The sequence below is a fragment of the Bos javanicus genome, chromosome 4 (genome assembly GCF_032452875.1).
Source record: "Bos javanicus breed banteng chromosome 4, ARS-OSU_banteng_1.0, whole genome shotgun sequence".
Lineage (NCBI taxonomy): Eukaryota > Metazoa > Chordata > Mammalia > Artiodactyla > Bovidae > Bos > Bos javanicus.
The window spans coordinates 60163652-61224553 of NC_083871.1; the positions used below are offsets into that span (position 1 = coordinate 60163652).

The following is a 1060902-nucleotide window of genomic DNA, read 5'->3' on the forward strand; positions in this document are numbered from 1 at the left end:
TAAAAGAAAAAAAGATAGCCATGAAAGACATGGGGTAAGAGGATTCTAGGCAAAGGAAATGGCACATGTGAAAATACTAATTTTAACTTGGCTAAAGAACAAAAAGATATTCAGTGTGGCTAGAGCACAGCAAATATAAGTGGTGGATGATGGCAGAGACTTTAGTGTGGCCAGGTATATAGGACTCTGTAAAAGCATGACAAAGTGTTTGGACTTTATGTTAAGAGCAGTGGGAAGCAATTAGAGGGTTTTATGTAGGATAATGCATGCTGTGATTTATGTTTTAAGATCTCTCTGGCTGCAAAATATAGTATACATTATAGAGTTCAAACATAGTAGCAGAAACAGCAGTAAGGAGACTCCTGGCCAGGAGAGACATGATAGTGGCTTGAACTGGGATTTGCAGCAGCAGCAAAGAGGCCATATCTAGGGGGTTGATACGTTGAATTCTCCCAAACTGTGCTCTAAAGTCTTATCCCTTACAACCCTGGCAACATTTCAGCCAACACTACCCTGAAATGAAAGGTATTGCTAGTTCTGATAGGTAAACTCCCTCTCTAGGCTCACAGGATGGTAGAGTTGGTGACAATAATGGCTAGCCAACAAGGAGAGATTTTTGTGACAATGACAGTGGCTCAGACTCAGAGCACATAGGTCTTCATCGAAACATCTGCAACACTGATGACATTTGTCACAGGTAAGGGAGAGGAGGAGGAAGAAAGGAGGAAAAGGAAAGGGGGAAGAGAGAGAAAATGTACTTGAAATACTGCCACTAGTTCTTTGTTTTGTTTTGGATTTTGAGGGGGGCTACCATTTCAGGTACGTACTCAAAAAGATGAGTGATGCTAAGAAATGTTATATCAAGCTAGGCACTGTGTTAGGTGCTTCCCATTGTCTCTAATCCACATAGACATCCTGAAGATTGGGTGTTACTATTTCCTGTTTAAAGAAGAGGAAATTGAAGCTCAAAGAGGGCAAATGGGTATTTCCTGGGTGGTCCAAGTCGTTAAGACTCTGTACTTCCGCTGCAGGAGGCTTGGACAGGAAACTAAGATCTCAGTTGCCATGCTGTGCAGCCAAAGAAAAAGGCAAATGATTTGTCCACAGTCATGCTGTGTGTTAGTCACTCAGTCATGTCCAACTCTTTGTGACCCCACGAACTGTAGCCGACAAAGCTCCTCCATCCATGTAATTCTCCAGACAAGAATACTGGAATGAATTGCCATTTCCTTCTCCAGGGGATCTTCCCAACCCAGGGATAGAACCAGGGTCTCCCACATTGCAGCTAGATTCTTTACCATCTGAGCCACCGGGAGCCATTAGGAAATCCAGGATTCAAGCCAAGTCTGCTGGACTGTTTGAATCCAAGGCCTGTGGGTTTGTGGAGGAGCCTACAAGACAGCCCTTGACCATGAAATCCACTCTGGCTAGCAGAGCAACACTAAACACAGGAAAATTTCATGGAAGGTGGGGCCAGGACCAGGGACTCTGCCCAGCAGGAAAGCAACGTGCGGAGAGTGGAAGATAGAGCATTTTCCTGGTGGAGGGAGATTATGAGGATCTCTGGATGTTGCTATTGTTACTTTGACCCTGATGCCTGCCCCTTTGGGTTGTGGTAGGGACAGTGGGGAAAATGCTGACTCATAACTGCATAATTCTGCAGCTAAGTAAGCGCAGTGTAACTTCCCACTCTGCTCCCAGGTTGCCGCAGCTAGAAAGAAAAGCAAGCTTATCTCCACGTGTACAATTAAATCTCTACAGAGAACGCTGTTAGTCTACTCAAAGACGTTTCGTGTTCCCCTCATTTTATGAAAGAATTATGAAAGTGTTCCTTGCTGAGTTGAGTTATGTCCTGAAATCTTTGAAGAAAACTTAAGTCTCTCTGGACTTGCCTAATGCTCTTGAAGTCCGTAAAACAGGAAGGAAAGATAAGGTTGCATAAGCTTCAATTAGTTTCTTTTCAAACATCCACAACTTTATGCACATAAGAGGAATAAGCTCTCATTTCTTGCTTGCAATATAAACACTGATAATGTTTTAAAATGTATTTTTCACAGAAGAAATATATTTTCCTACTTTAAATCTTTCATATTTTCATATTTGGAAAGTTGGGGGAAAAGTTCTCTGGCTTCTGACTGGCCTCCTTTTTTCTTTTAAATAAAACTCTAAGGCACCAGTTTTTCACCCCTGATACTCCCTTCCCCTCCACTAGTCACTCCAAAAGGTATGAAGTAAGAGCCACTAGGGTTGCCATACACACATTAACTCAAAATGGATCATAGCCCTTAATGTAAAAGCTAAAATTTTGCAATTTTTAAAAGAAAATATAGAAGATATTTGTCATGACCTTGAGTTGAGCAAATAGTTCTTAGAAGCAACACCAAAAACATGATCTATAAAAGAGAAAAATTATAAGCTCGACTTGATCAAAATTAAAGTCTTTCACATTTCAAAAAACATTATTAAAAAAAATAAAGAGACACAGACCAGGAGAAATTATTTGCAAATCATACATCTAGTAAATGACTTGTACTCAGAATACACATAAAGATCTTTTAATTAAATAATAAGAAAAAACAATCTAATTTTTAAATGACAAAATATTTGAATAGGTATTTCATAAATAAAATATGTGAATGGTTAAAAGTCACATGAAAAATTGCTCAACATCATTAGTAATTAGTGAAATGAAAATTAAAATCACAATGAGATACTATTGTGCACCCACATGAATGGCTATAATCAAAAAGACAGATAACATCAAATGTTGGTGAGGATGTGGAAAAACTGGAATTCTCATATATGGTTGGTGCAAATGTGAAATGGCACAGGTACTTTGGAAAACAGTTTTGCAGTTTTTTTTAAGAGTGAAATGTAAACTTGCCATCTTATGCAGGAATTCCAATCCCAGAAATTCACCCATTTAAAATATATGTCCCTATAAAGACATATGCATGAATGTTTATAACAACATTGATAATAGCCAAAGTATAAACAAATCAAATTTCCATCAGCTTGTGGATGGATAAACAAAATGTAAAATTACCATATAATGGAATACTATTCAGCAATGAAGAGGAACAAACCCATTGATTTGTTCTAAAACAAGGATGAATCTCAAAAAACATTATCCTAAGTGCAACAAGACAAATGCAAAAGATTACATGATTCCATTTCGACTTGCATGATTCCAAAAGTACAAAATGTCCAGAAATGAAAAATTCATGCAGACAGAAAGCAGTTTAGTGGTTGTCTGGGTCTAAGAATGGGAGTTAAGGATTGATTACAAATGGGCACGAGAAAACTTTTGGAGATGATGAAATTGCTCTAACCTGGATTTTAGTGATGATTGCAAACTCTACACAGTTAACAAAAATTATGGAATTTTATGTGTGAATTTCATCTGGTTTCTGTCTAAACTCTTCAACTCTGTCTAGATGAGGTATACATACAGGGGCATGACTGTGTTCCAATAAAACTTCATGGAAACGGGCAGTGGGTCAGACTTGGCCAACAGGATATGGTTTTCCAATCTCTGATACAAAACATCAATGATTTGCTTATAGTTCATAGTTAACGTTTACTGTTCAGTCAACTGGAGACTTTATATTCCATGTTATTCTCACTGCAACCCAGTACAAAGAAGTACTCACCATGTGGATCATTAGAGTTCACTGAGGCAGAGTCCAGAAAATGTGATGAATGCCTCACTGGCCCTTATGGCTCTGCTCACATTTTATTGCCTGAAACAATCTCCTGGCTCTGCCTAATTTCAAAGGGTGTGGGAGAGTATGAGGCCACTATATGCCTTAGAAGGCAGAGACCAGGAAGTTATTGGAGAACAGTATTTAGTTACTGCAACAGAGGATATAGGGAAATGTGAACTCTTATGGACTGTTGGGAAGAGTGACAGCTGGAAAACCACTTGGGGGATTAATTCAGCACATTTAGCAAAATTAAATATAAGCTACAAACCAAAACTTTCATTCTTAAGTGGATACCAGACAGACTCTCCCACATAAATCCCATAAAAAATATAGACAAAGATGTTCACTGCAGAATGGTTTATAGTAGAAAAAATTAAATGTAGTTTTAATATCTAGGAACAGTGGAAAAGATAGGTGAATTATGATGCTTTTCATAAATATACATAACAGGATCCATAAAAACAAACTGCTGTATCTGTATGAATATATCTAAAGAAACTAATTTTGAGTAAAAAAGAAAAGTTGCAAAAAAGCACATACACAGTGATTCTATTCATGTAAATTATTAAAAACACAATGTTTTTGGAGACATAATATAAAGAAGTAGGCGCACATTAACAATATTTATTCCTGAGAAGATTTGGGGGTTAAGGAGCTTTCTGATGTTATCTAGAATGTTGTATTTCATTAAAAGTATCTGAAGAAGTTATGGCAAAATGTTAATATGAACTAAATCTGGATGGTGGAAAATACAGATTTCTATTACTATCTCTTGTATGCTTGGAACATTTTTAAATTAAAAGGAAAAGTAATTACTGATGTTAATGTCTAACTGTCAGCAGAAAGAAGTGTCACAGTGATATTAAGTGACACGAGAGAGCAGGCTCAACTAAGAACAAAACGATGAGTTGCCCTTAGCAGAGCATCAGCTACAAAAAAATGAACCAAAAAGGAGAACAAACCAACATCACTGACAGAGCAGTCTGAAAGCAAAACTGTCAGGACTCAGTTCTCTGATATCGAGAAAGCTGCGACTGAGCGCACACATACACACACAATAGTGAATAAAGGCTTCCCCAGTGGCTGAGTGGTAAAGAATCCACCTGTAATATAGGAGACACTCAGAAGACCCAGGTTCAATCCCTGGGGCAGGAAGATCCTCTGGAGGAGGAAATGGCTATCCACCCCAGTATTCTTGCCTGAAAAATCCCATGAACAGAGAAGCCTGGTGGGCTACAGTCCAAAGGGTTGCAAAGAGTCGAACACAACCAAGCACACAAGAAATAGTGAATAAAACACTCAAAAAATAAACTCCATCTTATTACGCCTTTGAATAATATCAGGTGGTCATTTAAGAGATGCTTGTTAGGACTTTTATGATATAAAAAATATTGTCTTCTATGCTGTGAAAGTGTTCCCACATGACAAAAATAAAATAGAAGGGAGAAAGGAAGAAGAAATGGAAGAAAGAGAGAGAGAGAATGAGAAATACATGGAATGGAGCAAGGCAGGAAAAGTCTGTGCTGGAAATCAGGTAAATGAGCTCCCAGACTAGCTCTGTTACTAAACCCATCTCGAGCAAGGAACTTCCCGTCTGTGAGCCTGTGTCCTCCTCACTAATAAGGGGACAATGATCTAAATTTCAGCTCAATATTCTACGATCCTTGAAGTAGCCACTGAAGTTCAAGCGGTATTATCCTGGGATAAAAAAACTCTCAGCCTTTGTCTGATCCAGCGAACAAAGTACTAGAATAAAAAGTCATGGTCACAATTCAGCATGAAGGTCAAAGCCACACATCAGTTATCGGGGCAGTTGCTAAATACTATAGATAGGTGGGGTGGGAAGTGAGTGAAGACAACTTAGGGAGACTGCAGGGTTCCAGACTTCCATTTATGACAAGCAGGATCCAATAGCCACATCCTTTCTCAAGGAGGCCTGAAAGAGAATTGAGAGAAGACTCCAGATTTATGCCCACCTCCAATTTTTCAGAATCTCAGAACATAAGGAAATCCAGGAAACTCTGTCATATTCAAACCTCTAACTTGCCTGAAGTTAGTATGAAAAGGTTTAGATTACAGGATGTGAAACAAAGTCTCACCAAACTGGTTTCTCAAATACCAACTATATGCCAAACATTACACCAATAATAATAATAAAATGAACTAGTCCAGTCCTTCCCCTGACCCATTTCTCACTCTTTCCCTGCAGCACATCAGCCCCTTCCTCTAGAAGTCATACAATATTCTTGCCTTTCTCTCCAGCTGAGCCCTTGGCCTTTTCAGCGGAATTGGGCAGTAATAAGCCATTTTCTCTATAGCTACCCACAAGAAATTACCTGGAAATATAATTTGGAGGGGTGAAGGCAGCATGCAGGATCTATGAACTGGAAGAGGTTCCTTTGAGAAGCAGACTGTCACTGGCTTAAAATAATTTTTCTTCAAGTTTATAGATAAACATTCCCAGATGAAAGTTTTCCAAACAATGCAACCATCTCTATTTTATATTTGATATGATGTCATCACAAACCGAGATCTTTCCATTAAAGTGTCAAGACTCAGATTTATACAACAAACATAAAAATAAAAGCTAAACACCAAGGCAAAGGACATTAATGGAAGCTATATACATGCATTAAGGAGAAAATGCACCTCTGAGTGGTGTTTATGTAAAAGGCTATTTGTAAGTTTGAGTTTGCATTTCCTCAGACATTATTTGAAAGTGTCTATATTACTGATGTGCTAGAAACATTTCTCACATTTTAATTATGCTGAGGAACATGCTGATTCCTATCAACACATTGAGGACAGTTTTAAAGTCATGAGCAAGAAAGCACTCCCATTCATAGAGTCCAGATTTTATTTATAAAAAATATTGACATATATTTAATACTTACTAAATGCTAGCATCTCTATTAAACACAGGTATTTAGATACTAATCCTTCTCCGCTGCATAGTTAATGAGGTTTCTTCTTTATGTTCCCAGGACAAAATGCAAACATTTTCTGTGTGACAAAGAGAAGCAATAGCTCAGCACAGTGAGCCAAGCAAGGGCCAGGAAATGAAAGATCTTGTGAGTCAGACGATATATAACATTGAAAGCTAGGAAAAACATGGAAAGTTTTAATCTGAGGAAGTAGGGGATCCGATTTTTATTTGTGAAATACCATTCTGGATGAAGTGGGAAGAACAAAGTAGTGTGAGTAAGGGCAAAGAGATGGGTTCAAGGTCCCTATAGTAATAAAGGGCTTGAGTGTGGATGAAGTTTAAACAGGGCCATTGACATAACTTGGTAATCCAATGAGTTGGAGGTAAAGGATTGACAGCAAGGATAACTCATTGTTTCGTGGCTTCAGCTATGAGATAAGAAATGACCTGTTGACTAAAGGAGGGAATAGAGGAAGCAGGTTTGCAAGGAGTGGTGAGTGATAGATGATGAGTTCACTTCTAAGCATGTTGTTTGAGATACCCTGTGGGCAGCCCCTGCAAAACTGTCCAGAAAGTGCTAGGAAATGTGTCTAGAGCTCATAAAAGATAAAAAGGGAATGCTTGAGATTTTGGGTGTATGAGCTCCTGCAAGGAGAGTCTCTGGTGGATGAGATTAACAGTAAACAATAATAAACAAAAGCAATAATAATGGCCAACCGTGAGTGTTTCTGATGTGCCTGACCCTGTTCTAAGCCCTTTATATGTATTAACCGATCTCATTCTCACATAAATCCAGTGAAGTTGGTTTTATCATTATCCCCATTTTGTGGTTTGTGAGCCAAGACTCATATGATTTAAGCAACTTGCCCAAGGCCACACACAGTGCTGGAGCGGGAATATGAACCCAGCTTCTGCTCTCAACCTGTACCCAACAGAGCAGTCATTAAAGAGGCTGACCACAGACCTAACCCTGGACAGCAATGACGTGGGAGGAAGGAAAAGACCACTCAAAGAATATTGAGAATAAGAAGCTATAAAAGGAAATGGGAAGATAAAGGAAGAAATAGGTTTAAGAATTAGGGAGTCTTCAGGAGAGGCAAACACTAACAGTATCATTAGCCTATATCATTTTAAAATTAAAAAAAAATTTTTCCTTAAAAGACAGCAAATAAAACTTGTAAGTAACCTAGTAATATGTTGCAAAAATTCTTTTGAAATAAAGGGTTTCTGCCCCATTGACCACATAAACATGAGGAGGTCAGGCAAACAGTATGAATTTCAAAGTACAGATACATGCTATTTAAAATAAAGTTTCCTTTCATTCCTCTTCTATAGCTACCTAGAGCTCAGCTCTGCCTCTTGGTAGGTAAAGGCCACTGAAAACCAAAATGATTCATTCTGCTGAGACATCTTGCCCAAAGGAGACAGTGAGAGTCATGAGGGCACTTCTCAGTAAGAAGGTAAAACCCAATCTGGGGACTCCCCTGGTGGTCTAGTGGTTAAGAATCCACCTGTCAATGCAGAGGACACAGGATCGATCCCTGATCCAGGAAGATCCCATGTGCTGCAGAGCAACTAAGCCCACGCGCCACAACTATTAAACACCCACTCTAGAGAGCCCAGGAGCCACAACCACTAAGCCTGTGGCCTAAGGCCCACGCTCTGCAACAACAGCAGCCACTGCGATGAGAAGCCTGTGCACCACCACTGGAGAGCAGTCCCCGGCCACAGCTGGAGAAAGCCCACACTCAACAGTGAAGACCTGGGGCAGCCAAAAAGAAACAAATAGGTAAGTAAATAAATAAATCTTTTCTTAAAAATTAAAAATAAATAAATAAATAAAACCCACTCTGGCCAGCACTGACTCCCCACTGCCACCACCAAAGAAATGAAAAGAGGAAGTAGAGAAAAGGCAGCTTTGCAATCCATCCTTGAAAGAGCCACAATCAGGTCAAAAACATCCTTAAAGTCTTTAAATGTGCTCATCAAAGCTGTTGATGCATCATAAACCTTGACATAGCATGCGTATTCCAAGACTCTGCAAATAACTGAGAATTCCTAAATCTAATCTCCCATCCCAAAAGAAAACTGAAAAGCCAAATTTGAGAAAGCCTACCCTTTTCTTATTTTCAACAAGGGAAATATCATAAAATACTGTGCTCTGAAAAGTTAGGGATTGGTATCTCATTAGCTACACTCTACTTCAATGGCAATATATCTCCCTCTTGTGGATTTTTAGGATATTTCCACCCAGGAGCCTCCCTTCCAACCTACCTCCCTCACTTAATCACAAGGTTGCACTGTGCAACTATAAGCTTAAATAAAAGGTACAATACTCTGCCTTATCCCACTACTAACTGAAGTACTAGGTAGAATACATACCCTGGCAACTCACATTCGTTCTTCTTCTGGAAATGAAGTAGCTGTTAACAAAGTTTGATCATGCATCAAATATTTATTCAGCTATTATGAAAAGCATGGACACAGGGCACTTAAAAATGCAGAGCTCATTCCTGCAGACATTTACAACCTAAAAATAAGACCAAATAGCGGGCTGGAAATTGTGTGTCGGTTGCTGTGGTGGTAAAGATAGACTTGTCCTAGGACAGCTACCCAGGTAGAAATTTCCAGCTGTGCCCGTAGCGCTAAATGCCTAGACTCTAGAAGGGTGAAGTGTGCTAAAGTCCTGTGACTATGAAACAGATGTCTTCTCCTATTTGCACAAAAAGTAATTCAATATAAGAATTAAATTCCATCATTCTTTACAGATATAACACCACCCAACAAAAACACCAAAAAGTTCTTGTACTTTTACCTAAAAATTTTATAAACGCTAAGCCTATATTTTGCTTGTTTGTTGTTTTTTCTGTTTCAGAAAAAAAAAAGTATTTTCTCCCAAGAAAAAATCCTTTTTACCAGTTTTTTAGCTCCATTTTCCTCTCCTGATTCCTTTCCCCCCACCCACAATTTTGTTAGGTCTTTTTCATCTCCCATACCCACGCCCCCCTGGAGAAGGAAATGGCAACCCATTCCAGTATTCTTGCCTGGAGACGTCCATGGACAGAGAAACCTAGCAGGCTACAATCCATGGGGTCACAAAGAGTCAGACATGACTGAGGGACTAACACACACACAGACACAGAAACACACACACACACATACACATTCACCCCACACTTACCCCACCCCACCCCACCCCACCTCCTGCTGATACTTTGAACTATGAAGTCCACCAGAATTTCTCACATTAGAATCAAGCTCCACTCTCTTTATTCATTCACTAATGAATCCCCAGTACCATCAATGCCTTGAATAAAGCAAATATAAATATTTGTTTCGTCTGTAAATTTTTTACCTGAAATATAATTTGCATGCCATAAAGTTCACCGTTTTACAGTGCACAATTAGATTTTTATATTCAGAATTGAATGATAGTGGTATAGTCATCACCACTATTAATACATTTTTCACTTTTTCTTCTTTACTGAGGTATAATTGACAAAACTGTAATACATTTAAAGTGTATAATGATGGTGCTTTGATACATACACCTTGTAAAATGATCCTCACCATTGAATTAAATCTATCACCCCACATACTTATCTTTTGTGTGTGTGTGTGAGAACACAAGTTCCACTCTTATCACATTTCAATTACACAATACAGCTGTTTAGTTGCTAAGTCATGTCTAACTCTTTTGCGATCCCATGGACTGTAGCCCACCAGGCTTCTCTGTCCATGGGATTTCTGAGGCAAGAATACTAGAGTGGGTTGCCATTTTCTTCTCCAGGGGATCTTTCCAGATGAGGGATCGAACTGACATCTCCTGCTTTGGCAGGCATGTCCTTTACCACTAAGCTACCAGGGGAAACCATACAATACAGTATTATCAACTATAGTCACTGTTATGTGTTAGATTCTCAGATCTTATTTCTCTTCTAACTGAAAGATTGTACCCTTTTACCAACCTTTCTCTTTCCCTCACCCCTGCCCACTGACTGCCACCATTCTACATTTCTATGAGTTCAACTTTCTTTTTTCTTTTTTAATTCCTCATGTAAATAAATTTTTATTGTTTACAAAATACCTAGTCTGCAGTATTTGGTTATAGCAGCCTAAATGGACTAAGACATTTAGTTCTATCCTCTTGCTAGTGGTCACTTTTGTCTCCATTGAATGTCCAGAAGAAATCAAAATCTGATGTGGTTTCCCTCAGGAAAAACAAAGGAACAAATGAATGGCGTGTTTGCAACCACTATCCCAAGACTCCAAAATAAAGGATGCTTGTTGATGACCTGAAATATATTTCATTTTTGAACACAGTAGAGTGGTGCTTCTCAACCAGTAAAGGTATAATTATTCAAGAATCTCAACGTAGAGGAGCATAAGTGTCAAGGAGCTATAGTTTATTATCTTTCCACACTTTGCTTCTCTAAAATGTGGGATTCCCAAAGGGATTTATACTATTTCCTGACAGCTCCTAAGCATAAAATTAATAAGGTAAAAGAAAATTTGCCATAGAGATTCAGAGCTGATTAACGTAAGCCATGCCCGTCTGTCATTCTCTGGAAGCCAATTAAGCAAAGTACTCAAATGTAACACTTTAACATCATAAATTAAAGTTGGCAAAAAGTTTAAATTCTATCATAAAATTAACCATTGTAAGTAAAGTAACTGTAAAAGTGTACTTTGTAAAAATAAAGTATATTTATGCTCTATTTGTTAAACAAAATAAAGGAAATTTCTTTTGTGAAACAGCCAAATGACCTCATCAATTTTTTCTCTCTCTGAATTGGAGGAAAGAGGATTTTGCAACATGAAATATGTAAAATTGATTTCTTCAAGCCTATTATTCTGCAGGATCTTATGAAAAACCCCATGAAGACTATCTTAAAAAAAAAAAAAAAAAAAGACAGAAAACTCACCAGATTACAGAAACAGAAAGAAGGTGATAGATGGCCCTAAGTTGTTCTTTTCATATTAAATATTTTAGGTACATTTTCTATCTTCTAGGAAATTTGAGTTCTAACAGTATCATACCCAACCATATTCCCACACAGTAAATGAAGAATGGATAGATTAACAGTTAAATTAGATAAACTAGTCCTATAAGTCTGTCTTGTATGCATGTTCTCAATACTTGTTTTTTGTTGCTTTTTTTTTTTTTAACTCAATTGCCATGGCTACTGACCTATAGGTTTTATGACATAATCAGGGGAAAAAAAAAAAAAGCATTATGATGAGGGAAAAAGAGCTCCATGTTTTAAACCTAGAGACCCTGAAAACACAGCCTTGGTTAACTGATTATGTGAGATGATTCTAACATTAGATATTACTTCAGCCACACACACCACATCACCCTAATTCCATGCCCCAGAGCTCTATAAGAACTAGATAAAACCCCTCTTCTTCCACTTCCATACTGTCCTTGACTTGAAGAGAAAGGTGTCCAAATTGATGTTCTATGAGTAATAACAACTCTGATCCCTCACTACACCAACTATGACTGTCTCAATGCCTTGTAACTCAGACAGACAGCCTCCTATTCCTGATTTGTTGATCACCTCAAAAAGCCTATCCCCACTCCTTGCCTAGAAATGCCTTCATCTCTTCTCAGATAGTTGTGGATTTACCCTTTTAGAAACTTATCTCCAACCTACCCAAATTCCCCAGGAACCCCCAATCAATCACCAGCAAAATCCCTTGTATCATTAATATACTCAACTCGACCTGGCCCTCCCCCAAGCTATGCTATGCTATGCTAAGTCACTTCAGTCGTGTCCGACTCTGTGTGACCCCATAGACGGTAGCCTACCAGGCTCCCCCATCCCTGGGATTCTCCAGGCAAGAACACTGGAATGGGTTGCCATTTCCTTCTCCAATGCATGAAAGGAAAAAGTGAAAGTGAAGTCGCTCAGTCGTGTCCGACTCTTAGCGACCCCATGGACTGCAGCCTACCAGGCTCTTCCGTCCATGGGATTTTCCAGGCAAGAGTACTGGAGTGGGGTGCCATTGCCTTCTCCGTGCTATGGCTTCCCTTCAACTCATCAGAGTATCAACCCTTGTTGCAGCAACCCCTCCTTGTTGAAATTATGTACAGACCCATGTCCTTCCCCATTCCTTGAAGACTTAAGCTCCTAACTCACTGTCAGTTCCAGAACTCTACTTGTCATTGTTCTTGGTGATTTCAATAGATCCCCTGATGATCCTTCCAGTCCATTTGAGCTCATCTCCAATGATCTTCTCTGCCACTTAACCCAGTTACCTTCTCGTTACCAATAATAGCAATTCCCTCATAAGTTCAACTGCAGGCACCCTGCTCTCCCACCACCACCTCTTGCCCTTCTACCTCTTTCCTCTAATATCCCATTCCCAACAAGGACCTTTTCCCCACATCCTATTCATGTAGATAATATTCTTCTTATGTAGTTTAGAATCCACAATCCATTATTCCTCTTTTGCACAAAACCTCAACTCCCTTTTTTCCCCCTCAACTCTCTTGTGCTCTTCTTATCTCATAAATCTTACTTGGCAAATTTTAATCATAGTTTAAATCAACTGACCACCTGCTCGGTCCTGATACCCATGAAGCCAAGGGGCTGGAGAAAAGCAATTTGCTGTATCTTTAAATCATGATCACTAATTGCAAAGATCTTTAGTTCTGTCCAGTGAATAGACTGCATTTGTCTACTGCACTCAATTACATTTTCTTTCACCTCAAAATTCTAGCATGTTCTCATCTTAACTCTCAACTTTGCTTCCTGTATCTCTGAGAGAAGGATAAATAGCTCTAGATACTATTGCCATCACCTCCATCAACAGTTTAGTTCAGTTCAGTTGCTCAGTCGTGTCTGACTTTTCGACCCTGTGGACTGCAGCATGCCAGGCTTCCCTGTCCATCACCAACTCCCGGAGCTTGCTCAAACTCATGTCCATCCAGTTGGTGGTGCCATCCAACCATCTCATCCTTTGTTGTCCCCTTCTCCTCCTGCCTTCAATCTTTACCAGCATCGGGGTCTTTTCCAATGAGTCAGTTCTTCGCATCAGATGACCAAAGTATTGGAGTTTCAGCTTCAGCATCAGTCCTTCCAATGAATATTCAGGACTGATTTCCTTTAGGATGGACTGGTTGGATCTCCTTGCACTCCAAGGGGCTCTCAAGAGTCTTCTCCAACACCACAGTTCAAAAGCATCAATTCTTCAGTGCTCAGCTTTCTTTACAGTCCAAATCTCACATCTATACATGACCACTGGGAAAATCATAGCTTTGACTAGACGGATGGCTACAGTTATTCCACCTTCCTTTCTGTTAGCACAGGTAAATTTTCCACGCCTTCATCTAGAGTCAACTCCACTACAGCACCAAAGCCCAGCCAAGCCCAGAAGAGCCCACAGTCAGATATGACCTACAAGCCCATTAGAAAGATATATATGCTTGTTATTGAAAGCCACTAGATTTTAGAATCATTTGTTATGCAGTGTTATTGTAGCAAAAATCTGAAGGTAATTTCATATATAGCATCAACCTCATATAGAAAGATTCTACAACTTTAGCCATGAATTTTTTTTTTTGCCACACCCCAAAGAGGGTTTTATTCTTTCTCTAGTACTCAACTAGCACTATCACTCTTCTTTAGTGATAACTTCTAGAAACAATAGTCTATCTCTGTTTGTCTCTTTTTGCTCATTTCCACATACTTTAGCCCCTCCAATTAGGTTTCCATCTTGACATCATAGGGAGCACTTTCTCAAAGATCACTCATTTCTTTACCAAAGGGGCAGCTATGACACAGCTATGGGTCAGTAACAGTCATGATGACTGAATCCATCAATAGGTGACAAGTAAAGCATTGGATTGACATGGGGGCAGAGCATGTAAAGCAATTTGAGAAACTATTTGTTCAATCCATTCAGGCTTTTATCCTACCCCTCTCTTCTAATTTTTATATTAAAAATTAAAATACTTCATCCATCAATCTCAGTTTTCTCAAAAACTAGCCTGGCAATTTTATATCATGCCACTTAACTGCACTGATATTTTCATTCATAAATATAGACAGCTAAACAGCTTGGTTTTTAAACAAGAATGTGGGAATTTTTCAAAATTCACATAACCATTGGACCCCCTTCTCCTCCATCAATTTTGATACTACCGTTTAGTTTAGAGTGGGATTTGGGCAATCTGAGAATATTCTAGAATTGATTTCTTATCTGCTCAAGCCCCATTGCCTGTCCCCTGAAACATATGCACACTGATCATTCAAGACGATGAAGAAAATGTTCTCCAACATCTCCTTAAATGCTTAACAGGTATGTTTATCGGCTATAGATCATGGTCTGAACACATTAACCAAAATGATGTTTCGTATCTCTTATACAATCTGTCTATGCCATCTAATACATGTAAGCTTTCTTTTATTCCTTTCACAATACCCATAAAAGCAGTAGATGTTAATAGTTTTATATTAATTTATTTTCCCACATCCCTCATATATGCAAGGGCTCAGGTGCCAAGAAAGCAACTTTGCAGTGACATATGTTAATTTCTTCATATAACCCAGAGCATAGAGGCTAAGAAAGAATTTGCAAACTAGTGTGAACTTGGGAATTGTGTATTTTAGTTAGTGTATTTTCCCATGTGAACATTTGAAAGAGTTACAATAATTAAATGTTTCTTCTCATTATCTGCTTATTCTGAAAAATACAGTTACATGTTTTAATTTAATTTGAGTTTTTAGGATATGAATGTATTTCTCTTATTTGTTTTGTCTTCAGCCATGTCAATATGAATTCACATGCACCCAACTTCTAAAAATCCTAATACTCTTGCTGCCCAGACAGACATCAAGCAGTTTCCAAGGGAACATTGCTTCAAGGCAATGATCCTATTAAAAAGATCCTTCTAAGAACAAATATCCATTCACTGCAATATCATTCAGAAGCATTAAATTAGAGCCACTCCTCCTGAAATGAAGAGAACAAGCCCACACTTAACCATCACAGCAGAGAATGTTCTCCTTAAAAGCATTATTATTCTACAGGGTAGCAGTACCGGCATGGACCATTAGCTCTGACCGTGAAAAGCTTCCAATTCCTCTCCAACTGAAAAGTTGCTTGAGATGACAAGAGATCTACAAATCATGATTATCTTAAAATCAGAGAATTAGGCCATGTTGATGAAAGGGCCCTCCAGAGATCTGATGCCCAAGTCCTCTGGTTCAGGGAGGGGGCATAGACAGAAACTAGTCTTTAAGGGGTGCTGCTAGCCTAGTTTGAACCATCAGAACATTAGAATGCCTCTTAAAATATTTTTATTATTAATCTCTTTTCAAAACTATAAAATTTAGAAAATGTAGCAAAGCACACAAAAGAAATAAAAATCAACCATATTCCTACCACCCAAAGAAACACTGTTAACATTTTGGGGCACTTTTCGAAACTTATTCTGTAGCCCTATTTTTGCTTTTATAAAGACTCTAATGAAACCATATGTGTGTGTGTGCTTAATCACTCAGTCGTGTCTGACTCTGCAATCCCATGGACTGTAGCCCACCAGGCTCCTCTGTTCATGGCAAGAGTACTGAAGTGGGCTGCCATGCACTCCTCCAAGGGATCTTCCCAATCCAGGGATGGAACCCAGGTCTCCTGCATTGCAGGCAGATTCTCTACTTGTCTGAAACACCAGGGAGCCCAATGAAACCATAGCATACAGATTATTTTATAATATTCTTCTTTCTTGGAATATTTAGCTATAAATATTTTCTCCATATTACTAAATATTCTAATAAAGATTTTTAATGGCTGAAGAAAATTCCAAATTACCAAACTAGAATTTATTTAACAACTACTCATTTGGGGACCTTTAGATTTTTCTGATTTTTCACTCTTAACTGACTTTTCACTCTTAACTGATTTTTCACTCTTAACTAATAGTGTACTAGACATCCTCAAAAATATTTTTTGTGTACGAGATATATAATTTACACATGACAAATTTCTAGAAAGAGAACTGCTAGGTCCTAGACTATATGTGTGTTAAAACTTTTGATACACTTTTCAAAGGATTCCTCAGAAAGGTAATAACAATAGAAAGTCTACCATCAGTATGAGAATGAACACTAGAAATAGCATTGGAATCTTCAGGCAGGGTCCACCCAGGACAGTGACAATGAGAAGAAGGATTTGGCCACCTTTTAAAGGCCAGAACTTAATTCACTAAGAAGCACCAGATTTACACTAAAAAGTAAAAATTAGGTAAAGTTTACTAATAATGTTAATTTAAGAATTGCATGCATGCTTAGTAATTCAGTCATGTTCAACTCTTTGCAACCCTTTGGATTATAGCCTGCCAGGCTCCTCTGTTCATGAAATTTTTTCAGGCAAGAATACTGGAGTGGGTTTCCTCCTCAGGACATCTTTCCAACCCAGGGATCAAATTGCATCTCCTGTGTCTCCTGCATTGCAGGTGGATTCTTTACCTGCTGAGCCATTGGGGAAGCCCCAGTGAATATTTCTAAGCATCCATAGATACTCCACAGAGAAAATTCTACAGTAAATTCTAGTTCCCCCTCAAAAATGGAAATACTAAGCCATGGCTAAAGCAGTGTTCTCTGGTTTGCTGTGGAAAATTCTTCCTAATTTAGCAGGGCATTCTGTTGGTGCTAAGCATCACTCTTTTCATACACATCTCTGTCACAGGATAAAAGGACCCTTAATACAAATGCTGAGGGCTTCCCAGGTGGCGCAGTGGTAAAGAATCTGCCTACCAATGCACAAGATGACAGAGATGTGGGTTCCATCCCTGGGTCAGGAAGATCCCCTGGAGTGGGAAATGGCAATCCACACCAGTATTCTTGCCTGGAAAATTTCTACAGAGGAGCCTGGTGGGCTATAGGCAATGGAGTTGAAAAGAGCTGGGCACAACTGAGCACAGCACCACCACCAATACAAATGCTTGATTCTCAGAGAGCATGAACTCAATAAGCTACAAATCCCCTACAGGTATATACAGTTGTAAACCTTGCCAATTTTTAAGCACTGGAGAATAGTGGAGTGTTTAACAAACTGGAGTAAAGTAATCCAAATTCATTTTTTATCATGAAAGATGGACTACTTATATTACGGAGGTATTTTTTAAAACCTTTCTTTTAGAATAGTTTTAGGTTTATATCAAGTTCTTCTGGATGTTTTACATAGACAGTCACATCATTTATGAACAAAAGCAAATTTATGTCTTCCTTCCTAGTCTGTATACCTTTCGTTTTCCTGCCTTATTTTAGTAGCCAGGACTTCCAGTATGATGTTGAAAGGAGTGATGAGAGGGGGACGTCCTTGCCTCGTACCTTATCTTAGCGGGAGAACTTTGAGTTTCTTACTACTGCATATGACATTAGCTGAAGGTTTTTGTAGACAGTCTTTACCGAACGGAGAAAGTTCCTCCCTATGCATAATTTACAGTATTTTTATCATGAACAGATGTTGGATTTTGTCAAATGCTTTTCTTGCATCTACTGATGTGATCGTGTGATGTTTTGTTTTTAGTCTGTTGAAGTGATGGATTACATTGATTTTTGAATGCTGAACCAGGCTTGCAAACACGGGATAAATTCCAGTTTGTCACGATGTGTAATCCTTTGTGTACATTGCTGGATTCAATTGCTAATATTTTGTTGAGGATTATTGCATATATGTTCACGAGAAAGACTGTTCTGCAGCTTGTTTTTTCTGCTCTCACATAATGAGTTAGGAAGTATTCTTTCTGCTTCTGTCTTCTGAAAGAGATTGTAGAGAATTGGTATAATTTCTTCCTTGAATGTTTGGTAGAATTTGCTGCTAAGTCCATCTGGGCCTAGTGCTTTCTGTGTTGGAAGGTCATTAATTATTGATTTTTTCTTTAATAAATATGAGCCTATTTAGATTATCTATTTCTTCTTGTCTAAGTATTAGCAGATTGGGTCTTTTAAGGAATTGGTCCATTTAATCTAGGTTATCAAATTAGCGAGCCAAGAGTTATTCATAGTATTATTATTTTTATTATGTTAATTTTCATGGGATTTCTAGTCATGTCCTTCCTCTCTTTCACATCTGGTATTAGTAATGTGCATCTTTTTTTTTTTTTCCATAGACTGGCTAGAGGCTTATCGATTTTATTAACCTTGTCTGAGAATCAGCTTTTGGTTTGATTTTCTCTATCGATTTCTCATTTTCAACTTTATTTATGTTCTAATGCTTTTCTATTGTTATGTTTATTTTGGCTTTAATTTGCTCTTCTCTTTCTAGTTTCCTGAGGTGGAATCTTGGATTAATAACTTAAAATTTTTCTTCTTTTCTAACATAAGTATTCAGCACTATAAATTTCACTCTAAGCACTGCCTTCACAGCATCCCATAAGTTTTGATAAGTTCATTTCATTTCAGACTAATTTTTAAAACCATCCTGACAATCAAGCAAAATACATGGAGGAGAAAATCTCATTCATGGACCTCCAGATTGAAATCTTGCTTTAAAAAAAAAAAAAAAAAGATTGTAGGTTATTTTCAGTCTCTGTCTGATGATTTTTCAAGTATGCTTGGCAACAAACATTTATTGAAGGATTTTTATAAATGTTTCCTTTGGTGTGCTCTTTAAAACGAAACGCCACCAAACCTATGACATTTCATTTATTAATACTGAAATAGGGCTGCTTTCTAATATAAGCCTCTGTCCTGTGTTGCTTGTATTCTGCCTTAGTATAGCAATTTTGTGCTGTCCATACCCTGACAATGGAAAATTGTTGCACATTTATTTTAATAATAATAATAGCTAATATTTGCTGAGTGTTTAATGAACCTGACCCTGTTTCAGCTGTCCCCATTACCCACCCCTCCCTAGTGGTTCCAAAGATATTCCTTTACCCACTAACATATATAAAGTCTAACCTTATTATAAGAATGAGGACACTCAGGCTCCAAGAAATTGAGTTGTCCAAAGTTAAATGAGCTTTTGGCATTTGGACATGGCAGCCTATTCTAGTCACTAATTATCGAATTAAATTTACAAACCTTACACAATATACGTGTAAGACTTGTCTCCTTAGTCACAAAGTCTCCCAAAACAAGTAGGAGCATAGTCGAGGAAGGAAGGGAAGCTTGGGGAAAGAAAGGCAATGGATGACCCTTACAAAGCTTGCTTTTGTGTTGGTGAGGCTAATGTCCTGAGAGAGTTGAACTCTATTTAAGCCTAATACTTTCAGGGGGTTAGTAAATTTATTGAACTCACAGGCTGAAACATCTCAATAGCACTGTTTATTCAGAGCAGACATATTAATCCACTAAGCTAATGCTTTAACATAAAAGGCTGGACTTACTACATTAGCTTCAGTGACCCAAGTGATTGTATATGTTTGGATAAAATAAGTTTTGGTGTGAGCAATATTAAGAAAAAAAAATGAGTATCAAATTTTGTGTGTGTGTCTATGTGTTCCATCTATTGGGTTAAATTTGTAAACTTGGCCTGTCTATTACTTTGAAAATCACAAAATCATCTATACTCTGAAACATATATTTGTTCTGAAAAAGAAATTGCCACAAAAATCCTGTGCTTATCTGAATAAAATGAAAGTTGCCTGAATGTGTTTAAGTGGGAAATGCTGCATAAAAGAAACGATAAATTTTGACAGCTTGGGTCTCCAAATAATAATGAAATGAAATTATATCTTAATTATAATTAGAAAGGCTTGGAGAGTACTGAAACGTGTGTCAAACATTTGTTTTCAGTGAAGTTTGCTCCTTAAATATGTTGAAATATAATTTTCACTAAATCTTAATAAATCATTTATGACAGATGTTAAGTGTATCAGTATAACAGGATCATGCAAAGAAGTTGGTAAATTCCATCCTACTAATAGCATAAGGCAAAACAAATGTGCATGATTAACAGTGACAGTTTGAGAAAATAATTTAAAGCAATTTAAAGACTCAGGAACCTAAAGGATCAAAAGAAACACATTACTTTCATTGGGTGAATAGAAGTAACTTTAAAATTAGGATTGTTATAAGATGCTACTTAAAATGAAGTACAGGAAAGAAATGAAACAGGACCTATTTTACTCTCAAAAAACCTATTTTGTTAAGGTTGTTGGAGAACCAATTGTTCTCAGGAGTTTGTCAAATAAATGCCTCTGAGCCTGTCTCAAGCTAAAAAATTACATACAAGCATTTAGCATGTATTAGTTTGACCCTGTGAGCTGACCTCATTCATGAGATTTCAACAGAGTTGTTGAAAAATACTTCAACATACTAGCATACCTTAATTGAACATGGCATGTTTTATAGCAAAGGGTATAATGTGGGAAATTACATGAAAACAAGACTGAAAAAAGAAATTAATTTAACACCATTCTATATGCCAGTACCATTCCAGAATTTAACAAGAAACACAAACCATATAACCACTAAATTCTAGTTTCATTGATCCAAATCACCTCAAAGGTATCCAACCCACCCACCCACTTGTCTCATTTTAAATATTTAAGAATACAGCTTTTTATCTGGAATAATTATCAGTTGCTAATTGTTACATTAATAATGGAAAATTAAAATTCAACACTGAAACAGATGGCTTCCCTTCCACTTCACTCCAATCTTTTTATGTTATTGAAAATGCTCCTAAAAGCCAAAAACTATTTATCAGTTGGATGGGTTTTACAATATGCTTGTTATTACTCAAGATGGGGTGTCAGTGAAAGCTTTTCTTAGTGAGAGGCAGTAATTTCAATCTGGATAAAGTTCACAGCGTTTTTCATAACACGCGCCTAAACATAAACATTTTCTCTTTATCCAAGAAAAAAATGGAATCTCTTACTCTTTGATGTTTTATTAAGTGTTAATCTGGTGAATATCTATTCAATACTCAATGACAATGTAGGTCATACACTTGCATATATTTGAGAACATCTCTTTATGGTCTGCCTGGGATTTGAGTCCACATGCCTACTGCCTTCTCTCTCCATTCTGAGACTCCTTTATGCCCTTCCACCACATGCCTCCCTGACAAAATAGGCACTACGAGTCTGCTTGGAGCTCAGACACTTTCCCAATTAAATCATCCTCATCTCTTCATACACCGTATGACTGAAGACCAATAAAAGCCTTTCTGACCTCAAAATGCTACATACCATAATTTTAAAAACTATAACAAAGACATAAATGCAAGTTTGATTCTTGTAAGGCCGACTTCCACATTTCACAGCACTGTTTTATTTTACTATATGTATTCATTTTCCATGCACATAAGAAAATTTAAGTTATTATTTTCATGCAAAAGGTAATCAAACATGATGTAATTGGCAGCAAAGCACCTTAGACTCAATAAGTCAACTATAAATATTTTAGTCAAATTATTTAAGTAAATAACAGTAATGTCAATTTTTATTTTCCTAGAACTTATTTTGTATATTTCCTTTAATCAGAAACATTATGAAGTATGTTAATAAGATAAATATGTGTCTATATTATTTATATCAGCAATGTTTTTGTTTCTTTTCATTAACCAATTACATTTCAGCATCAGTTCAGTTCAGTCGCTCAGTCATGTCCGACTCTTTGCGACCCCATGAATCGCAGCACGCCAGGCCTCCCTGTCCATCACCAACTCCCAGAGTTTAGAGTAGCCAGCTTAATTCAGCTGTCACCTTATTACTTATCAGTAGATGAAGATTCACTCAGGATGTAGTGCTTTCCTGCTTTTTCAAATCAGAAGCCATTTCTCAGTTGCAAATAATTTAGCAAATAGATACCATTCTTTCTAAATCTGCAGAAGGAATTCTATTAAAAACTTCATTCTCTCTACAGCACTCCTATGAGAGCTTTCTTGGAAAAACCACAAATGAGACAGAATTTTGAGATGGAACTTTGCCTCTAACAAACATGGCAGGCCTTAGTTTTGGTGCTAAGAGTTTTTGAGACTCTTAATCCAGAAGTTCAAGCAAATGAACCCTTCTGGTAAGTTTTGCCCTCCCTAGGCTGTGGGCCAGCTCTGGACAGTGTTTTGCTCTGAAATCCTGCACTGATGCTACTAGAACTCTGATGTCTTTATTTCCACAGTAGCAACCAGGAAAAGGGGAGATTCTCAATAGTAGCAGGGCAGCATGAAGTGAAGGAAGTAAAGTGTTATTTGCTCAGTCATGTCCAACTCTTTCCAAACCCATGGATTGTAGCCCACCAGGCTCCTCTGTCCTTGGGGTTCTCCAGGCAAGAATACTGGAGTGCGTAGCCATTTCCTTCTCCAGGGGATCTTTCCAACCCAGAAATTGAACCTGGGTCTCCCATATTGCAAACAGATTCTTTACCATCTGAGCCACCAAGAGGTCAAAGCCAGAGATGTTGTGCTGAGCAAGAGATGGGAAAGTGAAAGAGCAGCTGTACCTAAGAAGATAAATCATGCACCAAAAGCATGAAGAATAAGGCCCAAGTCAGGTTATGGCCCCTCAAATGGCTGAAGGCAAAAGGTTCAGGATGAAAACCATGACCAGCACGTGGGTATTTGGTGACACCACCTATGTGACATAACAATGGGCTTTATGGTTAATAGGATCCTGTAAGGCTAACTATAAGCTTTAGTTTCAACTCTGTAGGCAATAATACCAAAAAATCCTGAGTAAGAACATGACATGATCTGACGCACAGTTTAGAAGTTTCACTCTAGCGTCAGTATAAGGTCAAGGGTAGCAAGAACATTAGGGAGCAAGAAATTACAAAGGTAGAAAGAACAGCACTCGAATTGGGGTATGTTTGGAAGATATTAATTGAATAGAATTGATAGTAATTGTTAAAATAATTGTCTGCTGGAGCTGTGTGGGGTTAAAGTGGTATTTTTATATTATTCCCAGGTTTGGCTTGGCCAGATGTGGAGGTAGTAGTTCTATTCACAAGGATAGGAAAATTTAGAAAGCAGGTAAGATTTTTTAGCAAAACTAATGGGGTCATTTTTAAAGTAAATGACTGTTAAAACAGTAAATTACTGTTAATCAAAGTAAAAATATCCAGACCAAACCAGAGACAGACCACTCCTTCAGCCACTCTGGCTTGGTATACCTCCATTCTTGAGAAATTAGAGCTTGTACCCAGAATATCTGGAGAAGGAAATGGCAACCCACCCAGAATATCACTGTGGAGTATTCACAGATGCTGGGCAGTATTGATAAACCCACATTCTTAGTCTATCTTGCTTATTTTTAAAATTTTTATTGTAAATCTAGTGTTTGTCAGTGAATCAGCTTCTGGCCTTAAGAATCCCCATTCGTGGCCATATACAGATATAACTCTTCTAAGTGCATGCTAAGTTGCTTCAGTTGTGTCCAACTCTTTGCAACCCTACAGACTGTAGCCCACCAGGCTCCTCTGTCCATTGGATTCTCCAGGGAAGAATACTGGAGAGGGTGGCCATTGGGATCTTCCCAACCAAGGGATTGAACCAGAGTCTCCTGCATCTCCTGCACTGGCAGGCAGGTTCTTTACCACTAGCGCCACCTGGGAAGCCTTCTCTCTCCTAAGTGGAGCTTGCCAGAGGAAATGGAACTTGCCATTTCTGGTGTCCATATTCATACATTGATGGTGGACCTTGCATCGTTACTACCTTTCTGAGGAATATTTTGACAGAGCATACCAAAAGTCTTAACATACATATCTATAAATTTGTCCTAAGAAAATATCACAGATGTGCACAAAGATCTATGTATGAGAATATCTAGCACACTATTAGTTCTAAGAGTCAAGAATTTAAGGGCTAGTCAATGGAATTGTTTCACGACCAACTGGAAATAGCTGATCCTCTCCTAATCCAGTGTCCCCTATTTGAATGGGCATGCTTAATGTGTAGATAACACTTCCTTCCATCCTCCCTTAACCTAAAGCTTATTCTTGCCCTCATGTTGCTTTTACCTGTTTTATGTTTGATCCACTCTACATCTAAATCTGCACTTTAAATTTCACCTGTCCTCCATCCAGTCCTCACAACTCTCTACAAGTTCTACAGTCAAAGCTACAATTCTTCCAGTAGTCATGTATGGACATGAAAGTTGGACTATAAAGAAAGCTGAGCGCCAAGAAATTGATGCTTTTGAACTGTGATGTAGGAGAACATCACAGAGAGTCCTTTGGACTGCAAGGGGATCAAACCTGTCAATCCTAAAGGAAATAAGTCCTGAATATTCATTAGAAGGACTGATGCTGAAGCTGAAGCTCCAATACTTTGGCCACCTGATGCGAAGAACTGACTCATTAGAAAAGACCCTGATGCTGGGAAAGATTGAAGGTGGGAGAAGAAGGGGATGACAAAGGATGAGATGGTTGGATAGCGTCACCGACTCAATGGACATGAGTTTGAGCATGCTCTAGGAGTTGGTGATAGACAGGGAAGTCTGGCATGCTGCAGACCATGGGGTGTCAAAGAGTTAGACACGACTGAGTGACTGAACTGAACTGATACTCAAGTGCAGGTAACAATACAGGTAGAACACCAAGTCCACTGTATTCTTCTCCACTATTCTCCAAGATGAGATGTTTAACACTGTCTGAACCCATCCTCTTTGTTTCCTGTATTCATGAAAGAGTGATTACAAGGATAAAAATTCCAAACAAATCAGAAGACAGCAATGGCATGAAAACTGCTACTAAGTTGCTTCAGTTGTGACCCCATAGATGGCAGCCCACCAGGCTCCCCCGTCCCTGGGATTCTCCAGGCAAGAACACTGGAGCGGGTTGCCATTTCCTTCTCCAATGCATGAAAGGGAAAAGTGAAAGTGAAGTCGCTCAGTCATGTCCGACTCTTAGCGACCCCATGGACTACAGCCTACCAGGCTCCTTCATCCATGGGATTTTCCAGGCAAGATTACTGGAGTGGGGTGCCATTGCCTTCTCTGAGCATGGAAACTAAGTAAGGTAAATAGGAAATGGAGATTTCTAGTATCCCTCTTTCATCTGGTCATTTATTCCATTCTACCACTGGATCCATCCTAGTCTCTGACCCATTGGAAGGTTGTTTATATACTGCTTCTCTGCAAAGTTAAAATAAGTCAACATTTCCAACAAATATTTATCATGCAAAACATTGTCATTATTCCTGAAATAGATTGTAATCATTATTATAGATGGATGCTTATTCAGAATATGAATACAGCCAGTACCTCCTTGAGTAGTTAATGACTATCAGTCAGTTCAAGAAATGAGAACACTAACAAGAAATTTAGCTTTAGATAGTTAAAATTTAGATGAATTATAAAACATTCAAAAATATATTGTCCTAAATACTGCCCTTCTCAAATTCCAGAGCCACCCATGGGAGCCACAGAAAATTAGTAAGGGTGCCACAGGATATTTTAATTTTCAAAGGAAACACAGTGACATCTGTCAGATACATGCAGAAAACAGCTCTGAGATAGTTCAGTTTCAACATATACATTCCTTTTGATGTCATATTTTTTTGCAGTTTTATTTAGATACAATTACAACCTAGATAGCATATTCAAAAGCAGAGACATTACTTTGCCAACAAAGGTCCATCTAGTCAAGGCTATGGTTTTTCCTGTGGTCATGTATGGGTGTGAGAGTTGGACTGTGAAGAAGGCTGAGCACCAAAGAATTGATGCTTTTGAACTGTGGTGTTGGAGAAGACTCTTGAGAGTCCCTTGGACTGCAAGGAGATCCAACCAGTCCACTCTGAAGGAGATCAGCCCTGGGATTTCTTTGGAAGGAATGATGCTAAAGCTGAAACTCCAGTACTTTGGCTACCTCATGTGAAGAGTTGACTTATTGGAAAAGACTCTGATGCTGGGAGGGATTGAGGGCAGAAGGAGAAGGGGACGACAGAGGATGAGATGGCCGGATGGCATCACTGACTCGATGGACGAGAGTCTGAGTGAACTCCGGGAGTTAGTGATGGACAGGGAGGCCTGGCGTGCTGCGATTCATGGGGTCACAAAGAGTCGGACACGACTGAGTGACTGAACTGAACTGAACTGACTGAACATATTAGTATTATAATTAACATACACTGTATTAGTTTTAGGTGTACATGAGTGCATGCTCGGTTGCTCAGTCATCTCTGACTCTTTGCAACGTCCTGGACTGTAGCCAACCAGGTACTTCTGTCCATAGAATTTCCCAGGCAAATATTTCTCTGTAACCTGGAGCAGGGTGCCATTTCCTACTCCAGGGGATCTTCCTGACCCAGGGGTCAAACCTGCCTCTCCTGCATCTCCTGCTGGTGAATTCTTTGTCTAGGAAGCCCCTTTAGGTGTACAACATAATGATTTAATATATGTCTATATTGCAATGATGTCATATCTTTGTGAAATATTTTTAGCAGTTACTGGGATAAAAACCAAGAACTAAAAAAAAAGAATCAATATAAAACAAGAAATGAGAACAGTAGGTCCACTTTACTCCATGGTTTGAGAATCTGTGCAGTGGCACAATCATACACATCAGTTCAGTTCAGTCACTCATTCATGTCTGACTCTGTGACCCAATGGAATGGAGCACAACAGGTCTCCCTGTCCATCACCAACTCCCAGAGTTTACTGAAACTCATGTCCATTGAGTCAGTGATGTCATCCAACCATCTCATCCTCTGTCTTCCCCTTCTCCTCCTGCCTTCAATCTTTCCCAGCATCAGGGTCTTTTCAAATGAGTCAGTTCTTCACATCAGGTGGACCAGTATTGGAGTTTCAGCCTCAGCATCAGTCCTTCCAATGAATATTCAGGACTGATTTCCTTTAGGATTGACTGGTTGGATCTCCTTGCAGTCCAAGGGACTCTCAAGTAACTTCTCCAACACCACAATTCAAAAGCATCATTCTTCAGAGCTCAGCTTTCTTTATAGTCCAACTCTCACATCCATACATGACCACTGGAAAAACCATAGCTTTGACTAGATGGACCTTTGTAGGCAAAGTAATGTCTCTGTTTTTTAATATGCTATCTAGGCTGGTCATAACTTTCCTGCCAAGGAGTAAGCATCTTTTAATTTCATGGCTGCAATCACCATCTGCAGTGATTTTAGAGGCCAAAAAATTAAAGTCTGCCACTGTTTTCACTGTTTCCCCATCTATCTCCATGAAGTGATGGGGCCACATGCCATGATCTTAGTTTTCTGAATGTTGAGTTTTAAGCCAATGTTTTCACTCTCCTCTTTCACTTTCATCAAAAGGCTCTTTAGTTCTTCTTCACTTTCTGCCATAAGGGTGATGTCATCTGCATATCTGAAGTCATTGATATTTCTCCCAGCAATCTTGATTCCAGCTTGGGCTTCCTCCAGCATGGCATTTCTCATGATGTACTCTGCATATAATTTAAATAAGCAGGGTGACAATATACAGCCTTGACATACTCCTTTCCTGATTTGGAACCTGTCTGTTGTTCCATGTCTTAACTGTTGCTTCCTGACCTGCACACAGATTTCTTAAGAGACAGGTCAGGTGGTCTGGTATTCTGATTTCTTTAAGAATTTTCCAGAGTTTGTTGTGATCCACACAGTCAAAGCCTTTGGCATAGTCAATAAAGTAGAAGTAGATGTTTTTCTGGAACTGTCTTGCTTTTTTGATGGTCCAATGGATGTGGGCAATTTGATCTCTGGCTCCTCTGCCTTTTCTAAATCCAGTTTTGAATATCTGGAAGTTCATGGTTCATGTACTGTTGAAGCCTGGCTTAGAGAATTTTAATCATTACTTTACTAGCATGTGAGATGAGTGCAATTGTGCGGTAGTTTGAACATTCTTTGGCATTGCCTTTCTTTGGGATTGGAATGAAAACTGACCATTTCCAGTCCTGTGGCCACTACTGACTTTTCCAAATTTGCTGGCATATTGAGTGCACACTTTCACAACATCATCTTTTAGGATTTGAAGTAGCTCAACTGGAATTCCATCACCTCCACTAGCTTTGTTCATAGTGATGCTCCTAAGGCCCACTTAACTTCACATTCCAGGATGTCTGGCTCTAGGTGAGTGACCATACCATCGTGATTATCTGGGTCATGAAGATCTTTATTGCATAGTTCTTCTGTGTATCCTTGCCACCTCTTCTTAATATGTTCTGCTTCTGTTAGATCCATACAATTTCTGTCCTTTATTGAGCCCAGCTTTGCATGAAATGTCCCCTTGGTATCTCTAATTTTCTTGAAGAGATCTCTAGTCTTTCCCATTCTATTGTTTTCCTCTATTTCTTTGCATTGATCACTGAGGAAAGCTTTCTTATCTCTCCTTGCTATTCTTTGGAACTCTGCATTTGAATGGGTATATCTCTCCTTTTCTCCTTTGCCTTTCACTCCTCTTCTGTTCACAGCTATTTGTAAGGTCTCCTCAGACAACCATTTTGCCTCTGTGCATTTCTTTTCCTTGGGGATGGTCTTGATCCCTGCCTCCTGTACAATGCCAGGAACCTCCATCCATAGTTCTTCAGGCACTCTATCAGATCTAATCCCTTGAATCTATTTGTCACTTCCACTGTATAATTTTAAGGGATTTGATTTAGGTCATACCTGAATGGTCTAGTGGTTTTCCCTACTTTCTTCAATTGAAGTCTGAATTTGGCAATAGGGAGGCTTCCTGGGTGGTGCTAGTGGCAAAGAATCTGCCTGTCAGTGCAGGAGACAAGAAATATCCCTGGAGTCAGGAAGATCCCCTAGAAGAGGGCATGGTAACCCACTCCAGTATTCCTGCCTGGAGAGTCCCATGGACAGAGGAGCCTGGTGGGCTACAGTCCACAGGGTAGCAAAGAGTCAGACACAGCTGAAGTAATTTAGCATGCACACAATAGTAAATAACTGGATATTTAAGAATGAAAAAACCATTGTTTTTAAAAAAAAAAACAATATTGTTTTTCCAACCAGCTTCTATGATGTTAGGATATAAATCCTTAAGTTATTTGGACCTAAATACTCAATAAGTAGATCTACTAAATGAGTCTTTTGGCCTAAAGATGCAGTGAAAAAGAATTGTTATTTAGTCAGTAAGTCGTGTCCAGTTCTTCTGTGTCTCAAGTTCATGGAATTTCCCAGGAAAGAACACTAGAGTGGGTTGCCATTTTCTTCTCCAAGAGATCTTCCCTGCCCAGGGATTGAACCTGCATCTCCTGCATTGGCAGTCAGAACCTTTACCACTGAGCCACCAGAGAAACCCAGTGAAAAAATTATCAGATACTAAAAGTCCTGTTTACAGGAAAAGCTCAGAAACCTCTGCCCAAATGATATGAAACTCTAGGCATAGACTATACATTATTATTACCTTTTAGTTCTTTCATGAAATTGAGTGAAACACTTTTTATGCAATTTTATTTGATTATTACAAAAATTATTTTACTTTCAGATATAAAGTAATTCTTATTTTGTATCCAGTTTTGCCATTAAACACTGTTCACACCTTTTAGGATTTAAAAAAGGTAAACATTAAATCCTTAGTTTCAAAGGAATTAATCTGAACTATACTTTCATATTTCTGTAAGTTTAAGCAGTACAGACTTTTAGGCAAGTGCCTAGTAATTAGTTGCCAAAGAATTTATTTGTATGTAAATTTCCCTTCAGCCCTCTCCACTGATACATAAATATAGTAAGGAAACTTTAATTTCATTGATATAAGAAGAAACACCTGAGGCAATGCCAATCAAACCCAAATCTTTTATAAAATTGCAGATGTATGTTTTGTTTTCAATATGCAAACTAGCACCAATTATTCAAATCAGCTTAGTTTATGTAAATTAGTATCTTCAAAAACTTCCTTAATCCAGGCAGTTATTAAGTGAAATGAGATTTGCCTCAACTAATGTCTATACAAAGAGGAAAAAGCACACAAGAGAAATCCTATTATAGCTTCAAAGCTCTGGGTTCTCCTTTGTTTACTTACAACTCCCCCTCTGGCAAGAACAATGAGCAGGGTATAATTATTTTCTTGACTCTCATCTTTAAGTTTTAATTAGGCCCAGCATTTTAAGGAGGAGAGAAGAGGCATACAATGCAGGAGCCATTTTGCCTATACCAGTCTGACTTCGGCATTAAGAAACAAAGACATCAATTTTGCCACTAATTCCAAAAGGGACATGTGTAAGAAAACCTGTACTTTTCTCCTTGAGAAATATGATAGATTGATCTTCCAAATGACAGGACAGTTTCATTTCTCAAAATCAAAATCATTTTCTTTAGAAAAACAGACTTCAACTTGAAATTTTTCCCCCATTAAAATAACAATGTATTTTTTTAAATTAAGAGTTCTCAAAAATATTCACAGTCTTAATATGAATCAAGCACAGAATTTACTGCATCAAACTGAAGTTTATCCAGGAGGTGAAGGTGAGTTCTGATGTGTCTTTCAAAAAAGTTTAAATTGCTATTTATGATAATTAAAAAATAGCCTAAAAAAATTAATGTTTGCTACCAAATCCAGTCATTGATGGCAGACATATTCTTTTATTTATGTTCAGACTGTACATGTACAAATTTAAAACTGACAAACACTGGGAAAACAAGTTGTAACAGTGTTTCTCTGAAGGTAGTGGTTCACATATCACACAGAAAGTAGCACATCTTGATTTTAGGAATCCAAGAGAGTAAAACCCTTGGTACCATAAAATACACAACTGGGGTTGAATCTGGAGAAGGCAATGGCACCCCACTCCAGTGCTCTTGCCTGGAAAATCCCATGGACAGAGGGGCCTGGTGGGCTGCAATCCATGGGGTCGCTAGCAGTCAGACACGACTGAGCGACTTTACTTTCACTTTTCACTTTCATGCATTGGAGAAGGAAATGGCAACCCACTCCAGTGTTCTTACCTGGAGAATCCCAGGGACGGGGAGCCTGGTGGGCTGCCGTCTATGGGGTCGCACAGAGTCGGACACGACTGAAGCGACTTAGCAGCAGCAGCAGCAGCAGCAGGGGTTGAATCAGGATGGAATTCACTTCCTAATAGTGTTAGCCTGAGCTGGAGCCAAGGTAGAGTTGCTGCAAGAATAATTTTGAGGGAAATTATGGATGGATGCTTTTATTTTTCTTAGATTTTCATTTTTCCAAGTGATTTTGTGTATTACTGTAATACACTGACACATTTATTTCAGATTCTCTTATTCATTTCGGTAAAAATTTTAAAAGCCTAAACACATACTAATTGTCACACATACATGCAAGATTATCACTATAATCCCAGTCTCAGGTGAGCCCCAGTAAAGGAAAGAGAAGATGGTATTTTTGGTCCCCTTGCATTTTTTAATAATTAGCGCATAATATACCCCAAGTCATTCAGAGAAATTGGGAACAAATCAGAAAAACCATTCTCTGAAAAATTGAAGTTTATATTAATTAATATGGAAGGGAGGGATGTGATTAGCCTTCTAAAGGAGTGACCCTTGAGAGACACTTTGAAATGAGTTGTGCAGGAGACTACAGTGATTCTGAATTTCCTTAAGGTCTCCAATCCAAATATAATATTACTGTAGCCTGAGCTTTGACCTTTTATAACCTGGATAATCACATGCTCGTAATAAATGCAAACAAAATGATGTGGCACTCAGTATGAAGTTTAGAAACAGAAAGTTGATGAATAATAATGAGCTTGGGTTTATTCAGAGAGACCTGCAATACGAATCATTAGATATATGTAGTCAGCAGTAAAGCAGGAGCGATTTCTCTAGTTTTTGCCACAATCTGAAAGAAATACCCTTCAAGCCTACTCAATTTATTTTACCATTATCTCATATATTCATTCTTACCTCACAACTTTTTGATTAGCAACTTGGATTCCAAGGAAGTTTGATAACACAAAGGGCTATTTTAGATAAGTGTTCTCTAGTGACCTTATTTACCCAAAAAGGTAAATCCCCATTGAATATTAATAAGTTAGCACTTGTTTTATGAATAAAACAATGAGACCTCATAGCCTAAAGTCAGCTCCCACAGAATCTCATCCTTCCTCAGTGAACTGATAGCATCATTTCTTGAAACTTGATTCTGGACCCATCGGACTTCATCAGTTTGCAAAAGAACCCTCCCTGCCTGAGCAAACGTGTGAAATGGTTCAAAAGCAAATAACAAATAAGAAAAATTTAATAAGCAAACAGCTTTTATTTATTGGCCTGTCACATGGCATACAGAATCTTAGTTCCCTGACCAGACATCGAACCCAGGTCCCCTGCAGTGGAAGCATGGAATCCTACCCATTGGAATGCCAGGAAACTTTTAGAACTTATTCCCAAATGTGCTATGTGGATGACTAGGTTCCATTACCATAGCTTTCAAAGTTGTTGGGGTTTTTGTGTTGTTTTCGGTTTGCTTGTTTTCTTTCTGTTGCTGGTCTTGGTGTCCCATCTCACAAGCACCAGACCGCAGGACAGACTGCACAGTGCTAGATGACATGGCTCCCATTACTTCACAGGAAGTCACACTAAGGCCAGGGCTCTGCTGAGGGGATGGCACAGGGTTGGTGTGCGGGGAGGGGAGGGGGTTGTGTTCCACTGCAGAGCATGGTACTGTGCTATTCTGCCTTTTTCACAGGATCAATAAGAGAAAGCAGTGAGGGAGTATACAGGCTGCCAGCCCCAGGCTGTCTGTTTTGGCCTATCAGACCTGTATGGTATCTACCTGCAAACACCAAGCTTTAGAGACTTCCAGAGCACACAAGTGTCTTCCCTCTTCTGGAAAGAGGAAGCCCGAAGTCCCATGGAAGCTGAGTTTGTACACTCCTCACTCCCCATCCCCGCTCTGAGAGACATGCTGTTTCAGGTCTCAGCTGGTTCATTGTCCAGGCCACCCTGAGTGGGCCTGAGGGTCACTTACAGTCACTTCTTGTCTGCTGATAAATGTTTAACAATAGTGGGTCTTCAACGGAGAGGGTGTGAAAGCCAAGTTTCCTAGCATTTGCTAAGGTATAAGTGGAGAAGGCAATGGCACCCCACTCCAATACTCTTGCCTGGAAAATCCCATGGGCGGAGGAGCCTGGTAGGCTGCAGTCCATTGAGTCGCTAAGAGTCGGACATGACTGAGCGACTTCACTTTCTCTTTTCACTTTCATGCATTGGAGAAGGAAATGGCAACCCACTCTAGTGTTCTTGCCTGGAGAATCCCAGGGATGGGGGAGCCTGGTGGGCTGCCGTCTATGGGTTCGCACAGAGTCAGACATGACTGAAGTGACTTAGCAGCAGCAAGTAAGCCTATATGGCTAATTTCAAGCCATCAGTGTGCCATCATGGCATCGAGTTGAAAAGAGATGTCGAAAACACAAGGGTTGGCTATCACACACCAGCACAAGGTCATTCTAGGACACCACTTCTTGCGACACATAAGGCTTCACCAGAAGTCTACTGACAGTTTGGTAGCACTTGGCAATTTTTTTAATCGCTTTTATTCCTTTTTAAAGGATTTAGGAACAGGAGGAAGACAGTAATACCAGATAACAAAGAATTGCTTGTACTACCCCTCACTTGTGAATAGCATTTACAGTATGTAAATGCTGAGAGGGCTATACAAATTTTAGTATGATACCACTAAAATATAAGCGAGTTGAGAAGATGTTACAGTCTTTGCTTATTCATATACGTACTAGTTTTTGAAAGGCATGGAAAGAAACAGCTAGAGAGGTTGAATAAAGATAGCAACTATATTTTCTATTCCCTAATTTTTTTTATTTTATCATTTAAATACAGACTTCATTATTTGTTCATTATTTCCATAGTCAAAAAATAAAGAGTGCTTCTAGGCCTTGCAGTCTAGAAGTCCTCATAATTTACAGTAAAAAGTCAGAGTTAGTCCCTTTGCTGAAATGACTGATATTTGGGGGGAAATAGTTTCTTAAATAAGAGCACCTAGTACTTGAATAGTATTATGTAGTTTACATACACTCTCCTACTTACTCCTCCACATGACCCTAAACTATGGGTCTCATTTTTCATCTATATTTTGTCTACTAGGAAATAGAGGCTCAAGTAGAGACATTTACAATGATTTACCAAAGACCATATAATCTTGTCAGTTGAAAAGTCAGCTCTCTTCTACTATCTGCCTTTTTCCCTTCCTCTCCTTTCCAAAAATATTTTTTGGGTAGTGAGTTAATCTATGCAGGCTGCCATAACAAAACACCACAGGCAGGGTAGCTTAAACCACAGAAATGTATTTTCTCACAGTTCTGGAGATTAGAAGTCCAGGGTCAAGGTTCTGTTAGGGTGAGTTTCTAGTGAGACCCCTTTTCCTGGCTTGCAGATGACTGCCTTCTCATTGTGTCTTCATATGGCTTTTCCTTTGTGCTGGAGAAAGAGAGATCTCTGGTCTCTCTTCCTCTTCCATAAGGCCACAGATGTATAGGATTAAGTTTTTACCCTTATGAATTCATTTCATCTTAATCACCTCTGTCAAAGGCCCGTCTCCCAGTAGTGTCACACTTAGGATTAGGATTCCAACATATGATTTTGGGAGGACACAATTCATTCCATAAGAGGCAGCAGACACTACACCAGAGATGGAAATATAGTGATGGACAAAAAGAGAACTGGTCCCTGACTTTGCGGAGCTTATGATGTATTAGGAAGGACAGATGCTGTCTTGGTCCACATTTTCCCTCACATAACACTATAGAAGGCATACTGCTTACCCCCATATCCTTCATGCCATCCCCACCCGCCTCAAATATATTTTAATGAGTCAGACACGACTGAGCGACTGAACTGAACTGAACTAATACAGGATAAACTTCAGACCACCTTGTGTCTTGTTCATTTGTCTTTAAATTTGTAGAGACGGAACGAATAAAATTCACTTGAAAGTCCCCTCAGAGGAAGGCTAGTGGAATCCTTTCTGAAAGCAGAACAAGGGTTAGGCCAGGATTCGTCAACAATAACAAAAAAGCTTATTGCAGTGGTGGAGAGCAAGGAACGTTTTTGTGAATTCCATGAGGGTGCGTGCTGTGCTTCAGTCTTCAATCTAGACTGGTGAGCAGCAGGAAAGCTTTCTCTTTTCATCAGTACCCCAAATCAAGAGTTATTATATTTAAGAAGTCTCTGCTGTTAAGCCGAAGTAAATTCACAAGTGTTTCAGAAATTTTTTAAAAATAGCAAAAAGAATCGGACTCACCAGCATCACAGCACTTTGAGTCTGTGATTCTGTGTCACCTTCCCACAGCACAAATGGAGGTTAAAAGAAAAATGTGGGCGAAGAGGAAAAAAACATTCTAAGACCTTTTGTTTAATGATATGCAAATGAAACAGTTACTAGGTCACCAAGCACCATGGATGCTAATTCTGCAGTGTTTTTTGAATCCATTCTCTGCCTTCCAGCTGGCAGAAGCTTTGTATTGAATTAGATATAATATCGGCTCCAACTCAGACAAATCTGGCTTCTGCTCCTGACTCCAGTGCTTGCTAGTTTTATGAACTTGAACAAAATAGCTAGTCTCTTTCTGCCTTGGTTTCCTTACAACAAAAATTAGAATGATAATGCTGTGCTGGGCGCTCTCGGGTTTAAGAAAACAAGGTACATTCCAATTACTGCATATAAAGATACTATAAAGATGAAAAGGAAACTGTGTCAGTCACCATCCTGATAATCAGCATGTTGTTCATCATCACTCAGAACAGGGCAGGTACTGTTCTGAGGGTCCATGAGGACTCAGATTCACCTGAAGATGAGAGTTCATTTCTCCTAACACTAGCACCTCTGCAAAATGATGACAATCTCTCTCTCTCCTTTTATCCACCTGCTTCCTTCTAGTTTGGGTGGTGGTGGTTTGGTTGTAAGTCATGTCCAACTCTTAGCTATCCCATGGACTGTAGCTCTCCAGGCTCCTCTGTACATGGGATTTCCCAAGCAAGAATATGGGAGTGGGTAACCGTTTCCTTCTCTAGGGGATCTTCCTGACCCAGGAATTGAACCCTGGTCTCCTGCATTGCAGGTGGATTCTTTACCGACTGAGCCACCAAGGAAGTCCTTCCTTCTATTCAACCACCAACTAATTTCTCTCTACTCCTCATGTTATGACTCCTGTTAACCTCCTACTTCTATTATTGCCTTCATTCTAAAGCAATTTCTTCATGTATTCCTTTTCAGCCGCTTCCACTACTCACTGCGTCCTTTCTTGTATGTTTGTTTCATTTTTAAGCTGCCTAAAACACAAGGTTTGATCAAATTCTTAATCAAAATAAAACTCTGCTTTTGCACAGATTTTGATCCCCATCTCTTATAGACCACTGTTCAGCCTGTGGATGGCTGCCTTGGAGACTGATGCTCCTCTCGATACACTTGTGTGGCTACCATGGTCATGTCACATGGACACAGCATGGTTCCATCTGCTGAGAGAACTGTTGACAGACCAGCCCTTGGAGGTTTCCCAGGAGAGAGCAGTGTAATTGAGTACTCTTTTGATCGACCTGTATAAAACAGGCGCTGGTGAGGATCAGATAAAGATGTGCGAACAGCTTATTTAGTGCCTGGCATATAACAGATGCTCAATAAACCTTAGCCCCACTCTTTCATCCCCATTGCAATTACTGTAGTTCAGGTCTAAGTTCTCTCTTACAACTGCAGTGGGTTCCCACAAGTCTCTTTGCCTCCACTTTCTTTTCTCCTCAAATTCATCACCCATACCTCTGTCAGAACAATTTGTAGAGACCAGGTGGAATTATTCATTTATTTAGCATAAATTGAGTCTTTGCTGTGTCAGACACTATCTCAGAAGATGGAAATATAGAAATTAATAAGATGTGCATTCTATTCTCAAGGGACTAAAGTACAGGAAAGGAAATTACTCATGGTAAAGATATACAATAAAAAGTGCAGTGGAGCCCCACCTAAAATTATCAACAGGCTCTTCCCTGTTCAGCAAAGAACAAAGTTGCTAAAGAAGAGGAAACAGGTGAATCTTGAGAAATACAGTAGCTCAGAAAATGCTAGTGCAAAGGACGTTCATTGCACAAAGAGGACCAGATCATGAAGAGTTTGCAAATTTTATGTGAGGAATTAGAGAATTTTAAGTCCAAAAGGAAAAGCCTCCTCTACTTATAAAGAAAATTAAAAAAAAAAAAAAGTGGGGTTGATGTTTAAAAACAACAACAACAAAAAAAAGGCTTCTAGAATCTAATAAAATCCAGGAAATGCTGGGTTAAAATAATTGATAATAAAAGGACTTCTTTGCCACAGGATTTCTCAGAGCTTTTAATATACAAATGTGTATTATGACTCTCCAAGAGGAAATTTTGATGTAAGACATTTGCCAGATTTATTTGACCTGGAACCACTTTTTCCATAGAACATCTGGCAGGATACATTATTAAACCTATTCTAGGATATAAAGTTGTTGTCTATGGGCTTCCCAGGTGGCACTAGTGGTAAAGAACCTGCCTGCCAATGCAAGAGAACCAAAAGATGTGTGTGTTATCCCTGGATCAGGAAGATCCCCTGGAGGAGGGCATGGCAACCCACTCCAGTATTCTTTCCTGGAGAATCCCATGGACAGAGAGTTCCAGTGAGCTATAGTCATTAGGGTCCCAAAGAGTCAGACACAACTGAAGTGACTGAACATGCATAAGAACTGAGAAGTTTCAGCAGGAGAATAAGGTGAACAAAAGTCACTTGCAGAGCCCAACGCCCTGGTCTCCCAGCCTGGCCCCACACTGCCCCTTCAGCCACGCTTGTCAGCTGCTTCCATCCGTGTTCTCTACACCCTGCACACACTGGACATTTCGTTTTTCACTAAGCATGCTTCATACTCCCTTGCTTTGGAGCCCTTGAACAGTCTCCTTCTGAAATTCTACTCATCTTTCAGGATACACCTCAAAGACCACTTCTTAAATAAAGTCATTCATAATTGCCCAAATTGTGTTGATAATACTCCCTTTGGGTGTTGCTTTTACTTCTGGCTAGCCCTTGTTTCATTCTATTTTGGCAATGCTCATGAATAACGATGTGGAATGCTGGTCACTCCTTGCCAGAACCACCCACAACCAGTTCTAAATTTTTCCTTCTATATTCACTACTTCCTCTTTGGGTTTTGAAATGGGATCTTCCCTGAATAATAGATGTACACACACACACAACAGAGGGTTCCCAAATTTCCCTCACTGCACAAAAAATGTGTAGAGAAAATTCAGCTTCTTTGTCTGTAACCAATCTAATCTTCGTCATTAGCACCCACCTGCTGAGTGGTGATAAAAACTGAGTTTATTCCTCTCTTATTAATTAATCTAATTCTCTCTAGGGAACTCGGTGTTTTTTTGGATAAATGTCTAGTCTTTCAGATGCTCTCTCTCAGCCTTCTCATCCCCAAAGAGACATCTGGGTATATGCAATGTGTTTCCTATGCCCTCTTGACAGTAGAGCAGGGAGGTCTGGGATTTATATTCTCTGTCCTTATGTTTTTCTCTGGACTAACAAACACAGAAGTACCACTGGGCCTGTCCCGGGTTGTTCTGCTAGCATCTGCTGTTAAGTTTGGCAGCTGGTGGGATTTATGACCTGATCTCTTTCGGTCTCCTTAAAGCCTCATTCTTTTTAAGCCCATCTTATCTCTCAATGAACATCTGGTCCTGGCACAGCGGTCTATCATGTGATACTCAGCTGCAAGGTCACCTCCACTCTGCGACAGCAACTCTTGGCATGCCAGAATAATTTTTTATTAATAATTTACTCTTCCACCTCACCCCTGGGGCTTAAGAAAATCTGGGATTCTATCCAAGACTGAAATAAAAAGACTGCTTGGGAAGTCAATATGAAGTACAGTGTAGTTGCTCAATAAAAATTTGAATGGAAGATTCCAAGAAGGAAAAAAAAATGTTTATAAATTTTAACTTTTTAGCATCTATGATACTGTTTTCAAGAAGCTCTGCTATACATGATAATATAAATTGTATGCAAAGATTTCAATGTTTCTTGTAACTATTTTAACATATACAAATTTGATTTCTTCTTTCTTTTAGTTTACCATCATTACCATCCAAGAGCATCATTTAGCAGGTGCAAGGCCCCTACATTAGATACTTTACATTTTAAGAAAAATAATTATGGTGCATATATACAAGTGAGGAACAAGAAAATGTGAGCAAAATATTACCTTTAAGTTGAAAAGCAAACTGAGAATGCCACACACTAATCAGTGGGAAGGTCAAGACACAAAAAGAGTCTGCCAGTGAAATGAGGATAGCCAAAGGCATGAGAGAAGTAGACTTTGGGATTTAAGCAGTGTAAGATTAGGGATGTCTCTGTGCAGCTGACCCACACTGATTCCATTTTGTCAGCTCCTTCTTAGACTCACCGTGCCTTCCCTTCTGAGTGGCTGAGCGTTAGCATCCTTATAAGAAATGCATCCAAGCCTCATCAGCTTTTACCCTTGCCTTTATTTGATATGAAAACCGGAAGATTAATGATCATGAGACCCTCAGTGGAAGGAAAAGCCCCTGGTTCTTGTCATGCAGATGTGTTTCTTCCTTAGCAATCAGATTCTATTTTTAGCTTTGGCCCCTTTAAGTCCCTCTGTACTGGGTCAGGAAGATCCCCTGGAGGAGGCATGGCAACCCACTCCACTATTCTTGTCTGGAGAATCCCCTGGACAGAGGAACCTGGCAGGCTATAGTCCATAGGGTTACAAAGGGTCAGACCCCACTGAAGCAACTTAGCATGCTCACATACCCCTTTTAGGGTATGTCCCTGGATCATTCTCAACTCAGTCTTGCCTGTATGTTATTACCAACAGTAAACCTCATAACTGCCCTTCATGGAGTTGCCTGCTTCACTGTTTTCAGCCTTAAAGTTCCTTTTCAGTTTCAAGGATAGTATTCAATATCTCCACCTTCCAATAGTCTCTCATTAGTTATTCTCTGTAAAGGTAATAGTACAATGTTATGCAAATGAAATGAAGTATCTCTAAGAGTGACCTTAAACTCTTCTCCAAATACGAGACAATCTAAGTGGATTGCAAACTGGAGCTCTTAAATAGTATTCTAAAACATAGCTTCAGAATAAAGATAACCAAAGAATGAAGAGAATTAAACCCTTGCTAATATACTAATCATATCTGTTCTCATTCTTCTGTATTAGTTCACTGGTCAGAAATTGGCTTCTGGCTTCCTGTTAATCTTAACCTTAGCAGAATTTACATAACACTTGCTACTGAAGGGATGAGAGAAATCCAGACAGCTTTTAGCATATGAGTAATCAATTTTTTAATAGGCTGTAGTGGATATTGGGTATTGGGGAGGATTAAATACTATCTTAATAATGGGTAAAAGGACAAAAGAGCTTTTAAATATCATTTTTCTTCCTGAGAATATCTTGGAAGTTATGGCTTTTAAAAATAATAATATCTGATACAAAGTCAGGGATTCATTAGTTTATTTCTTTTATTTTTTTGTTTTAAGTAAATTCTTCCCTCATGATCACTGCATCACCTAAGTGTGAAGCCAAGCAGTGACTATTTCATCACACCAAATACAATCTCCTTTCCTCTGAGAGGTGTTGAAAGGTTCATTTAATCCAATGCCTCAATTGGAACCTTTTATAATGCATTTTATATGACACACAATTTATCTACATTTTAAAAATGCATTGGAAGAATATCTCTGTTCATTTCAATGACCCTGAGAGAGCCCCAGTTACTTTAGATTATACAGATATTGTGCTACAACCTGCTGGCTTAACTGTAAACTTTTATCTTCAATTAACTTCTGCCTATGATCTATTTAAATCCTCAGAGAAGGTGGGAGAGGTAGGAAGTCAGAGAGAGGCAAAGGGCTCCTCTTGGAATACGGCAGCTCTCAATCAACATCAAAAGACAAGGAGACCAACAAAAGCTGCAGAAAGCAGGGCATCTTGCCTTCACTCGGCCTTTGTTGAGCCTAGGTGGGCACGAGCTGGTAAATTGAGCTGAAAAATAGAAGCATTCCAGGTGGGCAAAGCAGCAAAGAGAAGAGCCTGGCCAGCTCTTCCCAGGCTCAGCAAGGGCTGGTTCCACGTGACCACTGGGAGATGGTACCCATGCTACCGCAGAAGGCATTCATTAGTGCAAATGAGGACAGAAGCAAAAATAAAATCCTAGAGCCTGTACAAGTGTATACATTTCAACTGGAGGAAGGCCATATCAAACAGACAATGAACACTCGATCCAATAGTAAGAGAGCTGAGGTTTGCTGTAAGTGAAGTCAAAAGAATGGTGGGAGACAAGGTGTCACTTCCCTAAGCAAGTTATGTCTGCAGTGCTTGCAGACCAGGTATCACCCTATTGCAAAAGCGGCCAGCTATAGTCCATGGGGTCGAAAAGAGTCGAACAGGACTGAGCAACTAACACTTTGGCAAAAGTAGAAAACTTCCTTTAGTATACCTACTAAGAGATGATCCCTTCCTTTCTTAAAGCAACTACATCCTCTTGATGATGTAGATACTTGTAACAAGCTTAATCTGACAAATATTTAACTTGCACCTGTAGGCCTGAGTTTCCTTCCGGAAAGATGATGTCAGGCCCCACTCAGCACTTGTTCTAGGTGGCTAATTCCACTTAGAAGTGTGGGGCAACAGTCTCCACTAAGCCGTGGCAGCCATGCCCTCTGTGTCCTGGGTTCCTGTTACAACAGACACAAGAAGGATGTTCAGCAATTTCAGGTCATAGTCCCTCATTATGGAATTACTGATCTGGTTCAGGGCCAAACTCCTGGCTTCATATTTGCATCACCTGGGGAACTTCTGAAAAACAACCAGAGTCTAGGTAGGGCCTGGATAGGGATATTTTTTAGCCATTCTTTGCAAGCATTTCCTTCACCTGTAAAACAGGGATAATAATAGTGCCTCCCTCACAGAGGTCTAGTGAAGATTAAATGTGTTACTAAATAGAAAATGTTTAGAACAGAACCTGGCATCAGTGACCAATCATCCTGATTTTTTAGGATTGAAATGGTCCCAGGATGCAGAATTTTCAATGCTAAAGCTTTAATGAGCAAGTGAAGTGTTAGTCACTCAGTCGTGTCCAATTTGTTGTGACCCCTTGGACTGTAACCCGCCAGGCTCCTCTGTCTCTGGAATTCTCCTGGCAAGAATAGTTGAGTGGTTTACAATTCCCTCCTCCAGGGAATCTTCCTAACCCAGGAATCGAACCCCAGTTTCCTGCACTGCAGGCAGATGCTTTACCATCTGAGCCACCAGGGATGGCTAAAGCTGAGAAGTCCTGGGCAAACCAGGATGATTTGGTTACCCTACCTGGTACATAGTAAGTAGTACATACATGTTAGAATTTTTTGATGATACATGCCAAGATTATTCATTTGAACTATATGTAGATTGTTACATATTTCCTACTTCTGTTTTTTTCAAAAGTCAAATCATTTAAGCAAGTAGGATGCACACCACCTAAACTTCTCATCCTGGAATCATTACTTCATATGGATTCTTTTGTCTTCAAGCTCATCATTTTAAGTAGAGGCCTGAATCCTTTCATCTTCCCCAAAGTTTGTCTATTAACACCAGAAACTCACTTCTCATTGGCTTACTTTCTCTTAAAGCCTGCTTGTTAGAAAAGAGGCTTCCTTCTTATTGGCTCATTTGTTTGATCTTGTTTAATGAGGCAAATTTTTATAACACTAGGAGGTAAAACATCATTACTGTCAACAGTGCCCAATTTTATTTGGCTTCCTATCACAGTGCTTGCTATGTATAAAAAAAATTGCATTTCTTTCCCTTTCTTCGTTGCTCAAAGCCACATAATCACAAACAGATTATTAGAAAATGTCTCCTATGCACTGGCCCAGGCTTACATAGATAATGCATGTGACATAATTAAAAAGTAATGTAGACATACAGGAAGATGTCAGCTGGTGGGGAGGAAAGGTGCTGAGGCCTCTCTCGAGACTTGAAGGTACCGCGGCGGCCAGGAGGACAGAACCGGAAGTCCTTAGTCGTGAGCGTCCAATGCTGGAAGCGGCCTGACTTTCTTTGCCGGAAACTCTTTTCCAGGGGATGGGAAGACGGCCCACCTGGCCGGAAGTCCCGCTCCTTTGAGCTCCCCCACCCTTCCAGAAGTTTTTCTGTCACCTGTGCTGGTCTCCGTTCCCTTTCCCAGTTTTATTACTATACCAGAAAAGGATTATTTTTAGTCTCTCCCTCCCAGCTCCAATAGACTAGTTGGGTACCTCACTCCCCGAGTCAGAGGTCCTTCCCCGAGCCCCCATGTAGCTGGGAAGTGGGACCTGGGGGTGGTTGGACCCCTGGGATCCTGAAGGAGGGCCAGAGAGGGCGCAGAACTCCGTTTCTGTTCCTGTTATCCGGACGCGGCCCCCTCCGCCTCTCCTCCCGCTGCCATGCACCCTGCGGCCTTCCCGCTTCCTGTGGTTGTGGTCACTGTGCTGTGGGGAGCGGCCCCCAGCCGGGGGCTCATTCGAGTGATCTCGGACCACAATGCCAGCATGGACTTTGCAGACCTCCCAGCTCTCTTTGGGGCTGCTTTGAGCCAGGAGGGACTTCAGGGCTTCCTTGTGGAGGCTCACCCAGACAATGCCTGCAGCCCCATTGCCCCACCACCCCCCCCCCAAAAAAAAAAGAAAAAAAAAAGTAATGTAAACTTTCACAAACACAACAGAACTTATTCCAAAATGAGGTTGTCACCATGGAAGGAAATAATAGGGAGTATAATAAAGAGAAGAACTTCAGTGCCAGATAAGTCCCAATTCTACACTAGTTCTAAGGCATTTAAATCACTTAAACATTTTTATTCTGCTTCCTCATCTAGATGACAAGGATAATACCTGCTTCATAAGACTTTGGTGAAGATTACATAAAAGTGATTTATATTAATCACTGAGCTTCCTTCTTCCCATTTTTAAATCTGAGTTATCCTGGGGTAGAAGAGGCACATAGCCATTCCAGAGAGGATGCTGCTAAATAGAATACTTTGGAATTACTTATCCCATGTCTTCGTAAATTTCTCTACTAACAAAAATTCAGGCTCTTGAGTCAAATTTGATGACTAGAGTAAGTGAACTAAACAGGGCAATACCATCAGTAGTGATGATGAAAGCTCAGCCTCTGCACACTGGTGCACGATGGAATCTAAGAGATGGAGTTTTGGGTAAAGTAGAAAAGAATAGCTTTATTGCTATGCCAAGTTAAAGGGGATACAAAGGGCTTCTGCCCTTGAAAGCTATTTCCCAGCTAAGGAGGATATGAGGAAGAATTTTATAGCAATAATTTAAGGGCAAGGTTGCAGATAAGATTAGGGTGTGAGTAGGGCCAGCCCTCCTATAATCTGGCTTCAGTTAATCTTATTAATGAGCTTCTGTGGTTCCATTAGTCTGGCCTCAGGTGGTCTTCTCCCATTTGGAGAATGCTGACAACTTCCATTGTTGGGTTTTAATTCTATAAATGGGATTAAGGATATTGTTATGTGTGTCCTTTGAGGTAGAACCAGGACCCTGCCCCAAAGCCGAACTATGTTTCTTGGCTGCTCCTCCCTTGACTCTGAATCCTTTCCCTTCCTGGATTAGCAACTTTTTGAATCTGCCCTTCAGAACTCAGGGAAGGTTATAGGGGTGGAACAGAAAGTCTCCCAGTGCCCAGGAGCCCCTACAGGGGCCTGCTTGCTTTCAATAATAAAAATGTAACTACAGTAATAGGGCATACTTCTAACCATTTACAGTTTGGCATTGCCCAAATGGGCTCCATTCTGTGCAATCTCTTTGTGCATTTTTCAATATGCATCTGTTTATCTTTTAACAGTTCTGGTGTCCAAAAAGGGAACCAAAGGAGACCCCCAATGGCCCACAAAGCAATGAGCAACCAGGCATAGGACTGTGTGAGCCCCTTGATTTCACTGTCTCTGGAAATGATTGGTAAGTCCTTTCTGGATCCTGGATCCAAGCTCCACAGCTTTTGAATTATGAGTTTTCAGACTATATTTGAGCATTTGTTTTTCTGGGTAGTCCAGAAGCTGTCCAGAGTTAGACTCGGTCTGGGATCAGACTAAATTCAGCTTAGAAATGGGAGATAATCTGGACTGGGTCCAATTTAAAACTAGATTGGGTGCAGTGTGAGGCCTCAGGTGAGTAAAATTGTTTTGAGGCTAAATAAGTAGGTTAACTTTACCAAAGATAATATTGAATTACAGTGTACACAAGTAGAGAAGTTTTAATCATCTTCAGGTCAGTTCAGTTCAGTCGCTCAGTAGTGTCTGACTCTTTGCAACCCCATGAATTGCAGCACTTCAGGCCTCCCTGTCCATCACCAACTCCCGGAGTTTACCTAAACTCATGTCCGTCGAGTAGGTGATGCCATCCAGCCATCTCATCCTCTGTCATCCCCTTCTCCCCCTGCCCCCAATCCCTCCCAGCATCAGAGCCTTTTCCAATGAGTCAACTCTTCACATGAGGTGGACAAAGTATTGGAGTTTCAGCTTCAGCATTATTCCTTCCAATGAACACCCAGGACTGATCTTTAGGATGGACTGGTTGGATCTCCTTGCAATCCAAGGGACTCTCAAGAGTCTTCTCCAACACCACAGTTCAAAAGCATCAATTCTTCAGCGCTCAGTCTTCTTCACAGTCCAACTCTCACATCCATACATGACTACTGGGAAAACCATAGCCTTGACTAGATGGACCTCTGTTGGCAAAGTAATGTCTCTGCTTTTGAATATGCTATCTAGGTTGGTCATAACTTTCCTTCCAAGGAGTAAGTGTCTTTTAATTTCATGGCTGCAGTCACCATCTGCAGTGATTTTGGAGCCCAAAAAATAAAGTCTGACACTGTTTCCACTGTTTCCCCATCTATTTCCCATGAAGTGATGAGACCGGATGCCATGATCTTCGTTTTCTGAATGTTGAGCTTTAATCCAACTTTTTCACTCTCCACTTTCACCTTCATCAAGAAGTTTTTTAGTTCCTCTTCACTTTCTGCCATAAGGGTGGTGTCATCTGCATATTTGAGGTTATTGGTATTTCTCCCAGCAATCTTGATTCCAGCCCAGCGTTTCATGATGTACTCTACCTATAAGTTAAATAAGCAGGGTGACAATATACAGCCTTGACGAACTCCTTTTCCAATTTGGAACCACTCTGTTGTTCCATGTCCAGTTCTAACTGTTGCTTCCTGACCTGCATATAGGTTTCTCAAGAGGCAGGTCAGGTGGTCTGGTAGTCCCATCTCTTTCAGAATTTTCCACAGTTTATTGTGATCCATATAGTCAATAAAGCAGAAATAGATGTTTTCCTGGAACTCTCTTGTTTTCTCAATGATCCAGCGGATGTTGGCAATTTGATCTCTGATTCCTCTGCCTTTTTTAAAAGCAGCTTGAACATCTGGAAATTCACAGTTCATGTATTGCTGAAGCCTGGCTTGGAGAATTTTGAGCAGTACTTTACTAGAATGTGAGATGAGTGCAATTGTGCTGTAGTTTGAGCATCTTTGGCATTGCCTTTCTTTGGGATTGGAATGAAAACTGACCTCTTCCAGTCCTGTGGCCACTGCTGAGTTTTCCAAATTTGCTGGCATATTGAGTGCAGCACTTTCACAGCATCATCTTTCAGGATTTGGAATAGCTCAACTGGAATTCCATCACCTCCACTAGCTTTGTTCGTAGTGATGCTTTCTAAGGCCCACTTGACTTCACATTCCAGGATGTCTGGCTATAGGTGAGTGATCACACCATTGTGATTATCTGGGTCATGAAGATCTTTTTTGTACAGTTCTGTGTATTCTTGCCATCTCTTCTTAATATCTTCTGCTTCTGTTAGGTCCATACCATTTCTGTCCTTTATTGAGCCCATCTTTGCATGAAATGTTCCCTTGGTATCTCTAATTTTCTTGAAAAGTTCTCTAGTCTTTCCCATTCTGTTGTTTTCCTCTATTTGCATTGATCACTGAGGAGGGCTTTCTTATCTCTTCTTGCTATTCTTTGGAACTCTACATTCACATGCTTATATCTTTCCTTTTCTCCTTTGCCTTTCACTTCTCTTCTTTTCACAGCTATTTGTAAGGCCTCCCCAGACAGCCATTTTGCTTTTTTGCATTTCTTTTCCATGGGGATGGTCTTGATCCCTGTCTCCTGTACAATGTCATGAACCTCCATCCACAGTTCATCAGGCACTCTATCTATCAGATCTAGGCCCTTAAATCTATTTCTCACTTCCACTGTATAATCATAAGGGATAATCATTTAGGTCATACCTGAATGGTCTAGTGGTTTTCCCTACTTTCTTCAATTTAAGTCTGAATTTGGCAATAAGGAGTTCACGATCTGAGCCACAGTCAGCTCCTGGTCTTGTTTTTGCTGACTGTATAGAGCTTCTCCATCTTTGGTTGCAAAGAATATAATCAATCTGAGTTCGGTGTTGACCATCTGGTGATGTCCATGTATAGAGTCTTCTCTTGTGTTGTTGGAAGAGGGTGTTTGTTATGACCAGTGCATTTTCTTGGCAAAACTCTATTAGTCTTTGCCCTGCTTCATTCCGTATTCTAAGGCCAAATTTGCCTGTTACTCCAGGTGTTTCTTGACTTCCTCCTTTTGCATTCCAGCCCCCTATAATGAAAAGGACATCTTTTTTGGGTGTTAGTTCTAAAAGGTCTTATACGTCTTCATAGAACCGTTCAACTTCAGCTTCTTCAGCGTTACTGGTTGGGACATAGACTTGGATTACTGTCATATTGAATGGTTTGCCTTGGAAAAGAACAGAGATCATTCTGTCATTTTTGAGATTGCATCCAAGTACTGCATTTCAGACACTTTTGTTGACCATGATGGCTACTCCATTTCTTCTAAGGCATTCCTTCTCGCAGTAGTAGATATAATGGTCATCTGAGTTAAATCACCCATTCCAGTCCATTTTAGTTTGCTGATTCCTAGAATGTCAATGGTCACTCTTGCCATCTCCTGTTTGACCACTTCCAATTTCCCTTGATTCATGGACCTAACATTCCAGGTTCCTATGCAATATTGCTCTTTACAGCATCGGACCTTGCTTCTATCACCAGTCCCATCCACAACTGGGTATTGTTTTTGCTTTGGCTCCATCCCTTCATTCTTTCTGGAGTTATTTCTCCACTGATCTCCAGTAGCATACTGGGCACTTACCAACCTGGGAGTTCCTCTTTCAGTATCCTATCCTATCATTTTGCCTTTTCATACTGTTCATGGGGTTCTCAAGGCAAGAATACTGAAGTTGTTTGGCATTCCCTTCTCCAGTGGACCACATTCTGTCAGACCTCTCCACCATAACCCACCCATCTTGGGTGGCCCCACATGGCATGGCTTAGTTTCATTGAGTTAGACAAGGCTGTGGTTCATGTGATCAGATTGGCTAGTTTTCTGTGATTATGGTTTCATTGTGTTTGCCCTCTGATGCCCTCTTGCAACACCTACCATCTTACTTGGGTTTCTCTTACCTTGGACATAGGGTATATAATGGGTATTGTTAATTGTCAAAAATGTGTGGAAAATGCTATGTCTAAAGCAATGTTTTCTTCCCTGTGCTCTCCAGTTCTATAATCATCTTAGATAGGCTTATCAATTTACATAGTTTCCCTAGAGACAAAGGAGTTTCACTCAGGCACTTACTATAAAGAATAGAGGGGAAACTATTTTTCTTCCTTTATAGTTTCTGGTGACCAGGATGAGACTTGCAAATGGGATACTGGGAAAACTGCAGAGGTCAGGAAAGGATGAGAATTCTCACCAAAGTCAGGTCCCCTAGATCTCTCTCTGTGGCGCCTAGTGTGAAATAAAATATTTCCTGCCATATCAGTAGACAGGGATTCACAGTTATCAGCGATTACAGCCCTCCAATGTGAGCTGGTGAGTCATAAGGGCACTCAGGAAGAATACCTACTAGCCATCAGATTGCAGCCACTCCCTATAGTAAGCTCCAAAAGAGCTCAGGATGTGAAAAATACAGGGTACCAGGTGAGATGGCCATGAAAGGAATGATTTCGGTGAGTCAGATTCTTGCAGCTTCCCATATATAGACAAGCACTAAATTCCTTAACTTGGGATATCTGGTTTTCTTTAACAATACTTTTTTTAAGAGATAAATAAGGCCTTTATATACAGAGAAGAGCTAGTGGTGAGTGGAGTTAAGGTAGCACTAGTAGTAAAGAACCCGCCTACCATTGCATGAGACATGAAATCCAGGTTCAGTCCTTGGATTGGAGAAATCCCCTGGAGAAGGGAACAGCAACTCACTCCAGCATTCTTGCCTGGAGAATCCCATGGACATAGGTGCCTGACGGGCTACAGTTCATGGAGTGGCAAAGAATCAGACATGCCTGAAGTGACTGAGCACACATACAGAGAAGCATGACTAACTAGCGGGGGCAGGCGGGCTGTCAGCAGCAGCAGGCCAGACAGGGTGACCACACCAGCAGGGCCCTGTCAGTGGTGGAAGATGCGCCAGAAGCAGGCCTTGTCCTCCTTGTCTTTCTGAGGGATCTGCACTTAGAGGCATGGCTCACAGCTAGATCTGCACCTAGATCCACAGCTCAGGGCTCACCATAGTCGCCAGGGTGGGTCCCAGCTCCAGCACCTTGGCAAAGTCAGCCTGGGCCTCTTGAGTGTTCTACATTGATGCATGTGCCTTGATGTACTTGAAGTAGGCCTTGACATTGTCATCATACTTACTGAGGATGGAGGAGCAGTGGCCCAGCACTTCTGATACTCTTCCACCATCAGCTTGCACTAACAGTAGTTGAGCAGCAGCAGTGTGATTTGCTGATCCAACTGGATTCTGTCAGGGGACTCAGACTGTTCTTTTATCTGAAGGTTCTTGACACAGGCAATGGCCTCATACCATTTGGCAGCAGCCTCCTTCACATGGCCTTCGAGGTACAACCAGTTGCCCTCCTGGTGGATGACTGGCATTGCCTTTGCCTTCTCCTCAACTGTCATTGCCCATGGGTCCTGCTGATATGTGCCAGGATTCTCCATCTTAAGCATCTCAATGTCAAAGATGAGAGGCTAGGCCTTCTGCTGCAGGGTATCCAGATCAGCATGGCCCAGGGAATTGTGCTCCTGCATCTAGGTGATGCCCTCCAGGAGGTCCTTGCTGGCTGCGATGTTGAGTAAACTCTTGGCCAATAGCCGATATAAGACCACATGCTTGACGTCACAACAGAACTGAGTGATCTCCCCCTCCCACATGGTGTACAGGATGGGCTCCCACAGGGGCAGCTTAAACTTCTTGCCAATGATGAGCTCCATGGTTTGCTCCATGGTTTGCCCCCTGGCCGGCTGTCATCCAGCATAGTGTTCTCCTTGTCATTGCAAAGAGTCTGGTAGCGGAACGTGACTTTGGTTCCATCCTGAAAGTCAGAGAGCTTTCCTTGGCCATTCTGTATCTTGTGCTTTTGGATCCCATCCTCCCAGAGTCTTTCAATGATATCTACCATACTCCTTCCTCACTGCTCTCTTTCAGCAGCTTCTAGACCAGCTTCCGCAACTTCTAGAATTTAGGCAACTTCTGAGCTGGCGTCATTTCAGCTATGGGCAGAACAATAATATTTTGATGTTCAGATTACCTGCCTTTTGTGTAAAACTTCTATATAATCTGGCTCCTCCCCACCTCTCCTCAGAGCAGTTCTCTCAGGATTACTTGAGATGCTGTTTCCCAGGCTTGAAATTCTAAAACTTCCCACCAAATAAAACATAACTCTCAACTTTTGGAGGAGGAACTGGCAACCCACTCCAGTATTCTTGCCTGGAAAATTCCACTGACAGAGGAGCCTAGCAGGCTACACTCTACGGGGTCACCAGGAATCGGACAAGACTGAGCACGCATGCACATGGCATAGATTTCTTTTAAACTGGCATTCTTGCTTAATGATGTCATCTAGGCATCATTGGAGACTAAAAAAAAATTACTGCTCTGTAAATAAAACTAATTAAATGTCTACATAAATTTTAAAAGGGGCAATATTTTAATTTTTTCTTACTTAATAGTGTAAAAATTCTTTGAACTAAGCTAAAACCATGGGAAAACTTGCTACTTTAGTGTTTAGCAGTATACCAAGACTAGCAAGAGTTTGCTTCAGGATTTCATTGAATAATTAAGATTATATTTTGACTGTGTCAGAGCCATTCAAATTGTTGGTGTTGCATCATAGCTACCTTAATTGTTTTAAACATGGATCCTCTGTGCCTGTGAATTTGTTTGCATGCTTCTACTTGACTTTACTGACTCAGCTTTTAGGTTGTGACTATTTTTTAAGTCAACAAAAGAAGAAGCTAAAATTTTACATAGTTCATTTTTCCCCAAATTAGGATTGGCAAGGAAAAATATTGATTCTTGACCCTTTCTTTCCCTTTGCCTTCCTGTCTCACTGTGTATCCTGAGAGGTTGGCCTGGCTACCATCAGATTGTAGGGCCCCAAAATATGGCCAGATACAAATGTGGGTTGTACTCCATTTGCAGCTAGGGTCCTACCAACCATTCCCTGCTCTCAAGGGAATTGTCTAAGTCATTCTTTCAGTTATCTTTGGGGGTGGCTCTAGATCTCGGAAGAGGAGTAATGTTTGCATTTCACTGGAGACCCCTCTTGTGTCCAGGTGCTGTGTTGAGCTGTGCTGTGCCTAGTCGCTCAGTTGTGTCTCTTTGTGACTCCACAGACAGTAGCCCACCAGGCTCCTCAGTCCATGGGATTTTCCAGACTAGAATACTGGAGTGGGTTGCCATTTCCTCCTCCAGGGGATCTTCCCAACCTAGGGGTTGAATCTGCATTCCTTGTGTCTCCTGCATTGGCAGGTGGATTCTTTACCACTGAGTCACCTGGGGAACCCCTGTCAAGAATATTTACTCTCTGTCTCAGGTAAAATGTGAGACAATATATTGAAGAGGATTATTTTTTAAAGTATTTCTCTGGTCAGAAATTGACTTAATTGAAAGCTGACATTCAGAATCTGATAAGAACTCTTTTTTAGACCTTGTCTACTAAGCTAAAAAGCAGAGCCATTTCTTTGCCAACAAAGGTCCATCCAGTCAAGGCTATGGTTTTTCCAGTAGTCATGTATGGGTGTGAGAGTTGGACTATAATGAAAGCTGAGTGCCAGAGAATTGATGCTTTTGACCTGTGTTGTTGGAGGAAGAGAAGGGGATGACAGAGGATGAGATGGTTGGATGGCATCACCGACTCAAAGGACATGAATTTGAGTAAACTCTGGGAGTTATTGATGGACAGGGAGGCCTGGCGTGCTGCAGTCCATGGGGTCACAAAGAGTCGGACACAACTGAGTGACTGAACTGAACTGAACTAAGCTAAAATGAATCTACGCACCCAGAGGGAAATAAAACCATTCTGAAGCCATTGTGGAAGGATTACTAAACATTCCAAAGAAATATGGCTCTAAATGTAGAATGTAGGAGTCTTTTGATTTCCATTTTTGTTGGAAATCTTCTCCTGGAAATGAAAGAGAAAATTGAGAATAATGCAAGATTGGATGGTAGGGTCAGCATCTTGAAATTATTTAGGTTACAACCCAATTCTTTGAGGAATTAAAACAATTGTACTTGTCTTACAATTGAGTCTTTACCAGAACAAAAATGCAGCTCTAGCAACAATTCAAAGTCTACCTATCTTTTTACCAATCCCCTCAACTTCCCTATTTATCTCAAAAGGCTTACATCTGAATTTTGGAAACAAAAGTCCTTTTGGAGAAATTTACAGCCTTTCTCTGTCCTTTGAGATTGTAAATGTTCTACCTGGTCTTCCTTAGGAACCCAGCTCCATCTCTTGAAATGCAAATTTATGAAAGAATTTTTATCAGAGAAAAAATAAACTATTTGGAAACAAGGTGAATGAAAAGTCTCAAGCCTTTTTCACAAATATTAGTAAAAGCTTTAGCCATCTGACATGTAATCTTAATTTATTCTTTCTGCCAGAAACACAACCAGCCTTTCTTTTATAAACCACAGTTTGCACTGTTGCACCTCATGGATAACATTTTAAAGCAAAAATTATAAAATCAATGTGTCTGTATGCCTTTGTATGTATGTTATAGTTGTATGAAATTTTTCTGCCTCTGGATGATATTGCCAAAACTAATATGTCAAGAGTTCTATTTAATTTACTTGAAGACAAAATTTTAAATTAATCGTGTTCTCTCAGAAATAGAAACTAACCCAAATGTTTTTCAAGTTCACATGATCTAAGATAAAAGCTAAACTTTGTTGGTTTAATTACAGTAGGCATGTCTTTAGAGTTATAAGCACCGAATATGATACTTTGATTCTACCTAGATTCACTAAAAGTCAGATAAGCTCATGTTTTCTCTGTTACAGAATTGAGGGTGATTGTGAGGGAAAAAGTATATTTCAGTAGAGAATTATAATACAGTTCTGTGGATATCAGATTCTAGTTCCATTTATTGTCTTTGAGGTTTTGTTATATATCTATAAACCAAACTAGATCCTGATTCTTCCAGTATCCTCAAATATCTGGCTACAAGTCTCCAAACTAACACTGTCAGTTTTCTCCCTTTCTGAGTGGGAATCCTTAAGAGCAAAGACTGCCCTTGAACCTCTCTGGCAGGACAATACCAGATATGCCTAATAACCCAGAAAGCAGCCAAACTTCAAGAACTTGAACTTTGGGTCCACATCCCCCAATTACAAATGGGCTCTCTAGACTCTTGAACTGCACACTAGCTAGAGATCTAAAATTAAAATTGTCTTGGGAAGTTCCTCCCCAGAAGCAGATGGCATCCTGAGGTAGACAGCTCTCCCAAAATCAGAGGTCAAGATCCTTATTCAATATAAAAGCTTGATTCCTTTTGCCTTTTCACAACTTAGTTTTTCTCTCTGTTAATGCATGAGAAAACAGAGCTCCTTAAATCTGGCAACTATTGCTGAATCTACTGCTAAGCCCATAGCTGCACAGCAAAAGTGCCTATATTTTCTTGCTAAAGTGGTTTTAGGTAATAGAATTGCTTTTGGCTGAACAAAGAAGAGTCTGTGCCATAGTAAATACCTTCTGCTCTACCTGGATCAACACCTCTGGTATTGTAGAAAATAGAGGAAATAAATAAACCGCTTGACTAAAACAGGCTGTTTCCCCTTAAGGTACATTCCTTAATTTATTTGCTAACAACTGGTTTGGTTCATGGGGGCTCTGTCTAAGGAGTATACATCAGTGTCTTGGTATTATCCTCCTAACAGCTATCCTTGAAGTGTCTGTCCCTGGTACACTGTGTTCTCCCAAAAGTCTTAAATGAATGTCCACAGTCACCAGTAGTTCATTAGATGGTCTCAGTATGCTTGAGAACAATCAAGATGAACAGCAGAAACAATCTCTTCCACAGATCTGACATCATAACCTATGAGTTTCACAGTGAGACAAGAGCAGCTTAGATCTGATGGTGACTGAGAGTGACACTAACTCTACATTTTCGGTCAATATCTCATGTATCAGAGGACGACCAAAAGGGGAGAATTGTTTAATTAATTAAACAGGGAGGCCATTACACTGATGTGACTGTAATGCCTTAGTGGCCTGTTTAAGCAAACCAAAATCTAAGCCTGTAAATGCCTCAAGGTAATGAAATCAAAACACTAAGGACACCAATTACAGTCAACTAAGCTTTTTGCTGTAGCCAATCAATAATTTCTTTAACTTCTCCCTTTTCCCTAGAAAACTATCTCCCTGAGCTCCAAACCATTTTTCATTTGACACTTGCTGTTTTTCAGTCATTCAGTCATGTCTGACTCTTTGCGACCCCGTGTACTGCAGGACCCCAGGCTTTCTTGTTCTTCATCTCCTGGAGTTTGCTCAAACTCATGTACATTGAATCAGTGATGCCATCCGTCTCATCCTCTGTTGTCCCCTTCCCCTGCCATCAATATTTCCCAACATCAGGGTCTTTTGTAATGAGTCAGGTCTTTGCATCAGGTGGCCAAAATATTGGAGCCTTAGCTGAAGCATCAGTCCTTCCAATGAATATTCAGGATGGATTTTTTTCCTATAGGATTGACTGGTTTGATTTCCTGGCAGTCCAAGGGACTTCTCCAACATCACAGTTCAAAAGCATCAATTCTTTGGTGCTCAGCTTTCTTTATGGTCCAACTCTCATCCTTACATGACTACTGGCCAAAACCATAACTTTGACTAGATGGACCTTTGTTGGCAAAGTAATGTCTGCTTTTTATTACACTATCTGGGTTTGTAGTAGCTTTTCTTCTACGGAACAAGCATTTTTTAATTTCATGGCTACAGTCACATTTGCAGTGATTTTGGAGCCCACGTCTCTCACTGTTTCCATTGTTTCTCCATCTATTTGCCATGAAGTGATGGGACTGGATGCCATGATCTTCGAATTTTGAATATTGAGTTTTATGCCAGCTTTTTCACTCTCCTGTTTCACCTTCATCAAGAGGTTGTTTGGTTCCTCAGTTCCTTTTCACTTTCTGCCATAAGGGTGGTGTCATCTGCATATCTGAAGTTATTGATATTTCTCCCAGCAATCTTGATTCCAGCTTGTGCTGGAAAAATCACAACTAGCTGCTGAACAACCATCAACTGGAAAATGTTGGATCCCACCAAAAAAGGATACTGTGCATCCAAGGGCAAAGGAGAAGCCCCAACAAGATGGTAGGAGGGGCAAAATCACATTTAGATCAAACCTCTTACCTGCCAGAGATGCTCAGAGGGTGCAAACAAATCCTTATGGACAACCAAGGTCCAGGGGAAAGAGCCGTGACCTCCACAAGAGACTAAGCCAGGCCTGCTTTTGAGTGTCTGAGTGTCTCCTGAGGAGGTCAGCAGTAGCCTGCTGCAGGGACAGGGCTCTGGCTGCAGCAGACCTGGGATGCATGGCGTGTTGCATAAGTTCTCTTGGAGGAGGTTGCCATTAGCCCCACCATAGAGCCGCCGAGCAGACAACCTACAAACTGGAGAACAATCAAAGAAGGCAAAAGTTCTAGGACCCACAACAGATTTCCCAACCTGAGGATCCAGCACAGGGACTAAGAATCCCCAGGGAATTTGAAGGTCAGTGGGATTTGATTACAGAACTTCCACAGGACTAGGGAAACCGACTCTTGGAGGGCACAAACAAAACATTGGGTGCACCAGGACCCACAAGAGACAAGCCAGACTTGCCTGTGAGGGTCCAGGAGTCTCCAGCAGAGGGTCCAGAGTCTCCGCTGTCAACCCCCATGCCATGGGTTGACAGCGGCATGCTGTAGGGTCAGGGGCACTGAATAACAGTCCTGGGAGCTTCGGCATGCTCCTTTTGAAGGTCTCTATTACTGCTATTACCCCTACCAAAGTTTGGCCTAAGGCCAAACTACAGGATGGTAACACAGCCCCACCCATCAGCAGAAAATTGGGTTAAAGATTTTCTGAGCATAGCCATCCTGCCACCAGACCAAGACCCAGTTTACCCCACAGCCAGTCCCTCCCATCTGGAAGCTTCCACAACCCTCTTCATCCATCAGAACGCAGACAGGATGGAAACCACAATCACAGAAAACTAACCAAAACTAATCACATGGATCACAGCCTTGTCTAACTCAATGAAACTATGAGCCATATGGTGTAGGGCCATCCAAGTCAGACAGGTCTTGGAGAGTTCTGACAGAATGTGGCCCACTGGAGAAGGGAATGGCAAACCACTTAAGGCAGCATTCTTGCCTTAAGAACCCCATGAACAATAGGAAAAGGTTTGACACTGCCCAATTCCAATTGATTCATATTGCTCAAATAAAATCTTAAAATTCTTAAAAAATAAAGTAATAAGGCAAACTAGGTCATAAACCAACTTTCAAGCAATTCTGACACAGGGTTTCCAAAAATATTTTGAAAAATAGATTTATTTTTTCAAATTTGTCTGTAGCTTCCCAAAATAATTCCTTAAACTAACAACCCTAAACTGAACGATTACTTCTATATTCATTTTTAAAGTCACACTTATTCTCATCTATTTCATATAATTAAAATTAATTCTGGTTTCAGACACCAATTTAGATATTCTAATCATGGAAAAAGCAAGAAAGTTCCAGAAAAACATCTATTTCTGCTTTATTGACTATGCCAACGCCTTTGACTGTGTGGATCACAATAAACTGTGGAAAATTCTGAACGAGATGACAATACCAGACCACCTGACCTGCCTCTTAAGAAACCTGTATGCAGGTCAGGAAGCAACAGTTAGAACTGGACATGGAACAACAGACTGGTTCCAAATAGCAAAAGGAGTACATCAAGGCTGTATATTGTCACCCTGCTTATTTAACTTATATGCAGAGTACATCATGAGAAACACTGGGCTGGAAGAAACACAAGCTGGAATCAAGATTGCCGGGAGAAATATCAATAACCTCAGATATGCAGATGACATCACCCTTATGGCAGAAAGTGAAGAAGAACTAAAAAGCCTCTTGATGAAAGTGAAGGCGAAGAGTGAAAACGTTGGCTTAAAGCTCAACATTCAGAAAACAAAGATCATGGCATCCGGTCCCATCATTTCATGGGAAATAGATGGGGAAACAGTGGAAACAGTGTCAGACTTTATTTTTCTGGGCTCCAAAATCACTGCAGATGGTGACTGCAGCCATGAAATTAAAAGATGCTTACTCCTTGGAAGGAAAGTTATGACCAACCTAGATAACATATTCAAAAGCAGAGACATTACTTTGCCAACAAAGGTCCGTTTAGTCAAGGCTATGGTTTTTCCTGTGGTCATGTATGGATGTGAGAGTTGGACTGTGAAGAAGGCTGAGCGCCGAAGAATTGATGCCTTTGAACTGTGGTGTTGGAGAAGACTCTTGAGGGAACCTTGGACTGCAAGGAGATCCAACCAGTCCATTCTGAAGGAGATCAGCCCTGGAATTTCTTTGGAGGGAATGATGCTAAAGCTGAAACTCCAGTACTTTGGCCATCTCATGCAAAGAGTTGACTCATTGGAAAAGACTGTGATGCTGGGAGGGATTGGGGGCAGGAGGAGAAGGGGATGACAGAGGATGAGATGTCTGGATGGCATCACTGACTTGATGGACGTGAGTCTGAGTGAACTCCGGGAGTTAGTGATGTACAGGGAGGCCTGGTGTGCTGCTATTCATGGGGTCATGAAGAGTCAGACACGACTGAGGGACTGAACTGAACTGAATCACCATTGATGCTTGATATATCATAAATCAAACCTCAAAATTATTTCTTGTATCAGGCTAATCCCAAGAAATAATTTTTAGCTTTGGTTTATTTTGCAGATCTGAGCTGTTATATACAGAATGGATTAACAACAAACTCTTACTGTGTAGCAAAGGGAATTATTTTCAGTAGCCTGTGATAAACCATAATGGTAAAGGATATGAAAAAGAATGTGTGTATACATATGTGTATAAGAAATGAAGTAGCTCAGTCGTGCCCAACTCTTTTCGACCCCATGGACTGTAGCCTACCAAGCTCCTCTGTCCATGGGATTTTCCACCCAATAGTAGTGGAGTGGATAGCCATTTCCTTCTCCAGGGGATCCTCCCAACCCAGGGATCGAACGTGGGTCTCCCACATTGTAGACAGACGCTTTACTGTCTGAGCCACAAGGGAAGTCCATATATGTGTGTGTGTATATATATATATAATTGAGTCATTTTGTTGTATAGCAGTAGTTAACACAATATTGTAATTCAACTATACTTCAATAAAAATGAATTTTTTAAAAAATCTGCAAAATACATAGAAAATTATTTCTTGTCATGTACATTCTTCAGGGTTTATATGACAAGGAACAAGTATATAAGGAATAAGCATATAACATGTAAAAGTACCTATGGTACTTTAAAAAAAATTTTTTTAACTGGAGGATAATTGCTTTGTAGTATTGCATATGGTACTCTTGATGACTGCTGCATGAAGGGCAGATTTCCATAGCCAGAATGAAGAAGAAATTTGTGTTTCTCACCTTGACATTGAGAACAAAATACTCACATAAACTGGTTAAAAATCTCTTGGCATCAGTGTGATTAAATAATATGCTTGCATCAATATCTATTCACTTTGCTGTGAACTCTTGGCCTCAACGTACATTATCAGAAACATGAGACATGTTTTGTTATTTCTCAAAGTAAGAGGTTTTTCTCCTAGTTCTGACTGCCGTAACTGTCTCAAAGGAAAAAAAATATGCCCTCAGCCACAAAGATAAATTATAGAAGAACTAAAAAAAAAAGTTAGGTTTACTGATTTAAGAGGCACTTGGTGAGCTTTCAGACCTCAATTAAGGCTGTGATTTGAGAAAAAGAAAATGAATTTTCCAAGCAATTAGGTGGTAATAGATCTAATGGCTTTGGGGGGGGAAAAGAAATGGGTATATTTAATTTTGACAAGTGGCTGCCGTGCATGTGTTATATAACCTCTTTTGATAAGTATTTTTGCTCCAAATACCTTTTTTAATTATCTGCAAATGCCTTTTACAGGGAATTATAAAGAGTAACAACCACAAAGAAGACAGGCATTCTGCCCTACTGAGTCAATAGCATTCACTTTTCTAAAAAATCTCATATTAATTTCATAATACTTATTTTAAAAGGTCCAAAAATATGTGCTTACCAATAAACCATATGGTCTCAGAAGGATATTTTACAAGAAAATGTGTCAGCTTTCATAAACTTCCACAGGGGACCCTTTTCCTTTTGAAAGAAAAAAATCTGACGTTGAAAACACAGTGGAATTTGAACATGAAAAGACTTTTTAACAGCATGGGAATGCAATAGGATCCAACAAAATCGGTACATTTTATATTGAAGTAAGGTTCTGTGTTCAGCTCACTCGTGGGACAAAAGAACAAACTATTGGTTACAGTGATATAGCACAGGTATTTACATTAATGTAGGTTGAAGTTCCTCATTTACTCATTGTTGAAGGACAAGCTAAGATTGAGTCATCTGAAAATAGAACCACATCACTATACCTTATTCCATAGGTAAAAATCTTTTTTTAAGCCCTTTTGTTCACAGTGTACAATTTTCTTCATTATTTGACCCTACTTTTATCTCTGCCAATTCTTTAGAGTGCCAAAATTTGTCCTACAAAGCCTCACAAGGAGGAAATCCTCCATCCACCAGTTTTGTATGAGCAGGAAATTAATTCTCTGAGCTTTGGCGCCTGCCTCTTCCAGACCCCAGAAGCCTGACCTCTCTGACCTACAGAATAGCAAAATGAGTTGGCTTTAGGGTACAGAAAATATTTCAAGCTAGTCAACTGAATGAGGTTTCTCTAAAAGAAGGCATACAATTAAAATACATAATGGTTACACCTAAAACTTGGCTGGAGACAAAAGAACTCTATGTCTATTTTGCTGGGGTTGAAATAATTGTTTACAAGATAGGAATTCTGAGGTCATACCAGCAATTAATCAATGAGTGGTGAGTGGGACAATAGCCAATCCATTCAGTCATTTTAACCACAGTGATAAGGAATATTGGTTACTTCTCTTTAAAATGTTTATTATTATTATTTGACTGTGCTGGGTCTTCACTGTGTTGCACCAGCTTTTCTTATTGCAACCCACAGGCTCTCTATAGGACCTGGGCTCAGTAGCTGCAGTGCACAAGTTTAGTTGCCTCACAACGTATGGGATCTTAGTTCCCCAACCAGGAGTTGGACTCACATCCCCTACATTAGAAGATGGATTCTTTGCCACTGGATCACCAGGGAAATCCCATGAATAATGATTTCTAAAGCCAAATCTTTCAGGAGGTGATCATCTGTTTATTCAGATGACAAAACCAATGGGTCAATTCCACTGCCCATTTGGTCCTTTATGTGATGAAATCTGAGGAATGCTTGCTGTTATCTGAGATGGAAGCATAGTGATATTGGTGATAATAGGAAAGCAGAGGCTCTCCTAACTCCAAGAGAGGAAACAAGGGATAAAACAAGCAGAGGATGCACTCAGCTCAAGAAAAGCTGGACAGGACATCAGTGCCACAGAATTAAGCAGGAGAAAGCAGCACAGATCATGCAGCCAAAGTAACAGAGCTAAAAACAATACCTAATTAGTCATAACAACAACTGGCATATGGTGAGCACAAATATTTGTCAGGAATTGTGTTTAGCTCAGCAAATATTTTTTAACATTTAAAAAAAATTATTTATTTGGCTGTGCCAGGTCTTAACTGCATCATGTGGGATCTGATCTTCTTTGGGCATGTGGAATCCTTACTTGTGGCATGTGAGATCTAGTTCCCTGACCAGAGATCGAACGTGGGCCCTCTTCACTGGGAGAGCAGAGTCTTAGCCTCTGGACCACCAGGAAAGTCCCCTATCTCAGCAAATCTTGACGACCTTTGATTGTGAGCTTCCCAGGTGGCACGCTAGTGGTAAAGAACCCACCTGCCAGTGCAGGAGACATAAGAGACATGAGTTCCATCCCTGGGTCAGGAACATGCCCTGGAGGAGGGCATGGCAACCCACTCCAGTATTCTTGCCTAGAGAATCCCATGGACAAGAGGAGCCTGGTGGGCTATGGTCCAAACAGTCGGAAAGAGTCAGACACGACTGAGTGACTTATCACGCATACAATACATCCCCACGTTAGAAAGAGAGAAAATCGAGACTCAGAAAGCCAGTGGTGGAATCAGAGACAAATCCAGGCAATATAACTTCATGGTCTGTGCTTTTGCCAGAACCCCTTAGGAGCACTGGCTGAAGAAAAGAAATAGCGAAAATGAGCATGAAACTGAAATGAATCAGCCAAATATCAAGGGAGGGGCAAAAGCAGCCAGTGGACAGTCTTTAAGCTGTGGAACCCTACAGCCAGGACAGCAGGTAGGTGTGTGATGCTGCTTTGGAAGCCTGTGCTCAGCCTCATCCAGCAGCTTTAACCACCTATATTTACAAGCCACCATCAGAAAGGGGTAACTGGAAATAGCCATTTTGGTAAGCATGAATCATTCAAGAGCAAATTCTGCAGGTCAAACAGAACTCTTCACTTGAAAAAAAAATCCAAAATCTTGCTTGAAGAACATACCAACATGTGGAATATCAGGCCTTCATTTGAGGAGCTCAAAACATTTTGTAAACACTCTCACAGGGGCCCTCACAAAAGAATCCTTTTTATTCTGTGCCCTGAAGCTAGGATTGGAATATTAGAGAATCCAGTACCTTCATACAACCTGTGGGATATCCTGTACTTTCACCAAGGCTAGAGAGAAGACAGTGATGATTTAGAAACTGGAATCTCAGTTTGTTTTGCAGGGATTACACATACTTCTAGAACCTCTGAAGGATGTGTTACTTACTGTGAATCAAAGCATCTGTGGTAGAGTGTACCTACCAGATTAATCGCATTTCCTGTGTTGATTTGTTAAGCAATTAGAACATGTACCATATAAAGTCTTACACCCATTATGTCATGCTGGTAAATAGCCAGCTTTAATCTTCAGTATCTTTAAGCAGTTGCCATTGTGTTATATTGTCCTCAGTGGATCCATGCATTTCTACTTATAATTCCTCTATTTCTAGAAGTGTGGTTTGTAAAAAATAGCTCTGACCTGTCAAATCTATAATATGGAATTGATTCTCTTTACTAAATATGTTTATAGCACTTTATGTTTACAAATGGATCTGTTTAGGTAAGTGTGGCTATTTCTTTTTTGTTGTTGTTGTTAACTGAAGTAAAATTGCTTTACAATGTTGTGTTAATTTCTGCTTTACAGCAAAGTGAATCAGAAGTGTGACTATTTTCATCTTACTCTGGAAGGCTAAAGACCACATGGCTATAATTTACCCACTAAACCCATGATCAAAACAACTAGAAGTCTATTGATACTCAGCACAGTTTTGGCTCATGTTTTTCTTTCACTGAGGCAAAAAATAAAGAAATATGGACAACTAAGGATTTTAATTTAACTAATGATTATAGATAGAAAAGCTGAAAGACTCAGACTAAATCCTTCCCTAATTCTCACTTTATATCAGTATTAGTGTTTCTGGCAAGAATTACTCTCTAAGTAGCCTATGAACTGATATTTCAACTTTTCTTCAGTTATTAAGGTTTAGGTAGTCTTGCCTGGAGAATCCCATGGATGGAGAAGCCTGGTAGGCTGCAGTCCATGGGGTCGAGAAGAGTCGGACACGATTGAGCGACTTCACTTTCACTTTTCCCTTTCATGCATTGGAGAAGGAAATGGCAACCCACTCCAGTGTTCTTGCCTGGAGAATCCCAGGGACAGGGGAGCCTGGTGGGCTGCCATCTATGGGGTCGCACAGAGTCAGACACGACTGAAGCGACTTAGCAGCAGCAGCAGCAGACATATGCTATAGAACAAACACTGTAATTAGCTTTAGGGGCCTCTAAGGGCAATCACGGGACAAAAGGTTCAGCCCTCTTCGAGTGACTTCAAGTGTGCTCAGAAAAACAATATAGACACACAAAATGTCTTGATTAACCAGTATGCCCAAAGATGCGGGACAGTATTCACATCAAATCCTAATAAATATATCCAACTGCAGAGCTGAGGAAACTTCCTGAGCCACTGTCAGCAGCCACTTGGTTTCAAACAATATTGAGCCAAACCAAATTCCAGCATAACAAATGGGTAACATTCTTTAGGCTTTGCTGTGACGATATTTGAAAGCATAAACCGAATGAATATATGCTGAACTATGGTTCTCCAAGTGTGATCTCAGACTCGCAACATCAGCACCACCTGGCACTTGTTGGAAGTACGTATTCTCCAGGCCCTGCCCAGACTTACCAAACCAGAAACTCTGGGGGAAGAACCCTACAATCTGTTTTCAGAACTTTTCCAGGGGATTCTGAGGCACACTAAAGAAAAGTCATCTGTTTAAGGTGGAACGAGATCAGGAATATTTCTTGAAGGAAGAGAATCTGTAATCAGACTTGACAAGAGCTTGCCTGAACTACAAGCAAGACCAGAAAAACAGATTAAACATTTACCTTTTCAAAGAAGTGTAGGCTCTGTTTAAACACTAAACCATATTATTCAACCACTTGGCTGATCTATTTTCCATTGATGTTGCAACCTCAAAAATATATACTTCCCAGCCAGCCGTTTAAAAAAAAAAAAAATTGATCATCACCCCCAAAATATTTGAGAATTTACACGCTATCATTCAAGATGAAAAGTGAAGTATTTCCCTTCACTGATAATTATTATTTCTTTTCTTTGTCCATTTCGTAAGCCATATATTTAGCTCAAAGGTGAAATTGGTAGAAAATTTACAAAATATAAGGAGGCTAAGGCTTCTCTAGTGGCTCAGTGGTAAAGAATCCGCCTGCCAAGGCAGGAGACAGAGATTCAATTCCTGGTCCGGGGATATCCCACATGCCGAGGAGCAATTATGCCCAGTGGGCCACAACTACTGAGCCTGCGCTCTAAAGCCTGGAAACCACAATTACCGAAGCCCGTGTGCCTATTAGAGCCTGTGCTCCTCAATAAGACGTGCCTCCACAATAAGAGAAGTCCACACACCACAACGAGAGAGCCCTCAATTGCCGCGACTAGAGAAGAGCCCACTGCAGTGAAGACTCAGCACAACAAAAAGTACACAAAGTTATTGAAAAAGAGATTTCAACTTTCAAAATATTCTTTAAAAATATTTATATACACACACACATATATATGAAGGAGCTGAAATTAATGTGAATATGAAGCCACAGAGATTACTAAATTCTAGTCAACTTTTTTTTTAAGTTCTCATTTTTTGTGCAACATATTACGTTTCTTCTTAACACAAATGCACTACATTTTTCATTAGCCGCCATTTCATTACAATTTTAGTGTTCTACTTCCCCCTTGTGGTGGAAATTAGAATTTTACTATTTTTGACATCAAAAAGAGTCCCCCGATAGTCAACAGCAAAGGCTTAATCAAGTTTAATAGAAATTGACAGATTCATTCCTCTCATTGTTTCTGTATCCTTTTGAAATGCCTGACAGTTTGTAGAATGTGTGCTTTTCACCTAGATATAAGTCGTTATCTGCTGCTGTTAAGTCACTTCAGTCGTGTCCGACTCTGGGCGACCCCATAGACGGCAGCCCACCAGGCTCTCCCGTCTCTGGGATTCTCCAGGCAAGAACACTGGAGTGGGTTGCCATTTCCTTCTCCAAGTCGTTATCTAGATACAGACAAAAACAACTGATAGGAGCAGCCAATCAATAAATTTTTTCAAACATTCAATTGTTGGTTTTTTAGAGTGCCTGAAAAAAAGAAATTCAATAGTTCAGAATAATATGATTGTTACTGTTAAAAATGAAGTCGCTAAAACTACACGGAGAATGTGTGGTGAGCTTCTCACCATTTATTTTGTAAATACTGAACTACTTAACAGATAGCTATCGCTGGGGGGGGGGGGGGGTAGGAGGCAGAAATCCCAGTTTAATCAAAATTTCATTATAAAATCTACAATTTGCAACTCTGGAGCTGTGGCAGTTTAAGTGCCATGACAGCAACACATTTCATTCACCCATCAGAATGAACTTGGGCTAAATTACTGGGGTTGTGAGAGTGGTTTCAAGACTGAGAACTTAAAAAAAGTGAAAGAACAAAAAAAGAGAGAGAGAAATGACAATTTCAACACCTAAGTGTGTTTGCATATATGATACATCCAGTTTTCAACTCCTATCTTCCTTCGGTATCTGTATGATAACCTAAGGAACCTTGATTATGTGATCAAATGACGCCACACTAGAACCACACAGGGGTTTCATGAATGAGATGAACTGGTTCGACCTCAGTCCAAGCAAAAACTGAGAGAACCAACAATGAACTCAACTTTCAAGGAATTCTAGTTTCCTCCGTCTCGGAGACTGTTAGACAATGACATTTATTAAACTGCTATATTCAGGATGCTGAGCTAATGAGATACTCAGAAACCTTCTTCTCCTTGAAGGACCAGCTCAAATGCCAGACTGTGTCTAAAGCTAGACAGAATTCGTTCTTTCTCTTCAATTATATGAGCAATTTACTTTTACAGCTAAGAATGCACTTCACATATCGTTTTAAAACTACTGTGTGCCCATCTGTCTCCTTCACTAGACTCTGAGCTCTCTAAGCAGAGGAACTATAACTTAATCATATAGAATCATTAACATCTAGCATCAAGTCCTAATTGTTCAGTCGTGTCCGACTCTTTGCGACCGCATGGACTGTAGCCTACCCGGCTTCTCTGTCCATGGGATTTTCCAGGCAATAGTACTGGAGTGGATTGCCATTTCACTCTCCAGGGGATCTTCCTGACCCACGGATCGAACCCCAGTCTCCCGCATTGTAGACAGATGCTTTACCATCTGAGCCACCAGGAAAGAACATCTAACATAGTGCCTGGCAAATAGTTCAGTTCAGTCGCTCAGTCATGTCCAACTCTTTGCTACCCCATGTACCGCAGCACGCCATGCCTCCCTGTCCATCACCAACTCCCAGAGTTTACTCAAACTCATGTCCATTGAGTCAGTGATGCCATCCAACCGTCTCATCCTCTGTCGTCCCCTTCTCCTCCCGCCTTCAATCTTTCCCAGATTCAGGGTCTTTTCAAATGAGACAGCTCTTTGCATCAGGTGGCCAAAGGACTGGAGTTTCAGCTTTAACACCAGTCCTTACAATGAATATCCAGGACTGATTCCCTTTAGGACGGACTGGTTGGATCTCCTTGCTGTCCAAAGGACTCCCAAGAGTCTTCTCCAACACCACAGTTCAAAAGCATCAATTCTTCGGCACTCAGCTTTCTTCACAGTCCAACTCTCTGATCCATACATGACCACTGGAAAAACCATAGCCTTGACTAGACGGACCTTTGTTGGCAAAGTAATGTCTCTGCTTTTGAATATGCTATCTAGGTTGGTCATAACTTTCCTTCCAAGGAGTAAGCATCTTTTAATTTCATGGCTGCAGTCACCATCTGCAGTGATTTTGGAGCCCAAAAAAATAAAATCTGACACTGTTTCCACTGTTTCCCCATCTATTTGCCATGAAGTGATGGGACCAGATGACATGATCTTAGTTTTCTGAATGTTGAGCTTTAAGCCAACTTTTTCACTCTCCTCTTTCACTTTCATCAAGAGGCTATTTAGTTCTTCTTCACTTTCTGCCATAAGAGTGGTGTCATCTGCATATCTGAGGTTATTGATATTTCTCCTGGCAATCTTGATTCCAGCTTGTGCTTCTTCCAGCCCAGCGTTTCTCATGATGTACTCTGCATATAAGTTAAATAGACAGGGTGACAATATACAGCCTTGATGTACTCCTTTTCCTATTTGGAACCAGTCTGTTGTTCCATGTCCAGTTCTAACTGTTGCTTCCTGACCTGCATACAGATTTCTCATGAGGCAGGTCAGGTAGTTTAGTATTCCCATCTCTCTCAGAATTTTCCACAGTTTATTGTGATCCACACAGTCAAAGGCGTTGGCATAGTCAATAAAACAGAAATAGATATTTTTCTGGAACTCTCTTGCTTTTTCGATGATCCAGAAGATGTTGGCAAATAGTAGGCACTCAATAAATGTTTGCTAAAAGAATTGAATAAGTGAAGGTGGATTATACTTCAACAAATAAGTTGAAGTATAATCATTGCCCTTAACTAGTTTTTATGGCTAATATTCATAGGCTTTCTAAGAATATATTGATGGTTTGGTCTATTGTATGATTATAAAAAGTGTGATCTCTCCTGGGATTAAGGAGAGGTAAGAAAGGTGTTTTGTTAGCTAAATGCTACTCAAACCAGCTTTTTCAGGTTTTCTTCCACTAGCCCTTCCCTTGAAGCACAGAACTTGTTTGCAGCCAAAGTGAGCTGGGAACCATTTTTTTTCATTTTCTTTTTTTAAAATGTATTTTTGGCTGGCCCAGGTCTTTGCTGTGGTGCACAGGTTTCTTATTGTGGTGGCTTTTCTTGTTGTGGAGCACAAGCTCTAGGGTGCACGGGCGTCAGTAGTTGAGGCTCACAGGCTCCAGAGTGCAGGTTCAGTAGTTGTGGTTCACACAAGCTTAGTTTCCTTGCGGCATTTGGGATCTCCCCAGGCCAGGGATGGAACCTGTGTCCCTTGTGTTGCAAGGCAGATTCTTAACCACTGGACCACCAGGGAAGCCCTGGGCCCCTTTTCTTGATCAGTGTTATTTTCCTCTCTTCACAATAGCTACATGGCCCCCAGCTAAAGGTGCACATGTTCAGAATCAGGAAACGGTCAATAAGGTATATTTCTAAAGATATGAAGAAGACTCCCATTTTCCAATGATATTTTCCCCACTGCTGCTGCTAAGTCGCTTCAGTTGTGTCCGACTCTGTGGGACCCCATAGACAGGCTCCCACCAGGCTCCCCCATCCCTGGGATTCCCCAGGCAAGAACACTGGAGTGGGTTGCCATTTCCTTCTCCAATGCATGAAAGTGAAAAGTGAAAGTGAAGTCACTCAGTCGTGTCTGACTCTTAGTGACCCCATGGACTGCAGCCTACCAGGCTCCTCGGTCCATGGGATTTTCCAGGCAAGAGTACTGGAGTAGGGTGCCATTGCCTTCTCCACTACTATGTTAATTAAATCCCACCGAAAGAATTGATTCCATTGTGTTATAAATCTCTCTACCATTTAAAAGTGCAGTTTCCCCTTGGAAAAGCAGTTCACCCAGTTCTTAGCACCTTGGTATGTGTGGGTGTTTATTAAGCTACCTTTTGTCTGCTCTAACAGGAACTGAAAAAGAGCATGACGATTCTGGATACTTATTAAGGGAGGTGAAGTGCTGAGGGGTGAGAATGAACATAAAAACTGACAGTGACGAGAGGAAGCCCTACCATTCCAGACCCTGCATTCCTGGGGCTGCTCGGGCACCTGTGAAGGCAGCCTTCCTGTACACTTCCTGCTAGTACCTAGCCACCCATAGTTTATCACTACCGTGCCTCACCTCCCTTCAAAGTGACAGCTAATTAATTTGACAAAAATCATTCCTAGGAGTACTATGAACTCTCAGAATCTTCTTCCTTCTCTAAGTAACATCTGCTAGCCTTCATGATGTGGGCAGGCTGTGACTAACCCAAAACTAAATGCCATTGCCAGCAAGAGGAGTTGAAAACTCTCATCACCTAGCCCTGGGGCACAGTAGTCTGATTGTCCAACAGGAGAGCAGCAAGTACACAGACACAAGGTAAGATGCAGAGGGGCAGCTCCATGGGGCCCTGCTTCCTTCCTTCACAGACTAGCAAAGTAGGCATCCAGTGCAGTGGGGAAGACAGTAATGAGGCACTGTGCCCTGGGGAACTGGTCTGGTTGTCCAGAGGTTATGACTCTTCACTTCAAATGCAGAGGGTACAGGTTCTAGCCCTGATCGAGGAACTAAGATCCCATATGCTGCTCAGAGCACCCGGGAAAAAAGCACTATGCCCTGAACATCAGCAGATGGTAGTTAAGTCCTTAAAGCTATGCTCTGGGCCAGAGCTTAAATAACGCTAACAACTCTGCATGATCAGGTATGTAGATTTCAAAGCAAGGGGTATTCATCGTCTCTCAGACAGGGTGCCAAGAGCAGCCTTAAACACATTGAAAGGGAGTCACCCTGGATGGATCACCAGCTCTGAGGAAGCAAGAAGGATTCAGAAGCTAGTGGACATTTGTTGTCATTATTGTTATTATTGTTCTGCTAAACAGGATTCATTCCCTCTTATGTTAGCCTAACTCCTTTTAGAAAAATTACTTCTTCACCTCTCTGTGAAGTCTTAGTCGAACTATACCTTACCCCTATCAGATTTGGCACCAACTCATGAAATGCAGCCCTCTCTCCATGGACTTTGAACACTGAGAAGAATAATTCAAAGATAGTTCAAATAAATAAATAAATAAATAAAATTTGGGTCACATTCATTCCAGGAGCAGAGCCTGTAAAAGATAGCCAGACAGTTTCCATTGCCTGGAGACCTACCTGCCTGCCCTGCTTTCTGTTTCTACCCTGATATTGTGTAGAAGCCATCCTCATGTCTAAGTCAATATATTCTGTGATGAATCCCTTCAAAAAGTTCTCATTTTTCTCTCTCATTCTCTCTCTTTCTATACTATATATATAATAAATATTTATCTATACTAAATAATAAATACATATAACTAAATAACAAGTCTAAGTATGATTATACTTAAATACCTATATCAAGTGGGGCTTTCCAGGTGGCTCAGTGGCAAAGAATCCACCTGCCAATGCAGGAGACACAAGAGACATGGATTCAGTCCCTGGGTCAGAAAGATCCCCTGGAGTAGGAAATGGCAATCCACTCCAGTATTCTTGCATGGAAAATTCCATGGACAGAGGAGCTTGGTGGGCTACAGTCCATGGGATCACAAAAAGTCAAGACTGAGCATGCATGCATCTATATCAGATATCTCACTTGACTGATTGAAGACACCTGTAGTAGGCAGAATTAGGTACACAATTCTGTCTTAGAGCTTATTTTCCTCTGGATATGCCACATGCTACATTTTAATTCTATCAACTTATTTCCAGCCTCTCACTCTGGATGATCTCTGCATGAGCCAGGAGACATGAAGCAAGGATAAAATGTTGAGCATAATCCTTTTGACCTCATCACATAAACCTACTGAATTGAGAATTCAATCTCAGTCTCTTGAAAGGAGGAAAGATATTTCTCAGATGAAGTGAAAGAATCAATAAGCAGTACCAAGCCTGAAGTCTATCTAATCTTCAATTCTCCCAGTCCCAAAGAAGATTTTTCTAGTGATTGAGACACTCTGGTTCAGGGTGGATGTGGCTGGCAACAGATTCACACTAAAACAAGTCTTTTTGGATCATGCCTGGCTGGCTCGTGGCTAAGGTTCCCATGCGTGAGTTGAAGAGGCTAAGTTCAGGCAGTTCCTGTGTGCCTTAGTTTGGGCTGCTGTAACAAAGTACTGTAGACTGTGTGCCTTGACTTACAAACAACAGATATTTATTTCTCACAGTTCTGGAGGTTGGAAGCCCTAGATCAGGGGACCATTATGGGCGGGTTCTAATGAGAGACTTTGTCCAGGCTGCAGACTGCCAACTGCTCCTTGCATCCTCATGTGGCTAAAAAGGGAGCAAACACCTCTTTTATGAGGACACTTACCCCATTCATAAGGGCTTGAGACCCAATTATCTCCCAAAGATGCCACCTCCTTATGCCACTACACTGAGGGTTAGGATTTCAACATACGAATCTGGGGGGACACAAATATTCAGCCCATTGCACTGGATGGCAGAAAAGCCCCAAACACAGCAGTGCCCAGGTGAAGCTCAGACTCAGTTTTCTGGTCCATCTGCCCTATTCTTCTCAAAAGCAGGATTCATTTCCATTGACTTTACTCCTAAGCCCCACTCAGAGAAACAAAGGCAGAATTTAATTATGAGCAGAATTTAATTTTCTCATAGTTCTTGAGGCTTGACATTCAAGATCAAGATGCCATCAGAACTGGTTTCTGGTAGGGCCTGTCTTCCTGGCTGTGGGGGGACATAATTCAGTCCATAAGAGGCAGACATAAGCAATACAGATTGGAAGGTTTAAACCACAGAAATTTACTTTCTCACAACTCAGATTACTTTCTCCTTACTTGGCTTGTAGATGGCCATCTTCTCTCTGTGAATTTCACATGATCTTCCTTCTATACATGTTTGTGTAAAAATTTCCTCTTAAAAGGACACCAATCATATTGGATTGGGGACCACCCTAATGACCTCATTTTAACTCAGTTACCTCTTTAAAGATTCTCTCTTCAAACATAGTCCCAGTCTGAGGTACTGCAAGTTATGATGTCAGCATACAAATATTAGTCAGAGAAGGCAATGGCAACCCACTCCAGTACTCTTGCCTGGAAAATCCCATGGACAGAGGAGCCTGGTAGGCTGCAGTCCATGGGGTTGCTAAGAGTCAGAAACGATGAAGCAACTTGGCAGCAGCAGCAGCAATTCAGCCCATAACAGTAAAATAATAGATAAGTCAAGAAATTGGACAAACGTTAAGAATAGGAAAGATGGTGAGAGAATAAAGAGCAACATTTGTCAAGGCTGGGTTAGAACCCTGACTCTGAGATTCCCAGGTGCCAACACAGGGAGGGGAACGTGATCAGTTACAAGATACTCACCATGCTCTGCACATGGATTTTTTTTTTTTTTTTTTTTTACTGTGGCCCATTTTTAAAGTCTTTATTGAATTTGTTACAATACTGCTTCTGTCTTTGCTTTCTTTTTTCTGCTGCAAGTCATGTAGGACCTTAGCTCCCTGGCCAGGGAGTGAACCTGCACCCCCTGCATTGAGGGGTGAAGTCTTAAACACGGAACCACTAAAGAAGTCCCTGCACAAGGGTTTGAATGAAGATGCTCTTTCAGAGGCAGTGTGCTTCTGTTGTCTAATAAAAAAGTCCTGACTCATGGTGGGAGACTCAAGATGGGGAGGAAAGCAGAATAGAACCATGGCAGCCCAGTATTCTTTGATACAATTTTATTGACTCTTTCACAACACTGTTATGGGGTCAACTATCTGTACTTCACAATTCCAGGGTGACAAAGAATGTCTGCAAAGAAACCAATGTTTCATAAATAATACGTGTTTATGTATGCTTGCGTGGAGTGTTTCAAAAATTGTATTACTTCAATTACTTTTAATAACACTCTAAAATTAACTAGTTTTAATTTCTCAACTAAATGACTAAAGTCACAAGGGATATTTTGATCTATGCAGGCTCTTCACAGTCTCCAGCATGTTTATGTCTCTGAAGACTATCACAGCTCAGTGGGCCAAGATGAAAACAATCCAGGTGCTGGAGCACAAATTTTAATCTTTGAGTTATGTCTTGGCAGACCATTTAGATCACCTTTGGAAGGGGAACCGCATATTTGGGAGTGAAGTAACACGCAGGCAAACATGAGGATGAATGGCATAGGCTGGGCCTGGATTGTCAGTTTTTCCAGTCCTGTTCAGAGATAAAGTTTATCTGTCAAGCTGATAGGAATTATGGAGTAAGCCTCCTTTTCTACCCACTGACAGAAGTTCTGTGTAGTGCTAAAAGGACAAGAACTTGGGGGACAACCTTCCTGGGTTTGAATTCCAGAATCACCATTTATTAAAATGTATGACTTTGGGATATTTCATTAAGCTCTGCACCCTGGTTTCCCCATCCAACAAGGAGAACAATTGTACCTATTTGGAGGGTTATGAGGATTTAGTTAAATATGTATAGTGCTTACAACACTGCCTGGTATTTAGTAACTGCTATTATTCTTACATAGTTCCTTAAGTTCTGAAAATTATAGGTTGGTATATTCAAATTTCTGTTAAATTGTTTGACTAGAAGTGATAGAATCATAACAGTTCTGGCCACGTGTACATATTCACATGACCCCCAGTGCACTCTGTACTGTGAACAAGGTTCATTTGGTCAGCTGTGTGGTGAAGATCTCACTCTGTTAGTAAAGAGGGACATAAGCTCCTTTGTCAATGCTTCATAAGAGACACCTCTGCATTAAAAACCCCAAGAGGGAACTCTCACCTTTTGGAGCTGTTGTAATACTTTGCAATTCTGATAGTATTTGCTACCTGCTTTCACTCCACATCCAGGCTTTACATAGGTTTTCTCCAAATAGGTATCTTTACCTAAGATTTTGTTCCCCAGGTGTGTGTGTGTTCACTTTTCTCAGTTGTATCCTGAATTTTTTTCCTGTTTTTTTGGTTCAAGCCTCTGAGCTCCCTTAAGCCTTTGTAAACTATCTCAGTCTGTAGTGTTCTCAGCATCATTATTTGGTGCTAGATTGTAAGCCTTATTGGAACATCTCTCTGCCGGATCATTGATGATGTTTTAAAATTTACATCCCAGTTCTTCTTGGTCTTTTTCTTACATCCCACAAGCCTTTCTCTACAAAATGCCACTGGCTGACTTGGTTCTCTTTCTCTGTTCCCTCTCATTCATTCTCTTTCTCCCCTTTCTTTTGTCCTTTTAAGAGTGAAGGGAAACTTTGTTACCCAAGTAGGTTTCATTCCAAGATGACTTGTCTCTTAGTGTATTTGACGCAGGTATATAATTAGTATAGAACATATTTGTATGGGATCTTTTGTTTTATAAATTACAGCCACAGGCTCATCCGTTTTTCTGTATGTTCCCTTTTTTTCCCTGGTACCTAAGGTAACCAGATTTATGCTGCTGTTTATGTTGACTCCCTATTGTTCTTGTGATGTGTGACATCTGTTATTTTACAGCACTTCACTCATGTGCACTGGCAGCCAGGAACCTACTGGAAATAACAATTAAGGGCATAAATAACACACATCTGCATGAGTTTGGCTCCCTCTCAGGTATTAACTCTGCTTACCACCTTCCAGAGTTTTTCTCTTCTGCATTGTGATAACCATTTGATTTTGAAGACTTTAGTTTTCCTCCCTGTGGAGATTTTGGCGTACATTTTATGTAATTGTCTGTTTTTGTGGATTGGGACTTGTGTGTACTGTGTGCTCTCTGATAATTGAACATTCAGGAAAAAAAGACACTCCCCATCGTGTTCTCGTATTGCAGTGTTAGCCTTCCCACCTGAATAGTTTATACAACAACATCAAGCATGACTCACTGGTAATCCCTGCTCACATAAAATTCATATGCCTGTGTGCTTTCTTCTGAAGGCAGCAATTTGCATTTCTGTAGGGGTCTGAAAGAATAGGAGAGAGTTATTATCAGTTATTATTTGCTGACCACCCAGAGCACTCACAATGGGGTACAAGAGACAGAAAGGGGAGAGGTCAGTTCTTTAAAATGTATGTGTAACCAGCTCAGAGCCAATGCAAGCATCTTGGTGGCACTTTAATTAGCAGTTTCCAGGGTGAGAGGACTCCAAAAATTTTCCTAACATCTACTTTGAGTCCATGGAAAGTGCCACTTCACAGACTCCTGAGATGAGAGGGCTAGCAGTGAACAGCTGTGAATTCTCTCTGCTTCTCAGCTAAGCAAGATGGCTAGCACCACCTCACTCCTCCTTTGTAGAGCTTGAGGCTGGCCTGCTCCCTGAATGCCACTAGCACCTGCTGGGGGCCACACAAAAGCTTGAAATGTTTGTTTCCCCTAAAAAAAAAAAACCAGAAAACCAGAAATGAAGAAGGGAGGAATCATTTGCGCACAGTGGTTGAAGGGCTGGTGCTTTAGATGGCACTATAACGGCAGGACAACCCAGATCCACTGGGATAGAATGTTGCTGAGCAAGGAGCTACTCTGATGGTTACATCAGACTAGAATCCTAAACCCATGCTTCCTAAACTAATCGTTAGAAAATAAAGTGGCTTTTTCATTTTTCAAAACAAAAGCATAGCTTGCAACACCAACAGTACCGTTCCTTAGAACATTCTAATTTTTTTCTCTAAAAGCCTCTCAAATATTTCTAAATGACAGAGTATGAGATCACAGAGTTTCTTTTTGTTTATTTTTGTAGCATAACAGGTGAATGAGAAGGATGAAATAGGTCATGTATAAACTGGTTTCCAAACTATACACGAGAATCTAGTCTCAGAAATTAGGGCAAATCTTTATGTCTAAAATATGTCATAATATGATAATATTAAAACAAAAAATCTAGATATGTAAGTGTCCAATGACAGGGAAATGATTTAGCTATGGTCCATCTATAACTATTAGACAATTATAGAATTATGTTTTCAAGTCATTTTAATGGTTTGCAGAAACGTTCACTATATAATTCTAAGTGAAAGAAATATAACACAAAACTACTTACAGTGTGATTTTATTTGTATGTATATCTGTACAGATGTATACACACACATACACTGGAAGGAAACACACCAAATTGTCAATAACACAGTTATATCCAAATAAGACCATTAGAGATGATTTTTATTTCTTCTGTAATTTTTTAATCTTTCCATGATTAATGTATTTTACTATTAAAATCAGAAAATAAGTGAATAGATTAAAATGCCTAGCCTGAGCTGAAAAGATAACTCAAGTCATCAGCAGGACAAATATGCACTTATGTAATAGAAATTTAACAAGATTTGTAAAAGTCCATCTTACCCCCAGATCTCTTTCATTAATATCCTTCAGGTACCCAAAATTCCTGAGATTAGAATTCATTCAACAGCAGTTGAATTCACCTGCAATGAGGGAGACCTGGGTTTGATCCCTGGGTTGGGAAGATCCCTTGGAGAAGGGAAAGGCTACCCACTCCAGTATTCTGGCCTGGAGAATTCCATGGACGGTTTAGTCCATGGGGTCACAAAGAGTCGGACACGACTGAGCAACTTTCACTTTCACTTTCAACAACAGTAAACTATCTCGAGCAAAGAGTATATATTTATGACTCCATTTCTTTTTTTTAATGAGTATATACTTTAAATCTATTTATTTATTATTTATATATCTTATTATACAAGTGTTGGGGCTTCTCTGGTAGCTCAGATGGTAAAGAATCTGCGTGCAATGCGGGAGATCTGGATTCAATCCCTGGGTTGGAAAGATCCATGGAGGATGGCATGGCAACCCATTCCAGTATCTTGCCTGGAGAATCCCCATGGACAGAGGAGCCTGAAGGGCTACAGTCCATGGAGTCAAAAAGAGTCAGCACAACTAAGCATCTAAGCACATACATAGATGTGCTGGGAACTGACCCAGTCCCACTTGTTCACAATCGTAGGTTCTTTTTCATAGAGAATGGTAGGCTCTAAAGGTTAGAAGTAGGTGATAGTAAAGGATCCTTCTTCCACAACTGCCCCCACTGTGGGTATCTGGTACAATGAAAGCAGGTCTCACAAGAACTTTAGCTCAGAAGACAAAGATTTATTAGTAGGTACAAATAAAATCACACTTACTTCTCTTAGCTCAAAGAATTGTCCCACAAGACAGAACAAAATCCTAAACCTAGTGAAAGAAATCGTTAGTCACTCAGTCATGTCCAACTCTTTGTGAATCTATGGACTGTAGCCCGCAAAGCACCTCTGTCCATGGAACTCTCCAGGCAAGGATACTGGAGTGGTTTGCCATTCCCTTCTTTGGGGGATCTTCCTGACCCAGAGAGCAAAGCTGGGTCTCCTTCATGAGCCTCTGGGGAACCCAATATAATATTTCTAATCAATTCACATATTTCAAACATTAATAATCTTACCAAGGGAATATTATTTCTAGCATCCATTATGCTAAAAAATAAATATTTGAGTCCCATCTGGGGTAACAAAAATTTTTTTTTTAATTTTAATTTAAAAAATAAGAAATAAACAACTGGAGAACTAGTTTCTCTGGAGTAGGGCCTTCTGATTAGAACTTCAATGGTAACTGACCATTCCTTGAACCCTAACCTTGATTAGCATATATCAAAGATTAATTAATCAGCCCTAAGATATTGATTAAAGCTAAAACACAGGCACAATTAACTAATTTATAATACATTATAGATCATATAATGATATGCACTTACTTGAAAAAAATTCTGAAAAAAATAGCCAGCAAATTATTATTAGTGATTTTCTCCAAAAAGAATGAAATTAGAAGAGGGGTCATTTTTCTTGATATTCTCCTATATTATTTGAGGTTAAAAAAATATTACTTTTATACTGTATTAATACTAATAAGAATGTTTAAAGGATGACATAAATGATAACAGAAATTTACTCATCTGAATTAAAGATTTATCCCTACTCACCTTCAAAAGTACACAGCAGTGTGCTGGAAGTTTGCAAAAGCACATGATGGTCAGGAAAATCCCCTGGAGGAGGAAATGGTAATCCACTCCAGTATTCTTGCCTGGAGAATCCCATGGACAGAGGAGCCTGACAGGCTACAGTTCAAAGGGTTGCAACGAGTGAGACACATCTGAGCATGTGTACACACACATACACACACAGTCACACACACAGGATGGACAAGGTATGTATAGAGTGTTTTCTGCTGGGAATTTCAGATAGGCTAGAGCATTGTTTAGTCTCTAAGTCGTGTCCGACTCTTTTGTGACCCATGGACTATAGCCAGCCAGGCTCCTCTGTCCGTGGGATTTTCCAGGCAAGAATACTAGAGTGGATTGCTATTTCTTCCTCCAGGGGATCTTCCCCACCTAGGAATCAAGTCTGGGTCTCTTGCATTGCAAGTGGATTCTTCACCTGTGAGCCACCAAGGAAGCCAGGAGCATTAAGTAACCTAAATGATAAATAACTTAAAATAGATTTTTAAAGCAATTTCTCTCTTGCTTTTCTTACCTCAGCCTTACACCCCTGCCTCTCACCCTACATCCCTCAGCCCCATTAGAGATTTTCATTCACTGTAGTGAATTTAAGATTTTAGTGGAAACATTTGAGAAATTATACTCCTTTCTATTAATATTATCATCCATTAATACTTGTTATGCATTACTATGGCCTTCCCTGGTGGCTCAGACAGTAAAGAATCTGCCTGCAATGTGGGAGATCTGGGTTTGATTCCTGGGTTGGGAAGATCCCCTGGAGGAGGACATGGCAACCAGTATTCTTGGCAACTCCAATATTCTTGCCTGGAGAATCCCTATGGACAGAGGAACTTGGTGGGCTAGAGGCCATGGGGTTGCAACGAGTCGGACACAACTGAGTGACTAAGCACAGCACATGAATTAGTATGTGATCAAACAGTTATCTGCAAGGGTCAAGGAATAACTGAGAAAAGGATGTAACTGGTGGCAGGTGGTGGTTAAGGAAGTTGAGGAAAAGGGAGAAAAATAATCTGGAATTCAACAGATAGTTGAAACCAGGATACCCCAAACCTTGGGATAGCCCAGCCATTAGCCCTCTAGCAACTAGAGCTCTGAAAATGTGTGCCTTGGAGCTAAATTGAAGCAGAAAGGACAGGGAGCATTAACATCAAATGATTTTATGTCACAATTTACCCCTCCCCAGGAAAAACAGAGGTACAAATTCAACAGCTATGTCAGTCATAAGATTTACTGCAGATGATAAACATCTGTCAGCTTACTTGTATCGAGCAGAAGAGCTGAAACTACAGTCTGTGTTCGTGATAAATGAAGATTTGGAAGACATTTACTTTATCCTGCCTTTTGCTTACTTAAGCATCATGCAGACACAAAAGACATCACCAGAATTTGCTTAGACAATGCTGAACACAGACAGAAGGGAGGGAGAAAACCACCATGAAATATTGCTACTTCCACTGCTATTCCGGAACCATCATTTCACATTGCTAATGCTTGCTCCTGCATATGAGGAGCAGGAGCCTTTCCTGATCCAAAGGCCTTGGCAGGAGGCTTCATTTATCAGGCAAGGAAAACATATAATTCAAAATGAAAGTCACCTAGCCCTGATAAGTTGAAACAAATGAAGCTAAACTTCAAACTCTGGCTCAGCACCAGGGAACCACTCCTGTCCCTCCAGAGAGTAAGCTTCCACCCTTTTCTCGCTTACTATCAGACTCTGTAAACCTAGTGAAAGAAGAGAGGAGGAGGTGGGGAGCATCGTTGGGCTCATAATATTTAACTGTTTTTTGTGTATTTGACTTCAGTGGTCTTAGGAAGTGTCTCTCTCTCTCTCACTTGCTCTTAATCTCTCTTCCTCTGTCACTGCAGAAGGAGAACTTTCATTCTGCACCCCCTGTGTCCGAAAGATTACAAAGCATTCCAGAGAGTCTGTTTCCTTCTTTCTCCTGGCATCCCCCTTTCCCTCCCCTTTCTTTTTTATGGCAACTTCTTTTCCCAACCTCCCTTCCCATCAACCGAAAGTTTAACTCAGGCAGCTGGTGCATGATAATGAGTCATCCTTTCATCCATCCCCCATCTTTTTGACAAATATTTATTTATAGTCTGTTATGGGTGAGATGTTTGAGAAGGGAGGAAAGGCATCCTCCTCTGCCCCCTTCTGCAGCTTATATTCCTGTGAGATTCTGAAAACTCTGCCCCCAAAGTGACTGTAAACAGTTTGCAGCTGTGATCTGTGTAGATCTATAAAGAGAAAGTATTACATAAAAATTACAGATCTATCCTAACAATGCTCAGTGATTCCTGGTTGAATGCTACCCTCCTTCTTCAGCAGCTAAGTCAAATGAACCAGCAGAGCAAATATGATCTGGTGGCCATGGCAACATACATTTCTGCTTTGAACTTGTCAATCCACCACAAGGAAATCACATTAACGGGATGTTTTTCTGCTACACGTAGCTTTTGTCTTCACATTTTAATTATAGAAAGAGATTTTTTTGATTTCTAAATTCTTCAAAGACCTGGGCAAAAAGGAAATAATAATAACAATAATAATGTTGTTTCAAAAATATTTTTTGCAATTCCAATTAGCCTTTTAGTTGAGGAAGGAAAGGTAGAGAAAGAGAAACCATCTATTTGTCCCTGTTTTTTTCCCCACCATATAACTTGGAAAATCAGAGATATAGTCAGATACTCTCTAAGCAATTTGCTTCTTGGTCTTTTTCAGGTCATTTCCTCATCTGTAAAAATAGAGTAAACAATATCTGCCTCACAAAAGTGTATAAGGTCTAGTTAATGCTTGCAAAGTGCTAAGGATAATTGCTAGGATTATGAATTAATGTTGCTGGTTAATGCTGGATAGGGAACCCTTGGTTTCACCTGGGGCCCTTAGCTACTTCATTCAGTTATTAATGCCAGAAAATGCTCATTTCATCTAAGTTTTATTGCTTAAATGTGGACCATGGCTGTAGAAGTTTATCAACACATTTTATGAGAAGTTAGTAAGCTCATAAAAAGGGCTAATTTAGGACTAATTTCTACCATTGGTAAAGCTGAGGAAATAGGAGATGGCACCTATGTGCCACTGTGCTCGATAGGAAGACAAAATTGGACAATGAAAGGAAAAGAATCCATGAACATTTATGTTGCAGGTTTCAGTAGTCTTCATTCTGACCACAAAACTAGCCATATGATAAAAGAAGACAAAAACTAACCACTTGCAAATGAGGATTGATAATTTCTGAGTTGTGAAGGTCTGGCTCTGTAACTCTTCCCATCTTTTCATACTGATTTTTGAGAAGAATAAGAAGGACAAATCTGTACAAAATAAATAACTCATTTGCAGGCCTTGGTTTTACTCACTTTGCTCACCTGTAGGCACAGAAGATAAAAAATGGTGGAATATGGCCCAGAGCTCTGGCCCTCTGCATTCTCAGTTGTTTTTTTTTTTTTCCTAATATTTATTTTTATTCATTTATTTGACTATTAGTTACAGCACATAGAATCTTCCATCTTCATTGAGGCATGCAGGATCTTTAAATTACAGCATAGGAGCTCTTGCAGCATCTGGGATTTATTTCCCTGACCAAGGCTGAAACCCTTTGAATTGGGCTCTTGGAGCCTAAGCCCCTGGACCAACAGGGAAGTCCTTTGTTCTTAGTTTTTAAGGAGAAAAGCCAGTGCCTCAGGATTTTGTTGATGGAGGAAACTGAACCAGCTTCAGCTACTTCCTGATTGTCAGTGCCATCTGACTGCTTCCAAACCAGGCCCCATAGGGTGCAGAGAGCAGTAAAAAGTAGCTAACTTGTTTAGTCACTCAGTCATGTCCAACTTTTGTGACCCCTGGACTGTAGCCCACCAGGCTCCACTATCCACAGGATTTCCTGGCAAGAATACTGGAGTGGATTGCCATTTCCTTCTGCAGGGGATCTTTCTGGCCCAGGGATTGAACCCATATTTCCTGCATTTCAGACAGATTCTTTACCACTGAGCCACTGGGGTTATCAAATCAAAACTTGGGTCTTCTCCCCAATGAAGCCTGTTTACTAATACTGCAGTGTTTGTTTCAGGGCACCAGGCAAGGAGTCCAGAGCAGCTAGTGCTCAAAACACCTGAATTCCCCATAGGTTTCTGGGAAGCATTTTCAAAGGCCAGATGAAGGAAGGGAGTCCCAGGGTCAGTGATCAACTTGTGTACGATTCCCTGATTGGTTGATTGTGAGGTAACAGGGCGGTGTCACAGGGGTTAACATTATCAATCCTTAGTTTCCAATAGGCCTGCGGGCTATGCGCACTGTCATCAAGTAGCTAACATCTTCCTTTTGGTGGGGGCTTTAGTTTCTGTGAAACAACTCAGGAAATGTGCATTAGATGCTATTATCTTAGGGACTAAGGTAATATGCAAAGATTATGCAAAGGTACACAAAAAGAGTCAGACATAACAATGACTACAGCATTTCAACAATCTTAGGTACTTAGGAGAAGAGAAGCAGCAGAGGACTCGAGGGGAGGCGTCTGTTCTGGGAAGACCCCATAGGGTCCTGCCTTGTTACACTCCACTCAATCCTTCACTTGCTCTTCTGAGTCCTTGAAAAGAAATTATGGGCTGGTCCTGCAGATATTCATGTCAGCATAGGTAATAAAAAGTCTTGTTGGTGAGGATGTAGAGAAATTGGAATCTTTGTGCTTTTTTGCTGGTAGCAATGTAAGGTGGTGCAGCTACAGAGAAAAGCAGCTTGGCAATTACACAAGAAATTAAACAGAATTACTGTATGACTCAGCAATTTCACTCCTAGGTATATACCCAAAAGAATCAAAAACAGGAGCTCAACAGTAGGCCAACGTTCATAGTAGCATTATGCACAACAACCAAAAGCGGAAGCAACCCAGGTATTTATCAACAGATGAACTTGTGGTATATATATATGATGGAATGATATTCAGCCTTAAAAAGGAAGTTCTGACACAAGCTACAACATGGATGAATCTTGAAGACATTATACTAAGTAAAATAAGTCATTCACAAAAGGTCAAATACTGTATGATTTCACTTATATAGAGTATACCCAAATAGTCAAATCATAGAGACAGATAGAATAGTGATTACTAAAGGTTGGGGGAAGGGGGAATGGGGTGTTATCATTTAACGGGTATAGACTTTAGATGAAGAAAAAGTTCTGGAGATGGATAGTGGCGACAGTCACACACCAATGTGAATGTACTTAATGTCACTGAACTGTACACTTTTATACAGTTAAAATGGTAAATTTTATATTATATATATTTAACCCCTCTAAGCATTTTGGGCAATAGAATATCTTGCCAAATTCAATACTAAAACTTTATTCTTTATTCAGTTTTACTTCCTCCAAACCCACCCCAGCCCCTACTTGTTCCATCTGCAGGTTAGACAGCCCTAAGATCAGGAAACTTGGGAGTGGGAAGCCCAGGATATGGTGGAACACTTCATCTTCCTTGCTGTAGTTGCTATTACCCTCTGGAGCCCTTCAAGGGAGACCAAAGTGAGAGGAGAAGGATGAGCGGGAAGGAAAGTCTGGGTCCAGCTGTCTTTTTTGCCTTGGAGCTCAATGAGTTGAGCAGTTGGCCAAAGAGAATTGCTTGGTGGTAGGCTTTCGTAGACTTTTCTGAAATCACTCCTCATGAGAAACACACATGCACTCATACACAGGACCTCTTCTCTGTAGTTCTCTTGATGCTGAGGGACTCCTCCAATGGCTTCCGTTCAACTTCTTGCTCGGCCCCCTAGTTCCCAGTTCCCAGTCAAGAGGGGGGCATTGGAAAATGGGATCAGAACCAGGCTTCATCTTGTCTTAGCACATCTGCCCTTTGCTGGTAGTACTCAATATCTACTGTGTTGCTACCAGCCTTTGAAGCCTCTGCCTTCCTCTGAAGCAAAAGCAAGAGCTGCATCTAGTGTTCTAAGAGGTTTTTGTTTGCTTGTTTTGGACTTTCGATTAGATGTTCAATGATGCAGAAGTGAAATAAATAATACACAAGTAGGTTGGGGCGGGGGGGAGGTTGTGGCAAATAATAGTAGGGGAAACTCCTGAAGGATGCTGGAACATATGAACAAATTTGTGTAAGCAGCGTAGAGGTCTTCTGAGGAAAGAAGGACTCAAAATCTCAATCTTCTGTCTCAAGATTCAATCAACGAGATATGTGACTACATTGGTGGCTTAGTCTCTAAGTCATGTTCAAGCCTTGGGATCCCTTGGACTGTAGCATGCCAGGCTCCTCCCTCCATGGGATTTACCAGGCAAAAATACTGGAGTGAGTTGCCATTTCCTCCTCCAGGAGATTTTCCTGACCCAGGGATCCTGTATTGCAGGCGGACTCTTTACCGACTGAGCTACTAGGCACTGACCAAAGGTCAGAGCCAAAGACAGTCGAGAGGTCCCTGTGATTAGAAAATCACTGAAAGACAGGAAAAGAGCCAGGGAGTGGGACCAGCACCAAGTCAGGTAAATCAGTGGGGTAATAGTATCAGGTTTCATCTGAGGCTGACTCCAGCGTTTCTGCTGGCAGAGCTCTGAAGATCCTAATCCTTGGAGAATTGTGAAAACTTGTGGCTTAATTTTCCCCAGATCTACGAGCCCCACTGTGACATGGAATATTTAATTTACTGAAACATTAGTATTTATTAATATATTATACAATGTAACTTTTAGATTAAAAGGTATGTGCTAATATTCATGATCTCCAATAAATATGAACCATTAGATGAGAAAACTTGGAGCAAATGAAAGACGTAATCCATAATCCAGGAACTGGTGATAGAGAAGAATTCTCCTCTATAACACCACTGGTCTAAACCTGATGAAGTACCAGGAGGTACTCACTTTTTAATACACATGCAATGAAAGGTGACATGAAAGAGATGCTGCAGCTGGTAGCTTCCGTCCTACTCACTGCCAGGATGGCAAAGTTTTACCTGCTCTCCTAGAGATCTCACTAACTCCTAATCCCTTGCTTCCTCATAATTCCATGAGGATGCTAGCTAGAGCTAGAGTTACCCCAAGTAATATTTTTAATGAAGACAGTTGATCTCCAAGAAGAATGTTCTATACCTGGAGGTCCTTAGACACCAGACACATAAGAAAGACCAGCACCCTCATGGAGCAGAAATATTATTAATAGGTGAGGGAGTGAAGACTTCTCACAGCCAGAGTCATTGTTAAAGACTCAGGGAAATTCTGCAATGAATACATGGTTCTTTATAGTGTCTATCACCATGTTCTCCAAGTTTATTGAACACATCGAAACATTGTGGAAACAGCTATGACACATCAGTTTGGAAAATCTTTTAGCAAATTACAGTGCCAGAATAGCTAACAGCCATCTGGCTGAGAGATGGCCGATAACCTTTGCCCTCATAGAATTTTGGTGAGAATGAGATGAAATGGTTGGTGTGAAAGTTTCTAGCACAGAAGGAACCGTGAGTAGGAACAATGAGTACAGTATTAGAAGAACCAAAATATGAATCAAAATCCTTATGAAGAAACAAGACACTGAAAAGGTGTCTTGATAAATATATCAGGAATGCCAAAGGAAGTGAGGCCTCGTGTATCCTGTGTGTCCAAAAGCAGGGTAGTGGATACTGATGAGCAAAATGGGAGGAAATAAAGGAATACCTCAGCTTCCTCACAGTGCAACTTGTGGTAGAACCAGTTTTAACCTCTGATTTTCCTGCTCTCCCTGCTTCTGACTTAATCCTCTCATTCTCTTATGGCCCACTCCAAAGGCCAAAAGCTTGCACAAGGCACAGATGATAGCTAACAATTAAAATAGAGCAATGGAACACAGAAGGAAAAAGAAAAGCCCGTAGGATGTTATTCATTTTTACAGCACACTGCAGCACCCAGGCGGTCCACGGCTTCAAAGCAAAGCAAGGCCTCCATCTAGTGGAAAAGTGGAGGTGTCTGACATTGCAAATGTTACTTGCAAATGTTATGAAACCCTCCTCCACCCTCCATATTAAATTTGGCAGCTGTTAAAGCTATATGCCAACTAAATCATGCTTGACAATCATATTTGTTTCTGGCTACTTAATTCATTCATTTAGTCCAGTAATAGATATTAACAACATTATATTCCCTACAGCAAAGCAAACAATTACAAACATTTGTAATGTTCCAGCTTCTGCTGTATCACAAATACTAATGCATCAGAGAAAATAAATGAAAAAAATTTCTCCTTCAGGCAGTAGGTTAAGTAGAATAAAGGTAATTTTTTCCTCGTTTCTAATAATAGTGGGAAAAAATGAAACATACAATCATTTTGAAGAAAGTCTTTTCACCTTTGGATGAAATATATTTTTTAATCCATCTAATTAAAACAAAGACTACATTTTAAACTACAATTCAATCAATATATTTAAATTGCTTTTTATAAGAAATAATAGCAAGAATAAAGACTGCAGTTACTCTATATGTTACAGTTTAATGTGGAAAATATTGAATACTTTAAAATATATGAAAAATAGCACCTGATCACCCAAGACACAGTCAATAAGTAAAATTAAATGTCTGAGAGTTCCTATCATTACTCAAAGTATTTGGGAAAAGAAAAAAGATGTGACCTGGTATCACCAATATATGAGCTTATCAACCCAATTGGTAATATGTTTCCATTTGAAATGACATTGAATTGCTTTTGCATTTTAATTATATAACAGAAACTGCAGAAGCTGTTTCAAATAGATTTAAAAATTTGAGAAACTGATAGACAAATGATGCATACATGCTTGGTCGCTTAACAGAAGAAAATTAAGTAAAGGTCAGAGAATGGGTGGGCTTTAAAGAATATGAAGACTAGTTAGAATCCTAAGAGAGGATAAATTCATGATCTTTCATGATGATTAGTGCCTTTTAAGATAACAACAGGATGTCTTCAGAAATGAGGATGGAAGAGGGAGGGTTTGGGCCTAAGAGCATTCACTGAGGTGGGAGAGACAGGCCAAGAATAGAAGAAATGAGGGAATTCCCTGCTGGTCCACCCTGCTTCTGGTTAAGACCTAGCACATCTACTGCATGGGGTGAGGGTTGGATCCCTGGGTGGGGAACTAATAACCCAAATGCTTCAAGGCAAAAAAAAAAAAAAAATAGAAGAGATGAGATTTGTAACTAGTAGGCTACTGCTCAAAGTGGGTGCAAGTTGAAAAAGGAAAAGAAGGAAAATGAAGTCACTCAGTTATGTCCGATTCTTTGCAACCCCACGGACTATAGCCTGCCAGGCTCCTCCGTGCATGGGATTTTCCAGGCAAGAGTACTGGAGTGGGTTGCCATTTCCTTCTCCAGGGGATCTTCCTGACCCAGGTATCGAATCTGGGTCTCCTGCATTGCAGGCTGACTCTTCACCATCTGAGCCACCAGGGAAAAAGGAACTCATAAAAGTTTGGCTATGATTATCAACAAAGATGGAATAGTGCTGCTGCCGCTGCTGCTAAGTCACTCAGTCGTGTCCGACTCTGTGCGACCGTATAGACGGCAGCCCACCAGGCTCCCCCGTCCCTGGGATTCTCCAGGCAAGAACACTGGAGTGGGTTGCCATTTCCTTCTCCAATGCATGAAAGTGAAAAGTGAAAGGGAAGTCGCTCAGTCGTGTCCAACCCTCAGCGACCCCATGGACTGCAGCCTTCCAGGCTCCTCCATCCATGGGATTTTCCATGCTACTGCTGGTGAAAATAATGTCAAAAGGGAGAAATGCATGAACTTCATACAGTAGAAATCCTCCAGGAAAAGCATAATTAGGGGTTTTATAGACACAGTTGTAAAGACTTGACACTAGTAATTAGTTCAAAAAGTGACTTCAAAAGAGTATAAATGAACAAAATTCAAAATTGATGTTATACAATTGATAAACAACATTTTCATTGTTCCATGATTTTCTGATACCAGTACATCATTTTCCAAATAAAATTAAATCTGGTTTGGATTTCCTACCTACCTGCTGATGGGATGGTAAATACCACTATTGGTGCACCTTGCCATCCTCTGAGAAATGTATGAGAATCCCAGGACTCAGATGGCGACAGCAAAATGGGGCAGGCCTGGCCCTCAGTCACATCTGTCTTCATCATCCACCTTCTGCTGCTTTATTTTTCCATCAAGCACTGAGCCTCTGTCCTCTACAGGACCCTGTATTATTTTCCTACTGTAGCTGGAACAAATTACCACAAATTTAGTAGTTTAAAATACAAATCTATTATCTCATAGTCCCAGAGGTTAGAAGTCCAAAATGGGCTTTACTGGGCTAAAAGCAAGGAGTTGGCAGGCCTGTGTTCCAGTCTGGAGGCTCTAGGGGAGAATCCATTTTCTGGCCTTTTTCAAACCTTGTAGAAACTGCCTTCATTCCTTGATGAGTATCCCTTTGCTCCAGCAATGACAAATCTTTTTCAGAACACCATAGTCTCAGATTCTTATTCTTCTGCTTCCCTCTGACCCATTCAAAGACCCTTGTGATTACGTTAGGCCCTCCTCGATAATCCAGGAAACGTCCTTAGGTAAAAGTAAGATGATTAACAACTGTAATTCAGTCCTCAACCTTAATGCTCCCTTGTCACCTACCTGAGCATATTCATAGGTTCTGGGAATTAACATGAACATTTTGGGAAGACCATTACTCTATCTACTACAAACACTATGAGAGAAGTCCCACAATGTAATCCTCTCTAGTGCTTTCAAACGTCTTTTTTACATCATGAAACTCAGTGAAAATGAAAATATTTGATGGCATACTGGGGCAACTGGTTAACCCTGTCATGCCTCAGCACAATTTTGGGGAAGCAGTCTACATTGACTACAGGACTGGTCACGGGGCTTACAATAATGCCATTGAGACTGAGACTTCATAACATTATTAAGGAGATCAAACCACAGACCTGCATGTGCTGTCTCCATGAAGTCTTCCAGGACAACTAAGTGGGAGGGGAAGTTCTGCCATCTTTAATCTGCCACACTTGCTACCTTCCAGTCTCAGAGGATCCCTCTCTCCATGAGGCCAGCACACATTCACCTTTTTATCTAAGCATAAGAGTCGGACATGACTGAGCGACTTTCTCACACACACACACACACACACACACACACACACATGCTTTCTTTGTCTTCCTGTCCTCCCCTTTCTTCTCTGGGACTACCCAATGTGGTTCCTCACTGCTCCTGACACTCAATGAAGGATTTGTGTGACAGCTGCTAGACCTCAACTACCTCAGTCTAACTAATATAAAAAGACTTTTTTTGTTGTTTTTTTCACATAACGAAGACCCCAGGGGAAGTATTGGCTTTAGGCATAGCTGGATCCAGGGATAAATGACTCTGGATCTGTTTATCTAAATTTCCTCCATGGAAGCCCTTTCTCTGTTTCCATAATGTAGCCCTTGGCAGCATGAGGTTGACATCATTTTTCCTGTTAACAGTCTCAGCTGAAAGCACATCCTATACATTTTCCAAACATGAATTCATTGAGATTTCCTTTGACTTATTTTATGATCAATTTTAAAATTTTCCAGAAGCGCTGAAAAAGATAGAATTCTTTTGTTTATTTCTAATTACCACGTAGGAGATATTTTCAGTACACCATTATTATAGCTTTAAAGTAATACTTAAATTGCACATTTATGTCCCTGTGCACACAGCTCAAAGGGGTTTCAAGAAGGAAGATTTATCATTTTCAAAGTTTTTGAAAGAAAAGCTCACATATTCCCATTCAGTAATGAGTGTCTATATAAAAAGAGTTAACAGCTGATTTTAACTTCTTAGCTTAGTAAAAGTTCTTTTAAAGTTCCTCTTTGATCTTCTTATAAGTGAGGAGCCATGTCCTAGTTTTCTGAGTATCTAAAGATCCACTGTATCAATATATAAACTAATTTTGTCTCCTTTCAAAAATAATTTCTTATGAGATATTATCTCTGACAGCTGAGACTATGGTATTTGAACAGAATATTACTTTCTAACACTATAATGTCTGAAAGAAAAATAATGAGAAAAAACTAATAGCAAAAGAGATGTTATCATTTAGTAAAAAAAAAAAATCCACTGGATGACTACATTAGATTCTCAATGTTTTTATGAATAGATGTCATTTATCTGGTATAATCAAAATGTCCCTATTCAGATTAACCCCTTTCTAAGAGATAAATGAAAGATACTGCAATGTTTCCAAAAATCAAATTGCTGTGATATGCCATCTTATTGAGATGTCTAATTCATTCATTCAGTAAATACTGAGTATCCACTCTATGCCCGCCACAGACCTAGGTACACAAGACACATGAGTGAACAAAACAAAGATTCCTATCCTCATGGAACTTATATTCTATCAAGAAGAAAAATGACAACATGATAAGTAAGCAAATAAGAGGGCATTTTAAAAAAATGAAAAAAAGAGATGAAAGGAATGGGGAAGGTAGAGGAGGGACACTTCATAATATTAAATAGGATGACCCAGGAGGTTCTAATGAAATGGTGACATTTGAGCCAAGAATGAAAGGAGGTGAAAGGGTCGGCCGTATGGTCGAAGAGTGGTCCAAAGAGAGGAAAGGGCTAGTGCAAAAGCCCTAAGAAGGAAGCGTGCCTGGCACGTTCCTGAAAGATTAAGAAGCCCAGCTTGGCAGGAACAGAGTGAACAAGGGGAAAAGGAGTAGAAGATAAAATTAGTGAGTTAAGGAGGAGGATGGGCTGATTGTGCACGACCTTGTGGCCAGTTATAAAGGATTTAGCTTCTACTGTTGGAGAAGGCAAGGACAACCCTCTCCAGTATTCTCGCCTGGGAAATTCCATGGACAGAGGACCCTGGCAGGCTACAGTCCATAGGGTCACAAAGAGTAGGACATGACTAAGCCACTAAACAACAACAACCAGCTTCTTCTGTGAATGACAATGGAGTACATAGAAAACTTTAGGCAGAGAAACGTCAAATTCAGACTTACCTTTTAAAAGGATAATCTTAGTTGCTGATTTGATGACACATTATAAGGAAAAAAGAATGAAAATATACCTTTTTCAACTACAAATTGGCACTTACCAAGAGCATTGCTAATGACTGAACAACAAAGGCCTTTGCCATCTGCCTCTATGAAGATTGAACCCAGGCTGCTATGGCTGTTGACCTTCAACAATCCCTGAGGGATTTCAGGGTGGAGTGAGGCACTCTGTGCTCCAGGGAATCTAGTGGGACAGTTCAGTCGCTCAGTCATGTCTGACTCTTTGCGACCCCATGGACTGCAGCACACCAGGCTTCCCTGTCCATCACCAACTCTTGGAGCTTGGTCAAACTCATGTCTATTGAGTCAGTGATGCCTTCCAACCATCTCATCCTCTGTCATCCCCTTCTCCTCCCACCTTCAATCTTTCCCAGCATCAGGGGCTTTTCCAATGAGTTAGTTCTTCACATCAGGTGGCCAAAGTATTGGAGTTTCAGCCTCAGCATCAGTCCTTCCAATGAATATTCAGGACTGATTTCCTTTAGGATTGACTGATTGGATCCCTAGTGGGAAAAGTCTTTGGGTAGTTGGATGTTTTTAGGAACAGATTTTATTATCTCAATCCTTCCATCTCCTCATATCTAGAGAAGCACTAAATCCCTTCATGGTTATGAAGGGATTTCATCCTCATGACTAAAAACAACAAAAAAGTCTTTTTAAAATGAGGGCTTCATGGTATTGAACTCCCTCTTCACCAAAACCTTATATATTCACCTTCACCCACTGCTGCTTTGGAGCATTCTCTCAGAGCTATCTGAGATGCTGCTTCCCAGCCTGCAGTCCTCATTTTGCCCCAACTAGAACTTAACTTGCAACTCACAAGCTGTACATCTTTTTTAGTCAACACTTTGACCCCACTAATCCATGTGAGAGCTGATGGTGTTATTAATATTAGGGTGATAAGAAGTTGTGAGATTCTGAAAAGATTCTGAAGGTATGGCCAGTAGAATTGGCTATGCGGTGGGATTGCAAGAGCAAGAGAGAAACCAAGAATCAACCTGAGCACCTGGCAGGATGGATTGACAATCAGCTGAGATGAAGCAGACTTGAGTTGGAATATCTTGAATTCTATTTTAGATATTCTGAAGAGAGCTGTAGATAGTTGAATATATGAGTCAGAGTTTAGGAGAAAGAGTTGTCCTAGAGACAGAAATTTGTAAGTGGCAGTTATACTGATGACTTTAAAATCACAAAAAGAGGAAGAGAAGAGAGGTAACATATGAAAGGGGAAGGGAAGAAGAAAAAGGAAGGAAAGAAAGAGGAAGAAGAAGAAAGAGAAGAGGGAAGAACCAAGACTGAAAAGACACAAAGAAGAGAAAAAAGAATCAGCAAAGAAAACTAAGAAGCAATCAATGAGAAACAAGAAAAACCAAGAGTTTGGTGTTCTGGGAGCTCAGCCAAGATATATATTAAGGAGGAGAATGTTGAACTGTGTGTAAAGATGAGGACTGAAAAGTGGCCAATTTATTTGTTATTTGACATTGATATGCAATGTGGAGCTCATCAGCGACCCTGATGAGAGTAGTTCTGGTAGAGAGTTCTGGTGGGAATGGAAACTCTTTGAAGAAGTCTCACTACAAAGATGAGCAAAGAAATTAGACAGCAACTGGTTGGAAAAGTAGAGTCAAGAGAAAAAAAATTTTTTAACATAGAACTAGCAAAAGGTTTGTTTCCTGGTAGGAATTATTAAATGGAAAGCAAAAAAACTGGTAACAGGAACAAGAGGGAAGAATTTCTGAAGAATATTTTTGAATGTTCTGAGAGATGTGATCCAGTCTATGGTGGAGAGGTTGGCTTTAGGAGGGAACATAAGGAGTTTACTGATGGTAGTGGGCTCATAGAAAGGCAGAGGAAGTGGAGCAGCCTCTATAGAAGATGATAGGAAACTTGGAGAGTTCTTTTCAGAATTCTTCCATTTTTTCAATGAAGAAAGAAAATTGCCAGCTATGAATGAGCATGGATGCATTTATCTTTGCGCTTTTTTTTTTTCTCATCCAGGTGAATTTTCTGATTTCTCCAATACTAGTTTATTATATGCATATTTTTTATGTCATTTTCCATGTGGCAAACCAACACAGAGACATCAGTGGGCATTCTGAGAATAAGAAAAAGAGGACTTTTAGGCTTGGATCCCTTAAGGTGCATTACTATGCATAATGTATCTCTTAAGCATATGTATTCTATCTTGATGACCAAAATCTAACATTAATCCAGAGCTTTGTAATGTTTATAACAAAGAAAAGCAAAGTAATACTATACACATGTGCTTTACACTTTCAATGACATGGCTGTCTCTTCAAATCACTCTTCTAATTAATTTTCTCTACTGCCCATAGTAGTGCTATAAGGGACATTAATCCTAACACTTATTTATGGAAAACTTTTAAAGTGTTTTAAAGTTTGTCTTTTCCACAAAAGTGTGTTCTTTAATTAGATTTAAAGGTATTGGTAGTCCAGAGTTTCCAGAGTGTTACATGGAATTCTTTTACTTAATTGGTCCAGAGAGATGCTCCTAGAAAAAGAGTTTTTTGATCATAGATTTTAGAAATGCCTCAAACTATATTTGCTTCTCGGAGCTATGCATGTAAAAAAAATAATTGAGAAGTCTTAGGGGAATACGGGATTCCCTGGTGGCTCAGAGGTTAAAGGGTCTGCCTGCAATGCCGGAGACCTGGGTTCAATCCCTGGGTTGGGAAGATCCCCTGGAGAAGGAAATGGCAACCCACTCCAGTATTCTTGCCTGGAGAATCCCATGGATGGAGGAGCCTGGTGGGCTCCTCCAGGGCGCAAAGTCCTCCTCCAGTCCACCGGGCGCAAAGAGTCGGACATGGCTGAGCGACTTCACTTTCACTTCAGGGGAATAAAGAAAACTAGTGTTTCCCATACTTATTTTCATTGAACACACAAATAACACAGTTTACAGCTATTCTTTTTTTTAAATATAGCATTAAGTAATACAGTCATTAGGCATATTTATTTTGATATTATTCCAATATTTAAGAATATGAATGTGACTGATACATTATTACAGAGTAGATTAGCCTATTCCAACTAACATAGCACCTCTACCTACAACAGGGAAGGAAACGGAGTGAAGGAACAAAAACGCTCTCTGAAAAGGAAAGAAAATGTTTTTCTCTGTATCTTACATCTCTAATGTATGTGGGTCTATATTCCTGATGTGTGTCAGGGAATGAGAATCAGTATTATCTAAATGATAAGAATGAATACAAATAACCAAATAATTATGCATTAGAAAACATCAACTCATTCCATTTCTAATTATGAAACATAATGTAGAAAATAGTAAAATTCATTTAAAACAAGAAAATGTTATTGCTCTTTTAATAATACCAACATGTTAATACATTTCATTGTCACTAAAAATAAACTGTAAAATACCAGCGAATGATTTTAATGACTTTTCCCTAATATGTGTAATCACTCATGTAATTTTTCAAGTGATCATTATTACTTGAAATTATATTTGAATAATAATAAATTAAGCTTAAAAATTAAATAGTGGAAAGTTTTTTATTTTAAGCTGCTAATTTAGTGAGTGATAATTATATAATGTGTCATAACCCAAAAAAGACTACCATGAAGCATCTTTGAGATGTCAGCAGCATAGATTGGTGGAGGGAAGGTGAAAACAATGTAGATTTGAAAACAGGTGTAGATTTGACTCCCTCCAGGCCAGTAGTTAAAATTCAAAACAGGTATTCAAATAAATGAGGGAAATTGAGGTTTGACAGTGGCAGGATGGGGCAGAATAGAAAGCAGTGGATCAAAGCAAAAGATTTGATCCGGTAAATGGGTCATGGTAGCAACCAATCTTCACATGAAAAAGAATACAATAGCCTCAACTTTGAAGAAAGAGACTTATATCTCTAATTTAGTCAACACCATTAGCATATGATTTCCTTCTTTAAATGCCTACACAATGATAAATACGAGGTACTCAAAGATACTTTGATTTGTAGATATTGGATAGGTGGCTAGGTCTACTTACTACCTAGTAATACACTAATATGGCATGGAATTCCATTTTATACCTCAAAAAATCACAAATTCTTATATTATAGAAATTTGGAGTCTGTCCCAAATAGTTGAAACCACAAACATTAAACCTACCAATGCCAAGATTCTGTAACATTTAAGATGAGGTTGATTCCTAACTGAAAAATTCAGCTATCAGTTCAGGGTACAAAGAGAAAAGCCCAGTCTTCTTTAAAAATCTCTAATGGTGGGGCTTCCCTGATAGTCCAGTGGTTAAGAATCCACTTGCCCATGCAGGGGACATGGATTCGATATGGAACAACTAAGCCCGAGTGCCACAACTCCTGGAGCCCATGAGCTTTAGGGCCCTCAAGCCACAACTACTGAGACTGTGTGCCCTAGAGCCTGGGCACTGCAACTACTGAAACTGGCATGTGACTCTCAGGCTCTAGAGCACAGGCTCAATAGTTGTGGCACATGGGCTTTGTTGCTCTGTGGCATGCAGGATCTTCCGAGATCAAGGATCAAACCTGTGTCTCCTGCATTGGCAGACAGATTCTTCACCTCTGAGCTACTAGGGAAGCCCCACTTTCTACTTCTTGATAAACTTTTTTTCACTTTCTCCCAAGACACAAAACTCCTAACACACTGGCTGCCTCTTCTGAGATATCGTTGTGTATTCCTCATTTTCTCCTCATGTTTCTTTTGGGGGGAGGGGAGGGGCTCTTTTGCCTTTAATTTTAGAGCACTTGAGGGCTTAGTTCTTGGATTGTTTCTTTTTATATCTATAAATATTCCCTTGGTGATTTAGACTCGTGGTTTAAAATATTCCCTATATTTTGACAATTCAGAAATACACATCTTCAGCTCAGCTCTCTCCAAATTCCAGGCCTATCTCTAACCCTGTGTATACATTATTTCAAAATTGTATGTCCAACTGAACTTCCCATCTTTCCCCTTAAATGTCTTCTTGCAGCTTTCCCCATCTTAAGTTAACAACAACTGTCCTTCTGGTTCTCTAAACACTAAGCTTGGAATAATCTTTTTATCCTCTTTCACGCCTACATCCAATTGTTAAGCAAATAATCCTGGCAACTACTGGCAACCATTCCCACTGGTGCAGTGTGAGCTGCATTAATCTCTCATCCGGGAATATGAAGGTAGTCTAACTGATCTCTCTAGCCCACCACTGCCCCTCTACAGTCTACTAGCAACACAGCAGCCTGTATGATCCTTCTAAAGTCTATGAAAGTGAGTCATCTATTTGCTCAAAACTCAGCTATCACATTCCATTGTCAAATCTTTACAAAAGCTGACAAAGCCCTACAGGATCTGTCCTGCCCACCTACCTCACTATCTTTATAGACTCATCTCCAACTACTCCGCCTTATCAGTGACCTCCAGCTATGTCGGCTTCTTCACTTTTCCTAGGACTTGTTACACATTTCCATCTTTCATACATATAACTCAAGTCTGTATATTCACCTTCTCAATGAGGCCTACATAGTCAACCAGTAAATACGGGGTTTGATGTCCAGGCTTCTATTCCCTACTGTTGGTTTTCCTTAAAGGTCTGAATTCCTTGAGCATATGTATGTGTTTATGAAGGAATTCAATTTGCATAGATGAGAAAAAGTTTCTTCAACAGTAACGTATGCCTGCAATACAGCTCCTTTTTCAATAGGAGCTATGGTTTCTTGTAAGTTGTCAGGGTATTTCAACCTGCAAGCAACTGCAGATAAGTATGTAATCAGGATGCAGAAATTATTGCTCCCTACACGTCAAAATATGGTTTTATTTACTCTGGGACTGGAGTGTTACTATTATTCAACACCACCCTCTCCACCACCAAGTGAAAATTCACCTCTGCTCAATCTATCATGTCATCTCAATGCCCACAATTGGGGAGCCTGCCCAGAAATAATCTTTTTCTTTGAAGAGTTACACTGAGTCTCTGACCTTAAGAAAAAGCTGTCAACAGTTTACCTGAAAGCAAAAGGGCAAGAGTTCCCAATGAAGTTCTTCAATGAATTAACATAATTGAGCTCTGGCCCATTTCTTCACTAAAAATCTGAGACTTAAAAGCTTCTCCAACATCTTAACTATGGTTCTCAGATTTACCTCTCAATTCAAGCTCTTTGCTTTATACCCTTTTATATCATGCCTCAAAACTCCTGGATGTTATTTTATGTTATAAGCATGTTCATGGCTTCGTTTAGATTAGATCTGATAGAGAGAGTGCCTGAAGAACTATGGACTGAGGTTTGTGACATTGTACAGGAGGCAGTGACCAACCTCAAGAAAAAAAATGCATAAGGCAAAATGGTTCTCTGAGGAGTCCTTATAAATAGCTGAGAAAAGAAGGGAAACTAAAGGCAAAGGAGAAAATGAAAAGATATACCCATTTGAGCAGAGTTCCAAAGAAGAGCAAGGAGAGATACAAAAGCCTTCCTCAGTGATCAATGCAAAGAAATAGAGGAAAACAATAAATTGAGAAAGGCTAGAGATCTCTTCAAGAAAATTAGAGATACCAAGGGAACATTTCATGCAAAGATGGGCTCAATAAAGGACAGAAACAGTATGGACCTAACAGAAGCAGAAGATATTAAGAAGAGGTGGCAAGAATACACAGAAGAACTGTACAAAAAAGATCTTCATGACCCAGATAACCACGATGGTGTGATCACTCACCTAGAACCAGACATCCTGAAATGCAAAGTCAAGTGGGCCTTAGGAAGCATCACTATGAACAAAGCTAGTGGAGGTGATAGAATTCCAATTGTGCTATTTCAAATCCTAAAAGATGATGCTGTCAAAGTGCTGCACTCAATATGCCAGCAAATTTGGAAAACTCAGCAGTGGCCACAGGACGGGAAAAGGTCAGTTTTCATCCCAAGAAAGGCAATGCCAAAGAATGCTCAAACTACTGCACTCCAACATCTTAACTATGCACTCATCTCACACGCTAGCAAACTAATGCTCAAAATTCTCCAAGCCAGGATTCAACAGTACGTGAACCGTGAACTTTGATATTCAAGCTGGATTTAGAAAAGGCAGAGGAACCAGAGATCAAATTGTCAACATCAGTTGGATCATTGAAAAAGCAAGAGAGTTCCAGAAAATACTTACTTCTGCTTTATTGACTATGCCAAAGCCTTTGACTGTGTGGATCACAATAAACTGTGGAAAATTCTGAATGAGATGGGAAAGCCAGACCACCTTACATGCCTCCTGAGAAATCTGTATGCAGGTCAAGAAGTAACAGTTAGAACTGGACATGGAACAACAGACTGGTTCCAAATCGGGAAAGGCTGTATATTGTTACCTGCTTATTTACCTTATTTATAGAGTACATCATGCGAAATGCCAGGCTGGATGAAACACAAGCTGGAATAAAGATTGCTGGGAGAAATATCAGTAACCTCAGATATGCAGATACACCACTCTTACAGCAGAAAGCAAAGAACTCAAGATGAAAATGAAAGAGAGTGAAAAAGTTGGCTTACAACTCAACATTCAGAAAACTAAGTTCATGGCATCTGGTCCCATCACTTCATGCAAATACATGGGGAAACAATGGAAACAAGAGACTATTTTGGGGAGCTCTAAAATCACTGCAGATGGTGACTGCAGCCTTGAAATTAAAAGACACTCTTTGGAAGAAAAGCTATAACCAACATAGACAGCATATTGAAAAGCAGAGGCATTATTTTGCCAATAAAGGTCCGTCTAGTTAAAGCTTGGTTTTTCCAGTAGTCATGTATGGATGTGAGAGTTGGACTATAAAGAAAGCTGAGCAGAGAAGAATTGATAATTTTGAACTGTGGTGTTGGAAAAGACTCTTTGAGAGTCCCTTGGACCACAAGGAGATCCAACCAGTCCATCCTAAATTAAATCAGTCCTTAATATTCATTGGAAGGACGGATGCTGAAACTCCAGTACTTTGGCCACCTGATGCAAAGAACTGACTCATTTGAAAAGACCCTGATGCTGGGAAAGATTGAAGGCAGAAGAAAGGGACGACAGAGGATGAGACAGTTGGATGGCATCAACAACTCGAGGGACGTGAGTTTGAGCAAGCTCTGGGAGTTGGTGATGGACACAGAAGCCTGGCATGCTGCAGTCATGGTGTCGCCGAGTCGGACACGACTGAGCAACTGAACCATGGCTTCATCGTATTCTGTCATTGGAACTTGGCGGGAAACCACCATGACTGACTTTATTCAGTATGTCACACGGAACTGAAGGTGCCAGCATTAACATGAACAATATAAATTTTAGAGACCTACTCCTGATATAAATTTCTGTATTCTCTTCAACAGTGGTCTCATTTTCCCCTGCTGCTGCTGCTAAGTCGCTTCAGCCGTGTCCAACTCTGTGCGACCCTATAGACGGCAGCCCACCAGGCTCCCCCGTCCCTGGGATTCTCCAGGCAAGAACACTGGAGTGGGTTGCCATTTCCTTCTCCAATGCATGAAAGGGAAAAGTGAAAGTGAAGTCGCTCAGTTGTGTCCGACTCTTCGCAACCCCATGGACTGCAGCCCACTAGGCTCCTCCATCCATGGAATTTTCCAGGCAAGAGTACTGGAGTAGGGTGCCACTGCACCATTTCCCCTAGTGTGGTTTTATTTAGAAAAATTAAAATAACTACTTCATGAATGCATAAATTCTTAACTGACCTTGAAGTGAAGTGAAGTGAAGTGAAGTTGCCCAGTCGTGTCCAACTCTTTGCGACCCCGTGGACTGTAGCCTACCAGGCCTCTCCGTCCATGGGATTCTCCAGGCAAGAGTACTGGAGTGGGTTACCATTTCCTTCTCCAGGGGATCTTCCTGACCCAGGGTCGAACCTGGGTCTCCCGCATTGGAGGCAGATGCTTTAACCTCTGAGCCACTAGGCAACCTAAATTTTCATGGAACTGATCTCAGAATTGGATCTGAAATTTAGAGCACAAAACTGCCTACCAATCTACAGCACCAAAAGAACTTCAAATTTACCACATGCACTACAGTACCCAATGCAAGACATACTCAATCCCCAAAACTTGAAGAATTACACAAGTTAGCTCCAGAAAAACATAAAGTCATGTTATGTTACTATTTTATATAGAAGAAAAAAAGGTGACAGATTTTGTGTTGACTTATATAGGGAGTACAGATTAAGCTATCATATTGGTCATTGCATAACTACAGGAGTTCACCATTCTCTTTGTACATTCAACCTATACAAACTATAAAGAAAAAAAATTCTAAATTACGGAGGAAATTGTTATACTGATTACTGGTCTAATTTCTAGTTGCTTACACAGCTAATTACTCACACATACCTAGATTATCTAAGCATCTTTCTTTATATTTAGCTTGTATCCTAAGTGTGTATGACTCATGGTACATTTTCCCTTGCAAAAAGTATGCCAAGGAGCAAAATGGGAGGTTTAAAAAAGGGGGGGCGGGGGGGGGCAAGCAAATGAATGTTTAAAACTAGATAAAATAATCCTTCATGTTTGTGATTTGAAATTTTTTTTTTGCTTATTTTTTTGCCTTACTTTTTCTGTTTAATAGGCCACAGAGAATTTTTAGACCAAAATTCAAGGCAGGCGATTTTCTTATTATCAAATGAAAGTAGTATGTATAACTTTTAGGAACTAATAAAGATACATAAATATAATACATTCATTTTCTTCACAGATTTCAAATTAAAGATGATTACTAACAAATATAGGTTCATGCAGTCTGCTTTTTCCCAACCAGGCCTGAAGAGGAAAGAACCAGTGGCAAGAATACTCGCTCCTAGCAAGCAAATATACCAAAATTATAATTAACAGAATCTTCAAACTTCTAGAATAGTCTATGGTCAGTATTAGCAGCTCAATTGCTTATATACCCTCCAGAACTGCAGAATAGACTTTTAAGAATAAAATGAAAACAGAGATCATATTGTAAATATTATATTTCTCTCACTCACAAAGCTGTATGAGATATTTACTAGTTTTAATATGTATCCATAGGATTAGTACTCATATGGAGTACAACATGGAACAAGTGCAGAACTAAAGAAATAAGTCCATCTGAAAACAAAAGCACACATTTCTTAGGATTTAAAAATATTGCACATAATAAGGTTGCACAGAAATTACTGGCTGTTTTTATAAACAGAATGAGGTATTAGTCAATCTCTAAAGATGAGTGCAAAGAAGAAAAACCACACACACACAAAAATACATAAATTCACACTAAGACCTAGAGGGCCAACAACTAATTAAGAAATGTGAAAAGATGTGTAAAACAGCTATGACTTTAACACTACAAAATCATTAGCCAGGGATCAAACAGGTAACAATCTCTTGACAATATTTAAGTTTTCAACTTTCTTTTGGTCTTAAAAACTATGAGCAACACAATCATTTCCTTTACTCCAATTCTTCTGCATGGTTCTGTGGTAAATATTAAACCATACTTTTCTCAAGCTTTCAGTGGAAATTAAACAAGATACTGCTTGCCATCCTTTGCTGAACTGAATTATACAGTTTCACATACATTTTGCAACCTAAGTCAGAGATGCTACAGAGCATGCAATTTTAAATTAGCAAAGGTTTCACTCAAAAAAAATCATTCATGTTCACATAATTTAAATCTAGAATAACTTTTAAAGTTTAACCTTTAAATATTTATCAGGCAAAGTCAATTCTTTCCTTAAATTGGTCATAAGCCCAAGGACAAGTAGAGAAAAAAAGACCAGGCAGAATTATAGTATCTTTTTTTTAAAGAACCTTGTCTAATCAGGGAAATTAATTAGCTATTGGTCTCCTAATTAGATGTTGAATTGTCAAAAACAATTTAAATATATTTAACAGCTATATTAAGTTAAGTGAAATCATGCACTTGTCAAAATAGTTCACAAAAAAATTCTTTCTGCATCAAAGATATTGAAGAGGAGTCACCTAATTGGGTTTAATGAGAACAGAAAAAGAACCAACTACTGTCCTGAACAGTCAGTGTATGTAGTAACCATATTTCCTCTTCGTTGAGTGACAGTCCTACAGTGCTTGCTAGATCCATGGAATCTATTTTCAGTCTGTACTGTATGTCCATTGTTGGTGGTGTCAAAACCACTAAAAGAAAACATTTTCTCCATATCTTCAAACATGTCATCAAACAAACCACCTCCAAAAGAAAACTCCTGGAAATGGTGCCTTTGTCTACTGGAACCATCCTGGCGTGTCTGGAAGTGATTTTCAAAATGCTTCTTGGACCGAGTATTTTGGTTTTGACCAAAAAAATCAAAGTCCTTAAATAAGTCATCAAAATTGAAGTTAAATGAGTGCTCAAAAGGACTTCCACTAGCTCTTTGTCCTTTACCATTAGTAAAAGCATTATGTCCAAGTGTATCATATTCTTTCCGCCTATTAGCATCTGAGAGAGTTTCATATGCTGAAAAGAAATAAAAATACTTTAGTAACTGAAGAGAAACAAAATTACATATATCCAAACCTTTTAAATTTATCTATTTTATGAAAAGATTTCACAGCACAAATAAAACCAAAGCTTACAAGCGTAAGAGTAAAAAGTCACAAAAGGCAGAGATTTTTTGTCTTACCCACTGTATGCTATCAGCAGTTAGCACAATACCTGCCTCTAGTATCTATACAATAAATGTTAAATAAATGCTACCATTACTAAAAATAATTATATGGGCAACAATTTCAGAGTTATTCTTCATACTATTTGTGTAAAAATCACTGCTTGCATTAAAGAATTTAATGAGCAAATTAAGAGGAATTCAGATTTTTCACCTCCTTACTAGCTGAAATAAATGTTTAACTCCAACTCCCAGTTACCACTACCCAACATTAACTACTGAATGCTCAGGAGATGCAATCTGTTTCGGAATTAGTATTAAGTCAAAACTTGTTTAAAACTTTTCCTTTAAAGACAAATGTGGCTTTGAGATGTAGACCAAGTGAGGAAGAAAAAAAAAACATTTAAAATCTATTTAATTTTTTTATGCTCAATAGTTTTATATTTAATCTCCATACTTCATAAAAACTTTAAATTTGAGGTATCTAAAATTCCTAACATAAACAATAAGCGATGTTATAAATAATAAAAGAATGAAATAATACCTTTTCAACATTTTTAGATCTGAATGCCCAAAAAAGTATATACTTCCATACATCCAGGATCAAAATGTTATAAGAAAACAGCCTTGAGACTTTCATTACATTTACATATACATCCCACTTTACCTCTCATCTCCCACAAAACCTTCAAATACATACAAACTTCTTACCTATCATTCTCCTTTACTACTTAATACCTTTGAGACCTTGGAAATAGTCATTTACATACCTTCTGCAATCTCTCTGAATTTTGCTTCAGCATCAGGGCTCTTATTTTTATCAGGATGGTATTTCATGGCCAACTTGTGAAAGGCCTTCTTGACTTGGCGCTCTGAGGCCGACTTTGGCACACCTAAGATATCATAGTAACTTTTGGAAGCCAAAATTAATTCAGTTATCATTAAAATGCAGATTGCAAAGATGAAAACTGATTGGGGAGTAGCCATTTCTAATATTCTAAAAAAGAACAGAAAAAAAATTATGGAATTAATCTTTAGATTTTTCTTTTAAAATGAACTGGGTGAGCTTTTAGGATTTAAAGTACACTAATGCAGTAATGCAAAAAGGGTGGAAAATCAAAATACTTTTTGAAAGAATCCTAATCTTCAAGAATGTATACTCTGCTTCTGCTGCTGCTGCTAAGTCATTTCAGTCGTGTCCGACTCTGCGACCCTATAGATGGCAGCTCACCAAGCTCCCCCGTCCCTGGGATTCTCCAGGCAAGAACACTGGAGTGGGTTGCCATTTCCTTCTCCAATGCATGAAAGTGAAGTCGCTCAGTCGTGTCCAACTCTTCGCGAGCCCATGGACTGCAGCCTACCAGGCTCCTCCGCCCATGGGATTTTCCAGGCAAGAGTACTGGAGTGGGTTGCCATTGCCTTCTCCGATGTATATTCTAAAGGGGTTTAAAAAAATTTAACTGGAAACATGTCTATGGTAAATAGCCCCATATGTCTAAATTAGCAGTAACCTTCCCTCCTTAAGAAACAGGCTTCCCAGATGGCTCAGTGGTAAAGAATCAGCCTGCCAAGCAGAAGACGCAGGTTCAATTCCTGGGTCGGGAAGATCCCCGGAGGAAATGGCAACCCACACCACAATTCTTGCCTGGAAAATCCTATGGGCAGAGAGAAGCCTAGCAGGCGACAGTCCACGGAGTTGCAAAAGAGTCAGACACAACTTAATGACTCAACAGCAACAAAGAAATTTTCAGTTTTCATTTCGGCAAAAGGAGCCAAGGCTTGCACTTATAGAATCTCAATATCACAATAATATCGACAACTCAACAGAACGTAATCTCTTTAAAAAAAAAAAAAACAAAACTGTAAGATCTCAAATATTTAATACAAAAGCATGAATATATGTTATGTTAAAAACTCGTAATTAACAAAATTTAGGATTTCTGCTAAGGCTGCCAAAAAAAAAAAAAAATGAACTTTCATTGTTTGTACTACAGATAAGGTAAATTTACTTTCAAACTTCTCAGGAGTCATTAAAGTATTTCTCTAACCTCAAAGAAGTTTCCACCTAGAATACAACTTGGAATTCTCGAGACTACAGATTAAATGATTCGCGATTTAAAAAGAATTGATCCTGTTTTTTGAATATAGGAGTGCTTATAAACCTAAGATGACATAACATGCCCTACGAAAGACACTCTGGTTTGTGGAAACTGCCTGCCTTCCTCTCCTGTGGCCCATTTGAAGCGTAATTAGTAGACAGATCACTTCTTTCCAGAGAGTTAGTCACAGTCACGGGTACCAAGAATCAAGTACAAACTCCTGGTTAAACGAACACAAACCAAGCGTGTACTGCGGTGCCAAAGGGCGGTTGCCAAAGGGCGGGTCTAACACTGGCAGAGAGGTACCTTCCTGGTTTAATAAACTTCATTTCACAGTTTCAAGGTGAATATCCCATCCTTTCCTAGAAGACTGACTGCCTTATACTGACTCCTCATTCCTAAGAGGGACCTGGCGGACAGTCCCGAGGGTCTCTCCTCAGAACCGGTGACTGCTTGGACTAGACCGTCAGCCCTCACCCATACTCGCCCTAGCAGACCAGATGCAGCCGTTGGGTTGAAGGGCTCGGGGTCCCACCCGGGGTCCGGCCCTGAGAGGAGCTGCCCACACCCGAGAAAGCCCGCGGCACAACCCCACGACAAACAGCACTACGCTGTGTTTCTGCCATCACCTTTCCCCTATTTTCCTCAAGAACACCGGGCAGCCCGAAGCCCCAGCGGCGATCGTAGCGGATACCGAGGCCTAACCCCCCTCCCCGAGACCTCGGCCTCGTCTCTCGTCCACAACCTCCGGCTGCTGCTGCTCCTAACCGGCGACACTAACCAGCGACTCCACACGGCCGCTCGGCTCGGCCTTCACCCCGGCCTCAGCAGCTTCCGTGAGCCGATACGGGCCCACTGCCTCCTGTCCGCCGACCTCACACGCCTCTCGCAACCGCCTTCCCGCACAGCCCGCTCCCCACTGGCTGGCCGGTAGCTGCGGGCGCCTGCACCTCAGGAGGACATACACGAAACGCTTTTCTATTGGCTCCCGCCTCCCCACCTGACCCTGGCGCCCTACGCGCACGTGGAAAACTGTTGTTGCTGATCAGCCCATGCGTCACTTCCGGCTCCAACCCCCTAAAGGGCCGAACCGAAGCCGGCGGAAACGGAAGTGAGTTCAGGGTGGCCGAGTCTTTCCACTCCACCCCGCCTGGCGCAGGCGCGATACCTCGGGCAGCAAGGATCTCCAGCCCCGCCTCGGTGAGGAAGTCCCGCCTGTGCCCCTTGGCGGCTCGGGTCTTGTGTGGCAGCGCTGCAGGGATGCCCCGCTATTGCGCAGCGATTTGCTGTAAGAACCGCCGGGGACGAAATAATAAAGAGCGGAAGCTTAGTTTTTACCCGTAAGTTGCCCCTAACGCGGAAGCTTCAGCTTGCCTTTGGGTCGCTGTCCTGTGGCGTTTGGGGTTAGGGTTTGGCGTCTCCTGTCTGCTCTGTAAATTTGTCCTGGGTTCTCCGGGAGTGTTTGATTTCTGCGCAGGAGGAGGGCGCGAAGGCGCGAGTTGAGTCTACCTGGAAATGTTCTGACATTTCTAGGGAGGACGCTGGGCGTGTGGCGAGGCATAGGGAGGGGTCTGTTGGGGGTGTTAATAGGGCATGTTAAGCGGTAAAATTTGAGCGACACTTCTGGTTTTCAGAGCGTTTCCCCACCTCCCCTGACCTCATTTCATTGAACAACGCTAATGGACGTGAGTTTGAGTGAACTCCGGGAGTTGGTAATGGACAGGGAGGCCTGGCGTGCTGCAATTCATGGGGTCGCAAAGAGTCGGACACGACTGAGCGACTGAACTGAACTGAATCACTTCAGGTGCATCAAACGTGCCGAATGGGAAGGTGCCCTCCAAGTTTATCTTACACCTCCTGTGAGTTAGGTCGCGTAGATGTTATTCCATTTTCTCCTGAGAAAACAGGCTTTTCAGAAAAGATAAGGTAACATACCTTGAAAGTTTTGTGGCAGAGGCGGAATTATAATCTGTCACCTGCTCAGGGCTCTAGATAATTCTTCATTGGTACAGGGAGCAGGTAAGTAAGGGCTAACAGGTTTTCCCCGCTCTCGCAACGTAGAGCGTTCCTAGGAAGCCTTTTCTAAGCGAGGAAGCAATTGCTTTTATTTTGTAAAAGCGAAAAATTTGTTTGGGCCCTAATACCTGTTAGACCAAACTTTCCTAAAAGTGAAGTGGCAGAAAGCGAACTCTGGAAAAGTAGGGAATATTCCACTTTATTCCAAATTACTGTATGTATTCCAAATAACTATAGCCACGAAATATTTTTTTGAGGAACCCCAAAAGTACTCATTTTTACTTGGAACAATAGGGAAGAAGTATTGTGTACTACTTATTAGTAAGATACCCGGCTCCAAAGCCAGATTTAGGTTCAAATCCTGGCTCCATCACTTTGTAGCTGAACGACCTGTAAATTATTTAACCCTGCTACCCAAGACCTTCCATCTGTAAAGTGGACACGTTAATAGTACAGAATTCACACGTAACGTCTAAAAACATAAAATAGCACTTGGCATTCATAACATGCTTCGTGTTTGTGAAAAATCAACGTGTTTAGACTATTCTATAATTTCCTTTATTTCTTATGTGAAAGTGTTTGTTGCTCAGTCGTGTCCAACTCTTTGTGACCCGTGGACTGTAGCCCACCAGGCTCGTCTGTCCGTGGAATTCTAAATAATTTAGCTCTAATGTGAGTGTCTTTAAGTTAATTTGAAGTTTCACTAGCTATTTTGTGAAGCTTTTTTGACTTTAGACCTAAAGCTCATTGTTCAGTAATGACTCAGCTGCTTTCCATTATCTTACCTAATGGAAAAAAACAAAAAACTGATAACTCCAAATGATTTGCACTATGTGCCATATTTCTACAGTTATCTTCCTTGAAGCCCTTCCACAGGTTGCAGAGATATTTTACGGGGATAAACATACTCTGGTATATGAATGTCACTGGCTCTGAGGAGGTTTGTAGCAAAGAATCATGTTGAACTTAATACCATATTTCCCATATTTATTTGGCCTTGGGTTTGGGGGGCTCATAACCTCAGACTAGGACTTCTTTAGTCTTGTAGACTGCATAGTTCCTATTTTTAAGGAGAGAAAAATAATAAGGCCAGAGAAAGTCAATTATAGATTTTTATTCCTCAAAATATGAATTTACTGGAAATGGAACTTCTTATTGACTTTTTAAAATTTCATGTGTTCAGTCCCCTAATAGCATCCAACTTGAAGAATTTTCTTGCTAACACTGTCACGTGCTGCAAAATAAATTTATATTAATTAGGAAATTCAATGAATATAGTGCTCAGTTTATACCAGTGATTATTCTAAGTCCTCTGAAAGTAAAATTCTTTTTGCCACTAAATGCCTTTTCTCATTACGTTTATCATATTTATAATATAAGTTACTGATATATGTAAGGTTAAAAACTTTTCAAACTGTGTATGAATATTGTATTAATGGTAAAAAAAACTTCCAAAAGCAGATAATATGATTTTTCTGTGGAACGATATCAGGGTTAAAAATTATTTCCTACAAAGCACCCAGATTGTTTTCATCTAGCATCTTACTACGTTATCAATATTTATTTTTTTATAAGATCTTATTACTACAAAGCGTAAATGGTTGTGATTGAGAGAAATGTATAACAGCTGCTTCTTGTATGAGAACCTTTTATGTTACTCCTTTTTAAAAATAGATTATTATATGTGTCTTGGACTGTGTTCCTATAATATCTTCAAAAGAAGTATAAATCACTGTTGTTTAATACAAACCTGTTTACACTGGTAGAATAAAGTTTTCTGTCAAATTCTGCAGCAAGTCCAAATTTTACCCTAAAACATGTAGTGTGTTAGAGCCAACTCTGAATATCCAGGCTATTTGGTACAGGAACAACATATATAAAGAACTCTCTTGCCTTTCTTTGTCTTTTTGATGTGTTTCCTATTATAAAATATGAGTCTGCCCTCTTAACATGTTTAGTTCTCTTTCAGAACTTGAATACTTGAATTTTAGAGTTCCCAAACCACTAGCTAAAGAAGACTAGAAATGTTGGACTACATTATAGATGGTTGGAATTGAGGCTGATTCCAGTAAAGAGAATGGAATATTAGTAGTTTTATAAGATACAGTATTCCTTTTATGTTAGCTAAACCATTTTTTGAATTAACATCTCCTTATTTTAAAAATATTAATATAAAAGCCTTAGGTTTAATGCTTCTTATAGACAGGAAATGGTTTGATTTGTTATATTACTATGAAGAATATTTGAATAGAACTTTTTAGTTAACAAAATTCTTCACTAGTTCTACAGACTATACAACAGAATGAAAAAGAAACATAATCCATAGAAAATATGAATAGATTTTATCCTTTGTAGTAACATATATGTTTTACTTGAAGGACCCTGAGTTATACTTCTCAGACAAAAGCTTTGGCTGCACACCTCATACCTTAGCTTTCTTTGCTGCAGAGGTGATATGGCAGTTGTTGTCATGAAGATGCTGTTGTATGGTAGGAACAGTTGTCTTTGTGGCCCTTGGGTTACCTGTATATACAGGCCTGGAGTCTGGCATTATTGTTAAAATATAGCAAAGTTTTCCTTTTTTTAATTTCAGGTTTCCTCTACATGACAAAGAAAGACTTGAAAAATGGTTAAAGAATATGAAACGAGATTCATGGGTTCCAAGTAAATACCAGTTCCTGTGTAGTGACCATTTTACTCCTGACTCTCTTGACATCAGATGGGGTATTCGCTATTTGAAACAAACTGCAATTCCAACAATATTTGCTTTGCCTGAAGACAATCAGGTATTGGAGGCAGGGAGTAGGGGAGAAGGGGCTAATGCTGAGTATGGTGGCAGATTGCAGGGTGGCAGGTAGTCAGGAAGGGGGAGGAGAGTGAAAAATAACTGTTGGGAAAACACATACTTAAGAAAGGAAAACTCATGTGTACTTTTACTGAAAGTGATAATTTTTTAATAAACCATTCTGAAGCATAGCTTAAGAGGAGCCAAAGATAACACATACATAAATTATCAGGTTAAGTTTTTAATGTAAATTAATGATTTAAGATTTTTCTACTAGTCTTGTGAATGATCTGAGATTTTTCTTTATATATTGATTATGCATAATTTTTTTAAAAAATGCTTTCACATACATTTTGAGCTGTTAACATACTGAAAACATTTTTTAACTGAATAAATTTGTTTGGTCAGTATACTACTCAAAGTTGTATGGAAATAGCACTAACTAATAAGAGGATAAAGCCTAGTAAGGACATCTTTTTTAGAATTTGAAAATGTTATTTTATAGGAGAAAGATCCTTCCAAAAAAAAATCTCAGAAGAAAAAATTGAAAAGTGAGAAAGAAGTATGCCTAAAAGCCAAGTCAGAAGAATCTTTTGCATCAAATGAGCCAAAGAAGCATCCAGTTAATACAGATCTCCTCCCTGAACATGCAGAATTACTTGAATCATCTGCCTTGGTAAAACCACCAGATCCAAAAGCAGAAAGTGTGCAAAATAACATATTAACTCTTAGTCTAGTTAAACAAGGTCCCAGAAAACCAGAATCTATATTGGAAACATCAGTTAACCAAGACATGGGTATAGGTGGTTTTCACACATCATTTGAGAATCTAAGTTCTACAACTATTACTTTGACAACTGCAAGTTCAGAGGGCATTCAGCAGCCTTTAGAAACCCAAGAAGTGATTGAAATAACTACTAATCATCTTGCTAACCCACACTTTACAAATAATTCTGTGGAAATTAAGTCAGCACAGGAAAATCCATTCATACTCAGCACAGTTACTCAAACAGTTGAAGAATTAAACACGGATAAAGAATCCGTTATTGCCATTTTTGTACCTACAGAAAATTCCAAACCTGCGATTAATTCTTTTATACCTGCCCCCAAAGAAACAGTGGAAATGGAAGAAGATATAGACATTGAAGACTCATATAAGGATGTAGACTATGAGACAGAAGTTTTACAGATTGAGCATTCTTACTGCAGACAAGATGTAAATAAGGAACATCTTTGGCAGAAAGTGTCTAAACTACATTCAAAGATAACTCTCCTTGAGTTACAGGAACAACAAACTCTAGGGAGATTGAAGTCTTTGGAAGCTCTTATAAGGCAGCTAAAACAGGAAAACTGGCTATCTGAAGAAAATGTCAAGATTATAGAAAACCATTTCACGACATATGAAGTTACTATGATATAGATTAAGAGGTTTCCAAGTTTGTGACTTTCATGTAAGGTTTCTGTTAGCCAAACCAAATTCTGTGTAAAGTGAACTTTTTCCTGTGTAAAGTTCTTAACCTTAAGCCAAGCAAGTGCTCTAATGTTATGAACTGCATCCTATTCTTATTATGCTCATTTTTTTAAAACAACTCGAGAATTGTTGGGTAGATGACATTTCATTGCTTGTTAATTTTCCAAATTTAAAGTAAAAACTTAGTGAATAAGTAATATGATTCAGTCATAAAATGAGAGAACACAGACATGGTAAGCAAGAGCCCAGAATAGAAGTCAGGTTCCAGAATCAGTCCTGATTCTACCATTGAGATGTGTCTTGGACAAGTTACTTAAGATTGAGTCCCAGTCTCTTAATTTGTAGAAGGAGGGCACTGAACTAGATCTCTTACATAGTTGTTTCTTTTTAGTTTCTTCCCTTTATAGAAGATACTTTTAATAGAACAAGTTTTCTGTATGATAATCTTACACAAAAGTAGATGCTGGCTAGAATTTTCTACTATTACCTGTTAGGTTCTTCTCAATGTGTATTAAATTCTGTGTTGCTTGACCTTTGGGCTATAATTTTTTGTATTATACAGCTTCTCTGATGCCTCGAGCAGTAAAGAATCCACCTGCAATGCAGGAGAGCCAGGTTTGATCCCTGGGTTGGGAAGATCCCCTGGAGAAGGGAATAGCAACCCACTCCAGTATTCTTGCCTGGAGAATCCCATGAACAGAGGAGCCTGGAGGTCTGCAGTCCGTGGGGTCACAAAGAGTCGGACATGACTAAGCGACTAATATTTTTTGTATTTTACCAGAAAATACTCTTGTTAGGTTTTATTCCAGTTGAACTAAAATAAGGAATCAACCATTAGCCTAGTTCTTAGGAGAGGTACTTTAAACTTGAAAGAATATATATCTTATATGTAGCTGACCATCATAATACACAGTTATTTGAATTGACACCCTGCAATTAAAGTTATTTTTATAAACCAAAAATTAAAATGAGGTTAATTTTTTAAATATTTTTTAGGAATTAACAGTTTATATCTATTTAAAATGTATAACCTTTAAACGTGTGCATGTCTCATTTTAAAATTCCAGAATAGAATAATACTTATTATACCTTCCCACTTACATGTATTTTATTAAAAGAAATTATAGATAGGTGGTGATGACCATGGCTTTGCAAGTGGTGCAATGATAAAGAATCTGCCTGCCAATGCAGGAGATGCAGGTTGATCCCTGGGTTGGAAAGGTCCCCTGAAGTAAGAAATGGCAACCCACTCCAGTATTCTTGCCTAAAAAATTCCTTGGGCAGAGTAGCCTGAGAGGCTACAGCCCATGGAGTTGCAAACAGCTGGACGCCACTGAGCACGTGCACATGGTAATGACCTTAGGGAGGTAACTAAGAAAGAGACAAAGGATGGTTTTTTTGATTTCTGTAAGGTAATAAACGTGTTTTGGTGCTGAAAAATAGGTCGTGCTCAATAAATAGTTGACTACACAGCAGATAGTATTTTAATTGTTTTTCTAAGTGGATGGTGATTATTTGCATATGAATGTGTGTTAGCTAATTATAAAAAAGTTAATCAGAGGTATCCTTATAACCATGGGGGGGGAAATCCTTAACATTTTTGTATAAATTATGTACGTATAATTAATAAAGTTGATATATTAAGTTCCATTTTGATAATATTTAAAATACATACTCTAAATGTAAATAGCCCTTTTAAGTCATTATAAAGTGTACATTATAGTTATTTTCTATTTATAGTTTACTCATGAATAATTTCAGAGAAGGCAATGGTACCCCACTCCAGTACTCTTGCCTGGAAAATCCCATGGACAGAGGAGCCTGGTGGGCTCCAGTGCATGGGGTCGCTATAAGTCTGACACGACTGAGCGACTTCACTTTCACTTTTCACTTTCATGCATTGAAGAAGGAAATGGCAACTCATTCCAGTGTTCTTGCCTGGAGAATCCCAGGGACTGGGGAGCCTGGTGGCTACCATCTATGGGGTTGCACAGATTCAGACACAACTGAAGCAACTTAGCAGCGGCAGCAGGAATAATTTAAACTAGTTGTATTTCTTTAAACTACTATATTACAAGTATCTAAGATACTCTTGACTTGTATATTCAGTTCAGAGTGTTCCAACCTAACTCAGTTAACTGTTAAATTTTATTTGGGGGTTTTGACCAACTTTATTTCTTACTTGGATTATTATAGGAACTTCTTAACTAATAGTACCTGTATTTTGGATCTCCTGCTTTTGGATCTTCCCGGAGTCCACTGTTAAGTTTTTTACCTAAACTATACATCTAGCTGTATCACTTGTGTACCACTTAACTTTCCTAGCTCAGAAATCGGTAATCACCCTTTAATACCTACAGAATACAGCACAACTTGTTTCCATCATGTATATTATCCTCTGTGATTCTGTTCATCCTGTGTTCTAGCCATACTCGAATTCTTAGCATTTCTCAAACATGCTGACTTTGTCTGTTTATTTTATTCTTTAAATTCAACCAGTTAAAATTACATTTCAACTTTGTGGGAATATCATCCCTTTTACCAATCAAAATGGATTTTTCTTTGTTTCTACAGGGTTTGTATTATAACACTGTAGCAGTACTTACACGTTTTTTAAATTAATTTTTATTGGAGTATGGTTGCTTTTGTTTATCCTTTTTTTATATCATGATGTTATGCCTTTCTGTTCGACTTGACTATGCTTTTTTTTTTTTTTAATTCTAGTGTTAATTGAATAAATGAAAGTACAGCTTTTAAGGATCAAAGAGACGTGTTAACATGGGATGGGGGAAGGTAATGTGATGAAGTAAGAAGTAAAAGCAGACAAGAGAGAGCATCCCTTGCTTCATAGCCAGGGCTCATCTTCACTTTTGTTTCATTGACAATGTAATATTCACTCAATAAAGATTTGGATGAATATTCTGAATTTGCCTACTTAGAATTTCTTATTATTTAAAATAAAGAATCTTTTTAACAATTATGTCCTTCATACCTTGAGAATGTTTAGGGAAGGATATTGATCTTCTTATAGTCTTTGAAACATTCTGTGTTTCCAGTGTACAGTACAATTTACCAGTTATGTGCTATGCCACCTATTAATTGATTTTGGTTGTAGAAGGCTATCCCCACCACAAACTATTTCCTCCTTTCTATCCCAGATAATTAGAAAGGATATTAAGTCTAAGGAAGCTGTGTATCTTTATGCCTATACTTCAGGGAGATTGGTAAGTCATTTAAAAAGATTTCATCATAAATAATACATGGCATTGATCTAAACATCAAGCAGGAAATTTTTCTGCATACTTTTGATCTTGAAAAAAATGACTCATGCATCGAGAGTTGAAATATTGATGTGCAGATGAATTTTTCTATTACTAGCTAAATTGAACAGTTCTGTCAACTAATTTGGTGTTCAAGTACATGCTTTCTTCTTTTTTAGATTACACTGTTTTTCTGTGGATGAGGTGAGTGGGTTAAAACACAGCTGTCAGGGAAAAAGCTATAGAGAAAGGTGAGGGTAGAGATATTGACCAAGATGCATCTGTGTTAGAGAAACTTTTCTTCAAGGAATGGCCTGTTTGAATTATCATTTTTAACCTATTCACCACCCTCTGATTTTTTGGTTGCTTGACCACCTCATCTCCAGTGAACTTTTCCTCCATTCCTTCTCAGCCACCTCATTTCCATGGTAAGTGGTAGACCTTTGTCATTTCCAGTACTTGCATCTGCTTTGAAAATTGTCAACTTAAAGCTCTTCATTCTGACTACCAGCTTCTGTTCTTTAGCATAGTTATTGGAACAGCTTACATTCCAACCAACCCTTTTCCATGGCCCATCATCCCTGCAGTGATTACATTTTCCAAATATGGCTGCAAAATATCTCTCATCCTATATTCTCCACAGTATAACCTTGCCACTCCATTATCAAGAAGTGGAGTTTATTTCTCTACCTTTTTCTGGAAAAGAGTGTGGCTGCTTTGATTGATAAGAGTACAGTAAAAGTGACTGCTAATTCCAACAGCCTGTAATGGGCCTGACAGCTTTCATTTCCTCTCTGGAGCTTTTGCTTCCTTAGAATACCAGGTGCCATGTAAGGTGTGTGATTACCCTGAGATCATGCTGGAAAAACCAAAGTCACATGGAAAAACTGGAAAGTGAGATACCAGACATGGAGTGAAGAAGCCACCTTGAAATTGATTCTCAAGCCTGTCACTCCAGGCTTCAAATGCAGCAGAGACAATCTCTTAGCTGAGCTCTTGCTAAATTCCTTTTGGGGTGGATTGTTAGGAAGTGTTTTAGGATGTGTTTTCCAGAGAAACAATTTCCCAGATCTGCAGCTGGTGAGCTGCAGACTCAGAAGAGCCCAAGGTGTAGTTCTAGTCCAAATCTGAAGGCCTAAGAACTGGGAGACCTGATTGTATAAGTTCTAGTCTGGGTTTGAGTTTGAAGGAAGGAGAGTCAATGTCCCAATTCAAAGGCAGGCCAAGAGTGAATTCTGCCTTACTCTTCTGTGCTGTGCTTGGTTGCTCAGTCATGTCTGACTTTGCAACCGTATGGACTGTAGCCCACCAGGCTCCTCTGTCCCCTGGATTCTCCAGGGAAGAATACCGGAGTGGGTTGCCATGCCCTTCTCTAGAGGATCTTCCAAGCAAAGGATCGAACCCAGGTCTCCTGCATTGCAGGCAGATTCTTTACCATCTGAACCACCAGAGAATGAGGCCTACCTATATTAGGGAGGGCAATCTACTTTACTCTGTCCACTCATTTGAAATGTTAATCTCATTCAGAAACACACACAGATAGACCCAGAATAACATCTAACCAAATATCTGGGCACTCTGGCCCAGCCAAGTTGACACATTAACTGTTACAGGTAGCAATAGATAACCAACGCTATCCGCCTTCTGTATTTACCTCTATCCTTACTCTGATGCTGTGAACCATCATAACTGCTCTCCAGTAAAACCTTAAACAGTATTGATCCCCTGTCTACTGTTCTCACTTGCCTAAACTCCATCTCATTGAACTCAAATACCTGTCTGCCTTTTTCTACATCAGAGTACGTTAGACTTAGCTGGAGAAGATCATACCAATGGACAGGCTTAATTCCACATTCATATCCAGAAACCCCAATTGGACCCAGCAGCATTATTGTATTTCTCAAGTGAGTTCATATCTCCAGTCTGATTCTCCCTCACACTGCTCCCTTCCCATCCTACTACCCCTTACTACTCTCCCAAGGTGAGGATCCCATCTCATGCTTCTCTGAAAAAGAAAAAATCTGAAACACCTCTATAAACCAAAATAGACTGTTACACAGTAGTAGTTGAATGAACTACATGTACATGTATCAACATGGCTAAATACCCAAATTATGTGAAAAAGGTAAATTCCAAAACGTCTGGCAACAGTCTACTGTGTGCTGTGCTGTGCTGTGCTTAGTCTCTGTTGTCTCCAAATCATGAGACCTGGTGGACTACCCCACCAGGCTCCTCTGTCCATAGGAATTCTCCAGGCAAGAATACTGGGATGGGTTGCCATGTCCTCCTCCAGGGGATCTTCCCAACCCAGGGAACAGTCTACTACTTAATTAAAATTTTAAAATACACAAAACAGTAACATGGTGCTTATGTTTACATTCCTGCATAAAAGAAACACACCAACTTCAGGATAATGATTACTTCTCAGGAGGCAAGAAGGGGTGACAGTGGAGAGATCTTATGTGTTATTGCTTTAAAAGAGAAAAGTGAGGAGCTGAATAAAGATGACAAATTTTGTTACTGATTTAAATAATAGGTACAGGTCTACTATTTTTTAAAATGTTTCAGAATTTAAAGTTACATATTTTAGTTGAAATGACAGAAGACTGTTAGGCTTATTAAAGAAACTAAAGAAGGAAATGATAACCCACTCCAGTATTCTTGCCTAGAGAATCTCATGAACTGACCAGCCTGGGGAACTACAGTCCATGATGTCACGAAGAGTCATACACAACTGAAGTGACTGAGCATGCAAACTTGGATTTGAAGTTAGGCACTGTGCTAGGCAGAAGAATAGCCCCTCCTCACTAACTGTCTGAAAAGGGGCAATTTCCCTTTTTAGTAAGTGGCTAAAGTGGGGTGGAATGGGGTAGGGGGGAGCAGGTCACAAACTTCTTTAGTTCTCTGCAGCAGTAAAATAAGAGCCAAATGAGGATGACATTTTTGCATATCATTTTCCCACTTGCTAGCACATTCCAGTTTCACGTCTCTCCTTGAGCTTGTAATAACAGACTGGCCCACTTCTCTATTCCCAGAGAAATTCCCGGCTCTACGATCAAGATGGGGTGGAGATGCACCAGGGGTAGACCTGATGGCGTCCCAGACCAGTGTCCAGTTTCTCACCATTAAAAACTTGCTTGCCTCTCATGTCACGCAGGGTGCAATCAAAGTAACCTTCCAGAATGCCTCCCAAGCTAAGATCACTAGGGAAAACATTCATCACCTGAGCGCTAGTGTATGACCCTGAGTATATTCCTGACCACAATAAGACCGATACAAACATAAAACCACAATGTTCCTTCCAAGCGTCACCACATGAGTATAAGTGATAGCAAAAGAGATGGTGAAGGGCTGGCCAGTGAGGAAAAAGTGATTTTTTTCCTTGAGTTATTAGGCCCAGTCCTTCAGTTCATTCCCACAGATTCCACAGAAAGAATATCTGAGTAGTTGGGACAAAAGTTACTGGAGAGCCTCCTCTGGTCCCACTAAAAGCTAGTGTTACCAAAGGAAGAAGCCTGCTGTACTTCCTATCTGAGTAATCTTTAACCTGAGAGATGCTCTTGGAGCTTGAGCTCCATCTAGCTTCTGAACTTTGGATTCTTAGCAAGGCTGGGCGCTTCCTGACTACCAATCCATGTTTGGGACATAAGTGACAGTACACAGTAACATCATGGACAGCAAGTCCCTTGAAAATCTGTAATCTGACAGATGAGGTTAGCAGTTCTAATTCCCAAGAAGTTTTGAAATTGTCAGAGAGACCAGAAAGCTTGACCGAGAAAAGAGACTTTGGTCCACATGCTTTGTCCATTTCTGGTTGCTCCCCTCACAAGGAGGTTGGATGTCCTTGGCATTGGCAGGTCGGTATAAACCCCCAATGAGGTGCCCCTTTTTGAGGCTGCCTTCAGTTATTACGAGGCATCTCATTCAAAACAGCAGAGCAGGGCTCCTAACTTGCTTCGCCCAGGGCATGTCATTCATTCACACAAGCACACCTTAGAGTTAGTCAGTTCAGTCGCTCAGTTCAGTTCAGTTTAGTTGCTCAGTCGTGTCCCACTCTTTGTGACCCCATGAATCACAGCATGCCAGGCCTCCCTGTCCATCACCATCTCCCAGAGTTCACTCAAACTCATGTCCATCGAGTCGGTGATGCCATCCAGCCATCTCATCCTCTGTCGTCCCCTTCTCCTCCTGCCCCCAATCCCTCCCAGCATCAGAGTCTTTTCCAATGAGTCAACTCTTCGCATGAGATGGCCAAAGTACTGGAGTTTCAGCTTCAGCATCATTCCTTCCAAAGAACACCTAGGGCTGATCTCCTTTAGAATGGACTGGTTGGATCTCCTTGCAGTCCAAGGGACTCTCAAGTCTTCTCCAACACCACAGTTCAAAAGCATCAATTCTTCAGTGTTCAGCTTTCTTTATAGTCCAACTCTCACATCCATATATGACTACTGGAAAAACCATAGCCCTGACTAGACAGACCTTTGTCAGCAAAGTAATGTCTCTGCTTTTGAATATGCTATCTAGGTTGGTCATAACTCTCCTTCCAAGGAGTAAGCGTCTTTTAATTTCATGGCTGCAGCCACCATCTGCAGTGATTTTGGAGCCCCAAAACATAAAGTCTGACACTGTTTCCACTATTTCCCCATCTATTTCCCATGAAGTGACGGGACCAGATGCCATGATCTTCGTTTTCTGAATGTTGAGCTTTAAGCCAATTTTTTCACTCTCCTCTTTCACTTTCATCAAGAGGCCTTTTAGTTCCTCTTAACTTTCTGCCATAAGGGTGGTGTCATCTGCATATCTGAGGTTGTTGCTATTTCTCCCCACAATCTTGATTCCAGCTTGTGCGTCTTCCAGCCCAGCGTTTCTCATGATGTACTCTGCATATAAGTTAAATAAGTAGGGTGACAATATACAGCCTTGACATACTCCTTTTCCGATTTGGAACCAGTCTGTTGTTCCATGTCCAGTTCTAACTGTTGCTTCCTGACCTGCATATAGGTTTCTCAAGAGGCAGGTCAGGTGGTCTGGTATTCCCATCTCTCAGAATTTTCCACAGTTTATTGTGATCCACACAGTCAAAGGCTTTGGCATAGTCAATAAAGCAGAAATAGATGTTTTTCTGGAACTCGCTTGCTTTTTCCATGATCCAATGGATTTTGACAATTTGATCTCTGGTTCCTCTGCCTTTTCTAAAACCAGCTTGAACATCTGGAAGTTCACGGTTCACGTATTGCTGAAGCCTGGCTAGTAAAGTTAGTAAAGTACAGCAGAAAATGTGTTTGCTAGGAAAACAAAGAACTAGACCTCTGAGCATCCTCACCTTGTCCTGAAGAATCCCAGATGATCCCCCAAGATGAAAGGTCATTGCTAAACCACGAAGATGCTGGTATTCTTGGCCTCCAGAGGAGAAGAATTCAATCTGGAGCCAGAGATGAGGCTTGATGGCTCAAAGCTTTTGTATAATAATTTTTTCTTTAAAGTATAAAAGAGATAGAGAAAGCTTCTGACATAGACATCAGAACGGGGCAGAGAGAGTGTCTCCCTGCTAGTCTTTAGCCGAATGTTACATAGCTACTAGCAAGCTGTTAATTATAGAAAGGAGATGTGTCAAAACTCAAAACTGAGTGGCACCAGGCCCCTCACCCACAACATGCATTTTGAGATAACATTAGCACCAGGTGAGTTATCCCAGGCCATAAAGCAGTTGACATGAATCTTGAAGAAAGGCAGGTTTCCAAGTAAATATAGAGTTTCATTAGCATAGATTAGGAGAACAATGCATGAGTAGAACATACTGGTTTGTCAAGTCAGTTCTGAATCTTAGGTGGAACTGACTTGAAGACACAGTCTAGGGCAAATACATAGTTCATTAACATAGCTTAAGACAAACGTTTCCATAAGAAAAACGCATTGGTTAGCTCAAGGTTTGAGAAAAGTTAAGTTCAGGTGGAGCCAGATGTCATCATGGCAACACAGAATTTTAAGGGAAACCTCTTTTTAAATTTGTATAGAGAAGGGGGAAAATTCTTTAACATTCCTTTGTTTCCTCCTGCTGCTAAAGAGAGAGAGAAAAAATGTCTGACACTTGCAGCCTATTTCCTCTGTTTGGAGACCTCTGGCCTTCCTGCCTGTTACCCTCTCAATTTTATATCAAAAATCTCAAAATATTGCCTCCTCTGTACTCTTTCCAAGGAAGACATTGGAAAATGTATCCTAGGGAAATTAGGCCATAAAAGAAAATCAAATCTAGAATGGTTTCCTAGATGATAATTTTTCATTCAACTGAAATCCCAAGTTGTTGGTGAAGGGCAGTTCCAACGTGACAACTGGACTACAGACCTAGAGAGCCACCCATCCAAATTGGAATAGGTCAGATAGCTCAAAGACAGAGATGAAATTTGATAGAATAATGTGTTGAACATTAGAGGAAACTTACATATCTAGGGTAGCATTTAGAGGTGACAAAATACTAACTACAGGGAAAACTACATACAAATCAGACAAATATTGATGCAAAATGTATAGCAAAGATTAGGCCATTGTATCTTGGCACATTGCTCTAGCCACACGTTCCAGGAAACAAACTCACTCAAAAGGACAATGCAGATCAGTTCAGTTCAGTTCAGTCAATCAGTCGTGTCCGATTCTTTGCAACCCCATGAACCGCAGGACGCCAGGCCTCCCTGTCCATCACCAACTCCCAGATCCACCCAAACCCATGTCCATCGAGTAGGTGATGCCATCCAACCATCTCACCCTCTGTCATCCCCTCTTCTCCTGCCCTCAGTCTTTCCCAGCATCAGGGTCTTTTCAAATGGGTCAGCTCTTCGCATCAGGTGGCCAAAGTATTCGAGTTTCAGCTTCAACATCAGTCCTTCCAATGAACACCCAGGACCGATCTCCTTTAAGATGGACTCGTTGGATCTCCTTGCAGTCCAAGGGAGTCTTAAGAGTCTTCTTCAACACCACAGTTCAAAAGCATCAATTCTTCAGAGCTCAGCTTTCTTTATAGTCCAACTCTCACATCCATACATGACCACTGGAAAAAGTATAGCCTTGACTAGACGGGCCTTTGTTGGCAAAGTAATGTCTCTGTTTTTGAATATGCTATCTAGGTTGGTCATACTTTCCTTCCAAGGAGTAAGCATGTTTAATTTCATGGCTGCAGTCACCATCTGCAGTGATTTTGGAGCCCAGAAAAATAAAGTCTGACACCATTTCCACTGTTTCCCCATCTATTTGCCATGAAGTGATGACTCATTGGAAAAGACTCTGATGCTGAGAGGGATTGGGGGCAGGAGGAGAAGGGCACGACAGAGGATGAGATGGCTGGATGGCATACCGACTCGATGGACATGAGTTTGGGTGAACTCCAGGAGTTGGTGATGAACAGGGAAGCCTGGTATGCTGCAGTTCATGGGGTCACAAAGAGTTGGACACAACTGAGCCACTGAACTGAACTGAAGTGATGGAACCAGATGACATGATCTTAGTTTCTGAATGTTGAGCTTTAAGCAAATTTTTCTCTCTCCTCTTTCACTTTCATCAAGAGGTTTTTAGTTCTTCTTCACTTTCTGCCATAAGGGTGGCGTCATCTGCATATCAGAGGTTATTGATATTTCTCCTGGCAATCTTGATTCTAGCTTGTGCTTCCTCCAGCCCAGCGTTTCTCATGATGTACTATGCATATAAGTTAAATAAGCAGGGTGACAATATACAGCCTTGATGTACTCCTTTTCCTATTTGGAACCAGTCTGTTGTTCCATGTCCAGTTCTAACTGTTGCTTCCTGACCTACATACAGGTTTATCAAGACGCAGGTTAGGTGGTCTGGTATTCCCATCTCTTTCAGAATTTCCCACAGTTTATTGTGATGCGCATAGTCAAAGGCTTTGCATTGTCAATAAAGCAGAAATAGATGTTTTTCCGGAACTCTCTTGCTTTGTTGATGATCCAACGGCTGTTGGCAATTTGATCTCTGGTTCCTCTGCCTTTTCTAAAACCAGCTTGACCATCTGGAAGTTCGCCATGGATAGTAAAGTGCAGTTTATTACATCGGCGAGCCCAAGGCAGAGTCTCCTCTTCGGCAAGGACCCCAGCTGACTTTTGTGAAAACCTTTTATACCTTAAGTGTACTGCTCAAGCCCACATCCCCAAATTCCTTAAACCTAGCCTAGAAAGTGTTAAAGGGAGATACAATCAGGTTACAGCCATGATTCATAATCAGAAGGGTCAGCTGATTATACATTGTAGCCTATACAAATGGGTGCCATAAAGATTACAAAGGTGATTGACTACATAGGGGATTATTACATTTTTCTGGGGGATGGAAAATCTTGGTATGGAATCTGGTGTTTATCAGTACAGGAGGCCAGTTTAGCCGTAGGTATGTTATCCCTGTGCTACTAGGCACATAGTCCAAAGCTCACTGAAAGTGCAAAAAGTTTTCTTCTTTTTCAAGATGGAGTCAGCTCTGCCTGACTCCTGAAAATTCCTTTCCTCCCTCAACATAACTGTATTTACATGGTCAAAATAATGTAAGCATAATATAAATACTGACAAAATGGGAAGATGAGGTATGGCATGGGAGGATGTGTTTACATGTGCATAGGTTTGTGCTAAGGCCAGGAGCAAGGGATTGAAGATAAGGTGATTAAAGAGAGCAAAATCTTCATCAGTAGGATATCAAAAGATAATACCTAAATTCAAACTCTTTGAAATGCAAATTAAGTGTGTTAATTTTGAGATATATAGATAAATAAACAGAGTCTGTGTGTATGACTGGAAGATATTAACTCCAGGGAGCAGAAAATGAAGGACAGCCGTTTTTGTAATAGGTTTCATAGAAGGCTGACTTTTTAAGCACATGTGTCAGAGGTATGGGCTCACTCCTATTCATCCTTCAGAACTGACCTGTTTCTTATTTATTTGGGAAGCCTTCATTTGCTCTTCCAGATGCCCTTCTTATTTACTTTATTAGATATCTTTACTTACCCTATGATAATACCTATCATCTAGTATCATTATTGCTCTTGTCTTCTAACCCCAATGTAAGTTTTCATACCCTTAAAGTGTGTGTGTGTGTGTTTTTACAAGTTTTTTTTACTTCATTGCCTAGCACAATTCCTAGTACATAGTAGAAGCTCCATAAATATTTGTGAAGTGAATAACAGCACCTGCTAAAACCATATTTCAGGAGCTATTTGCCAGGTCTAATTCTAGCTCCACAGTGAGACAACTACCAAATAAATTAACTAATTTGTAGCTCCATGAGTGTATTATTACTCCACTATTCAAACAGGCTCTGTTAAATTATTAACGTGAATTGTAAGGTAAATAAACTACTTTAAATCTTTTATAGCATGCTATAAACAGTACCTAGTAAAGGCAAAGTAACAGTCCTTCCAGACTAGTGTTTTGTAACTTGGAGGTCTTTGGGAAGCCCCTAGGAAAGTCACTAGAGAATACCCTAAAATTGAATGCAAAATTTTGTGTGCAGGCATTTTTCTAGAAAGAGAACCCATAATTCCTGTTAAATTAGGAAGGAGAGAATGATTTCAGAAATTTAAATGGCACTGCTCAGGGCAGCATGCCTTACATTTTACATTGTGCCAGTTTTTTAGAAAGGTATAGGACTCTCTACATATTTTGTTTTCTAAAAATCTTGAAACATAGAGATGGGAAAGTTACTATTCTAGACTTGAGTATACAAAAAACACCAATTCAGGTTTGTGATTTTAATTAATCAGGAATAGAATTCGAATTGAAAGAAAAATTTACCCATATCCAAAAGCAGGCTGTGTAAATTCTACAGAGAATTATTATGAGTTTTAGGCCAGTGTTATTTCATATTTTATGAAATATAAATTTTAATGTTCAAGTAGAACAATGCTATATAGAATGTCAGATAAATTAAATATTAAATAAGTATTACTTTTTATTGTTATAAAATACTGTGTAAGTTCAATTTGTTTGTTTCTTGATTACTGAAATATAATTCAAAATGAGAAGCAATAGAGCAGGAGCCAATTTCAGAGGAAGCCTAGTCTTTATTTTTTTTCAGTCCATGCTTCAGGAGTTTCATTAATAAAAAAACATGGTTTTTAAATATGCACAGTGGACTAGAATATCATAAATGTTAAATGGCATTAATTTTATTGGGCGTTCAACCTTGCTTAGTCTAGGTAAAAATACAGTCACTGATATGAGACTAGAACATATCTAAACCACAGGAAAATAAATCAGTCAGTTCAGTGATGTGATATTAAACTATAAGAAGAAATTTGCGGGGAAGTGAAGAGGGAAGGGCAAAAGACAGCATTCCAATTATTCAAATAATCCCCAGAAAGTCATTAATAAGAAAGCATTCATCTATTCCTTTTTGGAACACCAAGTAATATGTTAATTCACTTCAGTTCTGTTTCTCAGTCCTGTCCCACTCTTTGCTACCCCATGGAGTGCAGCACGCCAGGCCTCCCTGTCCATCGCCAACTCCCAGAGTTTATTCAAACTCATGTCCATTGAGTTGGTGATGCCATGCAACCATTTCATCCTCTGTCGTCCACTTCTCCTGCCTTTAATCTTTCCCAGCATCAGGGTCTTTTCCAATGAGTCAGTTCTTCGCATCAGGTGGCCAAAGTATTGAAGCTTTGGCTTCAGCATCAGTCCTTCCAATGAATATTTAGGACTGATTTCCTTTAGGATGGACTGGTTGGATCTCCTTATAGTCCAAGAGACTCTCAACAGTCTTCTCCAACACCACAGTTTAAAAGCATCGTTTTTTCGGTGCTCAGCTTTCCTTATAGTCCAGCTCTCACATCCATACATGACTACTGGAAAAACCATAGCTTTGACTAGACAGACCTTTGCTGGCAAAGTAATGTCTCGCTTTTTAATAAGCTGTCTAGGTTGGTCATAACTTTTCTTCCAAGGAGCAAGCATCTTTTAATTTCATGGCTGCAGTCACCATCTGCAGTGATTTGGGGCACACAAAAAAATAAAGTCTGTCACTGTTTCCACTGATTCTCCATCTATTTGCCATGAAGTAACACTGGGCTGGAGTAAGCACAAGCTGGAATCAAGATTGCCAGGAGAATTATCAATAATCTCAGATATGCAATGACACCACCCTCATGGCAGAAAGTGAAGAGGAACTAAAAAGCCTCTTGATGAAAGTGAAAAAAGAGAGTGAAAAAGTTGGCTTAAAGCTCAACATTCAGAAAACGAAGATCATGGCATCTGGTCCCATCACTTCATGGGAAATAGATGGGGAAACAGTGGAAACAGTGTCAGACTTTATTTTGGGGGCTCCAAAATCACTGCAGGTGGTGATTGCACCCATGAAATTAAAAGGCGCTTACTCCTTGGAAGGAAAGTTATGACTAACCTAGATAGCATATTAAAAACAAAGACATTACTTTGTCACCAAAAGTCCATCCAGTCAAGGCTATGGTTTTTCCAGTGGTCATGTATAGATATGAGAGTTGGACTGTGAAGAAAGCTGAGCGCCGAAGAATTGATGCTTTTAAACTGTGGTGTTGGAGAAGACTCTTGAGGGTGTCTTAGACTGCAAGGAGATCCAACCAGTCCATTCTAAAGGAGATTAGTCCTGGATGTTCTTTGGAAGGAATGATGCTAAAGCTGAAACTCCAGTACTTTGGCCACCTCATGCGAAGTGTTGACGCATTGGAAAAGACTCTGATGCTGGGGAGAATTGGGGACAGGAGGAGAAGGGGACGACAGAGGATGAGATGGCTGGATGGCATCACCGACTTGATGGACATGAATTTGAGTGAACTCTGGGAGTTGGTAATGGACAGGGAGGCCTAACATGCTGAAATTCATGGGGTCGCAAAGAGTCGGACACGATTGAGTGATTGAACTGAACTGAATGGGACCAGATGACATAATCTTAGTTTTCTGAATGCTGAGTTTTAAGCCAACTTTTTCGTTCTCCTCTTTCACTTTCATCAGGAGGCTCTTTAGTTCTCCTTCACTTTCTGACATAAGGGTGGTGTCATCTGCATATCTGAAGTTATTGATATTTCTCCCAGCAATCTTGATTCCAGCTTGCGCTTCATCCAGCCCAGCGTTTCTCATGATGTATTATGCATATAAGTTAAATAAGCAGGGTGACAATATACAGCCTTGATGTACTCCTTTTCCTGTTTGGAACCAGTCTGTTGTTCCATGTCAGTTCTAACTGTTGCTTCCTGACCTGCATACAGGTTTCTCAAGAGGCAGGTCAGGTGGTCTGGTATTCCCATCTCTCAGAATTTTCCACAGTTTATTGTGATGCATACAGTCAAAGGCTTTGGCATAGTCAATAAAGCAGAAATAGATGTTTTTCTGGAACTCTCTTGCTTTGTTGATGATCCAGCGGATGTTGGCAATTTGATCTCTGGTTCCTCTGCCTTTTCTAAAACCAGCTAGAATATCTGGAAGTTCACAGTTCATGAACTGTTGAATCCTGGCTTGGAGTGACCAAACTGAACTGAACTTACTAGCATGTGAGATGAGTGCAGTTGTGCAGTAGCTTGAGTATTATTTGGCATTGCCTTTCTTGGAATGAAAACTGACATTTTCCAGTCCTGTGGCCACTGCTGAGTTTTCCAAATTTGCTGGCATATTGAGTGCAGCACTTTCACAGCATCATCTTTTAGGATTTGAAATAGCTCAACTGGAATTCTATCATCTTCACTAGCTTTGTTCACAGTGATGCTTCCTAAGGCCCACTTGACTTCACATTCCAGGATGTCTGGCTCTAGGTGAGTGATCACACCATTGTGATTATCTGGGTTGTGAAGATCTTTTTTGTATAGTTCTGTGTATTCTTGCCACCTCTTCTTAATATGTTCGGCTTCTATTAGGTCCATACAATTCCTGTCCTTTATTGTGCCCATCTTTCCCTTGGTATCTCTAATTTTCTTGAAGAGATCTCTAGTCTTTCCCATTCTATTGTTTTCCTCTATTTCTTTGCACTGATCAATGAGGAAGGCTTTCTTATCTCTCCTTGCTATTCTTTGGAACTCTGCATTCAAATGGGTATATCTTTCCTTTTCTCCTTTGCCTTTCACTTCTCTTCTTTTCATAGCTATTTGTAAGGTCTCCTCAGACAACTATTTTTCCTTCTTGCATTTCTTTTTCTTGGGGATGGTCTTGATCACTGCCTTCTGTACAATGTCATGAACCTCTGTCCATAGTTCTTCAGGCACTCTATCAGATCTAATCCCTTGAATCTATTTGTCACTTCCATTGTATTGTCTTAAGGGATTTTATTTAGGTCCATGTGGCTCTGATGGTAAAGCATCTTCCTACAATGCAGGAGACCCGGGTTCATCCCTGGGTTGGGAAGATCCTCTGGAGAAGGAAATGGCAACTCCACTCCAGTATTTTTGCCTAGAAAACCCCATGAGCAAAGGAAACTGGTAGACTACAGTCCATGGGGTCACAAAGAGTCAGACACGACTGAGCGACTTCACTTTTTTTCTTTCTTTCTTTCTTTTCATACCTGAATGGTCTAGTGGTTTTTCCCTACTTTCTTCAATTTAAGTCTGAATTTGCCAATAAGGAGTTCCTGTTCTGAGGCACAGTCAGCTCCCAGTCTTGTTTTTGCTGACTGTATGGAGCTCCTCCATCTCTGGCTGCAAAGAATATAATCAATCGGTATTGACCACCTGGTGATGGCCATGTATAGAGTCTTCTCTTGTGTTGTTGGAAGAAGGTGTTTGCTATGACCAGTGTGTTCTCTTGGCAAAAGTCTGTTAGCCTTTGCCCTGTTTCATTCTGTACTCCAAGGCCAAATTTGCTCATTACTCCAGGTACTTCTTGATTTCTTCCTTTTGCATTCCAGTCCTCTATAATGAAAAGGACATCTTTTTTGGGTGTTAGTTCTAGAAGGTCTTGTAGGTCTTCATAGAACCATTCAATGTCAGCTTCTTCAGCGTTGCTGGCTAAATTACTTGGATTACTGTGATATTGAATGTTTTGCCTTGGAAATGAACCGAGATCATTCTGTCATCTTTGAGATTGCATCCAAGTACTGTATTTTGGACTCTTGTTGAGTATGGTGGCCACTCCATTTCTTCTAAGGGATTCTTGCCCACAGTAGTAGATTAATGGTCATCTGAGTTAAATTAACCCATTCCAGTCTATTTTAGTTTGCTGATTCCTAAAATGTCGACATTGACTCTTGCCATCTCTTGTTTGACCACTTCCAATTTGCCTTGATTCATGGACCTAACATATTCCAGGATCCAATGCAACATTGCTGTTTACAGCATTGGACTTTTCTCCATCACAGTCACATGGACAACTGGTTGTTGTTTTGTTTTGGCTCTCTTTATTCTTTCTGGAGTTATTTCTCCACTGATCTCCAGTAGCATATTGGGCACCTACTGACCTGGGGAGTTCATCTTTTTTGCTTTTTCATACTGTTCATAGGATTCTCAAAAAAAGAATACTGAAGTGGTTTGCCATTCCCTTCTCCAGTGGACCATGTTTTGTCAGAACTCTCCATCATGACCCATCCATCTTGGGTGGCCCTACATGGCATGGCTCATAGTTTCATTGAGTTAGACAAGGCTGTGGTCCATGTGATTAGACTGGTTAGTTTTCTATGATTGTGATTTTCAGTCTGTCTGCCCTCTAATGGAGAAGGATAAGAGCCTATGGAAGCTTCCTGATGGGAGAGACTGACTAAGGGGGAAACTGGGCCTTGTTCTGATGGGCAGGGACATGTTCAGTAAATCTTTAATCCAATTTTTTTTTTACGGTTGGAGCTGTGTTCCCTCCCTGTTATTTACCTGGAGCCAAATTATGGTGGAGGTAATGAAGATCCCATGCAGGCACTGCTACACTCAGTGCCCCCAACCCTGCAGCAGGCCACCACTGAACCACACCTCTGCCAGAGACTCCTAGACACTCAAGGGTAAGTCTGGGTCAGTCTCTTGTGGCATCACCACTCCTGTCTCCTGGGTCCTGGTGTGCACAAGTTTCTGTTTGTGCCCTCCCAGAGTCTGTTTCCCCAGTCCTGTGTAAGTTCTGGTGTTCTATAAGTTAAAGAGATATTTATTTTTCCTTGTTAAAATTTGGTGCTATGGAGGTTTGAAATATCCTGCAACATATCAACTTTCAGTTCACCTGTTTAGTATCATTAATTCAGGAAATGATAAAAAGCAAAGGGAAATAATTTGATATTGAAACCATTTACCTCAGATTGGGACTTGAACACATGTGCTGGGACTTGAACCTGGCCAAAAGTCTGCTTGGGGCTTGAACCCACCTGGCTGGGACTCTAACCCAGCCAAAACACTTGATATCTGGTTTCAAGACCTAATGAGCTCAGGTTCTTGATGTCTCATCACAGAAAGAATTCAATGAGAGACAAAGTGATAGGTAAGAAGTGGATTTGTTCAGATTCAAAGCAGACAAAGTGTGGGCCATCACAGAGGGTAAGTCAGGTGGCAGTGGAATGTGGTTGTTACTTTTTATAGGCTGGGTAATTTCATATGCTAATGAGTGGGAGGGTTATTCCAACTATTTTGGGGAAAGAGTAGAGATTTCTAGGAATTGGGCCACTGCCCACTGCTTGGTCTTTTGACAGTGCCTTGGAACTGTCATGGAACCTTTGGTGGTTTAGTAACTAAGTCATGTCTGACTCTTGTGACTCCATGGCCCTAGCCTGCTGGTCTCCTCTGTCTGTGGAATTCTCCAGGCAAGAATACTGGAGTGGGTTGCCATTTCCTTCTCCAGGGGAACTTCCCAACCCAGGAATGGAACCCAGGTCTCCTGCATTGCAGGCAGATTCTTTACCTACTTAGCTAGGAGGAAAGCCTGGCACCTCTGGGTGTGTCATTTAGCTTGCTGATTGAGGATCAAGGTCTAATCTAAGTTGTCACTTGCCAGCCATCTCAGGACTCATTTGATTCTAATCAGTTTATGTTGTGTCCTTGGGCTATGTCATTCTTTCAAAAGTTGTGCCCTGCCCATTTCCCTCCTGTTACAATCTGTCTTTTGTCTTTGTTTTGTTAATCTGGAAAGAACTGAACCAGAACTTCCTGGTGGGGGGAATGGGTTTGGTTGGCCCTATGTATCACTGAAGAACATGTTTAAATGTCAACTTTTAAATGCAAGTCAAAACTACAATGGGATATCTCCTCACAATAGTCAGAATGGCTATCATCAAAAAATTCACAAACAATAAATGCTGGAGAGGGTGTGTAGAGAGAGGAACACTCCTATACTGTTGAAGGGACTGTAAACTGGTGCAGCCACTATGGAGAACATTATAGAGGTTCCTTGAAAAACTGAAAATAGACCTACCATATGACCCTGCAATCCCACTCCTGGGCATATACCGAGAGAAAAACATGACCCAAAAGTATGCATCCACCCCAATGTTCATTGCAGCACTGTTTACAATAGCCAAGACATAGAAGCAAACTAAATGTCCATCGACAGTTCAGTTCAGTCACTCAGTCGTATCCGACTCTTTGCGACCCCATGGACTGCAGCATGCCAAGCCTCCCTGTCCATCACCAACTCCTGGAGTTTACTCAAACTTATGTCCATTGAGTCAGTGATGTCATCCAACCATCTCATCCTCTGTCGTCCCCTTCTCCTCCTGCCTTCAATTTTTCCCAGCATCAGGGTTTTTTCCAATCAGTCAGTTCTTCACATCAGGTGGCCAAAGTATTGGAGTTTCAGCTTCAGCATCAGTCCTTCCAATGAATATTCAGGACTGACTTCCTAGGGATTGACTGGTCTGATCACCTTGCAGTCCAAGGGACTATCAAGCGTCTTCTCCAACACCTCAGTTCAAAAGCACCAATTCTTCAGTGCTCAGCTTTCTTTGTAGTCCAGCTCTCACATCCATACATGAGAACTGAAAAACCATAGCTTTGGCTAGATGACTTTGATCCACTCCTCTGTCTGTGGACAGATATGGCATATATATATATATATATAAACAATGGAATATTAAACAGACATTAAAAGTATGAAATAATGCCATTTGCAGCAACATGGATAGACCTAAAGAGTGTCATGTTGGTGAAGAAAGTCAAACAGAGAAGGATATATATCTTATGGCATTCCTTATATGTGGAATCTAAAAAATGATACAAATGAACTTATTTACAAAACAGAAACAGACTACCAGACTTAAAGAACTAACTTATGATTGAGGGGGAAGCAACGGGGGAAAGTGTTAGTTAGTGAGTTGGGGGCAGACAAGTACACACTGCTATATTTAAAATGGATAACCAACAAGGACCTACTGTATAGCACACAGAACTCTGCTCAATGTTATGTGGCATCCTGAATGGGAGGGGAGTTTAAGGGAGAATGGATACTTTATTTATGGCCCAGTCCCTTCACTCTTCACCTGAAACTATCACAACGTTTTTAACCGGCTATACCCCAATACAAAAAAAAAAAAAAAAAAAAGTCACCTCTTCTAAGAGAAAATCAGTTCAGTTCAGTTCAGTTCAGTCGCTCAGTCGTGTCTGACTCTTTGCCACCCCATGAATTGCACAACGCCAGGCCTTCCTGTCCATCACCAACTTCCAGAATTTACCCAAACTCATGTCCATCGAATCAATGAGGCCATCCAGCTTTCTCATCCTCTGTCGTCCCATTCTCCTCCTGCCCCTAATCCCTCCCAGCATCAGAGTCTTTTCCAATGATTCAACTCTTTGCATGAGGTGGCCAAAGTATTGGAGTTTCAGCTTCAGCATCAGTCCTTCCAATGAACCCCAGGACTCATCTCCTTTAGGATGGACTGGTTGGATCTCCTTGCAGTCCAAAGGACTCTCAAGAGTCCTCTCCAACACCACAGTTCAAAAGCATCAATTCTTTGGCGCTCAGCTTTCTTCACAGTCCAACTCTCACATCCATACATGACCACAGGAAAAACCATAGCCTTGACAAGATGGACCTTTGTTGACAAAGTAATGTCTCTGCTTTTGAATATGCTATCTAGGTTGGTCATAATTTTCCTTCCAAGGAGTAAGCATCTTTTAATTTCATGGCTGCAATCACCATCTGCAGTGATTTTGGAGCCCCCAAAAATAAAGTCTGACACTGTTTCCACTCTTTCCCCATCTATTTCCATGAAGTGATGGGACCAGATACCATGATCTTAGTTTTCTGAATGTTGAGCTTTAAGCCAACTTTTCCACTCTCCTCTTTCACTTTCATCAAGAGGGTCTTTAGTTCCTCTTCACTTTCTGCCATAAGGGTGCTGTCATTTGCATATCTGAGGTTATTGATATTTCTCCCGGCAATCTTGATTCCAGCTTGTGCTTCCTCCAGCCCAACATTTCTCATTATGTACTCTGCATATAAGTTAAGTAAGCAGGGTGACAATATACAGCCTTGACGTACTCCTTTTCCTATTTGGAACCACTCTGTTGTTCCAGGTCCAGTTCTAGCTGTTGCTTCCTGACCTGCATATAGGTTTCTCAAGATGCAGGTCAGGTGGTCTGGTATTCACATTTCTTGAAAAATTTCCCACAGTTTATTGTAATCCACATAATCAAAGGCTTTGGCATAGTCAATAAAGCAGAAATAGATGCTTTGGGGGGCTCTCTTGCTTTGTTGATGATCCATCAGATGTTGGCAATTTGATCTCGGGTTCCTCTGCCTTTTCTAAAACCAGCTTGAACATCAGGAAGTTCACGGTTCACCTATTGCTGAAGCCTGGCTTGGAGAATTTTAAGCATTACTTTACTAGCTTGTGAGAGGAGTGCAATTGTGTGGTAGTTTGAGCATTCTTTGGCATTGCCTTTCTTTGGGATTGGAATGAAAACTGACCTCTTCCAGTCCTGTGGCCACTGCTGAGTTTTCCAAATTTGCTGGCATATTGAGTACAGCACTTTCACAGCATCATCTTTCAGGATTTGAAATAGGTCCACTGGAATTCTATCCCCTCCACTAGCTCTGTTTGTAGTGATGCTTCCTAAGGCCCACTTGACTTCACATTCCAGGATGTCTGGCTCTAGGTCAGTGATCACACAATCATGATTATCTGGGTTGTGAAGATCTTTTTTGCACAGTTCTTCTGTGTATTCTTGCCACCTCTTCTTAATATCTTCTGCTTCTGTTAAGTCCATACCCTTTCTGTCCTTTATCGAGCCCATCTTAGCATGAAATGTTCCTTTGGTATCTCTAATTTTCTTGAGAGATCTCTAGTCTTTCCCATTCTGTTGTTTTCCTCGATTTCTTTGCACTGATCACTGAGGAAGGCTTTCTTATCTCTCCTTGCTTTTCTTTGTAACTCTGCATTCAGATGTTTGTATCTTTCCTTTTCTCCTTTGCTTTTTGCTTCCCTTCTTTTCACAGCTATTTGTAAGGCCTTCCCAGCAGCCATTTTGCTTTTTTGCATTTCTTTTCCATGGGGATGGTCTTGATCCCTGTCTCCTGTACAATGTCACGAACCTCCATCCATAGTTCATCAGGCACTCTGTCTATTAGATCTAGTCCCTTAAATCTATTTCTACTTCCAGTGTGTAATTGTAAGGGATTTGATTTAGGTCATACCTGAATGGTCTAGTGGTTTTCCCTACTTTCTTCAATTTAAGTCTGAATTTGGCAATAAGGAGTTCATGGTCTTAGCTGCAGTCAGGTCCTGGTCTTGTTTTTGCTGACTGTATAGAGCTTCTCCATCTTTGGCTGCGAAGAATATAATCAGTCTGATTTCGGTGTTGACCATCTGGTGATGTCCATGTGTAGAGTCTTTTCTTGTGTTGTTGGAAGAGGGTGTTTGCTATGACCAGTGCATTCTCTTGGCAAAACTCTATTAGCCTTTGCCCTGCTTCATTCCGTATTCCAAGGCCAAATTTGCCTTTTACTCCAGGTGTGTCTTGACTTCCTAGTTTTGCATTCCAGTCCCCTATAATGAAAAGGGCATCCCTTTTGGGTGTTAGTTCTAAAAGATCTTGTAAGTCTTCATAGAACCGTTCAACTTCAGCTTCTTCAGCATTACTAGGATTAATGGGGCATAGGCTTGGATTACCGTGATATTGAATGGTTTGCCTTGGAAATGAACAGATATCATCTGTCATTTTTGACATTGCATCCAAGTACTGCATTTCAGACTCTTTTGTTGACCATGATGGCTACTCCATTTCCTCTAAGGGATTCTTGCCCACAGTAGTAGATATAATGGTCATCTGAGTTAAATTCACCCTTTCCAGTCCATTTTACTTTGTTGATTCCTAGAATGTCAATGTTCACTCTTGCCATCTCCTGCTTGACCACTTCCAATTTGCCTTGATTCATGGACCTAACATTCCAGGTTCCCATGCAATATTGGAGAAGCTCTATACAGTCAGCAAAAACAAGACCAGGAGCTGACTGCGGCTCAGACCATGAACTCCTTATTGCCAAATTCAGACTTAAATTGAAGAAAGTAGGGAAAACCACTAGACCATTCAGGTATGACCTAAATCAAATCCCTTATGATAATACAGTGGAAGTGAGAAATAGATTTAAGGGACTAGATCTGATAGACAGAGTGCCTGATGAACTATGGATGAAGGTTCATGACATTGTACAGGAGACAGGGATCAAGACCATCCCCATGGAAAAGAAATGCAAAAAAGCAAAATGGCTGTCTGGGGAGGCCTTACAAATAGCTGTGAAAAGAAGAGAAGCGAAAAGCAAAGGAGAAAAGGAAAGATACAAACATCTGAATGCAGAGTTCCAAAGAATAGCAAGAAGAGATAAGAAAGCCTTCCTCAGTGATCGGTGCAAAGAAATAGAGGAAAACAACAGAATGGGAAAGACTAGGGATCTCTTCAAGAAAATCAGAGATACCAAAGGAACATTTCATGCAGAGATGGGCTCGATAAAGGACAGAAATGGTATGGACCTAACAGAAGCAGAAGATATTAAGAGGAGATGGCAAGAATACACAGAAGAACTGTGCAAAAAGATCTTCACGACCCAGATAATCATGATGGTGTGATCACTCACCTATAGCCAGACATCCTGGAATGTGAAGTCAAGTGGGTCTTAGAAAGCATCACTACGAACAAAGCTAGTGGAGGTGATGGAATTCCAGTGGAGCTATTCCAAATCCTGAAAGATGATTCTGTGAAAGTGCTGCACTCAATATGTCAGCAAATTTGGAAAACTCAGCAGTGGCCACAGGACTGGAAGAGGTCAGTTTTCATTCCAATCCCAAAGAAAGGCAATGCCAAAGAATGCTCAAACTACTGCACAATTGCACTCATCTCACACGCTAGTAAAGTAATACTCAAAATTCTCCAAGCCAGGCTTCAGCAATATGTGAACCGTGAACTTCCTGATGTTCAAGCTGGTTTTAGAAAAGGCAGAGGAACCAGAGATCAAATTGCCAACATCCGATGGATCATGGAAAAAGCAAAAGAGTTCCAGAAAAGCATCTATTTCTGCTTTATTGACTATGCCAAAGCCTTTGACTATGTGGATCACAATAAACTGTGGAAAATTCTGAAAGAGATGGGAATACCAGATCACCTGACCTGCCTCTTGAGAAACCTGTATGCAGGTCAGGAAGCAACAGCTAGAACTGGACCTGGAACAACAGAGTGGTTCCAAATAGGAAAAGGAGTATGTCAGTGCTGTATATTGTCACCCTGTTTATTTAACTTATATGCAGAGTACATCATGAGAAACGCTGGACTGGAAGAAACACAAGCTGGAATCAAGATTGCCGGGAGAAATATCAACTACCTCAGATATGCAGATGACACCACCCTTATGGCAGAAAGTGAAGAGGAACTCAAAAGCCTCTTGATGAAAGGGAAAGTGGAGAGTGAAAAAGTTGGCTTAAAGCTCAACATTCAGAAAACGAAGATCATGGCATCTGGTCCCATCACTTCATGGGAAATAGATGGGGAAAGAGTGGAAACAGTGTCAGGCTTTATTTTGGGGGGCTCCAAAATCACTGCAGATGGTGGCTGCAGCCATGAAATTAAAAGACGCTTACTCCTTGGAAGGAAAGTTATGACCAACCTAGATAGCATATTCAAAAGCAGAGACATTACTTTGCCAACAAAGGTCCGTCTAGTCAAGGCTATGGTTTTTCCTGTGGTCGTGTATGGATGTGTGAGTTGAACTGTGAAGAAGGCTGAGCACCAAAGAATTGATGCTTTTGAACTGTGGTGTTGGAGAAGACTCTTGAGGGTCCCTTGGACTGCAAGGAGATCCAACCAGTCCATTCTGAAGGAGATCAGCCCTGGGATTTCTTTGGAAGGACTGATGCTAAAGCTGAAACTCCAGTACTTTAGCCACCTCATGCGAAGAGTTGACTCATTGGAAAAGACTCTGATGCTGGGAGGGATTGGGGGCAGGAGGAGAAGGGGACGACAGAGGATGAGATGGCTGGATGGCATCACTGACTCGATGAACGTGAGTCTGAGTGAACTCCGGGAGTTGGTGATGGACAGGGAGGCCTGGCGTGCTGCAATTCATGGGGTCGCAAAGAGTCGGACACGACTGAACGACTGATCTGATCTGATCTGATCTGAAAGATGTTTAAGATAGTTTAAAAATATAACTATCACTTGAAACTGAAAAATTTGAGGCATCACTGAGAAAACCACAAAATATTTACTCCAAGACTTCTGTTTTCAAAGGCATTATATATAATGTTTACAAAATAAATAAAATTTTTGAAGTCTAAAACCCAATGATACTATAGGCGACTTATTGGCTACTCCTAAATCTTCCTTATGTTGGACTTATCTCAATTCTAATTGAAGAATAATATTTTATTTTTGACCACACTGAGAAGCTTGCAGGATCTAACTTCTCTGACCAGGGATTGAACTGGGCCATGGCAGTGAAAGCACCAAGTCCTAACCGCTGGGCAACCAAGGAACTCACTAAATGGAAATTTTTAAGGCAAGCCTTTCATATTTTTTTAGACAGTTATCTTCATTCTGAATGATTTCTCTCTTGATTTGGATTTTATTTTATAAAGTTTAAGCTCCAGCTGCATTTTATTCTGTACCTTTACAGATATATTATTTCTAGAAATATTTATAAATATTTTAATTAGTCACAATTTTCATGCTTGAACAGGGAGCGAAATAAGTATACTTTGAGACTTAGAAACTGACCTTTGTTCTTATTGCCATAGGATGTTTGCTGCTAACTCCCTCGAGGCAACACATATTTACTCTTTATTATATTGATATTATATTATATTATATATATATATTATTATACTGATTGTTTTGGGAACCATACTCATCTACTGAGACATGAAAAGTGGTTTTCACTACACTTTAATGCAATATGGATTTTCTTTTTTTTTTTTTTCATTTATTTTGTAATTCGAGGAAAATTGGTTTACAATGTTGTATTGGTTTCTCCCTTACCACAACACAAATCAGCCATAATTATACATATATCCCCTCCCCATTGAGCCTCCCTCTCCTCCCCCAACCCCACCCCTTGAGATCGTCACAGAGCACCAGCTGGGTTCCCTGTGTTATAGAGCAACTTCTCACCAGCTGTCAGTTTTCCGTATGGTGATACAAATATGCCTATGCCATCTTCCCCATCTGCTCCACTCTCTTCTTCCCTCACTGTGTCCACAAGTCTGTTCTCTGCATTTGCATCTCCAGTCCTTCCCTGCAAATAACTTCATCAATACCATTTTTCTATATTCCATATATATGTGTGCATTAATACACTATTTTTGTTTTTCTCTTTCTGACTTACTTCACTCTGTATAACAAGTTCTAGGTTCAATATGGATTTTCTTAATGTCACATCATAACATGAGTAACACCACCACACTTCATTTACTGATCTTCCTAAATTTTATATCAATTCATTTTATGGAGTAATTCAATTCAACTGCTTTGTCTTTCTTAGCAATATGTCTGTTGTTGTTGTTTTAAATGTAGCATCAAATTCCACATAAACTCTGGCAGTTTATATTTTTTAAGTAAGACAAAATGAAACAAAATACATCTTGGAACTGTTTTTTCTGAAATATGTCTCTAGCAAGTTTGTTTTGATTATCTTTTCCTCCTAAACTTGTTTTACTTCATTTCCAATGTGGGATTTATAGAGAACCTATGGAAAATTTGTTTCACACTTATTTTCAAACACTTTTTATTTACTTTGTTTTTACACATTCTTTCAATGTCCTTTGTTTAGAAGATTGTTCATTTTGATGATGGATTGTCTCATTTTCCTCCTTAAATACTTGATAGACTTTACCAGCAAAATAACCTGGACCTGAAGTTTCCTTCGTGGAAAAGTTTTTGAAAACAAATTCAATTTTTTAAATAGAAACAAGGGTATTCAGGTTTTCTTTGTGATCTTGTACTAGTTTTGGTAAATTATGTTTTTCAAAGACTTCATTTCATTTAAGTTGTTAAATTTATTGGCATATAGGTGTTCACAAAATTACCTTTTTAATGTCTATAGGACCTGTAATGATATCTATCCCTCTTTTATTCCAGTTATTAAGCAACCCTTGAGTCAAGGACCATCTTTAATATTCTTTTCATGTAGGAAAATAAGACCCAGTAATGAAGTGTATCACATGCTGGCTCAAGTGTCATGATTTACTATTAACTCTGGTTTGCAATGTATTGTGCTTTCCTATGTGTATGTTTACCTGGAATATCTTACAAAGTTTTATTTAACTTTGTAAGCAACCTAGATGTCCATCAGCAGATGAATGGATAAGAAAGCTATGGTACATATACACAATGGAGTATTACTCAGCCATTAAAAAGAATACATTTGAATCAGTTCTAATGAGGTGGATGAAACTGGAATTATTCAGTAAGTGAAGGAAAAACACAATACAGTATACTATATATATGGAATTTAGAAAGATGGTAACGATAACCCTGTATACGATGATGTATAGAACAGTCTTATGGACTCTGTGAGATAAGATTTAGAATGGCATTGAAACAAAAATATCATATGAAACGAGATGCCAGTCCAGGTTCAATGCACAATACTGGATGCCTACTGGGATGACTGGTAAAGTTCAGGATGGGGAACACATGTATACCTGATTCATGATATTTGGCAAAACTAATACAATTATGTAAAGGCTAAAACTATCACTGGGATGAAAAAATACTAGTAATGAAAATCCAAATCATATATGTCTTGGATATCCTTGGCTGGAATAATTTATTATCAAAAATATTAGCAGATAGTTCAGGCCTAGAACTGAAAGTTACAGATCCTGGCTGCTACAGATTGCAGTATTTTAAAGATACTTTCTTTTTTTTTTTTTTTTTTTTTTTGGTAAAGCAGTCATTTGGTGATGAGCTCCTTGGTGTTGGTCCATAGTCATCATGATTCCAGAACCGTCATGATGGTAGAGGGCTGCCATCAATTTCTTCTCTCCTTATACAAGCATGCCATACTCCCATCAAGAGACGGAGGAAAGAGCCCATTCCTTTTCTTCTTTGATTTTGGGCTAGCCTTAATGACTTGCTTAATGAATAAAATGTGATAGAAGTGATGTTCTGGAATGTTCAAAGGTAGATTATAAAAAGTCCTGCTTCTATCTGGGCCTCTTGCAACACTCATTCTTGGGGAAACAAGTTACTATGTACGAAGGCAGATTTCTCTGAGCTTATTATGCTCTAGAAGCTATGTGAAGATGCTCCAGCCAATAATCTGAGCCTCCGTTGTAGCCATACCTACCAAGGCACCAGACATGAAGTGAAGCCATCTTGAACCCTCTAGACCAGCCTATCCACCAGCTGAATTCACTACTAAGTGACTTAAGTCAGTGACATTGGAACAGAAGTTAAGTCATACCTAAATACCTGACCAATGAAATTGTGAAGTACATAAAATTTTTGTTGTTTTAAACCACTAAGTTTGGGATTGTGACACAGAAGAAGATAACCAGAAAAATGACTTGTATAAATACAGGTAAACATCTCTATTATCTGGCCTCATAAATATGGCTGTAATATTTCAGATTAGGTGAGAAAAAATCTGGAAAAATGCCACCAGCAAATCTGCCATATTAAGTAGTATATCCTAAGAAAGTTTGTTCCTCTCCACAGTGCAAGAATGAGACTATAATTTCTAAAAATTATAAAAGTTCTTGCCAACACAGCTATTTGAGTTTAAGGTGATGGACACTTTCTGGTCTTCAGTTAATTCTGACTTATTTTTATGTTCAAGGTGCTATAATGAACAGGTTAGATTATTCAGTATTATCTCGTAGAGAAAATAAAAACATCTTCATGTATAAGGAAATGTTTGAGTAGCAAAGCAAGGGTTGAGCCACGAGGTTATGGCTGGTAAACTATACCATGGTACTAAGCTAGCTCAGATTTTGGAATGCTTTGTAACATATCTTGTGATTGAATGAATCTGTGATAGGGCATTTGCTTCTGGAAGAATCTCTCTTGCTGTTGTTTAGTTGCTAAGTTGTGTCCAACTATTTGCAATCCCATGGACTAGAGCACTCCAGGCTTCTCTGTCCTTCACTATCTCCTGGAGTTTGCTCAGATTCATATCCATTAAGTGAGTGATGCTATCTAACTATCTCGTTTTCAGTGTCTTCCAATGAGTCAGCTCTTCGCATCAGGTGGCCAAAGAATTGGAGCTTTAGCCTCAGCATAAATCCTTTCAATGATCAGGGTTAATTTCCTTCAGGACTGACTGGTTTGGTCTCCTTGCTGTCAAAGGGACTCTCAAGAGTCTTCTCCAGCACCACAATTCAAAAGCATCAATTCTTTAGCAGTCAGCCTTCTTTATGGTTCAACTCTCACATCCATACGTGACTACTGAAAAACGATAGCTTTGACTATGCGGGCCTATGTTGACAAAGTTATGACTTTGCTTTTTGATATGCTATCTAGGTTGGTCATAACTTTTCTTCCAAGGAGCAAGAGTCTTTTAATTTCATTGCTGCAGTCACCATTCACAGTGATTTTGGAGCCCAAGAAAAGAAAACCTGTCACTGTTTCCACTTTTTCCCCTTCTATTTGCCATGAAGTGATGGGACCAGATGCCATGATCTTAGTTTTTTGAATGATGAGTTTCAAGCCAACTTTTTCATTCTCCTCTTTCACCTTCATCAAGAGGCTTTTAGTTCCTCTTCACTATCTGCCTTTAGGGTGGTATCATCTGCATATCTGAGGTTGTTGATATTTCTCCCAGTAATCTTGATTCCAGATTGTGATTAATCATTTCACATGATGCACTCTGAATATTAAGTTAAATAAACAGGATGACAATATCCAGCCTTTTCATACTCCTTTCCCAATTTTGAACCAGTCTGTTGTTCCATGTGAGGTTCTAAACTTTGCTTCTTAACCTGAATACAGGTTTCTCAGGAGACAGGTAAGATGGTCTGGTATTCCTATCTCTTAAAGAATTTTCCAAAGTTTGTTGTGATCCATGCAGTCAAAGTTTTTCATGTAGTCAATGAAGCAGAAGAATGTGTTTTTCTGGCATTCCCTTACTTTCTCTATAATCCAACGAATGTTGGCAATATGATCTCCGGTTCCTCTGCCTTTCTAAATCCAGCTTGTACATCTAGAAGTTCTTGGTTCACATACTGCTGAAGCCTAGCTGGAAGGATGTTGAGCATAACCTTACTTTAGCATGCAAAATGAGCCCAATTGTTTGGTGGTTTGAACATTCTTTGGCACTGCCCTTCTTTGGGATTGGAATGAATGACCTTTTCCAGTTTAAAAGGCTTTATGTTGGATACATGTGGAGCCCTCTGCAACTTAAAAGTTATTCTGAGCTTTGCAAGCTGCTTTAGCCGAGAGGATCATAATCAATGCAATAAAGATGAAAATACAAATAAAAATGAATTCTATATTTAATCATATCTCTAGTGCTTTGAAAAGAACATCCTGGATCATAAATTACTTTTAGTAAAAGCCTAATATCTAATTTGGCTTGTTGAGAACTTAATTGAAAACTGTATGTAAAGTAATTGAATATGTTTATTGTGAGATTTTAATCTTCCTTTTTATTCTTTAATAAAGAATAATTGTATAGCAACAGAAAACACAGTCAGTATCTAAAGTCATTGATTCCTTTCTTGCTCAAGCAAGATCATTCTCATTAAACAAAAATAGTGTAGAGAAATAGTTGCCATTAAAGGATCATCTCCTTGGGGCATATTAAAAATCACTCTGAGCCTCATATGGATGCCATGCTTCTAAAAAGTGAGCTCTTTTCATTTAGCTTTACACTGGTACTATCAAAATTGTTCAGATTAATGAAGAAAATAAAACGGTGCTTATATGCCCACTGAAGGGAAACCGAGTTGCATGAGTTAAACTTCCAGCCTCTTATTAGCTCAGAAGGTCAATTTTTAAAATCTTTTCTATGGTTTTAACAAAAGTCATTGGCTACAAAGCAGACTTTTTAAAGAAAATTACTTATAAACAAATTATATCTACCCCAAAGCTCGATATATACAATCTATATACATTCATAAATCAGTTAATAATAATGCCCATTTTAAAAAGTGTTGATTTCTCTGGATACACAAAGTCCCATGTCAATAGTAGAGTGGTTTGTATTTAGCAACCATTGTTGGAAAAATGATAGAAAAGCTATTTTATCCCTTGAGGTTACTAAGATATAAAAATATTTTACCCATTGAACAAACTGAATTGTTTTCTGACATAATTACATTGTAATTCAATAAAAACTTTAATTTAAAAGCTATTATTTTTTTAGTTATTTAGGTATATATCAAAAAGTATATTCTGGATTATTTGTATTCATTGCAAAAACTCTTGCTTAGACCTGTGCTCTGGAGGAGTCATTAATTCATCCATTTCTTTATTAACAGATATTTGATGAGCACGTATTGCTGAGAAGTTGGCTTAAAGCTCAACATTCAGAAAATGAAGATCATGGCATCCGGTCCCATCACTTCATGGGAAATAGATAGGGAAACAGTGGAAACAGTGTCAGACTTTATTATTCTGGGCTCCAAAATCACTGCAATGGTGACTGCAGCCATGAAATTAAAAGACCCTTACTCCTTGGAAGGAAAGTTATGACCAACCTAGATAGCATATTCAAAAGCAGAGACATTACCTTGCCAACAATGTTTCGTCTAGTCAAGGCTATGGTTTTTCCTGTGGTCATGTATGGATGTGAGAGTTGGACTGTGAAGAAGGCTGAGCTCTGAAGAATTGATGCTTTTGAACTGTGGTGTTGGAGAAGACTCGTGAGAGTCCCTTGGACTGCAAGGAGATCCAACCAGTCCACTCTGAAGGAGATCAGCCCTGGGATTTCTTTGGAAGGACTGATGCTAAAGCTGAAACTCCAGTACTTTGGCCACCTCATGCGAGGAGTTGACTCATTGGAAAAGACTCTGATGCTGGGAGGGATTGGGGGCAAGAGGAGAAGGGGACGACAGAGGATGAGATGGCTGGATGGCATCGCTGACTCAATGGACGTGAGTCTGAGCGAACTCCAGGAGTTGGTGATGGACAGGGAGGCCTGGCGTGCTGCGATTCATGGGGTCGCAAAGAGTCGGACACGACTGAGCGACTGATCTGATCTGATCTGATTCTGTATTCTGGGTTTGCAACAGTAAACAAACCAGAAAAACAATTCCTCCCCTTTTAAGGCTTACATTCAATCTGAAGAGAGAAGAACAAAGTAGTGGTTATCAGTGGGGAGCTGGGCAGAGGGAAAGGAGTGGGAGGTACAAACTGTTGGATGTTAAGACAAGCTCAAGGATGTATTGAACAAAACAGTGAATATAGCCAACATTTTGTAATAACTGCAAATAGAAATCTTGAAAATTATGTAAAAATTTTAAAATGTTTATAAGTAGAATATCTTTTTAATTTAAAAAACTTTCAAAAACCATGGAAATATCTGGAGAGAGAATATTATAAGCAGGAACAACAAGTCTAAAATCCTGAGGCTGGAACTTGGTAGGTAAATTCAAGGAATAGCAGAAGATCAGTGAAACTGACCTTGAGAAGAATGGTTGGAAATGACATTGGAGATATGGCCGATACCTTTGGATTTTATTCTGTGATGAGACACCTTTAAAAAAATTTGAGCAGAGAAATAAAGGATTCCTTTCAGTACAGTTCTGTCACTCAGTTGTGTCCGACTCTTTGCAACCCCATGGACTGCAGCATGCCAGACCTCCCTGTCCATCACCAACCTCCAGAGTTTACTCAAACTCATGTTCATTGAGTCAGTGATGTCATCCAACCATCTCATCCTCTGTCGTCCCCTTCTCCTCCTGCCTTCAATCTTTCCTAGCATCAGGGTCTTTTCAAATGAGTCAGTTCTTCCCATCGAGTGGCTAAAGTATTGGAGTTTCATCTTCAGCATCAGTTCTTCCAATGAACGCTCAGGACTCATCTCCTTTAGGATGGATTGGTTGGATCTCCTTGCAGGCCAAGGGACTCTCAAGAGACTTCTCTAACACCACAGTTCAAAAGCCTCAATTCTTTGTTGCTCAGCTTTCTTTATAGTCCAACTCTCACATCTATACATGACTACTAGAAAAACCATAGCCTTGAATAGATGGACCTTTGTTGGCAAAGTAATGTCTCTGCTTTTTAATATGCTATCTAGGCTGGTCATAACTTTTCTTCCAAGGAGCAAGCGTCTTTTAATTTCATGGCTGCAGTCAACATCTGAAGTGATTTTAGAACCCCAAAAAATAAAGTCTGCCACTGTTTGCAATTTCCCCATCTATTTGCCATGAAGTGATGGGACTGGATGCCATGATCTTAATTTTCTGAATGTTGATCTTTAAGCCAAATTTTTCACTCTCCTCTTTCACTTTCATCAAGAGGCTCTTTAGTTCTTCTTAGCTTTCTGCCATAAGGGTGGTGTCATCTGCATATCTGAGGTTATTGATATCTCTTCTGGAAATCTTGATTCTAGCTTGTGCTCATCCAGCCCAGCATTTCTCATGATGTACTCTGCATATAAGTTAAATAAGCAAGTTAAATACAGCCTTGACGTACTCCTTTTCCTATTTGGAACCAGTCTGTTGTTCCATGTCCAGTTCTAACTGTTGCATCCTGACTTGCATACATATTTCTCAAGAGGCAGGTCAGGTGGTCTGGTATTCCCATCTCTTTCAGAATTTTCCACAGTTGATTGTGATCCACACAGTCAAAGGCTTTGGTATATCAATAAGGCAGAAATAGATGCTTTTCTGGAACTCTCTTGCTTTTTTGATGATCCAGAGGATGTTGGCAATTTGATCTCTGGTTCCTCTGCCTTTTCTAAAACCAACTTGAATATCTGGAAGTTCATGGTTCACATATTGTTGAAGTCTGGGTTGGAAAATTTTGAGCATTACTTTGCTAGCATATGAGATGAGTGCAATTGTGCAGTAGTTTGAGTATTCTTTGGCAAAAAAAAAAAAAAGAAGAAGAAGTTTCCTTTACCTACTCCTTAAATGGCAATGGACTCCCCTGGTGGCTCAGATGGTAAAGCGTCTGTCTACAATGCAGTAGACCTGGATTTGATCCCTGGGTTGGGAAGATCCCCTGGAGAAGGAAATGGCAATCCACTCCAGGATTATTGCCTGGAAAATCCCATGGACAGAGGAGCCTGGTAGGCTACAGTCCATGGGGTCGCAAAGAGTCGGACACGACTGGGCAACTTCACTTCACTTCACTTAAATGGCCATAGGGGCAAGTAAGAAAGCCCTGAGAACAATTAAGAGCAGTTAGAAGGCTATGCCTTGGATTAGGATGTGTGCTGGATATTTTCTGTTTGCATCTCCATTGCCTTTCAATCCTTCATGGATGTTTTGTGCCCAGAAGACTGATTTGATTCAGTCAGTAGAAGACACTGGCGGAAAGTGGAGAGCAGGAGGAGAGTCAGTAGCGTTCTTATTCTCCAGATTCATTCCCTCAAGGTCACAGGAGTTGGGCTGTTTTTACCATAGCTCTTCCCAGGCAGCCCTCTCCAAATATCTGCTCTCTCCCGGTTCTATAACATCTCCCATCAGTTGCCCCTTTAGACTATAGTGATAGTGTTCTGCACTGCTGCTAACCCCAAGATTTTATACTAACCCTTATGGAGTTTCCTAAATTCTACTTATATCTTTAAGCAGTCTTTTCAATATATACTCCTCAAATTACCTCATTTTAAGGAGCCACGTATATCTTGCTGGGCCTTCAATGGCACAGGATAATAGTGAGGATTTTGAACTGGGGTGTTGGAGAAGACTCTTGAGAGTCCCTTTGACTGCAAGGGGATCAAAGCAGTCAATCCTAAAGGAAATCAGTCCTGAAGATTCATTGGAAGAACTGATGATGAAGATGAAACTCCAATACTTTGGCCACCTGATGGGAAGAACTGACTCATTAGAAAAGACCCTGAAGCTGGGAAAGACTGAAGGGGATGAAAGAGGATGAGATGGTTGGATGTGTTAGGTAGTTACAATAGGAAAAAGAGTCCAAAATGGTGGTGGCTAAAAGACAAAGAAGGGAAAAACCAGTGAAAATAGAACAAAGGAAGGTCTAAGGACAGGAGTGAGGATCTCAAGTAAAACAAACAGCCCTCTTGGCTAGCCCAATTTACATAGGGCAGGCTCAAGGGGGAGGAGACAAATGTATAAAAAAAAGGAAGCCTAGAAAGATTGAAGCCTCTCTTCTCTTGTCTTTTGGGTTGACCTACCCTCTCTCCTCGAGTGTACTATCCTTTGTTTTTCCTAATAAAACTGAGCTTAACAGGGATTCCTCCCTCACTTCAAATTTTTGCTTTGGTGAGACGGAAAATTACACACTCCCCCAACAGAAGGCATCACCAACTCAATGGACATAAGTTTGAGTAAGCTCTGGGAGTTGGTGATGGACAGGGAAGCCTGGCATGCTGCAGTCCATGGGATCACAAAGAGTCAGACACGACTGAGTGACTGAACTGAACTGAACTGAATAGTGAGGATGATAAGAAGTAGCTGAATTCAGGATATATTTTCACAGGATCCACTGAAAGACTAGATGTTTGTATGCAGCACGAGATATGGAGAAAGGATCCAAGTTTTTTTCCCCTACTTAGTAATATGGAGGTCTTCTTCTAAGTTAAAACATATACTTCTATTTGTTTTCAGTTAAGTCATAGAATTCCTGCATTGACAGGCACATTTTTTAAAAGACCAACATATAATAGAATTACTATACCAAGAAATGTATACCTTTAAAAATTATTTTATTATTTCCAAATTGCACTCCAAAAAGCAGTACTAACAAAGCCTTCTAACTATGTTGACTTTCACCTTCATCATCAAGAGACTTCTATCAAACTTCAAAAAAATCTTAGGATAAAAACTTTTGTTATCTTATTTGCTTTTACTTGAATGCTAGTGGTGTTACCAAGTCCAAGCTTGCTCTGCTTCTCCACTACAGGCCAATGAATCCAAGAGACTGAGACGTTGGGGCAAGGAATATAACTTTTTTCCTAAAGCTGGCTGAAGAAGAAGATGGCAGACTAATGTCTCAGAGTAACCATCTTGTTGGTGTCTGGATGCCAGATTCTTCTATAGAGTCAGAGAGAGAGAGAAGATATGAGGAACTAAAGTCAAAAAGCAGCCTACAGAGGGAGAGGGAGTGGGGAGGTAAAGTGAAAGAGTCTTCAGTTTTCCAAAACATCTCCAGGATTGGAAGTAGTTTGTTAATCTCTTCTTTCTGTTGTAGCTATTCACAGGTGGAGAGAGTCAGATTATCTCTCCATGAGCTGAACAAAGGCACTTGTGTTTACAGTCAGGTTGATGGGCAGGGTCCTCTGAGGCAGGCTGTTATGTGTGGTTATAATATTACGTTTGTAGTCCTGGGGTCTGTGATGAAAGAACTAGCCCTCAAAGCATCATCTCTGGGCCCTGAGACAGTGGAAGGCATCGTGGTTGTGACAACATGGATTGAAAAAATCCTCACTGATCTAAAGGTCCAGCATAAACAAGTTCCCTGTGGAAGGAGGAAATCAGCCTTTTCCTAACAGCTATAGAAAACTCCTGGATTCACTTAAGGAGAAAGAAAAGAGATGGAGCGAGACAACTGAGAGAAGTGCCCCTAGCTCCCAAGAATGTGATCAAAGCCTTGGAAGAGAATAAGTCTCCCCCCAGAGAGTCTGGCAGTAGCCAGGATGTTGCCCAGGGCCCCCAGGAGAGTGCCCCGGGGAACCCTGCTCCACTGGAAGGCGAGTCTGCCACTTTGGGGGGCCATAGCTCCAGCCAGGACTCACTTTCCCAGAGGAAAACCCAGAACCCATGGAGGATGAAAGGAGTGAGGAAAAGGGGGACATGGAGGTTCTGGAAGGTTGTAAAAGCTGTAGTAATGGAGCCCAGGACCACGAGGCTCCTGAGCCCTTCAGCAGCCCAGTGTCTGAAAAAGGGAACCATCTCCAAGGAGTGGCTGGACATTACTTAGTCAAGTGTCTGATAAACGTTAAGAAGGAGGCAGATGATGCCTTAGTTGAAATGCACTGGGTTGAGGGCCAGAACAAGGGTTTGATGGACCAGCTTTGTACTTACGTACATAACCAAATTTTCAGGCTTGTTGCTAGTTAACTCCAAAATTCTCACACAGTCAGGAAAGTTCTATAAAGCAGCTTGCTTTGAAGAGTGGCCTGGGGTAGGGGGGTGGGTGGCAAGCTGAATTCCATCATTAGCCCATGAGTAACATTATGTGGAATTGTCTTAAGAAACCAAAAAATGAATCCATTTTTAAACACCTGCCTCCTTTAAAAAAAAAAAAAATTATAGAGCATTGTAGTATGGTAGTTCAGAGAAAGAATTGTGATCAGCATCAACAAAATGCCATCGGTAAATTCATAAGGGATTTAAACCTGACTTAAGCTGATCAGCTTTGGAGAAGGAAATGGCAACCCACTCCAGTATTCTTGCCTGGAGAATTCCATGGACAGAAGAACCTTGCGGGCTACAGTCCATGGGGTTGCAAGAGTCGGATACGACTGAGTGACTTTCACTACATAATAACAAAAGCAATGAAAACCAAGTCAAAGAAAGAGTTTCAACATAGAGTCAGAACTGACTTCTCTGCAACAGTGATAGTGAACATATTTTCATGATAGTTGGCCAGTGTTTGATGAGGAATAGGATGACCCATAGGTTCAAAATACTTTCCCACAAAATACTTATAACAAAGAAAAAAGAACTTCACAATTGGGAAATCTGACACCACCTTCATTAAGTGATCAAAGTGAATATCATCAGAAATGGGACAAATTAATATTAAGGACCACCTCATGAGATATAATGAGAAAACAACATCACTTCTGTGATATTACTACCAAAGATAGGTAATCTGAATCTAATCTAGTCATCATCTTCAAATCCTAAAAGATGCTGCTGTGAAGGTGCTACACTCAATACGCCAGCAAATTTGGAAAACTCAGCAGTGGCCACAGGACTGGAAAAGGTCAGTTTTCATTCCAATCCCAAAGAAAGGCAATGCCAAAGAATGCTCAAACTACCACACAAGTGCACTCATCTCACATGCTAGCAAAGTAATGCTCAAAATTCTCCAAGTCAGGATTCAACAGTTTGTGAACTGTGAACTTCCATATATTCAAGCTGGATTTAGAAAAGGCAGAGGAAAGAGAGAACAAATTGCCAACATCCACTGGATGATCGAAAAAGCAAGAGAGTTCCAGAAAAACATCTACTTCTGCTTTATCAACTATGCCAAAGCCTTTGACTGTGTGGATCACAATAAACTGTGGAACATTCTTCAAGAGATTTGAATACCAGATCACCTGACCTGCCTCCTGAGAAACCTGTATGCAGGTCAAGAAGCAATAGTCAGAATTGGACATGGAACAACAGAGTGGTTCCAAATAGGAAAAGGAGTACGTCAAGGTTGTATATTGTCACCCTGCTTATTTAACTTATATGAAGAGTACATCATGAGAAACACTGGGGTGGATAAAGCACAAGCTGGAATCAAGATTTCTGGGAGAAATATCAATAACTTCAGATATGCAGATGACACCACCCTTATGGCAGAAAGCGAGGAAGAACTAAAGAGCTTCCTGAGGAAAGTGAAAGAGGAGAGTGAAGAAGTTGGCTTAAAGATCAGCATTCAGCAAACTAAGATCATGGCATCCAGTCCCATCACTTCATGGCAAATAGATGGGGAAACTGCAAACAGTGGCAGACTTTATTTGGGGGGGCTCTAAAATCACTGCAGATGGTGACTGCAGCCATGACATTAAAAGATGCTTGCTCCTTGGAAGAAAAGTTGTGACCAATGTAGACAGCTTATTAAAAAGCAGAGACATTACTTTGCCAACAAAGGTCTGTCTAGTCAAAGCTATAGTTTTTCCAGTAGCCGTGTATGGATGTGAGAGTTGGACTATAAAGAAAGCTGAGCACCAAAAAATTGATGCTTTTGAACTGTGGTGTTAGAGAAGACTCTTGAGAGTCCCTTGGACTGCAAGGAGATCCAACCAGTCCATCCTAAGGGAAATGAGTCCTGAATATTCATTGGAGGGACTGATGTTGAAGCTGAAACTCCAATACTTTGGCCACCTGATGTGAAGAACTGACTCATTGGAAAAGACTCATTCCAAGACTCATTGGAAAGGACCCTGAATCTGGGAAGATTGAGGGCAGGAGGAGAAGGGGACAACAGAGGATGAGATGATAGGATGGCATCACCGACTTGATGGATATGAGTTTGAGTAAATTCCGGGAGTTGGTGATGAACAGGAAAGCTTGGCGTGCTGCAGTCCATGGGGTCACAAAAGTCAGACACAACTGAGAGACTGAACTGAACTAAATAATGAGACAAACGCAAACTGAGGGGCAAACTACAAAAAAATTCTTGTTTGTGCCAAGTTCATGGAAGGCAAGGAAAGACTGAAGAACTGCTCCAGAGTGAAAGAGACTGAGGAAATATGATAATTAAATGTGATCTGTGGACTAGATTGTAATGAATGAATCAACATTAATTTCCTGATTTTGTATTAAGGTTGTATAGTGACTTATAGGAGACAAAAGTCTTACTTGTGGGAAATTCACACTAAAATATTAGGAAGATGGGGCATCAGGTCAGCAACTTATCCTCAAATGGTTCAGAAAAAGAAGCTATTTGTGTTCTATTTATAACTTTTGAGAATGCTTGAGATTATTAAAACAACACAAAATAAGTTTTCACATCAGTAATCCTCATGAGCACTTCTCTTTCCTTGGCACCCAATGGACACCACACATTCAACCTTGGGCCAGAGAGGATAAAATTAATATGCTCTCTCTTTCCTAGATTTTTTATTTTGGGTTGATATAAGTTTCAGCCATTATAAATCATATAGCATAGAATTTGGAGAAACACTCCATCACACTATTTACAAGTCAGAAGAATAAAAGTTTCCCTGAGCTAATCAAAGGCTGTCATTGAAAGGGAAGGTCAGTAAGATACTTTTCCTCATATGCTCCAGCCTTTTCAGGATTTAAGATGTAGGGAATTTTCCTGAAATCTTGTGTTAAAGACATTCAAATGCTATGCAAATTGCAGTGATTAAAAAATAATAATAGGTCACCTAAATCTCAATCCTCTAAAAAAAACAACTGTGTATTCTACAAAGTATTTGCAAGAATCAACATAATTTGGGTTCAAAAATTAGTTGCAGCTACTGTGTGGTTGTGAGAGCTGGACCATAAAGAAGACAGAACACCAAAGAATTGATGCCTTTGAACTGTGATGATGGAGAAGAGTCCTGAAAGTCCCTTGGACAGAAAGGAGATCAAACCCGCCAATCTTTTTTTTGTTTTGTTTTGTTCATTAAGCATTAGCTTTTATTAGCATAATTCAACCTCTTCATTTCTTTGAAGATCTCAAAATGCCTCCACAAAATCTTTCCTAACTAACTGTACAACTTGCAAACCAGTCAATCTTAAAGGAGATCAACCCTGATTATTCACTGGAAGGACTGATGCTGAAGCTGCTGCTAAGTCACTTCAGTCGTGTCCCACTCTGTGTGACCCCATAGATGTCAGCCCACGAGGCTCCCCCGTCCCTGGGATTCTCCAGGCAAGAACACTGGAGTGGGTTGCCATTTCCTTCTCCAATGCAGGAAAGTGAAAAGTGAGAGTGAAGTCGCTCAGTCATGTCCGACTCTTAGCGACCCCATGGACTGCAGCCCACCAGGCTCCTCCATCCATGGGATTTTCCAGGCAAGAGTACTGGAGTGGGGTGCCATTGCCTTCTCCAATGCTGAAGCTGAAGCTCCAGTATTTTGGTTATCTGATACAAACAGGCAACTCGTTGGAAAAGTCCCTGATTCTGGGAAAGATTGAGGACAGAAGGAGAAGAGGGCATCAGAGGATGAGAGGGCTGGACAGCATCACCGATGCAATGAGCATGAACTTGGGCAAACTCTGGGAGATACTGAGGGACCCAGAGGCCTGGTGTGCTGAAGTCCATGGTGTGGCAGAGTCGGACACGACTGGGTGACTGAAAAACAACAACTGTTATCAAAATAAGGCATGAATATCTCTATGACATAAGCCAAAATATTTGCTTTCAGTATGATTTTTGCTCTTATAGCTAAAGAGTTATATTTTAATAGTATCTTCTCAGTCGACTTCCCACAGAAAGTTACTCTGAAATATATCCCTTTTAATAAAAAAAAAAAAACCCTGAGAATCTAGCACAGTTTCAAAAGCCATATAAAACTGTTATTATTTCATTTTCTTTTTTTCTCAACCCCACCCCCTTTTTAAAAATAAATTAAGCTTCAAACTCAAGTAACAAAGCTTTGAAAAGCAGATACAAGTTGTTACTTTTGGCTGCCATCTAGTGTTAAAATAAAGAACATGTTTGTCTTTTCCTTTTGAAAAATTCTGTATTGATAGTGTTTTCAAAATGACAGAAGTTAAAAGCTAATACTATAATTAAAATATTTTTAAAATAAAAGTTAAATGTATTTAAGGTGTATAACATGCAATTTGATATACATATACATAGTGAAATGATTACTATAATCAAGCTAGTATTAATAGCATAGTCATCATGTTTTGTGTGTGACAAATACACCTGAAATTTATACTCAGCATATTTCCACTGTTTAATACAGTATTAAGTATAGTCATCATACTTGAACCTTGGATCTCTAAACTTATTCATACTCACAAAACTGCAAATATGTACCGTCTGACCAACATTTCTATTTTCCCCACCATCCTAGTCCCTGTAAATGTACACACATATAAATATATATATATGATACATCTTTATCCATTCCTATGTTGATGGACACTTAGGTTGTTTTATATCTTGGCTGTCACTGAATAATGCTGCAATGAGCATGGGAGAACAAATACCTCTTTAAGATCTTGCTTTCAGTTTCTTTAGATATTAAAAATCAGTAATTATATTGCTACATCCATAGTTCCATTTTTATTTTTGAGGAAACTGCATTCTATTTTCCATAGTGGATATGTCAATTTGCATTCCCTTCAACAATGCACAAGAGTTCTTTTTTTCTCGACATCCTTAACATTTGTTATTCTTTTTTTATGAAAGCCATTCTAACAATGTGAGGCAGTATTTAATTATGGTTTTAGTTGCATTTCCCTGATAATTAATGATGTTGAGAAATTTTCATATACCTGTTAGTCATTTGTTTGTCTCCATTGGAAAAATGTCTATTCACTTCTTCTGTGCATTTTTTAATTGAATTGTTTGACTTTTTGCTATTGAGCTGTGTGAGTACTTTGTAAATTTTGGATATTAACCCCATATTATATAAATATATGCAAATATTTTCTTCATCCTGAAAGTTTTCATCTTATTGCTGTTTTTTTCCCTCAGAACAGAAGCTTTCCGGTTTCGATGAAGTCCCACTTGTTTATTTTTGCTTTTATTGCCTTTGCCTTTGGTGACAAATCCAAAAAAATCTTTGCCAAGACCTCTGTCAAGCATCTTGCTCCTTATGTTTTCTTCTAAAAGTTTTACAGTTTCAGATCTTGAATCTGTCTTTAATTCATTTTGAGTTTATTTTTGCATATGGTACAATATAGGCGTCCCATTTCATTCTTTTGCATGTGGTTTTTTCAGTTTTCCCAATAACATGTATTGAGGAGACTATGCTTTCTCCATTGTATATTCTTGGCACCTTTTCATAAAGTAATTGACTATATATGCACTGGTTTAATGGGGTCTCTTTATTCTCTTCCATTGATCTATGTGTCTGTTTTTACATCCTTATTACAGAGGGCATACTTTTTGATTTCTATTTCTTTTCCAATGTGTCTCGTGTTGAAGCCTCCATCAGGTACAGTTTGACATTGGGGCCCAGCTATCTCTGGAAGTTCCATTCGACATGTATATCCCTTCGGGAAATAGAACTTGCTCATTTTTCTGAGTTTTATTTTGGTAATGCCTGGCATTCTGGTTCTATCACAGAAATGGAACAATGGTCAGCCATGACCAAGACCAAAATCCTTCTCAGGTTCCCTGGCCAAGGCCTGGTTTCTGGTATCTACAGATGCTCTTTGGCCTTCTGAGATTTTGCAGCTTTATTCAAGTGAATCCATCATTGCCACGCCCCTTTACCATAGGGTTTTTGTTGCTAACTGTTTTCAAAGTGCTTTAGCCACTACTATTCCAAGCAGGGGGCTTCCCTCATAGCTCAGCTGGAAAAGTGTCTGCCTGCAATGTAGGAGATCCCAGTTTGATTCCTGGGTCAGGAAGATACGCTGGAGAAGGAATAGGCAACCCACTCCAGTATTCTTGAGCTTCCCTTGTGGCTCAGCTGGTAAAGAATCTGCTTGCAATGCGGGAGACATGGGTTTAGTCCCTGGGTTGGGAAGATCACGTGGAGAAGGAAAAGGCTACCCATTCTAGTATTCTGGCCTGGAGAATAGTCCATTCCAGTATTCTGGAATACTACCCATTCCAGTATTCTGGCCTGGAGAATAGTCGATATAGTTCATAGGGTTGCAAAGAGTGGGACACGACTGAGTGACTTTCACTTTCACTTTTCATTCCAAGCAGAGTTTCCTTGTTCCCATCAGCCCCAGTAGGTATGAGAGTCCTATGCCTTATGCCTTATTTCGTTAGAGATTAAGTGGGCAAAATCTACCAAATCTAAGAAATGGCAGTTTCACAAACGTTCACCTCACTGACCTCACACTCAAGAACAGCTGACCGAAGAGGTTTTATCTGGGAGAAATAGCAATAACCTCAGATATGCAGATGACACCACCCTTATGGCACAAAGTGAAGAGGAACTAAAAAGCCTCTTGATAACCGTGAAAGTGGAGAGTGAAAAGTTGGCTTAAAGCTCAACATTCAGAAAATGAAGATCATGGCATCTGGTCCCATCACTTCATGACAAATAGATGGGGAAACAGTGGAAACAGTATCAGACTTTATTTTGGGGGGCTCCAAAATCACTGCAGATGGTGACTGCAGCCATGAAATTAAAAGATGCTTACTCCTTGGAAGGAAAGTTATGACCAAACTAGATAGCATATTAGAAAGCAGAGATATTACTTTGCCAACAAAGGTTCGTCTAGTCAAGGCTATGGTTTTTCCAGTGGTCATGTATGGATGTGAGAGTTGGACTGTGAAGAAGGCTGAGCGCCAAAGAATTGATGCTTTTGAACTGTGGTGTTGGAGAAGACTGTTGAGAGTCCCTTGGACTACAAGGAGGTCCAACCAGTCCATCCTAAAGAGATCAGTCCTGTGTGTTCATTGGAAGGACTGATGTTGAAGCTGAAACTCCAGTACTTTGGCCACCTCATGCAGAGTTGACTCACTGGAAAAGACCCTGATGCTGGGAGGGATTGGGGGCAGGAGGAGAATGGGACGACAGAGGATGAGATGGCTGGATGGCATCACTGACTCGATGGACATGAGTTTGAGTGAACTCCGGGAGTTGGTGATGGACAGGAAGGCCTGGCGTGCTGTGTTTCATGGGGTCGCAAAGAGTCGGACATGACTGAGCGACTGAACTGAACTGAACTGAACTCCTTCAGAAGAACTGCCATATTAATCTTGGACTGCAGCTTTAATGGCAGTCCCACTAAGACGGATTTGGGAAAGTTTTGGGGATTTTCAGCACTTTTTGAATCAATCCACAGAAAATTCATTTCCTTAAAAAAAAAAAATTACCATTATCCATGGGTTCAAAATCTGGTAGATACTGATCATGAGCCAATCTGGAAGTTATGCAGTTCAGGGAAATGCCTTTGTCTTATCAGAAAGGAAAAAATACACATATATTCTTTTTGTATTTTCCTGGAAGTTGTATTTACTTTTTTAATCACTATAGTAATGAAAAAAATAATTTACAGTTGAATCGCTCTGAACTTCCCTAGTGGTCCAGTGGTTAGGACTGTGTTTCTACTGAAGGCGGCATGGATTTGATCCCTGGTCCCCCTGGTTCTCTCAGTCGAGTCCGACTCTTTACAACCCCATGGACTATAATCTGCCAGGCTCCTCTGTCCATGGGATTTTCCAGGCAAGAATACGGGAGTGGGTTGCCATTTCCTTCTCCAGGGGATCTTCCTGACCCAGGGATCGAACCCAGGTCCCCTGCATTGCAGGCAAGCTCTTTACCGTCTGAGCCACCAGGAAAAGTCTTCCCCTGGTTGGGGAATTTCCACATGCCGCGTGGTGTAGCAAGAAAAAACACAATTGAATAACACTGAGGTTAAGTATTTCCAAAATATAGGAGTATTTTTCCAGTTCATAATGTCATAATTGGCAATGCTCCCTTTTAAACTGACCCTATTTGTGGTAGTTCAGTGGTTCTCAATTCTTGCAGACCCAATGTCTTAATTTTATTGCAAATATTTGGCAATACTTTTACCATTCTAAAATAAAATTCACTGATAATACAACCCATAATACAATCCATATATATATATATATATATATATATATATATATATATACAACGTTCTAACTGTAACATAAATGAGCAATGAAAGAGAAAGTTATTTGTAATAAAAGATATGTATTGCAGCGTGTAAGTGCTCAGACATGATCTCAAAGGAGACAAATGAGGCAGTCTGATGTTGGCACCTGTATTTAATATCTACCTGAATACAACTACAAATATTATTTACAGGTGTGTGTGTTGTATATTAATGTCATAGATGGTATTGCCATTGACAATATGATTTTCCAAAGGTATGAACAACTCTTGGTAAAGTTCTGAGGAAAACAGAATAAAATCTTTCCTCAATATCCATGGTAGCTACGCTTCTGGAAATTTTAAAAAATTAACATCATACCATCCCACAAATACTATGTGTTTATGTAAAGTGAATAAAACCTAAGTAACTGCTCTGATTATTATGATCATGTGTCTTATTTCACGAATGCCTTGAAGAACATTCTAATACAGGGTAAGGCCTGATGATTCTCTTTTTAATATTTCTTTCTTTGGCTGTACTGGGTCTTAGTTGTGGCATGTGGAATCTAACTTGGACCCCCTGCGTGGGGAGCATGGCATCTTAGCCACTGGACCATCAGGGTAGTCTTCACGGACTCGATAATTTTTAAATGTGTGCAAGGCAAGGTGTGCAAGGCTGCACACCTTGATAATTTTTCATTGTGTGCAAGGCTGGCCTCTAATCCCAGTCATCAAATGCCAGTAGTACTCTTTTATAATTGTGATATCCAAAAGTAGCCTGAGAGGCCAATGCCACTCCTACTCCTGCATGAGATTCACTTTCAAAGCAATTAAAGACAAAGAACCGACAGATTGAAATTTTTGTTTATTTTGTAAATATTAATGAATAAGATATTTTATACATTGCATTTTTATATTTGGGATAGCATTTCTTATAGGTCTGTAAAACAGGCTCTTTATTATAATATATGATAATACAGAGAAAAGCATAATTGCCTGACCTTAACATCTTTAAAGACTGAAAGAGACTATAATATTAATACAATCTACAAGCTAACAAGACATTATGATAGTAAGACATGGATATACAAGGAGAGAAACAATGTAATTCTCATAAATAATTTTTTAAATAATTATAACTTAAAAAGAAAAAAACATGGATAAGAGAAAATTTAAAACAGGAAAAAAATTTGAATAAGTCACCTATGCAGTATGCTGTCACTTTTCTTCCTCAAAATTAATTTCTATGACTCAGCAGTTTCGGTAATCATAAAATTCACAAGGATTATCTCTTATTCATTTGATGAATTTGTGGATGCATATGGTATAACACGGAGAAGGCAATGGCACCCCACTCCAGTACTCTTGCCTGGAAAATCCCATGGACGGAGGGGCCTGGTGGGCTGCAGTCCATGGGGTCGCTAGGAGTCGGACACAACTGATCGACTTCACTTTCACTTTTCACTTTCCTGCATTGGAGAAGGAAATGGCAACCCACTCCAGTGTTCTTGCCTGGAGAATCCCAGGGACGGGGGAGCCTGGTGGGCTGCCGTCTATGGGGTCACACAGAGTCGGACATGACTGAAGTGACTTAGCAGCAGCAGGGTATAACAAATAAAGAAAAATCTTTAAATCCTAAACATTTACCTTGCTGGGAGAAGAAAAAAATTACATTGATTCACTCATTTCTTCTCTTCCTACCAAGAATCACTTCAGGTTTTGAAGAATCAAATAGGAAACAGGATCAGTTCTTTGCTAAGTTTCAAGATTGTGAAACTTTGAGGGAAATAGTAGAAATGCGAGCATGAGGGAAAAAAATCCATAGTCCTATGTTTCAATTTAGCAGTCTAATCTCATAATCTAGCTTAATGGTTTTTCTATATATTTCTCAGAAGTTCTCTTTTTAGAATATTGTTTTCATTTATTTAAAGACACATAACTAAGGGAGGAAGGAAACTCTAAAATTTCAGTATAACTTTCTGTCTCCAAGGAAAATCTAAATTGTGGCCCAAGACAACTAGAAATCCTTCAAAAAACAGAAAGGGGGAAAATTTAATCACTTCTCTTGGGAACTAATTTTTATGCCTAGAAGCATATTGGTCAGGGTTATTCTCTAAATTACAGTTTCACCATTATTTAGATATATTCAGTAAACTTTTAAATGATTTTTGGAGATATTGAGGAAAGTGATCTCATCCTTACAATTTATCTTTAAAAGACAAACTAGGTACCTTGTTTAGTCAGAAAGAGTTCTGTTTCTCTTGATGTCTAGATTAGTGACTTCCCATCAAAGTTTTGATAATCTAAAAAAAGTTTTTTGTTGTTTTTTATTTCATAGTATTCTCCTCCTCATCTGTGTGTGTGAGTGTGAGTTGTATGGTCATCTCCTCTGGCTAGCTAAGTGAAGTTTGAGTCTTTGATGTAGAATCATGACTATGATTAACTTACCTAAGTTTAAGTGGAATGAAAAGAAAAGAGGGCTGAGTCCAGTCCAAAACCTAAGGAAAGGCCATGTTTCAAACTGAGGAAATGAAAATAAGGTAGTAAAACTCAGAAACCATTGGACCCATGGTACCTGGATGGGCCAAGTAGACATTTTATATTGGAAAATCATGCAGTACTGCAGCTCCAGGTAGATTGAACATCACTAGTCTTCGTATATGTATCGTTCAAAGATGAGAAGAATTACACAAAGGCTGAAATGAGTGCTCTGACATTTTACAGTCCTTTTGTTTGGCTGCATCAAGACACGGTTTTAATCGAGTAAAGAAATAGCCATTCCTGTTTTTACTGTCAATATTAAGGAGGTAATGTTGAATACTGTAGTCTGTGGCTAACGGCACAGAAGGCAATTCCATAGGTCAATTATCTTTTGCCTAAACCAGTGGCTTCCCCCAAAAACAAAAAGCAGCAAATCAAAGCAGCTAATTGCTGTTACACTCAAGAAGATTTCATTATAAAATGCAACATTGTAGTTACAGTCTCTTGAGTGTGCCACCGTGTACAAGTAATAAATTCGAAAGCACTGGTAGGGAAGGAAGCAAATAAGAATGACTCCTATAAAAAGCAGATTTTTCACCTGAGCCCAGAACTCTTGATGGGATAGTAAGGAGTGTCCAAGCTTCCGTGCCATCAACACAATGATGGTGATCTGGAGGACCAGGAGAATCACCGCGATGATTATGACAACAGCGACTATCAAATAATTGATGGCTTGCACATATGCATGAGTAAGTTCTTTGTGGAATTTGAAACAGTGGTGGCTGTCGTAGCCCTCATGAATGCCATACTGAGAAACAACCAGAGGTACCACAATGACAATCACCAGCAGCCACATGGCGGTACTGGCAGCCACAGCATGTAGTTTTCTGTAGAATTCCACTTTGTCCTTGTGCTTGAAGAAAATGAGGTACCTGATGACTAGAATCACCATGTAGAACAGGAATGTGAGGTACATGTGGATGTGCAGCATGGCACTCACAAATCTGCAAAAGGACAACCCAAATGTCCAAGTGTGCTTGATGAGGTAGGTCAAGCGAAAAGGCACTGTGAGCAGAAAAACACTGTGGACCACCACCAGATTAATGACTGCTGTGGTGGTCACAGACCGGGTGTTCATTTTCACAAGCAGGAACAAAATGGAGATGATGCCCAACAGCCCTCCAATAAGCACTACAAAGTAGAGCCTGGTTAAATGGGGTGTCAATATGGGGTCATCGCAGGAGGAACTGTTGTGGGCAGCCATGCTTCAGAAGTCACCTGGAAGAGATAAAGCACGAGTGTAACTAACAAGCTTCCAGAATTTTGTTCATATTTTGTTTCCATTAAACTGGCAGTGTGACTTTGTCATTTTTCTGTTTACATGATGTAAACCTTATATGCCTTAAGAATGAGAACTATTATCATATGCATTTCCAGGTACTCTACACTGAAAACACAGTAAGTCATTGATTCTTGACCTTTAGTAGGTTAATGACCACTTCTAGAGGCCCCCAGAGATACGTGTATATCTACACAGTCAAAACTATTTGCATAAAGCTTGATTTCAGACCATTTGAAGTTCATACATAGATACTAGTATTGCAGTAACCACTGGGCAGGGGTGGGGGGGGTGGGGGAGGGGAGGATATCCTAAGATGGACAGAAAGCAAAGTGGATGCATTAAGTACACAAAATGTTTTTTTCTTTTATATCATTCTAATTCCTTCCAACTCATCAGCAAATGATCCAAGAATATTTATACTTTATTTCTTTAAGATATGATTTGTTTGGCAAAAAAAAAAAAAAAAAAAGACTAAATCAAGGCAGCAGCAAGCAATAGGAGGATTTATCTGAATTTCTCATCACAGTAACATTATCATCTAACAGTGAGAGCTTGACTAAGTTTTTATCATGGGCCCCCCTGAGACCATAGCATGTCTCCCAATTTTCCCATCACACACCCTTAAATTCATAAAAGAACCACTATCAGTTTTCCTCTGGACTTCTGAAATATCCTTTCTCTATATAGTCTTTGTCCCTTCTAATTATTGTGTGTGTGCCCAGTCACTCAGTCATGTCAAACTCTTTGCCACCCCATGGACTGTTAACCTGCAAGGCTCTTCTACCCCTGATATTTTCCAGACAAGAATCAGTCAGTTCAGTCGCTCAGTTGTGCCTGACTCTTTGCGACCCCATGAATCCCAGCACGCAAGGCCTCCCTGTTCATCACCAACTCCTGGAGTTTACCCAAACTCCTGTCCATCAAGTCGATGATACCATCCAGCCATCTTATCCTTTGTCGTCCCCTTCTCCTCCTGCCCCCAATCCCTCCCAGCATCAGAGTCTTTTCCAATGAGGCAACTCTTCACACATGAGGTGTCCAAAGTATTGGAGTTTCAGCTTCAGCATCAGTCCTTTCAATGAATACCCAGGACTGATCTCCTTTAGGATGGACTGGTTGGATCTCCTTGCAGTCCAAGGGACTCTCAACAGTCTTCTCCAACACCACAGTTCAAAAGCATCAATTCTTTGGTGCTCAGCTTTCTTCACAGTCCAACTCTCACATCCATACATGACCACTGGAAAAACCATAGCCTTGACTAGACGGACCTTTGTTGGCAAAGTAATATCTCTGCTTTTGAATATGCTATCTAGTTTGGTCATAACTTTCCTTCCAAGGAGTAAGCATCTTTTAATTTCATGTCTGCAATCACCATCTGCAGTGATTTTGGAGCCCCCCAAAATAAAGTCTGACACTGTTTCCACTGTTTCCCCATCTATTTGCCATGAAGTGATGAGACCAGATGCCATGATCTTAGTTTTCTGAATGTTGATCTTTAAGCCAACTTTTTCACTCTCCACTTTCACTTTCATCAAGAGGGTCTTTAGTTCCTCTTCACTTTCTGCCATAAGGGTGGTGTCATCTGCATATCTGAGGTTATTGATATTTCTCCTGGCAATCTTGATTCCAGCTTGTTCTTCTTCCAGCCCAGCATTTCTCATTATGTACTCTGTATATAAGTTAAATAATCAGGTTGACAATATGCAGCCTTGACCTACTCCTTTTCCTATTTGGAACCAGTCTGTTGTTCCATGTCCAGTTCTAACTGTTGCTTCCTCACCTGCGTATAGGTTTCTCAAGATGCAGGTCAGGTGGTCTGGTATTCCCATTTTTTTATAATTTTCCAGTTTCTTATGATCCACACAGTCAAAGGCTTTGACATAGTCAATAAAGCAGAAATAGATGTTTTTCTGGAACTCTCTTGCTTTTTCCATGATCCAGCGGATGTTGGCAATTTGATCTCTGGTTCCTCTGTATTTTCTAAAACCAGCTTGAACATCTGGAAATTCATGGTTCACGTATTGCTGAAGCCTGGCTTGGAGAATTTTAAGCATTACTTTACTAGCGTGTGAGATGAGTGTAATTGTGCAATAGTTTGAGCATTCTTTGGCATTGCCTTTCTTTGGGATTGGAATGAAAACTGACCTTTTCCAGTCCTATGGCCACTGCTGAGTTTTCCAAATTTGCTGTCATATTGAGTGCAGCACTTTCACAGCATCATCTTTCAGGATTTGGAATAGCTCAACTGGAATTCCATCACCTCTAGCTTTGTTCATAGTGATGCTTCCTAAGGCCAACTTGAATTCACATTCCAGGATGTCTGGCTCTAGGTCAGTGATCACACCATCATGATTATCTTGGACATGAAGATCTTTTTCGTACAGTTCTTCTATGTATTCTTGCCACCTCTTCTTAATATCTTCTGCTTAGGTCCATACCATTTCTGTCCTTTATCAAACCCATCTTAGCATGAAGTGTTCCCTTGGTATCTCTAATTTTCTTGAAGAGATCTCTAGTCTTTCCCATTCTGTTGTTTTCCTCTATTTCTTTGCATTGATCGCTGAGGAAGGCTTTCTTATCTCTTCTTGCTATTCTTTGGAACTGTGCATTCAGATGCTTATATCTTTCCTTTTCTCCTTTGCTTTTTGCTTCTCTTCTTTTCACAGCTATTTGTAAGGCCTCCTGAGACAGCCATTTTGCTTTTTTGCATTTCTTTTCCATGGGGATGGTCTTGATCCCTGTCTCCTATACAATGTCGTGAACCTCCATCCATAGTTCATCAGGCACTCTATCAGATCTAGTCCCTTAAATCTATTTCTCACTTCCAGTGTAAAATCGTAAGGGATTTGATTTAGGTCATACCTGAATGGTCTAGTGGTTTTCCCCACTTTCTTCAATATAAGTCTGAATTTGGCAATAAGGAGTTCATGATCTGAGTCACAGTCAGCTCCCAGTCTTGTTTTTGCTGACTGTATAGAGCTTCTCCATCTTTGGCTGCAAAGAATATAATCAATCTGATTTCAGTGTTGACCATCTGGTGATGTCCATGTGTAGAGTCTTCTCTTGTGTTGTTGGAAGAGGGTGATTGCTATGACCAGTGTGTTCTCTTGGCTAAACTCTATTAGTCTTTGCCGTGCTTCACTCTGTATTCCAAGGCCAAATTTGCCTGTTACTCCAGGTGTGTCTTGACTTCCTCCTTTTGCATTCCAGTCCCCTATAATGAAAAGGATATCTTTTTTGGGTGTTAGTTCTAAAAGGTCTTGTAGGTCTTCATAGAACCGCTAAACTTCAGCCTCTTCAGGATTACAGGTTGGGGCATAGGCTTGGATTACCATGATATTGAATGGTTTGCCTTGGAAACGAACAGAGATCATTCTGTCACTTTTGAGATTGCATCCAAGTACTGCATTTTGGACTCTTTTATTGACCATGATGGCTACTCCATTTTTTCTAAGGGATTCTTGCCCACAGTAGTAGATATAATGGTCATCTGAGTTAAATTCACCCTTTCCAGTCCATTTTAGTTCTCTGATTCCTAGAATGTCAATGGTCACTCTTGCCATCTCCTGTTTGACCACTTCCAATTTGCCCCGATTCATGGACCTAACATTCCAGGTTCCTATGCAATATTGCTCTTTACAGCATCGGACCTTGCTTCTATCACCAGTTCCATCCACAACTGGGTGTTGTTTTTGCTTTGGCTCCACCCCTTCATTCTTTCTGGTGTTATTTCTCCACTAATCTCCAGTAGCATATTGGGCACCTACTGACCTGGGGAGTTTCTCTTTCAGCATGGGAGTTTCTCTTTCAGTATCCTATCATTTTGCCTTTTCATACTGTTCATGGGGTTCTCAAGGCAAGAATACTGAAGTGGTTTGCCATTCCTTTCTCCAATGGACCACATTCTGTCAGACCTCTCCACCATGACCCGTCCGTCTTGGGTGACCCAACACGGCATGGCTTAGTTTCATTGAGTTAGACAAGGCTGTGGTCCGTGTGATCAAGAATACTGGTTGCCATTTCCTCCTCCAGGGGATCTTCCCAACCCAGGGACTAAACCCCCGTTTCTCACGTCTCTTGCTTTGGGAGGCTGATTCTTAATCACTGTGCCACCTGGGAAGTGATTTAATTATTATCTACATTCTAAGTTGCTACTTACTAAATAAAAGACACATTAATTTTAATTACACTAATCAAGTCACTTCACTTTCTTGTTTAAATTCCTTCAGTGGCCTCCCATTTCTTTGAAGGTAAAAATCAAAAGTCTTAACATGTCTAGAATGTTCTGGGTTATAGCAAAATCCAATCCCTTGAGACCAGATTCAAGAAATAATCTAGAGATTAAATTAACAGGATTTGACTTTAATTTTATAAGGAGAAATGAAGGGAAAGGCAGTATCTCAATCCCTCCTAGATTTCTTGCTTGAACAACTGTGTGATAGGAGGTCTGTTTACTAATAACAGGGACAACAAGGATCAAAGTTAAGGAAGAACAGTAGTTGAATCATGTGGTTAATACCTGACCTTTGTAACACATTCACAATTATTCTATTCATTCTTGAATGTCTCTTCATACAATCAAACTTACAAAACAATAAAAATGAACCAACTGGTGATATAATACTGATGAATCAAAAAAGCATCATACTAAATCATGTATTCTCAGTTGGGCAATATTGTCTCCAAGGGGGAAAATGTTTGTTCTGGGGGTGTGAAAAATCTAATTTTTAGTGTATAAAATGCAGGTATACATGTAGTATATAATCACACAAACAGTATATCTGTGGCATTAAAATTTCATAAAAGGGGGAGAGATAATTAGGGAAATAGGTATAGAAAGGCTCTTTAGAGGGGCAGTGAAAAAGTGGAGAACGCCACACTAAATAAAAGATGCCAGCCACAAAAGACTACATGCTGAATGATTTTTTTTTCTAGAAAATCAAAACCGATATGATAGAAGGATCAGTGTAGCTCAGGGCCTAGTTTGAAGGTGAAGGGACTGACTTCAGAGGAGCCTGGGGGAAATTATGGGATGATGGGATGTTTTATATTGTGCTGTAGTTATTTGTCAAAGCTCAATGATCTGTACACTTAAAATTGGTGACTTTTCTTGCATATAACTTATAGGTCAATAGGACTAATTAAAAAATCATAATAACCTGGCCCCAGAGAGTCTCTGCTTTCCTGGGTTTGGAATAGGATTTCCATGTAACAGACATTAAAGCTTGCCTCCTGTTATACTGGCTCTCTGTGATGTGTAATCTCTGCACTCACCTTTTATTTTTCTCTGTAGAAAAGTAGTTCCATCAGGTAAATGTGAAATTATATTTTGTTTGTATCTGAATCAAGGAGGAATGTGCCATCATAAGTTCTGCTTGTCATTTTTTTTTTTCAGTTATTTACTTAGAAGTTTCAGCTTCTAAAAGAAGAAAATATGATCAGTTGCACAACATCCGTCTCAAGTCCTCCTTTCTCACCAACTGCCATAATCTCTCTCTCTCAGATAAAAGAAGTTTATGTTACATCTCTTGTATATATCAGGTACTACATGAGATGCTTACCTGAACATGGGCTCATTTAACCCTCAAAGCAGTCCTGGGCTTTGTGTATTAATATGTATCACTATACTGATTTTCAAATGAAGAAACTAAGCTTTAGTCCAGATATCATTTGCCAAGTTCTCCAGAGTTTTACACACACACACACACACACACACACACACACACACACACTCAGAAATATACAAACTCCTGCATCATAGAGAAGCAAGTTGTGCAGCTTCTAACGTAAGAAGGAGGGGAAGCCGTGAAGATATTTGGTTCTACTCACATAGCTGTATGCCAATATATCTTAAAAGCTGCTCTTCCTTCTTTTTGGATTTCTTACTTTCCTATTCCTTTTACTTGATTTACTGCGGATCCCATATGTTAGCTCATTCAACATTGAAATAGCCCATTGGAATAGCCCATTCCAACCCTTTCTGGTCTGTCAGAAATTTTCTGTACAGTTTTCTGCAGTTATAGTGCTTGTAAGTGAGCTAGTCTCTACTAATTTGTTGCACTACTGCAAAACTTGGAGGCAAAAGTGAAGGATGTCAGTGTAATGAGAGATTAGGTTATTTGGCAAGACAGTAGTAGAAATGTCTGGTTTCTCAGGGACAGTAATGGCACAGGAATCCAGTACTATATATCATGGACTTCAGAAAGCAATAGAGTCAGTGATGTTTCTGCTATTAATTTCATAGTGGTATTGGATATTTTTCTCTGTCTATATGGATCATGTCTTTGTAGCAGCCAAATCTGGTTCCCAGATATTCTATGATATTTTGTAACTTGTTACCTTCTAATAAACACCTTCTGCTTAGACCAGCCTCAGTTCAGTTCAGTTCAGTCGCTCAGTCGTGTCCGACTCTTTGCGACCCCATGAATCGCAGCATGCCAGGCCTCCCTGTCCATCACCAACTGCCAGAGTTCACTCAGACTCACGTCCATCGAGTCAGTGATGCCATCCAGCCATTTCATCCTCTGTCGTCCCCTTCTCCTCCTGCCCCCAATCCCTCCCAGCATCAGAGTCTTTTCCAATGAGTCAACTCTTTGCATGAGGTGGCCAAAGTACTGGAGTTTCAGCTTCAGCATCATTCCCTCCAAATTCCAGGGCTGATCTCCTTCAGAATGGACTGGTTGGATCTCCTTGCAGTCCAAGGGACTCTCAACAGTCTTCTCCAACACCATAGTTCAAAATCATCAATTCTTTGGTGCTCAGCTTTCTTCACAGTCCAACTCTCACATCCATACATGACCACAGGAAAAACCATAGCCTTGACTAGATGGACCTTTGTTGGCAAAGTAATGTCTCTGCTTTTCAATATGCTATCTAGGTTGGTCATAACTTTCCTTCCAAGGAGTAAGCATCTTTTAATTTCATGGCTGCAGTCACCATCTGCAGTGATTTTGGAGCCCCCCAAAATAAAGTCTGACACTGTTTCCACTGTTTCCCCATCTATTTCCCATGAAGTGATGGGACCAGATGCCATGATCTTCGTTTTCTGAATGTTGATCTTTAAGCCAACTTTTTCACTCTCCACTTTCACTTTCATCAAGAGGCTTTTTAGTTCCTCTTCCCTTTCTGCCATAGGATGGTGTCATCTGCATATCTGAGGTTATTGATATTTCTCCCGGCAATCTTGATTCCGGTTTGTGCTTCTTCCAGCCCAGCGTTTCTCATGATGTACTCTGCATATAAGTTAAATAAGCAGGGTGATAATAGACCAGCCTAAGTGGGTTGTTTTGTCTGCAAGTAACAACCATGATGCTACTGCTACTGCTAAGTCACTTCAGTCGTGTCCGACTCTGTGCGATCCCATAGACGGCAGCCCACCAGGCTCCCCCGTCCCTGTGATTCTCCAGGCAAGAACACCGGAGTGGTTGCCATTTCCTTCTCCAATGCAGGAAAGTGAAAAAGTGAAAGTGAAGTCGCTCAGTTGTGTCCGACTCTTAGCGACCCCCTGGACTGCAGCCTGCCAGGATCCTCCACCCATGGGATTTTCCAGGCAAGAGTACTGGAGTGGGGTGCCATTGCCTTCTCCAAACAACCATGATATACCTTGTTAATTCCTATTCTAAGGATCAATTGAGTCATCATTTCCCCTGGGAAGCCTTACTAATTTCCATTCTCAATTCAGGTTGTATGTAATCCCTGTTTGTCCATGGAACATACCAACCATGCTTACCTCTACTATGTCACTCAGTTACATTTCTGCCTTCCGAACAAGATTGAGGAGGGAAGAACTGAGTTTTCCTTTGTATTCATATAATCTAATGAAGTTATTTAAATGAATGTAAACATTACTATTGAAAACTAACATACTTATAGTACAGTGCTCAGATATACGTATACAGTTCAATGAATTTTAACCATACCCTCACCAAAGACAATCACTATCCTGACAGCTAAAACCATATAATATGTTTGTCTACTTTGAATTTTATATAAATTCAGTGTCCTTTTTTGTGTGTATCTAGTTTAGTGCACTCAGTATTATGCTTTAAGATTCATTCATGTGTATAATTTTATTTAGTATATTGTATCATTGCATGAATATTTCACAATTTACCCATTCTATTGTTGATGGACAATAGCATTATTTCCACTTATAGAGCTATTATAAATAACTCTATAAACCATAAGCAATGAAAAGACAACCCAGAGAATGGCAGAAAATATTTGCAAAAAATGCGACCAACAAGGGATTAATCTCCAAAATATACAAATAGCTCATGCAGCTCAGTATTAAAAAAAAAAAACAAACAACCCAAACAAAACATACACAGGAGATCTAAACAGACATTTCTCCAAAGAAAGTATATAGATGGCCAAAAAGCACATGAGGGTGTGGAGAAAAGGGAACCATCCTACACTCTTAGTGAGAATGTAAATTGGTACAGCCACTAGAGAGAATTCTATAGGGGGTTCCTTAAAAAAATAAAAATAAAGCTACCATATGATCCAGAAATCCCACTCCTAGGCACGCATCTGGAGAAAACCATACTTCTAAAAGATACATGCACCTCAATGTTCATTGCAGCACTATTTACAATAGCCAAGATATGGAAGTAACCTAAATGTCCATCAACAAATGAATGGATACAAAAGATGTGATACATATATATACAATGGAATATATCAGCCATAAAAGGAATGAATTAATGCCATTTGCAGCAACATGGACGCACCTAGACATTATCATATCAAATGAGGTAGTTCAGACAGACAAATATCCTATGAGCTCACTTATATGTGGAATCTAAAAAATGATACAAATGAACTTATTTACAAAACAGAAATAAACCCACAGACTTAGAAAAGAAACTTATGGTTACCAAAGAGGAAAGGTGAGTGTGGGGGATAAATTAGGAGTTTGTGATTAACATATACACTGTATTATATATAAAATAGATTATCAACAAGGATCTTCTGTATAGCACAGGGAACTCTACTTAATACTCTGTAATAACCTATATAGAAAAGAATCTGAAAAAGAATAGATACATATGTATGTGCTAAGTCGCTTTAGTTGTGTCCGACTCTTTGCAACCCCATGGACTGTGTGTAGCCCGCCAGACTTCCCTGTCCATGGAATTTCCAGGGAAGAATACTGGAGTGGGTTTCAATTTCCTCCTCCAGGGTATCTCCCATGACCCAAGGATCAAACCAGCACCTCTTAAGTATCCTGCATTGGCAGGCGGGTTCTTTACCACTACTGCCACCTGGGAAGCCAGATGTAAGTATATGTGTAACTAAATCACTTCCCTGTACCCCTGAGACTACCACAACATTGTAAATCAACTGTACTCCAATATAAAATAAAAATAAATAAATAAATAATACTACTTTGAACATTCTTATACATTTCTTTTGTGAAAATAAGTATGCATTTCATCTTTTGTGAAAATAAATAAATTCCCAAATTCCGTTGGGAATTTACGTAAGTGTGTAACTGATGGATTGTAGGATGTGTATTTGTTCTGTTTCAGTGAAACTCAGAAACAATTTCTGATATAAATTCTCACTAACAGTACAGGAGAGTTTCAGTGCTCCACAGTCTCCAGAATATTCAGATTTTTCTGTCCTTTTAATTTTTGCCATTGTAGTAGATGTTGTTATATTTCATTGTGGTTTTGATCTGCATTTAGCTTACTGAATAATAAAGATGACCACATTCATATGTATCTGTTGGACACTTAGATATTCTGTTTTGTGAAGTGCCTGTTGCAGTCTTTCACCATATTTCTATTTGGTAGTCTGCCTTTTTCTTATTGATTGGCAGTAGTCTTTATGTAGCCTAGATACCACTCCTTTATTAGAGATATGTTCTTCTTCCTATACTTCCTATACTTCTTAATAGGTATTTTGCGATGAACAGAATATTTACTTTTTGGTATTACCAGTTTGTTAAATTGGTAATTTAACAGAGTCAGCACCTTCATGTCCTGGTAAGGAGCTTGGCTACACAAAAGTAATAAGGATAGTATACTATCTTAACCTAGTATACTAGTATTTTCATCTTCTTCTTTTTTTAACATATATAGTTTATCTAGAAGTGATTTTTTAATATAATGTAAGGTAGGAGCCATGATTATTTTTTCCCATATGGATAAGCAATTGACTCAGAATCATTAATTGGAAATATCATTCCCACACTCACTAAACTGTGTCATAAATCAGGTGACCACATATGAGTCAAGTTAGCCCTTTTTTAAGTCTCTGATATGTTCTGCTGGTTTGTTGATCTACACATGTGCCAGAACCACTGTTTAAATTACTATTGTGGTATAGTAAATTTTCATATCAGGTAGTCTAATTTTTTTAACTTTCTTTTCCTTAAGATCCCCTGAGCTATACTTGATATTCTGCATTTCCATACAAGTTCTAAAATCTGATTAATAAAACTTCTGGTGTTTTTAATGAATTTACATTAAAATTATACATACTGATAGCTTTAAACAGATAGCAATCGCTTTTCAACACTGAGTCTTCTAATAACTAAACATAATATATCCTTCCCTGTTTTTATATCTTCTTTAATTTGTCTCAATGATGTCTTATGATTTTCTATATAGAAGTATTTTATATGTTTTTTTAAAATATTGATCGAGATAATCATATGATATTTCTCCCTTTTTTGTTTAATGTGGTGGATTAGTGATTGATTTGTACATGTTCCATACTTGTGAACCTGGAATAAAACCCATTTTGAAGCAGGGTTCAATTCCTGGGTTGGGAAGATCCCCTGGAGAAGGGTATGGCGACCCACTCCAGTATTCTTGTCCAGGGAATCCCATAGACAGAGGAACCTGGTGACCTACAGAGCATAGGGTCACAGAGTCAGATACCACTGGGCAACTGACACGCTTCGATGTTACATATAAACTTCATTAATATATCACCTTATTTGAAGTGTTAGTATTTTGTATAGAATTTTGTTTCTCTTATGAGAAAGACTGATCTATAATTCTCTCTTCAATGCCCTTATCAGGTATAAAAAGGTTTTGCTGGTTTCATTAAATGGGCTTAGAAATGTTCTCTCATTTACCATTTTCTAAAAGACTTTGTGTACAATTGAGGTTATTTCTTTCAGTATTCTATGTATTCAACTGAGATTAAATTTATTTTTATTATCTAAGTCTTTCACATATACACTGTTTTGTGGGGGGTTTCTGTCTCCCTATTCTAGCAGCAATTGAGAGTGGTTTGTTAAGATTTTATATTCTTATTATAGATGGTGCAGTATTCTTTTCATTCTGTCAACTGTTATTTCATATGTTTCTACACTATGTTATTAGACCATAAAAGTTTAAAATAGTGATTGTATATATTAATCATAAAATGTCCCCTTTATTTCCAAAATTATTCTTCCTTAATATCTACTTTTTATAATATGCAAAGCCTTTTTTGTTAAATATTTATTTGTACTTTATATCTTTTTTCTATCCTTTTATTTGTAGACCTTTATGGTTCTAACATTTAAAATGTGTCTTTGTAAATATCATATAGTTGGATCTTGTTTCTTAAACTCAGTCTAACAGCTCTTCTTATTTCAACTGTTTCTTTACATGTGACAGAACTTCTGATTGAAGTTGTGTCTAATGTATCATCTTAATTTTATTTTCTTTTTGAGTCAACCATTCATGTAGTCTCTTTCCCTCTTTCTCTGCCTTCCTTTGGATTATTCAAGTATGTTTTATTTCATCCCTTCCTCCTCTATTAACTTCTTAGTTATATATTTTTCTATGTTTTTTGTAGTGATAACCCTAAAGATATAACATGCATCCTTTTACCTATTATGGGCTTCTCTGGTGGTTCAGCAGTAAAGAATCTGCCTGCCAATTCAGGAGAAACAGGTTTCATCCCCAGGTCAGGAAGATCCCCTGGAGAAGGAAATGGCAAGCCACTCCAGTATTCTTGCCTGGAAAATTCCATGGACAGAGGAACCTGGTGAGTACATGGGGTTGCAAAAAAGTTGAACACAACTTAGCAACCAAACAACAAGCCTAATATAAATTATTACTCTAGCCACTTCCCTCCTATTGATACAAATTCAGAACATTTAAATTCCATTTACTCTCTATTTCCATTTTATTGTTATATATTTTAATTCTGCGTACATTTTAAACTCCACAATATATTACCATTGTATTGTATGGTTAATAATCGATAGACATTTATATTTACTCACTTAGTTTTCTTTCCATTGCTTTTTTTAAAAAAAAGATTTTATTAAAGTATGATTGACATACAAAAAGCTATATACATTCATGTATACAATTCAATGACTTTAAAGATAAGTATACACCACAATCATCATCCATGCCATAAGCTGGTCCATCGCCTTCAAAAATTTCCATATGACCGAGCAATTCCACTACTGGGCATATATCCTGAGGAAACCAGGATTGAAAAAGATTCATGCACCCCAGTGTTCACTGCAGCACTGTTTACAACAGCTAAGCAATGGAAGAAACCTAGATGTCAGTTGGCAGATGAATGGATAACGAAGTTGTGCTGCATATTACTCAGCTATAAAAAGGAACACATTTGAGTCAAGGTGGATGAGGTGGATGAACTTAGAGCCTATTATACAGAGTGAAGTAAGTCAGAAATAGAAAGACAAATATCATATATTAACACATATATATGGAATCTAGAAAGATAGTATTGATGATCCTACTTGCAGGGCAGCAAAGAGGACAAAGACATTTTGGACACAGTGAGGGTATTAGGCGGTGGGATGATTTGGGAGAATAGCATTGAAACATAACATTACCATATGTAAAATTGGTAGCCAGTGTGGATTCCACATATGACCCAGGGAGCCCAAAGCCAGTGCTCTGTGACAACCCAGAGGGGTTGGATAAGGCGGGGAGTGGGAGTAGGGTTCCAGAGGGAGGGGACATATGTATACCTAATGCCGATTCGTGTTGATGTATGGCAAAAACCACCACAATATTGTAAACTAATTAGCCTCCAATTTAAAAAATCATCCTGCCTCCTTTACTTATTATTATGTACGAAAACTTAACATAAGATCTATCCCCTTAGCAAATTTTTAAGACTAAAATACAGTATTGCTAGCTATAGCCACTATGCTTTTTTTTTTTAACTTTATAATATTGTATTGGTTTTGCCATATATCAACGTGAATCCACCACAGGTATACATGTGTTACCCATCCTGAACCCTCCTCCCTCCTCCCTCCTCCCTCCCAGTACCATCCCTCTGGGTCGTCCCAGTGTACCAGCCCCAAGCATCCAGTATCGTGCATCGAACCTGGACTGGCATCTCGTTTCATATATGATATTATACATGTTTCAATGCCATTCTCCCAAATCATCCCACCCTCTCCCTCTCTCACAGAGTCCAAAAGACTGTTCTATACATCAGTGTCTCTTTTGCTGTCTCGTATACAGGGTTATTGTTGCCATCTTTCTAAATTCCATATATATGCGTTAGTATACTGTATTGGTGTTTTTCCTTCTGGCTTACTTCACTCTGTATAATAGGCTCCAGTTTCATCCACCTCATTAGAACTGACTCAAAGGTATTCTTTTTAATGGCTGAGTAATACTCCACTGTGTATATGTACCACAGCTTTCTTTATCCATTCATCTGCTGATGGACATCTAGGTCGCTTCCATGTCCTGGCTATTATAAACAGTGCTGCGATGAACATTGGGGTACACGTGTCTCTTTCAGTTCTGGTTTCCTCAGTGTGTATGCCCAGCAGTGGGATTGCTGGATCATAAGGCAGTTCTATTTCCAGTTTTTTAAGGAATCTCCACACTGTTCTCCATAGTGGCTGTACTAGTTTGCATTCCCACCAACAGTGTAAGAGGGTTCCCTTTTCTCCACACCCTCTCCAGCATTTATTGCTTGTAGACTTTTGGATCACAGCCATTCTGACTGGTGTGAAATGGTACCTCATAGTGGTTTTGATTTGCATTTCTCTGATAATGAGTGATGTTGAGCATCTTTTCATGTGTTTGTTAGCCATCTGTATGTCTTCTTTGGAGAAATGTCTATTTAGTTCTTTGGCCCATTTTTTGATTGGGTCATTTATTTTTCTGGAATTGAGCTGTAGGAGTTGCTTGTATATTTTTGAGATTAGTTACTTGTCAGTTGCTGTATAACTAAAATGTTGTACCCTTTGACTAACACTTCCCTGTTTTCCCTTCCGCACAATCCCTGCCTTGTCATTTTGTTGATGGCTTCCCTTGCTGTGCAGATACTTTTTAGTGTAACATAATCCTGCTTGTTTATTTTTGCTTTTGTTGTCTGTGCTTTTGATGTCACATCCAAGAATTCTTTTCCAAGGTCAATGTCAAGAGGCTTTTACCATATGTTTTCTTCTAAGAGTTTTGTGGTTTCAGGTCTTACAATTCAGTCTTTAATCCATTTTGAGTTAACTTTGGTATGTAGTATAAGATGAGGCTTCAATTTCATTCTTTTGAATTTGGTTTTCCAAGACCATTTATTAAAGAGAGCTACCCTTTCCTCATCATGTATTGTTGTCAAAGATCACTTGATATACATGCATGGGTTTATTTCTAGGCTCTCTATTCTGTTCTGTCTGTGTCTGCTTATTTGCCAGTAGTATACTATTTGCATTACACTGTAATATGTTTTGTATTACAGCTTTGTATGGTAGCTTTGTCATACATTTTGAAATCAGAAAATGTGTTGCCTCCAGCTTTGTTCTTCTTGCTCAAAATGACTTTGGCTACTCAGAGTCTTTTGTTGTTTCATATGGGTTTTAAGACTTTTTTCTTTTTCTGTAAAAAAATGCCACTGAGATTTTCATAGAGATTGTATTAAGTCTGCAGATCACTTATACTAGTATGGATTACTATAAGTAGTAATTTTAATAATATTAAGTCTTTTAATCCATGAATGTAGAATATTTCCACTTATTTCTCTCTGCTTTAATGTCTTTCATCGCTGTTGTATAATTTTCAGTGTACAAGTTTTTTACCCCCTTGGTTAAGTTTATTCCTATTTTATTTCATTTTTTCCTGCTATTGTTAATGGGATTGTTTCCTTAATTTCTGTTTCAGATATTTTATTATTACCTTATTGAAATTCAACTGACTTTTTGTATGTTGATTTTGTATAGTGTAACATTAATGAATTTATTGATTAGTTCTAGCAGGGTTTTCTGTAGAATCTTTACAGTTTTTTACATATAAGGTAACATTATCTGCAAACAGACAATTTTACTGCTTTCCAATTTACATGCTTTTTTGTTTCTTTTCCTTGATCTTTTTATTTCTTTTACTTGCTTTTTAAATTTCTCTTTAATGTCAGTACTATGCTGAATAGAAACAGCAAAAATGGGCATCCTTGCCTTGTTCTAGATCTTAGAGGAAAAGATTTCAGCTTTTCACCATTGAGTCTGATTTTAGCTCTGTATTTTTCATATGTGGTGTTTATTGTGTTGAGATAAGTTCCCTCTACACATAATTTTTTGATAGTTTTTATCATGAAAGTGTGTTGAATTTTATTGAATGCTTTTTCTGCATCTCTTGAGATGATTGTGTGATTTCTATCCCTCATGAGGTGTATCACATAGATTGGTTTTTTGTATATTGAACCATTCTTGCATAGAGGGATAAGTTTCACTTGGCCATGATGTATGATTCAATGTACTGTTGAATTTAGTTTGTTAATATTTTGTTAAGCATTTTTGCATTTGCGCTCATCAGGTATTATGCAAGACTCCCAGATGGTCTGCCTTAGATGGCAGCTGCTGCACTGTGCCCTTTCAGCTAAGCTGTGCCATGCACTCTCTCAGTCTGCCTGCAGGGGACACTCTCTCACTCACATCGCTGCCAAGGAACCAGCTCCACTATGGTAACAGAATGAGAAAAGAGGTTTAAAGACTCTTTCTTCCTAGAGCATGTTCTTCTTTTTAAAGACTCTCTTCCTCTTTGCCCCTCTGTCCATGGAACTTTCTCTTTTTTGTTCTCCTGAAGACTGCTCCATTCCACGGGATTGTCCTCCACCACCAAGATGACTCATTGGCTTTTGAAAGCAAAACAGAACTAGAATGGAGCCTAGAGAAAGATGACAATGAAGCAGTAAAGGCTTTTGAGAGTCACAGGTAGTAAGGGAGATCAGATATGGATTTGGGCCCAGTTTCTTCCGGGAAGAAAAAAAAAAAAAATGTGTCCAAGAAATATTCCTGTGCATGTGGGATATGACTCCAGTGATTAATAGACATTTTAAATTAGTTAGCATAAAAAATTTCTTTCTCCTCTCCTTCTTCCTTTCTAAGAATTAAGAGAAACACTTAAGTTTCCCACAGACATGACTTGTTTGTAGCCATGACTGTGTATGTCCAATACCACCCTGTCAGTCACTTCCACACCAGTGTAGGGACAGGCTCATGCCACATGTTCACAGTATTGGATGCTTGCGAAGAGATGGGCACATGGATGAATAGCACTATTTTATGAATATTACATTAGGGAATTATATTCTGCGAATGCAAGTTGAAATATTGAAGCCTGCAGACAAGTTCTCACTTGCATTATGAGCAATGTCATATTTTTTTTATGTCAAATTTCTTTCCACAGTTTATTTCAATAACAACATCAATTTAAACAAAGTAAACAGATTTGTTTGAACCTGGACAATTAAATCTTTCCTGATCTATTACTTTATGTGTTGAAGTTGGATACCCAAAAAGAATGGGGGTATCTCAAGTTTTTGCGCAAAATTGGAATTTCAAAGCTTAAAAGTCTTGGAAAGAAATGCCTTTATTTCAAAAACTTTGAGCACACACAAAAATAGTAAATTCCATTCAGAAATGTTTCCAGTGCCTCACTGCAGAACAATTGCTTGCTAGTAAGAACAGTCCCTAGATGGGGAAAATGTCTGAGAGAAGCAGTGAAATCTGTGACAGATGAGCCTGGAAGACAGTACCTGGGACCTGGAACAACAGAACCAGCACCCACAGTCACAATGCTCACTCAAGAGCAAGCTCAGCCAAGGGTATCGATGTGTGTTATATACAGAACTCGCCAAGCAAGGTTTGATAAATCCCTACAGATAGTGCATAGTCTCTTATTAACGGAGAAGCTGTTTCTTTCCCTGAATATCAAGTTTAGATGCTGTGTGTTTGGATTTTTAAGTATTCAGGCTCAGGTTTGGAAATTTGCGCTGTGCTTTGGGACAAAGACATTTTGAAGAGGATGCACCCGAAACACAGAAGAGAGCCAGGTCAAATGTTTGAGCCACACTAGTTATTATTATTTAAGAGCTCTAGCTCAAATTAATTAAGTTTAAAAAAGACTCCCCCCAATTTTTGCAGGAAAAAATAATGTGAGCCCCAGCCCAATAACTTACTGCATGGTAACCAGTGGCTAAGTGGTAAAGAATCTCCCTGCAGTGCAGGAACTACAGGAGGCATGGGTTCAATCCCGGGTTAGGAAGGTTCCCTGGAGGAGGGCATGGCAACCCACTCCAGTATTCTTGCGTGGAGAACCCCCATGGACAGAGGAGCCTGGTGGGCTACAGCCTATGGGGTTGCAGAATCGGACACAACTGAAGCAACTTCTTAGGCACACACACACGCACAAGTGGCAAGTATATCTGCAATGATTGAATGAGGTTGTGAAAGACAAAGGGAGAAATCGAGAAAATGGGGGACAGAAGGACAAAGAAGCAACAGGAACAATGAAAAGAATAAGGGGAATAAGGCAGAGGGAGAGAAGAAGAGGAAGAAGGCAGCAGGCTCTACGAATCCCGGCCAACCATGCCATCATCACTTACAGGCCTTGAGCTGACTAGTATTTTCCTGGCATCAGAGTCTTTATACCTGGAAATAATACGAATATAATGATTTACCCAGTTGATTGTCTAATATATGAACTGGTTACAAAAGAGTGGTTGACCTTTGTAATATCTGAAAGAAAGTAAGGGATATAGTTTATGCTTCCATGGAGATGATCCATTTGTAAATCCAAGGAGCCAGGGAATTTTTTAGAGCAATATCTATAGCACTTTTTTGCTGCTGTTATTCAGATATGTCACCCATATGTCTTCACTGTGCTTCCCCTTGCCCAAATAGTCTAACCTGTTCATTCTTTCCTGAACATTCCTGAGGTCCAAACTCCAAATTCTTTTTTCTTCAGGCCCCACCACCCTCCACCCCCTTATAGATTCTCAGCTGCTTTCTTGCTTCACCTAAGCATCTTATTCCTTTTTTGTTTGTTTGTTTCTTCTTTAATTCCCATTTTAATTATTTATTTTAGGTATTTGTGTATCTGTTTTTAATGTTGAATTTCTTTCAGAACTAATAAGATATTTTTTATAGTAGGCATGAGTTTTTAACTGAATGGGGAGATAAGGGTGGAAAAACCACCTTGACCTTATTAAGCATACCTTTGGAAGGACCAAATTTGGATCTAATTCTGTAGCTGATGTCAGGATCTTAGAATAAATATGGCCCAGAGCACAGTCTCCTAAGAGCAGGACTGCCTCCCTGGCCCTCTGGGAACCTCCTTACCTTGGACAGTGAGCTCTTCTTTATCTCTGTGATTGACCCCTAAAGTACAGCTGGACCTCAAACTCCAATCTCTGCCTTCTCTCATTCTCCTAATTTGGGGGAATTCCCTGGTGTCCAAGTGGTCAATACCCTTGGATGGATGACTACCTCAATATCAGCAGCAAGACAAGAAGTGGCTTCTGTGGCTGTTTGATAAGGAATCCATTATAGAACTAACATCAGAGGCCAGTCTATGAAGTAAGAATCCTAAAAAAAAATGTAGAGTCCTACAAAATGGCATTAGGCAATCTACATCCTCATGAGTGCATAGCTTACAGGTCTCGGGACCACCCCTCCTTTCAAGAAGAGCATATAAAATCTACTTTGGGATCTCTCACTTCATTTAATAAACAAATCACATCACTTAAAGTATCTTTCATATAGTAGGTAGTTAATATTCTGAGATTAATAAAACATATCCCATCCCTCACTGCATTTAAATCTCCTTTTGTCTGGGAGGGGAGAAAGTGGTACATAAATTATTTGTCAATACAACAACACCTACAGGTACATTGATAATGCCCCAAGAATACAGAAAGGGGAGTAATGTATTTAACCAATAGTGGAAAGTGGAGGCATCAAAATGTCATAGCAGTGGATAGTGCTGGGGCCCAGATATGTACCAGGCGCTGGATCCTGAAGGAGGCACTGAAGTTCTAGATGCGGAGAGGAAGAAGTAGGGCACTCTGGGTGAAGACAAGAGTCTTAGAGAAGGCATGGATGCATGTTCCGGAAAATACCAATAATCTGATATGCTAGGAACATTAGTAAATGAGTAGAAAAATAAGTGAATATCTATAGATGAGACCTACCAAATAAACATGTTCCCACTCTGAGGATTTCCTATTGTATCCTGAAACTTATAAGAGATTCAAAACTTAAAATATCAACATTTTAATATTTCAATTGCAAAAGCTTACTTCTGGCAACAGAATGAAGGAAGGATTGGAGGAAGGCAGGACAAAAAATTGATACTATAGTAGGCTATTATGCTGATTAAGTTTAAATGCTACATGGACTGGTACAAGTTGATACCACCTAGGAAGATTAACCCCCAAACTAAATGAAAATTGAAGACACTAGGGGTGGAGAAGACATTGTATACTTCAGGTGCATCAGTTAGCAAGTAATGACATCTATATGTCAAATCAACAATAAAAAGACAGGAATAATCACTAACGTTTAAAGAAAACAAATGCCACTTTAAAAAAAAAAAAATCAAACTCCTCAGGCAAATGAACTGACAGACTAGCTAGTTGGCTAAAAGGACAAAGGGTGAAAAGTCACTTTAAATGTAATCAATACCCTCAGAAGAAGAAAATGATGTGAAAGAAATTCTATTACAGTTATTGAATAAAAGATGTAGCAGAAACACAATTGGTGAGCTTATAAAAATGTTCAGAAAGATTCTCACAGATGGAACAAAAAGTAGCCAACAGAGAGCACTGAAAGGGAATGCTACAAAGCACTTAGGATAAATCTAACTTCCAGCATCATCTGGAGAGAGCAGAATGGAATGGGATGCTCAAATCATTGAAGAGCATCTCCTACAAAAAAAGATGACCTCTTTATGTTAAAGGCTCTTATCCAGTACTGAGCTGAATTAATAAAAAAGACTCACGTTTAGAGACATCAAGATGGAATTTCAAACCACAAAGAACAGCACACTTGTGTATCCACTTGGATGTCTAATAAACATCTCAAATTTAGTATATCCAAAGCTGAACTCTATAGCTTTCTTCCCCACCTCCCAGACATACATATAAACTTGTGACTTTCAAAGTCCTTCCAGCCTTAGGTTTGATAGGAACTCCACTCTCTACTGCCTGAGTGAAAAACCTTAAAGTCGTACTAGACTCCTCTTTTTCTCCCCAAATTGGTCTCCAGTCCTATCGTCTTTTCTTCAGAATAATTAACAGAGGATCCCTGGATCAGATTTTTTTTATCTGGTTCGGATATCTTTTTTATCTTGGTTCAGGGAGGGGCTTCCCCCAGTTCTGGCCACTTGGCTGGTAGTAAATGACCAAAGACAACCCGGAGGAAGCATCCCGGGCGTCTTAGGAGGCCTTGGAGAAAGGAACATTCCCAGACAGGTCTTTAGAGGGACAGACCACACAAAACTAATTAAAACAATGTATCACAAAGAAAATGGATTACTCTCTTTATAACATGAAAGGAGGATTTTAATGCATGGTTACAATTACTAATGTACTCTGCTGTGGGACATTAATAAAGTTGCTTTTTTTCAGGCTAGAATGTTGTGATGCCATAATCAGAACATGCTCTTTTAACTTCCTTCAGCTTCCAAATGTAAATTCATCATTGGGTTCACTTCTACTAATTGCAGCGCTTCCTGCCTTGGGCTTAGGAGAAGCCTGACAAAATAGTGTTTGCTTAGGCAATAATTTAGACTTACCTTATTTGTGATTACTATAGCGATTACTATAACTACAAGGTATAATTTTACTTTATTTAAATTTTATGAATTTGAATGTTTTTTACACTAACTTTTCCCAATAAAGTCCACTATGAAACCAAAAAAAAGATTTTTTTTATATAGAGGACATTCCTGGGACAATTGACAAAATCTGAACAGAATGTATAGATTAAGTAACAGAATTGCATCAGTGTTGCTTTCCTGACTTTGGTCACTGTATGTGGTTATATAAGAGAATGTACTATTCTTAGGAAGTCTATACTGCAGGTCACAGAGATAAAAGCATCACATCTTCAACTTATTTCCAAAAGGGTCAAAATATTGTAATATATATATATATATATATGTAAAAAGTGAAAAGCAAATGTGATAAATGTTACAACTGGGAAATTGGGTTAAGGATATATTGGAGTCCTTTGTACCATCTGTATAAGGTTTTTAGAAATACAAAATTTTTCTATGCTGAAAAATACAAAAAAATAAGTCTAAGTTGTGTCTTCTCTTCACCACTTACATTGCTAAAACAACTGTAATTCAAACCACATAATGTTCCACTAGGAATATTATAACAAATTCATGAATTCTCCCTTCTTTTACTTTTGTCTCTCCTATAGTCTGTTCCCCAGGCTTCCAAGGTGGCTCAGCGATAAAGAACCTGCCTGCCAATGCAGAAGATGTGGGTTCGGCCCCTGGGTCGGGGAGATACCCTGGAGAAGGCAGTGACAACCCACTCCAGTTTTCTTGCCTGGAAAATCCCGTGAACAGAGGAACCCAGCAGGCTACAGTCCATGGGGCCACAAAAATGTTGAACACTATTTAATAACTAAACAACAACAACATAGTCTATTCCTGCTGAGCAACTGAGGTAATCTTTCAAAATATAATTCAGAAGGGGTTGTTCCTCTCATCACAACCCTCTGATGACTTCTCATTTTTCTCAGAGTCAAGTCAAGATTTGGAAAACGCCTAATACGCTCTACAGGGGCATATTAACCCTCTCCCCCCATCCTCTCTTTCTTTGATGTTATCTCCTGTAACTCTCCCTTCTGTTGGTGAATTCCAAGTAAACATAATGGGCTGTTTGCTTACCCTCAAGCTTCCCTGGTATGTTCCCACCTCAGGGTCTTTGCACATGAAGTTTCCTCTTGAGGAGCGTTCTCTCCTCAGATATCTGCACAACTCGTACCTTCACCCACATCACATCTCTGACCAAAGCTGCTTCACTGATTCCTTTCCTTTCTATTTAAAATGTCAGCACTTGACCACTTCTACCCAGCACACCTCATCCTCTTTTTATTCTTTTATTCTCCACAGCTTTTATCGCTGACATGCCATATGTTTTTGTTGTTTGTTTCTTTGTCTTCTTGCTCCCTCCACTATGATTCAGACTCCTGAAGGACAAGAAATTTTGTTTTGTTCACTTTTTTACCTCCAGCACTGGAAATAGTGCTTTGCATATAATACCTTCTTAATAAATATCAATAATTGTTGAAGGAATGAAATGAAACATACTAAACATTCTCATAGAGGGGGGAAAAAACCCAGATGCATTAAAAAAGGTTTTAAGACAAATCAACATCAGACTTTTGACATATTGAATGCTGGAGAAAACATTTGAATGGCTTTGAAAGACAATTTTGAATTTAGAAGTCTGCTTTCAACCAAACTACCATTTGAGATGGAGAGAAAAGGAAGCAGGTATTCTAATACATATACACTCAGAAAGTTTACCTCTCTCAGATTTTCCTTGAATAAGTAATGTATATTCTAAAAATGAAAAAAGATATGTGGGATACCAAAAATAAAGTAGTGGGGGAGTGACACCAGCATCACAGTGATGTGAAATGCTCTCTTTGTTTCTCCCCTTCAAGCAACAACCAGTAAAACGTCCACAACTCAACAAAGGTGTCTCTGCTGAACGCACCAGGGTGCTGGGGCATTCCACATTATCTGTACATCTAAAAATGGGTGGACGAGAACAAACAGAGGAGGGAGAAGCAGAAACACAGTGGAGATGGCGCCTGCAATCCCCGCTCACCAGCCACAGCAGCTGAGCCCAGAGCCCAGAGAACCCAGGAGCAGGAGAGGAGGAGGTGCAGACAGCAAGAGCCTCCCAGCCACCATGCGACCACAGCCACAGGAAAATGGGCAGCAGTGAGTGGCAGGGCCCGTATTTTTGTCCCTTGTCACAGAGACACCCATGACGCCCTCTGCCTGCAGCAGCAGAGCCTATGAACCTGACAAAATCAGACACGGCAGAGGTACCTGCACCACCAGCTCCCTGCCACCTTCCCCGTCCCCTGTGGTTCAGGAGCCCACAACTCAAAAGATCCTGAGCTTGGTGGAAGAGCCCATTGTCTGGAGCCCCAGCCAGTGATGCCAGTGACACCAGCAGCAGCAAGGCACCACTGATCCATCCTGGAGGGAGGCACAGCCGTGATAATGAGGGTCTTGGGCCATTCTTTTGACAGAGGCCCTAAAAGGTGAAAAGTGCCAATTCTCAAATTTAACCAGAGGCAGCGCAGGTATAAGAAACCAAAATCATGGTATGGCGCCACCTACTGGAACGCAAAAGAAAGGCCTCTAATTTCTAGATGCACCAGCTGAATTCCTCAGTTCAGTTCAGTTCCGTCAGTCGTGTCCCACTCTTTGCAACCCCATGAACCGCAACACGCCAGGCCTCCCTGTCCATCACCAACTCCCGGAGTCCACCCAAATCCATGTCCATTTGGTCGGTGATGCCATCAAACCATCTTATCCTCTGTCGTCCCCTTCTTCTCCTGCCCTCAATCCTTCCCAGCGTCAGGGTCTTTTCCAATGAATCAGCTCTTCGCATCAGGTGGCCGAAGTATTGGAGTTTCAGCTTTAGCATCAGTCCTTCCAAAGAACACCCAGGACTGATCTCCTTTAGGATAGACTGGTTGGATAATTCTTAGAGACAAGTAAAAAAAACAAAAAAAAAAAAAAAAAGGAACTTTACCTAAAGAAAGCTTTTGAACAGTTCAGATGCACCAGCAAAGGAACAAGTCATCAAGCAGCATGAAGAACCAAAGTAACATGGTACTAGAAAAAGAAAATGGCAATTCTCCAGAAACCAGACTTTAAGTCACATAAGATTGTGGTCTAACCGATAGGAGAATTAAAACAAACAAACAAAAAAACTATTATGAAGAAACTCAGTGAGCTACAAGAGAAGTCAGAAAGGCAGTTCAATGAGCTTAGGAATAAAACTAATAATCAGAGGGAAAAGTTTCCCAAAGAGATTCAAACTCTAAAAAGTAACCAAACAGAAATTCTGGAGCTAAAGACCTCAATAAATAGAATGAAGAATACATTAGAAAGCATTAGAAATAGAGTGGACCATACAGAAGAGGGAACTAGTGAGCTCAAAAATAGAAATCTAGAAATGATACAGATAGAAGAGGAAAGAAAACTGAGATTCCCCCAAAATGAAGAAATTCTCCAAGAATACTCCAACTCTTTTAGGAGGAGCAACAGTAGGGTAATGGGTATACATCCTAGAAGGAGAAGAGAGGGAGAAGAGAGTGATTATTTAAAGAAATAATAGCTGAGAACTTCCCAAACCTGGGGAAGGGACTGGATATACAAGACTGTGATGCTAAAAGAATATCTAATTGCTGCTGCTGCTGCTAAGTCGCTTCAGTTGTGTCCAATTCTGTGCGACCCCATAGATGGCTGCCCACCAGGCTCCCCCGTCCCTGGGACTCTCCAGGCAAGAACACTGGAGTGGGTTGCCATTTCCTTCTCCAATGCATGAAAGTGAAAAGTAAAAGTGAAGTTGCTCAGCCGTGTCTGACTCTTAGCGACCCCATGGACTGCAGCCTCCACCGTGGGATTTTCCAGGCAAGAGTACTGGAGTGGTTGCCATTGCAAGAATATCTAATTAGTTTAACACGAAAAGACCTTCTCCAAGACACAATATATTAAAACTATCAAAAGTCAATAACAAAAGAGAATTTTAAAGACAGCCAGTAAAAAATAAAAAGGATTGTAATCTAAAAAGAAACTCCCTTTAGGCAATCAACAAATTTCTCAGAAGAAACTCTGCTGGCCAGGAGGGACTGGGATGACATTCTCAAAATGCTGAAAGATAAAAATTGTCATCCAAGAATACTCTCAGCAAAATTGTCATTCAGATACAAAGGAGAAATAAAGACTTTCCCAGATGAACAAAAGCTGAGGGAGCTCATCAACACCTGACCTGCTTTATGGGGCTTCCCTGGTGGCTCAGATGGTAAAGAACCTGCTTGCGATGTGGGAGACCCAGATACCATTCCTGGGTCAGGAAAATCCCCTGGAGGAGGAAATGGCAACCCACTCCAGTATTCTTGCCTAGAGAATTCCATGGACAGAGAAGGCTGGTGGGTGATAGTCCATGTGTTCTTCAAGAGTTGAACACGACTGAGTGACCAGTTTTATAAAAAAATATTGATAGGAACTTTTCTATCACAAACAAAAAGGCAAAAATACATAGACATTTGAGTAAGGTGGTAAATAGAATTAGAAAATTGCAACTCTATATCAGCATATGTTTTTGAGTACTTTATTCAAGCATGAAGTTTAAAGGGAAGAAAAGCAGGAAAGAATAATGATAGCTACTTCAATTTGGATTAAAAAATGCATAAAAAGTGATAATTTGAGACAACAAAAAGAAAAAAGAAGGATGGATCTCATAGATAAATGAAGATAAGATACTATCAACAGAAATGGACTGTTTTATCAATGAGACATTTTACACAAACGTCATGACAACCATACAACATAAGTCTAGAGCAGAGACATGAAACAGAAAAAGAGGAAACTGAGGTAAACATTATTAAAAAGCCATCAAACCAAAGTGACAGACAGAAACACAAGGAAAAAGAAACAATGGAGATATCGAGCAACCATAAAACGAAAGATAAAATGGCAGTACTAAGTCCTCATCTATCAATAATCACACTAAATATGAATGGATTGAATTCAGCAATCAAGACACAGAGTGAATGGGTGGATTTAAAAATAAGACAGAATTATATGCTTCCCCCAGCTCTAACAACAAACACAGGCTCAAAATGAAGGGAGATCAAAGTCACTCTCAGCTATTGCAATGGCTATTATCAAAAATCAAAAAATAACAATGTTGTAGAGGATGTGGGTAAAGGGAACCCTTGTACACTGTTGGTTGTTCAGTCACTAAGCTGTGCCCAACTCTTTGTGATTCCATGGACTGCAGCACACCAGACTTCCCTGTCCTTCACAATATCTCGGAGGTTGCTCAAACTCATGTTCATTGAGTCATTGATGCCATCCAACCATCTCATCCTCTTTTACCCCCTTCTTTTCCTGCCTTCACTCTTTCCCAGGATCGGGGTCTTTTCTAATAAGTCGGTTCTTTGCATCAGGTGGCCAAAGTATTGGAGCTTCAGCTAAAGCATCAGTCACATAATTGGTGAGAACATAAATTAGTACAGCTACTATGGAAAATAGTATGGATATTCCTCAAAAACTTAAGAATAGGACTATCGTATGATCTACCTATCCCACTTCTGGGTATTTATCCAAAGAATATGAAAATACTTACTTGAAAAAAATATATGCACCTATGTGTTCATCATAGCATTGTTTGCAATAGTCAAGATACGGAAACAACCTCAGAGCCCATTAACAAATCAATGAATGAAGATGTATGTGTATGTGTGTGTGTGTGTGTGTGTGAATACTACACAGCCATAAAAAAAAAGATGAAATTTTGCCATTTGGGACAACATGAATGGATCTTGAAAATATGCTTAACGAAATAAGTCAGACCTAGAAAGACAAATATATAATTTCCCTCATATGTAGAATATAAAAAACAAGCGAACAAACCAAACAAACTAAAATAAACATGTAGATACAGAGAGCAGAATAGTGGTTACCAGTGGGGAAAAGGTGAAGGAGAGGCTAAATTGGATAAAGGGGATCAACTGTATGGTAACACATGGAAGCTAAACTTTTGGTGGTGGTCATGGTGGTAGAAATATAATAAAGTAAAAACAATGTTGTACACATAACACTTGTATAATGTCATAAATCGATGTTACCGCAGTAAGAAATACAATAGTAGTAACCCAAAATATAAGTGTGTGTGTGTGGGTGTGTGTGTTCATTCACTCAATCATGTCTGACACTTTCGCAACCCCATAGACTGTAGCCTGTTGGGCTCCTCTGCCCATGGAATTTTCCAGGTAAGAATACTGGAGTAGGGTGCCATTTCCTACTCCAGACAGTCTTCCTGATGCAGGGATTGAACTCATGTCTCTTACATTTCCTGCATTGGCAGGCAAGAATTAATACAGAGGACTGGTGGTGCTAAGTGGCTGCCTTAAGGTCGGGAGCAGAGTAGTGAAGTGACCCACAGTGGTTGCTATGTCTGTAACTAAGAACACTGGGTGGCCTGGCCAAGCTCGTGATAAAAGGCCTCGTCCCCCAGACCTTATTCATTCCTCTCTGCTTCCCACTCCGTCTCTGAATCACTCACTTCTGCTGCTGCCGACTGAACGGAAGGGACTGTGGGCGATTCAGCTTCCTGATCATTCAGTATGAGAAAGTAACCATAGTCATTTCGTCAGAGTGCTTTTTCCTTGTCACCCTCCACACCCACATTTGCACCCTTCTGGAAAGAAAGGATCCATGAAAGCTGTATGAGTTACCACTGTTTCTTTAGGTCCAGAGGAACACCTCTACCAAGGATCAGAAGACAAAAATCACAAAATCTTAACATTGGGGAGAAACCTAGAGGCTGTTGTGTCCAACACACCATTAAATGGAAGAAAACACTGCAGCACAACCAAGACCTTCCTTACCTAACTCAAGAGTCACTAGCTAAATCTCAGTTCCCCTATTCCAGTCCAGAACTATCCCCATGACACAGCATCATTGTAACAGGACCCCAGAGGCCTAGGGAAGGCAGGTTCTTTGTGGCAAAGCCATGCTTTAAGCCCACCCCCATATACCCCTCTTCAAGGATACCTGTTAGGAGTCACAGTGAATATTCAGCTCCAGCTACAAGAGGCAGAGAGGGAGAAAAGGCCATTGGTGGACACATGGCTTCCCTGCCTTTGAGATAGCTTTGAAAGTGAAGGTGTTAGTAGCTTAGTTGTGTCTGATTCTTTGTGACTCCATGGATTGTAGCCCACCAGGCTCCTCTGTCCAAGGAATTCTCCAGCCAAGAATACTAGAGTTGCCATTCTCTTTTCCAGGGGATCTTCCTGATCCAGGGATCAAATCCAGGTCTCCTGCATCGCAGGCAGATTCTTTACTGAACCACATTCAGCTTTAGAACAAATTACACTTTGTTCTTTCTACTGGAACCAAATAGGAACATTCATTTTAATCATGAAAATCAAGCAGCATTTTATCCAAAGTATTTTGAGAAAAGACTCTGTAATGACAGCTCCATATTAAGAACTAACCACCTCAGTGTAGCTAAAAAAAAACTTGCTGAAATATCATAAAAAAGATGAAAAACAAAAAAAGCAGATAAGTCAACTCTAAAGAAAGCCATTTGAAAGAATTACATGCCTAAGTAACATATTAAACAGTCATCCCGCTCCTGTTTTTTTCCCTCAAATTCCCTCTTTTGTGGTCATTTTCCTTTACTTATCCTATTTCTGAAGTTTGAAAGGAATTTCCTGAGTCTTCAACTAATATTGAAAAAAAGAAAAGCCTGCTTAGGCAATTTTAAGTAAAGTTTTATATCTGCAGCTTCTCGAATGAAAAAATTGTTTCAAACAACAACAGCATTCTGGGTTGAGCTATTATTTTTGCAATCACTTGAGGAGTTAAACCTTGCTCCTGACTTGTCAACTTCCAGTGACCCATAAGAGAAGTGAAAGCTGAGAGAGGATCCCCATGAGACTGAAACTCAGAGTCTCTGTGTTTGTACAAGTAAGAGCCACATTGCCTGCAAGTCACCTCGGCATGCTATTCTACCACCTGCTCTCCGCAAAATGAGAAGCACTTTGTGAGTTCTTTCCATTCCCAGGGGGAGCTTTCCTCATATCTATAGTTACTAAAATGTGCTATGAATTCTGACCCTCGCATATGTCCCTCACCTCCTGGAAATCTTTGCTTAAAAAAGATACTAATACTTTCTTGCCCAATAATTGTTTGTCCTCAGGAAATGTTAAATCTGTGGGAGAGTGTTCCTGGAACTGCTCTATGCCCATTGCAGTAATGATCTTCCTCTTGCCTCACTGCGGAATCTGGTCGACTTAATCCACTCCACTCACAAAGACAGAAACAACCTGTCAGGCAAGGAAGGACGATGTCCAGTAGACAGAACTTCGTAGTCAGCCATGTTAGTAATTTCCTCACCCGTAAGCTCCCACTGAGCCCAGTGAAGAACTGAAACAGAGGAAGGATAGGATATCACTAAAGAGGCTGTTTTTCACATTTTCATTTCACATGATTCATGCTGTTTCATCAAGAGTATCACAAGTAGGCTGTCTTCTTTTTTGCACTGCTCTGACCATGTTGTGCTTAACTATCTGCTTGTTCATCTTCCCCATTATCTTTTTTCCTTCATGATAACTACCAGGGTTTTATTTCCTTTTCTTTTCTTGGTATGTTTGTCTTGTTTTATTGCAAAAAGAGGCAACTAAACTAAAAAAAAAAAAAAAAAAACTAAAGGAAAAGTAGTTGAACAGAATTTTTCCACTCTCTTGAGTATTTTAGTATATTTTCTGCTGGGATCTTTCTATGCATCTCTGTTAGTGAGATACTATAATTATATTGTACCTCAATTTTCAGCATATATTTTTCACTAGTGATATATTGAAGGACTTAGCCTTTAAGCTTCTGTACTTTTAAATGACTGCATAACATCCCATCAAATGGTCATCTTCAATGTTATCTAACCAAATTTTCAGCTGTGGGACATTTCCAATTTATTGTTGCTATAAATACTTCTATGATATGAACATTTTTGTGAATTAAGTATTTACATATTTTGGATTATTTCTCTGGTATCCAAGAAAAGAGTGGTTGTATGACATGAAAATATTTATGGATTTATGTTTATAGTGTCAAATTGTTTTACATTGACATTTTTTTGACAAAATATTCATTTAAAGTAAAACATTTATTCCTGCTTTCTAATTTAATCTGTTTCTATTAAGCAGTTTTTTTTTTAAATATATTTTATCTAAATGATTCCAATCAGCCAGCAATCTCTATTTGTTGTTCTTGTTGTCAGAATTCTGTAACGGACTAAGTGAGGAGCTGTGGATAAAATCCTCAAGTAACTCTTTGTAACTCAAGTAGCTAAGCGCAGGGGGCCGCAACCGGCGCACTATGCGCGCGGCCATTGAGGAGCTACCCCACGTCCGAGGTCAGGGGCAGAAGCTGGGAGGACCCCATGCCCGAAGGGCGGAGGCCAAGAGGAGTTACCCCACGTCCGAGGTCAGGGGCAGCGGCCGAGAGTGCCAGGCTGTGACAGCGCAGGAACGCCGAGAGGAGCTACCCAACGTCCGAGGTTGAGGTCGGGGCAGCCGAGAGGAGCTACCCCGCGTCTGAGCTCAGGGGCAGCTGAGAGGAGCAACCCCAAGCCCGAGGCCAGGGGCAGGGGCCGGGAGGACCAACCCCACATCCAAGGAGCCATGGCTGCGCGGGCACAGTAGGGCCTAGAGGAGCTATCCCATGTTGAAGGCCAGGAAGGGCGGTGGTGAGGAGATACCCCTAGTACAAGGTAAGGACCAGCAGCTGCGCTTTGCCGGAGCACCTGTGAAGAGATACCCCACACCCAAGGTACAAGAAACCCAAGTAAGACCGTAGGTGTTGCAAGAGGACATCAGAGGGCAGACACACTGAAACCATAATCACAGAAAACTAGTCAATCTAATCACACTAGGACCACAGCTTTGTCTAACTCAATGAAACTAAGCCATGCCTGTGGGGCAACCCAAGATGGGTGGGTCATGGTGGAGAGATCAGACAGAATGTGGTCCACTGGAGAAGGGAATGGCAAACCACTTCAGTATTCTTGCCTTGAGAACCCCATGAACAGTATGAAAAGGCAAAATGATAGGATACTGAAAGAGGAACTCCCCAGGTCAGTAGGTGCCCAATATGCTACGAGATCAGTGGAGAAATGACTCCAGAAAAAATGAAGGGATGGAGCCAAAGCAAAAAAAAATACCCAGCTGTGGATGTGACTGGTGATAGAAGCAAGGTCCAATGCTGTAAAGAGCAATATTGAGTAGGAACCTGGAATGTCAGGTCCATGAATCGAGGCAAGTTGGAAGTGGTCAAACAGGAGATGGCAAGAGTGAATGTCAACATTCTAGGAATCAGCGAACTAAAATGGACTGGAATGGGTGAATTTAACTCAGATGACCATTATATCTACTACTGTGGGCAGGAATCCCTCAGAAGAAATGGAGTAGCCATCATGGTCAACAAACGAGTCTGAAATACAGTACTTGGATGCAGTCTCAAAACGACAGAATGATCTTTGTTCATTTCCAAAGCAAACCATTCAATATCACAGTAATCCAAGTCTATGCCCCAACCAGTAACGCTGAAGAAGCTGAAGTTGAACGGTTCTATGAAGACCTACAAGACCTTTTAGAATTAACACCCCAAAAAGATGTCCTTTTCATTATAGGGGACTGGAATGCAAAAGGAGGAAGTCAAGAAACACCTGAAGTAACAGGCAAATTTGGCCTTGGAATATGGAATGAAGCAGGGCAAAGACTAATAGAGTTTTGCCAAGAAAATGCACTGGTCATAGCAAACACCCTCTTCCAACAACACAAGAGAAGACTCTACACATGGACATCACCAGATGGTCAACACTGAAATCAGATTGATTATATTCTTTGCTGCCAAAGATGGAGAAGCTCTATACAGTCAGCAAAAACAAGACCAGGAGCTGACTATGGCTGAGATTATGAACTCCTTATTGCTAAATTCAGACTTAAATTGAAGAAACTAGGGAAAACCAATAGACCATTCAGGTATGACCTAGATCAAATCCCTTATGATTATACAGTGGAAGTGAGAAATAGATTTAAGGGCCTAGATCTGATAGATAAAGTGCCTGATGAACTATGGATGGAGGTTCATGATATTGTACAGGAGACAGGGATCAAGACCATCCCCATGGAAAAGAAATGCAAAAAGCAAAATGGCTGTCTGGGGAGGCCTTACAAATAGCTGTGAAAAGAAGAGAAGCGAAAAGCAAAGGAGAAAAGGAAAGATATAAGCATCTGAATGCAGAGTTCCAAAGAATAGCAAGAAGAGATAAGAAAGCCTTCTTCAGCGATCAATGCAAAGAAATAGAGGAAAACAACAGAATGGGAAAGACTAGAGATCTCTTCAAGAAAATTAGAGATACCAAGGGAACATTTCATGCAAAGATGGGCTTGATACAGGACAGAAATGGTATGGACATAACAGAAGCAGAAGATATTAAGAAGAGGTGGCAAGAATACACAGAAGAACTGTGCAAAAAATATCTTCATGACCCAGGTAATCCCGATGGTGTGATCACTGACCTAGAGCCAGACATCCTGGAATGTGAAGTCAAGTGGGCCTTAGAAAGCATCACTACAAACAAAGCTAGTGGAGGTGATGGAATTCCAGTTGAGCTGTTTCAAATCCTGAAAGATGATACTGTGCAAGTGCTGCACTCAATATGCCAGCAAATTTGAAAAACTCAGCAGTGGCCACAGGACTGGAAAAGGTCCATTTTCATTCCAATCCCAAAGAAAGGCAATGCCAAAGAATGCTCAAACTACTGCACAATTGCACTCATCTCACATGCTAGTAAAGTAATGCTCAAAATTCTCCAAGCCAGGCTTCAGCAATATGTGAACTGTGAACTTCCTGATGTTCAAGCTGGTTTTAGAAAAGGCAGAGGAACCAGAGATCAAATTGCCAACATCCGCTGGATCATGGAAAAAGCAAGAGAGTTCCAGAAAAGCATCTATTTCTGCTTTATTGACTATGCCAAAGCCTTTGACTGTGTGGATCACAATAAACTGTGGAAAATTCTGAAAGAGATGGAAATACCAGACCACCTGACCTGCCTCTTGAGAAATTTGTATGCAGGTCAGGAAGCAACAGTTAGAACTGGACATGGAACAACAGACTGGTCCAAATAGGAAAAGGACTACGTCAAGGCTGTATATTGTCACCCTGCTTATTTAACTTATATGCAGAGTACATCATGAGAAACACTGGACTGGAAGAAGCACAAGCTGGAATCAAGATTGCCAGGAGAAATATCAATAACCTTAGATATGCAGATGACACCACCCTTATGGCAGAAGGTGAAGAGGAACTCAAAAGCCTCTTGATGAAGGTGAAAGAGGAGAGTGAAAAAGTTGGCTTAAAGCTCAACATTCAGAAAACGAAGATCATGGCTTCCGGTCCCACCACTTCATGGGAAATAGATGGGGAAACAGTGGAAACAGTGTCAGACTTTATTTTGGGGGGCTCCAAAATCGCTGCAGATGGTGACTGCAGCCATGAAATTAAAAGGCGCTTACTCCTTGGAAGGAAAGTTATGACCAACCTAGATAGCATATTCAAAAGCAGAGACATTACTTTGCCAACAAAGGTCCGTCTAGCCAAGGCTATGGTTTTTCCTGTGGTCATGTATGGATGTGAGAGTTGGACTGTGAAGAAGGCTGAGCACCGAAGAATTGATGCTTTTGAACTGTGGTGTTGGAGAAGACTCTTGAGAGTCCCTTGGACTGCAAGGAGATCCAACCAGTCCATTCTGAAGAAGATCAGCCCTGGGATTTCTTTGGAAGGAATGATGCTAAAGCTGAAACTCCAGTACTTTGGCCACCTCATGGGGAGATTTGACTCATTGGAAAAGACTCTGATGCTGGGAGGGATTGGGGGCAAGAGGAGAAGGGGACGACAGAGGATGAGATGACTGGATGGCATCACTGACTCGGACGTGGGTCTGGGTGAACTCCAGGAGTTGGTGATGGACAGGGAGGCCTGGCGTGCTGCGATTCATGGGGTCGCAAAGAGTCGGACACGACTGAGCGACTGAACTGAACTGAACTGAACTCATTGCCACTTGAAACCATACTCTTAGCCCTCAGCGAGCTAAGCCAACAAGGAAAGAAGCACTCCAGAAGTTCTACAGGTTTTCTCCTATTCAAATCCTGTCTTGGCGTCTCATCTAAATAGAGCTTTGGAAAAATCATTGACCTCTGTCTTGGAGCTCAGTGTAGTCTATCAACAAATCAAGATGCCATGCCAACAGAACACCTGGGGAGACGGGGAGTGGGAAATGACTTAAAAGAATGTTTAATGACTAAATGACTAAATTAGAAATGACTAAAAAGAGCCTCTTTATTAAGAGAAAGATAGCCTTTCATTTGAGAGCTCATCAACAGCTATAGATGGAAGGCACCATACCTCCAAGGTAAATGTGAAATATCTTAGAGCAGTAAGGCTTTCTGCATTCAAAACTATTGAGAAATTTGCCAGACAAATCTGCTGAGGCTCTCCCCCCTCTCATTTTCAGCCCCAGGTGTCTCTGGGTCTATGCTTCCTCATCAACAATGAGAGTGTTGATTCTAGCACAGTTTGTCAATAACATAGCTGCCACGTCCTCAGATCTTCCTTAGTTCCTGGCACTATGATGGAAAAGTCATCTACATCACTTATAATCCTCCCAAGAGGTCTAGGATCTGGGTACTCTTATCTGATGACAAGGGCTTCCCTGGTGTGGCTCAGCACGAAAGACTCTGCCTGATTCCAAGGGCTGCTTCTGCTTCCCCTCATCGTTGCCTTATTCCTAATGGAATCTCTGGAAGAATTCAAGTTTGTGCTATGTGCTTACTCCCATATCTCTTTCCTTCAAAGTTTTTCTGCTGTCCCACCTAACAGGGGCTGAAGTAATTTTTTACAGGAATCCCAGAGTAGGAGGAGGTACCACTTACTTCCTCAGTTTCCCACCTAATTTCTCAGCTCCCCCAACTCCTTTATTTTTGGTTTGCTACCCAGCTGCCTCTGAACAGCATATTCTAACCACAACAAAGATGAATTCTAAGATTAGACAATGTAGTCCCTTCTTACAAAAGTGATTCATGACTCTCGGATACAGGTGGTAAAGGATAAGTTTCAACTTTCGAAGAGAGGAACTAAGTTGCTAAGAGAGTTTTGGTCCTTTATACAGGAAGAGGAGGACCAGCTTGTTCATTATGAAACACAGGGTGAAATCCATGTTAGAATTAAAATGGGTGAGTGGAAGAAACAATTAACCATATTGCCAGATGAAACAAGAAGTGCCAGATATTTAAACATGAATTGGAAAACTTCTTGACAGATTGTTGTACAGAAAACTCATCACTGAATCTGATAAGATAAGATGACCAATTCTGAGAGTCTATAATTTAACAAAGACCTGGCTTTTTCAGTCCTATCTTCACTCCATCTCTTTAACTCACCAGACTTCCGCTTTAGGCTCAGACAACAGAACCACCTTGTGAACCAACTACCAAACAGCCAAAGGCATTTATTTCTCTCTAGGCTTCTGGTTCACCCTTCGGCTTCTTTCTTACTTTTTTAGCTGTGCTGGCTCTTCACTGCTGCAAGGGCTTTTTCTCTAGTTGTGGTGCATGGGTTTCTCATGGTGATGGCAGTTCTTTTTGTGAAGTGTGGGTTCTAGGATGTGTGGGCTTCAGTACTTGCAGCTCCCAGCTCTAGAGCACAGGCTCGGTAGTCGAGGCGCACAGGCTTAGTTGCTCCAAGGCATGTGGGATCCTCCCAGATCAGGGATTGAACCCGTGTTTCTTGAATTGGCAGTTGGATTCTTTACCACTGAACCACCAGGGAAGCCCACCCTTCAGCTTTTTAAAGCTACCAAATACCAGTATCAGCAGCTTCTCTGTATTCTGGCTAAAGAATTATTCTTAAGACAGAATACTCAAAAAGGACTTGGACCTTCAAGTTCTGTGAATGACAAATAGGGGAAAGCATTCACCAGAGATCCAAAACCTGTGTCATTGACTTGTCCTCAATACTTTTCCCCTGGATGATGCTTCTTCATCTCAGATAACATGCTAGTATTGTGGATTATCTTTTATATTCTTATATATATATATATATATAGCTATAACTATGTACAATAAAAATAGAAATGCCTTTCCCATATTTTCTGAATAAGATGGTGTAGTGAGGTAGAATGATGGCCAGCACCTAGAAGGATATGTTCAGTTAGTATCTCAGAAACCTATGAATGTGACCTTATTTGGAGAAAGAATCCTGGTAGATGTAATGAAATTAGGGATCTCAAGATGAGGTTGAGATCATCCTGGATTATCCACGTGGGCCCTAAATCCAATGACAAGTGTCCTTAAAAAGATACACAGAAGAAGATACACAGAGAGAGACACAGAAAGAGAGAAGAAGAAGATACACAGAAGAGAGATACACAGAAGAGAGACACACAGAAAGAGGAAGAGAAGCTCATGTGACGACAGAGACAGAGGTTGGACTTGTGCAACCACAAGCAAAGAATTCCTGGAACCTCTAAGATGCTGGAAGAAGCAAGGAAAGATTTTCCCATGGAGCCTTCAAGGAAAGTGCAGCCCTGTGGGCCTTTGATTTTATTTATTTTATCTTATTTGTATTTTGGGTCTTTGATTTTAGACTTCTAGCTCCAGACCTGTGTTAGAATACATTTTGTTGTTTTAAGTCACAAAGATTGTGGTGATTTGTTATGTTACCGCCAGGAAATAGGATATTATTTTGGTACATTATTTGGTACAGGAGAAGACAGTCTGAATTGTAGCAGAACCTCTGAGTCTGTAATGTTAGAACCACCCAGATCTGTGGGAACATTTTCAAGTGCAAATTGACCATGTTCCACACCATTGCCTTCACAGATCACAGAAGAAAGTTAGGAACATCTGATGAAACTCCTTGTTTACAAAGAGTAGACTTTGCATGTCTCTGTATTGTACCCCAACCCCAAAACACACACACAAAAACACGCATACTACTTACCAGAGAAGTTTAAAATAAAAGAGTATTACGAAACTAAGCTCTGCTTAAGATACTACATCTTCAAATTCCATGCTGTTGGTGGATATCCAAGACTTCAAAAAATTCCCTAAGGTTCTATGAGTCAGTGATATCTTCATATTCTCTATCACCCTTGGGACTTCAGAAGAGCCAAGGTTTATGCAGATGAGGTACTGGTTGGCAAATATCCTGTTTCCTTTGCCTACTGGTGGCTCTTTCAAGAAATCCCTGAATGGTTGTCACTCTGCTCATCTCAAATCAGGTTTACCAGCAGAATAGACTTTCTAACTCACAATTTCTCTGAAGCTTCTATTTTATCCAGAATCATCACTCACTTTCTTCATAGCACTTAATGCAATGCCTAACTTCTAATTATTTGTTAATTTCTATACTGATTGATCATTTTCCTCACTAGACAAGGATCTCCATGAGGGCAGTGACCATAACTGTTTAGTCCATTATTAGTATGATGCTAGGTCCATAGTAAACATTAAATATTTTGTTGACTATTTGTTGAGTTTAAGACTCCTGATCTCCCTTACTAGGTACAAATTTTTCAGTGGTGGAAACTTTCAATATAGTTTATATATTTTATCCCTGAGAGAAGAAGGAATATATTGCAAAGCTGTGAGACCAGGGGACCCATTTCCTAGTATATTTATTGTCTTTGAGTAATTATATTTAAGATGCATATGTTTTCCCAAGAGATGTATAAAGATTATATAGTAATGAAGGAGGGAAAATAAAGTAAAAGGAGACACAGGCCTGGCTTTGAGTACCTTATACCCTAGTGCAAGAGACAGATATGTGTAGCAGAAATACATGCAGATGGAATGAAATAGTGCCTTGAGTGAGGGCACAGTGGTGGGGGGAGAACAAGCCACACTAGGAAAAGGAAGAACCCAGGAAGGCTTCACAGAAGAGGCTGCTTTTAAAATGGAACTTAAGGATGCAAAAGATTTTGCAGGCAGAAAGAGAGCAGATGAAGGGAGAAGGAGACTGGAAATTTCAAGGGGTGGAACTGCCAGAACCACAAAGAACAGACACCACACTTTGAAGCGTTTGTTAAGGAACATAACACAGCCTGAATGTGTCAACCAGCAAACACCCAACCTCCATAGATTGTGATTTTCTAGTCTTGGCTGTTTAGAGATGTCCTCAATGCATTTTACTTTTGGAGAGAAGGGTGGTGACAGTAGGAGATATACTTGTATTTCTCTTTTATTAGTTTGTTTTAGACCATATGCTTTAGACTAGAAGAAAGATGCATAGCATTTTCCTTTCATAGATCTGAAAGCAGCTACTCATTCTTCTCACAAGCCTCAGTCCACATTTTCCAAGCCTACATTCCCTGCTGACAGTTATTGTGTGTTTTAAAAATGATGTAAATTTTAATCTTAGAGAAACCCACCATTAGGAAGATCTGTCTGTAATCAGAAACATCCATGGTTTGCATGTGGCCTTGCTCCATTTTGATAATATCCATCACAGAAAATTGAGGTTCTCTGGCTACGGCACTTTCCACATATCTTCCTGGACACCTTATATAGAGCTGGATCCTAATAAATGCTCACAATGGGTTTGGCCTCCTGGGAGGCACCGATGCACCTCTAGACTGTAAGGGAAAACCTTTCCTTTAATGCTCAGATACAAAGAGTTTGAGTTGCAAACCTCGGTTGAAAGTTCAGCAACATTATGTCCTCTTTTACAACAAATGAGATCCAAGTAAATAAGTTGAAACTTCGTTCAGAAATAGAAACTCTTTAGAGGGAATTATGTAAACTGAAAGAAAAACTTGCTCTGTGGTACACAGATTCCTGAGCAACAGAACAAACTCACCTGAGAATACAGAAGTTGCCATTTTCAGCCAGCAAGAAATGATACTTTTGATCACACACTATATTTTTTTTTTACCACCCATATTGAGGAAACAGACCCAAATAAAACAGTGAAATAGAGTAATTTTTGTTCTTTAGGGTGCTACATTTTCTACCAAAGCCCTGAATATTATTTCCTTTAATCTCTGTCCATCCTATTCTCTAATAAAGCTTATTTTTCCCTGTGTCCCAGTTTCTCTTGGCAATATACTAAACATGGCCCCCAAAATAGTTCTGACTACTCCTTTATGCTCTAAGTAATTTTTCACTTCCTTTAAGAATTTTCCATATTCCTCCCCGAGGAATTTTTCCCACTCTAATAATTAGTTGCACCACTTTTGTTTCACATCATCTCAGGGTTTGATTATAGTTATTAATTTAACTCCCCCCTCTCTATAATAAAATATAGACCTCCCAGGGCAGGAATGTGTCTGTCTTTTCAGTTTCCCCCATGATTCTTAGAAAGACTGTGGTCTCCATGGTTCATCAGCAGGATAAATGATTTGTGGACAGTGGTGTTTGCCTGCCTCCTCAGATGTCATTTCTGCATTCCTCAAAGCCCATCATTTCCATTTCAGGATCTATGTCATTCTCAAGATGTTCACTTCATGCCTCAACTTCATGATGGGATTCTAAACTTGGGTTAAGGTAAACTGAGTGGTATATTTCATTCCTCATCTTATACCTAATTAAAATAATTGGTTCAATATGAACACATGACTCAGATGGTCCACTCAGAAAGAATTTCAAGATTCCTTCGAGGAAAAGGCAAACCTTCTTGTGTTGTTTTTGGTTTTGTTTTTCACCCTACCATGCAGTTGCAGGATCTTAGTTCCTTGACTAGGGATCAAACCCCTGCCCCCTGCAGTGGAAGTGTGGACTCCTAACCGTTGGACTGACAGGGAATTCTCCAAATTCTTTTTCTTTTTTCACAAAGTAGAGTGAGTATATTTGAGACTTAGAAGTGCTGCAGTGATTTTACTACCATAACAGAAATCAACATATTTTAGGCTCTTGATGCTGATTAAGTGGTAGCTTGGCAGTAGACATTTAGCTATCTGGTATATGAAATAAGTTCTAATAGGAAAAAAAAAAAAAAAAGAAGATCCCCTAATCAAATTTTGTACCACTAAAATCTAGTAATTAAAGAAGTTAAAGTTTTACCCAGTGTGCCTTCATAAAACTGTTACTACAGTATTTCCTTATTGATAATATGGAACCACTAGTGAGATAAAGTATGTAAAGCACTCAGCATGTGCCTTGACCCTGAGTGGCCACCCTATAAATCTCATTAGTTTCCCTTTCTTTTCTGTCCAGAGGTCTTTTTCCGAAACAACAAACAAACAAAAAACAATAAAAACCCTGAAATATATCAATAACTCAAAATTCTTATAATAGCATGTTCTGAAGAACTCAGAATAAAAATAAATAATACTTAGGAATGAAACCTCATCCTCCAACTTTCATGAGGAGACAACTAACCCAAACCAGGACTCTGGTATTTTGGGGACTCCTAGTGCTTGAGATACAGATTAATGGGAAACCATTGCAAATAACCTAATGACTTATCCTATTTCTACACAACAAACCATGGTGTAACAGTATTTGCTACACAAAAGGGCAGGTTAGGACACAAAGAAATATAAACTCTCAATTTCTTGAATTAGATCTTCGCAGTAAAAAGTACAATAAGGATAATGTAAAGGAAGAAACTTCAGTTTGATTAACTCAAGGATATTTGGATAAATTCAAGTTTGCTTCTTTTTGGATTATTGTTTAACTTGAACTGCCTAAGAAGTTGTAGAACCAGCAATTACTTTCCAAAAGTTCCAAAACTCCTATTACAAACCCAACACTCTAGAATCTAGTAGCCTGTAAAGGGAAAGAAAGTGAAAGTCGCTCAATTGTGTCCAACTCTTTGCAACCTCATGGACTATACAGTCCATGGAATTCTCAGGCCAGAATACTGGAGTGGGTAGCCGTTCCCTTCTCCAGAGGATCTTCCCAACCCAGGGATCAAACCCAGGTCTCCTGCATTGTAGGTGGATCCTTTACCAGCTGAGTTATCAGGGAAGCCAGCAGCCTGTAAGCCTATATAGTAATCATCTTCTACCAACTTACCCTTTATTTTGTCGTAATGTGAGAAAAACTCTCTCTGTTTTTATTCCTGAATCCTTTTAGAGCCTTAAAAGAAAATATAGTCCTTAATAGTCAATTTAACTTGTTAGTTCCATTAGCAAAACTGTAAACTACCACTCTTTTAATTATCATAATTAAATGTAATAAATTACAGGATATAGGAGAAAAATAGCCTGAGCCTGGGTCCTAGCGCTACCACTTATTGGCTGTGTACATCTCTTCACTTTAAAATACCCCTTCAGCTTTATAGATAATAATACATGCCCTGCCAAAACCATAGGCTCTCAAGAGAGTAAAAAATGATCCTACCAACATTTGCCACCAAAATACCTGCCATAAAACCTATCCCTCACTGCATTGCAGAGGAAAATCTAGAAACTCAGGTCCAGGAGGGAAGAAGAGGATGAAACAAAAGACATGCAGAAAATAGTAGAAAAGCCGTTGGCTTTGTGGCCAAAAATGACCGTATGTTAAATCTGATACTATAAAATTATCAGTTTGAACTTAAGCAATTTATTTAATCTCTCTGAGTTCAGTTCCTCTGTGTAATGGAGATTACACTAACAACATTGCAGAATTCTTAAATAAAGAGGTGTAAAGGGTCCAGTTTAGAGGCTTGCATTAAGAACTGCTTAAAGAAAGGCAATGCCAAAGAATGCTCAAACTACCGCACAATTGCACTCATCTCACATGCTAGTAAAGTAATGCTCAAAATTCTCCAAGCCAGGCTTCAGCAATATGTGAACTGTGAACTTCCTGATGTTCAAGCTGGTTTTAGAAAAGGCAGAGGAACCAGAGATCAAATTGCCAACATCCGCTGGATCATGGAAAAAGCAAGAGAGTTCCAGAAAAGCATCTATTTCTGCTTTATTGACTATGCCAAAGCCTTTGACTGTGTGGATCACAATCAACTGTGGAAAATTCTGAAAGAGATGGGAATACCAGACCACCTGATCTGCCTCTTGAGAAATTTGTATGCAGATCAGGAAGCAACAGTTAGAACTGGACATGGAACAACAGACTGGTTCCAAATAGGAAAAGAAGTTCGTCAAGGCTGTATATTGTCACCCTGTTTATTTAACTTCTATGCAGAGTACATCATGAGAAACGCTGGGCTGGAAGAAACACAAGCTGGAATCAAGATTGCCAGGAGAAATATCAATAACCTCAGATATGCAAATGACAGCACCCTTATGGCAGAAAGTGAAGAGGAACTCAAAAGCCTCTTGATGAAAGTGAAAGAGGAGAGTGAAAAAATTGGATTAAAGCTCAACATTCAGAAAACGAAGATCATGGCATCTGGTCCCACCACTTCATGGGAAATAGATGGGGAAACAGTGGAAACAGTGTCAGACTTTTATTTTTCTGGGCTCCAAAATCACTACAGATGGTGACTGCAGCCATGAAATTAAAAGACGCTTACTCCTTGGAAGGAAAGTTATGACCAACCTAGATAGCATATTCAAAAGCAGAGACATTACTTTGCCGACAAAGGTTCATCTAGTCAAGGCTATGGTTTTTCCTGTGGTCATGTGTGGATGTGAGAGTTGGACTGTGAAGAAGGCTGAGCACCAAAGAATTGATGCTTTTGAACTATGGTGTTGGAGAAGACTCTTGAGAGTCTCTTGGACTGCAAGGAGATCCAACCAGTCCATTCTGAAGGAAATCACCCCTGGGATATCTTTGGAAGGAATGATGCTAAAGCTGAAACTCCAGTACTTCGGCCACCTCATGCAAAGAGTTGACTCATTGGAAAAGACTCTGATGCTGGGAGGGATTGGGGGCAGGAGGAGAAGGGGACGACAGAGGATGAGATGGCTGTATGGCATCACTGACTCAATGGACGTGAGTCTGAGTGAGCTCCGGGAGTTGGTGATGGACAGGGAGTCCTGGCATGCTGCGATTCATGGGGTTGTGAAGAATCGGACACGACTGAGCGACTGATCTGATCTGATCTGAATAAAAGGTAGCTGAAATGACACAGAATAGTCAAGTAGAGAAATAAGGTTTCAATCACATAAATATGTAATTAATGGGTATTTTGCACAGTGAATTAAAGGTTCTTAAGCAACAAGGCAGCATATATTGAAGATGACATATATTTAAAGTGATGGAACAATTGTACATATAGAGTCTGGGGACTTTCATTAAGTAATAAGGCTCAACAAAGACACATTCAATATTGGAACCACTTAAAACCCAGAAGAACACTTAGAAGAGTCTAGGCAGCAAAAAAGGAAGAGAAATCTAAACAAGACCTGAGAGATATGCCTTAGAGACCCTGACTAAAGTTTATGTGTGTGTGATTTTTTTAACAGTTTATCCAGTCCAGTTTCGATGCACGATACTGGATGCTTGGGGCTAGTGCACTGGGACGACCCAGAGGGATGGTATGGGGAGGGAGGAGGGAGGTGGGTTCAGGATGGGGAACACATGTATACCTGTGATGGATTCATTTTGATATTTGGCAAAACTAATACAATTATGTAAAGTTTAAAAATAAAATAAAAAAAAAAAAAACAGTTTATCCATAAGAAAGCATTATAAATTGGCATCAAAATCTAATGGTATTTTATCTGAGTTTTCTTATATGTAATGTTGTTTGACTTGACTGGTATCATACTGTGTATATTTGTGACAGGGCATTTTTGCTCAGTTCTTCACCCTTCCCTGTGTGCACACCCTCTGAAGTGTGACTTTGCAGTCCTTCCCACCACAGAAACAGCTCCCTTGACTTCGCATTTGGCCAAGTGACTGCTTTGGCCCAAAGACTAAGGCAGGAAATGATGGTGTGAGAGTTTCTCACTTAGACCTTAAGAGTTGGTATTTCTGCCCATCCCCATGGCTCTGCCATTACCCTGAGAAGAGCATGCTGGGCTAGTATCTGGTCCCAGGAGGAGAATGAGAGACACAGAAAGTGGAGCTAAACCAGAGTCCAGCCTCAGGCAGCAGACACAGATGCTGGAGCAAGACCAAGTGAGATTTGGAAAGCCAACCAGCTGGGCCTAGACCAATTGGTTGACCCTTAGCCAATACACAGTTCCAAAAGGATAAATACTTGCTCATAATGTTTCTGAGTCTTGAGATGACTTATCACACAATATTTCGCTGGCAGTATCTAGCCGAATACAGTGTCTTTACTAGGTGTCTTGTTTTTAAAAATAATGTCCCCATCTGCTCACACATTGCAACCAAAGGCAACTATTCTTTGCTATCTTTCAGGTATCAAGTTTATGGGGTTTTTTTTTAATAGTTTTGATTCATAACCAGATACATTATCCAGAGATGCAGAGAAAGGTTGTGTGAAAAAAAATGTGAGTGGTAACTGGCTATTTGACAATATTAAAGAATTATTTGGGGGCAAAATGATAGTATTAGGGTTATGTTTTTGTTTTTTCTTTTTAAAAAGAGTCCTTATCTTTTACAGATACATACCAAAATATTTATGGATAAGATGATTTTACTTTGGGAATTTTCTGGGGTTTTCTTCAAAATGATCCAGTTTCAGGGGAGGTGGAATAAACCAAACCAGAGCAGCTGTGAGTTGCATCACCATACCTGAACATAGCTAGGCAATGATTAATATATGGGATCTACTGTGCGGTATGATTTAAATTTTCCATAATGACAGTTTTAATTAGTAATCTGAAAAGAAAAAATAAAGACAGAAAACATTTTCTTTAAAGAAGACAAACGATGGTGAAAGATAGGTATATTCTCCCATTTTCTCTGATGAGGGGTGAATACAATAAAATCCAAGGCCTCCAAAGGAAACATTGCCAGCAGGGCTCCCTCCAGATCACCAAGTACTCTCAGCTTCTCTCTAGCAGTGCATCCTCACTTTGTCCTCTGAAAAGAGAGCTTTGTGAATACAATCTGTGCTATGAAAAAAAAATGCCTCTTAGTGCAAGCCTGCTGAGCACATAACAGCCATTCAGTGACTGTTCACTTGATAAAAAACACTCCTGGTGGAGGGAGGGGAGGCCAGCTCACAGACACACTGGAGTCCCTGCCACTGTGCTCCCCTGATCTTGCACTCAATATCCACGCCCATGCCCAGTTGGGGGTGACGTGATTGTCTGAACTTCACCAGGAAGTTCAGGAAACATCTAGTTCAAGACTGCCCTTCACAGATACTTTTATCTGTGTTTTTAGTAAGCTGTATTGGTATTTGAAAATCATTGCCATCAGTGAAAACCAACACAGCAATAAGATCTTCTTCATCCAGTGAAGTGAAATATTGTGACATTCTCAGTGCTGGCACAGATAAGGTAACACTGCTCATTAGAGTTGAAATGGAGATCACATTTCTAGAAATCCATTTGGCAGTGTATGGCAAGTTCGCAGTCATGCTCTTTGAGGCCGTAAACCCTCTGCTAGGAATTACTAAGAGCAATACCATCAATGTGTTCAAAATGTACACACTAGATGCAAAGAGACTTGCGAACAATAAGTTAATTCTGCTACCTACCTCTGACCTACTGTGGCACTAAAATAATGCTTATAAAGAAATATTAAATGAAATAGAAAATTCCTGTGATAAATGACTGTTTATACACTATGATCTCTACTGTATTATCTGAATAAATGTATTTATTGAAAGTGATTTTATCAAATATTTGAGCAGTTGCTTTGGGAAGGTGGATCATGAATACTTTTTATTTCCCTTTCTGCAGACTTTTTCAATGTTTGCCAAATTTTCTTCAGTAATAAAAATATAAGTTTCATTATTACAAAAGTATTTTTTTTTTTGCCATGGAAGTGCTGCTTTTTTTTTTTAATTTTATTTTATTTTTAAACTTTACAATATTGTATTAGTTTTGCCAAGTATTTTAAAACCATTAGTTCTTCTAGTAATTCCTCCATCATGTAAAATTGCCCTGTATTTCTTTATTTTCCTTTCTCATTTCAATTTTCTTAAAAATAAACTTTTTTAATGTATTGAGGTATTTACAATGAGTTAATTTCTGCTATATAGAAAAGTGATTCATTTTATATATGCATGTATATATCTATATACACATATACGTACATTCTTTTTCACGTTCTTTTCCATTATGGTTGATCACAAGATATTGACTACAGTTCCCTGTGCCGTATGGTAAGACCTTCTAGTTTTCCCTGTATTTCTTAGCTGCCTGATGATAGTGACTTTGGTGACAGACACAAACAACAGCTTAAGATATACTCAGAATAGCGCCTATGGCTTCTACATCTATATATAGCTTTCTTTGGCTTAGTTAAAAGCACAATAACAGCTCTATCTCAAGGTCATTTTGAAGATAAAGAAGACACAATGTATAATACAGTCTTTATAAGCAGCCTTCAAGTTCTCGGTTTCCTTTGTACACATGATATAAAATGTTGACAAGACGTGGGTAAGACACCATACCTGAACATACAGTGTAATCCATGAAAACTGCCATTATTATTACTACTTTTTTGAATGAGTACTTTAAGCAAGGCATTTGGACTTTGACATCTTGTTTCTGTACACACCCTCTTGTATAATGAAGCCAAAGATTATACAAAGAAAGGATCCTGTCTATCTGGGGTCAGGCCCTGCACCTGTCCTCCTGGTCTCCATCACTGGTTTCCTGAAGTCATCTGCCTTTTCCCAAGAGGGACTCATGCCTCTCCTGCAACACTGAGTTCTGCTCAGACACGACATCATTTACTCATTTTTGCAAGTCTTAGCAGGGCACTTTTAGCTTTCACTACTCCCTGGGAATGACACCCTCCTTTGTCACCACCCTGTTAGAACTCCCATTAAGCTGTGGAAGAAGAAATGTGTCTCTTAGCACAAAAATGGCAAGCCACTCCAGTGTTCTTGCCTGGAGAATCACAGAATCCCAGCCCTCGTGGGCTGCTGTTTCTAGGGTCGCACAGTTGGACACGACTGAAGCGACTTAGCAGCAGCAGCAGCACAAAAATAAATTTAGAAAGAACAGCAACTCTGTGTATAATTGGAACACAGACTGCATTTGGCCAGCTTTTTTGCCAAGTAATTTGTTAGGAGACAACTGGACAAAAATTGCGGAAAGGAATAAAAGACTAAATCAGAGCTCTAAATTAGCCCCTTACCTAGGTTCAGCCATTTTTCCTCATCATGCTTCAATATGGCCACTATAAAATTGCAGTCTTAAATCTACTGGGCTTCTGTGATGGTTTAAACGAGCTAACTTCTAGATCCAAAGCATCTCAGAGGTCTCATATTATCTAAGAGGTCATACACTTTCCAAAGTGTATATTTTCAACTTAAGAAATTTCTTTCATATCCACAAAGATACTTTCAGCTTCATAAAATTCACATTTTTTTTGAGATAGTCTGTGATGTTGTTAGATAAAAATAATAGCTGTGCTGCTGCTGCTGCTGCTAAGTCAGTTCAGTTGTGTCCAATTCTGTGCGACCCCATAGACGGCAGCCCACCAGGCTCCCCCGTCCCTGGGATTCTCCAGGCAAGAACACTGGAGTGGGTTGCCATTTCCTTCTCCAATGCATAAAAGTGAAAAGTGAAAGCGAAGTCGCTCAGTGGTGCCCGACCCTCAGCGACCCCATGGACTGCAGCCTTCCAGGCTCCTCCGTCCATGGGATTTTCCAGGCAAGAGTACTGGAGTGGGGTGCCATTGCCTTCTCCGAAATAATAGCTGTAAAGTTCTTTATTATATTGAACAGAAGTCTACCTTCCTCTAACAACCCCACCATAGTCATAGTTCTTTTTGGGGGATCTTTACAACATAAATGTTTTTCCTATTTTCTTTGAGGTGTCACTTTTACTTTGTTTAAGAACAAAAAGGGGAGAAGAGGGAAAACAGTAATTTTCATAAGACACAGAAAGGAAGTTAGCACTGAAAAAAGTATTTTTCCTTTTAAAATTATATTTTTAATCAACTGAATATTCCTGTCATCTGCCTTTTCTCTCAACTTCTGTATGCTGTCATCTTTTCTTATTCAGACAAGTAACTAAGTTTTCCAGCATAATGTGGGATTATAAGCTTTGACACTGAAGTCTTGGCTTTATTATTCACTAGCTCGGCCATCATGGGCAACTTAATTAATATCCCCATACCTCATTTTCCTTATCTGTCAGTTGGAGGATTATAATATTACGTATTTCACAAAGCTATTGCTCTAAATGTTTTACTTGCATGTGGATAGTCTACATAAAACACATCATAAGATTTGGAATAGATACCGCCCCCATAAATGTTCATCATTGATAGAGGTGGTATGGTTTCCAGCACCTCCTCATATGGCTAGATGATTTGGGCATTCTAGTTTGCCAGTGTCCTTCTTAAATTATAGTGGCAGAACTGGTAGCAGAAACATAATCAGGAAAACTCAGAACACACTGGGATGCTCACCACTTGATCAGGATGTTCAGTTCAGTTCAGTCGTTCAGTCATGTCCGACTCTGTGACCCCATGAATCGCAGCACACCAGGCCTCCCTGTCCATCACCAACTCCTGGAGTTTACCCAAACTCATGTCCATCCAGCTGGTGATGCCATGCAACCATCTCATCCTCTGTTGTCCCCTTCTCCTCCTGCTTTCAATCTTTTCCAGCATCAGGGTCTTTTCAAATGAGTCAGTTCTTCGCATCAGGTGGCCAAAGTATTGGAGTTTCAGCTTCAGCATCAGTCCTTCCAATGAGTAGTCAGGACTTATTTCCTTTAGGATGGACTGGTTGGATCTCCTTGCTGTCCAAGGGACTCTTAAGAGTCTTCTCCAACACCACAATTCACAAACATCAATTCTTCAAAGTTCAGCTTTCTTTATAGTGCAACTCTCATATCCATACATGACTACTGGAAAAACCATAGCTTTGACTAGATGGACTTTTGTTGGCAAAGTAACGTCTCTGCTTTTTAATATTCTCTCTAAGTTGGTCATAAATTTTCTTCCAAGGAGTAAGCATCTTTTAGGATGTTAGCCACTTGAAATTGAGCAAGTTATTCAATATGTTTAAAACCTACAGATTCTTCATGTATAAAATGGGAATAATAAGATTATTCTCTTTGTAAAGCTTTTGTGAACATTTTAGTAATAGTGATATACAAGGTACTGCTGCTGCTGCTGCTAAGTCGCTTCAGTCATGTCCGACTCTGTGCGACCCCATCGAAGGCAGCCCACCAGGCTTCCCCATCCCTGGGATTCTCCAGGCAAGAACACTGGAGTGGGTTGCCATTTCCTTCTCCAATGCATGAAAGTGAAAAGTGAAAGTGAAATCGCTCAGTCGTGTCCGACTCTAGCGACCCCATGGACTGCAGCCTACCAGGCTCCTCCATCCATGGGATTTTCTAGGCAAAAGTACTGGAGTGAGGTGCCATTGCCTAAGTAGGTACGAATCATGGTTCTAAGCACATCTTGACACACTGTGTACATTCAATATTGTTATGACAGGAGATGGTCTAGGAGGTACTAGCTGTGTAACTCTAGCATGATACTTTCCCGGTAGGCACAGAGTCTGAGCTGAGCCCACCTCTGATAAACCCCATACAGACCTGACCACATCTCTGGCTGGCTCCACTATCAGACAGTTTAACAGGAAGGAGGCAAAGAGAAGACGAGAAGAAGGTTGAGGAAGTGTAGGGGAGAAAGAGGAAGAGGTCATAGCAGTGATAGAGAACTAGGGAACACACCAAGCGGGTGGTTACTCTCAGAAAGAGGGAACAGGAGAGGAACCACCAAGAGAAGGGCTTTTTAAAAATTTTCTTAACCCATGCCAGACCGGGTTTCCCTGATAGCTCGGTTGGTAAAGAATTTGCCTGCAATGCAGGAGACCCTGGTTCGATTCCTGGGCCAGGAAGATCCGCTGGAGAAGGGATAGGCTACCCTCTCCAGTATTCTTGGGCTTCCCTTGTGGCTAAGCTGGTAAAGAATCCGCCTGCAATATGGGAGACCTGGGTCCAATCCCTGAGTTGGGAAGATTCCCTGGAGAAGGAAAAGGCTACCCACTCCAGTATTCTGGCCTGGAGAATTCCATGGACTGTACAGTCCATGAGGTTGCAAAGAGCTGGACATGACTGAGCTATATGGCCTATAAGATTTATGTTAAAAAAAAAAAAAAAGAAGAAAGAAAGAAAATAGCCTTACAATATTCATACTGTAACTTGCTTATTAAGAAGCAATGGCATGAAGAACAAAGATGCATTTTCCTTTTATTAACAGTTGCATTTTCATGGACTCCATCTTTAAACCTCTCCATTTGAATACCAGATTCAGCTGTCTCTGCAAAGTATAGCTTTTGATTCATGTGACTAAGATTCTTCTTATAGATTCTTTTCATGATTCATTTGTGAATTCTTTAGCACTGTTGGAAAAGTTAAAGGCACTGTAGGGTGGTAGAAGCGGAGAAGGCAATGGCACCCCACTCCAGTACTCTTGCCTGGAAAATCCCATGGACAGAGGGGCCTGGTGGGCTGCAGTCCATGGGGTCGAGAAGAGTCGGACACTACTGAGCAACTTCACTTTCCCTTTTCACTTTCATGCATTGGAGAAGGAAATGGCAACCCACTCCAGTGTTCTTGCCTGGAGAATCCCAGGGACGGGAGAGCCTGGTGGGCTGCCATCTATGGGGTTGCACAGAGTCAGACACGACTGAAGCGACTTAACAGCAGCAGCAGGGTGGTAGAAGATATTTCCACTTCCTCTTAGTACTTACAGAAATCTAAAGGATTGACAAAATTTCTCTCCACTGGGAGAGTTTAACCTCAAAATGCTTTCATGGATCTTTTACAAGCATTTTGATACTGACAGGCCCAAGTCCCTTTGAGTTCTGAATTTTGGAGGTTCACCCATCCCAAACCAGTGATTCTCAATCTGTTGACAGAGTTGCACCATTTTCCCCCTTCTCTGCATCCCCTGGGGTCTCTGACCAAAGAATTTAGTGTTAGATGCCACCAGTAGTAAGTATCCCCATGGCAATCTGAAGGTGAAATTGAAGAGACGCCATGACTCTTCCTGTGTCAACAACATCCAGCCTGAGGACTTAGACAAGAGCAGATAAACCCTGCTAATGAAGGGTCTCAGTCTTCCTCTGAATAACCCTTCTTGGAGCATACATAGCTGTAGTTTTCAGTGGTGCTTTTTTGAGATTCCTGTACCTCCTGATTTCCAGAAAAAAATCAGCAACTGCTTCTAATCTTTATTCTTATGGCCCTTCCAATGGTGTTGCAGCCTCTCATCCTCTACATTAAGTTCCTCCCTGTTTGGAACACCTAGAGTGTTGTTGTTATTTCCATGATACTCTGGTTGATGCATCAATGCTGGCTGCATGGTAGAATTGCCTGGAAGTTTTTGGGAAACACTAATGCATGGCTTTCACTTCTGGGAAGGGGCCTAGGTATCCATATTTTTTCAATGCTCTTCAGATATTTCCAATAGGCATCCAAGAATGAAAACTACTGTCTCAAATTGAATTCCCAACCTCAGGGTTTCGTTTCTTTTCTATCAGACTTTCATTTTTTTGTCATTTTAAATTAGGTTTAACAAGTCAGGAAGCTCACTTTATCCCCCTTCAGTGTTTTCCCAGCAAACTGAAGAGAGGCCAGTACAAGCAGTTTTCAAACTGGACTAGGGTTTCTGGATATCTGGCTAAAAACCACATGGCAGACACAAATGCCAATGCAAATACAAATATATAAACAAATAAAATCTTTAACATAAGTGATTTTTAAATATTGATCATGCAGTTTGCAAAATAACTGAAAATCTATTTTGAAAATGAAACATGTATCAATAGAAGCAGAATCTCAAGACATATTCAACAAAGAAAATAAAAATTGGTGAGCTCTAAAATAGATAAAACTTTCTCAGAACGCAGCTCAGAAAGGAAAATAATAAGAGCAAGCCCATTGTATACTTTTCTTAGCACAAAAGAGAAGTGACATGGAGGTTAAATTTGTTCCAAAAGAAACGATAGAGAGCAAAGTAAAGGCAATTTTCTCAGAGATAATGGCTGAGAATTTTCTAGATTTGATGAAAAACATTGACTGTCAGGTTCAGTAAGGTCAAAAAATCTTAAGCACGGTGAATAAGAAGAAACCCATACCTAGACACAGCCTAGTGAAACTGCAGAATACTCAAAAAAAAGAGATGCTGATCTTTAAGGCAGCCAGTTAGAAAGGATGGATCACCTAAAAAGAAAAGGCTTTACAGAGATAGGTGGGTTTTTAAAAGCAGCAGTGGAGGCAAGAATATGATATGATATTACCTTGAACAGTGAGTGAAAGTAACCATCAACCTACAAAGCATACACAGCAAACTTGTCTTTCAAGAATGCGGACAAGAAAAAGACCTTTCGTACAAAAGAAAATTGAAAGAGAATAACACCAATATATTCTTTCTAAAGGAACATGTATATATATTTAAGAAAGAAACAAAGTTATACAAGAAGAAAAGTCTAAGTTACAAAGGAAAAGAATGTTAATCAAAGGAACTAAGTATATGGCAAGTCTAATCAGATTCTGTATAAAATAACAATATTAAAGATGTCTATTGGATAAAAATACAAGACAATACTAAAATATTGGGTAATAATATCATGGAAGTTTTACATATAAAAATACAAGTTGGGAGGGGGCTCTCTGTCAATGTGTTCTAAGATCTGTGTATTACTTAGGATGATAGTAAGACATTGTTTAACTTCCAGGGTTTTTAAACTACATGGAAGTTCATAATTCTTTAACAGCACTAGAATAATAAAAATAGAATGCTTATCTTCCAAACTAGTAATGGGGGAAAATGAAGTGAAGAAAAAGCAAATTCAGTTAGTCCAAAAGAAAAGAACATAGGAGAGAAGGAAAGAAAAGAGGAAGGAAGGAAGGGGGAAAAAAGGAAACCTACAACAAGGCGTACAAATAGATGCAAAAAATTTAAAGGTAGGACTAGATGCACATTTCATTCATTTAAGTGGACCAAAGTTCACAGTCAAAAAAGATTCTCAGATTTATGTTTAAAAGTCCATTCGAATTCATTATTTAGATACATCTTAAATAAAAGGGCCTGGAAAACTTAAAAGAAAAAAAATGAAAATGCTATACCTGGCAAACTCTAAAGAAATAAAAAGTAAGAAAGGAAGGGATGGAAGAAAGAAGTTAATGTAGCCATTATCATTATAAAACAGGCCGTAAGTCATGTATAATAAATGCTGTATGAAATAGGTACAGTCTATTAGGGAGTAGCACCTAATTCTTTTCAGAAAAATTGGGGAAGAAGAGAAAGAAGTTCAAGGAAGAAAAGGAAATAACATTTGGCCAATGCTTGTTGAACAACTGCTTATTCCTGGCCCTCACGCATGTGGTTTATTTGCACTCTCTCCTTGCAATCCTTATGATAACTCTCCACAATGTGAATTATTACTTCCAGGCTAAGTATTAATAGATTGCCTAAGGGCTCTTTTGTGGCTGAACAGGAAATTGAATCAAATTCTGTCAAATCAGAAAACTCTCTATGTGAAAACTGAACCTTAAGGATTTGTGTGTAGAGTTGACAGATAAAATACAGAGTACTCAGATTTAAAATCCAGATAAGTAACAGATAATTATTTTTGTATATGTATCCCATGCAATATATGGGACATACCTATACTAAAAAAAAAATTATTGACATTTATCTGAAATTCAGATAACAGGGAGTCCCGAACTTTATTTTCTAAATTTGGCAACTCTAGGTGGGGATAAACTAAAAGAGAGTTGAGATGACAGGGCTTATCAGGGAAAATATTAATACATTCTCTTTCTGCCATACTCCATTTTGAGCACTTAGAGGACTTATTTTTAACTTACCTAATTAGAAGTGAATTGTGAGATTTATTGTCCCTAATTTTCAAATGGAACTCTTAGAAATATATATACTATAAGAATGTCCCATCACAATGATATAGTTTCAAGCATCATTGGGGTCCATATTTGCTTCAGTCTGTTTTATTTGTACTGTAAACGGAGGGTACAAATCCTGGTTGAACTGGAAGGATGAAGCACCCAGGCGAGGTTATTCATAGATTTCCTGGGGCAGATGCATTTTAAATTAAGCTTTATGGGAGGAAAGAACATAGGTTGGACCTCTCTTTAAAAAACAATACTGCCTATTAGGCAATATCATAGAAATATGTAGGATCTGGGTTAACAATATAAATGAATATATGAACTATATGACTGTTTCAATTTACCTGAAAAATATCATTGTGTGATATGCAATTTTAAGTATGATATTATAAAAAATATATGTGTCAGTTACCCATACACAACTGCATTTTCTGCACATTTGAAGAATGGGAGATTCTAATAAAAAAATCTCTTTCCACCAGAGCAGTAGCATCACATATGCTTGGGGAGACTGAGTAGAACATCTCTTGTGACGTGCCTCACCCCATCTTTCCACCCAAAATTGAAGACAATCTGATATGCTGATGGTAGGTGATCATTGTTTTTAACTCAGACACTATGTTATGCCTTGCCAAAAGAGGAATCTATAAAAAGGGAACTGGAGGTTGAGTGGATGTGCAATCTTCTTCCGATGCTATGATGTTACTGAATGTCAGTTTCCACATTCACCCTAACCCAAATTTTCAGAGTTAAACGTGCATCTGTTCACGTGTGGTCTATGTCTGTTTCCTGTCACAATGACAGTTGAGTAGTCATGAAAGGGACCAAATTAGCCTACAAAATTCAAAATATTTGCTATCATCTTTTTGCAACAACAAAAAATGCTGCCAGTCTCTAATTATAGATAAAAGGATCTTTTCTGTTGGAAGTAAAGTTGAAGGCAATCCATTTAGAGTGATGGGCAGGAATTTATTCATGAAATCCAATGATGTCCAAAGCACAGCTCAACAAGGCAGCAACACATCAGACTAGAAGTTTCTGTAGTTAGAATTCAGCTAGCTCTGGCTTCATATCCCACCTTATGTAGATAATATACATGTGAGACTGTTGAGAGGGTTAAAGCTAAGCCTGATGCTGAAAGTACCCGCCAAATGTTTGATCTCTTCATTTAAATAAATATTTAAGGAAATATCAACTTCCCCCCTACATTCTGTTTCATCTCAGAAGAAAGTACCTGAGTACAGTCGCTCTGATAAAATGAGACAAAACAAGGTCCCTGTGTAATTTTGTCTAAGCACAGGCAAACACAAGGTCATGGGACTAGCCATAAAATGACAAACACCCACTTTCCTGGTTAAAAATTAATGGCTTCCTTTTCCTTGCCGAGCATAAAATCGTTTCTGCTTTCTGACAGCATCCAGTATAGAGTGAACCCCACACCTCCATAGACCCTCCCCTCCCTGCAGTGAATCATAAACTCAAGTTGTCCAACTACAGGTATCCTTATGGTCTTTGGCTGAAAGTCGTTGACAGATGGGACAGTGAGATGGGAATAATGTCAGATTGTTTTATTTGTATTTTAAAAACTATAAACTGTACAGTGGTGGTTATAGGGAAGAAAAGTAATAATTATTGAATAATACTATGTCAGGCATTTTAAGTGCTTTTTTTTTTTTCATAATTCTCATTTGAGTTAGATATTGTGATCTACCTTTTACTGACACAGAAGCTGAGGACTGTTGAAGGTGACTAGGTCTGTTCACTCTGTGTGTGCTCAGTTGTGTCTGACTCTTTGCAACCCCCTGGATCATAGCCCGCCAGTCTCCTCTGTCCATGGGATTTCCCAGGCAAGAATACTGGAGTGGGTGGCCATTTCCTTCTCCAGGGGATCTTCCCCGCCCAGGAATCAAACTACATTGGCAGGAGGATTCCTTACCACTGAGTCACCTGAGTCTGGGGCATGGCAGATGTGTGTGTCACTTAGAAGTGTATAATGGCAGAGAGAATCACTGTCTTTTCTAAGGAAAGCCAGTGTAGTGAGGATTAAAGCCTCTGTCTTCCTCTGTGTTAGCCTCTCTTGTATGTATTACACCATGTTGGGCATGGGGCCAAGATGCATAGGTTGTCTTTCTGAACATCTTAGAACCTTCTCTATTCCTCTTTCCCTTAGACTTAAACCCCTTGGAGCAGCTGTTAGTTATGTCTCTGCTATTAGCACTTAAAATACGAGATTAGGAATATGAGATAAGAAAGAAGCAACTGCCTAACCACAAGTCTTCATAGTCACCCAGGGAGATCAGTCAAACCATTGACGTTCAGAGTCTTATAATGACTTATGACCTTTGCATTTTTTCACATGGATGAATTGTGTCTTTCCAGCTATATTGTTGCTTCCTGGAAAGCAGAGAACATAAACAAATCTTTGAATATTTCTTTTTGTCTTTCTCTACACAACAGGATAAAGAGTGAAGTAGATATAATAATTCTTATATTTTTGTTACATTTTTTCCTGAAAACTCAAGAGAAACTAAAGAAATTTACATCATAGTTTCTTCATGGGAAGAGATCTGAAACAGACCAACAATATTCCTCCTGGTAGAGATGTTTATAGGGTATTGTATTGTATTGTTTGGTCACTAAGCAGTGTCCGACTCTTTTGCAATCCCATGGACTATAGTCCGCCAGGCTCCTCTGTCCATGGGATTCTCCAGGCAAGAATACTGGAGTGGATAGACATTTCCTTCTCCAGGGGATCCTCCCAACCCATGGATCAAATCCACATCTCCCACATCTGCTGCATTGGCAGGTGAATTCTTTACCACTTAGCCACCTGGGAAGCCCGTTTATAGGGTAGATTATGTTTAAAGGAGCATAGACAGAAAGAGATTGAGAGAAGGGGAGAAAGGAAAGAGGTAATTGATGAATGTGGCAGTTTTTCCTTAATTCTTGAATTTATGTTCAAATCCCAACTAAAGTTTCTCTAAATTAAGTCCTTGCATAGAATAACCTGTATTAGATATGGTCATTAATTTGCAAAGAGATTACAGTATAGGGAAAGATAAGACCTGCACTAAAATAATCTTATGTAGTCCATGATGAATTAATCATGAGTACCACTGTACCTGCTGTGAAATAATAAGAAATAAACACGTTACTCTGCCACTGGTTCACAGAGCTCCTAAAACCATTGCCATTTGGTGGCATTAAAGGCATGAATCCCAATATTCCAAAGAAAGTAATGTGCCATGTGCATTTTGGGGAAAATGAGATGTCCTAATCGTTGATGCTGAGGAAACAAACAGGAGAATAGTGGGATATAACTCATGAAAAGTGTAGAGCCAGACCACCTTCCTTGCCTCCTGAGAAATATGTATGCAAATCAAGAAGCAACAGTTAGAACTGGACATGGAACAACGGACTTGTTGCAACTTGGGAAAGGAGTACATCAAGACTGTATATTGCCACCCTGTTTATTTAACTTATACATAGTGTACATCATGTGAACTGTTGGGCTTGATGAAGCACAAGCCAGAATCAAGATTACCAGAAGAAATATCAATCAATAACCTCAGATATGCAGATGACACCATCCTTATGGCACAAAGTGAAGAGGAACTAAAGAGCCTCTTGATGAAAGTGAAAGAGGAAAGTGAAAAAGCTGGCTTAAAACTCAACATTCAAAAAACAAAGATCATGGCATCTGGTCCCATGACTTCATGGAAAGTAGATGGGGAAACAATGGAAACAGTGAGAGACTTTATTTTCTTGGGCTCCAAAATCACTACTGATGGTGACTGCAGCCATGAAATAAAAAGATGCTTGCTCCTTGGAAGAAAAGCTATGACAAGCCTAGACATCATATTAACAATCAGAGACATCACTTTGCCAACAAAGGTCTGTTTAGTCAAAGCTATGGTTTGTCCATTAGTCATGTATCGATGTGAGAGTTGGACCAAAAAGGAAGCTGAGTGCCAAAGAATTGATTCATTTGAACTCTGGTGTTGGAGAAGACTCTTGAGAGTCCCTTGGACAATAAGAAGATCAAACCAGTTATTCCTAAAAGAAATCAGTTCTCAATATTCATTGAAAGGTCAGATGCTGAAGCTGAAGCTCCAATAATTTGGCCACCTGATTCGAAGAACTGACTCCCTGGAAAAGACCCTGATGCTGAGAAAGATTGAAGGCAGGAGGAGAAGGGGATCACAGAGGATGAGATGGTTGGGTGGCATCACCAACTGGATGGACATGAGTTTGAGCAAGCTCTGGGAGTTAGTGATGGACAGGGAGACCTGGCATGCTGCAGTCCATGGGGTCGCAGAGTCAGACACGACTGAGCGACTGAACTGACTGATAGAGTCAGGTGTTCTCTAGTCCCCAGTATCTCTAGACAAGAGAAAGCTGGAAGCCAGAATAGACAGCCAGTTTATTTTTTCATTTAATTTTAAGAATACAAGCCAGAATTTGCTTTTTACACAAAAGAATAGATATTATGGTTCCATTTATGTGAATAACTTTGAATAGTCAAATTCAAAGAAACATAAAATAAAATGGTGGTTACCAAGGGCCAGAGCAGGGAGGAATGGGAAGTTACTGTTTAAAAGGCACAGAGTTTCTGCTTGGGATGATGAAAAAGATCTGGAGAATGTTAGTTGCAATGACTGTACTTAATGCCAGTGAACTGTACATATAAAAATGGTGAAAATGGTAATTTTTCTGTTATGTATACTTTACCAAAATTGAAAGAAAAATTAGGAAAATAGTTTTTAGGGAAGACTGTGGTTTAATCAAGAAAGCAAAATTTTGGTGAGTCTTTTAGCTGTACAAATGGAAGGTAAGTGCTGCTGTGAGTCCTGAACATGCTTCACACCTAGACGGACCACATTTCTGTTCAATGGGACTTGCTCTTCAGAGATAATTATGACATGAACTGATTTTTGACATCCTCTAACTGGGGATTGGGGCATAGGCTTGGATCACTGTGATATTGAATCGTTTGCCTTGGAAAAGAACAGAGATCATTCTGTCGTTTTTGAGATTGCATCCAAGTACTGCCTTTTGGACTCTTTTGTTGACCATGATGGCTACTCCATTTCTTCTGAGGGATTCCTGCCCACAGTAGTAGATATAATGATCATCTGAGTTAAATTCACCCATTCCGGTCCATTTTAGTTTGCTGATTCCTAGAATGTTGACATTCACTCTTGCCATCTCCTGTTTGATCACTTCCAATTTGCCTCGATTCATGGACCTAACATTCCAGGTTCCTATGCAATATTGCTCTTTACAGCATCGGACCTTGCTTCTATCACCAGTCACACCCACAACTGGGTATTGTTTTTGCTTTGGCTCCATCCCTTCATTCTTTCCGGAGTTATTTCTCCACTGATCTCCTGTAGCATATTGGGCACCTACCGACCTGGGGAGTTCCTCTTTCAGTATCCTATCATTTTGCCTTTTCATACTGTTCATGGGGTTCTCAAGGCAAGAATACTGAAGTGGTTTGCCATTCCCTTCTCCAGTGGAGCACCCGTCCGTCTTGGGTGGCCCCACACAGCATGGCTTAGTTTCATTGAGTTAGACAAGGCTGTGGTCCATGTGATCAGATTGGCTAGTTTTCTGTGACTGTGGTTTCAGTGTGTCTGCCCTCTGATGCCCTCTCAAAACACCTACCATCGTACTTGGGTTTCTCTTACCTTGGACGTGGGGTATCTCTTCACGGCTGCTCCACTAAAGCGAAGCTGCTGCTCCTTACCTTGGACTAGGTCGCCCCTCCTGACCTTGAACATGGAGTAGCTCCTCTCGGCCCTCCTGCATCGCGCAGCCACCACTCCTTGGACGTGGGGATTCAATATCACAGTGATCTAAGCCTATGCCCAAACCAGTAACGCTGAAGTTGAACGGGTCTGTGAAGACCTACAAGACCTTTTAGAACTAACACCCAAAAAAGATGTCCTTTTCATTATAGGGGACTGGAATGCAAAAGGAGGAAGTCAAGAAACACCTGGATTAATGGCAAATTTGGCCTTGGAATACGGAATGAAGCAGCTCAAAGGCTAATAGAGTTTTGCCAAGACAACACACTAGTCATAGCATACACCCTCTTCCAACAACACAAGAGAAGACTCTACACATGGACATCATCAGATGGTTAACACTGAAATCAGATTGATTATATTCTTTGCAGTCAAAGATGGAGAAGCTCTATACAGTCAGCAAAAACAAGACCCAGAGCTGACTGTGGCTCAGATCATGAGCTCCTTACTGCCAAATTCAGACTTAAATTGAAGAAAGTAGGGAAAACCACTAGACCATTCAGGTATGACATAAATCAAATCCCTTACGATTATACACTGGAAGTGAGAAATAGATTTAAGGGACTAGATCTGATAGACAGAGTACCTGATGAACTATGGAATGAGGTTGGTGATATTGTACAGGAGACAGGGATCAAGACCATCCCCATGGAAAAGAAATGCAAAAAAGCAAAATGGCTGTCTGAGGAGGCCTTACAAATAGCTGTGAAAAGAAGGGAAGCAAAAAGTAAAGGAGAAAAGGAAAGGTATAAGCATCTGAATGCAGAGTTCCAAAGAATAGCAAGGAGAGATAAGAAAACCTTCCTCAGCGATCAATGCAAAGACATAAAGGAAAACAACAGAATGGGAAAGACTAGAGATCTCTTCAAGAAAATTAGAGATACCAAGGGAACATTTCATGCAAAGATGGGCTCGATAAAGGACAGAAATGGTATGGACCTAACAGAAGCGGAAGATATTAAGAAGAGATGGCAAGAATACACAGAAGAACTGTACAAAAAGATCTTCATGTCCCAGATAATCATGATGGTGTGATCACTCACCTAGAGCCAGACATCCTGGAATGTGAAGTCAAGTGGGCCTTAGAAAGCATCACTACGAAGAAAGCTAGTGGAGGTGATGGAATTCCAGTGGAGCTATTTCAAATCCTGAAAGATGATGCTCTGAAAGTGCTGCACTCAATATGCCAGCAAATTTGGACAACTCAGCAGTGGCCACAGGACTGGAAGAGGTCAGTTTTCATTCCAATCCCAAAGAAAGGCAATGCCAAAGAATGCTCAAACTACCGCACAATTGCACTCATCTCACATGCTAGTAAAGTAATGCTCAAAATTCATCAAGCCAGGCTTCAGCAATATGTGAACTGTGAACTTCCTGATTTTCAAGCTGGTTTTAGAAAAGGCAGAGGAACCAGAGATCAAATTGCCAACATCCACTGGATCATTGAAAAAGCAACAGACTTCCAGAAAAACATCTATTTCTGCTTTATTGACCATGCCAAAGCCTTTGACTGTGTGGATCACAATAAACTGTGGAAAATTCTGAAAGAGATGGGAATACCTTGAGAAATTTGTATGCAGATCAGGAAGCAACAGTTAGAACTGGACATGGAACAACAGACTGGTTCCAAATAGGAAAAGGAGTATGTCAAGGCTGTATATTGTCACCCTGCTTATTTAACTTATATGCAGAGTACATCATGAGAAATGCTGGGTTGAAAGAAGCACAACTGGAGTCAAGATTGCCGGGAGAAATATCAATAACCTCAGATATGCAGATGACACCACCCTTATGGCAGAAAGTGAAGAGGAACTAAAGAGCCTCTTGATGAAAGTGAAAGAGGAGAGTGAAAAAGTTGGCTTAAAGCTCAACATTCAGAAAACTAAGATCATGTCATCTGGTCCCATCACTTCATGGGAAATAGATGGGGAAACAGTGGAAACAGTGTCAGACTTTATTTTGGGGGGCTCCAAAATCACTGCAGATGGTGATTGCAGCCATGAAATTAAAATACCCTTACTCCTTGGAAGGAAAATTATGATCAACCTAGATAGCATATCAAAAAGCAGAGATATTATTTTGCCAACAAAGGTCCGTCTCGTCAAGGCTATGGTTTTTCCAGTGGTCATGTATGGATGTGAGAGTTGGACTGTGAAGAAAGCTGAGCAGCGAAGAATTGATGCTTTTGAACTGTGGTGTTGGAGAAGACTCTTGAGAGTCCCTTGGACTGCAAGGAGATGCAATCAATCCATCCTAAAGGAGACCAGTCCTGGGTGTTCATTTGAAGGACTGATACTGAGGCTGAAACTCCAGTACTTTGGCCACCTTATGTGGAGAGTTGACTCATTAGAAAAGACCCTGATGCTGGGAGGGATTCGGGGCAGGAGGAGAAGGGGATGACAAAGGATGAGATGGCTGGATGGCATCACCGACTGGATGGACATGAGTTTGAGTGATCTCCGGGAGTTGGTGCTGGACAGGGAGGACTGGCATGCTGCGATTCATGGGGTCGCAAATAGTCGGACACGAATGAGCGACTGAACTGAACTGAACTGGTAATTAACGCAGGAAGGAAGAGACTTGAATTTGTGAATGTAAGGATAAGGAAGAAAGAAGACCTCTGCCTGGGATTATAAGTAGACTCCAGCAGCGTGGCCTCAAACAAGGACTAATGAGAATGGCTGTTGGGAAGAAGGTGCTCCCTAGGTTGGGAATTGTTCATTTCTGTCTAAAACATTGTAATTTCTTAAGCTGTTATCAAGCCTTCAATATAGTTTACGGGCCAGCAAACTATAGCCCATGGGCCAGCCATGTTCGTAAAGTTTTTATCTGATCACAGCAATGCTCATTTATTTATATATCTTCTCTGACTGTTTTTACACTACTCCTGGAGAATGAAGTAGTTACAACAGAGATTGGATGGCCCACAATACCTAAAACACTGATTATCTGGTCCCAGCAAGAGTTTGTCCCAACAAAGGGTGTCATGGATTCAAGTTAGTTGTGTGGGAGAGGGAATCGGAAGGGCCTTGTCTACCTGTTGGAATAAAGCAGACCAGACAAGTGGGAAGATGACCCACAGACAGACCTGAGGCAGTAAGAGTGAGGGACACCCTCTGTCTCGGATTTGTATGTAAACCAGGTCTCAGAAATCCTCAACAGGAGATTGAGCTTCCTGTCATCATTTAAGTGAGGCCTTGTACCAATAACAGAAATGAGTTATATATTTAAGATTTCATGCATGACGGTTTTGGTTTTTGGACTCTCTCTGGGACTAATCTTAACCCCTAAGCAGATCCAGGGATATGACTCCAGCACAACCTCTATGTAATTGAACAAATTATTATTGTTGTTCTGTTGCTAAGTCATATCCAACTTTTTGCAACCCCATGGACTGGGGATGCCAGGCTTCCTTGTCCTTCACTATCTCCCGGGGTTTGCTCAAACTCAACTCCATTGAGTCAGTGATGCTATCTAACCATGGTACCCTTAAATACACAGATACTGCACAGGTCCAGTATGTAAACACACCACAAAGTAAACTGCAAGTTGCTGTTTCTGAGGTGGAGGGATAGTGTAGGGAGGGGAGGAGTGGGATGCACTCTGAATAAGGATATTTCAGGCATAGTACCAGATTATACAAAGCTGTGTAGGTTTTTCAGTAAGCATTTCTTACATTGGTTTTCAATCTTAGAATTCAAATTTCCCTAAAGGAATGAATGAACTGTAAACCAGCTATTGTAGATTGAATTGCTCTTTCAGAAAATGAAATTATTCATAGAGAGAGAAGAGAGGTATGTTTAGATCTCAAGCCATTTCCCACTCCAGGTAGTTGTGGGGACTCCCCAGCCAACGGAGCTCAGATTTTGGTGTCATCAGTTAACCAGGCACTGAAGGCCAGACTGAACTTCTGTGTCAGGGAGCAGAGTGCAATCCTAAACTCTGTTAGGCCTGATTTTTGAATTGCCCAGGAAAACCTTCCATTTATGTGTAACGCTCCAGCCAGTACAGTCTCCTGCCTGATGCCAAGAATGCCACTATTCATTAACAAAACTTCATTCTCCAGTCCCCCGACCCCAGAGGCTAGGTTACTGGGAAAACCTGTAATGTGTCAATTAAATTCAACCAACTTCACTGTTTTTAAAAAATGACATAATGTCCAGGAACTGCAATCTTTAGTTGACCAAGTATTTTGAAATCCCAGTTACATCCAAATTTGAAAGAAAAGGCAATCTTTGGATTTAGCAACTACTGTTTTTAGAGCATTTGAGGCCCTAAGCCTTCAGTATCTACATAATCTCAGTGGTGGTGTCTTTAACTTTCCATTCGTTCATTCTTTCATTCATTTATATACTCATTCCAGAGATGCTGAATACTCAGTATGTCACACACACCATTCCAGAATGTGTGCTCAGTTGCTCAGTGGTTCCGACTCCTGTCAGGTGACTCCATGGACTGTAGCCCACCAAGCTTCTCTGTTCATGGGACTTCCCGGGTAAGAATGCTGGAGTATTTTGCCGTTTACTACTCCTGGGTATCTTCTTCACCCTGCGCTCGAACCTGCATCTTTTGTGCTTCCTGCATTGGCAGGTGGATTCTTTACCACTGTGCCACCTGGGAAGTTCCATTCCAGAATACAAGATTTAAAAAAAAAAAAAAATCATCCTAAAAGAATGATTTCCTGCTCTTAAGGAAGTCTGTGGAAGTTTGTTTCCCATTAAAAAAGTACATACTTACAAACACTCAGATTTTTGTATACAATATTAGGGGATTGGTGAATTACCTTAAGTATCATTCATGAACTCCTTTGCGGTCACATGAGTGAGTCTATATCTTCCATTTTATAACTGTTAAAAATGATTCCCAAGAATCAGAACTGGAAAATTATGGCCTTGAGGCCAGATCTGGTACATTTCTCCTTCTTTATAGCCTGAGGTAAGAATGGCTTTTACATTTTCAAAGAATTATATTTTAAACAGTTATGTAAGAGTCTGTACATTATCTTCAATTTTACCTATTGACTTGCAGAACCTAAATTATTCACTTTCTAGTCCCTATAGAAAAAAATTTGCCAATCCTTGCCCCCGAATGGTTAGAAAATATCTTTCAAATCACTCAGCCAGTTACTATAAGATAGAGGACTAGGATTCATACCACTTGACTTCTCATCCATTGGTCTCTCATTACTCCTATTGATCAATTAAAATATTGACTAACTTATTGATTGAATTAAACCTGATAAAAAGAAAAAAAGAAATTGTATATTTGGAGTATTTAATAAACAATTTCTTAGATAAATAATTGGACATTTTGCAGGAAGTTGAAATCCAGAGAACTTAGTGACCTACCCAAAATCCTTACAAATTAGTTAAAGAAGCAAGACTAAGCTGTCAAACTCAGATTGTGTGTTACTGGTTTTTTTGTTTTTTGTTTTTTTTACTTTGAATACTTTCTATTCCACATGTTTGAAATGTAATACTTTTTGTAAACGGAAATAATGATATGGAAGGAATTTACTTAAAGCAAAATACTTGAACAGATGCTATTGTTAACTACTAATTAAGTGATTTTTAAGGTTATTTTCAGATGCTCCTGTAATATAGTACTATAAACATGAAATACAAAGAATTATGATAGCTATTATTATAAAATCACATGTGCTATTTTGAATATATTCTTTTAGAAATTTCAAAGCACCTAATTACTACTGATTTCTTCTATCAGTAGGGTTGCCAGAATGGTTTCAAAGTATATATGACAATATTACCAATGATAGAGTTTAGAGATTTTCATAATAAAAATACTAAAACTTCTTCAAAGATAAACATTTGAATAGTATGTGAAAACAATACCAGATTCCCTAAAGACTTCTTAAATGATGTTTTTAGCCAGAATTCTTTTTTTTTCTGACACATTCTGAGAACATTTTTGTTCATATTTAAGCCCTAATAAAAATTGGGTGTCACACTCAACATCATGTGTACTACACGAGAACAGATCAGTTCTTTCTAAAATGAGGAGTTGTGGTCAGTGTAAATAAACTTGTTTTTTTTACAGTAAGACTGTGTGGAGATTCTGAATTAGAACAGCGTTGGCAAGTCCAGCGTGCTCTCTTTATGCGTAACTTCCATATACATACCCCCCAGCTCAAATCTTTTGCACTTACCTGAATAAGACAGATTTCTCAGGGAAATGTGCAGAGATGGGCCACCTGACAGACTTCCAAATAGAATTCTTTTCTAATAGCAAGGCTGCTTGGGCATTTCCCTGGTCTGCGAGCACTCACACAGCCTAGACAGTTCACCAAACGAAAGGAAGCTAGTGTTTTAAGTTCTTCAGAGAATCACCAGCAACCACAAAACCTCAAGATCATTTCAGACACATTAGTATTGAAAAACCAAGCTCTTAAAGATGAACTCCAAGTTGCAAAATTACAGGAAGACCAACTGCCAAATATTTTTTAAGGTTTTAGGACTACTATGAGAATCCATTTTTAAAAAGTATTCAAACTGAATTTTGTAGAGAATGGGAAGTGGGGGGAAACAGTGATATCAAAACTGAAAAGAGAAGATGAACTCTGTGCTGTGAGATTGCTACTCTTATAATGTATTTCAGTGATTAGTTCTGTCATTGTATATAATATTGACTACAATATGACACTAACTTCAGCTCAGTTAATTAGAGTTAAGAAAGAGGATATTAGAATGATAGTCTATTAAAGTGCCAGAGGAGGGAAGTGTGTCTGTTCACAGCCTCATTTTTTAGACCCATAAGAAACCATACATATTGCAAATATTGAAAGTATATAAGTTCCTCAAACTGCTCTCACTTGCCTGTCATTTTACGCCACACTACGTGTGTGTGCATTCTCAGTTGTGTTCAACTCCTTGCGATGTCATGGACTGTAGCCTGCCAGGTTCCTCTCTTCATGGAATTATCCAGGCAAGAATACTGGAGTGGGTTGCTATTTCCTTCTCCAGGGGATCTTCCCAAACCAGGTATCAAACCTGTAAATTAACATTTTATAAATACTATATCTTGTAAATCATGTAATAATATATAGATATCTGTGAATTTAAAATGCTAATTTATTAAATATCAATATTTTAAACACGACTCTAGTTTTTAAACTTTAATTTGACATTTCTTTAAAAAAATTATGGGAGCATCAAACTTGTACCATCCCTGAGTTCTCTCTACTTTAAAGGCCCTAGGTAGAATTATGAGTTTGGTTATTTCATATAATCTCTGGTGTCCTTTGCAGTGTTGGAACACTAATATTCTAGGCAAACATTTTTCAGTTCTTATTGTTCACATTTCTCATTTCAAACATAATGTTACAAATACACCTGATTTTGTTTTTTTCAATTGCAAGGGAAATATTTTACATCTGGAAAATCTTCAACTTCAGCAGGTATGCACCATTTGTGTCACAGGAATAAAAATGTTATATGCTTCAAAATAACTCATCCTAGAAGAATTTCAATTTTCAGTAATGGTAGAGAAGACTGTTTTAGATAAACTCACCCTCTGAGAACAACCTAAAAAAATGGATTAGAATATAAGTTTATTGGTTTCAACACTTCAGAAAGCTGGCCAGGCAGTGAGAACCTGAAGAAACCAAATCCCCAGGAGAAGAGAAATACAATGTGAACCTAATTTTCTATTCTTTTTTTTTTACTCAAAGTGCTCCTGTTTGTAACTGGCTACTCAGAAGCAGAAAAATCAAGCAGGAAGGGGTAGCTAGGAAACTCAGAAGTGAAGGATATTTGGATTAGGGAGCAAAATTAGAGCCTAGAAATTACCAAGGAGGTGGTATCTTTATAGTCACCCTAAGGTTTCAAGTGGAACCCCTGCAGGGCTATATCTCAGGAGAAGGCATTAACTAGAAATATTGTGCCATCACAAGATTGAAGTCCAATTTAAATCAACTAAATTAGTTGTTATTGTTTAGTTGCTAAGTCGTGTCAGACTCTTTTGTGACCCCATGGACTATAGTCCATCAGACTCCTCTATCCATGGGATTTCCCAGGCAAGAATACCGGAGTAGGTTGCCATTTCCTTCTCCCAAGGTACTAAATCAGTAGGCACAGTAATTAGATAATCTAGTTTAGCACCACTATAACAACCTACATCTACATCCAGATCAACAAGTTTGCTCTCAAATTTTTTATGCACAATGTCCAAATTTCAATAAATACTAATAGGCACGTCAGAAGATAAGATTAAATAACCAAAATCATGAAAATAAATAGAAAACAGAAACAGATGTGCAAGGAGATACAGGATTGAGGGACTTTAAAATAACTGTGATTAATAGAAGAAATTAGGTAAAATATAGAGGATTTTATATTTTATACTGGAATCTATCTCTTAAAACCAAATGGAAAATTTGAAATTAAAAGATAAGACAGCTAAAATTAAGTACCCAACTGGTAGGGACTAAGAGAAAATTAGACCCAGAAGATGAGAATTAGAATAGTTCAATAGAAAACATCAGGTTGAAGAACAGAGAAGCAGAAAAAAGACACAGGAAAAGGTCTTTTCATGTATACCTGTGGCAGATTCATTTTGATATATGGCAAAACCAATACAATATTGTAAAGCTTAAATTAAAAAAAAAAAAAAAAGGCAAACAGAAATGTTCTAACATACCCATAATTGGTGTCCTAAGAAAGAGAGGAAAGAATTGGGCAGAAACAATGTTAAAGAGGCAATAAATTTAAATATTAAATAATTTTAAAAAGACATAGACTCCAGAAGCATTATGTACTTCAAGCACGGCAGAAATGAAGAAAATTTACACCTAGTTGTATCTAGAAAAATTGCTAACAACCGAAACCAAAATCAAACAATCTTAAAATCAGTTTGAAGGGAAAAATTATTTTTAAAAGTGCAACAATAAAAGTAAAAGTAAACTTCCCTACAATGAAACCCAAAAGAAAGGAAAGAACACCTTCAAAACTATGAAAGAAAACAACTACCAATTTAAAACTCCTTATTCGATGAATACATTAATTATCTTGAAGGCAATATATAACATTTCCAGATAAATCAAAACTGACATAATTTAAAACCTGCAGACAGTTATAACCTGCTAAGGCAATGAGCAGGAGTTATTCAGGAAGAGCAAAAGTGTATCCAAGGTGGAAGTCAGTAGTGCGTGTCGAAAGGAAGAAGCAAAACAAGGAGTAAATATGGGTAAACCTAAATTTTGAAGATATATGGTAACAATAATTATAATGCTTTGTGAGCTTCAAAATATAGAGAAAACAAAGTATGTGCTCAGTTGCTCAGTCGTGTCTGACTCTTCACAACCCCATGGACTGTACCCTGCCAGGCTCCTCAGTCCATGGAATTTCCCAGGCAAGAATACTGGAGTGGGTTGCCATCTTCTACCCAGGGGATCTTCCCGACCCAAGATCTTCCAGACCTAGGGATCAAACCCACGTCTCTTGCATGGGCAGGAGAATTCTTTACCACTGAGCCACCTCGGAAGTCTGAGAACCAAAATACGTGACAATATTAGAATAAAACATGAGAAGAAGGTAAATTCAATGAAAGTGTCCTAACACTTCTGCATCTTCTTGGTGGTGGTAAAAGCACTAATTTATTTCAAATTTAAATCTGTTTAGAATACTCATTGTAATCTCTGGGGTAGCCATTAAAATAATAACAATAGAACATACAATTAACAAGATAAAATAGAAGAAAAGAAATGATAAAAAATATTAATCCAAAAAAGTGCTCAAAGCAAAGGAAAAGACATCTAGAATGGGTTGACAAGTACGAAATGAAGGGTAAGAGGATAACTTTAAAACCCTTAATATAATATGTAAATTTCAAGTCCTGAAAGATGATGCTGTGAAAGTGCTGCACTCAATATGCCAACAAATTTGGAAAACTCAGCAGTGACCACAGGACTGGAAAAGGTCAGTTTTCATTCCAATCCCAAAGAAAGGCAATGCCAAAGAATGCTCAAACTACTGGACAATTGCATTCATCTCACACGCTAGTAAAGTAATGCTCAAAATTCTCCAAGCCAGGCTTCAGCAATAAGTGAACCGTGAACTTCCTGATGTTCAAGCTGGTTTTAGAAAAGGCAGAAGAACCAGAGATCAAATTGCCAACATCTGCTGGATCATGGAAAAAGCAAGAGAGTTCCAGAAAAACATCTATTTCTGCTTTATTGACTATGCCAAAGCCTTTGACTGTGTGGATCACAATAAACTGTGGAAAATTCTGAGAGATGGGAATACCAGATCACTTGATCTGCCTCTTGAGAAATTTGTATGCAGGTCAGGAAGCAACAGTTAGAACTGGACATGGAACAACAGACTGGTTCCAAATAGGAAAAGGAGTACATCAAGGTTGTATATTGTCACCCTGCTTATTTAACTTACATGCAGAGTACATCATAAGAAATGCTGGGCTAGAAGAAGCACAAGCTGGAATCAGGATTGCCGGGAGAAATATCAATAACCTCAGATATGCAGATGACACCACCCTTATGGCAGAAAGTGAAGAGGAACTAAAGAGCCTCTTGATGAAGGTGAAAGAGGAGAGTGAAAAAGTTGGCTTAAAACTCAACATTCAGAAAACGAAGATCATGGCATCTGGTCCCACCACTTCATGGGAAATAGATGGGGAAAGAATGGAAACAGTGTCAGACTTTATTTTTGGGGCTCCAAAATCACTGCAGATGGTGACTGCAGCCATGAAATTAAAAGACGCTTACTCCTTAGAAGGAAAGTTATGACCAACCTAGATAGCATATCAAGAAACAGAGACATTATTTTGCCAACAAAGGTCTGTCTAGTCAAGGCTATGGTTTTTCCAGTGGTCATGTATGGATGTGAGAGTTGGACTGTGAAGAAACCTGAGTGCTGAAGAATTAATGCTTTTGAACTGTGGTGTTGAAGAAGACTCTTGAGAGTCCCTTGGACTGTAAGGAGATTCAACCAGTCCATTCTGAAGGAGATAAGCCCTGGAATTTCTTTGGAAGGAATGATGCTAAAGCTGAAACTCCAGTACTTTGGCCACCTCATGCGAAGAGTTGACTCATTGGAAAAACTCTGATGCTGGGAGAGATTGAGGGCAGGAGGAGAAGGGGATGACAGAGGATGAGATGGCTGGATGGCATCACTGACTCGATGGATGTGAGTCTGAGTGAACTCCCGGAGTTGGTGATGGACAGGGAGGCCTGGCGTGCTGCATTTCACGGGGTCGCAAAGAATCGGACACGACTGAGCAACTGAACTGAATTGAACTGAACTGAAATAAGTAAGCAGTCAAAAACAAACATTTTTAGATCAGATGAAAAAACCACATGCAACTCAATGTTGATTAAGAGAGACGCAACTAAAATGCAGCAACACAAAAAAATCTAAAATAAAAGATGAAATATATGTAAAATGAAAAAGTATTTTAAAGAAATTCAGTATAGCTATATATTTATGAGAGAAGTTAGATGATAAGGTAAGACATTATTGGCAATAAACAATAGGAATTTCATTGTAACAATGGCACAGTCTTTCTAAAATATTACAATTCTAAATTTATTGCACTTAATAGTGCGGTTTCGAAATATATAATGACACAACTAAGGGAAATATGATACAACTAAAAGGAAAACGGGCAAACCCATTATCATAGGGAGATTTTAACAGCTATCTCTTAGTAACTGATAGACCAAGAAGACAGAAATTCCATGTGAATATAACAGATTTTTAACAATGCCATCAATAAACTTGACCTAATTTACATACTCTATACCCAGCAAAAGCGAAATTTACATCAAATTAGCTAAGTGATAGGTATAAGACAAATCTCAACAAAGATCTAACAACTAAAATTATGCAGAGTACATTTTCTGACAATAGTACAATTAAGTTAGAACTCAATAAAAAAGAAGGTAATAAAATCTTCTCATGTTTGAAAATTACTTGATATAAGTACTTTTAAATAATTCAAAGCTAAAAAATGAATACAATGAAAATCAGAAAATTTTTCTTTGAATGGTAATTAAAAATAAACGTCAAATATTTCAGAACACAACTAACACCATATTTAAATGCTTATAATAGGAGCGAAGCTGAAAATGAATTCTCTAAGCATCCAGCTCCATGAGTTAAAAAAATAAATCTATGGAGAGCAAATGGAAACAAATAATAAAAATAAAAACAAAGTCACTAAAATATAAAACAAACATGCACTAGAGGAAATCAATCTAAAAGTTGATTTTTATGCCATTCTTGAAACATGTAAAATATCATGTAAGAAACGAGTTGCTAGTCACACATGTATACCTGTGAATTCATTTTGATAAAAACTAATACAATGTATATGTGGAATGTTATTATTAGCCAAGTAAAATTCTGTTTTAAAGGAAAAAAATAAAATAAAATAAAAGTTGATTTTTTAAAAAAAGTTGGTTTTAAAATCTGATAAATCCCTGAAAAACAGGTCAAGAAGAAAGTAAAGAGGGCATAAAACACCAATATTAAGAATGATTTTTTTCAAAGGAGAGATTTAAGTATAGATCCCACAGTTAAGAAAATGAAAACAAGAGACTATCATAACAGTTTCAGGGTAATAATTTCAATAAAATAATTAAAAGGTTTAAAATGTCATAATTTTCCAAAACTGCTGAAATGCCACAAAAAGAAAGATAAAATACAAACAGTTTAATAGGTAGTAAAGAAATTGAATCTGTAACTAAAATTCTTTGAAAAAATTTTTCCAAGCCTGGTAGTTTTACTAGTGAATTCCTCCAAACATTTAGAAATGGAATCAATCTTACATATACTATTCCAGAGACAGAAAAAGAGGAAAAACTTCCCAAGTCATCTTTTGAGGTCATCATTACTTTGGTAGCAAATATTGGTAAGAACATTACACTAAAGGGCATAAAGGAAACTACTTTCTTATTTATATAGAACAAAACTCTCAAAATACTATCAAAGCAAATCCAGTGATATATAAAAATGATAATACATTATGGCCAGGGGACAATTATTCCAGGAGAGCAAAATGGTATAACACGTGAAAATCTATGAAGGCAAATTACCAAATAAACAGACTAAAGAATCATAATCATCTTAAATAGAGGCAGAAAAATCATTCAGTAAAATTCAACATCTATCTATGATTTTAAAAAAGAAAACCTACAAACTAAAAATAGAAAGATGTTTACAGCATCTAATAGCAAACATCATGCTTTAATGGGAAATATTGAAAATGTTTCTCTCTCTTTTTCCTTTTTTTTTGAAATATGTATGCTCAGTTCTTCATCCCCACTGAAATAAATATCAGAATAATTAGCTCCAAATCCATATTTAAAGCTCATTCCCTTGTGGCTCAGCTGGTAAAGAATCTGCCTGCAGTGTGGGAGACCTGCCTTCTATCCCTGGGTTGGGAAGATCCCCTGGAGGAGGGAAAGGCTACCCACTCCAGTATTCTGGCCTGAAGAACTCCATGGACTATACAGTCCATGGGGTCACAAGGAGTCGGACACGACCGAGCGACTTTTACCTCTTCACCAAGAAAAAAGTTGCATGTGGCATTTGTTAGCTCCCAGCTCTTACCTATTACATCAGTATGCAAAGTAAACTCTAGTTGAGCTCTGCTGCAGATTTTCAGAAATCATCTTAATCACATAAAAAGAATGCTTTCCAATATTGGCATCCCCTATAAAAATGAGGCTGGTGATAAAATGTCAAGTATTTAAAGAGCAGGGGAGGGGTCTATGAAGCAGAGAATTTCAGTGTTTGAAGATATGCACTGATACTAGACACATCTTCCAAGTAATCATCCAGACTCTACTTGTTCATTGACAGCTCTGACATTTAAAGTTATTCATTACTCACAAGCTGAACTGTCTCACGATACCATCTACCCACATGTTCACTTCCCATTATACCACAGAGAAAAAGCTTAATCCCTTTTCTATATGACAGTGCTGTGAATACTGATGACATTAGACTAGTCCAGTCTGTCTTCTCAATGCCTGGAGCTGTGTTCTGGTAAAACAATACTCATCTGAGGTGGCTTTGAGTTTCTCCACCCTCCTGGCCACTCTTCCTTCAATGCCCTTCAGTTTATTTAACTTCTTTTTCAGGGTTTATCCAGACGACACCCAGTGCCGGCAGTGTTCTCTATCCTGTGAAACAATGTCTCTTTGTTACGTGGTGCTTTCTTTAAGAGCTGCCTACAAACATATCTTCTAACCATCTTGTGCTTTTAGACCCAAGAGAAGATCCTTGCATTGATCTTTACTAAACTTTACTTTGTTCCAGGCTTTTCCACACCTTTTCTCTTGGATCCTAAATCTGACCACTGCATCATCTTTCAAGATGTCCAATAGAACAGAACTGAAGTTCAAGGCCTTCATCAGCCACCTGAAAACTTCCAGTTGGGCACCAGTCCATTCATGTGTGTCCTTCAGTTAGAGCTTTTCTCCAAATATCACACAGCCTGTGCTTCCAGAATGCCTATGTGGCCAGCAGCAAGCTTGCTAAATGCCTGCATGAAAACCACATAAACTTTGTGTAATGATTTTTATCTTTATTCTGATATCTTATCCAAAATACTCCTCACTAAACTTAACCTTCCAGCCACATGAATTAGCCTGTGGAGTCTGTACTCACAGTGGAACACAAGGATTTGGAGGTTCATCTGCGTTCAAGTTCCTCCCTTTCACCTAGTAAGCTGAGTGCCCTCAGCAAAAAACATCCAGACTCTCTGAGCCTCATCTTGCTAAATAAGATAATGGGCTAATTGCCTAGACCCCTGCTGTAGAATTTTAATTTGTTTTATAATGTGCATGAACTTTGTCTAAACCAGTATTTTCCCTGTAAGGTATTCCATGAATTTCAAACTCTACATAGAGACTGTTCTGAAATGGAGACCATCAAACGTCCCCATCGGTGCAAAGGCTCAAGATTTTCACAGGTTAATGCATTCAGACACTATACTTACACAAAAAAGGTTATCACCTGTGACGAAATGCTGTTATGTGGGAAGATGAGGATGACAGCAACCATAGTGAGGATGATGATGATCATGCCCTTGATAATGAAACTGACAGCCCACCCTGAAGTCCACACTGTAATACTTCTGTTGTTGGCATAACAATAACACTCACTTGGCTTCTCATAGCATGAGTTCTATTTTTCTGCATGTCAGGATATTACAAGGCATTTCAGGACAGTTGCTAGCGTGACCAATGAATTTTATGAGGAAATATAAATGTACCTCAAATCTGTACTTCTTCTCAAAAAGAGACTGGATTCAAGGCCTATGTAATTCATAGGAAACAAGCTTCATGGTGCCATTTTTAAAACAGAACTAGTTTTTCTAGAAGCAGAGCATCAGCCCTTGCACTGTAGGAGACCACACTCCTATAAATAGATAAGAAATCTAGGGGTGTTTTGACTTAGGCAGGAAGTCTTAGAACACTGGTGAAGAATTTTAGTTTTCAGTGTGTTTATATCATCAGTACATTTCAAAGACACACGCACACACACCCCACAGACAGATCTAGTAACTGGATCACCAAAATCCTTTATTCTAGGCTAAACCAGGCCAGCACCTAATCTAAGATTCACATATTCCCACCCTGTTGAAAAAAACAAAAAACACAGTCTTGGGCTTTTTTTCTCTTGATCTTAACCTTAACTTCTTGCCTCACCACCCATGTCTACATACACCTAGCTCCTGTTTGGCTTTGTCTTCTGTTCTTATCCCTTGTAGCTGAAGGTAGATTTGGCTTTTTCAGTTCCAGGAAACCTCCCCACTTGATCAAGCACTAACCTGGAGCTTATCATCAGTGATGGTTTCCTTGGTTACCTAACAATCCTCAGGGGAGAGTTTCAGAGCGTTTCCTTGAGAATGGCCAGCTCTTGCCAGAGAAGTTTAAGAAACAGTTGCAATAGACCTTTCTTTTGCTGTTGCTGCTTAGTTGCTTCAGTTGTGTCCTACTCTGTGCGACCCTATGGACTGCCACCTGCCAGGCTCCTCTGTCCATGGGATTCTCTAGGCAAGAGTACTAGAATGAGTTGCCACGCCCTCCTCCTGGGGATCTTCCTGACCCAGGGATCGAACCCAGGTCTCCTGCATTGCAGCCTGATTCTTGACCACTGAGCCACCAGGGAAATCCTAGACCTTTCCTTTAGCAGCCCCCAAAGTTTCATTCTTCTTTTTTAAAAAAAAAAAAATCTTCCCAAGTTTTCTGTTTACTTACCATATTCGTTTCAGTTCTCCATTTTGGTAGCTGTATCTCCAGAGCACTTTTTTTTTCTTGAAGGATAAATTTATTAATTTATTCAACAAATACTTGTGTGGTACCAGGCCACTTAACAGCAGAGTTCCAGAAGCTGCCTGTTAGGTTTGATTCTGCCTTTGCAGGGGAACCTGTCATCTGCTTGTGCAGCATCCCACATGGGATAAAAAATAAGGTCAAGATGGTGCCTTAAACTACTCTTACTCAATCTTACACTAGAAGTTGTTTCCAAATCCATGAGGAAACACATGTCTTCATGACCTTGTCTGTTTCAGTGGTTTCTTAGGTCTGACACCGAGGCACAATCAATGAAGCAAACAATAAATGGATTTCCTGAACCCTTTTCTGGATTAAATGACACTATCCATAAACTATTTGGAAAAAAACCCACAAAATAAAAATATTTTACAAAACATTATACATAATATTTTGGTAAATAGGAAGGATTTCTGATTGCTTAGTTCCTTTGGCTTTATTGAATCTTTCTGTAAAGGCATGCCTGTGCTGTGTTAAAAATTGTTTTCATACTTGGGTATTGGTTAAGGTTTATTTTATTGTTAATGGCTCTGCTCTGTTGAGGGACCCATAACACAGGGCCAACTCCCCTGGGGAAGCGCACAACCCGTCTCAAACTGTGGTAACTTCCTGCAGGTCTCAGCCACAGTGGGCACTCCCCACACACCCTAACCATGTCTGCCACATCCCTTCCTCTCCCCAGCCCAACTGTGCAAGTGAGCCTTAGTAAGCTGCTACTTTTGCCCCTTCCTGTCTGGGCAGGGAATAGACACCTGAGGGCCACCTACCACCAGAGGCACAGAAGACAGAAATGAAAGACAACACAAACAGAGAGATATACCACGTTCTTGGATTGGAAGAATCAATACTGTGAAAATGACTGTGCTATCCAGAGCAATTTAAAGATTCAGTGCAATCCCTAACAAACTACCAGTGGTATTTTTCACAGAACTAGAACAAAAAATTTCACAATTTGTGTAGAAACACAAAAGACCCCAAAGAGCCAAAGCAATCTTGAGAAAGAACAACGGAGCTGGAGGAATCAACCTTCCTGACTTTGAACTATTAGCATTCTTATCACTTATAACTGAGAAGTAAGAAAAATATTAAAATATATTTCTTCCTTAAAAATCCAAGTCATATAAAACTATACTTTGTACAAGATATTTGAAACTATAGAAACTGAGGAGTGGGGAAAGTAGGTTGAGGTCAAAAAAATAAAGAGACAAATATGCCCTCCAATGGTACAAAAAGAAACCCAAATGTTAATTTTTTAATGTTTTTGGATTGAAAAGGCATTATGTGTTTACTCCAGAACATTTCTTTTAACTACAGAAAAACACAAAGCAAAAGGAAATTCACTCACATTTCCATGATCATAAGTAATAGTTATTAAGTTTGGTATTTTCTCTCCAGTTTTTATTACATATGCTATAGACACACTTTTGATCACAGTGTACATGCTTAATTGGTTAAGTGAGGAGAAAGATATATGACTTCCTTTAATTTTATTATTTTTATCAATGAAACTTCTAAATTATTAAACACAATTAAAAGACAATTTATAGAATTGGAGAAAATACTTTCAAAACTTGTGACTGACAATGGGTTAATCTCAAAAAAAAATACAAACAGTTCATGCAGCTCAATGTAAAAAAAAAAAAAAAAAAGATTCTCAGCAACACAAATTACAAGAGAAGTGCAAATCAACCATCTAGCCATCAGAAACCTCTTTTGCTTTCCAGAAGATGGTGCTGTAACGCAAGGTTTTGGTTTCTCTGAACTGGACTGAGTCTTCACACTACACACTTTCACTTTCCACCTCCTCCAAACTCCTGCTCCATGGATTGCTGATTTCTCCTGTCAGGCGGGCTGCACCTCCACAGCTTCTCATCTCCCATGAGTGCCTGGGTCTGCACCCTCCAGGTTGCCTTGCTCCTTGTGGTGGCAAGTAGGGATCAGTAGACTGTGACTCCCCGGGATCTCTCCCTCTGAAGTTCAGGCCACTCACTTACCACAGGTGGGTTGGTCTCTCAGGTGTCTTGGTGTTACTGTGCATAAGCACTTCTGTTGGGACATGGATGTATGGTTAATTGTGAACCAAAAGAAGAGAAAAAGGGAAGGGCTCTTGCCACCACTATGTTGACATCACTCTCATCAAAAACTGCTTTGAAGAGGAGTGACCCTAGGATAACTATAGAAAATCACATTTCTTTTCTAGTCATTAACTATTTCACCTTTTGAAAACATAAATCTAAATGATATACCTTTGGTCCTGGTCAGCCTTTAAATCCTGATGTGATGATGCCGAAAGGATGGTTGGGCACCAGCTCCAGCGAGACTTGTGAAAAAGGATGTTCATCAAGGACACAGATCTTCAGTGGTACAGGCTGGTCTCCAACCAGCTAATGCTGCATCACAACTCTGTAGATATACAGAGAATTAAACCTCCTACGGCTGTGGTGCCAACAGACTGAGATACCTGTGAGCACACCCCAGGGCCAGTGTCACAATAGTGACCCCAGTAGGTTTAGGTTGTCCACTGCACAGACTCACAACAAAGGCGAATTTACTTTGAGTTGAGTTTTATCTATACTGATGCACTCATTATCTTTCGTGGCCTTTGTTACTCACCACTCTGTGTCCTATTTTGAATGAGCATCTTCACGAAGCATGTATCATGGTTTGGGATGCTTTAGTCTGGGGTCAACCAGCTTTTTCTGAAGATGGCCAAATAGTACATATTTTAGACTATGCAGGGCATATAAGCTCTGCTGCTGCTGCTGCTAAGTCGCTTCAGTCGTGTCCGACTCTGTGCGACCCCATAGACGGCAGCCCACCAGGCTCTGCCATCCCTGGGATTCTCCAGGCAAGAATACTGGAGTGGGTTGCCATTTCCTTCTCCAATGAATGAAAGAGAAAAGTGAAGGCGAAGTCGCTCAGTCATGTCCGACTCTTAGCGACCCCATGGACTGCAGCCCACCAGGCTCCTCCATCCATGGATTTTCCAGGCAAGAGTACTGGAGTGGGGTGCCATTGCCTTCTCCGATAAGCTCTGCTAAAACTACCCAAATATGCACTTACAAGTGAAAAGCAGTCACGGAAAATGCACATGACTGTGGTCCAATAAAACTGAGTTTATAGAAACAGGCAGCATACCAGGTTTGGTCTGTGGGCCATAGGTAGTGGCCTTCTGCTGTTAACAGAAACAACTGTAGTTATATGATGTTTCTTTTTTATGTAACTTTTTAAAAAATATTTTTAATCTTAATTTTCTTTTATGGCCACATGCAGCATGAAGAATCTTAGTTCCCTGATCAGGAATTGAACCTATGTCCCCTGTATTGGAAGCATGGAGTCTTAACCACTGGACCTACAGAAAGTCTTGAAATAATTGTAGTTAATGCAGGGTTCTAAGGCAAACGAACGTTGAAGTAGTTTTGGAGACTATAATATAAAATCTGGTACCTCAGATATTTCACTAAAGCACTGCCTTTCTGACTTCTTGCCAGGGAAATTGTGGGAGAGTAGGTGTAGATCTTCTGAGTTTATTTGGTTCATTTTTTTTCTTCCTCTACATTATCTTTGAGCATATAAAATAGGTAGAACCTCTAGTTTAATAATTTTACTAGAATAAACGTATCATCTAAATATTGGTCCTAACACTTTTCAAGTTTTTCCTTCAACTTAAAGGAAGTTTAAAGCCAGTGTTTTCTCTTGGCAAAACTCTATTAACAACACAAGAGAAGACTCTACACATGGACATCACCAGATGGTCAACACTGAAATCAGATTGATTATATTCTTTGCAGCCAAAGAAGGAGAAGCTCTATACAGTCAGCAAAAACAAGACTGGGGGCTGACTGTGGCTGAGATCATGAACTCCTTATTGCCAAATTGAGAATTAAATTGAAGAAAGTGGGGAAAACCACTAGACCATTCAGGTATGACTTAAATCATCCCTTATGACTATAAAGTAGAAGTGAGAAATAGATTTAAGGGACAAGATTTGATAGACTGCCTGATGAACTATGGACAGAAGTTCATGCATTGTACAGGAGACAGGGATCAAGACCATCCCCATGGAAAATAAATGCAAAAAAGCAAAATGGCTCTCTGGGGAGGCCTTACAAATAGCTGTGAAAAGAAGAGAAGTGAAGAACAAAGGAAAAAGAAAAGATATATCTATTTGAATGCAGAGTTCCAAAGAATAGCAAGGACAGAAAAGAAAGGCTTCCTCAGTGATCAGTGCAAAGAAATAGAGGAAAACAATAGAATGGGAAAGACTAGAGAGCTCTTCAGGAAAATTAGAGATACCAAGGGAACATTTCATGCAAAGATGGGCTCAATAAAGGACAGAAATGGTACGGACCTAACAGAAGCAGAAGATATTAAAAAGAGGTGGCAAGAATACACAGAAGAACTGTACAAAAAAAATCTTCATGACCCAGATAATCATGATGGTGTGATCACTCACCTAGAGCCAGACATCATGGAATGTGAAGTCAAGTGGGCCTTAGAAAGCATCACTACAAACAAAGCTAGTGGAGGTGACAGAATTCCAGTTGAATTATTTTAAATCCTAAAAGATGATGCTGTGAAAGTGTTGCATTCATATGCCAGCAAATTTGGAAAACTCAGCAGTGACCACAGGACTGGAAAAGGTTAGTTTTCATTTCGATCTCAAAGAGAGGCAATGTCACAGAATGCTCAAACTACCACACAATTGCACTCCTCTCACACACCAGTAAAGTAATGCTCAAAATTCTCCAAGCCAGGCTTCAGCAATACGTGAACCATGAACTTCCAGATGGTCAAGCTGGTTTTAGAACAGGCAGAGGAACCAGAGATCAAATCGCCATCATCCGCTGGATCATGGAAAAGGCAAGAGAATTCCAGAAAAACATCTATTTCTGCTTTATTGACTATGACAAAGCCTTTGACTGTGTGGATCACAATCAACTGTGGGAAATTCTAAAAAAGATGGGAATACCAGACCACCTGACCTGCCTCCTGAGAAATGTGTATGCAGGTCAGGAAGCAGCAGTTAGAATTGGACATGGAACAACAGACTGGTTCCAAATAGGAAAAGGAGTACGGCAAGGCTGTATATTGTCACCCTGCTTATTTAACTTATATGCAGAGTACATCATGAGAAACGCTGGGCTGGAAGAAACACAAGCTGGAATCAAGATTGCTGGGAGAAATATCAATAACCTCAGATATGCAGATGACACCACCCTTATGGCAGAAAGTGAAGAACTGAAGAGCCTCTTGATGAAAGTGAAAGTGGAGAGTGAAAAAGTTGGCTTCAAGCTCAACATTCAGAAAACGAAGATTATGGCATCTGGTCCCATCACTTCATGGGAAATAGATGGGGAAACAGTGACAGACTTTATATTTTTGGGCTCCAAAATCACTGCAGATGGTGACTGCAGCCATGAAATTAAAACACGCTTGCTCCTTGGTAGAAAAGCTATGATAAACCTAGACAGAATATTAAAAAGCAGAGACATTACTTTGCCAACAGAGGTCTGTCTAGTCCAGGCTATGGTTTTTCCACTGGTCATGTATGGATGTGAGAGTTGGACTGTAAAGAAAGCTGAGCACAGAAGAATTGATACTCTTGAACTGTGATGTTGAAGAAGACTCTTGAGAGTCCCATGGACTGCAAGGAGATCCAACCAGTCCATCCTAAAGGAAATCAGTCCTGAATATTCATTGGAAGGACTGATGTTGAGGCTGAAATTCCAATACTTTGGCCACCTGATGTGAAGAGCTGACTCATTTGAAAAGACCTTGATGCTGGCGAGGATTGAAGGCTGGAGGAGAAGGCGACAACAGAGGATAAGATAGTTGGATGGTATCACCAATTCAATGGACATGAGTCTGAGTAAACTCCAGGAGTTGGTGATGGACAGGGAAGCCTGGCGTGCTGCAGTTCATTCGGTTGCAAAGAGCTGGACACGATTGAGCACTGAACTGTACTGAAAGGCTCCCATCTGTTGGGTTGGTACAGAGTGGGCTTCATCACTGTTCTCTAGCCTCTCATGATGCATAAAATCTCCCAGGCCTCTCAGGAGATAAATTAGTCTGATCGATGGCAAATTGTACCCAGTTACAATCTTGAAAGACACTTTGTTCTGAAATAAATTTAAAGTTGTTAACTCATCCATTTTAAATTTTTGGGTCTTGCTACATCAATCATCAATACCTACCTTAATTGAGTCATCACAAACAAAATTATCTCATTATGTATAGGCTTTTAGAAACTCACACATTTAGAGGTTTTGAAGTTTATTCCCTGATCAATTTCCCATTCCTTTTCTTAAAATGTTCCAAAATAAAACTTGACCCCATCTTGGCTGTTCATGCTTCCTCCCCACCTGCCAAATAGTAAATGTCTTTTAAAATTATCTATCATAGTTTAGGAGAAGGAAATGGCAACCCACTCCAGTATTCTTGCCTGGAAAATCCCATGGACAGAGGAGCCTGGTGGACTACAGTTCATGGGGTCGCAAAGAGTACTGAGTGACTGAGCACTGCATATGATAATTTAAGAGAGCTTTGTCATTAAAAGCTCTTAAATTAAAATTTAAAAAAATTAAAAATTTTTTAAAATTTAAAAAATTTAAAATTAAAAAACAAACAAAGAAACAAAAAACCCCACTTTTATTCACATAAGCAGTCTAAGGGGAAAGCATGTGTTAATCCTATCAGAGAAGGTACTTTCAGATAAATTCTATCTTGGGTCATAAGTTCGGATAAGTCTCTAACTTGGCTGGTTTTCGCAGGTGGCTCATTGGGAACACACTCAGAGCCAGCTCCATTTTAACAATCTCACAGCGTGCTCCCATAGCATTTACAGAAGCGTCAGGCTGGGGTGTGAAACTGTGGCAAACTCGTGTGTGAGGTTTTTTTGTTTTGTTTTGTTTTGTTTTACCATATAAATAGTTCAGAGTTGCTGTCATAAAATTAACAGTTTCTCTAATAAAACAACATCTGCATTTTATATCCACTGTGGGTTATGGGCCCCAGCAGAGCAGAGAGTTGGAGATTGCCTTTTTCTCCTCAGTAGGTACCAGACACTGGAAAGCTGAGATCCAGTTTCTTATTCAGCCATCCACCAGAAGACATTTAGAAATAATTCTCCCTACAAGGCCTTTCGAATAAACTGCCTGGCTGATCCTAGAAAAGAATTGTGAGCCATGGATGGTGGTGGCTGATTCACATTCACATTCACATTTACATTCACGTTGGGAAACACCTTCAGGCTCTCATTCTCTTGGTTAGCCATAAAGCCTTAACACAGAGAAGGAAATAGTATGAAAAAAATGACTTCTATGGAATATAAAGCCTATCCAATTAATACTAAAACCTACCTGGACTCCTTCTTGGCTTTTGGCTTCTGAAACACAGATAAAACACCAGCTTTGCTGATAGTGGTCATGAGTCAGAGAATTCTCTTTTTGTGTAGCATCAGAACCAACCCCTGCAACCTGTTTCACACTATTAGTCTTCTTGAAATGTTGAAAATTTAGAACCGTATGCTCCTACTTTGAGTTGAGGGTTTAGACTTAAAACCCTGTTGGTCACTGGTCTATTTTCATTCCCCCAAAGAGTTCTCATTCCTTTGTTGTGACTAGAAGCCCTGATCATGGACTCATGGTGTTTGTCGAGAGAAGGGACAGGGGAAGAGGTTGGGTAGAGTGGGCACGAGGCCAAGTGAGCAGAGTAGGACTCTCTTATCCTCCTGTCAACCAAATGCTTGTCTGGGAATCTCTGAGTCAAGACTTTGTTGGTAGAAAATCCTGCCTTGGCTTTCATCTAGGGGTAAAGCCTGGTGTCGATTGCTCCTTTTCCATTTTTAATTCCCAGCTGTCACCCAAGGGTAGAGCCTTATCTCCACCTCTGCCCTGCCTCTTGGTCCAACCTGGTCTCCCCAGGGAACTCACAGGTGGGCAGTGTAAGTAGAGAAGCAGCAAGCCCCAGCTAGCCCAGCTATTTTGAAGACCTTCAATGAATTAGGCCAATGGTTGCTTTGGTTGCATTTGTTGACCGTGACTTTAAAATTTATCTGGATTTCTTTGGAGAGGAAATAATCTCATCTATTTTGCTCCAATCTGTATTTTGGGTTGTATTCCTTTAGCTCTGATTCATAACTGCAATACTGCAAGACTTCTGCTCTACTTATAGCAGATTTTCATGTTTTTCTGCTGCTGTTGGAAATTTTTCTTTTGAAGTACATGTTTCAGATCTGTCAATGAAATTTTGGACAGAAGAAAAAAGAGATTCAAGTGCTACATCCTTCAACTTACAGCAGTAGTTTGAAGAGGTTTTTTAACCTTGTTAACAAAAGGCAAATCTTGATAAGGATGTAAGGTTCTGCTTTATCACTTACTCTCTATCTTGTTCTGTCTTTGTGTGTGTTTGTGTGTGTATGTGTATACATGGACTTTCTAGGTAGCAATAGTGGTAAAGAACCTGCCTGCCAATGCAGGACATGTAGGAGACACAGGTTCGATCCCTGAGTGGGGAAGATCCCCTGGAGGAGGACATGGCAACCCGTTCCAGTATTCTTGTCTGGAGAATCCCATGGACAGAGGAGCTTGCTGGGCTACAGTCCCTAGAGTTGCAAAGAGTTGGACACAACTGAAGCAATTTAGCATGTATGCTCACATGTGTATAGATATATTTTTTTCCAAGCCTTAATATGATCTTTTATTATGATCAATTTTATAGATGAAAGATTCAACTGAGGCTTAAGAACAATGAACTTGATCTAATTCCCAACAATAGATATCTTTGTACTACACCTGATCTAGTACATCTTTTTATCTATTTTTTCTGTTTTTAGGTGTTTTGCCCCATCTAGACTTTGAACCGTATAATTTCAGGATAATGGTTTATTTATCTCTGTCACTAGTACCTAGCGAAAGTGTCAGGCATTCAGTCATATCCAACTCTTTGCATCCCCACGGACTGTAGTCCACCAGGCTCCTCTGTTCGTGGGAAGTTCTTCAGATAAGAATACTGGAGTGGATTGCTGTTCCCTTCTCCAGGGCATGTTCCTAACCCAGGGATGGGTCCCAGGTCTCCTGCATTGCTGGCAGATTCTTTACTGTCTGAGCCACCAGGGAAGCCCAGTACCTAGAAGTGGCTGAAACATAGCATAGGTACTCGGTGCATGTTTGCTGAAATCAATTGAAATAAAAGAATCAGGACTCTAATCCAGGTGTGTCTGACTTCAGAGTATACAGTTTTCACCATGGTCTACCATCAGAGCTGACAACTGCTCTAATTTTTTATAGTTAAGACACTGCTCTCTCCCACTGCAATGTAAGGAAACTTCATATTCTTGCAATCCCTTGGCTCTAGCATGAAGCATTTTCCCAGGTGATCACTTGCATATTCTGTAATCCGTTCTGGACAGGAGTGTCCAGACAAGAGTTTTGGAGACTAGAACCCCAGAAGGGACAAGCAATGTGCCTCCATTTTGTATTTTCTAGTTTCTTCCCATGGTCCACAAACTTAAGATAACATACAAGTTGGGAAATTAACCAGAAACAAAATTAAAATGTAATGTCAGGAGCAGCAACTTTGGAGACAAACAGGAGCAACCAATTTAAGCTGAGGCTGCACCATGCTGGAATTCAACGGTGTCTGATGATAATTAGAAAATGGCATGTAAATAGTATCAGGTCACAGAGATCCATTCACGCCAGCAGTTTTGCTTTGGTTTAAGAAGAGAAAGGATGCTATCAGGCAGGTTTACATGAATACATAAGGGTTTAAAAAGGAATGAGGGAAACAGTTTCAAACATCTTCCCAAGACTGAGTCCATGGGCCCAGTTCTAAATTTGTAGAGGCTAAAACATCTCTTTTTACAAGAAACACTTTCAGACTGGGGCATGGGTAGGGTTGCTTGGCTTCTCAGACCATAGATAAAATGCAACACAGAGTGAGTACCGTGAGCATGATCCTCATTTCTGCTCAGAACCCACTAACTATCGTGATTCTAGACCTGTGAACTAGTGCATTGATGATGGGGACCACAGAGTAGTGACTGAACACCCATGGAGACCAGAAGGTCCACCAGGAAGTGGTGTAAGCCCACTGGATACATGTGCAGAAAAATGGCAGTACCTGAAATGCACTTCTAATTATTGTGAGACAAATGAGAGACTTTGTGGGGGTCCCTCAGAACTTTTGTGTGGAGACTGCAGGAAGCTGTCTTCACCCAGGACCAGGGTCATACTCCAAGAAACAAGGTAATAAGCCAAAATAATTTGACAATTAATAGTAACATGGCATCACTTTTAACCACAGCTCTTGGATCTATGAAGATTTTGGTTTTATTTCTTTTTAAAAAAATTTTTTTACCATGTCCTTAATTCCTAATATCATGTATGTTTAAGCATACAATCACTTTAGCTTATTTGATAAAATAGGCTCTGAAACTTAACCACCTGGTCTGGACTCCCAATTTTTCCATTTGCTAGTTGTATTACTTTCCTGTATTTCCTCCTTATTCTTCCTGTGTTCAGTATGCTGCTGCTGCTAAGTCGCTTCAGTCGTGTCCGACTCTGTGCGACCCCATGGACTGCAGCCCACCAGGCTCCTCTGTCCAGTATACACATCTGCAAAATAGTACCTCCTTCAAAGTGCCATTGCATTAAATCACATCAGGGATTCAAACATAGCACAGGACTCAGTCTTCTATAAGCAAGAGTTTCTGTTCACACTAGTTCATGTTTTGTTATTGTCATTAGTAGTATCATCATTATTATTGAATTCATCTTCATTTAGGGCATTAGTCCTACTCATCCCATTATAGTTTTCATTTTCTCAACATGTTTTTTTTTTTAATCAGTGACTTCAGAGATTTTCTGAATAGTCATCAGTACGCAAAGACTTGATTTTCACTGCAAATTTCCCCTTTTACTTTCATTAGATAGTGGTGTTTATTGATGTATGTATTCCTTCATTATTCACTAAATTGCTTATCCAACCATTATTTCATATGCCTGCTGAGTGTTAGGTGGAATTCTTGGAACTACGTGTATGGTACAGAAACTGTGTATATAGCAGTAAGCTGCCCTCAGGGAGCTTATATTATCATGGAGGAGATAGACAATAAGATAAACAAATATGTAATCTAATGTCAAGTCTATGTAAGGACTATGAAGAAAAATATAGTAGGGCAAATGAAGAGAGAGTGACAGGTAATGTAAATTTAAATAGAGATATCTGTCAAGGCATCTCTTTACTTGTCACAGAGCAAGGGGATATTCAAGCTCAAGGGCATTGATAAAAGCAAAAGAGTTCTTGGAGGTGAGCAATTAAGAGAAGTCTCCTGATAGCAACAAGAAAAATCAGAACAACTAGAAGTATAGCAGAGAGAACCTGAGAACAAGCTAGCTAAGAAGAGCTCTCCTGAGGCCTCAAAGTTATGTCTGCAAAGGGGCCCAACTCTAATTGAATCAGACTATGGAGCAGTTTATGACCCAGAGTGTTGTCAAAAACAATAGAAAAACCAGCTGGCAAACAGTTGAGGCTAATAGCTAAGTATGATAACCAGCCTGAAGCTTAACAGGGGGTTCAGGGAAAGAAACAGTCAGAGAACCAGCTAAAACCATAAACATCTCTGAGGAAGGAGGTCAGTGAAACTGTGCACATATGCAAAGCTGCACCCTTTAGGGAGTGACATCTGAGCACGCACACTGCCTGGGAGACAGACTTCACTGAACTAGTGCAGCCATGTCACTGAATTAGTGATCAAACAAATACCCAAGCAAACGATAAGAATACCAAAGAAGATGGAGGAGGAGACAAACTGGTATGCATGTTTGCAATGATATATTATTGAAAATGTCAGATTTTCAAGAACAAAGAAAGGATGAGACATAAAAAGAAACAAGAAATTGTTGCCCATAAACAGAAAAAAGGAGTGGACAACAAAATTTACCTTTGAGGGGTTGAAGGTAGCCATTATAAATATCAGAGCTAAAAGAAGCATGTTATAGAAGTTAAAAAAAAAAAAAAAAGATGACAATGTCTCACCAAATAAAGAATATCAATATGTATGACAAATAACTAAATGGAAATTGTGGAATTGAAAAGTACAATAATTTAAATTAAAATTCACTGAATTGGTCCAATTGATTTGAGCTGTCAGAAGAAAGAATAGACTGATAGAGATAATGTAATCTGAAGAATGGAAGGAAAAAGGACAAAATCTATAGTCAGCCCTTTGTAACTGCTGGTTCCACATCCTCAGATGTAACAACCACATGTCAGATTTCAAGGTTGGTTGGATCTACATATACAGAAGCCCACGTATGGAGGACTGACTCTGTTATACTACTCAATATAAGAGATTTGAGCATGACTAGATTTTGGTAACTGTGGGTGTTCTGGATCCAATCCCCTGCAGCTATCACGGTAATCTCAATATACTTAGAAAACACATTTGATGATATTCGACATGTTTTCATGAAAAAAAATACAAATAGAAGGGATTTCTTCTCTCTGATATATAGCATCTACAAAAATCTCACAGCTAATATGACACTTAGTGGTGACACTGAAGTCTTTCCCTCTAAACGTGAAAGTCGCTCAGTCATGTCCAACTCTTTGTGACCCCGTGGACTGATCAGTCCATGGAATTCTCCAGGCCAGAGTGGGTTGCCTTTCCCTTCTCCAGGGAACCTTCCCAACCCAGGGATCGAACCCAGGTCTCCTACATTGCAGGAGGATTCTTTACCAGCTGAGCCACAGGGAAAGCCTAAGAATACTGGAGTGGGTAGCCTTTCCCTTCTCCAGGGGATCTTCCTGACTCAGGAATCGAACTGGGGTCTCCTGCATTGCAGGTGGATTCTTTACCAGCTGAGCTATCAGGGTTATTTCCCTCTAAGGTCAGGAACAAAACATAGCTGACCCTCTCTCAACATTGTACTAGAGGTTCTAGACTGAGCAATTAGACAAGGAAGAGAAGTAAAAGACATCCATATTACAAAGAAAGAAGTAAAACTAACTCTAGTTTCAAATGGCATTATCCTTTTATCCATTAATTAATGAGTTAAGATCAACCTATAAAAATCAATTGTATTTCAATAGCAACAATGAACAATCTAAGAATGAAATTTAAAAATGCAATTTCACTAAATAGCATCAAAAAGAATAAAATATTTAGGTGTAGGATTAACAAAAGAATTGCAATACTTGCACTGCTAAAACTATAAAGCATCACTGAAAGAAATTAGAAAAAAAAAACTAAATAAATGAAAATATGTTCAAGGATTAGAGACCTAGTATTATTAAGATGATAATACTCCCCAAATTGATCTATGGATTCAATATCATCTTTACCAAAATCCCAGCTGGCTTGTTTGCAGAAAAGTCATCATGGGACAGTGGTATAGAGAACAGATGGAAAAGGCAAAAGTGGAGATGGTAAACCCAGCTTACAGGCAATGCCACTCAGCTAAGTGAAAGACTGAAAGTCTGGATTAAGTTTATGGTGGTATGGACAGAGAAATGTGACTAGATTCAAGACACATTTATGGGTAAAACCTGAAAAGATATGAAAGTAAACATAGGGATAAATAAAATGTCTGTAAATGTATATGATCTTGGAGTAATTTCCTCTAATGAGCCCTTCAGAGAATAGCTGACAGATAAACCTAAATAACTAATGAGAAGCTGCTCATTGACTAAGATGTGAAGCTCTTCTTCAGTAAGTGCTTTGCATAAAAAGCAACATTTTTCTTAATTGTTCTTGGCAACTTCTCAGAAATTCTCATTTAATTATTTTATTGTGGAGCAGGAAATCTTGCTGTATCTTCTAAAACCTTTAAAAAATGCTGTATCTTTTAAAATCTCCTTTCCCAACTCAAAAGTCTCTGGCAGAGGATTAGGGGGTAGGAAACAGCACAGGTACTCAGGATTTCTAATAAAAAATAGAAAGCCATTAATTGATGGTTTTAAAGCTATTACATTATTTTAAAGCTGTTACATTATTAAATGAAAGTCTGAACTGCTTTTTCTAATTTCCATTTATTCAGACATAATTGACATATAAAATTTTAATATAATTTAAATATTTGATAAGTGTATACATCATGAAAGGATTTTCCTTGCCTAGTTAATTAACATATCAATATCCATCACTTCACTTATTCATCTTTTCTTTTCTTCTTGGGACAGGGGAGGTGAGAACATTTAAGTTCTACCCTCTTAATAAATTTCAATTATACACTACAGGGTTATCAGATATAGTCTGAACTTAAAAGCAACTTTTTTTTTCTTTTTCTCATCTTCAGGATAGTACAGCAGATAGCAAGCAAGAGATAAACTGGATGAGTTGTGATTTTCTTGTAAATATGAGTTCATTCTCAGTTTGCTAAATCAAAGGGATTAAACCTCCTGACGTCTATTTAATCATTAAAGTAAGCAATGGAGTATTTTACTTTTAGCCTTATAGTCTATATTGCAGGTATAATCTTTAGCTCCATCAGCAAAATTCATCCTTTCAATTTATGACTTTCATTCTAATTACTAATTTCTTTACACAGTATGTTTAACCACATTTCTGTACATGAGATTATATCATTTAAAACTCATTTTATCAAATATTTTAGCATCTAATTTCCTGTGTGCTTTCAGAATTAGATAGCCTAGAGGGAAAATACTTTGCTGAGCCAATGATAAAAATACCATTAAAAGAATTCTATACTAGCAGATGCGGTTGACATGACTTTAGAATTTTTAATTAGGTATGGTTACCCTAGGATGTGAAGCTCCCTGGTGGCTCAGACAGTAAAAAATCTGCCTGCAGTGTGGGAGACCCAGATTCAATCCCTAGCTTGGGAAGATCCTCTGGAGAGGGAATGGCAACCCACTACAGTTTTGCCTAGAGAATTCCATGGATAGAGGAGGTTGACGAGCTACAGTCCATGGGGTCGCAGAGTTGGAGATGACTGAGCGACTACCACACACACACACCCCAGGATTTTATATTCATTGACGTCAAAGCCCATGCTTTAGTTACCTTGTTATTAGTAAGTAGTGCATTGCTCTGTTTTGTTATGTACACATAGTTCTGCTAAATAGGTGCTGAATTCAATACTAATATAGAAACTAATGTATTTTTAAATTTAGCATTAATGCTATAGCAGTATTAAAATGTAAGAGTTTTTACTGTGATAAACTCTATAAAGTATTTGTAGAAATTTCAGGATCTGAAAATCAGATAGCTTCAGGACAGATACATTTTTTTGTTCTAATAAGAGTTTAATTTATTTTAGTTTAATTTAATTCTAAATAAGTAAAAATCAGATAGAGAGAGCTGATTAATAAAGTTAAGGAAAGAAAAGAGCAGGCACTTGCAGGAAATCCTCTGGGGAAATGTTTTTAAATCAAGTGCATTATATATAATAGCAATATATACCCATTTACACAGATTTCAGATATAACCAAGCGAGTGTGACAGGCCGTTATGCTGGCTGTGATGAGATTCCACCTATTCAGATAATCATCCTTTTGCTTAAATCACACTACATATCTTTCCTTGACAAGCAAATTAGGTTAGAGGGGAAAGAGAACAGTAACAGTTAGTATGTGCGGAGCATGGGGATTGGTCCCAGCATTATAGATTGATTTCAGACATTTAGGGCACCAGAAATTCCAATGCTTTTTCTCACTGATACTATCTGTAATTAGTAAGAGCAAAACACTGAACTCCAAAGATACTGGGCCAAATTACTACCACGGAAGAAAAATAAAACATCCGGATTTATAGCAGAAAACTGAGATAGTGGTGCAAAGAAGCAGAGATGATACATGTTAATAATTACCCACAAATGCTGCAACTATTACTGTTTGTGCACTCCACAGCACTATACAGGCACAGAGCCCTGAATTTTCCAAGCAGGTAGTATTTCAAGGAAAAGAGGAGGTGTTTTTGTTACATATTCTCATCTTAATATTTTTCTTTGGAAAATGGTTAAATTTGGGATGCAGCTCTATGAATTCGGTGAGTCAATATTTCCAAAGTGATTCAGTCTCAGAGAACCAGGTCTTACAAAATATGATAAGCTACACTGTAGATATAGACACATAACGGACGGGTGCATGAATATTTAGAAAGAAGCCACTATTCCTTGAGCACTTTCTATGCCTCAGACACTGCACTAAGTACTTTGCATAGTAACTGCTCACAATAGAATTATTTCTCCACTTAAAAAGTGTTCAAGCATCAAGGTTTATTATTGTACCAAGGTTAAATGGGGGCCTCTTTGGTGGCTCAGCAGAAAAGAATCCAACTGCAATGAAGGAGACTCAAGGGATGCAGGTTCCAGCCCTGGCTTAGGAAGATCCCCTGGAGGAGGGCATGGCAATCCACTCCAGTATTCTGGCCTGGAGAATCCCATGGACAGAGAAACCTGGCGGGCTGCAGTCAACAGGGTTACAAAGAGTCAGCTACAACTAAAGCGACTCAACACACACCCACATAAATGTGGGCAGACTAAGAATCCAACCCAGGCTTGTCTGTTTGCAAACCATGCAGTTTATAAAAATCATTGCATCATGCTCTGTCTTACAATATTAACAATTATGTAGGAAATGTTTACTGGGTACAAGTGTGTTTACACTTTGATTACTTGCTAAGTGTTTCAAATACATGAGCTCATCTCAGCTAAGGATTGTTTTACACACGTGGTTCAGAGAAGCCAATATTAAATTGACTAATGACTACCAAACCCTTGGAATCCTTTGTGGAGTGTGCAAATTTAATCACTTGGAAAATATGTCTTTTAAGAGTTTTAATAATCCATGCTTAAGAAAGATGAAACAATATCTTTTGTTTTTAGCTTTTAGATGAGGCAGCTGCATCATAAAGAATTCAGTGATTTGCAGAATCTCCTTAGCCAGTCAGTGGTAAAGTCAAAATTAAAGATTGCTCCTGGGTCTGAATCATGCTGTTCCTCTGGGTCGCTCCTCACCTGAGGAGGCTGCAGTCAGCCTTTGTTATTCCACTGCCCATGAAGCTCCCATGACTTTCACATTGCTTTTCTCCTCTTGGTGGTCTCCAAGGAGACCAGGAGCACCCAGGAGGATGCTGCCTGGAGAAATAGTGCCTCACTTCTAATATACAATAAGACCTTGATGGGTCTGTCGGCAGCAAGAATTTTTTCCATGTGAGGCCTGTGTGTGTGTGTTTTGTTTTTAATAAAAGACACTTTGTGGGGGGGGGGATAATATGCTGGCTTGACTTCAGCTTAAAAAATAAGCTTTTCAGCTTGTAATCTAAACAACTCACCAAAGATATGAAAACCTAATAAAAAATTGATGATAAAAGACTCATAAACAGAACCTGTCCTGCATATACATGGGAGGACCCTAGGGAAAAACCAAAGCTTTGCGAAGAAAATCTACAAAAAAATGCAGCCACTTCTGCACACAGGAGAAGTGCCTGTATTGTGAGAACACAAAGACCCGCTTCCTGACTGGCCTTGGCAGAGGAGGACATGCATTCTTATTACCATGACACTGGGTAATGTGGGCTGTTAGCTCATACGGGGGGCAAGGCAAGGGCCAAGCACTGCACCAAGCCAAATGGACAGTATGGACAGGATGACAAAACAGCTAAGAAAGCCTATGCAATCCTTGTGCCTACAAAGTTTAGTAAAAAATTACACATATTTAACCTGGTAACCTGAATTAGCTACCTTTCCTGATTGGTAAATTTTGGTAAAAATAATAACTACAATGAGCTGTTGGGAGAATTTAAAGAAACTATATGTGTGGTGTGTATTATACATATAAATACATTACAAATACTATGTACATATAAAGTACTTAACAGCGTGCATTCATTCATTCAAACACACAGTAAACCCTGGATTCCTAGATTATTTTGGTTCAGCCCTCTTTCCTTATCTCAACCTGATTTTTGGCCCAATGCCTGAGATAACTCTGAAATCCAATTTTCTATTTTGATTTGGATCTAAGATATATTTTGATGCCTTAAAGAAAGTATCACCGTCTCTCTTCTCCTGGAAGAACAATGACTTAGATTTTTCTATCCAATCTTAGTAACCTGCTTCTCAAAACTATAAACAGTAGGAAACAGAGGGTTTCAGGGCGAACAGAGATGAGTGAAAAAGCATTCCCCGGAATGCATGTTGCTCTCTTAAAACTCCATCTTTTTCTCCTGCCAGCTGCTCTGTTCATCAGCCCACAACATTCCTTCATCTCAGTGAGTATTTAACAGCCAAGCTGAGTTGGTTATCTCTGTGTTATGGTCTGCATGTATTTCCCAGGTTAGAGTTACCTATAATTTGCAATTATGGGTAATGCCTGACATGGCACCTCCAGGTGCTCGCCCCCTGTTCTCTGCTGCAATGTCTTGATGGATGATGTGGTTTCCGTCTCAGCTTCTTTAATACACACTCTGCCACATTGCCTGTCACCTCCTAGGGACTCTCCCCTCACCCCAGTCTCTGCACAGTCTCACCTCTTAGTTAAGTCCTGTGCAGCCTTCAGACCTCAGTCAACTGCTTAGGAGAGGTGGGTCCCCTTGCTATACACTCTAAAATCAGAAAGTGTACCTTTTGTTTAACTTGTCACAAGTTACAGTTATATATATTTGTATGTGTGTGTGTGTATGTGTTTGACAAACGTCTGCCTTCTCCTCAACACCATAGGTTACAGAACAATAAAGGCTTTGTTTTCTTCTCCTTTATGTCACCTCACTGACTACAGTGCCAGGCACATGGTAGGCAGGCATGCATTTGTTGAATGAATAAAGTATTGGTGTGTTGCATGTGCTAACTTGCTTTAGTTGTGTCTGACTCTTTGTGACCCTGTGGACTGTAGCCTGCCAGGTTCCTCCATCCATGGGATTCTCCAGGAAAGAATACTGGAGTGGGTTGCCATTCCCTTCTCCAGGGGATCTTCCCAACCCAAGAATTGAACCCAAATCTCCAGCATCTCCTGCATTGCAGGCAGGTTCTTTACTCACTGAGCCACTCAGAAAGTCAAAAGTATTGGTAATGACCCACTAAAAAGAATCATTCTCATAAATATCCCTAAGCCTCAACCCCCCATAGGGTGATGCTAAAATGTCCCCATAAGAGGGGAATTCACTGGAACAGTGAGGAGAACAGCCAGGGTCTTAGGGAAAATCAAGGATGCTTTTCGGATACTTTATGGTCAATCCTTAGGTTAAACCTATGTTACATATGGAGAAGGAATTGGCAACCCACTCCAGTACTCTTGCCTGGAAAATTCCATGGATGGAGGAGCCTGGCAGGCTGCAGTCAGTGGGGTTGCAAAGAGTCGGATACAACTGAGCAACTAACAACACAACAACACATGTTACATACTACGTTGTCTGGTGGCAGCATGCATACACCACCCAGGATAATATGAGTTGTTATCTCTGTTCTATGACTATGTAGCCTGCCCTTCTGAACAACAGCAGGCACCCAGAAGGGGAAGGGCATCCCCGCCCATAGCTCTCAGGTGATATGCCAGGCATGTTGCCTATGCCATTTCCTTGAAGGGAAGGATGTAATTCTGTTTATTCTGTGTTCTGTAGGTCAGTCTAGGATGTACAGCAAGCATTGTGTTCTATATATTAATTCTTGTTAAAGAAACTGCATGCATGAAGAGAAGGGTCCTAAGACATGCAGGCAGCCATAGACAAGCAAAATTAATGGTGACTTATGAGGACAAGTTTTATATATATGTGATTTAGAAGAGAGAACTGTAGCTGGAATAAAATGCTGATTTTTTTTAATTTGCTTAGTGCTACAGTAGAAAGAATTGAAGTAGAAGGCAAATAAGAATGTGTGTTAATTAACCACTGAGATAAGTTCTTAGCTAACTGAAAAAATAACCAGATTTGAATAGGTAAAAATAAGGAGATGCTTGTCATGTGGTGCTTGCCTCTAGAGACATTGCCTAAGAAATCTGTTTGGCTTCAGCATAGGCAAGCCCTCTAAATTTTGTTTATTTGTTCCAACAATGGAAAATTTCAAATAAACACAACAGTAGAAAGACTAATACAATAAATCTATGCACCCATGGCTCAAATGTCAATTGTTTTAAACATATGAAAAATCTTCCATTTATACCCCCAACCATTTCTCCCATAACACTAGATTATTTTGAAGCAAATCACTGGTATTACATTATTTCATCCACATATGTGACAGTCTTAATGATAATTACTCTTCTTTTTAACATAATCACAATACCATTGTTGTACTTAAAAATTATAATTCCTTAGGATCTTAATACATACTCCAAACTCATATCACATAAATATCTTTACTGCTTATTGGTTGGTTGGCTAGTTGGTTGGTTGTTTCTGTGTTGTTACTGCTTGTTTGTTTTTACAGTTGGCTCGTTAGAAGCAAAGTCCAGAGTCCATAGCTTGCATTGGTTGATGTATCTCTTATGTGCACGTGTGAAATGTTCTAAGCCATTTCAGTTGTGTCTGACTCTTTGTGACCCTGTGGACTGTAGCCTGCAGGCTCCTCTGTCCATGGGGACTCTCCAGGCAAGAATACTGCAGTGGGTTGCCATGCCTTCCTCCAGGGGATCTTCCTGACCCAGGGATTGAACCCGTGTCTCCTTTGCAGGCAGATTCTTGAACACTGAGCCACTAGGGAAGCCCTGATTCATCCCTTACATCTCTTTTAATCAATAGTTCCCCTCTCCTTTGTAATTTTATTTGTGTTTTTATTTTATTTATCTTTTGAAGAAGCGGGTTGTTTGTTCTGTAGAGTCTCTCATTTACTGTATTTCACTGATATGTCACTAGGGTGCTGTTTAACATGCTTTTCTATCTCTTGTGTTTCCTGTACAGTTGTAGGCTTTATAGATTTGTTTTAAATGTTTGGCTAGAATACTTCATAGCTGGTGTTTTGTACTTTCTTTTACAGCACTTTAAGAGTCACAGAGTAACTGTCTCTTTTTTGTTATGTTAAAATTAATCAGTAAATCCAAGAGTTGCCCACCTGAGCAGTCCACAATAAAGATTTTATTACCTTTTCACCAAATGATTTTAATAGTCTTTGCCTAGATTCAGTTTTCATTCAGTTCAGTTCAGTCGCTCAGTTGTGTCCGACTCTTTGCGACCCCATGAATCGCAGCACGCCAGGCCTCCCTGTCCATCACCAACTCCCGGAGTTCACTCAGACTCACGTCCATTGAATCAGTGATGCCATCCAGCCATCTCATCATCTGTCGTCCCCTTCTCCTCCTGCCCCCAATCCCTCCCAGCATCAGAGTCTTTTCCAATGAGTCAACTCTTCGCATGAGGTGGCCAAAGTACTGGAGTTTCAGCTTTAGCATCAGTCCTTCCAAAGAAATCCCAGGGCTGATCTCCTTCAGAATGGACTGGTTGGATCTCCCTGCAGTCCAAGGGACTCTCAAGAGTCTTCTCCAACACCACAGTTCAAAAGCATCAATTCTTCAGTGCTCAGCCTTCTTCACAGTCCAACTCTCACATCCATACATGACCACTGGAAAAACCATAGCCTTGACTAGACGGACCTTTGTTGGCAAAGTAATGTCTCTGCTTTTGAATATTCTATCTAGATTGGACATAACTTTCCTTCCAAGGAGTAAGCGTCTTTTAATTTCATGGCTGCAGTCACCATCTGCAGTGATTTTGGAGCCCAAAAATGTAAAGTCTGACACTGTTTCCACTGTTTCCCCATCTATTTCCCATGAAGTGATGGGACCAGATGCCATGATCTTCATTTTCTGAATGTTGAGCTTTAAGCCAACTTTTTCAGTCTCCTATTTCACCTTCATCAGGAGGCTTTTTAGTTCCTCTTCACTTTCTGCCATAAGGGTGGTGTCATTTGCATATCTGAGGTTATTGATTGATATTTCTCCCGGCAATCTTGATTCCAGCTTGTGTTTTCTTCCAGTCCAGCGTTTCTCATGAGGTACTCTGCATATAAGTTAAACAAGCAGGGTGACAATATACAGCCTTGACGTACTCCTTTTCCTATTTGGAACCAGTCTGTTGTTCCATGTCCAGTTCTAACTCTTGCTTCCTGACCTGCATATAGGTTTCTCAAGAGGCAGGTCAGGTGGTCTGGTATTCCCATCTCTTTCAGAATTTCCCACAGTTGATTGTGATCCACACAGTCAAAGGCTTTGGCCTAGTCAATAAAGCAGAAGTAGATGTTTTTCTGGAACTCTCTTGCTTTTTCCATGATCCAGCAGATGTTGGCAATTTGATCTCTGGTTCCTCTGCCTTTTCTAAAACCAGCTTGAACATCTGGAATTTCACAGTTCACATATTGCTGAAACCTGGCTTGGAGAATTTTGAGCATTACTTTACTAGCGTGTGAGATGAGTGCAATTATTGAGCATTCTTTGGCATTGCCTTTCTTTGGGATTGGAATGAAAACTGACCTTTTCCAGTCCTGTGGCCACTGCTGAGTTTTCCAAATGTGCTGGCATATTGAGTGCAGCACTTTCACAGCATCATCTTTCAGGATTTGAAATAGCTCCACTGGAATTCCATCACCTCCACTAGTTTTCTTCGTAGTGATGCTTCCTAAGGCCCACTTGACTTCACATTCTAGGACGTCTGGCTCTAGGTTAGTGAGAGCGATCACACCTTCGTGATTATCTGGGTCATGAAGATCTTTTTTGTACAGTTCTTCTGTGTATTCTTGCCACCTCTTCTTGATATCTTCTGCTTCTGTTAGGTCCATACCATTTCTGTCCTGTATCGAGCCCATCTTTGCATGAAATGTTCCCTTAGTATCTCTAATTTTCTTGAAGAGATCTCTAGTCTTTCCCATTCTGTTGTTTTCCTCTATTTCTTTGCATTGATGGCAGAAGAAGGCTTTCTTATCTCACCTTGCTATTCTTTGGAACTCTGCATTCAGATGCTTATATCTTTCCTTTTCTCCTTTGCTTTTCGCTTCTCTTATTTTCACAGCTATTTGTAAGGCCTCCCCAGACAGCCGTTTTGCTTTTTTGCATTTCTTTTCCATGGGGATGGTCTTGATCCCTATCTCCTGTACAATGTCATGAACCTCATTCCATAGTTCATCAGGCACTCTATCTATCAAATCTAGTCCCTTAAATCTATTTCTCACTTCCACTGTATAATCATAAGGGATTTGATTTAGGTTTTCATTAGGGGTTGTGAAATGTTGGTATTCTAATTTTGTCATTTTTTTCTGCATTTATCATTTAAAACTCTTTTATAAAGAATATTTTATATCAATGAAGTTGAATATGTGTGTATATATAGTCTTTATTAGGGTTTGTATACCAGGATAATTGCTTTTCCTTTGTTCAGTGCTCAGAATGAATTGATTCCTGAGCATCCTCCAACAGCGATCACATGTTTGTTTGTTTTCCTTCAAAGTCTTATGAACTCATGGGTTTAAGCATGTTCGATGTGCTTCAGTTCATTGTATTATTATCCCTATTGATGGTTCAATTATTACATTTTTGAGACAAAATGGAAGCCAATTCAAGTTGCCTCTTGAGTCTTTTTGATATGGCTCCAGTGATTTTCAATTTTCTCCTTACTTTCAAGATTGAAGTTTCAGGCTAATCTTGTACATTTGCTGCCACAGACCTGGTATCAGCCATCTCTCCAAAGAGCTCTTGTTCCTTTTATGGAAATGAGTATTTAGGGACTACAGTCTGGATGTTTGGGATGATCTTTGCTCTGAGTTAATAATTTTTTCTAATCTTTTTCAGTGGATAAACTTAGAAAATATGTAATTTTAAAGAGAAAACTAGTCAGCTTTTTATAAAGTTTGTATTATCTCCAATTCAAATTTTGGCCTATGGGTTTTTACACAATTTCTTTGATTTTAAATATTGACTCTTAACCACATTAACATAATTACTTATTTACTTTATCCTAGTGTGTATATCTGGAGAAGGCAATGGCACCCCTCTCCAGTACTCTTGCCTGGAAAATCCCATGGACAGAGGAGCCTGGTGGGCTGCAGTCTGTGCGGTCGCTAAGGGTCGGACACGGCTGAGCGACTTCCCTTTCACTTTTCACTTTCATGCTTTGGAGAAGGAAATGGCAACCCACTCCAGTGTTCTTGCCTGGAGAATCCCAGGGACGAGGGAGCCTGGTGGGCTGCCATCTATGGGGTCGCACAGAGTCGGACACGACTGAAGGGACTTAGCAGCAGCAGCAGCAGCAGCAGTGTATATATATACATATATGTGCATGTACCAAATTACCATGTTTCACAACCACTGGAAATAATTTTACTCTTATTGGCAAAACCACCAACTCAATACACAGTTTCACTTGTGTCATTTTGCCTTTTAGACTTCAACTTAATTTTGTTCATAATAATGTAAAGAATATACATGATTCCAAATAAAATCCACTAAATAAAATACATGTAAAGAAGTCTAACTTTTGTCTTTATCCCTTCCAATCTATTTTTCTTGCTCCCCCTAGAGACAGCTATTGTTAGATTTATCCTTCCATCGGTTTTTCAGTTCAGTTCAGTCGCTCAGTCGTGTCCGACTCTGTGACCCCATGAATCGCAGCACACCAGGCCTCCCTGTCCATCACCAACTCCTGGAGTTCACTCAGACTCATGTCCATTGAGTCGGTGATGCCATCCAGCCATCTCATCCTCTGTCATCCCCTTCTCCTCCTGCCCCCAATCCCTCCCAGCACCAGGGTCTTTTCCAATGAGTCAGCTCTTCGCATGAGGTGGCTGAAGTATTGGAGTTTCAGCTTTAGCATCAGTCCTTCCAAAGAACACCCAGGACTGATCTCCTTTAGGATGGACTGGTTGGATCTCCTTGCAGTCCAAGGGACTCTCAAGAGTCTTCTTCAACACCACAGTTCAAAAGCATCAATTCTTCAGCGCTCAGCTTTCTTCACAGTCCAACTCTCACATCCATACCTGACCACTGGAAAAACCATAGCCTTGACTAGACAGACCTTTGTAGGCAAAGTAATGTCTCTGCTTTTTAATATGCTATCTATGGTCATAACTTTCCTTCCAAGGAGTAAGCATCTTTTAATTTCATGGCTGCAGTCACCATCTGCAGTGATTGGTTTTTAAATATAAGCAAATGTAGATATATATTTGTATCCTCTTCTTTCTTAGGTAAAATGTAGCATAGTTTATAAGCTTGACTCCAGATTGCTTATTTTCATTACATGAAAAATTATAGAGATCCCTTTTTAGTGATACATGGAGAGCTTTCACGTGTTTTTTATGTTGCATGGTCCTCCAGTGTCCTGAACTACTAGGGCTTATGCCTCTACAACTTATATTTGGTTGGTTCTAAGCTTTTGCTATTAGAAACAGTGCTTCAATAGATAGTCTGCATTATATATTCTTTTCATTTTTTTACTAGTGTATTTTCTGGTGGTGGTTTAGTTGCTCAGTTGTCTCTGACTCTTGTGACCCTATGGCCTGCAGTCCATGGCATTTCCCAGGCAGGAGCACTGGAGTGGGTGCCGTTTCCTTCTTCAGGGGATCTTGGGTCTCTTACACTGCAGGTGGTGTCCTGCATTGCAGGCAGATTCTTTACTGTTATTTTCTGGATAGATTATTAAAAATGGGATGGCTGAGTTAAAGGGTAAATGCATACGTAATTTTTTCTAAATATCACCAACAGTGAATGAGAATTTTTTGTTTTCTCTCAGCCTGCTGACAATGCGTGCTGTCAAACTTTTGGATTTTTGCCAGTCTGCTATGTGAGAAATGATACCTCAGTGAAATTTGAATTACATAGCTCATATTCTGAGTAAGATTGATCATCTTTTCTCACACTTCAGGACCATTTGCATTATTTTAATTTTTCTAAATATTTTCCCTTTCTATTCTAGAAGTCCTTTATACATGAGGTGATAAAAGTTGAAGTGTTTTTCCAAGTCAATCATTTGTCTTTTTACTTTCTTTATCATGTAAAAGTTGCTTCTGGAATTTGAGTCATAAGTGGAAAAATACTCCACATTCCTAGTCCATAAAGGACTTCATCCATGTTTTCTTCTAGTGTTTAAATAACTTATCACATTTAACTTTCTAATAAATTTGAATTTATGTTAGTACATAGTAGAAGAATAGATAGATTGGTCTCTTTCCAAATAGGTATCTAGTTTTGTCAACATCATTGATTAAAAAGTCCATCTTGTTCTTCCTCTTTGTTCGTCTTCCTGTTTTTTTCCTTTCCCTCCGTTTTCAGAACGATACACTATCAAAACCATTTAGTGGGATGTGTCCTGGTAAGCCGGAGAAGGCAATGGCACCCCACTCCAGTACTCTTGCCTGGAAAATCCCATGGATAGAGGAGCCTCGAAGGCTTCAGTCCATGGGGTCGCTAAGAGTCGGAGCGCCTTCACTTTCACTTTTCACTTTCATGCATTGGAGAAGGAAATGGCAACCCACTCCAGTGTTCTTGCCTGGAGAATCCCAGGGACGGGGGAGCCTGGTGGGCTGCTGTCTATGGGGTCACACAGAGTCAGACACGACTGAAGCGACTTGGCAGCAGCAGCAGCAGCTCCTGGTAAGCACAGAGTGGCAGAGTCTGAGCAGAATGAGAAGACTCAAAAATGAAAGTTCCCACATATAATTGTATGATGAAACTCTGAAAATTTCATTGATATTGATGACCTTTTAGGAAAAACAAGAAACCAAATTAAAACAAGAAAAAGAAACCTAAACTGACCAATAATCATGGAAGAAAAAGATGAAGCTGTCAAAACATAGAAGCAGCTGCCCCCAGGGAATCATTGCTCAGGGAAGTTTGTTCAGATCTTAAAAAAATTTGTCCTTGCTATTTAGATTTCTTTTGAGCTTAAAAATCTTCCTTATTAATGTTAAAAAGCTAACATAATCCTGATTACTAACTCTAATAGAAATAACATAGAAGGCAAAACCAAAACATATTGCATCCTGAGCACAGCTGAGAGGAGCTACCCTATGTCCAAGGTAAGGAGCTGTGGCTGCGCTTTGCTGGAGCAGCCCTGAAGAGATATCCCACGTCCAAGGTAAGAGGAAACCCAAGTAAGATGGTAGGCACTGAGAGAGGGCATTAGAAGGCAGACAGACTGAAACCACAATCACAGACAACTAGCCAGTCTGATCACACGGACCACTGCCTTGTCTAACTCAGTGAAACTAAGCCATGCCATATGGGGCCACCCAAGACCATATGGGGCCACCCAAACTAAGCCATGCCATATGGGGCCACCCATGACCCAAGATGGGTCATGCTGGAGAGGTCTGACAGAATGCGGTCCACTGGAGAAGGGAATGGCAAACCACTTCAGTATTCTTGCCTTGAGAACCCCATGAACAGTATGAAAAGGCAAAATGATAGGACTCTGAAAGATGAACTCCCCAGGTCAGGTGAGTGCCCAATATGCTACAGGGTATCAGTGGAGAACTAATTTCATAAAAAATGAAGGGATGGAGCCAAAGCAAAAACAATACCCAGTTGTGGATGGGACTGGTGATAGAAGCAAGGTCCAATGCTGTAAAGAGCAATATTGCATAGGAACCTGGAATCTTAGGTCCATGAATCAAGGCAAACTGGAAATGGTCAAACAGGAGATGGCAAGAGTGAACATCGACATTCTAGGAATCAGAGAACTAAGATGGACTGGAATGGGTGAATTTAACTCAGAGGACCATTATATCTACTACTGTGGGCAGGAATCCCTTAGAAGAAATGGAGTAGCCATCATAGTCAACAGAAGAGTCTGAAATGCAGTACTTGGATGCCATCTCAAAAATGACAGAATGATCTCTGTTCGTTTCCAAAGCAAATCATTCAATATCATGGTAATCCAAGCCTATGCCCCAACCAGTAATGCTGAAGAAGCTGAAGTTGAACCATTCCATGAAGACCTATAATATCTTCTAGAACTAACACCCAAAAAAGATGTCCTTTTCATTATACGGGACTGGAATGCAAAAGTAGAAAGTCAAGAAACACCTGGAGTAACAGGCAAATTTGGCCTTGGAGTAAGAATGAAACAGGGCAAAAGCTAACAGAGTTCTGCCAAGAGAACAAATTGGTCATAGCAAACACCCTCTTCCAACAACATAAGAGAAGACTCTACACATGGACATCACCAGATGGTCAACACCAAAATCAGATTGATTCTATTCTTTGCAGCAAAAGATGGAGAAGCTGTATACAGTCAGCAAAAACAAGACTGGGAGTTGACTGTGGCTGAGATCATGAACTCCTTATTGCCAAATTGAGAATTAAATTGACTGTCTGAGGAGGCCTTACAAATAGCTGTGAAAAGAAGAGAGGTGAAAGGCAAAGGAGTAAAGGAAAGATATACTCTTTTGAATGCAGAGTTCCAAAGAATAGCAAGGAGAGATAAGAAAGCCTTCCTCAGGGATGGTGCAAAGAAATAGAGGAAAACAACAGAATGGGAAAGACTAGAGATCTCTTCAAGAAAATTAGAGATACTAAGGAAATATTTCATGCAAAAATGGGCTCAATAAAGGACAGAAATGGTATGGACCTAACAGAAGCAGAAGATATTAAGAAAAGGTGGCAAGAATACACAGAAGAACTGTACAAAAAAGATCTTCATGACCCAGATAATCACGAAGGTGTGATCGCTCACACTGACCTAGAGCCAGACGTCCTAGAATGTGAAGTCAAGTGGGCCTTAGGAAGCATCACTACGAACAAAGCTAGTGGAGGTGATGGAATTCCAGTTGAGCTATTTCAAATCCTAAAAGATGATGCAATGAAAGTGCTGTACTCAATATGCCAACAAATTTGGAAAACTCAGCAGTGGCCACAGGACTGGAAAAGGTCAGTTTTCATTCCAATCCCAAAGAAAGGCAGTGTCAAAGAATGCTCAAACTACCACACAATTGCACTCATCTCACACACTAGTAAAACAATGTTCAAAATTCTCCAAGCCAGGCTTCAGCTATACGTGAACTGTGAACTTCCTGATGTTCAAGCTGGTTTTAGAAAAGGCAGAGGAACCAGAGATCAACACTGGTTTCATCCTTGGATCGGGAGAATCCCCTGGAGGAGGGTATGGCAGCCTACTCCAGTATTCTTGCCTGGAGAACCCCATGGACAGAGGAGCCTGATGGGCTACAGTCCATGGGGTCACAAAGAGTCAGACACGACAGAAGCGACTAAGCATGCACACGACATTACTTTACATTTCAGAAATTCAGTTATCAATATTATAATTTCATTTAAATGTATTAATTACTTGAGAATTTCTCAATGTCTGGTGGAATCTAAGGTGATTGGATAAGAAAAAGGGGAAGAGCTGATTTGAAAAAGGTCAAAGAAATTTCCTGGTTGCAAGTCTTCTCAGTGCCTTTAATTTGTTCATGTACATGAAGGAGTAATTGTCTTCTGCCTTTCCAAATTTAGTTGATTATAAAATCTTCTTTAATGTTAGAAGTAATGTCTTTATAACTCAGTTTGAGAAATACTCCACCTGTCAATAGAGTAGAGAGGGAAAGCAGGTGATCATTCTGATAGATGGTACAACAAGGAATAATGAAATTCAAAGTTCATTTTTCTGAACAACTTTGGAAAACAGAAACTGGAGTGTACCTCAAAACTAAGAGGCAACATGAAATTTCACAATGATGGATTAGAGGCATTTTTGCTAAAGTCAGAAAGAAAAAAAAAAAAGAGTACGCTTATATAAGAATGCTTATATATTCCCACTGGGGTACTGACGCAAGAAAAGAAATAACAGGCACAAATACAGAAGGGAAAAATAATGTAATGTTAGTTTATAATGACTGGTTATCAGGAAAATAATTCAAAGAAGCCAACCAATAAATGTTGAAATCATAAGAATGTTCAACAAGGTAATCACCAAAGAAAAGATCAAAAGTATATTAAAAACAACAAAAAAAAGCTATTAGGAAATGGAAAAAATTTTCCAATATTCAATAACCACAAAAAATAGGAAAGAAACAAAAGAAATATCATGGACCTGAATAATATGTTTCAGCTCCAGTGAGGGACATAAATGAAGGTTCAGATAGCTGGAGAGACAACATGAGTCTGATAAAACAAATATCAAGTTATCTAAAGAAATGCAGTATAAGAAAAGCACATGGGCTGATAAGGCAAAGCCAGCAGTTCCTTATAGAACTCACCTGACCGACCAGAACTGCTGGTTACAAGGCAGCTAGTTTATCACCCTGATGTAGCACGATGTGATGGTCAAACCAAGAGGTTGTATGGAGGCCTCTGAGGCCTGGGACAAGTGTTAAGAGCTCCTTTGAGGAAAAAGCAGATTAGCATTGTGGTGGGCACCAAAGAAACTTCAAATGGTGTATTCAAACCTACCGAGAGCAAACATGGATCAGCAGAAAAAGAGGGACTCAGAAAGCAAGACTAAGAGAAGCAGAGAAGCCCAGTGGGAGGGAAGAATTTCCTGCTTTCACTTTACTTTTGGCCACACAGCCAGATTTCTGGTTCTCCCACAGTAACTGTTTTCACATGAGATTAGGGTCATTTTGGAGGAAAGAAGGATTGTAACATTCACAGGGCAGTTGTGCTAAGAAGCCAGGTTATTTTGGATCTGTCTAATTGGCCTGGGTTGTATGGTTGTACGGGCATTCACGGTGGCTTAGCAGTAAAGAATCCACCTACAATGCAGGAGACGAAGGTTTAATCCCTGAGTTGGGAAGATCCCCTGGAGAAGGGCATGGCTACTCACTCCAATATTCTTGCCTGGAGAATCCCATGGACAGTGGAGCCTGGCAGGCTGCAGTCCACAGGATTGCAAAGAGTCGGACACAACTGAAGCGACTGAGCACATGTACGCACACTTTCAGAATAACACAGGGCATGCAGATCAATGACACGTATTAGAAGGCCTTGACACACCCTCTTTCTAGTATATATAAAAATATATTAATTATATAACAAAAATGATTTATCAGTTTACATTAATTTGGCCGAATGAAAGAGAAATCCAATTATGGGGAATTCACCAAAGAGGAATTTGGGTTTCTCACACTGAAGATGTCTAAAGCTAGCATGATTACTGGAGAAAGTCACCTGGGGTCAGACTTCTCTGACCTCCTGCCCCACCATCCTCAGCAGCCACATTTGCCCCCAAAGTGGGAAGATGGCTGACCCACTGACCGACAGGATCCATCTCACATTCCAGGAACAAGAAAGGGGAGAGGTGAAGCGACACCTTCCAGTGAGACCACCACTTGAGAAAATGTGGGCCGTCCTGGGAACCTCAGTTGTTCTGCTCTCTGACTCACATGGTCAGCTGAGAGGAAACATGGACCCATTGCTCCCAACAATTGGGTTCCTTTAGTCCAGAAAAGAATGAGAATTGGTTATAAATAGTAATGACAGTGTCAGCCGTGAATGGTACTTTTTTTTTATTATTATTATTATTATTTTTAAAAATTTTGCAGTATTGTATTGGTTTTGCCATACATCAGCATGAATCCGCCATGGGTGTACACATGTTCCCCATCCTGAACCCCTTTCCCACCTCCCTCCCCGTACCATCCCTCTGGGTCATTCCAGTGCACCAGCCCCAAACATCCTGTATCCTGAAGGATGAAATGTTGGATTGCTCAATACATATGGTGATGGTGGCTAAGCAGGGTGGAAGGTGGTGGGGGAAGAAAACTAAAGTTTTCCATTACACACTACACAAATGTAAATTCCACGTGGATAAAAATGTAATTACCAAGATAAATCATGGGTAGTACTCAGGCAATCATGCCTTTCTAAGATGAATACTATGAGCCTAAAAGAGCATAAAGAAAAGATTGATGAATTCAGTTATTGAAATGTTGAAAACATTTTTGCTATAGCTTCCAGGCAACAAAATATCCATGAACATAATTCGACACAAGACTATTTACTAACACAAACATTTTCAGTGTATACTACAAAGGGTAAATCTCCTTAATATAAGATTTAATAAGAGAATAATTAATACAATACATGGCAAAGTTTCGTTAACACAGTTTGGAAGAGAAGAGAAAACTAACCAACTGATACTTGAAAATATGCTTAACTTCATTATTAAGCAAAGGAATGCAATTTGATAATAATGAGTTACCATGTCTTATCTATAAAACTAACTATTTAAAAACCTGATGACATCAGTGGCTGGGGTGCAGACATATATGTCTGGTACAAGAAAAGCTGGACCTTTTCAGTGTGCAAATAATATATGTAATGTATTACATGAGCTGTTAAATGTAGCTATGTGAAGAAAGTTTTTATTCATTTTAATTTGTTTCAGTTATCTGTAATTTCCTTTTACAACTAATATGCAACATTAATAACAAGATCAAAAACAATAAAATGTACTGTCTCAATCATCAATAATGTTACACCAGAATATCATTGATGGTTCTCTCATAATCAGAGGACGGTAGAGGTTTTTTATTTTATGTTTTCACTTGTAAACTTTTCTGTTTTTCCCTTTAATGAAGAGGTATAACTTCTGCAAACAAGCAATACTAGTTTGTTTGCCTTTTTAAACAACTCTTGAGAGGCTCTCTATTGCCCTCATAATTGAGTCCAAATTTCATTAGAAGGAATGTATTTCTTCATCGTGCTCTGTTCCTTCAGTCATGTCCAAATCTTTGTGATCCTAAAGACCATAGCCCACCAGGCTTTTCTGTCCATGGGATTCTCCAGGCAAGAATACTGGAGTGGGGTGCCATGCCCTCCTCCTGAGGATCTTCCTGACCCTGGGAATGAAGCCGCATCTCCTTCATTACAGGCAGATTCTTTACCACTGAGTCACTGGGGAAGCCCATTTCTTCATCATCTGACCTTTATTTAACACGAGAGGTTTCTCACTATCTCTTCTACCACAGTCCAGGGCTGGACAGAATGACTTTCAGTTCTCTGAAAACAGCAAAGCTCACTCACTCTCTGGGCATTTGCTCCTGTCCACATGCACCTTCTTGACTTCTCACAACTTTTTCTACTATAACACTCACATCCCCTCACCTTCACCACCTAGCTTGGTGGGGCAGGTGACCTGTACATAGCTACATCATTGCATTGCTGCTGCTGCTGCTGCTGCTAAGTCGCTTCAGTTGTGTCTGACTCTGTGCGACCCCATAGACGGAAGCCCACCAGGCTCCCCCATCCCTGGGATTCTCCAGGCAAGAACACTGAAGTGGGTTGCCATTTCCTTCTCCAATGCAGGAAACTGAAAAGTGAAAGGGAAATCGCTCAGTCGTGTCTGACTCTTAGCAACCCCATGGACTACAGCCTACCAGGCTCCTCTATCCATGGGATTTTCCAGGCAAGAATACTGGAGTGGGGTGCCGGCTTCTCCAACATCATTGCATGACTCACACACTATTTTCTGTTTGCTTGTTTTTCTCACATATTTGATTCTAAATTCCTATTGGGAAACACCTAACCAGTGACCAACAATTATTGTTGTCAAAAGAGATAAAGAATGAGTAAGAGAATGAATGGGACCACCCTCTGTGTATCATATTTTACTGTGGACACCTCACGTACTTCATCTCATTGAATACCAACTGAGGTTTATGAAATAAATATTCAGTTAAGTTCAGTTGCTCAGTCGTGTCTGACTCTTTGTGACCCCATGGATTGCAGCACACCAGGCTTCCCTGTCCATCACCAACTCCTGGAGCTTGCTCAAATTCATGTCCATAGAGCCAGTGATGCCATCCAACCATCTCATCTTCTGTTGTCTCTTTCTCCTCCCATCTTCAAACTTTCCCAGCATCCGGGTCTTTTCCAGTGAGTTAGTTCTTCACATCAGGTGGCCAAAGTATTGGAGTTTCAGCTTCAGCATCAGTCCTTCCAATGAATATTCAGGACTGATTTCCATTAGGATTGACTGGTTTGATCTCCTTGCTGTCCAGGGGACTCTCGAGAGTCTTCTCCAACACCACAGTTCAAAGCATTAATTCTTTGGCATTCAGCTTTCTTTATAGACCAACTCTCACATCCATACATGACTACTGGAAAAACCATAGCTTTGACGAGACAGACCTTTGTTGGCAAAGTAATGTCTCTGCTTTTTAATATGCTGTCTAGGTTGGTCATAGCTTTTCTTCCAAGGAGCAAGTGTCTTTTAATTTCACGGCTGCAGTCACCATCTGTAGTGATTTTGGAGCCCCCAAAATAAAGTCTCTCACTGTTTCCATTGTTTCCCCATCTATTTGCCATGAAGTAATGGGACCAGATGCCATGATCTTTGTTTTTTTGAATGTTGAGTTTTAAGCCAACTTTTTCACTCTCCGCTTTCACTTTCATCAAGAGGCTCTTTAGTCCTTCTCCGCTTTCTACCATGAGTGGTGTCATCTGCACATCTGAGTTTATTGATATTTCTCCCAGCAATCTTGACTCCAGCTTGTGCTTCATAAGCCCAGCGTTTCTCATGATGTACTCTGCATATAAGTTAAATAAGCAGCATTTCTCATGATGTACTCTGCATATAAGTTAAATGAGCAGCGTTTCTCATGATGTACTCTGCATATAAGTTAAATAAGCAGGGTGACAATAGACAGACTTGACGTACTCCTTTCCCAATTTGGAACCAGTCTGTTGTTCCATTTGTCCAGTTCTAACTGTTGCTTCTTGACCTGCATACAGATTTCTCAGGAGGCAGGTCAGGTGGTCTGGTATTCCCATCTCTTGAAGAAGTTTCCACAGTCTGTTGTGATCCACACAGTCAAAAGCTTTGGTACGGTTGATAAAGCAGAAGTAGATGTTTTTCTGAAACTCTCTTGCTATTTTGATGATCCAATGGATGTTAGTAATCTGATCTTTGGTTGCTCTGCCTTTTCTAAATCCAGCTTGAACATCTGGAAGTTCATGGTTCATGTACCATTGAAGCCTGCCTTGGAGAATTTTGAGCATTACTTTGCTAGCATGGGAGATGAGTGCAATTGTGTGGTAGTTTGAGCATTCTTTGGCATTGCCTTTCTTTGGGATTGGAATGAAAATTTCCTCCACCATAGTTTGCTCTCAAACAACAGGGAGGGAACACTGCCCCACCCATCAACAGAAAATTGGATTAAAGATTTACTGAGCATGGCCCCATCCATCTGAACAAGACCCAGTTTTCCTCATAGTCAGTCTCTCCCATCAGGACGCTTTAATACTCCTCTTATCCTTATCCTTCAGAGGGCAGACAAAATGAAAACCACAATCACAGAAACCTAATCAAACTGATCACATGGACCACAGCCTTGTCTAACTCAATGAAACTATGAGCCATGCCTTGTAGGGCCACCCAAGACAGACGGGTCATGGTGGAGAGTTCTGACAAAATGTGGTCCCCTGGAGAAGGGAATGGCAAACCTCTTCTGTATTCTTGCCTTGAGAACTCCATGAACATATGAAAAGGCAAAAAGATATGACACTAAAAGATTAACTCCCCAGGTCGGTAGGTGTCCAATATGCTACTGGAGAAGAGTGCAGAAATAACTCTGCAAAGAATGTAGAGACAGAGCCACAGCAAAAACAACACCCAGTTGTGGATGTGACTGGTGCAGGATGTAAAGTCCGGTGCTGTAAAGAATATTGTGTTGGAACCTGGAAGTTAGGTCCATAATTCAAGGTAAATTGCAAGTGGTCAAGCAGGAGATGGCAAGAGTGATCATCGACATCTTAGAAATCAGTGAACTAAAGTGGACTGGAATGGGCAAATTTAACTCAGATAACCATTATATCTACTACTGTGGGCAAGAATCCCTTAGAAGAAATGGAGTGGCCATCACAGTCAACAAAAGAGTCTGAAATGCAATTCTTGGGTGCAATCTCAAAAATGACAGAATGATCTCTGTTCATTTCCAAGGAAATAAGCCTTACTGCTCCCTTTTTAGAGCTAAAAGGACCAAGAATTTAGGAATTTGGATCACCCTCAATAGTACCTGGCATGTAGAAAATGCTAAAAATTACAGAATAATAGAACATTCATACTCTACAGCCATTTATGTAAAGTCAAAGCTAAGTGAAAAAATGAGCTAATTATCTGGATTGTTAAAATAAAAAGCACCTTGCTCTGAGGATGAGGTTGAGAGTGGAAGCATTAATAGAAACAGGTTGTTTATTTTACTTTTTCTTTTTGTCTTGAATTATTTTAGATGGCTACACGTAGAGTGCCTGGATTCATCTGCATTGAAACTCCTTGAGAATTTTGATAGGTTGAGCCAAAACAGAATAATGAAATGAACCCTTCTAGGCAGGAAGGCAGAAACAGACATAAAAGATGATTTCTCTGTGTTATCTGGCCTTTATGGAAAGAACCATGATGAGCTTCCAGAAAATGAATTATTGATGTGATGTAATAAGGTGAGCTTGCTTTCTTCTTTTCAAATAATGACTTATTTTATATTAAACATAGTATGAAACATGGCCACTAACATTGTTTTTCAGCACAAGTGAATTGTATTTGATCTCATACCCTGCCTTTTCTATCTATCTCAATAACTCATATTTTGTCAATGAAGCTTTATTCATGTTATTCTTCCATTTCTAGTTCAGCATGTATTCAGTGGATTCAAGAAATTTTTCATGCTCGAATCACACCCTTTGTTCCCTACATTTAGTTTCCTTTGGCTTCTGAGTGATTCTTGGTCAATTCATGCTTTTACCTTCTCATTTCATTTCCTTCTACAAACAAACAAAACAAAAAACTAACTGTGCTACCATTGAGAAAATTGATGTTTGTTCATAATTAGATATTTTGTTTTTTAAAAGGGCAACCTCTGCTTAATGTCTTGAAAAATATTAAAACTCACAGTCCCATTCTTTTATTGTACATACATATCTCAATTGCATGCAAGATTGTTATTGAAGCACCGCAAAAAACAAACTCAAAATCCAATAAAAGGATTTATTTAAAATATCAATTTAGAGGAGAAAGATTAATTAGAGCATGATACAAAATTTACAGATTCAAATTATTCAAACATTATTGTTCTTCTCTAGCTACATTTGATAATGATACATTTGTTGTCTACTTAGCATTCAGTTGACAGGAACTCATAAATATGTAGTGAGCAAATATCCATTTTCCTCCTTTTGACTATGGAAAGTCTTTTGTGTGCCAAGCACTGTGCTAGACAGAGTCTCTGTCTTCTTCTTTGAGCTTGAGGTCTCATAAGAAAATGTAATCCCACTGATGAGTGTATAATGACAAACCAAAGTGAGTGCCCTGCCAACCAGAAGCAGATCGCGGGTTCTCTGGGGTGAGACAGTCAAGTGACGCACCTTCCGTACCTCTGAACTGTGGTCTCTGGCAAGTTGGTGAAATTACTGTCCTCCCTGTGCTCACACTGAAACATTTTCCCTGCCAAATGCTTGAGGCAAAAAGCTTAATAGACCTGACCTGGCCTGAATGTAAAACTTCACTTAGAAAGTCTTCTGCTTCTGCTGTTGACACCACAGCACATCTTATTTTCAGTTTTGAAATGAGTAATTTCATCCAGGTGGCTGCCCACCTATCAAGGCTTCATTTAGAATATGTGGTTTAAAGAGTATCTGCAGCAAAGAAGGGCCTGGAATAAACCCCTGGATTAAATCCACTGTGTGGCCAGGCAATGTGGTAGCATTTGGCAGCATGCATGGTGTTGCCAGGACACCTCTGTGTTGCTTCACCACTGCTCACAAATAAACTCCCTTTGCACCCCCATGTACATTACACATCCCCATGTACATATGTGACATATACATGTCGCAGCAAATGTATATACTTAATTAGAAATAGGAGGAAAAGAAAGGTAAAGCAAAGGTAAAGTGCCAGTACAGGAGATATGAGAGACTCAGGTTCAATCCCTGGGTCAGGAAGATCCCTGGAGGAGGAAATGGCCACCCACTCCAGTATTCTTGCCTGGAGAATCCCATGAACCAGAGGAGCCTGGCAGGCTACTGCCCATGGAGTGACAGAGTTGAACAGGACTGAGCGACTAAATGACAACATAGAAAAGATGAATAAAGCAATCGTGGCTGTCAGTAATTCTTGACTCTATGTATGGCATAAGAAGGTCAGAGTGCTATTCTCTCAACATTTCAGGATGTTTAAACTTTTCATTGTTGAAATATCTTTCAAAAATAATAAAAAGCAAGAAAAAGTGCATGAAGGCGCTTGCCCAATGGATGGGAAATCTCTGCCTCCCACATTTCTCTTAGGCATTAACTTGCTCTGACTTCCTGCACTGCCAGATCCTCTCATCCTTCTCTCCTCGTTTGCTGATGCTCCCTTCTCTGCACCCAACATGGGCCAAACATGGAATATGACCCTTTCTTCCTTGATTCCCACAAAACCCCCTGCATAAGGTGTGCGTGCATGCATGCTCAGTCGTTCTTTGCTTGTCTCTTTGCAACCCAAAGGACTGTAGCCTGCCAGATTCCAGTGTCCATGGAACATTCCAGGCAAGAATACTGGAGTGGGTTGCCATTTCCTTCTCCATGGGCTCTTCCTGATCAGAGCATCGAACCCATGTCTCCTGCATCTTCTGCATCTCCTGCATTGGCAGACCAGATTCTTTACCACTGTGCCACCTGGGATGCCTTGAACCAAAGATCCTAGGGCAATGGTTGGAGGAGGGGCTTACGTTACAGAGCATCAAAGGACATGAATGAAAATGGAATTTTTTAAAATCAAACTTATAAACACTGTTTTCCTTTACAGTTTTAAAATGTCATGCACTTTAACATCCTACTCTTGAAGTAATATTTTCAATAAAGTAAGACAACTGAAGGATGGCCACTGCTGTTTCTAGAAGTCCCCTGGCCAGTCCCCCCACCAGGGGGGCCAGGTTAAGGGTTTTTGCTGCTTTTCTCTTCTCCCTGAAGCCCAGCTTCATGTCACATGCTCAGCTGATTCCCTTTCCTCCCACACCCCTTCCTCTTTCTGTCCTCGCAAACTCTGAATTCAACTCAATTTCTCATGCAGAACCACTCAGTTCTCTATATTCTGTCCCTTGCTTCCAAACCCTGTGTCTCTGGGTGGTAGGAGGGAGCATTGCACTCAATAGAACCACAGATATATTAATTCGTTTGCTTAAGCAAAAAAAATCATTTGCCCCCTGAGAGCAATTATGCTAGCAGAGGGCAAAAACAGAGATGCAGTGTTTGTTTAAATAGCAATTAGAAAAATTGTTGCTACCCTGAACTGTGGCTTCACCAAAGAACCCTATTTAAAATGTGGCAAACGCTCAGTAACAATTTGTATGTGAACCTTTTGTCTGTGAAGCCTGTGCGGCAGAAAGGCAGTCCTATTTAAAATGAGCTATAAGAATGCTCCTGTCGTTGTATCTTCCTGGGTTACTAGCCTGGGACCAGACAATTGAGAATGTAAAGCCTTCTACCCCCACCCCCTTTTCCCAGCCCGGTGATATGCCCAACTATCATTGGTATTCTTGACTCAGCCCTCCCACTGGCAGCTCTATTCAGCCTCTTCAATTCTATTCAGACTCTTTTGACCTGAATTTCAACTCCTTTTGGGGGTCTTACTTTGTTCCTCCTCTGCCAGGATCCTGAACCTGTTCTGAATCTATCCTGGTTCTGTAAAAATCTGCTCTCTGTGCACTGTCCCCACTCTGTCTAATCCATTTGGCTTCATATGAGCTGGATTCAGTGAGCTCTGCTTTCATATCATTTTTGCCAATCCCAATTTCCATCCATCAGCCTTATGAAACCCTTGAGGAACATCATCCCTTCCCTGTCATTTCTTCCTCCAATATCCCAGCTCCCACAAGATGTTTCTTCCCAGAGGTCTAGATCAGTCCTCCACTTTGAGTGACGTGCACTCTCTGCCTTGCTTCTGGAATCGTTGAACCATCAGAAAGAACCATGGAAACATTTCCAGTCTAAGGCCAGCCAAACACCTTGTTATGAGCAAGATTGTGTTGGAGTCTTTTGCTTGCATTAAAATGGAAGCTTCAGGACAATAAGAAATAAAAACTTGTTCAAGAGTATCACTCTCCTATCCTTTATTAAATGAAGTAACAGGTCATAGGTAAAGAGCACCTGCACTCCTGGATAAAGAAGGGCTTCTTCAGCTGCAGACCTGCAGGGAGCCCCAGTCAGCGGGTCATGGCCTTCAAAGCAACCAGAACTCTGTCAATACTGGAATGACTTTCCAGGGCAGGGGTATCATCTCCACCCTTTTGCTATTTCATTCAGGCCCAAAGGTATGATCATAACTCACCTTACCAGATTTGGGACACTATGGAATAAATGTCACCTTAATTTTGGTAGAAACATTAAAGTAAGTCAGCACAATTTCTAAGCAGATGGACTTTGAGTCTAGGGTTTGCAAAAGTTACATTCTCCTTCATTGTTTTAGGTAGAATAGGAAAAAGGAGTCCAGAATGGCAGTGGCTAAAAGGCAAGGAAGGGAAAAGCCTGCGAAAAATAGAACAAAGGAAGGTCCAAGGACGGGAGTGAGGACCTCAGGTAGAACAAACAGCAGTCCTGGCTAGCCCAATTTACATAGGGCAGGCCCAGGGAGGAGGAAAAAACATATAAAAAGAAGAGCCAAAAGGCTGGAGGGGGCGGGGGAGGGGCGCTCTTCCGTGTGCGCATGCGCAGTCTCTCTCTCTCTCTCTCTCTCTCTCTCTCTCTCTCTCTCTCTCTCTCTCTCTCTCTCTCTCTCTCTCTCTCTCTCTTTTGGGTCAGCATGCCCTCACGCCTCGAGGATGTATTTTCCTTTATTTTCTAAATAAAACTGAGCTGTAACATGGAGCTGTAACACTGAGAGTTGTGATGCACCGAGGGCTTTAACGTCGGTCACTTCAAATTTTTCTTGTGAGGAGACAGAACCAAGTAAATTACACACTCCCCCTGACAACTGTAATTGTAATCACCTACAGAGAGGCAAGTAGAACTCCTTGTTCCTTTCCTAAAGATCTGCAATAACAGATTAATAATAGCCTCAGCCTGTGAATCCTGTTTCTGTATCTGATTGACTCAGGAGTCTCCTTTGATAACCACATGCCTGCAGATGGTACTGTTCTGAGAAGATAATCAGCCTTATCTGAGGACCTGCACTCTGGTCCTCATACAGGTAACACCTGTACTCTGTCTCTGTGACTAGGCAGGGGTTTTAACATCTTCATCCTGGAAAATTGGAGTCCTTCCCATGGAATGTGTGTGTTGAGCTTAGCAGAGACAGCCCTTTCCACTCTGGAGGTAAGACTGGGAAAATTTGAGTCCAGAGCCCTCTGCTGCCTCTGGGCCCACTGCCTGTCCAAATACCCCTGCAGGAGGAGAGAAGGACCTTGTTACAAACAAGAGAAGAAGAGGTGGGTGACACCAAGGGGGCCCAAGTTCCTAGTCTCAAAAGACTTCAGAAGAAAGCGTCATATTACACTTAAAAATATGCGGGCTACTTTCAGATATCTTTTGATGTTGATTTCTAACATAATTATAATTTCATAGTGATAAGAGAACAGACTCTGTATGATTTCAATACCTTTACACCATGCCATTTTTGCACCTTGTTTAGTGTCCCTGGATATATTCCAATGTCTCCTAGTTTACAGCCTATGGGAACTGAAATAGAATTTGTATCCTACTGTTGTATGAAAATTGTATACATCTTAATTATGTTGAATTGGTTCATAGTGCTTTTCAGGTCTGCTATAATCTTCTACTTCTCTGTATATTCGTTCTATTATTTTTGAGAATATGATATTGAAACTCCAACTCAAAATCTTACCTACTTAAAAATAATGGTAATACATAGTGGAACTATATGTAAATTTGCTCTTCATTTTCCAAGTCTCCTGTAATTGTGTTAGCAGGCTTTCATAATTTAAAAAAAAAAAAAAAATGTCCTCACAAAAGCCCTAGACACAGCACTCCTAAGGCTCTGCTTTTATGTTGTGGTTTTTTACTGATGTTGGTTTTGACTTTCTGAACTACCCTGATCCCTCAACTAAATCTTTTTGTACTTAGATGAATCTATTTGGCTTTCTAGTACCTGGAACTCAAGCATCCAAATTACCAAATGGCCCATAATTTATTCATCTTAGTAATGGATATAATTACTGTGTGAGGCCTTGGTGAACTGCACACCAGCAGGATGGCTTCTCCCCTTACAATACTAACCTTCCAGGAGAAGACAGAGCTGGATAGCACTCACTTTCTCTGAGTTCCCAGATTCACCACCCCGGGTGCCAGCAACCCTTTCTGAGGACACTTTAGCATGCTCTCCCCGTAGGAGCAGCAACAGCCCTTTTTCCATTTTATATTTCTATTATCTAGTGCAATCATAAAGACCCTCCAAATATTTGTTATGGGAATAAGTGAAATGCATAATACTAATAACAATACTGTTTTTATGGTTTCAAAGCCCTTCCAGACAAATTATCTCAAATACCAAGCATATCCATGGGATTTCTATAGTAGAAAGTTGATGTTTATCAGCATCACAGCCAAATAAAAATATCCTGTAAGACCTTCAACTTCCTTCCCTTTTCTTATCTAATCTTAATCTGATTTTCTGAGGAGACTTTCATACTGGGAAAAGAAGGAGCTCATGATTGGGAACAGGAGAGGAAAGGTGATAAAAGTATCTGGTTGATTTGGTTGCATTTCCTGAAAATAAAGTTAATTGGTTTCCATTGAATATGAATCTTAGAACCTCAAGTACCTAACAACCTCATCCTCTGGTGGTGACCCAGGAGCCAAAGTTTAGGATCTGCAAAGCTGAGACTGAAACACCTCATTCATTCTTTCATTCAGCAAATTCTATTGCATGCCAATTACATACCAAACATTATGGTAATTGTGGTGACCCCTTGGGATTTTACAGCTTAGTATGGTGGTTCTCAGGTGGTTCTCACCTGCCAGCACAGGAGACAAGAGACTCGAGTTCAGTCCCTGGATTAGGAAGATCTCATGGAGGAGGAAATGGCAACCCATTCCAGTGTTCTTGCCTGGAGAATCCCATGGACAGAGGAGCCTGGTGGGCTACAATCCATGAGATGGCAAAGAGTCAGATGCATCTGAGCTCTATATAGTGTAAATGTAACAGTTGTTCTCAAACTGACTTGTACCCTGGAATCACCAGGAGAGCCGATACCTGAATCCTACTCCAAGAGCTTGTAATTTCCTTAGCCTGTGATCTGTATGTCTGCAGTTTCAAAATGTCCCCAGGTGTCCCACGAAATGTGCCACCACAGCTGAGAGCCACTAGTCTAGAGAGAGAGAATGGTGAATAAGCAGGGAATTACTAGAAAGGGTTTAAATCCCTGATGCAGGGGAACCATGTGCAACCCTCTCCACCCTAGCTTGGGAGATCCTGAGAGACTTCCCTGAGGAGGCAGCTGAGCCCAACGGGGCCCTGAGAACTGGCCCAGGTGCTGATGTTGAGAAGCTGAGAGAAGAACAGTATTCTGACCAAAGAGAATAGTAAATGTCATAAGAAAATACCCTAAAGGGAGAGAGAGAGAGAAAGAGGGAGCCTGGTGTGTTAAAGAACAGAAAATAGTCTTACAGTGAAAGGAGAGATAGGCAATGATAAAAATTGAGCTTGAAGAGGTGAGCAAAGGTCAAAACACAAAAATGGAAGTTTTGGGATGTCGGAAGGCAATGGGGACACATTACAAAGTGTGCGGTAGGAGAAGGAAAGGATCCTCTGTGCTAGAGATAGAACCTTCTCTAAGCCCTTGCTCATCAGAATAACCTCGATGGCCACACTTGTAAATAAGACCAGCCTGGAGATAGCATGATTAATGAAGATTTGTAATTGTGTTAATGATTTATCCTTTCTTTAAAAATCTTGTTCTCGTCATTGTCTGTGATAAATTTATAGGCTTCTTTTTCTCCCCAGGAGATCAAAGCAGCTGCATCATCTCATTAACCTTCACCCCCAGAGAAGATGGCAAGGTAAATGATATTATATTAGGGAAATTTTTAAACACTTAAAGTTTAAAAGACTTGCCAAGAACTCAGTGTGATAAGCAGAGAAAATGCCAAATTCTAAGGCTGGTTTTTCTTCTGATTCTTAAGTTCTGATTTATCTGTGAGATGACATTGTGGGGAGCGAGGAACAGGTCAGCTTGGAGCATGTCTGCAGAGCAGGGTGGCATGGAGCTTCAAGCTAACCTGCACTTAGAAAAAAATCAGAGGGGAACAAAATTGCTTTTTGCTCAGCGAAGCTCTTACAATTTCAATTCCAGGGGAAATAGTTAATTCATGAACTGAGCTGTGAGAGGAATGAATGCACTGGCTCCGAGAGGAAAAGGGATCTGGCCAACTCACCAACTGCTAATACAAATTTTAGACTATTTTACATTTACCCTCATGAAGGGAAAGCTAGAAATTGCTTATCTAAAGCTAAAACACTGTGGACTGGATTTGATGGGTAGATTTTTGCTAACTCATCCACCACACGATGAGGTTGGCCCCTTTATTCGGTTTTGAATCAGTCGGCTGTGTTTCCCGACAAACCGCCAGCTCCTGTAGGCCTACATCTGATTTTCTGCTGTCTTTGCCTGAAGTTCCCTCTTGCCTGATCACCTGAAAAAGACAGTTCAAATTCACCTTTTCAGTTCTAGCTCTGAGCCTAGCCTATTGCCTGAGTTCAGACAAAGTCAGAGTATGGATTAGACCAGTGCTTGCCAAACTGTAGTGGACGTCCTCCCAAATCACCTGGGGATCCTGTGAAAGTGTGGACCCCACATTCTGCATTTCTAATGAGCTCGCAAATTGTGTCAATGCTGCAGGGCCATGAGCCACACCTTTTCTCTACCTGTTCTCAAGCTCTGAGATCTTTCCTCTCAAAAGCATCTTCCCATCAGCCTGCTTCAGTTTTTGTTAGTAGAGCATCTGAGTCTTAAAGGCCTTTTGCCCTTTCAGAGTCTTCTTTTTAAAACGCTTTCCCTAGAGGGTTAATATTTGATACTCTGTCTTAGCTAAGAGGGTCAGGGATTAGATTTCAGTTGGTTGAAATCCAAATCAAAGTGGAATGAGTCAGGACTGTGGATATTAAAAGGACAAAGGCAGCAAGGAACAAAGAAAGGGACTCACTGATAATACATTCTTCTCCAATTAAAGGAAAACTTAGAAACAAACAAAATCAAGCCACTCTTCCTGCCTTCAGTGGAGCTTCAAACCAGAGGATGTTACCTGGAACACACTGGAGAGTCATAACCTTGGAGGTAAATCCCACTCTGCCCTAGGATTGGGACTTGGGAAAAACTATGTAACTTTCTGCATTAGTTTCCTGATCTATAGACTGGAAATGACAATACTTACTCCATCCACCGCAACTTGTTGTGAGGACTAAATGAGATATTTAATCTCAGCTATTGCCAAGCGCCTACTACGGTAGCCCTAATAGTCACTCAAAATATAATCAAAATGTAATAAACAATGCCAGTGAAATTAGTGAAATTCAGATTATCAGAAGAGCTCAAGAAGGTGTTCAGGAAATCAACAAACTCCAGTTTGGGATGTATAAAGGGAATATACTTCATCGTATAATTTGTCCTCTCATATCTGTGCCACATCTCAGCTCTCAACCTGCAATGAAGTCTTCCCTGACTCCTCCTTTCAAGGACTGGCCACATTTCATTTAGTCCTAGATTCTTCTTCTAGAGAAATGCCATATACAAGATGGAAAACAGCCCTTAGATTCCTCTTGGTATACCTTACTTAATTAGAAGAAGACACTGGAAATCCATTACTTCATTTGCCATCTGCTAACTGATGTTGGGCAAATAACAAACTTTCCCACTTTTAGTTTCCCGCTCTGTCAAGTGGGTGGAAGAACAGCTATCCTAGATTTTTATCATTCACCTAATATGGAGTGTTGTACATGGCCCCTCAGTCATTGAAAACTGCAGTCCCTTCTACCTCAAACCCCCCATCAATGTTCCTTCATCCCACGTGTCAAATGAACAAGTCCCTAAGAAGCAAAGAAACCAAGTTAAATATTGATTCTAACCTTACAGCTTCATTTCTTTTCTCTTAACCCTTGCCCAAGCTGATGCTGCCAATTTTCCCCAGACGTAGCAGTCCAAAGAACTATAGGAGAAACTGAGTTGAATGTGATGTTTTAGGGCTGTTCTTTTCTAACAATAGGTCTAAAAAAGGCTAATTTGAATTTCTAAGGAGGTCAGCATCTCAGCCACTCAGCCTCAAGATGAGAATTGCTCTAGGAAGTGGAGTTGTCAGGGGCAACACTGCAGGGGACAGGGGGCACTGTCCTCTTCCCCACCTAGAACTCAGATGGGCCAAGCCAAGAATCAAAAGCAAAATTGGCATATATGCTGTTTCCTGACAAATGATGTTCAATTTAGGCCGTGATGATTTTTCTAATATACCATTTAATATAAATTTTGTTTTATATGAGTTAGCAGATGGGGCCTGAAAGCTGCAGAGCAGAATGGATGTGCAAAATGTTATAAGTCACATTGGTAGGGTGACAGGTTCCGTGTGTCTGCGGGGAGTAGGGAGCCATTAAAAAAAGAAAATCAGGTCAACACCTAGGTGTTATGAAGATGAAAAAAAATCATAACTGGAGAATCTAGGGATTTTTAATCTGATCTTTTTTTTTTAAGATAGGAAATGAAGTGTTGAAGTACCCCTTGCATAGAGTACCACTTTTATCAGTTCTCACCTCCTCCCTGGGTCTCAGTTTCCTTATCCAGAGAATGAGGCTTGTTTCAGATCAAGGATGGCAAAGAAGTTTCCCTTCGCGTGCTAACTCTAACCCTTGGCAGTGGCTGAGGACTGGTCTGGGAAATCTGAGGCTCCAGCTGGGCTGGTGTCATGATGTGCTTAGTCCTTCAGTCATAACCAACTCTTTGCGACCCCATTCTCCAGGCAAGAACACTGGAATGGGGTGCCATGCCCACCTCCATAGGATCTTCCTGACCCAGGAATCCAACTGGTATCTCTTACTTCATTGACAGGTGGCTTCTTTACCACTAGCGCCACCTAGTGTCATAATAAATAGATGATCATTGCTTTACCGACAAAGGTCTGTCTAGTCAAGGCTATGGTTTTTCCAGTGGTCATGTATGGATGTGAGAGTTGGACTATAAAACAAGCTGAGCGCCGAAGAATTGATGCTTTTGAACTGTGGTGTTGGAGAAGACTCTTGAGAGTCCCTTGTACTGCAAGGAGATCCAACCAGTCCATCCTAAAGGAAATCAGTCCTGAATATTCACTGGAAGGACTGATGCTGAAGCTGAAACTCCAATACTTTGGCCACCTGATGTGAAGAGCTGACTCATTTGAAAAGACCTTGATGCTGGTAAAGATCGAAGGCAGGAGGAGAAGGGGACAACAGAGGATGAGATGGTTGCATGGCATCACCGACTTGATGGACCTAAGTTTGAGCAAGCTCCGGAAGTTGGTGATGGAACAGGAAAGGCTGGTGTGCTGCATTCCATGGGGTCACAAAGAGTCGGACACGACTGAGAGACTGCTCTGAACTAACCAGGGTAGAGCCGGTTATAGTTGTGCTAAACATTTGAACTCGAATGGTCTCTGATTGTTGTTGTTCAGTTGCTCAGTTGTGTCTGACCCTTTGCAACCCCATAAACTGCAGCACGCCAGGCTTTCCTGTCCTTCACTGTCTTCTGGAGTTTGCACAAACTCATGTCCATTGAGTTGATGATGCCATTCAACCGTCTCATGCTCTGTTGCCCTCTTCTTCTCCTGCCTTCACTCTTTCCCAACATCAGGGTCTTTTCCAATGAGTCCATTCTTCGAATCAGGTGGCCAAAGGGTTGGAGCTTCAACTTCAGCATCAGTCCTTCCAATGAATATTCAGGGTTTATTTCCTTTAGGATTGACTGGTTTGATCTCCTTGTAGTCCAAGGGACTCTCAAGAGTCTTCTCCAACACCACAGTTCAAAAGCATCAGTTCTTCAGTGGTCAACCTTCTTTATGGTCTCTGAAGACCCTTCCATTCTTAATAGTTACTGATCCTAATGTGCCCACCATGGGATGAAGGGAAGAGGCAGAGGAGGAGCTGTAGATTATATTGGGAGACTCTAGAGAGAAAATAGTCTCCTACAGGTCACCCAGGAGCATAGTTTTGGCTAAAAGACATTCTGAAGTTTGGCCACTAAATGCCACCCACAAATTCAAGCCCAGGCAATACATGTGACATGGAGTTTGTTTTTTTTTTTTTTTTTGATGTATTTTTAAACAACATAGATATAAGTCCTCATAGTTCTCTCTTTTGGCATCTATGATGCATTGAATTGTGGGCCCCAAAAGACTTGTCCATTTCTTCAAGCTCAGAACCTGCAAATGTTACCTTATTTCAAAAAAGGGTCTTTGCAAAAAAATTTAAAAATCTTGAGATGAGATCATTCTGGATTACTCAGGTGGGTCCTAAATCCAGTGATGGGTGTCCTCATAAGAGACAGAAGAGATGACACATGAAGAGGAGAAGGGACTGTGCCCACGGAGGTAGAGGCTAGAGAGATTGAGGCCAAAGAGGCCAAGGAGGGCTGACAGCCACCAGCAGCTAGCCGAGGCAGGGGAGGACTCTCGCCTGGCCCGCAGAAAATCAACATGAGAAAGTAAATGTCTGTTGTAAGCCACCAAGTTTCAGATCACTTTTACAAAGCCTCAGGAAACTAACACAGCAGCCTACAGTACAAGTGTTTACAGAGCGGCTCTGGCTGGCCAGAGGAAGAAGCAGTTCATGGCTCTCCACAGAGGGCATTGGCCCAGGTCCTTGCCATTGCTTTCTGCCACCCGCCCTTCAGACTCTCTCCCTGACACAGGGCTGTTGCTGCAGCTCAAGCAGGGAGCCCCCGCCTGGTTTCCTCTGGGCCTCCACTCAACTGCATCATCTTGCTCTTCAGATGGCCTCTTGTAGGCCACGCTTCAGGCCCACCTTGATCTCAGCCAAGTTCTATAGTCTAACTTCACTACCAGCCTAATCATTCATCATAGTTCTAGCTGCACAGAATGTTCCTGGAGGTGTTGGAGAACATAGACTCCCTCCCCTTTATCACCCAAATGACTGCCCAAGCCAGTATTGCCGAAACTCGGCCAGCATTTGGCAGCTGAGGAATGGAGCAAAAGAGGAACTCAAATGCAAGCAACATCCCTAAAACAGTGTTTGATAAGGAAATGTTCCTCTCTAACTTGTATTACACAATGGGCAAAGGGACCATTTCTGAAATTTCATCACGATGACCTGAGAGCTTCAGCCTACAGCAACAGCAAGTCACAGTAAGAACAAGAGGACCAGAGCGTGAGTTTCATCTGATGCAATTGCCATTGCCTTACCTTTTTTGTCCCCCAGATTTACACAGTCTACTTCTACTTTTCATCTCATTCCACAGCCACTTATTAGACCTCTGTAGGAAAAATAGAGCCAGCTGTCCTGTGAGCTTTGCCCTCCAGTCCCGTCACAGCTTGTGGCAAGGGCCTAGTATGGCTCATGTCTCTTTAGGATTACACCTGTGATGACAAAAAGCCAGGCCACAGATTCTATTTCCTATATGTTACTATAATATCTTATATTATTATAGTCCATTACTTAACGTCTGTGCAACATAGAACATTTATATAATGTCTGGGAAACACTGGCTTCTTGTCTATGAGGAAGGAATAATAAGAGTTTCCTTGCATGATGACAGTGAAAATCAACATACCTAGTGCAGGGCCAGGCACAGGACTGGCAAAGTTCTCAGGAAATGTCCATTACCATGATTTCCACTACTATTATTGTGATTGCTGTCATGGCTGTTGCTCCTACTGCTGCTAAGTCACTTCAGTAGTATCCGACTCTATGCGACCCCATAGACGGCAGCCCACCAGGCTCCCCCATCCCTGGGATTCTCCAGGCAAGAACACTGGAGTGGGTTGCCATTTCCTTCTCCAATGCATGAAAGTGAAAAGTGAAAGTGAAGTTGCTCAGTCATATCTGACTCTTAGCGACCCTATGGACCCTCTCCCAAAGATACATAATCCTCTGTCCCACGACATGTCTGCTTGCCTCCATATTTGCTCCTATAATGGCTGAGGGAGAGATGAAGACCATGGAAGAAATGGAAGCAAAAACTTGGGGCCCACTAGATTAGAAAGGGTCTGAGCTGTTCCTGGATCAGGAGATCCATCTGTATAGCAGCCTCTTTGATAACTCTCTTTTGTATTCTGAGCACAGTGTCCTCATTAGACACTTCTGCTTCAGAAATAACAGCAGCCTGACACTTGATTTTATCTCCAAAATCACCAACCTGCATAAGAAATATGCATCATCCCAAGAAACCATCTTGCTTTGGGAATAATTAGACACGTGACTCTAGAATTCCCCAGTGTGGACAGCCCAGGCTGTCTTTATCCCTCCCTTCTACCTGGGTTGACACTGCCACTCACCTTTGGCCAAGCACAGACAAAAGGGTTTCTGTTTGCATCCCTGCTGACCTGGTGTTTGTCCACCAACACCTCCAGCCTCATCCCCCTTGGGGTACCAGCTCTGTGCCACACTTCAGGCTGTGATACAGCCCGCTGCACCCCCTTCACTGCCTCAGCCTCAACTCCTCCCTTCAACCTGCCCACCTCTGCCCTCTCCTCCCTATCTAGCCATGCTCTTCTGTACCTGTACACACCTGGCTCTTGACCAAAATGCAGGTCATTGATACTGCCTCTGACCTTCTTAGGAAAACTTCAGTTTCCTGATTGTTTCCATCAATGTACTCCAGCTCTATTATAAGTGTGAGTCAGATGTAGGGGGTATGCATGGTCATCCGGGCAGTGCTCCAAATTCCCCCTCACATGTCCTCACCCCAATTAAGAGCCTTCCTTTCCCTGTAAAGTCAATCAACCTTCAAGAAGTGTATCTGATGGACTAGTCACACTGACACGTAAATGACTGGTGAGAAAGAAAAGGCTTCCCCTTCGGGACTGTAACCTAACACATAGGAATTCCTCAGGGTCCTCCATTGGCCCAAACTCTGGGAACCTTTGTTCAGTTCAGTCACTCAGTCATGTCTGACTCTTTGTGACCCCATGGATTGTAGCACGCCAGGCCTCCATGTCCATTAGCAACTCCTGGAGTTCACTCAAACTCACATTTCCATTGAGTCATTGATGCCATCCAACCATCTCATCCTCTGTTGTCCCCCTTCCTTCCACCTTCAATCTTTCCCAGCTTCAGAGTCTTTTCTAATGGGTCAGTTGTTTGCATCAGGTGGCCATAGTATTAGAGTTCTAGGTTCAGCATCAGTCCTTCCAATGAATATTCAGGACTCATTTCCTTTAGGATTGACTGGTTGGATCTCCTTGTAGTCCAAGGGACTCTCAAGAGTCTTCTCCAATACCACAGTTCAAGAGCATCAATTCTTCGGCACTCAGCTTTCTTTATAGTCCAGGAACCTTTGTACCCTCTGCAAAAATGAGTTCTTTAAACAAAGGTCAGTCAGTGCACTGGGGCTTCCCATGTGGCGCTAGTGGTAAAGAATCCTCCTCCCAATGCAGGAGACTCAGGAGATGTGGGTTGATCCCTGGGTTGGGAAGATCCCCTGGAGGAGGAAATGGCAACCCACTCCAGTATTCTTGCTTGGAGAATCCCATGGACAGAGGAGCCTGGTGGGCTGTAGTCCCGGGGTCACAGAGAGTCGGACACGACTGAGCAGTACAGCTGTCAGTGCATTAGTTTGCTGGGGCTGCCATAACAAAGTGTCACAAACTGAGTGGCTCAAGCCACAGAAATTTATTATCTCACTGTTCTGGAGGCCAAAAGTCTGAAATCAAGATGTCAGCAGGCTTGTTGCCCTTTGAGGGCTGTGAGGGACAACCTGTCCCATGCCCCTCCCCCTGCTTGTGTACCCTCAGGTACGCCTTGGCTTGTAGATGGCATTCAACCTGAGTCTTCATATCACCTTCCTTCTGTACATGTCTGTGCATCCAGATTTCCCCATTTATAAGGACACCTGTAAGGACACCAGTCATACTGGGTTAGGGACCGTCCTAAAGACCTCATCTTAATTTGATCATCTGCAAAGACCCCATTGCCACGTAACGTCACATTCACAGGTCCTGGAGGATAGGACACCAACACTTTTTGCAGGGTACACAGCTTAACCCATGACACTTAGGTACAATGTATCCTTATTCGTGTCAAGAATGCATTCCTAAAAATCTCATATGATATGAAACTTTCATAATTAGTTTTTCTAAAGGAAAAACAATAGTTGAGGGCAAGGTGGAGGGACTATTATCTCAACATATATTTATCACTTAGTTTGTTAATATTTCCTCGTTTTCTTTTTCTCAGTATCTTCTCTAGTATTTTTCTTTGGAGACTCACTAAATTTACTGCCTGGCCTATCTCAGTGATCGTTTGGTTCATGTAGTAGCATTTTATGTACCTTTCATTACAAAGTTACTGATTTCCAGCACTTGCACAAGCAATATGACAGTGACATCTTTGATGATACTGTTATGTGATACAGAGAGTTTTAAATGTTTAAGTAGCAATGAATATTACAATAATAGTGCAAAATGGATCAAAACCCCTTGCAGAAATTCTTGAGCGTGCAGGGTATTTCCATTAAGCAGCTAAAGTGACAGTGTCGCCTGGTGAGAATGTGAACGCAGGATGCAATTCATACAGGCCCCCTGCTTTGAAATTGTGTGAATTTGTTTTTAATTTGAGGAATTTATAGCTTTTTTTTTCATACTTGAGTAACCAATTGAGACTTTGTTATTACTTCCAGGCCACACTATTTCAAATTCACATATTTGCATTAAGTACCACCGGACTGGGTAAGAAGCATCTTTACTTCAGCAGGAAGGATCGTAGAGAAAACTACCCAGAGGAAACAAGGCAGATGGAAGCCTTGTGTCTAGTCACAGAGGCTAGCTTCGTAGATTAGGAGGAAGTGGGTTTCGCCATGTCTCATAGTTTTTAAGTTATTTATTCCCCAGTCCCTTCTGCCTAGCTCTGAAGTCTACTAAGAAAAGAAATATTACCTTTATTATATGTTCTTTTGTCCTCCCTGTCTCCAGCCACCAAAATACACTGGTCATTTCTTGGTGTAAAGGCTAAGCTCCTACAGCAAAATGGCTTAAAAGCACAAGGCACTTAGCACTCAGCAGTATGGAGCTGGGGGTAACCTTGCATCAGGAGTCCTAAGACTCAGTTTCTAAGACTTGGCTCTGCCATCAACAGCTTGTTCTTCTTAGGACAATTTGTCTAACTTCTCTGGGTTTCCATGTCTTCGGAGTAAATGGTGTTGTACATTTTTGTTAAAGTGATGGAATGACAAAGGCAACACAGGACATGCACGACTGTCCTCTCTTAGAGAGAAATATGTATGGCTCATGAGAAAAGGATTTCAAACCAGGAGCCCTCTCTTCTTCCCACTAAACCCATGGTTCTCCTGAGTCCCCAGGTGTTAATGAGGTCTCTTGAGCCATGGCTCATCCCTCAGGCTACTCCTGCTCACTTTACTAACTTTCTCATTACGGACAGCCTCACCCACCCCACCCCACCCCCTGGCTTTAGTCAACACTTTCACCCAGTGGGGAAGAAAAGGTTGTTTTGGCAATGTTGTGCTGATCCTGACCTTAATTGCCCAGCAGGTCCTAGACAAGCCCACTCTCAGGCTTTTGAACAGAAGGGCCTCAGGTAGACAGACACAGTGTACATTTTTCTGACTAAAATGCATGATTTGTTTTACAAGAGATTTTTGAATTTTCAGATAATCTGAAACATATGACAATCAAATCATATTTAGTTAAGGCTCTAATTAATTGCCTTGACAAAGAACAAAATTACATTAAATTCATCTACCCAAGGAAATCAGAGTGGGAACCATGGCCCACTCACTTCCTTCTTATTAGTGATGAGCAGGAATCCTCTCCCCAACAGCAACCAACTATTGCTAATCCCACATCCAGTCCCATTTCTTCTTCCCCAAATCCTTTCATCCCTACATAAAGGAATTATGTAGAGAATTATTAATTTTCAGCCTCATGGAAAAATAAACGAAAGAAAGAACACATCTTTTCCCAGTCTTTGGGAATTTTGGTGTAAAAAATCCATCCATTTGTAGAACAAAGGCTTGTTATTTTCACCCCATCTTCAGGAATGGTGATTCCCAGAAAGATCTGGAATTTTAACTTTTGTTTCATGCTTGACATCTGGTTGGGTTTGTTTATGTGTGATTGTTTCTCATCTGGGGAAAGTGGGAGTGAAGACAGAAAGGCATTAAATACTCAACTCTTGCCTACCCACCAGCACTGGCAGCAATTGGTGTCAACAAAGATAATGAAAAATGAACTGGGATTCCAACATCTGTGAACCAGGTCTCCCCTGGAGCTGACATGGAAGTTGGAGACAGGTAGACAACGCCTGGTCTTTTCAAGGTGCTGAGCTAAAAAGTCTTCATAGACATCAGTATCATTGCATGTATTTTCTTCTGGAAACAATGTTCAGAAAAAGGCTGATGAAGATGTCAGAATACACAGCTGTTTTAGAGCCATTTGGCAATTTTTTCTATAGTCGTCCAAAAAGGTCCTTAGGATTGCCAACAGCCAGTGTTGCCCGCCAGCTTGTTTGCAGGAGAATCCAATTATCACACACAAAAGCCCTCTGGTCTCAGATCAGTTTACTTGTCTGCCAGCTTTCAGAAAGGAGAAACAGCTGTTCCTTATGCTCTGACTTCAGTGGGCCTCCAACTGACCCCTCTAGCAGCAGAGACCTGATCTCAGCCCAATGGGTGCCTTTGACCAAAGTCCTGCTTCCCCTCTGACATCTGGTCCACCCTGCCCCATTGCACCCCACTCAGTCCCCATCTCTTGGGTCCAGTTAGTGCTTAGAAGAACCAGGTCTTCTCTAAGTTGTTTTCTTTTTTTAAAACAGAGGATGATATATATATATTTCTTTTCTGGTTTTGAAAATAACCAAGACCTGCAGTGTTAACTCTCAAGGTGAACTTGGCAGAGGGAGGCATAGTTGTGGACTCTGACCTGCCAGCTTGAGTGACAGGCTGTTTACAGTCATTAGGAGACTCTGAGAATAGAGACTTGGAGAACTGAAGGCCTCTGTAGATTTCTTGGGTTCTGTTTTTGAATGCTTAAAAATAGAGTGGTTCTTTAAAGGACATCGTTTAGGAATCATCTATCTTGTTTCCTAATCTGTGTATTTAAACTTCTATGTCATTTATCAATACAGTAGAGGCACTAATGATTAATAATTATGAGTGAGGAGCTGAAAAGGTTCAGAATGTGCATTCATTTACAGAGGCAGCACAGCAACCACAGTGGTCAAGGCACAGATTCTGGAGCCAGCCTGCATTTGAACCCTGGCTGTGTGACCTTGGACTGCTGACAACCTCTCTGAGCCTGTTTTCCCATTGCTAAAAAGCACATGAGAAAAAATACTTCTTCATATGATTTTTGTGAGGACAAGAACAGTGGTGAATATGTGAGAGATAATGGTATTTATAATTTTTCTGAAGCACAAATTTGAATCATGTGTGTCATGGGATTTGACATACAATAGCTTATCTCTTATGGCTCTTGCCTGGAAAATCCCATGGGCGGAGGAGCCTGGTAGGCTGCAGTCCATGGGGTCTCGAAGAGTCGCACACGACTGAGCGACTTCACTTTAACTTTTCACTTTCATGCATTGGAGAAGGAAATGGCAACCCACTCCAGTGTTCTTGCCTGGAGAATCCCAGGGACGGGGGAACCTGGTGGACTGCCATCTATGGGGCTGCACAGAGTCGGACACGACTGAAGCGACTTAGCAGCAGCGGCAGCAGCTTATCCTGTGACTTGAGAGATAGGCTATTGCAGATCAGTGAAGAAAGAATGAATATGTTAATGATGATGCTGGGACCACTGATGACCCCTATGGGAAGGAAATGAAAATAGAGCCCTCCTTCCCTACTTTCAGGAGACGGCAATGGCACGCCACTCCAGTACTCTTGCCTGGAAAATCCCTACTTTCATATAAAAAACCAATCCAGATAGAAATAAATTAAGGGCTTAAACATGAAAAGTAAAATTTTAAATTTTTTAGAAGAAAAGCATATGAGGATATCATTATGGTCTTAGAGTAGACTTTTTAAAGAAAATATCTTTTGAAAGCTATTGTGAAACTATTTTTTGAAAGCTATTGTTTTCAACTACATAAAATTAAGCACTTCTGCTCATTAAGATACCATAAAATATTGAAAAGATAGGCACAATCTGGGAAAAGAGATTTGTAAGACATTTAACTGACAAAAGATTCATGTCCAGAATAAAAGAATGTCCATAAATCAATAAGAAAAAAGCAAACAAACTAACAAAAAAATGAGCAAAAGATCTGAACAGGTATTTTACAGAAGAGAAGACAGGAAAGTTAATGAACATATGAAAGTATACTCAGTGTTGTGAGAAGACAAGACAATGCAAGTTAAAATCACAATAAAATGCTCTTTCGTACCCACCAAGCTGATAACATGTGAAGCATGGCCAGACGATAATGATCTGGGACTCAGATGCGCTGCTAGAGGGAGGTGACTGGGTATCACCATTTTGTAACACAATTAGGTCTTGCCAAGAAGAACTGAAAACCCACAACCCTACAACCTAAGTCCACTCCTTAGAGTGGATCCCCAAATTTGCTGCATGTCATAATCACCTGGCATGCTTTTAGAAATCCTGTGCCCAGGCTGCATCCAGACTAATTAAATAAGAATCTCTAGGGGTGAGACCAAGGGATCGGTATCTTAAAACATCCAGATGATTCCCACATGCAGTCAAGCTCTCCAGCCAGTGGAACCCCCTGCTTGTGACCTCCGATTGCTCCTCAGAGGATGCGGAAGTGGAGGAGGCCCAGATGTGACAAGACACTTGGCAGGATGTGAGCATGCTGAGCAAAACCCTACACAAGCTTCCCTCCCATAGGCATTTCCTCCAGGAGAGGGGTCCTCTCCACTCTGGATGTCTACCTCTTAGGTCACAAAATAAATAAAGTCTTCCCAGGCACAGACATGAACTCTTTTACACAGTTGGGTAGTTTGGCTCAAACTGTACAAACTGAGGATGGGCCTTTCTGTGTTGCAGGGCAGGACTCCCAGGAGGGGACAAGAATAAGATTGTAGCTGATGTTCTCTTTTATGACATCCATATAGCTCTAGGGAGACTGCTCTGACTAGACAGGCCTCCACAGCAAATAAGTGTTTCCTCATTATTTTGCAGTCATCCTAAGTTGCTTCAGTCATGTCCAACTCTTTGCAAACCTGTGGAATGCAGCCCTCTGTCGGTGGGATTCTCCAGGCAAGAATACTGCAGTGAGCGGTCATCTCCTTCTGCAGGGGATCTTCCAGACCCAGGGAGTGAACCCGCATCTCTTATGTCTCCTCCACTGGCAGGCAATTTACCTCTAACACCACCTGGGAAACCCCAATTTTGCAACAGTTGATATAAAAAATTGCAATTGAATTTGAAATCCAGTTGCATTATCAAGGCATTTTAATTTTTTTTAGAAAGAACCCCCTTTTATAATGTGAACACTTTTTTAAAGTCTTTATTAGATTTGTTACAGTATTGCTTCATTCTGCTATGTTTGTTTGTTTGGTTTGGCTGCGAGGCATGTGGGATCTTAGTTCCCCAACCAGGGATGAAACCTGCATGCCTTTGCCTTGGAAGGCAAAGTCTTAGCCACTGGGCTGCCAGGGAAGTGCCATTATCAAGGGATTTTTCAACCTAACATTTGTCAGTGAAAGAAAAAAAAAGCTATTTGATTCTTCAAGTATCCTGCGTGAATTGTTATTATGTATTTTAAAATTTTATTCCCAACCTTGAGAGTAATGGCTTTTGTCCATGATGACTATCAAAATGTAAAGAGATCATCATTTAAAATCTTGATCACAATTGCATGTAACTATTTCATGCAGAAAACTTGATTTTTTTTAGAAAAGTATGTTTAAGGAGGAAATCTCAAGTTTCTCTTTTAAAAATGTGAAAAGATTGTATGTGGAAGTGTTACACTTTTTCCTAAAATGATTATGAAATATTTAAAAAATTAATTTTTAACGTAATTATGAAACATAAAAATAGTTCTTTTTTCACCAATACCTGTGAAGGTGCCCCAACCCCCCTCCACCTCACCGCAATGTGCTAAACAAGTACCATCTATTTCAGTGTATGCCATGAAGGCTCGAGAGGCACAGTATTAAAGAGAAACTTTTGCATGAAAAATACACAAGAATGTACTTTATAGCAGGATTCTTTATAATAGAAAACAAACAGAAAACCACCCAAAAGATCGCTGACCACAGAATGGATAAAGGGTGGTGAGCTCATTCAGTGGAATAGGATGCAGTAAGGAAAATCAGTGAACTACAGCAACATGTGACTATGAAGGAAACTCAAAACTTTATACTAAGCAAGGGAAAAAAACAAGTCATAGGAGAAAATGTACAAAGTTCAAAAATAGGTAAAACCAAACAATAAATTTGGGAGAATGGGGAATTAGTAGAGTCATTCACTCATTCAAGTCCACTCAAACCTTGACATTTGCTGGGGTTTTTTTGCCTGGAATACTTTCCCCCAGAGAGAGGTTTGGTTTTTCCAAAATAAGACACTAACTTTTCTGTGTGGTTTTCCTAGATCAGCTGATGGAAAATTGTACAAGAGAACATCCAGCAGACACACACACACACACATTCAGACAAATATCCCCCCGCCCATGCAACATGAGGACCCACATCATGTGCACAATGTATCCTCACCTTACTTGACTTTTCTTCACAGAATTCAGCACCTGGCATATAGATTTATTTTTTTTACTTAATCTGTTCCTCTCACCCCAAAGAGAAGAAACTTAATTTCATTCACTGCTATCTCTCTAGCACCTAGAATGGTGGTTGGCACATACTAGGAATTCAATAAAAATCCATTGGATATAAATGGGGATTTATTTAGCAGTTACTTTATTCAGACTACCAAATTCTAGTGCAGGCACAAGATTTCCAGTCACCAACTTGAGTAAGTAAAAATGAAAATATTTTGCAATAATTGTATTTTATTTTATTCTCAAACCCTACTTTTTACTGGTTGAAAGAATCTAAAATTTTACATTTCAAGGTAGACCTTTCTCTTCTGGGTTTTTCCTCAGACTTTTCTTTGGGTAAATGGTCAATATAATATTTTACCCCACTCACTGGGCCTCTCCCTGGAGGTGAGCTTAGTTTCTGGGGCACGGAGGTTTGCAGTGCAGCGTGAGGGGTCCCTGTCTCCTCCTCCATATGGGCCCATGCGTGCTGACATCTAGAACAGTGTTCTTGTCCTGTTGGATCTTCGTTCATAGGCATATCTGACCCCACTGCCACCAAACTGCTGAAATACTAGAGTCAAAGCTTTCCTGTCTGCCTTGAGCGTCCTCCTGTACCAATGAGTCACAAGCCACTGAATATTCCTGAGGAAGCAAAAACAGGCTCTTCCATCATACTGAATACTTCCTCATTCTCTGAAAATTCAAAAAACTTTTTCTCTCCAAATTTTGGCTCTAGCTCTATTACCAGCAGTTTTCAAAATAGTTAACTCTATTCAGAAACTTGACTGATCTGAACCCACCATCTCCCAGAACCATGGATGGCTCAATGGGTGAGCGATCTGGGAACAACTAGCAAATTGAAGAAAGGGAGGAACATCTGTTGTTTTCTTGAAATTTTATCTCACCGCTAGAACCCATGGCACCACAAGACCTTAACAAATGGCTTTACAAGTTTAAATAACACTTTATTGACCTAATCCTTTGGGAAATCTGCAGAGGTATTTTTTTCTTTCCAACAGATGTTCACTATCTGCAACTCTCACTTTTTGTTTTTAATGTAAAAATTTTGATGGAAATATTTTTAACAGATGTTTCACACCTTCCTAATTTATTCAATGTATAATCCAGAAGATAATGACCTATTTTCAAAAGAAAGTTAGCCCCTCAATAATATCAATTATTATCCCATGCTACTCAGTAGCTCTGGGAGCTGTCATGGGTGAGAGACGTGGGCAAAATGGCTTGGCTTTCCCTACATTTTGGCTCATCTGCTCTTCTTTCTTCCATCAGCTGCTCTCAAGGGCACTAGCCTGTCCATTAGAAGTGGTACTCAACATCTATTCTGTCTATAACAGGTAGACCTTGCTTCTCCAGATGTGATCCTTGGACCAGCAGCATCAGCATCACCTAGGAGCTTTTAGAAATGTCAAATGATGGGCCCCATCCCAGCCCCACTGAATCAGAATCTGCATTTTATCAAGATCCCAAGGTGATTGATGGGCACATAGTTGGTGAACACTGCTTCAGATTCAGCCCTCCCCTCACTCCCAAAGCACGTCAATTCTCAGGCTGAGGTCTAAGCGGCCCCTCCCTTCCACACCCACACAGTCCCCATTTAGATGCCCTGTGGATTGGTCATTAGCATTGGGTCAACATTACTACATGTAGAACAATTTTCAGTATAAGATGAGGTAGGGCAATTCTCCCCAACCCAGAGTTTGGACTGACGTTGGGGGAATGACTCAGGGAGGCAGCTAATAGGAAAAAGAATATAGTGCAAAAAGCAGCCTGAGACATTTTATGTACAGAAACCCCATCAGCTCTATTGCAATGGCAAATCATTGCAATCATGGTTGCCGACACACAAACACTTTATCCAGCACATCCCCCACATTGTACTTTTGTGACTTATTTTTATCCATAAACATCCTTTGGTATCTATTATGAATTGATTTCACCTGAATTACATATTTCCCTGAATTAGTAAGATAAGAGTAGACTGGAAGAGAGGCAGATGGCATGAAATCAGTCAGACTCTTCTCACCCCTGTGTGGATCCTCTAACCATAGGTCATGAGAAAGTGCCCTGGAGCTAGACGGCTGGGGTTCAACACCTCGCTCTGCCTGTGTTACTGGATGGTACAGGACAAATTATTTCAACTCTTCTCCTCAGTTTCCTCAATTAAAATATAGAGATGATCAGAATTGCATCTATCTATCAGAGTGAAGGTGAGAATTACATAAATTAATACACGAAAAGTGCTTAGAACCATAACTGATACATAGTAAGTACTCAACAAATCATTATTGTTGTTAATATTATCTCCAAACCTAAGTCAAGCCACTTTTATTTCCTCCTTAAGGCATTTGTTTTTTTACCTGTGAGACCTTGAATCAATCAATATATTTACCATCTCTAAGCCTTGAGTTTCAAGTTTCCATATCAGTAGAAAGAGGATAAGCATAGCACTTATCTCACAGTGGAGTAAGAGTAGAGTGAGAAGATTTGTAAAGAAACTCACAGCAGAGTACCTGGCCCATGCAGCCTCGGAGCAAATCTTAGCTGCTGTCTCTCCTTCACAGTGAAATCAAATAGTCGATACAACTAAACAAGATGTGTTGTTTTATATGCAGTTCACATTAAAGACGTCAGTCCCAGGAAACTCCTACTCACCCAGCTTGAATTCACCAGGGGAAGGCTGAATGAGGACACAGTGAGAAGATGGGAAGGTGGTCTCACCACAACCCAATCCAACAGCACCTTGATCTTGGATACACAGCCCCCAGAACTTCAGGACAATAGATGGATTTCTGTTGTTTAAGCCACCCAGTCTGTAGTCATTTGTGATGACAGCCTTAGCCAACTCATATAAACCATAGAGGCCTAAACAGGTCCACTCAACGACTGAGAGAAATTGCAATGCAGTAAAACTCCCCATAAGCTTCTTCAGAGGAAGACATTTCTGGGACACCTTTTGCCCCAAAGATTATTCCTCACTCACTGACCTCTGGGTTTCAAGGAGAAGCTCCCTTCCTGCTGATTTTAAGCATCCCATAGTATGACAATCATCGACAGGAAAGATATTGTATAATCCCAACCACACAAAGACTCCCTGGGGCCAAGGAACACAGCCAGACAATTTTACTCCCTGGGCATCTCTGCTCCTATGCAAAGGGGGGATTATGGAGAAAGGTTTTACCCACACAACAAACCTGCCATAAGGTAACTGCTAATGACACAGCTGGCACTCCACGCAGAGCACCTGCCGCCACCTGACAACAGCACAAAGCTTGACATTTTGGCAGCGCTTCTTTGTCTAACACAAATGATCTTATTTTCACAAGCAACTGGAGCTGCCAAAAGGCCCAGTGAACAAACACAGCCTGGCAGATGCCACGATGGGGCAGAGAGTATGAGGTCCTGGGATGGGAACTGGCAGGTTTACACACCTCCCCAGGTCCTAGCAGGCAGAGCCCAGGCGACAGACACACACTGACTTGAATGTTAATGTCAGAGAATGGGACGTGGGAGACACAGAGGTGAAATTGGCATGAAAGTGCTTTAAGGTGAAATGAAACGCTTCTCATCATTTTAACCACTGAGGAGATTTTCAGATTATCCAAAGGCAAATGTATATATGTTAGTTGCTCTGTTGTGTCTGACTCTTTGCAACCCCAAGGACTGTAGCCCACCAGGGACTTCTCCAGGCAAGGTTACTGGAATGGGTAGCCATTACCTTCTCCAGGAAATCTTCTCGACCCTGGGATGAAAACCATGTCTCCTGCGTTGCAGGCAGATTCTTCACCATCTGAACCACAAGGGAACAGGCAAAGACAGCCTGCAAAAAGATTGTTGTTCAATTGCTCAGTCATGTCCAATTTTTTGTGACCCCATGAACTGTAGCATGCCAGGCTTCCCTGTCCTTCACTATCTTTCTGAGTTTGCTCAAACTCATGTCCATTAAGTCAGTAATGACATCCAACTGTCTCATCTCTGTCTCCCCCTTCTCTTGCCAACAAGGTACATGCACATCACACATAAAATATGTTTTTAACTGGAAAATCAATCTAGGGCTGTCTTAAATCCTTCATATAGTAGAAATATTTATATTTATATAGAAGGAAGAAAAATGGTTAATTGGATTCTTTTGAATGAAGTACCATTCAAATGTATGTTCACAATAATTGGCAGCCTCTTGCCCAGGTGCTCTTGAATCTACAGAAATCTCTTAGGAATGTGGGAATCACCCCTCCTCCAGTGACGCCCTCTCTCCATCCTCCACACAGCCCTCATGCCCTCTGGAGAGCTTTATCGAATGCACAGCTCTTCACAGCCTCCCGACAATGGTTGCTCCTTTTTCGTCTTTCAAGTAAACACTACAATCATCAGCATGGCCCATGAGTCCCTTCATGATGGCCTCTGTCTACCCCTCTGCCATCATCTCCTGCCCTCAGATATCATCGCATACGATCAAGATCCCAAACTACTCACTCTCTCTCTTCATCTCCACAACTTTACTGATATACTTTCCTTTTCTACTCTACTGAGTTATGACCCATTCTTCAACACAGGACTCAAATCCAACATTCTTTTCAAAGCTTCCCAGATTCTTCTAGGCAGTATTACTTGCCCTCTGCTGTACAACCCCAGAATACTGCAGGTGTCCCTTTGACATGAGGTTTAGTATTCCCAATTGTTAGAATGTCTTTATACACGCTGCCATGGCGGGCCCGGGTGGTAGGTGCCCTTCTTACTTTTCTTCTCTTTGAGATCCTGTAAGGCAAAGCATATTAACTGTTTGCCTAGGGGGAAAAAATGTTTCTTATTGAAGTGTGTGAAAACAGAAAAACAATCACAAGGTAATTCATAAAACATCTTGAAACATATGGAAAAGGTAATGCTCCCTGAAAATACAGAAAAGCATATATCTAAAAATGGCTTTCAACAACAAAAGAGAGAAGGAGGAAGGAAGGGAAGAAGGAAGAAAAGAATAGGAAAGAAAATTATAGAGGACATTAAGTTGGTGTCTTCAAAAAGACCCCGAGGGCTTGACTTCTAGGAAACAGGATCAGGGAACCATAAGAACAGAAGTGGTTGAGATGGAAGAAGAGACACAAAGGGAACTTGCAGAACTGGCAAAAATATAAAAGTACAAGAAGGCAAGAAATACAAAATGCAAAAGTGAAACCAAGAATGAATTAAAATGATAGGCAAAGAAGTGGGGAAGATGGAACCCTTGTGCACTGTTGTTGGGAAAGTAGATTGGATCAGCAACTGTGGAAAATAGTATGAAAGTTCTTCAAAAAATTAAAAATGCAACTACTGGATGATCTCACAATTCCACTTCTGGGTATTTATCCAAAGAAAATCAAAGCACTAATTCAAAAAGAAATCTGGACTCCCATGTTCTCTGCAGCACTCTTTATAAGAGCCAAGATATGGAAACAATCTAAGCATCCATCAATGGATACATGGATAAAGATAAAGCCATAGAAAGGAATGAAATCTTAAGAAATTTTGCACTTGAGACAACATGGATGGACCTTGAGGGCATAATACTAAGTGAAATAAGGAACACAGAGAAAGACAAATGTTGTATGATCTTCCTTATAAGTGAAATAGTTTAAAAAAAAAAAAAAAAAGCTCATAGATACAGAGAACAGATTGATGGTTCCCAGAAGTAGAAAGTAGGTGAAATGGGTGAAGAAGGTCAAAAAGTATAAGCTTCCAGGTATAAAATAAAGTCCCAGAGAATGTAATATACAGCATGGTGAGTATAGTTAATAATACTGTGTTGCATATTTCAAGTTGCTAAAAGAGTAGATCTTAAAAGTTTCAATCATAGGAAAAAAATTTGTAATTATGTATAAGAATGAGGAGAGTTAACTAGACTTACTGTGATCATATATCCTATAAACCTATCACATCATTACATCATGACATGAAACCAAAATAATACTATATGTCAATTAAGCCACAATAAAATTTTTAAAAATAAAGGTAAGCTACATTTTTATGACAAACATCAGAAAATACCCTCAAAAATATTCAAAAGAAGGAAAGTTATCCCCAAATTATCATAACATCGTAATTTGTATTTTTTCCAGAAACTTTCCATGCCAATATGTAAAAAATGACACAGCTTCCATGCACTCATACACATATCCAACATCAATTCTGTAAGTCCCTGTTGAGGTTCTGTTAAAGTGAATAAATCCAGCTACCATAAGACATAAACCCAGAAATCTGCATGTTAAAATGATAAAGGGTATTGCATTCTCAGATCACAGACCACTGCTGACAGAAAAGAGATTCTGGTTTGAACTCCAGGGCTCCTCCCAGCTTGTGATGCCAGAAGCTCAGGGCAACATTTGTGATGTGTCTCCAAGGTCACTGTGGGGAGGGAGAGGGGCAGTGTGAGCCTTTGAAGGGACAGGCTTATCTACAAGAGGCGTGCATCCCCTCTGCTCACATTCCTTTGACTCCACTGACTGAAAGGGATGAGGATCTAAGACGTAGCTTTGTGCCCAACATAACAGGAGACACACAGAAGCTGGTGAGCAGTAGCAGTCTCTGGGTTGTGCAGTGGTTTTAAACATGCCTACAAATTCTCTGATGCGCCTCCCTTCAAAAGGTAGAACCTAATTCCCCTACCCCTGAGTGTGGGCTCAAGTTCTAACATATACAAATGATGCTGTGTGACTTCTAAGACTGGGTCATAAAAAGCACTGTAGCTTCCTCCTTGCTCACTCTGTCTTCTCTCTAGAGTCACTTACTCTGAGCAAGTGCCAGCTGCCACATCAAAAAGACACTCAGTCAGTCCTATAGAGAGGTTAAAGTGATACAGAATTTGACTCCTGCCCATAAACACCAATACATTGAGCCAGACTTCCTCCTAACAGGCCCAAGAGGGTGCCATCTTGGAATTCACGTTCAAGCCCCAGTGTAGCCTTCAGATGATCGTGGCCCCAGCCTAGCTTATGAATGCAGTCTCACAAGAGGGCTATACCAGAAGCCCCCAGCAAAGCTACTTGGATTAGACCTCAAAAAACATTTATGTGAGACAATACATGTTTATTGTTTTAAGTCATTAAAGTGAAAGTGAAGTCACTCAGTCGTGTCCGACTCTTTGCGATCCCATGGACTGTAGCCTACCATGCTCCTCTGTCCGTGGGATTTTCCAGGCAATAGTCCTGGAGTGGATTGCCATTTCCTTCTCCAGGGGATCTTCCCAACCCAGGGGTCTTTGGGGTAATTTATTTTCTAGCAGTAGATAATTAATGCAGCAAGGATCCACATACATAGCATAATAAGACTAGGCAAAGTATCTCTTTATCACTAAGTGGGACTTTGGGACTAGACCCAATATGGAACCTTTAATGGAGACTCAGTGACTGTTCTTGCTTACATTTGACAGCTATGAGATGTAGGGGCAAAGCTGAGAGAGATACTTCCTCTGTGCATTTCCTTTGGGTCCAAACTCGTAGTCTAGCCCTCTAATTATTGCCAGTTGAATGGCCAGGTTAGGCCATTCCAAGGAAAACTGTGCCAAGTAAAAACAAGGAAGAAGGAGGTGGAGTATGAATCTGGCGAACAGGCCCATGGGGGTAGGAGGAGGCCAAGAGGAAAAAGCTTGTAAGAGGACACAGAGCCTCACTCTTTTCAGAGAGATAGTCTCTGGAGGAAGGAGAATAAATCTGCAGAAAAGAAAAGGGCAAACTTTCCATTCTGAGCTGCAATCAAAACTTCTTTCCTTGTCTCTCAAAAATCTCCACCTCTAAGTGCTTGGAGTCATTAAATATCCCTGGACTTAGATCCATTCACATAAGATTCCTCTGATCTGGGATGCAGTGGGGTTAATGCAAAGAAGCTTTATGCCTTCCCTGGAGGCTAGATGGCATCCTCTTCTGGCCTCCTAGGGCTATTGTTCTCTGCTTTTTAATAATAAAGGCTGGGGTCTGATTAATTCTATGATAGAATAACACTTTCTAACAACAGCCTATCTTCTCAAGTTCATTTTCACTTAATAACACCATACTTCACTCTATTAATAGAGTCACTCAAACAAATAATCAACTGAGTGTTTTCAAATTGAGACCTTGCTAAATTGGCTTTGATGGTCAGGGTATTTACTATGTTAATTGTTTATATACAGCAACAAACATTAATTGCAGGAGTTTGTTAATGTCTAAAGTTCTTATTTTTTTTTCTAAATTAAAACTGTCCCCTTGTATAATTATTCTCACTGATTATTTTCATCTTGACATACAGTTCATATTATGCTTTAGGGGAATATTAAAAAAAATGATGAATTTGTGTAGCTTAAATGAAATATTTCACCAGTAATAGCTATTTGACTATTGTCCAGCAATCAACTTCATTCCTTGTTTAAAAGAATAACTTGCATGTTAGACCCTCTTTTACATGTATGTATGGATGGATAGATAGGAAGATAGGTGGATGGATAGATAGGTAGGTAGATAGACACATAGGGAGAGAGCGCAATCTGGGTATACAGAAATGGAAGGCAAGGTTGAACCTCAGAGGAGACACAAATCATTACCACTTGCCAGAAAGCACTACACACTGGAATCCAAGTCCTGGTTCTGTGCTCTGCTCTGACATTTACAACTCTTTTGCCCAAAGTGAGTAACTGCAACCATTTTCAGGTCCATTTCCTGGTCTACTGCTCGTTGTCCTGCCCGTGATGTGGAATCACTTGAGTAGGTGACAGTGCTCTCAAATGTCAATCCAGAGTGTAAGAGATGATCAAGATGGAGAGAAAACCCCTCGTGTGGCTGCCACCTCTAATTCCTACACCCCCATTTCCAAAATTACTTATGCTGCTCTGATGGGCACAGAGGTGGCTTCTTATAAGGACGTGGTTCCTTTGAGGCCCCCAGACTTCCACCAAGGACTATGGCCAAGTACCTAGAGGAGAAGCCAGTGAATATTTGCATCAGCATGTTTTATATCATATTCCAAACACTTTGTTCTTGCCTACCCCAAAACCTAACTTTCAGAATGGACCTGTTAGGGGAGTGTAATCTCATTGGTTCTGTTTCATCACAACAAAGATTTGAAGCGACGGAATTAAAGCCCTCAGCACATGACAGCTCTTGGACAGTCTTTGTTATAGTTCTTGGACAGACCAGTTTTATTTAGAAAATAAAGGAAAGTACATCCTCGAGGTGTGAGGACTGCTGCTGCTGCTGCTAACTCGCTTCATGAGGGCGTGTTGACCCAAAAGATGAGAAGAGAAGAGAGAGAGAACAAGAGCGCGCACAGGAGAGAAAGAGACCCCCAGCCCTTTGGCTCCTCTTTTTATATGTTTTTTCTTCCCTCTGCTGCTGCTGCTAAGTCACTTCAGTCGTGTCCGACTCTGTGCAACCCCATAGATGGCAGCCCACCAGGCTCCCCCGTCCCTGGGATTCTCCAGGCAAGAACACTGGAGTGGGTTGCCATTTCCTTCTCCAATGCACGTAAGTGAAAAGTGAAAGTGAAGTTGCTTATTCATGTTGGACTCTTTGCAACCCCATGGACTGTAGCCTACCAGGCTCCTCCGTCCATGGGATTTTCCAGGCAAGAGTACTGGAGTGGGGTGCCATTGCCTTCTCCATTCCTCCCCCTAGGCCTGCCCTATGTAAACTGGGCTAGCCAGGACTGCTGTTTGTTCTGAGGTCCTCACTCCGGTCCTCGGACCTTCCTTTGTTCTATTTTCACGGGCTTTTCCCTTCCTTGTCTTTTAGCCACCGCCATTCTGGACTCCTTTTTCCTATTCTAACTACCTAACAGACCCAAGCTCCTGCTAAAATACAAAGTAGCATAAAAGTGACTTGAATATTTCTGAGCACACAATAGCCGAGACCCACACTGTAATTAGCTTCCCCGGTGGCACTAGTGGTAAAGAACCTGCCTGCTAATGCAGGAGACATAGAGATGTGGATTCAATCCTTGAGATGGGAAGATGCCCTGGAGAAGGGCATGGCAACCCACTCCAGTATTCTTGCCTGGAGAATCCATGGACAGAGGAGCCTTTAGGGCTACAGTCCATGGGATTGTACAGAGTTGAACACAACTGAAGCGACTTAGTATGCACAGCATGCAAACTGCTTGTCTTTTCTGCTTGTCCCTAAAGTAAAACCACCCCCAGAACAAAACTATTTGCCTGTCTCTTCCCTCCTTGCTCCTGGAGGATTGGTGTTACCTTTGGAGACTTTTCCTGCCTTTAAGACTAAGAGTTTTAAATATAGTATCCCAAGACCTCACTCAAAGCCACCACGTCCTCCTTGTTTTACAAAGCCCACCTTGAGCTACAGAGAGTAGCGCACAGTTATAGATGCCCCCACTCCCACCACCCCCAACACAGGATTGTGCAAAAGAGCACATTTCTTGCCATCTTTCCCGATCATATCCTCTGTTAACCTGTGACACGGTATTTTGGTCAAAGCATCAATGAATGAATCACAAATACTGAGAGAGAGTTTCCACTTCACAAATAGTTTTCAGTATGGATGGTACTTTACCTTGGTGGATTTGTCAACTGCTTTTTCAAACTCAGGAATCATGGAATCCTGTGCAGCCTAGTGTAGAGCTCAAGAAAAATTAGCCAAGAAACCATTACTGTGATATCAAACTGCAAATGTGCCCTGGGTGGACGGAGGTGAAGGCAGATGTGTAATGCTAGTAAGATGATTCACAGGCACTTCTGGATCTTCTGAGGATGCTCAGGACCCAGAAATACTTGTATCATCATTGCAGCTATTTATGTCAACAAAATGTATTTTGTTTTGGCCAAGAAACAACAGCAAAACTGCTCAGAGATAATCTCCAACATCTTTTAATCCAGTCTGAATTTTAGGGAAGCTGGTAAAGAATTTTAAGGAAATGTGGGGTTTTGGTTTTTTTGTGTTTTTTTTTTTTTTGGTCGACTGAAGCAACTTAGCAGCAGCAGCAGCAGCAGAGCAACTAAATGAACACAGTCATCACTTTAAGTCCTTTTCCACAAGCCCACAAAGTGCTGTTCTCTCTGTCAGAAAAACCTAAGCATCCGTGACCACTCATCTACTTTGGATCTTCTCTCTTGTGCCTCTCTCAATGGCCACCAGAAAATATATTTATTGGAAGCCACCTCAAAATCAGATGACTCGTAATGGGTTTGGGGAACCTGGCTTCAGCCTGTTGTCACTGTGATTTTCATGACTTTTTATCAGCATCGCCACCACTGCCACCACAGATAATGAGTTAAGAGAAACCAGATCTAGTATTTTCACATCAAGTGATGAATCCAAATAAATCTGACAATCCTATATGGATGTGCATGTCATATTTTAAAGTCTGGATAGCAGTGGGGCTTTGGTAATTTTCTTATCCTGAGGAAAAGTAAGCTCTCAACTGCTGGCCTCCAGCCCAGATTCACGGTCAAAGACCTGGGCTTTGGACCTTGAGCTTTCTCCGCCTCTGCTTCTCCCTTCCAAATTGCATAATGCAGACGCTGCTGATATCCGTGGAAGATGCTGTGATGTATAACCTAGGTCTCCCTTCAGAAATTAAGGGCCTGTTTTCCTGGTTGTTCAGTAGGCAGTTGGCCAATAGCACTCAGCTCTGAGCCCTGTCCAGGAACTGCCCATGGACAACCCTCATCCAAAGATTGGTCCACAGGGGGATGTAAATACCCTTCTCCTTTGCTCCAACTCAGAACAACTCTAAAGAGCCATCCTTGTTTCTAAGCTCCCCAAGGGGTCAGCTGCACCTCCCTTGAAACTGCATCGTAGCCAAATAAATGTCTGTCTTGGTCCATGCCTCCTTCCTTCTGTCCTCTGCAGATGTTGATCCCAAGAGCTCTTCCTATAATACATCTTGCATACTAATCTCCATCTCAGAGTCAGCTTCCTGGAATCCAAACTGTGGCAAGTCCCCTGTGCCCTCAGCCCACCTCCATGTTGACTTAGAGCTGAGGCTGACAATCTGGAGGCTGACAGCTTCCAACCTGGAGCGCCTGCGTCTCTCGGTGTCTTGCCTGGGGCTTTCTTAGCAATACAGGTTGCATACAAGTAGAAGCAGGGCATATGGGGGATTAACTCCCCCAGGAGGACCCAGGATAAATGCCCACCTCCCCATGCCTGGCTGGCACAGTCCTGAGACATGTTCCACAGTTTCTTGAGAGGCCCTGGTGGACCAAGTCTCTGCTGTGCCCACAGCTGCCGCACCCATGGATGTGTCATTGGCTTTCTCTTCTGTCTCACTGCTTCATACCCTGCTTCTGATTCCTGGGATCACCTTCTAATAAGCCACCAGCACTGAGGTACTTGCTTCCCTGGTGGCTCAGATGGTAAAGAACCTGCCTGCAATGCAGAAGACTCAAGTTTGGTCATGGGTTGAGAAGATCCTCAGGAGAAGGGAATGGCTACCCACTCCAGTATTCGTCCCTGTAGAATTCCATGGACAGAGGAGGCTGTCGGGCTATAGTCCATGGGGTCACAAAGAGTTGGACATGACTGAGCGACTAATACTCACACACACACTGAGGTACTTGCCTCAGAATCCACCTCTGGGTGATCTGAAAAACACAGAGATGTTCTTATTTTTTTTCCTTTCTAAACTAGAAACTCACCACCCTGGGGGCAAGACCAAAAGTGCACTCGCTGTAAGGGGCCATGAGTCACAAGGAGTGTGTCAGGATAATAACTGTGGAAGATACTGAGGCTACAAGTTGAATCTCTGCCATGATGTCTGGCTAATGTCGACGCATTTCATGATAACATTTATCAAGAGAAGGTAGACTTGAATGTCCCCCTTGCCCCATCCTCCTGTATGGGAGCTCTCCAAGTGCTCCAGAGGCTGAATGACAACAATGGCTGTCACTTACCAAGCCCTTTGCCGGTTTAGGAGGGAGCATGGGGCAGGAGCTCACTCATCCTTTGAGGTCGATAAAACCATTGACTCAGATTTAGAAACTGAGACAGAGGGGTGAGTGATTTCCATGGTCTCATCCTTAATCAGCTAAGAGCCAAAATTCAAACCCAGAGCAGATAAAAGTACAAATTCCAAATCAGGGGCCAAGAGGTCACTGGAATATGTGTGTGCCCAGGCAGGTGAATGCTGGGCAGCCTGGAGTCAGTGATGTGAAGAAGAGAAAGGAAATAGCCTCCACGTCATGTTGCAGGGATATGTACGAGAGCAGGTAGAAAGGGGGCTAAGAGCATCCCAAAGGCTCTAGAAATGTGTTGATAAGGGTAGAGAAGGAGAGAAGAGACAAAATAACCACACCATCTTCCAGGTCAGCAGGCAGCCCTTGAGAAATGAGCTTGGTGCCAGTCCAAGCAAGTTGAATATGATCTGTCCTGAGGAGGGACTCTGGCTTCAATACTGTGCCCCCAGATGTCACCTTTCAACTAATATTTATTGAGCGCCCTTGAACTGGAGATGTGGAAATACACAGAAAAGGCAGGTGCCCTGCCCCCAGACAGCAAGTCTACTGGTCAGGGGAAACTGACAAGAAATAAATAAATTGATGTATTATAGATGTCTGAGAGTAATAAGAGCTCTGAGAAAATTAAAGAGGGGGTGTGCTAACAGTTGATGACGGCAGGTGCAATCTTAGATGAGGCGGCAGAGAGGTTTCTGGGGAAGGTCCCATTCAAGAAGACAAAGTATCTGGGGAGGGAGCAGCTGGTAGCAATGCCCTGTACAGGGCTGGGGAGCAGCCAGTGTTGGGATGCAGAGAAGCAAGAGAGATAGCAGCGAGAGAGGAGGTGAATCAATTTCAAATCGAAATTGATGCCAATAACATCCAGGCGTGGGAACATCTAAGGCTGTCCCCCCAGTCCTGGACCTAAAGTTCTCCATGTCCTGCTGCTCCTGCCCCTTTGTCCTCCTTTGCTGTGTTGGTTTCACCTGGTGACAACCAAAAATCAACCTACGACAGCTTTTTTATAAGAAACTAACCACAACAAGCAGCTTATGGCCGTTACATGTACAGAGATCTGGAGTACACGAGGGAAAGCTAGCTTCACCCAGCCCACTCCATCTGCCACCTCCCTCGTCCCTCCCTGCCTCATGTTCTTCTCTCCTACCTCCACCAAGACAGAGCTTCTGCCCCTCCACATACTTCCTTTCTCCAGCCCCAGAACTATTTCTACTCAAGTGGAGATCTTAAATGCATTTCTGCATCGAGGTAGACCTCTTCTAAGAGGAACTTTTCAACAACCACTAAGAGAATACAATGTTCCCCATCTCATTAGTTCTCCCCCACCCCACCCCTCCTGGGCAGGTGTGTGGTAACAGGGCTGGAAGCCAGGGACTTGGCCTCAGGATGGAAGGAGCATCAGCTTCTGGCCACGGGCTTGCACGGAGAGCTGTGTGGTGTGTGCATCTTTCATCTAGAGAAAAATTAGGTCAGCTATAAATGGAGAGGACACGAGCACCGTGAACGCTACAGATCTCTGCTGGGTTTCCTAGGGGATGATCTACGTTATGGAGCTGTGGAGGTGTCCTTGCAACACAGGACTCGAGTCAGGCTTTTAACAGAGCTCTCATCTTGTTTTCCAATAAATACACACATACACACACACACACACACACACACTTTTAAAAACTAATCCTGGGAAAGGTGTGTGTTTAGTAGGGTGTTTTATTTTTCTTCTGTAATAGTCTAGATTAGGTTGTAAGATAGAAGATGGATTTCAGAAAATGGATAGGCCCTAAATAAACAAAAATAGTCTCCAGTCTATGATGTCTTTGCAACACAACGCTTTCTCCCTCGTTCTCCAACCCCTCATCCTTCCACCCTGGAAGCGCAGATGTAATTATAGTTACTGCCACTGATTGTGTTCCTAACGTATACACAGGCATTATCTCTAATCCTTCTAAGACAAGACAGTTAGCACTACTTCCATTTTACGGATGCAGAAACAGGCTCAGGAAGGTGGCTCCAGGCCACTTGCCTAAAACGGAGAAGTGTCAGAATCCTTCTGAACTGATTTTCCACTGCCTGCAAAAGAGAAAGGCTTTTTTCTTAATTCCCAGAGAGGAATCAATAGCTCTGTTCTCTGGGAGTGACTTTTGCAAGATCAACCCTGGGACAAGCCCTTGATTGAGTTTGTTCCTTGACAAAGTTTACCAGATCACCAATTAAACACTTGCCATAGGAGGTTCACTATCTAGAAAGGCCAGAAAGGGGGAATGGGAAGATGAAAGTGAAAGTGAAAGTCAGTCGTGTCCAACTCTTTGCAACCCCATGGACTACACAGTCCATGGAATTCTCCACACCAGAATACTGGAGTGGGTAGCCTTTCCCTTCTCCAGGGGATCTTCCCAACCCAAGGATCAAACCCAGGTCTCTGTCATTGCAAGAGGATTCTTTACTAGCTGAGCCACAAAAGAAGCCCAAGAATATCGGAATGGATAGCCTATCCCTTCTCCAGCAGATCGTCCCAACCCAGGAATCAAGCCAGGGTCTCCTGCATTGCAGTTGGATTCTTTACCAACTGAGCTATGGGGCAGGTCCCAAATGGGAGGATGGGGGTGGCCAAAAACCAAGAGACTGGGTCATTGCTTTCCAAATGTTAAAGTCTACTGAAATTTTAAATTTGACTACTTGGTGAATTTATCAAGCTGTCGGAAGAATCCAGGAAAGATGCAGGTCTCACCCTTCACCCTCTCCTTATCCCTCCCTTTCCCATTCCCACTGTGGCTGGTTGAATATTTCCCCTGCATTGACAAGCAGATTCTTTGCCACTAGCGCCACCTGGGAAGCCCGACTGTTTGAATATTATTCTGTCCCATTATCTTCCTCATTTTGCTGTTGGGAGGAGCCATTAAGACAAGATGTGTGCCCGTACTTTGTAAATTCTGCTAAGTCCCTAGAAAGCACCATCCATGAGTGCGATATAAAGCTTGATCGAGGCCATCCACATGCTAGTTTCAGTGTCCTCGAAGGGCGGGCACCTCGGTTATAACCACTGTCCTCCCCAGCATCAGCAACAAGAAATATTCATCCGTCTTTTCAGTTATGCCAACCTCTGTGGTTAGCACCAATGTAATTCTGTCTGATCTTCAAAACAACCTTGTAAGGCAGATATTATCATCTCTATTTTACAAAAGAGAATGTTAGGAATTTAGTCCCTAAATAATACGCTTAGGGTGACTTAGGTATATGGCTTTTTGGAACTGGGTATTTGGAATGTTTTATCAAGTTACTTTCTTGGTTAAAGTACATCCTTCAAAGAGTTAGAAGAAAAAGAGTACGGCTGAGTGCTCTTAGGGAAGACAAGCTGATAACAGGGGCCCCTTAACTAAGTGCACAAATCCTGAAATCACAGAAATGTCCTAAAAGCATCTCATGTCCCCTCATCACCATGGGCATGAACAGTTCTGAGACAAGCTGCTCTGAGAGGGTTGTGTACAAGCAAGTCAGCCTTTGCGGGGAACAGAACAGGTTGTGCCTTAGGAATGTATTCGCTTCAGGCTGGGGGTGACGTGTCAACCCCACCGTGTCAGACTCCGCCTGGCCCCTCCCTAGGGCCTCACGTGCTTCTAGCCCCTCCCTGTTGTCTACTCCCCCTTCCTTCTGTGTCCTCCACATACCTCATCACCAAGCAACCCCAAAGTGGAACGCTTTGTTTAGAAAAGGCATAAACAGCGACCGTCCCGTTTAATCACAGAGTCTGGTAGTGTTCTAAAATAATTTACATGTACCTGGTCTTCAGATCTTCACAGGTACCTGTGAAGCACCATTAGCCCCCATTTTACAGATAAGTGAGCTGAAGCACACAGAAGCGAAAGGACTTTCTTAAAGCTCATTCTGACTTTGCAAGGCCGAGCTGGAGTGGGGACCCAAGTAGTCCCATGCTGCCACTTCAGAGACTGTTTCAGTTGTTTTAAAAGGTCATTTTAATTTGGAAAGTCCCAAGCAGCCAGGAAGATGATAACTGAAGATGTGCTAATAAGTGAATACATGTCCAGGAAGCTAAGCCATTGTTCAGCCTAGAATTGGATTACAGAGGAAAAGAGTGGCAGGGCCTCACCCATAACAAGCATGGTTTTAAGAAGAAAGACAAAAGTAAGAATGAGGGATGGAGCCAAAAGGCAGAGCCCCAGGCTGGAAGCCCAGACACCTTTCAGCTGTCCAGAGGGGGCCCTATGTACAAAATGAGCATGTGGTGCCGGGAACCGAGGTGGGACTTTAGAGCATCACCTCCTTAGATGCACCCAGCACCCCTGAGAGGGAAGTGGTTTGCCAGAGGTCTTTTAGCCAGTGAGAGGGTGAGATGGGGTCTGAATGCCTTTCTGGAAGGGTAGAGGCAGAACTGGAGCTCAGAACGCTTGCTATGCCTTTCAGAAGGTTGAGACAGAGAATCAGTTGCAGCTGGCCGGGGGCTACGCTGATGAAGCCAAAGGTCATGCTGATGGAGCTAAAGATACAGTCACTGTTCTCAAGGTTGACAGCTTCATCAACAGAGCAGAAATTAGTGGGGAAATCGCTTGGCCAGCTTTGTACTGACCAGGGCAAACTGATGTCCATCCCAGGAAGAGCACTCCAGGAGGCAATCTTACCAAGATCAAATAAAGACACTTCTTGGCTTATATTAGAGGTAGATACTATTATATCTAATAGTATATTAGAGGTAGATACTATATATCTAATAGTATACTATTAGATACTAACTATAATGTACTCTCTGGCCTTTGTAAACCAGAGTGGGAAGATAAATGTTATGCCAACAAACCTAATTTAAATTAAAAATGTTCTCTGTAACTTGCCTTTGATTCCTATAATTCAGTTTACTGTCATATAAAAGGATGAGAGTTGATCATATTCTGAGAAATATTGCCTTAAATATTTTAACTAAAGTCCTCTTTAATGGTCTATTCAAGCACTAACCATTTAATAAAAAATGACAATTCAGTTGTAAATGTCATCACTGGGCACAACATTGTTCAATAAACACTAAAATAAACTCTTGTAGGAGTAGCAAAGGACACTTCTGAATCTCATTGCTATGCAGGAGTGTAGCACTGACAGTCCTGTCTGGGAAGCCACCACAGAATAAGGACCCACCAGAAACATGGTCTCGGAGAAGGCGATGGCACCCCACTCCAGTACTCATGCCTGGAAAATCCCATGGACGGAGGAGCCTGGTGGGCTGCAGTCCGTGGGGTCGCTAAGAGTGGGACACGACTGAGGACTTCACTTTCACTTTCCACTTTCATGCATTGGAGAAGGAAATGGCAACCCACTCCAGTGTTCTTGCCTGGAGAATCCCAGGGACGGGGGAGCCTGGTGGGCTGCCTTCTATGGGGTCACACAGAGTTGGACACGACTAAAGTGACTTAGCAGCAGCAGCAGAAACACGGTCTGGGAAGTACTTTTTTCTCTTCCCACCAAAACTGATAGAAACTAGAAATTTCCCTCGACACCAGCACCAACAATGAGAAGGATAGCCTATTTGCTTGTTTTTAAACAGCTAGTACATTTACAAGGCAAGTTACAGAGAACATTTTTATTTTAAATTTGCAACATTTCCAGTGCTCCAATGGGATGGCAACAAGGTGTGCTATTCATCAAACCTAAAATTAGTTTTCTCTTTGTTGCTTGCTTGTTGGCTATACCTGCATTTAATAAAAAGGGAACCTCCTATAGATCCAGTTTGTCTCAACTAATTATTGGGTTGATTCTACAGATCTCCAGTTTAGAAACCTCTCAGGCACCTTCAAAGAATCTTTCTAAAATTGAGTAGACCCACATGACAATGACTGTCAAGATCTTGGAGCCTTGAATGAGTCCAAGCTTAAACTCAGCAGCCACCCTTCTGCTACAATGTTTCAGACAAAAAGTGAGATGAGAGATATTCGAGGTTCAGGTCTCAGGGTCAAACATATTAAATGAACTGATAGTTTACTACATGCCTGAGAGAACAGTAAGGACAGGACATGGTCTTTCCCGCTGGGGAATTTCTTAATGTTGTAAAAGGTGAGGAGGTGCCTTGGAGGATACTGGTTGATAAAATACCAATGCAGTGAAACTTTGGAATCTGAAAATCCTAGACTCAGACCAAGCTCTGCCACCCATCAGCTGTGTCCTTGTGCACTTTAGTTGCCACGGGGTTGTACGAGTGAAGGACCTGCCAGGAGTTGTGACACTGCTCTTCTATTCGTCACTTTGTTTATGCTGACTTCCTGTCTCCTTCACATGCTTGTCCAGTACATGCCAATTATATACTCCGTTTCATCTCCCCTCACTGTTATCTACATATGCTTTACTTTTTCATTATAAGTAATGAAAATTAACACATGATTGCAAATGGACAAATACTATATGGAGGTACCTGGAATAGTCAAATTCATAGAGACAGAATGTAGAAGAGTGGTCATCACGGATTCCAGGTGTTGGGGTGGGGAGGAGCGGTGGGGAGTTGTGTTTAATGGATATAGAATTTCAGTTTTGCAAGATGCAAAAAGTTCTGATGATGGATGGTGATGATGGTGTCACAACAATGGGCATGTACTTAGTGCCACCGAACCGTGTACCGTTAAAATGGTAAATTTTATGTGACGTATATTAGAGTTGGACTATAAAGAAAGCTGAGCACCCAAGAACTGATGCTTTTGAACTGTGGTGTTGGAGAAGACTCTTGAGAGTCCCTTGGATTGCAAGGAGATCCAACCAGTCCATCCTAAAGGAGATCAGTCCTGGGTGTTCATTGGAGGGACTGATGCTGAAGCTGAAACTCCAATATTTTGGCCACCTCATGTGAAGAGCTGACTCATTGGAAAAGACCCTGGTGCTGGGAGGGATTGGGGGCAGGAGGAGAAGGGGACGACAGGGGATGAGATGGTTGGGTGGCATCACTGACTCAATGGACATGAGTTTGAGTAAACTCCGGGAGTTGGTGATGGACAGGGAGGCCTGGCATGCCTCAGTCCGTGGGGTCACAAAGAGTTGGACACGACTGAGCTACTGAACTGAACTGAACTGATGCATAATTTTAAAAAAAATAGAAATAAAATAAATAAACACCTGATTCACTCTTAAGAAATTTACCTACAAGATCCATCATAATAGAATGATTTGTCACATCCAGACCCACCTCAACACTATCTTTTGGAAAGATTTGAGATGGGAAAATATCCTTTTTTTTTGTTTTTATCCCCCTGGACAAAAAGGATATACACAGTGCCCAGCAGAGGGCAGAAGAGAGTCAAGGAGGCATTTCGCCTTCAATTTTGGCTGTGTATTAGTTCATTCTTTTCTAATTTGCTGCCTAATGAAATGGTATTGTCTTTAAAAGAGAAAGTCTTTCTAAGACAACCACATTAGAGGACAGAGGATAAACAACTCTTCCACTGAGTTAATCACATCATTTAAATGATCACATGGAAATAATTGCTCTGTGCTGGTTTTTCTGGTGGTACTAAGTTCCAACTTATCTTGCAAAGTTCTCTGTGAATAGTTGTATTGGTGTTCCCACAAAAGGACAGGAAGAACTGCACTAAGTCTCACTGGAAGCCCTATGGAAAGACTATTGTAGAATTAATGGGATTCAGGTATTTCGGTGTTTTCCTTCTTGGCAGCTGTGAGCTACACTGTCATAACCAAATGCCACAAAAGTGCTGCCATTTACATTCACTTTAACGGAAGAAATACCTTTTCTTTCCCTCAATTTTCTACATATTTTCAATTATCCTTGATGCGCAGTAATTACTTTGGGGAGATTGCTCTTTGGCTTAAAAGGATATTGCCGTTTTATTATTTTAAAACACCAAGGGAATCATTTTAAAGACAGAGAGCAGCATTTTTATGACAAGAGTTTTCTCTCTCCTCTCTTAAAGGAAGTGAAACGCGTTGCTGTCACATTTAAGGTTGCGGATTGTTTTTTGACTTCTGGTCTCCGGCAGCCTGGGAGGCTCAGGGCTGGCACTGGGATTCTCCAGGAGGGTTTTGTGTAATAAGAGTGAGCCTTAGCTTTCTGCCTTCTCCCTGGGAGGCTGCACGGAATCCTCCCCCAGTTAAAACTGAGGGCAGCAGCATTATCTGCTGAGGCAATTCTAGTTCTTCCCTTTATTTGGATAATCTGGATGCAGATAGCTTTCTCTTTCCTGCATTGAATATGATTCAAGTTCCCCAAATCCATTATTATTTCACCTGCCTTGCGATGGGAATTGGAGGCACACTGATAAATGATTTGAAAGATGGTCTAATTTCCGTAAATACCTCTGTTGGCTGTTAACTTACAATTTTATAATGTCTAAATAGAGGAAAACAACAGAATGGGAAAGACTAGGGATCTCTTCAAGAAAATCAGAGATACCAAAGGAACATTTCATGCAAAGATGAGCTCGATAAAGGACAGAAATGGTATGGACCTAACAGAAGCAGAAGATATTAAGAAGAGGTGGCAAGAATACACAGAAGAACTGTACAAAAAAGATCTTCATGACCCAGATAATCACAATGGTGTGATCACTGACCTAGAGCCAGACATCCTGGAATGTGAAGTCAAGTGGGCCTTAGAAAGCATCACTACGAAGAAAGCTAGTGGAGGTGATGGAATTCCAGTGGAGCTATTCCAAATCCTGAAAGATGATGCTGTGAAAGTGCTGCACTCAATATGCCAGCACATTTGGAAAACTCAGCAGTGGCCACAGGACTGGAAAAGGTCAGTTTTCATTCCAATCCCAAAGAAAGGCAATGCCAAAGAATGCTCAAACTACCGCACAATTGCACTCATCTCACACGCTAGTAAAGTAATACTCAAAATTCTCCAAGCCAGGTTTCAGCAATATGTGAACCGTGAACTTCCTGATGTTCAAGCTGGTTTTAGAAAAGGCAGAGGAACCAGAGATCAAATTCCCAACATCTGCTGGATCATAGAAAAAGCAAGAGAGTTCCAGAAAAACATCTATTTCTGCTTTATTGACTATGCCAAAGCCTTTGACTGTGTGGATCACAATAAACTGTGGAAAATTCTGAAAGAGATGGGAATACCAGACCACCTGATCTGCCTCTTGAGAAATTTGTATGCAGGTCAGGAAGCAAGAGTTAGAACTGGACATGGAACAACAGACTGGTTCCAAAAAGGAAAAGGAGTTCGTCAAGGCTGTATATTGTCACCCTGTTTATTTAACTTATATGCAGAGTACATCATGAGAAACGCTGGACTGGAAGAAACACAAACTGGAATCAAGATTGCCAGGAGAAATATCAATAACCTCACATATGCAGATGACACCACCCTTATGGCAGAAAGTGAAGAGGAACTCAAAAGCCTCTTGATGAAAGTGAAAGTGGAGAGTGAAAAAGTTGGCTTAAAGCTCAACATTCAGAAAACGAAGATCATGGCATCCGGTCCCACCACTTCATGGGAAATAGATGGGGAAACAGTGGAAACACTGTCAGGCTTTATTTTTCTGGGCTCCAAAATCACTACAGATGGTGACTGCAGCCATGAAATCAAAAGACCCTTACTCCTTGGAAGGAAAGTTATGACCAACCTAGATAGCATGTTCAAAAGCAGAGACATTACTTTGCCAACAAAGGTTCGTCTAGTCAAGGCTATGGTTTTTCCTGTGGTCATGTATGGTTGTGAGAGTTGGACTGTGAAGAAGGCTGAGCGCTGAAGAATTGCTGCTTTTGAACTGTGGTGTTGGAGAAGACTCTTGAGAGTCCCTTGGACTGCAGGGAGATCCAACCAGTCCATTCTGAAGGAGATCAGCCCTGGGATTTCTTTGGAAGGACTGATGCTAAAGCTGAAACTCCAGTACTTTGGCCACCTCATGCAAAGAGTTGACTCATTGGAAAAGACTCTGATGCTGGGAGGGGTTGGGGGCAGGAAGAGAAGGGGATGACAGAGGATGAGATGGCTGGATGGCATCACTGACTCGATGGACGTGAGTCTGAGTGAACTCCGGGAGTTGGTGATGGACAGGGAGGCCTGGCGCTGCGATTCATGGGGTCGCAAAGAGTCGGACACGACTGAGCGACTGATCTGATCTGATCTGATCTGAAGGCAGTTTGAAATTCCTCTGTGCGTATCCTGAGTGAGCTGAGAGTCACGTGTCCCCTGCATCAATTCTGCCCCCCTCCCCACCCCCCACCCCCACCCCCCCCCCCCGCAAATAGAAAAGAAAACAAACTATTTTTCTCTTTCTCCGGCAGTGGAAGAATACTGCTCTCAAAGACCCGCGTGTGTGAACCATGAGCCTTTTTCTATAGAAAAGAAATGACGGGGGAACCCATCACGAAGTGCGGTAGGACAGGCTTGATTAATTTAATTTCTGTCTCCAGAATGTTCTCTCTTCCTTTTTCAGAGTCAAGGTGAGGGGAGAGTGAGAGGGCATAAGGGTGGAAAGCTGCTGCTGCTGCTGCTGCTGCTAAGTCGCTTCAGTCGTGTCGACTCTGTGTGACCCCATAGACGGCAGCCCACCAGGCTCCCCCGTCCCTGGGATTCTCCAGGCAAGAACACTGGAGTGGGCTGCCATTTCAAAAGAACTAGACCACTGAATAGCCCTCAGTCCTCTCAGAGGCTGCAAACCCCCCTGAGTTGAGCTACCTTGTGTTGTGTGTTATGTGGCAACGTAAAGATGAGTCGATGTCCTCTCTAATTACTTCAATTACCTTTCTATATATGGTAATCGCTTGGTTTACCATAAGGCTCAGGAAAACCCACTTTCTTGTGGAGTTCACCACATGTAGGAGCTCTGGAAGAGTTATTTTCAAAAACCCAAATCCCGAATTTCCATGAGGAAAATCTAAACAAATTGTACACACCAAATAAACATCATTGTGGGGAAGGGAGGGCTCCCATATGGAAATCTTGGTGACACATGGCGTTGGCAGGAGCTGCCTGCTACAATAAATTAAAATGTAAACAGCTTTCCTTGATAGAAAATCCCATATGGAAAATGGAATGTGGCTGTAGAATGCAGACCACATAAAGCACTATCTATTCTGCACTGAGTGGCGAAGCTGAGGAAGGCAGTGCAGCAAGCTTGTGTTCATCCAGTCTGCAGAGGAGGGTGAACTTGTCTATTGAACTCCATTGTGGAAGGTGAATGCCCAGCTCCCCAGGGCGCACTCCACTTCAGCTCAGGCTCACCGCAGGGTCTGTTTCCTTGGGTCGCACCTAAATTTATCACAGTAGAGGCTCTAGCTTCTGACAAGGTCTGTGGGAAAGGATCTGAATCCATACTCCCTGTGCCCTATGTGATAGGCACTAAAAAATTTTCATTAAAAAAATTTAAAGTACAGAAAATAGTTTAACAAGCACTGTTTCCAGATTAACAAATACCAATATTGTATTCTACTTGGTTCAGATCTTTGTACATTCGTATAAAAGATGCAGAATATTCCAGCTAAAACAGAAGCCCCCTTTGCTCCCTTCCTGAGTCCTTTCTTCTCCCTCCTTCCTTCCCTGAAAAGGTGCCGTCCTGAATTTTCTGAGTATCATCCTCTTGCGGATACGTTACCATATTACTTGATTTAGTCCTTCCAGCAGCTCTTTCAAAAGGATATCATCCTCATGTTTCAGATGAGAAAACTGAGACCCAAGGAGATCAGAATTTACTTAGAGCCACACATCAAGTAGATAAAAGAGCCTTTTTACTGTATCCTACCCCCAGAAGAGATGGTCCTCTTTCTCATGGCACCCGAGGACCACAAGGTTTCTTCCTGGCTGAATCACTTCACCTCCCTGGATCTTGATTCATGAGCTTCACTTTATGACTCCTTGATGGATCCATTTTCAAAGTTTTGGTTTTTTGATTTGTAAAGTCCAAACACAAACCCAGTTGGGAAGCAGTGAAACAGGAGAATTACACTATCTTATTACAGGCATGTGGACGTCCTATTTATCATGAAATACACGACTGGTACACAGTTGCCTTTCTGAGGGCCAACTGTGCATCCCATATTTCATTGGTTTCATGCCATTAGGGAGTTAACATCTACCTTAAAGATTTAGGAAATCTAAATGGGCTAAAATATGAAGCAACTTATCCCACTTATTGGCACGGGTAGTGCTCAATGAATTCTATCTAGAGGAATGGTTACATATATCTAAAAAGGTACAGATATATTGAAAATTCTACAAAAATGTCAGAGCTGGACTGAAATATATAAAAAGATACAATCTAATTTAGGCTATGTGTTTTTTACTATGGTAAAAAAAAAATAAGCAATCTGATTTGGTGTAATAGTGTCAGAGAGAAACATTTTCTTCTACCCTCTTAGGTTTAGTACTGGCATGTGCAAATTAAACATAAATTTATAGTTTAACAGAGGAAAATGGCTTATTTATATGCACACAAAAATATGCCAAAAAGTGGCTCTCTAAATAGCTAAAGATAGGAGTTTATATCGGAGAAGGCAACGGCACTCCACTCCAGTACTTTTCCCTAGAAAATCCCATGGACGGAGGAGCCTGGTAGGTTGCAGTCCATGGGGTCGCTAGAGTCGGACACAACTGAGCGACTTCACTTTCACTTTTCACTTTTCTCTTTCATGCGTTGGAGAAGGAAATGGCAACCCACTCCAGTGTTCTTGCCTGGAGAATCCCAGGGATGGGGAAGCCTGGTGGGCTACCGTCTATGGGGTCGCACAGAGTCGGACACGACTGAAGTGACTTAGCAGTAGCAGCAGCAGTAGGAGTTTATATACCTAACTTAATGGTGGGGGATGAGGGGAGGGAGAGAAGAATCTTCTATGGGAGGAGCAAATGGTTTTCTAGGGGAACAAATGGGCTTTCCTGGCGACTCCGTGGTAAAGAATCCACCTACAATGCAGGAGACGCAACAGGAGCTGCGGGTTCGATCCCTGAACTGGGAAAGTTTCCTGGAGAAGGAAATGGCAACCCACTCAAGTATTCCTGCCTGGAAAATTCCATAGACAGAGGAGCTGGTGGTTGCTAATCTTTGCACTTATAGTTTATTTATTAAAAAAAAATAGCTTATTTATATGCACACGAAAATACACCAAGAAAAGTAGCTCTCCAAATAGCTTAAGATGGGAGTTTATATCCCTAAACTTAGTGGTGGGGGCTGAGAGGTGGGAGAGAAAAATCTTCATTGGGAAGAACAAATGGTTTTCTAGGGGAACAAATGGGAGATAAGGAAGTTTGTGATAATGTCTGTTTATGCAAGTGGGAGTGGTCATCTCAGATTTTACCTTCATGGCCATAAAGCTTCTGGGTAGGGAATTCTTAGCAGTCTCACTCCCAGAAGTTTCTGCTTTCCGTGCCAAAGGAAGGTTTCTTTCTACATCTGTTAGATCTAGAATGTCTTTACTTTAAAATAATCTTTATATTAATTTTAGGGATCTGAGTGGGTCTCTACATTGGCATTTAAACACTTCCCAACCCCCATATATTAAATAAACATGCTGTAATGTTGTTAGGCAGATTTTATAAAGTTTAAAAATAAAGCGATATCTTCTAAGCTGTTAGTGTGTAAACTAAAACAAAGGAAGCCTTTCCAATCTAGGAGAAAAAAGTTCTAACAGAGTTTAGATTCAGTGACTATTGCAGTGGGGACGATTGTCACAGGAACAGTGTTCACATCCTGTGTTCCACCTCCCAAGAGTCTGGGACCTTCTAGTCTTCAGTTTTTTCCCCTATAAATAAGGACGATAATGATGTCTAATTTGTAGATTTCTTTGAATAAAATCTATGTAGGCTGAAAAGTCATTTGGTTTATAAAGGCTCATATATGTTAGATTAGCATTTTAAAACAGTATGATCATATAAATAAGATGACATTTTATTCATTTAAATCAAGAGAAATTGGATGGTGATTAAACTTGAAAACTTAAAAAAATATGTATACATATATATGTATATATATAAATATATTCACCTCCAGGGAATGCCAAGCTGACATTCACCCTTAGGCACTCTGGTGGCTATAACTTATGTCAATACTGCTGTTTTGGAGACAAACCTGTTTTTAAAAACTGGAGTTAAGAGCCAAAGACATTACCAAAATAAAACCATAGCCACTTAAGGACGTCCTTGAGTATGATGACCTTGCAGAATGTGATGGTTATTGCAGAACATTGTGTGCTTGATACTTTGGCCTTTTTATTTTCTTGGCTCAAACCAGAAATGCCAGCCTCTCTATCTATTCTAGAATCTCTGCCATGTTTATGGACAGAAAATGGCTGATGATAGGTTTTTGGTCAGGTGATCTTCAGTTAGACCTGAAACTTACCTGCTATTTTAAGCAAAATTTTATAAAATCCTCACCGAGCAAAACACACACCCCAACACACACACACACACACACACACACACACACACACACACTACCTTTCATAAAGAGTCTTCCCCAACCTCACAGTTTTATCTGGAAAAAAGTCAAGCAATCATGAATGCAGCTATTAACACTAACTTCAAAATTGCTGTAACAAGGTTCAAGTGGATATAAACGTTAGAATAAAGTGTCCTGTGTATAGTGATGTTTTTAATAATATGCTTCTAAAAATTAAGTTTTTCATGTGAAAATTGTCAAATAAATAGCTGTGCTGATTTCTAAAGCAATAAGTAGCTCACAGATTTCATTATTTGCTACAGATTTTCAAATGAATTGATTAAAAATTACATCTTGACTAGCAGTCCCTGAGAGACTCTCTAATTTTCCACTAAAATATATACAAAATTGCTTTTGTTTTTTGTTTGTTTAATGATAGTCATAATACAATTTAAAAAAATAAGGTACTACTCTATTCAAGCTCCTCCCATAGTCTGGCCTTTCCCTACTTACAATTTCATCTTCCCCTTTTCCTTCTTTTTTTTTGTTTTTCCCACCTTTTTGTATGCTTTTTTTTTTTTTAATTTACCTCTTTCTGAAACACTCTAGGATCGAATGTGTTCTTTCCTTTTAACAAATAGGACATAAGTATGATTTCCAATGTGCCTAAATAAGCAATGCCAAAAACAAAGAAATTTTATCTTGTGTCCTCATAGTGGGGAATGTTTCAGGTGGTGATAATTTCCAAGATCCTATAAGGGTTTGACAGGCCACAAAGGAACATGGTCCAGGTATTGGCTGGATAGCTTAGGTTTACTTTTCCCCCTTTCCTTCTTAATAAAATAAACTTCCCACCTATTATACCATGTGCTCTTCCATGCCTCAAGCTCACATGCCCCACCAACTCCAGTTCTTTGAATGACTAATTCTGTTTATTCTTCAGTACTCAGCACAAGCATTGTCTCCTGCAAGACTCATTGTCCATTGAGTGAAATAAAAACCCATTCATGTGGCTTCCTAGAGCGTTCTGTAGCAGTAGCTCAAAAACCTCTTCCCATTGCATTGAAACTCTCTCTTCCCAGGTCTGTTTCTTCTCTGTTAACCTAAAACAATAAAAGGGCCAGTTATTTTTCCAGCACAACAGGGTTTTTACTTGGGAGCAGCAAAGAACTGCAATTCTGGACGTGCAATTATGATGAAGCACAGGCAAGTCAGGTAAAGCAAGGGAGAGAAGCTGTTATAAACACAAAGTCCAAAGTACAGCAGTTTTTCCTTGGCTGAGCTGTTTGTTGTCAGGCAAGAAGAAAATGTTTCCTCTTCCTGCTGGCCCTGTAATGTCGCTTTCTGCCAGAGATGCAAGGTATGTCTCTTCCTACTGGGATCTGTGCTGGCACAAATGGTATATGCATGAGAGCTTCCCTTCTGGCCTCCCAGCTCCATTTCCATGAAGTTTCCCTTTTAATTTTCACAGCTCCCCCTCAACTGAGGTCTTCAGAACAAAACTGATGTGCTGGTGTAGTAATTCCTAACTCAAGAGTTTACCATGAAATGATTATTTCCATTTTACAATGGATAGTTTAAAATGTCTTTAAAAACATTATTCTCAAATTAACAATAAACTATGTAATAAATTATAGAGCACAGATAGGACAATGGCTCAGTTGTTTCAAAATCATGTTTATTATATATATACACATCATATGTGTGTGTGTACACAAAATACTCCTGAGTTAAAATTAACCCAAAACACCAACAATTTTCAAAGCAAATTCCTATAAATGTTTCTTTCATGAGCTACTCAATGAAAAAGGGAAAGTTGAAATTAAATATTCTGAGATATCCTACACTAAGAACCCTGCAGACACTTTTGAACACAGTAGTGCCAACAGTTCTCTGACCATGTTGCAATTTTGTCAGGTACAGACTGAACAGACTAAGTAGACTCACCTACTCTGTGGACACACATTGAGAAACGTTGCATGACTTATTCTACCCAGCCCTTTACATGGCAGACAGGACAGACCTAGATGTCCCAGCATACGTGGAAGATTTTTGTTGGAGTGGATTGTGCTCCTACCACAACACAAGAAGAAGCAGTAGACACATGCCACGTGGTACTCTGTTGGAGGACAGCCTAGCTTATCTTTTCCAATCCTACAAATTCTGCTCTTCTTTCACAGGCAGTCCTTCTAATTCAATGAATAATGTTATCTCCTTTTGGGGGGCATGTGTAAAAGGATTGTTAACTATTTTGAAAAGCACCCATCTGTGACAATAGTCATGCTTACTGTGGCACTTGATTGAGATGATTTGGGAGAGGATGATGTCTCACAAATAGGAGGAAAGAAAGGGCAGAGAGGTCCCCTTTTCTTTATAATATCAGATTTATGTCTGATACCATGTGTTCATATTTATATCATATTTGTGCATAGTATCATATTTAAAACATATTTTCCATTTAGCTTTTCTAAAATTAAGGCACAGTTTGGGGAGTAGGTACCAAAATGCACTGCTAATTTAAAACTTGGGGTGGAATAAGGACAATTCAGCTTTTACTTTATTCATGAAATCTTAGCACAGGAAATGCTACACTGTCATTTGTTTGTGGCTTCATCTTCTGCACAAAATTAGTTTTCTGCCTGGTGTCATTTGTCAAGTCATCTTTTAAACTAGTAATTTCCCTACATCCCTTATAAAGGCAGCCCATCTTTAAAACCACTGCATGCTGACGTCACCCAACAAATTGTCACTACAGGGAAGGAATAACATGAAAGCTGAGAGTTATAACGCTGACCAAATGCAGAGCAGACAACCTTTTTGACCAACATCTTATCATAAATGCAGATTCAACTGTTAACTTTGGTAATTGTTGAGAAGGTTAACACTCTGCTATGAGTCCCATGACATAGGCATCACATCGGACACAAAATCATACATGTGTTGAACATGCTAATTATACAGAGGCGCCTAATGTACCATAAAATATACATGCATCATCTACAAAATGGTAAAATGCCAGTCTAAATATTTAAGAAATTTTACCCTAAATAGAATGTTTACTCAAGTAATAATAAATAATTTATAATATTTGATTAAATGGAGGTTTGCTAAATGCTTAGGATATAAAGATACTGTAAAGAAATTATAGGGAATCCAAATCATTTTGGAATGTCAGACAGAAAAGTCCAGTTTTCAAATCTCTACCTAAAGTAGTATTCAAATCATTTTGCACTTCCAGAAGAACCTGAAATTACCACCTTTCACGCTAGGTGGTGGACTCAAGACCAAAAAAAAAGCTATTAAATGGATGAATACATTTGATTTAGCAAGGTCAAAAGAAATGGAGAAGATCATTTTAAACTTGGAAAGAGGTAATTATTTTATATAGAATTCCAATGCGTTTGATAAAGAAAACAGACTGAGTCAGAGAAGCACGGAAAAGTGGTTTAAATAGCTTTGGGGATATTTCTAAATAGGGATTCTCTACGAGTAAGCCACCTACCATCAGGAGAGCCAGTTAAAACACACATTCCTAGGCCACACTGCCACGGTGCAGAATTATCACATCAGACTGGTGAGGATAAACTAGAGACCTGAACCTGTTTTTCTAACATATGGTTTTTATGCAAAATTCTAAGAACTAGATTTACATTGCTCTAAATCTGCCTGGTAGTAAAAAATCCCAGTTGGTTGAAACGTTCCTGATGTTCAGAAACTTTGTTTTCAGCCTCCTCTAGCTTTTATCTTGAAAATCAGCAGTTGTAGGTTTCACTTTAAGGTCTCCAGATGAATTTTTGCTAAGTTACTATTACCCCAAGAAAATTCAGAGTGGCAGGTTCAACACTGTATGTAACAGAATTTTGGAAAGCAGTTTGAGCTTTGTAGAATGGGGAAAATGTGTTTTATAGAATGCAATGAAAATTAATCTCTTCTGGGAGGAATGGGTGGTATTTATATTAGGTATTCAAAAGTCGAACCACATTGATCTGTCTTTTGAAGTAATTACATTGATCTCTGGAGTTAGAGAAATGTATTGCTTATTCCCTGCGGATATTTTCCAAACCTCTTTTAAAAAACCAAAGCAGTTTTTTTTCCTTCTAGTTCAAGTCACAAAGAAAAGCGTCTTCTTGAACTGCAGCGAATTATTCTGAGGAATAGGAGAAGGCAATGGCACCCCACTCCAGTACTCTTGCCTGGAACATCCCATGGACGGAGGAGCCTGGAAGGCTGCAGTCCATGGGGTCTTGAAGAGTCGGACACGACTGAGCGACTTCCCTTTCACTTTTCACTTTCATTGGAGAAGGAAATGGCAACCCACTCCAGTGTTCTTGCCTGGAGAGTCCCAGGAACGGGGGAGCCTGGTGGGCTGGCGTCTATGGGGTCTTGAAGAGTCGGACAGGATTGAAGCAACTTAGCAGCAGCAGCAGCAGCAGCAGCAGTAGCATTCTGAGGAATGTGTACGTGTATGTGCTCATGCTCCTGTGTGTGTGTTCCTGCGCTCTCTAGAACCTCCTGAAATGAGTGTTCTGGGTTTCTTGTTTTTGCTTTTTTTTTTTTTTTAATAATTTTAGTTAGTTAGTTTCGGATGTGCTGGGACATTGCTGCTACGAAGCCTTTTCTCTAGTTGCAGCAGGCAGGGTCTATTGTCTAGCTGTGGTGAGCAGGCTTCTCACTGCAGTGGCTTCTCTCGTTGTGGAGCGTGGGCTCTAGGGCACTCAGGCTTCAGCAGTTGCCACACATGGGCTCAATAGCTGTGGCACCCAGGTTTAGTTGCTCCGCGGCATGTGGGATCTTCACAACCCAGGGATCGAACCCATGTCTCCTGCATTGGCAGGCGGATTCTTTATCACTGATCCACCAGGGAAGCTCTTGAGTTTTATTTTAAATGAGAATTTTTTGGTAGCATCAAAAGCTTGCTCCTTTAAAGTAACTTGTAAAGTATTTTTGAATGGATAATATACTCAGATAATCACTCAACTTCGACTGAGTATACAGAATAAAATTTAACCACTGTGTTAAGACTTAACACAGTCTGTGAAAGTGTATTCTGTAGAGTTTGCAAGTAGTCCACTGAGGGCTACTGGCCCCTATAGTACATTAACACAGGCATCTTTGCTCTTTGAATTCTTGTACCTAAATGGTAAGGTTTTCTTATTTTTCACCTTACTTTCAATTGTTATTTCATGTCTCTATCAATACACCAATGCCGTAGGGAGGACTCTTTCTATTGCTAATCTTCAGAAGTTTTGGAAGGCTGATAACCACATTTAGTTTGTTAGGAATGTGTACAGAGTAAGAAGGAGAGTAGGAACGCAGTGGAGTTAAGGAATACTAAATCAGTGAAGTAGGAGATACTTTGAAATATCTACTCTGCCAGTGCTTTCTAATTATTTCCTCATTCTTGATTGTTTTTCCCATGGGGGAGACTGTAGGTAGTTGAACTATTGTTTCAAGTAAATCTTCTGAATCTACTTTTACTTGTGGTTATAATCATAACATTTCTAGAAAAGCTTTGTGGCCCCCTAAAATATATAAATGTTTTCAATTATTTTATTTTTCATCTACTAATAGCAGAGCATATTTTCTTTCTTAAAAAATCTAGATGTGCTTCTGAGTGTTTTATGAGACAGCATATTTGCATTGCTTTCTATGTATATGTATTTATACAGGCATATATGTGAGTGTGTCTTTCATATGGGGCAGAGAGGAAAAGGAGCCATTTTTCCACTTTGGGAAGTGACTTCACACGAATCTGCTTTATTTGAGTTACTTTCCTTGCTTAATTGTCTTCATCAAGGTCACTACATGGTAGAAGCACCACAAAAACAGGAATAAGAGAGTTTACAAAGGAGCAAGATACCAGGACTGGAATTGTTTGTCTGCTCTCTCAGGGGCAGGATGGAGGAGCTGATGAACAAAAGCAGCCGTTTCCAAGAAAGAACAATGGCATTCTCTGTGACCTGGAGCACAGCTGGTAACCCTGGATCCTCAAACATTAACTCCTTCCTGAAGACCCACATTAACATTTCCTCCAGCCACATCTACAATCTACAGCATCTCAGACAAATTGAACACCTTGCTTTTTTTTTTAATTTAAAAAAATTTTCTTCTAATTGAAAAAAAATATGATTTTTTTAGCATTAAAGAACAACTCCAGTAAATTTATAAATGTCTAAATACATGAGGTTTGTTTGTTGAGATTTGTATCTGGAATTACTAAATACCCATGTGACCATGAGCTGCAGGAGGGTGAAGACTGGATTTGCTTTGCTCCACACAGTTTGTCTGGCATGACCCAGTGCCTGGCACACAGTAGGCCCGTGATAAACATTGTTAATCAACTGACTGACAGTAGTTGAAACAGAAAGTCATCAGTGGGTTGAGATTGACTTGAAACATTAACGGAATCAGTCGGATCAAAACATAAATGTGATTTTTTTTGTGTCTTACTGATTTATTTCCTCTGTTTCCCCTCACATAGCCCTGAAAACCTATTTTAAATTTCATGAGGAGCAATGACGTGTTCCACTGTGCCATCTCAAATCTCCTTCTCTGAATTCAGGTTTCATCTTAAGTGCAGAAAAAGTGATGCAGGCTCACAGTAGAAAAGTATATTTTTGAAAATACCCAAATCTCACTGCCCAGAAATAAGAACCACTAAAATGTTTGCTGTTTCCTTCATATTTTTCTGTATTTATATCTTTAATTTATATCTATATTTGCATAATTCAGTACTATAAATATAATTTCATATTCTGCTTTTAATGTAAATGTTATTTCTTAAGCATATGCCATATCATTCAGTTTAGTTCAGTTGCTCAGTCATGTCCGAATCTTTGTGACCGCATGGACTGCAGTACACCAGGCTTTCCTGTCCATCATCATCCTGAAGCTTACTCAAACTCATGTCCATCAATTTGGTGATGCCATCCAACTTTATCATCTTCTGTCATTCCCTTCTCCTCCCACCTTCGATCTTTACCAGCATCAGGGTCTTTTCAAATGAGTCAGTTCTTCACATCAGGTGGCCAAAATGTTGGAGTTTCAGCTTCAGCATCATCCCTTCCAATGAATATTCACGGCCTGATTTCCTTTAGGATGGACTGGTTGGATCTCCTTGCAGTCCAAGGGACTCTCAAGAGACTTCTCCAACACTAAAGTTCAAAAGCATCAGTTCTCTGGCACTCAGCTTAATAGTCCAACTCTCACATCCATACATGTTCAGTTCAGTTCATTTGCTCAGTTGTGTCCGACTCTTTGCGACCCCATGAACTGCAGCATGCCAGGCCTCCCTGTCCATCACCAGCTCCCGGAGTCCACGCAAACCCATGTCCTCCATTTAGTTGGTGATGCCATCCAGCCATCTTATCCTCTGTTGTCCCCTTCTCCTCCTGCCCTCAATCTTTCCCAGCATCAGGGTCTTCTCAAATGAGTCAGCTCCTCACATCAGGTGGCCAAAGTTTTGGAGTTTCGGCTTCAGCATCAGTCTTTCCAAATGACACCCAGGACTGATATCCTTTAGGATGGACTGGTTGGATCTCCTCACAGTCCTTGGGACTCTCAAGAGTCTTCTCCAACACCACAGTTCAAAAGCATCAATTCTTTGGCACTCAGCTTTCTTTATAGTCCAACTCTCACATCCATACATGACTACTGGAAAAACCATAGCTTTGACAAGACAGACCTTTGTTGGCAAAATAATGTCTCTGCTTTTTAATATGTTGTCTAGGCTGATCTTAGTTTTTCTTCCAAGTAGAAAACGTCTTTTAATTTCATGGTTGCAGTCACCATCTGTAGTGATTTTGGAGCTCAAGAAAATTAAGTCTTTCATTGTTTCCATTGTTTCCCCATCTATTTGCCATGAAGTGATGGGACCGGATGCCATGATCTTAGTTTTCTGAGTATTGAGTTTTAAGCCACCTTTTTTACTCTCCTTTTTCACCTTCATCAAGAGGCTCCTTAGTTCTTCTTCGCTTTCTGCCCTAAGAGTGGTGTCATCTGCATATCTGAGGTTATTGATATTTCTCCTAGCAATCTTGATTCCAGCTTGTGCTTCATCCAGTCCAGCTTTTCTCATGATGTACTCTGCATGTAAGTTAAATAAACAGGTGACAATATACAGCCTTGATGTACTCCTTTCCCAGTTTGGAACCAGTTTGTTGTTCCATGTCCAGTTCTAATTGTGGCTTCTTGACCTGCATACAGATTTCTCAGGAGACAGGTCAGGTGGTCTGGTATTCCCATCTCTTTCAGAATTTTCTATAGTTTGTTGTGATCCACACAGTCAAAGGCTTTGGTGTAGTCAATAAAGCAGAAGTATATGTTTTTCTGGAACTCTCTTGCTTTTTCGATGATCCAATGGATCCTGGCAATTTGATCTCTGATCCTTCTGCCTTTCTAAATTCAGCTTGAACATCTGGAAGTTCACAGTTCACAGTTCACCTGACTTGTAGAATTTTGAGCATTACTTTACTAGCAGGTGAGATGAGTGCAATTATGCAGTAGTCAGAGCATTCTTTGGCATTGCCTTTTTTGGGGATTGGAATGAAAACTGACCTTTTCCAGTCCTGTGGCCACTGTTGAGTTTTCCAAATTTGCTGGCATATTGAGTGCAGTGCTTTCATAGCATCATCTTTTAGGATTTGAAGTAGCTCAACTGGAATTCTATCACCTTCACTAGCTTTGTTTGTAGTGATGCTTCCTAAGGCCCACTTGACTTCACATTCCAGGATGTCTGGCTCTAGGTGAATGATCACACCATCATGGTTATCTGAATCATGAAGATCTTTTTTGTATAGTTCTTCTTTGTATTCTTGCCACCTCTTCTTTATATCTTCTGCTTCTGTTAGGTTCATGACATTTCTGTCCTTTATTGTGTCCATCTTTGCATGAAATGTTCCCTTGGTTCTCTAATTTTCTTGAAGAGATCTCTAGTCTTTCCCATTCTGTTATTTTCCTCTATTTCTGTGCATTGATCACTGAGAAAGGCTTTCTTATCTCTCCTTGCTAGTCTTTGGAACTCAGCATTTAAATGGGTATATCTTTCCTTTTCTCCTTTGCCTTTCACTTCTCTGCTTTTCTCAGCTATTTGTAAGGCCTCCTCAGATAACCATTTTGCCTTTTTGCATTTCTTTTTCTTGGGGATGGCTTTGATCACTGCCTCTCATATGATGAAATGAACCTACATCCATAGTTCATCAGGCACTCTGTCTATCAGATCTAGTCCCTTAAATCTATTTCTCATTTCCAGTGTATAATCATAAGGGATTTGATTTAGGTCATAACTGAATAGTCTAGTGGTTTTCCCTACTTTCTTCAATTTCAGCCTGAATTTGGCTTTAAGGAGTTCATGATCTGAGCCACAGTCAGTTCACGGTCTTGTCTTTGCTGACTGTATAGAGTTTCTCCATCTTTGGCTGCAAAGAATATAATCGGTCTGATTTCATTGTTGACCATCTGGTGATGTTCATGTGTAGAGTCTTCACTTGTGTTGTTGGAAGAGGGTGTCTGCTGTGACTAGTGTGTTCTCTTGGCAAAACTCTGTTAGCCTTTGCCCTGCTTCATTTTGTACTCTAAGGTCGAATTTGCCTATTACTCCAGGTATCTCTTGACTTCCTACTTTTGCATTCCAGTCCCCAATTATGAAAAGGACATCTTTTTGGAGTGTTAGTTGTAGAAGGTCTTGTGGGTCTTCATAGAACCATTCAACTTCAGCTTCTTCAGCATTACTGGTCGGGGCATAGACTTGGATTACTGTGATATTGAATGGTTTGCCTTAGAAACAAATGGACATCATTCTGTTGTTTTTGAGATTGCATCAAAGTACTGTATTTCAGACTCTTTTGTCGACTATGATGGCTACTCCATTTCTTCTAAGGGATTCTTTCCTACACTAGTAGATATAATGGTCATATGAGTTAAATTCACCCATTCCACTCCATTTTAGCTTGCTAATTCCTAAAATGTCGACATTCACTCTTGCTGTCTCCTGTTTGACTGCTTCCAATTTGCCTTGATTCATGGACCTAACATTCGAGGTTCCTATGCAATAGTGTTCTTTACAGTATCACACTTTACTTCCATCACCAGTCACATCCACAAGTGGGTGTTGTTTTTGCTTTGGCCCCATCTCTTTATTCTTTCTGGAGTTATTTCTCCACTGATATCCCATAGCATATTGGGCACTCACCCGACCTGGGGAGTTCATCTTTCAGTGTCCTATCTTTTTGCCTTTTCATGCTGTTTATGGGTTTCTCAAGGCAAGAATACTGAAGTGGTTTTCCATTCCCTTCTCCAGTGGACCACATTTTGTCAGAACTCTCCACCATGACCCATCCATCTTGGGTGGCCTGACATGCCATGGCTCATAGCTTCATTGAGTTAGACAAGGCTGTGGTCCATATCATCAAAACCTCTTAAAAAACATAATCTTGATAGCCATGTTGTATGCCACCATAGAGGGATGTCCCATAATCAGGTTAATTTCTTTTTCTTTCTTTTTACTGTTGGGCATTTAGATCACTTGGAATATTTTTATCTTCATGATCATCTTTACACATAATGTTTGTGAACATCAGATTGCTTTCTTGGAACACTTTCCTAAAAACATACTTGATTATTTTTAAGGCTTTTGATCTAAGTACTACCACACTGCCTTCTGGTTTTATTACAATTAGTAGAATAAATGGATCTCAGGTGGCCTTGGCCGGCAATGGCTTGGAGTGGGACTTGGGTTGGTCCCAGAGACGGGGCTGTCACAGCACTGAGAGCACTAGATTCTAGCCTCTAGGCCAGTGGTCAGTGACAAGGGCTTTGGCCCTTTGGTTTTGCAAAAAGGAGCTTCCACAAAGACGGAAAGTAGTGAAGCAAGTAAAGTTTGTGTGTGTGTGTGTGTGTGTTTTTTAAGAGGGTAAAGAATACAGCATGTGTGGATAGGCATACAAGCAGACTCAGACAGAGAATCCCCGAGTCGCGCCTGAGTGGCAGTTTAAATCACTTATATGGGGCATTTCTTCTGGTTTTCCTTTGGTCAGTCATTTTGATTTGCCTGGTTCACTGTCCCTATTTGGTATATCTTAGCATCCTTCCATGTGTGAACACGCATCTCTTAGCCAAGATGGATCCTAATGCAAACGTGTCTGGGTATGGCATCTCTAGACATTGCTCCCACTTTTGCCTGCAAGGAGCCTTTCTGTGCCTGTGTGGCTGGGGAGTTCTCCTGACTTTGGGGAATGAGAGATGTGTGGTCTGGGCAGGGCCCAGCCTCCTCCCTTAATTGCTATTCTCATCTTGGAGTTTCCAGTCAATAGAGAATGAATTTCCAATTGCTTTACCCTGCTGGGGCCAGTCTGCCTCCTGGCTCAAAACTTCTAACAGCAGTGAATGAGACTCTAATAGTAACTGATAGCAGCTAACCTTTTTTTAAGTCTTATTATGTGCCAGATACCATACTAAATGCTTTATGTGTGTGTTTTCTCGTTTAACTTTACCCATAGCAATATGAAGTAGGTATTATTTTATACCCATTTAAAGATGATAAACTGAGGCACAAAGAGGTTACAAACTTCTCTGGACTCATACAACTGGATTTTTGGAGCCAAGTGATCAGTTGCCAGAGCCCTGGCCCTTACTATACTGAAGGAATCTTCGGCAGCATTGAAAGGTACCCTTAAATCTGGTATTTTAATTCTTTGCTAACTATATAGAAGAAAAAACAGTATCTCATTATAGTTCCTAAGTTTCATTATGTTAATATCAGCAACTTTATGTGCTTTCCTGATATAGCTATTTAGCCAGTTGTATTTCTTCCATCCAGTGTGAATTGTGTTTCCATCACTTGCTACTTAGTGACTTCTTTTTTTTAAGTATAAGCTTCAGATAAGATCAGATCAGTCGCTCAGTCGTGTCCGACTCTTTGCGACCCCATGAATCGCAGCACGCCAGGCCTCCCTGTCTATCACCACCTCCCAGAGTTCACTGAGACTCACGTCCATCGAGTCAGTGATGCCATCCAGCCATCTCATCCTCTGTCGTCCCCTTCTCCTCCTGCCCCCAATCCCTCCCAGCATCAGAGTCTTTTCCAATGAGTCAACCCTTCGCATGAGGTGGCCAAAGTACTAGAGTTTCAGCTTTAGCATCATTCCTTCCAAAGAAATCCCAGGGCTGATCTCCTTCAGAATGGACTGGTTGGATCTCCTTGCAGTCCAAGGGACTCCCAAGAGTCTTCTCCAACACCACACTTCAAAAGCATCAATTCTTCACTGCTCAGCCTTCTACACAGTCCAACTCTCACATCCATACATGACCACAGGAAAAACCATAGCCCTGACTAGACGAACCTTTGTTGGCAAAGTAATGTCTCTGCTTTTGAACATGCTATCTAGGTTGGTCATAACTTTCCTTCCAAGGAGTAAGCGTCTTTTAATTTCATGGCTGCAATCACCATCTGCAGTGATTTTGGAGCCCAGAAAAATAAAGTCTGACACTTTCCACTGTTTCCCCATCTATTTCCCATGAAGTGGTGGGACTGGATGCCATGATCTTCATTTTCTGAATGTTGAGCTTTAAGCCAACTATTTCACTCTCCACTTTCACTTTCATCAAGAGGCTTTTGAGTTCCTCTTCACTTTCTGCTATAAGAGTGGTGTCATCTGAATATCTGAGGTTATTGATATTTCTCCCGGCAATCTTGATTCCAGTTTGTGTTTCTTCCAGTCCAGCATTTCTCATGTTGTACTCTGCATATAAGTTAAATAAGCAGGGTGACAATATACAGCCTTGACGTACTCCTTTTCCTATTTGGAACCAGTCTGTTGTTCCATGTCCAGTTCTAACTGTTGTTTCCTGACCTGCATACAAATTTCTCAAGAGGAAGATCAAGTGGTCTGGTATTCCCATCTCTTTCAGAATTTTCCACAGTTTATTGTGATCCACACAGTCAAAGGCTTTGGCATAGTCAATAAAGCAGAAATAGATGTTTTTCTGGAACTCTCTTGCTTTTTCCATGATTCAGCGGATGTTGGCAATTTGATCTCTGGTTCCTCTGCCTTTTCTAAAACCAGCTTGAACATCAGGAAGTTCACGGTTCACATATTGCTGAGACTGGCCTGGAGAATTTTGAGCATTACTTTACTAGCGTGTGAGATGAGTGCAATTGTCCAGTAGTTTGAGCATTCTTTGGCATTGCCTTTCTTTGGGATTGGAATGAAAAATGACCTTTTCCAGTCCTGTGGCCACTGCTGAGTTTTCCAAATTTGCTTGCATATTGAGTGCAGCACTTTCACAGCATCATCTTTCAGGATTTGAAATAGCTCCACTGGAATTCCATCACCTCCACTAGCTTTCTTCGTAGTGATGCTTTCTAAGGCCCACTTGACTTCACATTCCAGGATGTCTGGCTCTAGGTCAGTGATCACACCATCGTGATTATCTGGGTCGTGAAGATTTTTTTTGTACAGTTCTTCTGTGTATTCTTGCCACCTCTTCTTAATATCTTCTGCTTCTGTTAGGTCCATACCATTTCTGTCCTTTATCGAGCTCATCTTTGCATGAAATGTTCATTTGGTATCTCTGATTTTCTTGAAGAGATCCCTAGTCTTTCCCATTCTGTTGTTTTCCTCTATTTCTTTGCATTGATCGCTGAAGAAGGCTTTCTTATCTCTCCTTGCTATTCTTTGGAACTCTGCATTCAGATGCTTATATCTTTCCTTTTCTCCTTTGCTTTTCGCTTCTCTTCTTTTCACAGCTATTTGTAAGGCCTCCCCAGACAGCCATTTTGCTTTTTTGCATTTCTTTTCCATGGGGATGGTCTTGATTCCTGTCTCCTGTACAATGTCATGAACCATTGTCCATAGTTCATCAGGCACTCTATCTATCAGATCTAGGCCCTTAAATCTATTTCTCACTTCCAGTGTATAATCGTAAGGGATTTGATTTAGGTCATACCTGAATGGTCTAGTGGTTTTCCCTACTTTCTTCAATTTAAGTCTGAATTTGGCAATAAGGAGTTCATGGTCTGAGCCACAGTCAGCTCCTGGTCTTGTTTTTGCTGACTGTATAGAGCTTCTCCATCTTTGGCTGCAAAGAATATAATCAATCTGATTTCGGTGTTGACCATCTGGTGATGTCATGTATAGAGTCTTCTCTTGTGTTGTTGGAAGAGGGTGTTTGTTATGACTGGTGCATTTTCTTGACAAAACTCTGTTAGTCTTTGCCCTGCTTCATTCCGTATTCCAAGGCCAAATTTGCCTTACTAAGTATTAAAAATATTCTGATTTGTCTGTGTCTGTTTTGGTTAACTATTGTTCCTGTTTGGTGTTTAATTGTATTTATATTGGGGATATCTGAAAGTTTTTCATTTTCAAGCAGTAAAATATATTGTAAGTTCTCTTTGCGATTCCTCCCATCTCTTTGATACTCAGAAAGTAATCAATTTACAGGTATCAGATTGTTATTAATTTAGATTTTCTTTAGAAACTTGTATCTTTTCCTTGAAAAAGAAAATCTTCCTGATAGACCTGGATTTCTTCTTTTTCTCCAAGATTGTACTGTTAGAATCAAAGCGGAAACAAGTATTCTCTAACATTTCTGGTACTCTGAAAACACAATTCATATGAAACATGTATAATATCATGTATGAAACGAGTCGCCAGTCCAGGTTCGATGCACGATACTGGATGCTTGAGGCTGGTGCACTGGGACGACCCAGAGGGAGGGTATGGGGAGGGAGGAGGGAGGAGCGTTCAGGATGGGGAACACAGGTATACCTGTGGCGGATTCATTTCGATGTTTGGCAAAACTAATACAATATTGTAAAGTTTAAAAATAAAATAAAATTAAAAAAAAAATTTCAAGGCAGCAATTTTGTCTGCCCATCCTCACACCCCATGGCTGGCCCAAGAATGGGGAAGCAATGCAAGCATAGATACACATGGCTGATGACGATCTGACACAAAGGATTGAGTTTTGGTTCCAGGGATTCTGTTTTAGTGTCACCAATATAAGTTCCTCCTTCCTGGCACTATAATTCACTTGCGCTGGTTCTCAGTATAAGACACCAAAAGATTAGTTACTGGTGAGGGCTTACTTTTAAAATTTAAGCCCTGACAGGATGTACTTTTAATCAGAGATCTCTGCCTTCTGAGATTGACAGCTGTAGAGTAGTCTTTGTTTACAAAGCATCTCATTAAAAGGCCAGAAAGCCTCCCAATGCTACAATTAGGCTTCTTTCATTTTGCCAACACTATTTGCTGATAATTCTTCACATAAAAGCTTTGATATAAACCATTTTTTCTTCATTCTACTAATTTGTGTCAACATATTTGGGAGTATAATATTCTGTTTAAAAAGAACATATTTATGGAAAACAGTGCAAAGCTTCTCCATCCACTCTAAAATCTAAGCCTAAAATTATTTACATGTAATTTTCAGTGATTTATGACTTATTAATTAATTATCAACTAAAGTAGGGCTGATGTTGAAAAGGGTACTTTTGCTACTGGTTGCTAATATGCCAGGAAAAGAAAACCTACAATTTTAAGCAAGACACAGGCAACCATGGTAACAGATAGATCTACTTCTCACAACAAATAAAAACTGTTCGAAAACAACTAATGTTTCTTGATGTTTGACTAGCTGTCACAAACAACTCCAGTGGCCTCTGTTACATTTTTTAAGAAGGTAACTATGAATCTAGATCCATTAACTTTAAGTTAGTTATATGGACCTGGATTTTAATGACTTTAGATTTTAAAATTCTGCAAATGATTTTGATCTGATTTTAGGCTACTTTATAATGTAAGTAACTTAACAAATAGCCAATAATGTGTAAATTTTACAATGATTTATGATGCATTATGAGATAGTGAGCAGTTACTATTTTAAAATAATAACTGGAATGGGAATCAAAATGGTTTTTCCAAATATAATGAATAGCTACTCTCATCCAGCCTCATGAAAGGACTGGAAAGTATTTCACAAATTATCTGGATCAGCTTTGGAAATAAGTCCAAGAAACTGAATAGAATAAAAATCCTTTCCTAGAACACCCTAATCAGAGATAATTATTCATAGCAACAGCTAAAATTTACTGAGCACCAACTAGATGCCTGAGAGTTTCCAATCAGTTGACACTGATTTCTCAGGTGCTCTGTAGTCCTTATTTTATGCATAAGAAAAATAAGGCTTAGAGAGTCAAGTAACTTGTCCAAAGTTAACTTCTGGTAAGTGGCAAGCCTGGGACTTAAACCTGACCTATGTGAGTTCAGGATCCAAGCTCTTAACTCCTATGTAATAAATAAATGTCAACTAAATTTTGCCAACCCATCCTAGCTACATGACTATTAATAAGGCGGACTTCTCCATTCTTCCTAAGCTTCATTCTGCCTACATAGTGTTCAAGATGTCTGGGGAATTGGGATTCCACAAAAAGATGTAAGGAGTGACCCAATTAGCCAAAACCACTTGTCTTTCAAGATAACTAAGACTGTTTGTAAATCTCTTATTTTGGGGGTAAAGGAGCCTCCCCTCCTGCCAAGCATAACGCACCACTTTTTGCATAAAAGTTTTTCTGAGTAGGATTAGAGTTCAAGGTGGCTTGTGGTAGCTTTTAATGGGATCCTTCTTTTTCATGACACATGGAGTTTTCCTGTGTGACTAATTTATAGCCATTCTTTAACAAATAGTGGACCAGAACTCCAAATACTAAGTGTATCTCAGGTTTTTTGATACCCATTCTCTCTTGCCATAAAAAAACTACCAGCTTCCTAATCTTATTAATGTAATATTGATATATTATATAAGATGGTGTCATTGGGGAAAGCTGAGTGATGAGAACACATGACCTCTCTACTAGCTTTGTAACTTCTCATGACTCTCTAATTATTTCAAAATAAAAAGTTTTATTTATTTATTTATGTCATGTGGGATCTTAGTTTCCCGACCAGGGTTTGAACCCCCAGCATTGGCAGTTTGGAGTCTTAGGCACTGGATCACCAGGGAAGTCCCCCAAAAGTTTTAAACTATTGCCAAATTTCCATTTTGCCTGGGAAATGAACTTCTGACTTTTGCAGCTGGTACTTTCATCCAGTCGTTTCTGCTTCAGGATTTGGCCAGAGATTTGAAGAATCACTGATGTGTGTTGTTGTTCAGTCACTCAGTCGTGTCCAGCTGTTTGTGACCCCATGGACTGCAGCACACCAGGCTTCCCTGTACTTCACTATCTCCCAGAGTTTGCTTAAACTCATGTCCATAGAGCTAGTGATGCCATCCAACCATTTCATCCTCTGTCGCTTCCTTCTCCTTCTATGTAGACACAATTTGTCAGCATACTAGGAACATGTCCATAAACCTGCATCTGAGGGTCAACCTCATACCTTTCTCCAGGAAACTAGCTGAGGGCCAGGCTCCCTCTCAAAGCCTCATTAGAAATGAAAGTCTGCCTGCTGTGGAACCACCCCAACCACTGCTAATCCCCCTGAACAGGAAGCACTCACTAGGTGACAGGCTGAGCCCAAAATTCCTTCCTGCGGGGGAGGAAGTATCACGCTCTTGCCTGACCCCTGCTTCTGCTTATTTATCGATATGTATCAAGTTCAAACCCTGACAAGGACAAATCACAGGACTGTGGGTTCTGGGAACAGAGTGTGCTGTAGAGAGAAAAGCAAAGCAATCCTGAGTGGAAGATCAAGGCCAGTCCCGAGCCGAGCCCCAGGAGGGCACAGGTCCTTAATCATCAGGAGGATGCTGCACATTCCCTCAGGAAATTTACTCTCTGTAAAATGCCTTGAGCAACTAGGGACAGTTCTCAAAATAAGATACTGATGTAAAGAACTGAGGAGAAGGAAATGGCAACCCACTCCAGTATTCTTACCCAGGGAGTCCTGTGTGCAGAGGAGCCTGGTGGGCTGCCGATGTGCAGAGTCGGACACGACTGAAGCAACTTAGCATGCATGCATGCATTGGAGAAGGAAATGGCAACCCACTCCAGTATCCTTGCCTGGAGAATCCCAGTGACAGGGGAGCCTGGCGGGCTGCCATCTATGGGGTCATACAGAGTCAGACATGACTGAAGCGACTTAGCAGCAGCAGGAGTAAAGAACTGAAGGAAGCTCAAGGAAAACATTGAACGATTTGTTCTGGAGGCACCTGTCTGAAATGCAATCTTTTTCTTAAGAAGGAGAAGAGGGAAACACTCAACAGCTTCATCTAGTTAATGAGGCTGATCCTGGAAGTTCCTGGAACTCACTTTGATGCATCCTGCCCAGAAATGCTGTGCCAAATAAAGGGGGTTTGTCCCCAGTTTGTAGTAGAGGAACCTGTTGAAGGTGGTATTTGGGGGAAAAAGGCTGCAACTTTGAAAAGATAGTTGCCTGCTGCAAACGGCATATATTCAGAGATGGCAGAAGACCTGCTAACAGAATCCGGGAAGACGAATGACGGGGCAGGGAATACAAGGAGCTCTCGTACGAGCCATTTCACAGGCTGCCCTGAAACTGCCCATTTGTCTTCTGCCGTCAACCTACCAAAGCCCTGTTGGCCTCTCTGTAAATAGATTGCTAAATAAGCCTAAGCTTTTTTAGTTTGTAGAATTGGTGAACCAAAGGGGCAGCAGATTTATTTCGTGCCTCTAAAGATCATTTATAACATGGCTAAGTGGCCCAGGGTAGAACACAATAAAGGTGATTCATGCAGGAAACCCATTCTGTTGAGGCAGAAACAAAAATCCATATTAAATCAGTCTATTCTGTGCACGGGGGCAGTTGGAGCAAGGCAAGCTCAGTGGTTTCTCAGGCACATTGAAGGCTGAGCACAATTGTTCTGGGTAACATGGGGATATGAGATGCCTTTAAAATGAGAATAGAGCCTCTAGCTCTGGAAGCAGGGGCACCCCTGACCAGGATGAGCTGCCCAGTGGCCCTGCCTAGCAAGTGGGTGTCTGGGACTATATTTTCAGATGGCAGCCAGCCCCTGGGGATCTATTCAATTACCACAAGTCCCTTGCCAGGAGGTTTTCATCAGCTCCACGATTTATCAAGACAGTTGGACCCAGTACCGGAATCCACCTTTGCAAATTGCCCTTCACGGCGGATCTGACTGAGACAGGGACGTTCAATGGCTCTTGGCATTTGAACTCAACTGTAAAACTGACCAACTGAAAAAGTTGCTGATCCTCACCTTCACCTTCCCTTCTGCCCCTGAAGGTCTAAATTGTTGAAGAATGATGTGAGTGCAAGAGCACGTCACAGAGCACATGACATGAGCATGTCACAGGGGCCCACTGTTTTCCACGTGGCTGTTTTTTATAACATTAAATTCCTCCTGGGTTTTTCTCCTTCCTACAGCTGGCACCGCATTTCTTCCCCTTTTTCTTCTGATATCTATCCTGGGCTTTGGTAATGATCAAGTGAAATGCTTTCTGAGCCCCAATCCACACTTTTCAGTGAGAAGTTGACTGGGGCTCTTATCATAAGGCCTCCAACTATATTATAAGTTAATCATGTGTAGAATATTTTTAGCACATCTAATTTGGGGTTTTCCTTCTCCACTGTCTCTTTCCCTTGCATTAGCCTTTATTCATACAGTAATGTTGCAGCTTCAAATATAGTTATTCAATCATAGTGAACAATCTCTAACGCAAGCTGTTTGACAGCAAGGGAGTCTGAAATGGAGACAATCCATAACTACATACAGATCAGGGTGGCACTGGCCATAAATCGTTGGTCCTCATTTGTTGTCTTTATTGAAAGCTGACAGTGGCCATTGTGATACATTCTAAAGGGTGGTCTAAGAGCAAGTCCAGAGCTGTGATAAAGGTAAGAATTCCATCCACACTGAATTTAGCAAAGACAAAACCCTCATCAAAGCAAAGCCTTTTCTCCATAAAAATGAAAATCTATTAACTTGTTATACTTTTATCAAAAGTGCTGATGCCCTTAGAGGTAATGGTAAGCTATCCTGTCTATTGACAAAACACTTGAAAACTGGTTTTAGATGGGAATCACTGGCGTTCCTCAAAAATAATTCATGTCTATTCTTATGCCTGGAAGGGATGCACTGAAGGTTTATTTTATGGGAAAAGCAATCTGGTAGATTGTAGACAGAATACTAAATTTGTGTGGTCATGCAAATCTCATAAGCATGAACTAAAACATACTGAGTGCATAAATTAACCAGAGCTCCTATTGGATTTTTTCCTACAAAAATAGTTTCTTATCTCAAAACAGTATTTTAATTTGTTTCCCTTTCAAAGACTAAGGGTATACTCCTGCTACTCCTGCTAACAAGCAGCTGCTCATCAAACTATATGGAGAGAATTAATTTAATGAAGAGTTTCTATTTAGGAAAAAGCAGTAGGAGGAAAGGCAAACAGTTGCAGCTTCCACCAGGCTAACGGGGTTTTACATGCTGGAGAAGCAGCTGGAAATTTGGATGACAGTTTTGAAAGATGGATGATAAGGAGAAGGTCACTGAAATTGAAATGGTGGGTGAGAAAGTGGAGCAGACCAGGATAATATGGCAAAACTGAATCTTCTCATACGTGTTCAAGCCTTTAAGGAACTCTTTTCTTTTTGCTTCAAACAGTTTGCTATTCTCCCCGGTGACAAAATGTCCCATGAATGGCATAGATTATTGGCCTTTTTTCTTCCACTCAAATCAGTTCTAAGAACAATGTTTAAAGTTCGGTTTATATGATAAAGGATGCTCCCCTCAGACCCTCGTCAGATTGTGAATGTGTGTCTTTTGCATAAATATGATTTTTTTTAAAGTGAATGTTTGTTCCCAAGCTACCTTAAAAACAATGTGTGTGTTTACAAAACAAACACACACTATAGCTTGGAAAATTCCTTTGGCATGGACTGATCAGCCACAAGTGATACTGACTTAAAAGCTGAACCAAATAAAACTTGACAGCAAGGCAAAATATTTTATAGGCAAAGTGACATTTTATAATAATGGAATAATAAATGCAGAAGGGAAAATGAAGCAAGGCTAAAATATAATCTCAGATCCATTGATGCTAAAGAGGGGTGAATCTCAATTAGACTTTTCCTGCTTTTATTGCACTAATAATTAAGGCTATGACTGAAGCACCCTTAAACTTGGAGAATGCTAGTATTTCTAATCATGGTATCACATTTCTCCAATCATTTGTCTATATGAGAATCTGATGATACAGCGTGGAAGCCTAGGTAGCATGCTGAAGTGGATGGAAGAAAGTGATGGGACAATCACAGGACCACTTTATCAAGCACTTCAATTTGGAACCAGATGAAGCAATGTTTAAATCATCCTGATGAATATAATCCAACCCAAAACACATCTACTTCTTGACATAAATCAGATTAGAAACGTAATTAATAAAGACCAGGTAAGTTTACTTGCCTGCTTCCGTCTTCCACCACACTATGAAACTCAGCTCACAGAAGTGATTTGGGTCAGTTTAGGAAAATTAACAGGGTCTATTCCATAGCACAAAAGTTGTAAAGAGGATTTTTTTAAAAACCTAATGTTTAACTGTGGAAAAAGAGAAACAGTAAAGGCTGGTCTTAACACAGAGGTTTAGATTTAGGATGAAAAGAGAGCCTGGATAATAAGGAGAGGAAAGTTGGAGTGTGTATTCACCCAGCTCCAGAGACATGCATCTGCTTTCTTTAAGTCCTAGTCAAATGTACTTTGGGGCAGGTGGCAACTAGATTTATTATGATGACCATGTCAAAATCTATATAAATATCGAATTACTATTATGCACATCTGAAACTAACATGATGCTGTATGTCAATTGTATTTCAATTTTTAAAAAATATACTCTGGGTTCACAACGACTCCAAGCTGGAAAAAGCCCATAAGTCCTCATTTTCATCACTCAGAAACAGATATTTCCACAAAAGAATCATCATGGTGTAATACAGAAGAAATAAACCAAGGCAACCAGGAACTCACAATCAACAAATTAGTAAATAAAATAATGATTTAATGGAGGCATTAATTATTCATTCATTTGATAGATGTTTATTGATGCCTGCTTTATCCAGGGTTCTATGTGAGGTGCTGGAGGACAATTGGAAATGACCCAAGCATCTCATCTCTGGGTAGTTGGTTTCATTAGGTATGGAGTGGGGTTTTGAAACAGGTTGCTTTTTTCTTTTTTAGCTACTAAGATAATTCTGAGGATCCACAGATTGAGAACTCAAAACCTGAAACAGTGATTCTCAATATCTGTGTTGCCGGTAGGTCAGAGACAGAACAGTAGGGAGGAATTAGAACTGATGCAGAGACCACTGATCGTAACTCCAGTCTCTGTACTTGCAGGACAGCAGTTACAGGGTGCCCTGCTGGGAAGACTGAGGACTTTTGATCCAAATACTGTGTGGCTGCTTAGAAGCAGCATGACCAGGAATCAAGTTATTAAACTCCTCAAATGGGGACTTACAACTACTTCCCCAGGTGGCACTAGTGGTAAAGAATCTGCCTGGTAATGCAGGAGATGTTAAGAGACAGGGGTTCAATCCCTGGGTCAGGAAGATCCCCTGGGGGAGGGCATGGCAACCCAGTCCAGTATTCTTGCCTGGAGAGTCCTCATGGACAGAGGAGCCTGGCAGGCTACAGTCCATGGGGTCACAAAGAGTTGGACATGGCTGAAGTGACTTAGCACAGCATCAAGTGAGACCACAACAAGGCTCTGCTTTGAGCCTGGTCCATTGCAAGGCTGAGTTTCTGCCCTTTTAATTGAGTATGGCGCACTCTCTCTTTTTTTCCCTTTTACTTTAAAAAAATTGTTTTCATTCTTCACAGTCTAATCCCAGCCTACATTCTCTGTGAAAGCTTCTTGACACCCCACCACCCCCATTTCCAAGGCTCATCGACCTCCCTCCTCCGTACTCCTTCAGCCCTCATATTCAGGATCACACAATCTGATGCTCAATTGTCCTCCAATTACTGCATGAGTATTGCTTCAGTTTTCCTGGCTGGGTCGTCCCTGACCATTTGGATAATGTTTCTTTCCATAGAGGTATAAAAGACTTACTTGCTGGCTGGTCAAAAGTACCTGTTGGGCTACTGCCATAAGAGCCATCTAAAGAGGGAAGGAGCACCCTCATTTTTCTGTCAACATAATGCAGTGGAGATCTGCCAGCACTGCCACCGCCTCTGGTAGGCATTAGTATTCTGAAATAATCATCAGAATGCCAGTCTCCTTCCACCCCCACTCACTTATTTTGTTGGAAAAATGCAAAACCTGCATTTTTCCATGAACCAGATTTTACTCTATGCACAGAGTGAATGCAGCGTCTGTGTTTAGCATCCCAATGTGATAATTATACATTATGCTTACTCCATGGCTAAATCCTGCATAGGATCTATACTAAAACACAAAGGAACGACTAAACACGCTAGTGTGTTATCTTCCCCTTCCTTTCCCTTGTGATTTTTTTTCTTATCATCCAGATTGCTCCCATGCTGAACTGTGCCTGTGAAAATAATGGAGAAACCTCAGATGTGTATATAACTTGAAAGGTGAGTGACAGAAGAGGGGAATTACTGGGACATCTGTGCCAGCAAAAACATGAACATATTGGGAAGAGGGAGCAGTGTTTGTGTGTGTGTGTGTGTGTTTGTGTGTGTGAGAGAGAGACAGTATGCCTATAGAGAAAGCAGTTTTTTTTTTTTTTTAATGAAAACAAAAGCTGGGTTATGTAAGCAGCACAATTTGAAATGGCTTGTATAGCAAGAATGGAAACAAGTTATGAATATTCATAAGTAAAATGGAAGAAGTGTTCATTTGCAAGGAGGAAGTAAAGATGAAATTCTAAATATCATTTGGCCACAATTTTATCCAGGAAATTTTAGATGTGTAGATCACATAATACAAATACAAATTCAAAACCAACTAACCCCATTGCCTAAAATTTCCCCTTCAACACACTAATAACCAGTTTATGAATATTTCCACATACTATTGAGCCAATTTGCCTTAAATTTGATTTTTGTATCTCTGAAGATGTAAAAGTGAAAGAAGAAAGAAATAACAAAAACAAGAACCGTATACAAATATTAACTCTAAATGGGCCACAGGATTAAATGTAAGAGCCAAAACTATAAAACTTATACAAGAAAGCATAAGAGTAAATCTGTAAATTTGTGGCCTTTGGTTGGAAAAAGGATCCTTAGATATGACCCCAAAGCATAAGCAAGATAAGAAGAAAAGATAGATAAACAGGACTTCTTCGAAATTAAAAACTTAGGTACTTTCAAAAGATACTATTAAGAAAGTGAAAAGACAACGTACAGAATGGGAGGAAATATTTCCAAATCATATATCTGATAAGGGCCTTGAATCTCAAATATATAAAGAACCCTTCAGTTCAGTTATTCAGTCATGTTTGACTCTTTGTGACCCATGGACTGCAGCACGCCACACTTCCCTGTCCATCACCAACTCCTGGAGTTTATTCAAACTCATGTCCATCGAGTTGGTGATGCCATCCAACCATCTCATCCTCTGTCATCCCCTTATCCTCTCATCTTCAATCTTTCCCAGCATCAGGGTCTTTCTAAAGAGTCAGTTCTTTGCGTCAGGTGGCCAAAGTATTGGAGCTTCAGCTTCAGCATCAGTCCTTCCAATGAATATTCAGGACTGATTTCCTTGAGGATTGACTGGCTGGATCTCCTTGCAGTCCAAGGGACTCTCAAGAGTCTTCTCCAACACCACAGTTCAAAAGCATCAATTCTTCAGCCCTCAGCTTTCTTGATAGTCCAACTCTCACATCCATTCATGACTAGAGGAAAAACCATAGCTTTGACTAGATGAACCTTTGTTGGCAAAGTAATGTCTCTGCTTTTTAATATGCTGTCTAGGTTGGTCATAACTTTTCTTCCAAGGAGCAAGCGTCTTTTAATTTCATGGCTGCAATCACCATCTGCAGTGATTCTGGAGCCCAGAAAAATAAAGTCAGCCACTGTTTCCCCATCTATTTGCCATGAAGTGATGGGACCAGATGCCATGATCTTAGTTTTCTGAATGTTGAGCTTTAAGCCAACTTTTTCACTCTCCTCTTTCACTTTCATCAAGAAACTAGTTCTTCTTCACTTTCTGCCATAAGGATGGTATCATCTGCATATGAAGTTATTGATATTTCTCCTGGCAATCTTGATTCCAGCTTGTGCTTCCTCCAGCTCAGCGTTGCTCATGATGTACTCTGCATATACTAGTTATTCAGTTCAGTTCAGTCGCTCAGTCGTGTCCGACTCTTTGCGACCCCATGAATTGCAGCACGCCAGGCCTCCCTGTCCATCACCAACTCCGGGAGTTCACTCAGACTCACGTCCATCGAGTCAGTGATACCATCCAGCCATCTCATCCTCTGTCGTCCCCTTCTCCTCCTGCCCCCAATCCCTCCCAGCATCAGGGTCTTTTCCAGTGAGTCAACTCTTCACATGAGGTGGCCAAAGTACGGGAGTTTAAGCTTTAGCATCATTCCTTCCAAAGAAATCCCAGGGCTGATCTCCTTCAGAATGGACTGGTTGGATCTCCTTGCAGTCCAAGGGACTCTCAAGAGTCTTCTCCAACACCACAGTTCAAAAACATCAATTCTTTGGTGCTCAGCCTTCTACACAGTCCAACTCTCACATCCATACATGACCACAGGAAAAACCATAGCCTTGACTAGACGGACCTTTGTTGGCAAAGTAATGTCTCTGCTTTTGTTATTAGAAAAACAATAGTAGTCTCTGCTACTAGTTATTAGAAAAATGCAAATCAAAACCACAAAGAGGTGCTTCCCTGGTGGTCCAGCGGTTAAGAATCCATGCCTCAGTGCAGTGGACACCCATTCAATCCCTGGCTGGGAATATTCCACATGCTGTGGGGCGACTAAGCCCGTGAGCCACAACTACTGAGCCCGCACACCCTGGAGCCTGTGCTCTGTGACAAGAGCAGCCTGTGCACTACTTTCTACTTGAAGAGAGTAGTCCGCATTCTACACAACTGGAGAAAGCTCCCGTACAGCAATAAAGACCCAGCGCAGCCAAAAAAAACAAAGCCCCACAATGAGATACCACTTCACACTCACTAGAATAGCGATACAGGCATATCTTGGAGATTTTGAGGGTTTGATTCCAAACCACTGAGATAAAGTGATTATCTCAATAAAGGGAGTCACACAATTTTTTTTTTAATTTCCCAGTACATATAAAAGTTATGTTTATACTACACTGTAGTCTATTAAGTTATTAGCATTATATCTTAAAAAAGTACATATTTTAATTTAAAAATGCTTCATTGCTAACCATCATCTGATAACTCAGAGTTGGCCAAGCCTTCAATTTGTGAAAATGCACTATCCATGAAGCACAATGAAAGGAGATATGCCAGTAACCCAAAAGTTAGATAATAATAAGCGTTGGTGAGGATATGGAGAAAATGTGACCTTCATACACTGCCACTGGGAATGTAAAATGGTACAGCTATTTTGGAAAACTGTTTTCAGCAGTATGCCAGACAGATAAACATAGAATTAACATTTGACTCAGTAATTCCACTCCAGAAATGTACTCAAGAGAAATGAAAACATATGCCCACACAAAAATTTATACACAAATATTAATAACAGCATTATTAATAATAACCAAAATGTAGAAATAACCCAAATATCCATCAGCTGATGAATGGGTAAACAAAATGTGGTTATCCATACAATGGGATATTAAGCCATAGAAAGGAATTAAGTACTGATTTCACGCTATATCATGGATGAACCTTGAAAACACTGTGCTAAGTAAAAGAAGCTACTCAAAAAAGACCACATATCATATGATTCCATTTATATGAAGTATCTTCTAGAGACAAGAGAGTTGATTAGTGGTTGTTTAGGTCTGTGGAGAATATAGGGGTGATAACTAAAAAGATAAGGGATTTCCTTTTGAAGTGATGAAAAGTGTTCTAAAATTGACTATTATAATGGTTGCACAACTCTGTGAATATACTAAAAGCCATCAAATGTCATCCTTTAAATGGGTAATGTATGTGAATTATTATTTCAAAAACACTTTGCAAAAGAAAAAGGAAGCAATCAGCATGATCTTGCACTCCATCAGAAATCTCAAACTATTTATTAAACAAAGCTCTATCAATGAAATTGTTGGTGAATTAAAAGTTCAGGACAAAAGGAAAAGAAAATGCTCAAATAAAACCTCATCCTAATGTCTAATCCATCCCCTAAGGCTCATGCACCATGGTGTGAATTTTAATGATGGGGTCTTACATAAGTGAGATTTTTTTTTTCCTCAAGCAGAACTTTGATCCTCCATACATTTGCCTCAAAAATTAGAAGCCTCAAAGTGAAGTTGGTGTCAAACAGCCGACTACTAGATGGTATTTGCACAGTATTTCACCTCCAAAGCCTCAACCTGATAGTATTTTTCTTTTTGTTTTCATGAAGCTAAGAATACAGGTTGGGTAATCTCCCAGATTTTGATTAGTAATCAGTGAATCTTGAGGATGAATTCAAATAACTGAAATCTCACCTCTTGAATCAGGAAGGGTAAGGACAAAGATTAAAATATAGTTGAACCTATTCATGGGATCTAGATAATGAGCCCAAAATGTATCTTCAGACCAGTATTTTCAGACTGTGCCCCATGGAGGCTGCTGCTGGGAGAGAGCCAGGGAAGATATGCTTCAGGTCCTCCACCTGAGCATCTCTGCTTCTACTTGTTTTAAGTACAGAGTTTCTGCTTCGAGAAGAAATTTATCAGTGTTTCTACTAAAGCAAGTGTTGAAACCTAGGGATCTAGACCATATGAATTCACAGAGGCATCCTCACAAGATTTTTGGCATAAAAAAGATCACATTCAGGTGCTGATATTATTCACAGAGGAGGCCTTACTAGCTCACACAAGACCTGCTTCCAATAAAGGACCTTCACCCCCAAATATTTCTGGGAGGGTTCTGAGAGACATTTTACGTATTCTCTAGAACAGGTCACCATTTATTCATCCAAAAAGGCATCAGCTCTGTGCCTGGCATGATACAAATCTCTGCCATGCTTCAAGTGTGGCGTTTCTGCACTGCCCTCATCCTTAACTTAGCTCCTGCGGCTAGACAAGGCTAACACTTCCACTGAGAGAGACCATCTTTCCAGTCACTTTGGACCAGCTGCTGATTTTAAAAAGTGCCATTAACACCCTACTGGAGGAAACATGGTTCTCCCTAATCCTTCCAACACAAATACATAACAAGAAGAGTTTCTGACTATTAAAAAAATCTTTACTGCCTTAGATAAGAGATAAAACTAGATATTTCATCATGTAGCTTTATTTTTTAATTTATTTCTAATTAGAAGAAGATAAAGAGATGGGAATACCAGACCACCTGGCCTGCCTCCTGAGAAATCTGTATGCAGGTCAAGAAGCAACAGTTAGAACTGGACATGGAACAACATACTGGTTCCAAATTAAGACTGTATTTTGTCACCCTGCTTATTTAACTTATATGCAGAGTACATCATGAGAAATGCTGAGCTGGATGAAGCACAAGCTGGAATCAAGTTCGCTGGAAGAAATATAAACAACCTCAGATATGCAGACAACACCACCCTTATGGCAGAAAGTGAAGAAGAACTAAAGAGCCTCTTGATGAAAGTGAAAAAGGAGCGTGAAAAAGGTGGCTTAAAACTTAACATTCAGAAAACTGAAATCATGGCATCTACTCCCTTCACTTCATGGCAATAGATGGGGAAGCAATGAAAACAGTGAGAGACTTTATTTTTAGGGGCTCTAAAATCACTGCAGATGGAGACTGCAGCCATGAAATTAAAAGATGCTTGCTTCTTGGAAGAAAAGTTATGACCACCCTAGACAGCATATTAAAAGCAGAGACATTACTTTGCTGACAAAGGTCCATCTACTCAAAGCTATGGTTTTTCCAGTAGTCATGAATGGATGTGAGAGTTGGACTATAAATAAAGCTAAGAATTGATGCTTTTGAGCTATAGTGTTGGAGAAGACTCTTGACAGTCCCTTGGACTGCAAGAAGACCCAACCAGTCCGTCCTAAAGTAAATCAGTCCTGAATATGCATTGGAAGGGCTGATGCTGAAGCTGAAACTCCAATACTTTGGCCACCTGATGTGAAGAACTGACTCAGTGGAAAAGACTCTGATGCTGGGAAAGATTGAAGGTGGGAGGAGAAGGGGACAACAGAGGATGAGATGGTTGGATGGCATCACTGACTCAATTGACATGAGTTTGAGTAAATTCTGGGAGTTGATGATGGACGGGGAAGCCTGGCATGCTGCAGTCCATGGGGTCACAAAGAGTTGGGCACGACTGAGCGACTGAACTAAGAAGATAATTGCTTTACAATGTTGTGTTGATTTCTGCTATATGACAACATGAATCAGCGGTAAATACACATATATATTTCCCTCCTCTTGAGCCTCCTTCCCACCCCCACTCCCATCCCACCCCTCCAGGTCATCACAGAGCACCAAACTGACCTCCCTGTGTTATATAACAGCTTCCCACTGGATAGACACTTTACACAGGGCAGTGAGTCTATGTCACTGCTGTTCTCTGAATTCATCCCACCCTCTCTGATCCCACGGTCTCCACAAGTCTGTTCTCTATGTCTGCATCTCTCATGTAGCTTTAGACTAGGGGGTTTCTAAGTTGAATGGACTATCACCTGTTTGCAGGAAACAAAAACAAAAACAGGCTTTTGAAAATCTAACTCCCCAAATCCACCATTGCTGGTTTCAAGTGGCATTTTAACTCATAGTTTCTTACTTGGCCTCCCCCAGTTTTCCACTGAAATGCCCACTGGGACTCAGAGAACAATGAACCCTCAGACAGACAGCCTACCTACTACCAGACTATGTATGGCAGCTGGACTAATTCATTAGTGGAGTTTACTATTCATGGGACTGAAACTAGATTTAGCAGAATCTAGCCAACATTTGGGAATTTAAAAAACCCATCCCTTCCACCCTGACCCAGGGATCTGAGTCTGTTCCAGCCATAACTTGGACAAGTGTTCTTCTGCCTTACCCCATCTGGGAAGCCAAAGTGTTGGAATATACCAATCTTTTCAGATCAATTTAGGTATAAAAGGTTGGATTTATAGATTTTCATCTCTATATTTTTGGCAACATTTCTTCTATGCACTGTTAGCCAACACTATGGTGAAATGATCTTAAATTTAAATGATGATAGAAGGAATTTTATTTTGTTCACTGATGCATACCTATTACTAAGAACAGTGCCCAGCCATAGAGTAAACACTCAATTAATATTCATTGTTTAAATGTTTGTATGTAACCAATTTTAAAAAATCAAGAGGGTCTCAATCAGTTTCTAATCACATTTGCATTTAGTTTTTGAAGAGAACTTAGGCATGGAATTCTTTAATAATTGATGAAGAATTTTATGGAGAATTTTATCATGAAATTCACCAAGAGCTTAGAGTAACAAAAGCAGGAGCTTCATTTAACAGCAAAGGAATTAAAAAGGAACTTTGTTTATTAGTGACCTTCAAGGAATCAGCCCCACGTCCTCTCCCTGCCAAACCGAAGCCAGTGCTAACAAGCCTGCTCATTTGCCAGAGCTGAGCTGGGTTCCCTGTCAGCACCGCTGACACTGCAAGGAAGGGAAAAATAATTACTTCTTAAAGCCATGCATTAATTTAAGCACTTGGGAAAATTCAATTTGTAAAAAAAAAAAAATAAAGAATTAAATGGGAACAAAAGAAATACTGTGTTTAATGTCAGAATAGGAAGGTTAGAGACTGAAAAGTGGTGAACAAAATCAAGTGTGGGGAAGCAAAGTGAGGTGAAACCCACAGGGAGACCAGCCCTGCATGGCAGTGCGCTTGGCACACACCTCTCCACCTGCAAATGTGGGCATTGCCCTCAGCACACTTACACCACCACCTGCTTCCTGCTCTCCAGACAAGGGGGAGAATACTCACTAACATCCTGATGATGACTCTAGAACCTACTTATTTTAGGAAGAGGCATCAAAATCATGAGTACCGATGGGAGATTTCTGTCCACGTGGAGTTCAAAGTAGCTCTGGGGTCTTCTTTTTCTCTTTTCTCCCTGTCTTAGCTCCTATGACTCGAGAAGGCAATGGCAACCCACTCCAGTACTCTTGCCTGGAAAATCCCATGGACGGAGGAGCCTGGTAGGCTGCAGTCCATAGGGTCGCTAGGAGTCGGACACAGCTGAGCAGCTTCGCTTTCACTTTTCACTTTCATGGATTGGGGAAGGAGATGGCAACCCACTCCAGTGTTCTTGCCTGGAGAATCCCAGGGACAGGGGAGCCTGGTGGGCTGCCATCTATGGGGTTGAACAGAGTCGGACATGACTGAAGCAACTTGCAGCAGCAGCAGCAGCTCCTACGACTCCTATGTCTAACATTCTTTTGCTTCATCAGCTTTGAGGGTAAACATGAAGGAGGAGGCTAAACTAGTTTTAATTCTGCCATTCAAAGGTGCTTTAAAACATGGGTTTGGAGAATTCCCTAGTGGTACAGTGGTACAGTTAGGACTCTGCGCTCTCACTGATGAGGGTCCAGGTTCAATCCCTGGCTGAAGAACTAAGATCCAGTAAGCTGTACCATGTTGCCAAAACAAAGATTTTATTATCCTTTATGAGCATGGGGAGGCCTCCAGGTCAGAGACAACCGCCACTGAAAAGATAGTTTATTATATTTACAGATGCCAAGAAGTGGGAAAACACAATATGGTGGGGAGGGCTCTCTAGGGAAGCACTGGGTTGGTCAGGAGGCAGAGGAAGAGGGAAAGTTGTGAACAAGAGCCTTTATTGTGACTTCTGCAGGAAGGAATGGGTCTGGCACAATAAGCAAACTTAAAATTGGCTAATTTGGATCATTTCAATGGGCTCCGGGCACAGAGTCTGTCCCTAGTTGTTCAGTACCTGAACCTGTGGTGCTTGGGGCAAGTAGATGATGGCCCAGAATGTAAACGCTGGATAAAGGCTGTGATTGAGGTTAAGGGCTCTGGATAGATTGGTTTGCATTTGAAAGGTGTGCTTACTGGTCATTTGTTCACTGTCTCTAGGAATTGGCTAGCCCTGGTAAGGTTAGTCCCTCCAAGGTCAGCAAGGCTAGATGTCAAAGCATCAGAATGCAGAGAATAACAGACATGCTTCATACAAAAGGCACTTACATAGATTCAGTTTACTAGACTAGTAAAACGTTTCACTTGGTGATTTCTATCATAGCATGGAACTTCAGTTTTTGGAAGGTCAGGCTCCCTAAAAATCCAAAACCAAAAAGAGCTCCTCAGTGAACACGAATAAACTGCTTCTACTGCCTGGGGACCATTCTCATCCTTACCCTGGGGATCTGCTGTCTCTGAATACTAAGCAAAGTGCTTCAGGAGAAGGATGCTTTATATTTCATTATTAACCTTTAGCTTGTCACAGTATGAAGGAAAAGGATGGTTGAAGAACTGTTGATGAAAATAGGGAGATTTTCTCTCTATTGCAAGGTGAAACTCTGACCTGTACATCAATAATAGAAGCTCTTATCAGTCAATAGAAGTTCAGAACCTTGGAGAAATGGGTCTGCAGGAAATTACTTTCATAGAGGAGAAAAAAAGACAGCAGGTTATTGGCCCTAAGAGGCTCTTAAATTCCAAAAATAAAATCCAGATGAAGATGTCAAAAGAAGGGGAAACATTCAGCCACATCAAAAACTAAGATTTCCTACCAATATATTATTGGAGTTTGTAAAGAATTCTCTCCAGCACTAAAGCTGATGGAATTGAATTGAAAGCTATACTCAGTGGCTCATTCAATGAATGTCAATTTGAAGCTAGTGGAGGTGATGGAATTCCAGTTGAGCTCTTTCAAATCCTGAAAGATGATGCTGTAAAGGTGCTGCACTCAATATGCCAGCAAATTTGGAAAACTCAGCAGTGGCCACAGGACTGGAAAATGTCAGTTTTCTTTCCAATCCCAAAGAAACGCAATACCAAAGAATGCTCAAAGTACTGCACAGTTGCACTTATCTCACACGCTAGTAAAGTGCTCAAAATTCTCCAAGCCAGGCTTCAGCAATACGTGAACTGTGAACTTCCAGATGTTCAAGCTGGTTTTAGAAAAGGCAGAGGAACCAGAGATCAAATTGCCAACATCCGCTGGATCATCGAAAAAGCAAGAGAGTTCCAGAAAAGCACTACTTCTGCTTTATTGACTACGCCAAAGCCTTTGACTGTGTGGACCACAACAAACTGTGGAAAATTCTGAAAGAGATGGGAATACCAGACCACCTGACCTGCCTCCTGAGAAATGTGTATGCAGGTCAGGAAGCAACAGTTAGAACTGGACGTGGAACAACAGACTGGTTCCAAATAGGAAAAGGAGTCAAGGCTGTATATTGTCACCCTGCTTATTTAACTTATATGCAGAGTACATCATGAGAAATGCTGGGCTGGAAGAAGCACAAGCTGGAATCAAGATTGCCGGGAGAAATATCAATAACCTCAGATATGCAGATGACACCACCCTTATGGCAGAAAGTGAAGAACTAAAGAGGCTCTTGATGAAGGTGAAAGTGGAGAGTGAAAAAGTTGGCTTAAAGCTCAACATTCAGGAGGGTTCAGGATGGGGAACACATGTATACCTGTGGCGGATTCATTTTGATATTTGGCAAAACTAATACAATTATGTAAAGCTTAAAAATAAAATCAAATAAAAAAAAAGAGAAAAAAGAAAACGAAGATCATGGCATCTGGTCCCATCACTTCATGGGAAATAGATGGGGAAACAGTGGAAACAGTGTCAGAATTTATTTTTTTGGGCTCCAAAATCACTGCAGATTGTGACTGCAGCCATGAAATTAAAAGACACTTACTCCTTGGAAGGAAAGTTATGAGCAACCTAGATAGCATATTCAAAAGCAGAGACATTACTTTGCCAACAAAGGTCCATTTAGTCAAGGCTATGTTTTTTCCAGTGGTCATGTATGGATATGAGAGTTGGACTGTGAAGAAAGCTGAGTGGCGAAGAATTGATGCTTTTGAACTGTGGTGTTGGAGAAGACTCTTGAGAGTCCCTTGGACTGCAAGGAGATCCAACCAGTCCATTCTAAAGGAGACCAGTCCTGGTTGTTCATTGGAAGGACTGATGCTGAGGCTGAAATGCCAATACTTCGGCCACCTCATGCGAAGAGTTGACTCATTTGAAAAGACCCTGATGCTGGGAGGGATTGGGGGCAGGAGGAGAAGGGGATGACAGAGGATGAGATGGTTGAATGGCATCACTGACTCGATGCAGATGAATTTGGGTGAACTCTGGGAGTTGGTGATGCACAGGGAGGCCTGGCATGCTGCAATTCATGGGGTCGCAAAGAGTCGGACACGACTGAGTGACTAAACTGAACTGAAACTTAAGAAGAGCTTGCTTTTTTCTTGCAGTGCTTATATCCTGCGTGGTGGAACTCAGGAGGCAGTATATAGATATATCTTCCTCTGGAATGGATATGTAGAGAGAGTGTGTAATTGCCTCGGTTCTGTCTCGCCACAACAAAGACTTGAAATGGCCGACCAGTGTTGCAGGTTGGTTAGAGCTCAGGGTTTTATTTGGTAAACAATGGACAGCGCACCCTTGAGATGTGAGGGTGGGCCAGCCCCAAAGGAGAGGCCTCAACCTGTCTTGGCTCCCTCTTTTTATACACTTTTCTCCTCTCTCCTGAGCCTGCCCTATGTAAAGTAGAGCTAGCCAGGAAGGAGGCATGTTTGTTTCACCTGAGGTTCTTACTCAGGTCCGTGGATTTTTCCTTTGTTCCCTTTTTGTGGGCTTTTTCCTTTCTTTGTCTTTTAGCCACTGCCATTTTGGACTCCTTTTTCCTATTCTAACCACCTAACAGATATGCAAGCAAAGCAAAAACAGTAGCAAAATATGCCCATGGAATGAAAGTATTAGCAATGAATAAAAAATGTCAGACATGATGCTAAAAACTCCAGAGGAAAAACACGTGTCTGAAATGGCTTTATTTCAGAAACCAAAAGAAATTGTTTAAAAACTGTCAACCTCAACAGAATGAAAGAAGATATAACTTTCATGGAAAAGAAGCAGATTAAAAAAATAGGAGAGTCTGAGATGAAAAGGGAACTGGGTAAGATAAGAAAGGCATTCAGGAAAACTAAAAATATAATAATAGTAGAACCCCAAACCAGAGCACTTACTGAGAAAAAACCAAAACGGTCAGAAAATCAAATCAGTGTAGAGAAGGCAAGATTAAGAAACTCTTCAGGAAAACAGACAAAGAGAATAAAGAAAAAAATGACAAGAAAGAGGATAAGTATCTATGACAGAGAACAGAGATTCAGCTGAGCAATTCTGTGGTGGACCTGAGGAAGGAAACACAAAGATGGAACAAGAGCATGAGTCAGACATAAATATGTAACACTTTCCCAGACCCAAAATATGGGAGAATTTGACTCAGTAGGCTTCATCACATTCTTAGACAATTTAGGTACATCCTGACAAATACTTGATATGTAAGAACTACAAGAAAGAATATATATATATATATATATATATATATATATAAGCCAAAGCCAAAAAGTGGATTATGTGCAAAGGATAAAAGTTAGGTTGGCCTCTGTGACGCTAATCTATGACTAGATATTACAGTGTGAAAAAGGTCAGCTGATAACAACAGGAACCACTTAGTACAAATAACTATTGAGAATTTAGTTACAATACCAGAGAGACAAGTCTAAAATTTTTTTTTAAAAACTAGATATATATGACAAAAGAATCATTTAATTCTCAAAATCATTTAGTTCCTAAAACTTAAAATTATGTTACAAAATTCAAGAATTAGGGTGATAACAGGTTTTTAAATTCTACATTTCATATGAGGACTCAGAAGATTGCTTTCCATTCTTAATTTGATATAAAAAGATTACAGTTTTTAATGTCATTTTAAAAGTGTAAGGACAACAGATGTGTGTGTGTGTGTGTGTGTGTGTGTGTGTGTGCGCGTGCGCACAGATGTGTCTGACTCTGAAATTCCACGGACTATAGTCTGCCAGGATCCCCTGTTCATGGAATTTTCCAGGCAAGAATATTAGAGTGGATTGCCATGCCCTCCTCCAGGGGAGCTTCCCGACCCAGGGATTGAACCAGCACCTCTTGAGTCTCCTGCACTGGCAGGCAGGTTCTTTAATTACTGCGCCACCTGGGAAGGCCTCAAAACAACTGATAAAACAACATGAAATGCTCAAATATATAACCTTCAAGTCAGAAAAGACAAATGCAAACATGTTATGAGGTGAGCTTAGGTTTAGTTTTAAAAATGTCTATTAAAATGTATGTGTAGTAGGCATGTATTTATTTTCATTTAAATTTTTAGTGTTTTCTAAAATGAACATATATTATCTTTAAATATAAAATGTTTTATTCTTAAAAAAGAGATGTCTCTCATACATAAATGCAAAGGAATTCATTGGCATTTTCTAGCTAGTTTCCATGACCAGTGTTTGTTTTTTCTGTATAATTCACCATCAGAACTGTCCTCATGTGCAGACTAAATTAAACATCCTATGAGAAAATGGGCTTAGCACAAACTTCCAGTAAAATTTTTGGAAAAATTATTCTGCATTGTGTTGGACAACTAGCTAGAACATTTATTGAGGTTATATAGAATGTTATTTTCTTGAAATCCTAGATTGGCAATTATTCACATACTTTGGCCTTTTATTAGACTGTGGTCTCCTGGAAGCCCAGGATTATTTTTTTCTATTCCTACTACCTATCCCAGGTGAAATGAAATTATTCTGCCACATGGTTGTCACCATCACCATGTTCATTCCCATTATTGGACAAAAGGCACTGAACACACTCAGCTTTCTTTAGTTGCATCTTGAGCTATTTCAAACTATTTCTACCTCCATTTTTTTTAAGTTTATTCACACCTGCAAAACCAAGGTGGTCTTTGATACTATATGTGCTTTTAGTTACCAGTAGCTTAAATGAGTCATAGTTGTAAAATTGCGTTTTCTTTGCTTACATATAAAGCTTTTTCCATCTGATTTTATTTAGGTCCTGACTTTTCTTCTCCCAAGTTCTAAAGAGCTGCATTAATTTTACTTTCTTCAGAAAACTTGTTTGAGCCGATAATCTAAACATGACCTGCATTTTCACAGCTCCAGGCCTTCGCTCATGCTATTCACGTGGCCCACACCTCTTTTCCCCTAGTATATTTATGCTCATCTGAATTCTGATATAACTTCTTATGAAGTTTCTTCAGCCATGAGTTTCCATTACACATTGTGTGATCATTATGATAGTGCTTCTCAAGCAGGGCAGGGCCTCTGTCTCCTTCATACCAACTCCATTCCTAGAACACAATGACATATAAGCATTTGATCAATTCAGTATACTGAGAGTGGACTCTGTGCCAAGCCCTCCATCAGACTTCCAGGATATGACATTGAACAGGTAATGAACAGTGACATGGCACTACCCTCAAGTAGCTCCCAAACTTATTTAATAAGATAAGGGCCAAATAGAGCTGTGACCAGGGCTTCCCTGGTGGCTCAGTGAAAAGGAACCCATTTGCCAGTGCAGGAGATGTGGGTTTGATCCCTGAGTCGGGAAGATCCCCTAGAGAAGAAAATGGCAACCCACTCCAGTATTTTTGCCTGGGAAATCCCAGAGACAGAGAAACCTGAGGGGCTACAGTCCTTGGGGTTGCAAGGACTTGGACACAACTTAGTGACTAAACAACAGCAAGAAAGGCTGTCACTAAATACAGTGAATACACGCAGTGTGGCAGGGTCTGTTCTGATTGGTGTTTAAGGCAGGACTGCTGCTGCTGCTGCTGCTAAGTCGCTTCAGTCGTGTCCAACTCTTCCCTGCAGCCCACCAGGTTCCTCCGCCCATCGGATTTTCCAGGCAAGAGTACTGGAGTGGGGTGCCATTGCCTTCTCCGAAGGCAGGACTACCTGAGGGGGAAACTAAGGCCAAGGTCTGATGTATAAGGAGCTTGCATTTAGAGAATCAGGTGAATGCCTTCCAGGCAGAGAGAAGAACACATACAAAGGCCCTGAGGAAGGCACAGGCTTGCTCTGTTTAAAGAAGAGAAAAAGGTCAGTGTGTGTCGAACAGAGGGTGAGAGTCACCTGCAGATGAGAAGAGGGACATGAACTGAGGTCAGATAGGCAGACCCTGATAGGGGTAATGGAGGGGATTTTGTTTTACTTAATTTCATTGGCCATGAGTTCCCACTCAAGGGTTTTAAATTGAGAAGTGCCATTGCCTCATTTCTATTTTTAAGAGATAATTGTGGAAGTGGACTGTTATGAGACACATTTTGGGTGGATAGTAGTGCTACCTACCGAAATTGGGAAGAGGGTGGGGCATGGGGTGTGTTTGTGTATGTTGGGGGTGGGGGTTAGGCACTGAGTGTTTTCAAGTGGAACAGTCAATAAGGTAGGCGGATTTATGAACTCACACTTCACAAGAAATGTCTGGCTCAGAGATTTAATTTGGGAGGTAATCACAACTAATGGTATTTCAGGCTATGGGACAGGAACAGATTATTTTGGAAGGAATGGAACAGGACCCAGGTCAAGTTCTGAGGCAACCAATCATTTAGAGGTCAGATAGAAGCGGGAAAAAGAGCAAAGGAGTCCAAGAAAGAGAAGCTAGTAATGTAGGGTCGGGGATGGGGAGTGTGACTTGAAGGGAAACAAAAGGGGAGTATTTCAGAAGAGGGAAACAGCTCGTTGTGTGGAATGCTGCTGGCAGGGCAAGTCAAGGAGGATAGGAGATGTCCTTCTGCACTGATAAATCCCAGGTGGTTGGCTGCCTTGTCAAAAGCAGTTTTGATGGGGTGGCGGGAACAGAAGTCAGATTGGCGTGGATTGTAGAGGGAGGAGAGATGGTGAAGGAGTTGGCATTCAAAAGAAATGTTGCTGTGAAGGGGAACAGAGAAATCACTTTCTGACTACTCCAAAACACACGTGGGACATAACGTTTTTGAACACTCAAGAATGCTTCTTTTTTAGTGTGAGTGTTTGTGCGCATGTGTGCTCAGTCATGTCTGACTCTTTGAGACCTGTGGACTGTCGCCCACCAGGCTCCTCTGTCCATGGAACTTTTCAGGCAAAAATACTTGAGTGGGTTGTCATTTCCTACTGCAGGGGATCTTGCTGACCCAGGGATCAAACCTCTGCCTCTTGTTTTCTCCTGCATTAGCAGGCAGATTCTTTTTCAGTATGCTCAAAAATACAGAAAGAATCAACTGACCAAAGAGCAATATTTATAATAGATGGTGTGGTTGGGAGACGTCTTCCTTTAATCACAGTATTGAAGCTGAATGCCCCTAAAACTGAGTTTCCCTGCTGAGTTTATGATTAACTTTTCTATCCAAAATTTTATTCCCTTTCTTATTTCCTCTGACCTCAATATTGTGCTAACTGGATGCTAAACATCCAGAGTCAGATGACTAATATTGCTGTTGTCAGTAACACTACTAATGTATGGGGACTCAGGTTGCTTCTCCTAGACAAAATGAATTAACAGATCCCCCAGTCATGGACTATCAGACCAGAGACACCTAAACTATAGATGACCTGAGCAAAACTACAACTAGGAAATGGCACAAGACTGATTAACCCCAATCTTTTTGTTCTTCCCCTCTAAAAAGCAACTAACTCAAAGACCAAGCTGGAGTGGATCTGAGGCTCCTCTCGGGCTCCCTTGCTTGGTACTCTACAATGAACCCTGACTTTGCTGCAAACACCTGCTGTCAGAGTTTGGTTTTCTGTGCCGTGGGCGCACGAGCCCTTGCTCAGTCACAGTAGTTTTTCATTTCTTTCTGTACTAGCCTATACAACTCAATAATAGCTGACATCTTAAAGGAAACTATAATTTCCCTGGTGGCTTAGCTGGTAAAGAACCTGCCTGCCAGTGCAGGCAACACAAGAGACATGGGTTCGATCCCTGGGTTGGGAAGATCCCCTGGAGAAGGAAATGGTAACCTGCTCCAGTATACTTACCTTGAAAATTCCATGGACAGAGGAACCTGGCAGGCTAGATTCACAAAGTGTCAGATAAGACTGAGTGTAAACACATGCATAATTAAAATATATTACTTTATTTAATACTCCTAACAACACTGTGAGACAAATACTATCCCATTTTAGAGATGAAGAATCCAAGAGAGTTAAGCAATTACACCAGACCACAGAGTTAGTGAGTGGTAGAGGCAGAATGAAGACCCAACAAAGATCCAGCGTCTGCATTCCCAACATTTGCAAAAGAGATGGAGAAACAAAGAAGGTATTAATGACTTGGGATAAAACTAGAATCTTAGCCATTCTCATTTAAAGAAAAATGGTCTTACTTTATTCACTAAAAATTTTGATAACAAGATTCATGTCATTGTCGAATAATCCCTAGCAGTAATTTAGATAATTCTGCTGGTAGCTGAGAATAAATGAATGGAGGCCTTAGGTATGAGTTCTTCTCTTTTTTTTAATGCAAGAAGGAAAGGGATTTAGGAAACATCATAATCTTCCTACTAAATTTGGATACTTAGACTTAAATATTCTAAATAAGGTCTCTAACCATATGGCCCAGATAGTCGTAAGAGAACTGTCTGAGTAAAAGTAGTAGTATATGCTATATTTACTGGATTTATGGAAATGTGTTTATAGCAGTAGCTTTTAGGAATGTTTACAAAAAAAGTAGGCACCCCAAACCTTTGACAAACTAGAACCTTTGCATTCTATCAGTCATTAAGGCAATATCCAGGTAGAAAAGTTGAGTTTCATGCATTACCTAAAGATATCACCAAATACATAAACATAAAGAAATGACTTGTGGGATGTGTGAGCATTACACAGGATGGATGACCCCTTAAAACAGAACCCATTTGGATCTTCAAATCAATAGTTACTCTATGCATTCAGAGAGCAAAATGACTCAACGTGACTCTGAGATGTTGAAGGCAGACAGCCATTCAATCATCCTTGCATTTAGTCATCTCACAAATGGTTTTGAGTTTTTCTAAGCACTCAGCATTGCAAAAGAAGAGGTGTAAACTCTTGAGGAATTTATGATCTTCATGGAGAGAAGAGTTCTTTACCTTATCTGCCAAGTGCCAAAGGAGCGACAGACATAGGAGTGACATTAACATTAAAGAATACAAGGCATAGTTTTTTTTTTAATTTTTGCAAATTTTTAAAGGAAATGTATGTCCAGTGTTTAAATTACAAACAAAAGAAGTGAAACAAACACACACAATTCACTCTCAGATAGCATTGATATATTTTTGGATATGCATTTATATAGTTGAAATATAATGCACAAATGTCTATCTCTTTTTCATTTTTGCAAAATGATATGTTTTCTTTGTACCACATGATATAATTTCCAACATCATTAAAAATTCTTCATATATACATGTCATTTTAATGAGCATTTATACTCCATTGTATGGATAAACTAACTTATTTAAGCATTGCCCTGCTGTTGACCATTTGAGTTTCATGCAACTTTTGATTGTTGTAGCTATAAGATAAACTGGGATAAACATGTTCATGCCAATTGTGTTTGTCTCTATCTCTTATCATTTTCTTAAGTATACATCACCAGGAGTAAGTGAAACTTCAGGGTCAGTGAGTCTCCAGAAAGACTGAAGCAATTTCTACCTCTTCAAGGAATACATAGGTGTGTCTATCTCACAAAACTCTGGACCACTATAATGAAAATCTTAAAAAAAATACATTTGTGAGTTTGATGAAGAAAACAATTACTCAAAGCTATTTGAATTCTTAGAGATTTTATTTAAATTCCATTAATGTTCCATTAGCCACCTGCATTTTCCCTTTTATAAATTATCTGTTAATATCCTTGCTCATTTGCTTTCTGGAGTTTTAGTGTTTTAATGATGTGTTTGGGTTCATTGTATATGAAGAATGATAATCCTTTATAACACTTATAATACATATTTCCAAATATCTCCCTCACTAATAGTTTGCCTTTCAATTGTGTCTCTGCTTTCTGTGCACAAAATAGGACAGAAACAGAGGCAAGGATGTGTTAAAACTCCTAATGCCTGGGGGAGGAAATGGGTGTGGCATTTCCAGACACATGTATTCCTCCATCCTGGCCAGTAAGGGCTGTGTATAGCTCATACTTCACATTATTGTTTGCAAGCAGTGATGAACTATTGGAGGCTTAAAACAAGTGACACGATCAGATACACTTCTTGGAAAGGGAGACCTAGTGGTAGAGAGGGAGATGGATTGCAGTCAAAGACGTTTTCAGTCAGCTCCTGGACTGTTGCAAGAGCCTCCTCTGCGGTCTCCCGGGTTTAACTTACATGATTTTAAGTTTCTCTATGTTTAAATTAAAATGTTTAAACTTAAAACTAAAATATGGAATGAAGTAGGGTCAACATTTCTTTCTCAGAGGAAGGAATAAAATAGGCCAAGACGAGTGAAGAGATCAATAGATTGAAAGTGTTTATGCGACTGATATTAAAGGAACATAAACCTATCTTTTCCAGTATGTGCTTGTTTGGTGAACTATTTGACTAAATCCTGGTAATTGTATAGAAAAGTAGGAGAGAGAAAACTGTAAGAGGCTGACAGGCTGATAGCAGAAAGCATTAGTGTTAGAGTTTAGAATTATTTGTGGATAATAGGTAATCTGAAAGTTTTAGACTTGAATAAAGTAGCTTATTGGGGGCATTAGCCTTAGAATGTGCAATATGGACTGGAAAGACACTAGAAGCAGAAATCTCAGTTATGGGTTTATTGCTTTGGTACAGCATTTCCAGAGGGCAATTTGGTGATAATGCGGCAACAAATATAACATACCCATTTTTGACCCTACAATTTCACTCCTGGGAATTTATTAAAGAAATAATAGATATGTGTTTGGAGCTGTATGTTCAAAGATGTTCATTGAATTGCCACATGTAATAGAGAAAATGTAAAGACTAAACATCCAACAATTCATAAGATGGACTACTGTGTAAGATGAAATACTGTGAAATGACTATCATGATGTACATCTGTATTTATAAACTTTGAAATAGCTTCATAATATACTTAAATAGCCTACACTTAGACTGCCTCCTCCTTCACTTTAATCCATCTATCATCTTACCCTGGTGATACTTGTAAGATACTTGTAAGATTTAACCACAGTGGTGGTTTCTAAAGCAAATCTTATTGGATGTCTACTATAGCAGAGTGATCTTGGCTCTGGACTGGGACATTTGCTTTCAATTCTCATCTGTCACTTTGTAGTTGTATGAACTTGGCAAGTCACATAATCTCTTTGAGTCTCTGTTTCATATTTAAAATGGGGACAATAAAATGTGTTGTTTCCTTTAGTTGTGGAACTGAACACAAACAAAAGCCCTTTCATTGCTTAATCCTTGCTTTTCAGGATTAGAAATTTCAGACAAAGAATATCAATAGCAAAAATAAGTTATTTTTTACTTTACTTAGAAGTAATATACCCACAACCCACTGCCTAGAATGCTAAAATGTTTTCCCTTTATAATTAGTCTCTTTGGAATAAACCACAGATCATTTCCCTCAAATATCATAAAACTTTCCTATTTTCATAAGTGCATATGCAAATTGAAGATCTCACCTCAATTATGAGTGCTCAAGATAACATAATTATGTTATTTACATAACCTACTTTGAACTTATCTTAAAATCCGTAGTGGATTTTCCAGAAAAGAGGGCCTACCTTCTCTAGGTTCATCTAAAACCTTTTGCTCATGGAATCAAAATGCTATTTAAGATTTTTGCCTTTGGGCAAATATATGAAGAAGGATCCTACTTGCTCTTTATCTTCCTGGCTCGTGCCCTCAATATTAGATTCACTAGGGAAATAAATTCACATGCTTAGAAGTGAGTAATTGCTGTATTTTATAATAAATGTTATTGTATTAATATAAAACCTAATATTATTCCTCCAAATTTTATCCAGGTAATTAGCAAAATTAAAAAAAAATTATATAAGAACCATATCAAGTCCAAATCCTTAAAACTGGCAATTAATGGTAAAATTACTACACTGTCCTTAAAGTATTCAATATCTTTTCACATATAATCCTTCCCTTTTCTTTTGAAATGAAAAGCAGAGATAAGGTCATGTTTGGGGGCAAACAATATAGAATGTTGACAAAAAATTTAAAAAATTGGGACTTTGATTTTAAAATAAAATCGATGTCATGGAAAGAAAGTGGAAGTGTTAGCTCCTCAGTTGGGTCCAGCTCTTTGTGACCCCGTGGACTGTAGCCCACCAGGCTCCTCTGTCCATGAATTCTCCAGGCAAGAATACTGGAATGGGTTGCCATTTCCTTCTCCAGGGGATGTTCCTGATCCAGGGATTGAACCTTAGTCTCCTGCGTTGCAGGCAGATTCTTTACCATCTGAACCACCAGGGAAGCCATGGAGGATTTTTTTTTTTATATTGGAGAATAGTTGATTAACAATGGTGTGTTAGTTTCAGGTATACAGCAGAGTGATTCAGTGATACATATAGATGTATCTATTCTCTTTCAAATTCTTTTCCCGTTTAGGTTATTAGAGAACACTGAGCAGAGTTTCCTGTGCTGTACAGTGGGTCCTTCTTGGCTATTTATTTTCAATACCCGCAGTGTGTGCATGTCAATCCCAAACTCCCAATCTATCCCTCTCCTGCACCCTTTCCCCCGGTGATCTTAAATTTGTTTTCTAAGACTGTGAGTCTGTTTTGTGTTTTGTAAATAAGTTAATTTGTATCACTTTTTTTAAAGTCTACATATAAGCTAAACCATATATTTGTCTTTCTCTGTCTGACTTACTATGGAGCTTTTAAAGGAAGTAACCTTCAATCAAAATCTGGGACCTCAATCCTAAACCAAAATCAATGTACATAGAATTATAGATGAACTAAATTTCTCCAGGTATGTGTGTCTTTGAAGGGACCAAGGTAGTAGATGAGCTCAGGTATGCTGACCCTGAATCGTGTGTCGTGACCCAGGAGGGGAAGATGGAAAATGTGATCCCGATTCTTGGAGAAGATGTGAGTAAGGAAAGAAGTGGAAGAGCGAAATGGCTCAGAGGGCCTGATTCATGAGTCATGTGAATCACAAAGTGGGAACAGATCTTCAGGAAAATTCTGACTGGTCTCTGGAGGGGGCAAGTGAGTTCTACAGACTGAAAGGAGAACTTTTAAAACAATCCACTTGAATGAGATGTAATTTACATACCTTTTAAAAGATTCACCTCTTTGAAATTTTTCATTTTCATCTTGAGATAACTGTATATTCACACGCAGTTATAAGAAATAATACAGAAAGATTCCATGAACTATTTACCTAAGCTGGTAGCCAAGTGAAGTCATAGCAAAATATCACAATGTTATTTTATAAAATATGGTGTATATTTTATATATATATTATACAGTGTACATATATAAGAAGATGTATTAAAAAATATATACAGTATACTATCACAAAAAGATATTGACATTGATACAGTGGGAAAGAAGAGCATTTCCATCACAAGGCTCCCTCATGCAGCCCTTATAATCACACACCTCTTTCACCCCCACACTGTCCCACCCACCACCACTAGTGCCTGCTAACCACTAATCTCTTCTCCATTTCTATAGGTTTGTCATTTTAGAAACAATATTTAAATGAAATCATATAGTGTGTGACCTTTTATGGTAGGACTTTTTTTTTAGTTAGCATGATTCCCTGGAAATGCATCCAAGTCATTGTATCAGTATTTCATTCTTTTTTATTGCTGAGTATTATTCCATGGTATGGATGACCACAGTTTGCTTAGCCAGTCCTCTAATGAAGGACAGAATGTATTAATTTTAAGTTTTTGATGAGTTTTGACAAATTGAAATAACCACAGAATCATTGCTGAAATCAATAAATAGGACAATTACCCAGGAGAAAAGAAAATATACATTCACACATAAACTACATGAATATTTGTAGCAGTTTAATTCACAATAGCTAAAAACCCTAGTGGCTCAGATGGTAATGTGGCTCTGCCTGCAATGTGGGAGACCTGGGTTTGATCCCAGCGTAGGGAAGATCCCCTGGAGAAGGAAATGACAACTTACTCCAGTACTCTTGCCTGGAGAATCCCATGGAAAGAAGAGCCTTGCAGGCTACAGTCCATGGGGTCGCAGAGTTGGACACAACTGAGCAACTTCACTTCACTTTCTTTCAAAAACTAGAAAAAATCCAAATGACCAACCATAGATGAATAAAAATGAATAAATAATGATGTATCTGTACAATGCAATACTACTCGGTAGTAAAAAGAAATGAACTGCTGATATAAATGTCACACATAGTGAAAAAAGGCAAGACATAAAAGAGCATATGCTCTACGATTTCTTTTATATGGATTTCTAGGACAGGTAAAACTAATCCAAGTGTCAGAGAGCAGATAGTGGTTGCTGAGGGCTGGGTGAATGAGGGGAGAGACTGACTGCAAAGGGGCATGAGAAAGCTTTTCGTAGTCAGAGAACGTTTTAAACCCTCAACCTGGAGAGAATCTATTGCTCAGAATAAAAAGACTTCCTTTTCACAGAAGTCAAGAAACTGATGGAAAAAAAAAACCAAACTTGTTTGTGGAGGCTAGGAAAAGAGTAAGGTAGGAATAGAGGCCTAAAGAATCAAGGTATGGATGAATAATGAACCCCAAACGTGAAAACAGAGGAAATTTGGGGGGAAAGCATAACAAGGCTTCAAACTGCAGAAAGCTGGTTGGAGTATTGTAACACCAGGATGTGAGTTCCATCTATTTATTGTCAAGTTTGTAATATGCAAATTCCCCCTCCTTAGCTTGTGGTCTTTACACAGGTGTGTGAGCTGTTTTTCTTTGGGTCCTGTAGGAGAATTTAGCCCAGGACACACAAGTATTGGGACAGCAAGTGTGATCTTTGAAAGGAGTAATTCTCTGATTCCATTAATTGGTTATGACATGAAATTACTTCTAATAGCAGAAAGCAAACAAAGAACAATTTATTTGCTTTTCTTGGATTGGGTGTCTCTCATGATGAAATACAATGTGATATTTTCCACAAATGTCCTTCTGGAAGCCCTCTTTATTCCTCCAAAAAACTTACCGTGCTGATGTAGTAAATGGCATGTGCTGTGCTGTGCTTAGTCACTCAGTCATGTCCGACTCTTTGCGACTGCATAGCCTACCAAGCTCCTTGGTCCATGGGGATTCTCCAGGCAAGAATACTGGAATGGGTTGCTATGCCCTCTTCCAGGGGATCTTCCCAACCCAGGGATCGAACCCAGGTCTTCTGAATTGCAGGCAGATTCTTTACCATCTGAGTTACCAGGGAAGCCCAAGAATACTGGAGTGGGTAGCCTATCCTTTCTCCAGGGGATCTTCCCAACCCAGGAATAGAACTGGGGTTTCCTACATTGTAGGCAGATACTTTCCCAGCTTAGCTACCAGGGAAGCCCAGTAAATGGCATACTCAGACGAAAATAAGTCCTTTTTATCACATTATATGTGCCAAATCCCTTCCACCCTTGAAGGAGACAGTACTTACCTGGGTTGTAGGGAGAGAAACTGAAGCAAAAATGATGGAACACTGGAAGTGTGAATTAAGTCTGAAAGAGAACAAAAGAAAAGAGGTTCAAATCAAGGTGAGAGTAGGGATAAACATCCATTCCAGGGAGATTGGCGGTAAAAGAGAAGTAAGCTACAGTTACTGGAATTCAGAACTAGGAGAACAAAGTAAAAGAAACAGGAAGCAAGCTGGAATTAAATTGGAATCGGGGAGAATTATCTGCAGATGCTAAAACTGCAGGGTAAAAGATGGTTCTGGAATAGGATATTTGTACAGTGTCAAGTGTCCTCTCATAGATTTCTTATTAATTGTAAAGGGAGAAAAGTACTTTTTCACTGGCTCAATCTAGTTGGTGGTGACAAGCTTCCCAAGAGTGACATAGCCTAACGATGCATGTGTGGATGTGATGCAGTGCCAACTTACCTATGTCACCCATGAAGGGTTCATGCCCAAAATGTTTAATGTGAAGGTCATCACACCTAACTCCTCCAGAAGCACAAAGAATAGAGGGATAAATAAAATGACACCAGAGGCAACAGGCAAATCCAGAGTGTTTGCTATTCTATAAGAGGATTTGCCTGGGCCCCACACATTATTAATACTAATTAGTAGTAGATAGAAGGGAGCATTTCACCTCTTAATATACTACTGTAGTTTCTAGATAAAGTTAATTGACAGTTATAACTCAGATGACTGAAGAAGAAACTCCTGATAAATCTTTAGATCCAGTGCTTAATAAGAAAAAAATCAGAGGTTAAGACCAGGGTCTCACAGAAACAGAATCACAGACTTACAGAAAAAACTTATGGTTGCTGGGGTGTGGTGAGGGGAAGGATGGGGGCAAGGGATAGTTAGGGAGTTTGGAATTGACGCAGTACATACTGCGATATTTAAAATGGATAGCCAACAAGGACTTACTATACAGCACATGGAACTCTGTTCAGTGCTTTGCGGCAGCGTGGATGGGAGGGGAGTTTGGAGGAGAATGGATACAAGTGTATGTATGACTGAGTCCCTTTGCTGTTCACCTGAAACTATCACAGCATTGTTAATTGGCTATATCCCAATACATAAGGAATAAAACCAATGCATAAGCTTAAAAATTTTAGAAGACGCAGCACCTGAGAGGTGAAGGCCTCTCAGTGACCAATCTGAGAAGGTAGAAGGTATTAGTCAACTCAACATAAGAGTTAATGTAATAAGAAATTGAAATAGAGGAAAGAGGCAGAAAACTTATTTTAAAATATGTTGTCTGATTTTTAAAATGTGTAGGCTCTCTGAATTTCTTTCACTGAAGAAAAAGTACTCTTGGATCTCGAAAAAAATAAAGTAGTAATCCTAAGATAGGAATTTTTTGGAGATGTACAAATGTTAAAATTCATATCAATTACAAAATGAAACAGCCCTGAAAAACTGAACTTTTTAACAATTGTTTTTTTTAAACAATGATTGATATTGTTAGTCAACCACAGTACAATACAAAATAAAAAGTTTTTAAAACAATATTTTTTTTAAAAAGACCAGGGTCTCACTATGAAGCATTTGTAGAATATAAGTACACATTTAACTAAACAATTAAATAAGTATAGTTTTTATTCAACATGAGTTGAGTCATTTTTACTTTGTCCTTTTGTTGTCCTTATAGAGTCTCACATAAAATAAATGGCTGTTCAGATATTCTTGTAGCTTTTTACTAGTAGACCCCAGTTCATTTCAGTACTCAGGGAGAGCACCTTACAGGAGCATTCTGTTAATTCAGTGGAATCAACCCAAGTATTCTGCACCAGCTGGCCAACACAAGTAAATCTAAGACCTTGATGGGTTTTGATAAAATAACCCAGGACAGATCCCTTCAAAAGATACAATTCTGTTCCCCACATTTTTATTTTGAAAAATCTCAAGCATACAGAATATTTAAAAAACTATTTTAATAAATATATCTTTGTACCCTCCTTGTAGGTTTAAGAATTGTTAACATTTTGCCCAACTTCATTTATATATTTATATCAAAACATTCTCCTCCATAAGCCAAATATTATTTTTATACCCAAGAAAGTAAAAAAAAAAAAAAGATTATCTACCATCCAGTGACTGAAATCCTAAAAGACGATGCTATGAAAGTGCTGCACTCAATATGCCAGCAAATTTGGAAAACTCAGCAGTGGCCACAGGACTGGAAAAGGTCAGTTTTCATTCCAATCCCAAAGAAAGGCAATGCCAAAGAGTGCTCAAACTACTGCACAATTGCACTCATTTCACATGCTAGCAAAGTAGTGCTCAAAATTCTCCAAGCCAGGCTTCAGGAATACGTGAACTGTGAACTCCCAGATGTTCAAGCTGGATTTAGAAAAGGCAGAGAAACCAGAGATCAAATTGCCAACATCCACTGGATCATCAAAAAAGCAAGAGGGTTCCAGAAAAACATCTATTTCTGCTTTATTGACTATACCAAAGCCTTTGACTGTGTGGATCACAACAAACTGTGGAAAATTCTGAAAGAGATGGGAATACCAGACCACCCGACCTGCCTCTTGAGAAATCTGTATGCAGGTCAGGAAGCAACAGTTAGAACTGGACATGGAACAACAGACTGGTTTCAAATTGAGAAAGGAGTACATCAAGGCTGTATTTTGTCACCCTGCTTATTTAACTTATATGCAGAGTACATCATGAGAAACACTGGCCTGGATGAAGCACAAGCTGGAATCAAGATTGCTGGGAGAAATATCAATAACCTCAGATATGCAGATGACACCACCTTTATGGCAGAAAGTGGAGAAGAACTAAAGAGCCTCTTGAAATTGAAAGAAGAGAGTGAAAAAGTTGGCTTAAACTCAACATTCAGAAAACTAAGATCATGGCATCCGGTCCCATCACTTCGTGGCAAATAGATGGGTAAACAGTGGAAACAGAGACAGACTTTATTTTTGGGGGCTCCAAATCACTGCAGATGGCAACTGAAGCCATGAAATTAAAAGACGCTATCTCTTTGGAAAGAAAGTTATGACCAATCTAGATAGCATATTAAAAAGCAGAGGCATTATTTTGCCAACAAGTTCCGTCTAGTCAAGGCTATGGTTTTTCCAGTAGTCATGTATGGATGTGGGAGTTGGACTGTGAAGAAGGCTGAGCACCGAAGAATTGATGCTTTTGAACTGTGGTGTTGGAGAAGACTCTTGAGAGTCCCTTGGATTGCAAGGAGATCCAACCAGTCCATCCTAAAGGAGATCAGTCCTGGGTGTTCACTGGAAGGGCTGATGCTGAAGCTGAAACTCCAATACTTTGGCCACCTCATGTGAAGAGCTGACTCATTTGAAAAGACCCTGAATCTGGGAAAGATTGAGGGCAGGAGGTGAAGGGGACGACAGAGGATGAGATGGTTGGATAGCATCATCAACTCAATGGACATGAGTTTGGGTAAACTCCGGGAGTTGGTGATGGACAGGGAGGCCTGGCGTGCTGCAGTCCTTGGGGTCACAAAGAGTCAGACACGACTGAGTGACTGAACTGAACTGAACTGATTCAGTGACTCAATTTCCAGGTTGTCCCAATAATATATTTAATAGCTTTCCTCAGTGAATCAGGATCTAATCAAAACTTACTTACTGTATTATTTATGTGAATTGCTGTTTTTCAGTCACTAAGTCATGTCTGACTCTTTGCAACTCCATGGACTGCAGCATGCCAGGCTCCCCTGTCCTTCACTATCTCCCAGAGTTTCCTCAAACTCATTCCATTGAGTCAGTAATTCCATCCAACCATCTCATCCTCTGTCACTCCTTTCTCCTCGTGCCTTTAATCTTTCTCTACATCAGGGTCTTTTCTAATGAGTCAGTTCTTCTCATCAGGTGGCCAAAGTATGGGAGTTTCAGCTTCAGCATCAGTCTTTCCAATGAAGATTCAGGGTTGATTTCCTTAAGGATAGACTGATTTGATCTCCTGGCAGTCCAAGGGACTTTCAAGAGTCTTTTCCAGTCCTTATGTATGATTGACCTCTTTCTCTCTTATAGTTTTGAATGATCTCTTTACTTTTTCCTTACTGTTTTTTTCTGCTTTCTTTTCAAAATTGTCATGACACTGACATTTTGCAGAGTCCAGGTAAGCTCTCCTGTGCATGAGGAGTTGGAAAGCTTGACTGTATTGGTGCCCGAGAGCATGGGGAATTGAGCACCAGGGCTTTGGAAACCACAGTAAGCAAGATCTCCATGTGGGCTCAGAGTGAGCTTCAAGAGCAGCAGCCCTGTCTGCCCTCAACACAAAGGCTCCAACACGAAAATGCCACAGACCAAAAAACTCTCTGGGGTCACCCATAAACATTTTCATCCACTCATATGATCATGGAGCGGGTGATGGACGTGTACGATCAACTGAGACTGGATGTCTAGCCAATTTGGTAAGCGGATGCTAAGTTGGAGTATAGTGATTTAGAAAATTAAGGGAGGTCTGGATTGAAGAACGTAGGCTGAGCACTTGGGTTTTCTCACCTTTGTCAAAATTCCCATTGAAATAACAGTAAAGGTATACAAAAGGTGATCAATAGGAAACCACAGAGAGAACAGAAAGAGGGACCAGTAGCCAGAGCAGTGATGAAATTATGTAGTATGGCCAGTAGACTGGATCTATATGATCCAGAGTGCAGGGAGCTAATGCTGGGAGGAGACCCGGGGGAAAGGGGACACAGAGACACAGACACAGGTCTGTCCAGCAGACTCCACACTGGCTTAGAGGCTGCAGGCACTGGGAGCAAGAATGGACTGCGGAACAGTGATTGAGGAATTTAATCAAGCAACAATCAAGGACCGGGTACAGAACAGCTGGGCCAGTGGGTCCCATCTATATTTAGAGGATGGCCAGCAGCAGTATTTTTTGCATGCATGCTAAGTTGCTTCAGTAGTGTCCAACTCTTTGCGATCCTAGGGACGTAGCCTGCCAAGTTCCTCTGTCCATGGGATTCTTCAAGCAAGAATACTGGAGTGGATTGCCATGCCCTCCTCCAGGAGATCTCCCCAACCCAGGGTTCGAACCTGTGTCTCTGATGTTTCTTGCATTGGCAGGTGGGTTCTTTATCACTAGACCACCTGGGAAGTTGCTGTCTGAAGAAACTAAAAGATTTGCCTGAAAATACTATTCATTTTCATAGATATAAATATTAAGGAATATAAACCGATAATCTGTGATCACTAGACTATTAAAGAAAATCATCAGTCCCAGAGACAAGCACCAATGTGAACAAACAAAAAAAGCTCAAATTAACAGATGATTCTGGAAATAGAGAATTTAAAAACAAAACAAATCAGTTTTTAATTAAAATGCCAGAAGAGAGTTCAAGAGATAAGTCCTTAAAAAAAGAATTGGCTGCTGTGAAAAAAGGAACAATCAGAAATACCAAAAGGCATGATGAAGTGAAGTGAAAGTTGCTCAGTTATGTTCGGCTCTTTGCGACCCCATGGACTATACAGTCTATGGAGTTCTCCAGGCAAGAATACCGGAGTTGGTAGCCTTTCCCTTCTCCACGAGATCTTCCCAACCAAGAGATCGAACCCAGGTCTCCCTCATTGCAGGCCGATTCTCTACCAGCTGAGCTACAAGGGAAGCCCAAGATGCATGATGGCTAATGCTAAAAGCATTCACTAAAAGGGTCAGAGGATAAAGTCAGGAATCTTCTAGAAAAGCACAGAGCAAAAAAAGGAAGAAAGGTAGGAGATAAGGAGATATGATGTAGAAGATTCAACAAGGATTTAGATAGAACTTCCAGAAAAGAGAATACAAAAAATGAGATGAAAATGAAGAAAAGACAGAAAGAAATTTCCTGAGGTTGAAGAGAGACAACCCTTTCTTTTGAAAGGCTTATGTAGTGCCAAGAGAGAATGGTGATAAATACCCACACCCTTTTGCATCCTGACAACAGTTCAGAATGTCAAGGATAAAGACAAGATGCTAAATGCTTCTAGAAAAGAAAATACACATACACATGGGCACATACACAGACACATGAAGTAAACCACAAGAGAGAAAGACCATTTTGACCTCTCACTTTTTATCAGCTGGCAGACAGGAAGCCATGCTTTTTTAGTGTTCTGATGGCTGCCAATCTTCCAATCAAATGTACCTGCAAATAAAGATATTCTTATCCTGACTTTGTTCACTCTGTATGATCGACTCTCAGTCCATCTGTATCCCTACAAATGATCCAACTTCGTTCCCTTCTATGGCTGAATAAGGACTTCGCTGGTGGCTCAGTGATAAAGAATCCACCTGCCAAGCAGGAGTTGCAGGAGATTTGGGTTCGATCTCTGAGTCAGGAAGATCCCCTGGAGTAGGAATTAGAAATCCCCTCCAGTATTCTCGTCTGGAAAATTCCATGGACAGAGGAGCCTTGCAGACTATAAACTATATATAGGCTACTGGGGTTGCAAAGAGCCTGAGCATACACAGAATATTCCATTGTATTTACATATTACATGTTTCTACCTATTAATCTGTGCAATTTAGAAAAATGGTACAGATGAACCTATCTGTAGGGCAGGAATAGAGATGCAGGTGCAGATAACAGACATGGGGACATGGGTGTGGGGAGAGTGAGGAATTGGGATAAATTGGGAAATTGCGATTGGCATATATTCACTACCGTGTGTAAGACAGATAGCTAGTAGGACCCTGCTGTATAGCACAGGGAGCTTAGCTTGGTGCTCTGTGATGACCTAGACAGGTGGGACATGGGTTGAGGGGCGAGAAGGGAGGCTCAAGAAGAGAGGCGATACGTGTGTACATGGTGACTGCAGCCTGAAATTAAAAGACACTTACTCCTTGGAAGGAAAGTTATGACCAACCTAGACAGCATATTCAAAAGCAGAGACATTACTTTGCCAACAAAGGTCCGTTTAGTCAAGGCTATGGTTTTTCCTGTGGTCATGTATGGATGTGAGAGTTGGACTGTGAAGGCTGAGCGCCGAAGAATTGATGCTTTTGAACTGTGGTGTTGGAGAAGACTCTTGAGAGTCCCTTGGACTGCAAGGAGATCCAACCAGTCCATTCTGAAGGAGATCAGCCCTGGGATTTCTTTGGAAGGAATGATGCTAAAACTGAAACTCCAGTACTCTGGCCACCTCATGCAAAGAGTTGACTCATTGGAAAAGACTCTGATGCTGGGAGGGATTGGGGGCAAGAGGAGAAGGGGACGACAGAGGATGAGATGGCTGGATGGCATCACTGACTCGATGGACATGAGTCTGAGTGAACTCCAGGAGTTGATGATGGACAGGGAGGCCTGGCGTGCTGCGATTCATGGGGTCGCAAAGAGTCGGACATGACAGCAACTGATCTGATCTGATAGCTGATTCACTTTGTCACACAGCAGAAACTAATACAACATTGTAAAGCAACTATATATCAACAAATAAAACTTTTAAAAACATTAAAAAGGATATTGTCATACATGAAGATTCTCAGAAATGTTTATCTTCCATTCATACTTTCTAAAAAATCAATTTTCTTATATAATTCAGCGAAACAAATCTTACAAAGCAGAAGTCAGAGTATTCAAGAAACATGGGACATAACTAAAGGGGAATGAAAAGAAATCCTGGGAAAACTGTGAGGGAATAAGTGACGTTGGGATGGAAAATCTGAAGGCTTTGTGGAGAATGTCTTCAAGAGTAAAGTGGATTCCACGTGTAAGGGTATGGAAGACTTTAATATGTTTTGGCAATTTTAAGACTCCAAGGAGGGAAAACCACAAAGTTGTGATGCCTCCATGAAGTAAATGAAAATATACCCAAATTGTGGGAATCTGACAGAATCCAGAAGAGAGAATCTGTTCAGTCTTTTATTCCTGACACATTACTCTTCGGGAGTGACTGGCTTAATGACATAAGATTATATTCCTTGTCTTTAGGTACAGTCATACTATTTGGTTCTGCCATGCATAATAATGTAGAAGTTCAATGTTTGGTTGCACCGAGGCAGTAAGGCCAAAGCAAATCCTTGTTTGTGGGCTTCTACAGCTGGGATAAATGACCATCTGTTCTACGTGCCCTAAGCTTCCTTTGTATCATTTCTGCTTCTCCACTTCTTCCTAGCCTCTCAGTTTTGGTGACTTAGGCTCCATCCTCTCTATCTTTGGTTTACTGCAATAACTCCCTATCTGTTCTTCCCTGTGCCTTTTGGTGTCCCCTTTAATCCATTCTCTATTTGATAGGATGAACCATCAATATACAAAAACAGTCTCTTGCTTAAAATATTTCACTTGGAAAACAAATCAAAAAACCCTCAAACAAAAAGCTTTTCAGTGCCTTCCCATTAACCTTAATAATGCCAATGGCTTCCAGATTTTAGATTTTGCCCTCTGCTCTTGGATTCAATTTTGATATTCTCATACTTTAACCAAATTGACTTTTTAAAGGTCAATTTAAAAAGCACTATAACATCTATAGACCTTTATACAAACTGCTCCTGTTGATCTAGAACCCCTTCCCATTACCCAGCTCACAGACCCCTCGCCAACCTGGCTAATACCTACTCACTCACCCTTTGGGTTTCAGCTCTAGCAGAGTTTCCCCAGGAGGGTTTACAGATCATGGTAGCATCCCTGCCCTCTATGGTACTGCAGCCTTCCTTTACTATATCCTTCTACTATAGTCTCTCTTTTTAACTAGGTTGAAAGTGCCAGGAGGGGGACCCCCATGATTCTCATGCCCACCACTGTAGCCTCCCTTCTTCTCACAGTGGCTGTCATTTAAGGCATTCAGCACACATTGAATTAATGGATGATAGAGAGAAAGAAGGCTCTGCACACACACCTCCCTGCCACTCTGTTTGTCCCAGGGCTGACCCCAGTGGCTCTGGACTGCAGGTGCCTGCCTGCTCCGCAGACCTTGTTATCTCTGGTACAGCAGCTTCCTGGAGCTGAGGTCACTCTCTCTACCCCCAGAGCTGTTTCAAGACTGGAGTCAAGCCAACATAAGCCTGATTCTAAGACAGGAAAAGAGAACAGATTCTTCAAGTTATAGATCAAGGAAGTTGAGGCTGATTTGAGGGAGAGTTCTGAAGCAAATTATGAAATGTATTATTAAATGCACAGGACCCATTTGCAGTCCAATAAATGTTTTTAAAAAATGAATTAGAAATGAATATTTGTAAATGCTTAGGAAGGAAAGAGTTGATCAAAATGAGTCATCATTGATTAAAAATATAACAGGCCATTTTTGCACTTGGGGTTTTCTTGTGATATTTGAGTACTCATCCATCTTATCTTGGAGTTTTGTAAGCACAGCAGAGAATAAAGAGGTGGGAAACACAGGATAGAGTTATTAAATCTGGGTATTTCACCCAAATAGCTCTCTATCCTTCAACAGTACAAAGCTGTCCTGTAAGCATAGTTGTGGGAGGCAGTTTAGACTTGAGGCTTCAGTGAATTTTGTTCTTTAGCTAGCCCTCTCTTCCATGCTTCCTTTTCTCCTAGCCATCTTGAGACTGAGGTCGGTGGTCCTGCAGAGGAGATCTTGAGTCCACTTCCCTATCCGCAGGCTGGCCCATTTGCAGAGAGACTAGCCCTGTCCTGGTGGAATTCCTGCAGGTACGAGTGACGGGCTGCACTTGGATTCTGATCCTTATTATCAAGTGGTCCCTCTCTCTACCACAGCATGACCTGATGATTGAATGATCTGAGCTCTGACCAGGAGCTAAAATAAAATCAGAGTCATTCATACTAGCTCTTTTCCTCCCCTACGGATAGAAACTGATAGGTAGGAAACGGGAGATGTTGCTGTTTATTTGCTGATTAGAAGGCTGTTCTAGGTAATAATAGCTAAGCTAACAATTAGTGAATGCTTGTACGTGCCAAGCCCTGCTTTAAGAGCTTTACTGTGTTAACTCATTTAATTCTTACTCAACCCTCCCAGGTAGATATAGTTTTAGTCCATGAGTTAAGTCACTTGCATAGGGTAATGCAGCTAGTAAATGTCAATGCTGAAATTTATGTCCAACAACCAAGTCCAGAGATAGAGCCCCTTCCACATGATACCACCACGATGCCCTCTCTGCACAGAGTGCCTGCTACAGACCACCAGCTAGCCCAGGGTGAAGGTGGATTTTTCTAAGGCATTTGACACATCTAAGATGTTTTTATGAATACAACAGAAAAATAAGGCTTGGCAATTGCACAGTTAAGAGGGGTGTTATTAGAAACTGAATGAACCAGATAACCCAAAGAATGCTGACCCCCACAATGGCAGAGGGAGTTTGTTAATAGGGTGTCACCCAGAACCTTAGCGTTCTACCTGACCTGCAGACATGGAGAGACACTGGACACCTGAATCAAATCCAAAGAGACCTAGAGATGGTGGACCAGAGAGTTTGGTTTCTAAGACTAACCTCATAAGCACGGACATTGCCTAATGGTAACACAGCAAATAATTTTCAGTCTTCCCCTTGCACTGGATGAATCTGAAAAATAACTGCCAAGAGCTTAGGCTACATCGGTTCAGTTCAGTTGCTCAGCCGTGTCCGACTCTTTGTAACCCCATGGACTGCAGCATGCCAGGCTTCCCTGTCCATCACCAACTCCCGGAGTTTACTCAAACTCATGTCCATTGAGTCAGTGATGCCATCCAACCATCTTATCCTCTGTTGTCCCTTCTCCTCCTGCTTTCATTTTTCCCAGCATCAGGGTCTTTTCCAATGAGTCAGTTCTTCACATCAGGTGGCCAAAGTATTGGAGTTTCAGCTTCAGCATCATCCTTCCAATGAAGATTCAGTATTGATTTCCTTTAGGATGGACTGGTTGGATCTCCTTGCAGTCCAAGGGACTCTCAAGAGTCTTCTCCAACACCATAGTTCATAAATTGCTTTTAATGTCTAGTTAGTTCATTTATACTTTTTAAAAAGACAGAGACAGGTGTCCTTTACAAAAAGGTGAAAGAGATTTGAAGCCCTATCACCTGAAAAGGAGTTAGATAGATGAGAATGTTTAATCCTCAGGAGAGAAAGTGTAGGTAGAATTCTAGGGTTATCTTCAAAGATCTGAAAGGTTATCTCCCTAGAAAGGATGTGACTTACTCCGTGTTAACTGCAGAGGGCAGTACTGGGACCAAAGGTTACAAAGAGGTGGAGTTGTCTAATTGCTGTGAGAAGTTCCCTGTCTACCCTTGGAACAATTATGACAGCTAACATTTACTGAATGTTCATGATGTCTGCACTAAAGGTCTTTATGTGCCTGAGCTAGAAAGTTGTGGATCAAATTCATACTTATTATTATAAGCATCTCATCATCATTAGTAAAGGCCCCATTTACTGACTGCTTATTAAATTACCTCATTTGATAGCTGCCCTGTTGACTGTTATTACTGTATCATTACTGTTTTACAGATGGGGAAATAAAGAAGCGAAATTACTTTCCTGGAATCATCCTGCTTTAAGTTATTGGTTTATAATGATCTGCACCCAAGTATTCATGCTCCTGATACTAACTCCTGGGGTTATGCATATAATAAGGGGTCAGATCAGAGTGGTTCACTAGAAATATAATGTGAGCCACTAATGAGAACCATGTGTATAATCTTATTTCTTCTAGTAGTTGCATTTAAAATGTAAAAAGAAACCAGTAAAATTATTTTAAATTAGTATATATAGTATACATTTATGTCTTAACCCAATAATTAACCCAACTGAATCATCACATCTAAACTATCATCATTTGTTGGAATGATGTAATCAATATTAAAATTATTAACCAGCTATTTTATCTTCTATTTTCACATGAAGTCAAGTGTCTACTTTACACTTACAGAACATCTTAGCACTAGCCACGTTTCAAGCATTCAATAGCTGCTTGGAGCTCTTGGCTGCTAATGGACAGTTATTATTCAGTCGCTAAGATGTGTTCGACTGTTTTTGACCCCATGAACTATAGCACACCAGGCTTCCCCGTCCTTCACTCTCTCCCAGAGTTTGCTCAAATTCATGTCCATTGAGTCGGTGATTTTATCTAACCATCTCATCCTCTGCTGCCCCTGTCCCCTCTTGCAACTCAATCTTTCCCAGCATCAGGGTCTTTTCCAAGGAGTTGGCTTTTGGCATCAGGTGGCCAAAGTATTGGGGTTTCAGCTTCAGCATCAGTCTTTCCAATGAATAATTAGGGTCAATTTTACTTAGCATTGATTGGTTTGACCTCCTTGCAGTCCAGGGGACTCTCAAGAGTCTTCTCTAGTACCACAATTCGAAAGAATCAATTCTTTGGCAGTCAGCCTTCTTTATGGTCCAACTCTCACATCTGGACATGACTATTGTGAATAGGTTTGACTACATGGACTTTTGTCGGCAAAGTGATGTCTTTGCTTTCTAATACAGTCTAGGTTTATCATAGCTTTCCTTCCAAGGAGCAAGCATCTTTGAATTTCATGGCTGCAGTCAGTGCAGGGTTAAAATTTAAATCTCCTTTGGGGCCTAGGTGGTGGAGTGGGTGGGATTGAAACCTAAAAAACACCTTTGCTTACATTCTAATGCCTCCCTGTCCCAATTTATCTCCTTTGCCAATTTCCAGGGAATGCATAGCAATTGTCTTTTCCTTCTCTGGTAGAGCCAGCATAGATACTTCAGAATTTTGGACAGGACAGGTGTTTCTCCTGCAACCTTGCAACAACTGTCATTTCCCTTCTGGCAGCTACTCAGTTAACGTGCTTGATTTCTGCTTTAAAAAGGACTAAAATAGGTTATATGAATCAAATAATGTACCTTACAGACCAAATTGGGGATAGAACGTCTTTATGCAAAGTTATGCAAAATTAGGGAATCCCTGGCTTAATTGATGAGAAATAAATCCCGTGGTCCGTAAGCGCACAGGCGACTGTGAGGAGGAGGAAACGTTCTGTCGTTAATTTTGTCGAGCTGTCCAAGAGTCCAGCTTCAAGTAGCTTTAAAACGGCCCACCGAAGTTTCCCCTCAAAATCCCAAAGCAACTGCCAAAATTGAAAGCTTGTAAAAAAAATGCCACGCACTCCCGGCCTCCCGGAGGTGGCGCTATGAGGGTGACGGAGTTAATTAGTGCCTGCAAAACGCCGCTTGTGAGCTCATCCGAGAAGTCATGCTCTGCACACATATTATTTATAGCAGAACTGAGGCGTGCACGGTGTTTGACATTTCTTTCTCTTTAAGTAAGGGGACTACAAAAAGTCGTGGGCACCCCCATCCCCCCCCCCCCCCCCCAGGCGAAGTGCGGTGGGCAGGCAGCAGAGCGCCGGCTGGAGGCGAACGCGCCAACCACGCGGGTCCCGGCGCAGGTGCCGGGGGCGCCGGCGGCCAGTCCGCAGCGTCTGCTCTGTAGGAGAGTTCGCGGCTAATCTCGGGATGCCTTGCAGATGCAAAATGTGTCTCTGGCCAGCAGGAGGAAGGAAGAGGAAGTGAGAGCAGCGGCAGCCGGCGGCGCAGCAGCCGGCCGACCCGGAGTGTAAGTGCGTGTGCTCGGACGAGCGAGAGCGGGCGAGGATGGGCACGGGATAGATAGAAGCAGAGCCACTCACACCGCCGGGGCCCCTGAGCTGGGCGACAGAGTCTCCGGCTCCCCTTCCACGGTCGCGGGGTCGCTAGAGATCTTATCGCTGGGAACCCTCGCCGCCGCGGTCCTGCGACCCCGGGCAGGTTAGTAAAGTTTCCTGGGCTGGCGCGGCGCCCTGACTCGCTGACCTCAGCGCGGCCCGGGAGGGACCTGGGGCTGGGGCGAGGAGGAGGCGTCTTGCTCCGGGGGACTCTGGGCGCCGCGGAGACTTTTGTTTCCTTTCTGGGGGCGCCGCGGCGCAGGCGGGGGTGGCCGCGAGCTCGGCGGGGTGAAGGCTGTTGGCGCGCCCGGGCACTCCGCAGTTGGGGAAGTCAGGGCAGAGGGGGAGGCGGCAGGAGGAATGGGAGCCGAGGGAGGGGCGCCGAGGAGGGGGCGCAGGGCTCGTGACCGGGGAACCAGCCGAGACGTTTCGGCCAGGGCTGGTTGCAGGGGGTCGACCTGGGGTTGCGCTGCTGGAGCTGGGGGACTGGGGACTAGGGACGGGGAGAGTGGGACTGGGGGCTTGGGCACCACAGAGGGTGCGCGGGAGAAAGGACTGGCAGCGAGGACTCCCGGCTTTTCTCAGGCGCTCGAAGATGGGAGGGAATCCCCCGGCAGGCGCGCTCCTGGCAGGGGGCGGTGATGGTCTAGAGGGGTGGAGGGCCCGGAGGGACGCGAAGGGGCGGCAGGGACAGCTGGGAGCCCCGGACGACTGTTAGTAAATACCCGCCTCCCGGGGACACTCAGAAGTCCCGGCTGGGACCCGGAAAGGAGGTGGAGGGGGTGCGGTTCGATGGGTGACCCTGGCATCAGAGGAGGGGCGCACGGGGCGCGCCTTCAGGGAAGGGAGGTAGCAGAGTTCTGGGGGCCCTGGAGTCCGAAGCAGAGCGGGGCGGCTAAGATCACAAGAGTGGCTTTGAGGAAGAGGAAATACAGAACTCAGCCGGCCGTGGGGTGCGCGCGTGTGTTTGGGGTTGGGAAGTCCGTGTGGTGCCGCGGGCGCGCGCGAGGGCGGCGAGCGTGTGTATGTGTGTGTGTGTGTGTGTGTGTGTGTGTGAGAGAGAGAGAGAGAGAGACCGAAAGACGAGAGGGGCTCTGGAGCCCTGGAGTCCATGCCGCTGAGTGACCCTCTGCCGCCTAGATGCTGTTTGAAATTGACTGATCCGGACAAGGGTTGTTGACGGTGGGACCTGCGTTGACCTAAAGCCAAGGGCTTGGACCCCGGTGGTGTGACCCGGCTCTGCGGGTCTCTGGACAACCCCGGGGCCTCGCAGGGCATACTCTGTGGTGCCCAGTGCCCCAAAATTGGGCCTGCTAACATCACTGGCCTTAAATGATACGAACTTAGATCGTTATATTTAAGATTTCAGAGAATCTGTGACAAGGGTTTCTCCACCCTTGAGACAGAGGCCGCGGTGCTCCCCACGGTAGCGCTGCCAGTGACTTGGGGGTGAATTTTTGAGTTGTTCTTTTTTTGGTCTATAAAATAAAAATAATTAATGACCGGCATTTATATATCAACTCTTTGAGGATAACTTTGGGAACTAGAGGGGCCTAACACCACTCAGGCTCGCTTTCAGATCCAAAAGGTGTCAGTGGCCATTACCATCAGCCTCCTTTGATCATGGTTTTCCATAGTATCTCACCTCCATACCTACTGCCCAAGGTTGTTTCAAAGTGTATTGTTCCCCAGTTTGTGAGTTGGAAGGTCAGATCCCCTGCTGTCATGTGGGGGACATTTTTTTTTTTCTTGTAGCTGACCTCTGCCCCTGCTCTTTACTGCGGTAGATTTCCTGTCTCTTAAGGGCTGTGGTTAAATGTGCATATATATTGCTTTCTTACTATGGCTTATGACTTGATTTTGATTGTTTTTAATTAGATGGACTGGATGTCCTCTCAGAAAATCTGAGGGAATAACCTTGAGTGTTCAGACTCTGCAGGAGGGAAGGGAACTGTGAAGAAGCTGGATAGGTGTCAGGGAGGGGCAGGCTGCGAGGCTGGCCCACACCTGAGATGGTGGAATTCGGGAGCAGACACATCTACCCCTTCTTCTTTCTGTCTCATCTCTCTGCCCTTCTTGACTGCAGCAACTCTGATTGCCTCACATTCTCCTTTTTCACCAAGTTCTGTCCCCAGGGTCTTTGCACATATTATTCCTTTGTCACAAGGAGCTTTCCCCCATGTGTCCAGATGGCTCACTCCAATGCTTCCTTCAGGTCAGTTGTCAGTTTATAGGAGGGCTTCCCTGATGACTGTAGAATAGCAACCAGCCACTCCCTGGTCCTTTTCAGTCTCTCAGTTTTCCCTCTAAACATTTATTACCCTCTGGTATTATATATTCATTTCTTTGTCTGCTTATTGTCTATCTTGACCATTAAAATGGAAGTTCCACAAGGGCAGAAACCTTGTCTTATTTACAGGGCCAGAACCTAGACTGATTCCTACCTAGTAGGTGCTCAATAGATACTTGTTGACTGACTAAGATGGGCCTTCATGGGAGAGGCTCACCAGGGAAATATGTCGAGAAAATACTACAGCATCAGGGACAAGTAAGAAAAGACTTTTGCCTTTTCTCCTCTGTCGTCTCCCCATGCTCAGCCGCACCTCTTGCAGATCCCTTTCTGCCTTGAGTAAACTCCTCCCTGTAGAATTTCAGCCTGAAGAAAGGAACTGAGAAATGATTCCTTGGGAGAGTGAACAACCAGTACAGTTTATTAATAACACATAACCGCTTTAGATCTGGTATCTGTTTCATCACTCTCCTTGGAGAATGTCTTTTTAAAGTGTGTGTTACTTTAGCCAAAGGAAGACTCCCCTGGGAAGAAAGGTATTACTGTGAGTAGAGTGAAGTCAGAGACGGCCACTGTATGCCACTCCACTCCCCCAGTAGATGGGAGTGAAGGAGAGGAGGAGAGGGAATAAAGGAGGAAGGAGAGGAAGATAGAATGGAGCTGGGTAGCAGATGCTGGGGAGAAGAGAGATGAGAAAAGCCCAAGAGAAGAAAAGTGAAAGAGAGGAAATGGGACGAGGGGCTTCTACAGTGCTGTTAACAAATCATACATATTTATTAAATTGAGATAAGACAACATTTGAGTGTTTTAAAGTAATAAATAACCCCCCTTTGGGTTTTGGGTGTGAATGGGTGGGGATAAAGGTGAAGGAAGGGCATGCTTTGAAGCCCTTGCAGAGAGGATGTGGCTGGGGGTGTGCCAAGGGGCTCCAAACACACACTTTGCTGACATTATCGTTTTTCTGAACACTGTAGGTTTATAGGTAATCATTCCTATGGAGGACATATCCTGTCTGGATCTAAGACAATGGGTACCCTTAAGGTTTGTAACTGAAGCCTGCAACCACTTTTTAATGCCTGAAACCATCCAAGTGGATCATTTGATTTTTAAGACATCACAAAGCCTCTCTACATCACCAAGCCTCAAGTGTTTCCTGCTAATTACTCAACTCCATTTCTGCTTCTTCTAGTTAACTAGTGTTTTTAAAGCTTAGGGTTGCAACAAGGAATGGATCATAACATCAATTTCTTAGGTCCAGACCAGCAGTTGAAAACACGAAATAGAAGAGAGTACAATGGAAAATAGAGTGTTTTACAAAACAGATACCAAATCTAAATGCCAAATATATTACTTAATATGAGTCGTGTTGAAAAAAGTCTGTTTTAATAATGCTAGGCATATACAATTGGAGAAGGAAATGGCAACCCACTCCAGTGTTCTTGCCTGGAGAATCCCAGGGACAGGGGAGCCCGGTGGGCTGCCGTCTATGGAGTTGCACAGAGTCAGACACGACTGAAGTGACTTAGCAGCAGCAGGCATATACACTTTAAATCATTTGCCAAGGATAGTGATCAAAGTGTTCACGGGGTCATACTTTAAGAAACACTTAGCACCCTCCCTCATTACAAAATGCTATTAGTTTAATCTCCTGCAAGAGATGCTGTTTCCCAGTGTTGAATCAGATGCAATAAAAGCATCAGCCATTGACTCAACCTTTAAAATACTACTGTTTATAGAACTCAATGGTCTGTTAGGCCCCAAGAATGCCATTTTGACAAAGCTGGAGATCCAGGTGTATGGTTTTCACTTTAGTGATATAGAAGGGCAGTAGATTGTATGTAATAACTTAGCATAAAATGAGTGAAAAATACTCTTTTCTGGCTAAGTTTTAGTTTAGAGCTTATGAGGTCTTTAAGCTTTTGAGGTCTTTGGAACTTACTCCACTGAACTTTTTCTTTCATATTCTACACCTCACAGTTCTCAAAGGCATGATTTTAATTACTTTCAGAGGTTTGCAAAGACAGAAGTAATCTTGTCTGGTGGCTGCCACACTGCTGTGATACACAATTAGATTAAGCTTCTTAGCTGACCAGGGCTTGGAACTGGCCAACCAAAAAAACAAAAAGGCTGAGAACTTCAGTACCATTCAAAACATCAGGATTTTGAAGACCAGTTACCCAGGGAAGAGAGTGTGGCTCCCATGAAATGTGTGTGGCCTGTGAAAGCCTTTGAATATGCCTGGTGCGGCACTTTTAGATACAGCAAAGCTAGCCTGAAAGCACAGTGTACACACTGCTTGCAGTTTTTGGGTCCCTGGATAATTTAGGTTGTCTGAGTGTCAACAATTGGAACTTATGTTTAATAGCCAGAACTGAACACCTCAGATCACTCTTATGATCCATGATTAATTTAACTTGTGACTTAGCACTATGATTTCTGAACTTTTTTAAGATAAGTGCAGGTCAGTTTGAGCAGAATTTTGTCACCAGCCTAAGGTGGGGGTGAACAGCCAAGTATCTGGTAGGAATCTGTGTGGGAGAGGGAATGCTAGATCATCAAACAGTATTAACCACAGCAACAACCTGGCCTACTACTGAGTAGAGAGATTAGTCACATGTATAAATAGAAGGAGATGATGAGTCTCAGTCAGTGTTCTAGGCCCCCACAAACACTGATTTCCAGAATCTGAGCAAGATTATTACTGGAACCTTAATTTTAGTTGGGGCTACCGTTTTGGCTATTTTAGTTCTAACAGTTAATGCAGGGAACATAACTTTCCTCAGTAGAAAACACTGGCAAGCGTACTACTTGTTGGGCTCCCAGACTGCTGTGGGTTGGGTGGGTTATACTTGCTGGATAAGGAGCAGAGGTTAGAGGGCGGCAGGAGTGAGTAACTCTGACTGAGCATTGCCCCAGTGGCCTTGGGGTCACAGGATTCATGCTACATCTTCCTCCTTGTGCCGGCAGCTGACATGCTTCCACCAGGAATGCTGTTTTGGAGACAGTGGGGAAAAACTGGTATAGTGTTCTTATCCATTTTATAGAAGTGGCCTGGAGAAATGAAATGTCACTGTTGTGCTTGGCTAGTAGAACTGAACCGACATCTGCCCTTTCTGACTCTTTATGCTGCTGTTTCTTTCACATGCCCCATGACTCTTATGTTGACTGCTTATTCTTCTTGTTGGTTCTCTTGGACTAGCCTAGTCTGAGGCCAGGACCCCCATGTCAAGCTATGCTGCAGCCCATCCAGGGTACCCTTCACTTCTATATGCTAGTAGAAATGCCCTGGGTTCTGATGGATGTGTCCTGGTTGCCATGGCACCTAGGGATGCGTCTGTCATCACTGAGGCCAAGTTGTTCAGTGCCTAACTTTGTATATCCCATTCCAAAGCTGACCTCTTTAGTCCTGGGAGTCAGTGATCCTTCTCTCAGGGAGAGTACGCCCATCACCTAAGCTCATGATATTGAAGCATATAAGCCAGAATGCAATTCATTAATCAAAAATGAGACTGAGGTTTGCCAAGGAGAATAGACACATATTCTTTAACCAACAGTTTTTTTCTCTTTGTGGATGAGTCATGATGAAATCAGAAGCGTGGAACTACTTGGTGTGGTGGTGATGGGGACCAATTTGGAGGAAGGAATACATTTAAAGTATCTTCCAGCTAGTCATACCTTTTTTGCTACTTGTCCTGCTCCATATATTAATACCAACCAAGGGAACCAGAGACTAGAGTCTTTAGCCAGGATGGTTTCTCCATTGGGTGATGCTGAGGCTGCAAATTCTCTTTTTGTTCATGCAGGCTATTGCCAATTCTATGTTGATCCTTTGTGTCAGGCAGTCTCAACCTCGCACTGTTGACCCTTGAGGCTAGATGATCCTTTGTTGTGTCCTGTGACTCTTAGGATGTTTACTAGCTTCTCTGACCTCTACCACCTGATGCCAGGAGCAGCACACCGGTGTGATAACCAAATATGTCTCCAGACATAATCAGTTGCCAGTACCCTTCCCATAGTAAGAACCACTGTTTGGTTTTCTTGCATGAATTAGTCCAACTCTGGGCTATCCAACAGGCTAGACTTTTGACAGCAGTTATAAGTGGCCCAGTTTTCTATTCACTGGTGATTCCTTTGCCCTAAGGTGGCTTTTTCACACGTGGGTGGTCTCACCCTTTATGTTCATTTATTTCCTCTAGTTCTCCAAGTTTCCTCTCTAGCTTCCTCTCCTAAAACTGCAATTGTTTTCCTAACCCAAATTGCTTTCAAGTCAGTTTCATGTGTGTTTCTTCCTGTCACCCTCTGGTTGAAAAAAACTGTAGCTAGTGATTTTATGTCTCTGTTTCCTCACAAGGTCTTGAATTCTGGCCCGTGGTTACCGCGTTAGCTATATCCTCCACATAATGGGAATAAAATCAATGAAACAGGAGGATGGTCGCAGAATTTAGCTGGGCTTGTTCATAGGTCTCTGTTACGAGATTAAAGAACTGTCTGTGTGGGGATGAATTGAGAGGGTGAAATGCCTCCTCTGCTGGTAAAATACACCTTGGCTAGTTGGGTAGTGATAGATACTAATGGTCCGTTAGGGTGATCAGGACATTGCTTTAAGATGCTGCTAGATGTGGAGTCCTTTTCCACTCCGTCCATTAGATCCCTGTCCTACTCTTGCCACATTTGTTTTCTTATGTAATTATCTGTCAACCTTTTATTTACCTTCACTGTTGTGCTGCTAGAGCAGGGCAGCGTCTAGTGGCTTAGACGATGTAGATATAGCGATATTGCCGGCTCATGTACTAGCTGTATCTCCCTGAGGCAGCCACCTTCTTACAAGTCACAGCCCTATAGCCAACCTCCACCCTTCCTTCCGCCCTTTGTGCTTTTTTTTTTTTTTTTAGTTTGAGATTGCATTTAGAAAGCCAGTGTTTTGTGCTCTGGGGTTCTGTGGCTGAGCAGTCCTGGATGAGCTATATTTTCCAGGCTGCTACACACAATTACCCTTAATTTCGAAGCATAATGCATTTCAAAATAATTTTTTTTCCCCTGTTTTCAGGCTCTTTTATCCAAATGCAGAGCCACAGCTGGCTCTGCCCTTGGCCCCCAGAAGGCATGTGGCTTGGGAGGTGGAGCCAGTGGAGGGACTTTGGTTAGGTTTCGTAGTTTTGGCTGAGTGAAGAGAGAATTCCAATAACACTCAGTAAGACTAGTTTTGCCTTGACTCTTGCCCACTTTCACCACTGCCCCACCCCATCCTTTTCAGAGCATTTTTATGGTGGACCGTGTTATTCCAGCCATGCACCATTCTGTAGGAAGTGGCCAAGTATTCAGACATTTAGATTTGGGGGATAGGACTGATCCTTTCATACACTAAAATAGTAAATGTTTGTTGTGTATGTATGTGTGTGTGTGTGTGACAAACACACACACAGACACACACACACACATATCCATGTAGCTCTCCTAATATTGAAAGGTCTTTATGAACAAAGAAACTCTTCTATCACCTGCTAAATCCTGTTTTCTCCAGTGCTTATCATTTTTATTTTTAAAGCAAGTCAGTATAAATCACATTAAATCAAAATTTTTATCAAGGAATGTATTTGTTTCCATCATCCTTAAACTTACTTTACTGCCAAGTAGTGACTTCAACTCGTTAGAACTACTTTCTCAATTACTGCCTGTTCTTTGAGGATTTGGAGAAACATTTGCCTGGATTAGGATAAGAGAAGCACAATAAAAGTTTATTTATTTATTGTAGTATATATATTTTAAACGGGCTTCCCTGGTGGCTCAGTGCTAAAGAATCCTCCTGCCAATGCAAGAGATGTGGTTTGATCTCTGGGTGGGGAAGATTCCCTGGAGAAGGAAATGGCAAACTCACTCAAGTATGCTTGCTTGGGAAATCCCATGGACAGAGGAGCCTGGCAGGCTGTTAGAGTCCATGGGGTCGCAAAAGAGTCATATACGACTTGGTGACTCAAACAACAGTGAGAATGTTTTAAATGTGTGCCTTATACTTAAATATGCATATAAGTATTTTTAAGTTGAAATATGATTGGGCTTATAGCATGCTTCATAATACTTCATTCATTCAGTAGCCATTTTGATAGCATTTTATGTCATACAATCAAGACTCTTGCTGGTCCTTATAAGACCCACTTCAGATGAGCAGTTTGCTGAGGGGAGCGGTCACAGAAACAAATTCATTAATAGATAGTCATAATAGAGTGTGACAAATGTATGTTTAGTGTGTGTAGATCACAGAGGAAGGAGTTCACAATGAAATGACTTTGAGAATGTTCTGGAAAGCTGAATGTTAAAAGAAAGAACTGGTTAAGTCTGGGGAATACAGCAATCAGCGTGGTGGGGAGAAAGTTTGAGAGATGCCTTGTGTCAACTCTTCTGGGAGCTGGGCATTTGGACTGAGTGGAAAGGAATGCTAAACGATTTTAGGCAAGAAAAAGACTCAGTTGGAATTCAATAAGGAGCATAAGTCCCAGAGCCACATGGAAGATAGATTGGAGGGAAGTGCCAAGGAAAGATGGAAGCTGTACGCCACTTCCTTCTAGGCCCACCCGAGGAAACACAAAGTCTTGATCAAATGAGTAAATAAAACTTCCTGTGTAAATGCAATTCCATTTTCAAGTCTGAGGAGTGGGCCAGTCCTCTTCCTTTAAAGAGACAACTTTCAGAGGGCCAACCTTTCCCCCTCTCCAGGCTGGATTCAAGCCAGAAGGAAAAAATATTGGCATTGATGAAAATAAAAGATTTGGTGACTGAATGGATTTGGAAAAAAGGGAAAAGTCTTTGAGGTTTAAATCTAAATAAATATGTGTTGGTTGAGGGTTCTTTTCTCAGCCTCAGATTTTATACCTTTCAAATGGGCATAAGTCCCTACCTCTTAGAGTTGCTGAGGTAACTAAACATAATAATGATTGTAAAATAAGATACCCCAAAAGTACTGGGTTGGGTTGGATTTGCTGTGATTGTTGATGTTATCATTACTGATGCAGTAGTTTTGATTCAAGTTTTTTATTCAGATATTTTCCTGAAATCATTTAAAGACATACATTTATTATTTTATCCTCTTTAAGTAGCTTGGGGAATTCCTCCTAAAATCTTGACTAGACTGTTAGGTTGATTTACATATTTTTTCTTCAGGAAAACAGGAGAAATAGACTGTAGGTTAGGGAAAATTACCATTGATTGTGAATTAAAAGAACTGACATAATGAATAATGTTAGCAACATGGGGCCCTCAAATAAAAGCTCTTGTAAATGGATCTCTATCTCCCATTCTTTGACAACTAACCTGGAATTTTACTGTTTTATTATTATTTTACTTTGGGTAGAGAGAATGGAGGTTGCTAATTGGGGGTGTTTCCCTTTCCTTGAATTCAGCCTTCCTGAGGCTATTCTTATTTGGTGTGGATGGGAGCCCCGTGAGAAACCCACAGTTTATGGAGCAATAGTGGAGAAGTATTTGGCAGGAATTTCATTCAGTTGAACTGGGTTTCATATGATTATGCTGCATGTTAAGGACTTAGCTCAGTGGTTCCAATAATGCTTTGTAACTGTCCCTTTCTAAGTCGTTTGGAACTTCTCATGAGTAGGGGATGGTTGAAATGTTCACTGGCAGGTGAATGGTAAGAAAGTATTCATTTTTCTTCTTTAATTTGAGCCTATAAATCAGATTAGAAAATATTCTGGATATAAGCAATAGGAAAATAAAACTACGATGTCTACAATCCTGAGTGTACAGCCACAGTATAGCTCTGTCATCCCAGCGTGAGTAATTGTACCAAGTTTCTCTTTCACAAGTGCCCCAGGTTGGACAGTTCATTTTATGGCCACCTAAGTAGAAGCCACCTGTTTCCATTTCTACTCATTTTCCCTGGCCCTTTCCAGTTTATTTGGATGCCTTTTCTACTTCATGCTCCTTCAGGATGGCAACAACTAGCTGAAAGGCTCACCAGCTCATTAAGCAGTAGCTCATGTAGCTGCCACTTGGTACTGGCTTTTATGAAGTGGGTTGAAAAAACAAAAAGCCTCAACATAGACACTAAACTGCCATGAAGTATGGGTGTAGGAGAGAAATGTGCCAAGTGAAAACTACTTCTCCAAGTCTGTGCTTTGAAAAGTATAGTCCCCACACCCCTTTTACTATAGTCATGAAAAATCTCTTATCTAATCACTATAATCAAATCTTGTCTGGTACCTGACAAATTATACACTCTCTGTAGTGTACAACAAAATCCCCAGTCACGTTCTCTTCTCCCAGGTAGGGTGATAAGTATGGATTTTTCATTGCTAGATTGTCAGTTGTGTGGTAAGGCCTCTTTACTATCTATCAGGATTAGTATGTGGCTTTTAAATAGGATCCAATGTTAAAATAAGTGTTAAAGACCCATACAAAGATTTATATAGTGAAATATAAATTTACGATACGTCACTGGAGAGTTACATCCACAGCAAAATATAGATCAGATCAACAGTGATTCAAACATATTCATTCACCTTGGACCCGTTTTATAGATAATACATGTCAGGGAGACTGGCTGCAGAACAATGCAAGGCCCAGAGAAACAGTATAATAGCAGTTTCAATGTTGAATTTCACTCTTCTTTCAAAATCCAGGATTTTTCTGTAGCACATCAAATGCGGTAATGCTCTCTTGCTGCCGTGTCTCTGTTGATTTGTCTAAGTCATTTTTGCCTCACTTGAACCCGTTGCATTGGAATATTATGTCTACTTGGTGAAGGATGGGGAACAATGCTGTGAGAACTTTGCTTCAGGAACATGTGAAAGAGTACAGTCAGGGCTGCAAGCCCTTCATTACCTGAGCCAGGGCCAACTGCTGGCAAGATGGCAGAGAGGAGAGGGCGGTAATGGTGGGTTCATTTATATCCTCGTGAAGCCTCATTCTACTGTAGTAGAAATTGTGTTGTGATTATTGCCAGCTTATTTAGGGCCATTTGAAATCATTCAAATATGCTGATAACAATTCCAGCATTTGAAAATGCCTTGAAACAGTCTGAGAATCGGCACCTGGAGCTGAGAATGATAAGACTCATGAAGGTGTACAAAAATATAGGAAGTAAGTCATTGTGAAAACCCCGAGGTCTGTTTTTATTTCAGCATATATTTTTTAGACAATGAACAGGCTTTAGGGTAATTTTTTACAGCCAAATCAAAGCAAGGCCCAGAGAAATGGCATAATAGCATTTAATGTTGAACTCCACTTTTCTTTCAAATTCCAGGAATCGCATTAGGAAGAGTTGGGCTCATCCTTTTGAAATGGTAAATGCAAAGGAAGGTATCTTGTAACATAGGTAGGGGGAGGGAAACCACCAGAGGACTTGATTCTTCCTGGTGCTAGAGAGACCCTGGAACCTTTAACCTTTAGGAGAGAGATCAGAGTATGTTTAAATTCTTGGTGGCTACTGTGGGATCTGCATCAGCTGCCAGTGTTTGCTTTTGAAATACTCTTTAATTCCTTTGTTCATCCACAGATATTTATTGAGCACCAGCTATGTACCATGGGTATGCTAGATGATACATAAACAATGGTGGGTCTCCTTCCTAGGGAAAAAAAAAATAGCCCTGTAGCTGATGTCATGGACTTCTTAGACCTCAGTGGAGGAAGTGTACATTAATTACAGAATCACACAAAAAAATGTGGCATTCAAACTGTGCCAAGGGCTATGGAGGAAAAGGTCTGATACTGGGGATTAATACAGCCAGAGCTGGGAAGGGAAAGAACAGATTTTACTGGGGAAAGAAGAGTCCCTGCCTATGGCTAGTGTGTGTGAAGGTCATTTGAAGGGCAGACTTGGATGTTGAAGGAACTGAAGCTAGAACACAGGGCAGGGAACTCTCCAGGCCTGGATTAGACTGGTAAAGAGGGCTCATTGGGACCATGGGTCTGCGCCTTTCTCAAAAGAGCAATGAGCAATCGCTGAAGTGTTTTACCCAGGGGAGTGATGTGATCACATTTATGTTTTGCAAAGATCTTTCTGACTTCAGTGTGTTAACTTTTACATCATTTAAAACTGGTCACAATGTGACCTCACTATTACTACTTTTAGAATCTTCACAATTTCTAAAATAATCAATTGAGCCACTAGTGTCTCCTTCAGATTTTAAAGAGCAGTTTAACTGAGTGATTTAGCATGGATATCTCAACCACTTAAGAAGGATAAAGTCCCTAGTTCTGTGGTTCATAGACTTCAAAATGCCTAAGAATCACCGGGGACCCAGAAACTGCATTTTAACAAGTCCCTCAGGTTGATTCTGATGCAAGTGGCCCTCTCTCCACTTTAAGAAGCCTCATCCTAGAAAGTGCTAGAGAGTGAAAAAAGAATTATAAACCTCAAGGTAAAACATTATCAGGCAGCCAGTCCAGGATAGAACCTCTTTATTGCCTGGATATTAGCGTGGGCCTGTTCTCCCCATACTGGTGGGATTTTCTTACAGGGCACCTGAAATGGATTCTAAATCCTTTGGGTTTCTTCTCATTTATTTCCTAATCCTTTCATATGCAGCTGTTTTCTCAGATCTATGGCTTACTACTTCTGTGTCTCTGATATTTTACTTTTCATTTTGTTGCCATTTAATAAGAATCTTCTTGTGTGCATACTAGGTCACTTCAGCAGTGTAGGACTCTTTGTGACCCTCTGGACCATAGCCCACCAGGCTCCTCTGTCCATGGGATATTCCAGACAAGAATATGGGATTGGGTTGCCCGTGCCCTCCTCCAGAGGATCTTCCCGACCCAGGGATCGAACCTGCTTCTCTTACATCTGCATTGGCACGCGTGTTCTTTACCACTTGCACCACCAGGGAAGCCTGGGAATCTTCTTAGATAAGGCCCAAATGAAGCTATGAGGTGGGGAGGTGGTGGGAAGCCTGCCCCGATGAGGAGGTGGTGAGAAGCCCTTCCATGGGTTTTGCTCAGTTTGCCATCTGGAGCAGGAGACTGGCACATTGTGCAGGGGAGAGACCAGTCAGCCCATAGTTGCCACAATGTCGAATTTTTCCCAAGGACGTAAGGGCCCCACTCCAGTACTCTTGCCTGGAAAATCCCATGGATGGAGGAGCCTGGAAGGCTGTAGTCCATGGGGTCGCTGAGGGTCGGACACGACTGAGTGACTTCACTTTCACTTTTCACTTTCATGCATTGGAGAAGGAAATGGCAACCCACTCCAGTGTTCTTGCCTGGAGAATCCCAGGGATGGGGGAGCCTGGTGGGCTGCCATCTATGGGGTCGCACAGAGTCGTACACGACTGAAGTGACTTAGCAGTAGCAGTAGCAAAGGGCCAGGGATACCAGGGGGACTACTTTCGGGAAGGGCGTCTCCTTTCGCTCCCCTGTTCTGGTGCCGTCTTAAAATTCTGCTTGGAAACCAATCAAGAGGAAGAGAGTGGGCTCACAGCGGTTCCCCAGGGAAGTATAAGAGCCCAGAATTCCTTCTCAGGTGAAATCAGGTAGAAATGAATATTAAGGGCGAATTTACAGCAGAAAAGAAGTGACGGAAAAGGCATCAGGTGGCGAGAAGAGAGAGTGAAGTACCCCGAAGCCACATGTCCCTGTGGTCAACACGACCCAGCTCAGTGGTCACCTCCTCTGGGAGCCCTCCGTGATTTCCCCATGTGCCCTCCTGGCACGCACTAGTGCTTCTCTGTGCTGTCTCTTTACACTCCGCTTCCGGTCTTTGTTCCTGGGTCGACTGCGGGTATTCCCAGTGCTGATCCCGCAGCAGGTGCTCAGTGAGCATCTGCAGGAAGAAGCGCTATGATGCATGCACGTGAGCCCAGCGTCCTTCTGGAAGACCTTTTAAAATGGCTTCTTTATCGCTGAGTTAGGGCCCCAGGGACAAGTGGTTCGGGGATGCCTGGCACGTAATTCTGATCGCTCTCAGTTTTGCTGAAGACTGGTCCCGCCTGAGGTCACTGTGATGGAGGCACGGGCCAGACAGATGTCAGATGTGGGAGGCGAGCGGCTGCTGGCTTTGCAGTGCCCTAATCCTGTGGTGGCAGTGGTTACTGCTTTTCTGTCATTCCACTGGACCCAGACGTGTGTAATGAATGTTCCAGAGGAGAACACCAACATTGTCAGCGCGTTACTGCCTGCAGAAGTATTTATACTTCATGTGTCTGCTTGTAATTCTCTCCTCGTCACCAGAAAGCCTATGGGGCGGAGATATCAGGAGAACATAAGTTGGAAGAATGTAGCAAACATTTCTTGGCTTCCACCCTGCAACTTCTACCCCCTCTGTGTCTTCATCCACGGTTCAGCCCGTGTTGAATCTGGACAATCTGTTTCTCTCTTCCTTCCTCCCAGTGCCTGTGGGCGACCAAGCATTCATGACACATGCTGGGGGCTGGGATCCTTACCACATCTGTGGTTACCTATATTTCATTTATTACGTTCTGAGAGTATCATGGCCTTGATAATTTATGTTTCTCAGCTAAAATCGCACATTATTTTTCTAGCAGCTATCAAGGGTTTTAGCTAGCAATTGAAACTTGATAGGTGTCGTGGCTCTTCATTGCTGGAACGATTTATCCTGGTGTTCAAGTGCTGAGCTGAGCCCATTTCTTTTAAGCCAGATAGCACACACACACAGTAAACCCCAAACTTAAGTGTTCTGAGTTCACTCTGGAGGTGGAGTGAGTTTGGGCCTTTGGAGCCACATTCTCCGACCTTCCCCAGCCCTTTTCAACTTCAATTAGATAACCAAACAACTCCTTGCTTCCCCACTGTGGGGATCATGCCAATTGCTGAGTATGTCTACTTGGATTATGAATTCTAGGGCCGAGGAAATAACCAAAGCTTGGAGTCAGGGACCTGCTGCAAGATGGATCTCAGCTGAAACTCCACTGATCACCTGAATTGGGCCACTGGGGACATTTTGGGTCTCTTGGAATTAGTGTCACTTCGGAGTCAGTGACCAGTAATCCCCCAAAGGTTTGATTATTTCCCTTTCCCCATTGCACAGTCTCCCTGAAGAGGCTGTTAGTCCCTCTGGGGGAAGGCTAGGAGAAAGATTAACAGTATATGCTTTTAGCAGTGTACCAGGGCCCTTCCTCAAGGGGACCCACCCTCATTTTTATTTAAGGGATTTTTGGGTCTACAAACTGGTTCAAGTTGGGGAATTAATAGAAGGGCCGTGACTCTGTTTTTAATGGTTCAGGTTGGACTTGCATTCACTTGACCTAGAGCTTTTCTGCTTCAATGGCTCCAGTAAGAATTTAGTAGGCTGGCTGTTTCACCTTTAGAAATATCATAATTGACTCGCCAATACCATGTGCATACTGTCGATTCAGTTGTGTCCGACTCTTTGTGATGCTATGGGCTATAGCCCGCCAGGCTCCTCTGTCCATGGCAGGAATACTGGAGTGGGTTGCCATGTCCTCCTCCAGGGGATCTTCCTGACCCAGGGATTAAACCCCACATCTCTTACGTTTCCTGCATTGTAGGTGAATTCTTTATCCATTGAGCCACACCCCATAGGTCTGTGCAAAGCTGACTATTCTGACTGCTGCTTTGATTCTGCTGTCTATATGGGAATCACGCAACACTAGAAGGTCCTTAAATAGAGCCCTTGACTGGCTTCAGGCCTGACGCCCTCGCTCTCTTACACACTTTGCTGAGCTGCTTTGGGGGAGTGACAGAGGCAGGATCGCCACGGCTACACAGATGGAGTCTGAAATTACTCATCCCCTACTTGCTGTGGGCAAATTCATTAAGCTCTCATAGCTTCCATATCCTCTTGTATAAATGGAAATGGTGTCCATGTAATGTCATGAGAAAATGAAACATGTCACCAAGGAACAGAGTTCCTTGGCTCTAGCCAGCATGCAATAGATGTGAAAGGATACATACTTTTTGAGCCTCTCTTCAAAAATTGTGTGTTCAAGGCCAATGGTTGGTTAGAGGGGATGGAATTAGGAGTCACAAGATGCACCATTCCTGTATCTTTCCACCCCCTTCTGGTTGGCTGACTCTGAAACACGTGCTTGATTTTAACTTTTGTAGGGAGAAAAGGCCATTTCATTAGAATTGGTTATGTCCGCAAAAGCATTTCATGAAGTTTGTTCTTTGAATTAAGAATAGTGTTCTTAACATTAAGAATGCTCTTTGCATTGAGACTTAAAGTTCATTGTGTTTTCCACTACCAGATTTGCATGGGTCTTCTTTTAGAAGACCCTTTAGAGAAAATAAGGTCCCTAGGACAGGGGACCTTCTCAGTACTTGCCCAATGCTGTCGGGAGTCCTGTTTGTAGACCCCATTTGTAAACTTCATTCACTGACTCATTCTCTTTTAAAAAATATTCATTTTTATTTATCAGTGGCTGCACAGGGTTTTTGTTGCCGCACTTGGGTTTTCTCTAGCTGCGGTGCATGGGCTTCTCATTGTGGTGATTTTTCTTGTGGTGCCAGGCTGTAGGTGTGAGTGTGCACTGTCAGTGTGTAGTGGTTGTGGCCTGTGGGCTTAGTAGTGTGGCACACGGGCTCTAGAGAACAGGCTCAGGAGTTGTGGTGTGCTGGCTTAGTTGCCTGTGAGACATGTGGGATTTTCTTGGACCAGGGATTGAACCCACGTCCCCAGCATTGGCAGGAGGGTTCTTTACCACTGAGCCACCAGGGCAGCTCCCCTGAATCATTCTTTAAACACTCGACGCCGGGGAAGTGGTGATACACAGAATGTGACTTGCCTCCCTCCAGTGGGGGAAGAGGCAGTGATGGACACACCAGTAACTCAGTGTCGCTGGTCCTCTCAGGCAGGCGCCAACCGCTGTTTCTATTGGTCAATGTCCTGCTTCAAGGAAAATGTTGTGCCTCATGAGGTCTGTGGGCTCTGGTGGTCCAGGCATGGAATTCAGGTTCAAGAGGCCAGAGTCTTGGTCCTGAGGTTGTAACTCACTGTTATCTGTGCCCTCCTTGATGGCTCCAGTTTTCTTAGCTCTGTAATATGCAGGAAGGGGGCTGGATGTAATTGATGGATCCCAATCAAAGATCCGTGAATCAGTCAGCTGCTTTAGAATCATCTCAGCAGTTACAAAAACTTGGAATCTGGGTCCTCAACACAAGACATTTGGATTCTGGGTGGGTTCTGAAATCTGTATTTAAACAAAGAGTTCCTGCCCTAGTTAATGGTGATGTGGAGCCCCCTTGGGGAATCCCTGGATGACTTCTGATGCCTCTTCTTCGCTATCTCTCCATTCCTTATCCTTTACCTTTTGCCCTCTTAAATGCCTCCTTCAGAAAGCCTTCTGGCCTCTGACTGATTGGCCCACCATAGAGAACTAATTCATGCCTTGTGCAAAAAAAGAATGATAAAACTCATCAATTTGCACTTATTTACTTTTCTGTCTCCCTACTGGCCTGGAGGCTCCTGAATATAATGAAGGTTCCATATTTATCTTCGCATCCTCTGTGCCCTGCCCATTGTCTGGCAGGTAGAATGTGCCCAAAGGGGCATTTTTCAAGACAGCAAGGTAAGAGGGTAGTGAAACTGAAGATTAGCCCTTCTCTCAGCCTTTAGCACTTCTGGAAAAGATTTAAGAAATGTTTCAAATAAATCACTCCAACATATTTGCCATTGCCCATTGAGCTGATGCCTCCCTTTCAAATATCTGACTGTTCTAGAGGTATAACTGGATTCCATCCTATAGCCTTGAGACCACCCCCCGCCCCCCACCCCAGGACGGATGTGGGATCACCGAGAGAAGTGAGGTAGGGAGAAGACAAGTTGGAAACTAACTGATGGTTTAAATTCAGGTGTTTTGCCAATATAAGCCCTTTCAGTCTATGACTTGACGTTCCCTCCCTATGCCTCCTCCCTTCCCCAATTGAAAAAGACAGCCGACAATATGCGTGCCCAAACCCTCCTCTGGATGGAATAGAGTCACACTGAGAAAAGGAAAGTTGATTTCCTGGTTGCCCTCCTACTCACAGAGTTCTGGGTGGCGCCATCCCACACTATTTGCATCACTGAGCTACACATACTGCCAAGACTGCATCTTAAATTTAAACACATTCGCAGGAGGATAAAGAAAGCCCCAGGGAAAAAGGTGACACTTGGTCATAGAGGTATGTAAGCACTGTATGTTGTATGTTTTCCTTCTGCTTTGGTGTTAAGGACAGAACATGAATTAAAAAGTCAAAAGCTCATCTTCTGAGGAGCAATTAATTTGTGTATTGCTGTACTTTCATCTGTTGAGTCTTTGAATTTTTGAAAACATAAAGACTGAAAAATATTTCCTAGGGATCTCTCCTATGTGCCTTCTCACTGGATTGTTTTGCTTTTTAGGCTACACGTTGACTTAAAAAAGAACCAGCGTTAAAGAAAGAAATGTCACCGTAAGGTTCTGGTTCCTGATTGTCGTCCCCGTGACACAGATGTGACAGGACTCTAAGCATATACTCTGTTGTTCACTGGTTCTGCCCCATCCCCGTTCGGAGTTGAATGTTCCATTTAATCAAGGCAGTTAAGAAGCAATATAACTGGATTCATTAGCCTGAGTTCTGAATGCTCCTCTGAAGAGTTATTTTTGTATTCATACAATTTTAATATTTGGGGACAGGCTGTACCACTTTCCAGGTGCCAAAAGTGATCACTCAGTTTTTTTTATTAAGTACTATTTTAGCTTCAAAATATTTTATTTTTTTATGGACTGCTGTGTGCCTTTGACCCAGTTCTCTTTTTCTTGGGATGTGTGTCCTGAGAGGATGAAGTTTATGATATTAGTAATACTTGGAAGTTTGATTCCTTTCAAGTGGAATCACTGTCCCCATCCTCCTCCAAAACATGCATACACACACAGACACACACCATCCCCTTCCCAAACACGCATCCTTTATGTTGCTAAAATGCCTTTCGAGTATATATGGGGAAAACTGATTTTTCTCCTCCTTTTTGCATGGGAGAGGCCTTGGTCTTGTGAGAGAGAGCTGGAGTAACCAAGGTCTCTCTGAATTGGCAGACCTGGGCACTGTTGTCTTTATTGTCCTTTTTAAGCAGGACTTTTGTGTTCCTGGTAGATGTGCCATGGAGGAGGACCATGGCCTTGCAAGAATGAGAGCGTGCCATTCACAGAAAAAGGGAAGCTGTCAGCAGCTGTCTCCTCTAACTATAATTTGCCAGAGCCTGGAAATGAATAGGTGACAGCTATTAAAAGAGCTTTAGAATGATTGCAGTTAAAAGTAAAGATATTACAGCAAAGATATTATAGACTGCCACTTAGACTTGTTTCTGCTCATGAAAGGGCTGAAATTTGGAGTCCATTAAATGTTTACAAAATAGTATCCTTGGTCTTTCTCTTAAGGACCAGTCTACAGTACTGTTTATGTCTTTCTCCATCTCCTCGTGGCTTTTCTTTTGCTGACATTTGAAGGAGGGTGACATTACACTGGAGTGAGCTGTGACACATTTTCAACAATGGTTGCTGCCAACCTGGGGTGAGGTGACTGGGGGTTATTTCATCTGAATGTTAAGAGCTGTTCATCATGCGCTTTTCCTGAGGGTGGGGTGGGTGGGTGGGAAAGGTGCTCCCGTTCCTGGCTGGGCATTGTTCTGCCTGTTATGTGCTTTTTTGCGAGTTTCAGTTTTGGAATTTGAGAATGTCTTAGCCCAAACATATCTTAAAAGCATCTCTCCACCTCTCAGCTAATGAAGCACATCCTAGAGATATCTTTTCTTCTATTGTGAATTGAACTAGAGAATAGTGGTCCATTTTGGCAAACCATTTTGTTCCAAATAAGTACACACGTTAATTTGCTTGACAGAAAAAGAACATATATCTGAATTTGGGAGAGAATCCTAAATGCCATTTTTGTTTTGAAAAGTCACAGGCAACTCTGTGCCCCTTGCCATCTTAGATTTCCAGCTGTTAAATGATTTGAATCTAGTTTCTTAAAAGGACCCCTTTGATGGTTGGAACCATGATACTTGAGAGGGTCAGGTTAGCTTTTGCAAAATTCTGTTTGTAGTTTTTCAGCAGAGATGATACAGTATCTTCTATTGAAATGATCTTAGAGATCCTACGTTACTGTTTTCCAGTTACTTGGTGGAAAGATGTTGAAGATGAATTAGGTATTAATGCTGGCTTTTAAAAGGTATTTAAATAATTGTTCATTTTAATGCATATTGGAAAAAGTATAAAAGCACATCAAACCTATGACTTCACAGACTTTCTTGCATAGGGTGAGACTAAGGTGAAATAAGAGCTTTGAAGAGCTAGAGTGTGGGAAATGCTCATATAATCCAAAGTCTGCCTTTTGCCACTGATGAGGCTGTGTACAAACCAACTCACCAAAAGCTGCTTAGTGGTGACATTGAGACAGGAATCCCAACAGTGTGTTACACTAGTGAATAATATTAATAATAACAACAAGGACAGATAACCTTTTATGGAGCGTTTATTATATGTGATGCAAAGTGATTTATACACGTTATCTCTCTTAATTCTCACTACAGTCCTTTGAGTAACTACTATTAATACTCTTATTTTATAGGTAAGAAACTTGACATTTAGATGGGATGAATAGCTTGCCCAAGGTCATAGAGCCAGAAGGAGGCAGAACTGAAGGGAAAAATGGACTGCACATTAGCTGATCTTAGGTCGCTGAGAATAATTAATATCAAAGATGACCTAGAAGAAGGGTCCTTTTATTAGGAGATTTGAAGGCCTGTGGAGCAGATATTTGTTGAGAGCCTAAAAGTGTGCTGAACTGTGAGGCACCAGGCATCCAGAGACTTGCCTGGAGACTCTTGTGACTTAAGGGTTTTATAGCTTTGTTGAAGTGGGTGGCTCTCATAAAAATTGCTTGAGGATATTCTTTTTATGTATGAGCATGTTAAATGCTCAGAAACCTGCAGTTAGAAATCTGTTTTCTTCTGTAACATGACAGTTTTCAAAATTAATTAACCACAGTTTCCCTCTTTCTTAGATAACACCTATCACATTTTACAGAACCAGTTTTCTGTGGAGCACCCATTTGGCACCTCACCTAATCCTTATAACTCATTTTAAACATGAGAAATCTAAGGTCCATGATGATTTGACCAAAGTCAAAACTAGTTGTTGGCAGAGTTTGTATCATTTGTTAATTTATTCAGTGGGTGTACATCCAATGTATATAACTGCTATTGCTATTATTTGGACTACGTATTGCTCTTTGGGATGTTAAAAATAAACTGTTCCAGAACTTGAAGTAAGTCTGTTGGTCATCCTTGCTAAGAAGTCCAGTTCTGAAACCATTGACCTTAGACAGTCATTAGAAGACAGATTATTTATGAAAGAAGTCACATTGGAAAATCATCTCTATAGGTTTCTCGGCATTGCTAAATTGTTTCATTGGCTGGAGTTTCATATCACATCTGTTTTTTGATTCCTGGGCTTTGGGCCATGTGCTACAGTGCCAGATTCTCTAAGGTTCTACCCAAATTGCTAATATCAATGGATTCCTGAGAAAGATATAGTTTGTTCAGTTATAATAGAGATGGGACACAGAATTGTATCAGATGGCTAGTCCTTCATGGCTTCAGTTTGGAAGAACTACCTGTGGGTACTGGTAGTGTGTCCATCTGGCCATTTTCTGAACTATATAGCACACTGTGGCCTTGTAAATCTCTGCTCAGGGATACTGAAAAGGACTCACGGAAGGATACAAAGCTTCTGTGAATTATACGTTTCAAGTATACAAAAAATGGCTGATGCTGGTACAGTACAAAGGATCGATGAGTCTGCTGGGCTAATGGTTCTGAGCTGCCCAGATGGAAGACAAAGAAGGTCAACAAAGCCACTGGCTTTTCCACTGGAAAAGGGATTTCTAACTGAGGAAGACCATTCTGCTATGGAGGAAATGATGATCTAATCCTGGTATGCTCATGGATCTTTTACAGTTTGCTCTCTTATCCTGGGAAGGGGGGAAGTATCATGCTAAACCTTGCTCTGCATTCCACAGGGGACTCTGCTTCTAACGGGCCCTCACGCATGAGGTCTATCAGCATGGACTTAAGGAGGGAACACTTTATCTCAAGCAGATCATTTAATTTAGGAGAAGGGTATCCTCAGTTTTATAGAGGGATATTTTAGTGGTTAGAAATGCCATCTCTCTGACAGAGGGCACTTAGAGCTTAAAAGAAGAGAAAAGGAAATAAATCTGACACTGTCTGTCAAACTCATTTCTATGTTTCCCATGAGAATCTGGGTTTCCCCAAGAGAGTATTTCCCTGAGAAGGGATTGTTTATTTCCTCCTATGTGGGTTTATGGATCAGAGCAAAATCAGACATTTAATTCTAGGTAAAAGAGGTAAAAAAAAAAAATCTTAAAAAGATTAAGAATTGGGATAGATGTTTGAGAAGTTATATAAAATGGAAAGCTGCAAGTTTTATTTAGTCTCAGAAACGAAAGCAAAGCTGTAAGAGGTTAAGTATAGAGACACAGGCTTAATCGTGTCTATAGGAGTTTACTGTGGGCTGTGAGAGGAATGCCTGACCGCATAGAAAAATGACTAGAAGGGAAACGGTGGTCATGTTTCCCTTCCATAGTTTTAGGAAGTAAGCTGTAATATGAAAGACATCGGTAAAGGTCAAAATGGTACTTGGAGCTTGAAAGAGCCAGAGCTGAACCCCACATTCTCCATTTACTGGATATGGAAATTTAAGCAAGTTATGCTATATTTTCAAATCTCAGTTTCTTCAGCTGTAAGATTTAGATAGTAATACAGACTTCTGTATATATGTAGTGCTTAACAGGCCTGGCACAAGGAGTGCCCAGTAAATGGTAGCTTTTATTAGGAACTATAAATAGGAAAGTATCTAAGTGATGCCCACCACACCTGGAAGGGAGCTCTGAAATGCCCTGCTGAGGTGCTGTGGACCCTGTGATTTAACTGAGTGTGGCATCATGCCTGTCCGATTTTGTTTATTTCCAAAGAAATCTTATAGTGCATCATTATGGAAACACATTTTGGAGTTCTTACAATCAGTTAACTAATTCTAAAACCCTTTTCCTAAATAGCAAGGCAGGTGTTGCCGCTTCATCTGACTATTTGTACACCTGTTTAAGCAGTTAAAAATCCACCAAAAACATTTAAAATTATGAAAGCCAATTGCTTCATGACTAAACAAAATTCCCTGAAAGTGTATATTCCTGCCAACAGCTGAATCCTCTGAAAGAGGCAGGAAAACCACATGAGCTTCTCTCTCCTAATGCTGTTGATGTGTTGGGACTTGTACCACGTCCCTTAGGCCAAAAGGAAGCACAGATTTGGAGGGGGGAAATCTGATGAATTAAGCCAATAACATTCAGCCTCTTGGCCAGAGAGATGTAAATTCTTTGTCTAAACTCACAGAAATAAGTCTTTCAGGGCTGAAAAAGACTGATAAATAATGCAAATTCCTCTTTTTATTGAATTTATTTCTCTGGATGCTATGTATATAATTGGTAATCAATAAACTTTATTTGCTGGCTTTGTAAAATTGTTTCAAGTTGGGAAAGAGATGAATCTGTAGTGTTGAAAGAGAAGAAAGCTAATTTTCTTATGCTGGGACTGACTGTAATCTTATTAGCCAGATGGTCTAACCATCAGAGCTAACCAGTCAGACTAGGCCACAAATATCTCAGTTGCACAAAGCAATTGGATTTATGAGCTGCAATCTTTAAAGGTCAACTTGTGTATGGGGACAGAGGCACCTCTTGTCTGTGTTTTGGGAGCATAGGTTGGCTCCCTGGCCCTACACAGGTCAGAAACACCACTGACCATCCTTTGTGGCTTCAGCTCCTTGAGTTTAAATCCCAGTGCATTTGTAAGCCCCAAGAGCAAGGGCTAATTTTGACCAGTGAAAGTGGTTAACCCTCTGGCACATCCTCTTCTGCTGCTGTTTATGAGGCATAGCTCTTTTCTCTTTGCCTGGAGAAAGAGCATTCACAAAAAATCCACTGCACCTTCCTATTTTGATAAAACCTTTCATTTTCCATCCTTTCCCTTTGCAGCTTCCTCCATGTGCTGCATAGTCAACCCCGAAGAAGCTGGGGTTGAATTGAGATGATAATTTCAGGACGACCTGAAGTTTAGAAGTTGTGATTATAGTAGAGAGTTTCTAGCCTTTTTTGCTCAGCTTTGAAATCTGGAGGACTATCCTCCCAGGGAAAGGTTTTTGACTTCTGGGGAAACAGCACTGTGACCCAGAGGGATTGCGGCATTTATCTTGATACGGTGCTTGAGGAAGTTGCTGGATATAGAAGAGGGTAGATTTCTGAAGGATACAAGTCATCTTGAACCCTCTTGGCTGATATTCGCAAAATAAACATGTGCTAAGAAATCAGAAACTATGTGGTGGGCAAGGTAGAAAGAGTCAAGTTGGCTAAAATAAGGAAATAGGGGAAAATTGCTGTTTAGAGAGAACTTGGCATATATTTGGTATTTGTGTCTGTTTTTCTCTTGAAATGGGCTGATGTGTTGGCAAGAAGCTTCTGGCTGTTGTCGGAGATATGAACATCTGTGCTCCTTTGCAGAAAACTCAGGATTCCAAAGTGTTTGGTGGAAAATGTGTAACTGCCACTCACTCTGTCTCCTCATTAAGAGTTGAGCCTCTGCTGCACAGAGTGTGTTTTTAAAAGGAAGACGTGGCTTATGGCTCTGGCTTTGCTTTTGCATACCACGTGGCAGAGGAGTTCCTAGGAGTGAAATCTAAGGCTGTCAGATACAAGCGTGCATACTTGCGGCAAATTTGCTTTACTTGCTTGCTTAGAAATAAGAGGGAAATATGCCAAGTTAGCAAGATAATTGTGACATAGGCATGCAAAGAGAGCCATCAAAGGTGTGGCAAATTCTTTGAAGACTTTTGCTTTGTTCCCTTAGTTAACCCTGAATGCCATTACAATGACCCCCAACTATCAATGGCACCACAGTAAGAATGTAATTTTTGATCACCCTAAAGTCCAATGAGGTCAGCCTAGGCATCAATATCTACCCAACACACTCCCCATCTTCTGGCTTCCTTTAGCCAAGACTCAACACTGCTGCTGCTGCTTCTAAGTCGCTTCAGTCGTGTCCGACTCTGTGCGACCCCATAGACGGCAGCCCACCAGGCTCCGCTGTCCTTGGGATTCTCCAGGCAAGAACACGAATGGGTTGCCATTTCCTTCTCCAATGCACGAAAGTGAAAAGTGAAAGTGAAGTCGCTCAGTCGTGTCCCACTTTTCGCGACCCCATGGACTGCAGCCCACCAGGCTACTCTGTCCATGGGATTTTCCAGGCAAGAGTACTGGAGTAGGGTGCCATTGCCTTCTCCAAAGACTCAGCACAGATGTGGCCAAATGCAGAGGAGGCTGGGAAATACATTTTTGCCATATGCCTGTGGAAAATGCAATTGATGTGATTGAACATATAGCATCATCTCTACCACAACTCTTAATGTTCTTCCTAGACAGTTGTGGATTCAAATCTTGTGAGGCCTGGAATTTATGCAAGTTTGGGGATTATGTTTGAAACTTACACAAAATTAGGTGCACAAGTGAACATTTATTTATTAATAGAAAGAGGATGGGAAGGACTCAATAGAAAGAGGATGAGAGGCCCTGCTTTAGCTTCTGTTACTCTCTTAGATGTCAGCATATAAAATGTGTTTTTCCCCAACTTGCTTGGGGGCCCCAAGGAACCATTAGTGCTGGTGAGGGGTGGCAGGCCAGCTATCTCATGCTGCCCTGCAGGGTGAGAATTGGCCCAGTCTTTCTGGGGAGCCTCTCAGCTATTCAGACAAGCCTGTGACTTGTCTCCTGCTATAACTCAGTGGTCTTTGCCTTTGTGTGCCTGCAAGGGGCTGAGGGTCTAGACAGAGATCCAGGCTGTTTGAATCCCAGCCACTGTTTGCTCCAAATTCTTTAGCTTTTCCAAACTAAAATGTCTGCCTCCCCTCACCACAGATTGATGCAGCTGACATAGCAGAGCACATAACTCAGTGCTGGTATCCAGATTCGTTGGGCTAACACACTTAAAGCACTGAGCTTAGTACCCAGAACTTAATAAGAGCCTAATCCATATTGTCTTTTTAAAATTATTATCACACTAGGCAAAGATTTATGTTTGGAGATGTTCAATCTGCCTTGTCATATGTGTAAAAATGAAAGCTTTCTAATTGTCCAATGACAGGTAAACGCTTGAATTACATCTCCATACAAAGGACGATTACAGTAATTGGAAATGATCATAAATTTTTTGTGAAAGTAATGCACAAATAAGTGAAAACCGAATGATATGAAACAGTATGATCTGAATTCTATAAATAATGAGCAAATAAAAAAGTGCTGAAATTAGGAAGACCTTAGTATCTTAATATCTCTGGATGATAGACAAAGGACCAAACTTTATCCTCAGCTATAGTTTCTGCACCTGGCAAATTGTATATATTTATTTAAATAATGATATTGCTGATCCTGCCTTATAAATGGCATTATTGCAGTTTTCAATTATCCTAAAATTTTATTGTTTCCAAAGAACGATCACATCACACGTAATTTCAGCACAACTCTTTACAGAACAACAAAGGAAAAAACATGTTTTTAGTGGAAAAAAGATCAAACAAAACAAACCCACCCAACCATGAAAAACTTTCAATTGGGTGAAATTTCCAGACAGCATCATCACAGAAATCTGCATCCCTGCCTCATGTCCTTTTAATTACTTTTGCTGTTTGCAAAGCACTGTAAAAAAGGAACAAAGACTACTGTCTTCTCAATTAATATAGTTTTCTATTTAAAATTTCAATCACAAGTATTTTAACAGTACCAGTTTGAATTATTTTTTAAAAAATTAATTATTTTAATTTTTGTCTTTCATCAAGAGGCTCTTTAGTTCTTCTTCGCTTTCTGCCATAAGGGTGGTGTCATCTGCATATCTGAGGTTATTGATATTTCTCCTGGCTATCTTGATTCCAGCTTGTGCTTCATCCAGTTCAGCTTGTCTCATGATGTACTCTGCATATAAGTTAAATAAGCAGGGTGACAGTATACAGCCTTGACATACTTCTTTCCCGATTTGGAACCAGTCTTTTGTTCCATGTCCAGTTCTAACTGTTGCTTCTTGACCTGCATACAGATTTCTCAGGAGGCAGGTAAGGTGATCTGGTGTTCCCATCTCTTTATGAATTTTCCAGAGTTTGTTGTGGTCCACACAGTCACAAGCTTTGTCATAATCAATAAAGCAGAAGTAGATGTTTTTCTGGAGCTCTCTTGCTTTTTCGATGATCTGGCAGATGTTGGAAATTTGGTCTCTGCTTCCTCTGCCTTTTCTAAATCCAGCTTGAACATCTGGAACTTCATGGTTCATGTACTGTTGAAGCCTGGCTTGGAGAATTTTGAACATTACTTTACTAGCTTGTGAGATAAGTGCAATTATGTGGTAGTTTGAGCGTTTTTTGATATTGCCTTTCTTTGGGATTGGAATGAAAACTGCCCTTTTCCAGTCCTGTAGCCACTGCTGAGTTTTCCAAATTTGCTGGCATATTGAGTGTAGCACTTTCACAGCATCATCTTTTAGGATTTGAAATAGCTCAACTGGAATTCCATCACCTCCACTAGCTTTGTTTCTAGTGATGCTTTCTAAGGCCCACTTGAATTTGCATTCCAGGATGTCTGGCTCTAGGTGAGTGATCACACCATTGTGATTATTTGGGTCGTGAAGATCTTTTTTGTATAGTTCTTCTGTGTATTCTTGCCACCTCTTCTTAATATCTTCTGCTTCTGTTAAGTCCATACCATTTCTGTCCTTCATTGAGCCCATCTTTGCATGAAGTGTTCCATTGGTATCTCTGATTTTCTTGAAGAGTTCCATAGTCTTTCCATTCTGTTGTTTTCCTCTATTTCTTTGCATTGATCACTGAGGAAGGCTTTCTTATCTCTCCTTGGGTATATCTTTCCCTTTCTCCTTTGCCTTTTGCTTCTCTTCTATTCACAGCTCTTGATGAAAGTGAAAAAGGAGAGTAAAAAAGTTAGTTTAAAACTCAACATTCAGAAAACTAAGATCATGGCATCTGGTCCCATCACTTTATGGCAAATAGATGGGGAAACAGTGGAAACAGTGACAGACTTTATTTTTGTGGGCTCCAAAATCACTGCAAATGGTGATTGCAGCCATGAAATTAAAAGACACTTGCTCCTTGGAAGAAAGTTATGACCAATCTAGACAGCATATTAAAAAGCAAAGATATTACTTTGCCAACAAAGCTCTGTCTAGTCAAAGCTATGGTTTTTCCAGTAGTTATATATAGATGTGAAAGTTGGGCTGTAAAGAAAGCTGAGTGCAGAAGAATTGATGCTTTTGAACTGTGTGTTGGAGAAGACTGTTGAGAGTCCCTTGGGCTGCAAGGTGATCCAACTAGTCCATCCTAAAGGAAATCAGTCCTGAATATTCATTGGAAGGACTGATGCTGAAGCTGAAACTCCAAAACTTTGGCCACCTGATGTGAAGAGCTGACTCATTTGAAAAGACCCTGATGCTGGGAAAGATTGAAGGCAGGAGGAGAAGGGGACGACAGAAGATGAGATGGTTGGATGGCATCACCGACTCAATGGACAGAAGTTTGAGTAAACTCCAGGAGTTGGTGATGGACAGGGAGGCCTGGCGTGCTACAGTCCATGGGGTTGCAGAGAGTTGGACACTACTCAGCGACTGAACTGAACTGAACCGAATTTTTGTTTGCACTGGGTCTTCGTTGCTGTGCACGGTCTTTCTCTAGTTGCAGCAAGCAGGGGCTACTCTTCGCTGTGTTGCTCAGGCTTCTCATTGTGGTGGCTTGTCTTGTGGAACATGAGCTCTAGGGCATGCAGGCTTCAGTAGTTGTGGGACAGGGGCCTAGCTGTTTCATGGCATGTGGGAGTCTCTTGGGACCAGGGATCAAACCCGTGTCCCCTGCATTGCAAGGCCAATTAATCGGTGGACCACCAGGGAAGCCTGGATTATTTCTTCATGGAAAGTTTAAGAGTAGAGCTTGAACCTTAGCCTCGTTCTCCCCAAAAATACTTTCTGCATTTCTAGGAGGTGACAAGTTCACTTTGGATCAGAGCCTGCCTGCTTTCTGCTCTGTGTTCCCCACTGCTCCCTCCCTTGCAGGCCCAGCCTTTGAAGCTGGCAGGTGGACTGCTGAAGGGGTCTCTAGGACCAGGGACCAACACGTCCTGATCAGGTCACCCTGGCTGCTCTTCTCTCCTGGCTGACTGGTGTTCTGTACCTGGCTTCTGCTTTGTTCCAAGTGCCCGAATCCTTGCTGGGAGAACCCACTGAGAGCTGAGCCCTGGACTCGTACCAGTCTCGCCTTCCTGCCTCTCTGGCCTTCCAACTGCAGAAGCTGAAGTTTGCACCCTGTTGGTGACTGACTGCACCCTGTTGGGTGAAAACTTCCCTGATTCCGACCACCTGTCTGTACCTGGGAATCCTGTGTATTCTTTGACTGGCCCTCTCCATACCTGGCCTTGCCTTATGTTTCTTGTCCCCAGTCTGACCTGCAGCAGCTGATGCGGCTACTTGAGCTGACTCTAAGGCATCCTTGGCCTTGATATTCAGCAGGTACAGAGTTCCACTGGGGCAGTGCACTCCCAGCTACCTCAGCTGCCTCTGTCCTTGCTCTCAGCCTTGCTCACCCCTGGGGTTTGGGCAGATCCACTTCCAGGTTCTAGAATCTCCCATGGGAGAGATTCCAATCTTACCTCATTGCAGTGATCTGGGCCAGGTCACCAGATACTGTGTTTTGAAAAGACAACCTGTTTTTAAGTTGTTAACCCATTACAGGACAGCAGAACTGCAGACTGCTGGATGGGCTGGAAGTTGGGGAGTGGGGTAGGATACTCCTATTTCAATTTTGAGTAAAAATACTATTCAAGACAGTTCAAAAGATGTTGCACTTGCTATCTGTAACAGTGTCAAATCTGGGAAAGTATCGTGGAATGGCAGTTTTCGTGTCTCTTCTTTAACAGACAGGTCAGATTAAGTGGAAGTGTGGGTGGGGGAAAGAGTAGTCAGTGAGAGTCCAGACTTGTGGGTTCAATTCCTAGGCCTGGCCCTAACAAATTGCAACTGGGTGACTTAAAACAGCGGACATTTGTTCTCTCACAGTTCTGGATGCTAAGAGTGCAAAATCAAGATGTCAGGGAGTCTTGCTCCCTGGGACCCAGTCTTAGGGGAGGCTCCTTCCTTGGCTTTTCCAGCTTCGAGTAGCTCCAGGCATTTCTTGGCTTGTACAGTGTGACTCCAGTCTCTACCTCCATCTCCCCATGGCCGTTTTCTTTGTGTGTGTGTGTGTCTTGGCATGACGTTTTCTTCTTCTTGAAAGGATGCCAGTCATATTGGATTAGAGTTCACCCTAAGGATCACATCTTAACTTTGATTATATCTGCAAGGACCCTGTTTCCAAGTGCGGTCACATTCGTGAATATGGAGGCTTAGGAATATAGCTTTTGGGGAGACACAATTCAACCCATAACTACCTTCTATGATCCAGTCCTGGGTGCCCACTTCAGGGGTGTGGCCACCAGCCAGACTGCTTTGGGTCTCAGTTTTGGTGGCTGTAAAGTGGAGATAATAATAGCCTTTCTTAGAGGATTGCTGTGAGAATTAAATGAGAAAAGGCTAGTTGGATAGTATCTGGCTTATAGAAAGTGCTCAGTAGGGGTGCGCTTTTATGGCCAGTCATTTCCAGTCTAGGATTTCACAAGCTAGTTCATGGAGAAATTGAGGAAGTGAATGAGCCCCACACCGAGTAACACTATGGGAAATCAGAAGTTAACTCTTCCGATGCTGTGGCCCACAGGACTCATCTGCAGACAAATTCTGATTCCAGGGCTGTTGTCACCTCTACTTCTGCTCGAGTATTTGCTTGATGGAAATCTCCTCTGCTGCTCTGTAAAGGGAATGCAAAATAACCTTGTTGGGCAAGTTCAAGAAACTCTAGGCTGGACTGAGCAAATGTGTCTATCCTTTCAAGGTGGTCCTGTAAGACACCTGTCGTATCCACTCAGCTCCAGGGTGCAGTTCATATGGTGGTCTGTGTGAATGCTGCGGCACGCCTGGGCCCTGTGCAAGGTGGCTTCGGGTCATTCCTGGGGTAACATGAGGTTTACAAGTAACATAGTCGTGGGGTGAAACTTGAACCACATTCTGCTGACTTAATTATTCAATAGAAACGGGATTCTCAAGATTCTAAACCACCGTCCCTAAGTTTGGAGAACACATATGTCTATTATATTATTCAGCAGGGTACAACCTAAGAGTTGACTGCAAGTCAAATTGCTATTTTTCTCTCTGATTCATCTTTGTGAGGTTGGTGTCGTCAGTTTTATAGTTGGCAGCACATCTGATTTAGGAAATAGATTCTACACGTTGAAGGCCTAAATAAAGCTTAGCTTTAGATTGAAGTCCAATAAAGGAATTATCTATAGTTAGTTCACTTATTTCTGGTACAAGTCAGTTGCAAGTCTGAAAATACAGGCTTGAATTTGCATGCTCATTTAGGGGTGCTGATCAGCTGAAATACTGGTTATTAGAAAGGTGGTAGTTTCATTATGGAACATACTTTGAACTTAATTTCATGTGGGTCTATTGCTGTTCTGGGAATTTTGTTCTAAGATGCGTTGAAGATGTGCTTTTGCTATTTGGTTTATGAGTTGTTGAGGTGCTATTTATTTTTAATGTACTCCCTTTTTTCTTCTCAAAGTGAATAATTAAGGATTAACATTCATCTTTAAGTGAGATCCTTTTACTTCGTATTGAGAGTTATTATTACTCTAATTCATGTTGCTTTTTCCTTGAAGTTCTGATGTATCTTTGGGAAGATAAACCTTTTTGCATATTCATTACTTTCCTTTTCAGTATTAATTACTGTAACTTCAGCAGTGAACATTATTGCACACTTATTTTATGCCAGGCACTGTGCTGCTTTAGATTATTATTATTCAATTTTTATGTCTTTACTAGATTTTTGAGTAATATCTGTTAGAATTCACATTTTGTAGTGGGGATCTGAGACCTGGAGAAGCAAAACTGCTGAGGCTACATTTTTGTAAGTAATGAAGTCAGGGTTTGAAACATAGGTATTCTGGCTTAGGATCCCTTGCTCCTTCACCATATACCCTTGATACTGCAGATACAAGCAAATCTTTGCAGTTGAGGAGAGAACTACAGATGTAATCTAGAACTTTTTGGTCAATCAGAAGACCTCAGCATTTCCATGTAATATGCATTTCAGGCCAGTGGTTTAATTCACTTCGCTTAATTTCTTTTGTTCAAGTTGATATCATGCTAATTTGTACAGTCAGTAACTGGAAGCATGAGAAGTACCCTAGTAGGGCTCTGGGTTGCAAGATACGTTAGCATGCAATTAAAAAATTCACAGGCTTCATACATAGATATCCTTGAGATTGACTCAGTTGTTATCAAGATGAAAACTGTGGCCCAAAGTATGTGTTTCAGAACATAGGGTGTTGCTTGGTTTTATGTAATAAACAATAGCAAAGTTAAATCAACTTAGGTAACTGGTTTAACAACTTAAGTTTTTTTTTTTTCATTTCAGAAAATTTTTTAGGTCTTCTTTATTGTATGTATGCTATGTATATTTCAGTCTCCAAGAAGGTTGAAAAAAGGAGTATTAAGTGTTTTTGGAATGTCCCTGACAATTATCTGATCATTTGTTCTGGCAGATAAGATTTTGTCATAATTCACCCCTGATGTGTTTTTTTAGATTTTTCCAGTCTAGCAGTTAGGATAACTTTGATTGTGAGTAATAGAAAACCCTGTGCCAAGTGGCTTAAACAGTAAAAGTTTATGTAAATGAAAAGGTTAGAGGTATAGGAAGATGTAGAATTAATTAATAGCTTGATTCAGCCACTCCCTAGGTCATTTAGGGTTTGGTTTCTTTTTGTTTTTCTCTGTCTGCCAGAGTTGAACTTTGGAGCTGGGCATTTTTCTCTCTCTGCCAGAGCTGAACTTTGGAGCTGGGCAAGGGACAAATTCCTCTAGTTAATGAGCAAAGTGATCACCTAAGAATGGCAGGACAAACATTTGATTTTTTAGAAGAGTGAATGGGAGCATGGATGTTTGAGAGGCAGCCAACAAATGTCCACCATGGCCAGTGACTTGGGTACCTCTATTTTAAATTAATAATATATTAATCTCCTTTCTTCTTCACCTTGTATGTATGGATATAGTATATAATAATGCTGAAGGATGTTTCACTGAATGACAGGCTGGGGTTTTAGGCAGCAAGAAAAAGAGAACTAAGGGCTGTAAGCTTGCGTGTCACACGGACACTCGCTTTTGGCCCTGGGGATTTCTTCTGAGAAGTGAGAAATGCCTTCAGATGACATAATTCATTTGCTGGTTGCCCTTTTTTGCCATGTTGTACCAAGTGGTATTTTCTTCTCTTTAGTAAAGGGACCAAGTGGCTGCTCTGTGCAAGTTACTCTGTTGAGTCTAAGTTGATTGAGAGACTTTCCTTAGAAGTATAGCCTTCCTGGTCTTTCAGCTTGGTCAGGGAAATGAGACAGGCACCTAAATAGCTAATACTGAGGGTCAAATGTGGAGGGAGGCACAGGAAAAAAGTCTAAGGGGCTAAGAGGAGGGAAAGAGGAGGGAAAGATTCCTGGGGAGATGAGTCCTTTGTGGGTGGGGGAAGGGAAAAAAGTGGGGACTTTAGACAAGGGAAGAGCTGGGAAAACGATGATCTAGTTTGGCTAGAGTCTAAATGCTTAGCAGTTAAAAAAAAAAAGATTCTTATACCAGTTATTTATTACTGTATAACAAAGTAGCCCAAAACTTTATGGCTAAACCAACAGTCTTTACTCTCTTCTATGGTTTCTGTGGGTCAGGAATCCAGGAGCATCTTGAGGGGTTCTGGTTGAGGGTCTGGCCTGACATCATAGACACATGTTAATGGGGTCTGCAAGTCATCTGAAGGCCCGATGGGAGCTGGAAGATTGGCTCCAAGGTGGCTCATTCACATGCTTGGTCGGTTGGTGCTTGTGCTCTTAACATGACAGCTGACTTCTCCCAGGGTGAACTTTTGAGATAGAGATAGTCAAGTGGCAGCTATATCTTTTTATGATCTAGCCTTGGAAATCACAAACACTCTGTGTTTTAGAAAAGGCCATTCTAAGGGGAGGAGAACCAGGAGTCTTTTTTTTTTTTTTTTTTAAAGAGAAGAGTGTCAAAGAATGTGCACACATAATATTAAAACCACTGCTGTTATTGAAAACAGCCAGGAGCAAAAACAACAGTTGCCTCACAGTGGTTTTCCTTTAGTTTTCTCTGCCACAGCGTTTACTCATCTTAGTTGGCCAGGCTAGAGTGTTTTGATTGATCTGTTGTTGTTCAGTTGCTCAGTCATGTCTCAGTGTTTGTGACTGTATGGACTGTAGCATGCCAGGCTTCCCTGTCCTTCGCTAGCTTCCAGAGTTTACTTAAATCCACGTCCATTGAGTTGGTGATGCTATCTAAGTATCTTATCTTCTGTCACCCCTTTCTTCTTTTGCCCTCAATCTTCCCAAGCATCAGGGTCTTTTCTGGCTCTTCGCATCAGGTGACCAAAGTATTGGAGCTTCAGCTTCAGCATCAGTCCTTCCAATGAGTATTCAGGGTTGATTTCCTTTAGGATTGACTGGTTTGATCTCCTTACTGTCCAAGAGACTTTCAAGAGTCTTCTCCAGCACAACAGTTTGAAATCATCAATTCTTCAGCATTCAGCTTTCTTTATGGTTCAAGTCTCACATCCTTACATGACTACTGGAAAAAAATAGCGTTTTGATTGGTAAACAATGGTATCAATGATATCAAAAGTATGTTTTTATCTACTCAACTAGTTATTTAAGATAAAAATTGGTAATTTATTCAAAAGTTATCTTGTAGCAGAAACTTACTACGTAAGAGAGACAAAACAGAAGTGGCTCAGGCTGGGGTGGTGAAGGAAGGGTGCAGCCTCCAGTCGGCACCCAGGAGGACCCTATAAATGCTTTGAACCCAGAGAATAGTTCTCACTTTGAAAGCCACCAAATTTCTTTATGATTTTCTTTGAGAATTCAGTTTGTTCTTTTGAAAAACTCTTCCTTATTCAGGGATTTAGAATTGCTTTGTCAAATGTACTCTAACGGTAAGAATTATTTTCTGTCATTTAAATAACGTAGTTGAATCATGACACCAAATGATGGTTAGTATTATTTCATTCAAAATGTTTGCTTTGTGGGTGGTGGTGGGAGATAGTTGAGAGTGAGGAGGGAACTTCAATTTGAACAGAAGTTTCCCCTCTGTGGAGCACATATATTAGTTAAATATATGTACACACACTTGGGATTGAAACATAAAGTGACAGCAATGAAAATTGGGAGGCACCATTCTCATGTCAGTATCAAAACTAGAAGTCCTCCATGACCATGTGACCTTGAAGCATCACAGTATGACTGGTGGAGTGGGAGGCAAACTTCTGAGAAGTGGAGAATATGTGTGTTTGGTGTGAGTGTTTTTGATAATTACCAGAAGTAACAGTGGAAATTTTTATGAACCTGGTAAGGAAAAATATGCTCATTACTCATGTGAATATTAGTTTTCTCAATACAAGAATATACTTGCTAAAATCTGCACACTCCTCCTGCCCTCCAAAAAAATATTTCTGTAGACTGTAGGGAAAGAGATTCGTTAATACAATAAAGAAATTGGAAAAGCAGAGTGCATTACCTCTTCTAATTTAGCACATTAAAGGGCAATAGCTAGCAAAATTAAATTTTATTTGAAGAATTTTGAGGATGAAAAGCATGAAGTATTAATTTTTCTCCATTATCACTTTCCACTTTTATTGCTGCTACAATCCACTTTACCCACTTGTTGCTGGAAAAGAAAGAGTATAAAGCTTGCTGCAATGATTTCTTTTGAAAATAAAGAAATGTTGTAGCAGATATAGAAAGCCTAGAAGAAACCAAAGGCTGGGTGGTAAATGAAAGAAGGGAGACTTCATTTATTTATTTATTTTTTACACAGATGTGTGTGTATGTGAAAAGAGATGACTGCTTTTTGAATTCATCCACTGACAATCAGTCCATGGAATTCTCCAGGCTAGAATACAGGAGTGGGTAGCCTTTCCCTTCTCCAGGGGATCTTCCCAACCCACGGATCGAACCCAGGTCTCCCGCATTGCAGGCAGATTCTTTACCAGCTGAGCCACAAGGGAAGCCCAAGAATACTGGAGTGGGAAGCCTGTCCCTTCTCCAGGGGATCTTTCCGACCCAGGAATCGAACTGGGGTCTCCTGCATTGCAGGTGGATTCTTTACCAACTGAGCTATCAGGGAAGCCGAAGAATTGATACTTTTGAACTGTGCTGTTGGAGAAGTCTCTTGAGAATCCCTTGGACAGAAAGGAGATCCAACCAGTCCATTCTAAAGATCAGTCCTGGGTGTTCATTGGAAGGATTGACGTTGAAGATGAAACTCCAATACTTTGGCCATCTGATGTGAAGAGCTGACTCATTTGAAAAGACCCTGATGCTGGGAAAGATTGAGGGCAGGAGGAGAAGGGGACAACAGAGGATGAGATGGCTGGATGACATCACCGACTCATTAGACATGAGTTTGGGTAAACTCTGGGAGTTGGTGATGGACAGGGAGGCCTGGCTTGCTGCAGTCCATGGGGTCACAAAGAGTTGGACAACTGAACTAAACTGAACTGACAATCAGTATTCATACCAGTGGGATTTCCCTTTTAGAGTATTGCTAGGGTAGAAATGAGTTGCTGTATCTCCACAATTGCTTCTTAAAATCATTTGCTATGAGCTAGTAAAATGCCGGAGAAGGCAATGGCACCCCACTCCAGTACTTTTGCCTAGAAAATCCCATGGACGGAGGAGCCTAGTAGGCTGCAGTCCATGGGGTCGATAGAGTCGGACACGACAGAGCGACTTCACTTTCACTTTTCACTTTCATGCATTGGAGAAGGAAATGGCAACCCACTCCAGTATTCTTGCCTGGAGAATCCCAGGGACGGGGAGCCTGGTGGGCTGCCGTCTATAGGGTCACACAGAGTCGGACACAACTGAAGCGACTTAGCAGCAGTAGCAGCAGCAAAATGCCACACTAGTTTTTGTTTCTACTTCCTATTCCAGCTGTTCTAGATTTTATGTGAAAGTATTACTTGTGGGAGTGGAAGCCTGAGCTCTTTCTTAGTAGAGTGACTGGCATGGAGTAGCATCAGGAAACAAATTTCCTTCCTCCTCTTCTCCTCATGCATTTCTGCACTGACCTCAACATCTAAGTTGGGAGGGTGTCCAAAAGCATTTATAAGATGCTTATAAATAGTATCTTTTCTTCATGCAGTTGAAAAATTTTTCATCTAATGTCTTCTTCCCTTTACAGGTCTATCATGCAACCCTCTGTTTCTTTTTTCTCCACCAAAATATAATTCTGGTTGCCTTCATTTAGGACTAGGCCAGTGGGCCCAATAAATGGGATCTCATTTCTCTTGTTTGAATGAGGACAGTTATTATAAACCTGGATTATTGTTCATTCTGCTCTCATCTCTGTATGCCATTCATTCATTTCTTCAGGATAGCATTTAATGAAGGCACACTCTGTAGGGCTGTGTGTGTGCTGGGGTGGGGCATGAGGCACAGAGGTTATTGTGATCTAAGCATCCAGCCCTCTGTCTTTCTGCTTTTTAGTATTTCACAGTCTGGTGGAGGGTTGGAGAGATAGATCAGTACACAGGTAGGCCATTTCAAACAAGTACTTATGAAACTCCTGATGTATGCAAGAAAGTGAATCACATATCATACAGATGTCAGGTTTTACTGAACTTCATTTCTTTCAAGGAGTTGATTGTTAAGCACAGAAAAGAAGGCAACTAACTTAGCAAATATTTATTTATTTATTTATTTTATTTTTTAACTTTAGAATATTGTATTGGTTTTGCCATATATCCACATGAATCCACCACAGATATACACGTGTTCCCCATCCTGAACCCTCCTCCCTCCTCCCTCCCCGTACCATCCCTCTGAGTCGTCCCAGTGCACCAGCCCCAAACATCCAGTATCGTTCATCGAACCTGGACTGGCAACTCGTTTCGTATATGATATTATTCATGTTTCAATGCCATTCTCCCAAATCATCCCACCCTTTCCCTCTCCCACAGAGTCCACAAGACTGTTCTATACATCAGTGTCTCTTTTGCTGTCTCATATACAGGGTTATTGTTACCATCTTTCTAAATTCCATATATATGCGTTAGTATACTGTATTGGTGTTTTTCTTTCTGGCATACTTCACTCCGTATAATAGGCTCCAGTTTCATCCACCTCATTAGAACTGATTCAAATGTATTCTTTTTAATGGCTGAGTAATACTCCATTGTGTATATGTACCACAGCTTTCTTATCCATTCATCTGCTGACGGACATCTAGGTTGCTTCCATGTCCTGGCTATTATAAACAGTGCTGCAGTGAACATTGGGGTACACGTGTCTCTTTCCCTTCTGGTTTCCTCAGTGTGTATGCCCAGCAGTGGGATTGCTGGGTCATAAGGCAGTTCTATTTCCAGTTTTTTAAGGAATCTCACACTGTTCTGCATAGTGGCTGTACTAGTTTGCATTCCCGCCAACAGTGTAAGAGGGTTCCACACCCTCTCCAGCATTTATTGCTTGTAGACTTTTGGATTGCAGCCATTCTGACTGGTGTGAAATGGGTACCTCATAGTGGTTTTGATTTGCATTTCTCTGATAATGAGTGATGTTGAGCATCTTTTCTTGTGTTTGTTAGCCATCTGTATGTCTTCTTTGGAGAAATGTCTATTTAGTTCTTTGGCCCATTTTTTGATTGGGTTGTTTATTTTTCTGGAATTGAGCTGTAGGAGCTGCTTATATATTTTTGAGATTAGTTGTTTGTCAGTTGCTTCATTTGCTATTATTTTCTCCCATTCTGAAGGCTGTCTTTTCACCTTGCTTATGGTTTCCTTTGTTTTGCAGAAGCTTTTAAGTTTAATTAGGTCCCATTTGTTTATTTTTGCCTTTATTTCCAATATTCTGGGAGGTGGGTCATAGAGAATCCTGCTGTGATGTATGTCGGAGAGTGTTTTGCCTATGTTCTCTGCTAGGAGCTTTATAGTTTCTGGTCTTACATTTAGATCTTTAATCCATTTTGAGTTTATTTTTGTGTATGGTGTTAGACGGAGAAGGCAATGGCACCCCACTCCAGTACTCTTGCCTGGAAAATTCCATGGACGGGGAGCCTGGTAGGCTGCAGTCCATGGGGTTGCTAAGAGTCGGGCACGACTGAGCAACTTCATTTTCACTTTTCGCTTTCATACATTGGAGAAGGAAATGGCAACCCACTCCACTTTTCTTGCCTGGAGAATCCCAGGGATGGTGGAGCCTGGTGGGCTGCCATCTATGGGGTCGCACAGAGTTGGACATGACTGAAGTGACTTAACAGTAGCAATGGTGTTAGAAAGTGTTCTAGTTTCATTCTTTTACAAGTGGTTGACCAGTTTTCCCAGCACCACTTGTTAAAGAGATTGTCTTTAATCTATTGTATATTCTTGCCTCCTTTGTCAAAGATAAGGTGTCCATAGATATGTGGATTTATCTCTGGACTTTCTATTTTGTTCCATTGATCTATATTTCTGTCTTTGTGCCAGTACCATACTGTCTTGATGACTGTGGCTTTGTAGTAGAGCCTGAAGTCAGGCAGGTTGATTCCTCCAGTTCCATTCTTCTTTCTCAAGATTGCTTTGGCTATTCGACATTTTTTGTATTTCCATACAAATTGTGAAATTATTTGTTCTAGCTCTGTGAAGAATACCTTTGGTAGCTTGATAGGGATTGCATTGAATCTATAAATTGCTTTGGATAGTATAATCATTTTCACTATATTGATTCTTCCAATCCATGAACATGGTATATTTCTCCATCTATTAGTGTCCTCTTTGATTTCTTTCACCAGTGTTTTATAGTTTTCTATATATAGGTCTTTAGTTTCTTTAGGTAGATATATTCCTAAGTATTTTATTCTTTTCATTGCAATGGCGAATGGAATTGTTTCCTTAATTTCTCTTTCTATTTTCTTATTATTAGTGTATAGGAATGCAAGGGATTTCTGTGTGTTGATTTTGTATCCTGCAACTTTACTATATTCATTGATTAGTTCTAGTAATTTTCTGGTGGACTCTTTAGGATTTTCTATGTAGAGGATCATGTCATCTGCAAACAGTGAGAGTTAATTACTGTATCCAGCAAGGATCTCATTCAAATATGAAGGAGAAATCAAAAGCTTTACAGACAAGCAAAAGCTGAGAGAATTCAGCACCACCAAACCAGCTCTCCAACAAATACTAAAGGATATTCTCTAGACAGGAAACACAAAAAGGATGTATAAACTTGAACCCAAAACAATAAAGTAAATGGCAATGGGAACATACTTATCAATAATTACCTTAAATGTAAATGGGTTGAATGCTCCAACCAAAAGACAAAGACTGGCTGAATGGATACAAAAACAAGACCCCTATATATGTTGTCTACAAGAGACACACCTCATAACAGGGGACACATACAGACTGAAAGTGAAGGGCTGGAAAAAGATTTTCCATGCAAATAGGGACCAAAAGAAAGCAGGGGTAGCAATACTTGTATCAGATAAAATAGACTTTAAAACAAAGGCTGTGAAAAGAGACAAAGACAGTCACTACATAATGATCAAAGGATCAATCCAAGAAAAAGATATAACTATTACAAATATATATGCACCCAACATAGGAGCACCGCCATATGTAAGACAAATGCTAACAAGTATGAAAGGGGAAATTAACAAAAACACAATAATAGTAGGAGCAAATATTTAGAGAGCTACCTCTGGCTCAGTAGTTGGAAAGTTATAGTTTGTTTATAGTTATAGTTTCCAACTAGTGTAGTTGGAAAGTTCGTTTGTTTTCATGTTAATTTGCAAAGAGTCAGACTCAACTGGGCCACTAAGCACACATATGAACTAAGCCCCTTATATGCAAAGAGAGTAAAGATCTTAGGAAGGGAAGTACTCAGAGTGAGAATTGTGGAAGAACTGGGAAGCAGAATAGTTAAGAGTAATTAAGGGTTCAGACTCTAGGAGTCATGGGTATCTGGGTTGGATTTTGGAGTCATTACTTAATAGCTTTGTGTTTTTTTGTGGGAGGAGTTTATTTCCACTCCAAACCTCTGATACTCTATCTAAAAAATGGAGATGATACTGATAATACTTACTATTCAGTTCAGTTTGGTTGCTTAGGAGTGTCCAACTCTTTGCGACCCGATGGACTAAAGCACGCCAGGACTCCCTGTCTGTCACTAACTCCCGGAGTTTACTCAAACTCATGCCCACTGAGTTGGTGATGCCATCCAACCATCTCATTCTCTGTCGTCCCCTTCTCCTCCCTCCTTCAATCTTTCCCATCATCAGGGTCTTTTCAAATGAGTCAGTTCTTCGAATCAAGTGGCCAAAGTATTGGAGTTTCAGCTTCAGCATCAGTCCTTTCAATGAATAATCAGGACTGATTTCCTTTAGGATGACTGGTTGGATCTCCTTGCCGTCCCAGGGACTCTCAAGAGTCTTCTCCAACACACAGTTCAAAAGCATCAATTCTTCGGTGCTCAGCTTTCTTTATAGTCCCCGCTTTCACATCCATACATGACTACTGGAAAAAACACAGCGTTGACTATATGGACCTTTGTTGGCAAAGTAATGTCTCTGCTTTTTAATATGCTGTCTAAGTTGGTCATAACCTTTCTTCCAAGGAGCAAGCGTCTTTTAATTTCATGGCTGCAGTCACCATCTGCAGTGATTTTGAAGCCTCCCCCCCAAATAGACCGTTATAAACAGTCCTCTATTTCCACTATTTTCCCATCTATTTGCAATGAAGTGAGGGGACCAGATGCCATGATCTTCGATTTCTGAATGTTGTTTTAGGCCAACTTTTTCACTCTCCTCTTTCACTTTCATCAAGAGGCTCTTTTGTTCTTCTTTGCTTTCTGCCACAAGGATGGTGTCATCTGTGTATCTGAGGTTATTGATATTTCTCCTGGCCATCTTGTTTCCAGCTTGTGTTTCATCCAGCCCAGCATTTTGCATGATGTATTCTGCATATAAGTTAAATAAACAGGTGACAATATACAGCCTTGATGTACTCCTTTCCCAATTTGGAACCAGTCTGTTATTCCATGTCCAGTTCTAATTGTTGCTTCTTGACCTGTATACAGATTTCTCAGGAGGCATGTAAGGTGGTCTGGTATTCCCATCTCTTTAAGAATTTTCCACAGTTTGTTGTGATCCACACAGTCAAAGGCTTTGGTACAGTCAATAAAGCAGAAGTAGATGTTTGTATGGAAGTCTCTTGCTTTTCCAGTGATCCAGCTGATGTTGGATATTTGATCTCTGGTTCCTCTGCCTTTTCTAAATCCAGCTTGAACATCTGGAAGTTCACGGTTCACGTATTGCTGAAGCCTGGCTTGGAGAATTTTGAGTATTACTTTGCTAGCATGTGCTACTGCTGCTGCTAAGTCGCTTCAGTCGTGTCTGACTCTGTGCAACCCCATAGACGGTATCCCACTAGACTGCTCTGTCCCTCGGATTCTCCAGGCAAGAATACTGGAGTGGGTTGCCATTTCCTTCTCCAATGCATGAAAGTGAAAAGTGAAAGTGAAGTCGTTCAGTCGTGCCTGGCTCTTAGCGACCCCATGGAATGCAGCCTAGCAGGCTCCTCTGTCCATGGGATTTGCCAGGCAAGAGTACTGGAGTGGGATGCCATTGCCTTCTCCTGCTAGTATGTGAAATGAGTGCAATTTTGCAGTAGTTTGAGCATTCTTTGACATTGCCTTTCTTTGGGATTCTAATGAAAACTGCCCTTTTCTAGTCCTGTGTAAAGTCCTGTGTAAAGTTTTCCAAATTTACTGGCATGTTGAGTGTAGCACTTTCACAGCATTATCTTTTAGGATTTGAAATAGCTCGACTGGAATTCTATCACCTCCACTAGCTTTGTTCATAGTGATGCTTCCTAAGGCCAACTTGACTTAGCGTTCCAGGTTATCTGGCTCTAGGTGAGTGATCACACCATTGTGATTATCTGGGTCATAAAGATCTTTTTTTTGTATAGTTCTTCTGTGTATTCTTGCCATCTCTTCTTAATATCTTCTGCTTCTGTTAAGTCCATACCATTTCTGTCCTTTGTTGTGCTCGTCTTTGAATGAAATGTTCCCTTGGTATCTCTAATTTTCTTGAAGAGATCTTTAGTCTTCCCCATAGTCTTCCTCTATTTCTTTGCCTTGATCACCGAGGAAGGCTTTCTTATCTCTCCTTGCTATTCTTTGGAACTCTGAATTCAAATTGGTATATTTTTCCTTTTCTCCTTTGCTTTTTACTTTTTTTTTTTTTTCCACAGCCATTTGTAAGGCCTCCTCAGACAACCATTTTGTCTTTTTGCACTTCTTTTTCTTGGGGATGGTCTGATCCCTGCCTCCTGTACAATGTCATGAATCTCTGTCCATAATTCTTCAGGCACTCTGTCTATCAGATCTAATCCCGTGAATCTATTTCTCACTTTCACTGTATAATCATAAGGGATTTGACTTAGGTCATACCTGAATGATCTAGTGATTTTCCCTACTTTCTTCAATTTAAGTCTCAATTTGGCAATAAGGAGTTCATGATCTGAGCCACAATCAGCTCCTGGTCTTGTTTTTGCTGACTATATATAGAGAGCTTTTCCATCTTTGGCTGCAAAGAATATGATCAGTCTGATTTTGGTATTGACCATCTGGTGATGTCCATGTGTAGAGTCTTCTCTTGTGTTGTTGGAAGAGGGTGTTTGCTATGACCAGTTCTTTCTCTTGGCAGAACTCTATTAGCCTTTGCCCTGCTTCATTCCATATTCCAAGGCCAAATTTGCCTGTTACTCCAGGTATTTCTTGACTTCCTACTTTTGCATTCCAGTCCCCTATAATGAAAAGGACATCTTTTTTGGGTGTTAGTTCTAGAAGGTCTTGTAGGTCTTCATAGAATTGTTCAGCTTCTTCAGCATTACTGGTTGGGGCATAGACTTGGATTACTGTGATATTGAATGGTTTGCCTTGGAAACGAACAGAGATCATTCTGTCGTTTTTGAGATTTTTCCAAGTACTGCATTTCAGACTCTTTTGTTGACTATGATGGCTACTCCATTTCTTCTAAGGGATTCTTTCCCACAGTAGTAGATATAATGGTCATGTGAGTTAAATTCACCCATTCCAGTCCATTGTAGTTCTCTGATTCCTAAAATGTCGACATTCACTCTTGCCATCTCCTGTTTGACCACTTCCAATTTGCCTTGATTCATGGACCTAACATTCCAGGTTCCTATGCAATATTGTTCTTTTCAGCATCAAACTTTACTTCCATCACCTGTCACATCCACAACTGGGTGTTGTTTTTGCTTTGGCTCCGTCTGTTCATTCTTTCTGGAGTTATTTCTCCGTTGATCTCCAGTAGCACATTGGGCACCTACCGACTTGGGGAGTTCATCTTTCAGTGTCCTGTCTTTTTGCCTTTTCCTACTGTTCATGGGGATCTCAAGGCAAGAATACTGAAGTGGTTTGCCATTCCCTTTTCCATGGACCACTGTGGGAGATTATATTTTCTAAAGATATTCAGTCTGATCCCTCATATTTGCTTTTTACAGTATCACTTTGATCGTCCTTGCCTCTAGTGATAGGGTTTACATACTTTCTCTTTATCTGGAGTGGAATACTGTGACCCCCTTGACCAACAGAATATAGCAGAAGTGATGCTATCTGTCTTGCAAGGCCAAATCACAAAAGTGCTGTGCTTCTCCATTTTGCTCTGTGGTGTTTATTCTTGGAAGCCAGCCACCCTGCTGTAAAAAGTGGGAGTAATTGAGCTCCCTGACCCACAAGCCTAGTTGAGCTCCAAGCTGACTGCTAGCTCAGCTCTCCAGCATATGTGTGAACCATCTTGCAAACTGGATCCTTCATGAGCCCCATGCAAGCCACCCTGGCTGCCTTCACATGGAGTCTAGAGCAGCCATGCCAGCCCAATCCTGCCAAATTGTAGTTTCATGAGCAAAGTAAATGACTGTTGTTTGAAGGCCTAAGTTTTAGGATGTTTTGTTATGCAGCAATAAGTAACCAGGACATTTGCCATATAAGGTTGCCAAGAGGATTTGATGAAATGATGCATATAAACCAGCACAAAACTAATGCTTCACTAAGATTTTTTCATTATTCTTGGTAGTTGAGAAGATATTTAGCAGAAATAAGCATTAATTCAAAGTTTTGTCACAACCTAAATTCCCCCCTCTAGCCACCATGAACTTCTGGTATCCAGTAGTTTTTAGGAAACTTGCTTTGTTTGCTTTTCTGTCATTTGCCAAATCTGTCATGTGTCAGCTTCCTGGAGCCCTTTTCTCCTGTGTTTATGATGCTGACTCCATGCTGGACTCTATCCTCTGTTGAGTCAGAGTTTTCACTGAGGTTTTCAGTGTCACAACCAGACCTGTAATCAGCGTTTAAACTTCTAGAATGTTTTGTGAAGGTCCTGCTTCTGATATTTTAAAAGCTTTTTTATTGTGGTTAAAAAAACATAATGTAAAATTTATCATCTTAATCATTTTCAAGTGTTTAGTTCAGTGCTGTGCTGTGTGTACCAAGTGACTTCAGCTGTGTCTGACTGTTTGTGACCCTATGAACTGAAGCCTGGCAGGCTCCTCTGTCCATGGGATTCTCCAGGCAAGAATACCGCAGTCTGGGTTGCCATGCCCTCCTCTGGGGGATCTTCCTGACCCAGGGTTAGAACCTGTGTCTCTTACATCTCCTTCCCTGGCAAGCAGGTTCTTTGCAGTTAGCGCCATCTGGGTGTAGTTCAGTGCTGTTCACTATATGAACACTCTTGTGCAATAGACTGCTTATATATCTGAACTAAATCTCTATACCTACTTAACAACAACTCCCATTCCCTGTTCTCCATCCTCCCAACCCATGGCAACCACTGTTCTACTTTCTTCTTTCTGTTTCTAAGAGTTTGACTCCCTCATGTAAATAGAATCATGCACTATTTGTCTTTTTGTGACTGGTTTATTTCACTTGCCATCATGTCCATAAGATTCATTCGTGTTGTAGCATGTGAGAGGATTGCCTTCTTTTCAGAGGCTGAGTAAGATTCCATTGTACATATAGACGACGTTTGCACACTGCACTGCAAGGTTTGCAATGGGTAATGCAAAAAGGTACCGTTTAGTGAAGTTGAGTAAAGTGAGAACACTGGAAACTTGGGACAGGCTTGACTTCAATATTCGTGTGCTTTGCTGCAGATCCTGAAATGTACTCATGAGTCCTTACACAGCAGAAAAAAACAGGCTTTCGTTATTATTTGCATCGTATAATAGATACGTATATTATTATAATGTCACTTAATGTTTATTAGCAAGTTCCTTTAAGTGGTGACCTACTTTAGTTCATTTAAAACATGATTCAATTTACTGAAACATAATTTACAAATAATTTTTCCAATGAAGTACCCTTGGGTATTTACTAGCCAGCAAATGATAGCACTGTGAGGAAGTGGAAGAGTCATGAGAGAGAACACGAGATGCAGGGAGGAAGGAGTCCTTGTGAATGTGAGCCTGTTTCAGGCCTGATGAATGGTGTTTGACCATAGTGTTGGAACCCATGAAAGATATTGATTGTGGATGTTGGGAACATTTTAATCTCTCATTTCAAAAGACAAAAAAATGTATTTCAGAACCTACTGGTGATTTTTAAATTTTATTTTAAAGAAAAGGAAGCATGGCATTTTGTGTCTTGGAGCTTACTGCCTTCCAACTGTAGCCAGTGGCCACTAAAGAGGTTTATATATGCTGAGAAAGTTAAATTTGTGCTGGGAAATTATTAGTTAAATAATTGATATGTAACGACCATTATATTTCAAAGTTCTCAAGCAGAGATTCTCAACCTCAGTGCTACTGACATTTTAGGCCAGATAATTTTTTGTTGTTGGAGGGTTGTTCTTTGGATTATAGGAAATTATCAGAATATTTGGCCACTACTCTCTCTAGTAGCACCCTCTGCTCACGTTTTGTCAAAGAAAAATATCTCCAGACATTGTCAATTGACCCTAGGGGAAGAAGAACCACTACTGTTGGACGACCACTGATTTTATATAATATGTCTGTATATTATATATTCAGACACATATAATATGTCTATATATAATCTATATGTATATATAGACGTTTATATACATATATGTATAAACAAATACATATATCCTCGAAGGATACGTTAGTATTATTTTTGCCTAATTTGCCTAAATGGTATAGTATGTATGTATTGATCTTCATCTTTTGTCCATTTGTTAATATTTTTGAGATTCAGCCACGTATATAGCTATAGTTTGCTGCTGCTGCTAAGTTGCTTCAGTCGTGTCCGACTCTGTGCGACCCCATAGACGGCAGCCCACCAGGCTCCCCCGTCCCTGGGATTCTCCAGGCAAGAACACTGGAGTGGGTTGCCATTTCCTTCTCCAATGTTTATTTATATTTAATTGGTGTATATTGGGTCACCTTTAGACCATGCGTGCTGCTAAGTTACTTCAGTCGTGTCTGACTCTTTGTGACCCCGTGGACTGTAGCCCACTGGGCTTCTCTGTCCATGGGATTCTTCAGGCAAGAACAGTGGAGTGGGTGGCTGTTTCCTTCTCCAGAAGATCTTTCCAATCCAGGCGTCAAACCCGCATCTATTACAAGATTTCCCTGGTGGCTCAGACGGTAAAGCGTCTGCCTACAATGCAGGAGACCCGGGTTCAGTCTCTGGGTTGGGAAGATCCCCTGGAGAAGGAAATGGCAACCCACTCCAGTATTCTTCCTCATGGACGGAGAAGCCTGGTAGGCTACGGTCCACGGGGTCACAAAGGGTCAGACACGACTGAGTGACTTTACTTTCACTTTCGTTGGCAGGCAGGTCCTTTACCACTAGCACCACCTGGGAAGCTCCCTTTAGACTGTATCACATTTTATTTATCTATTGATGAGCATGTAAGTTGTTTCTAATTTTGCCATAGAAAACTATTCCTTGGTGATTATTTTCATCCATGTCACCCTGAGCATGTATGTGATCATCCTAGATACTGAATAATTGGCCCACAGAATTTGTTTGACTTCACTATATACGACCAAATTGCTTTCCAAACAAGTCATATTAACTTATACTCCCAGTTGGCAGTATGTGCGATCCTATTTACACCACATTCTGACACTTGATATTGTAGAATTCTTTAACCTTTGTTCATCTGAAAGATGAACATGCTATCTTATTGCTGTTTTAATTTACATTTTCCTGATTACTAGCGAGTCATCAAGTTTTAAACCCGGAAGGACCTTTGGAGTTTTCTAGTCAACACATATTTTAAAGATGGAAAAACGAGACTAAGAATATTTTCTTACTTCTTTCTTACCTTTATTTTTCTTCACTAAGAATATTTTTCTGCCTGATTGTTTTATATCTTAAATTGTTTTATCATTTTGAATTCAGGAGCAAATCAAATGGAAATCTTTCGTATTGGCAATGAAGGCAGGAAATGTATAGAGAAAAAAAAAAGAAAGATTTTTACAGTATAGATTTCCTTCTTGCAATATTTTCTTTTCACCAGCCACCTCAAGAAGATGGCTGTTTACTGAACTGGTTATGTTAGGCACAGGACCTAAACCGAGGAGGGTACACAGGTGTTTGCATGAATGATGGAGTGAACCCTGAGATGTAATGAGCAAAAGACAAAATCCTAGCAGCATCTAGTCCTTTGTTTTTCTCATCTCCTCTGCATCTTAAGTTTAGTTTCCTAATTCTGCTCGTAGCCTCAGCAGACCTGGGAATTACTAAGCAGGGAAGGAAGTGTCAATATTTCCTTTATTTGGGTGCGCTTCCTGGTGAATTTTGATCCATGCTCCCAAGGTCTGCCCCTCTTGAGGTGAGATTCTTGGAGGCCAGCTGTTGAGACCAGACAGTTGACCCTCGGGGGCAGAACAGCGTGGGCACTGTCCCCTGAGGGACATGTGGTTTTCTCCGTAAGGCCTCCAGACTGGAAGAGGTCATGCCTGTCTCTGTTATAACTGTCCTGACTCTAATAAGCCTGTCTTCCCAAAAACCTCATCCCCATTAATGAACGAACCCAGCATCCCGAGTCCCAGTAAGCATGCCAGACATGATTTCAGTGCCCCACGCACAAGCAAGTTTAATTGCTGTATGATTGCCTCAGATATGAAATGAAGAAACTTATTACTTTCAAGGCTAGCATTGTGTTTCTGTGCAATTCATTTCATCACAGGTATTTGTGTCAGTCAAAACAACATGGAAATGTATTTGTTTTATTTTGTGATTTGGGAGAATAACTGCAGATAAGCCGGCTTTCCCCAGAGTTAAACTCTGTGAGCTTATTTTTATGCTAAATGATGCATAAAATGCATGTTAATATTTTGTCGAGCTGAAAAAATATTTCTTGCTGAAAGAGATTCTGTTTCGAGGCTTTTTTTACAGCCACTGTATGCAGGATACTGTGTGTTCATTTCTTCTGTGATCTGTGTTTTGAGTAGGCATCTGCTGATAACCTACTATGGGCAGCATACTGTCACATGGCTGGAGCTAGAAAGAGAACTAAGAGGAATGCCCTGCCTTTGGAACCCTCTGTCAAGTGAAGACAAAGATTTGCTAACAGTCATTGAGAAAGGAGACACATGCAGAGAATAGGGGGCAGAGAGGAAGAATTGAATAACCACTTTGGGTAAATTCCAGGTTTTCCCAAAGGAGGAACATTCCTGCTGTATCCTGAAAAATGTGTGAGTATGACAGAGATTGGGGGTGAGGATGGTAATGAGGCTTGGCTTGGGCTGAAAGGGGAAGCCACTCCAGGCAGAGGGAACTCAATGTGCTAAGGCCAGGAACCCTGAGAAAGCCTGACCTTTGGGGAAGAATTGTTAGTTAGTATTCATTCTTGTTGTTTGGTCTAGATGTATTTAAAACACCCATGCCCTACTGGTGGGAATGATTCATTTGGATAAAATCCCATTGTCACCCCCAAGTTATGTTGTGTTACACAAGCATTTCAGCCCTGAGCTGGTGACCCCATTACCAAAGCTTCATTGATCTGGCCACAGTGACTGCTCCCCAGGGAATGCTTGCTCAGCAAATGCCTCCTTCTGGGGCCAATTTCATAGTGTCCACACTTTTAGGGAGGACTCCTGATCATGTGCCCATTTGCATTTTATTCAGAAAAGATGAAAAAGGCAGAAAAACAGGGAAGAAATCTGAGCCAACTAATAGCTGATTTTTTTTTAATAAATATGTTGTTTTTTCATCAAAACAATTATCCAGCCACAGCCTCAGTCTCTTTAGTACTGAACTTTTAAACCAGCCTTTGAGATGCCATAGAAAACTATGGGAAGAAAAAAAAAAGATCTAGGAAACTTTTGGGACTGGAGTATGAGACCTCCTTCTATTTGTGCTGAATTCAGAATCCTTACTTACCTTTCCACAGAGAAGCTAGATCTCAACACTGATTGGAATTCAAGGTGCTGCAGTTGGGGAGTGGTTGGACAGTGTTTGGGTATGAGATAACCCTAATGTAAACAACCTGAAGGGCCCCAGGGAATTTATCTATTATTTACTAGGATGTTACTTCCATTAATGTGGAGACACATTTGAAGGATGCCTCCTTTTCCACAGATATCATTATCAGAAGTAAAAATAAGCTGAGGACCCTAGGGATGCCCTGGAAAGCTGACAGAGCAGATGGGCAGTAAAGTGCACTCGTTGGAGTGAAGTGAAGGTGAAGGGGAGGAGCCACCCAGGGTCAAGTTCAGAGATGGGTCTTGGTGGAAGGGAGAGAGGTATTTTGTAGACCAGTGAGGATGGAAGATGCTCATTCAAACCTTCCCACACACTCCTTAAATTGGATGAATTTCTGTACTGATTTGAGAAAAAAAAAAACAGAAACCAAAAAACATAATTTTGGGAATTGTTCCCCTCTCCTAGTAGTTCCCTCTTTCCTTTTCCTTTTTTTCTATTAATAGACTTTGTTTTTTAGAACAGTTTTAGATTTAACAGAAAAAAATGAGCAGATAGTACAGAGAGTTCCAATATACTTCCCTTTTCTGCACACAGTTTTCCCTACTAGCAACATCTTACATCTTTTAAAATTAATGAACCAATATTGATACATTAATATCCATTAATGTCTGCAGTTTACATTAAGGTTCTCTCTTTGTGTTGTACATTCTATGGGTTTTGACAACTGCATATGTCATGTAGCCAGCATTATAATAGCATACAAAATAGTTTCACTGCCCTGAAAACCTCCTGTGCTCTCTCTGTTCATCACTCTGCTCTCCCGTCCCTTCTACCTGCATCCCCATCCTCCCGACCCCTGACAGCTACACACCTTCTGATCTTTTTACTGTTCCTATAGTTTTGCCTTTCCAGAATGTTATGTAGTTGAAATCAAACTGTCTATAGCCTTTTCACACTGACTCCTTTCACTTAGAAATATGCATTTAAGATTCATCCGCATTATGTTATGCTTTGATATTCCAGCACAGTTGCTGGGTTCTATGGTATAGACTAAGAGTTTGGCTTTGTAAGAAGATGCCAGACTGTCTTCCAGGTTGACTGTACCTTCTCTCCTTGCTTTGAACTTTCCACGTGACTTTAGTTTGGGAGCAGAGCTTAGAGATAATTTGTGGGGAAATGTAGGTGCTGCTTAATGTGTAGTACACTTGATTCTGAAATATCTGGAGAAGCGTTTATATTAGGTAGAATACAGTAGGTGAAGACCTGGCCAAGAGTCTCTTACTGTAAGGACATTTATGACTTACTTAACCAGAAGTCAGGGCCAGGTGGCTTCAGATTCATCAAGTAGCTGAGGGGAATCATCAGGGACCCAAGATCTTTTCTTCTGCTCAACCATAATGAATATGTTGGCCTTTTGTCTTTTTTTCATGCTTCATTGTCTCAAGATGGCTGCTGTAGCACCAGGCACTATGACCTCACAGCCGTAGCAGAAAGAAAGAGGAAGGGGAAACACCAGCAGTTCTCCTCTCCCTTTGTCTCTTGTATTAGAAAAATGACCTTTAGCAGATTTCCTCTGATGTCTTTTTTTGGGGCTCACATGGGTCATTTAGTCATTGTAGCTGCACAGAGGCCAGGAAGTGGCTTTTCTGAGCCCCTTGAGTGTTTGACCAGCCCTCATTTATCACGGGGACTATTGTAGGAGCTACTTGTCCCTTTTTTGGCCTTAGCATCCTCATTAATCTGTGATATGATATGTGGTATCAATTACTTTCAAACTATGTTTCCTTGAGCCCAGACTGTCTGAAGATGAGCTTAGAGGTCCCTGTAGAGGGAGTGTGGGGGGGCGGGGAGAGTGAGCCAGGCTCTGGCCTCCCACTTCTTCCTTGATAAGCACTCTTCCAGCTTCCTCACAGATTAGGGCTGCTGAAGGGTTTCCTTTGGATAAGGCTTCTACAGCTAAAATTAAGGATGAAAGCAGTCTGGATTAGATGATGGTGAATGTTTCAGTTCTAAGAGTCAAAGTTTTGGACCGAAGTAAGACAAAGCTATCAGTCTCCTCCTCAGTGTTTCATAAAATTCTTAGGATTTTTGCCTTGAAAATTTTACCAGATGCACATGTTGTGCATAGATTTTTGTCCTCTGTCCTAAAGGAGGAGGACTTTGCCATTTGTAAAGTGGTTTAAATCTTACTTCTTCCTTGACAAGGAGATGCATTTGGAGGTAGAAGATAAAACAGTAGTCAACAGCCTGAGTGTTACCCCTAAAAGGTGAAAATTTGATCTTCCTTAATCTTTTCAAGCAAAATTAATCAAATGTCCCTGTAATTGAAAAGGATAGTTTTGTGTTCTCTCCTATCCTCTTTGAACTCTTTTCCATATTTATGTGAAATTGGGGGTGCTTTTCAGATGGAGATTTTACCTTTGATGTAGCTATTTCATTTATAGTGAAAAATGTTGTGGGCTTTTAAAATTATTTCAGTTAAAATGCTTTGTAATTAATATTTATCCCCTGAAGTGATTTTATGAAATTTTAGGAAAAGAGAATATATTTAAAAAAAACCACAAATAGGTCTGTGTTTAAAAAATGAGCAGAGGATTTTAATAGACATTTTTCCAAAGAGGACATGCAGGCACATGAAAAGATGCTCAACATTACTAATCATTGTGCTGTGCTTAGTCGCTCAGTCGTGTCTGAGTCTTGGTGACCCCTGAACTGTAGCCTGCCAGGCTCGTCTGTCCATGGGGATGCTCCAGGAAAGAGTAGGGAAATGCAAACCAGAACCACAGTGAGATATCACCTAGTACCTGTTGGAATGGCTGTTATAAAAAGAGACAAATAAGAAGTGTTGGTGAGCATGTGGAGAAAAGGGCCCCCTCATGTACACTGGCTGAAATGTACATTGGTGCAGCCAGTATGGAAAACAGTATGGAGATTTCTCAAAATATTAAAAACAGAACTACTGTACACACACACACACACACACACACACACACACACACGGAATATTACTCAGCCATTAAAAAGTATAAAATCTTGCCATTTGCTACAACATGAATGGTCTTAGAGGGTATTTATGCTAAGTGAAATAAGTTACACAGAATAAGACAAATACTACGTAGTTTCACTGACTGTGGAATCTAAAAAACACAAACAAATGAGCAAATATAGCAAGATAGGAACAAAGTCATAGATACAGAGAATGAACAGGTGGTTGCCAGAGGGGACGGAGGCAGGAGAGAAATAGGTGAGGGAGATTAAGAGGTACAAACTTTCAGTTGCAAAATAAGTGAGTCAGGGGTATGAAATGTATAGTATGGGGAATGCAGTCAATAATTGTATCTTGGTATGGTGACAGATCAAATAGATTTACTATCAATAGTAATAGATTTGTGGTGATAATTTTGAAATGTACAGAAATATCAAATCACTATTTTGTATAACAAGAACTAGCATAGTATTGTAGATCAATTATACGTCAAAAACAAGCAAACAAATTCACACACAAAAAAAGAGATCAGCTTTGTGGTTACCAAAGGTGAGGCATGGGGGAAGTGGGAATTGGATGAAGGTAGTCAAAACTTCCAGTTTTTAGATAAGTAAGTACTTAAGTAAGGAAGTAAGTAAGTAAGGACTTCCCTGATAGCTCAGTTGGTAAAGAATCTGCTTGCAATGCAGGAGACCCCAGTTCGACTCCTGGGTTGGAAAGATCCACTGGAGAAAGGATAGGCTACCCAGTCCAGTATTCTTGGGCTTCCCACTGTAGCTGATGGGCTACAGTCCATGGGGTTGCAAAGAGTCTAACATGACTGAGCGACTTTCACTTTCAATGAAGCATAAGGAAGTACTAGGGATGTAATGTACAACATGGTGAACGTAATTCACACCACCATATGTACCACCATATGTTATATATGAAGGTTAAGAGGATAAATCCTGAGTTCTTATTACAAGGAAAGCAATTTTTTTCCATTTCTTTAATTGTGTATCTTATATGAGATGATGGATGTTCACTAAACTTACTTCATGATGTATATAAGTCAAACCATTATGCTGTACACCTTAAATTGTCAATTATTTCTCAATGGAATCGAACCCAGGTCCCCAAGTCTCCCACATTGCAGGCAGAATCTTTACCAGCTCAGCCACCAGGGAAGCCCCGTTTCTCAAAGAAACTGGCAGAAGAAAAGGAAAACAACCTAACAAACAAACTAGGTCTGTGCTCCCTAAGGACAAATTGATGAATTGACTGCTAAGTGAAGCTGACTTTTTTTTTTTTTTAATAATTCCAGTGGCTTCGTAGTTTGCACAGTACTTTGTGATAAATGGACAGCATGCTGATGCTGATTCCATCCAGGAATGCCCCCCCTGATCCTGGGCTGCGTGTCGCTTTTCAGGTCTTATTGGTTCAGAGTTTAGACAGAGGAACCCTGCTGTGTGCAAGACAAAGGGCCTCAGTTCTAAGTGAGCATATGCCATCTGATGTTCTACACAGTCCTGTATCATCTCATTATGATGCATAACTCCCTTCAAAGCAGAGGTTTATTACATTTTGCAGTAGAAATGGCAGAGCTGGAGCTGTAGTCTTCCCAGAAGCCTGAACATTTGCCACTAAGTCAGTTCCTCTACCCTTTTGCAGTTAATTGGCATATCTCACATAAATGCAGGGAAAAGAGAGAAAGATCAATTTTTGGAATACTCTTTTGGGTCAGATAATTTGCATATTTTAAATATTTAATCTTCACATCAACCCTAGGGGAAAGAGAGTTTATGCCAATACCTGCAGTGGGAGTACAGTATTTTCCCCATTTTGCCACTGCTCCTGCTAAGTCGCTTCAGTCGTGTCTGACTCTGTGCGACCCCATGGACTGTAGCCCATCAGCTCCTCTGTTCATGAGATTCTCCAGACAAGAATACTGGAGTGGATTGCCATGCCCTCCTTCAGGGGATCTTCCCAACCTAGGGATCGAACCCATGTCTCATGTCTCCTGCACTGGCAGGCAGGTTCTTCACCACTAACATCACTAGGGAAGTCACAGCAAATTGAAGATTGAGAATTTTAGAGGAAATGGGTCCTTTAAAGGACGTGTGAAAATCTGCTCAAGATGTTGGAGTAATGGTACTACAAGAAACTTCAGATAATAGGGTTTCTGGCCTCTGTGGAAGCAGTCACTCAGCTTATTCCTTTTATGTATAGCACAGTGCCATGCCTTGTCCAAAAGGATGGTGGATGTCTGTCTACTGGAAGGAAAAGATAAAAAGTTCAGTCTTTCCTCTTTTCCCACACAGTTTCACAGTGGCTTACAGTCAGAGTACTTGGGTTCTCTCTCTATCTGGACTAGGCTGAAGTAGAGGATATGATGGGCTGGCACATTGTGACATTTAGATCAAAATTGCCTGACGCTCTATTTCCCCAAGTCTTGGAAGAAAATAATTTTCCTCCCACCCTTCTTCCCCCCAGGAGTTTGCTCAGTGAGTTGAATCAAGGGTGTGCTCCCAGCCCTCCTTGTCCTGTCCTGGCAGAGCCCTGTGGGTAATGACATTGAGGCAAGGCAGATGGAGGAGGGGCCTGAACCTGGATGGATGTGCTTCTTGGATGGAGTTGGGTTGCAGATGGGAGGGAATAAACCAGCTGGGGACTGAAGAATTCTGTCCAGCCAAGTGGCAGAATGTGATGTCCAGGCTGGAGAGTCTCAGGGGCACATGTCTGGCCAGCAGTTGTTGGATTGATGAGGGTTTATGTGAGGGGGCTGCTCCTTGACACATTAAGTATCAGCATTAATGAAGCTGTGTTTGGACCAGCTCTCTCTAGTGATCCAATGTATCTCAAATTGGCACTGGGTTAGAATATGCTTGCAAGGTGGGGATGATTCTCTTAGGAGGTCAGAATCTTAAGCTGAGTGTGATGCTTCCCAGAAAGGAGCCCAGGAATGCAATAGGGACTCTTGAAGGAAGCCCCCCGCTGTGCCTCTGGGTTGAGGATGGAGGTGGTGATCAAGGGACACACACAGAGGGCACAGACCTGTTTATCACATCTTTCGGGGGACTGAGTCCAAGAAGTATCAGTGTGTCTCCGTTAAGATCATCCTTTCTGTCATTTTCCAGGAGGGATTTATGCGTGAACGTGAGGCTGGAAGACCGTGATGTGACAATAGCAGCGATACACCAGAGCCCGTGCTATCTTCTGATTTCTTGCCCTTCTTTCTTGTTTCCCTGGGGGAGGAAACTTTTCCCCTTTTGGCTTCCTTACTTAGAAAAGTTTTCATTTGTTTCAAGGGTCCAGGAATCATATGTCACGAGGTAAATAAAATAATGGAAACAAAGCAGAAAGATAAAAAAGGTTGGTGAAATCAGTCCCTTTTTGGTTGCCATCTGAGTTTTCTTATCCTGTTACTTGAATTAAGCAGCAAACAGGGCTTCAGAAGAAAGAGTGTGTCGTGGTTAATTAAAAACTTTAAAATTAATATATAGATTGGATTTTCCTGTGAAAGAAACTTGAAAGTCCTGGAGATAGGAAGGGAAAATAAAAATAAAAAAATAAACCTCCTTACTTTCTAGGTTACTTAGAATACAGTTCAAAAGTCCTTTACTGCTTTTCATGTATTTAGACATCCCTCCTCCAAAAAAAAAATGACCCTGGGGGCATAAAAAGGTAGTACTTATTCTCTGGTGTCTACCATGTGTCAAGGACTAGACTGGAGTTTGTGTGACGTGAGCTCATTTAATGCTCAAAGGAGTCTTAATGAAATGTATATTATTGGCCATGTTGATGAGACAGTTGATGTTCAGAGAGGTGATGTGGGCTGCCTACAGGAAAATCACTGGTAAATGGATGTGCAGATTCCAACTCTGTTTTCACAATCATGCTGTTCATAACCCTGTTGGTGTACCTGTGCTACCAAATGAGACTGTCTTACAGATATCTTTTATAACCATTACTTTTACCCTATGTATTCCTCAAGTGTTAGTCACTCAATCATGTCCCGCTCTTTGTAACCCAATGGGCTGTAACTCATCAGGCTCCTCTTTCCATGGGATTATCCAGGCAAGAATACTGGAGTGAGTGGCCACTTCCTTCTCCAGGGGATCTTCCAAACCCAGGGACTGAACCTGGGTCTGCTGCATTGCAGGAGGATTCTTTATCATCTGAGCCACCAGGGAAGACATATTCCTCAAATATTGTTTCAAAGCTGAGCTTGAACCTTCCTTCAACTTTCTTTTTTTTTCCTTCGTAATAATTTTTGTTAAAGTTTAATTATAGGGTTTTCAGAAGAAGAAGTATTCTGGTATTTATTTTTAATTGGAGGATAATTGCTTTACAATACTGTGTTGGTTTCTGCCATACATCGACATGAATCACCCTTCAACTTTCTTAATCTTTGATAACTGAATCGAATCTTCCTATTTCGAGCATCAAGTATTTTAAGCATTGCTATCCAAAGGGATAGAAAGAGAAAGAAGAAATGAAATTAAGAAATTTTATACTATAACTGGGACGACCCAGAGGGATGGTATGGGGAGGGAGGAGGAAGGAGGGTTCAGAACGGGGAACACATGTATACCTGTGGCGGATTCATTTTGATATTTGGCAAAACTAATACAATTATGTAAAGTTTAAAAATAAAATAAAATTAAAAAAAAGAAATAAAAATTTTCCAAAAAGTTAAAAAAAAAATTATAAAAAAGCGTCTAGAGTTTCCCTTGAGTCTTGTTTTAACATATAAGTAAGTTAAATAAAATTCAGTTGGCTATACATTTTGCAGACATTCTACTCTGTTCATTATGGTTGCTGCTGCTGCTGCTAAGTCGTTTCAGTTGTGTCCAACTCTGCGACACTATAAACGGCGGCCCACCAGGCTCCCCGGTCCCTGGGATTCTCCAGGCAAGAACACTGGAGTGGGTTGCCATTTCCTTCTCCAATGCATGAAAGGGAAAAGTGAAAGTGAAGTCGCTCAGTCTTGTCCGACTCTTCGCTTCCCCATGGTCTGCAGCCTACCAGGCTCCTCCGTCCATAGGATTTTCCAGGCAAGAGTACTGGAGTGGGGTGCCATTGCCTTCTCCATCATTATGGTTAGAGTATGACTAATTTTATATTTCTACCCAGTTTGTTTCTTTCTCATGAAAATCCCTATCTTCAGTCTATACCATTCTGTCTTAGGGTTATATTATCAGATTTAGACAAATATTCCTTCATAACATGATGCAGTCATTTTTATTCTCCTTTTGTTTCTTATTTAATGAGATCATTTGATGCTATGAACTTTCCTCTTATTACTTCTTCTGTTGTTGTTCAGTCACCCTCTCCAACTCTTTGCAACCCCATGGACTGCAGCACGCCAAGACTCCCTGTCCCTCACCACCTCCCACAGTTTTGCCCAAGTTCACGTCCATTACTTCGGTGATGCCATCCAGCCATCTCATCCTCTGATGCCCTCTTTCCTTCTGCCCTCGATCTTTCCTAGCATCAAGGACTTTTCCAACGAGTTGTCTGTACGCATTAGATGACCAAAATACTGGAGCTTCAACTTCAGCATCAGTCCTTCCAGTGGATATTCAGGGTTGATCTCCCATAAGATTAACTGGTTTGATCCCCTTGCTATCCAAAGGACTTTCAGGAGACTTCTCCAGCACTTGAGTCCTATAGGATTTCCTATATAGTTTTCTCAAAATAGTTTCTGGCTAATACATTGAACACTTGTGATGTTCTAGTGTAGAAGGTATATACATATATATGTATATACTCTGCAGACCCCTGGCTGCAGTCCATGGGGTTGCAAAGAGTCAGACAGGACTGAGTGACTGAACAAAAAAAAGAAAAATAAATAATATATGTATATACCTGAAACGTGGAAACAGGCAAAAGGATGATTCTGTGTCCTTTCAAAGTCATACTGAATTACATAATCCCTACCCAAGGATTAGCTAATTCTCTAGGCCTGTGTGCCTTTCTTTGCTTTTCTTAGATTTACTATTTACTGTTGGTTAAAATATTTTACAAGTCTATAAGGGTAGATGAATACCTACAGAAAATGGTGCAATGCAAATGATTCTTTTTCATTAGAAAAGATAATCCAAAAGTATAATTTTGATGCCCTGCAAGGCATTAAACAAAGTTTGTATCTACTTTAACAACCTAATTTCAGCATTCTTTCTTTCAGTGACTATATATAAATATTTATCTTCTCCTATAATCCTTTGAAACAATATTTCTGTTCTGTTGGTTTTCTCATGGAATTAAATGCATCTTTAATACGTAAGTATTTTACAAGGGTCATTTTATAACATTTTGGAATTTGTTTACACTAGGAACAATGTTAGAGTCTTTCACCCATTTCACAGTAAAACCAGAACTGGACGGTAGTTAAAGCTGTGAAACTAATTTTACTCAGGAACCATTGCAATAGGGGGAAAATAGGCCTCAGTAAAGAAGTAGGCTCAATTCCAACCAAATGCAACAAGGGACAGTGGAGATTTATAGCCGAGGAACAGGGTTGGGGGAACTTCCCAGGTGGCTCAGAGGGTAAAGGATATGCTTGCAATGCTGGAAATACAAGAAACATGGGTTTGATTCCCAGGTCAGGAGTATTCCCTGGAGAAGGACATGGCAACCGACTCCAGTATTTTTGCAAGGAAAATCCCATGGGCAGAGGAGCATGGCAGGCTGCAGTACATGGGTTCTCAAAGAGTCGACATGACTGAGCATGCACGTGTGCAGCAGGGCTGGGGAATGGACAGTAGAAGGAAAGTCACTAAGGGGGAAAGCTGAGAATATGGGATTCTTGCTAAACCAAGCAAGCATTGACAGGATTCTGGCTAAAGGCAGGCCAGGGTGATCACGGTTCAACTGGAGGATGAGGAATTTGATCAGATATTAAGAATTCTTTCTGAACTAATTTAGCAGAATTCTTATTAAAACTGGGTTCTACAAGGACAGAGACGGAAGCAGAGGGCTCGGGGGAGCCTGACCAAAGTTTGGCAAGGAGAGAATCTTTGTTTCATGCATTGTGATTTAATATTCACATAAATCTTCTTAGGTGAGCTTATCATTATCATCACTGTGCTTAGGAAAACAGGCTTAAGAGTGCTCAAGTGACTTAGTTTAGGGTAGACAGGGTGTAATGTGGAGGCACCAGATCAGCTCAGGTTTATATGAATCAAGGTCCACTGCTGATTATATATACTTCACTGTGTTGCCCAGAAAACTCAAATGCTTCTCACCAAGGGGAGTGATGGCAAGGTGTGGCTGAGGGTGACCCAATACTGTGCACCAAAGAATATAGATAAAAGGAAGAAATAAGTAAAGGAAAAAGAGCTGAGACTGCCTACAGAAAAGCTATGATACTGTTGGGTTTTTTGTTTTTTAAATCAAAAACAATGTGTGTAAAAGGTCTGTGCAATTATTTTGACTCATTGCATAGATTTGTACTTGGAAAGTCCCCATCTCTTACCTCAGACCTGAATATTTGCTTTTTGGGTGTATAGAGAGAAGTAGTTTAAAATAAGATATAGCAGAGGTGTTTGCTTTACATTAGCAGGACAAACAAAATGTTGGGAGAGGAGAAGAACCATAAATGCCTCTAGATTTCAGCCAAACATAGAGTTTTCATCTTTCACCATGTAAATGTACAGTTCCTAAGCTTAGCTTTTGAGCATTGTAGGGTGTTTTCAGTTTTTCTCCTGTTGTTGTTGCTGTTCAGTTGCTTAGTCGTGTCCAACTCTTTGTGACCCAATGGACTCCAGCACACTAGGTTTTCCTGTCTATCATCAACCATCTCCTGGGGCTTGCTCAAACTCATGTGCATTGAGTCAGTGATGCCATCCAACCATCTCATTCTCTGTCATCCCATTCTTTTCCTGCCTTCAATCTTCAATCTTCCAGCATCAGGATCTTTTCTAATGAGTCAGTTCTTCACATCAGGTGGTCAGAGTATTGGAGCTTCAGCTTCAGTATCAGGACTTCCAATGAGTATTCAGTATTGATTTCCTCTAGGATAGACTGGTTTGATCTCCTTGTAGTCCAAGGGACTCTCAAGAGTCTTCTCCAACACCACAGTTCAAAAACATCAATTCTTTGACGTTCAGCCTTCTTTATGGTCCAGCTTACATTCATACATGACTACTGGAAAAACACAGCTTTGACTATATGGACCTTTGTTGGCAAAGTAATGTATCTGCTTTTTATATGTTGTCTAAGCTTGTCATAACTTTTCTTCAAAGGAGCAAGCGTCTTTTAATTTCATGGCTGTAGTCACCATCTGCAGTGATTTTGAAAACCCGTGAAATAAAGTCGTCACTGTTTCCATTGCTTCCCCTTCTATTTGCCATGAAGTGATGGGACTGGATGCCATGTTCTACCTCTTAAAGTTCTCAAAACAAAATTGGTTATAATTCATATTACTTAAAAATGTATGAGAAGTGTGCTGTGTCATTAAGTCAATAATAGGCTTCTTCAACTCCAACATTTCTGAAAATGATTAGGGAAGTGTAAGTGGTAGGTGGCAGTGAGTGAGGCAAGGATGAACAAGTCTTAAATGTCTCTCTCACTCTTTCTCTTACTGTACAATCACTCCCAGCTATGCCCACAATAATCACAGCAGTAGGTAATGTTAGGAACTCAAATGTAATTAAAATACCGGGGCTGAAACTCAGCATGCTGTGGTATCTATCCGTAGCAGCAAACAGTCCTTGAAATCCTCTACCAACCCAGATGAGTATAAATTCACTAGGATACCAGATTTAAGAGTTTGGGAAATTGGTTTTGTGTCTGGAAGTGTCATTAGCAACATCTATTGTTGTTATAGTCTGGATTCTGATTAAAAGCACCCTACTCATATCCACTTAATCCAGAAGCCCCCAGGCACTTCTGATATGTCTTGATCTCCTGCTTCTCATGCTCCTGCAAAATCCCTTGGATATTGCATCCTGTGTTTCCATGGAATCTGGTCCCTGTTTCCTCCTCATTGTTCCTGCCCCAGATTAACCCTCATCAGCCTCTGGTCCGGCTGATGACTGCAATTTTCTCCTCAATATATTCTGTGTACTTAGCTTCCCTTCCGTTTCCCCTTCTTCCTCTTTGTACATAGTTCCTCAGATTGTTGTAAAAGTATCTGCATGATTTTGCCACTGGGCTTCAGATCCTTCAGTGGTTCTTCATGGCTTAAGGGATGAGTAATGAAGACTTTTGCTAAACCTACCAAGGTCTTTCTGACCCAGTCCCTGTCTACCTCTTTCTCCAATCTGTCGTCTCCTGCAGCTCAGCTTTGCTCTCAGGCTGACCTGGGATCTGTTTACACCTGCTTTCAGCAGAACACGCCAGCCTGTGTTGAGCTAGCCAGTCTCCATGCTGGATTGCTTTCCTGTGAACCTGAAGTAGGTTCTCCTCAATAACTCACTGTAGTTGTTTATGGTATTTCTGTAAAGAACCATTCTGTCCTTCAGGGCAGGGTGGTGTCCTCTGTGTATCGGTGTCCCCATGCCTAACAGAGAGGCTCTCCATATATTTCTTTGTAGATTGAGTGAATGAATAAGTGAAGGGGGACCTTTTTTGCTTGAGGAAGTGAATGCAACTTACTTGTAGGGAAAAATTGTGTGAGTAGGACCTAAGGAATTCTGTTATTTGCCCACAAAAGCATCTCATCTCTCTTCTTTCCTTTTCTGTATGCCTCGTTTCTGTAAATCCATCTCTATAAATCTGCTTTCATTGCCATCACTACTGTTCCCTACAAGGGGGAGGCAGAGCAGTGGAGCACTGTTTGTGATAGAGGGCAGAGAAGATATAGAGTTGGCCCAAAAGTTTGTTTGGGTTTCCCCATACAATGTAACAGAAAAAAACCTGAATGAACTTTTTGGCCAACCAAATACAAACCGAGGTACTCCTGGGCCCTCACTTGCTCAGCCTGTCTTTGGGTTAGATAGGCCAATCTTCGTGGACTTGTGGGGATTTGAACACCACACACACACACAAACCAGGGAAAAAAGTGAACATAACCAGCAAAGGGACAGTTCAAAATCATGGATCACCTGATAATATTCAAGGGAAAGGATGTAGCATCACTTTTCCATGATTTTCTGCCAGAAATCCACAACCTGAATTTAATCAGAGGAAGCATCAGACAAAGCCAGATTGAGGGACTTTATCCAAAATAAACAGCCTGTGATCTTAAAAACCGTCAAGGTCAGAAAAATCAGGGAAAGACTGAGTATAATGTTTTAGAATAAAGGAGGCTAAAGAGATATAATGGGCTTTCCAGGTGGCGCAGTGATAAAGAATCTACCCGCCAATGCATGAGATGCAGGAGACACAGGTTCGATCTGGGCTGGGAAGGTCCCCTGGAGAACGGAATGGCAGCTTACTCCAGTATTCTTGCCTGGAGAATCCCCGTGAACAGAGGAGCCTGGTAGGCTGCAGTCCATAGCGTCGTCGCAAAGAGTCAAACATGACTGAAGTGACTTAGCATGCATAAACACACACACACACATAAAGAGGCACAACAGCTTAAAAGCACTGTGTGATTCTGAATGAACTGACTCCCTTTGCTATAAAGTACAACACTGGAACATTGGGTAAAATTTGAATAGTGTCCAGGAGCAAATGCAGCGTGTATTAAATGTTCATTTCCTGATATTGATGGTTTTGTTGTGGTTGTGGAGGAGAATGTCACTGTTGTAGGAAATGCACACTGAAATGTTATTGAGTGATGGGCTTCTGTTTGGCAAGTTATTTTCAAGTGTTTCAGAAAGGAAGCAAGCTTTTTGTACTTTAGTTGCCTTTTTTTTTTTTTTTTTGTAACTTTGAGATTGCTTGAAAATTAAAAACAAGTTTTTTAAAGAAAAATGTTAATAAACAAACTTGGACTTTCTTTCCACAGATGAATTGTCCTGATGAGATTTGCTTTGCATTATATGCTGATGGAAATGTGGGGAAGAGGGGTCCTGGTTTTCCTTGAGAAGATTTAGGGGTGAAGAGGTGGTGAAGCCTAGGGCATAGCTAGGAACAAGCCTGCATCTCAATAGCTCTCAGCGGGTGAAAACAGACTCAGAAGAAAGACTGTCAGCTCCAGAAGAGTAGAGCTACCTCCCAGGGACAGGTGCAATTAGCAAGTTTCTGGGGACTGGGGAGAGAGATGCCAATTTGATGATTGAATGTGGGAAATGTACTCAAGGCCACTGGCACTCTTTGACTAGCAGATTTCCTCCCTGTAGGAAATCTTCAAGGAGGAAGCCAGGTGCAGTCAGGAGACTGCTTGGTAAATAAGGACGCACAGAGCGAGGAGCTGGCCAGTGTGATCAGAAGGTCCAGAGGCATCCGGTCCGGGGCAGCCTGGTTCCTGCATTCTGCGTGGGAGCCTCGCACCTGGTAATGCTACGTGGAGGCGTGAGTCTGGGGTGGGGCTTGCCCTGCCTTGGGTACAGCTGGGGTGGCCTCCCAAACTTCAGTTTGGGTCTGCTTTCATGGTTGGCCACCTCTCTGCTTGTGTTCTTTCTTTAGATACTGAAATAGCCTCAGGCAGTTTGAAGACCCCTGAATGCCTTTGCTTGTGTGTGATCTGTGTGACTTCCTTCTGGGTTGATTTTATACGTTCACTCTCAGGAACATTTACCACTTTATTCAGTTTCCTTAGAGATCTTTTTTTTTTTTTTTTCTGCCACTGGCCACATGGGAACTTGGGTTAGAGAGAGACTGTAGAGTAGCAACTTCCCTCTTTTCTGTTATTTATTTTTTTAAGCCATGTAAAAGGAAGGAAAGCTTTTTTTTTTTTTTTTAAAGAGGTTTACGTTCTTGGAATATCTTACTGTCTTCTATTTAACTTCCCCAGTTGCAGACTTTCTTTTAGAGATTTAGTCCCAATGGGTATTTTTTTCCCTGTTGAGATCAGTGTGCCCCTACTACTGTGAACCAAAGGAATTCGGCTCCTTGGCACAAAGTCCATTGAGGGCTGGTTGTCTGTGCATGAAGATGATAATTCACTTTCTATAACTGAGTAATGCTGCCTCTCTAGGGGTGAGCCCCCACGCCTCAGAGCTCTGCTGCTTCAATCCCCTCTCCCCTGGAGGGTTTGTTGTTCTTTCTCACACTGGTGGCCAAGCACTTCAAGGCCCCCAGGTACTTAGCCCTGGAACCTGTGGTCCCAAATGGCTCCTTATGTAAAAAAGCTGGTTGTTTTCTAGTGAGTGTTACTGCAGTTACCCAAACCTTGAGGCTCTTAGTGCTAGAATCTGTTTCTGAAGAGGTGCTGCAAACTGGAAACCTGGCATGCAAGTACGTCTACCTGCAGCCCAGCAGCAATGGTTCTGTGTGGCTCATTGGTGAGAGATGAGCCGACAGGGTCTGAATCCTTCTGTGAGTGATGAAGACCACAGGAGTTCTTAGGCATGGACCCTGTATTCCCCAAATAAAGCTTAGAAGGTTGTTTTGATTTTTATAAAGGAAGCACACATATATACATGGACCAGCCCACCCTGGTCCAACTTCAGGGTCCTCAATTTAGTGTAATTTTATATTTTGTTTACTCCTTTGCCCATACCATAATAAGACCTTTCATACAAATGCCTTTATAAAGGATAACTACTTCTTTTCTGGAACATGCCTGATTTGCATCTCTACACTGTGGACATTGAACCACGTGTTCAGTTAGGGTGTCTACATGGTCACCAGGTTGGCTGTTGAGTCCTAGCCTGGCCATCTGTGCTCTGTGGCAGATGTTGGCAACCAGATCGTCCTCTCCTCTAAAAGTGCTGCCTCATGAGGAGTTCATGGCCCTTAGCACCTGGTGGACAGAAACAATAGCTTGGAGGGTGGAGTGGTGAGCACCTGCAAGGCTCAAGAAACAGAGACTTGGTTTCCATTTGCAAACAAAACAAAAAGCCCCATGTGAATTCTGGCACCAGTTTTTGCCATCTGTTTGATTTATTTTAAGGGTCAGAGGCTGTGGTAAGTACCAAACTCTGTGGACCAGTGAAAAGAATTAGAAATAGAATCACCTGAAACATGTATTCAAAGCAGGTAGGCCCTGTGGTCTGCTTAGGGACCTATAACTTTCGCTTTTACCTTGTCCCTAGGTGGCCTTGCATCAGGGACTGGGGGCTGGGGTGGCGGGGAGAGACAAGCAGGAACAAAAATGTGTTCCTTGGGGTATCTTACTAAGCTATGCCTCTGTTAGTCAGATTTCGTATTTGATAGAAAGAGTTCTACCCTCTTCAGCTCTGCCAGGCATCTGCTAGGTGAAGTTGGCCAGGACAAGCGGGGAGAGGGGATAGCTGGATGTGAAACTGATCCCGCTCCTCCAAGTGGCGAAGGGGCTGGAGGCTGACAGCTGTGTAAGGAAGCGCTCCCTGTAATGGGCTTTGGGTCCCTGCTCGGTCAAAAGACAGACTTTTTACTCCCAGTGACAGCTGCAAAGTACAGATTTATGGTGAGGCACTATCTCTGAATTCCAATTACCAGTTGAGTTTCAAAAGAGTCGACATTTTCGCATCCGTGGTGCATTTTTACAACTTGTCACTGTGGTAGCCGATACATAGCCATCCACTGTTGCTAATATTTCTAAGCAACTGATTTATGGAATGAGAGCACAGGTGACGGATACTTAAGGCTTTGCTGCTTGGGGGATGAAAGGGCCATGGAATATGCTCTGAATTTCAAAGGGTGAGAAAGGAAGGTGGTATGGGGAAAGAAGATGATGAGGTTTTGGAAATTGGGAGACACCCGTGAGGCTGTGTGGAAAACGTATATTTCTGTTTACGATTATTGATTTTTGTCTCAAATAGCAGCTCTCGCTCTTGAGGGTTGCGTGTGCCAGAGAGTTAATTAAGGATCCTGGGGGCACCCATGCTTCATGCTGTATGCATGCCCTTAGGTGAAGGTGGAAGCATTTGGGTCTACTGCAACTTGACAATCTTATTTCCTATGGTTGAGAGATGGCTGTATTCGCTATTGTAAGAACAGGATGTTGAGAATTGGAAACTAGCTCTGAGCCCAATCTATCATTCTTGCCTGTAATGCACGATAGACAGTATAGGTTTATCTTTTAACTTTGATAATTTGTGACTCTTTGAGATTCTTGCATAGCTGAGATGTTTTAACAACAGATTATTGTGTGCAGATTTCAAGAAACAACTTCATTGCTTCTGTTTGAAGAAATACATGTGTCTGTTCACATTCATGTCAACGAATGGTGGGGAATAAATCTCAATGTTTTAAAATAGACTTTAAAAAACCTTCCCAAGACTTAGTGCCTTTTAAAAAACCTCCTCCTGAACTTTGAAAGTCTTTTTCTTCAAACATAAAGGACAGGTCTTATGTGGCTGTTTTGCTTAATGTGTGCTGGTTTTATTTGGACTCTTTGAAACCCAGCATGAAGGCTAAAATTCTGCTATGTGGAGAAGTAAAAACGAAAGAAATGGTGAGGTTTTGGTTGTGCTAAATTAAAGTGACAAGGTACAGATAACAGGGCATGGCTGTGTCCACAAATTAGCCCTCTCTAATTTGCTGCTGTGGATAATAGTGCTTTGGCATTGCATTGTAATTTATTTCTTGAATTAAAAGTTTTAAAAAAAGAAGGTGTACTTTGCTCAAAAGAGAAAACCTGAAAAACTCAATCCTTTCAGTTTAAATGGCCTATGGCTCCCTGTGTTCAGGGAACTATTTGAGCAAGTCTTGCTATAGAAATATGTAAATTACATGGTTTTATTTTTAGAAGCCACACTGTGTGTTGGGTGACTATGTGTGCTACTTCAAGTTACCCTTTTCTGAAGCTTTTGTTGCAATTCAGAATGTATTTTGTTCAACCAGGTGGCAGCAGTATTCTGTGTGGTCTCTTGTATAAATACAGGACCATATCATGTACAGGACAGATTTCTGATGGCTGGGGCAGGGCGGGGAGAAGTCCTAGGCTACCTTCTCCAGTTTCTGTTTGCTGCTGCTGCTGCGTCACTTCAGTCGTGTCCGACTAGTTCTAAGCAATAACTTGATATTGGCAGGGAGACAAGATGACATTTGGTTTCCTCAGTCACAACATGTTTTGCCCCAAGTTATAATATTCCTTCCCCAAATTCAACTTCCCAGAAGGCTGAAATGTCATTTTTGCAAAGTGTGGTGGCATGTGAACTATTATATTGCAGAAAATCAGCTGCATAGATTGAAGAGCAAAAGTCAGAATTGTTTATTATAAATAGCACTTTAAAAAATTGCAGTTCATGATAATTTTTTTTTAGAAGACAGATTAATGTTTATTCTTTTTTTTAAATTTTATTTTATTTTTAAACTTTACATAATTGTATTAGTTTTGCCAAATATCAAAATGAATCTGCCACAGATATACATAATTTATCTTTTGTTTTTGGTTTCTGTGGATGTTTGCTCGAGGAGAAACCCAGGTCTCCATATCAGCCTGTCCACTCCTGGGTGCTGATACTTTCACTCTCGTGTGAGGTTTTAATTCATCATGACATTCCATACAAGCATGTAAGATGTTTCCTAAAGTGTGTTCCACGGGTCATTAACGGATGTGATGGTTAAAGTGTTCCATGGTTAAATAAGACACTGGGAAAAACTGGGAAAAACAGAATCAACATATTGCTTTACTGAAGGCCTTTTCTGGGTCTTTAACAGACGACTGTGCTTGTGAATTGTCAGGACAATAAGTTCATCCTCTTGCTGCGTCATCACCTGGGAGAAGAGGGCAGGGAGCTCTCTGAGGTCTCTTTAGAAAGGGCACTAATCTCATTCATGAGGGCTACACCTTCAGGACCTAATCACCTCCTCCAAACCCTACCTCCAGTACTATCACACTGGGATAAAGTTTCAACCTGGGGAATTTGGAGATGCAGACATTTAGCCTGTAACATGATGGTTCATGGAAAAATTGTGTGTGAAGCATTGAGTTCAGGGCCTGAGAGACAAGCATTATACCATTGGAGACACCTCAGGAAAGCTTCAGTCCTATTCTCCCCTTCCTCCTCAGTGAGATTCCCGAGATAGGAATAACCTGTTTTGCTACCTTATGCCCATTCATTATCCAAGCCTTGATTCCTCTTTCCTTATTCCTTTCTCCCTCCCCAAGTTCTGCTCCTGACAATCACAACATTCAGTAGGCTTCTAAAGAAAAGGAAACCTGCATTCTTGGTTGGCACACACTTTCTTTACAAATCAAACAGGTTAGTTAAGAAGTGTTCTTATTTCCAGTGCTGGGGATAGGGTCATTGTGGCCCACGGGACTGTGGCCTGTAGGCATTAACTGTGTGGGTGAAGTCGTTTCCAGCCAAGAGCCAGCAACTGAAGCACAGCAGCTTCAATTCTGCCTTGGAGCCCTCAAATTGAAGATCTTCAGTTAACAGGTAGCTCAGCCTTTGAGAGAGGTTTTTGGCTTTTGGTTCTGAATCAGAATCGGTTGTGGAGTGTTGAACACTGTGAGTCCCTGTGCACTGGCATCTCCAGGGATTGGACCTGATGTTTGGAGTTTCAAAACTCCATTCTGATGCAAGGCCATTTTCATGTAAAGACAGAGTTTCCACTCTCCATATTCTCACTCTGTGTGTGTACACAGGCACTCATTCACTGCTTTATTCAACACATATTTATTAGGCATCAGGGCTATAATCCATGGGCTTCCCTTGTGGCTCAGCAGGTAAAGGATCCTCCTGCAATGTGGGAGACCTGGGTTTGATCTCTGGGTTGGGCAGATCCCCTGGAGAAGGGAAACGCTACCCACTCTAGTATTCTGGCCTGGAGAATTCCATGGACTGTGCAATCCATGGGGTCACAAAGAGTCAGGCACAACTGAGGGACTTTCAGTTCGCTTCACTTCATAGTGCCTGGGGTCACAGAGTCAGACTTGACTGGGTGACTGAGCATACACACAGATACACACTCATACACACACACAGTGTATGTGCTGGGCCTTCTTCTAGATGTACAGCAGTGAATGAAACACCCATGCTCACAAGCAGCTTCTTTCTGGTGGGGAATGCAGAAAATAAAAAAGTAAACAAATCCCTGAGATACTATCCTGCTTTGAGAAGCATCAGCAAGAAAATCAAGTTGAGGAAGGAGGTGGGAAGGACGGGACACTATTTTAAGTAGGGGTCAAGGCAGGCTTCCCCAGGGAGGTGACATTAGAACTTGAATGAAGAGGGAGAGGGAGTCACAGGACAGTTTGTGGGGGTGCATGTTCTAGGCAGAGAAGCTTGGCGTCCTGGAGAATAGCAAGGCCAGAGAGGCTTGAATGGAGGGGGAGACAAGGGAAGGAGGTGCAGAGAGAGCCTGGAGGCCAGATCAGAGAGGCTGATGACAGACTATAGATACAGCTTTGAATATTTTTCTAAATGTGATGGGATGCCTCTGAGAGATTGGGACAAAAGAGTGAAAATGATCTGATCTGTATTTAGATGGATCATTCTGGAGAATTAACTATCCCAAGCAAGAGTAGAATAAGGAAGACCTGCTAAGAGGTAGACTTTCAGGCAGTGTACAAGGAAGTTTATGCATTTGCCACAAGAAAAATATTAAACTAAATCTTTGAATTTATCCCTAGGCCATGTTGATGGTGCTTATTAAAAGCAAAGTATGGAATGTATACTCTATACTTTGTAAAATAATTGCATATATTTTCAAATATGATACCTGCAATGTTATTTGAACAAGGTCACACACTCAAACCAATTTGTGTGCATTTATACTGATGTTTTGTATGGGTGTGTGTACAACACTTGCTGGTTTTATTACAGATTAGCGTGAAAGAACTAATTTATCAGGGCCAGATTTCTGGGCAGCCTTTTGAGTCATTCTAGACCTTAGTGTTTTCCTGACAAATAGAAATTCTTTCCACAGTATAATTATTTTGATCACTCATTTAAATATATCTTTTCTAAATAGTTGCACTTTTTATTTGCATTTGTATTACTTCATTTATTTGTTCGAGTGTAAGTAATTAAATGTGTGCTTTGGACTGAATAATTCTGTTTCCCTCTTTGTGTGCTCAGTTGCTGAATCGTGTCTGACTCTTAGTGACTCCATGGACTGTAGACCATCAGTCCCCTCTGTCCATGGGTTTTCCCAGGCAAGAATACTGGAAAGAAAGTGAAGTCGCTCAGTCGTGTGCGACTCTTTGCGACCCAATAGACACCAGGCTCCTCTGTCCATGGGATTTTCTAGGCAAGAGTACTGGAGTGGGTTGCCTTTTCCTTCTCCAGGGAACTTCCCGACCCAGGGATCGAACCCAATACTGGAGTAGGTTGCTATTTCCTCCTCCAACAGATTTTGCCAACCCAGGATACAAACCTGAGTCTCCTGTGTCTCCTGCATTGGCAGGCGATTCTTCACCACTTCCAGCCACCTGGGAAGCCCATGTTCCCCTCTACCCTTTTTTATGTTGAAAGCCTAACCTTAATGTTATGGGATTTGGAGGGAATCCTAATGTACTGGGATTTGGAGGTAGGGGCTTTGGGAGGTGATTAGGTCATGAGGGTGGAGCCTTCGTGAATGAGATTGTTGTTGTTATGTTGTCCAGTCCCTAACTTGTGTTGGACTTTCAGTGACCTCATGGGCTGCAGCACACATGGCTCCCCTGTCCTTCACTGTCTCCCAGAGTTTGCTCAAACTCACGTCCATTGAGTCAGTGACGGCATTCAACCATCTCATCCTCTGTTGTCCCTTTCTCCTCCTGCCCTCAGTTTTTCCCAGTTTCAGGGTCTTTTCCAACGAGTTGGCTCTTTGCATCAGATAGCCAAAGTATTGGAACTTCAGCTTCAGCATCAGTCCTTTCAGTGAATATTCAGGGTTGATTTCCTTTAGGATTGACTGATTTGATCTCCTTGCTGTCCAAGGGACTCTCAAGAGCACCACAATTCCAAAGCATCAGTTCTTTGGCACTCGGCCTTTTACGGTCCCCTGTAAGAAGAGGCCAGGAAGATGGCCAGCTTTTACTTTCTGCCACAATGAGGATGAAAGGTGAAGTAAAATGAAAGAAAGTGAAAGTGAGAGTCACTCAGGTGTGTCCAAGTCTTTTCGACCCCATGGTCTGTAGCCCATCAGGCTTCTATGTCCATGGAATTCTCCAGGCCAGAATACTGGAGTGGGTAACCTTCTCCACAGTATCTTCCCAGGGATTGAACCCAGGTCTCCCACACTGCAGGCAGATTCTTTACCAGCTGAGCTAGGCAGTCTGCAAATCAGGGCTCTCACTAGAATCTAATCAGGCTCCATGACTTCCAACCTCTAGAACTGTGAGAAGTAAATTTCTGTTGTTTACAAACCACTTAGTGTATGACACTTTGTTATGGGCCTGAATGGACTAAAAGAGTGTCCACATCAGCATATCATGCATGTGCATTTGTTTTCTGTTTCTATGGCCAAAGAAGGTACTGGAATCCAGTCGATTGTCTAAGCAACATATTCTATCCATACTAGAGGTAAAGTATAGAAGAAACCAACAAAACCTGGGTATGTCAAAATTTACCTAAAACCCACATCGTATTGAACATTGCCTGAAAAAAAAAATCTGTTTAGATATTTTTCTTGTAACATGTTATAAGAAAGGAAAAGTAATAGAAACATGATAGTAATAAATAAATAATTAAATAGGTAGGAAATAAAGAAGAACCCCCTCATAGAATCTCTACAAATATAACAAAGAATACAGACAGTAGAAACTATGTAAGTGGACTCATTTGTGAAGTGTTTCGAGATTTTTGTGTCAGATGCTTGTAATGTAATTGACAAGTAAAAAATTGTAAACTCATCAGGCGGGCAGTCTTAACGAAGTGCTCAAAGTTGACACCTCCCTTAAAGGGATAAACAAACTACAGGTGCCACCTGATATGAAATGTGACATCACTCCTGTTGTATTTCTGCCAAATATCCATAACCAGAATCTCATTGCCAGGAGACATTAGACAAACCGAAATCGAGGGACATTCTGAAAAGTAACTTTTGTAGATTTTTCTTGTAGTCTTCAAAAATGTCAAGGTCACGAAAGACAAAGGCTGAGCAATCTTCCAGACTGAAAGAGACCAAAGATGAAAAACTTAATTCTGTTAGCAATCCTGGATTGGCTCCCAGGCAGGGAAGCAAATTCTTTGTTTTTGTGTGATAAGGGACATAATTGGGCTCATTAGTGGAATTTGAATAGGTCTTGTAGATTGTATACTAGTGTTGTATCAATTTTAATTTCCTGATTTTGATAACTATGCTCTGTTTATGTAAGTGAACTTTTTTTTTTTGCCTCTCTGCATGGCTTGTAGGGTCTTAGTTCCCTGATCAGAGATTGAATTCATGCCCTTGTCAATGAAAGCCTGGAGTCCCAACCACTGGACTGCCAAGGAATTCCCTGTAAGTGAATGCTCTTGATCCTCAGAAGTACATGTTGAAATATTTAGGGTACAGGGATATCATGTTTATAACTATGTCTATATCATGTCTATAACTATATATGATATCATGTTATTCATATATAGTTATAGGGGAGGAAACACGTCTTTTTCCTTTATGCTTCTAGGTTCTCTAGTTGGGGTCCTACAAATTAGATTGAAAAGATAGAATAATGAGAGAAAAACACATGAGTTGATTGACACAAGCAGCATGCATACATAAGGGAGAAACTCAGTGAAGAGTGACTCAAAGGGTGGTTAGAACTTGGGCTTGTATGGTATCTTTAACAAAGAACAAAAATTTTTGGAACAGTGACAAGGTGAAGGAAAGGGGTGTTAGGCTTCCAAGAATGGTAAAATGTAGGAAAGTAAAGCTATGTGGAAACTAATGGAAGGTAAGGGTCAAAATTAGTGGGGTTTGCTTGTGCAGGTCCATCTGGTGCCATCTCATCTCAGGTGATAAGGTTGCTATTCCCTTCTTGGTATGGGAAGCTAGGGATACCTTTGTAAGGAGAAGTTGTGTTCTGTTTTGGGGCTTACCAGGTGGTGCTAGCGGTAAAGAAACTACCTGCCAATGCTCGAGAATAAGACTCAGAGTTCCATCCATGGGTGGGGAAGATCCCCTGGAGGAGGGTGCGTCAATGCACTCCAATATTCTTGCCTGGAGAAACCCATGGAGAGAGGAGCCTGGAGGGCTATAGGGTCACAAAGAGTCAGACACAATTGAAGCGGCTGAAAACACACATACATGTGTGTATATATGTATATATATATGCATGTGTGTGTGTGTGTATATGTGCGTGTGTATATATGTGTGTGTGTATATGTGTGTGTGTGTATATGTACATATGCTTGCACATATATACACACACACATATGCATGTGCATTCTCAGTCACTTCAGTCCTGTCTGACTCTTTGCAACCCTATGGACTGTAGCTACCAGGCTCCTCTGTCCATGGGATTCTCCAGGCAAGAATACTGGAGTGGGTTGCTGCACCCTCCTCCAGGGGATCTTCCCCACCTAGGGATGGACCTCTGAGTCTCTTACGTCTCCAGCATTGGCAGGCAGGTTCTTTATCACTAGCACCATCTGGGAAGCCCGTAGGTAAACATGTGCCACATTTTCTTCATCCATTCATCTGGTGATGGACACTTAGGTTGCTTCCATTTCTTGGCTGCTTTGAACACTGGGGTACATGCATCTTTTCAAATTACTGTTTTTATTTTTTTTTGGATATATACCCAGGAATAGAATTGTTGGGTCATATAGTAGTTCCAGTTTTATTTTTTTGAGAAACCGCCATGCTGTTTTCTATAGGGGCTGCACCAATTTGCATTACTACCAACAGCGTATGAGGGTTCCTTTTTCTCCACATATTCGCCAACACTTGTTATTTGTGGGTGTTTTGTTTGTTTGGTTTTTGCTGATGGTCATTCTGACAGCTATGAGGTGTTACCCCATTGTGGTTTGGATGTACATTTCCCTAATGATTCGCAATGTTGAGCATCTTTTCATGTGCCTGTTGGCCATCTGCGTGTCCTCTCTGGAAAAGTGTTTATTCGTCTTCTGCCCATTTTTAATTGGGTTGTTTATTTTTTTGATCATTTTGAAACTTTTATGTAAGTCTGAAATTATTTCAAATCATGAACTCTAAATTGAGTTTAGGAGAGAACATTTAATTTTCTCCCAAATTTCAGAACCCTCTCTAAACCCTCTCTAGTTTCTAAATGGTAGGAAGAAGACTTTTTTTTTTTTAAGTATAAAGCAATTGATCTAGAAATTGCCTTAAATTCATATCAATTAGCTATTTCAGATATTATGCCTTCTATCCATAAAGCAGTGTATGTCTTGACATGGTAACAAAGCCAGTTAGCATAAAGTGGACCAGTAGGAAGTATTTGTCTAATGCTGAATTCTTAAATAGTCTTTTAAATTTCTAAGTAGAAAACTAAGTTGTAATTTACACTATTTTTATTCATACTTCTCATAAACTTATAGGCTGGTCTCAACCCTTGTGATTGAATGTGTTTTAAAAGAATAAATAGAGAGACTTCCCTGGCGGTCCAGTGGCTAAGGCTCTGAGCTTCTAATGCAGATGGCGTGGGTTGGATCCCTGATCAGGGAACTAAGATCCCACATGCCACAAACCACCCCCACACCCGCCGCCGCCCTCCGCAAAAAAAAAAAAAAAGTGAAAGAGTAAAAAGAAATTCAGTAAGAAGTGAGAAACCATAGAGAGGATTTCCTAAATAGAGTAATCAAGTAATGGAACGTTGTTGGAGTTTTTCCTCCCCTGTGGACAAGGACGAAGTGTAGATCCTGGATTTCTCATGGTCTGTAGATCAACTTACCTGTACATTAGTTTGTGGGTGGTTCAAATTTTGAGTCTTAAAATATTTATATTCTCATAAATTTGCATTTTTTGGGTAAATCTTAGGGTCTACATCTTATTGTGAAATCACCTATTGTTATTATAAGTAACTTGGGGCTCCCTTGTGAGTTGTCACTTATTAGTAGCTAGTTCTTACAATTTAACTCTTGAGGAGTGTAGAGTTGTCAATTGCTAAGTAGTTTTATACAGATTTGTGTCCATTCTGTGAAGGAGTTTTGCCTCTCTCTGTACTTTCTACTGAAACTTTGATAAACTGGCAGTCTAGGGGTTTTAATAATTATAACCAATCTATCTAGAGTAATGGACCTCCTTGGTGGCTCAGTGGTAAAGAATCTGCCTGCCAATGCAGGGGTGGTGGGTTCCATCCCTGGTCTGGGAAGATTCCCCTGAAGAAGGAAATGGCAACCCACTCCAGTATTCTTGCCTGGAAAAACCCCATGGACAGAGGGGCCTGGCAGTCTACAGTCCATGGGGCTGCAAAGAGTTGGACACAACTTAGAGACTGAACAACAAGAAATCTAGAGTAGTGGTACCTTGCTTCAAAAAGAGCAGCTCTTCCCTTGGTAATACTGGTCTAATGAATGGATGTGAAGTTGGACATTTTCTGGGGTCTGTCTTCACTCTACAGTGTCTGTAATCACCTTAGACAAGCTACAGTGCATCCTCATTATTGGAGGATTCCATATTTGTGAATTTGCCTACTTGAGATTATTTATTTATAACCTCAAATTGGTGCTTAGGGTGCTTTTGTAGTACTTGAAGACATGAAGGGAGCAGTGAACATTTGGAATTGCCCAGTGAGCAAGTTCCCAGCTGAGGTCAAACAAGGTACTCTGCCTTCTTGGTTCATCTCTTGTACTGTAAACAAATGTCCTTTTTTTCCTAGTCTATTTAGTGTCACATTTTCCAAAGTTTTATTCTTTTTGTTTTTGATTTCACTATTTAAAATTAGCCCAAAGCATAGTGATGGAGTGCTCTCTGTGTTCCCAAATGCAAGAAGGCTGTGCTATGCCTTAAAAAGAAACTATGGAAGCTAATTAGCTGTGTGCAGACATGAGTAAGCATGTTGATGCCATGAGTTCAAGGTTAATGGATCAACAATACATGTTAAATAAGGTGTCTTTAAACAGAAACACACATGAAGCCAGGTTATTTATTGATTGGCTGAAGGAAGTGTTTTAACCAGTCATTCCCTGGATTGGGGTGAGGGAGTGTAATTCTGCATTTTACCTTGGAGCAGGGGTTCAGCATTTGCTAATTCAGTGTTCATGAAGACTCTATAGAGAATAACAACCATGGATAAGGAGAATTGAGTCTATTTGATCTCTTCGAATCTCAACTTCCTTATAGGTAGAATAACTATATTACTCATCATAAAGTCCAGAGTGAAAGGGAGAATTTGTCAGTCATAATGCTAGTGCAACAGGTGTAAACAAAGACAGTGTCACGCAAACCGGGTCACATGGTCATCTTATAACAGGTAATGTGGAGATTAAAATACCTAATTTCATTAGCAGACAGCAAATATTTCTTGATCCTCTCCTATGGTGCTGGATATTGTACTGGGCAGTAGGTATCAGTGGAAACAAAAGCACCATGTCCCCTGCCTGCGTGGAGTTTAGAAGTATATTGTCACACATTTTGACCCATTCTATGAAAGAAAATTATAACCAGTTCTATAGGTTGTAATTGTAGAGAATAAATACTTAATTTTGAAGTTGGATGTGGCGATCGAGACAAAATGCACAACCTAAAAGTTGAGAATTATGTTTTATTCGATGAACTTTCTGAAGACTTTAAGCCCAGGAGGCAGCCTCTCAGCTCTGAAGAACTGTTTGGAAGAGGTAAAGGAAAGACTGATGCTGAAGATGAAGTTCTAATACTTTGGTTACCTGATGTGAAGAGCCGACTCATTGGAAAAGACCCTGATGCTGGGAAAAATTGACGGCAGAAGAAGGGGACGACAGAGGACGAGATGGTTGGATAGCATCACCAACTCAATGGACATGAGTCTGAGCAAACTCCAAGAGATAGAGAAAGACAGGGAAGCCTGGAGTGCTGCTGTCCACGAGGTCACAAGAGTTGGAGGACTTAATAACTGAACAACAAAGGGGGGAGCCAGGACATAATAGGAGTTTTGCAACAAAACCAAGTAGTCAGAATGTCAAAAGATGACTATTAGATAAAGAAAATCAGACATCTCAAATTAATAAATTTAGTACCTTTCTATGTATGGAAAGAGGCAAGAGTCTGGGCTCACTGAAATCATTCTTTTGATATGTACCTTAGCTAACTTTTCTCCCATTCTGAGTCCTCTCAGGATGCACAGTTGGGGGCGGCTGTAGTAGCTGATGGCTTGCAGGCAACGTTCTTTATTTACTGCTATGGCAGGGGGCAGTTTTCCTCCACGAGCAGGCAGCAAAGAGGTCTCTGAAAAGGTGACATTTAATCTGAGATCAGATGATGAGCTTCGTTTGATCTTCCCAAGTAAAGAGTGAGGTAGGATAGAGCCTGACCCTTTCCAGAAAGACCTTAGTGGCTGAAAAGTAATGAACAAGGAGAGAATGATGCAAGGTAAGTGCATGGTAAAGATTCTGGGAGCACTGGGAATCCACTGGGGGATTCTGAGATTGGAAGTGATAAGCTATTTTAAAAGTTCTCTGTAGTGAATGGAATTGGCAGTGGCAGGAGAAGCAAGTGAATGCCAGGGACCAGTTAGGAGGCTATTTCAGTAGTCCTAGCAATGTAATCAACTATACACCAATAAAAATTAAGAAAAAAAAAAGAGGTCCCAGAGGAAGTGGAGATGGTCACAGTGTAGGTAGAAGAAGATGGGTAGAGATGCTTAGGAGGTCAGATCTGCTTGTCTTGACAATGAATATGAATGTATAGGATAAGAAAAGAAAGAGTTAGGAATGACTCTTAGATTGCTTGGATAGATTCTTCACTCCCTAAAAAGGTGAAATATTGTAGGGAGCAGAGTCAAGAATTTAGCAAATTAGATATGTGTATTTACATAGAAAACCACTGTTCGATATTAGTTTCTTTTCCCTTTTTGTTATTCTAGCCATAAAAGTTGTTAGACTATTTGGTTTTCTTTTTTCTCCCTGTCTGTCTCTCTGTGAGTTTGTATGTACTAGCATTCAAATTTGGTCAGTTATTCCTTTATTTTTCATATCAATTTTCTGAACATTCTTTTGCGCACATTAGTTGCAAGTCAATTAGTAGCCAGATTTAACAGGAGAAAAGAGAAAGTGAAAGTGAAATCGCTTAGTCGTGTCCAACTCTTTGCGACCCCATGGACTGTAGCCTACCATGCTCCTCCACCCATGGGATTTTCTAGCCAAGAGTACTGGAGTGGGTTGCCATTTCCTTCTCCAGAGGATCGAACCCGGGTCTCCTGCTTTGTAGGCAGATGCTTTACCATCTGAACCACCAGAGAAGTCCTAACAGGAGAAAAGAGAAGGCTTATTTACCTGTGCTTGTAGGAGTACTCAGTAAGGAGTAATTTGTCAAGTGTCCAGAAGTAAAGATGTATACATCAATTTAAGAAAAAAGTGGGGGGGTGGGGTTAGAGCTTCGGTGGGAAAGTATGGAAAGTTCTCTTAGGCTTTCTGATGCTGATGGAAGCAGAATTCATACTTCCTGGTGGTGAGAGTCTGTCTTCCTCCTGAAGGGGAGGTGGAGGGCAGCTGTATTTTAAGGAGGCTCTGCTATTAGTTTCAGTTCAGTCACTTCGCTTAGTCATGTCCAACTCCTTGCAACCCCGTAGACTGTAGCATGCCATGCTTCCCTGTCCATCACCAACTCCTGGAGCTTACTGAAACTCATGTCCATTGGGTCAGTGACGCCATCCAACCATCTTGTCCTCTGTCGTCCCCTTCTCCTGCCTTCAATCTTCCCCAGCATCAGGGTCTTTTCTAATGGGTTGGCTCTTGCCATCAGGTGGCCCAAGTACTGGAGCTTCAGCTTCAGCATCAGTCCTTCCAATGAATATTCAGGATTGATTTCCTTTAGGGTTGACTGGTTTGATCTCCTTGCAGTCCAAGGGACTCTCAAGAGTCTTCTCCAACACCACAGTTCAAAAGCATCAATTCTACAGTGTTCAGCTTTCTTTATGGTCCCACTTTCACATCCATACATGACTACTGGAAAAACCATAGCTTTGACTAGACAGACCTTTATTGGCAAAGTAATGTCTCTGCTTTTTAATATGTTGTCTAGGTTGGTCATAGCTTTTCTTCCAAGGAGCAAGTGTCTTTTAATTTCATGGCTGTAGTCACCATCTACAGTGATTTTGGAACCCAATAAAATAAGGCAACTCCTTATCCTTATGCAAATTTACCCATCTTCTCCCCTTTGAAGTGCTGTGCCTAGCAAGGAATATTGGGAGGGGAACCCTTTCAGGACACAAAGGTCATGACCTTCCCTTTCCTGGGGAGGTACTAGTGTCTCACCCCTCATTTGCATAATTGTGTGAGGCCATAGAGTTGACTCATCTCTGAACTAAGATCTGCTTCTAGTGACCCGAAGACAAACTCATGGCCTAGCAGCTTCCCCTTCTTGAAACTTGTAAGACCTGCCACATCCTGTGGATATGGCTTTTTTAAACTAATGGATAATGAAAGGATGCTATGAATTACAGGTTCACAGATTTCTTGCAACTTTTTGATCTTGGATAAACAAAAATGTTTACAAAATTGTGGTTATAAGGTCAGGTCTCTGTTCAGAGGTATAATCCTGAAACTTGCTGGGTTGGTTCAGCCTTTCTCTCTTGGACTGCAGGAGCTGGTCCTTTTTGATCAGGATAAATCTGATGTCCGATTACTGGTCTGTAAAAACAAAATTTCCTTCTTTTTCAGTTACCAAGTTTTTAGAGAAATGGTAACCTGTTAAGGTGTGATTATGCATACTTTTGAGTTCTGCTTTGCTTCCAAGAAGAGGAACTGTTAGAGGAGTCAAGGAGATAGGAACAAATAACCAAAATTACTATGTAAAAGTTCTCAATTTTTTTAAAAACACAGTTAATATTCTTTTCATCTGGCAAGTGGTAATGATGCCGTGGATATAATGTATTGAGCTTTTGCAAGACTTCCAAAATTTTTTATTTTATTATTTAAAAAATAATAATTTTATTATTAAGGTCTTGGTTTCTTGGGCAACATGGAGAAATGGGACCTGAATGCTGATACAGTTAGATACAAATGATTGCATAAGAATAGCAAAGCTTTAGCAGTTACCTCCTCTTTTCCCTTCCTGGGGCTGCCTGGGGCTGCCTGGGTGTCCAAGGCACTGGCCTTCAGCCAGCACTTACTGTTATACTGGTCCCTTGGGGGCAGAGTGCATTCTGATTGGTCACTGGGCCCCTGTGGCTGTGTTAATGCAATCTCAGGGTATAATAAACGACAGCTCTTAGGAAAAGCTGGCTGAAGTGGGGCCTGGGCTACATGGTACCCATACCCCAGCTATAATTTAAATGAAAAATAAATCATGAAGTAGTGTCAGGAAGTCCAACATAGTGCATGTTTTCTCATGATGGAGACTTCAGCTTATTTTTAGAACTCCTAAGTAGCAAATAATGTTTTATTTTCTCATTGATTGGATGAGAAATCAGTTTTTGTCAGTGCCTTAAACACGAGCCCTTGTTGAGCTCAGAGCAGGTCTCCTAAGGCAGCAAGGATAGGAGAGAACTGGGAGTTTATGCATTGATTCTATTTACATTTTGCACTTCCATGAGTAGTTGTGTTGGTTTAAAGTGAGTAAAAATTGTTTGCATACCCATTAAGCGTTTATGGTAACGTGTAAAGTTGTTTAAAAGAAAAAGCATTGCTTGAATTAAAATAGCACCATGAACAAACAAGCTTTAGACCTCGTGTAATAAAAAAAATAAAACAAAATACTCAACAGAGGGATTTGCCACAAAAAATCTGTATTTATTAGACAACCACTTTTGCATATTGGCTTAGTTAGATTATTTGCTCTTGGCTTTAGGGTAAATAAGCGTGCCTTTCCTAGAACAGACCTCCCCCAGTGCCATCTTTATCTTTACACCTGACTCTCCTGCTGTCCTAGGAAATGCTGACTTGCAGAGCAGCTGGAGAGGCAGGATTTGAGGTGATAATCTTTAGGGTGATCTTTTCCTGGAGATGTTACAGCGTGTTGTGACTGTTTCTCAGCACTGAGGGTTTGGGTGGAAGACTAGTGGAATCTTTACAAGCCTCAGGATGGGCTTCTAACTGCATTTTTCCGTCATAAAAGCCTGTCTGACTGAGGTGGGAGGTCTCTCATGTTAATCTTAACCTGCCTTCTGTTCTATGCCAGGTTGAAAAGAAAGATAATTTTGAAAAAAAGAGTGCTAAAGAGACGTGCCAACCGCCAGATCCCTTTATGAGTGAAGGATTTATCTAGAAAAACAGACGAAAATACCCATTAAATGTGTAAACTAGACTGAAGGGATTGGCAGAAAGTAGACTGACAATTATTTGTTGAATTCCTGCATTTTTATTAGTTTGAAATACACTTACCTATGTTCCAGTTAGCCCTGGAAAGGAGAGAAAAGTATATTACTACAATTTGGAGTTATAAAAAATTTATTATTAAGGTGACGTAACTTTAAATATGAGACATGTGGGTTAGGGTCAAGTGGATAAAAAAGAAATCTATAGAAAGTTCTGTTTCAGAACTAGCAGGCTTTGTGACCTTGGAAAATAAAAATAATAATAATAATCATTTATTGAACATATTGTGTGGCAGGGTCTCATGGGAGCACTTGGCATCGTTTAATCATCATAGCAACCTTGTGAAGTAGCAGTATTATTCCCATTTTACAGATGAGGAACAGGCCTGGAGAGCTTAAGGGAGAGTATCTGCCCAGAGTCACCTGGCTAGTTGGTGACAGAGCCAGGATTCCAAGCCAGGCCTCCTGATTTCAGAAGTTATGGTCTTAAACACATGAGGATGTATTTGTTGCCTCTGTCACTTAACTTCTCCAATTAGTTTTCTTAATTTTAAAATTAGGGATCAGGATTAGATTGTTTGTGATTAATCAGAGAGTTTTGGAACTAGAAGCTCATTGCTTTTTTTTTTTTTTAAACTGAAACTGAGAAGAGCTAATGTTCACCCTGATACTCATTACAGAAGGTCAAGAGAATGACTAAATGGCAATTACTAACAAGTATTTGTAGCAGTTTAAGTCATTTCAGGATTTTACTTTTGACAGTTACTTTTGATTAGTTTTAGTAACAGGGACATGGAAAGAAGGTATTTCTGAGCCTACATCTCAACTGCTTTCTCATTTCTCTCTGTAAGAACCCCCACCCCCAGCCCATCATTCCCTGGAGTTGCTAAGTATTCACATGACAGGCCATCAGCTCATCAAGGGAGTGATACAGGTGGTTCATGAGAGGAGGGTATTTCAGGAAAAGAATAAGAAACATGCCACTGGTTAAGAGAATCAGGAAGAAACTGCAGTTAGTCTGTGCTATTAGAATCTCAAGGTTTTAAGCTATGCATCACTAGAAAATATGCTCCTTACTTGATTAAGAAAGAAAATATTCATTATCGTTTATCTGTATCTTCTGATTTATTGATTCAGCATTATGCATAGTTTCTTAAAGTGAAGTGAAGTTGCTCAGTCATGCCCGGCTCTTTGAGACCCCATGGACTGTAGCCTACCAGGCTCCTCTGTCCATGGAATTTTCCAGGCAAGAATACTGGAGTTGCCATTTCTTTCTCCAATAGTTTCTTAAGACATAACTAATTTACCTATATACCGGAAGGTTTCAAAGTACTCCCATGATTTATTAATTAGTAAACGAGTGCATCATTCTTTTGTTATGATGCTAAAATTTGGTCTTTCACATAAGGGAATTTTCTAGGTAAATAAATAGCAAATTTGAACATTTTTATTTTAGTAAACGATGATGGAATTTTATAATTTTATTAAGTATACCATATAGACTAATGATGATATATAAAAACAGTTCAGTTCAGTCCAGTTGCTCAGTTGTGTCCCACTCTTTGTGACCCTATGGACTGCAGCACGCCAGGCTTCCCTGTCTATCACCAACTCTCGGAGCTTGCTCACATTCATGTATGTCGAGTTGGTGGTGCCATCCTACCATCTCATCCTCTGTAGTCCCATTCTCCTCCTGCCTTCACTCTTTCCCAGCATCAGGGTCTTTTCCAAGGAGTCAGTTCTTCGCATCAGGTGACCAAAGTATTAGAGTTTCAGCTTCAGCTTCAGTCCTTCCAATGAATATTCAGGACTGATTTTCTTTAGGATTGACTGGTTGGATCTCTTTACAGTCCAGAGGTCTCTCAAGAGTCTTCTCCAATATCACAGTTCAAAAACATCAATTCTTTGGCGCTCAGCTTTCTTTATAGTCTAACTCTCACGTCCATACGTGACTACTAGAAAAACCATAGCTTTGACTAGATGGACCTTTGTTGGCAAAGTAATGTCTCTGCTTTTTAATATGCTGTCTAGGTTTATCATCAGAGAAGGCAATGGCACCCCACTCCAGTACTTTTGCCTGGGAAAATCCCATGGACGGAGGAGCCTGGTAGGCTGCAGTCCGTAGGGTCGCTAAGAGTTGGACACGACTGAGCGACTTCACTTTCACTTTTCACTTTCATGCATTGGAGAAGGAAATGGCAACCCACTCCAGTGTTCTTGCCTGGAGAATCCCAGGGACGGCGGAGCCTGGTGGGCTGCCGTCTATGGGGTGGCACAGAGTCGGACATGACTGAAGCCATGCAGCCGCAGGTTTATCATAGCTTTTCTTTCAAGGAGCAAGCATTTTTAATTTCATTAAAAGGAACTGTAGTCACCATCTGCAGTGATTTTGGAGCCAAAGAAATTAAAGTCTCTCACTGTTTCCATTGTTTGCCCATCTATTTGCCATGAAGTGATGTGACTGGATACCATGATCTTCATTTTTTGAATGTTGAGTTTTAAGCCAGCTTTTTCACTCTCCTCATTCATTTTCATCAAGAGGCTCTTTAGTTCTTCTTCACTTTCTGCCATAAGGGTGGTGTCATCTGCATTTCTGAGGTTATTGATATTTCTCCCAGCAATCTTGATTCCAGCTTGTGCTTCATCCAGCCCGGCATTTCGCATGATGTACTCTGCATATAAGTTAAATAAGCAGGGTGACAATATACAGCCTTGACGTACTCCTTTCCCTATTTGGAACCAATCTGTTGTTCCATGTTCAGTTCTAACTGTTGCTTCTTGATCTGCATACAGATTTCTCAGGAGGCAGGTAAGGTGGTCTGGTATTCCCATCACTTGAGGAGTTTTCCACAGTTTGTTGTGATCTATACAATCAAAGGCTTTGGCGTAATCAATAAAGCAGAAGTAGATGTCTTTCTGGAATTCTCTTGCTTTTTTGATGATCCAGTGGATGTTGGCAATTTGATCTCTGGTTGTTCTGCCTTTTCTAAAACCAGCTTGAGCATCTGGAATTTCACGGTTCATGTAATGTTGAAGCCTGGCTTGGAGAATTTTGAGCATTACTTTGCTAGCATGTGAGATGAATGCAATTGTCCAGTAGTTTGAACATTCTTTGGCATTGCCTTTCTTTGGGATTCTAATGAAAACTGACCTTTTCCAGTCCTTTGGCCACTGCTGAGTTTTCCAAATTTGCTGGCATGTTGAGTGTAGAACTTTCACAGCATCATCTTTTAGGATTTGAAATAGCTCAATTGAAATTCCGTCACCTCCACTAGCTTTGTTCATAGTGATGCTTCCTAAGGCCCACGAATTCAAATTCCACAATGTCTGGCTTAGGTGAGTGATCACACCATTGTGGTTATTTGTGTCATGAAGATCTTTTTTGCATAGTTTTTCTCTGTATTCTTGCCACCCCTTCTTCATATCTTCTTCTGTTAGGTTCATATATGTTGTTTAATGAAGAGTAATAAAATTAGTAGCCAGGTACCCACCACCCAACCTAAGAAATAGAACATCACCATCACGGATGCCTTTGAAGTCCTGATTCCTTACCCTTCCTTCAGCCTTGTAACCTTTGTCTTCAATGGTTTATTAATGATTTCCTTTTTATTAGAGTTACACAAATATAAACTCTATTTTGCAACTTTTTTTAAAAAATGAAATTATTGTTTATGACAGCTTTTTGTATACATTATTTAGGAGAAAAATTCCCCTCTACTCTTAATTTGTCTACTTTGTTGAAAGGCTTTAAGAAATTATGATTGACTATGAGTTGGTGATTCTGATGCCCTGTTAGGTTATGACAGAAGGCAGTTAAGTTTATTATTAATGATTGATGAATGTATCTGCAGTGGATGTTAGTGGAGAGAGAAAGGTAAGAGGAAGTAACATGTGACTGTTGTATGCTTATTTCTCATTGTTTATATGCTATAAAACAATTTCATTTACAATACCACATCTTGGTTATTACTTTCAGGTTTTTTGTTTTTTATTAATTAGTTTATTTGATTGTTCTGGGTCTTCATTACTGCATGTGAATGGGGCTGTTCTTCTTTGCAGTGCACGGGTTTCTCATTGTGGCTTCTCCTGTTGCAGAGCACAGGCTCTGGGGGTGTGGTCTTCAGTAGATGTGGTGCTTGAGCTCAGTAGTTGAGGCTGGCATGTTGTGGCACATGGGCTTAGTTGCTCTGCAGCATTTGGGATCTTCTCGGACCAGGGATTGAACTGATGTCCCCTGCATTGCAAGGTGGATTCTTAACCACTGGAACATCAGGGAAGTCCTCCAGCTTCTTTTTCTTGTTTAGAGAATTCTGATTCCATAAATATGACTGGAACCCATGTCTGATACCCACCATTTTTTCCTACTACATCCTGGCAATACTTAATTTGCACTTTGCTTAACTAATTCTTTCTTTTATTGTCTTCCCCAGTCTCTCTAGGTTACACCTCTGTTGAATTTAATCTGGAACCTGTTATTTTTCACTGTATTGCCAAGGAATTGTTTTAAAGCATCTAAGAAATAAATGGCTTCCCCCAAATCTAATCAATTTATTCATTTATTCATTTCCCAATTCACCAAATATTCATTAAGAATATACTATATGACTGGAGACATAATGGTGAGGATAACAGTACTCCTGCCTCTTACAGAGTCTGAACTCTAGAGTGGAGCAAACAGATGAGTGTATAATATGCTACAAGGTAGTGACAGATAAGGAGTAAAGGAGAGTGAATGAGAGAGGGAAAAGATGACTGGGAATGTGTACGCTGGGGTGTGTATGCCAGTTTTACTGGCATTAGGTCATGTGGAGAAGGCTTCCCTGAGGGGATGACATTTGGGCTGTGTCCTGAATTCGGTGAACATGTCAGCTATGGGAAGTTGTAGGAACAGTGGGTGGAAAGTGTGATAAATCTGAATAGCTTCAAGACTTCCTGAGTGGTCAGAAGAGAGTAAGCAGAGTAGGAGGTGGGGACAGAGAAAGAGACAGATGCCAGAACATGTTGGGCTTGTAAAAACTCATCAGATAGATTTTGCTTTCCTATTCTTGTTGACATAATGGAACTAGGTGAGTGTAAAGTAATTCAGTAGCATCTGGTATCTTTTTGTTCTTTTACTGTCTCATTGATTTCCTCAGTCCAGAATAAAAATGTAAATTCTGACTTTCTTTCACTCTTGTGTCAGAGACTCTAAGCTCCATGAATGATGAAACGAAAGACCCTTGTTAATTATTATGAAATAAATAGAGAATGTCTCTTTTTCCCTTAGAGGAGTTTGAGAAACACTGTCACTGAACTGGGGCAGGTTCTTTGCATCATGCTGGGAGATGCTGCTGTTCTGCAGAGACTCTGGAGGAATGTAACTGGAAAGGGGTAGATGTAAGTTAGATGTCATTCCAGCCTTGAAGTGCTCCATAGATGAGGCTCCTTAATGTGAGGGTTGAATGAATGAATGAATGCCCAGATGCTCAGTCAAGTCCGACTCTTTGCCACCAATGACTGTAGCCCATCAGGTTCCTCTATCCATGGAGTTCTCCTGGCAAGAATACTGGAGTGGGGCGCCATTTCTTCCTCCAGGGGATCTTTCTGATCCAGGGATTGAATCCACATTTCTTACATCTCCTACACTGGCAGGCAGATTCTTTACCACTACTGCCAGTTCTCAAAATCTGACTTCCTGTCTTTGAGTAGAAACATAATTTAGACAATGTAAATGATTCATTCACGATTCCATAACTTTGTCTTACTTCAGCCACTGTTCTGAACACTAGGTGTTAGGGAATGGAGCTAATCTGATTTTGAGTTGGGTCTTAATTTCTATGCCTCAGTTCTCTATTTGTGTAATAGTATTTGCCCACGTACTTCACAGAGATTTTATATATGATGATATGAGATGGATGTTGGAAGGATTGTTTGCCTGTTTTAATATATGAGAAATAATTACAGTCTGACATAAAATAGTTATTACTCATAATGTTTATTTTTCTTCTATGAAACATAATCGAACTTTGAAGAAAAAATACACTGGACAGTCCACTGACACCACCTAAATATGAATATAGTTTCTTCCTTTGTCTTTTAGAAAAATGGCACCATTATGAAAATTGAGGGGCAAATGTAAGGAAACTTTCTGAATTTTCCCTCTCATTCTTTAGCCTTTTTGAGTATGATGGGGTTTTCTGCTTAGAATTTAGAGACAAATTCTAGGTTATTGTAATAATGGTAGGAACCTCACGGGTGGAAAAGTCCCTGTAAGTGGTAGATGGAAGTGAAATCTTAGTTTGGTGACTCATCCATCTGATGTTTTCTTATCATTGTAGTGGTTTTTATTTTTAGTAGATTGTTGTTGTTGAGTCGCCAAGTCATGTCCAACTCTTTTCGACCCCCTGGACTGTAGCACACACAGCTCCCCTGCCCTTCACTATCTCCCAGAGTTTGCCCAAATTCTTGTCCATTGAGTAGGTGATGCTATCCAACCATCTCACCCTCTGTTGCCCCCTTCTCCTCCTGCCCTCAATCTTTCCCAGCATCAGGGTCTTTTTCAATGAGTTGGCTCCTTGTATCAGGTGGCCAAAGTATGGGAGTTTCAGCTTCAGCATCAGTCCTTCCAAAGAATATTCAGGACTGATTTCCTTTAAGATCGACTGGTTTGATCTCCTTGCCATCCAAGGGACTCTCAAAACTCTTCTCCAACACCAGTTCAAAAGCATCAGTTCTTTTGTGCTCAGCCTTCTTTATCATCAAACTGAAACATTAGAACATGACTCCTGTAATAATCATAGATTTGACTGTATGGAGACCTGTCGGCAAAGCAATGCCTCTGCTTTTTAATATGCTGTCTAGATATGTCATAGCTTTTCTTCTGAGGAGCAAGTGTCTTTCAGTATCATGGCTGCAGTCACCATCTGCAGTGATTTTGGAGCCCAAGAAAATAAAATTTGTCCCTGCTTCCCCACTCCCCCCTTCTATTTGCCATGAAGTGATGGACTGGATGTCATGATCTTAGTTTAGTAGGTTATACAGTGAATATTAACTGTTTTACATTTTTATACTTATGAAGCTTAAAATCATTGCACATGGTGGATATTGTGACAACATAGGAAAGAGAATGGTGCTCATGGTGATACTTTAGTATATCTCTATCTGCCTATCGAAAGATAAGTCATGAGTTGGGATAATTGCAAGTAATGGAGAAAAAAGAGTCTACTATTGAGGAAAAGATTCTTCAGATGGTGTGCATTGATTAACTGTTTGGTTACTTCTTCAACTCTTCACTTTACCTCAGAAGCCACAGTTTTTTTTTTCTGTGTCTTTACATTAGGTTTGAACTTTTACGATCACTGAGATCAAAGTTTTGGCTTTTAGAATTAGTGACTGAGATGGGTAGATGGTATTTGGGAACTGTCAGTTCTGCAGCAGAAGACAGTCTTTTCTTCTGCTTTTCTAATGTGGAGTGCCTCTCCAGGGACCCGTGTTGAGTAGATCTCCCGCTGGCTTTCTGTCCTGCGGCGGCTTTGGTGCTGGCCAACACTAATGGAGGGAGACTGGATTTTTCTCTTCCCTGTTGAGGGCTGAGTCCTGCCTACACTCCTGTTTTCCTCACATTTCAACATGATCCCCTGTAGTGAGCTTGGGAAAAGAGGAGTTTCACCAAAACAACTTTTATTTTCAGATCCCCATTTAAAAGACTCTTCACTCTGTGAGGTTTCACAGCCTTTGATTACTCTAGGAATTTAGGACCACATCATAGAATTTAAAACACAAAGTGGAAATGTGGCCTGATATTAGAAGTCCTTTCAGTAAAAGTGGCTGTGTTTCCTAACAGATGGGAAGAGACAGGAAAACTAAGATTGCTTTCCCACCTTATGCGGGCTCAGATGTAAACCTGTGGGGGCGGAAGAGCTTTTCATTTGATAAAGGCTCAAAGCTTACCTGCATTTCTCACCTTTCAAGCTATGACAGTCATTCACAAATGTCAAATATAAAGATGTTTGGACACCATTCAGAGAACAAGTTCCAAGTGCGAGACGTAAAAGAGTTTATAAAAACACCAGAGCTTTGTTAAGAGCTTCTGGCCCATCTGCAATAGGATTCATCTTTTATCTTATTTTTCCATCAGTGGTGATGGAACAGGAATTATCCTGAGCTGTCTTGCACCTGAAGAACAGGATGTGTCCACAGAAGTGCTCCAGTGTGCTCCAGTTTCTCAAGCAAACATTGCCAAACGTTAAGGTTGTGAAAAGAAAGGCCGAAAAAATTTGGTTTGACATGAATTTTAAAAATTTTTAATTACTAAAAGTAAGGATTCTGGAAAAAAGTTTCAAAGCAGAAATAAAGACCAGAATTAAAGCACTACAGCATGCCTTATAGAACTCCTTGATTTTTCTATACATTAAAGATTTTTGAAACACATGAATAAATATGGGAAGAAATCCCTTTTTCTAATTGGATTAACATTTAGGTGAAAGGAAAAATGGTTGAAAGTGAAAGTGAAAGTGAAGTCGCTCAGTCGTGTCCGACCCTTAGCGACCCCATGGACTGCAGCCTACCAGGCTCCTCCATCCATGGGATTTTCTAGGCAAGAGTACTGGAGTGCGTTGAGTAAAACCTTTCAGAAGATTTTTAATGTAACACTCTAGATTTCAACACTCTAGATTTTTGTCTGAAACTTGGAACTCTTTTAGTCATATATTCAATACTGTGCATGCTTGCTCAGTCATGTCTGACTCTTTGCAACCCCTTGGACTGTAGCCTGCCAAGCCCCTCTATCCGTGGAATTTTGCAGGCAAGAATACTGGAGCAGGTTGCCATTTCCTTCTCTAGGGGATCTTCCCAACCCAGGTATCAAACCTGTGTCTCTTGCATCTACTGCCTTAGCTGGCGGATTCTTTACCACTGTGCCAATTTGGCAGAATTGATATTAGACACACAGTCATATGAGGGTCCCCTGAGTATCTCTGAAGTCTCATTTTGTATTAATAAAGATAGAGATAAACACTGATCAGAGAGTTTGATTTCAAAGAAAAATGTATTTAGGGTTCCAGATTGGCATCCTGGGAGGGTATATCCTTTACCACTGCTTATTCCATCTTAAAGTTTTATCATAAGTGATTAAATCAACTTTCTATTAGTAAACATTATGCCTATTTATAACATTTTTCCATTGAAGACAATACAGTGCACCATCTGTGTAGATGGCAGCGAGTTCAACGTTATTCTTACTGATAAGGCTGCAGAGTGCAATTACTCTTCATTCTTGGCAGTTACTTGGAACCACATATGCCTTCACTAGTCAGTTGATCTGGGGATTGAGTAGAAATCCTTTTGAAATTTGAGGAGCTTAATTTGATCCTACTTTTGAATAGGCAGTCACCCTACCTCCTGGTGGATATGCCAAAGAATACCCTGAAACAGATTCTGGATTTTTCTCAAAATAAATAATTTCTGTCTCTTGGCCTCCCAGAGTTTTATGCTTTACTGCATGGCTGAATTAATTTTTGCCTGGAAAATTTTTAAGTAGATGTTTGAAATGTCTACCTTATTATTATTATTTTTTTAATCTCAGTGGAGTTTCATAAACTTTCATTTTAAGCTGTATAACTTCCCAGTGAACTCTCTTGTACCTGAGTGAATTGATTTGCTATTTAGGTTCTTTGCCATAATAAGCTCATTAAATGCTGAGGCCTGCTACCAAAAAGTCATTATTTCAGTTTTGAGTACTTGTTCTGAGGCTGTACTCTGACAGAGCTAGATGTCAATTAAGATTATTCCTTGTTAGTGGAAATAAAATCATGTTACCTGCTTATAAAAGACTCCTTCTGTTCTTTCTCTGGGGGAGAGATGAATAAACTCATACAAGGTTTATCTACTCATTAAATGAAAATGTAAAAAGTTAGAGATTGTGAAAAGATCCTTGTCTAAACTCACCGGAAGTGATGATTGTAGCCATGGGGTATTTTTTCTGCTGAGGTGTGTCTCAGAGTTCCTTTCAAGTTGCAGGTTCTGTCACAGCATCAACAAATATATCTGTGATGAGCCTAAAATTTCAGGCTGTATGATTCCTGTCTATGGGGTCAAAGTCAGAAGCCAATTCAGGAAATCACTATCAGTATTATGTAAGAACTGGGTGAGAAGGTGAAGCAGGGATCCATGATGGAAAAAGTGTCTTAAGGCCTCCTTCTTTCTGGTTGTAAAAACCTGGATTTACTGATTCCTGGGGTTAATCCTTGGTTTCACTCTCTGCCAGGCCCTGTTCTAGGCTTTTTGTGTATGTTATAGTCAGAGGAAGTTGATTATAATGGTTCTGAGCACAGACTTTGGACTGGCTAGATTGCTAACCAGCCAAGTTAGTGGCTGGTTTCCTCATTGACTCCATTTTTCATTTTTAGAATGGAGATTAGAATGGCACCTATGTCAGAGGGAGGTTGGGAGGATTGAATGGGTTAAAATACGTAAACTGTTCAGTAGGGTACCTGGCAGATAGTAAGTTATACAACCATTAGCTATTACCATCATCATATTACTTATCTCAAGAAAGCTGTGGGATAGTTACTGTGGTTTCCTCCATTTTAGAGTTGAGTAAACTGAGGCACAGAGAACAATTTTCCCAAGGCCTCAGGCTAGGAGGCAGTGAAACTGAGATTAGAATACATGCAATCTGAGTTCAGTCTGTGGCCATGACTGCTATCCTCTGCTGCCTCTCAACTTAATAAGAAGGAAATGGCCATGAGTTTTGGAGGTAATCTGCAGTAAAGCAGATGAGGTTTACAAAGAGGGGAGAGGATGTTTCTTATACTAGTGCCTTGGACTTTACCACTGGGTCCTCCAGGTGGATCTTACTGGTAGTGGTCAACAAATTGGCTGCCATGAATCTTCCTTTTGGAATAGCCCTAGCTCGGTAATCGGTTTCCCTTGTGGCTCAGCTGGTAAAGAATCCACTTGCAATGCGGAAGACCAGGGTTCAATCTCTGAGTTAAGAAGATCTCCTGGAGAAGGGAAAGGCTACCCACCCCAGTATTCTGGCCTGGAGAGTTCCATGGACTGTATAGTCCATGGGGTCTCAAAGAGTTGGAGATGACTGAGTGACTTTCACTTTTAGCTCAGTGGTGACATCACCATCACTTTGGCTCATCCAGAGTGAGCCAGCTCATCTTTGACTCCAGCTTCTCCTTTGTCCCCTAGATCCATTTTATTGACGTCTGTTGATTTTTAATCTTCAAAAATAGCTTGTAAATCCTTCACCTTCTCCATCTACAAGGCCAACCCCGCAAGCCATTGCCATCAATCTTACCAGGCTTTTTACCAGTTCATTCTTTCTCCACATGTGTCTGTTTTCCTGTAGGCTGAGGCAGAATGCAAATCTGCTTTTCTTGTGCCCTGACTTAAAACACCAGCCATTTTTGCATTCAAATCCAGCTCTGTCTGACTCTAAAACTTATCCTCTTTCTTATGCCATCTTGCCCCTTTGGAGCTGTTGGCTTTGATTTGAGAACTGGAAAAAGTAAGATTGTTAGGTATCAAGTAGAATCTGATTTTCTTTGACCTCATTCATTAAATTCATGCCTCAGATAATTAGGTCCTAGTGTCTGACCCCATTATCAGATCTGTCAGCAGAGCTCAAGTGTCCCACAAAGATTGATAATATATGACCTTTTTTCTAGGCAAAGCAAAGTATATTGCAATAGAACTTAAGAATCATGGAAGTTCTTCCTAATTTTTTCCACAGTCATCTTCACTAATCTAGCAAGGTTTGTGTGTGTGTGTGCAGGGCTGTTTTTATTATTATCAGTTTGTTAGGTTTTGTATGATTGAGTCCTTATCAAAGTAGATGGTAGCAGATTGAGTCCCAAGTATTCTACAACTATTTATAGATAAAAAGAATCTTAAATTTTTTTTTAATTGACGTATAGTTAATTCACAGTGTTAGTTTCTGCTTTATAGCAGAGTGATTCAATTATACATTCCTTTTATTATTCTTTTCCATTATGATTTATCACAAGGTATTGAATATAGTTCTCTGAGCAATAGTAGGACCTTGTTATTTATCCATTTGATATAAAATAGCTTGCATCTGCTAACTAAAAAGAATCCTAAATCATCAGCATCCTGTTAATTTACCAACAGAAACTTTAAAAGGTCCTCAGTTAGCAAACTGTGAACACTGAATTGGAATCCCTCTGTCTTCCTCTTACCGGTTTTTAATCTCACTGCTTCCCAGGGCCATGCAAACAGATTGTAGAGAAGCTCTGCCCAGTGAAAAGTGAAGGGCAAAAGCATTAAAAAAAAAAAAAAAATCCATCCAGAATGTGATCTTTTGGATGTTAATAACCTCAGGGTGTAATCAGTAAAACTGGCTTTCAGAATAGAACTGCAGGCTACCTTTCCCCCAGTTTGTACCCTGGCTTTATTTTTAAATAAACAGTAAGCAGTTTCTGGATATATGTCTATGGAAGAGCAATTCTTTTGTTCCCCCATCCACAGGGAACGCTGGCCCACTCACTGGACCCATTGTTATCTTAATGTTTGTGTGAAACACTCTTCAAAGCCTGGCTACCTGATAGCATGTCTCCTGATAGCATTTTGTCTTAAAACAAACTGCAGCAAACTTGTGAGGGAACCCAGATGAAAAACAGAAGGAAGAGATTTCCCTCTGGCAATCCAGGGAGTTTTGACAGCACGTCCTAAGGTGGAAGAGATAAAACCGAAAAACTCATAGGCTTGTGTTTTTGTTTGTCTTGCCGGGGGTGTGGGGTGGTACCTTGTAACCAGAGGATAAACTATCTAAAACCCTGAAAATAGGGGAGATTCATGTTTTCTAGTGGAATCTTTCCTGAGAAATGTTTTGAGGTGCTTCTGTTTAAAGCTAGGAGAGGAGCTGTGTAATCATTGGCCACTGTACCTTTGTCCTCTCTAAAACCCCTGCTTCTGCCAAGCTGGAAGGACAGACAGCTGGAGAAGCTGTGAAGTAATTGGGGCCGGCCCCCTGCTGAGCAGAGAACACCCCTTTAGTCCTTCTTTCAGTTCAGTTCAGTTCAGTCGCTCAGTCGTGTCCGACTCTTTGCGACCCCATGAATCGCAGCACGCCAGGCCTCCCTGTCCGTCACCAACTTCCGGAGTTCACTCAAACATGTGCATCAAGTCAATGATGCCATCCAGCCATCTCATCCTCTGTTGTCCCCTTCTTCTCCTGTCCCCAATCCCTCCCAGCATCAGGGTCTTTTCCAATGAGTCAACTCTTTGTATGAGGTGGCCAAAGTATTGGAGTTTCAGCCTCAGCATTAGTCCTTCCAATGAACACCCAGGACTGATCTCCTTTAGAATGGACTGGTTGAATCTCCTTGCAGTCCAAGGGACTCTCAAGAGTCTTCTCCAACACCACAGTTCAAAAGCATCAATTCTTCGGCGTTCAGCTTTCTTCACAGTCCAACTCTCACATCCATACATGACCACTGAAAAAACCATAGCCTTGACTAGATGGACCTTTGTTGGCAAAGTAATATCTCTGCTTTTTAATATGCTATCTAGGTAGGTCATAACTTTCCTTCCAAGAAGTAAGCATCTTTTAATTTCATGGCTGCAATCACCATCTGCAGTGATTTTGGAGCCCCCCAAAATAAAGTCTGACACTGTTTCCACTGTTTCCGCATTTATTTCCCATGAAGTGATGGGGGACCAGATGCCATGATCTTCGTTTTCTGAATGTTGAGCTTTAAGCCAACTCTTTCACTCTCCTCTTTCACTTTCATCAAGAGGCTTTTTAGTTCCTCTTCACTTTCTGCCATAAGGGTGGTATCATCTTCTTTAGGGACTATTAATTGCCTCTTAACTGAAGACCACATCCACTCCTCCCTGGGGAGAAAGTATCAAGAGGAAGTTGAGTTCCGGTCATCTCCCTATACTTGAGAGAATTTTCTCGGGAGGCCTGTGCCTGTTTCAGCAGGCTATCTGCTCAGGCAGTTCTCTGCGACTCCCAGCCTTTGCAGTGCAGGTCGATCCTTCCTGAATCTTAACCCTGATCTTCATCTCCAGTTCCTCTCAAGCCAGTCACTCACCTGGAAACTTCTGCTCATCCTTTAAAACCTAGGAAAAATCTTCATCTATGACCCACTCCCCACCCTGAGACTTTCAGGCCAAGTTATCATTCTCTACCCTCCTAACAGTTTGTGTACTTCCATTATGATGCTTGAGGGAAAAAAGAATTCCCCTGTGGTAGGACCTCCATGTATTTCACTAGAGGAGATACAGGAGACACAAGAGATGTGCATTCGATGTCTGAGTCGGCCAGATCCCCTGGAGGAGGATATGGCAACCCACTCCAGTATTCTTGCCTGGAGAATTCCATGGACAGAGGAGCCTGGCAGGCTACAGTCCTTGGGGTCGCAACGAGTCAGACACAACTGAGCAACTGAGCACACACACTGGAATGCCGTGTATTTCACTAGAGAAGATGACAGAATCCCCTGGTTTATTCATCCAGGTACCACATGCCTGGTCAATTAATAATCATCAGAATGCTGTAGCAGGCCCTGTTCTAGTTGCTTTATGTGTTTTGTCTTCACAACAGACCTACGAGGAAGGTTCTACTGTTGCTCCTGTTTTACAGATGAGGACACTGAAGGTGAGCCATGGTATGTAACTTGTCCAGAGTCAGGGAGCTGTGGATGCGGAGAACCAGGATTAACCCAGGTGGACGTCTGAGCATGCTCACTCACATGTCTGTGCTCATCTGAAGAATGAAACCTAAAGGGCCAGAGGAGGGAGAAAAAGGCAGAGGCTATTGCCATCCTGTTTGGGGGGTGCTCGGCATTGCATCAGGCACCACCTTTTAGGATGATTAATTCTGTGCTGAGTTGTCAGTGGAAGCCTGTGGAAGTGCAGCCGGACACCCACCTTCTGCAGAAGGCCCTCCCTGCTAATCCGATACGATTGAATTTCCTAGAGTGGCCTTTAGGGCTGTGCTGTTGCTGGAAAGGGAGGGAGAGAGAAGTTTTGCATATTGTTTTTTGATCAGCAGGTTTGGAAACTTTGAGTGTTTGGCTCACAGGATGGTGGAAACGCTCCAGCGTTTCCTGTGGCCTCAAGTCTGGGCTCTGAGATAGGAAACTGGGCCTGAGCTTTGTCTGCCCCACTGGGAATGCCGGCACACCTCACAGAGTGATCGGAATTGCCTGAGGAGGAGGGGAGCTGGGGGGAGATGCTGGGGAGTTGTGGGGAGCAGACACTGGCATTGCAACAGCTGAAAAGGAATTTGAAAAGCAAATATCCAAAAACCAGAACAAGGGAGAAAGTGTGTACGTTAGTGTGAAAATAATGAACTTTCCATTTGAGATGCTGATTCCCTAAAGTGTGAGAGAGAGCTCAGAGTTGAAGGGATGAGCATCAGTGGCTTTAATCTCATCTTGTATTTTGACAGAATTTCTCTGGGAGGAAAATGAATTCGGAATCAACCCTGCTCTCACCTCGGAGCACCTCCATTTCTGTTTCTGTCCCATGAGACAAATGAACAGTTGCGCTTGAAAAAACCCCTAAAGGTTTTCTATGCAAAGGATTCTGGATTTTTAAAAATGCATCCTTGGCTCGAGTAATCCCTTACATCAAAAAAAAAAACAAAACCAAAACCAAAAACTCTGAACTTGCTTTTAAGGAAAGAGTGATTTATTTATTCACTTGTCTGAAAAATATTTACTGAGCTGCTGTTTGCCGTGCCATCTGGTCAGGAACAGAGGTCCAGAGATGAGTAGGATGATCACTGCCCTCAGGGAACTCATTAACCAACAGCGTAAGGAAAGGTGGAAAGGTGCTCTGACCAGTGCATTGTAAGCACCTAAGAAGACAGATGTGAGCGCTCTTCATTCTTGCCTTGGAGCCTATGGAGTCAGAGAAATCTCTCAAGAGAACTGGGTGCATGAAATTGGCTTTGAAGGCTAGGTGGGGATTTTTTTTTTTTTTTTGAAGCCAACCCAGGGGGAGAGAAAGAGAAGTTCTGGAATGCAGAGGGAACACTGAACAGAAGCAGGAGCCGCAAAAATTTGGCAAGCTCGGGAAATGGCCAGGAGTTTGATAGGAGAGAGATAGCCAACCTTTTTCTCAGGACTGTCCCTCTCCCCTCAGTAGATTTTGATACACTTGGAGAGTGATCCTGACCTGGCCAGTCTGGGACTTGTCTTCTTTAAGTAGTGCTACCACCAGCCACTGCAAAAGAATCATTGATGATTTTATGGGAAAACCTGTTATTGCCTGCGTCTGAGGGGGTGGGGAGCAGGGATACAGTTGATGGGGAAGGGGGCCCTGGTGGTGTGGTGCTCAGAGGCAGGTGGGCGCCAGAAAGGTTTATGTGCCTAGAATCACCTGCCAGAGATTTAAAGTGAGAAGTGAGATGTTCAGAATCCAGCTATCACAGATACAAATCTTCTGTTTCTTTTTATATATCTTCTGATGGCCTGCACAGTAGAAGCTGTGGTTAGTTGAATTCCTATGTGAACTGGAAAGAATTACTCAAAGAACAGGGCTTCTTTCCTGGAGACAATCCCATAGACACAGGTGATGATAATTCAATATGGGACTAAAGGAAAGAGTTTTCTCTGTCACTTTCCAGTGTATTTCTGGCCCAGACTTTTCAACAGTTCATTTTTTCCTGAGAGGTAAAGGAGGCAAATGGTCTCAAAGCATCTCTTCTCAAAGTGTGTCCCATGAGAAACCAGTGTCAGTCACTAGATGCTCCATGAAAAAATCAAGAGTTTTCTGGATAGGTGCATTTGGGAAATATTGTGTATTGCATATGAAGATTTCACAGTACACGGGCATTATATTAAAGACCTATAGTATATGTGCCCTCTTCAACATATGGGATAGCAATTAAAACCATGGGCTCTGGAATTGGACAGATGTGGATTGCGTTCTGGCTGGGCTCCACAGGGGGATATGGGACTTTGAGCAACTTAATGTCTCTGCATCTCAGTTTCCTCGTTTGTAAAATGGTACCTATTCCATAAGGTTGGTATGTAAAGTCCATGAACTGGTTATTACTATTAGCTATTATCCATTCAATGATTTACAAGAGCTTTGACTTTTTTTTTTTGCTTTATGTTAATTAATATATCAAAGAAGTAGTGTTTGTGGAAAATGCTTGCCTAAGACTAATTGCTAAAATGCAGGCATGACTTTTTTTTTATTGGAATATAATTGCTTTACAGTGTTGTGTTAGTCTCTGCTGTTCAATGAAGTGAGTCAGCTAAATGTATATGTATATCCCCTCCTTCTTGGGTCTCCCTCCTATCCCCACCCCCTATTCCACCCCTCTAAGTCATTATGAACTGAGCTGAGCTCCCTGTGTTATACAGAAGCTTCCCACTAGCTATCTATTTTATACGTGGAAGTGTATGTATGCCCAGTGGTACTCTCTTCCCTTCCCCTTCCCCCCCACTGCCCATGTCCATACATCTGTTCTCCACATCTGTGACTCTATTCCTGCCCTGCAAATAGGTTCATCTGTACCATTTTTTTTTTAGATTGCACATATATGCATTAACGACTTCTGTTAGCAGTCTAGGAGAGCCAAGGCAGGTCCTAGGCGGAGAGGGCTCCATCAGAAATATGGACGGGCAGGTATCACAGCTCCAGAATTGTAGAGCAAAGTATCCCTCCCACTTGGCTGCAAAGTTAGACTGTGTGTTCTATGTACCAGTCATCTCTAAGGGAACAACAAGATTCTAATTCAGAGCAATAAACAGTTATGATCGAGTTGATTTTTTTAGTCAGGAATTTTTCAGTGACGAGTGATAGAACCCTAACCCAAACTCACTTAGCATAATGGTGAATTTAAGAGTTCAAAAGTCTAGGAAGAATATTAAGATAGATCAGAGAGTGGAAGGAAAAGTGTAGAAGACAGAAACTCTACATAGTCAGGATTCCTGGCCTCTTATTCACCCTCCTGTCTCTCCTCTCTGATTGTCTTTGCTTCTCCTTGCCTCATTCCTTCCTGTAACAGACAGCCCTTCCCCCCCATGGATGGGATCTATCTACTGACAGCTTCGCTCAACAAGCCATGCAGAAAGAGAGAACACTCTCCTTCCAGGCCTCATAAATCAATCCCCAGAAATCGATTTGCTTGGACCATGTCTGTCCCATGGGCCAACCACTGTTCCCAAGGAGATGGGGGCTGTCATTGGTCAGGCCTGGCCGCATGCCTACTCTTGCTTAATAGCTGGTGAGACAGGACCTAATACGTGAAGAAATGAGATGGAAAAGCTTGCTAGACTACTAGACAAAAAAATTGGAGTGTGTCAACTACAAATTGGCACTTGCCTGTCAACTACAAATTGGTACTTGGCTAGAGCATTTGCCAACCACTGAACAACAACAAGGGCATTTGCCATTTACCTCTGCGGAGACCGAGCCCTGTGCTGCTGTTCCTGTTGACCTTCAACACCCTCTGAGGGAGTTCAGGGTGGAGTGAGACACTCTGTAAGCCAGGGAATCTGGTGGAACAGGTCTTCAGGTGCCTAGGTGTTTTCAGGAACTGATTTCACGATCCCAGTCTTTGCATCTCTTCATGTCTAGAAAACCACTATATCTCTTCATGGTGACATCCTTTCTTCGTGACTCGCAGAAGATCTCTTGTAAAGTAAGTGCTTGATTGCATGAACACCCCCCTCCGCCAAAATCTTATATGTTGACGTTCTCCCAACCGCATCTCTGGAGCAGTCTCTCAGAGCTGCCGTTCTCATTTTGTCCCAAAGAAAACTTAACTGGCAACTCTCATGTTATGCATCTTTTTATTTGACAAGTGACAAGCGCTCATTAGAGATGTGTGTGAAGGAAATATGTTGGAGTAAAATGTTACAGAATTACCCTCAAGTGGTATCAAGGTATTCATGTTTTTGTGTCAACTTCCCTTTCCTGTTGGTTTTCTTCAATTGATCTTTATATCTCATCTCCCTTTTTTTTTGCAGTTAAAATATCATATGTACAACTTAATATCCACTTTGTAAAGTTGGTCTCTATGAAATAAAGTTTTGTTTTTTTTTTTAAAGCAAGATTAGACTTAGTAACCTGAGTGACCTAGTTCTCAACCATGGGTGATGTTGTCCCCCAGGGGACACTGGGCGAATGCCTGGAGACATTTTGATGGTCACAGCTGAGGCAGTGCTCCTGGCTCTAGTGGACGGAGTCAGAGATGTCACTGAACATCCACAGTCTCTCAGGATGGATGTTGTCCAAAATGTCAATAGATCAGTGGTCAATAAACCACTAAAGAAATGTTACTTTAGTGGTTTCATCAGAACAGAAATTATAATGGCTAGATTTATTACACTAAATATTATGGATTAAAAACAAAGTAATTTTTTTTAAAGGGCTTTTGCTTTTACATTTTTCTTGATGGTAACAATATAGTAGTAGTATTAGTCACTCAGTTGTGTCTGACTCTTTGCAGCCCCATGGACTGTAGCCTGCCAGGCTCCTCTGTCCATGGGATTTCCATCTCAGGTTGCTGCTGCTGCTGCTAAGTCAATTCAGTCGTGTCCGACTCTGTGCGACCCCATGGACGGCAGCCCACCAGGCTCCCCCGTCCCTGGGATTCTCCAGGCAAGATGAGACATAGTTATTGCAAATACTTTCTCAGGTTGCAATTTTTAAAATATTTAATGAACTATTTGGCTCTGCCAGGTGTTAGTTGCAGCACGTGGTGTTTTTCAGTTGTGGCATGGGAACTTTTAGTTGCGGCATGTGAGATCTAATTCCCTGACCAGGGATGGAACCTGGGCTCCCTGAACTGAGACTTTCCTACTGGTACAGTGGCTAAGACCCCACGCTCTCAGATTGTAATTTGTGTTTAAATTTTTATCATGTGCTGTGGAATGCAGAAAATTTTAAGCATCTTTCAAAACAACTATAGCCCCTTCCCTATGTTTTCTGTTTTTGGTGTTGTACATTTGGTAGGATTGCCATGACAAAGTACTGCCGACTGAGTGGCTTACACAACACAGATTTGTTGTCTCACAGTTCTAGGGGCCGGAAGTCTGAGATCAAGGTGTTAGCAGGGTTGGCTAAGTGAGCCCTCTTTTCTTGGCTTGTCCTCAAATAATCAACCCAAGAGATAAGAAGATGGCTCTCTTCTTGCTATGTCCTCAAATTGTCATCCCTTTGTACGTGGGTCCAAATTTCTTCTCCTTATAAGGATACCAGTCAGATGAAATAGGGCTGCCCTAATGACCTCATTTTAATTTAATTATCTCCTTAATGGCCCAATCTCCAACTACAGTCACAATCTTAGATACTGGGAGTTGCGACTTCATCGTGTGAATCTAGTTCAGTTCAGTTCAGTTGCTCAGTCGTGTCCGACTCTTTGAATCCATGTGTCCGACTCCATGAATCGCAGCATGCCAGGCCTCCCTGTCCATCACCAACTCCCGGAGTCCACCCAAACCCATGTCCATTGAGTCGATGATGCCATCCAACCATCTCATCCTCTGTTGTCCCCTTCTCCTTTTGCCCTCAATCTTTCCCAGCATTAGGGTCTTTTCCAATGAGTCAGCTCTTCGCATCAGGTGGCCAAAGTATTGGAGTTTCAGCCTCAACATCAGTCCTTCCAATGAACACCCAGGACTGATCTCCTTTAGGATGGACTGGTTGGACTTCCTTGCTTCTCCAACACCACAGTTCAAAAGCATCAATTCTTTGGTGCTCAGCTTTCTTTATAGTCCAATTCTAACATCCATACATGACCACTGGAAAAACCATAGCCTTAACTATAGGACCTTAACTAGAGGACCTTTGTTGGCAAAGTAATGTCTCTGCTTTTTAATATGCTGTCTAGGTTGCTCATAACTTTCCTTCCAAGGAGTAAGCGTCTTTTCATTTCATTGCTGCAGTCGCCATCTGCAGTGATTTTGGAGCCCCCCAAAATAAGGTCAGCCACTGTTTCCACTGTTTCCCCATCTATCTGCCATGAAGTCATGGGACCGGATTCCATAATCTTAGTTTTCTGAATGTTGAGCGTTAATCCAACTTTTTCACTCCTCTTTCACTTTCATCAAGAGGAGGAAATAAATGCAATAGCCCACAGTAGGTATCATGACCGAGAGGAGAGGTATCATCCTCTGGAGAGTATGTAAATATTTGGAGGAAGTAGTTCAAATTGCTGAGATTTTATATCTTCATTCATTTATTGCAGATATTGCCAACTGTCACTTGGGGCTGGGGTAAAGAATAAGTAAGAAAGTATGTATTTCAAATGCCCAATCCAGTGCTTGGTCTCAGCTCATCCCTGCCCCTTTCTGCCAACTGTACCATAGCCTCCATGATGACAGTTCAAGCCTCTGTGAAAGCATTTTTCTCTGAAAGTTTGCAACCTATTGTAAGCCAAAGGTATCTAATAGCACATTACCCCCACCTGGTAAGTAAAGGGCCAAGTTATTAGTGAGATACCATATGTGGTTTTCGTGCACTGCATATCCATAAAATGGGATATTGGTTTTGCATTTGATTCACTTCTCTCTTTTCTTCACTTTCTTCTGAATGCTTATGTCTTGCACAGGGTTTTCCCCCGTTTATAAAGTCATAAAACTTCCTCCTTGGCCCCTCCGCTCTTCTCACAATGGCCAACAGTTTTCTAACAGAGATGGAGAATCTGAAATGGCACCCCCACCATGTGTCACTCCATCTGGACCCTGCAGTGTGGGAAACACAAGTCTGCTCCCCCTGCTCCCATGGTCCCTGGAGATCATGGCTCATCTACCTGACTGCATAACAAACCTTAGTAAACAACCCTTTCTTAGTGTGCATTTCCAAGTTACCTTTCTACCACATACATTTCCACCTGCATCCATGAAGTCCTGAACCCCTCTTCCTCTGTCTAGCCTTTTCTCCAGCCTTTTCTCCTCGCTTAATCACCCCTGCTAAGAGGGTTATGAGCTCCAAATTTTAACTGTCTCTTTGAGTTACTCATCTCTGAGTTCTTCGGCATGTGCAGGCATTGTATGAATAAATAAATAAACTTTTTTTTCTTCTTTTAATTTTTTTTGTTAGTTTAATTTGCAGTCCCCAGCTGAAGAACCTAAGAGGATTGAGAAAGGGGATTTTTTTTTTCCCCTTCCTACAATGAAAGGCTATTCTCAGAGCCACTTTCAGAGGTCCTTTCCCTTTTTACATAACTTGGATACCACAGGAAAATGTTGTCTTATCTCTTTTTCTATCTGGGACCACTGAACATTTAAAATCTGGAACTAGTTCTCCCTCCCCACTATTCCCATACTCATTATAAACCTATTATCTGTCACAAGTAGATAATGATGGCGAGTGGGGCAGGGGACAGCTTGCCTATGGAGGAAAGGAAGAGACAGAGGAGTTGAAACAAATTGTTTCTCCAGCTGTTTGCTATCTCTTTCCCATCGATCTGCCTTTTGACTTCTACTGGTCCATCTATCAGGCTCTTTCAGTATAGTTGTGGGGATACATGGTTCACAGGGCAATCATGTTAACTTTCCCACTACACAACTCCTATAGAACATCCTTATAGGCTTGATTTTCTCTTCTCTTAATAGGGTTTGCTGGTGTAACAGGAAGGCTAGAAATAAGATAAAAGAGTTCAAAGCCATTCAGAGACCCAAAGCTAAAACTCTTATGGAAAATTCAGGGAAAAAAATGGGTCAGATATTTGGGAACTTTATGAACTTCAAGATCTAATCAAACTGCCTGGAAAAACATGCAGAGATGTGACACATCTTTAGGAGACTTCAGTGGAATGAGTTTCAAACACAGAACATGTAGCACTTTGGGTTTAGAACAATGCACAGTGATAGGTTTCTAGATAGGAATCAAGAGTGATTTCTCTCCATTGTATCAGATATGTGACCCAAAGATAAGGAGGAGACATTCGGCAGAATAATAAAGACAACTTCAACTTGCTCAGGGCTACATCTGAGGATTTTGGTAACTCACTTCCAAGTAAGAAGTGACTCCTTTTTTATTCATTTAATTTACTTAACTGTAAACAAGTCCTTTGACATGCATCTTATTAAGGTTGTAGAATCTTAGTATTGGCATAAAGTAAATTAATCAGCAACCAAGCCAGAACCTTGTAGAATTCTCCACTCATTCCTTAGGTAGGGAGGACCACAAGGCAGAGTGGTTAAAAAAGATCTCGCCTACACTGCCCTTCAGTGGTTCTGAAATTATAGTTTGCATAACAATTATTATATCAAGGAGTTTATTACATAAATTCATGCAGCTTATATTTACTGGGCAATTTTGATTAGACTCAGTTTTACTGCCAGTAGCTCTGATGAGATGTTAGTTGTAGAAAGGATGCATTCAGCCAACACCATGCATGAGATGCCTGTGGGCCCTGGTATGTAACTGTGATCAGGATGTGTACCCTGCCTTACAGTGCTCCAAGCTGTGGTTGGGGGAGGTTGACGAGAAGACTCAAAAGCTATGAGCACTGTGTCTGAAGATGCAAAGATGCCAGGAGACTACATTTGTTGACTGAAATTTAGAAATACTTTTGCATCTCAGTGATGCCTGACCAGGCACTGGGTCTGAATGTTCATGTTTCTTGCTGAGCCTGTCTTGTGTCTCTTCAGCCATGGCTTGCCCTGATCATTAGTATCTTCCCAGAGAACTTGGCATGTGTTAGTCACTCAGTCGTGTCCAACTCTTTGTGACTCCATGGACTGTAGTCCACCAGGCTCCTCTGTCCATGAGATTTCCCAGGTAAGAATTTGTTGTCCTTCAGATGCTCAGTCATGTCAGACTTTTTGTGACCCCATGGACTGCAGCACACCAGGCTTCCCTGTCCTTCACCATCTCCCAGGGTTTGTTCAAACTCATGTCCATTGAGTACGTGATGCCATCCAACCATTTCATCCTCTGTCATCCCCTTCTCCTCCTACTTTCAGTCTTTCCCAGAATCAGGGTCTTTTCTAATGAGTTGGCTGTTTGCATCAGGAATACTAGGTAGACATTCCCTTCCCAGGGGATCTTTCTGACCCAGGGATTGAACCCAGGTCTTCTGAATTGCAGGCAGATTCTTTGCCATCTGAGCCACCAGGGAAGTCCTGAGAACTTGGCAGCTCACACATAACTGGAGGACGATTTTCCCCTCAGAGGACATTGGCAGTGTCTGGAGACATTTCTGACATTTCTGTCACAGCTAAACAGGGTTATTGACCTTTAGTGGGTAGAGGCCAAGGATGCTGCTAAACATCTTACAAGGGTGAGAAAACCTGAGCTAGAAACGTTCTCTTCTGAATTTCATCAGTAGCAACATGACTATATATAGAAGCCAACTGTTTCTTCGTGGAAATATAAATTCAAGAGGATAAAATGTGGACTTCTGAGAATAATGAGGTGGATGGGATTATTCATTCTGCAGTTGTACACCTGACTCTACCTATGGGAACCTGGCTGTACCCCATCTCTGCTGCTTGTTAATGTGGGGAAAACTGATGAGGACTAATTGGGCTGGTTAGGTGAGTTCCCAAGGGGTGCTCCCAGCCTCTTTGCTCTCAATGGCTGCTTTGTGCACCGCTCTTATGTTGTTCTCTACGGAGGCACAAGGAGAACTGTGTTATTCTATTCTCACCTGTTCAACAGGTTTTGTCTGAACAGTCTTTGAGAAATAAATATCTTTTAAAGGGGAAAAAAAGCACACTTGGCCTTTGATTCCTGGAAGGCCAGATGACCTCTTTCAAAGTAACTCTAGACTATTTTGTGTAGAGTTGGGAGGAAATTGCTCAAAATGCATTTTTATTTCTACTGTCTATTATCTGTTCTCTTCACCACCATGATTATGTGTTCTTTGGTTTGAATAGTGTTACCTGATATTTGCACTGAGTCTGTTTTCACATTAGAACTTGTTTTCTTAACTCTTATTCTAGGATATGTAATTCAGTATGGATCCTGGATTGAAGTGATGTGGTACAGATAAAATACACTATCTTAGAATTCTCAAGTGAATTAAAAGAGTATACAGATTATGAAGAAATCTGTCCCAGTGCAGACTGGCTGCTTGTATTTGTACTTATGAGACCCATAATTATGTAGCAGTCTCTGTTGTTGAATATTCAATTGTTTTCAAGTTTTGGGAACTACAACCAAAATGGCAATTGACATTGTTATGGTTGAGTTAATAGTTATTTCTTAAGGAAACATCCTAGAAAAGTAAAATTACTCAAAGGGAGTATAGAATTTTAAGGCTTTGAGTACAGTTTGCCAAAGATACCTCTGGAAAGTTGTACTAATTTATACTCAGAATAGATAGATATGCATGGACATGAACTTTCTTCTTTACAAGTTAAGACCAAGAGTTAGCATAGGAATGTCTAGGAGGGTCAAGAGTACAGTGAGTGAACCTACCACATTGTGGCCCCAAACTGCTGGAACTCACTCTCTTATTACTCTTACTCTTACTTACTTGACTTTGGCCCCTCACCTGTTTCAGGAACAGGTAAGGCATGCTCCTCCCTCAGGGCCTTTGCACTTGCTAGTTGAAATAAAGTATTACCTGCCATATTGGTAAAGAAAGGATCTAGCCACCATGTTACAGTCGGCCCAAATGTGAGTCCTGAGGGAACTCAGGAAGGAAACAAAGAATGTCTGCCATCCAGCAGTCAGCAGACTGCAGCCACTCCCCTCCTCTATGAGAAAGCACTTCTGGCCCCACACAGCTGAGGTGCACATCAAAGAATGATTTCAGTGAACCCAGACTCTTGCATCTTACCATATACAGAGAAGCACTAAATTCCTTAACTTGAGATATCTAGTATTCTTTTATTAACAGTAATCTTTTGTTTCGACTTCCTGGTATGGTTACAAAAACTCCTATATATCCTGGCTCACTGCTTCCTCTTGGGAGCAGTTTACTCAGGGTGATTTGAGATGCTGCCTCCCGGGCTCAAAGTCCTAAGAACATCCACTGAATAAAACATAACTCTCAACTTTTAGGTTGTGCATTTTTATTTCAGTCAACACGCTCTCTTGGCCTGTGACATGATTTCCCCAAGTGTTCGCATGACTCACCTCCTCACTTCTCATAGACCTTTGCTCACATTCTGCCTCTCACTGAAGCTTTCCCTGGTTTCCCTTTTTAAGACTGCATCCTGCCCCTCCCACACAGATATACTCACAGACTTCAGATTCTCCTTCCCTGATTTATTTCTCTCCATGTCCCTTGATGCCACCTAAGGTGCAGATTTGCTGCTGTATCCCCAGCACTGAGAAAACAGCTGGCACAGAATTGGGCTTAATAATTATTTGTTGAATGAGCCACTGCACCACTGCTTTGGAGATATGCTCCTGCTGCTTAGCACTGATTATCTTCACACCAGGCTGGCTTCATCATCCTTGGCCAGAGGGGCAGCCGTTTTGTTTTGGTTCATTTCCTTTACTTGTCAGCTCTGGTGAAGTTAGTTATTTATATCACTGCTTGTGTTGTTATTATTAACTGACATTAGGCTGTCACTATTAGCTCTGTTATCTCTATTATCTTAGCCATGTCCAACTGCCACAGACAGGGGTTAGTAACTGACAAGCCCCACTCGGGTTTGATAAAGAATCAGTTGCATATGTTTGACTAGAAGCTTTATACAGAGATCAATTTCTGAATAAAAGACCAAGAACCCAGTAGAAAAAGGGCAAAGTATTACTTCAGTTCACAGTAAAGTAGACATGGGACTTCACATCTTTACATTCAACTTCCCTCACAATAAGAGAAATAGACATTGGAAGTACATTGAAATATATTTTTTCAGTGCATGGAGGTGTGCAAAAGTTCAATCTGTTGGTGAGTCTGTGTAAATAGGCAGACTCATCCATTGCTAAAGGGAGGGTAGACTGGTACAACTCTCACTAGGGAGGGATATTTGGAGATGGTGTCAGAATCTAAAACTGCTTATACCCTGTGACCCAACAATTTTACTTCTGTGAATCTACTGTAAAGGTATACTTGCAAGTGAGCACAATGATGTATGCATAAGGTTATTCACCAGAGGCTTGTTTATAACAGCCAGAGGTGAGAGATCACCCAGTGGCTCATGGCAGGGGACTCGCTCTTCAGATAAGACACTTCTATACAAAGAATGACTATGCAGCTGTAGAAGGAACCAGGACACAGTGTTTATACTAATATAGAAGGTTTTAGAAGACACATGAGATGAATAAAACAGGGTTTAGAATGCTGCCTTTTATATAAAGAAAATGGGAAATATATGTTTTAACATTTGACTTACATGAAGAAATTCTGAAGGGACACATAAGAATCTATTAACAGTGGCTAGCTGGATGGATGGGATGGAAGTTATATCCGTTCGGGAGGAGGGAGATTCACACTGTCTTTACACACACACACACACACACACACTCTCATTTTGAATTGCATGAATGTTTTACCTGTTCAAAAATATTATGTTAAAAAAAAGTCATTCTTAAAGAAATGAGGGAGTCTGGGAAAGAGAGGCAGCAGAGGATTAATCTTACTTCCCTTGTGTAAGCAACACTATTCATTCCCGTGAGAATTCAAGGTCTGTTCTGAATGCTGTATTCACCACCACAGTTAATTTTCTTCGCCTCTTGTGAACTGGCCTTGGGGAGGGAGGGTGTGTGTACATGTGTGTGAACCGTGGGGCGTGGCTCCTTCCTCATGATATCCTGGTTGCTATAGTGCAGAGCTCTATTTGTGACACCCAGAAAACACTTTAAAGAAATGCTGCTTCCTGGCCATGACTTCCTGGGCAATCTGTCCTTCCGGAGACTGTTGAGCACGAGGAGTTCGCATGTGCTTCTGGGCAGAGTGAGCCAGGCTCATTCAGACCCCGGGCACCGGTCAGAGCAGAACTGGGCGGTAAGGGTTCCGCCTTGCTTCACACTGGAGACTTGGGAGCCTATCCCTCGCCAGCGCCTCATCTCCCGGTGGCTCTGAGCCCAGGGCATTGATATCTTCCCCTCCTCTACCTTCCCTCCTGGGGAGCCGCCACTGAGTGGTGCAGTTGGCGCCCTGAGTCTGCTGCACCCAGAGCCGTTTCTTGTACCTAAACCACCAGTGAAAACAGGAAGTGATAAAGCAAAATTCACCCTGTATTTGTACTGAGCGACTTCTCTTTCTCTTTTCGTCATTCCTCATTAGGTGTAGACACGTGCAGCCGTCTACACCGTAGGATCCCACTTCCACTGGCTTTGGACGTTCCTGGAATTTGCAATGCCGCCGCCCGCGGACATCGTCAAGGTGGCCATAGAATGGCCAGGTGCCTACCCCAAGCTCATGGAGATCGACCAGGTTAGTAAGACTGGCAGTCATTTGGCGGTTATTTTAGTTTCCCTTCTATTCTGAATTTTTCCCAGACTTAGTTCTTTTTTCTCCTGTTTTCTCTCTGGCTGTGTTGAAAAATTGGTGTGATAATAGTTACAGTATAGTTTGATTTCTGTACCACATGTAGTGGCGAAGGATGGGGTTTTATACTTGTCCAACATCTACTCAGAGTGAGTCAGTACAGGGTTTGTGTCTGAAGCTGTGAAGGAGCTGGAGGGACGAGGGGACTGGACTTGGACCGTTGATGCAGTGGAGCTGTCCCAGCACTGCCTTGCAGAGACTCATGACTATGAGTAGATTGTTTTATTATAGACAACACAAAACTTAGTTTTGGGGGTCACTCTTCTCTGGTTTTTGCAGAAGCAGCCATCAAGTACAATGTGACTTTGTCCTATTACTATTTTGATGATGAAATTAGCATAGAGGGGTGGGTCTTGGGTCCTAGCCAGTTGTCATTTCATTATTAGAGTTAAATGCACTGTGGCTTAGTGTATTGTCTGGTATATGAAAAATGCCCAGTAAATTTTTACTGCACGAAAAAATATCACAAAGATTTTTAGCATGGTTTTACCTATGGAAGCATCCTTTAGCTTGGGTACTGAGTCTTATGATGTAATTGATTGCAGGCAATCTCAGGGAGCTCACTTTTGTCATTCTAGAAGAAATGACTTAAAAACAAAAAAGTTCGAGACCTAGTATATGCTTAAGGGTTTCATAAAGCATGTAGTATGGGGTTCTGGATGGCTTTCTACGTTTTCAAAATTAGGGTACCATAGCAACTGTACTTTTTATGTACTCGATACTATTTTATGATTATGCTGTACATTTTTTTTCTGGTCAGATTTTATTATCTGGTTGAAGACTACTGGAAGATTTATAAGCTACTGTGTGCATTCAAATGATTCATTAAATTATAAAGGTCAAATGAGAATTAGTTGAGTTTGAGCATGAATGTAAGGAAGAGTAAATTTTGTTGTAAAAAAGGTGTCATCAGACCAACATGTCATAATCATTGTAACTGCTCTTTGAGGCAGATTTTGTTGACTTTAGAAGCAATCCATGAAAGTAGAGAAGTGCACTCAGTTATTTTACATACATTTGTGTCAGACAACAGTTGTTTACGCTTTTTGATGTGCTGTTTGAGAGAGGGTACACATTGAATATTACTGCAAGATATGGCTGGGGCTACTTGGTGAAGACTAAATGTTGTTAGGATCATGTTTGTCTACAACCCAAGAGAACAATTGTTTCAAAGAGATAGAAGTTGGCTTCTCAAGTCCACAGGACTTCCCAAGTCCATAGTACTTCCCTAGTGGCTCAGATGGTAAAGCATCTGCCTACAATGTGGGAGACCTGGGTTCGATCCCTGGGTTGGGAAGATCCCCTGGAGAAGGAAATAGCAATCCACTCCAGTACTCTCGCTTGGAAAATCCCATGGATGGAGGAGCCTGGTAGGCTACAGTCCACAGGGTCACAAAGAGTCGGACACGACTGAGTGACTTCACTTTCTTTCCTTCTTTCTTTCAAGTCCACAGGGCCATCCTGGGCTGGCATGCTCCAGTGACATGACACTGATGCTCCAGTGTCATGGACCCAGGCCCATTCTGTTTTGTTGCTTTGCCTTGTCTGCAGGTGGGGCTGAGGATCAGTTGCTTGAACATCACCTAGGAGCTCAGTAGATATACAGACTCTCAGACCCTACCCATACCTCCTGACCCAGATGTGAATTTTAACAAGGTCCCCAGGGGATTCCTTGTATAGTTAAGTCTGAGAAATATTGAGCTGGATACCTGTGCCCAAGCCCGAGGCCATATCAGAAACATTTGGGGCACTTGTTCAAATGTTCTCTGGGGCCCCATCTCCAGAGATTCTAAGTCAGTGGTTCAGGTAAACTATTTCCTTTTGATTCTGCCATGGCCAAGGGTGTTTGGAAACCTCTTATTTAAGACAGCAATTCCTGACGTATACTCTTAGGGGCCTGTGGAATCAGTGTCCTGTCCCTGCCTTTGGGGATGGCCTTTGTTGTATGTGTATCAATAATCTTTCTAAAATATTCTTTTTATTTGGTAACAATTTTAGATTGACAGACAAAATACAAAGATTGTTAGAGAGTTTTTGTACACCCTTCACTAAGTTTATCCTAATGTTAACATCTTAATATAACTGTGGTACATTTGCTTCAACTATGCTGATTGCTAGTAACTGAACTACAAAATTTATTAGGATTTCATCAGTGTTTCCACTAATGTCCTTCTGTGACAGGATCCAATATAAGAATACCAACTGCACTGTAATATATCCATCTTGTTTCCTCTGTCTTCTCCAGTCTTTGACAGTTTCCAAGTCTTTCCCTTGTTTTTCATGGCCTGATAGTTTTGAGGAGTAATTTATTTCAATACAGTTTCACACACGGAAATGACAAGAATAGTACAAAGAACTCCTGTCTACCTTTTATCCAGACTTACTAATTATTAATATTTTGCTTCATTATTTTTTCTCTCTTGTATACATATCCCCTTTTGAACCATTTGAGTGTGACTTAGAGGCAGCATCTCTCTTTACCCCAAATAATCAATGTGTCCTCCTTAAGAACAAAATCATTCTCTTACATAACCATACTCTCTTTATAGAAACCAGAAAACTGAACATTAGTTCAAAATTATCATCTGGTTCAGAGCCCAAAGCCCATATTCATATTTCATCAGTTATTCCAATAAGATCCTTGATAGGTATTTTCCTCAGTCTGACATCCTTTCAGGATCCTGAAAGGATCAATCATAACAATACGTTTATTGTCATGTCCCTCTGGTCTTACGGCTCTTGAATGGTTCTTTGGAGATTCTTTATCTTTCCTGACCTAGAAAGTTCTGTAGAGTATAGTACAGGTATTTTGTGGGATGGCCTTCAGTTTGGGTTTCTCCAGTGTTTCTTTCCAATTAGATGCATGTTTTGCATTTTTGGCAGACAGAAAGGAGAGATGAGGGTCCTCTTCAGGGCATCACGTCAAGAGGTACATAAAGTTGCTTTGTCTCATTCTTTGTGATGGTTCTAAATTTACAGGTGCTAATATTGAGGTTCGTAGAAGTTAGATGATTTCCTAGTCAATGAGACCAGAACACAAACACAGGCCTTCTGTACTTTGAAGACCGAACTCTTCAACCATTGGCTACATTGTAGACCTCCTGCTAATGCCATATGGAGACCTCCACAAGGTGTTAGGAGACCCAGTCCCTTTTGGCCCTGCAGTGGCTGAAGCTGGAGTGAGTGGCAGCCTTGCTATCAGGTGCTGTTTCTTGATTGAGTTGGAAGTTGGCACTAGGATCGCAAATGTATCTGCACAAGCAAGGAAGACTTGGGCAGTTTTCTCCTAATCTTCTACCTTGTTTAGTAAAGGTCACATCACCTGCTTCTCTCCCATCGCATTTTACCTTTGCTCCTTTGCTCTTAGCTACCATTTCACTACAAGGTATTTCTGGAAGCTGGGTCAAGCATGGCTGCTCTGTCTTCTCCCCCAAACCTCCAGTATCCCTCCACTTGTCACACTGTGTTGTCCTTATCTATCAACTTAAACTGGTGGTCCTCAACCCTGAGTGTGTCAGGGCAGCTTGTGAGAAACAAACATCCCAGGCGCACTCCCAGGCCCACTGCAGAGATTGTGATTCTGCCGACCTTGGGTGGACCCTTGATCTGGTTTGCGACGAGCAGTAAATGAATCTAGAGCAGAGTCACCCTCACTGCATCCTGCAGGGGCTTGAGAGGAAACCACCTTGAGCCTGAATTACCCCATTTCTGAATACCTTTTTTTCTAGTGCCTGTTGATCAACCTTTCTATATAAGTAAATAATTAATGACTAGCTGGGAGAGGGAGATTCCTGAGTGGGGATCAAGTCTGCTCAGTCAGGGCCCATCCCGATTGCAGGGGATGTCTACTTGGAGTGGATTGGTTTATCTTCATTCTAAATTTTGAGGAGACAGTTCTGTGTTTCTACTCCACAGGAAAAGCCCCGAGGAACCTTTTACAAGTGAAGTCTGCTCTATCATATGAGGCTCTCAAAAGAGCTGTCATCTAGCTTCTTTGTTCATGGCGGCGGCCTCTGCTCCTGTCTTCACTGTCTGTTGCTGGCTTTCAACCTCAGGAACCATTTGCGGTTTTAGGTGATCATTGTCTGGATATACAGAGCCAAAAAGGCTTCCTGTCCACTCTTCCCGTTAACCTAATGCTTTCTGAACAGATATTTTTTGGTCAAGCGTGTAGAACCCCCAGCTCTTGGACAAGAGGCATAATGCAGTGTGTCCTAACAAACACGATGTGGGCTCCGGGACATTTAAACCTGTGGGGTGGGCTCACTGGCCCCCTTTCTGTGAGAACCCGGTTAGCCTCTTTGAACCTCATTATCTTTGTCTTGTCAAGATAATAAGTCACCACTTTTATGATCATTGTGAAGATTAAAGAAAATGTATGAAAAGAATAGGACACTTCCCAGTTCAGAGTAATTGCACAGTAAAGGCATTGTTGGGCTTCCCTGGTGGCTCAGCAGTAAAAGAATTTGCCTGCAATGCAGGACCCACAGGAGATGTGCGTTTGATTCCTGGGTTGGGGAGATCCACTGGAGGAGAGCATGGCAACCTACTCCAGTATTCTTGCTGGGAAAATCCCATGGATGGAGGAACCTGGTGGGCTATGGTCCATAAAGTCACAAAGAGTCAGACACGACTGAAGTGGCTTAGCATGCATGCAAAGGCTTTTCTGCTGCTCATTTAAGCAAGTTCTCACCCAATAAGAGAATGAGATGCTCAGGTTTTCTTTTTCACTTGCCCTTCTATCATGAATGGTTTCCCACCTTTATCCTTCTTTTTCTGCATGACTTTGTAAATATTTAGGAAAGAGAAAAAGTTAAAGGGCAAGTGGGAGGGAGGCATCACCTAGTAATAAAGGAACATGCTAATTGGCCACACAACAAGTTCATGCTGTGGAATATTCACTGGCTCCCTAGTATTTCTCCAAAATATTTTCTCCCACCTCTTTGCCACCTGCTCTTCTGTCTGCTGCACTGTCTTCCTCCTGCCTCTGTTCTGCCCCCCATGCCTTTCTTTACAAGGATTACACTGACGCCAGAAAGCCACCACTCCAATCTGGGCCTTAGATATTCTCTGCTGTGTATTTGCCCAGAAGGGATGATGAAAAGAGATGCATGGTTTTCAACCTTAGTTCTGCAGATCCTCCTCAAATGGTTCAGGGTGAAGGCTGTGTGCCATAGGCCTCCAGGGTCTCCATGCCCACTTCTGCCACAGCAGTGGCTGTTGACCTTTTCTCGCTTTTGGATGCTTTGGGGAAAGATTTTGTTTGAAGAAAGTATACCACAATTAAAGGAAAAAGTCATGGATGATCCTTGAGCTTCCTGGTGACCCTGAGACTTGTCAGATTCCTTGGCTTGCTTCATGTCCTGCTGTGATTTTCTCTTACATTATCCCAGGTTCAAGGTATTTGCATGTGCTGTGAGCAGTTCTCAAGTACCCTCTTGCTTTGGACAAACCACCCCTTTACGAGTGTGTCCCTGCCCATGTTTGCACTTTTCTTTCCCCCACGCACTTTTCTTCTGCCCTCTCTTACTCCCTCCACTCTAAATCTTGGCATTGCTAGCATCACACAGAGCCTCCTTTCTGCTCAAGTCTTTTTCAGTTCTGTTGTAATGCAGTTGTTTCTCCATCCTTCTAATCCCTACCCCCCCCTTTTTTTTTTGGCTGCACCACGTAGCATGAGGGATCTTAGTTCCTTGGCTAGGGATAAAACTCTTACCCCCTACAGTGGAAGCACAGAGTCTTGCTTGCTGGACTGCCAGGGAAGTCCCATCCTTTTAATTCCTTATATCGTTTTCTTTGCCTGTAGATTTTGTTTACAGTTAACATAACTTGAGCCTGATATTATTTACATTTTTAAAATGTGCCTAAGTCTTTTGAAGTAGATTATAAGCTTCTGGTGGTCAGTCTGTTTTATATACATTTGTATTCTGCAGGCCATCACATTGGTCTCTTTCTGTGGGGTGACTTTTGGCTTGAATCGTGAGTAGTAAAGATAAGAATAAAACATTGGTATTCTCCATTCTTCAAAGAGAAAGAAATTACAATAGCAACCCCTCTTCATACATGGTTGCAGATTTTATTTTTCTAAAAGGAACACAGATGCATGTGTTTTTAGGCAAGCGTGCACAAAATGATTGCTCATGGTTTTCCCTCAACTATCTGATTTCTGTAGTATATTTAAGCTATCCTATTTCTGTAATATATTTAAGATATAATTCAATATGCATAAATTTGATTTACCCAAGACCTTTTAATGGCTCACTCATTGCATAAAGCGCATTGAAGTTTTTGTGCTTGACACAGGAGTTTAACTCATTCTATACATAGTACTAGTAATAGTGGTAATATTAATAATAACGTATACCATCCAATTAGCACATATGATGTGCCCGGCAGTGTCATAAGTGCCCTGCATGGAGTACTTCATCCCCTTCCTAAAGCCTAGCAAGGCAGGCTTTACACTTCTCATTTCATAATTTTTCTGAGTTACCTGAGATCACACAGATAGGATGTTATTGATCTGAATCCAGATTGGGCTTCCCTGGTGGCTCAGAGGTTAACGCGTCTGCCTGCAATGCTGGAGACCCTGGTTCGATCCCTGGGTCGGGAAGATCCCCTGGAGAAGGAAATGGCAACCCACTCCAGTACTCTTGCCTGGAGAATCCCATGAAGGAAGGAGCCTGGTGGGCTACAATCCACGGGGTCGCAAAGAGTTGGACACAACTGAACGACTTCACTTTCACTGTCACTTTTGGGTGACACTAAAAAATCCAGGCCGTTTGTACTAAATCATAATTCTGTTTGGTAGCTCTTTTTTAAATTTCATTTCAGCTTTATTGAGGTACAATTGACATAGGATGAGAACAATTCATTTGTTTTTCTCTAAAAATATTTATTTATTAATTTGGCTGCACCAAGCCTTAGTTGCAGCAGGCAGGCTCTTCAGTCTTCGTTGCGGCATGTGGGATCTAGTTCCCTGAACAGATACCAAACCCTGGGCCCTCTGTGCTGGGAGCGCGGAGTTTTAGCCACTGGGTCACCAGGGAAGTCGGGAGCATAAGTTCTATTCTCTTAGACAGTTTCAATCATACAGTACAGTATTATCAACTGTAGTCACCATGTTTTATATTAAATCCTCAGGCCATGTTCATCTTACAGCTGAAAGTTTGTATGCTTTGACCAATCTCTTCATATTTCTCTCACTCGCCAACCTCTGGCAACTTCTTTTCTACCCTCTGTTTCTAGGAAATTGAATTTTGTGTGTGTGTGTGTGTAGATTCCACATATGAGTGATATTGTGTGTGTGTGCTTAGTCACTTCAGTTGTGTTCGACTCATGCAACCCTATGGACTGTAGCTCCCCAGGCTCCTCTGTCCATGGGGATTCTCCAGGCAAGAATCTTGGAGTGGTTTGCTCCCTCTAGGGGATCTGCCCAACCCAGGGATCAAACCAGTATTTGTCCTTCGCTGTCTGTCTGATTTTGTGTGTTCGGTGGTTCTGTTTGGGTCTCTCCATCCCTAATGGCTCCATTCAATGGCTCACACCAGTAACAACAGCCTCATTTAAACAGACACTTCTACCACTGCCGGATTGCCTCCTCCATCCACTGACAAGATGACTTCCTGGGACACAGTGTATGATGAAAGCCAAGTCTGAATTTATTTAAAAACTAGGGAAAAGATGGTGAATGGTCTGGGTTATCATTGAAGGAGCCCACCTGAAATGAGACAGAGCCTTGAAACGTGGGGGTTTCTTTGGGGTTGGACACTGGGAGGGGCAGACTGGCCTGGTGCTTACAGGCACAGCCTTTGGATGGGCTTATTTGGACTCAAAATCTGGGTTGCTACTAAGTGCTGTGTGACAGGGGACAAGCCTCTTGCTTTGTAAGGATGAACTGTCAATATTCTTGGGTCCTTCCTGACTTTGTGGGGATTCAGTGAGGTAGTCATTCAGCGCCCTGCTTAATAATCATTTAGGAGCCAATTATGATTTTTTTTCAGGGTCATACATGAAATAGAACCATTTTCTTATGTTTCAAGCAAGACTGGAACCAATGATACAAACTTTGCTTAAGTGCATTAAAGTTATCTCTTCAGCCTAAAAACCTGTAATTCCCAAGACATTTAAATATTGAGAGCCTGGTGAGCTAAAACAGTTGAGCTCCAAATAAACATTCTGAATTCAGATGCAATCACGTTCAGTTCAGTTCAGTTCAGTTCAGTCGTGTCCAACTCTTTTCGACCCCATGGACTGCATCACGCCAGGCTTCCTGGTCCATCACCAACTCCTGGAGCTTACTCAAACTCATGTCCATTGAGTTGGTGACACCATCCAACTATCTCATCCTCTGTCGTTCCCTTCTCCTCCCGCCTTCAATCTTTCCCAGCATCAGGGTCTTTTCCAGTGAGTCAGTTCTTCGCATTAGGTGGCTAAAGTATTGGAGTTTCAGCTTCAGCATCAGTCCTTCCAATGAATATTCAGGACTGATTTCCTTCAGGATTGACTGTCTATCAGATCTAATCCCTTGAATCTATTTGTCACTTCCACTGTATAATCGTAAGGGATTTGATTTAGGTCATACCTGAATGGTCTAGTGGTTTTCCCTACTTTCTTCAATTTCAGTCTGAATTTGGCAATAAGGAGTTCATGATCTGAGCCACAGTCAGCTCCCAGTGTTGTTTTTGCTTATGTATAGAGCTTCTCCATCTTTGGCTGCAAAGAATATAATCAATCTGATTTTGGTGTTGACCATCAGGTGATGTCCACGTGTAGAGTCTTCTCTTGTGTTGTTGGACGAGGGTGTTTGCTATGACCAGTACATTCTCTTTAACAAAACTCTGTTAGCCTTTGCCCTACTTTGTTTTGTACTCCAAGGCCAAATTTGCCTGTTACTCCAGGTATCTCTTGACTTCCCTGCAGTCACATAGAATACACAATTTGAGTGTATTTAACACTGCTGAGCAGTATGTTTAAAAATAGTTAAGATTGTAATTTTAATGTAATGTGTATTTTGCCACAGTGTTCATAATAAAAAAGATCCCATAGAATCAAGAAAATGAGACTGAATTTCTGGAAAACAAGGTTCTACCCTTGCCCTGCAGAAATGAAAAGTCCTGTGCCTGTCCTGAACTCTTTTCCTGAACGGTTGTATTACATTGGACTTTCTCAGTCTCAGAACTACTGACATTTTAGACTGGAGAAGTCTTAGTTTTGTGGTCTGTGCTTTGCATTTGAGGATTTTAGCAGTATCCTGGCTTTTACCCACTAGATGCCAGTGGCATTCCTTCCCCCATCTGTGATGACCAACAGTGTCTCCAGACAGTGCCAATGTCCCCTGGGTGGTGGACAAATTTCCTCCTATCAAGGGAGGACTAAATCAGTGTCTCCAAGCTTGGTTCTGCATCTGAATTGTTTATGACACGTATTGAACACAGAGAGGATTATTTGTAGATGTGGTTCAAGAGCTGGGGATTCCTGTTTCTTCAAGCTTCGTAGTAATGCTGATGTTCTTGGACACAGATTTAGAAACTGTTGTGTGGCCCTATACATTTCTCTCTGCTGGTGCTGCCTCTGGCTCCCACAGTAATGTTTAGGGAGTCCTTAATGCTTCCTTCAGTAAAACGGTCCTAATAGTTCTTCGCTTTTTCTTACTTTATAAAGAATACAAACATGACACTTTCAAGAGTTTATTTGGTCCCGCTTAAGAGAATCCCAGGGACGGAAGAGCCTGATGGGCTGCTGTCTATGGGGTCGCACAGAGTCGGACACGACTGAAGCGACTTAGCAGCAGCAGCAGCAAGAAAAGTGTGATGAAGCCTGTGTGATGTTACACTGCTGGGTTTTGTGCTGTCATAACTAGGTAGAATGATACTGAGACAGGAAAAGTCATGGCTCATCTGATTTTTGCAACTGTTGGATTTGGTATCGTAACAGCTATTTCTTAAACTTCCTTTAATATAAAGTGACCGAAGAACTTCCCTTTCTGGTTTTAGCTCTCTCCCTTTGTATGTGAGAGTGTGTATAATCTCTTAAAATCTTAGAGTTTGCCATGCTTTGGAGGAGAAAGATGGAAAACATATGTTTCCCCTTAGCTGAGAACCCAGGTTAATTGCACAAGCATGAACTCCAGCATTCTGCTTTTTCTCTGAAGATGAACTGCAGATTTCAGTTTGCTTTCTAGGTAGGTAGGGTGATATTCTCCTCCGTCTACTTCCCTTCCTCAGCTCTGTCACTAAGAGCAGATTGGGTAACTCGGGACAGAACCTTTTATCAACCATGTTTCCTTAAGGTTTTGATGACTAAGACATCTCACATTTCTAGAACCTTTCGTGTATGTCACACTGTGTATTTTGTTTTCCTGTTAGGTCAACTGGCAGTTTGTGGTGGAGTATATAAATATGTAGCTTTCAGCATGAAGCAGGACTCTGGCTTCTCCTAAAAAGGTGCTTTGTTCTAGAGAAAGGCAGCTTGCACTTTGTCTCTAGGGGTGTGTAGACCTGTGCAAGGTGCCCAGAACTTCTCGGGAATGAGAGCAGCCTCAGGGGGAAAGAAATATATGCTTTTCTGGTTGTTTTTTTTTTTTCCCTAGAATTTCCATCAGATGTACTCATGAGTCCTCTGAGTCAGTGGTACCACCATGGTGCTGGACCACCTCCCCTGCAACTCCTAAAGTCTCTCAAATAGCAAATCCTGTGGAATTTACCTCCTCAGTGGTTCTTGATTCTGTCTACCTTTTCTTTTTTTTTTAAATTTTATTTTTAAACTTTACATAATTGTATTAGTTTTGCCAAATATCAAAATGAATCCGCCACAGGTATACATGTGTTCCCCATCCTGAACCCTCCTCCCTCCTCCCTCCCCATTCTTGATCCTCACTGCTCTCGCTTGCCTCCACTTGCCTCCTCGGCTGGCCTCCTGGTCTCCACTCTTACTTCCCTTCTAAGGCATTCTCCCAGGCCTAGTAACCTTCAGGGCTTTCCCACTGCACTTAGAATAAAATCTAGACGTTCTGGCTACGAACCTGCTATCCCCAGCCTTTGCTTACCTCACCAGCTTTGCTTAGAGTTACTGCAACTTCCACCAAACTCCTATCTTGGTTCTAATTATAAGTGAATTTTTTTTTCTTTCATAACTGCACACTTCTCAGAGCCTTTACAAATGTGATTTTTCTTTTAACTGGAAGTTACCATCCTTTCATTTCTCTGCTCATCTAACTCCCATTCCCTCTTGATCCCAGATGAAATGTAAACTCCTTAGAAGTCATCTGATTTCTCAGATCAGATCCAGGCCCTTGTTATATGCATTTGTAACAGTCCATATGGCTCCACTTATTCATTATGTGATGCTCTGCACAGGCCATGTGTGTTCCCCGTGCCTAGTACAGTGCCTGGTGTGTGGGACAGTCATAAGAATAGGAGCAAAGGAAATAGGTGATGTTTATACCTTCTCTGTCTGATGATGCAATTAAATACAGTTATGAAAGGAGTGGCCCTTTGAGAAGAACATCCCTCCCCTTGTCCCCACCACGCATTCTAAATATATTGTTTTATCGTATGAATTGACTTTATGAAGATCTATTTTTATCCTTCCATCAAAGCATTCCGTAATCAAAAGACAGCCAAATGACTTTGAGATGTGAAATTGCTGAGTTGTATCCGACTCTTTGTGACCCCCATAGACTGTAGCCTACCAGGCCCCTCTGTCCATGGGATTTTCCAGGCAAATGTACTGGAGTGGATTGCCATTTCCTCCTCCAGGGGATCTTCCCAACCCAGGGCTCAAACCCGGGTCTTCCGCATTCTAGACATACGCTTTACCATCTGAGCCATGATCATTACACTGGAACAAGTTTGTGGTGATCTATTTGCATTCATCAGCCTTATCACCATAAGATGCTCATAATTTCCACTGTCACATCATTCTTGACCTCCTGACCCATATGAACAGTGTCCATCTGTTACTTGTTTTGACCATCTAGATGCCTCTTGCACCTTAAACTCAAAATAGTCAAAATCAGTCCCCATTGTTCCTTCCACCCCCAAACCTGTGCAGTTTTGCTTTCCTTAATAATTTCTTTTCTCAGTGATATATGAACATATACCCAGTTTGCTGAAGCTGCAACTGCATGTCTTCCTAGATTCTCCTCTTTCCCTCAGCCTTTCTAGACAGTCAGTTACCTCAGAAAACTTGCATCTGGTCCCTCTTTATCACACGGGCTGCTGCTGCTCCAGGTGGCTCTATTCTATCTGGTAAATGTGGAGGAACATAGCGCTCAAGGGAGGACTTAAGAATAAGTGTGTCATGGGCCCTCAAAGGAAGGACTTTAAAAGAGAGAGAATAGTATCTTCACAAACAGAAAATTATGCGCATAAAATGGGTAGACATAAATTGAGAATAGATAAATTTGAGAAAGAAACAATTGAAAATCTCAGAAATGTAAAAGTAAGAAATAAAATGTAAGAAAAACTCTACAACAGGAAAAAAGCAGTAAAATACACAGAGTTATTCTATGGTGGGTTTGGCTAAAGAGAGAACCAGTAACTTGGAGGTTGGAAGTAAGGAATACATCCAGAATATATTCCAAAAGATAAAGGAACAAAAAATACAAGTGTGAAGTTATCTTGAAAGGACAGGTTAAGAAATCCCATCCTGTGTCTAACTGGCAATCCTACTAATAAAGAACAAGAATGGAAGAAATGGTGGAGAGGTAATATTTGAGATCCTGCCTAATACCTTCTTTCTTTGGAGTTGAAACAAATTCCACACGGGGCTCTGGATTTGGCCCGCTGGATGGATAGAGGGTGTGTCATGAGGAACTGTATGGACTCAATACTCTGTCCAAGAGTCATGGAAAAAAAGGAATGTTTCTCAGCAGAAGGTTTGACCGCACATGATGTGATCTGCATTTTTAGAGGGTCAAAGTTGAAGAACTGTTTTGTGAGAAATAAAATTAAATAAGAAAGATTAGTTAGACAGTAATTAGTTGCAGTAGCCCAAGTGAGAAATAATTATGTCATGGTCTAGGATAGTGACCTGGAGAAGGGAATGGCAACCCACTTTAGTATTCTTGCCTGGAGAATCCCATAGACAGAGGAGTCTGGTGGGCTATAGTCCATAGTGATGCACAGAGTCAGATATGACTGAAGTGACTTAGGACAGCACAGGATAGTGACAGAGGATACAAAAAGAAGTGAGACAAGTGAGCAAGCTATTTAACATTTTGAGATCCTCGTACAGTTTTCTCATTTGTAATGTAGGCTCAGTAACATCATCTTGCAGTGGGATATGGTAGTCACTCAGTAAATGACAGCTATTGCTATTATCATTATTATCAGAAGGGCTGACCAAATAATGATAGACAATGAAAGTGTGGGTTAATGGTATGTCAAAGGTAGGGCAATTTTAAAAGTTCTTTGCCTATTTCAGATCCTTCCAGAAGAGCCTGTTTTATTGTTCTTCCAGGCTGTGGTTTAGCCTCACGTAGCCATGGTCACACTCATGGGACATATATTTGAGACCTAGAAGCCCATGTTTCTCCACTACTTGCTGGCACGTTTCTCAGCACATCCATTACCACTGAAGAAAGAAGGATGGAGGACTTCCCTGGTGGTCCAGTGGTTAAGAATCTGCATGCCAATGCAAGGGACACAGCTTTGATCCCTGGTCAGGGAACTAAGATCCCAGGTGCTGTGGGGCAACTGAGCCCATGTGTCACAACTAAGACACAATGCAGCCAAATAAATAAACTTTTTCAAAAAGAAAGGTGAATTGGTGCTAGTGCATCCTCTCATGGTAAACCACTCATCCACTCAAACAGTAAACCACCTACATGGCACAGAGAGACAAGAAGAGAAGAAGGGGAACTAAAAAGTAAAAAAAAAGTAAACTTACTTCTTAAAACTCTCTTTGCTATGGCTTAGTATTCTTTTGACAGCTGTCTTAATGTCAGTTTCTTCGCAGTTGATAAACATTCATAATCCTGTGTTTAAATTGAACTTGAACCCTACTTTGCCTCCAGAGCTTATCTGGCTTTTTCATATCTACCCATCTGGTCTGCTATTACCTTATCCATCACAGTCAGCAGTCATTTCTGTTTATTCTATCAAGCTTGTCTGACTTTTTATCAATCCTTTCATACCATGCACATAAATAGGATTAACCTTCCACATATGAGCTTAACACTAGTAAGTGGACTATTTCACAGAAGAGAAGGTAGGCAGACCTTAGGACCTGAATTGAGTCACAGAGTGAATCACTCACTCATTTCCATATAAAAGAGAACACTTGACTCAAGGCAGTTTGATCTCTGGTTCAAAGAGATCAAATTGCCAACATCCCTTGGAACATTGAAAAAGCAAGAGAGTTCCAGAACGCTTGATTGACTATGCCAAAGCCTTTTACTGTGTGGATCACTACAAACTATGGAAAATTCTTCAAGTGATACCTGACCTGCCTCCTGAGAAATCTGTGTGCAGGTCAAAAAGCAACAGTTAGAACTGGACATGGAACAACAGACTGGTTCCAAATTGGGAAAGGAGTACGTCAAGGCCGTATATTGTCACCTGCTTATTTAACTTGTATGCAGAGTAGATCATGCAAAATGTTGGGCTGGATGAAGCACAAGTGGGAATCAAGATCGTTGGGAGAAATATCAGTAACCTCAGGTATGCAGATGACATACCTTATGGCAGAAAGTGAAGAAAAGCTAAAGAGCCTCTTGATGAAAGTGAAAGAGGAGAGTGAAAAAGTTGGCTTAAAACTCAACACTCAGAAAACTAAGATCATGGCATCTGGTCCCATCACTTCATGGCAAATAGATGGGGAAACAGTGGAAACAATGACAGATTTTATTTTGGGGGACTCCAAAATCACTGCAGATGGTGATTGCAGCCATGAAATTAAAAGACGCTTGCTCCTTGGAAGAAAAGTTATGACCAACCTAGACAGCCTATTAAAAAGCAGAAACATTGCTTTGCTAACAAAAGTTTGTCTAAGTCAAAGCTATGGTTTTTCACATGTATGGATGTGAGAGTTGTACTATAAAGAAAGCTGAGCACTGAAGAATTGATGCTTTTGAACTGTGGTGTTGGAGAAAACTCTTGAGAGCCCCTTGGACTGCAAGGAGATCCAACCAGTCCATCCTAAAGGAAATCAGTCCTAAATATTCACTGGAAAGACTGATGCTGAAGCTGAAACTCCAATACTTTGGCCACCTGATGTAAAGAACTGACTCATTTGAAAAGACGCTGACGCTGAGAAAGATTGAATGCAGAATAGAAGGGGACAACAGAGGATGAGATGGTTGGATGGCATCACTGATTCGATGGACATGAGTTTGAGTAAGTTTCGGGATTTGATGATGGACAGGGAAGCCTGGCATGCTGCAGTTCATGGGGTCCTGAAGAGTTGGTCATGACTGAGTGACTGAACTGAACTGAACTGAACTGACTCAAGGTGTGGTGGAATGAAATGGCCCACCAGACAGGCTGGAATTATCTGGGAGCACTTCTTAGAAAAGACAGATATTAAGGAAGGTAGAGAAGGATATAGTAGTTGGGAAAGTTGTTGTTTTTGCTGCCTGAGATATTGAAATTTGGAAAAAAAATTATATCCATAGTAACATTGGTATTAGGACAATGTAAAATACTCAAGAAGAAGGAAGAAGACTCAGAATAGATAATTGATGTGAGTAGGGCTTTATTTTTGCATTGTTCATTTCTACATTTTTGTCATTTTCTAAAATTGCGGTTTTGCTTCCAATTGAAGCAGAACACAGTTTCTACTGAGCAGAGGTATATCAGAGGACCTAAAAGAGAAAGAGAACCTTCTCCTCCTCTTTAACTCATTGCTAATGAGAGTCCATTCTAAAGGAGATCATCCCTGGGTGTTCTTTGGAAGAAATGATGCTAAAGCTGAAACTCTAGTACTTTGGCCACCTCATACCAAAGACTCTGATGCTGGGAGGGATTGGGGGCAGGAGGAAAAGGGGACGACAGAGGATGAGATGGCTGGATGGCATCACTTACTTGATGGACATGGGTCTGAGTGAACTCCGGGAGTTGGTGATGGACAGGGAGGCCTGGCGTGCTGTGATTCATGGGGTCGCAAAGAGTCGGATACGACTGAGCGACTGAACTGAACTGAACTGAGTGAGAGTACTGATTATTTTTTGTGTCTGCTCATTTGCATAGTCTGGTGATTTTTATGATGCAAAGATTGCACTTGGTCTTGCTGAATCTAATATTTAATTAGATTCATAAAGCTTGAAACAAGTCATTTTTAGTAAACTATTTTTGAAACAAATCATCTGTCGAGAAAAAGGTGTCATAGAGTGTCATCTTTCTATTTTTAAAATTAATGGGATACGTAGTTTTTACTGCTTTGGAGACGGAGTTGGGCGTCCTTTCCCCTCACCCCCTGCCTTTGTCATTTCTAACAGTCACTGGAATCTTGTGTCAGTGATTCCCATTGGAACTGTTGTCAAAATGTGTGCTTTCCAAGAACCAGCTCTTAGTAAATTTGCCTCAGGGAAGTGTGGTTTTGTCATTAACTTTCAGTTTATCTAAGCAGCTATTAGGAAAACAGAATATTCATACACACCTCTCAGAGACATCTGATTCCTCCTTATTAAAGGTATATGGTTGGAAGCATGGAGAGCAGTCACCAGGCTCGTTGGAGGAAGAATAAAGCTGTTGTAAAAATGACTGGTGTTTTTGACATGGTGTCAGGAGGCACCTCCAGGAACTAGATGGGTTACTTACCGCACCTGCAAGTTTTCCCAAGTCACATTGTGGGCTACATCTTAGTCAACATGCATATATCCCTTCTCAGAGGTGTCCTGACATTTAGGAGCTGGCTTTCTTTTCTTTCTGGACCAACATCACTCAGAACTGCTGGGCAGAATATGTTCAATGAATTTCCATCTATAAAAGGAAGTAAAAATCCCAGGTGCTGTGCTTACCACCTCAAAGTGTCAAACCAAAGTATCTGTCACATTCTTTGAAAGCACTGGAGAAAGACTTTATAATAGTCTGGGACCAAGAACCTTCAGTCTTGGTGGAAAATGGTTTTGCAATTACAGGGCTGTCTGACAATGGCCCTCTGGCAGAGTGGCTACGAGGTGGTGATGGGAGACTGCTCCTGCCTTTCTATTGCTGTCTTCCATCTTTAGCTTCTGCCTGGGCTTCAGAGGCAGTTGGAAGAGACCAGAAGAAAGGGAAAGAAGCTGAAAGTCTGAAAAAAGATGTGTTTTTAATTAAAAAAAAAAGTTCATTAATTGCGCGCCTTGTAGCCTAGCAGCCATTTGCTTGGGAATTGACAGAGGTGAGTCTCAGAGGCAGTGTTTCCCTCCAAATGTGTATAATCTGGTTGGCAGAGGAAACAAAAATGCATTGAAGAGTAAAGAACAGGATGAGATGAGTGCCAAAGGCAGCCCTGGGGGCTGGAGTCACTCCAGGAAGAAGGAAGAAGAACTGGATGTTCATTCATTCATGTATTTTATTTTCTTAACGGACATTTAAAGAAAGTACCTGCAAAGTGTCCAAGCTGGATACACAAAATGAAAGAACCTATTCAGAGGTAACACGTATCCAGTGCCTCGCTGTGTACCAGGTGCGGTTTTGAGAGTTTGATATAACATCCTCTCAATTAGTCCTCACTACTCTACAAATGAGGTGCTACTTTTATTTTCAGAAAAGAAAATGGAAACATTGAGAGGAGAAGTAGTAAGCCTAAAGCTACAAAACCAGGGGCTGCGGAAGTTGGGGTTCTACCCCAGGAAATCATTTTCTAAAGTTATTCCACTGCTTATAGTTGGGGTAAGATGTAGAAAAGCAAGTTGTTGATAAAAATTCAGCATTCTGAGTGCTTTTCTGGTGTCCCTACTGCTATCTCATAAGCATACCCCCACCCCATATCTTTAAAAACATTTGAAATAAATAAGGTTTTGAAGAAGCCAAGTTTTCTTTCTGATGTGGTGCTCTTTTTAGGACAGACATGGGCCTGAGAAGTGGATGTCAGAGGTAGGAACGGCAGCCCACAATTTATAGTTGCTGACCAGTGTGTATCACTTCAGATGAGGGAGATATCAGCCTCCACAGGCGAGTGTCAAAGCAGAAATGTGGGCAGAGGGGACCTGAGAGCTCTGAGGTGAGCATTTGGGTAGCATAGTATCCCCAGGCCGAGTGCGCTGCCAACAGGCAGGAACAGGTGGTTGAATGGGAACTGCAGTCATCAGCGAGGGGACACGGACGAGGGACAACAGCTGGGCTGTGTCCGGGGAACGTGCCTCAAGGCAGGCTGGACTCCACAGCCTCTGAAATAAACAACTGGAGATCCCCAAGGATGTTTCTTCTGGGGGCCCTCTCATGTCTGAAAGGAACCATGAGCTTTGGGCGGGGAGAGTGAGATATAAATACATGTGTGTATATATATATATACATTTTTTTTTTTTTTTGAGATAAAAGTGAGACAGGAGGAGGATCTGGTTTAGTGAGGAAGAGAATGTAGTGCTAACCTTGAAGAGGTGGCAGGACGTTTATGTGGATCCACCAGGGCTTGTTGGAAATGCAGGATCAGACCTTAGAAGAGGGGTCATAGTGGGAGGCATGGATTCAGGGATTTGGGACACTGGCATTTCATTAAAAGCAAGAAAGAGTTTAGGAAGAAAAGTGAAGGACCAACACCCACTTTAAGGATTAGGGAGAAAAGGGTGCATTCTCTTTTCTCCCTAATCCTTAAAAAAATATATATATATTTTTTTCTTACCCAATTGCAATAGTTTTAACAGTGGCCCCAAAGGTATGTCCAAATTATAACACCTGGAATATGAAAAGGTGACCTTATTTGAAAAAGGGGTTTTATATATATAATTGTGTATCTTGTGATGGAATCACCCTGGATTTACATCCTTCTTGTAAGAAGAGGAGAGAACACCATGTGAGAACAGAGGCAGAGATATAGATCACAAGCTAATTGCTAGTGAATTTGACCATGGAATCTAGGTGATTTTATGAAAAGTAAATAAAAATCTTTTTGTACTGGAAATTGGCTTTCTGGATGTAGTCTATGATAAATTAAGTTGAATAAAGGAATTCTTTTGGAGAGTAAGAGTTTAAAAGGGAGGGATAAATTAAAAAAAAACAAATCCAACAACAAAAAGCTTATTTACTCCATGAATATAATTGTTGGCACATAGTACTTTGCCAATAAAATTCATTTGGAAATGCATACTTTGTTTGATGAATAAAAATATTTGTGTCATTATTGAAATTTTCTCCAGTTAGTATAAAGAGAAGAAATACTTTCATGTGGTGAACAATGACCTCACCATTGCTAAAGGGAACAAGTGGAGAGTCTATTTAATTCCCAGTCACCTGCACTTGGGAATCTGGTAACTGACTAACCCTCTGGGTTATCCTTAAAAACATTTCTATTCTTTCCATCTTAGTTCATTACTGAGTCTGAGAAGACCGATTTGACCTTCAAAACAAAAAGCTTAAGGGATTTAGTTATGATTTTTGTTAAGTTACAAAAACACGCTCAGGCAATTAAAATAATTTTGCCTTGATATTTTACATGGAGATATATTTGTATAGAGATAGAATTTATTTTAGTTCCTTTATGGTTTATGGACTCAGAGAAGAACCAGTTTTTATCCTTTTAGATCAAATTTTCTTTTCTTCTAGTCTTTTCTCTCAATGAGATGAAAGGCAAATATTTTGTGGGTCCACAGAAAGCTACTAAGGCAATGCGCTTGTCACCCTACTCCCAAGTTTTAGTGAACTTCCAAGCATGCCTTGGAAGCTTTCTTTTCCTCAGGTGAAACTTGCATTATTATAAAAACATCTTATGTAACCTGAACAAATATTAACTAAAACATAGAGCCAAACTTTAGTTTAGAATTTAAGTCAGGCAAGGAGGTCATGTCAGATTGAAGGTTTTATATAGAAAGTGAGCAAAGCACTGCTACCAAAATAGTGTATTTGGGAGTATCTTGTTCCATCCCTGTTTACAGCAATAGTTCCTGCTCACCTGTGTGGCCTTGCTAAAGGATGGTGACAATCATTTGATTGGTATCTGCTTTATCACCTGTTGAATTATACTCCTCATCAGCTGGCTGGCTCAATTCTCTCCCAAGCTGTGAATCACAGAGTGGTCTGTGTGGGGAGTGGTGACAACCTTCACATGTCTAAGCAGCTGCTTATAGCCACCCCACAGTGGTTTACATGGTAGGAAGTGGGATTCGTGCTGATTAATCCAGGCTATACTTTGAAATGGTTTACTTTGATGTTGTTGGTTGTTTTTTTCTTTTGTTTTGTTTTTTAATATGCATTAATCATTTTTCTTATTTTTTATTGGAGTATATACTTGCTTTAAAATATTTTGTTAGTTTCTGCTGTACAGCAAAGTGAATGAGCTATATGTATACACATGTATACATAGCTACCCTATGGACTGTAGCAGGCCAAGCTTCTCTGACTCCACTATCTCTTGGAGTTTCCTCAAACTTATGTCCATTGAGTCGGTGATGCTATCCAGTTGAATAGCATCTCATCCTCTGTCACTCCCTTCTCCTCCTGCCTTCAGTCTTTCCCAGCAACAGGGTCTTTTCCAATGAGTCATTTCTTCACTTCAGGTGGCCAAAGTATTGGAGCTTCAGTTTCAGCATCAGTCATTCCAATGAAGATTCTCCATTAGAAATAGGTTCTCATTAGTTACCTATTTTTTATGTAGTAGTCATAGTATATATGTCAATCCCAATCTCTCAAGTCATCCCATCCCCCATTTCTCCCCTCGCTGTGGTGTCCACACATTTGTTCTCTACATGTATGTCTCTATGTTTGCCTTGCAAACAGGTTCATCTGTACCATTATTCTAGATTCCACATATATGTGTTAATATACAGTACTTATTTTTCTGACTTACTTCACTCTGTATGAAACTCTCTAGGTCGATCCGTATCTCTACAAATGACTCATCTCATTCTTTTTATGGCTAAGTAATATTCCATTGTATATATGTACCACATCTTTATCAATTCATCTATTGATGGGCATTTAGGAAATGGTTTACTTTTATAGTCAAGGCTTTTCTGTTGGTTCTTTTTTTTAAAAAAATAAAGTAAGTGAATTTTCCATTTAACAGAAATATATTGTTTCCTCTTATATCCTGTTAGCATCTGTGAACTGTAAGATACCTTGTTTTCAAGGGACAAGAAAGTAAGACAGATATACTAGGTCCTTAGGAGTGATTCATTTTATATGCTAAGTATAGGGGGACTTTGTTGCCAACAAAGGTCCATCTAGTCAAAGCTATCGTTTTTCCAGTAGTCAAGTATGGATGTGAGAGTTGGACTATAAAGAAAGCTGAGGGCTGAAGAATTGATGCTTTTGAACTGTGGTGTTGGAGAAGACTTTTGAGAGTCCCCTGGACTGCAAGGAGATCTAACCAGTCAATCCTAGAGGAAATCAACCCTGAATATTCATTGGAAAGATTGATGCTGAAGCTGAAGTTCCAATACTTTGGCCACCTGATGCAAAGAGTCAACTCACTGGAAAAGACCCTGATGCTGAAAAAGACTGAAGGCAGAAGGAGAAGGGGCCAACAGACGCTGAGATCACTGACTCGATGGACATGAATTTGAGCAAACTCTGAGAGATGGTGGAAGTTCAGAGGAACCTGGCGTGCCACAGTCCATGGGGTCACAAACAGTTGGGGACAACTTTAGTGCCTAAACACTGGGGCTTCCCTGGTGGCTCAGTGGTAAAGAATTCACCTGCCAATTCAGGAGACATGAGTTTGATCCCTGATCCAGGAAGATCCCACCATGCGGTGGAGCAACTAAATCTATGTGCCACAACTATGGAATTCATGTTCTAGAGCCTGGGAGCGGCAACTATTAAACCCACGAGCCCTAGAGCTCTTTTCCACAACAAGAGAAGCCACCACAAAGAGAAACCTGCACATCACAACTAGAGGGTAGACCCCACTGCAACTAGAGAAAAGCCTTCACAACAATGAAGACCTAGCACAGCCAAAAATAATATTTAAAAAATGGCATAAAGTAAAAATATGGGGGTGGGATTTTTTGGATGAATCATTAGCTAATCCAAAAGTATGGGGAACGTGTACAACATTAGTAGACAGTTTGATTGCTTGAGACCAGATTCTGGAAGGCCTTGGATGACAAGCTAAAAGATTTATACAATACAGGTGGTGGTCATTGAAGATCTATGGTGGATATTAGAGCAAAAGAACAACATGAGCAAAGTTTATGGGGAAAGTCTAATTTTACCTAATTATAATTAATGCAGGAATTAGAAAGAAAGAAACTGGTGATGTACAGACTTATTTGCAAGGATCTGATGCCAGGATCCTGAGAATTCTTAACCAAAGGTGGTAGTTTAGGTCTGGAAGGGATAAAGCAGAGAGAGGTTTTTGCGAAGTATTGATGAGACTCAGTGTCTTGTAGATATCTGTATTTCACAGAATAGAGAAGGCAAAGATAAGTTCTCTAGAAATCTACATGAGAGAACTACTAGACGTAGGTAATACAAATATAGGAACTAATGCAAGACCAGAATCTGTGTTTGATAGGCCAGTGTAATGTTTGACTGGAAATTTATGGCAAGTAGTTAATGCCAGTAATAATGGGCTGTTCCTCAGGAAAGGCACTGGGGCTGAGAAAGCAGAATTAAGAGTGAAGGAACTGGGGTATGATTTATCTGGTAGGAGTTGGAATGAGGAATGCTAAGATTTTAGAAGAGCAATTTGGAGGAGGTGAGAAGTAATGATATGAATGTCACAGAGGAAGATGTAATACTACCTGTAACAAATCAGACTCAGAGTGTGAAGAAATAAAGGTTAATGATGCTCTGGGCTGTAGTGGTGTCATAGAAAAAATCATGACTGAGATGGCGAGAATTTTGGGGTGGGGACATGCTATTTTTGGGTTAGGGAATCGTGAGAGTAATGATTTTTGTTTGTATATTTAATAAGATGCTTGAAGGAGAGTTAACATGCTGTTTCTAACAAGCTGCCAGAGATTTCTAAGAGTGGAATCAGATTGCAGACTTGGGATAGCTGAAATGAATGAGAAACTGACCAGTTGAATGAAAACAGAAGAGATAGAAACATAAATCTGAAGTTAGAAGTAAAACAAATAATGAAGGATCTCGTGGATTTTATCGGAGGATTATTGCTTATAACTGTAGGAGATGGAAGGCAATACAGCAACTCTGGAAAGGTGGTTTCAAAAAGAAGGTAGTAATGACATTAAAAATGTGGACGAATTAAGGGAGTTGAAAATTGTGAAGTCATTGGAATTAGGTTTGGGTGGTGGAGTTCAGTGTTTCATTGGAACATGTAAAGAAGGGAGGGGGCGGGTGTAGGATGCAGGCAGTGGGACCCGCCCATGCTTACACAGCATTCATTTCAATTGGTGAGGCTGCAGTTATGTTAACTGTGAGTCCTTTTCCTCTGGGGTTTGAAGTTTTACTCTAATCTTTCTCTATTAAATCTCTAAACTTTGTTCTTCCAGAGTCTTTACTCCTTTCATATAGCCAACTTCAGAATGTTCTAGATATAATAGTTCTAGAAGCCCACTTCTGTCTGTTCAAATTTGACTCTGAAACTATGAATTAGACCTGGATTAAAATCTGAATTCCTCTAAGTTACCTAGACTTTAAGGATTCCCATTCTGAAAGCAGTAATTTAAATGCCTTCTCCTACATCATTAGCAATACTTTCTTGGCTCGATCTGTCCTTTCAATATAATTTAAGTCTGAAATTTGACCCTGTTATTTATATTTTAGTTTTGAGGATGCAAGAAGATTGGGGGAGTTAGGAGACTGGTAGGTAAATAAGTGTCAGTCACTCAGTTGTGTCCAACTCTTTGCAACCCCATGGATTATAGCCTGCGAGGCTCCTCCTCTGTCCATGGGATTTCCCAGGTGAGAATACTGGATTGGGTTGCCATTCCCTTCTCCAGCGGATCTTCCCAACCCAGGGATTGAACCCAGGTCTCCTGCATTGCAGGCAGATTCTTTACCATCTGAACGACTGCAGCTTATCTAGGAGACTGGTAGGTCCTCATGAAATACTAATAGCCTGGAGAGGTCTCTGACAACTGGAAGTGCAAAATCCTCAATTTATGAAAAAAGTTTTATTCCTAAAGCTCCTTTCTCCTTTGGTTGGGAGTGTACATTTGCTCTTTGACTCACAGCCAGAGCTGTAAACAATGGACAAGTTCTTGCAAAGGCCTCAAGTTGTAACATGTAACCTCATTGTCAAATCCAATCTCCATTTCTAATCTTAGTCTAAAAGAGATTAACTCAAAATGCTAATATGTACTGTCTTTCCACCCCTCCACAATTCTCGGTCCCTCTTCTGCCCACTGCATTTAGAGTTGCAGGCAGACGTTCTTTTGAAAACATGGTGGTGGGCTTAGTCATAGACCCTACGCTCCAGAGTGCAGGAGGGCATTGGAGGAACACTGAGGGCAGCACTGGAGCCTTTACCAGGGCCCTGAAGCCCTCAGGAAGGACTGTGAAGAATGGGGTGCTTGGAATTAACCAAGAGGGGGACCTAGCAACGTTGGGTCCGAGGGCAAGGATGCAAAGAGGAAATCAAGCTCTTCTAGTGACACGAGAGAGTAAAGAAGTGGAGCCCTAACCCTTTTTTGAGGCTTTTGCCCTTTATTTTAATTTTCATTTAATTCTTAGGACAACCCTGAGAAGTGGGTAGGTCTTCTGCCCATTTTGCAGATAAGCTAGTTGTGGCTCAGCAAATTAAGGAAGTTGTCAGTCTCACTGCATGCAAGTTGACACGGCTAGAATTTAAACCAATTCTGCTTGATTCAAATTCCTTCTGCCATACCACAGTGTGCAGAGGGACAGGAGGAGAAAGTGTTTAGATGCTATTCTGTGGTTGTATTTGAAAATCTAGGACCATGTGTTGTATTTCTTTGATTTCTCTTCCCCATTTGTTTCTTGTCTGTGATGTGTTCCTTTGGTAGACACACTCCTGCCCATCCCAGGAGACAGCTGGGGTCTGTTTACATCCAAAGCAGAAAGAGTTTCAACATCTCTAGATGAGCTGTCTGTGTCTCTTCACTACATTCTTTCTATCTGGAGGCAGGCAGAGCACAGCTGTGGCTATTAGGCCAAGAGTACAGCTGTAGTCAGCCGCCAGTTGACACCACAGCACATGGTGTCATGGTCCCGTTACTCGCGTGTGTCCTGCTCAAGCTGCTGCATGATTGACATTTGCCGGGACCACAGTTGTGGGAAGAATTCTATGTACTTTGTAGGAACAATGTCACTACGCTTCATACTCCATTTGCCTCGTGTTCTCATAAAATTACCCTACATCCAAGCTTGTTTGCAAAAAGCCAAACTACTGGTTGTCCTACCCATGTACTGCTACTGCTGCTGCTGCTGCTAATTCACTTCAGTCGTGTCCGACTCTGTGTGACCCCATAGACGGCAGCCCACCAGGCTCCACCATCCCTGGCATTCTCCAGGCAAGAACGCTGGAGTGGGTTGCCATTTCCTTCTCCAATGCATGAAAGTGAAAAGTGAAAGTGAAGTCGCTCAGTCATGTCTGACTCTTCGCGACCCCATGGACTGCAGCCTACCAGGCTCCTCTGTCCATGAGATTTTCCAGGCAAGAGTATTGGAGTGGGGTGCCATTGCCTTCTCCAACCCATGTACTGCTGCTGCTGCTAAGTTGCTTCAGTCGTGTCCGACTCTGTGCGACCCCACAGATGGCAGCCCACCAGGCTCCCCTGTCCTTGGGATTCTCCAGGCAAGAACACTGGAGTGGGTTGCCATTTCCTTCTCCAATGCATGAAAGTGAAAAGTGAAAGTGAAGTCGCTCAGTCGTGTCCAACCCTCAGTGACCCCATGGACTGCAGCCTACAAGGCTCCTCTGTCCATGGGATTTTCCAGGCAAAAGTACTGGCGTGGGGTGCCATTACCTTCTCCGAACCCATGTACTACTCTTGAGGAATTCTGGTGATCAATTGACTTTGTAGGTTGTTATTGCCTATGAGATCTTTGACCAAAACTATGTTTCATCATGATTTTAATGTGGCTAAGTTAAATACTGGGGCTTCCCTGGTGGCTCAGATGGTAAAGAATCTGCCTGCAATGCAGGAGACCTGGTTTCAATCCCTGGGTCAGGAAGATCCTCTGGAGAAGGAAATGGCAACCTGCTCCAGTATTCTTGCCTGGACAATACCATGGACAGAGGAGCCTGGTGGGCTACAGTCTATGAGATTGAAAAGAGTTGGACATGACTAAGTGACTAACACTTTCACTTTCAAGTGAAATATGATGTATATTTTGTTCAACAAAAAAGGGACCCAAAGGATAATACATCATTAATGCAGTTGGTGGTGATGGCTGGTCAATTATTAACCTTGAGAAAACAAACTCACAGCAACCAAGAATAGAAAATGTAAATTGTTCTTACTTAAGTGTCTTTATTAGGCCTCTTCTTCTTCTTTTTTTAGAGCTTAAAATGATGAAATGAAACTAACAGAAAGTATTTCCTTTTTTTCTATTTTTCAGAAAAAACCACTGTCTGCAATAATAAAGGAAGTCTGTGATGGGTAAGTGTTACTCAGGATTTATCCAGGGAGCTCCAGGCACCATATTGAAAGGCAAATAAAATATTCTTGTGCAATTGTTAAATATTACTCATTAAGTCACTATTTGACTTGCCTCAAGACACCAAGAATTACTGTGTAATATTTCCTTGTCTTTTCTACCAAAACATTCTCTCTGTTTCTCAAAGAGTGGAAAGTGTAGAAGTCCTGATATGTGGACATTGGGATTGATCTTATTTACTTTGAAAAGATGTGGTTCATTCATCCTATTCAGCAGGAAGCAGTCTAAGTTCCTGAAGTTAAGTGCACACTTCATCTGATATAAAATGAGAAGACCACTCAGGTCCCCACAGAAGATAAAATAATTTAAAAGACAGATCAGTGGGTGGAACTTCACAAAGATAGTGAGCTTTCCTACTTCTCTTGGGCTGCTCTAACAATCCATGCATATGGAAGTTGCCTGAGGTTTTTTGAATTTTTAAGGCAGAACTATGAATAGAATTTTACCTGGAATTTGTTTAAGACCTGCGATCCTTAAATGGACAGAGGAGACTGGCGAGTTAGTCTGTGGGATCACAGAAGAGTGGGACATGACTTAGTGACTAAACAACAACAATTCTTAACTGAAATGTTCCAGTCTACAGCAGGCATACTGATTGGGGATGGTAGACTACAGAGACAACTGAAATGTAACAATTATCAAAAATTTAAATAGCATTCATTTCCTTTGTTTTCCTCTTTCTGCTCCACTTACTCCTTCATCATAGGGAAGAATGGAACTTTATATTTAATGAGCCCTCCCTCAAAGCTGTGAAGATAAAATATTTAAAGGGTGAACAATAGGCTTGGAATAAGATCTTGGTCTCAGGGTCATGATAAGGGAGCTAAAGTCATTTTGTTTTAGGAACTGCCCTGTGCATATCTTGGGTACTGGCCCAGTTCCAATCACAGGGTGCTAAGTTCATCTAAGTCTATCATATGAACATGAAAATGATTCTTTTTTGTTTTTTTAATCAGCTTTTGCTTGCATTTTTCAGATGGTCCCTTGCAAACCATGAATACTTTGCACTGCAGCATGCTGATAGTTCAAACTTCTATATCACAGAAAAGGTAGGTCATCCACGTTATTTAATCTGGAACACTTATATTTAAAGGAAATTAAAACATAGCTGATGTTTTCTCTGCTCAAGACTAAACATGCTGGTCTAAATTTTACATCTCTCACGAAAACAGAGTCTGCAAAGCAACCAACCGCTACTTTAGTATTAACAAGGGGATATTTAGCCCATTCAAGAGTAAAGACCAAATATGTTTCTGTGTTCTGTTTTAGCAACAGCATTTGCCTTCTAACAGTGAATTTACTAATGATCTCTCTTCCTTATTGCTTGGTTTAAGTATTTATTTGATACTTAATGACTTAGGCAAGCTTTCCTTTCTCAGACTTTTTTTTTTTTCCTCAGAATAACCTCTAAGCCCTGCTTAAAGTTATTGAAACAATGACAAAAACCATTTTGAAGGTGGCATTGTGTAGGCATTGAGTGTTCTGTGGTTCTTGGGAACTCTGCTTTTTCGTGGGTGATTTTAACTGGGAAAATTGGAAGTGAGAGAAGGATTGTGAATACTATAGTGGCTCTAGCAGAAAGTACAATTAATATCCTAGAGATTTCTGTGGAGAAGGGAAAAGTAACATTTATTGAGCACCTGCTGTGTGCCAGAAACTGGGCCCGCCTCCTTACATCTGTTTGTTGATTTCGTCCACAAGACTAACCTGTGGTGGAAACCGCATTGGCTTTGGTTAACAGATAAGAAACTGAATCGGAGCAGTCAGGTGGCTTAGTGAAAATCTCAGGAGTGATAAACCGTAGACCAAGAAGCCAATTCAGATCTTTGTGCTTTTATCACTTTTCCTTTGGGGAATTCCTGGAGAAGCTTAGTATTCAGCTCGGTTTTATGGAGAGCTCACTGATACGCGTAGGAGCCAAAATTGTCCTCATGGAGCTGATGACCTTTCGGGTTGGTGGGGAGGAAGAGGATGGGTCTGTGAACAGTTTTCATCACAGGAAGCTGGCCAGCTCTGGGACAGGAGTGAATACAGAGTGCTCCAAGAAAAGGGAGAACTGGGTGGCCTATGGCTCCTGGCTTGCTTTGTCCCAATCCTTAGAGCGATCTTCAGTTTCCCTGTGAATGAAATGGTGGTGGAGGGTGGAGGCACTAATAAGGATCTGTCCCACTGTGACTGCCCTCTCTACCCTGAGGAGGCAACAAGTGTTCAGTCTAGCCTGAAGGGAAGACAGCCAGAGGCCTGAAAATGCTTCTTAGAAATTGCTTATTCTTCCCAGATGGGTCCTGGAATTTTCATAGCTGATCATGTTTTCCTCTGCACACTGATGGCCAAAAAGCTAAGAGTTAACATGTAGCCTAGATTTCCTGGCCTGTATTGTCTTTATTACTTGTACTTGTTCCTTTGATTTATTCCATAAGCACTCAATTTTGTGTCTTTCTTTTCTTCTTGCTTCACTTTCTTAAGATTTTTTATTTATTTTATACTTATGTTGCAGGAAGGCAGACCCCTTCCAGGGCCTGAAACTGGGCTCTTGTCTAACACTCGGAAATGAATTGTCCGAGGAGACACAGGTGCTGACAAAGCAAGAGACTTTACTGGGAAAGGGCACCCGGGTGGAGAGCAGTAGGGTAAGGGAACCCAGGAGGACTGCTCTGCCGCGTGGCTCACAGTCTCGGGTTTTATGGTGATGGGATTAGATTCTGGGTGGTCTTTGGCCAATCATTCTAATTCAGAGTCCTTCCTGGTGGGCACACATCGCTCAGCCAAGGTGGATGCTAGTGAGAGGGATTCTGGGAAGTGGACGGACACGCGGTGTCTCCTTTCGACCTTTCCCGAACTCTTCTGGTTGGTGGTGGCTTATTAGTTCCATATTCCTTATCAGGATCTCCTGTCATAAAACAGCTCATGCAAATGGTTACTATGGTGCCTGGCCAGGGTGGGCGGTTTCAATCAGTGTGCTTCCCCTAACACTTACATAATCTGCATGCTATTTATGAGATAAAGAGGATGTAAATAAATAAAAGTTAAATGCTAGCAGTTGAATGTATTGTTTTTGATTCCTTTAAACAGAAGACTGTGTCACTTTACCTTGATCCACTTTTTAAAGGTAACTAAAATATTGTGACTTTGGGGGTATATTGGAAAAGACTGAATGGCTTTCTACTATTTAGGATACGATATGAAAAAATTTTTAAATTATTAAGTGATAAAAATATAGGACAACAGATATTATAATAGAGTTTTTCAACCACCACCAATTAGTGGGAAGTGAAATCAATTTAGTTGGTTGCTGTAACATTAAAAATTAGAATATAATAAGAGTAGGCCAGAGTACATCACCCATGTTGTTTCTGAAAAACTTGGGTCATACATACACACACACACACATATAATACAAGTATTTTGTGCTGGTTTTATACCTTAGGTTGTGGCCCAAAAGCCACTGAGTCACAACAGCTCTGCCTTTGATAAACCATGTTGGTTTGTGTCCCCTGATGACTGTCCTGTCTCTGTCTTCATTGTCAGGAGACCTCAATTTATTGGTGATTGCTAAGGATGGACTTCGCAGACCAGAGAACATAAACATCACAGGGAGCATCTTTTTTAAATGGAGATTTCTCAGATCCCAACCTCAGAGACTCAGAATGGGTGGGCCTTAGATATGGCCTAGGATTTTACACTGTAAGGGCCCTCTGGAATTCTGATGCTGATACTCAGGGACCATTAGGAAGAACACTGCTCTGGGACCACTTTTCTGAAGACTTGGGGCCCCAGTGTCCCAGGCACTGTGCACCATGAACAGAAGTCATATGCTAAGTTTCATTTAGGAGGGTGTTGAAGTACGGTCAGTTGTTAGAATAATTTAAAAATTCATATATTGTTTATACTTTTATTCTAACTAACATTAATATCTACTCAGAAAATTCAAACTACTCAAATCAAAAGGAAAATTATTTATTTCATTGGGCATGCTAGTTATTTTCTCTGAGGAGATCCTTAACATTGAATTTAAAGGGACTGCCGCCTAAATCTGTTATGTCTCCACTGCCCAATAGCAAGGATTCTTCCTTTACTAAAAGTTTAAGGAATGAGAAAGCTCGTTTTTTGTTTGTAAATAAAATGTCGTCACTCTTCCTCCTGCAGCTGTCTCTGGGCATAGCACATGCGTGTGACACAGAACTCGATGCACACAGGGCAGGAGATGGACCTTGAATCCTGGGTCCACAGGGGTCAATCTGAGCCACCTTCAGTCTGCGGTTAGGTCCATCTAGTTCTTTGCAAGTATTCCTAAAAATAGAGTCCATTTCCCATTTTGAAGTGATGTATTTAGCATCATCTTGGTTACTTACAGCCCAGTGAGTTGTTAGGCAATATTTGCGTTACCATGGTAACCAGTGACTAATTTTTGAAACTTGTGCATATTCTTAGTTACTGACTTTCCCTTGTATATGAAGTGGTTCCCCCTCCCACTGGCAGGGATAAAATATCACCTGTAATTTTAAAGAAGAAAAATTCTCCAGCTCTGGCAGGACAAGCTAACATATTCTGTAACTGACGGATGTTGACAGTCTTCTAAGATCCTCAGGAAGGCACCTCCCCTGCTTTTCTCATGTTATCCAAGCCCATTTTCTGAAATTGTCTTCATTTGCTTATTGGGCCATTAACTTTTGTTTTTCAGCACAAGGGAAAAAAATGTCATATTGTCGAGCAGCGTTCAGCAGAAGCATAGCATGCAAATGCTTAGAGAACATTAAGATTCAGCTATTTACAAGTTCAGATTCTGCCCCAGAAACTTTATATTTCAGAATGATGGCTCAGAGACAGAGAGAGAATACAAAATAAAAAGTGAATTGTGTATTTTTCAGCTTTATTGAGGTGTACTTGGACAAATAAAATTGTGAAATATTTAAGCATATGTCATGGTGGTTTGATATACATACACATTATGAAATGATGCTTATCTAGTTCATAACACAGGCATCACCTCTAATTATTTCTTTGATGAGAACATTTAAGTTCTAGTCTCTTGCCCTGTGCTGTGCTTAATCACTCAGTCATGTCCAACTCTTTGCGATCTCATGGACTGTAGCCTACCAGGTTCCTCTGTCCATGGGGATTTTCCAGGCAAGAATACTGGAGTGGGTTGCCATGCCCTCCTCCAGGGATCTTCCTAACCCAGGGATTGAACCTGGATCTCCCACACTGAAGGCAGGCTCTTTACTGTCTGAGCCACCAGGAATACTGAGCCACCAATACATCCAAGAATACTGGAGTGGGCAACCTATCACTTCTCCAGGGGATCTTCCTGACCCAGGAATTGAATCGGGTTCTCCTGCATTGCTGGCGGATTCTTTACCAGCTGATCTACCAGGGAAGTCCTCTAATCTCTTAGCACATGTCTATATAATACAGTGTTATCAGCTAAGTCATCATATTTTACATTAGATCCTGAGACCTTAGTCATCTTATAATCTGAAGTTTTGTACCCTTTTACCAACCTCTTTCTATTTCTACCAAACCTTCAGCTCCTGACCACTTTTTCTACTCTCTCTTTCTCTGCCTCAATGAGTTTGACTTTTTCTTTTTTAAAAAAATTCCACAGATAAGGGATTCCACGCAGTATTTGTCTTTCTCTGTCTGACTTCTTTCCCTTAGCATGATGCCATGAAGGTACATCCATGTTGATACAAATGGCCAGATTGCCTTCTTTCTTATGGCTAAATAATATTCTGTTGTATATTTCTACCACATCTTCTTTATTCATTCATCCATTGACATCTCTTAGGTTGTTTCCATATCCTGACTATTGTGAGTAATGTTTCGATGGATGTGGGAATGCAAGTATCTCTTCAATATCACGTTTTCATTTCCTTTGGATGTATCCCCAGGAATGGGACTGTTGGATCCTGTTTTAATTCCGTTTTTTTTTTTTTTTTTTAATTTTTTGAGGAACCTTTATGTTTTCCCTAGTACCTATACCAATTTACATTCCCACCAACAGCGTATGGGGGTTCCCTTTTTTTCCACATCCTCACCAATACGTATCTCTTTCTATGTTTTGTTTTTGATAATAGCTATTCCAACAGGTGTGAGGTGATTTCTCATTATGGTTTTAATTTGCATTTCCTTAATGATAAGTGATACTGATTAGTCATATACTTGTTGACTACTTGTCTTTTTTGGAAAAATGTCTATTCACTTTCTCTGCCCATTTTTTACAATTGGAGTGTTTTTTGTTTTTGTTTTTGCTATGGAGTTGTGTGAACTTGTTATTTAATTTGGATATTAGCCCCTTATCGGATATATGATTTGCAAATACTTTTCTCTGTTTCATAGGTTGCCTTTTCATTTTGTCAGTGCTTTCCTTTGCTGTGAAGAAGCTTTTTAATTCAATGTAGGCCCATTTGTTTAAGTATTCTAGTAGAATTTGTCTTCTGAAAGGATAATTTTATAGAGAGAGAGGGCTAAAGTGGGTGGTCCGTTATCTTCATGGCAGTCTGATGATGCTGGTATTATTATCTCCATTTTACCATGAGCAAAATGAGACAGAGAAAGATTATGCAACAGCTTGTTTAGGTCATACGGATGGGCAGTGGTTGAGCCTCCAATCTACCTATGTCACCTCCTGGAAGGGCCCTAGTTTGTTTATGATGCCCCCCTTTTTTTGCTGACACTAGGCCATTGATCCTGATGATATTAGTAATTGCCTCAGGACAATAAATATAGGCTGTTACAACCTGTGAGCATTGGTTACCAGCTTTAGTCTGTGCGCATGTCAGACGCTCAGTCATGTCCAACTCTGCGACTCCATGGACAATAACCCACCAGGCTTCTTTGTCCATGGGCTTTTTCAGGCAAGAATACTGGAGTGGGTTGCCATTTCCTTCTCTAGGGGATCTTCCTGACCCAGGGATTGAACTCACTTCTCCTGCATTGGCAGGTGGATTCTTCACCACTGAGCCACGCTATTATGACCTCCTTATTCCTTAAGAAGATGGCATGGAGGAAGTTATAACAGATAGTCTTCTACTCAGTAGAGATTAGCAAATACATTTTCATTTGCCTTTGGTCTGGATTATCTAAAATAGTATCATTGATTAATACTATATTTTTTAAGGAAACAGGAAAGTTGCCTTGTTATCCTTAACCCTAAGCATGCAGAGAGGTAGGTTCCCTGAAAGCACAGGGCGTGGTAGAAGGCACCTTTAGGAGATCATGTACTGGTGGACTCTTGAAGTTTTCTCACAGTTTCACAATGGTATTTGGTCCCTGTGTGCTAAGACCTACCTCAGAATGTGTGAAGTATAGTGATATACCTTGGCAGTATCTTATTTCCGGAAGTTCTTATTTTGTAAAAATAGAGATAGCCATGCCTCATCCAGACTCCTCTTTGAAGCTGGCCCCAGGAACCTTTGGGAAGGAAGTGGTGTCTTTGAAGGGCACCCCTTTTTAGTGCCATTCCTACCTCCTAAATGCTCTGGGTTCTCAGACAGGCCTTGAGCTTCCCAGAATTCCTGGGCAGACAGGGATTGCGTTTCTCTGGTACTTGTGTGTCTGACTTGGGTCCGGAGACCACCTGATTATCGTGTGGAATTCAGTCCAATTATTGTGAACCATCAAGCTTTGGGCACTATAAATAGTTTAGTGAGATGAGTCCCTTTCATTCTGTGTATCCATGGATCTCAGGGTTTAGTGGGGGAGAAAACATTGAAGTGAGCACTGGTTTTGAGAAAGAAGAGGAAGGAATCAATTTATTATAGAAGAGAGGAGGGATCCAAAAAGGTCCTGGAGTGGGCTAACCATGTCTGATAAGAGATTCGAGAGGCTAATGGGAAAAGTACTCATTCAAAGACAGACATCTGCTTGTGTGTTTTAAGCACTTTGGCAGGTGAGCTGGGGCGTTAGTTGGGGGATGATAACAACTGTCCGGAACATATGTTGGATCCTTGCTTTGTGGCAGGCACTAGGCTTAGCGCTTCACATGGGCTCTTTGTTGTGCTTGAGTCTTCACAGGAAGCTTGTGAACCGGGTTTTATTGGTACCTGCTCCATTCTACAGAGAACACAACCGAGGCTCAGGGGACGTCAGTAAAGATCAGGGATGGGCTCAGGTCTGACTGAAGAGCCAGGGTCCCACACTCGTGGGCCATGCTGTGGGACAGGCAGGAACCTCGGCAGTTCTCAACATGCTGTGCCGCAGATGGAAGTCACACCAGTTCTTGGTGCTGGAGAGGGAAATCCATCTTTCCATCCTCTCTTCCACCTCCCTAGCTTCCTCTACTGACAGTCCTCATTCTGCTACCTCTTGGTCCTCCAACAAGCATTTGATCCTATTTATATCCATGACCCAATAACCCAGTTGCATCGGCATTGCTGAAGAAAGTAATCTGCCTTAGAAATTCCCCAGAGATACACACATTACCAACAGAATTTCTTTTCCCATTGGGACAAGTTTGGTGAGCCCAAGGGAGCTGGTTCCATCCCTGTGTGGGCAGCTTGGCTTTGTACAGAGACCGTGGGTGGTGCTTCTCAGCTAGGTTGGTTGACACAGTGCATGAGTCCCTACTGGTCACTAAACAGATTGAGAACAGGGGTGTCATGTGACTGGCTTAAGAACATTGTTGTGTAAACAATTTAAAGCATTAGACATCTTTTGTAAACTTGGTTCATCTTTTAAAACTGTCTACAATATTGTGGAATTCAGGATATTATTGGGAAAGAATTGGGGAATTTTCTTCTATATAAGTATGATATGAAAAGTGTGAAATTGTTTTTAAATGATAAAATTATAGGTGATAGAGGTAATAGTAGGGTTTTCAGATCACTGGTCACCACTTGTTAGTGGGTGTTAAATCAATTTAGCAGGTTGAAGGAGCATTAAGATGGCTATAATAGGATAGAAAAGATCAGGGGGCATTACATGTGTTGTTTTGTGAAGCATTTGTTTTGTGTGCTTCATATGTAATATACGTGTAGTCTTATTTTTTATCCTGGGGTTAACAATGTTTGAAAGTCACTGAAAATATTTACGAGGTGGGGGGATTCACTCGGGAGAATACATACAAGTGCTGCATATTAAGTAGTTTAAGGAAGTTTCATGTTTGGAACGTATTCTTTGTTGAAGAGTGGAATACACACACACAAACACACACCCACACACCGACTACCATTGCCACCCAACAAAACACAAAGCAAACTGAGGCATGTCTTTTCCTGGGAAGCTGCCTCTCCAGTGGCTCCTGGGAGGCCATTTGTCCCTTCTCTTTTGCCCCCAACAGCTAAGGGACTGGTTGATACCTTACCCTAGCTGAGCCCTGCCCCCTTACATTCTCTCCTGGAAATCTGAACTTGAGAGGTGAGTTGGGCGATGGTGTTTGCTAGAACGGAAAGGACATATGGAGTCAAAACTACTGGGGTGTCAACGCGAATGCATCTTCCTACAAGGTGAACACCGGGCTGCAGAAAGGATTGAGACTTGAGATAGGTGGGGCTGAAGGCCTGTGAGGAAGCCAGAGGAGGGGGAGAGGCTTCCAATCCTATTTCCATTCTGTTCTCTGTTTTCTGTCTTCGCATCCCTGTGAGAAGATCTGCTGTGGCATTTTCAGTTCTGCCCCTGAAACCACTGTATGCAGGTCTCAGTTACTCTCGTTCAAAGAATTTTCACTGGGACAGGCGTTTTAATTTAAGCAAACCAGAGACCAGGAATGTTGTAAATTTCCTAACCCAGCCACACATCTGTACGAGACATCCCCTTTTCTGCTACCTGTGGTGAAAGATTCTGGATTTGTTCAATAGAAGCCACTGTGGCTGCCTCAGCAAGTTGTCCCTCAGCCAGGTGTGACCAGCATTGGTTGTGACCTGCTGATCTGGGGAAGCGCCTCCAGGACTGGCACTCAGCAGGCAGGGATGGGCAAAGAAAGATCCGGGACTGGCACTCAGCAGGTAGGAACGGGCAGAGAAAGATGTTCCTGCTTTTCAGCTTGCCCTGGCCTTTCAGCTCTTCTGAGGCTTCTGACTCCCAGTATTTCTCTCCTTTGCCCCATCTCCTGCCTTTCTCACACTCTGCTGCCTGTCTCCCTTTGATCCTCACTCTACATTCACATGTGCCTTGCTGCTGAATTCTTCCTTTTTTGATTTGTAACCGAACCTGACTTCTGGTATGGATGCTCCTTGCCCTGTTGGCTGCTTGTGTGCCTGTCACCAGTCTTTAGAAAGTACTGGACTCTTCTACACAAGCTACTTGTCCTGGATCTACCAGCTCATAATCCAAGGCTGTCCAGGGAAAAGAGCCATGCATGCATGCATTTGAGAAAAGTAACTTGTACTGACCTCCTGTATGTGCCAGGCACTGTCCTAAGCTTGAGATTTTTTTTAGCATCTTAATTGAGATATAACTCATACACATAAAAACTACCATTTAAGTGTGCAGTGGTTTCTAGTATATATACAAAGTTGTACAGCACTTTATTTTTTAGATGGTAAAGCTGTGTTGTTTCTAGTCACGTCATTTTTAAGTTCCAATCTAGCAGCTCTCAATGTAAATATAGATCATGGCCTCAGATCTAGAGATGCAGATCCAATAGATCAAGTCTGGGGTTCAAATATTTTTAACAAGTCCAAGTGGTACCACCAGTGCCGCATTTGAACCTTACCCATTAGAAGTGTGAGCAGCCTCTGGACCTTTCTCTTTATTCCTGCATGCAATGTCTCGGCTGAAGAAAAATGCATGACCTAAAAGTTATCAGTTATGTTTTATTCAGGGGCTTTACTGAGGACAGGACACAGCTTCTCAGATAGCTTTTATCCAAAGAGATAAAGGAGGAACCAGGATATGTGGGAGTTTTTGCTGAAAAACAACAGCAAACATTTAGTCAAACATCAAAGATTCCTGCTACTCATAGAAAACCAGGCATCTCAAGTTAATGATTTTAGTGCTTTCTATGTTTGGGCAGATGCAGAGTCTGGACTCATTGCAATTATTCCTTAGATATGCATCTTAAGTATCTAGGGTCAGTATCCAGTTTTTTTCTCTATCCTAAATTGTCCTCAGGGCACGCCATGGAAACTGGCTACTGTGGCTGATGACTTTATTGGGGGCAACATTTGTTGTTTACCAGAATGGCAGGCAGTGTTTTTGGCTGCAGAAGAAAACCCATATTATGAATTCTTACCAGCCTGTAGTCCTGTGTGCTCCCTAATAATGGAGACAGCGTTCACTTGACTTTCACTGTTGCTGAGAGAGAATGAAGTCCAACCTCCTTCCTTAACCTGGCTGTCAAGGTGTGTCACAGTCTAGCCCCAGTCAACACATTCAATTTGCCTTCTTTTTCTTATTCTCTCTGCTTTAGCCAAATTGCCTTGATGTTCTCCAAATAAACTTTGCTCTGACTCCCCTGGTAGCTGTACTCACCTGCAGTTCAGTCCTGCCCAACCCCCCCCCACTCCCTCCTATTCTGTTTCAGGTACTAGATTAGATGCTGGGTATGAAGAGATGAAATGGCAGACTCCTTGCTTCTGGGGGAGGTGAGTCTTAACAAGGAATACACATGGGAAATAATGCCATTAAAATAACTGCCATTTCAGCACAGTCAACCCTTCTGTCCCTACCAATTCTAAATGATCTGAGCTGGAAGAGACCTTGGGTGCTTGCCCGAAATAATCTTCTCCCCAGTGTTGGAGATCAGTGTCTTCATTCAGTCCTTAGCTCTAAATCCCTTCCCTTGGCTCTGTTGTAGGAATGATTGTCTCTTTAGTTTATTATCTCTTAGATTCATTTGTTAGCTAAGCAGGATCTGCATCTCTTGACTGTTGCCTTAAAATGTGACTTAACTATTTGTGGGCTAATTTTTATCCCCCCTCCCACCAAGTTGCAAGTACTTTACAATCAAAACCTTCATTTTTCACCTCGGGGGCCCTGTACAGTGTCTCATGTGGTTCCTCGAACATATTCTGTAGGTATTCGAAGATTGCTTGTGGATTTTATGTGATGCATTTTTTTGTGTGTAAGATAAAAGGTACAATTAGTTGCTTAATAAATTATGTATGATATTGGTTAATTCAATTACCAGAATATGCACATACACTTTCAGATTATTCACAGTGGAGGAATCCTAGAGTGAATAAATGAATCTTAATGCTCCTCTTAAGAGTCTTAAATCAGTGTGACAAAGTTGGCTTTCAGTACTCCACCACTGATTAATTTTCTTTCCCAAAATAAGTATATACGTACATACATACACACACATAATATTTATACTGTGCTGGATGTCGACTAAAATTTTTAAAGATTCGTGAGATTTCACAAGATGATACTTAAATCCAGTCTATGGATTTCAGTACTCTTTCTTTAGAATCAGTGACCTGTTTTTGAGAACTCACAGCAATAGCTATGGGAAGGGAAAAATAAGAGACCCTCTGGTAACTCATGTTATACAAATAATTCATCATTAGGCAGATGATCAAACAGTAATACAGTTTCAAAGTCAGTATGATCATGTATTTTTGTTGTAGCAGGCAACAATCTCTAAGAACCAAATTGTAGTTGTGACAGAAAATTTACCCCAAATTTTGTGATTTATTTTGTTGTTCAATTCTGAGAAACTGAGTTTTACTTTATTTCACCCTGGGGGATCCATTAATACTCTTGTGGCTCACCCATCTTTGGTTCTTTATCAGGGAGTTGACTCTGTTTGAAACAGTGATCACAGAAGAGCAGAGAGAATTCTAGGCTTAAATACATGCTTTAGAGTTTCCATGAAGGAAAACAGGGGCAATAACTTTGAAACCTTGTCAGCAGTTTCTGCCCACCCCACACACTCTTTTTCATTAAATGGAGGTGAGACAGGATAGTCACAGTCCACTGTGGTGCCACATTTTCCAATAACTAAGGAACAAGTGAATGCAGCTGTTTGTAGTTGGAATTATATGTTCATATGGTGAAAACAGGGCTTCCTTGGTGGCTCAGTGGTAAAGAATTGGCCTGCAATGCAAGAGACACAGGAGACACAGTTTCGATCCTTAGGTCAGGAAAATCCCCTGGAGAAGGAAAAGGCAATCCACTCCAGTATTCTTTTCAGGAAAATCCCGTGGACAGAGGAGCCTGGTGGGCTATAACCCATGGGGTCACAAAGTCGGACATGACTGGAGTGACTAAGCCCACAGCACACATGGTGAAAGCAAGTCACTAAGAACAGAAGCTGTAGTGAGAGTCTTGGCCAATAGGAAAAGCACTTTGGAATTTATCCTATTGTGTTTGCTGTGTCTTAGACCTTTCAGTTTGGGTAACAAAACTGCCATAGACTGACTGTCTTAAAAACAACAGTTATAGAAGTTGGAAGTTCAAGATGAAGGCGCTGGTAGATTCAGCATCTGGTGAGGGACTGCTCCCTGGTTTATAGGTGGCCATCTTGTCACTGTGCCCTCCTAAGACAGAATGGGAGAGACAGCTTTCATCAGGGCGCTAATCCCATTCACAAGGGTTCTGCTCCTATGACCTAGTGAAGTGAAGTCGCTCAGTCGTGTCCGACTCTTTGCGACCCCATGGACTGTAGCCCACCAGGCTCCTCTGTCCATGGGATTCTCCAGGCAAGAATACTGGAGTGGGTTGCCATTTCCTTCTCCAGGGGAATCTTCCCGACACAGGGATCGAACCCTGGTCTCCCGCATTGCAGGCAGACTCTTTAACCTCTGAGCCACCAGGGAAGCTCACCTCCCAAAGGTCACACCTCCTAATACTATCACATTGAGCATTAGGGTTTAACAAATGACTTTTAGGGTGACACAGTCTGTAGCACATGTCACATGTGAACCCATAAAATTTTATTATCATCCCTTAGACCTTACATTTTGAGTTTCTCCAAGTCAGGAACCAAAAGATTATTAATATTATTAATATTTACTTTAAGGACATACTGGATTTTTCCCAGTTCAGTTGTCAAAGACAAAAGAGCAGGATGATAGCCACATGATACTTGGGTATTTGGTTCCTGGCGTGTTGTTGGGATAGAATGATAGGTACTACTCTTGGGTTCCTTCAGACCTTTCTCACTCAATTCACCAAGCCCAACTTTAAAATGGAAATATGCACACACATTGGTACGTATGCATACAGGCATCAGACAGTTCCAAATTTCCCCAGGAGCTATCCAGCCCTGGCATTAGGCTTCAGCCAGCCAGTCACCCTCCCTCTCCTGGTATCTTTGCTCTTAGTGACTCAAAGTAAACTGGCATTAGACTTTCTGAAGTCTCTGAAAACATTTGTGGGGTATTTTTTTAAAGTTTTCTAATTAAGAGTTTAGGAATTGGGCAGGAGCTATCATTTTAAATCATTTGGTGCTTTTCCTCCAGAGAAGACTTGGAAGAGTATATACTTATTTCAGTATGAAGAAAAAAAAAAAAAAACAGTCTCAGTTGAGTCATATAAATGAGAGGGAGCGAGAGAGGGAGGGTACCGACTGCCACCAGCATTACTCAGATGTCAGTGGGTTTTATGACATGTTATTTAATGTTTACCAGTGACTGTTGGATAGAGCCTATAACAAGATGATTACACAGGCAGCTAACTTTTTTGCTTAGGCTCCCTAGCTTGTGTTTGGTAAGATACGGCTGCTTCTAGAATTGCAGGCAAAAATAAATGCCAGAGGTCATGATAATTCCATGTTCTCCAGTTCAGCTATTAAACCAGTGAATAGATTGACTCAAGTACTGAAGCATTTAACTGTAATGTTCAGATATAGAACGAGTGACACATGGGTTTCCCGCAAAGGCAGGCACTTATTTACCAAAAATGACCCAGAATACCCTTTTAAACAAAACAAAAGACAGTAAAAAGCAAAAACCTGTATCAGTAGAGGAGATTCTGAGAACGGCTCTGTGACATTGTATTTCAAAGCCAGAAACCTAATTGCAAATTTCCTGACCACAATCCCATTCATGTTTATTTGCTCTAAGAATGAGGTTTAGTTCTTTTTTTTTTTTAATTTCATTTTATTTTTAAACTTTACATAATTGTATTAGAATACAATTAGAATACAAAATACAAATACAAATATTACATAATTGTTTTGCCAAATATCAAAATGAATCCGCCACAGGTATACATGTGTTCCCCATCCTGAACCCTCCTCCCTCCCCATACCATCCCTCTGGGTCGTCCCAGTGCACTAGCCCCAAGTATCCAGTATCGTGCATCGAACCTGGACTGGCATCTCGTTTCATACATGATATTTTACATGTTTCAATGCCATTCTCCCAAATCTTCCAACCCTCTCCCTCTCCCGTAGAATCCATAAGACTGTTCTATACATCAGTGTCTCTTTTGCTGTCTCATACACAGGGTTATTGTTACCATCTTTCTAAATTCCATATATATGCGTTATTATACTGTATTGGTGTTTTTCCTTCTGAGGTTTAGTTCTGAATAGCTATTGAACTATGTTTCTCAAAGTTATAAGATAACACAACATTCTGTGTGCCAAAGGTAACATAAAAAAGTCATGAAACAATTGTCATGATGTTGTTAATTTAATTATTGTTTTATTGTTTTCTGTTTTGTTTTATATTTTTAAAAATGTTTGCTAGGACCCGTCAGGATGACTTCACGACTATCACTGACTGTGACCTGTAGTGTGAAAAGCATTTCGTTACACTATTTGCTCTACAAGGTCACAGACAAAGTTAGATATCCTCACCTTTGCTATCGCAGTATCTAGAACAATGCTCAAAAATTTAATTAATGAAAGAATGAATGCCCACAGCAATAATGTGTCAGTGATTTAAAGGCAAACTTGAGGAGCAGGCATGACCGAAAGGAGGAAGAGAAATAAAACGAAGATAAAAAGTTTGGTAGAAAGATTGGGAAGAGGGCAGAGGAAAGAGATCTGGTTGCAACCCCAGAAAGGTGGTGTGTCTTCAGTGTTTTCTGGATACGGCCTTCTGTGACATTTGGGGTTTTAGGATGCCCACTTTCTACTGTAATCAGAGTTAAGTTGCAGTAATAATTATTGCAAGATCATTTCTTTTTTATCTCCATAGTTCCCATTCATTTTTGCATCAAAAATACCCCATGTTTAGTAACATAAAACGAAAACCTATTATCAGCAGAGATGATTAGTTATACTTACTGGGTCAGCCTTTTGGACATGGCAAAGCAAGGATAACTGTCTGTGATGACGTCTAGAGTCCCATTCGGGAAGACACAAATACCGGGGCCAGAATCATCTGGAAGCATCTTCACTTGTATGTCTGGCTCCTGGGCTGGGATGACTCAAAGGCTGAGCTCCAGTGGGATTGTACACTGGAGTGCCTTCCTATGGTCCTTCCATGAGGCTTGGGTTTCCTCACAGCATGGTGGCAATATTCCTAGGAGCTCCCTGGAAGGGTACTTCCTGAGAACCAATATTCCAGGAGAATAGAGCAGATGTTTGACGCTTTATGACCTAGACTGGTAAGTTCTGTCGAAGCTTCTGCTGTAGTCTATTGCTGAAAATAGACCAAATTCAAGGGGAGAAGATACGGGCCCCTCCTCTCCATGGAAAGGATGGCAAACAACTTTGGGGCTTTTTAATTAAACCACCACATGCCACATCACTTTACCTTTCTCCTTCGGGGAAAAGCTGTTAGCGGAGTTACTATTTTCCAGAAGTTATCCAAAAATTAAACTCGATCTTTTACTTTTGCTTGATTTTAATGTTTTAAGCTAAGAGGAAGAAGACAAGATAGTTAAAATAAGAAGAATTGAAGAAAGTTTACATCATTAAAGCACAGAGCATCAACGATGTGATTTTTCACTTTGACAAAGGGTACAGGTAGAGGAATAATTTATTGCTTCTTTTTCTTAAGGGTGGCAGGAGGAAGCTGGGTAAATTGAGCAAGTGTTCAGAGGAAATTAAAGAGAATTAGGCACTTGGATATTTATACCTCCTTTTGAGTATAATTTTTGGGGAAATGGGTTCACTTCCTTTACCATGTCTGAAGACTGTAGTTAAAAAATAAGAGTTTTGTTATCATCAGCGGCACCTGTAACCCAGTCACTACTCTGGAGGGTTCAGGATGGGAAACACATGTATACCTGTGGCGGATTCATTTTGATATTTGGCAAAACTAATACAATTATGTAAAGTTTAAAAATAAAATAAAATTAAAAAAAAAAAAAGAATCTGCCTGCAATGACCGATCAAAATAAATAATGAGTTAACGCTCAAACATCAAAAAAAAAAAAAAAAAAACAAAGACAGTCTTGTGCTTGGTACTGTGACTAAAGAGAAAGCTGAAAAATACTTGTTGTGTTAATTGCAGTCCTGTCGAGGTTCTGGGGTGGTGTCGGACAAGTTAACCTTGGTTATCAAGTACATTCTTCAACCCCTTCTCACTCTTACAGGGGAAAATTACAAAAAATAAAAAATAGCTTTAAAAGTGATTCATTGTGATCTTATTGAAGTTTTTCCATTTCATTTAGAGATGAATAGGAAGGGATGGTTCCTCCTCTATTCTTACTGTTTTGATGTATTTCTTCTCTTTTCTCATTCTTTCTCTGTCCCCAATATTTATTTTTAATTCTCCTGTGGCCCCTTTTCTTCCTACTGATTCCTTTCACTCTATCTTTCCTCATTACCATCTCCTTTTTTAGAATATTAACTATCTTTTTAAAAATTTCTCTTCCTAGTCTCTCTTCATCAACTTTTCTTTCTCTCCTTCTCTCTTGAAACTTTAGACTTGCAAGCACTGTAGTTAGGTTTAGAGTTTAGATATAAAAAATAGTAAGGTGCCACTTTACTAATTTAATGCAACTTACATAAAAATTTCCTTTTTTTGATATCTGCTACTCCTAAACAAACAGATATGAAATCTTCAATTTCATTAAAAAATTTATGCACGCAGGTAAACATGTTGGACACACATTCAAAGTAAAAAAGAAGAATAAAAATTGCTTTAATTATCAGAATCCTAGTATTCAGAGAAAACCACTGACATTTTAATGTAAACACTTCAGATATATTTGAGTATGCATAATTTGCTTTGCAAACTGGGATCATAGCATATACATTCTTCTCATAACTTGCATTTTAACTTAATGTATAATATGCATCTTGACACGTTAATACACTCTACCTACTCCACTATGTAATGACCATTAAATGGGATAATGCTGCTAAAACACTATGCCAGGCGCTTTGCCCGTGGTCATCCCTCAGTGAGTTATATTTCCTATGTATTTGTCAAACTTTCTTAATGGCTGAGAAGTATCCAACTCAGTTTTAAAATTAGTTCTTTTTGTTTGTATTTTAGGTTGTTTGCTTTTTTTTCTTTCTTCCCCTCTCTCTTTTTTAAGATGCTAAAATGTCCATTCCTTAAACTGAGTCTTTTAGTAATTCTTTAACTGCTGCTGCTTCTAAGTTGCTTCAGTTGTGTCCGACTCTGTGCGACCCCACAGACAGCAGCTCACCAGGCTCCCCCGTCTCTGGGATTCTCCAGGCAAGAACACTGGAGTGGGTTGCCATTTCCTTCTCCAATGCATGAAAGTGAAAAGTGAAAGTGAAGTCGCTCAGTCATGTCTGACTCTTCGCGACCCCATGGACTGCAGCCTACCAGGCTCCTCTGTCCATGGGATTTTCTAGGCAAGAGTACTGGAGTGGGGTGCCATTGCCTTCTCTGATTCTTTAACTATTTCCTTATAAACTGTCAATAGAACTTGAATGAAGAATCAAACTGGATTATCCTGACTTATACAGCCACTGCTTATTGATGAACCCCTGTGTGTCAGGCATGTTCTTGTGTGATTTCATTCAGTCAGTAAAGGTTCGCAGGGTCTTGGGGAAGCTTGGAGTTTTAGGTCGCACAACTTTGAGTGTCATCTTTGGAGCTGAACTTGTGATCTTCTATATTATTGTGAAGGAGATTCCATTTCAGAGGATTTTAGAGATGGCTTAGCAATTGTAGACATATTTGAATTATCTGGCCTTTTAAACTGTTGCTTTGAACTATTTCAACATGAATAAAAAAGATCAACATAAACTCTAATAATAGCCTCATTATTCTTAACTAAACCTCCCAGGATAAGTTGCCTTTAGGCAAATTTCAACATGAAACATTTTGCTGCCTTCATCCTTGTGCATATATTTACACTTATAAATGTGTCATTGACTGGAAAGATTGGACTGTTTTGTTTTAAATCAAGCATATACCCGCCTACTCAAGTAAAATCATCCCAGCAGATTTACTGCCGCAGAACCTGAGTGCCTGGTTCATGTACAATCAGGGATAGTTCAGGCTTCATGGCTTGGGTACACATCAGGTGTCCAGTAACAGGAGGAGACCTAAGTTTATTCCTTTCAGTAAGTTTTGGGTGTCTTTTGCTTGACTTCTAGTGTTTATTATGAGGAATGAGAGTTGAGGTTAGTTATACAGATTTGACTACGCCATAGCCTTTGACTGTGTGGATTGCAACAAACTGTGGAAAATTCTTAAAGAGATGGAAATACCAGACCACCTTACCTGCCTCCTGAGAAACTTGTATGCAGGTCAAGAAGCAGCAGTTAGAACTGGACATGGAACAACGGACTGGTTCAAAATTGGGAAAGGAGTACATCAAGGCTATATAGTGTCACCCTACTTATTTAACTTATATGCAGAGTACATCATGCTAAATGCCAGACTGGATGAAGCCCAAGCTGGAATCAAGATTGCCAGCTTGACTCAATATCCTCAGAAATATCAATAACCTCAGATATGCATATGACACCACCCTTATGGCAGACAGCAAAGAGGAACTAAAGAGCCTCTTGAAAGTGAAAGGAGAGAGTGAAAAAGCTGGCTTAAAACTCAACATTAAGAAAACTAAGATCATGGCATCTGGTCCCATCATTTCATGCAAATGGATGGGGACACAATGTAAACAGTGACAGAGTTTATTTTCTTGGGCTCCAAAATCACTGCAGATGGTGACTGCAGCCATAAAATTAAAGGACGCTTGCTCCTTGGAAGAAAAGCTATGGCAAACGTGGACAGCATATTAGAAAGCAGAGGCATTACTTTGGTGACAAAGGTCGGTATAGTCAAAACTATGTTTTTTCCAGTAGTCATGTACAGATGTGAGAGCTGGACCATAAAGAATGCTGAGCACCAAAGAATTGATGCTTTCGAACTGTGGTGCTGGAGAAGACTCTTGAGAGTCCCTTGGACAGGAAGGAGATCAAACCAGTAAATCCTAAAGGAAATCAGTCCTGACTGTTCATTGGAAGGACTGATGCTGAAGCTGAAGCTCCAGTACATGGCTACCTGAAAGGAAGAATGGACTCAGTGGAAAAGACTTTGATGCTGGGAAAGATTGAAGGCAGTAAGAGAAGGGGACAGTAGAGGACGAGCTGCTTGGATGGCATCACCGACTCAATGGACGTGAGTTTGAGCAAGCTCTGGGAGATAGTGAAGGGTAGGGAAGCTGGTGTGCTGCAGTTCATGGGGTCATAAAGAGTCGGACATGACTGAACAACAGCAAAACAGTTTTGGCAAAAATATGCCCTATTATTCCCTAACCATCTTGAGAAACTCCTGAGACTTCAAGGTGATATCTTAAAGGACATCATTTATAGCTATTACATAATACATAGCTGGGTATGGTAGGCAGAATTGTAAGTTAAGGTGGCTCCCGAGATTCCCATCCCCTACTGTTGCATGCCCTGTATAATTCCCTCTTCTTGAGTGTGGTCTGGACCTGGGAATATGATCGTTTTACTCCTGTGGTTACATCACAGTGTATGTCAGAGGATTTGCAGATGCAGTTAAGATCCTTAATCACTTGACTTTTGGGTTGACTTTGGATTCATCAAAAGGGAGACTGTCTTTGTGGACCTGACTTAATCAGACAGACCCTTTAAAAAGGGTGAAGCATTAAGGAGATGCTTCTCTGTTGGTTTGAGAAGGTGTAAATTGCCAGGTTGCAGAGAAGACTACAGGCTAAAGACCTGAGAGCCACCTCAGAGCTGAACGTGGTCCCTGGGCAACAGCTGGCGAGGAAATAGGGAGAAGCAGGATCTTCGTCAAACAACCAAGGAAAACAAATTAGGCAGCAACTGGAATAAACTTGGAAATGGTCTCTGAGTTCCAAATAAGGATGCAGCCAATTGACACCTTGGTTTTATCCCTGTGCAACCCTAAACAGAGGGCCCAGTTAAAATGAGCTATCCTCCTGACCCATAGAGATTGTGACATTACACATTTGTTTAAGCTTCTAAGGTTGTGGTAATTTGTCTTGCAACAATAGAAAACTAGCATACTGTATAGATGTATCCAGGTTTTCTCTATATTGAATAAGATAACAAAACACAGAAGCAAATTGAATGTAGAAACTCGTTGTATTATTCTAACGACCATCCATAATGCCAGATATTGAATTTTCATGTTAATAAAAAAGCCTCATTATTCCTGCTGATAACTTTAATAAAATATACATTTACAAACCTAAGCACATAAAACATGATAATATTGATACAAAACCTCTTTGTCTGTTTTCGGTTCTGAGGGATTTCTTTTCCCTTTCTAGAACAAAAAGATTTCATTATTTGAAAATCATTGGCTTGACTAATAGGCACTTTTTAAAAAGACTGCATTTTGGTTGTTTTAAGAATGTAACTTTTGACAGGGAACAGAAAAGTGGGATTGTGTGAGGCTAATTTATAGTCAGCACACTTTTTAAATATATGTTTGTCTTTAATTGTTTCCTCATTACTAAGTAATGCATAGATGTAAGGAATCCAGTCACTACTTTTGAGTCAGATGAGTTTTACAGTAGTGATGGTTTTTTAAATAGTAATTTAAAACTTTAAAATCATGCAGTATTTCAAACATAAGAAAGTACAGAAAATGACATAACTAATTCCCATATATTCAATCATCTAGGTGTTAATAGATGTTAACATTTTGCCTGTTGCTTCAAGTTTTGTTTAAAAAAGTGCAAGTCCTGCTACAACCCTGCTTAATCTTTTTTCCTGTCTCTCCTCCTATTCCTCCCTCCCCAGAGGTAAATTCTAGCCAGAAATGGATGTATATTATTCTCATGAATTTTTATAAATTTTCTATGTCTGTTTGTATTTTTGAATAATATAAAGAATTGTTTTATGCTTTAAATTTTAAATTATTGGTATCATACTGAAGGTAACTTAATTTTTTCACTCAAAGTTATATTTTCAAGATAAATGATAGGTAATGTCCCATGGCATGAACAAAACAGTTGATTTTTTAAAACACAGTTGATCACCATTTTTCTGCTGACAAGCAATGAAGTTGTTTCCCCAATTTTTGTATTATAAATAGTACTGTCATAAATATCCTTGTTCATATATTTATGTGACCCCATTTGAACATTTCTCTAGAATAGAATGTAGGGAGCTGTTGGGTTGTATCTTTAACTTTACTAGGAGTTGCCAAACTGCTTTCCAAAGCATTTCTTTTAGCCTAGTCCCACCGGGCTTCCCTGGTGGCTCAGAGGTCAAAGCGTCTGCCTCCAATGCGGGAGACCCGGGTTCAGTCCCTGGGTTGGGAAGATCCCCTGGAGAAGGAAATGGTAACCCACTCCAGTATTCTTACCTGGAGAATCCCATGGATGGAGAAGCCTGGTAGGCTACAGTCCACGGGCCCACAAAGAGTCAGACACGACTGAGCGACTTCACACACACACAGTCCTACTCACAAAATAGAGTCCTCTTCCCTTCTTTTTACCCAGTACTTGTCATAGTACGGCTTTGTTCTTCAGCCACTCAGTCATGTTCGACTCTGTGACGCCATGGACTGCCAGGCCTCCCTGTCCCTCATCATCTCCCGGAGTCTGCTCACTCATGTCCGTTGAGTTGGTGATGCCATCCAGCCATCTCTTCCTCTGTCATCCCATAGTCCTACTGATGCTAACTGGATGGAGGGTGAAGGCGTGTGGATTTCATTTGTATGAAGTCCTATGAAACCCTAGTCCACTAGTCCATAACTGCTTAATTTTCTATGCTGTCTGTTGTTAAAGAGATGTTAATAAGACTGGTTTAGTATGATTGTGCTTCCCAGGTGGCACTAGTGGCAAAGAACCCACCTGCCCATTCAGGAGATGTAGGAGATGCGGGTTTGATCCCTGGGTCAGGAAGATCCCCCAGAGGAGGAAATGGCAACCCATGCCAGTATTCTGGCCTGGAAAATCCCATGGACAGAGAAGACTGGCAGGCTACAATCCATGGAGTCACAGACAGTTGGACATGACTAAGTGTCTGAGTACAGTATGATCAAACTAATCACTTTTCCTTTAATTGCTTGGGCTTATTACGTTTTGTCTGAAAGCACTTCCTCTAGTCATATATTATAAAGGTATTCTCTTTTATTTTCTTTCAAAAGTTAGAAAGTTTTGATACTCATTTTGATTAAAATGGATTTAACATATGGATTAATTTTGGAAGAAATTTGCTTTTATTAGCATACTGTCTATCTCCTCCATGTGAACAATATATTTTCCCATTTATTAGAATGTTTTTTAACCTGTTTCAACAAACTCTTATAATTTCTTCCTCAAAGTTCTTATGTATATTTATATGACTCACAATTTTATGTCTATCATAAATTGTATCTGTTTTTAAGAACTTCTACTCTTTATACCTATTTATGTATAATTCATTGAGTGTTTCCTGTATAGAAAGTTTTCTACTGAGCTTAATTTCTGCAAATACACTAGATATATTTATCAGTGTATTTCCTGTTTTTTATTATTAGCAAAATTAAGTATCAGAGAGATTAACTTGAGGATTGTATATGACTAATTGTACAACCTGGATTTTAACTCAGTTTTATCTAATTCTTTACCTTTTGCTAAAAGCCTTTCCTTTTAAATCAGCTAATGTTTCTCTGATGTATGTCACCTTGTTTCGCAGTATCTTTTTTAGTAAAAACAAAAATCTCATTGTAGAGTCTCTATGTGAAAAAAGCATTTATTCCACCAAGTAGAAGTTCCTTCATGTCAATTAGCTGATTCATCTGGATAGACACATTTATGGAAGAGAAGACGTGTATAAAAGAAATGTTTCTCTGGCAGTTATCTTTAAATCAACTCTTAAGGAAAACACCTGTTCTAATTGCCAGTGTGTTTTTTCTCTTGCTCACTACTTTACTTGTGCTAAGAGGGTTAGTCCTCCCAGCAAGACAGACAGCTTCTAGAGATAAGGCCCAGAGGTCCAAGTGCAGGGCAGGTGCTCCAGTGAAAAATGAGGATGTAGATGAACTTTCTAATACATTGTAAGTTTTTTTTTTTTAATTGAGATATAATTGACATAACTTTATATGGTGGCTCAGATGGTTAAGAATCTCCCTGCAATGTGGGAGACCTGGGTCTGATGCCTGGGTTGGGAAGATCCCCTGGAGAAGGGAATAGCTACCCACTCCAGTATACTTGCCTGGATATTTCCATGGACAGAAGAGCCTGGCAGGCTACAGTTCATGGGGTCACAAAGAATTGGACACGCCTGAACGACTTTTCACTTTCATGCATTGGAGAAGGAAATGGCAACCCACTCCAGTGTTCTTGCCTGGAGAATCCCAGGGACAGAGGAGCCTCATGGGCTGCTGTCCCTGGGGTTGCACAGAGTCGGACACAACTGAAGCGACTTAGCAGCAGCAGCAGCAGAACGACTTTCACTCACTCCCCATTAATTTCAGGTGTACAGCATAAGGATTCGATATTTGTATATACTGTAAATTGATAACCACAATAAGTCTAAGTGAATGCTAAGTGAAATAAGTCAAAGATAAATACTGCATGTTTCACTTATATGTGAAATCTTAAGAAAAAAGGAAACAAAGCCTAAGTCCCTAGTTACAGAGAACAGATTAGACTGGCAGTTGTCAGAGGTGGGGAGTTAACGTCCCTTATCTAAATAATTACAAATATTTTTTTCCTAGCAATTTTCAAATAGTATTGTTGTTGTTCAGTCGCTAAGTCATGTCCAACCCTTTGTGACCCCATGGACTGTAGCACGCCAGGTTTCCCTGTTGTTCACTATCTCCCGGAGTTTGCTCAAATTCATGTCCACTGAGTCATATAGTATACAATACAGTATTATGGACTATAGTCACCATGCCATAACGACACGTCCATGACTTACTTATCTTATAACTGGAAATGTATCACTTTGACTCCCTTCACCCATTTTGCCCACCCTGTAACTCGCCCCCTCTGACAATTGCCAGTCTAATCTGTTCTCTGTATCTACGAACTTAGGTTTTTTTTTTTAAGATGCCACATGTAAGTGAAACATACAGTATTTATCTTTGACTTATTTCACTTAGAAAAATGATGCAGTAAACATGGAGGTACATATATCTTTTCAAGTCAAGTGGTTTCATTTTCCTCGGGTAAATACCCAGAAGTGGGATTGTGGCATCATATGCTAGTTCTACTTTTAATTTTTTGAGGAACCTTCATACTATTTCCTATAGTGATTGCACCAATCTACATTCCCACCAACAGTGCAGTAGAGTTCCCTATTCTGCACATTTTTGCAATCACTCTTAATTTTTTTATCTTTTTATGATCGCCAATGGAAACAGGCGTGATGCATTATCTCATTGTGGTTTTAGTTTGGATTGCCCTCATAATTAGAGATGTTGAGCATCTTTTCATGTACCTCTTCGCCATTTTTCTTTTAAGGAAATCTCTACTCAGGACTTATGCCCATTATTTTTCCATTGGATTGTTTGGTTTTTTCCTGTTGACTTGCATGAGTTCTTCATATATTTTAGATATTTACCCCTTATCAGATACATGATTTGTAAATTATTTGTACATCAGTTTTTGTCATTCAATATGTCGCTTTTCCATCTTGTTGGTGATTTCCTTTGCTGTTCAGAAGCTTTTTAAAGTAGTCCCACTTGTTTATTGTTTTATATTTGTTGCCTTTGCTTTTCGTGTCAAATCTAAACAGTCCCAGAAAGACCCATGTTAAAAAGCTTACTGCCTATGTTTTCTTCTGGAAGTTTTATGGTAATACTTTCAAAGTTTTGATTGTTTAATTTCCTTCTCTTTCATTTGTCATCCATACTAACTCATCTAGAGAGATCTACCTAAAATCTAGTTTTTATTCTAGTGCAAGAAGAAGAGAGAGGCTAGAAGGGAAAAACCTATAGTGGGAGTCAAGCTCAAACCCATTCTTTCTCTAATATGTTCTGTTGGGTACTTTCACTTCCAACACCCAGGCCAAATGTTGCTTTTCTAAGACTTCTACCTGGTTTCTTCTCATAACTGGGCAATTCCTCTTAGGATTGTAACAGTTTAGTTTCTAGGAGTGGTTCTGGATGATCTTTTGAGTCCCAGAGCTCAGTTGTAGATGTCTGGGACTCTTTGTAACTCTTCTTCTGTGCTAGGGCAGCCTAATGCTGTGGCTTAGGTGAACATCCATTCAGGACATTATGGGAACACAAGAATTGATAGTGGAACATGAGCAATTATTATCTCTGTTCTTCCCTTTTTTTAAAAAAAAAAAAAAAGATAATACAAGTATCTCATAGTAGGCATGAAATAAATAGCCGTAGATTGACTGCAGTTTGTAAAATAGGGCAAGGAAAGAAAGATGGGCTTAGATTTATTTGCATTGTGGGAGGAAGAAAGGGACAGTATCTCTATCTTTGAAGAGAAAAGTGGGCAGTTAGTTTTAGTTTACAGATATATTCTGACTATTGCTTCAGGCCCTATTATGATTAAAATAGCCACTGCATTCATTTAAAAAGTATGTATTAAACACATTTTACATACCATGCACTGTTCTACGCACTGATGATGAATAAAACTTAAAATACTATGAATAAAACTTATAATACTATGAATAAAACTAAAATACAATCAGAGGATGCCTACTCCTCTGATGCATATGTTCTCATGGGCGTGGGTGGAGACAGGAGATTTTTTTTTAAATGACAAGGTATTTATTTTTCAGATTGAAGTAAAGACTCCAAACGAAATAAGTGAGGTAATGTGATAAAGATTTGTGAGCAGAGTGTGGTAGGCAGGCATGGCTATGGAGCTCAGTCTGCTAGGCTAGCCATGTAATTTAGGTTCAAGAATGGGTCAGAAATATGACTTGACTTGTTTTAAATTTCCAAATAAACAGATATAGAGGAAATAAGGCTGCAGGAGAGTGGACACAGTTTCCAGAACTGGGGGCCTATGACCCTTCTTCTCCAATTATGTGTGCCCCAAGAAACAAACTTATACTCCTCCTCTAAGGTACCGAGTTTGGGCTACTCAAGCTTAATGTCTGAGTTCTGGGTCTTTACTTTGGGATTGTGCCAGCTCTGGGACAATCTGCATCTCTCTGCAAGGCCCCGGATGTCCATCTGTGGTCAAGATTGCTGTAAAGCATCAGAAAGTATCTTTCTGAAGGGGTGATATACATGCCAAGCCTGAAGAATAACAAGGAGGCAGATCATAGCACTGCAGCAAAAGGCACAACCAGTACAAAAGCCTTGAAGCATGAAGAACTTGGTGTGATAAGTGACAAAAGGGAATAGGAGAGTGAGCTGGGGTGTTGGGGGAGTATCAGATAGGATGGTAGAGGTTGGCCACAGCCATGTCCGGAGTCTTTTAAATCATGATAGGAATTGGGATTTTCTTCTAAGTACACAGAATGCCATTATTTTAACCCAGGGTCTATGAATTTGTATAGGAAGAAAGTTATAACTGTATGACAATAAAAAAGTCACATTATTTCAATGAGACTGTAGACAACAAGCCATGCTAGTTTAAATAATATCTGTGTTTGCGTTACAGGTAGAAATGATAGATATTTCCATTTATTGCTATTATTGCAATGATCTCAAAATGTCATTTATGATAATTGCATTAATTATAAATTATAGTAGTTATTAGCTCTTATAGTATATCTTGTTATTTTACGCATTACTAAAGGTGCCAGTGAACTACAGCCTGTGGACAAAATCCAGGTTGCCACCTAGTTTTGTAAATGAAACTTATTGGATTACAGCCATGCCCATTCATTTATGTATCCCAGTTGCAACAGAAAATTTCTTCCCTTGCAATGCTTAAAATACTTAGTAACTGGCTCTTTTTTTTTTTTTTATTTTATTTTTAAACTTTACGTAATTGTATCAGTTTTGCCAAATATCAAAATGAATCCCCACAGGTATACATGTGTTCCCCCTCCTGAACCTTCCTCCCTCCTCCCTCCCCATACCATCCCTCTGGGTCGTCCCAGTGCACTAGCCCCAAGCATCCAGTATCGTGCATCGAACCTGGACTGGCGTCTCGTTTCATACATGATATATTACATGTTTCAATGCCATTCTCCCAAATCTTCCCACCCTCTCCCTCTCCCATAGAGTCCGTAAGACTGTTCTATACATCAGTGTCTCTTTTGCTGTCTCATACACAGGGTTATTGTTACCATCTTTCTAAATTCCATATATATATGTGTTATTATACTGTATTGTTGTTTTTCCTTCTGGCTTACTTCACTCTGTATAATAGGCTCCAGTTTCATCCACCTCATTAGAACTGATTCAAATGTATTCTTTTTAATGGCTGAGTAATACTCCATTGTGTATATGTACCACGGCTTTCTTATCCATTCATCTGCTGATGGACATCTAGGTTGCTTCCATGTCCTGGCTATTATAAACAGTGCTGCGATGAACATTGGGGTACACGTGTCTCTTTCCCTTCTGGTTTCCTCAGTGTGTATGCCCAGCAGTGGGATTGCTGGATCATAAGGCAGTTCTATTTCCAGTTTTTTAAGGAATCTCCACACTGTTCTCCATAGTGGCTGTACTAGTTTGCATTCCCACCAACAGTGTAAGAGGGTTCCCTTTTCTCCACACCCTCTCCAGCATTTATTATTTGTAGACTTTTGGATCACAGCCATTCTGACTGGTGTGAAATGGTACCTCATAGTGGTTTTGATTTGCATTTCTCTGATAATGAGTGATGTTGAGCATCTTTTCATGTGTTTGTTAGCCATCTGTATGTCTTCTTTGGAGAAATGTCTATTTAGTTCTTTAGCCCATTTTTTGATTGGGTCATTTATTTTTCTGGAGTTGAGCTGTAGGAGTTGCTTGTATATTTTTGAGATTAGTTGTTTGTCAGTTGCTTCATTTGCTATTATTTTCTCCCATTCTGAAGGCTGTCTTTTCACTTTGCTAATAGTTTCCTTTGATGTGCAGAAGCTTTTAAGGTTAATTAGGTCCCATTTGTTTATTTTTGCTTTTATTTCCAATATTCTGGGAGGTGGGTCATAGAGGATCCTGCTGTGATGTATGTCAGAGAGTGTTTTGCCTATGTTCTCCTCTAGGAGTTTTATAGTTTCTGGTCTTACATTGAGATCTTTAATCCATTTTGAGTTTATTTTTGTGTATGGTGTTAGAAAGTGTTCTAGTTTCATTCTTTGACAAGTGGTTGACCAGATTTCCCAGCACCACTTGTTAAAGAGATTGTCTTTAATCCATTGTATATTCTTGCCTCCTTTGTCAAAGATAAGGTATCCATATGTGCGTGGATTTATTTCTGGGCTTTCTATTTTGTTCCATTGATCTATATTTCTGTCTTTGTGCCAGTACCATACTGTCTTGATAACTGTGGCTTTGTAGTAGAGCCTGAAGTCAGGTAGGTATATTCCTCCAGTTCCATTCTTCTTTTTCAAGATCGCTTTGGCTATTCGAGGTTTTTTTGTATTTCGATACAAATTGTGAAATTATTTATTCTAGCTCTGTGGAGAATACTGTTGGTAGCTTGATAGGGATTGCATTGAATCTATAAATTGCTTTGAGTAGTATACTCATTTTCACTATATTGATTCTTCCAATCCATGAACATGGTATATTTTTCTATCTATTAGTGTCCTCTCTGATTTCTTTCACCAGTGTTTTATAGTTTTCTATATATAGGTCTTTAGTTTCTTTAGGTAGATATATTCCTAAGTATTTTATTCTTTCCGTTGCAATGGTGAATGGAATTGTTTCCTTAATTTCTCTTTCTGTTTTCTCATTATTAGTGTATAGGAATGCAAGGGATTTCTGTGTGTTGATTTTATATCCTGCAACTTTACTATAGTCATTGATTAATTCTAGTAATTTTCTGGTGGAGTCTTTAGGGTTTTCTATGTAGAGGATCATGTCATCTGCAAATAGTGAGAGTTTTACTTCTTCTTTTCCAATTTGGATTCCTTTTATTTCTTTTTCTGCTCTGATTGCTGTGGCCAAAACTTCCAAAACTATGTTGAATAGTAATGGTGAAAGCGGGCACCCTTGTCTTGTTCCTGACTTTAGAGGAAATGCTTTCAATTTTTCACCACTGAGGATAATGTTTGCTGTGGGTTTGTCATATATAGCTTTTATTATGTTGAGGTATGTTCCTTCTATTCCTGCTTTCTGGAGAGTTTTTATCATAAATGGGTGTTGAATTTTGTCAAAGGCTTTCTCTGCATCTATTGAGATAATCATATGGTTTTTATTTTTCAATTTGTTAATGTGGTGTATTACATTGATTGATTTGCCGATATTGAAGAATCCTTGCATCCCTGGGATAAAGCCCACTTGGTCATGGTGTATGGTGTTTTTAATGTGTTGTTGGATTTCGATTGCTAGAATTTTGTTAAGGATTTTTGCATCTATGTTCATCAGTGATATTGGCCTGTAGTTTTCTTTTTTTGTGGCATCTTTGTCAGGTTTTGGTATTAGGGTGATGGTGGCCTCATAGAATGCGTTTGGAAGTTTACCTTCCTCTGCAATTTTCTGGAAGAGTTTGAGCAGGATAGGTGTTAGCTCTTCTCTAAATTTTTGGTAGAATTCAGCTATGAAGCCGTCTGGACCGGGGCTTTTGTTTGCTGGAAGATTTTTGATTACAGTTTCAATTTCCGTGCTTGTGATGGGTCTGTTAAGATTTTCTATTTCTTCCTGGTCGAGTTTTGGAAAGTTGTACTTTTCTAAGAATTTGTCCATTTCTTCCACGTTGTCCATTTTATTGGCATATAATTGTTGATAGTAGTCTCTTATGATCCTTTGTATTTTTGTGTTGTCTGTTGTGATCTCTCCATTTTCGTTTCTAATTTTATTGATTTGATTTTTCTCCCTTTGTTTGTTGATGAGTCTGGCTAATGGTTTGTCAATTTTATTTATCCTTTCAAAGAACCAGCTTTTGGTTTTGTTGATTTTTGCTATTGTCTCTTTTGTTTCTTTTGCATTTATTTCTGCTCTAATTTTTAAGATTTCTTTCCTTCTACTAACCCTGGGGTTCTTCATTTCTTCCTTTTCTAGTTGCTTTAGGTGTAGAGTTAGGTTATTTATTTGACTTTTTCTTGTTTCTTGAGGTATGCCTGTATTGCTATGAACTTTCCCCTTAGGACTGCTTTTACTGTGTCCCACAGGTTTTGGGTTGTTGTGTTTTCATTTTCATTCGTTTCTATGCAAATTTTGATTTCTTCCTTGATTTCTTCTGTGATTTGTTGGTTATTCAGCAGCGTGTTGTTCAGCCTCCATATGTTGGAATTTTTAATAGTTTTTCTCCTGTAGTTGAGATCTAATCTTACTGCATTGTGGTCAGAAAAGATGCTTGGAATGATTTCTATTTTTTTGAATTTACCAAGGCTACCTTTATGGCCCAGGATGTGATCTATCCTGGAGAAGGTTCCATGTGCACTTGAGAAAAAGGTGAAATTCATTTTTTTGGGATGAAATGTCCTATAGATATCAATTAGGTCTAACTGGTCTATTGTATTGTTTAAAGTTTGTGTTTCCTTGTTAATTTTCTGTTTAGTTGATCTATCCATAGGTGTGAGTGGGGTATTAAAGTCTCCCACTATTATTGTGTTATTGTTAATGTCTCCTTTCATACTTGTTAGCATTTGTCTTACATACTGCGGTGCTCCCGTGTTGGGTGCATATATATTTATAATTGTTATATCTTCTTCTTGGATTGATCCTTTGATCATTATGTAGTGACCTTCTTTGTCTCTTTTCACAGCCTTTGTTTTAAAGTCTATTTTATCTGATATAAGTATTGCTACTCCTGCTTTCTTTTGATCCCTATTTGCATGGAAAATCTTTTTCCAGCCTTCACTTTCAGTCTGTATGTGTCCCCTGTTTTGAGGTGGGTCTCTTGTAGACAACATATGTAGGGGTCTTGTTTTTGTATCCATTCAGCCAGTCTTTGTCTTTTGGTTGGGGCATTCAACCCATTTACATTTAAGGTAATTACTGATAAGTATGATCCCGCTGCCATTTACTTTATTGTTTTGGGTTCGAATTTATACACCATTTTTGTGTTTCCTGTCTAGAGAATATCCTTTAGTATTTGTTGGAGAGCTGGTTTGGTGGTCCAGAATTCTCTCAGCTTTTGCTTGTCTGAAAAGCTTTTGATTTCTCCTTCATACTTGAATGAGATCCTTGCTGGGTACAATAATCTGGGCTGTAGGTTATTTTCTTTCATCATTTTAGGTATGTCTTGCCATTCCCTCCTGGCTTGAAGAGTTTCTCTTGAAAGATCAGCTGTTATCCTTATGGGAATTCCCTTGTGTGTTATTTGTTGTTTTTCCCTTGCTGCTTTTAATATTTGTTCTTTGTGTTTGATTTTTGTTAATTTGATTAATATGTGTCTTGGGGTGTTTCGCCTTGGGTTTATCCTGTTTGGGACTCTCTGGGTTTCTTGGACTTGGGTGATTATTTCCTTCCCCACTTTAGGGAAGTTTTCAACTATTATCTCCTCAAGTATTTTCTCATGGTCTTTCTTTTTGTCTTCTTCTTCTGGAACCCCTATGATTCGAATGTTGTAGCGTTTAATATTGTCCTGGAGGTCTCTGAGATTGTCCTCATTTCTTTTAATTCGTTTTTCTTTTATCTTCTCTGATTCATTTATTTCTGCCATTCTATCTTCTAAATCACTAATCCTATCTTCTGCCTCTGTTATTCTACTATTTGTTGACTCCAGAGTGTTTTTAATTTCATTTATTGCATTATTCATTATATATTGACTCTTTTTTATTTCTTCTGGGTCCTTGTTAAACCTTTCTTGCATCTTCTCAATCCTTGTCTCCAGGCTATTTATCTGTGATTCCATTTTAATTTCAAGATTTTGGATCAATTTCACTATCATTATTCGGAATTCTTTATCAGGTGGATTCCCTATCTCTTCCTCTTTTGTTTGGTTTGGTGGGCATTTATCCTGTTCCTTTATCTGCTGGGTATTCCTCTGTCTCTTCATCTTGTTTAAATTGCTGAGTTTAGGGTGTCCTTTCTGTATTCTGGCAGTTTGTGGAGTTCTCTTTATTGTGGCATTTCCTCGCTGTGTGTGGGTATGTAGAGGTGGCTTGTCAAGGTTTCCTGGTTAGGGAAGCTTGTGTCGGTGTTCTGGTGGGTGGAGCTGTATTTCTTCTCTCTGGAGTGCAATGAAATGTCCAGTAATGAGTTATGAGATGTCTATGGTTTTGGGGTGACTTTGGGCAGCCTGTATCTTGAAGCTCAGGGCTGTGTTCCTTTGTTGCTGGAGAATTTGCTTGGTATGTCTTGACCTGGAACTTGTTGGCCCTTGTGTGGTGCTTGGTTTCAGTGTCGGTATGGAGGCGTTTGATGAGCTCCTGTCAATTAATGTTCCTTGGAGTCAGGAGTTCCCTGGAGTCAGGGTTTGGACTTAAGCCTCCTGCTTCCAGTTATCGGTCTTATTTTTACAGTAGTTTCAAAACTTCTCCTTCTATACAGCACCATTGATAAAACACCTACATTAAAGATGAAAAGTTTCTCTACTGTGAGGGTCACTCAGAGAGGTTCACAGCGTTACATGGAGAAGAGAAGAGGGAAGAGGGAGTTAGTGGTGACCCAAATGAGATGAGGTGGAATCAATAGTGGAGAGAGTGGGCTAGCCAGTAGTCACTTCCTTATGTGCACTTCACAACTGGACCACTCCGAGATGTTCATGGAGTTATACAGAGAAGAGAAGAAGGAGGAAGGAGACAGAGGTGGCCAGAAGGATAAAAGGGGGAATGAAAAGGAGGGAGACAGATCCAGCCAGTAATCTGTTCCCTAAGTGTTCTCCACCGTCTGGAACACACAGAAATTCACAGAGTTGGGTAGAGTAGAGAGGGGTTAGGGAGGAGACACAGGCGACCTGGTGGAGAAAAAGGAGAGTCCAAAGGGAGAGAGAGCAGTCAAGCCAGTAATCTCACTCCCTAGTGAAAAATGGGTCCTGAAGATTGGGTTCTTAAAGGTACAAAATTGGTAACAAATACATAGAAGCAAAAATTAAAAATCTAGAGTAGAGTTTGGGATTTCAAAAATACGATGTTAAAGAAAAGAAGAAAGAAAAGAAAGAGAGAAAAAAAACGGACAAAGAAAAACAAATAAGGTCGCGAAAATTATAAAGAAAATACAGGTACAAAATCGATAACTAATACCAAAAAGGAAAAATTAAAAATCTAGAGTTTGGAATTTCAAAAATACAATGTTAAAAAAAAAGGAAGAAGAAAAATAAAGAGAGAAAACAAACAAACAAACAAACAAAAACAAACAATGTCGCAAAAATTATAAAGAAAATACAGGTACAAATTTGATATCAAATACCAAAAAGCATAAATTAAAAATCTAGAGTAGAGTTTGGAATTTCAGATATACAATGTTATGTAAAAGAAGAAGAGAAAGAAACAGAGAAAAAAAAAAAGTCACAGAAATTATAAAAAAGACTATAGGTACAAAATTGATAACATATACCAAAAAGCTAAAATTAAAAATCTAGAGTAGAGTTTGGAATTTCAAAAATACAATGTTAAAGAAAAGAAGAAAAAGAAAAAAAAAAAAGGTCAAAAAATTATAAAATATATATATATGAAGTTTGCTGAAGAAGAAAAAATAGTGTCTTTTTTTTTGCAAAGTAATAGGTTATAAAAGTGAAAATTAAAGGAACAATAGAGGACTTAAATTTTTTTTTTAATTAAAAAAAAAAGAATTATCGTAAAAATAGTAAAAATATATCTAGGACTTTCTCTGGTTTTGTTGTGAGTATTGTGGGTTCAGTTCATTTTTGGCTAGTTCCTTGGTCCGACTTATATTTCTCAAGATCTATAGGCCCCTTCCTATGTAGTCCATAGTAACCACAGGGTTTTAATCTCCAAGGCGTTTCCCTCTGTTATAACCTTTTCTGTTTGCTGGTCTCTTCAGTGTCTGGTTTCCGCCCAGACACAAAGGGGACGGTGGAGGATACTTTTTTTTTTTTTTTTAGGCTCACTTGTTCAGTCGCGCTGTGGGGAGGGAGGGAGGGATCCTGCAAACAAATAACACTGGCGTGCGCTCGCAATGCCTCAGCCACACTGGGTTTGCCCCCGCTCACTGCGCGTGTAGCCTCCCTGCCCACACTGCTCAGGCTCTAGGTTGCTCCACTGGGAACCATCCGAGGCCGGCCCTAGGCTGCATGCACCTCCCAGGTCCAAGCCGCTCAGGTTCCGGCACTTGGGTAGTCCTCAGAGGCGCAGACTCAGTTGGGCCTGCGTTTTGTGCTCTTCCCAGGTCCGAGCAGCTCAGGTGATAAGGTGTTTGGTGAGTGCCAATGCTGCGACTTATCGCCTCCCCGCCACTCGGTTATCTGGGTGTAAAACCGGCGCACCTTCTCAGGCAGATGTTGACCGTCCAGACCCCCAAGAAGTTTTAGTTAGCAAAGAAGCCTGCTTACAGTTTTATAGATAATGTCTCTCTGGGGCTACAATTGCCCCCTTCCGGTTCTGGCTGCCTGTCACGGAGGGGGAAGGTCTGCAGCTGGCTATCTCTGTTCAGTCCTTTGTTTCGTGCGTGGGCCTGGCTGTGTCTTAGGTTAGGGCTGGCTTTTCGCGTGGTAGATATCCCACAGTCTGGTTTGCTAGCCCAAATTATTTCGCTCAGATAGCGCTCAGGGTATTCAGGCCAGATTCTTACTCTAAGCGATGCAGCCCGCGCCGTGCCTCCCTGCCCAGCCCCTACTTGACAATGGCGTGTGCAGGCGTCTGCGCTGCTTCTCCGCTGGGGGAGTTACCGTAGGGCTCGCAATCTGCGAGTTTTACTTGTTTATTTATTTTTTCTCCCTGTTAAGTTGCCCTCTGTACTTCCAAAGCTCGGCACAGATTCGGCAGTGAGAAGGTTTCCTGGTGTTTGGAAACTTCTCTCTTTTTAAGACTCCCTTCCCGGGACGAAACTCCGTCCCTCCCTCTTTGTCTCTTTTTTTGTCTTTTATATTTTCTCCTACCTCCTTTCGAAGAATTGGGTTGCTTTTCTGGGTGCCTGATGTCCTCTGCTGGCATTCAGAAGTTGTTTTGTGGAATTTACCGACGTTTAAATGCTCTTTTGATGAATTTGTGGGGGAGAAAGTGTTCTCCCCGTCCTACTCCTCCGCCATCTTGGCTCCTCCCTCTCAGTAACTGGCTCTTGATGGAAAAAGTTTGCTGATAAAAAAGAGGGCAGGAGGAGAAAGGGACGACAGAGGATGAGATGGTTGGATGGCATCATCGACTCGATGTACATGGGTTTGGGTGGACTCTGGGAGTTGGTGATGGACAGGGAGGCCTGGCGTGCTGCGGTTCATGGGGTCACAAAGAGTTGGACATGACTGAGCGACTGAACTGAACTGATACTGAAAAAGTAGCATATGTATTACTATGATACAATTCAAAAACTTGGATAACTATTGGTTTCTTTGCAAGCTTCTGTATTTTATTTTATGCATTTAAAAGTGTTATTTGTAGAAGTGATCTGTAGGTTTCACTAGACTTCCAAAACATCCATGAAAGGGGGCAAAAAGAAAAGAGATTCTTTAAATCTCTGCCTTACAGGATCTCAGGCAGGGGAACCTAATGGCCTGAACTGCATTTACTCTGCCTGAGCTTCTGTTCCCGCTTCTTGATCTGACAGATTTTTCGTATTTCCAGTACCCAGTACCCAAGCTGCCTCTTCTTTGTGAATGATTTATCAAGTCCTTACCCAGTGCCAGGCAGAGCCTTTATTAGCACTGTCTAATTTTATCCCATGACAACACCATACGGTCTAGGTGTGACGATCTTCCTTATAGCAGTGAGGTGGGCTCGGAGGAGCTGTCATGCCCATGTATTAATTGACCGGATGTTCACTGAGCACCTGCTATGTGCCAGGCTCTATGCCAAATGCCCAGGTGACAAAGCTGTCAGTAGTGATGCCGAGGTTTGGATCAGTCCCATCTGATACCAGTGTTAGGGTGGCTCACATCACAGCAGGTTGTGTTCGAGATGCCAGACACCACACTGTCTCTTTGAAACCAGCAGCAAGCTCAGTTACTCTTCCTTTTCTGGTGTTTCCATCCCATTTTATTCAGTAGCTCTCCTCTCCATCATAAAGGTTTGCGTCTCGTTCTCACTCCGTAGTCTGTTGTCTGCATTGGCTTTGCCTAGAGTAGGCCATAGCATCTGTATTTTCCTAGGTGTAGCAGCATTCCTGGGCTTCCCTGGTGGCTCAGTGGTAAAGAATCTGCCTGCCAGTGCAGGAAATGGGGGTTTGAACCCTGGGTCGGGAAGATCCCCTGGAGAAGGAAATGGCAACCCACTCAGTATTCTTGCCTGGGAAATTGCATGGACAGAGGAGACTAAGGCTACAGTCCATGGGGTCACAAAAGAGTCAGACATGACTTACGTGACCAAAGAAAAACAAGCAGCATCCTTAGTGATGCTTGTCAATGCCACTGGAATGGCCCTTTAAAATCTTTTCTTTTTTTACAAGCATAAGCTTCTTTCCTGTAAGTGCAGCTCTCTTCTCCAGCACTTTGTGGATTTCTGAGACCACTGAGATTTGCCCTTCACAATCCAGGTTTAAACATTTACACATGCCATCTGATTGGGGGTTATGTTAAAATTGATAGCAGGAGGGGCTGGCAATGAAATCTCTATCTCAAATAGATAGAAAAAAGGGACCATAGGGGAGGCCTGATCTATGTGGTTTACCCTAGCTTGTGCACATCTTTCTGTCCAAAACCATGGAGATTGCTTTCTCCCCTAGAAACATAACCAGTGTTCATTAGCTGGGGTGGGCAAATACTCACAATATCAGCCATTTTAAAAAATTTCTTTTCTTTTTTTTCATATGTTGTAAGTAAAAAGCATTGTTGCCCAGTTGTTACTGGATCTACCTGGACATCAGCATTTTATCAGTTTATACACACATAATATATTCCATCAATTTGGATTCATAGTGCAATACTATTATGCAACCTACATTTTTTATGTGCTAACTTAAAAATAATGCAGGAGGCTGCGTATTAGAAAAGAGTTTTTTGGGGGTCTTAAGATTTGCAATTCAGAAGACACAGGTTTCGGGTAAACACAAAAGAATATTCCAAGGAAGAGAGTCAGGAGCTTTTAAAGACAAAAGCCACAAGGTTGTTAAAAGTTGTCTGGAGAGGACTTCCCTGGTGGCGCCGTGGATAAGACTCCATACCTGCCAATGAAGGGGACAGAAGTTTGATCCCTGGTTCAGGAGGAATCCACATACCACGGAGCAACTAAGCCGGTGTGTCACGACTACTGGAACGTGTTCGCTGTAGGGCCTGCAAGCCACAGCTACTGAAGCCCATGTGCCTAGATCCTGTGTTTCGCAACAAGAGAATTCACTGCAATGAGAAGCCCGTGCATTGCAACTCCAGAGTAGCCCCTACTCTGCCCAACTAGAGAAAGATCCCACTCACAGCAGTGAGGACCCAGTGCAGCAAAAAAAAATGCCTGGTGAGAATTGTCACTGACTCACCTGAATCAGAAAATATTTGTCCTTACAGAATCCCAGGTTGTTTTAGGATAGGGTTCCAAAAAGTAGATAGACCGTCACAAGTTATTTTAGGGGAATGGTTGAGGGTGGATGAGGCCTGTGGACTTCTTTGTATAATAGTAATAACAATGGTGATGATAATAACAATGATAAAAGAGAACCACCTTTTGATGACCGGGCAGGATCATTCCAGTGCTCTCTGTTGGTGAAGTTTAACATTCTCCTAGATGGCAAAAGGGAAATGGTTGCAGGGCCCAGCTCCAATATGCAGTTGGGCCAAGAATGTTGGATTTCGGGTTAAGAGACAGTAAATGAATAACTAAAGTATCTGGGCTTGCTTTTAGTTGTTTTCTGTCTGTTATAAATGATGCCTCGGTGGACATCTTTCATAAAATGTTTGCCTTTCTGGTGTTTCCAAAGGAAAAAACTTCATAGAATTTGATTTTGATTTTTAAGGCTTTTGCTAAACATTATGAAATCACCCATGAAAAATGTGTCTTTGTTCATTGTCCTGCAAGTCATGTGTAGGAAGAAAGGCACAGATTTTTGTCACAGAGCTTATTACTAGTTTTTCAGTTCTTGGGTCTCTCTGTTGGATTGTTAACTTGGAGACAGGAGATGCTCCCAGCCAGGAGTCTTGTGGTTGGAATCCGGGGTCTAATATAGTGAATGCCAAGCCTTGCAGAGATGGAAGCAGCTGTGTATTGCTGCAACCCTCCACCACCTTGCCCAATCTCTTTAACTTACTCTCCATTCTAATTCTCTGCTGCTGACAGATTTATTTCTCTGAAACATTCCCTCCGTTATAATGTTCAAAAGCCTTAAATGTTTTCTCTTTGTTTATTGTATTGAGATGTTGCTAGTGCTTACCCCACTGTCTGTATTACCAAAATTATCCCTGTCACCTTCTGTGCTCAAGGGAACTGACTACTCTGACTTCAAGGTTGATTCACCATCTACATCAGTTCAGTTCAGTTCAGTTCAGTCGCTCAGTCATGTCCGACTCTTTGCAACCCCATGAATTGAAGCACGCCAGGCCTCCCGGAGTTCACACAAACTCATGTCCATCGAGTCGGTGATGCCATCCAGCCATCTCATCCTCTGTCATCCCCTTCTCCTCCTGCCCCCAATCCCTCCCAGCATCAGAGTCTTTTCCAGTGAGTCAACTTTTCTCATGAGATGGCCAAAGTACTGGAATTTCAGCTTTAGCATCAGTCCTTCCAAAGAACATCCTGGGCTGATCTCCTTTACAATGGACTGGTTGGATCTCCTTGCAGTCCAGGGGACTCTCAAGAGTCTTCTCCAACACCACAGTTCAAAAGCATCAATTCTTCATCTCTCTTCTTTCTACACAGTCCAGCTCTCACATCCATACATGACTACTGGAAAAACCATAGCCTTGACTAGACGGACCTTTGTTGGCAAAGTAATATCTCTGCTTTTGAATATGCTATCTACATAGTGACCTTTTATTATTTCTTAACAGATTGGACTCAATCAGTTTTTTCTCTAGGATGTTAGAGGGACAGAGACATGGATTGGGTTCTACCCTGAGTTTTTGGTCCTAGGGCCTGGACCTAGGACCGGCAAAGGTAGATGTGTCTCACTCTTGCCATATGAAATTGGCTGAGAAAGCAAGCATCTTCCCTGGCTTTCTAAAAGGTGCCTCTTTCCAAGCAGCAGTGAAATCTCATAGTGCCTGTTCCTTTAAGATAAGCATGCTCTTTTCCAGAAAACATTGTTCTTTGTCTCCTACAAGCAGTTGGTGAAAACGAAAAGGGGGACAGGCATTCTCCTCTGGCTCTCCCCTGGGATCACTACATCCCATAGATTCCCTGGGCTCCTGAGGACTGTCTACCAGCTTTTCTCCATTCCTTTTACCCAGATCTTATTACAGGTAGAAAGAGAACAAAGCGTTCTGATGGAACAGGCCCTCCCCTATCATGGTCTGTGTTTACATAGGACAGATAGGTAATTAGCTAAATATTCCTTATCACCTGTCTTGTCTATCTTCTTTTGCTTTGGGGAATTGTGTGAATGGTACATGGTGTTATGAAAAATAAATTGACTAAAGAAAGACAATAACTGAGAATAGAATCTAGTTAGTGGCATGAAAAAAGAGTGGAAAGAAGTCACATCCAGATCCTTCCGTCCATGGATGATGATGAATTGCTCAAGCTATATGGAGCTGGGGCGTGGGGCTGGGAAGGAACATGGTCCTTGATGGTAAGGACCCCAGGGAAGTCTGCAATATTAGTTATGTGAAATGTGCTTTTAAAAGAGTTTGGCACCCTTTCTTTCTTATTCTTTTTCCCCACCGCACCTCTCAGCCTTTTTCTCCTGGCCTTTGGGGGTTCAGGTTTATTTTAGGGTATTTCTATACTCCTCCTCAAATGTTAGACCTGTAGTCCTCTGTCTAGAGGCATTGCTCTGTAACCTAGCAACCGGCATGTCATATGTGGTCCTCAGTTATTTCCCTCAGCCCAAAGATTTGAAGATCATGCAAATGGACGCATAAAGGATAGAAAGGATCAGGTTTACAGTGAAAAATCAGCCTCTGTGATGACTGAGTAATGGATACAAAGAACAGCGTTATTTCCTAGTATTATTTCCAAAGTAAGGACCCCATCACATTAGGGGAGAGAGACAGTGACAGACAAAGGCAGAACCAGAGAAAAGGTCCTGGAGCTGCCTGGACTTGCAGGGTCTGGTCGTGAGTGCCCCCTCCCCCTCTGACCTCCTGCTTTCCTTTCTCAGTCACAGGAAGGGGGTAGAATTTGGAATTTTTGACCAGGGAATAATTCTTAATATTGCCTGGCTACATAGAAAGTTGGCCTACTGAGATAAACAAATTTCAGAAGGCAAAATATGACAACAGTGACATTTTCCTGAGGAATCTTATTATCCGATCCACACAGAGGCCGAGTCACTGAGCTGGTTCTGTGAAGAAGCACAAAGACATCCTATGGAGATGCTTGTGAATGTCAGGGGCTAGTACAGTCTGCCACTGCTGGGTGGCAGGAGCTGTGACAGCGGGGTTTAGCGGCTTTCACTGGGCCCTTGTCATTCTTCCCGTACATTGTGTGCTGTTACTTTAGGACATTCTCTGCAGAAATGTTCTTTCTGCTGCTCTCTTCTTCATTTTTAAGGAGCTGCCATTAGTCTTGTTTGCCTTACTTTATTACCTTGAAATTCCAAACACTGACTCTAAATGTGCTGCAGGATCTTATGAATTAGACCGGGATGATTCTAAACTTTACTGTGCATCAGAATTATTTGCAAGCATAGTGAAAATGTAGCCGCTGAGGCCCCTGAGTGTGTGCTTGGCGGGCTGGGGAGTCCCAGAAATCTGCATTTTAATACTCAGGGTGATTCTCAAGCCAGTGGTATGAAGATCCCATGAGAATCAGGGATTAAAGACTGATTTCCCAGAGAGGGGCATGGGACAGTTTCTTGGCTCTGTGAGTTGATGAATACATTCTTTAGTTTTGCAGAATCCCCCTCTCTGTTTGGAGGGAGGGAGTTCACTTTTTTGTTGTTGTTGCTGTTCCTTCCCCCACATGCTTTTCTTTAAAGTGCATATCTTTTTAAAATTTTATATATTTTTTAAAATTTAATTTTTTTCTTTGGCCATACCACAAAGCATGTGGGATCTTAGTTCCCCAATAAGAGATCAAACTTGTAATCCCTGCATTGGAAGTGCAAAGTCTTTTTTTTTTTTTTTCCCCCCTTAATCCCTGAACCATCAGGGAAGTACTCCCGTCACGCACACACACATGCTTTTATAAGTCATTTAATGACGTTCCTTGTCTGGCCTGAGAAAAGTGCCTCTATTGAATGCTGCTGGATTGATCCTGTTGAAATCTGCTTACCAAAGGTCACTGACATAACCTGTTGATCAGACAAAGCTAGCTAGAGTATTACTCACTTCACTAAGGAAGAATGGATCCATGCCAGCTGGGGCAGAGTATCAGCGGATGGAGGTGAATTGGTCAGGGTAAGCTGGAGGGAATGGACAGGAGGTAGAGGGAGGCAGGCAATGGGCAGGATAAGTAAGTAAAATCACACACACACACACACACACACCGCTTGCTGGATGCTTGGAGGACTGCATCAAAGAAGTCCCTTCTGAAACAGATGTAGAGGCCCGAGAGTATGATAAAAGAATGGGTGCCAGGTCCTCAGCCTTTAATGTGGAGCATGCTGTGTGCCAGACCTCCCCTCAGCCGTGCTGATCTGCTGATGGAATAGGTGAATGGTTGATAGCATTTGTTATCCCGCTGGATATGTGCTGCTGACTTCCTGAAGTCTGAGACTCAAGATCACCTAGACAGCACTGTTATTTTTACTGGCTGGATTACATATAGAGACTGGCTCAAAACAAGTAAGCATATGCAGCAATGTGCTTTTCGGATGTTATTTTTGCACTTAATAATAAGCAGCTAACTTTTTTCATGAGCGTTTGCAAGGTGCCATTCTCTGTCCTAAGCACTTTAAATGGATTATTTCAGTTAATCCTCAGAACAGCCTTAGGAGACGGGTGCTATCCTTATTTTACACACGAACAAGCTGACACAGAGGGTAGCTATGTTGCTTGTACCAGATTCCCCAGGTAAGAAGTGAGATGTGGATCTAGTTCAGACTATCCTAGCCGGAAACCCAACTCATCAGTGATGCCCTACACTGTCTGGATGAGACTTATGAAATAAGAATAAGTCCAAGCCTTTTCCCGTGTTTACATCCCAAGTTCGACTTCCTTGGAGAGCAAAAGGCGTCATCATCAGTCAGTGGCACGAGAGGTGGCATCCAGGGGATTTTCTTGATGGAAAAGTCTCCGAAGCAGATGTCTACCATTGGCTCTTTCTTTGAGTTTGATCTACCTTTCTGTTGGGATCTTAAAGTTTTTAATGCATATATTTGTGGCTTTTCTATTTTTTGCTGTTGTTGTTTATCTATTGTTCCAAAATACTAAACACTGATTAAAAAATGTATTTTGGGTATAAGGAAGAGACAGAAAGCAAATCAGCTGCCGATTGAGAAGGGATGCGTGCTGCTCTCAATGTAACAATCCCATTTTGAAAGAATTCTAGGCCAGGCACAGCTCATACGTCACATCTGGTTCTTGCTGCATTCTCTAAGCAATGACTTGTTCTTCCCATTTTAGATTGGAGTGGTTGAATAGCTTGCACTGAGCTTACAAGGTGGTGTGAGTCAGATGGAATTTGAACCCAGCCCTGCCTGTCAGTGGTTTTGACACTGCTTTTGTTTTAAATAAACAACCCTCAAGACTCTTTCTTCAGAGTACTCATTCTTGGATCCCAGAAAGTCAGGAGTCTGTGTGGAAGGAGTCAACATGGAGGTCAATTGCTTGAGGTCACCCCAGCCATAATTCCACCCAGTGCCTCGTGTCCAGGACATCCTGGAGAGCACCTGGGAATCTGCAGAGCGTTTGTTAATACCGCACTTACTTCTTTGCTCTCATATATGGCAATCAGATGATGAGCTCGCCCCTCTAACGAGGAATGCAAGGTCTAAGTTGTTTACCTTTTCCAGAGGGAGCACAGCCTCTGATGTCATCTGCCCCCACCCTGAGGGGTTTGAGTCCCCCCCTCCCCCTCCTTGATGTTGGGCAAATAACTTATCCTCTTGGCAGCTTTGGTTTCTTATCTTTAAAGTGAACATAAGATAATTATGATGGTTAAATAACCATTCCAACAAAACCCCAAATCCCTCACCACAGTGCCTTTCAATAAATGTTAATTTACCGCTTTTATTAGGAATGCTTCATCACCACTACTAATTTTCACGAGGAGAGATTATTGCTAAACCCTCCAGGCCTCTTTATACCCTCTTTTCCTGCTTGATTTGTTACTTGGGAAGAATAAACTAGGCCCCCTTTTCCTCTTGGGAAGGAACCCGACTTGGGTCTTAACCTCAACAGGTATGCTAATCTGAGGGTTTCGTTAGCTCTCTGCTGGTTATCATTCTCAACCCTGTGTTCCATAATCACTAATAAAGGAGATATTTTAGGTTTTCACCTTCTGACTCCTTTATTTCTTGATTCATATAAAACCTGAGCAGGAAAGACATAGCTATCTATTTGGCTTCCTTAATATTCTATAATGAGTATTTTTGGTTTTCCTCTCCATTTCTCTTAGAGGCATAGAATTTTAGAGTTGAAAGATTTTTTTAAAAAATACTGAAATTCATTTCACCATCTTATAACTGAACCGGGCTGCCCAGTGGTCATCCAGCCCTTGCCTACACACTTCCGGTAATGAAGACCTTGCTCTCTCAAGAGGTGGCCCAGGGTGTCTGGCTGGGGATGCTCTAAATTGGGCTGAAATTGCCCGAGGAAAGTTTGGATCTAGCAGTGTGGAGCTTTCAGGCCTGCTGAACTCAGTGTAAAACGTTCAGATTAGGATTTCTTTGGGAGAAAGTACTGGCCTGAGGCCTGCTCGCTTTCAGATAATTGTTCTAGAAAATTCATTTTCCAGTAAGTCATCAGAATTGGCTGAGGGCGAGAGTGAGTATTCTGTGTTTATGGCATCTCATTCTGAGAAATTTCCTACTACTCCAATGTGCCTGCTGCATCCTGAGCAAATTCTAGCTTGTGGCTTGTCAGAAATGGTGCAGGAGATTGACCCACAAGGCACTTTATTAACCTTCTGGCTCAGTGCTCCGGGGTGGGGGATGCGGTGGTGTGACTCCCAGAAGGTCAACTCCTGAAAGCTGAGCATGGTGCGTACTCTGGTGGCAGAAGAGGAAACTGCCAGTGAAATTCTTTGCATGCCAAAGATGCTAAGTGAAAGCTTCACAACACTCACTTCCAATATACTTGCTGAGTGGAGATGGACCAATTTGGAATCTGCTCATATATGCTGTTTGTTCTTAACTTCAAGGCAACGTTCAATAGAAACCAGCAAATGTTAAGAAACCAGAAACCAGATTCCTTCTTAACTTTTTTTTTCCCAAAAAAGAGAACAACTTTATTGAGATAATTCACAGACCAAAAATTCACCTGTTAAAGTGTTCAGTTTGTTGCTGTTGTTGTTCAGTTGCTCAGTCATGTCCAACTCTTTGCAACCCCATGGACTACAGCACACCAGGCTTCCCTGTCCTTCACCATCTTCCAGAGCTTGCTCAAACTCATGTCCATCGAGTGGGTGATGCCATCCAACCGTCTCATCCTCTGTCGTCCCCTTGTCCTCCTGCCTTCAATCTTTCCCAGCATCAGGGTCTTTTCCAGTGAGTCAGCTTTTTATATCAGGTGTCCTAAGTATTGGAGCTTCATTGTCAGTCCTTCCAATGAATATTCAAGGTTGATTTTCCTTTAGGATTGACTGGTTTGATCTCTTTGCTCTCCAAGGGACTCTCCAGAGTCTTCTCCAGCACCGTAGCTCAAAGACATCAATTCTTCGGTGCTCAGCCATTTTTATTGTCCAGCTCTCACATCCCTACATGACTACTGGAAAAACCATAGCTTTGACTATATGGACCTTTGTAAGCAAAGTAATATATCTGCTTTTTAATATGCTGTCTAGGTTTGTCATTGTTTTTCTTCCAAGGAGCAAGTGTCTTTTAATTTCATGGCTGCAGTCACCATTTGCAGTGATTTTGAAGCCCAAGAAGATAGTCTCTCACTGTTTCCATTGTTTCCCCATCTATGCCATAAAGTGATGAGACCGGATGCCATGATCTTTGTTGTTTGAATGCTGAGTTTTAAGCCAGCTTTTTCACTCTCCTCTTTCATCTTCATCAAGAGGCTCTTTAACTCATTGGCTTTTAATTCTTCAATTTGTTGGATTTCACTATATTCACAGATTTCTAAAATCATCACCACCATCAATTTTAGAGCATTTTCATCACCCCTGAAAAAAAATTCCTGTGCCGGTTAACACTCACTCCCAAATCCTCCTCCATCAGCCCTTTGAAACCATTAGTCTGCTTCCTTGTCTCTATGGATGGACCTCTTTTGACAAATGGAATCATAAAATACATAGCTTTTGCATCTCAATTCTTTCACTTAATGTTTTCAAGATCGTGTGGTAGCATGAATCAATACTTTGTTTCTTTTAATGGCTTAGTAATATTCCATTGAATGGATTTACCATGTTTTGTTTATCCAGTCATCTGCTGATGGATATTTGGGTTGTTTATACCTTGGCCGTTATGAATAAAATTTCTCTGAATATTCAGGTACAAGTTTTTATATGGTTATGTAGTTTCGGTTCTCTTGGGTATGTATGTAGGAATGATTTTGCTGGATAATACTCCTTTTAATAATCTTTTAAACTTGCTTGTTTTGATTGCTATCCTTGTGTCCCATGTATCTATTCTCTGGGTTCATATTTGCTTCCTCTGTATGGTATGCTGTCCATGATGATAGAAAGAAACAGAACAGAAATAGACTCACAGACACCAAAAGCAAACTTACGGTTACCATAGGGGAAAGGGAGGAGTGGGGGGATAAATTAGGAGTTTAGGATTAACATGTATACATTACTACATATAAAAATGGGTAATCAGCAAGGACCTACTATATAGCACAAGGAGCTCTATACAATATTCTGTAATAACATATATAGGAAAAGAGTCAGAAAAAGAATACATGCATATGTATAACTGAATCACTTTGCTATACATGTGAAACTATCACAACATGATAAGTCAGCTATACTCTAAAATAAAATAAAAATTAAATTAAAAAGAATTGAAGGGGGAAATAAAGTTAATGCATCTGCTGCTGCTGCTGCTAAGTCGCTTCAGTCATGTCCAACTCTGTGCGACCCCATAGACGGCAGCCCACCAGGCTCCCCCGTCCCTGGGATTCTCCAGGCAAGAACACTGGAGTGGGTTTCCATTTCCTTCTCCAATGCATGAAAGTGAAAAGTGAAAGTGAAGTCACTCAGTCGTGTCCGACTCTTAGCGACCCCATGGACTGCAGCCTACCGGGCTCCTCCATCCGTGGGATTCTCCAGGCAGGAGTACTGGAGTGGGGTGCCATTGCCTTGGGACCCAGTTTAAAGTCCTTTGTAGAAAGAATTAAAAATTATTCAAGTGAGAATAGACCGAATCATATGAATGCATATTATTTATATATAGACTCTCTGCTAGGTGATATGTGCCTTTGTGTTCTTCTTTCCCAAGCTTCCACTTGAAGATTTACAGTTTTTTTTTTTCTTTTCCAGAATAGAAATGAAATAAAAAATGGCACTATCCTTCGATTAACCACATCTCCGGTAAGTTGATGCTTGTTTGTGGTTCTGTGATTTGCAGTTTGTTATCCGTGATTATGGGATATTAAATTTTCAAGGTGACTCATGTGAAAAAAAAGATTTTTGGAGTGTTCCCCTATTCTGGAGTAGCAGGAATGCCCCTCTTTGATTTCCTGGCACAGAAAAGGAAGTTTTTGTTCCAGGTTATGTGCAAGTAAATTCACTTTAAAGTTTGAATTCCGTGGTCATATCAACAATTCTCATAACATAGATAGGATAACTCTACCCTGCGAATCGGTTTTACCTACCTACCCACAGATCCACCTAAGACTATCTGAACAAACAAAGGGAACACAAGTAGAGACAGCCTGTTAAACTTCCCTTGAAAGTCAAAAGGCGTGTGTCTGTGTATGGAAGAGTGAAAACGTTTAAGTATTTCCTAAGGTTTGGTCAGTTATTGTGACGATTCATCAAATATAGTTTAAGAAATATTTGCCACTTCTGTTGTTTCACTGACAGCTGATTCTAGAAAAAAACTGCTAAACAAAATGCTACAATATATTTAGATTACTGTAGCCAACTGTATTGCTTAACTTGATCTTTCTTACTTGCTTATGGAGACTTTGGGTAGTAACATTAGCATATTTAAACTATGTTTTTTTCACAGTGCATTTTATCACTTTCCTAAAAAATAATCTGCACAAAATACACCAAGTGTTACTATTTTCACTCTGCATATGTGATGAAAACTGTGTCTAGCTCTCATTTTCAGTTTCCACTGAAGCCATGTGCTAGGCTAAAAATAAATTTAAAAATTGGGAAAAGCATCTGGCTAAAATTAAATTGTGGGTACTGTAACCATCACAAATTCTTCTTGTTGAAAATTACATTAGAGAGGCTTACAAACACCTAAACATTTTACCCAGTAACATCTTGAGCGTAAACACAGTGATGGGCTCAATAGAATACGCTGCTGGAGTTGGCTAAACTGGCTTTTGGTACCTTCTTTCCCACTTAAGGGAAATTACCATTCACACTCCTTTTTCAGTGACTCCATGTTGAGCCAAGACATTTTTGTCTGCCTTAGCACTGACCTTACTTCAGTTAGCATGAATTCACCTTAATTTGACTTTTAGAGACCATGGTTTCATTTGGGTTTTGTAGTTCCAATATATCCTGTTGAAATTATTCATCTGGTTGATGGGAAGAAAGAGTATACCTTTTGTTTCATCTCAGAATTAGAAAGACACCATTTTTTTTTTTTTTAATCTACGCCTTGGCTTCATGAACAAAATTTCTGCAGTGCCAAGCTACTGCTTGCAAGAAGGTTAGTGTTTGTCAGGGTGAAGTTTCTCAGCATCCAGAAAGCCAATTTGCTGACACTGTGGTGTGACTTGGCCTCACTGGGGACACTGGAGCTTGTGCCCTTCGTGTACCCAACACAGTGAAGGGAGACGTGCAAAAACCAGTGCACAAAAACAACACCATACAATAGAGTCCCCCTGCAAGAGACTAGTTTACATTTGCCAGAGAATAGTGGTCCCCAAAGTTGAATCATTGGTAGAACTTTAAAAATGCTGATGTCTGGGCCTTCAAAGAGAAGCTGAATAATGACATCTTTCTAAGATGTCAAGGGTCCAAGCTCCTGCACTTTAAGTAAGCACTTTATGGTTTGACTGTAGCCATGGAGTCTAGCATTGGGAATTACTCTATAAGCAAGACATATTGGATCTTTAAACTTTGTTTGTTGCTGGTAGATTTTCTTTTTAAAGATTTTGTGTTTGACTGAAAAAATATGGGTCAGCATATGCTAACTCTTTCACTTCTTATATACACAATAAAAATATATTTTTGAAAACTGTCTGTATTGAATTTGCAAGGAGGTGTTAGAGTACCATAAAGAAACCAGCAAATGGTGTTGTGCTAACTTTTACAAGTTTTTGTATCTACCTCAGCTGAACTCTCTCTGTAGCCACAGTATCACACTCGCCCACACTCATAGACACATGCATGCACACACTCTTGTTTTAGGTAATGTGCAGCTCATGTCCACTCTATCAATGGCATTTTGAAGGATTTATTTTCAGTCTTACTCTGTTATAAAACTATTCTTTCTGGATTATTCCTAACAAAATAGGGCATTAATAATAAAAGATTTTTAAAAAACTGCATAGTTATTCTTTTAATAGCCCAACACTTGGCATATGGTCTTCCTCTATGTTGCATATCTTCAGACAATCTCTCTACTGACCATCTTAAATATATATCTTTTTTAGATGTCATATCCTTTTCTATCTCCCCAGTGGTATGAAAATATAGCCATGAACCCACCCTGGAAATGTGTGTGAATATGTGTGAGTTTTTGAGCATTTAAAGGTTTGAAGACCTTCAGATTATGCTGCTAAGTAGTATTTCCTTGTATCTGTCATGATAATATTAATAATAGCTATGGAAATCTAACCTGAGGTCACATGTTGCATGAAGCATGTTTTACATAAATTTTGACTACTGTTCCTGTTATTAATAGAGGAAGCCTAGGTTTCCAGACCATTGTTTTCACATTCCTGAAATTTTTGTTTTGGAAAGTTTTTATAGTAAATATATTTGTAGTTTTGGAGTATGGAAAGCCATTCTAAGTTCTAAATAGGACACAGAACTCAGAAATTACAAAGAAAAAGATTAATAAATTTGATTACCAAAAATAAAAACACCACAGAACTTTCATATTTGCGAAAAATTCCAGAAACAAAATAAAAAATAGCAAATTAAGAAAAACTATTGGCAATGTAAGTAAAAAATGGAGGGTTAATTCCTCAAATTGCAGGATCCCTTGTGAATAAATAAACTGCCCCCAAAATATATGGTCCAAAATCTATAAACAAAAATGATCTCTTTCTCTCTTTCTATAAATCTATATATTTATCTATCTTATCTTGCCAAGCAGGATCTACATAGACCTATATATGGCTATATACCTATAGCTGTGAAAGAAGAAACTCAATCTTCCTCTCAAAAAAGAGATGAAAATGTACATTTCTTGATAATCAAGGCACGAGGCAAAGATGCTCTGGGGTCAAGAGTATAAATTGGTACAGCCTTTTTGGAGGGCAATTTAGCTGTATTCACCCAAGCTTAAAATGCATGTGTCTTTGTTCTGACAATTTGACTCCTGGGAATTTATTCAGTAGATAGTCTCACAAAAGCACTGTAGGATACACACACAGACACACAGACACACACACACACCCCATACACATCCATACAGGGCTGTATGCATCATTGCTTTCCATAATCAAAACCTATTGGAACCTATTAGCTATCAGTTGGGACTAGTTAAATGCATTAGGTGATAACTGTGTGACAGAATACTGTGTAGATGTGAAAAAGAATGTGGCATGTGCTGCCTCAGAAGCACCTCAGAATTTTATTAAGTGCCAAAGCAGGTTGCAGAACACGATGTGTAGAGTCATCCCCCTGATGCACAGGGAAAATAGGTATATGTCAATAAAAGAATAGAAATGGTTCTCAAGGAATATCACAAGAAACTTTTAGCATTATGCTAACTCTATTTTTCACTTTATAACTTCTGATAATACATATTTCTGTACCATGTGCTGCTGTTATTTTATTTTATTTTGGCTGCACCCTGCTGCACTCAATATGCCAGCTAATTTGGAAAAGTCAGCAGTGGCCACAAGACTGGAAAAGGTCAGTTTTCATTCCAATCCCAAAGAAAGGCAATGCCAAAGAATGCTCAAACTACTGCAAAATTACACTCATCTCACACACTAGTAAAGTAATGCTCAAAATTCTCCAAGCCAGGCTTCAGTAATACATGAACCATGAACTTCCAGATGTTCAAGCTGGTTTTAGTAAAGGCAGAGGAACCAGAGGTCAAATTGCCAACATCTGCTGGATCATGGAAAAAGCAAGAGAGTTCCAGAAAAACATCTATTTCTGCTTTATTGACTATGCCAAAGCCTTTGACTGTGTGGATCACAATAAACTGTGGAAAATTCTTCAAGAGATGGGAATACCAGACCACCTGACCTGCCTCTTGAGAAACCTGTATGCAGGTCAGGAAGCAACAGTTAGAACTGGACATGGAACAACAGACTGGTTCCAAATAGAAAAAGGAGTATGTCAAGACTGTATATTGTCACCCTGCTTATTTAACTTATATGCAGAGTACGTCATGAGAAATGCTGGGCTAGAAGAAGCAGAAGCTGGAATCAAGATTGCCAGGAGAAATATCAATCACCTCAGATATGCAGATGACACCACCCTTATGGCAGAAAGTGAAGAGGAACTAAAAAGCCTCTTGATGAAGGTCAAAGAGAAGAGTGAAAAAGTTGGCTTAAAACTCAACATTCAGAAAACGAAGATCATGGCATCTGGTCCTATCACTTCATGGGAAATAGATGGGGAAACAGTGGAAACAAAATCACTGCAGATGGTGACTGCAGCCATGAATTTAAAAGACACTTACTCCTTGGAAGGAAAGTTATGACCAACCTAGATAGCATATTGAAAAACAGAGACATTACTTTGCCAACAAAGGTCCGTCTAGTCAAGTCTATGGTTTTTCCAGTGGTCATGTATGGATGTGAGAGTTGGACTGTGAAGAAGGCTGAGCGCTGAAGAATTGATGCTTTTGAACTGTGGTGTTGGAGAAGACTCTTGAGAGTCCCTTGGACTGCAAAGAGATCCAACCAGTCCATTCTGAAGGCGATCAGCCCTGGGATTTCTTTGGAAGGACTGATGCTAAAGCTGAAACTCCAGTACTTTGGCTACCTCATGCGAAGAGTTGACTCATTGGAAAAGACTCTGATGCTGGAAGGGATTGGGAACAGGAGGAGAAGGGGACGACAGATGGCTGGATGGCATCACCAACTCGATGGACATGAGTTTGAGTGAACTCTGGGAGTTGGTGATGGACAGGGAGGCCTGGTGTGCTGCAATTCATGGGGTCACAAAGAGTCGGACACGACTGAGTGACTGAACTGAACTGAACTGAACTGAACCGTAGCATATGGGATCTTCCCTGATCAGGCATCGAACCTGTTCCTCTTGTGGTGGTAGCACGGAATCAGCCACTGGAGCACCAGGGAAGTCCTGGCTGATGTTATTTTTAATTAAATAAATCTGCAAACAAATTTCATAATGTCACTACAGTATACGAGAGATGAATCATGACATTCCATGCTAAAACCATTCCAGTATTCCAAACTATCAGATTTTTAGGAGCCCTTTTATATATGACCTGAACTCTTCTTGCCTCTTATCCCTCATTTTGGCCCATGTGGACAAATTAAATAAAATTGCTTATCAAGTATCTGCTGTTGCTTTGTCAGCTTTAAGCGCAACCCTGCCTTCTGCTCTCTTGCACTTGGGGAACTGATATTAGAAGCATCTGGGTTAAAGAGCCTGCTGCGCTGATTTGGGGGGCCAGTTACTGTGGCGAAAAGAAAAACAGTGTTACCCCAGTCACTCTGTGGATTCAGGTTGTCAGAGATTCTTAACTGTAAGACTGTTAATGATTTTTTGAGCCAATTTCTTTCTCCTGAGCTGAGAAACCTAAAACAGATGGCAGGATGTCTTAAGTTCTGTTTCTTGCCGTTGCCCTATGAGCTTAACACAGAGGGAAGCCAGTGGAAGCTTTTAGGCAGAGGGGGGACAGGATCACTCTGGGTGCTGCCCCGGAACAGATTGCCAGTGTCAAGGGGCCGGGTTAGGAGACGGGATGGCAGTGCCAGTTGGAGATGACGGCGCGGGCTGCCTGTGTGTTCTGGACATGGAGGGTCTGAAGGAGTGTTGGAGGGCAAGCCCCAGCACTTCCTGATCCTGGGGCTGTGGTTCTCCTTGAGGGAGACTGCAGGGATGTCCCTGGTGTTTGGGCACAATCAACAGCAGTGCTGCTTACTGGAATAGAAAGTTTAGGAAGCGGGAAATGAAGAATTGCAGATGCCTGTCCTGTGTCCATGAGGACACGTCAACCAGGCAGTTAGGAGTCTGTTAGGCACACTTAGGTATGCTGAGGCCTGCTGAGAAGGTAAGGAGGACCAGATGAGCGAGGTAGACAGGGCGTCATGGAGACGTTGTATGGGTAGATAGGGGTGAGTATGGAAGCTCGTGGATGGAGGTGAGGAGGAGAATGTGAGGTGAGGTGAGTGGCAATTTTAGACCCACTCTTAATTCCAGAACTGTTGTGGAGAATGGAAGCAGTGAAACGAGGGCCTGGCTGGAAGTGAATTGACTCAATGTGCAAAGGTGTGACAAATGTACACACCTTTTCATTTGTTTTTAAAACAGGGCCTGTTAGAGATGTTTGTAGCTGGACCTGATCTACTGCACGGAGAGAGACTGATGTACAAAGGAAAGGGGGACACAGTAGGGGCAGAATGCCTGAGAAGGTGAGAGGGTGACAGCTCTAGGGCTGGGGATAAGGGAACGATTGACCTTGGACAGGAAACAGGGGTCAGGTACATAGATTCAGAAAGAAGCAGAGCAGGAGCATAGAGGCCCCGGGGCCGTGTCCTTGCAAACAGGAAGCTGAAGGAACTCTGTGCTTTTTGAAATACGAAGATGCAGAAATTCCTGGCTGATTACTTTGATTTCCTCAATAAAATGTAAGGCAAGATCACCAGTGTGAGGGAAACAGGAAATGAGGGAGCTTAAGGAAATAAGAAAAGGTGTGAAAGAGTCATTTTAGAGAGAGCTTCCCAGGTGGCGCTAGTGGTAAAGAACCCACCTGCCATTGCAGGAGACTGAGAGACACACCTTCAATCCCCTGGGTTGGCAAGATCTTTTGGAGGAGGGCATGGCAACTCACTCCAGTATTCTTGCGTGGAGAATCCTGTGGACAGAGGAGCCTGGCGGGCTGTAGTCCATAGGGTCACAAAGAGTCAGACATGACTGATGACTTAGTACGCATGCAGCAGACATTCCAGGGAAACTTGGTTGGATTGCTGGGCAATATTGAGTGCACATTTGAAAATATCTGTGAGCCTATAGACTTTTTTGATTACTTCTTAGTTGGTATCATGGACCCAGAACCATTCGGGAAATTCCTTGGGAAAAGCTTTAATTAGGACCTTAAAGAACAAAGATGGTAAATACTTGGCACGCATCTACTGCATATACCTATTCTGTGTCCACTGTGATCCCTCAGAGGCTGTTTGCCTCTGAGCTTGGGCCCAGAACTTTCTCATCCCTGGACATTAGGCAGCCACACCATGCTATTTGAGTGACTCAAGATGAAACTTGTTTTCTCTCCTAGGACAATGCTGGAAAATAATACTTACTCTCTGATACAAGCACCCACACAGCTATTAGAGTCTTTTTCAGTTGTTCTAACTGCTTGGAAAATCAAAACTAAGGCTATTTTATTTTTTAATAATGTAAAATTTCCCCCAAATATAAAGATATTACAGACTCATGGAAAATTTGAAAAGTGAAGCTTGCAACAAAAAATTATGCAGAACATTACAATTCATAAATAACAGTGGGCTATATCTTGATTTGTTTCCTTGGGTCATGTTTATGCAAATATGTGTGCATTTATATATTCATTGCTTCTAGTGTTTGAATATGAAAGCTATTTTAAGAGCTCCAAAGGTACCACACATTTGTCTAGATGTTTAAATTCATCCTATCAGTCAGGGAAGATCATCACCACCCAGGATTCCTCCAGCTCTGCTGCTTCTGCTCATGAACTTCTTAGGCCACCTGGCTCAGTCTGTTTGCCTGTCCTCACCTCCTTACACGCTCCTCTTTGCCCTCCAACCGCAGGCACACTGGTCCTCTTTCTATCCCTGCAGACATCCTAGGCCTGTTCCTTCTGTTTTTCCTTTGCACCAACCGTTTGTGCTGCCCAACATACCTCTGTGAGGCCCCTCCCCAATGTGGCTGAGTTTTTGTTGATTAGACCCCTGCATCAATGTCGCTTTCTTAGGCTGCTTGTCCCTGAAAACCACATAATGTGAAGACACGTTATTATCTAGACATTCAGATCCTCCAGTATATTTCTGTCTTGGATGTAGAAGCCAGGTGCCAATGCCTTAAAAATGAGAACTCTAATTCTAGGCAAAGCTGCTAATTTGGTTTAAAATTTTTTTTGTATTTGTGTTTGCTTGTTTAATTACTTTGTTTTAAAATCATGCTGTAAATAACTAATGCGCATGAAACACATGCTGTTGAAAAGTGGAATTTACAAGCTCCGTTGTGTTGTGCTGGAAGATTTTCAGTAACCCCGAAAGATTATTTGGGTGTCTAATGATGCTTTTGAACATTTTGTGTAGGCAGTTATTACTCAGAGTATTGACTGAATGGCTGAACATGCTGTATAAATTTGTGCAATTGCTTAATTAAGCAAATAGCTTTTTGTCATTTGTAGATAATAATTTTACTTAAAAAGTAAACATTCTCCCCCTTTTCCCCTCCACACTGCCATACCCGCTCCATTTCCGGGGTTTTACTGTTCTTGGGCTCTTGCTTCTCCTTGAGATGGGAATATGGGTCCTGTCAAAGAAAGGCAACTGATTTTCGTTGTGAAATTGACAAGCATTGCCTGAAGGTGAAGTCATTATGGTTGGAAACCTCCCTTGGTTTGTAATACTTAACTGAACTTGTGCATTTGGCCTTTGTTTCTTCCTTTCTCAATGAGATGGTGATTTTATTTTATTTTTTGATCTGCGGTGGTTTCCTCTGTGAACACTCTTTGCTTTGTTTTTCTCTCCGGTGAGGCTCAAAACGCCCAGCAGCTCCATGAGCGAATCCAGTCATCGAGTATGGACGCCAAGCTGGAGGCCCTAAAGGACTTGGCCAGCCTCTCCCGGGACGTCACATTTGCCCAGGAGTTTATAAATCTGGACGGCATCTCTCTCTTGACACAGATGGTGGAAAGTGGCACCGAGTAAGCACCTTTTATCTAGACTTCATTCTGGGTATACTTTCCTTGTTCTTAGAATTTCTAGTTTTAAATACCAGAAATTGTCTAGGCTCAGGAAAAAAAATGGCGTTTAAGATAGTGTGTGGGGTGTGGTTTTGTTAAGGATCACTATGTTCTCCACCCACCAACTAGTCAGTGTCTAACACAGTCTGAAATTTCAGATTTAGAAGGAGAAATATTAGGTCATTATCTCTAAGGGCCTTTCCAACACAAATTATAGTTCTTTAAAATATAAATCCCTCACATCCTTTGCTTATCTGCAAAAAGAATTCTCCTCCCCTCACTCCATTTTTAAAGAAAGTTAGAATACCTCCTTAGATTTCAGAGTCTTAAATCAGGTCTAAATAGCATCCCTAAAGTAATTGTTTTTTTACATTAACATTTGACTGATCAAATACATGTATTTAGTTATTTACCATTAAGTACAATAAACATTCAGCTTCCCAGGTAGTGCTAGCAGTAAAGAACCCACGTGCCAATGCAGGAGATATAAAGAGACATGGGTTTGATCCTTGGGTCGGGAAGATCCCCTGGAGGAGGGCACGGCAACCCACTTCAGTATTCTTGCCTAGAGAATCCCCCGTACAGAGGAGCCTGGTGGGCTACAGTCCATAGGGTAGCAAAGAGTCAGACATAGCTGAAGCGACTTAGCATGTATGCACAATAAGCATTTATTAGGTACCCACTGTGTACAAAAAATTAGAAGTCGGGAAAATTTTACAAGATGTGAATCTTGCCATCCAAAACTTTTTAGAGGCAGAATTCAGTTGAGGTGCAATTCCTCCTGAGGGCTGGGAATCTAGAGGTTGGACCAGTTACATCTCATGGAAGCTTACAGGAGGGTGTCAGTGAATGGGCTTTAAGGAGTTGGAGTTCTATCCTGAGCAAGGAAGGAATGGGCATTTCTGTTTGAGGAGTTCATCTTCTTAGGGAAAGGTTTGATTCTGTGGTGTGATTGTGAAGTCTAAGGAGCTAGATGGACCTAGCTTTTATATGTGTGGACAGATCATTCCCTTGACCACAGAATGACAGCTTAGGGTCCACAGGAAACTGCTCATTTCTATATGGTCAGATGCTACTGGTAAAGACTATTAGAGTATGCCAGTTAGACCTTGTGGGGATGCTGAGCCAGCCAACTACATAGTAATATGCCAAATGAATAATGTGCAGAGCTGGGGTAGGTATTTATTAGGAAAGAATAAATATCACCGAGAACTGCAGTTTAAACCTGGGTCATTTAAATGTCTCTTCAGTATGTGGTGATTTAAAGAATGACCTGATGACTGTACATAGTAGAAACCTGTCTCAGCCCACTGCCTTCCTTCCTTCCTTCCTTCCTTCCTTCCTGTCTCCTCCTACACTTGGCATTATTTAGCCTCTGCTACTGGCTAATAAAAGATTCTTTTTTTCTATTTCAAAGAGCATGTTTTATAACAATAGAAATATCTCCTATATTAGAATGTTCTCCAGAGTTTGGAGCTGGGGGGGTCTTACTTCACAGACAAGTAGAGAAAACATCTAGGAGTGAATAATGGAAGGGGGGAAAGTCTAATCCAAGAGGACTGGGAATCAGGATTGGGTGACCTGGAAAGGGTCAGTTGTAGACAGTATTATCTGTTTTGTTGTTGTTGTTCAGCTGCTCAGTCGTGTCCGACTCTTTGTGACCTCATGGACTGCAGCATGCCAGGCTTCCCTATCCTTCCCTATCCTTCAAGTCTTCCAGAGCTTGCTCAGATTCATGTCCACTGAGTCAGTGCATCCAACTATCTCCTTATCTATTTTGTAAATGATGACTAAAACTCGGCTTATTAAATTTTTGGCAAACATGGACTTGGAGTAGGACAGGGAATCTCTGGGTGTCATCAAAATCCAAAGTGGTTACTGTAAATTGGAGTTGGTGCTTGAAGCAGCAACTTGAAGGGAAGTTGAATAAGTTTAGCCATCCATGAGGCTCACTCAAGGAAAAGGAGAAAGAGGATTCTGTCTGTCGGAAGCTCCAGGCTAGAATCCGGTGAGGAGTGTATCAGATTCTTCACTTCTTGTTACTAGTGGACAGTGGATTGCGAGTTGTGATTACAAACACATTCACTGGTGACTGTGGATGACTTCATGAGCTTGCCATACATGGTAGGCCCTTCTTCACACCCATTACCACTTCTGGTGGGATAGTGAGCCCTGGGAGCTTCTGCCTCCATTACATTTGTAACATGTTAAACAAAAACATAAATGTGTTCCCACATTTATTGATTTATCTGAATCTCAGCCATTGGCATATCAAAAACAATGTACTAGAACCAGTTTCAGTGGAACCTGATAATATTAGTTGGTTCTGCCACAGATACCTAAGTGTCCAGGGGCTTAAACTCTGGCATATTCAGAATGACATTGTGTTAATACTTCCAGGTTTATCAGAACTACAATCATAATTACAGTTACAGTGGTCCATACACTGAAAACCAGAGTGCATGGGATATGTACCCTAAATAGAGCTCCAGAACCTCTGGAGGTTGGCAGTTATATACTTGACAATTCTCTGGAGAATGCATGCTAGGAGCTTTAATTTTTTAGTTTCTCATTATATGCGTTTGCTAGAGCTTCTGTAACAAAATACCACAGAGCAGATGGCTTAAATAACAGAAATTTCTGTTCTCACAGTACTGGGGGCTGAAAGTCCAAGCTCAAGGTGTTGGCAGGCATGGTTTCTTCTGCAGCTCTCTCTTTGATTTGCTAATGGTCACCTTCTTCCTATAGGGCTTCCCAGGTGGCGCTAGTGGTAAAGAACCCACCTACCAATGCAGGAGACTTAAGAGACATGGGTTGATCCCCAGGTCCGGGGAAGATCCCCCAGAGAAATGCACAGCAACCCACCCTAGTATTGTTGCCTAGAGTATCCTATGGACAGAGCAGCCCAGAGGGCTACGGTCCATAGGGTCGCAAAGAGCTGGCCATGACTGAAGTGCCTTAGCATGCACACCTTCTTCCTATGTCCTTACAAAGTTTCCTCTAATCAAAAGCAGCCTAGGTGTCTCTTTGTCCAGTTTGCCTCCTCTTACAAGGACACCAGTCAGACTGGATTAGGACCCTAAAGGCCTCATTTTAACTTAATCACCTCTTTAGAGGCTTTATCTCCAAATACTGCCCCATTCTGATGTATCGGGGACAGGAATTCAATATATGAATTTCAGGGGATACAGTTCAGCCCATGACACCCATCAAGGAGACACTACCACTTGTGCTGGAGAGGAGAAAGAGTGAAAACGGATGAATGGCCTTGTCAACCTTAGTGGTTTTCATCTGTGCTGTTGCCTTTTCTGTAATTTATCTTGACTCATGGAGTGGCCTACAGAATGAACATTGGGGACAGCAGATCTGAATTATATCACTAGGTTTCACACGTCAATACTGAATTTACTGTATGTGAACCACAGTAATTGAATTCTTTTTTTTTCCAAAATGTATCATACTCATTCATATTTTAATTATTTGTAATCTGTAAGCCATCCCAGTTTGTTACATCCACCTTGACTGCAGACAGATGAACAGAACTCAAGACCAGATCTTGAGTGTGTTCTGGTTTGCATTGTCTCTGATACTTTCCCGTCACACTGTGTTACTGGGAAGGGATGATATCTCTCTGAATGACCTTGGTGTGTGCCCTTATCACCATTTTGCGTGTAAGTTCAAAGTCACACTACTCATAGGGATGGAGTAAAGAGGGCACCGGAGCTGTACAACCTTCCTGCCTTCCTTCTGCAAGGTCTTGCCACTCATGCTAGGAAGCTGCTCATTTGATGAAGAGTTATTTTCAGATCTTTTGCTCAGATGAAAAGGAAAAGAGAAGGACCTTTTTGTCATAGGGAAACTCAGCTTCTCAATTAAACTTAAACAGGATTTTAATTAATTAACAGGAAACCTTTGGAATAGAAGCTGCACAAATTAAATAGATCCTGCAATTTGGAAGGCATTTACTTATGACTCCTGGGCAGACTTCCAGGTGGGAAAGGCAGCAGTTTCCTGAACAGGACCTGTGGAAATTTTTAGGAAACACTGAAGAAATGTAGCTGGAATTTTTCTTCTTACTTTGAGCTATAATGAGATTCAAAGATTGCTTGCCTGCTTGCCATTACCCAAGGCTGAGCTTTTTAACGTCTCTTTCCAGCTGGTACCAGGAGAGACTACAGGGAAAAAATGAACAACAGAGGAGCGAGAGGCAGTGATACTTTGGCAGAACACAGTGTCTAAAACTTGAATTTCATTTTTCCATTCTTGTATCATTTTGAAATTCCATTCCTAGTTTCAGCTTGAGAGATAGATGTGGAAGCATATATATATTTTGGGGAAACTTGTTTCTCCAGCCTGAGTCAGAAAATGGTATCCATTAAGGAATGTACAATTATTTTTGTTTTCTGTGTTTTTTTTTTTAAGGATAGATATTAAAAGATTCTCAGAAATGATATATTTTGTTTTATTTGAAAGAAAAAAAAATTGTACCTGCAACTTTAAATCCATTGTAGTGAATAACACTGCTTTTCTTAGGGTTTTAATTAAACGCTGTGTTCTTTGTCTATGCTGCTGTGCACACACACAATTGGATGGTTTACTCTGTGCCCTTTTGCTGTTCAACAATCAGAAGAACAGAGGAACATTTCCAAGAATGAAAGGGCAGGATCCTTCTAGTTTCCCACTTGGCAACATGACAGGCAAATTACGCCCTTGGAGTATGAGTAAGCAGTAGCACCACCCTGGGCAGAAAAGTTAAGAGTGAAAAAAGTTAAATCCATATATTTACCAAAAACTCATTTATTTATTATTTAAAAATAAATGTAAGTAAGCAGAAAGAAACAAATAAGAATCATTTGTCTTCTGCCTTACTAGAGGCAAATATTTTTAACATCTGGGTGTATATTGTTTTTGTACATTCTTATAGATACACACACACATAGGCTTACACACACAGACACAGGTCTTACAAAGGTAGAATTATAATATTAATGGTCTCTGTAATCTTTTTGTACTTAACAATAGTGCTATGTCGTTAAATATTCCCTTCGTAATTTTTATCTGCCTATTTTTTATTGGAGTATAATTGCTTTACAATATGTTAGTTTCTGCAGTACAACAAAGTGAATCAGCTCTCTCTCTCTATATATATATCCCCTCTCTCTTGAGCGTTCTTCCCATCTCCCCATCTCTCCCCTCTAGGTTGTTGTCTGCCTATTAGTTCATTTTTAAAGGTCTGTTGAAGTACAGTTGGTAAGCACTGTAATATGATAATTTGAAGGATATGCAGAGTGGAATTAACCTTTCCCCTATTGTTGGATATTTACTGTTTTGAGGTTTTATTATGATTGTGAACATTCTCTCATCAGTTTTTCATTCAGCAGAATCTTTGTGAATAATTTTTTTATTGAAATAAAATTACTAATTCAGCACATATTCAAACTGTTTTAAAATAAGAACAGCCCCATAGCTTGCTGACGTGTCCTAATTTGTACTTTACCCTTCTTGTAGGAGTATGTCCATTCCTAACACCCTGGGCAATACTGGGCTGGTGTTTCCTTAGGGATTCTGGCTTTCCTAAGAAAAATAGCAAAAAAAAAAAAAAAATAGCAGTGAGGTATTTGAGGAGTTTTCACTAATCTGGGGAATTTACAAGACTTTTTATTTGCTTAGTTGATTTCTCCAAAATTTGGCTATGCTAGCAACAGTGGAAAGAGTCCCGTAGTTACTTTATATGTATATCTCTAAAATAACTATGGGACTCTTTCCCTTAAGTGGACTTCCTGGTGGCTCAGATGGTAAAGAATTCACCTGCAGTGTAGGAAATCTGGGTTCGAACCCTGGGTCGGGAAGATCCTCTGGAGGAGAGCATGGCAACCCACTCCAGTATTCTTCCCTGGAGAATCCCATGGACAGAGGAGCCTGGCGGGCAACAGTCCATGGGGTCAGAGTCAGATACGACTGAGTGACTAAGCACACAGCACAACAAAGCCCTTAAATAATTGTCTTAAAAACAAACCACATTTGTTGTATAAATTGCCAGTCTCCTCCCCATTCTGTCATATAGATGACACAGATGAGGCTGTTCAGGTGTGTGTATAGCTATGTGTGTTGTTCATATAAATTGTCATTGTTAATACACAGTTTCATACTAAACATTGATGATTCAGGTCACTTTCTGCTGGCTGGAGTCAGAGTTGTGATTGTGTGGCAGGTGTGGAAATTCAGTTATGATCTAAATTAAGCATGCAAAAGGATGTCTTGGCCTTGATGTTGCCTGGCACTCACACTTGAGAATGGGTTTCTAGGTTTTATTCACTCAGCTAAGTATGTATTCTTTGAATGCCAGATATTCCTGACAATGGGTTAGACACAGAATGTGTGTGTTGTTGGGTGGGGAGGGAGAGGACACAGTCATGCATTTGACAGTTTGGGACTATGTGTGACCTTTTTTGTCTTCACACAAAAGATAAATTTCTTTCTTGAAAGTGACTTTGCTAAGCTTCACGGACACAGATTATTGGCTCTAATTCAGGCTCTTGCTTCTGAGAATTCAGTGTTTCTTATAAACCATGGTTGTTGTGGAAGGTCCAGGCCAGGCCAGATTGATCAGGGAATCTCTGCCAGCCGCCAAGCACAGGTCACACCATGCGTGTCCTGTACTTCACCTCGGACAGAGGCCACGAGGAGGAGCCAGCGGCTCCCCAGGCCGAACCAGAAAGAAGCAGTTCTGTGTGGTCCGTGGGCCCCAGCTGAGAAGCTGGCTGAGTCTTCCAGCTCCCTCAGTCTACCTTCTTGGCGCTGCAGAACACAGAGCTCAGGGAGTTTCAACAGGAGCAGCCCTTCTGGGGCCCTGCCAGGAATTTGCATCACAAACGCCAAAGGGGCCGATCTTCTTGGGCTTTGTTGGGGGTTGTGTGGCAGAAAATTCTTTATGCTGAAACTCCGCCTCGCCATCCCTTTTTGCTTTGTCTCTGTGTCTTTGTCCATCACTCTCATAATAGAAATAAGAAGGGGTCATACAGCCTGTTTAAAGGAGAGGTTGTCTTCTGCTGGGGGAAAGGATGCCACAGCTTGGGCTAAGGTAAGGGGCTTCTGATCACTGTGAAGCATTGTCTTTGGAGAATCATTTGTTCTCCTGATTATGTTTCTTTTGAAGTGGATATATATGGAGACAGAGAAAGAGAGAGAAGGAGAAGGAGAGAAAGAGAGAGAGAGAACTTCAGATAAGAAAACAGACATCACAACAAAAAATTCCTCTTCTGCTTATGTTTCTCTGAAGCCAAGGTGAGGAAGTAGAGAAGTGAGAAACACTGAATTTCTCTCTCTGTACTCTGGTCAAGAACTTTCTAAAGCCAGAATCTGCTACAGGGGTTAGAACACACCCACACACACACACACACACGCTTATATATACCTAAGGATGCACAGGCCTGAGGCCAGAAGGTTATTTTGAAAAATTGCATTGATTGCTTTATATATTTCACACACATACACCTCTGACAAGCATTAATTTTGAAGCAGTTGTGTTAAAGGATTAACTGACCCATAGCAAACATTTTTAGAGTGTATTTGAACAGAAATCAGTTAGAATTGGTCAGTGCCAAACTGGAAGTGGTTAGAAACACTCTGTCCACAGGAGCTAGTTGGGGAGGGAAGAGTCTCTTACAGAGAAGAAGTGGAAACAACCAAGGGCCTTGTTAGACTGTTAGTCAAGTCGGTTGCTTGTCCTTAGGTTTCCATTTCCTAACCTGGAGACATTTGTAGGTTTCGGGTTTTGGATTGATTATATAGGAAGCCAGAGTATTCGAGCTGCCTGCTCTAAAGGGTGGCTTGTTCAAGTAGTTTAACAGTTCCAAACTTAATGGAAAAGTTGCACGCTCAAGTTTCACCCGTTGTCCTGATTGTGTCCTTTACAAAGATCTAATCCCAGAGAGCCCTTTGCACCCAGTTGTCCTGCCTTCTCCTAATTGTTGCAGGAAGGGGGACCTTTTCCAGGTCTGAACAGTAGGTGCTTGTTGAACATTCAAAAATGAATTGTTCTAGGAGACATAGAACTGACAAAATACAAGAAAAAAAACTTTATTAGTAAGGGGTGCCTGGACAGAGAGCAGCAAGGTGGTACAGGAACCCAGAATAACTGCTCTGCCTTGTGGATCACAATCTCAGGTTTTATGGTCATGCATAGTTTCTGGGTTGTCTCTGGGCAATCATCTTGCTTGTGCCCATATTTGGTCTGACTCAGCATACTTCCTGGTTGTACATGCAATCTCTCAGCCAAGATGGATTCCAGCAAGGATTTCGGGAGGTTGGTAGGACATATGGGTTGGCTTCTCCACCGTCCTTTGGGCCCGCCCCTCCTGAATTCTCCTGGTTAGTTTTTGGTGGCAGCACTTTCTTCCTCATTGGGACCTCCTGTTGCCAGACAACTCATGTAAGTTTCAATCACTGGTTCCCTAGTATAATCTCTTATAGTCTGGAGCTATTCCTTAATCTTGCCTTTTCTCTCATGGCTTTGACACTTTCAAGATCATAGGTCAGCCATCTATAGAATATTCTCCAATTGAGGTTTATTAATAAGTAGCTAATTAAAAGGTAATTATCAGGGAAAGGTAAAAGCATGGCTTTCATACAGATATAAAATTGAACATATGTTACAAGAATGTATGTTATTCATTTGATATAAGGGAACTGGGCAGGTGTTTTCACCGGTTCAAAGGAAGAGTCAAAGGACACAAATTTCCATGAAACAGAAGAATGTTGAAATGAACTGCAAATAGAGGCAAAACTAGTTTTTCACCTGCAGGGAAGAAGTCAGTTAATTCACCACTAGACAAAACTGTGGACACCAATTTCCCTTTGAAACATAAATTCTCTTTTTCTATAGGTTTATCCAATGTTTTCTTGTTTTAGAAAATGTATGTCTTTGGCTAGAATATCACAAATGCTTTGCATCCTATTAATGGCACATGATATCTCTGTCTCATTATTGCTGTTCACTTTGACCACTTTTTAAGATAGTGCCTTCCAAGTATCTCCCAGTAATGCTTTTTACCCCTTTTGTAAATAATTAAGAGAGAATCCTGAGTAGTTACCCATGGGAAATGGAAAGTGGTACAAATCAGATTTATATATTTTTCCCTAGAGATTTAGTTCTTCAACAGTACCAGCACACTACCTTTAAAGCAGTGTAGGCCCATTTGTTCTTATTTTATTCCCTGGGCTAGAACTCATCACCATTATTATTTACCTTGATGCTCAGTGTTCCGGTATTGCTTTGGAAACTTCTTCAAGCTGTCTTCTGTGTTCTACCTTGTTTCCCATTATTCTTTGAGCATTTCTGTACTTTTTGGCTCAATGAAATGTTCTGAGCTTTTCTTGGTCTTTTCTTGCCCCAATCCTGGCCAGAGTCATTTCTCCAAGGAGCCCCAGTTCCTTTTAGTGGAGGGTAGTGTTTGGCTCTTGCAAAAGGGCCCAAACTCTGCTCAGGCTTGCCTCTCCATGGCCGCCTACTTCTTTTACTCTGCCCATGGCAATTTGAAGGAGAAGAAAAGGAAGCTAATACAGATCTGGATGAAAAATGTCCTCCAGCCATCTCAGCTAAAAAAGGACATTAGAGCCATCAAACCATAAACCACTGCAGCTGCACCCCCTCCCTGTGCGGATTCCTGATGGAAAAAAGCAGGATAATGGCCCTAGATAGCTAAGTGAAGTGAGAGTCGCCCAGTCATGTCCAACTCTTTGCAGCCCCATGGACTGTGTAGCCCACTAGGCTCCTCTGTCTATGGGATTTCCCAAGCAAGAATACAGGAACGAGTTGCCATTTCCTTCACTAGATAGTTAAGGTGCATATCAAAGGAATGATTTCAAGGAGTCCAGACTTTTACATCTTCTAGTACTTAGAAAAGCACTAAATCCACTAGCTTAAGAAGTCTGATTTGTCTTTAACAGTAATCTTGATGTTCTGACTACTGGTTTTTGTTGCAAAAATTCCACTATATACTGATTCTTCCCTTAAGGCCTTGGAGCAGTCCCTCAGAAGCAATCTTGAGAGGCTGTACTATGGGCTTAAGTCCAGGTCCTTCAACTAGAACAAAATCCTCAACTTTTATGTAGAGCATTTATTCAGTGTATATATATACACTGAATACATATATAATATATTATTTAATTAATTATATCTATTACTTATTGATAAAGCTAAGTAAAAGAGGAGGAAGAGGGGAGGAAGAGGAAGATTACATACATTTTTAATTCCCCAGTTTTATCAAATACTAGATCTGATCACCTCGTGGTCATTTGGGTTTCTGAAGTGGTTACATTTACATTGATGTGGTTGAAATGTGAAATTTAACTTCTTCTGAATTGAATACCTACTCTGCAGGTGCCTGATGGTATAGTTAGTAGTTGAGTTACAGAGCCAGCCTTTGCCTTCATGGTGCTGGAAGGGCTGTGAGATGTCCTAACTCAAATGCCCGGTGTATTCTCAGCGCTGCCAACATGGGTGCCACACTCAGTCCAGTCAAGGAAGGGAAATCAGAGGTCAGGGAGGCTTCACAGAGAAGCCTGGAATGAATGTGGGGTAGGGTTTAGCTAGTCTGACAAGGAGGAGAAGGGTATTCCCCCAACTGAGGGAAGAACACACTTAATGCCAGAGATTTGGCAGGCTTGAGGAATGGGAAGTGGCTTGATAAGGATAGAATCACTTATTACCTAATTTTTTTGACCTAATCTTTAGTTTTTTAAGAAGCATAAGTGTCCTTTTTTGCAGACAAGTGTTGTCGATTGTGTGCTGTTTTTGCAGGCTACGATCCTTGAGGTCCAGCTGTCATCCAGGACTACTGCACTGTCTCATAATGTCTTCCTTCAGAAGAAGCATTTTTTTTTTCCCTCTGAGAAAAGAGGAAGTAGAATTAGTGAGCATTTTACCAAAGAAAGATAATCAACTGTTTCTCTCCTATTGAGCATGTACTTAAAGAACAACTGGTTTAAGGCTTTGAGGCTCTACTTTTTCATTGAAAACATGCTCTCCCTTATTTCTAGTGATGTCCTCCTTGGTTGAATATATACTCGTTCTGAGCCAAAGGGAGTGTTTCTGTTGCCTTTGTGTGCGTGCTCAGTCACTAAGTTGTGTCTGAAACTTTGTGATCCCATAGGCTATAGCCGATACTGGAGTGGGTTGCCATTTCCTCCTTCAGGGGATCTTCCTGACCCTGGGATCAAACCCCCATCGTCTCTAGTGGCTCCTGCATTGCAGGTGGATTCTTTACCACTGAGCCACCTGGGAAGCCCCCTTTGTTGCCTTTATTCAAAAGTAAATGCATTAGGTTGGTTATAGTAGTTTAATCCCTATTTTTGATTGTTTTGTGTCATTAATAAACACAAATTTATTACTTGGAGAAATGTTTTGAAATGAATGAAATGCCCTTAATGGCTGTTAAACCTGTCATATAGCTCATTCTGGGCTTTATTCATGATATGTAATTTGTGTAAAATCCATCGCTGTCATGCATGAGCCTTACATGGTTGCTTTTGAATTTTACAGACGATACCAGAAATTGCAGAAGATCATGAAGCCTTGGTAAGAATTTCTGATCTGTTGATATAGATGATGTAACACTTCCTTCTTCTCTGAATATTTAAACTCTGTCCCCTGAATGATTGTGTAACTATGTGTCTAGATATTTTGAGTGATGTTTTTTTCTTTCTTTTTTATGTTCTTTTAACAAGTTCTTAAAAAAATTATTTCCCTTTTCTTTTTGCTTTGTGGTAGAGTGTTTTTATGTTTGTAACCACAGAATGATCACATCAGGATTGCTCCCCTTCTCTTGGAGCAAGGCTAGGCATAATTTTATGTATTACTTTAAACAAAACCTTTCTCTTTTGTGGCCTATGTAATGTTCAAAGTCAAAAATCTTTGATTTTCTTCAATGACGTGGTAAGAAAAAGATCCACATAAAAATATTGAAGATTGAAGTATGGAAGGAAAATTATTTACTTTCAGTCTGAGAAAATGTTCAGTCACCCATGTATTTGAATTGCATGATAATTGTGTCTGGAGATCTCAAAAGTTCTTTCTTAGAGTATTCCCTCCTCAATGCCTTTATTATTCACTAAACAAGAGGAGTCCAAATAGGATCTTATAAACTCTCTGTAATAGGCTGAATGAATTTCCATTTGGCCCAGTTGTTAAGCATACAGTTTCAGCTTGAGAAGGAAGATTGAACAGCATCTGAAAATGTGCACCTTATTTTTAAGCCTCCAGAGAAAATCCTGAACAGTGTAATAGTGGTCTCCAAGCTTTCATGTTCCCCTGCCCCTCCCACTAGAAAAAGTATTAGTTGCAGGAACTCTTCAGTTATTAAATTCTAATAAGGTAGAAACATTGAATTTTTAGGATAAAGCTTCTTAAATCTGATTTTGATATATATTTTAATACAGTAGAAACACTTAATGGTAATGACAATAAAATCCATCTTTTGTTGAGAATTTACTCTGTCCTGGGCACTGTCTCAATGTTTAAATGTTTACACTTGTTACTTCTAATTCACACTTTTATCCACAACACAAGATGAGTAAAATTAGCATTATTTCCCTGATGCGGAAGTTAAAGTGAAGTGGTATTGGGATTCAAACTGGTTATTTCTTCTGTAATAACCTAATACAATTTGTTAATGTAAAATTCTGGACTCCAGCCCAAATAACTTCTCAAAATTTATCTGTCAGCAGTGTTAATCTTTTGGATTATAGGGGCATTACAAGTGTGAATCATGATTTTTATTTATGGTGGACAAAATCAATGCTCAGGATCCTGGTTCTGGTAATGGCAAAGTAGCCTAATCAGACTAAGGACCATAGATAACAATTATGACCTCTAGACAAAATATTGCAAACAAAAACATCTAAAAACAAGCATTTAAGGAACTAGATTGCAACTGAAACAGACGGAGAGAAGTAAGTCAGTCTTTGAGAGAACAAATTGGCTCTAGATGAGATTTGTGTGTTTACAGCTTTTTGCCTGAGGATCCCTGCTCATCCAGGTAGCATGCGTTCTGCGTGTGTGCTCAGTCACTTCAGTCGTGTCCGACTCTGTGCCTGCTATGGACTGTAGCCTGCTAGGCTCTTCTGTCCATGGTGATTCTCCAGGCAAGAATACTAGAGTGGGTTCCCATGCCCTCCTCCAGGGCATCTTCCTGAACCAGAGATTGAACCTGCATGCCTTACATTTCCTGAGTTGACAGGCAGTTTCTTTACCACTAGTACCACCTGGGAAGCCCCATCCAGGTATTATGGAGTGATGAAAACCCTCAATCTTAATGTTACTGGTGGTACATGCCTCCTCTGTCCATGCGACATAATTTGGGGCTGGCAGAACAACTAGATAATTAAGGAAAATCCATGAAAGAAAGGAGGCTCAGAGGATATGAAACCCTCATAAATATATATGAATTCTGCCCAAGTATATCACTGATCACTGAAGTGTGAATGTACACGTGTGTATGTGAACCCCAAGGGGTATTCAGATTTTTTGTTTGTGGTCAGTTTTGATGTGTCAGTTTAGTCCCTGAGCAGCTGATGCTGAGATGGAGTAAGGAGAGTAAGAGGTTTATTGGAGAATTGGTGGTACTTTGTGGCACAAAGTGAGGTTGGATATGAATACCTTTCAGATAGTGAGGTAGAGCTGATGCCTGTGAAAGGAAGAAGAAAAGAGGAAGCAGATGTAGATCTGACAGTCCCAGCTAACCCAATAGGAAGCTCAGTATAAATACAGACTGTTAGAGGGTTACACAATGAAAATTGGTTGCACTGGTGAGTTTAATTATGCAGATGCAGAAGAAATACTGAATCTACACATACGGTTTCAGAAAAGAGAGATGGTGGGGAAAAGTTCCCAATCATTTTATGAGGCCTGTGAAGCTAGTATCACTCTGATAACAAAACCTGACAAAGCTAATTTAGGAAATAAAAATTATAGGCCACCTAATGAACAAAAGTGCAAAACTCCCCAGAAACATATAAACAAATATAATCAAGCAAGGTATAAAGAAGATTTGTGGCAACCAAGATTTATCTCAGAAGAAGTTTAAAATCTGAAAATCAGTGACCATGATTTAGAAAAATAAAGGAGAAAACTTAAACAGGAAAACCACCTTTATAGATACAGAAAATAGATAACAGATACAGAAAAAGCATTTCATAGTATCCAACACTCATTCATAAGTATTCTCAGCAATCTGGGAATAGAGGGAACTTCCTCAACCTGATAAAGACTATCTAAGAAAAAAAAAAGCATTATACTTAATGTTGGAAGATGAATCCCCACTCCTCCCACTAAAGATTGGGAATAAGGCAAATATATTCACTTTTTGCACTTCTAGTCAACATTGTACTATAGTTGTTAGCCTTAGCAATAAGTCAACATAGAAATAAAAGACCGTGGTCAGAAAGGAAGAAATAAGGGCTTCCCTGGCGGCTTAATGGTAATGGCAAAGAATCTGCCTGCCAATGCAGGAGACACGGGTTCCACCCCTGATCTGGGAAGATCCCACATGCCAAGGAGCAACGAATCCTGCGTGCCACAGCTGTTGGGCCTATGCTCTAGAGCCCAGGAGCTTAAACTGCTGAGAGCTGTGGGCCGCAGAGCCCGCACTCTGCAGCAAGAGAAGCCACCGCAATGAGAAGCCTGCACACCGCAACTAGAGAGTAGCCCCACTTGCCGCAACTAGAGAAAGCTGCGCAGCCACGAAGACGGGGCACAACCCCAAATAAGTAAGTCTTTAAAGATACTCATGTTGGAAAAAAAGAAGTAAAATCAACTCTATCCACAGAAAATCCTAAGGCATTTACAAAGAAATGGCTTGATCTCATAACTGAATTTATCAAAGTTTCAGAGTATAACATCAGTATGTAAAAGGGATATATTTTTATACTTTAATAGCAAACAACTGAAACGTGAAATTTTATAATTTCCATTTACAGACGTCAGAAATGATAAAATTCTTAGGAACTAATTTTAACAGGAGACATTAATACCTGTTGTCTGAAAAATAAAAAATATTGCTGGAAGAAATTAATGAAGACCTAAATAAGTAGAGAATACAGCATTTTATGGATTGGAAGACACAGTATTGTTAAGATAGCAATTCTCCCCAAATTAGGTTTAGTGCAATACAGTTTCTAAAAAAGAAATTACGAGTTTTCCTAAAAACTTAAAGGAAATGCATTGGACCTAGAAGAGCCAAAACAATCTTGAAAAACCCATAAAAATCAATAAAGTTGGAAGATTTCATTAACTGACTTAAAGACTTCCTACAAAGTCAGTAATTAACATACTGTGATATTGATATAAAAGGATAGACAGATCCATAGAATAGAATAAAGAGTCTAACATTGATCCACAGCTAAATTTTCAACAAAGGAGCTGAAAGAATGTCTGTTGATATATGATGCTATGATTCTAAAGGGAATGTCCACTGGGGCAGTTTAGAAATCCATACATTTCTGTGTCTATAAGTTTTACCACACAAATAAAATACTTGGAAAAACTCAACAGGCAAGGTAGAACAAAGTTATATCATTAACTTTGGCAATTACGGATATATTCAGTATGACTTATTAATAATTTTAAAAGTGGTCTTAATTTTCATCTTTTCTCTGCTTCTCTCTTGGGCATGGCACCCAATGAAAACATTTGGAAGCACTATTTGATAAAACTAACAGCATAAAATTTAAATGCTTTGAGATTGGCTGAATTTTCTTGGAAAGAAGATGGTCTCTACTGAATTGATGAGAAACATTTATTTGAATCATTCCAGCACACATGGTGTGTTGGCTGTGACATGGCTCTCGACCAGCATGTAAAGTTTGTAGTCAGCTTAATCTGTCGCAGCCAGTACTGCAAAATCTTTAGCTTAGCACTTTATAAAAAAACAAGTAAACTAAACAAATAAAAATGCTCCCCGCATGTGCCATGTGGTTGCTTTATATCTATAATCCTTTTAGCCTTGATCTTCTGCACCCAGCACTGATTTCAGAGACAGGATCTTGGCTCTTGCCTGTCCTCTTTGGAACCTGAATCACTCCTCTAGCAGTGGAAATAAACATCTGTGTCAGGGTTCAATAAGAGCTTTTGTAGCTGCCTCAATTGAGATGAGGTGAGTGAGTCCCTTGATTTGGAAGGTAATAACATTTTAGCACTGCCATCCTTTCCTTGCAACTGAGGATTTAAAGTTGAATTTTGAAAAATGTCTCCCATGGAAAGGTAGTATGCCATCCAGCAACCAGTTATAATGAATTATATATGTCATATATATAGTATATATAATACAATATATTATATACATATTCTATATAATAATATATATGTATATATCATATAATAGATAAAGTATGTTATATATGTACACAGTATATAAGATATACATTATATATACAAGATATTGTATCATATATAATGTGTATAATATATAAAATATATCTAATATATTTTATATATTATACATATACATACATATGAATATATAGCATATGTATATCTAATAACATTAATCTGTAGAGTTTATAATTACATGTGTGTGTGCTCAGTCGTTTCGTCGTGTCCAACTCTTTGCAACCCTATGGACACTAACCCACCAGGCTCCTCTGTCCATGGAATTTTCAAGGCAAGAATACTGGAGTGGGTTGCCAATTCCTCCTCCAGGAGATCATCCTGACTCAGGGATCGAATCCACATCTTCTGTGTCTCCTGCATTATAAGTGGATTTTTTACAGCTGAGCCACTGGGAGAGCCCGCTTATAATTTTATATGTGACTCAGATAGTAAAGAATCCTCCTGCCAGGGCAGGAGATACAAGAGACATGGGTTCGATCCCCTCGAAAAGGGACAGCATCCCACTCTAATATTCTTGCCTGGAGAATTCCATGGACAGAGAAGCCTAGCAGGCTATACTCCATGGGGTTGCAAAGAGTCAAAGACGACTGAGTGACTAACACTTTCACTTTCACAAGTATAGAAAGTGTTATTAGATAATAATTATATAAGTACACATTAAGGAAATAGCAACCCGCTCCAGTATTCTTACCTGGATAATCCCACAGACAGAGGAGCCTGGCAAGGTCACAAAGAGTAGGACACTCCTGAGTGACTGAGCACGCATGATATAACATTTATATAAAACTTTTTTGGACCAAGAGAGTGATCCTTGCTCTGGACACGTTGGTGTGTGATGTAAAGAAACTTCTCTCACTTCTCAACCATTGACACTAACTGGTGATTGCCAAGCACAGAAAGCCCTAGGGGCAGTCTCAGAAACAGTGCTCCAATTCCAACCATGGAGATTGAAACACTAGTTCCCCAAAGCAGCTTGGAGATTTGGAAACCAAACAATACTGTTTTTCTTTTTCTGCATCTTTTGCCCCAGGTCCTGGGAGCCTGTCTGAGGAGTCTGTAGGCAGAGTTCTGGGGCATTTGAGGAAGAGGGAGTACCCCAAGATGTCACTGAGGCCATTTGGATTATGAGTCCATTGAGGGAGGAACAGAGTTCTGTTGCCTTCAGATAATTAGAGCGCATAAGTACAATTTATCTTTTGCTTTTAAAGCAGTTAATGAGGACTGATACTGTCTTTAGTCCAAGATATAGGGAATGTAAAGAAGAGTTTGTTTCTAGCCATGTGTTACTCCTTTTCCTGTTTCCATTGCTTTTCTCTTAGTGACAACACCAAGGCAATGTTTTTACACTGCATGGAACCTATGAATGCCATCCTCCAATGTCATGTACATTTTTTAGCAATTGAGATCTTTCAGCAGGCCAGGTGTAAAGAAATGCAAACCATTCATTATCAGTTGTGTATGTATGTGTGTGCTCAGTCGTGTCTGATGCTTTGCAAACCCGTGAACTGTAGCCCGCCAGGCTCCCCTGTCCATGGAATTTTCCAGGAAAGAATACTGGAGCACTTGCCATTTCCGACTCCAGGTTCATTATCACTTAGTGTTTTTTTTTTCCCTTTTTTTGAGTAAAAAACTTGTTAGTATTGTTTGTGTGTGTGTGTTAGTTGCTCAGTCACGTCTGACTCTTTGTGACCCCTTGGACTGTAGCCCACCAGGCTCCTCTCTCCATAGGGATTCTTGGGGAAAGTATACTGGAGTGAGTTGTCATGTCCTTCTCCAGGGGCTCTTCCTGACCCAGGCATTGAACTGCAGGCAGATACTTTACTGTCTGAGCCACAAGGGAAGTTAGTTAATATTGTTTACCACTAATAATACAACAAAGTAATAAATTACATAATATTGTTCACTAAAAATTCTATACATAATTATGTAATGTTTTCACAGTGATACTAATATCTAATAATCTGTTAATAAATCTTACTAATTGTTTTTATTTCCTGGCTTTCTTATTTTCCTGAAGAAATTTCCTTTTTTTTTTTTTGCAAGCTAGTGTTTAGATTTTCTTATGACTCATTGTAGAAGAGTCATTCTGGAATTTTTCTATAACCTTTCTTACTTGTCCTTTTAGTCCATTTTTCACCTGACTATCTACTTTTTTTGTTTTCTTAAAGTAAGCTTGAGTTTTCTGGTTTGGAATTTCTTTTTGGGGCATGATTCTCTGATGCCACCTAGGGGGAACCTGTAAGATGGGGATTGCTTGTCTGTGACTCAGAAAAGTCTTTTAAAAATATATGCTGCTTTTTTAATCTGATTTGAAAGGTTTGGCTTTCCTTGAATTTTTTTTTTTTCTGGTTCCAAGGACAGAGAATTCTTCTCACAGTGAAGACAGACATTTGAAAATCATGAGCTTCGTGTACCTTTTTAAAATACCTCTTTGCATAATGATGATAACTAATATTCATATGCTGCCTTCCGTGTGTTATACACTGTTCAGAGGGCTGTACGTGTGGTAACTCCTTTTATCTCCCCAGGAATCCTTTGAGTAAAGTATCACCACCACTAGCCGCATCATTGTCATCCTCTGTTTTAAAAAATGAGGAAACTTGCGCACAGACTGTGTCAGTGACTTGTCCACTTACAGCTGTCCACCTCTGCTGTCTGACTCGAGAAACCACCCACTGAACCATTTCCATCCAGCACATCTCAGCCCCTCTGTTGTGTCTGGTGCCTTTGGATTACAGTCCTTGCCTGAGATTCACTTCCTCTTTTGTAGATTTATTTTCAGCATCACAGCTTCTGAGATGATGCAAGATTTCCAAGGTCCTCCATGGAGGCCAGGCTGAGAACACTGGGAAGAAGGGGGACTGCAAAGGTGTTTTAAAAGAAATAGGAGCCAGTTTTCTATTCTGTTCATTGAAAATGAATGGGAAGACTCCATCTAAACACTTTATGAAACTCTGTAAAGTAGCAGTCATGATATATAGGAGTCTACAGATTAAAAATCGGAACTACTAAATTTATTTTTAAAAAGTCAAGCATATGAATCAGTATGGTTGTATACAGTATGGAGATTCTGATGGATGTAATTTAATATACCCGAAGAGACAAAACTTACCTTGAGAGTTTTAAGTTAATACTATTATGGTGATAATTTACAGTAGAGGTGAGTTTCTGTAAAAGATTCTCAAAGTTGTTTTGTAAGCACTAGAAACCAGGTTGTTGTCTGGTAAGGGGTGTGGGTGGAGCTATTATAGAAGGCAATTCTTTTACCTGAGTTTGCCTGATCTGTTTAAATTTCTAACTCATTCATGAGACACTTCCTACAGCTTCTGAATCACAGCAAGTCAATGGCCAGCAAATCGTTATTATCTATAATATTCTAGAAAGATATTCTATAAAGCCTGTTAACTAAAGTTAAAATGCTGGACAGTGTAACATAGAAATTAATATGCTTACTTACATATATGTTTGTATCTGTGAGTGTGTGTATGTGTGTAAATGCACTCACCAAACACACACACACACACAAACACACACACACACACCCCTAGGTATTTATGGGCCACATGAATCTTTTGCAAAGTGCTCATACTTTTAATAGACTTATTTATAACCTTCCCTGTTGGATACCCAGAGATAATAAGAGAAGCGTGTTGCCCTCTTCCTAATATTTGTTTGCTGAGGAGCTTTTTTAAGCTATCATTTTCTGAATGCTTGTATGCTGAACTTTATTCAGTGCTCTACCAGCAGCCCTGTGATGGAACAGATTTCACTATCCAGTTTTTCAGTGGAGAAGACGGTGGCTTAGAGAATCTTAGGGACCCGCTCAGGGGCAACACAGCTCACCTGAGTGAGACTGTGAATCCAGGTCTGTCCCCCAGAGGCCCAGGCTTCTCACTGTGAAGCTACCTGCCTCCTTCCTACTGAGCCACGTGTGTAAGGACGTTGTCTGTGGCCCAGCTGCTTATCCCAGTGATCTTGTCCAGTTCTGCTTGTATTCATCCCTCTAAAGCTCTCTCACTCCCATCTCTCCTTGTGCTGAACTCCTGGCCTATCACCCTCACGCCTCCTTGTGTTTTCCAGCTTTGGAGACATGCTGTCCTTCACCCTGACGGCCTTTGTGGAGCTGATGGACCATGGAATAGTGTCCTGGGATACGTTTTCAGTGGCATTCATTAAGAAGGTAATTCAGATTGTGCTTCCCAAGCTCAAACCACTTGGTTTTCTGCAGATATTTTTCTATGCTTTGAGCTTATTGCAAAGTTGTTTCCTTTAGTTCTTTGTGTTAAAGCATGAGTGTGATTTTTGATAGTATTATATATATGGTGGTCTGAGGGCCTAAATTCTATATAAAAATGACATTTTCTCCCCAGCGGGATCATAGGAGTTGTACAAGAGAACCCCTAGTTGAGAGAAGTCAAGGTGACATGTTAAAACCCCTCTTCTGGGCTCCATTGTTTTTAAGACCTAACTAGAGTTCCTAGTATCTTTCCTGAACCTTCTCTCCTCAACTAGGTGTTCAGGAGAAGGGAAAGAGGCAAAATATATTGATTGCTACATGACTGGGTCTGAAGCAGAAATGTAAGAGAAAATGGGGTGCTTGGGTCCATGCCTCTTGGGCAGAGTAAGCCTGCTCACTCGTAATCTTGTTGTAGTACGTGTCTCTGGGATCAACTCGTTCAGTTGGTTCCTGCTGGCCTTAGGAGGAAGCTAACAAAGGGGCAGGCAGAGGTGGACCTGGTGTGAGGAGGGAGCAGGAGAGCCCCCACCATCCCTAGCCGTTGAATAGTAATAAAAACACATCTGCAGATTTACAATTCTCTTTCCAGTCTTCTAACCAAAAATGAATAGCCTTGACTTTTCAACTATTAAACGTAGTGTTAAATCAAGAATCATCATTATTAATTTGTTAACTTATTTTTCCTCTCTTTGTATTTGTGAAATGGTTTATAAATGTATTGGCATCTTTCTTTCTGCTGTTACTGAGAATGAAGAGATATTTGGAATTCATATATTTATCTTACAGGTCTAGATTCCTGGGAAGAATGGTCTAAAATAATTTCAGAGAGTCTTTGTGAAAGCTAGAAAATAAGAACAAAATCCAGGATGAGTCACTTGAGTTTTTAAGAACTTTTATTTTGAAATCATGGTAGACATAGAAAATTAAAAAAAAAAAAGTACAAAATGTTCCAAATGACCTTCAACCGACTTCCTTAATGATAACATTTTGCATGATAACAGTATTATCAAAACTAGGAAATTAACAGTGCTATAAGACTTATCACCATTAATTGATTTCACCAGTTTTTCTCTGGTTAAGGACTCGAGACTGCATTTAGTTATCATGTCTCCTTAGTGTCTTCCAATATGATCGTTCCTCAGTTTTTCCTTGTCTTTCATGACTGACAGTTTTGAAGAATACTGGTCAGTTATTTTGTAGAATGTCCCTCAGTTTGGGTTTGTTTGATATTTCCCTTAAATCAAGGTTATGCATTTTTGGCAAGAATGTCAGAGAAGTAATGTTGTGCTCTTTTTAGAGGATCACATTAGAATGTGTGATGTTGATATCTCTTCTTAATGGTGACCTTGATTATGTGGTTGAGACCCAGCAGATACCACTGGGTCTCCCCACTCTGAAGTTACGTCCTTTCCTTTTGAAGTCAATCAGTACCTGGAGGGAGTTACTGCCTTAAACTGAAGAGCATAGGAGAGCCCTTAGTCTGTCGAATGAGGATGTTTGGAATGAAAGTCTCACAGATTGAATACCAGAATGATGTTGTCTATTTATTTCAGGCAAGAACCGTTTGGGGACCCAAGTTCTTCTTGATGTACTTTTGAATCCTTTTTTCTTACATAAGGGCATAAAGCCGAGAAAAAATGAGTAGTAAGAACTACTCAAGAAAACACAAAAAGAAGGATGAAGCCTCTTTTTGCCTGTATTTATCAGTGGCATGAATTGCTTAGAAAAAAAGAAAGAGAGAGAGAGAAATGAGTGTAGAAGAGAAAGCCAAGGTAATCCGGATGTGTTAGGAAGTACTCTCCTTTGGTGGTGGCAGGTAATAAATATAAGTGTCAGGTTTTAAATGCATTGGAAAATATTACTGTATTTTTTCTCTCCAAGATAAAAGTTCTAGAGAAATGGAGTATTATTTACCCATAAAAGAGTGAAATATTGCCATTTGCAGCAACATGGGTGAACCTAGAGATTATTATACTAAGGGAAGTAAGTCAGACAGAAAAAGACAAATATTATATGATATTACTTGTATGTAGAATCTAAAAAGTAATACAAATGAATGTATTTACAAAACAGAAACAGTCTTATAGAGATGGAAAACAAATTTATGGTTACCAAAGGGGAAAGAGGAGAGGGATAAAGTAGGAGTATGGGATTAACATATACACATTACTATATATAAAATGGGTAAACAATAGGAATATACTATATAGTGCAAGGACCTATATTCAATATCTTCTAGTAACCTGTAATGGAAACGTATCTGAAAAATAAAAAAAAATATGTATGTATATATATACGTGGACCTCCCAGGTACGGCAGTGGTAAAGAATTCTCCTGCCAGTGCAGGAGATGAGAGTTCAATCCCTCTCTCAGGAAGAGCCCCTGGAGAAGGAAATGACAATCTACTCCAGTATTCTTGCCTGGAGAAACCCGTAGACAGAGAAGTCTGGAGGTCTGTAGTCCATAGAATCGCAGTCGGACTTGACTGAGAGATTGAGCACCCCCACACATGCACGTAAATACATATACATATAAAACTGAATGACTTTGCTGTACTAAAACTAATGCAACACTGTAACTCAACTATATTTCCAATTACAAAAAAAAGTTCTTGGGAGGCAACTTTAAATCTGAAGATACTGGGTTTTGCAGATATTTTTTATACTTAAAATTTTTAAATTCATTCTGGATTTATGGTGGGCTTTTCTTTTCTACTTTCAAATTGCTTTGCTTCTCTGATATTATAGCCTTTTTTGCTATAAAAACAATGCTGTTCTCAACGTGAATTCCTTGAAATTAGGTTGTGCTTTCAGCAACATTATCTCTTGATTCCTGTAGCAATCCTTTGCAGAAGAGAGCAGTAAGTGTGTGTTCCTGGTCAGGAGGGCAGGACACAGTGGCTTGGGGAGGTAGAGTGAGGTTATGGAGAGTGGGGTGTCGTTGGCCCCCCATTTCAGGGCTCCCTCCCGCATCAGCATGTACCTGCACTTTAAATGTTGGAAAGAAGAGATTCTGAAGGACAGAAGAACAGACTTGTTGAAAGAGCATAGCCTCTTGTTCAGCCCTCCCTGACCTCACTGGGGCAGAGTTAACTGATTTCTTCTGCTCTCCATTCTCCTTGAATCTTGTACATGCCCCTGTTCCATCACTTATCACTCTCCTATGAATTTTTTGTTCTTTTGATTGGCTCTCCCAAGACCATGAGTCCAAGAAAGCTAGGATGGAACCATGACTTTCTTCTGCCCTCTCTCCTCAGGGCGTGGCATAGAGTCAGACCTTAATACATTTCTGTGAAAATGAATAAATGAAATTTGCTTTGGAAGTATTTTTCTAAACTCTAAAACTTGAAGAAAAAAAAAAGAATACAGTGCCACCATATTTAAAATATATTTCAAGTAAAACTTCAGCCATGAATGGAAAAGAATTACAAAGGTATCTTTCTTTAAATGGGAGATGTGGTTAAAGAGACTGACAATAATCTAATTTTCTAACTGCTTATGAAAATGGTTTTCGCTCATTGAAATTAACCAAAAAATCAGATTCAGAGAAGCAAAGACTAGCAGTCTTGGCAGTTTAAATTAAACATTGAGTATTTTTCAGAAGACAACATGTTTATAATGTATTCCATCCTCATTCCTAGCCATTCTATTTCCTTGCACTGCTACTTCGAGCTCTACTCCTTACGTGAATTTTAAAAAGTGGTCATCAGAAAATGACTTTATAATTGAAAGTTTTTGTAAGGTTATCTTTTTATTCATTAGCTGGATCAAATTCAGCACTTTGACAACCCAGGAATTGTATACAGGCAACTGTCTTTTAAATGGAGCTTTATCTAGACAAAAATCAGCTAGGAAATGTGCTGACAAAAGATGCTTATCTCTGTGGTCCAGACTTGGCTTCCTATTAATGCCAAATTCATACGACTTTGGAGAAATATTTTTTCCCTTCCAGCCCTGATATCCTTCTCTGCTATCTATTTTGTTATGTGTGGATCTCGAGTCTAGTTTACAAAGTTTTTCTGTAATAAGAAATATCATTTCATGAACACTTTGAAACTTGGAATCCCTTGATGCCAGTCTTTAATGTTGCTGCTTTTTAAAGATTTGGTGACTTAGAGAGAGGGTCAGAAGGCATGGGGAAGAAAGAAATGAAATAAAAGAAAAACAACCTAGAACTTTCTGTGTTACGAGTTGGTTTTACCCTGGCCAAGTATAACATCAGAGCCTTTTCTTGGAAGGAAAGTTTTATACAAATGCTCTTGAAACCTTAGCTCTGCAGGAGGGCCTGGTTCACTCTGCAGTATTTTCAGTGCCTAGATAAACATCCAGCCAATTTCAGTTTAGAGACCCAGTCATTTTTGCCTCTTAAAAGCTTGAGAGATTTATGGACCACTGCCTGAATAACTTAAAATATGGGAGAGGGGCTCCATGTTCTCCATGTATCTTTTCAGTTTTGATAACAGAGGATAATTTTAAGGTCTCTTTCTAAGTAATTCAAAGTGTTTCTGTGATTTTAAAAAGTTGTATTATTGATTTCATACACTGTGATGCCCCTTAACTTCTTAAAAGTCACCCAAATATTCCTATGTTTTATCTAAGTAGCACCTTTATTTATTTATTTTTCTTTTAATTTTTATTTTTTTAACACTGAAAACATTTTTGATTGGGGTATAGCCAATTAACAATGTTGTGATAGTTTCAGGTATACAGTGAAGGGACTCTGCCATGCGTATACATGTATCCATTCTTCCCCAAACACCCCTCCCATCCAGGGGTGTTAGCACATAACACTGAGCAATTCCACGTGCTGTACAGTAGGTTTTTGTTGGTTATCCATTTTAAATATGGCATTGTGTGTATAACTTTCCCAAAGTTCTAGGTAGCACTTTAAAAATGAGTGGAAGCATGTGGAAGTAATAGATATCATTATTGTTAGCTCCTCCTCCTTCTTTTTCTCTCTGATACAGACCTACCTTCAAGAAGCTGTACTTTGACAGGTTTAGGCTGGTTCACCCATGTTGGCCAAAGTACAGAAATGCAGCTGGAAAAAATTTAAAGGCAAAGGAAGTCATGATTGATTTTGAGGAAGACAAGGGAAATTAAAATTTAACAAGATGATTTTTAACCTCCTATAGCTATACTGCGATCTGTAGTTTTTAAACTAGACATAGAAAGTAACATTTAAACTTTCACAAAGTTGTCCATTCACCAATGAGGACAGTCATCATGTTTGCTCAGTCAGCCCTGATACCTTGTTTATTAGTATTCATTAGATGAAAGTATTGGGTCATTTAAATGTCAAGCTGAAATTACTGATAAATAAGCCAAAAGATAGAAGTTAGTTTCAAAAGACAACTAGTATCTCCTACAGAATTGTACATTAGACTCTAAAGAGTCAGATGCATGCTTTCTTGAGTATTTCCAGAAAAGAAATACTGTCAAGGCATATTTACAGAAGTAGAGGGTAAATTTGTATCAGAGGGAAATCTTGAATATAGAGGAAATTGAAGAAGCTGCTGTCATAGTAACCCAGGAATGAGCTGGACCATGTTCCAATGTGCATATACGACTTCATGTATGTGAGAGGGTAGATGTTGCACAGGGCTTCTTTGGTGGCCTAGATGGTAAAGAACCTGCCTGCAATACAGGAGACCCAAGTTCAGTCCCTGGGTTGGAAAGATCCCCTGGAGAAGGGAATGGCAACCCACTCCAGTATTCTTGCCTGGAGAATTCAGTGGATGAAGAGCCTGGTGGGTTACAGTCCATGGAATCACAAAGAGTCAGACACAGCTGAGCGACTAACACGTTCAGACATTGCAAATGTGTTCACAGAGACAGAAAGTAGGGAACTGGGACTATTTATCACTAATGATCATGGCAAACTTGGAGAAAGGTGATACTTGAGAAAAGGGGAATAGGAAAGAAGTCAGTGAGATTGATTTTTAGCCCATTTAATTTTAGACTTTAGAATATCTAAGTGGACTTATACTTTTGGATGCCAAGAATAAGCATGTAACATGCTGCTGCTGCTGCTGCTGCTGCTAAGGCACTTCAGTCGTGTCCGACCCTGTGCGACCCCATAGACAGCAGCCCACCAGGCTCCCCCATCCCTGGGATTCTCCCGGCAAGAACACTGGAGTGGGTTGCCATTTCCTTCTTCAATGTATGCAAGTGAAAAGTGAAAGTGAAGTCGCTCAGTCGTGTCCAACTCTTAGCGACTCCATGGACTGCAGCCTACCAGGCTCCTCCGTCCATGGGATTTTCCAGACAAGAGTACTGGAGTGGGTTGCCATTGCCTTCTCTGTCATACTTTATAGTAAATGACTGTTGTGTGTCCATCTTTGCTAGATTATAAGGTCCTTGAAGTTAAAAAGCATGTGGCTTTGCTCATCTCTTGATTTCCAGATCCTAGGTCAGTGCAAGCCTGTTTTGTAGTACATGGTCAACACCTATTACCTGAATGAATGAAAAGAGGGGATGAAGGCAAGAGGGTGGAGGAGGGGGTTTGGTCATAAACTTTCAACTAGAAGATTCTCCACAGAGTCTTAAAGGTACATCCAAATTTACTACATGGAAATAAGAATAGGAGCATGGAAGGAAAATAGAATCAGTGCCAAGAAATCAGTGGTATTGTCAACATATTTCTTTAAAAGTTCTTCTCTTTTCCAATAAGTGTCAAAAATTGTACTGGGATCATGAAAAGTGTTTGGTGTGGCATTGATGAGGAAGTCAAGGAATTAATATTGGATTTAGAAGAGGTCTAAGTTAGGCATTAACCCTAAGCACAGCATGAGGGTCATTGGATTTTTGTGAGAGATAGATGGACTTAGGGAAAGAAAAGTGGCCTCATCGTGGTAGATCTGATAGGGGAATAGACCCAGACAGTGAGCATTAAGGCAGGGGCTTGCCAGGGACAGTAAACACATTGAAGAAGTTTATTAGCTGTGAAAGGAGCTAAAGCAGTCTTTTGAGAATCTTAAAAATCTCATACTCTTCCTATAGTCTGTATTATAAAATAATACCCTTTTGGAATATACTAGTATAATGTTACTTTATTTCTTTATGTCACATATTTTCTATCCCCTAAATCCAGGTGTATCTGGAGGCAGAGAGCATACTGATAACTGTACTTGCCCACCTCTGTTTTTCACTGTACCCTCTGCTTTCACTGGGGAGTCATTGGGCTAAAAATGGTTGAGCTGGTAACTGTAAGTTACCATGGTGCCTTTGAATTTTATCTTGTGCAAAGATGAAGAGGGAATGAGGAGAAGGGGTCAATGCAATAGCAAAAAGGGAAATATTCGTTGATAAGGGGAAGCTATAAGTGTCAATTTGTCATGGAACCAAATAGCTTTTAAGAAAGCAGTCATTATGATGATATAATAATAGCATTTTAATGTGAGTTGTCAACAAACAGTAATAACATTTAATGAGGCCTCTAAAATAAAACCTTTATGGTACCCATGTGTTTGGGTTTCTGTGATCCATTATTCTAACCCTTATTTTACTTCCCTCTTACATTCTGATTTATTATGTTTGAGGCTTTAGTGATGAATTCCTAAGGGAATGTATTTTAGAGCTTAAACGACTATTTTAACTTTTAGCACTTCTAATTTAATTGGTTTCCTGTTTGCTAAATTTGAGAGTGATTAGAAGAATTTATTTTAACCATAAGAAATGGAAAGAATGGGGGAAAGAGTGCTTCATTGAGGAATAAAAAGGAGATTAGCCAGTGACTGAAAAGTTGCCAGTTGAACTGTGTTGACAAGTGTGATTTGTGTGAGTCCCTTAAGAATGTAACAGAAGCATAGTAAGAACATAAAAGCCATGGGTTGTGTGGGTGAAGGAGTAGCCTGAAAATGGGAGGCAATGGCTATTAGTATATGTTGAAATTGCTGTCTCAAAGAAACACAAGAGTTCTTACAATATATGTGTTGAAATTATCTGCCCCTGAAAGCTGAAACTCAGACGAACCATTCCAAAAACACCAGACAGAATAATTCTTTGAAACCATCTCCTTTCTAAAATTGCTTATTACCAAATTAGAGAAATAGGCCATAAATAGAGGTTTGTAATAAGGTGGTGAACAATCATTGTTGACACTGTGCATTTCTGGCTATCCTGCTATAATTCCAGGTACTTCTCACACTGAATAGCTGGTGTTTCTTAAATGAGCTCCTGATTGACTTCATTTGCTCCCTTCTCTGCTTCTCTGCTCTGCTTAGTGTGAGTGATCAATTGTGTCTCTCTTGGGTTTTCAGATAGCAAGTTTTGTCAACAAGTCGGCCATAGATGTCTCCATCCTGCAACGGTCCTTGGCCATTCTGGAGTCCATGGTGCTCAACAGCCACGACCTCTATCAGAAGGTGGCACAGGAGATCACCATCGGCCAACTCATTCCGCATCTCCAAGGGTGAGCAAGATCAACGCTGCCACAGGGGGAGGGAACGTTCTTCAGGCAGACAGCTCCCATGATGGTTTCGTATTGGTTTCATTAAATATATACAGAAAAAGAATCTTGATCTGGTATATAATCAAACCATGCCTCATGTTTGTCCCCCATCCACTGACATGACACAGTGACTTGCCCTGGGTGCACCGCTTGCCTCTTCTTGAGACTAGTGTGTCCCTAGTGCCTTGGTCGGAGAAGACGATGGCGCCCCACTCCAGCACTCTTGCCTGGAAAATCCCATGGACGGAGGAGTCTGGTGGGCCGCAGTCCATGGGGTCGCTAAGAGTCGGACACGACTGAGCGACTTCACTTTCACTTTTCACTTTCATGCATTGGAGAAGGCAGTGGCAACCCACTCCAGTGTTCTTGCCTGGAGAATCCCAGGGACGGGGGAGCCTGGTGGGCTGCCGTCTACGGGGTCGCACAGGGTCGGACACGACTGAAGTGGCTTAGCAGCAGTGCCTTGGTAGGGACTCAGTTCTGATAAATGTTGCTAGATAGTGTAGAGCTTTGCTTTTAATAAGATACAATAAAGCAATTTGTTCTCTTACAATCTCAATAGAGTCTTTATCCTTAATCATACAGTATTTTCTGCGATACGAGAATTTTCATAGTTAATTAGGAGTTTTTAAAGCCAGACTTCATTTGTCTCCAGGTGATTACAATAACCTTTTTCTAGTGTATTTTATAAAATACAAAATTTTAAGACGCTTGAGCTATGAGATAGCTGCCCTAGCAGCCTTGGGTTTTGGGGGAATCTCTCCTCCCCACTCTTAGATAACTAGCAAGGTTGCCTCTGATGATACCAGCCTGAGAAGGAATCCTTGTAGGATGCCACTTGATCAATGAAAGTATTTTGGATCGCAGGTGGCAAGAAGCATCCTGACTAGGACAGGGAGTTTATTGAAAGGATACTGGCGTGTTTTATAGAACCGAGGAATGACTTGAGTAGCTAAGCCTTGGGAAGGACAGAAACTATGGCTTCCTTGGAGTTCTCACAACAGGCCTTTTCTCTGGCATATTGGCTGGCAGTAATGTGACTTGGCTCCCAGTAAGTGCTGCCCCTGCTCTCTCAGGTCACACTGGCAGATTTTCAAGAGGAAACCTGATTGGCCTGTTTGGGTTGCGGGTGTAGAATGGGGATTCAAGGGAGTATTCAGTAGTTCTCAGTATACCAAAAATGTTGACTATGTGTTTATAATTAAACTTTATATTAAACTACCAAAATGCATTAGATGTTTCCTTCGTTTGGGGGTAGGAGATGGTTGACTAGAGTGTAAAATTGTAAGTCACACAAGCTATAGACTGTGGCCTCAGGGAAAATTAGCCCATGCTCTAAAATGATGATTTTGTGTGAACGTATGCTGGAAGTGGTACCAATTTCACGTGTCCCTGAATGCGACCTGTATCAACTTAAAAGTCTGTGTCTTTCCTCTGAATCTCAAGGGCATCATTGTGCACTTACAGTGCACTTTGCCAAGAGGAGAGTTTCTTATTTGCCAAGCGCTGTACTAAAGGTTTTATGTGCATTACCTCATTTTATCCTAAAAGCAGCTCCTTGAAATGAGTGTGTTTTTACCCAGCGTTCCAGATGAGGAAGCTGTGTAGGGACACCCCGTGAACTTGTCCAAGGCCACACAGCCAGCCAGTGGGGCACTGGGCTTAGAATTTCATCCTTCCTGAGGCTGTGTGTGATAAGCTCTGCCTCTTCCTCAATTATCTCTAAATGTAGCTCGCTGGCCTCTGCTCTTTGTTTATGCCTTGGGTCCTTCTTATTTACTATTTATGCTGTGCTGTGCTTAATATTTACTATTTACCATGCACCTAACTGTAGATCTTGGCTTCATTTGGAATTTCTGATTTCATTCCTGTGAAAAGCAAATTTGTAAACATAAAAACCTATCCTTCTTGTTCTTTAAAAGTTTCTAGTTGAAAATAGATTTTTAGAATATGTAATATTGCCATGGAGACAAAGCAGTTTCCTCTATAATAAGCCCAGGAATGTGGGGACACCCAGGACTGTTCCCAGATGTACTTCATGCATCAGACAGAAAATTACACACACACAAACACACACACACTGGTCCATATTTTTAACTCTAATAGAGGAGAGAGGAAGAGAGCCAGCTGGCCACCTATATCTCTGGGTGAGTGTGTTTTGTCCGGCTAGCAATAGTAATTGTCTCCTCACATGTTTCCAGCTTTTCATGGTTGAAATACACAGTGCTGACTGTGTTCTCTGGGTCCTGCCTTTCTCTCTCACCTTTTTTGGGGCAATAATCATGACCCTTATCATGGTCTCACTGAGGGGTGGTCTTTTCTGACTTTGATGTTGTTCTGTGTCTTTACAGGACAGATCAAGAAATCCAGACCTATACCATTGCAGTGATTAATGCACTTTTCCTGAAGGCCCCTGATGAGAGGAGGCAGGTAAGTTGCATTTCTTCTGCCTTAAAGCCTGTGCCCAGGGCTGACAAGCTTTGGTGCAGGGAGAGCCTTCCCCTTCCAATCCCAGCAACTCCTCTGGGGTTCTCTGCTTCGCAGCAGTTTGCCTGGCCAGACTGGGATCATTCACAGATCCAGTGGGAGCTAGTTGGAGATGAAGTGTTTCAGAGGTAAAGCCCTTTCATCATGTGAAACCCAGTATAGAAGCCCCAAACAAAGAGCTGAAAGAAAGAGGAAACTGCTTTTGTGGTGGATGCAGAGTTAGAAGCCCATGTGGCCTTCTGTCATTTCACTGGATACTCACTGGGGCCAGGGAGGGATTGTCCCCATTTTCCTGATGAGGAAAGCTAGACTCTGAGAACTGTCACACTTTGCTGGGTGGGAAGATGGGAAAGGGAATGTGTAAATTGCTGCCGCAGTTGAGAGAACCTTTCATCTGTAAGAGGCTCTTTGCTTAGTGGTATTTCTGCGGTCCGTGTGCGGATGTGCCCAGGAGGAGTGAGCATTCATTTCCTCTCCTCTGTGTCATCAGAAGGAGGGAACCCCTTAAATGTACCTGCTTGGAACGTACCCTTCAATACTGTCCTTTGTCAATCTTTGGTTCTTCTTCAGCGAGGGAAAGGACCATTATAAAGTGGCTGTGGAAGAAGTGGTGCTTTTGCATGTCTTAGAATTTGGCTCACATCTCAGAATCCTTTCTTTTTTTTTTTCCAGCAACATAACATACTTGTTACCTAGGTCACAATTGACTCCCTTTAGAAACTAGATGGAAATATGAGATCTTTCAGCATTTAGAAAGTATACTGGGGAGCTTATGACAGTTACTAATAAATCGTTTTAGAAGAATTTAGGAGGTTAGCATGCTACTGAACACTGTTGGAAGAATTTTACTTTTTTTTTTTTTTTTACTTTATTTTTTTCATTGCCAGGGATTTTAAACCTCAGTGGCTAAATATGAGGGTTTCTGGTTTGTTTTCCATTTAGGTTTGTTTGCTCATTCCTAGGAGTTACATTTGCACAAGAAGCAGAGTGGCTTTCTAGTTTCCTGTGCTTTTGGTTTGGTATTGGCTGGAGCCAGGGGGCGCCTGCCGTCTCCAAGCCTATTTTCCAGTCTGGATATTTCAGGGCAGCTTTGCAGATCTTAAGTGGGATCATGGGCAGGGCTGCTCCTTTTATATTTATAGCTAAATACTGGGAGCATGATAATTCCCATCAGGCCAGTAAGTTGCCTGCATATGTTCACAAGCCTGACATGGGCATCACAGAGAAGCTTGATTCTTCTGCTAGCCAGACCAGGGATGACTAGCCAGACCAATGATAGCTGCTTGTAGAGTGGGGTCAAGAGCCAGGCCAAAACTAAGACTTTGACTAAACTGACCTAGACTCTTGAAACTGTCTTTCCCTCTGTGGCTAGATTAGAGGAAAGGAAAGCTCACACTCACCCCAAGTGCTACAATTTCACTCAGACCTCTGCATGAGTAAGATGCATACCCCTTGCATCTTTCTGTTACACTAAAATTACTATTAATCTGATTAACTGGAATTGAATGACCGTGAAGAAGTAGGGAATTAGATGCCAATCTATGCTGACTCCAGGGCAATGATAACAATGAAAATATAATGGGGTACCATTATACTAGAAATGCCGTTAATATTAGGCTTGAATTCTGCTAATCAAATCTTTTTTATTTTTGAAAAATTAGGCTATATGAAACCGACATAGCACGGTTTGTACATATATTACTATATTAATACTAAATCACAAAAGGTAGTCTAATAACATTAAATCATTTAAGTAAACAATTCAACTAAGAAAGAGTGTTTATCAACCAGGAGAAAATTCAGATTTTAGTCTTTGAGATAAAAATGACAATACTTGTCAATAGAAAATTAACTTTGACTTTATAGACTATGTTGAATTTAGGATGAATCAGTGACTATTTGTCAAGAAAAGGAGTATTTTGATTTTTAATTTATAAAATACTTTCTAGTGAGTTAAGAGAGAGTTGGCTCTAAAAATTACTTCAAGTTCATAATGAAGGAAAGCTTATTTGTCATTATTTTTTGAATATCAGTAAAGTCCGATAAAGCAAAAGCTCAAGCTAATTGGTAATATCTTACTGTATATTATATATTTGTTATTGATTGATTTATGTTTTGAAAGATTGAAAGTTCTGAAATTTTTGGCAAATAAGAAAACTTGCCAAAGCCTGTCACTGATAATATTTGAGAGTCTGCCTTGCAAATATGTTTTATGTCATTTCATTTAATCCTCATATCTATAGAAAATCTTATTATTTCTATTTTATAAATGAGGAAATTGAGAGTCAAAGAGGTAAGGAACTTGACTGGTTGCTGAGCTGATTAAGAGTCCATGTTAGAATCCCAGCCTTACTCTTGCTCTTATCTGCAAAGCATCCCATTGAATGCTGGTCAAGGAAGCATCTCCTGCAGAATGACCTTGTATTTGTCTGGTAAACAACTTCTTGATACTTGAGAGACATCAAGCCCATTTTCTTACTCCAGTTAGATTAAAATATAACCTTAACACTTATTTATTGGATTTACAGGAATGTCCCTTTTTGTTTTTTTAAAGCTTTTAGACACTGGATAAATTCTACTTCGGTCAAAAATTTTTATTTATTTCAACATCTCTTTCCAACTCGGGGTCAGACACATTGGTAGGACTCCATTATTTGGGTGTTTTTTTTTTTTAAATGTTAATGAATTTGGAAGGATTTTGAATACCAATATGTTATTTCTACTTTTACTGAAGAAAGATACCGCCAAAGTCAAATATTTTTACTTCGCAGGCAAACCTGAGCTACATTTTTGTTTTGCATTCATGGAGTTGACCTGCCTGAGGGAGCACTGAGCTTGGGGCAGGGGTATAACTGCCTCCTGCGTAATGGTACCCTGTCAGCCACCCTGGGAGGTGAGGGGTTGGGTCATGCCTGCCTCTCGGATATTGGAGAAGCTCCCTTTTCCTGCCCAAATGAAGAGAAAGGGTACTGTTTTATCGGAGAGGGGATTGTTGTTAGGGGGGCAAATGGATCCTTTTTTTTACAACTAGTTGCCATTATTCATTTTATTATTTCCATGATGAAGAAGTTTGTCAGATCACTTCCAAATTTCTCTACAAACACTTATGTTTTGATAAGCATTATTTTAAACAAACAAACCCTTTAGCTTAAAGATTTGGTAGAAAAATCAGAAAATACAGATTCCAAAGGAAGAAGTTTTAAAAACACAGATGTATAGAACAGTCTTTTGGACTCTGTGGGGGGGGGGGGATGATTTGGGAGAATGGCATTAAAACATGTATAATATCATAAAAAACAAAAGAAGTTAAAATAAAAAAATAGAAATAAAAACACCTATAATTGCATCCCCAGAGAGGGAAACACTGCCACTACTTACCCCTGTGGGACTGTCGTGGTCCTACTTCCTACTTTTTTTGTGCAAAGACTTCCCCTCAGACATCATTTTTCACTAGATGTGATCATACTGCATGCACTGTTTATTTTTAAAAATGCTTTTAAAACTAAACATGATTTTGTGGACATCTTTCCATGTCAATATATCTATACAGGCAGACCTCGTTTTACTGCATTTTGCTTTATTGTGCTTCACAGATACTAATATATATATATATATATATATATATTGAATGTTTGTGACAACCCTGCATCAACCAAGTTTACTGGCACCATTATCCAACAGCATTTATTCACATGGTGTCTTTGGTAATTCTTGCAAATTTTCAAGCTCTCCATCAGCAAAAAAGATTATGAGTCAATGAAGACTTAGATGATGTTACGATTTTTTAGCAATCTGTCCTGTGCTTAGTCACTCCGTCATGTCCGACTCTTTGAGACCCCATGGACTGTAGCCTGCCAGACTCTTCTGTTCATGGGAATTCTCCAGGCAAGCAGAGTGGAGTGAGTTGCCTTGTCCTCTTCCAGGGGATCTTCCCTACCCAGGGATCGAGCCTAGGTCCCCCGCATTGCAGGCAGATTCTTACCATTGCAACCACCAGCAATAAAGTATTCTTAATGGTTCACTCAAACCATTCCTTAATATTGAACAAAAAATCTATGATGTGGATGAGGATTTTTCCATTTTCTCTCTGATCAAGCACTGGTTCCTTTAGGAGGGTAAAAAAATGTTTTATGTACTTTGTTTTCTTAGACATAATGTATTGCATACATAATAGACTACAGTCTAGTGTAAACATAACTTTTGTATGCACTTGGAAGCCAAAATATTAGTATGAGCTAATATTAATCAAGGTATTTGCTGTATTGTAGCAGTCTGTAACTGAACTTGCAATATCTCTGAGGTATGCCTGTATCCATATCCATATTTATATTTATCTATATATTTTTATCCTGGAGAAGGAAGTGGCAACCCACTCCAGTATTCTTGCCTGGACAATTCCATGAACAGAGGAGCCTGGCAGGCTACAGTCCATGGGGTCACAAGAGCCAGACACAACTTAGTGACTAAACCACAATCATATACTTTTATATCCGGGAGTTGGTGAGGGACAGGGAGGCCTGGCGCGCTGCGATTCATGGGGTCGCAAAGAGTAGGACATGACTGAGCGACTGAACTGAACTGAACTGAATGATATAAAGTATTCTCCATAGATTCTCAAGTTCTCTCAAATCATTCTTTAATATTGGACAAAAAAAAAATCCATGATATGGACAAGGATTTTTCCGTTTTCTCTCTGATCACGCTCCAGTTCCTTTAAGAGGGTATTGGACTGTTTTATCAAACATTCATTGCCTACTCTGTGTCAGTCATTGTGCTGTGCGCTGGGAATACAAAAATGAAAAGGACAGTCTGTGTGCCCTTGAGAGGACCATACTCTTCTGCAGAAGATAAATATCATAAACAGATCATTATAATAACTGCTCTAGTAGATGTTGGAAGTATATCATTCCTTCTAACTTATTTTAAAACTTTGTAAGTTGATAGACTAATATGGACTTCCCGATGGCTCAGCAGTAAAGAATCCCCCTGCAATGCACTAGACACAGGAGACATGGGTTTGATCTCTGGATTGGTAAGATCCCCTGGAGGAGGAAACGGCAACCCACTCCAGTATTCTTGCCTGGAGAATCCCATGGACAGAGGAGCCTGGAGGGCTATAGTCCATGGGATCACAAAGAGCCAAACACGACTGATTGACTAAGCACATCTATGTCAGGCTAACATAGGCACAGAGGATTTGTGTGTGTGTGCCAATAACGCAATACGTTTATTTTTATAAAAGAAAAGGAATGAAAGGAATGTTGAGCCTTTGTTATTCATCTGGTCCAAGGAAAAAAACAAAAGATGGACTTTTCTGTTTTGATCATGAAGAAGGCATGCTTTCTTCACCCCGTCGAAGGGCAGTTCCTTCTGGATCACCATTTAGCTTATTTCTGAAGGTGTCCTTGTCCTTGCCTTCTTGTTTTGAAGAGGTTGGAAGAGGATTCAGCATTGGATTTTGACTGATGCCGTCTCTAGGCTTTTTAGATCACTGTAGAGTATTTGTACGCGTGTCTCTTTAATGCTGTGGATGAGCAGGGACGTTAACATTAAGCTGTGATGTCTAACAGAGTGCTCCTAATTTCCATCCCTCTCTCTCCTACCTGCTTTCCTTTCTGTGGTGGCGATGGCCGTTAGGTTGGTGTAGACAGCAGTGTTGACATCCTTGAGTGTCCTCTGACTGTAAGTCCCCACGTTCCCTTCGTCAGCACTCAGCAGGCCCTGCGCCCTCATTCTGCTCCTGTCCAGCCCTGCCTGTGCACCCCCTTGTACTTCCTCCCCGTGTTCTGAGTTCGCCTTGCTTTCTACAAGTTTGTTTTGACCTTGATCAAATTCACGGTTGTGTTTTTAAATTACAACTTAGTTTCTTCTCTACTCAGTAAGAGTGGTGACCCTCAAATTACCCCCTTTGCCAATAAACATTCCAGTGACTTCCTGAATATGAGCAGTATTTTTCCTTTTGGATGTTTGTACCCCGATTGCGTCCAACTGTTTAATTTTCCCTTAGTAACTATTTGACAATGTCTAGAAAGAGCATCTGTAAATCATGTCATTTAATAAAATCACCTGCAAAACCTCTATGCCACTCAGGTAGGCCAGTGCACAATCTGCAGAACTGAGGCCCAGGGAGACTGGGTGTGGACCTAGAGCATAGCATCTGCCCAGATGTCTGTCCTTTGCTAAAACTTCACTCAATTCATTTGGATAGACTATTAAGCCTTGGGGTATATACTACTCAATGTTTGGTTTTGCACAGATTCAGATGAAATGGCTTTTAGAAGTCTTAGATCTTTAAAGTGATGGCTGTCTAGTATTGAAATCTCCTAGGCGCAGGCATAAGTTGCCTTGTAGTAACAACTCTCTGCACATATATATTCTAATAAAAGCTGATGAGCCGTTTCAGTGGAGAGCCACTGCTCTCATTTGGAGTGTTTGATTTTGATTTAGTACTCACCTTTCCCTGGAAGGAAGAAATTCAAAAAAAAAGAAAAAAAGAAAGAAGTCACAGGTGCCACATTTCTTTCCTTTGTTTTTGGACATTGCTGTATTATCTAAACAACATTCACAAAGTCAGTTGAGTAGTACTGTCCATTTGAGCCCTTTCTTTGGTAAGAAATACTGCTGATATCCAGTTTTGAAGCACACCCCAGCATAAAGTCATTTGGGGCCACGTGGAAATGTTTCTTTCAAACTGATGCTTTTCTATCTGCGTGTTTTCTTCCACAGGAGATGGCGAATATTTTGGCTCAGAAGCAATTGCGTTCCATCATCTTAACGGTGAGTACCTGTGTGCTGTGAGCACCTTGCTGGGGAGGAAGGGTCTGGTAAGATTTATTGATCTCCTCTTTTGGCTTGGTTTTGTGGTTTGTTCTGTGACTTGCTTCTGTGGCCAAGCAGTGGGAAGTAGAAAGGAAGTAAAAGTGTACTTTTGGAAATGGAATAAATAAAGCTTTCCCCCAGAGATGGCCTTGTGATTGGAGGGCGGGGGTCCCTGGAAGAGAGAAACGCCTTGTGGCAGGTTTATTATAACTCACCAGAGCTTTAGCTTTGTATTTAAGGAAGTTAGGGACTCCCTGACTTTAACAAATCCACCAATATGAGCTAATACCGTTTTTAATGAGGAAACTAGAGAGAAACATATCAGACTCTGAGAGAAGTCTTGAAATTTTGACCATCATTTTCCTGGGCCACTTTGCTACAGAAAGGCAGGAAGGTCAGGCATGAAACCCACTCATTCACTGTAATGCAAAAAATACCTGAAACCTCAGTCAAGAAGAGGCTCTACATGTTATGTTGTGAATGTTTAGAAGTAAATCAGATAGCGAGATTTCCTGAGGCCTTATCTGCTACTTGAGTTTTAACTAAAGGCTGAAAGAAACATGTGTGATTGATTCTTCTGCTTACCAAAAAAAAAAAAAAATGAATAAAGATTTATGCGTGTATAATTCCAAAAAGGAGTTCTGCAAGCATACAGTTACATACACACATACACATACACACACATTCCAATACCATGAGGCCATTAAAAATTAAAAACCTTATGAGGGCAAATAAAATAAATATTCTAGAATCCAAAGCCAATAATAATGACTACAATTTGTCATCAAGTATGATGTTAAACTTCCTGGCTATTAAGGATAAAGAGAAACCATATGAGTGTACTTTTCATTACTTGATAAAAGGGGTACCCCAGGTCTTTGGAGGATGACATATTCCCACCCCCTGGAACTGGAATCTGAAACGGGTATTGTCAGAACATTCTAATATATTCTTTGTCCAAGAATGGTTTTGTAGAAATTGTAGAGGGATTCAAAATACGGTTATTTTTTATACTCACTCTCAATAAAAGTGGAAGCAACAATATTAATCATAGAGAAATGAAGGTATTTGTGTAGGGGGTGGAGGGTGATGAAAGAGCAGAAACCTGGAATTAAAGTCTTAGCCTGTTGTTGATATCGCCTTGGTGTGGCAGTTGAAGTTAGAATGCCCAGAGATGGAGTGGGTGAAATGACTGTAGCTACCATGTCTCAAAGATCAGTTTACTTCAGCGTGACTGTTTTAAATGAGACCTTGATGACTGGAAGTTTAAGATTGGTTGGTATTCTCTGGCAAGAACGTGGAGTGTAGATACTGTTGAGTTGCTAGTAAAATAAATAGCCACATGCTTTAGTGCCCATACACTTTGGACATTAAACATATACCAAGAATTAACATTCTCTTGGGAAGATTGGAAGATATGAGGTTTGATTTCTCCCCATCCCATTGCTTGGCTTCCCACCCTCCAACGCACCTAATTTTGGTTCAGCGACTTCCTTCTTTGTCTTGTTCTTCACCCCACCTCTCCTTTAATTGGCTGTTTCATCATGGTGCTCAGAGCCAGGCTGTGGAGTCCAGGTTCAGGGCACCCAGAGAAAATTCCTTGAGACAGCAAGACATGGTTGGGCCTAGCAATTCAAAATAACTCATTCGAGTGGGTGTTTCACCTCTTTGACTGGTTGGTTGGCATTTTACAAAGTATTTATTTATTTATTTGCCTGTACTAGGTCTTAGGTGAAGCATGCAGGATCTAATTCCCTGACTAGGGATCGAACCTGGGCCTCCTGCACTGGGAGCACAGAGTCTTAGCCACTGAACCACCAGGAAAATCTCTGGTTGACTGGAATGTTTAAGGCACAACTGTGGTTTCTGCCAAAGCAGATGCATATTAGGTCCAAGTCTTGAATTCCATTTCAAACCCAGCCCTTGAGGGGACAAAGGCCCACGTATTATAGTCTGCTGCCACTCTTTATATTTATTCCATTTTAGTTCTGTTTCTAAGGGGAAGGGTCATTTTCCAAAAAAAAAAAAATTCACTCACTGCCTTGTTGGGGTAGTGGTCACTGTATAATGTCCACAGTGAATTAATGACAGATCTGATAGCTACTTTGCCTTTGTGTGATGCTTCTAAAGCTTTCCCTGTTTAGATGTGGGATCACTTCTCGGAGACAGCTGTAGGGTAAGAGGATGGCAGAACTGCTTACAGTACATGTATACCATTTATTTTTCTGGCAAGGCAAGCAGGCAAGGAGTGCTTCTGTTGTAGAAATCCACAGCTCTCCTCAAGACGCTCTCATTTTAGGCATACCTTCTCTTATATGGCTGTAATAGCCACCGCATTTCCATTTCCTGCTGCACCTCCACTCTTCCCTGAACACAGTAGGTCTTTCCCCAGTTCTGGCCTAAAGATCAGGAAGCTTATTGGGTCCTGAAATGTAAAGGAAAATTTATACCAGGGTCACCTGTGCACTCATCTTTCTCCTGAAAGTGGTTCCACCCACCTCCATGCCCCGTGCTTCCAAATGAGGTCTTCTGAGGTTCTACTTGGCATCATGATGGGGGTGGGGTGGGTAAATTAGGTTATTTGCTGTTACTTTATTCCTTTGTTTAAAAATGTTTCACTCATGAACCATCTCCCTAGCATGTCATCCGAGCTCAGCGGGCCATCAACAATGAAATGGCACACCAGCTGTATGTGCTGCAGGTGCTGACCTTTAACCTTTTGGAAGATAGGATGATGACCAAGATGGACCCACAGGACCAGGTGAGTGCTCATTAGACAACAGTCAAAGCATATGAGGGAAAGAACATCCTTAAAAGTCTTTTCTTGAGCTTCTTAGAAACCAGGAGGCTTTTGATGATGGTAATATTATTATCATCTCAGAACTTAGGGAAATGGATTTAAAATTTTGGTGAATCTAGAATCAGAGAGGGCTTCTCTGACAGGTCAGTGGATAAAAACTCCTCTTGCAATCCAGGAGACACAGGAGACAGGGGTTCAATCCCTGGGTCAGGAAGATCTCCTGGAGTAGGAAATGGCAACCCACTCCAGTATTCTTGCCTGGAAAATTCCATGGACAGAGGAGCCAGGCAGGCTACAGTCCAAACGGTCGCAAATAGTTGGACATAACTACGTGACTAAACATGCATAGGATCATAGAATAAAATAAATGAAATATTTTGTTATGTATCGAACACATGCATACTCTTTCCTTATTCGATAAGAAAGCCTGACGTCGCATGACTACAAACACTGACTCTTGGCTAGTGCCTTCATTGGTGATAGCTTTGGATTCAAGTCCCCAGGACACAGAGCCACTTGGTAGCTCTGTGTGATATGGCTTCTACAGGCTGAGAGAGTATTTCCATTCTCCAGTGGTCAGAGCCGTGGGTGGAGGTCCCAGGTTACATCTGATTTCTGGGCTTCCATTTCTGTCGGTTGGCTCTCTGCTACAGATCTCTCTAGGTCTCTGGCTGTTGTGCTTGAGAGGTTAAGTCTTGATCCAAAAGGCTCTGGGGGAACTTTACTGTGTGAAGACAGAGTGAGAGGAAACAGCTGGGAGCGCTGCTGTAGCATATTTGCAGCTTAAACAGCGCTGCAGCTTTGGAAAGGAAAACACTCGTTATTGGCACGTGAGGGTCTGATCTCTGGCAGATGTGGATGCACATGCGAAGTGTGTAACCGCCGCAGCACTTCGTTCGTGGCGTGAGGCCACGCGATTAAGAATGATCCAGAGGCTTCCAGCGGCCGTCTAATGTGCCCCACACTTCTGGCAAGGCCAAGTGCAATCATCACAGAAAGATGAGACTGCCTTATGACTTCTAGTTCGAAAGGCAGTGCGTCCAGAGATGGAACAGCCCTCCCTTCTTGGAAACCTCCTCCTTTTTATGTAAAAGATACATGCCTTTTTCTTATTGTGGTTAAACATGCACCACAGAACCTTTACCGTTTTAACCATTTTTCGTATTTGTCTCTATGAAGTCACTTCTCAGTGGAGTTAGGGGTCCCTTGTCACTTACCTATTGTTCTTAAACCTTATGTACCTCTCACTTTATTTCTGACAGTACAGGACTTCAAGATCCTCTAACTTGGCTTTTTCCAATCAGAAGCCTTCCATCATATTTGGGGCCCTCATTGAGAATGTCACAGGGCAGTTGATACCAGAGGTCCAAGGGGCTTGGCCATGCGGATAATTGTGGAATAAAGCCAAGGCTGACCAGCAGGGAGAGTGGCAGGAGGGGGAAAAAAAGTTCACAGAGCTGTAACTTAGAACACTGGTTGCCCTTTATCTGTTTCCCTTTTGCCTGTACCCAGTGATTCATTTAGACCCTGGGGAATGAGGGAGTGGATGAAACATCACAGAATGAAGGCAGCTCTCTCTCCCTCCCGTTTTTTCCTTCCTAACCCCTTCAGGCTCAGCGGGACATCATATTTGAACTTCGAAGAATTGCTTTTGATGCAGAGTCTGAACCAAATAACAGCAGTGGCAGCATGGAGAAGCGCAAGTCCATGTACACCCGGGATTATAAAAAACTTGGCTTCATAGTAAGTAAGCCATCTCCAGTAAGCTCTCTCCTTCCAGCACCCGGGGGCCTGACCTCAGCCACATAAGCGATGTCTCCTCTGAGCGTGTGGTCCTCCTGTGCCTTACAGAATAGTTTCCACATTTTCCAGATGTTTAGCTGGTTTAAACAGGATCACATGAAAATCTCTTCTGGCTGCAGCGGAATGGAATAACTTGTACAAGTGTGACTAATACTGAGTTTGTTTATTCAGTTCTGATTAAGTGTAACCAAGAGTAGTTAGCCCGGAAAGCATATAGACTTCGTTAGATCTACTTCACAGGAGGCTGAAGATTCTATTTAAATTAAATGGGTGATGGCAACTGTGGGAGAAATCTTATTTGGGGCTGGTGACTGGGTTATTCACATATGTCGATTCCATATCAAAATCAGATTGAGAGTCTCCTGAAATTTGATCATGGTGTGACCTGCAGTTTATATTGTCCTGAAAGTTTTGTCTTGCTGTGGATGCTAATTAGTCACCACCTAGATTTTCTTTTTACTTGGTTTGCACATCAGAACACAGCCTTGTCCTGAATATAATCTGTTGTTTTTGTTTCTGCTTCCGGTCCAGTTTTGCTTTCATCATTATCACATTTCTATATGACCTTTGGCTTATTAACCTCAAATTCTGCAGGTGTAAATTTGGGTTTCTTTCTACCTCCTTCATAACCAACATAAATCAGACTTTTGTCTTCAGTAATTAGAAATGATCAGGCATTATTTTATAACTGCAAATACTCTTTCCTTGGATATACATACACACACACTAATATTAATATTCATTTGTACACATTGGTATTTATGCTTTATTGTTATTTGGAAAACCTTATCTTTTGTGGGAATTCTTTGAAAATGTTTCCACGTCAGTTATATGCATTGTTTTCATTACTAAAGAGTTGTTATTATATGAGTGTACTACAGTTTATTTAGCCAAGCTCTTTTACTGAGTATTTCAGTGTTTTAAAATTACAGATAAGTCTGCAATTAACATCTGTGCCTCTCAGTATTGATGTACATCCTTGATCATGTCGTTAGGATAAATCCATGGAACTGGCATTTCTATGATATATATTTTTACAGCTTTTGATATCATCAAATTGCTTTCCATAAACACTGGGTAATTTCCACTTTAACCATTGGTGCATCAGAATAACTTTTTTATAAACCTCTCCAATAATATTTGTAAAACTAGAAAAAAAATAATTTGATGTTATTCCTTATTTACTGGTAGTCTTAACATGTTTTTTCTAAGAAGAACACTTCTGAAGCATTGTATTCAACTTTGCAGCTTGCTTTACAGAGCTTCATTTTTATGTTGTCATATCCCAAATTTTGACTTTGACATTCCATTTGATCTTTTAGCTGAATCTGTTTGTCTAAATTTTCGCAAAAAGCTCCAAGACTAATGGAGAGGTGAGCGTCCCTGTGCTTGGTGTGCGTCGATGCTCAAGGCTCCGAGGTGGCCCCGGCCCTGCCCTCACCCGTGTGTTGGCCGACTCCATTTGCTAGGGAGTTAGCCGTCGAAAGCTCACACTCTACCTCCCCGACAGTTCCTTCCAGGTTTTACTTTAATGTGTTCAGTGAGGAAAGTGAAAGTGAAAGTTAGTCGCCCAGTCGTGTCTGACTCTTTGGGACCCCATGGACTGGAACCTGCCAAGCTCCTGTGTCCATGGAATTCTCCAGGCAAGAATACTTGAGTGAGTTGCATTTCCTTCTCCAGGGGATCTTCTCGACCCAGGAATTGAACCCAGGTGTCCTGCATTGCAGGCAGATTCTTTACCTTTTGAACCACCAGGGAAGCCCCATGTTGAGCCAGGAGTCATAAGCAAATCACCTGGGAAGTTGTGCAAAATCATCCAATCTCTTACCCTTAGGTCATATCAGAATGGCCAGGGCACAGACCAAGGTGTGTACACTTCGAACTGCTTCCCCTCAATCGTGATATTCTGTCCTGGAGGACAGCCTGTGGATAGCATACACTTGAGTTACTGCCATTCATGTTCCTCCTTTTGACTACCTGGATTTCCTCCTTTTAACTACCTGGATTTCTAGTGCATTTGAACAATGTGGAAAATGCAAAGTGAACTCTTTACACACACTGATCCCTGGACACAGTGTGTCTCTGACCCAGGTCCTAGTGGGTTTTGTCGGGGGCAGTTGGGTCCCAGAACACACAGTGTTATCTGTTGTCCTGGGCATGTGTCTGAGGGATGGAGGAGAGAGGGAAGTTGAGGAAAGACCACTCGGTAGGACCTGGATTATCCCAGCTTTTTGTGTTACTGCAGGTCTCTAGGGAGGATTAGACTTAATGAGGGTGGGAGGTATGAGACACCTCCTTTTTTATTTCCATACTTTAGTCCTGTGTGAAATCTCCAGGGTATCCCACAAGCCAAACTCTGAGTGATTTTTCTCGATGAAACTCCATCTGTCATAACACGATTGATAATTCCTTCCGCAGTTGGCTTCTGGGGTCTGTCTCTGTCTTAGCTTTCAACGTCTGCTGAGTGTTTTTTGCTTTGTGAGTACTTTATGAAGAATGTTGCATTTTTAAAGTAAAAGTTAATTTTATGTGGTTTTAAGGCCTTCAGCACTTATGTGGCCTCCACTCCAAGGATTTGAAAAGTCATTTAAAAAAAAGCAAAAATCTTGAACAGAGAATAACCAAAATGGAGTGTTGATTTCCTTCATATTTCCCTGGTACTTTTCTTTGAGCTTTCAATTTTAGTCCTTCCTTTGAAACTTCTTCCAGGCCACAATATTGCATCAGGTAATGGAGAAACTGAAAAGACCAGTCATGATTTCTAATGCTAGAAATGATGCAACCACTTTCACAAGCAGAAATTTTCTCTTTTGACTACCTGTCAGCAGAAATACACAGGCCTCACTAATGGAAAGACAGGCTGGTGGTGCCACCTAGAGGCCATTGTGCAAAACGCAGAAAGCTGGTTGAGGACCTCAAGTGTCTGGCCCGGAAAGCTCTGGATGCTGGAAACTATCCTGGTAAAGGATTCTCTCTGTGCTTCCAAAGGAGGAGTAATCTTGTCTGTAAACTCCTTACCGACCTCCTCCACAATCTGAGATTTGGGTAACCTTTTGGATCTTTTTGAAGAAAAGTTCAAGTCATATAAGATTGTTATTCCTCTTTTTTACATCTCCTGAGTACGCATTGCCCAGGAAATGTTAAGTGACAAATTTTTGGAGTTGAGTGAGTCTAGATTTTAATTCCATCCTTCCCACTTAAAAAGCCACTTACTGATAATGAGCCATTTATTAATAACTGGCCAGTGGGGCAGTTATTTGGGCTTCCCTGGTGGCTCAGTGGTAAAGAATCCACCTGTAAAGCAGGAGACACAGGAGGCGCGGTTTCAATCCCTGGGTTGGGAACATTCCCTGGAGAAGGGCATGGCAACCCACTCCAGTATTCTTGCCGGGAAAAATCCCATGGATAGAGGAGCCTGATGGGCTACAGTCCATAGGGTCGCAAAGAGTTGGACACAACTGAAGTGACTTATCATGCAAGCACGGGGCAGTTACTTAACCTATTTGGGTGTCAGTTTCTTCAGGATGAAACTGGGCAGATGCTCTTCTATTTCGCAGCTGCTGGAGGGCCCTGCTCAAGACCATCTTTTAGCAACTGGCCTTGCACCTGCATGGTGGAGGCACCCAGCAAACGGCACTTCCCTCCCTTACTTTTCGGAGAGCACATATCAAGGAAATCATAGGCAGCTTTTTCAGTTTTCCGAAGTGGAGGGGCCGTTGCTCCAACAAGGCAAGAAGAACAGTTTGTTACCGGATAATAAAGCACGACACTTTTGAGAAGGCAGATGGGCCTCACATTTCTTCTCAGTGCAGCATCCCAACAGAGCAGATTTTTCTGGTGAAATCATTCTAAAGTCCCAATGTAAAGTGGCTAAATGGCTTATATGGTTAGTCATAACACAGAAAAGCACTTGCTCTTAACACAAAGCTGCTTATTCTTCCAAGATCTTTTAGTGAATGGTTTCTGAGTTGCAAAATGGACATGCTTATAGATTCCCTGGTAAGAAGAGGGAGTCAAGGATGTCTGGGTTAATACTAATCTTATTGGAACTTCTAAGGAGGAGCACGTGTGCTTCTCAACCTGACAGAAGGCAGATTCACATTTTTAGAATGATTTTATTTTGAAAACACAGGAAATACCTGACTATAATGACCAGGAACTGTGATGAATGCTTTGCATACTCTGAGAAGAGTTGAGTTGAGTTCCTAGCCACAGACCCTTCAGAACGTGACTGTCTTGATGTCAAATTGATAGCTTCTCTATTTGTGGATTTTACCTTTGTCCAGTCTAAAAGGAGATATCTGTAGTTCTTTTTTTGAGCCCTCGTAGACTAAGGCAGATGTCAGAAAATGGAAAAGAGTGGGTTTTTTCCTTAGTTGTCTTTTTCTTCTTCTTGAGCTTGACTGGGGATAAAATAAGCTCATTTTTTAAAAAGAAACTCTTTCTGAACAGCATAATGTGCTTTTAATATGAAGTGTTTTGATAAGCATTTACCTTAACATTTTCAGATGGTCTTAGCAGATAAAAAAAAAATGGCTAACATGATGGTGAAACAAGGTAGTGGGAAAAATATTATTTCAGAATTAAGACTCTTTTAAAATGTAGGTTTTATTGTATTCAGGTATAATAAGGCCAGCCCTGCCCCTGGAGATGGTTGTTGTTGAACAGGCAGGTTGTTATTCATAGATCCCAAGAGGAGGGAGCATGTGACCTCACAGGAACTTAAGGGGGCACTAGGGTCGGTCAGGAGACAGGGAGCAAGGGGAAAACTAAGGCAATAGCCTTTGTTGTGGTTTCCACGGGAAAGCTAAGGCACAGCGGGTAAGCAGACTCAGAACTGGCTGGTTTGAATAATCTCCCTGAGTTCTGAAGCCTGCATACTACCCTGCGTTGTCCGGTACTTGGCCCTGTGTTCATTAGGGCAGGTGGATGGTGGCCCCGAGTGTAAACACCTGAGAAAGGAGGTTGTTGGGGGAGGAAGGCAGCCTTCTTATCTCTAGAAAGTAGGTCACTCTGCAAAGGGGAGCCCCTCCAATGTCAGCAAGGACCCAAGATTCCAAAGCATCAGAAAATATAAGAAAATGAAAAAACAAATGATGAATACAGATTTACATTCAAATTTTTAAAGGATTTTTTTACCTTCTTGGGTGATAGAAGATACTTATGCACAAGTATAATTATCCATAATTATATATGCAGTGCTTGGTGTCATTTTAATATATTTTTTCTCAAATACAGATGGCAGGATATGAAATGAGATGCATATTTATATATCTCTTCCTCCATCTCCATCTCCATCTCTGTTCCCATACCACAGAAGACAGCGTCTTAGTCTAAGTGCTGCTGAAATCAACAGCTACTAGGAGAGTGTGACATTGGGATTACGCTTGTCCAGGGCTGTCTTTGAGTCTGCCACTCACAGGCTGAGTGATTCCGGCAAGGTACTTGACATTGTCATGTCTCAATTTTCTTATCTTTAAATGGGGCATGTTAGTTGTTTCTGTCTATGGGTTTGTTGTGTGGATTAAATGAGTAAACTCTTACAAATCGTACAGAATGATACCCGGACATAGCAATTTGGACAGTGTTACAGCTACTATTAATATTATTATTGGAATGTTGCCCAGTGTCCCATGACACTGTGAGAGACAATGCTGGGGGAATGTGAGCGTTGTAAGTTGCTCCTAGGAAGATAATGAGAAAATGCATGGTTCAAAATAACAAAGATGAGGGAATAATGTGTGCTTGGGAAACTGCAAGAAATTTGTCATGACCAGTGTTCATGTTGTCCTGGGGTCAGAGAAGTAGAGTTGGCATTACAAGCAAGAGACCAATTATAGAGAATTTTAAATTCAGAGGGGTTAAAATAGACAGTCAATCTTCATGGCTTCCATACCTGAATATTCACCCATTCCCTACAATTTATTTGAAATCAGTCATCGTGGGCTTTCACAGTCATTTGCAGACAAGCACATAGTGGCCAAAAAATTGAGTTACTGGGCAGTCTCACGAGATCAGCAAGGGATCTGCTGTCTTGTTTCAACTCTTAAACGAGTATCCCTTTTGCAGTCCAGCCAAGGACACATTTTCAAAATGTTGTGCTTTCTCTTGGTGATTTTGCCATTAAAAATGGCCCCCAAACTTTGTGCTAAAGTGCTGTCTAGTCTTCCTAAGTGTAGAGGCTGTGATGTACGTGCCTTACGGAGAAAACCTGTGTATTAGATAAACTGACTTCAGGCATGAGTGACACTGCTGTTGCTGTGAGTTGTGTTAATGAATCAACAATATGCTACATAGTGAGTTTTTAAACAGAAATGCACACAAAACAAGGTTATATATTGATCGATTGACAAAAATTTGTGACCAGGGGCTCAAAGGAACCTAAACCTGTACTGCCCTTAGGAACAATGGCTCAGTGTCCGTGATGATTTCATAGACCATAGGTATAGGAAACAAAGAGAATCCATGTACTGTAAGGCCCTGGAGAGCTTTCAGGTGGGGGTGAGCCATGGAGAGGAGAAGCTAAGGTGGTCCTAGGCTCAGTTCTGTGCTCACCACGTATCCTGTACATGCTAAGTTGGGAAGAGATGGCCCATCCTTCAAGAGCTCACAGGTATGTGAGACGTCAACAAATGTCTGCAAGTCACGGCACCACTCAGGACAGTCCGGGCGGGTGTGAATACTATAACCTACTGTGACTTGAGTCGTTTATTTCAAGAGGCTGCCTTGAAACTGCTGCTGTATCAAATACTGCTGCTGCTGCTGCTAAGTTGCTTCAGTCGTGTCCGACTCTGTGCAACCCCATAGATGGCAGCCCACCAGTCTCCCCCGTCCCTGGGATTATCCAGGCAAGAATACTGGAGTGGGTTGCCATTTCCTTCTCCAATGCATGAAAGTGAAAAGTGAAAGTGAAGTCGCTCAGTCGTGTTCGACTCTTATCGACCCCATGGACTAACTGCAGCCTTCCAGGCTCCTCTGAGTACTGGAATGGGGTGCCATTGCCTTCTCCAGTACCAAATACTACATCCCCATAATTAGGTGAATTTTCATCCTATAATCAAGTTTCATTCCAAACTCATTCTGCATAGATGAGAATACAGCCTCGGGTGGGTCTGGCTTATATTTCAGCATCACTCCTAACAGGACTTTCTTAAAGGTTTTGTCACTGAGAATGTGATTCAGTCCCTTGGACTACAAGGACAGCATTAGCAAGAATCTAGACTATATGGAAAGTAGATTTTAACATTTACCTAATTTTTGCTGTCCTTAACCCCCTTTCTCAAGCATTTCTGGAACCACAAGTTAAAGCAGATTTTAATAAAGAAAATCACTTTTTCCCATAGGGATGATTTAATAATTGGAATAGTATTCCTAATCAAGAACCCTAATTTCAAATAGTTAAAGATGTGACCCATGAAAGTTAGGTCATAAAAAATGGGACAACTAATTAGGCTGGGTTGCTCTTCACAGAAGCTCTGGCAAGTCTTAGTCAGTCCACCCAGCCCCAGCCTACCCCTTCCACCCGAGGGAGGGACCTTTTACAGACTGTGATGAAGGGATAACTGAACTCCCTGAATGTTTAGGTTCAGTCTGGATGAAATCACAGGCAGTTACCACACGCACCTACTGCCCAGAACCACATCTTCTATCTTCTGCCTCATGGACACTGTGTTCTGGTCCATTCTGTTCAGAAATCCCCTTTCCCTATTCAAAATGCAGTGAGGCCCCGGTCCTAATCATTTCTAGTCTTGCTCCATCTGAAAGGAAACTAACAGAGCACTGCGCATCTGCGAGAGGAAACGGCAGGCCACTCCAGTCAGTATTTCTGCCTGGAAAGTCCCGTGGACAACAGAGCCTGGTGAGCTCCAGTCCTTAGGGTCACAAAGAGTCGGGCATTACCGAACTAGCCAAGAGATACAGTTACTAATGAAGCCTGAGCAGAAGCAGCCAGCAGATGGAGTAAACCCACAGCCGTTGACGACTCTCAATCAGACCTCACCCCCGACGAACTCGGGAGTATCAGCCACTGGGACACCCAATTATATTACAGCTTTGCTTATCAGCCTGCAGAGTTTGAAGCTGTAGGGCCAAGAAAAGAAGCCTTAGGATCTCTTCAGGAGGTCTGCTTAGCCTTCATCAAGGTCCTACAGAAGCTGCTGCTGCTAAGTCACCTCAGTCATGTCTGACTCTGTGTGACCCCATAGAGGGCAGCCCACCAGGCTCCCCCGTCCCTGGGATTCTCCAGGCAAGAATACTGGAGTGGGTTGCCATTTCCTTCTCCAATGCGTGAAAGTGAAAAGTGAAAGTGAACTCGCTCAGTCATGCCCGACTCTTAGCGACCCCATGGACTGGAGCCTACCAGGCTCCTCCACCCATGGGATTTTCCAGGCAAGAGTACTGGAGTGGGATGCCATTGCCTTCTCCATCTACAGAAGCTAGGGCCATTCTAAGATGCCCACCTGGCCTCCTTGTTAAGTGAGATTGGCCTGCTGTTCATAGCCAGTGAGCATTTATATGTAGCATCCACATCTCCTGATGCTCATTTCCAATTATTTTTCCTTATGCTGTCGTGAAAATATTTTATATGGGGTGTTAAGAGTCTATACATCGAACATTTTCTTCTGTCTTAACATGGAAACTCAAGAAAGAATGCACTGTAAATAGAAAATCCAGATGAATATCGACTGTAGAAACAATGATAATAATAATGTATTTGGGGGGTTAAAAATATATATAATTAAAACGTGGAGCAACAATAACTTGGAGTGTGTAGCAGAGTAAAAACGAACCAGCTGGGATGTGGTACAAAGCTATTGTGGAAGTCTGAGCTCATTCTTGATACGTATTTCTCAGGTGAGCAGAATATTATGGATTCATTTTTCAACTTTTTCTTTTAGTAGCCATTTGTGACCTTGTGGACTGTAGCCCCCCCAGATCTTCTATCCATGGGATTCTCCAGGCAAGAATACTGGCGTGGGTAACCATGCCTCCTCCAGGGGATCTTACCAACCCAGGAATCAAACCTGTGTCTCTTGTGTCTCCTGCATGGCAGGCTAATTCCTTGCCAGAGTGCCACCTGGAAAGCCCCTTTTAAGTAGCCATTTCTGGAACTAATTGTTCAGAGAGATCACCGAGACTCCCATCTTGATGGTATGGGGTACTTGAACCTCATGAACATTTCTTTCCCTTTTATCCCTGCCTTTCTCTTCCTCACTTCAACAAATAGCAAGGGGGTTGTGAAAGGGAAAGCCAAAGAAGGGCATTGTTTGAGGATACTCATAGTTTAAGCCAGAATTTGCAGGCAGTTCTGGCAGTCACTCCCTTGACTGGCAGGTAAGAGTCTGGCAACTCCTCATGACAGGTGAAGAGAGGACACCGTGGCCAGGATGGGCTCTGCAGTGTCTGTCTTGGATGTTTTCGATCAGTGATGCACAGTGTAGCATCTACTATCTTCACGTTTGGTTTTAAGTGCTGAGACCATAGCATTGTTGGAGTTGTGGGTGCGCACATAGAAGAATAAAAGTTCGCTTCTGAAAGTCTCTGGCAGAACCAGAAGATGGGATATTGGGCTTCATTTCTCTGTCATTGAACTGTGGGGAGCAGATCACTGGGCAGAGCTGCTGCGCGGTGGGCTTTTCTGGTTGGTGTGGTGGTAGGGCCGCCTGCATTGCAGGGTCGCATCATCACACTTGCTGGTGATGCAGGGACACCAAGAAGTTCCGTGTAGAACACTTGCAGACTTTTTGTTTCTTCTTCTTCCTTTGCTGTCTGGCTGGGGTGGGAACGGATGGTCCAAGTGGGCGTGGTGTGTCTGGCTTGCAGGGGCAGCCCCCACGCAGGCTCTCTGTCACTGTTGGAGCTGACAGATGGGCCCGTTACCACTGCCTGACTCTTGTATCAGGGCTTGTGCTGTTGCTGCCACTTCCATCAGCTTGGTGACTTCACGTACGTGACAGGTTACTTCCCTTCTCCCTTCCCTAGCAAGGGAGAGGAGCGCAGAGGTGCAAGAAGAACTGGGGACAGTCTCATCTCAGAATCAGCCCCCCATGAGCCAGCTGTTACCCATGGATGCCATGAAGATGGAGAAAAGTACAACAACCTTATAAGGGACGTGTGAATAACTGCGCTCTGGAAGTGCTTTATATTTTTAAAAGAAATATTGAAAAGGAAAATTTTTTACAAACAAATGGACTGTGATTCATTGCCATGACAATATTTGAGTTTTGTTCTCCTCTCGTATTTTAATGCCATTAGTTTTAACTCTAGGCAGAATCTCTCAGGTGACTACTGAAAAGTGAGTGAGAGGATGGGTTTCTCCTGCTCCGTTTTCCCCACTCTCCTCCTGTTCAGTATTCATTGCGCCTATTGTTGTTCAGTCGCTAAGTCGTGTCCAGCTCTTTGCGACCCCATGAACTATAGCACTCCAGGCTTCCCTGGCCTTCACTGTCTCCTGGATTTTGCTCAGACTCATTTCTATGGAGTCAGTGATGCCGTCCAACCATCTCGTCCTCTGACACCCGCTTCTCGTGCCCTCAAGCTTTCTCAGCATCACTGTACCCAAGCTGGGCCATTTATCTCCTGTTAGTGCTGATTTCTAGTCACTAGGGGGCGCTCCACACAAAGGCTGAGCGACTTCACTTTCACTTTTCACTTTCATGCATTGGAGAAGGAAATGGCAACCCACTCCAGTGTTCTTGCCTGGAGAATCCCAGGGACCGGGGAGCCTGGTGGGCTGCCGTCTATGGGGTCGCACAGAGTCGGACACGACTGAAGCGACTTAGCAGCAGCGGCAGTGCTGATTTATAGTCACTAGGGGGCGCTCCACACAAAGGCATGTGTGTTAGTTACTCTCCAGACAGAAGATATTTTCTATCAAGAGCAGCTCGTAGAAGTCAGAGTACTTGGTGGGGTAATTTTTAAAAGACTGAACCCTGGGCCAGCCAAAACCGTCTGCCTTAAACTTTAGCTTAAAACCGACAAGAATTTTGTCTCCTTGCAAACAAAACTATGAAGGCAACTTATTAAACAGTGTTAGTCACAAACTCCTTCAAGTTGCCCTCTCCTGGCATTCTTTCTTTGTACATGGGATTTTGCAACAAGGGTTACCATTCAGCAGGTACAAGGGTGGTGCACAGGGAATGTGAGCTTCAGTTCAGTTCAGTTCAGTATAGACTCTCAGTCATGTCTGACTCTTTGCGACCCCATGTACCATAGCACAGCAGGCCTCCCTGTCCATCACCAACTCCCGGAGCCTACCCACACTCATGTCCATTGAGTTGATGATGCCATCCAACCGTCTCATACTCTGTCGTCCCCTTCTCCTCCTGCCTTCAATCTTTGCCAGTATCAGGGTCTTTTCAAATGAGTCAGCTTTTCTCATCAGGTGTGGACACCCAGGACTGATCTCCTTTAGGATGGACTGGTTGGATCTCTTTGCAGTCCAAGGGACTCTCAAGAGTCTTCTCCAACACCACAGTTCAAAAGCATCAATTCTTTGGTGCTCAGCCTTCTTCACAGTCCAACTGTCACATCCATACATGACCACTGGAAAAACCATAGCCTTGACTAGACGGACCTTTGTTGGCAAAGTAATGCCTCTGCTTTTTAATATGCTGTCCAGGTTAGTCATAACTTTCCTTCCAAGGAGCAAGTGTCTTTTAATTTGATGGCTGCAGTCACCATCTGCAGTGATTTTGGAGCCCCAAAAAACAAAGTCTGACACTGTTTCCACTGTTTCCCCATCTATTTCCCATGAAGTGATGAGACCAGATGCCATGATCTTCGTTTTCTGAATGTTGAGCTTTAAGCCAACTTTTTCACTCTCCTCTTTCACTTTCATCAAGAGGCTCTTTAGTTCTTCTTCACTTTCTGCCATAAGGGTGGTGTCATCTGCATATCTGTGGTTATTGATATTTCTCCTGGCAATCTTGATTCCAGCTTGTGCTTCCTCCAGCCCAGCGTTTCTCATGATGTACTCTGCATATAAGTTAAATAAGCAGGGTGACAGTATACAGCCTTGACGTACTCCTTTTCCTATTTGGAACAAGTCTGTTGTTCCATGTCCAGTTCTAACTGTTGCTTCCTGACCTGCATACAGATTTCTCAAGAGGCAGGTCAGGTGGTCTGGTATTCCCATCTCTTAAAGAATTTTCCATAGTTTGTTATGATCCACACAGTCAAAGGCTTTGGCATAGTCAATAAGGCAGAAATAGATGTTTTTCTGGAACTATCTTGCTTTTTTGATGATATGGCAGATGTTGGCAATTTGATCTCTGGTTCCTCCGCCTTTTCTAAAACCAGCTTGAACATCTGGAAGTTCACAGTTCACGTATTGCTGAATTTTGACTTGGAGAATTTTGAGCATTACTTTGCTAGCGTGTGAGATGAGTGCAATTGTGCGGTAGTTTGGGCATTCTTTGGCATTGCCTTTCTTTGGGATTGGAATGAAAACTGACCTTTTCCAGTCCTGTGGCCACTGCTGAGATTTCCACATTTGCTGGCATATTGAGTGCAGCACTTTCACAGCATCATCTTTTAAGATTTGAAATAGCTCAATGTGGACTTGGCTGCTGCTGCTCCCAAGTCGCTTCAGTTGTGTCCGACTCTTTGCGACCCCATAGACGGCAGCCCACCAGGCTCCCCTGTCCCTGGGATTCTCCAAGCAAGAACACTGGAGTGGGTTGCCATTTCCTTCTCCAATGCAGGAAAGTGAAAAGTGAAAGTGAAGTCACTCAGTGGTGTCCGACTCAGTGACCCCATGGACTGCAGCCTACCAGATTCCTCCGTCCTTGGGATTTTCAAGGCAAGAGTACTGGAGAGGGGTGCCATTGCCTTCTCCCAATGTGGGCTTAATGATATATAAACAAGTCAGTTTCATCTAAGATAATATAACATTGCTCTCCGGACACACAGTCTGGGGCCAGACTGCCTGGTTTTGCATCCCAGCTCCATTGCTCCTCAGCTGCGTGACCTTGGACAATTTACCTAACCTATCTATATCCCATTATCTGCATTAGTAAGAATGGCATAGTAATAGTTCCTACCTAAGCTTCGTGGTTGAGATTAATGAGTTAACAGAAATCCAATTCTTAGAAACCTGCCTGACATTGAGAGAAATTTAATAAATTCTAATTATTGCTGTTACCCTTTGGGTTGGGTGACCACCGTGAGTGTGGGGTCTGCGTTTTGACTTTGACAGTTCTCCAATTGACTGGAACCAGTTGTATTAGAGAGTAGAAATAAGTGGCTTCAAAGTGGAGCTAATCTGAGGGATAATATGTCCCAAGAGTGCTTCCCTGGTGGCTCAGATGGTAAAGAATCTTCCTGCAATGCAAGAGACCAGATTTGATTCCTGAGTCAGGAAGATCCCCTGGAGAAGGGCATGGCAACCCACTCCAGTATTCTTTCCTGGAGAATCCATGGACAGAGAAACCTGGTGTGCTATGGTCCACGGGCTTGCACAGAGTCAAACATGACTGAGTATGCACGCACATACACAATAGGTCCCAAATTCCATGAATTCTAGAGAATTTTTTAAAAGTGTTTGGCAGGGCAGGAATTTTATAATCGTCAAGAAGTGTTTAATGAAGAGGTAAATCCTTTTCCTCTGCCTTGAATAGCAGCTCAGGAACCAGCATTCAGGCCCATGGCTAAGTATGTCCTTAGGGATTCGGTCCTCATAGACGCCTGCTCCTGTGAGGAGTTCCAAGAGGCAGGAGGGCTCAAAATCACAATGTAAATCAAAGACATTTTGCTGTTCAAACAGGAAACACTTTTCAATTAGCTGACTCCATACAGGGTAGCCCTTGAGAGTACCTTGGACTTAGGCTAGACTGCACTAGAACGCGAGCATTTGATCAGAGTCTTAAATAGGACAAGCAGTTATGGGATTCTGCTACCTGTGACGGATTGTTGTAAACATCCAGCATCTCTTCCCATCATGCTCTGCTTCGTGGCTGAGCCTCTTGATTTTGCCCCTGGTAGGATGTCAGGGGTCTTCCCAGGTAACACTAGTGGTAAAGAATCTGCCTGCCAATGCAGGAGACATAAGAGCCGTGCGTTCGATCCATGGGTCAGGAAGATCCCCTGGAGGAGGGCATGGCAACCCACTCCAGTATTCTTGTCTAGAGAATCCCATGGACAGAGGAGCCTGGTGGGCTACAGTGTGTGGGGTTGCAAAAAAGTCAGACACGAGTGAAGCAACTTAGCACACACACACAAGCCGGTATCAGAGCGTCTTGAAAAGCAGTGCTGGATCTTCCAGGGTGCAGGCCAGAGGGTGAGGAAATGCCAGGACGGAGACCCCTGGTGCAATCGCCTGCTTGCTGTCGACCTTGCCTTGGACAGCAATTGAACAGCCCCAGGTCAAGTTAGTGGGCCTTCTATTCTCATTCTCTTTCCTGAGACTATTTTTTGTCCTCTTTTCCAAATGGTCACCATTTGTCCGTGTGTCTCATAGCTCTGAATTCGGTGTGATGTGACCTTGGGAGAGGAGGTGTGAACAAGCCATGCAGACCTGTTTTATGTCTGGGAGGAAGTAATTTATACACCAGGAGCTGGCTCCGTGGTGTGGGATTCTAATTCTGGGTATGGCATTTTGTATGTGTAGGAAGGCTGTCAAAACCTTTCCAATGGAAGGGACCAGAACCAATTTGAGAATAAGGTGGTTATGTAAGAACTGTCCCGGCTCAGGCATCTTGGCACATGTCCTGCGTTGTTCACTCCAAAGAGGAGAGAAAGGGGAACAGGAGGAATTCTCTGTGCGCTCTTGAAAACCCACAGACTTACCAGTAAGAGACGACACGCAGTTCTGAGCTGTTTCTGGAGTTTTCTGTAGTCAGAAAAGGGTAATGGGTGTGCATGAACCCTTTGCTTTCTTATTATTCCTGCTCCTCCTCTTTAAAATGTTCACCAAACTGACTAGCCTGCTGGGTCTATGTCATCTTAAGGAGGCCCACTAGGGTTTCCACTGGTCTTATATCAGTGACAAAACAGCCACAGTGACCACCCCACTAGCAGCAGCATTTGAGCCCGTCTAGGGACCTGGGCCAAACGGTTCCCATGCAGTGGAGCCTCCACAAGGCACGAGGCACAGCCATGACTTTTCCTACTTAGAGGTGAGCTCGTGTGGCGCAGACATTGGAGATGGGCATCATAGAAGGGGAGGTGTTTAGACGTGCAGGAATTCGAGGGTAAACAAAGGGACCAGTGCGGATTAGCCCTGGCTGAGAAGGAGGAGCATGAGTGATGAGCAAGGACAACGGGAAGATGTGAAGAAAGTGCTCCTTTGACGACAAGTCATGAGCAATTTGTGCCTGGGGGTTTGGGTGATAGTTTGATAATTTTAAATTAGGAGAGTACGTGGTTAAAGATGAAGATTTCACTTTGATGGTAGTATAAAGAGGATGTTGTTTTGGAATAGATTCTTGCAGCCCTTTTTCTCTGTGTGCATATGGGGGTATTGTAGGCCTTCCGGTGGCGGGAATACTGTCAGTATAGCACGGTTTGAATACTCAGTGTGGGTTCCTCTGAGCAGAGGATGTGTAATAGGTTTACTAGTTTATTTAGCTCATCCTCTCACTCCCACAAGAACTCCCAAACCTCCAGCCCCACTTCAGCTCCCATACCCCGATTATGGGCTTCTGTGGCTAATCCCTCACCCAGACTCCTTGTTTGGGGCATCCCACTACCGCTGTCCCGCCCCCCCACACACACACATACATGTGTGTGTGCTTATGTGTACGTGCACAGGTGTGTGTGCCCATCTGCTCGCAGGAGAGAAATTGACAAGAAGAGAAAAATTGGATGGCCTGTAACATAGGAACTGTCTGATTTGTTTTTAAGAGCTGCTGCTGCTGCTGCTAAGTCGCTTCAGTCGTGTCCGACTCTGTGTGACCCCATAGACGGCAGCCCACCAGGCTCCCCTGTCCCTGGGATTCTCCAGGCAAGAACACTGGAGTGGGTTGCCATTTCCTTCTCCAATACATGAAAGTGAAAAGTGAAAGTGAAGTCGTTCAGTCGTGTCCAACTCTTAGCGACCCTATGGACTGCAGCCTACCAGGCTCCTCCGTCCATGGGATTTTCCAGGCAAGAGCTAGGAAACAAAATTGATACTCTTCCTGTAAAGAGCCTTCTGCATTGTCCTGTTTTTAGTGTTTCCTAGTGACTCAACAAGGTATAGATAGTCCTGCCCTATTTTTAGTGCTGGGTGTGAGTCTACTGCCTAAGGCTGCTGGTTTCCAAGGGTGCTCCTCCTCCAAGCTCCCAGTCCTGCAGGACCTTCCCTGGTGGAGGCTTGTGGAGCCACATCCTCGTCTGATGCTCCCGTGGTCCACAGTTCCATCCATCGTCTCTGTCCGCCCCTGCTGCTTCTTTAACAGCCTGTTGTCTTCATTCAGTTTACATGTCAGAAAAAAATTGCCTCCGTCTTAAAAGCGATCTATGTGAAAATGTCAGCCTAGCAGAAGTGCAGGGGGCCTGTGGGTGGATGAGCATCTTTTTGGGGGCTGTGCACTGTGACCCCTGTCAGGCACGGGGGCTTCAAGTGTGCTTGCCTGTCCCCAGCCTGCCTTCTCACAGGCATTTTCCTCCTGCCTCCTGGATAAACCAAGAGGGAGGTGGTCAAAGACTTCATGGAGTCCTTGGTAGTTTTCACAAGGTTGGGCAGACATGGTAAACGGATAATTACTTGTCAGGCTGAATCCTTCAAAGCCCTCCAAAAAAATCCTCTCTCCAGATCTGAACAGGGATGTGCAGTGTTTTGTTTTGGTTTTTACCCCTCGGACTTTCTCTTTCTACTTTTTAAAATTCTTTTTTCTGCTGGTCAGTTTAGTACTTCCCTATTGTGGAAAGGAGAGGAGAGGAAATTGTGAAGAAGCAAAGCAAACATATAGGAAACCACACACACACACACAACACCTATAATCCTACCCTCCAATAGCAAACTGTTATTGTTTAGTATTTTTCCTTAATTGCTTTTTCTATGGGCTCTGTTCTCTTCATATTTGAGATTAAATTTCATGTTCAATTTCCAATCGTTTCCATTTGTCACATGTAAACTTTGATAAAGATCATGTTTAGTGACTGATGCTCTGCAGTAAGTACTTAAACCATAACTTACTTAGGTGGTCCTCCAATAATTAAGGACATTTTAAAATAAATTATGGAAATGATTCGATGATCATGTTGTGCAGTCCACATTTAGAATTATTTCCTTAGAAGAAATTATTAGACACTTGGGTCAACATTTACAGATATTTTTGAAACTCTAATTTAATTTTGTTTATTTGTACTTCCTATTTTTAAATTCTTCCTGCTGTCCATGAAATTGATTTTATTCACATTGTTTCTACCTACTTTATTTGAATTCTTTTTTTAAACTATTCTAATTCTGAGAGCAAGACATGGTGCCGAGAATTCATAAAATTTTAACTAAAATTATTTAGAAAAAAATAAACCATATTCCTTCGTATATAAATAGTTACAATTTTGGTGCATATCTTTTCCAGATATATTCTATGCTTATATATATAAGTATACTTTCTCTAAATGTGATCTTCTAGTTCTTTAAACTTTCAAAGTGAATTTTTATTTTAAGGTTTCTAGTGAAAATGTAGTAGAATTTTTATGCCATCTTATCATATGCTTAGCTTTATCTGACAGAAACTTAGTGAAAATATTAAAAAAATATGGGAGCTAAGCACTATTGATGAAGCCTGTCTTTTCTGTTTGTATTCATAGAAGCTTCTCACAGAAGGAGCAGTCATGGAGGCAACTCTTGCGGCCACATCCAAGCAATCTTTGTCCACAACAAGATTTAGTCATACTCTCTTTTTAGGGATTTTGATGTATATTGCACAGTTTGTTAGAAAAAGAACTATAACGATTTGCATTTCCACCAAGAGCCTTAGAAAGTACCCATTTGACTGAATCTTCAATAACTCTGAATACTTCACTTTTTTGTCTTCACTAATTTTACAGGCTTTTAAGAAAAATCTCCTAACATGCTTTTTTTCTATACCTCCACAGCCACATTTCCTATCTTCCTATTAGAGTCTTCTCTTGCACTTGTTTATTATTAGTATTCCACTGGACTGTTAATTTGTCTTTCTAACAAGAAGCACAGCCCAGAGCTTAGTACTTTTCTCACTTTGAATAAAGGATGGTAACTCAGTTAACTCAGGATAGTGTAGTAATCCAGTTCTTGTTATCAGGGTAGGCCCCAGGGGACCACTATGCTCCATCTTCCTCTGAATACCAGCCAGCAGTTTTGTATCTCTCTGCTTGTCTGTTTCACTGGTCACTTTTGCAAGCTGCATTTTTCTTTCTTCAGCTTGAACATGGCAAGAAATGGCTGTTCCATCTCTAGCTTTACATAACATACTCAGTCCTGTGCTCACGGATGATTGGTGGCTTCTGAAGGAGGTACTTCAAACTTTCTAAATGAAAATCATGTCCAGTTTGAGTCAAATGACCACCTTGGCCCAATCAGACCTGCCCAGGGTATTGTGATCCTTCCACACCTTATCCAGAACTGTTTCTCCGACATGAGGCTGTGTGTAGGGTGTAGTGCGTACTGTGTCCACTGCAGCTCCCTGCCCAGCAAGTGGACCTTGGCTTGGAACTTGGGGATCACATAAATATTGATTTTTGGCGGGTATTTATGTACTTTTCATTTATTAAAAAGCAAAGACATCATTTTGCTGACAAAGGTGTATAAGTAAAAGCTATAGTTTCTCCAGTAGTCATGTATGGATGTGAGAGTAGGACCATAAAGAAGGCTGAGCACCAAAGAATTGATGCTTTTGAACTGTGGTGTTGGAGAAGACTCTTGAGAGTCCCTTGGACAGCAAGGAGATCAAACCAGTCAATCCTAAGGGAAATCAACCCTGAATATTCATTGGAAGGACTGATGCTGTAGCTGACTCCAGTACTTTAGCCACCTGACTCGAAGTTGTTGTTCAGTCTCTCTGTTGTTTCTGACTCTTTGTGACCCCATGGACTGCAGCATGCCAGGCTTTCCTGTCCTTCACATCTTCTGGAGCTTGCTCCAAGTCATGTCCATTGAGTCCATGATACCTTCCAACCATCTCATCCTCTGTCCTCCCCTTCTCCTCCTGCCTTCAGGCTTTCCCAGCATGAGGGGCTTTTCTAATGAGTCAGTTCTTCACATCAGGTGGCCATCGCCCTGGAGCTTCAGCTTCATTATCAGTCCCTCCAATGAATATTCAGGATTGATTTTCTTTAAGATTGACTGGTTTGATCTCCTTGCTGTCCAAGGGACCCTTGAAGAGTCTTCTCCAACACCACAGTTCAAAAGCATCAGTTCTTTGGTGCTCAGCCTTCTTTATGGTCCTACTCTCACATTCATACATGACTACTGGAAAAACCATAGCTTTGACTATAGGGACCTTTGTTGGCAAAGCGATGCCTCTGCTTTTTAATATGCTGTCTAGGTTTGTCATAGCTTTTCTTCCAAGGAGCAAGAGTCATTTAGTTTCATGGCTGCAGTCACCATCTGCAATGATTTTGGAGCCCAAGAAATTAAAGTCTCTCACTGTTTCCATTGTTTCCCCATATATTTGTCATGAAATAATGGGACCAGATGCCATGACCTTCGTTTTTTGAATGTTGTTTTAAGCCAGGTTTTCACTCTCCTCTTTCACCTTCTTCAAGAGGCTCTTCAGTTCCTCTTTGCTTTCTGCCATGAGGGTGGTGTCATCTGCATATCTGAGGTTATTGATATTTCTCCTGGCAGTCTAGATTCCAGCTTGTGCTTCATCCAGCCCGGTATTTTGCATGATGTTCTCAGCATATAATTTAAATAAGCAGGGTGACGATACACAGCCTTTGCATACTTCTTTCCCAATTTGGAACCAGTCTGTTGTTCCATGTCCTATTGTAACTGTTGCTTCTTGACCTGCATACGGATTTCTCAGGAGACAGGTGAGATGGTCTGGTATTCCCATCTTTTTAAGAATTTTCCACAGTTTGTTGTGATCCACACAGTCAAAGCCTTTAGTATAGCCAATGACACAAAGAGCTGATTCATTGGAAAAGACCTTGATGCTGGGAAAAATTGAAGCAAAAGGAGAAGGGACTGGCAGAGGATGAGATGGTTAGGTAGTTTCACCAACTCAGTGGATATGAAACTGAGCAAACTCCTGGAGATAGTGAAGGACAGGGAAGTGTGGTGTGCTATAGTCCATGCGGTCGTAAAGAGTTAGACATGACTTAGCAACTGAATCACAGCAGTTTTTTTAGGGATATTCAATGCTGCTTGTAATTATTAAAGCAGCATTATATTAACAAATGGAAACTTTAACAAGTGGAAACAATAAGTGTTATCAAAGCCTTTCTTTGCATAAATGATACTAGTTAGACCTCTTTATTATGCTCGAATTGTATCAAATTTCATTGTACTCTCTTTGAAAAGTATAGAAATGGTTTCTATTTTAAAACTCTATTTGCTGCTTTGTTAAAAATAGAGACTGACAGCAAATTCAAAAGAAGATGCATTTGTTTGCCTTTAAGCTATCAGATTTCATCCAGAATAACTCCTTAGAAAGAAAGTCTTTGAGGCCATGATGGGAGAGGGAATGGCGAGTGCCTCCCCATAGCCCATTCTCTGTTTATTCCCCTATTTATAATGGAGAAATGATCCTCAGTCTTCATATGCTGTGGCTTCAAAAGGTGAGAGGATTTTTGCATAATAGACATGAAAAGTGAAGTCACTCAGTTGTGTCCGACTCTTTACAACCCCATGGACTATACAGTGTATGGAATTTTCCAGGCCAGAATACTGGAGTGGGTAGCCTTTCCCTTCTGTAAGGGATCTTCCAACCCAGGGATCAAAACCAGGTCTCCCACATTGCAGGCGGATTCTTTACCAGCCAAGCTACAAGAGAAGCCCATGAAGATTGGTCAAATATGTAGAACAGAGGAAAAACAGTAATTTCATGCTTTGTGATGGACTTAAATGTATGCAGACAATTCAACGAACGCGGGTTGATTTGGATAAATATTTGGTCTAGGTTTGCTATATTTTTATTCTGCAGGGATTATGGTTTCCCAGGCTACATTTTAGGGCTTTTTGCCCTTTTTATATAGAGCAATTTGTAGGAACCCATATCTACAGGTATTTGCAGTTATAGCTTTAGTGCCTGGAGCCAGACCACCTTGGTAGCCAGTGAAATTATCCCCAAACTCTGTCTATACTCATCTTTGACCTCGGAACCACCTGTGCATGGGGCAGACCCAAAACAGTAGCTATAGACAAAAAGTCTGAAGTGAGACCAGAACTTCAGCCTCCAAACAGTTAGCAGTTCAAGCATAAGCAAGAAAATGATCTGCCAAAACAGAGGAAACAACACTCCTTAGAGAATAATAACAGGATCCAGACTCTTTGCAACTTAACATTCATAATGGCTGGAAAACAGTCTTATGTTTTCTGATATATGAGGAATGAAGGCAAATTTCTCTCAAATCCAACTCCAAGATGAACCAAATGTTGAAACTAGGAGAGGAATTTAAAATGTTTGTGAAAACTGTCCACAGTGAAAAAAGCAAACCATGTTTTCAATGTTTGAAAATCTTAGCAGAATTAGAAGTGTCAGTAGAGACATAAAAACCATAGGAAAGAACAAAATGGACAGTCTAGAATAAAAAAAAAAATACAATCACTGAGATTCCCAGTATGTAATAAACCTGCAAATGTAAGCTATTATTATTTGTAAGAGAAAAGGTAAAGTATTTTGCTCTTATTTTAGTACATTTTTTACTAGTGAAATAGAAGCAGAGCAACTCTGTCCATCTTTTCCTCTTCTAACCTTTATCATCCTTAACCTTGAGGAAAGAGAAAGTTCTGGAAGGTGAGCAGTGAGGTGAGAAAGTTGAGGGAGTTTGGGGGTGTTGTAGCACAGACTCTTCCTCTCTCTTCTGTGCTACTTCTGTGCTTTGTGCACAGATTTGTTGCTTTTCATAGAGCAAATTCCAATTCATCTCCCGATTCATCTCGCTCCCCTGGTGGGTCCTAAATAACAGGAGGTCAGCTTCTAGGTCTTTCTTATCTCTTTCTGTAATAGGAGTGGAATGGATGGGCACTGCGTGAGTGAATAAAGCTTTTGGGTCCGTCAGTTCCTGCTGTTATCTCCTTGCCTTTTTCTTGGAATTGTCGTGTCTTTATTGCAAGTGTTTTAGAGTGCTTTACAAGAAATTGCATAATTACTGAAACAGCGTTATTTACTGAGTAGGCTGTCAGAATGTTTGCCATTTTTCTTTATCATCAGCTTTTAATTTTGCCCAGCATATTTAATCACGATGAAAATGAAAGGGTCAATCACTATAAATAGATCTGTCTTTCCTCCTAGTCTTCCACACCTGTGTTCCACCTTCTATTCCTTTATTGGTCCTTATGGGAAGGTTTTATGATGTCCATCTCTAAAATAGTCTCCTTTAAAATGGTTCTAAGGGCTTCCCTGGTGGCTCAGACGGTAAAGAATTCACTTGCAATGTGGGAGGCCTGGATTCGATCCTTGGGTTGGGAAGATCCCTGGAAGAAAGCATGGCAACCCACTCCAGTATTCTTGCCTGGAGAATTCCCAGGACAGAGGAGCCTGGCAGGCTGCAGTCCACGGAGTTGCAAAGAGTCAGACACGGCTGAGCGACTGAGCACAAAGTGGTTCCATAGAAGTATGTGTACACACCAGTCACTTTTACCAAATGCATCTTAGTCACTGCATTTTGAGTCTCGCTTCCATGTGTGAGCTGTTTTTTTTTTTTTTGACACTTTGTGTAGGACTTTGAAGAGAAAAAAAAAGAACAAGTAGCAGAGGTATGAGTTTTCTTTTTGGTTCACCAACCCAGGGGTGAAAGAAAAACTCAGTCTTTTTTGTCTGCTTATTATTCTGTGACAGGTCCTCTCCTGGGTGTTTGAGATGATTTTTTTTTTTCATTTAATCTTCACAACCAGTTTGTGAAATAGATGTTTTCCCCTTATTTTATATCTGAATATACTGAGGTTAAATAACCTGCCCAGAGTCTCACAGATGGTAAGAAGTGACACCAAAAATTCAGTGATAATTTTGTCTCATTCTCCAGGCCACTGCTGTTTGGCACTGAACCATACTGCTTCTCTCTGAAATAAAAGGTTAAGAGGACTCAGGAATGCAAATGAGGAGGTGTTGGAGCATGAGTGGTTGGTTCAGCTTCTGGTACAATAATTTTTAACCTTTTCCCACTGTGAAAGCACATGGTAGAATTCATTTATATTTTGTATATATCTCTTTCTTCTGGCCTGAACTCTCTTATGCTGCCTCTTTGTCTCTCACTCTCAAGAACATATTGAAAAGCAAGTGAATAACTATGGCACTGTTATATAAATATATCATCTAATATTTTCCAGTGTATGAAATGCAGTGGTATGTAAGATGCATGGCCAATGTTATAAAATGGTCTAGAAGATGAGAAACTCATCTTTACTGTGCTGCTCCAATTGCCTCGTGCTGACACCAGGGGGCAGCATCTTCACATAGCTTTCAATTTAGTGGGCATTTGAGGTAGTGGGCCATGTTTGGCCCAAGTGGATCAAGTTTGTGTGTTAGTTCCTCAGTCATGTCCAACTCTTTGCAACCCTGTGGACTGTAGCCCTCCAGGCTTCTCTGTCTATGGAATTCTCCAGGCAAGAATATTGGAGTGGCTTACCACTCCCTTCTCCAGGGGATCTTCCTGACTCAGGAATCGAACCCACACCTGAATTGACCTTCACCTCTTATTTTCCAAGCCAGGTGACCCAATCTTAATTGGGCTAAATGAGTGCAAAACAATTTTCAGTCAGTGTTTTTTAAGAGGAGGGTAGTGAGAGGCATAACCTTGTATGTTAGCACACACAATAAAGTCTTTGGTTTATTATATGAATGGATGTATTCTGTGTATTGTAGAATTCTTTCCTCTACCGAGAACACCCATTTTCTTTTTCAGGACTGCAGTACTGAACATGCAGTCTTAACACAACTGCAATTTAAACTTTATTTCCCACTAAACTTTAGTATATATTTATTTTCTGAAAGGATACCTAGTACAGTTACCAGAATCTCAGAATTTAATATTGATACATACTATTTTGCTGTCCAGTCCTTACTCAAATTTAATCACATGTCCTTTATACCATTTTATTCAGTCCAGATCCACAGTTCCACGTTGCACTTTGTTGCCATTTTCTTTGCTTTCCCTTAATCTGGAGTGGCTCTTATGCTTTTCTCCATGTTCCAACCTTGGTCATTTTTCAAGGATGCTAAGTTGCTTCAGTCATGTCTGACTCTGTGCAACCCCATAGACGGCAGCCCACCAGGCTCCCCCGTCCCTGGGATTCTCCAGGCAAGAACACTGGAGTGGGTTGCCATTTCCTCCTCCAATGCATGAAAGTGAAAAGTGAAAGTGAAGTCTCTCAGTCGTGTCCGACCTTCAGCGACCCCATGGACTGCAGCCTACAAGGCTCCTCCGTCCATGGGATTTTCCAGGCAAGAGTACTGGAGTGGGGTGCCATTGCCTTCTCTGTTTTCAAGGATATGGGCCAGTTATTACGTACATTGTCTCTCAACCTGAGTTTGGCTAATATTTTTCACCATTGGATTCAAGTTCTCATTATATTTTATACTGTACTGTGGAAAAATGAGTCCTGATTTCCCAAGGCTAGACATGGTAACATTGTTTATCTCAAACTATCTCTTCAAAAACTAGCAATTGTGTGTAGATGGCATTTTTTAGCTCTACGTTGCAAAGCTGCCCTAACCCTGTGGGCTTGAGTTTAGTTTCCCTGCTGCTGCTGCTAAGTCGCTTCAGTCATGTCCGACTCTGTGCGACCCCATAGACGTCTGGCAGTCCACCAGGCTCCCCCGTCCCTGGGATTCTCCAGGCAAGAACACTGGAGTGGGTTACCATTTCCTTCTCCAGTGCATGAAAGTGAAAAGTGAAAGTGAAGTCACTCAGTCTTGTCCGACTCTCAGCGACCCCGTGGACTGCAGCCTACCAGGCTCCTCCATCCATGGGATTTTCCAGGCAAGAGTACTGGAGTGGGGTGCAGAATGGGGATTTAGGAATTGTTTATCAGCAGTTTTATGCTTCAGGACTGGAGGGCAGTGACAGAATCATATTGTGTAGCCCTCTGTGTTAAAATCATTGTTTTTTGATATTGTGGAGCCAAATGGAGTTCCCTTTATGTTAATTCACTTGTCAAATGTTAAGTGAGAAAATGACAATTTGCCATGTAAATTGTTAAGATAATTAAGCCAGTCTTCTAGGGCATGGCGAAGGCTGCTTGTTTGACTCTTGTATACCTTCCCAGGGAGGATGGTACATTTTATTTCCTTGGCAGTAGAATTTCCCTCTGCCAAGAAAAACAGCATTACTACCCTGAGTTTATAAAGCAAATCAACAATGTCAATTTGGGTACTTGGCTAATTTCTTAAGACTATTTTATTAGTAGTGTTATAGCTGCTATCAGAACCAGAGAAGTGACTCTCTGTTTTTTTCTCCTCCCTTTATGCAGCCTCTCCCAAATCTTTGTGTTTCCTTTCCCCCATCCTGCTGTATTTGATAACTCAGCTTTTCCTAAAAGGATTTTGGCTTTTGTTGTAAAAGTTGAAATGAAAAAGCTATATGCAAATATATGCAGATTAGATTTGGATTATTTTTAAGCCACATGGACAAAATTCCCCTCAGCAGTCTGTTCCCACTAAGAAAAATTCCTCCGTTGTTCTCTTTCCATTTTAAACTTTTTTATTTTGAAATAATTTTAGATGAACAGAAGTGTTGGGACTATAGTGCAGGGAATTACTGTGACCCTTTGTGTACCTGCCCATAATGTTACATTTACACAATGGTAGTATATTTTTCAAAACTAAAAATTGATTTTAGTATGATACTATTAAGTGAAGCACAGAGTTTACTAGGATTTCCCCAGTTTTCCCACTGATATCCTCTTTTCTTTCCAGGGTTCCAGAATGCATTTAGTTGTCGTGTCTTCTTAGGCTCCTCCAACCCGTGGTAACGTCTCAGTCTTTCCTTTGTGTAGCAATCTTGACACTTTTAAAAGAGATCTAGTGTTGTGTTTTGCAGAAAGTGCCTCAGTTTGTGTTTTTTTTTCTGATGTTTTCTCATGATTAGACTGGAGTTATGATTTTTCTTTGGGGGGCGGGTTATGGTTTTTAAGAAAGAATATGATGGAAATGAAGTGTCATTCTACTCAGAGAATCTCATCACATCATATCTGGGATGTATGGTTTCTTTATTGACTTTTATAATTTTCTTATATTCTTTCTCTGTTTTGCGGTTTTAAATCTCTTTATGGTGCTACCTGGTGGCTCAGATGGTAAAGTGTCTGCCTCCAATGAGGGAGACCTGGGTTCGATCCCTGGGTCGGGAAGATTCCCTGCAGAAGGAAATGGCAACCCACTCCAGTACTCTTGCCTAGAAAATCCCATGGACGGAGGAGCCTGGTGTCCATGGGGTCCCAAAGAGTCGGACACGACTTCACTTTCACTTTCATGGTGCTACAACTAGTCTTTAAAAATTGAATACCGTGGTCAGTTACTTGGTTGTTTGCATAAAATCCTCAGAGCTCATTTAAGTTTTCTGTATAACATAGGGTATTTCAATGAAGGAAAATCAAATGCAGGCACGGTTTCCTCTTTCTCAAATACTTTCAACCTCTCAACTCCACTTGAAAAGCATAGTGAGAAGTGGGATATTTCCTGCCATATCAGTAAACAAGGATGTCACAGTCGTCAATGATTCCAGTGGTCCAGTGTGAGCTGGTGAGCCTAAGGGCACTCAGGAAGGAGAGGAATACTTGCGATCTAACAGCCATCAAATTACAGCCACTGCCTGTGGTGAGCCCCAAGGGAACTCAGGATGTGCAAACCACAGGATTCTGGCCACAGGAGAGCTGAGATGCACGTGAAAGGAATGGTTTCAGTGAGCCCAGACTCTTGCATTTTCCCATATGTGGAAAAGTCCTAAATTTCTTAAGTTAGGTTATCTGGTTATCTTTAATTAACAATAATCTTTTGATGTTCAGACTGCCTGCCCTTTGTTGCAAAACTTCTGTATAACCTGACTCCTTCCTGCACCTCCTCAGAGCAGTTCTCTCAGGGTTACTTGAGATGCTGTCTCCTGGGTTTGAAATCCTAACAATTCCTGCCGAATAAAGTGTAACTCTCAACTTTTAGGTCGTGACTATTTTTTTAAGTTGACAGTGGGTACGCCACTTTCTAAAGTGTTTAGAGAGTCTTGGACAAAGCGTAGCACATCTTGAGATTTCTTTTAAGGTTATTTTCAGTGTGTCAGATTTGTGCGCTGGAACAAAGCATACTAGAGACATAGATGTGCTTGACTGAGTCCTGATCTGCCTAACTCCTTGCTGAACTTTGACTCTTTGAGTTCTAGACACAGAGCATCTGTGGATATTTCATAAAGCTGATTTTAATCTTAATATAAACTTTTCCTGCCAGTATAAGGAATAACATGGATGTGGATTGTATCTCATTTCCCATTCACTCATGAACTATCTGGGTCCTAGAAATATTCAATTTAAACAATGAGCCAAAATGAGGAAGGGCCTAAGTGATCCACAAACTATAATCAGTCTATGACCACCAGCAGCTGAAATTGTCACTCTCAATCTTTCTCTAATTCGTGGCTTACTTTAGAAATACCCCCTTTTTATTGAAGTATAAGTGACATAAGACATTATGTTTAATTTCAGGTGTACAGAATTGTTTGGTATTTAATGCATAAAATCTTTGTAATAGTGTCCTCCCAAATATAGAGTGACAAATAAAATAAAACATAAAACAAAAGAAAACAAGTATGTAGTTTTCATTTTATAACATTCATCTTTAGATGGAAGATCACTCTTGTTTGCTTCCTATGATTTAATTCTAATTATGGCTCCCAGAACACATTCTAAATTACTGTGCTGTAGCTTGAATATTGCTAATTACCTATCCTTCCAATTGGGAGGGAAAAAAAAAGAAATTTAATTAGCTCTGAAGTTCAAGAACTATTGAAACAAGCACATTTCCACCCCACTTCTCTGTACTTCCTCTTGCAGATGATGTATTTAATTGCTGGTATTTCGTACTTGATGTGTGAACGTATTTGGCAGCCATTGCCACCAAGTTGAGTACCATGAGCTTTCATAAGCCGCATATGTTCAGAAAGTTTTCTGACAGGGCAGAGAAAAGGAAATCTCAGATCTGCTGCACCCTCAGTCTTCTACTAGAGCATGCTGTGTTTAAAGTACTGATGAGTGAGCTTCCTAATTGGAAAGGTGATCTTTGGTAATTCCTTGAAGCTCTTAATTTCAGCGCCCCTGAGATCTCTTCTGTCCCGTTCTCTCTAGTTTTTAATGTGCTGTGTCTCTTTCTGAGCTTGTCTCTTTCCTCACTGGAGTATACAGCTGTACTTCTTCCTTTAATTGCTATGCCATCTCTGTGCTTTCTCATTAAGCTGTATACTCCATCCTGGTTTATATCAGTATTGTCTGACATTGAGAATATATTCTTCTAAAAGCTGTGATCTGTTTTCGCCATTTTCCTTCTTTTTTCTTTTCCAGTTTCTGTTTATTGCACAAACTGTGGCATAATAGTAATAAGGCAACAAAAGAAAATTGAGTTCTATGTTCAGATTACAGTGGATCAACAATTTTTGTTCTCTGTTTCTAGTTTTGATCATATATGTAATGTTTACCTAATTATAATGCTAAAAAACAGACTATTTCATATTTTACTTGGAGCATTACATCAAAAGGATTTTTTTCAGATTGTTACATCGCCGTCATCCTAATGACTGTTTATGTCATTAAGTTGATACACTGTCATGTATTTAGACATTTTTAATTGCTGGACATTTGATGTTGCAGTATTTTTCTATTTATCAATAATGTTCTATTGTGCATCTTTGTTTTTATGACTTTTGCTTTTCTTTTGAATTATTTCACTGAGGTCGGTCACTAACAAAGTACTTGAAGGTTTTCGTTGTTCTCAGGTTCCGTGATGTGTTTTGCTTGTGTTTGTTTTTAGCACAATGTCATTTATAAGAAGGCATTTTGCCCGTGTCTTGGGATCAGGGGGTGATAAGGAAGTCCATTTGGAAGCTGTCTTTTCATGTGGACTTATTATTGGGGTTCTGAAAATGATCTTTTAGGAAGTGATAGTGAGAGCAAAGCAGCCATTGAGTCTTTGGGGAGACGATCAAATTGTTGGGATTTAAAAGGTCAATTCGAAATTCATTCGCCGGCCTGCTGTAATCTATACTGAAATTTTTTCTAGTAAAAATATATTCTCAACAATATCAAAGACTATTTTAAAAGCTGGCTGGGTGTCTTGTATATCATTCCAAATATCATTTGAAAGCTTTCTTTTATGTCTAACCGGAATCTCAATCTGCTGTGGAAAATCATTTTTAAGTATTACAATCCAACTTGCAATTAAACATAGCTGCATTCTTCTTCACAGAGAGTAGACACTGTTGTGTACTGTGACCGGGGGCCATTTTGAGTTGGGCATGGAACAGAGGGAAAGCAGTGTCCTTGTAGGGTTGAGAGAGGTGGTTGAAGATGAGCCTTGATGTAACACCTCAGTAGCGTCCTCTCTCTTAATATCTGTTTGGTTTTGGTTGTCTTAAGGGGAGGATTCATTCTGTAGCTCAGCAGTGTCATCTGTGACCGGTTACCATTGTTGTCTCATTCCGATCAGACATGGAAAATAATATGCTGAACAAATTTAAAGAGCTGTGAGTACTTACTAATTTGTACTCCGAGAGGTGATGATAGTAAATGGCAACTTGATTCGAAGCCCATGTTCAACATTTGGAAGTGATAAGCATTTTATTAATATGCTCATCTCAAAAATTATCCCACATTTATTTTTCTTTTACTCCGTCATTTTTTAATAATTTAATTTAAATTTTATGATGATGATGATTTTTGGCTGTGCCACGCAGCATGTAGGATCTTAGTTCCCCAACCAGGAATCAAACCCATGCCTGGAAGTGCGCCACCCCTGCAGTGGAAGTGCAGAGTCTTAACCACTGGACCACCAGGGACGTCCCCTCCCTCTGACCTTTTACTCTTGTGTCCCCTTTCTCCTGTTGTCCCTTTTTCTGGTATTTCCAATGCAGTTTTTCTCCTCCTACGTCTCTTCTTCCAACCCTCCTCTCTCTTCTATATCACTCTTCTCTGTCACTCTTCTCTCTCTCCTTCCCTCTTAGTTTCTGCCATTCTTAATTCCCTTCTTTTTCCTTTGGGAAAATAGGCTTTTCATTTTAAGTATGCTAAGGGAATGTCATTTCATAGTGAGAAACTGCAGGATTCAGGGACTGCATTCTATGGCTTATTGATAAAGAGAGGCTGCAGGAGCTTGTGCTTATGGCCGTGATTTAAGGGTGATGGCCCTGTGTCTCAGATGAATTCACTTGTGTTGTGGGGCAGCTGGATTCCATTGTCACCTGATCCTGACCTTTCTTTGCCATGTAATTAACAATGTGCCAGCCTCAGATCATAAAGTGAGTGCAGTTCAATGAATAATAACTACATACTGGTGCCTGAAGTTTATCTTAACCATGGGACTAGTGGGCATGGGATGTGCCTGGATGTCTAGCCGGGAGTGACATTTAAGCTCCATTGCCTGATGCTGGGTTATGAGAGCTCTGACGTGTGTCCCCAGACAGTTGCTCACTACAGATGGCGGATGAGCTCTGAAGGCTTACGTGCCCGGGAGCCCAGAGGCAAACTGACCCTTTTCTCCTTAGGCTCAGCATCTGTGTTGGCTGTTAGAAATGATCAGAATACACTTTGATTTATTTTCCTGATGAAGCTTGGGAGGCTTAATTTTTGGTGATTAAAGTAGACTTCTGAATAGATTTCCCCAAACCCCAAACATCTTGCTCAGAGGTTCATATAGTGAAGTAGGCTTGCCTCCCTCGATGAGTGTTGCTGTAGATTCAGTCCTTTTCACAGCTTTTGTGTTGTGTATTGATTAACAGACCACGAGCCGACTGCCAAGCACGTACACAGAAAAAAAGAAGTGGGGAGGGCATTAAGCCTGGGATGGATAATTCTCATTAGCTTAAGATGCATAAGATAAGTTGAGGTAGGGTGGGAAGGAGTACAGAACAGAAGATTTGCACCCCCATCATGGTTTCATTTACTAATTAAGGAGCTTGGCAGGGTGGTTCAGACAGATTTAGGGACTGAATATAAACAGGCTTCGAGTGATCACTAAGATTTTCTTCAGAACACGAAGCAGATGACTTTGGTTTCACCAGAAGATGGGCAGATATGGCCATGTAGTCAATTAGTAACCTGGAATTACAGGAACCTGGGGGTGGGCTGTCACTATCATGGCTTTGATAGTGGCTATCAAAGCCACTATCGTGGCTTTTCTCTGTCCAGTCTCAGGAAAGCCAACAGAGCAGGTGCCATCTGCATTGTGCATACGAGTTTGGGGGTGGGAGTGGTCCTGAGAGGAGCCAAAAAAAAGAGAGAAGTCCTTTAAAGGAAAGCATTTCTTATCTCTTCTCTGAATAAGTTTTGAGCTTAAGACAAGATGCATTACCTAAGGAGTTCACCTAGAGTTCATGCATTGAGCCTACCTGTGGGAAGATGCCACCATGGGGACGGGGAAGTGGTCATCATGGGCAATTTAAGTTTTTGCAATTTAGTTTCATTATTTACTTTGAAATGAATTCTCTGATAATTGTGTTCATTCATTTCAGTCATGTCCAACTCGTTGAGACCCTATGGACTACAGCCTGCCAGGCTCCTTCATCCATAGGATTCTCCAGGCAGGAATCCTGGAGTGGGTTGCCATGCCCTCCTCTGGGGCATATTCCCGATCCAGGGATTGAACCTGTGTCTCCTGGGACTCCCGCATTGCAGGCAGATTCTTTACCTGGTGAGCCACCAGAGAAGCCCTTCTCTGATAATTGGCTTCATGTAAAATCAAAGGGAGATTTGGAATAATACCTTCAAAGGCAAATCAGTGGGATTTCCAGTCATCCTCTTCATTGCTTGGAGAAGGAAATGGCAACCCACTCTAGTATTCTTGCCTGGAGAATCCTGTGGACACAGGAGCCTGGTGGGCTCCTATCTATGGGGTCAACAGAGTTGGACACGACTGAAGCGACTTGGCATGCATGCATGCATTGGAGAAGGAAATGGCAACCCACTCCAGTATTCTTGCCTGGAGAATCCCAGGGATGGATGAGCCTGGTGGGCTGCCATCTATGGGATTGCACAGAGATGGACACGACTGAAGCAACTTGGCAGCAGCAGCTCTGTTGCTTTTTTGCATCAAAGGGGACCACTGTAACTTGGCTTCCACCCACCTCAGCGGCCCCTTTCCTTGGACCCTCAGATGGCGCGAGGGGCTTCCAGGTGGAGTAGAAGAAGACATGGTGCATTCCCACGTGCCCGTGCTGGCCGGGTCTGAGAACAGGGAAATATTACTGAGGCCACTGGGTCTAATTTCAAAGAGTGTATCTCCAGAGTTAAATGGGTTTGCCTTAAATTCTGAACAGTTACAGATGAGGTAATCCTTTGAGACATTTTATTAAGCAGATTGAATTAAGATACAGGAAATGCTATTTCACATTTCATCAGAGGAAAGTCAAGTCTTATGAAAGTTGTTTACTATAACAGGAGGTTGTTGTGTGTCTGTTTCAACTCAATTTTCTCATTATTTCGGGATCTGTGTTCCCTGCTGCCCTCTACTCCTTTCACAGTAGAAAATCTAGTCTGCTAATAGCTTGTTGAGATGACTAAGTGCATTCTTCCAGTTGTGGGAAATTGGGGTTTCAAGCATGTGTACTTATATGCATACACAGAACCTATTTATTTAGCTCCAGTGTTGCAACTTAAGATGGCCATTTTCCCTCTAGGCGTAGCATATACACGCACTAACTTGATAGTAACTGAGGAGTTAATTTGAGTTGTACTTCTTGTATTGTTGCTAATGTGCCCTCCACCTAAGATAAGGCATTTGGCCACTTGCTGTAGAATCTAATATGGTAATCAAGGCTATTAGTACTTCTTGGTAGCAGGCTACTTCCTAAATTTACAGAAATGTCATATCAAATCTTACTTTTTCTTAGCTTAGCTGATGGACTCTTTGAGAGGATAGGGAGAACGATAAGTTGATTTGGGTGTTGTAGTATTTTGGAGAGAGGCTTGGGAAGGAAGCAAAATGAGGGATGCATTGGTATGTCTCACTTGGCCTTTCTTATGTAAAAAAGATATACTCAGAAAACACTTCCTAGTTATTGAGAGTAAATTTCTTTTCTGAAATATCTCAAGTGGCTCAGAAGAGGATTTCAGTATGAAATGACTTTTTTTTTTTAAACGAAAGCACAGACAATTCTCTCTCCACCCTCAACCCTTTACAGAATTTCAAAGAAGAGGAGAAATAGAAATGAAGCTGACAAGAGAAGTCATCTAAAATTAAAACTCTCCATATGGAATTCCTTTTTCTTTTCCTCTATATATTGTACTTGAAGTCCTAGAAACTCAGCTCCATCTTTGAGAATGTTGTTACAGGATGGTCATCAGAGGCTCTTTTAACTCCTAACTTCTACCATTGTTCAATGATTGATATCTTCTAAATGGTAAAACAGGGTTCTTCTAAATGATAACTTTTTATTGAAAAAAATTCTTGCTATCTTTTCTTATATATTGAATAGGATAAGTACAGAATTCAAAAGGTATATGTGTGAGCGTGCTCAGCTGTGCCTGACTCTGTGCGACCCTATGGACTGTAACCCGCCAGGCTGCTCTGTCCATGGAATTTCCCATGCAAGAATACTGGGATGGGTTGCCATTTTTCCTCCAGGGGATCTTCCCAACCCAGGGATTGAACTGCATCTCTCGATGTGGCAGATAGATTCATCACCACTTGAGGCACCTAGGAAGCCCTTAAAAGGCACAGAAGATGAAAAAAAAAATGGTGAAATGATTCCTTCTATCTCTTTCCTCCAGCCTTCCTCTTCCCTTCCCTGGAGACAAATACTGTTGTCACAGTTCTTATTTTCATCTTTTGGTATGTGTGTGAATGTGTTTAGGAATTCATGGAGTTTAAGTATCTCTTTATGTTAGATGTGTTTTCTTGGTTCCCTTCAGTTTAAAATGTATTTGAAGAGAAAGTAAAGCTTAGTGACAGTAATAAGTTAATGGATTGTATTTAGCTAATCACATAAATTTACCTAGAATTCTCCTGGATAAACCTTCTTGCTACTGTATTACATTTATATCTCCGTATTTCATTGTCAAAGATGTCATTTATTGGGAGATATACATTTTATGTACAACTTAGAATGAAAATAAACCTAACTCAGTGAACTATTAACCAACACTTACTATTATCTATTTATTTAATCCTATTATTTGGGTCTTCTCTGGTGGCTTAGATGGTAAAGAATCCACCTGCAATGCAGGAGACCCAGGTTCAATCCCTGGGTCAGGAAGAGCCCCTGGAGAAGGGAATGTCTACCCACTCCAGTATTTTGCCTGGACAATTACATGGACAGAGGAGCCCAGCAGGCTATAGTCTTTGGGGTTGAAAAGAGACACAATTGAGCAACTAACACTTTCACACTTCATTTCCAATTATTTAAGTATTTTCTAAAATATTATGTTTATTTAAAGAGCTCAATCAGACTTACTGATACGTAGATGGGCTTCCCTGATAGCTCAGTTGGTAAAGAATCCGCCTGCAATGCAGGAGACCCCAGTTCAATTCCTGGGTTGGGCAAATCTGCTGGAGAAGGGATAGGCCACCCACTCCAGTGTTCTTGGGCTTCCTTTGTAGCTCAGGTGGTAAAGAATCCATTTGCAAAGCTGGAGACCTGGGTTCAATCCCTGGGTACATATTTAACACTCTTGAAAGCACATAAAAGGAAGTAGCAGGAAAATAAGTTTCATTCCTGAAATTTCTATCCATGGACCCACCTCTTCTGAATCATTTCCACCTCAGTTCTTCATTATCTATCTATATTTTCCAAACAATTTGCCCCATGTGCTGTCAAGAACCATTTGGTGATACAGCTTACAAAGAATCTGAAAACAAATTAAAAGTCAGTGGTGCTGAGCTCTTAAACTATCCTTCTTCTGCAGTTTTGTAGAGTTGGCACACTCTTGGCTGCCACCCAGCTGAAAATGTAGTGAATCATGCTCAGTTGCCTCTGCTTCTACCCCTTTGCACAACCACTGGGGCTTGGGGTTAAAAAAGAAAACCTCCAATATTGTCTCAATGTTTTTATTGCAGATCCTGATACCCATTCTGCTATGTGATGCTGGGTTTTTAATATTCACACATGCTCATGCAAAGAAAATTACTTTGTGACTGATGTCTGGTAGAGAGAAGTCAAAGATCCCACTTGATTTTGGAATTCTACCCAGATTTAGAACTATTAAAATATGAAAAACAAGTGCATCTTAGAATTGATGAAGATGATAACCTTAATTCTGAGTCTTACTAATTAAAAATGGAATTTCTAGAAGTTTTATACTTTCAGATGAGAATTATCTCTAGATTGTAGACTTTTGCAAGGCTCATAAATCAAAGCCATAAGTCAAAAGCACTAAGCTTTGAGATTTTGACATGTCTTAGATTCATAAGTGTGAACCTTCCCTTCCCTCTTATGCTCACAAATATTGACAGCACATTTCTTTTTCAGAACATCTGAAGTGAGTTAGTTTGATATTTAAGTGGCAGGTTAAAAACTCTTTTCTTTTCTCCCCTAATGAGTCAGCTTTTTGTTTTACGCTAAGAAATTCAGAGATCAGATTTAAGAATAATCTTCTAATAGAAAAAGGGAAAAACAATGAGAGAAAATTCTAATTTGCGACCCAACTTGGTTTAAGTCACAGCTATTTTTTCCCTTTATTTGAAATGTGTAGTATTATAGGCAATAAGTTACTAAGAAAAAAATTGAGAATTTGGAAAGGAGGCAAAGAGTAGAGTGGCATATCCTTTCAATGTCGTATTGGAGCATTAAAAAAAAAAAAAAGCCTGGCCAAAGATGATTCCATTCTCCAGGAGAGCATTCCTGTGTTTAACTGGGTTGTTTACTGTTACTAGAGCCTAGTCATTGGGAAATGGTATGCTACTGTGTAGGTTTTAGCTGGTAGAGCTGCCTAGCAGGAAATCTTACCCCAAATATTATAATGCTCTGTAGGACATTAACTAGCTTTATAAGTAATATAGCAGTCTTTTACTAATATTCTTTTTGCAGATGCTACAAACACCATCCTCTTCAAATGCACTATGAACCAGCTTTATCATCCTACTTGTTTCTTCATTACTGAGTTGAGTAAATCTTGACCCATGTTTATTCTGTATTTTTACAGGAGTCCTGTTATTAAAGTTTTTTTTTTTTCTGTTATTAAAGTTTTGAACCTTTCCCTTTGTCAAGATTTTAATCTCTCACGTGAAATAGAGTTATTACCAGTCACTATGAAATATATTTGTAGCTTGACAAGTGTGTGTGGTAGTAGTTCATAGTAACCCAAAAGCATAATAAGTGCATATTTACCAGGTTCAAAAGTAGACTGCTGAGGATGTATGTGAGCAAGACTTTTACCCAGTGATGTCAGCGTGATTAGCAAATGATTCTATTTGTGTGAATGGAAAAGTTTCAGGAGCTGGAGTTGGGCTTGTGTAGGGAATTGTTCTAACCAGAGCTGGAACTGTCTACAGAATCCTGAGAGCCTTTTCAGAACAGCCCTGGGGGTTCGGGGGTACCCTACAGAGGTAGGTTTTGTATTTACTCCTTTGGCAGCAGGAGTGGGGTTTTCTAAACCCTCAACCATGTATGCAGTTGTTCCCTGGAGTTATCACCCTCGTCCTTTAAGGATCATCAGACATGAAATATATTTAGTTCGCTTTACCCTCCCACACCCTGATTATTCTCACATTATCCTTCTCCTGCCATCAGTCCTATTTTCTCCCTCTTCTTTCTTCTCTCTGTCTCTCTATCCATTAAGGAATGCTCCCTGACTTGGAATGGTATGGCAGATGACATCATGTTTAACTGAGATATATATTTATTTGATTACTTCAGGGCTTTTTATAATGTCTTAGAAGCACAGTAAATGCCAAGCAATGAGACACACACAAATCAGTGGAGGGAAATTTCATATGTATTTGAACTTTGCATTGATCACCTTAACTGTGTACCTAAGTCATTTTCCTAAGAAGAGAATTAATGTATCTCAGATTTATGGTGGCTTAGGGACACTTATTTTGAAGTGACAGAGTACTCAACATACAATGCTGCATTATCTTATGTAACTTGGCACCTGGAAGTCAGGTAAAATGTTGATGAATGTACAAATGAGTGGAAAATGAAAAATGCTATTGAATCTTTTCTGCCAGAAGTCTCTATAAATAGAACAAATTACTATGCAGGTGGGAGACTGAAATTTTCCACACTTGAATGCAAGGAGATGGGGAAGGTACAATATCCCCCCAGGATCTTTGGGGAACTTTTGATTCTTTAATTCTTTTCTGATTCTGTTGGCAGAATCCTGGGGTGGGGAGATGATTCAACAGTGTTGGGAAGGAGGCCCCTTTAGCACAGTATTGGTGAGATCTTTGAGTAAGTGTGGGTTGAGCATAGTCTTTGGAGAAGGCAATGACACCCCACTCCAGTACTCTTGCCTGGAAAATCCCATGGATGGAGGAGCCTGGAAGGCTGCAGTCCATGGGGTCGCTGAGGGTCGGACACGACTGAGCGACTTCACTTTCACGTTTCACTTTCATGCATTGGAGAAGGAAATGGCAACCCACTCCGGTGTTCTTGCCTGGAGAATCCCAGGGACGGGGCATCCTGGTAGGCTGCCGTCTCTGGGGTCGCACAGAGTCGGACACGCCTGAAGTGACTCAGCAACAGCAGAGCATAGTCTGGGAATCAGTTCTGTGGGGCCTGGAAGTTGAAGCTTAAGAATGCAAGGACCGTTGATTTCTTGAAGGGAACCAGAACTAGAAAAAGGACCAGAATTTCCGAATGAGGGATCTTTTGGCAGAAGGTGAGGGAGGACACTGATGCAATTCTAGATGGAAAGTGAATAACCCACAGCTACCATTTCCCTGGGGATTACCTGTTGGTCTGTTCAAAATGTTTTCTATATGTCATCTCATTTGATCTTCACCAAGCAAGTGAGAGAGAATACTACATAGAGTTATAGGTGAAGAAGTGGGGGTTTTTGTTATTGTTGTTCAGTCACTAAGTTGTGTCCAACTCTGCAACCCCATGGACTGTAGCATGCCAGGTTTCCCTCAGTTCAGTTCAGTTCCTTTGCTCAGTCGTGTCCGACTCTTTGCAACCCCATGAACCACAGCACACCAGGCCTCCCTGTCCATCACCAACTCCTGGAGTTTTCCCAAACCCATGTCCATCAGGTCAGTGATGCCGTCCAACCATCTCATCCTCTGTCATCCCCTTCTCCTCCCGCCTTCCATCTTTCCCAGCATCAGGGTCTTTTCAAATGAATCAGCTCTTTGCATCAGGTGGCCAAAGTATTGGAGTTTCAGCTTCAACATCAGTCCTTCCAATGAACACCCAGGACTGATCTTCTTTAGGATGGACTGATTGGATCTCCTTGCAGTCCAAGGGACTCAAGAGTCTTCTTCAACACCACAGTTCAAAAGCATCAATTCTTCAGTGCTCAGCTTTCTCTATAGTCTAACTCTCACATCCATACATGACTACTGGAAAAACGATAGCCTTGACTAGAGGGGCCTTGTTGGCAAAGTAATGTCTCTGCTTTTAAATATGCTGTCCAGGTTAGTCATAACTTTCCTTCCAAGGAGCAAGCATCTTTTAATTTCATGGCTTCAGTCACCATCTGCAGTGATTTTGGAGCCCAGAAAAATAAAGTCTGACACTGTTTCCACTGTTGCCCCATCTATTTCCCATGAAGTGATGGGACCAGATGCCATGATCTTCGTTTTCTCAATATTGAGCTTTAAGCCAACTTTTTCAATCTCCTCTTTCACTTTCATCAAGAGGCTCTTCTCTTTAGTTCTTCTTCACTTTCTGGCATAAGGGTGGTCTCATCTGCATATCTGAGGTTATTGATATTTCTCCCGGCAATCTTGATTCCAGCTTGTGCTTCCTTCAGCCCAGTGTTTCTCATGATGTACTCTGCATATAAGTTAAATAAGCATGGTGACAATGTACAGCCTTGATGTACTCCTCTTCCTATTTGGAACCAGTCTGTTGTTCCATGTCCAATTCTAACTGTTGCTTCCTGATCCTTCAGTATATCCCAGAGCTTGCTCAGATTCATGTCCCTTGAGTCAGTGATGCTATTTCTTTTCTAAGAGCATCGGCTGATTTTGAAGATTGCATTGGAACCCGCATTGGTGTCTCTCCAAGTCTGTGCTGCTTACCATACCCTTTGCTGCCTTTTACGGGTGCTTGTTTTGCCCTTTTTGGTTAGCCAGGCCCTTTACTGAGGAAGTACTTGTCAGAACTGAAGAGACTTCCCTGCTTGTTCAAAGTGATTTAGGGTGAAATATTTGGAGAATAAGCTCCGTGAACATGGTGGGCACAGGACCCAGGTGGATATTCTTCCAGCATTGCACTGTAGTCCTAGAGGTAGGCTTTTATGGGGTCTTTTTGGGGGGCCAGCTGTGCTCGCTTTGAACTGTCCCTTGATTTTTCCCATCTCACCCCCTGCATACGGTGCCACTGAGGGAGGTACCACCTACACCAGCTTTACTGATGAAGAGTGAGCACTTTGTGAACAAATAGACTCTTTCTACCTCCTCTGCCTTTTGTCTGATATGTAAGAACTCAGCAAAGTTTCTTCTCTTCGGGGTGCTGAAGAGAAAATTGATCTTTTACTAGAAAAATGGGAGACTAGGAGAGGAAATTATGCTCTTTTGTAGACGAGGGAGGAATTTATATAAATATGTTCAGAATGGTTTTACAGACGGCCCATGTATGCACTCACTCTGCTGAAGAAAGATTCATTTGTGGAGGATTGAAATATTCCTATTAATATTCCTTATCTAAGAGAAACAGAGGTATCAACTGAATTTCACTAAAGGTAATAGGAAAACTGATCTCCAAGGGTCTTCTTTTATATTTGGTTTCCTCTTTTGTTGTTAAAAATACATTTCATTTCTCTTTTACATGCCAGGGTACAGCAGAGGAAAAAGTTAACATAATCAGTATGAAAGTAATAGCAGATGTTAGTGCCCATTTTCAGTTCTGGTCACAATTACCTTTCATCTTACATTTTATTATGCCTTCATATTTAAGGTGCAAAGTCCTAAAATTATTAAACCTACTTCAGTTGCTGTAGTCAAATAACATTAACAAAATATAGCCTTTCTAAATTTACACTGTAATGATGAACTATTTTACTCAAAGAAAAATAACTGAAGATACAAGATATTGGGCTTCCCTGGTGGCTCAGTGGTAAATCTTCCTGCAAATGCAGGAGAACTGAATTCGATCCCTGGGTGGGGAAGATCCCTTGCAGGGAAAAATGGTAACCCACTCCAGTATTCTTCCCTGGAAAATCCCATGGACAGAGGAGTCTGATGAGCTACAGTTCATGGGATCGCAAGTGTCGGACATGACTGAGTGACAAAGCCATCACCACCACCAAAGATATTCATGTCTGTACTTACAATTCAGATTTAATAGATAGTAACATTTAACTGTATTTTCCTCAAACATCTCTATTTGGGGAGGAGGCATGATTAAGAAAACAGGACATTACAGATTAAGTCCATGTCCCCCTCTCTCCCCACCTGTCCCTATCCTTCTGCCGTCTTATCATGATGCATATCACTTCCCTGCGTGTTTTTGCACTTTGAAAAAAATGGTTGTAGAAATTTTGAGTCCAATTTTCTTTACATACGTATCTTGTAATAATATCATCAGTTTAAAGTCATAATGTGTATGTTTGAAGTTATTTTTTTCTGAGATCTAATTACAAAAAAGACCCAGTTGTTAGAGGAGGTTGAATTTAGTTAAAATAACCACCAAAAAATAAATCAGACTTTAAGAAGTTAGTTTCAGTTTCTCTTGTCCCTCACCCCTGCCCTCAGCCTCTGAGTAACCTGACAGATCCTTGCACACTGGGGCTCCTTTAGGACCAAGTTCCTAGAGCACGTGATGTTTGCGAGATAACCAGAAGGTGTTTTCTTTTTTAACGTGGTAGTTTGTATTAATAATTCCATTCAATCTGTTTGCTAAGGTTAGGGGCAACTTGGCATTCACATGCTATTTATCTAACATTTTCAATAATTCTTATCCTCTTTCAGGGTTTATTGCTCTCTTGTTGGTAATGGTCTCAAATCCTTGTTTTTCAGATCGTTTTTCTCAGGACTGAGACGGTCACAGTCATTGTATCTGCAGATGGGTAGATTTAGTGTGAGCAAAACCAAATCAAGCAGAGATCACTTGCTTTTCTGTTGGGTCCTGTGAGTGACAGCCAGGAGGGGAGATTTTTCTGCTGTGGTTTTGCTGATTTCTTAGAGGCAGAAGGTATGTCATAAGACGCATTTTTGGAAGTTTGTTTTTAAAAAATCTATTTTATTACTGATTTTCAAACTAAAACTGTGGCACTCTTTCTATCCTCAGCTCCAGCTATTCTCTTTGGAATTGCTTCCATTGCATTCTTTAGGAAGCCATCTTCTTTCAGGAATTTTCAAGATAACTGGGGTGGCTGCATCTATTTAGCTTGACTATTTTTAGATTGAACCTTGTGAAATTCCATTACTGCAGGTCACAAATTGTCAGATATTGGCAGTTTCAAAGGTTCAGCCCTACATATTTGGGGAACCCTGAACATTTACTGCTCTGAAGACTTTAGAGCTGAAGGGTCCCATCAAGATAATATTGTCCAACTGCCAGCATTTACAGGTGACCGCCCCTGGGCTGGCCCAGGATTGCCCAGTCAGTAGTGAAGTGCCTCACTCAGGCTGAAGCTGTGATTCTAGTTTCCTGACAAAGTGAAGTGAGGTGTGAACAGTCAGGCTCCAGGAGATGCTGGCTTAAAAGGATCGGGTTAAAGAAGGGGAGTCCTTTAAGCCCAGAGGGCTGTACCTTTTGTAGGGCTGACAAATTGAGCAAATGCCATGCAGTGGTCCAAGCCAGGGGGACTCAGGACCTGAGATTGCCTCTGACTCAGATAAGGGACCTCTTCCTGGCCTTCTTAATTCTCACACTTTCTGAAATGCCATGTTCAGGAGGCAAGCTGTTCTGCACAGGACTTACTTGGGCAGGTGGAGATGAACCTTTCTGCCCAGATGTGTCCCTTGGGCACAGCTGAACATGACCTACAGGGGGCCTTCAGCAAAGGCTTGGGCGGAGTCCAGTGTGAGACTCCAAACCATTTCTCATCTTTTCCTGCAGGATGGTCTCTGTTTCTTTTTAGAAAACAGTGGGCACACCTCTACTCAGATATAAGTAAGAAGCAATGCATCTTCATTAGAGAAAATTTGAAAAATACAGACAGGTAGGGAAAAAAGTCTTCCATCTCCCTACCACTACAAAAAAAATTACCATTAATACTTTGGTAAGTTTCCTTCCAGTTTTTAAAAACTCACAATTACATGCTAAGTATATATCTTGATATTGCCTGCATGTATATGTCTGTTATATATATATATATATATATATATATATATGTAATAAGAATACATAGAGAGTACTCTATATAAAATATACAATGTCAAGGAATATATACTACTATTGAAATTCTACACAGAGTAAAACATATATTTTATATTCTTAAATACTCTATGAAGATAATTTTTTGAATGTATTTATTTTAATTGAAGGCTAATTGCTTTACAATATTGTAGTATTTTTTTACCAAACATCAACATGAATCAGCCATGGGAGCATATGTGTTCCCCATCCTGTCCCCCAGGGGTCATCCCAGTACACCTGCCCTGAGCACCCTGTCTCATGCATCGAACCTGGACCGGTGATCCACTTCACATATGATAATATACATGTTTCAATGCTACCCTTTCAAATCATCCCACCCTCGCCTTCTCCCACAGAGTCCAAAAGACTGTTGTTTACATCTGTGTCTCTTTTGTTGTCTCGCATATAGGGTCATTATTACCATCTTTCTAAATTCCATATATATGTGTTCAGATCAGATCAGATCAGATCAGTTGCTCAGTCGTGTCCGACTCTTTGCGACCCCATGAATCACAGCACGCCAGGCCTCCCTGTCCATCACCAACTCCCGGAGTTCACTGAGACTCACGTCCATCGAGTCAGTGATGCCATCCAGCCATCTCATCCTCTGTTGTCCCCTTCTCCTCCTGCCCCCAATCCCTCCCAGCATCAGAGTCTTTTCCAATGAGTCAGCTTTTCGCATGAGGTGGCCAAAGTACTGGAGTTTCAGCTTTAGCATCATTCCTTCCAAAGAAATCCCAGGGCTGATCTCCTTGAGAATGGACTGGTTGGATTTCCTTGCAGTCCAAGGGACTCTCAAGAGTCTTCTCCAACACCACAGTTCAAAAGCATCAATTCTTCGGCACTCAGCCTTCTTCACAGTCCAACTCTCACATCCATACATGACCACAGGAAAAACCATAGCCTTGACTAGACAAACCTTTGCTGGCAAAGTAATGTCTCTGCTCTTCAATATGCTATCTAGGTTGGTCATAACTTTCCTTCCAAGGAGTAAGTGTCTTTTAATTTCATGGCTGCAGTCACCATCTGTAGTGATTTTGGAGCCCCAAAAAATAAAGTCTGACACTGTTTCCACTGTTTCCCCATCTATTTCCCATGAAGTGGTGGGACCGGATGCCATGATCTTCGTTTTCTGAATGTTAAGCTTTAAGCCAACTTTTTCACTCTCCACTTTCACTTTCATCAAGAGGCTTTTGAGTTCCTCTTCACTTTCTGCCATAAGGGTGGTGTCATCTGCATATCTGAGGTTATTGATATTTCTCCCGGCAATCTTGATTCCAGTTTGTGTTTCTTCCAGTCCAGCGTTTTTCATAATGTACTCTGCATATAAGTTAAATAAACAGGGTGACAATATACAGCCTTGACGAACTCCTTTTCCTATTTGGAACCAGTCTGTTGTTATATGTGTTAGTATACTGTACTGGTGTTTTTCTTCCTGACATTCTTCGCTCTGTATAATAGGCTCCAGTTTCATCCACCTCATTAGAACTGATTCAAATGCATTCTTTTTAATGGCTGAGTAACATTCCATTGTATATATGTACCACAGCTTTCTTATCCATTCGTCTGCCAGTGGGCATCTAGGTTGCTTCCATGTACTGGCTATTGTAAACAGTGCTACAATGAACATTGGGGTACATGTGTCTGTTTCAATTCTGGTTTCCTGGGTGTATATGCCCAGCAGTGGGATTGCTGGGTCATATGGCAGTTCTATTTCCAGTTTTTTAAGAAATCTCCACACTGTTCTCCATAGTGGCTGTATTAGTCTACATTCCCACCAACAGTGTAAGAGGGTTCCTTTTTCTCCAGCATTTATTGTTTGTAGACTTTTTGATAGCAGCCATTCTGACCGATGTGAGATAGTACCTCATTGTAGTTTTGACTTGCATTTCTCTGATAATGATGATGTTGAGCATCTTTTCATGTGTTTGTTAGCCATCTGGATATCTTCTTTGGAGAAATGTCTGTTTAGTTCTTTGGCCCATTTTTTGATTGGGTCATTTATTTTTCTGAAATTGAGCTGCAGGAACTGCTTGTATATTTTTGAGATTAATTCTTTGTCAGTTGCTTCGTTTGCTATTATTTCCTCCCATTCTGAAAGCTGTCTTTTCACCTTGCTTATAGTTTCCTTCGTTGTGCAAAAGCTTTTAATTTCAATTAGGTCCCATTTGTTTATTTTTGCTTTTATTTCCATTACTCTGGGAGGTGGGCCATAGAGGATCCTACTGTGATTTTTGTCAGAGAGTGTTTTGCCTATGTTTTCCTCTAGGAGTTTTATAGTTTCTGGTCTTATGTTTCGATCTTTAATCCATTTTGAGTTTATTTTTGTGTATGATGTTAGAAAGTGTTCTAGTTTCATTCTTTTACAAGTGGTTGACCAGATTTCCCAGCACCACTTGTTAAAGAGATTGTCTTTTCTCCATTGTATATTCTTGCCTCCTTTGTCAAAGATAAGGTGTCCATAGGTGTGTGGATTTATCTCTGGGCTTTCTATTTTGTTCCATTGATCTATATTTCTGTCTTTGTGCTAGTACCATACTGTCTTGATGACTGTAGCTTTGTAGTAGAGTCTGAAGTTAAGCAGGTTGATTCCTCTAGTTCCATTCTTCTTTCTCAAGATTGCTTTGGCTATTCAAAGTTTTTTGTATTTCCATGCAAATTGTGAAATTATTTGTTCTAGTTTTCTGAAAAATACACTTGGTAGCTTGATAGGGATTGCATTGAATCTATAGATTACTTTGGATAGTATACTCATTTTTACTATATTGATTCTTCCGACCCATGAACATGGTATAGTTCTCCATCTATTTGTGTCATCTTTGATTTCTTTCAACAGTGTTTTATAGTTTTCTATATATAGGTCTTCTTTAGGTAGATTTATTCCTAAGTATTTTATTCTTTTCATTGCAATGGTGAATGGAATTGTTTCCTTAATTTCTCTTTCTGTTTTCTCTGTGTTAGTGTATAGGAATGCAAGGGATTTATGTGTGTTAATTTTATATCCTGCAACTTTACTATATTCATTGATTAGCTCTAGTAATTTTCTGGTGGAGTCTTTAGGGTTTTCTATGTAGAGGATCATGTCATCTGCAAATAGTGAGAGTTTTACTTCTTCTTTTCCAATCTGGATTCCTTTTGTTTCTTTTTCTGCTCTGATTGCTGTGGCTAAAACTTCCAAAACTATGTTGAATAATAGTGGTGATAGTGGGCACCCTTGTCTTGTTCCTGACTTTAGGGGAAATGCTTTCAATTTTTCACCATTGAGGATAATGTTTGCTGTGGGTTTATCATATATGGCTTTTATTATGTTGAGGTATGTTCCTTCTATTCCTGCATTCTGGGTTTTTTTTTTTTAATCATAAATGGATGTTGAATTTTGTCAAAGGCTTTCTCTGCATCTATTGAGATAATCATATGGTTTTTATTTTTCAATTCGTTAATGTGGTATATCACATTTATTGATCTGCAGATATTAAAGAATGCTTGCATCCCTGGGATAAAGCCCACTTGGTCATGATGTATGATCTTTTTAATATGTTGTTGGATTCTGTTTGCTAGAATTTTGTTAAGGATTTTTGCATCTGTGTTCATCAGTGTTATTGGCCTGTAGTTTTCTTTTTTGTGTGGCATCTTTGTCTGCTTTTGGTATTAGGGTGATGGTGGCCTCATTGAATGAGTTGGAAGTTTACCTTCCTCTGCAATTTTCTGGAAGAGTTTGAGTAGGATAGGTGTTAGCTCTTCTTTAAATTTTTGGTAGAATTCAGCTGTGAAGCTGTCTGGTCCTGGGTTTTTGTTTACTGAAAGTTCTGGTTACAGTTTCTATTTCCATGCTTGTGATGGATCTGTTAAGAGTTTCTATTTCTTCCTGATTCAGTTTTGGAAAAGTTATACTTTTCTAAGAATTTGTCCATTTCTTCCAAGTTGTCCATTTTATTGACATGTAGTTGCTGATAGTAGTGTTTTATGATCATTTGTTTTTCTGTGTTGTCTGTTGTGATTTCTCCATTTTCATTTCTAATTTTGTTGATTTGATTCTTCTCCCTTTTTTTCTTGATGTCTGGCAAATGGCTTGTCTATTTTATTTATGAAGATAATTTTTCAAGGCTGTATAATGTTATATCAGGCTTCCCCAGTGCTCAGAGGTAAAGAATCCGCCGGCAATACAGGAAACCCGGGTTCAATTCTGGGTGGGGAAGATACCCTGGAGGAGGACATGGCATCCCACTCCAGTATTTTTTCCTGGAGAATCCCATAGACAGAGGAGCCTGGAGGGCTATGGTCCTTTGGGTCGCAAAGAATTGGACACGACTGTAGTGACTGAGCATGCACAAATACAATATTCTATTAAGTGATTCCCACCCCACCCCACCCCACCCTCATTGTGTAGTTAGCCAGTTCTCCTTTTAGGATAGCCATTAAAAAATGAGCTCTGAACTTCTGGGTTCAAATCTAAGCATAATGTTTGTGTGAATGTTGGCAAGACACTTAACTTCTCTGCTCCTCAATTTCTTCATCTTTAAAACAACCATAAGAATTCTACTGGTATGGAAAAGAGAACACAGTCTCCAAATTTAAAAGCCAGGACTTTGCCATTTACAAAAGCTGTGCTGAAACGGGGAAGGAGGAGAATGCTTATGAGACACAGTCCAGATCCCCAACTCATCAAAATTGCAGGCAGTCTTACATAAAGTTATATAAAGTATAAAAGTCTTATATAAAAGTGTGTCAAAGGTCCCTTCCCAGGTTTGCCTTTGGTTGGCAAGGAGAAGGGACCTGAAGACACCAAGGTGGGACTTTGCATCACAAATTAAGGCTACTAAAAACATTCCTTTCAACTTAACATTTTCAAGACACAGGATTTATCCAGTTAAAATTTAGTAATCTTTAAAATCAGTACAATGTTTTCCAGGGGAGCAAAACATTAAACATTCACATAGGGCTTGTGTTATCCAGGTACTAAACATTTACCAAACATTAGCATTTCTTTGATAGTTGAGATGTTTAACTTTGATTAAAGAGTCATTAATTTTCTTAACTCACAGCATTGCTGTGAAAACAAAACACTTAGAAAGAGGGTTGGCAAACTTTCTTGTAAAAGAAGGGTCAGTGAGTAAAACTTTTAGGCCTTGCAGGCCAAATGCTCAAGCAGGTACAGATAATATGTAAATAAATGTGCATAGCTGTGTTCTGACAAAGCTTTCTTTATGAACATTGAAATTTTAATTTCATATAATTTTCATGTGTCAGAGGTAATTATTTTCCCTTTGAATAAAAACAAGATTTGAAAATATAAGAAGGGACATACACGTTTAAACTCACAACTCTACAAAATTGAGTGCTGGACCCAATCTGGCCCCTGGGCAGAAGTAACCCCTGGCTTAGAATAGTCCTCAGCCTTCATTAAGTGCTGTGTGTGTGTTAGCTGTGACACTTCCATGATTAGAGCTGTCATCACCATCATCACTAGCACCATGCAGTGCTGGGTCCTGGAGGTGGCGGGGATTGTAGTACACAAGCCCCTGCATCCCATCTATAGCAGCAGCATCTTGACCAGCTCCTGGCTCCATCACAGAAAAGAGGTTTTGTCTCCCATGTTGGTGGTAGTGCCCATATCAGAGGCTGCCTGGAGAGCTGTGCTAGGCTCAGAGGGAACGGGTTCCCTGCATGACTAGCAGGGCCATCCCTGGAGTGAGGGTAGCACACGTTCTGTGTCCTTTGATGGACCTTTTAGCCTGTGCTCTTCCTGGGGATGGGTGAAAGAGGGAGACAGAAAAACCCCCTGTGCATAACTGTTGCTAGTTCACCTTCTGTTTTAAAACTACAAAAGTCTGGCAAAAAGGGAGTTCTAAAAGGAGCAGTGAAAAAGCTGCTTGGAGTTCAGGGAAGAAAGAGTAGGGTGTTGCTAGCAAGAGCCACGGTGCTTGGGTCAATGAGAATCCTGCGTGCATTCAGATCAGTAGAAAAATTGCAGATATCTTTATAAACCTTGACAGCATTGTTTCATTATTCATGAAGGCTTTTTTTTAAACTGTAACCAGCTTCATTTTAAAGGAAATTTATTCCCAAGGCGTTTTTAATTGAGTTTTCATGGTAATTCTTTGTATTGACTGTTAAATCAACATACAAAATAAACAATATTAGAATTTATTCTTTTATTCAGTAAGTCTCAACTCTGCTTCTTCAAGATAATGAAGGAAGAGTGAGCCCAGTTTTTCATAAATTGTATACATAGCACTTCATGGCCTTTTCTGACCTTTTAAGAGTAATTTTTAAAAGGACAACTTTTTAAAAAAACTTTATTTTATATTGAGGTATAACCAATTAACAATGTTGTGATAGTTTCAGGTGGACAGCAAAGGGACTCACCCATACATATACATGTTTTTTGACTAAGGAAATTAGCCTTAAATCCAGAATTTTCTGTGTGAGACCTTCCACAGTATGCATGTGTAAAGTTATTGATGCTTGTGGGGTGTATGTGTGTGCAGAGTGTGTCTGTATGTGCACATGTGCATATTTCAAAGCTGTATTGTTAAGGCTTTTAATAATTCACTTCTGAAACAGAAGTTTCTTGAAGCCAAGTACTATTTTGATTAAATCTTTGGATGAAATTTATCATGTTTGTCTCCTGTGGTGCCTTGCACAGTAGTATAAATCCAAAATTATTTGATAAGAAAAGGAATGAATCAGGGCTGCTAAGTATCTATTGTCCTTTGCTCCAATTCTCTACCCTTTAGTTCTCTGGAAAACATTCTGGCTGGACATCCAGTCCTTGCTTCAGTATTTCTGAAAAGGCTGTTTTCTGCCAATTCTACTTCCTGTAGCTGCCCTTACAGTGATATCAATCCTTGAGATGCCTGAGGACAATAGTGATCAATTGTGACAATAGTGATCACAGCTCCCATCCTACTACATACCACCACTGTCACACCACATATACTTTTCCCCCTGGGCTAAATATCTGAAATTTTTTTTCCCCCAACTTTTCTGACACACCTTTCTGTCCAGATATTTCTGCTTCTTCCTGGCTGCCCCTCTGTATAATTTCCTATGTGTTGGGGGCTGGTTCGCAGTGGGGCCCCCCAGTTCTCTGTTGTGTACAGGTATGGCCTAAGCTGGGCCTGGATGGTGGAATTCTCCTCTGTTCTTCTGGTTGTGCTCCTGTTAATAAAACCCAGCCTGTCAGAGCCTCCTGCCTGCCACTTGAGATTGATTCATCTTGGACTTATATTGTCAACTCTAACTCATATTTCTTAATATAGAATAGGTCATGAACTCTCCTAGGTTGCAGAACAGACCCAGGGAGGGGGTTCCTAGTGACACTGGATAGTAGTGGATGGTCTCAGAGCTCAACTGAATTGGAGGTATTCCCCAAAAGGTTAGTTGTGGACCTGTGGAAGAAGATAAATGGAGCCAAGTTGAAGATCAGGAAAACCAGAGTAACAGGTGGGTGAATGACATTAGAAAGACAAGCAAAGGTGTAGGGGTGTTCCAGAGGCCAGGCAAAGAAGAGAATGTATAGCTCAGAGGGAGGCCAGCATAGAAGCATGGATAGTCTGTTGACCTGAACCCTTAGCATCTTTCTGAGTATTTCTTTCTTATAGATCCTTTGTGCTTTACCTAACAGAATCAAATTTTAATGATGTGGAGCTGGAATCTCATGAATTATTTGTGAGCCAGATTTCCCTTTTTCTGTAGTAGATTTGTTCTTGAATTTTTAAAACAGTCTTTTTATGGGATGTTACATTTCTCTGATTAAACTTCTACTTGCTAATGGGACCCATCTTCCTATTCTCCAAAGACCTTTTGAACCTAAATAGGAAAAAAAAAAAAAGCTACAGGGTTGAAGTTGTGACTTTGCTACTTCTAACCAGCATCTTGCACGAATCACTCTCATCTGTAGGCAGAGAAGAATAACATTTACCTCCTTAATAACTTGCCTCATTGGGTAGTTGGGAAGATGAAATTAAATCGCCCCTTTGGAGTACCTGGCACAATGCCCACCTGTACCTAGTCACAGCTATTTTTCTGCTCTTCAATATATTCACCATCTTGCCCACTCTTAGGTCAGATTTAATAAGCTGCCTTCTCTGTATTCATCCAAATTCTTCATTTTTATTGAATTTAATGGAAAGAGACCAAGGACAGAATGCAAAGATTTCTAAGGGCTATGTCTAGGACTTTGGAACAGTGATCTGTGTTGGGGGTCAAATAGTCAGATACTGTTACGAACTTCCTCATTTTACTGTGTGAGGCAGCCAGGTGAGAGAGTGCTGAGCCTGTATCAATTTGAAGAGTGCATGTCCTCCCTAAAGCAGACATCACTATAAAAGTCCCTGCCAAACCAAACACTTTGATACAGGGAATCAAGGTTCCAACTCCATCAGTTGGTGCGTATACGTCCCTAGAACTCTCTTGCATTGGGTTACTGTGGCTTTAGAGCAGAGGTTCTCAAAGTATGGTCCAGAGACCATCAGTAACCCCTGGAAACATGTATTAATGCAGATTCTCAGGCCTCAACCAGAAACTCTGGAGGTGGTGCCCAGCAATCTAACTGAACAGACGCTCTATTAGATTCTGATCATGCTCAAATTTGAGACCCAATGATTTGGGAAAGTGTTCTCAATTTTGGCTGGACATTGGAGCTTCAGAAATCCAGTTGCTTGGTTTCCACTTAGCAGATTTTGGGTAGAGCCTGGACATCAGAATTTTTCAAAGCTCCAAAGGGGATTTTCAGGGGCATCCAAGGTGGATAAGTGCTGTTGTAGGAACCTGTTGAAATGCCCACATACCCTTTCTCCTGGGTTGGGAGGCAAGGAGTGGAAGGAATGCATAGTTTGGCACAACTCCCACGTGATCTTTTGCAACCATCAAAACCTGCTTCCCCTTGGAGAACATGACCTTAATTTACCAGCCTCAAGAAATAGCCTTGATGGGGCTTTTCCTAGACTGAATGAATATTCACTCAATGTGATTTGTTTTAAAGGTTGCTTTTAATGCTATATTTGTTCAGCAAATGTAGGCACTCATATAGCACAAATATTAACTCCTAAATCCTCAAAGGCTTTCTCTGCGATATGCCATCTGGCAGGCATTATTGTAATCATCTCTTTATTATCCACACTAATGAAGGACTAGCATGGCATTGGTAATTGAAAAACACAGATCATTTAAAAATCATTCAGGCTCGTGCCAGCACTGCTTCCCCAACCAGGAAGCATTCAGGAGTAAAAAATATTGACTGATTACAGGTTCCTACCTTCCCTGTGGAGGTACTAATATATATTATTTTCGTCTGAAATTTGAGAAATAGAAGTGAGAGGCTTCTAAATTATAATTCCTTTTTCTGAAAAAGGAAATTTCTGTTTTCTGAATAAGAGGCCAAAGCACAAAGCAGATAAACAACAAGTATATTTATAATGCGTCACACCCTGGAACCAGTCAGTTTAAAGCATGATACTCAGGGGATCATGGGACTCAGGGATGCTTAGAGAAGCTGCATGGGACTCAGGGGATGAGTGGATATGGATTCCAGATCTTACTTTGATATTACTTGTGTTATTTGAGATGAGTCATTGCAGTCATCAGTAGGTCTCAAATTGTGGTCCCCAACCGGCAGCATCTGTGTCACTTGGGAACTTGTTAGAGATGCAGATCCTTGGACCTCACTCCAGCCCTCCTGAATCAGAAGGGCCAGCAATTGGTGCTTCAGCAGAGCCTTCAGGAGATTTGGCTTGGATTTCTGCTTAAGTTGGAGCACCACTGTTCACCAGGTGCTTAGTTTTCTTAACTACAAAATCAGATGACCAGCCTAGCTTATATTTGAAGTCCACAACTCTCCAGTGACCTCCAGTGATTTGGGCCTGGAACATATTTAAAGATTCTCTGTCTTAGACCTTGGATGTGTGATTGAAACAATTCAACTTAAAAAACTGGCATGAGGATAATAGAAGAGAAACAGATCTCTAGGAACACTAAACACAAACCGTACGTAGGGTGCTCGCTATAAAATAAATCATGCTATCTTCAGTTGGTTGGTACCATTTTCCCAAAGTGAAAATTTTTGGTGCCTTGGAAATGCAAGTGGCTGCTCCCCCTTTCTCCAGAGGCTTAGAGCTGTCTGATGTGATTCAGGGAGCAGCACTTCTACAGGCTCTAACAAATGGCATTTCAGGAGGATGTACAGAGGTACACAGGCTTTGCAGTAAAACAAGGGAAATTTTCAAGTCATTTATCAAAGCACTTGCAGCTTCCATTTCAAGACAGGTGGGAAAAAAATAACATGGAACAAGAAAAGAAAATAAATCTGTATCTAGAGCATCTCATAAATAAGGAAGGAATAGGGGAACTATTGGCCTTGCTGGGTTCTCAGATTATTTTCGTCACAGTATAGAGAGCTCTCAAATGTCTTGGCAAGTAATTCTTATACTTTTTCCATTATCAGAATCTATGCTTGTAAAATAATTTCACTGGCTGTTAAAACCAAAAGAGAAAGAGGAAACAATCATTTCAAGGAGAGAGAGGCTGGAAAAATGAGTTAAAAAGACAGAGACAGAAAAAAACCAGACTATCGTTCACTCACAAGGCAAGTTATTTTTTAATCTAAAATGCAGTGACGCTTCATAATTTAGAGCAAGTCATAGAAAATCAAAGGCAATTTTCTAATTGACTTTGGTTTAATAAGAGCCTATTTTTTGGAGACAATAAGACCTGGTTTATTGTACATGAGAGAGACTCTGGTCTGTTATGTCTGGAAGGGATGGAGAAATTAGAGCTTTTATTGAAAAGGATAGATCACAGGCCCACTTTGCCTGAACAAAGCGTTGACTGGGGAAAACTACAACGACTGAGAACCTGCATTGGACATCTTTGTAAAATTTCCAAAGGTGTCTGGTTGAACAGCTACGTGACACTAAAATCCTGGTTTAAAGCCTGTGACCTTAGTTCAGATTCTGGTTCTGCCACCTTCTGGCTCTAAAACTCTGCAAGCTATCCAGATGCTCAGTGCCTCAGTTTTCTACCATCAATGGAGGAAAATAATAAGACCCGCTCTGTGGGAATTTTATGAGGATTAAGAGTTAACATCTTCAAGGTGGTTTATATAACACCTAACAGATAGCAGGCATTATTTTATTGGGACTGTTTGCTAAATAGCCACATGAATCTTTAAAAGAGCTATAAAAATATACTTTTTCTTTACTGTAAGACCTTTGAAAGCAGCAGTGCCCTATTTGATACCCCCATTGTGTGCCTAAGGAAGTGTATAATTGACTGAAATAGGTTTCTAGAGGGTCCTAGGAGCACTGTTCAAACAAGACTGATGACCCTTGACCCACAGGGCCTTCTTTTTGGTCAGCTTCACTAACACATAGCTTTGGAGGGTTGTTCAAACTAGATTCAGAGAAACTAATTTCTTTTTCAGATGATTGTCTTTCCATATACTTATTTTTGGAATAGATTCATAGACCAACACTAGAAATAAGTCTGAAGTAAATGTCATGTTTTTCTCTTTTATTTGGCACACTCTCCTTTGTTGGCCCGACCATGCTGTGTAGCAGCTAATATTGATTAGCCTACTTTTTTCTCAAGCTTTTCTCAGGCTATATAAAGTATAAATGGCTAGCAGTACCAAAATAAATGCATTCAACATATAAAGGAAAAAAGTAGGAGCAAAAGCATGTGGAAACTTGTTGTCCAAGCAAGACCTTGCCTGCACTTCCAAGTTCAAGTTGCAAGTTCCTGGGCAAGATTCTTATCTCATCTGAGCTGTAGTTTCCTCATCAATAAAATTCGTGCAGCCACTATGGAAAACAGTATGGTGCTTCCTCAAAAAACTAAAACTAGAACTAGCATATAACCCAGCAATTCCATTCCTGGGTATATATTCAAAGAAAACTGAAATGCTAATTCAAAAAAATACATGTATCCCAGTGTTCATAGCAGCATAGCCAAGATATGAAAACAACCAAAGTGTCCAGCCACAAGAAAATGGGTAAAGAAGGTGTGACATAGATGTAGATATATGTGTACACACACACACACACACACACACACATACATCCATACAATGGATTTCTACTCAGCTATAAAAAAAAAAAAATTCACCATTTTTTAACAACATGGATGGACCTGGAGGATATGACATTAGTCAGATGGAGAGAGACAAATACTGTATGCTATCACTTATGTGTGTAAACTGAAAAATAAGACGAATGACTAGAACAAGATAGAAAAAGACTCACAGATATAGAGAACAAACTGGTGGTTACTAGTGGGGAGAGTGAAGCAGCGAGGGGCAGAATTGGAGTATGGGATTAAAAGATACAAACTACTATGGATAAAATAAAATATACAAGGACATATTGTAAAGCACAGGGAATATAGCCAATATTTTGTAATAACTTTAAATGCTGAAATTAATATAATGTTGTAAATCAACTGTACTTCAATAAAATGTACATCTAAGAAAAAATATGAGATGAATTTTGGAGTATTCTACTCCAGAATTAAACAAAAATAAAACAGCATTGTATTATTAAAAATTAATAAAATGAGGATAACAATAGTGCCCACCACCTATTTATTAGATGAGAGAACCCTAGTGAAACCCAAACTAGTGCTAGCCCTGAAGAGTATTCAACAGATAGTAACATTTTTATGTTAGTTGTGTTCATGAAAATCGAATACATTCAAGTCAAAATAAAAATGTACACATAATGAGGGCACTTCTACCATTCTCTTCTAAAGAACTGAAAATATTACAAGATTTTCACTGCAAGTTACTTTTTAGTCTACATCTTTGATCATTTATTTTCAGCATTTTGCTTCACCCACCCCCTCACTTTTGAATACAGGTCTGACTCTCATACACCAGTGAGTATCAGATTAAGGCTGAATCTCACTGTACTTGATGTGCTCAATGATTTTCATTTTTGTTACAATTTTATTTATTTTATGAAATATATCTTTCTTATCCTAACTAGTAGTACTTTGGTATTTAAAAATTTTTTCAACATCTTAACAAACAAATCAGGTTAAAGTGCTAAAACAAAATATTGAAGTCAGTACATTGGCCCAAATTGCTTTACAGATATGGACAGAGGTTTCTGGAAATTGCGGAACTGTGGCCAGTAGGCAGCCACTGTCCTATAATTTTACATGTTATTAGCTCATAAAACAATGTCAAATCAGCATGCAAAAGATAACTTCTGTGTATTCTTGAAGGAGGTAAAAAAGTGTGGGTTGTTTGAGCAAGTGAACAAAAAATTCTTCCTGTATGTAAAGTAAAAAAAATTACCGTTGACCAAAATTTCTCTGGCATATCAGAGGGTCAGACTGTTTATTAAGAAGTATTCAGGAACAAAATAAAATATATTCTTTCATACAAAGTACCTAGATTATGAGGAAAGAGTAGTTTCTTGAATATCTCTTCAGCATTTCTTTTCAATCTCTTTAGCAGAAAAATGACTTCCCTCAAATCATTTGCGTGTGGGCTAAGTTGCTTTAGTCGTATCTGACTTTGTGGGACTCTATGGACCATAGCCTCCCAGGCTCCTCTCTCCGTGGAATTCTCCAGGCAAGAATATTGGAGTGGGTTGCCATGCCCTCCTGCAGGGGATCTTTCCAGCCCAGGGATGGAACCCTCAACGCTTACATCTCCTGCATTGGTGGGCAGGTCCTCTACCACTGGTGCCGCCTGGGAAGCCCCCCAAATCATTAGCCATTTAGATCTGAATTTTCAAGACAGATGTTGGTAATTGTTTTCGACAGTTGGCTGTGGAAAGTGGTTTACTGCCCTGACTAGGAGTCTCTGGTGGTGTTTACTGAATAATCTTGAGCATATGGACAATTTATTGGGCATATTTATAACTATTGTGTTTTGTTTTTTTGTGTGGTTCTTGACACTGTGTGGGTGACAAGGCCAGAGCACTCCCTGGAAGTAGGGAGATGTTAGGATCCTGTGAACATCTGAATTTTATAGTCATGTGTCTGCAGAGACCTATAAGTCTGGACAGTTCACAAACACCATGGACTGGTGTGACCATACTTTACCCTCACTCATGAGGATGAGGAAGTTAAGGTGCAGAAAGGTAAATGGCAGACATACAGCTTTATCCCAGGTCTTTCTTCCCAAATACTACTGGTTCCAGTAGAGCACAACCACCAGAAATAACTGTTTTTGCATTATTTTCTTTTCTTGCAGTGTCACATGTCTAAGAATAATCCCATATTTCGATTTTCAGCTGAGTCTCCCAACCCTGTGTCTAGAAGCCGATTTTGACGCACTTGTAGAAAGAAGCCCCCATCGCCACCACAACAGGCTCACATGGAGACAGCAAATGTCCTACTTGATTATTTGGAGCTTGCCCTGTGGTACTTTGTGGTCTTGTGGAGGGAAACCAGACCTCTAGTGGTTGTTGATGAAATCTACTGAAGAACTAACCTGATCAAACCTTTTGTTTTAACCACAGAATCATGTCAACCCCGCCATGGACTTTACCCAGACCCCTCCTGGGATGTTAGCTCTGGACAACATGCTGTACTTCGCCAAGCACCATCAGGATGCCTACATCCGGGTAAGCATGTGGCCTCTTTCAACTGTTGTAGGTTTTCTGCTGAATTTGAATTTCCAACTTGTATATATAGAGGGATTACCCTTTAGATGAGTGGCCCCAGAATTTTGCTTCTGTTATTTAGTAAAGTAAAAAATGAAAATTAAATGAAATGAACACCAAAGTAGGGATTTTTAACTTTTAGGTTTTTTTCACATGATGACATTTTAAACATATATTAGATACTGGAAAAATATATAATTCAGTTATTTGATTATGGCAAAATCTCTTATCCTTAAATAACAAAGAGAAATGGAAATCTCTTAAGACCTTTCTGACTTCTTGAGAAGAGTCTCAGGATTCTGTCTAGTACTGCTCTGTTCAATCTAATGCTGTAGATACAATAAGATAAACAGAGAAGTGTGGGAGAGATGGGGAGGGAGATGAAATGTCTTCTTGCATTTCATAACAGATTAGTGAAACACCAGCTACCAGAGCAGATTCCTTTGTGGGTGGGGTGAAGGCAAGTTGAAGGTGCCCAGCTCTGCATCGGCAGGAAAGACAGAGTGTGAATGAACTGGAGCATAGAGACAGTGATAGAGAAGGTCTGCCCATCAAGGCTGCTCCACTGGAGACCCTGGATTTGTGTTGACCTCTGTCCCCAGTCTCTAGAAAGAGGACCACAGTTGGGGCAGGAATATAGATCTATGATTGAGATGGAGGAGGATATGAATAAATGGGCAAGGGCATTGGTGAGTGGTTAAAGTGATGACTGGATATAAACTTAGAAAATAGTCAATGAATGAAAATCCTAATGCATGAAGGCTAAAGCTGAAATCGGAGTAGGATATGAGCCTGTATGGGGCTTCCCAGGTGGCGCTAGTGGTAAAAGAACCTGCCTGCCAATGCAGGAGACGTTAAGAGGTGTAGGTTCGATCCCTGGGTTGGGAAGATCGCCTGGAGAAGGGCATGGCGACCACTCCAATATTCTTGCCTGGAAAATCCCATGAACAGAGGAGCCTGGCAGACTATAGTCCATAGGGTGGCAGAGAGTCGGACACAACTGAAGTGACTTAGCACATGAGCATTTACTCCAGACCTTCTCTGTTGGATCCCTCTTAGCACTGGCTTTCTGGAGACCAGGGCTCAAGACCTTTCACTATTGTTACCTGGTGATGTAAATGTGAGCCATTCCTTTTGAATGGGCTACAGTTTCTTCTCCAAACTAGGGAGCTTTATTCCCCCAGGGAGCATTTGAAAATGTGTGGGCTTTTTTTTCCTTTTTTGGTAGTCACCATGCCCATTGGGGTTCTATTAGCCACAACCCTCTAAAACATGGGACAGTCTGCACCATGAAAAATTATCCTACCCAGTAGTGACTCCTTTGAAAAAAAGCCATGCCAGATCTGAGTTCCCTGTAAGCACTATCAGTTCAGTTCAGTTCAGTTGCTCAGTTGTGTCTGACTCTTTGCAACCCCATGGACTGCAATATGCCAAGTCTCCTTGTCCATCACCAACTCCCGGAGTTTACTCAAACTCACGTCCATTGAGTCGGTGATGCCATCCAACCATCTCATCCTCTGTTGTCCCCTTCTCCTCCTGCCTCCAATCTTTCCCAGCATCAGGTTTTCAAATATTTTAATTTTATGTTTTTCTATATATGCAATTCGACAAACTTTGACTTATATTGAAGCATTATTTATAATTTAATTATATGAAGGATTTTATGAATTTCTCTGAAAGTTTTATGCACTTCTCAGGTACTTGGTCAGAAATACAATTTTCCATAAGAAAATAGTTTTTTCAAAAAAGTTTAATTTGTTTTATATGTGCGTACATTTATTGCACAGATTTTTTTCTAGGAATGTAATTGCTCCCACAGTAAGTAAATTAATATTTTTGAGATACCATGTAGTATGGCCTTAGAGAGTTGAGTGTGAAAAGAAGAAGCCTATTAGAAATTAAATTTAGCATTAACTGATTCATGTTTGTGGATGAATGTTTCTAAAATTAGAATATTGATGCTCAATGTATTGTTAATTGCGTAAGGCGCATATGTCTCAAGAAGAGTAATATAATATTTTAAGCCCATTTTCTTCAATGTGTTCTCTAAACCATCATAAGTTAAACTAATACCATAGCAACCCGATAGAACTTTATATCTGATAGGAACTTAAAAGAAAATCCCGTTTGAAAGGAAAGTGTGGCCCTTTTCATCCACATGCACTTTACTTTCTGGTTAGACATTCCGATAACTGAGTTATCTGTTGTTTTCTAAAAAGTGTCCCTTCATTGATGTTTTTTCTGTGTCCTATCTGACTTCGGAGTCATTAACTGCTACTTGGAAAGCTAAAGCTATTTATCTGAATGAAAGGGATTACAGGATCGTATATAAAATCTGAGGCATTTCAAAGGAAGCTTTTCGATTTTTTAAAATGTTTATTTATTAATGTACATATTTTTGGCTGCAGTGAGTCTTTGTTGCTTTGGTCGGGCTCTCCAGTGTGGAGACTGAGCCGACTCTGTGGTTGCAGTGTGCGGGCTTCTCACTGTGGTGGCTTCTCTTGTGGAGCGTCAGCTCTGGCGGCACCTGGCTTCAGTAGTTGCTGCTTGTGGGTTCCAGAACACAGGCTCAACAGCTGTGGCGCACGAGGTTAGTTGCTCTGTGGCATGTGGAGCCTTCCAGACTAGGGATCGAATCTACATCCTCTGCATTGGCAGGCCAATTCTTATCCACTGAGCCACTAGCCAAGTCCCTGCAAAGAAGTTTTGTAGCGACTATGAAAGCAGGCTTCTCAGGTAGCACAGTAGTAAAAAATCCTCCTGCCAATGTAGGAGATGCAGGAGGACAAGGTTTTATCCCTGAATCAGGAAGATTCTCTGGAGTAGGAAATGGCAACCCACCCCAGTATTCTTGCCTGGAAAATTCCATGGACAGAAGAGCCTGGTGGCTTCAGTCTGTGGGGTTGCAAAGAGTCAGACACAACTCAGCACACACACACACACATGAAAAACAGATGTCCCACTGGCAGTAAAATAGAGACAATGAAAATTGTCATTTCAGCAGCTAATTATAGATTTTGGTCTATGAGCTGAGTGGTCTCTTCTGAAATACAAAGGTGGGCTCTTGGGTTTTTAATAAGTTTACATTTTGATAAAATTTGTTTGTTTTTTTATGGTAAATTTCCTATCTAAATGCAGTTATTCACTTATTATTTATATCTTTCATTCAGTAAGCATGTATTCTCTACCTGAATATATAGTCTCACTTTTCACTTTGCCAGTCAGATTTATGGCTGAGGTTTTTAAAAAGAATTCTAATGTACACACACACGCATACCCGTTCCTTCTTTGCCCTTGATACACTCCACCACCCTTCAGCTACTGTTTTCCCTCGACCACTGTGTGTTTTTCCCTGTTGTCTCCTTGCGCCATGTTCTAACTCACCTGCCCCTGACTTTTTAACACTTGGCACCCGTCACTTTCTAGAAACTGTTCTCCTGCTACATGAAGAGCCCTCACCTCCTCCTTTGTCTCATTTGCCCTCCCATTGACACTGGACACTGTTTCCATTGGCTGGTTCTCCCTTTTTTGCCTGCAGCCTATGGTGTCTGTCTTGGTTCTCTCCTTGGCTGTTTTAGTCTCTCTGATGGGTTTCTCTGCGTATCAAATGCGCATGATCCTCATGGCCCAGTCTGTGGAGCACTTTCCTTTCAGGCACTCAGGCTGCGTGCGTTTACTGAGTAACTATCAAATAGCCTGCAGTGAGTGAGGAGACAGCAAGTCCCCAAGGAGCAAGTCACTCATGAGTCCTGTCCTTGAGGATTTTACTGTCTACAGATGGCAAGTATGGGAAGCTGGGGAAAGAGATAAATACCAGCACTTTCCAAGCCACTCAGTGGATTTTGATTGGGTAGGAGTGATACTGGGGACACAGAGGAGCATCACAAACATAGACGTCAGGTAAGGAGGACTTCCTGGAAGAAGTGGCGTAACACTTAGACCTGTTGGGTAGTACTAGTTATCAGGTGAGGGGAAAAGGGTGTGAGAAAGTACTCTAAATGGAGGGAAATATGCAAACAGAGGCATAAAGATGTGCACTTTATTTAAGGAACCGCAAATAGCACAGAATGGTTAAGGCAGGGAGTGGCAGATATGATCATGGCTTGGAAGATAATTGTGGGCTGGTTCGTTAGGCATCCTTCACGTAGTGTTTAAGTTGTTTGGGCCTTAACCCAAAGGCAGTGAAGAATTTCTGCACTATTTTAAGGAAATTTTAGAAAAATTTTAGAAAATTTAGAAAATCAATTTTAGAAAAATCATTCTCCTGCCAGAAAAGAAACGTGAGAAATCAATACTAGTGGTGAAAATGAAATTGGGGAAATTATAGAGAAACGATGGTCACCTGATTGAGGGTAGTAGCCGTGGCATTGGGGAGAAGCAGTTTGAATGAATTATTTTGGAGCTGAGATAAATTTGATTCCCTCCAAGGAAGAGAGAAATACTGGCTTGAGTGGATGGACAATGGTGTCATAGATAAAATAGATCTGCACGCTGTGAGGGGATAGTCCTTTGGAGACATCCAGACCCTATACGTACATGGGCATCTGTCCAGGTCTTCGTTTCTAATAGACAGTGAGCCCAAACCTATATAGATACCACATTCTATGCGTTCTCCATTCTAAACTTTCTCTTTTCCTCTCATCTATTCTCCCTTTTTTCTATTCATGTAGATTGTTACAATATTATCTTAATAACCTCCCTGCTAAAGCCTGCACTTTTTGAACCCACCTTCCAGGCTAGCTGCTAGAAAGATTTTTCTAACCACAGTTCAGAACACTTTGGGAACCACCCCTGGCCCACAACTCTACCTCTGGCACCTGGCACATAGTGGATTTGAATGATTGCTTGCTAGTTGAGTAGTTTCTTTAGTTTTATTTCGATCGTCTCTTGCCAGTGATCAATTCATTTTTATCATCTGGGAATCATGGTCTTTGGTTCTCTTAACAATCATATAAAGGTATATTTTTGCAACATGAATTTATTGATGGGCAGTCTGGTTTTTCATGTATTGTTTGAATAAACTTGGTAACCGTGTATTAATGAAAGCAGCAGACGTAATTGAATTAACCCACACTTGGACGGGCACAGAACACAAGGAGAAATTGCAAATCTGAGCATCCCACTGTGCCCAGAGTAAAATCTGAAGACATAGCATGATTTCAGACTTTGAGTCTTATTTACTGTGGGCATAATTGCTTTTTTTTTTTTTCTGGAAATGCTTCATTCCCAGAGCCCCCCATCCCACTCCCACCCAAGGCTCTCTGTGTGAGGTGGAGGGTGGGGCTTGGCTCACTGCCGTGATTCTGCTGTCGCTCAGAGACGGATAACTGAGCGTGTCGTGTGTGGTTTCATCTTGCTTTTGCTTTCACTCCCTGGAATGGCAATTCTTAGTACCTTGGAAGAAAGAAGCTTAGTGACTCCATTGGAAATAAAACCTTGGGTCTTAGAACATATATTCTTGCTGTATTTAATTATTCACTGGAAACCACTGAGACCAAATGACTTGTTTTCTTTTGGTTCAAGACTCAGACTGGCTATTGTGGGAGCCAAAATTTAGCCACAAAGCAGGAGGAAGAAACTAAGGATTCCCAACACACAATGGTCAGGTCTGGGGAGGAACTGGGACTGGAAAAAAATACCTGAGAAAAATGCTAAACTAAAGACGTCATTTCAGGATGGAAGTAATTCTTTATGGTGATACTTGTCTTCCGCTGATTGTTCAGAGAAAATAAGTACCTAGTACAGGTTGGGTGACATAAGATGCGCTCCATATATTTAGCTCAATCTTCAAGAAAAGCTTGTGAGACAGATGTGTTATCACATAGATTCAGGTCCTAGAACTTGCAGGAGTACTAAGAGCTCCACTAGGTCAAACAGCCAGGAGACCAGCTGACTTTGAACTTCGGCTTTGGCTTCCAAATCTTAGGCTCTTTGCATTCTACAGCCTCCTTTCTCAGGGCTTGGATTGTGATGAATGCAACAGGTCTGTTTTTCCTGACATGATGGGTAAAGGGACAGACTCAGAGGAATGCTTAAAGACATGGGAAGTTGATGGGACCATCAAACAAGTGTTTATATTCAGTTCTGATTTTCCTAAATCTAGCATGATCAGAAGGTTGTTCCTAAAAGGAAGAGAGGTGGCAACTTCTTCCATTTTATTACAGACTTTATATAAATATCATAGTGTCTTTATTAGATTGTAAATCCTTTGAAAACCGAGGCTGTCTTTTTCCTATGTATTGTCATATTACCACATATTTGATTGCTACTTACATCATGCTATTTAAAGGGGTAATCGAGCCTGGTGAAGGGATCACTACAAAGCTTTCCAGATTGCAGATGTGGTCATTAGCTTCAGACTAGTGACAGGAGAAGTGACAAGCAGAAGAATTTCAGAAAGTTCAAAACTTCTTGGCATTATAGCCAGACAGAAGCATGCTGTTCATTAATCCTAGACACTAAAAAAGTCAGATAAGCTATTTAAATATGTTGCAATAACAGCCAAAAGTGTGCAAATGAGATGTTTCTGTTATTGCTTATATCTTTCTCAGAGGGAGACATATTCACACTGAAAATAAAAAACGGTTCATTTTTTCAGATGCTGCTGCTGCTGCTGCTGCTAAGTTGCTTCAGTCGTGTCTGACTCTGTGTGACCCCATAGACGGCAGCCCACCAGGCTCTGCCATCCCTGGGATTCTCCAGGCAAGAACACCGGAGTGGGTTGCCATTTCCTTCTCCAAGGCATGAAAGTGAAAAGTGAAAGTGAAGTTGCTCACTTCACGTGTCCAACTCTTACCTACCCCATGGACATAGCCCACCAGGCTCCTCCATCCATGGGATTTTCCAGGCAAGAGTACTGGAGTGGGGTGCCATTGCCTTCTCCGTTCTCAGATACTAAAAAGCATCAAACCAAAGAGAGGGGCTTCCCAGGTGGTGCTAGTGGTAAAGAACCCGCCTGTCAATGCAGCAGACATAAGAGACATGGGTTCAATTCCAAGTTCGAGAAGACTCCCTGGGGGAGAGCATGGCAACTCACTCCAGTATTCTTGCCTGGAGAATCCCATGGACAGAGGAGCTGGCAGCCTCCTCTGTAGGGTCGCAAAGAGTCAGACACAATGGAAGCAATTGCACACAAGCAAAGGAAGAGAAATCTCTTTCAATATTCACATTCAACATCAACTCACTCAGGTTGATGCTGTCATTATTTCCATTTTGTGGATGGGGAAACTGATACACAGGATTACACACAGCTAAGGAAGAGAAGAGTGAAAAAGTTGGCTTAAAGCTCAACATTCAGAAAACTAAGATCATAGCATCTGGTCCCATCACTTCATGGGAAATACATGGGCAAACAGTGGAAACAGTGTCAGACTTTATTTTTTGGGGCTCCAAAATCACTGCAGATGGTGACTGCAGCCATGAAATTAAAAGACGCTTACTCCTTGGAAGGAAAGTTATGACCAACCTAGATAGCATATTCAAAAGCAGAGACATTACTTTGCCAACAAAGGTCCATCTAGTCAAGCCTATGGTTTTTCCAGTGGTCATGTATGGATGTAAGAGTTGGACTATGAAGAAAGCTGAGTGCCAAAGAATTGATGTTTTGAACTGTGGTGTTGGAGAAGACTCTTGAGAGTCCCTTGGACTGCAAGGAGATCCAACCAGTCCATTCTATTTTTTTTTTCTTTTTTTTTTTGACTTTTTAAATTTTATTTTATTTTTAAACTTTACATAATTGTATTAGTTTTGCCAAATATCAAAATGAATCCGCCACAGGTATACATGTGTTCCCCATCCTGAACCCTCCTCCCTCCTCCCTTCCCATACCATCCCTCTGTGTCGTCCCAGTGTACTAGCCCCAAGCATCCAGTATCGTGCATCGAACCTGGACTGGCAACTCGTTTCTTACATGATATTTTACATGTTTCAATGCCATTCTCCCAAATCTTCCCACCCTCTCCCTCTCCCACAGAGTCCATAAGACTGTTCTATACATCAGTGTCTCTTTTGCTGTCTCGTACACCGGGTTATTGTTACCATCTTTCTAAATTCCATATATATGCGTTAGTATACTGTGTTTATGTTTTTCCTTCTGGCTTACTTCACTCTGTATAATAGGCTCCAGTTTCATCCACCTCATTAGAACTGACTCAAAGGTATTCTTTTTAATGGCTGAGTAATACTCCATTGTGTATATGTACCACAGCTTTCTTATCCATTCATCTGCTGATGGACATCTAGGTTGCCATGTCCTGGCTATTATAAACAGTGCTGCGATGAACATTGGGGTACACGTGTCTCTTTCCCTTCTGGTTTCCTCAGTGTGTATGCCCAGCAGTGGGATTGCTGGATCATAAGGCAGTTCTATTTCCAGTTTTTTAAGGAATCTCCACACTGTTCTCCATAGTGGCTGTACTAGTTTGCATTCCCACCAACAGTGTAAGAGGGTTCCCTTTTCTCCACACCCTCTCCAGCATTTATTATTTGTAGACTTTTGGATCGCAGCCATTCTGACTGGTGTGAAATGGTACCTCATAGTGGTTTTGATTTGCATTTCTCTGATAATGAGTGATGTTGAGCATCTTTTCATGTGTTTGTTAGCCATCTGTATGTCTTCTTTGGAGAAATGTCTATTTAGTTCTTTGGCCCATTTTTTGATTGGGTCGTTTATTTTTCTGGAGTTGAGCTGTAGGAGTTGCTTGTATATTTTTGAGATTAGTTGTTTGTCAGTTGCTTCATTTGCTATTATTTTCTCCCATTCTGAAGGCTGTCTTTTCACCTTGCTAATAGTTTCCTTTGATGTGCAGAAGCTTTTAAGGTTAATTAGGTCCCATTTGTTTATTTTTTATTTTATTTCCAATATTCTGGGAGGTGGGTCATAGAGGATCCTGCTGTGATGTATGTCAGAGAGTGTTTTGCCTATGTTCTCCTCTAGGAGTTTTATAGTTTCTGGTCTTACGTTTAGATCTTTAATCCATTTTGAGTTTATTTTTGTGTATGGTGTTAGAAAGTGGTCTAGTTTCATTCTTTTACAAGTGGTTGACCAGATTTCCCAGCACCACTTGTTAAAGAGATTGTCTTTAATCCATTGTATATTCTTGCCTCCTTTGTCAAAGATAAGGTGTCCATATGTGCGTGGATTTATCTCTGGGCTTTCTATTTTATTCCATTGATCTATATTTCTGTCTTTGTGCCAGTACCATACTGTCTTGATAACTGTGGCTTTGTAGTAGAGCCTGAAGTCAGGTAGGTTGATTCCTCCAGTTCCATTCTTCTTTCTCAAGATCGCTTTGGCTATTCGAGGTTTTTTGTATTTCCATACAAATTGTGAAATTATTTGTTCTAGCTCTGTGAAGAATACTGTTGGTAGCTTGATAGGGATTGCGTTGAATCTATAAATTGCTTTGGGTAGTATACTCATTTTCACTATATTGATTCTTCCAATCCATGAACATGGTATATTTCTCCATCTATTAGTGTCCTCTTCGAGTCCATTCTAAAGAAATCAGTCCTGGGTGTTCACTGGAAGGACTGATGCTAAAGCTGAAACTCCAATACTTTGGCCACCTCACGTGAAGAGTTGACTCATTGGAAAAGACTCTGATGCTGGGAAGGATTGGGGGAGGGAGGAGAAGGGGACGACAGAGGATGAGATGGCTGGATGGCATCACCGACTCGATGGACATGGGTGTAGGTGAACTCTGGGAGATGGTGATGGACAGGGAGGCCTGGCGTGCTACAGTTCATGGGGTCACAAAGAGTCGGACACGACTGAGTGAAGTGAACTGAACTGAAGGAAGTGCTTGTGCTAGAGCTGAGTTTAACACTGAAGAGTTTGCTTCCATACTTCATGTCCATACCCTGTGCCTTTTAGGGATTCGTAGATTCATATAGAGGTTGCAACTGACTGTGTGGACTGTGGGAAATCAAGTAAGTTCTAAGGATGTATTTTGCTCACCTTACACAATATTTTTAATGAAGAGAGAATTTAAATTGCCTGTGGCAGGGCCTGCACTCTCTCCAAAAGAATTGCGAGCTTCAGGACTCCCTATTACATTCTGTCTGGCTGCTTTATGAATTCTAGTTGTCTGCCTGCTGCCTCAGGGACCTGACGTAGTAGCCATGATATTGGCGACCTTTGTGAAGTTCTGGGTGCATTGTCATCACACAGTGGGTGCTCAACGTCTCTTAGTTGACTTTTTCTTTTCCTGGTGCATAAAGTTATACTTGGTTCACTGTCCTGTCTCCTGGGGGCTTCGTATTTCTGCGCTGAATGTTGTCTTTCACCTTGTTGTCAGCTCCTGGAGAGCAGATGCTTCATCCTGTATTCGGTATTTGTTCTCTTGCTGAGAATAAAGGACTTTAATTTTAACCTCCCAAGAGTAGAGGAAAAGATTGGGCATGGTTCTCAAATTCTCTGGTTGTAAATATTAAAGAAAAAAAGCCATCAGATATTATTATAAATACATGAGTCCAGTGTCTGGGGGCTTTCCGCACAGTCAGCCCTCGGAGCTGTGTGTCAGACCGCGCAATGGAATTCTTGCTGCCCGCAGCCTGCACATAAAGGGGCACAGAAACCGAGTATCCCTCATGCACTAACGGGGTGCTGATGGGGGCAATGGTGAGCCTTTAAAATAAATTAAGGAACTTTTAACATTTCAAGGGGAAAATTGGCAGTTTCCCAAGTGGCATAATTACAAGACAGTGTGTAATGTGTAATTAAACTTAACTATGAAGTAAATGATTGGAATAAAGCTTGGTGGCACATCATTTTTTTTTCTTCCCCTAGTGCTGACAGATCCCTCCCTCCCCTTGTCCCTGAAATGGCTTTACAGCAGCAATTGCTCCTAATTTTTTATTTTTTTAATGAAATTATATGTTGCCAGTTAAACACAGAGTTTTCATGTAAAGGAACCTTTTTTATTAGAGTGATATTTTCCTTCTAGGTGATCTGGGGCACAGAATCCATAGGATAACAAGGACCTCAAGGCAAAGCCTTGCTGGGACTTTAATCTTTGTCTAATTATTCATTTAAATACTTTATTCTTTACTTTTTATTTTGACTCTTTCTTTGACCAAGTTCTGCAGCCTGAAGGCTTGTTTTTGTGTACATTTTTTTCATGTTTTAAAAATAGTGGCATTAATTTCATTGATTGTGAATAACCAAGCTGTTCCTGCCAAACAATCAGGACCCCTTGAGAGTGTGAATATATGTGATTAGATTTACTAATTGCACTGGAAAGCAGAATCTCTGACTTCTAAAGCCAATGATTTGAATGGAATACTTGAAGCCTCAGGATGAGATCATTGTTCAGCATGAGCTTGGTTTTATCTCAGACAACCCATCATCTTAGGAGTGAAGGCTGGTTCCACATCCGTGAACAATTGCTAGATATAGCAGTGCATGTGCCCTGAGTTCTCACCGCCTGAGTTCTTTTGGTACCTACTTCAGTAACTGGAATCTGAAGCAGGTCTAAACCTGGTAGTTACATGTTTCGTGTTCCTCTGCACCAGCCCAAGCTGGGTATTAGGTTTAGAACTTTTTACTTAGCTGTATCTAAAGGGTTTTTGTTGTTGTTTTTAAACTGTAAAACATAGTGGGATTTTAAAACATGTGGATGGATTGCTTGATTAAAAAAAAAATGTAACCAACCAATAGAAGGAACACAATGCAGTTGACACAGTACAAACTAGGCCCAGTGAACTGCAAGGTTAGAAACTGCAGGCAGCCTCATGTGTGGGTGACGCTGTGCTTATGAGGGTATCAGCTAAACCCTTAGTCAACAGGGGCTGTCCTGGGTCCATCCTTAGACCCAGCCGTATCTTCTCATTCTTTCTCCACATCCGATCTTTCTCAGTCCACATTGTCCATTGTTTGTCCCATTATTCTAGTTAAACAAATACATTTTTATTGAGTACCTGCTCTGTGACAGGTTGTCTCCTTTCTGCTGTCATCAGCTAAGTTCCCCTTTTAATTATGCACTTTCTACCTTCATTGTGGAGGGCTTAGCAGCTGCTGTGCTGGGGGTATGGTGTGGCCTCTCCTCTTTCTGCTGTAGTTGCTGTGCCACTCTCTAAAGTTCCAAGAGCTGCTATTCACTTTTGCCTGTCCCTTTAAGAGGTGAAAAGTTTCTGGGAATCCCCTCTCTTCTGTGTATCTAAGTGGAAAGTGTTATAGGCCTCTTTAGCTCTTTAAGTTATTTTTAAATAATGGACATTATTTTTAAATCAGTTTTAGGTTTACAGAAAAATTAAGCAGAAAGTACACAGAGTTCCCATGTATTACCCCTTCAGTCCCTCTCCCACACATGGTTTCTCATGTTATTATCATCTTGCATTAATGTGGACTTTGTTGGATTTAATGAAGCCAATATCCTACAGTCTTGCTATAATTGACTATTAGTTCCAGGATGTTTTTGTGTGTGTGTCCTTTGAAAGATTCTGGATAAATAATCATGTCATTTGTGCACCAACAGTTTTATTTCTTCTTTCTCAATCTGTGTACTTTTCATATCCTTTTCTTATCTTATTGCATTAGCTAGGATTTCCAACAAGATGTTGGATAAGTCAGAAGGAATATCCAGCCTTAATCCTGATGTTAGGGGGAAAGAGTTAAGTTTTTTACCATTAAGGATGTTGTTAGCTGTAGAGTCTTTATAGATGTTCTTTATCAAGTTGATGAAGTTCCCCTTAGTTATTAGTTTGCTAGGACTGCCATAACAAAACACGCGGTGGCTCAGACAATAGAAATATACCCTTTAACAATTCTGGAGGCTGAAGGTCTGAGGTCGAGGCCAGTGGGTTGGTTCCTCTTAAGGCCTCTTTCCTTGGCTTGCAGACAGGTGCCTTCTTACTGTGGCTTCCTGTGGCCATTCTGCTGTGTACTCACATCCCTGGTGTCTCTCTTCTTCTTATAAGGGTCTCAGTTTATTGAATTTGAACCCCATGCTAATGGCCTCATTTTCTTGCTGCTTTAAAAGCTTTATCTCCCAATATAATCACATTTTGGAAGACCAAGGGTTAGACCTTTAACATACACACTGGGGGAGGGGGAGATACTGTTCAGTTCATAGCATTCTGTCTACTTTCTACATTCCAGGTACATTCCAATCTCTGGGTCTGGTATAGGCAGACCTCATTTTATTGCTCTTTGCAGATATTGGTGGCATTATTTTTTTAACTAATTGAATGTTTGAGGCAACCCTCTGTCAAACAAGTCTATCAATATTTTTCTAATAGCATCTGTTCCTTTTGTGTCTCTTTGGTAATTCTTGTAATACTTCAGACTTTTCAAGCTTTTTCATCATTATCATATTTTATAATATATAATATGTGATCAGTCATCTTAGATGTTACTATTGTAATAGTTTAGGGTTGCATGAACCATGCCTGTATAAAATGACAAACTTCAGCAATAAATGTTATATGTTTCCTGACTGCTCTGCCAACAGACTATTGCCCATCTCTCTCCCTTTCCTTGGATGTCCCTACCTGAGACCCAATAGATTGATGTTAGGCCAGTTAATAACCCTACAATGGACTGTAAATGTTCAGGAGAAAGGAAGTGTTACATGTTTCTTAGTTTAAATCAAAAGCTAAAAATAATTAAGCTTAGTTAGGAAGGTATATTGAAAGGTGGTGTTGTTCAGTTGCATATCTGACTCTTTGTGACCCCATGAACTGCAACATGCCAGGCTTCCCTGTCCTTCACTATCTCCCACAGTTTGCTCAGATTCATGTTCATTGAATCTGTGATACTATCTAACCATCTCATCTTCTGCTGCCCTCTTCTCCTTTTGCATTCAATCTTTCCCAGCATCAGGGTCTTTTCAAATGAGTAGGCTCTTCACATTCAGGTGGCCAAAGTATTGGAACTTCAGCTTCAGCATCAGTCCTTCCAATGAATATTCAGGGTTGATTTCCTATAGAACTGACTAGCTTGATCTCCTTGTAGTCCAAGGGACTCTCAAGAGTCTTCTCCAGCACCACTATTCAAAGGCAGATAGGCCAAAATCTATGCCTCTTGAACCAGTTAGTCAAGTTGTGAATGCAGAGAAAAAATTTTTGAAGGAAATTAAAGGTGCTACTCACATTAACACATGGATCATAACAAAGCTAGACAGACTTATTGCTGATATTGGCAAAGTTTTAGTGGTCTGGATAGAAGATCAAACGAGCCACAACATTCCCTTTAAGACAAAGACTAATTCAGAGCAAGGCTCTAACTTTCTTCAATTCTGTAGAGGCTGAGAGACGTGAGGAAGCTGCAGAAGAAAGGTTTGAAACAAGCAAAAGTTGATTCACGAGGTTTAAGGAAAGAAGTCATCTTCATCAAAATGCAAGGGTAAGCAGCAAGTGCTGATGTAGAAACTGCTGCAAGTTATCCAGAAGATCTAGCTAAGATAGTGAATGAAGGTGACTATACCAAACAAGAGATTTTTGATGAAGACAAAATAGGCTTCTGTTGGAAGAAGATGCCATCTAGGACTCTCATAGCTAGAGAGGGGAAATCAAGTTTCAAAGAACTCTCTTGTTAGGTGCTAATGCAGCTGGTGACTTGATGAAAATGCTCATTTACCATTCTGAAAATCCGAGGGCCCTCAAGAATTAGTAATACTAAGTCTACTCTGCCTGTACTCTATCAGTGGAACAACAAAGCCTGTATTGCAGCTTGTTTACAGCATGATTTCCTGAATATTTTAAGCTTGTGTTGACACCTGCTGCCCAGAAAAGAAAATTGCATTTCAAAATATTACTGGTCATTGACAGTTAACCTAAGAGCTGTGGTGGAGAGTAATGTTTTCATGCCTGATAACATATCATCCATTCTGCAGCCCATGGATTAAGGAGTAATTTCCATTTTCAAGTCTTATTATTTAAGAAATACATTACATGAGGCTACAGTTGCCATAGACAGTGATTCCTCTGTTGTTATCTCTAAATTGAAATTTTTCTGGAAAGGATTTACCATTCTGGATGCCATAAGGAAATTTTGTGATTCATGGGAAGAGGTCAAAATATCAACATTGACAGGAGTTTGGAAGAAACTGATTCCAATTCTCATGAATGACTTTCAGGAGTTCAAGAGTTCAGTGGAGGAAGTAACAACAAATGTGGTGGAAATAGGAAGAGAACTAGAATTAGAAGTGGAGTCTGAAGATGTGGCTGAATTGCTGCAATCTCATAATAAACCTTTAAGAGACAAAATCCTTATGGATGAGCAAAGAAAGTGGCTTAAGGTGCAATCCTTTGCTGGTGAAGATGCTGTGAAGGTTGCTGAAATGACAACAAAGGGTTTAGAATATCATACAAACTTAGTTAATAAAGCAGTGGCATGGTTTGAGAGAACTGACTCCAAGTTTGAAAGAAGTTCTACTGTGGGTAAATGCTATCAAACAGCATTGCATGCTACAGAAGAATTATTCATAAAAGGAGGAGTCAATCAATGGGGTCAACTTCATTGTTGTTTTAAGAAATTGCCACAGCTACCCCAGCCATCAGTACCACCACACTGGTTAGTCAGCACTCATCAATATCTAGGCAAGAACCCCAACAGCAAAAAGATAATGACTTGCTGAAGGCTCAGTTGCTGGTCAACATTTGTTAGCAATCAAGTATTTTTTTTTTAATTAAGATATGATTGTTTTTTTTAGACACATTGTTTTTTTAGACACAATACTATTGCACACTTAATAGACTACAGTATAGTGTAAACGTAACTTTCATATGCACTGGAAAATCAAAAGTTTGTGTGACTAGCTTTGTTTTGATATTTGCTTTATTGCAGTGGTTTGGAAGCAAATCTTTAATATCTGTGAGGGTTGTCTGCACTTGCTGCTTCCTCTCCAGGGAATCTGCTCCCCTTTTAGGGGTACCTTTGCTCTCACTTCCTCTAGATTCAGGGTGGCCTCGTCTCACCACCAAATATAAGACTGTAATTTCATCCTTTTTTCCCCATCCACCTTACCTCCTTTGTTTTACTCCAAGTGTAATGCTGTTTACGTACTCTACAGCACTTATCTGTTAAGTGGGTGTCTGAATCGAGTGGGTGCTTGTGTTCTGCCTCCTGGCCAGATCACCAGTCACCCCAAGGTAAGAAGCCACAGAGATGGGTTTTTATCTGGAATATGCTAACTGCAGCTGCCCTTCTGTCCTTTGTCCATTCTGGAATAGAAACCAAATTAGCAGTTATACAGGTATGCCCCAAAATGGCCTTGCCTCAGATATGCTGATGCTTATACTTGGGTGAATCACTGCTGACTTTCATTTTTAAATTGTATTCATGTGACTTCAGTCCAGCCAGTATCAGCAGCCTGACTACCAAATCAGAAATCATTTTGTGTTGGTATAATAGAATTTAGATGGTAGTGTTCCTGAATGTCCCATTGTCTTCAGTAAAAATAGCTTTCCCCTTAGGAACTGTGCAATACACCTGGTACACCCAGAAGTATTTGACATTGTCAGGTAGCTTTATTTTTGATCTCAATTTTATCAATTTTTCCTTTGTCTTGAGGAAAAAGACTAAGACTCCAAAATTTAGGATAAATCATAGACAATATTTTTCTTGTATTTGATAAAGTAGCTGAAGCACTATTAGTAACAGATATAACGGCCTTAACGGCTTAATTTCTCTCTGACTTATCGAATGCTATTCTGTAAATAAATACAAGGGTCCTTATACTTGGAGGCTTTTAGAAGACACAGATACATGTCATTCATACCTGTCCCTAAACTTGTGATTACCAGGATCAGGGAAGTCAGTCTGGCGCACTTTCATTTCTTGAATGGTGGTGTTTCTGTGCCACAGGGCTCTTGCACAGGCCATTCCCACTGTCTCAGCTCCACTTTTCTCTGCCCATACTTCCTTGCCCACGTAACTCTCATTCTTTAGTACTTCATCCTCAAGGCGCCTCTTTTATTGATTTTCTTTCTTTGTTACTTCCTATAGAGCACTGACTCAATTTGGAATTCTATAATTACATGTTTTATTATTTAATTGTCATTTCTCTCAAATAAGACAATTTTGAGCAGGGACCTTTTTCCCCTAGGAACCTATTGTCAGCAAAGCTGAGGAACTGACAAAAGGTGATTCTGAGCAGGAAGAGAGAGGCCCTGAGTGATATGAGACTTTGTTTGTACTAGAATGCCTTAGAAGTGGAAAGAGGAAGAATGAAGCTTCTCTGAATCCAGAATTTTCTTAATTGAATTTAGTGATTTGTACCTGGGCTTCCCTGGTGGTTCAGATGGTAAAGAATTTGCCTGCAATGCAGGAGACCTGGGTTCAATCCCTGGGTTAGGAAGATCCCCCGGAGAAGAAATGGCAACCTATTCCAGGATTCTTGCCTGGAGTGGAGGAACCTGGTGGGCTATAGTCCATGGGATCGCAAAGAGTAGGACAAAACTGAGCGTACTTACGTAGGAATTCTTCCCTTGAGAGCCTATAGGGGAACCACCACCCCCCGCCCCCACTCTCATCACCATCCCATCCCATGAAAGGTGCAGCTTTATAGGACTCAGGAGTGGCTGCTGCCATGGGTGGGGAGGCAGCCTGGAGCTGTGGGGTAATTGGGACAGGTTGGTGCTTACTAATCACTTCCTTTTCCTGCTGGGAAAAATGTCAAGGACATATAGATTTTCCTTTTCCATCCTAGGTTCAGATGGGTCCTATGAATTATTTTTTAAGACTATATTTTTTTTTAGTGCAGTTTAAGGCTCATAGAAAAATTGAGGGGATGGTACAATGATGTCCCATGCATACCCTGCCCCCACACATGCACAGCCACCCCCACTAATGACATCCATGTTTGAGTGGTACTTGTTCCAGTTGATGAACCTGCACTGATGCATCGTGATCACTCAAAGTCCATAGTTTTCATTACAGTTCATGCTTGTTGTACATTCTGTGGGTCTGGATAAATGTATAGAGACATGTATCCATCACTATGGTATTATATAGAGTATTTTCACTGCCTTAAACATTATCTGTGTTTTGCCTCTCTTTCCCCTCACTGCCCTCATCCTCCCCTGGCAAGAATTGATCTTTTTACTATTGCCATAGTTTTATCTTTCCTAGAATGTCATGTAATTGAAATCGTGAAAATCATGACTTTATCAGATTGGCTCCTCTCACTTAGTAATATGCATTTAAGTTTCTTTCATGGCTTTTCATGTCTTGATAGCTCATTTCTTTTCAGCAGTGAATAGTATTCTGTCATCTGGATATACTGCGGTTCATTTATCCCTTCACCTACTCTAAGACATCTCAGTTGCTTCCAAGTTTTGCCAATTAAGAACAAAGCTGCAGTAAACATCTATGGATAGGTTTTTGTATGAAGATAAGTTTCCAGCTCCTTCAGATAAATATCAAAGAATGTGGTCATTGGACAGAATAATATGAGTATGTTTAGTTTTATTTAAAAAATCACTAAACGGTCTTTCAAAGTGCCTGTACCATTTTGCATTTTCACTAGCAGTGTATAAGAGTTCCTATTGCTCCATATCCTCACTAGCATTTGGTTTTGTCAGTATTCTGGATTTTGGTGGTGAAATGATTTTAATGGTAATTCTCTCCCATTGCCTTGGGGAGTATAAAGAGATACAAGCTTCTTGGATGGTGGTTTATAAGTATATCAGTAAAATATATTTTAAGCAAACAAGCTCTTTTGACTTAATTCCTTTTCTAGTAATGGACTTGAAGTGAAAAGTTAGTGAAAGTGTTAATCGCTCAGTCGTGTCCGACTCATTGCAACTCCATGTACCGTAGCCTGCCAGGTTCCTCTGTCTGTGGGATTTCTCAGGCAAGAATATTGAAGGTGATTGCCATTCTCTTCTCCAGGGGATCTTCCCCACCCAGGGATCAAACCCGTGCCTCCTGCATTGCGGGAAGATTCTTTACCATCTGAACCATCAGGAAAACCCTACAGGAAATAATTTTATAAGTAAGCAAAACAATTGCTGTGCAAGATGTTTATCATTAGCTTCAAATAACATGCAGTTTAGAGGACCTTTGGTTAGCAGGAGGTGTCTGCACATGAGTATGAGTAAAGGAACAGAATTTGGCACCCATGTAAATGCAAATACAGCCAGGCAGCTGCATTTCTTTGCCTTGGCAGCTTTAAGTGCATTAAGATTTGTGTCATTTTTTTTTTTAAAGAAAGGATTTTGAAATGAAGGAAAAAATAGTCTTTTGGGGGCTATAACAACTGGGAGGTCATTTATCTCCCTAATACTTACACTCTTAACACTGTCATGTAAGCTGATTGGAAACAAGAGCAGCCACCTTCTCTTTGGTCCCCACATGTACCTCAGGTGGCACAAGAGGAGCTTGGTTCATTCCAAAGGGCAGTTTGGGGCTGGTCAAGGTTGCTTCCTGGGAAAATCACAAGCATTCATTGCTTTAGCCTGCAACACTGTCTTCCCCTCTCCACCTGTATCTTCAGCGATCTTTGTCAATTGTACAGTAATTAGAAGAAATTTCCCTATTAATCTTGCTATAAAGGAATACTTTGAGTCTTTTTTTCCCCCATTTTTTATGTTTTACCTGAAAACATCATAAAAAAGTGGGTGTCCTTCGCAGCTCAGTAGTAAAGAATCCGTCTGTCAGTGCAGGAGACACAGATTCGATCCCTGGGTTGGGAAGATCTCCTGGAGAAGGAAATGGCAACATACTCCAGTATTCTTGCCTGGGAAATCCTATGGAGCCTGGCAGACTACAGTCCATGGGGTCGCAAAGAGTCAGACACAACTTAGCAACTAAACAACAGCAAATCATAAAATTAACTTAGGGACAGGCTCATCATCAGGCAAGCAAATTGGGGTTTGTATGGAAGGACTATTTCCAGGAACAGGGGACTTAGAATCAGAGCTGGTGCCCAATGTGCACAGAAGAGAAGGAACCTATGGGAGCATCACTACCTCGGAAATAGGAGTAGGCTTCTCTTTCATGACTTCAACTTGGAATGCTGGATTTGAAGGCCTTGGAATGTTGCCCCAATCACCTAAACCCAAAAGGGGGGATTCTGTGCCACCCCTTCATGGTAACAGGAGGGTGAGAAGTGGAGCATGGTGGGTATGTGGAGGGCATATTCCTTTGCTATCGAAGCTGGTTCCCAGACACATCACAGACATTTTTTTTCTGCTGGTTTTCATTCTCAGCATTTATAGGAAGCGTTTATAGCAAATACTTGCCAAGTGTTTTCCATAAACATGCAACTGAGGACATTTTTCACACATTCCAATGCTCTGTAAATGTTTGTTTTCACAATGCACAAAGAAGGTGAGCACACAGTTTCCCTGAGCAGACCTTTGAAATGTGGGCTTTGGTCCAGAGAGCATTCCCTTCTGAGTTTGTCCTTCATCTGCCATGTTGGCCGTGCACAGCATTAGTTCCTCAAGAGAGTTTCTAAATGAAGTTTCCTCCTCCACTTGGATTCCTAGCTGCATGGCTGTATGGCAAGTAACTTCTGGGTCCTGAGTACCCCCATGATGAAGAAAGGAGTGAGGTCCGAGGTTGCTGGGAACATACAGAAGTCGTTGCTTCTGAAATAGGATGGGGAATGTGGGTCACAGGGGATGAGAAGATGATTAGAACTCAGGATGCATGTGAATATACAGAAATAATAGATTATGGAAACTCCCATGTTCGATTCTCACAAGCTAGTGGTCACCATAAAGGATGGTGATGGACCCTCGGTGGGCCTGGCTGGAGTTGTACCCTGTACTATTCATTCACTTGTTTGATAATTGTTCATTAATGAGCACTAGTCTTTGGAAGGACTGATGCTGAAGCTGAAACTCCAATACTTTGGCCACCTCATGCAAAGAGTTGACTCATTGGAAAAGACTCTGATGCTGGGAGGGATTGGGGGCAGGAGGAGAAGGGGACAACAGGGGATGAGATGGCTGGATGGCATCACCGACTCGATGGACATGAGTTTGCGTGAGCTCCGGGAGTTGGTGATGGACAGGGAGGCCTGGCATGCTGCGATTCATGGGGTCGCAAAGAGTCGGACATGACTGAGTGACTGAACTGAACTGAACTGAGTGTATGTATGATTTTGCTGCAGTGTGGGAGATCCACAGGTGACTAACATGTGGTTTCTGACCCTAAAGGCTCAGCCCCATTAGGGGAAATAAGGCATATATGAAAAGTGAAAGTGAAAGTCACTCAGTCATGTCCGATTCTTAGCAACCCCATGGACTGTAGCCCACTAGGCTCCTCTGCCCATGGAATTCTCCAGGCCAGAATATTGGAGTGGGTTGCCATTCTCTTCTCCAGGACATCTTCCCAATCCAGGAATTGAATCCAAGTCTCACACATTACAGGTGGATTCTTTACTCATTGAGCCACATTTGGAGCAGAAAGTGAGAAGTGCAGTGAGAAATAAGGTAAATTTCTCACAGATAAAGGGATGAGGTTTTAGACAAAAGAATTGCATAAAATTTTATGGAGAAAGTAGCACTGGCTTGGGTCCAAAGGAGAAGGACAATTTAGACAGGCACAGGAGGAGAGGGGGCGGTGGGGAGGTGTCAGGGGAAGCAGTTCTGGACTGCTGGGAACCCACATCTGGACCAACTTCTATAGGCAGGCTGTCTCATCACAGAGATCTCTTATTTGGCAGAAGTAGCCAAAGTTTGGGATGCCTATGTAGAATCAGATATAATGAGATAAATTCCATCTAAAAAGCTAGATTTAATAGAAGAGATTCTCTTTTCACATGCCTTTAACTTGAAGTAAAACAATGTATGACCTAATTTAATTAGATTTCAATAAGTAATTTTCCCATTGTAGCTAACTTAATATGTATATAATTGGAAAATTGACACTCTTTTCTGTTTGAAAATGCTTCTGCAAAGGCCAATTTATTATTGTCCAGAAGATGATGATGGAAAATAGTTCTCTCTTCCTCACCTTTCCATCCCCTCATGTCCATATTTCCAAAACAGAGTGAATTTATAAATCTGTAAGCCAAGTGAGAAAACAGGTGTGATCTATTTCATCACTAGCTCTCCTGAAATGTGTTTGTTTAGTAAAGCAAGTTATATCCAAATAAATTTCAGTGTAACATAGCTTTAAGACTGCAATAACTGTTAAGACAGTGGTGACAATTTCTCAGTAAGGAATCAGGCTTGAGAAATGTCAAGCCTAATTTTTCATCTAAAAGTGACTGTCAGACAATGCCAAACATCTTGGTGTCTTTGTATTCCATTGAAGGAGACAGGAGGCATTTGTATTCAGTAATGCAACGCTGAGTGAGTCAAAATTCTGCCTTGTGATCGTGTGATTTATTGTTAATATTGCCCAAGATACAGAGGGGCTTCTCTGCCTTCATCCGGCATCCATTTCCCAGTTGTAATTAATCTTTATTACATTCCATAGCTCACCTCTGGTTTGGAATGTTAAAGAGATGCCTCAGAATAGAGTCTGGAATCAGTTTCTTCTCCAAGTTTCACCCTCTTGATGAAGCTAAGCCTGCCTGCCCACTGCATCTTATATGCACCTTCATCCCAGAAAGTCCTATTTCTGTGTAAAAAATGCAAACAATATAGAAGGACACAAAACAGGTACATAGCAAGTGAATATCTGCCCTACACGTGAATATCTGACCTGCCATCCCTTTATGTCTTCCAAATAGATTACAAGTCCCTAAAGAAGGTATTTTATCTATATGTGTATTTTTAGCCTCTGGCAAGTTACTTAGCAATAATCAATGCTTAAAGAAATGCTTGTTGGATGAATCACTCAATCAAAGGGTATGAAGGAGAGTGGGGCTAGAATTCAAATGACACATTTGGGGAAGTATTTTGCTTTTCAAAATGTGATCTTTGGACCAGCGTCATCAGCATCTTCTGGGAACTGGTTAGCAGTGCAGGACCTCAGGCTTACCCCAGACTGCTGGATCAGAATATGTATTTTAACAAGATTTTCAGGTGAGCAGTGAGTGCTTGAAAGTTTGAGCCGACCTACAGTTGTCCTGTTTATCTGCAATATAATTAAAAATGTGAGCTTTCACAAATAAATGCAAGGAAAGCTATGTGATCTGCATTTACGCCATATGCAGCGGAGCCCTTATTCATCAGTGTATACTGGGGACTTTGTAAGGCCTTCATGTTTCACTCCCTTGAGTGTGGCTGTCCTTGGGTGTCCTGTAGGAGTGTCATCCTGAGCCGTTTTGGAACTATGTCCTCTAGTCCCCATATCTGGGTAGTCCTAAGCCCCAGTTTGGAGACAGACACATTTCATGTCACCCAAGAAACCGTTTAAACTGCAGTGTAGAAATCATACCTTGCTGGCATATCACATTTTAACTGTTACTCAATGTCTGAGGTGTGGTTTCCTTATGTGTAACATATCCTGCTTTGACAGCTTATGAAGACTAAAGGAGTTAAAACGCTTAACAGTTTGCACATAGTAATCAGTCCATATATATTCATTCTTTTTTTCCCCCCAGTGGGGCAAAATTCACATAACATAAAATTAACAATTTCAGAGTGAACTTTTAAGTGATATTTGGTATATTCACTATGTTATGCAAACATCACCTGTCTGGTTTTAAGACATAAATTATCCTCACCCTGAAAGGAAACCATATACCCATTAAGTAGTTGTTCCCCATTCTCCTTCCCCCCAGCCCCTGGCCACTACCAACTGCATTCTCTTTCTATGGGTTTTATTTAATTATTATTAATAATATTTTTTATTAGTCACAGAAAAAAAAAACCCCAAAACTCAGATTTTTAAATTTCTTCTTCTTTCTACTCTCATTGCTTTTCACATCCTTAAAAACAGGAGGTTTGCTAATGATGGAAACTGGAAGGAGAGACGTGGTATAACTTTAAAAACAGTGGTTCATAAAATGTGGTCCCAAATTAGCAGCATCCACATTGCCTGGGAACTTGTTAGAAAATGTAGATTCTTGGGTTTGCCCCAGAAGAGCTGAATCATAACTCTGAGGGTGGGGCCCAGCAATCTGAGTTTTAATAAGCTTCCAGATGATTCTAATGCCTGCTTCAGTTAGAGAACCACTGCTTTAAATAAACCAGATGTTGCCTCTCCAAGCGTCTATGGGTCACTACACGTGCCTCACACCTTTACCATCCTTGGGCCCAAGAACACATGTACTGGCCTAGGAGAGGTGGTCTTCCAGCCCAGAGAGAGGAGATCTTCCAACCTGGTTTCTTCGATGCAGGCATCAGCTAGGGAATTCCTCCTGCTATCCTCTGGCCCCTGGAACAGTCAACAGAGCTGTTGCCGCGACTTCCTCCAGTGACAGCGGCATCATTGTGCAGGCACAGGTGCAAACACAAGTCATCTCTGCTGTTATTTAATCCTTTCCCCTCTTGGTGCTCCCTGACTTCATGTTTAGAGGGAGGACTTCGCAGCAGCGTGTGGATGTGATTGCCCGCTGTGTTTCACACGTCCTATTTTTGTTGCACTATATCAGAGTGCAGGCAGCATTTCTTTTGGGTTGATTAATGTTCCATTCGAGGTCTATTATGAACCTCCAGGCTTTAATTACTACACCATTACCCAGTCAATTCCTTGCCATTTTATATTTATGGCCTTTATTATGCCTCTGTATGTGCAATTGCCTAATTTTATTCTGAAAGAATTTCACCTCATTAGCTGGGTTTTATACTATTCTTCTCATTTGTCCAGATTGTTATTTATCTCAGTTCCCTGTGTGTGCTTTCCACTTTGGTTTTTCACCAGTCTGAAAATGGTGAAAAAAAATCTCCTTTTCCTGAGATGCATTGTTCTTTTGCTCTTGGAAACTGCTCCTTAAGTTTTTGCAAACTCTTCTGCGGATGGTCTTTTCCTTGGTGATCTGTTACTCCGACTCTTATCTGGTTGCTCCATTTGAATTGCTGGGTATCATTGGCCCTTCAGAAGGCCTAGAGGTCTGGCTTTTCAGCCCTGGGCATACCATGGACAGTGATCTCTCTCTAAAGGGCCAACTAAGGTTCAGGGAGAAAGTTTTTTTCTCTTTCTTAAAGACTATGCTGCTAAAAATAATTTTTAAATGAACTCTAAAATGCTTTGCTAACACTTCCTCCCTCAATCCCCCCAGTACCTCCAAAGAATTTAGAGTTCGATTCACTTGCTTTTATATTTTCTTAAGTTCCATCCCATACCTGCTAAGTCAAACTCTGGGGGAGCAATCCAGCTGTCTGTGTTTAATAAGCCCCCAAATAATTCCAATGCTCACTCAAGTTTGACAACTACCATTGTCAAAAGATGCTGAAAGAACTTCAAGAAACCTAAGTCAGAAATATTTATTCCACCCAAGTTCTTGCTTTCCCAAAGAGCAAGATTAATAATTTCTATACCAGTTGTGACTGGGTTTTTTTGTTTTATTTTTTTTAACATCTTTACCCTAGAGTTATAAGAATATTTCAGTAAGACAAGAGCTCATGTAATTACTATAGTAATAGTAGATCAGTCGTCTCCCTCATTGAGTATTTGAGATGTCTCAGGCACTGAGATCTTTTCCTCCATTTTCTGTTTCCATTTAATCTTTACAGCCCTTTGTGGGTGGGTATTCCTATTTCTGTTTTTGTGGGAGAAAACTGAGATTAAGAATGTCATTATCAAGTCACCAAATCTATTAGAAGTAGATGCAGGGAAACCGTATCTGTCTAGAGCCACATTTTCTAGTCATTTGTTACCTTGATAAGAACTTTCCTGATCAAAGCTTTATTATAATTATCTCACCCTCTCCTTTTTCAGTAAAAGTTAGTATCATGTGTTTCAGTAGGAGTCAGTAACCAGGAATGTGTGCTTTAGTGTTAGACACCCTGAGTCCCTGAGCTGGGTCTGCTTATTTCTGTTACATGAACCCTGGGCAAATTATACCACATCTTTTTGCTTCAGTTTCTCCATCTGTAAAGTGGAACAGTGCAGTATTCCTGTCTCACAGCAGTATATGTACCTTAAATGAGATAATCAGTGAAATCATTTAGAACAAAGTCTGGGAAATAAAAGTTCTTGATAAATATTAGGTTCTGTTTCTTTTTTTCTCCCATCTTGTCTGTGCCTTTAAAGCTATTTACTTTGGGGCTCACTATGCTCATCTGTGAAGAAGTGGTGGTAGATTGGGTAGACTGACCGCCTGGGATTCTGATTTGCTCTGGTTTATTTTCCTGCTTGGCATACTTTCTATGGTTGTAACATTACTTTGTTCTCTGCACACTTAAAAGCATATTAGGGATTTGGCATGCCTGTTTAATTTTTAGGGACTTGCTCAAAATTCATGATCATGATTAAGGTCTTGTGCAGCCCATTTGAGGTAGCTCAGTGCTCTTTCTAAAGCTTTCCCTCTGGCTTTCTGGTACCAATCACCATTATCCTTGGTACAAAGGGAAATGTAGGAGGTGGCTCGCTCTTGTCTCCCAAATTCCTGTGGATGTAAGACCCCACCCCCCAAGGTGGCCTTACATGTTGATTCAGAAAATATCTGGGTGTCAATGATGAGATCTAAGGGCTAACACTTCATTCTGGGGTGTTCCATGATTCTATTACTAATGTAGAAGTACTGCTGTGTTGGGGATAGGGAGGGGACTTGTTGATACAGTAAAGGTCTTTATTTTTTATTTATTGGTTTAACAAGGGAGAAGATTGGCATTTTCTCTAGTGGGTGAAGAGACAAGTTTTTGCAGAGCTTGTGGGGTTGACAAGGCTCCGAGGACAGGTTCCTATGGTGACTGTAACTGTTTAGTCTTGGGATTTTATTGCCAAAACTATCAGACTGTGATTTGTGTTTCGGGGTCCTTTCTCATTGTCTGTACTTGTGTACGGAGAAGGCAATGGCACCCCACTCCAGTACTCTTGCCTGGAAAATCCCATGGACGGAGGAGCCTGGTAGGCTGCAGTCCATGGGGTCGCGAAGCGTCCGACATGACTGAGCAACTTCCCTTTCACGTTTCACTTTCATGCATTGGAGAAGGAAATGGCAACCCACTCCAGTGTTCTTGCCTGGAGAACCCCAGGGACGGGGAGCCTGCTGGGCTGCCGTCTATGGGGTCGCACAGAGTCGGACACGACTGAAGCGACTCAGCAGCAGCAGCAGAACTTGTATATCCTCGTGTATAACTTGTATAACCCCGTGGAAGATGCCTGCTTGAATACAAGCACCTCGGACCTTCTATCTTGTATTTCTGGTATAAGTAGGTTCACACACTGTCTTTGGTGGCCTGTGAGGAGACCTTGAGGCTTCCTGTGACACTCAGAGTCGAAGTGGCGTGCACAAGAAGTCTCCACAGATGAGAGGAGATGGAGGAAGTCCCTGAGGCTTGCTCCAGGGCTGGCTACAGGGAAAGCTGAATGAACCGGACTCACCCCAGATGAGCCTCACTCAGGAAAAGGTGGAGGAAAGTGTGCCAGGGACAATGTAAATGTCAGCAATGTGATGCTGAGGCTAAGGGGGAAGGGTGGTCCCAGAAGCCAGAGGAGGGCAGTTATTAGAGTGTGGCTGGCCTTGTCCTCAGCTCTTAATAGTCACTCCCAAGCCAGAGAGGTTTGTCATCTGCACCAGTGCAGAAGAAGAACTCAAAATGCATGAAAACAAAGCCTATAGGGACACTCTGCACAAAGTCATTCACCCAGGTAATTGTTACTGACCCTCGGGGGATAAATGAACCAAGAGAGAACCTTATACCTTTGTCTAGGAGGGGCTGGGATTTATAGACCCACTTCAGTGAGATAGAGGAAATTGATCAAAGTTCTCTTAGCCTCTCGAGACCAAGAAATCCATTGAGTTTCATGGCAAAGTGTATGTGAAAGCAATTTGTAAGCTATAATGGGGCAGAAAGAGATTTGGAAATTGAAGACCTTAAAAATTGAATTCCAGGAGTGACCTAGGTATGATCTAAGCAGGTCACCTCTTCCTGTTGTTTCAGCTTTCCTAAGAGAATAATAATAGTATCTGCCTCATTAATCTTATAGACTTGTTGGGGTCAGTGGATAGAATATATGTAAATATACACTGTAAACTTGAAGTATTTGATCAAATGTTTTATACTTAATATTGCATAAATATCCAGTGTTTTATAAAATATGCAGACAGTTACAACTTCTTTTGCTGTATGAAATATTCTAAGGTAAGTGATAATAGAAAGTTTAAATATGTATTCCACCCATCGAGGTTTCTGTTACAGTTTGTTTGCTCTTAAAACCAAAGAGTGAGGCGAAAAAATAAAGATGAAAAATATGCTTTGATATTTCCAGATTGAGGCCTAAGTATGTCAGATAAACATGGATAGGACCAGAATGTTGAAATTGAAAACAGATGTATTAGTATATTAAGTTAAAAAAACTACTGTCTAAGAATGATCTCTCACTATAGTAATATCTTATTAGTAATATTCATAATTTAGTCTTTTCTGAATATTTTTGTGACAATGTTGACCTTAAAGCCCATGCAGGTAACTAACTTGAATGATATGTGTCAGTCTTGTCTAAAAAAACCAGTAAAGAAGGAGAGTTTATTTTTCTTCAGGTGGGTAAATATGATAAGATGGATGGTACATTAAAAAGTGAAGAGCAGGCTTTTCCAAGCTGATTTACATATTGGTTACTTAAATTACTCCTTAATTTAGTGCCTGCTAATAAACAGTGCCTTGGAAATGTTCGGAACATTTATTGGCTGCAGTAATTCCACGTGCAGTGTATTCAGATCACATCCTCATTAAATATTGATGTGCTCATGAAATGTTGATGGAATGTTAATGTGAAATGCCAGGGAGTGTCAGTGGGAGCCACAGGCTGACTGAAAACCACCTGTCTCCTGTCTTTTCTTTCTGTTCTGTCTTCTGCTGGGTTTCCTCCCTTTGTTTCCCCATCATCCACAGATTCAGATTTGCTCCTTGATGGGGCTGTCTCAGATACAAATATTTTCAAAGAGAAATGAAAATTCACTGATGGATGGGAATACGGTCGTTCTTCCCTTCTGCTTTTCTGAACTGGAATTTCTGGTTAGAACCAGAAAAGATTCACCTAAAAGGAAGAAGTGATTCAGGCTCAGTTGAATGAGACTGTTCACATTCAGGCAGATTTCCGGAAAAGACCATGAACAGGGGCAGAGCCGTTCAAGGACTCCAGTGCTGGTCCTTTCTGCTTGGCAGGAAAAGGGATTTAGTTGGAGTTTATGATGAGCTTTCTGAGAGAAAAAAGTAACTAACTCAGAATGTGTGTTGGCTAAGGAGACTGTAAGAATTTTTATGATGAATCTTAAGGACAGCAAAGGCTAGATTCATGCTGATAGTCAATGCATAATCATTTATGTGAGCATGTGCTGCAAATATTCCATGGACAGAGGAGCCTGGAGGGCTATAGTCCATGGGGTTGCAAAGAGTCGGACATGACTGAGTGACTGAGCAAGCATGCACTTGCTGCAAACGGTTGACAAGTCCCACAAAATGGGATAGTTCATCAACTTCTTGGACAATCATAAGGGTGATAAAGCCACAATGATGAAGGCTTTGAAAACTGCCCCTGATGCAGCAAGTGGAACTGTTTCTGTTGTGATTGGGGTTGGGTATACCTGTGATGCTGGAAGGAACATCCTCAAATGGAAATGGTTGATTTGTTTGTGATACTGTCAATGCGTATGATTATGTGTGTGTATATTTCTGTGTGTTATTGTTATAGTGTTTGTGAGGAAAACAATGGGAGCACATTTGTTTTGAAATTATACTCCTTTGGGTTTTTTTAATTAATTTATTTTTGAAGTGAACTATTTTTAGTCTTTATTGAATTGGTTACAATATTGTTTCTGTTTTATGTTTTGTTTTTTCTTGCTGGTGAGGTGTGTGGGATCTTAACTCCCTGACAAGGGGTCAAACCTGATCCGCCTACATTGGAAGACATACTCTTAGCCACGTGACTGCCAGGGAAGTCCCTACTCCTTTGTTTTTAAACCATTCTCCATATCCTGTGCTGCCTCATGTTACTTTGCTATTTGGAACCTGTCTGTGTAAATAAAACAGCACTTTGATTTACTTTTCCTTCTTCCCCTTTTAATTTTCTCCTTTTTTCTTCACTTCTTCCAAACGGTCTTCCTGTTATCCGTCTTTCCTAAGCACTTTCCGTATTCATTTCTTGTGTGTTCATTCTCCTTGCCTTTTTTGATCACTTACTGTGTAATGAGTGCACCCTCGCAGTCAGAGCCGAGCCACCTTCATCTCTGCCAGGGATGCTATAGGCCTTCCGCAAGGACTGCACTTTCTTTCTTAGGCCCTACTATCCATTCTTTACACTTGTAGATCTTTCAAAACAAATCAGACCATGTTGCTCACTTGTCTCAACTTCCAGGTTAGTATCTCAGAATTTGAAAATGACACCCACTGGAGCCCTGGGGCAGTGGTTTCAGCCAACCTCTACACCCTCTGGCTCTCTCTTCCCTGCTCGGCCTCCTGGAATCCTAATACTGCCCGGCACAGCTCCAGACCCCTCCACATTGTAGACCAGGCTACGTGAGGAGACTGTATCTGAAACATACCCTACTCAACTCAGCGGCTCTGTCCTTGATCTCTGCCTGGACTATTCTTTCTCCTAGACCTTGACATGCAAACTCTATTTCACCCCTTGATTCCTAATAGTCACCTGGTTATCTGTACTCTCCTCTGCAGGTCTTTCTTGTTACTCTTTACCACCTCAACCAGTTCATCTTTTTGGTAGCACTTGTTATAAACTATAATTACCTCTTTTTCAAAAAGTATATTAATGTTTTAATTGATGGAAATTGCTTTACAATTTTGTGTTGCTTTCTGCTGTAAAACAACACAGATCAGTCATATATGTGTGTGTATGTGTGTGTGTGTGTATCCCTTCCCTCCCTCCCCTGCCTCCATCCCCACCCCATACTGCTCTGCTCTAGGTCATCACAGAGCACCAGTCTGGGCTCCCTGTGTTATTTAGCAACTTCCCACTAATTCTTTTATACATGATAGTGTTTATATATCAGTGCTCTTCTCTCTGTAATTGCCTCTTTCATTTTGTCTGTCTGCCATGGTTAGAGTGGATGCTCCTATAGGTCAAAGCCCTGGTCTTGCTCTCCACTCTATGGGCCTAGGCTTTTTTCTGGTAGACAGTAGGTACTCAATTACTACTATTGATTGAATGAATAAAACACCATTTCTTCCACTGAAGAAGTCATAGTGGTAAACGCTTCTGGGAGACACCTACTGAAGGTCCTATAGCTTTTAAGGACATTCCAGACAACCCCACTGGGAAAGTTATAGGGAGCTTCAGAGATGAATAAGCTGATTATTCTTTTTGTCAACATATGAATTTGAAGTTTGGCAACCTTAATTTTTTTTATTATTATTGTGTGCTTTAGAACAGTTGGCTAATAGCCCTTTACTCCTGAAGTAGAGTTTTCCCTTTTTTGTTTTACTTTTGTTTAATAAATGTGCTAAATGGCTCCCTTAGTTATGGTAGGAATATCTCAAACCAGCTTAAGGAAAGAAGATAATTTGTTAGATGGCACAAATAATTTTCAAAGGGAGGGTTGAGCAAATAAACCATAAATTTGGGGAGGTAGTTTTGCTCAGCACTCAAATGCTGCCACGGCCACCCCTGCCTCTGCTCTATTTCCCCTTGCATTTTGACTTGCTTTTCTTTTCCTTTTTTTTTTTTTTTGCAGACTCACTTTCAGGTAGTTCCTACACTCATACCTCTTGGGTAATATAAGCATAGTTGGGTCAATTTTCCCAATTATGGTGCTAAGTCTCAGGGAAGAACTCTGGATGGTCCATTTTTGTGTCACATGTCCATTAGGTGTGCTTGGTCAACTAATGCTGGGGTGAGCTCTTGTAAGAACATGGAAACTCCTGTGGGAAATATGTGATTAAATATAGGAGCTGAACCATTAAAAAAAAATGGAATAATACCATTTGCAGTAACATGGATGCAGTTAGCAATTATCAAACTAAGTGAAGTAAGCCAAAAAGAGAAATACAAATACCATATGATGTCACTTTTATGTGGAATCTAAAATATGAAACAAATGAACCTATTCTGAAACAGAATCATGTGGTTGCCAAGGGGAAGGGGATTGGAGGGGAGGGATGGAGTGGCAGGTTAGGATTAGCAGGAGGTAAGCTTTTACATGGCTTCCCTGATAGCTCAGTTGGTAAAGAATCTACCTGCAATGCAGGAGACCCCAGTTTGATTCCTGGGTTGGGATGATCCACTGGAGAAGGGATAGGCTACCCACTCCAGTATTCTGACCTGGAGAATTCCATGGACTATACAGTCCATGGGGTTGCAAAGAGTCGGATGACTGAGCGACTTTCACTTTCTTTCAAACTTTTAAATATAGAATGGAGAGACAACAAGGTTCTACTGTATAGCATAGAGAACTGTATAGAATACAGTTCTATACAATATAGAATATCCCTATGATACACCATAGTGGAAAAGAATATTTGAAAAAAAAAGAAAGAAACTGTAGAAGCTGAAGTCGTTAAAGGAGAGTTGCTATTCCCAGGAAAGGGAAGATATGATTGGGAGAATAAGAGAGTGGTTTTGTTACTTAAGTAAAAAGTCTTTATTGTACTATTTTTAAAAACTCTCCATAGGCACCTCTGGGTAAGTGGAAACTGATGAGCAAAATATCCTCTTACAGAGTTGGAAGTGGTTTTTAGGAGATTTGGAAAACAAGAGGGTTTTCAGCCCTATATACAGAGACTATACTTAGAGTACAATTTTGTTCTGCTCCCAAGAGACCTAGTTTGGTGGTCTGAAGTGGATCTGTGTCTCTATTACAGTACAGCCAACACTTTTGATGTTTTCTGTAAACTGACTTCCCTTTCTGACCTCCTTCCTTTCCTGCTTGCAGATTGTGCTTGAGAACAGTAGCCGAGAAGATAAGCATGAATGTCCCTTTGGCCGCAGTAGTATAGAGCTGACCAAGATGCTGTGTGAAATCCTGAAAGTGGGCGAGCTGCGTAAGTACCCTCATTTCCCACAGGGTATGAAGCTTGGCAGAGATCCAGCTTCTGGGGGTGCCCACCTACAGTCAGGGTTCCCAAGGTGCTGACAGCTGAGCATGGGCATCATTCCCATGGACCAAACATTCTTTAACTCGGGTTTCCCGTGTATGTATTTCTGCATGTCTGCTCTAGGAATAAATACTAAAATCTACAGGAATGGAAAAATGTGCAGGTATTGTGACCAAATTTAAAATATTGTAAGAGTGTATATTGCTCTGTTTAGGAAAAGATCTATGGGTTTCTTTTTTAAAATTCCAGTTTTAAGCTACCAGTAGATCATTTTCTTTTTGCTTTTTGAAACATCTTTCTTATATAAAGAAAAATGGCACACTTTAATGAAATTCTCTTGCTTCCAAGTATTTTACTTGCTTATAATCCTTTCTCTATGAAAGATAGAATTATTGAAGGAAATGAGTAGCTGTGTGGTCAGAAATATGCTTATTGCTCTTTTCCTCCCTTACACAGTGTTACAGAATTTAAGAGAGGATACCTAGAAATAGAGAGCATGATAATTCTCTTGGCTTTTGCTCCCTTGCATAATTTGGTTTTAACCAGTTAAGGCAAATCTGATTTAACCTGGCCTGCAATCATTGTTAACACTGAGTCTCCCTATAGCAGCTAAATTCCATTCCCTATAACAGCTATAGAGCCGACACACATATAAATCTTCTCTTGTAGACTTAATAACATAGGCATCAGCAAAAGCTGTTTATACCAGAGGGATGTCTAATGTTTGGTATTATTGTGAAAGCATAAATATTTAGTCACCTGTTTGAGAGCATAAAATAATGGTCTATAATGATTGATGGGAAGGAATCTAAAGATGAAATTGGAAAGGGGGTTATGTTTTATTTACAGTGTAAAACTGACTACTATCACTGCTAAGGTAAATTTTAAAAATGTAGAACTTAATAAGGAAAAAAGCTAAGAATTTGAGCCTGTTTGACCAAGCACAGTGAGTGTTATCATCCTCCCAATGTGGGTGGGGGAAAGAAACCAAATTGGGTGCGGAACTCCCATGAAAGGTCATTACTTTCAGGTCATTACAAAGCCCAAATTAGGTCATTTTTGCATTAAAAGAGTAACAACCTATCCTGAGAGATGTCTGTGTAGTCTGTTTGGGTTCACTTATCACCAATGCTAACATTTCATTTTTACTTTAATCCTTGACCTGAGTTATCCTTCCTACTCATTTCACTAACTTGTAGAGACTTATGTCTGCTGTGCAGCTTACTAGGTATTCCACTGAAGAATTAAAGTCCTGAGTCAAAAAAATCCTCCTGAATTCCTCAGTCTGATAAGCATGACTATTTCCTGTTTATCTCAATTTGATGGGGAAAAGTCTAGAAAGTCACTTGCTAAAAGGCACTGATGACTATCCAAGATTTTCAGAAACGTGAACAGTCACGCTCTGCTTGGCTGGTATATCCTGTGTCCAGATTACTGCCTTGCAATGTCCTTTTCCTGTCCTGCCTTCATTTTTGTCTGCCCCAGTGGCCTGCTTTGGCTATCCTACTCTCATCTTGATGATAGCAGAAGGTAAGCTCTTGTGTGCTTTGACTGTCATACCCAGCTTTCTGCTTTTCTCCTTTGCCCAATGGGCATGTGTCCATTATGCTACAAGTTAGCACAGAGCAGAAATATGGTAGACTAGAGGGAGAATGTTGGGGACAACAGGCAGCGGGATTCTGTCTTGGCTACTTATGACATTTGTGTCCTTGAGTAACGAGTAGCAAACTTCACTACATGCTCATATTCCTACATTTTCCCAGAAAGGGTTGGGGTGATGGTTTGAGTAGTTGCATTCATTTTGGCTTGATCACAAGTAACTTTGGTGTCTGAAATTGCAAGGGTTAAGTATGAGAGGAGTACCCTAGGAATAGGCAGTATTCAACCTCGGGAAACTAACTTGGACAGGATGGCCACATTTCAGGCTATATGTGGGCAAGATTAATGTGTATCTGATTTGGACTCTCCTCCCTGTCAATGGTGCCCCATCTGGTGTGTGGACAAGAACTTTTGTGACAAGAGTCTAAGCAGAGCATGCTGTTCATGTAAATGTCAGCTCTGTGCTTTGAGGGAGGGAATTGGTATAGATTAGGGGCTGACCTCTGCCTGGTATAGAGCACCCTCCCCAGATTTTTGAAGACCTGGTAGTCAAGCCAGGAACCAGGAGAGAATCCCATTCTGTGGGCTGAGGTAATCAAGTAAGAATGAAGGCAAATACCTTTGGGATCCCTGGAGGTGTTCCAGACACTATGCACCATTTCAGAAGGTGAGAACCTTCTGCTGCAGAGAAGGCCTCCAATATGCTGCTGCAACTTGCTTAGCACCAGGTCAGGTCTGGTTTCTGACATCTCCATGGCAGGCTTCCTTTCCTCTAAGATGAAAAATGCATCTATTCATTTGTTTAATAAAAATCTACTGATTAATTACAATATGCCAGAGACAGTGTTGAACACTGTAGGTGCAAAGGTGAACCAGATATGGTCTCTGTCCCCAGGAATCAGTCTTCCACTTGAGAAAGTATATGAGTTGAAACTGATGTTTTTTCCTCTTAGCTATAAATGTGTGTTTATATATCCATAAATACATGTGTATATATATATATATATATATACACACACACCCATTATCTGATCTAAAGCATAATTTTTAAATTTCGATAGTTGAGCTTTCAGGATGACCTGTGTTCACCCTCTACTGACTGCAGAGCCCATTTCTGACATTTTGCAAGCCTACAAAAGACCCCCACATTTCTGAAGTCTTCATGCCCAAATTGGTTGTTTTCTACTCATAAAATATTAAAGGATTGCTACATTCTGATTGAGTGCTAGATAGCAAATGATGAAACACCCTGGAGTAAGAGGAAAATTGCTTTTTAATGGATTGCCTTTTGTTTGTTGCCATATTAAATAAGTTACTAATAGAAAAAGTAAATTTAAGCATACCCTTACGTTGGAGGAGATGTCTGTTTTTCTTCTGAGGAAAATTAGGTTCACACACAAATCCATCTCCCTTTGGTCTGTGTGTGTTTGCTTTTCTCCATTCCCAAATCAATGATTTGTGTTAATAATTGACCGGGAAGATCACGGTCACATTACGTCTATGAGCAAGTACTGAGACGAAAGAAGTACTAATTAAAATTCTAACTCATTTTTCTACAGTAGTAGGAAGATTCAATTTTCTAGAAATGTTTTGCCTTTTAATTTAACTTAAGGTCTTTTGAGGGAACCCACTTCTGAAATACCAATTATATCTTAGTGTCTGAAGCAAACATATTAATGTTCAGTTAAATTACTAATACCTAATATTTATGCACAAGGTTTTTTTGGATTACTTTTTAAAAAAGCATTGTTTTTCTACATCCCAATTATTGGCATTGTAAGACGCAAATATTTAGTAGTGTAGTCTATAAAACAATGCCTCTTTATATTCTCAGAGCACTTTATCAAGGTATTTAATTGAAGTCTGTAATACCCCCAGGAGTTAACCAAGATCAATAGCATCTATTTTGATTAATGAAGAGAAGACTTGTGCTTTCTGCCTATTGTCTAAGGTCACTGAATTCAAACTGGTGTTCAGGTTGCTCAAAGAGTGGTTCAGAAAGAGGCAGGGAAGTCAAGTGTTTGCATTTTGGCATCTGAATGACCTAATTTGAATCATAGCTCAGCTATTAATCAGATGCCTTGGGCATGCTTCTCTCTGTTCTGAGCTTTCTGGTTCCTTATCCATAAAATAAAGATACTGTCTACTGCATATAATTGTTGGGAGGGTTAAATGAGATCTTGGATGTGCTTTAGTTGGAAGATGATAGTCTTTTTTTCAAGTGATAGGATTTTACTTCCCGTAAACAAACAAACTGCCAAGTTAAGCCAAGAAGGGAAAGTGCTCTGATTTAAGTGACAACTGGAAGCAAGATCTGCAACCATATCCTTTGTTTCTTCATTCTGTACATTCTGTTGTTATTGTTCAGTCACTCAATCATGTCTGACTCTTCTGACCTCCACGGACTGCAGCACACCAGGCCTCCCTGTCCTTCACCATCTCCTGGAGCATGCTCAAACTCATGTCTGTTGAGTCAGTGATACCATCCAACCATCTCATCCTCTGTCGTCCCCTTCTCCTCATGCCTTCAATCTTTCCCAGCATCAGGGTCTGTTCTAATGAGTTGGCTCTTCACTTCAGGTGGCCAAAATATTGGAGGTTCAGCTTCAGCATCAGTCCTTCCAATGAATATTCAGGATTGATTTCCTTTAGAACTGACTGGTTTGATGCTGGCTTTCTTCATGGGGCTTGTTTGAGGCACTTGTGTTCTCTTAGTTTCAATTTTAAAAATCACAAAAAGAAGAATCCTATTGACCTAGAGGTAGTCTCACATCCCCGTGGCCTGGGTTGTAGAATTGTCAGCCCCATGTAGAAGAATATTGAAGTAGAGGGAGAACGTTTTCAAAAGGAGAGGTGTGTTTGTGAATGTGGGATGGGTGAGAATAGGCAAAAGCAGGAAATGGTTTCCTTACAAAGGAAAGGAGGCATGATACGGCTAATCGATTCGTTATGAAGAAACCCTGCTCCTAACAGGGGCTAACAATGATAACTGTTGTTTTTGCTTTTGTAGTACTGTTTCAAAAGCAATAATAAGCTTTTTAGGAATGCAAAGAAAATTTGGTTTCTGACACAAATAGGTTAATTACTTATCCTCTGGATAAGGATCCAACAGATAAGTTATATTCCAATTGCAGTTAGAGCTAGGATATTTATTTTTTATTTCGCATTCATTCAATAGCTAGAGCTCTTCCTCTATGTTGTTATTTAGTCACTAAGTGGTACCTCTTTTGAGACCCCATGGGTCCAGCCAGGTTCCTCTGTCCATGGAATTCTCCAGGCAAAAATGCTGGAGTGGGTAGCCATTTCCTTCTCCAGGAGATCTTTCCGACCCAAGGATTGAACCCGGGTCTCCTGTTTGGCAGGAGGATTCTTTACCATGGAGCCACCTGGGAAACCTATACTGATGACGAGGACTTAGAACACACACTTCATCCTCTAGCAGTTCACGCACTGACTGGAGAGTCTTTCATGTAAACAAATAATTATAAAGCATCTTACTATTTGTAGATTACATTTAAGATATGTTAATGTTCCTAGGGGCATTGTTTAGTTATTTTGTTCATGGAAAGCCATGCAGGCTGAGGAAGGGATATGACATCGCTCAAGAAGAGACTTTTTTTCATTTTAATTTAATTTTTACTGAAGGATAATTGCTTTACAGAATTTTATTGTTTTCTGTCAAACCTCAACATGAATCAGCCATAGGTATACATATTTCCCCTCCCTTTTGAACCTCCCTCCCATCTCCCTCCCCATCCCACCCCTCTAGGTTGATCCAGAGCCCCTGTTTGAGTTTCCTGAGCCATACGGCAAATTCCTGTTGGCTATCTATTTAACATATGATAATGTAAGTTTCCATGTTACTCTTTATATGCATCTCACCCTCTCCTCCCCTCTCCCCATGTCCATAAGTCTATTCTCTAGGTCTGTTTCTCCGCTGCTGCCCTGTAAATAAGTTCTTCAGTACCATTCTTCTAGATTCTGTATATATGTGTTAGAATACGATATTTATCTTTCTCTTTCTGACTTACTTCACTCTGTATAATAGGTTCTAGGTTCATCCACCTCATCATAACTGACTCAAATGTGTTCCTTTTTACGGCTGAGTAATATTCCATTGTGTATATTACCACACCTTCTTTATCCGTTCATCTCTCAATGGACATCTAGGTTGCTTCCATGTTCTAGCTATTGTAAATAGTGCTGCAATGAACAATGGGATACGTGTGTTCTTTTCAGTTTTGGTTTCCTCAAGGTATATGCCTAGGAGTGGGATTGCTGGGTCATATGGTGGTTTTATTCCTAGTGTTTTAAGGAATCTCCATACCGTCTTCCATAGTGGCTGTATCAGTTCACATTCCCACCAACAGTGCGAGAGTGTTCTTTTTTCTCTAAACCCTCTCCAGCATTTATTGTTTGTAGACATTTTGATGATGGCCATTCTAACTGGTGTAAGGTGATATCATTGTAGTTTTTACTTGCATTTCTCTAATAATGAGTGATGTTGAGCATCTTTTCATGCATTTGTTAGCCATCTGTATGTCTTCTTTGGAGACATGTCTGTTTAGGTCTTTTTCCCACTTTTTGATTGGGTCGTTTGTTTTTCTGGCATTGAGTTGTATGAGCTGCGTGTGTATTTTGGAAATTAATCCTTTGTCAGTTGTTTCATTTGCTATTATTTTCTCCCATTTAGAGGGTTGTCTTTCACCTTGCTTATAGTTTCCCTTGCTGTGCAAAAGCTTTTAAGTTTAATCAGGTCCCACTTATTTACTTTTGTTTTTATTTCTGATACTCTAGGAGGTAGGTCATAGAGGATCTTGCTTTCATTTATGTCGAGTGTTCTGCTTATGTTTTCCTCTAGTTTTGGTCTTACATTTTTGTAGTTTCTATTCTTACATTTATGTCTTTAATCCATTTTAAGTTTATCTTTGTGTCTGGTGTTAGGAAGTATTCTAATTTAATTCTTTTACATGTAGCTGTCCAATTTTCCCAGCACAATTTATTGAAGATGTTGTCTTTGCCCCAGTGTATACTCTTACCTCCTTTGTCAAAAATAAGGTACCCATAGGTGTGTGTGTTTATTTCTGGGCTTTCTATCTTGTTCCATTGGTCTATATTTCTGTTTTTGTGCCACTACCATACTGTCTTGATGACTGTAGCTTTGTAGTATAATCTGAAGTCAGGAAGGTTGATTCCTCCAGCTCCATTCTTCTTTCTCAAGACTGCTTTGGCTATTCGGGGTCTTTTGTGTTCCCATATGAATTGTGAAAGTTTTTGTTCTAGTTCTGTGAAAAATGCTATTGGTAATTTGATAGGGATCTCATTGAATCTGTAGGTTGTGTTTGGTAGTATAGTCATTTTCACAACATTGATTCTTCCTACCCAGGAACATGGAATATCTCTCCATCTATTTATGTCATCTTTGATTTCATTTTTTGTGTCTTATAGTTTTCTATGTACAGTTCTTTTTGTCTCCATAGGTAAGTTTATTCCTAGATATTTAATTCTTTTATTGCAATGGCAAATAGGATTGATTCCTTAATTTCTTTCTGATTTTTCATTGTTAGTATATAGAAATGCAAGTTACTTCTGTGTATTGATTTTGTATCCTGCAACTTTGCTAAATGCACTGATTAACTCTAGTAATTTTCTGATACTGTCTTTAGGGTTTTCTATGTACAGCATCATGTCATCTGAAAACAGTGAGATCTTTGCTTCTTCTTTTCTGATCTGGATTTATTTTATTTCTTATTCTTCTCTGATTGCTGTAACTAGGACTTCCAAAACTATGTTTAATAATAGTGGTGAAACTGGAGACCCTTATCTTGTTCCTGATCTTAGGGGAAATACTTTCAGTTTTTCACCATTGAGAATAATGTTTGCTTTAGGCTTATCATATATGGCCTTTACTCAATTGAGGTAGGTTCCTTCTATGCCCATTTTTTGAAGAGTTTTAATCATAAATGGGTGCTGAATTTTGTCAGATGCTTTTTCTGAATCTGTTGAGATTATCATATGATTTTTATCTTTCAATTTGTTAATATGGTATATCACATTGATTGATTTGCGTATATTAAAGAATCTTGCTTTCCTGGAATAAACCCAACTTGATCATGGTGTATGAGCTTTTTGATGTGTTGCTGATTTCTATTTGCTAAAATTTTTTTGAGGATTTTTGCATCTATGTTCATCAGTGATATTGGCCTGTAGTTTTCTTTTTCTGTGTTGTCTTTGTTTGGTTTGGTATCAGGGTGATGGTGGCCTTGTAAAATGAGTTTGGAAGTGTTCCTTTCTCTGCAGTTTTTTGAAAGAGTTTTAGAAGGATACGCACTAGCTCTTCTCTAAATGTTTGATAGAATTCTCCTGTGAAGCTATCTGGTCCTGGGCTTTTGTGTTTTGGGGAAATTTTTTTATCACAGCTTCAATTTCAGTGCTTGTAATTGGGCTGTTGATAATTTCTATTTCTTCCTGGTTCAGTCTTGGAAGATTGAACTTTTCTAAGAATCTGTCCATTTCTATCCATTTTATTGCCATATAGTTGTTCATAATAGTCTCTTATAATCCTTTGTATTTCTGCATTGTCTGTTGTAACCTTTCCTTTTTAATTTCTAATTTTGTTGATTTGATTCTTCTCTCTTTTTTCCTTGATGAGGCTGGCTAAAGATTTGTCAATTTTAAGAACCAGCTTTTAGTTTAATTAATCTTTACTATTGTTTCTTTCATTTCCTTTTCATTTATTTCTGCTTGGATCTTTGTGATTTATTTCCTTCTACTAATTTTGGGGGTTTTTTGTTCTTCTTTTTCCAGTTGTTTTAGGTGAAAGTTAGGTTGTCTATTCGATTTTTTCCTTCTTTCTTGAGGTAAGATTGCTATAAACTTCCCTCTTGGAACTGCTTTTGCTGCATCCAATAGGTTTTGAGTTGTGTTTTCATTGTCATTTGTTTCTAGAAATTTTTTGATTTCCCTTTGGATATCTTCAGAAACTTGTTGGTTATTTAGAAATGTGTTGATTAATCTCCATGTGTTTGTGTTTCTTACAGTTTTTTTCTTATAATTGATTTCTAGTCTTATAGCATTGTGGTCAGAGAAGACGCTTGATACGATTTCAGTTTTCTTATATTTACTGAGGTTTGATTTGTGACCCAAGATGTGATCTATACTGGAGAATGTTCCATGTGTACTTGACAAGAAGGTGTATTCTTCTGCATTTGGATAGAATGTCCTGAAGGTATCACTGAGATCTATCTCATCTAATGTATCGTTTAAGACTTGTGTTTCCTTATTAATTTTCTGTTTTGATGATCTGTCCATTGGTGTGAGTGGGGTATTAGGTCCCCTACTATTATTGTGTCACTATCAATTTCTCCTTTTATGTCTGTTAGAGTCTGTCTTATGTATTGAGATGCTCCTATGTTGGGTGCATAGATATTTACAATTGTTATGTCTTCCTCTTGGATTGATCCCTTGATCATTATGTAGTGTCCTTCCTTATCTTTTATAATCTTCTTTATTTTAAGGTCTATTTTGTCTGATATGAGAATTGCTACTTCAACTTTCTTTTGCTTCGCATTTGCAGGGGATATATTTTTCCATCCTCTCACTTTCAGTCTATATGTGTCTTGAGGTCTGAAGTCGGTTTCTTGTACACATCATATATATGGGTCTTGTTTTTTTATCCATTCAGCCAGTCTGTGTCTTTTGGTTGGAGCATTTAATCCATTTACATTTAAAGTAATTATTGATATATATGTTCCAATTCAGAGAAGGAAATGGCAACCCACTCCTGTACTCTTGCCTGGAAAATACCATGGGTGGAGGAGCCTGGTAGGCTATAGTCCATGGGGTCACAAAGAGTCGGACAGGACTGAGCGACTTCACTTTCTTTCTTTCTCTAGTTCCTTTTGGAGAAGGAAATGGCAACCCACTCCAGTGTTCTTGCCTGGAGAATCCCATGGATGGAGGGGCCTGGTGGGCTGCAGTCTATGGGGTTGCAAACAGTTGGACATGACTAAGTAACTAACACACACACATGTTCCAGCTGCTATTTTCTTAGTTGTTTGGGGTTGATTTTGTAGATTTTTTTTTTTCCTCTCGTATTTCTTGACTGTATAAGTCCCTTTAACATTTGTTGTAAAGCTGGTTTGGTGGTACTGAATTCTGTTAACTTTTGCTTATCTGAAAAACATTTTATTTCTCCATCAATTTTGAATGAGATCCTTGCTGGTACAAGGATTTGGTTGTAGAGTTTTTTGCTTTCAGTACTTTAAATATATCCCGCCATTCCCTTCTGGCCTGCAGAGTTTCTGCTCAAAGATCAGCTGTTAAGCATATGGGGTTTCCCTTCTATGTTACTTGTTGCTTCTCCCTTGCTGCTTTTAATATTCTTTCTTTGTTAGTTTGATGAGTATGTATCTTGGCATGTTTCTACCTGGGTTTATCCTGTATGGGACTCTTTGTGCCTCTTGTACTTGACTGACTATTTCCTTTTCCATGTTGGGGAAATTTTCAACTATAGTCTCTTCAAAATTTTTCTCATACCCTTCCTTTTTCTCTTCTTCTTCTTCTGCTGCTGCTGCTAAGTCATTTCAATCGTGTCCAACTCTGTGTGACCCCACAGACGGCAGCCCACCAGGCTCCCCCATCCCTGGGATTCTCCAGGCAAGAACACTGGAGTGGGTTGCCATTTCCTTCTCCAATGCATGAAAGTGAAAAGTGAAAGTGAAATCATTCAGTCGTGTCCAACTCTTAGCGACCCCACGGACTGCAGCCTACCAGGCTCTTCCATTCATGGGATTTTCCAAGCAAGAGTACTGGAGTAGGGTGCCATTGCCTTCTCCGCTTCTTCTTCTGGGGCCCCTATAATTTGAATGTTGGTGTATTTGATATTGTCCCAGAAGTCCCTGAGACTGTCCTCAGTTCTTTTCATTCTTTTTACTTTATTCTGCTCTTCAGAAATTATTTCCACCATTTTATCTTCCAGCTCAATGATTCATTCTTCTGCTTCAGATATTCTGCTATTGATTCTTTTTAGAGTATTTTTAGTTTCAGTAATTGTGTTGTTTGTCTCTGTATGTTTATTCTTTAATTCTTCTAGGCTTTGTTAATTGATTCTTGCATTTTCTCCATTTTGTTTCAAGGTTTTTGATCCTCTTTACTAACATCATTCTGAATTCTTTTTCAGGTAGTTCCTATTTCCTCTTCATTTATTTGGACTGCTGTGTTTCTAGTTTGTTCCTTCATTTGTGTAGTGTTTCTCTGCCTTTTCATTATTTTTTTTTTAACTTATTGTGTTTGAGGTCTCCTTTTCCCAGCCTTCAAGGTTGAATTCTTTCTTCCTTTTCGTCTCTGCCCTCCTAAGGTTGGTCCAGTGGTTTGTGTAAGCTTTGTATAGGGTGAGATTTGTGCTGGATTTTTGTTTGTTTTTCCTCTGACGGGCAAGGCTGAGTGAGGTGATAGCCCTGTCTGCTGATGATTGTGTTTGCACTTTGTTTTGTTCGTTGTTTAGATGAGGCATCCTGTTCAGGGTGCTACTGGTGGTTCAGTGATGCTGGGTCTTGTATAGACGTGGTTTCCTTTGTGTGAGTGCTCACTATTTGATACTCCCTAAGATTAGTTCTCTGATAGTCTAAGGTCTTGGAGTCAGTGCTCCCACTCCAAAGCTCAGGGCTTGATCTCTGGTCAGGAACGAAGATTCCACAAATGGTTTGTTATGGCATTAAATGAGATTAAAACAAATGCCCAAAGATGAGAAACCAAAGATGAATCCCAGACAAATGGCAGTTACAAAATCAGGCAAATAATAATTAAAATAATGGAATATACACATTTACATATACACCCATGAGCAAAGTCAAAACAGTCCAACAAAAATAAAATATAGTAGACTGACCTGGCAAACAAAGGAAATAAAAAATTATATTTACCAGTTAAGAACAAAACTAACTAAAGCAGAAACTGGAAAACAAAACTAAAGCAAGGTGCCAAATGGGGAATAATGCAATGAAAACAAAACTAACAAATATGTTGAGAGGAAAGGAAAGAAAGAATAGATATGCAGAGTTAAACAGAGGTAGATGAAGAAGATTTATATACATTAAATATTAACTGCAAGGGGAAAAGAACAATAGAAAAGGGAAACAAAGGAATAAGTGTAGAAAAGTAGATCTTAAAAAATTAGAAATTAAAATTATAAAAAAGAGAGGAAAAAAAAGAAGAAAGAGGGAAAAAAGGAAAGCTTTACAGAACTGCAAAAGCCCAGTGTAGAGGCAGAGGTTTATAACAACAATAAAAAGTGTGACTGAATATACACATATACATATACAACCATAAGCAAAATCAATACAGTCCAACAAAAATAAAGTACAATAGATTGACCCAGTGAACAAAGGAAACCAAAAATTGTATCTACCAGAACAAAACTAACAAAAGCACAAACTGGAAAATAAAACCAAAGTAAGGTGCCAATTGGGAAATAAAGCAATGAAAATAAAACTAATGTGTTAAGAGGAAGGAAAGAAAAAAAAGAAAGAATAGATATGCAAAGTTAAATAGAGGCAGATAAAGAAGATTTATATACATTAAAGATTAACTGCAAGGGGAAAAGAACAGTAGGAAAAAACAAAGGAATAAATGTAGAAAAAATACTAGGTTTAAAAATTTTTTTAAAAATTAAAAACAGAGAAAAGAAAAAAAAAAAAAGGAAAACTCCACAGAACTGCAAATGCCCAGTGTAGAGGCAGAGGTTTCTAAGAACAATGAAATAATAATTAATTATTAATTAACTGAGGGAAAAAAGCCCCAAAGCTCAATTAGATTTCATAGTGCCAATAAGGAGAAGGCAATGGCACCTCACTCCAGTACTCTTGCCTGGAAAATCCCATGGACGGAGGAGCCTGGTGGGCTTCAGTCCATGGGGTCGCTAAGAGTCAGACATGACTGAGCGACTTCACTTTCACTTTTCACTTTCATACATTGGAGAAGGAAATGGCAACCCACTCCAGTGTTCTTGCCTGGAGAATCCCAGGGACGGGGGAGCCTGGCGGGCTGCCGTCTATGGGGTCGCACAGAGTCGGACACGACTGAAGCGACTCAGCAGCAGCAGCAGCAGCAGTGCCAATAAAGTCCATAGCTACAACAGAAGAGGAAAAACGGGGAAAAAATTCCAAGAGAATCTACAGAACACGTCAAAACAGAATAATGTTTTTCTTGAGTCACTGCTGTAAGAGTCCTTTCCCTCGATGGAAGTCACAGTCCACCTTACTTCCCTAGGATGCCCTCCAACACGGTGCTGATCTCTGGACCTGCTGTGAGGGCAGCTCAGATTCTAATCTGGTCCTACTCCTGTGTTTTCGTGCCTCCAATGTCCACAGCTATCAGAACTAGTGCATTTATTTTTGTGGGAATTCTCAATGACCTTTTATATATTCCATAGATACAAAGTCTGCCTAGTTGATCGTGTGGATTTAATCTGCAGCTTGTACAGCTGGTGGGAAGGTTTTGGGTCTTCTTCTTCAGCCACGCTGCCCCTGGGTTTCAATTGTGGTTTTATTTCCACCTCTGCATGTGTGTCGTCCACTGGGGTTTGCTCCTGAAGCTGCCCTGGAGGACTTTGGTTTGCCCCTGTGAAGGCCAGGTGTGGAGGTGGTGCAGCTCTTTGGGTCGCAGGTATTCTGGTAGCACTAGGTACTCAGGAAAGTTGGCAGCTAGGGCAGCAGGAAATACAGTGCTCTAGAAGGGTATGTCGTAGAAGGCGATGGCCCCCCACTCTTGCCTGGAAAACCCCATGGACGGAGGAGCCTGGTGGGCAGTCCATGGGGTCACTAAGAGTCGGACATGACTGAGCGACTTCACTTTCACTTTTCAGTTTCATGCACTGGAGAAGGAAATGGCAATCCACTCCAGTGTTCTTACCTAGAGAATCCCAGGGAAGGCGGAGCCTGGTGGGCTGCCGTCTATGGGCTCGCACAGAATCGGACACGACTGAAGCGACTTAGCAGCAGCAGAAGGGTATGGCAACCAGTATTGGCCAATACGCTTCAGAATTCTTGCCTGGAGAACCCCGCTCCCTGACAGAGAAGCCTGGCAGGCCACAGTGTACAGGGTCACAAAGAGTCAGACACTACCAAAGTGACCCTGCGTGCATAGATGCAAGTCTTTTTTGCCTGTGGCAGTTCTGCCCCAGTGAGAGTTGAACATGAAAGTGGGGCAGCTGCTTAGCTTACAGGGACCCTGGCGGCACCAAGTGTGCAGGGACATGGACTGCCTCAGCTGCAGGAGTTATGACCCTATCAGAGTCTTTATTTGAGCCTCTTGTAGCTGCCAATCAGAAGGCCTGTTTGGCGAGTCTTTCTCCATAGCTCTGCCCATTCACGCACATAGAGAGCTCCCTTTCCTGGGGTCCTTCTCTGTTGTTTAGAGCGTCAGGCACATAGAGGGGCCCCTCTGGCTGGGGTCCTACACTGTAGATTCGTGCATCCGGCACTTAAAGGGGCATCCTGGGTGGCATCCTACTCTATAGTTCAGTGCATCAGGGGTTTGATGGGCTAGTCTCTCTTATTGTTCAGCTGCTGATGCTGGTGTGTGGGGCAAGAGAGGCTATGGTGATGTCTCCACCCCCTACACATGACTCAGCAGTATAGCCTTGCTTCCGAGGCTGACCATTTTCCTCCATAGGCATTTCCCACCACAATCTCCTCTCTTCCATTCCCGCGATCCATCTCTCCACAGTCAACAGCAGCCCTCGCCCTGGGATTGCTCCAGAATCTCTAAACTCTAGCTCCCAGCTGCTGCATCTTTCAGGGGACCTTCGTCCCTGTCTGGGGTATGTATGGCTGCGGCAAGGACTGTCTGATTCTCATTCCATTTAGGCTGCCACAGATCAGCTGTTTCACGTTCAGCCTTAAATGTTTCTCCTCTGACTCAGACAATTGCCCTGATGTGGGGATCAGACCCCTGCTTCAGTTCCCCCACCTGCCAAGGGCAGGTCCAGTGCTACTAACCCTCCTGTTTTTCCCCGAGTTCCTTCATCCTACCAAGTTTGCGTGGGTCTATATATTCTTTTCCGCTGGTCAGATACTCCTGTCTGCTCTCAGCTGGTGTTCTGCATGCACTTCTGTGTCTGAAGGTTATTCCTGATGTGTATCCGTGGAGAGAGATGTTTTCCACGTCCACCTGCTCCTCTGCCATCTTGTTCAAGAAGAGGTATCTGAGTGTGTGTAATCATGCAGATAAAGAAAAGAATAACCAGGCAGGCACGGTGGGAAGAAGCTGTTGAAAATTCCAGGGGGTTAGACCTGTAGGTGGAAAGACCAGGAGGTTTGGAGAATTCTGCAGTCTGCTCTTATCTGCTGGTTCCGCATCCTTGGATCCAACCAATCCTGGAACCAGTCCCTTGCAGATATGGAGGGCTTGTACTTCAGTATAGCAAAAGCAGGAAGCTTGAGGGAGCAGGCAAATGGAGGAGATTCTGACAGGAGAGGCAAGGATCAAGGTATAAGGATTTGCAGCACGGAGGTGTCTGGATTTCACCAGATAGTGGAGTGGGAACCAGTAGAAGAACTTTAACAATAAAAAGAAATGTTGCAGTCCTAAGCATAAAATTCTAGAACTAGATTATGTTTTCTGGGTGTGACAAGACCTTGCAAGCATGACAATATGCAGCGCCAGGACCAGAGACAAACTTATCTTACTCTAGCCTAGCACAGATAATGAATGGAGAGTCGATTAGGAGGTTTTCAGCTTCAGGTAATCAAAATCCCAACTCAAAATGGCCAACATAAGAAGAACATTTATTGAATGTCACAGCTTCAGACATGAGTAGGTTCTGGGGGTGGATATCTGTTTAGTGATGTCACCAAAGACCCAAGTTCTTTCCATCTTTTGGTTCTGCCATTCTTGGCATACCAAATTTGTTCTCATGCTTATAGCAAAATGGCAGCTATCATCACATGGTCCAGAGGAACAACAGGCTGTGTCTTCCAGAGAATCTTTCTTAGGTGTCTAAGAATGTTTTCAAAAGCCCTTCAGATAAGATAGATGTGTTCAGGGTGGTGTGACTGTAGACCCAAAAGCCGTTTAGCAAACTTTTTCTCATGTATCTTTGGCCAGCACTGTGACCATTGCTTGTGTCAAACTCAGTCACTGAGAGGGAACTAGAACATGTAAAGGTCATAGAAATCATTAGCTTCTCCCAAGACTGAAACTAGTCTTCTCTGAGTGGCCATAGGATGATGGGTAGCTAAAGAAAATTGGCAAACTGCTCAAACCCTTAATTCTGTCCCTTTACTTTGAAACCTATTTTCTGCATTTTCTTTACTGCTGCAAAAAACTATAACAAATTGAATTAAGATTATAGCCCTGTGTCATTTTGCCTTTATTTGGAGTTGAGGAAATGCACTGTATTTTTTTAGGTCACAATATCAAAGGTTGCAGAAAAATGGAAATTGAAGTTTGATTATAATGTATTTCATTTTTCATCACTTTGCTACTAGAGCTCCACTACCTTATTTTCTTTTTAGCAAATGGATATTCCACTTCCTCAATTATGCCTTCGTGTGTGTTATTCTCCAGTGTGTTCTGAAGGGCAGGATGGACATACATTTATGATTGAAGCCTTCATATTTCTCTGAAATAACTTTGCCATCTTCAGCTGTTTGACTATACCATAATTAGATTAAAATTTAATAGCTACTTCTCTGTTTAAAAAAAAAGATACAAGAACAAAATCTGCATCACACACTATGAAAATTTTAAGCATTTTCTTACCTTGTCTTTCAGTGGAAATATTTATTATCACATACCAGTGGTGCTGAGTGAAGCACCTTGTATAATTCATCACCCAGACACCTCTGCTTTAGCAAGTAAAAATAACACAGATGAGCAATCTGAAGGACTCTGGAGTGCACAACAATTAGAATAGACACTTAACTCTGGGACATTGGTGTTTTCGTACTTGGAGAAATACATCCATCACTTTCATTCTTAGAACATCCTGGCTAAAGCAAACTCAAGGAAATTAGCTTTTAACAATTAAACCTCTTAAGGACATTTTTCCTCCTAATACTAGCTTGTACCCATGATCCATGGCAAGTTGAAGCCTCTCAGATGTTGACTCTGTCTTAAATGTTTATATTCTACTTCTTTATAGTCTATACTTTCATACTCTATTTCAGCCTTAAGTTTAATGTAAGCAAATAAGCAAAAATTATTCAAGCCCTGAGCCTGGATTTAGGAAGTTACATGCACTTTTGCCCCAATTTAACATGTCATAGGAGAGAGTATGAAAGTCAGTCCAAAGTGGTTGTTTAAAATATATATAATGTAATATTACTCAGCCATAAAAAGGAACAAAATTAGGTCATTTGTGATGTGAATGGACCTAGAGTCTAGAAAGATGGTGCAGACAAGCCTGTTTGCAGGGCAGGAATAGAGATGCAGATGTAGAGAATGGAGATGTGACACAGCATGGGAAGGAGAGGGTGAGGCGAGTCCGGAGAGTAGGACTGACATATATACACTACCGTGTGTAAACCAGAAAACTGGTGGGAAGCTGCTGTATAACACGGGAGCCCAGCTCAGTGCTCCGTGATGATCTACAGGGGTGGGATTGAAGGGGAGGGGTGGAGGGAGGCTCAAGAGGAAGAGGACATACGCATACATATAGTGCATATTCACTTCATTGTACAGCAGAAACTAACACAACATTTTAAAGCAGTTATACTCCACTAAAACTAAAATTAAACAATTGATATCAGGATTTATAACAGTAGTACCATGAGAGAGAGGGCCTGATTCCTGTATCCAGCATCAGAAGCCCTGGTTGATAGACATCAGTGATTTTGTCTTTGTCATGATAGCCAGACGTATTGCTCCTTAGTCTCCCATTTGTAACACAGGAAAATCATCATCATCTGAAAATCAGAGGAAGAACGTCAGTTAAAGTGTTTTGTTAACTATAAAATGCTGTCCTATTGAAGGAAGTACTTGAATATGCAGAGATTCAGAGACACTGAAATGCATCTCATCCCATAGCAAAGCCAACTCTTTCTGTGCATCCAGTGGCTGTCATACGAATCTGAAGTTCTGGGGTGTTTTGTTGGTGTGTCAGAAGGCTGTCCTTGTATATCCTTCTGAATCACAGTGTAATGGTTGTCTCCATAGACACATGGTTGCTGAGAAAAATTAAGTTTGGCAGTTTGAAAGAATATATCAAGCACATCTCAATTATAAATGGATGAAAATAATTTATAGTTACAATAGGCTTTTTTAGGACTTGCCCTTTTTTACATTATTTTTGAGAAGATACATAGCTGGAAACAATCAGTATCCATTCCTCCTATCAAATTAGGTTATAGATTGAGAGGGAAGCCTGGTAGATTTGCCCGCCTCATGATGAGGAGAGACACAGACATACTGACAGGATACAGATGCCCGTTGTCACCTTCTGCCTTGTAGCAATATTTTTCATCCAGGTTCATCTTTAACATCCCATTTGGGTGACTGTTCTGATTCCTTCCTGAACTCCAGCTGTAACAGGATATCACATCCTCCTCTAAACTCCTAAAGCACTTTATCTGTGTCTCTTCTGTTGTACTTTCGACTACGTGAAGAGTTTTTACCTTATTTGTGTCCTTGTTTCCCCTACAAGTTGAGGTGGTTTACTGAAAAGTGTAAAGATAACTTGAAAATAATTAAATGGTGAAAACAAAAGCAATTAAAAAACAAAACAAAAAATAGATTATGAGTGTTTTCAAAATACATGTTATAAAGACCTTTGTATTGATAGTTACTAGCAGTGGACCTTGGGAGAAGGCAATGGCACCCCACTCCGGCACTCTTGCCTGGTAAATCCTGTGGACGGAGGAGCCTGGTGGGCTGCAGTCCATGGGGTCGCGAAGAGTTGGACACGACTGAGCGACTTCCCTTTCACTTTTCCCTTTCATGCATTGGAGAAGGAAATGGCAGCCCACTCCAGTATTCTTGCCTGGAGAATCCCAGGAACGGGGGAGCCTGGTGGGCTGCCGTCTCTGGGGTCGCACTGAGTCGGACACGACTGAAGCGACTTAGCAGCAGCAGCAGCAGTGGACCTTGAATTTGGCTCAAAGATCCGTTTATCACAGGGAAGCCAAAGCAACTCAGTAACAAAGAAACAGAACAGTGCCCGTTACATCTGAATAAACTCCATATGAAAACTGAAATGCTAATTTCAATTAATCCAAAATGGTATTTGATAGCACTAATGTCATCTGTTAAAGACGGAATAGGATACATTCTTAGCATCATTTTGTAAACTACTACAATGCAACAAGCCAACATATTTAAAATGGTAATAACAAAATTGCTTTACCATTAAAATCTGGAACTAGAGTAGGATGCAAAGGATGCTGATAGACACAAATAGAGGTACAACACAGTGATAGAAACAAAGTACTTTAAATTATAGACAATAAAACTATCTAGAAATCCCTGAAGAAGCGATGGAAAGGCTGTTAGGATTAATATCATTTAGAAGAGTAGCTACATAGTGGATAAACAAAACTTTGTAACATTTCCATATGTCAGCAATAATTAGTTAATTATAAAATGGATAAAAAGGGTTTTTCTAGTAGTGGCAATAAAAATGTAAACTGCTTCGGAATAATCCTAACAGAAAACATCTTGGGACTAATGTGAAGAAAACTGTAAGAGTTTACCAAGATATGCAGCACAAATTTTAAATAAGTGTTTTATTCCTGGGAGGAAAACATACATATATCAAGATTTAAGCTCCCCAGTCAATGTACAGGCTCATATCTTGTTCCAAAATACCAATGGGATCTGGGATGGGAACATCACAGAGCGATGGTAGAGTTCCTTTGGAAGAATAATAATGTAAAAATTGGTAAGGAAGAATTGATAAGTGAGAGCAATGATAAACGAGTGGAAGTAAAAGTATTTCTTTTTTAAAAAACATTTTTTTGCAAGAGAGTCCAAAAAATTCATTCACTTATACCTTTCACCCTGGTTCACCTACTATTATGTTCACATTTTACCATATCTGCTTTACCATTCTCTCTTTCTCTCTCTGTCTACGCATACATACATACATATATACATACATACATACATACATATATACACGTATTCACAGTAGAGAGTACGTGGAAATATGAAAAAAATGTGTCTTGTTGCAGGAAAAAATTTAATATATTTTTTAAAAATTCAAATAAATAAATATGATTTTAAATTGGATCCAGCTCTGGCCTGTTGTCTCTTAGAACAAAAAGTGCCCGCAGCCATGCCCCACAAGAGGCTTCCTTGGATGGCTGTGGGGAGGAAAGTTTGGGATGTCACTGGATGAGGCATCATGATTAGAGCAGTGGCAGGAGCCAGGCTCAGGACATCTCACCACTGGGGGTCTGAGAGAGGCTCACTGCTACCTGCCACCTTCTCAGTGCAGCTCAGCTGCATATATGATGAGTTTCATTGTCTTCCATTCTGTTCAACAATACTGGGGATGTGACTTACCAAAAATCCAGTGGTTACATACATGAAAAACTATGGATTTCAGGACATGCAGCTTCTTATATAAGTAGAAACATTATTTTTTAAAAAGCATTAAAGTAAAGTAATCCCAGTAGATGAAGCAGGCTGTCTAAATGGATGGTATCTTCAGTTCTCATCTGGGAAATCAATCTAGTATTAAAGTTACTAGTTTCACTCCAAAAATGTGACAAATGAAAACCATCTTCCTCTAGTTCTGCAGATGTCTGTCTCTTCTAAAACCCAGGGTTAGACCCATAGGCTGTTTGTTTTTTTTTTCCCCAGAGCATTAATCACACTTTGCAGAACTTATTGTAGGAGTGTATCACACCAAGTTATGAGATAAAAGACCCAAGGATGTTGTAAAAATAGAATATTAATTTGGGAGGGATGAAATTAGAGAAAAAGTATAAGTAGAATGCTGTAAGTTTCAACTAGATGGTAAAGCAGTATAAAATAGATCAGAAAAAGAAAGGAATTAAAACAACACAATCAAGATGTTAAACTGCACTGAAATAGTGATGAGATGCTAAGTTATAAGGTTTAAAACCAAAATATATATGTGCCAAACAAAAACAAACACACAAGAAATCCAGGAGGATACCCACACCTCCAGTCTTCAGTTCATTTCCTACAGTGTTGGACTGACTCCCAGGGAGTCCCCATTGGTTGAGAGAGCAGCAATGGACAGAAGCTCTAGGATGCCTTTTAAAGCTTCTGAGGGCTTTGGATGGATTTTCCTGGTTGCTGGAGTAGATTAGGAGATGAATGCCAATAGAATCTCCCAACTCTGGGCACTTGAACTTCAATCAAAAACCACTTGTTGATCTTTAAAGATAAGTAGAAAGAATCTATTTAAAAAAAAAAAAAAAGCAAAACAAGACCACTACCATTTTTCAGATGCTTTCTCTTTGGCAGGCAATTTTGTGAGGTCAGTACACTGTTAACCCTTATAGCATCACCATTTACAATTGAAGGACTTGGGACTCTGCTGCTGCTGCTAAGTCGTTTCAGTCATGTCCGACTCTGTGCGACCCCATAGACGGCAGCCCACCAGGCTCCCCCATCCCTGGGAGAGGTTAAGTAGGCTGAGGTCATAAAGACATTCGATACAGTTAATTATTATGGGATATTACTGTGCTGTTTACTTTTAACTACTGTGCAAAACTATCAATACTGCTTTCATTTTTTAAAGAATGCCCTATCTTCCTTACAGACTGTAAGCGCTTCCAAGAATGAGGCTCAGAGTGAATTTATGTTCTAACTAAGCCTCTGGTCCTGTGCTTTACATAAATCTGCATTTAATAAATATTTAATGGGAATTTCCTGGTGGTCTAGTGGTAGAGACTCCATGCTCTCACTGCTGAGGGTCAGGGTTCGATCCCTGGCTGGGGAGCTAAGATCTCACTAGCCATGTGGCATGGTCCAAAAAAATAAAAAAGTATTTACCATACAAATAGAGTAACTTTCCATTTGCTTCAAAATCAGTTCCAAAAATATTTTTCAGATATCACTAAATTTTTTATGATGTCTCTGCTTTATCCCCAAACCTCTTAAACAGCATCCTTTTTTCTTCCAAAGTAAGTGAAAATGAATTATACCAAAGGACTCCTCTTCATCCCTCCCCCTCCTCTGCCTTGGGGTAATTTGGTGAGGAGGCCTCCTGGGTCCAAATTTGAATTAGAAAATATCAACACCACAGTATGTTCCCCAAAGAGGAAAACATGATCTATTTTCAATCTTGTGTTTCAGAACACACAGCTGTGTGACTTCCTAATTTATTATATTCCCCATCTGCCTCCAGACAGCTCTCAGCCTGCTTCTTCTTCTCTACCCACCCCCTCGCTATGGGAAATGGGGTGGACTTGAACCAGCCCAGAGCTTGGACTCTAGTGAAAGGCCAGTAAACTGTTCCTCCCAAGACGCCTCCTGCCCAAGCAGGTGCATTAGCCTCTAGGATCTGAAGGGAGCCTGGCCCCATGGGATGACAGCTGTAGGTTAGGAAGCCAAGCTTCCAGCTCCTTGAAGGTCAGTGTCAGCTGCCTGCATGTCTCCCTAGGGTGTGGTCATTGTTCCCTGTCTCCAGAGAGAACAACACAGCTTTGGGTGGGTCTTGGCAACCAAGCCCAACGTGGCTTCCCTTAATTGGGCTTTCCAAGGGTTTTGGCCATAAGAACAGATTGCAGCTGTGGCCTGAGCATCTTTAGAAGTGTGAATCATTTTTTTTTTCCTCCTGAAGAAGCTATTTTGAGCTTTATAATTGCATATTTCCATGTTATTTTTTTCATAGAGTGAGTAAGGAGAATGACTTGCATTTTTTTTTTAATAGAAATCTGCTGGGTTCTATGCTCCTCTGTCTTGTATAACCCAGGCCAGTGATTCCTGAACTTGGTTGTGCATCAGATTTACTTGAGAGGAATGTCTGTGATATATAAATTCTTGCAATGGAATCCAGAAATCAGCACATTTTATAAACTCCCCAGTTCATTTCCAGGCAGCGAGACTGGTGTCTCCTAGGTTTGGAAATCTCTTTTCAACCCCCTTTCTCCCTGCTGTGGTAATTTGGATCCCAGTTAAATGGTTATCTTTATGGAGTGCTAAGAGCCCTAGATTGAGTACTGCTGCTTAGTCGCTCAGTCCTGTCTGACTCTGCGACCCCATGGACTGTAGCCCACCAGGTTCCTCTGTCCATGGGGATTCTCCAGGAAGAATACTGGAGTGGGTTGCCATGCCCTCCTCCAGGGCATCTTCTCAACCCAGGGATCAAACCCAGGTCTCCCGCATTGTAGGCGGATTCTTCACTGTCTGAGTCATCTAGAAGACCTGAAATCTAGTTCTATTAATAGATCCACTACTGACCAGCTCTAGATAAGTATCGTCTCCTATGTGGTCCTCAGTTTCCTCTGGTGAAAACATTGTTATTGCCCAAGTGGCCACCAGGTCCAAAACTGCTATGTTCAGCAGAATCCTTTATATGAACCCGAGAAGGTGACCCTAACCACTGCATTAGTTAATTAGAACTTGGCCATCATTAGTTCTCTAATTACATGTATACAACCTAGATTGGTTAGTGGATTCCGTGTCAGAGAACTGAAGAGAAGCACAAAGACCTTGTGAGGAGGAACTCCTAGTGATAAGGCAGCCTCTCAGCATGGACCAGAGGACTTGCAAATATCAGTGCACTCACCTTTTGAACATAAAATTTAGTTAAATGTGCTTTCTCTCTGTGAATGTTTTCCTCCTTTGAAAAATCAACTTTGTTGCCAGCAAAGAATTAAACCTTAATTTTGCCAGAAAAGATAAAGGAAATAGCAAAAAAAAAAAAAAAAAAAAACCCTTCCTCTCACTTCAGTCTTCCCTGCCTAGATGATTTCACCCTGTCTTTTCCCACCTTGTCATCCTCTCGGCTGGGTTTGGTGGCTCTTGCCTCACTCCATGATGCGGTGGGGCTGTCGGGGGCTGAAGCAGCTGCCTTACCCATCTTTACTTGGAAACAGGAGTGTTTAAATAATCCTGAAACTTGGAAGAAGACACAAGCCTAAATCCAAATGCTACTTAACATTTCTGCAAGTCATTCCTATCCCCACTTGTAGAAGCACAGCTCTGATGGTTCTATGGCTTTTATTAGGTATTTAATGGTTTAAGGAGCAGCTTTGCACTGGAGCCCATGGAATCCCACCAAATTGCACAGACCATCCCAACATGGCCAGATCAGAACCCATCCTGCTGCTCTTCTGTGTCATGAATGTTGTCAGAGGAAACCTCGGATTTAAGGCCTTGTGGAGTTGACTATTTTGATAATTTTTAAAAAATGTTGTTTTGGATTAGGAGTTTACATTGATGCATATACTTTAAAAACTTTTCCTTTTAGGAATGAGCTAATGCCATGTGTATTACTTGGTAATCTGATTCTTTTTAAGATGTTACAGGCTTCTTTCCTCTCAGTAAATGTAGTCATTTGCAGTTCATGCAAACTTTGAACAGTTGAATAGTATTCCATTTCATATCTATGGCCATCATGTAGATACAGATATAAATAGTATCCTATTTTCTGAAAGTGTGAATCTCTTATTGATAAATACTTAAATTGCTTAAAATAATTTTTTTTTTATGAAGGGCATCAGGATGAACATTTGCTCAATAAATACAGTTTGCATCTTAGTACTGGGGCTGTGACAGTAAAATTAAACTGAACACCATCCCTTCTCTTAAGTAGCATATATTTTACTTGGAGACCAACAGAAAATAAGCAAATGAAGAAGTATGTCATGTGGTAAAAAGTACAACAGAGACAGATCAGACGGAAAAGGGAAGATGCGTGACATTGCCTCACTAAGATGATGACATTGATCAAAAGTATGAAGGAAGTGAGGGAGGGACCAAGGTAGTATCGAATCAAGAGCTTTCTTGAAAGAGCAAACAGCAGTGCAAAGGCCCTGAAGCAGATGTATCCAGCAGAAAAAAAATTGCAAGGATCCCAGTATGGCAGGAGCAGAGAGAACCCGGGGAGAGTAGCAGGAGATAAAGAGGATCGGAGGAAGGAGAGACTCTGCAGGTCCTTCGTAGGCCACTGTAACAAGTTTAGCTTTTACTCTGAGTGAAAAATGAAGCCATGGGATGGATTGAGCATGCATATGCTGTTATGGGACTTATGATTTGAAAAAATGCTTTGGTTTTTCTATTGAGATTAGAGTATGGGGGAAGGCAAGTTAATATACTCCACTACAGTGACCAAGCTGAGAGATAATGGTGTCTTAAACCAGTGTTAGCAGTGGAGATGCTAAAAAGCAGTTAAATTCCAGGAAATAAAAAGAGGAGTCAAGGATGGGCGGTTAGTTGCCAGTCCAGGTTCGATGCACGATATTGGATGCTTGGGGCTAGTGCACTGGGACGACCCAGAGGGATGGTATGGGGAGGGAGGAGGGAGGAGGGTTCAGGATGGGGAACACATGTATACCTGTGGCGGATTCATTTTGATATTTGGCAAAACTAATACAATTATGTAAAGTTTAAAAATAAAATAAAATTTAAAAAAAAAAGAAGCAAGAAATTGTCATTGAGAATGATGAAGGGCATAGAAGATTAGCAGTTCTGTTTTGGTCATGTTAATGTTGAGATGCCTTTTAGACATCCAGATGTTGACTTTGCAGTTGGATGTGTGTGTATGTCTAGAATTCAGGGGATGGTTCTGAGCTGGAGATCTAACTTTCGGCATCATCAGCATATAGACCCTATTTAAAGTGATGAGATTGGGTGAGAACAGTGAAGAGGTTCCAGGACTGAGCTCTGAGCACCCCAAAGTTGAAGGCTGGGGAGAAGAAGAATGACTCTGAGTAGAATCATAGGGATGTAGGAAGATAATCAAGAGAAAGTTCAATTAAAGGTGAAGGAGAGATTGCATGTATAAAATGCTGCAGACTGTGGAATTAAAAGAGGATTGAGCACCTCATGCGAAGAGTTGACTCATTGGAAAAGACTCTGATGCTGGGAGGGATTGGGGGCAAGAGAAGAAGGGGACGACAGAGGATGAGATGGCTGGATGGCATCACTGACTCGATGGACGTGAGTCTCAGTGAACTCCGGGAGTTGGTGATGGACAGGGAGACCTGGCGTGCTGCGATTCATGGGGTCCCAAAGAGTCAGACACAACTGAGCGACTGATCTGATCTGATCTGAGGATTGATTTTAGCAGTGTGGAAGCTCAAGGTGATCTGAGCAATGGTAGTTTCAGCACAAGGATGGAAAGAGAGCCTGACCGGATGGGTTAACAGCAAGAGAGGGCAGAAGGATTGGGACAGTGAGTACAGAAGCGTCCTGCTCAGCGTGTCTGAGGATTGCTGCAGGGATGTATTAATAGTACAAAGTCAGCTTTTAGAAACTTTTCTAGAAGTTTGACATGGTCATGACATTCAGGCACAGGATCATTTTTCTATTGATTAATTTTATTTCATTTTCCATGAGTATCTGTTTCTAGTCACAGATTAGAAATGAAAAATAAACCGGTCCTTTGCTACACAGAGTTTGATAGGTGTTGATGTGGACTGTTGAAAGATGATTTACTTTATGGCAGAGCAAAAAAATAAAGTGGAAGCTGGAGGGGAAGTTACAGTCAAGTGTCAAGTGTGATTTTTTTTTAGTCTTTTTTTTTTTTTAAATACATGTTCTAGAAAAGGAGTCAGCAAACTACTGGTAATGGGCTCGTCACCTATTTTTTAAATTATTTTTTATTGAAGTATAGTTGATTATGCATTATATTATATGCATTAATTCAGTTGTGTAGCGAAGTGGTTCAGTTATACATATATATGTATGTTTTCCTGATTATTTTCTACCAAAGATTATTCCAAGATATTGAATATAGTCCCCTGTGCTATACTGTAAATGCTTATTTGTCTTTGTCTGTCTGATTTACTTCATTCAGTATGATAATTTCTAAGTACATTCATGTTGCTGCAAATGGCATTATCTTATTCTTTTTCATAGCTGAGTAATGTTCCATTGTGTTTATATATACAACATTTCTTTTGTCCATTCATTTGTTGATATTCATTTAGGTTGCTTCTGTATCTTGGCTGTTGTAAATAGTGTTGCTGTAAATATTGGGGTTCATGTGTCTTCTCAAATTAGAGTTTTCATCTTTTCTGGATATATACCCAGGAGTGGGATTGCTGAACGATATGGTAACTCTGTTTTTAGTATTTTAAGGACCTCCATACTATCTTCTGGTAGTGGCTACACTAATTTACATGAAAGTGGAACTTTTTTAACAATGGGAGAAATTATGGTACGTATATATGCTCATGGGAAAATTCAGTAGAGAGGGAAAAACTGATGATGGTGGAGAACTGTATCTTTGTGGCTAAATCTGTGCACACATCTGTAATAATTTTCTTGTTAAACATCTACCAGCAGATCCTGAATCAAAGAGTACGTACTTTTAGTATTTTTTAATCCAATGTAACATATGCCCATTGTTGAAAAATTTTTAAATTCAGAGAAGCAAAACTAGTAATTATCCATGATCCCATCACTAAAATAGATTGGTATATATATATTGCTTTATGAAGAGATTAAATTATAATATATGAAATACCTTATATTTTTCATTTCATATGTTGTGACTATCTTCCTACAATAAATATATAATTATATGTATTATTTAATGTCTGCTTAGTATTTCATTGTGTGGATCAACTATAATTAATTTAACCAGACTCTTATTACAGAATATTTAGAGATGTTCTATTTTTTAGTGGAAATAGCATTGTGATATCCGTCTTTGTAATTCTATCTGATTTTATTTCCTGAGGATTAATTCTTAGTGGAAGTTCTATGTCAGATGATCTGAAAATTTAAAGTTTCTTATTCGTTTACAATTTACCCATAGAAAGGATTAAGCATTTGCACACTACTAAGCAGTCATGAAGATTTAGATACAAGCTTTGAGACAGTTTTTTAAACTACTGAAAAAACTGGGAGTGGGGCAAGAAACCTAGTTGAGATGGTGGGGCCTGGGGTGATGATACGTAGGGAGTTGCTCAGATAGATGGACGTGTATCTCATGGATCTACTGTATATGAGAGAGGCTTATAGGTCTAGATATGACATATAGCTGTCCATACCACAGACACATTATGACCTTTGTAAGCCCCAGGAGCTTTTGCCTTTGTGGTCAGCTTATTCTGTAAAACAATGTTAAAATTTATATTTTAAAACTGCATGACATCACTTACATATGGAATCTAAAAAAAAGGTACAAATGAACTTATCTTCAAAACACACATAGAGTTACAGATGTAGACAACAAACTTACTAGAGGATAAAGATGGGAGGGGATAAATTGGAAGATTGAGATTGCCACATACATACTACTATATATAAAATAGGTAATTAATAAAGACCTACTGTATTGCAAAGGGAAGTCTACTCAATATTCTGTAATGACTTACATAGGAATAAAATCTAAAAAAGAGTAGATATATGTATATGTAGAAAATAACATAATATTGTAAATCAACTACACTCCAATAAAATTTTAAAAAAAGAGAGATTAGTGAAAGTCTGCAAAAAAGACTATATTGTCATAAAGATGACTATAATCCAGGCTGGATTCACTGTTCTGGGTTGGTTGTTATCCTGTTTATGTTTTTCTTCTAACTTTTTTCTGTTTTATGGTGACCACCTAGGAGGGAAGGTGAATTTTTTAAAGCAATTCAGATGAAAACAGTTTCATGGGCTGGAGAGTATTAATACCCACAGGCCCTCAGTACTGTGCCTGCAAAGCACCATGGATAGATTGGCCCTGATTATGCTTCTCTGTAATTTTAATAATGAATTGATATGACTTATGAAAAAAATAAAAGAGAAAAATGTCAGTCAAAATTTATAAATATTCATGGTCCCTAAGTAGTTTCACTTCACTTGAGTTACAAAGGGAAGATATACAATCTTCTTCTCCTATATGTTCCATCCCATTTCCCTCCCACCAGTGGACTGTAACAGAAGACTTGGTAAAAGTAAAGGTAAACCCTTTCCAGCTTCCCTCCCAAATTTGCTGCTGTTTCTGATCCCTGCCTCTATTTACCCAGCTGTCCTCCCAAAACTCCAAAACTTGAGGTCATCTTTAGTTACGGCCACAGGTCCACAGTCAGTCAATGACCAGGCCTTGTCAAGACAGCACCTAAAGCTTTCTTTCTAGATTTTCTTAAAAAATTGAGATATAATCAACATGTAAGTTTGTATTAGTGTTAGCCTTATGATGTAATAATTTGGGAAGGGAAGCTGATAAATGTATATATTGCAAAATGATGATCAGAATTAGTTTAGTTAACCTCCAGCACCTCATGTGATTACAAATTTGTGTTCGTGATAAGAACTAAGATCTCTTCTAGCATCCTTCAAATATGCAACACTCTTAGCTCCAGTGTTGTTAATTGTAGTTACTATGCTGTATTTGTCTTATACATGGAAGTGTATACCTTTTGACCACTTAAGATTTCTTCTGTCTCCCTATTTCCTTGTGTTTGCGCTGCCATCATCCTGATTTAGATCACCATGGTACTGCCTCCACACTTGCTTGCTCTAATCCATCCCTACTCCATCCTGCAACCTGGGCTTTATCTAGGGCATAAATCATATCTGTTTAATCTGATTTATTAAAATAAGATGGCTCCCATTTCTTCCTGTTTTCTCTCAGAATAAAATCCAAACTTCTGTTCACTACCCTTGCATCTCAGTTGCTTCTGACTCTTTGTGACTCCATGTACCATAGCCTGCCAGGCTCCTCTGTCCATGGGATACTCCAAGCAAGATCACTGGAGTGGGTTGCCATGCCTTCCTCCAGGGGATCTTCCTGACCCAGGGATTGAACCCGCGTCTCCTGCATGGCAGGCAGATTCTTTACCAGTGAGCCACCCGGGAAGCCCTAGTTCCTTTCCCAGGCCTGAGCAAGCAGGTGGGCTCTCCCCAAACCCCTGAGGCAACTAGTTATATTGCTGCATTTGGCCTGAGTCAAGATTAGTCCACTCAAAGGCAAACAGACATTGTGATGAGGAATGAACTGGAGTACAGAAGAAGGCATCCTTGAGATCGAGTCCTGTAAACCTTTTAGCATCCTCAGGAATTTGGGTTAATATGTATAAAGAATGGCCATGGAGAGCTGTATGGGGATCACTGTGTCGTTTACTGCTGTAAGGTCGTGTACCATCGTATGTTCCCCATTTGGCTTAACAACTGGTAGAATAGGAGCGTGCAACAGAGACTGGCAGAGCACCAAAAGGTCATGCCTTAGGAATGTACCCACAAGGGGTTGTAAAACCTTCTTCTCTTCCAACTTCCTTTATTCTCTCCTGTTAGGATAAGTGGTTTCTGGTCCAAGGCTGATTCGTACAGGTTGGGTGTTAAAAGCCCTTCCAGGGATTCCTTTGTCCCATACTGAAGGGTCTTCTCCTTGTAGAATATGGCCAGGAATAAAATCTTGTTCTTCTGGCTGGTCTTAGGGTGTTAAAAGCCCTTCCAGGGATTCCTTTGTCCCATACTGAAGGGTCTTCTCCTTGTAGAATATGGCCAGGAATAAAATCTTGTTCTTCTGGCTGGTCTTAGACAGGATTAAAATAAGGGGCTGTTCAGGGCCTCCTAACCAGAGTATGACCCCAAGGGAGCTTGAAAAGTCCTTCCCAAGGAGAGGAGTAGGACACTGAGCCATAACTAGAAAGGGATGCAAAATCAGCCACTGCCTTACTACCCTTGCCCTCCGGAAATCCCATCATGACACTCTTCCTCTTCACTCTGGACCTTTACATACATAGGCCCCTTCCAGAGCATCCATCCTTTGTTCCTTTGCATCCCTACATCAGATTCACTCTTCAGCCCCTACTTCCTGACAGCAACATTACACAGGACTGGACTCGAGGCCTGAACTGAAGCACATTCACATACATGGAAATGACATTTCCGTGTCTGTCTTTGCACATTTTCTCCCTTCAGCTTCATTTACTTTATAGTACAGCTCCATCGAGATTCTTACGTAAGGCTGTCTACTAATGCAGCGTAGATGAAAAGCACGCAGAGGCTGCATTGGGGGACAGCTAGTGGAACATATGGAACTGGAGGAAAGACAAATTTTGTTTTAAAGTTGAATCCATTGACTCTGGGACTATGATTTGGACAGATGGGAGTCAGTGAAACCTCCCAATCAGAACAAGCGATGTCATATGGGATGAAGAAGACAGTGGGATGGGTCTTAACCGTAGTGTCTGACAGACTCAACAGATGCTGACTCAACAGATGCTGCCTGTTGTCTTCTCCTAGAGAAGGCGAGCACTGGGACTCTGGTCCCCCAGGGTTGGCCCTATGCTTTGCTGGGGCCTGCCTGCTGGATGGTGGGGCAGGCCCAGATTGATACGACTGTGTCCGTCAGATGGAGGTTAGAAACCATCAGGTGAATCCTGCTATGTTTAGATCATCACCAATAGGAGCAAGATGATTGTTCTTTTTATGAAAGAGTGGAGCCCAAGTTTCTTTGCTGCTCTTAGTCTTGAGAAAAAGTCAGAAGCATAGGCAGTGACATTTATAGCTATTTTGACTGGCTAGAGAGTTGAGTTTTCAGAAGATGAGGAAACAAACAAGAAAATCGAAACCAAAATATATTTAACCCTCTAGATTTTGGCCCATTTTGCTTCTTTCTTATAACTTTGGTCATTGTAGCTGATGAGATGGTAAGGAGGGGACCCGTGGACATTATTTTTTTTTAACCATCTCTATGCCATGCGGCTGCCTGCATTTATACTTAAGATAATAGCATAATTTCTACTGTTCTGAATATTCCTCTGGGTCATAGCCTCGAGTCATTTGATTTCTAACTTTGATTAGTTCATGAGATGTAGTTATAAGCATCTTATCTGAAGAAATAGGAATAAAATATCAGGAAGGAGGCAGTCAAATGGATTACTCTCTTGAAATAATTGCGAATGGTGACTCATTTGGGTAATGAAATCACTGTAGTGAATTTTGAATAGGGTTTTAAAAATGGAATAAAATAATTTTTAGAGTGCTTCACAAGTAGCAGAGACAAGTGTTTCATTAGATCAGTTTCATCTGCATGTGTACTGGGATACAAGATGCGTTTGGTGCTGTCGGTCATGGTTGAAAAACTTTAAAAGCCTCTTCCCCTACTCCTTCATAAGGCAATTCACCTTGAAATTACCTGCACTATAGAGCATTGTCTGTTTTTATATTAATGTATGCATTGCATATTTTTTTATTCAGATGTGTTATTCCAATAGAGTTTATCTTAACGGATGAGTTGCCTACCTCACAATGATACGAGTGAGGCTGATCATTGCCCATAAGCATCTCTTGCATGATTTCTACTCACTACTCACGTCCATCTTTTCTCTTGGTACCACTTCTAGCTCTTGGTGATAACCCCAAATTTCCAGGCTCTTTAGAAGGGCTTCTTTACAGATTAGAAAATGAGAATTTTATGTGTGATATTTCTTACATGTACATGAGAGGGAGCCACAAGATATATCTTTAAATGAAAGGGCAGTGTCCAGTCTTTTGTGCCAGAAATGACTGGAGCCTTAAAATAGCTTTTGTGTTTCTGATTTGTTTCAGCGTTTTACCCGTGTTGTATCTGAAAGACAATATTCTGTTTTAAACAGTTCCAAATGGAAAGCCATTCAACCACCATGTATGTAAAAGCCTGTATCTAAAACCCGAGCAGAAATGTCTGGCTAAACGATAAATGCCCTTCCTTCCTCCTGGGCTCCCTTCATGCAATCGAGGGAATGTGAATAAGAATAAGTGGGACCTGAGAAAGCAATTGTGAGGTCCTGACTAATAAGAAAATCACTGAATAGTCATTCACTCCCACTCAAACCTAGGACTGTGGAAAATCCCCGATTGCTTTGGACCTTTAAAATCTCCATAATCTGGCTTCTGTCTGCTTTTCTAACCTTATTCTCTATACAACTTGGGAAAAAGAAAAAAGAAAGAAACAAAACAAAACCTAAACCCTAAAGTAGCTGCCACAACCAGCTTGCATTTCCTTTAGATATAGGCCATTTGCAGTACCTTAAAAAACCAAACTACCTCTTTTGTTCCTTGGCTCTTTAGCACTTTCCTCTGTAACTGTTTTTGGTCTAATTCAACCCAGCCTATATGGTCCAGGTTATTGGCACAAAACGTTTGGGGACCCTCCTGATTAATTTGAATTCAGTGGGTTTCTGTAGAGCACTTACATGGTTCAAGAACTGTGCTCAAAAAATACATGTTTCTTCATCATCTCTCCCTCCTGAGAAGCCCACATACAGAATTATTAGACAGTATCTATTGAGCATCTGCAATGTCACACATCTTGATCTTGGTACTGGAACCTGGCTGATTTGTTGAAGATAATATAGAAGTCAATCGTGGAATTATCTTTGTGCTTTTCATTAACTTATAGTCTAACATCAGTGCAGCCATGTGAATAAAACCATTTATTAGAGAGATAACAAAATCTCCATGCGTCATCTTAAGCTGTTCAACAAAGAAGTGTTCCATAGAAACAAAAGACTTCACTAGTCTTTGGTTTCTATCTTTGGTTTAGCCAAGTGATATTTTGTAGCTTATATTTTATTTCTAAATTTCCTTTATGATACTGTGCATTTTATATAGGATCAGATTTTTATTTTTAAATAAATGATTATATAATAATTGCCCTTGATTTCTCTCTGCCATTTCTTTATCAAAAAATTACATAAACCAGTATCATATCACATATATATGTATATATATAAAGATTATAAAATCAACACATTAAAAATAAATTTTTAAAAACAGTATGTCTATTATTGAAATTTTAGAAAACGGGGATTTTTTTAAAATTTATTTTATTGAAGTATATTTGATTTACAATGTTGCATTAATTTCTACAGCAAAGTGATTCAGTTTTATATATATATATTTTTTTCATATTCTTTCCATTATGATTTATCACAGGATATTGAATATATCCTGTGCTATATAGGAGGACCCACTGTTTATCCATTCTTTATATAATGATTTGCATCTTCCTCTCCCAGATTCTCATCCACGCTTCCCCCACTCCACCTCCCTTGTAGCCATAAGTCTGTTCTTTGTGCCTATGAATCTATTTCTGTTTCAGAGATAAGTTCGTTTGTGTCAAATTTTACATTCCACATATAAGTGACATCATATGGTATTTGTCTTTCTCTTTCTGACTTACTTCTAGGTCCATCCATGTTGCTTCAGGTAGCATTATTTCTTTCTTTTTAAAGGCTGAGTAATATTGCATTACTTATACATAATACGTATTTATCCATTTATTTGTTGATGGACATTTAGGTTGTTTCCATTTCTGGCTATGGTAAATAGTACTGCAATGAACATTAGGATGCATGCATTTTTTTTTATAGTTTTGTCCAGATGCATGCCCAGGAGTGGGATTGCAGGATCATATGGCAACTCTATATCTTTAGTTTTTTGAGGAGCATCCATACTGTTTTCCACAGTGGCTGCACCAATTTACATTCCCACCAATAGTGTAGGAGAGTTCCCTTTTCTCCACCCCTTCCAGCTTTTGTTATTTGTAGACTTTTAAATGATGGCCATTCTGACCAGAGTAAGGTGGTACCCCACTGGAGTTTTGATATGCATTTCTCTAATAATTAGCAGTGTTGAGCATATTCTCATGTGCCTGTTGCCCATCTGTCTGCCTTCTTTGGAGAAACATCTGCTTAGGTCTTCTGCCCATTTTTCGATTGGGTTGTTTTTTCTGTCATTGATCTGTATCAGCTGTTACATATTTTGGAAATTAAGCTCCTGTCAGTGGCATCATTTGCAAATATTTTCTCTTGGTCCATAGATTATCTTTTCATTTGTTTATTATTTCCTTTGTTGTACAAGTACACATAGATTGATTAGGTCCCATTTGTCTATTTTTGCATTTATTTTTATTGCCTTGGTAGGCAAGAAAACCTAAAAAAACCTTGGTACGATTTATGTCACAGAATGTTTAGCCTATGTTCTTTTCTAAGAGTTTTATGGTGTCATATCTTATATTTAAATCATTAAAGCCATTTGAGTTTATTTTTCTGTTTGATGTGAGGTTGTGTTCTAACTTCATTGATTTATATACAGCTGTCCAGCTTTCCTAACAATGCTTTCTGAAGACACTGTCTTTTCTCCATTGTATATTCTTGCTTCCTTTATCAGAGTTTAATTTAGTGTAGATGTGTGGGTTTATTTCTAGGCTCTTTATTCTGTTCCATTGATCCATATGTCTGTTTTTGTGCTAATACAACACTCTTTTGATTACTGTAGCTTTGTAGTGTTGTCTGAAGTCTGGAAATGTTATACCTCCTGCTTTGTTCTTTTCCCTCAATATTGCTCTAGCAATTTTGGGACTTTTGTGGTTCCATATAAATTTTAGGAGTATTTGTTCTAATTCTGTGAAAAATATCATGGGTAATTTGATAGGAATTGCATTAAATCTGTAGATTGAACTGGATAGTGTGGCCAGAAAATGGGAAAGATTTTTAAAGAAGAGAATTAAAGTCACTCACTATACTGCCACCCCATGATAACAACTATAAGCAAAGTGATACATGTCCTTCTACCCTCTACTGTATCTATGTTTATATCCTCACATTATCTGTAAATATACATATGTTTGCAGAAATATGCACATATTAAAAATGTAAGGTTCTTCTGCCTCTGCAGTTCAGAATCCTATTTTTCTCTTTGTTCAGAATTATCATATCTATAACATCTTTCTTTTTCTTGAAATATCCTTCAAGGATATATTCTTTAAAGACTGGATACCATTCCACTGTGTAGATACATCACAATTTATTTAATAGATGTCTTTTTTTATATGTTGAGGTTTTATCTAATTTTTGCTATCATAAACACCTCTGAGATCATCATCCTTGTAAATAAATCTGACATTCATCTTTAGTCTTTTACTTAGAATAAATTCCTAGAAGTGAAATTGCTAGTCTTGTACACCCTTAAGTTCTGATTACTTGTTGCCAGACTACCCTCTGAAAAGGTTATCTCAATATTTGCCTCCCCTTCAACAGAATGTGAGAGAGTGTCTGCTCACTACACTACTGTAAAAAGAACAAAACCCAGAACTCTCATCATTCACTTGAGAGTTCAAAATATCATCTCCATTTTGGCTATTTTATGGGAAATGTTAAACATTTTTTGATGATGAATTGGCCATTTATATTTTATGTATCAAAGTGATTCAGATCAGATCAGAGTCGCTCAGTCGTGTCCAACTCTTTGCGACCCCATGAATCGCAGCACGCCAGGCCTCCCTGTCCATCACCAACTCCTGGAGTTAACTGAGACTCACGTCCATTGAGTCAGTGATGCCATCCAGCCATCTCATCCTCTGTCTTCCCCTTCTCCTCCTGCCCCCAAATCCCTCCCATCATCATGAGAATTGTGCATGCCTTATGTTAGGAGCCTGGTGGGCTATGGCCCATGGGGTCGCAAAGAGTTGGACATAACTAAAGTGGCTTAGCATGCATGCACACATATGTGTAATTCATATTTTAGGGCTTCCCTGGTGGCTCAGATGGTAAACAATCTTCCTGCAAAGCAGAAGACCTGGGTTCAATCCCTGGGTCAGGAAGATCCCCTGGAGAAGGGAATGGCAACCACTCCAGTATTCTTGCCTGGGAAATCCCATGGACAGAGGAACCTAGCATACTATAGTCCATGGCATCACAAAGAGTCAGACACGACTAAGAGACTACACTTTATTTCTTTCTTTATGTTATATAAATAAGAGAAACTGATGACATTATCAGGTGGCACATGATTTTTAGGTGAGGACTAAGAAGATCGATTCTTTGAAATAAAGGAGAATTGGTGGTTCTAATTTAAAACATATGTAGGGTGATCATTTTACTTTATATATTTAAGACTGCTTTAAAAATATTTAGAGGAGCTAACTAGCATTAGTATTAGAACGCATTAACTAGCATTCTGAAATTAAGTTGTGGCAATCCAAACCCTATTATCAGAAGGATATTTTTAAAAAAGTCCGTTTGTAGGGGTTTGAACCACTTTGGGAGACATTCTCATTATTGAGTTGTCAAAGGCCTGTATAGGGTAGTATTTAAATTTGTTAAGGTTTTAGATTCTTTTTTTATTTTTAATACTTTTATTAAAAGAGTAGCACATGATATTATAAAGTACTTTAAATTATATAGTAGATTTAAAATGAAGAGAATGAATTCCCCTCTCCATCCTCAGTTTGCTTCTTATTGAGTCCCACATCTCAGCAGTAATCTTGGTGTGATGAACTTGTCTGGTCCTCTCTGATTGCATAGACTAATGTATTGTGTGTGTGTGTGTGTGTGTGTGATATTATAGAACTCACTAATTTTAATAGCTGGGCAATATTCCAGAGTAACGTCTGACCTAATATCATGTTTGAAATGTGAACACAAGCAATGTGAGATTTACCTCAGGGCATTTTGTTTATTTTAATCATTTTGGAGAAATTGAGGGTTCCAGGAGATGACCTTTTTGACTAATGTTAGTAGAGAAGATATGGTAGAAGGAGTATTTTTTAAAGTTATGTCAAATAGAGGAAGATGCAAATAGAGGAATATGATATCAAACTTAAATTGTCCTCTTTATTTAAATTTTGGAACTGAGTTAAATTTGGGGAGGAGAGTAATAAGGGAAAGTGCATCTTCAAGGAGCGTTCTCTGAAATTCTCTTAGAGAGTTAATCACAATGTCCAAAATTGATTTTATCTTTGGACTATAATCGTTTCAAGACTCTAAAATACAGTCATGAAATCCTGCTAGTTTCTTCCTGAAACCATGAGGCCAGCTTTGGGAAAAATATGATTTTCGTCCTAGAATTGCAAGTGTGGTGAGGAGTATGAGGTGTGTATGTGGGTGGAAGAGATGAATGATTCGTTCATTCACTTCTACCTACAATTCATATAAATGGAATCATACAGTATGTAGCCTTGTGTGTGTCACTTCTTTCACTCAATACAATGTTTTCGAGAGTCATCTAGGTTGTCACCTCCTGTTTTAATGACAGGTGAGCTTTGTTTTGTTTTGTTTCGCTTCCCGTTTTAAGTCAGGTTTGTTGAGGTATAAATAGCACAGTAAAGTTCACCCATTTTAGGTATTCTATTGTATGGTTTTGTGTTTTTTTAATTTTTTATTAAAGTTGCTCTACAACGGAGTGTAGTTGCTTTACAATGTTGTGTTAGTTTCTGCTGTACCGTAAGTGGGTCAGCTATGCATGTGTATATATATCCCCTCTTTTTTATGTATTTCTTTCCCAGGTCACCACAGAGCATTGAGTAGAGTTCCCTGTGCTATACAATAGGTTCTCATTAGTTATCTATTTTATACATAGTATCAGTAGTGTATGTATGTCGATCCCAATCTCCCAATTCATCCCATCCCCCTCTTTCCCTCTTGGTATCCATATGTTTGTTCTCTACATCTGTGTCTATTTTTGTTTTGTAAATAAGATCATCTATATCCAATTTTTTCAGATTCTACGTATATGTGTTAATATATGGTATTTGTTTTACACTCAGTTCTTTAGTTTTGATATATGTATGGAATTTCAGTTGAGCTATTTCAAATCCTTAAAAATGATGCTGTGAAAGTGCTGCACTCAATATGCCAGCAAATTTGAAAAAACTCAGCAGTGGCCACAGGACTGGAAAAGGTCAGTTTTCATTTCAATCCCAAAGAAAGGCAGTGCCAAAGAATGCTCAAACTACTGCACAGTTGCATTCATCTCACACGCTAGTAAAGTAATGCTCAAGATTCTCCAAGCCAGGCTTCAGCAATATATGAGCCGTGAACTTCCAGATATTCAAGCTGGTTTTAGAAAAGGCAGAGGAACCAGAGATCAAATTACCAACATTCTCTGGATCATCGAAAAAGCAAGAGAATCCCAGAAAAACATCTATTTCTGCTTTATTGACTATGCCAAAGCCTTTGACTGTGTGAATAGCAATAAACGGTGGAAAATTCTTCAAGAGATGGGAATACCAGACCACCTGACCTGCCTCTTGAGAAATCCATATGCAGGTCAGGAAGCAACAGTAAGAAATGGACATGGAACAACAGACTGGTTCCAAATAGGAAAAGGAGTTACTTCAAGGCTGTATATTGTCACCCTGCTTATTTAACTTACATGCAGAGTACATCATGAGAAACACTGGGCTGGAAGAAGTACAAGCTGGAATCAAGATTGCCGGGAGAAATATCAACAACCTCAGATATGCAGATGACACCACCCTTATGGCAGAAAGTGAAGAAGAACTAAAGAGTCTCTTGATGAAAGTGAAAGAGGAGAGTGAAAAATTTGGCTTAAAGCTCAACATTCAGGAAACTAAGATCATGGCATCTGGTCCCATCACTTCATGGGAAATAGATTGGGAAACAGTGGAAACAGTAGCTTATTTTGGGGGTCTCCAAAATCACTGCAGATGGTGATTGCAGCCATGAAATTAAAAGACGCTTACACTTTGGAAGGAAAGTTATGACCAACCTAGACAGCATATTAAAAAGCAGAGACATTACTTTGCCAACAAAGGTCCATCTAGTCAAGGCTGTGGTTTTTCTAGTATTCATGTATGGATATGAGAGTTAGACTGTAAAGAAAGCTGAGCACAGAAGAATTAATGCTTTTGAACTGTGGTGTTGGAGAAGACTCCTGAGAGTCCCTTGGACTGCAAGGAGATCCAACCAGTCCATCCTAAAGGAGATCAGTCCTGGTTGTTCATTGGAAGGACTGATGTTGAAGCTGAAACTCCAATACTTTGGCCACCTGATGCGAAGAGCTTACTCATTTGAAAAGACCCTGATGCTGGGAAAGATTGAAGGCAGGAGGAGAAGGGGATGACAGAGGATGAGATGGTTGGATGGCATCACTGACTCAATGGACGTGAGTTTGAGTAAACTCTGGGAGTTGGTGATGGACAGGGAGGCCTGGCGTGCTGTGGTTCATGGGGTCACAAAGAGTCGGACACAACTGAGCGACTGAACTGAACTGATTCAATCAGAATAGAGACTATTTCCATCTCCCCTCAGAATGTTCTCTTGACAATTGATTTTGCCTTTGATAAATAGTCCTTAGCCAATAGGAAGTTGGGGTGGGTGGGGGGAGCTGGTGAAGTTAAATCTAACCTGATTGCCATAAGCCTTCAGCAATCTTATCTATTCAACTTTTAGAATCACACAACTTTTCCTTGATGAGAGTGTCCCCCTACCCTTTGTTAAGCATATAGAAAGGAATGTCACAGTAGAGACGAGAGATGGCGTGTGTTTCTCTCCACTGGATTACCACACTTTGCTTAATCTTAGATGGTAGTTTTATGAGATAGACCAGAACCTTTCCCTGACAACAGAGCAAAACTCATGCCCTGCAATCTGCAATGCGTCACACCATCTGTTTCTAGAAGTCAATAATGGCCAGAACACATGCTCAAGAAAACAAGGGGCTATAGATGATCACATGAAGGTAAACCCATCCTTTTGCTAGTCATTATTCCTAATTGATAGATACTATCCAAATGTGTATAGTACAGACAAGCACACACAGGCCCACAAATTTCACAGATGTCCATGGGAGTCAAGAGAGGATGTGATTTTTAGTGAGCTTATTTAGTTGATAAATAACCCCTGTTTTAGGTCTAAGCCCTCTCCTACTGATGAAAAAGAAATAAAGACTAAAAGAAGATTGCATCTTCATATGAGTTTTTCTCAGCCTACAGTATCCTCTTTATGTCTGTTTATCACACTCCCGCCAGTGGTGGAAGGCTCTGGGAGCACTGCAGAGTGAAGGGAGTCAAGCAGGCAGTCTTTTTGCCATCAAATGGTGCTATGAAGGTAGGGTAATGAGGATTTTAAATGATGCAGTTTCAGCTTCTTCTCTTTTACCTCCCTTGATTACTATCTTCTCACCCCCCAAATGAATGTCTCCCATGTCTAATCGGATGAGGTGAAGAAGAGAAAATTACATTTATTTTAAGCTTAAAGTTTAGCCAGATGGGAGCCAGCTTAAGTTTCATGTGAATATAATTTGATTATTTCCCCATCTCACCATCCCATGTTGAGTTGCCTCTGACAACTGATAAAATTCACATTTCCAAGCAAATCTAGGATTTAGATATAAATATGCAGAGTGAGCACGCAAATTAACTCATGTTCTCAAAGTTAAAAAGGGTGAAATCGGACTAACTTCACATAAGAAAATTTTCGACTATGCTAGTGAGATGGAGCGAAATAGAACATAACCCATAATCAGATTTCAAAATTCTTCCAATTCATAATTTTTAACAGAATGAGTAGGAGCATTCTAGCAAAGCTGATTACTAAGTCTGAGATCAATTTTCTCATTAACTGTTGGTATAAAATTGGAGATAGGCTCCATTTGAAATAATTTTCCCAAACATTGACATAAAAATACTTGTTATGGAATAAATTAAAAATTTGGGAAATGTTATGAGATGGGATACATTAGAAATTTCAGCTCCTATTAGTAGTTCACATTTCTTTGCTTCACTGAGGCACAGGTTGAGAATTGGAATTTCTTCATTTCATACTTGTAGCCCACAACCTTTCTGCTTTCAGTTCTGGATCTTTATCCAGTATTATAGATGAAGGGGCTAGGAAGAAATAGAGTAGAATTTGGTGTTTCTTTGTCAGTCTGATCGAAGTGGTTTGGATCTAGAAACAGATACTTCTTCTTTTTTAAAAAATTTTAAAAAATTGTAGTGTAATTTCTATACAGTGTTGTGTTAATGTCTGCTGTACAACGAAGTGAATCAGCTACCAAGTGGCTCAGTGGTAAAGAATCCATCTACCAGTGCAGGAGACACAAGTTCAGTCCCTGGGTGGGGAAGATCCCCTGAAGAGGGAAATGGAAACCCACTCCAGCATTCTTGCCTGAAAAATCCCACGGACAGAGGAGTCTGGCATGCTATAGTCCATGGGGTCACCAACGAGTCAGACTTGACTTAGCGGCTAAACAACAAACAACACTACATATATATCCCCTCCTTTTTAAACCTCCCTCCCACCCCTCCCCTCACAGAGCACAGTGAGGTAGTTTTTCTGATAGTTAGATAGTTATCTGACACACAGAGCTGTGAGATAGTTTTTCTTCTAAATAGATCCATCTTAGGAACAGAATTACAAATTGTATGGATAAAGCAAGCTTTCATATGTATCCCCGTTTTTTCTAGTTGGACCCAGTGAGAAGGGCAGAGACTCTGTCCAGATGGTGGAGTAAAAAGTAAAAGCAATAATTCTCACCAATCCAGGCAGTGCAGAACTGGAGTGGAGTCATTTCCACACTTGGAGCTTCCCCAAGCAGCAGCAGCTGGAACAGTAGACATGTGAGTGGTAGTGTGTCCTGGGAGAGGCCTCTGCCGGATTGTCATGGTATGGTTCTGACTTTCAACTGCAGTAACCAGGCATTTGAGGACAAGAGACCCACCAATCATTTTAAAATGAAGTCATCAACACTTTTATATTCAAAGGCAGAATTGTTACTTAAATTCAAACAGTATTTTATAATTAATTTCTATCAGCCACATTTGTATTTAGAATCTTCAGTCTTCAAATAATTTGAGGAACCATCTGATGACCTCGGGGGCAGAACCATTACTGAGCAATATTTACTTGAGGGCCCCAGACCTTCTAAAGGGGATTTCTCTAGGACCCCTCAGAATCCCCATTTTTTTGTCAGCAGCACCATCTCCTCCTTTGGAAACCCAGCTTGAACATTTCTGTGTCTCATTATTAGTGCCCTACCCCATCAGTTCTGTAAGTTTAAATATTGTGTATCATGCTGATGTCTGGGCTAGCTGAATTGTCACTGTTTTGTTCTTTTGTAAGGTTAATTTCCTTATTTATGTTTTACTCAAACAAATGTTAAAATTTGCATGCCTTAGTGGAGGGGGCACAGTGTCAACTGTGATGGAAGAAGGTGTGGCTATGTCCATCATATTGAATTTGGGATTCTCATAACCTCAGGTAGAGGGTGAACTGTTTTATTTCTAGGTGAGGATAACCTGCTTAGAGTCATTTCAAACTCATTCTTTTGAGATTTGTGAATTAATCTAGTCCAGGGAGAGCCTGTAAGAACATACTTACCAGCTTCCTGTCTAGGAAACTTTTAAACCTTTACAGTGTTAGTAATAGAGACAGTTCTCCCTTTAAGAATTTTTTTATGTGAGTTTTCAAGATATTCTAGACTAACAGTTTCTATTTTTGGTTTGTTCATTTTCTGATTCTAAAGTTAATAGAGATAACTTAGAAACAAGGATGTTTTAATGATCTAAAGTCATTTCTGAAATTATCTCCTTATTTTTTCTTAAACCTCTCTGCTCTTTTTCTGATGGTGCAACAGTTTCCTAAACATAGTAGTGAAATTAGAAATTTTAAAGTTAGAAAATAAAATGTAAAAGATCATCCCAATAGTCATTGTTAATATTCTTTGCATTTCTGCCGATCTTTGGAGTATATGTGTTTAGAAATCTTGCTCATCATTGTAACCCCACATCCTAGAGACCTCCTGAAAGTTGTAAGTTGCTCAGCACATATATGTACTATGGGTGATTTTTATCACGTAAATTATTCTCATTCTTTTCAATTGAGAGGGCACCTTTGCATCATTTGATTAAAATGTTCACTTCTGAAACATTGTATCTGCAGATGAGTGTTTGGGCTGTCTCCTGCCCCTCAGGAACCAGTGACGTCTATGGATTTAACAGCTTTATCTAAAGACAAATGGATAAGTTTCTCTAGAATACATGGATCCCCTTTTTATGGAATCCTCTTTAAATTCTGATCAGGTTTGCTTCATCAATACAGCTTGTGCAGAATTTTTCTGTCCTGAATATTTCTCAGATAGAGAATTTATTCCCAAGTCCTTTTTATTGGCATCTCTGTCCAATCAGTTGTGGTTCTTCCTGCAGGTGATTGTACCCTCATAGTTTTTCCTAACTGGGTAATGCAAGTGGATTTTCAAGTATTGGAAACAAATCGCAAATACCTTGCTCTCCAGTTCCCTTATTGTTATTATTAATTTTGCTCTACCCTAAAATTGGCATGAGCCGTTGAGTCCAGTTTTCTCAGTATCAGTATGTGAGGCATTAAAATCCACTGACCCGAAATCACAACCTTATCAGAGAATGACCCCAGAGTCACATTGTGCCAAGGGAGATTCCATTTTGCCTAGTTCTTGCCATTGTTCTCAAGTTGCTAAATACTAGATTCCAAAGCTCAAGCATAAGTGCATAAACATTTCCGTTAATGGACATGCCACTCCTAATGGTAACTGCAAAACTCAGGCACCTCCAGTGCCCTGGAAGTCTGGCTCCAGACCTTCCTTCAGTGTCTTGCATGATTGACTGTCCCTTCTTCCCAGGTGGCCTGACTGCTGTTCAAGGTAGGCAGTGTTCCAGTTCTTGGTTTGTTCCTCCAGTCTTCTAGGAGTGCTTTCACTGTCAAAATAGATACATATGCAGATCATAGAACACAGGAGGAAGGCCTGTGCTAGAGATACTAACTTGGGAGTCATCGCCCTGTGAGTTGGTAGTAAAGTCATGGTGTTGGGAAGATTGCCTCAAGGGAATTTGGAGAGTGACTAGTGTAGGTCTAGGAGATAAACCTGCAGGAAACCTTCCTTTAGGGACCACATAGAGGAAGAAGGGAGCTTCCCTGATGGCTCAGACAGTAAGGAGTCTGCCTGCAATGCAGGAGACCTGGGTTCGATCCTTGGGTCTGGAAAATCCCGTGGAGAAGGGAATCTTGGAAAATCCCATGGAGCCTGGTGAACTGTAGTCCATGGGTCACAAAAAGTCAGATACAACTGAGTAACTAACACTTTCCCTTCACTTCAAAGGAAGAGGATCATGCAAAGGAGAGGCAGGAGCGGGAGGGGCAGAACCAAAAAGCACAGAGGCTAAGGGTCATATATGTGGACCTAAAAGGAGTCCAGGATGAAGGCAGACGTCCTGGTGAAGAGAAAGACTTATGATATTGGTTCTGGAATATTTATTATTAAATAACTTGTCATTTGACACCTTTGCATGTGTAACTTTTGGATATTGCTGGCGTTGGCTGACAGTTTTGCAGTTCACTTACCACGCAGATTTGTTGTATTCATCAGAGAGGGAAAGTATAAGCATGTCTTAAAATATTTTAAACTTTGTTCAGTATTAAGTTTGGAATCTTTTATTAGCAACTTTTCTAAGGATTTAGATTCCGTATTGAACCTGAAAATGAGTGCTGGCATAATAAAGAAATCCTAATTGGATTAATATTAGTCATGGTTTCGTTATTCCCTAAAAGCTACTTATTGATTTAAAATGCAATCTTCAGATCCCCTCAGATATTGCAATCAGACTTTGTTCTGGGGTGAACATCATGTGAATTGACAATCACATAAGACTTAAAACTTTGCCCTTCACACGAGTTTCAGATCCATACCTTATTTTCTCTCTTGGATTCTAATCAAACCTAAAGGGAATTGGCATTCACAAATAAATAGTATGTTACAGTGTGCATTTTGTGGGATGTTCTCTTACTGAGTGGATGACATAAAATTGCCTAGCATTCAGGGCAAAGGTGTCTGTTCATTCTCTTTGATGTCTCTGGGTCCACGTGCACTGTACCTTCCCCAGCTAGTCAAGTGGTGGTGGTGGAAGAAAACATTCCTTCTGTTGTTCAGTCGCTAAGTCATGTCCAGCTCTTTGTGACTCCATAAACTGCAGCTTGCCAGGCTTCCTTGTCCTTCACTATCCCCCAGAGTCTACTCAAACTCATGTCCATTTAGTTGGTAATGCTATCCAACCATCTTATCCTCTGTCACCCCCTTCTCCTCCTGCCCTCAATCTTTCCCAGCATCAGTGTCTTTTCCAGTGAGTCAGCTCTTTGTATCAGGTGGCCAAAGTATTGGAGCTTCAGCTTCAGCATCAGTCCTTCCAGTAAATTTTCAGGGTTGATTTCCTTTAGTATCAACTGGTTTGATCTCCTTGCAGTCCAAGGAACTCTCGAGAGTCTTCCCCAGCACCACAATTCAAAAACATTAATTCTTCAGCTCTCAGCCTTCTTTATAGTCCGACTCTCACATCCATACATGGCTACTGGAAAAACTATAGCTTTGAACAATAGCCTTTAATGAGTTATAATGCAAGTGTTTTCCCTGAGCAACAGCCCATAATGAGTTCCTAATGTGAGCGTCTTTCCTCCCGGTCTTCCTCTCGAGGAGTGTTGGCTACTTGGTTAATATGAAGATCAACGTAGCTGTGGTTTCCCTTGCTTAGGGGCAGTGTTTCCTTGTGCTCTAAATAGGATTAATTTCCATAACTTAATTTACCAGGTCCAAGAGGCGAGCTGCAGTTGCTATGGGAACATAACTAAATTTCCTTGTGTTAGTACATTTAACACATCAACAGTGATGCTATAGTGATATACGTATGTCTTCCTTTTCCCACTTTCATTTCCTTATCCTGTTAGATGGATTACTCTTGGGCAAAGGAGAAGAGGATTGATTTTCACAGTCTAGTTTATCTGATTAGTGTGTCACAATGTTCACCCAGCCAGTTATTTTCATGGTAATTACAAGTCCAAGGATGCCTGTGTCTAACCTTTACCTCCTGCCTTTGGTTGGTGCTACTTTTGACAGGCTTTCTAACATCATGGAGGCCCTTGCTGAAAGAGAGAAAAATATTGTTCATCCCCATACTCTGGGTGCCCAACCTTGTGCCCCAAACTGAATAACTGTTGATTGAATGTCACATGGCTTTGTGTATGGTGATAAGTTTTGTTCATTCACCTTTCATTTCCACCAGCATGAATCATTTCTTTGCTAAAACTGAAAGGCCTCTTGGGTTAGATATCTATATGCACACAGAGTGTGACTATCAGGGAAGTACTTGCATTGCATTTCTAGGCCACATAATCTTTAGCCTAACATTTGCATATTAATGGATAATTGTAAAACATTATGTAAATTATACATGGTGATGAATATATTATCAAATCAAATGGCCTTTAGGGGTAATTACAGGATGCTGCTATGTCAACTAGGATGCTGCAGGTTGAATGCTGAACACTTTCCATAGAAGAAAATATAACCTGGCCAGGGTTTATTTCTGTCCAAAGTCACGAGTTGTCTTTCAGTGTGATTTTCAATTTTTAGATGATGAAGCTGATACTTGGGATGATATTAGTTGCAGAATCTTAGGGATTAAAAGAATAAAAGCCTGATTGAAAAATATTAGAACATGGAAACTCTTAAGGTTGGTAATCAATTAAATGTTTGAGTCACAAAGTCCCATGAGTATTTATTGTACTGATTCAAACATACTTTCTTTTTATTTTTTTTTAATTTTACTATAATCCATTCTCATAGTAAAATGCACCAGACAATACTGCCTCTTTAAGTCACCCCACTGCTAAATGACTTCATTTATTGACACGAGTTCTTGAAGACCACTGTCTGCTTTATCACTCTGACCTCCTCGATTCCAACTTGATATCTGTTCTATATATGGTGGCAAGAAAGCATTGTGGAAGGAAAGAAGGATGGAAAACAGGAAGGGAGGAAGGAGGCTGAGAGGGAAGCAGGGAGGAAAGGGGAGAAGGAAGGATGGAGGCAGGAAGGGGAGTACTTGCTGGGCCAGTAAGTACTTCCACCATGAGTGTGAACTGTGGGCAACCCGAGTCACTTTCTTTGACTATTTGTTAGGTTTACTGTATGAGGAAAGAAATACAGTTTCTGTTTAGAACATATATTTTTCCATCTATAAATGTTGACTGTATCTAGTGCTTAGAAAGGAGGCCGTCTCTGTAAATCTCTCTTGGTAGTCAATAGTGAGTGGTAGACTAAGATCTTTATTACCATTTAAATCTGTTCCTTTCTAATCTCTTCTCTTTCTCTCTCTCTTTTTTTTTTTTTTTGTTTTTTTGAGCCCCTGGGTGTGAGCCCAGGCATGGACATTTTAAAAATTATTTTTAAATTTTATTTAGTTTTTACTTTATTTTTGGGTGCTCTTGGTGTTCATTGCTGCAAGGGCTTTCTCTAGTTGCCACGAGTATGGGGGCTACTCTCTAGCTGCAGCGCTCGGGCTTCTCATAACAGTGGCCTCTCTTGTTGCATGGGCTTCAGCAGTTGTGGCACAGGGGCTTAGTTGCCCCACGGCATGTGGGATCTTCCCTGATCAGGAATCAAATCTGTGTCTTCTGTACTGGCAGGTGGATTCTTTACCACTGGGCCACCAGAGAAGTCCTCTAATCCCTTCTTCCTTAAAACCCTTATTTTACTTGATTTCCATACAAAATGATCCTCTTATCACCATTATCCCAACTATTTTTTGGTTCTCTGTTCTGTTAGTCAGTGAAAATTGGGGGTGAAACTTTTTTTTCCTAAAACACACCTGATATTATGCCAGGTACCTACTTCCCAATAGCAAATATAAAACAGTAAGCAAATTTTGGAGGTCAGAACCAGTCATGGATCAAAATGGTCATTCAAATGTGTTCTAGGAAATCAGACTTAGCCTGAGTAGCCTTGGAGGTCAGAAACCTTGTGTGTCTGAGTTCCCTGCTCCTCCTGTTCTTTTCCTGCCTGTCCCCAGCCCATCACCATATTGGGCTAAAACTTGGGATATTAACCCACATTTTTGACAAATTAATTTACTTGGTTTAGTTATACTTTAAATAAAGATAATGGTCTAACATTATGTCGGCTGTAAAGCATAAAATAATTGTTGACCTAAGTTTTTTATGTTTTGGTTGATTGTTGTAGAATTTTACGGGCCCATTTCTAACCAGACAAAGGGAAAGGGACTATGCCCAATGAAAAACATTCCTGTTGCTTTCTCAGCACCAGGGTTTGGTTAGATGATTAAATCCCTGCTTTGCTTCTTGCTGATTCTGTGACCTCAGATGAGTACTTTTATAAGCCCTTCTGTACCAGCTTTTAAAGACCTGGAAAGGGGGTGGCAGAGGTTGAGATAGATAGCATCACCGACTCAATGGACATGAATTTAATCAAACTCTGGGAGATAGTGGAGGACCAAGGAGCCTGGCGTGCAGCAGTCTATGAGGTTACAAAGAGTCAGACATGAATTAGCAACTGAACAACAACAGCGATGTTTCTTATCTCATAGTTGTGTTGTGAAGATCAAAAGAGATCACAGATGTGAAATTCCCTAACAAAGGGCCTAATTCATAGAAGGTGCTCAATACATGTCTTTCCTTGTACGTAACTCTCCTCATTGCCAACTTCTTCCTGCAATGATAATACGGAAACCTCTAAAAGTGACTGCTGTCAAAACTAACATGCCAACAGGTAATCGAGGTACAGTCCGTGCCTGCCCTTAGGTAAGTCATTTATCCATCATTAATTTGCCTTTTCTCCATTTCCAACTCAGATTGGTAATTTGGAGCCATTGGAAACTAACAGGAAAATGGAAGGCATTGCTATCATTATTGCTCTGGTGGAATGAGGCCTCATGCAGGAAAATTTGAGGGAGGCACAGGATAATAAAGGAAAAAAGAAACCTGCCTAGAATTAAGCTGTCCTATCTAGGGCCTCCTTCGTATGACTTCAAAGCCACATTTCCTTAAGTGGGAGTTAAAAGCTTAATCTCCTTGCCAGTTAGAATAATTCTTAATGACTAACATAGTACTGAATCATTCTTTGGCTGTGTGAGATACTATTGATGGCAGTACTGTAAAGCAGTGAAACACAGAAATGGCTTCTGCCATACAACGAAAGAGGAAAATATAGCAGCTAATTAATAGGCCATAAAATATCTGCTACTACTGCTGCTACTACTGTTACTATTGATACCGATTTCTATGATGTCCTATATGCGAGAAGCTGATACATTGGTTCATATTCCTGTTGAAATTATGTTAAGGCACTCATGACAACAAGCACTGCAGAGGACTATGGGTCATCAGGCTCCCTGTCTTATAGAACATCTGCCTATAAAAGCCCCTAACTGATGTGGTGGTTTCCCTGAGCATATCAGAATCCAGACTTGGGTTCATTAAGAGACTTCATCAATACAGAAAACACAGAAGAGCAAAGGTAAGGGAACTTGTCTCAGGGTGGCTTACTGGGCTTTGGAAAAGATTCCAGCATCCAGTCCTTATTGGAGACTCTCACCTACAGAGACCCCAGGTGGCCTGGACAGGACATCTCAAACTGATAGATGCCTCATGGATAGCAGCATAATGCCTGATGACACAGGCCTCTCCCCACACTTCCCCTTTGTCCTTTATTGGGAGTAGTAGAAAGGAAGAAAATCACCATGGGTTTCAGAAATCTCTGAAAAATCCTTTTAGGCTGTGTGTGAAATTAGACCACAACTCTGGACTTTCTAATGGCTCACAGTCTTTGTGGAATCCTTCCACCAAATATTCTCATATAGGAATATTGCCCCTGTGAAATCAGGGCCTCTTGGTTTTCCAGGGGGATCTGTATACCACACTCAGTATCCAGAGCCTGGCCTGGCCTGGCGAGCCACCCCAGGGTTTCCTGTACTGAGATTCTCTGAAGACAAGGTGGCATCATGCTCTGGTAAATGGTGCCTGGCTCTCGCTGATTCCCTGGAGGAGGAAACAGCAGCCCACTCCAGTATTCTTGTCTGGTTCTCTCTCAGTAAGCATTTGACTACCTGGTTTAGCCGGGGTCCTAGGCAAGGCACCAGGGCGGGATCCCTTTGGACACAGAGGGACCTTTTGTATTTAAATAAATAAATAAATAAATAAAAATTAAGACAGAAAAAAAAATAAATAAAAATAAAAATTGACAGATTAAATAGATCTATTTTGTGGTAGGGATATCCTATTTTGTTTTTTAACAGGCAATCACACCCCCATCTAACGGATCGCAGTTGGGTTTCAGCTTTTCCATGGGAGCTCTTCTTGGTCTAATCACAGTGTGTGCAGTAGGAGTTCTGAAGGATGGTGCTCCCAGAATCAGTTATCTCGTTGTGAACTCATGTGTGAAAAGCAGACCCTACCTAGTGCTCCTGTCAAGAAAGTCACTGAGAAGAAACTGCAACTGTTGTTGCTTTTTAATCACTGCATTTCTTCCCTCGCGGGTACACTGACCTCATAAAAAGAACCAGCTCGGGATCTATAGTCAATAAAAATAGCTTGTGTTTATAAATCACCTTTCCTCCAAAGTATAAAAACTACTCCACAAATTTTACTCAAACTAAACTCTTCTTGAATTATTATTGAGAGAGACAAGAGTATTATCAATTCTTTCCAGGTAGGATTGTGCTTTTGCCTTTCTTTTCTTCCTCTCGAAGCACTAATGGTTACTGAATATTTTGTGATTGGTTGGCTGCTGGTTACTCTTAAGATCAATGCTAAATCTTACTGGATTGTACAGAATGAAATATGGAAATCTAAGGTTGCTCTTTCAGCCCAGACTATGAGCAGGCATCCGCCTTAGAAAGACTGTGGCAGCCCACTGTGTATAGTTGGGTACTGCCCAGCTGTAGGGGGCACCATTCACATGGCCCTGGTGGTTCTGGTGCCCTTTAGAATTGGGCTCAGCTTAATTGTACACAGTAATGCATCTGTGGGCACAGCAAGACCTGTGACTATAGGGCTTATTACAGATGTGGTGAGCAGGTACATTCCCCAAACAATTTCTTACCCTCAGAATCTCAGGAGACAGACCTAATAAGACATTCCACCTGCAGGAGGACTGGAGCTAACACTGTGTTGAACACGGACTCACAGGCCGGTTGGAGCAGATCCTGCAAATGGATGGTGGAGACCATGCTTTGTTAGCTCTGGGAAGAATTGCTGGGCTGTGAGTCTGCAGGGGGTGGGTTGGTATCTTGAGTGCTAAAGCTTTGATTTTAGGCTGACACACATACCTGCGTGGACTCATGGGTCTTTGGCTTCTGCTGTAGCATCAGTTGTTAAAAGATGAAGGAGACGAGGTTCAGAGAGGGATTCAGATTGCCTAAATTCCCATTCCTAGTAAGTGGTCAAGAGGGAGTTCACCCAAATCTTTAAAACTTGTGTTTATGCAGTATACTTTCCTGCTTCTAGTTTGGACAAGTTTATTTTATAGACATTCCGGCTCTTTGCTTCTTATCATTTTCTCTATTTATTCACTGGCCACAGAAGCCATTTTTCTCATATTCATTTTAATGTTCAGTGTTTACATTTCAGGATGAGCCGCAACTGCTTGTGACATGGCTGACAGGGAGACATGGGTGTCTTGGGGAAGCTAAATGATAAGCTCCTTAGAAATCTGTTCCCTGGGTAATGGAATATGCCTAACTCCATTGTTTATAAGCAGTAGCATTATTGCTAGGACAAGAAATGCAGTACATATGCTAATATGTGCATGAACGGTTCGAAAGATGTTTAAACCAAAGAAGCTTGTCTATTTCACATTTACAGGCAATGAAAATTGAAATTTTTAAAGCAGATTTTCAATGAAGATTGGAGAGGTGCCAAAAATTGGAGATTGCTACATAGTGGTGCCTTCCTCCAAATTACTACAGCATGCATGCTGTTTGCAAGGGGAGGGTAAAATTATTGCCAGTTTTGAAATCCTATGATTCTGTAAAATATTACATAATATATAGTATAGTGGTATAGTGTTAGTGGCTCAGTGCTGTCTGACTCTTTGTGACCCCATGGACTGTGAACCACCAGGCTCCTCTGTCCATGGGATTCTCCAGGCAAGAATACGGGAGTGGGTTGCCATTCCCTTCTCCAGAGGATCTTCCCAACCCAGGGATTGAACCCAGGTCTCCTTCGTTGCAGGCAGATTCTTTACCGTCTGAGCTACAGGGAAGATCCATTTATAATATGGATTAATTATATAATATATCTTACACAAATTCCCCAGGTATGCTGAGTATAATTTGAATAAACATAAATTCTTAAATTTAACTTGAATTGAGATTGTATAAAATACTAAAAATTTTCTATTTCACATACTCTCTTATGATTTCTTAAAGTATTTAATAAAATATTAGCACATTTTGCCTTTTGTTACTAACACCAATGTAGTAGTGTCCATAACCTATTCCCCATTCTTCCCATATCTTTGAAAACAGAATCCATTTCTTATGTCTTTGTGGCAGGCAGTTAATCAGTGTATGCTAAGGGACGGGGGGTGAATGTTATCACTTTCATTATCTTTAAAAGTGGATTCTGGAAACAATTACCACTGACAAAAATTTTTAATGTATTATTGAAAAAGCCTAGGTTTTGGTTTTCGTAAGAGAAAGTAGCAAATACTTAGAGTCATTTGGGTTCCCTAATTCAATTTTACCAAAAATCACTTTCTTTCCTGTCCTAAGTATTAATATGATAACTTAGGTGCCTTTAAATATAGTGTATCTAGTGTCTAAGAGAGGGAATATTTTAAGAATTTCTTAGAATCATTTTCTTGGAGAGTACATGGGTCTGTCTTTGGCTGTATATTTTTAAGAAATTGAATCCATAGTCTGAATAAAGGAATGCAAACTATACTTATCATACTTTTCAGAATACCCAAATCAAGAGGAGCTTTTCATAATTAAAGACTTTTCTATGTCCTAGTAGGCTGAAACAGTGGGATAAATATCAAAATTACCTTTGACAAAATTCTGCATTTCAATTAAAAAAAATCAATTCCACAATTTTAAAACCAGGGAAATGACTTTGATCAATCTTCCTGGGTGAAGAACCTGAGCATTTTAGTTGATGACATTGTCAGTTAAGCCTTTGGTAAATGATTGTTAAGTAAAACCAGTGAAGTCTCAGGCTGTACTCACCAAAATAGTTTCCAAATCCAAGAAGAGGTAATAGTCTGATGGTAGATACACTTGCCTCAGACAATTCCTGCAATACTAGGGATTATTCTGGGACACCTATTCTAAGACTGTCCTTGGCAAATAAGCATATATTGAAGAAAGTAATGATGTCTGTAAGTAACAGCTGAAGAAATGGGGTATGATTAGCCTTTTGTAGAAAAACCTAAGAGGAGAAATAAGAACTTTCTTCAACTGTTTCAAGGATTGCCAAGTGAAAAAGTGTCTGATTTACCACATGTAACTCTAGAGGTAAACTAGGAAATTAAACCACAGATTTTGTCTATTGTTTGATTTTGTTAAAACAAATGAATATGTACTGCAAAGTCGTGAGTTATTGCTCATTATGTTTGAACCAAAACTACATGACAGTCTTTCGTGGTTGTTGTTACTAGGAAATTAAACCACAGATTTTGTCTATTGTTTGATTTTGTTAAAACAAATGAATATGTACTGCAAAGTCGTGAGTTATTGCTCATTATGTTTGAACCAAAACTACATGACAGTCTTTCGTGGTTGTTGTTAGTTATGGAATTTTTTAAAATGAATTCCCCCCCATGTCTGGAAGTGCAGATTTCTATAGGAATATTCTAACAAACCTACTTCCAAGGATAGAAAAAAATGAGAACTTGATCATTTCTACCTGACACACATCCCAAGACACTTGCTGAACATCCTATAAACCACAGATGCTGGTTCCAGGCTTTCTCTGTGGAAGAGACTAGTTTGTCATCATTAGAGAACCTCTAGGGCTTCCCTGGTGGCTCAGATGGTTAAGAAGCTGCCTGCAATAAAGGAGACCTGGGTTCAATCCCTGGGTCGGGAGGATCCCCTGGAGAAGGAAATAGCAACCACTCCAGTATTCCTGTCTGGAAAATTCCATAGACAGAGGAGCCTGCAGGGCTGCAGTCCATGGGGTTACAAAGAGTTGGACACAACTGAGCAACTAACTGGTACACACACAACCTCTGTAAGCAGGGCGTGTGGTTTGGTGCTCTTTGTGGTGCTGAATCAAGGCAGGGCCTTTCAGGCATTCCCCCAGGCTAAGGTTTGCTTTTTACTTCTCTCACTCTGTGTGTGTGTGTGTGTGTTTGCAGACGCTCAGTCATATCCGACTCTCTGCAGCCCCATTAACTATAGCTCTGTAGGTTTCTCTGTCCATGGGATTCTCCAGGCAAGAATACAGGAGTAGATTGACATTCCCTCCTCCAGGGGATCTTCTTGACCCAGGAATCAAGCCCACATCTTTTGTGTCTTCTACATTGGCAAGCAAATTCTTTACCAACCGCACCACCTGGGAAGCCCTTTACTTATCTCTGCCCTGCAACAATTGAGGTTGCATCGATTGCCTGTTGGCATCCCTCAGTATTATGACTCCATACCATATAGATCACAGCCTTACATCAAGCTTTCTGATGATTTTGCCTGCCTTTCTTAAATCTGATTGGCACCCAGCCTGCCTTGACCCCAGTCCACTGACTTCTCAAGATAGATACATTATGGAAGAGATTTGAGATTTTGAGAAAGCTGCAGTAGATGAAACATGATGTTCTTAGAGCTCTCTTGACCTATTAATTACATGTCTAATAATATGCAAAATTATCTCATGGTATATATTCATTGATTCTTGGTAGACTTAGACATGAGGCAAATATTGGATTAGATGGGTATCTGGCTAAGAAAGCATATTAAGGGTTTGATTACATCACTGATAAACTAGATATGAAAACTAGACTTTTTCTTCAGTTTTTGTTTCTCTTATACATACAAAGTCCTGTTCTAGTGGCTGGAGATATCAATTCTTTACCATGGTTTTTGCAAGAATGAAAAAGCTTGAGTAAAGGTCATCACATGACAACTAGAGGAACTTCGCTGACAGAACATCTTGACCACAAAAGCAGAAGTCTCATAAACTCAGGCTGTGCAGAGTAGACAGTCATGTTCTGCAGATAAGACAGGGACACAGCTGGACACACAGGGGGAAGGTACTTTTGTGCTCCTATGGGGTCTCACCAGACACAGAGAAATTGTCTGAAATGAGCATTTTTCTCTGTGGACCCAGAGATCTATGATTAAGCTCGAATGAGAAAAATTTGTGAACCTAAAATTAAAAAGAAGAAAAGGAACTACTAATGGAGAAAAGGAACATAAAGCATAATGGAGAGAAAAGTTGGAAAATCTCTGATATATAATGGTAACTAATATAAAACCCTGCATGGAAGCCAAACCATTTAAGATTCATAAATTTTATAGCTAGAATTTAAATGTAAATTTCCTTGAGGAAAGGATTCATTCAAATTTCGCTAGTTATTAAGTTATAGAACATTGCTATACCCAGTTATGCACTTAGTAAATGCTTTCTATGATACATGTGAGATGGATAGAAAGAGAAAAATCTCCCTAAAATCAAAGGGAAAAAAATAGAAACTTGATTTTAGGAAATATAACAAATGATATAGTTAATCCTCAAGGTTCATCCTGTAAGGTTTTGTGATTAAATAAGAATTCACATAAAGAACTTTGAGCTGAAAGAAATTATGCTCATTCAAAATTTAGGCCATTTTTTTAAACATCTGGTCAAATTCAAGGTCAGATTTATTAGGCTTAGAAAAATTATACAAATTATTAAAGAGTTGGTCCACTTACTGAATAATTCTCTTTGAAAGTTTTTTTTTTGTTCCCCTGAGAAGAAGAATCTCCAGAGTAAAGATGTCCTGGTGTCCATTTGAAAAGCTCTTTATATCATATCTTACCCAATGTGATTAAGAGGCCAAGTACACAAGCCCTGTTTCTCATCATCTTCCTGCTTTTTAGCACTGCAGCTCTTTTACACATTTTGGTGTTTCATATATCCACTCTGAAAGGAAACAATATTTGATCAAGCAGCATGTAGTAGCCAGAGGAGGAAGGAAGCTGAACATGTCAAAGGAAGAATTCTCAAGAGAAATTCCACATTTATGGCAGGGCATCTTGCCCAAAGCCCTTGGAGTAAATGGGGCCCTCCATTTGTGCTATCTTCTGTGGTTAAATTGTGTCCCCCTAGAGGGTAGTTAACCTCATTTAGGGCAAGCTAAATATCAATGAAAAAATATTTGTCTTTCTTCCACAGCACAGATGAGACTCTTATAAAAATACTCCAAGTCAGCCTCTGAACTTGGCTTCTACAAGCATCTGATAAAAGTTAACTACCATGTAGACTTGCTCTAAGGCATTATGGATCATTGTAGGGACACAGCAACTGTTGATTGTCTTTCCACCTTCTCTTTCAAGACTATTGTAAGACTACTGAAAAAGAGGTTTGGGAGGTAAAGTTTTCATTCTTACCGAACACCTAGGTATCATCTGTCCTTGAAGGCTTTACATATTCATACTAAGTAAAATCTGTGATGGATCCATCTCCTCAAGGGGAGGACCAGAGGGCAATTGTCTTAGAATCCCATGATCGGATGTGGCAAATAGGGTTGCTGACCTAAGTTCTTGATTTCTCCAATTGTTCTAAAGAAAATGATAAGACACATTCCCAAAAGAAAGCCACATTTGGAGAGAAAAGTGTCAACTGCTAGGATTCAAAATTTTAAATTTATTAAAGAAAACAAAATTGTTTTCAGTGGCCAGAATGACAGAAAGTGGAAAATAAGATTTAAAAACAAAGGAGGATGGAAAGTGACTGCTAAGGGGTCTGAAGTTTCATTTGGTGGGATGAAAATCTTCTAACATTATACAGTGGTGATAGCTACACAACTCTCAAAGTACAGTAAAAAATGTTGAATTTCACCATTAGGTGGGTGAATTTTATGGTACATAAACTGTATCTCATTAAAGGTATTAATTTTTTAACAGATGAAAAGGTTTATTTTCCAACAGAACAGGTGTTCAGGACAAAATGTCTTGGGTTCACATCCCCATAACTCTACCATTAATAGTTGGGTGGCCCTAGTCAATCTATCTAATACCTCTACATATCAGTTTTCTTGTCTCTAAAATGGAGATTAGAAATTATGCTCATTCAAAATTTAGGCCATTTTTTTAACATGATCAAATTCAAGGTCAGATTTATTAAGCTTAGAAAAATTATACAAATTACTAAAGAGTTGGTCCACTTATTGAATATTCTCTTTGAAAAAAAATTTTGGTTTTTTTGATTTCGTGAGGATGACTGGACTAATGTATGTAAAATATCTACCAGAATGCTTAACTTAGAGAAAGCCCTCAGCAAGGCTAGTCCTTGGGAATAGCAGGATATGATTGTTCTGACCATGTTAGTAGAAGTAAGTCTTCAGTATGAAAGTTCAAAGCCTGAAATAGCCCTTGTAGAGACCATTTCATTTCAGGATGTATTTCTTCACCCAAACATCTATTAAAGGAGATTGATTTCATTGTTTTCTCTCAGTAAGCCTTCCTCTTTCCCTGGGCTGATCTGGAGACAAAAATCAGCTAATTCATTTTTGCAAGTGTGTGGTTGGAAATCAAAGTTTGCAAGTTCTTTAAGGAAAGCTGGACAGTTCTGCAGCTTTAAGCTCCTCCTCCCTGCCTCTGCCACTTGGTTTCCTTTAGAATAGGAAAGCTGGGTTGCACAAAGATGAAGGGTGTTGAATATGCCCCATATATTAATTGGTATAAAAAGGCCACCCAGCTGAATCTTTTCGGCAGCAGAATGGTCTTTCCAGGGAGAAGAGATGCAGTCAGAGAGAATCCTTTTGGGAAAGCTGATCTAGGGACCTTTGGGGGAAAGGATCCTGGGAACCCCAGAGCAACACTGGCAGTGGTCAGGCTTCAGGAAGCACCTCTTCCCAACTCAGATCCTGCATTTATTTATCAAGTTCATTCAATAATATATATTAAGTGCCAGCTGTGTCCGAGGTGGTACAGTGTGTGCTTTTGTATTTATCCACTAACAAGACACAGTGTAGTGATCTCTATCTTAAAGGTCGACATTCCAATCAGAAGACAGAAAAAACAACTTAAAGGGAAATTAAATCACTGTAAATTGTTATGAGTAAAGCAGTTGTAAGTAAATCAAAAGACAAAAATGTTAGAGTATCAAGCTAGTGATTGCTTTCCTGGTGGGCCTGTCTGACCACATCACATCCATTAGGCTCAATGAGGAAAATCCTTTCCATCCCATCTTAACATCTGTGAAAGAGAGTGCAGAAAAGTCTCTTGGTGATAAATAAATAAGCATTAAATTTCATATATTTCATTTAGGGAAGTCTGTCAAACTCATGCACAGGGTATATTTATTTTTAATTTAGCTATGGTTTTTGAGAGCTGGACTATAAAGAAAGCTAAGCACTGAAGAATCTATGCTTTTAAACTGTGGTGTTGGAGAAGACTTTTGAGAGTCCCTTGGAGTGAAAGAAGAACAAACCAGTCCATCCTAAAGGAAATCAGTCCTGAATATTCATTGGAAGGACTGATGCTGAAGCTGAAACTCCAATACTTTGGCCACCTGATGCAAAGAACTGACTCATTGGAAAAGACCCTGATGCTGGGAAAGATTGAAGGCAGAAGGAGAAGGGGACGGCAAAGGATGAGATGGCTGGATGGCATCACCAACTCAAGGGACATGAGTTTGAACAAGTTCCAATAGTTGGTGATGGACAAGGAAGCCTGGCATGCTTCTGTCCATGGGGTCACAAAGAGTCGGACACAACTGAGTGACTGACCTGAACTAAGGCACAGTTTAGATATATTTGTGGTGGCATGCATGGTTATACTTAAGATACTTAACTGGAGTAGGTCACATGACCCAGCCAGGAAGAGTTGGCAGCTGTGGTGCAGCCAGAATGTCTTTATTGGGGAAGATTCTTGAAGAGTGATATATTAATCCCATGGGGAACAAGTGACCCTGGGCAGCTGCATCCACTCTGTGCATTTGTTCTCCTCTAAACCCCTTGAATACCTCAAGTTCTCATAAGCTAAAATGGACCCAGGTTAACTGGGGCCACACTGGCATTCTTGTCCATTATTGAACCTTCTTTTGTGGTCAGTCCAGCTCTGTCAGCTTTTTGTTTCAAAGCTTACACAAGATAGCAAAAAATCAGGTAAATATAGAGAGGAAATTCTGTGACAGGCAGGTGCATTGATTAATGAGCCATTTCTGTATTTAACAAGCTATTTTGTTCAGTTGGTCTCTCAAGTAGAAGGCCAGGTCATTTGTATTCAACAAACATGTTTTGCTAGAGGCTGGGGACAGAAAGGTGAGCCAGTCCTAGCCCTGCCCCTCTAGACATTCAGTTCTGTGGCTCAGTGCTTTCTCTTTCTCCTTTGCAAGCTGAAGAAGCAGCATCAACAACTACCATTGACAAATTGTGCAGATTCTTTTTAAGTGTAACATTTGATTGATCCTAAGGCATAATTTTTTAATATGACAATCTGTGAGTTGTAAACATAGAAGGAGAATTTGTTTCATTAGTGGCACCTAGTGAGTTGTTCCCAGCATTTCACAGCCTCTTCCACAAGCTGAAAGGATCCTGAAAACCCCTCTGTGCTTTGTGCTGGAATTGCACAAATAGAGTTCCCAGGTTCTCTTTAAAAAATCAGAAAGCGAATTTACATTAGCTGTTATTTGGCTCACGAAACTCCCTTGATCTCTCAAAGATCTCCTTACCCAATGTGTCAAAATCTCAAGCAAGGTACATATTGTCACCTTCCCCTTGATCTCTCCATGAGTTTCAGAGCGTCAGGGTTAACTGCAGACGTTTGCCTCGGTCTTTGATTCGTCTCACGCTTTGATTTTTTTGTTTTGTCTTGTTTTCATCATTCTCACCCCTCCATTTGATTCCTCGATGATTATGACATATCAAAAACATCAAACCTAAACTGCTGCTCTAATGAGAGCAGACACACCAGGGTTCTTTCTCAGCTGATCTGAAGCCTGGAAGGCAGCTCCAACTGGGATGCGCACGGCGCTGTGTTCTCCAACAAGAAGGTGGCTGGGCAGAGGCCTGGGCCCCCTTTCTTTTCACATTAGTAAGTGCTAAATGTCTTGGGATTCCTTGTGCGAAAAATACAAAGAATACTTGATGTTTCTTGCAGAGTCATCTGAGATGGTTCTGACTTCTAACATGACTATGAATGTACAGAAAGCAATTTTCTCTCTTTCCAAGGCTGACCTTGAGTTAATCTGTTGAAATTGTGTATAATTGTTGGACAGTTATACACACTGTATAATTTTAAAAAGAGACAGGTAAAATTATGTGTTAGGTAACAAGGAAAGATGAGCCGGTTCTCAGCTTATTTACATTCAGAAAGCAGGAGACTGGTGTATATGCAAAGGTGGACGCAGCGAGGATTGATTTAGAATTTGGCAAGATGTGTCTGTGGATTTAATTCATTGAAGGCTGCATCTGGTGTGATGGCAGTGGCTCCCGGATCAGCTGAATAAAAGAGGTCATGACGTCTGCAGGAAGTAGAAAGCCCTGCATGGGTTGGAAGGTTTTACTTTGCCTCTCAGAGCCTCAGTATTCTTGTCCCTAAAGTAGAGATAATTCTCAACCTCACAGTGGTTACCTAATGTATGCTAATCTGTGGGGAAATACTTTGTTAACTTTGAATTACTGCATAAAATATACTTTTTATTATGGAAATATAGACTATCTTGTAAGCTATTTTAGGGACTCTAGAAAAAGGAAGACTTTATTTAACTCTTTTTCCTTTCACTTGATTACTTTATAGAATGAGGCAGTGCATGAATATATAAATAATTCTTCCTCCTTGCAAATAAGTGGTATTTTTAAGATTTAATAGAGAATAAAGGGCAGGCAAATTGCTGCAGAGCAAAAGCAGTCAGCAAGAGGGCCTTTTTAAAAAAGCTTTTGAGCTACTGTCATTTGAAAAAAATACATGTACTGTCTTGTCCAAATAAAGAAATTTTTATAATAATGGTATAAGTTTGGGGGCAGTAAGCAGACAGTGCAAAATCTTACCTTCTTGTGCCACTAAATATTTTTAATGAAATTGATTTTTTAGTAAAGTTTAGATTTACAAAAAATTGCAAATATAATATAAAAATTTTACACATACCCACTACCCAGTTTTTGCCATTATTAGCATCTTACACTGGAATATTACATTTGTTTCCATCAATAATAGTAATATTAACTGAAGTCCATACTTTCAGATTTCCTTGGTTTTTAACTAATGTTCCTTTTCTGTTCCACAAGCCTACCCAGAACACACTTTATATTTAGTCATGGATTTATACTCTAGGTGGTTCAGAGTCAGTCCTAGCTTATAGTGTGTCTCTGTGTTAAACTAGTTACTCTTTCTAAGGGTCTCTATTGATCATCCTAGTAAAGCATTCATAGCCTCATACTGGGAGACTCTAGCTCTAGATTACCTCCACCTAGAGCCCAGCTGTGTAGCCACTTTGTTTGAGCAAAACACAGGCAGAAACTAGCATGGGAATTTTAAAAATAGCCTGAAACAGTTGTAGTAAATAACAGAGTGCCAACTACATTCATGCACACTACTTCCACTATTACTTTTATAATTCATACTTATTTATTTTGATTTTACACACATTCCTAACCATTTTGGTACCATATACTATTTTGAAGGCTTCAAACTCTGACTCAGAATGTGTCTAAGCCTGTAAATAGCTGAAGATTATTTGAAATTCTAGAGTAATCTCAGACTGAAGACCCAGAAGATAGTGTGGACAAAAGCATTCTTCTTTTAATGGTTTTAGTAGCTGTTGAATTCAGCACAATGATAAGAGTAGAGACCCCTATGATGAGGATAACAATGATGTACACGTGTTGAAGGACATAGTAGTGAAACTCAACATCTAACTCTAGGCTCTGCTGATCTCACAGTAGCTTTTCTAGAAGCTTTCTGTGTCGTGTGTGGAAGTAAAGCTAGCAGTAATCAAGCAGCTCAGTAGTTGTGACTTACTATTCCACCCAAGAGACCGTGCAGCCTGCAGAAGAAAGTCACAGAGCCTGGCAGATCCTGGCTTAGCACTGTGACTGGGTGCAGAACATAAGGCCATTGCGAGCTCATTCATCCTCTCAACCAGTATTCACAAAAGTGCCAGCCAGCCTGTGTAGACACTAGGGGTACAAAATGAACAGAAGAGTCAGAGGCCTGTCCTGTGGAGTTTACATTCTATTCTCTTCTGTATTGCTAATTTTATTTACATTATAAAAGGATCCCTCTGGATTCTTTGTGGAAAAGAGATTGGAGCAGGAGTGGAAGAGGATGTCTAGTTAGGGGGCCACATGAGACAGTCAGTGATGAGGCTAAACCAGGTAATGGTGGAGATGGTGACCAGTAATCAGGTTCTGAATTTATTTTCAAGAAAGAGCCAGCAGGATTTGCTTGTGTATTGGATGTGGGTTTGAGAGAACAGGAGCCAAAGATGCCTCCAGGTCTTTGGTCATTTACTACAGAAGGGAAGACTGGGGGAGGGGAGAGCTTGAGGATGGAAATCAGGAACCCAGGCTTAGCTGTCTTTCTGAGGTATCTGTGAGACATCTGAATGGTGCTGACAGCTATGTAGTGAAAATACGTGTCTGGGTGCAGGGAGAGGACTCAGCGCCCAGAGACTGGATGAGATTGCATCACCCCGGGAGTGAGGACAGCTAGAGAAGCCTAGATGTGCAGGACTGAGCACTAACCTGGAGGTTAAGGATAGGAGGAGGAACCAGTAAGCAGACAATCAGTAGTTCATGAACAAGAGCCAAGAGGAAGGGGAGGAGTGATCACCACATCAAACAAGACGGATGTTCAGGAGGAGTAAAAAGGTAACGTGAAATATACTATTAGCATGGTGGAGATGGTGGCAAAGCCATAACATTCTCATTTTTACCCCTTTGTCCCTGCCATGCAGCACGTGGGATCTTAGTTCCCCAACCAGGGACTGAACCCTTGACCCCTGCATTGGAAATGCAAAGTCTTAACCACTGGACCGCCAGGGAAGTCCCAACATCCTCATTCTTAACTGAAGACAGGAATAGTCTTACTTAGGATACTTCAGGATGAATATATAACGATGTGAAAATGCTTAGCACAGTAAATGTGCAATTCACGCTAGCTATTTTAATGGGATACAGTTGATAGATCACTTTCTTGCAGGTTGGCTGTTCTGAGTGTCCCAGGTGATCTAAGGGAGAGCAGTGGCCATTGCAATCTTTGTCCTTGTTTAACAGTAAGGACACTCGTCTTCAGAGAGGTTAGAGAGAAGTAGTAAGGTTGTTGGGACAGAGGTCTTCCCAAACTGTACCTCATGGAGGATTTTCACATGTGCCCCAAAAGAGCCTATCTGCTGTATTACCAAAAAAAGAAAAAAAAAAGAAAAAATCAAAACCAACCAAACAAGCACCTGTTTAAGTCTTTGTTGGACAAAATGAGTGGATTGTAGCACTTTCCCTTACAAACATCCCATGCATCACCACCCTCCCTGGAGTCTGTCTGATGAGTATACAAAAGAGTGACTGTTCCCAGTCCCTCATTGGATAATGGGGATGGCATTCCTATAATGAAGAGGCAGAAATATGTAGTTCACAAACTGCAAAACTGAGAACCTGAATTCTTTCTCTAGAGCCAGCAACACCACTGGTCTTTGGCCCAGCCCCTTTTTCATGTGACTCTCCTATGGCCACAAATTGCATTGGTCTCAGTCCTGGTTGCATGTGAGAATCATTAGGAAGCTTCTCAGTAATGTCCTGACTCATGCTTTGATGATTTGATTTCATTTATCTGGGTTAGGCCCAAACATCAGTAGTTTTTTGCAGGTAAGTTTATGGAGACATAATTTACATTTGGTAAAGTTCTTCTTTCTTTGTGTACAGGTCCTTGAGTTTTGACATACATATAGTCATGCAACCAGTGCCATAGTCAACACACTGATTATTTGCATCACCCTAAAAATCGATGGGCCACTTTGAATCGATGGGTTGACACCTCTTCCCCCACGCCCTGTAAACCACTCATTTGTTTTCAGTGGCACTGGCATTTTTTAAAGTAGACTATTCTAACATGTATCCAGGGTTCAGAAACATGGTCAGCAGAGCTGCCTTCAGCCTTTGTTAAAATTCAGGGACAAAGCAGAGGAAACCTGAGGTGTTCTGTTAATACATTCAGGAAATCAATCAGTTTATTTCAAGCTTATGCTCTATTAGCTGAGAGAAGGCCCATCTATTGCTTCCAATTTTCTGCAGCTGTTTCTTTGTTTTACTAGTGGTTTGAAGAGAGAAGCGAATGGAGATTCTGAGGCACTGATCAGGGAGGGCAGACTTCCTGTACCTGCCATGGTGGTGGGCAGTGTGAGGTGACCAAATACATACTCATCTTTTCTAGGTGTCCACACTGTCCTTAGCATCATGAACACAATGGCTGTTGTTCAATGCACTGCCCCCCACCTCCCCACCCCCCCACCCCCACCTCTGCTTTCCTTTGCCACACACAGACCTCAAATGTTTTGGTGATAACTCAGAAGCCCACAGTAGTTCAGCAATGTAGGCAAAGACCTTCCTGTTTGAAATATACCTTGTATATTTCAGGGGCCTGCTCTCTGTGCATGATGAATAAGGCCTTCATGTGTTCAGGCTTATGGCTATAAAATGACAAATGGCAACATTAATCTTCACATTGTTCCCTTCCCCTAAGGACATTATAGAGACAGCCAAGGTCGTGCAACCATGTAACCTGAGTGTTGTTTCTCCTTATTCCCTCTCCTATACAGGATGTTGACATTACCTATTATATATGCTACACTCTTTCCTGATCTCCCCAACTTCCTATTTGCAAACAGCTTTTAGACTTATATTGAATGGTAATGATACAAGTAGAAAGAAACACAGCATTTATTCCTTATACCCACCATTTTTGACTGACGGGGTGGGCAATAGAATGTCCTCTTTCTCCTTCGCTGGTGGAGAAATACACCAGGTGGCGGCAGCATAGTGTGAGAAGCATGAGTCCTTCAAGTGTGGGACTGGCTTTATTGTACCAGGGCGCACTGCCGATGAAGTACGATCTTGGGGAGGAGGAGGAGGGATGTGTCACTCTTACAGTGTTGTCTATCGTATCAGGCACACACTGATCACAGTCGGGTGCATTAGTGTCCGTATTTTTGCTGTTTCTGTGTCAGTTAATGTTTTTATCATAATGATACTAACTCCTTTCCATGTGGTCTCCTTTCTGTTGGTCGTGGGTTGGAAGATCTATGCAAGAACTCTTCATACAGCATCACAGCTACTTTGAACAACATCACCCCTTCAGTCTGTGGCAAATGGGCTACTGATGAGAAAAAAATCATCTCAGGTTATTTCTACTTGGTTTTAGTTTTGTGCTCTGAGGATGGTTTTGCCTAGTAGGAGGTTCCTAAGCCGAATATCCATCTTTCTAAAACGGCACTGTCCAAGAGGTTAGCCACTCACCACATCTGACTATTGAAATTTGAATTAGGTAGAAATAAATAAAATTTAAAAATTTAGTTTCTCAGTCATACTAGCAACATTCCAGGTGCTTCCCTGGTAGCTCAGACAGTAAAGAATCTGCCTGCAATGCAAGAAAAATGGGTTCGATTCCTGGGTCGGGACGATCCCCTGAGAAGGAAATGGCAACTCCAGTATTCTTACCTGGGAAATCCCATGGATGAAGAAGCCTGGTGGGCTACAGTCCATGCAGTCACTAAGAGTCGGACATGACTGAGTGACTAACACTTTCACTTCACTAGATACACACACACACACACACACACACACACACGCTTCCAAGATTACAGGAAGTTCTTCTGGAAAACACTATAATGCAATACCTTTCCCAAGTAAAATGAGATTTTTTTAAGTCATTGCATTTCCAGTGATTTTGTATTGGAGCCTACATTTTATCTTAAATCAACATCATGTTGCTCCTATAAAGAGAGGAGATAAATACAAGTCAAAAGTATGTAAAACCAAAAAATTCATTTATCCAAGTGAATCATGTGGGTCATAGTGTTGATTATAAATGATCAGGAGGAATTAGGCATAGACTGAATTAACTGGAATCAGGCTATGGAAAGATTTCCATAAGGAAAGTGCATAGTGACCACCAAAACATACCTTCCTTCCTAATTCTGATGATATTGAGTTATTCTTTGTGTTCTGTATTGCTTGCTTCTGATGGTGATTCTTTAACTTCAAAGGTCAAAATTGCCTTTGCAGAATTTCAATTTCCCCTCATGTCTTGGTCAGTATTAAGTAAAAATATGATGATCATGGGCTTTTTTGCAATTTTGTGGGAAGGGACCAAGATACAGTTTGCTGAACATCCTATCCACCCACATTAGCTGGACCCACAGTGGAGATTCAGGGCAGGAAATGCCCTGGTGTAGATGCCATCCGTGTCTCTCTTCTTCATGATCTATGGACAGAGTGCTTCAGGGAGCATGGAGAGAATATGGCTGTTATCATCAAAAGAGCATTGACATTTTGAAACAAAACTAACCTTACCTCAGACCATGGCATCTCATAAGTCTGTACATCTCACCCCTTGGTAAACATATGATGTAAAGTGCCCCCCATTTTGTGATCCTGTGTGCCCAGGAGAGTGTCCTTGCAAACTAAATCGTAGTTACTTACGTAAAGCAGCAATGATTTGTTTCACTAAACCTCATCCAGAATTTTTTCTAATCCTTTGAAGAATAAAAAGAATGTCAAAGTTTCCTGAGCTTAGAAAAGTGATATTAGAAGGAAAATCTCTAAGCAAGGAAGAAACCTGTCATACCAACATCTGTAGTTACAATGGTAAGAATTAAGGGAGACAAGAAAATCCATTCCAAAATATGAGCATCTTTTGAGTCACCAGCAAAATATCTGAACAAAGTTTCCATTAAATTAAGAGAAACTGTTCTGAGAAACCAGGGCCCACCTGGGTAGAGTGCTAGAGTATAAGAATCTGCACAGTCAGGTCAGTGACCTAAAGCTTCCAGGGGCAGTATGAGTCTGGGGCCGAGTGCACATGGGATTTGAGCCAAGTAGGAAGAAGTAGAGATGAAACTGTCTTAAAGAAGGGGTGGTGAGAGATACACGTAGAAGTGGAGGGGCTGAGGCAATTGTTGCCAAGGGGCTCATGGCTTCCTTCATGCTTATTTTTTCTTTGGCTTCCATTGAGGTGGTCTTTGTGTGGTCCCCTGATTGAAAAGCACGGGCCATACAAGTGAATTAAAGAATGTATATTTTTCAGATATGGGGGGTGATGGGCAGAGCAGATGGGTCCACTTAAGCATAGTGTCTGATAAATTGAGACCGTCCTCTCTGGAAATGTTTATTGTCCTCTTGATTGCAATGTCCAATCAGTGTGTTTCATATAGGTTGTGTTTTGCATAATTTCTGTAATTTCTTTATTCTATATTAACACTTTGGGAAGTGTCAGTTGCCCAGATTAGCCATATCCTAAAGCTATAGATAAATGCATCTGAGTATACTTTGCAATATCATTCATTCAGTCAAAATGAGATGATGTCTTAAAGCAAAAACAAGAAAGCTTTTGAAAATGACCCATCTTGTTAGTAAGAATCTCTGTATTATACATGAAAAATACTCAGGAAGAAGTCCAGAACTTAGTAGGGATAGAAAGAAATATTTATAGATATAAATTTAAGGTATTGCTCCAACTGACCCACTGTCATGTGTCTATTTTCATGTCCTTAGAAAACAGACCAAATTTGACTTCTGACTCAGGTTTTGGGTGATGATGGAGTCAGGCTAATGCCTGATTCCTATACGTTTGGTCACAGACTGTTATTTCCCTCAGTTCATTTCTCACTACCCTATCCCTCTTCTTCATGTCTGAATTTTCTCAAAAACAAAGCTGGCCTCTCTAGTCTGTGTTACAAGGTTTTTTGCCAATGGCTGCAAGCCCATGTCCACTCTGCTCAGGCCATCTGATGGCCTGATTCCTGGCCCCTCTTACTGAGTTCTTATCACAGGCGATGTCTGTGTCTTCCCCTGATAACAGCTCAGTTATTCTCCAGGCTCCTCAGTCATAGGTGTGAGTGGATAGGACTGGCTAGAACCCAGTGAAAGCACTGCTGATCATGTTTTTGGATGAATTGGGGAAGGAAATGCAAGCATGAATATTACTCTGGAGTAAAACCAAAAAGCTTTTGAGGTTATTGAAAATAACAGAAAACATGATGCACAGGAACTGTTGACGTCAACCTAATCCCACGAGACACCTCTTCATTGCAGATTTGCTTTTGTTGAAACCTTAAAGGGCGTATTCTAATCTTTTTACATAGAAGAGTTTCCATTTTATTTTCGGTGAGGCTAACTAGCAGATGCAGAAAATTCCATAAATAAATTTTTAACCCCTCATTTTACTATTTTATTAGAAGCTTATCTTTTATTCTTTAACAACCCCACCGTTTTACCACCCTCTTTCCTCAGCTTCCCATTTACATTGGCCACTTTGTTCTCCTACAATTTCTGCAGACACGGGCTCTCGACATGATTTTTGTTTCTTTTGTCTTCTCATCCACATTCAATTTGTTGAAAATATGTCTTGAATATTTCCCTGTCATGGAAGTCTAAACCCTGGTTGTATCCCTTCTGCGTTACTAGATCCTTTCCAGAAGTCTTCCTTCAACACCCAGGATTTTGCATGTATTTTTTAAAAAAGAAAAAATTCTACCACCAAAATGTGTGGCTCTCCTTTGGGGACTTTCTTCTGGTTTTTTGTCATTCCCACCAATTCAGCTCCATCATCACCACCCCTGATGTTTGTAGATACCAGCACATCTTTGATGATACTTTTTAACATTTTCTCCTTTGATTCTCTCAGCTGTGTGAAGCTGTGAGAAATTAAGTCATTCACATAGAGAACATATATATATATATATATATATCTGCTTGGTACCAGAGAGTGGACTATCACTCAAGCCTTCTAAGGGTCTAATTTCTTCCTTCTACACAGCTCTGTAGCCTAATTCAGAGAGTTACTCACTGTTTACAACTTTCCTTTATCTTCTGTTGTCTTTATACTGCACTACTGAATATTTTGGATCATGTACCCCGTTCGTCCTTGGGCATTCAAAGTTTTTCTCCCAGTGTCCTCTGTGTGTTCTTTTCTTGGCTTTTTAAGAATCAATTCTGATTATCTCAGCCTGCAAAATTTACATCCCCCATACCTCATCATGGGACAAATTGCAATTCCTTTTCCTTATTCTTTATTCTTATCAGAAACCTCTATCATCAAAGACACCAATTTTGCCTCACTTCTTGATATATTAAATGTACCCTGAATAGTTATGGTCTTACCTCCTGGGAACGGACTTTCAGGGCTTGACTGTAGAATGCTGACTTTCTTGTATAATCTAGTTATACAAGATTATACAAGGTATAATCTAGTTATACAAGATTATACAAGGTATAATCTAGTGTCTGGTTTCCTCCGACCCCGACAAACACATGCTCTAGACAATGTTTTTGCTTCCTTTTTACCAAACATTCATGATCACAAAGCTTTGTTTTCAAAAGCACTTTTCACCTAAAAAATTCAAAGTGCTTTGAGCATTATGCATCCCGGCAGTGTTCCTCTGAGGTAAGTGGGTGGCAAGTATTTTTATCACCTTCTATTAAAGCAGAAGCAGAATTCACTGCACTAGGATCCCCTGGAAAGCAGAACGATGTGGACTTAGTGAGTCTCTTCTCTATTTCATTTATTGGCCGCTGTAAAACTATTCCTGATAGAACTGGGTAGAAGCATCTCCCTTGCAGGCAGGCTTCTATGCATGCTTTTAAATGGCTTCCCAGAGATGCTGATTATGGAATTTGGAGTCTGAATGTAAATGAATTTGAAAGGAGCCTGACTGGGTTCTGAAGGAAAAACACATTCAGAACTATGAATTAGATTCTCCTCATCCTTGGGTCCAATTCAAATGCCAATTCCTCTAAGAAAATAAACTTAGCCTTCCCCGGGACTCTCATGACCCTTTGCATATTCTTCTTTTGTGGCGTATATAACTCACTGTACTTTCTTCTGCCACTGATTCCATGCCCGATTTATCTCTGTGGATAGCCACTTGAAAGATTTGCTGGAATGGAATGAAAGGAATTAACCTCTATTGTTTCTAATTATCATGGAGCTTAAAAATTCTTCCATTGGCAGGTTCTGAGTGTCCTGGATGACATCTAGATGATTGCAGTTCTTTGACTGTCTTTCCACTCAGCTTTGTGCTCACTAGTTGGCCATTGATTATGCTGAGAAATGTCACTCTCCTTAGCCAAGCATTTGTCTATCATAGCCAAGAAAGAGAAGCCAACTGGCCCTTTATCAACGGTAGCTCTGGGAGACCGTTTCTAGGTACCTGTCCTGAAAGGGGCCTTGTGGGGTGTCTTCTCCTGTGAGCCTTCCTGCTCACATCGATGACATGCATAGCAGCAAAAGCCAAATGCAGGCCTCCCAGGAGCCACATGAACTTTGGATGTGCTAGAACTCCACCGTATCCTGCTGTTCTGGTGAAAGGGGCTTTAAGTAGAGTAGCTTGTGAAAAATAAATAATGCCAATTCTCCAGCCGCCCCTGGCTGCCTTAGATGTTTCTAAAAGGTGCCAATGAAGCCCACAAAATATTAGTAATGAAAAGGAAGGGAGAACAGGTTCCTTTTGTCATAAGAGTGAACTGTGACTCATACATCCTGACTCATCGAAAACATACAAAGGAAGCCAATCTGTGGGGTGCCCTCTAATAGGATGTTTCTCCAATGACTCATGCAGGCCTGGAATGAGGAACAGCCTGAATCAAGCCAAACAAGTGTATTTTTAAATATGGGAGGGCGAGTTTCCTGGTACGATATGATGAAGAGTCCTACACACTTACATGGTTATTTTAGCCCAGGCATTGAAATGTGTGGGCACGATCTCTGCAGAGCCTTCTCCTGTGGTCATGTTTTGTTTTGTTAGTGGGGAGAAATGTTTAATGATTAACTAGTGCTGGCAAGAATATGAGATTTCAGTGCTGTGTTTCAGTGTAGCAAGGAGATGGAGCCTTTTTGCAAGTTGCAGCTTCAATAATGTTGTCCCATGGGACAAGTAGCATGTCACATCTAACCATGCATTCCACAAACATTTTTGGAGACTCTAAAGACAGAAAAGGCATAGTCCTGGAGCTCCAGAGTCTTGGAATTTTTGTGGAAAGACACAAAAACAGATAGAGAATGGTGTAAATGATGGAGGGTGAGATGGAGACAGTTAGAGGTATCAGACTACAGGTAATGAGAATAAAGGCATCCCATGGAGGTGGTAACTGCACTGGATGTTAGAAGACCTTTGGAGTTATCACTGAGTAGGTGGCTCAGTAGTAAAGAATCCACAGGTAATGCAGGAGACACTGGTTCGATCCCTGGGTCAGGAAGATCCCCGGGAGGAGAAAATGGCAACCCATTCCAGTGTTCTTGCTTGGAAAATCCCGTGGACAGAGGAGCCTGGTGGGCTACAGTCCATGGGGTTATAAAAGAGTCGTACACGACTGAGCAACTAAACAACACCAACCGGGGAATGAGACGAGGCAGGGTGTTTCAGGCAGAAGAGAAACTTTTATTTAAGTCTAGAAGTCTTGTAAACAGCTTATTTGATTTAATTTGTTTGGTCATTCTATTTCCTTCTCAAAATTTGAAATTGTTTTCTCCCTCTCCCCAGTAAATACATTCTGGAAGTTTTATTTTAAAAAATGTGCAATGGGCCTATTAAAGGCTAGGCAGAGTACACACAGTAAAGACTTTGAGAGGAGCTGGGATTTTATCTAAGGGATTTTAAGCAGAGTGACTTAATTATTTTCACTATGATAAAGCACTAATAATAATAGGTTTAAATGCTTCTTATTGCTCTATCTGTATCTTGCTGTGGCAACAGATTTTCATGAATTCCTCGTGGGGCAGTGAGGAATATGAATCTGTCTTGAGGGTGGGAAGACGTTTTGAGGTCTTTGTCACCATCTGGTACAGCAGACAATGAACACTTGAACCCAGCCCAGAGGCAGCAGGAGGGGAAAGGAGGAAATAAATATATTCAGAATACTAAGGTGACTGAGAGAGGAGTCCAGTCGACCGTGGATGACTAAGCATAGGAGACTGCTTGGATGGGGAACCAGACTAGATAGAAGGGATGAGTTCAGTTTGGGTCATTTTGAGTGTGAGGTGACTAAGGGATATCCAAGCAGACATGTCCAGTAAGCAACTGGTTATCTGAAGCTCAGGGCAAAGTTCTGAGCTCAAAAACGAGATTTGACAACAGTGACCATGGGAGCCACAGGAGTAGTTCAGTTCTCCTAGGGCAAGAGTGAAGAGAAAAAAGAAAAGAAAGATGAGAACAGAACCTTGGGCAGAGAAAAGCACCACCCCCATCCCAAACAACAAACAAAAAACAAGTCTATGAAGAAGACAAGAAAGAACAGTGAGATTGGGAAGAACAATTATCCAGTGCTAGTCAAATCCCATGGACGGAGGAGCCTGGTAGGCTGCAGACCATGGGGTCGTGAAGAGTCAGACACAACTTTCCCTTTCACTTTTCACTATCATGCATTTCACTTTTTCCCTTTCACTTTTCACTTTCATGCATTGGAGAAGGAAATGGCAACCCACTCCAGTGTTCTTGCCTGGAGGATCCCAGGGACAGGGATTCCGTCTTGCGGTCACAAAGAGTCGGATATGACTGAAGTGACTTAGCAGCAGTAGGCTATTGTTTTTATGTTTTACCCTCTCGAGTCTTAACAGCTGCCAAATAACCTCAAAGCATTTATAGGGACTCTACATGCTAGATATAATGTCCTTCTTGCTAGGAAACATGGATACCCATATTGGGTATCCTGTGTACATTCTAGTGACAACAGGAGATGTCCTGATGATCATTTATGTGTGTAAGAGAATGGAAGTGATGTCAGAAGCACCCTCTGTTTTTAGAGAATTGGGAATTTTTATAAAATCAAAGTTCTCAAATGCTTTTGTCCTAGGCGAGGGAGAAAACTATTTCAAAACATGAAGAATAAGATCGTATGACCAAAAAGTAAAATAAAATAACTGTCTACAAAGAAGGGAAATGAAAGTGTCTGAGAGCATTACATTTTATTTCATATGGAAGGAAGGACTGAGAATTTTCATCAGAAAATCGTCCTCTTGAAGTTAAAAGCATCTTATTTTAGTCTTATCCTTAGTTCGGTTTTTCATTAAGATATGTTCTTATCTAAAACGATGTCTTTTTGGTGAGAGTTTAAAAAGAAAGAGAAAGATGATGGCTAAGAAGCTGAAGGCCAAAATAACTTTTGTTGAATTTGGCTTAGAACAAGTTCAACGGCAGGCAGTCTGTCGTTGGATAATAACCACCTGAATATATAAGGATGTTAGAGAAACTTTAGAACTATTATTATATCTCAGCAAGACCATGGAGGAAAAAGCTGCAGACATTCAATATAAAAAGAATGTGGATAACAAAGGGTTAAAATATATCTTTGCCATCAATTTAAGACTGACTACAGACACACATTCCTGAGGCAGAAGCTATGTATGTGAACCTGTCTCATAGGCCCAACAACAAGAAACCAATGTTTCATTCCTTGGAATACTAATTAGCCCACAGTCTGTAAGATGAAAAACTAGTCTCATTAAAGCAATAACAAGAACTTAAACCTAATTTTATTAGTGCTCTTTAATAGTGAAAATAATTTTATCAACTGCAGAACTGTATTCACTTCTTGGATGTCCATGTATTCAAGATAATGAGATGCACTCTGGGACCACACCCAGAGTGAATGTGCCACATTTTTACTCAAATTTATTTCCCAAAATACCACCAAAACACCGATGCCTGATTTTTTTATTTGTTTGAAGCTATTTCTGTGAAATAGAAATCCAGTTCCAACATAATTTTTTAAAAGAAGTTAGAGTGCATGGGGCTATTTTTAACAAATAGAAATAATATAATTTGACTACTTACCCTAAACCTGAGACATCTGGGGTAGTCATGGATATGTGTGTGATCACTCAGGGTCAAAGGAGCTCAATGGCCTTATTATGTGAATACTGCTGAAGCTCTCATTGCTTCATCAGTATTGTAATGGTTAGGACAGCACCAGCAGCAACTAGAACGCTACTAGGGCAAGGAGACCTCCAAGAACACTGACTACGCATATATTCAGAGAACAGCCTCTGCAGGCTGAAGCCTCCAGACTTACTTTCTGCCCTGTCTCTCTCTGGCTGTGTGACCTCAAGTAAGTTACTTACCCTCTCTGTGCCCCAATTTTCCTCACTTGTGAGACAGAGTTGAGAATCGAACTTGTCTCAAATGAGAATTAAATGATTTAATAGTTGTAAAGCACAGAGAACAGAGGCTGGAATATATTAAGTGCTATAGAATTGTTTGATTAAAAATAAATTGGTCTCATTAGCTTGATTTTCCTAATCTTCCGTGCAAATTTTCTATCTTCTTTATTAAGAAACCAATGAACAAATAAAAGGTACCTGAAATTAAAAGTCTATGAATTGTTGAATTTTCCCCTGGCATTGAAACAGTAACGTTTTCGTGGGAATACATGTCTGCCATAGATAAATTGGAAAATGCAGCATTCTTACCAACTGTAAGAATTGCATATCCAAAAATTACTTTAGTTTTCAAGATTAAGTGTTCATTAAAATAATGGCTTGGAGAAGAAAGAAATGGAATTAAATTTATTTTTATATCACAGTAAATAGGCGTTCTAGAAAGTATTAACTTTGTGCTATAAAAATCTTCCATAGAGGGGAATTAATGTGTGTTGAGTAGTTTGATAAGAAGGACTCTGGACCCAAATTATTGTTAAATCCTGGCTCTGCCTCTTCTTAGCTCTGTGAACCAAGCAACATCACTCTTCTGTGCCTTGTTTTCTCCTCTGTACAGTTAAGGTGATAATAGCTCTACCTCCTTTATGCAATTGTAATGAAAACTAAATGAGAAAATACTTGTAAGGAGCTTAGAACAGTTCTTCTGCATGGCCACTGCAATGGTATCAAGTAAATAACAGCTTTCTAGGCTACTCACCTTCTAACTTGCTCTGGCAGATTTCCCAAGTGACTGGTAATTCAGACTATGTCCTTTTCAAGTTTTCCAGCCAGCTGTTCCTGGTTTGATATGTAATGCTTTATCTTTTCATTTCCTCTTTTCTGGGGTAAATCTCAGTCAAGTGCCTGTGTGAAGCCTGACTTTTTCCTACATTATTAACACGATGCTTGAGGATACACTTCTTGGGCTGGTGCTCTGCTGGATACACTGCTTGGCCGCTCTGCACAAACCTGCCCACGTGACTCTGGGTAGGAGAGAGCCGTACTCCTTATATGCACTCTTCTTTAAGAGGATTGATGGAACTATATATAGGCAAAAAATTAGGGGTTTAAGTCTGTTTTGATCACTGACAGAAATCTTCATCCTCTCAAAGCCCACATTGGCAAAAGCATGATTGTCACTGGATTATTCTCTTCACATCCCCCATATTCCCTTTAATTCCCCATGGGTAGGGGGACACATTGTTAACACTGTCCTGCAATTTTTGAGGCCATATGTTCCTTGTAACGAAGTCTGCTCAGGGCTCGAGATCAGCACTGAGTTCCGGTGCTCCTGCTCAAAGCCACATGTGGTAACTGAGGTGGGCGGGGAGAGGGAAAGAGGCCCCTACCCTGGGGCAGGACTAGTTGTTGGCAGTTGATCTACAGGAGGAGGGTTATATACCATAATTTGGGTACATACCAGATTTGAGGCGTTTTTGTTGTTGTTGTTACATTTATGTGATTAATCTGCTTCCCTTATAAAATTCCTCATTTTTCTTTTTTTTTAACTTTTTAATTTTATATTGGAGTATAGCCTTTTAACAATGTTCTGATAGTATCAGGTACAGAGCAAAGCCAATCAGCCACACATATGTATGTATCCATTCCCTCCCAAACTCCTCTCCCATCCAGGCTGCCACATAACTGAGTTCCTCTGTGCCATACAGCGGAGAAGGCAATGGCACCCCACTCCAGTACTCTTGCCTGGAAAATCCCATGGGCGGAGGAGCCTGGTAGGCTGCAGTCCATGGGGTCGCTAAGAGTCGGACACGACTGAGTGACTTCCCTTTCACTTTTCAGTTTCGTGCATTGGAGAAGGAAATGGCAGCCCGCTCCAGTGTTCTTGCCTGGAGAATCCCAGGGACGGGGGAGCCTGGTGGGCTGCCGTCTATGGGGTTGCACAGAGTTGGACACAACTGAAGCGACTTAGCAGCAGCAGCAGCAGTGCTATACAGTAGGACCTTGGTTCTCCAGCTTAAATATAGCAGTGTGTACATGCTAACTCCAGACTCCATAGCTCATTTTCTATTAAGAGAGCACCTATACTTGGATTTCAGGATATTGGTAGAGAGGATACAGAGGACTGCGTCATTTTGTAGGCTGGACAATTTATTTTAAAGTAGTGGGTGAAGCATGTATGGGGCCTTCCAAAGTGCCCTATCACAGCAAGAGTGCCGAAATGTGTGTTATACAAAAGTTGGGAACTTCTCTCATCCCATTTTATTAACAGTGCATGAAGTGGGGTGTAATGGAAACCACATAGAAGAAAAGCATGTCTAGGGAGGCCGAAGAAGGAGGAAACCAGAGAAGGCATTGTGGGCATGTGTTTGTGGAAGGCTGGCCATGTGAGCACCGTTAAGAATGCAGAAATTACTAAATCAGGATTCCTGTGTCTTGGAGGCTCATAATCAAGTGTGGGGATTCCAAGTGGATGGAAGAAATAAAAGGTCTGGAAACACAAAGGAAGCAGAAGTTGGGCAGAGCTGGAGGGAAATGACTTTAGCAAAGGGATGGACTTTGAAGGTTGACTCACTGGGCTTCATGAAGAGGGAAACCCAGGAGCTTAACATGTGCAGATACAAGTATGTGTCCCCGTGTAGTTGCTCAGCCATGTCCGACTCTTTGCAGTGCTATGAACTGTAGCCCTCCAGGCTCCTCAGTCCATGGGATTCTCCAGGCAAGAATACCAGAGTGGGTGTTGCCAGCCCTCCTCCAGAGGATCTTACCTACCCAGGGATTGAACCCACGTGTCCTACATTGCAGGCAGATTCTTTACCCATTGAGCCATGGGGCAGCCCCACAGATATAAGTGAAGAGGTTTATTTGATGACTTTATTGTTGAATTTAATGTTCAGTCCTAGGTCAGTTAGGAAAAGTTAGGAGAATGGAGTAGGGGCAGACTGGAAAGTGTTGAATGCTTTGCTAAATCATTTGCATTTTATCCTGACACCTACATGTAATCACTAAGTTTTTAAGGGGACTCAATTACTGAGTACCAAAGACATGAAAGAATGTATGCGATGAGCAAGACTTGACATGTCCTCTTTCCTTTATTTGCTATTTATTGGACTTAGGGTTACTTATTTTTAGCCTCTTTGCCAGATCCGCAGCCCTGGTTAAGGCTCTGAGCCTCAGGTAAAGATGTCATCCACGGTCATGTGATGGCACACAGCTCTTTCTTGCTGGGGCTTCAGTGAGACACGTCCCAGCCGTTCATTAATCAGCCTCTATCCCAACATAACCCTCGAGTGCCCATCTCACATGGTTGAACAGGCAATTATTAGGCAATTATTTATATCCATGCTAAATTTGCTGTATGACAGTCTCTTAATGTGTCACTTCTGAGAATAATTTTCCTTATAAAGGAAATTTCAGTAAGGGCATGCAGTAATCACTTCTTGGATGTGCTCTCCTTTGCCCTGCCTTGGACTGTCTACCACCCAACTAGAACTTTCCTCTTTGCTAATCGTTCACTGTGCCTACCAATGCTGCAGCCACCCCTCACCCAGGAGGTCGGCAAATTAGATTTTTCATTTTGGTTTTGTATTATTAAAGCATACTACAAACTTGATACTCTTCCCAAAGAATTCAGTTTTTCCTATTATGTTCTTTCCTTTAGACCATTCAGAGACGTATAAGTGAATCCAGAGGCAATTATTTTGTCAAGAGAGAAGGTGTCAGGATCCAGATTCTGTTTTACTGCCCGTCTTAGTTTCAGCCAGAGGACCAAGAAGCACAAACACGGAGCATGTCAGAAAGCCCATTTTTCAATTATAAGCCAACATCTAGGAGTCACTTAGCTCATTCTTATTAGAAATCATAATTTCCTGGAAATTCTGCACATTTTGTCATTTGGTAGATGCAGCTCTATAATTTTCCAGGGGGTCTGTTACTTTCATGAAGGGAGGTTCAAGTGAACAAGATTTCACACAGACTAAACCTGTGTGAATCTAAATTTAAGATTTTGGGGAAAATTGCACATCATATTTGTATTCTGCACAGCATTTTATAGCTACCATTTATTGAGTGCTTATTATATGCCAAGAACTATGCTAGGTGTTTTAAGGGACTCCTCTCACTATATCTTTACTCAGTTCTACAGATGTAAATTACTGTTATTATCATCATAATAATAGACTTGATGACATAAAGGACTTAGTTGAGAAAGTATAGAGAAAGAATTCTAGCCTCAATTCTGGTGACTCCTAACTACTTAGCACTAATGTTTTTATGTAGTTCATCACTCGCCCTTAATACACTGAAGTATCAAGTAGAGTCCAGAATAACAGGGATGCTCAAATTACCTGAATTTTAATTCCATTAAAAAGAGATAAAAGGTAGAGGAAGAAAGGTGATAGGAAGTTGTTACTTTATTCCACTCCTGATTAAAACATGCTAATGGCTTCTTATTGCAGGTGGAATAAAGCCCATGCTCCCTAATGTGTTCTACAAAGAATTAGATGATCTGATGCCTGCTGGTTTCTTCAGCTTTTACTCATTTCTCCTTCTTCTTGAGCTCAAGGTCATATAGATAATGAGTGGCAGAGCCAGCATCCAAACTCAGGCAGACTGGCTCCAGGACCCTGTTCTTAACCACCTTACTAGTTGAATGTATGGATGGATGAATGAGTGGATGAATGGATGGATGGATGAGCGAATCAGTGGGTCAGTGGACTGATGGATGGACAGATAAATGGACATGCACATGCATGGATAGATGGACATGCACATGCATGGATGAAAGGAAAGAAAGAAAGAAGGAAGGAAGGAAGGATCTGTAGATGAATGAAGGAAATGAGAGAGGGACGGAGGGAGGAAACTAATTTAAGAGACTTGTAACTCTAAGAGTTTGTATACAACCAGTCAGATCTATTAAAGCTTTTCCATCAGCATCTGCAATACTCTTCAGTGAATTCAGGATCCCTTTCACAAAAGAAAATGCACACATATACCCTTTTATCTACCTAACAGATGAAATTGAACTAAAGTCCAGGTGTGGAGACATACCCCTGAACAATTTTAGAGGCTAATACCACTTAAGTGATTGCAGTAGGATGCCTGAATAGACAGGTTATATGCTTTTCTATCCAGCAGTTAACCTGACTACATGAAATGCCAATCCCTGGCTCTAGAGGTAATGGGCAGGGCAAATACAGCACCACTTCTGAAAGCCCATCAAAATCATCTGCAGTAGTTTTTACACTGTCTGAAATGCTGTTCCTTCTTATTTGCTTAGAAAGCTCATATTCTACTCTTTTAACTTAACTTTTTATATCAATCTAATTTAAATGAATAGAAGTATTCAAATCCTGAAAGCATAACACACCTCAGTGAATTTTTTAGTAATCAGCTATCCATTTTGCTGTTCCTTAGCTCAAGATCTAGAGTATTATGCAACCACCAGAGACCCATGGGGGCTCCCCTGGTGGCTCAGATGATAAAGAATCCACCTGCAATGCAGGAGACCTGGGTTCAATTCCTGGTTTGGGAAGGTCCCCTGGAGGAGGGCATGGCAACCCACTGCAGTATTCTTGCCAGGAGAATCCCCATGGACAGAGGAGCCTAGTGGGTTCACAAAGAGTTGGATATGACTGAGTGACTAAGTACAGCAAAGCGCAGAGACCCTTGGGGGCTGCCTTACCCCCAATTTCTTCCTGTCTCTAAGAGAATAGGAGAATACCCTGTTTGCACTACCATAGATAAATTTTCCAATTTGAGCTTTACATAAATGGAATCACATAGCGTGTGGTCTTTTTAAGAGGATTCTGTTTGTTCAATGTTGTGTTTTGTATTCATTCATGCTATTGTATGCAGTATAGCTTTTTAAAAAGTATTTCTGTGTAGTAAGTATGTTGCTATATACTTACTACAAAGTCTACTATAAAGTGGTGTTGGAGAAGACTCTTGAGAGTCCTTTGGACTGCAAAGAGATCAAACCAGTGAATCCTAAAGGAAATCAGTCCAGAATGTTCATTGAAAGGACTGATGCTGAAGCTGAAGCTCCAATACTTTGGCCACCTGTTTCAAAGAGCTGACTCATTAGAAAAGATATGATGCTGGGAAAGATTGAAGGCAGGAGGAGAAGGGGATGACAGAGGATGAGATGTTTTGATGGCATCACCGACAATGGACATGAGTTTGGGTGAACTCCAGGAGTTGCTGATGGACAGGGAGGGCTGGAGTGCTGCAGTCCATGGGGTCACAAAGAGTTGGACATGTCTGAGAGACTGAACAACAAATATTGCTGTATGAATAAACTAAAATTTATCTAATATACTGAGTGGACATTTTGACTGTTTCGAGATTTGGGTTATAACAAATACAGCCACTGTGAACATTCAGATACCTTCTTATGCAGCACCAGTTTATGCATTTCTTTCGGATCGATATCTTTGGGTAGAATTGCTGTATCATTGAGTATGAATGTTTTAGGTAGACTAAATACTGTTAAACTTCTTTTCCAGGTGGTTGAGCTGATTTACACTCCTAACAACTGTTTATGAGAATTCCATTTTTTTCTACATTCTTATCCACACTTATTTTTTTAAATCTTTTCATTGTAGCCATTCTGGTGATATTTGAAAATATCTCATTGTAGTTTAAATTTGCATTTCTCTGGCGATTAAAAAAGCCAAGTATCTTTTCATGTGTTCATTGGGCACTTAGATATCTTGTGAAGTATCTACTTATGTTTTGCTTATGTTTCTGTTGAGTTGTCTTTCTTTCGCTTATTGATTTATTAGAAGTATTTATATACAACGGATATCAGTTTTTTGCCAGACAATGCTGCAAGTTTTTCTCCTACCCTGAAGTTGCCATCCTTCTTGTACCCTTTGATAAACAAGAGTTCTTGATTTTAATATAAGCAGATCAAACCTTTTTCTTTAGGGTTAATGATTGTTTTGATTCTGTTTAAGAAATCTTTGCTCACTTCTAAGTTATCAGTATTATTCTTTGTATTATATAGGAGCCTCATTGTTTTTCCTTTCACACTGAGACCTATAATCTACTTTGAGTTGATTTTTGTAGATGGTATGAGGTAAGGAGTTATAATTCATTTTTCAGATGCATATGTAATTGGCTCAGCACAAGTTGTTGAAACTTCTTTTCACTATAGTGTCACCTTTTTCATAAATCTAGTGACTGTACATATAAGACTATATCTGAAGATAAGAAGTCCCTATCCTATTTTGTTGTTCTGTTTTTCCATTCATGGACCAATATCAAGCTGTTCTTATAGTTTCATAATGTCTATCTACAAGTATAATTCTTCCAAATTTGCCATTTTAGCTAAGTACAATAATAATTATTTTGCTATTAAAACTGGTAACAACTAGCACTTATTTTATCTCAGTTAATATGTGAATCGTGTAGCACTTTAAATTTAATCTCAGCAGCAATCTGATGAGGTAAGATGCATTATCTTTTTTATAATGAAGAAACTGAGCCCCGGAGGAAGAGTAAGTTGGTTAAGGTCACATTGCTATTCAGTAGTGACACCAAGATTTGCCCAGATCAACCTCACTCTAGAATCTCTGCTCTTTTATTAACACACAACTGTGAGCTTGAGCTATGGCCTCAGGTCATTCTTGGTGAATTGTTTATCTTTTGATGCTAGAGTCTGATTTTTAGCCCTAACACTAGTTGGTATTTTTTTTTTTTCTCTCTCCATGTCCTTAAAAAAAAAAAAAAAAGCCCAGAAGGAAAGTGAACAATGGAGCACTGGATTAGACGATATGTCTTTTTAGTGTCAATTTCATACTATTTTTAGGCATGAGAGAGGATAGAAAAGAATATCCAGAGTTCTGTTAAACCAGATTTCAGGAGCTGGGAAGCGCTGAGCAGCTTTCAAGCATCTGATCCCCTGTCCTGAAATAGCAGAAGTGGAAGCTTCTGCACTGGTGGAGCTCAGCAGTGGGGAACTTTTCACATTCCTTGCCCTCACTCTCCTTGCCTCTTTTCACCTCTCCCACCTACAAAAGGTTTTGAACTTTGAGCCTCTTCCCACACAGCACCAAAACTCCAAAGCCAAGCTATTAAGGAATACCCAGTCTAAAAATAGAAAACTCAAAGGCCGCAAGGGTGAGATTTTGTGCGTAGGTATAAATAGACATTTGCATCTGTGAATTCATCAATATATTTCCCAGACTGACCCGAGAGCCACAGATAGTTCTAGTTTCCATGCTGTGGCTACCTAGTAAGATTTTGCAGCCATTCTGACACTTTTCACGGTGCTCTTGTGTTTATGATTTATCCCCTTCTTCCTGTAGCTCAGAATTTTAAAACAAAATGCCCTTTGTGTTAGGCCAGTGCTTATCTCTCTTTCAAAAGTGCACCATTTCCAAAGACTGGTTTAGTTGAAATGGCTCATTATTTCATGGTAAAAATACTCAGAATTTGCCTAGTGCCACCAAAACATGTCCCTTTAGTCACTTGCAAACGGGTTCACAGTCTGAGTATAACAAGGGTCATCGAAAGCAGGAACAGAGCTTTTCAGCATCTGAAACATTACATTTGTCTGAGAAAATTCCCATGAAAGAGCAGAAATTATATGCATTTTCCTGTGTCATCTTGTCATTCTATCTTTAGTCGTGTAATTTTCTTATGTAATGGTCTGCATTCGATGATATTAATAGATTGAAAGGGGCTGAAAACACTAACACTTTTCTTATGAAAGAAAGATTGAATACTAGCTTATCAAACGTCTCTAAGCCTATCAAATGCCACTCTGATGCCCTAATACCCTAACTGAAATGTGTCATTCAAGGAAATAATAATTTAGGACATAAAGTTCAATGCAGGTTGTAATCTCCAAGTTCTATAATTACTAATGGACATTAGGGACTTCAAAATACATTACGTAGTGTGTGTGTGTGTGTGTGTGTGTGTGTGTGTGTGTGTGTGTGTGTAACCTTACCAGGTGGTCTCATTTACAAGTAAGAAACTTGGAGCCCTGGAGCTGAGATGACCTTCTCAAGGTCACAGGGCAGCACTAGAACCCTTTCTTTGTATTCACTTTTCATTCTTTACTTCCTACCCTACAAAAGCCATTGTTCTTTGAGCCTCCAATGACCATATCTGCCTCACCTTACAGTATCCAATGGAAAATAGGAACAAATCTACTTTGAAAGGCAAAAATGCTACATAAGTGTATAGCATTCTTATTTTTCATTTTAGAAACAAAGTGTGTGGATTATAGAAGTTTTCAAAGCTTCCTATTTAAAAGTGAATTAAATGTCAGCAAATTAATAAGAACTCATTTACTCCCAGCCCTGAAAATACCTTAATATTCCAGACTTAAAAGAACAGTAAGTTGATCCTTTTTTTTAATAAAAGAGAATCTCATTGTGTTAAAAATAGTGTGCTTAAAAACAACTTGGTTCTTAAAAAAATCTATTTTTGTCTCATTGAAAATTTCTCTTTAAATTCCATTTATAAAATCATTGCCTACAAATTCAACACTTCTTCAAAAAAGTGTCTCTGTTTTCCTTAAAAAACAGTAATAACCCTTCCCTTCCCTATTTTTATCTGTGTGTTTGTTTGTTTGTTTAAATCTCCAGATTAAGGACCCTGTTCGTGAGAATCAGGCCACCTCTGTGAGCTGATGCAAGTTTAGTTTGTCACTGGGACAGCCTGGGCTGAAGGCCACTTGCTATGGGATGAAGAGCAGTGTAATTTTGTTGGCCCATAGTTGCCTTGAGCTTACTTCCTGTAGTCATGTTCCCTTTTGATCCCCACAGCCCCCTGATGAAGTTCGTTCTACTGTTGCCCCCAGTTTACAGATGAGAACACTCAGGCAATGACAGATGAGATGTGTGGCCCAGCTGGCTCAGCAGTAAGTGATAGAACCAGGATTTGAACCCCAGCAGCCTGACTCCCAGCATCTTTGCCTACTTTCGGCCAACACAAACTCTTGGACAAGCCATTTTGCCTTTCTCACTGCTCTTACCTGAAAAATGAAAGAGGAAAATAGATCAGATAATCTGGACCAGTCCTTCCTGCTCAATCATCCTCAATCCTGAATATCTGCAGTTTGAATATTTTTGAGGAAAAAAATACTACTTTTTTCTTGCCTTTAATATAGGAAAAATATTTAAATCATAAATCCCAAAATACACCAGTCTTCTCATTGTTTCTTTGGTAACATGTGAGGGAGCAAATTGTTTTTGATTTGTTGTGTGCCCATTTCTCATCACAAGGGATGAGTCCCAAAGAAGCTCAGGACGACGGGAAAGCTGTTGTCTTATGGAGGTTGAAAGAATGGCTCTGGTGTAGAATTCTGGATGTGCAACAATGATGGGCTGTCACCCCAACAATGGAAGGGCAATGACGATGGACTTTGGAGCCAAGTCAACTGAGTTTGAGTTTGCCACTTGAAAGCTGTGTGACCCTGGACAACTTTCATAACCCTTCTAACACGGTTTCTAATTTAAATAAAAAGAAATTGATGTTATTTTCCTAGAGGAAAGTAGGGCCTGAAATGTGGCTAATGACAGTGGTATGGCCATTGTTGGTACTGTCACGTGGCCAGGTATTATCCATCAACAGGTGCTGGCTGTGTAGTTGCTGTGAACCTCACTGGGCTGTCCATCAAGATCATGGTTTCTGTTGAAGGAAGAATCCAAGGAGATCTGGGAGAGTAGGTGGAGAATTTAACTTTCAAAGCATCAATCACAAGGAAATGCCCTGTGCTCTTGGTGTCAACTAAGGCAGGAAGCTGCTGCTGGGTCAACAAAAACTGTAGGTTTCCAATGCTCGTTTGGGGCCACGTACCTTAGTTGACATGATGGAAGGCTTAATTTCTTCAAGTTTCATATATAAAATGAGGATAAGCATCATGCCTACCTCCTGGGTTGCTGTGAAGATAACACCCCTAGAGCCGTTGTGAGTTACACACAATCTTCTACCACCTGATCCCTATTATTAAGGATGTCGTTTTCATCCCTCTTCACCCCAGCAAGAGCAGGGCTCGTTGTTCTCAGTTTTGTCTGGCTTGCACAGCTCCAGTAGTCCCATAAAACTTTAATTAGGGCATAAAGTACACATATAATCATACCAGTCCTGAAAAAGGTACTGCGGTAATGTGATTAATAAGTTTTTGTATGGTGATAGTGCTTTACAGTGCTGCTGTAGACCTGTAATTTTACTGGCTTCAGTGCTTATGGAAGTAAGAGTGCCAGCTCATTGCCCAGGGCAGCAACACACAACCCTCCTGCATTTACTTTTCAAGTTCCTTAAATAGCTTTGTATATCAGGTCAGGACTTCACTTTCTTCAATTCCGTCATCTCTACCACTAACATGGGCTTCCCTGGTGGCTCAGATGCTGAAGAATCTGCCTGCAAGGCAGGAGACCTGGGTTTGATCCCTGGGTCGGGAAGATCTCCTGGAGAAGGGTTGGTTACCCATTCCAGTATTCTTGTCTGGAGAATTCCATGGACAGAGGAGCCTGGTGGGCTACAGTCCATGGGGTCACAAAAAGTCAGACACGATTGTGACTAACAGTCGGCCAGTCACCACTAACAGGAGCTGGACTTGGGGTTACTCATATGTTCTTCCCTCTGATTTCTGAGATGTAATAACAGGCTTGACTAAGAACTGAGGGCCATCAGAGAACATCCCATGTTCCTGGAAGTGATCTGCTGGTACAATCTTCATTGTCATCACCACCGCTTTGTTCCATATTAATCTTTTTAAAGCACTTTCCCATGAATAGGGGAGGCAGTGGAGATTTCATTTCCACTTTTTAGTTTCAAAAATCAAGAGCCATAAAGGTGAAGTGAGCTCCTCATTGTCATGGATGGACTTGAACCCAAATCTTTTGCCCTTAGACCCAAACTTTTTAGTGTGACTGCTGGCTGCTGCTAGCCTATGCCCCTGCCTTCTCAGGAAGAGAACAGCATTTACTATCTATTCTAAAGGATGAAGACAAAAGAGGTTTGTGCATAGGTGTGCCCCTACCAGAGCGGAGCATGTCCCCGTGGTTTTGATCAGGGTTCACTCACCAGGGGCTTTCCCCAGGGGATTCTCCCTAAATAAGGTCTGTGTTCAACTACAGGAAGGGCTCCCTGACCTTCCCCAAGTGCTGTGAACCTTACTGCCGCCCCACCCCTCCTGCCCTCCTGGGCTGCTAGGGCTTGAAATTCAACCATTTGGGGCCTTGAGGACTAATTTGCCTTTAAATAGAGTTCAGTTAAAATAGAAATTCTTTCACTGTATCACACGACTGAGCGACTTCACTTTCACTTTTCACTTTCATGCATTGGAGAAGGAAATGGCAACCCACTCCAGTATTCTTGCCTGGAGAATCCCAGAGACAGGGGAGCCTGGTGGGCTGCCGTCTATGGGGTCGCACAGAGTCAGACACAACTGAAGCGACGCAGCAGCAGCAGCAACAACAGCAACAGCCTATATTAAAAGAAAAAAAAAAAAATGTAGAATCCTGTTTTGGCCCTGGGGAATCAGGGATAGGGGAGTCACAAAGCTTACTTCTTTGGGCTCCAGTAGCCTTATTCATATGACATGAACAGTCAGAGGTATTCTAAAGAGCAAATGAATGTATGTAAAAGGACTGTAAAAATGTAAGCTTGACAAAGAGCTGAGGAGAAGGGAGGGGCTGGTGTGCTGGTCTGGGAAGAGGAGACAGGTGGCCACACCTAGAATTCAGAGCACTGGGTCTGACCGTGACAAAGGAAACTTTGTAATGAGGTGGTTTGAAGGCAGTCTGACTGACTTAAGGGTTTGGTCCAGGACTGAACCTTCAAAGACACTTGGGCTGCTTCGACCTCCAACCATCTGTATCTGGGAATGTCAAACAAATGGTTAATGGTATCAGATGCTTAATGATCTCAGATGTCCCCTGCTTACTGCCATAAGAGGGAAAAGAGCCCCCTGGAGAAATAATTCAAGGATGCTATTTTCAAAGTTGCAATTAATTGTGTATTCGGGAAAGCTCATCTTCTGCCAGTTATTCAGTTGAGAAATGGGAAATTATGGGTGATGGAGGAGCTGTGATTGACAGGGCAGTTTGAATGATCTTTATAAGGTCAATAAGGCAGATGCAGAGCCCATATTCAACACCAGGCATCCTGGAACAAAGCCATAATGATCATAACGTGGGAAGAATTACGAGCTAACTTCATCAATCAAAATATGTGCATAAGGGTAGGTCTGACCATCTGACCTTAAACTTGGAGGTTTCATGGGGACTAGCCTCTGGTTGCCTTTTTTAAGTGCCTTTTTTTCTATGGTGGCTTGAGCCGAATGTGCCTCCCATTGTCTCCCTCTGGGGGATGTGGCCGTGTCTTTTCATTTCCCTTCTCAACTTCCTCCCTTCTTTCCCTCCTCTTTCCTCCAGCTAGTGAGACCTGCAACGATTTCCACCCGATGTTCTTCACCCATGACAGATCCTTTGAGGAGTTTTTCTGCATCTGTATCCAGCTCCTGAACAAGACATGGAAGGAAATGAGGGCAACTTCTGAAGACTTCAACAAGGTAAGAGGAATCTGAGGCAGAGGCATCAGCTTCCTATGTCCTGGAAGAGGCTCCTCCCCACCCTCTGCATGGTCTCTTTGCTGCGCATGAAAGGAGAATGAGGATGGCTGTGAGTTTAGGTGGCTTTGAGGGTGGAAAACGGAAGGCATACCTGTACAGACAGGAGCCTGTGTGCCAATGATGTTCTTCTCTCTCTAGGGATAAGCTTGGAACAGTTTGTTCCTTTTGGCTCACTAAGCAGAAGCCACGGGCAGAGACTCTTTCTTGAGAAATATTGATAAGGTGAACTTTGCCTTTAATGGCGTTGAGCTGGGAGGCCTTGTTAGTATAAGATCTAGTGGGGGAAGCACCTCCCTTTCACCTGTGCAGGTGACTGCTAGGGAGAGAATGAGATGAGGAAGGCTGCTGTGGTCTCTCTGGGTTATGAATGGGTTGAGATAACTGCCCTTTTCTCTGTCACAAAGAGTTTTTATTAAAATGCAAGACCTCTTTGTGGGAGTTGAGTAAGTTGAAATGGAACATTTCTTGGTTTACAGAAAGCATTTGGTTTTTGTGGAGAGTGTGAATCTCACATTTCCACTTGTGAGTGAATGTTGGGTGGAGAGAAGAGTGTTGATCAACTTAAAGAAAGGGGATACATCTTGTGCACTTTTCAAGATAAACAAAATCTTTATCCTTAGATCAAAGCCTTGTTAGCAATCATGACGTGGCTACTAACAACTGGCGGTTGGGGCAGGTGTGCATAGGACTGTAATGATTCTGATTTGCTAATATATATGGCTCTAGGTTTGATTAGCCCCCATCACCCGTGTTCCCTGGCCTGGTACTGGGGACAGAACTGTTTCTGAGTCTTAAGTGTCTGGTCTCAGAGTCATCCTACAGGGCCTTCATGAGCTTATGCTTGGGGCATAACGTAATATCTGTATTCTGGTGTCATTTGATATTCTTCATGGTCTTTGCCTCCCAGTCCCCTTTTCTCTGAACTGAAGTCTATCTAGTCCTTCTTTTCCACCATATTTCAGGTTCATGGCATCTTGAACCAATATTGGCTAAAAAGAAAGAAAACCAGGGAAAGGACACTTTTCCCAAGCCCTCCCCAAGGTTAGAACCTGTCTCTATCAGCATAATGATCTTACCTGCACTTGTAACAGAGAATGAACACCATTCCATCTCAGTCATTCTGGGCCACCTATTCAGTTGCTTTCTTTTTGATTTTTGTGAATCTATTGTATGTTTTTGATTTGTGGTTACCCTGGTTTTTGAGAAAGTTTACCCATAACTGTATCTACTTGCTTTAGACTGATAGTCATGTAAGTTCAAACACATTCTAAAAGATGGACCTTTTTTACCCTCCCCCACATTTTGTGATTTTCATGTCCTGTTTTACATCTTCATGTTTATCCTATTGCTGTTCATTGTAGTTATAACCACTTCTAAGAAATGTTTTGATTGTTTTTTAATCTGTGTACTGGTTTGTTTAAGTGATCTTCAACCCTTTTGTATATTCGCTTGGGCCATCTATTGAAATCCTTGAAATTGGCCCCAGGGACTCCCCTCTGTGGAAAACACTAGTCTATAAATTGTGTACTAGAGCTGCAAGTGTCTGAGCAACTGTGTCCAAGGACAGACATGATTTGGGATGGGAAGTGAGAAAGAAGAAGCCCATTAATTCCCTTATGATTATAACTGTAGCCGCCTAAGTGTACTCTACTTGATTATGAGGGACTTTACAAATCAGGTGCAAATTATCCTCAGGAGAGAGGGAAGAAGGAGCATGGAGACCTTTGTTCAATCAGACCAAACCAAGTGGAGAGTTAAGTCGGCAGGCTCTGAGAGTTCCAGAGTGCTGTAGCCACCTTGCCTCTGGGTCAGTGCAGCTCTTCCCATGCTGCACCATTTCTGAAAGTCACTCAGTCCTCAGCTCTTGTGTCCTGGAGACACCTGTTCCTCAGGAGAAGATGTCACTGGCTCCCATGTGTTCTGGTACCAGGTATCCATCTGCTTTCTGGCAGGGGGTTCATCTAGCCTTCCTCCCCAGAATTTTAGATATCTGCATTTTTGTGAAAGATAAAATCTAATATCATTGCTATTGATCTATGCACAGATGAGGTATATAGAAAATATTAGCAAATTCCTGCAAAGGAATGGCTCAAGGGAGTAAGTACGTAGACTTAAGTACTTAATTACTGTAGAACTTATAAGTTTAGGACATAAAGTTAAGAATACATCAGTAACAAAGGAAATCAGAGGCCTCAGTCTGGAGTTGCTGAGCAGGGCTGGAGGGAGGAGGTGAGCCTGGCTCTCAGATCCATTTTGTTCATGGCTGCTGTGTGCTCGGGCTGGTGAAGATGATTTTCTCCTTGCGTAGGGTGAGGTCCTGGTAGGTGACAGTAAGGCCCCCAAAGGGTCATGTGAAAATCTGTTTAATTAACTTATATGGTTGCAGAAACATTCTTCAGCAAGATCTAAGAGCCAGGTTCAAATACAGTTTCCTATTGTAGCCTAAGTGTCATCTTTTTTGCACTGGAAAATCATAAACTATGGAGAAGAAAATGGCAACCCACTTCAGTATTCTTGCCTGGGGAATCCCATGGACAGAGGAGCCTGGCAGGCTACAGCCCATGGGGTCGCAAAAGAGTCAGACACGACTGAGCGACTAAGCAACAAATGATAAATCTGCTGCCAAATAGGGGTGGTTAATTATGGTTGTGGGTAGGTAGCTGGAGGCCTGAGAGGTAGAGGGCCCCACTCCACATGCCCACTGGTCAAGAATGGAAATCAGTGGAGGATCAGGAATGGGTGTGACAAGGCATTTAAATTTTCTACATCAAATGTTGGTGTGTTTGCTTTTTTCTTTTCAATAGGGTGCATGCCTTACTTTTGTAACCAGAAAAGTATATCAGTTATATACTTTTAATCGCATGTGCATTAGGTTTTTAATACTTTTGTAACATATTGTCACAATTGTAGTGGCATAAAGAATACAAATTTTTTATCTTGCAGCTCCCTGGTTCAGAAGCAAAAAACAGGTCTCCCAGGGCTAAAATAAGACGTCAGCAGAAGCATGTTTCTTTGGGGAGGTTCTTGGGGAGAATTCATTTCCTTGCCTTTTCCAGGCTATGGAAACCACCTGCATTCCTTGGCTCATGGCCCTCTTTGTCCATCTTTGAAACCAGCGATTGCAAGTTCAGTCCTTTCTACCACATTTCTCTTCACTCTGATCCCTCTTATGCCTCCATCTTTCACTTGTAAGAACCCCTGTGATTACACTGGACCACCTGGGTAATCCAGAGTAATCATTCCTGTTTTAAGGTCAGCTGACTAGCAGCCTCAATTTCATCTGCAATCTAAATTCCCTTTTGCTATAATAGGAAATACATTCACAGAGTATGGGGATTAGATTATGGACATCAACACAGGGCCATTATTCTGCTTACCACAATGTGTACTTAACTAGTAAATATAATAGATTTGTATCTGTGAGTATCAATTTAAATCAATGAAACATGATTCAAACATGAATCAATGGACAGATGAGCTTTTCTGGTGTTCTTTTTTCTGGTAGACTAGCATAATACCAGTTGCAGAGTTCTGCTAATGGTTGCTCAAATGCAGGTATAATTATGTCCTTTTTCTTTTATTTCTCTTTTTTGTTGCTGGCCTTAACAACAACAACAACAAAAGGGCGGGGGTGGGGTGGGGTGGGGGAGTGGTGGGGAAGGACCCTGAGTGAGAGCCTTTACTTAAATGAGAAGAATGTCTTCTCTGATTTTTTTCCTGCTGCCTGTCTATCAGCCACTGTTTGCTTTACCAGATAATAAATTGGAAAAGAGAAAAGCTGAAATTGTAATCAGTTCACTTTTCTTCTTGTTATTAACTTGGTAGCAGAAGAGACTGAGTTTAGGAACAAATGTGGGTTTGGTGTTACTGGTAGATTTAATGTTTTTCTTGTTTCCTAAGATTATACAAATGGAAATTCAGAAGTATTTTAAGAGTCTAATGGAAGACACAGTTTCTTTGAACTTTCTTGGACATCTTTTCAAGCTTTTGCCTGTTTGAATGAAAACATGGATGGTGGATTTAATCATCAACCTGAGATACAGGGTTCTCTAAGAAAGGCTTAACTATTTGCCTCCTTTGGCTTATTAGTGGAGAAGCAGTATTTCTCAATCTAAAATTTTGATTTTTCTTCCCAACAAACAATACCAGATTCCGGCAGACCCAGGAATCTCTTCTACAACCCACTTTGTTGAGGACACTCATTGGTAGATACCTAATGCTTGGAAGTTAACACTGCTGCTGAAAGTGAGTGTTTGGAAAAGCAGCTGTCTCACTGCTGCTCCAGACCTGGGAAACAGCAGGTGCAATGTTGTTGTTTCTTTTTTTTTTTTAATTTATTCAAGAAAAGTAGAATTAAAGAGTGATTACAATATTTATGCTTTGAAAGTACTTTCAGTTTCTCAATATAGCAGTCTCTGCAGAGTAATCCATTGATTCAGGCCATTGAGTTTGTATTCTGTGTTTTTGCCTTTTATTACCAATATTTCAGAGCATACATTATTCATTGTCATGGGTATTAGAGAAGAGCTAAAGCACAGCTGGATCCCCCGAAATGTAAGTGGCCCCATAGTCATTTCATTGAAGCCTTTACTTTTGAGTTGGGGGTTAAGAAGGAGGATGCAAGTGACTTGGATATTTCAGGTATGGGAATCTCACTTCAAGCTTTTGTGTCGGACTGCTCCACCTGAAAAATTTGAACAAGGATATATATACATCAAACTCAGTATCTATGAATAACAGCATTTCTCAGCCTGTCTGTACATTAGAATCACCTAGGGGGCTTTTTTGAAAGCTCTGTTAACCCGGTGTCCAACTGTACCACATGCCAATTTAAATTTTTTGGGGTGGAGCCAGCACTATTAAAGATTTTCATTAAGGTAGATTTGATCACTAAAGGTAAATCATATCCATAGAATTACCATCAGTTGACACATGTAACACATTTCACCAACTCATGACTTGTGCTGATGAAGCAGTGTGTCTGTCAGTCTACAAGGCCCAGGTTCTAATCCTGACTCTTTTACTCAGGAGCTCTATGCCTGAAAATTAAAAAGAAAAAAAAAGTGGATACCAGAATTCTATCGCTTTCTCTTATAGTGGTGTGATCTTAAGGTGAAGTCATAAATGTAAAAAGACTTTGAGGAAGTAAAATATCACATGCAGTTGTAAAGTGCTCTTTTTGTATGTAATAAGATAAATCCTGTCTATGAAATACAAGTAAATTGCTTTTTCACAAGAAGACATTTTTTTAGCCATTATGTTTTAAAAAAAGAGGAGGGAGGGGGAAGAAAGCAAAGTGAAGCTGTCTATGTAGCCCCAGTTAACTTCTGAACTGAATTAAACAGCTCATCTAACTTTGGTGGAAATAAGGTTGAAGCTGAAAATTTGGTGGTGTTTTTCCCCAAACATCTTTATTAGGTACCTTGATTTTCCCCGTGACAAGCCATGAGTAGCAGCCTAAAAATCAGCAGGTCCCCCAGTTTTCATGTACTTAATGTCTGGTGAGAGTTAAGGCCTCTCCAGCAATTACCTTGTTGCCCAGACTTCTCCCCAGGGTGGCTGAGCCTACTAAGATACCATCAAAATATTTGTTCATAGCATTAGTGTTACTTCAGATGCTGTCAAAATGGGCCTTAAAAACCAAGATCAAATGACTTTGCCATGCCTTCAAATTACCAAAACTGAAGAAACTAATGATTTGAAAAATGCAGTCACTCTAGAGTGAAAGCACTGTTTTAAAATGCTACCCAACAGTGTAATAAGCAAAGCACACATGATAGGGTTTATGCTCTCAGCTCACAGATGAGAGATCGTCCCTTCAAAGAGGAGAGGCTGTGCACGGGGAGAACCCAGGCCCACCACACAAAGCTGCAGCTGCCTCTGGCTGAGCTACCAGCTTCTTCCAAGTCAGTGGGTGAAAACACAGTGGGAAGAATTGGAGAACAAGACACAAGACAGGGGACACATCCTGAGAAGTCCCCTGGAAGGTTATCCATGGAAAATAACCACTCTCTAGTCCCATAGTCACATCTAATGGGTTCTGATGTGGTATAGAAAAGGGATTGTTTGAAAGCTCAAAGGCAGCGACCACATAAATGAAAAAGGGAAATATGTTTTCTCCCCAAACCGCTTCCAGCTTACTGACTTTCTATGCATGCTTTTCAGGGGGCAATTAGCTATTCAGAAGTCCCCTTCCTAGGCCAGCTCAACTTCGTCATGGTGCAGACAGCGCTCTGTTGGTTAGCTGAGCTGGCCTAGGGAATGAAAGGTGGTCTGTAACTCTCACCATGAATAAACATGAATCTCATTTGCATGAGGCAGGTGACTGTAAAATATCTTGGAGCAAGTTGTGAAAGGAGGCTTTGTGCATCTGTGCCCAGGGGAAGCTGGGGGGGACTCAGCGTTGTTTATCTTCATTAGAATTCCAACTAGTGCTGCCGTTATTGATCTGAACCCAGGCCTGGTGTGGTTAATAAAGTAGGTGTATGTTTTAATTGAAACGTGAATATTTAAGTAGAGGAGAAGTCTTTTAAAAGGCCCTCATGTCATATGGGATTATCCATTTTTCAGCTGTCGAGGCCATTTACAAGTATTTATTCAAAAGGCTTCTCATGTTTCACGTAGGTCTTTAGGTTTGGCAGGAAGGAAATCAAATCTCCTCTAGAAGCAAATGTATTATATGAATAGGTTTATTTTTTCCTTTGATGTTTCCCATTGCATAGGTAGCAAATGGTTTGTGTGTGTGTGTGTGTGCTTGTGTTTCAGTGTGTTTAAGGTATCCACTTAAGGTGGTATTACCCTTTTTCATGTAATTTGCCACTTCCTGTTGGACAGTAATCATGGCATGTCCTCATCAATATCAATTATGCTGTTGAGAGACAGTGAAAAGACCAAGAAAGATCAACTGTACTAATTTATTGTTTTCAAGAGGTATCTTCTTAAATAGATCTTAGCGTGTACACTTTCTAAGCAGAAATGTATTAATTATAGGTAACATAGTCCTGACTAAGATGGGAAGATTGCTTCAGTGTGAAGCAGTATTTCTCCAACTCTTTTGCATCACAACCCCATTAAGGAGCTTTCAAACATATCTTTCAAACCTAATCACCCTCCTCCTGAAATTTCAATTATGCAGATATATTATTATTTGTTTATATATGTATATCTGTACTTTCCATGTTAAAAGACTAAGAATTTTTGCTCCTCCAAGAACTAATTTTCACCTCCCCTGGGGGAGAGCAACAGAAGAGCCTGCAGGCAGTCCCAGCATGGCTTCTCACCTGAAATGTGACCTTGAGCATGTCCTTTAGCTGCCAAGTCCCTTCTCATCTGTAAGCTGAGTAGCAGTAATAATAATAATAACAATGATATTTCCCTGAATCACAGAATTAGACCCTCAGTGGTAGGCTTTGTAAATTGCCCCATACATATGGGAGGTGCTGATCTCAGGGGACAAACAGTAATTTGCATTTGGATTGTTCAGTATAATTGAGCAGCTTTGATTTCCCAGGGTGGTGGTGGTGGTAGTTTAGTCCCTAAGTCATGTCTGACTCTTGCAGCCCTGTGGACTGTAGCCCACCAGTCTCCTCTGTCCGTGGGATTTCCCAGGCAAGAATACTGGAGTGGGTTGCCGTTTGCTTCTCCATCGGTTTAGCCGCAAAGGGGGATTTTGACCACAGTGGGGCACATTTCTTAGTGAGGAGGAAGTCCTTTTGTGCAGTTGGTGGTTATGAGGGACGCTCTCCCCAGCCTACCCACAGATGTACCACGGTGATGCAGGAGCTTCGCAGAATCTCAGAGATGGACACGCTGGTCCTTCAAGAGCCCAGGTTCCTCAGTGTCAGCTGGATAACCTTGTGCAAGGGCTTCAGCCCTGTCAGCTTCAGATTCCTCATCTGTGAGGGAACAGCAGGAGCAATACCATGGCTACCTGGGCTCTGAGCCCTGGACCCTGTCAGGCGCAAAACTGCTTGGCTCAGTCTGGCCTGGCGCGAGCACCAGGTGACACAGGATTCTAAATTCCCCTGAAAAAGAAAACTCATGGCAAAGCTGATGACGAAATGTTTTCAGGCTTCTCCCTCTGACTTAAGTGACTAGCTTAATAGAATGTCCATCTCAGAATGCCGTCTTAGTGGTCCCAGCTGCACTGCAACTTTTATGAGAAAGCAGGGGTGACCGTACAGTGGTTCATTTGCAGGGACCATCCTGAGATTGTGCCACTAACAGCCTGGGTGTATGTCCTTTTGAAGGGGTTGTATACAAGGATCCTGAATCATCCAGAAAGAATTAGATTTTGTTGACTCTTGTAATTTTCACAAGAAATGGTTAAACTATTAACAATTTGTTTAAAAGCTAACTGATAGGCTTAGTTGGTTGAAAATACAGCTAACATGTTTTTCTCTCTTGACATTTTCTAAAATCGGAAAATTTAAAAAATAATACTTGCTGTGTTTGAGTCTCATGAACAATTTGGGGAAAAGGTTGACAATAGTAAATATACATCTTGAAGTTTCCTTTATGTGCTCAGGGCTTTTCTCGTTTCCAAAGTCTTCATAGACTCGGTGTATCTTTCTCTGAATGTGTTGTTGTTGTTTAGTCACTAAGTTATGTCCAGCTCTTTTGCAACCCCATGATCTGTAGCCCACCAGGCTCCTCTGACCATGGGATTTTCCAGGCAAGAATATTGGAGTGGGTTGCTGTTTCCTTCTCAAGGGGATCTTCCTGACCCAAGGATCAAACCTGTATTTGATCTGCACTGGCAGGTGAATTGTGTGCTAAATTAAGACCTGCCAGTTATGAGAAGCAAAGAATTGATAGGTTCTTCTACTGGACAGTGGTGAGACATATCAGTTCCTTTAAAAGTATATATATATATATATATATATTAGTGAATTATAATTGGCATACAATATCACATTAGTTTCAGGGATACAACATAGTGATTCAATTTTGTGTATGTTGTGAAATGACCACAACAACAAGTCTGGGTACCATATGTCACCATACAGAATTAAAACAATATTATTGACTATATTCTCTGTGTGATACATTATACCACCATGTATATGTCTCTTGGTTCAACTGCAGACCTTTCCTGAACATGAAAATAATGACAACTCTTTAAGTTAACTGTTCTCTATAACTCTATTCAATGACTTTGGAAGCTTCTTTTCCCTTTTATTAACTACACCTTGGGGGCAGTGTATGAGTTGCTAACTGGTTCCTATGACCTGCATTCCATATTCCATGGTGGATCATGTGAGGGATTTGATAATGGCACAGAAACCATTTTATTAGTATACATCCAATTGAAAGGAAATTACCTATATTTTAAGCTAGGCATAATGAGATTTAGGCATTCTAAAGTAAAGGGCAGATAGGAAACAGGGATGGATAGCTAAGAAGAATACCATTTGATGGGAATCTCTCAAAAAATGCCAAGTCCTTTTTGATTTAAAAGAAAATATTTATCTTGCATTTGCAAAGTAAATTATGTTAAAAGGGAGTTGAGAAGACACTCCTCAGAGACCTGTGTATCATAAGGTGGAACAGAAGTACAGGAGGCACTTCTTGCCACCTGAGGGGACTAGATGTTGGGTAGTGGCAGGGGATAGAGGGCAAAGAGGGGCCCTAGATAAAATGAGATTAGGAGTCAGAATGAGACAGAAGTGTCAGAAGCCAGTTGCAAAGACTCCAGTACAAGAGGTAGCAGAAGTTAGAAGATCCCAAGTGAGATTTCCACATGCCCGCTGTGAAAATACTGGATCACGGCGGTCAGGAGCAAAAATATATATTTAATTATTTAAATGTACATAGTTTAACTGCTCATTTACACTACTCATGTGCCTGTGTAGGTTTTTCAAAGTCATGCTTTTACATCTGAGCAGCCATGAATGATGAGTCAAGACTCTCCACCTTCATTTTCCTAAATTGGAGCTAAAGCAGTTACCTGCATGGCATGACACCAGAGGCTGGCCTGCCCACTCCATCTCCAAGCATGGACATAAGCTACTGGGTCTAACAGGTCAAAAACAGAAGCTAAGATTGAGAGGCAAAAAAGAGGGTACTCAATAAGGTTCAATTTTATCACAGTCTCTCTACCTATTTGTTATAGAGAGAAAAATCAATGTGGAAATTTGAATGAGAGATGAACATTCCAAACTGCTAGTTTCCTCTTTTCCTTTCCTCCCTCTCCCCTTTCTTTTCTATGTATTTTCCTTGAAGTTCTGGTAAAATTAAAAATGATAGTGAGTGCTTAGTGAAGTACATGGAGGAAGTTGTTTAGGCGGGTAGTCGGATATCATTCCTACACCCAGTCAACACTCTCCCTAAGGAAAGTTCTCAAGCCACTGTGGCTTTTGGCAACAACTCATTCAGATCCTCTTCAAGTGCTCCCCTTGCTCTGTCCTTGTGAATACCCATATCTAAAACTTACCACAAGGAACTGCAATTGTCTAACTGTCAGGTTTCTAGTGAGTAGAGCCTTGCTTTTTCTGTATTCTTGGTATCTACTCAATATCTGGGATATAGAAGGTGTTCAGTGTTACTCTCCCACAACCATCATGTACACAGCATGGCCACATCAGTGGTCCACTTTTGGTTAGTAGTGTTAATATCCAATCTACACTTTAAATGCTGCCCATCCTTTCAACAAATATTATTGTGTGTTGGCAACACAGTGGGCACTGTCCCAGGCGCTAAGAATACAGAGAAGGACTAGACTGATGGTTCCTGTCCTCGTGGAGCTGTCAGTCTGCTGTGTTTCTATTTGGAAACTAGTCCCTCTTTCTGAAACCACCAGTCAGTGACCAGAGTCAATACAACCACTGTTGGGTCCTCTGCCTTCTCATCATTGCCTTGGTTCTGATATTCCTCTTCTCTCCAAATCTGGTACAAGTGATTGCTTGGGCCAGTGAGATGTTCATGGATGTGAAGTGAGCAAAGGCCTGACTATGGCTTCTGTGGTTGGGTTGGCCTCTTGCACTCTACCTTCATCATGAAATAAAGTCTATAACCTGGGAAACCATTAATCCTTTATTGTAGTTCCCAGAATGAGGCATATAGTCTGCAGTTTCCTTACCTATCCCATGAAATTACATCTTGCTTAACACTGTCACCTCAGCTGACCTATAGACCTGTGAATAGAAGAACTTCTTAGCTGTTGGGATTATTTGTTACACAGCACTCTTAACAGCTGACTAAGAAACCAACTATTTCAGTAACTTTTCTCCTAGCTTTAAAACCTTCCCACTTTCCAAATGTCCTGCAACGTTGATCTGACCATATCATTCTTGATTTTAATCCATCTATAGCTGTCCATTGCCTGACTTATATAGTTTCCTAACCTTAACAAGATGTTCACATTTCTCTTTTATTAGCCTAAAATACTTTTCCCTGCTTCATCCTCATATCTTCACCTGTACGTGTCTGAAGCTCTGCATATTCTGAACTGCCCACCATTCCTTGCATGTGCCATCGTACTTTCCTAGCTGAGGTGTTTGCTCATTGTCCTTCCCTCTGCCAGAAATGTCTTCCTCCATCTGCCTGTTGAAATTCTACTTCAGGATTTTGCACAAGCGCAACCTTAGGAAGATGGTTACTGTCTCCCCTTCATTCAGACTGAAATTCTGCACCTCTGCCCCCACAACATGGAATTCAAAATTTCTTTTGGAAAATATCTTTGAGCTAAGAGTAGTAGTGTATTTACAAATCTGCCTTTCTAAGTTAAATATGTCATTGGAAACAAGAACTATAGTTTTAAATCTTAATATCTTCCTGTTATTTTTAAAGTAGTCTCTGCTCATTTTTTGGACGGTTGAAGATTGAATGAATAAATGGCCAGAAATGTTTAATTTACTCATTATTTATAATGGCCTACCCAGCCAATAAACTGGATTAATTTATACCATTTTTGTGGGATGGTCACTGTTGTTCAATTACTAGAGACTATAGTTACTAAGAATTCTGCAGTTCTACAGAATAAGGAATTTTCTTGTCCTGGATTCCAATAGATCTTGAAAAACCCTTCTAGATCCTTCTTTATGAATCTCCTCTTCAGATGTCAGAATTTTGAGGGAGTCACAACTGATTTTGCCATTCATGTTTTAAGAAAAATTAAAATTATTTTTCCACATCTGTAACTTTAAATAAGATGAATAGAAAGCTTCAAAAATGTTGAAGAGTTGCAAACTAAGCTAAATTTCTTTTTTCCAAGGGGAGTTGGTTTAAAACAAAAACGAAAACCTCTGTTTTATTGTTTCACCTTAACTCATTTCTTATATCCACTATTGGATTTGCTTAACCCACATGCCCTGGCCATTTGAGGAGTATTCTATTTCTCCCTAGTCTTGTTTCTTCTCCAGGCCACGGGGGAAAATAATACCAATAATGGCATTTATCCTTTCACAAGATGGTCACCAAGAGACTTTCCAGTGTGGAAGACAGACATGCCTTTCAGCAGTTCATCCCACTTAGATGACTGCTCTCTACCCAAGCACTCCCAAGAAACCTGTACCTGTCTCGCATGTCAAATAGTAAACATGAGGGCATCATGCAGTTTATAAAAATTGTCATTTGTATTTTACCTTTGCCTCCCAAATTTCCCTTAAATTAGAAAAAAGTTGCATTCCCTAAGAGCTTCATAAGAGCAGGAAGATTTGATTCTTGCCACAGTTATTGTGTGTTTAAAGTGCAGTCAAGTCCCTAGAACTCTTCTGGTCCTGATTTCCTTATTTCTCTTTCACATACCCGTTTGCGTGGCTTGGCTGGAATCGAGGTGTATGGCATATGGCTTTTTGCCGCTTGAGCTGCCACAGAAGTAAATGTCATTGGCATATAATGCCAGATTTCCATTTTTTGAATCACAGAGCATAGGATTCTGTCCGAAAGCTCCCAGGCCACTGTGTGTTCTTGAAGCAGAAGCAGAAAAGGATAAGAACCATGTCTCAGAGATGCCCTGCTTATTAAAATGTGTCTATTGCGATAAGAAATATATATAAAATGGAGATGCCGTTGCCCTCAAATGTGTTAGAAAAAGATGCCTGGCTTGTTTTATCGGGCACTAAGCAACTCTGGATATTTGTTCCAAGCCTCTACTAAGCAGATAACAGTTAGAATGTAGAGATGGTTTTGATTTTTTTTTTCAGACAGATAAAATTCACTCGTGCATGTACCAGAAAACATGAGACTGTGAATAAAAGATATTGATGTTTTTTTGATGCAGTTCACTAAAATTTTGTATTCATTAAACTGTCATGTTATAGAACACTTCAGGACAGACTTGGCTGATAAAAGAGCCTAGAAGCTGCTGCAGACACGCCCTCAACCTTGACTTCCCACCCCCACCCCTCACTGCACTCACCTTCCCACTCCCAACCCCCTCCCACTGCTGAGGAACCAAGAGGAGGGTTTGGAGATTCACAAAGAAAGAAGAAATGTAGTCAGTAAGTTCAGTAAGTCAAGAGCAGCATTGACCCTGAACCTAAGGAGTGTAATTCAAACTCTAGCGCCATTATTTCCTTGCTACGTGATCTTGGGTGGATCAGTTCATTACCTTGCCTTGTTTCTCAATCTCTTATCTGTGAAATAATATAGATATTTTACTTAATATAACAACTTGATATAGTTGTTGTGGGAGTTAAATGAGCCAAGATGAGCTGGTCATATGAAACGGCAGATATTTGACCATTTCTGAATTACAAAATTGAACATTCTTTATGGTTTATCCTAATATATATAAAGCACTTGGGCCATTTCCATAGGATTACACAGTGCTCCAGACGAGGTGTGGGAGGCGTGGATTCTAGTCCAGTTCTGCCTTTAGTGCTTGATCCTGGATGGTTCTCCTACACCTGCACCTACCACCCCTCTCCTATCTAGAGAGAGGTGGCCCCTGAGGCAGCTTCCTGCTTCTGGGCTTTGAATTCTCTCCCTTGTCATCTGCACCAATGTCCCTTCTAATCTTCCCATCATCGGTATCATCCTCTTGCATGCTGTCTTCTCACCATGATAAAAAGGTACTCACATCTCTTGCATTTTACGAAAACAAATAACTCCTTCTTGATCCTCTATCTACTTCAAGCTAGGTTTCCTCATATAGTTCCATCTGTGTACCATTTCTTTTTTCTTCTTCCATTAATTCATTAATCCACTGCAACTTGTCTTCTGCTCTCACTAAAAATATAATTCAGCAAAAGGAGACAAGTAGGACTCTAAAATACACTAAATTATATTGTCAATACTTGAAACCTCTTTAGCCACAAAAGCCTCCCGTTTTGACAAAGTCAAGAATTACCTCTGATGGACATTTTAAAATCTCTCGTATTTGCCTTCTTTGAAGCACATAACCCTTTTAGTCGCTCTCTTCTTAAAAACTATCTTACTCTGGCTTTGGATATGAACACATGCACAAGGTATATACACGATACACTATATGTATTAAATGAAGTAAAATAATTATCATTGTTCCAGTTACAAGTGATATTTTAGGCAAAAAAATTTTTTAAGGCAGCTAAAAATACAACATCTTGAGAAGAGAAATATGACTCTCTAAAATGCACTAATACACATTTTGAATACTTGAAAACCTCTTTAGCCATAAAAGACAGGATTTCTTAGAGGCAAGTGGAGATTGAGATGAATTGTTGAGTTCTAATTTAAGACTGGAAAGAAGTCACATTGTTAAGAATCTCTGCTCTGATGAAAAAAGACATCAAAAAATGTATAAAAATAAATCTTTTATCCCTTTCTCCTTTATACTTATTGACATTCTCTCTCCTCCTCCCTCTTCAGTTTCTTCTCTTCACCTAAAAATCTCTCCTTTCCTTCAAGATTCCTCTTTCAGGTTCTTCACAGGCTCTTTTGTCCCCTCTCTGCCAAATTTCCCAGGAGAGATCACCATCTCCTTGCCCACCTCCTCCACTTGCTGTGGTTTGACATTCACCCAAGTCCACCTACTGAAGTTGCTTTATTTAGGTCAGCAGTCACCCCTGAGTGTCAAGTCTAACGGCCTGTTCCCTTATGTTCATCCTGTTCCATGACTCTGGAGCTTTGGCTTGTGTCCCCACCTGTGCCTCCTGGTATCATCTCCATTGCTTGACTCACAAAGCACTGCAACCGCCGCTCAACCCTTAAGGTTAGGCATCCCCCTACGCCTTTTTCTTGTCCCACAGCCTCTCATCTTCAATCATCCATCAACTCTAAGAATGGCCCCTCGTCTCTTAGTCTTGGAACCTTACAGCGGTCCCTGGCTTTCCTCACCTCTTCTCCTGCCCTGTCCCCAGATCCTGTGGGTCCAGGAGTGTATGAGAAAGGGTCATCTGCTTTTACCACTTTTATCCTGCTTCCTGCCACCATTAACTCTTGTGGAGCCTGTGTTTGTCTTTTAACATTCTCCCTGAATCCGGACTCAGCCCACCTATAAGTTCTCTTTCCCTAGCTGCCAGAAACACCTTTTTAGAACACAGTTCTTCTAATAACACATTTGTACTCGGAAACGTTGGGTTTCCTCTTCTTGCAGCATGATGACAAACTATTTTATTGTAAGCCAGTTTTCCAAATGAAATGCCTGTTGCACCCTGCGACTCACCCCTACTAACCTGTAATTCATTGCATTGATGGCTCCTCCAGTGTGCCTTGAATGTCCAGGTCTCTACCCATGTTCCCTCAACAAGGAAGACCCGTCACTCTTTGTATTGAAAGTCTGCCCATCCTTCAAAACTCAGCCCATGAGCTCCGCAGAGCCCTTCCAAGGAGGTAGAATCTTTTTTTTTCTTTTAGATGCACTTTCTTTTTCCCTTTCTTGTAGCACTTCACATGCTTGGCCATACATTGAGTTTGAAAACCTCTTTTATCTTGCTTCAAGCAGGTCCCTAGCCACCTTTTGTCCCACCTCATGCCTGCCTATGGCAATACAGTAGAACCCTAAAAAGACCCATGAAAACCATGGTCTTATTTTATAGTTCGTCACATGTACTTTCTCCTTCTTGACTCTACTCCAGAGAATAAGGAAAAATTCGGTATTGCCTTTCTATCCCAAGGGGCCAACTGAAATATTATACAAGTACTCAACAAATATTGAAATGAAATTGAAACTGTTAGACACTCAGTCGTGTCTAACTCTTTGCAACCCCATGGACTGTAACCTACCAAGCTCCTCCATCCATGGGATTCTCCAGGCAAGAGTACTGGAGTGGATAGCCTATCCCTTCTCCAGGGGATCTTCCTGACCCAGAGATCAAACCTGTGTTTCCTGTATTGCAGGCAGATTCTTTACCATCTGAGCCACCAGGAAATTAAATGGATTGAATTTTTTATCCAGCCACAAATGGGAAAAAAGAAACTGATAATGTTTCTGTTTTTTAATAAGCTAGAAAGCTTACCTTAGAACAAACTTGGCAAATTATGGAATAAAGTCAATCTTAAGTGAAGGGTATTATTGTGTAGCTAAGATGAGCAGGAGAAGGAAGATACTACAGAGTGATGATTTCTCTTTGGACCAGGAAGAAAATTCAGGCACTTCTAGGAGAGAAAGAAAAGAAATTATGTGTATGTGTGTTGTGTGCACCTTAAAAACACCTTTGCATTTGGTTTTGATGGTATTTAGTGCTTGACAAAAACCATTTGATTGTTTTGTGCTGGTGTGTACTCCTGTTCAGAGACCAGGGCATGAGATGCTACAAACACAGGCCGTGGCAGAGCCTGGGAGACCTAGTCCCCAGCTGTTTGTGAGGCTGATTACCTCCTTTCCTCTCCTCCCTTGTTTATATCAGTTGGAAAACCTGGAGCTCCCTCTGCAAAAAAGAAAGAAGGAATTGGCATCCAGAGTGACATTAGAGGGCTGCTTGCTACCATTTTGCTGGCATAAATCTTGACATTTCAGCAGAATTTTAAGAAACAAGTTGGGACAAATTTCCTATTGGGAAATCTACCAATAATTGATAAACTAATTTATAAAGTCATGCACTACAATACAGGTGTTTAGAATTATGGACATTCCAGGGAAAAAATGAAAACATACAGATGTTCATTTCATTGTTATTTACAGCAGCAAGAAAATGGAAATTAACTCAATAATTCAGCAATGAGAACATGATAAATTAATTTATGGCCACATTTATTTATGTGTCAAATTTTTGTAGTCATTTAAAAATGATATTTGTGAAAACATTTTAAAATATTATGTTAAATGTAGTGGGGAGAGCAGGATGCAACACTATATCTTAACCAAGAAAAAATGTAAACTAAGAAATTTTCAACATGAAATTTGAATGATTTTAACAATGGTTTCCTCTTCATGGTGTGATTAATAGTAATTTTTTCTGTTTTACTAAGTTTATAATGTTAAGCATATTCTCTACTGAGCATAAATGTTCTTACAGTCATATTTTTATGAACAACTTTAAAGTATGAGAATACAGAACTGTCATCAAGCTCCAGTTGTGATCTGCTAAGTGGTGCTGGTCTAGGGGGAATTCTCTGACCACAACAGCCCACATTATCAACTCAGGCTAAGTTTATTTATTCTTCCTTAAAATAAAGCATGTATTTGAGCTATCTGTGCCAGCTGAGCCTGTGCCCTGCATCTTCAGCCTGAAGTTGATTGGTACTAAGATCAAAACCCTCTGAGGCTCCATTCAAGGAAGACTCATTAACTGCAAAAAAGTTCTAAGCAGATGTGACATCCTTGAGAAAGTGAGCGAGTTCATAGAGAGAGGGTCCCAGCACCTGGGCTGCTTGTAAAATGGGTTCCTGGAGGGAAGGTATCTAACTTCTTTTCCATCTCTCTGAGGCCCCTCGGGATGCAGAAGTAGGAGGAGAAAGGAATGGAAGAAAACATGAGATGAGTCACTGAGATGTTTTCAAAGATATCCTCATCTCATAACTTTATCCTTGAGGTTGGGTAGAATAACAGAGAAGTACTCAGAAGGATTTTATCACTTCCCTAAGTGTAAAGGTTTGCAAAAAGATTTTATATTTTTGGCTAAGGTATCAGAGACATGTAGAGACGGTGTTCCTAGTGTTGTGTGAATAAATCAGACTCTAAGGAGTTCACAGAATTGGTCATAGCCCTGGAAAGAGATAATTACAAAATAGCATGACATATGCAATAGCAAAAACCTAATATACATTGTATGGAAATAATTCAAAGGAGGAATTGTATAGGAGAGGCACTCTATTGGGAGGGTTTTAATGTATGACTAGACACCAGGTAAGCAGAACAGAATTGGCGGGGAAAAGACATGAAATACAATGAATACGTGAAGAGAAAACTTAATGAACAGACCTCTGTTGTTTTTAAGATATTAAAGCTGTATTCTTCAGTATCCAAGACTTGAAAAAAACAACCTTAAAGAAACATGTGAAAGCACATTATAAGTACTTCCTAAATATTAGTTGAATGAATGGAGGCCCGATTCCTTAATTACAAACTGGAGTTTTTTGGTGAAAGATATTTCTTCAGTGTGTGAACAGAAAAACTAAGATGTCTGACACACAATAGATTGCCCAAAAATGTAAACAAGAGCACTTATTCATAGTTGAACATATGTCATTATTTGAAATATCTGCTTCACAATTCTTTTGCTTGTCACTGCATTAAGAGTATTACAGGCAATGCATTTTGGAAATCATGTTTCATATTTGCTGTGGAATGACTTGGAGGGAGAGCATTTTTGCATTTAAATGGATGGGTTATTGCCCTTTGGGGCCAATTTTTATTTATATTATCAAATTAACTCCTTCCTGCAATTACTGACTTAAAAAATGAAGGCAAGTACTGAGCAATAAAACAAAATTATACTTTGGACTGAATTTAATTGCTGCACAAATTAGGTTGCAAAGCTCATTCTTCCTGAGAGTTGGGAATAACCTGTTAATATCATTTGCCTAGGGGTCATGGTTCACATTTCATAGCTTTCTTTAATTGGAAGTAGAATAGAGAACAGTTTGCAAGCAATCTGGCTCTTACCAGCTGATAATATTGAAGGCTGAGTTTCAGAACGAGTCTGTCCTTATAGTCATGATGCCAGTTGGCCATGAGTGGTCACAACACTCAGAGTTGGTTTTCCTAGAGAGTTGCTGTGTTGTTTTGGTATTGAAATGGTGGGGGCATGGTTGTAATGTGTCTGGCTTCTGAACACGGTCTTTATTAAGGGACAAAGGCAAAATGATTGAGTTTAAATAGGGCTCAGAGTAGAATTTCATATGTTGGATCCCTTTGGTCCTGTGGGTGTCCTCCCCTTGTGGTTTCTTATGTGGTTCTGTAAGACCTCTTGGACTTTATTTCAAGCCCTTAAACTCCTTTTGCTTTGTAGCATCCCCTTCCACATCATAGAACCTGACGTCCCAGAAACTGATGTCTGTACGCCTTCCTCTTCCTCCCTCCTTGCCTAAATAAACCACATCTACTTATCTTCTTAATCTTCTTGGTTTCCCTCTTTCTCAGCAAACCCTCCTATTTTCCACTTCATCCCTGGTTTACCATGTTATGTTGCAGTGTAATGCCTGTTATAACTAAAGACCAGGACACATAATTTATCTGTGAATCTGTGAGCAGAAAGAGCAGAAAGAATGAGGGCATCCAGTGTTAACCATTTGACAAAACAATAGATATAATATCTGCTGACTGAAACGAAATTGGTCCTTTTACTGAATATCAGAAGCTAATTTTATTCTCAAAAGATAGAATTATTTGCTTGTGAAATTCTATGTTTTCTCAGAATTGGGAGAGATTTGCTTATGCATTAGATCTGAAAATCAAGAAGAATGTGATGACAGCCCAGAAGCATTCCTTTTCCAAATGGTGAAGAAGCTGTTTCCCATTTTGTATCATCTAGAGCATATCCTACCATTGGCCCAGCAGCTTTCTGCCACCATACTGGCAGTGGACATGCTTGGCAAGGCTGAGCTGAGGATTTTGGCATTTTCATTTTCCCTTTTGGCATGATTTTTCATCAGCCTGCAATTCTGGAATGCACTTCCATAGTATATTTGAAAAATTTGAGCTGGCAAGTCCATACACTTTCAGAATTCACCAGTACTCCTTTAAAGACAGACAAAATTATAAGAGCTGCATGATGTTAGGCCTTACTCTCCTGCCCCCTTTACAGGCTCAGCTGGTAAAGAATCCGCCTGCAGTGCAGGAGACCCCAGATCAATTCCTGGGTCAAGATCCACTGGAGAAGGGATAGGCTACCTACTCCAGTATTCATGGGCTTCCCTTGTGGCTCAGCTGGTAAAGAATCCACCTGCAATGCGGGAGAGCTGGGTTTGATCCCTGGTTTGGGAATATCCCCTGGAGAAGGGAAAGGCTACCCACTTCAGGATTCTGGCCTGGCAAATTCCATGGACTGTATAGTTCATGGGGTCACAAAGAGTTGGACACAACTGAGCGACTTCCACTTTCACACTTTTCAAAAAAAAAAAAAAAAAAAACCTTCTGCTCCCCATATTCTTCTCAGGCCAGATGATTTTATTTGGTTAAATCCTTCACACCCAAGGACTTCTAGACCTTGACTCTCCAACCTTATGAATGCAAATCATGGCCACCACCTGTCAGAGGTCAGTTGCTCTGAAAGAGGGAAGAAGTGCATGGATTAGAGACCTGTTTATGGATGGGTTTGCATTTTGTGGATCTACTTTTATTTCAGTGTTTGTAGATTTTGCTTATATTTTAAGCATTTCTAAGGGAAACACAAAAATAGCAAGGTTCAGGGACATAAACTTCATATTAACGCCTCACAACGCGAGTTACGTGTCTTAGGCTGCTTGTGGGGCAGTTGAATCTGCTCTAGACGCCTTGCTTATGGGAGTCTGTCTTCTTGATCTCAGTGTAACCATATCATGAATTAAGGCTGTCATTACCATCATATACATTGCCAGCAATGAAACATGCATCCTAACAAAACTGATGTCCGGCTTGTGGAAGTGATCTGTTTAGGACCAGGAGTTGGCAAATAGGATTTGCTATTAGTGCTACTTCTTTATAACTCAGTAAATGGAATCTTCCTCAGCTCTCTTTTAAATGCCCAATATAAATGGTGTTCATTTTAGCTAAAACCTGTAGGTAGACTGAGGAAAATGTAGACTGCAAATTTAGAAATCACTCCACCATAATCTCTATATTTTATGATCCCAAAATATATATTGTCACCTAACAGAATCCTTTTTGGTTTATGTATTTATTTTTAAAGTATTGCAAAGTTATATGACTTACATCAAATCTGGTAATAATACATTTGATAAATCATGTTTATGGAAGGGAATAGAATTTAATTAGCTTGAATCTTCCCCTAGAAAACACAGGATAAATGGCACCAGCAGTGCCTACCTGGAAGGAAACAGAGTACAGGCTGGAATGTGGGGGTAAAATGGAAAGATATTTTTCTCTGATTTTATTCAGATGCCCAGGTGGCATTATTTCTCCCAGAATTTTCCAGGTATTTGATGCTGTGATTTCCTTCTTCTGTCTGTGGGCAGCACATAATAAATATAAATGTGTTCATAACTGATGATATGCTACCAATAATACCTTTTAAGCCTCTAGAGTACAAGTCCATTAAATGTATGCTCTGTACCAGTTCTTGGGGACTTGACAAGCAGAAGTTCAAATAATATCAAGGCAGTAAAATCTAGGTTTCCCTTTTTTTGAGGTTCATTAGCAGCTGTCTCTTTTTCAATTGAAGTATAGTTGATTTACAATGTTGTGTTAATTTCTGTTGTGCCGTAAAATGATTCAGTTATACATATTCTTTTTCATATTCTTTTCACTTATGGTTTATCACAGGATATTGAAAATAGTTCCTTGTACTATACAGGACCTTGTTGTTTATCCATTCTCTGTATAATAGTTTACATCCATCAGTAGCTCTTTAAGCTTGTGTATACTTTTTTCATTACAAAGCGTAGAAAGGGAAGAATACCCAATAATGGCCAAGTTGACTAACCCCGTCGGGAATCTCAGTAACAAAAGTACTAGACAACATTCCATGGGAAAAATCCTGGGAAGATTTTCTGAAGATTCTGTAGCTACTCTGTATAAAGTGACTCCTCTGGAAATGTAGATAAAGCTGCTTATTTTTCAGAAGTAGCTAGGTGAACCAAAGTGCCTGTTTGCTAACTTTTGAATAGAGGAGGGGGTAGATCAGACTGAGGAGAAGGCAATGGCACCCCACTCCAGTACCCTTGCCTGGAAAATCCCATGGACGGAGGAGCCTGGTGGGCTGCAGTACATGGGGTCGCTAAGAGTCAGACATGACTGAGCGACTTCACTTTCACTTTTCACTTTCATGCATTGGAGAAGGAAATTGCAACCCACTCCAGTGTTCTTGCCTGAGAATCCCAGGGACGGGGGAGCCTGGTGGGCTGCAGTCCATGGGGTCGCACAGAGTCGGACACGACTGAAGCGACTAAGCAGCAGATCAGACTGAAGGCCAAAAATTGTTCTCTGTTGTCTTTGCAAATTTTGTCTTAAAAAATGAATTTTCTAGAAAAAAATTACCCAAAGAAAATTTATGACAGTTCTTAGCATTTTACCATCTGAGCCACCAGATAAAAGAATCTGCCTGCAATGTGGGAGACATGGGTTTGATCCCTGGGTCAGGAAGATCCCCTGGAGAAGGAAATGACACCCACTCCAGTACTCTTGCCTGGAGAATCCCATGGGCAGAGGAGCCTGGCAGGCTACAGTCCACGGGGTCACAAAGAGTCAGACATGACTGAGCAACTAAAACACTTTCATATCATTCAGGTAATATGAGCTCTACCTGTCTTCTTGCTGGCAAGTCTGATAGCATCTCTAACTACCTGGTAAATCTGGTCTTCAGGAGCTTACATGCTATTTCTTCAGATACCTGCTCACCAGCAAGTATTGTTGTTGTTTTTCAGTCACTCAGTCATGTTTGAGTCTTTGCAACCCCATGGACTGCAGCATAACAGGCTCCCCTGTCCTTCACCATCTCCCAGAGTTTGCTCAAACTCATGTCCATTGAGTCGGTGATGCCATCCAACCATCTCATTCTCTGTTATCCCCTTCTCCTCCCACCTTCAATCTATCCCAGCATCAGGGTCTTTTCCAATGAGTCAGTGTTTCACATCAGGTGGCCAAAGTATTGGAGCTTCAGCTTCAGCATCAGTCTTTCCAATGAATATTCAGGACTGATTCCTTTAGGATTAACTGGTTTGAACTCTTCGCTATCCAAGAGACTCGAAGAGAATGGCAAATCACTTTAGCATTCTTGCTTTGAAAAACCCATGAACAGTATGAAAAGGCAAAAAGATATGACACTGAAAGATGAAGTCCTTCACCACCAGCAGAGCTGCTGAGCCCCAAACTGTGCTATGTATGGTACCTACTCTCAGCTCAGAAATTGATAGTCAAAGGAATGTGATTTTGTTCTGATGTAAAGGGATTCTTTGGTTTGGCTTGGAGTAGTGAGACCCACCCCCATTGTCAAACACACACACACACACACACACACACACACACACACACACACACACATGCCATTCTCCATTTTATGCATTAAAGATTAATTTAGGATTAGTCTTTTTTTTTTCTCCTTATTTTAACCCCTCTTGCAGTGATTGTCAAGCTGTGGTGTATACGAGAATCCCCTGGAGAGCTTGGGAAAACATTCCTAGATTCCACTCCTAAGATCGTAGGTTAGGAGGGATACAGTGGGATCCTAGGAACCCGCATTTGGCCGAGAGCTCCAGGTAATTCTGATCCAGGTGGTCCCTGTAGATCTCTTTTAAAGAAACCGGAGCTGGAATCTTTGGGTTCACATCCCAGCTCTGCTGCTTTTTATCTTGGTAACCTTACTTAACTTCCTTAAACTTCCATTTCCTCACACTGTTATAATAGGGACCATAATAATACTTCACTGGGTTGTTGTAAGACTTAAATTGGTTAATCCAGATGGAGTGCTACCCAGACTATTAACTCGTAAATGTTAGCTAGGTCAGTTCAACATGTTATGCACGCCTTGAAATCAGCTATGTCAATTAGACTGTTAACTTGTTGTTGAGATTAACTGGGGAGTATATTGAGTTACGTAGGTGTGTTGAGGGATGAAGTCAGGGAGTCACTGAGTGAAGTATTTCAGTGGCTTGTCATTGTGATAGGATAAAAACCAACTCCGAGACATGATCTCTGAGACCCTGCAGATCTGGCCTCTGCTTGCTGTCTGGGTTCATCTCACACTGCCCTCTTAATCATTTTCTCTCTGATCAGTCACATTTGGCTTGTTTCAGGTTTTCAGAGCTGTCACCCTCCCTCGTAGGCAGTGTGTGTCTAGGAAGGCCCTTTGCATGTATTATTCCTTATGTCTGAAACACTGTTCCCCTTGCTTTCAACTCATTACCTTCTACTCTTCCTTTAGATCTTAGATACCTCTTCCTCCGAAGTATTCTGCCTTACCTCACTACGTTCAGTCTTTTTATTATTTGTGCCCATAGCACACAGCTCTCCTTCATCCTCCTTATGAAAGTTACATTCTAATATCTTTTGTGTCTCTGCTAGCTTGTTTTGTCGTGAGCACAATTACTTTTGGCATATAAACACTCACTAAATATTTGTTAAACAAATTATTCAATTTTGATTAAATTTCCAACCAGGGAAGAAGACCTGGTTGGAATGACATGTTTCTGCATAAAAACATTGTGCTGTAAGGCACAACACGTGCTAGCTTGTTTTGTCGTGAGCACAATTACTTTTGGCATATAAACACTCACTAAATATTTGTTAAACAAATTATTCAATTTTGATTAAATTTCCAACCAGGGAAGAAGACCTGGTTGGAATGACATGTTTCTGCATAAAAACAATAGCAATTTGGATAATCTCAGGAGGGTGAGAGGGCAATGCGCAGGTGTCCCCATGGCAGAGGAAGATAGACAGGGGAACTTAGAAAGGTTCCAGAAAGGTGGTAGAGGAAATCTGAGATATGCATGACCCCGGAGTGTTGAGGTAGTCTGGACAGAGCTGAGAAAGACTGCTGGGTGCCTGAGAGGCAGAACCTGGGTGAGAATTCCTTCCCAAGCTCACAGTGGCACAAAGAAGCAAAATGGAAAGCCAGGACTCAGATTCGTGAAAGAGCAAATATAACATCAAGACCACTGGGCCAGAGCTGAGCACTTGGAGACAGATGGTTTGGACCAAGAGTCGTTAAGGAATAAAGGAGGTCCAGGGCTACTGTTGCTTGTTAGACACTGTCTGTGTGGTAGTGAATAATTCACCTTGGCTCCAAGAGCAAGAGACTTTAGCCCTCTAGGAAGCCTGGCCAGTGTCATTAATGGTTTGAGGTCACCAGGCTTATAGAGACTGTTAAGAAAGAAAAGATTCTCCTTAAGATTCATGATGATGGGACAGAAAATAATTTCTTTCTCTCTAACTTAAGCCAGAATTATAACATTCTTTGACACTTGCCATTTTCCATCAGTTTCTGTAGAATTCCATCATGTCAAGGGCTTCCCGCAGACCCAGGTGTGAGATCACCTGGGTTTGACCAGACCAAGCAGCCATTCATTGCTCAGTGGTGGCCCCTGCTGTTATAGAGAAATATAACAGCATATCTAAAGTGACTAACTGGTCATGCAACCAGAATTTGGAGCATGCAAAGGGAGGAGTTAGAGGGGATGTAAAGGGGCTGAGGAAATCCCCGGGAGGAGCCCCAGCGTTCAGGGTACCTTGGTGAGGTGCTAATGCAAAGAAGTTGAACTTAAGGGTTTGTGCAAGCTTTCTTCCACAAGCACCTGGTTTCGTCTCTTCATTCCAGAGGTTTGCTAGGAACCACCACAGTGCCCTCGAGAAATGCCACCGAAAACTTTTATTTGAGGGCTTTTAGCACTGTTAGATGACAAATATTTTAAAAGATACTCCACTCATTCTATAGGTGACTTACAGTACATTTTAATGAGAGGTGGAGGCTCAGGAGGGGCTGTGCGTGTTTGTTTACATCCTGAGTATGAATCAGAGGATGAATCCTCTCGGGGGAGCCCTGCTGGGATGCACTCTTGCATGAACGCATTTCTGGGTATGTGAGCACCCCTGGCGTGTTGGTACTGTGTGTACAGAGTGAGGCTGTTACATGACATTTCTGGACAAAAACTGTATGTGAAGAAAAGGAGGGAGAAAGCAAACTCACAATCAAATGAAAGTAGGGAGGGGGCAGAGATGAGATTGCAGTTAGATTGTGGGTCTGGCAGCAGATGTTCTACACGAATCCAACTTGCTGCAGCCAGTCTGTTTCCATGGCAACAGAATCAGTAATTATTGAGCCTGGGAGCTCCCCCTTCCTTTCTCCCAACAAGGTGGAGGCTGATGAATATGAACTATCTCCAGCCCACCACTAGCTCTTTCTTCTTCCTCCTTTTCTTTTGTTTTTAGTTCTTTACAAGAAAAGGGGGAGTGCTGAGGAATACCAAGAAGAGGAGGTATCTCTTTATTGATAGAAGAGCATAGGGCACTAAAATTAAATGAAGTTATTGTTTTCTCTTGTGGTGCTATAAGAGAAAAGCTCTTCCTCGAAAAGCCGATGATCTCTGAAGATGCTAAATAAATGAGCAGGAGTTTCCCTGAAATGGAGGCTCCCTTTGATTGGCTGATCCTCCTGCGACTTCTGCCAATCAGAGCACCCCTGGGTTCCAGCTCCATAAACATAAGCAGAGCTACATGCTTATTTTTCTGGACTTGAAGTGTATACATTCAAAGGTGTGCGGCGGGTCTCCATTCACATGGCTCAACTGGAAATCTATTTTGTGAACAAGCTCACTCAGGAACCGTCCAGTATTTCAGCACTTTGTTCTTCTGGAGGTCGACTTTAAGTCATTTGGTGGCAACTGCAGCTTAGAAGCAGCATCTGTAGTTGGGGAAAGATGGACTTACGGGGGCTTGGTGAGTAAACCTCAGTCTTACACATCTGTGCGCTGGTATTAGCAGCCTGAGCTAAAATGTAGCTTTGTCTTATTGTCTGCCAAGAAAACGGTGAATTGGAACAAGCACATGGAGGAATCAGCACTCTAGGCTAGGGTTCCCATGATGTGTGAGCCTCTGTATTCCAAAGACTGCATGCATCGCTCGGGTATGATGGGGTTTGTAGTTGACTGTGTGTTTTACTGGGATGTTGGTTTGTCTTGCTAGGATCAGTGTGAGGAGTGGAGTTTTGCCTTATGTTCCTGGGCACGAATCCATTTCAAAAGAGGAAGCTTTTAAAACTAAATTTATGAGAGTCAATCCTGTGCATGGCTGGGAGGAGAGAAGGGTGCAGGCACGGACCTGAGCTGCGAGCTGCTTGATTGTGTTGCCGGTGTTTGCGTTGTGAAGAGAGATGTTATTACAAAGGTTTGTCAAACACTTCTTCAGACCCTCAGCCAGAGAAAGAAGCATCTCTGCTGGGTGCACTGCCGTTCTTGCTCGGGAAGTATGCAACTGAGCTAGGTCGGGTCCCTTTCTTCGTTCACGAAATCGGTCTCCAAATTGAAATATATTCTCTCTCTTTTTAAAAAATTAATTGCAGAAAGAGTTAGAGTGCAGTCAGAGAGATTCCGGCTGTCAAGAAGCATGCTTCTAAATGACTCTGTTTTGCATCCTTTGAAACCAGAGAAGGTTTGCAAAGTTGAATTCAAGGATTGGCTCTTTGCCAGGGAACCGATGCTCTGAGCTAGTGCTCTGCTCCCTGGGGTTTAATTTTCTGACACTGGTGATGAAATTTTCAATTTTGTTGAGTAGAAAAAGGAGGAATAAGAAAGCAGTGCTGTAAACAGGCAATGGAGGGGCGGTGTGTGAAAGGAGAAACTCTTTGCCTTTAGGGACGCTTCTAGCTGCAAACTTAAATATATATGTGGTAAAATGGAACTCAAGCACTATCCTCAGCAGTAGGATGTAGGATTCCAGGGGAACTACAGTCTTTCCGAATGTGGAGAGAAGAGGCATTGCCTTTGGTTTGGGTGCAGAGAGTGGAAGCTGAACTTGGGGCTTCCAGCTCTACCTAATAAGCCTCTCCCCAGCATCTCTGTTGATATTGAAGCTTCATTACTGTGACTTTTTTTTAATGCGATTTCCCGCGTTATGTGCCAGGGAGACTGACAGCACACTTGACGTCTTCTGTTTACAGTCCACTTGGGTTCAGATAACAGAGAGAAACAAAGAGAAAAAAGCATTATCAAGATGCGTGTAAAGTAGTCATATATGGGAAGTCTCATTGGCTTGTCCTTTAAAACAAGGTCCTATTGACAGAAGAGCGTTGTAGGTCTTCACGTGGCTCTAGAATGGAATTTGCTGTGTCCTGAATGGATTCAGTGATGAACCGGTAAAGAAACAAAAGAGTAGGAAGGTTTTGCCTGTAGAAAACTTGAAAACAGAGCGAGGGTGATTGGGTGTTTAGGAAAGATCTTCGGCTTTTGTGACTGGTAAAGAGATAGGGTTAACTCTCTGGAGAACATGGAGAGTTTCCCAGCTCCGGGTGCCTGCATCCCACATGGGAAACCTGGCTGCTCCAGGTCCGCGTCTTGTCTGTTAACTGAAGCTCTCTAGAAATGAAGGCTGTCCTGTGATCCCAAGCTGCTCAGGATGGTGTGCTGATCGAGAATTCCACCTGATTGGAGGCGAGTGTGAGCATCTCTCTGCTGCATCTCACTACCCCGTACACCTCAGTATAGGCACAATTTGGAGGAAGTCTGGTTTCTAGAGGCTCTGCATTAAGTGCCTGTCACCTCATTAGAATGACCCTCCATCCTCTTTTGATCTCTTCTCTCCCCCTCTAGTGTCATTTGACATGAGCGGAGTGCTGGCACCTGTTGGCACGAATGAGAGAAAAAAATAGCCTTTTATGGAAGCAGTCAAAATGTAAAAAAGAAAAAAGAATAAGAGTAGTTATTAGCCTATTTTTTGTCATGGAAGTCTAAGAGTTTGAAAGCTATGAAACTCTCCCCTGGCTTAAGAAAATATCTTTATGCCGAATCACATAACATTTTGGGGATAGCCCATTTCAGGGTCAAGTAAGATCTCTGCCCTATGTGACTAGCCAAGAATTTATTATGCACTCATGTTCATTGTCTCCTTTTTGCAAATGGGTCCACTATGTACTGCTACAGCCAGGTCTCACTCAGCGTCTGGCTTAAGCAATGATTTCGGAATCTGAATGAGACCCTGGATGTTCTCACCTAAGATCTGTATTAAAAAGTTTTGGAAATCATTATAGATCATGGTGGTTTTCTCACTCCTGAGCTTAGAGGGTTGGTGAAGCTAGAATTATGGGACTTGAAAATGTTCTTTCAAGGACCAGAATTAATTGCATGTTTGTAACTGTTTAGTTTGCTCTTGGAAGAGAAGGCTTCTTCCCACTACCTCTTCTTGGAATTTGTAGGATGTAGGACATATTAGAAGGTTAAATGTAGAGACTTCCTTGATGGTACAATGGCTGAGACTTCACACTCCCAATGCAGGAGACCTGGTTCGATTCCTGATCAGGGAACTAGATCCTACATGTTGCAAATAAGAGTTTGCATGCTGCAACTAAGACCCAGAATAACCAAATATATAAATAAATATTTTTTAAAAAATAAAGATAAATATAAAGACCAAAAAGTGAATTCCCTTAGATTTTTAAGTGACTATCAGAGTTTCCCAACATTAAGTCAGAGTAAATATAAGTACATTGAATCTAATTCCTGAAATTTAGCATTAAGTTGGAATGATAAGATTCCTCAGTTCTCCCAGCAGTTGGAATAAAATCAATTACAACAGGGGTAGTTAACCTGCCTTGAGCATTAAGTGTGTGCCAGGCACTGTTCAATATATTTTATGCAGATGTAATAGCTCAACGAATCTTTATAGCAGCCCAGCAGAACTACTTGTATTCCTTACTTCCTAAGTGAGGAGATGGAGTCACCAAAAATGTAAAGAACTTGTTTTCGTTTATCCAGCTAGAAACTGGCAAGTGCTTGGTGTTTTCACACACATTGATTTACCACAATGCTGAATTTATGGGTGGACGGAGCCCAGGTGGGTAGAGGAAGGCGGTCTCCTAGGTCATCTAGTCTGACTAGTGGAGTCAGACCCCAGGGAGTTGAATTAAAGAGTCATTGCAATAATTAAAGTCAAATTAGAAAGGCACTGTGGGGTAGTTGAGTAAATTATTAATAATACCATTTAAGAAAAAAAATTTGAACTAAGTAAAAACCTGTCACCAAAATGCTGCATTTGTTCAACCCCACCACCACACCGTGTTCCTGTATGATGTGCCACCTTATTCTGCAGAGTATTTATTTGACTGGTATTAACTGGGTCAATTTCTATATGAAACCAGCTCCTCCTGGGCCATATGTGAGAGGTGGGAGGTCACTCTTTCCATAGCTGCCCTTTGCTTGCATTTTCCAGGAATGGTTTGCAGTTGCCATAGCAATGGTGAGGGTTGTTAAGGGCCACAACAATAGAGCAGCCAGGGTGTGCTATGGGAATCACCAGGGCTACCATGCTTTCTGAAGACTTGGCAAACAGGAGTGATGGCCCCAACTCAGAAAGATTCCAGGTAGTGACAGAGGACAAACAAAGACGAAGCAACTGAAAGGTCAATATTAGGCCTGGAAATCATCAAGTGACATAGATTTCAAAATATGCACCTCAGAGTTGCCATCATTGAGATAACTGGGGTAATGTGGAAGAGGGGTGAGTCTTCAGTTCCCACTTTAACCAGAGCATCTACATTCTATCTGTTTTGCAAACTGGCAATCTCCACTGAAGACTTACTAATGAAAAATGAAAGGAAAGGTTGGGTTCCTGAAAGGTTGGGTTCCTAGAAGGAAAAACAAAAATTATTGACCTCAAAATTTTCAGTTTGGCAGATAAAGAAATGAAAGACTGCAGCATAAAAGCAAGCTTACATTGCTATATGGAAAAGGAATCTGTAGGGGTCTTAATAGCAGCTTTTAAAAACATGGGTTATTTGTTATTTGTGTCTAATATTATGCAGTTTCTAGTATTACACCAAGTATTAATTTGTGTGGGCTTCTCTGGTGGCTCAGACAGTAAAGAATCTGCCTGCAATGCAGGAAATGCAGGTTTGATCCCTAGGTCAAGAAGATCCCCTGGAGAAGGAAATGGCAACCCACTCCAGTATTCTTGCCTGGAGAATTGCATGGACATAGGAGCCTGGTGGGCTACAGTCCATGGGGTCACAAAAGAGTTGGACACGACAGCAACAGCAACAATTCATATGTGTAGAAGACACATTTAATAACCATTCAATAAACAATGTCCTCCAGAAACAATATGACAGATCTCTTTCTAGAGCAGCATTGTCTAGCGGGAATACAATGCAATTTATATAATTTTAATTTTTTTAGCAGTCACATTAAAAAAGTAAAAAGAAAAAAAAAAAAAAACCCAAACTCTAAATCTGTTCATTTTAATAAATTATATTATTTAACCCAATATGTCCAAAATATTATCCTTTCTATATCAAACTACAAAATTATTAACAAAATATTTATATTCAAGTTTTTCATGCTAAGTCTCTGAAGTCTGACATATATTTTACACTTACAGCACAACACAATTTGGAGACTGAATTTTCACGGGAAATCTGTATTTAGATTTCACAAAATTTACAGTTACAAAAGTAGATTCAGGAACAGAAGTTGTTCTAAACATACTTAGAAGTTTTCCAATAACTGAAGTATCAATTTTAAAATTTAAATTAGCTAAAATTAAATAAAATTTCAAATTTCTAAAACAAAAAATGCAAAACAAACAACAAAACACCTCAACTGCATAGTCTCATGAACCACATGTTTCAAGGTTCCCACGACCATGTGTGGTTCGTGGCTACTCCCCTGGACAGTGTAGTGGTGAACCCTCAGAGAATTCTCCTTATAAACTAGGTCAGTTACATTTCTCACTTACTCATCAGGCCATGGCACCTTGATCTCTTTTACCTCTATTAGGTATCAAGCAGGCTTGCCCTGCTAACAAAGAGAAAAACCATACATTAGTATTCACAGATGTGTTTACCTTTTGCCCTTAACCATTGTGTGTGTCACATCCAGCATATAGCTAAATCTGGTTGCTCCATTGCACTGTTTGGCATGGGGGAATTAAAAGGTGTGCCATTCTGCATTGCAGAAAGTCAATATGCCATCCGTGGCATTTTTCAGTCCTCAGATATCTTGGCCTTGCCACTTGCTGCACTTTGGCACTACTTCCTTCAACTTAATATGCTCAGGGAACATGAGTTTCATTTTAATAATAAGCTAAGCAAACCAGAATAAGAAGGTAACTTTGCTGCAAACAGATAATTCTGTTTGCATAATTGAGGCTAAGGGATGATTTAACTGATGTCATCTTATTCAATTCTGCAAATTTTATTTATTTATAAAAGTTATTGAGGGCTTCCCCTGGCGGCTCAGTGGTAAAGAACCTGCCTGCCAATGCAGGAGACATGGGTTTGATCCCTGGGTCAGGAAGATCCCCTGGAGAAGGAAATGGCAACCCACTCCAGTATTCTTGCCTGGAGAATCCCATGGACAGAGGAGCCTGGTCGGCTACAGTCCATGGGGTCACAAAAGAGTCAGACACGACTTAGCGACTGAGCAACAACAACACATAAATTAATGACTGAATAGTGCCTGCAATTAATTTGGTCTTAAGATCTTTACTTTCAACATCCTTATCTAAAGTTTTCTTTTTATAAATATAAAAGCAATCATGAAAACAGAATCAACCTCTTCAATAACTAGATCAAAATGATGCTACAAAGTCTTCATAGAAGTATCCAATTCCAGCCTCCTAAAGATATTCTGACATTGACAATTTCAGCCCAGTCTGCCAGTGGAAGGATAAAGCTCACTCCAAGCTTGGTGCTCTTAGTCCTTCCATTAGTAAAGAGCTCTTTTAGAAATAACAGAAAAAATTGAGAAAGGAAAAAAATGCCATACGGTTAAATACCATCCCTAGAAGTGGGGATGCCTTCTGGTTCAACTCCACCCATTTCTAGCGTGTTGGACAGAACTGCCAAGGAGAATGCCTTGTGCACTTAAGCACTTGACAAGTGTTGGTTGGGTGAAATTGTGTGAGTCCTTTGCAACTTCTTTCTTTCTATGACATGACTTAATCTTTTTGTTCTGAGACAACAGTGGCAAACCAAGTAGATTAAACCATAGGCAGTGTTGACTCTTGAGAGCAAAATGACTTGGTATGTGAATCTGCTGATATTTGGCCAAGCCAAGAGCTAATCCACTCAATCATGAATGAAAAGAAGTGCTGTGGGATTTCAGTAATTACAGAGACACTGGGAACTAGCTGTATGTTACATAAGTAAAATTATCATTACAGTAATTGCTTTTGCATTATCACAGGATTTTGAAGTTCACTAGCTTATTTCATCTAGAAAGTCAGGACTAGAAAACTATCATATAGAGGACAGAGCAGTAGTCTCGCATTGTCATCTCTACTTTAAGAATTAAATTTTACAAGTCACTTAACGCTTATGCTCCTCAGCATCTTCACATGAGTAAGGAGGAGTTTAGACCTGGTGACTTCCCGGGTCATGAATGTGTCAAGTTGGAAACATTCAGTCCTCGAGGGCCCATGCTCCATTGGTTACAGTAGTCTTTCCCATTGTACCCAGACAGAGCTTCAGAATCCTTCTTAACACAGCGCTAAGTCAGCCACTGCCAAAGGATCAGAATTGGCTTAAAGCTGAAACTGACTTTTCATCCTCTCCTAGGTCGCTTCATCAGCTCGGTGCCTTGTGTAAGACTTTGGAAAGGAACATACAGGGAATTATCATCAGTATGCAGGGTTTCAGCGATAAGGGAATGACAGTTCTTGCCTCAGCCCCTTGCTCAGCTGTTCCATGGAGGTGTTGCCATCTGACAGGGAGGGCTGCAGCCTGGCACTTCGGGAGCTCACTTCTCTCTTCCTTTGAGCTCTAAGTGATGAGGGACCTGTCAAGGAGAGCAGTTCACTGGCATCATTCCCAGACCTGGAAGCATAATGAAATAAAATTTCATTCTGACTTGGTTGGAATTCTTCTAGCTGAACATTTGAGATAGCATCTGGGACAATTCTAACATCCAGTTGCCTGGTTGGAATGAAGCACCCATCAGCTATTGGCTTTCATTCAGTCAGAGCCTCTTGGGACAAATCATTTCTATCTACAGCCAGCCCAGTCCAGAGGTCCCAGCAGATGATGCAGAGCCTGCTCATGTCTAACGGGCCAGCAAAGTGAAATCTGCATTTCAGAAGCTTTATCATTTGCAAAGAGTGATTTCAAAGCAGGAAGCGTCTGAAAGTCACTGATGCTGGTACTCCCTCTAGACTTCTCAACATTAAGGCTTTAATTTGAGACTCAGGTTTGAGGGGTATTATGCTGGTACTGTCCACTGGTACTCTTTCTAGTACCCCCAAAGAGTGGGAGCAGGGCCACACCCCTCCAGCTATGGAGAGTGGTGGGGTTTGAGGGGCAAAAGCCTTCATTGACTCCATGAGCCAGGCTCAAATGCCTTTGCAAATTAGACCCAACAAGCTTTGCAAAGACTGCCTTATGGACCATCCCTGTCCATTCTGAGTTTTCCAAGCACTGTGTAGATGATTATTTAACCTTTATGAATCCTAGTTTTCCTTATCTGTTAAAATAGAAGTAAAGATGCATAATTCACAGGGCTGTTGAATGAAAATTAGAGTGATATCTGTGTGAGTGGTTAGTATGCTGTAATACACTACGTAAGGAGAAAACAGTATGATTATAGTCCTTGGGTAGAAGCCATTTACTTTTCATATCTCATAGAATATCTAGCTCAAAACTTTGGCTATGGAAGATTCTCTACTTGGACAACCAGGGTGCTTGCTGTCTGCTCTCAGGTCATTCTCCTTAAACCACAGGGGCTATATCCCAGCTCTGCTAGTGCTGGAGGCCACCCAGAAGAGAGCACTGCCCTTAGAACCCCATTGTTCGTTGCTGAGTTGCTAAGTTGTATCCAACTCTTTTGTGACCACATGGACTGTAGCCCACAAGCCCACTGTAATTCATGGGGTTTCTCAGGCAAGAAGACTGAAGTGGGTTGTCACTTCCTTCTCCAGGGGATCTTTCTGACCCAGGGATCAAACTGGCATCTCCTGCATTGACAGACAGATTCTTTACCACTGAGCCACCAGGGAAGCACTTAGAACCAAAGCCCAAGATAAAAGTCCCAGCTTAGCCACTACTAAGATTTAGGTCTTGCCATGTTACCTCTCCAATTATTAGTATTTTCTTCCCTCACAGATAAAATATAAATATTATTTACACTAATCTGACATATAGAAATGTCTAAAGAACCAAAGAATTAACATTTTCCATGTGCTTTGTGAATTATGACATAAAGTATTACTATTATTATTTAAAATCTAATATCTCCTAACGACTCAGCCTTGTTTTTCTGAGGAAGGATAATTGGGAAGATGTTTCTGGAGGCAGAGTACCAGAAGCTCCAGGATGATGATGTATACTTTCCTGATTTTGGAAGCCAGTCAAGATCAAACGATATTGTGCTTCTAGGCAGATGCCTTGTGGCATTCAGGGATACTGTGAACTGCCATAAATAATTGGTGGTGTTTACATTTGTAAGTCAAGATGTTCTTGGGTCTCTGCAGATGGCCCATAAATCTTTCTGGATAGCCAAGTCTTAGCCATACAACACCAATTCTGTCCTTCTTCTTGAAAATATAATAAGCAGCTTTGAAAGCATGCATATTTTGAGTTCTTCTCTATGCAAGTTCTCAGACACTTCTTGATCGCTTTCTTCCCCTCCCCTACCCACCCTCTACCACCGCCAGCCATGAACTTCATACCCCTGAATTATACATTCTGTCAAGAGAGGAGGTGTGATTTCTTCCTTTGTAACATCTGGTGATCTGTTTATTGTATTCCCGTGGAAAAGACTCTGATGCTGGGAGGGACTGGGGGCAGGAGGAGAAGGGGACGACAGAGGATGAGATGGCTGGATGGCATCACTGACTCGATGGACGTGAGTCTGGGTAAACTCCAGGAGTTGGTGATGGACAGGGAGGCCTGGCGTGCTGCGCTTCATGGGGTCGCAAAGAGTCAGACACGACTGAGCGACTGAACTGAACTGAACTGAACATCCTAGATCTTGAGGAAACCTGAGTCCCAGGATGTCTAATAAATTTCGTCAGGTGACAGCCTGGGGGTACTGGGGGTAGTTACCAGGGCTCTTCATCTGGACTCAGTGGTCCCATGGATGGGAAGGGGAGCAGCACCATGCAGTTACGTTATTACAAGTAGAAAAAAGGAGGCTCAGAGAAATTGATTGACTTGCTAATATGTCTCTGTTAACAAAGGACAGTGGCCACATTTGCTTGCTCTCTCAATTTATTCAACAATCAATACTTGCTGAATGCCTACTGTGTATGAATTCTAGGCCTTAGTATTATCTGTGAACATAGATAATCTATGACGATCTATGGATTATTCTGCACGGAGGTTTATTTTTAATGCAATCATTAGTGTCAAAATTGGAATTGCCTAAAATGCAGAGGCCATGATAAGAAAAATTTCCGACAGACAAGTTATTTATATATTCATTAATTCATTCATGCATTCACTTATGCATTTATTTCCATGCCCATTTGCATAAAGAATAAATATCTACTTTCAAAAATTGGGGCCTTGGAAGAACTGTTTGAAAACAACTTGAAAGAAATCGATGAAAACAAATTGGCCAATAACTGTCCTTACCTTCTGCCTTCTTTTCTCCTGGTCTCTGTTTATGGCCTTGCTGGCACAGAGTTAGAAATGAACACAGAAGAAGATCTGAATTGTAAGAGCAAACACAAGAGCTGTGCACTCTTTTAGTTTTGCAAAACAACTTACAAGTTGAAATTTGGATGAACCAGATTTTTTTCACTTTACCAGAGGTTTCTGAACTGTTAGAATTGTCAAAGAAGAAATAATCCAGCTATGGTGATCAAGAACTGTGGCAACTCCATGTCTCCTGGGCAGAGGTATAAGTATGAGTGGGTAGGAAAATCTTTTAGCTCAATATCTGAGCATTATAGGTAACTATACAATAATCACACTGTGTGTAGCGAGCTATCATTTTCTTCCACCCCTGCTTAATTTATGTCCTTCATAAACTCACTCCCAGTCACTTGCTTCAAGGCCAGAGTAATGTTAGAAACATTTATTTTGGTGGGCATATGAATTGTGCCTTTTCTATGCTAGGCACTTTACATATTCTTAGGTCCTTTTAATGGAATTTCTCAAACCTTTAAAAAAATATTTTCAGTGTAACTATTATTTTTAAATTACCACATGCCATGGTCTATCAGGATACAAGTTTTTACCAAAAGGTGCATCCCTGTATACTCAAAGGATGAATAGAAGTCGAGAATCCGGGAGGCTTTAGTGTGATTCTCAGTCTCCATCATTTTTCCTAACATAGTTTCAGTATCGTGCTAACAGCAATGTTAAAAGACATTATATCCCCTTTTACAGGTAAGGGGATAGAGATGTAGAAGAGTTAGCTTATGATCCATCTAGTAAGTGGCAGTGAAAGTGAAAATGTTAGTCCCTCAGTCGTGTCCTACTCTTTTCGACTCTCTGGACTATAGCCCACCAGGCTCCTCTGTCCATGAAATTCTCCAGGCATGCATACTGGAGTGGGTTGCCATTTTCTTCTCCAGGGGATCTTCCTGACCCAGGCATTCAACCCGGGTCTCCTGCATTGCAGGCAGATTCTTTACCATCTGAGCCACCAGGGAAGTAAGTGGAAGAATCCAGGTCTCTCTGGAAGTAAGTTCAAATCCAGGTCTCTCTGACTCCCAAGCCTCCTATATCAACCTGGAAGTCATATATATGTGGCTTCCAAGTTAACTTGAAAGTCACATATATATATATATATATATATATATATATATATATATATGAGGCTTTCATATATGTATAAAACACATATATATGACTTCCAAGTTCACACACACACACACACACACACATATATATATTCTGTTTCAGAGAAGTACAATAGTATGATTAACAGCTAACATTTAAGCATAAAATTCTATTATGAAAAAAGTTTGAGTAGAATCAAGATAGAATGGGAAAAATGGGAAGCAGGATGAGAATTTGAGTTCTAGGACAGAGGTTCACAAGTGACTCATGGGCCAAATCCAAGCCATGGCCTATTCTTGTAAATAAAATTTGGTTGGAATCTAGCCATGCCCATTTGTCTATGTACTGTCTGTGGCTGCCCTCATGCTACAATAGCAGTGTTGATTAGGTATGACAGAGACTGCCCGGAAGGCTTAAAATTATATTTGGCCTTTTATATTAAAAGTTTGCTGACCTGTATTAAATGAGAAAAATGAAGATGTGAAATTTCCAGTTATTAAAGAAGAACTTATTCACATATGTTTAAATGAGCAATTACGGGTATCAAATCACTCTTGTATGCATATCCAAGGATACACTTTTAAAAGCGATGCAACCATTTTATTTTTTAAATATCAACACTGTGATACACTGAAAATTATATTCTTTGCAACTATTTCAACTTCAATAAAAAATTTTCCTAAGTCAACATAAAAATTTGTTAAAGAGTATGTAGATTTTTAAAAAATAGAGAGTTAGGAGACCAGTACTCTAGAAGACAGGATCAGGGATGGGGCTTTCCATAGTTCAAGGTCATCCAGTGATGGAGGGAATTTGTTTTCTTCTCATGGGGCAAACTGAGCCCCAAGTGTAAATGTCACCCCTCAGTCAAGACTCCAATAGGACAGTGCTAAAGAGTGATTTCTTAGACATCTGGGTTCAGTCCTTCAGATCAGAAATACCTTTCACGAGCCTCTGTACTGGCCTTTCTGTCAGCCAGCCGTGCTCCTTGACAAGGTAGAAGGCTGGGCTTTTCATGATGTACCTGCAGACTTGATGGGAGTCTGTGCTGTGCTCTAGCTGCCCTGACTATGGGTTGTCCTAGACAAGTGGATGTTTAAACCTGTCTAGCAACCTTGATGTATGTTAGGAGTTGAATTGTGTCCTCCTTCAAAAAAGCTATGATGGTCTTAACCATCAGCACCTCAGAATGTGACCTTATACAGAGGTCTTTACAGAGGTAATCAAGTTAAAATGAGGTTATTAGAATGGGCCCTAAGCCAAGATGGCTGGTGTCCCAATAAAAAGGGGAAATTTGGATCCAGAGGTAAGACATGCATGGAGGGAAGATGATGTGAAAAGACAGAGAGAGAAGACATAAGCTGTTATCAGAGTACCTCTAAGGATGGAGGCCTGGAACCAGGGAGACTTTGGTCCTGGCCCCTCGTCTCCTTCCTTTCGCTTAGAGAAGTTCAGCAGAGTATTTAAGATAAAAAACTCTGGAGCCAGAGCTTTTGGGTTTTAAATCGTACCTACCAGCTGTGTGACCTCAGGACTGAATAGCCTCACTTGTTAAATAGAAGAATAATGTGTGTGTGTGTGTGTGTGTGTGTGTGTGTGTGTGTCAGTCACTCAGTCATGTCCAACTCTTTGAGACCCTATGGACTGTAGCCCACCAGGCCCCTCTGTCCATGGAATTCTCCAGGCAAGAATACTGGAGTGGGTAGCCATTCCCTTCTCCAGAGGATCTTCCTGACTCAGGGATCTAACCCAGGTCTCCAGCATTGCAGGTGGATTCTTCACCCTCTGAGCCATGAGGACTCACAGAAGAATAATAGTACCTGCCTTATAAGGTTATTGTAAGAACCGACAGAGATAATACCATGTGAAAGAGTGTTTGGTACATAATAGATGCTCAGCAATGAAGTCTTCATTATTGGAGATCAAAGGAACAACTACCTTGGACCTATGAATCACCCAGCCTGGAAGTTTTATTTGTGAAATGACCATATACATGTTTGAAGTGGGTTTTTGAAAAAAAAATCTCTAATCATCTTTTCTCTTGCTTTATCCTGTCTTATTCTTGCAAAGGCTAATATTTGAGAATAGCCAGCATGCCTTATTAATCCTTTAAAGAAAAAGTATCTGCTCTGGTACCAGTTGGCAGTTAGATTTCATCAGTCACTTGAGATTATGGATTAACTCGCTGATCTTTCTACCCTTCGAGCTAATTAGCCTTTGGACAAATACAGCCAGTCACAGAAGCCAGGCACAGCTGACCAAATACATCTCAAAGCAGATTTGGTGGGTAAATAATGCCAAGCTTACTTAGATCTCTCGATGATACTGCTTTTCTGAGTCACTAGAATCTTGACGGTTTGTCTTTCCCAGCTAGAGTTGGAAGTGAGGTGTTTACAACCCTTCAAAGCAATAGGACATATGTGACTAATTAAACTAGCTATCTCCTCCTTTCCTAACACCACCACCCCACATTTAAAACTAGTTCTTCTCTTATGTTCCCAAATAACTGGTCCAGTTTGGCTTTAAATGACTTCAGCATATTCTTTGGGACCCTTGTGTAACAGATAAGGGAGACTTTCTGACATCCCCAGCTGAAATGCAATTTTTCTCAATGTAATTTAATTACCAATACTTTGGCTACCTGATGTGAAGAGCTGACTCATTAGAAAAGGCCCTGATGCTGGGAAAGATGGAAGGCAGGAGTAGAAGGGGAGGACAGAGGGTGAGATGGTTGGATGGCATCACCAACTCAATGGACATGAGTTTGAGCAAACTCCAGGAGATAGTGAAGGACAGGGAAGCCTGGTGTGCTGCAGTCCAAGGGGTCACAAAGAGTCAGACACAACTGAGCAACTGAAAAATAACAAATTTAATTACTACCACCTGCCAAGACTTTCTCATACCTCTATAAAGCACCTTACACAGTTCATGCCTCACCTTGGTGCTAAAGCCTGCTAAGTACTTGTGGGTAATTGTCATATCCTCTTAGATAGTATGTTTGGTGAAACTCAGAATGTTTATTCCTTTCATTCTTTGCTAAAGATGACCTCTCCAGATAATCCTTCTCAAGCTCCCTTCAGCTGAAATTATTCTCTCACTGTAAAATCATAGACAGCCTGACCATCAAGCCCTTGGTAGTTGCAAGGAGCTTCTCGGTGGGGCAGGGCCATCCCCTTGGTAGTGACAGCTGGAATGGTGAACCCCTCGTGGTATCCAGTTCTGTTGGCTTCTTCCCCAAAATCTCCTTGCATGGGCAGCCTACCCTGTGCATCTGTGTTCTTCTGAGTGACCCCTGCTTCTTCCTGATCCCACAGGGCAGAGTTCTGGTGAAGGGATTCTAGACTGAGTGACCAGCTCTGACATTAAATAGCCACGTACCTAAGTCACTGGGTTTGGGGTTTTGTTCTTGCATTTGAGCAAACAGAAAATAAGAAATGGTTTTGCTCTTATCTTAGAAGAGTAGTAGAAGTGTGGTCATTTTGCATTGTCATCAATATGCATTGATTCAACAAAACATTTATCAAGTGAATACTAAGTGCCTAGTACTGTGTTTGGTAAATGGGAAGAATCCAAAGAGAATACAATCTAGGTTTTGCTCTCAGGATCTTAGAAAAGAGTGAAAAAATTTATGAGAGAGTAAATCATCTTGAACAATATTATCCAGTTAATAACAAAATTGAGAGCTTCAAAAAGATGAAGTCATAGGCCACCATTCTGTCACTTGTATGTTTGGAAAAATATCTCATGGCAAAGAGCAATGCACTCTATGCTTGCATGGGCTTCCCCAAACCAGGCTATCATGTCTGATACCCAAGTGGCATGTGTCTAAATGAATTATGATAATGTGAACTTATTATATAGAATGAACTATATTTTAATGGAAAAATGGCCAAGAAATATTTCTCAGTGAACAAAAAAGGTAGGAGGATACTACACAACATATTACCCCTGGTATTTGTGTGTGTGTGTGTGTGTGTGTGTTGGGTGTATGCATGCATTTGTGTCTGTTTGCATATATGAAAAAAAGTCTAGAAAACGAATAAGACAATGTTAAAAATGAGTAACTGGAGAATGAGATGGAGGGACGCAGAAGAAGACTTTTACTTTTAATATGATGTTCTCTTGTACATATTTTTGCTGTAGGTATGCAATGTCAAAATGAATTGTTTTAATATAAATCTTAATTAAATATTGGTCATGGTGGTTTAATCACTAAGTTGTGTCTGACTCTTTGCAACCACGTTGACTCTAGCCCACCAGGCTCCTCTGACCATGGGATTTCCCAGGCAAGAGTACTGGAGTGGGTTGCTATTCTCTTCTCCATGGGATCTTCCTGGCCCAAGGATCAAACTCAGGTCTTCTGCACTGCAGATGGATTCTTTACTGACAGTAAAAATAAAAACCTTTTACAGTATTATCAATATAGGAAAGTGTGTTTACTCTGAATTTGATTATGGAAGATACATAATTTAGAGTTTGTTTTGGAAGTATTTAAAGCAGTGATTTCATTCCTTGGTGCACAGTATAATTACCTATTGATTCTTTTAAAAATTGAGAGACCCAGCCCCTGGATTACCTTAACTTTATAAACCAGAATTGCAAGTGAGGCTTGTGTTTAAAAACAACACACACAACACCTCACCACCACACCAACTTACTCAAGTGATTCTGATGTGTACCAACTTAAAGTACAGAGCTAGAGAGGAAGTGAAAGATGAAAAATGCCACCCATTGTGGCCATATACACACCAAGTTAAACTTCCTAAGAAAAGATAAGTTGGATTATAAAACAAGATATAATCATATTCTAGTCACAAGATAACCACCTAAATAAATGATAGACAAAAATTTTGAAGGAAAAATAGAGCACACAAGTTGGAAAGAAAGAAAATAGGAATAGCAATATGGACAGCAAAGAAGGAATTAAGCCTAAAATCATCAAATGGGATAAAGAATCATTTCATAGATAAAATGTTCAAACTAATAAAGATAGTCATGAATCTTTATTCACAACATATCAATATTATCAAAAGGAAAAGGAAAAGTTAAGAAAAAAGAATGGGCAAAAATATAGTTGTGATAAAACATCACAGCATTCTTAATATATTATCAAATTAAATATATAGAATTTTTTAAAACATAAGTATCAACCAATAGGTACATATTGAATTCACACCTTACACTGAATGTGTGCCTTCTTTTCAAGGATCTATGCAACTTTTTAAAGAAAATGTGTCACATGGCCAAAGATCCTTAATAAATTCTCAGTATAAGAGGCTTTTCAGTAACTACTGAGTTAAAGAAGAAATAAAAGCTACAATTAGAGGCCATTCAGAAAGTGGTGACAGTGAGAACATGGCATGCTGAACCTTACAAGATACAGCCAAAACTGTCTTTATGTGATATATTTATAGCCCTAAAAATCATTATTTTTATAGAAAGAATGAGAATAAATAAATCAAGGACAAGTTATCAAACAACAACAAAGGAACAAAGAAGGGGCAAGAAGAAAGATAAAAACCAATAATGAACTAGGAAACAGAAACAATAGTGAATCCAAGAACTACTTCCATTAAATAATAACCATTGACAATTTTATCAAAGAAAATATAGGGGAAACATGAATTGAAAAACTTATCACTGAAAATGAGATGAAAGCAGGCATTGGGTGACTAAAACAGTATTAATGAATGTTATGGGTGTCAAAGGGCTGCTATCCTAGATAAAGTTCAGCTAGTGCACAAGAACATACAAAAGGCAGGAGAACGTTCTAGCTAGAGACCTTTGGAGCCTAGAAGGTTCCAAAACCCTAGGTCTATAGTGTCCCAGTGCTTCCATCATGGGCTTTCATCATTAATCCCTAGGAAGTCAGCTGTTCTTGCCAGATATTTAAATTCCTACTAAAAATGCCTCTTACTCACCTAGGAACACTGACTCCTTTTCCTTTTTTTGATCTTTATCCTTTCTTTTTGTTAGTCTGAGCTTCCGGAAGCAGTGGACACCCTCCCTTTTCCAGAAGCACAAAATTTGGCAAACACTCCCCCTAGTGGCAATTTAACAAATCTCCTGAAATGACCTACCCAAGAGGCAGGGCTGAAAACTGGTGCCAGGCTGGGTTAATGGAGGCACTTGTTAATGAAGCATATTGCTGGGCTCCACGTCATAAGGGTATACCTTAAAATATATGCTTCATCTAACAAGCATCATTAAAATACTCAAGTTTGGGTCTATTGACCTAGGGTATGTATTCCTGTATGGTATAGAAAAGAAAGGCAACGTGAGAAGAAATAAATTCTTATAAACTAGCCAGAAGTGTTTGTACTAATTTTATACACTGAACACTTATGAGAACACTTGCTGCTACTTTTATTCCTCATATACTACCTACCAGCATATGAGAGTACAAATGACAGACAGGCCAATTGTTCCTGGGAATTGTTGCTTCATTATTCTCAAGTCACATTTCTAAACATCCTCCATACCTTAGATTTCTCAGTTTCTAGATTGCCATTCCACTCAGAACAGCCAGCTGATTTCATCAACATGCTGCCTATCCCATTTTCCAGATGGTTAATGGGTCTCAAAACTGGCCCTAATTCTAACCAGTGTATCTATTCTGGCCCCTGTTGTAACGTAATTTGTTTCATGGTCAAAGTTTCTTTTCATTATTTCTTTGTAGTCTTTGGTAATCCCTTTTCACCACTTCCTTGTTCAAAACTGTCAGATGGTGCATTCATTGAATTCATTGGTGTTAATAGTACTTGCAGGGAAGAAGACACTGTTCATATTAATATCAACACATTACTCAAATCATTTATCATCTCCATGTCAAGTTTTAGAGATTAGATTTGTCATCATTATTGATTAAGAGAGGAAAGAGCCTTCTTGTTGAGGAATCACAGACAGGTGGTGTCCTTCGCTGCCTCTTCTTTGGGAAACAGGATTATCATGTGAAACAGCATTATCTGAGGAGTAGCATGTGTGGATCGGTTTTTCAGAAGTCTCACCTGAAAAACCTGTGGTCCTAATATTCAGTGCGACACAAGGAGTTCAAATATAAATAACCTTTGAGCTTACCCATTGATTCAAGTCTCATTCCCATCTCACAAGTGGCTTCCAAGGTATACAGTTCAGTCATAAGAGTGACATTAAAACTAATGCTGGCGGAATGCCATTGTAGCATGACTTCTGCAATAATGAACGGCTGGAAGTAGGCAAGATAATGTAAGATGTAAATGAGGTTTCATTCTGAAAGGAAGGCAGCCAGAGGTCCTGAGAATTAATGGAAAAGCTGCAGAAAAAAATATGGCGCTATTACACCAAGCACTTTCCGCTTTTCCTTTCTATTGCCTGACTGAGATGATTTGGCAGAATTTAAAAATAAATGAACTGTATTCATTTTTTCCTTCAGAGCTTTTCTTTGAAGGCATTTTGTAAGAAAAAAAAAATACTAATACAGACAGTATGGGGGGATCAAGACATGAAAATGTAAGCATTCTATCCAGTGGTATATGTTTAATAGTCTAACACTCCTCATGTGGGGAGATATGCCTGATTCCAATTAAGGTCATATCATACAGGCAAATGGGATGTTTCAAAGAGATGTTAATGATCTGCTAGGTAATGCAGAGGAAATGATGTTCTAAATGGGTTTCAGTAACATTTGAACCTTTCCACTGCCATCTTTACACTGCAACATATAGTGTTAAGGATTATGTTTTTATAGCAATGCCATTCCAATTTTCAGTGCTAACTAGAGACAGGATTCTTTTGCAGACTTATCATTTATGTTGATCATTGCTTTTCAAGTTTTATTTTAGCCACAGAACCTATACTGTAAACAGCTTGAAAGTACACTTCTGTGATGTAAATGAGGTTGGACAACATCTCAGAGGTCCTTCCCTTCCCCCAGCTCTTTTTCCAGTGTTTTCCTCACATCTCCCCATAGCTGAGTTTGCAAATAGTCTTCTGGGAGAAAGAACAAGATTTCTTCTTTATAACCTAGGGAGGAAATGCCTTTAATTATTCATTCATTCTTTGATGAGACAGATATTTTTTCCCGTGCCTGTTGTAAGCCATCATTTCTAGGCATTGGGGATGCAACAATGAACAGAAAGGACCAAGAGTCTGCTCTTAGGGAGACAGTGAGAGAGACAGCCAGGCAACCAGGAGGTGATTGGTGCTATAACGACAGTAAAGAATGATGGATGAAAAGACGGGTCCTAGGGAGAGGGCTAACACAGGAAGAACAGTCAGGCAAGGAATTAGAATGCTGAGAAAGTGTGGTCACATCTGTCCAGAGCCTGGGAGTGTTTCAGGCAAAGAAAGCTTCTGAAAGCCCTAAAGCCAAGGTATTCAAGATGTGTCTGACAGCCAGGCAGCTGGAGCCCCGTGAGAATGTGGAGGCAGAGAGGTCAAAGATAAGGAAACTAGTTGATGGAGTGTCTGGTGGACCGTGATGGAAGTTCAATATTTCTCATTTTATTTAAATTTACTTTTCATTTTGGTTTAATTATTTATTAAACCACTTATGATTAAGCTCTTCATATTTTTATTCCATCAGCTTCCTAAATGGTTTTGAGGTAACTCACATGTATGATGCCTAAACACAGTCCATTCAAGCTCAAGACCATTTAGAGGGAGAATGAAGTAATAGTGGAACTGAGAATTTTAAATGTAGTTCTTTGTTTCCTCAGGGCCAGGGTTAAAAAAAGAAAGAAAATGATGTCTTATGTAATTTTGGTTAGTTAAAAGGGAAGGCTATCCGTTCTTAAGGGAAGGAACTTCTAAAATAAATTCGAACATAATGTATTCCATTGGGTCTTATACAAGAAACATCAATAATTCTCTATGAATATTGAATACCTAATGTATGCAAACTGTTGACACTAGGGAATACAAACCATAATCAAACATAAATTCTGCCTTCCATGAGCTTGCAGTTTAATAAGGTGCATAGCAAACATACACAAATAACTGTACTACAAAGTAAGATATAAAACAAATATAAGTTAGTTTTCAGAGTCTCTAGAAATGGGTCTTCATGGAATTTTATGTCAGTCACAGGATTCTACAAGAATTTCATGTTTATAGGTAAGAGTTAAAGTATCCAGCCAAGTTTATAGCTTTGCTATAACCCAAGGTCTTAACACACAGTACCCTGGGGCAGGGCAGAGGGCAGGCTCTGCGGGCTGGCTTTCTCTGCCCGCATACACCTCACATACAGGCGCTGGTCCTCATTCAGTTCAAAGGTGACTCTTTGCCAGAGCCTCAGTTGCACATCGTCTGTGTTGCTAACTGAAGAGACACTTGTATTTTGGATATCAGATGTGTAGGTGAAAAACTGACATCATTATGAAAATTGAATAGTGGTTTTTTTTCTTTAATAAGAAAAGGAATGTATTTTAATAGTGTATGTTTTATGCAGAACTAATTCATGTAGAACTGATTGGTAAGTGACTCAGACAGTAAAGAATCTGCCTGCAACGCGGGAGACCTGGGTTTGATCCCTGGGTGGGGAAGATGCCCTGGAAAAGGGAATGGCAACCCACTCCAGTGTTCTTGCTTGGGCAATTCCATGGACAGAGAAGCCTGGCGGGCTATAGCCTGTGGGGTCGCAGAGCTGAACATGACTGAGCGGCTAATGCTTTCATTGTCACTTTTTCAGAACTAATTCAAGTTTATAGTTGAAGATAGAAAATGAAAGCATTCCTAAAGGAAAAACACGTACAATTCATCTATCCAAATGAAAACACTGTTGATTCTAATCTATGTTCCCTCAGACATTATTCTGTGTGTGTTTATGAGAATATCGCACTATCTGTACTGGTTATGTGGTCGCCTTTTTTCATTCTTTAAACATAGAGACATGCTGTTCAGTGATATCATTAGTAATTGCTATGTGGCACTCTAGTGCACAGGTGTCTCATTATTTGTTTAACCAGTCTTCCAGAGTTGACACCTGAGTTGTTATTGAGTTTTCAATGTTAGAATCAATGCTGGGGTGAACAATCTTTATGTCTTTTCATACTTTTCTGTAATAATTCTCTAGAAGTGGAGAGAACAGTGATTTGGGATAACTATCCTAGTTCTAACTGAGTCACACATGTACCCAAAACTTTTTCTTAAGACCTTTGCCAATTGACTCTAACTGCAGATGATGTGAAGCCATCCTTTATACAGAAGAAAGGCAGCTTCAAAACACTGAATGAGTCTCTGAATTTTAAATTATTATTTGTTTTTCCTTTCTTCCCATCCCAATGCCATCAAGTCCTTTCAATCAGTCACTCAGGCCAGACCATGGACGGCATTATCAGCTCCTCTCATCTCTCAACACCTACCACATCCAATAAGTTACCAAGTTCTTTACATTCTGTGTCCTAAAAAATATCCTAAATCTGTATACTGACTTCTTCCGTTTAGTTTATTGGCCCCAGATGACTGACCCTGAATCCCTATCGTTAGTTGTTCAGCTGCTAAGCTGTGTCTCTTTGCAACCCCATCGACTAAAGCACACCAGGCTTCCCTGTCCTTCACTATCTAACACAGTTTGCTCAAACTCATGTCCATTGAGTCGGTGATGCCATCCAACCATCTCATCCTGTCACCTCTTCTCCTACCTTCAGTCTTCCCCAGCATCAGGGTCTTTTCCAATGAGTCAGTTCTTCACATCAGGTGGCCAAAGTATTGGAGCTTCAGCTTCAGCATCAGGCCTTCCAATGAATATTCAGGACTGATTTCCTTTAGAATTGACTGGTTTGATCTCCATGCTGTCCAAGGGACTCTCAGGAGTCTTCTCCAGCATCACAATTTGAAGGCATCAATTCTTCAGTGTTCAGCCTAATTTAAGGTCCAACTCTCACATCTGTACATAACTACTGGAAAAACCATAGCTTTGACTATATGGACCTTTGTTGGCAAAGTGATGGATCTGCTTTTTAATACACTGTCTAGATGTGTCATAGCTTTTCTTCCAAGGAGCAATTGTCTTTGAATTTTGTGGCTGCAGTCATCATCCACAGTGATTTTGGAACCTAAGAAAATAAAATCTGCCACTGAATCCCTATAGAATTTTTTAAATGTTCTGCTCTTCTTGGGTTTGGCTTACCCTCTAATCCATCTTTCATACTTCATTGTAATGTAAATCTGATGATGCCACGGTCAACCTCGACGTCTGTGATGGTGCCATATTGCTTTCCAGGTAAAATTCCAACCCTGCAGCTTGGCTTACAGGTGTCTGTTTCTGGGACTAGTCACCTGACTGAGTCCTGAGAATCTGTATGTTTTAAACCTTCCCTGTGATTTCCATGTGAGCAGCTTGACCCTTCATGAATCCCAAGATGGGCACATAGGAAGCACTGATCTGCTTGGAACCCACTGTAAAGCAGGAGGCCAGAGACAGCTGGAAACTTCCCTCAGCCAAGGCTTAAAATTATCCAGCACAATGTGATTATTTTAGGAAAAATTTCAAAAGCATTCCACCAAAGAGCAGCATGTTTGCAAGTACAGATTAGAAAATTATTTCCTTTTAGAAAGCCTAATTTAATTAAGTGACACAATTTTGAAGCTATGAAGGCTTTTTCCTGCTGAGTCAGGATTTTTTGTTTCTCAGCTAATACAAAACAGGTAGTGGAAATTAGAGTCCAGCTCTAGAGACTACTACATGTTTGGCTGTGTAAAAGTATAAAGTATTGTTTTATGGGGTAGAAGGGCAAGAGGTCATTTCATTTAAATCTGGTTAAAGCACCATGTGAAACTTTTTTTTTCAATTAAGATATTTAAAATATAGCTTTCTTAGAGAAGTACTGAAAAATCACTGAATCCTTTATATTTTTTACAGAAAATGATATTCATAAGTATCATCAAGCTTAAAAGAAAAGAAAGAGATTTTGGAACAGTTGTATGTTTTCTTGAGATTTATGGTGGAGTTTTTAAAGAAAAAACACATTTGTGAAAATGAAGAGGACATTGCTATAATAGAGGTTTATTTAACCTCATCTCTTGCTAATCCTCCAGAGAAGGCAATGGCACCCCACTCCAGTACTCTTGCCTGGAAAATCCCATGGATGGAGGAGCCTGGTAGGCTGCAGTTCATGGGGTTGCTAAGAATCAGACACTATTGAGCGACTTCACTTTCACTTTTCACTTTCATGCATTGGAGAAGGAAATGGCAACCCACTCTAGTGTTCTTGCCTGGAGAATCCCAGGGACGGGGGAGCCTGGTGGGCTGCCGTCTATGGGGTCGCACAGAGTTGGACACAACTGAAGCGATTTAGCAGCAGCAGCAGCTTGCTAATCCTCAAGGAGTTTGGTGGACTAAAATTCCCTAATTCTCAGGTGAGGTAATGTGAACACCCTATATAGTCTTTAATATCATTAGCATTATTCCTGGAAGATACAGAGTTGGAATTTTAAAACAATATTGGTTACTTTTCTTTCTATCTCCACTAAAATGTAATTTTCACAAAGCCAGAGTCTCTGTCTTGTTTGCTGTGGGTCCCTAGGCCCTTGTTCATTAGGCACCAGTAAATATCTGCTGAGTTAGTGTTTGCAAGCCAAAGAGTGAAGATTTTGTGTAATATACTCCTCTATGGAGATATAAAAGGAGAAAGAAATTTCATACTCAACCTGAAAGAAGCTTATAATAGTAGACATTACCTATTTTTCTAACCCACTGGATCTATCCAATTATGATCATGCTATATACATTGCAACATGATTCTCAAAAGAAAATCTATTTTGTTTTCTTTCATATCTATCCTCTATTTTCTTGATATACATCATCAATACGTATATTCCAAAATTGTCACCAATGTATGCCTCATATGTATGTGGAAGGGACACTTAATTATCTCTAGGCATGCTCAGAGATTAAAAAATAGTTTTCAAAACCAGAGGTAAGAAAAAGTTGCAAAAGATACTGGGCTAGATGGTCTACATCAGCATTACTCAGAGTGAGCTCTTTGTAACTGATTTGCAACAGAATTTAAATCAACTATGTCATTAAACATACAGTTTAGTTCAGTTTATACCTTTGCCCTGGTAAGACTTTCTCAATGAAGGAAGCAGCACATTGACTTGATTTCTCATGCAAGCTTTATCTTGTGGTCGAATCTCAAGCAGTTCATAGACTTAACACTGCTCTACAACCACACCTTGAACAGCACTGATCTTCATCAAAGTCTTATCTACTTCAAGGAATCTCCAAACTGCCTTCTATAAAATATTTGTTTATTTATTTGGCTGTGCCAGGTCTTACTTGCAGCACTCAGGATCTTCGATTTTCATTGTGGCATATGGGATATTTTAGCTGGGGCATGTGGAATCTAGTTACCTGACCAAGAATTGAACCCAGGCCCCCTGCATTGGGAACACAGAGTCTTAGCCACTGAGTCACCAGGGAAGTCCTCAAAATGCCTTTTAAAAGTATTATTTTCAGTTTATTATACAGTTATTTCTCCAATAATTAGTTATGTGATAATTAATTTAATTAATTATAGAGGAACTTGGTGCAGGCTACTATCTATCCATGGGGTTGCAAAGAGTCGGGCACAACTGAGCGACTTCACTTTCGCTTTCACTCTCATAGACCCAGGGATCGAACCTGGGTCTCCCGCATTGTAGGCAGACACTCCACCATCTGAGCTACCAGGGAAGCCCTGTATAGATGGATAGATAATGCCGTATCAAGTAATAACATCATAGAAAAACTTATACAAGGCTGAAAGGTTAGAGAAAGGTTGGGGCTGCTGTTTTGGTTGGAGTTCCCTTGGGTGGTTTCTGTAAGGAAGTGACGCTGGAGCTGTGGAAAGAAAGCTATGTAATTATTGCTGAGAAAGAGCATTCTGGGAAGAGAGAAGATCAGGCTCAAGGGGCTTGGAATAGGAGCAAGCTTGGTGTTTAAAAAACAGCAAGGCAGTCAGTGTGCCTGGAGGGTAGTAAACAAGGAGTAAAGTGGTAGGGGACTGAGTCAGAGAGGTAGACAGGGTCCAGACTTCGCAGGGCCATGGAAAGAACCTTGGTTTTTGTTTTTGGTAAGACACAGAGCCCTTGGAGATGGTGAGCACATGAGTGGCAGGATCTGATAGGTTTTAAAGGGTCACTGTGACTGCAGAGGAGTTAAGATGACATGAGAGATGAGGATGCTGCTGCTGCAGGGATCAGCAGGCAAGGGACATGGTGGCCTAGACTAAGGTGGAAGGGTTGGAGAAGACAGAGCAGTCACATTTGAATTTGTGTTCCAGACACAGCCAATAGGATACGCTGACTGGAGTAGGGATGGGACAGAATGAATGAAATTAACCATGACTCTCGGTTCTGATGGCACCATTTATAGAGTTGAGGAACACTGGGAAAGAACAGATATGGGATTAGGGAAGAGGAAGAAAAAGTTGAGTTTGGAGCTGTTGGGTGTGAGATGCCTGACAAACATCTAAGTACAGATGTGGAGAGAGCAGTGCAGTAGATGCATCTGACTCCTACAAAGAGGTTGGGACCAGAATGTAATTTGAGAGTTGCTGGCTCGTCTAGGGAGTGACAGTCAAGCTTCAAGAACCAAACTCAGGGCACTCCCAACAGTTAGAGATCAGAAAGATGAGGGACTTCCCCAGCAGTCCAATGGTTAAAACTCCATGCTTCCACTGCAAGGGGCACAGGTTTGATCCCTGATTGAAGAACTAAGAGCCCACATGCCATCTGATATAGCCAAAAAAAAAAAAGAGAGAGAGAGAGAGAAACTCAATAACGGATACTAAGAAAAAATAGAAAGCACACAGACAACAAAATGTGGTATTCTGAGTGTCAGGAGAAGAAAGACTTTTTTAGGAAGAGGCAGTAATCATCTGTTTCAAACCCTATTGTGGAATGAAGACTGTAAATTATCTATCAGAAGGGGCCTTTTGGAGGTCATTGGTGCTCATGATTAAAGCAGTTTCAGCTCTAATTCACTGCCTAATTAGAGGAGTTTTCTTGTGATTGGTTTTACTTTCTTACTGAAATGAGAATCAGTTATCTGATGAAAACTAAGAAGGAAGGGGTGGGGCCCTGAAGGTTTGCAAGTAGAATGAAGCTATGAAGAGTGGATCAACTGGGGAAGCACAGTAGGACTGCCAACAGAACTAAGAACTCACTTGTTAGCCATGGTCATAGATTTTAAATGATGCCAGACTGCACCATTGTATGCTTTCCTCCAGCCACTCAACTCCGCAGAAGGGCAGAGCAGAGAATAGGATTTAAGGAAGATCAGTGATTTGCTGGGCAAGTATGGAGGGGAGAGGTGCTGGGTATTTGGAAGCAAATGTAAGGGAGTGATTATAATTATAATGGAATATAAATGATGTAAAAAAGTGAAGACATGAATAGGGAAGGAAATGATGACAATATCAGAAGTCACAGTAAGTTCAGAGAATGTTCAGAATGGACATATTAGCAAGAGTGAATTGTAAAGATGAGATAGTAGTTGTCAACTTGAAACTTTGGCTAATGTTCTGTATCAGCAATAACAATGTTTAAGATACAATCACAGCAAAGAGTGACTTTGGAGTGTATAATGGACAAGATCATTGGTTGAGGAGGCCATGGAACTAAGAAGCTAGATGTTGGATGGATCCTCTGTGAGGGTATTGGGATTACTAAGAATAGTAACAGAATGATGGCAATAGGAAAGAGGGTAAGAAAATCTTTAGTAAATTGTGGGCATGACGGGGAGGAGAGTAAGTAACACAAGGAGGGCTAGTGAATAGTATAATCTGATGGGATCTCAAAGGAACTGGACAAGGGTTAAGGAGTAGAAAGGACAGTGGTCTGGATGCAGCCAGGAAGAGCAAGGACAACTTATCCAATCTCCAAGAGCAGTAGTACCAAGAGGTAGAAGGAAGACTAGAGAAGCCTACAGAAGAGAAACAGTCTTCTAGAAAGTCATCCAGATTTCCACCAGGGCAAGAAAGAGAAACAAATGCTTTCAGAAGACACAGGGGAATTTACTGATGACAGACCTTGGGTTTCAGAGGGCACACTGGAAAGGTCTGAAGATAATAGGAGGGGGTGACCAGAGCTTCAGGCAAAGTAGGGAAGACAGAGAACCTTTGGGAATGCAGATCTGTGAGAGTCTGGGTGATGAGGAATGAGCTGGAGTCTTGACTGAGCTACAAAGGAATGAGAGGTGTGATAGTCTGATTCCGGTGGAGTCTCAGAGAGAGTGGGCTACTCAGAACTGACAGTAGTTTCTTGCTGGAACTGGTCTCATTGGTGGTTCTCATGAGGAGGTGGGATCGGTGGGAGGAGGAAAAGCAGAAATAGCACCAGAAACCAGGAGCACTTGGAAGGCTCTTTGGATGCCAAGGAGAGTCGTCTGACAGGGGCTGGGGATCCCTAGGGGTTTCGCCTCCAACCTGTCAAGAGCAACCTCAAGGTTTTCAGAAACCATATTCCTTCAGTTGTCCATTATCTTCTCTAGATTAGAAAATCACCATCCAGTGATATTTGGGGTCTTTGCCCGAATGTATTTCAGAATTACTAGGTTGGTTGAATGCTTCAACAAGTACTATTTTGATGGAGTGTACTTCAAATTCACTTTGGATAAGAGTTGGTGCCATCCTTTCCACAGAAACAAGGCTGATAGCATTTAAATGGCTTTGGCCATCTCTTGGGGCGATCACAGTTGGTGCGAAATTGACAACATTACTTGGACCATAACTTGGAAATGATATTTTCCTCTGCTCGCCACTAGACATTTCGGACTTGGGAAACTCAGACTACCAGAGAAGTAGCTGATGGATGTGAAAGGACAGTGGAAACTCACTTCAGTTAATCATTTCTTGTTATTTTTTTTTTCCTGCCCTATAATCAAACCTACAGACCACCCATTATTTGCCTATTATAAGTTTAACTTTTCCAATTTCAAAGTAGTCATTGAAAAATTTCCCAACTGATGGTGTTTATGTAGGCTAATCATCTGTATGTAGGCACAACATATTTTTGATGATAGTCTTTCCAACAACTGCTAAAAAGCCTTGTCTGTCTCCAGGCTGTCGCGAGATGGCCTCACTTGGCAGTCTCAAAGTCGAACTCATTTTCTTATACACCTCAGCGCATTTTCAAGCTGTAAAACAAAACTTCCTGGATAAACTGACCTTTTTTTTTTTTTATAGGCAACCTAGCCAATTTCAGAATTGTCCTTTACGAGCATTTAATACATGGATTGATCTGATGGCATTTGGGTCTAAAATTACTTCTTGGATACAGAAGAGACCAAGGCCTTGTTTGGAAATTTTCTCACTTAATTGTATTCTTTCAAAAAAGAAAAGAAAACAAATGCAGAATTTGGAGAGAATTATTGATTTTTGTTCTGACTTGTTCCTGAATCAAAATGTTTATAGCCTTAAGGACATCCTAGACAAAAGAAGGTTTTGAAAAAGGGAACAAATATTGAGAGATAAATTTGAATCAGGCATCTATTTTTGTATCAAGTACTGACTAAGAGAGAGACATAAAAATGAAAAAAGGATCTAGTCTCAAGCATCAAGTGGTCTAGCAGTAGAGACAAACCAACTGCCCTGTTGAATTCCATTAGACTTAAGTAGAGGATGTGAAAACAGTTAATCCTCTTGGAGGCAAAAAGAAAGTGGGTAAAGGATGGGGCAGGGGCAGCTGAGAACCTACGAAGAGCAGGAGATACTTGGATTGGACTTTGGAAGATGATTCAGAATTTGCCACATCCATTGGAGTGGGATAGAGGTCATGTGAGAGAGAATTCAAAGCGAAAGCAACAACCTGAGTAGAGGATTAGAGGCATGGACAGGGTTGCCTTTGGGACCCCGAGGAGGCAGCAAGGGACAGAAAGATATCACAGCTCTAATTGGTATCCTTCGCACGGCAGCTTTGACGAATTTAAGGGGAACAAAAAGAGGTATACGCGCTTCCAAGACATCATGAAGTGTTTTCATAAAAGAAGATACCCGCTAAGCATGTTGCTTTTCCAAGTGCTTTTACTTGGAGAATTTGCTCTTAAAAATGGATTCTCCATTTTTGAGGAATGAGACCAAGGGGTATACTGATGATAATTAAGAGATGAGAGGATGTAGAAAAAGAAGCAGAGGATTTGCACCTAGAGAAGAGGGTTTACTTCCTATTGTGAGCAGTTAGGAGCCGTGAGCCCAAAAGTCACATGACCTCCTGGCATTCGTTTCTTCCTCTGTGTAAGGGGAACTACACAGAGACCATATATGAGGTAACATGAAAGCCTTTTCATGCCTTAAAGCATGATAGACATGACAGCTGATACTGACTCTAATCTTTCAGTTATAAACTTTTTGTTAAGACCCCAAAGTCAGAAATTGTACAATGAATTTAAAGAATGACTCTCAAATTTTAGTACCTAGAAACATTTCTCACCTGGTATACTTGTAAAAATGCCAAATCTTGGAAACCACCTGCAAAATTTCTGATTCAGTAAGATTTAATAGGGATACGGTTTAGGAATCTGCTTTAAAAAACAAACAAACAAATTATGTGATTCCAAGGAAGGTGGTTCAAGGAAACCATTTTTAGAGAAACAGTTTCAAAAGAGCTGAAAAAATACATGCACTTAGCAATATCAGGCCAGAAAGTGCCCCGCCTGTTAACAGAACCTTGGATTCTTATCTTTTAAGAGAAAGTGCACATACTCCTTGTTGAGGTCTGAGGTTCACTTTGACCAGGTGCCACAGCTGAAGTTTGCCTCACTGCCTTAGACCAAAACAAGAAGGTACCACTTTTTGGGGGTGTGGGGGGGCACTTCCCAGATGGCTTAGCGGGTAAAGCATCCACTTGCAATGCAGGAGACATAGGTTGGATCTCTGGGTTGGGAAGATGCTCTGCAGGAGGGCATGGCAACCCACCCCAGTATTCTTGCCTGGAGAATACCATGGACAGAGGAGCCTGGCGGGCTACAGTCCCTGGGGTTGCAAAGAGTTGGACATGACTGAAGGGACTGAGCATGCATGCTGGCATTACTTTTTTGAAGTTCTTTGGTGGTGTTTGGGGTGGAGGACTGAAAACTCTACCTGCTACTGAGCACAGACTTCTGCACCTGGGCCCTCTTGGCCCTTTCCCATTATCTTCATCCTTCATTTGGCAGTCCAACAATCCCTGGACTGCCTTCCAGAGATGCCTGTCCAGAGATGCCTGTCCTTCCCCGTCAGCCTTGCCCAGGGGCATCTGCCATCAGTAGAAGGCGCTCTGAGCACTTAGTCTGAACTTTAACCCTGATACTTTGGTGGCTCTGTGACCTCCAGCAATTCCTTTACTTTCCTAGTTTCCATTTCTCAACTGTAAATGAGGTCGACACACCTAGCTCACAGCACTGCTATGAAGATGAGGGGAGATGGCTTAATGCTCTATGTAAGCCTGCACATGGGCTTCTCCTGCCTTCCAGCAACTTGTGTGTTTACGTACTTATGAGCAACTGCAGTGTCTTTGGAAAGCCTGCCTGAGACTCAGAGCAAGTATCCAAGTTTTAGGCATCAAGTCCAGAGCATTAAAATTTTCAGTACAGGTCTATTAGCTTCTGAATAAAGATAGTAACTTTAGATTGAAACATTTACTTCTCCTTTTTCCAAAATTACCCTTGAGATGACCAAACGGACACGTGTACACACACACACACACACACACACACACACACTATACTGTTCCAGGTCTGGAGCAAGGAAAGGTGAAATCTAGTCATTCATTCAGCAACATGTTAACATACATGCCCATAAGATGCCAAACTCTTCTGTGGGTACATTCAATACAGGTTAAAATTGGAAACTGCCTACACGTTCAGCAATAGGAGAAAAGAAAATAGAAAACTGTTTTCCTTAAAGATGTTGATGTATTAGCATAGATTTTATATAGAAAAGATGTTTATGTTGTTATATAAAAAAGGTTTTAAAAACAATATGTACAATATTATACTAAACCTATTCTTATGAAAAGTTCTAGAAAGCTGTGCACTAAAATTTTTAAGTGTTTTTTTTTTTTTTGGTAGATGGTTGCATTAAGGATCACATTTTAAAATATTACTACCTATTCTAACTTAATTACATTGAATTTAGCATACTTGTGTCATAAATATATCTAACAGATTGTCACAGTTGGGGTTTTCAGACATTAACTGCAGACCTAAAAAGTATTTGCACAACTAATTTGGGGTTTGTGTGTGATGTTCATGTTTATATGAAGAGAGCAGTACCTGTCTTCTACCATTCGACACCTGACCTCATGGTACTGAAATGTCATGAGAGTCCTGTCACCTTCCTTTGGGTCCCGTAAGCAGTGCTTTGGGGGTAATGAAGAGATTGTCTTCTCCAAGGGCAGAAGAACCCCTGTCTTCTTTGATGTCAGTACTTTTCCCTCCCCATCCATTCACATGCCAGTAGAACTTCTCTTATGTAAGTAGACCTCTCTTGAGACTCTCTTTGATAGGAAAGAACGTGTTAAGTCTTTTTTTTTTCCTTTTATTTTCCAAAAGCACCATTACAATTCCCACTTTCCCTCCACTCATTTTCATAACTGAGTCTAGAGTGATTGTTTTTTCTTTGAACCTTGCTTAAAAGCAAGTCAGCCCCTTTACAACCACCCCTTTACCTGGAGACTCTAAGGTGAGAGTGATGATACAGAGAGGCTGTCCTATTAATCAAACGTTTCTTCTGTGCTGGGCATTTATCACATAAATCCACATAGCTGGATAAGACTCATTAGTGTCATCTTTCACGGCTTTTGTCTGCCTACCCTTCTCGTTCTCTGTAGCATTCATTAAAATGCCATCGAAGCTTCCGTGGCCAACTCCATCTCTCTCTCACCTCCCATGGCCAGGTGCCGTGTTTGACCCCGCAGGGACAGGGAACAATCGCTAAGAGGTTACCAAGCAGAACATTTAATTAAAGGGCCTTTGATGGCCTCTTTGACTGATTTCCTTTAAAATCTACCTGGATCCTCTGGGAGGTTCTTCTCAAGATCCATGTTCTGCCTTGAGCCTGGCGGCCCCCAGGGGTGGAGATGGGCCTCCACCTGACGCTGAGCATCTGTGTGCAGTGGGTTTGCCAGAGGGACACACCTTTCAGCAGTCACTGGCCCTTGCCTGGGGACATCCTGCTGGTGCCCAGACCCTCCTCTCTGGTTCCCAACCAGCTCCAGCTGCAATCTCCTTGCTAATTTCATGTAGAGGTCTTTGAGTTCAGAGTCTCTTGCTCTGGCCTTTATATCCCCCTTTGTGTTGTTTTTCCTTGAATAAGTATTTATTGAGAGCCTACTATTTGCCAGGCCTTGCACCAGTCACTGGGGACGCAATGCTGAGCCAAAGAGGCGTGGTTCTGCTTTCATGGAGCTTACGGTCTAGCAGGGAGACAAGCAAAGGCAACACAAGAATACACGAGGCAGAATGGTCTCAAATGTAAGAAGTACTATGAAGTAAACCAAAAACGGGCATAGACAGAATCTACCAGGGGTAGGGGAAACCTTTTGAACAGTGTGGTCAGAGAAAGCTGTGGTCCCTGGGCCAGCACCATCAGTTTCACCTACAACCTGTTAGAAAGGCAGGTCCTTCGACTGTATCCCTGACCTCTGATGCAGTCTGTATTACCAAGGCAGTTATGTGAAAGTGTGTGGAGGAGAGTACATTCCAGGCAGGGGGTGCAGAAGACCCAAGACAGGAAAGAGCTTGGTTTGTTCAAGGAAGTGATATTAAGACTGCTTTGGCCAGAGCAGAGTGAGGGGGAAAGTGACAGAAGATGATGTTGGTGATTTGGGTAGGGATCAAATCATGCAGGTTCTTGTAGACCAGGGTGAGGGGCTTGAACTTCAGTCTAGGCAATGTGAGAAACCATTGACGCATGTTAAGCAATATGATGCACTCACCTGAATTACTTTTTTTTAATTTGAAGTTTGCCCCTGCACATTTTTAATATAATTTTTTTTACTTTATTATTGGAGTATAATTGTTTTACAATGTTGTGTTAGTTTCTACTGTACAACAAAGTGAATCAGCTATAGATACAGCAGAGATATATGTTTACATGAGATCTGAATTACTTTTAAGATGATCTCCATTGTTGAACCCAGAATAGATAGGGGCAGCTTAAGAGTGGAAGTAGGAAGACCAGTGAGGAGACTGATGCAGTGGTCCAAGCAGTAGGTGATGGTGGCCTGGACCAAGGCAATAGAGCATAGAGGCAAGAAAGTAATTCCAAGATATATTTTAGAGAGAAGCTGATGGTCCCACTATGAGTAGAGAGAAGTTACAGAGAAATGGAGCCTCCTCCATTTCTGCCTTGAGTGACAGGAGAATAAGGTGTCATCTATGGCTCTACAGGGGCAATAGGCAGGCATACCCTCCTCGCCTTTATCTCAGACCCCTGCCCCCAACCATTTGGGCACACATCCCACTGTAACAGCTTCCTGGAGCCTATCCTCAGCTTAACTCTCGGACTATATCTTCAGTCTATCCCAGAGCCTTGACAGAGGATGCCCAGAGCTGATCCCCATAAGGACTCTGTCCCTAAGGCACAGTGTCTTGTGTGCACAAAGGTTTGAGGAATACCTAACTGGCTATATCTCTGTGTAGATCAGTGTTGCTACTGAAGAAGGACTGAGTCCATCCCTAGCCTTGCTGAGAGGTGCACACTTGTTACCTTCCCCTTAGGAATGAGCAAAGAAGTAGAGAGAAAGAGGTAAACTTCCTGGAGCCAGGAAGCACAGCCGGCCCTGGAATCCAAGGGAGGTTGAACCAAAATCCAGGGGAGGTTGGACCAAAGGACAGAAGATAGGAGTGGCTGGGGGCAAAGGAGGAAATTTGAGAAACCTGGGGCTCCATGGTGAGTGACCCTTTGCCCAGTCACCCACCATGAAAAGTGAACTGCAGGAGGGAAGAGGAAAGAAAACAGATGTTTTAACTCATGTCTCCTGCAGAGATGGTGGGCTGGTTACATAAAAAGCTGCTTGTGGGCTGCTCAGTTCCTGAGTCTCACTCATAAGGCTAAAGGAAATGTCACCTCCTCTCTCACATCTGTGAATAATGGGCCTGTCAGCCAGTCCAGCCAGTCAGGAGTCAATCACTTCCCATCAGCCATGTACCTCATTGTTTGTATAACATGCATAGTATTTTGTTCCTCAAACTGTGTTCATTTGGGAAATGCCAGTGGTTTCATCTTCTAAAATTAAACTCTGAAAAAGTGGTAAGATAGACAGGAGGGATGAAAAGGAGATGTAACGAAGCACTGGGGGAATAGAGAGCTTGGAAACTCTGACCAAAAAAGGCAGAACCCGAGAAGGTGAGCGTTGAGTAAGCCCAGCCCATTTATGGAGCATCTAGTTGGCCATAAAGAAAATTCTGTATTTCTCTTCTATGTTGTAGAACCTTTGTAAGGATAAAATGATAATGTATGCAGAGTTCCTATACCTGGCTGACTTACTAGCCAGATGACAGATCATCTTCTTGCTCCAGAGTTTAGCCGAAGGAGTCCAGCTTCTTCTGCACAAAGTTATGTGCACTTGGATCCCACAAGTTGCCTTAGTTTCCCTTACCTTCCCCATCAGTGCACAGAAGAACATCCCTCTCTCTCTCTCTCCCCCATTTATCTCACCAATTTTAAAGGCAAAATGTCCTTTAGAGTGCTTATAAGCTGCTGTAAGATAAATTCCATATAAAATCAAGATCCTATTCATTCTAGTTATGTTATTCACCACTTTTTACCACTTCTGTATTCAGTCTGCATTTCTTGAACATCTACTGCATGCTACGAACTATCACAGAAGCTGGGAAAATTAAATCAAAAGAACACATAATCCTCCACTTGGCTGTTTGTCACAAACAAATATTTGCTCATCTTCTGTCAATTGAGCCCTACCTTCGTGAATTTTATCATGAACATAGTTGATTTAGTTGATATCCTCAGGCAACATCCTGAAGGAGGAGAGAATCTTGGGGGCAGAGGTGCTTGTGGGATATTCCAGGAAGAGGAATGTGGTTGCTCCACTGTGGATGCTTCCAGATCATTGATCTGTGTGTAAGCAGGAGAGCATCAAGAAATACAGCTGTAGATGTGAGCTGGGTCAGCTTGTGAAGGGCCTTGTACAACCTGCTGTGGGACTCAGGCTTTGTCCCAGGGTTATGGAAGACTACAGAAATATATTAAGCCAAGTAGACATTGTGGTCTTTGTGCTTTAGAAAGAAAACTTTCTGGATTGAAAAGTCCCAGATGACTAGAGGAGAGACCAGTTTAGGAGGTTTAGGAGGTGGTTGCTAATCCAAGAAGGACATGATACAAGATTGAATCAAGGTACAGGCCAAAATGGAAATGGAATCAATCAATGTTTAGGCTGTGAAATCAACAGAGCTGGGTGATTTGTTGATTGTAATTGAGAGTGAGTTGGAAAGTGAGACATTGAATATGATTTCTGGTGGATATTGGAACCTCCAACCAAGATAGAGAATTCTGAGAATAATAGCAAACCAGGATTTGGGGGAGAGATGAGTTCAGTTTCTGATCTAGATGAAAAGGGATTTGTGTGCATACACATGGAAGTCATGTCCTGGGCAGAGCTAGAGGGACTGATGAGCAAAGGTAAGTGGGATTAGCTGGAGATACAAAATTGGTTTCATAAGCATGAGATAGAACTGTAAGTCATTTGAATAAAGGAGACCACCGAGGGAGAAGGTGGAGAGTGAGAAGAGAAAGAGGGTCCAGGACTGTGCACCTGCATTTATTTTTTTATTTTAATTATTGTTAGAGTATAGTTGATTTGCAGTGTTGTGTTAGTTTCAAGTGTACAGCAAAGTGAATCCGTTATCCATGTACATATATCCTATCTTTCTCGATGCTTTTCCCGTATAGATCATTACACAGTATTGACTAGAGTTCCCTGTGCTGTACAGTAGACCCTTATTAGTTATCTACTTTATATATAGCAGTGTTTATATGTCAGTCCCGATCTTCTAGTTTGTCCCTCCCTCCTTTTACATCCTGGGAACCATCAGTTCATTGTCTACACCTGTAACTGCATCTAAGTGACGTGCAGATGAACACAAACTCACAAAAGATACTGAAGAGGATGATCAGTGAGGTAGAAGAGAAGGCTGTTCTCAGTGAAAAGTAGAGTCTTGATGGTTTCAGAAAGAAAGGATAGGAATTTATGGAAAACCACCCCACCCCTATCCTCACTATTGGTATCTTCCTTTAGAAGTTACAGACCAACATACACCCACCTGTATGCACACACACACACATGCACACACACAACACACACACATAAAGGTTGTTGCAGCAAATGCCATTTTGATTTTAGCCAGGGGTGGCATTAAGGCTTCAACCATAATGAAGTGACTGGGAGAATTCCACTTTTCTGTCCTGACAACCCTTTATCCTCACAGCAAAGCAGGAGGGTCCAGTGGCCACTTGGACAGCAGATGTATTTTCCCTGTAACCATTAATTCTACTCATTGCTCTACCTACTGGGACACAGTATAGCCCTCATAGCTACCCCAAGCCTCTCTTCCTGGTGATGGAAATTTCCATTATTAACAGGAAAACAGCAGGCTAATGGCACAGATGAATTGTAAATTTTGACAGCCCAGACAGGTAAATATTGGCTTTGCACAAACAAGTTTCTATAAATAACCTGTCTGCTGTAGAAACTCCACAGATGGCAGCAGGGCTGCCCAAGCGTTGATTTTCCCAGGGTGTTCGGTGCAGAAAAGCACAGCTGTCAACTTTGCTGTTCTTGCTGTGAGCTCGGGCCACATCTGCTGTGCCGGCAGCCTGTCCCTGTCCCATCCTCCTTTGGCAGGCAGAGGCAGGGACAGGTGGAAATCAGTCATTTCAATAACCTGCCTCCAGTGCCGTTCCTTCCAGGATTCCAAAAGGGTTTCTTTAAAATGTCACTTTTTCAGGTTTGGCAGTCAGAGTGGAAATTTGTCTGATATAGTGATTCGTTGGCCCCTTCTAATTTAAGTTCATCCTGTTGGAAAGAAAAGCAGGTGAAGTGAGACACACAGTCATTCTGGATTGTGTGTTGTGTGGCTGCTTTGCTAAAAATAGTGCCTTCAAGGGCTCTGGGTAGATGTTGGCTGTTGTGTGTGGGCACACCATGGCTGCTGACCTAAAAGAGAATGGGTGGGGTGAGGAACCATTTACATCAGCAAGTCATCTTGCAGAAGAAATTGGCCCAGTGGTCATCTCAGTGCATCCACAGCAACGAGAATGCAGTAAGCCACTCTTGGAAAAATATAGAGCCATTCTTATTCTTAAATTGTGGGCTAAGTGTCCATAGCTGGAATAATGCAGATTAAAGTGATGGCCTTCTAAATGGTCATTCTAAGGATGCCCAGAAAGCTTCGTGCTAAATTAAACACTCTGTCACTGTGGCTGGGCTCTGTTTGGAGTATACTTCCCTCCTTCTATAATGTTTATTTCCTGCTTCTTCTTGTTTCTGAGGGCTCACTGATCTGGTGCATTGTGTTGTCATAAGGCTTTTCAATTCCTTCTGGAAGTAGACAAGTTATAAATCATATAAGGTGAGTCAAATGATTCTAGAAGGTGCCTAAGATAGCAGTAGTAATCAAAAATTATTATTTTCCCCTTCCACGAAAGTTTTGATGGAAATTCCCCGGCAGTTCAGTGGTTAGGACTCCACACTTTCATGACCGAGGGCTTGGGATCAATCTCTGGTCAGGGAACTAAGATCCCACAAGCCTCACAGTGCAGCAAAACAGAAAAAAAAAAAAAAAGGTATTGAGAAAGCAAATGATAATAACAGACACCATGTTGTTGTTTAGTTACTAAGTCGTGTCCCACTCTTCTGTGATTCCGTGGACTGTAGCCTGCTAGGCTTCTCTGTCCGTGGGATTTTCCAGGCAAGAACACTGGAGTGGATCGCCATATCCTTCTCCAGGGGATCTTCCTGACCCAGGGATAGAATCTGCATCTCTTGCATTGCAGGCACATTCTTTACCTCTGAGCCACCAAGGAAACCCAATAGATACCATGCAATTGAACAATTCAAAATAGGAAATTAGGAGGAAAGATATTGTGGAGAACTGCAGTAGGAAATAACACATAAATAAGGAAGAAGCAACGATAGCAATGTTGTCTGTGGTTTTTCCCTTTAGTCTTATCCCAAGAGAAGAGAGCAAAGCTGATAGGAGTCAGCCGTCAGTATAAAATATAGCACATATATTTGCTCTGCTCTGTGTTCACAGAGTGAATTCAGGGCTTTTCTTTCCTCTCCTGGGCCACTGATCACCACTAGCACAGTCTCCTTGGCTTCTCTGGCCTGGTTACCTTCTAGTTATACTTCCACGCTCAAAAGGACTGCTAATTTATTAGGGTTTAGGGCTTTGGGCTTTTCCTCCCAAGTCTTGTCTCCATGGATAAAGGCCTATGTTCCCAATAAGGGATTTGAATGCCTCCCAGGCCACGCTTGTCCAGGCCTTCTGCTTCCAGAGCAATCTGTACAGCACCCAGCAGCCAGCAGGCAACAGACCAATGTTTGGGGAGTGGAGCTGACTCTATGAGCTCTTATTATCAGGGAATCTTGTTTCCATGTTAGGGAAGAGACCAGAAAAATTATTCCTGGTAAAATTACAGCTCGATATTCAACAGTATAGCTGAACCAGGTGCTCAGCCTAGGAAATAATGAGGCATCTTCCACTAAAACTGTAAGAAGGGGAGAACATATCATATAGGAAGCCCCAGTAGGATACTGCCAAGGGTAAGAGCTTCGTAATCAGACAGACTTCATTTTGAGTTGTGCACTCCTTATGTGAATCGGTGGACTCTGGGAAAGATTTTGAGTCTCTTTGAATCTCAGCTTCTCAATTGTTATGATACAGATGAGAATGATCATCAAATTCTCTGGACTGTGATATCTAAGAAGCAGGATGTTACCGTTGCAAGAAGGAACTCAAACCACATGGCCAGGCTCACCTCCTTTTTCTGCCATTTACTTGCTGAGAGATCTGTAGCAAATTCCTTAACTTTTTGTGCCTAAATTTCTTTATGTTTAAAATGGGGAGTGTTGCTGTGGTGAATAAGTAATTCATATATAGAGAGTGATTCAGACGGCATGAGGTAAGTGTTCTGTGTGTGTTTATGACAGTATCAGATGGCACTGAGAAAAGATGCCCACCTGGGGTACTTGCTCCCTCCATCCTACTCGCTCACTCATCCCTGCCTTTCTGAACAATTCCCCGATCATTTACTAACTATGAAACCAGCCACATTATTGGCATCTTCATAAAGGATTGCACAACTGTTGTCTAGTACATAAGGCCTCATCAAGAGGGCACCTGTGCCAGTTTCCACACAAAGCCAGAAAGGGGGCCTTTGAGGCCCCAGGAGGGAGGGTGAGTGTTGTTATGTAGAGCTGGAGTGAAGGTCTTGTTTGTTTTTTATTGTTATGAACATATGTTCTTTCATTGAAAAAAATTGCAAGGTATTCCCAAAATCCAAAGTAATACTCTTGTTTACCTAGCAAGGGGTGAGTATATTACTTAGAGGCATATAATACAGTTCCATAATTCAAGATATAGATATACACTCCAATCATTCATTTAGTCAAACCCTCTTATGCAGCGATTGGACACCTATGCCAGGTGCTGGGGAGAGAAGTAGGAGCGAGACTATCTTTGATCTCAAAAATCTAATCTAATTGGTAATATCAATTAATGAAACTGAATGGCGGTCTGTCCTTCATTGTCCTTCTGACTCAAACAATTGGATGAAGATCTGTCCATGAGTGATGATCCAGAACACCATAGAGGGGACTGTAGACAAGGGGAAAGTGAGTAACTCTGTGTTAGGACTAGTATAGTACCTAAGCTAAGGCAGAGCTTAAGAACGGATGTGGGGCAAATAAGATTAATTTATACAAACACTAATGATAATTTCAGTTTGTTTAATACTTAAAGAAAAATATTGTTGACAATCCCAGAATTACATAACCCACCTAAGTAAGTGACCATGAATGCATACATGGGAAGGACTTTGGTGAATTTCATTCTCTTTTGCATGTACATCATCCTCTAACCATGTGGTAAAGGTTTTCCCTGATGTGCAAATAAAGAACCGGGTGCTCAAAATAAGGGGGGAGCAACTGATGGGGGGAGCAACTGATAGGGAGCACCTCTGAGATGGAAATCCAGGTTCCATGGGTAGCTGAGGTCTCTGGCACCGTGCACCATCCTGCTAGGCCAGCCTGCTGCTGCTGTGATCTGAAGGTGGCTTGTCGTGGCAGTTTATCCCTCTAAGTGCACCCTGGAAACTCTCAGTAGTATGTTGTAACAGCCACCTTTTTTCTTCTAACTCTTCCTCCCTCCTGGGAGCATCTTACCAGATAGTATAACAACTCCTAGGCTCCTATACTTTGTGTTTCTTTTCTCAGCAAGTGTTCATCCTATGTACAGGCTTTTCACGGAGCCTGAAAAGGTCCTGGCTGGGGCAGTTGATGCTGTGTTGTGTTAATCACTTGGTTGCGTCCAGCTGTTTGTGACCCCATGGACTGTAGCCCGCCAGGCTCCTCAGTCCATGGGATTCTCCAGGCAAGAATACTGGAGTGGGTTTCCATTCCCTTCTTCAGGGGATCTTCCCAACCCAGGAATCAAACCCAGGTCTCGTCCATTGTAGGCAGATTCTTTACTATCTGAGTGTCCTGGCTGGAGCAGTAAACCTCCTAATTATCATGCAAGGCCATGTATGATCTCTTGTTAAGACCCCTTCAAACTAAAATACACTGAATCCTCCATTGCAGGAAACACTTCCTTTAAAGGGAGCAAGTCATGCCATTTATCCAGATTTTCTCAGTCATGGTGTAAATCTGTGGATTTCGTGCAACTGAGATAACTCGTTGTCTACAGCAAAGAAAACATCTTCTCCATAACTCTTCTGAAATTCTCAGCCCACGTCGTAGGTTTTCTCAGATGGTAGTGGCACCAGTTGGTCTCCTGAGGCCGGGAAAGCACCGCTTCTGAGTCTTAGCACAATTGGAGAACTGTCACTTGTAATTACTTCATGTTTCTATTTCAAGGACTGTTGACTGATGTTTTGTAAAAATCACTTTGTTTCTTCCATATATAGCTGAGGAGTCTTAGAACTAACATGCAGTAGTGCTTCCTGGTAGAACAGGAAAGATTTTCCAGATGTGGCAGAAGAGCGGACCATTTAGTGAGTTAGGGTGGGATGTGGCCCAGTGACCCTGCAATTCTGTGCTCAGTGTCCACCAGGTGGTGAACCAGTGTGTGGAGATCTGGCCAAACAGGAGAATGCTTGGGACTGTTGGACCTTAAAAAAGTGGATCTCTGAATATCTGTTGATAAGATGATGACTGTATTTCCACTAGATTTGTATAAATTATAGATTACTACTTATGTCTGTCCTTAAAACCCTATTCCCTAGAATCACCCAGCACTAAACTAAGGTGATCCTAGCTTTCTAGCACTATTGTACATCTAAGACAACTGGGGTACAGTGACCAGGAAGGCTTAGGAACAGACCCCAAGTCCTGCCATTTCTCAGCTGTGCAGTCTTAGGCACACTGGTCTACCTTCTCTGAGCTTTAGTTTGCTCACCTGTGGAAAGGAGACAAAGTCCACCTCACAAGGTGTTGTGACAGGCCACGTAAGGGTGTTTCGTAGAAAAGATGGAAAAGATGAGTTAAATCCTTTGGAAGTGTGTGTTTGATCATCTCCCCTGAGTGTGGTCCCAAGGCACAAAGCCAGAAGCCACAAACTTTCCTTCTAGATTGCCTGAATATGGTTAGGTTTGACATGGTATTCATTGCATGCAACTCATTCAAGGCAACAATTTCCAAGGTGAACTAGAAAATCCGTAGGTATTATGCTGCTGCTGCTAAGTCACTTCAGTCGTGTCTAACCCTGCACGACCCCATTGATGGCAGCCCACCAGGTTCCCCCGTCCACAGGATTCTCCAGGCAAGAATACTGGAGTGGGTTGCCATTTCCTTCTCCGAGTAGGTATTGTACTAAGAGATAAAAGGTGTTACTTGACCAAATATGTTTGTGATATCCTAGGTTTATTTTGTAAGTTGAATAGATTTAACTCATATATCCTGATACATATAGTGAGCCTCCAGGAGAAGGGTATAAAAACTGAAGTTTCTTAAAATTATACATCACAGAATTCTTTCCTTCTTATCCAATTTCCTTTCCCCTACCCCACTGAGCATATCATGGAACTAGTGTAACCCAAAGCATATTCTGAAAAATGCTGATGCAGAGAATTCTAAAGAAACTTGTTGTTTAGTCACTAAGTTGTGTTTGACTCTCATGTGACTTCATGGATTTCAACCCACCATACTCCTCTGTCCAGGGGATTTTCCAGGCAAGAATACTGGAGTGGGTTGCCATTTCCTTCTCCAGGGGATATTCCCAACCCAGAGATTGAACCTCAGTGTCCTGCATTGGCAGGCAGATTTTTCACCACTGAACCACCTGGGAAGCCCTTAAAGAAACTACTCTTAGCTTTTTACACCTGTGTTAATAGAAAGGCATGGTGTCAGAGAGTGGTAGAGTTTATTCTAAAAAAACACTATATGACCACATAGCTGAGGGACAGTGCCACCTTATTCATGAAGCTGCTCTGAATTCCCCAGCTAGAAGTTGTCTTTTCTTCTCCCAACCTCTTATCACACTTTAACTGTGCCTCTCTTGTGCATTTATAATCTTCTACCTCACTTAAAAGCTAATCATGTACATGGTGTAACTCCCCTGCTGGTGAAGAGACTCCTTTTGTGGAGGGCTTCTTAAAGCCTCACAATGCCTGTGCTTTGTGAGTGCTTAGAGAGTGTGCCTGTGCTAGACGCTCAGATGACTGACTCAGATGATGAAAGTTTCTCGTATTTCCTTAAGACTATCAATTTCCTGTTTTTATTATTATTTAGTTATTGGGCTTCACAGGTGACACTAGTCATAAAGAACCCGCCTGCCAATGCATGAGACAAAGGAGACCCGGGTTCAATCCCTGGGTTGGAAAGATCCCCTGGAGGAAGGCATGGCAACCCATTCCAGTAGTCTTGCCTGGAGAATCCCATGGACAGAGGAGAATATGGGCCTACAGTCCATAGGGTCTCAAAGAGTCAGATATGAGTGAAAGGAGTTAGCACACATGCGTTACTTATTTATTATTCATTAGCCAATATTTGTTAAACATCTACTATGTGCTAAGCACTTGGCATTGATTATTTCTTTTAATATTCACAACAAAACTGAGGTAGATGCCTTTTCCCCTCAGTTTACAAATAAAGGAACTGAAGTTTTAAGAAATGCTAAACAACTTGCCCAGCATCAGAACCAGTATTCTAAACTATGGGTTGTCTCTTGCCCAAGCCTGTGCTTCAGATCACTAAGCATGACCCTCTCAGGGGCTGATGAATAGATAAACACTCACAATCCAGAAAAGCAGCCTCAGTGGTACCTTTGTGCTTCTCTGTTCTCTATAAGTCGCTCTGTGGAGATTGTGGTGGAGGTTTAGTCACTAAGTTGTGTCCGACTCTTGCAACCCCATGGACTGTAATAGCCCACCAGGCTTCTCTGTCCATGGGGTTTTCCAGGCAAGCAAGGAAAACCTAGAAATCATGGAAATCCCCTAGAGGGGATTGCCATTTCCTTCTCCAGGGGGTCTTCCTGACCCAGGAATTGAACCTGGGTCTCCTGCATTGCAGGCAGATTCTTTGCTGACTGAGCTATGAAGGAAGCCCATGGAGATAATCACCCTTATAAATGAAAGACTTGTAAGCCACCAGGCAATTGCCTTTCCTTCTACACTTGGAGTGTGGAAGGCTCTCCTTGGCCTGCTCTGTCTGATGTTGCTTTCACCAGATTTGCCCTGCCATGACTGTAAACCCTTGTGAAGTTGTGGGTTAATTGCCAATGTAGGCTGTGTTCAGAAGTCCCTCCAGAGATTACAGTCTCAGAACTGGGAAAGGTTGTCTCTTTGATCTCCACTTGCCCAGCTGCTAATGGGGTTAGGAGGATGGCAACAACATATGCCATTCCAGATTCTTCTCATTTACAAAGTCTTGATGTTGTTCACACCCCATGATATTCAGCCTTTTGCCACCTGTGGAGTCAGGCAGCCAAACCAACCAGTATTTATTGTGTACATGCCACATGTAGGGACAGGGTGGCCTTTTGAACTCATTCATAACCTTTTGATTCCTCTTCCTATTTTCCTTTTTCCAGGGGCATACAGTGTGGCAAAGATTAGAACAGGAGATTTGCGTTCTCACTCTAGGTCAGATACTATTCCATGCACGCTGTGGGCCAGCCAGTTGGCCCCTCTGGCTCCCAGTCTCCTCAGCTAAAAGCAGGAGAGTGCACTGTGACGCTCCCTGTTCTCTCCTTTCTGGCCTGACTTTCTCAGAGTGCCTGCAGCTCCCCAAGGGAAGAGTTTATCTGCAATCTGGATGGGGATAAGGACTCTTATATGCATGTGGAATAGTCCAGAACCACTACAATACTGCTGATATGTTTTATTACTATGTCATCCCTGAGAAATTCAGAAAACGCAGTTCTGGGTGAGTGAATACAATAAACACAGAAATCCATGTTGGAATGAGGTTTACACCCTGTAGACTTCCATTTCCAGGAGGTGAAACATACCAAATCTGTATGTAGAGCTGCTCTAAGAGTGCTGGCCCTCACCTAACTGGGTCAGGGTAGGGAGCAGGTCTCAGGCTTCTGTCTATGGTAAGTGACAAAGTCTTTGACCTACATATGATATGGCCAGGAAATCAACAAAGTCTTTCCTGAGACTCATTCCTAAGGTATAATTACCTCCAAAGTAGGTGATTTATGGGTCATTTTCCATTTTCTAATAGCTTTAAAAGTTATGCAAGTAAACACATTTTCCTTTTTTAAAAAAATTAACAATGTCTTTGATGTTTTGAATCAATAGAACTTTTTTTATTCTAGAACATCATTCATTGAACAAAGCAAACGTCCCCTCCCTAATGGAACTTACATTCTAGGTGACCATTGATGACAACTAGGTTAAGAAAGAAAACAAAACAGCATTTGCCCATCTAAGAACAAAGGATGAAAAACGAAGCAACTGCGATTAAGGGCCCTCTTACCCTATGCAGCTGGAATTGGCAGCTGATTAGGTAATTTTTAAAAAAGACCATGGAAATGGTTATGGTAACATGATATAGATATGCCTTAAATATTTTACTTTAATTTAAAAAATATAAATGCATATTAATTCACCTTTTAAAAATGTGAGACCAAAGCATTTCTTAGAGTTGCTGATTAGAGATTTTAATGACCAGTCTTTGAGAAACCAGGCTGAAAAGACATCATCCATGATTTCGTTTCAGTTTTCTTAAAGTAGAATGAGATCTCGAAGGCACTTAGGAACCAATCCAAGTACAGAAGATTCCAGTCTTTTGTGTCGACCCACCCACACCTAACCCTACAGCAGGTTGATTTTGTTTTAGCCACTTTTTCCCCTAGCCTTCTAAATCATGCAGCTGAGAGCATTTTTTTTCACACCCACATTTCATCAGTGTATATAATATGCAACCAAATTGCATAATTACACTAACAAGCATAACTGGCAGAAACACTAACAAGTGTAATTGGCAGACCCTAAAATCTCACTCCACAACTGGTAGAAGCAGAAGCACAGAGCTGTGCCACGTGTGTGCTGTCGTGTCCGACTCATTGCGACCCTGTGGACTATAGCCCACCAGACTTCTCTGGCTATGGAATTTTCCAGGCAAGAATACTGGAGTGGGTTGCCATTTCTTTCTCCAGGAAATCTTCCTGACCAGAAATCGAACCCGTGTCTCCTGTGTCTCCTGCATTGCAGGCGAATTCTTTACCACTGAGCTACTGGGGAAGCCCAAAGCACAGAGGCATAACAGCAATTAGGCGATTAGCTTGTAGTGGGGAATGGCTACCCACTCCCTTATTCTTGCCTGGTGAGAATTCCATGGACAGAGAAGCCAGGTGGGCTACAGTCCATGGAGTTGCAAAGAGTCGGACATGACTGAGCGACTAACAGTTTCACTTTTTTTCATCATCTTGAGCATCAGTCAGTATATTAACAGAAAGGAAGGAGAGCATTTCTTAATATGGCAAGTCAGTTACTCGGCAATCATTTACCAGAACTCCTATTGTACTTCTAAATATAGCCATAAGCACCCATTATTTGCATGACCTAGAAGAGTGTTTCTCAGCCTAAGTGCTATGGAACCCAGATGATTTTATTGGGGTCACTCAGGGGTCATTATAAAGAGTTGGCAGCAGGTCTGAATCTCCCCAGCTTTCTTCAGCTGTAGGAGCTGCGCTTTTATCTAAGTTATACATCTGACTGCTGCATCTAATTCCATTTTTAAAGAAAAGACTTAGGGAATGATTGTATCTCTAAATAAGGGCCACTGGGATGCTTTTAGGGAGAACATTTTAGAGTTTTAGCTACCTGGCACACATTGCTGTAGAGAGAGGACACCTGATAACATTTTAAAGTTCTTTTTAAAAAAGAGATGATTTTAAATGCTTGCTTTCCACCTGGTTTCTTTCTATTACATGTTTCTGATTAGGCACTATATCCATTTCCTAGAACTGCCATAAGAAAGCACAACAAACAAGGTGGCTTGAAACAGTGGAAATTGACTGTCTCACAGTTCTGGACCCTGGAAGTCCAAAAGCAAGGTGTCAGCAGGCCCACGCTCCTCCTGGAACCAGTACGGGAATCCTTCCTTTGCTCTTTCTAGCCTCTGGTGGTTCGATGGTGTCCTTGGAGTCCCTGGCTTGCAGCTGCGTGATCTCAATCTCTGCCCTCGTCATCGTATGACATTTTCCTGTGTGTCTGTGTCTTCACGTTGCTACTTACTCACAAGAAAACCAATTATACTGAACTAGGGGTCCGCCCTACTCTGTGTGACCTCATCTTACCTAATTACGTCTGTAATGACCCTCTTTCCACATAGGGCCACATTCTGAGGTACTGGCATCAGGATTTTGGTTTATATTTGGGGGGAACACAATTCAATCCATAATATTTTTCTCCCTGTCCTCAGCACCCTCAATTCCTAGATACCAGTAGTGAACAAAACAAAGCCTCTCAACATTTATAAGGCCACTGATGTCCCTGTGCTTGAATAAAACCAAAATAAGTCTTCTGGGAGAATCCCTTAATCTAGGTAAGGCAGTGCAGCCAGGAAAGACACTACAGCAAAAAGAACTAGCATGTTTTAAATGCAAACCCTGCACTTAGTCTTACACCAAGCACAGGACATCTCATTTTTATTTATCTTCTGCCAAATTCTTATAGGTATTTATTATTTTATATATTTTAATTTTCAAGTAACAGAAAATTTGCGGTTATTAATTATCTTTAACAAGAAGAAAATGTATTGGCTCACATAATTGAAAGCTAGAAATGGAGACTGAATTCAGAGCTGACTCAGTCCAGGGTGGCTGCAGCTCTGGATTCCCTGGACTCCAGTTTTGCGATTCCCCGGGTTCTGCCCGTATCTGTGTGGCAGCTTTAGTGCTGGACATTGCACACCACAACATCCCATGAGACATGGGTCATTTAAGAATATGATACCAGAAGGAGTGAGAATATTTGTGGAAGCACCCAGCCAAAGCTCTGCTTGTCTCCTTGGCTAGAATTTGAATACACACCTGTTCCAAACCAAATAGTGTTAAAAAGCGTGGGGAGGAGCTCAGACCAATCAGACTGGCACCTGCAGTCAGGGTGACTGGGTTAGCGTTAACGTTAACTCAGGCTCAAGGACTGCCCAGAGGATAGGTGGATATCTGAATAAAATGAGGCTTCTCTTAGGAAGGAAAAGGGGGCAATGACTATATAAGTTACCACTAACGTCCACCTCAGCAAGACAGGTGTACAGATAAAATAACAGAGATTTAAAGAGGTTAATTACTTCTTTCCAAAATGACATAGCCTGTGAGTATTAGACTAACGTTCAACACCAAATGTCTCTGGCTTTCTCATGTAGCAGGTACCACTTCCCTTACTGGAGTGGCTGAGCTCTTTGTGTGCTTTTTGGACTAGTTACGTAGTCTCAGCTTCTTAGAAACTTGGTCTCCACACCCTTGATTGTGCACCTTCTTCTAAGGGTGCCAAGAGCCTCACGTGATGTGCTTCTGTGAATGAATAAGGCTGTTGAGGTGTTGAGTGTCGAGAGAAAATTCTAGGAGGCCTTGGGCTAGGAGAATGGATTTCCCACCTGAATGAAAAAGTGAAAGTGCAAGTCACTCAGTCGTGTCCAACTCTTTGCGACCCCATGGACTTAACAGTCCATGGAATTCTCCCGGCCAGAATACTGGGTATTCAGAATACTGGGTAGCCTTTCCCTTCTCCAGGGGATTTTCCCAACCCAGGAATCGAACCCAGGTCTCTTGCATTGCAGGTAGATTCTTTACCAGCTGAGGCACAAGGGAAGCCCAAGAATACTCGAGTGGGTAGCCTATCCCTTCTCCAGGGGATCTTCCCAACTCAGGAATCGAACCATGGTCTCCTGCATTGCAGGCAGAGTCTTTACCAGCTGAGCTATTAGGGAATCCCCTCACCTGAATGCTGCTGCTGCTAAGTCGCTTCAGTCGTGTCCGACTCTGTGCGACCCTATAGACGGCAGACCACCAGGCTCCCCCATCCCTGGGATTCTCCAGGCAAGAACACTGGAGTGGGTTGCCATTTCCTTCTCCAATGCATGAAAGTGAAAAGTGAAAGTGAAGTTGCTCAGTCGTGTCTGACTCTTAGCGACCCCGTGGACTGCAGCCTACCAGGCTCCTCCGCCCATGGGATTTTTCCAGGCAAAAGTACTGGAGTGGGTTGCCATTGCCTTCTCCCCTCACCTGAATAGACAGCCTTAATAAAACCACTGGATTGTTGGCTTCCTTTTTGTGCTTTAATGCACTCTGAGCAAGATAGCAGGTAGGCTGACTCCCCAAGTAAGAATGGAGATGGTGGAGTTGTACCTTCCAACTTTGCAGTCAGACCAGTTAGGTATCAGATTCTTTTTTGGGAGAGACAAGGTAATACCTTTATAACCTCTCAAGAGACAACTTGCAGTGAGGGAGACTGTGGTGGTGTCTATTAGTTGAGCAGAAACAATTAATGTCCAAGATGGAAGAACTGAAACTTCCCTCCATGCCCAGCATCTCACTCAAGTGATGGGAAATGAGGAGTGAGTTTCCTCAGGCTCAGACCTTGGGGACAGCCTGGGTATTTGTCTCTAACCCTTAGTTGAACTACTTCTGTGAATTTCCTTTAGCATTTCTCTGGCCCTTGGCTATTTTAAGTATTTTTTCTAGCGATACCAGTGGAGCATTACAAAATCCAAAAGTTTTTCAAGGACATTTCCTCTTGTGAGCATCTGTATTGTCAAGGAAAAAAATTGTTTTGCCCATTATTAACCTTCATGCTAATTGTTTCTTTTTTCATCTCCTAATCATCAAAAGCACATGTTTTCATTTCCATTTCAATCATTTCAATTACTTGCATCCAAAGCAGAAATAATCCCAAATGTTATTAACGTTTATAATGCCCCAAAGTAAACAGTTCTTAGCCTTACCAAGCCATGCCTGAAGGTTCTCTTTTCCCTTGGAAGGCACTCCCAGCAGGTTTGGCTTCACAGGTGTGTTTAGGGAGTGGAAAATAGTGCAAGTGCTGTAAAGCTCGTGCCCTTCTCTTCCTGAAGAGTTTCCAAAGCAAGGGCAGATGTTGTCCACTCCTCAGACCTCTCTGGCTCCCGAGCCAATTGGGAAAGTATTTCATCGTCTTTGATCCCGCTGTCCCCGGGTGGTGAAGAGCTGACTTAAATGTGCATATAATAAACCTGGTTTACAGGATGCCAGGAATATGACTTGTCACCTGAAAGTGAAAGTGAAATCGCTCAGTCTTGTCCGACTCTTTGCGACCCAGTGGACTATATAGCCTACCAGGCTCCTCCATCCATAGGATTCTCCAGGCAAGAATACTGGAGTGGGTTGCCATTTCCTTCTCTAGGGTCTTCACAACCCAGGGATCGAACCCAGGTCTCCTACATTGGAGGCAGAAGCTTTAACCTCTGAGTCACCTGAGTTGTCCCCAGTTCTCTACATCTTTGCTCCTTGTCATATTGTCCCAATCTCTATGAGACCTTACTTTCTCTTCCTGTTGCTGCAAATATCCTCTAAGAGTAAGACCTGTTCTCAACGCTTGACTTCACTCCCATGGGGCTCTCTCCAGTAACGAATGTACCAGGAAAGCTGAATTAGCAAATTTCAAACATTTCCACAGTCAAAACTTTTCTAATAAAGAAAGAGAGAGAGAGAGAGAAATAAAGAAGGAGGGGAGGAGGTAGATGTCTAAGGGAAAACTTTTAAAAGCAGAGCTATTTTCACTTAAATAATACCCTAACCCCCGGTTCTCTGAGGTGAATCCCTCCATCTCTCTTGAACACAGTGTAAAAATCACAGACCTGAAACCATGAGCCCTCTGGTGTGGCTGGGACTCAGCTGCCCCTGCCTCCCTACATTCTGTTCTCCAGCCCCTGCCTTCCCTGCCTAGTAGTTAGACTCCAAACTCCCCAGGTTGTACATGTGTCTGGAAGGTTCCTATGGAATTGCCCTTATTCTCACAGAGGTGGAGCCCTTGAGCGCATGTGAGTGTTACCCTCATCTATTGCCTCATTCTGGAGCTGTCTCCTTCCAAGGGCTTGTATTGGTCATGCACCTCTCAGTGTAGCTTGCTGGAGCACAGAAGTATTTCCCAGGGAGCTTTCAAGGTATGTGTGGATAGACAAGCATGGGTCACTGTTGTTCCTACAATTGTGATTTCAACTAACTTCTCACCTTAGAGGATTGGTGGGAGCTACAGTTCATCCTCTCACATCCAAGTTCCAAGAGAAAAGCATAGACTTAGAGTCCTTCCTGTTCTTAAAGGAGAAAGTGACCTGGTCTTCCTGGAAGAAAGTGAGTAGTCATTCCTATCTGGGGTGTCTTGAGCCAAGCAGATTAGTGTCCTTGCAAATATCACAGTTTCAGTCTGTTCCCAGAAAATTTTCACTATGGAAAGTCTGTGACATTGTAAATAGTTATATCTAAGCGAGCTTGGAGTACAGACATTCCCAGCCTGCCACCTGGACTTGTAAAGTCTTCTTCAAGCAGAGTGAGTGGCATAAAAGGTCCTTTTCAGGCCCACACACTCTTTGAGACCAGGGTTGTGCTGCATGCTCTGTTGCTTCAGTCGTGTCTGACTCCTTGCCACCCCATGGACTGTAGCCGGCCAGGCTCCTCTGTCCATGGAATTCTCCAGGCAAGTATACTGGAGTGAGTTGACATGCCCTCCCCAGGGGGATCTTCCTGACCCAGGGATCAAACCCGCATCTCCCCCTGCATTGCGGGAGGATTCTTTACCACCGGGCCCTCAGGGAAGCCCGTCCCCTTCCATACATGAACCTGAAAGTGACAAAAGGGTATTAGGCACATTTCTCTCTTTAAGCACTTTTTACCCAATCCTTGAACTGATGTTCATTTGTCTCCCCATTAACCAGAGATCTCCTTGAGGAAGGAAAGAAGGAAACTGATACTGACTATGAAGGATGTTGAGCCAGGAACTGTATGGGAGCCCTCTCTTGTGTGTGGACAGGGACCATGTTTTATTAAACTGGGTCTAAATAACGCCTTGCCTGCCTCTTAACTTACCCACAAAAATGTTTTATGAATGAATGAATAAGGTTTACCCTCTAAAGAGCAGGTCATGTTACATCTCAGCATGTGTTTACCACCTGGGCCTGTACAGCTTTTTGTGTTTAGTATCTGGTTACCTGAAATAATACCTTATATCATACAGAACTTTCTGATTTTTATGCATATCTTTAAAGAGAGCCACAAACACACAAAAGTTCCTAGCATATAATATTAGACCAGTTACTAATTGATACATACAGATGGTCATTAAATGAATTCTGTAAAATAGGTAATAGCATCCTCCTTTTTCAGGGAGGCTATTGTATGTGTGCCCAAGGTCCCAGCTCACATTTTGGATTTGTGTTCAGGTTACATATGCGGAGGATCTGCTATGAGCTGGATGTGCCATTAGGTGCTGTCCATGTGTTTATAATTTACTCCTGCAACAACTCTACAGAGTCTTTATTAGTGTTGTGATTAACTGGGGCCTTAGGAAGATAAATAGGTCTTATTTAAGGTCACGAGTTCATACTAACAGGCCCATCTCAAATGGTGCTTCTTACAGCTCACACAGCTAGTACTAGTCCTAGGACATGGACTCTTTGGGATGAATCCCCCAAAGCTGCCTTACCTGTTCTAAAGAAAGCATTTTTCTTTTCAAACGTACATCTGTCTTTCTCACTGTAAAATGATTCTCACTAGAGTGTTGGTGGCCAGAGATTCCACATTATTCAAACTCAATGTTAAGAATAAAGGCATCAACTATCAAATCGATGTTAATGAACCAAGTGCTCTTGGAAAACCAGAAACTCATTTTCATTCTAACCCTTTCCACTGATTAATAATATTATGGAGAAGGAAGCAGAGAGAAAGAAACTGAAAGTGCCCATACACTCATCTCACAGGTGAGCCTGTTTGAAAGTGTCCACTGAATTTGTCTGTGTGCCCTCCTTGTGCAGAAGAAAGGAAGCATGCCCTTCCCACCGTGGAGAACAAGCTTGGTTTTTTTTGCCACTTGCCTGATTGGAAAGCAGCAGAAATGACAAATATGATGTGATTTGGATGATGGACTTTTCTCAGTGAAAGTTTATTTTAAAAAATCAGTGAGATGTGTCTAAAAACACAGCATTAAAATGTGATGTACCTGAGCATATTCTGTAGAAGATGATTTTACCCTGTTTTAGTGGACATTTCAATTAGGGCTTACTCTTATGGGGAACAGTGCTGTGGAACACAGGAGGAAGTAACGAAGCTCGGCATGTGGCTTGGGAGGCTTCCTGCTAAATGCAACTCAGCAAATTAAAAGCATAAGTAATTTTAATGACAGCATAAGAGAAACAAACCTTCAAAGGTTAGGAAATTTAAAATAGCTTTAACTTGAGGGAATTGCAGGGAGGTAGGCTTTTAACTCTTTTCATCTTAAAAAGGCACATCCTAAAATATGCCAAGTATAGGCATGTGGAATAAAATTCACTGAATTTGGAAGCAAAATATAGTTTTTGAATTTCATGACATTGACCTGCTATTGATATTGTTAACAAAATTGCCTTGGGCCCCAAATAGCCCTCTTACAATTTCTAGACACATCTGGGGCCATGGCTTCTCCCTGGTCAATGTCAGCTAGCCCATGAGCTGGGAAATCACATATACTATGGTACTTAGTTCAATTGCAAGAGATACAGAGTGAGAGGGAGTAAGCTCATGGCTGCTCAGTGACTAGATGTGCTTCCTACCACTTTTCACTGTGGGTTGACCAGTTCTTTTCACAGCACGATGCTACCTAATGAGCAACAGAATCCCCAAACATCATTTAGGCCCTTGTGGAGGTGTATTATTTCATTAGGCCACTCGGATCTCATTGAGCAACAGGCTATTCATTTTCTCAATTGTTCCCAAAGGGGTGTGCAAAGCTGGTGAACCTCCTTACTTACACTTTGGGAGTTGATCATTGACCAGATAAGCACTGGCCCATATCCAGGCAACTCATGTAGCAGTGGTGTGTTTCAAGTGCATTTGGAAACCAGTAAGATGGATTTGGCTACCATAGATTTTAATACTTAACATTTCAATATACCTTTGCCAGCTACTTTTATATTGTTCTGCTATAGTGATTTTAAGTCATACCCTCTTTTAAATTCATCAGCTGGTTGAACCATTCATTATTCATCCATTCAACAAATGGTGACTGGGTGGCAACCCATTTAGAGCTGGACCACACTGAGCCTGCAGCTGGAGGACTTTAAGATGCTTCAGTTCAGTTCAGTCACTCAGTCGTGTCCAACTCTTTGCGACCCCATGAATCGCAGCACGCCAGGCCTCCCTGTCCATCATCAACTCCCAGAGTTCACTCAGATTCACGCCCATTGAGTCAGTCATGCCATCCAGCCTTCTCATCCTCCGTCATCCCCTTCTCCTCCTGCCCCCAGTCCCTCCCAGCATCAGAGTCTTTTCCAATAAGTCAACTCTTCGCATGAGGTGGCCAAAGTACTGGAGTTTCAGCTTTAGCATCATTCCCTCCAAAGAAATCCCAGGGCTGATCTCCTTCACAATGGACTGGTTGGATCTCCTTGCAGTCCAAGGGACTCTCAAGAGTCTTCTCCAACACCACAGTTCAAAAGCATCAATTCTTCGGCACTCAGCCTTCTTCACAGTCCAACTCTCACATCCATACATGACCACAGGAAAAACCATAGCCTTGACTAGACGGACCTTTGTTGGCAAAGTAATGTCTCTGCTTTTAAATATGCTATCCAGGTTGGTCATAACTTTCCTTCCAAGGAGTAAGCGTCTTTTAATTTCATGGCTGCAGTCACCATCTGCAGTGATTTTGGAGCCCCCCAAAATAAAGTCTGACACTGTTTCCACTGTTTCCCCATCTATTTCCCATGAAATGGTGGGACTGGATGCCATGATCTTTGTTTTCTGAATGTTGAGCTTTAAGCCAACTTTTTCACTCTCCACTTTCACTTTCATCAAGAGGCTTTTTAGTTCCTCTTCACTTTCTGCCATAAGGGTGGTGTGCTTAGTAAAGGTTTAAAAAGTGATGCTGAGAGTCGTTGTATATTTGCCCAGTAAGGAATAGTTACGTGATAATTTTAACTCCAACCTGGAGTGAGGAATTTTCTAACACTTTGAAATGTATTTACCCTCTTTCAGAAAACTGATTTGGGAGGCAGGAGGTTCACCAGAAGTGATCCTAGGGGTTAAGAGGAGATGGCATCACCTACTCTCCCATTCATATTGCAGGGGAAGGCAAAGCTCAGCAATATGGCTGGCTTTTGACATTGGAAGTGAGTCTACAGCCCAGTCTGCAACTGCCCACACTGAGGTCAGTCCTCAAAGGCAGCTATAGGGTGTACAGGCTTTGATGTGCTATGCATCTTTTGTTTGATTCTCATTTTGCTACTTACTAGCCATGTGACCTTGAGTAAAGCTCTTAAACTCTCTCAATTATCGTTTCTTGATAATGTGAAGTTGAGAACATCGTTACTAGGGCAGGTGCATTGTTTAACTCAATAGCTAGCCAGAGAAGACATCCCATGAGTGCTGGTTTTCAGTGGCTGGTGTGGCTATGCGGCCATTACTGTCTGTCACTCCTGTGCTTCTAGTCCTTTGTCCACATTTGTACAGGCACACAAGTTCACACACATGCTGAGCAGCTCTATATGTGTCAGATGTATAGAATGCACACTTTGGTACATTCTTGCCATTCAGAAAAGCTCTCTTTCACATTCAGTCTAGTAGGAAAAAGCTCTTCAGTAAGGGTCATCTGATTCCCTGGTGGTCTGATTCCAATTGGCCCAATGGGTGGGATGATTGATTGCATTTTTAGACCATAGTTGGTATTTATGGCGAGGACTTGGAATAGACATGGAGGATGGTTGGCTGACTCTGGAGGCAAGTGTTATTAACCAGGTAGTGGGAACCAAGCAGGGCCTGAAATAGATGTCGATATTATCTTTTGGTTGCAGGGTGTCACTACCCTGCTGCTTTTCTCGTCACTGCTTCCTGGATCAGGGTTTTTTAAAAAGATGGCAAAACACATCGCTTTTATCAAAGACTCAACTTTTCAAGTATAGAATGCTGTTTATGTATCACTAATGCTGTTGGACTTGCCTTATGCACCTGATTTATACAGATCGTTCCTTTTGACTGGTTACACTGAATGATTTGCTTAAAGTCCTATTGATTGGATGGAGAGGGTAAGCATTACTGTCAAAGCCCTGGAGTTTGCAGGGTAGAAGGTAGGAGGAGATTCAGAATGTCTTAAAATAATCCTATTCTTGGATAGAAGTGCGGGTGGCAAGAGACAGTCAGCTTTCTGTTTTCTGGGGCAGAGGAAAGATACATTTATGAATGCCGGAGTTAATCTTAAAGCCTCACTTGAACCAAGGAGCTTATCTTCTTGGTTAACAAGTGGCAAAAAATGAAACTTCTGAATATTCTTTCCCTCATTTGCCTTTTAAGATTATCAGGGACTTACCAATACCCAAAGAAAATGATAAAGCATGAAGAGATGAAGTTTGGATTTCTGAATAATCAGAATTTGATATGATTTATTCCGGTTGAATTTAAGTCTGGTTTCCCAGAAGAATTGAGAGACCAATCACCTATTTTCTGAATTTGAACCCCCAAATCTCTCCCCCTTGAGCTACTATTACAGTAGCTGAAATGACAGTCCTAAGAAGTAACCAATTCCTTTAAATATGTAAATAGCCTGTGGGCCTCTAGCAATCATTCATACTCTAGTATGGACTAGTTCCTTCAAATTTGATTTCTAGAGTTGTACTCATTGGATGGAAAGAACAGGCATGTATTTTGCAAAAAAATAAATAAATAAAATGGTTTGGTACGGTCTCCCAAAAGTAGAACTGGATGTGATACCACAATGGGTAGTTTTGTCTAGCTGTGTACTGTAAGCTTCCAAATCTGCTCTTCCAGCTTTGAGCTTTGTGTAATCCCCATCATCGATAAGATGTAGTAGACTGCAGGTAAAAGAGAAGCGGTACACCCAGCTGCACTGGGGGATGACAGGGTGCTTATAAATGCAGGCTTCGTCCATTCACTGTGTGTTTACTGCTTGGTGTCCAGTATTGTGTTTGGGTGTTCTGCTCCTGGGAGCAAGGAAAGGCAGCTGTAGCCTGAAATGTGACTTGTTCTTATAAATGTCCTTATGTTTTCAGAAATAAATCTGATCTGTATACTACTCTCTGCAGCTTTAAAATAGGATTGTGTCAACATTTATAAATGATCAGGGTATAAGTTTACTTTATCACCTTGCTGCTCTTAATCTAGTTTACTAAGGTAAATTTGCTCTGTAAAAGAGGAAGGGAGGGCAAGCACTGTCCTATGGAAAAGAATGTTAGAACCCAATTAAGGTATTTTCTAAAATTATGGACCTCAAGAAGCTATCATTGATCTGTGCCTTCTTTGGTTGCTTACACATTAACTAGATCTTCATTAAGAACTGTTCAAAATACATGTAATAATATATAATATGTACTTCTTAGAGTTAGATAATATGTTTCCATAAAAATGACCAATATTTATAAAGAAACTTCCTTAAGTGTTTACCATAGGTCACATAAGCCCGTCTTGCCCTGTGTAACAGCCTGTGATCTCTCCACCTTGTGGGCTTCCCAAGTGGCACAGTGGTGAAGAATCCGCCTGCCAGTGCAGGAGATGCAGGACACACGGGCTTGATCCCTGGGTGGGGAGGATGTCTTGGAGGAGGGAATGGCAACCCACTCCAATATTCTTGCCTGGAGAATCCCATGGACAGAGGAGCCTGGCAGGCTACAGACCATGGGGTCACAAAGGAATAGGATACATTCCTACCTGACGTATATCCATGCAATGTGCCCATAGATCAGAGTTCATCCTTCTTAGAGCTCAGAAACCACCTGGAAACTCCCAGATTACTCTTGTCTATTAGCATTTACAGCTGGTGATTTGAAATGTCTGAGTAAATCTTACTAGTTGTGGGTCCTTCTCACAAGTGAAGATGGAAATTGATTTTTAAAAAAACAACAGCAGCCACTGCCCCAGATGTGAGACTTGGAGCCATAGTCCAAGGAATGGCCTGTAGTCTTTATTCTCTCCCATTGGCTGGGACATGGGTGTAGTTTGCCACAGACGGCGAGGGCATTGATGTGCTCTTCACCAGTCGTATCTAGCAGGAGTTATCAGATTCTTTAAATTGGAAATGAAAATCCACTCAAAGGGAAAACGAGAGCAGCAATTTCCATTTTGGGAAGGGGAATTGAGAAAGAAAAGGGGAACACAGACACATGAAATGTCTCAATCACTCCTTGGTCCATTCCCAAGTCCTGGTCCCCTCATTTTTTGGTTTGATAGAAAATAGTGCAAGCTTTTACACTTTTCTAAATACTCTGCCAAAAATGGTGAAATCAGTTGGTTAATTAGGATATCTGCACGACTCTTCAGCAGCAAGAGATGTGATAAAGCCATACAGTGGACAGTTAATAATGACTTCTCTCAAGAGAAGGTTATTATAGCTCCCTGCTTGCTGTTAGTGTGAGAATTAGCCTAGGAAGGCTCTGCAACTTTACTAGCACTAATTTAAATAAGGATTCCTGTGTGTGGGATTGTTGCTGAGCAGCAGATTCTAAATTACATCCCATGAAATATGTGTTCGAGATTTTGTAAGCAGGTATAAAAGGAAGAAGTTTTCATAGTCCAACAAGTCTGAGGGAACTCTAGGTTAAGCAAAGAATCTTGAATTTGCCAGTTGTCTACAAATTTGTAATATATTCTTTGTATTTTTCCTTGGCTATTAAGCTTGTTGCCGGAGAGCATCTCTTGAGGCAGGGTAGGCTGGTGGTTAAGGAGTCTGGAGCCAAATAGTCTGGATTCAAATCCCTATCTTGCCACTCATTATCTGTGTGGTCCTAAGCAAGTTGCTCAGTTTCCTCATCTCTAAAACAAGGATCATAATAGGATCTACCTCCTAGGGTTGTTGAAAACTATTAAATGAATTAAACCATATAAAACATTTAGAACTGTGCCTAGTATGTGGTTAGTGCTCTCTAAGGGGCAGTATTGCTGTTATTATAATTTTTCAGACTAAAAGACTGGGTATTTGAGCACCTAGGTGGCTCAGTGGTAAAGAATCTGCCTGCCAATGCAGGAGACACCAGTTCGATCCCTGGGTCGGGAAGATTCCCTGAAGAAGGGAATGGCAACCCACTCCAGTATTCTCACCTGGGAATTCCCATGGACAGAGGAGCCAGGCAGGCTACAGCCCATGGGGTCACAAAGGAATAGGATACAACTTAGTGACTAAACAACGACAGCAGCAGAAAACTGCATAGTCACCAATTTTTTCAGGAATAATTGCTTACTGTTTGCTTCAAAATAAGTTTCTTCCTCCCCAATATGTGTGGAATTAGGTCAAAATTAATTTAAAAGGTAGAAAACACAATGAATTATGGGATTCCATGGCATTAGTTATATAGAAAGCTATAAATTTTGAGTCAAATAGGAATTTGAACATAATAGTTTGGAAACATTGAAGGACAAGCTCTGGGCTTCAGAAAGTACTGTGTGAAATGATAGTACCAATTACCAATGGCAGATCATATGTTTCCTACTTGCCCCTCCATAATGAAACCATGCATGAATACAACCTTCTGTAGAGTAAGAACAAGGTGCCAAGTGCCAAGTACTGGATTTCTCTCCATCCTCTCCTTCTTCACAGTAAGAAGAGAAGGAGGAGATGGGAAGGTTTAATCATGTGAGATTTAAGTGCAATTCTCAGGGAAGCCCAGGAGGAGAAGGGAATGACAGAGGATGAAATGGTTGGATGGCATCACCGATTCAATGGACACAAGTCTGAGCAAACTCTGAGAGATGGTGAAGGACAGGAAAGCCTGGCGTGCTGCAGTCCATGGGGTCGCAGAGTCAGATGCAACTTGGCGACTAGACGACAACAACTGAGTGATGCCCAAAGTTAAAAGGACAAAGATCTGAAATTCTACTGCTAGTTGGAGTGGGTCCTTTCCCCCATGGGACTCTGGGGGCCCAGGCAAAGACTTACCCTAACCCTGCCACACGTGAGACAAGAGGAAAAATCGCCCATTGTGCTCTTCAAAAGCAGGAGTCCCAGGAGACGTGGGCCCTAATCTCGCCACTAAAAAAATGCGTGATCTTGAGCCAGTCACTCCAGGCCCAAGCCTAGTGCTTCTGTAAAACAAAGGGACAGGCCTTAGTCTTAGCCCCGTCCTCCCGTGGGACAGTCTGCCATCGTCCTGACAACAGGGAACTGTACCGAGGCTTACACAGCAGAGCAGAAATGAGGACGGAGTCTTGGTCGGTCACGAATTCCGAGTTCCCTCCCTCCACTTCCTTGCCTTGGGCAGCCGGGATATTCCTTATGTAACTGGGTCAGGAAAAGGAGAGCAGGAAGGTAAAAATACTACCCTGCAGGTGTAGCTGAGCCAGTATTGCACTGGACTCCGGGGATGGAGGAATGAAGATGAAGGGGACTTGCAAGGATATCGGAAGAAGCAGAATGCACGGGAAATCCAGATTGATTCCTCAGGCCCTGAGCCTTCTTCACATATTTGGTCCTCCATGTGGCTGTTGAGTTTAGGGTGGAAAAGAGGCCACAGGGGTGGGGCTAGAAGGGAGAGGCCTCCCTCACCATTGCTCAGTGGCTAATTTTCCAGAGACTGTCATTAAACAAATTTCTGCTATAGCCCGGCAGCCCTCACAGCCCTCATTTGTTAGAAGAAAATTGGGAGGAGGTGATTTATCGGAGGTAATAGGCCGGCCGGACTCTGGATTCTTAATGGCACATGGACCTTTTGCCTTTAAAAAAATTGCTTGTTAGAAAATTCATTTTCCAGCCTGTCTTTGCATTCAGAGTCAGAGGAGTTGGGGCAAAGAGAAAGAAAAGGCGAAAAAGCTTGCTGGGCTTTTGAGCCCAGAATTGGGGTCCAGGAAAATTGAAATGAGTAGGGGGTAAATTAGGGATCAAACGCTAGGGGTTGCATGATGGAGAGGGAGGGAGGCTGGAGATAAGAAAGGATGATTTTCCTGGAAATTTCTGGCCATTACCTGCCAGGAATAGCATCCTTTTATAAATTAAGGTCTTATCTTTTGCAGCAGCAGCATCTAGCCCAGAGAGGGCTGGCGCGGCCCAGCTCAGAGAGGATCCAAGAGCCTGGGAGCTATGTATAGAAGGCAGGGTTGCTCTTCCAGCCTTTGGAAATGTTCAAGCACTGAGAGAGTCACGAAAAAAAAAAATGATCCCTCTGTTTGTTCCTTGAAGTATAAAAATGATTTTATTTTTAGACATTACAGTGTTTTTTTTTTTTAAATCTATTGGCAGTAGTCTTCAGACGCAGCCATGGGAAGTGCAGCCAAGAATGGGTGCAGGGGTTCCTCAGCCTCAGTGCTATTGACATTTGGGATAATCCTTTGTCTTGGGGCTGTCCTCTGCCCTGTGGGTGTGTTGCAGCCTCCCAGGCTCTGCCCACCGGATGCCAGGAGCATGCCCCACCTCCACCTGCGGTGGCCTGACATTACTGAATGGTCCGTGGGGTGGGGGGTGGGCAAAATTATCCCAAGGTGAGACCCCTGCCCAGAAGACACAACCATTCCCATGGCCCCTGCCTTCAGTTTTTCTTAAATGATCAGGTGTCCCCCAGACCACTGGTCTCCCTGGGGCCCACTTTGCATCCACTTCACCCCGTGGGGGCAACATTCCCCCTCCATTCTCGAATTTTGTCCAAGACAAATGCTCTCCCCCCTCCTCTTTCCCCCCACAACATGTAGTAAGTTTAATGCACACTGTTTTTGTCATGAAATATTTGCATTGTATTTACCAAATATATGTTCTTTAAAGAAGTTTGCCAAATGTGTCGCTTTAGTGGGAGAAAACACATTTCCACTCAGTGTTTCCATTTGGTTTTTTTTACCTGTGTGTGCGTGTGTGTGAGTGTGTGTGTGTCTATGTTTTAAGGTAGTGCATAGAGGACATATTGGTTCTAAGATCCCTATGGTTCTATTTTTTGGGGGGAGTTTTTTGTGTGAGAGGGGTTGTTTTTTGTTTGTTTTGGTATTGGAAGAGGTTCTTCTTTGTTTTTGTACTGCTTAGATTCTTTTACCGGAGAAGGCAATGGCACCCCACTCCAGTACTCTTGCCTGGAGAAACCCAGGGACAGCAGAGCCTGGTGGGCTTCCATCCATGGGGTCGCACGGAGTCGGACACAACTGAAGCGACTTAGCAGCAGCAGCAGTAGGTTCTTTTACCCTCGTTTCCACCTGTAAGGTGGTGGAGATTCATACTAAGTGGTCACAGGCTTCCAGCCCATAGACTTGTAAGCTTCTTGCTCCCAGATTTAACATACCTCCAAAGAAGAAAGAAGGACATTTCTCCTAGGAAAGATGAGCTAAACCATGGAGGCAAGACCAGGGCTGTTGGGTAACAGTCTAAATGGTAAATGTTTAATAAAGATTAAACTTAGAATTGGAAGTGAAACCTAGCTGGAATAGGTAGAATTTAGATTAGGGACCATTCCAAAACATAGCTCAGAAGGGCATCTCACTCTTTGTTTAGATGCTTTGGTGGTTCCTGCAGGGGGAATCCAGCTTCCTCGGCCTGGAACAGAAGGCTTGTGTGATTTGCCCACAGAAGCCTCATTGCCAGTCTTTCCACTGGCCAGCTTTCTCACTGTCTGTGTTCCAGCTATACAGAACTATTTTCAGTTTTCCCAATATGCCAGGGTTTTTCATAACTTTGCCAGAAATGTCTCTTCTCTTTTCTCTTCTACCTGGGAAATTCCTACTCATCCTACTTGACCTAATTTGAAAGATCTTATCTTTGGTGCTACTTCCCTGCTTAATAACCTATGGTATTATTATGGTTCTCCTCATGCCATATTATAATTATTTATATTCCTTTCTCAATTTCTAGTAATGAGAACAAAGTGGACATCCCCTGAATGTAATTGAATGAGTTAATGCATGATCCCAGTCCCAAAGATCCCAATGAATTTTTAAAAATTCATTCCCTGAAGTTCTAAATTCCAGAAGGTGCCTTGAAAATTCCAAGATCCCCACCCAACCTCTTGCTCTTTGGAAAGCTTTGCCAATTCTAAGCCCATAGACGAGGTCCTCCACTGCTACAAATTTAGTCAACACAGGGTTTTTGTCATGGTTTCCCTTCTTCTGTCATTTTCAGTTGCCATGGCATTCTTGGAACTGTTTTCTCTAAACTGAAAATAAGTTTCCTCTTTACTTTTACTCTTCTACCTGAGGCTGTAATATTGACATAGAAGCTTATCCTGCAAGATGTGAGTCCAAGTTCAGAAAAAATTTCACTCAGGTTAGTGAACCCATTAGTTCTCAAAGTTGCATTCTATTCTCGAAGTTTGAGTAATCTTCCTTAATGTTCATTAGTTAATTAATTGGCATCTAGGGGATGTAGAAAAGAAAAAGGTATAGTACCACCAGGCTTCCCAGGTGGCGCTAGTGGTAAAGAACCCACCTACTAATGCAGGAGACATAGGAGATGCAGGTTTGATCCCTGGGTTGGGAAGATCCCCTGGACGAGGCAACCCACTCCAGAATGCCTGCCTGGAGAATCCCATGGGTAGAGGAGCCTGGCGAGTTACAGACTATAGGGGTTGCAAAGAGTTGGACACGACTGAAGTGACTTAGCACAAAACACGCATTCTAAGATGGAAGTTTTCATATTTTTCTTTGTCTTCCTTGTTTCCCTTTGCTTTTCCTTCTCTTTCAAGTCATGTTTGGGAAGATTTCTTAATTTTCAAAAGGAAAAGATTCCAGAATCCAAGAATAAAACTAATTAAAATGACAAATTGACCAAAATGAGAAAAATGACAAATAATCCGTAGGCTGAAATTTTCCCAAAAGCCAGGAATAAATAAAATGTCTCTTAAAATGCCTGGTGGAGGAGGCTGATAAAAGAAACTCAATTATCTGTTGTTTCTTCTTCAGTCTATGATATCTGAGTTTAAAAGGGAAAAAGTGAAAAAAAAATTAAGGATATGAAGTAAAATAATAAATAGAAGTTTATGAGCTTCTGTGTAGTTGGAGGTTGAGAGAAAATGTATTCATAGTGAACTAGCTAATGAATCAGTAGATCTTCTTTTAAGAATAGATTGTTCAATTTAACCTCCTCTCTTACGTTAAAGTGTTTCAGCTGGACAGTGGACTTGACTGGACTTGACCACCTACGTCTTATATTTGGAACTTTCAACCATTTTACTGTAAATAGATACCTTACTTTGTTTCCCTGAAATTTGCCTCATTCTTGCCTGGAGAATTCCACGGACAGAGGAGCCTGACAGACTACAGTCCATGGGGCTGCCAAGAGTCAGACACGAATGAGTGACTAACCCTTTTACTTTCATAAGGAAACAGGCAAAAGAATAATTAGCAAAGAGCAAATATAGAGAATGCCAAGTGTTTGATAGAGAGTGAGATGAGTGCCGTAAGAAAGGGAAGGAGGTCTGCACCATGCAAAGAAGTCCTGCCACTCTCTGGAACAACCTCACCTGGGCACTTCCTCATAGTTAAAGCCCAGCAAATGCCCTAGAGTCAACGTGATCCTTCTTCCAAGGACTTTTTCAAGAGACATGCAACTTTGAAAGATAAACGACTACCACAAATATGGCGATTTTTACAGTGAATCTGCTATGGTCCAAATGCTTGTATCTCCACCAAATTAATATGTTGAAACCCAAACCCCATTTGGTATTAGGAAAGGGGCCTTTGGAAGGTGACGCTTAGGTCATGAGGGCTCTGTTCTCATGAATGGCATTAGTGTTCTTATAAAAGAGGGCCCACAGGGATCTCTAGTTTATTCCACCACGTGGGGACACAATGAAAATATGTCAGCCGTGAACCAGGAAAAGAGCCCCCACCCAGCATACTGACACCCTGATCTTAAACTCCTAGCCTCCAGAATTGTGAGAAATAAATTTCTATTGTTGAATATATGCTGCCCAGTACGTGGTATTTTGCTATAACAGTTCCAACAGACTAAAACACAATCTTGTCTGGATCCTTGCTCCACTGAAGAACATTTAGGAACTTTTCTGTGTTGAAAATAAGGTATTTGGGAGAGTTCATTTGATAGTTATTGAATACCTACAATCTACCAATGATTATACTTGACTCTTGAACCAAGTGCAAGAAACAGACCCTCATCAGCTGTCAGGGAGGTCACAGACGAGGTGGAAAGGGAGTAGTAGTAATAATAATAGTAGTAACAGCAAAGAGCTGGTCACGACTTAGCAACTGAACAACTGTTATTATCCCCACTTTACAGTTGAAGTAACTGAGGCCAAGAGAGATTAAGTAACTTGACAAGACCACATAGCTAGTAAGTGGCAGAGCTAAGTTCTAAAGGCAGATCTGGTCCTGTGGTCCAGCTCCTAACTACAAGGTAGCACTGCTTCTCATGGACATGGAAATTGATCATCTAAATATGTTCATAGAGGCCTATAAAAAGAGCTTTGGGTGAACAGAGAATAGAGTGACTCATAGGAGAGTCAGAAAGGACGTCTCAAAACAAATGACATTTTAAGAGACAAGATCGTCAGTCTAACAACAGAGAAGTTAAATGGCAGAAAACAACATGGAAAATTCTGTTCATAAATTACCATTTTGTAGAGTGATTTAATATGTATATGTTTCATGCCAGATTTTTTAAAAACCTTTCCTGCATAAAACTGTAATGATCTATTGATATTCATTAAAATATATGCACATATATATACATGAATTTCATTATGAAGATATGAAAATTAATGTATTGAGCGAGAGAGTATGTTTTAGGGTATAAACTGAACACTGTGTTATGATTTAACTTTAAAGAACATTGTTTTTAGTTTCGGATGTTGTAGCAGTTGTTTTAAATATCCACAAATCAGCACAATGGGAAAATATAAGCCTTTCAGAGGTACATGAGATCAGCGTTCCTCTCCAGAGGCAGTGCCAGGTGATAGTTGCCTGCTCTGGGCAACAGTCCAGCTGCCCAGTCAGTCCAAATCTCATTTGTAAATAGGAGTGATGCATTCGTTTGTTCCATCATTCATTTCCACGGACTCACTGACTCATATTCAACAAATTGTTTTGTGTGTAGGTCCAGAACCCTATATGTTGGTTCTTGAATGGCTGTCAATGGGCATATTACATACAGTAGAAGGGGTGAGATCTAGGTCTTAGAGGCCAGATTAGATGATGAAGTCTAAAGCTGACCCTGGAGGTGAAAGCTATTAGATATTTATTAGTCCAGGCTAGAATGACCAGAAGGAAGAACCAAGCATCCTGATCAGATTACTGCTGGTGTCTAAAAGGGGTTGGGCGCTTTGGGCACCCCATGGAGAGTTCTCAGTATGATACAGTATAGCTCTGAGAGGTCCATAAAATCTAAGATCTCAATTTAAGACATTGGCTAGAGATTTAGGAATGACAGGCTGGATGGTTGGATGACAGGGGCTAGGCCTCTAAGGAAAGAAGGTTGGTAATGGCCAGATGGGTTGTTCCAGTTGCAGCTAAGATCGTATCTTAGTTCAGGGTGGGCTTCATTTTCCTGAGAACTTTGGATTGAAGAAACTGTTCCACCAGGAGCCCAGCGTGAATCACAAAGCATTGAGCTATGAATTGGAGCTTTGTGAGCACTGGGGGGCCAGAGCTCACATGAGAGGACTAGATATTGGTTTTGTAGCAATACACTTGCAGCAGCAGCAGCAGCCTCACTTCCGTATTTGCCAGGTCTACTCTGTTCCAGGCACTGTACATTCACTCTGTGATGCTCACAGCAACCCAGCAAAGTTGATTTCATTATCCCATTTCACCGATGAAGAGATTGAGACTCAGACAGTAGATGATAAAGCCGAGTTTCAAACCCAGAGTTATCCGACTTTCTTCCTCTTTTACTAAATGCTACTTCTCTTGAGCCAGTCAAAACCTCATTCACTGGTGACAAAGATTGGTTTGGGAAAGATAAGGGGTAGGTAGCCTCATCTTTGAGCCTCAAGGCTCAAAGCTAGTATATGAACAGCACTGGGAAAGGCAGAGACTGCATGGTACTAAATACTGTGTGAAAGAAAAGCATCTTAGAAAAGAACGATTGTCCTAGTCATTATTAACCAAATGCTGGGAGTCCGTGTGCACACAATGACATCCAACAGAGAGAGTTGCATTCTCTGCCTTCTAGGACCATCCAACCCAAGATGCTCATTTACTGGGTTAAGTATTGAGCTAGGAGAAGGAAAGTTGCTGAATTTGTGCAAGTTATTTTTATTACAGATGTTGAATTACTTTGAGTTAGTCGAACCATCATTAGGTGTTGACTGAATGACTAAATAAATGAAGGAAGGAAGGAAGCCAGGTTTGCTTGCTCTTACAGATAAATCTTTATCTATGGATAAACCAAAAGAAAAAATATATTTTCTCATACCCCCTAAAGTGAGTCTACTTTGTTTTGTGGGAGGTAGCAATTTATAGACCTATCTACACATTATTTTCTAAAACTCAAGTATTTTGGAAGAGCAGATGGAGTACCATACTGTACACACTAGTCATATATTTTGAAATGTATTTCTTTTTGAGCAATTCAGTGCTGCTTTATTTAGCAAAAGTTGTTGAAGGTTTTAAAAGCAATGATCCAAAGAACCTAAGTGGCTGAAATATAGTGGACAGACAGGCATGATGGCAACGCTTTTCAAATGCTGCTCTTCGGACCCCAGCCCTGATCCCCATCACCTCCCCCATGTAGAGAAAAAGATCCCTTCCATCCTGGGAGATGTGGGTGTGGAGCCTGGTTATCTGTGGTTTTTTTGTAAATCCTCTGGGTGATTCTGATATACACCCAGATTTGAGTACCGATCTTCTATACCCATATCTGAGTCCTACTCTTAGTTCCTCGCTTTCTTAAGACTCATTTATTTTCATAGATTAAATTATTAGATAAACTAAGGGAAGAAAACCCCATTCCTTTCATATTTCCTGAGTCACAGGGGAACCAAATAGGTATTTCCAATATGCCAGGGAATTTGTTTTATAGATTTCACCTAATTTTCACAAGAACTTACCAACATTTTAAGAGTTGGCCCTCAGATACAGATTTGGGTTGTGCATACTCCTCAGTCTTATATATAGCTTATATAGCTTATATAGCTTATCACCATAAGTCCATGGAAGACTTTCCTTTTATTTTATTTTATTTTTTTACTTGGAGGAAAATTGCTTTACAATGTTGTGTTGGCTTCTGCCATACAAGGCAAATCAGCCATAATTATAAATATATCACCTCCCTCTTGAGCCTCCCTTCTGTCCCCCCATCGCACTCCTAATGTTTACCTTTTATTTTGTTACTGTTCCTCTTCACCCTGGCTCCCAAACCCATTCCCCTTCCCAATAGAGAACTACCTACATATTCTGGAACTCAAATGTGCATGTGTCTTTATAAAATGTATCTTATTATTGGTGTATGTGTATATTGTCATTTTTGTAAATGATAAATCTATCATACAAATAGGCTATAAAAAAATGTTTCTTAGTTTTTACTGAACATTATATTTTCAGGTAGATCCCTATTATTATGTAGACTCCCAACATTTTCATAATATTTCATTGCCTGTATTTCATTTCACATTATTTATATCCTTCCAGTTGATATACACCTATCCCACCTCCAGATCTCCACTAGTCATGAAAAATTCCGCAACAAACATCCTCATTTGTAACCCTTGGGGACCCGTGTTAAGCATTATTTGGGGGATGCATACCCAGGAACTGGGATTCAGAGTCATATGATATGATTATTAGCTTCAGATTGTTCCTATATTAATAAATGGAAAAAGCACATGAGTGGTCTCACCTCCTTATACCCTCTCCAACGTTGGGTGAACATTTGGCCATTCTGATTGCTGAGAGCACGTGTCATTGTTGTTTTGATTTTCATACCTTGAAAAACTAGTGAATTTGAGCTTCTGTTCATGTGCTTCTTACCTATTTACCTTACCTTCTAAGAATTGCATTTTTATGCCCTTCATCCACTTTTCTATTTCTTTTTAAATTCTAGGTATTAATTCTTTGTCAGCTCTGGCTGCTGCAATAATTAACTCCCAGTTTTGTTATTTGTCCCTGGTAACTTACCAGTATCTTTTTAAATATCCTTACTATTTAATGTTGGTAAATCCAACAATTTTTCATCTTAAGGTTAATGGTTTTAGGATCTTATGAAGTACTTTCCCACCCAGAATAAGGATTTGATTCCCATCTTTGTAGGTAAGGAAATGGAATCCCAGTGTTTATAATTATCAGTTAATAGCAGGATTTGAAACTATTAATAATAAGCTGTTAATAATGAAATTGTGGTGTCCACAACACTTTTAAACTGGTAAGTATTATTTGCACCTAAGACATTCTGTGAAATTCACTAAGAGAGCTCTCAGAAATTCCAGTCTACAGCTTGCGTCCCTCAGATTTCACTGAATTTTCCTTTCTGCCCTGAAATTCTTGCAAAGTATCTCAAATTGCATTACCACCAGGCTGGTCGTAATTACAGCTTTGGCCTTCATTAAGCTAATTACTACTTGGACTCAAATTGAGCCATTTCGCTCAAATAACACTATAAACCAGTCCTTTCTCTGTGACATCTCTCCCTTTTTCTAGGAAAGTACAAGGCTGATATCAGAGCTCTGTGTCTCCTTAGAACAGGGGATTTCAAGTTTCCTTTCTCCAAGGAGCCCTGCAGTACAGTTCAGGTGTCTCGTAGTGTAAGAGAAATGGAAGAAGGAGCTGGGGACTGGAAGGGCGCACAGGCCCCTCTTCCAGTTTACACGGTCAAGCTTTGCCTTCATTTGTTGCGTGTACTGAGTAATGTGCTGTGCTTAGTTACTCAGTCGTGTCTGGCTCTTTGAGAACTCATGGACTGTAGCCCACCAGGTTCCTTTGTCCATGGGGATTCTCCAGGCAAGAATACTGGAGTGGGTTGCCATGCCCTCTTCCAGAGGATCTTCCCAGCCCAGGGATCGAACCCAGATCTCCCGCATTGCAGGCGGATTCTTTACCATCTGAGCCACCAGGGAAGCCCTGGTGGAAATTGAAAGTGAAAGTCGCTCAGTCATGTCTGACTCTTTGTGACCCCATGAACTACAGTCCACCAGGGGCTTCTGTCCCTGTAATTCTCTGGGCAAGAATACTGGAGTGGGTAGCCTATCCCTTCTCCAGCAGATCTTTCCGACACAGGAATCAAACTGGTCTCCTGCATTGCAGGCGGGTTCTTTACCATCTGAGCCACCAGGGAAGCCCTGGTGTAAAGTACTGGGTAATACATAAGATCTATTTGAAAAGGGATTCTACTCATAAAGGGGGAGGAAGGGGAGAAGCGTTGCCTTAGAGAACTAGACTACTTAATATAAACTGATATATTTTCATCTCTTTGCTTACATTACATTTATATAGTGCTTTACATTTTGAAAAACACTGACATTATTTGAATTTATAAAGTCTTGTGAGGTAGGCATATTTTAACAGCTGCAGCAAAATTTTCTCACAATTAAAGTTCCATCTTGCAGCACCTGCCTGTTCTAGCAGGCAGGCTGAAGGGCCATATGTCAGGAGATGATCGAAATTATCACCAGCTTAGGTTGAAGGCAGAACTAGGCCATATCTAATCTCTCTGTTTGAGCAAAGATGTTATAACTGGGAATGATTAGAGAAGAAAGTAACATTACAAGAACTGGCACCACTAAGCTTTTTGTCTGCTGGGGAAGGAAGGAGGAGCCTCCACACATTAATTGGACACGTGCTCTGGTCTAGTCACCAAGCTTGGTGCCTCATTTCATTTCACCTTATAGCCACTCTGGGAGGGAGGTATTATTATATCATTTTAAAGGTGATGAAAGTGAACCATGTCAGCTTAAGTGGAAAAGCCCAAAGGTTTGTTTTTTTTTTTTTTTTTCCCCAAAGCCCAGAGCTTTGCAAAGCTCCAAAACCAGGACTCTTCCCACTGCATTAAGGATGCCTCCACATAAACATTACATCTTTTAAAGATTAGCCTCCTTGAACTTCATTTAAGCAGTTCTGTCTGGAAGGAAGCTTTTCATAAGTCATTCCGTCTCACGCTGGGCATCACATCAATGCCTTGATCCTCTCCATCTCTCTGGTGCTTACCTCCTGTTTCAGATGGAGCCGCATCATCTGTCGTTTATAGCTACATTCAGCCTCCTTGTTGATGAGGTCACTTGCCATGACTCAGCCCTCAGCATCTTTCCTGCTTTGATTTCCTGGGTTTCCAACGCAAGCCCCTGCTATTTTTGGTTTTGCCTCAGATAGAAAGATTGGAAAACAGCAGTCCAGCCTTCTGGTCCTTCAAAGTTGTTGATTCGACTTGGCTTTCTGTCTTCATTCATGAATTCTTTCTGGGCTGCAAGCTGAGGAGGTTTACATGATTGAAAGCTTCTTCTCTATTCTCAGAGAGTGTGCATCTGGGACACAAACAGAGGCCAAATGTGGTGTCAGCATTGATTATCTTTGTTTTCACTCTTCTGACCAGAATCCCATGTACACAATCACTCTTTCTCCTGCCTATTGCTTAAATAAAGGAGTAAATATGTTGAATAACATTGTTGAGTAGTTTTATTTCAAATATGCATATATCATGACTAGTGACCTGAGCAAGATGACCAAGACTAGGTATATTTAATCTTTTATTCCTAGGGCCTTTTATTCCTAGGGCCAGATTTTTAAATGGAACTGTGCTCTGTTCAATGAAAGCTGTTGGTTTTCACAACTTGATCTTCTGGGATCTTCATTTTACACCAGGAAGCCATTTACTCAAATGTTCGTGATCATTCTAAAATGATGGAGAGCAAGGTGTTTGCATAACACCTTATACTTTATGAAATACTTTCATATGTGTCATGCCTTTTATGTTAACTACTCTGGGGTAGATCTTATCATCCCTGTTTCACCTAAGTAAATTCAGATACAAGATGCCTTAAGCTGTATAAAGGAACATGAGTTTTAAAAAACAGCTGTATGCATGAGGAGATTGGGCAGGGTCACACAGACCTAGCTGTGCAAGTCATTGGCTTCTTTTGCCACAAATAATGCTGTTGATGAAGAAATAATATTATACTTTGCTGATGCATATAAAAAATTGAGGTAAGACTGAATTATCGTTCAGCTGGCTGACACTCAGGTCAGTATCAGAGGGGCAGAACTCCTGGAATTAAGCAGGGTTTTATATTCTAAAGTAGAGCCTTTGTGACCTGTTTTCCCTTCAGAATGGTTTCCTATAGGTGACTCTGTTAACCAAGCCTGCAGAGCAGCCATTATGTCTTCAGGATACCCCAAGCAGAAGACAATGAGTATGCCACAGATTCTCAGTTGGCTAGGCAATATTATGCCACAGATTCTCAGTTGGCTAGGCAATATTCTAAGTATTGGAGCTAACACAATTAATAGAAAGCTTCCTTGCCCAAAGAATATGACAGTATGGTGGAGGTGGAAGGGGTGTTCACTTAAACTAAGCCTTTTAGTAGAATGAGATCAGGGCTGTGATGGGTGACAGGCCTGCTTGTGTAAGGGATGAGTAGTTAGCCCAATAAAGAGGGAACATTTCAAAAAGAGACATCAACGTGGAAGAACAAGGAAATCACCGGTAACTTGGTGTTTCTGGAAGGCAGAATCTGAACAGGGAAATGGCAATCAGTGAGACTAGAAGATACAGGCAGAGGCCCTGTAATGGGAGCCATCTTTTCTGACATGGAAAAGTTTATCTTTTATGGTGCTGGGCACCTGGATCCAAATGGTTGGATTTGTATTGAGTTCATAACACCGTGGAGAAGGGATGGGAGGATCTGAACATGAAGAGAGGGAGTTAGAAGGCTTCTGAATTCATCCGGATGAGGGATGTGGAGCCTCAACAGACGAAGTGGGAGTAGAAGGGAAAGGGCAGAGCTTAGAACCATGAAGAAGCTGGAGCCACAACTTGAGGACTGGACATAGAAGCTAAGGACTAGAAAGGTGTCCAAGATGACATCGTTATTTTTGGTCCAAAGGAGGACGCCATAAATCCTTATAGGACATGCTGTAGGCAGGGCAGTTTTAAGACAAAGATAATAAGTTCAAGTTTAGAAATGTGTGAGAAGTGTTTATGGGACACTTCTAAGACAATGCTTTGAGACAGAGAAATCAGTTTATATCTCAAAGCTAGAAACACAGCTTCTGCTCTGGTTTGTATTAATTTTTTTTTTTTTTTTTCTCATGCTACTCTTTAAATCAGTGGTTCTTTGGGACTTCATCATGACCAACTTTAAGGATCTGATGACAGCCACGGATTCCCTGGGGGTAGAAAAGCACATGTACACATTCATAAAACGTGACACACAATTACAGGTAATTTGAACATCTCCAAGATAATACTCCTTGCTTTAAATGGTACACGAAACTTTAAAACTCGATGCAAATCTCTGAGCTGCCAAGTTACATATTGAGAGACTATCAAGGATATTCTGCTATTGCTATATGATCAGAGTCCAATTGCAACCACATGGTTTATTACCGACCCAAGTCAATAGGACGTCGACAGGCAGTTACATACCTAAAAATTGGAGCACACAGGCTCGTTTTAACTCTTCTGTACACTACGCATATCTTTTTCATGACCCCATTCTTTGCCTGTGTTATAAACTCCTCCTCCGACTTTCCCCCAAAACGTAGCTAACAGAATGTGAGGTTGTTCAAACTCTGTTACTACTTATTGACAAATGTAGTCTTGTCCCAGTTCATTTCATAAGCTGAGAAAGCTGTTGTGAGAACAAACTCATGTCATCTTCCACTGCATTCTCTGCTCAAGTTGGTTAAATTCTATGTCCGGAAGTCAACTCACTTTTGTTTAGACAAAAGTATAAACATCCCACAGCTTCTGTCTCTGTATTTTAACTCTTTTTCTACAAGCTCTGTACATGTTCTCACAAGATAAACTTTTTCACACATTTTGTTCTCCTGCTGAGGAATGTTGGCATTCCTCTCCTCTAATGTGCTGAGTAGTGCTTCAGACCAACAGAGTCCCCCCAGAAGATACAAAGGTGCATTAAAGATATTGTCATCTATTATTTATTGAGTGCCTATTAGGTACTAGGTCTCCCTTGAGGGTTTCCAGTCTAGTGAAAGAGGCAAATGTGGATTTATAAATTGCACACAGTGTGATCATTATGTTAGTAGAGGTGTTGAACTCAGGGGATTATAAAACATGCATGCAGGGATGCCCCTTGCCTAATGGGTTGAGTCTTTTGGTCATTTTTGTGTGAGCATTTATTGCACCCCTCCTGAGTGAGCTTCGTGGTGCTGTAGGGGTAAATAGTTGGACAAATCTTGAATTTGAGCAACTTTGACAGCTTAATGAAGATGTACAAAATAAGCTTTAATGGGAGGTAGAAGTAAAACATGCCACACACACGTGAAGAAAAGCAGAGGGGAAACTAGTACTTATTAAGTACCTATTATGTGTCAGAAGTTATTTTAGATACTTTCATTTATACTTTCTAATTGAATGCTCCTACCTGTATTTAGGCTTAATTAGCCTTTTCTAATTTAATTTAGAAATTAAGACTCAGAAATCACAAATTAACTGAAGAGTTCCTTGTTTGTGAAACTCATGATATTTCCAATCTATATTGCTAAAGGACCTTAGGAAATACATCAAAATAATGAAGTGAGACAGAATATGACCCATTTACTTAATGCCCAGTGTTCCAGTTTTCTCTCCACTTCATTTATCTCTTTCGCCCTGCCTATTATGGGTCAGTTTATACCCAGAACATCCCTAGGGGTTGTACCTTACCAGCTTTAACTATCATTAATATTATGATACTTTCAAAAATAAATCCCTTTGGATGTGGCTTAGCAACTGGCTCCTATCTTTCTCCTGTGATTTACCCCATCTTTGGTAGCGTTAATATTAGAGATAATTAAACATGCTGTCTTTACAGGATAATTTTCAATGGGCATGCCTTCTTTTGTCCTAAAGTATGAGCATTTCTTAATAAGGCATAGACATGGCAGGCACCTTTTCTTATGTTTCAGTGCCTTTTCATGTCCTTTTTAGCAAGACTGCTGACAAAGCCACTTTTTTTTTTTTTTTTAACTTTACAATGTTGTATTGGTTTTGTCATATATCAACATGAATCCACCACAGGTATACATGTGTTCCCCATCCTGAGCTCTCCTCCCTCCTCCCTCCCCATACCATCCCTCTGGGTCATCCCAGTGCACCAGCCCCAAGCATCCAGTATCGTGCATCGAACCTGCACTGGTGACTCGTTTCATATATGATATTATACATGTTTCAATGCCATTCTCCCAAATCATCCCACCCTCTCCCTCTCCCACAGAGTCCAAAAGACTGTTCTATACATCAGTGTCTCTTTTGCTGTCTCGTATACAGGGTTATTGTTACCATCTTTCTAAATTCCATATATATGCGTTAGTATACTGTATTGGTATTTTTCTTTCTGGCTTACTTCACTCTGTATGATAGGCTCCAGTTTCATCCACCTCATTAGAACTGACTCAAATGTATTCTTTTTAATGGCTGAGTAATACTCCATTGTGTATATGTACCACAGCTTTCTTTATCCATTCATCTGCTGATGGACATCTAGGTTGCTTCCACGTCGTGGCTATTATAAACAGTGCTGCGATGAACATTGGGGTACACGTGTCTCTTTCAATTCTGGTTTCCTCAGTGTGTATGCCCAGCAGTGGGATTGCTGGGTCATAAGGCAGTTCTATTTCCAGTTTTTTAAGGAATCTCTACACTGTTCTCCATAGAGGCTGTACTAGTTTGCATTCCTACCAACAGTGTAAGAGGGTTCCCTTTTTTCCACACCCTCTCCAGCATTTATTGCTTGTAGACTTTTGGATCGCAGCCATTCTGACTGGCGTGAAATGGTACCTCATAGTGGTTTTGATTTGCATTTCTCTGATATTGAGTGATGTTGAGCATCTTTTCATGTGTTTGTTAGCCCTCTGTATGTCTTCTTTGGAAAAATGTCTGTTTAGTTCTTTGGCCCATTTTTTGATTGGGTCATTTATTTTTCTGGAGTTGAGCTGTAGGAGTTGCTTGTATATTTTTGAGATTAGTTGTTTGTCAGTTGCTTCATTTGCTATTATTTTCTCCCATTCTGAAGGCTGTCTTTTCACCTTGCTTATAGTTTCCTTTGTTGTGCAGAAGCTTTTAAGTTTAATTAGGTCCCATTTGTTTATTTTTGCTTTTATTTCCAATATTCTGGGAGGTAGGTCATAGAGGATCCTGCTGTGATGTATGTCGGAGAGTGTTTTGCCTATGTTCTCCTCTAGGAGTTTTATAGTTTCTGGTCTTACGTTTAGATCTTTAATCCATTTTGAGTTTATTTTTGTGTATGGTGTTAGAAAGTGTTCTAGTTTCATTCTTTTACAAGTGGTTGACCAGTTTTCCCAGCACCACTTGTTAAAGAGATTGTCTTTAATCCATTGTATATTCTTGCCTCCATTGTCAAAGATAAGGTGTCCATAGGTGCATGGATTTATCTCTGGGCTATTTTATTCCATTGATCTATATTTCTGTCTTTGTGCCAGTACCATACTGTCTTGATGACTGTGGCTTTGTAGTAGAGCCTGAAGTCAGGTAGGTTGATTCCTCCAGTTCCATTCTTCTTTCTCAAGATTGATTTGGCTATTTGAAGTTTTTTGTATTTCCATACAAATTGTGGAATTATTTGTTCTAGCTCTGTGAAGAATACTGTTGGTAGCTTGATAGGGATTGCATTGAATCTATAAATTGCTTTGGGTAGTATACTCATTTTCACTATATTGATTCTTCCAATCCATGAACATGATACATTTCTCCATCTATTAGTGTCCTCTTTGATTTCTTTCACCAATGTTTTATAGTTTTCTATATATAGGTCTTTAGTTTCTTTAGGTAGATATATTCCTAAGTATTTTATTCTTTTTGTTACAATGGTGAATGGAATTGTTTCCTTAATTTCTCTTTTTATTTTCTCATTATTAGTGTATAGGAATGCAAGGGATTTCTGTGTGTTGATTTTATATTCTCCAACTTTACTATATTCATTAATTCTAGTAATTTTCTGGTGGACTCTTTAGGGTTTTCTATGTAGAGGATCATGTCATCTGCAAACAGAGTTTTACTTCTTCTTTTCCAATTTGGATTCCTTTCATTTCTTTTTCTGCTCTGATTGCTGTGGCCAAAACTTCCAAAACTATGTTGAATAGTAATGGTGAAAGTGGGCACCCTTGTCTTGTTCCTGACTTTAGGGGAAATGCTTTCAATTTTTCACCATTGAGGATAATGTTTGCTGTGGGTTTGTCATATATAGCTTTTATTATGTTGAGGTATTCCTGCTTTCTGGAGAGTTTTTATTATAAATGGATGTTGAATTTTGTCAAAGGCTTTCTCTGCATCTATTGAGATAATCATATGGTTTTTATTTTTTCAATTTGTTAATGTGGTGTGTTACATTGATTGACTTGAGGATATTGAAGAATCCTTGCCACTCTTAAGTTTCCTTTACTGCATGGCAGTTATGACAGCTTAGATCCATTTACCCAGTGTCACACAAGTTACTGGATATGCTCAATAGATGACCCAAGTTTTAACCTTTTTATAATTTAACACTATTTATTTGGCTGCATTAGTTCTTAGGTGCAACACGTGGGATCTTTTGTTGCAACACACTGATTCTCTAGTTGTGATACACAGGCTCAGTAACTCCGGGACATGTGGGATCTTAGTTCCCCAACCAGGGATCTAACCCACAGTCCCTGCATTGAAAGGTAGATTCTTAACCACTGGACCACCAGGGAAGTCCCAACACTTTAAATGAAAGCCAGCAAGCTTCACCTGATGGTACATTATTAACACTATATGTCTGAAACAAGCTCACTTCTCAGCCACATGTTCAGACAGAAGGCACTCATATGAGTATCTTGAGATGTTCCTTTGAAGATCTTATGCCACAGAGCAAGCATTTATTTATAGCTTTACTTTTTTCTTTATCAAATGAATTTTACACACAAAAAGGGTTTTATGTATAGTGTTTTTCTTGTGTACCTCTTACTTTTCCTTCTCATTTCATTCACCTGTTGTTCTACATTGGCTATCAGTATTTGTCATACAGCCTTCCTAGGTGTAACATCTAAAGCAAGACTCACCTGGGCACCTTGCATTCTTTGCCTGGTGTTTGCCCAGTAGTCATCAGTCATGTTTGTTCATTAGTTGTTGGGGTGATGAGCCAAGACACTGTACTCTCAGCTGGGGCTGGAGCCTGTTTAGCTTGGCACTGATTAATGATGTGTATGGAACAAGCCAGTTGCAGACCCATCTTAGAAGCCCAGTTAGCCAAAGACAAAAGCTGAAAGTTGGCTGATGGGAGCACAGGAGGTGGACTCTTGAGAAAGGAGAGTCATTTAGAAACAGTGGTATGACTTTTGGTTGTCATAACTAGGGAAGAGGCAGGTTCTGCAGTTAAAATAAATGCCTTGGGGTGTGGTTTCTTGGTAGGTACCCCAAATTCCGTGTAAGGCATGTTGCTGATATACTTTCATAACTGCATCATTTCCCTATGCTGTGGGACCTACCATTTATAACTTGCTTATGGAGCCTTCTCAGCCACACCTTCAGACAGAAGTCACTCGTGTGAGTATTTTGAGATGTTCCTTTTGAAGATCTTATGCAAAAGAGCAAGCATTTGTAGCTTTACTTTTTCTTTATCAACTGAACTTTACACACACACAAAAGTTATTGTGTATAGTGTTTTTCTTGCCTTATGTACCTCTTGTTTTTCCTTCTCATTTCATTCACCTGTTGTTTCATGTTGGCTTAGCATCCATTTCTTTACTCAAAACTTCTCCTCTTTGCCTTTTTCTATCCTTTATGTGAGACAATGAGGAAGAAAGACATTCATTTTCAAGTTATAGAAAAAATATCTTAGTGCAAACTGGAGTCTTATCCATTTAGTGGCATGCCAAAATTGGGCATGGTACTTTATTTCATCCTTTCTAGAACAGGCTTTTTCTCCCTATTACTGACATAAAACTGACAGAAAACATTTCTGAAGTTCCATTGCCAACTTCTGGCTAGAAACTTTAGGGATATGTATTTCCTGAAGATAAATAATCCCCTTGTTCAGAAGGCATTTTTTCACTAACCTATCTGAAATGCTTAATTCAAAAGTTATAGGGATGCCCAAATCCATTTGGGTGGAGAAAATCCAGAGATGAGAGGATGACTCCAAGATTACACAGGAGATGAGACAAGAAAATTCACCAGGTGTTCTGGCTTAGTTATTAATGTTTGGTTTTATGACTTTGCTTCCTGTACTCAAAGATTTTAATTTTTCATCACTTCCTGCAAGATAGAGCTCAGATTCTTCTACTTGGCAGCTACAGACATCCATAGTTTGATCGTGTCCTGTCTCCCACAGCTTATTTCCTATCCCTTTCCCTAAGTGAGGGAGAAGGAAATGGCAGCTCACTCCAGTATTCTTGCCTGGAGAATCCCATGGACAGAGGAGCCTGGCAGGCCACAGTCCATGGGTTCGCAAGAGTCAGCTATGACTTAGCGACTAAACCACCACCACCACCTCCCTAAGTGAATAAGCATAAACAACAGCTGTCATGGATGTATGGTCTTGTAAAAGCTGCTCAACAAATACTCTTAATTCTTACATCACCCTGCAATGTTTATACTGTAATCTCCAGTTTACTAGGGATCTGAGACTTGGAGAGTTAAAAAATATGCTCTAGGACACACAGATGCAAAAGTAAGAGAACCATGAATCAGACCCAGTTCTGTGTGACTCCAGTGGTCACTGTTTTCCTTTGACCTTTTACTAAAGCCAAAGTGATCTTAAGAAAGTGCTTTTCAATTGGCTTGGAAAGCCCATCTCCCTCGCTTCTGTTTTTAGATCTAAATCAAACCCATCCTGAAGAACCCCACCAGAACCTGCTTTGTTCATAGGATGCTTCCTAACCACCCCAGATGGAAATGGTCTCACCTGCCAGGTAGGAATCGGGAGCTTTGGGCTCTATGCCACTCTCCAGTGTGTGATTTTTGAGTAAATAATTTAATTCTAGCTTAGCACATGCTGCAATCTGACCTCTAGAGTTCCACTCTGTTAAAAATTTTAGGATTCTGAATTTTAGGATTCTTTTAATTTCTTGTGAGATAAGAACACTAATGTATCTCTTATTTGAATATTTGTCTTTGACTCCTTCCTTAACACAAGGCTCCCAAATCATTTGGAAATTCTAAGTGATAAGAGCTCTAAGAGAATTTTTTATTCTACTGAGCTGACTCTGGGTGGACCCCTAGATGGAAATTGTCACCAGAAAGACCAGGCCATGATTAGAAGCTTGGAATTTTCAGCCTTGCCCCATCCTCCAGATAGGGGACAAGGGCTGGAAATGGCAGTCATAGTTGGCCATGCTCACATGAAGAAATCTCCATAAGATCCCAATAGCACAGGGTTCAGAGAGCTTCTGAGTTGGTGAATACATCCACACCAGGAGAGTGATATACCCCAATTCCATGGGCACAGAAGCTCCTGCACTTGGCACCTTCCAGACCTCACTCCATGTTTCTCTTCATCTGGCTTTTCAACCGTATCCTTTACCATATCTTTAATAAACTAGTAAATGTAAAAAAAATTAGGATTATGAAGTTATATCATGTATACAATTTCTTGTATGCATTAAGTCCTATACCTCTGTGCCTGTCTCACCCCCATTTCCCAGTGGCTATGTGTGTGTGTTAGTCGCTCAGTCATGTCCAACTCTTTGTGACTCAATGGACTGAGCCTGCCGGGTCCCTCTGTTCATGGGTTTCTCCAGGCAAGAATACTGGAGTGGGTTGCCATTCCCTTCTCCAGGGGATCTTCCCAATCCAAGGATCAAACCCAGATCCTCCGCATTACAGGCAGATTCTTTACCATCTGAGCCAAGTGCAGTGCCTTATGCAGAAGGAGTGGCATACAGATGGTATTGTGGAGAAACACATCTACTCTTCAGTTCTATCACACTCCCTTTTATTTGCTTGTCTCTTTTATTCACTTACTCATCCATTTATTTATTTATTACTAGCACAGACTTTTCCTATAACTTCCAGGATCCTTCCTGAGATCTTCTAGAAGACTCATCTCCACTTTTAGGCAATATAGTTATTGCCTAAAATAACTATAGTTTGGGCAAAATTATTGGGCAATAGTTATTGCCTTGAGGGTAAGAACTTTTCATTTTTTTATACTCAAATAAGAAACCAAAAGGAAAAGTCACTTTGAGAATATGAGATTTCAGAAAAAGAAGTTTGAACAAATACCAATAAACAGTTTGTAACATTTGCAGTGTCACGGTTTATTCAGCATTTCATCAATCCTTGTGCACCTGTGCATACTAGCCTATAGTTACTGGCCTGTATAGAAATATGGGTGGCTACCAAGTAACTGAAGTCACCAGGTTTCAAGTTTGGTTTCAAAGGACTATCGTCTTCTGCACCATCTTCAGTGACACTTGTCCCCTTTGACTCCTAAAATTTTGGTTCCTGCAAGTTCTCAAGCATTCCTTTTAGGAGAAAATGGTTCTGTTTATCCATCAGCAGACACCACTGGGAAAAATAGATATCATTGTCTTCCCCTCATATCCCCCAGAAAATTCTCAGACCCCAGTTTTCACCTGTCAGGCTTCCCTGGTGGCTCAGATGGTAAAGAGTCTGCCTGCAATGCGGGAGACCTGGGTTCAATCCCCAGATGGGGAAGATCCTCTGGAGAAGGAAATGGCAACCCACTCCAGTATTCTTTCCTGGAAAATCCCATGGATGGAGGAGCCTGACAGAATACAGTCCATGGGGTCACAGAGTCAGACATGACTGAGTGACTTCACTCTCTTCACCTATCAGATGTTCATACTAACTGAAATTTGAAAAGAAAGGAAAAGGTGAGCATGCTCAACATCAGAAGGTCTACAGTTTGAACAAGGTGACCTATGTCTTCCCACTATTTTATACATTCAACAAACATGTGTTGGCCCCTCCTGAGTGTTTGGCACTGTTCTTAGACCCATAACTAAGTTCTTTCCATGGATAGTACACCATTTCCAGAGGTGTCATTGTTGACTTCAAATTGCCAAGATAGTGAGATAGAAATACTGTTTAGCTATTGGGTTGAACAACTTTCACAAGCACATACCACTGAACATAAGTTCAGACCCTGAAAGAACTTGAGCTATTTCTCAATAAATTTGGTTTGGGGCATTGGGGCTTTTAAGAAAATTTAATCCAAAGTTATTGAACAATCAAATGTGTTAGGTAAAATTAACTATTGCTGACTAACATCATTTCCTTCAGAGATGATAGATAAGTGCTATTGTGAAGACCAAATTCAGTTGATTGGTAGTGACTGCCTGCAGACAGAGTTCTGGTTCAGCAGGAAAGAAAGTGCTGTGATGGATTAGTCATGTCTGCCACTGTCATGGGAGAGAAGAATGCTGAGATATGTGCTATATAATTGCCATCTAGGCTGTTTCTTTCAAAGGACCCATCAGTAAGCGGGGCAGGGGGTGTCACATTCAGGTGAAAACAGGGCAGACCCAGTGGATTTCTGTGACAGTAGCTGCCTCCTTGGATGCATTAGATCCAAACCACCAAATGACTGAAAGGATTTTGCAGAATCAGGGCACTTTGGGTGGTTTTAATTGTCTGAGCTTTGTGGCCATGGTGGCTGACAGGTTCTCCTTTAAAGATAATAAATAGCTCACAATTGCTTTACTTTGGAAAGTGCTCTTCTGCCCTGGGACTCTGTAATAACCAACCGTGGAAAAGGAAAGGCCTGGGGATTTATGAGATGTCCCAATTTACAACCATCTGGGAGAAATACAGCAGGGCGTTGGTACATCAGTGTTTTAACCAGAGTTAATCCATCATTGCTACTGTACAAACCCTCTCTTTCCCTCTGCTTAAAACTATCACACAGATTTGACCCCAGACTTCACCAGGACGGGCCAGAAATCATGTTTTAAAGCATGTAATTCAGAAATACAGTCAAATTGACCTTTGGTTTACTACACTGTAGGGGATATTTTCCAGGTATGAGAAATTTTAAAACCTACTAACGATAAGAAGAAAAATGAGGTATAGTCTCTTCCTTCAAAGGGAAACCAGTAGTGAATACATAATTTCAGGACAGTCTGGGAAGTGAAGTCCTTGAAGTGATCCGACAAGAGCAACAACATGTTTGTATGCACAGAAAACAGTGGTATGCTAAATCGTCTCTTTGCTTGCCCTGCCCCCAATTATATTGGTAACTCACACCCACAATAGCACTTATTGAGGCCACTGTTATTTTTGTTCACATCTATTTGTTCCTCCTGACTGCCTTTGAGTTCTGTAAGAGTGAGCCTTGGATCTAGTTCTTTGTGTTTCCAGCACTTCGGGACTGAATACATGCAGCTGACTCAAACTACCTGGCAGTTAGGACATCAACCCTCTGCACCGTCAAAATTCCACATATGATACGTAGTTTGGGCATTTCCTTTGTAAGTGTGGCTCCACATCTAAGGATTCGACCAACCCTGAATCATGTAGCTATAGCATTTCCTTTGAAAATAATCCACAAATAAGTGGGCCTGCATAGCTCAAACCCATGTTGTTCAACAGTCAACTGTACTTTTAAAGCTTCTAATGCCATACCCAGAATTGACAACTCATCAGATAAAATTTAGAAAATAAAAGCATATTTACTCTTCATATGTTTTGTTGATGATTCAGCTGAATCTGTTTGGAAAGTAAAAGGCATTTCTAAATTTCTCAATGAAGAATGGTCCACTTATAATATCACACCGTAAACTATAGAAACAAACATTTGATATACCATTTGCTTAAAACTGTAAAAACACAAGAAAATATTACATGTTATTTATGCATACAGGCATATGTAGAATTATAAAAATATCTACAGAAAGAATATATCTCTGGCAAGGGTAGAATGAGGTATGGCATTTTATATCTTTAAAAAAGACATCTAAAACAAAATGTTGACACAAATAAAATTAATATGGTGGATGATGAAGTATCTGCTGTAGTATTTTCTGTTGAAATATTTCATAATTTTGAAGCTTATAATTACTTTTTTAGTGAAATAAGACCACTGAGAGGGAAAAAATATCACACTCTTAATTTGATGAGTACTGAAAAGGAAATAGTATTTGGAGAAGGACGACAAGAAGATTCCCTCCTGTATGTCAGAGTTTACACCAGTGGGCTCTGCTGCATGGCCATGCCCCTGCGCAGTTTGTCTGCTGAGGGGCATCCACCAGCACGTTCACTTTGGTGCACGGTCCTTCCGGAATGACTTGTCGAAGCAGTGATCCCCATGTCTTCAGAGTTCGGCAGCCTTGCCTGGTGGCAGAGGTGGTTTATAGAAGCCAGACCTTGCCTTTTCTACCCCATTTCCCCCGTGTTCTTGCCTGAGCAGTCCGCTTATGAAAAGTTTATTCAATCTCCCTTCCAGAGGGGTGGGTTGTCCTCTTTCATTTGTCACTATTTAATAGCTTATGCAAACCTACTAGGAGAGCCAAATGTGGGAGGCTTCAGGATTCACCCTCATTTACAGTAAGTACACAATGCATTTACAGTAAGTCTTCTCCATAAGAACCTTCAAAGTTGTGAAATTTCAAAGATGTGAATGTATGTGCCATGAATATCTAGCATGAGTGAAATGGCATCTTGCCTTCCGTCTTCTATTACTGATGATCCTTCAGCTCTACTATCTTCCATCTCCTTTCCCTCCTCCAGTCATTAACTCTTCCTTCCTGCTCACTCTATGCCAGCCCCTGAATGTCGGCTGTTGTACTATACTATCCTACTTTTCAGGGTACTTTATGGCCTGAAAACCAGCCCCATTGGTTTCTGCTTCTCTCACCACACATGGTCATGCATTTTGACTGACTTACTTGACATGTCGTTTATTCAAAGCCATGGAATTAAATGCTACCCACTAATGTGATTGGCAGGGACTTTGCTTGCCTGAGGCAAGCATCCTCAGACACTAGTGAAAATAGCTCCCTGCTGTCCACCAGGGCCTTCAATTAGCTAACCAGCAAATCTAGCCTGATGGCTGTATTAATCTGGCTCCCTGTTTCAGTGGGGAAAAGAAGCCTGGTCACAGGACTGCTTGCCTCTTGGTCTCCCCTGCTCTAAGGGCAGGATGCAGAGGGAAGGCATTAATCCCAGCCCTCACCTCTTCTGCCTCCTCTTTTGAACTGGCTCCCTGTGGATGCTGAAGAAACTGAGAAGGATGTTTCTTCCACATCCATTGTTCTTCTACAAAGCCAGCACTAATTGATTTTGAGATGAATTGCTAGTTGAAATGTTTTTTTTTTACTGGCTGTAAAGGTGCCTGAAACCTTAAATTAAAATGCCTTCTTGTGAAGAGCAGGGCAGCTGTTAGTGCCTGTGTCTTCATCATCAGATGTGAAATCACCCAGTTAGCACCTGCACGGAACCACAGATCAGACATCATTTAATAAGTTATTTGGGGCTGATGGCAAAGCCCTCAGAGCTCTTAGTTTGTATATGATCAGATTCTCAGGATGATTGAACCTGTCTGAGCATCACTACCCCCTGCCATCTGATTCCTACTTTATTTGTAGTTGAACTAGGGAAAGTTCTGAGCAAGGAAAAGGCAGTGCCAAGCAGCTAGCTCCGTTTCTAACAGCTCTGGTGCCATCTGCTTTGCTCTCGGGGTGAGTTTAAAAAAGTTATTTTTCATAGTGTCTCTAGTAATAGCCCTCCATCAGGTTCCCCAGGCCTGTCTGGACACTGCCAACCACAGGCTTGCTCACTCAGTGTTGGCACTCAGGCATCTGCCATGTATCTGGAAATGCTGATACTGATTGCTGCCCAGGGGACTGCGGGCTTATTGGGAAGGCGGTGGCTGCCCTTGCTACAGTGGGTCCCTGAGCAACACCTGAGCCCAGGTAACAGATGCTTGCACCATGGTGACTAGGGCCGCCTCAGTGAGAAGCAGCCCAGGGAAAATTACCCAGCCCCCGAGTGGGGTGGCATCAGAGAGCCCTGTCCAAGCCTGCTCAGAGCAGATGCAGTCTCCTGACCATCTCTCTGACTGTCCCAGGTGAAAACACTCACCCTCTCCACACTGTAGCTAGTACCTGAAGGCCAGCCCTTAGGGGAACTGTTAGAGCCCTTGAGGGCTGTAACAAGCCAAGCTGTGGGTTCCTCATCTGTAAGTTGAACATCCCTTTCTCTTTTTCCTGAAATGGTAATCATCATAGCTCCTTCCTACCTTCTTATGCCTCCTCATTTAAGACCAGTAGCCCTCAACCTCAGCTGAACTTTAGTGCCTCCTGGGGAGCTTTGTGGAAAATGCAATGGCACCCCACTCCAGTACTCTTGCCTGGAAAATCCCATGGACGGAGGGGCCTGGTAGGCTTCAGTCCATGGGGTAGCTAAGAGTGGGACACGACTGAGTGACTTCACTTTCACTTTCATGCATTGGAGAAGGAAATGGCAACCCACTCCAGTGTTCTTGCCTGGAGAATCCCAGGGACAGGGGAGCCTGGTGGGCTGCCGTCTATGGGGTCGCACAGAGTCGGACACGACTGAAGTGACTTGGTGGTGGCGGCGGCAGCGGGGAGCTTTGTAGAGTGTGACCAGTGGGTTTTCAGTGTGTGAAACCCATTCCCAGCTAGATGAATCAGAATCTATGGGGGTGAGGCCAGCCAAAGGTACATTTTAAATTTTGTTGTAGACTGAGAATTGGGAATTACTGATTTTGAGGCTGTTTCTGCTTTTAATCATTTGATGAGTCCATCTGTCATATATTAAACAGACCTTTTGTCAATTACTATGTGATCAGATCATGCAGACTCTGAATATACAAGAGTCATCACCAAGAAGGACACAGCCCATGACATTATGATACAGTCCTATGAGGGGAGAATAGGTGGTCCAACGTTGCCTTTAGTGAGAGGGCAGCAGGTCACAGATGGATTTCTAGATTTGAAGAATGAACAGGTATTGGAAGGAGGTCATTAGTCACAGGTGGGAGAAAGTAAGCACAAGTGAAGCTACAGGATGAAGTTCAAGGCACTGGGAGAATCTCAGTGTGGCTGGATCATGGAATCTGAAGGGTGATACAGTGTAGAAGGCATCAGCTAGAGGGGAGTGGAAGGCAACCATGAGGGCCCTCATGGTCACGCTGAAGGAGCCAGTCTTCACCAACAGGCAGTGATGAGATTACCTTTTGGAAATAATCCAGCGTCTATGTAGGGGGGCTGGAAGGGGCAGAGTTGAAGCCAGAGGCTGTTGGGAAGTCGCATCAGGTGATGAGGCAGGGTTCCAGGGGTGGGTCAGTGATAATAATGTGAAGTCGAAGAAAAGAATAGATATTTAAGAGGCGAATGAGCATCTCACACTTCTGAAAACTATAATCCCCCTAGCAAAATACCCAACTTTCATGAACATTAAGGTTCCCCAGCCCAGAGAGTTCCACCATTTGGATCATTGCTACTTTGTTTTTCATCACTCACCAAAGACATAATGAAACTCCAAGGTGCAATACCGGCACAGTACAGATACATGGGCCCCTAAGAACAAGACTGTCAGCAGTTTGCATTCCAGACTCTGATTTGGGAGGAGTCAAACCAATGGAACATCCCAGTCTTCAATGAACTCTTCTTATTCTCAGCTCCTGGGTTCATATCTTGGCTTTTGATTTGATGCATAGTAAGCCTAGTGTTTGATGGATTCAGAAATGCTGTCTTAGAGAGGTCTGGTCATGGTGTCCTCACAGCCCATGTTACACACAGCTCAGAATTAGGTCATCGACACCCCCTCTGAGGGATGCTCACAGGAGCTCAGAGAGCTATTAAGACCCACTGGAGCATCAGAGGTGGGGAGAAGCTAAATAGCTTGCTGGTTCTTATGATTATCACATGCCAGGCTTAGATCATGTCCTCTATGAAGTGCAGAAATACTTTATTGCATTTATTAATGAACAGACTATTTCAGATTCATCTGGTATAATTTGAGGACATAGAATGAAATTGAGGATGGGCTGGAGGTTGCACACCAGCTGAGCTGACTTGTGATTTCAGAACAGTCTCTATTCACTTACATTAAGCCTGATCCCATGGGGCCCTGGAGAGTCAGACCCATCAGCAGGGGCCTGCACTGATCCAACCCCAGTAGGAGGTGTGGTAGAAGGAAGCAAGGATGGGCCAGAGTGTCTTCCAGTCCGTGAAACCATTCTGAGGGAGAGCTGAGAACACTGTTTAAAGAAACAGCTCTTTAATCTGTCTGAACCAATTCTATTCAGTGCAACCTAAATATAATCTTGAATTGCCCTGCACATGTTATGAACCCCCCGGGTTGTCATGAGGATTTTTGCATGCTACAAGGAAGATTTTTTTTCCTTTGGATAAGCTGTTATTAGAATGGCGATTCACAGGAAGCCTCCTAATGATGAGTATAGTGTAATGGGGTAAATATTGTGCATCTTCTAATCCTAACTAGAGATATTCACCTCCACTTTATAGACAAGGAAACAAGATTCAGAGAAGCTAGAGCAATTTGCCCAGTGGAGTGAATGATGGAGGCAGACTGTGAAATGAGCACTGCCTAATTGTAAAGCCAGGTATTTTTCTTCTATACCAGGGGTTAGCAAACTCCCACCTGCAGGCTGTATACCCAGTCTACCAGCTATCTTGTCAAATGAGGTTTTATTGGCACACAGCCATGCTCATCATTTCTTATTATCTGTGGTCACTTTCATGGCACCACAGCAGAGCTGGGTAGCTACTACAGACACTATATGGTCCACAAAGCTTAAAATATTTCTTATCTGGCCCTTAAGAGAAGTTTGCCAACCTCTGCTCTAGATCAAACTGCCCCAAGATAAATACAGAAAAATTAAATCCTGCTCCTTGGGCTAAGAAATCACTTTTATTTTTTCTTTCTTTCATTTAATATACTTGATTTATTGTTGTTCAGTCGCTAAGTTGTATCCGACTCTTTGCGACCCCATTGACTGCAGCATGACAATACACTTGATAGCACTCAGCAAAAGTCTTGTTTGCTTGAACTGACTCAGGCAGTCCATTCCCTACCTATGGCAGAACTATAAAGTAGAATCATCTCTAGTTTCCAGAAGCTATCCTAAGTTTAAAGACCTCTAAAGGATGGAGGTCAGTTGACAGCCTACATCTGGTTCAGTAACTGCCCCTTCCAGGTAAGTCACCAGTTTTCACCCTAACTTCTTGAACTTTTTCTAGGCAAGGCCACTTCTCCCCACATTCTAACCTTGGAGAGTAGCCCTCTAGAGTGAGTCCTAGTCTCCAGAAAAGTATCCTGCTTATACATGGGTACCTGGGGTCTTCCTTCCCCCATACTCCTCTCCAGGTGGAATCCCTCAAGTTTTCTGAGCCTTCTGTTGTTTTATGTAAAGAACATTTCTGGGAAGAAAAATGGTTCCAGTCCTAAACCCAGCAATGAGAACTCTCCCTCATGAGTCATTTTAAAGCCAGACCGCATTGGCATCTGTCTTCTCTAAGACAGCCTTTTCTCTTCATCATGGAGATAAATCCATTTAACGGGCACCACTGGTTGGGTAATTGTATATTTGTAAGCATCCCCTTTAGTGGTATACTGCCATGGCTTCTTCCAAAACCCTTCACTCAGCTTCAGATCAGCCCCCTCCAGCTCACCTCTGAAAGAAAGCCCAGAACGACCTCTGGAACCCCAAGACACCATCTCAAAGCCACAGACATTATTCCTTAGGCTGTGGAAAAGTGCTCTCTGAGAGGTGTGTTAGCAGTCTTACAGTTGTGTTAAGGTTGCATTTGTTTAATTCTATAGATGAACGGTAGAAGCCTGAGAATCTTCAGTGTTGAGCCTATCAATCATTACAGTCCGGCAGATACTTGTTAAGTACCATGCGCCACAATACAAACAAGAAACAGTGCCTGCCTTCCAGGGATTTACAATCTAGATGGGGTTACAGATACACTAGTCATTAACTTCCTTGCTTTATAGACATATGACAGGACTCTCTATAGAGGCCACACTAAAGGCTCAGAAGTGGTGCTGGACATCTGCTGAAATCAGAGGTTCTCACACTTGAAGGTGCATCAGAATCATCTAGAGCAGCTATTAAAACACTGATTCCTGGGCCCAGCCCTAAAGTTTCTGATTCCATGGGCCTGGGGTGGGCCTAAGAAGCTGCATTTCTAGCAAGTTGCCAGATAATACAGATGATGTGGTCTGGGAATATTTTTATAGGAGAAACCTCTGACATAATTTCATTCTCAGAAGGTAAGGGGACTCACATTTGTCATGAATCTAGTATGTTCCATTCACTGTGTCAGATGCTTTGCACATAGTATGTTGTTTAGATTTTACAACAACCCTGTGAACTCTGTACTATTATTTCCACTTCACAGTGAGTAAACTAAGGCTTGAGAAGGGGAACTAGTGTTTGCTAACTATCTACAATATACCATGCAGAGTTTTAGGCTTTACCTCATTAACAATAAACAGTGTGTGTGTGCATGCGTGTGCATGCGCACGCGCTCCGTTGCTGAGTTGTGTCTGACTCTTTGCAGACCCATGAACTGTAGCCTGCCAGGCTCCTCTGTCCATGGGATTCTCCAGGCAAGAATACTGGAGTGGGTTGCCATTTCCTACTCCAGGGGATCTTCCCAACTCAAGGATCGAACATGCATCTCTTGCATCTCCTGCATCGGCAGAAGGATTCTTTATCACTAATGCTCTGATGAATCTCAAATGATTCATTCTCCCAGTTTACAGATGATGGAAATGAGTCTGGGAGGGATTGAGCATCTTGAGGAAGTTGGCAGCCTGGTTTCAAAATTGTGTGTGTTGAGCTCTAAAGGCTGTGTAGCTGCCCTGCAACCAGTACCCATCCATTGGCTGAAAACTACTAACGTGAACTCCAAAAGCATATTTTCTCTAATACCTGAGTCATGCACTGCCTACCTCCTGCCTTTGCTCTTGCCAGTCCCTCTGCCTGGAGGGACATTTTCCTCTTCCATTACATCGTAACTCCCATTCATCCTTCAAGTCCCAGCAACAGTCTTGTCTCAACCGTGTAGACTTTGCTGACATCCCTCCTTTCCCCAACTGGCCCAGGAAAAAAGATACCTTTGCATGTGTCCCAATATACATTACTGAATTCCATCACACCACCCAAAATCCTCTGATGATTTATCATTAGTAATAGAAAAAAACAATCTGCATTTTTCATCTTAGTAAAGCCACCTACCATCTTCCCAGCCTTACCTCTCAACTCCACCTCATTTCTCCAATTAAATGAAACCACCAGCCACTCTTCTCCACCTAGAGCTGTTCTCTCCTCTCTCTGAGCTTGCCTCATGCCGTTTCTTCCACTGAGACGGGCTCCTTCCCTGCTCCTCCTCATGTCCATATCTGGCCTCTCCTTAAACCCCAGCCAAAATCCCCATTCTACACCCTCAGCCCTCTGGCACTTGAGAGGGGCTCAGGAAATATTTGAGGGATGAATATCTTGCCCATGCACCACTATGACGTCACGTCCTCTCTTGGAAGATGCAGATGGAGTTGCAAGTCTTTCACTTTCCCAGGCCAGGAGCTCATTCCACACAAGAACATTCACTCTTAGGGCCTTTTACATTGTAGATGCTCAGAAACAGTTGTTGAATGAATGGATGAATGATGCTGGATAAAGATGTAACTGGTGTGTCAGGGTCAAAGAGCTGATGAGACCAGGAGCACACAGAGGCTCCATGGATCAGAAGCTCATTGCAGTTAACAATAACGAAACCGGAGCACCGTTAGACTGCCAGCATGCTTGATTCTATTCAGGGATACCCAGCACTTACACCTTTAACCCACTCTGCCAAGGAGCCAAAAGGTTTTCTCCATTTAAAGTACAAGTGAGTTGTGGGACCCCCACTTCTTTTGTAACATATGATGTTATTACAGTCAGTGTGTGCTGGGAAAACTCCAGAAACACACGGTTCAGACCACAGGCACGGTTCAGACCTTGATTAAATAATCAGTCAATACCAAATGCAAATTCTAAGAGTATGTTTTCTTTGATGTCTGTGGCAAAGCACATGTTGTAATTAAGAAGTTTTAAGTTCACTGCTTTGCTCGTGCCTCTGCAACACCATTGTGGGTTTTTCAGAAAATGATTAAAGGTTTCCCAAAGAGGATGGGGTTAAAGATGGTGGTTGTGAGTATCCTGATTTAAATTGCACACATAGAGCACTAACAGAGACTTCACATCATTAATTCTAGTTCTTGTAGAAGGTATGTTGCAAAGGAATAGAAGGCCGTTTGACCCCTCTGACTATTTTGCCCCTTCTTAAGGAAACAATGACATCTGTCGCTCAGGTCATTGCTGTTGGACATAGAACAATGGCCAGTGCCAAGCAAAACTGTGAGGTAGGCAAAACCAATATTTGGCTGCTGTTTTATCCTGTATACCTACCACTTGCTTCCCTTTTCCTGGGGCCAGTGCCATCCAGACCTCTTCACCCTTATCAACCTACTCTTAAGAAAAGGGCTATATTTTCTTCAAACTGAAGTGTAAATGATTGTTGGGGATTTAAAGGATTGTTCCACTTACGGATGCTTACATCTAGCAGGGATCAAAGTCTTAAGCAGGAGAAATGGAATTCTAACAGTGGATTTTAAGTGCAGAGTATAAGTAGAAGCTGAAGAGTTTCCCATACTTGCATAAGGGATTATCATCATTTCCATGCAAAGGTACAACCATGAGCGTATAAATGAAGATGATTTTAACTTATTTGTTTTCAAAATAGCTTTATTGTTCCTACCCAGTGACCTTTTCCTATTTTTTCTCCAATCTGGGCAATGTCAGCCTCTTAAATTGGTATTCCTGCATACTTCATTGCTTATGTTCATTGAGATCTTCGGTTGAAAGTGACAAGAATCCCATTCAAACCATTTCCAGAAAAAAAGGCTTATGTAATCAAACCAGCAAATACCAGAGTTGAACTGACCTTGTGGTTGGAGAAGACGATGGCACCCCACTCCAGTACTCTTGCCTGGAAAATCCCATGGACAGAGGAGCCTGCTGGGCTGCAGTCCATGGGGTCTCGAAGAGTCGGACATGACTGAGCGACTTCCCTTTCACTTTTCACTTTCATGCAAGGAAGAGGGAAATGGCAACCCACTCCAGTGTTCTTGCCTGGAGAATCCCAGGGATGGGGGAGCCTGGTGGGCTGCTGTCTATGGGGTTACACAGAGTCGGACATGACTGGAGCAACTTAGCAGCAGCAGCAACAGCATAGCTTCATCATTGGGTTTCCCCAGTGGCTCAGTGGTGAAGAATCTGCCTGGAATTCAGGAGATGCAGGTTCGATCCCTGGGTCAGGAGGATCCCCTGGAGGAGGACATGGCAACCCACTCCAGTATTCTTGCCTGGAGAATCCCATGGACAGAGGAGACTGGCAGGCTACAGTCCAAAGGGTCACAAAGGGTCGGACACAACTGAAGCGACTTAGTACATGCACATGGCATCACCATTATTAACACATTCTTTGTCTCTCTCCTTTTCTCTCTCTCTCTCTCCACCCCCGCACACACATGTGCACATGCTTCTAACTTTCTTGTGTCTGATTCTACTGGCATCGGGCTCATTATCTTCCACTCTGCCATATGTTAAGGGACATTCTCACAGTTCTCAATTTGAGGCGAAAGGAGCACACTTCAATTCTGCCTCAAGTCGAGTCAGAAAAGTCTGGGAAGGATGCTGATTGGTCAGTTCATGCTACATACCCTCTTACTAACATTATCATTGTGTCTAGTCACACGTAGTCTAGTGACTGTCATCTCTGGCAGCTCCTTAAGAAACTCATGAAATAAGAGCATCTCCTGGCCCTCTGAGCCTGTTTTCTCATCTATAAAATGAGGAAAGTGGAGAGAGCTGTTAAGACTCCCCCAGCATTAACCTAATTCTATTTTAAAACCTCTTCATTTTTGGTGTTCTAGTTGCTATATCTTTGTCTCTCTTACATGTCCTACCTCCCGCTAGAAGGTCAAATAACATTAGGAGATGACAATTACAACCTTGGCTCAACTCTGAGTTTCTCTAAATGAGGAAAGGGACAGCTCCTGCAGTGCCCCTCACATGAAACTACAAAGTGTTATAATTCAGCCTTGACCATATTTAGCCACCATTTATACTGCAAGATATGAGATGGTCACAATTTCAAAATTTGTGAAGCATCCCAAATTTAGCATTTTGCCTGAGTAAAAAAAGAAGCAGATCAGGTGGAAGGTCAACTGGAAATTTTCCTCTCTTCCGTTACACTGGGGGCATGAAACAATGTTTATGTAACTGGTTCCAATTCAGACATAGCCCAGGTTTCAAGCAGTTAAGATGTGGTAGTTTCCATATTATTTACCTATTTCCACATCACTGAATATGCATACTTCATTCTAAATTCATGTGACATTCTCTTCTTTGAAATACCTTCCCATCTGCCAACAATGTTTATCCATCCATCTGCTCTGTCACATCCACATTTCAGCTGTCATAATCTTTGCTCATCCTGGTTCTCTTATTAGAGCCTTAGTTCACACAAGGCAAAGAGCATGCCTTCAGTTCAGTTCAATTCAGTCACTCATGTCCAACTCTGCAAGCCCATGAACTGCAGCACACCAGGCCCCATCACCAACTCCCGGAGTTTACTCAAACTCATGCCTATTGAGTCAGTGATCCCATCCAACCATCTCATCCTCTGTCATCCCCTTCTCTGCCTGCCCTCAATCTTTCCCAGCATCAGCGTCTTTTCAAATGAGTCAGCTCTTGGCATGAGGTGGCCAAAGCATTGGAGTTTCAGCTTCAGTATCAGTCCTTCCAATGAACACCCAGGACTGATCTCCTTTAGGATGGACTGGTTAGATCTCCTTGCAGTCCAAGGGACTCTCAAGAGTCTTCTCCAAAACCACAGTTCAAAAGCATCAATTCTTCGGCACTCAGCTTTCTTTATAGTCCAACTGTCACATTCATACATGACTACTGGAAAAACCATAGCCTTGACCAGACAGACCTTTGTTGGCAAAGTAATGTCTCTGCTTTTTAATATGCTGTCTAGGTTGGTCATAACTTTCCTTCCAAAGAGTAAGCATCTTTTAATTTCACGGCTGCAGTCACCATCTGCAGTGACTTTGGAGCCCAAAAAATAAAGTCAACCACTGTTTCCATCTGTTTTCCACGAGCGCTCAGCAATGTTTGTTATGTTGATTTCACAAATAATGCTTCTCGAGCAAATTTTTAAGCTGTGGTACATATACCCAATGGAGTATTACTCAGCCATTAAAAAGAATACATTTGAGTCAGTTCTAATGAGGTGGCTGAAACTGGAGCTCATTATACAGAGTGAAGTAAGCCAGAAAGAAAAACACCAATACAGTATACTAATGCGTATATATGGAATTTAGAAAGATGATAACGATAACCCTGTATGCAAGACAGCAAAAGAGACACAGATGTATAGAACAGTCTTTTGGACTCTGGGAGAGGGAGTGGGGGGATGATTTGGGAGAATGGCATTGAAACACATATAATATCATATAAGAAATGAATCACCAGTCCAGGTTTGATGCAGGACACAGGAAGCTTGGGGCTGGTGCACTTGGATGACCCAGAGGGATGGTATGGGGAGGGAGGTGGGAGGAGGATTCAGGATTGGGAACACGTGTACACCTGTGGCGGATTCATGTTGATGTATGGCAAAACCAATACAATATTGTAAAGTAATTAGCCTCTACTTAAAATAAATTTTAAAAAAAGAAAAAGAAAAAAAATTAAAATTTTAGTAAAAGCACATATTTAAAAAAAAAAACATGTTTCTTATTAACAGTATGTAGTTGGGTTTTTAGAAAATCCGTTCCCAAATCTCAAAAAAAAAAAAAGTTTCGATCAATACAGTCTGATTGGGACATCCCTGGTGGTCCATTGGCTAAAATTGCACTCCTAATGCACAGGGGCTAAGTCAGAGATTCCTGATCAAAGAATTAGATTCCACATGCCACAGATAAAAATCCCACATGCCACAACTAAGACCCAGCACAGCCCGATACATAAATAAAAATATTTTTTTTAATGTAGTCTGACTTATGGTAACCCTAATAACCAGTGGAATTACACTGCAGAGTAATCCAGCCATCGCCCCAGAAAGTCCCATGAGTCACTGGCCTGGAGGACAGTTGCCTTCATGCCTTTCAGTTCAGTTCAGTTCAGTCGCTCAGTCGTGTCTGACTCTTTGCAACCCCATGAATTGCAGCACGCCAGGCCTCCCTATCCATCACCGACTCCCGGAGTTCACCCAGACTCATATCCATTGAGTCGGTGATGCCATCCAGCCATCTCATCCTCTGTCGTCCCCTTCTCCTCCTGCCCCCAATCCCTCCCAGCATCAGAATCTTTTCCAATGAGTCAACTCTTCGCATGAGGTGGCCAAAGTACTGGAGTTTCAGCCTTAGTATCATTACTTCCAAAGAAATCCCAGGGCTGATCTCCTTCAGAATGGACTGGTTGGATCTCCTTGCAGTCCAAGGTACTCTCAAGAGTCTTACATCAGTGTTATCACCAGCAACCTCTTCTTTACAAGGCAAGCATGGCACACAGTCCTCTGAGAACAGTGTTGCCTACTGGATAAAGCAGATCCATAGTGAATGATATAGATCTGTCATCCTTCACATTTTCTTCTGAAGTTTCTCAAGATTCCTACAATTAGATTTATTTCTTGTGATAAAATACTTCTTGCCTCATAGTTCCTATGAAAATGCAAATAGATTACCTAGTAGTGGGCAGTCTTACTGTGGGCATGGATTCTTAAAGGTTAGAAGGATATAAGGAAAAATAAGGGTTGATAGCACTTGAAAATAGACAGACCTGTTTGTCTCCCAACCACCTATGACTCATCTTACCCTTGGTTCAGCCGTGTTCAGTTGACTAAAGGAAAATGTGGTTGACATGGGATTCCTGGTTACACAAGGGCAGGGCAAGCAATGTGCATGCAGATGACTAAAGAGTGAGCTATCAGACATCCCTGAGCTGAGGGGACTCATGGGCTTATGGGTTCCCCCAAGGCTTTGGTTTTTCTGAGGGCACATTTTGTTTTGCTACCAAGAAGGATTCATTTTCTTGTTCTGCCTCTCAATGTCTGTGGACCCCAGCAGATCACTGGACAGGTCCTTATTTGTAATAGGACAGCTGTGCTAGAGACATCCACTTGGAGAAAGCACCCTGTACCATCAGAGAAGGGCAATGCCATTAAACAGAGCTCAGCTGGTGCAACAAGCTGTCCAATGTGTGGAGGACATTTCATCTGCCTAATATTACTTGAGGTGGTGAGATTTTTCGCCATCACCTGGCCATCACTCGGGTTTGAAAGTTCTGGTTGCCACGGTCTTTTCCATCCTATAAAACTGTTACTTCTGTTCAATAACATTTCATGAAATATTGACATTTTGGTGGGACTAGCCAGTGAGTGGGATTCCCTGGTGGCTCAGGTGGTAAAGAATCTGCCTGCAGCACAGGAGACCTGGGTTTGATCCCTGGGTCAGGAAGAAGCCCTGGAGGAGGGCATGACACCCCACTCTAGCATTCTTGCCTGAAGAATCCCATAGATAGAGGAGTCTGGCGGGCTACATTCCATAGGGTTGCAAAGAGTCAGACACGACGAGCAGTTAATACTTGTTTGTTTGTTTTTTTTTCCCCATCAGTGAGCAATTACTATCTACCGTGCTTGAATTGTTGAATGAATAACTGTTTAGAAGCCATAGGAGCATACTGAGATCACAGTCATAATGATGGGCTAGGTGGTACCCCAGGGCTGTTCAGCACTCAGTGTGTGTTCTGTTCACCATACAGGTATCTTAGATCTCAACTAGATATGTGTGACCTTAGAGAAGTTCTCAATCCTTCTCAGTAACCATTTTCTTATATATTTTTTAAATGTTGCACTTTATATTATAGTTGATTTACAGTGTTGTGTTAGTTTCAGCTGTACAGAAAAGTGATTAAAGTGATTAACTATACATATTCATATATCTATTCTTTTTCAGATTCTTTTCCCAATATTGAGTCCATTTTCTTATCTTTAAAGTACTAGTAAAAACATATAGTTTACTGTATTGAAAAGAGGATTAAATGAATTGATGAACAGCAAAGTGCCTGACACCGAACCTAGCACATAATTGAGGTGCACTGGTGATCTACTCTTATTTTTAAGTTGCAGATGACCCCAGAATGTTGGTATGAAGACAGTAAAATACAGCATTTACAGTCAGTCCTAAGTTCAAATCTCAGCTTAACCACCTACCCATCATCTATAGAATTTTGGACTAGTTAAAGTTTTCAAAGCTTCAGTTTCTGCATATAGGAATAATGATGATACCCATGTCCTGAATTAGAGTAGATTAAAAGAAAGAATACATATGAAGTACCTTTCATAGTATCTGGCTCATAGTAGGTATGTTATCAAGGGTAACAATTGTCGTTAGCATCTATAATGGAGGATTTGAAAAAAAGAAGCTGCAAGGTTACAGTCTCTTGGATGCCTCTGTGTGTTTTCTGGTCTTTTCCTGCTCTAGATATTTGGATGAAGATGAATCCACATTAATAGAGGCAATGGTTAATTGCCTTCTTGTGGTCTGGACCTGTCCCGAAGCAGCCAGTTACCATATTCTTCTTTTTCCTTGAGGCTTCCAATGGGATGTGTCAGCTCTAATTCAGTAGACCTCTTTTTTTAGTGCCTGGCTCAGAGAGGCAATACCACATGCACATTTCTGGCTATATCATCTGTATGAACACTCAGACCTTAACTACATGGCAAAAGCAACCCAGGAGGGACGGGTGTAGGTATTATTTCACATTCACTTGAACCAGTGCCAACCAAACTTCCACAGTTAATTGTGTCTCAGAGAGTTTCTCCTGGAAAAAAATTATGATTATGCAGACTTCTAGCTGTTGCTTAGACTCCTTTTTCTCTTGAGTTGCATTGTCTACAGTCATATAATATATCAAGCAAATGAATAGGTATATACCCTCCCACCCTAAGTCTCCCTCTCCCTTCCCAATTCAAAGTTAGTCAATCCACCTTTTCCTTGCAATTCCAGTAGTACAGGAGGAAATGGAAGCTGTATATCATAGCAGTTGACTCTTTGGAAAAGCACACTCCAAGTTGGGGCCAAAAGTGCAAACGAAGGGAACCGGGGGCTAGGGAACCATAATCTGTGGAAGATTTTTCTGAATGGGTAAGGTCAATCCCCAGGAAAATTATGGTTTTCCTTCAATCTCACAGGTAATGCAGGTGGTGAAGGAACAGGTTATGAGAGCTCTTACAACCAAGCCTAGCTCCCTGGACCAGTTCAAGAGCAAACTGCAGAACCTGAGCTACACAGAAATCCTGAAAATCCGCCAGTCTGAGAGGATGAACCAGGAAGATTTCCAGTCTCGCCCGATTTTGTAAGTTACCTCTGACCCCTGCCTTCTCAACAGCTCTGACGCACCGTTTCTAGAGTGAAAGCCTATCACCCAGCTGGGCTGTGTTGCATGGAAAGCCAATGAAAGATCTCTACTCAGTTCCTGAAGTCTCAGCAACTCCTTGAGAAAGGCTGGGCAGGGGTGGGCTACGGGGAGGTGGAGACAGGAGGTGCTGGCAGAAGAATCTAAACCAAGAAGTGACCCCGTTACTGATGAGTCCTCTAAGGATTTGCAGCTGAAAAGACTGGCAACTTTTCTAATACTTGGGACAATCTTTTTTGTTTTGTCCATAAAGCTATATTCTATGTAGGCACTCTTGAGTGGCAAGATGTTCTGCTCCAGCCAGAATGAGACTTCACGATAATTAAAACAAGAGGACCATTGAAGTGTCATGGGTGGGAGGGAGTGTGAGCTTGACAGGGAAAGACCCACTGTCTCCCTGCCCCATTGGCTCTGCTTCGCATCAGAACGTCTCATATGGCTATCAGCAGAACATCTCTTGTAGCTATCAACCCAGAGGCCTGAGGTGAAGAATCAGGGGGCTCGTTTTCACAGGACTTTGCATCAGGGGCACTTGCAATGGTTGTGTAATTTCATCTCCATCTTTATGATGTTCTAAACCTTGAACATGCACACTGTTTTAGACTGTTGTTTCCTTTATCTTTTCTTAGTATTGAGCTGTTTATCTTCCTGTGTCCTTTTCTTAGAACTAGGTCAATTTTGTTACCTTATACTTCATAGGAAAGAAAATAGGAAACAGAATGGGAAGTAAGGAAGGTGTTTGACATTTACTCTCATTCTTCCCTCGAAAGACTGAATGTGGCTTCTTCTGAAACCATCTTACATCCTTGGTGTCATGAAGCACCTCTTCAACATCTCTCTCTCTCTGATTCCTTTTCTTTATCCCTGCTTTCTGTTTCTTGCTCCAATATATCTGATATGTTCAGTGCTTGGCGATTTGCAAAGCACCTCCTCATGTTCCTTATGCTATGATCATGTCCTCACACCTGTGTGAGGAAGGCAAGTCTTAATTCTACTTGAGGACCAGAATATAGTCTAGAGAGGAAAGGAACTTGTTGGCAAGTGTAGGATCCAGGACTTGAACTCCAGCCCACAGATCCCTTAGCTAATATTCATTTCCCCTACCAGAGCTGCTTTGCCAAGTGCAAGGCTAAGATGAAGTTTTTAAAAGTGCACAGAAAAAAAAATAGCCAAGCTATAGCATCTACTGTGTTTGTTTTCAAGCCTTAAGAAGCATCATTAGAAGCTGCAGAGCGGAACTGTGGGCTTTTGTGGGGATGAGGTTAGGCAGCAGGGGAGGGGAAATGCTTCCTCAGGGCCTTTGGTGGCTTATTCGTGCTTAGTCGCTCAGTTGCATGCGACAGTTTGGACCCCATGAACTGTACACTGCTAGGCTCCTCTGTCCATGGAGTTTCCCAAGCAAGAATACTGGAGCAGGTTGTCATTTGCAGTAGGTTTCCATTTCCTCTTCCAGGGGATCTTCCTGACCCAGGGATCAAACCCGCATCTCCTACATCTCCTGCATTGGCAGGCGGGTTCTTTAAACCTGAGCTACCTGGGAAGCCCCTTTGGAAGCTCACATCTATGTAAAACCTAACCCATATCCACAGCAAGCAGCAGGCAGCACTTGTAAGAGGCAGAGCTGGGGTTTTGCTTTGGTCATCATCTATTAATAGAAGAAGATAACAGCCCCTGAATACCAAGTAGAAAGAGCTTTGAATAAACAGCTGACTCCTCAGAGATGCTGTTTATTTCTTTTTTTTTAATTAAAAGAGTCTGTTATTGAAACATAGTTGACTTGCAGTGTCATGTTAGTTTCAGGTGTACAGCAAAGTAATAGATAGATAGATAGATACATTTCACATTCTTTTCCCTTATAAGTTATTACAAAATATTGAATATATTTCCCTATGCTATACAGTGGGTCCTTGCCAATTATCTGTTTTATGCATAGCAGTGTGTATATGTTAATCCCAAACTACTAATTTATCCCCTTCATCTGCTTTGGTAACCACAAGTGACCATGTCTATGTCTGTGGGTCTATTTCTTTTGGGGATATAAGTTCATTTATAGCATTCATTTTTTTTTTAGATCCCACACATAAGTGATATTAAATGGTATTTGTCTTCCTCTGTTTGACTTACTTCACTTAGCATGATAATCTCTAGGCCCATCCATGTTGCTGAAAGTGGCATTATTTTATTCTTTTTTATGACTTAGTTTATTCTTTTTTATGACTTAGTAGTATTCCATTGTATCTATGCACCACATCTTCTTTATTCATTTCTCTGTCAATGGACATTTACATTGTTTCCATGTCTTGGATATTGTAAATAGTGCTGCTATGAACATAGAAGTGCATATGTTTTTTTGAATTATAGTTTTCTCCACACATATACTTAGGAGTGGGGCTGCAGGATTCTATGGTAGTTCTATTTTTAGTTTTTAAGGAACCTCCATACTGTTCTCCCGGAGAAGGCAATGGCAACCCACTCCAGTACTCTTGCCTGGAAAATCCCATGGACGGAGGAGCCTGGTAGGCTGCAGTCCATGGGGTCGCTGAGGGTCAGGCACGACAGAGCGATTTCACTTTCACCTTTTCACTTTCATGCATTGGAGAAGGAAATGGCAACCCACTCCAGTGTTCTTGCCTGGAGAATCCCAGGGACCGGGGAGCCTGGTGAGCTGCCGTCTATCGGGTCACACAGAGTCGGACATGACTGAAGCAATGCAGCAGCAGCAGCAGCATACTGTTCTCCATAGTGACTGTATCAATTTATAGTCCTACCAACAGAGTAGGAGGGTTCCTTTTTCCCTACACCCTCTCCAGCATTGATTGTTTGTAGATTTTCATTGATGGCCATTCTGATTGGTGAGAGGTGATTCCTGATGCAGTTTCTCTCTTGCAAGGAGGGACAGAGGCCCTTTGCCCCATCCTGGGACCTACAGTACTGAAATGTTGGATTTCATGTTTGTTTCAGCAGATGTGTGAACACAAGAAGATTTTATTATGCTTTTGACAACAATTCTTAAAGCCTAAAGAGAGTCTTAAGGGACCACTTCAGTTAAGTCCAAAAGGCCAAGTGATTCTAAATTAATGTTTGACCATGACTTTGTTCCAAATAAGACTGTTAAGTGCTTGTCAAGTACAAATATTTTGCTCCTGCTTTGACTTCATATCTTTACTTCTCAAGGCTCTGCTATGACGTTCTGAAGTTTCATTTCCCTTGCTTTCCAGTAATTATAAGAAACTCTTATCTTTATTTTTATTATTATATACCTTTATGCTTATTGTATAGAGAGAAGCTATGAAAATACAAAAGAAATCTCCTGTATGTATATACATTGGCATCATCACTTGGGCATGGGACTAAAAAGCACCATGGTCCACCAGAGCTCTGGTAAAGTCATAAAAACTTGTCAGAGCTATTTCATGGGGGAGGCCATGAACCAGCCTTATCCCTATCCTGGCCCCTGAAGTAGGCAGGAGGCTACCAGCCTCCAGCTGCTTCTCCAGTGATGCTCTGTCTGTTAGAATGATCTGCTAGACAGGAACTCATTGTAGTTGGATGAAGTCTAAATGCTGCCACAGTGGCTCATGGGATAAACCCACAACAAAGAAAATGCAGAGAACCATGTATGATTGTATTCATTCATTCATTCACTTAACAAGTATGTATTGAGTAACTCCTTCCTGCAAGATCCCGAGGTGCTGGGACAGGCAGAGAAACAGAGACACTTGGTTGTCCCTGTGCCAGGCTTCAAAGCTGAGATTAGCAGGGATTATCAGGGACTGTGCTTAGTGCCAGGTGAGAGGAAGCGCAGGCGGGTAGATTGTCACAAAAGCACATAGGAGACACATCTAACCCAAGCTTGGGGCTTAGGAATTCATATTTTAGAACTGAAAAGCAACTTTAAGGTCATCCAGTTCAAGCTTTTCATTTTGCAGATTGGGCAGTGGCTGGGCTGGATGGTTGATCTCTGGTGCAGAACACCGCTGACCATCCCCTCCCCCTCACCTGGCTGCTGCACACAGCATGGAAGCAAATCTCAGAGCCACGACGATCCCTCAAGGCGTGCATCTCATTTTTATAAAATGTTTATATTTCCTGAGCAGAAAAATGCAAGCTCTGGGTGAACAAATATTTTGGAAGACTGTGTATTCAGTGGGTTGAAGAAGCTCTGTTTTCTTTCTTAGCTCTTGACTAATTATTTCAGAAGAAGGTATTTGTTACTTTCTACCTCGTGTGACTTTACAGGGCTGATAAGTTCATCCTCACAATTGACCTGAGTGGCACCCCACTCCAGTACTCTTGCCTGGAAAATCCCATGGACAGAGGAGCCTGGTGGGCTGCAGTCCATGGGGTTGCAAAGAGTTGGACACGACTGAGCGACTTCACTTTCCTTTTTCACTTTCACGCATTGGAGAAGGAAATGGCAACCCACTCCAGTGTTCTTGCCTAGAGAATCCCAGGGACGGCGGAGCCTGGTGGGCTGCCGTCTATGGGGTCGCACAGAGTCGGACACGACTGAAGTGACTTAGCAGCAGCAGTAGCAATGGATAGAAAAAGCTTAATAAGTCCCCAAATAGATCATTTGCCATGATGTTGGGGGAGGGGGAGGGGAGCTGCAGGGACAGACACCATGGAAGCAGAGTAGCAAAATGTGGAAAGCGCAGACCCAGGAGCTAACACACCCGGGATCAGATTCCCAGGCCATCGCTTGCAAATGTGGCTCCTCAGTCAAGTTCTATCACCCATTCTAAACCTGTTTTTCTCATTTCTAAAAACAGTTAATAAAATGTCTACACTGTTGAGTTGTTCAGAGGACTCAGTGAAGTAATACATGAAAAGCCCTTAGTATATGCCCTGCACTTAACAAACACTCTGAGAATTAGTCACTCTTATTATGAGTCGATAACCAGAATTTAACAAGTTGTCTCACTATCAATATAGAAATGGTAAAACTGACACTGTGAATATATTCGTTTACACCTCATCTTATCTCGGAGTGTACAGTACAGGTAGGTGAGGAAGAAAAAGGAAAAGCAGATAGAGCCAGGACTTCCTGTCCTGCAAATCTACATCCTTGTTAAAGACTGGTCACAAGCTTCGCTCATGGCTTTCATAGCCAATGCCAGTGTTCAGTGCAGCCTCTGTTCTAGGTGAACACAGGTCCAGGAAGGAGGCTCACCAGTCTAGTGGTGCTGTCTGTCCTCTGCATATGTCACCGGCCTCATTGGGCTTAGACTTGGAATTCTCTTCCGGAAACAGTGCTAGACTTTGAACTGCCCTTCATACACTCATTTATTCTACCTCCATTAATCTTCCTCCTTTTATTTATTTACAAAGCTTTTAGCTAGAAATAGAGGAATATTTATCAAAGCAGAGCTAGTGAACCCATGACCTTGACCTCATTGACCCCAAGCTGAGAATGTCAAAGCCCAATTTCAGCCCATGTTTATTACCAGGATTCCCCCAGAGGTCATATCTCATTCACAGAAACACCATGTAGGGATTACATATGTTTTCCTAATATGAGTGAAGTCTGCAGCTACTGAGCCCATTTGCGGGAAAGAAGAGGACATCACTTACAAAAAAGAAAAAAGCTATTCCATTTCCCTCATTGCCTAAACATGTTTTGGGGTCCTTGGGGTTCATAACAAGAAAAGGTAACCTTTGTAGCAGCAGATCCGCTTATTCTGACAGTCCATCCCCAGAGATGGTTCATAACGGAAGGTGCTATGATGACAACATCTGCCTCTTACACTAAAAATCATAAATCATCAAGTTCTTTCAGTTATTCCTCCTTCTGGTCCTCATCTCTGCATCCTCATCTCCATTTTAATAGTTAACTCTAGCCTAGGAAAACTATTCTTTAAAGGTGCATCTCTAACCTCAGAATTGATGAAATTCCCAGCTTCTCTCTCCCATGATTTCTCCACCTCATTACCCCGACTTGAAGCCAGAAGCAGTGATTTACTGTCATGTGTGACTACCTTGGCTATCTTCCACCTTCTTGTCCATTCAGAGCAGGGTTCATCAAAACTGCAATTCTGAGTCCATTCTACAAAAACTGAATGCTGATAATAGGCAATGTTAGTGATCTGAATGCCTGAGATGAGACCCTGTGAGACCCACACCAGAAGAGAAAATGCACAGAGAGCAGATGCACCAAGCTGTACCATTGGGGTGAATATCCACATTCAGCTTTAAAACTGGTCAGATGGAACAGTATCAAATGCCCTGGTATTTGAGGCCATTTAAGTCCAAATATGTATCAGCAGCTTACTAGCATACCTGGTTAGATGGCCAGATCCTTTCATATCGCTTTTTATTCTTTATTTTTTTCTCAGGAGTGAATAGAAGCAGTTTGCACAAGAAACACTTGATTGTGTACTCCTATTCAGGGCTTCACTTCTGTAAGCTATTTCTCCATCTGTGAGATGGGACTGATGATATTAATACCTGTTCCCACAAGTCGGGGGTTCTTTGGTGGGGAGGAGAGAACGGTGTTAAATGAGCTACATCTGCCTAGTACACTGCCTGGCTCATAGCACACACTGACTGAATGTGTAGGGCCTTTCATACCTGGGAACAGAATACCACGTGAAGATAGATTGCTTACGATCCAGAGTAGCCCAGAGTTAAGGCTGAAGCTTACGAAAAATGTGAGCCTTGACTACATATGGGCACAAGAAATGTTTGTCCTGAGGAAAGGCGAGAATATTATCTAAGCAAATCCAGAAACGCTTGGCATTCCTGCCCAGCGCTTACAGCTCACTTATACTCACACTATCCCCTTTGGAAGGAAACATTCTTGTTCCCATTTTACGAATGAGGAGAGACTTAGAGGAGCTACATGAAATGCCAATTATGAGCAGAGCCTAGATGGAAATCCTAGTCTTTTGAGTTTGGGTCACTGCTTTCAACACTGCTCTGAGGGCTAGACTCTAGGTCTCTCTATACATCTTCAACTAGAAAAACTCTAGCTTTAATATACTCAAATATGAGGGTGCTACCTAAAATTTCACAAGATAAAAAAATCTCTGCTCTTGAGAAAAGAAAAAGGGTTCACAACCCACTGTACTCATCTTTACAGCATAGTACATCTAAACCTAAATTACATTGTATTAGCCTGAGACAAGATGCAAATCCTTAATTTATGCCCTCATTATCCCAATCTCTATGGGCTAAAATCTCGGACGATATGTTATTCCGCTTTGTAAGTGGTCCTTTGCTTCACCCAACACTGTGTTTGCTGTACAATAGTCACCGCATGGTTGTCCATCACTCCTGTTTGGTCAGATCACACATGTAGTCTAGGAGTTTATCTATCTGCTGTACGGAGTAGAATATGACCAGTAATTCATTGTCTCAGAAGAACTAAGTGAATTTTTGCATAAATTTGTATCTGTGACTTTATAAAACAAGAGACAAAATGTCTCTGGAGACATCAGTCTAGAAAAACGTCACCAAAGTGATTGGGGCTCTTGTGGGTATTCTGTAAAAGTCAGAGAATCTATACAGTTACTACAGCAGACAACCCTGTTTACTGATGCTTAATAAATGATTCTCTAAAGCACCAACCTAGGAGGTCTGGGGATGTTCAGGAAAAGATGGAGCTTTTACGCACCTGCCCTCTCTGCCATGGTGCCCTTTCAGACAAGTGCTTTTCTCAAGGTGGGTTGTGGAATATGTGTTTATCCTTTCACAGGGAACTAAAGGAGAAGATCCAGCCAGAAATCTTGGAGCTGATCAAACAACAACGCCTGAACCGCCTCGTAGAAGGGACCTGCTTTAGGAAACTCAACTGCCGGCGGAGGCAAGGTATTCTTTCCAGACCTAGCAAGGAAGAACAGTGGCCTGCTCCCTAAGGAATCACATGGGTATGGGTGTTGGTTTAAGGGTCGGCTAAGCAGCATTGTACTCAGAATAAGAATAGCTCTAACTTATTCCAGGTAAGTTTTAATTTCCCATGTAGACCCAGGAAGAATCAAAATCTAAAATCAGCAGAAGACCCGTGGAACTGAAGAGTCACCTGAACCATTTCATGCCTCATGTCTGCCAGAAGTGGTCCCACAACAGCTAACATTACTGAGTGTTTACCATGTGCCAGGCTCTCACTTGACCCATGTTAATGCATGTCATCTTCCCAGTAACCTTAGGAAGTAGCTACTGTGATTACACCCAGTTTACAGATAGATAAACTAAGGCAGTGAGGGAAACTAAAGCAGTGGGGTACAAAGTAACTTGCCCAGTCACAGAGAGTAGGGATTTAAACTCCAGCATCTCTCTGGCCCTAACCTTTAATGATTCACTATGCTGTCAGGAGTGCTAGCATCCACTGTTGGTGATTTGATCTTGGAATTTTCAGCATGGATGGCCCTTGTTTTCAAATCCCCATACTGATTCTCTTCCAGGTCAGAATATTTTATTCATAGTATAAGTAACAGTGAACCACGGTGGGATAGAATCAGTTTTCATAATCTTGCAAGAGAAATTTCTGAATTGTCTTTATAAATTTTAATCCCAAAATATTGAGTCCAAATGGGTTCCATTAAACTAGTTCCAGTAGATGGGAAGCATGTCCAGCTGTTTCTTAGCCAGGAAGGTAAACTCCTTTGATTGCTTTCTTGACATATGGCTAATTGCAAAGTCAAAGTATTCGTATTCATACTGTCCTAGAAACAAATAGAAAATAAAATTGAAATATAAAATTCAGGGAGAGGTGAAGAGATTGGGGAACAGTCAGGAAAAAGAATAAGCATTAGCAACTGTACCAAGAACAAACATCAGTTATGGCCCTGGAGAAACCCTGGCAGATATTTTTGAAATCTGATGGATGCCCTGCTTAGACACAGCGCCCGTCCACTAATGACATACATCACTTCATGTTTATACTGAGCCCATCCTCCCGGCCATTTACTTTTAATGGCTTTGTGCTGAATATTGAGTAAATTCAAAGTATTTCAAATGCAACCATTAAAAATCATATTAAGAAACGTCCAAAGGCAGAACTTCCTTGACAAATGAAAATGCAGGTCATTCCCAGGGGATAAGAAACCCTCACTGATGACAGTGAGCTTCAGGCTGGGCCTCAGGAGAGGACAATGGGCAGAATAAGAAAGAGCTGAGTTACAGCTGGGACTGAGAAAGGCTCACAGTAGGAGGAGGGCACTTACCTCTTCCATTCAGCCATGGAAGGACTGGCTCACTGCTCCTTCTTTGCTGCATCGCCTGCATTTGGGCACCTTCATCAGAGTGGATGGTGCTCCAGGAAAAGAGTGTGGTACAGTGAGGAGAACAGGAGCCCTGGAGCCAGATGAAGTGAGTGCCATCCGGCCTCTTCCTCTGTCCAGCTCCATGACCTTGGGTAGTTCCCCCATGAAATGGGGATAACAATGCCTGTCTCTTGAATTTACTGTGAGGAAGAAAAGTGGTCATGAATGCATCTCTTAGAAAGCAGCTAAAAAAGGGAGGGTGGGGTCGGGGGGAGTAGAAGGTAGTTACTCTTTTATTCTGGAAGACCCTGTAGGAAAGAACAAGGAGCTGGGGGTGAGAAGGCTTGGTTCTAGGCTTCTCAACTCTGTGAGGAACCACTTGAGTGTCTTTTGGCAGGACACATGACCTCTCAGGTCCACAATTTCTCATCCGTTAAGTGGGAGTACAAGATCAGATGATCTGTTATTTCAGTTAGCCGGATTGTCTGTTATATGCCCTGATCACCTCGTTGCCTTTGGCAAAATCAATAGTCAGGGTGTATTGCCCACATTAGGTAATTTATAAAGTTTTTATGTACTTGACACTGGGGAGAGAGCACGAAGTGGGGGAGGGGAAAGGTAGCAAATATATCCATGCCACCAAATGCCCCCATTCATGGCCAGCTATTGATACAATTCTTCTGAATATAATAATAATTCAAAGAAGCTAATTTAACCTTCCAGTCTACTCCACCACAAGACTTCCTTTTCTAGGCTGAAATGAGTAGATTCTATTAGAATAATTCTGTTTCTAGATGTCATAATTACAGTTTTTTTTGGCCAAAAAAGCGTTATTTCCAAATGTTCAACTTTTTCAGTTTTCTAAAAATGAATTACCTAATGAACAAAAAATGATTAGCATCTAGACTATAAATTTATTAGTTAAACTCCCTAGGGAGCATGACCATCTGTGTTTAGTATAAAATCATCCTTCCGAGTGCAGAAAGGAAGGCTTTTTGGGGTTTGGTAAATTGATTTAAAATCTGGTGACTAGCTTTGTGTGCTTAAAAATAGAGATTCAAAGCAGACTGTGCTGAAATTGGCTTCCTATCACCCCATCCAAACATTCCATTCAGATTTACACACATTAATGAGGACATGGAGAAGGCAATGGCAGCCCACTCCAGTACTCTCACCTGGAAAATCCCATGGACGGAGGAGCCTGGTAGGCTGCAGTCCATGGGGTCGCTAAGAGTCAGACACGACTGAGCGGCTTCACTTTCACTTCTCACTTTCATGCATTGGAGAAGGAAATGGCAACCCACTCCAGTATTCTTGCCTGGAGAATCCCAGGGACGGCAGAGCCTGGTGGGCTGCTGTCTATGGGGTCGCACAGAGTCGAATACAGCTGAGGCAACTTAGCAGCAGCAGCAGCAGCAGGTGTAAAATTATTTGAGAAGTAAAATTATTTCTCAAAGTCCTTTTGAGAAAGGTAAGATATGAGACGGGGACACCCATGAAATATATCCCTGGTTAAAGAGCAAGTACAAAGGGCCCATGCATGACCACACTCCCTCTAAACTTGTCCGACAGGGAGTTAGACACAGATGAGTGGATTTACGTATTAACTTTCTAGGGGAAAGTACGAAAGAGGCTCCTGTCCACCCAACTGGAAAGGGGAGGAGCAGATGTAGAGCCCTTTATCATGCCATGTTTGGCCAGAAGGTCCCTGAGTTTCTACTTGCCCATCATTCTGTCTGCCTCATTTGCAACTCTGCTGCTTGGTTAGTCCAATAGAGATATATACAAATGTGGATTTCTGGGAATTGTGACCACAGAAGAACTGAGAAGCAGTAAATCATGGGAGATGCACCATGCTGTGTCCATGTCCTGCCTCCCTGCCTGGTAGCTGGTTAGCCTTGGGCAACCTAATAAATCTCTCTGTGCTTCTCTTTCCTCATCTGTCAAGTGAAGACATCAGTTTCTACATCAAATTGTTTCCAGAGTTAAATAAAATCAGGCATGCATAGCGCTTAGTCTAGTGCTCAGCACATTGTCAAACATTCATTAATGATATTTAGTATTTTAATTTATAGTTACTCAGAATATACATTCTTATTTTTTGATTTTTAAAGATTTTTTTTTTTGGATGTGGACTATTTTTAAAGTCTTTACTGAATTTGTTACAATACTGTTTCTGTTTTACGTTTTGTTTTTTTGGCCACGAGGCATGTGGGATCTTAGCTCCTCAACCAGGGATTGAACGTGCATTGGAAGTCTTAACCACTGGACCACGAGGGAAGTCCCTAGAATATAGGTTTTTAAACATAGGCCATGGACTGGTAGTGACTGTCATATATCTGCTTCACTCTGTCCCGCACTCACTGTGGAGTGTGAAAGGCTTTTGTCCACAGTCCTTTATGATAAATTGGCCTTGTATCTGTGTTCCCTGGGCTTCTCAAGAGAGTTTTAATGAAATCTCAGAAGCTGCCTACATTCAAGCCATTATTTGCTTCGTGAGACTCTATAGGCTCAGAACTGCCTCCTATTTTCCTTCCTTTTCAGAGATTAGGGTCTTTCAGAATCACTTGCATTGAATAGTCTTGATTAGAGCCCAGGGCTACACATTGGAGTGTCATTTTCAAGAAATCATAGCATGAAATTTCTACTTCTCTTTAAAGACAGTGCCCATTTTGTTGACCAGCATCCCTTCTCTAAGCATTAACTTGACAAATATAACTTGAAACCCAGGGATGAACAAAACATGCACCCAGAGGAGTTGGCGTGCTCCTGCACTTCAGCCACAGTTGCTGTACCTGCCTTGCCCTTTCATTTCACTCCAGAGACCTGCAGTCAAGTGGTACATTCAGCCCATTTGGGGGCACCTGTTGTTTCTTCCTCTTGGACTTAAGTGTTCTTTTAATATTCCATTAAACTTTATCATCAATGGCACCCCACTCCAGCACTCTTGTCTGGAAAATCCCGTGGACAGAGGAACCTGGTGGGCTGCAGTCCATGGGGTCGCGAAGAGTCAGACATGACTGAGCCACTTCGCTTTCACTTTCCACTTTCCTGCATTGGAGAAGGAAATGGCAACCCACTCCAGTGTTCTTGCCTGGAGAATCCCAGGGACGGTGGAGTCTATGGGGTCGCACAGAGTCGGACACGACTAAAGCGACTTAGCAGCAGCAGCAGCAAACCTTATCATAACTCATTTTTACAAAAAAAGGCAAATATGTATAAAATGTACATTGTCAAAAGAATAAAAGCCAGATTATTTTCAGGAAAAAAGGCACTTTCCAATAGATCAGAATAACAGATAATCATCCAGTAGTGTGGATGAGAGGGGTTACTGTTAACTGAAAGATACCAAGGTACTGATACTTGAGAGCTGGCTCTGTGAAAGATGAATGACAGGTACTCTATATATGTTTTACTCATATAACTTTTAGTGTTATCTAACAAAGGAACCATAGGAGTCCATAAGGATTTTTATAATTTGGCCAAGACTCCATAGCTGATGTGTCAAGGCCAGGTGTGTAACTAAGGTCTGTGGACTCCAAAGCATCAGTTAAACTAAACCATCTTGAAGATGTCTTCAGGGCTCTGGAGTTATCTTTTGCTGTGAAACAAGAGTCTCCGGGGAGGCAGAATTCTGACTCAAAACAGGAGTCTCTATTCTCAAAAATGTTCAGTGTAGTGAGGAAGATTTGAAAGGCAGAATGACCTTCATTCTGTATCTGTGGTTGTTGTCTTCCTTCACTGAACTCAAGAATATTTCCCTTTAAACACATCCCTAGGATCGCTGATGTTTTTGTAACGTGGGAAGGTTTGAAGCGGACCTTCCCCTGAGCACACCGAAGACATTGCACATTTTAGGTTAACCTAGGAAAGACTCAAAATCTTAGTGGAAATGCCATAAGAATTGGCTTTAGTAAAGGTCACTTGTCTCCCAAACACAGGATTCTTAGGGCCCCCTGGGCCAGCAGCCAGCTGCCAGCTGTAGGCTTTGCACACAATACAAGGATGTCCCTGAGTCCATGATAGAGTCAATCAGGACTCAGTTCTTGCTGTGGCCTGTGCCTCACTTTACAAACCACATTTCCTACTCAACAATGGTAGCTATTATTCAGCTTGCCCATCTGCCCTAAAGACCTGCTGGCCAACTCTACACTCATCTGCACTTTGGATACAAAGACAGGCAGTGAACTGTACTGTTCCGTATGGCTACCTATGGCTATTTGAGTTAATTAAAATTAAATAAAACTCAAAATTTCTTTCCTTACTATTAAATAAAGCAGGTACAGAGTATTTGCAGTGGTGCAAAAACTTATATCAAATATTACTGCAAGAATTACAGTTGTCAGGGGTGATTAGCTCCATAATGATCTATGTGACATTGGGAATAACTTTAATCAGCCCTGGAGACCTTCTTACCAGGCTGTGAGCTTTGAAACCAGCTTTTCTCTCTGATCCTTCAGATACACACACATGCACACACACACACACACACATACATACATACACACAGGGAAAAAAGTGAAGCACAAAATTATCTCCATATTTTCAGTTTTTTAGTTTGGGGAATTAAAAATGGCTATTGATGTAGTAACATTTGTAATTGACTGAAAGACCTCCATATTAACTCATGCTTTCTCTTTAAAGGCTAGTAAACAATCTTTGCTAATGTTCTCACTGCTTCTTGCTAATTGCTTTTAGTGACACAATCCACTCATTCATTGCCCAAAGGGATTGGGGAACTAGTAACATCATGCTGGGTTTTGAAAAGAAAATACATGTTTTGCTTACCATAAAAGAAACTGCAAATCAAGCTGCCACCAGTGGCTAACACTGAAACTGTCTCACCCAACAAGTCAGTGTGCTATGCTGGCTGGAGCCGGCCTCTCTGCTTGCTTTATAGCTGCTCTGCCTTCAAGACAGACACACAAGTTATGATGCCTCTAAACCTTCCCGGAGCTAATGACTCCAGCCTTTATCCCGAGGGAGAGACTGGCTCAGTATCCACCCATTTGTCTATGAATCAAAACAACCTTCCCAAGCCCTTCAGCCCTTTTTCCAATATTCTGTCATCCATCCAAGACTTCTTATTTGATGGGAGGAGCAGAACACATCACTCACATTGATGATGCACAGATCTTTTGCTCTCTGCCATTTTAGTGGTAGACAGAGAAAGAGGAACTTCTGTGGGATAAGAGAAGAGGTAGTCAGAGGTAGAAGGAAAACCAAAAGACAGTGTGTCTTAAAAGTCCAGAGATTCCAGGGCAAAAGAAGGGGTGGGACAAATTGGGAAAATTTTTTGACATATATGCACTACCATGTGGAATATAGATAGCTAAAGGGAACTGCTGTATAACACAGGAAACTCAGCTCAGTGCTCATGATAACCTAGAGGGGCGGGATGGAGCGGGGCGGCAGGGAGGTGTGGGGGTGGGAGGGAGATTCAACATGGAAGGGATATATATATACATATAGTTGATTCACTTGATTGTACAGCAAAGACTAAAGCAACATTGTAAAGAAATTATACTCCAATAATAATAAATAAATACATAAATAAATATATACACACCAGGGATTTCCAGTGCCCATGCATGCTCAGTTAAGTCCAACTTTTTTGCAACCCCATGGACTGTAGCCTGCCAGGATCCTCTGTCCATGTAATTTTTCAGGCAAGAATACTGGAGTGGGTTGCCATTTTCTTCTCCAGGAATCTTCCCAATGCAGGGATCAAACCCACGTCTCCTATGTTGGCAGGCAGATTCTTTACCACTGAGCTACCTGGGAAGCCCAGGGATTTCAGATCTGAAAACAAAGAAAAAAAAGAAGTCAAGAGAATTTAGTCCTCTGGAAGGAGGAAAATCTGTCAGCTCTAGACTGTAGTGTTATGATAGATTTCCAGGTTTCCAGGTAGCCTTTTGTGTTTCTTTAAACAAACAGCGACTACAACACTGCAAAGATGATTGTCTTCAACCCTCATGATAAGTAGCCACTGATTTCAGTAGTCTCTGAATGTTGTTGCACAAGAGATCTCTCCTTTTCCTGTTTTTCCTTGTAGTACAGGCAGAGTTGCTGAGTCACTGTCCATATTTCCCAGACCTGAGACACAAGTGTTTCCACCGTCTTTATTTAAGTTGCCACTAAGAACTGAGGGAGCTCCTTCTCCTTGAGCTTTTCGGCTTTGTCCCTCATGCTTGCCTTTCATCCTGATGACTTTTGCTACATCCAGTAGAGTCCTGTGAGCACTGTAGGCACTCTGCAAATAGTCATTGGAGAAACAGACTCAACCTATTAAATAGACAAGCTATGGAGGTCTATGCAGCAAATTTCTGAAGTGTTGCAAATGAATGTAAATTGTGCATTTAGCTCCACAATGTATGTTTGTACCACTTAAATTTCCGAATGCTCCCCCAAATCTGTTGAGGATGACAGTCTTCTTTGATTATGCCATATTGACTCCTGGGCTTCATGTTAGCACTGCTAGTCTCTTGAGTTTACCTCAGCTTGAGAAGTGAGGGATTTCTAGAAAGAACAGGCTTACTCAAAATAAGACCAGCATGTCCAAGTGCTACTGCTCACCAACTTCCCTCCCAGCTTTCTGTTACCCTATTACAGTTGCTCACTTAGCCAAAGTCCCACCTCAGAGGTAGCAGGGGAAGGAAAGCACTATAGAAAGTTTTTCCAGCTGTGGTCATCACAGTTTACTTAGACAAGATGGAAGGTCCTTTGGGATGAAGAGATCTTTATAGTCCATCATGCCAGGCCCCCGAGAGCACTACTGGTACTCATGGCTGAAGCTTAGCCCACTCCTATCAAATTGCAGTTTTCCTATTGTGAATTACAAGTCAAATTCTCAAATATGTTCTCCTCATGGAAAGCTGCCTAATTGAAGTGGTTATGAATTATTCAGGGAATGATTTTATTTTCTCCCTTTGAAATGCCCTCCCTGTGTTGAGTGTATATATATATAACAGAATTTTGAAAATTTAGCAATTCCAGATGTTTTCCTAGCCTTCAAATAACCTTTTCTTTCCTCTCAAGTTTTTCCACTGGAGTTTAGATTTTTTTTAATCTATGGATTGCTGTATACAGACTACATTCAGGAATTCTCAAACCCTATTTATACTTGAGAAAGGAATCACAGAGGCATTTTGCTTTTGTGGATCAAGTTGGGTGTTTGCTTTGTTCACTGTGTGACTTTTGCCTCCATCTTTAAAACTTGGTTTTCTACTAAAAGAATTGTAGTTAAGACATACTTTTTGGTGAAAGCAATTTTAGATAAAAGAACATTTTTGTTAAATGTTATAGAGAGCTTTCTGGTCAGATTGGCAATTTGTATTGGGAGACAGAGTAATGGGGTGATTTGACCCAGGCCACTATGTTTGCCAACCACGTAATTGCACAAAGGGTGTACAGGTCATGGATGTTTTGTGACTTACACATCTTGACTGAGTCCTTTTGGGTCTTCATTTATCAATTTAGCCAATAGCAACTGTGCAGCTTCTACATGGCAGGCATTGTGCCAAGGGATTGGTGCTGTGCAATCATGAAGGCCATGGCTGTCATCGGAGAGCCTTGGCTTTGTACACTGTCGGGACTGTTAAGTGTCCTGGAGTCTTCTTCTTTTGTTAATAACTGTTCATCATGTCCCCACTGGGCAAGTTGCTTGCCTAAGCTCTATGGCAGATAATGGGAATACTAAGGGATTTAACATGAGGGCACCACCATCAAAGGAGACGCTGGAGCAGCTAAGAGGGTGGGGAGAGTCCCCTTGGCTGCAGTAATCACAGAGGGCTTCCCAGAGAAGGCAGCATCTACCCCAGCCCTGAGAGCTGCACAAAGATCACTCTCACAATTTAAGTTTCTCATCTAGAAAAAGCACTCTTTACCTCCTTCTCACTACCTCACAAGCTCATTCAAAAATTGTTATTACATTTTGAGGGAGCAGATGAAGTTAAGCTGAGGGAGTTATTTATAAGGATGATCCTAAGGTACTGGTCAAGCCTGTTCAAGGGAACTAAACTCTACGAATTAGAGAAGAGATGAATGTGACATCCTCATTCTTGGATACATTTCTGACTTGGGGTGGTTCCTCATGAATCCCACCCCTTGTGTATGGATTACTAGCATCCTAATAATATATTCATGATTAGTTTGTGTGTACAGGCCTCAGGGGTGAAGGCCTTACTATGCCAGCTGAGATATGGCACAAACATCTCAATAGTCTTAGAATCTCACAGAAGGAAGTGGAAGCAGAAAAGTTCTGAGAAAGCTCTTTTTTCTTCATCTCTCTCCCTACTTTGTCAGGCCCAACTGAATAATTAATCATGCCCTCATCATTATAGATATTGATGAATTACTCCTCTGGAAGTCACCACCTCAGACTTGTTGCCATTGTCCTCAAAGGATCTGGTAACTTTCCCAGTGGCACCAAATGTCTACGTGGAAGGCAGGAGCTAACTGCATATGAAAATGGAGAAGGGACTGACCGCCAGGGCTCTTAGAATTCATTCCTTTCTGAGGATTTAAAAATCAAAGAAACTGCCTATTCTCTCAGGAAAGGCTCTGAGGAAATAAGGATGTCAATATTTTTTAAAAATCAGAATCACTTACCTGGTAAATCTGCATTTTCTTTCTTTTTTTTTTTTCCCTTCCCTCAGACAAGTTTTGGTATTGTCGGCTTTCACCAAACCACAAGGTCCTGCACTATGGAGATCTGGAAGAAAGTCCCCAGGGAGAAGTGCCCCATGATTCCTTGCAGGACAAACGTAAGTGTCTCTTCTGTGTAGAAGGCTTGAGTTTTGGTTGGTTGGTTGTTTCCTGGTCACAGAACATCATACAGAAAGACTATTAACCTAAGTAAACCCATTGGACATGGCCCACCTTGCTGAGTCCTGGCCTGAGCCGTCTCATCAAGCACAAGACCTTGGTGGATTTGTGGTTTGGGAAAGGAATACTCACACATCTGTCCTGAAAGATACAACTCTAGAATTCCAACATCTGCTTTTATATTACTTGTCCATGTGCTGTTCTAAGAAACAAAACCAGCATAAACCTGATTGTCAGCTGTCTTTTTCTGATGATCCAAAATAATCTCACCTGAATTGTGTGTTTGATACCCTACCACTTTTATTCATTATAGTTGACTGAATGGTGGCTCAGTGGTAAAGAACTCGCCTGCCAATGCAAGAGACAAGGGTTTGATCCCTTGGTCAGGAAGATCCCCTGGAGAAGGGAATGGCTACCCACTCCAGTATTCTTGCCTGGGAAATGCCATGGACAGAGGAGCCCGGCAGACTACAGTCCATGGGGTCACAAAAGAGTCAGACACGACTTAACAACTAAACAACAACAAGGTATATAAATTAAACACAGTATTATGGAAACATTAAAATACACAAAGGTAGGGACTTCCTGGCAGCCCAGTGGCTAACACTCCATGCTTCCAGTGCAGGGGGTATATATCTGATCCCTGGCTGGGGAACTAAGATCTCATGTACCACATGGCCCCCCAAAAAAATTTTTTTAATACACAAAGGTAATGAATTAATTTGGAATAGAAATGAGATAAAGTTAGACATAGCGTCAGAGGATATCTCAGGTAGAGAAATCAAACCGTGAGGAAAAAGTAAAGACACTTTAAAATAACTTTTTAAAGTCACCTTGACTCTCCATGAATCACATAATTCACAGGTAAAATCCTTACCCCTAGATCCTGGCACCTCCCCAAAATCGCCCCAGGGCCCATGGAAGTCCAATCTGTACTGTCTTCCTTGCAGCTCTTAGCCGTCACAGGGGAAAATTAACCACGAGTGGCAAATTCCTGACACACTCAGACTCTAGGCTGACGTATCAGACAGACAACCTGGCATATTCTGTCTTCCTCCAGCTTAAAAATGGGACAGTCTGGTCCTTGTAGTGTCATTTAGTTCAGAAAGCAATCTTATTTCCTTTCATGGGAGCACTGCCGTCTCAGTCCATGTTATTAGCGCTGTTAACAGGAAAGGAAAGAAATCTGAAACCCAGTACTGCAGAGTCTGGATAGTGTCTATACATACATTCCTGTTGTGGGATCATTCCAGGCCTCTCTTTTTGTGATAAGGACCCTCCCTTTAAGTCTCAGAAAACCTCCATCCCACCACGGACAAGCTAGAACAGTGGTTCTCAGACTGTGGTCCTTGGACCATCCGCAGCAGCAGCATCACCTGGGAACTTACAGAATGCAGATCCCAAGATCCTCCCTCCCAGACTTGATGAATCAGAAATTCTGGGAATGGAGCAGCAGTCTCTGGGTTCATGGGGCCTCCAGGTGATTCTGATGCGCATTTAAAGTGAGAACTACAGGGCTAGATATTATTGGATATGCTTCCCAGTGGGTCCCTAAATTTGGCTTTCACCAATACGTAAACATTTTAAAAGAATAAAAACCTGAGTGGATAGTGGGTTTGCCAACTTCAGGTTTTGGCAGGGAAAAAAAGAAAAGCTATTAAAAAAGAAAATCTAACTAAAATTTAATATCACATTCCTTTCATTGTAAAAAGAACTCGATCCAAAAAAAAGGAAAGACCAGAAAGGCCTAACCTTGGAATAAAGGACAGTCCCTTGCACTAAATAAGCTGTATGAAAATCTCATGGCATCTCTAAAAATGAGTGTCTTCATTTTCCTGTCTTTGCTATTAACTGGTGAAAAATTCACTGAGAATCCTCTCTCATGAGCTCAAAAGAACTGTGCAAAGGCCAGCCACTTGGAATCAGAGCTTTAAGGTGGTAAAATGAAGAGTTTGAGGTTACTGTTGGCCATAGCAATCAGAAGCTCTCTACAAACTCTCCCACTGCCTCTCTCTTAACTTGGCCAGGAAATAGAGAAAGTGGTCTGGGCTGGAAAACATAAAACACATCTGGGTTCATTCTTGACCCACATGGCCCAGTGAGTCGGCTCTCCCACGCACTGAATGTATTCTTTATCCCCATATTTGTAGGGATCTAATCCATTTCTCAACTCATAGATTGTCATGGGTTGTAGTTTAAATGGAGCACTCTCATTCTAGCTGGCCCTGCTGCTTAGGAAGTCAGTAGCTCTCCCCTAGAGAAGGTCAGGGCATGGACAGCACCTAAGCCTTGTGTAGGGGCCATCTCTAGACTTGTCCACAAGCTGATGACCCCAAGCTCTACCAAGGCCTGCATCCCCAAGGACTGGAAACTGGAGTGCCGATGCCAGGGAGAGCCAGCTTGCCAGGGTGGTTGCAGAAGAGCCAGGACAGAGCTGCAAATCTCTGGAGAGCTTTTGGTCATGGTCATGATGCTCGTTCAGAGAAAGCATTGCAACAGTCCCTTCTGATTGTGGCTCTGAAACTCTTGTCCGCCCCTTTCCTCTGTGGCCTTAGAAATCTAGGAATTCAGAGTTCCAGAAGAGGTGCTCTACAAACAGTTTACCCATTGTAAGATAAACCAAGAATGCATACCTGTGCAGGTGTTCGTGTGTAGATGTGTGTGTATTAAAGAGATTATATCTGTGTGCCAGGTGGGCCAGTGAGGAGGAACATTCATGTAATGAAATCAGATGAAGCTGTTCTGTGCAGGAAATGAGAAGGCCTCAGCCCAGGAAACCAAAGTTTGCTGCTTCAGGCCTGCCACCTGGTTTACATTTAATTCCAATTCTGCATTCTGCCTGGAGCAAAATAATCCATCCTCTTGGAGCCCTTCAAAGTCAAAAACCTCATTCCACTAGAAAAATGAGCTGTTCCTTTAATTAATTTCAAGTGCCATTGCTCTTGCCATGTACGATTGCCCTCTGTACGATTGCCCTCTCTTGAGACCAACGGGAAAATTGTCTTCCACCCCTTAAGTTAACCAGCTGAATATTGAGATATTGATGAGTCAAATGGTGTAATTGAACCCTCTTAATCCAGAGAATGCAAGTGGAGATTGAGGGCTACTCAGCTGTCTTCGTGCCTAAAAGTTTAGCAAATCTCTTCTCTCGTATTCCTTTTGTTTGACAGGAAACATGGCCCTTGAAAAGTCCATATCTCCTTACCTCCCTTTGCCCCACATTCCTCCCACCAGGTATGCAGACTCTCATCACCCCACTGAAACCAGACTCCACTGCTTTCCAGCAGTGCCCCCACCTCTCAGAACCGCCCTTTGAGAGAATCTAGGCCAGCGCTCTTCACTCCTGCATCAAAGGGGCCGGGAGGAGAGGGCTCAGTCCCTCACACAGGACCATTAAGCCTCTTACCACAGAAGAGAGGAGTGGCAGCCAGAGCAAAGCAGAGTGGGGCGATTTGGGTCGTTGAAGCATGCTAAGTAATTTAGGTCCTTCAATCTACAAAGAGAATTAACTCTGATTATTGATAATAAGAATAATTGCAAATATATTTGGAGTGCTTACTCTATACCAGGCACTGTGCTAAGAGCTCTGCATATTAACAAATTGTCCTCCCCATGACTTGAAGCAGTACGTACCATTGCCCTTCTTTTACAGATTAGGAAACAGAGGTACACAAAAGTTAAGTAACCTATTGAAGGCCACTTGTCTAGTAAATAACAGAGCAAAGACCTGAATGCAGCTATCCAACCCCTGGTCCAGATTTTTACCCACAAGGAAGCTTATGCTCCAAGAACTTAAGCCCAAAGTGGCATAGCCAGTAGGTGCATCTAGAACTCAAATCCAGGCTCTGTGATTCTTCCAGCCACTCCAGACTGCCCAGTTAGAGGCCAGATCCTCTACTGAACTGTCCTGGGATCAGCTTGCCCCTCCTCTGTATCTCTGCCCAAAGGAGTTTCCACAGCGGAGCTATATATACGGCAAGTGATCATGCTTACTGGCTACTTCCTGGAGTGATTTCTGCCTCAACTTACTGGCTTCCTGGGGTGATTTCTGCCTCAACTTTCTGGTTCCCAAGGGTGAAAGCTAGAACAATTTTTATCATGATGGCCACATTTACTTTTTTAATTAAAAAAACACATTTCTGTTTTAAATCACAATTAAAATTTCTCCCACAGATATTAGCCATTAAAGAGCTTCCTGAACATATCTGAAGTGATAACCACTTCCAGGGCTGTGTCTGACATGTGTTTAGCATGATCTGGGGAGCTGACACCTTCCAAACATAGGAGAAAATCATGGCCTAGCAAGAGACCATGGAATAGAAGAAAAAGCGGCTGTCTCAGCTCTGTCCCTCACTAGCTGTGTGACATATTTCTTCTCTTTAGGCCTCAGTCTTCCCATCTATAAAATGGAAATGTTGGATTAGATTGTCTCAATCCAGCTCAAACTGAAAATAGCATTGAAAGAAATGAGGGCAGGCCCCAAGGAGTTAAGAGTGGGGGCTAGGGAACCAATGGTGACCTTTCTGGTTCTCATATCTCTGAACCCCACTTTGTTATCCTGCTCCCACATGAAAAAAAGACCTGATGGAAACGCTGGCCCTATTTTGAAGTAATCAAGAGCCCTCTGTCACCTCCTACAGTATAGATTCCAAATGTGTGAGTCTAACTCTGATGGTGGGTTTAGAGAAGATGACATTTTGGCCCTTCCAATGCCTAATTTTCCAGTGCATCCAACAACAAACTATGCAAAGAACAATCTTTAAAAGCCACGCTGTATTTTTAGAACTTTGTGTTTTCCTTTTAGCCACAATCCTGTGAGAAATACAGCAGCTTTTCTCCTTGACAGGGGGCGATGCCTATGAAACACATAAAATACGTACTGCCACCAGCATGGTGGAAGCATGCCTTCTCTCCCCCGCTGCCCGCTTATTAGAGATTCTGAAGACTGCTCCCACAGCAGACCTTAGTGTGACCCTTGTCCTGCTCCACATGATGGGTTTTCAGAGCCAAGGGGTAACTTACTATTTACCAGTCATAGACACGCTCTCTCATTCACTGAGCACGTTACATATTTGAACAGCAGAAGACTTTCCAGGAGGTGCTTGCTACTCAAACTCCATCTGAGGCTTGAGAAGGGTTTTGGAGTTTGTACATTAATTATATCACAAATTCACTTCAGTGGTACGTTTTCCACTGAAAAGTAAACACTAAGTAAACCCAACTTCCCAAAGTGCCCAAGTATCTCCTCCCAGAGAAGCAAGTAGGTAGCCAGGTTGGCCACTGAGAACAGGGTTGATTGTTGGTTATGAAAATGGATTTGAGAAAAGCTGAAAGTCAATGGCTGTGATCAAAGGAAAGTTCAGAAATCACAAGGACTGTCTACAAGAAGATGCCGATCCCAAGAAGCCAGGTAGGGGAGGAAGGGGGTCCAAGGTCAAGGGTCAGGCCACTCAAAAGAGGCTGCATTGCTACATTAAGCTTCAGGAATAAATAACCCCTGAAACCTCACTGACTCACAACAGTTTATTTCTCGCTCCTCAATTATATAACTGACATGTGCTTTCAAAGGACTGCTCTGCATGATCACAGGGACACAGGCTGATGGCTGCTCTGACATCCCAGAGCCGTACCATCTGGAGGGACCACGTGGCCTAATCAGTCCCTGCGGCTGGGGAAGAGAGGCTGATGGAAGTGGGCTTCTCACTGCCTCAGCCAGGAAAAGAGCCAGGCCATCTCCTCTCATGTTTCATTACCAGAGCTAATCATTATTCGGGCCCACCTAAATGCAAAAGTTGCTGAGAAGCATGGTCTTCCATGTGCCCAGAACGTTATTAATGAGAACAAGTCCTATCTACCAAGGAATCTAGAACCAGGAGTCCAAGCTAGAGGAGCAGATGTGGTGGGACAGAGAGCAGGGGGTGCCGTCAGAGAATCCTAGAAGATTTCATCACAGCACCACTCTTCGCTAGGATTCGAGAGAGCTCTGGAGGTATCACGGATTTGGACAGAGTTCTTAGCAACTTTAGGGTACCCGGAAAATGTTAGCTTTTAAAGAGCCTTCCTGTTATATCATGTTGATATTCTACATATTTTATAATTTTATCTTCATCTAAGTGTCACCCCCAGGACCCAATGCCCCAATAAAAGTAGGTGAACTTTAATGGTCAAATCTCTCATTATCTTTGTCATTGGAGGAGTCCAAGGAATTGATGAATCAAAGCTTCTGCACATCCTAACTGAGCCCCTAGAGTCCCTTGAGGGACTGAAAGATTAGGAGTTGGAAAGGGACAGATAACTCTGCAGTTTTTAAAATTAAGTTTCCAAACCAAAAAAAAAAAAAAACCAAAGTTTCCAAACCATCCTGCAGCCTTCTATCCATCAGATGATCTTAACAAAAGCATTAAGGGCAAAAGCCTTTCCATATCTTTTATCTTCCCGCAAGTCCTGAATAAGACGATAGATAACATCATTTTATCTAACTGCATTATTCTCAGGATTTCCAAGATAAGTGCCAGCTACCATTTCCCTAACAGAAAGGAATGTTCCCTTTATTTAATAGAGTTTAGTTTTGTTGTCCATAAACTAGGAATAACAAAACCTGCCTCACAGAATGGTTGTGAGAATTAATGAGATGGCAAGAGGGAGAATTTGGAGAGTGAGAGTTCAGAATGGTTTATGTTCAGATAGATTTTTTTGTAATAGGGTTACTTCCCCTTATTATCCAAAACTCAGAAACTAAAGTGATGTCACTACTATAGTAAGAGATATCAGTCTATAGGAAGCACTTGGCATTTGCTCCTGGCACATAGATGTCTTCCATAAAATCAGTATCAGTACCACTATTACTTATATCATTATTGGTTCTTCTAATGCCATCACTTTTAACACAACTATGGTGGGTTTTTTATTGTGTGCAATCTTTTTTTTTAGGTATTTCTTGTCTTGAAACAAATTCTACGTATGAACATAGATTTTTCTCCCCAGGAATGCTTTCTACCAGAATATTAAGAGTATATTTTAGTTCCTTGTCCTGGAGCCTGCCTGACTTCTCCCTCTCTTCATCTCTTGTCTCTTCCTGCTATAGTGTCTGGGAACGGCAGCTGTCCCAACAGACTCGATGATGCTTAGTCTTGCTATTTTATGGACACTTACACGGTCACATGATGTAGTTACTTTCATTTTCTCTTATGAATTTCAGTGCCGGTGGCAGATATCAAAGCTGTGGTGACGGGAAAGGACTGCCCTCATATGAAAGAGAAAGGTGCCCTTAAACAAAATAAGGTATGATTTCCAGATTATTCTAAGTAGTTCTGTCTGCACAACGCAGTTAGTGACTACAATGGGCCCTTCTTTGGTAGCTATGCCTGTGTGGTTGGGGAGTGTGTGTGTGTGTGTGTGTGTGTGTGCAGATGTGTCACGCAGTTACACATCTCTTAAACTCAGTTCCTTTTCCTTCCCTGATTCCTTTTACATTTCTCAGTCTTACTCTTTCTCTCACTGATCACTTGCTGAATCCCTACCATGTCTTGTATTCTCCCACTTCCTGTCCATATACAGCCCTAGGAATTGCCCTCACTGATGTTACCAGTCTTCTCTCAAGTCTTTCCACTCATCTCCGTCCTCTGGGCCCCTCCTACCCTCCTATTTATGTTCATAGTCTCCCTTCTGCATTTTCTCCCCAATCTCTTCCATTTTCTTCTTCTTAGTTACCCCTATGGGGTCTCAGAGAAGTCTGGGAAATGGAAGAGAGACCAGATGACTCCCAAAAATCTGAGAAAATTTTTCAAGGCCTAATATTCTTCAGCATCATGGGAAATATTGTTTCCCATATTTGAAACAGTTCAAATTCAGCTTAAGGGAGAAAATGTTCCCAAAGGTGTATATTGCTTGAATACTCTTCACATTGCAGTATTTTTCACCCTTCCCACCATGTTGTTCACCATGACAGCCTAGATTCCATAACAGAAGGTGTGGGGGGCAGCATTGTCTGAAAAGGTAGAGGAATTTCCTTTGTCCCCAGTTTGGAGGCATTTGCCCTTGGAGGCAAAGAGTATTAGGGAAGGAATATATGAAGGTAAAAGAAAAGTATATTTTTTTCTTATTAATTAATCTAAAAGGTAACTCTTTGCTTAAAATAATAATTTTAAAATGTGTTATATCTATAGCATATGGATAAGTAAAATGAATGACAGAAAAGTCAAAATGTACAGGAGGAAGAAGTAAGGATACTCAAAACAGGATAAAGTTTTAAAAAAAAAGAGAGAGAAAATAAAAAACAAATGCAACAAATGAAAAAAGTTGCAAACTTGGCAGACATAATATAACTATGTCAATAGTCATTTTAAATGTCGATGGTCTAAATACGCCAATTAAAAGGGATTATTTGAGTAGATAAGAAGCAAGACTAAATATGTGTTTTCCTCCAAGAAACCCACTTAAATATAGAAACTAAGAGAGGTGAAAGTAATGGGATGAACAAAGATCAAAATGCACGAGGCAAACTGAGAGAACTGAAAGAAGAAATTCACAAATCCATTATTGTCCTGGAGACTTCAGTAACCCTCTGTCAGTAATTGATAGATCAAGTGAGCAGAAGATCAATAAGGATATTGATGACCTGAACAGCACCATCAATTAACTTGATCCAATTAACATTAATAGAAAATCTACTCAACAGCAGAATATACATTTTTCTCAAGCTCACAAGAAACATTCACCAAGACTGACCACATTCTGGGTCATAAAATAGATCTTAACAAATGTAGAAGTAACAGTCATACAAACTGTATTCTAATTCACGATGGAATTAGACTAGAAATCAATAACAGAAAGATAGATGGAAAATCCCCAAAATGTTTGGAAATTTCAGAACACACTTCCAAATAACCCATAATCCAAAGAGGTAGTCTAAACAGAAATAACAAAATGTTTTACACTAAGTAAAATGAAAATATAACTTACTAAAATGGGTGGATTGTGATGAAAGGGAAATGTATAGCATTAAATGCATATATTAGGAAAGAGGAAAAGTCTAAAATCAGTAAAGTTTCCACCTTAGGGAACTAGAGAAAGAAGAGCAATTTAAGCCTAAAGAAAACAGAAGAAAAGAAATAATAAATATTAGAGATCAATGAAATTGAAAACAGGAAAATAGTAGAGAAAATCAACAAATGCAAAACTTGGTCCTTGGAAAATATAAATGAAATTGAAATTTCTAGCTTGACTAACCAAAAGAAAATGAAAGAAGATACAAGCCATCAATGTCAAAACAGGTATGGAGATGAGCTCATTTGAGCCTAGGATGTATGTGGCTGATTTTGGCCTTCTTGTTTCAGATTCCTCTCCCTTTAGAGGAGACCAACAAAACAAACTGAGTGAATGACTTTTCCAACCTTATTTTTAAAAATTGTGGTGACACTTATAGAAAACTGGGCAAGTGGGCAGATGAATGAGTGATAGATGAATGGATGGAGAGAGAGGTGGTTTGATGATGGAAGAATGGATTGATAAATGGGACACATTGCTGTAAACACATGATAAGACTTCAAATGAAGGCTACTTTCTGGGATTTGCTAGCCTAGAAGGCTAAGAGAGGTAGTAGTAGCTCTGCTAGCCTGGCTCTTTCATTTGTATACATATGAAAATAATTTGTCTTATAATATTAATAGTGTTCATATATTTGATGCATCAGGAAAAATGTCAGAAAGTAGAAAGGAAACCTGAAATTCTAATAATTTATTTCCTAACCCACTCACACCCCTTCCCCAATGATCCAGAGGCCTGCTCCTCCCTACCTCTGGGACTTCTGGATAGGAAAGGGGAGTTGTTGTCATTTGGTCACTAAGTCCTGTACTCCAATATCTCTCAGAGTTTGCTCAGATTCCTGTCCATTGAGTCAGTGATGCTATCCAACCATATCTTCTGATGCTGGGAAAGACTGAAGGCAAAAGGAGAAGGGGGCAGTGGAGGATGAGATGGGATGAGATGGAAAGAAGAGGCCTGCAACTTAAAAGGAGGGCTGGCCAAAGTGTGTCCACAGGAGGCCTGTCAGGGCATGGCAGTGGGCAGCAACCAAGGCCTGCTGCTGGCTCTTCAGCTTTTCCAGCTAGACAGTAGATTCTGACATTTTATGCCCCAGGACTCTTGGTTAGCTTAATTATGAGCAGGGCAAACTGGACATTCAGATCTGTTGGTAACTGGTAGTACTTCTTGCTCATTCAACAGCTGACATGCCAGGCACAGTCTAAGGTCCTAGAAATAGATAAAGGAAAGGGACTGATCCTTTCCCTTGAGGCAGAGGTCTTTTTTCATAGAGTCCTTCACTCAGTCAGCATTAGAGCACTTGAGATAGGATGGGCTATAGGCACAGAGTGATGCACAGGCAGACACAGCCCTGTCCTCCTGGAGCTGAGTCTAACTTGTTTAAAAGAAGTTGGTGCAACAAATTTCTGTGGACACAAAAAGTATTGGCTTCTTCACAGAGAGAGTAGGAAATTCCTGATACTTGAAAAGAATTTTCATGGGTGAATGGAAATTGAATTGGAAGAATTTGACTTTTAAGGATTAAGGATTCTAAATTCAAACTCTGTGGTTCATGAAATAAAGTTGATTTGTTACTGTATTTTTGAAAGTAGGCAGTCCTGGTACTTATCCTACTGCCTTGGGCTTTAGAAGTTAAATAGCATGCAATCACCAGAGGAAAACTCTAACCAGATATCAGTGAAAGGGATAGGAATATGTTTGACCTGAGACATGCTTCCATTTCACCATGCCCAGAGCCCAGATTTATTTTTCCAGTATGATTAACGTACCTGAAATTAGAAGCAGATTATATTAGAAGATGATGTTCTAGTATTGACTTGAAAATCCTGATCTTAAGCAAAAAGCCTTTTATTCAGAGTTACTTCATTCATCATTCATAGTCACACTATATTGAGTATTTTCTTTATACCAGACCTGTGCCGGGTGCTGGGAATCCAAAGATAAATATGACCTGGCCCCTGATATTTTGTGTCTAGAGCAGATACAAGATTTAATGATCCACATGCTATTATAATCCAATGGTGCCTATGCCCCAGTAAATTTAAAAACAAGGGGAGCCTGGGATTTTGAGAAGGTTCATGGAGGAAGTGATGTATGAGCTGGGTTTTGAAAAGAAGAGAGGGAAAGACCTTCTAGGAGAAGGAAACAATATATGAAAGGCGCATGGGGTCTTTTGACATCTGATGAATATCCTCTGACTGAGAAACATTGAATTCACAGTAGGATTGGTGGGGACAGAGATGAAAATGGGTTGGAGAACTATTGGCTCAGATAGATGGGGCCCAAACATAAAGCTACTTCACAGAAGGCAAGACCCTCTCACTATATAATATATGAATGACTGATTTTACCTTCTAAAATAGAAAGTCAAACTCATAGATATACAGATGAGCCGCAGTGTTAATAGCTATGAAATCTACTATTTCTCTGGCCACGTTTAGCACACACACATGCCAAGTTATGTACACATCCGTAATCAAAATGCTTTGCCCTCAAGATAACATGGATAGATGCTGGAGAACCAATGTGATTAAAGTGAATGCCAGGTGAGATGGCCAAATTAGACAAGTCACCCCAAAACAATGTAAGGAATGGCAGCCAACACTTTACAGTGAAATTATGTTGTATAAAACTCTACTCTCATATTCCATCAGCCCATCACGTGGCCCTGGAAGGTGGAAATCCCCAAACCAAGACACCATCATGCCCAGAATTTCTCTGAGCATCCCCTGACCCTGTATGCCTTGTCATTAGACCCAGGGCCAGAAGGTTGAGTGGGGTCAGAGGTCATAGGGTGAGTTCCTCCTGTATCCTCCAACCACAGAACTCACTTATCCCAGGCCTTCCTCCACATGTGAGGGGAGGACATATGAATTAGTGAGATGGAGGATGGAAATAAGCTACTCCTGGACATGATTTTTCACTGACTTAGATCCAGAGTGAATAAAAGACCTTAGGTAGTGAGTAGCAAAACCGCAGAGCATCAAATATCTAAGAGAGTGTTGTGGTGTGTGACAAGAGGCCCCTGAGGGGGATGCTGCCCCAGATCCACAACCACTTACTCCACCGCCTCCTGGCACCTCTCTCCCTCACAGACAGTTTGGACAGGTGGCCGCTTCTAGAGTGTTAGCCCGAGAGGCCGTCGCTGCCAGCTCTGCAGCCTGCCTGCTCAAAGTGCTAGAGAGCTGACCTCCACCAAAGCCTCAATGACAGCCAACTGGAGACGTCAATAAAACTCATTATAAGTGATAGCAGCCTTTAACGCAGGCGTGCGACTCAGAGAAGTAATTCCTCCAACCCCTCCCAGGCAGCTTTGGTGAAATTAAAGTGGGGATTGACATTCTCACGAATTTCCTATTCCCTGCCTGTGTTTATCAGAAATCTAGGTCATGACAGTTCCTCTCTTTCACGTCCTCGCTGGTAAATGCCTTAGAAGGGCAAAACCTAAAGTTGGCAGCCCCCGCTCCTTTTTCTTCCTACTCCATGCCCTGTGGAAGAGAAAGTGTCACAAGGACAGCCACACTGACACTCTGGTCTCAAGAGACTTCAGCACCTAGTCAAGAGGCCATGTCTGGGCTCTGATGATGCTCACACCTGCTGTCGTAAGCAAGGCGATGATTAGCTATGTGCCTGCCCTAAGCAGAGCAGCAGGCATGGTCTAGCATCAGTCAGAAATCCGTTGTCAGTCTCACCTTTTCCTGTTGACTTCTGAAGGTCACCTGGTGCTGCTGTGATGTACTGACTGGGTGTCCAGAAGCAAAGCCCCTCCTCTCCTTTCTCTCCAGTCTCCTAAGTACGAGTCAGAATTTTTCCAGGGGATGACACTAAGATTAGTAAAGAAATCATCATCTATATCAATGTTTCTCATCTAAGAACAGTTTTTATGAATTTAGGAGATTAGAGCTTAACATTTTGTTGAAAAATGTTTTCAGTTTTTTAAAAGAAAATAATCACCTATGATCCCAGCACCTTAACATAATTATTTTCATTTCACATATTCGGTTCAGTCTCCAACCACAGCTAGACATTGTTCCTAGTTGTGATCAGTATGTAAATAATGTTCATTTCTCTTGTTTGTTTTTCCACTTAAAATCAAATGTTTGTAATTATACTTAATGCCTGCTGCTGCTGCTAAGTCGCTTCAGTCATGCCCGACTCTGTGCGACCCCGTAGACAGCAGCCCACCAGGTTCCCCCATCCTTGGGATTCTCCAGGCAAGAACACTGGAGTGGGTTGCCATTTCCCATTAGCAACCCTGCGAAATATATGCTGCTGCTGCTACTTAATGCCTAGCAGCATTTATTTTGCAGGGTTGCTAATTTGTGATTTCTTTATTTAATGTTTTACCCAAAGAAGGGAGGACATTTATTTAGTTCCTTGTATTACATTCTTATGGCTTCCTTGGTGGCTCAGTTGGTAAAGAATACACCTGCAATGCGGGAGACCACCTGCAACCCAGGAGACCCAGGTTCAATTCCCGGGATGGAGCAATCCTCTGGAGAAGGAAGTGGCAACCCACTCCAGTATTCTTGCCTGAAAAATCCCACGGAGTGAGGAGCTTAGCAGGCTACAGTGCATGGGGTCGCAGAGTCAGTCACAACTGAGTGCAGTGCTGTGTTTTTCTGTTCTGTTACATTCTTACAGATAATAGTATATACAGTTTTGCTTCCTTTTGAATTTTTTTAGGAGTAACTCCAAAAGTGGGACGGCTTGTTCTTGATATGGACTGCCTTACAGGCTTTTTTAAAAGGATGACACCAATTATGGTACCACTGTTAGGACCCATGACCATTTTCATTATGCACTAAAAGACCTGAAAGAGATGCTAAACTTATGGGGAAATTGTTTTTGTTTGTTGGTGAACTCTTTTCCAATTTTATTGATCTTTCCTGGGCAGGCTTGAATAGAATCCTAAGGAAAAAAAGAATGAAAAATTCAGAGTGGGTAGTCTTGCAGAATAGATCCTGATCTGTGATTCAGCAGTTTTTCCTTCACCTGTTTCTATTTCTGGTAGGGTGAGGATACCCTAAGAGGATGAGATACTGTTAGGTCTGGGTTCAGAACAAGAGCTGCTTTCCCTTAATGAGGGGACAGCTAGAGTCGAGCCAAACACAGAATTCATGAGAGCCACAAATAGCCTGATGGCTGACCGTGTCAGGAGAGGCATCCGCCTAATGCTGAGCCTTTGGAGTCCGCTTGGGAGAATTCTTTCTCATCTGAAATTCTTAAATCTAGAGACAGTGACCTCATCTTTCTCCCTTCTGTCTTCTTTCTGGAGCATTCTTGCTGTGAGTTACTGGCCAAAGACAAATCCTCTGACAGATGTTGAGGTAGAGAATGATGTGGAGAGGTCTACTTCCCTAAGAAAGAACGCCTGCGGGTGGTTACTGAGAATGCAGCTCCTAGATCATACCGTGAGGGAAAGGGGCAGTCCTCAGTGGTGCCTAATAGACACAGAGACAGAAGGTAGGCTAGCACATGAGTTTTGTAGTGATGCAGAGCATCGATGTGGACTCACTTGGCTCTTTCCTCCAAATTAGGAGTTGTTAGGGTGTTGAGAGGGGCTGCCTTGGTGGCTCAGATGGTAAAGAATCTGCCTATAATGGAGAAGACACAGGAGATGCAAGTTCGATCCGTGGGTCAGGATGATCCCCTGGAGAAGGAAATGGCTACCCACTCCAGTATTCTTGCCAGGAGAATTCCATGGATAGAACCCGGCGGGCTACAGTCCATGGGGTCACAAAGAGTTGGATGTGACTGAGCAACTAATTGGAGAAGGCGATGGCACCCCACTCCAGTACTCTTGCCTGGAAAATCCCATGGACAGAGGAGCCTGGTGGGCTGCCGTCTATGGAGTCGCATAGAGTCAGACACGACTGAAGCGACTTAGCAGCAGCAGCAGCAGAGCAACTAATACACGCACACAAACACGATACAGGGTGCTAAGATGTTCAGTGACTCTCATCTTCCAGAGACTGTACCTGCTGACTGCTCAATCCAGTAGAATAATCATTATATCTATTAGTGCATAGTGTGTACAATTTGAGAAGCATATTTTAACGCACATATTAGGAACAACACTAAGTGTCTCAGCCAAGGTCATTCAGCTACAATGCAATGACTGCAACACTTAGTCCTTGGCCCTTTGGGTCTGTCTCATAGTCTGTACTATGAATGAACCCAGGCACTCGAACGAAGAGACATTCACCAATGAATGAATCCAGCTATTCTGCCACTTGGGCCCATACTGTCCTTTATACCCTGCAGCCACTATAGGATAAAACTAGGTTTCATATAAACTTTGCTCTACAGTAGTTCAGAGATCAAAGGGCAGACATGCTACCTAAAGATAGTGGATTCATCCCGAAGCCTCATTACCTCCTATGTAGCTTCCATGTTTTAGGAAGTTTATACCCACTATGAACACCTGTCTTTTTGGAAATGATAGAAGATAGAGCAGCCCATAATGTTGCTGATTGCGAAAGAGTTTACTACTTTCCATGGTCTCCCTGGGAGGGAGATGTTGAAGATAGGAAAGTAGCATAGCTTTGGGGCTGTGTGGCCTTGGACAACTCACTTAACCTCTCTGAGCTCCTTCCCATAAAAAGGGAATGATAACACTTGCTCCATGCACTGTCTTGAGAATTAAACGAATTGGTTCATGCAGACCTCCCATGAACAGAGAGAAGGAAACGTGTTGTGAATCTTGAAAAATATCGTCCTTCTTCCCATCAGCCTCACTACCGCTCCTCTTGCCTGGACCCACTACAGGCACTATTCCACGTGCAATCTGCAGCCATTTGTAACTGAAAAGCAAAACGTGCAAATTGTCTTCAGTGTGGTGTTTTCTCTAATCTCTTGCAGGAGGTGCTTGAACTTGCTTTCTCCATCTTGTATGACTCAAACTGCCAACTGAACTTCATAGCTCCTGACAAGCATGAGGTAAAGATCTCCAGGGGTTAATTTATGAGAGAATGTCATATTTTCTTGAGAAAAACAGTAGATAAAAAAATACTGGAAAGAATTTTTTTTAAGTCTACCTAAGAAAAATTATGAGCAAATGCACATTTTGTTGACTTAGAATAGAATGAAAACCTCTCAAAAAACTGCAAAGTAAACAGATTCAGCTTCTTCTTAGCTTAATCAAGAGTTTATGGTAAAGAAGAAGGTACAAGTGCTTCATAGTAAGGACATATTGTTACAGAAAAAATATCATCCTTAGCTATGGCTTGGTTTTTATTGAATATTTAGGTTTTGGTCAAAATTTTCCCATAATAAATTTGTCTCAATTCTTTAAAACATTTGAGAACTAGATTTTTTATCATGTTTAAGTTATTTTAAGAGGTTTAGGACTGTCTCTGCTGTTGGAATTTTATTTTTGAGATGCTTTTATTCCTTTTTGACATCTTGTTATATGTATAATTTGTTTCTCTTCTCGAAGCACACTGTCAGCTATATTTAAAATATTTAGCATAAATCTAGGAAAATGCATTTGTAAGATGAAGTAGCAGCTATGGCTGATTTAACTTTTTTTCTTGTAAGCTAGAACACAACATCATGCTTGAAACTCTTATTTTTAGATGATACCATTCAAATTTTTGTTGTGCATGTGGTAACATAAAAAGCTTTTAGAAAGGAAGGAACATTTTAATAGAACTTGAATTTTGTTCCCCATTTCCCCAGGGAGATTTAACTCATTTAGAAGTTATTCTGTATTTGTTTTGTTTTTTACTGCTTTGAAGCTTTTGGATAAAATTGTACATCCCCCAAAGAGAAGAAAGATTAGATGCAAATCCTGCATTTAAAGTGGTGCTTAAATATAATTCTGTGTTACTTGACATTTAGTTCATGGAAGGGAATGACTTTGTCTTCATCTTCTTGAAAATAGATACCGTGTCCTACCATTTCTCTTTTTAAATAAAACTGTGGTTGTACGCAGGCCACCATATTCAAGATATATACAGATATATAGGAAACCACTTAAAATAGTAGAACTGAGGATGCTATTTAAATCTATACAAGGCTGTTTTGCCCAGTGTACATTAATTCCAGATAAGGATAAATGCTCTGAGACTGCCAAATTTTTATTCATATCTGCCACTTTTTATTGATGCAGTGAGGAGAAAAATGCCATGCACTTGTGAATACTTTTAATTTCTTCAGACCACTTTCATATCTATTGCCTCATTTTATTTGCATAATTGCTCCATAAAGCAGAAAGTTCTATTACAGATATCTTCACTGATCAAAGGAGGAGAGAGAAGCCTCCCAAAATTGACTACCTCAACAATAGTAAAGACAATAGTAATTATAACTGGAATACTCTGAACCAGGCACCATTCAATGCTTTGTGTGCCTCACCTCCCTCAATCTTCATTCTGTAACTGTAGAAGAAACAAGCTAATGTTATTCCCATTTTATTTAAAAATAATAATAATAATAATGAGCCACAGAGAACTTAAAAAACTTTTTCCAGATCAAACAAGTAGTAAGTGATAGAACCTGGATTTAAACAATGGGGGTCTTGTTCCAGAAACACCTTCTATCTGAGCCCTGTACTGGGTGGCTTGGAAGGAAGAAAGCAGGACCTGGACTCAGGACTTCCTGCCAGTGCCCATCCCCTAGCTTCAGCAATTATCAACTCATAGACAATGAAGTTTCACCTGTATCCCCGCCCACACCCAGCTGCCATACCCCAGATTATTTTCAAAGCCCATCCAGATGTCATCATTTTATTTGTAAATACTCCCCTTTTGCACCTCTAAAGACCCGATGGACCGTAACTCGCCAGGCTTCTCTGTCCATGGTATTCTCCAGGTGAGAATACTGATGTGGGTTGCCATGCCTTCCTCCAGAGGATCTTCCCAACCCAGGTATCGAACCCATGTCTTTTATGTCTCCTGCATTGGCAGACAAGTTCTTTACCACTAGCGCCACCTGGGAAGTCCTACATTTCAATAGGTTGCCATTATTGTCATTATCAGTGTCCAAATTATCTTATCTAGAAAAAGTAGATCTGGTCCCATCACTTCATGGCAAATAGATGGGAGGAAAAAATGGAAACAGTGACAGACTTTATTTTCTTGGGCTCCAAAATCACTGTGGATGGTGACTGCGGCCATGAAATTAAAAGACATTTGCTCCTTGGAAGAAAATCTGTGACAAAGCTAGACAGTGTATTAAAAGGCAGAGACATCACTTTACCAACAAAGGTCTGTATAGTCAAAGCTATGGTTTTTCCAGTAGTCATGTATGAATGTGAGAGGTGAACCGTAAAGAAGGTTGAGTGACAAAGAATTGATGCTTTTGAACTGTGGTGTTGGAAAAGACCCTTGAGAGTCCCTTGGACTGCAAGGAGATTAAATCAGTCAATCCTAAAGGAAATCATCCCTGAATATTCATTGGAAGGACTGACACTGAAGCTTCAATACTTTGGTCACCTGATGTGAAGAGCTAACTCACTGGACAAGATTGCAGGCAGGAGAAGAAAGGGGGCAATGGGATGAGATGGTTGGATGGCATCATTGACTCAATGGACGTGAGTTTTCGCAAACTCCAAGAGACAATGAAGGACATGGAAGCCTAGCATGCTGCAGTCCATGGGGTGGCACACAGTTGGACATGACTGAGCGACTGAACAACTATAGAGAAAGTAGGAATACCTTCTGGTTGGCTTCTGAGTCCTATTGACAGATGACCCTGGCAGTTTTCAGGCATTCTGGCATGACAAGATACTCCAGGTTCTTCTTGAGCATTCCCTGCCTTTTCTCTATGGAGTTTTGACTCCTTTTGGTATTTAGCAACCAGAATCTGGACATTAAATGTGCCTATTATTACTGGGTTGGTGATTATTTTTAGGCATTTTTGTAGACAGAGCTTGGAGTTATGTTTTTAAAAGACAAAATACATCATACATTTATACCGATATTTCCAACTCAGATTCAGTACTACAGTTTTTATTTATTGATCATGATGCTTTTTAAAAAAGTTTTCTGTGCTTGCTGCTTCTCAAAAGAAAAGCACCACAGAAGTGTTCCTGTGGGTTAAATTAATCTGTACTAGGAAGCTAGCCAGGACTGGGAAGGCTGTGTACAAAGAGTAGCGACCCCAGCACTTAGGGATTTACAGTGAAACAGTGTCTAAACTGGAAGGGGCCTCAAAGAGCATGGGGTTCAGTGGTGCTTCTAAATGGAGATACATCAGAATTAGCTGGAAGCTTTTCTAAATAAAATTTCCTGACCTAAGATTTGTAAGATCAAGATCTACAGAGTAGGACCTGGGTTCTATTTTTATCAAGATTATTTATGAAGAAACAAACGTTTAGATGTGTTTAGAAACCCTCTAAGGCATTCACAAGATCACTAATACTTCCAGAAACCTCTTAGCCCTCAGTTGATACTTAGATGGGTTGAGTGCTCTGGCTGAGATCCCATAGTCAAGGCCGAACCAAAGCTCTACAGTTCAGGACTGCCCTACTCAGACAGACTTAATAACACACCTCCTTGGCTTAACAAGTGGAGCCCCCAGTGTGCATCAGGGTAGATTTCTAAGCCATCACTGTGACTTAAGATCTGTATAGAGCTTGCCGTCTCATAGTGCTTTTTTGTTGAGATCTGCTGTCATATTCTGGAACATAGCCCAGGTAACCACAGTGCAAAGGACAAGCTAAGTACGGTCTGGAATTGCAACTTGACCCAGTAAGGGCAAGAGAGGGGATAATCTAGAGCACATTCTAGAAGGAAGATCAGTCCCACAGGAAGAGCAGTGAAATTACTATCAAAGAAGCCCTGAATAGGACTAGGACATCCTAAAAGGTGAGCTGAGCACAACATCCAGAATGCAGGCAGTTTTCTGATGTTGGCAGCAGAGGCTAGTTCTTCACCAAGTATTATGGCTTTAATGGTCAGGGCAGGATTTCAGCCTCTGGAGGGATGCTGACAAGAGCAAGGCAGGTACTCAGATAAATGAAGCATAGTTCATAGCCTACTGGAGAAAGAAGCAAAGGGCATGATTAATTTTTAATGAGAGGGGAAGAACCAAATCCTTAGTTGGTTACTATGGAGTGCTTTCCAAAACAGGTGATGTCCCCAGGGATCAGACTCCAAAGACCTGGAGGAGAAAACCCTTAGAAACCAGAAGCCCAGGCAGAAGAGGTCCGTAGACTGGCAGCTAAGCCACCTTCCATTAAGATCACCCAATAATTTTAGCCATTTTGTCCACCAGACCTTGGGCAGCACTGAGCTATTCCTAAATCTTTTGCTAAGAAATACAAAGGTAGGATCGCGGCCTCACCGGCTGAGGAAGGGCGCTCTAGCCGCGGAGGTTGTAGCGGCCCCGGAAGTGCTCAGCCATCGACACGACCCCTGCGCCCCAGATGGGGAAGGAGGCGGGCGGCCGCCCTTCCCCGGCCGCGCACCCCTAGGAACTCGCGGGCAGGAACTTAGCTGCATTGTCCTGCCTCAGAGAACAAACTCATCTACTGTAGGCCTAGCCTGGGTCGCTGCCTTTGAAAGCAAGGGTAAGAATTAAAAAAAAAAAAAAAAGAAATACAAAGGTAGGACCACCATTAGCTCCAGAGTGGAGTTCGACTGTCATTTTGAGTGCAGGAATCAAACAGGATAGTCAGATATTAGCTCTAGATTAGAACTGCTCAGAGTCAGGAGAGTAGCAAGTATGATCTGATGTTGAGTCCAGGAGTGTTAGGGTATATTCTACCAATACCTTTAACTCTTTGATTCACTGGTGGGATGTTAGAGATATTCTGTTGCACAGGCAGAAAAAATTCAAATCCTCCTGCTGCTATGTAGGGAGGCATTATTTGTACAGAAGAGTGCAGACGATGGAGGCAGATTGCATAAGTTCAAATCCCACCTACTCCACATACTGCCAAGTGACTTAATTTCTCATTGTCTCAGTTCCCTCATCTGTAAAACAGAGATGCTAACAGAAGTGTCAATTTTATAGAGGTGCTGACTATCAAATGATGATGTAGGCAAAGCCCTTAGCACAGAGCCCAGTCCTTGCTGAGTGATCAGTTGGTGTTAGCTATTGTTATTCCTCTTGTAATTGTCATCAGTCGTTCTCATTGTCACCTTCTTTCTCCCCAGTACTGTATCTGGACAGATGGGCTGAATGCGCTGCTGGGGAAAGACATGATGAGTGACCTAACACGGAATGACTTGGACACGCTGCTCAGCATGGAAATCAAGCTCCGCCTCCTGGACCTGGAAAACATTCAGATCCCGGACGCGCCTCCACCCATCCCCAAGGAGCCCAGCAACTATGACTTCGTCTATGACTGTAATTGAAGCACCCTGGGCCCAGATGCACCCCCTCCAAAACTGGAAGATTTAGCTAATAGGAGAGAAGAATGAAAAGGCGCCCACACCGTGGAATCCGCTGTGGTCAAGGGACGCTGTGGGTCCCCACTTCCTTTGGCCTCGCCTCCTCTAACTCTGGCATTTTTCTGCCCCTCCCTGGCATCCTGCTCACCACCCCGATTCTGTTCCTAGACTCCAGTGCTTTAGGTTACCTCCCGTCGCTGCAGTCAAAGGTGGGAGAAAAGCAAAATCCACCGCCAATGAGAGAGCCAAAGGGCCCTTCCATCTTCATTCCAGCAGGCAAGTCCTCCCCTCCTAGCGGCTCCAAGCCAGCAGCCCAGACCTTCTCCCAATCTGCAGCCAGACACAGGGGTGTGCCTCAAGCTCTGGGTCTGGAAGAACCGGAAACGATCTAGCTTCTCGAGAAGAAAAACACCACTCCTCGTTCCCCAGAGGGTCTGCTCACACCACCAGTTCCATGTGAATTGAAATCTGCTTCTAAATGCCCTCCCTCCCCCATTCTGGCCTCTGCCTGCCCAGTTCCTCTCTGGTCCCAAGAGCAGCAGCGGTTGCCTCATCCTAGTTCTCACAAGCGTTGGGTCAGCAGACACGATCTGAGGGTCCCATGGCCACATCACGTCTGCCCTGTGGCTGTGACCACCCTTTCTGTCTCTCAGCTAGTCTTGGGTTTCTTCTCCCTGCCCCATCCCTGACCTGCCTTCTTCATTGCCACACATTCCTCCAGCCCCTTAGCTGAAAGCACAATGCTGAAATCAGTCGTCCTGCTTCATCTCTAATGTACTAAATCTAAAAGCCTCGATGACAGGCAGTTGCTATCTAAGGGTCTGGGGGGTTCTGCTGCAACACAGGTTCCACAAGATGGTCAAGCTGTCAGACATCCAAGTTTACATCATTGTAGTTATTACAGGTATTGACAATTTGCAGAGGGTTTGGGTTGTTGGTTTTGGGGGTTGGTTTTTGTTTGTTTGGTTTTTTTTTTTGCTTTGTTTTTGTATAAAAGAGTCTAACATTTTTTGCCAAACAGATATATATTTAATGAAAAGAAGAGATACATAAATGTGTGTACTTTCCAGGTTTTTTTGTTTAATTATTTGAGTCCTAAACATCTTCCTGAGAATAACATTCCCCTAAACATGCTGTGGAATAAAATTAATTGTGATGAGTTGGAGAGCTGGTGTTTTGATTTGGTAATTTAGGTTCTTGCTGCTCAGTCATCAACATCACTGAGAGCTTGTTGAAACTGCAGAATCTAAACCTCACCCCAACCTTGAAGAATCAGGTGATGCTCATGCATATTAAAGTTTGAGAAGCACTGGCTTTGGGGACTCTTGACCTTTGCTGGATCACTATAGGCTCTGAGCATCAGTAAAGAATGATCCTTCTAAGAAGACCATCTCAAGTCAGCTAGAAAATCAGACCTACTTCATAAAAATATAATGTAGGGACTTCCCTGGTGGCCTAGTGGTTAAGACGGCGCTTCCACTGCAGGGGCATGGGTTTGATCCCTGGTCAGGGAACTAAGATCCCACATGCTGTATAGTGATCATATTAATTACTTTTTAAAAAACAGATATTTAAAAAAATTAAAAATATGTATTTATAATCTATTCATTTTACACTATTACCTCCTGACTGTGACTTTATCTTTTATTTTTTCTTCCTTACCATTATATAATTTATAAAACTGACCAAATGAAACACACCACACTTTGAAGGCACAAATTTAGCGATAGAAAAGAATGCAGACCCACAGACCAGAAATAAATCAAGCCAGAACTAGATAAATCTAATCATGAATTAATGAAATATGGGTCAGAGCCCAGCAAAGGATTTTTCTGCGTGTTGTATCCATTGGAGGCATATCTGGATCATAAACTCCCAACAGCTGGAAGAAATGTCAGGAAGTTCCAAATGATGTGGAATTCACAGCACAAGCCACTCTTGACTCACGGCAGAAGTGTTAGATGCCTTCAGGTCACTGCTCTTTATTGTCACCAAGATGTGCAATTACAGGCTAACCTGGGTTGAGATGACATGAACCCTCCATAAATTACAGGAAAAAAATTTCCTTTATGATCCATAGTAATTCCCAAGTAATTATGCTTCCCATCAATGCACACACGCCTGAGTGTCAGGTTGAAGCTTCCTTTACATTAAGTTTTGATGACATTAACATGTATGTCCTTCACATAAGGAGCATTTATAGATTTACCCATCAGCCTGATAAAATGATAAATTGTAGGTAAAAGAAAGGAGACAGAGTCAGACCATTTGTCACTTAGGAGTTACCAGACTTCATCTATGAAAAAGGGAATTTTTTGGACCAAGTACCCGAGATCCAGGGACTCTTGCTGGGAGGAACGAGCCCTTCTCCCTTCTGTTGCTCTTGCTTTGGTGCATTAAATAGAAACTAAGCCTTTCATGGCTATTAAAAAGAGTATTCTGCCACCTTGTAGACCCTCCTCTCAAGGACTAGTGAGATTCTGGGAGTGTGACCTCATTCCTTCATTTTGTGGCAATGTGGGGCTGGGTTACCTTCCACATTTGGCCACCCCATCTTCTCAGCCTACACTGCCCAAGGCTTTCCCAGCCAGTGAGCCTCCCACCCCCAGCTCAGCCCCCATCCCCACAGGATTCTAAGCCTGGACAAATTAGCCAAGCCAAAGGACACTGAAGGAAAAGCCCAGTTTTGTCCCTATGGCTAAGCCTCATTCTCCAATTCAGCTTTACCTGAAATAAAATTGATCATTGAATTTTAATCTATTGATACTTTAGTTCCTCTCTTGCTCTTATTCAGAAGCTATAGGGGGAAGGGTAATTAGTTGGCATTCTCAAACTCAAAAGTGACTACTAAGGATAGGAAAATCTGATGACTATTGCAGAAGAAAAAGTGCATGGCTGAATGTTTCTGGAGTCTATTTGCAAATCCACTCTAAACCACTTTTGAACTATCAGCTAAATGTCTTCCTACTTGCCTGTTCTATAATGAACTGAGTAGTTGACATATATACCTTTGTTTCATCTTGTCATAGTTATGAAATATTTGGCTTCCCCAATGGCTCAGTGAGTAGAGAATTCACCTGCAATGCAGGAGACATGAAAGACATGGGTTCAATCCGTCTTAAACATAAACCTTTAACTTAATGGAAATAAATATTAATACAATAATCAAAAAATATTTAGAGCTAGACACTAGGAATGCAACAAGAATAAAATTTGTAAAATCAGAAAATTATAATCAAGTAATTTAATTGAAAAACCAAGTACTTGATGGGAGATTTTAGGAAATGATAGCAAGGGGGGATCATGAGACAGTGAGTTTGCTGAACTTCTCCAATCAAAGAAATGAGAGCCATTTACCTCATTCTAAAATGGAAATTTCATGACTTGAGACGCCTGTGGATGATGGAGCTGGAAATTGTCATCACTCAGTAAATAAATCCCCTCCCATCCCTTTGGTCCTCTATCCATGCCCTCTCCTTCTCTCAAATCCTCTCCTTTCCTTTTTGATACACAGTGGTTGAATGATCTCTAGTATAGTTAAACTATATGGCACGTTTCAACCAATTCAACCTGTTTTATGAAAAAGGAAAACAATAAAGGAGGAAAGAAGAAAATTTTTAATTTGAACTTACTCTTGAATTAAATATTTGAGGTAACTTGCAATAAAACCACTATTTAAAATAAATTTGGGTGTAGGTGGGTGGAGCAAATATGGTATAATTCTATGTGAAAATGTAGTAATTATATTTTTATTTTAATGGAATTAAATTTTTCTGACCTTAAAATAGAAAATGAACACTTCGAATGTTTTTTTTTTTCTTTTAATTCAGAAAACTAATCAAAACACACCCAAATGAAGGAAGAAGATAATTCTACCAGAAACATGATGTGAATAGAGGCGATACACTTGAACGTTAAATCTAAGTCTGGGCTTCCTGGAAGTCAGTGTAAACAAGGAAGCAAGTTGGGATATATAGATCTCATTTTTTAAATTAAATTTCTATCACCTCATAAGAAAATATCCTTTCCCAGGCACCTAATCTCAGAGAAGACATGCTATTAAAAGTACTTATCACTTTCAATAGGCTTCTCTGGTGGCTGAGAAGGTAAAGAATCTTCCTGCAATGCAGGAGATCTGGGTTTGATCCCTGAGTTGGGAAGATCCCCTGGAGAAGGGCATGGCAACCCACTCCAGTATTCTTGCCTGGAGAATCCCATGGACAGGGGAGCCTGGTGGGCTACATCCATGGGGTCGCAAAGCATTGAACATGACTGAGCAACTAAGCACCATCGATAAATACTTAGTAGAAGCTATTTGTCATTCTGTATTTTGTGGAATGAAAAGAGTTATCCTTGCAGCCCCTTGAGGAGTGAAATCAATGGGGTACCAGAGAAGGAGCCTTCTGAATGCTGAAGTCAGTTTAGGGACAGAGTAACAGAAGAATCCGGAGAAGGCAATGGCACCCCACTCCAGTACTCTTGCCTGGAAAATCCCATGGACGAGGAGCCTGGAAGGCTGCAGTCCATGGGATCGCGAAGAGTTGGACACGACTGAGCGACTTCACTTTCACTTTTCACTTTCCTGCGTTGGAGAAGGAAATGGCAACCCACCCCAGTGTTCTTGCCTAGAGAATCCCAGGGATGGGGGGAGCCTGGTGGGCTGCCGTTTATGGGGTCACACAGAGTTGGACATGACTGAAGTGACTTAGCAGCAGCAGCAACAGAAGAATCAAGAGGATTCTGGGAGTCGAGCAACCAAGGAAAGTCTGGCCAGAAAACGGTTCAGGAATGTATGGAGTGGGTCCAGGCCTAGGAGATGTGCTGGGCAGAGAAGCACAGGATCCAGGAACCAAATCTCATGCACTTTCATCAGGCACTCACTGTGCACCATGCACAGGGTACAGGGATACAAAGTAATAAGAAATGACTCTGCCTTCCAGAGGCTCATGGCCTAGAACAGGAAGGACAGACAAATAAGTGCAACCCATGGCTAAAGGGCCATAATGTAGAGAACACTGAGCTAGTACACAGAGCAGGAGGCAACTGCTTCCACTTAGAGGGAGTGAGGCCTGAGAGAGGCTTGGAAGGAGAGCAGGAAGCCACCAGGTGACTAGGGAAAGAAGGCCAGGCTCATTCCCTACTCATCCTTTGGATTCCAGTTTGGTCGTCACTTTCCCTGGGTATCAAAGTTAAGGTTGTGGGCTCCTGCTCTGTGCTCCCACAACCACCTCTGCCTATCCTGTGGTGATCATATGAGTTTTCACTGTCATCCTCACTTGCTGGGAGCCCCATAAAAGAAGACATCTGGCCAGTGGTTATCACCACTCTCATGCCCCACCTTGAACCCAGTGCTGGGCACCTAACTGCATTCCTTCAGCACTTTCTAAGAGAATTGATCAAGGGCATGAGCCATTAGAAAGAGGAAATGGTAAGCCAGAAAGAAAAACACCAATACACTATACTAATGCATATATACGGAATTTAGAAAGACAGTAACGATAACCCTGTATGCAAGACAGCAAAAGAGACACAGATGTATAGAACAGTCTTTTGGACTCTATGGGAGATGGAGAGGGTGGGATGATTTGGGAGAATGGCATTGAAACATGTATAATATCATATAAGAAATGAATTGCCAGTCTAGGTTCGATGCAGGATACAGGATGCTTGGGGCTGGTGCACTGGGATAACCCAGAGGGATGGTACAGGGAGGGAGGTGGGAGGGGGTTCAGGATGGGGAACACATGTACACCCGTGGCAGATTCATGTTGATGTATGGCAAAACCAATACAATATTGTAAAGTAATTAGCCTCCAATTAAAATAAATAAATTTAAATTTTTAAAAAAAGAGGAAGTGGATTATAGCTGGAACAGACATGAGTGTGGGAGAGAGAACAGTAAGAGATGAGCTTGGAAAAGAGGTCAAGGACCTTGAATGGCAGGCCCAGAAGTTGGAACTATATTCTTTATGTGGCTAAAGCCACTGACATAGATACTTCGGTAAATGGCCATGAACTGATTTACATTTTAAGATCACCACTTTCGATCTGGCCACAGCACAAGAGACAAGTTGAGGAAGAGTGGCTCTAGAAGCAACAAGACCAGGTTAAATGTGTGTCCAAGGTGAGTCATTCTTTTTAAACACTTTTTATGATTCTGTTTATATAAGTTCAATATCATTACAACATTCTGCCAATGCAGCAATAACACGTTACTGGAAGAAGTTCCTTAGCAGGAACGTAAGTGACAAAACTAGGATTTGAATCCAGATTTTCTGGATCCAGCTTTTCCTTCTTTGTTTTTCCAAGCCCTTTTATTTAGTTAGTTATTTACTATTGAATTGTCATCAGCATGCAATTTTATATTAATTTTAGGTGTGCGACGTAGTGATTTAATACTTTTCTACGTTAAGGAACAATCACCAGGATAAACCTAGTTACCATCTGTCACATACAGAGTTATCACAATATCATTGACTCTATTCCCTATGCTGCACATTACATCCCATGACTTATTTTACAGTTGGAAGTAAGGATGCCTCACTTTTAAGAAAGCTTAGCTTATTAATCAAATTACTAGGATCAACCTGAGTTCAGAAAAGAATATATGTGTGTGCTGTGATAGAGGTGAAATTGATTGTCATTGCAAGGACAGAAAAAGGAAAATGATATATTTTTGAAGTATAATATGTAAAAACAAAAATAGAAACCAGACCAAATCTTTCTCAGATTGGCTGGAGAAACAAAATCTGGACAAATACAGGTTATAATATATATGCTTAAAATAAAATGACATGAATAGTTGAAAATATAGAGATGGGCAAATACCAGCAAATACAAAGCCACTGTGGTACACATGGGCAGGTAAATATCAGGCAAGTAAAACTGTGGGAAAAGAAAGTGATTTTGTAATACTCCTTAATATTAATACAATTTACCATTTGGATACGACTGATGAGAATAATACCTGATGTCACTGCAAACTGGTAAAGGACTTTTCACCGAAATCTGACCAGCCAGCACCCTGACCCTAGACTTCCAGGCTCCAGACTGTGAGAAATAAAGTTCTCATAAGCCACCCAGTCAGTGGAATTTTGTTATAGCAACCTGAATAGACTAAAACACACATGGTTTGTAGCTCACTTTCAGTAAATAAACTCTGGTTTGATGGTGCTCCATTTAAAATGTCACTTGAAGCCAATCACAGTTTTCTAAAACTGTGACAGTCTAGCAAGTAAGACCTTACTGAACTTGCAGAGAATTCTTACAGAATTAAATCTTAAGAACATAATCAATTTTTATTTTATTTTCATTTTACTTCATTTCATTTCACTTCATTTCATTTTTGGAACCAAGTAATGCTATCGACTTGGTGCTACTAAATATAATCTTTAAAAACAAAAGCACAAAATATGATACCAGGAAAAAACATACATGAGAGAGAGAGAGAGAATGAGAATGTACATGTGTGTTGAGGAAAAGTCCAACTTTGGAGCAATGTCATGGTTACGCAGTTATTAAGAATATATAAGCTGTGAAATCCTACATCAACTTCCAGTTCCAAAGCTTCCTAGCTGTGTGACCTAGTTATTTCCTGGTTTGTAACACTTTGTCTATACAATTCCTTTATAACAACTATTGAAGGATTATTTCAAATCATGTTCATAAGCTTCACAGGACAATATCTTCAGTATAGTAAATCCTCAAAAAATACTAAGTGGTAAATACTCATAGCTAGACCTTTCTGATACCAAAAAAATCAAACACATGTCCATTTGAATCCTTTTGAGCTGGAGTTTGAATCAAGCCACACTCTACTCCTCTTTCTAGGCTAGCTGATGACCATGTGGATCTTTCTACTATATCATTCGCACTTTTCCCTCATGAATCACTACTGTCTTATTTCCACCATTTGGATCTGACCTCCACTTTCTTGTGTGGTAGTGGTGATGTTGAACAAATGGACCAGACCCTGGATGTTACCTAGACAACCAGGATCAGTGGCCCAATCAGCAGAAAGAAAGCTAAAAATGGAAACTAAGTCAACATACTTAGAAGTCAGGCAGAACCAATGAGAGCAAGGTCAGAAGTGAGATCATTCCTTCTCAAGACTGGATTTTACATTTTTTTGTTTACATTTGGAAAAGAGCAATCTTCTATCACCGCAGAATGCAAAATGGAAGAGGGAATAAGAGAAGGATGGGAGTGGCATTTTGTACCCCAGCAGAGCCTGCTGTGGGGCAGTATCACTGCATTGGTGCATAATTTTGCCAGCTTAATGCAGCTCTCCAAGAGCAAGTGCCTAAGGCTGATGCTGCCTCTGGAGAGGAAGGCCAGGTCACACCATCCCTTCTGCCCTGTAATGGGCTATCTATTTCCCACACCCACTGTGAGAGGAGTGAGGAGAAATGAACAGGCGTACGTGCAATTTCGTTGGCCCAAGTCATTTCAACATCTGTAAAGCAACCAAGAATTCATCCATCACAAAATAAAGTCATTATCAAAGCAGCTGTTACCCAGACATGACTCTCAGCTGGGGCGGTGGGAGAGCAATTTATCTCTTAGCACACATGGTTGCCAACATCTTGCCAACATCTAACTTGAAATTTACAGAGGAGGAGAAATCCTCAGCATACAAGGTTCAGGCAGACACGTTGAAAACAACTCTTCAAATTCTTCTGAAACTATATCTATTATTTTTCAATTTATCAAATACTCATAAAAAATCTGGAATATTCAGGAGCATGTATATAGGGGAAAAAATGAGTTCTAATCAAGATGACCAGCATTAATATTTTAATATATGCCCCTTCCAGGCTTTTATCCATATATTTGACAGATAAATGATAGTTAATAGATAAATAAACAGATACTGTGTAATTCCACACATCTGTAAGTGTTTGTATAGTCAACTGAATGGAGTCAGTTAGGGAAATAAGTCTATCCATACAATTGTGTCCTTAGTGTAGCCAGGTTTCCTTGAGGTCTCATCTAGTGATTCTACTTAGCTTCTTTTAATGTTTGGCATCTCATTTCATATGGTCACTCCCCTGGTCGGTCTGGGCATCCTCAACCTCACATACCAGGATATCTCTCTTAAGTTTCCTATACAGATGCTTCTACGCTTCTCAGCATCCAGTATGAACAGAGGAGAAGGATAATAAATCCAAGTAAATCCTATATATCAAATGGGGAAAAGTCGAAGGAGATACTGCAAATCAAAAGGAAATGAGACAATGTAGGATGTTAGAGAAATGCTAACAGAGCCCAACTTCACCAAAGAGGAAAGAAATACAGGCAAAGTCATGCTGAATTGAAATCTTCCCCTGACATTCAACAATAAGAGCAATCCCACTGGAGTATTTTTCCCAACTGTCTTTCAAACCTTCTCTATGAGAAAGAATGATGTATAAGGCACATGCCTTACATTCAGGGAACTCTCAAATGAGAGTATATACCATCCTTTAGGTTCAAGTTTTCAACCTGAGTGCTACTGATTTTTAGGGCAAGATGGAGGAGCCTGGTAGGTTGTAGTCCATGGGGTTGCTAAGAGTCGGATACGACTGAGCGACTTCCCTTTAACTTTTCACTTTCATGCATTGGAGAAGGAAATGGCAACCCACTCCACTGTTCTTGCCTGGAGAATCCCAGGGACGGGGAGCCTGGTGGGCTTCCGTCTATGGGGTCGCACAGAGTCGGACATGATTGAAGCGACTTAGCAGCAGCAGCAATCCTTTGTTATGTGGGGCTGCCCCATACTTTGTAGGATGTTTAGCAGCTTCCCTGAACTCATTAAATTCTAGTAGTACCTGTCCCTTGCCCCCGGCAAGTTGCAAAAACCAAAAATGTCTCCAGATATTACCAAATGTCCCTTGGGTGGGCCAAAAATTGAGATTCTCCCCAGTTGAGAATCACTAAACTAGATATAGGAGTTGAGGATAGGGGGATATTCTGCTGCTGCCAACATCAAACTAATTCTATTTTCAAATGATTTAAAAATTCCAGCAGCAATGTCCCTAGGGACATTAAGCTGAACACACCCAGAGCCATTGGGTTTGGTAAAGAGAAAGGAAATAAAGATGGGTTTACATACTTCATTTATTTTAAACCTCTCGACAGTCTTTCAGGTGAGCATTGTTCCCTCACTTTACAGGTGAGAAAACTGAGACTCAGAGAGGATAAGTAACTTGCCCAGGACCACAGAGCAGGTAAATAGAGTGCTCCCTACTATGGAATGAGGTTGGTGACATTGTACAGGAGACAGGGATCAAGACCATTCCCATAGAAAAGAAATGCAAAAAAGCAAAATGACTGTCTGGGGAGGCCTTACAAATAGCTGTGAAAAGAAGAGAAGTGAAAAGCAAAGGAGAAAAGGAAAGATATAAACATCTGAATGCAGAGTTCCAAAGAATAGCAAGAAGAGATAAGAAATCTTTCTTCAGTGATCAATGCAAAGAAATAGAAGAAAACAACAGAATGGGAAAGACTAGGGATCTCTTTAAGAAAATCAGAGATACCAAAGGAACATTTCATGCAAAGATGAGCTCGATAAAGGACAGAAATGGTATGGACCTAACAGAAGCAGAAGATATTAAGAAGAGGTGGCAAGAATACACAGAAGAACTGTACAAAAAAGATCTTCATGACCCAGATAATCACGATGGTGTGATCACTGACCTAGAGCCAGACATCCTGGAATGTGAAGTCAAGTGGGCCTTAGGAAGCATCACTACGAACAAAGCTAGTGGAGGTGATGGAATTCCAGTTGAGCTATTCCAAATCCTGAAAGATGATGCTGTGAAAGTGCTGCACTCAATATGCCAGCAAATTTGGAAAACTCAGCAGTGGCCACAGGACTGGAAAAGGTCAGTTTTCATTCCAATCCCGAAGAAAGGCAATGCCAAGGAATGCTCAAACTACCACACAATTGCACTCATCTCACACGCTAGTAAAGTAATGCTCAAAATTCTCCAAGCCAGGCTTTAGCAATATGTGAACCGTGAACTTCCTGATGTTCAAGCTGGTTTTAGAAAAGGCAGATGAACCAGAGATCAAATTGCCAACATCCGCTGGATCATCAAAAGAGCAAGAGAGTTCCAGAAAAACATCTATTTCTGCTTTTTATTGACTATGCCAAAGCCTTTGACTGTGTGGATCACAAGAAACTGTGGAAAATTCTGAAAGAGATGGGAATACCAGACCACCTGACCTGCCTCTTGAGAAACCTGTATGCAGGTCAGGAAGCAACAGTTAGAACTGGACATGGAACAACAGACTGGTTCCAAATAGGAAAAGAAGTTTGTCAAGGCCGTATATTGTCACCCTGCTTATTTAACTTATATGCAGAGTACATTATGACAAACGCTGGGCTGGAAGAAACACAAGCTGGAATCAAGATTGCCGGGAGAAATATCAATAACCTCAGATATGCAGATGACACCACCCTTATGGCAGAAAGTGAAGAGGAACTCAAAAGACTCTTGATGAAAGTGAAAGTGGAGAGTGAAAAAGTTGGCTTAAAGCTCAATATTCAGAAAACGAAGATCATGGCATCTGGTCCCACCACTTCATGGGAAATAGATGGGGAAACAGTGGAAACAGTGTCAGACTTTATTTTTCTTGGCTCCAAAATCACGACAGATTGTGACTGCAGCCATGAAATTAAAAGACGCTTACTCCTTGGAAGGAAAGTTATGACCAACCTAGATAGCATATTCAAAAGCAGAGACATTACTTTGCCAACAAAGGTTCATCTAGTCAAGGCTATGGTTTTTCCTGTGGTCATGTATGGATGTGAGAGTTGGACTGTGAAGAAGGCTGAGTGCTGAAGAATTGATGCTTTTGAACTGTGGTGTTGGAGAAGACTCTTGAGAGTCCCTTGGACTGCAAGGAGATACAACCAGTCCATTCTGAAGGAGATCGGCCCTGGGATTTCTTTGCAAGGAATGATGCTAAGGCTGAAACTCCAGTACTTTGGCCACCTCATGCGAAGAGTTAACTCATTGGAAAAGATTCTGATGCTGGGAGGGATTGGGGGCAGGAGGAGAAGGGGACGACAGAGGATGAGATGGCTGGATGGCATCACCGACTCAATGGACATGAGTCTGGGTGAACTCCGGGAGTTGGTGATGGATAGGGAGGCCTGGCGTGCTGCAATTCATGGGGTTGCAAAGAGTCAGACACGACTGAGCGACTGAACTGAACTGATCTGATCTATACCAGAATGCTGTATCCAGCCAAAAAATAAAAATTCCTAGAGTTGGAGAAAGGAAAACATGCAAATTCTGAATTTGTACATTTAAAATTAAAAAAACCTGGTGCATGAGATGGACCTGAAGGAAGTCTTGAGTGACTTCAAAAACTAAGTGATTCCAAAGAGATTTTGCTCATTCTGAAATGGTTTGTTTAGAATTACTTTGTCAGCAAAATTGTCGTGGCAGTTATTTTGTCTACTGATTGGGCCCTGCAATTAAGCCTCCTTGATGAAGGCATGTTAAGGCTAATTTTAAATCTGATTATTGTCAGCATGACATCCACTTGGAGCTGCTTTTCAAACAAGAGGCAGTGTTTTCCTAAAGTCAGTGTCAGAATTTGTTGCCAGAAGTTTCTGCAACCACATATTCATCTCCCACCCCTGTAATCGTCTCCAGATACTATCAGTTCACAGCATCTTAAACTCAAAGTGCTTTGATGTGAGCTAAGTCCAGAGCTTCTCTTGGGAACCCAGAAATGCAGTGGTGTATAAGCATTGGCCTGATTCAGAGAACATCGGAAGATTGAGTATCTAATCAGGTTAGTAAGAGAAAAGGCTCTGGGCCATGTCCTGCAGTCCCTTGACTTGAAGCCTCTTTCATTAAAAGCAGTAATATGTGATTTGTGCTGCCTCTCCTCTATTGTGGGAGGATAAAGATAAGAGGGATTGACTATTGTTGTTGTTTAGTTGCTAAGTTGTGTCCAACTCTTTGCGACCCCAAGGATGGTAGTTCACCAGGCTCCTTCTGTCCATAGAATTACCCAAGCAAGAATACTGGAGTGAGTTGCCATTTCCCTCTCCAGGGGTATTCCCAACCCAGAGCTCAAACCCACATCTCCTGCATTGGCAGGTGGACTCTTTACTGCTGAGCCACCACACCAGGAAAGCCAGAGGGATTGATAATGATTACTAAAAAGCCTCTTGGCCCCAAGCATTCTGTTATCTCTCAGAGCTTTTTGTCTTCCTTTGAATAAAACAAATGTTAAGCAAGATAGGAACTCTGAAGACTGTCTTTCTAGACTGTATTCAATAATGGAGAAGCTGACTGTCCACCTCTGCTGCTTAAGATGACAGCACATCAGAAAAGCATGCCAAGTAGGGTGGCACTGAGCAGAGCTAGTGCTGTGGAATTAATTCTGGCATCTGCACAGTTTTCCCAGTTCCTCTTTACCCTCGCCTTTGAGATGGTATACATCTCTGCAAGCTACTGTTTTCATGAATTCCCAGCTCCAAAACAAAAAACACAAAACCCTTGCTTATCTCTTCACACCCATTTCACTTACAATGAAGGTTTGTAAAGTGCAGACATGATGAAGATAGAACAGAGATGCAGGAGATAAAAGAGGCAGCACTCAGTGACCCATTGGTTGTAGGGGTGAACACGAGGAAACAGTCCAGAGTGATTGAAGTGGCTTGCTTCACTGATCAGGGCAATGGTTACACATTAAACAGCAGAGTGAACTTGGACTGGGAGGAACACATTTGGGGGAAGATGGGTGACTCAATCTCAATTTAGGTCCTGGAGGTTTGAAAACCCAGGGCCATCCCAGGACCTGTGCCAGGAGAGAAGATTGCCACAATCCCAATTGCCTGAACAAGCTGGACCCCTGCTCCATTGTCTACACAAATCAGAGAAGGTGACCTGAAAGAAAATGACAAGCCATGGTCTTAAAGAAAGATTTTTAGTGGTGGGGGAAATAGGAGAGGAAGGAGGCTGCTGGTTTCTTCCTTGAAGGTACAGACCCACCAAAACTTGACCTTGACAAAAGGGACTTGGTCTTCAAGTTCTGAAACAGTGTCTGGGCTGCAGATCTAGTCTCCAAAGCTCAGTGATGCAGACCCTCACTCTCACTGCTGAAAGACTCCTACCTGGCTTCCCTCAGCTCACTTGGTAAAGAATCGCCTGCAATGTGGGAGACCTGGGTTCGATCCCTGGGTTGAGAAGACCCCCTGGAGAAGGGAAAGACCACCCACTCCGATATTCTGGCCTGGACATTTCCTTGGACTGTATAGTCCATGGGGTCGCAAGGAATGGTACACAGCTGAGTGACTTTCACTTTCACTTTGAGGCCCAGAAGAATCCACAGTCAGCCCTAGCAGCAAATTACTTGTTTGCTTATGCTTTTCACTTTTCATATTATTATTGTTATTTTTAATATCTCAACTTTAAAATGGCTTTTTCTTATGTCATTTTGGGGATGTCATCTCCAGGGAAGATCCCCTGGAGAAGGAAATGGCAACCCAGTATTCTTGCCTGGGAAATCCCATGAGCAGAGGAGCCTGGCAGGCTACAGTCAGTCCACAGGGTCCCAAAAGACTCAGACACAACTCAGCAAGTAAACAACAACAGCAAGTCTTATTTAATTGCTTTCCCATTCAACATTTAACCTTCTGAGCTCAGAGTGTCCCCTTTTATTATTTTTCCTTGTTTTTAATTTTAACATTCTACCTTACATTACATTATATAAACTTGGTTTTGTTTTGATTTTCATTTCAGCTTTTGAGCAGAAGATTTTATTTTCAATTGTTTAAATTTTATCTCCAAACCTTCCCTTTGCATGTTTGAATTTTTACTTTAATCATTTTATTGATTCATAAAGAAATGTTTTCTTTTATTCATTTTCAAATTTTCTACCTTAAATTTTTAGCCCATCTCTCACAGTCATTTTCTTACAAGGTTTTCTCTTTTTAATTTCTTTTTCATTTATTCTTAACGTTGTCTGTCATTGCTCCTGCTGTTTGTTGTTGTTTTCCTCGTTGTTGCATTAAGGTCTTGGAAAAAATTCCCCTATTTCCTGTGAAAAACAGATTAGACATCTTTCCCCTTCTAACTGTATACCTTACCTCCTTTCTTTCTGCCCTTGCAAAATTTTGCCGTATAGGTTTTTCAAAGTGAATTCTAAAACAATTCTAAAGTAAGTTAGATGTGCAAATGCACCCATGCGTGCACACACACACACACACACACACCCTCTTACCTTATAAAATGAAGTCCCTTCCCAGTCAAGAAAGCTGCTTCTGCAGATACACATCTGAAGAGTTGGAATGATGTGTCACTTCAACACATTACAAGAAGGCATGGGATTGATAATCTTTGACTCCAAAGAATTCAAAGGATAATAGAGTAGAGAGATTTCAATGGTCTGCTCTGCAGACCACTTGCATCAATATCTTTGAGGTTTTTGTAAAACAACCTCGGCCCCATTTCCATTTTTAACAGGTTTCTCAGATGATCACTTATATTAAAATTTGAGAACAAGTACTTTATTGTACTAAAATTTATCCATCTGTATCTGCATAATAGATATATACAAAGCCACTGAAGTTATTATGAATAATGGTTACTTCTGAGAAGTGAGACAGAATGGCGGGGAAAAATAATTTTTTAAATAATAAACATTTGCTACATTCATAACAATAGTTTTAATTAAATAATTTTAAAAGTTATTACACAGTCCTTTGGATGTTTTCCTATGCTGTCTGAATCTCTTTTGACTTTAAGATAGAAAGTAGAACAAGTTACAAGTACATAGCCTCGAAAATACTGACACTGTCTCCTGCTACATTAAGACAGATGTTGGAATTCCATGGAGCACCGCTATAGGAAATTCATCTGCTCTGGCCCTGCAGTGTTCCTCTTCAAAGAACTGGAATCTAAACAAGGAGGGGTGAGGTTGCTAGTTTCTCTTCCTTCCACTCCTTTCACTTAGCTTCTATGTGTCTACAGCATGGAGATCAAACATTTGGCAGAGAATTCATTGGTGCGAATGAGTGAAGATGTCCCTGTTTTAACACTCCACTACTTTCATTGTCCTGTTTCCAAATATTTATTTACACAGCTCCATGCCACTTCAAGAGAGATTTCCGGATCAAAGCTAGCCAGCTGACTTTAATCGGTCAAGGCCAAAAGCTTGTCAATGTTGTCTTTAGGGATGTTAGCCAGGGTCAGGCCCTGAGCAACTGGGAAAAGAATAGCTAGAAGACTGAGGAGGGCAAAAGGGAAGAGACAGGACATGCTGTCACATACTTGGTGGACTACTTGGATTAGTGACTTCGGCATGTCTCCCTCAGTATCTATGAAATTCTATTATCAACATTCCTCTAACTCCAGGGAACATGTGTGGGGGTGGGGAGGAGGGGAGCAGGTTGACTCCCTCAGACTCTGTGCCCAGAGTTGTGCTTGGGTGTTGGAAGGCCCTGCCTCCACCCCTTTTTGCTCTTTCCTTATTGTTTGGGCATTTAATATGAATAAACATCCCTAATTATCTCTTTAGGATAGACTCCTAGAAGAAGGATTACTAGGTCAAAGAGTATGAACAAATTTGAGAATCTTAATGTATGTCTATTCAATTAGACAAGTGTTAGCTTTTTCCCACTGGATAATCTATTATAGAAAAACATTCTGTAACAGGGGCTTTCCCAATGGCTTAGTGGTAAAGAACCTGCCTGCCAATGCAGGCACCTCAGGAGATGAGGGTTTGATCCCTGGCTCTGGAGGATCCCCTGGAGAAGGGAATGGCAACCCATTCCAGTATTCTTGCCTGCAGAATCCCATGGACAGAGGAGCCTGGAGGGCTGTAGTCCATAGGGTCACAAAGACTCGGACACGACTGAAGCAATTTAGCACACACACGCACATTCTGTAACACATTTGTTTATGGGAATATTAATATAAATTTTTAGAAAGAGCAAGGACTTCCCTGACAATCCAGTGGTTAAGAATCTGACTTCCAATGCAGGGGATGTGGGTTCAATCCCTGGTTCGGGAACTAAGATCCCACATGCCGTGGACGAAATAAGCCCATGTGCTTCAACTACTGAGCCCACACACTCCTGAGCCACAATGAAGACCCAGCACAGCCAAGGAAAAAAGAGCAGAGCAGAGCTTTAGTGCTTGTCACTGTACATAACACGTGACTCCCCTCAATCTACTGGTTTAGCTTTGCATATTTAAAACAGTTTGGTGATCCACAAAGCTTTCAATGATAATGCCACACTCTATGTAAAATAAAAATTTAAGATTCCTGATCCAGAATAGTCAAACTAATGTGGAATCTACAGTTTGAATGAGTTGGACAGATTGTGTCAGATAATCAATAACTTAAAGGACCCATATGTCTTGATGGTTGTAGAAAAGCCAGTACTCCAGAGGATTTTAAAAAATTGAGATATACTTCACACATGATAAGATTCTTTAAAAAATTTTTCTTTATTTATATTTGGCTGCCCTGGGTCTTCATTGCTGCAAGTGGGCTGTCTCTAGCAGTGGGGGCTACTCTCTGGTTGCAGTGTGCAGGCTTCTCATTGTGGGGGCTTCTCTTGTTGCAGAGCACGGGCTCTAGGAACAGGGGTTTCAGTAGTTGCAGTAGATGGGCTCAGTAGTCATGGACCGTGGGCTTAGTTGCTCTGCGGTGTGTGGGATCTTCCCGGATCAGGGATTGAAGTGGTGTCTGCTGCATTACAAGGTAGATTCTCAGCCAGTGGACCACCAGGAAAGCCCAGATTCTTTTTTTTTTTTTTTTTTAGGTGTACAATTCAGTGATTTTTAGTATATTCACAAAGTTGTGCAATACCATTATCTAAGTCTAGAATATTTTCAGTGCTCCACAAAAAGATTCCGTACCCATCATAAGTCACTCTCCACTTCTCCTGCCTCCAGCCCATAGCAACCACTAATCTGCTTCCAGTCTGTATGGATTTGGTCATACTGGACATTTGATATGAATAGAAATATACATATTTTGTGACTGGCCTTTTGTGACTGGCTTCTTTCACTTAGCAGAATATTTTCAAGGTTCATCCCTGTTGCAGCGTGTGTCAGAATTTCATTTCTTTTTATGGCTGAATAGTATTCCATTGCATGAATCCATGACATTTTGGTTGTCCATTCATCTATGGAGGGTTTTTAACATTAACTTTTAATTTATTATGGAATACACCTGGGAAAGATTATACTAATGTTTATTGTACACTTCAATCAATCTTTATCAAGTGAGCAACCAGCACTCAGATTGTGAAACAGAGCATTACCAGAACCTCAAAAGCCCCACGAACCCCTTTCCAGTCCCTTGTCACCCTCCAAATACAGCCATTATCTTGATTTCTAACTCTGCAGATTAGTTTTGCCTGTTTTTGAAATTTGTACAAGTGAAATCCTACACTACGTTGTCTTTTGTGTCTGGTTTGTTTCACTCAACTCTATTTTTGTGAGATTCATTTGTGTTGTGGCATGTAATTATAGGCAATCATTTCTCAATACTGTATGGTTTTCCATTGTGCAGATACTACAGTTGATGGATATTTGGGTTTCAGTTTTTGGTATTGCTCATAGTGCTTACTGTCTCTTGGTGAATATATGTGCACATTTCTGTTGGTTATATGTCTAGGAGTGGAATTGCTGGCTCATAGGTGTATATATGTTCACTTTAATAGATGCTATGGAATACTTTTCCAAAATTGTTATACCAAATTACAGTCTCACCCTCAGCTTATGGGTGTTACCGTGGCTTCACATCCTTGCCACCAGGGACTATTATCCGTCTTTCTCATTTTCACCATTCCGGTGGAGGTATACTAGTGTCACATTGTGGTTTTAAACTATTTCCCTAATGACCAACGAAGTTCAGCATCTTTTCATATGGTTATTATCCATTAGAAGCCTTCTGTTTTTGAAGTATCTGTTCAATGTTTAATTTTAATATAGTCCAGATTACAAATGTTTTCCTTTATGGTTTTAATTTATATATGTATCACATTTAAGAAAGTTTTTCCTACACTAAGGTCATGAGATTGTGTTTTAATATACTTGACATTGAAAAGTTACTAATTATCAACATCATACCAAATGGTGAATACATCTCAGTTATGGCCCCATCAGGAAAGGCATATAATGTTTTAAAGATGTCTGAATGGAAAAAGGAACAAATCATAACATGTATTTTGCCAATAACAACCTACTTATTTCTGTTAGCCTTTAAAAGAACCCAATCCAGGGTTGTCTCTCAACTTAGTGTTGGTGATTGTATTTCTAATTTCTTTCTAACTTGTCTATCATCCTTATTTGTAGAAACAATTTGCTTTGACTTATTTATCTCTGCATTTGTGTCTAAATATAAACCATATTAGACCATATTTCATGATTCATATAAACCATATTTCATGATTCTATTGGTCAGTTTGTAACCATCCGGGCAGGAGGAAGAAATTTTCTGGGAAGAACAGCTCAACAATGTTCCAACAGATTTATTTCTCCATCTGAATCCTTCTCAAACATGCCAACTGTCCTTTCAATTACCAATCTGGTGACACTTGGAGCATCACTGTAATTTATGTCACAGGGAGTTTAGGGGACAAGAAAGAGAAATTGGCCAGAATTTCAATGGCAACGCACTGCCACATGAAGCAGAAGGACTGCACAGAGGCCAGCTCCTCTCCAAGGGTCATGGTGACTTCACGGCTCACCCTGATATACACAGTATTTGCATCAAGCTAAGAGCGATGACTGATTCTGAAACTGCAGCACACTGCAAATGCAAATCTCACTCTTCCCTCCAAATTATCTGCTGCTAAATAATATGACCAGGCAGAGCTGCACACCAGATTGTTGAAAAAGTAATGATTCGTTGGATGCTTGGAATAGCTGGCCAGCACATCAGAGGGTCTTGCAACCTTCACAGAGCACAGCAGCTGTGTCTCCTAAAGATGGGAAGCTTCGTTAAGAAGCATGGAAAGACTCACAGAATGGGACCGAGGGGAGAGTTAGCAACAGCAAGGGAATGAGAGGCAGGGCTCAGAGTGATATACGCCTGCCCCAGTGGCACTCCTTAATTCACATGGCAGGTGTGGAGTGCTAAGACTGAGGGGCATGAGATTGCTTCCCCAGAGACTTGGGTATGAGAATGGCTTGCTCTTGTCTCCAAAACTCTCAATTCTTTCAGAGTTGGGAGACACAGATAGATAATGAGCTAAGAGTATAAAAAATGCTTATTAAAAACTACCATGTGTGAAGAGCAGGGAGTTCCACTGTCTAGTGAAGTGGGTAATAGCTTCTCTTTTCTGGTCTGTGAAACAATATTCCAATAAATCTATCTACAAGAGTATTTCTTCTCGCTCTTCAGAAAGGACACCAAGAATGTTGGAGGGAAGAAAAATGATTAGCAATGTGCCAAGGTAAGCACCTGGATGCTGTGAACTAGCAACCTGCTGAAGGGAAATCTGCTCACCTGGGTACCAACATCTGGGACCTTCCTGACCCAGGAATCGAACCCGGGTCTCCCGCATTGCAGGCAGATGCTTTACCATCTGAGCCACCAGGGAAGCCCCTAGGAATCCTTAGCAGGTAGAAAAGACACTGTAAGGATAGTATTCCTTTACAGTCACATTTGCCACCGTAGTGCCCTGCTCTTGCTCTTTTCTGCCTGGTTTTCTCTTCTCAGGCCCTTCCTAACTCACTCTTTTGCATCCTTAGATTTCTGCTCAAATTCCATTCCTTAGAGAGACCTTCCCCAACCACCTGATCAAGAGATGTTGTCTCACCGTGGCTCTGCATCTAGTCTCATTCAGCTCACAGGTTTATTTCTTTGTTTAAATTTTTAATTTTTTTTTAATTGAAGCATAGTTGATTTACAATTTTGTAATTTCAAGTGTGCAGCAAAGTGATTCAGATACATTGGTAGATAGATATAGAAATAGGGTTTTCCTGATGGCTCAGACAGTAAAGAATCTGCCTGCAGTGCAGGAGAACTGAGTTTCATCCCTGGGTCAGGAAGATCCCCTGCAGAAGGGAATGGCAATCCACTCCAGAATCCTTGACTGGAGAACTCCATGGACAGAGCAGCCTGGCGAACATGATTCAGTGATTAAACAACAGCAACAACTATATACATATATAGTTTTTTCATTTGTGTGTATATATATATAGTAAGTGGTAGTCACTCAAGTCGTATTTGACTCTTTGTGACCCCATGGACTGTAGCCCACCAGGCTCCTCTGTCCATGAGATTTCCGAGGCAACAATGGTTGCCATTTCCTTCTCTAGGGGATCTTCTCAACTCAGGAATCGAACCCATGTCTTCTACACTGGCAGATGGATTCTTTACTGTGTGAGCCACCAAGAACCTACATATGTGTGTGTGTGTGTTTATTTCTTCATGAAAATTATCACTACCTGAAAATACCTTTTAAGTTATGTGTTTACTTTTTATGGTCAACAATAATATAAACTGTGTGAGGGTAACGTCTTTGTCAGTCTTGTTCATGTTTTATTCATGGAGCCTGAAATAAGATCTGGTATTATAGGTGATTAAATGTTTACTGAGTAAGTGAATCATAGTGACAAAAAGATTAGTCAAGAATTACTGGTCAACATTCTAGAATATAAATTATGTACTTTAAATTGACTAAAGAATCAGCAAATTACAAGTTTCAAAAATAGAGTGTTTTCTGACAATAAGTTTACAGACCCTTCTCATTGTGGAACTGGCTTGGTTATCAGTTATCTATTGCTTTGAAACAAATAGTTTCAATATCTTATAGTTTCTAAGGGTCAGGAATTGAAGAGTGGCTTAGCTAGGTGCTTCCTGTTCAAGGTCTCACATGAGGTTACATTACATCCCAGGTGTCATATGGGGCTACAGTCTTTGAAGAACTGACTGAGGCTCAAGGATGCACTTCCAAGACCAGTCACACAGTTCTTAGCAGAAGGTATCAGTTCCTCCCCATAAGGGTCTCTCCAGAGAACTGCCCACAACCTGGCTCACCTTGGAGCAAATAGTCCAGGAGAGAGAAAGAGCACAGGCAGAGGAGAGAGTGCCCAAGACAGAAGCTGCAGCCTTTCACAACCTAGACTCATTAAAAATAAACCCTGTACAATGTGAGAGGGACTCCCCCAGGGTATAAATATCAGAAAACAGGTGTCATTGAAAACCATCTTGGAAGCTGGATACCCATATGGCAAAGAGTTTTCTCCATTCTAGTCTGGGTCCCTCTTCCGTCCGGATAGTCTAAGATCTGCTGGCCATCTGTGGTGGGTCTTGTTCTATTCTTACTCCGGGATTATTTGCCTTGAGATCAGATGCCTGCTTTGAAGCAAAGTCCTGCATCCTCAATTTATGAACTAGTTCACTGTTCACCTTAATTATGCACACTTTCAATGATAGAGATTTTACTTTTCTCCAGTACAGCCTGGAAAGCATTAGCCACTAATGTTGGAATTCACTGACCTGCATAAGCAGTGTCATCCATTAATTAAATGACTTTTATTCTAAACTCCATTCTGTTGGAAGATGTAGCCTCTCTGCTCAGTTTGTCCTAGGTTTAGCCTCCTCCATAGAGTGGGAAGTGGAATTTATTCTGCTCTCCCTGATAAAAGCTGAAGACAGGCCCTGCAGCAGGCACACACATGGATGCTGTGAAATGTCACATCATCCTGTCAGCTTTCTGCAGTGATCAGAAATTTGGTCATTTAATTCATGGTTTAATTCATGGATGACACTGCTTATGCAGGTCAGTGAATTCCAAAGTTGGCTCCTGCTAAGAAACTCCTGGGCAGCTTCTGAAAAATACTCATTGCCTAGATCTCTTTGCAGAAGATTTGAATTCATTTTGTTCATCTTCTTCACTTGAAAGTTCTTCAGATGAGCCTGATCATCAAACAAGTCTGGAAACAGGGCAGGCAAAAATAATAATAGAGAGTAATAAAAAGTCATTAAAACAGTCATATCAGAATTCACATGTGCTGAGACCAAGGTCTTGGAAGCAAATGAGATGCTGCCTGTCCCTGTAACTTCTTACTTGGGTGAAGTCCTGAAGATGGAATTTCCTACTGCACTGGCTTTCCCTCTCTTTCTACTCCCTAAATGCCTAATATACATCTTTTCCCTTTCCCTGTAGGGGCAGTAAGACAGAGAAATCAGTTTCATAAATCTCATGAAATGGGTTCTCAACTGTAAAGGGAGTTTTGTTATCAGAATATGGGGACAGGAGAATTAATAAAAACCAATGTGAATGCATACCTTGGAGAAACTGGCAACTGCTGACATTGTACAATCATCTCTCCAGCTTGGAAAGAGGAAAAGAGAACAAGTTAAATATTCTACTGCAAGTTGGATGATACCAAGTTTGGAACAATTGAGCAGTGTCACATTGAATCTCTGCTCCTGGGAGGGTGTAATTGTCTTGCATAGAAAATATCTCGGTGCCTGTGGTTCTTTACAAAAAGGAATGATTTCATCTCCAGCTCTAAGCCAGAAATGATTTTTCCCTCCTAAAGGAATTTAAAGCATCCTTCATCTTGTTACAGTATGCCAAGCACGTGGTCATCAGAGCTGAGAGCATGGGGTGTAACAGCCAGAACAGATAATCACAGAATCTATACCCACAGCATCAGCCAAGTGAGTTAAAGCAAGCAATCCCCATTCTAGAAATCAGTGATGAAGATTCAGAATGTAACCATGCTATTAATATCTGTAGGAAACACAGTCAAATGCTAAGACTCTAACTAAGTACTATAACAAAGGAGAACAATTGGTCATCTCCTTTATGAGTCAAGTATGATGTGTAACACCCAGGAAAAGAACTGGCCAAGGATGGCTGTATTACATTCTCAGAGAGAAAAGTAGCCAGGGATTAACATCAGAGTTCCATGTGTACTTTTGGATAATTAATTATATATACGTATGTGTACATGTATGTCAACTATATGTGGTTTCCATTAATGGAGTGGGTTCATGTTTGATCATCTCCATGCCACCTGAGCTAGAAAGTTATTGGGCTGCATGGTACCTAGCAGACAGTGAGAGTTAGAATTCCAGGGTTCAAATCAAGTGCACACTTTCCCTTCCAGAATTCTATCTTGACAAATCTTATTTCTTTCTGGAAGTGTGCAGCAGTCTCCAACACTACACTACTGCACAAGTCTTTATGAGACTCCTGTTAATTTTTAATCAGCCAAATTTATATATTTTGAATACAAATTTTCTCTTTAAAAATATCAGATGGCATTTAAATATTTATTTCCTTCAGTGCTTTTTTCTTTGATTTGTTCAAGAAACTGACAAGAACTTGTTAATTCTGTTTATAAGTTTTATAATGAACAATAGATCATTTTTAACAGTGATAATCATTAGATCTATTTATAGAAAATAAATGCAAAGTAAACCATTATTTGTTTCCATAACCTCAATTATTTAATCTAAGCAATGCTGTTACATTCTAAAGAACTGTTCAGTTAGAATTTTAAAAATTTAATCTCTGCTTATGGCTCCTTTTATGAATTCCATTATTTTAGATTGCTTCTTATCTTTTTTAATAAGCATCACATTATTTACTCTCTTGCTTCTTACAAGCCAGTCTGCATTAATATGTATGAATGTATATCTCTTCCTTTCAGCAAATGTAAGTGAACAAGCATGTTATATGCCCATGAACACACATATGCACATGTGTGTGCACATGCACATATGCACACACAAACATACACAATATACTTGTATGGTCACATGCAGAAAAAATTTGTCTCCCTTACTCAGTCTTGGAATCCATACAGAACAATAAATTACCAAGGGAAAGAAGAATATTGTCATTGATTTTCTCCAGATCAAATACCATAATTTTTATAACTTAGTTTTTATTTTTTATCAAGGTTAACTATGTATGCATATGGAGTTAAATAGTGCAAAATCAAACCAAACAAAAACAATCCCATAGTCATTGCCCACAATCTCAAATTTTTATTTCTAGGAGACCACTTTCTGCAACTTTTTAAACTCCTACTATTTTTTTTTTTTACTCATTTATCAATAAATTGGACTTCCCTTGTGGCTCAGCAGTAAATAATCTTCCTGCAATGCAGGAGATGTGAGTTTGTTCCCTGGGTTGGATAGATACCTTGGAGAAGGAAATGGCAACTCACTCCAGTTTTCTTGCCTTGAAAATCCCATGGACAGAGAAGCCTGGTGGGCTATAGTCCATGGAGTCACAGGAATTGGACGTGACTTAGTGGCTAACCACCACTACCACCATTAATAAATTACATACTTTTTTTTTTTTTGGAGGCTAATTACTTTACAATATTGTATTGGTTTCGCCATACATTGACATGAATCCACCACGGGTGCACATGTGTTCCCCATTCTGAACCCCCCTCCCACCTACCTCCCCATCCCATCCCTCTGGGTCATCCCAGTGCACCAGCCCCAAGCACCCTGTATCATGCATCGAACCTGGACTGGTGATTTGTTTCATATATGATATTATACATGTTTCAATGCCATTCTCCCAAACCATCCCACCCTCACCCTCTCCCACAGAGTCCGAAAGACTATTCTATACATCTGTGTCTCTTTTGCTGTCCCCCATACAGGGTTATTGTTACCATCTTTCTAAATTCCATATATATAGGTTAGTATACTGTATTGGTGTTTTTCTTTCTGGCTTACTTCACTCTGTATAATAGGCTCCAATTTCATCCACCTCATTAGAACTGATTCAAATGTATTCTTTTTAATGGCTGAGTAATACTCCATTGTGTATATGTACCACAGCTTTCTTATCCATTCATCTGCTGATGGACATCTAGGTTGCTTCCATGGCCTGGCTATTATAAACAGTGCTGCAATGAACATTGGGGGTACACGTGTCTCTTTCAATTCTGGTTTCCTCAGTGTGTATGCCCAGCAGTGGGATTGTTGGGTCATATGGCAGTTCTATTTCCAGTTTTTTAAGGAATCTCCACACTGTTCTCCATAGTGGCTGTACTAGTTTGCATTCCCACCAACAGTGTAAGAGGGTTCCATTTTTTCCACACCCTCTCCAGCATTTATTGCTTCTAGACTTTTGGATAGCATCCATTCTGACTGGCATGAAATGTACCTCATTGTGATTTTGATTTGCATTTTCTGATAAGGAATGATGTTGAGCATCTTTTCATGTGTTTGTTAGCCATCTGTGTGTCTTCTTTGGAGAAATGTCTGTTTAGTTCTATGGCCCATTTTTTGATTAGGTCGTTTATTTTTCTGGAATTGAGCTGCAGGAGTTGCTTGTATATTTTTGAGATTAATTATTTGTCAGTTGCTTCATTTGCTATTATTTTCTTCATTCTGAAGGCTGGTCTTTTCACCTTGCTTAGAGTTTCCATTGTTGTGCAAAAGCTTTTAATTTTAATTAGGTCCCATTGTTTATTTTTGCTTTTATTTCCAATATTCTGGGAGATGGGTCATGGAGGATCCTGCTGTGAATTATGTCGGAGAGTGTTTTGCCTATGTCTTCCTCTAGGAGTTTTATAGTTTCTGGCCTTACATTTAGATCTTTAATCCATTTTGAGTTTATTTTTGTGTATGGTGTTAGAAAGTGTTCTAGTTTCATTTTTTTTATAAGTCGTTGACCAGTTTTCCCAGCACCACTTGTTAAAGAGATTGTCTTTTCTCCACTGTATATTTTTGCCTCCTTGTCGAAGATAAGGTGACCATAGGTGCATGGATTTATCTCTGGGCTTTCTATTTTGTTCCATTGATCTATATTTCTGTCTTTGTGCCAGTACCATGCTGTCTTGATGACTGTGGCTTTGTAGTATAGTCTGAAGTCAGGCAGGTTGATTCCTCCAGTTCCATTCTTCTTTCTCAAGATTGCTTTGGCTATTCGAGGTTTTTTTGTATTTCCATACAAATTGTGAATTTATTTGATCTAGTTCTGTGAAAAATATCATTGGTAGCTTGATAAGGGGAGAAGGCAATGGCACCCCACTCCAGTACTCTTGCCTGGAAAATCCCATGGATGGAGAAACCTGGTGGGCTGCAGTCCATAGGGTCGCTAAGAGTTGGACATGACTGAGCAACTTCACCTTCACTTTTCACTTTCATGTATTGGAGAAGGAAATGGCACCCCACTCCAGTACTCTTGCCTGGAGAATCCCAGGGACAGGGGAGCCTGGTGGGCTGCCATCTATGGGGTTGCACAACGTTGGACATGACTGAAGCAACTTAGCAGCAGCAGCAGAAGCAGCAGCTTGATAGGGATTGCATTGAATCAATAGATTGCTTTGGATAGTATACTCATTTTCACTATATTGATTCTTCCAATCCATGAACATGGTATATTTCTCCATCTATTTGTGTCCTCTTTGATTTCTTTCACCAGTGTTTTATAGTTTTCTATATATAGGTCTTTTGTTTCTTTATATATTCCTAAGTATTTTATTCTTTTCATTGCAATGGTGAATGGAATTGTTTCCTTAATTTCTCTTTCTGTTTTCTCATTGTTAGTGTATAGGAATGCAAGGGATTTCTGTGTGTTGATTTTGTATCCTGCAACTTTGCTATATTCATTAATTAGCTCTAGTAATTTTCTGGTGGAGTTCTTAGGGTTTTCTATGTAGAGGATCATGTGATCTGCAAACAGTGAGAGTTTTACTTTTTCTTTTCCAATCTGAATTCCTTTTATTTCTTTTTCTGCTCTGATTGCTGTGGCCAAAACTTCAAAAACTATGTTGAATAGTAGTGGTGAGAGTGGGCGCCCTTATCTTGTTCCTGACTTTAGGGGAAATGCTTTCAATTTTTCACCATTGAGGATAATGTTTGCTGTGGGTTTGTCATATATAACTTTTATTATGTTGAGGTATGTTCCCTTCTATTCCTGCTTTCTGGAGGGTTTTTATTATAAATGGATGTCGAATTTTGTCAAAGGCTTTCTCTGCATCTATTGAGATAATCGTATGGTTTTTATTTTTCAATTTGTTAATGTGGTGTATTACATTGATTGATTTGAGGATATTGAAGAATCCTTGCATCCCTGGGATAAAGCCCACTTGGTCATGATGTATGATCTTTTTAATATATTGTTGGATTCTGTTTGCTAGAATTTTGTTTAGGATTTTTGCATCTATGTTCATCAGTGATATTAGCCTGTAGTTTTCTTTTTTTGTGGCATCTTTGTCAGGTTTTGGTTTTAGGGTGATGGTGGCCTCATAGAATGAGGTTGGAAGTTTACCTTCCTCTGCAATTTTCTGGAAGAGTTTGAGTAGGATAGGTGTTAGCTTTTCTCTAAATTTTTGGTAGAATTCAGCTGTGAAGCCATCTGGTCCTGGGCTTTTGTTTGCTGGAAGATTTCTAATTACAGATTCAATTCCGTGCTTGTGATGGGTCTGTTAAGATTTTCCATTTCTTCCTGGTTCAGTTTTGGAAAGTTGTACTTTTCTAAGAATTTGTCTATTTCTTCTCAGTTGTCCATTTTATTGGCATATATTTGCTGATAGTAGTCTCTGATGATTCTTTGTATTTCTGGTTGTCTGTTGTGATCTCTCCATTTTCATTTCTAATTTTGTTGATTTGATTTTTCTCCCTTTGTTTCTTGATGAGTCTGGCTAATGGTTTGTCAATTTTATTTAACTTCTCAAAGAACCAGCTTTTGGCTTTGTTGATTTTTGCTATGGTCTCTTTTGTTTCTTTTGCATTTATTTCTGCCTTAATTTTTAATATTTCTTTCCTTCTACTAACCTTGGGGTTCTTCATTTCTTCCTTTTCTAGTTGCTTTAGGTGTAGAGTTAGGTTATTTATTTGACTTTTCTGTTTCTTGAGGTAAGCCTGTATTGCTATGAACCTTCCCCTTAGCACTGCTTTAACAGTGTCCAGTAGGTTTTGGGTTGTTGTGTTTTCATTTTCATTCATTTCTATGCATATTTTGACTTCTTTTTTGATTTCTTCTGTGATTTGTTGGTTATTCAGCAGCGTGTTGTTCAGCCTCCATATGTTGGAATTTTTAATACTTTTTCTCCTGTTGAGATCTAATCTTATGGCATTGTGGTCAGAAAAGATGCTTGGAATGATTTTTGAATTTACCAAGGCTATATATATGGCCCAAGATGTCATTTATCTTGGAGAAGTTTCCATGTAAACTTGAGAAAAAGGTGAAATTAATTGTTTTGGGGTGAAATGTCCTATAGATATCAATTAGGTCTAACTGGTCTGTTGTATCATTTAAAGTTTGTATTTCCTTGTTAATTTTCTGTTTAGTTGATCTATCCATAGGTGTGAGTGGGGTATTAAAGTCTCCTACTATTATTGCATTATTATTAATTTCCCCTTTCATACTTGTTCAGTTCAGTTCAGTTCAGTCGCGCAGTTGTGTCCAACTCTTTGCGACCCCATGAATCACAGCACGCCAGGCCTCCCTGTCCATCACTAACTCCCGGAGTTCACCCAGACTCATGTCCATCGAGTCAGTGACGCCATCCAGCCATCTCATCCTCTGTCATCCCCTTCTCCTCTTGCCCCCAATCCCTCCCAGCATCAGAGTCTTTTCCATTGAGTCAACTCTTCGCATGAGGCAGCCAAAGTACTGGAGTTTCAGCTTTAGCATCATTCCCTCCAAAGAAATCCCAGGGCTGATCTCCTTCAGAATGGACTGGTTGGATCTCCTGGCAGTCCATGGGACTCTCAAGAGTCTTCTCCAACACCACAGTTCAAAAGCATTAACTCTTCGGCGCTCAGCCTTCTTCACAGTCCAACTCTCACATCCATACATGACCACAGGAAAAACCATAGCCTTGACTAGACAGACCTTTGTTGGCAAAGTAATGTCTCTGCTTTTGAATATGCTATCTAGGTTGGTCATAACTTGCCTTCCAAGGAGTAAGTGTCTTTTAATTTCATGGCTGCAATCACCATCTGCAGTGATTTTGGAGCCCAGAAAAATAAAGTCTGACACTGTTTCCACTGTTTCCCCATCTATTTCCCATGAAGTGATGGGACCAGATGCCATGATCTTCGTTTTCTGAATATTGAGCTTTAAGCCAACTTTTTCACTCTCCACTTTCACTTTCATCAAGAGTCTTTTGAGTTCCTCTTCACTTTCTGCCATAAGGGTGGTGTCATCTGCATATCTGAGGTTATTGATATTTCTCCCGGCAATCTTGATTCCAGCTTGTGTTTCTTCCAGCCCAGCGTTTCTCATGATGTACTCTGCATATAAGTTAAATAAACAGGGTGACAATATACAGCCTTGACAAACTCCTTTTCCTATTTGGAACCAGTCTGTTGTTCCATGTCCAGTTCTAACTGTTGCTTCCTGACCTGCATACAGGTTTCTCAAGAGGCAGGTCAGGTGGTCTGGTATTCCCATCTCTTGAAGAATTTTCCACAGTTTATTGTGATCCACACAGTCAAAGGCTTTGGCATAGTCAATAAAGCAGAAATAGATGTTTCTCTGGAACTCTCTTGCTTTTTCCATGATCCAGCAGATCTTGGCAATTTGATCTCTGGTTCCTCTGCCTTTTCTAAAACCAGCTTGAACATCAGGAATTTCACGGTTCACATATTGCTGAAGCCTGGCTTGGAGAATTTTGAGCATTACTTTACTAGCGTGTGAGATGAGTGCAATTGTGCGGTAGTCTGAGCATTCTTTGGCATTGCCTTTCTTTGGGATTGGAATGAAAACTGACCTTTTCAGTCCTGTGGCCACTGTTGAGTTTTCCAAATTTGCTGGCATATTGAGTGCAGCACTTTCACAGCATCATCTTTCAGGATTTGAAATAGCTCCACGGAATTCCATCATCTCCACTAGCTTTGTTCGTAGTGATGCTTTCTAAGGCCCACTTGACTTCACCTTCCAGGATGTCTGGCTCTAGGTCAGTGATCACACCATCGTGATTATCTGGGTCGTGAAGATCTTTTTTGTACAGTTCTTCTGTGTATTCTTGCCACCTCTTCTTAATATCTTCTGCTTCTGTTAGGTCCATACCATTTCTGTCCTTTATCGAGCCCATCTTTGCATGAAGTGTTCCCTTGGTATCTCTAATTTTCTTGAAGAGATCTCTAGTCTTTCCCATTCTGTTGCTTTCCTCTATTTCTTTGCATTGATCGCTGAAGAAGGCTTTCTTATCTCTTCTTGCTATTCTTTGGAACTCTGCATTCAGATGCTTATATCTTTCCTTTTCTCCTTTGCTTTTCGCTTCTCTTCTTTTCACAGCCATTTGTAAGGCCTCCCCAGACAGCCATTTTGCTTTTTTGCATTTATTTTCAATGGGGATGGTCTTGATCCCTGTCTCCTGTACAATGTCACGAACCTCCATCCATAGCTCATCAGGCACTCTATCTATCAGTTCTAGTCCCTTAAATCTATTTCTCACTTCCACTGTATAATCATAAGGGATTTGATTTAGGTCATACCTGAATGGTCTAGTGGTTTTCCCTACTTTCTTCAATATAAGTCTGAATTTGGCAATAAGGAGTTCATGATCTGAGCCACAGTCAGCTCCTGGTCTTGTTTTTGCTGACTGTATAGAGCTTCTCCATCTTTGGCTGCAAAGAATATAATCAATCTGATTTCGGTGTTGACCATCTGGTGATGTCCATGTGTAGAGTCTTCTCTTTTGTTGTTGGAAGAGGGTGTTTGCTATGATCAGTGTGTTCTCTTGACAAAACCCTTGCTAGCCTTTGCTCTGCTTCATTCCATATTCCAAGACCAAATTTGCTTGTCATTCCAGGTGTTTCTTGACTTCCTCCTTTTGCATTCCAGTCCCCTATAATGAAAAGGACATCCCTTTTTTTTTTTTTTGCAGGGCTTTTTGCAGGATAGCTATCCCACAGTCTGGTTTGCTATCTCAAGTTAGTTCCCTCAGATGGCCCTCGGGGCATTCAGGCCCGGTCCTTACCCTAAGCAATGCAGCCTGAGCCTCCCTGCCCAGCCCCCATTTCCCATTTGCTAGTGGCAAATGCAAGTGTCTGCGCTACTTTTCCACTGGGATTTGCCTTAGGCACATAATCTGTGGGTTTAAATTATTTATTTATTTTTCCCCACAGTTATGTTGCCCTCTGAGGTACCAAGGCTTGCCACAGATTCGCCGGTGAGAGTGTTTCCTGGTGTTTGGAAACCTCTCTTTTTAAGACTCCCTTCCCAGGATGGACCTCTGTCCCTTCCTCTTTTGTCTCTCTTTTTATCCTTTATATTTTTTTTCCCCTACCTCCTTTTGAAGACAATGGGCTGCCTTTCTAGGTGCCTGATGTCCTCTGTCAGCATTCAGAAGTTGTTTTTTGGAATTTGCTCAGCGTTCAAATGTTTCATCGATGAGTTTGTGGGGGAGAAAGTGGTCTCCCCATTCTATTCCTCTGCCATCTTAGGACCGCCCCTCAGTTACATACCTTTTAAACACTACTTGTGATTTTTTAGTGCTAGGCAGCATAAATTGACTTCTTTCTATGGAAATAAGGACTTAGTTCTTTTTCACTCTTCCTCCCATCTCTCTCTGTGCGTGTATGTATGTCGCTCTCTCATACACACACACATTTCTCCTCAAATCTCAATTATATTTGAATGAAAGTTTTATTAATTCAATATTTAATATTAGCATTATAATCACACAAACAATATTCTAAACGAGTCATATAGGAATATGAACAACTGTTGGTTTATAAAATGAATAGTAGGCTTGTTTTTAAATGTAGTTTTCTTTGTGTTTGCCCAGACTGTCAGTTCTCTAAATCTTCTCCCAATACATCAGACCACATCAGGAATAATGTCAGTCTCCTCTCCTCCCAAATATCCTCTCAGAGCCCTCATCCTGGCTGCTCTCTATTGCCCATTCACAGTGGGCATCTGGACCCAGCTTAAAGAAAGACCTAGTTTAAAGAACTTTTCTTTTCCAGAAAAATCAAAGGGTCTTCTGACAACATGTGTGCTGTGCAAAGTCACATTAGTCATGTCTGACTCTTTGGGACACTGTGGACCATAGCCTGCTAAGCTCCTCTGTTCATGGGGTTCACCAGGCGTGAATACTGGAGTGAGTTACTGTGCCCTCCTCCAGGGGATCTTCTTGACCTAGGAATCAAACTCATATCTCCTACATTGGCAGGCCAGTTCTTTGCCACTAGCACCACCTGGGAAGCCCTCTTCTGACTGTAAGTTTGGCCAAATCTATGCCTATGATTGTGAATTACGCTGGTGAATCACCCTGTGGAATCTCGGTACTATTTGGCCAGACAGCTGTTGGAAAATAGCATGCTACCCCTGGAGTGTGTGGAGTTTATTATGGCACATTGTATCTATTATTCCATTTAAACATCATAGCAACCCAGGGAGGTGAGTGCTGTTTTCAAGAAGATTATGATCCACTCAGGTTACACAGAGTGTGTGCAGAGCCACAGGTAGGTTTCTGCTGTAAATAACTCATTAAGTCTCATCCAACCTTTATTCCCCTGTGCTTTCTGTCCCTGTGAGCTCAGTACTATTTGCTTGCAAATATCAAGGTTTCTGCATTTTGATTCTCCAAGGTTCTCAGAGGCTTTGATTTGGGCTATTCATTCCCCAAAGAAGCTCAGGCAGCCCCTTGGGTAATCAGCAATGTGGCTGGGCAAATTACTGTTCTCTGGACCTGAAATAAACCAACTATGAAGACCAAATGCTTTAAATTAGAGTATGAAAAGTGAAAGTGTTAGCCACTCAGTCCTGTCTGATACTTTGCCACCCCGTGGACTGTAGCCCGTCAGGCTCCTCTGTCCATGGGATTCTCCAGGCAAGAATACTAGAGTGGGTAGCCATTCCCTTCTCCAGGGAATCTTCTTGACCCAGGGATCAGACCCGCACCTCATACACTGCAGGCAGATTTCTTTACCATCTGAACCAATTGAGAATATGAAGAAGAGTCACTGTTGTGTTGGGAAGGGCAACCTACTCTGGTAATTTCTAATTAATCAGACCAGCTCATGGTCTCTGGGTTTAGTTCTGTAAATAGAAAGCAGATGCGTCTGTGGGGACTGCCAGAATAAGGAAAATAGCATAAATGACTTTAAACTGTGACAATTTCAATGGAAAGGATTTGCAGAAATGCTGGGTAAGTTTTTAGACAATTTATTAAATTAGTAGTGGGGGTGTAGAGCCATAAAGCTTACTCCTTTCAGAGTAAAGCAGCCTGAAATGTTTCAAATAAACTCTCCAAATCTCCTTGTCAAAAACAAACAAAAAAATTGGGGAATGTAAGTAATGATATATCTTATTTGCAAGCCAATCTATTTTTACAAAGTTCATTCTTGTTCTCTCAGAAGTAAGACACGTATTCCCAATATCTGTCATACACCAGGTATTTTACAGCTGTTAGCTCCTTGAATTCTCACAAAACCCTGCAAGGAAATTGGCTTGTTTTTTGTTTGTTTGTTTGTTTTTTCATTAAATGAGGAAAGAGAGGCAAGGAGAATGAAGCAAATTGCTCTGGATCACACTGGCAAGGAGAGGGACTGGGATAGGTGGCAGGCAGAGGTGGGGTACAGCCTGGTGACCAGAGCCCTGGCTTTGCACCAAATCCCAAATCTGCCTTTATTGGCTACAACACCTTGGCCAAGTCATTTAAGTTCTCTGTGCCTCGGTTTCCTCACCTGCAATGTAGGAATGAGACAATATGCAAATGAATGATGGTCAAACTATCTGTAGATGGTCAAACTATCAGTAGAACTCTGGCCTGTTACCTCTATAGCAACCAGCCCAGGAAGCCCAACCATCACCTGTACAGTAATTGGCCCAGAACTGTCAGGATATGGCCAAGGCTGCCAGCTTCCCTAGACTTTTGTCCTTCCTTTCAACTCACAGCCAACCTGAGAAAGCTGAATATACTCCTCAAACAAATCACAAAAGATGCCCCACTTCTAGTTAACCTACCTCCTGCATCTCCATGCCAACAGCCTCTAATCAGAGCAGACATGAAGCCTGTCCCTTTTTATAGCTTTCCCACTCCCCTGACTGCCCAGAGTCTCTGCCAGGTGCAAGTGACGGGGGCCAACTCCCTTCCTACAGCAAGCGCTAAAGGTTTGTTTTCATTTGGTTGGTCTTCATTTATTTCCACAGGGGTAATAATGGCACCCCGATTTCTTAGGATTGTGGGGAGGATAAATGTAAGCAACACAGGTGTAGTGCTTAGAGCAGAACCAGACACACATTAAAAGGGCTCATAAAGACAGGTTTTTTATATATATAATTTCACAGTGAAAAGTAGTAAGGCAGATTCCAGTAAATTATTTGCATAAGATAAAAAACTGAGAACGACTGAAAGATGGGGATTTGGGCAGATACTTAGCTGAGACTCTTCTCTGGCCTATGCTTCCCACGTGGCTCAGTGGTGAAGCATCTGCCTGACAATGCAGGAGACAGAGTTTCAATACAGGGTCAGGAAGATCCCCAGAAGAAGGAAATGGCTACCGGCTCCAGTATTCTTGCCTGGAGAATCCTATGGACAGAGGAGCCTGGCGGGTTATAGTCCATGGGGTCACAAAGAGTCAGACATGACTGAGCAAGCAGGTACACATGTTGTACCTGTGCTGGGTGATATCATTTTCTTTACTCCATAGATGAAGAAACTGAGACTCAGCATGACTGAACTTTGAGGAAGAAACCACACTACAATTCCAATTTATTTCCACTTCTCATGCTCACTTTCTATGATTTTTTTTTTAAAGTTTCCCTTGAAGAGGTCTACCTCTTGGAGGTTTCTGTAATCCTGACCTTTGTATGGGAAAAGAGCAAGTAGGTCCCATAATTCCCTGATTTGTGAGTCCACCAACCCTATTTATATCAGGCAGTAATATCATGGTGGGACTTCCTGAAAAAGTAAAGATGTTGCTGGCCTGAGATTGAATGGAATAGCTTAGGGTTAATCCCTTAGAAAGCAAGACCCGGCGTAAAAAATTTCTCAGCCCATGGCACAGTAATGAATGGATGGTACTTAACTACTGGCATCTATGTTTTATTTTCATGAATATTTTCAAAATAATAAAATAGATAGTACCAGAATCTTAGATAGATATATAGGTCTGGATTTTCTTATTGACAGATTATATCAATTATTTAGATGAAATGAGAACCCAAATTAGGAGCAGTAGGAGATAGACATCATACATCACCGTATTGAAGACTATTTAGAAACAGCAGAGGAAAAAACAGGAGCGTCTCTAGAGAGACAAGCTGTAGGCAATGCTCCACTCTACAGAGAGAAAAAGTAAAAACCATTATACACTTTGGAGTTTAATGGGGAATTAAAATGGGTAAGGGAAATAATGAACATCTCTATTCCACAGTAAAAGTTCATCTTGCTGTAAAAGACCAAGAACTGTGAAACAGCCCTGAGAAGCCCATACGTGGGAGAAAGATGAGGAAGCAAATACATTAACAGAAAATCTTCAACAGCTAAGTTAGCAATGGAACTTATAATACACAGGAGTTATTTATACTTTTTTGGTACATGTTCTAACTGTAGCATTGCATAGCCTTTAAGCAAAAGTTATGGCTCACTGATCTACTTTGTATAAATATTGATAAATAATGGTTCCTTGTTTAAGCTGATAAATTTGATGTGGTCTATGGGAGACCCCATGTTTAACTTCCATTCCTCCCTAATTTCCATGACAAAGGTTAAAAAACTAAGAAAGAGTCTAGAAGGTGGAGAGGACAAGCTCAGAGCCCCTAGCACCCACAATCTCAACAGAGAAGAGCCCCCCATGCAAGGGGACTCCCTGGGGTTCAGGAGCAGTGGCAGACCTCAGCCCCCTAGCATGTGGAACCACCAGGAGTGTGGTTCATTCACCGCCAGACCGTAGCCCTTCCTCCTACCACCTTTGAAATGCCTGTCTCTTTTTGCAGGGACTGAAATCACAACAATTATCCATACTTCAGAAAGAGAAACATCTCTTGCTAAAGAAAAATCGCCAGATATTTGAGAAGTTTCAGCAGTTCAAATAAGAGGGGTTTTATATGAGAAATTAAGGAAAATACACGACAAACTGAAAACAGCCACATACAAATGAATGTTTGAAAGGATGTATTTTCAGTATCTTGACAAGATGCAAGAGAATGTTGTCCCATTGAAAGAGGATCAAGATGACGAGAGAATATATTAATTGGATACGAGAAACTTGGTTAGTGGATTTTAAATGCATGGACTGATTTAGACAATATGGCTTCACAAGAGCAAAGGTTGCTTGGAACTTTATAAAGGGAGTACTCAGGCTGAATTGAAGACTAACAGTGCCAGTGATCACATTTGTTGTTCAGTCTCTCAGTCATGTCCAACTCTTTGTGACCCTATGGACGGTAACACACCAGGCCTCCCTGTCCTTCACCATCTTCTGGAGCTTGCTCTAACTCATCTGCATTGAGCTGGTGATGCCATCCAACAATCTTATCCTTTGTCATCCCCTTCTCCTCCTGCCTTCAATCTTTCCCAGCATCAGGGTCTTTTCTAATGAGTCAGCTCTTAACAACAGGTGGCCAAAATATTGGAGTTTCAGGATCAGTCCTTCCAATGAATATTCAGGATTGATTTCCTTTTGGATTGACTGGTTTGATCTCCTTGCTGTCCAAGGGACACTCAAAAGCCTTCTCCAACACCACAGTTCAGAAGCATCAATTCTTTGGCGCTTAGCCTTCTTTATGGTCCAACTCTCACATCCATACATGACTATTGGAAAAACCATAGCTTTGACTATATGGACCTTTGTCAGCAAAGTAATGTCTCTGCTTTTTAATATGTCATCTAAGTTGGTCATAACTTTTCTTCCAAGGAACAAACTTCTTTTACTTTCATGGTTGCAGTCATCATCTGCAGTGATTTTGGAGCCCAAATAAATAAAGTCTGTCACTGTTTCCCCATCTATTTGCCATGAATTGATGGGACCAGATGCCACGATCTTACTTTTTTGAATGTTGAGTTTTAAGCCAGGCTTTTCACTCTCCTCTTTCACCTTTATTGAGAGGCTCTTTAGTTCCTTAAGGTTTCTGCCTTAAGGGTGGTATCATCTGTGTATCTGAGGTTATTGATATTTCTCTTGCAAATCTTGATTCCAGCTTGCGCTTCATCCAGCCCAGCATTTTGTATGATGTACTCTATATATAAGTTAAATAAGCTGGGTGACAATATACAACCTTGACGTACTCCTTTCCCAATTTGGAACCAGTCCCTTGTTCCACATCCGGTTCTAACTGTTGCTTCTTGACTTGCACACAGGTTTCTCAGGAAGCAGGTGAGGTGGCCTGATATTCCCATCTCTTTAAGAATCTTCCACAGTTTGTTGTGATCCACACAGTCAGTCACCTTAGCATCACTTGAAGCTGTTCTTGTGGGCAATCTGCGCCTCCAAATATGATGCCATGGGAAGCACACACCACCACCTCTGAAGGACTCTGGCCAAAAAAGAGGAGAAACAGAATCTAATAGAACATTTTAAAGGTTAGCTATGTGTAGAAAATGTAGGCGTAGAGAGAAAGGACAAGTCAGTTGATACCACAAAGGTGCAGGACATTTTAGAAGACAACTGCCCAGCATAAAACAAGCCAGGAGAGAAAGGGCTGCTTAGACTAGAAGAGACTTAGGCGAAAAGACAAACAAATGGTGTGCACAGACCCTTTTGGGATCCTTGTTTGAGCAGACCAATGGCAAAAGGACTTTTAAAAAATTCTGAGAATCTTGATAGGAAATTGGATATTGTATGATACTAAGGAATTTTTTTTAGTTTTATTAGATGTAATTGTGGCATGGTGGTTTTAGCTAAGGAAATTTTAATCTTATTTTAGACTTGGTGTTCAGGGATAAAACAACATGATGACTGGAATAGTTTTTATTTAAAATTTTTTTCCAACTTTATTAAGATTTTATATTATGAATATAGTATACATAAGTCTAAGGTAGATAAAATGATATTATGAAATGACCACAATAAGGTTAATTAACATCTCTATTCTCATACATAATTACCATTTTTGGGGGAGTGATTGGTTTTAAGGTCTGTTCTCTTAGCAACTCTCAAGTATACAATATAGTATTATTAATCACAGTCACTATGCTGGATATTAGGTGGGACTATTTTTAAATCTTACAACAATAACAATAAAAATAAAGAAAGAAAATGCTGCAGTATATTGATAATTTTTGAATCCAGGTGCTGGTTAATGAGGGTTATTGTTCTTTTCTCTCTAGCTTTTGGTGTCTGAAAATATTCATGTTAAATATTTTTATTGTATCAGTGACATCTTAGTGTTTGCCATCTGATCTACTATCACAGTGACCAGCCACTGAAACAGAGTATTCTTTTTCAGATGATCTACTTACTTCTAAAGTTATCATACACGAATTCAGTGGTATTAGATCTGTAAGTATTGGTGTGTGCGGTGGGTGCTGTAATGCTTTGTCTGTTTCCTCAGCTGCCCAGAGGGTTTCCTGCTAATGTCTCAAAGCCAAGTCCCTCCCCAGGAGCAGTCCTTGGCCAAGGGGGAGATAACCTGTACAAGTCATGGCCCCTTCAGGAGCAGTTCACATCAAATTTCCCATGCATGTGGGTCTCCACAGCCCCACACGAGATGGCTGTGAGCTTTGTTGTGGCTGCGTTGCAGTTGACCTTCTTCTGGTCAGTCATGCTCCCTTTACTCTCCCCCAGGTGTTATTCTCAAGAGCAGCAGCTAATCAGCCTCCTACACACAGATTTCCTCTCAGCTTCTGTTTCCCAGGAAACCTGATCTAAGCTGGTGTGGAAAGACCTCCACTACCTGTTGTTGACTGAAAAGAGCAAGATGCAAAACACTATGAATAGAAATTTTCCATGCAAATAATAGTGCGGAAAGCCATACATTTTGATAAGAGGGTAAATTCACAGAAAAAGATACAGAAACATAGGTATGTCTTTTTAATTTGGGGAAGGGAAGAAAGTTGGGGAAATGTTAGGGGCAGTTTTCATTTTATTTGACTCGCTTTAACTTTTATCAATGAGATGATTTAGTTTGCTATTTGCATTATTAAATATTAAACGTAAGTCTATTGTGTTTTCTTTTTAAACATACAATAGAAGTTTCCCTTGGAAGATGGGATACCATAGACAGGTGAATTTATAAGAAGATGAGATAAAGATGAGATTCAGCACAAAAAATGTTTTTAATATCAGGCAAAAGAAATGCATGTTTATATAGTAGAATTTTTAAGCTTGAATAAAAAAAGAGAAGTCTTATAGGCACCCAGGGCTTGAGAATAGGTGGTAGTTCAAATACAAAAATATTTCAGTTGGCACCAGACTTCTTTAAAAATCTCAAATGCCAGAAGTCAGAGGAAAATAACCAGAGCATGTGAGAGGGAAATATTGTGACCTATGGGTTTTTCATCCAGTGAAGTGATATTTAACACGCACAAGAACATCAGAAAAGAGTCTCATACATGCGAGAACTAAGAAGGATAGAATCCATGTATTTTCCTTAATAAAAATTACTTGAAGTACTGATGCACAAATTCTCCAAGCCAAGAAATTGAGTCTGGGGGTTGGATAAGAAATTAATGGTGATGAGCAATAAAAGAAGTAAAATTTTGAATTAAATAATTAATACTAGCTTGGAGTGGAACTTAATGCAAACTTCAAGAATAATTCTTTAAAGCATGATTGGACCTAGAGAATATTATACTTAATGAAGGAAGTCAGAGAAAGACAAATATATGATATCGCTTATACATGGAATCTGAAAAATTATGCAAATGAATCGATATACAAAACAGAAACAGACACACAGGCATAGAAAAAAAAACATGTTTACCAAAGAGGGAAGGGATAGATTAGAAGTTTGGGATTAACAAATACAAATTACTATACAGACAACAGGAAAACAAGGATTTACTATATAACACAGGAAATAATATTCAATATCTTGTAATAAACTATAATAGAAAAGAATCTGAAAAATATATATATATATAAATGAATCACTTTGCTATCCACCTGACACTAACACAATATTGTAAGTCAACTATACTTCAATTTTAAAAAAGAATAGATCTTTAAATTTAATGTTCATAACATTTAAAAAATTATCATTATTAATCTGGATGGAAATTCCACTGTCTATTGGCAAAATTAAGGACAGATGGTAGACAAGAAGGGAGGAAGAAAGAAGAAAGTGTGAGGGTATTTATCTCCCACAGCTTATACAGGTATCCAAAAGATACATTGTTTTATTCTTGATATTAATTGGGAAATACATTTTTTTCAGTTTAAAGACTGTCACTGGTAGACTGAAGTTACAAATTTCAGTTTTTAAAGAAAAAAAATTAGGGAAGTTTGACCATTGTGAAAAAAAAGAAAAAGTAGAAAAAGAAAAAAAAATGGAAAATGAGGAAAAATGTTTTAAAGTACAAAATAAGATGACAAAATCAAGGTGATAGAAATTAATTATTAAAATGAACATGAATATATTAAATTACTTATTGTTGTTGTTCAGTCACTAAGTGATGTCTGACTCTTTGTGACCCCATGAACTGTAGCATGCCAGGCTCCTCTGTCCTCCACTATTTCCCAGAGTTTGCTCAAATTCATATCCATTGAATCAGTGATGCTATCTAACCATCTCATCCTCTGCTGCCCGCTTCTTCTTTTGCCTCAATCTTTCCCAGCATCAGGGTCTTTTCCAACAAATCGGCTCTTTGTATCAGGTAGCCAAAGTATTGGAGTTCAGCAACAGTCCTTCCAATGCATATTTAATAGAAGTTTTAAAAACAGGAAAAAAATCAGATTTAAATTAAAAAATTGAAGTATATGGGATTTTCCAGAGATTCAACTAAAATTAATTAAGAAAAGTTAAAAATAATGACTTGGATAAAAACACACTGGACCAAAAAAGCATATACGGATGGCAATAATAATACCAAATAAAGTTGAAATAAAGAGAAACAATAGCTAAAAGAAACAAAGGAGTTTCTTCATATTTTTGAATAACATTTCCAATAAAGATAAAATATTCATGAATAATGATTGAATCTATTCAATCAATGACTAGCATTAAAACATCACAATTATATTAGGAGGAGAAATTGGCAAAAATGTGTCTAATAGGAAATTTTAGTATACCTGGCTTAGAATTTGGAGTAATAGAGAAAATTACTAAAGATATAAAAAGTTAATATAATTTATAAGCTTGGACCTCTACTATCTATCTATTTACCATTCTATCTATCATGAATAGCACATAATACTATTCATAGTTTATTTATAAAAACTGGCATCTAGGGCCACAAAACAAATCTCAATAGGTCCAAAGAAACATTATATTAGTCAATTTTTCATGATTGCAAAAAAACAGCAAATTAATAGCAAATGACTTTTTAAAATTCTACTTGGAAACTGAAAAAACACAGCTAAGTAACACTGAAGTCAAAGAGGAAATGAAGGGCTTCCCTGATGGTTCAGTGGTAAAACATCTGCCTGCCAATTCAGGAAACACAGATCTGATTCCTGATGTGGGAAGATCCCACATGCCTTGAAGCAACTAAGCCCGTGCACCACAACTATTGAGCCTGTGCTCTAGAGCCTGGGAGCCACAACTAATGAACCCATGCGCTGCAACAAGAGAAGCCACTGCAATGAGAAGCCTGTGCACTGTACCTGGAGAGTAGCTCCCGCTGCGCAGTCAGAGTCCAAGCGCAGCAACAAAAACCAGGTCAGCCAAAAATAAATAAGTAAGAAGAAATTAAAAGTGCAATTAAGGATGATTTAGAAAATGATAGCAGCTATAATGAATCTCAAATTTTAATGCAATATAGCCAAAGCTGGGAACTTCCCAGGTGGCTCAGTGATAAAGAATCTGCCTGCCATGCAGGAGACGCTAGATCGACCCCTGGGTTGGGAAGATTCCCTGGAGAAGGAAATGGCAACCCACTCCAGTATTCTTGCCTGGGAAATCCCATGGACAGAGGAGCCTGGAGGGCTACAGTCCATGGGGCAGCAACAGAGTCGGGCACGTCTTAGTGATTAAACAACAACAATAGCCAAAGCTACATCAAATACATTTTTAAAAGAATAAGAATACATGACCTATGCTTCTGTTAATATTGACCTAAGAAAAAGAATAATAAACATGTAAGTTGAAATTTTTAATTTGAAACAGAGCAATTGACAAGTAAAAGATGGAGATATAATTCTGAGTAGCCTAAGGACATAAAGGAGAGAGAACAGAAATATATATTAGAAATTTAAAAGTATATATTATTGTAGAAATATGAAAAAATTAAATTCTTAGAGATGACAAGAACGAGATCAAACACTGAATATGGATGACTTTCCCTGTTATAAGACAATAGCCCTCACTTTACAAGATTTTTTAAGAGATGCATCTAATAGCAAATAAGCAGAATGTTTTAAAAGAAAGAGGGAGGTAGAGATCTACCAAGTGAATGCAAACACTTAAAAAGGTAGGAGTGATACTATTATCTGACAGAGTAGAATCCAGGGCAAAAGGATTAAATAAAACAAAAAAAACTATTTTTAAAAGATAAAAGTACAAGTCACAGTGAAAATACAGCAGGTGTGCACCTTTCTATGTCGAATAACATAGCCCAGAGAGAGACAAACAAAAAGATGAGAAAAACAAGAGATCATGACTAAGACGTGCTATAGGAAAACTCTTTGGAAAAAAAAAAATCTCTTTTTATGGCTTGGGGCTCTTCAGCATTTCCATGTGAAAAACTATTCTTCTCTTTGAAAACAAATGGGAATAATAAACTGTGGCAGTTTTTCGAAGCTCCATATTCTTTTCCAGAGAGACCATATAATGTTTACAAAATTCCTTAGAACACTCTACCTCTGTCTGGAAATGAAGCTTGCTTGCTGTTTAATGTATCTATTAGAGAAAAAGAAAAACAAACAAATAAAGGTGGTCCCTTAGCATTTCAAATCTGATAGCATTATGATTCTGTCATCCTTAGGCCCCCTAATTTCATGCCAGGAGAAATAGTAAAAGGAGACAGAATTTCAACCTCTTTGAACTAGCTACCTAGTAAAGCCTGTCAAGCGTGACTCCTGTGTCAAGGCAAACTCCTTGTGCCCCTCTTTGATTTAAGGGAACTAGACTTCCCTGGTCTGAGAAGGCAATGCCATCCCACTCCAGTACTCTTGCCTGGAGAATCCCATGGACGGAGGAGTCTGGTAGGCTACAGTCCATGGGGTCGCGAAGAGTCGGACACGACTGAGCAACTTCACTTTGACTTTTCACTTTCATGCACTGGAGAAGGAAATGGTAACCCACTCCAGTATTCTTGCCTGGAGAATCCCAGGGACGGGGGAGCCTGGTGGGTTGCCATCTATGGGGTTGCACAGAGTCGGACACAACTGACTCGACTTAGCAGCAGCAGCAGCAGCAGACTTCCCTAGTAGCTCAGCTGGTAAAGAATCTCCCTGCAATTCAGGAGATCCTGGTTTCATTCCTGGGTCAGAAAGATCCACTGGAGAAGGGATAGGCTACCCACTCCAGTATTCTTAGGCTTCCCTGGTAGCTCAGATGGTAAAGAATCCTTTTGCAAGGTGGAGACCTGGGTTCAATCCCTGGGTTGGGAAGATTCCCTGGAGGCATGGCAACCCACTCCAGTATTCTTGCCTGGAGAATCCCTAAGGACAGAAGAATCTGGTCGGCTCCAGACTGAGTGACTTTCACACTAGACCAATATGGGATTTTGCAACTGCACAGAAGTAGAGAAAAGCAGTTCTTTTTCCTTCTTAGCAGAGCGATTAAAGCCATTTTGCAAACTATCTGCTGAACCTCATCTTGCTTTGTTTGGACTCTGGTTTTTGAGGTTGTCTCTATACCATTGCTTTTAAAGGATTCTCACAGTCAGTCATGCCCAGAAACATTCTCATCACTAGTTTTGACACATTAAAACATGGGAATGTTTTAAACCTTTTTCTCATAAACTGAGAAATGAAAGATACATAAGGATTTAGAAGTTTTGAAACATACACCAAAATTGTTTAATAAATAAAGAACTTTTTAATCCTACCAAAAGAATGCATTATCCTTAAAGTGTTTATAAAATTTCATCAAAATTGGATTAAAATACATCAACAGGACTTCCCTGGTGGCTCAGTGGGTAAGAATCTGCCTGCCAGTGCAGGGGACAGGTATTTGATTCCTGGTCTAGGAAGACTGCATATGCCGCCAAGCAACAAAGCCTATGCTCCACAACTACTGAGCCTGTGGTTGCAACTTCTGAAGCCCGGGCACCTAGAGTCTGTGCTCTGTAACAAGAGAAGCCGCAACAATAAGAAGCCCGTGCACCACAATGAAGAGTAGCCCTTACTTATTGTAACTACAAAAAGTCCATGCAAAACAACAAAGACCCAGCACAGCCAAAAATAAGTTAAAAAAATTTTAACATACATCAACAAATTCAAGAATGGAAAAATCCACAGGCTTCATTTTCTCATTTATTCATTTGTTCATTCATTCATCCACTATTTAATGGGCATTACCATTTTGACAAGCAATATGCTAGATACTGGTGAGAAAGCCAGAAAATTTAGAAATTTAAACAAAACAAAACAAAAAATCATCAAGCTTTTGAGTCTTGGGGAACTCAAAACATATTTCTCCCAAATAGCTCTAGGATCAAAGAGTAATTCGAAAGTGCAGTTATAAACTACTTAGGAAATACTAATGATGACTATACCACATTCTAGTGAAAACTGTATGCAGGGGAAATTCATAGTGTTTAAGCTAATATTATTAAGGGAGAAAGATTCAAAATAAATAAGTGAAGTGTTTCTGTTAAGTTTAAAGAAACTTAAGAGTTACAAAAAGTAAAAAGCTAATTCTTGAATATACTCAAAGGATTCCCCAGTTCTCCAGGAGCTGCCCATTGGGAGATTCTTATTTTTCTATTAGAATAAATCACAGAATCAAAAGAAAAAAGCACAGTCAGAACTCAGCACCAGGAATTTACCGACCTTTCTTCAAAATACTGGAACTGGGGTTGAGTTAACCTCTGTCCCAGAAGGGGTCGTAAGATTACAGAGGAAGTTCAGTGCAGTCATTCAGTCATGTCCGACTCTTTGCAACCCCATGGACTGCAGCATGCCAGTCTTCCCTGCCCATCACCAACTCCCAGAGTGCACCCAAACTCATGTCCATTGAGTCGGTGATACCATCCAACCATCTCATCCTCTGCTGTCCCCTTCTTTTCCTGCCCTCAGTCTTTCCCAGCATCAGGCTCTTTCAAATGAGTCAGCTCTTCACATCAGGTGGCCAAATACTGGAGTTTCAGCTTCAACATCAGTCCTTCCAGTGAACACCCAGGACTGATCTCCTTTAGGATGGACTGGTTGGATCTCCTTGTAGTCCAAGGGACTCTCAGGAATCTTCTCCAACACCACAGTTCAAAAGCATCAATTCTTCAGCGCTCTGCTTTCTTTATAATCCAACTCTCATATCCATACATGACCACTGGCAAAACCATACCCTTGACTAGACAGACCTTTGTCGGCAAAGTAATGTCTCTGCTTTTGAATATGCTATCTAGGTTGGTCATAATTTCCTTCCAAGGAGTAAGCGTCTTTTAATTTCATGGCTGCAATCAAAATCTGCAGTGATTTTGGAGCCCAAAAAAATAAAGTCAGTCACTCTTTCCACTGTTTCTCCATCTATTTGCCATGAGGTGATGGGACCAGATGCCATGATCTTATGTTGAGCTTTAAGCCAACTTTTTCACTCTCCTCTTTCAAGCTTATCAAGAGGCTCTTTAGTTTTTCTTCACTTTCTGCCATAAGGGTGGTGTCATCTGCATATCTGAGGTTATTGATATTTCTCCCGGCAATCCTGATTCCAGCTTGTGCTTCCTCCAGCCGTGTTTCTCATGATATACTCTGCATGTAAGTTAAATAAGCAGGGTGACAATATACAGCCTCGACATACTCCTTTTCCTATTTGGAACCAGTCTGTTGTTCCATGTCCAATTCTAACTGTTGCTTCCTGACCTGCATATGGATTTCTCAAGAGGCAGGTCAGGTGGTCTGGTATTCCCATCTCTTTCAGAATTTTCCACAGTTTATTGTGATCCACACAGTCAAAGGCTTTGGCATAGTCAATAAAGCAGAAAGAGATGTTTTTATGTAACTCTCTTGCTTTTTCCATGATCCAGCAGATGTTGGCAATTTGATCCCTGGTTCCTCTGCCTTTTCTAAAACTAGCTTGAACATCTGGTAGTTCACAACTCACGTATTGCTGAAGCCCGGCTTGGAGAATTTTGAGCATTACTTTACTAGTGTGTGAGATGAGTGCAGTTGTGCAGTAGTCTGAGCATTCTTTGGCATTGCCTTTCTTTGGGATTGGAATGAAAACTGACCTTTTCCAGTCCTGTGGCCACTGCTGAGTTTTCCAAATTTGCTGGCATATTGAGTACAGCACTTTCACAGCATCAGATGAGTGTGAAAGTCAGGACTGGAAAAGGTCAAAGTGCTGCACTCAATATGCCAGCAAATTTGGAAAACTCAGCAGTGGCCACAGGACTGGAAAAGGTCAGTTTTCATTCCAATCCCAAAGAAAGGCAATGCCAAAGAATGCTCAAACTACCACACAATTGCAATCATCTCATACGCTAGTAAAGTAATGCTCAAAATTCTCCAAACCAGGCTTCAGCAATACGTGAATCATGAACTACCAGATGTTCAAGCTAGTTTTAGAAAAGGCAGAGGAACCAGAGAGGAGAAGGCGATGGCACCCCACTCCAGTACTCTTGCCTAGAAAATCCCATGGATGGAGGAGCCTGGTAGGCTACAGTCCATGTGGTCGCTCAGAGTCGGACACGACTGAAGCGACTTTAGCAGTAGCAGCAGAGTTGCTATATTTAGCAGAAAAAAACACAGGTCCCACAGCTAATTTTAAATTTCCGGTGAACATCAAATAATTATTTTAGTATAAGTATGCTCCATATGTATTCGTGTATGTAATATTTTCGGCTTATTTATACTAAAATAAGAACTCATTGTTTACTTGAAATTCAAGTGAAACCCACGTGTTTGTGTGTGCTTGTGTGGGCCTCTGTGTTTATAGCCATTTGGGGGTTGTTTGCATACCTGTGTATATGTATGTATATGTTTTGTGTGTATATGTGTACCTGGGTTCTAGCATTCCTAATAAGAGTTTTGTTTAACCATCCAGGCCATGGGGAAAGCAGAAATAGAACTCTCCATTTGGAAGAAAAAAAAAGCAAGCAGATTTTTTTCTTTATTTTTAATTTTGACTCGGAACAAGTTACTACAAAGTGAAAAGGTTGAACAGATTCAACCATTTAAATATTTATCGGCCATCCTAGGAGCAGAGGGTACCAAGGCAAATAATTCACAGAGGGTTCACATTCTAGAGAAAGGACATCTATACAACCGATGAGGTTATGATGCAGTTAATGCCACAATAAATGTTCCAGCCAAGAACCCAACGACTGTGGCTGTACCTTCCAGTTCTTCATGTCTGTAAAGGCAACAGATATTTCAGTGTGATGCTTTTATCACTTGCAATCTTTAAATTATGATTATTGGTAAAAGTATGCATGCTGCTTGGCTAAGCATAGATGATCACCCAGGCATCAGCCAAGGGAAGCATCGCTCTATCGAGCAAGTTAGTTTTTGTTTTTTGTTTTATTTTTTTAACACCGTAAGTATTCATGAAAGCCAGGAAAATAACGCTGACTTGTGCATTTAAAGCATTCCTTATACTGTTCTCCTGGACAGCACTGCTGCTAAGTCACTTCAGTCGTGTCCGACTCTGTGCGACCCCATGGACGGCAGCCCACCAGGCTCCCCCATCCCTGGGATTCTCCACGCAAGAGTACTGGAGTGGGGTGCCATTGCCTTCTCCACCTGGACAGCACACCTTGCTGCTTTAAAGGGCCACTGCTTCCCCTGCAGGGCATCCAGGCTGTGCTCACACCTCTCCCCATTGTTGCACTTCTTTTGCTCATCTACCATTTTCAGGATCTGTCTTCAAAATGCAATTAGCTGGCTAAGTGAGACACTGGCCATTCTGGCTTGAAATCTGTCTCAAGTGAGCATTCACACCCCTACGCAAAACTGCCTTAATATCATAATTGAGGGATTATGTAGGAGCATCTGAATCCAACAATATATAGTTAGAAGACAGGCTACAGCAAAGAAATCTCAGTGGTGGCAATTAGAAGTGTATTTCTTACTCATCAAGTAGTCTGAACCTAAGCTGTCTTGTTGGACCCTGCAGTCCCAGAAGTCTAAGGAGTCTAGTTCTTTCTTCTTGATCCTCTATTGCGTTCAATCCATAGCTGTGAACTCACACACGGTCTAAACTGCTGTCTGGCTCTCATCAACATGGCTTCATACCAAGCAGCAGAAAAAGGGAGAGAAGGGGGGTGCAGGTCCAATTCCTTTCAAAGGCCATACCTGGCATTTGCATGGATCACTCCTCATGCATATCAGGTGAACTGTGGCCAATGAAGTGAAGTGAAAGTCGCTCAGTCATGTCTGACTCTTTGTGACCCCATGGACTACACAGTCCCTGGAATTTGCCAGGCCAGAATACTGGAGTAGGTAACCTTTCCCTTCTCCAGGGGATCTGCCCTCCCCAGGGATTGAACCCAGGTCTCTCTCATTGCAGACAGATTCTTTACCAGCTGAGTCACAAGGGAAGCCCAATTGTGGCCAGACTTGACTTCAAAAGAGTCCAGAAATGTGATTTTCATCTGAAGATATCCCAGGGCCTCTATCATTATGGAGGAAGGAAGAGTGGATATTGGAGTCCTCTCTGCCCAAAGAGTATTTGCCTTGAAGTATTTAAGAGGACTAAGGGCAAATAGCTCATAGAAGACACTAGTCTGTTTATAGCCGGCAGGACCAAGAACAAATACTGAGCATCCACTGTGTTCCAGACTCTGTGAGAATCATTTAGTCGATGTTATTTTCCATAATCCTGATAGGCAAAGAGCCTGAGAGGTGAAGTAGCTTGCCCACTCATGACTATGGTGCCAAAGGGGGCATTTGGATTCAGGAACTTTCCCACAGATCATCCTGACTTCTATAACCTACTGTGACTAAATGAATCCCTTGACTGTGTGCTGGATTGTTGATTGTCAACTCAGTATTGTTGCCATCCCCATCTAGATCTGCTCTGCACTGCAGAAGCAAAGCAAGAACTACATTTCCCAGAATGCCATTCCCTACAGGATCTAGGTTAGAGCAGTTGTAAGAGAACTTTGGCAGGAAGAAGAGAAGCAGAGTGATGCAGTGATGGTTGTATATAGACACCAAGGCAGATGGAGAATTTCTGGCTTCAGTATTTCATGCTTTGATCTTTGGCTAGTGGTTTCTCTGACTTTGCACCCTGGCCCTTCCAAAGGTGACATAAATCCCTGATCAGTATGTAAAATTTTTCATATCTAGAGCACATAGACTGATCCCTCACAGGTAAAGAATGTAAGATCATGAGATCAGGCAGAGTCCTTTCTTTATGGCAGAAAGAACAGTAAAAATAGTACCAAATGAACTGGATTTATTTTTTATTTTTATTGAGGTTACATTGACTTACTACATTTAATAATTTTCACGTGTATAACATTCTATTTCTATTCTATATGTCCCATAATTTGCTCACCACCCAAAATTTATTTTCTGTCTGTCACCATACAGTGGATCCATTTACCCGTCAACCTCCCTCTCCACCCTTCCCCTTGGGTAAGCACTACTCTGTTCTATGTATCTGTGTGTTTGTTTGGTTTGTTCATTTACTTTTTTTGTTTGTTTGTTTTAACATTTTTTATATTCCACATATGAGTGGATGAACTGGATTTAAATCCTAGCTTTCTTAGCAAGCATGCCCTTAGGCATATCTCTTAAACTATGTGAGCCTCAACATTTTTTATTTATCAAATAGGAATAACAAAATCACTGGAAGGATTACCTGTGATAAAATATTAAACAGCTGTTAACACAACAGGAGAGCAAAATGGTATCATTGTTATTACTGGTAGTAATAATAACCAAACATATTATAAACATGATTTTATTTAATCCAAAACTACCCTTGTTACTATTATTCTTATTTTACAGATGGGAAAACTGAAAAATAGAGAACTGAATTAACTTGGAATTATCACCCAGTTAGTTCCTGATAAGGCATAAATTGGACCCAACCTCTCTAGTTCTAGGGCTCACACTCTTAACACTATGCATTGTGTTCCCTGTTAATACACATTTCAACTAGCTTGTTCACTTTGCTCCTCAACAAACAGCTTACCAGGGTTGCCAATAAGTGCAAAGATGAGAGAGAAAAACTTATGGGCAGATGTATATATGGAATAACCTCCTAATAATTTCAAGAACTCAAGACAAAATTTGTCTAGCTGGTGAGGTGTCTGCTCCTTGGGTATTTAAAAAAAAAAAAAAGAAATCTCAAGGACAACTAACTCAAAGGCAGTGTTTCTCAACCTGGGGTGACTATACCTTCCAAGTAACATTTAATAATATCTGAAATCATTGTCACAACTGGGGATTGGGTTCTAATGATACCTAGAGTGATTGCAGCCATGAATAAAAGACGCTTACTTCTTGGAAGGAAAGTTATGACCTACCTAGATAGCATATTAAAAAGCAGAGACATTACCTTGTCAACAAAGGTCTGTCTAGTCAAGGCTATGGTTTTTCCAGTGGTGATGTATGGATGTGAGAGTTGGACTATGAAGAAAGCTGAGCACCGAAGAATTGATGCTTTTGAACTGTGGTGTTGGAGAAGACTCTTGAGAGTCCCTTGGACTGCAAGGACATCCAACCAATCCATCCTAAAGGAGATCAGTCCTGGGTGTTCATTGGAGGGTCTGATGTTGAAGCTGAAACTCCAGTACTTTGGCCACCTGATGCGAAGAGCTGACTCATTTGAAAAGACCCTGATGCTGGGGAAGATTGAGGGCAGGAGGAGAAGGGGACGATAGAGGATGAGATGGTTGGATGAGATGAGATTACTGACTCAATGGACATGGGTTTGGGTGGACTCTGGGAGTTGGTGATGGACAGGGAGGCCTGGAGTGCTGCAGTTCATGGGGCTGCAAAGAGTCAGACACGACTGAGTGACTGAACTGAATTGAACTGAGAGGGTAAAGACCAGGGACAACGATAAGCACTTTACAATGCACAGGACAGCCCTCCTCCTCATGCCCCACAAAGAATTATCTGACCTTGCTCAATAGTGTTACTGTTGAAAACCACTGCTTTAGGAGGTGTTGAGACTTTCAGCTCCTGAAATGCGTTATATGGAACATTCTCTACTACTATGTTGTTTAATAAGGTGGTCACTTGCCGTGTGTGTCTAAAGTAAAGTAAAATTAAATTAAATTAAAATTTTGATTCCTCAGTTGCACTAGCCACATTTCAAATGCTCAAATTTATGACTGATGGTCACTATACCAGACAGTGTCAGTTTATAGAAAATTTCCATCATCTCAGAAAGTTCTTTTGAATAATGCTGCTGCAAGGTCTTCTTTTACTCTGAAATTCTATTAAATATCTCAAGCTGTAGTTCCTTGCATGTTATGAGAAACAAAACATTCAAATGGTGATTTTAATAACAGATAAAACAGGACATGTATATTCACATCATAAAAATAATCTTTTAAATGTGAATGTTTCAAATATATTTGATGGCTTATGTCCTTGTTAAGAATCTGATTTACGTGTTTATAAGATCATTAAAACAGGGAAGAAAGTATAAACAGAATTAGCAAAGCCACTACCAATTGAAGCTCAAGGGAAGGTCTTGAGGCAGCTCTGAAATTACAACCTAAACCAAAGATGTTTATTAAGTTGTAGAATTTTTTCTAGTTTAACTTTTTTTGGTTTGGAATTACATAGTAGTTTTTAGAGACCACAAAGTTCTTAAAGAATCTAGTGAAATACACTGACCCTCTCTTCCCAAGGGGGACTGTGAACACACAGATACTTACAGATACACTTGCCTATACAATTCATGCAATCAGCAACTTCCCAAAGTGAAGGGAAACCCTCTGTTTCCCAGCTAATCCTCGCCCATCACCCTTATTTCACAGATGAGGACAATGAGGTTCTGAGAAATTAAGTGACTTGCCCAAGTTTACACAGTGCAAGAAGATGGACACGTCCTGAGTCAGAAGATGGACATTCTAATTCCCAAGCTTCACACATTAATTAAGAAGTAACTAACCGACTGTGTGATATAAGATACACTTGTACTATCTAAATTCTTTTGCTTGGCTTCTATGAAGGAAAGGGAGGAAGGCCATGTTTAAAATATAAAGGAATGGACTCTAAAACTGCCAGAGGGTTCAGCTCAGTTCAGTCGCTCAGTCGAGTCTGACTCTTTGCAACCCCATGGCCTGCAGCACACCAGGCTTCCCTGTCCATCACCAACTCCGAGAGGTTGCTCAAACTCACGTCCATCGAGTCAGTGATGCCATCCAACCATCTCATCCTCTGTCGTCCCGTTCTCCTGCCAGAGGGTAGAAGAGAGAAATGCAAGTCCATTTACTATTCCACAGACTGGGTTGTGTGGGCTTCCCTGATAGCTCAGTTGGTTAAGAATCCACCTGCAATGCAGGAGACCCCGAGTTTGATTCCTGGATTGGGAAGATCCGCTGGAGAAAGGATAGGCTACCCACTGCAGTATTCTTGGGCTTCCCTAATGGCTCAGCTGATAAAGAATCTTCCTGCAGTGAGGGAGACCTGGGTTCAACCCCTGGGTTGGGAAGATCCCCTGGAGAAGAGAAAGGCTATCCACTCCAGTATTCTGCCTGGAGAATTCCATGGACTGTATAATCCATGGAGTTACAGAGTCGGACATGACTAAGCGACTTTCCCTTTCATGTACTGGATTGTGTAGCTCTGGATGAAGAAGCATATTCCTTAATTTCTGATTTTGAATTTTATCAGCAGCCTTCTCCTTTGAGAATCCATTGCCTTTCTCCATACAACACATTCCTAGTAGTAATATGAACTCCCACCCAAATGCCTCCATCTTTCTCATCTAGTCTTCAGGAAGCAGAGTTTGTGAATTCCCCTTTGAATAGCTCATTAAGTTATTTGCTTTTGTTCCTGCCTCCAGTCTCCTGTGTTCTGTGTCCTTATTTGTGCTTTTTCTTTAAAGCCAACAAAGAGCCTAGAAAACTCCCTTATGTAAAATTCCAAAATTCAATTGTGTATTTTGTTTCTCGGCTTAATTATAAGAATCTGTGCCTGCTCTATACTTACAGCTTTTCAAAGTGTGCTATTATGTGGAATGGCAAACAGAAGCAAAAGGTAGCAAACCTCATTGAGGTCTAATCCACACAGAGCTGTCCCTATTGAAATACTGTAAATAGAAATAATACTCAAGTGAAAAGAAATTGCCTTTAGATCTATGCCTAATAGATCTACTTACAAATCCCAAACAAAGCTTAATGTGTTAAGTACACTTAGCCCAATGTCTGGAACATAACAATCAGTTAAAAAAATATTTGTTGAGTGAATACACTATTTCCATTTCCCCCCTTGCCATTCACATTCTGCTCTCCATCCTCTTCCGCCTGTCTCTGTCCTGATGCCTGTGGAATGCATTATCCAGGCATTTTTGCTGCATGTCCAATGGCTACAGGCAACAGGAGATTGGCAGATGGAAGAGAGACACTAAGAACCTCTTCTCATTCCCCTCTCCTTCTGCACTTTGCCCCCGGTGTGACTCTCTTCCCCTTACGAGCACAGCTCCCACGAGGTGGTTCTTCTTCCATGGCACCAGCTCTCACTGGGCTTCAGAAACATTATTCCCTCCTTGTGTCCCTTTAGGTCTAAGGCTAATAACAATTTCTTACGTTATTATGTCCTGGCTGTCTCCACATCCATTTTGGTTTCTTCAGCTCTGCCCACATCATAGTAAACCATTTTGTGCTTGTCCATTTGGGCTGCTATATAACAAAACATCGTAAACTGGGTGGCTTAGTGAGAAATTTATTTCTCTCTAGATTTCTGGAGGCTAGGAAGTCTAAGATCAAAGCATCAGCAGATTCTGTGGTGAAACCCCACTTCCTAGATAACCATTTTGGTTTTGTTGTAACTTTATATGGTAGAAGGGATGAGGAAATCTCTCTTAGTTCTAAGAGCCCTAATCTCATTCATGATCTTCTTACCTCCAAAGGCCTCCTCCTCCTAATACCATCACCTTAAGGGTTAGGATTTCAATGATGCAAACATTCAGCCCATAGCACCATCTCTTCATTAAACTGCTCAGTTGAACCAGGCAAGTTAAATTTTGTTTTTCATTACCTTGACAAATGAAACAGCTAGATAAATGAAAAGAATTAGAAAACCAACTTAAAGTAATTTTGAATGTATAATTTTTAACATTAAGTAATAAATCTATAAAGATAAAAATTACTTCCTCAAATATGAAAATCTCAGCAATTGAGATCTGACTTAAATATAAGTTTCAATATACAAAAATTTGCATTCATGTTTATATAATATACGTCAGGGGCAGTTAAAGTAATTGAGAAAATTGATCTAGGTGTCAAAAAAAAGCATTAATAAATGATAATGGGCAATTAGCTTGTACCTCCGTTATAGAAGGGAAGTTTGCTACATGTTCGTATGTATTTGCCCTATAATCAATCCTTGTTGTTGTTTAGTCGCTAAGTCATGTTCGACTCTTTTGTGACCCCATGGACTGTAGCCCACCAGGTTCCCCTGTCCAAGGGATTTCCCAGGCAAGAATACTGGAGTGAGCTGCCATTTCCTTGTCCAGGGGATATTTCCCACTCAGGGATCGAACCCACATCTCCTGCATTGACCGGTGGATTCTTTAGCACTGAGCCACCAGAGAAGCCCATAAGCAGTCCTGCTGCTGCTGCTGCTGCTAAGTCGATTCAGTCGTGTCCGACTCTGTGCGACCCCATAGATGGCAGCCCACCGGGCCCCACCGTCCCTGGGATTCTCCAGGCAAGAACACTGGAGTGGGTTGCCATTTCCTCCTCCAATGCATGAAAGTGAAAAGTGAAAGTGAAGTCGCCCAGTCGTGTCTGACTCTTAGCGACCCCATGGACTGCAGCCTACCAGGCTCCTCCATCCATGGGATTTTCCAGGCAAGAGTACTGGAGTGGGTTGCCATTGCCTTCTCCGATAAGCAGTCCTAACCAATCACAAAATTTATGCAGCCTGATACAGCATCTACAGTCCAATTTCTGACTTATTATTGAATAGAATCTTATCACTACAGGGACTGAGAGAGTCCAAGTGGAGCTCAACATAGATAGGCATGAGTTGATTTCAGGTTACAGGTATGAGCAATTGGGAAACACCTCATAAACAAAAGGTCTAGTCATCCTAAGTCATCAGGAACATGGTGTGAATTGCTTTAGTGAAAGAGGCAGGTTGAAAGCCAATGTCATGTTCAAAGTTAGGGTGGGTAGGTGGCAGCCTGGAGACACCAGTCCATCTCTGAATTAATGCGTTCTTTCTTTTCTCCCATACACACTTTCTAGCATGCTGGCACTTGCTCTGTTTCACTGTTACTCTCTCTTATTATAATACATTCCAATTATGTTACTTATTTTAAGAAGTAATGAATAGTCAGTAAAGAAAAAATACCACAGAAATAAAGATAAGCGAAAGGAAAATAAAACATAAGATGACCCAGAATATTTCCATCTTAAGATAAACAGTTTATACACTAAAAGACTAAATCCTTCAGTAGATGCTGATTGATGGCTAACTAAGTGAATAGGTAGATATTTCCTAGCAAAAACTAATCAAATGTAGATGGCTTATACCTTGCTGTTTTCACTTAATAATATGATAAATTTTCACTTTTAATATCTTTCCAAGTTTATTGCCCACGCTTTCACAGCAGTGTTTTTGTAGCTGAAAAATATTCTGTAGTATAAATTTGCCCTTATTGGCTTACCCAGTTCCCAATCGTTGGACATTTAGATTCTTTCCAATACCACCCCCCCCATTTTAAACAATACTGTAAAAGATAATCCTTGTAATTGCTCGCTACTGTTATTATCTGAAATTTTTAGTGTAAGGGCAATTGGTTAACCTTCTTACCTCTGAGGTATGGTTGTGATTACAGCAAGATGCAATAATCATAGACTAAGTTCAGTTTTGAAAGGAAAGAATCTATATATTCAATCTAGTGTCACTTCTGGCACCTAGGTCCTGTCAGCTACCAAAACTTTTTCCACACACATGGCAATATTAACAGGGTAATCTTGAGGCACTAGTTAATATTTTATTTAACATTTCTTTTTTCTAATGAATACACAGCAGTAAAATTAAAGGAGACATGCATTCTTTTCTAATTCTCCCCATACCCACATCTAGGAACTATGTGTAAGACACTTCACAAATTGGCATGCAAATGCATATGTATATACCTGAATGTCTCCATTGGGTGGCCCATGCTGTCTTTACTGTTTCCATCAAAAAAAATTCATAGGTTACCACGTGTTTTGTACTACTTACCCCACTATGCTGATTACAACCTAGCAAGTCATAGATTCACTATAGATGGTGCAAAGGCCCCATCTAAAGCTGGCCTAAGGCTCAAAGAGCATCCTGACTAACACTTCTGCTGGCGGGGAGCCTGCCTTTTACAGAATGATTATCAGATAGGCTGGAACTTTTCTTCTACAAAATAACTAGAGGCTCAGACATTTAAAAAAAAAACAACAACTTCTTAGCGCCCTTTGTATACCTAACACCATGGTAAGTGCTCAGGTTTAAGTAGTAAGCAAAAGTGAAAGGTTCCTCCTAGGCCTCACAAAGACTCATACCCAAATGCAGACTGTCGGGGGTGTAGCAGGTACTCAACAAATTAAATGAATTAACACATGTCAAGCACTTCGGACAGAGCTTGGCACATAGTAGGTGCTGTATAAGTGGTATTAATAGTGCTAGATAAGTAGTAGTAGTAGCAGTAGCATCAATAGCAATAGTAATATTATTTGTGGAATAACGAGTGAAGAAAGACAGGAAACCCGGAGAAGCAGGTAGTGAACAAAAGCTACAAAGCTGAAGATACTATGAGGCAGACAGATCTGTAGAGAAGTTAGATGGAAGCAGCAGAAATGTAGACAGAGAATTAAAAAGGGACAGAAGTTGAACCATGAAGATAGAAAATAAGCAATAAATATAAGAAAACCAAAGCAACAATATTGATATCAGGGGGAATAAATTGCAAAACAGAAATTACTGGAGCTAAAAAGAAGCACTTCAAAATGATAACAGTGCAATTCATTAGGAAGACAAAGCAATCATAATTGTTTATGTCTAAGAAGAGAGCTTCAAAATACATGAAACAAAAATTTACAGACATTTATCCTGCTGACATTATCCGATATGAATCATTCAAGAAATATAAAAACCCAAACAACTGAAGCCCACTTCCAACTCTGTGGGAATGAGGAAACTGAGGAAGGGAGATTTTGTAACTTGGCCAGGATCACAAGGCTAGCAGGTAATAGGTGTCATATACCAGAGCATATTTAGCAAATACTACCAGCAAGTTTGAGGCTTCCCTGGTAGCTCAAACAGTAAAGAATCCACCTGCAATGCAGAAGAACCAGGTTTGATCCCTGGGTCGGGAAGATACCCTGGAAAAGGGAATGGCTACTCTCTCCAGTATTTTTCCCTGCAGAATTCCATGGACAGAGGAGCCTGGTGGGCTACAGTCCAAGGGGTTGCAAAGAGTCTGACATGATTGACCGACTAACACTTTTTCACTAACAAGTTTGCCACCAAGGAATATTGAGTAATGAAATCTAGGCTATATTTGGCCAAAAAAAATCCTCTGCCACAAAATTTAATAGCCTAGATCCTCGTTTGGTGATCTCGTGAAGCAAAGAAATTTAATCCAGGCCCCCCACCCCACCCAAAACAATGAACGTTAGTAAAAGTGATTTCCCCAAATCCAAGTGTGGTTGTTAACAAGGCTCTGGAACACACTGTACCCTGGACTTGTTTCTACTCACTCTTCTTTCCATGCAAAGTGCTTTTTCACACCTCAGTTCATTCTCAAAAGGAATTCCATCTCTCTAATGTTCCCTTCTACTCCTTTTATAAGTATTTATTAAGGCTTGTCTCCTCCATTTGATAGTGAACTCTGTGAGGGAGTGAAAGAAGAAAGAAAACCAGCATTTGAATATGTACCTGTGATGAACTCAGCGCTCTTGTGGGAAATTAACAAACATCATTTGGGTAGGCAGGAACCAAGTCCAAATTCATCTTTATAGACTCAATGCTTTATAGACTCAGTACAACGCTGTACTGCATGGTTTTGCAGTCTGTAGGTAAACACAAATTGCTTCTTTGTTTTTTGGACTCTGATGCACTTTGTTGCATGCAAACATATTTTGAAAATCATATATTAATCAGCTTGGTACCATAAGGCAAAGTCCAAAAGTAACAGATGATTGATATAATGCAAAAGACAAAGTGAAGATACTAAAATGAAATTAGGATGTAGAAACCTAAAAGCTCCCCAGAGAAATGCTTAGAGAGCAAAGTGAAACTCGGTGAGTTAGGAAAGCAGAAAAGGATACCACTGGCAGAAAAACAACCAAGTCAGAGAGGGAGCATCCTTAAGATGATTTAGTACAGAAGTCACTTTAGGAGAAAACACTTGCAGGGAGGGAAAGAATGGAAAAAAGCAAACTGACATTCCAATTCATCTCTTTGCTGTTAAGATAATTCTGTACCTGCAGGGAATTAATTACATCTCAGAGTAACACTTGGACTCAACTCATATTGTAACCTTGCCTTGTGGTTGAATTGACTAGTCCATGAAGACTCCCTAATTATACAAGTTTTGGTTTATGTCTTGCAACTAGTCCTAACCTTCAAAACCAGAAATAAATCCTTAGATCATGGATGGGATCTCACCATTCTTGGTTTACTATTTTCTACCTTTATATTGACAGTTGATTGCCACTCTAGCATTTTCTCTAAAGGGTCTCAATTGAAGGGGAAAATGGATTGGTTTATTGCTCTGGGTCTGTCTTTTCTTGCTGAACTGATTTCTTCCATTTTGATTTCTCTCTGTCCTAATCATTTTGACTAATTAATTACTCTTTGGTCATATTTATCTTCAATTTTTACCTCTCCTGGATCTTCCATATTAAAAAAAAAAAGGTTCCTGCCCTATATGTCTTCATCCATTCAAAGCCAAATGTCTTGGAGAATCATCTGTATTTGTATCCCCAATTCTCCACCCTCTTCTGTGTTGACATTCCACTAAACCCCTTCTCACCAAAGTGATCAATGACCTCCCAGTGCCAAATCCACCTGATGTGTCTTCAGCCCTTATTTTGTTTGACTTCTTTGCAGAATTAAACAATTTAGCACATCTTCCGTTTTTAAGCTCTCCTATATTTGCTTCCACAAACTGCTATCTCCAGGTTTTCCTGCTGCTATTCTTGAAGCACATTCTCAGTTTTCCTACTAGAGTGCTTTTCCTCCATGTTGCCTCCTTAAACGTATCTGTTCTGCAAAGTTCCATCTCTGGGTCTTTGCCTACTTAATCCTCTCTCCTTGAGAAATCTTGTCCACTCCCATGATTTGGATGACCACTCATACACTGGGCACAGTAACATCAGTATCTTCAGGGCAAATCATTCTCTTGAGTTTCAAAAAACAAATCTAACTGCCTCATTTTATTTCTTTTCTTCCCAAATTTATTTCTCCATTTAGTTATATATCTGGGTGAAGGCCACATCCATTCACTCAGACAGAAATTTTAGAATTGTCTTTAATTCCCTGTTCTTACCCAATTTTCACAGTAAGGCAATCACCAAGCCTAGTCGATTCCCCCAAATAGCTCTCAATTCCATCTCTTATTTTCTTTCCTTATCATTTCTGCCCTGCTGCTGCTGCTGCTGCTAAGTCACTTCAATCGTGTCCGACTCTGTGCGACCCCATAGACGGCAGCCCACCAGGCTCCCCATCCCTGGGATTCTCCAGGCAAGAACACTGGAGTGGGTTGCCATTTCCTTCTCCAATGCATGAAAGTGAAAAGTGAAACTGAAGTCGCTCAGTCATGTCCGACTCTTAGCGACCCCATGGACTGCAACCTACCAGGATCCTCCATCCATGGGATTTTCCAGGCAAGAGTACTGGAGTGGGGTGCCATGGCCTTCTCCGATTTCTGCCCTAGGTAACTGCTAAATACATCCTAAATGGAATTCCTATATCCTTCTCTTGTCTTTGTCCAGTTTACTGTTCTTGCTTGTGCAGGAATTTGCATTTTTGAGATTAAATCCGTCATTCATTAATGCAGGGGTACCCAACCTCCAGAATCTAATGCCTGATATCCGAGGTGGAGCTGATGTAATAATAATAGAAATAAAGTGCACAGTAAATGTAATATACTCGAATCATTCCAAAACCAGCCTCCTCCATTTCCATGGAAAAATTGTCTTCTACAAAACTGATCCCTGGTGTCAAAAAGTTTGGGGACTGCTGCTAATGATACCCCACTGGTTTCTGGGTAAAGTTTAAGTGCTTTCACATGGCCATCAGTGTCCTCTTAGTCTAGCCCTGTCTTCCTTTCATGCTGCAGCAGAGGGTTTGTTGTCTCCCACAACCAATCTCCTCTTGATTCCTGGCACTCTCCAGCTAAAACTACATTTCCCATGAGGATAGGTGTAGCCACGGGATGAAGTTTGTGTCTTACTTGTTTAAAAGAATATTGCTTGCCCCAGACATCCTTGCTTTCTATCTCCTTAAGCTAGAACCAGACATGTCTGTGACCCATCTTCAACTGTGCAAAGGCAAAGGGATGAGATGGTTCCCATAGAGCAAAGCTGCCCATCAACCTCGGCCTGCAAGACAGTCATGTGAGAAGCAAATAAAAATCCATATTATTTGGGGTGCTGTATTGTGGGGAATGCCCTGGCGGCTTAGCAATAAAAAACCCGCCTGCCAATGCTCGCCAATTTAAGAGATGGGGGTTTGACCCCCTGAGTCAGGAAGATCCCCTGGAGAAGGAAATGGCAACACACTCCAGAACTCTTACCTGAGAAATCCCATGGACAGAGGAGCCTGGTGGGCTACACTCCATGGGGTTGCAGAGAGTTGAACATGACTTAATGACTAAACAACAACAACAATTGTGGGGTTTATCTTTATGCTTTATCTTAGCCTTTTCCCTAACTAGCTGAACGCCTTCTCCTCGGGCAATATATGTGTTGTTTCAAGCCACTAAAGTTGTGGTAATCTGTGCAGAATAAATTGGAAACTAATAGAAGTAGTATTATCAGCTGAATGAACTTGGACAAAATATTTAATCTACCTATACCTTGGTCTCCTCTTATAAAGTAGGGATAACATTCTTTCTGTGATTTTGAAGACTGAATTAGATATTATATCAAAAGATTTTGGCAGAGTGTTTGGCACATGGTAAGCACTCTGTAAACAGTAGTAATCACTATTAATAATATCCTCATTGTTATTATTGTTCACTGATTTGCCTAGTACTTCTGATTGGAGAGGAAGGAAGAGACAGAGGAAAAAAAGACAAAACAATAAACATCTCTCTCAGAAATCTTCAGGCGTATTTGGTTTAGCTCTGTTGTAAACTGTCTTTTAAATTCACAGAATGTACTTCATTTCGTTCTGCTTTCTCTCTCTCGCTTTAGGTATTAAGATCTATTTTAAATTTAGTGAAAGTCCCCTTGGCATCGTGTAAATGTCACACCATTAAATATATATTCAAGGAGTGCTCAAGCAGCCTGGCTTCCCTGCCAAGAAATGGAGTCCCGGAGGTGGGCAGGTGGAGGAATGGCAGACACACCCTGCCGCGGACCCTACTGTCCTTACTCACCAAGACCATGTGTACTGAGCTCCAAATCCGGATGTGTGGTCTGACAAATGTATTTTCTCCCGAGTTTCAGTTTATTTTTATGAAAGGCTTACACTGGTATTAAATCACATGAAATTTAGTGGATAATCTTTGTTGCAAAGAATAAAACCTCAAGTGAAAATTCAAAGAAAATATATTTTTGACATTTGAATTATCTATGCCAATCTGGAATGTAGGGTTTGTTTGACATCTGTGGTTTTTTGTTTTTGTTTAGCTTTGCTCTTGAACATCCCCTTCCCTACTTTTTCCCTGTGAGCCGTGCTTCTCCTGTTCTAATCAACTGACTCTAATGAGCTGCCAGACACAAAACCTCAGCTTCTGGTTGATTGAATAGACACATGATGCTGACCTGACCAGTCGCAATACCCCACTCCCTGGCCAGTGATTTGTCCCATGAATAAGCACATGACTTTAATGGAGCTAATCTCATACAGACAGATGGAGAGCGCAACTCTCTCTTTACTCTTGAGAAGCACGTGGTGGCGACACACAGAGATGCTCTTGCCCGCCATACTTGCTACCACAAAAAGGAAACATCTGCAGGAAGTGGATGAGGCCAAAGACCAGAAAGAGGCAGGATGAGAAACAGGAAGGAGAAAAAAACTCTTAATGATATTTGTGAGCCCTCAGACCCTGCACTGCCTGTCACCAGTTACTCCCCATTCTTCCCTGTACACGAATCAATACATCTTTTTCGAGTAGGTTTTCTGTCACTTGAAATGGAAGGAGCCCTGGCTAATACAGAGTCATGGCAAAGAAATGTTGTCAAAAAGAGACCTCAGAAAATCTAGCCCAAAGGTAGGTGAAACACAAAAAAGAAGAGAAAAGAGTGGATACAACAAACAGCAAGACAAAGTGAGAAGAGAACCAGACTCAGAGTCAGAGCACCAGGGTTTATGTTCCAACTCTGCCATTTACCAATGACCTTGGTAAGCTGTGATCTTGGGTGACAGCATAACATTTCCATTTAATGATCTGGAAAGTGGACGATTCTGATCTCTCTGTCATATAAAACATGATGCACTAAGGGATGCTCACCTGAGATGATAAATGTGAGTGTTCTTTGTAAATGTTAAGTGCTTGCAAATGGCATTTATTACACAGAAAGCAGCACATTTAAAAGAGTATGGATTGAAACTGAGACTAGAAAAGTAATGTTAAGCCCAAAGTAGCTGAACTCATGAGAGAGGACTAGGAAACCCAGTAAATAATTGACTCTTCTATGAACTATCAAAAGAGCTGACAATATTGAAAGTCACTGATTAAGTAGAAACATGAAAACTCTATGCAAAAACTAGAAAATAATTCTAAGGCTGTGTGTAAGTTAAGAGTCGCAAGAGAGAAGAGAGAACCATTGTTTGTGAGTTGCCCACAATATCTCACCTATGTACCAACAAGCCCTCACTTGACCTATGCAGCTACACTGCAAGAGTCAGGTATTATTGTCCCAGTTACATATTTGAGGACAATAAGGCTCAAAGCTTACATTCAAGCCCAAGTCTTATGATTCTACAACCAAATCAGTAGATTATACATTGATAATACATTTGAAGGTAGACTTTGGGGTTTAGATAAGGATACGCATAGTTTTCATTCCAGATTAGAAGAACCAATCAATTAATATTTTAAGAATCAAGGAATTCATTTATTTAAAAATTTAAAAAGTTAATTATGAATGGTTTTCTGTCAGATTTAAAGACTTATTAGTGCTTTCAGTCATAAATAGGAATATTTGTCTCCTCCTCTGCTTATCAAGAATTGTAAAGGGTCTGGGATTTTACCCTACTTACAAGTAAATAATTTAGACTGCTACAATTCTATGGATGCTGGCAGAGGATACAAGACTCCCAGTTGGAGACCAAGAATGTTATTACTCATGGTTGAAGCAATAGCCAGAGGTTTACATTGATTTGTATTGGTTGGTTCTCAACACTGAATTTCTCCCCACCAAGTCCCAAAGGGTGGCAAAGAAAGTTCATGGTGGGTGCCCACACGTGCCATGGGTTGCATTATGGGAGAGGGACAAGTGGAAGCAAACCTACTCTTTGTCTGGAGGGGATGTTACCTCATCCCTCAAAACTGCCTACGGCAAACACTACTCGGAGAAGCAGCCTAGATAAAGAGCAACCAGCGCCTTTCACTTTGGGCATACCCAGCAGGAATGCATAGGAAGGCCCAGGGTCCATGGTGGATTGCCCTCCCTAGCACTGAGATCCTCCTTTGACAATACTGAAGTCTTATTCCTACTTATCCTCTCCAACCACAGTTTCATTCCTTTGCTCTGCATTGAAATCTTCCCTTGCACATATTTCTTCAGGCTCTTTTCTCTCTTTTGTTGTGAATATCTCCCACTTTCTCCTCAAAGTTCTTAGAAACACTGTCTTTGCACCCCCACCACTCAGCCACCACATAAAGCCTTGTGATGTGTGTCAACTAGTCTAGGCTAAATCACCAGGGAAGTCTCCTTCTGGTATTTCCCATCAGAGCAGGTTGCAAAAGACACTGCTTCATGCAAACTGGAGGACTGAGAGAGGAAGTAGCTGTTTCCCCATGTTGTCCCAGTTACCTCAGCAAATAAACATGAATCTAGATGCTATGGTGAAGGGATCCTACAGATGTAACCTACCTCATCAATTGACTTTAAGTTCATCAAAAGGGAGATTATCATGGGTTGGACTGAGTTAATCAGTTGTAAGACCTCTGAAAGAGGACCTAGGCCCTTCCTGAGCTAGAGTTGCAAACAGCAGTTGGCCCTGCAATTGCTCTCTTTTCCCATTGGATCTTTCTTCCCAACTCCCTGACTGTGAACAAGTTTCAGCCTGGCCCCACAATGTGTCAGCCTGCTGGAGGTCTTTTCTGCCGGACTGCCTGCCTTATGGACTTTGGGTTAGCTGAGCCAGTCAGCACAATTGTATAATCCAACTCCATATAATAAATACTGAAATATATTAATGAGAGAATGAGAGAATTAACATAATATTATAACAATATCAGATAATCATAAACATTAATATTTATTCTCAATAATATATTGATCATTGACATAATCAATAAAGAACACATTCATATTAACATCTATAATTGACAGATAATTTATAAACAACATATGTATCCTACCAGTTTTGCCGCTCTTATTGAACCCTGACTGATATATGTGCCACTTCCTGGAAACTGTTCGTTTGTTGAGACTAAGACCTCCTTCCTGTCTAATTCAACAGTTTTCTCAGTCCTCATTTGGCATGACCCCTCTACTAGGCATCACCTCTTTAATGATGGTTTCTCCTTTAATGATGATTTCTCATCACTTCCCCTTTGGCTTTGGAAATATCATTTAGGGTCTCTTCCCAGTCTCTCTCTCTCTTTTCCTGTTTTTCTGATTCCTCTGGTTCTTTTAACTTTGGTCATTTTCCTAAGATAATTCATGTTATGTATTGTATCTCTTCCTTTTCTCGTACAGGCAGTCTTCGGTCCTCAGAGTCTTGACTATATTCAATGCCAGTGACTCAAATATGTATCTCTCATTTTCATCATCTTGGAGTCCTGTTAGTGTAACTCTTGCCTGACCTAGTTCATGAAAGATTCATTGAAATGAAGACCATCCCCAGGGCCATTTGAATCTGCTGCTCTTCTGGACTCTGGAGAAACCGTCTTCATGATGATGGTGATACTGACTGGCACCACCATCTTTTATTGAGCCTCGATACGGATGCTATTGAAGGTGCTTTACAAACATGATCTCATTGAATTCTTACAACATCCTTGTGAAGTAGATATTATGATTCCCATTTTTCTTATGAGAATCCGAGATTTGGGGAAATTCCATGCAATTGGCCTTGGGAACAACAGCTGGTAGATGTCAGAGTTAGGATTTTTGCCCTTAACTCAAGCCCCAACTAACTGGCAATAGTGCCTTTGGAGAAGACATGAACAGCAAGGGCACAGTCATCAAAGACCATTTAAATCTGTACGATCTGGCCAAGCATGGCAGGGCTGGGCAGGTAGCTCTATCTTAAAAGCTGGCAGTAGCACTTAGGTGACTACTGAAACCATTATAGCCTTGGGTCTAGTCTAGCTGCTATAATCACAGGTTTCCTTTGCCCTTGGTTCCTATTGCAGCTTTGTAGATTCCCTGGATGAGATTGTGTACTCTCAGCCAAAGAACAGCCAAATCATTCTCTTGCCAAGCTGTCTGTCTCCAATGATGGACAATAACCCAGCCTCCAGACAATATTGTTGTCTCACTGATACTGCCTTACCACTCCTGATCCATGACCTTGACACCACTGAGTCTCAGTCACACCATGTCTGGCAGACCAGTACCCAGCAGGCCAAGGGATTTAGTGATTATTCCTGCTGATGTCAAGTCAGTGCAGTGTTTTCTGCAGAATCATGGTGCTTAAAGCATCCTGTGCAGCAAAGAGCAGCAGAAGACTGATGCTGATAGAAAAAAAAAATTGCCTTCTTCCCCAAACAAGAATTTTGGGCAATTTCTTCTCTTGGCTAAAGTCTTTATGTTTCTGGCATGATGTTTACTTTATGGTCCAATCATCAAACTCTGATGTAGCTATGAATAAAGATTATGTTGAATATGAAGAACAAATTACAAAGATGGCTGTGGAAACCTTGCATATTTCAAAGGAATATATGCCAGGATGTGAGAAAATCTTGGCAGATGCTTCTCTTGGAGAAAAAGAATAGTGTAATTACCTACTGACTCTGGGGACCATACCTTCTGCTTCTCTAAAGAAGAAGTCCTTGTTAATATATTTTACATAAACCATTTCCTTTTGTGATACTTTGTGGCTTTAGTTTGCTTAAACATTTATTTCAGTTGGTTGTGAATTTATTCTAGTCTTTTCAGAAATTAGTTTTACAAGATCCCTGTACCAATTCCCCCAGCCAGTACTGTGCATTCCACACCTTCTTTGTTAGTTCACTGGTAAGAGGAGCCTAAAAATGGCTGGGGAATAGGCTCAGCTCCCGATTTAATTGAACTAGAACTCTCTTTTCTGGCAGAACATCCCTTCACAGAATACAGATATCAAGATAGTGATAACATCAGACTTCACTCAAGCCACTCTCATTTCTCTTGGTTCTTAGGTCCATGCACACTGAAGAAGATGGTACCTGCTTGTAAGGAACTATCTTCATCAGACCATTCCAGCAATCTATCAAGTCATCTGCTTTGGGGTAACAGGAGCAAGAGCCCTTCGCCACACCTCCTTCACCACCAAATAAGTGCGTTAAATGGATACATTTTGTGAGAAACCATGTCAATGGATAAGGCATTTGTAGACCCATAAGTGGGAATGCCAGCAGAAGAGTTCTGAGAAAGGAAGGCAAATGTGTATTTGGGATATATATTTATTCCTGCGAGGACAAATTATTGCTTACTTCAGGGAATGGTGTTTTATTAGGACTCAGTTGCCTCTGCACTTGAAAAGTTGGGCAGTCCGTATTGACTCTCACCAAGTCAACCTTGGGAATGAGAAGTCCATGTTAAACCTCCATCTTAGTCTCTGTTGCCATGGTCTACATGGGCTCATTGAAGAAGTACTAACGTAGCCAAGGAAGGAGAATGACTGACAGCTACCTTTCCCACTATCCATCAAGAGCATTTTCATGTTGGTAGCTAAAAACCAGGTGCTAGGAGTAATTATTAATTTGCTCCAGTAATCGTACCACATCCAAAATCTCAACTGTGATTTCCATAACCACCTGATTTAGTCTGGGACAATCTACAATTATTCTCTAAGACCCATCTGGTTTGTGCACCTGCCAAATAGACTAGTTAAATGGAAATATGGTAGAATTAATCACCCTGCACCTTCTAAGTCTCTGATGATGGCATTAAACTCTGCAGTTCCTCCAGGGATACCACATTGCATTAAGGTGATTATTTGGGGGCTTCTACTTGGCTCTTCCTGTCAATGTAATCTTCATTTCACACCATAGGGAGCTAATGTGTGTATTCTGCCAGTTGAGTACATTAGTTCCCACCGTACCTTTAGGAATGGAAAAATAACTAGAGTATAAGAATCGGTTAAGAGGAGACAGTTGTGCATGCCAAGGATGATCAGTGTCTTATCCCTTTCCCTCTCCTCCCGTCATGGAGATTGTCTCTATACTTCTCAGATATAGGCAACTCAATCACAAAATCTCATTTTAAGAGGCTGTGTCCCAGGGGCACTTCTCTCACTACTAATTATTATAGAAGTCAAGATTCTGGCAGGAAACAAGTAGTACATTCAAATGGGGATAATGGGAGAGTACAATAAAGGGCCATTTTACAAAGATGTGGACAGATTTAATAGACACCAATAAGGAATAGAGGAGGCACCAGGGGGTTAGCAACAATGGGAGCACCCCTTGGAACTCAAGAGAGGCAACCTGGAAAGAGCTTAAACTTCAGTAAGGATTATAGCTGCTACCAATCTGTAACCTAGAAACACAGAGGCCAGGGGAATAAAAACCTTGACTTCAATGCACTCCTGCCCTCTAATGCCCTGCCAGTGTCATCCATTGGCCCAACTCAATGAGAAGTCACACAGAGAGAGGCCCATTGGTACAACCCATATAGATCATCCTCCCTGGGCACAGAGCAGGATGAAAGTTGAAGAGTAGATCTGGAAGGGCTAATGAAGACTGTCCAGCACATCATCTTCAGCAGAAGACCCACTCTGAGTACTCTAATATATCAATATGTCCCCAAGCCCTGGAACTCCCCACTCTGCTTCTCTTACTCCATCTTTTCACTTCCCATGGCATTGTCAGCACCTACAATATGTGATCTATCCATTTATTATACTTATGGAGCATTCTCTACCTCTCTAGCAGAAAGTAAGCTCTCCTAGCATAGACATCTTCATCTGGTTTTGCTCCCTGATGCTTCCAAATTACCCAGAACAATTGCTGGTACAAAGTAGGTGTTCAATAAATATATGTTGCTGAATACACATAATAATGAGTTGCGGATAATGAGAAACCAGTAGGCAGAGAAGAAGGCAGACCTAAGAGCTGATATACTAGTGATAAATCTCTAATCCTCCATAGATCTTAAAGAGAGGATTTGGGACAAATTTGGGGTATGGAAAGAGGAAAGAAAACAGGGAGGCACCAGGGAAGATTTAATTTATGTCAAGAAAAGTGAAGAATTTGTTTGATTGTTGTTCTAGAAAATCTCACAGAAGTATCAGTGTATAGTTTACCTTAAGGATTAAGGAATAAAAGTGACCAACACTTGAAATGGGCCCTCGTGGTCCAGTTAATAAACCTGAGTCTCTCCCGCCTTACTCAGAATCTATTTCTCTTCTCTCAGCCTATACAATTACAGCAGACATGGGGGTGAATGGAAGAAGGAAATGGCAAACTACTCCAGTATTCTTGCCTAGAGAATTCCTTGGACAGAGGAGCCTGGTAGGCTGCTGTCCATGGGGTCGCACAGTCGGACACGACTGAAGCAACTTAGCATGCATGCATGCATTGGAGAAGGAAATGGCAACCCACTCCAGTATTCTTGCTAGGAGAATCCCAGGGACAGAGGAGCCTAGAGGGCTGCCATCTATGGGTCGCACAGAGTTGGACACGACTGAAGCAACTTAGCAGCAGCAGCAGCAGAGGGTTAATGGGGCTGAGATTAACTGAGAATTAACCAGCACTCCTTCAGGCTCTTAAATCTCCTCCTTTGACCCTAATACATTTATACCATTAAAAAACAAAATTGTACTAGTACGAAAAGAAAGTTGGGGCTGGGTAAACACATTTGTGCTACAATGAGGGTACAGATGAGCAAGGTTGGAACCCTCTGTTGCTCTTGCTTGCCTGACAGCTTCTTCCCCTTCATTTGGCGACATTACATTTTACTTTGGGGAGTGTTATGGATGAAACAGTGTCCTCCCAAATTCATATGGTGAAGCCCTGTCCCCCAGAGTATCAGCATTTGACTGTAATTAGAGACAGGGCCTTTAAAGAAACATGTGTGCATGTGTGTGTGTGCACGCGTGTATGTGTGTTAGTTGCTCAGTCGTGCCTTTTGTGACCCCCATGGGCTCTGTCCATGACATTTTCCAGTCAAAAATACTGAAGTGTGTTGCTATTCCCTTCTCCAGGGGAATCTTCCCAACCCAGGGATCGAACCCGGGTTTCCCTCACTGCAGACAATTCTTTACTGTATGAGCCACCAAGGAAGCCCTTAAAAAAGTGTAATTAAGGTTAAGTGAGGTCCTAGGATGGCGCCCTAATCCAACAGGAGTGATGGTCTTATAAGAAGAGGAATAGACTCAGAGAAGAGGCCATGTGAGGGATTAGAAAGAAGGTGGCCATCTCTAGGTTAAGCAGAGAGGCCTCAGGGGAAACCAAACCTTCCAGCAGCTTGATGTTAGACTTCAAGCCACCAAAGTGGTGAGAAAATACATTTCTGATATTTAAGGCACCAGTCTGTGGCATCTTATTATAGCAGCCCTAGCAAAGTAAAACAGGAGGACGAAACCTCTCCCATTACTCATGGCATGACAAAATCAACATATGGTTCTTTTTTTCCTGCTTTTTCAACAAGGCACCCACATTTTCATTTTGCACAGCGACCTGCAAATTATATAGCCAAGCCTGTCCATCATTGCATGGATGATCTCAAGTGGCTCTGGGATGTTTTTGTTGTGACTTAATGGAGGCAGGAGAGGAGACTGAGAAAAAGGTGCATGAACATCACTGAAGGGAATGCAGGGAGAGAGAAAAGGGTCTCAAAGGGAGATGGTGGCATCAATCAGTGACCTTTAGTGATGTAACCGTGCAGCCTGTGAGGAGCAACAGGGACAGCATCACTAAAGGAAGGATGCTTAGTGGATAAAGGCAGTTTCCTCCTTTTAAGTTGTGCTGATAAGAGCAATTTAGTGCTGAGAATGATGGTAGAGAAAGGTTCTCTTCTCATATAATTGCTGATAACCTCCTGTCTATTACTCAAGCTCAGTACTGGGATGTATTTGTACAGAAAAGCTGAGAGCTTGCTCCCAGGAAATTCGGGAAACAGAGTGATAGATTGATTGATTTGTCAAGCCCGGGCAGACAGAAACAATTTTCTTGACTAGACTTAGAAGTTAATGCAGATGGCAGGTTCCTTCAGTCTTTAATACCTCTCACCCTGGGTTTGGAGCTTGTTCCCAGGAGGATGTCACAGCCTCCCTGGAAGGCTCTGGACTTTTGCTTGAGGCATTTGAAAGGAAGAGGAGATAAAACAGCACAGCAGGAACCTGAGAAAGATTTTAGCACAAGGTGGGTGTGCCTGCTGGTAGTCATTTAAAACCTGATCCTGCCTCTGTTTTCCGTGTCCAGTCATCTACTGGTGCATCAGAAGCTCCTGTGGGGATAGAAGGCAAAGAATATGCCAACCAAATGCTGATTCTTTACACCTGGAACACGGGCTCCCAGTCTCTGTCTGATGGACTGAGACACTAGATTGTCAGGAAGTGTATGACCATGCAGAGCCCAGTGGCTTGGAACCTAAGCAAACACAAGCCTGATCACCCTGCTCCTGGCCTCTTCTTGCCTGCACCCACTCTGAGATCACTGATCTTTGTTTTCAAGGGGGAAGGGAAAATGAGAGAGCAGCCCCCCATCCCCTACATCTTGCACAAATACTCATTTCAGTCTTCACATTAAATGCACAACCTTTTCTACCTCTTGCAAGGTGGGGTTTGGGGGTGGGGGAGGTTGGTAGTGTTGAGCTCTATACCACAGACATCCCATCTCTAACGTCTCCTTCCCACAAACACTCCTGGCGACCCCAAATGGCATGTAGCTCCCTGTTTCGCCTCAGTCTTTCCCCTCTCTCTGCCTTTATGCTGCCCCCTCTATTGGAATGCCTTCCCTACTTCTTTATTAACTAGTGTGCATCAAATCCATTTCCTCTTCTTCCTGGCCACACAGGTTAAGACTATATTTCCCAGACTGCCTTGCTGTCAGTTGTAGCCATGTGACTGGGTTCTGGCCAATGGTATGTGAGCAGAAGTGAGGTGTGCCAGTTCTAAGCCTGATCCTTAAGAACCTCTCACATAAGATCCTCCAAGCTCTTTCCCATCTATAGACTAATGTGAGGGACCACAGTGCATGGTGAACTGAGGGATAAAGGGGATGAGGCCACAAGAAGAAAGCAACCTAGTTCTTTTAATAAACACTTGGAGGAAAACCACTGCTGATCATCAGAAACATCTATTTTGGAAAGTGAGAAATAGACTTTAATTATCTTTAAGGGTTGTTTAAGCAGCCAGTGTTACCATAACTAATACACTGACTTCTAATAATATTCTCCCTCTTCCTGAGGGTTATAACACAGTTGTAACCCAGAAATTAGCTCCTCAAATGTCCTCCACCCAACTTTTCTTAGAGTGCTCCTGCTACTGCTAAGTCGCTCCAGTCATGTCTGACTCTGTGCGACCCCATCAACGGCAGCCCACCAGGCTCCCCCGTCCCTGGGATTCTCCAGGCAAGAACACTGGAGTGGGTTGCCAATTCCTTCTCCAATGCATGAAAGTGAAAAGTGAAAGTGAAGTCACTCAGTCATGTCCTACTCTTGGCGACCCCATGGACTGCAGCCCACCAGGCTCCTCCATCCATGGGATTTTCCAGGCAAGAGTACTGGAGTGGGTTAGGGTGGACTCCCCCAAATTCCAGCCTTTTGGCCTCCTTAGGTCCTCACTTGGACTCTTGGTCTCTCCTTTGAGTTGTAAAGATGCAAAACCTAAAGATATAGACCAGTGACTGGCAAACTATGACCCACACACAAGATCTAGCACAGATTTTGCATAACCCACAAACCAAGAGTGGTGTTTACATTTTTTAAATGCTTAGGAAAAGCATAAGAAGAATAAGATTTCTTGATGTAGGAAAGTCATATGAAATTTAAATTTCAATGTCCATAAATAAAGTTGAACAGAAACACAGCCTACTCACTCCCTTATGTATTGTCTATGGCTGCTTGCACAGTAGAATGGCAGAGCTGAGTAATTGCAACAAAAATAAAGCCTACAGTATTCTTATTTACTTACTTTCTTGTGGGATCTTAGTTCCCTGATCCGAGACTGAATCAGGGCCTATGGCAGTGAAAGCACCAAATCCTTACCACTGGACTGCCAAGGAATTCCCAAAGCCTACAGTCTTGACTACCTGGCTCTTTACAGAAGACATTTTCCTGGCTTAGACCCTTTATTAGTAAAAAGACCACCATGGATGCAAACAGTCTCCCATTTGACTCTGCACTCTCAGCTTTGTCTTCTGCAATGATGCCCGTTTATATCTGCATTTCCCAAATGGTTTGCAAGATGATAATGTGACAGAACACAAACGGTTCTTTAATCAATTAAATCTTGGGCTTTTTATTGTGAATAATATTTTATTTAATCATTTTTGTTTGCAACTGAAACTCTGGGAATTCAAAATTAACATCCTTGCCCATGAGCTTCTTGTAGAGACGAGAAAATGTTTCAGCCTTGTGTTCCACGTTGTTCTGCTGTGCTTTATCCAAATGGACCATTATGAGTCAGCTGCCGTCCAGCTTCATGGGGATTCTCTTACCCACAATCTCACTTGCGAAAACCAAGTTCTCCAGGATGGTGTCATGCATGGCAGTCAGAGTGAGGCTCCTGGGATGCTTTTGCTTATTTTTCGTACAACTTTTTTGAGTTGGATTAGGCAGAATTCTCCTCTGAGCGATGAAGATGATGTGTTTCCCTCTGAACTTCTCCAACTTGTGCAGCAGCTGCCCATGGATTTTTAGGAAAGATTTCAACTGCTGAATGGGAACAAAGATGATGATAGCTTTCCAGCCACCACCAACTTCAGTTTCCTCGGCGTCTGTTATGTTCGGCTCCCGCAGCTGGGCCTTGAGGTCCGAGTTCATCTCCAGTTCCAAGAGGGCCTGGGAGATGCCCAATTCAGACTCCTCCAACTTCTCTATGTTGGGCTTCATGATCTTCATGCTGGAAATGAACATGGCCTGCACCTGGCAGATGTGGCCAATACTTGTTGCTGCCACTGACACCAGTAGGCCTAGGAAGAGCAAATCTTGGATTTTTAAAAAAGGATAAAATTTATTTCATTACCAGAAGTATTTTCAGCTCTTGAAATATGCTTGTAAATATGGAAGGATATTTAATGGATAAATATCCATTGGATAAAAGTGGATAAATAAGCTATCCAAATTGGGTATATAAATTTTAACATTCCTCAAACTTATTTCATCACTCATCAGATTTTTTAAAGAACGTCCATGATTATCTCAGAATGCTCCACACCACATAGTTTTATCCACACTACTCTATACCTTTACCAGATATCAAAAGATTGTCTTCTAATTTGGAGAAATAAAGCCCTCTTCCTAGTGAAGCCCCCTCGGTCATTCACTCCCCTCTTAAGGCACAGAAAGTTAGAGTGGTGATTGCTTCTGTCACCTCTTTACTGATGACAGACCTGCTCACATTTTCTCTCCCCTATCTGTGGTATCATTCCTCTTCCCTACGTACTCATCACCCCTTCGAAGACATGAGAAGACAGGAATTTTCAAGCTGCAAGTTATAACTCAGCAGTGGGTCATGAAATCAATTTAGAGGGTCAGTGATCAGCATTTTTTTAAATAATAAAATACAAGAGGATATAAAACATTAGAGTGCATCTCAATAGTACTTGATGAAATTTTCTTATGGGTTCTGGGTCACAGTATAAAATGAATTCTTTGGGTCATGGTTAAAAATCTTTGAAAGCCACTGTGCTAAGGAGCAAACAAAATAAAAGAACCTAGCTAAACCTTATAGCTAACATTTGATTAACAAAAATGTTATATATCTGTCCTACTATTAATTCTTCTCATGCATTTCTATTTTAAATTGCAAACATAAAGACCCAAGGACTGTATCTTTTGATTAACCTCTGTATCTCCTACCCCTCACTGACTGTGGGACTCACTTCCCTACAGAAGCTGCATAAATACTTGATGTTGATAATGAAATAGAATTAAAAGCTAATAGAAAAAACCTTTCAGTTTCTACTGTCAGTCTGTTTAAAGGATGGGACGTAACCTCTATGCCATAACCACTTCTGCAAGGTCTTTCAGAACCACCTCAACATATACCCTAAGATAACCCAAGGGGTGACACCTCCCCTTTCTTCAGCCGAAAATGCACACTCTTAGTCCTAAATTCTTCCCATGCCGCAGCCTTCCTACATTTCCACTCACTTCTTCCCTCTCTTGCTCCAGCCACTGTCTTCAAGAACCCTCCATACATCTGCATATAAAGCTCACTCCTCCTTCACAGCTTCTCCCTCCACACTTTTCTCTCGCTGAAATCCTTTTTACCTGCACAAGTCTGCATTGCATAGACCTCTGTGAAGCCCCAACACACCGAGTTACTTTCATTCTTTTTGGTGATCCCACAGAACTTTGTTCATGCATCTGTACAGCAACAGTGGCACTGGATTCTAAACTCTGATGTGCCTCTGGTCTCCTACTGCCCATTGGCTTCTCTGAGACAAAGTGTGCTTTATTCATCTCTGAGATGTCCATGACTGGCATGGCGTGGCAGAAGTAGGTACTCAATAATATTTTAAGTGTGAATGAAAAAGAAGCAATAGCATGAAATATCAAAGGGATGAAAAGTTTACATATGGGGTAGATCATGCTGCTTCCTCCCACCTCCAAACCATCTCTAGCACCTAAGAGGAAGCTTGCTTGCCCATAATTTGCATACTTTTGTGAGTGGATGAAGGAGAACATGACATTTGAATGTGTGTTAGTCCCTTAGTCATGTCGACTTTTTGTGGGTCCATGGACTGCAGCCTGCCAGGCTCCTTTGGGATTTCCCAGGCAAGAATACTGGAGTGGGTTGCCATTCCCTTCTCCAGAGGATCTTTCTGACCCAGGGATCAAACCCAGGTCTCCCACATTGCAAAGCAGATTCTTTACTGTCTGAGCTACCAGGGAAGCTCTTTGCATGGAACTTAGTTAGGAGACAATTCGCTTCTGCAGCTGAGCTGGAGGAAGGAGAGAGGGAGCCTAATGGTGCTGGGGTCCCCTGAGGAGGAGGCCACCCTAGGGAAGCAGAACCAGAGGTAGAAGGGTGCACTGAGCCTGACGACATCCCTGAGCTCCCAGATCTGAACACGGTCAACCCACCCCTTGGCTTTTTATATGCAAAGCCCATCACTGGTGATTGTCCTTGCCACCTCAACAGCCAACGGGGCTCCAGGCACCCCGACTTTGGCCGTATCCAGACCCGGGGCTGCAGCCCACATGGGGTCATGAATAATTGCGGACGTGGGAGGTGAGCAGGCTGCCCAGAGGATCTTGCCCAGACTACGTGGAGACCAGGAAGCTGCTGTGGGAGGAGGAGGAGGAGGAAGAGGAGGAGGAGGAGGAGGAGGAGGAGGAGGAGGGGAAAGTGGCAGCCCAGTCACCCTGTGCTGTACAGTAGATTCCTATTAGTTATCTATTTTACACATAGTAGTCAATAGCGTATATATGTCAATCCCAATCTCCCAATTTCCCCCCCTCTTTTCTCTGTGGTATCCATGTGCTTTTTCTCTGTCTGTATCTCTTTCTGCTTCCAAATATGATCATCTATACCATTTTTCTAGATGGACCAACTCTTCTGAGATTTATAGTCGGGCCATTCTACGCACAAAGGGGAAGTTTCAATTGCTCATGGACCTCTAATGTGATCACAAATACCGTACAGCTAGTAATAGATGATTAATGACTTGTAGAATTTGTCCAAATGTGAGCTTTATAATTGCAATGAATTTTGAAAACTACAGAATTAAGTGACTTTTGTTTTGAATGTCCTGCAAGCTTTTCTGTTTAGATCCCTCCCTCTAATACTCTCCCCTCCATCTACTCACCTAACAACCCCCTACCTTTGTTCCCCCAGAGCTAGTACACTGCTTCTCTCACCCATGAGCACCCACGGGATGCTCTGCAGCTCCCTGCACTTGCTGGGTGGTAGAGGCATTTCACGCCATTGCTAATCAGAGCACTACCTTCTCTAGGGACCATCTAACTCCTCTGAGGCTGAAAGACAGTTCAAATGAGTTGCTCCACCTGAGCCAAAGCAGTTGCTGAAGGTTAGAAAGGGGTGAAAGCCACTTTTTGAATTCTACCAGGAAATCCATGCATATCCATGCAAATATTTACCTTAGTTGGGAAAGCCATACAAAACCCAGAGTAGAAAAAGAAAAGAAACAAAGCCCCTAGGACGGTCCTGGCCCTCGGTCAGATGTAAAGGGATTGTCACCTGTGTGTGACCTTTATTCTCTTTGGGATCTGTGGGTTCCGAAGAAGCAGAACTGAGATTATTGAAACTAGTTGGGAGGGGCTGGCACCAAGAACTGAGAGATCAAAAGGCACCAAGGAGAACATCCTACTATATGCAGGCTGACAATGAATTCATTTCAGGTAAATCTGACCCACTGAGCAATCCACTATGTGCCAGAGACTGAACTCGTCTGTGTGTCTCTGAAGGTCCATTATACCTGGGTGTTGCAGACAATCCAAAGATGATAACTCCATGTAATAATCTTCATCATCTTCCTCCCATGCGTGCTTCCACCTGATGGCCCTCATCTAGTTCAAGGCATTGCTCTCTGCCTCATTATTTGGGCCAGAAGTCCCTCACTCTCACATCTCTCATCTAATCAGCAAAATTCACTCCCTAGATATGTTTAAATCCCTCCCTCTTCAGTAGAACCTCCAAGATCCTTTGCGTGAGCGGCCAGCCCTTAGGTGAGCTGCTGCACTCCATGCTTAGGACTCTGCAGGGTTGACCTGTAATTCTTCACCAGAACTGCAACAGGAAACATAACCAGAAGGCAAATGACAAGCAGGGAACAGTGTCTGCAACATATATGAAAGTGCAACGGTTTCCATATATTATATACAAACAGCTGTTACAGATCAGTGGCTTCCTTGATGGCTCAATGATAAAGAATCGCCTGCCAATGCAGGAGACATGGGTTCAATCCCTGGAGAAGATTGAGAAGATCCTCTGGAGAAGGAAATGGCAACCCACTCCAGTATTCCTGCCTGGGAAATCCCATGAATAAAGATGCCCGGTGGGCTACTTTGCGATCCATGGGAGCACAAAACACACAATGTGGCAACTAAACAGCAACAATAAGAAAAACATGAGCCATCCAAAAAGACAAAGAAGACATAAATGAGCATTTTTAAAAATAAAAATATAGGGACTTTCCTGGTGGTCCAGTGGTTAACAATCCGCTTGAAAATGCAGGGGTCATGGTTTCGATCCCTGGTCCCAGAAGATCCCTCATGCTGCGGGGCAACTAAACCTGCATTCCACAACTACCCCGTGCTCCAGAGCCTGAGAGCTGCAACTACTGAAGTCCATGCTCCAAAACAAGGGAGGCCATGGCAGCGAGAAGCCCGTGTACCACAACTAGAGAATAGTCCCTGCTCACCACACCTAGAGAAGGCCTGTGCACAGCAATGAAGACCCAGCACAGCCAAAAATAAATACTAATTAAGACTTGTTTACATTTCTAAAAATAAAATGAGAAAATATATATGTAGAGAGAATAAACATAAGGGGGAAAGGCCCAACCTAAATAGTAACAAAAGAAATACAAATTAAAGAAATGACGTATTTTCTTCCTTTGTTAGTGAAGTAAGGGGAGAATATAAACTTTTCTATGCATCTGATGAAGCCCAAATTGGCGAAGAATTTCTCATGGGAAACCTTGCTACATGAAAAACAGCCTTTTAAAAAAAAAAGTGTATAACATTGACTAAGCAATTGCAGTGGTATAATTAATTTTATCCTAAGGAAATAATTAGTGGACTGGAAAATGTTTTTACTTTGGGGATGTATAACATCATGTGGGTTTTAATGGCAAATATATGGAAATACTCCAAGGTTTCAACAATAGGTTATTTTTTAAGCAAATTCCATGCTCTAGTATGCATTTATTTAAAATGGAAGTATGGAAGTATAATTGTTGACATGAGACAAATGTTTATTGGTAAATGTAAAGGTAAATATAAAACAGTTTATAAAAATGTATGACAGTATTTTTTTACTTTAAAAATTAATATGCATAAAATGCCAGGGAGCATGTATCCCAAGCTATAGCTATTGGTTATATCTAGAATAGACTTACTAGTGAGGAAGTGTGGGGGGAAGCCTTTCTACATTTTTTTCACCTTTGAACAATAAAAATGATTTACCTTTATAATAAAGAGTGGTTAAAAATAACTCAAACAAAATTGCCAAACTAAGAGTTATTTATTACCAGAGGCAAAGACTTGAGCAACTTAATTTTACGAATAAAGCAAACAATTTACTTCAAACTAGAAGAAATTGATTCACGTTCTATGAGCCAAGCGTGGTTGTGAGCTTGGTGTGGGGAGCCTGGCATTAAAATGGTAATTCACATAGTTGCTTCAATAAGCTTCATGAAATTCAAAATTACAAAAATTCATTTGATTTATGAATCTTGACTATTATGCTAAAGCTATTTGAAGGTTGATTAAGTCAGGTCATACGAAGAAAATACATTTAAAAATAAAATGATACACATATATATGTGTCAAAACTAACTGAACTGCATGTTTAATCTGCACATTTTGCTGTGTGCATACTTCAAAATGTTAAGGCAGAAAAATTAAAACATCCATAGAAAAACAGAAAATATTTTACATTTTTCACCTTGAATTTTGAATGGATCTCTAATATTGAATAAATTAAAAAACCAAACACAGGAGTACTTCCAGCTCTGGCTATGATGGAGTAGAGAGAAAGCCCCTCTTTCTGGCACCTTTCACTGTCTCCTCACACTTATTTTCTCCATCCTCTTTCTCTAAACTCCCAGACACCCCAGTACTTATACTTTTATCTATGAAAGTTTCTTATAAAAAAAGAATAATTTAGCATCATAAAAAACTTCTCAGGTTGACCTGAGAATAAAGCAATCAAAATCACATTAAAATTATACCATGATTTTTTTTCCCTGAAACTCATTAAGGAGTCGTAAGAAAATTAGTACACCAACCTGTTGTGAAATTCCAATGTTAATCTAATTTTCTGATTTGGTTTGTTTCCCCACAATTAATTTTGTTTTTCTCATAGACAGTTCCACTTTTTTTTTTTAAGGTGACAAAAATAAAAAAAGTGAGAGAAAATGTCTGTTGCCTACAGCTGTGTTTCCTGACTTATGGCTGGGAGGGTGCTGACTCTGCTTTCCTGAGTCCACGGGTAACAGGCTCTCTTCTGCCCACTGCCAGTCCCCTCCTGCAAGCTGCACTGCTTTGGGAGCGGTTTTGCACTTAATCACCCATCCTCCCAGCCACAGTTGATGTGGTGGCAAATGAGTCACAATTTCAACTGAGACGGAGAGAAACTTGACCCTGCAACATGTAAACGCATGTGCTCCTGGTGGCCGTCCTGGCTGAACATGGGTAGGGGAAGATAGCCCAAGCCAAAAGGAAGAGTGAAGCGGAGGCTCAGAGAAAAACAGGGAGGACGTCCATTCTGGATTGCTTATAGTTCCCAGGTCCTGTGCCTTCCTAAAGTCCTGCAGCGTCTCTGCTCTTAGTATCCATGAGTTTCTGTATTACCCAGCCATTGAAATGCAGACTTTGCTCAAACTGGTTCCCACAGATTCCTGTAACTTACAACTAGAAATGCCTGAGGAAGGTGCCAGGCTTCTGCAGTTCAGTGTCATGGCCTCGCAAGCCTCACTCCTGTAAGAGGTGAGCACATTCCCTGTCTCCAGTAATCAGACACCCCTCCTTGGTGGAGCCCGCCTGCTCCCTGAGCTGAGTTAGCCACCTTTTGGCTCAGTGGTCCCTGGCTCTCCAGTTATGGCCTTTCGTCCTTCAGCCTTTGGTCACTCATAAGCCTGAACTAATGGAAGTTATTCCAGGGCAAGGGCTGGGTCACCCCACCACTAGCTCCTCCATTCTTGGTATCATTGCCAGGTTAACTGGAGTCAAAAATTGTACACAATGCCAGCTTATGTGACTAAGATACTGCTTCCTTATTTTCTCCTAATAATAGAATCTCCCTTTCATCCTGTGGATAATGTGCACAGAGGTTACACTTTAAACCAGTCAGTGAGTAAAATCTCAGTCTCCATGAGATTGAATAATCTCTCTGAGGTGATCAGGTCTGCTAGAGAAACACTCAGCCTTCCAGACCTCCTTACCACTTCCTTTATTTTAAAAAAATTATTTTACGTGGACCACTTTTTCTTTATGTATTGAATTTGTTATACTAGTGCTTCTGTTTTATGTTTTGGTTTTTTCACCCCGAGGCATGTGGGATCTTAGCCTCCCAACCAAGGATCAAACCCACACTCCCTACTTTGGAAGGCGAATTCTTAACTACTGGACTGCCAGGGAAGTACCCCACCTCCTGTTCCAGATGGCAAGTGGATGAAGGGAAACAAGGAGGTTTCAGGGTGCTAGGAGAGAAACTGGGAATTCTAACTCAGACTTCCTCCCTGCCAGACCTGCCTCACCACACCTCTTACTCAGCCACAGGCTCCTCACTCAGCTGAGAGATTCCTTCTGTAGGATGGTGTCCCCTCACAGTCCCAAAGCAGGGTGAAACCTTTCTGCTTCTGACTCCCCCACCCCCTAATCTTTCTGACATATAGGACCCTCAGTTTGGCTGATGAGAAGAAGTTGTGTATATATTTATGACTGCTTGTTCACTCACCTCTATGTCCTTCTCCTCTACTTTGCTGGCACAGAAGGGGCAGGCTTCCCTCTCTCTTTTTTGTTTGATGTGAAATCCTCTTACATCATTTTCTTCCACTTACTTAGGCCAGTAAATCTCAAGGCCTGGCTGCCCTAGGACAAAGGTCACTGGAAGGAGATACGTTCTGAATTCTCTAGGTTTCAGTCAATATGAAAGCTGCAGGCAGTTGAGTTAGGGATTACAAAATAAAAATATAAACCTGCTCAGCTAGTATTATATAAATAAAAGAATGATGAAAGAATGGATGAATGAATTTCTACCAAATGGCATAAAGAAAACCTTGAAATATCCAAACACTGGTTGAAATAAATAAAAATTTCAGTGCGACTTTTGCTATCAAGTATTACTCTATCACATTTTTGCAGCTAAAAAGCATTTCATAAAGTATTTCATCTGACAGTTGTAAGAATCAAGTAAGGAAAAAGAGAGAGCAGGTGCTATGAAGCCCATTTTATAGTTGGAGAAACAGGTTCAGATTGCTTCAAAATGCTTCAAGGCAACACAAAGGTAAGCAGACTTCCAATTAACTTCCTCTTAACCTCTGTATAGCATGGCACCATAGTAATTATTCATCGATATAAAATTACTTGTGAGATTTATATCTAATAATACAGAGCTAACTCTCTTTTATTTGGAGAATGCTTATCCAGAATATCAAACTATTCTAAGCAAAGATGACAAGCTATGGAACCTCTAGGGTCAAAATAGATGTCACAGTAAAACCTTTAAAGGTCATATGGCCCTTTGATAGATTCTGTGAGCTCTCATTCAAAGCCTATTTTCTTTTGTTTTTAAAGTGAATCATAATTTGTTTGGTTTTCAGCCCACAAGAAAATGGAGACATTAAATGAGAGCAGGGAAGCATCTGCCCTGTAAGAAGATAGAGAGGAGACAGAAAGGCAGGAGCAAAAACAAGGACTATGAAGGCATAACCGTCTAGAGACAGTTGGTGAGGAGAAATAACCAGAGACACACCGACGAACTCCAGACACCTTGTATTCCGGATGTTGTAGCAGACAGAGCACAGGCAGGTTCCTCTGGAAGGTTGGTCTTGCTTCTCCTTTACTCTTCTGTTCTTTTTGAATGAAATAGTCAGTGATGGTATTAGCTCCCCATTGCTGCTGTAACAAACTACAACAAACTTAGGAGCTTAACTTTTGGACTTCCCTGGTGGTGCAGTGGTTTAAAGTCCTCCTTGCAAAGCAGGGGCTGCAGGTTCGCTCCTTGGTCAGGTAACTAAGGACACACATACCGCTGAGCAGCTAAGCCTGCGTGATATTGAGCCCTCACACCACAACCAGAGAGTCCATGCACCACAATGAAAGGTTCCAGATGATGCAATTAAGACCTGATGCAGTCAAATAAATAAATCAATGTTTTAAAATGCACACACACACATTTATTATCTTACAGTTCTGGAGCTCAGAATTCCAAACTGGGTTTTGTATGCTAAACTCAAAGTGTTGGCACAGCTGCATTTTTTCTGAAGGGTTTAAGTGAGAATTTGTTTCCTTTCCTTGTCAGCTTTGAAAGGCTAAAAGCATTATATTTCTTGGTTTTTGGTCCCTTCTTTGCATCACTCCAACTTTGCCCTTTGTATCTTCTACTCTTACTTTGCCCCTTTAGCCTCTCTCTTATGAGGATTCTCATAATATGTTGGGCCTACTCAGGTAGTCTAGAGTAATCTCCCTAGCTCAAGATTTCTAACTTAATCACATCTGCAAAATCTCTTGCCTTGTGAGGTAACATATTCCCAGATTAGGACATGAATACCTTTGGAGGGCCATTATCTAGGCTACCACACTGAAAAATGAATTTCACAAACAATTCTAAATTAAAGTCACCATTTCGTCCTCTGCAAACATTCCCTCATGGCAGGGAAAAGGGAGACTCCCTCTTCTCTGAATGACTGTGATAAGGTATTCAGCAGATTTTATGAAAGGTGAAAAGAGGAATACAAACTGAAATAACAGAGCTTGCTCAAATATGCAAAGAAAAGTTGCAAAAGAACTTTGATGTTACTGGTACAAACTGGAGGGAAGAAATGAAAGCCAGTATATGACATTTGGTGTGGGGAAAGATCAGCCCTTGGGCTGGAGTTTCCTGAACATTGCTTAATGACAGCAGCCAGACACAGGGCTGATGTTCATTTTGACTACCTTGTCTAGCAGGAAGAGCTTCTATCACCATGCTAATACGGAAATAGCTGTGCCCCAGATGGTAAAAAAAATCTGCCTGCAATGCAGGAGACCCAGGTTCAATCCGTGGGTTAAGAAGATGCCCTGGAGAAGGGAATGGCAAACCACTTTGGTATTCTTGCTTGGAGAATCCCACAGAGCCGACTGGCAGGCTACAGTCCATGGGGTAGCAAACAGTTGGACACAACTGAGTGGCTAACACTTTCACTTCACTTTCAAACTTTACAAAATTTCTCAACCCAAGGGGATAAGTTTAAAGAGGAAAACACCAGTTCGTGGGAATTTCACATTTGTGAAATACAGAATAAGAAGTTGAGAAAAGTAAGATCTTCCAAATTATGGGTTCTTGACCTAGGACCCATGAACTTCCAGAAAATAAATAAGTGGGTTTCAAGGATCTATGATGCTTTAAAATTCACATGTAAAATTTGTTTTTTTAGTGTGTTTGTATATGTGCTTTTTTCCCAGGAAAAAGATCCATAGTTTTTCATCAGATTTCCAAAGGGGTCTATGACTATAAAATAGAAGATATTTTATATCAGGGGATCAGAGAAAAGGCCTCATATCATTAACTTACTGATAGAAGAAGTTGTTTCATTTTATCTATGAAATGTACTTAAAAATCAACATATGAACCAATCTATGTGAACTCTAGGGCTCAGCGTCAGGACCACTCAAGGGCAGAGTAATATAAAGGATGCGAGCTTCCTGCCCTGTGGAAATGGTAGGTTTGTGAGTTTCCCAAGGAGGTGTTCTCCCTACAGCTTCTGTTCTGATCATGTGAATGAATAATGACAAAAAAGCAAAAGTGACTCAGTTAAGTTCAGTTAGGTTCAGTCGCTCAGTCATATCCAACTCTTTGCAACTCCATGGACCGAAGCACACCAGGCCTCCCTGTCCATCACCAACTACCAGACTTTACCCAAACTCATGTCCATAGAGTCAGTGATGCCATCCAGCCATCTCATCCTCTGTTATCCCCTTCTCTTCCAGCCCTCAATCTTTCCAGGCATCAGGGTCTTTTCAAATGAATCAGTTCTTCACATCGGGTGGCCAGAGTACTGGAGTTTCAGCTTCAACATCAGTCCTTCCAATGAACACCCAGGACTGATCTTCTTTAGGATGGACTGGCTGGATCTCCTTGAAGTCCAAGGGACTCTCAAGAGTCTTCTCCAACACCACAGTTCAAAAGCATCAATTCTTCAGTGCTCAGCTATCTTTAGAGTCCAACTCTCACATCCATATGTGACTACTGCAAAAACCATAGCCTTGACTAGACTGACCTTTGTTGGCAAAGTAATGTCTCTGTTTTTTAATATGCTGTCTCAGTTCAGTTCAGTCACTCAGTTGTGTCCGACTCTTTCAACCCCATGAACCGCAGCACGCCAGGCCTCCCTGTCCATCACAAACTCCGGGAGTTCACCCAAACCCATGTCCGTTGTGTCGGTGATGCCATCCCACCATTTCATCCTCTGTCGTCTCCTTCTCTTCCTGCCCTCAATCTTTCCCAGCATCAGGGTCTTTTCAAATGAGTCAGCTCTCTGCATCAGGTGGCCAAAGTATTGAAGTTTCGGCTTCAACATCAGTCCCCCCAGTGAACACCCAGGACTGATCTGCCTTAGGATGGAGTGGTTGGATGTCCTTGCAGTCCAAGGGACTCTCAAGAGTCTTCTCCAGCACCACAGTTCAAAAGCATCAATTCTTCTGTGCTCAGCTTTCTCCACAGTCCAACTCTCACATCCATACATGACTACTGGAAAAACCATAGCCTTGACTAGATGGACCTTTGTTGACAAAGTAATGTCTCTGCTTTTTAATATGCTATCTAGGTTGGTCATGGCAAACTATTTCAGTATTCTTGCCTTGAGAACCCCATGAACAGTATGAAAATATGCTGAGTTGGTCATAACTTTCCTTCCAAGGAGTAAGTGTCTTTTTACTTCATGGCTGCAATCACCATCTGCAGTGAGTTTGGAGCCCCAAAAAATAAAGTCAGCCACTGTTTCCATGTTTACCCATCTATTTGCTATGAAGTGATGGGACCAGATGCCATGATCTTAGTTTTCTGAATGTTGAGCTTTAAGCCACTTTTTCACTCTCCTCTTTCACTTTCATCAAGAGACTCATTATTCTTATTCACTTTCTGCCATAAGTGTGGTGTCATCTGCATATATGAGGTTATTGATATTTCTCCTGGCAATCTCGATTCCAGCTTGTGCTTCTTCCAGCCTAGCATTTCTCACAATATACTCTGCATATAAGTTAAATAAGCAGGGTGACAATATACAGCCTTGATGTACTCCATTTCCTATTTGGAACCAGTCTGTTGTTCCATGTCCAGTTCTAACTGTTGCTTCCTGACCTGCATATAGGTTTCTCAAGAGGCAGGTCAGGTGGTCTGGTATTCCCATCTCTTTCAGAATTTTCCACAGTTTACTGTTATCCACACAGTCAAAGGCTTTGGCATAGTCAATAAAGCAGAAATAGATGTTTTTCTGGAACTCTCTTCCTTTTTCGATGATCCAGCGTATGTTAGCAATTTGATCTATGATTCCTCTGCCTTTTCTAAAACCAGCTCGAACATCTGGAAGTTCACAGTTCACATATTGCTGAAGCCTGGCTTGGAGAATTTTGAGCATTACTTTACCAGTGTGTGAGATGAGTACAATTGTGTGGTAGTTTGAGCATTCTTTGGCATTGCCTTTCTTTGGGACTGGAATGAAAACTGACCTTTTCCAGTCCTGTGACCACTGCTGTTTTCCAAATTTGCTGGCATATTGAGTGCAGCACTTTCACAGCATCATCTTTCAGGATTTGGAATAGCTCAACTGGAATTCCATCACCTCCACTAGCTTTGTTCATAGTGATGTTTCTTCACATTCCAGGATGTCTGGCTCTAGGTGATTGATCACACCATCATGATTATCTGGGTCATGAAGATCTTTTTTGTATAGTTCTGTGTATTCTTGCCACCTCTTCTTAATATCTTCTGCTTCTGTTAGGTCCCTACCATTTCTATCCTTTATTGAGCCCATCTTCGCATGAAATGTTCCCTTGGTATCTCTGATTTTCTTGAAGAGATCTCTAGTCTTTCCCATTCTATTGTTTTCCTCTATTTCTTTGCACTGATCACTGAGGAAAGCTTTCTTATCTCTCCTTGCTATTCTTTGGAACTCTGCATTCAAATGGGTATATCTTTCCTTTTCTCCTTTGCTTTTTCCCTTCTCTTCTTTTCACAGCTATTTGTAAGACCTCCTCAGACAACCATTTTGCTTTTTTGCATTTCTTTTTCTTGGGGATGGTCTTGATCCCTGTTTCCTATACAATGTCACATACCTCCGTCCATAGTTCATCAGGCACTCTGTCTATCAGATCTAGTCCCTTAAATCTATTTCTCACTTCCACTGTATAATCATAAGGGATTTGATTTAGGTCATACATGAATGGTCTAGTGGTTTTCCCCACTTTCTCCTATTTAAGTCTGAATTTGGCAATAAGGAGCTCATGATCTGAGCCAAAGTCAGCTCCTGGTCTTGTTTTTGCTGACTGTATAGAGCTTCTCCATCTTTGGCTGCAAAGAATATAATCAATCTGATTTCGGTGTTGAGCATCTGGTGATGTCCATGTGTAGAGTCTTCTCTTGTGTTGTTGGAAGAGGGTGTTTGCTATGACCAGTGCATTCTCTTGGCAAAACTCTATTAGCCTTTGCCCTGCTTCATTCTGTACTCCAAGGCCAAATTTGCCTGTTATTCCAGGTGTTTCTTGACTTCCTACTTTTGCATTCCAGTCCCCTATAATGAAAAGGACATATTTTTTGGGTGTTAGTTCTAGAAGGTCTTGTAGGTCTTCATAGAACTGTTAAACTTCAGCTTCTTCAGCATTCCTGGTTGGGGCATAGACTTGGATTACTGTGATTTTGAATGGTTTGCCTTGAAAATGAACAGAGATCATTCTGTCATTTTTGAGATTGCATCCAAGTACTCCATTTTGGACTCTTTGTTGACCATGATGGCTACTCCATTTTTTTCTAAGTGATTCTTGCCCACAGTAGTAGATATAATGGTCAACTGAGTTAAATTCACCCATTCCAGTCCATTTTAGTTTGCTGATTCCTAGAATGTCAACATTCACTCTTGCCATCTCCTGTTTGAACACTTCCAGTTTGCCTTAACTCAACCATATTTAAATAAATTGATTTGTCATATGGCACTTGGGGTCCACTGTGAGTCCACAGAATGTAAATTCAGTGAGGATGGGAATCTGTGAGTTTTCTTAACTTCCATGCCTGCAACAGCACCTGGCCATAAGGCAATCAGTAACAGATGATCAATAAATGTGTTGAATGACTCAATGAAGAGTTTCCCAGAACCCTATGAAGACTGTTCAGTTCAGTTCAGTTCAATTGCTCAGTCATGTCTGACTCTGCAACCCCATGAATTGCAGCACTCCAGGCCTCCTTGTCCATCACCAACTCCTGGAGTTCACCCAAACTCACGTCCATCGAGCCAGTGATGCCATCCAGCCATCTCATCCTCTGTCGTCCCCTTCTCCTCCTGCCCCCAATCCCTCCCAGCATCAGAGTCTTTTCCAATGAGTCAACTCTTTGCATGAGGTGGCCAAAGTACTGGAGTTTCAGCTTTAGCATCATTCCTTCCAAAGAACAACCAGGACTGATCTCCTTTAGAATAGACTGGTTGGATCTCCTTGCAGTCCATGGATCCAGTCAAATAAGGCTGACTTTTTAATTTCCTTGACAATTAATAGGAAATTATTTGGTTTTATTTAAAAGCCACATATTGGCACTAAATCAAACATTGTCATATTTTATTATAATTGTTTTCATGCTGAATGTCTGAAAGCTGTTTACTGAAAAATCCTGTCTTTCATCAATATAATATTTCCTTATATTTTTATTAAAATTTACATATGAAAGAAAATGCAGAGAAAGGACCACTACTTGATTCTTTCCATTAATAATCATGTAACTTAGGACCTCTGACTCCATGGAAGTAAAAGATCCAAGTTTCAGAGCTAACAATGTGAGGATTAAAGTTTTCTGCTGTTGCTGATTGAGAATGAACTATTTCCTGCACGGTGAAATTCAAGGACGTCGTTCATGGTGCTATGTGTTAATGGGATTGTCTTTAGTATAGCTGGTTGAAGCCTGGCACAGATCATTTCCACATGGGTATCTTGAGTCAGGCCCGCCTTCTAAACCCACAGGTCTGTTTTAAAGTCTGAGCACTTTCTCACATCAAAGAGTGGAAAAGAAATTTCTGAATCAAAAACTAAGTGGATTTCTTATCTCATGGCCTGCAGCCATAAGGTATTCTAACCTCCTGGGAGAGATATCTCACCAGAGCTTTTAAAATGAGGTGCCAGATTGTTGCTTTACCTCCACTGGGCAGTTTGCAGGGAGATGCTTCAAAGGAGCCGGGTGTACAGGAAACACCCGGTTAGATGGTTCCATTCTTTTTGACTTGAATACTGGGAGGGTAGGGGTGTTGGTAAGACAGAACAGCGAGATGGTATCTCCCGAGAGGCTAAACCACTCCTGAAATGTATTCCAGCAAAGCAGAAAACACCAGGGGAAGCAGATGGTCTAATTAATGACTTCAGGAGAAGATAGAGGGATGAGGGTCTGAAGAAGGGTCACCCTTGATCAGAGCAAACTGGCAGGTTCATAGTTTGCAGGGAAATCAACTCTGCTGTCTTATTAAAACAAGCATGACAAATTGGGAGGAAATTGCATGACTGTAGACTTCTCTCTGAAAAGATAACACTCTCACTTCTTGTTTTTTTTGCTACACAGATATAGGACTGCCTTTCAAATCCTAACTCAGGTGCTCAGCCTCCTTTGCTGATATGATTCCACAACATTTATACTAGGGTTTAGTTCTGAAAACAAAATTGTATGCCTTTAATGCTTTTCCTTTTGCATAATACTCCTGAGAACATGCTGAAAAATGTCATCTGTTCCACTGTATTGCCATAATATCTTTAAATCTTGCACAGCACTTTTTATAATATCTTTAAAGTTTTTCTTTTGGCTTGCTCCCCCCTTTCCCCCCATGATTCATTTATTGAATACCTGCCATGAGTAGGTGCATACTCCACAGTGATAGAGCTAAACAACTTTCCCTCAGCATCCAGTGGAGGGGGTAGAGGGGAAGAAGTAGCAGATGTCCACACTAAAGTCCAGGCTACAGAGGCAAGGGCCAGTGGAGGCTTGCCTGAAGTGTCTTGGTAACAATGAGAATGGGTCAAACACTTGTGCTTGGCAAGGGACACAGGAGGTTTTTGAGAAGAAGTAAACTTGAACAAAAAGGAGCAGTTGTCCTGGAAGATAAGGAAAAGGATATTTCAGACAGAGTGAAAGTTCTTGCAAAGGCACTGAGGCAGGAACAGCTGGGCATGTCTAGGCACAACACTGGTAATTTGATGCCAGCAGAACACCTGGGAAAGTGATGAGAAATGTGACTGAAGGGATGGAGTCTCAAAATGATGAGAAGACTTGTGAGCCCTTCCAAAGAATTCACTCTTTATTTGGTGGACCATAGGGAGCCATGGCGGGTTGTAAGCATCAGGATAATATGATCTACTGTGTTTTTTTTAATAAGATTACTATTTTTCTTCAACTCTAATTTCATCTTTAATAAAACTCCTTGTATCTTTCTTTTTCTCTAAAAGCCCATATTATCATAACATAAGGTCATTCATGGATATATTTATTCTGGTCATTTGTTTTTTTTTTAATCTATTAAGGTATATTCATCCCTCCCTTTGCTTCCCTTCCATCACCTTCCCTTTGGAGGCACTTGGCAGGAGTCTGGACGTGGATTTGGATGCAACATTGTAAGCATCTTGCTCTGTGCCAGATACTGTGTGAAGCAATTTCATGATCTTCTCTCCTTTTCCCTTACTCTCTGTCTACTAACTCTTGACACAGTGACTGGGGATATCAAGAAGAGATCTTTGAACCGAATGTAGAACTCCAAATAAGCCTGTAATAGACTGCTCTGAACTCATTGTGTGCATCTGGGGCTCATGCAATAAAATAGTATACACTTAGCTCAAGATATGACAACCCACTCCAGTATTCTTGTCTGGAGAATCCCAGGGATGGAGGAGCCTGGTGGGCTGCCATCTGTGGGGTCGCACAGAGTCGGACACCACTGAAGCGACTTAACAGCAGCAGCAGCTCAAGACAAGTTCTCAAGGTCTCCTTATATTTAGCCACTTTGCTTCTGAGATCATTCTGCAGCTGCAATGTCCTACATCTTCCACATGTAACTTGAAGCTGCTTTTAGCATTTCGTTCATGGTTAGCTTGAAGCTTAGTGAATTTTATTTACACTTCTTCCGTGAAAATATCCCCAGAAGAGATTTAACTAATCCATATTTTTCAAATGTAGTGGCAAACTCCCTATTAAGTCAGGACCCTGGCTTACTCCCGACAGTCCCCTGACCATAGGTTAGCTTGTCCCTTTTCAGTCTCAGCTGTGATTTTCATGAAAGTTTTTGCCAATATGTTTTTCCATGAGCTGTCCGGAACAAGAGTTAGAGAGAAAAGTGCCTTTAGGGAGCATCTGCTGTCCATATTTTAAAGAAAACACCACTGGGAAGAATAGGACGAGTCAGTGTGCCTCATTCCATCTTCCAAATGCTCATAATGCAAGGTAATCAAATATATACAATTGAGAAAGAAAAATATTCACATATATTTATGTATAATACACATGGTAGACAGTTACCTCCCAATAATTCTCTTTCTCCTTCTGCTTATAACTCTGGATTTTCACTGAGCATGTTGCCATCAGAATAAAGACCACCTGCCCCAGATTCCTTAAGCTAGGAAGGCTTATATGACTATTTCCCAGCATCCCTGGTAGCCACGTGTGGCCAACGAGATGTATGCAAAAATGTTCGGAAGATTTGGAAAGAAGCTCTTTATAAAGGTGTAAGCTTCACTAGCCTTCTGCTTTCTTCTAATCCTGCTCTGGAACATAGACATGATGGCTGGAGCTCTAGCAGCCATATTAGGTCTAAAATTTTCTGCCCTACTAGTTCTAAGATAGTTGAACAGAAAATTAGAAGCTTGGGTGCCTGAAGACACCATGGGACAACCTAACAGCCCTAAACTGCCCACTCTGAACTTCTTTTATCTAAAAAAATAAAAGAATGAATGAATGTGCTTCAAGCTTATTTCACCTGTTTATTTTATTCTGTTTTGTGCATTCGAACTCTGCTTTATACTTTGCAGATCTAGGTAAAACTAGTTTAAGCCCATATTCCCCCCAGTCTATAGCATACGGGAGTCTAAAGCATATGAGACTATTTATAACATGTGAAAGTCCAAAGCCCTCCCCAAGATACCCATGAATCCCTGAGCATATAAACTCTGGGTCCCTCTCCCTCCCTGGACCTGTTACTACCTTCTTTGCTCTGCCCAGCTCTGATCCAAACATGAAACTCATTTCCTCATTGATTTCCACAAGAATCCATTCAGAATCTGGGCAAAGCATCATCTCTCACATGGCACAGCAAACAACTTCCTCTTCATATCACAACTTCCTATTAGCTCAGGGTTTTTTGTCACCTCCATGTCCCAGCACTTCTCTGCTGCCTCTTCAGTCAGCAAGACCCCAGTATCTCATCTGATTCTGCTTCTCCCTTCTCTGCTGCTATTTCCTTCCTTCTACGTTGTGTCCAAATTCTACCTCCTCACTGCTGAAAAGCAACTCGTGCCACAGTTCCTTTTCCCAAATTTACTGTCAGCTAACCAGCAGACAAAAGAAGTTCATTTTAAAGAATTCACTCTCCTTAGAAGGCAGTTGTAGTTATAAATGGCATACCTCTGCCAGCAAGTGTGAATGTATCTCTAAAAGTCTTAAGAATGTCAGAGTGTGGGAATGGGGGATATGATTAACGGGGAGCAAGAAAGGAGTGTTGGAGTACAGAACTCATTGTGTGTCTGGGTCACAGCGTTGCTGCCATTGCCACACTGTTAACACATTGAGTATCACTGGCTTATTTTCTGGGGGGTGTTTTTTCCTGCTGGAAGTTACCAGTGTACCTCTTGGGGTGATTTTCCACATTCTCTCTTATCAGGTGGTTACTTCCTACAATACATCTGCAAGTTCTCTCCCTCCACTGATAATACCCATGGCTGGCCACTCCTCTAGTGTGTTCTGAATTTCTACTCTGTATCTACTTAAGTGCATAACTAAAATGGACATCCCTTTAAAGGTTCTGAGAAAATGTACAAAGTAAAACATGTTAAAATTCCAATACTGGAGGATAGTGTTAATTCATTGTTAGTTTTAAATGTATCTAACACTGTTAGTTTATTTTAAATTCATGTTGTGTCTGTAATCCTCATAATTTCCCTATGATATTTGGCATCATATAACCCATTCTA

At 40.8% G+C, this 1060902-nt stretch overlaps 4 protein-coding genes, 3 long non-coding RNA genes and 2 pseudogenes across 17 annotated transcripts; 4 read left to right on the forward strand and 5 right to left on the reverse strand.

Annotated features, from left to right (window-relative positions):
* Positions 1–50033: 50033 nt before the first annotated feature.
* LOC133246800 (AH receptor-interacting protein-like) lies at positions 50034–51159 on the reverse strand (annotated as a pseudogene).
* Positions 51160–101133: 49974 nt separating this feature from the next.
* On the reverse strand, positions 101134–105876 carry DNAJB9 (DnaJ heat shock protein family (Hsp40) member B9). Its single transcript, XM_061414113.1, has 3 exons — positions 105661–105876; positions 103551–103777; positions 101134–102632 (listed from the first exon to the last, which is right to left on the reverse strand). The coding sequence occupies exons 2-3, from the start codon at positions 103765–103767 to the stop codon at positions 102178–102180; spliced, it is 672 nt and encodes a 223-aa protein (XP_061270097.1). The 5' UTR covers positions 103768–103777; positions 105661–105876; the 3' UTR covers positions 101134–102177.
* A 76-nt stretch (positions 105877–105952) lies between these two features.
* THAP5 (THAP domain containing 5) lies at positions 105953–114077 on the forward strand. 4 transcript variants are annotated; one of them, XR_009735926.1, is made up of 4 exons: positions 105953–106219; positions 109489–109681; positions 110186–111766; positions 113876–114077. XR_009735926.1 is itself a non-coding variant. In XM_061414110.1 (3 exons), the coding sequence occupies exons 1-3, from the start codon at positions 106140–106142 to the stop codon at positions 111098–111100; spliced, it is 1188 nt and encodes a 395-aa protein (XP_061270094.1). In that variant the 5' UTR covers positions 105953–106139; the 3' UTR covers positions 111101–114077. The 4 variants fall into 4 exon arrangements, 3 of the variants coding, with proteins under 3 accessions (XP_061270094.1, XP_061270095.1, XP_061270096.1); XM_061414110.1 differs by having other exon boundaries at positions 110186–114077; XM_061414111.1 differs by having other exon boundaries at positions 105953–106079; positions 110186–114077.
* Positions 114078–159622: 45545 nt separating this feature from the next.
* GPR141 (G protein-coupled receptor 141) lies at positions 159623–227131 on the reverse strand. 2 transcript variants are annotated; one of them, XM_061414122.1, is made up of 4 exons: positions 226990–227131; positions 172923–173050; positions 166360–166504; positions 159623–161021 (listed from the first exon to the last, which is right to left on the reverse strand). In XM_061414122.1, the coding sequence occupies exon 4, from the start codon at positions 161005–161007 to the stop codon at positions 160096–160098; it is 912 nt and encodes a 303-aa protein (XP_061270106.1). In that variant the 5' UTR covers positions 161008–161021; positions 166360–166504; positions 172923–173050; positions 226990–227131; the 3' UTR covers positions 159623–160095. The 2 variants fall into 2 exon arrangements, with proteins under 2 accessions (XP_061270106.1, XP_061270105.1); XM_061414121.1 differs by lacking the exon at positions 172923–173050.
* A 46030-nt stretch (positions 227132–273161) lies between these two features.
* Positions 273162–329907, forward strand: LOC133246128 (uncharacterized). Of its 2 annotated transcripts, none has more exons than XR_009735925.1 (4): positions 273162–273459; positions 280952–281007; positions 282178–282281; positions 329011–329907. It is a non-coding gene; the product is annotated as an uncharacterized LOC133246128 (long non-coding RNA). The 2 variants fall into 2 exon arrangements; XR_009735924.1 differs by lacking the exon at positions 273162–273459 and adding an exon at positions 277785–278179.
* Positions 329908–383793: 53886 nt separating this feature from the next.
* On the forward strand, positions 383794–967799 carry ELMO1 (engulfment and cell motility 1). 6 transcript variants are annotated; one of them, XM_061414119.1, is made up of 23 exons: positions 383970–384168; positions 449349–449502; positions 495480–495629; positions 522317–522357; positions 523392–523464; positions 570366–570416; positions 579137–579306; positions 590888–590923; positions 599813–599912; positions 608230–608381; positions 610772–610850; positions 617634–617684; positions 620365–620487; positions 622138–622269; positions 679530–679634; positions 712514–712622; positions 800805–800941; positions 926996–927159; positions 934916–935028; positions 945080–945187; positions 952447–952529; positions 961155–961232; positions 966398–967799. In XM_061414119.1, exons 3-23 carry the CDS (start codon positions 495552–495554, stop codon positions 966596–966598), a joined length of 2184 nt encoding a protein of 727 aa, XP_061270103.1. In that variant the 5' UTR covers positions 383970–384168; positions 449349–449502; positions 495480–495551; the 3' UTR covers positions 966599–967799. The 6 variants fall into 6 exon arrangements, with proteins under 6 accessions (XP_061270100.1, XP_061270103.1, XP_061270098.1 ...); XM_061414115.1 differs by lacking the exon at positions 383970–384168 and adding an exon at positions 384271–384359; XM_061414116.1 differs by lacking the exon at positions 449349–449502 and having other exon boundaries at positions 383794–384168.
* LOC133246134 (uncharacterized) lies at positions 827903–889577 on the forward strand. The gene is made up of 2 exons (XR_009735928.1): positions 827903–873024; positions 874485–889577. It is a non-coding gene; the product is annotated as an uncharacterized LOC133246134 (long non-coding RNA).
* LOC133246133 (uncharacterized) lies at positions 934990–943342 on the reverse strand. Its single transcript, XR_009735927.1, has 3 exons — positions 941992–943342; positions 936384–936622; positions 934990–935882 (listed from the first exon to the last, which is right to left on the reverse strand). It is a non-coding gene; the product is annotated as an uncharacterized LOC133246133 (long non-coding RNA).
* Positions 967800–1040907: 73108 nt separating the features above from the next.
* Positions 1040908–1041507, reverse strand: LOC133246889 (small ribosomal subunit protein eS7-like; annotated as a pseudogene).
* Positions 1041508–1060902: the final 19395 nt, after the last annotated feature.

Excerpts from the sequence above, each read along its gene's own strand:
- DNAJB9 (XM_061414113.1), bottom strand. The coding sequence starts at position 103,767 with ATGGCTACTCCCCAATCAGTTTTCATCTTTGCAATCTGCATTTTAATG. Across the intron at positions 102,633-103,550 it reads ATTCAGAGAGATTGCAGAAG|CATATGAAACTCTCTCAGAT; the intron begins GTATGTAAATGA and ends ATTTCTTTTCAG.
- THAP5 (XM_061414110.1), top strand. The coding sequence starts at position 106,140 with ATGCCCCGCTATTGCGCAGCGATTTGCTGTAAGAACCGCCGGGGACGA. Across the intron at positions 106,220-109,488 it reads CGGAAGCTTAGTTTTTACCC|GTTTCCTCTACATGACAAAG; the intron begins GTAAGTTGCCCC and ends TTTTAATTTCAG. Across the intron at positions 109,682-110,185 it reads CTTTGCCTGAAGACAATCAG|GAGAAAGATCCTTCCAAAAA; the intron begins GTATTGGAGGCA and ends GTTATTTTATAG.
- GPR141 (XM_061414121.1), bottom strand. The coding sequence starts at position 161,007 with ATGGCTGCCCACAACAGTTCCTCCTGCGATGACCCCATATTGACACCC.
- ELMO1 (XM_061414116.1), top strand. The coding sequence starts at position 495,552 with ATGCCGCCGCCCGCGGACATCGTCAAGGTGGCCATAGAATGGCCAGGT. Across the intron at positions 679,635-712,513 it reads ATCAGGATGCCTACATCCGG|ATTGTGCTTGAGAACAGTAG; the intron begins GTAAGCATGTGG and ends TCCTGCTTGCAG. Across the intron at positions 927,160-934,915 it reads TTCCAGTCTCGCCCGATTTT|GGAACTAAAGGAGAAGATCC; the intron begins GTAAGTTACCTC and ends ATCCTTTCACAG.